The sequence below is a fragment of the Tripterygium wilfordii genome, chromosome 7, assembly GCF_013401445.1.
Source record: "Tripterygium wilfordii isolate XIE 37 chromosome 7, ASM1340144v1, whole genome shotgun sequence".
Taxonomy (NCBI): domain Eukaryota; kingdom Viridiplantae; phylum Streptophyta; class Magnoliopsida; order Celastrales; family Celastraceae; genus Tripterygium; species Tripterygium wilfordii.
The window spans coordinates 326,452-1,404,176 of NC_052238.1; the positions used below are offsets into that span (position 1 = coordinate 326,452).

The 1,077,725-nt window shown below is 38.2% G+C and overlaps 189 protein-coding genes, 9 long non-coding RNA genes, 9 other non-coding genes and 16 pseudogenes across 341 annotated transcripts; 102 read left to right on the forward strand and 121 right to left on the reverse strand.

Moving 5' to 3' along the window:
• Positions 1-855: 855 nt before the first annotated feature.
• Positions 856-6,219, reverse strand: LOC120002385 (ran-binding protein 1 homolog a-like). Of its 5 annotated transcripts, none has more exons than XM_038851133.1 (6): positions 6,062-6,218; positions 5,484-5,599; positions 3,772-3,937; positions 3,525-3,676; positions 3,313-3,438; positions 856-1,529 (listed from the first exon to the last, which is right to left on the reverse strand). In XM_038851133.1, the coding sequence occupies exons 3-6, from the start codon at positions 3,918-3,920 to the stop codon at positions 1,291-1,293; spliced, it is 666 nt and encodes a 221-aa protein (XP_038707061.1). In that variant the 5' UTR covers positions 3,921-3,937; positions 5,484-5,599; positions 6,062-6,218; the 3' UTR covers positions 856-1,290. The 5 variants fall into 5 exon arrangements, with proteins under 5 accessions (XP_038707061.1, XP_038707059.1, XP_038707060.1 ...); XM_038851131.1 differs by having other exon boundaries at positions 3,772-3,996; XM_038851132.1 differs by having other exon boundaries at positions 3,772-3,996; positions 5,484-6,219.
• On the reverse strand, positions 5,509-5,651 carry LOC120003189. Its single transcript, XR_005469309.1, has one exon. It is a non-coding gene; the product is annotated as a small nucleolar RNA snoR136 (small nucleolar RNA).
• LOC120003155 lies at positions 5,716-5,800 on the reverse strand. Its single transcript, XR_005469287.1, has one exon. It is a non-coding gene; the product is annotated as a small nucleolar RNA SNORD25 (small nucleolar RNA).
• A 5,139-nt stretch (positions 6,220-11,358) lies between the features above and the next one.
• LOC120002842 (asparagine synthetase [glutamine-hydrolyzing] 1-like) lies at positions 11,359-15,068 on the forward strand. Its single transcript, XM_038851685.1, has 13 exons — positions 11,359-11,624; positions 11,971-12,109; positions 12,329-12,424; positions 12,563-12,704; positions 12,798-12,988; positions 13,072-13,233; positions 13,325-13,405; positions 13,485-13,706; positions 13,801-13,935; positions 14,028-14,108; positions 14,197-14,283; positions 14,369-14,476; positions 14,572-15,068. Exons 1-13 carry the CDS (start codon positions 11,545-11,547, stop codon positions 14,815-14,817), a joined length of 1,770 nt encoding a protein of 589 aa, XP_038707613.1. The 5' UTR covers positions 11,359-11,544; the 3' UTR covers positions 14,818-15,068.
• A 363-nt stretch (positions 15,069-15,431) lies between these two features.
• LOC120002351 (protein PMR5-like) lies at positions 15,432-19,149 on the reverse strand. Of its 2 annotated transcripts, XM_038851076.1 has the most exons (6): positions 18,766-19,149; positions 17,675-18,485; positions 17,398-17,569; positions 16,756-16,934; positions 16,501-16,659; positions 15,432-15,973 (listed from the first exon to the last, which is right to left on the reverse strand). In XM_038851076.1, the coding sequence occupies exons 2-6, from the start codon at positions 18,106-18,108 to the stop codon at positions 15,637-15,639; spliced, it is 1,281 nt and encodes a 426-aa protein (XP_038707004.1). In that variant the 5' UTR covers positions 18,109-18,485; positions 18,766-19,149; the 3' UTR covers positions 15,432-15,636. The 2 variants fall into 2 exon arrangements, with proteins under 2 accessions (XP_038707004.1, XP_038707005.1); XM_038851077.1 differs by having other exon boundaries at positions 15,432-15,953; positions 17,675-19,149.
• A 527-nt stretch (positions 19,150-19,676) lies between these two features.
• Positions 19,677-26,894, reverse strand: LOC120002350. Its single transcript, XM_038851075.1, has 10 exons — positions 26,708-26,894; positions 23,995-26,232; positions 23,743-23,872; positions 23,539-23,624; positions 22,502-22,746; positions 21,879-21,965; positions 21,655-21,754; positions 20,876-21,243; positions 20,163-20,214; positions 19,677-20,043 (listed from the first exon to the last, which is right to left on the reverse strand). Exons 1-10 carry the CDS (start codon positions 26,801-26,803, stop codon positions 19,840-19,842), a joined length of 3,606 nt encoding a protein of 1,201 aa, XP_038707003.1. The 5' UTR covers positions 26,804-26,894; the 3' UTR covers positions 19,677-19,839.
• Positions 26,895-30,155: 3,261 nt separating this feature from the next.
• On the forward strand, positions 30,156-31,326 carry LOC120002779 (protein PSY2-like). The gene is made up of 2 exons (XM_038851592.1): positions 30,156-30,311; positions 30,959-31,326. The coding sequence occupies exons 1-2, from the start codon at positions 30,230-30,232 to the stop codon at positions 31,147-31,149; spliced, it is 273 nt and encodes a 90-aa protein (XP_038707520.1). The 5' UTR covers positions 30,156-30,229; the 3' UTR covers positions 31,150-31,326.
• A 1,753-nt stretch (positions 31,327-33,079) lies between these two features.
• On the forward strand, positions 33,080-36,824 carry LOC120001344 (internal alternative NAD(P)H-ubiquinone oxidoreductase A2, mitochondrial-like). The gene is made up of 9 exons (XM_038849617.1): positions 33,080-33,650; positions 34,011-34,224; positions 34,330-34,490; positions 34,714-34,779; positions 35,088-35,251; positions 35,614-35,728; positions 35,957-36,136; positions 36,222-36,386; positions 36,487-36,824. The coding sequence occupies exons 1-8, from the start codon at positions 33,204-33,206 to the stop codon at positions 36,372-36,374; spliced, it is 1,500 nt and encodes a 499-aa protein (XP_038705545.1). The 5' UTR covers positions 33,080-33,203; the 3' UTR covers positions 36,375-36,386; positions 36,487-36,824.
• A 797-nt stretch (positions 36,825-37,621) lies between these two features.
• LOC120001334 (omega-3 fatty acid desaturase, endoplasmic reticulum) lies at positions 37,622-41,499 on the forward strand. 3 transcript variants are annotated; one of them, XM_038849600.1, is made up of 9 exons: positions 37,622-37,767; positions 39,399-39,746; positions 39,845-39,934; positions 40,041-40,107; positions 40,241-40,333; positions 40,438-40,623; positions 40,717-40,800; positions 40,895-41,032; positions 41,140-41,499. In XM_038849600.1, exons 2-9 carry the CDS (start codon positions 39,430-39,432, stop codon positions 41,329-41,331), a joined length of 1,167 nt encoding a protein of 388 aa, XP_038705528.1. In that variant the 5' UTR covers positions 37,622-37,767; positions 39,399-39,429; the 3' UTR covers positions 41,332-41,499. The 3 variants fall into 3 exon arrangements, with proteins under 3 accessions (XP_038705528.1, XP_038705526.1, XP_038705527.1); XM_038849598.1 differs by having other exon boundaries at positions 37,624-37,767; positions 39,298-39,746; XM_038849599.1 differs by having other exon boundaries at positions 37,631-37,767; positions 39,383-39,746.
• A 2,483-nt stretch (positions 41,500-43,982) lies between these two features.
• LOC120002123 (zinc finger CCCH domain-containing protein 66-like) lies at positions 43,983-47,180 on the reverse strand. 4 transcript variants are annotated; one of them, XM_038850723.1, is made up of 2 exons: positions 47,031-47,180; positions 43,983-46,407 (listed from the first exon to the last, which is right to left on the reverse strand). In XM_038850723.1, the coding sequence occupies exon 2, from the start codon at positions 46,365-46,367 to the stop codon at positions 44,223-44,225; it is 2,145 nt and encodes a 714-aa protein (XP_038706651.1). In that variant the 5' UTR covers positions 46,368-46,407; positions 47,031-47,180; the 3' UTR covers positions 43,983-44,222. The 4 variants fall into 4 exon arrangements, with proteins under 4 accessions (XP_038706651.1, XP_038706653.1, XP_038706654.1 ...); XM_038850725.1 differs by having other exon boundaries at positions 43,983-46,359; positions 47,031-47,171; XM_038850726.1 differs by lacking the exon at positions 47,031-47,180 and adding an exon at positions 46,936-47,016 and having other exon boundaries at positions 43,983-46,359.
• A 7,146-nt stretch (positions 47,181-54,326) lies between these two features.
• Positions 54,327-58,434, reverse strand: LOC120002431 (protein SMAX1-LIKE 6-like). Its single transcript, XM_038851211.1, has 3 exons — positions 57,183-58,434; positions 56,448-56,676; positions 54,327-56,320 (listed from the first exon to the last, which is right to left on the reverse strand). Exons 1-3 carry the CDS (start codon positions 58,346-58,348, stop codon positions 54,545-54,547), a joined length of 3,171 nt encoding a protein of 1,056 aa, XP_038707139.1. The 5' UTR covers positions 58,349-58,434; the 3' UTR covers positions 54,327-54,544.
• A 6,823-nt stretch (positions 58,435-65,257) lies between these two features.
• LOC120002323 (putative serine/threonine-protein kinase-like protein CCR3) lies at positions 65,258-67,841 on the forward strand. The gene has a single exon (XM_038851046.1). The coding sequence runs from the start codon at positions 65,346-65,348 to the stop codon at positions 67,746-67,748; it is 2,403 nt and encodes an 800-aa protein (XP_038706974.1). The 5' UTR covers positions 65,258-65,345; the 3' UTR covers positions 67,749-67,841.
• A 1,900-nt stretch (positions 67,842-69,741) lies between these two features.
• On the reverse strand, positions 69,742-73,145 carry LOC120002325 (phosphoinositide phospholipase C 4-like). Its single transcript, XM_038851049.1, has 9 exons — positions 72,746-73,145; positions 72,255-72,451; positions 71,863-71,998; positions 71,537-71,779; positions 71,192-71,427; positions 70,960-71,077; positions 70,608-70,751; positions 70,446-70,532; positions 69,742-70,191 (listed from the first exon to the last, which is right to left on the reverse strand). The coding sequence occupies exons 1-9, from the start codon at positions 73,055-73,057 to the stop codon at positions 69,892-69,894; spliced, it is 1,773 nt and encodes a 590-aa protein (XP_038706977.1). The 5' UTR covers positions 73,058-73,145; the 3' UTR covers positions 69,742-69,891.
• Positions 73,146-77,700: 4,555 nt separating this feature from the next.
• Positions 77,701-78,965, reverse strand: LOC120002330 (probable pyridoxal 5'-phosphate synthase subunit PDX1). The gene has a single exon (XM_038851056.1). It carries the CDS (start codon positions 78,886-78,888, stop codon positions 77,956-77,958), a length of 933 nt encoding a protein of 310 aa, XP_038706984.1. The 5' UTR covers positions 78,889-78,965; the 3' UTR covers positions 77,701-77,955.
• Positions 78,966-79,683: 718 nt separating this feature from the next.
• On the reverse strand, positions 79,684-83,150 carry LOC120002333 (annotated as a pseudogene).
• A 276-nt stretch (positions 83,151-83,426) lies between these two features.
• Positions 83,427-85,608, forward strand: LOC120001974 (peptidyl-prolyl cis-trans isomerase CYP20-1-like). The gene is made up of 3 exons (XM_038850504.1): positions 83,427-83,781; positions 85,224-85,299; positions 85,520-85,608. Exons 1-3 carry the CDS (start codon positions 83,701-83,703, stop codon positions 85,606-85,608), a joined length of 246 nt encoding a protein of 81 aa, XP_038706432.1. The 5' UTR covers positions 83,427-83,700.
• Positions 85,609-88,138: 2,530 nt separating this feature from the next.
• On the reverse strand, positions 88,139-88,762 carry LOC120002334. The gene is made up of 2 exons (XR_005469155.1): positions 88,621-88,762; positions 88,139-88,528 (listed from the first exon to the last, which is right to left on the reverse strand). It is a non-coding gene; the product is annotated as an uncharacterized LOC120002334 (long non-coding RNA).
• Positions 88,763-100,754: 11,992 nt separating this feature from the next.
• On the forward strand, positions 100,755-105,268 carry LOC120002324 (ABC transporter G family member 31-like). Of its 2 annotated transcripts, none has more exons than XM_038851048.1 (12): positions 100,755-101,261; positions 101,345-101,610; positions 101,746-101,843; positions 102,340-102,672; positions 102,765-103,055; positions 103,161-103,244; positions 103,510-103,643; positions 103,755-103,982; positions 104,084-104,255; positions 104,343-104,430; positions 104,507-104,673; positions 104,838-105,268. In XM_038851048.1, the coding sequence occupies exons 2-12, from the start codon at positions 101,397-101,399 to the stop codon at positions 105,102-105,104; spliced, it is 2,076 nt and encodes a 691-aa protein (XP_038706976.1). In that variant the 5' UTR covers positions 100,755-101,261; positions 101,345-101,396; the 3' UTR covers positions 105,105-105,268. The 2 variants fall into 2 exon arrangements, with proteins under 2 accessions (XP_038706976.1, XP_038706975.1); XM_038851047.1 differs by having other exon boundaries at positions 101,345-101,637; positions 104,838-105,267.
• A 595-nt stretch (positions 105,269-105,863) lies between these two features.
• LOC120002332 lies at positions 105,864-107,721 on the reverse strand (annotated as a pseudogene).
• Positions 107,722-107,802: 81 nt separating this feature from the next.
• On the reverse strand, positions 107,803-108,341 carry LOC120002335. Its single transcript, XR_005469156.1, has 3 exons — positions 108,327-108,341; positions 108,033-108,109; positions 107,803-107,867 (listed from the first exon to the last, which is right to left on the reverse strand). It is a non-coding gene; the product is annotated as an uncharacterized LOC120002335 (long non-coding RNA).
• A 620-nt stretch (positions 108,342-108,961) lies between these two features.
• LOC120002329 lies at positions 108,962-117,656 on the reverse strand (annotated as a pseudogene).
• On the forward strand, positions 114,850-117,172 carry LOC120002331 (ABC transporter G family member 31-like). The gene is made up of 4 exons (XM_038851057.1): positions 114,850-115,714; positions 115,788-115,891; positions 115,978-116,165; positions 116,332-117,172. The coding sequence occupies exons 1-3, from the start codon at positions 115,498-115,500 to the stop codon at positions 116,146-116,148; spliced, it is 492 nt and encodes a 163-aa protein (XP_038706985.1). The 5' UTR covers positions 114,850-115,497; the 3' UTR covers positions 116,149-116,165; positions 116,332-117,172.
• Positions 117,657-123,331: 5,675 nt separating the features above from the next.
• Positions 123,332-125,508, forward strand: LOC120002326. The gene is made up of 2 exons (XM_038851050.1): positions 123,332-124,681; positions 124,993-125,508. The coding sequence occupies exons 1-2, from the start codon at positions 123,529-123,531 to the stop codon at positions 125,028-125,030; spliced, it is 1,191 nt and encodes a 396-aa protein (XP_038706978.1). The 5' UTR covers positions 123,332-123,528; the 3' UTR covers positions 125,031-125,508.
• Positions 125,509-130,266: 4,758 nt separating this feature from the next.
• LOC120002328 (inositol 3-kinase-like) lies at positions 130,267-137,375 on the reverse strand. 4 transcript variants are annotated; one of them, XM_038851054.1, is made up of 6 exons: positions 137,156-137,375; positions 136,896-137,049; positions 136,063-136,180; positions 132,725-135,769; positions 131,149-131,443; positions 130,267-130,361 (listed from the first exon to the last, which is right to left on the reverse strand). In XM_038851054.1, the coding sequence occupies exons 4-5, from the start codon at positions 133,583-133,585 to the stop codon at positions 131,153-131,155; spliced, it is 1,152 nt and encodes a 383-aa protein (XP_038706982.1). In that variant the 5' UTR covers positions 133,586-135,769; positions 136,063-136,180; positions 136,896-137,049; positions 137,156-137,375; the 3' UTR covers positions 130,267-130,361; positions 131,149-131,152. The 4 variants fall into 4 exon arrangements, with proteins under 4 accessions (XP_038706982.1, XP_038706981.1, XP_038706980.1 ...); XM_038851053.1 differs by lacking the exon at positions 130,267-130,361 and adding an exon at positions 130,698-130,964; XM_038851052.1 differs by lacking the exon at positions 130,267-130,361 and having other exon boundaries at positions 131,053-131,443; positions 132,725-135,303.
• A 4,373-nt stretch (positions 137,376-141,748) lies between these two features.
• On the forward strand, positions 141,749-151,987 carry LOC120002322 (ABC transporter G family member 31-like). Its single transcript, XM_038851045.1, has 24 exons — positions 141,749-142,310; positions 142,618-142,738; positions 142,851-142,939; positions 143,612-143,696; positions 144,265-144,427; positions 144,565-144,641; positions 144,719-144,863; positions 145,236-145,537; positions 145,643-145,924; positions 146,024-146,340; positions 146,422-146,582; positions 146,656-146,759; positions 146,846-147,002; positions 147,105-147,170; positions 147,279-147,394; positions 147,507-147,839; positions 147,941-148,231; positions 148,336-148,419; positions 149,552-149,685; positions 149,796-150,023; positions 150,179-150,350; positions 150,438-150,525; positions 151,269-151,435; positions 151,721-151,987. Exons 1-24 carry the CDS (start codon positions 141,967-141,969, stop codon positions 151,985-151,987), a joined length of 4,293 nt encoding a protein of 1,430 aa, XP_038706973.1. The 5' UTR covers positions 141,749-141,966.
• LOC120001977 ((S)-8-oxocitronellyl enol synthase CYC2-like) lies at positions 151,987-153,618 on the reverse strand. Its single transcript, XM_038850509.1, has one exon. It carries the CDS (start codon positions 153,616-153,618, stop codon positions 152,479-152,481), a length of 1,140 nt encoding a protein of 379 aa, XP_038706437.1. The 3' UTR covers positions 151,987-152,478.
• Positions 153,619-154,992: 1,374 nt separating this feature from the next.
• Positions 154,993-160,989, forward strand: LOC120002410 (E3 ubiquitin-protein ligase AIRP2-like). 8 transcript variants are annotated; one of them, XM_038851177.1, is made up of 12 exons: positions 154,993-155,251; positions 155,364-155,433; positions 155,611-155,947; positions 156,122-156,198; positions 156,285-156,430; positions 156,784-156,997; positions 157,172-157,387; positions 157,997-158,055; positions 159,054-159,204; positions 159,326-159,392; positions 159,633-159,867; positions 160,668-160,989. In XM_038851177.1, the coding sequence occupies exons 9-12, from the start codon at positions 159,097-159,099 to the stop codon at positions 160,876-160,878; spliced, it is 621 nt and encodes a 206-aa protein (XP_038707105.1). In that variant the 5' UTR covers positions 154,993-155,251; positions 155,364-155,433; positions 155,611-155,947; positions 156,122-156,198; positions 156,285-156,430; positions 156,784-156,997; positions 157,172-157,387; positions 157,997-158,055; positions 159,054-159,096; the 3' UTR covers positions 160,879-160,989. The 8 variants fall into 8 exon arrangements, with proteins under 8 accessions (XP_038707105.1, XP_038707103.1, XP_038707102.1 ...); XM_038851175.1 differs by having other exon boundaries at positions 154,993-155,212; positions 155,335-155,433; XM_038851174.1 differs by having other exon boundaries at positions 154,993-155,212; positions 156,784-157,088.
• LOC120001978 lies at positions 160,886-162,047 on the reverse strand (annotated as a pseudogene).
• On the reverse strand, positions 161,840-165,138 carry LOC120002409 (non-specific phospholipase C1-like). Its single transcript, XM_038851170.1, has 3 exons — positions 163,866-165,138; positions 163,017-163,193; positions 161,840-162,366 (listed from the first exon to the last, which is right to left on the reverse strand). Exons 1-3 carry the CDS (start codon positions 164,965-164,967, stop codon positions 162,047-162,049), a joined length of 1,599 nt encoding a protein of 532 aa, XP_038707098.1. The 5' UTR covers positions 164,968-165,138; the 3' UTR covers positions 161,840-162,046.
• Positions 165,139-166,102: 964 nt separating this feature from the next.
• On the reverse strand, positions 166,103-177,598 carry LOC120002408 (villin-1). Its single transcript, XM_038851169.1, has 23 exons — positions 177,373-177,598; positions 176,963-177,052; positions 176,280-176,379; positions 175,983-176,051; positions 175,350-175,586; positions 174,858-175,035; positions 174,629-174,761; positions 174,107-174,272; positions 173,104-173,254; positions 172,886-172,974; positions 172,634-172,789; positions 171,972-172,040; positions 171,269-171,337; positions 170,982-171,119; positions 170,488-170,616; positions 170,156-170,303; positions 170,010-170,020; positions 168,850-168,990; positions 168,386-168,511; positions 167,951-168,013; positions 167,455-167,674; positions 166,725-166,879; positions 166,103-166,472 (listed from the first exon to the last, which is right to left on the reverse strand). The coding sequence occupies exons 2-23, from the start codon at positions 177,016-177,018 to the stop codon at positions 166,359-166,361; spliced, it is 2,718 nt and encodes a 905-aa protein (XP_038707097.1). The 5' UTR covers positions 177,019-177,052; positions 177,373-177,598; the 3' UTR covers positions 166,103-166,358.
• A 12,095-nt stretch (positions 177,599-189,693) lies between these two features.
• Positions 189,694-192,380, forward strand: LOC120002848 (zinc finger CCCH domain-containing protein 25-like). Of its 2 annotated transcripts, none has more exons than XM_038851695.1 (4): positions 189,694-190,004; positions 190,112-190,221; positions 190,335-190,525; positions 191,592-192,380. In XM_038851695.1, the coding sequence occupies exons 1-4, from the start codon at positions 189,832-189,834 to the stop codon at positions 192,156-192,158; spliced, it is 1,041 nt and encodes a 346-aa protein (XP_038707623.1). In that variant the 5' UTR covers positions 189,694-189,831; the 3' UTR covers positions 192,159-192,380. The 2 variants fall into 2 exon arrangements, with proteins under 2 accessions (XP_038707623.1, XP_038707624.1); XM_038851696.1 differs by having other exon boundaries at positions 189,696-190,004; positions 190,338-190,525.
• A 165-nt stretch (positions 192,381-192,545) lies between these two features.
• On the reverse strand, positions 192,546-195,024 carry LOC120002849 (probable NAD(P)H dehydrogenase (quinone) FQR1-like 3). Of its 4 annotated transcripts, none has more exons than XM_038851697.1 (5): positions 194,872-195,024; positions 193,873-193,965; positions 193,588-193,681; positions 193,092-193,357; positions 192,546-192,971 (listed from the first exon to the last, which is right to left on the reverse strand). In XM_038851697.1, the coding sequence occupies exons 2-5, from the start codon at positions 193,896-193,898 to the stop codon at positions 192,737-192,739; spliced, it is 621 nt and encodes a 206-aa protein (XP_038707625.1). In that variant the 5' UTR covers positions 193,899-193,965; positions 194,872-195,024; the 3' UTR covers positions 192,546-192,736. The 4 variants fall into 4 exon arrangements, with proteins under 4 accessions (XP_038707625.1, XP_038707626.1, XP_038707627.1 ...); XM_038851698.1 differs by lacking the exon at positions 194,872-195,024 and adding an exon at positions 194,404-194,481; XM_038851699.1 differs by lacking the exon at positions 194,872-195,024 and adding an exon at positions 194,193-194,372.
• Positions 195,025-195,589: 565 nt separating this feature from the next.
• Positions 195,590-205,864, reverse strand: LOC120002320 (anthranilate synthase alpha subunit 2, chloroplastic). Its single transcript, XM_038851043.1, has 11 exons — positions 205,560-205,864; positions 204,623-204,807; positions 204,352-204,541; positions 198,449-198,600; positions 198,088-198,203; positions 197,748-197,994; positions 197,601-197,657; positions 197,353-197,505; positions 196,783-196,863; positions 196,295-196,381; positions 195,590-196,084 (listed from the first exon to the last, which is right to left on the reverse strand). The coding sequence occupies exons 1-11, from the start codon at positions 205,750-205,752 to the stop codon at positions 195,758-195,760; spliced, it is 1,788 nt and encodes a 595-aa protein (XP_038706971.1). The 5' UTR covers positions 205,753-205,864; the 3' UTR covers positions 195,590-195,757.
• LOC120002321 lies at positions 198,620-200,973 on the forward strand. The gene is made up of 2 exons (XM_038851044.1): positions 198,620-200,649; positions 200,873-200,973. The coding sequence occupies exons 1-2, from the start codon at positions 199,587-199,589 to the stop codon at positions 200,899-200,901; spliced, it is 1,092 nt and encodes a 363-aa protein (XP_038706972.1). The 5' UTR covers positions 198,620-199,586; the 3' UTR covers positions 200,902-200,973.
• Positions 205,865-206,217: 353 nt separating the features above from the next.
• On the forward strand, positions 206,218-208,650 carry LOC120003091 (60S acidic ribosomal protein P0-like). The gene is made up of 5 exons (XM_038851998.1): positions 206,218-206,502; positions 207,092-207,160; positions 207,740-207,838; positions 207,918-208,310; positions 208,406-208,650. Exons 1-5 carry the CDS (start codon positions 206,242-206,244, stop codon positions 208,547-208,549), a joined length of 966 nt encoding a protein of 321 aa, XP_038707926.1. The 5' UTR covers positions 206,218-206,241; the 3' UTR covers positions 208,550-208,650.
• A 687-nt stretch (positions 208,651-209,337) lies between these two features.
• LOC120002819 (cell division control protein 6 homolog B-like) lies at positions 209,338-213,540 on the reverse strand. The gene is made up of 16 exons (XM_038851655.1): positions 213,234-213,540; positions 212,761-212,866; positions 212,455-212,675; positions 211,969-212,043; positions 211,766-211,875; positions 211,570-211,676; positions 211,386-211,445; positions 211,141-211,214; positions 210,867-210,917; positions 210,711-210,760; positions 210,445-210,577; positions 210,224-210,313; positions 210,010-210,072; positions 209,821-209,916; positions 209,658-209,747; positions 209,338-209,556 (listed from the first exon to the last, which is right to left on the reverse strand). The coding sequence occupies exons 1-16, from the start codon at positions 213,444-213,446 to the stop codon at positions 209,524-209,526; spliced, it is 1,572 nt and encodes a 523-aa protein (XP_038707583.1). The 5' UTR covers positions 213,447-213,540; the 3' UTR covers positions 209,338-209,523.
• An 8,750-nt stretch (positions 213,541-222,290) lies between these two features.
• On the forward strand, positions 222,291-225,204 carry LOC120002340. Of its 3 annotated transcripts, none has more exons than XR_005469157.1 (4): positions 222,291-222,449; positions 222,702-224,292; positions 224,507-224,823; positions 224,920-225,204. XR_005469157.1 is itself a non-coding variant. In XM_038851063.1 (3 exons), exons 2-3 carry the CDS (start codon positions 222,797-222,799, stop codon positions 224,754-224,756), a joined length of 1,746 nt encoding a protein of 581 aa, XP_038706991.1. In that variant the 5' UTR covers positions 222,291-222,449; positions 222,702-222,796; the 3' UTR covers positions 224,757-225,204. The 3 variants fall into 3 exon arrangements, 1 of the variants encoding a protein (XP_038706991.1); XR_005469158.1 differs by having other exon boundaries at positions 224,929-225,204; XM_038851063.1 differs by having other exon boundaries at positions 224,507-225,204.
• A 6,922-nt stretch (positions 225,205-232,126) lies between these two features.
• LOC120001660 lies at positions 232,127-236,082 on the reverse strand (annotated as a pseudogene).
• Positions 236,083-236,798: 716 nt separating this feature from the next.
• Positions 236,799-238,370, reverse strand: LOC120001712. Its single transcript, XM_038850139.1, has one exon. It carries the CDS (start codon positions 237,960-237,962, stop codon positions 236,844-236,846), a length of 1,119 nt encoding a protein of 372 aa, XP_038706067.1. The 5' UTR covers positions 237,963-238,370; the 3' UTR covers positions 236,799-236,843.
• Positions 238,371-240,772: 2,402 nt separating this feature from the next.
• On the reverse strand, positions 240,773-242,645 carry LOC120001842 (cytochrome P450 86A1-like). Its single transcript, XM_038850329.1, has one exon. The coding sequence runs from the start codon at positions 242,582-242,584 to the stop codon at positions 241,049-241,051; it is 1,536 nt and encodes a 511-aa protein (XP_038706257.1). The 5' UTR covers positions 242,585-242,645; the 3' UTR covers positions 240,773-241,048.
• Positions 242,646-245,932: 3,287 nt separating this feature from the next.
• LOC120002750 (josephin-like protein) lies at positions 245,933-246,533 on the reverse strand. The gene has a single exon (XM_038851542.1). The coding sequence runs from the start codon at positions 246,438-246,440 to the stop codon at positions 246,093-246,095; it is 348 nt and encodes a 115-aa protein (XP_038707470.1). The 5' UTR covers positions 246,441-246,533; the 3' UTR covers positions 245,933-246,092.
• Positions 246,534-248,255: 1,722 nt separating this feature from the next.
• On the reverse strand, positions 248,256-250,670 carry LOC120002749 (annotated as a pseudogene).
• Positions 250,671-251,413: 743 nt separating this feature from the next.
• LOC120001731 lies at positions 251,414-255,238 on the forward strand. 6 transcript variants are annotated; one of them, XM_038850172.1, is made up of 7 exons: positions 251,421-251,768; positions 253,224-253,299; positions 253,451-253,498; positions 253,598-253,621; positions 253,991-254,130; positions 254,259-254,334; positions 254,402-255,238. In XM_038850172.1, the coding sequence occupies exons 2-6, from the start codon at positions 253,273-253,275 to the stop codon at positions 254,287-254,289; spliced, it is 270 nt and encodes an 89-aa protein (XP_038706100.1). In that variant the 5' UTR covers positions 251,421-251,768; positions 253,224-253,272; the 3' UTR covers positions 254,290-254,334; positions 254,402-255,238. The 6 variants fall into 6 exon arrangements, with proteins under 6 accessions (XP_038706098.1, XP_038706097.1, XP_038706096.1 ...); XM_038850170.1 differs by lacking the exons at positions 254,259-254,334; positions 254,402-255,238 and adding an exon at positions 252,221-252,296 and having other exon boundaries at positions 251,414-251,768; positions 253,991-254,255; XM_038850171.1 differs by having other exon boundaries at positions 251,542-251,768; positions 254,259-255,238.
• A 3,943-nt stretch (positions 255,239-259,181) lies between these two features.
• Positions 259,182-272,837, reverse strand: LOC120001729 (phosphomethylpyrimidine synthase, chloroplastic). 6 transcript variants are annotated; one of them, XM_038850164.1, is made up of 14 exons: positions 271,799-272,831; positions 271,115-271,180; positions 270,890-271,024; positions 270,709-270,774; positions 270,042-270,227; positions 269,849-269,935; positions 269,651-269,764; positions 269,418-269,542; positions 269,204-269,312; positions 264,070-264,329; positions 263,782-263,909; positions 262,709-263,535; positions 261,574-262,256; positions 260,816-261,035 (listed from the first exon to the last, which is right to left on the reverse strand). In XM_038850164.1, the coding sequence occupies exons 1-13, from the start codon at positions 272,687-272,689 to the stop codon at positions 261,576-261,578; spliced, it is 3,675 nt and encodes a 1,224-aa protein (XP_038706092.1). In that variant the 5' UTR covers positions 272,690-272,831; the 3' UTR covers positions 260,816-261,035; positions 261,574-261,575. The 6 variants fall into 6 exon arrangements, 4 of the variants coding, with proteins under 4 accessions (XP_038706092.1, XP_038706091.1, XP_038706090.1 ...); XM_038850161.1 differs by lacking the exons at positions 260,816-261,035; positions 261,574-262,256; positions 262,709-263,535; positions 263,782-263,909; positions 264,070-264,329 and adding exons at positions 266,232-266,756; positions 267,531-267,654; positions 267,728-268,048; positions 268,654-268,779 and having other exon boundaries at positions 271,799-272,837; XR_005469032.1 differs by lacking the exons at positions 269,204-269,312; positions 269,418-269,542; positions 269,651-269,764; ... (4 more) ...; positions 271,115-271,180; positions 271,799-272,831 and adding exons at positions 259,182-259,425; positions 260,496-260,782; positions 264,461-264,738 and having other exon boundaries at positions 260,940-261,035; positions 264,070-264,341.
• Positions 272,838-274,364: 1,527 nt separating this feature from the next.
• On the forward strand, positions 274,365-278,615 carry LOC120001728. The gene is made up of 4 exons (XM_038850160.1): positions 274,365-276,007; positions 276,140-277,194; positions 277,474-278,106; positions 278,227-278,615. The coding sequence occupies exons 1-4, from the start codon at positions 274,717-274,719 to the stop codon at positions 278,260-278,262; spliced, it is 3,015 nt and encodes a 1,004-aa protein (XP_038706088.1). The 5' UTR covers positions 274,365-274,716; the 3' UTR covers positions 278,263-278,615.
• Positions 278,616-279,004: 389 nt separating this feature from the next.
• LOC120001730 (beta-glucosidase BoGH3B-like) lies at positions 279,005-282,678 on the forward strand. The gene is made up of 9 exons (XM_038850165.1): positions 279,005-279,334; positions 279,468-279,672; positions 279,797-279,887; positions 280,006-280,151; positions 280,379-280,622; positions 280,882-280,986; positions 281,078-281,260; positions 281,340-281,541; positions 281,948-282,678. Exons 1-9 carry the CDS (start codon positions 279,166-279,168, stop codon positions 282,556-282,558), a joined length of 1,956 nt encoding a protein of 651 aa, XP_038706093.1. The 5' UTR covers positions 279,005-279,165; the 3' UTR covers positions 282,559-282,678.
• A 976-nt stretch (positions 282,679-283,654) lies between these two features.
• On the forward strand, positions 283,655-284,729 carry LOC120001982 (annotated as a pseudogene).
• LOC120001983 lies at positions 284,453-284,999 on the forward strand (annotated as a pseudogene).
• A 2,201-nt stretch (positions 285,000-287,200) lies between these two features.
• Positions 287,201-289,957, reverse strand: LOC120001632 (transcription factor DIVARICATA-like). Its single transcript, XM_038850040.1, has 2 exons — positions 288,613-289,957; positions 287,201-288,326 (listed from the first exon to the last, which is right to left on the reverse strand). Exons 1-2 carry the CDS (start codon positions 289,017-289,019, stop codon positions 287,825-287,827), a joined length of 909 nt encoding a protein of 302 aa, XP_038705968.1. The 5' UTR covers positions 289,020-289,957; the 3' UTR covers positions 287,201-287,824.
• A 4,546-nt stretch (positions 289,958-294,503) lies between these two features.
• LOC120001707 (laccase-4-like) lies at positions 294,504-297,477 on the reverse strand. The gene is made up of 5 exons (XM_038850135.1): positions 297,312-297,477; positions 296,536-296,687; positions 296,074-296,447; positions 295,067-295,984; positions 294,504-294,957 (listed from the first exon to the last, which is right to left on the reverse strand). Exons 1-5 carry the CDS (start codon positions 297,402-297,404, stop codon positions 294,827-294,829), a joined length of 1,668 nt encoding a protein of 555 aa, XP_038706063.1. The 5' UTR covers positions 297,405-297,477; the 3' UTR covers positions 294,504-294,826.
• Positions 297,478-301,046: 3,569 nt separating this feature from the next.
• LOC120001312 (protein OCTOPUS-like) lies at positions 301,047-303,018 on the reverse strand. The gene has a single exon (XM_038849566.1). The coding sequence runs from the start codon at positions 302,851-302,853 to the stop codon at positions 301,243-301,245; it is 1,611 nt and encodes a 536-aa protein (XP_038705494.1). The 5' UTR covers positions 302,854-303,018; the 3' UTR covers positions 301,047-301,242.
• A 724-nt stretch (positions 303,019-303,742) lies between these two features.
• LOC120001313 (calmodulin-binding receptor-like cytoplasmic kinase 1) lies at positions 303,743-306,649 on the forward strand. Its single transcript, XM_038849567.1, has 6 exons — positions 303,743-304,086; positions 304,351-304,592; positions 304,718-304,886; positions 305,152-305,241; positions 305,430-305,728; positions 306,205-306,649. Exons 1-6 carry the CDS (start codon positions 303,840-303,842, stop codon positions 306,511-306,513), a joined length of 1,356 nt encoding a protein of 451 aa, XP_038705495.1. The 5' UTR covers positions 303,743-303,839; the 3' UTR covers positions 306,514-306,649.
• A 455-nt stretch (positions 306,650-307,104) lies between these two features.
• Positions 307,105-310,184, reverse strand: LOC120001314 (serine/arginine-rich splicing factor SR45a). Of its 7 annotated transcripts, XM_038849570.1 has the most exons (8): positions 309,889-310,161; positions 309,309-309,331; positions 309,112-309,186; positions 308,896-309,004; positions 308,598-308,747; positions 308,104-308,167; positions 307,882-308,005; positions 307,105-307,776 (listed from the first exon to the last, which is right to left on the reverse strand). In XM_038849570.1, exons 1-8 carry the CDS (start codon positions 309,895-309,897, stop codon positions 307,314-307,316), a joined length of 1,017 nt encoding a protein of 338 aa, XP_038705498.1. In that variant the 5' UTR covers positions 309,898-310,161; the 3' UTR covers positions 307,105-307,313. The 7 variants fall into 7 exon arrangements, 5 of the variants coding, with proteins under 5 accessions (XP_038705498.1, XP_038705496.1, XP_038705497.1 ...); XM_038849568.1 differs by having other exon boundaries at positions 307,105-308,005; positions 309,889-310,156; XM_038849569.1 differs by having other exon boundaries at positions 307,105-308,005; positions 309,915-310,154.
• A 3,012-nt stretch (positions 310,185-313,196) lies between these two features.
• LOC120002200 (DExH-box ATP-dependent RNA helicase DExH11) lies at positions 313,197-326,739 on the forward strand. Of its 4 annotated transcripts, none has more exons than XM_038850837.1 (23): positions 313,201-313,742; positions 314,796-315,044; positions 315,186-315,446; positions 315,596-315,664; positions 315,893-315,971; positions 316,235-316,413; positions 316,508-316,615; positions 316,890-316,991; positions 317,208-317,408; positions 317,565-317,675; positions 318,177-318,244; positions 318,343-318,733; positions 319,365-319,520; positions 319,599-319,709; positions 319,915-319,968; positions 320,834-321,091; positions 322,279-322,388; positions 323,242-323,395; positions 324,061-324,526; positions 324,875-325,089; positions 325,194-325,432; positions 326,029-326,155; positions 326,237-326,739. In XM_038850837.1, the coding sequence occupies exons 1-23, from the start codon at positions 313,608-313,610 to the stop codon at positions 326,447-326,449; spliced, it is 4,056 nt and encodes a 1,351-aa protein (XP_038706765.1). In that variant the 5' UTR covers positions 313,201-313,607; the 3' UTR covers positions 326,450-326,739. The 4 variants fall into 4 exon arrangements, with proteins under 4 accessions (XP_038706767.1, XP_038706768.1, XP_038706765.1 ...); XM_038850838.1 differs by having other exon boundaries at positions 313,608-313,742; positions 316,247-316,413; XM_038850839.1 differs by lacking the exons at positions 326,029-326,155; positions 326,237-326,739 and having other exon boundaries at positions 313,197-313,742; positions 325,180-325,432.
• Positions 326,740-326,814: 75 nt separating this feature from the next.
• On the reverse strand, positions 326,815-327,888 carry LOC120002201. Of its 2 annotated transcripts, none has more exons than XM_038850842.1 (4): positions 327,632-327,888; positions 327,405-327,497; positions 327,183-327,320; positions 326,815-327,060 (listed from the first exon to the last, which is right to left on the reverse strand). In XM_038850842.1, exons 1-4 carry the CDS (start codon positions 327,851-327,853, stop codon positions 327,016-327,018), a joined length of 498 nt encoding a protein of 165 aa, XP_038706770.1. In that variant the 5' UTR covers positions 327,854-327,888; the 3' UTR covers positions 326,815-327,015. The 2 variants fall into 2 exon arrangements, with proteins under 2 accessions (XP_038706770.1, XP_038706771.1); XM_038850843.1 differs by having other exon boundaries at positions 326,815-327,085.
• A 1,048-nt stretch (positions 327,889-328,936) lies between these two features.
• LOC120001875 (protein GRAVITROPIC IN THE LIGHT 1-like) lies at positions 328,937-331,581 on the forward strand. 2 transcript variants are annotated; one of them, XM_038850381.1, is made up of 4 exons: positions 328,937-329,030; positions 329,655-329,789; positions 329,866-330,542; positions 330,634-331,581. In XM_038850381.1, exons 1-4 carry the CDS (start codon positions 328,996-328,998, stop codon positions 331,413-331,415), a joined length of 1,629 nt encoding a protein of 542 aa, XP_038706309.1. In that variant the 5' UTR covers positions 328,937-328,995; the 3' UTR covers positions 331,416-331,581. The 2 variants fall into 2 exon arrangements, with proteins under 2 accessions (XP_038706309.1, XP_038706308.1); XM_038850380.1 differs by lacking the exon at positions 328,937-329,030 and having other exon boundaries at positions 329,486-329,789.
• Positions 331,582-333,650: 2,069 nt separating this feature from the next.
• LOC120003015 (probable sugar phosphate/phosphate translocator At3g11320) lies at positions 333,651-335,506 on the reverse strand. Its single transcript, XM_038851902.1, has 4 exons — positions 334,772-335,506; positions 334,268-334,371; positions 333,957-334,180; positions 333,651-333,825 (listed from the first exon to the last, which is right to left on the reverse strand). Exons 1-4 carry the CDS (start codon positions 335,210-335,212, stop codon positions 333,674-333,676), a joined length of 921 nt encoding a protein of 306 aa, XP_038707830.1. The 5' UTR covers positions 335,213-335,506; the 3' UTR covers positions 333,651-333,673.
• Positions 335,507-335,685: 179 nt separating this feature from the next.
• On the reverse strand, positions 335,686-340,661 carry LOC120001488 (cytosolic enolase 3-like). Its single transcript, XM_038849847.1, has 13 exons — positions 340,333-340,661; positions 340,078-340,232; positions 339,584-339,758; positions 339,270-339,341; positions 339,070-339,186; positions 338,580-338,660; positions 338,008-338,084; positions 337,779-337,882; positions 337,567-337,665; positions 337,371-337,456; positions 336,962-337,048; positions 336,496-336,693; positions 335,686-336,052 (listed from the first exon to the last, which is right to left on the reverse strand). Exons 1-13 carry the CDS (start codon positions 340,435-340,437, stop codon positions 335,984-335,986), a joined length of 1,425 nt encoding a protein of 474 aa, XP_038705775.1. The 5' UTR covers positions 340,438-340,661; the 3' UTR covers positions 335,686-335,983.
• Positions 340,662-341,849: 1,188 nt separating this feature from the next.
• Positions 341,850-348,387, reverse strand: LOC120002667 (neutral ceramidase 1-like). The gene is made up of 10 exons (XM_038851426.1): positions 348,242-348,387; positions 347,453-347,867; positions 346,932-347,140; positions 345,522-345,866; positions 344,583-344,847; positions 344,216-344,486; positions 343,992-344,117; positions 343,520-343,583; positions 342,865-343,034; positions 341,850-342,398 (listed from the first exon to the last, which is right to left on the reverse strand). Exons 2-10 carry the CDS (start codon positions 347,794-347,796, stop codon positions 341,850-341,852), a joined length of 2,343 nt encoding a protein of 780 aa, XP_038707354.1. The 5' UTR covers positions 347,797-347,867; positions 348,242-348,387.
• A 2,410-nt stretch (positions 348,388-350,797) lies between these two features.
• On the forward strand, positions 350,798-361,811 carry LOC120002384 (mediator of RNA polymerase II transcription subunit 12-like). 7 transcript variants are annotated; one of them, XR_005469166.1, is made up of 10 exons: positions 350,798-351,185; positions 351,718-351,958; positions 352,047-352,262; positions 352,389-355,670; positions 355,874-356,058; positions 356,183-356,316; positions 356,404-356,454; positions 359,010-359,098; positions 361,143-361,252; positions 361,407-361,811. XR_005469166.1 is itself a non-coding variant. In XM_038851129.1 (6 exons), exons 2-6 carry the CDS (start codon positions 351,752-351,754, stop codon positions 356,262-356,264), a joined length of 3,972 nt encoding a protein of 1,323 aa, XP_038707057.1. In that variant the 5' UTR covers positions 350,798-351,185; positions 351,718-351,751; the 3' UTR covers positions 356,265-356,699. The 7 variants fall into 7 exon arrangements, 2 of the variants coding, with proteins under 2 accessions (XP_038707057.1, XP_038707058.1); XR_005469167.1 differs by having other exon boundaries at positions 356,183-356,454; positions 360,961-361,252; XR_005469165.1 differs by having other exon boundaries at positions 356,183-356,454.
• A 222-nt stretch (positions 361,812-362,033) lies between these two features.
• On the forward strand, positions 362,034-363,544 carry LOC120001432. The gene is made up of 3 exons (XM_038849762.1): positions 362,034-362,369; positions 362,601-362,643; positions 363,232-363,544. The coding sequence occupies exons 1-3, from the start codon at positions 362,094-362,096 to the stop codon at positions 363,381-363,383; spliced, it is 471 nt and encodes a 156-aa protein (XP_038705690.1). The 5' UTR covers positions 362,034-362,093; the 3' UTR covers positions 363,384-363,544.
• A 199-nt stretch (positions 363,545-363,743) lies between these two features.
• On the reverse strand, positions 363,744-366,336 carry LOC120001433 (DNA-directed RNA polymerases I and III subunit RPAC2-like). Its single transcript, XM_038849763.1, has 4 exons — positions 366,141-366,336; positions 365,273-365,387; positions 364,558-364,634; positions 363,744-364,028 (listed from the first exon to the last, which is right to left on the reverse strand). The coding sequence occupies exons 2-4, from the start codon at positions 365,377-365,379 to the stop codon at positions 363,892-363,894; spliced, it is 321 nt and encodes a 106-aa protein (XP_038705691.1). The 5' UTR covers positions 365,380-365,387; positions 366,141-366,336; the 3' UTR covers positions 363,744-363,891.
• Positions 366,337-366,601: 265 nt separating this feature from the next.
• On the forward strand, positions 366,602-369,650 carry LOC120001947 (mitochondrial import inner membrane translocase subunit TIM10-like). Of its 2 annotated transcripts, XR_005469078.1 has the most exons (7): positions 366,602-366,762; positions 366,870-366,923; positions 367,077-367,129; positions 368,155-368,193; positions 368,302-368,371; positions 368,925-369,143; positions 369,242-369,650. XR_005469078.1 is itself a non-coding variant. In XM_038850477.1 (6 exons), exons 2-6 carry the CDS (start codon positions 366,876-366,878, stop codon positions 369,290-369,292), a joined length of 261 nt encoding a protein of 86 aa, XP_038706405.1. In that variant the 5' UTR covers positions 366,604-366,762; positions 366,870-366,875; the 3' UTR covers positions 369,293-369,650. The 2 variants fall into 2 exon arrangements, 1 of the variants encoding a protein (XP_038706405.1); XM_038850477.1 differs by lacking the exon at positions 368,925-369,143 and having other exon boundaries at positions 366,604-366,762.
• A 275-nt stretch (positions 369,651-369,925) lies between these two features.
• Positions 369,926-374,090, reverse strand: LOC120001945 (serine/threonine-protein kinase BSK5-like). The gene is made up of 10 exons (XM_038850474.1): positions 373,795-374,090; positions 373,481-373,689; positions 373,238-373,373; positions 372,718-372,851; positions 372,478-372,583; positions 372,135-372,220; positions 371,711-371,899; positions 371,263-371,421; positions 370,808-370,921; positions 369,926-370,319 (listed from the first exon to the last, which is right to left on the reverse strand). Exons 1-10 carry the CDS (start codon positions 373,877-373,879, stop codon positions 370,077-370,079), a joined length of 1,461 nt encoding a protein of 486 aa, XP_038706402.1. The 5' UTR covers positions 373,880-374,090; the 3' UTR covers positions 369,926-370,076.
• A 2,137-nt stretch (positions 374,091-376,227) lies between these two features.
• Positions 376,228-381,817, reverse strand: LOC120001946 (phosphatidylinositol:ceramide inositolphosphotransferase 3-like). 2 transcript variants are annotated; one of them, XM_038850476.1, is made up of 11 exons: positions 381,695-381,817; positions 380,410-380,499; positions 379,913-379,999; positions 379,747-379,815; positions 378,807-378,887; positions 377,673-377,744; positions 377,469-377,529; positions 377,289-377,391; positions 377,000-377,095; positions 376,869-376,915; positions 376,228-376,579 (listed from the first exon to the last, which is right to left on the reverse strand). In XM_038850476.1, the coding sequence occupies exons 1-11, from the start codon at positions 381,716-381,718 to the stop codon at positions 376,449-376,451; spliced, it is 861 nt and encodes a 286-aa protein (XP_038706404.1). In that variant the 5' UTR covers positions 381,719-381,817; the 3' UTR covers positions 376,228-376,448. The 2 variants fall into 2 exon arrangements, with proteins under 2 accessions (XP_038706404.1, XP_038706403.1); XM_038850475.1 differs by lacking the exon at positions 381,695-381,817 and adding an exon at positions 380,591-381,093.
• On the reverse strand, positions 381,800-386,761 carry LOC120001944. Of its 2 annotated transcripts, XM_038850472.1 has the most exons (4): positions 386,406-386,761; positions 383,574-384,823; positions 382,204-383,498; positions 381,800-382,106 (listed from the first exon to the last, which is right to left on the reverse strand). In XM_038850472.1, the coding sequence occupies exons 2-4, from the start codon at positions 384,658-384,660 to the stop codon at positions 381,810-381,812; spliced, it is 2,679 nt and encodes an 892-aa protein (XP_038706400.1). In that variant the 5' UTR covers positions 384,661-384,823; positions 386,406-386,761; the 3' UTR covers positions 381,800-381,809. The 2 variants fall into 2 exon arrangements, with proteins under 2 accessions (XP_038706400.1, XP_038706399.1); XM_038850471.1 differs by having other exon boundaries at positions 382,204-384,823; positions 386,406-386,760.
• A 1,977-nt stretch (positions 386,762-388,738) lies between these two features.
• LOC120001822 (17.6 kDa class I heat shock protein-like) lies at positions 388,739-389,917 on the forward strand. 4 transcript variants are annotated; one of them, XM_038850297.1, is made up of 2 exons: positions 388,739-388,827; positions 389,400-389,917. In XM_038850297.1, the coding sequence occupies exons 1-2, from the start codon at positions 388,753-388,755 to the stop codon at positions 389,706-389,708; spliced, it is 384 nt and encodes a 127-aa protein (XP_038706225.1). In that variant the 5' UTR covers positions 388,739-388,752; the 3' UTR covers positions 389,709-389,917. The 4 variants fall into 4 exon arrangements, with proteins under 4 accessions (XP_038706225.1, XP_038706224.1, XP_038706226.1 ...); XM_038850296.1 differs by having other exon boundaries at positions 388,794-388,893; XM_038850298.1 differs by having other exon boundaries at positions 388,814-388,857.
• A 581-nt stretch (positions 389,918-390,498) lies between these two features.
• Positions 390,499-392,379, forward strand: LOC120001818. Its single transcript, XM_038850290.1, has 2 exons — positions 390,499-391,396; positions 391,665-392,379. The coding sequence occupies exons 1-2, from the start codon at positions 390,514-390,516 to the stop codon at positions 391,823-391,825; spliced, it is 1,044 nt and encodes a 347-aa protein (XP_038706218.1). The 5' UTR covers positions 390,499-390,513; the 3' UTR covers positions 391,826-392,379.
• Positions 392,380-394,629: 2,250 nt separating this feature from the next.
• On the forward strand, positions 394,630-395,479 carry LOC120001820 (18.2 kDa class I heat shock protein-like). Its single transcript, XM_038850293.1, has one exon. It carries the CDS (start codon positions 394,753-394,755, stop codon positions 395,227-395,229), a length of 477 nt encoding a protein of 158 aa, XP_038706221.1. The 5' UTR covers positions 394,630-394,752; the 3' UTR covers positions 395,230-395,479.
• A 71-nt stretch (positions 395,480-395,550) lies between these two features.
• Positions 395,551-397,140, reverse strand: LOC120001819 (UDP-glucose iridoid glucosyltransferase-like). Its single transcript, XM_038850291.1, has 2 exons — positions 396,535-397,140; positions 395,551-396,465 (listed from the first exon to the last, which is right to left on the reverse strand). The coding sequence occupies exons 1-2, from the start codon at positions 397,025-397,027 to the stop codon at positions 395,951-395,953; spliced, it is 1,008 nt and encodes a 335-aa protein (XP_038706219.1). The 5' UTR covers positions 397,028-397,140; the 3' UTR covers positions 395,551-395,950.
• A 268-nt stretch (positions 397,141-397,408) lies between these two features.
• On the reverse strand, positions 397,409-398,748 carry LOC120001984 (UDP-glucose iridoid glucosyltransferase-like). The gene is made up of 3 exons (XM_038850516.1): positions 398,626-398,748; positions 398,070-398,567; positions 397,409-397,501 (listed from the first exon to the last, which is right to left on the reverse strand). Exons 1-3 carry the CDS (start codon positions 398,746-398,748, stop codon positions 397,409-397,411), a joined length of 714 nt encoding a protein of 237 aa, XP_038706444.1.
• Positions 398,749-398,934: 186 nt separating this feature from the next.
• Positions 398,935-399,793, reverse strand: LOC120001821 (18.5 kDa class I heat shock protein-like). Its single transcript, XM_038850294.1, has one exon. It carries the CDS (start codon positions 399,556-399,558, stop codon positions 399,094-399,096), a length of 465 nt encoding a protein of 154 aa, XP_038706222.1. The 5' UTR covers positions 399,559-399,793; the 3' UTR covers positions 398,935-399,093.
• Positions 399,794-401,507: 1,714 nt separating this feature from the next.
• On the forward strand, positions 401,508-405,936 carry LOC120003127. 8 transcript variants are annotated; one of them, XR_005469275.1, is made up of 6 exons: positions 401,508-402,488; positions 402,599-402,784; positions 402,876-402,944; positions 403,062-404,746; positions 404,877-404,981; positions 405,055-405,936. It is a non-coding gene; the product is annotated as an uncharacterized LOC120003127 (long non-coding RNA). The 8 variants fall into 8 exon arrangements; XR_005469276.1 differs by having other exon boundaries at positions 401,535-402,488; positions 403,062-403,188; positions 403,277-403,376; positions 404,613-405,936; XR_005469270.1 differs by having other exon boundaries at positions 401,509-402,488; positions 403,062-404,981.
• Positions 405,937-409,436: 3,500 nt separating this feature from the next.
• LOC120001493 (ran-binding protein 1 homolog c-like) lies at positions 409,437-410,288 on the reverse strand. Its single transcript, XM_038849852.1, has 2 exons — positions 410,058-410,288; positions 409,437-409,974 (listed from the first exon to the last, which is right to left on the reverse strand). The coding sequence occupies exons 1-2, from the start codon at positions 410,105-410,107 to the stop codon at positions 409,746-409,748; spliced, it is 279 nt and encodes a 92-aa protein (XP_038705780.1). The 5' UTR covers positions 410,108-410,288; the 3' UTR covers positions 409,437-409,745.
• Positions 410,289-412,485: 2,197 nt separating this feature from the next.
• Positions 412,486-412,628, reverse strand: LOC120003188. The gene has a single exon (XR_005469308.1). It is a non-coding gene; the product is annotated as a small nucleolar RNA snoR136 (small nucleolar RNA).
• A 57-nt stretch (positions 412,629-412,685) lies between these two features.
• On the reverse strand, positions 412,686-412,765 carry LOC120003156. The gene has a single exon (XR_005469288.1). It is a non-coding gene; the product is annotated as a small nucleolar RNA SNORD25 (small nucleolar RNA).
• Positions 412,766-413,611: 846 nt separating this feature from the next.
• On the reverse strand, positions 413,612-415,515 carry LOC120002867 (UDP-glucose iridoid glucosyltransferase-like). 2 transcript variants are annotated; one of them, XM_038851720.1, is made up of 2 exons: positions 414,887-415,515; positions 413,612-414,784 (listed from the first exon to the last, which is right to left on the reverse strand). In XM_038851720.1, the coding sequence occupies exons 1-2, from the start codon at positions 415,365-415,367 to the stop codon at positions 413,931-413,933; spliced, it is 1,335 nt and encodes a 444-aa protein (XP_038707648.1). In that variant the 5' UTR covers positions 415,368-415,515; the 3' UTR covers positions 413,612-413,930. The 2 variants fall into 2 exon arrangements, with proteins under 2 accessions (XP_038707648.1, XP_038707647.1); XM_038851719.1 differs by having other exon boundaries at positions 413,612-414,805.
• Positions 415,516-417,248: 1,733 nt separating this feature from the next.
• On the forward strand, positions 417,249-417,999 carry LOC120002870. The gene is made up of 2 exons (XR_005469196.1): positions 417,249-417,317; positions 417,641-417,999. It is a non-coding gene; the product is annotated as an uncharacterized LOC120002870 (long non-coding RNA).
• A 2,955-nt stretch (positions 418,000-420,954) lies between these two features.
• Positions 420,955-421,615, forward strand: LOC120002869 (copper transporter 6-like). Its single transcript, XM_038851722.1, has one exon. The coding sequence runs from the start codon at positions 421,049-421,051 to the stop codon at positions 421,511-421,513; it is 465 nt and encodes a 154-aa protein (XP_038707650.1). The 5' UTR covers positions 420,955-421,048; the 3' UTR covers positions 421,514-421,615.
• A 1,492-nt stretch (positions 421,616-423,107) lies between these two features.
• Positions 423,108-424,055, forward strand: LOC120002868 (copper transporter 6-like). The gene has a single exon (XM_038851721.1). The coding sequence runs from the start codon at positions 423,442-423,444 to the stop codon at positions 423,922-423,924; it is 483 nt and encodes a 160-aa protein (XP_038707649.1). The 5' UTR covers positions 423,108-423,441; the 3' UTR covers positions 423,925-424,055.
• A 2,130-nt stretch (positions 424,056-426,185) lies between these two features.
• LOC120001766 lies at positions 426,186-428,487 on the reverse strand. The gene is made up of 4 exons (XM_038850225.1): positions 427,773-428,487; positions 427,492-427,695; positions 427,117-427,381; positions 426,186-426,758 (listed from the first exon to the last, which is right to left on the reverse strand). The coding sequence occupies exons 1-4, from the start codon at positions 428,061-428,063 to the stop codon at positions 426,571-426,573; spliced, it is 948 nt and encodes a 315-aa protein (XP_038706153.1). The 5' UTR covers positions 428,064-428,487; the 3' UTR covers positions 426,186-426,570.
• A 1,930-nt stretch (positions 428,488-430,417) lies between these two features.
• On the reverse strand, positions 430,418-431,562 carry LOC120002728 (annotated as a pseudogene).
• A 714-nt stretch (positions 431,563-432,276) lies between these two features.
• On the forward strand, positions 432,277-432,348 carry TRNAD-GUC. Its single transcript has one exon. It is a non-coding gene; the product is annotated as a tRNA-Asp (tRNA).
• A 1,237-nt stretch (positions 432,349-433,585) lies between these two features.
• Positions 433,586-438,032, reverse strand: LOC120001780 (annotated as a pseudogene).
• Positions 438,033-438,626: 594 nt separating this feature from the next.
• Positions 438,627-440,212, reverse strand: LOC120001986 (methylesterase 17-like). The gene is made up of 4 exons (XM_038850517.1): positions 439,865-440,212; positions 439,635-439,772; positions 438,989-439,112; positions 438,627-438,844 (listed from the first exon to the last, which is right to left on the reverse strand). The coding sequence occupies exons 1-4, from the start codon at positions 440,072-440,074 to the stop codon at positions 438,627-438,629; spliced, it is 690 nt and encodes a 229-aa protein (XP_038706445.1). The 5' UTR covers positions 440,075-440,212.
• Positions 440,213-440,741: 529 nt separating this feature from the next.
• LOC120001672 (subtilisin-like protease SBT4.6) lies at positions 440,742-443,549 on the reverse strand. Its single transcript, XM_038850092.1, has 8 exons — positions 443,443-443,549; positions 443,246-443,337; positions 442,883-443,129; positions 442,292-442,775; positions 441,951-442,201; positions 441,741-441,852; positions 441,437-441,650; positions 440,742-441,340 (listed from the first exon to the last, which is right to left on the reverse strand). The coding sequence occupies exons 1-8, from the start codon at positions 443,547-443,549 to the stop codon at positions 440,799-440,801; spliced, it is 2,049 nt and encodes a 682-aa protein (XP_038706020.1). The 3' UTR covers positions 440,742-440,798.
• Positions 443,550-445,138: 1,589 nt separating this feature from the next.
• LOC120001673 (elongin-C) lies at positions 445,139-447,601 on the reverse strand. The gene is made up of 4 exons (XM_038850093.1): positions 447,411-447,601; positions 447,178-447,283; positions 445,628-445,742; positions 445,139-445,498 (listed from the first exon to the last, which is right to left on the reverse strand). Exons 1-3 carry the CDS (start codon positions 447,520-447,522, stop codon positions 445,664-445,666), a joined length of 297 nt encoding a protein of 98 aa, XP_038706021.1. The 5' UTR covers positions 447,523-447,601; the 3' UTR covers positions 445,139-445,498; positions 445,628-445,663.
• A 413-nt stretch (positions 447,602-448,014) lies between these two features.
• On the forward strand, positions 448,015-451,596 carry LOC120002785 (serine/threonine-protein phosphatase PP1 isozyme 2). The gene is made up of 4 exons (XM_038851602.1): positions 448,015-448,378; positions 448,921-449,480; positions 449,553-449,770; positions 451,303-451,596. The coding sequence occupies exons 1-3, from the start codon at positions 448,171-448,173 to the stop codon at positions 449,724-449,726; spliced, it is 942 nt and encodes a 313-aa protein (XP_038707530.1). The 5' UTR covers positions 448,015-448,170; the 3' UTR covers positions 449,727-449,770; positions 451,303-451,596.
• Positions 451,597-452,554: 958 nt separating this feature from the next.
• Positions 452,555-454,908, forward strand: LOC120001911 (pentatricopeptide repeat-containing protein At3g46790, chloroplastic). The gene has a single exon (XM_038850434.1). The coding sequence runs from the start codon at positions 452,668-452,670 to the stop codon at positions 454,657-454,659; it is 1,992 nt and encodes a 663-aa protein (XP_038706362.1). The 5' UTR covers positions 452,555-452,667; the 3' UTR covers positions 454,660-454,908.
• Positions 454,909-455,381: 473 nt separating this feature from the next.
• LOC120001914 (uveal autoantigen with coiled-coil domains and ankyrin repeats) lies at positions 455,382-460,455 on the reverse strand. Of its 2 annotated transcripts, none has more exons than XM_038850438.1 (15): positions 460,287-460,455; positions 460,100-460,187; positions 459,969-460,015; positions 459,611-459,616; positions 459,370-459,423; positions 458,822-458,899; positions 458,653-458,721; positions 458,422-458,577; positions 458,213-458,339; positions 457,390-457,430; positions 456,832-456,921; positions 456,635-456,739; positions 456,168-456,350; positions 455,864-455,973; positions 455,382-455,714 (listed from the first exon to the last, which is right to left on the reverse strand). In XM_038850438.1, the coding sequence occupies exons 1-15, from the start codon at positions 460,320-460,322 to the stop codon at positions 455,639-455,641; spliced, it is 1,266 nt and encodes a 421-aa protein (XP_038706366.1). In that variant the 5' UTR covers positions 460,323-460,455; the 3' UTR covers positions 455,382-455,638. The 2 variants fall into 2 exon arrangements, with proteins under 2 accessions (XP_038706366.1, XP_038706365.1); XM_038850437.1 differs by having other exon boundaries at positions 459,527-459,616; positions 460,287-460,454.
• A 2,483-nt stretch (positions 460,456-462,938) lies between these two features.
• LOC120001920 (tropinone reductase homolog At2g29340-like) lies at positions 462,939-464,795 on the reverse strand. The gene is made up of 5 exons (XM_038850444.1): positions 464,609-464,795; positions 464,189-464,396; positions 463,748-463,964; positions 463,514-463,620; positions 462,939-463,401 (listed from the first exon to the last, which is right to left on the reverse strand). Exons 1-5 carry the CDS (start codon positions 464,686-464,688, stop codon positions 463,219-463,221), a joined length of 795 nt encoding a protein of 264 aa, XP_038706372.1. The 5' UTR covers positions 464,689-464,795; the 3' UTR covers positions 462,939-463,218.
• Positions 464,796-465,583: 788 nt separating this feature from the next.
• LOC120001919 (tropinone reductase homolog At2g29330-like) lies at positions 465,584-468,016 on the reverse strand. Its single transcript, XM_038850443.1, has 5 exons — positions 467,698-468,016; positions 467,386-467,593; positions 466,270-466,486; positions 466,071-466,177; positions 465,584-465,957 (listed from the first exon to the last, which is right to left on the reverse strand). The coding sequence occupies exons 1-5, from the start codon at positions 467,778-467,780 to the stop codon at positions 465,775-465,777; spliced, it is 798 nt and encodes a 265-aa protein (XP_038706371.1). The 5' UTR covers positions 467,781-468,016; the 3' UTR covers positions 465,584-465,774.
• A 133-nt stretch (positions 468,017-468,149) lies between these two features.
• Positions 468,150-469,838, reverse strand: LOC120001921 (tropinone reductase homolog At2g29170-like). Its single transcript, XM_038850445.1, has 5 exons — positions 469,657-469,838; positions 469,258-469,465; positions 468,919-469,135; positions 468,723-468,829; positions 468,150-468,613 (listed from the first exon to the last, which is right to left on the reverse strand). The coding sequence occupies exons 1-5, from the start codon at positions 469,734-469,736 to the stop codon at positions 468,431-468,433; spliced, it is 795 nt and encodes a 264-aa protein (XP_038706373.1). The 5' UTR covers positions 469,737-469,838; the 3' UTR covers positions 468,150-468,430.
• A 2,143-nt stretch (positions 469,839-471,981) lies between these two features.
• LOC120001917 (tropinone reductase homolog At5g06060-like) lies at positions 471,982-474,748 on the reverse strand. Of its 3 annotated transcripts, XM_038850440.1 has the most exons (6): positions 474,436-474,748; positions 474,110-474,317; positions 473,366-473,582; positions 473,157-473,263; positions 472,798-472,989; positions 471,982-472,653 (listed from the first exon to the last, which is right to left on the reverse strand). In XM_038850440.1, exons 1-5 carry the CDS (start codon positions 474,729-474,731, stop codon positions 472,801-472,803), a joined length of 1,017 nt encoding a protein of 338 aa, XP_038706368.1. In that variant the 5' UTR covers positions 474,732-474,748; the 3' UTR covers positions 471,982-472,653; positions 472,798-472,800. The 3 variants fall into 3 exon arrangements, with proteins under 3 accessions (XP_038706368.1, XP_038706367.1, XP_038706369.1); XM_038850439.1 differs by having other exon boundaries at positions 472,600-472,989; XM_038850441.1 differs by lacking the exons at positions 471,982-472,653; positions 472,798-472,989; positions 473,157-473,263 and having other exon boundaries at positions 473,405-473,587.
• Positions 474,749-476,496: 1,748 nt separating this feature from the next.
• LOC120001987 (zinc finger protein KNUCKLES-like) lies at positions 476,497-477,078 on the forward strand. The gene has a single exon (XM_038850518.1). It carries the CDS (start codon positions 476,497-476,499, stop codon positions 477,076-477,078), a length of 582 nt encoding a protein of 193 aa, XP_038706446.1.
• A 1,386-nt stretch (positions 477,079-478,464) lies between these two features.
• On the reverse strand, positions 478,465-480,919 carry LOC120001924. The gene is made up of 3 exons (XM_038850448.1): positions 480,061-480,919; positions 479,117-479,662; positions 478,465-478,715 (listed from the first exon to the last, which is right to left on the reverse strand). Exons 1-3 carry the CDS (start codon positions 480,883-480,885, stop codon positions 478,614-478,616), a joined length of 1,473 nt encoding a protein of 490 aa, XP_038706376.1. The 5' UTR covers positions 480,886-480,919; the 3' UTR covers positions 478,465-478,613.
• Positions 480,920-481,119: 200 nt separating this feature from the next.
• Positions 481,120-483,840, reverse strand: LOC120001913 (protein PLASTID TRANSCRIPTIONALLY ACTIVE 16, chloroplastic-like). Its single transcript, XM_038850436.1, has 5 exons — positions 483,205-483,840; positions 482,555-483,013; positions 482,370-482,438; positions 481,887-481,945; positions 481,120-481,787 (listed from the first exon to the last, which is right to left on the reverse strand). The coding sequence occupies exons 1-5, from the start codon at positions 483,637-483,639 to the stop codon at positions 481,253-481,255; spliced, it is 1,557 nt and encodes a 518-aa protein (XP_038706364.1). The 5' UTR covers positions 483,640-483,840; the 3' UTR covers positions 481,120-481,252.
• A 1,650-nt stretch (positions 483,841-485,490) lies between these two features.
• Positions 485,491-491,026, reverse strand: LOC120001909 (serine/arginine repetitive matrix protein 1-like). 3 transcript variants are annotated; one of them, XR_005469072.1, is made up of 15 exons: positions 490,772-491,026; positions 490,549-490,638; positions 490,263-490,385; positions 489,834-490,001; positions 489,649-489,741; positions 489,373-489,509; positions 489,095-489,142; positions 488,957-489,013; positions 487,973-488,800; positions 487,747-487,845; positions 487,499-487,639; positions 487,211-487,393; positions 486,293-487,138; positions 485,955-486,026; positions 485,491-485,827 (listed from the first exon to the last, which is right to left on the reverse strand). XR_005469072.1 is itself a non-coding variant. In XM_038850431.1 (13 exons), the coding sequence occupies exons 1-13, from the start codon at positions 490,790-490,792 to the stop codon at positions 486,538-486,540; spliced, it is 2,589 nt and encodes an 862-aa protein (XP_038706359.1). In that variant the 5' UTR covers positions 490,793-491,026; the 3' UTR covers positions 486,289-486,537. The 3 variants fall into 3 exon arrangements, 1 of the variants encoding a protein (XP_038706359.1); XM_038850431.1 differs by lacking the exons at positions 485,491-485,827; positions 485,955-486,026 and having other exon boundaries at positions 486,289-487,138; XR_005469073.1 differs by lacking the exons at positions 489,834-490,001; positions 490,263-490,385; positions 490,549-490,638; positions 490,772-491,026 and having other exon boundaries at positions 489,373-489,560.
• Positions 491,027-491,407: 381 nt separating this feature from the next.
• On the forward strand, positions 491,408-495,823 carry LOC120001915 (annotated as a pseudogene).
• A 365-nt stretch (positions 495,824-496,188) lies between these two features.
• LOC120001988 lies at positions 496,189-496,575 on the reverse strand. Its single transcript, XM_038850519.1, has one exon. It carries the CDS (start codon positions 496,573-496,575, stop codon positions 496,189-496,191), a length of 387 nt encoding a protein of 128 aa, XP_038706447.1.
• Positions 496,576-502,215: 5,640 nt separating this feature from the next.
• On the reverse strand, positions 502,216-506,085 carry LOC120001908 (putative pentatricopeptide repeat-containing protein At3g15130). Its single transcript, XM_038850430.1, has 4 exons — positions 504,252-506,085; positions 503,347-503,604; positions 502,538-503,260; positions 502,216-502,455 (listed from the first exon to the last, which is right to left on the reverse strand). The coding sequence occupies exons 1-4, from the start codon at positions 506,068-506,070 to the stop codon at positions 502,412-502,414; spliced, it is 2,844 nt and encodes a 947-aa protein (XP_038706358.1). The 5' UTR covers positions 506,071-506,085; the 3' UTR covers positions 502,216-502,411.
• A 370-nt stretch (positions 506,086-506,455) lies between these two features.
• Positions 506,456-509,290, forward strand: LOC120001922 (ran-binding protein 1 homolog a-like). The gene is given in 4 exon segments (XM_038850446.1): positions 506,456-506,604; positions 507,508-508,551; positions 508,554-508,659; positions 508,751-509,290. Coding segments are annotated over 3 exon segments (324 nt in total). The 5' UTR covers positions 506,456-506,604; positions 507,508-508,511; the 3' UTR covers positions 508,929-509,290.
• On the forward strand, positions 506,872-506,956 carry LOC120003154. Its single transcript, XR_005469286.1, has one exon. It is a non-coding gene; the product is annotated as a small nucleolar RNA SNORD25 (small nucleolar RNA).
• A 3,461-nt stretch (positions 509,291-512,751) lies between the features above and the next one.
• Positions 512,752-514,415, reverse strand: LOC120001927. Of its 3 annotated transcripts, none has more exons than XR_005469077.1 (3): positions 514,234-514,415; positions 513,232-513,306; positions 512,752-513,100 (listed from the first exon to the last, which is right to left on the reverse strand). It is a non-coding gene; the product is annotated as an uncharacterized LOC120001927 (long non-coding RNA). The 3 variants fall into 3 exon arrangements; XR_005469075.1 differs by having other exon boundaries at positions 513,232-513,384; XR_005469076.1 differs by having other exon boundaries at positions 513,232-513,393.
• A 303-nt stretch (positions 514,416-514,718) lies between these two features.
• Positions 514,719-518,750, forward strand: LOC120001910 (protein TOC75-3, chloroplastic-like). The gene is made up of 7 exons (XM_038850433.1): positions 514,719-515,916; positions 516,136-516,357; positions 516,467-516,574; positions 516,661-516,852; positions 516,969-517,217; positions 517,741-517,995; positions 518,153-518,750. The coding sequence occupies exons 1-7, from the start codon at positions 514,762-514,764 to the stop codon at positions 518,390-518,392; spliced, it is 2,421 nt and encodes an 806-aa protein (XP_038706361.1). The 5' UTR covers positions 514,719-514,761; the 3' UTR covers positions 518,393-518,750.
• Positions 518,689-519,477, reverse strand: LOC120001923 (chaperone protein DnaJ-like). Its single transcript, XM_038850447.1, has 2 exons — positions 519,254-519,477; positions 518,689-519,169 (listed from the first exon to the last, which is right to left on the reverse strand). The coding sequence occupies exons 1-2, from the start codon at positions 519,443-519,445 to the stop codon at positions 519,104-519,106; spliced, it is 258 nt and encodes an 85-aa protein (XP_038706375.1). The 5' UTR covers positions 519,446-519,477; the 3' UTR covers positions 518,689-519,103.
• Positions 519,478-519,843: 366 nt separating this feature from the next.
• LOC120001912 (pentatricopeptide repeat-containing protein At5g59600) lies at positions 519,844-521,752 on the forward strand. Its single transcript, XM_038850435.1, has one exon. The coding sequence runs from the start codon at positions 519,874-519,876 to the stop codon at positions 521,515-521,517; it is 1,644 nt and encodes a 547-aa protein (XP_038706363.1). The 5' UTR covers positions 519,844-519,873; the 3' UTR covers positions 521,518-521,752.
• A 749-nt stretch (positions 521,753-522,501) lies between these two features.
• On the reverse strand, positions 522,502-525,754 carry LOC120001918 (transcription factor PCL1-like). Of its 2 annotated transcripts, XR_005469074.1 has the most exons (3): positions 523,994-525,754; positions 523,234-523,410; positions 522,502-522,938 (listed from the first exon to the last, which is right to left on the reverse strand). XR_005469074.1 is itself a non-coding variant. In XM_038850442.1 (2 exons), exon 1 carries the CDS (start codon positions 525,017-525,019, stop codon positions 524,027-524,029), a length of 993 nt encoding a protein of 330 aa, XP_038706370.1. In that variant the 5' UTR covers positions 525,020-525,749; the 3' UTR covers positions 522,502-522,938; positions 523,994-524,026. The 2 variants fall into 2 exon arrangements, 1 of the variants encoding a protein (XP_038706370.1); XM_038850442.1 differs by lacking the exon at positions 523,234-523,410 and having other exon boundaries at positions 523,994-525,749.
• A 1,348-nt stretch (positions 525,755-527,102) lies between these two features.
• On the forward strand, positions 527,103-527,916 carry LOC120001695. The gene is made up of 2 exons (XM_038850116.1): positions 527,103-527,509; positions 527,597-527,916. Exons 1-2 carry the CDS (start codon positions 527,174-527,176, stop codon positions 527,768-527,770), a joined length of 510 nt encoding a protein of 169 aa, XP_038706044.1. The 5' UTR covers positions 527,103-527,173; the 3' UTR covers positions 527,771-527,916.
• Positions 527,917-528,047: 131 nt separating this feature from the next.
• On the reverse strand, positions 528,048-535,208 carry LOC120001694 (pumilio homolog 2-like). 2 transcript variants are annotated; one of them, XM_038850115.1, is made up of 9 exons: positions 534,061-535,206; positions 531,671-533,226; positions 531,442-531,583; positions 531,239-531,346; positions 530,841-531,053; positions 530,624-530,734; positions 529,228-529,422; positions 528,699-528,873; positions 528,048-528,507 (listed from the first exon to the last, which is right to left on the reverse strand). In XM_038850115.1, the coding sequence occupies exons 1-9, from the start codon at positions 534,715-534,717 to the stop codon at positions 528,470-528,472; spliced, it is 3,195 nt and encodes a 1,064-aa protein (XP_038706043.1). In that variant the 5' UTR covers positions 534,718-535,206; the 3' UTR covers positions 528,048-528,469. The 2 variants fall into 2 exon arrangements, 1 of the variants encoding a protein (XP_038706043.1); XR_005469026.1 differs by lacking the exons at positions 528,048-528,507; positions 528,699-528,873 and adding an exon at positions 529,556-529,659 and having other exon boundaries at positions 529,282-529,422; positions 534,061-535,208.
• Positions 535,209-537,580: 2,372 nt separating this feature from the next.
• On the reverse strand, positions 537,581-538,247 carry LOC120001236. The gene has a single exon (XM_038849455.1). It carries the CDS (start codon positions 538,033-538,035, stop codon positions 537,748-537,750), a length of 288 nt encoding a protein of 95 aa, XP_038705383.1. The 5' UTR covers positions 538,036-538,247; the 3' UTR covers positions 537,581-537,747.
• Positions 538,248-540,097: 1,850 nt separating this feature from the next.
• Positions 540,098-544,495, forward strand: LOC120001991. Its single transcript, XM_038850522.1, has 3 exons — positions 540,098-540,218; positions 541,142-541,206; positions 541,507-544,495. Exon 3 carries the CDS (start codon positions 541,508-541,510, stop codon positions 544,493-544,495), a length of 2,988 nt encoding a protein of 995 aa, XP_038706450.1. The 5' UTR covers positions 540,098-540,218; positions 541,142-541,206; position 541,507.
• Positions 544,496-545,440: 945 nt separating this feature from the next.
• LOC120001841 (tropinone reductase homolog At2g29330-like) lies at positions 545,441-546,910 on the forward strand. The gene is made up of 5 exons (XM_038850328.1): positions 545,441-545,601; positions 545,690-545,897; positions 545,991-546,207; positions 546,296-546,402; positions 546,516-546,910. Exons 1-5 carry the CDS (start codon positions 545,519-545,521, stop codon positions 546,696-546,698), a joined length of 798 nt encoding a protein of 265 aa, XP_038706256.1. The 5' UTR covers positions 545,441-545,518; the 3' UTR covers positions 546,699-546,910.
• A 3,392-nt stretch (positions 546,911-550,302) lies between these two features.
• On the forward strand, positions 550,303-554,645 carry LOC120003120 (abscisic acid 8'-hydroxylase 2). The gene is made up of 8 exons (XM_038852037.1): positions 550,303-550,629; positions 550,754-551,072; positions 551,227-551,376; positions 551,553-551,795; positions 552,210-552,299; positions 552,407-552,592; positions 552,896-553,014; positions 554,344-554,645. The coding sequence occupies exons 1-8, from the start codon at positions 550,403-550,405 to the stop codon at positions 554,450-554,452; spliced, it is 1,443 nt and encodes a 480-aa protein (XP_038707965.1). The 5' UTR covers positions 550,303-550,402; the 3' UTR covers positions 554,453-554,645.
• A 1,991-nt stretch (positions 554,646-556,636) lies between these two features.
• LOC120003121 lies at positions 556,637-558,236 on the reverse strand. The gene has a single exon (XM_038852038.1). The coding sequence runs from the start codon at positions 558,134-558,136 to the stop codon at positions 556,928-556,930; it is 1,209 nt and encodes a 402-aa protein (XP_038707966.1). The 5' UTR covers positions 558,137-558,236; the 3' UTR covers positions 556,637-556,927.
• A 517-nt stretch (positions 558,237-558,753) lies between these two features.
• Positions 558,754-563,987, forward strand: LOC120002318 (ATP-dependent zinc metalloprotease FTSH 10, mitochondrial-like). Its single transcript, XM_038851040.1, has 8 exons — positions 558,754-558,934; positions 559,031-559,274; positions 559,689-559,760; positions 560,592-560,725; positions 561,121-561,594; positions 561,715-562,482; positions 562,871-563,098; positions 563,352-563,987. Exons 1-8 carry the CDS (start codon positions 558,878-558,880, stop codon positions 563,820-563,822), a joined length of 2,448 nt encoding a protein of 815 aa, XP_038706968.1. The 5' UTR covers positions 558,754-558,877; the 3' UTR covers positions 563,823-563,987.
• A 1,181-nt stretch (positions 563,988-565,168) lies between these two features.
• LOC120002699 (uncharacterized protein C24B11.05-like) lies at positions 565,169-568,041 on the forward strand. The gene is made up of 9 exons (XM_038851470.1): positions 565,169-565,397; positions 565,997-566,071; positions 566,317-566,382; positions 566,494-566,591; positions 566,689-566,726; positions 566,836-566,926; positions 567,107-567,403; positions 567,481-567,546; positions 567,675-568,041. Exons 1-9 carry the CDS (start codon positions 565,304-565,306, stop codon positions 567,828-567,830), a joined length of 981 nt encoding a protein of 326 aa, XP_038707398.1. The 5' UTR covers positions 565,169-565,303; the 3' UTR covers positions 567,831-568,041.
• Positions 568,042-568,178: 137 nt separating this feature from the next.
• On the reverse strand, positions 568,179-571,835 carry LOC120002691 (ubiquitin recognition factor in ER-associated degradation protein 1-like). 3 transcript variants are annotated; one of them, XR_005469179.1, is made up of 12 exons: positions 571,698-571,835; positions 571,433-571,472; positions 571,186-571,257; positions 570,770-570,794; positions 570,646-570,678; positions 570,401-570,522; positions 570,169-570,299; positions 569,848-570,074; positions 569,479-569,723; positions 569,166-569,302; positions 568,991-569,027; positions 568,179-568,250 (listed from the first exon to the last, which is right to left on the reverse strand). XR_005469179.1 is itself a non-coding variant. In XM_038851459.1 (10 exons), the coding sequence occupies exons 2-10, from the start codon at positions 571,433-571,435 to the stop codon at positions 569,210-569,212; spliced, it is 951 nt and encodes a 316-aa protein (XP_038707387.1). In that variant the 5' UTR covers positions 571,436-571,472; positions 571,698-571,835; the 3' UTR covers positions 569,051-569,209. The 3 variants fall into 3 exon arrangements, 2 of the variants coding, with proteins under 2 accessions (XP_038707387.1, XP_038707388.1); XM_038851459.1 differs by lacking the exons at positions 568,179-568,250; positions 568,991-569,027 and having other exon boundaries at positions 569,051-569,302; XM_038851460.1 differs by lacking the exons at positions 568,179-568,250; positions 568,991-569,027; positions 571,698-571,835 and adding an exon at positions 571,569-571,697 and having other exon boundaries at positions 569,051-569,302.
• A 716-nt stretch (positions 571,836-572,551) lies between these two features.
• On the forward strand, positions 572,552-575,408 carry LOC120002198. Its single transcript, XM_038850835.1, has 5 exons — positions 572,552-572,714; positions 572,930-573,030; positions 573,411-573,492; positions 573,599-573,684; positions 574,339-575,408. Exons 1-5 carry the CDS (start codon positions 572,673-572,675, stop codon positions 574,589-574,591), a joined length of 564 nt encoding a protein of 187 aa, XP_038706763.1. The 5' UTR covers positions 572,552-572,672; the 3' UTR covers positions 574,592-575,408.
• Positions 575,409-575,721: 313 nt separating this feature from the next.
• On the reverse strand, positions 575,722-578,338 carry LOC120002197 (scarecrow-like protein 11). Of its 2 annotated transcripts, none has more exons than XM_038850834.1 (2): positions 578,081-578,338; positions 575,722-577,940 (listed from the first exon to the last, which is right to left on the reverse strand). In XM_038850834.1, exon 2 carries the CDS (start codon positions 577,888-577,890, stop codon positions 575,833-575,835), a length of 2,058 nt encoding a protein of 685 aa, XP_038706762.1. In that variant the 5' UTR covers positions 577,891-577,940; positions 578,081-578,338; the 3' UTR covers positions 575,722-575,832. The 2 variants fall into 2 exon arrangements, with proteins under 2 accessions (XP_038706762.1, XP_038706761.1); XM_038850833.1 differs by having other exon boundaries at positions 575,722-577,989.
• Positions 578,339-579,803: 1,465 nt separating this feature from the next.
• On the reverse strand, positions 579,804-582,426 carry LOC120002050 (scarecrow-like protein 30). Its single transcript, XM_038850612.1, has one exon. The coding sequence runs from the start codon at positions 582,072-582,074 to the stop codon at positions 580,020-580,022; it is 2,055 nt and encodes a 684-aa protein (XP_038706540.1). The 5' UTR covers positions 582,075-582,426; the 3' UTR covers positions 579,804-580,019.
• Positions 582,427-582,988: 562 nt separating this feature from the next.
• LOC120002192 (scarecrow-like protein 9) lies at positions 582,989-584,978 on the reverse strand. The gene has a single exon (XM_038850828.1). The coding sequence runs from the start codon at positions 584,830-584,832 to the stop codon at positions 583,114-583,116; it is 1,719 nt and encodes a 572-aa protein (XP_038706756.1). The 5' UTR covers positions 584,833-584,978; the 3' UTR covers positions 582,989-583,113.
• Positions 584,979-585,019: 41 nt separating this feature from the next.
• Positions 585,020-589,862, reverse strand: LOC120002190 (scarecrow-like protein 34). Of its 3 annotated transcripts, none has more exons than XM_038850825.1 (2): positions 586,706-589,862; positions 585,020-585,110 (listed from the first exon to the last, which is right to left on the reverse strand). In XM_038850825.1, exon 1 carries the CDS (start codon positions 589,121-589,123, stop codon positions 586,772-586,774), a length of 2,352 nt encoding a protein of 783 aa, XP_038706753.1. In that variant the 5' UTR covers positions 589,124-589,862; the 3' UTR covers positions 585,020-585,110; positions 586,706-586,771. The 3 variants fall into 3 exon arrangements, with proteins under 3 accessions (XP_038706753.1, XP_038706752.1, XP_038706751.1); XM_038850824.1 differs by lacking the exon at positions 585,020-585,110 and adding an exon at positions 585,795-586,045; XM_038850823.1 differs by lacking the exon at positions 585,020-585,110 and adding an exon at positions 585,795-586,101 and having other exon boundaries at positions 586,706-589,861.
• A 2,122-nt stretch (positions 589,863-591,984) lies between these two features.
• LOC120002191 (telomere repeat-binding protein 5) lies at positions 591,985-597,212 on the reverse strand. 2 transcript variants are annotated; one of them, XM_038850827.1, is made up of 10 exons: positions 596,956-597,212; positions 595,682-595,879; positions 594,743-595,565; positions 594,450-594,659; positions 594,280-594,342; positions 594,097-594,176; positions 593,633-593,874; positions 592,901-593,206; positions 592,553-592,616; positions 591,985-592,377 (listed from the first exon to the last, which is right to left on the reverse strand). In XM_038850827.1, exons 2-10 carry the CDS (start codon positions 595,760-595,762, stop codon positions 592,207-592,209), a joined length of 2,040 nt encoding a protein of 679 aa, XP_038706755.1. In that variant the 5' UTR covers positions 595,763-595,879; positions 596,956-597,212; the 3' UTR covers positions 591,985-592,206. The 2 variants fall into 2 exon arrangements, with proteins under 2 accessions (XP_038706755.1, XP_038706754.1); XM_038850826.1 differs by having other exon boundaries at positions 592,901-593,218; positions 596,956-597,211.
• A 731-nt stretch (positions 597,213-597,943) lies between these two features.
• Positions 597,944-601,315, forward strand: LOC120001992 (annotated as a pseudogene).
• An 87-nt stretch (positions 601,316-601,402) lies between these two features.
• On the reverse strand, positions 601,403-604,166 carry LOC120001754 (PGR5-like protein 1B, chloroplastic). The gene is made up of 7 exons (XM_038850204.1): positions 603,851-604,166; positions 603,487-603,549; positions 603,318-603,404; positions 602,675-602,912; positions 602,385-602,458; positions 602,134-602,232; positions 601,403-601,735 (listed from the first exon to the last, which is right to left on the reverse strand). The coding sequence occupies exons 1-7, from the start codon at positions 604,067-604,069 to the stop codon at positions 601,643-601,645; spliced, it is 873 nt and encodes a 290-aa protein (XP_038706132.1). The 5' UTR covers positions 604,070-604,166; the 3' UTR covers positions 601,403-601,642.
• A 168-nt stretch (positions 604,167-604,334) lies between these two features.
• Positions 604,335-604,406, reverse strand: TRNAG-UCC. Its single transcript has one exon. It is a non-coding gene; the product is annotated as a tRNA-Gly (tRNA).
• Positions 604,407-605,556: 1,150 nt separating this feature from the next.
• LOC120001756 (RHOMBOID-like protein 1) lies at positions 605,557-609,866 on the forward strand. The gene is made up of 6 exons (XM_038850206.1): positions 605,557-606,183; positions 607,157-607,320; positions 608,214-608,377; positions 608,492-608,751; positions 608,919-609,045; positions 609,559-609,866. Exons 1-6 carry the CDS (start codon positions 605,825-605,827, stop codon positions 609,679-609,681), a joined length of 1,197 nt encoding a protein of 398 aa, XP_038706134.1. The 5' UTR covers positions 605,557-605,824; the 3' UTR covers positions 609,682-609,866.
• A 3,615-nt stretch (positions 609,867-613,481) lies between these two features.
• Positions 613,482-615,131, forward strand: LOC120001561 (expansin-A4). Its single transcript, XM_038849941.1, has 3 exons — positions 613,482-613,744; positions 613,885-614,203; positions 614,426-615,131. The coding sequence occupies exons 1-3, from the start codon at positions 613,603-613,605 to the stop codon at positions 614,733-614,735; spliced, it is 771 nt and encodes a 256-aa protein (XP_038705869.1). The 5' UTR covers positions 613,482-613,602; the 3' UTR covers positions 614,736-615,131.
• Positions 615,132-618,175: 3,044 nt separating this feature from the next.
• LOC120001222 lies at positions 618,176-619,357 on the reverse strand. The gene is made up of 3 exons (XR_005468791.1): positions 618,975-619,357; positions 618,678-618,881; positions 618,176-618,595 (listed from the first exon to the last, which is right to left on the reverse strand). It is a non-coding gene; the product is annotated as an uncharacterized LOC120001222 (long non-coding RNA).
• Positions 619,358-620,654: 1,297 nt separating this feature from the next.
• On the forward strand, positions 620,655-622,215 carry LOC120001587 (F-box protein At1g11270-like). The gene has a single exon (XM_038849973.1). It carries the CDS (start codon positions 620,719-620,721, stop codon positions 621,883-621,885), a length of 1,167 nt encoding a protein of 388 aa, XP_038705901.1. The 5' UTR covers positions 620,655-620,718; the 3' UTR covers positions 621,886-622,215.
• Positions 622,216-622,829: 614 nt separating this feature from the next.
• Positions 622,830-625,272, reverse strand: LOC120002811 (methyl-CpG-binding domain-containing protein 5-like). The gene is made up of 3 exons (XM_038851643.1): positions 624,712-625,272; positions 623,470-623,592; positions 622,830-623,401 (listed from the first exon to the last, which is right to left on the reverse strand). The coding sequence occupies exons 1-3, from the start codon at positions 624,904-624,906 to the stop codon at positions 623,171-623,173; spliced, it is 549 nt and encodes a 182-aa protein (XP_038707571.1). The 5' UTR covers positions 624,907-625,272; the 3' UTR covers positions 622,830-623,170.
• A 307-nt stretch (positions 625,273-625,579) lies between these two features.
• LOC120002809 (triosephosphate isomerase, cytosolic) lies at positions 625,580-629,551 on the reverse strand. The gene is made up of 9 exons (XM_038851642.1): positions 629,394-629,551; positions 628,811-628,886; positions 628,084-628,207; positions 627,384-627,468; positions 627,118-627,250; positions 626,926-627,020; positions 626,442-626,520; positions 625,963-626,045; positions 625,580-625,845 (listed from the first exon to the last, which is right to left on the reverse strand). The coding sequence occupies exons 1-9, from the start codon at positions 629,430-629,432 to the stop codon at positions 625,795-625,797; spliced, it is 765 nt and encodes a 254-aa protein (XP_038707570.1). The 5' UTR covers positions 629,433-629,551; the 3' UTR covers positions 625,580-625,794.
• A 737-nt stretch (positions 629,552-630,288) lies between these two features.
• Positions 630,289-637,204, reverse strand: LOC120001732 (pentatricopeptide repeat-containing protein At4g11690). 5 transcript variants are annotated; one of them, XM_038850176.1, is made up of 4 exons: positions 633,790-635,458; positions 633,440-633,649; positions 631,302-631,955; positions 630,289-630,521 (listed from the first exon to the last, which is right to left on the reverse strand). In XM_038850176.1, exons 1-3 carry the CDS (start codon positions 633,791-633,793, stop codon positions 631,303-631,305), a joined length of 867 nt encoding a protein of 288 aa, XP_038706104.1. In that variant the 5' UTR covers positions 633,794-635,458; the 3' UTR covers positions 630,289-630,521; position 631,302. The 5 variants fall into 5 exon arrangements, with proteins under 5 accessions (XP_038706104.1, XP_038706103.1, XP_038706106.1 ...); XM_038850175.1 differs by having other exon boundaries at positions 630,290-630,521; positions 631,302-631,958; XM_038850178.1 differs by having other exon boundaries at positions 630,291-630,521; positions 631,302-631,958; positions 635,356-635,491.
• A 1,198-nt stretch (positions 637,205-638,402) lies between these two features.
• Positions 638,403-640,657, forward strand: LOC120003048 (glucan endo-1,3-beta-glucosidase). 2 transcript variants are annotated; one of them, XM_038851942.1, is made up of 3 exons: positions 638,403-639,581; positions 639,935-640,226; positions 640,328-640,657. In XM_038851942.1, exons 1-3 carry the CDS (start codon positions 638,535-638,537, stop codon positions 640,459-640,461), a joined length of 1,473 nt encoding a protein of 490 aa, XP_038707870.1. In that variant the 5' UTR covers positions 638,403-638,534; the 3' UTR covers positions 640,462-640,657. The 2 variants fall into 2 exon arrangements, with proteins under 2 accessions (XP_038707870.1, XP_038707871.1); XM_038851943.1 differs by having other exon boundaries at positions 639,938-640,226.
• Positions 640,658-640,827: 170 nt separating this feature from the next.
• On the reverse strand, positions 640,828-641,286 carry LOC120001994 (E3 ubiquitin-protein ligase RING1-like). Its single transcript, XM_038850523.1, has one exon. It carries the CDS (start codon positions 641,284-641,286, stop codon positions 640,828-640,830), a length of 459 nt encoding a protein of 152 aa, XP_038706451.1.
• A 357-nt stretch (positions 641,287-641,643) lies between these two features.
• Positions 641,644-643,898, forward strand: LOC120003026 (outer envelope pore protein 16, chloroplastic). 2 transcript variants are annotated; one of them, XM_038851917.1, is made up of 6 exons: positions 641,644-641,861; positions 641,954-642,005; positions 642,237-642,271; positions 642,646-642,679; positions 642,795-642,862; positions 643,426-643,898. In XM_038851917.1, the coding sequence occupies exons 1-6, from the start codon at positions 641,748-641,750 to the stop codon at positions 643,564-643,566; spliced, it is 444 nt and encodes a 147-aa protein (XP_038707845.1). In that variant the 5' UTR covers positions 641,644-641,747; the 3' UTR covers positions 643,567-643,898. The 2 variants fall into 2 exon arrangements, with proteins under 2 accessions (XP_038707845.1, XP_038707846.1); XM_038851918.1 differs by having other exon boundaries at positions 641,649-641,861; positions 642,240-642,271; positions 643,426-643,842.
• Positions 643,899-644,158: 260 nt separating this feature from the next.
• On the reverse strand, positions 644,159-646,409 carry LOC120003024 (pentatricopeptide repeat-containing protein At1g07590, mitochondrial). Of its 2 annotated transcripts, XM_038851916.1 has the most exons (3): positions 646,336-646,409; positions 646,054-646,235; positions 644,159-645,514 (listed from the first exon to the last, which is right to left on the reverse strand). In XM_038851916.1, the coding sequence occupies exons 2-3, from the start codon at positions 646,195-646,197 to the stop codon at positions 644,258-644,260; spliced, it is 1,401 nt and encodes a 466-aa protein (XP_038707844.1). In that variant the 5' UTR covers positions 646,198-646,235; positions 646,336-646,409; the 3' UTR covers positions 644,159-644,257. The 2 variants fall into 2 exon arrangements, with proteins under 2 accessions (XP_038707844.1, XP_038707843.1); XM_038851915.1 differs by having other exon boundaries at positions 646,054-646,398.
• A 1,222-nt stretch (positions 646,410-647,631) lies between these two features.
• Positions 647,632-648,447, reverse strand: LOC120002695 (metallothionein-like protein type 2). The gene is made up of 3 exons (XM_038851467.1): positions 648,297-648,447; positions 648,102-648,182; positions 647,632-648,018 (listed from the first exon to the last, which is right to left on the reverse strand). Exons 1-3 carry the CDS (start codon positions 648,359-648,361, stop codon positions 647,928-647,930), a joined length of 237 nt encoding a protein of 78 aa, XP_038707395.1. The 5' UTR covers positions 648,362-648,447; the 3' UTR covers positions 647,632-647,927.
• A 925-nt stretch (positions 648,448-649,372) lies between these two features.
• On the reverse strand, positions 649,373-652,225 carry LOC120002278 (probable GTP-binding protein OBGM, mitochondrial). Its single transcript, XM_038850970.1, has 5 exons — positions 651,850-652,225; positions 651,635-651,743; positions 651,265-651,347; positions 651,120-651,182; positions 649,373-650,998 (listed from the first exon to the last, which is right to left on the reverse strand). Exons 1-5 carry the CDS (start codon positions 651,982-651,984, stop codon positions 649,910-649,912), a joined length of 1,479 nt encoding a protein of 492 aa, XP_038706898.1. The 5' UTR covers positions 651,985-652,225; the 3' UTR covers positions 649,373-649,909.
• Positions 652,226-652,499: 274 nt separating this feature from the next.
• On the reverse strand, positions 652,500-656,776 carry LOC120002277 (protein TRM32-like). Of its 2 annotated transcripts, XM_038850969.1 has the most exons (6): positions 656,743-656,776; positions 656,496-656,611; positions 655,713-655,960; positions 655,320-655,405; positions 653,724-655,206; positions 652,500-653,414 (listed from the first exon to the last, which is right to left on the reverse strand). In XM_038850969.1, exons 3-6 carry the CDS (start codon positions 655,873-655,875, stop codon positions 652,744-652,746), a joined length of 2,403 nt encoding a protein of 800 aa, XP_038706897.1. In that variant the 5' UTR covers positions 655,876-655,960; positions 656,496-656,611; positions 656,743-656,776; the 3' UTR covers positions 652,500-652,743. The 2 variants fall into 2 exon arrangements, with proteins under 2 accessions (XP_038706897.1, XP_038706896.1); XM_038850968.1 differs by lacking the exon at positions 656,743-656,776 and having other exon boundaries at positions 656,496-656,699.
• A 1,906-nt stretch (positions 656,777-658,682) lies between these two features.
• Positions 658,683-660,312, forward strand: LOC120003068 (fasciclin-like arabinogalactan protein 4). The gene has a single exon (XM_038851968.1). It carries the CDS (start codon positions 658,879-658,881, stop codon positions 660,139-660,141), a length of 1,263 nt encoding a protein of 420 aa, XP_038707896.1. The 5' UTR covers positions 658,683-658,878; the 3' UTR covers positions 660,142-660,312.
• Positions 660,313-664,183: 3,871 nt separating this feature from the next.
• Positions 664,184-667,658, forward strand: LOC120002920 (probable protein phosphatase 2C 23). Its single transcript, XM_038851776.1, has 4 exons — positions 664,184-666,001; positions 666,086-666,199; positions 666,954-667,218; positions 667,324-667,658. Exons 1-4 carry the CDS (start codon positions 664,379-664,381, stop codon positions 667,437-667,439), a joined length of 2,118 nt encoding a protein of 705 aa, XP_038707704.1. The 5' UTR covers positions 664,184-664,378; the 3' UTR covers positions 667,440-667,658.
• A 2,449-nt stretch (positions 667,659-670,107) lies between these two features.
• On the forward strand, positions 670,108-671,165 carry LOC120002790 (cyclin-dependent protein kinase inhibitor SMR2-like). The gene has a single exon (XM_038851606.1). The coding sequence runs from the start codon at positions 670,518-670,520 to the stop codon at positions 671,046-671,048; it is 531 nt and encodes a 176-aa protein (XP_038707534.1). The 5' UTR covers positions 670,108-670,517; the 3' UTR covers positions 671,049-671,165.
• Positions 671,166-673,026: 1,861 nt separating this feature from the next.
• On the forward strand, positions 673,027-675,357 carry LOC120001836 (uncharacterized protein At3g17950-like). Its single transcript, XM_038850321.1, has 3 exons — positions 673,027-673,310; positions 673,530-673,661; positions 674,693-675,357. The coding sequence occupies exons 1-3, from the start codon at positions 673,299-673,301 to the stop codon at positions 675,149-675,151; spliced, it is 603 nt and encodes a 200-aa protein (XP_038706249.1). The 5' UTR covers positions 673,027-673,298; the 3' UTR covers positions 675,152-675,357.
• A 1,982-nt stretch (positions 675,358-677,339) lies between these two features.
• Positions 677,340-680,566, reverse strand: LOC120002951 (putative E3 ubiquitin-protein ligase XBAT31). Its single transcript, XM_038851817.1, has 8 exons — positions 680,373-680,566; positions 680,099-680,158; positions 679,940-680,011; positions 679,720-679,841; positions 679,467-679,607; positions 679,274-679,381; positions 678,811-679,069; positions 677,340-678,138 (listed from the first exon to the last, which is right to left on the reverse strand). The coding sequence occupies exons 1-8, from the start codon at positions 680,550-680,552 to the stop codon at positions 677,737-677,739; spliced, it is 1,344 nt and encodes a 447-aa protein (XP_038707745.1). The 5' UTR covers positions 680,553-680,566; the 3' UTR covers positions 677,340-677,736.
• A 3,883-nt stretch (positions 680,567-684,449) lies between these two features.
• On the forward strand, positions 684,450-685,254 carry LOC120002863 (17.4 kDa class I heat shock protein-like). Its single transcript, XM_038851715.1, has one exon. The coding sequence runs from the start codon at positions 684,615-684,617 to the stop codon at positions 685,089-685,091; it is 477 nt and encodes a 158-aa protein (XP_038707643.1). The 5' UTR covers positions 684,450-684,614; the 3' UTR covers positions 685,092-685,254.
• Positions 685,255-685,482: 228 nt separating this feature from the next.
• On the reverse strand, positions 685,483-689,312 carry LOC120002862 (palmitoyltransferase ZDHHC12-like). 2 transcript variants are annotated; one of them, XM_038851713.1, is made up of 11 exons: positions 689,097-689,312; positions 688,872-689,006; positions 688,159-688,225; positions 687,982-688,054; positions 687,190-687,286; positions 686,887-686,970; positions 686,581-686,621; positions 686,399-686,464; positions 686,222-686,281; positions 685,945-685,996; positions 685,483-685,861 (listed from the first exon to the last, which is right to left on the reverse strand). In XM_038851713.1, the coding sequence occupies exons 1-11, from the start codon at positions 689,305-689,307 to the stop codon at positions 685,773-685,775; spliced, it is 975 nt and encodes a 324-aa protein (XP_038707641.1). In that variant the 5' UTR covers positions 689,308-689,312; the 3' UTR covers positions 685,483-685,772. The 2 variants fall into 2 exon arrangements, with proteins under 2 accessions (XP_038707641.1, XP_038707642.1); XM_038851714.1 differs by having other exon boundaries at positions 685,809-685,861; positions 686,403-686,464.
• A 2,518-nt stretch (positions 689,313-691,830) lies between these two features.
• LOC120002856 (dof zinc finger protein DOF2.2-like) lies at positions 691,831-693,525 on the reverse strand. 2 transcript variants are annotated; one of them, XM_038851707.1, is made up of 3 exons: positions 693,328-693,525; positions 692,509-693,130; positions 691,831-692,385 (listed from the first exon to the last, which is right to left on the reverse strand). In XM_038851707.1, the coding sequence occupies exons 1-3, from the start codon at positions 693,376-693,378 to the stop codon at positions 692,075-692,077; spliced, it is 984 nt and encodes a 327-aa protein (XP_038707635.1). In that variant the 5' UTR covers positions 693,379-693,525; the 3' UTR covers positions 691,831-692,074. The 2 variants fall into 2 exon arrangements, with proteins under 2 accessions (XP_038707635.1, XP_038707634.1); XM_038851706.1 differs by having other exon boundaries at positions 692,509-693,133; positions 693,328-693,524.
• A 5,183-nt stretch (positions 693,526-698,708) lies between these two features.
• On the reverse strand, positions 698,709-701,438 carry LOC120001752. Its single transcript, XM_038850203.1, has 3 exons — positions 701,276-701,438; positions 699,329-699,514; positions 698,709-699,174 (listed from the first exon to the last, which is right to left on the reverse strand). Exons 2-3 carry the CDS (start codon positions 699,497-699,499, stop codon positions 699,103-699,105), a joined length of 243 nt encoding a protein of 80 aa, XP_038706131.1. The 5' UTR covers positions 699,500-699,514; positions 701,276-701,438; the 3' UTR covers positions 698,709-699,102.
• A 1,219-nt stretch (positions 701,439-702,657) lies between these two features.
• On the reverse strand, positions 702,658-704,219 carry LOC120001765. The gene has a single exon (XM_038850224.1). The coding sequence runs from the start codon at positions 703,691-703,693 to the stop codon at positions 702,821-702,823; it is 873 nt and encodes a 290-aa protein (XP_038706152.1). The 5' UTR covers positions 703,694-704,219; the 3' UTR covers positions 702,658-702,820.
• A 4,548-nt stretch (positions 704,220-708,767) lies between these two features.
• Positions 708,768-710,021, forward strand: LOC120002000 (WUSCHEL-related homeobox 2-like). The gene is made up of 3 exons (XM_038850531.1): positions 708,768-708,814; positions 708,956-709,266; positions 709,594-710,021. Exons 1-3 carry the CDS (start codon positions 708,768-708,770, stop codon positions 710,019-710,021), a joined length of 786 nt encoding a protein of 261 aa, XP_038706459.1.
• An 855-nt stretch (positions 710,022-710,876) lies between these two features.
• On the forward strand, positions 710,877-718,619 carry LOC120002707 (inner membrane protein PPF-1, chloroplastic-like). Of its 5 annotated transcripts, none has more exons than XM_038851479.1 (12): positions 710,877-711,284; positions 711,575-711,685; positions 711,904-711,978; positions 712,120-712,180; positions 712,709-712,782; positions 712,892-712,996; positions 714,144-714,251; positions 714,331-714,434; positions 714,992-715,141; positions 715,232-715,355; positions 715,911-716,052; positions 718,247-718,619. In XM_038851479.1, the coding sequence occupies exons 1-11, from the start codon at positions 710,970-710,972 to the stop codon at positions 716,016-716,018; spliced, it is 1,335 nt and encodes a 444-aa protein (XP_038707407.1). In that variant the 5' UTR covers positions 710,877-710,969; the 3' UTR covers positions 716,019-716,052; positions 718,247-718,619. The 5 variants fall into 5 exon arrangements, with proteins under 5 accessions (XP_038707407.1, XP_038707410.1, XP_038707408.1 ...); XM_038851482.1 differs by having other exon boundaries at positions 718,336-718,619; XM_038851480.1 differs by having other exon boundaries at positions 718,339-718,619.
• On the reverse strand, positions 716,789-718,223 carry LOC120002710 (CLAVATA3/ESR (CLE)-related protein 46-like). Of its 2 annotated transcripts, none has more exons than XM_038851484.1 (3): positions 717,609-718,223; positions 717,226-717,299; positions 716,789-717,118 (listed from the first exon to the last, which is right to left on the reverse strand). In XM_038851484.1, the coding sequence occupies exons 1-3, from the start codon at positions 717,727-717,729 to the stop codon at positions 717,041-717,043; spliced, it is 273 nt and encodes a 90-aa protein (XP_038707412.1). In that variant the 5' UTR covers positions 717,730-718,223; the 3' UTR covers positions 716,789-717,040. The 2 variants fall into 2 exon arrangements, with proteins under 2 accessions (XP_038707412.1, XP_038707413.1); XM_038851485.1 differs by having other exon boundaries at positions 716,789-717,115; positions 717,609-718,211.
• A 1,288-nt stretch (positions 718,620-719,907) lies between the features above and the next one.
• Positions 719,908-720,852, forward strand: LOC120002708 (osmotin-like protein). Its single transcript, XM_038851483.1, has one exon. It carries the CDS (start codon positions 719,972-719,974, stop codon positions 720,710-720,712), a length of 741 nt encoding a protein of 246 aa, XP_038707411.1. The 5' UTR covers positions 719,908-719,971; the 3' UTR covers positions 720,713-720,852.
• A 1,446-nt stretch (positions 720,853-722,298) lies between these two features.
• Positions 722,299-725,992, forward strand: LOC120002925 (ubiquitin-conjugating enzyme E2 7-like). The gene is made up of 6 exons (XM_038851779.1): positions 722,299-722,463; positions 722,574-722,676; positions 723,517-723,614; positions 723,726-723,826; positions 724,225-724,302; positions 725,598-725,992. Exons 1-6 carry the CDS (start codon positions 722,421-722,423, stop codon positions 725,673-725,675), a joined length of 501 nt encoding a protein of 166 aa, XP_038707707.1. The 5' UTR covers positions 722,299-722,420; the 3' UTR covers positions 725,676-725,992.
• Positions 725,993-726,401: 409 nt separating this feature from the next.
• Positions 726,402-727,191, reverse strand: LOC120002926 (uncharacterized protein Mb0911c). 2 transcript variants are annotated; one of them, XM_038851781.1, is made up of 3 exons: positions 727,040-727,191; positions 726,796-726,919; positions 726,402-726,681 (listed from the first exon to the last, which is right to left on the reverse strand). In XM_038851781.1, the coding sequence occupies exons 1-3, from the start codon at positions 727,162-727,164 to the stop codon at positions 726,544-726,546; spliced, it is 387 nt and encodes a 128-aa protein (XP_038707709.1). In that variant the 5' UTR covers positions 727,165-727,191; the 3' UTR covers positions 726,402-726,543. The 2 variants fall into 2 exon arrangements, with proteins under 2 accessions (XP_038707709.1, XP_038707708.1); XM_038851780.1 differs by having other exon boundaries at positions 726,757-726,919.
• Positions 727,192-728,958: 1,767 nt separating this feature from the next.
• Positions 728,959-735,948, forward strand: LOC120002094. Of its 3 annotated transcripts, none has more exons than XM_038850682.1 (8): positions 728,959-729,176; positions 729,602-730,139; positions 730,312-730,466; positions 730,793-730,888; positions 731,545-731,801; positions 732,009-732,229; positions 732,370-732,746; positions 735,832-735,948. In XM_038850682.1, the coding sequence occupies exons 2-7, from the start codon at positions 729,786-729,788 to the stop codon at positions 732,733-732,735; spliced, it is 1,449 nt and encodes a 482-aa protein (XP_038706610.1). In that variant the 5' UTR covers positions 728,959-729,176; positions 729,602-729,785; the 3' UTR covers positions 732,736-732,746; positions 735,832-735,948. The 3 variants fall into 3 exon arrangements, with proteins under 3 accessions (XP_038706610.1, XP_038706609.1, XP_038706607.1); XM_038850681.1 differs by lacking the exon at positions 735,832-735,948 and adding an exon at positions 732,872-733,205; XM_038850679.1 differs by lacking the exon at positions 735,832-735,948 and having other exon boundaries at positions 732,370-732,868.
• Positions 734,884-740,039, forward strand: LOC120002095 (UDP-glucuronic acid decarboxylase 6-like). The gene is made up of 13 exons (XM_038850683.1): positions 734,884-735,466; positions 735,832-735,948; positions 736,114-736,200; positions 736,373-736,460; positions 736,964-737,055; positions 737,680-737,744; positions 737,826-737,914; positions 738,481-738,558; positions 738,649-738,742; positions 738,972-739,038; positions 739,193-739,256; positions 739,408-739,448; positions 739,595-740,039. Exons 2-13 carry the CDS (start codon positions 735,862-735,864, stop codon positions 739,778-739,780), a joined length of 1,038 nt encoding a protein of 345 aa, XP_038706611.1. The 5' UTR covers positions 734,884-735,466; positions 735,832-735,861; the 3' UTR covers positions 739,781-740,039.
• A 626-nt stretch (positions 740,040-740,665) lies between these two features.
• On the reverse strand, positions 740,666-743,156 carry LOC120001605. Of its 2 annotated transcripts, XR_005469005.1 has the most exons (3): positions 742,919-743,042; positions 742,758-742,800; positions 740,666-740,974 (listed from the first exon to the last, which is right to left on the reverse strand). XR_005469005.1 is itself a non-coding variant. In XM_038849987.1 (2 exons), the coding sequence occupies exons 1-2, from the start codon at positions 743,037-743,039 to the stop codon at positions 742,754-742,756; spliced, it is 168 nt and encodes a 55-aa protein (XP_038705915.1). In that variant the 5' UTR covers positions 743,040-743,156. The 2 variants fall into 2 exon arrangements, 1 of the variants encoding a protein (XP_038705915.1); XM_038849987.1 differs by lacking the exon at positions 740,666-740,974 and having other exon boundaries at positions 742,754-742,800; positions 742,919-743,156.
• A 2,368-nt stretch (positions 743,157-745,524) lies between these two features.
• LOC120001606 (histone H4) lies at positions 745,525-746,077 on the forward strand. Its single transcript, XM_038849988.1, has one exon. The coding sequence runs from the start codon at positions 745,604-745,606 to the stop codon at positions 745,913-745,915; it is 312 nt and encodes a 103-aa protein (XP_038705916.1). The 5' UTR covers positions 745,525-745,603; the 3' UTR covers positions 745,916-746,077.
• A 2,652-nt stretch (positions 746,078-748,729) lies between these two features.
• Positions 748,730-753,410, forward strand: LOC120002771. 2 transcript variants are annotated; one of them, XM_038851581.1, is made up of 12 exons: positions 748,730-749,147; positions 749,263-749,287; positions 749,411-749,495; positions 750,026-750,222; positions 750,800-750,882; positions 751,340-751,385; positions 751,519-751,575; positions 751,741-751,795; positions 751,887-751,987; positions 752,085-752,148; positions 752,233-752,366; positions 752,994-753,410. In XM_038851581.1, exons 4-12 carry the CDS (start codon positions 750,028-750,030, stop codon positions 753,165-753,167), a joined length of 909 nt encoding a protein of 302 aa, XP_038707509.1. In that variant the 5' UTR covers positions 748,730-749,147; positions 749,263-749,287; positions 749,411-749,495; positions 750,026-750,027; the 3' UTR covers positions 753,168-753,410. The 2 variants fall into 2 exon arrangements, with proteins under 2 accessions (XP_038707509.1, XP_038707508.1); XM_038851580.1 differs by lacking the exon at positions 749,263-749,287 and having other exon boundaries at positions 748,731-749,147.
• Positions 753,411-755,782: 2,372 nt separating this feature from the next.
• On the reverse strand, positions 755,783-759,779 carry LOC120002746 (THO complex subunit 4A). The gene is given in 5 exon segments (XM_038851535.1): positions 755,783-756,397; positions 757,721-757,899; positions 757,974-758,042; positions 759,256-759,402; positions 759,497-759,779. Coding segments are annotated over 5 exon segments (723 nt in total). The 5' UTR covers positions 759,659-759,779; the 3' UTR covers positions 755,783-756,231.
• A 4,229-nt stretch (positions 759,780-764,008) lies between these two features.
• LOC120001567 (histone H2B-like) lies at positions 764,009-764,822 on the reverse strand. Its single transcript, XM_038849947.1, has one exon. The coding sequence runs from the start codon at positions 764,723-764,725 to the stop codon at positions 764,267-764,269; it is 459 nt and encodes a 152-aa protein (XP_038705875.1). The 5' UTR covers positions 764,726-764,822; the 3' UTR covers positions 764,009-764,266.
• A 782-nt stretch (positions 764,823-765,604) lies between these two features.
• On the forward strand, positions 765,605-768,553 carry LOC120001435 (putative pentatricopeptide repeat-containing protein At5g59900). 2 transcript variants are annotated; one of them, XM_038849766.1, is made up of 3 exons: positions 765,875-766,013; positions 766,108-766,210; positions 766,299-768,553. In XM_038849766.1, coding segments are annotated over exons 2-3 (2,160 nt in total). In that variant the 5' UTR covers positions 765,875-766,013; positions 766,108-766,208; the 3' UTR covers positions 768,457-768,553. The 2 variants fall into 2 exon arrangements, with proteins under 2 accessions (XP_038705693.1, XP_038705694.1); XM_038849765.1 differs by having other exon boundaries at positions 765,605-768,553.
• A 441-nt stretch (positions 768,554-768,994) lies between these two features.
• On the reverse strand, positions 768,995-771,755 carry LOC120002679 (actin-depolymerizing factor 1-like). The gene is made up of 3 exons (XM_038851443.1): positions 771,560-771,755; positions 769,408-769,673; positions 768,995-769,326 (listed from the first exon to the last, which is right to left on the reverse strand). The coding sequence occupies exons 1-3, from the start codon at positions 771,560-771,562 to the stop codon at positions 769,176-769,178; spliced, it is 420 nt and encodes a 139-aa protein (XP_038707371.1). The 5' UTR covers positions 771,563-771,755; the 3' UTR covers positions 768,995-769,175.
• Positions 771,756-772,379: 624 nt separating this feature from the next.
• Positions 772,380-773,641, forward strand: LOC120002677 (histone H2A). The gene is made up of 2 exons (XM_038851441.1): positions 772,380-772,713; positions 773,141-773,641. Exons 1-2 carry the CDS (start codon positions 772,504-772,506, stop codon positions 773,378-773,380), a joined length of 450 nt encoding a protein of 149 aa, XP_038707369.1. The 5' UTR covers positions 772,380-772,503; the 3' UTR covers positions 773,381-773,641.
• A 443-nt stretch (positions 773,642-774,084) lies between these two features.
• On the forward strand, positions 774,085-775,017 carry LOC120002681 (glycine-rich RNA-binding protein 2, mitochondrial-like). The gene is made up of 4 exons (XM_038851444.1): positions 774,085-774,213; positions 774,325-774,393; positions 774,475-774,581; positions 774,659-775,017. Exons 1-4 carry the CDS (start codon positions 774,111-774,113, stop codon positions 774,704-774,706), a joined length of 327 nt encoding a protein of 108 aa, XP_038707372.1. The 5' UTR covers positions 774,085-774,110; the 3' UTR covers positions 774,707-775,017.
• A 2,955-nt stretch (positions 775,018-777,972) lies between these two features.
• LOC120002676 (ras-related protein RABE1c) lies at positions 777,973-785,476 on the reverse strand. Of its 3 annotated transcripts, XR_005469177.1 has the most exons (10): positions 785,210-785,475; positions 784,971-785,087; positions 784,006-784,078; positions 783,804-783,904; positions 782,998-783,063; positions 782,642-782,739; positions 782,257-782,319; positions 782,091-782,183; positions 781,599-781,766; positions 777,973-778,240 (listed from the first exon to the last, which is right to left on the reverse strand). XR_005469177.1 is itself a non-coding variant. In XM_038851440.1 (9 exons), exons 2-9 carry the CDS (start codon positions 785,041-785,043, stop codon positions 781,683-781,685), a joined length of 651 nt encoding a protein of 216 aa, XP_038707368.1. In that variant the 5' UTR covers positions 785,044-785,083; positions 785,210-785,476; the 3' UTR covers positions 781,415-781,682. The 3 variants fall into 3 exon arrangements, 2 of the variants coding, with proteins under 2 accessions (XP_038707368.1, XP_038707367.1); XM_038851440.1 differs by lacking the exon at positions 777,973-778,240 and having other exon boundaries at positions 781,415-781,766; positions 784,971-785,083; positions 785,210-785,476; XM_038851439.1 differs by lacking the exon at positions 777,973-778,240 and having other exon boundaries at positions 781,415-781,766; positions 785,210-785,474.
• LOC120002682 (small RNA-binding protein 11, chloroplastic) lies at positions 778,002-780,232 on the reverse strand. Of its 2 annotated transcripts, none has more exons than XM_038851445.1 (4): positions 780,155-780,232; positions 779,985-780,053; positions 779,783-779,889; positions 778,002-778,240 (listed from the first exon to the last, which is right to left on the reverse strand). In XM_038851445.1, the coding sequence occupies exons 1-4, from the start codon at positions 780,189-780,191 to the stop codon at positions 778,178-778,180; spliced, it is 276 nt and encodes a 91-aa protein (XP_038707373.1). In that variant the 5' UTR covers positions 780,192-780,232; the 3' UTR covers positions 778,002-778,177. The 2 variants fall into 2 exon arrangements, with proteins under 2 accessions (XP_038707373.1, XP_038707374.1); XM_038851446.1 differs by lacking the exon at positions 778,002-778,240 and adding an exon at positions 778,257-778,888.
• Positions 780,559-781,298, forward strand: LOC120002678 (histone H2B). The gene has a single exon (XM_038851442.1). The coding sequence runs from the start codon at positions 780,637-780,639 to the stop codon at positions 781,078-781,080; it is 444 nt and encodes a 147-aa protein (XP_038707370.1). The 5' UTR covers positions 780,559-780,636; the 3' UTR covers positions 781,081-781,298.
• A 1,870-nt stretch (positions 785,477-787,346) lies between the features above and the next one.
• On the reverse strand, positions 787,347-789,267 carry LOC120002240 (40S ribosomal protein S15a-1-like). 2 transcript variants are annotated; one of them, XM_038850919.1, is made up of 4 exons: positions 789,120-789,267; positions 788,463-788,596; positions 788,145-788,305; positions 787,347-787,662 (listed from the first exon to the last, which is right to left on the reverse strand). In XM_038850919.1, exons 2-4 carry the CDS (start codon positions 788,593-788,595, stop codon positions 787,564-787,566), a joined length of 393 nt encoding a protein of 130 aa, XP_038706847.1. In that variant the 5' UTR covers position 788,596; positions 789,120-789,267; the 3' UTR covers positions 787,347-787,563. The 2 variants fall into 2 exon arrangements, with proteins under 2 accessions (XP_038706847.1, XP_038706845.1); XM_038850917.1 differs by having other exon boundaries at positions 788,463-788,609; positions 789,120-789,239.
• A 1,108-nt stretch (positions 789,268-790,375) lies between these two features.
• Positions 790,376-792,507, reverse strand: LOC120002239 (40S ribosomal protein S15a-1-like). The gene is made up of 4 exons (XM_038850916.1): positions 792,350-792,507; positions 791,554-791,700; positions 791,220-791,380; positions 790,376-790,744 (listed from the first exon to the last, which is right to left on the reverse strand). Exons 2-4 carry the CDS (start codon positions 791,684-791,686, stop codon positions 790,646-790,648), a joined length of 393 nt encoding a protein of 130 aa, XP_038706844.1. The 5' UTR covers positions 791,687-791,700; positions 792,350-792,507; the 3' UTR covers positions 790,376-790,645.
• Positions 792,508-792,869: 362 nt separating this feature from the next.
• Positions 792,870-793,592, reverse strand: LOC120002238 (zinc finger protein ZAT11). Its single transcript, XM_038850915.1, has one exon. The coding sequence runs from the start codon at positions 793,518-793,520 to the stop codon at positions 793,032-793,034; it is 489 nt and encodes a 162-aa protein (XP_038706843.1). The 5' UTR covers positions 793,521-793,592; the 3' UTR covers positions 792,870-793,031.
• Positions 793,593-794,876: 1,284 nt separating this feature from the next.
• On the reverse strand, positions 794,877-797,872 carry LOC120001494 (protein UPSTREAM OF FLC). The gene is made up of 4 exons (XM_038849853.1): positions 797,394-797,872; positions 797,140-797,209; positions 796,212-797,060; positions 794,877-795,496 (listed from the first exon to the last, which is right to left on the reverse strand). Exons 1-4 carry the CDS (start codon positions 797,623-797,625, stop codon positions 795,319-795,321), a joined length of 1,329 nt encoding a protein of 442 aa, XP_038705781.1. The 5' UTR covers positions 797,626-797,872; the 3' UTR covers positions 794,877-795,318.
• Positions 797,873-798,233: 361 nt separating this feature from the next.
• Positions 798,234-807,247, reverse strand: LOC120001545. Of its 2 annotated transcripts, XR_005468909.1 has the most exons (4): positions 807,001-807,247; positions 806,690-806,914; positions 802,391-802,461; positions 798,234-799,653 (listed from the first exon to the last, which is right to left on the reverse strand). It is a non-coding gene; the product is annotated as an uncharacterized LOC120001545 (long non-coding RNA). The 2 variants fall into 2 exon arrangements; XR_005468908.1 differs by lacking the exon at positions 798,234-799,653 and having other exon boundaries at positions 802,207-802,461.
• LOC120001543 (transcription factor MYB59) lies at positions 804,149-805,719 on the forward strand. 2 transcript variants are annotated; one of them, XM_038849926.1, is made up of 3 exons: positions 804,149-804,537; positions 804,632-804,761; positions 804,888-805,719. In XM_038849926.1, the coding sequence occupies exons 1-3, from the start codon at positions 804,417-804,419 to the stop codon at positions 805,402-805,404; spliced, it is 768 nt and encodes a 255-aa protein (XP_038705854.1). In that variant the 5' UTR covers positions 804,149-804,416; the 3' UTR covers positions 805,405-805,719. The 2 variants fall into 2 exon arrangements, with proteins under 2 accessions (XP_038705854.1, XP_038705853.1); XM_038849925.1 differs by having other exon boundaries at positions 804,155-804,566.
• Positions 807,248-809,706: 2,459 nt separating the features above from the next.
• On the forward strand, positions 809,707-812,789 carry LOC120001439 (very-long-chain (3R)-3-hydroxyacyl-CoA dehydratase 2). Its single transcript, XM_038849772.1, has 9 exons — positions 809,707-809,928; positions 810,000-810,085; positions 810,180-810,227; positions 810,320-810,408; positions 810,614-810,667; positions 811,010-811,077; positions 811,217-811,266; positions 811,540-811,637; positions 812,487-812,789. The coding sequence occupies exons 1-9, from the start codon at positions 809,870-809,872 to the stop codon at positions 812,583-812,585; spliced, it is 651 nt and encodes a 216-aa protein (XP_038705700.1). The 5' UTR covers positions 809,707-809,869; the 3' UTR covers positions 812,586-812,789.
• A 409-nt stretch (positions 812,790-813,198) lies between these two features.
• LOC120001438 (aquaporin TIP1-3-like) lies at positions 813,199-814,427 on the reverse strand. Its single transcript, XM_038849771.1, has 3 exons — positions 814,208-814,427; positions 813,860-814,110; positions 813,199-813,748 (listed from the first exon to the last, which is right to left on the reverse strand). Exons 1-3 carry the CDS (start codon positions 814,338-814,340, stop codon positions 813,374-813,376), a joined length of 759 nt encoding a protein of 252 aa, XP_038705699.1. The 5' UTR covers positions 814,341-814,427; the 3' UTR covers positions 813,199-813,373.
• A 5,783-nt stretch (positions 814,428-820,210) lies between these two features.
• LOC120002837 lies at positions 820,211-821,787 on the forward strand. The gene is made up of 2 exons (XM_038851679.1): positions 820,211-820,478; positions 820,769-821,787. The coding sequence occupies exons 1-2, from the start codon at positions 820,296-820,298 to the stop codon at positions 821,684-821,686; spliced, it is 1,101 nt and encodes a 366-aa protein (XP_038707607.1). The 5' UTR covers positions 820,211-820,295; the 3' UTR covers positions 821,687-821,787.
• Positions 821,788-824,358: 2,571 nt separating this feature from the next.
• LOC120002298 (60S ribosomal protein L23a) lies at positions 824,359-826,240 on the reverse strand. Of its 2 annotated transcripts, none has more exons than XM_038850999.1 (4): positions 826,156-826,240; positions 825,981-826,051; positions 824,776-825,136; positions 824,359-824,641 (listed from the first exon to the last, which is right to left on the reverse strand). In XM_038850999.1, exons 2-4 carry the CDS (start codon positions 825,994-825,996, stop codon positions 824,557-824,559), a joined length of 462 nt encoding a protein of 153 aa, XP_038706927.1. In that variant the 5' UTR covers positions 825,997-826,051; positions 826,156-826,240; the 3' UTR covers positions 824,359-824,556. The 2 variants fall into 2 exon arrangements, with proteins under 2 accessions (XP_038706927.1, XP_038706928.1); XM_038851000.1 differs by having other exon boundaries at positions 825,981-826,043; positions 826,156-826,238.
• Positions 826,241-826,366: 126 nt separating this feature from the next.
• Positions 826,367-828,768, reverse strand: LOC120002295 (monofunctional riboflavin biosynthesis protein RIBA 3, chloroplastic). Of its 2 annotated transcripts, none has more exons than XM_038850992.1 (7): positions 828,684-828,768; positions 828,270-828,597; positions 827,855-828,076; positions 827,425-827,750; positions 827,220-827,349; positions 826,840-827,136; positions 826,367-826,754 (listed from the first exon to the last, which is right to left on the reverse strand). In XM_038850992.1, the coding sequence occupies exons 1-7, from the start codon at positions 828,740-828,742 to the stop codon at positions 826,497-826,499; spliced, it is 1,620 nt and encodes a 539-aa protein (XP_038706920.1). In that variant the 5' UTR covers positions 828,743-828,768; the 3' UTR covers positions 826,367-826,496. The 2 variants fall into 2 exon arrangements, with proteins under 2 accessions (XP_038706920.1, XP_038706921.1); XM_038850993.1 differs by having other exon boundaries at positions 828,270-828,546; positions 828,684-828,761.
• A 731-nt stretch (positions 828,769-829,499) lies between these two features.
• On the forward strand, positions 829,500-835,083 carry LOC120002297 (UDP-galactose/UDP-glucose transporter 5B). Of its 4 annotated transcripts, none has more exons than XM_038850996.1 (12): positions 829,500-829,928; positions 830,003-830,134; positions 831,086-831,199; positions 831,537-831,629; positions 831,745-831,810; positions 831,925-832,023; positions 832,947-833,026; positions 833,497-833,609; positions 833,954-834,042; positions 834,213-834,299; positions 834,403-834,471; positions 834,560-835,083. In XM_038850996.1, the coding sequence occupies exons 2-12, from the start codon at positions 830,030-830,032 to the stop codon at positions 834,674-834,676; spliced, it is 1,032 nt and encodes a 343-aa protein (XP_038706924.1). In that variant the 5' UTR covers positions 829,500-829,928; positions 830,003-830,029; the 3' UTR covers positions 834,677-835,083. The 4 variants fall into 4 exon arrangements, with proteins under 4 accessions (XP_038706924.1, XP_038706923.1, XP_038706922.1 ...); XM_038850995.1 differs by having other exon boundaries at positions 829,500-829,844; positions 830,018-830,134; XM_038850994.1 differs by having other exon boundaries at positions 829,501-829,928; positions 830,018-830,134.
• Positions 835,084-836,595: 1,512 nt separating this feature from the next.
• On the forward strand, positions 836,596-838,425 carry LOC120002422 (glutelin type-D 1-like). Its single transcript, XM_038851201.1, has 3 exons — positions 836,596-836,927; positions 837,359-838,079; positions 838,177-838,425. Exons 1-3 carry the CDS (start codon positions 836,732-836,734, stop codon positions 838,328-838,330), a joined length of 1,071 nt encoding a protein of 356 aa, XP_038707129.1. The 5' UTR covers positions 836,596-836,731; the 3' UTR covers positions 838,331-838,425.
• Positions 838,426-838,988: 563 nt separating this feature from the next.
• On the forward strand, positions 838,989-842,690 carry LOC120001675 (DNA repair protein RAD51 homolog 4). The gene is made up of 9 exons (XM_038850095.1): positions 838,989-839,118; positions 839,806-839,885; positions 839,976-840,091; positions 840,194-840,275; positions 840,547-840,681; positions 840,795-840,908; positions 840,985-841,075; positions 841,582-841,652; positions 842,035-842,690. Exons 1-9 carry the CDS (start codon positions 839,031-839,033, stop codon positions 842,251-842,253), a joined length of 996 nt encoding a protein of 331 aa, XP_038706023.1. The 5' UTR covers positions 838,989-839,030; the 3' UTR covers positions 842,254-842,690.
• A 3,365-nt stretch (positions 842,691-846,055) lies between these two features.
• LOC120002764 (protein SODIUM POTASSIUM ROOT DEFECTIVE 2-like) lies at positions 846,056-847,235 on the reverse strand. The gene is made up of 3 exons (XM_038851569.1): positions 846,636-847,235; positions 846,446-846,521; positions 846,056-846,250 (listed from the first exon to the last, which is right to left on the reverse strand). Exons 1-3 carry the CDS (start codon positions 847,095-847,097, stop codon positions 846,078-846,080), a joined length of 711 nt encoding a protein of 236 aa, XP_038707497.1. The 5' UTR covers positions 847,098-847,235; the 3' UTR covers positions 846,056-846,077.
• A 2,118-nt stretch (positions 847,236-849,353) lies between these two features.
• LOC120001837 (60S ribosomal protein L35-like) lies at positions 849,354-852,298 on the forward strand. Its single transcript, XM_038850322.1, has 5 exons — positions 849,354-849,445; positions 849,560-849,695; positions 849,781-849,937; positions 851,578-851,646; positions 852,136-852,298. Exons 1-5 carry the CDS (start codon positions 849,442-849,444, stop codon positions 852,163-852,165), a joined length of 396 nt encoding a protein of 131 aa, XP_038706250.1. The 5' UTR covers positions 849,354-849,441; the 3' UTR covers positions 852,166-852,298.
• Positions 852,299-854,449: 2,151 nt separating this feature from the next.
• Positions 854,450-854,523, reverse strand: TRNAR-UCG. The gene has a single exon. It is a non-coding gene; the product is annotated as a tRNA-Arg (tRNA).
• Positions 854,524-857,098: 2,575 nt separating this feature from the next.
• LOC120003094 (3-ketoacyl-CoA synthase 12-like) lies at positions 857,099-859,064 on the forward strand. Its single transcript, XM_038852000.1, has one exon. It carries the CDS (start codon positions 857,208-857,210, stop codon positions 858,591-858,593), a length of 1,386 nt encoding a protein of 461 aa, XP_038707928.1. The 5' UTR covers positions 857,099-857,207; the 3' UTR covers positions 858,594-859,064.
• Positions 859,065-861,611: 2,547 nt separating this feature from the next.
• Positions 861,612-865,928, forward strand: LOC120002924. Of its 5 annotated transcripts, XR_005469208.1 has the most exons (7): positions 861,612-861,832; positions 861,948-862,022; positions 862,575-862,633; positions 863,262-863,412; positions 864,184-864,315; positions 865,651-865,762; positions 865,847-865,928. It is a non-coding gene; the product is annotated as an uncharacterized LOC120002924 (long non-coding RNA). The 5 variants fall into 5 exon arrangements; XR_005469210.1 differs by having other exon boundaries at positions 862,755-863,412; positions 864,184-865,762; XR_005469211.1 differs by having other exon boundaries at positions 862,965-863,412; positions 864,184-865,762.
• Positions 865,929-868,949: 3,021 nt separating this feature from the next.
• LOC120002923 (ankyrin repeat-containing protein At5g02620) lies at positions 868,950-871,858 on the forward strand. Its single transcript, XM_038851778.1, has 4 exons — positions 868,950-869,275; positions 869,487-870,068; positions 870,168-870,577; positions 870,767-871,858. The coding sequence occupies exons 2-4, from the start codon at positions 869,723-869,725 to the stop codon at positions 871,640-871,642; spliced, it is 1,632 nt and encodes a 543-aa protein (XP_038707706.1). The 5' UTR covers positions 868,950-869,275; positions 869,487-869,722; the 3' UTR covers positions 871,643-871,858.
• A 428-nt stretch (positions 871,859-872,286) lies between these two features.
• LOC120002005 lies at positions 872,287-875,355 on the forward strand (annotated as a pseudogene).
• Positions 875,356-876,482: 1,127 nt separating this feature from the next.
• Positions 876,483-882,679, reverse strand: LOC120002224 (probable NOT transcription complex subunit VIP2). 3 transcript variants are annotated; one of them, XR_005469132.1, is made up of 15 exons: positions 882,523-882,679; positions 881,356-881,504; positions 880,708-880,816; positions 880,455-880,633; positions 879,913-880,294; positions 879,497-879,709; positions 879,313-879,414; positions 878,709-878,797; positions 878,412-878,591; positions 877,539-877,961; positions 877,398-877,450; positions 877,271-877,312; positions 876,913-877,051; positions 876,678-876,790; positions 876,483-876,550 (listed from the first exon to the last, which is right to left on the reverse strand). XR_005469132.1 is itself a non-coding variant. In XM_038850901.1 (15 exons), exons 2-15 carry the CDS (start codon positions 881,371-881,373, stop codon positions 876,731-876,733), a joined length of 1,875 nt encoding a protein of 624 aa, XP_038706829.1. In that variant the 5' UTR covers positions 881,374-881,504; positions 882,523-882,679; the 3' UTR covers positions 876,590-876,730. The 3 variants fall into 3 exon arrangements, 2 of the variants coding, with proteins under 2 accessions (XP_038706829.1, XP_038706828.1); XM_038850901.1 differs by lacking the exon at positions 876,483-876,550 and having other exon boundaries at positions 876,590-876,790; positions 879,913-880,131; positions 880,246-880,294; XM_038850900.1 differs by lacking the exon at positions 876,483-876,550 and having other exon boundaries at positions 876,590-876,790.
• On the forward strand, positions 880,708-880,788 carry LOC120003186. The gene has a single exon (XR_005469306.1). It is a non-coding gene; the product is annotated as a small nucleolar RNA snoR35 (small nucleolar RNA).
• An 832-nt stretch (positions 882,680-883,511) lies between the features above and the next one.
• On the reverse strand, positions 883,512-886,453 carry LOC120002299 (uncharacterized protein At1g24485-like). The gene is made up of 9 exons (XM_038851001.1): positions 886,276-886,453; positions 885,688-886,195; positions 884,978-885,453; positions 884,772-884,904; positions 884,621-884,689; positions 884,454-884,525; positions 884,290-884,361; positions 883,957-884,189; positions 883,512-883,859 (listed from the first exon to the last, which is right to left on the reverse strand). The coding sequence occupies exons 1-9, from the start codon at positions 886,340-886,342 to the stop codon at positions 883,699-883,701; spliced, it is 1,791 nt and encodes a 596-aa protein (XP_038706929.1). The 5' UTR covers positions 886,343-886,453; the 3' UTR covers positions 883,512-883,698.
• A 3,311-nt stretch (positions 886,454-889,764) lies between these two features.
• Positions 889,765-893,410, forward strand: LOC120002109 (receptor-like protein kinase HERK 1). Its single transcript, XM_038850703.1, has 2 exons — positions 889,765-889,987; positions 890,099-893,410. Exon 2 carries the CDS (start codon positions 890,614-890,616, stop codon positions 893,116-893,118), a length of 2,505 nt encoding a protein of 834 aa, XP_038706631.1. The 5' UTR covers positions 889,765-889,987; positions 890,099-890,613; the 3' UTR covers positions 893,119-893,410.
• Positions 893,411-895,095: 1,685 nt separating this feature from the next.
• Positions 895,096-895,524, reverse strand: LOC120002006. The gene has a single exon (XM_038850534.1). The coding sequence runs from the start codon at positions 895,522-895,524 to the stop codon at positions 895,096-895,098; it is 429 nt and encodes a 142-aa protein (XP_038706462.1).
• A 2,506-nt stretch (positions 895,525-898,030) lies between these two features.
• On the forward strand, positions 898,031-904,897 carry LOC120001829 (calcium-transporting ATPase 4, endoplasmic reticulum-type-like). 2 transcript variants are annotated; one of them, XM_038850311.1, is made up of 9 exons: positions 898,031-898,366; positions 898,885-900,362; positions 900,855-900,927; positions 901,029-901,150; positions 901,730-902,011; positions 902,118-902,495; positions 903,082-903,191; positions 903,597-903,825; positions 903,972-904,897. In XM_038850311.1, the coding sequence occupies exons 2-9, from the start codon at positions 898,950-898,952 to the stop codon at positions 904,551-904,553; spliced, it is 3,189 nt and encodes a 1,062-aa protein (XP_038706239.1). In that variant the 5' UTR covers positions 898,031-898,366; positions 898,885-898,949; the 3' UTR covers positions 904,554-904,897. The 2 variants fall into 2 exon arrangements, with proteins under 2 accessions (XP_038706239.1, XP_038706240.1); XM_038850312.1 differs by having other exon boundaries at positions 898,891-900,362.
• A 516-nt stretch (positions 904,898-905,413) lies between these two features.
• LOC120001830 (histone H4) lies at positions 905,414-906,175 on the reverse strand. Its single transcript, XM_038850313.1, has 2 exons — positions 906,040-906,175; positions 905,414-905,930 (listed from the first exon to the last, which is right to left on the reverse strand). The coding sequence occupies exon 2, from the start codon at positions 905,909-905,911 to the stop codon at positions 905,600-905,602; it is 312 nt and encodes a 103-aa protein (XP_038706241.1). The 5' UTR covers positions 905,912-905,930; positions 906,040-906,175; the 3' UTR covers positions 905,414-905,599.
• A 2,198-nt stretch (positions 906,176-908,373) lies between these two features.
• Positions 908,374-915,541, forward strand: LOC120002193 (two-component response regulator-like PRR37). The gene is made up of 11 exons (XM_038850829.1): positions 908,374-908,871; positions 909,491-909,968; positions 910,734-910,895; positions 911,003-911,136; positions 911,468-911,629; positions 912,390-912,594; positions 912,711-913,146; positions 913,235-913,262; positions 913,603-914,388; positions 914,985-915,058; positions 915,149-915,541. Exons 2-11 carry the CDS (start codon positions 909,662-909,664, stop codon positions 915,225-915,227), a joined length of 2,373 nt encoding a protein of 790 aa, XP_038706757.1. The 5' UTR covers positions 908,374-908,871; positions 909,491-909,661; the 3' UTR covers positions 915,228-915,541.
• An 11,893-nt stretch (positions 915,542-927,434) lies between these two features.
• LOC120002882 (F-box protein CPR1-like) lies at positions 927,435-928,845 on the forward strand. Its single transcript, XM_038851737.1, has one exon. The coding sequence runs from the start codon at positions 927,619-927,621 to the stop codon at positions 928,507-928,509; it is 891 nt and encodes a 296-aa protein (XP_038707665.1). The 5' UTR covers positions 927,435-927,618; the 3' UTR covers positions 928,510-928,845.
• A 4,103-nt stretch (positions 928,846-932,948) lies between these two features.
• Positions 932,949-950,919, forward strand: LOC120002928 (BTB/POZ domain-containing protein At5g60050). 2 transcript variants are annotated; one of them, XM_038851785.1, is made up of 3 exons: positions 932,949-933,740; positions 934,574-934,959; positions 950,123-950,919. In XM_038851785.1, the coding sequence occupies exons 1-3, from the start codon at positions 933,135-933,137 to the stop codon at positions 950,688-950,690; spliced, it is 1,560 nt and encodes a 519-aa protein (XP_038707713.1). In that variant the 5' UTR covers positions 932,949-933,134; the 3' UTR covers positions 950,691-950,919. The 2 variants fall into 2 exon arrangements, with proteins under 2 accessions (XP_038707713.1, XP_038707712.1); XM_038851784.1 differs by lacking the exons at positions 932,949-933,740; positions 934,574-934,959 and adding an exon at positions 948,064-948,903 and having other exon boundaries at positions 949,737-950,919.
• Positions 937,512-943,690, forward strand: LOC120002929 (F-box/kelch-repeat protein At3g23880-like). Its single transcript, XM_038851786.1, has 2 exons — positions 937,512-938,612; positions 943,553-943,690. Exons 1-2 carry the CDS (start codon positions 937,524-937,526, stop codon positions 943,631-943,633), a joined length of 1,170 nt encoding a protein of 389 aa, XP_038707714.1. The 5' UTR covers positions 937,512-937,523; the 3' UTR covers positions 943,634-943,690.
• A 247-nt stretch (positions 950,920-951,166) lies between the features above and the next one.
• Positions 951,167-954,490, reverse strand: LOC120001797 (laccase-17-like). Its single transcript, XM_038850259.1, has 6 exons — positions 953,546-954,490; positions 953,281-953,432; positions 952,933-953,177; positions 952,707-952,835; positions 951,627-952,595; positions 951,167-951,507 (listed from the first exon to the last, which is right to left on the reverse strand). Exons 1-6 carry the CDS (start codon positions 953,627-953,629, stop codon positions 951,377-951,379), a joined length of 1,710 nt encoding a protein of 569 aa, XP_038706187.1. The 5' UTR covers positions 953,630-954,490; the 3' UTR covers positions 951,167-951,376.
• Positions 954,491-957,823: 3,333 nt separating this feature from the next.
• LOC120002012 (WUSCHEL-related homeobox 3-like) lies at positions 957,824-958,597 on the forward strand. The gene is made up of 2 exons (XM_038850556.1): positions 957,824-958,180; positions 958,307-958,597. The coding sequence occupies exons 1-2, from the start codon at positions 957,824-957,826 to the stop codon at positions 958,595-958,597; spliced, it is 648 nt and encodes a 215-aa protein (XP_038706484.1).
• Positions 958,598-959,300: 703 nt separating this feature from the next.
• On the reverse strand, positions 959,301-962,909 carry LOC120001235 (putative respiratory burst oxidase homolog protein H). The gene is made up of 14 exons (XM_038849453.1): positions 962,552-962,909; positions 962,281-962,443; positions 962,160-962,208; positions 961,960-962,073; positions 961,080-961,886; positions 960,901-960,999; positions 960,704-960,819; positions 960,516-960,618; positions 960,335-960,432; positions 960,068-960,243; positions 959,891-959,988; positions 959,674-959,802; positions 959,501-959,579; positions 959,301-959,410 (listed from the first exon to the last, which is right to left on the reverse strand). Exons 1-14 carry the CDS (start codon positions 962,907-962,909, stop codon positions 959,301-959,303), a joined length of 2,499 nt encoding a protein of 832 aa, XP_038705381.1.
• A 1,906-nt stretch (positions 962,910-964,815) lies between these two features.
• Positions 964,816-969,600, forward strand: LOC120002210. Its single transcript, XM_038850874.1, has 2 exons — positions 964,816-965,192; positions 965,347-969,600. The coding sequence occupies exon 2, from the start codon at positions 965,444-965,446 to the stop codon at positions 969,494-969,496; it is 4,053 nt and encodes a 1,350-aa protein (XP_038706802.1). The 5' UTR covers positions 964,816-965,192; positions 965,347-965,443; the 3' UTR covers positions 969,497-969,600.
• A 1,506-nt stretch (positions 969,601-971,106) lies between these two features.
• Positions 971,107-977,800, reverse strand: LOC120001431 (kinesin-like protein KIN-5D). The gene is made up of 23 exons (XM_038849761.1): positions 977,594-977,800; positions 976,929-977,111; positions 976,676-976,805; positions 976,380-976,535; positions 975,819-976,295; positions 975,522-975,619; positions 975,266-975,422; positions 975,030-975,099; positions 974,839-974,915; positions 974,686-974,739; positions 974,535-974,615; positions 974,310-974,421; positions 973,825-973,911; positions 973,575-973,750; positions 973,322-973,483; positions 973,131-973,238; positions 972,893-973,051; positions 972,731-972,814; positions 972,420-972,625; positions 972,196-972,297; positions 971,993-972,102; positions 971,745-971,896; positions 971,107-971,575 (listed from the first exon to the last, which is right to left on the reverse strand). The coding sequence occupies exons 2-23, from the start codon at positions 977,099-977,101 to the stop codon at positions 971,351-971,353; spliced, it is 3,156 nt and encodes a 1,051-aa protein (XP_038705689.1). The 5' UTR covers positions 977,102-977,111; positions 977,594-977,800; the 3' UTR covers positions 971,107-971,350.
• A 2,039-nt stretch (positions 977,801-979,839) lies between these two features.
• Positions 979,840-980,952, forward strand: LOC120001773 (annotated as a pseudogene).
• A 259-nt stretch (positions 980,953-981,211) lies between these two features.
• Positions 981,212-983,114, forward strand: LOC120002014 (annotated as a pseudogene).
• A 2,054-nt stretch (positions 983,115-985,168) lies between these two features.
• LOC120003037 (chitinase 2-like) lies at positions 985,169-986,268 on the forward strand. Its single transcript, XM_038851931.1, has one exon. It carries the CDS (start codon positions 985,196-985,198, stop codon positions 986,159-986,161), a length of 966 nt encoding a protein of 321 aa, XP_038707859.1. The 5' UTR covers positions 985,169-985,195; the 3' UTR covers positions 986,162-986,268.
• A 535-nt stretch (positions 986,269-986,803) lies between these two features.
• On the forward strand, positions 986,804-987,566 carry LOC120002015 (F-box protein At1g11270-like). The gene is made up of 2 exons (XM_038850557.1): positions 986,804-986,821; positions 987,024-987,566. Exons 1-2 carry the CDS (start codon positions 986,804-986,806, stop codon positions 987,564-987,566), a joined length of 561 nt encoding a protein of 186 aa, XP_038706485.1.
• Positions 987,567-991,675: 4,109 nt separating this feature from the next.
• Positions 991,676-992,683, reverse strand: LOC120002018 (annotated as a pseudogene).
• Positions 992,450-994,710, reverse strand: LOC120001227 (mitogen-activated protein kinase 13-like). The gene is made up of 6 exons (XM_038849449.1): positions 994,354-994,710; positions 994,104-994,233; positions 993,865-994,002; positions 993,426-993,758; positions 993,066-993,249; positions 992,450-992,977 (listed from the first exon to the last, which is right to left on the reverse strand). The coding sequence occupies exons 1-6, from the start codon at positions 994,503-994,505 to the stop codon at positions 992,802-992,804; spliced, it is 1,113 nt and encodes a 370-aa protein (XP_038705377.1). The 5' UTR covers positions 994,506-994,710; the 3' UTR covers positions 992,450-992,801.
• A 12,551-nt stretch (positions 994,711-1,007,261) lies between these two features.
• On the forward strand, positions 1,007,262-1,009,743 carry LOC120003110. Of its 2 annotated transcripts, none has more exons than XR_005469266.1 (3): positions 1,007,262-1,008,451; positions 1,008,973-1,009,285; positions 1,009,375-1,009,743. It is a non-coding gene; the product is annotated as an uncharacterized LOC120003110 (long non-coding RNA). The 2 variants fall into 2 exon arrangements; XR_005469265.1 differs by having other exon boundaries at positions 1,009,183-1,009,285.
• Positions 1,009,744-1,026,420: 16,677 nt separating this feature from the next.
• LOC120001889 (ethylene-responsive transcription factor RAP2-7-like) lies at positions 1,026,421-1,030,556 on the forward strand. 4 transcript variants are annotated; one of them, XM_038850401.1, is made up of 11 exons: positions 1,026,427-1,026,669; positions 1,026,836-1,027,390; positions 1,027,648-1,027,673; positions 1,027,797-1,027,827; positions 1,028,003-1,028,090; positions 1,028,188-1,028,333; positions 1,028,700-1,028,744; positions 1,028,858-1,028,961; positions 1,029,074-1,029,201; positions 1,029,337-1,029,450; positions 1,030,083-1,030,555. In XM_038850401.1, the coding sequence occupies exons 2-11, from the start codon at positions 1,026,891-1,026,893 to the stop codon at positions 1,030,326-1,030,328; spliced, it is 1,428 nt and encodes a 475-aa protein (XP_038706329.1). In that variant the 5' UTR covers positions 1,026,427-1,026,669; positions 1,026,836-1,026,890; the 3' UTR covers positions 1,030,329-1,030,555. The 4 variants fall into 4 exon arrangements, with proteins under 4 accessions (XP_038706331.1, XP_038706329.1, XP_038706328.1 ...); XM_038850400.1 differs by having other exon boundaries at positions 1,026,427-1,027,390; positions 1,030,083-1,030,556; XM_038850402.1 differs by lacking the exon at positions 1,028,700-1,028,744 and having other exon boundaries at positions 1,026,428-1,027,390; positions 1,030,083-1,030,553.
• Positions 1,030,557-1,031,882: 1,326 nt separating this feature from the next.
• LOC120001888 lies at positions 1,031,883-1,039,153 on the reverse strand. Of its 2 annotated transcripts, none has more exons than XM_038850399.1 (14): positions 1,038,974-1,039,153; positions 1,038,262-1,038,361; positions 1,037,601-1,037,728; positions 1,037,330-1,037,483; positions 1,037,111-1,037,220; positions 1,036,857-1,036,940; positions 1,036,702-1,036,750; positions 1,036,496-1,036,587; positions 1,036,267-1,036,405; positions 1,035,770-1,035,840; positions 1,034,194-1,035,695; positions 1,033,367-1,033,477; positions 1,032,533-1,033,280; positions 1,031,883-1,032,153 (listed from the first exon to the last, which is right to left on the reverse strand). In XM_038850399.1, the coding sequence occupies exons 2-13, from the start codon at positions 1,038,352-1,038,354 to the stop codon at positions 1,032,703-1,032,705; spliced, it is 3,111 nt and encodes a 1,036-aa protein (XP_038706327.1). In that variant the 5' UTR covers positions 1,038,355-1,038,361; positions 1,038,974-1,039,153; the 3' UTR covers positions 1,031,883-1,032,153; positions 1,032,533-1,032,702. The 2 variants fall into 2 exon arrangements, with proteins under 2 accessions (XP_038706327.1, XP_038706325.1); XM_038850397.1 differs by having other exon boundaries at positions 1,033,367-1,033,480.
• A 3,683-nt stretch (positions 1,039,154-1,042,836) lies between these two features.
• LOC120002798 (L-ascorbate peroxidase, cytosolic-like) lies at positions 1,042,837-1,045,446 on the forward strand. Its single transcript, XM_038851626.1, has 10 exons — positions 1,042,837-1,042,902; positions 1,043,048-1,043,177; positions 1,043,288-1,043,462; positions 1,043,899-1,043,964; positions 1,044,285-1,044,333; positions 1,044,563-1,044,648; positions 1,044,765-1,044,844; positions 1,044,940-1,045,042; positions 1,045,132-1,045,190; positions 1,045,292-1,045,446. Exons 2-10 carry the CDS (start codon positions 1,043,059-1,043,061, stop codon positions 1,045,305-1,045,307), a joined length of 753 nt encoding a protein of 250 aa, XP_038707554.1. The 5' UTR covers positions 1,042,837-1,042,902; positions 1,043,048-1,043,058; the 3' UTR covers positions 1,045,308-1,045,446.
• A 1,624-nt stretch (positions 1,045,447-1,047,070) lies between these two features.
• LOC120002021 (mitogen-activated protein kinase 3-like) lies at positions 1,047,071-1,050,604 on the forward strand. Its single transcript, XM_038850569.1, has 6 exons — positions 1,047,071-1,047,534; positions 1,047,646-1,047,775; positions 1,048,400-1,048,537; positions 1,048,635-1,048,967; positions 1,049,286-1,049,469; positions 1,050,084-1,050,604. Exons 1-6 carry the CDS (start codon positions 1,047,362-1,047,364, stop codon positions 1,050,251-1,050,253), a joined length of 1,128 nt encoding a protein of 375 aa, XP_038706497.1. The 5' UTR covers positions 1,047,071-1,047,361; the 3' UTR covers positions 1,050,254-1,050,604.
• Positions 1,050,605-1,051,448: 844 nt separating this feature from the next.
• Positions 1,051,449-1,057,924, reverse strand: LOC120002020. Of its 2 annotated transcripts, XM_038850566.1 has the most exons (11): positions 1,057,661-1,057,924; positions 1,056,840-1,057,046; positions 1,056,437-1,056,705; positions 1,056,187-1,056,272; positions 1,055,969-1,056,078; positions 1,055,610-1,055,737; positions 1,055,230-1,055,484; positions 1,052,753-1,055,142; positions 1,052,548-1,052,656; positions 1,052,034-1,052,114; positions 1,051,449-1,051,802 (listed from the first exon to the last, which is right to left on the reverse strand). In XM_038850566.1, the coding sequence occupies exons 1-11, from the start codon at positions 1,057,830-1,057,832 to the stop codon at positions 1,051,731-1,051,733; spliced, it is 3,879 nt and encodes a 1,292-aa protein (XP_038706494.1). In that variant the 5' UTR covers positions 1,057,833-1,057,924; the 3' UTR covers positions 1,051,449-1,051,730. The 2 variants fall into 2 exon arrangements, with proteins under 2 accessions (XP_038706494.1, XP_038706496.1); XM_038850568.1 differs by lacking the exons at positions 1,056,840-1,057,046; positions 1,057,661-1,057,924 and having other exon boundaries at positions 1,056,187-1,056,280; positions 1,056,437-1,056,464.
• Positions 1,057,925-1,059,228: 1,304 nt separating this feature from the next.
• LOC120002022 (lysosomal Pro-X carboxypeptidase-like) lies at positions 1,059,229-1,062,171 on the forward strand. Its single transcript, XM_038850570.1, has 9 exons — positions 1,059,229-1,059,600; positions 1,059,762-1,059,948; positions 1,060,052-1,060,185; positions 1,060,299-1,060,411; positions 1,060,500-1,060,788; positions 1,061,330-1,061,482; positions 1,061,579-1,061,658; positions 1,061,791-1,061,840; positions 1,062,008-1,062,171. Exons 1-9 carry the CDS (start codon positions 1,059,229-1,059,231, stop codon positions 1,062,169-1,062,171), a joined length of 1,542 nt encoding a protein of 513 aa, XP_038706498.1.
• A 3,654-nt stretch (positions 1,062,172-1,065,825) lies between these two features.
• On the forward strand, positions 1,065,826-1,067,727 carry LOC120001247 (dof zinc finger protein DOF2.1-like). The gene is made up of 2 exons (XM_038849472.1): positions 1,065,826-1,066,104; positions 1,066,613-1,067,727. The coding sequence occupies exons 1-2, from the start codon at positions 1,066,081-1,066,083 to the stop codon at positions 1,067,462-1,067,464; spliced, it is 876 nt and encodes a 291-aa protein (XP_038705400.1). The 5' UTR covers positions 1,065,826-1,066,080; the 3' UTR covers positions 1,067,465-1,067,727.
• A 3,071-nt stretch (positions 1,067,728-1,070,798) lies between these two features.
• On the reverse strand, positions 1,070,799-1,077,264 carry LOC120002974 (interactor of constitutive active ROPs 3-like). 6 transcript variants are annotated; one of them, XM_038851853.1, is made up of 5 exons: positions 1,077,168-1,077,264; positions 1,075,866-1,075,962; positions 1,073,598-1,073,769; positions 1,071,262-1,072,953; positions 1,070,799-1,071,185 (listed from the first exon to the last, which is right to left on the reverse strand). In XM_038851853.1, exons 2-4 carry the CDS (start codon positions 1,075,883-1,075,885, stop codon positions 1,071,274-1,071,276), a joined length of 1,872 nt encoding a protein of 623 aa, XP_038707781.1. In that variant the 5' UTR covers positions 1,075,886-1,075,962; positions 1,077,168-1,077,264; the 3' UTR covers positions 1,070,799-1,071,185; positions 1,071,262-1,071,273. The 6 variants fall into 6 exon arrangements, with proteins under 6 accessions (XP_038707781.1, XP_038707784.1, XP_038707780.1 ...); XM_038851856.1 differs by having other exon boundaries at positions 1,073,598-1,073,766; positions 1,077,168-1,077,263; XM_038851852.1 differs by lacking the exon at positions 1,077,168-1,077,264 and adding an exon at positions 1,076,064-1,076,256 and having other exon boundaries at positions 1,075,866-1,075,958.
• Between the last annotated feature and the right edge of the window lie 461 nt (positions 1,077,265-1,077,725).

Here is a 1,077,725-nt window from a genome sequence, read left to right on the forward strand (position 1 = left end):
GATTAGGCCCAACTTGAAGTAATAAGCCCAACGTTACTGGGCTCTAACGAGATTGGGCCACATTTTGGTCAAACGTAAATATGTATTACCCCCAAAAAGACCAACAAGAATGGGACGAAAATTGGTCGTCATATTAAAGAATGTACCCCAATTTTGGGACTAAACCATGAGGATTAGGCCCAGCTTGAACTACCAAGCCCAACAAGAAATAGGCCGTAACACCATCCATATGGATGAGGACGGACTTGAACTAATAAAGGCCCAACAAGAGCAGGCCCAAAAATGGGTAACAACCTTCTATGTGGATTAAGCCCAAAGAGAATAGGCCCAAAAAGTATATATTTGCATTAGGCCCAAATAAAATAAGAAGCGCAACTATAATGGGCCCAATCTAGGCCAAAACCAATTACTTAAACTAATAAGCAAAACAAGAATGGGCCTGCAAATGGGCCGCAATCTTATGGATTAGGCCCAAAAATAAAGAGCCCGATCAGGGCCGAAACCCAACAAGAATGGTCCCGCAAATGGGCCGCGACCGTCAATACTAATTATGCCCAACAAGAATGGGCCCTCCTTTGGGAAGAAAAGACATACTTGGAATAGGCCCAAATAGAATAAGAAACGCAAAAACTATGGGCCTAATCTGGGCCGGCACCCATGATCTAGTAAGCCCAACAAGAATGGGCCGTAACCCATTAAAATAACTAGCCCAAATAAAATTAAGAAGCCCAAAAACAATGGACCCAGTCTGGGCCAAACCCAATTTACATGGTTACGCCCCCAAGTAATCTACAAAGCCCAACCAAAAGAGAGAGCCCATTAATATGATCTACGCCCATTATCAAGCCTAGGAACTGCGTCCTAAAGATATTTCAGGCTTGCCTCTAGCAAACGCCTCTTTAATCTCATCAATAATCTTAAGTGGCCGCAGGCCCGCAAGCAAACTTCTGGTCAACATAACATACAGTACAAATTCACGAGACTCCATAAAGCCAGGACTTCTCTCCCACTTTAACATGCCGCCCAATATGACCACACCTTACAACGCAATTATAAATTTTTTGTGCGAGGCCTAAATGAACTCTCAAAAGTACCCAAACCATAAAATCACAACCCTCCACTTGAAAACGCAACCAAAGATTAATAAAATGTTTAGAAGAGACTCAAACTTAAGGATACATAGACCAATACTATCCCAGCCCAAAGATTCGCTTGAGTAAAGGCATGAAAAAATGGGCGAGGAACTTGTCTGACTTTGCCACATTGCCAATAATCGTCTCAAGTCGCAGGCTAGTCTTTCTTCTCTGGCTTAGTCTCGGCATCACTGTCATCCTTAGGTGCAACACACTTAGTTTCCTTCTCCTCACTATCAGCAGCAGTTGCCTCCTTGCCCTTTTTTACCTCATTTCTCTTTTCTTCAACACTCAACTTTTCCAAGAGCCCAGCAGTAGCAGTAGCATCCTTATTTTCCTCATTCTTTTTCTGTGACTCAGCAACCTCTTCAAATGTTCCCATAAATGTTTTGCAATCTAATGAAACCAAGTATCAACATTCCATATAAGAGAAAAACGCTTCAGCGTTCAGAAAATACCACCCCAAAAAAAAGTGGAAAGTATTAACAACTTCAAATACATCCAATCAGAGATGCAAATTGACATAAAAGCCAAAAGCATTCACATCATCAGAAACAAGTCCTTTCACAAAATAGTACAACATCAAGTGTTCATCTATCATTGTGATAATACTCAAGCTCCAAAGCCTAGATTTTATTACCTTAACCAACTTCAGATCATGGCTAACCCTAACATAAAAGATATCCACCATCATATCCAAAAATCTCACCTAGTTCTTCCACTAAAGATAGATTAAATACCGATCAGATACTATTTAAAGCAACATTTCCAAGAAAACTAAAAATATAGGTTACCAAAAGGTTCACTTCATATTCCCAAGGTTCTGAAGTTGATTTATTTTCCACAATAACATTTTCCTTTTCATCAACAGAAACAAAGCTAAATCTTCCACATTCAACGAAAAACAGACCCCAATTTTTAATAACAAAACTGGCCCACTAGAGTTGTGCTCACATCAGTAAGATTTACGTGTTATCTGAATTAGCAATCAAGGTTTTGAGAACTTTGATATCAAAAAATATCCACTCATCAATTAAATTCATAAAATACCAACAAACATATGCTTTTCAAGACTGTAAAATATAATCCATAAGCAATATATTTAAATTGTAGTAGTCCATACATGAACCATATAGAAATATACAAATGATGGGGACTAAAAATGCTTAAAGTCCTTCATTTATGATCATATTATAATCAGTCTCACATCGATTAATACAGCACAAGCAAAAAAAAAAGGTTTTCACATTTCCGTGAAAGACAAATTAACATAATATATTCCATCATCGAACAATCTTGTAAAAATATGCTCCTCTTTCTTCCTTTATATGCCAAAGGACATACTTATGTTCCATTTTCAGTAGACAACTAACCTCTGTAATCACTTATTTGTCGATTGTCTTCTCATTAAAACTTAAAATGTGATTATCAAGTGTACATCTTACCATGTCCATGACTGCAGCCCTACATTAGTGCAAAACATTTTTCCTCTTGTGAGAACATCAGTGCAAAACCACCTAACCTAAAACAAGATAAATGAGAAGGTTACACTCAAAACTGAGACCTGGATACAAATCTTCATTATTTTCCAAAGGTTTGTTCACACCAGGTTACCACAACAATTTCATGAGTAACTGGGGTACTCAATAACTCTTCAAGATTTTCAAGGAAAAAAAAATAAATCCAGAAATGATGAGTTCAGTAATTCACCATGTGTCAGGAGTCAGGACTCATATCACTGATCTAAGCAATAACAACTACTATATTAGTATAGATGCTGACCTACCAATTAATTAAATAATCAAGACAATCGCAAGACCTTGTTAGCTATTCAGTAAATACTGCGTAGAACAGAATGAACATCAAAATCATGCAAACAGAAAATGATCAGAATACAAAACAACACACGCACACATATAAGAGGATAAGAACAACAAAATTAAAGTGTCAGACTAAAATGGAGTGCACAAAAGGAAACACCACTACCAGGCATATGCATATTAACGATAACCTAGATCAACTGATATAAAACCTTGTCAGGACAAGCAAATATCATTCAACCACTTGATAAACTGATAAACAACCTTATCAGGACAAGCAATTATCATTCAACCACTTGAACATCATTACTATCACAGCAACACATGAAAAGGCGACAAAAAGGTAAACGTATACTCACTCTCAATAGATCCGAATCGGATGCAGAATAGCTCTTTCTTCAATTCACCTTCGGCGAAATCAGTTGCATGCCAAACACACGACTTCTCGTTACCAGCGTGTTCTTGCACGGTCATGTTAGGCAAAACTACAAAACCAAAAGCCATTAACTAGACTGAAAGAATAATAAAGCAGAAAGTATATCGATTATAAGTGAGACGAGAAGTAACGGACCGAGATGATTGGCACAGATCTTGAGAGTCTTGGATTGGCGCATAACGAGGCGGACCTTTCCGGTCTCCTTGTGTTTCAAGAACTTAACAGTGCCAGCGCCTCTCTCCTTCCACTGGTTCCCATCCTTATCAAATCTATATAACTTTGCTTTGCTGCAAAATCAAACCAGAGTATAAATAAAATCCTAAGTTACCAATAGATTAACGAAATTTCAAAATAAAAAAATACAGAAGTAACCAGGCAATACATATCGAGAATAGGATCTTCATCCTCCTCGCCAGTGCTAACGGCGACCTCGTCGAGCTTGACAATCGGGGCAATCTGTGCTCCCGTGTCTTCATCCTCGGCGGCAGGGGCATCCTCCTCTTCTCTGTGATCGGGCTCTGTGCTTGCCATCGCTACAGTCGCTGCCGCTAATTCAAGTTACAGAGAGATTTGTGCTTATCAACAGGACGGTTATTGGGATCCGAGGCTACGTTACAGGGCCAAAGGCGGTGTTATACATATACTGGTGTTTTCAGAGCGTGGCGTGAGGTTTACATACAACTTAAATGGCCTTCTTATTTTCATTTTTTAATAAAATAATCATAAAAGATTTCGTGGCTAACCGGAGGCTAAATCCCTGAACGAGAACGGAAATATATAATCTTTGCTTTCCTTTTTATTATTATATTATCTTTCTTTTTTGGGTTTGAGTCTAAATTCCTGAACGAAAACAGAAATAACTAGCCTTTACTTTTATTTTTTTATCATCTTTCTTTTGGGTTCCATCATAGGGAAACACCTTTGAGTCCTAGACACAAAATTTCATCATGTGATTTAGACTCTTGCATAATTTCAAATATTTATCCAATAACCTAGCGATATTAACATTTCCATCTCCATTTATCAACTTAAAACGCTCTTTCTTTTTAAAAAGAAACCAGAAAATTTCTCCTCCCAGTGTCCTATATTAAATTATGGAATAAATTTTCAATTAACGTTTTACAAATAAGCCAATGATGGTTGTTAGTCGAAATAATTTTAATTGAGCCGCTTATTTTTATTATACTAATTCCACAACTTCTATTTTTTAAGTACTTGCATAACCACTCGTTACTGAACATTGACAAAAAAGTGTGTTTCACGAAACAATCGGTTAACACTGGATTCATTTTTGTTTAAGCAACAAGAAACTTATTATTTATCCTCAGCTTTAAAACAATCAAAATACCATCCCTAGCCTTTCATCATGAAATTAAGAAATTCATTGTTCCATGTGATGACAGAACCACCATGCTATGATCAAGAATAAGAAAAGCAACATACTCAAGAATGACTGAACGAGGAAAACAAAGAAAATAATTATGCACTGATTGCAAAATTCTCAAATTCCATGTCTTCTTGAGAACCTAACACAACTACCTCAGCAGAAAATGCAAAAACACATGAACAAAACCAAAATATTCCAAGTGCCATAAAAGTACTCGCCCTTTTATTAAAAGTGCCATAAAAGTCAATCGCTAACCTAAAGGAAAATTAAATGAAATACTATGCATTTAATATTTATATTTTCTTCAAATAATCAAATTTTAAATTACAGGAGAAAAAAAGAATTGATATGGCTGCACAATTTAAAGTGAATGTACTTTGAAGAACAATAATTGCAGGCACTAACAGTCATATTCATAACGTATGAAGGAAAGAAGCTAAATGAATGTATATTTCTACATAATTGAAGTGTAAGGCTCAAATATCATCATTTCAATGAAAATTTAGAAAGGAATTTCTAGATTAACAACTCCAACATCATGATATTACAGTATTGGATGGTGAGAAACACGTTACAAAATACAAATCCATGAACATTAAACTAGTGAAACAAGTCTGCTTACCAATAATATGTAGAATCAGGCGGAACATAAACGCGCTCACTGCTACACTACACAACATTTAGCAATATTTAAAATTATTGTAGTCAAATCAGACGACCATTTGACTGATGAAATATAGATCCCCAACGTCCAAATGCAACACTAGCAACCGCACCGGATAGCGAGGGGAGCAGAAATTGTAGGCTTCACATTTTATATTAACTAGCACATATGAACAGAGTGCAAAGCTAATGAACCGTAGGATGGAAGCCAAGTAAATAACATCAAAATTAGACAACAATAATTCAGCAAAATCAATTTCGTAGCAGTATGATGAACAAAACTCAGTCCCTTAGATGTTCTTAATGAGTTGCGATCATTTCCGCAAATCATTACAGGTCTGTTAGGCTCATCATCGTTCATCAATAGACTGCGAATATAACCAATTTTTCATTCAATAACATCTTACTAGAAAAACAGTACTAAATACTGTTGCCCCAGTGTTCTCCCGCAGCTACGAGTAATTAGAAGCTCAGGGAGTGATGAAAATATGAAATGGAACAACACAATCAGTATTGCTTCAAGGGAACGAGTCAATTGGGAACGGAAGTCCCCACTGACCAGATTGCGAAGCCTACACAATTCGACCGCATTTTCTGCGAGCATAAATAAGAATTCACAAACCTCAAGTGTAATTCAAAGCCCGGCGAAGGAGATCTGAACGCCAGAACTTTGAGCAACGCCGAGATTTGCCTGCCAACCTAGATCTGCGTCTGAAGCGGCGAGAGCTACATCGGAGGGTCTGAGAAGTACTGAAACTAGGGTTTTGGGAAAGTCAAGTGAACAGATTGACTCAATTTATAATAAAAAAACAAGTCCGACAGTGTGACGATTGATATGCGCGGTCCTGTTATAAGCGGCTGAGATTGGACAGTTTTTAGTATTCCCTTATTTCACTGTTTCCGAAATCACTCAAAAGTATCCTAAAACCGGGCCGTTGATACCTCAACTTCGTATCAAGGGTACCTAGGAGGCTAGGATTTTATCCCAAAAATGGGCCAGGGATGGCAAAAAAAATCGATCCGAACACTATCCACAGGGTACCCGATCCATTTAAAACCCGAAAACCGATCCTATAGGTTTTGATTTTGGTTTTCAAACCCGTTATGGTTTAGAGCCGGGTTTGGTTTTTGATGCCGGATTTAGGGTACCCGAACCGTTTAATAAAAAGATTCATTATAATAATGATATTATAAATCATCTATAAAGGTATACTACTAGAATACTAAATAATAACATGATAAAGCATATTAAAATATATATATTTATAGAAGCATACTAATAAAACTATAAATTAGACTAATTTGAATTATACAATAATAATTAATATAAACCATACTCAATATTAATTTATATTAATATAATCATCAAAAGAAAAAAATAAAAATATTAAAAGTTAAATGGTAAACGGGTACCCGATAGTAAAAGGTTATGAAACGGTTCTGGGTTTGAAAATTTAAATGGTTTTTTAAATGGCTTTGGAACGGTTTTGGTTAGAGTATCTTAAATGGAAACGGTTTTGGTATTTCCTAATTGGAATGGTACCCGACCCGTTGCCATCTCTTTTCTCGTCAAACCACAGTGGTTTGGGCTAACCTTACAACCTGGACTATCAGCCTCTTTTAGGCCCAATAGTGATTATAGACTTATTGGGCCAATTGGCTATTGCAATTCATTTGTAGGTCCAAGACGAAGCTCATTATAGCCCAGTTTGTCCGTCCTTGCTCGGCCTGTTTGTTCTGTCTAACTCTTAGTTAATTATTTAGGTTGTGTTTGATATCACTTCTAAAAATTTTGAAAACAAAAATAAAAAACATAAAACATAAAATGAAAACATTAAATTGAAACTTGTTTGGTTGAACACTTAAAACTGAAAATAAAAATTGAAAACAAAAACTGAAAGCATAAAACTGAAGAAAAAAAAAAGTATGTTTATGCTTTTATTTTCATAATAATGGAATATATCCACACCACTATATTTTTTATAACTATAGTCTTTGTCGTGTTTCACCATTGAAAACATCAGCAGAAAGAAAAAAAGATAAGAAATAAAACAATAACTCAAAGTATATTTGATCATTGTCTTCATATCTCTATGCAATTTACAATCTGAAATCTTAAAGAAAGTGTAATCTATAATAAGTGTAACTAGTTCTGTTTTTAAAACTTTTAAAAACCTTTTTTTTCTTGTTTTCAAAAATTTTGAAAACCTGTTTTTTGTTTTCATAAAAACCAAAACAGAAAATACAAACAAACAATATTTTTTGTTTTTATTTTTTATTTTTTAAAAATTAAAACAAAAACAAGAAACAAAAGTGATACTAAACAAACCTTAGTTGTTTGGTACAATGCGACTGCGAGTGATTTTTTTTACAGGGTCTCGGCTTCGGAAATCACGAGTTAGGCCCATTTTGAGGTACTATACGGAATATTTAGGCCCGTGAAGAGACATTAAGCAAATTTAGGGCCACTGACTGTTTTAGTTGCTCTCTCGTTGTCCGAGACATCGTCCACCGTGAAAAATAGTATTAAAAATAGACCGCATATGTAGACTTTATAGTTGATATTGAAATTCGGAAGCAAAAGATAAAGACAAATGACACATTGACACTAGTGGTGATTCTTTAGTGGATGGATTGTCAATGTTTCACCATCCTCAAACCTGTGTGGTGACTCGAAGCCCAAGCCAAGTATATTGAGTGAAAGTTCGTATTTGCTTAAGTCAACAAGATTCGATATTGAGCTACCAAAGTATTGTATACAATGTGAAGATGTCATCAACAATGACATTGCCAATTATTTACCAACCGGAGAGGAAAAGAAATTTTTTCCTTTTTTTTTTTTAGCTATTTGCCCTCGATTTTCAACCAAGTAGATTCGAACAATTATTCAAATCTCACCCTAGGTGATTAATTAATTATATTAAATATAATCACATGCAAGAAGTAGTCACAATACTAATTAATAAGAAAAATGCGATGGATCGTTGGAGTGATCCCTCCAATCCTCCATCACTCCGCCGTCGCTTCAGATCGGTTAAAAACGCAAGTTCGCCATGTCGACGCACTCCAGTGGTGGGTGAGGCTCCAACTAGTTACAATTGTGAGGGATTGATTCTATTGGAGCTCGCATGCTCTAAGTCAACCAATAATGTCTGTCGTGAGGATAATAGATTTACCAAAATTAAATTAAATTCCGTATTTATTAATTCGCTTGTGGAGTTCATTTGGATAGTGATTATTAGGGGTTTTAAACGGTCGATTTGGTTGGTTTTTTGACATAAATTTAACAAACCAAAAGATCGGTTTGTCGGATTTTTTTTTTTCGATTTTTTATCGGTTTTTTCTGTTCGGTTTGGTTTTTAATAGAGAAATGTGTAACTTTTTTGATCAATCAATCCGGTTTTGATCAGTTTCAATTTTGACTTTTTTTTAAACAGTCCTAATGATTATTCAAGTTCAACCATCTCAAAAGTCGTGACATGATGATGAATACCCGTCACACGGGATGGGGGCTCAAGTCTAGCATCACAAGTTTGGGCTTAACTCTCTATTGAAAATTTAGATTGACAATAAGAGGTTTGTCCTCTCTTATAAACTAGACTTCAAATCCACCATCTCCTCATCACATGATGAGTGCTTGATTAATTCAAAACTGGCCCCTTTTTTTGTCACGTTGCGGACGATGACCAAGTCAATGAGAAGGAGAGGTGAGCCATTGATCATAACGATCGAGCTTGGTTATATGAGGAGAGTGTGGGAGTGGAAAATACAAGACTAGCTAGGCATTAAATCCCACGAGACTACTGAAGTCATGTGGTATATAATTACCCGTACAATTACTATGCAATATCAATTTCAGCACTATACTACTATTAGACTTATCAAAACGATTTTTTACTAAAGGGAAAAATTCACGGAGAGTCTTATCCATGAATTTAACATATTTGCAAAGAAAAGATAAGCATGGTGATTGGTAACAATTATTTTCTTGCAGCACGTGGACGGCGAGGATTCACTGAAAAAACTGTCGATCACATCTTGCTCTGTTGGTTTATACGTTTGATTTTTTGTGACTAGAGAAAAACTGAACGAGAATAATACATGTTTTCGTGTAATAATTGGTCCTAAATTTGAGTTTCTTTGCTGTCATGCTTACCCAAATTTTATTCACAGCAGATAAGACTGACACAGCTGGTGCATATACAATAATACAACCATATATATGTACGTGCCATCTGTCAAATAATTATTCAATTGTACCTGTTTCAGACAAAGATAAGTGATAAGATGGGCATAAAGGGGAAAAAATAACTTTCTGCAATACTCTATTATTTCTTTTCGAGATCCACCATATCCATAATAAGACTTATTTTGTTAAAATTTTATTAATTATAAAACATGTAATGTTGTTAATTCAGAAGCAAACGTGTGTTTTGCATTGCTCGAAAGTATTATTTTAAGTTAAATGTTTGGTATCATTACGTGCTTCTGTTCTTGAACTTAAAAATAATGACAATAGAAATAAGGGCACAATAGTTTGACCAAAGAGCCTGACTTTTTAAAGTCATATGATCAGGACCAATAATGTGTGTTACATTTTTATCTTAACTTGGATTAAACTCCAATATTCGACAAGAATCAGTTGGTTCAGAAAATTGGTCTTAGGTAGTCGGTATAGCATGTATGTAATGATAGCCCCAACATTCGAGTGTCGTGTCTTGATTAATCGACATTTTCTTAGGTAGTCGGTATGTTTTCTGGTTTCGATTTTTATGCTTTGAGTGATAGTTTGGTCGTAGATTTTTCTGTGACCAAATTATATATATGGATTCAGAATATATTAAGTTTAATTTTCATTGAGAGTAATATTTTTGTAGTCATGCCTTGGATTTTGATCAAACTTGCTTTATCATCAGATATAACTTATGTCGATTACCTAAAAACAATGTATTCTCCATTATCTTCATATTTGACAAACGCATGTATCATAAAGTGCAAGTTAATTAATGTATGATTAGCTTCCGGATATCCCCCAAAGCCTAAGGGACAACAACCGTATATTCGAATCACTTAAAGCATATCTTTTTGCTGTTTTTTTAATCAAATTAAGTAGCAAGTTTGAAAGCTTGCAAAAGAAAAAAAAAAGAGTAGCAAGTTTGGAAAATAAATTAAATATCGAATATACTGGCCCCAATCAATATATGGTGCAAGTTATGTGGGATTAATACTGTAAAATAATTGATCGTATCCAACCATGAGCTTTCTCTGATTGATTAGTCCAGTGAAGGTTTGGTGTTAGTTGATTATGCTGCGAAGCAACATTAATTAATTAATTAGCTTGTTAAGTGTTAACCCCAACCCATCAATTTAACCAAAAGTCAGTACTGCCATTAACTTTCACCATATTACACATGTATTGTCCTTTTGAGCTATAGAAGAGGTTGTTGCAATTGCGATATTGAACTTACATTAATTCGGTAGAAATGGCCAAGGGCCACGCCTAAGTGGTCACGATGACGACAATAATTGATTAATTTCACACAAAAAGGTTTCAATACAAGTCAGCATTTTTATCGGTTTCGAGTCGAAGCATCGTAACAACCGACACGTAGGCAGTAATGAGAAAATCACACGTACTTGGAATTTTTGCAATTTGAAAAATATGAAATTATTACTGCTGGCTCAGCACTCTCCTAAAAATCTCTCAATTTCCAACCACATGCTGTCACGTGGCGAGCAGACAGAAGGGCACCTTGTTTGGCCCCGCGGGTTTCCTGGATTAGCCGGTGGACGGTAATCACTACCCCAATAGAGGAAACAAGAGCAGGGATACGAGGCTGAAAACGGCGTCGTTGGGCTTCGGCGCCTATAAATACGTGCTCTCGATGCGTTTGATTTATATAAGTAACCCTGAACGCATTCAACATATAAAGAAGTTATACGTGGTGTTCTCTCCTGGTTACACTGCTTGCCTTCTGACAGTTCGTTTTATCTTACCCTAATTTGAACCAATATCTCCTCCTTCTCGTTAAGGTGTTTTTGTTGGGACTTTTTTTTAAAAAAAATTCCTTTGATTATATATTGTGATCGTGAAAATCCACGAAAATGTGTGGGATTCTTGCCGTTCTGGGTTGCTCTGACGACTCTCAGGCCAAAAGGGTTCGTGTGCTTGAGCTCTGTCGCAGGCAATTCTCTGCCTCTTTTATTTTTAAATATCATCACATCCACATTACATTGATATATATATGTATATGTATATGTATATTTACACATATTGTTAATTATTATATGTGCGTATGTACTGGTGCTGTGTGTATTATGAGCAGCTTTTATAAACAACAGCACCAGAAGACATTGTAGACATTTGAAGGTCATATGTTGGTGACGGCCGATCGCTGGTTGGGCATATTGCCTAGCTCGTAAGAGTCTTAAAAGTTCAATGGTTATATCTTGACCGAATAGATGTGGATGCGGGACCCAATTTGAGCGACACCATTAACATGATTGAAATGAAAACTTTTGTGGAAATAGATTGAAGCATCGTGGGCCTGACTGGAGTGGGATCTACCAACATGGGGACTCTTATTTGGCTCATCAACGGCTGGCAATTCTTGATCCTGCTTCTGGTGATCAACCTCTCTTCAATGAAGACAAATCCATCGTTGTCACGGTAGGGAAAACCAATTTTTTTTCTCCCTTGGTTATTGCTTTTTTATGCTTATTACTTGCTTGTGAAAATGCACCTGAAACTGTTTCAATTTTGATGCATCAGTTTTTGAGCTTATTGCGGCATTAAACTATGTGGGGGAAAACAAACTTTAATTATTTTTTTTCTAAAATTAAAGTTTATTATGCATTGACGAAGAAAATCGCATGTCTTGGAAATTAGGTGAATGGAGAGATTTACAATCATGAAGCACTGAGGGCAGGCTTGAAGAATCACAAGTTCCAAACAGGCAGCGATTGTGATGTTATTGCCCATCTGGTGAGTATTATTGTGGGTCTTCTTGGAATAATTTGTGTGCCATAATTCTTTTGTCGCTGTTTAATGGATGAAGGGTTTTGATATGTGATTGGACATATCCTAACATTTGTAACAATATTGTGCAATTTTCTTTAATAGTACGAGGAATATGGGGAGAACTTTGTGGGCATGTTGGATGGGATTTTCTCCTTTGTGCTATTGGATATCAGAGACAACAGCTTCATTGTTGCCCGTGATGCCATGGGCGTCACTTCTCTCTATATTGGATGGGGGCTTGATGGTATAATATCTTTAGATGTCCAATTCTTAGCCACAATAGCCTTTTTTGTAGAGTTATTTTGATGGATTAATTTGGCTTATTGTTCAATTATAGGATCCATTTGGATTTCATCTGAACTGAAAGGTTTGCACGATGATTGTGAACATTTCGAGTGCTTTCCACCCGGTCACTTGTATTCGAGCAAAACAGGTGGAATGAGGCAATGGTATAATCCCCCCTGGTTCTCCGAGGCCATACCATCAACTCCTTATGATCCTCTTGTTCTAAGACATGCATTTGAAAGTGTAAATAATCTGATTTCATCCTTTTCAAATGAAATTTCAACTTTTTTTGCAAGTGCTTATGTGTTGATTACAAACATATGCAGGCTGTAGTCAAAAGGCTCATGACTGATGTGCCTTTTGGGGTTCTGTTATCCGGAGGCCTGGATTCATCCTTAGTTGCTAGCATCACGGCTCGTTACTTGGCAGGCACGAAGGCTGCCAAGCAATGGGGTGCACAGCTCCATTCCTTCTGTATTGGACTGGAGGTGAGTTTCGAATTTATATTGGTCATCTTAGGTTCACCTTGTATTGTAATTGTACTAAATTATTTACACGGGTTCCTCTTCTTCCATCCAGGGTTCCCCAGATCTGAAAGCTGCAAAGGAAGTTGCAGATTACTTGGGGACTGTCCACCATGAGTTCCATTTTACTGTTCAGGTATCAGAACTTGATGTTTTCTTAATCTCAGCTAATGGTGATAATATATGGGTTTAATTATGTGCATGTGATGTGACAGGATGGTATCGATGCCATTGAAGATGTTATATACCATATTGAAACCTATGATGTTACAACTATAAGAGCAAGCACACCTATGTTTCTCATTTCTCGGAAGATCAAGTCACTTGGGGTAAAGATGGTCATCTCTGGTGAAGGGTCTGATGAGATTTTTGGTGGATATTTATACTTCCACAAGGCACCTAACAAGGAGGAATTTCACCATGAAACCTGTCGCAAGGTACTTATTGTCATAGCATATTGTTTCTATCTTGAACTGTATTAGAAGGTATAGGTCGAAATTGATTTCCTTTGGTCCTGTTTCAATTATGAAGATCAAGGCCCTTCACCAGTATGATTGTTTGAGAGCTAACAAAGCAACTTCTGCATGGGGGTTGGAAGCCCGAGCACCTTTCTTAGATAAAGAATTCATTGATGTTGCAATGGCTATTGATCCTGAGTGGAAGATGGTATGTGAATAAACTCTTCATTTCAAATAGTCTGATACTTTACTTGCAATTTTAATACTGAACAAGGTTTTGTGGCTCGCATTGAATTTTAGATTAAGCATGAACAAGGACGCATTGAGAAATGGGTTCTCCGGAGCGCATTTGATGATGAGGAGCGTCCCTATCTGCCTAAGGTCTGGTTTAACTGACCATTTCCTTCTATTTCAACGTGTGAAACTTAATTCCCTCTTAAACTAAAATGTCTCTTTTGATTCCCTGCAGCATATTCTGTATAGGCAAAAAGAACAATTTAGTGATGGTGTTGGCTATAGTTGGATTGATGGGCTGAAAGTTCATGCTGCTGAAAATGTAGATATCATCACAGTTTTTATCAATAATTTAAACCAAATCAGAGTCAACAAATTGACTGTTTGTTCATAATCTTTAACTTCAGGTAACAGACAAGATGATACAAAATGCTGAGCACATCTTCCCACATAACACTCCGACTACAAAAGAAGCCTACTACTATAGAATGATTTTTGAGAGGTTCTTCCCCCAGGTAATCCACCCAACCCAATCGCACTGATTATCAGTGAGTTCATGTTGTAGAGGGAAAAGTCTGAGATTCCTGTATTGTATTGTATGGTTCTGCAGAACTCGGCTAGGCTAACTGTTCCTGGAGGAGCTAGTATTGCTTGTAGTACTGCCAAAGCCGTTGAGTGGGATGCTGCGTGGTCGAATAATCTTGATCCTTCTGGCAGGGCTGCTCTTGGTGTCCACCTTTCTGCATATGCTCCAAATTCCACTGCACCAGCAGCAGGGATCATGCCAGCCAATATGACCGACAACTTCCATCGTATGGTGGAGTTGAGTGCCCCTGGTGTTGCAATCCAAAGCTGACGACGGTTGCTAGTGGAGAGGGTGTTCAATGATTTTCAGGGTAGAATATATCCTTGGCATCCTCCATAAGGTTTAGATGCCCAGTTAGTTGTATAAAATTATGTATGTAGTAAAGGTGTGAGAGCTTAATTAGAAATATCCTATATGCTCGGGCAGTCTGGCTTGAAAATCCTGAGGTTTTCATTGCCTTGTATCCTTCTTTCAATTCAATGTTTTGAAGTGTGTTTATCAAATATTATGTAGTTGTTTTATATCCTCTCCATGCAGATGGGGTCTTCTTAGTTTCAATTTGCAAGTGCTCTAAAAACCCACCCGAACAGCTACAATGCCCATCTTGGTCATGGCAACAAAGCCCATCAATTTTATATCCTCTCCATGCAGATGGGGTCTTCTTCTTAGTTTCAATTTGCAAGTGCTCTAAAAACCTACCCGAACAGCTACAAGCCTACAATGCCCATCTTGGTCATGGCAAAATAGCCCATCAAATCTGCTTTTGAGGATTGATGGGCCTTCATTCTAACTTAATTTATTCTGGGCTTCGACCGGCAATCCTTGCAGATTCACTACCAAGCAGAGCATGTAGTGGGCCAATATAAAGTGAACTCTCCAAGATCTCTTAGGATATGCTTACCAGTCAAAAACTCAAAATTACACCAATTTTCCAAGTAAAACAATATCCGACCAAAGAAATACATATCTCATTTCTCTTGGTAAACAAGTTGAGTTGATTTACGAGAGAACAAATAGACTACTACGAGCAAAATTAGTAAATCTTGATAGTTAGTACCTCAAAAAATGGGGAATAATGAGCTTTTAAAGTTAGAAAAACAAAGCAGCGTAGAAGAGTTGATTCCAAGTATCAGGCAATCCAGGGAGGCACCAGTGGACGCAATCAGCGTATCTGCCAGGGTTAGCTCTCTGTTGGGGGCTCAAATCGCCACTGTATATTGAGGGATGCCCATCTTTTCTTACCGCAGAAAGCATTGTAATGTCTAACAGATAAGTAGGAACTGTCATGTCCCTAAGCACTGCATCCACCACCCTCGTCTGCTCTATGTACTCTCCTGGGTATGTCGTTCCGCTCATTGGTGAGGTCTCTCCATAGCAATTCTTCGCTGAAGTAATCGTTGTTGGCCCTGCACTCCACTCGCTTGGACTGGTAAAATAATTTTAAGAATTCAGGACTAAATTTGAAATCAGAAGGAGCCAACAATGGGCCCACAGAACCTTCTAAACGAGGCCACATTGGACAGAATTTTTAGTGCTTGGAGCCGTCAATCTAGTGGACCAATAATGCAGCCCATATTTAAGGGTGGTAAAACCATGTTCGGTTGGGATGACCGAATTTTGTCTGATCCGGATTAAATCAAATTCAGAGACAAGTTATATGTTCAAAATTCGGCCTAAACACAAAATTTAGGTTCAGTTTAAACCGTGTTCGGATCCAAATATAGAAATCTTTTTCGATTTACTTATCCGGACCCTAACTCATATTAGATTATCATTTGATTTACTTGTTCGGATTTAAACCAATCCGGGTTTGATCAAATTAGAATCCAAGCATATGAATATTTCATAAACACGTGATGCTATCTAACCCGAAACCTTTTTTTTTTTGTCACCCCTACCTATATTGTTGTGTGTGTGTGCGCACGCACGTCTAGGGAGAGAAGAGAGACGTACTTGTTATGTGTAGGAGAGATGGAGAGGAAGAAAACTTTGGTTCTGGTGCTGTCAACGTTGGAATCAACCCAATTGGCCCATGTCCTCAGTCCTTTCTCCATTGCAACCAGTCGATCCATGTCCTGGTAATATGTCCCTCCTGATTCCATGTATTCCCACCTGCCCATTTTATTGTTACCAGGATCACACTCATAATAATTGCACTTTCAAGCAAACAGAGTCTTAAATAAGGTAGGAATATTGTGACTTATTTACCCTTGGGAAGATCCTTTGTGGTTCCACCAATGACCGGTGTTAAAGGAAAGGAGGTCGACTCCTCTCCAAGCGTTGCCATTCTGTGATATGTCCTCCAGCTTTAGAACTCTCTTTCCTCCCTCCACATCTATGTCCACCAAATACGGTGCTTTGTAATATGATACAGTCACTCCATAATCCTGAACCCAAAAGCAAAAGAATTCATTGACCTTCACAGTAGCAGCCAGAGACTTACAGCCTTTTGTGGGCCAAAACAGTTGTAATCAACTGGAAAAGCGCCCACTTGGGTTGGGTCCAGCCAAGAATAACATCTCTGCTGATGAATCCAACAAACTTTTTCTGCCCTTTCACATATATTTTCATTGAGCCGTCGGTGATTGGTTGAAGATCGTCAATTATTTTCCGGCATTGTTTTACAGCAACTAAGATAAATTTTCCCAGGAAAGAAGTGAAATTCTTTTTTGCTTCTGTTGTTGTGACTGAAGATTAGATTCGGGAAAAAGTAAAGCATCGGAGAGGGAAATTTGTTTTCGGACAATGAAGAACAGAAAAGACGCTTGAAACCAAACGCCGCCTCTAAAAGTTTCAGATTCGGAGTCGGAAAGCTATAATCTAAAAGCAGAGAGACAAAAATGAACTGACCAAGAACTTAAAGGTTGAGAGAGGTTCTCCCCTGCTCAACTGCGTCGAAGTCGACGGCGCCGTCGTTGAAATCAAACAAATGAACGACTCCCATTGGTCCCGACCGAGAGAGTCGCCAACGAACATCACAGTTTTCCCTCTCATTCTCTCCAAAAACTCATGGCCATTGAACCTACAACCACGAAAATGCTAATCAAAGTAGTCAGAGCAAGTCATATACTATTAAACCTGACATCCAATATTCTCATTCGGAGTTAAACATGCTTAGCAGTAATACCTCGGCATCTCGCAGTTCAGAGGAGCCCATCGGTACCGGAGGTAACCCGAATCGGGTCGTCCGTACATCTGGCAATTGAATTCCGGGGAGATGATCTGACAGTCCGAGTACTGGTACAGAGGATACGAATCGTCACGAACCCAAGTTCCGGTAAAAAGAGAACAGGAGCTACGGTTGGTCTGGAACATCGGCCGGGTTTTGTGGTGGTTGTGGCTATGGTGGTTTTTCAAGCTCAGTAGAAGAGCTGAAGAGGCCATCTGGGTTTGTAGCAAGATAGAGCAGATAATGCTTAACAAGAAGCTACGAAACCCAGATGAAGCCGCCATTGATGAACTGCTGCAACTCCTCATGAAGATTGGAAAATTAAAAAGCACGGACTGAGAGAGAGGGAGAGGGTTTTTGTTTGTTTTGGGGTTTGGTTTTTTCGTAGGCATGTGAAGATGTCCCCGAGAAGGGTCACTAGTTTTTTACTACTTCTTTTATAAAACGATGCTCTTTGTGAGCTTTTTTCCTATGTATCTTAATTTTGAAGGTTAGGGTTCCCTAATTTTATAAGGCTGCCCTTGACTTGAAGCTTATGAAATAAAATGAAAATGAGCATATACTTGGTTAGAAATGATCTTTTGATTCTAATTTACTAACGTTATGCACGACTTCCAATGCGTGAAAATTATCTTTAGATGGCATGGCATCCTTGAGTGTCTGATATCTAAACAAAATATGGGGTGGGGAAAGAGTTTGGGAGCGGGACTTTTACATGCATTTTATAATGTACATAGTCCCACAGCCAATCGTCCTCCAATCCATCACTCTGCACAGTCCCAAAAGTGAAGTAAATTTTCAAAATTCTCCAATACTGACCAGACATGACACTGTTAAGATTTAAGAACATCGTAGTATCTCATTTCTGTTTAAAATTTTTTGCAAACAGAATCACGATCCTCTACAACAATAGATACGGACAACCATCAAGAGAGAACTCAATCATCCATGCCATGAAAGCAATGTAAGAACCAAGAGAAACAACAATTATTTTAGTCAATCATCTATGTACCAGTGGCTATAGTTTGCTAAACTAAAGAATTCCTTACCAGATTTCCACCAAGTGCTACCATATCATGCTGCACCAATTGTCACCACTTGCTGTCAGAAGAAGTGACATTCTTAAGAAACCATCAACACAATCTCAAACCTTAAGGAGACCCTAAAAAACAAAGGAGAGCTAACAACAGATGGACCAATCTTGGCGTCACAACAAGAACAGGAAAAATTATTTCTTTCTTATCCTTTTGGGTGTCCGGCTGGGGGGTGGGGGACCTTAACCATTACCTCAGAGCGTGACGGACCGTGGTGGTTCAAAACATTAGCCTTCTGCTTGTATCTGGCTCTACTAAGTTTATTCCCAGATTTCGTGAATGAAGCTTCAATTCTGAGGAATGATCTATATGCATAGCATAAACACATCAGATTTTGAGACCCCGTGATAGAGTCGTGCCCATACACGCTGCACCTAAGGCCCAACCGACACCCACCCATATGGGCCGACTGTACCCAAGGCCTCCCAGCCCATACTAGAAAACATTGGGTACTAAGGGAGGCCCATACCTCCCCCTATAAACATCTTAGCTCCCATATCTTTCGATGTGGGACAATCCTATCAATACCCTCCCCTTCAAGACCAACGCCCACGTTGGTCGAGCACCATGGCCGGCCACTCTGGCAGGCGCACCCCCGTTGGTCGAGCACCATGACCGGCCACTCCGCAGGCACGGTCCCAAGTTGAAGGCACAACAGGATCATGCTTCGATACCATTGATAGAGTCGTGCCCATACACGCTCAGCACCCAAGGCCCAACCGACACCCACCCATATGGGCCGGCTGTACCCAAGGCCTCCCAGCCCATACTAGAAAACCTTGGGTACTAAGAGAGATCCATACCTCCCCCTATAAACAACATCTTAGCTCCCATATCTTTCGATGTGGGACAATCCTATCACCCCACCCATATTCTTCCTCTGTACAAAAGAGAAACTCATAGAGCTTATAGAGAAAATTTTGAGACACCATGCTGATTTAATCTGCAAAAATAATTAGTTGCATCTCCCTGAAGTCCAGAATAAGGGTTAGTAACTTAATAACAAAGCCTGTGCAAGTTAGAGGAAACTCAGCTTGAACCATTTAATATCTTTCTTCGCTTGTAGCATAGTAAGTTGCCTTTAGCACCATCCAATCTTTCCTTTTCAAATCTTGTTGAACCACAAATAGGATCACTAAATTCCTTCTTTTTCGAGGTTGTATCCTCAACCAAGCATTCAAGACCAAACTTGGCAGGGAATGGTTCACATTCGAGATGAGATGGTTGCTTCACCTGCAATATGAAACAGACCGAACAAGGCACATGTTAGAATGTACATAGAAATTCTTCCACGTGAAAGTGTAGGGAAGAATTTCACATATGAAATGATGCAATGGAAAATTTTGATATACCATAACAACCAATTGGTCCTCACCAACCCAACTGCTATTGGCTGCAACAGAACTGGCATAAATCACAACGGTCAGTAAAAGGACCAACTGTTCCTAGTACATTAATTCACAAAAGAAAATCAATATTATGCTGAATTATGATCATGTATAAGGGGAAAAAAAAATTTATCATACATGAGAAGCTCATCTTTAAAACGGAGGCAACATTCGCAAGGAGAATATAGACTGCCTTGGAAGGGATGCATTCCCCCATGACTTCAACAAAGACCGTAAACATAAAAAAGCACCCTTTTGAGAGCATTCAAGCGATAACTTAAAGAAATGTCAATGCTCAGTTGTTAGAGTCTATAGTGAAAAGCACTATGCACCACTTTTACATCAGGCAGAGCAAGGAAGGCAGGTAAACATTCCAATTAAAATGTAGTCAGGTTTATTAATCATCTACATCTCCATAATAATCTTTCTAAATTATGAAAAACTTTGAAAATGATTGTTATCTATCATGTAGCTATCAAAGTTTAGTGTGATTGTTCTACAAACCTTTGAATTCAATTAATCATGATTACATGCATTAATTTATGCCACCAAGTCCTATGAGATTGATTTTCCACACAGTGAAAATCTTGAGACTTCCATATTGTGGTTTCAGACATTTTTCTTTTGGATTTTGTCTTTCACTTTTCTATTTAAAGAAAGTAAGCAATGGGACATACCCCTTCAGTCCTTGGTCCACAATTCCACTTTCATCAATTTGTTCTGCTTGGAGGACATCGGAAGTGGAACTGGACCCATCAAAATCAATATTATCACGCTGCCCACATTCATTGTTGCAAAGCGAAGGTTGGGATGCTGCAAAATCGCAATGATTGTGAACCATGGATTGCCTTGAATCTACCGAAGGGATATTTACTAGATGCTTCTGGCACATGACTGTCTCCTGGAAGTCCAGAAAAGTGTAATCTACAAACTGTAATCTCTCAGAATTCATCATCTTTGAGAACCTAAATTTAGTAGTCCATGTGTTCAGCACACTAGGAACAGCAGGCAAAACGAGCCTCTCTACTCCTAACTTCATGAGCATCTGAGAGGAACAAAAGTGTGATAGTAAGCAGAAAATAAAAGAATTAGACCTTTCCTGCATAACCGAGAAAACTATCATACATGAAAACCACCATTCTATTTATAATCCGATCCACCTTCCGAAAGAGGACGTTTATTGACTGAAATCACAAGTGTGAGAGTTACAAAAAAAAGAAGCACAATACAGATCCTGGGAGTGCAGAAGTTTGAATCAAACAAATGATAAATGACGCAGATGCAGGAGCACACTTGGCAATGACACAAATAATTTGACGTAACAGTCACATTTTAACAACGTAAATGCTCAAACCAGTAAACCTTTCAATGGTACTTATTTTAGTCCCCAACCCCAAATATGAAAAGCAAACAAAAGAAAACTTACAAGCATGCAAAAAGATACACAGTCCATTACCTTTTCAAGCTCGTTCATCAATATGCGACACATTCCAAGTCGACGATATTGGAACCTGGTGCCGACAAGAGGCACTTCTGCTACCTTCGCTCCGTGCACCCTTGAACAGGAAAAATAAAATTCAGATCGCCTAGTTTGTCAAAGCATGAACAATAACATCTTAACAAAAGATTATTCGATAGATTGTCTTTGTACTAAATGGGAGAAACTTCTATGATGCTCACCTAACTGTTGCTGCAGTAATCAATTCATCATTCCTCTCTAAAAGTACAGTGTAGAACCCTCGGAAATTCAGACGGTTAAGCTCTGACCTGCAAAGTTACAGATTTCAGCAAAGATAGATTTCAGAAATCAGCAGGTGTCAACTCCTCATTCGGATAAGAATAATAACATACGCATTAGAAATTTAGGATTCCCATAAGAGAATAGAAAACCCCACATTCATCCACATTAAGCAAGTTGATATGAACTTCTGAAGGCAAAAACATCATTTCCCTTTAAAAGGAGGTAATAAAAGTGGACATCCCGGGAGCAAACCAAGTGCAGCGATTTGAATTTCAACATAATTAATTTTCTAAAAACTTCATTTTGGTTTCCGAAAGGTTAAATGTTTATAGCAATAATTCTAAAAATCAGAACACATTATTGCTCTCATAAATGAGATTGACGATGTGTTTACTTTAGATAACATTAACAAAAATAAATGATGAAGTAGGAAGGCCCATAGTTCACAAGGCAAATTTTGCAAATTCTTTGAACTACATTCCATTACACAAGATTACAAACCACTAATAATATGTGATGAAGTTGTGATTTGTGAAGATAAGTTAAACAAGGATGTTCTCACCATCTACTGAAAATAACATCTTCAACAAGATCTCTCCCAGTGTATGGCTCTTTAACAGTCTCGAAGCACTCATGCATCACACCAAGAGCAACATTGAGTTTGCTGTAGTTCTCGATCATTTCATCACAATCGGAAGCATCGGGTCCATCAACACCAGATCGCATAAACTTTAATATTGTCCAAGTAAGGTTGTTCACGCCAACTGGAATTGGCCTTCCCAGAAGCTTGTAAAGGCCCAAGGATATCTGTAATAATAACAAAATCATACGTAAGCAACATATAAACCAAATTTATGTTCATTCAATATAGAACTTAGATACAAGCTATTGCATTAACGAATTGAGTACCCTAACAACTGTCAATGATTAGACTAATTTTAAAAGAAATTAATTAATTACAAGTTGAAGCAACTGCACGAAACAATATGCAGTATTAAATCTGTTTAAAAGCTTTGTTTTCTGCAAGTCATACACAAGTATCCACTTCTGAAGGTAAGTGGAATTTTCCTAAAACAATCAAACTTTGCCATGTAGATATTAGGAATGCCATGCTTTATCTAGCAAGTATGGAGGAAGAATTTGATGAGATTGTGAAACGAGAGCATATAATAAATTTTTTTAGCAAAAGAACAGCTTTCTCTTATTATTTAATCATTCTCATCAGGGACAAACATGCTAAATTTGTAGTCTAAAAATAATATTTAGAATAGCAGAACACCAGGATTTTTGAGGCTTTTATTGATGACATTGCAAGTATGAATGCATAAAGCAACTTCAAATTTCAATGCTTGTGCCTTCACTTTTTATAGAAACACCAGGACTGCACTCTTCTTTCACATAAGTGAGGAAAAAAAAAGCCAAAATAGCATTTATTCTATCTTCCCTCGTGTGGCTACACATCCAACGGAAAATTCGCATCGCATTGCTACGACATGCATTCAATCTCTGACACAAATAAATGATAAAAACAATACTTATCAACAAATAAATCCCTTCGAAATGAATTGAAAATAAACAATGAAGGTGAGTTGGACGTACCTCTTCACATTTTATGCTGCAAAACCAGCTTGTTTCAAGATAGCGCTCAGACATATTGCCTCTGTTTTCAACGCACCCAACATGATCTGCATATAGCAGACACAGAGTATGTCAGAAACACTAAAGATCTGTGCCAAAACTTCAAGCAGTAATCCCTTCGGGGACAACTGATAAAAAACTTCAAACAGAGACAAACTAACTTACATTTACGCTCACATTGAGTGCAACTAATTACTTTACTACACATAGAATGCTCAGCGTCCTCCTTGAATTTACTTAGCCCGCATATTCTACAGCAGCAGGATGGGCAAAACCAATCACCACCTGGAACAACCTATGAAGTGAACAGAAGAAAACGAAAAAAAAAAAGTTCAACATAATAACCCAAAAATGCCAATCATAATCTTGACAATAAACAAACATCAATTCATAATCAGCATCGAAATGTCAAAATACCTTCAAACCAAGACAACCCTTATGGAACGAGGATGGACACCGATCACATAGAATCAGATCACCACCATAGTGACAAACAGAACATATATGGTCATTCTCGCCTTGATGGAAACTGTCCTCCAACCCCTGACATGGATCTGCAGTTTTTTTCATCTTATTACCATTTTTTATTTGCAACTGGCAATCTAGTAGAGACCTGCCATCTTCCAAAAAGATACAGGCAGATGGTTTATGACGACTGCTGCCCGCATGAGCTTCAAAGCCACTAAGAGTATATACCTTCATGCAACAATTACACTTGATCCCATTTCTAGTTATTCGTCCCACTTTCATTGGGCGTTGGTCCTTTCTGCCACGGTAATATACTTTTGTTCTTGGCAGCACCACATTATGGTCTATCAACCAAGACAGTACTGTCCGAGCACCATGATAGGAAGAACTTGGATTGAGAGCCTGCTGAACTCTTTTGCTTGATCTTAGTATTCGGGTTGGATGACTACCTTTCATTTTATCTCTTCCTCCTGATGAAGCTCCAGATATTTCTTCCCTTCTCAGCTTTGGGAGTCTAGAATTTTGCGCCCGTGGCAGTCTTTCGGCTTGTTTATCAGTATACGCATTGCATTTGGTGACTTGCCCATTTATACAGTCTTTGCAGGCAACTCGGAGTGAATTATATGTTTTTCCGCTAGGCGATATATAATTCAGCTCACGTTTCATTTTCTTGTTTTTGTACTGAAATCTCCATCCTAGGGCAGAGAGATGCTTCCTTGCTTTTAATATCATATTCCTTTTCTCTTCTGTACTTATCTTGTCCTTGTCGTCATTCCTTTGCCCACACTCATACCAGTCTATAACAGCTTGAGGGCAACATTCAGCTTCAACAAGAAGCCCATCCGAATGAGAAGAAACAATCAGTTTAGTGCCAGAGGTTTGATCCTGATTCTGTGCTGGCTCTGGCTGAGTAATAAGTGAACAGATATAATCATCAGGGAGAGTAGGCAAACTTCTCTGGCCACGTTGGAAGGCTGGAGAAAGAGTCTCTGTAGTAGATTCACTTAATTCAAGGCAAATCTGACGAAGGGAATAGTAGGCCTTCCCAAGAGGAGAGGTGTAACACAGTCTGCTATTGTTTCTGTAATCTCTCTTGTACTCAATATTCCATCCAAGATATTTAAGATGTTTCCTGATCTTCTCCCATAAAGTTGGATGACCACGTTTGTTTCCCATGCGTACATATTGGGCCATGGCATCTGGACAGAACTCTGCGTCATGAACTATTTCAAGGTTAGCAGATTGCCATTTTTGACTTCTTCTGTTCTTTGAAACTGTATACTTCCCATTTATCTCACTGGATTCGGAACTAAGAACTGCTTCAGAATCATCTGCAGAAGAGGGTGATACTGATAAATCAAGAGGTAAAATGCTAGGTTTGTCACCCAGTGTCCTCAAGTTGATGTTCATGGGACTCTCAAGAGTCTTGACTGGTACCAAATGCAGAGAGTCAGTCAAATCCAGCACAGGACTAAAGTTAGGTTCTACAGTTGATTTAGAATACTCCAACTGCAAGGGGGCTTCTTGCTCCTTGCCTCCTTCAAGGCCTGAGTCACGGAAGAAATGGCTCACAGCAATCTCAAGGTTATCATTATAAACCTCCAAAAGCAACTCTTCCCATAAAGATCTCTCCGCAGTAGAAGCCCACTCCTTAATCTTCTCAAAGCCCTCTTTTTCTCGAAAGTCATACCAAATCTGTTTTGCAGAAACAGGAAGAAACTGATCCTGCTCATATTTCTTGATCAACTCAAGAAACAACCAGGTCCCACGTTGCCGCCAATTCCCAGAATCCTCATCCCAATCTTGGGTAATCCGTAAATCATCAATGTCAGCCTTCAATTCATCACCCAAGTCTGGAAAAAAAATCCTCCTCTCCTTTGAACCATCTTCGTGGTCAAATATAACACCTTCCCACCAAGCATCCAGATAACGAACATCTACACACAGTCCATAAGGGAGTCCTGATTTCACTACCCTAAGCAGAGGCGGCAATGGCCTTATGCGTCCACGACAAGTACCCTTCTTCAGTTTGGCCTCACAATCAACGCCTGGCAGAAGTTCAACTAATTGAGTGATACCATCATCTGCTAAAATATCGTCGTATTTGACACTGCTATTTTGTCTACCACATGCAATGAGAATTCCAGAGTGCCATGAACCCAGGAACCCGTCTTCTACACTCCTCACCTACACAAGAGCACTTATTTTAACACAAAATCATTTGAATTTCCCATGACATCACTGAACTTGATATCCTATAGCGTAGTATAACTCGACAACTAACTAATTCAAAAATAATAATTACTAATTTTGAACAAAACCCACAGAGCAATGCGTCTTGGCCAATAAAAGGATACCAATTATCGTTGCAGAAAAACCAATAAGAACAAAAATTAGCCATGCAAGGAGAACAACAATGAGAAAAGCAGTCCAAAAACCTAAAATAAATAGGGAAAAAAAAAGAAGAAAAACCGACAATGTAGCTCCTGATCAAACCAAAAAAAAATAAATCGAAAACCTAAAATTTGAGCCAGAAAACCTAAATCTTGAAATATCGAGAAAAAAAATCGAAGAAGATTAAAAGAAACTATAATTAACGAAAAAAGATAGAGAAAGTGAAAACGAAAACAAAAACAAAAACAAACCCGCATTAGGTCATTACCTCCACGGGGTCGTGAACAGAGAGCTTTCCTCTGCAGCCCATTGTTTTGCGCTTTCTCTTCCTCCATCTGCCAGAACTTTCAGAAGCAGTCGACATGGCTTATTAACGGAGAACTCAAGTAGGACTCTTGCGTTTCTTCGGAGTCTCGTTCTAGCCTAGGTAGTCAAAATTGAAAATACTTGGCCATCAAGTCATCCATTATTTTATACGGCATGGGCCCCTCCGCCAAATCCCAATGAAACAAGAACAACGGTTTTAGATTATATCACAAAAAAAAAAAAAGAGAGATGTTAACCTAATGGTGGCATTGTCAGGGGTTTTTTTTTTTTTATAGGTATCTTAGAGAAGAGAATCCCAATCCCAATAGGAGTGAATTTCGGAAACCCTACCGACGGAATTAAATTATGAGAATTTGTTTCCATCTATTGTATATTAGCAGTTACGTTTGGCGCTGAATTTCCCTAAATTTCAAATTTATTACGATTTTCGCTATTTCTATTCCTAGAGGGTTTGGAATATGTAAAAAAAAAAACAAATAATTATTAACAATTTATAATTAAAAGAGTTTTTTTTTTTTTTTTTGAAAAGAACACATTTCATTAAGAAACAAATAGGGAGAGTCTCCAGCAATTATATGAATAAGAAACCCTAGGATATTCCCAATCCAAACACTATTTTCACGACTATTTAAGGCTTTCTTGGTCAAAGTATCAGCAACACTATTTGCTGTGCGTTTAACATGACTACAAGCTACGTCCGAGAAAAGATTTAGCGGGTCTTTAGCTTTTTTGATGCACAATCCACTCTCGAAAAGATCAACTACTGCAGTTGTTAGAGCAGAAATGACCAGTAGAGAGTCCCCTTCCAGTACAAAAGATTAGAGCTTAAGACTTAATGGCAAACTTCAAGGCTTCCTGGACTGCCAAACTTTCCATAAACAGAGGGGAAACGTGAGCATATATGAAAACCATTCGAGAAGCCACATGATCACCCCTTTCATCTCTAACAATCATGCCTAATCCCACCTTACCATCCTTTAACGCTGCATTGAAATTGATCTTCACCAAGGAACGCGGAGGAGGACTCCACCTTGTTGGGGTAGGTGTGGTCGACCGGGGGTTGGGGGAAGTAACTAGTTGGGCATTCTGGTACTCAATAAATATTCTCTCTACTTGCCTGCCCACTTCTTCTGGTTTTCCCGTTATATTGTGGTGGATGGCATGATTCCTCATATTCCAAATCTGCCCGATACAAGCCACACATCTAATGAATTCCTCTTTGCTAAGGACCTGAACCACAAAACTCAGCCAATGAAAAATTGGAGGCTCCAGTAGTAATGAATGGACTAAACAAAGACATTGGTATTTTGTTGTTATTTGTCAACGTGACGCCATGGGCAAAGGCTGAATGAAATCAGTGTTCATGTCCATGCTTCGGGGCACCTTCGCTCTGTGATTGTCACACACTTGCTAATTGACACCAACAACTAGATAATATAAATTTTGACTATAAAATCGTCAAATATTATTAGTATCGTACATCATATGTTTTATTCTGCTGGTGAATAAAGCAATCTTAATTGACCTGCATCACGCCTCAAAAGTTGACAATGAGTGTGTTAGGAATGGGCTTGACAAGAATAATACACTTGCCCTGCTTTTGGACTTAAAGCCCGGGGCAATATGGAAAGCACGAAGCCACTGCGTGCTCATGCCTTCCTGGATACCCATTACCCCCAATCCCCCATACGGCATGTTTGTTGGGCTCAGAAAGACAAAACCGTTCATAGACCAGCCTTTAAGTTATCCATATCGGGTCTACTTACTTGCTGCCATGTGGGCCGAGCCCATGTATTAGTTAATAACTGTTGCTTTTCCTTTTTTTTGATATTCGAAAAAAATTCAAAACTTGTTGACTTTCCTTCAATTGATATGAAGCTACTAATTAATACAGTAATTAATTAATTGTTAGATAATGATATCTCCTCTGAATCTTCAGACGATGGTTGGTTTTGTCTAATTGGTTCTTGTACTTTTAGGTCAAAGAATTGGCAGCTAGTGGTGCCAACAACTTTTGTTTTATGTTATGGATAATGATAGTGATTAATTCAAAGATTAGACGGTAAACCATGCCTTTTTTTCCCCTCCAGAACGAAACTATGGTTGCCTAACCCACTTATTTCATAGTCTCTTGTGCAATGAGATATTTGTGGTGGAGAAATTAATAGTACAAAACGGAAGATTTGATTCAAGAGACATTTTATTACCTCAATTAAATCCATTTACATTTGAAATTTACGAAACTATAATTATTATTTTTTTAATACAAATATTTTTTATCCTAATATATTTTAGGAGACGTTACATTTTTTATCACTGAATAGATTTAATTAACCAAACTTGATGCATGTGATTGAGTCTCATGCTGTTGCCATCTTTTCAAGAGAGTTCTTGATACCTTTTATATGGAAATGTCAACTCATTTTCCATGTAAAAATCGAGTCTTTGATCTTTTTCTTATAATCAATCTTTAAGATCTGATATATCTTGTCTTAGCATATACTATATATTAACAGGAAAAAATAAGAGTAAGCCTTCCATGCCTTTCTGGTAAAGGAAGCCACAGCAACACGGTTGACTTTGGAAAAATGGACGGCTCTCAGATACACTCAAAGGCAAATCTTACTCATATTGGTGAACATGTAACGCACCACGATTTGCTGAATGTCAACTCCCACTTTCAACAACCTTTTGCCATGTGTCAGGTCAAAAAAATCAACGTCTATAAGCAACGGCGGGCGGAGGATTAAAAGTTAGGGTGGGGAAAATTTTGTAGGGGATTTTTTTTTGTTATTCATCAATTATGTTTTTAAATATATGGAAAATAATACTAAAAATCAAAATATTATAAAATAGGAGTAAGTAATAATTGAAAGTTGATTTATAAATGTTGTAGACGATTTTTTATATTTTGAAATTGTTTTATAATAATCTCATTTAGAATAGTATCAAAAATATATTTATTGTATACACAATTAAAAAACATTTAACCATTGATCGTCCATTCGATTTCGAATCCTGATAATCTTTAAGGAATAAAATAATCTCTCTATAGTAGCAATTGTGATTGGTAGAATCAATTAATTGGATAACATATTTTTGAAAACTTTTTTTTTTTCTTCCAATTTGTAAACCCATCAACAATAAAAGAATCGTCACCCCTTGATATTCAATTTCTCTTTTGAAAAGATAACAACAAAGGCAAAAGACAATATATATATCTTTATTTGTATTGTACTCCATCCAAAATACTACAAAATAGGGTAGGCAAAACAAAAGTACTGTTAATATAAAAAAAAATAAAAATTAACATAGTTATTTTGTTTTTTTTTTCAAACTCAGGGTGGGCAATTGCCCACCCTTGACTATATGTACATCCGCCCTTGTCTATAAGTAGGTACTGTGATGGCCATTTTTTGTTCCGCATCACAGAGTTTCTCTGGAGAGACCGAGAAAGGGAGAGATGAGTTTGGGCGTTCGATTGTGCTTGTTTTTATTGCTCGCACTGTCTGTAGTCTCCTCTGCTAGCGACACCCTTGTTTCAGGTACTATATTCCTCTGATTTTCCCGACTGCCATGCTTTCTTTTATATTGATAGACCATTAGTTTGAGTCTACAAGTTCTATATATACTAATTACTAGCGTTCTCTATCTGCACGAAGTTCCGATAAAACAAGAAAGAAAATGAAGGAAAAATCTGGTCTAACATTACACGCAAGAAAATATTGTAGACTCTGTGGAACTGTAAATCTGAAATCTTCAAGATCTCCGCCGTTCACGGCCCAGTCAAAGGTTATAATTAAAATGTTCTATTGGGATTATTGCAGGGCCTGCAATAAAACAGCTGGACTCCACGTACATGTTCATCTTAATTTCCACGAACTCACGATGTTTTGTCCCATAAGGAACAACCTTGTCAACTTGTCATTCATCAAACCTTTATTTAAATAAACCAATTGTGCTGAACTGCTGATGTCAAGTGAGAAATTACTTCATAGTACTCTTGAATGATATTTGAGTCATTTATTTTTTTGGTATTTCTTGTTCGATCGTAAATTATTCTGCAAATAGCACGCAATTCATAAACTAATTTTATGATATTTTGAGAGATTTGATTATAAGAAGTAAACATTTTAAGCTTAATTGGGCATATATGGCTGTAGATGTGACTCGCGTTGACTAAATATCACAGGCAATAAAATGGCTTTGTCCGTCGTTGAACCTGCTGGAAGGTCTTTGAGGGTGATCGTCAAAGACTACGATGACCCGTCTGCGAACCGCGGCCACGATCCTCCACAAAGCGGCAAAGTCGATGGCCGTGGTGGTGGAAAAGGCGATGGTCTTGGCGGCGGCAGAGGTGGTGTCGGTGGAGGGAGAGGATGAGTTATATCCAAGATTTTTTTTAAAAAAAAAAAAAGTATCCCTAGCATATGTATTATATATATCATAAAACTCCCTGCTGGGAGTCGGTGCTTACTGTTTACAGAACTAATTAATATTGTTATTATCTTATATTTTACTCCAACATATTGTATATTTGTTTTTTGGTGATCGATCTTACATTGTTCTCACATCCATTCACTCACTGTTGTAATTATTCTAATTTCTAACTGAGATATTCTCACATCTCGTTTCCAGTAATTAGTATTAAGAATTTCATATTTCTTGAAATTTTTTTAATGCGAAACATACTAATGAACAAAAGACATTGTGTTGGAAAATACGAGGAACAAATAAATATCTAGCATTTTGAAATAATAAAAAAGGAACCTTCGCGTGAAAATGTCCTCATTTGTTTTCTCAAATGCCTGCAATGGATAACATTACCCTTTCCCTGGCCTTAGCACTTCAATTAAAAAATTGTAGTGAATATCCCACTTGTTATAAAATAATTAGTTTCAATTGATCAAGCGTGTTAATTCAATGTTGTTGCCTTCCAATTCCTCACGTCCGTTGGTGTTTTATAACTACTTTAGGACCCAAATGAAAGATTAATGTGATAATTATAACTTTAAGTTATACATTTAGAAAAACATTGCCCCTTATTGGATTTGTGCATGCATTTGTACGATTTATAGTCATTCTATTCCTAAAAAATTCTGAAAATATAAAATTTATATATAACGATTAACGGTGAAACTAAATATCACTTCACCTATTGCTTGTTTTTATTCTAACAATGTCAGGTCATTCTCTATTCATATATGCATTTTGACTTTATAAAAAAAAAATACAACTTGACATCATATAAGTCATATATGGGAATTTGAGATTCTAAAATTCAAGAAAAATAATAGAGCCGCGTGCAATTAATTTGGTCCAAACAAAATTCTTCATTTCATTTTCCATATATAGGATGTATCAAAAAAATTAAAGCTAGCAAGCATTGCTCGCAAGTCAATTGATGATGCAGATATATATACGCTATATATGGAATAATAATTAATGAGGGCAATGATGACGCCAACCATACATTGCATGTTATAAAAAGAAACATAGAAGTAACATGACTGATAGTTTCAAAGGTAGGTAGCTAGAGAGGGGGAAGCGATCGAAATGGGGCTCAAACTTTTGTTCGTGTTGTGCTTCTTGCTCTCCTATACTTTTTTCACATGCCATGCCGGGAACAACCTTGTGGGTAAGATTTTGAACAATTACTAAATCAACAACTATGCCATACCATTTTTAATGTCTCTGATTTTTGGGTTTATGATTATGTGTTAGGACATGAGACACTACTGTCGGAGAAACAAGGAAGGAATCAAAGAGTGGAAGTCAACGACTATCCGAGTACAGGCCCAAATCCTGGACATGACCCTCCACCGCATCCGATGGAAGTCAACATAGATTATACGGGCCCCGTGACCCATCCAAACCCTCCACCAAATTGAGATAAAATGCTAAATCACTTTAATGCAAAGTTGTTGCTACGCTCACTATGTGATGCTTCTCCTTGAGGAATAAAATAAATTATGAATAATTCTCAAGAATATATGGTATGTTTTCTTTCTTACCTTATCCATAAAAAATTGGTTTCTTGGCCCAAAGGCGCTCTGTTTAACCAAACAGGCCCATTATACTCCATGTGGGTTGGTGTTGGGCTTGGGTATAAATTAAACATTAATTTTGACCCAAAACATATGGGCCAGGTACCGCCAACCAAGTGCCACTGGGCCGCCAAAGATTTTACGCCAAACCAATTTTCATGGGCTGGACTGGTCATTGGTGTGCATAATTTGTGACGTGACGTCACGCCAACAAAGCAGGAGTAACTGTCACAACAGCAAAGCTTTGATAATGATAGCCACGTAACCTAACTCGCTCATCTGCAGACTCACCCAACCAGCCCCGAGTCGTAAGCGCTACATGCTTCACAGTTCACATAATTCCAATAACCGTACGAAGAAGAAACTGAAATTCTCTCCAGTTCCCACAACATGAGTTGGTTTAGAAATCTCGTCAGATTCCCAACAGCCACGTCTACATCTTATTTCCAATCCAGAGCCAAAATAACGAACTTCTCGTGCTTTGCCACCCAATTCTCGCATTACAGCACCGACAACGCGGGGGATCGACAGCCGGCACAGCACTCTGGATTGGGGCCTACTGGACAAGGAGAGAAGCCCAGGGTGGTGGTGCTGGGCTCCGGGTGGGCCGGGAGCCGGCTCATGAAGGGCATCGACACCAATCTCTACGACGTCGTTTGCGTGTCGCCGAGGAATCACATGGTGTTCACTCCCCTCTTGGCCTCCACCTGCGTTGGTACTCTCGAGTTCCGGTCCGTGGCCGAACCGATTGGTCGGATCCAACCCGCGATTTCCAAAGAACCCGGATCGTTCTTCTTCCTCGCCAACTGTACTGGGGTTGATGCCGATAAGCATTTGGTATGTTCTTTGTTTATGGGTTTTGTTGTACTACTTCATTGTGCAATATGGCTTTTTTCTTTGATTGCGTTCTAAAAGGCCCTCTCTCTTTTTTTTGGAACTGTGCGTGGAAAGTAATGGTGGACGAATTGAGCAATTGGAAAGTAATTTATTAAACAGGATTCAGTCAAAATTTATTACTTTGTGATTTTGTGTTTTCTTTTGGGTTTCAAGAAGCGAAAAATTACTGTTTGCTATGGAGATTAGTGCTGCATATGGTAGTACTATAGAACTGCACTATTTTTTCACTTCTAAAATCCAGAGATTAATTAAGTTGGGACATTTACCAATTATGTGGAGCTTGGTTTTTGATTTTTGAAGGTGCACTGTGAAACTGTCACTGATGGAGCAAACACCTTGAATCCATGGAAGTTTAACCTAGCATATGATAAGTTGGTGATTGCATCAGGAGCAGAGGCCTTAACTTTTGGAATCCATGGCGTGAAAGAATATGCAATCTTTCTTCGTGAAGTCCACCATGCACAGGAAATTCGGAGGAAGCTACTCCTAAACTTGATGCTCTCTGATGTACCAGGTGTGCTGCTCTAAATCGAAGCCACAACTAAATGTTTCTAGGTATTTAGATTGTAAAGTAAGAGCATTGGCCTCGAGGGTAAATCTTGTTTTATTGTTTATGCAGGGATTTCGGAAGAAGAGAAGCGCAGACTCCTGCACTGTGTTGTCGTTGGAGGCGGTCCTACTGGAGTTGAGTTTAGCGGGGAACTTAGTGATTTTATTATGAGGGATGTTAAGCAAAGATATGCTCATGTGAAAGATTATATTCATGTTACTCTAATTGAGGTTTGTTTATTTAGATACTCAAAGTATTCCTTTTTTTTTTGAAAAAAAGTTCTGGAATATCTTCACCTTGTATTCGGTATACCCCTGTAGTGTTTTTTTTTCTCTCCCTATCATTGGTTCCCAGGACATAATAAATATTATACTTCTCATGCTCGATTGAATTTTAGAGTTTCTAAGATGATTATGGGTGCATTTGAATTAATCCAATTTTTATCATCTCCAGGCAAATGAGATATTGTCATCCTTTGATGATCGCCTGCGCCGTTATGCTACAAAGCAGTTGACAAAGGTGAGAAACATTGAACATGTGTCAGGATGTAGGAGCAATTGCACCTATTATTATTTATCATTGGTAATATTTTTTCCCATGTGGAAAGATTTAATCTTTGTTTTTAACGAGTAGAGACTGTTGTTATATCTATTAGAAGAAATTCAATCGTAAAACTTCTGTTTGTGTGAAAAAATTTTGTTATCTTCTGATGCATAGGAAACCTTTATCTAGATCATTGTTTCTATGCTGATTGTTGAGGACTTTTTCTCATCCCTTTTTGTTTTTTGGATGTTTCCATAGATATCTCATGTATTAGTTTTTCTCAGTCAGGAGTTCATCTTGTTCGCGGGATAGTTAAGGATGTTGAACCTCAGAAGATAATTCTTAATGATGGCACAGAGGTTCCATATGGGCTGTTAGTATGGTCTACAGGTGTTGGTCCCTCTCCTTTTATTAAAAGCCTGGAGTTTCCAAAATCTCCAGGAGGAAGGTAAGTTGTCTTTGGCAAGTGAAGCAGCAATTCTTTCTTGATTTCATTCATTTAAATTATGCCACTACTACAAGAATTTGAGAGCATTTTTAGTACTGGTGTCTCTTTGAGACAATAAACATGTTTGAGCATTTTTTTTTCTTGATTTCATTAGTTGCTTGTCTTCTATCTTCGGCACTGTACGAGTTTCTCATTTCTCTAATTTCGTTTGTCATGCACAAAAATGTTAGTGTGTCATGACATTCATTACCAGAGATTTTCTGGAGATCTATTTTTCTTCCTGCATGTTCCGTTCATATTACCAAGAGCAGTATCTACTATAAAATATTTAGCATTTTATACTGATTCACACGTGTTTGCAGGATTGGTATTGATGAGTGGCTTCAAGTTCCTTCAGTGCAGGATGTTTATTCAATTGGTGACTGTGCAGGTTTTGTTGAAAGTACTGGCAAATCAGTCTTACCTGCTTTAGCCCAGGCAGGTTCTGAACTCAATGATTCATATTCAAGTTCATACCTTTTGGTGGCTCCGAAGTTTAAAATTGCCCTACAACTATTCGTTTTTTGTAGTCCAAAACATAACAATTTTTGTACAATATCTACCTTTTTTTCTACCACCTATTGTGCATACTACGGGGTATTCGATCTTGTTAATCAAATTTTATTGGTAGTTCCTTAGTAGTTTTAACACCTGCTTATTGTTTAGGTGGCAGAGCGGCAGGGAAAATATCTTGCTGGTCTATTGAACAACATTGGTAAAGCTGGTGGAGGGCGAGCAAATAGCGTTGAAGACATAGACTTAGGGGCTCCATTTGTTTACAAGCATCTGGGAAGCATGGCAACTATTGGCAGATTCAAGGCGCTTGTGGATCTTCGACAGAGCAAAGTGAGATTTATATTACAATTTCCTGCATTTGTTTGCTTAGCCATGTAAGAGAAAACATACATAATCTATTTCAAACCATTTGCAGGAGGCGAAAGGGTTATCTATGGCAGGATTTGCCAGCTGGTTCATATGGCGTTCTGCGTATCTCACTCGTGTCATTAGTTGGAGGAATCGATTCTATGTAGCAATCAATTGGCTTACCACTTTCGTGTTTGGCCGAGACATAAGCAGAATATAGATTTGTAAAATGGTATGTTTGATGATGAAGATTTTTTTTTTTTGGCCTTTTTTAATGCTCCTAGAGATCATTCGTTTGTTTGTTTATCTAATTACTGGTTATTTGTGTACAGCACTAGAGTAGTTGCAGTTTGATGAAGACAAGAACCCCTCAACAAGACATCAAATAAAGAAGTATGGTATCCTGCAATCTGCATTGAAGAAAAACCTGCCAAGTTATGGGTACATTTATGAGGCCATTCTCCTTTACTTGGTAATTATTTCAGTTTTGATATAGGTCTTCTTTCCACGTCTTAATTTGTGTAATACCCATTGCAAACCGTTTGCTCTCGTCATGAAAATATTAAACAGCTTCAGAGACGACAATGGCTGGGTCAATTTTTTTTTTCTTCCAAGTATAATACATGCCAGATCTTGATCTTGAGGGGAACTGTCCTCACATTCAGTATTACAGTAATGTTTCGTGACTAAACACCCTTCTAGTATAATTCAAATTTCACAAGCAAGACTCAATCCCACTTAAATGTCATTCTATGAATGCCACGTCGTTTTCATTTTCTTTGAACACAAGCGGCTGAAAAAAATGATGTTATGAGAGTGATTTGATGAACTAACACGACTGATAACTGATTTGGAGTTGAGAAATTTAATTTCAAACTAGGACGACTGGGCTGATAACTGATTTGGGTACCTACTCATTTCCCTGCATTTGAAGGAATCTTTACGTAATGTTTTGCAGTACTTGATTTATTAATCATGTCTTGACGTAACGTCTTTGTTTTGCCAGAAGAAAAAGATGGGAAATTTGGGCTCAAAGCCATCGCATAATTGTGAATATTCTTATAGATGGAACTTTGAATTTGAAAAATTGATGTGAATTTTATTCTTTTTCAACTTAATTAAACAACTCCTTTTCTTGAAGTTTGGAACCATTCATTCCATTCACTGGGCCGACCAAAAATACCAACTTGGTGTCGGTGTTTTAATTCCTACAAGACATAAACCTACCTCTTCCATGCCTAGTAAACGCAAGTACTGGAACCAAACTCATGAAACCCTTTAGTTTTTAGTCTTCAGTTGCTGCCCACCGACAGGGTAAAGTCCGCCTGGCTTCTTGGTCCAATAACTCAATTCGTAAAATTTTTTTTTGATTTTTCACGTGCAATTAATTTACATATACCCACGACTCCTTTCCCTCCTCTAGCATAGGGAACTTGGGTTTTTCTATATAAATGCAACCCTAAACCAGTATCCTTACCACACGCCGTTGCTATACAATACACGCTCATTGTTATCTTCAGAGTTTTTCTCTGTAAGAAAATTATCTCCGCAGGTTCGTCGGCAGTTCCAGTTCCAGTTCCGGTTCGTTTCAATTTCTGCTGCAATCACTCCAGGTATCTTAAACTTTATGTCCTTTGATCCTTCTTTTTATATATATTTTCCTTTCAACCATTTGTGGGCTCTAATTATTTTGATATTCGCTGTTGAAATTTGTCTCTTTCTTCTTCGTCTTTTTATTCAAACATGGTATACAAACTTGCATCTGGTGCACAAGCAAACCAGTCAATGCGTAGAAATAACAATTATAAATTAATGAGGCATAAATAGATCTTTATCATATGTTTGGATGTGGCAATTTAATATATTATTTCATGGGGCTAAAGTAATGGACAAAGTAGACCGCATATAACGGTGTGATTGGGTGTGCTTGAGATATTTTACTTAAAAAAATTAATATAAATTAAAATCTATTTTATTCTGTATCTTTTTCACGGTTGCTTTGCCGGTTTGCCCTAAAAATATCTCTCTCTTTTTTCTTTTTTTTTTTCTTTTCCCTACCGGCAGCCACAAGAGCACAACTTGGCAGTAGTTTTGATTCTCTTCTGTCTGGGTCCCCTCCTTTTTACAAATTCATATTGCTATATTTTCTTTAAATAGTTAATTTGATTAATTTACAATTCAAAAATTACACTTGACGAAGACAACAACCATGTCTTTCCATTTGTTAATACGAAGTAGTTCTCACACAATTTCAACACCTACCACAAACCCCACACGGGTGGCTTTGCCTTTGTTGATGTCCCAAAAGAAAAGGAAAAAAGAGTTCGCAATGAGCATCTTTTGTTTACCTTTTCTGCCTTTTCAAATGCATCAACAGTCTAAATTATGATTGTTTATGCTGCCTTTAGAGACCAAAAAGAAGAGGTTCATTTAAAGTAGTGCACCTGCTAGGACATATGGGGAGCAATTGATACTGCAGAGTTCTTAATTTGTATTCAATTACTTACAGGACATCCAATTGGCCATATTCTTACCCATCTTGCTAAAGTTGTGTGTATATATATATATTCCAGGTTTCTCTCAAAAAAATATTTATATAAAACAAGTATCTGATTTGAAATCCTTGATATTAAGGTCATTTGTGGCCTAAATACTACAGTAAGGCATTTTTTGCTTCTTGGCAATGAAACTAGTTTAAGCAGGGAAAAATTTGTGTGGGTCTAACTTGGGAAAATGACAACTGTAATTAATGATGAACATAAATTATGGGCAGTGATTTTTGAACAACCAAAAGTTTCGGTTTTTTACAAAAACAAAAACTCTTTTTTTTTTTTTTTTTGTAAAAATATACAAATACAATATACGACACACCTCCATATCAAACTTATGAAACTAAGTACACCACCAGATCAAGCATATGAAAGTACATGTGTCAACCTGCCCCACGCAGGAGGCACAAATCCTCATAAATATTCGGAGGAGGTGAGACAAGAACCTATGACCTCAATCAGGGACATGCAAAGTCATTGTCACTCAACCAATGACTCATTTGCAACAAAAACTCTCTCTCAAATAATAAAAATATTTGGTTTCTTATTTTTGGTACTTGTTAATTAGTGGATTCACAACCCTTTATTTGCTAGCGTGGAAAGGGGAGGGACTTGCAAGTGTTGTGTTTGTGAAAATGCGTCACTGACTTGACTCCCTCTATAAAAAACCCAACTGAAGGGCACAAAACGTGCAGCCTTCTTTGAGAGAGGATTTCGTTCAGAACAATGGAGTCTGTGGAGCAGAAAAAAGACTCCATTAATGGTGGTGTGAATGGGCATTACAAGCTCAAAAGCTTCGAAGATGAAGACTTTGACCCAGCTGCACCTCCACCATTCAAGATAGCTGAGATCCGAGCTGCCATTCCTCAACACTGCTGGGTCAGGAACCCATGGAGGTCTATGAGTTATGTTTTCAGGGATGTTCTTGTGGTCTTTGCATTGATGGCTGCCGCAGTTCACTTCAACAGTTGGTACTTTTGGCCAATCTACTGGATTTCGCAGGGCACAATGTTCTGGGCCATTTTTGTCCTCGGACATGATTGGTAAACAACCACATTTTGATTTGTTCTTTCTTTCTTGCCATTGAAATCTGTTTTGAGTAAATAGATCTAAATGGGTATTTTTGTTTTTGATTGTACAGTGGCCATGGAAGCTTTTCAGAAAGTACCAAGCTGAATAATGTGGTGGGGCATATCTTGCATTCTGCAATCTTGGTGCCTTATCATGGCTGGTGGGTTTTTCTTTGAGCTTATTTATACATTGTGCTCATTCTGTATTTGAAAAAAAAAATGCAAATTGATGTTTAACATCCATATGGGCTTCATGAATTTTCACAGGAGAATTAGCCACAGAACTCACCATCAAAACCATGGAAATGTTGAAAAGGATGAGTCCTGGGTTCCAGTAAGTCTCCTCTCGCAGTTGTTGGTTTCTATTAACTGCCTGTCTGCATCTGCTTCAATGTACACATGCATTGCATATGTGTGGTCATGGTCTTTTTCTTTTGCTAATGGAAGATTCTGTCTCAACACTGCAGATGACTGAATCTCTGTACAAGAGTCTAACATTGAGAACCAAAATTCTAAGGTTCACTGTGCCTTTCCCTGTTTTAGCCTTCCCAATGTACTTGGTAAGAGCTGTTAGTTGCTTATCAATAAGCTTCTTCTTATGTGTACACAGAGATCAATATGCATTTTATTTTTTTTGTTTTTTCTGTGTGGTCTGCTTTTTCAGTTGTACCGAAGTCCAGGAAAGGAAGGTTCACACTTCAACCCCAAAAGCAGCTTATTTGCACCCAATGAGAGGGCAGCTGTGCTCACTTCTACCGTTTGTTGGACCATAATGGCTACTCTGCTCTGCTATTTATGCTTTGTTTTTGGTCCTGTTCGAATGCTGATGCTCTATGGTATTCCAAATTTGGTGAGTCAAATCAACACAGGTCTTTAACATTTTATTATCCCCATTTTTTTCTATGCCAGATTTTCAAACCCTAATGACTCAATATTTCGGCAGGTTTTTGTTATATGGTTGGATGCTGTTACATACTTGCATCACCATGGCCATGATGAACAGAAGCTCCCTTGGTACCGCGGCAAGGTAATAATCTATAAAGATCATAAGCTTATGCAAGACTAAGATTTGTTGTTGTTGCTGCTGTATTTGCATTTGAGTTGTACATGTACTTAAACAGGAATGGAGTTATCTGCGAGGAGGCCTGACGACAGTTGATAGAGATTATGGACTGTTCAACAACATTCACCATGACATTGGAACTCATGTCATTCACCATCTCTTCCCTCAAATCCCTCACTATCACATTGTGGAAGCTGTAATATCTCCAATTAACCAAAACCCAATATTTCGAGTTACATTTATATATGTGTCCGTCCAGTATACCCTTAAAATATTGATCATTCTGGGTTTTTGTGCTTGCAGACAAAGGCAGCTAAGCCAGTGCTTGGAAAGTACTACAGAGAGCCAAAGAAATCAGGGCCTTTTCCATTTCACTTGGTTGATAATCTGGTGAGGAGCTTAGATCAAGACCACTACGTGAGCGACAGTGGAGACGTCGTGTTCTATCAAACAGACCCCGATTTCGTCAAACTCATTAACAACAAGTCTCTCTAGTTTTTTGTTGTAATTCAAGTTTTTATTAGCACTCCAAAACTGGAATCTTCTGGCCAGTAATAATGTCGTTAGACATCCTTTTGAAGTATGTAGATCCTTTCTTTCTTTTAATAATAATAATAATAAAAATCAGATTACCAAAACTTCCTGCTCCGAAGCTTGCTACCAGTTATTAGTGTCATGTGTTGTGTATGAAAAATTATTTGTGAAGGCTATAACCCCACGTCAGTCTCTAACAACACCCAAGTTGAGTGGCTTTTATAAGCAAATTTCATACCCTTTCACATCAACAATCAACAATGCTTGTCATAAGTAGCATAAAGCTTTTCATAAATTATAAAATAAAAAACCTTACCGGGGCTCCATGTATCCATAGGGAGCCTTTCAACCCAAAGAGGACAACGTTGTCTTGGGGATTGGATTTGATGTATTCGTATAGTGAACCAATAAACCGAAAGAGAACAATATTATTAGTAATTCAATCCTAATCAAAACTTGTTCTAGTCCAAATGGGGTTCTTTAATTGCGGTTGATATTATAAGATTCTGCTGCTGCTGCTGCCACACATTGTCGATCGCACATGGATTCACGTGGTGTTCAAACTAATCTTGGCAGTTAATGGAACTAATGGACGATCTCCATGTGAAGTGTCAGCAGGAAAAGAGCAAAAACAAAAGTGGCCAGCTGGAAATATGTCCGACTACAAACGATGTCCCCCTCTCCCTAGATTGTATCGTCACAGTGGAATCTAAACCCAGTGGGCTCCTTGTGCAAGATATTGTGCAATCTTTTGTGACCTCTCAATCTCAAACACACAGATAATTTCCATTTCCTTCGGCCACAGACTTGACTGACACACCACTTGCACTGTCCCTATCCTATCGGCCAAGTTTCAAGCGAGTGACGAGAGATTAGATTAATTAATAAAATCACAACTAATTCAAGTTTCATCAAACCTCTTTCATTCAAATTTACTTTATGGAAGTTCAAAAACCCATCTCATCTATTGTCACTATTTTCTCATTTTGAGTTTTACTTTAGTTGGGTTCTCTCTTCTTCTCTCCAACTACTATGACCAAGTTATTGCCTTCTTCTGCTTCAGTTTCATCAACTTCCACCACTTCTTTTGATGCAAATATAGGTTATTTTAATTAATTAATGCAATATTCCGTCGGATTCCTTGCTCCGCTTCGGTAGGCTACCCACACACACACACACACACACCTGCCTGATCAAATCATGGAAGCCAGCAGCTCAAATGACAAATACCATCAACAATAATTGAAAAAGGCAATTGAGATTGAGCCCAAATCATCATGGGCCAAAGCTCTATTTGTTTGAAATCGGGATGAGTTCGAGCTCAATTACGCCAACGCCAACGCCAAGCAAGTCAAGTCCATGAATGATGCATGTGGATTGAACCAATGCAATTTGGCTACACAGAAATACGCACAAGATTGAACGTTTTTTTGAATATGTCGAATCAACAATTTTGGAAGAATTGTTAGATCAAGTCTGAAAACTTTTAAGATGAAAAGCCTAAACATGTAAGATTATAATAATAATAATACCTTGGTAAATTTTGCATTTGTATAAAGTTTAATCATAATTATTGTTTTTCTGGTTCAAATTTTCTTCTCATCACTTTTATTAAGCATACTTTTATTTTGGGTTTTCCAACAACTTGGATTACCTCGCGTGCTAATGCTATGTAGGCACTATTAATTTTTTTATTTTTTATTTTGAAAATAATAGAATTATCAAACAAAGCGTATTTTTTTGGAAACAGTAAAATATATAATATTTTAACAATATTTAATTTGTTATGCGCAACAGCATGCATATAAATCCTAAGTTATCTGGACCAAAACTTATTCAAGCATGTGCAAAGTAACATAGCACAAACAAAAGACAGCATTTTTGATAGAATATTACAAACATTGCATTGAAAATCCCACCACTAAACCCTGCCACCCAATTTTCATATTTTTTTTTTGATTTTCTTGCAAATGAAATAATCGTCCAAATTATTTTAATCGGAATAACTTGGCAATCCCCTCTCAGGTTAAAATTAACTTGTTTCTTTGTATCCAAGCTTCATATTTTCTGTCCAGCAAAGAAGGAAGAAAAAAACATTCTCATCCAGACAAAATCCAGCCAAAGCCGGCAGACATGGAACTTTTCAATCTGCTGATGTTGGAGAAAACAAAAATATACGGACATTTGGATTTCTGCATCAGCAAGAAAACCATAAAAACTGGGTTTGAGAATCAAATTAGCTCTTTTCAAGTGCCCTTCCCACTACCAATTACCCAACAAGAAAAGTAGACAAAAATGGGCATCAAGATTAGGTCATGCCTTTTCTTTAGTGCTCAACAATCTCCCCAACTAAGGAAATTATAGAGAACCAATGAATCTCATCTTATAAACCATAAAAGTAATACGCACAATTCGTAAAGGTGGTAATCACTCAAGTAGCCTGCATTTGTCCGATATATATGCTTCTATTTGGATGGAGACTCGCACCATCCTTCATCTGGTTCCAGCGAAAAAGTGATTTATGGACATTTGTTACCAAACCCCCACCAATAACATAAATGCTAAAGCATCCAAACTCATTGATCAACAAGTTTTGGACAGAGGAGGAAAGATGTTTAAAAGAGCAAAATATGTTTATTTCATTATGAGAGAGCTTTATATATAACCAAAAATCAATTTTTTTAAAACCCAAGAGCGGCATGAGCAGAAACCTTTCATCCTGCCAGCTTCTTCTGTTGATCTCCTGGAGTATACCCTTTTCCTCTAAATAAGATGAATACTAATAAAAATATTAAGAATGGTAAAAACTAGTTAAAAGGTTGAGTTTTGGAGCTAAAATGGGTTGATCTGTTTCAAGCCACCATTTGCTCCTGCTCCATGCACAGCTGCTCCACCCAAACTGGGAGCATCTCCGACCCACCATTGTCAACATGACACTGCTGCTGCTGATCTTCAAAATCTAAATGCCCGGCTCTTGAAGATGAAGCTTCCTTCACCAAGGACTGAACCCAAGACACATCTGGCTCATCAACAGTTGCAGGAATTGATGTGACAGCCAGTGTCCCATTATTAGCACTTCGGAGACCAAATGAAGCAGATTTCCGCAGTTTATTAAGCTCTTCTCCCTGGATACCCCAGTCCAATTTGCCATCAGGTGAACCCCAATCGGAGAGGTTACAAGGCATCCCATTGGCTGACGAAGCAGGTGAAGAAAATCCATTATGACGGTGAACAGCAGTACGCTCAATGAAGCTTTGGCTCCTCTTCGCAAATGCAGCTGACCTTGAACTGATTGCTGCTGCTGCCCTGGATGGATCAATCCCGAAGGATCCCGATCCCCTACCAGGAGATGAGGAAAGGTTGATAGGATAGCTTGACCGAAGCTGATGATTCATGCTCTGGCGCATCTGGACCCCAGTTGGAGACTGCAAATGGGATGCTGCAACATCTAGTGAGAGTCCTTGTAATTGAGGAAAAATTGCAGGATCAAGGGATCCATAAATATCTTCTAGGTTAGTTGGTTTCACTCCCAGTCTATTCACTTCCCCACTATGATCACCACCACCAGAGGAGGCGACGAAAGACGCTTTCAACACATTGTTGTTCCAGCTGGATGGGGATGAGAGACCAGATGACTCATCGATCAACTGTTGCTGCCAACGACGACTTCTTTCCCGTCCAAGTAATTCCAGGTCTAAATCCACGTCTCTAGCAAAAAGTGCAGATTTCAACCTGCTACCAGGAAGCTGCAATGTAGGGGGAGTAATATTTGACTGGTTCTGCCAAATGTTTCCACCCATAGGAGAAGAAGCTCCAGATGGGGTCATGGGTGGTGTTGAAGTAGGAGGCATCATAACAGATGGAGAACCAAGGACAAGTGGGGTTATTGAAGCCATATCCAGCAAAGAATTGCCACCTGAGTATGATCTTGGAGAAGGCACTGCTGAGCCAGTTGAGGCATACAAGGGGCGAAGCTCTTCAGGTTTGTGTGCAAAAAAACAAACCCTTCTGCTGCAATTAGTCTCATCCTTACACAGACGAGTGCGATACTGAGCAGGATGCAGCCAGCACTCAAAAATCCCATGTGCATATTCACAAGCATCCCCTTGCCTGCACGTCCCTTTTCGAAACTCAGGGCATGGAACACAACTGTAATGATATTTCCTCGGATCACGCCGCCTAGCGTTTTCCCCTGGATGAACAAAAGGACACTCAGTCCAATCATGAGAGTAAGCTCTTGAGCAGGGCTTGATCTTAAAAGTATACATCCTGAAGTCGTCTGTTCCATAAATCCCATTCTTGATGTCTGGGAGAGTAAGATCAATTGGATACTCTTTCTTCTCGCTCCCATCTTTTGAAACTCGTGGAACTGTATTCTCTTGCTGCTCCAACCCTTCAATGCCACGAAAGATTTGACCAGAAAACTCATAAGCTTCCTCTTCGCTGCTGCTGCTGCTGCTGCTGCCGCCGCAGCCTTTCAGCATGATTTCCAAATTCCTCTTCCTTGAATTAAAACCTGAACTGACAACAGAAGCAATCAAGTCACCAGGTCGATTACCACTGACATCAAGAGAGTTAACATCTGCCGAAGCATCAAGCAAGACTTCGACAACCTCGGCAGCAGAAACCGAGCCACCTGTAGCGGCACAGTGTAAGGCGGTGACCCCATCAGACCCACAAGCCTTATTGACATCGACACGGCCAGTTCCAATCACATAATTCAACACATCCTTGCTGCCAAACAAGGCAGCAATCATGAGTGGTGTCCTCTCCTCAAAACCCATTGACTTCGACCCAATTCTCCTCCCATACCAAAAACCAGTCTCATTGACATCATGACCCTCCTCCTCAACAGCACGCTTGAACCCAATCAGATCATCTGAGGCGGACAATTCAAGAAAAATAGAGAAGTTACGGAATGACCCATCTAGCTTTTGGGATTCATAGTCCATCGCCAGACCAGCTTGAGCTTCTTTCCTCTTCGAACCACTGCACATGGAAGGCTCTCTCTTGTCAGACCCCCTACAAAGTTTTCCTCTACAAAAGAGTATAAGAGAAAAGATTCGTAATCAATCTTCAAGATCCCCAAAGATGGCTACTTTCATGCACCAAAAAGAAAAACACATCAAGGAATGAGTTAAAAATAACAATCAAAAGGCAGACTCATCGACTCAATCCCCTCTTTTTTTGATGAAATCATTGACAGAACAACAAAGATATCATCTACAAGCATTTAAACAACGAGTTCATAACCACAAAATTATCCAAAACAAACCCAAATGCCAAACGAAAAACGGTTATAATATCCCCAACAAACGTAACTGCATACGAAACGCGGCCTCTGGTTTTAGTTCCTAAAATAATAAAACACAAGAAGCAGAGGCAACCGAAATCATCAAAAAACTGATAGTTGTTCTTGTTTATGTTTTCCATAAATAGCAAGAAAACCCCCAAAATCCATCAAAGGCCAACCATTTTCAACTACCAAGTAGAAAAATGAACAAGATAGCAAAAACCCAAACATGAAAGACACAGATAGACATGAAGCTTGGAGAAAATCCATACCTTGAAACAGAGAGGTTCAGATTAAAATGAACAAGATAGCAAAAACCCAAACATGAAAGACAGAGAGAGACACGAAGCTTAGAGAAAATCCATACCTTGAGACAGAGAGGATCAGATTACACTGAAAGGGTGCCTCCTTATTAACTCCCTGCCCTTTAAAAGAGAGTATTGACAATAAAGCATAGGAAACTTGGAAATAAGAGAGACTTTCGGCCTCCCTCTTTAATGGGTTTTCGTTTTTTCAAAAAAAAAAAAAGAGTCGAGTCTAGGAAAGGCACCTATGAGTATCTACGGCTCGCGTTTCTCAGTTGTTCACTTGTTTCCTCTCGCGAAATGGAACTGAAATTCAAATGTGAATGCTAATGTAATGTAAATTCCAAAATGAGGAAGGTGGGCCCCCTCTCCTTTTGTTCATTTTATGCGTAAAGGTCATATTATTAACAGAGCGGTTTCTCAAGGGGCGGCTTGGGTACCTATTAAACTTTCCAGACATGGCTCAAATCTCTCTCATTTATTTTTTGCGGATGACTTGGTGTTATTTGCCGAGGCTTCTATTGATCAAATGAATGTAGTCCAGGACTGTCTTAGAACTTTCTGTGCTGGTTCTGGGCAGAAGATTAGTCTTAAAAAATCGCAGATTTTTGTTTCGAGGAATGTGGACCCTGGTGTTGCTCAGGAACTTGCCCAGATGTCAGGATTTCCTCTCACGACTCATTTAGGGAGGCACTTGGGTACTCCTTCTATTCATGGCCGAGTAACAATGGGGGACTATAATTATATTCTAGATCGTATTTCCTCTCGATTGCAAGGTTGGAAAATGAAATATCTTTCTTTTGCGGGGCGAGCAGTGCTTGCTCAATCAGTCCTTACATCTATCCCATCGTATGTGATGCAAACGACCTTATTACCGAAGGGGGTGTGTATGAATATTGAAAGATTAGTGCGGAGGTTCCTGTGGGGATGTAATGAGGAGCTGAGAAAGGTGAGTATTGTTAATTGGGAGAAGGTGACGAGACCGAAAGATGTAGGGGGCCTAGGGATTAAAAGAATGTGTCAAATGAACCATTCTTATCTTGCTAAGATAGGATGGCGCCTTATTAATGAAAAGGATAGTCTTTGGGCCAAAGTGGTAAGTAACAAATACATTCATTCAAATGCTAGTCTGGACAAGTTACAGAGTAAAAATGGGGCTTCTAATCTTTGGCGTGGAGTGATTATAGCTGTCCCTATTTTGACTAAGGGTATAAGGGCTATGGTGCGCAATGGGAAGGACACTCTTTTTTGGTTGGATGTTTGGATTGGAGATAGTCCTCTGTTTGATATATCTTTAAAGAATGTTAATATGGTGGATATGTACAGGCCGATTAGTCATTATTGGAGGAGAGGGGTTGGTTGGAACTGGCATACTCTTAAGGATTTCCTTCCTAGTCATATTGAACAAAAGTTGGCGGCTTTCATGCTATCAGAAGATGATGATGTTGTGGATAGTTTATGTTGGGGCAAGTCTTGTAGTGGCGAATTTTCAATCAAGACTTCATATGACATTGCTACAGGTTATGAGGGAGTCAATACAAATAAGATATGGAGGTCTATTTGGAAAATTGAGGCTCCTCAACGGGTCAAGGCCTTTATTTGGATGGTTAAACATCAACGATTGCTATGTAATTCAGAAAGGGTCCGAAGAGGATTTACTGATGTTCCTTTTTGCAAAAATTGTCCTGGTGAGATTGAAGATGTGGATCACTTATTTAGGAGGTGTCCTATGGCAGTGCATATTTGGAACAGTGCATAAAGGCATGTATGGTTTGCAAATGATTGGGTGGTCTCCTCCTCCTCAAGGATGGGTGACCCTCAATACTGATGGGTGTAGTAAAGGTGAGCATGGTGCAGCTGGTGCTGGAGGTTTGCTAAGAGACTATCGCGGTGTATGGTTAAAAGGTTTTTTTGCTAATATTGGCAGTTGTGGATCGATAGAGGCCGAACTCTGGGCAGCGATTCATGGGCTTCGTCTAGCTTGGGAAGAGGGTTTTCGCCAAGTTATTTTGGAGACAGATTCATATATGGTTGCGGATTGGCTAAATAAGCAGAGTGTTCCAAAGCTCTCTCTTTCCAATTTGATTAGTGTGTGCCGGAAGCTTGTTCATCAAGCTTGGGAGGTGAAAGCAATTCACGTGTATAGAGAAAGGAACCGGGTTGCTGATTTCCTTGCATCTGAGTCTCTGAACCATGGCAATGGGCTAACGATTCTTCAGCATCCTATTGTTGACATTCAGGGTCTGCTTTGGGAGGATTCTATTGGAGTTGCTTGGCCTAGGCGGGTATTGCAAGTAGAGGTTTAATCCTTTGGTTTGTTTGTGGGTATTCCCCCTCCCTAGTATCAAAAAAAAATAAATGGTGAAAAGTATAAATAAATTAAAGTAAAGAATGACTGCTAAATAGTCAACGAGGAAGAAAAAGTCCTTAAAAATGGAGGTCCCACCAAGACACAAAAAGACATCAAGATTCATACAAGGATATGGGTGGATGGGACCCATGAAAGCAACACAAACACATTATAATCAAATGACTGTGTGAGTATTTATTTATGATATATATTCCTAACTACTCAAGAGGAGGATTGCCTAACGGGCCAAAGCCTACAAGAAAAGGCCAATATTTTAATATACAATTTGTCAAAATTAGCCAATATTTCAATTTTTATTTGATTTGAAAATCGTGTAAAAGAAAGGAGGCAGGCTAATTTGGATGTGATCATTGCCTAGATCAGGAATAGGGTATGGTGGCCCATGTTGTCAAATTGGTCTAGAAGAACCTACTACTTTGTAAAAACAAACAAAAAAAAATGGAAGATTTTCCACAACCTTTACCTTATATTAGTGGGGAAGACCTTAGACTTGCTTTTCCTCAGCCAGCCTTCTCCACTCTCCAGTAGCTGACCATTCATTACCCACAGCCGCCTCAGGACCATTATTGTCCTCTCAATCATCAATTTTATATATACACGGATAACCTTATAATATTATAACCATATACGTATATGTATATATGAATGATGATCTATTTGTGGGAGAATTTTCAAATTTGGAAATTAATGCTTGATCAAATAGTCCCAAAAAATTTGTAAGCATCGAGATTTCAAATCAAAATAACGACTTAGACCAGAACAACCAAGGTTAGAAATTAGAATTGTCGGAGAGTGGAAAAAGCAAGGTAATTGGCTTCAATTAAAGTGACAGCCACAGCCTAACCATTGCCTCTACCCACAATAAACAACAAAATAGCCGTAGTGAACACGGGGTTATTATCATTGGGTTTTTTGGAAAAGTATCCTTTTTAAAACCCAATTTTGAAAATTAACTCACTTTTTCAAAAACATGAAATTTAACACTTTTTTGAAAGAAAGTGTCCTAAATACCCTTATTTCACATGGTTTCATTCAAAACCCATTTTCCCTTCCTAGAACATCACTTTTCACCTTTGTTCTTCTTCTTCGTCTTCGTTCTTCTTCACCTTCGCTCTTCTTCACCTTCGTTCTTTCATTGTATTCGATGCTGTTAATCTACTATTTTTGCCTCATTCGATCACCCCTCTGCACCTGGTTATTCATGGGTATGTTTTATTTAATTTTGTATTTGTGCTTCGAGTTTACAATGGTTAGGGTATGAATTTTTCAATCTAGTAATGCTTAGGGTTTCGAGTATTCATTCGAGCAGTTTAGGGTACTTTGTGTGCTATGTTCTAGTATTTCATATTTATTGTTTCGAGTATTTTGTTTTATCTGATCGAGTATTTTGTTGTATCTGTTCGAATATTTCAGATTTGTTGTTCGAGTATTTTGTTTTATATGTTCGAGTATTTTAGTTTTTCAACTTTGACCGCCCGTAACTTTTGATCCGCTCATGTGTTTCCTTATTATAATATGTTTCCGATGACTGATTTTGAAGACCTAAAAGTCAATTTGGGGTTTACCTCAGTTGAGATTCGAGAAGATATCGAAAAGGTGTTGTTTTGAATTATATGTTAGAGTAATTGTAATTATTTGTTCGAGTAATTGTAATTATCTGTTCGAGTATTTGAGATTTGTTGTTCGAGTATTTCATTTTGTTGTTCGAGTATTTTGTTTTATATGTTCGAGTATTTCAGTTTTCCAACTTTGACCGTCCATAACTTTTGATCCGCTCGTGTGTTTCCTTATTATAATATGTTTCCGAGGACTGATTTTGAAGACCTAAAAGTCAATTTGGGGTTTACCCCAATTGAGATTCTAAAAGAGATCGAAAAGGCGTCATTTTGAATTACATGTTAGAGTAATTGTAATTATTTGTTCGAGCAATTGTAATTATTTGTTCGAGTAATTGTAATTATCTGGTTGAGTATTTCAGATTTGTTGTTCGAGTATTTCATTTTATTGTTCGAGTATTTCAGTTTTCCAACTTTAATCGTCCGTAACTTTTGATTTGCTCGTGTGTTTCCTTATTATAATATGTTTCCGAGGACCGATTTTGAAAACCTATAAGTCAATTTTGGGTTTACCCCAATTGAGACTCGGAAAGAGATCAAAAAGGCGTTGTTTTGAATTCCATGTTAGAGTAATTGTAATTATCTGTTCGAGTAATTGTAATTATCTGTTCGCGTATTTCAGATTTGTTGTTCCAGTATTTCATTTTATTGTTCGAGTATTTCAGATTTGTTGTTCGAGTGTTTTGTTTTATATGTTTGAGTATTTCAGTTTTCCAACTTTGACCGTCCATAACTTTTCATCCACTCGTGTGTTTTCCTATTATAATATGTTTTCGAGTATTGATTTTGAAGACCTAAAATTCTATTTGGAGTTCACCCCAGTTGAGATTCTGAAGAAGATCGAAAAGGCAACATTTTGAAGTCTAACGGAGTTAATAAGAGATGTGAAGAACATTTTTTTGTTATACATTTTCTTGTTCGAGTAAATGGTGTATATGTTGGAGTATTACAAATATTTGTTCGAGTAAATAGTTTATATGTTCGAGTAAAACATTTTTTTTTCTAAATGGAAATGGTGTATATGTTCGAGTAATACTATATTTGGTTCGAGTAATACAATCAATCGTTTCATATGGAAATGTGTGTGAGGTGGTCATGAAAATTTTCTATATTTGGTTCGAGTAATACAATCAACCATTTCATATGGAAATGTGTGTTATAGAAAAATTTCATGATTTCATGACCACCTCATTCGAAGTTCAATCAATTCCTGTAATATTGTATATCTTCTCCAAAAAATCATCATAGAAAATTGACTCATTCACTACTAAACATTTCCTAGTAACACCAATAAATTTATAAATTCCTCCTGAAAATTCTCAGTCTTCGCCGTATATAACAACAAGGTCAACAACACTTATTTCTGTAAAAGAAAATGTAAGATTCATTCAGAAACACTTTATAAATCAAAATACTCGAACAGATAATTACAATTACTCGAACAGATAATTCAAAACGACGTCTTTTCGATCTCTTTCCGAATCTCAATTGGGGTGAATCCTAAATTGACTTTTATATCTTCAAAATCAGTCCTCGGAAACATATTATAATAAGAAAACACACGAGCGGATCAAAAGTTACGGACGATCAAAGTTGAAAACTTGAAATACTCGAACATATAAAACAAAATACTCGAACAACAAATCTTAAATACTCGAACAAATAATTACAATTACTCTAACAGGTAATTCAAAATGACGCATTTTCGATCTCTTTCCAAATCTCAACTGGGGTAAACCCCAAATTGACTTTTAGGTCTTCAAAATTAGTACTCGGAAACATATTATAATAAGGAAACACACGAGCGGATCAAAAGTTATGGACGGTCAAAGTTGAAAAACTGAAATACTTGAACATATAAAACAAAATACTCGAACAACAAATCTAAAATACTCGAACAATAAAATGAAATACTCGAACAACAAATCTGAAATACTCGAACAGATAATTACAATTACTCTAACATATAATTCAAAACGATGTCTTTTCGATCTCTTTCCGAATCTCAACTGGGGTAAACCCCGAATCAAATTTTTGGTCTTCAAAATCAGTCCTCGGAAACATATTATAATGAGAAAACACACGAGCGGATCAAAAGTTACGGACGGTTAAAGTTGGAAAACTTAAATACTCGAACATATAAAACAAAATACTCGAACAACAAAATCTGAAATACTCGAACAGATACAACAAAATACTCGAACAATAAATATGAAATACTCGAACAGATAAAACAAAATACTCGAAACAATAAATATGAAATACTGGAACATAGCACACAAAATATCCTAAACTGCTCGAATGAAAACTCGAAACCCAAATCACAACTACAAAATTAAATACAACATACCCATGAATAATCAGGTGCAGAGGGGTGGTCGAATGAGACAAAAATCGTAGATTAACAGGGTTGAAGTGAAAGAATAACGAAGAAAAAGAAGAACGAATTGAAAAGTGATGTCGCAGGGGAAAAGGTCTTTGAATGAAATCATGTGAAATAAGGGTATTTGGGACAATTCATTTCAAAGAAGAGTTAGATTTCATGTTTTAAAAAAACTGAGTTAGTTTTCAAAAATGAGTTTTGGAAAGTATTACTTTTCCAAAAAACCCATTATCATTACTTGCACCGACGAGAGCATGAAAAGCGCCACAAATGGTCAATAAGTCATTACTTATTCTGTACCAGGTCTGTGACTTCAACAATTTCAGTGTTAGCCTTGTTGACAAAATATCTATCAACCTAAATCTTAAGACTCAAGACAAATTCGATTTTCATTGAGAACAATTTTCTTATGATTATGAGTTAAGTTTCAGCCTAATTTATCATGTCATTGGATTGAAAACTTATGTGTATATGAATCTGACGATTCGAGTTTAGATTCCTATCAATTTGTTCAAAAAACACAAATTTGTTTTGTTTTGTTGTGTTTTAGAAAAACAAACTTATGTTCATGCTTCAAAGGGAGGAGAATTGATGAGAATCCCACATCGAAATATGATGGAAGGGATTTGAGTCTAGCTTATAAGAAAGGACAAACCTCTTATTGTCAACCTAACCCAAACTTGTGATACTAGATTTGGGCCTACATCCCGTGTGACGGGTATTCATCACCCTCACATCACTCGGAAGTCAGAAGTCTAATTCTTGATTGACTCATGAGTCACGATGCACAACTGAATGAGTTTGGGTTTCCAAGGCCATTCCACAACTTAATGGGCTTTATTGACTGCCCATTGTCACCGCAAAGTCTGAGTATATCTCGTAGGTTTGGACCATCCCTCCCCATCGTTTGAATATTAAGAACCCAATGTTACCTTTGGGCTTAGCTTTAAAAGATAAATGGCCCAAACAATCACTTGGATCAAACAAATTACGAAGCCAGGCCCAGTAGGCACAATCACTAAGGACATTCAAATATTCAATAATTATTCTTCCCCTCATTCATAAGTAACTAGGAACTCAAAACAACACCAACAAAAATGGCTAGCCAAACAAGGCTTTTCACATGGTGAAGCTGCTAACATGCTAAGAGCTACATTATACACATAATTACAAGGAAAACCGTAACGGCCGGACAAAAATATCAGTTCAGAATATAATTCTTTCAGGCAGTAGTATGCCAGGAGCTTCCTCTTCCACAACAAGACCCTCACAAGAAACCAATTTCACTACAGACCCAGCAGCAAGTGGATACTTCTGCTTGGCCTCCGCAAAACCTCTGCCGAGAACCCTTTCAACCCAATCATCAACGTCGTTCATCTTATCTGATAACCATGTGGCTGCAAGCATTTGTACCATGACTTGATGATCAATCTCCAGTTCAACATCCGATCCAAACATCCTTTTAAACAGCATGTTGACATCCTTTTGTAACTTATCAGCTTGCTCATCAAAACCAAATGGCTCAAAAGGCACCTTTTCATCTACTTGATCCAAGAAGGCTTCAAACCAGCGTTCCGAGTCCCTGTCGAATGACCATTCAGGTTCGTCTGCAGGAAGATTCAAATCAAAATTGGATCTAAATGACTTGGGTGACCGGTTCATTTCCAGCTCCATGGATTCACTGATATCAATCACTTTTCTTTTATTCAAAGATGATATTGAGGTCAATTCTTTTGAAGTGATTCCCACATTCATACTATTGCCTCTCCTGGAATCACCAGCATCGCATTCAATAAATATCTTCATCTGCCAGCATTTAGCTGCAAGTATCATTTCCTCAGAAAATTTAAAGCGATCATTCTTAACATGAAAATCTTTTTCCCCTTCTGAGCCCATTGATGTTGTCACAAAAATTAACTGACTGGAATCGAATCTCCCATTCTTGTCCAGAAATTTACCTGTGCTAATAGCCTGGGACAAGCATTTCTGGACCTGAGTGTCAGCTTTATCTACATTTTCAAGGAAGATCACTGAATGGGGTTTCTTCCTCAACTCCCTACCAATGAAATTGACAGCATCGTCACCATTTGATTCTCGGCAGTCAAATATCAAATGTAATTGGCTGACACTATCTTCCGAGCCAAAATCCACAGAGATCAGATTTTTCTTGCTGCCAAAAATCACCTCAGCAAGTGTGGAGGCGACTTTTCTCTTTCCAACCTTGTCAGATCCAAGGAAAGTAAACCAAATGTTTTCTCGGCGATTTGAGCCACCACTTCCATATGCTGCTCCGCAACGGGAGATAACTTGGGCAATGGAACAGATGGCAGCACCTTGCCAGCCAACCTTTTCAGTAAGGACTCTTTTAAGTGACTCCTTGTCTCCAAAATCAACTTGCTTTCCCCAAGCTGGACCAGAGCAAGAAGAAGATTGGACAATATGGCGTGAAGTATTTTCAATGACCACATCAAACTTGGTGGAAATGGAACTTGAAAAGCGCTGAAGGTGCTGTCTATGATCTTGCAGCTTTGGATTGTTTGCTTCCTGACAAGAAGATGCACCCATTGTTCCCAATCCCAAATCTGTGGTCAAAGAAGTAGGGAACATTTGGAAATCCTCTGCTTCTCCATGGTGACTCCTTGAAACGTTTATTTGCAGCTTAGATTGGATACCAGTGTTCTCGGCTTCAGAATCTACTGGTGCTGGCATGTTTTGCTTTGACGGAGAAAGCTTTTGCGAGTCGACGTGCATGATGGGACTTAGATTAGCACATTGGCTATCAAAGACGGATGAACCTTTGCCAAAGCCTAAGCTCGTATTGGTGGAGAATCTATTGGCTTCAATTTCTGGGACTTGGGACTTGGCGTGGGGAACATTCAGAACATGAAATGATTGAGCAGGATGATTACGACGGCAGATATCACTCCATCTCTTCCGTAGATCCAAAATATTAGCATTCAATGGTGTTACATCATCTTTGGTCTGCACTGAATGATGAAGCAAAGTCAATAAAGGCATGAAATCCACCAACGAAAGGCATAAGATGATATAAATCTATGGCATGTCTGAGAGTTCGAATGTAAGGTTAGATGAGTGAAGAATTTATTACTTGGAAGGATTCGCATGACATTGCTGCATGCAACCCCTTGGTTGTGTCAAGATTCTCCACTTGTAGAAAATATTGTAGGTTCTTGGTGTGATGATCTGGATCTGTAAAAGTTGATCTTACCCTCAAAACAGCAACTTCTTGCTCGTAGTTTGCAGCGCAAAGATAGCACATCGACGGAATCCCAGAATCGGATGGTGGCGGAGTAAAGAACCCAGCCAATGGAACAAAGCTGTAAGTATTACATGAGCATGAGACTGAGATTCAGTTGGTAAAAATGGCTATATGCTAAAGTTTATCAGGAAATTAAGAATATAGTATATTTCAATTGCACACACAAAAAGCCATTAGAGGAGAGACCACCACTTCATTCAGCACAGCAAGATCCATGCTTGAAGCAGAACATTAATATATTAGGAATTTAGGATCTAATTACACAAAAAAACTCACGCTAAAATGGAAGAACTACAATATTTTGCTCTGGGTTATATAGCAGAGAAAGAAAATGACTTCAGCTACTAATGTGAATTGCAACTAGTATATGCAACGTGCATTAGATATCCAAATTTCAAACAGAGAATTTAATCAATTAAAAGCATATAATCCCTTGTCCAATCTAACCCTTCCAACCAATAAAGAAACAAATTTCTACTTCGGAACTACATCATAATTCTGAATTTTAGAAATGACAAGCAGCCAGAAAAGGTAAAAATTAGCTGCAAGAGAAACATCACTAACCTGGATTTGGAGCATACTTCCTCGATTAAATTCCTGGAAGAGGAAATGGGCAGGGGATGCAAATCCCAATCCTTCTGTAAGGCCAAAAACTGCTCTGAGCGTGTCGTGTCGTCACTAGCTACTGCCCCTATTAGCCACAATTTCTCTCCGTAAATCTCCAACAGACCAGTCACTTTCGACACAAGGTAGCCTAGGGCATCACTAGCTGCTCCATGCCCAGTTAGCACACTTAATTCTCCCAAATTCAACAGAACACCAGAACCCGGAACCCTGCAATGCTCCAGTTCAGTTTTCAACTCCTCAAACTTGAAACCCATCGTCTCTTCACTCCTTCTCTGAAGAACGAACTCCCTAATATCACTTTCTACACAAATCACCCTCAATTTGGCTATTTCCACTGGCAAAACGTTAATGTTTCCCCTCCGTATGTCTTCAACGAAGCTCTTCAAAGCGTCACCGGCACAAACCCCAACAAGCAACGGGTTTTTCCCTTTCTTCTTAACCAAAACTTCAACGATTCTCTTACTATTATGACCTAGCGGATTCACAGACGGGAAATCGAATCCGGGTCTTCTAGTGTCTGAATCGATTACGTTGCCGATAAACATTGGCTGGCGACGGGTCTTCAAAAGTCGAGACGACGCCGTCTGCGTCACCGGAGGCCGCATAATCGCCCATTTAATGTCATAGCTCCCGAACCCGGCTTCCCCGAATACCCGACTCACACTCGGGTCGTCTAGAATCGATAGCAAAAAATGTTTTAGCTCCACCTTCAAAAGTGATGGCGTTTGGTTGTTACCATGAATCTGCTGCAGGTGACAGATATCCGGATTCCTTCTCTGATTCGCTTGAGACCGTTTGATTACAGCCATGAGAGAGTTCGACACTGGAGGAGGCTCCTCCAGAGCCTTTGCTTGGGGCAACTTGTCCAGGGAGAATCCGACGCTGGCTCCGAGCGCTTGAAACTGATTACGAGAGAAGAAGCTACTGGCGCGCGTGCAGGCTTCCCGGAGAATGGAGTTGGGCATCGCCAGCAAAGCGGACACCGCGTGAAGCGACGTCGTCTGCGCATGGCTCCGACGCCTCGCCACACCCACAGCGTCATCGAGAACACTTGCCGCCTCCTCCGTCAAGCATTGCCTCGCAGTAGCTACTGGCGTGGGCATCGCCGGCGAGCACGAAGAAACCCGTATATATAGAGAGAGAGAGGTATATGTCAAAAGGAACGTGTTCTGTACAAGTGTTAACCAAATAAAAAATTCCAAAAGAGCGTTTACTTGATTCACTTTTTAAAATTATTTATTCAGGAGTTCAAGAGAGAGAGGGTGTCCGTTTGTTTGGGGAGTGGGTCCGGCTCTCGGGTTTTTATACAAACACATGGTGGGCATAGATTCTGTTTTAAACACAGACAAATCTGTATTTTCTGTTTTCTTTTTCTTTATACTTGCCTAGTGCGGGTTTATTATACTATACTAGTCATTTTTTTCTTTTGCTTTTTCGAACGAATAATCCGTCTAAAAATATGCAATTCCTTTCGCTATATATCTTTCTTTACAGTGGGTAATGGCTTCTTCTTTTTTGTCCACTAAATCCAATGACCAACCATGGCAGTGGAGTCACTGTCTCGCTTTGAGGGTCATTTCTGTATTCCTTCTTGTTCATATAATAATAATAATAATAATAATACTGTGTTTTTAGTTGAATTACCGAGCACCTAATAGACCATATAAAGCCAAAAAAAAAAGAAAAAAGGTAATGATAAATTATGAGTCGAATTTGTGAAATAATTAGAGTCGGGCACAAAGTCTGATAAGAAAGATAGTGATGGAGATAACGTGATAACGACTTCCAGGAACTTTACAAAGCAGCATTAGCTTCCTTTCCCTTTAAAGCTACAAGCCTCCGTCCGTCACCACAAATGATCCTCCTCGGGATCACTATCACGCGCAAAAGGAAAAGAAAAAAGCAAGAGATGGAGAAAGAGGCTTTTTTGGCCAAACCATATCAGATTTGGCTGATTTGCTTTACATACACGGTCATATCATTTAGATATTTATAGAACGTAAAAAAATTTAACTCATATGTAAAGACTGTTAACTATCAAAACGTATATCCATATCGGTTGATTCCAACCAACCGCGTATTTCTTGTTAGCCACTTACATGTGGATTTCGTCTGCGTGTGGTTGGCTGTTTGTTAGTGGACTGCGTTAAAAAAATGAATTCTCTTATAAGTACTCAAAATAATGATTTAAAATAAATACAGTTTTTTAACTATTCATTTAAAATATATGGGATCAAAAATAGTGGATTCCACTAATCATTTCACTTAAATCAATGATCAAAAAATTATACTTATTTTAAATTTTTACTTTGAGTGCTTATAGGAGAATTCTTAGTGTTAAACATATATAGATAAATTCAAACATATTTTTTTAGAGGGAAATATCTCGTAGTAACTCCACAGTTAAATATGTTTATACGAAAGTACTATTAGGATGTGTGACATCCTAGGAAGGCACGGGCGTACAGGCTCGATGTATCCATAAAAACTGGACCAAATAATATTGCTGATATGTATTGGATTGAAAATTATAATAGGTTGTGGTCTTTTAGTGGGCCTTCGCGCACTTGGCCTCGAGCCAAGACGGACCTTGAATTTGATGGCATGGGGAAATTTTCATACGCACGAGTTTGACAACCAGAGATTTACGCTATCGAACAACATCCAATCTCTCTCATAACGTCATTTTAGGACAAAACCTGCTGACTTTAGGCCCAAAGTGGACTCCATCATAATTATAACAAAATAGCGTTACTAAATTCTAATTAGTTGATATTATAACACTATATATTTATTCCTGATAAGTCTGGCCGTAATTAGCAAAAATAGGAGATTAGGAAATCAAAACGCGTCGTTCTCTTGGAAAATTTTCCCTGATTGGTCTTTGGGCCACAGTTGTCCCCTTTTCGCTTGCAACTGGTCTACTGAGAAACTCACGCAGCAGATCATTCCCGCTAGAGAAGATAAACAACAAGTGGCACACTGTAAGGAGTCAAAGAAGACAAAAGGCCCAAGTTGGGCCTTCCGTCTCTCTCCGACTCAATAGAGCAAAAGAAAAGTGCTTGATTTGACATGTTTTCAATTTTGTCCCCATTTTCTTTTCATTGAAAATGACTAAATGGGAGTTTATTTTTTATTAAAAATATACAGAATTAACCAAATTTTAGATGATCCATTAGAGCATTGTTACTGAATTACTAAAATTTAAGGTCTGTTTCATATACTTGTTTTTTTTAATGTACTTTATGTATTTATTATTTAAAAAATAATATCGAAAACACGTTTGGCTGTCCATTTTAGATAATACAAAACTAAGCTAAAAATACTTTAAAATAAAACAGAGAAATATACATTTTCTGTTTAGAAAATAATAAAACAAAAACTAAGCCTTTTTTTTTTCCAGTTTCTTTCAAGTGAATGACACTCTCACTTCAATTATGCATCTTGGATGCAAAATAGGCATCATTATTGTTTACAAATTATCAAACAAAATTCCAATCGAATTAATTGGAGTGGAGAATGATTTAATTTTTGATTCAAGCATGAGTGGTCGATGGTCACGACTTTGGTAGTGGTCCTAATAGACCTTATGAATCTATTTATGCTCACATAATTAGGGGACTCTCCCAACCAGAAGAGGCAATAGAATCACAATCGCTTTCATTTCTTCGCATGCTTCCCCCTTCGGTGCCTAAAAGGGTCACCCCTTCAATTAAAGCTTTCCTCTTCTGCCTCGTGACACCTTGTTTTGGACTAACACGGGCATCAATTGCAAAGCATACCAAACACATCTCTCTCTCTCTCTCTAGGCAAACAACAGTGCTCTCATTCAGTGACCATGAAAACTCCTCTCTCCAATTATTGACCTCTTTTTTTATTTTATTTTATGGCAGTGGGTTTGATTAATGGCTCTCACTTTCTACAAAAAGTGGTGGGCTTTGCTTAAATTGGAATCCTTTGTCCAATATAATTATTCACACTTCATGTTGATTTTCTGTTTTTGAGGCAGGCAATACAGCAAACACTTGAGGATGCTGTTTTGCCATTTTTAGAGGGTATGGGCTTTTGCCAGGGGGTTCTCCTTGGAATGGCAGGCTAGAAAGTTAGTCTAAGGATTTTTTTTTCCCCCTTTGATAAACTAATCTAATAAAGAATATAAAAAAGATAAATATGTTTTATATTTAAAAAAAGGGTAAAGTCAAGTGGGCAAACTATATAGTTGACTTTTCTCCCTTTGTTTTTTCTAAATATCTAATTGGGTCAAACAATCTCTCGAACGATAAAAATTGCAAATTATTACCGTTTTAATCTTAGAATCTTATCCTTTCAAATCTGAGAATATTTCCCCTTTTTTTTTTATTTTTCGTGAATATTAAGCTTTTGGGAATTAATGCCAAGTGATATACATGAGCTCGGAAGATTGTCCAAATCCTGGCGTTATCTTCCACTGTCAATCAGATTGTTATCAAAATCTATATTTGCTTGATTTTTGAAGTGATGGGTGGGAAAGCAATGCGATCGATTGGCTACACATCAGCAAAAATAAAATAATGGACAATGCCAACCCAAATTGCATTATACTTTTAACATGGTGTGGTAAGGTGACACGTTGACCGTGAAGTGACACATTTCTTTATCTTGCAAAACACACCCCCCAAAAACGAAAATTATAAAGAAGGGCTTGAATTGTGAGATGAGATCAAGTGGACTGGACTGAAGTTGTGAAGAATAACAAATGGGTGGGTTTGTGGGGGACCCAGCTGGCCCCCATTGTGAAGGATCTTTGCTTTAAAGCCCATGTGCGGATATTGTTTGTGATTTGTGGACATGTTCTATCTTCCACTAATCTTTGGAGTTGAAACTTAGAAAAGGATACTTTTTGCCACAAATGACTTCCTCTTTATCTACTATTGTTGTTGGATTGTTTGTCTATTACTCGATTATTGTCAACTCCCCCCAATTTTCGTAAAGTTCAATTAGGGTGACAGGTGACTTTATCAAGTACCAAACTTTGTAGTTAAATACTTATTTTGTCGATTATTATGTCAAGCAAATTCCTTTACAACTTTTAATTCCATATTTCCCTTCCCTTCGGATGGCGTTGGCATAACTAGAGGCAAATTACGGTCTTTTTAATCAATTTCAATGCCAAATTAAAATCAATAAAGACGTTTGGTTTGCATCACCTCGTATGTTAATAAGTATAGGTGTGGTTATCGGATATGCATACATCACAATAACTCACAAATCATGCGTGCGAGACAAATCCATGAAAAATACATGTGAGATGTCTGATCGATTGGTTTTGAGGAAACTGCATGTTATTTGAGTACTTATTTTTATAAATATGTCAAAGCTTCCAAGAGAGTAGCGACCTCACTTTGTCTCCTCCTTAAATGGCTGTCTAAGGTACTATCATTAGATCTTTCATCATATTGTATGTACTTGTTGAGTTGTTGGGCGTGGAATTGCATGTTCTTGAAGGTTATTATTGTCTTTTTATAGAAGTTAATTTAACTATTTTTTTTTTCATGAAAAAGGTGCTATTTCATTTACTTGGGAGAGAAAGTTTCAGATGAAATATCATCCCATTTTGGTAAAGTCATGCCAGATCTAACTCAAATCTTTAGTAGTGAAAAAAATAATTGTCGTCTAGGACAAAAAGTGAATGTAGGCTAAGTGTGGTGTGGGCCATAGCATGACTTTACATAACCGGGCTTTACTATAGGAGGAAGGTCATATCTTTGGTCCTTTTTGGCTATGGGCGAAAACACAAACCAAGATTTGTAAATATCTTGGCCCAGCCCACTACCAACCTCAACCGCTGGCCACCTCCTCTCATGCACCAAGGCTCAAAACTCCCCAGCAAAGCGAACACTACCAACCATCACGGTCGTTTCGACGGTGGTGCGACCCCTTTTGCGGTAATGAGCATATCGCCTGGCACTCTCTGTTTGAAGCTCTTCAAGCGTGCTAATTTACTAGAAATGGAAATGATAACTGCTCGCGTTGCTTTGAGATCCATCGGTGATTCCTTTGCTCGTCGATACCGGGGTTCTCACCTTGTGAAAAATTTCTCTCGACCTACGAAAATTCAGGTATTATTTTACGTATCACTACCATTGTTATTCAGTTAGGCTGTGCTTTGACTTGCGAGATAGTATTGCTCTGTAAATTTACTAACAGACTGAAATGGATTACTGGATAACTTGTTGGAGTTGAAACCGTATTTTAGGGTTTTTGAAGCTGTGTAATTTGAATCTAAATTCCAAGCTCATTGGCGGAGGCCAAAGTAGATGCGCTCAGCTTGGAAACTATCGACTTTGGAAGTCAAGTAATGTAACTAAAGCCCCCTGGACAAACTATTTTCAGGATTATTGAAGAATTCAAAAAACTTGCTGCTTTTTGTGGCACTGGCTATTGTGGAGAGGAAGCAAGTGCAGTGCTTTCGATACGTCCTTTAAACATTTCCCCCATTTTGTTTGAAAAAGGAGAGTCGGTTGGGTTGAACAAGTTTCCTTTAAAATGAACTGATTTCGTTGAACTGACTCATGCTATTCGCAAAGGATATTTTGTTTTACCGTAGATGGTTTCCAGTTTAACTACTTTCTGTAATATAATTTCTTTACGATTTTTCAAGTTACTGGAAGTCATTGAGAGTTTCGCGATTGTGTTTCTGGTATCTTACCTGTTTTCTTTTTCCCCCAGGAAATGGGGTTGATGACGGAAAAAGTAATTACTCGTCTGAATATGCTGACGAGTTTGAACAGTGAATATTTGGAGGTCTCTCTCGAGGAAGTTCAAGTTCTTGCTCATTTTCAATACTCCGTGTATTGCACAACTGCAAAATTATTACCGCACTCAAATATTCAGGCCAATGATTCTGCTTATTACTTCACTGAAAAGACCAAAAAAAAAAACAGACAAGTCTCAGCTTGTTGCCCTAGCAAAAGCCTATATAACAACAGGCAGGTTTCGATCCTGTTTAGTGTTTACCACAGCTGATCAATGTCCTAAACCAGGTCTTGCACTGCTCAGCTGGGAATGTTCATAGTTCTTACATCACAGACTCGGTATCTACCATAAAAAAATACAGAAGAAGCACACATAGAGATAAGACATTCAATAGCAGACTAGAGTTCTCTATTTCAAGATAACTTCAGAAAAAATTATTAACTAAACTTCATTAATAAAGATGAAAGGCCTCAGCTGCGACATTGTTTACCTTAATGTCATAGGTCATTCCAGGCAAAAAGTTCACAGCTGGTCTAAAAGCGTGAGCTTCTTTTTCTATCTCATCAGGATCAAATTCAAAATATGTACCCAGCATTTTTCAATTTTCCATCTGATAGTGTATCAAAACTCTCATCTAGGCCATCCAATACTGAGGAACTATGGCCTCCATGGTTCCATCAGATTTTGAATCAGATCTATCGCAAGCCTTATCAAGAAATTGCTTAGAAATTAGAATTTGAGATTTACTGTTACATAGATGCATCCATACATTGCTTGCTTAAATTATGAGTACATGATTTGAAACTTCCGGAGTTTTGTCTGAATTCTGGGATGAAGATTTAATGGGTGAGGGATGGTCAATCCGTTGACCAGTCGTGGCTCTTGGCTCCCGAGTATCATATTTATTATTTATGCTATTTTAGTCATCTTTTTCATGTAAAACCTGATTTAAGGATGTAGCTCTTATAAATTTGTTCAATTTTTAGAGGATGGAAGACTACCATTAGGATTAAAGAAGTCAATCTTGACAGCCAAGATCCCCAAGGATCTTGCTGTTACACAAATATAAAATGATCCATGTAATTAATTAATTACTACCAAATATTTATAATAATAACAATCATCAATCAGTTAATTAAGTCCAACTTCTGACAGCGAAATATTTACTAATTAAAAATGAACACTATGGTCTTATACAACAGCAAATACATATTCCAGGGTCCACATATCCCACACCTTGCACTCTCGTAATATCATTAATACGAGTCCTGTCGTGCTCTCAGCTTTCTGTTTCCCCTCAATGAAAAAACAGAGAAAGAAAAGAAGCCAGAGACCTTCATTGCTATCTAACAACTGATACTTCTGATGACAGTGGCCTTTTTTTCTCTTCCTTTCGTATTCATCATCAGTCTGTTGATAGGAGGACATGAAGTACTCGTTAATGGCCTTGGCTCTGCCTCCACCATTACCGTCATCTATGGAACTGCCACCTTTTGTGGAATCATTGCAGGCGAACCCACACAGAGAATTCAATGCTTCCAGGACGGAAAGAACATTTCAGTACAACCCAAAGTCTCCTTTGAGTCCATATCAGGTGGGTTTAGCTTCTTTTGTGGTCTTAGGTCCGGTGGATACAGCATCCTTTGTTGGGACACCACACCAACCACCTTCAACTTAACCTTTCAGCCAAAACGCATATACTTCAACTACAGCATCAGATTGACTGATCTGACAGTTGGGTATGACCATCTGTGTGCTAGAGAGATCAATTCTGGTGTTGCAAGGTGTTGGAGAGGAGGGGAGAATGGTAGGTCTCTAGTTTTATCACCTGGGTCTGATTTGAGGTTCAGTACAATCACTTCTGGGAGAGGGTTTTCTTGTGGGATTTTGAGGAATAACAGTAGAGTATCTTGTTGGGGTAATAGAGATATAGGAGCAGAGATTCAAAACCTGATTGGAAACTTGACAATGTCGAACTTAGTTGCTGGAGATTCACATGTTTGTGGGATAACCAGAACTGGGATTTTGGTTTGTCAAGGGAGGAATGAGTCTGGGCAATTGGATGTTCCTTTTAGTTCAGCTTATGAGTTCTCTGATCTCGCATTGGGAGCAAATTTCAGTTGCGCTATTAGGCAGAGGAATGGATTAGTACTATGTTGGGGAGGAAGAGGCAGAACACAATTCAATAATGATCTAACAGAAACTGTTTCATTCGAGTCTATTGTCGCTGGTTCGAATATTGTTTGTGGGATTTCAACAAGAAATCTTTCCATGACATGTTGGGGGCCTGAGTGGTCTGCTGAAAATTCTACAGGAAATGAAGTTCCATTTGGAATGGTAATTCCAGGGCCATGTGTACAGTCTTTGTGTAACAAATGTGGCATGTATCCAAATTCTGAGGTTTTGTGTGATGGATCTGGAAATATCTGCAAGGCATGCCAAACTGAGCTCCCTGTTGCAGTGCCTTTGCCACCCAAAACTCCACCACCTTCTCCACCAGCAAAGGGTATGAGCAAGCTTTCTTTGGTTTTTCTGATTGTTGGTTCTGTTGGAGCATTTTTTGGCATTTGCAGTGTTGTTTATTGTTTATGGATTGGGGCTTGTGGGTTCTTACTTGGTAGAAATCACAATTCTGTGCAACCTGCAACTATGGATGCCATGGCGGATACTTCTGCTGTGCCTGAAATTGGTCCTAATTACCCACCTCTAAGGTCGTTTTCGATCCGCGCACCGAGCTTGCGTTCTTCAAGGCGCCAGATGAGTGGGTCATCATCGAGGTATGCGGACAAGACTGAGAATTTTTCACTATCAGAGCTGGCCGCTGCTACCAACAACTTCTCATTGGAAAACAAAATTGGCAGTGGAAGTTTTGGCATTGTCTACAAAGGCAAGCTAGCTGATGGTCGTGAAGTAGCCATCAAAAGAGGAGAGAAAGATGCCAAGGCCAAGAAGTTCCAGGAAAAAGAAAGCGCGTTCGATTCAGAATTAGCCCTTCTATCGCGACTGCACCACAAGCACTTAGTCAGTCTCATTGGATATTGCGAGGAAAACAACGAGAGGCTTTTGGTTTATGAGTACATGAACAATGGTGCAGTGCATGATCACTTGCATGGCAAAAACAACACCGAAAAGGGTAGCAGCATTTTGAATTCCTGGAGAAGGAGGATCAAAATCGCATTGGATGCTGCAAGAGGGATTGAGTATCTTCATAACTATGCAGTGCCACCAATAATCCACAGAGACATTAAGTCCTCAAATATACTCCTAGATGCTAATTGGACTGCCAGAGTATCTGATTTTGGATTATCACTAATGGGACCTGAATCCGACCAAGAATTCATGTCTACAAAAGCAGTTGGAACTGTCGGGTACATCGATCCCGAGTACTTTGTACTGAATGTATTGACAGCAAAGAGTGATGTCTATGGATTAGGGATAGTTCTGTTAGAGCTTTTGACAGGGAGGAGAGCAGTGTTCAAGAATGAAGAAGAAGGAACTGGTCCAATGGGTGTGGTGGAGTATGCTAGGCCATTGATATATGCAGGAGATCTGCAAAAGGTGTTGGATAATAGGGTAGGTCCTCCAGAGACACATGAGACCGAGGCAGTTGAATTGATGGCTTACACTGCCTTGCATTGTGTCAATTTGGAAGGTAAGGAAAGGCCTAACATGATTGACATTGTTGCCAATTTGGAGAGGGCATTGGCTCTTTGTGAGGAGACCCGTCCTAGCTTCTCTACTACTACATTGTCCACTCCATCGGATTGAATTTCTCCATATCAAGAAAATAATTCATGCACATTTTTTTGATTCTTTTCCTTCAGAATCCTCATTTTTTTTTCCCCTCTTTTGAGTTGTGCAGAAATTCAAACACAAGTCCTTATTGATTAGTAATCTAGTTCACTGGCATAACTGCAGTTGTTAGCTTACTTAATGTGTAACTGATGTTCTTTGTGACTTCCTTCTGGTCATGGATTCACTTGTTTTTCCACTTCAAGCTTTTCTAGTACTGTTAATTAAAACAGCATGGGCATGCAGAGACATGGGGACAAGAGTGTCACCTGATGATTCCAAGAACAGTTGCTGATACCCCATTTAGTAGGATCTGAATCATTTTGGAGAAACTCCAGTGGATAGAGCTCAAAGGAACAACTGTTCTGTCCTTGATAATTACACAAAGTGGATCAAGATCTGTCCTAGGTATGTGCACACGTCTTTAAGCTCTGGTAGTGCTTACTTTTTCAAAAGGGGACTTGTTAACAAAGTCTTAAAGCTTGTGTTTCAAAACATCTGATCTGTTACAGGCTGTTTGATCCGGTTTTAAAGCAGTTATTATAAAAGTGGGATTAAATTAGTCTTTCTTTTGTCAACTTCAGCGTATTATAAAAAAAAAATCATTCAATCATTGATTTGTTTGGTAGGAGCAAATAGAATTTAGTGGAAGCCATATATTTGGTGAGTCCTCTAAAACATGTAGGGACCAGATGCTCATTCAAACCCTAGCTTGGTGGATCTTCATTATCAGTCTCTTTCTGCTTCTGAGTTTTTGCTTTCCAAGGCCATGTGTAAGGAAACTGGAATTGTATTTATCAATTGGGTGGACTCAGATTTATTTGTCCTGCCCTCTATTTTAGATTCTCAAGCATAAGCGTAAAATAATGCAAAAAACAAGTAGGTTTCTTGCATATCTGTAAATATACATTTTGGAGTTGGATTCTTCATAAATGGCTGGAGTACAATCCAATATATGAAAGCCTAGTGTGTAATCGAAACAAGTTCAACAGCCTTATGTTCTTGTATTTATCTCCTTTAAGGTTGTGTAATGGATTTGCTCGAATTCCAGTTTTCGTCCATTGCAATTGTGGGCCGTAATCACAATGGAGATTGTGCTTTTTTCGCGTGCGGAGATGACCAGGTAACCGATCCCACCATGGCGGCACATCTGCAAGCGGGAAACCAACCTCGCTAGTCGTTGGGAACCGGTGGTCAACTCAAGAGAGTATTAAAGTGGGCCTCAGAAGTTTTAGAGGCAAGAATGATTCACCGGTCCGCAAACATTGTGGCCCATAGGTTAAATGGGCTGTATGGATCCATTGGGCTGGCTATATTGCCTCAGAAGAATATTTAAGTGGGCTTTAGACTCTTCATACTTCATAGGTGTGGTCCGTGTGGAACCGTGGAAGACAAGAAAGATTAACCAGTCCGTGAACATGTGGCCCACGATCGACCTAAATGGGCGCTGGGATCCATTGGGCTGGCAGTATTCTCCCAGAATAGTATAGGCCCGGAACAAAGAAAGATCAACAGGTCCGCGAGCAGTGTGGCTCACTGTCTTGTTTTCCTTTCTTTGTTTTTCCTTTCATTTTTTTTTGGATAAGCACTATTTTCCTTCTTACATGTATATTGGAACAAGCATCTATTAACTTTTGTAACAACGTATTATTGAGCAGTATAGACACGTGATAGCTAGCCTAACGACTTCAATAATTCTATTAAGTTAGTGGATGCCCAGGAGAATATATTCAGCACTGTAATTTAGATAGGTCAAGACCTGTTCAGAAGTAGTTGTTCGCTGGATCAATATATGGATTCGTGCTAATATATTTTTTATTTTTTTTAAAAAAATTATTATGCAAAATTATAGTATATCAGATGCCCAACCCTATGATGAACTCTGTGGGCTTCCCTTTTCGGAGAAAAAAAGAAGAAAATAGTAAGGAGAAGGATTTCACCTCCCTTGCCATGTACTACCCAGTCCTCTAAAGAAAGATCGGCAGAAACTTAAAAGAAACTAGAATGTAGACCAGAACAGGGAAGAATTGCAAGCCAAAGACTGTATCACACAGGTACAAGCATGAAAATGTGATGGCAGAAAGTTCAATCCTATGATAAACATACAGTACTATTGTCATCAGGAGTCGGAAAAATCAAAGCGCATGAGGAGCCTCACCGATGGCAGCATTTCTCCCTTCCGATTAAAGAGGGGAACTGCACGTATACCCGGCCTCAATTCTGAGACTGGTAAACAAGTTTGGCCACCAAAATCATCCTTCTGAGTCATATCATATTCGTGGACTTCAATCCGAAGCAAAGCCAACTCCGGAACAGTAAGTGGAAATGTGAACTCTTCATTCCAAACAGGTGTCCAGTCATCCTCTTTTGCTTTTGTCTTCTTCATTACCTCATCATTTTCCACCCCTGCTATGCCAACCTGTCTTATGGATCAATTGGTCAGTCATTCTCTGTAATTCACTGTTGGAATTGGACTGTACATATAGAGGATTCACATGGACTTAATATATATAGATTTCATATAGCATCCATTCACACGAATAGTTGATATTTATAATGTAGGAAACATACAGATAGAAACTGCATAGAATATTTATCAGTGTTCAGTTATTTCTATATTTAAGAAGCATAAAAATAAACATTTAAGCATGTCAGTAACGCACATTAACTTACCCTGGTATAGAAATCTGGCGGGGAATACGAATCAAAGTGAGTTGGTTTAAAATCAAAACGCCACCCATCTCCTTTATATATTTTTACCTGTTAAGTAACATTATAAGTTATATCAGGGAAACTAGACACAAATAGCTTGAAGAATGGATTAATTGCAATCACCTTTAGAGTTTTCTTCACTGGCAACTTTGCTTGTGGATCAAACACTTGGCTTTTATTCATGAGAAAATCTGGCTTTTTGACATAGCCACATCCACCATTGGCTCTAAACATCCCATGCATTAACCAAAGTGCTCTACCATAACCCTGCAATGGAAGCAGAAACTATATATTGGTCTTCAAGCAAAAAACCGTAGCAGATATGAGATATCACGTCCCATTAAGTAACATTGCAGATTCATATTTCATAGTTCTTCTGACCCAATAACGGCAAGAACCTGTCAATACTTAGTCCAATTGTGTTTCAATTGTTAAATTGGGAGAAATGGTAAAAGGAAAGAAATATGAATCAAACCTGCATATTAAATGCAACCATTTGAGCTCCATGAGTCCAACCAATATGTGGCTTGTAGTTGGATGAGGTAAACCGAGTACCCTTTGGGTACACCCTCAAGACATTTTTCTGCGTAAACCTGTTTAAGGTAGATGCAAGCAATTGATTGAGTAGATATCCCACCCACAAAGTTCAAGCATGTACTTTAATATGAATGAAGATGCTTGCTCAAGACTTTGATATGAATAAGTACCAAATTAGTTCCTCTCGGTGATTTTCAGCAGCCCTTTCAAGCGCCTGTTCACTCAAACTAAGGCGTCTAACTTTAGTTGGCTCAACTTTTAGTGCCTCCTTCAAACCACCCTTGGGTTTTCCAGCGTGAATAGCAATTAATTCCTTGTATGCAGATACCCCTTGCCGATGCAATTCACTCTCACCATCTTCACTATCCTCATCATCCTGAGTGTCTTCATTTGTGTCACTATCACTCTGCAGGGCGTAGGAGAAAACTTTCAGAATCAACCACCAGAAGTATAGGTATACAGACTAATAATAGTTAAAGGGGGTTGTAAATCTCATCTATCAGCATACAGCGCACCATATCTCCGTTTTCTCGATTGACTGTAAGCTCTGATGGCTCCGTTCCCCATTCATCTTCATCTGAATCCTTCTCCTTCATTGAGTTTGTTTTGTTGTCCTTGTTCGTTTTAGCTTTAAGGTACTCTTTGGGAGGTTTGGTTGAAATAATGATTCGATACTTCAATTCTTCTGGTGAAGGGAACTCTTCTAAAGGATTAGATTTGGGGCAGAACAGCATGCCTCCAAATGTTTCAGTAAGCATCTAAAAGATAAAATATCGCAATCATTGAACAGTTATTACATATACCGACATCCCTTATTATTTATAACACATTAACTAATTACCTTAGCCACTTTGGTTTGAAGAGGCGGGGTGAGGTGGTCTTCAAGAGTTATTATGAGAGGGTATGAAGAGGCAGAAAATGCATGTTCTTTAATCGATTTCAAACATTTAATGAGTTCCACAGGAGTTGTCAATGTCCTGCATTCACATACCCACAGTACATAGATTTCAACTAAAACCATGCACAAGAAAAAAAAATCGACCATACTCTGAACCTATAAGCATTGAAAGCTCTTGGATTCTAATATAGTTCTTCCTGGCTCACCGAAGACACAAGCTAATTTACTGTCTGCTTTTACAGGAGTTGTGGAAGCAGGCAAAAATACGCAATGCAAGACTCAATCTATAGGCATCTTTAACTATAAAACCAAATAACCAAGAAGAGATTGCATACCTTCCATGAAGAACGAGTACATCATCCTCCCCGGAATTTGGCCACAAATCAAGCTCTATGACTCTTACACCTCTATCCAGTGCCTTAATGATTGGGATATCGCTGCAATCGCTGCTTAGTTGGTTTCCAGTCAGGTATGAATTGTGACCAGTGTATATGAAATAATGGGACAATGGGGCCGTCATATCCTGGTGGATCTGAAAGCAAATACTTAAATTACTAATTAGCAATAATTACTCGTGAAATTTACCTTAATTAGCATACTGACTCAAATATAGCATGAAAAATTTGTTCAGTGTTCAATGATTGCAACAGTGGAAATACCAAGCCGGGTAATGTTCATCAAGAACTCTCGATTGTAACCTAATTGCGATTTTTCAATTTATATCAATAACACTATGTAACAAAAATCAAAACTTCTAAATGAATTAACTTCTCGGACAGTTTATCAATAACCAAACAGAGGCAGGAACAAGTTTGAAGACCAACACCTGGTCTCCAATAGGTGGATTCAGATCCGCAGAGAACAAGTAATGATGAAAATCATCGAGAGTGAGAGTTTGCCTAGTAAACTTCGCAATATGGTGTCGTTTCTGCAAGACCTGCTCCACGATCCGCTCTGGTTCCTCGATCGATGAGCCACTGCCCTGAACCTCTACTAGGAACTTCCGCAGCTGCTCCGCCGTCATCTGGCTCCCACCGTCCGCGTACTTCACGAAAGCATCCTTCACATCCGAAGGCGGACCTGCTTCCGTCGGTCTAAACTTCCTTGTAAAGCACACGCACATCCTATAACTCCCCATCTCTCCCTCTCTCTCTCTCGTTGTATTTCTCTCCAAAACCTCGATGACTTTTTAGCTGCTTCGCCTCGTTCTCTTAATATATTCTGCCGTTCGCTATTATTCTCTCTCCAACGTTTCTCTCAAAATTTCTTTATTTTTTAATTGGGTCGATCTGTCTTCTCCTCCACTGTTGTTCAACCGTCAACGCTTGCTTTCCCGCCTTTTTTAATTAATAAAAGATATTTTTTGCTAAGAAATAAAAGTTTTATATGGAAATTTATGTATCAGTTTGGAATCATCAATCAATCAATCTATATATGTATAACTGAAAATCCACAAGACTTCTCCTTAATTCATGATACCACGTAAACGTTTTACAAAAAAGCCTACATAGACAAAAGAAAATTTTAAAATATATTAGAAAACTTTAAGACTCACAACCACACATATAAATATATTGCAAAACTTTAATACCCACAACCACATTCATACACTTTAAGACCCACAACCACACTCATACAGTTAATAGTATTCAAATAATTTTAAAATTATATTGAATTGTATGGGAATTTAATGTTTCGTAGGAGTGGTTTGATGTTGTTTTGATTTCTCAAAGGTCATGTATTGCTAATTATGAGAGTCTTTTGATATTACTCAATTAATGAAATTCATTTGTAGTATTTAGTTTGAAAACATTTTGTGTGTTTTTGGCATTAATTACAATCATTTTGTGGGAATTTTTGTGTGTTTTCATCATTTAGTGTGTTTTTGATGTATTTTGTGTGTTTTTGTAGTATTTAGTTGATGTATTTTGCATGTTTAGAGTTTGGTAGGTTTAGTAGTCTATTTGGATTGCAACATACACAACATGAGAGGTTTTTCTCATACTAGATTGTTCTAATGTGTAAGTAAATTCAGCACATTTAGTATTGGAACATTTAAGTGGTGACAGCAAAGCATGGTAGAATTCAATGAGTTGTTGAAGGTCAAAGTGATTATAGGCATAAATCTACCAGTCATACATAACATTTCAAAAATATAAATTCAAAAATCTTATTCTAAAAATATTAAGAATTTTATTCCAAAAATATCATTTCAAAAATACTACTTATGCTACATTGTACTTCTCGATATTAAATGTTACTTTGTAGAGATTGTTGTACTAACCATACAATATTGTCTCATAAACATGTATTTGGTGACCTATAACACTTTATAGATACTAGCGACGCAAATAAAAGTTGATAAACTCTTAGCATACTTATTCCTTATGCATCAAATTTCTTACACCCTATTAGAAAATTTTTCTTAGCAAATTAAAAAAAAAGTATTGTACATATTTTATCTTCATCTCACAATCATCTCTATTTTCTACAATTAAAGCTCTACTGCTCTTCATGTTAACAAAGTATCGAAAAACATTCATACATCTCTATTTTCCAATCAAAATATGTACCGCGTGAAGCGCGGACATACAACTAATAAGAATTTTAAAGCCAAACCCAGCAAACTAGGATTACCAAATTATCACTCTCAAAATGAATTTTAGAGTTAATTCCTCAATTGATAATGTATAATGTATGGTGATTGATTATATATGTGGATAAATAAAATAGCTCAAAATAAAGTCAGCATGATAGATAAACGATTAGTGTCAACGTTGAAAATATAAGACTTATCCTCAAGGTAACAAACATTCAAACGTAAAAGAGATCAAGATGAGGGATCATGGGAGATTTGATCGTATCTATCATGATACTCCAATTCAAATACTTTTATCTGATCATCCTGTCAATTCCTATATAAAGAGGGACAGAGATATGCTAATATATGCTAGACAATTTTCAAATTCACTTTGACTTCCACTTTGATTCTTTGAAGAATATTGATTTGGGCATCGAAGTGGGCCTAGACCACTAATGACCGCCTTCTCTCTTGTTATTCACTAAGACTCACCCCTCTTTCAATTTGTCAACAATTGATGTGTGAATCGTCTCATTTTTGTATCCACAATATATAATTTACAAATTATTTAGTTATTTAGTAAACTAAATACAACCTGAACACACTCCAATACAGTATTATTCCAAATGAAGATCACATGGAAAAATAAATAACTAGTAGCTCTCCATTGGAAAGCACTCAAGCAGTGAAGATGAGATTCAGAGCTGCAGTTAAAAATAAAAAATAAAACCTGGCTGTTTTCAATGAATTTTTTTTTAGATGAAAACTGTTTTCAATGTCAGATAGTAACACGTCGAAAACGTGTAAGAAATTAGCAAGTAGAGTAGACTAGAGTTGGCGTTTCAAGTTAATTAAAGAAAGGCACATCGACTTAATATTCCACTCATTGGCCCTAGTCAATCCCCGTCAACCAAGGCATTCACATCATTCTTCACACTCCATTTCTTGCTTTTATGGTTTTTTACTACTAAGTGGCGTATTTGTTAAACTAAAGACAAAAGGCTCTGGTCTTTGTCCATTGCAATTTGCAAGGTGCACTTGGAATAAAAAAAAAATTAGTAATTATCTGGCATTGGAAAGTAATATGAAAATTTTTTAGTCGATATGCTTCTTCTTTTTTTTAATATTTCATTTTGTTACAGTTGGACCAGATGCTACATTGCCTACCTACTCCAGGAAGCAATACACATTGTACACTCATCTAGTGAATGAAGAATCACAATATTATATAAACTGATTTTCGACAGCTCTACAATTCTTCAATAATTTTAAAATCTAGAATTTTTTTGTTCATATGACGTCAACTCATTTTGTCCAAAAATATATGGGAGGAGAAATGAATGAGATACATTATTTGAATAAAAATAACAAATACATGATGCGGCATTTAGTTTCTCTGTTAATGAATTGTAGAGCCTCAACGACTTAGCCTTGGGACACCTACTCGCAGCACCAAATGCGGAGAAGAGGGGCTCGGCTCAGCAGGTGGTCCCATTTGGGCCATAAAATATGCGTAGAGAAAGCCCACTACGAGTTTCTCTAATAACACTCTAGCTAATTCCCAAAAAAGGCAAAAGTACACATGGACTATAGCCCTCCCCTCCACAAACGAAAAAGGGCCTAAAACAAAAGAGAGGAGGCCCATGAATTACTAGGACCTAGTAGTAGTAGAAGATTGAGGGTTCGTGACTCTCAATCTTTACAGGCTCACGAGTAAAGTTAGTCTTCAACTTTTACAGGCCCTGTCGCACTCGCAAACGCTGAAACTGAAGATACGAAAGTGAGGACAAGTGCTTCCGCAACGGCAAACCCTTGTGGTCATAATCCACTGCCATGGAAAAGACGCACGGCAGGGTATCAATCCTTTACAAAGCTGGAAGACCCAGATTGCCAACCTTTGTTTTTAAAATACTGGTTCGGTAGAACAATCAGATGACATCAGGAACATGTTAATCAGGAGGACAGCTTGATGATCCAACATAAAGAATAATACTCAAGTCCTACTGAAAAGTGAAAACAAGAGAGTGTAGGGTTTCCGGTGGGTAATATCCTGAGAAACACAACGGAATTCTGAGACCAAAAGACACGAATTGAAAAGGATTGCTAAACAGAAAATCTACAATCTACCAACTGATCATAATCAAACATACTTGAAACGTTAGTGTAGAAGTACCATGCCAAGGTTCTTGAACATCCAGAGATGAATCAATGATATATGATGAATATAAACAGCACCCATACAGCTAAATCCATCATGGTCTTATGTTCAACAATAACTTTGCCATCAAATCTTGAGATCTAAACGTAAGCAATTCACAGAGTCTAAATCAGTGTAAGATATAATAAGGGATCCAAGGCAGAAACAGTATAAAATAAAAGTAATCAGCCAGATGTCATCCTAATCACTCAGAAATTGGTTTTGACAAAGATAGTAAGGATAATCCTTATATTTGATACCAAACCACAAATTATGAACTACTAGCAAACCAAGGTTTGTCCCAGGGAAACAAATTCACAAGCACACTACAATAATATGATAGGCGAACATGTGGCCCATTGGTTGATTTACATTGGTGCTCCTATGCACAAGAGTTGTTCACATCACGTCAAAAGAAGAATGAGAAAATCAACAACCCCAAAATATAATGCAAAGAATCAGAAAATTAACAACTCCAAAAAAAGCAATAATGGGACTGGAAGCCAATCCTTTTTTGCCCTTTTCTTACACTTGGAAATAAAAGATTCCTCAAGAAAGGATGGAAGATTTCAAAGCAAGACGGACATCCCTTCTAGCTTTAACATCGTCCATCCTTCCTTGCTTTAAAATCTTCCAGGTGTATCACCAACTTCAAAAACTTTCAATTGTAAATGCTAGAAGATGAAGTTCTAGAGAAAATTTTGGATGTCATTTTACTATGTGAGTAATCTTCCACCTTCCAGCTACTTAGAATCTTAAATCTCTAGTCATTTCATTTTCACATAAAGTAAACACAGCATTAGTTTTAGTTCATTCAACACCAAATACCTTGCAATAGAGATTAGAGAACACATGCGGAGCCAAATCAAACTGAAGAGGCCATCCATCATCACCAAATCACCAAATTGAAGATATTAAAAAGGTAAGGAGTTCCAACTTCCAACCAAGATAGTACATTCATCTAAACATATAAAGAAACCGCAAAATCATTAAAAAACAAATATACAAAAGAAGTTGATGTGATTAATATGCTTATGACAAACAAATCCATCCGTCTTTCCGCATATAAAAAATGCAATAAAAAATAACCTTGTTGCTTATTGAACCGAAAATAAATTTCTTAAAACCACAATACCAGAAACAAGTCTTATAATTACCTATTTCAATTATCTTGAATAGAGAGGCACATTCAAATGCTCTCTCAACTAAGTAATTCAAGCCAAACTTAGCATGCGTTGGCATGTAAAGAATCGAATCTCTATTCTGATCGATTTGCGTACCTCTCGACCTTATCATCATTCAGATTAATCCCCACCATTGCCTCACCCAGTCCACAGCTCACCTCTGCCAGCACATCAGGGTCGCTGTAATGCGTCACAGCCTGAACTATAGCACGTGCGCGTCTAGCCGGGTCGCCACTCTTGAACACACCAGACCCGACAAACACTCCATCGCAGCCCAGCTGCATCATGAGAGCCGCGTCTGCCGGAGTCGCCACACCTCCCGCGGCGAATTGAACCACCGGAAGCCTCCCTAGCTGTTTGGTCTGCATAACGAGGTCATAGGGAGCGGCGATCTTTTTCGCGAAAGTGAAGACCTCATCGTCGTCCATGTTGCGAAGGACCCTGATGTCACCCATCACGGACCTCACGTGCCTAACAGCCTCCACGATGTTACCAGTCCCCGCCTCGCCCTTCGTACGGATCATGGCCGCACCTTCCCGGATCCTGCGCAGAGCCTCTCCCAGATTGCGGCAACCACAGACGAAAGGAATGCGGAAATTGTGCTTGTTGATGTGATTGTCCTCGTCAGCAAGGGTGAGAACCTCGCTCTCATCAACGTAGTCAATGCCAATAGCTTCCAGGATTTGGGCCTCCACGAAGTGGCCGATACGGGCTTTGGCCATGACTGGGATGGTCACCGCCTGCTTGATTTCCTTAATGAGTTGCGGGTCACTCATGCGAGCCACACCGCCCTGCGCGCGGATGTCGGCAGGGACCCTCTCGAGTGCCATTACGGCGCACGCGCCTGCCTCCTCAGCGATGCGAGCCTGCTCTGCGTTGACGACGTCCATGATGACGCCACCACGAAGCATCTGGGCCAGCCCCACCTTAACGGAGAACGGGGATTTCTTCGTCGTTTCATAGATTGCACCGTTTCCGTAAACGGTCACAACTCCGGTATCCGCCATTGAAACAGAGAGATTGAGAAAGAGAGAAGGAGAGGTGCGGTGTAGAATGCAAGTAGGGGCGGCTAACGATTGTATTTGTATGTGTGTGTGGTGATATGGGTCCTTAATATTTTGTTATTTTTTGTAAGGGAAAATCTCATATTTTTATTATTTGGTAAGGAAATCAAAGACGGATATGTATCCTTTTATGTGTGGCACTAAACAAATTTTCATATGCGACTCCTATTGAAAGTAGATGCTTGCATCGTGGTACTGATTTTAGTCACAACTTATTTTAATACTTAGTAACTTAAAAAATAAATATTATGATTGGTAAACCAATTTTTTTTATGAGAATTCCAAAACAATTTAGGTTGTTTCTTTTTTTAAAATTCTCAAGGCTTATATTGATTTGAGTTGAATTATTTGATAAGCCATTTGAGCTCAAATACCATTAAAAATAATTAGTTAGAGTACTATAGACTATAGTAATGGATCGTCATATTCAAGACTCATAAATTATTTTTTCTTTTAAGGATAATAATTTAAATGTAAGGAATGCATTTGTTTATATACCTTTCTTATATTATGGGTTCAGAGTATTATTAAATTAATTGTTGAAAAATAATAAATATAAAATATTTGAGATATAGATTATAATTAGACAAAAAAAAAAACCAAGTTTAAATTCATTGACAAATAATTACAAGTCAAATAGTTGTTTAATCCAACGACATAAAATATCTCATATTTGTATTAATATTTTGTCCCAAAATTTAGGTTTTTTCCTAAAAAAAATACAATTGGTGGTTCAAATTCAACCACTTTAGTAGAAAATCCAATGAAAGGCCCCCGAACTTCTTCTAATAAACGTCCCATAAAAAATTTAAAGAACGAAAAGAAATGCCACAGGCAAGTAGAAACTGTTAATTTTCTAACAGAAGGGTAAATTTGTAAATGTGTAGAGACAGGATACACGGAAAATTTATTCTGAGCTACGCAAAAACCCAAGCTTCTCAAGAAGCCATAACTTGCAAAACTTTTGAAACTGTATACATCATTTGTTTGCGTTGTTAGGTGAATTTTTCTGTTTCAGCTTCTGCATATCTTTGACATCCTTGATTGTTTTTCTCTTCTGCTGTATCAAATTCTCCATTAGACTACTGTCAGCAGGCTGGAGGGTGCATGGTGGAGCTGATGAAGGAAAAACAGTTTATTTTCTTAGGAACTGTTTCTGCTTCGAGTCAGCCAAGCAAAGCAGAGATTCTTCGCACATTTCCAGAGCAGAAGGTGGCGGGACTGGCTTGAAATCTTGCAGCTTAGAGTACTCTGATATGAGATGTAACATGTAATCATAGACACGATCCATGTTCAAGTTTTCCGTCAAGTCCTGTCCTGCTTTACCAATTCCCATAGCCTGTTTAGTCACATATAAAAGTTCTATTATAAAACAAGAATTCAGCATTACACAACAACATCAAACTAAATAAATCTGTAAGTTCTTCGAAGATGACTTGAGAAACTTTTCGAGTTTAGATATCACCTCTAAAGGGCTAAAAACAGGATGATTCTAGTACTTGTCAATGGATATTACTTCGTTCCCATTTTGCCGTCACCTTATCATTTTCTCTATCAATTCTTCTATCCCCCTCTCCCTTTTGATTTTCGTTGCAATACAGTTGTCAGTAATGAAATAGTGCACTTCTCTGTTAATATACGTCTAACAGTTCTTGTGGACAGTTTAATGAATGATGACAAGAACAAATGTTAAGAACTAGACTCATACCTTGTGTGGGTTTGTATTACCCCAGTCGACAGCAAATTTAATAGACTGGCATATATCAGTAGAAGATACTGGCCAATAGTTCTTCAGAGGAATGAGACCACGACTGAAGAAATCTTCTTACTGTGGGGTAATTATCTGTGGAAATGAACCACATGATACGATATATTTCAAGCTCACGGACCAAGCAAAGCCTTCAGCGTAGATTTTATACCTGCAAGAGAGGATGAGAAGAGAAAAGGAAGCTAAATGATCAGTAGCATGATGGCGTCATTCCAAAATCAAAGGAAAAGGATTGCTATTTGGTGCTTAGACCAACATTCAGACAATGCAACAATCACTGAGCCTCTAATAGGGTATTCTCTCCACTTGAACACACAATGGAAGATATCCTCTAAGGAGTTCCAACAAGATTTTCCTTTCATTCTCCAAAAAGTACGCAAAACTGTATGTATGAACGACTAAACTTCAAGAATAGAACTCACCAATGGTTGCATTGATTTGATAATTTGGACTGCTGAAAACCCATTCTCCCTTCTTCCAACCAATCCTGTAATATGCAGTGAAAGGAGGGAATCAAAGAAAATAACATCCTATCCACGACTTTTCAATTATGAAGGAAAAGGTTCACTTGACGATTCAAACTAAACTTGCCGCATAATTTGTGCTTTCCAGAGCCTGGTATGATTACATTGTAGTAACTCTCTGCGAATAGGTGAACCAACATCTGGATTTCCTTTCCAGTATGGGAAAGGGCCCTTCTTCAACCAACTTTTTGCTTGAGAACCATTTTTAATATCTTGAAACTCATCATCCCAGGGTCTTATATTTATCTCTGGCCTGTATAAGTCACATAGATCATCGCAGAAGTGGGAAAATATAGAAAGTATAACCTACCTATATAAGTCATGCATGCCAACATCTCATAATCAAAACTGTAGAACCTTTGTTCATAGTCGACATCATTATCAATTTCATTCATAAAAAGTAAAATTTGCAATAGCCTCTACAAAACTATGTTGCTTCTGTTTTGAAGCAACTCTTTCTTGACTAATCTGTCTCATAACCACCTTACCAAGCTCAGATTCATCCTCAAAATCAATTAATCATGCTTGACAACTTTGGATCATACTATATGGGGATCTTCAAATGTTGGCCTAACTAAATGGTATGCAGCAAAACCATTTATTGACATCAAACATCACAAATTGAGGTCACAAATAAACTTAACTTTGCAAATCATGGCAAATGATGAGTATTGATCCTTACCAGCCCCAGAAAGACCAATCAGGGAGAGGTATGTCAAAGTGCTCCTGGGTGGTGCAATATTTAAAGAGAGGCAAGGGCATGTCGGCATGTTCTGTCCTGTTAATACTGGGCTTGTCCATGCAATCAAACATAATATTCACATCAGGAACCATCCCCGGATACCTTCTGAGCAGCTGCAACAAGCCCCAGATGGTGAACATGGCTCGGCTCTGCACACATGCGTAGTAAAGATCTACATACAGCCTCCCACTTGAGATCACAGCACGGAAGGCGGCATAGTTCTTTGATTCCGCAATGCGAGTTTTGGATATCCGGGTCCGAGCCCATGGATTCAGATCCCGGTGGATCCAACGGAAGACTTCGGGGCATTGAAGGCTATCCCGTGATAGCTCAGAACTGACTCGCTTTGAGGTTCTGATGCCAGTGTTCTTGATGCTGCTATGACCACAAGTTAGATAGGAGCATTGAATGATCTTGTAGGCACGGGATTGACGGGTCTCCTCGATGAAAGTTTTTGGTGGGAAAGGGTGCCATGGTGTCGGGTCTAAATTGTGACCTGCGACTGTCTTGGTCTGCGACACGAAGTCGTCAACCTACTTTCAAGAAAAGAAAACCCACGGATACATCAATTAATTAAGAGATAAAAAAAGAGTGCCATTTTTTTCCTCACCAAAAGCAGTCAAGAAATCAAGTTCTTCGATAAGTTTTCTTGGTCATTTAGCAGAGATCACAAAATCCAGAAGGCAGTCAACCAAGCAATCAATAACTGGACTAAAAACATGCTTTTGTCACCAAAAACAAGCTGCGCATCAATTTCTTAAAGCATTCTTCCATGTCCCATTAACGCAGCTAACACGGAAAACCCGCAAAGCCATCAACCCATCAACCAATGACGAGAGTGAAAACCACGATTTTGTTAAAACAATCAATATATTCTTTGTGTGGAAGCAGTTTCTGGGTGTTATTCCACAATATGAAAGACCAACAAATTAGTCAAACAATCAATAATTACGGGAGAAAAACCATGCTATTGTTACCAAACACAACTCAAGCAGCTTCCGGGGAAAACAGAAACCCAAACGAGTACGGATTTACATAGACACGAAAGGGAATGTACAGGGAAGACCTTGTAGATGATGAGAGCTGTAAGTGACAGAGAAGCCAACGCGATGACGGAAGGGAAGAGATAACAGGGAGACCGAGTTGTGATGTTTCTCGACAATGTGCCCATTGGAGGCGATTTGCCATGGATGTATTTCTTCTTTGGCTTCGCTATTCCCTCACTTTTTCTGGGCCCCAGCTTGTAGCGGGATTGGCTTGCCGTGACCTATTGGATCACAACCAGTTTGATTGGGTGCCACGTGGATGGTTCTCCTTGCATTTCGAACCGTCTGCTTCTCCATCGGATGGTTGTTCGGAGTCTGAAGTTCTTCGAATGTGGGTCCCCCTTTTGAAATTTTGACTGTTATTGTCACAACGATTTCCTTCAGTCAAAGGCCTCGTTTGCATGAAAAATTAAAGGTTGGTGAACCAAATACTCTCATAAATAAGCGTGTCATTTTGTTCAGATAAAAAAAATACAATGATCCAGAAAAATTCCAAATCGAAAACAAGCGGAAGATCTGGAAAGATCACACTGACAAAGTCATCTAGGGCAATATCGAAAATCATTTCTCAAACTATTATGAATCATAAGATTATTGCTCAAACTGTGAATGTTCTGCGCACTTTCTTCATGTTCCTCGTACCAGCTTCCTCTGCTATTCTGCAAATTTTAAGGTATGGCGAGATCGTTCGCGGTTGCACTACTATGGACTCTAGTCCTGTTTGGAACCCTAACTCTCATTCAGGTGCTGTCCACGGTTAGTTCTATCGGTCATCTACACTGGATCGATCATTGGATCCTAGGTCTTGATTTATTATTGAACTTCGTGTAATTCGTTCCGACTAGAGTGTTTTTCTGTGGATCTGTGTCAGAAATAACAGTCGTAGCGTTTATTCTCAATTAGAGGTCGATACTGTTTCTAGTTTGAATCTTCAGAGTGATTGGCCATGTATGAGTTTGCAACGTGCAGTTAAAGGTTGATTCTGATTTTAGCTTGAATTAGGTGATGTTACTGTTTTATTTTTCATTCGTATGCTTGTTTGTGTGTTTTTAAACCATAGAGATAATTTTGTATAAGTTCTACGAATAAGTTGATCGTGATTGAAAGAAAAATAGTTAGATATTTTGTTTCTTAGTGATGCGTGTGTGTTTAGCGTAGATTTCGTTTTTGTTATCTTTGGATGAGTTTTTCTGCAGTTTTTAAGGCTGGTACTGATTTTAGCTGGATTAGAGGGACACATAAGTTGATTCAGATTGAAAAAGAGAGAGAGCAAGGGGTTGGTGTTGATCATTCATGATTCTTGCGTTCTTTCACTCCATGGATTAAATATATTTGTGTGAGTTTCAGGCGGGGGCTACTGGAGTTTGATACTGATTTTTGCTTGGACTATAGAGAAAAACAAGTTAATTGTAACTGCAACTGAGAATGGAAACGTTTCTTCTCTTTTTGTAACTTGTTCATTTTTGTGTGTCCTTGTATTTTGGCTTTGAAGCGGCCAAGTTTGTCTGAACTTTGCCAGGGCATTACTCATTAGAGGTCGATTCTGATTTAAATTTGAATTAGAGAGGCATGAGGTAATTGAGATTGAAACAGAAATTAGTTAGGTATTTTGTGGATTATGAGCAAGTTTTTGTTATCCTTCGATTTGTCATGACTAATTTTTGTTTGTTCCTTGAGGGGTCAGCAGAGGTTAATGCTATTTGATCTTTTGTTATTTGTAAGCGAATTGTATGTGTGTGATTTTTAACTTCTGATAGCCCTATTTTGTATGAGTTTCACAGTGGGTAATGGGGGTTGATGCTTTATACTAATTTGAATATGGATACACGTCAATAAATTTGGATTGAGATGTAGACTGCAAGGAGGCAACTGGAATTTGATACTGATTTAGTTTGGAATATCAAGAAAAACATTTTGTAAATTTACTGAAGTGCTTAATCTCTGTGTGTGTTTTTTCCCCCTTTTGGCAAATTTTGTGTTCTCTTCAATTTTAATCAATTTTGTGTGAATTATGTGAGGGGTGATTAGACAGTGTTATTACTGATTTTAGTCTGTATGAGGTATAAAGGTGATATCGAAAAACTAATTAGTTAATTAATAATTGAAATATAAAATGGTTAAATAGTTCCTGCTGATCCATAATTGTACGAGTAATGCATATGGTTTCTGATGTTGATTTGCAAAGAGTTACATCACAGGCAAAGGAGAAGGAAGATTTGAAAGAGATTACGCATAAAGTTTACTTTCATGTTGAGATTGCTGGGAAACCTGCAGGTATGTCTTACTTGAAATAATCATGTATGCCAAGATTTTCCTTTTCTATTGGGAAGTTTATTCATAGAAATTTTGAGTTTATGAAATCTAGATATAGATAGCTGGTGTGCAATACAATACCTACAGAAGAAAAAAGCACATCCACCTATGTTTCTTCGATAGATATTCCTTCATGCTTAATGCCTAAGGGCCTAAACAATCATCATTTGTTGGTTCTTAGGTCGTGTTGTCATGGGTCTTTTCGGAAAGGCTGTTCCTAAAACTGCAGGTACAGCCATATCACATTCCAGATTAGTTAATACATATTGAAAGTCACTTTAATAATATCACATTCCAGATTAGTTAATACATTATTGTCCAAAATTATGATATTGAAAGTCATTCCAGATTAGTTAATATCACACTCCAGTTTGATATTATTAGAACAAATTTTGGAAAACTTTAGTCACACCCCACCTTTTACTAAAAACACCACAATTTGAGTTGATCATCTCTTGTAAAACTCAGTTGACGGGGTTTCTTTAGTAAAATGTGGGGTGTGACTAAAGTTTTCCCAAATTTTCCATGTTACTGGCTGTCTGGAAGGCCCAGCCCATGCTGCTTCTTGGGCTGGGCCTTAGACTAAGTCAGCAGGCCTAACCCAAGAAAAATTTACTGGACTTCTGGACTGGCCAGCCCAAATGCCTTCTTGGGCTGGGCCTTAGACTAAGTCAGCATGCCCAACCCAGGGACAATTTACTGGGCTTCTGGAATGCCCAGCCCAAGCTTCTTCTTTGGCTGGGCTTTAGACTAAGTCCGCAATTTGAGAGTGAGTTCACCACCATTGGATGACAGGACGGTTAAGATCTCAACAATTTAAGATAAATGCTGCAACCACATTGCAGCACCCCCATCCCGTCCCAAGTGCAACCCATCTTGATAAATTAGAACAAGCTTTTACATGTTACTGGGCTTCTGTATGGGCCGGGCCAGCCTAATTTCTTCTTCGGCTGGGCCTTAGACTAAGTCAGCAAGCCCAACCCAGGAAAAAGCCAACTAAACGAGCCATTTATGAATCAATCATGCCTATCAAACTTCATAATTCATACGAAAGCCAACTTGAAAGAAATGGTTTTCAGAGACCATCTAATTGAATTCAGTAACCACGTATATCAAATCTATCAAGGCCTGCAACTAAGCTGGCTGAAAATAATACACCAATCACTAAGAACCTTAGCCAGAAAGATTGTTGGAAACACGGAGCAATTCTAACGAAAAATATTTCCCACTTTTAGGTGGATAATGCACCTTACAGCTAATGCAATAATACACCATACGTTCATCAACGGGTAAATAGAAGATGCTACCTTTTTGTGTTCGCATGCATGATCAGAAGTTTTACAAAACAATTAACATGATAATAAAGGATTTTAAAAAAGATGGCTTCATTAAAGGAAAAACAAAAAAAGAGGGAATTTTGTGGGTATGTGAATGTCGGCATGTAATGGGGGATGGTCGGGTGACACAATCTAACAGCAAATAATGAACTTGCAGATATAGTATAGTAAGATGGCAGTTGCAGCGAGTCAAGGTTTTATATTCAACATGGAGGAAACTAAAATCACACACAGATGTACACTATTTAAAGAAGACAAAATATATGGCCCAAAAAACCTACAATAGCTAAACCTAAACAGAAGAAAAAACTTCCACCTTAATAAGAGGACATGAAGTATATATAAACTGAAACACGTATGCACATCAAAACCTAAATTATCAATAAAACTTGCTCTCGAACAAAATCACCTTTTATGTTGGTCTAGAAATCTGAATTCTAACCGTAACCTCCATAAAGATACCTCATGGCTTAACAATTCAGGGATAAAGCATCAGTGCATCACTACTCAAAATAGATTTCATTGACAACTAGCACCATGTTGACCTCATTGCCATCACACTTGCAACACCCACTGTCGCTATAGATTTTCTTAGCTACTCGAGATTGGAACTCCCGCCAACCATTCACCAGTTGAAATCATTGACACTTTTACTTCCCCAATTATTACCCCACCTCATATCCATTCCCTTACCTTCTAAATGAAGTCATGAACACAAGTCGTCCTGCAGAACTGGGTTATATCTTCATAAATTTAAAATGGTTCAAACTACACGTGCCTCCATACTAAAATATGTTTGCACTCATATGGAAGCAAAACAACACTGAAAAAAAAACACAATAGAAAACAAAAGGAGCAGCTAAAATGCAGATTTTTAAATCATACATTATTTCCACTTACAGAGACAAAAAGATGAGCGACACAATGTTACAGTCTATACAGGTAATCCTAGAGAATGCAAGCCTATTTATATAATATAAATTAGATGACATATTTGTTTCCCGTCAATCCTATTTCTTCAAGGAAGGGCAAGTCAAATGTTGCTTTTAATTCTTAAGTTCTTAACTATTCCTCCCTGATTTGCTGCGTCTATTCTCAAACATTTCATACGTAGACGTTCTTAAACTATTACAAAAGAATACAACTAATCCGCAATTATTTTGCATATTTGAGATGTACAAAATGATAGACACATGAATCATAGAATTTATTTATAATTCAGCAATTGACCAAGGTCTAAGGAACAGATTGAACAGCTAGCCACTGAGAAATGCACCTTCTATGAAGCCTCGTTAAACAAAATCTCAAGCGTCAAAATAAAGATCTATCTACCTAAAGGACAACAGTGTATGGTTGTGGTTTCTGTTGATTAGAAATTTCTCAAAAATCGAAAAGGATTTCATCAACCATAATCATCTAACCAAGATTTACAGAAAATACAGTGCAATGAAAGAGAGATGAACTGAACAAAAATACCTTACCACTTTAGCGGAGCAGATAAGAGCATAAGCAAGTCTCGCAGGTATCAATCATACTTACAAACATAAAGAAAACAACATAACAATGATCACCACATAAGCAACCATTATCATTATCATCCGAATCACAATAATCACCACGAAAACAACAACTATTTTGAACGTCAATCAAACAGACAGACACATAACACATGAAGACTTAGTAGACCAAACACCACAGATAAATCCACTAAGACTGCAACAGTCTGACTCCAACGCAATTGAAATTAACCTAATTAGAAAAAAAAATAAAATAGGTTGATCAAAATTTACTCAAATCCATCGATGGATCAGTTGACTCAGGTCTCGGCGCTCGTCTTTTCCATCCTTCTCGTTCTTTCCATCATTGATATCACGCCGTTTCAGTACAATGTTAGTGAAATTGACCAACAAATCAGAGTAAATCGAAATCACCTTCGAGATATTACCGTTGATCTCGCGTGTCTTGGCAAGATTGTCAGCGGTCTTGGACTGGCGGTTATCGTTTACATGCTGAATCAGCTCCCGATTACGATCTAGCACGGACTGCACCTGCCGGAAGCTGCTACTCAGCGTGTCCCATGCCTCCACGTCACACTCCTCGGCCTCGTATTCTCCGTTTAATTTTTTTCTCCTTCTCTAGCTTGCGGAGGTGATGGTTCGTCTAGCTTGCGGAGGTGGTGGTTCGTCGTGGTTTTCTCCCAAATTTTTTGTCACGATTTTTAGAATTAATATCTTCAGTGAGAGAGAGGAAGGAAGAAACAGACAAGCTTTGATGACGTGGAGAACTCTGATTTGTAGGTCAAAAAGAAGAGAGAAGGCGTTTTGTGAGGCCAGAGAAACTACTACTCTTTAGATATTCAAATTTGGTACCACGTGGATGGTACTCCTTGCATTTCGAACCGTCTGCTTCTCCATTGGATGGTTGTCCGGAGTTTGAAGTCCTTCCCTTCCAATAGAGGTTGCTGTATGTGGATCCCCTTTTGAAATTTTGACTACTTCGCGATTTCATTATCTATCGTAAGGCTAGAGAAGGTTTTTCATCTTCTATATACAATGTACAATTGCTACATGGAAATTGGTTTTAATTAAACGAAAATTTCTTTGCTTTTAATCAAATAAAATTAATTTCAAACTGTTTGCCTTTTCATCTCTCCCACTCCTTCAGGCTTCAGTTGTTGGATTTTGTATAGCAATAAGAAAGTCCCACATTGGACAAGTATAGAAAGAAAGAATAGTTTATAAGTGTGGACTTAACACACTTACTAAATTGGATAAACATTCATAGATGGGCTTGGGCTATATGCTTGGGCTATATATATATATCAAAAGATGGGCCTTGGGCCTTGGGACTTGGGGTCTCATTGACTTAAGAAATATTCTTTATTTTTTTTATTTTTATCCAATTACAGTTTATTTTAACAGTTGTGTTTGTCTGAGAAGAGTTGTGTCTGATCAACACAACTTCTCTACAAAAACTGCTTGTAAACTGCTTCTGTCTTATTCTATAAATACCAGAATTAACATGGTTTTTAGATATCAGAGTTTCTGACATTCAAACCTTCATCACAAACTTTTGATTTGAGAGAAAAAGCACCCAATAAATTCGCCAGGACCAAGAATCAAGTGCACGATTCTTGGCTATAGATTGTTGAATCCTGGTGGCAGACGCTCATTGAACTACAAGCACAAGAGTAGGGGTGAATTTCTGCTATAGGACATAGCATTGCGCTATCCTCAATCTCAATTCAAGTCAGTATTGTAATTGTATATTTATTGTATTTAGTTTGTTTTAATAAATTCTTTAAATTTCAATATTCTATGCACTGTCATTCCTGATTGTTTTCCAACATCAGTACGCCATCGAATATTTTAAAACTGGACCGATAATGTTCAATTTGCCTTTTCATTTCTCGTATTCCTTCAGAACACCATCGATTGCGCTTGTTCATGTAATCGGTGCATGCACTGTCGGGACTTGTTATTGTCCAACATGATAAAAGCCAAAAAGATGCGGGTTTATAAGAGTGAGCCCCTCTAACACATGCAAGGTATGTGAACCTGATGTATCCACAGAAATTAGATAATCCAAAATGGAGTTGGCCTAAGAGAAACAAAACCGTTTAGATCTTATGTATTCATGAAAAACCAATAACCCAAAATGGATAATATCATGTATATGAGTGGGTTGAGATTTTGATGAATACCTGCCATATGGGATGGGGGCCCAAGTCTAGCATAACAAGTTTGGGTCTTGCTCTCTATTAAAAACCCAAGTTGATAGTAGGAGGTTTGTCCTCCGTTATAAGCTAGACTCCAAACTGACCATTTTCTGATGTGGGGTTCTCATCAATCCTCCTTGGCTGAACCATTTCGGCATACGACTCACTTACCACCCTAAACCTTGCGAGCCAGGGTCACTTAGCCTTACCAAGTCCAGTGGATCTTGGGTTTTCCTAGTTGCTTTTTAATGACATTTTTTCTCTTTTCCAAACCGCCCACTGTGGACACGACCCACTGTCTACTAACCCAACTCCACAAATGAATGGGCTCTGGGGCAGGCTCGCCTACGATAGTGCCAGCCCACAGGCTTGCACGCAGGCGCGTACGCTCTCAATAAAATCACCAATGATGAAAACCTTGATCTTAAGAGAATTAAGAACAATGTTGGGTTGAGAGAAATCTCTCGATTTTGAGAACAAATCTCGATTTTTGTTTAATTTCTTTGATTCCTGAAAATAAGTACAACTTATCGACTTATATAGCCAAAACAAACAACCCAAAACCTACTCAAACTAGAAGACCAAAACTATATAGAAAACTACTTTATACTTTGTGTGAGGTCATTTATAGACGTAATCACATCTTCCCCTCTCTGACGTATGTGATTTTCAGGCTTCGTCCACGATTTTTTAGAAGGACATATTCATTTGTTAAATTTGTTTTCCTCTTGCTTTTACTTCAAGCAAACGAACTTTATTTCGTGCTGCCTTCTATGTGTTATAGCTTGCTGTTAGATTTGTGGTGAAGCACACAACCTGTTCGATTAATATTCTGACCCTGTAAACTGCACCAGACCAATCAGGGAAAGGTATGTCAAAGTGCTCCTGAGTGGTGCAATATCTAACCTGTTAAGTTTCACATAGACCCAATCAAAAGTGGTTTATAAACTCAAACCCACTCTCTTACCTCCAACAAGACTTTTTTCTAGGCCAAGTGAGTTGGACTTTTGATGCTTAGTAACTAGGTTAAAGAGGGAACAAAGCCCCCGAAATTTTTCTAGAGCTATTTACAGAAAAATTAACTAATTTCTCTTGAATTTTATAACAAAATTAAAGTGAAAAACAAAAAACATCACAGAATGTATAGAAATCCTGTACTTACAAAAAAATATTTTACTTGAAAATGAATGTAGTTACAATATTTAGATGAATAAAAAATTAACTAATTTATCATTGATTATATAACAAAATTAAAGTGAAAAACAAAAACATCACATAATACGTAGAAATCCCGTATTTACAAAAAAATATTTTACTTCAAATGAATGTAGTTACAATATTTAGACGAATAAAAATGAACTAATTTCTCATTAATTATATAACAAAATTAAAGTGAAAAACAAAAACATCACAGAAATACATAGAAATCCCATACTTATAAAAAAATATTTTACTTCAAATGAATGTAAAAATAGTATTGGACTACTGCTCATAAGAATCAAACTTGGCTGCAATAGATATCTAACAAACACACAGACCATAAAACTGGCAAACTACTTTTGTCATGTGTGTACACTACTATATTTTTTTAAAATCCAGGGGGTCAAGTGCCCCCTGGCACCTATGTGGCTCCATCACTGTTTGTATGGGGGTGTAGATTTACAACATAAACAGAGATAAGAGCATGTTGATTCGAAGCGGATAATATTATTGGTTTGTATGAGGGTGTGAATTTACAACATGATATCCGAGGAATTCAGTACAGTTAGACTAGTCTCTACTCCACTTATTAGGTCTGGCATAACCTAACCCACAAATACGGGGGAGTGTTAAGTCCCATATCAGTTGGGACTCCCGACCAAGAGTGGTTTATAAACTTATGTCTACTCCCTTAAATCCAACAAAACCTTTTTCCTAGCCCAAGTGATTTGGGCTTTAAACCATGGGTGGACCTGATGTATCCTCAGAAACCAAAGAACCAATAGCGGACAATAGTGTTAGTTTGTATGAGAGTGTGCATTTACAACATAAACAGAGGCAAGGACATGCTTATAAAATGGTTAGATAAAATGGAATTAAGATATATTTTAAGCAAATCAATAGGTCTAACAGTGCTTAAAAAAACTCTTTATTGATTATGTCCCCAACCAACAAAATGATTATATGTTAGGACACAAATAAAATAAAATTAAAAGGCAATGCTTTAATTAATTAACATACGAACTTCCAATAATACTCTCTCGTCCCCCCAGTTTTATAGTGAAAAATTGGCCCGTTAGGATTAGGAGTCACGTGCCAATCACAATAAGAGCAACCGCTCATCTCGTCATAGACATCCAAATAACGACATTGGTCGTCCCACATGAATCTGCAAAAGAAGAGTGTTGTGTGCCAAAAATTCCTTCTAAAATGAAAGCTGAAGTTCTCTGTGTATTGGATGTTATGCCAACCAAGGTCGTCATCGCCGGACTGACAATGAATAGTAAGATTGGATCTAGGACCCAAATCATTGTTAATTATGACTGTGATAGCTAAATTTGTGTCACAGAAACTCACAATCAACATAAATTGTACTAGTAGCAACAAATGAGTGTTCATGGTTTTAGGGTTACTAACGAATAACGATACTCTTTTGAGTTGTATATGTATTGTATTTATAGGTAAAAAATACATCTTTCAACTATGGTATGGAATTAAAATACATGCATGCATAAATTGTATATAGACGTTGTGTTGTTTGGTTCGCAGAATTCGACTTTTTAAGTAATAAAAGTTTTCATTTTGCCAATGGTTCCTGTGTTTGAGTGGAGGAATTTTTAGAATTTAGGATTTCAAGGAAACTAGATTTCTCCTGAAGAAGGAATTCTCATTTCGGATTTTGGGTTTATACATTAGTATTTAGAAAAAATTTTCCTAAAATCTACGATCTTCTAACATTATGATCAACATTATGATCACCAAAATACTTAATCACACATTTTAATTCATGATTTAACATAGTTTGGGGGAGAATTGGAGCGCACCCAACCCTTCTAATTTCTCCCAAAAAAGGATAATCCTTGGAATCTTCGATTATTTTTAATTAAATACATAAAATGTCATTTTTAAAAACATATAATTTTGAAAATATTCAACAATTATGTATTGTAAATATGTAGTTTTCGTAGTACTTTATTTTTCGTTCACTTAATTTGATTACATAAAAAAATAATTATTTTTTTTTACAGTTTTTAAGTTAGACATTCAAAATTAAATCCACGAATCAAATGAGTTGTGAATTTGTATCTTTGTAGTTTTGGTATTATATTAAAATACATGCATGTATCGATTTTCGACTGTAAAATAATATAGTTGTACTGTCGATATTAGTTTTTACCTTATAATCATCCCTCTAAAAGAGCATATAGAATATTACTAAATTGTACATTTAGAGAGAGGGTATACTTTTTCCTAATCGTTAGATTAGGAGTTGATTCTTGATTTTAACTGAGAATTATTAATATTATTGGACTTCTTAAAAATGCATCCTCGTTTTGATTATTCAATAAGGGGATGGTTAAATACATAGTTGTTTTTGTTAAATACAACACAATAAATTTTTAGAAATTTTTGGACAATAATGCCACTTTACAAAATGACTAAAAAGTACATACTCAAAATTTAATATGAAAATAATATTTGATATTGTTAAATACAACCCAAATTAAAGAGTTCCACTACCACCAATACTCTATCTTCTCCGCTGGAATTCTATATTGCATATGTCGTCATATACTTATCTTATAGACAATTGGAGTCTTGCAATCATGAACTTTGATGAGAGTTTCAGTACCACCAATACAACTACTACGATTTCATTCAATATTTTATGAGAGTTCTACTATGATTTCACCAAAACTACTACTAGTATGATTTGATGAGAGCTCAACTACCACCAAATCACCAATACTATTACTTCAATTTCATTTTCTTAGAGTAGAATTGGTCATCGGGCTCCAATCATAAATTTTTATGATTTTGATTGCAGGTATTTGAAATGGTAGGTACGGTCGTCAATGGATCTAGAGAGAGATTTTGTCAACGATGCAGATAATGATATTTTACAATGTATCGTTGATTACACTTCGAATTTCACAACACATGAGGTACTTTCATAAATTTTTGTTTTTATTTAGTCTTATTTTTTCCTAGTTATTTAAAAAAGTTAATGCTCAACCTCATAGATGTTCAATGACAAAGATGCGAAGATAAAAATGTGCGCGCGAAGTTGCAAGGGGGAATGGGTTCGTATTAGTGATCAAGAGGTCAAAAATGATTGAGAAGCAAAGAAAACCTCGACTTACCATTGCATGCGAGCGGAGTGGAAAATATTGAAAGTTTGTCAAAGCTGATCATGATATACCCGAGAATAAGAGAAGAAAGGGAATCAGAACAAAAAATGTAACTGTCCATTTACATTGAGAGTTAAAGTTTATGGATGTTGCATGGAGTTCACAATCATTTAACGGTGGTGAATATGGAGGGACATTCGTTTATTGGACGGTTGAGTCTTGAAGAAAGTAATCTTGTTGCCGACATGTCAAACTCTATGGTATGACCTAGAGACATCTTAGCAACATTCAAACAAAGGGATCCTGATAATTGTTCTATCATGAGAACTGTTTATAATGCACGTGTAAAACATCGTGTGAAGGAAAGGGTTGGTAGGAGTCAAATGCAACAATTGTTGGGAAAGTTAGAAGAGAGAAAATATCTTGAATGGCGGAGATTTTACGACCTGAGACGACCCATTTAGGAAGTTGACAGAGATTTTATGACCTGAAACGACCCATTTAGTAGAGCCAGTTACTAAGTTGAAAACTAGAGGACGCCCAAGTTCAAGGAAACATTATAAACTAGATAGTAGTACCCGTCGTGAGCTGTCTGCATTTGAAAGGACAGAGTCGATAAATGATAGTCAATTGTCCGTATTAAGCAGTGGAAGCAAAATTGAAAGTTTGCGTCCCCCTACACACAATTTATGTCCAAAAAATCATGTACAACGGAGGTTTGTGCGTCCACGTTTGAGTTCGCAAATCTTATTGTAGGTTTCTCTGCAGGTCTACATCCGTATATTGAAATTGTCCAAGATGTCATTTCTGGTGGGCATTGTGGCTTTAGAGCAATTGTTGTGTTAGTCAGCTATATTGATGATGGTTGGCATAGAGTAAGGACAGAGCTATTAGCAGAGTTAGACTCACAACCAGTTACGTACGAAAGGTTGTATGGAGGGGATTCCAGAGTCCGTGAACTACAATATGCATTGGACTACCATAAATCCAATGCCCCATATGATAGATGGATGACAATGCCTGATATGGGACGTATCATAGCTACGTGCTACACTTGTACATTGTGTTTGATTTCTCAGCAACAATGCTTGACTTTTCTTCCATTACGAAGTACAAAAGCATCAACTCAGAATCCACTAGAGTTGACAACTGGCATTATAAATGGAAATCATTTTGTAAAGGTGTATCTTAAGAATGATGCTCCCATTCCACCAATAGCAGTGTTTTGGGAACGTTTTTGAGACATAAATATGTTGGGGAGGGAGGCTATTTACACACCACGCATTAATCGGTTTAAGAGTCTTGTAGGATCAGAGACAGCAACGACATATTCGATTCATCTTGTGAAAGATGGACTTATCTAATGTACTATTAGTGCGTGGAATTTTTGGGCTTCGACGTTTTGGCCTCTGATATCTCTTTAGTCTGCTATTGGGTAAATGCTTGATGTGGGGTATCCTTTTCTAGTGGAATGGTCTATATATTTTAGCTCTGGTTTTGTGGGCTTTGGTTTACTTTTGGCTCTACAGTGATCTTCTTGCTTGTGGCGTTGTTGGGGCTCATCTTCTATTTCTTTTGGTTTTTATGATGGTTTGTTGGGCATTATTTGGCTTTCGATGTTTTGGGAATTCTCGGTTCTGGCATGCTACTCTTGTTTTGGGCTGCTTTGTTGCTAGTGGCATGTAATTTATTTTCTCAGTATCAATAAAATGCACACAGACTTATCAAAAAAAAAGTGCTTGGAAATTTAAGCATTTGATTCTGAAGTATTTTCTACTGCTTAAGGTCAACATAAATAGTTAATATACATGGTAGCTTCTTAATTTGCTTGTGTAACTGCACTCTGGATTACTTATCAATGATATTTTCTTAAATTTTTTAGTTACAGTGACACACTTTTGATATTCTTCCTACCTTAAATAGTGAACTTTCTCATGTGCCTTGTTGTTCATTTCATTTTGCTACTCATCTACATTCTTTAGATGACGAGGCAATTAGAACAAGAAGACATTTTGATAGCTTTAGTTTGTGATTTTCAAGCCCATTGCGTTTTTAGTTTGAATTTTTTTTTGTCTAACAAGTAACAAGTTCCTTCTCAAACCTGTTTCTTGACAAAACAATGTTTAGAACCAATAGATTATTTTAGTCAAAGTGTTGTATTTAACAAAAATAGTGTGGATGTGCTTTAATAAAAAATGATTAAGGGTATAATAATTATAATGATTAAGGGTCTAATAATAAATTTAGGGTGGTGTATTTATATAAACACATATATTTTATATTTATGTTGTGATGTATTTAACACATGGTATAGTATTTAACAAAAGCAGCGGTGTATTTAATTGCCCCTTCAATAATAAGAGTTTTTCTTTTGTTAATGACTCGTATGTCTTGTTGGTGTAATCTTTGCTATTTATAATTCTAAAGATAACTAATATGACAGTGTAGTTCAAATATTGACAAGATAATAATTGTCCCCTTTTTTTTAAAAAAAAAATTGAATTTCTCATGTTTTTCTCTCTATGATGAAAAGACAACAAGGCCTAATTCTTAACTTGTTTACACTGATCTCAATACCCACGAAGGAAAGATCCAATCTGGTATTTGATCAATCTCCCTGATTCCCTCCACTATTGTTCCTGGATTTCCCTACTAAAGCTCTGGTGGACTGTCTTGTTCCGTCCTTCAATGCGTTATTCCCTTCTCCCATTATCAACCTTTTCCACCATCATGAACTGTTATGAATCCACACCTCCATACACACCAATAATATTTTCCGCTTTGGGTTATCCGGTTCCTGTGGATACATCGGGTCCACACGACTTTGTTTCTCCTTAGACCCAAGAAAGTGGGTTAAGCTCAACCCACTTAAACTTAAGAAAAAGGTCTTGTTAGTGGTTAAGAGTGAGTTTGGTCCTTATAAATAGGATATGTCCGCACATCTTTATCGATGTGGGACAACATAAACCCAAAAAGAATATCTCATCTTCCACTTCAAGTCCTCTTTCAGAGCCCAAATGTAAGTCGAATAGGATCAAACCCTATTCCATGGTATTTACATGAGATTCCTCTTTTTTATTCTTCAACAAGTCCCACAGAGGGCTTAATGAGTGTTTCATCCTGTCTCTGCAACTTAATTTCTCTAACCCGCTATCTCTACTCCGTCCCGGCTCTGCTTCTAGATCTAGGTGAAATCCAACACGGAATTCCAAAATTGACCCAAGAATAAATTAGGAAGCCCGACCCAAAAATAAACTTGGGTTAACTGATATAGGTAGAATATTCAACGGTTTCACTACACATCCATAATTTTAGTATCCATAGAGATACATAATTACATAGCTTGCCATGTAATATGCTGACTGTGCTATTTCAAATAATCTTAAATTAAAACATAGTCTTATCTCTTATCATTTCAAATTTCTTTCTCTCTCATCCCTCCTCTCTCTCCCTCTCCACGAGATGCCCCACAGTGAAAATCGGGTTTCTTCCTTCGACGATCATTTTGGTCGAATCTTGGTTGGAAATGATAGCCCCCTTTTCGGTGAGTCGTTTGGTACCAATGGTGTGACGAATCATCGTCAGAAATGGTCGGATCGAGCTATTTTTTCTGACAGTACCCAAAACTTCACAACGTGATTTCGATTGACTGAACGGTCGTTGGAGGTTGTGCTTGGTTGGGTTCCACTTCTGGTCAATTGGGGGTTCTTTTGGAGGTAGTGGTGGCCGGATGACGAAATCGTCGTTTTTGGTCGCGGGGAAGCTGCTGATGAAATCACCAGTGGTTTATTACACTGTCAATGTAATAAACCACTGGTGATTAAACTTGACATTGTTTACTAATTAAGCTTGGCAGTAGCTTGGTAAACATTGAATGTGACTAGTTACATTGTCAATGTAATAAGCCACTGCTGATTAAACTTGTCATTGATTGCATATTTAGCTCACCAGTGGCTTATTACACTGTTAATGTAATTAATTACATTGTCAATGTAATAAGCCACTTGTGCTTCCTTCGTCTTTTTTCCATATCTCAAACGTAAGATATGCGTTTTTCCGTACTTCCTTGGTTGTTACAAGTTCACCTATTTCCAACAGGAGTGGATCAAAACCAAGTTTAAATCAAATCTCCAATGAAATAAACATCTTGAAAAATGACGAAAAAATGGAATATTAATAACATTCTACAGTCTGAGACAAAAGTTTAGATTTTTTTGGAGTAGATCTGTAGATCTATATCCCAAATCGTTCTCACACCTGGTTCAAGGAGAGAGAAAGTACAAGTGAAACCAGGTCGGGGGGAGAGAAGAGAGAGAAGAAAGAGAGAAGAGAAAGAAGAAAGAGATAGGAAAATTACAAAAATAAAATCCTATGATGCTACGAAAGAGGCGGGAGAAAGAGGCAAGAGAGAGTGTGACTTTTTCAATTTTTAAATTAATCTTAGGTGGCATACTAACTGAGTTATCCACCTATATCATGAAAAATTATGGATCCCAAAATAATGGACACATAACATTTTCGAATGTTCAAAGCCATGAAAATGGATTTCGAAGAATATGAAACCCAAATCGGTTCGAGTTCAAATATAGAAATATTATCCAATTTACTTGTTCGGACCCTAACTCGGATTATATTATTATCCGATTTATTTGTCTAGATTTAAATCAATTCGGGTTGGTCAATTAAGTACGTATGAAATCCAATCCGTGTGAGAATCCAGACATATAAATATTTCGTAAACACATGATGTTCTCCGACTCGGAACTGATTTTTTGCCACCCCTAATTTTTGGGTTGGGACTTAGAATAATTTAGCAAGCCCGACCCACCTTGATAATTAGTTGAACAAATTTTTTCATATTACCTTGGCAGCCATGTTTTGGAATAGCACCCAAAGGGTTTATGGACGGACCGCTAAACCTAAATTAGGGGCCGTACTTTGGTAAGATCCTCCATTTGAAAAGCTTAGCTCCAATTCGGCTGTAGACTCTAGAGAGGTCCAAATTCGATTTTTAAGTGAGCTTGGTTAGGCCCAAATTCGCATTAGAGTGGAGAAATTTTATCTACACATCACTAATATATTATCTTTACACCATTTTTTAATTTTTTTTTTAATTTACATAAATATTTTTGTATACAATGACATATTAACCCTTAAACTAAAATTTTAAAGTAAATCATTTTTACATATTTTATTAGAGATTATTAAGTTTACACCATAATTCTAAAAAAAAATAAGTTAGTTTTCACGCCAAGATTATAATCCAACACAATCACTTTTTTTTTTGAATGGAGAGTCAATTCATTAAAGCACCAAGAAGGTGCAGATAAGACTCACAGAGACAAAAATTATTTACTTAGCTTCATTGCAGACCTGCTTTGGCGGCCATCCTTATTCATTCAGCCTACCCCCGCTCGGAAAGTTGGGATAAATTAACAGAAGCAATCGTTTTTGATGAATACACAACAGTTAATAAAGCATTACAACCCAGCTATATATAATAAGGCCCATCTTGTTAACACCTTTTAGCTCCCAAATAAGTAGCAAGATTAACCTCATATGTAGTCAGTCAGGCAATCAGAAATATGAAGTAATCACTTTGTTTCAAAATAAGGTCGATCAAACTACTTGTAGACAATACAAAAAATGAAGGCTTCTGGACGGGCCGTAAACATTGTTCATATGGCTGGTCATGTTTGAGAAAAGATTAGAGGGTTGACATTAAGAAAATTTCAAGGATTCCAGCTAAAATGGATTCCAGCTCCCCTATTCCTATTAAATATCCATCTGCATCACTCTTTATGAGGTAGTTGTATTTTTCAATATCAAAATTGGGAAATAATTATGAGGTAAGTTCTATTTTTTTCAGTATCCAAAATTGGGAAATAATTATGGGGATTGTGAATTTTTTAAACTTATCGTTTTGTTTTTTTCCCACAGAAACCAATTTCAAAGCCCGTGCTGACATGTTCTATAAATAGGGGGCAATAGCGTGAATCCAGCTCGCTTCAAAAATTCCCGGGTCAGAGTCGGTCAAACACACACTTCACTGAAACAAACTCTTCTTTAACCCTTGCTCATGCTGACATTCTTAATTTCGGGGAGAGAGAGTGCACTTTAGAAAGAGAGAGGGGGTTACTCCCCTGTGTCCACCGTTGCCAGAAAGCGGAAGAGGTTGTTACTCCCCTGTGTCCACCGGAAGCTCGTAGCACGCCCTCCCTCCGCTCGTTAGCAAGCAAGCCAGCGTAAGAGACGCAGGAAAGCAAGCTTATTCAGAAGAAAAGGCCCAGATGGTTCTTTGTCTTGCAGCTAAAAGGCGTGGGTAGGGTTGGTTTGATTTGTAGACTCTTAAGTGATCGCCCTTTCATGTATTGACAGGTGGGATAAGGTCACTCAGAGCCAGGTTTCTAAGAGGCCAGGTGCTCTGCCTTGCTGCACTTGTTCGGTGAGTCCAGCGGGGGATCCCGAGTGATGAAAAAGTAATTGACGGACGGACTCTTTCGAAGCTGTCGGTACCATGATGTGTAATGGACTGAGGTAGGACCTGAAGTGTTTGTTCTGCACTTTGTAGTATTGTTTGTTTCTATGCCTAACACACTTTCCTTCACAAATAACTTCAGAGAGAGAGAGAGAGAGGGAGCAATTTAGAGAGAAATAGAGGTGGTGTTGGCTATGTCATCATCAAACGTGAGTGAGTATTTCGAGTGTGTGAACCTAGAGATAGAAGGAGAGTTGTTTGCGAGACCGTCAAACGCAGAGGTGGCGGTGGCTATGGCAGAATCACAAGGGAGCGAGTATTTCGATTGGTTGGACTTAGAGAGAGGAGGAGAGTTGCTTGCGGTGGAGGACGACGAGATTGAGTTGATACAGGCGGCGCCACTTGCTGGTACTGAAGAAAATTTGACTAGAAATGGTGATCAGACATTTGTTTATCATGCAAAGTTGCTTAGATACTTGATTTTATAGTTCTTTCATTCGATTAAACTTCTTCTAATGACATGACTATTAATGGATTATGCAGTGACCGTTGCGGAGGCTACTGGGCATGGAATGATTATTCCATTTCAACCATTGACAATGACATTTCTAAATGTCAGTTACTTTGTTGATATGCCCAAGGTATTGTATTTATCTTTAAATTTGATGGTTTTAACCTCTGTATATTTCATATTCCAACTTAAATATACGAATAATAAAAATAAACAATTAATAATTATTTGTATGCTCAACATTTAAGAATAAGAAATGTATTTCCCCTGTCTAGTATATATACTTGGTCAACATAGTTGTAATGTGGTTGGTGGGCTTATGTTTTTATGAAAGACTTCTTGAATCTTTTATGGGATTATTGGGTTTTTGTTACATATACTTTTTTTTGGTACAGAATCGATTATTGTTTAAACCATCTGAATACATTCTCTGTGTGTGCTGTGTGTACTAGTCTTAATTTGTATCCTTTTACGTTACTGCTCAACATAGCTGTAATGTGTTTGGTCGGCTTATGTTTTTACTTTTTATGGTAGAATTTTTGAATCTTTTATGCGATTATTTGGTTTTTGTTACATTTACTTCTTATTTTGACATTTAATAATTATTTTTTATTTTTGACATTTAGGAAATGAGATCAAGGGGTATACTTGAAAATAGGTTGCAGCTCTTGTCAAATGTGAGTGGAGTATTCTCACCAGGTGTTCTGACTGCATTGGTTGGGTCAAGTGAGACAGAAAAGAAAATTTTAATGGACATTCTTGCGGGGAGGAAAACTGACGGATACATAGAAGGTGATATCTTGATATCAGGTTTCCCAAAAGAGCAACGCACGTTTGCTCGAATCTCTGGATATGTTGAGCAAGATGATATACATTCTTCTCAGCTGACCGTTAAGGAGTCTCTTTGGTTTTCTTCTAGTCTTCGCCTTCCAAAAGAAGTTACCAAAGAACAAAAACATGTGAGTTGCATGACAGTATTGGCATAAATTCATATGTATTCTCTATCTCTTTTTTTTTTAACTCAATATTGTTTATACAATATGAACTGTAGGAGTTTGTTGAAGAAGTGATAAGCTTAGTGGAGCTTGACTCCCTACGAGATGCTATGGTTGGCTTGCCTGGTAGTTCTGGCTTATCAAAAGAGCAGAGAAAGCGTTTAACAATTGCAGTAGAGCTCGTTGCCAATCCTTCCATTATTTTCATGGATGAGCCGACGTCAGGATTAGATGCACGGGCAGCAGCCATAGTGATGCGAACTGTGCGTAATACGGTGGATACTGGGAGAACAGTAATTTGCACCATACATGAACCAAGCATTGATATTTTTGAAGCATTTGATGAGGTTACTCTTTCACTATTTTTCTATTGTATGGAAAAGAAAATCTGAGAGCCAGATATGGCATGTTTAGTTTTTTCAAATACTTAATTTATGTGTTTTGATGGACAGCTGTTATTTATGCAACTCGGGGGACGTGTTATCTATGGAGGGAAGCTTGGTTTGCACTCACAAATTATGATAGACTATTTTCAGGTAGAATCTTGATTCTTAATTTATATATTTCACTGTAACGTTTGATATTTTTCATTGAAATCAAAGATGTACACTTGGTCTATAATTGCTCATAAAGAGCTTCACCTTAATATGTATCTGTTAGATTAAATATATTCCGCTGTGGTTTAGTGGTAAAGGTGGTTATCGTCAGCCTGATAGTTGCATATTGTTATCCTCCTCCCCCAAAAAAAAGTATTCACTTAATTATTTTCTCAAGTGAGATGGTAATGCTTATTTTCTGTAGGGAATTAATGGAATTTCCCCAATCCCAAATGGTTACAACCCAGCAACTTGGATACTTGAGGTAACCACACTTGCCGTTGAGGAGCGAATTAGAATGGAATTTTCAGAATTATATAAGAATTCAGAACAATACAGGTGATATTACTAGCAAGATCTTCATGAATAGGGTTTTACTCATTCATTGAGGCTTTTCCCTCTTTTTTTTTGGATTTATGTTAATATATTGTGTTGATATCTTTGTTTTAGGGAAGTGGAAGCTACAATTATGCAAATGAGTGTTCCAGTTGCTGGCTCAGAACCATTAAAGTTTTCCACAACCTACTCACAAAACTTTTTGGCTCAAATTATTATTTGCCTTCAGAAATATAATCTTGTTTATTTGAGAACTCCGTCATACGGTCTCATGAGATTAATTTTTGGTATCACAATTGCCTTTTTATTGAGCTCTGTATTTTGGCATCTTGGTTCAAAAAGGTAACATTTTTGCTATATGGCTCACATATGATATTCATACATATTCTTTTTACTCCATTCCCTATATCATCACAATATTTAATAGTTTTAACAATTTGTAGGAACTCAACTCAAGGTTTATTAATAGTAATGGGAGCTCTCTCTTTAGCATGCTCGATTCTTGGGGTGAATAATGCTTCCTCAATACAATCAATTGTTTCAATTGAGAGGACAGTATTTTACAGAGAAAAAACAGCTAGAATGTATTCTCCCATCGCCTATGGGGCTGCTCAGGTAAGTCCCATATTACTGAAGGAATTTGACTAGTGAAAGTTCTTTTGGAAATTGTATTAATTAATGGTTCAATTGTTTTGTGAACAGGGTCTTGTGCAGATTCCATATGTAGCCCTGCAAACAATAGTGTTTGGTGTCATAACCTATTTCATGATCCATTTTCAAATGATAGCAAGTAAGATTTAATACTGCTCTTTAAGGTACTAGAAAATAAATGCAACTTACTCATGAATGTTATTCTTATTTTGCAGGGAAAATTTTCCTGTATCTTGTGTTCTTGTTCCTCACCTTCACCTACTACACTTTTTCTGGAATGATGGCTGTTGGTCTCATTCCTAATCAAGACTTGGCATCTGTCATTTCTTCTGCCTTTTACTCTATGTGGACTCTCCTCTCTGGTTTTCCTATACCAAAACCAGTTAAGTATATATCCCCTCTTTTGAACTTATATAAATCACTATTGCTTTAAATGTGTGCCGCGAGTTTGATTTCGTAGCCTTTTCCATGGTGTTCAAAGTATCTTAAAACTTCTTTTCTTTTCCTATAAACTTATATCGTGGTTTGGAATGACTGTTATTTCAGAATATTCCAGAATGGTTGACATGGTGTTACTACATCAGTCCTGTAACATGGACTTTGCGAGGGATTATCTCCTCTGAGCTTGGTGACAAGGAAAACATGATTAAAGAACCTCAGTTTAATGGCACTGTGAAAGAATATTTGAAAGCTAACCTTGGCTATGGTCCTCGAGTGATTGAAGTTTCAGCTGCTGTGTTGATTGGCTTTTGTGTTCTATTTTTTAGCGTTTTTATTCTCTCGGTTAAACTTCTCGACTTCCAGAGAAGATGAATGGTCAATATTCGGATTTGTATCGAAATGACAGTCCTAGTGTTTATTCTCAGTTAACTATCTTGCTTATTATCGGGGGATTACTTCCGTAGTTTCCGTCCAAATTAAGTGGCTTGATGACTTATGTTCAATTCTTTTCCTCAATGCTTAGCTCATTTTTTTTTAAGAGAAGAAATGATTCAAGAGTGTCAAACTGCATAACGAATAAATAGGAACCTTGTTCTTTGCTTGACAGGGCTTCTGTCAATGGCAAATGCTGGTTATTGGTCGTTATATCAATGGTTCACAATTAATTCTTCATCTCATTTACGTTATTAGCTTCCTATAATCCTATCATATCTTGGATTTTCCAAGATGAAATATTAAGGGCATGCTGGTGTAGGCTAGGTGGCATCTTATCCACCCTGCTGCTGAACCTGTTTAGGAACCTTTTGCCTCACGACAAGGCTATCAATGAGAGGTACATATTCAGACTCGCATTGATAGCCTCGTCTTCTCCGTTTAACTTTGTTTCTCTTTCTCTCGCTTGCGGAGGTGGTGGTTCGTCGTGGTTTTGGACCTGTTCAGTGTTTTTTACATTGTGGCGGTGTCATCCATGGTAGACTCCACGGGTGATGAGAAATCACATACATTAATCAAATTTATCGATTTTGGAATTTATATCTTCGGCACGAGAGAGGAATGAAGAAACGCACAAAATTGATGATGTGGAGAACTGTGATTTGTAGCTCGATAAACTAAAAACCAAAGAACACCGAATTAGGGAGGAGCAAGCATTTCAAATAAATAATTTTTAAAAAAGACCAGATGAAATTTGTTAGCTTGCAGACTTTTAGTGACAAATGTACAGCCTGAGGATATATCATGTCATCTAGGGGCAACTAAAGTTAGATACATTACATTATTACAACAGTAGGAGCTTAAGCTATGAGCTCCCTGGGTTTAAGATTAACTACCTTACCTTAATGGACTATTTAAATATATGAACAACTGGACTATTATCCAACAATGTGTGTGGAGTGGCTTCCTGGTTACTGTTAAATGACATCTAATAACTGAACACGGATTCTCCGTTTTCTTTGAAAGTGATTATTCAGCGTCGCTATCTGAATCCAATAAATTAAATTCTCTGTATCCACCAACCTTAATTAGAAGAGTTCCTTCATTCTTCTCACTCCATTCCATACCTTCATTTTCCAGAAGCTTGATGACCTGCAGATGGCAAAGCTGATTAGACCAACAAAGATAACTGAATATTTCCCTTGTATTGAAGAGATTGGATGATGGAGCTGGTTTAACAGTCAAGATCGAAAATACAGAAGACATAGGAGCTTGAAACTTGCAGGGGTTAACACATTCCATAAGACAGAAAACAATGAATCATCACTCTCCCACACTAGCCTACAAACAAACTTCTTTCCCAGAGCTTATGGACCCCCAAATCCTCTATGTCCTGGTTTTATTGATTCAACCTGGGTTCACTCCTATCCTATGCACTGTAATCCAGGCATGGAAAATCAGTGCATACAAACAACGACAAAAGTCTCGGTAATTCATGAGAAAATAACACGGAAACATCAGTATTGGCATATGCCCTCTACTTCAAGCAGCACCATCAGAATATCATAAGAACCTAATCTAATATGCCATTTAAGCATATTGGGCCTCCCCAAAGTGCCTTTTGCCCATGTGCATACTGCAGTTTGCCAGTTTCAGTTGCACTGTGTTCGATCCCTCAAAAATCCTGAACATTTAAACAGATAAAGGAAACCTTGTAACTAACCACTAGATCAAAACAGAAATCATCAAAGAAATATGCTGAGCAATCTGAAACTAGCCATCTCTACATCACCACAATAGAACAAGAATATGCACGAGTTATTGACTAGAACTCATACCAATTATTTGACTTTTGACTTCCCCAAGCCAAGGAATCCACATCCTGTGATGACCCTGAGAGCTTTTACCGTTGGACAGACAAGTAACTTAATAAATGAAACTGAAGTTAATTACGTACATTTCAACAAAACACACACGCATGAAGTCAAAGAAATGCGCCAAATGCTTACAGGGTACATATGTTCCAAACACGAGGGGAAGTTTCAACAGCTTCATTGCTTGCTTGACATGTTGCCTATGCAAATCAATTGTTATCACATTTTCTATGCCCTTTTTTTTCTGAAAGTCAATGCAATAGCTAGTTTAGTAAGATACAAAAATTTAACAGAAACAGGCCAGCTTCGGAGTCTGACCTAGCTTTGAATATACCTTGGCTTGACTTTTCATCTGCCTCCTGAGCCAATTTAGTCTGCAACTTCCCCTACTCAAATGAACATATTATGTGAACAGTTTATCACCAAAAAATACCCCTGCTAAAAATAACGTAAGAAATCATCTGAATCTCCAATAATAGACATTTAAAGGAACATTTAAGGAAATACTGTGGCCTAAACCCCCTCACAAAACGACGACAAAGGTACAGAATCGCCTCCCATAAAGAATAACACACAACAATATAACACCCAGTTCTGCGGTTTTGTCCTCCTACAATCCCTCTCCTTCCCTTGGTAGTCAGAACCAAACAGAGTAAAAATTGGGTTACAAGCCCCCTCTTTACCTCAACCTTAAAAATACATTCTCCACTTTCCCAAAGTTTCCAAAACACCAAGTGTAAATGTACAATGTGCTATCCAAAACAGAAATAACCTGGTCAGAGAGGTAGGCCGCATATTCCTTTTTTCCATCTGAATATGCTGCTGCTGCCTACAGAAGAAAGTACTTCCATGAGATATTTAAAATTCAGATCACGAGCACATGCATACATGCCAAAAAGAGTGAACCAAAGATATGGAAAACAGAGAAATGGAAATTCCCTTTTTTGGCTGGGGTGTGGGGTGGGGGGGATTGTGACGCTAAAAGCCATCTTACCTTTTGATAACAGGATCTCATTGAATCCCAATGTTGCCGTGCACCCTTTCTTAGCACCTGATACTCATCTCCTTTAGCTACAATTCCAGCCCAAAGAAGAGTAAACAATGAGATGGATATAGTACAACAACACTTATCCATACGCCACAAGTAATTCAAAGGACAATTTCAAACAGTATTTGTCATATGGTAAGAAAGCCATGCTAAACTACAGATCACAAAATTTGGTTTTGAATGGACTTGGAACATTTAACTGGAAATAAAACGATTCAAAATTAATATAGGGTACCATACGTTTCCTGTTGAGGTACTGCAACACTAGATGGACAAACATCAACCCCAGGTCCCAGTGATTGCACTTTCTTCCGGTTTCGCTCGAGTTACTTAAGTCCCCTCGAACCTCATACTGAGCTTAGAGCCATCTCTGTGCTTTATGCCCCCCGATCCTCTATCTGCTCTCTCAGCTGCTAGATCTAGATCTGTGCTTTATGCCACGTCGTCCTCTCCTTTCGGTCGTAGACCCTCCCTGTGGCGCTAGTAATGCCATTCCCAGCAATATGCTTTGAGGGAGGTCAGACACATCACTTCTCAGGCTAGATGGAGGAGGAACTTCAATGCTACTCTAGTAAGGACCTTCCAATGATTCCAAAATGAAGAACAAAGAAAGAAGGAAAAGGAAATTTAAGCCTTTAGGACCAGTCTCCATAAAATTTGATTGAAACCACCCATCATACACTACTTTTGATTAAAATATATTTTGTTTTTATATTTGTAATCTAAACGGGTTACCTGCAACCATTCTGAAATAGTGAAATTCGCTTTGAGATGAATGGGAAGTGCAACCAGATGCCCTTGCTGTTGACTGCCAGTAAATTTCAATGGTTACTAACTTACTATAAATATATCAAAGCATATGATCAAATTTTAGATCCTTTTCAAAACTTATTCAAGCATAATCAAATAAAGCAACAATCGAAATGATTCAAAAGCATTACAGAACAATTTATGGCCACTACAATCACAAGAGAGTCAAAATACACGTGGAAGTTGATACATATAACTTGGGGAACACTAATTTTTTTGCTTGATCACCAGATACACATACCAAAATACATGAGCGATACACATGGAAAGAAATTTCTCAATGGCTTTTCATTTGCAGGCGCAGTGAAGAAAATACTTACATCATCACTGCCCTCAATGACGGATCAGTTATCTTCATTAAGCAGAACCAGCAAGAGGAATTGCAATCTCCTTCGTCCTCGGTGAAAAAAAGAGAGAATAAAAGTGGAAAAATCCTCTAACCGCACCCGATACCCCATAAACGAAATCCCGGGAACTTCTAGCAAGGATATTGGCAACTTGATTATAAGTTTGAGATACAAAATGAAAACTCACCGTCTCTAAGAAGGGCACCAGCTCGTTTATTGAATCAATGATATGTCCAAACTCGGATGGATGATAAATTTAATATTAACATATTAGGCCAGTATATAGTTTAGTTAACAAACCAAACAGAGGTTTAACACTATTGATCCTAATAAGCACTTCTTCTTCTTTATTTCTTTAGTTCGTAAATTACTTCCAACACTTCGATTCCAGCTCAATGCACCAGCACATCCTGTGACTGCAAAATCCAATTAAAAAAAATCAAAAGCGGTCAAAGTAAATAGCCATTCGCTAGCTTTCTTCCTCTAAAGAGTCAAAGACATCAAAAATATTTTATCTGCATTTTAATTTATGGCCAAATTATTTGAGTGGAACAACTTTATCTTTCCCAAAAAGAACAAGAAAAGAAAAGAAAGATCGCTTGGGCCTCTAACCTTGTCATGGTTCATTGTTAATTGTTCAAACAGGTTGTTCATGGAAAGGGGTAGGCAGCAATTTAGGCTGCCCAGTATATTGGGGGAGGAAACTTTGATCTACTGAATTGGGAGAACATGGCAGATCACAGTAGCGTTCTTGAACGGTCTGTAGAAGGAGTAGTTTTTAAAGAGCAAGAGCAGGCCCAGACCATTATTACCAAGGCCCAACACAAATGAATCTCTCAATAAATAAGCCCATTTAGTTTTGAACTCTACTAGCTACCGTTGCCTCAACGGTCCATTGTTGTCAGTGTCTTTCTCTGTACAAAACTGCAGCTCTAGTCACTATCACTGTAACGTCTCTTTATCTTTATAGATATATATTTAGGTTGTAATTCTATTTGTAAGGTTAAGGAAAATAATCTCTTCTAACATTATTAGTTTTACCATACAAAGAGACCAGTGGAATTGTTCATGTCCTAAAGTCTTTGAGAACTTCAATTTGCCGTCATTTATTTCATAGCAACAGCTGGAGCACTGCATCTTCCTTCTCTGTACCTCACCTCTAACTCTCTGTAAAAATATTACGGGTAAGTGACCAACGAGGTTCCAAGCAGCAAAAAATCTCCAGCATCCAACAAAAGTTTAGGAGATAAATCCCATAAAAGCATAGTTAAAAAGATGACCATAAAATGGATCTTCTTTTTAAAAACATTGTCAGTATTCTTACGCCCCACTTTCCTTGTTTCATCCAAACTAAGGGAAAGGTTTACTAACAGGATCGTGGAATTCATTTGTTTCTTGAACAGTAACAAGACTATCAACTTAGCAAAACACCAATAAGAACCAGCTTCACAAGTCACAAGATCCAAGGACAGAACTTTAGAGCACGAAACACTTAGCCAGGCATGTTCAGAGTGTGAAAACACCACCATTATATTCCTTTCCCCAACATAAACGAGCATATTCCCAGCCAAAAAAGTTCTAAGAATAAAATTATCAAATATGGTAGGGACTTTTTTTTACTCTTCAAAGTCCCAAAGCTCAAATGCAAAGCAATGAGGAAATTTCAAGGGGATAAACCTCTAGATGCTTGCAATAATCTATTTATATCAGGAAAGGACTACCAAGAATATAAGCTAGATGTTTTACTTAAGAAATTATAAAAACAAATAATCTTTAACTCACAAAAAAGGCAAAATATATGCAACTTTGTGTTAGAGACGACCATAAAGAGTAGTTGTGCAAACACCAGTAAAATTTAGAGGAATATAGATCAAGACTGCAAGGGTATCAGATTGTTGATTTCTCGTTAGACTTGCGAACCTAATATCATCCCATAAGCATAATCAGTAACATTTGTCTTTTAATGCTAATGTCCTTTTGAAAAGAGAGGTCATTGACCAGTTGGAGGAACCTTACTTTACTTCCAACTTCCCAGGAATGCTTCTATTCTTTTCCGATGAAGTTAAATATCTTATTTTGTCAACTATATTATATCAAGCGTAAAAAGGAAATTATTTTTGTCAAACAACCACCATCAGTCACCATGCCCAGAGTCCAGAGAAATCTAGTCACCAAATCTATGCAGAATATTTAACATTACTTCAAAACCTTTAAACTGATTCAAGATTTATCCTCTGCTATACATTGTTCAAGAAATGATTTAACATAACCATTCCTGGCACTATGCATCTGTTGCACATTTCCTACCTTTTCCCCTAGTAAGTCACATTTTACAGTTCAACGGTGTCATATATCTATTGGAGGGACTCTGTAGTCTGAATATTCATCAAGCATAATCATGAGCAGTCATTAACTTCTACAGAGTAGTTAAACATACTTAGAAACAAACTAACCTGTAACATCCTTAAGTCGAATTTGGGCAGTCCAATCCGCTCAACACCGAGGGAGCCGAAAAAATTCCCAACCAAAGCAGCATCAGGAACTGATAGGCCTTGAACTAGGCCCGCCACAAACCCACCAAGGAAAATATCCCCTGCACCCGTAGGATCCTGCTGACTTGCTAGAAATGATGCAATCTGCAACTCGCCGTCCCGCCAATAAACCTTACAACCATCCTTCCCGTTCGTCACAACCACACAGCACAACTTCCTTACCTCTTCGACGTCCACAAACACTGCCTCCTCTGACGAAGCTTTCAGGACGCCAATTCGCGGAAGTAGCCGATAAAACCCACCCTCTTTCAAATTCACCAAACTTACAGTCCCATCATCGCCACCAAAACCCCGAATCAACGCTTGAACATCAACAAAAATCACGCGACAGATCTCATGCATTCTCTCTAGCGTCTCAGGCAATATCTCCCCACCAACCCCAACGGCCATCCCGAAATCGAACCTCGTGTCGGGAAGATCCATCGGCGTAATAGGCTGACAAGCGCTAACCCGTTTGAGTACCCGATCTTCTCTTCCATCCCCTCCCAAACCCAGATCAAAATACGCGTGAAACACTGTCGTTTCGGAGCTGGGTGCCACAATTGCCCAATGACTGATCTTGGTTTCGTACTTGAAATCCTGCCCAACTTCGATATCAAATTACAACGTATCGAAAGGCCATCGAAGACGTTGGAAATGAAAGAGGCAGCACCGCCGAGGGTCTCGGCCAGTACGTCTCCATCCCGTATCAGGACGTCGTGGCAATAGTTACCAACAATGAGAACTCTCGGATTTAAAGGGCTTTTGCGGCCAGTTACCATGAGGAGTATAGCAATGGCACGGATATGGTCGTGTAGTCCTTTGAGGCTTGGTATAGAAAATCATGTATGAGAGATTAGTAACATTCGGAGACGAGGAGGAGGAGATTTACGGATGAGAGTGATGGAAATTTCCTGAAGAGGACAAAGATGGCTGCGTATTTGAGAAAGGGAGGCTGTATGTATCGCGAGAGTGGAAGCGCCACTGAAGACAAAAAGATGGCCGTGTCCGTTATATCGACTCCCAGGAATTCCATTTTAACATGCGCTGACGCGGAATGGGCCGAGTATGTTTTGAATTGCGTGACTATGGAAAAGGACTGCAAGGCCTGCAACCCATAAAACTAATTTTTACATATCTAAACCAAAAATAAAAAACAAAAACTATTAATTTTTATGTGATTAATGTTTCTTAAGTTATTCTTAATTATATGTAAATAAATTAATATCTTTTAATTGGTTGAATTTCATAATTAGAAGCAAGCAAAAGAATATAATTACATCCCCACTGCAGCCTTTCAAAGGACGTTCAAAACTCAATTTGTCAAGATTTTCAAGGTTTTGGAATCAGATAATATAAAGACGTTTCTTTTTTACTCCTTTAACGGAATACCAGAGATTGATATCGGCTGCAGGTCACAAGTGACATAGTGCAATGAAACTACATTATATTCACAAATATCAACTACAATTGCACCACAGTAACAAATGAAGTTTGCCAGAAATGGGAATCACCATTCACCATCAGTGACATTCGCAAAACTACTCTAAAAAATGTGACACCAAGCTATGGAAAGCCATTAAGAATTCAAAGGAAAATAGGTATGCCGGTTACTGATACGAAGCATCCAGCTATCTCATATATACACTATAGTAGAATACTGTTTCAAAGAATATATGCTATCACAAACTCATTAACTACAACCCATTAAAGTTCAATAAAAGTAGCCTCCTTGAAATTTGGCCTGGATACATATCCAAAACTGTTGGTAAACCACCAGGCATCAGCTGCCATAAAACTTCACAGCCAAGAATACTGAGGCATTAGTTAGTAACGAGGCATGCATGGTGTCAAACTACAGTCTTAAACGCTTAATATTTTCCAATACCATCAGCAAAACTATAAAGAAAAAGGCAAACTAATCCATGCAAGATAGGACACTTATTGCTTGGAGTGCTGATGATAGATAGATCCTTTGTTCTCTAGACATAGCTCAGGAGTCAAATGTTGGGATGAGCCTTAAATTTGTCTACCTCATAGTTATTTCTTAACCATGAACCTACACTATATCAAAAGCCAACTGGTTACTCATGCTTGAAATCAATGATCCAAACCATGACTGAAAATAAAGATACAAAAGGCAGCTGAAACTGGAAAGAGAAAAGCAAAACAATTTGACTTCTTTTACTTTTTACACTTAAGACTGGACACAACCAAACACAAGTAAAAACGAATCATATGCAGCCAATAGTATTAGTACAGGAATGCAGCTAGACTATCAAGGGACAAAACAAAAGGCACGATAGTCATTTTGTTTACTACGTGATGGTTGAGATAAATGTGCTCGCTTACCAAAGTCATTATGGCAGCATACCATGATCATCAATCAGACCAGAGCCCGTCCATAAAGGTCCTAGGATCAGGACAGGTCCCTGTAAACTGAGCTTCAGAGAAGTCAAAACCTGGGTTCTGCAGAAAAGGAGAGTGGATAATTGTTCAGGAAAAAAAAAAAGATTTAATCTGTCATCATAGGGAATACTTTTTATTTCAACAGCAACTACGTGCCAACATAACAATACCCTCCAACATGTATGCAGGGATACATGAGTATAGTTATCTTTCACTAGGAAATTCATATTCATATCAAATAGATAAATGACTCAAAATAATATCTGGACATGATCTTCACCTACAAATGCAAATCTGAGATCTTAGAAAGTGTTGAAATAACTCCTATGTGTACCACAAAGACATTCCACTGAATAATTTTGTTTTTAAACTAAAAACAGTTCAAATCTTCCATCAACTTTATGAAAGTCAAGTTTCAACAACATTTTCATTCGCTCACATAAATCAATTCATGATAAACATGGCACATATGGCCTTGATGCCGAAAATCAGGATAGAAAGCGAGATATTGAGGATAAGTAATGTGGATCGTCACTTGTCAAAAGCATACTAACTTCAATGAAGAAAATGAGTATACCATAAACGTAAACACTGAATTTATGTTAACAATGACGTTCATAGCCAATGAGAAGTACGCTGTCATCTTGCTTTCTTCAATATCCAGAAATTGCAAAAGCTTTTGCTAACTCCAGATTCGGAAGGTCTTTACAGTCCACACATTCTGTTCCATATGATAAATCCAAGATTCATCCATCAGCTTTATCAAAAGAGAAGTACGCTGTCTCAAAATATGAGCTCTTCAAGACATGCTTTACACGAGAACTACTGCTGATCAGCCGCCATCGATTTCTTTATACATTTAGGACAAGCCAGGTAGGATTTAGTTTCCAACTGGTCTTTTGGACTTTGGATTGTAAGTTGGTGATGCTTCATTGTTGTTCATTTTTTATGCTTAAATCTAATGTTTTATAGGTTGCATTTATTGGATTCATTACATCCACAATGTTCTTGAGGACAAAATTACGTCCCACAGACGAGGCAAATGGAAATCTCTATCTCTCTGCCCTGTTCTTTGGCTTGGTACACATGATGTTCAATGGCTTTTCTGAGCTCTCTCTTACGATATTTTGACTTCCAGTCTTTTACAAGTAACGGGATAATTTCTTTCATCCTGGATGGGCTTGGTCTCTTGCCAGTTGGATTCTGCGTGTACCTTACTCTATTCTTGAAGCTGTTGTATGGTCTTGTGTTGTGTACTACACTGTTGGTTTTGCCCCTAGTGCTGGGAGGTAGTTCCAGTTTTACTTACTCTTCATGCATTATGCTTTCGATAATGTTTGTTTACAAACAGCCTTGGATCCATGTTTCAGGTTTTTCCGTTTCTTGCTTATACTCCTAGCAATACACCAAGTGGCACTAGGACTATTTAGGTTGATTGCTGCAACTGCGCGAGACATGGTTCTTGCTAATACTTTTGGATCAGCGGCAATTATAGTAATATTTTTGTTGGGTGGATTTATTATGCCAAAAGGTATCCTTTCTCAATGCTTACTTAACAACACAATACTACATCATTATTAATGCTTTGGATGTTCTTGTTTCAGATGAGATTAAGCCATGGTGGATTTGGGCTTATTGGGTGTCACCATTATCATATGGTCAAAATGCCAAATCTGTCAATGAATTTACTGCAACAAGGTGGATGAAGGTGTGATCCTTGGTTTCAATTCTCTCAGTTTCAATCTTATATATCAATGATATATCGGATGACAGAATGATTGAAAAATCTTGCAGATATCTCGTGTTGGGAATGTTACAGTTGGACACAATGTCCTTCATTACCATGGTATACCTACTGGTGATTATTGGTCTTGGCTCGGAATTGGTGTCTTATTTCTATATGCCTTCCTTTTCAACAACCTAGTCACTTTCCGCTTACCGAGACAAAAAAGAAGCGCGACATAATTTTGCAGTATATACAGGTAATCCTAGGGCTGTTATTGGTACGGTTACCGTTACCAATCACGGAATACCGTTACAATACCAATTCTTTCGGTAATTCAAAAAATGTTACCGAAAGCAAGCCTATTGATATAATTTTGCAGTATATACAGGTAATCCTAGGACATAATTTTGCAGTATATACAGGTAATCCTAGAGAAAGCAAGCCTATTTATATAATATAAATTAGATGACATATTTGTTTCCTATCAATCCTATTTCTTCGAGAAAGGGCAAGTCAAATGTTGCTTTTTAATTCATAAGTTCTTAACTATTCCTCCCTGATTCACGTTGTCTATTCTCAAACATCTCATGTCATTTGATAAAAATAAGTAGACATTCTTAAACTATTGCAAAAGAACATAACTAATCCACAATTATTTTGCATACTTCATAGAATTTATTTCTAATTCCGCACTTGACCAAGGTCTAAGGAACATATTACAGCTAGCCACTGAAAAATGCACCTTCTATGAAGCCTCGTTAAACAAAATCTCAAGCGTCAAAATAAAGATCTAATCTACCTAAAGGACAACAACATATGGTCGTGGTTTCTGTTGATTAGAAATTTCTCAAAGATCGAAAAGGACTTTATCAACCATAATCATCTAACCAAGATTTACAGAAAATACAGTGCAATGAAAGAGAAATGAACTGGACATAAATACCTAACCACTTCAGCGGAGCATATAAGCATAAGCAACTCTCGCAGCTCAATTATACTTATAAACATAAAGAAAACAACATAACAACGATCACCACATAATCAACCATTATCATTACCATCGGAATCACAATAATCACCACCAAAACAACAACGATTTTGAACGTCAAACAAACAGGTAGTTAACATACGACAGACACATAACACATGAAGACTTAGTAGACCAAACACCACAGATAAATCCACGAAGATTGCAACAGACTGACTACAACGTAATTGAAATGAACCTTATTAGATAAAAAAAAAAGGTGGATCGAAATTTACTCAAATCCATTGATGGATCAGTTTACTCAGATCTCGGTGCTCGTCTTTTCCATTCTTCTCGTTCTTTCCATCCTTGATATCACGCCGTTGCTGCACAATGTCAGTGAAATTGACCGACAAATCAGAGTAAATCGAAATCACCTTCGAGATATTACCGTTGATCACGCGTGTAAGGTCGACGTTCTTGGCAAGATTGTCAGCGGTCTTCGACTGGCGGTTCTCGTTCACAGGCTGAATCAGCTTCCGATTGCGATCTAGCACGGACTGCACCTGCCGAAAGCTGCTACTCAGCGTTTCCCATGCCTCCACGTCACAGTACTCCTCTCACTCCTCCGCCTCGTCTTCTCCGTTTGATTTTTTTTCTTCTTCTCTCGCTTGCAGAGGTGGTGGTTCGTCGTGGTTTTGACATTGTGGCGGTGTCGTCCACCGGTGATCGGAATTCACATACATGATTCAAATTTATCGATTTTTAGGGTTATATCGACTTTTGGAATTTCCTAATTTTTTGTCACGATTTTTGGAATTAATATCTTCGGTAAGAGAGAGGAAGGAAGAAGCAGACAAAATTTGATTACGTAGAGAACTCTGATTTGTAGGTCAAAAGGAAGGGAGGAGGCGCTTTGTGAGGCTAGACAAACTACTCTTTCGATATTCAAATTTGGTGCCACGTGGATGGTACTCCTTGCATTTCGAACCGTCTGCTTCTCCATGGGATGGTTGTCCGGAGTCTGAAGTTCTTTCAATAGGGGTGGGTCCCCTTTGAAATTTTGACTCTATTATTGGCTCTGTTCTGAAGCAACTCTTTCTTGACTAATCTAAATCATAATCTCCTTTACCAAGTTCAGTTTCATCGTCAAAATCAATTAATTATGCTTGACGACTTAAAGATCATAGCATACTATGACCTAGTTTTGGTAAAACATTTTCAATGTAACAGATATGTCAGTATAAATAATGGTAACATAAATATTAAACAATTTTAAAAGCATATATGGTGTTTGAATGCGTTGGTGAAATTTGTTAAATTGGAGCATTTCAGAAGTAGTATAAATGCTACATAAAAATTTCTTGTATTATGCGTCCGAAAATTATTGTTTGAATGACTACCAACATTTATACTAACAAATAATATAAATGTTGGTATAAAAGCTATTCCAAACGGGGTATGGGGATCTTCAAATGATGGCTTAACAAGGAAATGGTATGCAACAAAGGCATCAAATATCACAAATTGAAGTCACAAATAAACTTAACTTTGCAAATCAATAGGCCAAACAATGCTTAAAAGCTCTTTATTGATTATTTCTCCAACCAACAAAATGATTATATGGTGGGACACAAGTAAAAGGCAATGCCTTAATTAATTAACATACGGACTTCCAATAATATTCTCTCGTTCCCCCACTTTTATAGTGAAAAAATACTCGATCAGGAGTAATGTGCCAATCACAATAAGAGCAACCGTAAATGACTTCGAAGACATCAAAATAACGACACTGGTCGTCCCACATGAATCTACAAAAGAAGAGTGTAGTGTTCCAAAAATTCACTTTAAAATGAAAGTTGAAGTTCTCCATGTATTGGAGGTTATGCCAACCAAGGTCGTCATCGCGGGACTGACAATGAATGGTAAGAGTGGTTCCAGGACCCAAATCATTATTAATTATGACTTTTACAGCTAGATTTGTATGACAGAAACTCACAATCAACAGAAATTGTACTAGTAGCAACAAATGAGTATTCATGGTTTTAGGATTTCCAAGGAACAATGACACTCGGTTTAGTTGTATGTCTATTGTATTTATAGGTAAAAAATACATCTTTTCAACTATGGTATCGAATTAAAATACATACCTGCTTAAATTGTATATAGACATTGATATGTCATTTGATTCGTGGAATCCAGCTTTTCAGGAATAAGAATTTTCCTTTTGTCAATGATTCTATGTTTGGTTGGTGGAATTTTTGGAATTTAGAATTTTAGGTAAAGTTATATTCCTCATAAAAGAGTAATTCTCCTTTCCTCCCAAAAAAGTGAGGAATCATTGAAATTCTCATTTACTTTTAATTAAATACTTATAATGTTAATTTGAAAAACACATAATTTTGACAATATTCCACAATTATGTATTTTTTAGAATGTCATTTTTATATTATCAGTAGTGCTACATATCTTAGCAAATAATGTCCCAAAAGCGACCTAGTCTATGTGGCATCGACACATTATCATGTAACATGAAAAGTAGATATTTTGTTAATTTTTGGACAAAAATGTCAATTTTATTGATTTAATTTCCGTTCTTCCATATGCTTATATTATCTAATGACATTATTGTTTTTTATTTTTCTTTTATTGAACAAAAATTCAAAATGTTTTATCCCTTAAAATATTATTAGATTTAGAAAAAATTACATATATTATATTCTGAATGCAAAACTCTTTCCAACAAAATTTATTGTCAATATTTTTTCTCGGGCTGTTCTTTATTACATTATTTTTGAAAATAATATAATAACAATCTAAAACACTATAAATAATGTAATAATTGGGTTTGATCAAACATTGACCAAAAAGCCCACAGGCCTAGCCAAGCCCACAGCCCACTTGTGTGTTTTGGCCCAACCCAAACCAAATCCCATGTATGGCTTTCTCCCACAAATCTTAAATGTCCTTTAGTCCAAGTTCATAAACTCATTCTTGAGTCCATGATTTTTGAATATGAGATTGGGTACGCACCATCAAATTAATTACACTATATCATGTGAACACTTTTGATATTAATTTCTACTTCACTCAATACTGATTTTTGTAATGCAAATGTACTATGTTTTGCACTTTTGCTATGTACGTACTCAATCTTGGACTCGTCTCAATGGATGCGTGGATCCCACATTTAATTGTGCCCAAAGTAGACCCATTAGTAAACCAATATCCAAAAGGAGTCTGAATAGAGAATTTCATATATTTCTTAGAAAATATGGACAATAAATATGGATAATGGTGTGAGATGGTGAAAATATGCTTTTGCATCGAAAAGGTTTTGGCCTGGAATTGGCTGTGAAGCGATGGACAGCAGAGACGATGCATATGATTTTGGTCGGCAGTTTGGTAACTGAGTAAACCAATATAATCGAATGTCAAACCAATATATTATATATATATGCAAATGTATTGAAAAGCTGAACCTTTTATTATTGTTTTTTCTAAGTGCATAAAAAAACAAATTTTATCAAATGTGCTCTTCGCGATGAAATATATTATATATATATGCAAACCCTGCACGTAAAAATATGCAGGGTTCTTGACACAAACCAATTAATTAAAAAAAAACAATTAACGATAAAAGCCTCCAGATCAACAAAAATAATACATGTGTAAAAAAAATCAAATCACAAATTGTAACCATATAGACCACCAATCACATACAAGGTGGCAAAAAATTAAATACAAGAAAACAGGACATTTGTAAGCACGAACAACAAAGAAAACACAAAAATTAAATACAACAACTTAAAAATGACGTGTAAATCAACAAAACAGAGGAACAAGGACTGAAAAAAAGAAGGTGACTTTAACATTGAAACAACAATAAATGGAGTATATATTTTTCAATAAATAAAAAAAAGAACGATACCCAAACTCTTTATTATTATATTTTCACTTACAAAAAGACAACATCGCGGAAATTTTACTACAAACAAAACAACAATAAATGATTCGGAAAATAACAAGCTAACTAAAAACCGATTATAAAACACCCTGCCACAAATGCGCAGAGGTCAGACACTAGTATGTCTATATATTTCTAATGCAAGTATGCAACAAGGTACAAATATTTGTATGAGATTTATTAAATTTATTTTTGGATGTGAAGTTCTCAACAAATCCCTGCAAGGAAAATGAATTATAGGATATGCCTATTTTTTGTGTAATAATTGAATTATTTATTGGAAGAAATACAAATAATTTGTACAGGATCAAGGATTTGGTATTTTGGTGGTTGCATGCTGGTGGTCTTAATGTGTTGCAGGTTGCCACGTCAGTTTTTCAGCTAAATTGTTTTCGTAATACCGTATGATCAACTAAATTGGTTAGTGATAATTAATTATATAGGACCGAAAATAGCAAGAAAAGTGAGGAGGGGGAAAAAGGTAGAAAAAGCAAAAGAACCGTAAGCGACGGCCACCACTGAAACTGAAACTCAGCATAAAAGGAAGCGTGAGCTGTTGGTCGTTGGGGCTCTTTCTGCGACCTGTACAGCCCAATTAGTTATTAGTACTGTATCATTTATTTCTACCTTAAAAAAATTTTTGTTGGGTTAATCTTACCCATTTTCAAAGTCCAGTTATGAGCTGTCTAATATCTATTGTTTCAGAAGAAAGAGTGGAGAAGATGTGTATTAAATGAAAATTTGAGAGAGTGTTAAAATTTTAAACCAATTAGAGGAGAAGTTGTGTATTAAATGAAAATTTCAAACAACAGAGAGGGTGGGCTCCACTTAAATTAATGCCATGTGTCATTTTAGAAAACAGAGTTCGCAGACCAAAGTTTACACAGATCCATGAGAAGATAGTCTCAAGCCAAGCAATAGGTATTAGACACACTTATCGGATTGAAAGAGAGATCGTGCCTGATCATTCATAACTAGCTGAAATTTTTAACAGGTTCGGATTGTGCGATTCATTGAATTTCAGAGAATAAATTGAGAGTCTAGAAGAGGAGGTCCGCAACCAAGTCAAAGAGAAATCCAAAGCGGAGGTGGCGGCTTTGATTCAACTTGTTCGCTACGTAAAATCCGTCCTCTTGGACCATTAACGACGGCGAGCTCCAGTTACCGGTTTTGGAGATGAATGTGCAGTCGGTTTTTCCATTACTGATAAGCCTCGAGCTTTTGCGGTACCCAGTCGATCAATTTGTGAATTGAGTGAGTGCATAACACGATTGCCTCAAAGAGCAGCATTGCATCTAGCGATTGCCTCAAAGAAAGAAGGCCCAGCGACTGCCCGAATCTCATCCGTGAAAGTGAACTCAAGAATACCCAGAGGGGGTCCCTACTCCTCGTGGAAGTTTGAATTGGTCTCTTTCATCTGTTTACCAGCCCACACTTTTCTTCTACATTCTGTAGACACATAGACAATCTTAGTTTTGGCGACAGAACGTGAGAGTGAGAGAGAGAAAGATTCACAGAGGGAAACAGAGTTCGTGGTACTGTCCATGGCAGTCTCAGAGGGGAGCGAATATTCCGAGTCTGTAGAATTAGAGTGTTTCGAGTTTGTCGACTTAGAGATAGGAAGAGACTTGTTTGCGAGTCCATCAAACGCCGCAGATGTGGTGGTGTCCATGGGAGTCTCAGAGGGGAGCGAATATTCCGAGTCTGTAGAATTAGAGTGTTTCGAGTTTGTCGACTTAGAGATAGGAAGAGACTTGTTTGCGAGTCCAGCAAACGCCGCAGATGTGGTGGTGTCCATGGGAGTCTCAGAGGGGAGCGAATATTCCGAGTCTGTAGAATTAGAGTGTTTCGAGTTTGTCGACTTAGAGATAGGAAGAGACTTGTTTGCGAGTCCAGCAAACGCCGCAGATGTGGTGGTGTCCATGGGAGTCTCAAAGGGGAGCGAATATTCCGAGTTTGTAGAATTAGAGTGTTTCGAGTTTGTCGACTTAGAGATAGGAAGAGACTTGTTTGCGAGTCCATCAAACGCCGCAGATATGGTGGACGAGGTCGAGATTAAGTTGTTGAGGGCGGCACCACTTGGCACTGAAGTAAATTCGAATGGAAATAATGGTCGGTCATTTTTTATCTTACACAACTAATTGGATACTTGATTTGATATATAGTTCTTTTATTGGATTAAGCCCTCTAATGACATGATTGTTGATTGATTATGCAGTGGCTATTGTGGAGACTGATACATCACAGGGAACAATGACATTCATAAATGTCAAACGCAGATGCAAATATTGCAAGCTTGTAAACTCTAAGAGAGGAAGAGAGTCATTTATATTAAAGAGGAAATTAAGGAGGATGTTAAGGAGGATATTAAGGAGGATATCAAGGAACATGTTAAGGAGGATATCAAGGAGGATATCAAGGAGAATATATTATTGATTCCATTACCTTAAATGCATGCATAAATTAGGCAATGTTTCTAGTTGTTTGCCATTGTTTAGGCTTGACTTAGTGCTTTCTTCTCATATATATATCACTAACATAGATGTAAATGAACATACAATTTTCTCAACACCATACACAATTCTCTTTCTCTGTTTTCTTTACATAGTATCGGAGCTTAGGCTTTCACCCTTCCTGTAAAACAACATCAACTGCAAATCATTATTCCACCTTGCCTCCGCACTCATGGCAAAGACCGACAACAATGACCCAGAAAAATCTGAGATAACCAAGATGCAAAACCATTGGCACGATGATCCAAGTGATCCTCTCTATCTTCACCACTCGGACCAACCTGGTCTTATCCTGGTGACCCAATCGCTGAATCAAGAGAACTATCCTCTTTGGAGTCATGCCATGCTCATGGCCCTTATTGCCAAGAACAAAGACGGTTTCATCGATGGAACCGTGACCAAACCTGTCACAGGATCCACGGCAGAGGTAAAGCAATGGACTCGTTGTGATCTTCTTGTCAAAGGATGGATCCTCAACACAGTAACCCCTGCAATCGGACAAAGCGTCATGTACAATGATAGTGCTCTTGCCGTCTGGAATGAACTAAAGGAACTACTCTCTACCACCAACAGTGTGTACCTTTTTCACATTGAGCAGGAAATCCATGATTGCTTGCAAGGCAACATGACCATTGGTGAATACTACACCAAGCTCAAAAGTCTCTGGGACAAACGAGATGCACTTTGTCCTCTACCACCTTGTAGTGGGGATATTGCCAAGACTCTACATCAATACCAACAGACACAACGTACCATCAAGTTCCTTATGGGACTCAATGAGGTTTATGCAGCAGCACGTGGTCAAATTCTTCTCATGGATCCACTACCTCCTGCTAACAAAGTGTTCTCTCTTGTCAATCAAGACGAAAAACAACGAGTCATCTCCTCACAAGGTCTGGGTAAAGCACCAGAGGCAGCAGCTTTCACCGCTAGAGAAAGGTTCAATCATACAGGGAAAGCTCCTTTGTCCCACCTCTCCACTATCCGTTGCCATCGTTGCCACCTTACTGGTCACTCCACTGAAAACTGTCGGGCACACTTAAAATGTGACTACTGCGGACACAAAGGTCACACAATCGATATTTGCCGCAAGCTTAAGAGGGCCAACTCTCACGGTGATAAGAGTAATCATTTGAACACAAACTCTCATTCTCGTTCAAAGGCTTATCATGTAAGTTTTCAACCAGACAATACTGATAGCACACCACCTTCCTACAACCTCACGGCAGATCAATATCATGATCTCCTTGCTCTTATTGATCAAAACAAAGTAGGAAACATGGCTAGTCAAGTGAATGCGGCAACTACAATGAGCAACGTTTCAGGTAACACAGTTTGTGCAAACTCTCTTATTCCACATAAGGAATGGATTTTTGATACAGGTGCTACAGATCACATGGTCTGCTCATCCACTCTTATGACCACCAAGACACCAATTCGTAATCGTCATGTATACCTGCCCAATCATGTCATTGCTCCCATAACACATATAGGCACCATACGGTTTTCTGATAATCTTGTGCTCTATAATGTTTTATGTGTTCCATCATTCCGATTAAACTTAATTTCAGTAGCCAAATTAGCCAAAACATCCCTATGTTCTGCAATTTTTACTGATGTGTCTTACATTGTTCAGGACCAACGATCGGGGGAGATGATTGGGATGGGAACTGAGCGCAATGGGCTTTATTACTTGGACGTTGCGAGGATATCTGGGTGTTATTCCGCCTCAACAATTACACCTTCCAACTCATCCCATTTATGGCACCAACGTTTAGGTCATTTATCTAACAAAAGCCTACGGGCCATATCTTTGTCTACCAAAAATATCCATTTTTGTTCAGTTGATGATTGTGCCATTTGTCCTCTTGCCAAACAAACTCGTAACTCTTTTCCATTGAGTTCTATTACTACGAAAGTTCCATTTGAATTAATTCATGTTGACATTTGGGGAGGATACCATATCCAATCACTCAATGGGGCAAAATACTTTCTTACAATTGTTGATGATTTTTCTCGTTGTACTTGGATTTATCTATTACATAGCAAATCCGATGCACGTGGATCTCTTCTTTCCTTCATAAACTATGTTGAAACACAGTTTTCTACTCGCGTCAAAGTCATTAGGAGTGACAATGGTCCTGAATTCTCCATGCATAATTTCTACTCTGAAAAAGGGATTATGTATCAAACCACTTGTGTTTCCACCCCACAACAGAATGGAGTAGCCGAACGCAAGCACCGTCACCTTCTAAATGTTGCCCGCTCCTTACTTTTTCAAGCCAACATTCCTAAATTTTTTTGGGGAGATTCCATCCTTACCGCTGCTTATCTCATCAATCGTACTCCCACTCCTGTTCTTAAAGGTAAAACTCCATACGAAATTCTCTTTCACAAAACACCTTCTTATGCACATTTACGTGTGTTTGGTTGTTTGTGTTTTGCCTCCACCCACCATACTCGTCCTACTAAATTTGATGCCCGTTCTATCCGTTGGCTATTCCTTGGATACCCATATGGTACCAAGGGATACCGCGTTTACAATCTCGAAACTGGTCAAATATTCATCTCTCGGGACGTTGTTTTTCATGAACAATTATTTCCCTACACTACTTCCGCTGCCACTCTTTCCCCTCCCCCCAATTCCACGTTGTTTCCCACTCCAATGGTCTCTATTGACCCATTACCGACACCTGCACCGAGTGCCATGCCCATTCCTTCAGACACACCTAACATTCCACCAAACACATCATTCCATAGTGACACCACTACCACACTTGACCCCATTATGTCTCCGCCACACCCTACTCCCACCTCCACACCCGCACCTCGGCTACGCCGCACAACCCATGCTCCCAGTTATCTTCAACACTACCATGTGGAGGTTTCATTGCCCACTCGGGATCCACCGTCATCGCCTCCATCATTGGCTGGACATACAGGTACTTCTCACCCTTTATCTCATGTTATATCCTATGATAACTTGTCTCCTTCCCACAGGGCCTTTGCCACATCCATCTCAGCCATCAAAACACCCACCACCTTTTCCCAAGCTGTCAAGGACCCCCAATGGCGCCATGCTATGGACCAAGAGCTTCAGGCTCTCCAAGAAAATGGTACGTGGTCCCTCCAACCACTGCCACCGCACAAGAAACCTGTTGGCTGCAAATGGGTTTACAAAATCAAATTCAATCCTGATGGCACGGTTGAACGTTACAAGGCACGGTTGGTTGCCAAAGGTTACAGTCAGATTGAAGGTTTTGATTACAGGGAGACTTTTGCCCCAGTTGCCAAGCTTGTTACCGTCCGTCTCCTGCTTGCCGTGGCTGCCACCCAACATTGGCATCTTCGTCAGCTTGACGTCAATAACGCGTTTCTCCATGGCGATCTTGAGGAAGAAGTATATATGTCCCTACCTCAGGGTTTCGGACGAAAGGGGGAGACTCGTGTATGCAAGTTGCACAAATCTCTGTACGGGCTCAAACAAGCCTCTCGCCAATGGTTCATAAAATTGTCTACAGCACTCAAACTTGCTGGTTTTCATCAATCTAAGTCGGACTATTCACTCTTCATCCGAACCCGAGGTAGCATCTTCACTGCACTTCTTGTTTATGTTGATGATGTCATCCTCACAGGGAATAGTCTGCAAGACATTGAGGAAGTTACAAATGGTCTCATGAGACAATTTAAGTTGAAGGATCTCGGTGAGTTGAAATATTTCTTGGGTATAGAGATTGCACGTTCTAGCAAGGGGATTGTTATTTCACAACGTAAATATGCCCTTGAAATACTGGAGGATGCAGGCTACCTTGCTGCTAGGTCAGTCAACACTCCTATGGAACAAAATTTATCCCTCAACAAGACTGATGGAGAGTGCATCAGTGATCCTTTTTCTTATCGAAGACTTGTTGGAAGGTTGATATACTTGACACTTACTCGCCCAGACTTAGTGTATGCTGTCCATATTCTTAGCCAATACATGGATAAGCCCCGTACTCCACATCTGGAAGCAGCTTACCGAGTATTGCGGTACATCAAGCAAGCCCCCGGACAAGGTATTTTATTCTCTGCCACTAGTCCGATACAGCTGAATGCTTTTTGCGATGCGGATTGGGCTAGATGTCGAGACACACGTCGTTCCACCACAGGATATTGCATGTTCCTCGGACAATCACTGATCTCTTGGAAAACTAAGAAACAAAACACAGTGTCCCGCTCAAGCGCGGAAGCAGAGTATCGTTCCATGGCTTCGGCATGTTGTGAAATAACTTGGTTAAAGTACATTCTATGTGATCTTGGAATCAAGCATCCACAACCAGCTAGGTTGTATTGTGACAATCAAGCAGCATTACATATAGCGTCAAATCCAGTATTTCACGAACGAACGAAACACATAGAGATTGACTGTCATCTTGTAAGAGAAAAAATTCAGGCCGGTTTACTCAAGACATTTCACATCTCAACCTCGAAGCAACCGGCAGACATTTTCACGAAGGCTGTAGGTGTCCCACAATTTTCCATCTTACTTAGCAAGTTGGGCATAGTCAACATCTATTCCAACTTGAGGGGGAGTATTAAAGAGGAAATTAAGGAGGATGTTAAGGAGGATATTAAGGAGGATATCAAGGAACATGTTAAGGAGGATATCAAGGAGGATATCAAGGAGAATATATTATTGATTCCATTACCTTAAATGCATGCATAAATTAGGCAATGTTTCTAGTTGTTTGCCATTGTTTAGGCTTGACTTAGTGCTTTCTTCTCCTATATGTATCACTAACATAGATGTAAATGAACATACAATTTTCTCAACACCATACACAATTCTCTTTCTCTGTTTTCTTTACAATTTACGAGACCGTCAAACGTAGATCCGATGGAGGAGGACGAGGATGAGTTGATAGAGGCGGCGCCACTTGATGGCACTGACGGAAGTTCGACCGTAAATGGTGATCAGACTTTTTTTTAATCATGCAAATTAATTTGATAGGATATTTGATTTGATAGTTCTTTTATTTGATTAAACTTCCTCTAATAACATGATTATTAACGAATTATGCAGTGGTTGCTATGAAGGTTGATACATCATTTGCCACAACCTACACGCAGAGCCTTTTGGCTCAATTTCTCGTTTGTCTTCAGAAACAAAATGTTGTTTATTCGAGAAGTTCGGCATACAATCCCAAGAGATTATATTTTGTTGTCATAACTGCCTTTGTAATTGGCTCTCTATTGTGGAGTCTCGGTTCAATGAGGTAACACTCTCTTCACCCATGTCTTGAACATTCATGCATATTCTAATATTTAATACTTTCAACAATTTATAGGGACTCAACTCAAGGTTTGGTCATAGTAACAGGAGCTCTCTCTTTAGTATGCTCGATTCTTGCGGTAAATCATGCTTCCTCAGTACAGTCAGTTGTTTCAAGTGAGAGGACAGTATTTTATAGAGAAAAAGCAGCTGGAATGTATTCTCCCCTTGCCTATGGGGTTGCTCAGGTAAGTCTCATATTACTAAAGGAATTTGACCAGTGACAGTTCTTTTGGAAAGAATATTGATTAATATTTCAATTGTTTTGTGGACAGGCTCTGGTGCAAATTCCATATGTAGCCCAGCAAATAATTTTGTTTGGTGTCATCACCTATTTGATGGTCCAATTTGAAAGGACAACAAGTAAGATTTAATACTGCTCATTAAGGTAGTAGTAAATAACTGCAACTTACTCATGAATGTTCTTCCTATTTTGCAGGAAAAATTCTCCTTTATCTTTTGTTCTTGTTCCTCAACTTCACCTACTATACTTTTTTCGGAATGATGGTTGTTGGTCTCACACCTAATGAAGACTTGGCATCGATCATTTCTTATGCTGTTTACTCTTTGTGGAATCTCCTCTCCGGTTTTCCTATACCAAAATCAGTTAAGTATATATCCCCTCTTCTCAACTTATATAAATCACTACTGCTTGAAATGTGCGCCGGAAGCTTGGTTTCACAGTCTTTTATTGGTTTTCGAAGTAATGTAAAATTTCTTCTCCTTTCATGTAAACTTACCTCGTGGTTTTGAATGTGTGTTTTTTCAGTGTATTCCAAAATGGTGGATATGGGGGCATTACATCAATCCTGTTGCTTGGACTTTGAGGGGGATTATCTCCTCTCAACTCGGTGACAAGGAGAGCGTGCTTGAAGAACCACTATTTAACGGCACTGTGAAAGCGTATTTGGAAAATAATATTGGCTACGATCTTGGGATGACTGGAGTTATAGCTGCTGTGGTGATCGGCTTTTGTCTTTTATTTTTTACCGTCTTCATTCTCTCTCTAAAACTTCTCAACTTCGAGAGAAGATAAATGTTTTGTGAATTCTTCTTATTCATTGGTGTGAACAAATATTTTGTACATTTTAGATTGGGAATTAGAGGTGCGCCTACTATTCAAAAGATGTCCTTATTGTTTGGAATGCAATATTTACTGAATATCTGGGGAAATTTTATTTTAAGCTGACAATCAATGCTATTACGTAACACGGAGACCTCCTCGACTAAGATGGGGAAGGAGATGGGGCGGAGACATTTCGGGCATAATTACTCAGCTAAGGGCAGCAAGGGTTAGGTAAAGGATCAGCTTGTTGCTGTGGGTATCATCTCCAATGCTAAGGTAGCTAGAATGCGCCACATATCTCATATTATACGAAAGGATCATCTTTTCATTTGCTATCATTTGTTTTTGCAAGTTATGATCAATGAGACACTTTGTGAATGCCTTCATACCCTGATGACCTGTAAACCGTCTTGATTATTGTTTCACGTCCAACTCCTTTGAATATGGAATTTAGCATCAAATAACAATGATTTGGATAAGTTGGATGTTCAAGAATCATATGAAAATTGGCTAAAATATTTCATCCATAACTACCACTTCAGCTTGATAATTATACCTTTAAAATTATTACTGTCAGGATTGAAGAATGGTGTTGTCTTTATAATCCCTGTTTAGTCTGTAACTTCACCTAGTCAAATGAAAATATTATGTGAACATTTTATCACGAAAAAAATACCCTGACTAAAAATAACGAAAGAAATCATCTGAATCTCCAAATGATAGATATTTAAATGACAAAAGTAAGGAAATACTGTGGCCTAAACTCCCTCATGAAACAATACGAAGACACAACGAAAAGGTACAGAATCACCTCCCATAAAGAATAACACACAACAATACAACACCCAAGTAACTAAATGAGTAACCATTTTGTCAACAAACGCCTTCGCGCTCTCCGTCAACAGGATCTCAACGGCTTTTTGCAACATTTTGAGAAATCAAACGAGATATCTAAGTAATGTAATGATAATCAAATGGGTGTTTTGATGACTCATTTTGAGATATCAAAGGGGCAATACATGTATGTTAGTATGTGCAACAGATTTATCAGATTTGATTTAGATACTAGTATATTTAATATAACATACTGGGCCAGTATATAGTTAGTTAACAAACCAAACAGAGGTTTAACACTATTGATCCTAATAAACACCACTTCTTTATTACTTTAGTTCATAAATTACTTTCTAACACTTCGATTCCATGCTCAATGCAGCCGCACATCCTATGACTGCAAAATCCATTTTTTTTTTAAAAAAAAAAGAAGAATTGAAATCAGTCAAAGTAAACAGCCATTCACTAGCTTTCTTACTCCAAAGACATCAAAATCTTAATTTATTGCCAAATTATTTGAGTCGAACAACTTTCTTTTTGCCAAAAAGAAGAAGAAAAGAAAGATTGCTCGGGCATCTAACCTTGTCATGGCTCATTGTCAATGGTTCGAACAGGTTCTTCATGGAAACGGGTAGGCAGCAATTTAGGCTGCCCAGTATATACCGGGGGGAGACTTTGATCCACTGAATTGGGAGAACAAGGCAGATCGCAGCGGCGTTCTTGAACGGTCCGTAGAGAGAGTCGTTTCGCCATACCAAGAGATGAGTGGAATTGTTCATGTCCTAAAGTCTTTGAGAACTTCAATTCACCGTCACTTCTTTCATAGCAACAGCTGGCGCACTGCATCTTCCTTCTCTGTACCTCATCTCCAACTCTCTGGAAAAAGATTACGGGTAAATGACTAACAAGGTTCCAAGCAGCAAAAACATTTCCAGCATCCAACAAAAGTTGAGGAGATGCATCCCATATAAGCATAGTTAAAAAAGATGAACATACAATGTATCTTCTTTCTAAAAACATTGCAAATATTCTTATGCCCCACTTCCCTTGTTTCATCCAAAGCAAGGGAAAGGTGATGACTGATAGTGGAATTCGATTGTTTCTTGAACAGTAACAAGACTATCAACTTAGCAAAACACCAAGAAAAACCAGCTTCACAACATCCAAGGTCAGAATTTTAGAGCCCACAAAACTTAGCCAGGAGTGTTCAAAGTGTGAAAATACCACCATTATATTCCTTTCCCCAATATAAACGAGCATATTCCCAGCAGAAAAAGTTAAAAGAACAAAATTTTCAAATATGGTAGGGATGATTTTTTTCTCTTCAAAGTCCCAAAGCTCAAATGCAAAGAAATGTGCAAATTTCAACGGGATAAACCTCTAGATGCTTGCAATAATCTATTCATATCAGGAAAGGACGACCAAGAATATAAGCTACATGTTCTACTTAAGAAATTATGAAAACAAATTATCTTCACCTCACAAAAAAAAGGCAAAATATATGCAACTTTTGTGTTAGAGACAACCATAAAGAGTAAATCTAAAAACACCAGTAAAATTTAGAGGAACATAGATTAAGACTGCAAGTGTATGAGATTGTTCATTTTCATTTCTCAATAGAATTGTGAACACTAATATCTTCCAATAAACATAATCAGTAACATTCATCTATTTATGCTATTGGCCTTTTGAAAAGAAAGGCCATTAACCCGTTGGAGGAATCTTACTTTACTTCCAAGTTCGTAATGCCTATATTCTTTTCCGACAAAGTTAGATAATTGTCATATTTTGTCAACTATATTATATGAAGCGAAAGAAGTAATTTATTTTTGTCAGACAGCCACCATCAGTCATCATGCCCAGAGAAAGCTAGCCACCAAATATATGCAGAATATTTAACATAAATCAAAAACTTTTAAACTGATTCAAGATTTATCCTACAGTATATATTGTTCAAGGAATGATTTAACATAACCATTCCTGGCTGTATGAATCTGTTGCATTTTTCCTACCTTTCCCACAAATAAGTAACATTTTTACTGGTCAACACTCGACGGTGTCATATATCCCTTGGAGGGACTCGAAATTTTCATCAAGCATAAGCATGAGCAGTCATTAATTTCTAGAGTACTTAAACATGTTTAGAAACAAACTAACCTGTAACATCCTTAAGTCGAACTTGGGCAGTCCAATCTGCTCAACACCGAGGGAGCCGAAAAAATTCCCAACCAAAGCAGCATCAGGAACCGATAGCCCTTGAACTAGGCCTGCCACAAACCCACCAAGGAAACTATCCCCTGCGCCCGTAGGATCCTTCTGATTTGCTAAAAATGGTGCAATCTGCAACTCGCCGTCCCTCCAATACACCTTACAACCCTCCTTCCCGTTCGTCACAACCACGCAGCACCACTTCCTTACCACTTCGACGTCCACAAACACTGCCTCCTCTGATGAAGCTTTCAGGACGCCAATTCGCGGTAGTAGCCGATAAAATCCACTCTCTTTCAAATTCACCAAACTTACAGTTCCATCATCATCAGCAAAAACCCGAATCAACGCTTGAATATCGACAAAAACCAGGCGACAGATTTCAAGCATTCTCTCTAACGTCTCAGGCAATATCTCCCCACCAATCCCAACAGCCATCCCGAAATCGAACCTCGTGTCGGGAAGATCCATCGGCGTGATAGGATTACAAGCGCTAACCCGTTTAAGTACCCGATCCTCTCTTCCATCCCCTCCCAAACCCAGATCAAAATACGCGTGAAACACCGTCGTTTCGAAGCTGGGTGCCACAATTGCCCCATGACTGATCTTGGTTTCGTACTTGAAATCCTGCCCAACCTTCGATATCAAATTACAACGTATCGAAAGGCCATCGAAGACGTTGGAAATGAAAGAGGCAGCACCGCCGAGGGTCTCGGCCAGTACATCTCCGTCCCGTATCAGGACGTCGTGGCAATAGTTACCAACAATGAGAACTCTCGGATTTAAAGGGCTTTTGCAGCCAGTTACCATGAGGAGTGTAGCAATGGCGCGGATATGGGCGTGTAGTCCTGTGAGGCTTGGAATAGAAAATCATGTTTGAGAGATTATTAACATTCCGAGACGAGGAGGAGGAGGATATTTACGGATGAGAGTGATGGAAATCTCATGAACAGGACAAAGATGGCTGAGTGTTTGAGAAAGGGAGGCTGTATGTGTCGCGAGAAAGGACGCGCGCCACGGAGGACAAAGATGGCTGTGTTCGTTATCTTGATTCCCAGGAATTCCATTTGACATGTGCTGACGCGAAATGGACATGTTTTGAATTGCGTGACCAGGGTCAACCCATAAAACTAATTTTTACATATCTAAACCAAAAATAAAAAAACAAAAACTACTAATTTTTATGTGATTAAGGTTTCTTAAGTTTTTTTATTTTTTATCAAATGACTGATTTTATTAAAGAGAAAAATATAAAACAACCAATAAAGAACCAACAAGTCAAGATAGAGGCCAAGGACCCAACAAAAACGATCCTAACAAATAGTCACAAAAAACCAAAAATAGACAAGACAGTGCAAAGCAAAACAGCCAATCGCAACAAACCCCACTAAAGAACTACTGAAGCCATACAAGCAAGCAGGTTATCACACACCCCACTAGGCATCCTCACTTAACCAAGCAATGAACAAATCTGATCTACTTACACCTTGCTTAGAAAGAGCATCCGCCACCGAATTTAGCTCCCTCCATACATGATTGAAAGAAATGGGGGACAATAGGTTACAGAGATTGCGAATCTTATTAAACTCTTGAAACAAGGCCCATGGTGTAGCTGAGTCCTTCGTGAGCCAGTTTACAGCATTTAAGGAGTCCGATTCAACAATAATACCATCCAGATTTGGATAACCATGATCAACCAAAATCTCAAGGGCAGTCCTGATGGCCTTCAATTCAGTAGAATTGGAGTCCTGGCTAACTACAGGGCCCGAGAACATGCATACAAAATCCCCATTGTTGTCTCTCAGGACTCCACCCACCCCAGCATTATTGCCTTGCACAAACCCATCAGTATTCCATTTTAGATGTTAATTATATGTAAATAAATTAATATCTTTTAATTAGTTGAATTTCATAATTAGAAGCAAAAGAATATAATTCTACCCCCACTGCAGCCTTTCAAAGGACGCTCAAAACTCAATCTGCCAAGATTTTCAAAGCTTTGGAATCATATACTATAAAAGCGTTTCTTTTTTACTCTTCTTTATTGGAATACCAGAGATTGATATCGGCTGCAGGTCACAAGTGACATAGTGCAATGAAACTACATTATATTCACAAATATCGAGTACAATCGCACCATGCTAACAAATGAAGTTTGCCAGAGACGGGAATCACCATTCACCATAAGTGAAATTCGCAAAACTATTCTAAAAAATTTGACACCAAGCTGAGGAAAGCCATTAAGAATTTAAAGGAAAATAGGTATGCCAGTTACCGAAACTAAGCATCCAGCTATCTCATATATACACTATAGTAGAATACTGTATCAAATAATGCTATCACAAACTCATTAACTACAACCCATTAAGGTTCAATAAAAGTAGGCTCCTTGAAATTTGGCCTGGATACATATCCAAAACTGTTGGTAAACCACCAGGCATCAGCTGCCATAAAACTTCACAGCCAAGAATACTGAGGCATTAATTAGTAACGAGGCATGCATGGAACCTCCTTCGGAAAGCATCATTCTTGAAATGCAAGACAGGGGACAGAATCTCTAATTCAGCAACAAACTACGGTCTTAAACACTTAATATTTTCCATACCATCAGCAAAATTATAAAGAAAAAGGCAAACTAATCCATGTAAGATAGGACACTTATCGCTTGGAGTGTTGATGATAGATAGATACTTTGTTCTCTAGACATAGCTCAGGAGTCAAATGTTAGGATGAGCCTTAAATTTGTCTACCTCATAGTTATTTCTTAACCATGAACCTACACTATATCAAAAGCCAACTGGTTACTCATGCTTGAAATCAATGATCCAAACCATGACTGAAAATAAAGATATAAAAGGCAGCTGAAACTGGAAAGAGAAAAGCAAAACAATTTGATGATAGATAGATACTTTGTTCTCTAGACATAGCTCAGGAGTCAAATGTTAGGATGAGCCTTAAATTTGTCTACCTCATAGTTATTTCTTAACCACGAACCTACACTATATCAAAAGCCAACTGGTTACTTCATGCTTGAAATCAATGATCCAAACCATGACTGAAAATAAAGATATAAAAGGCAGCTGAAACTGGAAAGAGAAGCAAAACAATTTGACTTTTTTTTACTTTTTACGCTTAAGACTGGACACAACCAAACACAAGTAAAAAAGAATCATATGCAGCCAATAGTATTAGTACAGGAATGCAGCTAGACTATCAAGGGACAAAACAAAAGGCACAGTAGTCATTTTGTTTACTACGTGATGGTTGAGATAAATGTGCACGCTTACCAAAAGTCATTATCGCAGCATACCATGATCATCAATCAGACCGGAGCCCGCCCATAAAGGCCCTAGGATTAGGACAGGTCCCTGTAAACTGAGCTTCAGAGAAGTCAAAACCTGGGTTCTGCAGAAAAGGAGAGTGGATAATTGTTCAGGAAAAAAAAAAGATTTAATCTGTGATCATAGGGAGTACTTTTTATTTCAACGGCAACTACGTGCCAACATAACAATACCCTCCAACATGTATGCAGGGATACATGAGTATAGTTATCTTTCACTAGGAAATTCATATTCATATCAAATAGATAAATGACTCAAAATAATATCTGGACATGATCTTCACCTACAAATGCAAATCTGAGATCTTAGAAAGTGTTGAAATAACTCCTATGTGTACCACAAAGACATTCCACTGAATAATTTTGTTTTTAAACTAAAAACAGTTCAAATCTTCCGTCAACTTTCTGTACCGTCAATGGTAACAAGTTGACATGATAATATTAGAAATAAATAAAAAAACTTAAAATATGAAAAGAGATGAAAAGCTGGGCCTAAGACAAATGGGCTGAGGTCCTAAAGACAAATATAATAAAATAATAACAAACCCAAAATAAAAGAAGCTCAGACCCATAAGACATGATAATATTGAAAATAAGGAAAAGGAAATTAGGTCGTGGAATTCCAGCAACCTTTCTTCCTCAACCGAAAGAAGACAAAATCGCCATAGATAAAGCTTGAAGCTTAACTGTCTAACAACACAATCAAACACATTGTCTAATAAGTTAGTATCAATATTAACATCAATAGTTAAATTGCAGCCATGAATGGTAGAAACTGACATTGAGGTAAGGGGGATGGTTGCCTTTGATGCCTACTTCGACATGCTTGGACTGAATCTTGCAGTAGAACAGTTTCGTGTGAGCATCAGGAGGTAAATTAACGTAAATATTTACCTCCTCAAAGGTCTGATCCCACTCAAACAGGTTTACTGACCTAAAAAACAAACAAGCACAAATCAAATCTTCCAGATTTTCCAATCGAAAAACACAATAAAATCAGACTGAAAAACACGACATCAAACAAATTGAAAGAGAATAACCGTTGTGAACAAAGCTGTGGCACTTTTCTGGAGCCAGTTCTCCGCCATTTCTTAGAGGGTTTGTGGTTTGCTTAATTTTGGATTCCTTCGAGTCTTCAATTCCCGGTTGCGTTAGTTTTGTCCTGAAAGCCGATTCCCACAATTCAATATTTTACAATCCGGTCCCTCATTTTTCAGGATTTTTCGTTTGGAGGTGAGTTTAATCTTGTAAATTTCATATGGAGAATGTTCTCGAAAAGCAATATCATATTATGGCCATTAATGTTTATTATAATTATCTAACAGTTTATAAACTAGCGTGTTTTCCACGTTTAGACATTTGTTTCCAATCTTGTTCAACGTAATATTCATACCAAATAAGCTCCTAATGTGTATTTTAAGAAATTATTCCAGGTAAATTATTATTGACCAATACAGACAAATAAATATATATGTTTAACAAGATGAATTATTAGGATGACGGATATCTCATTTATTGAAATCCTTAATATTTTTATTTAATCTTGAATTACTGATTACTATGATGTCAGTTTGTTGTCACTTAGGCTTGGATTTTCGCTTTTAGCTTATTTGGCCTCACCCCACTCACGAAATATGTCAGCTTCTTAATTGGGTAAGTTTTATGTAATTTAAATTTATGTAATTATATATTTGGTCTTAAATTTCTCTATTTATATATTTGGTCTTGGTCCTAAGTCATTACTATCTTGTTATTTTTTAAAAACCTAATCCCAGGCAAACTTCTCCTTGTTCTTGAAGCCTCTCTTGTGTTTGATGGCCTAACCAACATCAAAAAGGAACAAAGATTTGACTGAGTAAGACCACAAACAAACCATATTTTTCTTTTACGAATTATTCAAAAAAGAGCGATTTAACCTTATCTTTTCCGAAGGTCAAAATGGAAATCATATTCTTCACGACGGTTGAGCTTGACTCTAATTAAGGATGCTGAAAACTGTGACTTTGCCTCCTTTGAAAATCACGAGTCAAAGACTCGAAGTGCCCTTCAATTTATTTTATTTTATAGAGAGTCAAATCTATAAAACATTATATTAAGCTTTGATTATAATCACGTGATTCTTGTAAAAAATGGATCCTCAACTTCCGTCAGAGATGGTAGTTTTGTAAGTTTGGGAAACACAATTTTGAAGCACAAAATTGATAATTAAAATTATCTATTTAATTTTTTTAGAGCACACACTACAATTATGCTTGTAATCGAATTCCTAATAAAAATCGAATTCAGAACTTTCCAATGCCATATCTAACCCCAAGAGATATACTGTATACGTACCACCAAAGTATATATTCCTCATATTTGATTTCTCAATTTGGAAAAAGTTTCTATTAGGTACCAAAAAATAAAGATTATTACATTTTTTTAAAGAAAAATTATGATATTAATACAACTTGTACTTTTTATGCTTATGGACGCAAACACGTGATCGATTCATCATATAATATATTTTTTTTGTATTATTTCTTTCTCCACTTTTACATGATTGCGTTTTGATCTTAGTATGCTATATATAATAATATCATATACATATATACATATATATATGGTTATGCCGAATTGGTTTTGAACTGTTTCGCCATCTCCCAACACAACTCCTTTTTTTTTTTTTAAATATATATGGATTAAAAGTGTGAATCAATTTTGTGGACATAAAATTTAATGATTGTAATAAAATACAACAAATGGGCACACATTTACTGTAAGACGCACCACATCTATGGTCAAAAAACAAATTCACAAAATTGATCTACAATGTGGATCAAAAGTTTGAACCAATGGATACAAAATCTAATGGTTGTAATAAAACATAACAAAGTGGGGTTCACATTTGTGTGGGACACACCGCATCTATAATTGAAAAAGAAATCTACAAAGTTGATCAATACTTTTGACCAATATAGGAGAATTTATACATATACATATATGTTATTTTGTTTTGATGAGCACATACATATATGGTTATTGCCAATTGGTTTTGAATGTCTCGCCACCTCACAAATGACAACTTCATTTTTTTTCCCCCTTTCCTCAACCAACTCACTACACCTTCCATCTATTTTTCTATCTATATATATACATTAATACATATATCCCCACACTATGGTCATTTTGTATTTCCGTCACTATTCATTATTAAATATTTGGCAAAACCATACTTTATATCCTTGAAGTTGAATGTTTTTCTCATTTCTGTCCTTGAAGTTTAAAATTTACCCCAAATATCCTTGATGTTTCAAAATTACACCCAATTATGTCTCGATTTCACTGTTCCGTCAATTGTTTGCCGGATTTAGCATACGTGGCAATTGGAAAGCCAACGTGACATACACTTGTCATGTTTGACAAGAAAAAAAATTACATGTCATCAAAATTGCCAACTCATCCCCAATTTAAAAAATAAAAAATTATTCTTCTCTTTTCCGTCCATAGCCTCCTTCCTTGCTTCCATGGGTCTGCCTTCTAACTTCTAAGGAGTTCATCTCCACCATAACTTGGGTTCTCATAGTCAATCCTTCCCTAGCTAATTGAAACGCAGATAGATAGAGATTCGGATTCGTGATTGAATATGGATGCTTCGCAAGGTGGATTAGGTCGAATGGATTACTCAACGTCATTCGTGAATTAATTGGATTGCTTCTTGTATTCAGTCCTCTCTCCTTCATATCCGGACCCAGTTTTCCGGCAATATCCAGAGCCGTACTCGGATTCAGTTCTCCCGTCATAGCCAGTTTCATATTCGGGCTTAGTCTTTCCTTCATAACCTGATCCGTACTCAGATTCAGTCCTCCCGTCGACTAGTACGTCGGCGATTTTCCTTCAATTTGTAGGGCAAAATCGAGTTTTGGAGAACAACCAATTCTTATTTTTTTTTTACAATTCCAAATGTATTTTTTAATGTTAGAAAAATGACACATGTAATGACATGTGATGCAATTGCTGGAAACGTGCGCCACATCAGCTTTTTCCGTCAACTTCACGTCACGCCGGAAAGTCGAGTTCAGGACATAATTGGGTGCAATTTTGAAACATCAAGGATATTTTGGATAAATTTTAAACTTTAAAGACAGAAACGAGAAAAGCCTTCAACTTCAAGGGTATAAAGTATGGTTTTGCCTTAAATATTTTATACTGAAACCTTCTTGCATAGATATCTAGGTAGGTCCCATCCCATAATAAATATTGTGATCACAAAACGATTCAATTTGAGTGTCGTTTGCATGAAATGCTGGTGACGTCAACCATTAAACCATACTGACCATGACGTCAGCTCATACGCATAAGAGAAACCCATAATCGTGACAACATTTAGTAAATCTTATTTTTACCCAATTAAAATATAAAATTGTAATTTATAGTACCTGGAAAATGATCTTTAAAAAACTAAAACCAAATGTGGTAAAGATTTTTGGTGGGACTGGAGTAACAATTAAGGAGATGATATTGCTGGTGACGTCAGCTCATACGCCTAAGAGAAAGGTTAATTAGCTAGTTGAATTGCATCACATAATCGTAACAATATTAAGTAAATCTTCTTGGATGAATGCTTATACCTTAATTACAATGATAAAGTCAACTATTAGATATAATTTAGCGAAAAAACTATTTGTCTTGATCTCAATTGTTAAGATGTATGGCTATGATTTAAAGTGTTGTGAAGTCCACACAAACGCACTTTTAAAGTGTTGAGATCCCAGTTATAGTGTTGCTAATTTTCCCACAAAATAATCTAATGTTTTCACAATTTTAGAATCTCAATAATGTGGTCACAGGTTTAAGCGAATCGTTGAAACAAAATGTATGTAGAAATGTAGCATATTAGGACGGCTTGGTTGGTACGTAGTCTTGCTATAAAAAGTTTATCCTGAGTGCTTGTTAAGCTGCATTGATGTGTACATACATTATGGGTTTAATTTGTACAATTCAAGTGCATTATAAATGTTTTTGAATTCGAATTTATTGGAATCAATTTAATGGCAGGAAAATTTTTGCGATCAAGAGCCAATATTTAAGAAAAGTTACATTTTCTATGAATAAATTGCAATATAACAAAATTAGAATTTTTTCTAAAATAAAGGAAATTTTACATTTTCTATAAATAAGTTTCGATAAATAACCCAACTGAGGACTCTTTCAAATTCATTCCACAGGTGACGTCACTGTTGACGTAATTAATCTACTCAATGGGAAGTAATTTTGAAGGCGGAGTCGAATTTTAAAACCAATACATGCATTTCCATAAAAACCATAATGACAAGTTTTTTTAAATTCATTCCATAGCTGACGTCACTGATGACGTAAAAAGGTCCCAAAACTGAGGGTATTTTCATTTTAGTGTTTGAACTTGTAACCGATTGAAACCATTACTGAATTTAACACGTACAATCTAATATCCAGTCACATGGCGAATTCCTTGTCATCGCAAGAACAGGACAAAAGAATAACTGACCAAAAATAACCTTCTTGAGAGAAAATCACAGTGAATTTTTTTTAAAATTTACCGTTTTGTTTTTTTTTTTCCAGGAAATCAAGTTCAAAGCCCGTGCCATATAAATAAGGCAATATAGTGATCCAGCTCACTTAAAAAATTCCCGGGGACAGCTCTAACAAACAACACCTTCCTTCTGTGAAACAAACTCTTCTTCTGCATTCGTCGATTGGAGACACAGAGAGACGTGAACGGTGAGTACTATATATATCTGAACCATCGCTCGCTCTGAAACAAACAAACAAAAAAAACCGAATCGACAGAGAACGTGATATTTAGAGACAGAAAACAGAGGTGCTGGTGGCTATGGCGGCTTCCAACGGGAGCGAGTATTTCGAGTATGTAGAGATAGAGAGAGGAAGGGATTCATTTGCGAGACCCTCAAACGCAGATACGGTAGAGGAGGACGAGGTTCAGTTGATGTGGGCGGCCCTCGACAAGCTACCTTCTCAAAAGCGAGGGAACTATGCCGTCTTGAGGAGAGGACCGTCGGAGAAAGGAACCGGCGAAGATGGAATCCCGAATGCGGAGACGGTTGACGTGAGGAAACTGACTCGTTCGAAACGAGAGCTTGTTGTGAAAAAGGCTTTGGCGACTAATGAGCAGGATAACTACAGGCTCCTTTCCGCTATTAAAGAGCGTTTGGATAGGTAAACTGATTTTTTAATGTCTCTTCCTCTCAATACATTCCGATTTTGAAGTTTTTTCAACTGATCTTGAATCTTCTTTTTCTCAATATGTTTCTGTTGCAATACGCATGAAACTCTTTTTCTGTGCCAAAATTAGTTTTCCTTGCTGATCAAAGTCTTTCATTTCGTTCTTTTGCTGATTGAATCTTTATAGATCTAAGGAGGGATTCAACTATATTTTTCTTTCACAAACCTTTTCTATCATCTCACATTCCTTGTTTTCCATTATGGATTTAAGTTTTTAAATTAATTTTTCTCTTATCTGAAGGGTTGGATTGGAGGTGCCAAAGGTGGAAGTAAGGTTTGAGAACTTGAACATTCAGGCCCAAGTACAAATTGGTTCCAGAGCTTTACCTACCTTGATCAATTCTGCTCGTGACACCATAGAGGTTTCCCTTTCCACACCTTTTTTTTATTGGTTCACATGGTTTTTATTTTACTACTCTTCTACTTGATTCAATCCCATCTCACTAACTTTCTTTGATCATACGAATGGTGCAGAATTTTCTGACTGGTTTGAGGATATTTCGGCCAGAGAGACATTCTCTAACCATCCTGAACAACGTTAGTGGCGTTGTGAAACCAGGAAGGTGCGTATTAGCCTTTGAATGAAGTGAAATTGACGTATTATCTAGTATAAGTATTAATTTTTTGTTAAGTTTCTGTCTTTGCCTGATTAATTTATAATTGCTTGTGTTACTTATGAAAGCAAAGTTCTATCCTAGCTGATATTCTGTTCTTGCTAAAAGAAATAAGTGTACGAGAAATTTTGACAAAGAAATTAGAACAGAAACTTTGATTACTAAGCACATTAATCCTGCTATTACGAATACTCACAGCGTATTTATAGAAGATGCGTGTATAATTAAGTTGAAATGAGTATGGCTGGGTTGGGGATTTGCATAATCTTGAAAGAAGCAAAAGATGAATTGCTTTGTTGTTGAAATTAATGAATTGCACGTGTACGTGCTTTTCTAATCCTGCTATTACGAATACTCACAGCGTATTTATAGAAGATGCGTGTATAATTAAGTTGAAATGAGTATGGCTGGGTTGGGGATTTGCATAATCTTGAAAGAAGCAAAAGATGAATTGCTTTGTTGTTGAAATTAATGAATTGCACGAGTACGTGCTTTTCAGAGCCATTGGATCTCATTAAATCAGCATGTGAATCTATTTGCTTTCTCCATATATACAATAAAAAGTGACAAGTGTACAAAAATGGTGAGTCGGTGACATGTGTGCTTTGTGGACCATTGTAGGATGACATTGCTTCTAGGACCACCAGGTGCCGGTAAATCCAGTCTACTTTTAGCACTCGCGGGGAAGCTTGACAAAAACTTGAAGGTTAGTTCTCGGTGAAATTTCTAATCAAGTATTGTCCAGACTGTTAAAACTTCTTGTTTGATTTTGCTTAATTACACGCATCTTTTGCGTTTGTAGTTTCTGCAATATTTGCTTTATTCACATAGCCGGCTCTTGCAATTTTGCTGCTTGCATCCTTTTGTAATGCTTGCCTCTGCGATAAATTTTACTTATGTGCTACATGCACTTGCTATAGACAAATTTTAGTTATGTGCTTAAATGATAGCATCTCAACGATTTTCATGGCCTCTCCGTCGTCTGTCATGCGAGTCTCCCTTCAGCCTTGCAGAGAGTTCGACTCTCATCAGCCCTAAGTTCTAATGGAGCCAAATGCTTTGGGCCTATTGCTTTGGGCGTTCGGATGAGCTCTACTTTGGGCTTACAATTAGCTCTTATCTAAAGACTAAAGAGCCTAGTGATTTGGGCCGGTTGCTTTGGGCATACAATTAGCCTAATGATTTGGGCCTTTTGATTTAACTTCAATAACGTTTGTTTTTTCTTTTCTTTGATCCTTGAACAAACTTTTTTTGGGTCTTTTCCATGGTTCCAGAAAAGCGGGGATATAACATACAATGGCCATAATCTGAATGAATTTTGTGTCCAAAGGACTTCTGCCTACATTAGCCAAACAGATAATCATATTGCAGAGCTTACTGTAAGAGAAACCTTGGACTTTGCCGCCAGATGTCAAGGCGCAAGTGAAGGCTTTGGAGGTCTGTTTGCTTCAAATCAATTTTGTTTAAATGCAAATGCTTAGCTATCTTGCTGGAGAGTTAATCTATATGGCTTAATAATTATGCTATTTGACAATGAGGTGCCTATATTTTTCCCTATGATTTTTCACTTGTAGGGTATTTGGATGATCTGGCCCGTTTGGAGAAGGAAAGGAACATACGTCCGAGTCCAGAGATCGACGCCTTTATGAAGGTTGCTATTTTAAAATAATCTCTGGTGTGGACACTTAACTCTTATCCTGATGTTATCTAAATAATTTTATGGTTCAGGCATCCTCTGTTGGTGGTACAAAGCACAGCGTTTCAACAGATTATGTTTTAAAGGTACTTGGCCTTGATGTATGTTCAGAGACTTTAGTTGGCAATGACATGCTCAGGGGTATCTCAGGAGGGCAAAGAAAAAGAGTTACCACAGGTCTCTCTCTCTCTCGCTGCATATGCATGCATGTAGACACATATTTGCATAAGTATCATGATATATGCATGGCCTTAAACCATCCAGCTGAAATAAGTAATTAGTAACGTAAAGATAAACCTCCAAACTCTAGTGGAGCCAGTGGAAATAGCAATATTGGCACAAAGGACAACAATACTAGAATAGCAGTAAATTCAGTCTCATTGTATATGTGTGCTTGTTGGTAAACTAACTAGTCACCAGTTGAATCTCTTGAAACTCTAAAACTTTCAGTATTTTTATGCATAATTGAATTCTGACATTTTAAATGTTCTCGGGGTACTCAATTCTTTGTTATATTTTGTAATAATCGTTATTCTCGGTCTTATGTAGGAGAAATGATAGTCGGGCCCAGAAAGACCCTTTTTATGGATGAAATATCCACAGGGCTGGATAGTTCGACTACTTATCAGATAGTGAAATGTCTTCAGAACTTTGTTCATGAAATGGATGCAACTGTATTTATGGCTCTTCTTCAGCCTGCACCCGAGACATTCAACTTATTTGATGATCTGGTGCTATTATCAGAAGGCTATGTGGTATATCAAGGACCTCGAGCAGAAGTTCTAGAGTTCTTTGAATCGTTAGGTTTTCAACTGCCACCGCGTAAGGGGGTTGCAGATTTTCTTCAAGAGGTATATAGTAAATGTAATATATTTTCAATTTATCAATGTGATATCTTTTGTTGTTTGGGGTCTTCGCCTAACTTTTCCTTTCATCTTGCTTTCTTTAATATCCAGGTGACCTCTAAAAAGGATCAGGCTCAGTACTGGGCTGATCCTTCAAAGCCATATGTTTTCCTTCCTGTCCCAGAAATTGCAAAAGCTTTTGCTAACTCCAGATTCGGAAGGTCTTTACAGTCCACACTTTCTGTTCCATATGATAAATCCAAGATTCATCCATCAGCTTTGTCGAAAGAGAAGTACGCTGTCTCAAAATATGAGCTTTTCAAGACATGCTTTTCACGAGAACTACTGCTGATCAGCCGCCATCGATTTCTTTATACTTTTAGGACATGCCAGGTAGGATTTAGTTTCCAACTGGTCTTTTGGACTTTGGATTGTAAGTTGGTGATACTTCATTGTTGTTTATTTTTTATGCTTAAATCTAATGTTTTATAGGTTGCATTTATTGGATTCATTACATCCACAATGTTCTTGAGGACAAAATTACATCCCACAGACGAGGCAAATGGAAATCTCTATCTCTCTGCCCTGTTCTTTGGCTTGGTACACATGATGTTCAATGGCTTTTCTGAGCTCTCTCTTACGATATTTCGACTTCCCGTTTTTTACAAGCAACGGGATAATTTCTTTCATCCTGGATGGGCTTGGTCTCTTGCCAGTTGGATTCTGCGTGTACCTTACTCTATTCTTGAAGCTGTTGTCTGGTCTTGTGTTGTGTACTACACTATTGGTTTTGCCCCTAGTGCTGGGAGGTAGTTCCAGTTTTACTTACTCTTTATGCATTATGCTTTCGATAATGTTTGTTTACAAACAGCCTTTGATCCATGTTTCAGGTTTTTCCGTTTCTTGCTTATACTCCTAGCAATACACCAAATGGCACTGGGACTATTTAGGCTGATTGCTGCAACTGCGCGAGACATGGTTCTTGCTAATACTTTTGGATCAGCTGCAATTATAGTAATATTTTTGTTGGGTGGATTTATTATGCCAAAAGGTATGCTTTCTCAATACTTACTTAACAACACAATACTACATCATTATTAATGCTTTGGATGTTCTTGTTTCAGATGAGATTAAGCCATGGTGGATTTGGGCTTATTGGGTGTCACCATTATCATATGGTCAAAATGCCATATCTGTCAATGAATTTACTGCAACAAGGTGGATGAAGGTGTGATCCTTGGTTTCAATTCTCTCAGTTTTAATCTTATATATCAATGATAGATCGGATGACAGAATGATTGAAAAATCTTGCAGATGTCTCGTGTTGGGAATGTTACAGTTGGACACAATGTCCTTCATTACCATGGTATACCTACTGGTGATTATTGGTATTGGCTTGGAATTGGTGTTTTATTTCTATATGCCTTCCTTTTCAACAACCTTGTCACTTTGGCCTTTACCTACCTCAACCGTAAGTTTTTGTTGCATCTGTTAAAGTTCTATAGCACTCTTTATAAGTAATTTGTTATACTTTGTACATTATTACACAAATGTGTATGCTTATTGCTGACAGCTATTCGAAAAGCTCAAGCTGTGGTTCCACTTGATGGCGCTGAAGGAAATTCTACTGGAAATGGTGGTGAGTCATTTTTTTTTTATCATGCACAGCTGATTGGATACTTGATTTGATAGTTCTTTTATTCGATTAAGCTTCATCTAATGGCATGAATATTAACGGATTATGCAGTGGTTGCTGTGGAGGCTGGTATGTCACCGGGCATCAAAAGGAAGGGAATGATTCTTCCATTTAAACCATTAACAATGACATTCCTAAATGTCAATTACTTTGTTGATATGCCCAAGGTATAGTTGTCTTTAAATTTGATTAATTTGACCTCTGTATATTTCAATTTCCAACTTAAATACACGAATAACAACAGTAAACAATTAATAATTATTTTTATTTTGACATTAGGAAATGAGTTCAAGGGGTATACCTGAAAAGAAGTTGCAGCTCTTGTCAAATGTGAGTGGAGTATTCTCACCAGGTGTTCTGACTGCATTGGTTGGGTCAAGTGGGGCAGGAAAGACAACTTTAATGGACGTTCTTGCGGGGAGGAAAACTGGCGGATACATAGAAGGTGATATCTTGATATCAGGTTTCCCAAAAGAGCAACACACATTTGCTAGAATCTCTGGATATGTGGAGCAAAATGATATACATTCTCCTCAGCTGACTGTTGAGGAGTCTCTCTGGTTTTCTTCTAGTCTTCGCCTTCCAAAAGAAGTCAGCAAAGAACGAAAACATGTGAGTTGCATGTCACTGTTGACAAAAATTCATATACAATGACATAAATTCATATGTATGCTCTTTTTAACTCATTATTGTTTATACAACATGAATTGCAGGAGTTTGTAGAAGAAGTGATGAGGTTAGTGGAGCTTGATTCCTTGCGAGATGCTCTGGTTGGCATGCCTGGTAGTTCTGGCTTATCAACAGAACAGAGAAAACGTTTAACAATTGCAGTAGAGCTTGTTGCGAATCCTTCCATTATTTTCATGGATGAACCGACATCAGGATTAGATGCACGGGCAGCAGCCATAGTGATGCGAACTGTGCGTAATACGGTGGATACTGGGAGGACAGTGGTTTGCACCATACATCAACCAAGCATTGATATTTTTGAAGCATTTGATGAGGTTACTCTCCCATTATTTTTCTATTGTGTGAAAAGTAAGTCCGAGAGGCAGATATGCCATGCTTAATTTTTTCAACCACATAATCTATGTGTTTTGATGCACAGCTACTACTTATGAAACGCGGTGGATGTGTTATATATGGAGGGAAGCTTGGTATGCACTCACAGATTATGATAGACTATTTTCAGGTAGCATTTTGATTCTTAATTTATATATCTCACTGTATTGTTTGATATTTTTCAATGAAATCAAAGATACACACTTGGTCTATAATTGCTCATAAAGAGCTTCACCTTAATATGTATCTTCTAGATTAAACCATTCCATTGTGGTTTAGTGGCAAGGGTGGTTATCACCAGCCTGAAAGTTGCAGATTGTTATCCCTCTCCCCAAAAAAAGTATTCGCATAGTTATTATTAATCGGTGATTATTGTGTTTGGTAATGGTCATGTGTTTTGTAATGATTTTTTTAATTATTATTTGAGTTGAGGAGTTGGTTTGTGTGTGTTCGAGCAGACTGAATTTGGGCTCACATCAGGTGTGTAGATTTTAGTATAATACTTGTTGGGCTAGAAGTCAAATGAATTATCATGTGGGTTTTAATTTTTTTCTCATTTACAAAATATCCCTTGCTTATCTTTCAAGTATTTCTGAAGTCAATTTGGAGTATTTTCAATCATGTAAGCTAAGTATTAACGGAATTATTTTGGCTATGAAAAAATGAATTAATTTAGCTAAGGTAAAATATATGAGCTTGACATTAGTTTTGATATTATGTATTTTGACCAATCTTGACTTTCTTTTGACATTCTGCCTTTTAGCTTGTTTTCATCTGAACTATTTGGCCAGAGCATGACCTGGCTGTAAACTGTAATAGTAGTCTATGTGTAAAGTATGATAAAATTTCAGAGAAATCGCTAAAACATATGGAGAATATTATAGTCACAGGTAAAAAGTTTACAATGTTGCACCCTCAGCATTAACGGGTCGAGAGAAAAAGGCGGTAATGTGGGAGTGAATTGTCTAAAAGCATCTCATGGTTCCTGAATCATACCCTATGCAAAATGAAATAGCCATTTTCATGATAATCTTATAAAGCTAGTATTTTCCCAATGAAATTTCAATGTGTTAGCACTTAGCAGTGACCAATTCTAGGAGTTTGTGTTGATAGATGTATTTTGGGTAAACATTTGTCTTTTTGTCCCTCTAAACTATGATCTAGAATGATTATGAACTTCCATTTTTGTGTAGTTGTACACATGTTGACAATGACTTTCTTGAGTGAGATGGTACGTTCTCAAGTTCTCTTATTTTCTGTAGGGAATAAATGGAATTCCTCCAATTCCGAATGGTTACAACCCAGCAACTTGGATGCTTGAGGTAACCACACCTTCCGTTGAGGAGAGAATTGGTATGGAATTTTCAGAATTATACAAGAGTTCAGAACAATACAGGTGATTTTTCTTCTAACAAGATCTTCGTGAATTGGGTCTTGCTCATTCATTGGCGCTTATGCATATTTTTTGGATTTATATGGTTTCTTGTGTTGATATCTTTGCTTTAGGGAAGTGGAAGATACAATCAAGCAAATGAGTGTTCCAGCTACTGGCTCAGAACCACTAAAGTTTTCTACAACCTACTCGCAAAACTTTTTGGCTCAATTTCTTATTTGTCTTCGGAAACAGAATCTTGTTTATTGGAGAACTCCGCCATACAATCTCATGAGATTAACTTTCACTACCATAAGTGCCTTGATATTTGGCACTGTATTTTGGAATCTCGGTTCACAAAGGTAACGTTCTTTTCACCCATGGCATAGAGATTGGATCTTCAATTATTGTTGAGCTCATGGATGATATGCATGCATATTCTTTTTAAACTCGATGCTAAAACTGTCCATTCTCTTATCACATCACAATGTTTTTGGTGGTTCTAAACAATTTGCAGGGACTCCACTCAAGGTTTGTTCATAGTGATGGGAGCTCTCTATTCAGCATGCTTGTTTCTTGGGGTGAATAATGCTTCCTCAGTACAGCCAATTGTTTCAATTGAGAGGACAGTGTTTTACAGAGAAAAAGCAGCTGGAATGTATTCTCCCCTTGCCTATGGGGCTGCTCAGGTAAGGCTCATATTACTGAAGGAATTTGACCAGTGACAATTATTTTGTAAAGAGTATTGATTAATAGTTCAATTGTTTTGTGAACAGGGTCTTGTGGAGATTCCATATGTAGCCCTGCAAACAATTGTGTTTGGTGTCATCACCTATTTTATGGTCCATTTTGAAACGACAGCAAGTAAGATTTAAGTTCATAAGAGTTGCATCTTCTTGTTTGGAATGAATGACTACTTACCTGAATTCACATTGGTGATACTTTTTCTGTTGGATTCTATTGGCATTTATTTAATGTGATTTTAGAGATGGCATAACCTTTGCTTTACTTTTTAGTCACAGTTAAAAATTCAAGAGGCTGCCTTTCGTAATCTAAAACCTTTACAAATTTTAAATCATTTGTCCTGATAAAAGTTAATTTGATTTCGCTCATTGATGTTTTGGAAATCATAAAGGTCAATGCCATGTTTTCTAGTTTATTTTGCTATATGGTGTCATTAGATGTTAAAAAATTTCGTGGTTTGGAGTTGATATGGAAAGCACTACTGCATTTTATCGCTGGGAGTCTGGGACTGATGTATATTATAGTGTACACATATGCACATGCTTTTCAGCGTGCAATGGATAGATTACTGCCGTGCAGATACGGAATTGTTTGTCGGGCAATGGATGCCCAAAAAATTACTCCATTTTGCAGTAGTCTGCCATAGCTTTTGAAACAAATTAGTCCATTATGCAGTAGTCTAACATTAAAACAAATAATCCTTCTTGGTGCTGTTGCAAACAAACATATTTTCCATTCAAAGATAATGTGGGCATGCATCCTTTCGTTGTTTGAGATCTCAGGATTTTGACTTGATAATGCTCATTAAGGTACTAGCAAATAAATGCAACTTACTCGTGAATGTTCTTCTTCCTATTTTGCAGGAAAGTTTTTCCTCTATCTCGTGTTCTTGTTCCTCACTTTCACCTACTTTACTTATTACGGAATGATGGCTGTTGGTCTCACACCTAATCAACACTTGGCAGCTGTCATATCTTCCGCTTTTTACTCTATCTGGAATCTCCTCTCTGGTTTTCTTGTACCAAAACCAGTTAAGTATATATCTCCCTCTTCTCAACTTATATAAATCACTACTGCTTCAAATGTGAGCTGGAGTTACTGGACTAATTTAATTTGTTTTATTAAGTTGTTATGTGATATCTTAAGCTGGTACATGGAGAAGAACTTTTAAGGACTACTACTAGCTTCCGTTATAAAGGCAGTGTGCTGGGAGCTTGGTTTTGCAGCCTTTTCCATGGTTTTCAAAGTATCGTAAAATTTCTTTTCTTTTCGTGTAAACTTACCTAGTGGTGGTTTGAAATGTGTGTTATTTCAGAATATTCCAAAATGGTGGCTATGGGCTTACTACATTAGTCCTATTGCATGGACTCTAAGGGGGATTGTCTCATCTCAGCTTGGTGACGTGGAAACCATGATTGAAGAACCTCAGTTTAATGGCACTGTGAAAAAATATTTGGAAGATAACCTTGGATTTGGTCCTGGAATGATTGGAATTTCAGCTGTTGTGCTTGTTGGCTTCTGCCTTCTATTTTTTGGCATCTTTATTTTCTCTGTAAAACTTCTCAACTTCCAGAGAAGATGAATGGTCGATATACAGAATGGCAAGAAATATGAGAAAATTCTGGTTGTAAAAGTTGAACAAAATTCTGTTAGTAACATCTGTTTTGCCAACTCTTTTTCTGTATAGAGTAACTAAGATTTCCATTTTTGTTGCACACTGATATGCTAATCTTAGTTCAGTTTCTTAGATTTGTATAATTTTTCATATACATGTATGTGCTAAGCTTATTATTGAGACTCGAGAGAATATGGACAAGAGGGTGGACAATGCCATTGATGTACCAGGGAAGCAAAACCCAAATTTATATTGTAGCCGACTACCACATGATGAGAGGAAAGTAAATGATGAAGATTCTGTCAAGAGAACAAGGCATCTGCCATTATTTTTTTAATCATCCACCACCCCTACAATCTGTTTGATGATTAGAACTCAAAGGTTCAGTCAAACAGCATATGCAGAACGTGCAGTGCACGACGTTCTCTCCTAAAACAATGGTGAGTCAAAACCAATCTCTAAGGAACTAGTTTCTCATCTCTCATGGTATCAATCCAATACAAGATTGAATCTGATGTCTTATATGTCACAGTAAACCCAGCCCTGTCAGCCTTTTCCCGGCTCCCAAGCATTTTCTTGGGGCACCGGAACAGGACATCCAGAAATCCCCAGTCAGCCAAATCTTCCATTTTTGTGACTACTAGTCCTTGTTTCACTACAATCTCTTCCCACACCTTTCCTTTGTCACGCATAGCTTTTGCATACCAAAAATCCGTCACAAACATTTCATTAGGGACTTCCACTCCAAATTTCTTCCCAAGCGTTGGCCAGATCTCCTTCCAGGTGAAACTTGGCCCATTTATAGCATTGAAAGCTTGCCCATGTATGGAAGATATCTCATCATTGGTAGCTGCCCAAATGTGCTGTTCCGCGACCAGCCGAGCATCAGACCCATCAATGCAAGCCTCTTCCCATAGCTCCCTTGTCCCTCCAAACACAAAAGGGAGATTCAAATGCTTACATAGAGTTCCATAAACACACAAACTGCCTACGAAGTTATAAAAAGTCCTATGTGAACTACCCATTAACAAGCCAGGCCTTATCACAGACCAAGAAACCTTATTACCTTCAACCGCAAGCCTCTCCTTGATCAAATCCTCCAGCACATAGTAGAAGTTGGAAGCTCCAACCCTCGGCCGTTTCTCACTGTAGTAAACATTTTCCTCCGCATTCCAAGGATCTTGAAGTGAAACATAGTGCTTCATTCCTGTCTGGAGTGAGACATGCTTCAATGCCTTGGCTTTAGGCATGACAGCATCCAAGGCATTGGACATCATTTTCTTGTTCTGCTGACAACATTCTTGGCTATCGAAACAATGTTGGCCTGTCCATGTGATCCAGAAAATATGAGTCACATCTTGCAAAGGAGAGAGCTTTTGCTTGGTCTCGACAGGGTCAAGCAAATCACAAGATATGAATTGGTATCTAAGACTATGGAGGGGATTGACTTCAGGTCTCCGCGCTATGCCGTAAACCTTCCAGTCTGATTTGGAGGTTATCAGCCTTTTAACAAGCTCCCTCCCAACAAGTCCTGTAACACCAAAAATAATGGCAACAGAACTGGTGGCTTCTGCCATTGCTTTTCCCTTGGCTGCCATTGACATATAAAAAGCTATATATAAGGTTGCTTGAAAGTTACAAAAGTTAATGTCAGACCTAGTAAACACTAATGGGAGGATATTTAAATCAAATAAATGGTAAGTAGAATGCCACAGCCCATACTGTCTGGCATGGTTGGCCGTTAAAGTCAATAATTCAATAAAAATAATGTGTTGCTGATTGAGTGTAAACCAGACAAGCAACAGATTTGATTTATTTATTGAAAATTAAATGTAACCCGCTTGATGATTGGTCCATCAAACCCCTTGAATGCCTAAACTGTCGCCAGATTGTGGCTTTGGCCGTTAAAATGCTGGTATATCTAACTTATGTCCAATAAAGGAACAACATGTTGCCTGTTGCCTGCAGCTTAAATAAATACAAGATACAGGGTCAACTGTTAAAATTTATAAATGGAGAAGGGTCCAGAGTAATATGAACAGAGTCAGACCTTCTTAATTAGTTTGATTTCGTATAAACAATTCATACAAATTTTCTTTTATTGGGGAATCAGCTTTGACTACGGCCACATGACAAGAATATGCATGAACCTCTGTAACTAATGAACTAGACTCCTACTCTAAATTCTAATCTTATAAGAGCTGGCCATCATGGTTGTACACAAGTTGTACTTAGGACATCCTATTAAGAATTTTTTTTTTTTATAAATATGGTGTGCAGTATAACTATGGAGGGGGGCCACTTTGGGCTACCTCGAATGGTTATAGCCATTAATGGATTCCCAATTCCCAACACCAGCTAGTCTTATATCAAGATCCACTGTTACCAAAAAAAGTTTGGGCCAGCATCCTCAATGGTGGGGTGGCTCGATAGTTGTCACGGACTTACGATCCATCTTTTCATGTGTTTGGGTGTGGCCAGTCTCAGGCTTTTCAAATAAGGCAGGCAAGGCCCAAAAGGAATAAGGGTTTGGCCCAATTTAGTTGTGATAGTTTATGCACTTCAAAGCCCGGCCCATTAATGGTCTAGCACCTCTGAGCAAGATACCGGGCTGAGAGAGTGGGCTGCTTAAGAGTTTTGCTTCTTGAAGGGCCTTAAGACAAGCATAATGGGCCTTACGCATGGGCTGTGGCCTAGATCTAAGTCAGAGGCCGGGCTGAGAGAGTGGGCTGCTCACGAGTTTTACTTCTTTAAGGGCCAGTAGAGTGGGCCTTAGGCCATGGGCTGTCTTCTAAAGCTTGAATCCTAAGCTACCGCCTTACTAATCACCAGTTGGCGGTAACGGTCATTAATCAACGGTTCAGTTTTTAATTTAATGACGTGTTTACCCTTGATCGCGCGGCTCAGTATAGCTATGATTTGATATACAAGTACCATTGGGTAAGAAGGAAAACATTCAACCTTTCTGAATTACTTGTTTCTTGTTTGTCACTTTGTCGTTTGTTGCCTGCGGCTTTCAGCAATATTAAGCAGACAAACCCCGAAGAAACCTCCGATTTTGGATCTTTGCTGCAGGCCCCCTCTTCGACGCTGGTGAATTTCTGTGTTCTAAAACCCTAGCTAGTCGCTTCTCACGAAAAAACAAAAACAAAACCCTAGCTACTCACCAACACATTCTTCAACGCGGGAACGGTAAGTTGGGAATAGTATTATACCAAGTACTTGCAACCTGTTAGTATCGTTTTTGACGTTCTTACGTAACATATAGGGCCTTTTTCCGTATGATTTCTCCTCTTTCTTTTTCTTTTTTCTAGCTGATTTGTGCCTCCGATTTCTGTTGAAGTGTTTCACTAATTCAGAGATCGATGACAATTGCTAGGGTTGCAACTGATGTGAGCTTGATCAGTTCGCCGGTGATTTCTTGATCTCTCATCAATTCGATTCTGTTTGATTAATAATTAAATATTTAAATACTCACCTTTCGAGATAGAATGATGTTTCTCGGCCTCAAGAGCTCTAATGAATTGCTTGCTCAGGAAACTGAGTAGTCGATGTGTTTGATTTGTTTTTTCGATATTGAAATATTCCAGATGGTTCGCTTGCTTTTTTCTCTGATGAAGAAATTGAAGAGAAATAACCAAACAAAAAGAAGAAGAAGAAATAAGTTCCCTGAACTGGTTGAATTAAAAATAATATGTTTGGATACTTTTCTTCTCCCTGTTATTTGATAGAAGCCTTTCCTCCTGTTTTTTTTTTTTTTTTTTGGTTTGCAGAAAATTGGGGATGTAACATACAATGGCCAGAAGCTCTGAGTCCAAAGGACTTCTGCGTACGTTAGCCAAACAGATGATCATATTGCAGTGCTCTCTATCAGAAAAACCTTGGACTTTGCTGCCTGATGTCAGGGTACAAGTGAACGGTTTGCAGGTTAACTTAAAATCCATTATGTTTGTTTCTGATTGATTACGATGGACGTTTATTGAGAATTCTTTGAGTTTTAGTTCATGTTGCTGCTTGTGTGATTGCTATTTTGTAGAATGTTAATTATTACGGCCTATAATCTATTAAACAATGTGGTATCCTATGTTTTTTCATATGTAGGGTTTGAGGATGATCTGGCCCGTTTGGAAAAGGAAAGGAAAAAACTTCCAAGTCCAGAGATTGATGCCTTTATGAAGGTTGTCCTTTAGACTACTCTTATATGTGGACATGTTAACTGATGTTTCTCATGATGATGTTTTATCTAAATAATTTTATTCTTCAGGCATCCTCTGTTGGTGGAAGAAGGGCACAGTGTTTCAATTGATTACGTTTTAAAGGTACTTGGCCTTGTTGTATGTTCAGAGATTATATTCGGCTATGAAATTCTCAGAGGCATATCGGGAGGGCAAAGAAAAAGAGTTACCACTGGTATCTCCTCCTACATTTGCTTGTTTTCTCGACCAAGTATACTTAAAGCATTATGGTAGATGTCCAAACTTCAGAGGAGCCAGTTGATATGGTATCTGAGAGAAATGACAACATTTCTAAAATAGAAATAACTTCTCATTATGTTTTTGTGCGATTATATCATAGAAGTGTACTATATTGGACATACTAACTAGTCATTTATTGAATCTCTTGGAACTAAAATATGATTATAAAATGAAGCTTCCAGTATATCATGCATACTTGAACTCTGAAACTGCAATTGTTATTGGTTTTTCATCAATTCTTTGTTATGTTCTAAATTCTAATAAATGATTATACTTGGCGTTATTGAGGGGAAATGATAGTTGGGCATGGAAAATCCTCCTTATGGATGAAATATCAAGAGGGCTGATAGTTCTACTACGCATTAGATTGTGAAATATTTTCGGAACTTTGTTCATGAAATGGACGCAACTATGCGCTTCTTCCGCCAGTATCTGAAACATTTGACCTGTTTGATGACCTGCTGCTATTATCAGAAGGCTATGTGGTGTATCAAGGACCTCGGTGAGAAGTTCTAGAGTGATTTGAATCATTAGGATTTCAATTGCCACCACGCAAGGGGGTTGCAGATTTTCTTCATGAGTATTTAGTGAAAGTATCATATTATTATTTGAGTCCTCCTACGCCATTCTTGGTCTCTGCCTAACATTTCTTTTCGTCTTACTTAAATATTGCCAGGTGATTCAGGTGACAGCTCAAAGGATCAGGCTCAGTACTCGGCTCATCCTTCAAAACCATGATTCCTTCCTGTCCCAGAAATTGCCAAAGCTTTTACAGATTCCAGATTCGGGAGTTCCACACATTCTACACTTTCTGTCCCATGTTATAGTGTTAAACATCTCGAAGAGTCAGCCTACCATGAGGGCCTACATGCTGTTAAAATCTATTCATTAGGTAATAATCAAAAAATAATCACATAACCTTATTGCCTTATACGTCGGGAGTTTTTTTTTTTTTTTTTGAAACAGAGATTTAGGGAGGGAGTAAGATTCGAACCCACTACCTAATGGATAGATGATTCCTTATATGTAATTACAATTTAACCAACGATTCACTTCACACCAGACACAAAATAACAAAATTCCTGACCCAAACTATATAATTAAAATTTGTTGTTTATAAGTCCAAAGTAGTGTACAGAGTCCGGACTGAAGTGGCCGCCAGAATGATTAGGATGAGATATTCCTTATCCAAAACCTCCCAAGTGGGTCCAACTTACTATGTACTACACTTGCATTTTACATATATAAAAAGAGGTTAGACCTTTTGAGCGTCGAGGGTATATTAGTAATTGAAGAAGCCTCTTCCTCTGTCCTTTTAAGGAGCGAGCTTAGAACTGCTAACGGGAGAGGTGGATTAGTCGAGACAGGTTTTCGCGGGATTGACTGTAATACCACTAGGATTTCTAGGGGTTTTTCTCCTCTTTGCGATCTTAATTATACCTTTATTTTCTGTTTGTTTGATGGGAGTTGTTTTCCCTGAAAATACCCGGACATGGGAAAGTCTTCTTTCAAGGATTCTCTCAAAGCGCTCGAAGCCGATATCCAGCATGCCAACACAATGTAACTCTCTCCTCTTTACTCTTTGTAATTTCTATTTTTCTTCATCCCAATTATTTTATATTTTCTTAATTGTTTTATATCACGTTGAGAACTATTTTTTGCTTACGAATCCTGATTTTGAATTTGGAGTACTTAGGAACGACATTTTTTAAAAAAAAAATTCTTAATCGGTTTATCAATTGCTACAAGAACTTTAATTTACTATGTTCATGTATTGAAATTCCTTTATTCAGTTGACTGTACGTACGTTGATTACGATGTGGCCTTCTTTGTCAAAATTGTGGATTATCAGTATTGTCATAATCTGGAGCAGCTTGCATTCATTAATGAAGCATATTTTGGGCATTAAATTTTAATGCGAAGGGTGACAAGGTGTTAGTGTGAATGTAGCAAGTGGTTTTGGTATCTCCTTACTCAAATCGGGTTCACAATTACTTATAGATAAATGCACCTAGGAATTGGCAGAGGACGAAGCTGGAAATTTCAGTGATACAAGCTCATCTCAAAACATTTAATCAATCTCTTTACAATTGATGTGTATGTATAGTTATGGAGTGAATAGTGGGAAGCCGTGAAAGAAATATCTATACTTACGAAATCAATTAAAGGAGTTGTTGAACTGCCTCTCAATTTTCTTCTATTTTTTTCCAAATCCTTATAATTGAAGCCGTAAATACGAATTCAAGCTTGAAGGCCTCATAGTATTGGTTTGGTCTTGCTCCATAATATCAGTGTATTGCAATGAGTGAACGTGTAAGGTAGACTCTTTTCTCATATCAATGAAGGCGTAACTTCTAAGAGTTCTCATGTACCCCATTTTGTTTCACTTCTTATGCAATGTCTAAACATTTTTTCCTATGATAATTAGTGAGGGGTCGTGGGAGTGCCTAGTGTTTTGTCAATTGGATGGGCACTGTTTTGTTTACATTGGTTATATGATTGCTGCTGCACAAATTGAATTCTGGCTTTGAATATATTGATTAACTATGTAAATGCAGAGCTTTGGGTTATCCTAGGGAGAAGGATGGAGCACGCCTGCAGATGAGGCTATCTTACAGTCCAGCGGCCAACATTTTTCTTTTTCTTGTTCAGTGGACTGATTGCCACCTTGCTGGTGCCCTTGGTTTGCTTAGGATTCTTATTTATATGGTATATTTTCCTCCAACATACTCTTATCTGTTCAAATTATTTTCGCCATCAGATATGTTCGAACTTTATGAGTGTATTTTCTTGGTTTTATCTTCTCACCAACCTCCTGTTATTGATGTAGTCCTATGCTGATGGCAAGACCACCATGTCCATCTATGAGAGGAAAGCAAGCGTTAAAGAATTTTATGGTGAGTGTCGCGTCAGAAATTTTTTTTTCCCTTCCCCGCAATTGAATTTGTGAACAAATGCTGTATTTGTGCAATTTAGTTTTCTCAACCCTCTCCCTCTCCCTTACTTTTTTTCTTATATATGTGTGTGTGTGTGTGTATTTTGTGCTGAGGGGATGGTGTTTGAGGGGTTATCTTTAGACATGGGGTGTTTTCTCCTCAGTATACAGAAGATGCTTCACCTTGGCTTCTTATAAACAGGGGTGATATTTCCTTCATTGTTGCAACTTCAAAGAGGCATTACTGATGTTGAAGATAGGAAACAGAAAAGGATATGTAGGATGAGATACCGCAGAAATGATGAGAAGGACAGGGGTAAACTCTCTGACATTGACATGGAAAGAGAAGAGGAATGTGGGATTTGCATGGAGATGAACAGCATGGTTGTGTTACCTAATTGCTTCCATTCATTGTGCCTAAAGTGCTATCAAGATTGGTAAGTTTTCTGCTCTATTTCTTTCGACACGAAAGCTTTGTTCACTGCAATGGTATGCCTTCCACTTTCACTAACACCTCAAAATGGAAGTGATATTTGCATGCGTATTGTCTAATCATTGTGATAGAAGTTTCTAGGCTCTAATTCTTCTTCTTTTTTTCCCTTGGAAATTCTGTGTTTTCTAATAGTGTTCTTGGCGTCATTTAATTTTCAGTTGAAATTAAAGTTTGACATGTTTATAGTTGAAACCATCTTAACTTACTGAGTTACCGTCAAATGCTACCCGATTGTGTCGCCTGTTAATAACTGATGAAATATTTTCTTAGGTGTAGAATTAAATATGTGAATAACATCTTGGAAAATGCATAAAGCTCAAATTGATTTGTAACTATTGTTCATATTTCTCTAATGAAAAAAAGAAAAAGAAATCTTGCTTACGAAAAAGGACTTGTCGTGTTGAAGGAAAGGTAGCTTCCTCCTATTAGCTCTTAGACTACTGTTCCACCATGGGTAAGTCTTAGGAGGTGCTGCTTCTGTTACTCCTGTATGTCAGTTCTTTTCATTCTATCTTTTCTTTTTTTTAAAAAAAAAAACTTTTACGGAGAGTTTCCAGTAAAAAAGAGATTTTGTGAATTCTTCTTGTTCATTTGAGCGAACAGATATGTACATTGTAGATTGGGGATTAGAAGTGCGTCCACTACAAAAGATGCCCTTTTTGTTTGGAATGAAATATTTATGGAATATCCGGAAACAGAACTTTTATTTTAACCTGACAATTGATTATATTGTGCTAACTATAGGCGTGGACGGTCTCTGTCATGTCCCTTCTGCCGGGATAGTCTTGAGAATGTCAACTCAGGCGACCTTTGGATTTATACGAGCAAGTCTGAGATCCATGATTTGTGTACGATCTTGAGAGAAGATCAAAGGAGGCTGTTTATGTACATTGATAAGTTGCCTCTCATTCTTCCAGATCCTGTATTGATTTCCTATAATACTCATCTGAGGTGAGGGTTCATTCACATGCTATAGCCTACGGAAACTCTGTATATGACAAGCGTGTTGCCTAAATTGGAGTTGCATTGAGCTGCATACAATAGTATTGACAGCAAGAAATTTTAATCCTGACCTACACACAATCAATGTTAGAATAAATTGGTCGTTGGTACACTAATCCATGGCTGGAGACGTCTAGGCCTGCAATTTCTTCATGCGGTGATATCCTCGATTTGGAAAAGGGGCCCATTGTCACATTAACGCAGCCCATAATCGCTAAAAGCTTCATGACCTAGGCCCCCAGCAGACCCCATCCTCCGACCACCAACAGCCCAGAGGGCCTCGTCAAACGGAGCTTCCCGGAGCCATAAGCTAGAATAACACATTCTTCTTTGGCAAACAACCGTGATTGTCAATCCCCAGGCACCCCACACCCACAGCCACCCACCATACAGTTGGTTGCCTCTAGTGGGTCATCAAAGTTTCGTTTAAAGGCCAATGTATTGAACCCAAACAAGACCCAAGAAGCTACGACCGCCCGCAATTGCAGCCCAATGTAATGGGCCTAATGGCAACAAACCCACCAAGAAGTCCATTGCACCCATCCAACGCATCCCAGTGGCCCACCAGTAATCGACGTCCAAATAGCCTGCCTATAAAGTTGTAGCCCATAACTATCTTACCGAAGGAGCCTGGATTGAACACAAACCAGCCGAACCACAACTGTTCCATTGTTCCAAGCACAACCAGCGTTGCCTTGTGAATTGTGACCGCGCATTTGAACGGACTTTCCAAATGCACCAAACCGGTCCACTCTTGGGCCTTCTATCAGTGAGCCCCGAAGCCCAGTAATCACACCGACTAAGTGCACAATGGTGCCAGCAAAGTCCATTGCACTTGAGCCGAACAACAACTGGGTTGCTTGCGCAAGGACTTGGACACACTCTTCTCACGAGAGCTCAATGACTTCTAGAAAAAGAGAGAGATGATTCGTGCCACAATTAGAAGAGGGACGATATGGGTTGAAGATAGCCTCTTACAGCACCTTCTACAGCGAGTATCTATATTGTATAAGATACATAAAGATAACAGAGTACCGGCGTAGTAATATTCAAGTTTCTATTTACAAAACAGCAAGCGTAAGACCAAGGCATCAATAGAACGCCTTCTTTCGCGTGCTGCATTAATAGGATTTGAGGTGATCACCGTCTCCCACAGGAACACGGCTAGTGAGCGAAGGTCTCATGGTAACAATTGCAGATTCATTAGCTCCAGCTTTTAGAGCTGCCTTTCCAGCCTCTAGGAACCTTCGGACAGCATCTTCTGCATACCTATTGGCTTCACCCACTGTCATGCTTTTGCCAATGTTAGGGTAAGTACTCAGGATGTAATCCCCATTAAGCTGAGATGCAAGCTGGATCAGTTCAACTTGAAACTCTGATAGGGAGACGTCTTCCCTTGGTCCCCATGGCCGCAATGATGTTGTCACCTCAGGCAGGGTTTCTACAACCATAATTAGGATTAATTCATTTAGAATGCAAGATAGTAAGCCAAAACCAGTAGGGAATGCTTTAATGAGAGCAATATTCATGTAGAACGCCTCTATATAACCGTAGGTCCTTGAAGCAATCACAGTACTGATATTCCAACAAGACCTAGTTCTCAAAGAATGGCGGCCTAAAAAGAGTAACTATGAACTTGAGGTATGCAACTATGAAAATGAGGCGCAGTGGAGAGATCATAGGTGCAACTTTGACATAGACACTGAGATACATGTTGATGGTAAGTTTTTTTGCCATCTCAAAATGAAGCAGAAGATTAAAAGTGTGGTTTCTAAATTCTAAATCAACTAATCAAACTATGGGTTGTGGCCTAAAAACATCTAATGATCTGACCATAAGAGACTATTGCTAGAAGCTCCGTGCAGAAAGTAGAGAAGTAAAGATCACATAGAATTCCACTAGTCTATAGGGAAGAACCAAGGACATGATGGATATTCTACAACCATGGGCACAAAAACAATGTAGGTATACAAAATCTGGGAAGGAAAAAGGGGTACATAAAGATCCATATTGATTTGTAAATACTACAATTACTTCCCAAGAACAAAATCATTCTAACAGTTTCAGAATCAGAAATCTTAAGAGGCAAACCTGGACAATCATCACGAGGAGTGTCCCGAAGGTAAAAGTACTTCTCAAAAGTACCAGCCCACGCATCCCTCTTTGTCAGAAAATTAGTTTTTAGGTTGAAGAGCTTCTTTACGGTTGCAGGGATGGAAGAATGTTCAAATTGCGAATACGGTGTTGGCCCTTCTGGCTCATGAATCACTGCACGGCATAATCAACCATCATTTCAAGAGCCAAAAGACACTAATACTCAATTAAAGAATATAGATCACATTTCAATCTATGCAGGCAATAACCTTTGGAAAGTGATTGCAAAAATACACCCAAAAAACTAAAAACTTCATTGAAGCACTAATAACATAGAGATACTAGAAACAGGTGATAACAAAAATGTTTATAAATGCAACATCAAGTAATGATACCTAACTGGCTAACTGTCATGTCTAAAGTAAAGGGGATCACCAATTTCAGGATAAAAATGTCAAGACAACAAAGAAACCAATATAAGGTAATATCTTGGTCTGACTAATAGGAACTGTAAACACTAAACAGAAAAGGGTTTTGGAGATTATAGGATCCCTTTGGCACTAAGCTCCACTAAGACAACTAGTATTGGAGCAGAGCAATCAGCAAGCATGTCTCTCTCCATTACAAAATTTCTAAACTTTTCACACAACTTAGCCAAAGCGAAACGCAGTTCTAGACTTCCTGGTATCAAGATCTCTAAAAGTTCATTTCAGTAATCTGCAAATTAGCACCTGGAATTAAATTTTCTACAATTCAAATAAAGTTCAAATAAAATTTTCTGGTAATCAAATCCCAAAATTAGAGCAACAAGAAAATATGGCAGTGTTTAAGAGTTAAAACACTTACCAGTGCCCTTCTCAATCCAGGGCGAGATCAAGAACGTAGGGACTCGAACACCCAACCGGTCAAACCTGAAGTAAAACGGGTCGGGTCCAATGATACCGTCCGGACTAGGAACCCCAGAGACCGGAGTAGGCACGTGATCATAGAACCCGCCGTGCTCGTCATACGTGATCAACAAGGCCATCTCCTTCCACTGCGGGCTCGCCCTAAGTATCTCGTACACCTCCTTCACGAATCTCTGCCCTCGTGCCATGTCATGGGAGGGATGATCATCGTTCGCTGGAAACAAGTTCACATCGAAGTACCGCTGCTCCACTACCGCGTAATTAGGCAACCACCCGAGCTTGGCGTGCAACCTGAACGTCAATGGGTAACTGTGGAACTTCGTCACGTGCTTTAGTTTCCTCAGAGATTTTAAAAAGAGGGTGGCCGGAATATTTTGGTAATAAATTCCAAATGTGAGGCCATTTTCTTCGAGCGAGTCAAAGATCGTTTTCTGAGGAAAACCATGGATAAGGTCCTTGCGGACGTTGCTCATCGCACCATGTGAGGTCGCTGAGTGGACGTAGAACCGGTTCGGTTGAGTTGACGCGGGGACCGACGCGAACCATCGGTCAAACACCCCGAACTCGTTGGCTAACTCGGTGTATACCGGCAAAACCCCAGGTTTGAAACCGCTCATGACAGTCTTGTCCATGCCTTCGCTCATACTCTGCGCCTGCTGGGCAAAGCCGTTCATCAGGGGATTATTAGAGGAGCTAACATTCGACCCAAAAATCTGTTCCCGAATTGCCTGGAAGGAGTGGCCCGGGTCCGAGTCAATGAAGAGAGCATCGTCGGAGACGAAAATTTTGGGGGAATTGGGGTCGGAGGCATTGATGCGGTTCGATTCAGACCCAGTTAATCCATCTATGTCCGGTCGGGAGGACTTGAGCCAGCCAAGAACGTGGTCAAAGGAGCGGTTCTCCATGACGACCACCACAATAGTCTTGATCGGGCCATCGATTCCGTGCCGTCTCCGAAAATTTTCAAAGTCGAGCGACTGAGTGGAGATTATAAGGTAAAGAAACAACACGGATCTGAGAGACATTCGCCGGAAAGGCATCTCCGATGACCGGGAGCTGCGAAGTCCCGGTGACTTTCAAGAGACTCCAATCGCGCGGCAACAGAGAGGTAAATAAGGAAAGAAGGTTAAAAACTGAGTTTTAAAAGAGGATTCGTATGGTTAACGGCATATACCTTCCGCATCCGCCCTGAAAACAGATATTTTATCATTCATTAAAGGACACGTGGCAGGGTAGGTTGCACTTGCACCATCTCTAAGACTAACCATACAGGAGTTGTCAACAACAGAAGTAATGACTCAACCAACCCAAGTTGCTTTCTCAAAAGCGAATGTATTATTCGCGGATCGAGGGTAGGTCGGTGCAGTCATAAATATATATTTTAATATTATGAATATAATTATCAAGTTAAATCGTAAAAAAAAGTTAATATGCAATAAAAAAGAACAGTGTATGGAGCATCAGTTCTCCCCCAACGGATATGAATTGTTGATTATCCGTGGAGTCACAGTGTTGAGTTTGGTTGTGTTCAGTCGTTCATGGAAGAGAAGAAAGAGAATTAAAGAAGACGTATAAACAAATCTTCTATCAATAATCCGGTACATTTGCGTACCGGACGCCCGGATAGTAGATTCTCACCTACAAACTTTAAGTGAATCTGCTTCTTTTCATCAAATTGTCTTTTCGTTCTTGTCCGTATTGCCTCTGTAGGACTTCTAAATGGCAGTTCAAAGATCTATGGCGACAACATTTCCCCAATAGATCTTTGGTCAAAATAATCATCAAGTGGCCTTGGTTTGATAACTTAAAATACTAGTCAACAGCGGAAGCAATCCTCTGGGAGTCTCTTGGGTTCTCCGCTATGATTGACTTGGTCCTAAAACAAGAGTCGACACTAACTGGGCATTGAACTTACCTATATAGAATTTCTCCAATTATCTTTATGGGTTTTGTATTGTAATCAAATTTGATAACTCATGGGGACAAGGCTGGCGAATGGTGATAGAGACAGAAAGAAAAAAAAAAAAAGAAAAAAGAATGCAGTTGGCTTACAGAAGATCTTCTCCACCAAAGATTGGAAAGTCATAACTTATCATATGAAATAACGTAATAATTTTATCAGGCTTCCTTGGGGAGGCTCATCTATCAACAAAATAAGAAACTCCTACTGATAGATTACTAACTATAACAAAAACTTGACAGGTCAATTCAATGAAAATTGAAACCCGGAATTTTAAAACACCAATTTCTACAAACCAACAAATCTCTGGGGCCATAGCAACTCAAAATCAGAACATGTCAAAATGTGTAATTTGAAAGCTCCACAGTTCATTCTGCTAAAGAAAGGGAATGCTTATTTTCACCACAAAAACATATTACTAGTCAGAGTCTCAGACTCGGTCATCGGTCTAGGATTTCAACTTAGCTTACCTCAGAAAAGATGAAGAGTTATCTTGAGTTTGTTCTGTCTCCATTTCGGTAGTTCATAGAAGGCTTGTTTCGTCATGCTGAATTTCTCTTGAAATTCCTCGTCAGATAAGTATGTCTACATGCAACCAGAAAGTGTTCATGTCATTAGTCACACCAAATCGAAACCTGATTGTAATGGCTTTAGAGTTGAAACAAGATGTTGAGACTATGATTTCAGTTTAGCATCTTCATGTGTTTCTTATGACAACATTATTGTCTATTAAAAACTTAATTTCGGGCGGGGGAGGGTGGGGGGTGGTGAGAGACTCCAATTTAAAGCTTCTAATATGAACAGAGCTGATTTCTCTAAATGAGTGCAACTACGCACCTCTCTTTTTGTCACGTCTATGCCTGTAACTGGGTCTTTGGAGTCCACCTTCACTCGTTGGTATGGATAGATCAATGAGCTTAAACCAGCCTCATTACCATTGAACTGAACTAAATTCACATTCCCAGAGAAGCTTGACTCTGCAGTTGGAGAACCTGGAATCATTCATTCTCAAAATAAATCAGAAAAATAGAATTTCATCGATTTTCATGAGCATCAACAAGTACATTAGAAACTGAAAATAACCAAAATGAACCTTCCAATTTCCAAATATATATTTTGTCAATAGTAAAAATAGTCTAAGTATGAATGGTTCCTTAATAAAAAAAAAAAAAGAAAAAGGAATCAAGTGGTGCAGCAAGAATCTTGTTCTACTAAACTTAGGTTACCCAAGTAACCAGAATCCCAGATGGGTGACCCAAGGCCCAGGCTATACTTACGAAGAATACATTCATAATGCCATCAATTATAGAGGTCAGTACTCGTAGAACTCAACATATGGAGTCTTTTGGTTCATTAACTTATCAACCTACATCAGCCTTGCACTAGCCAATAGAACACTAGTAGGTTAACCACAATTTGTAAAATACCTCCACTTCTTCCTACATTCACTAACATGTACTTCCAGGATTTTACCATACTATGTGTCATGTTTTAGTAGTTTGAACTTTAAAGAGTGCACAGTAGAATGGTGCTTTACTTCACTATATATTAAAGAGTACTTCATTACCAGAACTACTATGGCTAGAAGAAGATGCTGAGAAGAGCTTTCTGCCAATTGGAGTCAAACTGGAACTAAGGTAATCATTTGAAGGCTTAAAATTTGATCCTGAAACACTGGTTGTAGAAGAGAAATTACTTCCCCGCCCAGTGGAATCAACAGACCTGCTTCTTGGATAATCAGGGGTGCTGTCCCTGGAGAGCGTTTTCCATGAATTTCTTACAGGCACCTGAATTATATATTACACGAAGCATGAACAAGCAGAAATTAGATGAAGCAAACTGGGGCCAGAAATGCCATACCCTAATTACTCAAAAATATGATGAGTAGATATAAAATATCTAAGCTGAATAATGGAGGATACAAAATGTCTGCTTCTAGAACTTTTGCTCTTTTTTCTTTTTCTTTTGTTGAAACAGTATATAACATTTGCTTCAAAGTTCAAACACATATGACGGAAGAATAAAGCACACCATGGAGATGATGAGCTTCAAGAGTTGCTTACTACTAAATTGGGTGGATTTCCCTTCAGAATAGCCAGCTTCCGCTCAAATGAGTTACCATGCATCTACAATATCAACAATTTCATTATAAGTTATTGAGCTGATTATCACCAAATCATTTAAGAAAAACCATGGAAAGTTCACTTTTATCTTCTGCTATCCATGAACTTAACCATAAGCATACAAAAACGCTCACATTGTACACATGCACAACTCCATCTGGCGAGAAGCTTAAATGTAAAAGAATAAAGGAAGTTTGAAATGTTGTTAAGCTAATGTGGTAAAAGGAGGCAAGTTCATAGGCTTGCATAGAGGAACCACCGGTCCACCAACCCACCAACCACCGGTCCACCAACAAGGGTACTTCACATAATATTCTATATAAGTTCAATAGGAGCTTGCAGAACGAATCCTTGAATGAGTGAAGATATGCTTACGTTTGCCTTTGAGAAATCCCATTCAAAGAAACGAGTGAAAATTTGTGGCTCCTGTCCTTCAGTGACAACATAAATCGGAATCTCTGAAGATGATCGTTCAAGCCAAATATCAGCCTCAAGAAATTTCTGTCAGTTTTTGATAAAGTGAGATTAAAAACATGGAATAAGGAGATCAGAATCAAGTTGCATATCCTAAGCTACTTATGTATCTTCCATCTAATAAATCTGTGATACCAAGGACAGTGAGCTTGAATACTTCCCAGTATGTTATCAGATTACAAAATCATTTCAGCATAGTGTTTATCTTGTGCTATATAGGATGTACAAGTAAACCAGCTCCATGTTCATATGCAGATGATGAGATCTATTATCAATCTGGTCCACTGAATCATGAAAACCTTGTAGAATAAAAGAAATTTTTTTGCAAAAAATAAAATCTAAGATCTGGAAAAAGACATTATTACCGAGCCAAGAGAAAGGGCTTGTTGCTTAGATTTAACATTTGAATGGTGTCCAATCCAAACATATATTTCTCTGTGGCAGTCTAGAATGAATGCATCTTCAGTAGTTAGATCATCCTGATTGAAATTGTAAACCTCTTTCACCTGAAATGTTTGCATGACCACGGTAATAAAAAGAAAAAAGAATCAAAGTAGGATGTAAATATTATAAAATTGGATATCAAATTCTATACACAACAAACTAGAGTAATCATAAACAAATATTATTTTAGGGAAACATAGTGTACTCTAAATGGAGCATGCCTACTTTCAGACATGTAAAACAGGGTAATACCATGTTGAGTTCATAAGTTTCAAGTCAAGTAGCAATTGCAGAGTGGTGAAACCAACTTTGAGAAGAAATATGAATTTATCCTTTTCCCTTACATATCCTACGATTTCGCAACTTCAGTTAAATAAATGTTAATAAAAGAGATTTGCTTACTTATCAGCCAATCCACCTTAACTAGTTCACAATTGACTTCATCAATATTTAAATAGAGTGTTAAACCATATTAAACCACAGTTTTGTTCTCAGTTTTTAAGTATCAGGTTACTCCACCTAGAACAGTTCAAGTCAATAAAGTTGATGAAAAGAATCAATTCAACCATACGATGTTTAGTCTCACTCTGTACTAGAAACAAAATACGCTATTCTAGAAATGGATTTCAAAAAGACTATCATGGCTAGGCCCAAAGAAATAAGAGTATATGGCATACGGTCTTAGGTACAAAGGCCTAGCATTATTGGTAAATTTGATGGTCTCACCCTTTAGTAATCAAATCCTTTGACATTCATTAGTCAAATCCTAAAGGGAAACTGAACGAGACCATGGAAAATTAACTGTATATATAGATCCTTTTGCAAATATCAATTGTTAAATTAGGTGGCTCATATTAAAAGAAATTCTGCATAGAGTTTTAATACAGCACAAGAAGAGTCAAATGGTCTGAGCGTTATAGACCAGAGCAAGGATAGAATTAAAAGAAAGAGAACTATGTAAGGGACTTAACTAGCTAGGAAACTGAGTACACATTTTTAGCAGAAGGGAAATTCATATACCATAGACGTTCACTAGTTATTAAATACATGCGTACCCCTAACATCATCTGTGAATGTGTACCTTAAAATCACCTGCCATAAATTTCCAAACAAAAGACTGCCATTAGACTACTTATATAGCCATCTATGGCTAAAATGAATCTGAACCAACACAGCTGCATCATCTTGGGAGATAATTGAGTCTAGTAGAAAGGGTATTTTGCCTACCATCCGTAAAGACCAGAAGAAACAAATGTGGATCTTCCATTTGTTCTTTCATCTCTTTTTCTCTTGGATACTCTGTCTTTCCACCAAGTGCATTCCAAAAAGTATCAGGTTCACTGCCTTCCCGCACAGACATTGGTTGCCATGTTGGCTGCAAGTGACATTGATAGATACATGCTTCAGAACTACAAATGAGTTTAGGTCCCCTATACAAGCATATAATATTTAACAGGCTTGCCTATCTAGCCACCCCTATATGGTTTAGTGGCATGCCAAGTTCACCGCCGACCCCTCTTTTTACTCAAAGAGAAGAAAGGAAAAAATAAAACACATACGTTGATAAGTTCCAGCATTCTGTCCAGAAGTTCATGATCTTTTGTTGATGAGAGACTCCCAATCCAAGTGAAGATACATGTTCCAGTTTGGAGGATGTAACAATAGGACGAGTTCAGGGAGCTTGAAACCTGTAACAGTGTCAGTTTTATAAAATAATCTTTCAACTTATGTGGGCGTTGGCAGTAGTCCCACCAAAGCACCAGAAGCAAAGTAAAAACATGCTCTTAGATAATAATCCATTTTCAAAGTCCAAATGAGAATAAAGCTATGTTTGTAAGACCAGAGAGCAAAAGAATTAGATCCTAACAAATATGACAACAGAGTTCACAATGTTCACTGTTTCATGATAACGATATGCCAAAACCAACTTAGAGCTCGAATCCAGGGCATAAGATTCAACTATAACTGCTGAATTACTACGTTGGTGAGAACTGCAGCTATCAGAAAGGCAACCACCCAAGATTCATTTTAATTTATGAGGGAGAGAACTTACTTGATCAACCTGGATGGCTTGCATACTCTCCAAATTTTTCCCTTGAACACGAAAGAGTGCTGTCTTTTTTCCATCATAAGTGTCATCCTCTACACCTTTTTCTGCTATAAACTTTTTATATTGTGTACTCAGAACTCCCTAAAAAAGGCAACAATAGGGAACCAAGAGCACAAATTATCAGTAGACTAAATTGCTAGAAGATGTACATTTTATGTATGTGTGGGTGTGCGCACACACACACACACATATACATCTATTCAGAGAGACAGAGAGATCATGGTACAAACCTTGAAAATAATCAATGCCTGGAAAATGGAGAAAAATAAAAGTGGCTCCCTACCCTCGGTCACTTGAGCCTGCACTCAAAACATGTCAGTTAAAGCCAGATAAAATCATTTGTTAGATGGTAATGTGGGAAATGCAAGTTTGTTAGTAATGTGTTAATAAACTGGAGAAAGTAGAATCAGCAGTTCATTAACACTATATTTGTATAGTTGTGCAGTGCCGCAAACAACCTCAGAAATCATAAAAGAAGAGATTCTTTCATAGAAAACCAAAAATAACGGTGTTTTCATCGGATATTTTAGCACAGAATTAACTAGAAAAGGTAGGGATAAAGGCATTCTAAAGTCTGGTGTAAGTTTAATAGTTTGCAATAGGCATCTGTTAGGACATGATAGGCGGGTATGATGAAATGATCCTTAGTAAAAGTGCACAGTAGTCTTTAAATGCGTACAAACAATAATTCTATGAAAACATCACAGGTCAGTCTGAATGGTATTTGCTTAGTGCAGAAATAAAATGCTTTCAAGAATAAGAATCGATTGAGGAGAAGCAACTGTCATCCCAGGAAATGTCCTGTCCTCTCCTCAATGCCTCACCATGTCAGGTACATGTTACATTACAATATAACTTACATTAATATAGCACAACTCTTTTAGAAGATTGTGTACACAAAACAAAAACAAACAAACATGAGGTAAGACTAACCACTACTGGATCTCCCTTAGTTGCATCAACAATAGCATTCATACAGGCAATAGCGTCAACCCTATCTTCCTGATATCAGAAAAGATAAAAGAAAATAATTAGAAAAATGCAATTTTCCTTATGAATTCAATAAGGCAAATCCATTCACTGCTATGCAGACATCAGTATATCAAGGATGTAAGAATCAAAATAGGTTCAACATTGTACGTGCAATATATGTTTTTTGTTAGTGTAGGTTTCGTTCCTTGTTCTTTGAGCTTTTAGAGGTCATCAGAATCTTCTTCCTTGTAGATTCCTGAATTTTTCTTCTCCTGGTTTCAAAGATTACTTACAGCTAAGATGATATCCAACCTTCTCCAATGCTTCTATCCCACATCATCGACAAGTTTAGGAGATCCAATGATTAACATATTTCGTTAAATCACATGAAGTGCATTTTTTTCCTTTTTTTGTGTACTATCAAGTTGTACTTCTCATCTTGACTCATATTCATAAGTTTGGCAAAATTTTATTCTAGCTGCCAACCTACCCCAAACTTTTGGGACAATGGCTCATATGATAATGATAATGTCAAGCTGTAGGGTGACAAGTCTATTCAGAAGCAGCTTCAAACTTTTATCCGTAAGATCCTCAAGCTAGCTCGAACAGGACAATTGGCTTACCATTAAACTATGACGACCAAGCCACACATATAAAAGATTCTCATCTCTTCCATCAGCAGGATATGTATATTGCACAATATAGCAATCCCCACTAAAAAGCATGGTCTGTTCTGGAACTGGAACAAGGAGCAATTTACCATCACTCAAGCGCCAGACCTGAATCGCATAGATTGTGAAGCGACCAAAACATATTAATTTAAAGTTAGAAGTAAAAGACACAGGATATAGTTTCATTAAGATTTAAGAAGTTACTTTTAGTTTGCCTCGGCAGTTTATATATATGTCGCAGTCTTCTTCTTCTTGAAGCTCTTTCACATCATAACCCTGTTGCTTGAATATTGCTGGGAAAAGAGAAAATGTGAAAAGAAAATTATCAACAATGTCTACTGGAGTAGTGTAACTAACATCAAGTAAATGTTCTCTCATTTTCAAAACTTTCCATTTGAACTTTGCTGCAGAAAGCCCTATACCTGCTACTTTTCCTCGACCTTCTTCATACAGCCTGGGCTCCACCTTTTGAGACCAAGTGTTGAAGTATGATTTGAACATGGTAGTTTCTAATCCTTCAGTTAAGAAAGTTAAGCGGGTCTTAGTTGACCTGCCCTGATTTCTAATAAAATCCTTCAAAAGATTAGAGAGGAAACAAATCAGGAGAATTGCCTCAATAATACCAGCAATATTTCAAAGGTACTCATTAATATTCACATCATCATATTTGTTATAAGGGAACTAATTTGACCACTAGATGACAGAAATGTTGTTGTGTCTCACATTTTCTTGATATTGCAGGATGAAAAGTGACACTGGTCATTGACTTCAGCAACTAAGGGCACGAACCTCTAATTTTATAGTGACATGTCAGAGGAAACTTTCTTTCACATTGAATTCTGGACACTGCCCTATCTTTTCATTTATGTCTGAATGTGCATAGATGAGTGAAGACAATAGTATAACTGATAGAATCTCAAGCAACGAACTTGATTGCATAACATGTCTACAACAGGCATGGTGCCCTTTTTGAATAATACTTTCTAAACAATAGATAGTAGAATAGAGCAACAGATAGTTGATATCTGCTCCAAATTATATACAACATATTACTTGAGCTAGGATCAATATGTGCATTAGTGCATTACTTGAGGTTTACTAGCTCTCTTTACAATCAACACATTAGCAGTTGAACCAGCACATTGAAAGTCTTTATAAAGCAAAATAAATATTTTCATAAAAGAAAGCATTATGATGATGGAATCAATGTTTGAAAGCAAAATAATAAATTTTTGGCACATCATCCTATCGCAAATTATATCAGCAGTTTCCACATAATTCAGACCATGTCTAGCCAACTAAATCATTTTCTCAGCAACCAGTACCCAATCACCATGCAGGCATGCAGCTACTTCTCATGTTGTGAATTATCTTATCTGTAATTTGTCTGTTTGTGGAGAACGTATTAGAGAATTAGTTTCTTACTTCTGCAGTTGAGATTGATGTCTTCCGTTCCGTTAGTGAGGTGTTTCTCCCCATCCATATATATATGTCAGTGTCACAGTCCAACATATAGCACTTGTTCGTCTCAAGCATTTCTTTGTTGAATGAAGCAGATTCACTTTGACATAGTTTACCTTGTAAAGATATCCTGTTAATGAAAAGAAGCTTTAGCATCCCTGAAGGAAGGAAAAAAAAGACAGGCAGTATCTGAAAGAAGGAACATAATCAAGCAACTTAGTACTTCAAAGGATCGTGGGTAAAGTAGTCTAAGCCAATAATGACCAAAGGCTACTGAGATGTGTGAAGGGACAATGATCCATATATATTGGAAAGCAAGGAATATATACTATACTTTCCAACTGGTATGGATGACCCAATTCTACCATCCCACCTTAAGTCACTTGTTGGGGCACTTAGTTACTGATATTCACGAATTAGCAATGTTTAGAAGTAGAAAAAATATTTTCAATTGACAGATGCGAAGCAGCACAAGACAGAACTCACCAGAATAGTTTTACGGATGAAAAGTCAGATTGTTTTTGAACATCAGAAGGTGAGTCCTTCGGAATGGGAGCATAACCCCCAAATAAGCTCCAGAATTCACCAACGTCAGGATCACCAACAAACTTTCCATCCTCTGCAAAAAAATTAAATGACTAATATTGCCACAAACCAATTTCCCATCAAAACACAAAGCATGGAAGAAAAAAGAGGTGTAATCAAAAGTACCAACCTATAGTTGCCACATCAATTTTTCCACTGTGTTTATTCTCACTGATATACTGAACAACCTCCAAGGCTTTGGCTCTTTCTTGTATGCTAGAGTTGCACCCGCAAAAGAGGAAAAGTTTCGATGCAGTGTCAAGTATGAAAACATCATTGTGGTTCAATGATGACCGAGAAAATGGCACCTGGTCAACATACACATTACACACTATGACAACCATACTCAATTTTTACACCAGCCTTCAACCTCCATAGCCATCAATAAAGTAGGAGTAAAAAATAAAGGAAGAACAAGAAGACTTGAAAAATGGAATCAGCCAGTATGGAGTCAACTATATTCAGCAGCATCACTAACTAACAAACAATATATAAGAATTTTTACAAACATGCACACACACACTAATATGCTCATACACAGAAAGGCAGTGGGCCCCAAAATGTAATTTGAATCTTATGCAAGTATGACACCATCCATCCATCAAATCGAAACAAAAGGTACCTCTTTAACAGAAACAACATGGTCTCCCTTGCATGTAAATAAGCTGACTTTGTAGGTTTCCCCATTTACATGCCCTGGCTGTAAAGAATACACTCCTTCAATGGGTATAATACATGGTCTGAAGTATGACAAGAACTTCTCTGTTTCTTGTCCTTGAACTTCCCTATATTGAACAGCACAGGACCCCAGAGCTGAATCCAATTCAAGCGCTTTATCTGATGCTAAGGCAGAGTCTACCTGCCAATTCAGTAAGCAATCTTAAAGCACCCAAAGATAATATAATATATCACTTTCAAATTTCAAAAATTTTCATAAGCTTTGACAGTTTGACTGGGAACAGATTATAAGGCACACGATATGATAATACCCAAAAACCTTTTCACACACTAGCATCCTCACTTCATAGTTTGTAGTTTCTTCCCCTGCCCTGTAGAACTATGTCAATGCTAATAATTTAAAGAATTCTTCACTTAATAGAAGACACTGTCATAAATTTATAAGTTGGTAACTCCTGTTCACTCTCCAATTTGCATATTACAAACCTTAATACCCTACAAATTGTTAAATATCTAGAATTCAACAAAAATCATAAGCACAACTACGTCCACACCAAATATAAGACGGAGAAATAACCTTATTTGCACCATTTCCGAGCCAGTAGTGTATGTTGTACTGAGGAGGGCCATTGGTTTGTGTAACTGTCTGTCCCAGGCAATAAAAGAAAAAAGATAACAAGGTTAAGATTAACAGAAAACAAAGACGAAAATAAGGTAGGGGAAAACTTAAATTATAGTTTAATTATGCCACAAAAAGAGTAGTTGTTGAGTAACATGATAACCAAAACTTAATTTTCACTGCATTCCAATTCAGAGCAAAGATGCAGCCTCCAGATGCTGGAGATTAGATAAGCAAAAGCTTTGAGAAACTTACATTCAAAACGACATATGCACTTCCAGAATAGAATTTCCCATGAAATGACTTCTGAACAGAAGCCAATTGGTGTTTATCAACGCACCAGATTTCAAGACCACTGAGCATAAGAATGATAAGGATAAAGCAACCACTTGAATGCAAAATAGCAAAAGCATGATTATCAGAACCTAAAGCGCTTACTCAAAGAAGCCCTTTCCATTATGAGACCTTATAGTTCAACAACATAGCTGGTTTTCCATTTTGAGTTCTTAGACATAAACATTCAGCGAAATTACAAATGCTGGCATCTTATTTCATAACCTAAATCGAAAAGAAAATTTGCTTCAGTTCCATCAGCCTTGAAAATTACAAATGCTAGCATCTTAGTACTCTAGCTAGTGTTTTCGCTGAGTCTCTGAGTAACGAGTTTCACAAGAATTAGTGATAACGGTGCATGAGGTAAATGCTTGACAGAAAACATAAATTGAAAGACGCTGCACTAACTCCATTCCATTATGATCGCTATTACTCAAGCATAAATGCATAATTAATTGCATGCATGATGTAATTGCTAGCATCTTAGTACTTTAGCTAGTGTTTTCTCGCTGTCTCTCTGAGTAACCAGTTTCACAAGCATTAGTAATAACGGTGCATGATGTAAATGCTTTATTAGAAAACAGAATAAATATTCATGAGGATACGCCTTAGCTCCTGCACCCTGGAATACTGGATCGGTGTCTTTACCAAAAAGAGACATTGTCTCTTTTCATTCCACTGCTCCACAGAACAACCTGCATGTTCTCGCAATATTTTCTCCGGTCAAGCATATAATATCACAAAATTATCAAACAGATAATGCCTAAGTACATGAACAGGTACATCTATGAACATATCTGGAGCTAATGAAAGTTATAATCAATCACTCGACTGCACGTAATAACACATAAACAAGACTCTAAACGCGTTCAGTAAACATTTTATAACCTTCTCGAGTTCTTGAATTTCGACATTCTACAACATTCGACACTTTAGACAATGAACTGATAGCATAAATCATCAACATCTGGATCGATCCAGTCAAAACCAGAGTAAAACAGTAACCAAATCGCACCTGTTTTCTCCGTGAGGTCTCACTACGGGGGATTTTAATCCGTGAAAGCCTATCCGAGTGTTCCACACTTCCAGATCAACGAAAATGGAAGGAATGAACAGCAGACGAAGAAGAAGGGGAAGAAGAAGAAGAAGTATGATTTTAAGTCTAATGATGAAAATAGAGACGAAATCAAGAAACACCAAATGTGAGCAAACGAAAAAGAAAGGCAAGAATGATTGGCACTCTGACTATCGTCCAGCTAATCAGTGGCCCCCGTTAAGGAAGGTAAAACCTTTTCTTAATCTGGACATTTTTTAATAATAATATTTTTAAGCTTTAGTTCAGAAAGGGCGCGTGGGCTGATGCTTCGTGCTCCTCGAGCGCTTGCGCTTTGCACAAACGGGAAATATTTCCCGCTCTTGAATTTCAACTTGTTTGGCTGGCAGAGGTGACAGGTTGAACGGCACGTAGCACAAAATTCTAAATTGTAATTAAGAATAAGGTGTGATTCGAAATTTGGAATTTGACTTAATTATAATAAAAATATAAAATAATTGAATTGAACGAAAATAAAAAATAAAAAAAATAGTAACCTGAATAGAATACTATAAAATTATCCACGTGTATTTAGTTTACTCAATTACATTCAAAATCAATTTTTTTCATCAACATAACAATGTCATTAATTTATCAACCAATTACCGAATTTGATTTAATTGTAATAAAAATGTAACATTATTGAATTGAAAAAAAAACTGAATAGAATACTAGAAAATTATCCACATGATATTTATTCAATTACATTAAAAAACTTTTTTTTTTCCATCAACATAATAATGTCATTAATTTATCAACCAATTATCATCTGCATTCTTAAGTGAATTTTTACTCCATCGAAATTTTATTTGTTTCTGCACTAAATTATCATTTGCTCAAATTTGATTTATACTAACGATATTTTCCTTTCTATATATAAAATGAAGAATCATGTCTCGGAGTGACCACCACTGGAATAATAACTCTTTGGTGCATTTGATCACTTAGAAAGGTACAATAACCTTTAGTCAGGAATGTAAGAAAAACAATGTTGTTTGGGCACTTTCTTGAATGTTGCGCAGTTACAATCACTTTGATGGTAATTTAATGATGAGTTTATTTAAGGTCAAATCGTATGAATTTAAAATGTCTCTAGTAATTTGATTATCAATATGAGCAATATCCTTGTGATCACGCGTTGGGTTCTGACTCATCTCATCCTGTCATCGGGTAAAATTTGTATATACACACGGGATTGACGACTCGAATTTAAACTCATATTGAATGTTCAAAGAGCAATGTATGATGTGTTTTAAAAATAAAATTATTTTCACAGTTCCACTAACTTTTCATTAAAATATAGCTGACCTATTGATTGTATAAAGCTTGTGTTTTACGTTTGTTAATTTAATGCGTAGCATCATAATTGCCTTTGTTATTTGCTTTTCTGGTGAACTGTTTACAGTTTACATGCTAATGCAAGGGCAGGAGTGCTATAAACTAATTTTTTTTTTTTATACTAGGGGAATACCTACAGACAAATCAAATGATTAAACCTCTACTTACAAGACTCCGTATAGGCCAAGCAACTTCAATAGAATCCTCCTAAAGCAGACCCTGAATGCCAACAATAGGATGTTGTAAACTAATTGATGATGTCAAAAATAGGTCTACCCTATCAGACAAATCAGCCAAGTCAGACTGAGCTGGAATAACTAATTTCTCCTTTGCTGGTACGTGATCTCTTCTTTCCTTCCTGCACAAGAAGCGAACGTAAGCTTCGGTAGGGCCCCGAGGGTGTACTCGGGGGGACCTCTCCGACGCTCAAGTCAGTACAGTACTAAACTTGGGAGGATGGCTCGTTGCTTCGAGCGTTGCCTCTTGCTCAGTAAGTATTTTAGAGTGTAGGAGTTAGATCCCTTACCTGAGGGCAGAGGTTCCCCTTTTATATGAGTTTGAAGTGTTCGAGTTGTAGTAGGAGTCAAACTTTCTCTCATTGGTTTTCCAGAGGGTTTCTCGGATGGTAAATTCTATCTGTATCACTCTCCAAAGGGGAGTAGGACTCTATCTAGAATTGGCGTCCTATGAGGACTCTTCATTAGTTGAAGCTTCGTGCGTACATGCTTCTGTAGTACGGTTATCGAAGTGTGGTCTTCGGTCTGATAGTGCAGAGGTATACACTTCGGTCAAGAACCGAAGTTTACCCTTCGGTACGTCACCCACATTGTCCTCACTGGAACTTACTCTGCCACGTGGCCTTCTCCCATTAGTGGGGGTATTTTGGGAATATCAGTTGCCCCCCACACTCGTACCGAGGTATCTTAATGATGAACTGGGTATGAGTGTAATAGTGTTTGTTCGACGGTTCATTTTTGCGGACAAGATCGAAGGATGCAGAGCGTCTCAACCTACGTACCGTTAGATCAGATCTTTCCCCCTATATAAATAGGTGGCCTGCAGTTCTCTTCGATTTTTACTCGCCTCATTTTTACTATTTAGAGCGTTTAATCTGACTGACCGACCGAAGCCTTCCTTTGCAAAACTGAACATACTTCAATCCCTAGTTCTCTCAGTTTTCACAAGGTCAGTCTTTACTCCTTTCTTTTTTTTATATTATGTCTGTAAGTTCCTCCACTTCGTCTTCCTCTTCGGGAGACGCGTCTTCTTCCTCTACTTCGAGTGAACAGACTGCGTCTGACTCTGAAGTGAACATCATCGATTCTCCTACCCCCGGCCTTAGCGAGGCTTCAGTACTTTGGTCAGCTTATCCCGAAATTGCTGATCCAAGTGAGCTTCCACCCAATCAACAAGCGGGGGGAGACGAGGTCGATTCCGAACCGACCTGTCTATCTGGTTCAGGATTGGATGATCATGGGGTGTCAAACATCAAGAGGGACTTCGGTATCCCCTGGGCATGTCGTCGTATACCTTCAGACGAACACCCTCTTCATCCACAGGAAGGTGAATTCGCCGTTTCGCTTCACTCTCTAAAATATGGTGCAAGGATTCCTTATCCCCCTGCACTGACCAGTTTTTTCCGTATCTTCGGTATTTGTCCGACCCTCCTAACCCCGAACTCTTGGTTATTCCTTAATACCGTCATCAACCTGTGTGCCAAGTACAAAATACCCTTCAATTCTTTTATCATTCAACACCTTTTTAGACTGAGTCGACATGGTAGGGAGGCCGGGCTGTACTACTTTCAGTTTCGGTCTCCAATTGAAGCCCCTCACTACCAAGCTTCAATTAAAGATTGGAAGAAGGGTTACTTTTTTGTGAAGGCCCCCCTTCATCCCGGAGAGAACCTTCCGTTCCGAACAACCTTCGGTATTCCTCACTTTTTTCAGTTCAATAATCCCCTCGAACTCAGGCTTGAGACTGATAGAGAATTACTAGATCGATTGAAGTCTTACATTCCTCCCAATCATTCGGTCTCTCTATCATTCAGTAGAATTGATTCTGCTTATGCCTATTCTTCGGTTATTCTACAGAGAGGTGTGCTTCGGTTGGTCTTTTTAGACTTAGAGAAATTCATTTGTCTGTATTACTTCTTTATTAACATGTTCGGTCATCCATTGTGCAGATATGGCGAGCATGGAGGACTACGTCAACATGTTCAGCGCTGGGGCTTCAAAGGGCAAGAAGCACGGCATTGGTAAGGGAAACAGGAGGAAGCCGAACCCGAAGCGTTCAAGGAAGAATACAACGGGAGAGACTTCTGCTGCAGCCAATGTGCTCAACGCTCCCACAACTGTTCACAGTTCGGTCAGGGTGACTCAACTGAGCTCAAACCCCTCTCGGACTTCAGATTATGCCAACATCCCTCTTCCAGTGACCCAACCTCCCCGAAGGATGGAAATTGAAGACCTCACTGTTCATACACCGAACTGGGATGTTCTGGTGAGTGATTCTGCCAATAACCCAACTATTGCGGGTAGGATGGTTGCGAAGGCTCCAACTCCGGCTGACTTCAGTCGATACGAAGCGCTTGCTTTGTCAGACAAGGTGTCAGAGCTGAACGTTGCAGCTATGAAGGTATAATAATTTCATTTAACTTCAGTTCTCCTTTTTTGACTTGGTATTTTTACAGATGAAATTGGTCCCGAAGTACTGAAGTTCATTATGCCTATGTAGGTTGTCTCTGTTCTTGCTACACTTCCTGGAGGCATAGCGAACATGGCTCACAATGAAACGGCAGCAATTGAAAGGGTCGAAGCAGCTGCCATGGCGAAGGCGAAAGCTGAAGCTGAGCTAGAGACATTTCGGGCCGAACTAACGGAGAGGACCGAAGCTCTAAATGCCGCTAACGCCAAGGAGCTCAAATACCGTAAGGAAAAATCCAGGCTGAAGGCTGAGGTCACTAGGCTTTCCCAAGCTGCTGAAGCTGAACGAGTGAAAGCTATTGCCAAAGGCAAGGCCCTGGGGGTTCAAGAGTTCAAAGCCTCTGAGGAGTTCAAGTTAACTCTTCGTCAAGAAGGCTACTTCGGTGGTCGTGGTGCCTTTAAAATGGCCAGGAAGGCTCTAATTGAGGCTGGGCAAGATCCAAGTGTTCTTGATAAGCTTTGCCCAGTTTTGGTTGGAAAGGACGGACTGGAGGAGTCCAAAGAGGAGATATATGTTGAACTTGCTAAGGCCGAGGAAGAAGTTCGTCGTCAGGCTGAAGATGACGAGAATTCTGAAGAAGATTTCGAGGATGGGGATGAACATCCTTCCACTGTTGATCTTACCGTAGTTACTTCGGATGAAGATCCCCCACATGTCATCCCTACCGAAGGTGATTCTCCCATTCACTCAGCCGAGCTTGGTGAAGTTCGTCCCTTTACGCCAGAGGGTATTCCTCCACCAAATCCTCCTGAACCGGTCTTGCCAGAAGCTACCCTGCATGAACCTTCAGAGACCGAGCTGCCCCCTTCAACCGAAGACATTTAACTTTAGAAATTTTATTTTATTTTATTTTTTGTATGAACAATTTAATACCATTTTGTAATAATATTTCTCTTTTTGGGATGCTTGAAGAGTATTATATTGCTTAACGTTAGTTCTTTGACCGAAGTGGCTTCTTTTAATGAAGAACCTTACATGACCGAAGTGCTTTTCAGGCGTGGGGTACTTTTTGTAGTTGAAGTGTTAGCTTCGGATGAAGTCCACTTCAAGACTTAAGCATAACATTTAAATACTTAGAAAATTTTATTATTCTTTGGGCCAAAGTGGCAGTTTGGACCGAGGGGTATCTGGGCCGAAGTGGCATAATTTTGAGACTCAGAAAATTTTTCTAAGCTTTGGGCCAATGTGGCCTATTTGGACCGAAGGGTCTATGGGCCGAAGTGGCCTTTTTTTGAGACTTAAAAAAATCTTCTAAGTTTTGGGCCGATGTGGCCTATTTGGACCGAAGGATCTGATTGGGCCGATGTGGCCTATTTGGACCAAAGGGTCTATGGGCCGAAGTGGCCTATTTTTGAGACTTAGAAAATTCTTCTAAGTTTTGGGCCGATGTGGCCTATTTGGACCGAAGGGTCTGATTGGGCCGAAGTGGCCTATTTTTGAGACTTAGAAAATTCTTCTAAGTTTTGGGCCGATGTGGCCTATTTGGACCGAAGGGTCTATGGGCCGAAGTGGCCTATTTTTGAGACTTAGAAAATTCTTCTAAGTTCTGGGCCGATGTGGCCTATTTGGACCGAAGGGTCTGATTGGGCCGAAGTGGTCTATTTTTTGAGGCGAAGAGATTATGCAACAACTTCTGAACTGTTGTTTTATTAAGCTGATTAACAAGTAACAACTTATTGAAAAATTATTGTTTAACTAAACAAAATATCTGCGTAAATTATCAGCATTCCAAGGACGCATCTTCCTCCCAGGGTTTTCTGGGTCTTCAATCCTGTAGGTTCCTTCCTTGAATGCTTCAATTACTTTGAAAGGTCCATCCCACGTCTCCCCTAGCTTCCCAGGGTGTTTTCCTGCGGCCTCCATCTTTCTTAAGACAAGATCCCCTGGGTTGAACTTTCTTTCTTTGACCCTTCGGTTGTAATACCGGGCCGTCCTCTGCTTGTATGCTGCAGCTCTGATTCGAGCCTCTTCTCTAACTTCCTCCACCAAGTCTAAATTATTCAGAAGTGCTTCATTATTTTCTTGGATATTGAAGTTAATGATCCTTGTAGACGGGATTCCAATTTCTACAGGTATCACGGCTTCGGAGCCAAATGCCAGGGAGAAGGGTGTTTCTTCTATAGAAGTCCGTGCTGTGGTTCGGTAGGACCATAACACACTCGGTAGTTCTTCGACCCATCTTCCTTTGGCACTATCTAATCTTGTCTTCAAACCTTGGAGGATCACTCGGTTTGTCACTTCAGCTTGCCCATTAGCTTGTGGGTGACTGACCGAAGTGATTCTGAGATCAACCCCCAACTCTTCACATAGCTTCTTCATCTTTCCTCCGACAAATTGTCTGCCGTTATCAACAATAAGGGCTTTTGGTATCCCATATCTACAGACGACGGTTCTCCAGATGAAGTCTATTACCTTATTTTCAGAAATAGTTGCAAGTGGCTCTACTTCTACCCACTTAGTGAAGTAATCCACGGCTACTATCAGATATGTCCTTTGACCCGATGCTGGTGGGAATGGTCCAAGAATGTCCATACCCCACTGAGCAAATGGACAAGGACTCTGAATAGGCACCATCTGGCTAGGAGGAAGGTGGGGTACATTGGAATGCCTTTGGCACTTATCACATTTTTGAACAAGCTTTTTGGCGTCTGACACCATTGTAGGCCAGTAGTATCCACAACGTAGCACCTGATAACTTAATGTTCTTCCCACTATGTGACTTCCACAAATCCCTTCATGCACTTCCCTTAGGGCATAATCGGCCTCTCTAGGGGCCAAACATCGCAGGTATGGAAGTGTGAAGGATCTTCTGTATAATTCTCCATCAATTAGAGTATATCTTGCTGCCCTTTTCCGGAGACTCCTTGCTTCATTCCTATCTTCAGAAAGTTTCTCTTAAAGTAGTAATTCTCTGATTGGGTCCTTCCAACTTGGTTCAGCTTCAACCGCAGCCACTTCTAGTTTAGCCGAAATACTTGGTTGAGGAAGTACTTCAATTCTGACCGAAATAGGTCCTTTGGCTGAACAGGCTGAAGCTAATCGAGCAAGGACATCTGCTTTTGCATTTTCCTCCCTAGTTATTCGATTGATCTCTACCTTGGGAATCTTGGCCAGTAATTTCTTGACCGCAGCTAAGTACTTGACCATATTTGAGCCTCTCGCCTCATAGTCTCACTTCATTTGTTCGGTTACTAACTGAGAGTCACTGTTGATCAACAAATACTTAACTTCAAGTTCGACAGCAAGTCTCAATCCAGCTAGTACCGTTTCGTATTCTGCTTCATTATTTGACGCTTTGAAATGAAGATGAAGTGCATGTTCAATACATATGCCCCCCGGACCGAAGAGGAGTACTCCGGCTCCGCTACCCTCTTGGTTAGAAGAACCGTCAACGTAAAGGTTCCATTTTGGGTAGTCCTCTTCGGTCGGTGTCACTAAGGTTGGGCGACGACATTCAACAACAAAATCTGCTAAGGCTTGAGCCTTAATCGCATGTCTTGGTTTGTATTGAATGTCGAACTCACTCAACTCAATGGACCACTTTATCAATCTTCCTGATGTGTCCGGCTTCTGAAGTATGTTCTTCAATGGTTGGTCAGTAAGAACTACTACAGTATGGGCTTGGAAGTAGGGTCTTAATTTTCGAGCCGCAGTAACCAATGCTAAAGCAAATTTCTCAGCTTCGGTATAACGAGTCTCAGCATCTATCATGACCTTACTAACATAATACACTGGCTTCTGGATTTTATCTTCTTCCCGGATAAGTATTGCACTTATTGCATGATCTGTCGTAGCAAGGTACAAGTACAATACCTCTCCCTCTTTTGGACATGTTAGTAGGGGAGGATGTCCGAGGTATTCCTTTAAACCCTCAAATGCCTTTTGACACTCTTCAGTCCATTGAAATTCCTTGGCCTTTTTTAAGGCCTGGAAGAAGTGTCTACATTTATCACCCGACCTAGCTAGGAATCTCCCAAGTGCCGCTGCTCTTCCCGTTAATCTCTGAACCTCTTTCAGAGACTTCGGAGGTTCCATCTGAAGAATGGCTTCAACCTTCTCTGGGTTTGCTTCGATTCCTCTACTAGTGACAAGGAAGCCTAGGAATTTTCCTGAGCTTACTCCAAAAGCGCATTTGTCTGGGTTCAATTTCATTTGAAACTTATCTAAAGTGTTAAACACTTTTTGAAGATCTGAAGGATGATCTTCCGCCCTTCTACTCTTCACGACCATATCATCTACATATGCTTCTACTGATTTTCCTATCTGATCAGCAAAGACATGGTTTACCAACCTTTGATAAGTGGCACCAGCATTCTTAAGTCCGAAAGGCATAACCTTATAGCAATATGTCCCTTCTGGAGTTATGAATGAGGTACTCTCCTCATCTCTTGGGTCCATCTTGATCTGGTGGTACCCCGAATAAGCATCCAAAAAGCTAAGGAGTTCGTGGCCTGAAGTTGTATCCACTAATTGATCAATCTTAGGAAGAGGATAGCAGTCCTTAGGACAAGCTTTGTTTAAATCTGTGAAGTCAACGCACATACGCCATTTTCCATTCGCCTTCTTTACCATGACCACATTGGCCAACCAATCTGGATACCGCACCTCTCGGATGAAACCAGCTTCAAGTAATTTCCCCACTTCTTCCTTGATAGCAACTTGTCTTTCTAGGGCGAAGTTACGCTTTTTCTGTTTGACCGGTTTAGTCCCCGGTATGATGCTCAAACTGTGGGAGATGACTTCCCTACTAATTCCTGGCATCTCATGCGCACTCCATGCAAAGTTTTTTATGTTAGAGAGGAGGAGCTTGGTTACCTCCTCAGCTAACTTTTTATTTAAAAGAGACCCTAGAAATAACTTCTTTTCAGTTCCTTTCTCCACAGTTATTGGAAGAAGTGCTTCAACCGGTGTTGGCTTCAGTATCTTCTCTTCTTCCCGAACATCTAAGCTTCCAACTGATATGGAGGTCTTCTTCTTGTCCTTCAAGTCCATATAGTACATCATTCGAGCTAACTTCTGATCCCCGCTCACTTCTCCTACCCCATTAGAAGTTGGAAACTTCATTTTGAGGTGGTAAGTAGAGACCACCGCCCGAACCTTGTGTAGCAATGGTCTGCCAATGATGGCATTGTAGGGGGACTGAACATCTACTACAAGAAGATCGATCATATGCATAACCGTCCTTGGATAGGTTCCCAGAGTAACAGGTAGGGATATGACTCCCTTGGGAACTATGGATTCCCCTGCGAACCCATATAAAGGAACCGAAAAGTTCTTCAATTTTTCTTCTGAGATCTTCATCTCTTTGAAGGCGTGATAGAACAAGATATCTGCTGCACTTCCATTATCCACCAGAACCTTTTTCACTGTGAAATTTGCGATGACTGCTTCTATCACTAGGGCATCATCATGTGGATCCTGGATACCTTCAGCATCTTTTTCTGAGAAAATAATTTTTTCTTCATCCCTTCTCGGCTTCTTTCTTTCCTTACTTACTTCATTTATTCTAGCATAAGCCCTTCTTGCTGAGGAGCTTTCTCCTCCTGCGGCCATACCTCCTACAATAACTCCAATTGTCCCAGCAGTCCCCCTTTGGTGACGAGGAGACCTATCCCTTCTTCTTTGTCTCCTTCGGTCGTTATCCCTATCATCACCATCGATTCTTCTTCTCTTTTCTTCTCTATCTGAAGTGAACTGCTTCAGGTAGCCTCACCTTATGAGGCCTTCAATCTCATCCTTGATATGCCTACATTCTTCAGTGTCATGACCATGATCCCTATGGAACAAGCAATACTTATCTGAAGTACGCTTTTCTGCCGGGGCCCTTATTTTCTTAGGCCACTTCAGTATATCCCTGTTACTTATTTCAAGAAGGATATTATGCAATGAATTATTAAGAGGAGTATAGGAACTATACCGAGGTACTGGACCCTGGTCAGTCTTCCTACTAGATTGATCATCCTTCTTTTTGTCATTCTTTCCTTCTACTCTTCCTTGCTTCTTGCTTGGAGGGGGTAAGTCTTTCTCCGTCTTTCCCAGGGCGCTCGAGCCTTTTTTGGCAGGGGCCGAGGAAGAAGAGAACTGAGAAATTTTCATCATGTCCTCTGACTGCATGAACTTATCTCCCCTAGCGTAGAGTTCTCCCATAGTCTTCGGGCGTTTTTTTCGTTAATGAGCGTACATACGCTTCATCCCTTACTGTCCTTACCAGGGCCGAAATAGCTACTTCTACCTGGACATGTGGGATTTCCAAGCATGCTCTATTGAACCTTGCAAGAAATGATCGAAGTGATTCTCCATGCTCATGGTCAAGATTCATCAAATCCAAACTAGTCTTTGTCGTCCTTCGTGCGGCGGAGAAGTGAAGCGCAAGTTTCTCGGACAAATCTCCAAAACTAGTCACACTGTGTCTCGGTAATCGATTGAACCAAGTTCTTGCTGGTCCAAAAAGGGTTGATGGGAATATCTTACACATTATCAGGGCATTTGCCCCCCGACACTCCATCATTGATTTGAAACCCTGGATATGATCACAGGGGTCAGTTAACCCTTCATACTTCTCCAGCTTTGGAACAATAAGGTGACGCGGCATTTCAGCTTCAAGTATTTCAGGAGCTAAAGGGGTCAACGTACTGTCCCACACTCCCTCCATTGGGGACACTCCTTGTAGTGCTGCAATCTTCTTGTTCATCTCATCTAGGTGTCGACCGACATCTTCATTGTAGGTAGTTCCCCTTCTAGTACTTTCTCCAATGGTACCATCGGGATTCACCCTTCGGCTTGGTTCTCTAGACCTACCTGAGTGTGAACTTCGCACCTCCTCATTGTGCGGGATTTCTTGGTTCACTTGTGTCTGTTGGTTCATGATTAGTTCAGTCAACATTTGCACCTGCTGGGAAAGTTGTTGGAATTGTTCCTGAGTGCAAGGTACTTGAGACGGTCCAGCGTCCTGGTTATGCTGGTTGGTTCGGTCAGCAACATCCTCCTGGTGTTCTACCTCCTCATGATGGGGGTGTTCACCCTGCCCCCAGTCGGGAGCATTAGGGTCATCAACTCGATGGCTTGTTTCTGAAGTAGAAGCGACATTCTTTCTCAATATGACCATTTTGAGTTTCTTTAGGGAAGTGTACTTCTTTCCCACAGACGGCGCCAAACTGATGATGTCAAAAACAGGTCTACCCTATCAGACAAATCAGCCAAGTCAGACTGAGCTGGAATAACTAATTTCTCCTTTGCTGGTACGTGATCTCTTCTTTCCTTCCTGCACAAGAAGCGAACGTAAGCTTCGGTAGGGCCCCGAGGGTGTACTCGGGGGGACCTCTCCGACGCTCAAGTCAGTACAGTACTAAACTTGGGAGAATGGCTCGTTGCTTCGAGCGTTGCCTCTTGCTCAGTAAGTATTTTAGAGTGCAGGAGTTAGATCCCTTACCTGAGGGCAGAGGTTCCCCTTTTATATGAGTTTGAAGTGTTCGAGTTGTAGTAGGAGTCAAACTTTCTCTCATTGGTTTTCCAGAGGGTTTCTCGGATGGTAAATTCTATCTGTATCACTCTCCAAAGGGGAGTAGGACTCTATCTAGAATTGGCGTCCTATGAGAACTCTTCATTAGTTGAAGCTTCGTGCGTACATGCTTCTGTAGTACGGTTATCGAAGTGTGGTCTTCGGTCTGATAGTGCAGAGGTATACACTTCGGTCAAGAACCGAAGTTTACCCTTCGGTACGTCACCCACATTGTCCTCACTGGAACTTACTCTGCCACGTGGCCTTCTCCCATTAGTGGGGGTATTTTGGGAATATCACTAATTATTTTGAATTTTAATACATTTTTACTTTAATGAGAAAACTCATGCATATCTTAAATTCTTAATCAACATTATATATATTGGTTGTTAGAAACAATATAAAATTTAGAATTAAAATATCAAAAATTAAAGACTAAAAACTATTTGCCACGACGTATTTTTAAAATATAAAAATGCCAAAAAAGGTCCAAAAAAAAAACTACAAAACGAACCCATGGGCTTGGGGTTCCATGCCCATCATGAAAGGAATTAGTAATAGGCTTAAGGGTTGTTAGCTAATACTGGTCGGCCCAGCGTTTGAAGACTGTCTACATATCTTGTTGGCCTCCAAACTTTTATTAATGGGCATGGATCATGCTGGGCCATATAAAGCAGCCGAATGGACAGTACCAATCACCATTCAGGAACACCCGATTTAAAAATCCCTCAAACCGGATCTAATCCGACTATCCGAATTTGAACAAAAGGGCGTTAGGGTTTTAGGTAGGGAGGAAGAAGAAATCCGGAGATTTGATTCCAGAGATCCCCGCAGAAGGCATGAATCCGCTAACACTGGTGAAACGCATACAGAACATAAATTCGAGAGAGGCGACTCTTGGGATCTCGGAGCAAGCTTCGTGGCACGCCAAGTACAAAGACTCCGCTTATGTATACGTCGGTGGGATCCCATTCGATCTCACCGAAGGCGATCTTCTCGCTGTTTTTGCTCAGTAAGTCTCATACATCAGTTGTGTCAATATATCTTGATAGCTTTGACAAGGGTAAATTTAGGCTTCTCTGATCACTAACATCTGTTCGTAAATCTCTTTTTTGTTAGATATGGGGAGATTGTTGATGTTAATCTTGTTAGAGACAAGGGAACTGGGAAATCAAAAGGTTTTGCTTTTATTGCGTATGAGGATCAGAGAAGTACAATTCTTGCCGTGGGTTGGTCCTCCCTACATTTTTTATGGTTTCTTGTTTCATAGCTTCTATGGAAATAGTTTTTCCTCCGTATATTTCTATCAGGTTCCTTATGGGTTTCAATTGCTATTTTGAAGTAGATAATTTGAATGGAGCACAAGTTCTTGGAAGAACTATAAGGGTTGATCATGTTAGTAACTACAAAAAGAAAGAAGAAGAAGATGAAGAGACAGAACGACAGAAGAGGGAGGCCAGAGGGGTATGCCGTGCTTTTCAGAGAGGTGAATGTACCCGTGGGGCTGGATGCAAATTTTCCCATGACGAGCAGGTAAGAACGGACATTGATGCAGGAGGACGTTAATATAGTTTTTTATAGGTTAGTCTATTATCAGGTCTATTTTAACTAATTTTCTTTTAGTTTTTACAGTAAGGGTATTGTCAGAATTTCCAGGTGTGCTGGAATTTCGAATTTAGTATTAAGTTATTTGTTTTGAGAGTCTTTTGTTGGGTTATTTTGTTAAGTCAAGTCCTAGTTATAATTGGAGTCATATTAGTTTACTTTTAGGAATCCTAGTTTTATTTGAAGGAAATTTCTTATGTAATTAGGATTACTACGAGTCTATATATATGGATGCAAGTCAAGAATAAATAATAATGAGAGTTTTATACAAATTTGCTATAGGAGAGATTCCTTAGACACGCTCGGTGAGAGGCTGAGGGGGGAGGTGAGTTTATCCAACCCTACCTGAGAGATTCAAGGTCGTTTTTGGTTTATTCAAAAAATCCAAGAATTTTGTTTCAGTTTCAGACCTGGGAATTGTGAATTTTGTCCTAAGGTTCTTAATTTTTGGGCTTAATTTGGGGTTAAGGTTTTGGTTGCTCAATCCTACCTAAAATCTTCATCATCGGTAGTTCAAAAACTACATCAGACATACCTTAAGAGAGGATTTACTGAAGTCTTTTTTAAGATTCAATGTATTTGTTTGAATGACTGTAACATCATGATTATTGCACTAATAGTTAAGTTGATATCAGTGAAGATTCTAATGAGACTCCACTGATTTCAATATAATGTAGTCATGTTTTTCGAATCAAATGTTTGATTTTGATAGTTATGATTCATATCAACCTTCACAGAATTCTTAAATGTTAGCTGCTTGGATTCAGTTCTCCTGAAGCTTTTTATTTTCCCGTCCTTTTTTCCTTAAGACAATAGAGTTCTCATGTTGCCATACATTTATCGTTTTTACAAAACTATATGTACTCTGAAACATAATCTAGTTGATTACTTGATTCTTGGATTTTAAGTGGAAATTGAGACATTCAGAACTTAATTTAGCATATCTCATTACTCTGAGGTGCTTGTTTATTCTTATTGTTCTTTCTTTATCCAGAGAGCTGCAAACACCGGTTGGGGTTCTGAAGATAAAAGTGCGAGGTGGGGGCATGAAAATTTTGAGGGTCCAAGAAAGAGTGAGAAAAAGATTGAAGAAGGTTTTAGATCACGGGAAAAAGACTTGAATTCTATATTAAAGGGCCAGGAGAGGGCTTTGGAAAACTACCCCAGGGAGAGTGATAGGAGGGAAGAAAAGCGATCAGGGAGGCGCAATGATGATGGCATCGAGCCAAAGTCAGGAGAAGATTACGATAAGAGCGAAAATCGTCAAAGGAGGGAGGAAAGAAGATCGACTCAACGCAACGATGGAGAATTTGAGCCAAAGACCAGAGAAGATCCTTATAGGAGGCAGGCGAAGAGAAGGCATGGTGATGATGAGTTTGAGACAAGGCGAAGAGAAGTTGATGACAGGAAGGAAGATAAAAGATCAAGACGGCGTGAGTCAGAATACTCTCTACGAGAAGACAGAGATAAGAGAGGAGGCAAATGGTCAGCTCACAACAGGGATTCATCCGCCTATCATCATGGAGAGAGGAGTACTGATCACGGCAGATCTGATAGATGACAATTCTAGCAATATGCTGATTGAATTTTTACCCTTTGAACCTTTCAGGTTTCCTGCACCTTGTTGCAACTATGGGCATTAATCATCAGCAGTGTTGCAGCATAGTCCACTGTGTTATGTTGAATTGTATCATTCCGGATGGATGTTTCAGATTGATGATCCCTGTTTGCCGAAGAAAAAATATTCAGTTTGAATGAAGTGGCCATTGTTGGCTGATTTACACTTCTAACAGCCATCTAATACTAATTAGTGGTTCATTTCATTTTCAGAATTATAAACGATAGCATAATGTAGAATACATTCAAGGAAATTGGGCAAAATCATGTGTATTTAGGCAACCCCGAAATCCAAATCTGACCAATATTAGCGTCTAATTCATGTAATCAATGGGAGGAAGAAAGGCGAATATGTATGCGATAGCGCTCAACGTTTAGTAGTACAGTGTGCTATTCATCGTCTCTGTACAAAATAGAAACCAAAAGGTGGAAAATCCATGGCTGATGTAGTTTTCTTCGCCAGATGGCATGTTCATGGGTTTCGAATACCTTATTTTGGTCGAATTTTGTGCGACGTTCTTTTCAATTCGATTGACCTTTCAGCTTTTTGGTTATTTCCGCAACATACTTTCCATGGTAAAAGGCCTGTTGGAGTTCTAGCTCTGTGGGTTCACGAGAGCCATCTGCTGCGTAAGTTCCAGCCCCATAAGCAGAGCCACCCTTCACCTCACTCATCTCAAACATCTCATTTCCGAAGGTGTACCCAAGAGGGACAAAGATCATACCATGATGAGCTAACTGGGTTATAGCCGTCAATCTGCAAAATTTAAGCTAAAAAAAAGATGAAAGATGCAAAACAAGAGAACACCACCTTCCCCATATAAACATGGCCCTGAAATTTATGTACAAGAAAATGAAACTAAGCAAAGGAACTTACGCAGTAAGCTCTTGACCACCACCATGAAAACCAGTACTCCAGAAGATCCCAGCAGGCTTCCCGGCGAGTGCCTGGGTTGCCCACAGCTCATGGCTCGCATCAAAGAAGGCTTTGAATTGAGCCGCCATCACACCAAAACGAGAGGGGATTCCAAAAAGAAAACCATCAGCCTCTAAAAGTCGTTCTGGCTGGATCTCTGCTACATCAATTGCCTTAGGAGGGGCCTTCATTTTTTGCAATATCACACTGGAAAGTGTCTCGGGCACCTTTTCCATTCCAATGCAGCCAAAAAAAAAGATGGGGGAGGAGCAAGGTGAAAGACACTCTTTAGATAGGAAAGAATGGTGAAATCCACGCAATGAATTCAAACTGGTTTTTCTTATGACCTTATGCAGCTGACCCTAAACTATTTGGGACAAATGCTTTGATAAGAGACTACTCCGTCACATACAATCGTTTTCATTTGCTAACTACACTCTAATTTTATGAAATATACCTGCCAAAGTGTTGCTTCAACACCTTGAACTGAATTTGCTCCTCGCTTCACCTCATGTGCCAAAGTCCCAACATGTCCGTATAAGGAATAATAACTGTGGAGTGTATGAGAATAGAACTAAAATCACATATCAGGCAACTGAAAACAATAAAGGGTTGATAGGTTCAGCAAAACATTCTTTCAAAAAAAAAGTTCAATGGGTCTTGAGAACATTAAAGAGTGTGTGCTCCTGTGTGTATTTGAGGTAGAGAGGAGAGATGCAAGGGGCAGAAAAAGAACACATACACTACATAGACCTTGGTGATTGTCATAATAATTGTCTATGTGGAAGCAGTTTCCTCTTCGTTTACTACCTATGCATGTATTAGAACCTCTCCCCTGCATAATTTTAACCCATACACAGAATACATCAACAAGCCACAAAATATCTCTTGTTTACAAAGGAGAACCACATCAACTGAGTTCTTAGACTTGATTTATCATTTATGCACCCTAAAAATCACTCGAAAGTCATAGCCGTTGTTTCTTGAGTGATTATTAGTACAATGATGGAGAAAGACACTTGCAAGAATGATACTAGTATAAATAATGCAAAAACGCGTAACCTAGGCCATGTTATACAGAGCACTGCAAGTAGACTTCCATCAAGAAGAACAGCATAATCTCAATCCAAGAATGAAGAATTAAAACGATATCCGTGAATTATGCAAAATCCGACTCATCTAGGGGAAATTTAGTCCATCAACAGATCAACTTTCTATGCTGAAACATAAGGGTAACTCTACTGCTACACTCAAAAGAAGGGTTAAGACCAACTCTGCTATGGCATAAGTGTGCAAGTAACTGGAAGAAGAAAGTGATCAAGCTGGCTCTGCCAGTGTAAATGGTCGGAAAAAATTCCATAGAGGGAAATTGGTTTGAGCGGATAAGGATGTGACTATATCAGTACTGTTATTACATGCAAGAGCCCAGAACAATTCATAGTTCCATATCGATGATTTTAAAAATTATCCCAAAAATTCAACAATAATAAAATCGAAGAACAGTCGCTCCGATTTAATAATAACTTGAAAAGTCAACAATAGAAAGTATTGTCCGCAATTATTAAGACAAAAATTATAAAAAGGTGATCATCTGCAGAAGGACCAGTCCATATCTTGAGAAACAGAAACCAATCACTGCAACTAATTGAATAAGCACACAAGATAATCGGATTGGAGAAGCAGTTAGAGGTACATGACAACGATGGGAACATTCATCAAACACAAAAATATAAAAGTGAACCTTGGAACGCCAAATTCTGTGGCGGAGAAAGGCAGAGAAACGGTCGGTAAAGAAGCTTTGTTGATTAAGGTTTTATTGGTTATTTAACCAGAGAAGCAACAAAAGACCAAAAAAAACAGGAGAGGAAAAAGGTATCTTGGCGGATAATATATTTTGACGTGCCAAACAAAGGCTTCGACGCTTCATCCCGCATTAGCTGACACGAACACTCCTTTTCGTGTCGGTTTCGATTTTCGTAAGTTGGGCCTTCACTGGCCCATCCACAGTACTCTATAATGATCATCAACCGAACTTTTGTCCTAAAAATTTGAGATCGATTACATGATATGTTGTATGGGAACATCATCGAAAATTCATCATCATCATATATATATATATATATATATATTTGTTTTCTCCTTACATATCCACAACACTCTACATCATACATGTATTTGTTTTTATTATTTTGTGTCCGTGTTTAATTTGTTCTCCTGGATAGTTAAAAGGGAGCTATGAATCAAAAACTTCAATGGTTAATTAACGATCTGCCCAGTATAGTAATGAATTCTAAACCAGGCCTTGTGAAGAGGCCTGAATTTTAGTCCCTTTTCAACCAAAACATGATGCATATTTGTGACCATTATGTGCAACCAAAAAAAAAATTGGTCTTCGACGCACCCCGTGAGAAACAAAGATTTGAAGGTGCGCCCTCCTAACCTAAGACTAGTTTCGTGTTGTAACTTAAAGCATCGAAAAAACAATTTAAGAATTCAGATCCAGGAACGAACTCTCTATCCATACGGCTAGTTAACCAAAGTAAGGATACGATAATCATTAAGAAAAGCACAAGCAGAGATACTGGCAATTACATTCAGAACATAAAAAACTAGATGGATGTTTTCGATTAGTCTTTGTTGAGGAATGATGACTCTGCAAGATCGATGGCCCGGGCTAGACCTGCAGCTTTGTTCTCACACTCTCTCTGCTCATCGGCAGGATCACTGTCAGCTACAATACCAGCACCAGCTTGAAGGTGTGCAACCCATTCTCGACGCTTGCTTATATTATTGTATGAGAAAATTGTGTCGTAGCGAGTGCTGGTTGGGAAAACAATAGTTCTCAAAGCAAGTGCAATGTCCATATCACCAGAAAATGAAATGCCTCCAAATCCTCCACTATATGGTCCACGCCTTGTGACTTCCAGCTGATCAATTAATTCCATGGCTTTCACCTGTATTGTAGAAGGGGGAAAATGATTATAACAGCAGCAACAAAAAAAAATCACAAAAATTGCCTTTCTGAAAAGAATAGAATGTATTTCAATATAAGAAGGTAACCACAGGCTGCATGCTAATGATATGATATCTTGAATGAATATATCTTTTTTACTTCCAAACAGAGAAAACATGGATCCAGTTATAGCAAGGCAGCCGATGAAAACCTTTGGTGCTCCACTAACTGTCCCAACAGGAAGTGCTGCACGCAAAGCATCCCAGCTAGTCAAATGATCAAGCAACTCTCCAGTGACCTGCAAAGACAACCATGTATGCTGCCTCGGGTCACTCAAGCATTCAGATTTCAGAGGTTACGAGCACAAAAATCTAACAAGAATAAAGGTAAACAACTCTCGTGCACAAACTCCCGCAATGGGCAAGGTCGGCGACGGAAGCTATGTACGCGGACCTTACCCCACATAATCATATGTGAAGAGGCTAATATTCACAATTCTGTATAAAAAACATGTGTCAATATTCATCTAAAAAAACCCTTTCCAAAAATAGTGATATTCAAAAAATTCAGACAAGACTTTGAGAAGCAAGATCAGTAGTCGCGTGCATTTGAGCAGTAGTGAATGACTAAGATATGCAGTAATAGCAAAATGTAGAATAATTAATAAATCAACAATTTGTTGCAACAAAGAGTACATACCGTTGAACTAATGTGCATAACATGAGAATATCGCTCAATATTCATAAGCTTTTCAACTTTCACGGAACCAGGTTTAGAGACCTGCATTGAGCATTGACAGCCCTACCTTGAGTATATATATCCACAGAGATATAGTAAGTGACAAGTTACGCGTATGATGCTAATTTTTGTATCTCACACAGCCCCCCACCCCAAGGAAAGGGGGAAAACACGATCCCCAATGAAAACATAACTCAAAGTATCTTCTGATGGGGAATTCAGACTTCAATCTAAGTGAAGTATGGGCAATAAAAATGGCGAGCTCTAACAAGCATGAAAGAAGCTTAGGTAATGTTTCAATGAAAAATAACCCAGCATCACAAGGTAGCAATATAGCACGAGGGAACTAGAGCAGGACTTCAAAAGGGCATTTGCGGAAAGGGATCATAAATCATAAGTAAATTCAAAGCCCAGTCCCCCAGGAGAAGTTTGGAAAATGACTGATCACACAAACTTGGTAGAGAAGACCACATGATCCAAATTCTTCACTCCACTATAAAGTGTAGCTAGGTTGATATGAGAGGCACAAACCTTTCCCACATCATTCCTTCCCAAGTCAACCAGCATTATATGCTCTGCGCATTGCTTTTCATCATTCAAAAGCTCCTTCTCCAACATTAAATCTTCTTTAGGGGTTTTCCCTCTTCTACAAGTCCCAGCAAGGGGCCGATTAGTAATCTTATTCTGATGACAAAAACCCAAATCGTGTGAAAACAAGAACAGCAATCCCAATTCTATAATTTGAATTCAATAACTCTGTGTATTATTTCTATAGTTACCTTCTTTACTCGTGTAAGGATTTCAGGACTTGAAGCAACCATTATGCACCCTCTAGCCTGATCACAAAAAAAAATACAGAACAGTAGTTCAGAATTCTAACATCACCTGTAAATTTCAAACTGAGAGTCTAAGGAAAGGGAGCGAACTTGTAAATAAGTCATATATGGACTTGGATTGACAATTCTCAGAGCTCGGTAGATTTCGAATGGGTCTGCAAACGTTCTTCGTTCAAAACGCTGACTCAACACAATTTGAAAAATATCACCTGCCAGAATATGCTCTTTGGCTTGCAATACTGCTTGTTTATACTCTTCGCTTGTCATGCTTGACATATCCAATTTAGGACCAAAAAGGTGAGTTGATAACTTTATTGACCCCGCCGGTAGCCTTGGTCTGAAATTGACACTCAATTACTCACTTTAAAATTGAACTTAGAAGAATGAAATGAATGAGGTGGAAGATTTAAAAATGAAAATTATAACTTACGAAATTATATCATGAACTCTAGATACAAAAACTTCCAATCGTTTCATTCCATCATTGAAGGCCTCCTCAACAGAAGAATATTGATCTAATCGCACCCAGTGAATCACATAGGCTTTCTGTGGTCGAAAAAATTTACCAAAGCTTAGCAATCATATTCATCAAAAGAAACAATTTATCAAATTCAACTCAATTCCACAGTCAACAAGGAATAAATTGCTCCCTTATTAACTCATAAGTATGGAACAAATAATATGGCAACCACTAAACTGGGAAAGAAAGGAGTGTTAAGTAATATTCCAGATCCTGAATCATATATATATTTAGAACAACCAAATGGCTTTCTAATAAACTTAAAAAGTACCTTCTCTACATGATCAAACACAAGCACATCCTCATAGAGACCAAGATGAACATCAGGTAGATTTCTGTCGTCTGGCGGGGCACTAGAGAAAGGTAGCTTTTTCTTCTCTACAAAGCGGACTGTATCATATGAGAAATAGCCAACCCAACCACCTAGTGAAGAAGAGAATTTTTCAGCACTAGATTAAACAACACCATAATCATCCTGTTCACAGAACTTACGTTGAATGGTTTATACCAGCACTACAATTAAGTATTTGCTAGCAGGGAGATACCGGCAATAGATAAATACACATGAATCATATAAGCTTAATAAGTCTTTCTGCGCCCAAAAGCTCAAAACAGAATATGGAGAATGAAAGAACAAAATTTAAGAAGTTCATGAGATTGGCAAAAGATCAAACACCATCTCAAGCACCTAATTCTTAGATGTTGTCCAGTGTTCTGCTCTCAGATGTTCACATGACTACTTGATATTTGCAGGAAGAGCAATGTTATGAGAAGTATAAAAGGGTACTATGGTAATTACAGTAATAAGTGTAATTCTGTATATATATTGAAGTATGGTAAATAAGGAATAAGATAACACGAGAGAACTCTCTCCTTTCTGCTATTCCTTCTACAGCTGTACTCTGCTCTTCTTTCTGCAGCTGTGCTCTTCTTTCTGCAGCTGTGCTCTGCTTCATATCACAACCCATACATCTGAATACGTCTGATCCAGTTTCATTGCTTTGTTACATGGTATCGAAGCTTTCCTGGTAGACATCTGCGCTGGTTGTCCACTTCATCAAAATCTGATCTGGTTGTTCATTTCCTCGATCTACGTTGATCCAACGGTCGGATCAGCAAACCTCATCTTACAAAGATCTTCGTCGGAGGTTAGTGAGTCCCGGCGGAAGGTCATCGACCTCATCGCAGAGGCGCGCACTGTTCACGCATGATGGCTGGTAGACATGCCGTTGTCGGGATGTGAGTTCGAAAACTTGCTGGAAATCCACATCTTGGTCTTCTTCTTCCGCTGTGAATGGGGCTATTGGTGTGTGTTGGAATGGTTTGCCCAGCTCTCTGAAGTGGGTCTTTGTGTTGATCTGTATTTCAGTTTTGTTTGGTAGTGGAAGTGTAGCAACTGAGACTTTATTATGAGTGAGACAGAACACAAAATGGGATCTACTGAGGTGGTTGCGGCTTCTACCAAGTTGACTGACCAGAGACTGGTTGGTCCTAATTATCAACACTGGCGGAAAATTATCCAAGTTACCATTCGGGGAATGGATAAGGAAGACCATCTTACTGGTACAGCACCTGATTCTACTAATCATGCTACTGACTATAAGGTGTGGATGCGTGATGATGCACGGCTGTATGGCCAACTGTTGAATTCCATGGACCGGAAGGTCTCTGAATTGGTGACACACTGTGATACTGTGAAGGAAATATGGGAATATCTGGGAGTTTTGTATTCGGGAAAAAATGATATGAATCGACTCTATGATGTAGCATTATCTTTCTTTCGGCCTGAACAAAAGGACTCGAATCTTAGTGAGTATTTTGCTTCTTTCAAGAGCATTTATGAAGAGTTTAATACTTTGATGTCTTTAGATTTAGATCTGGAAAAGAGGAGACAACAACGAGAGAAGTTGGCTATCATTGCCTTCCTTAGTGGGATGAGGTCTGAGTATGATTCTGCACGTTCCCAGATTCTTGCTAGTGGCGAGACCTCCCTTACAGAAGCTTTTTCACGGGCTAACCGTTCGGTTAGGCCTACCTCTTTCAACCCCGATCTCTCTGAGAGGTCTGGATTAGTTGGTCATGCTTCTTATGATGCTGGTGGTAGCCGTGGGGGTCGTGGTGGCCGTGGGGGTCGGGGTTTAGATGGTAAATTTACATGTTATCATTGTGGGGGAGTGGGTCACACTCGTGACAGGTGTTGGAAGTTGCATGGCAAACCACCACAGGTTCGCTCTGCAAATGTAGTTTCTGGAATGGATATGGGCATCCAAGATTTGAGTATTAATTCTGAGTCCCCAAGTGAGGGACGAGTGAGTTTGTCTGCGGCTGAATATTCTCGTCTTATGAGTCAGATATCTACTTCTGCTCCCGCTACTACGTCTGCTACTACGAATGCTTCGGCATTCATGTCAGTTTCTCCTCATACGTGGGTGATTGATTCTGGCGCTTCCGATCACATGACTGGGAACACAGGTATCCTTCATATTCCTCTACATCGTCGTATCCTGCGGTGCGTGTTGCTAATGGCATGTTTGTGGAAGTCAAAGGAGTTGGCAGTGCATCTCCTACATCTAGTTTGCAATTGGATTCTGTTTTGACTTTACCTTCATTCCCATTCAATTTACTATCTGTGAGTGCTCTTACGAAGGCACTTAAATGTTCAGTAACATTTTTCAATGATCATTGTGTTTTTCAGGACCGGTCTACGAAGCAGATGATTGGTAGAGGTTCTCTTACTTCAGGGGGATTGTACGTCTTGGATGTTAGACCTTCTTCCTTGTTCGTGTCAAGTCCTTCTTCTCCTATGGAGCTTCACAATCGTCTTGGTCATCCTGCTCTTCCTAGTTTAAAGCTTATGTGCCCATCTTTATCCTCTTTAAAGCAGCTGTTTTGTGAGTCTTGTCAATTTGCGAAACATCATCGCAGGTTTTATGTGTCTAGGAGTGTTAAACGAGCTTGCGCTCCTTTTGACTTGGTTCATTCCGATATCTGGGGTCCATGTCCTGTTATGTCGAAATCTGGATTTCACTATTTTGTTATTTTTGTGGATGACTATTCTCGTGCTACTTGGGTATATTTAATGAAAAAGCGTTCAGATCTCTTTTCTATTTTTTGTTCCTTCTATGCTGAAATTAATACTCAGTTTTCTTTATGTATCCGTACTCTTCGGAGTGACAATGCGAAAGAATATGTGTCCACAGCTATGTCCACTTTCTTGTCAAATAAGGGTATTATTCATCAATCTTCGTGTCCTGATACCCCTCAACAAAATGGGGTTGCTGAGCGTAAAAATCGCCACCTTATGGAAGTTGCCCGTGCCCTTATGTTCCACATGAAAGTTCCCAAACAGTTCTGGGGTGATGCTGTACTCACTGCAGCCTATTTAATTAATAGGATGCCATCATCTGTTCTTCATGGCAAAATTCCCTATCAAATCTTATTTCCTCACGAAGTGCCTCATCCTCTCCCTGTTCGAGTATTTGGTTGTGTTTGTTATGTTCGGGATATTCGTCCTCATCTTACGAAATTGGATCCTAAATCTTTGCGGTGTATGTTTTTGGGATATTCTCGGACACAAAAGGGTTATAGGTGTTTCTCTCCTGACTTGGGTAGATATCTTGTTTCCTCTGATGTCATTTTCGATGAGTCGATTTCCTTTTCCTCCCATTCTTCTTCTTCCTCCTCATCATCAGTCTCACCAGATCTTGATGAATGTCTTGTTTATGATCTTGTCAGCGTACCTGCTCCGTCTTCACCTTCTCTTGGTCCTCCGCCAAGTCCTAGACCTCCAGTGTTGCAAACCTATACCCGTGGCCCTCGCTCGGTGTTTCGTTGTCCTTCTTCGAGTCCTCCGGAAGTGGTCCCCTCTCCATCTTCTGCTCTACCGACTGATCCTGACCCTGATCCTGATTCTGCTCCTGCACCCGCGGTTCAGTCCAATGTTGATCTACCTATTGCTCTTCGCAAAGGGAAACGTCAGTGTGCCACTTATCCTTTATCTGCTGGTATATCTTATGCAGGGATCTCCCAATCCCTTCGGACATTTGCTATGGCTATTGACTCTATTACCATTCCTCGGTCTGTGTCTGAGGCTCTTTCTGATCCTGGGTGGCTCACTGCTATGAAGGATGAAATGTCTGCTTTGGAACAGAATCAGACCTGGGATCTCGTGCCTCTACCTCCTGGCAAGAGGTCTATTGGTAGCAAATGGGTGTACACTATCAAAACTAATCCAGATGGTTCTATTGCTCGCCTTAAGGCGAGGCTTGTGGCCAAAGGGTATGCCCAGACCTATGGCGTTGACTATACTGACACCTTTTCTCCAGTGGCCAAGTTTACTTCTGTTCGTCTTCTTATCTCCCTTGCTGCCACTTATGATTGGCCTTTACATCAATTAGATGTGAAGAATGCGTTTCTTCATGGCAATCTCCATGAAGAGGTTTATTTGGAGCAACCCCCTGGGTTTGTTGCTCAGGGGGAGTCGGGGTTGGTGTGCAAATTGAAGAAAGCGTTATATGGTTTGAAGCAATCTCCCCGGGCTTGGTTTGGTCGGTTTACCGAAGTAGTACAAAAGTTTGGTATGAGACGGTCTGCCAAAGATCATTCAGTATTTTATCAACAATCTAGTGCAGGGAGTATTTTACTGGTAGTGTATGTGGATGATATTGTGATTACGGGGAGCAATACAGATGGTATATCTGCAGTGAAGACATTTCTTCAACGTCACTTTCAAACTAAGGACCTAGGTCCTCTTCGGTATTTTCTAGGTGTGGAGGTAGCCAGATGTAGGCGTGGGATATTTTTGTCCCAGAGGAAGTATGTCTTAAATTTACTACAGGATACCGGGATGGTTGATGCGAAGCCATGTGATTCTCCTATGATGGTTGGAATGAAACTTCATTCTGATGAGGGTGAAATGTTTGATGATCCTGAACAATATCGACGTCTTGTGGGTCGATTGAATTACCTTGGAGTGACTCGTCCTGATATAGCTTTCTCAGTTAGTGTGGTGAGTCGGTTTATGTCTAGTCCACGAGTACCTCATTGGGAGGCTGTTTTACATATCCTTCGGTACCTTAAGGGTGCCCCTGGTCTAGGTTTGTTATATGCAAATCACAATCATGTGCAGATTGAGGCATTTTCTGATGCTGATTGGGCAGGGTCACTAAGTGATCGAAAATCTACTACTGGATATTGTGTGTTTGTCGGTGGTAATCTCGTTTCTTGGAAGAGCAAGAAACAATTGGTGGTAGCTCGATCTAGTGCCGAATCAGAGTATAGGGCTATGGCTCACACGGTAGCTGAAATATGTTATGTGAGACAACTAATGAAGGAGTTAGGCTATGGACAGCAGGCTGGGTCTAACTTATGGTGTGATAACCAAGCTGCGATTCATATTGCTTCAAATCCAGTGTTTCACGAGAGGACAAAACATATTGAAGTAGATTGTTACTTTGTGCGTGAGAAGGTACAAATGAAGAAAGTTGTTTTAAAGTCTGTACGAACCAATGATCAGCTGGCCGATATTCATACCAAAGCTCTAGCTGGTGCTCGGGTTAATTTCATATGTAACAAGTTGGGCATGATTAACATCTATGCTCCAACTTGAGGGGGAGTGTTATGAGAAGTATAAAAGGGTACTATGGTAATTACAGTAATAAGTGTAATTCTGTATATATATTGAAGTATGGTAAATAAGGAATAAGATAACACGAGAGAACTCTCTCCTTTCTGCTATTCCTTCTACAGCTGTACTCTGCTCTTCTTTCTGCAGCTGTGCTCTTCTTTCTGCAGCTGTGCTCTGCTTCATATCACAACCCATACATCTGAATACGTCTGATCCAGTTTCATTGCTTTGTTACAAGCAGCATTACTCTTTCTTTACCAATGAGATAAGACTACAAAAAATCGTAAACACAACATATGAATCCTCAAAGTCTAATTAAAAACCCCCATTGGTTGGTTCAGAAATCAGAAGCAAAATAAGGATAGCAAAGGAGCTATAGCTACAGTCGTGACATTGGCAAAGATTACACCAACGTTTCAAGAAACTAATTCTTCCGGACATAAAAACAGATTTGGCTATGAGAACATATTACAATGCAACAAGGTACATGAAGACATGAAATGGTCAAGGTGTCAAACAAGTATCAAATATCAATATAGTTCTCTTACCAGAAAATATTTCTGGAAGTTCATCAACGAGTTGGGGCTTCCAACCCTCCATGATACTACGAGGAACCGTCATAGGATCCTCCACAATCTTCTCCTCCCTAAGACCTTTCTCATGGTCCAAGATTGTAACCATGTTTTCTTTTGCCACAATCTCCATGCTTGGCTGAGCTCCAATTACACTATACCTTCCCTAACATAGATACCGAAAGAAAACCGATAGTTTTGGATACCCTAATAATAAAAAAGCAATTATGTTCCAGAAGGAGCTTACAATAGCAGAAGCATTCAAACCAGGCTGAACTGACTCAAAAAGGAAGCTGGGAGCATCTCTATCATCTTCCTTAACCAAACACCGATATGCAAGTACTGGAGTTAGATGATCCGAAAATATGCACCGGTAGAGAGGAACTAAATTCCCCTTCTTGGCGGCTTCTTTAAATTTTTCTGACTGGTCAACTGGATCAATCAGATCACATGGATTAAAACCCACACAAGTGATTGAAAATAGAACATGGTGTAACACTCAAATTAGATAAAAAAATTTAAAAAATAAGATGATCTCACATCCCCAAAATCATTTCAATAACAATTCTTTACAGTATACAGTCATGCATTGTAGTAGGCTTGCAAGTAACTTCATTGAAACTTTGTGTTTCCAAATATTTCAACACTCCTTTTACTTGCTGAGCACAAGAAGGGTAGAATGACATAATTTAAAATCCCATACATGTATTTTTCAGAAGTTGGAATTATCAATGAAATCAAAGCCTCCAATTCAAGAACCCCAAGTAAGCCATCATCCCATCTGCGTGAATTTCCATTTAATCACATACCAAATCAACAGGAAATTATAACCGAGATCCTCATTCGTCATCCTTTAGTTAAAAAAAAAAAACAACATAGCGAAAGACTTGATCAACAATCAACAACATTTTCTGCTTCGAATTTTCTCAGCAACTACTCAGACAGCAGAAATCAGGCAGTCCATTAAACTGTGCTACATCTTAATCTCGTCCGGTAAACTAAATCCTACTAATTAAATTGCATCGAAACTCCATTTTCATTTCCCACCTTCAATTACTACCTCACACAGTAAAAATAAAAATCATATATCATCTATCAAACACTTTTTCGGCGTTCGAGTCAGGTACAAACTCGACATGACTCATTAAACAACCATCTACTTCACAAATCGAAATGAGTAGTACCATATGACGACGAAGACGACTGAGCAGAGCATTTGAGTGCACCGACACGGGAGCTCGAGCAATACAGAGCGAGAGACCTTGAGCTGGAGACCGAGACTCTGCTGCAAAAGTTAATGGAAACATTTACAGGGAAATGGTCTGTCGATGGGAAAAATGGAATGGGTTTAATTGCTAGAGTTTTCTCCATGGCCATAGACCATCTGCCGTCTAGTTTGTGCACACGGAAATGGAGCCGCCGGAGACTTAAAACAGAGCCCCTCTACTCTCCCCTCCTTGACATACAGGCACACACATGTGCAATAAGCGGTTCACGTTTTTGAGTTGACAGATGCTGCTTTCAGTTTGGGGTTTTGATCTATTGGGCTATATAGGAATACAAAATAAGTTGGGCTTTTAATCTATTGGGCTATTAAGAAATACAAAATATATCGGTTTAAATTATTAAAAATTACATTAATCCCAAAATAAGAAAATGATACAAAATACGTATATAATAAATTAAAAAATCACAGACAGCCCAGAAAAAGACCGATCTTGCGATTCTGTGGGCCCTCACAAACTTGGACCCTTTTGTAGCCCAAAAAGCATCTCCCACATCTATATAAATCCATGCAACCTCGTTTTGGGGTTTCAGCACAACCACTGTCACTTCTAGGGTTTCCGTGTTTTCTTCTCTACAACAATGGCCGTGAAGAAGATCTCGAAAGCTGAAAAGAAGATCAACTATGACAAGAAGCTCTGCCGTCTTATGGATGAGTACTCACAGATCCTGATTGTCGGTGCCGATAATGTTGGTTCCAACCAGATTCAGAACATACGACAGGGTTTACGAGGCGACTCGGTGCTGCTGATGGGAAAAAACACGATGATGAAGCGGACTGTCAGGCTCCATGCCGAGAGGACCGGAAACGATGCTCTCAACAACCTCGTTCCGTTGCTTGTTGTATGATATTCTATTCGTCTAATTTTTTTTTCACTATCGATTCTTCTTTGTGCATGTTGTGTAGATCTGTTTATGAGAAAACTCCCCTTAGATATTTTAGATTAGAGTTTTTGCTATAGAAGCATTCAGCGAAAACGAATGACTGAGAGAAAATAAATAATATGAATATTATGTGTTCGCTTCCTAGTTCGTGGTTGTTTGTTAGTCAAGAAATGGTAAGAAAGGTAAAGTATCGTTCGCTGTTATAGTAACCGGCTAGTTCCATTCGTAGATGAAAGCACTTCCGTTCTCTTTTGTGGTTTATCTTTCTCGTGACATGATCTGAATCTTTTATGGCTTCCTTTTTCGGTACCTTTTTTTGGTAAAAAATTGAATGAAACAAAAGCTTTCTATTTAACGCAACAGATTAAAGCCAGACTGCCTGTAACATTTAATGGCTTGGTCAGTTTTCTTGGTTTTGACCTGAGAATGACCGCTTTACGTACGCGGAGTTACATGATCCCGTGACTTCTTGACTCTTAATAACCTATACATTAACCATATCGTGATTAAACTTGCTTACACTCTTAAAGCATGCTTTGAACTTAAGGGAAATGTTGGATTGATTTTCACCAAGGGTGATCTGAAGGAAGTACGAGAAGAGGTTGCCAAATACAAGGTATAGCAAAATACTGATACCATGTTAGTCCATTTTATACATTTTATTTATGAACAAATTTTGTAGTTCAGGTTAGATTGTGTAATATTTGCGAATTTATGGTCCAGCTAAACATATACCAAATTGCAACTTAGATTTCTTACCAATTTTTCTGCAGATACCTTTTCACTTTGAATTGCTAATTTTTCTAATATATTCTTTGAAAATAGCTGGTTATTTTCCATCGATATCATCTTGTATCTCTGGTTTTCTATTTTAAAAGAATAGCTGGTAATTTGCCATTTGTTTGATTTACTAGGTGCTTTTCTTTAATTAACTTTCTGATTACCTTTTATATGCTCAAAAAACATTGGGTTCCCTAATATGCTTGATTATTGTATAAGCACATATTCATTCGTGTATACATATGATAATTCATTATTGCATTCCATACACTTGTAGAAGTTCTCATGAACAAGAATATTTGAAAGATTATACATTAATCATGCTGGGAGTTCATTTTCTATCTGTCTCACATGCAAGCTGAAGATGCATGACTTCATGACCATTGTAACATTGCCTACCTTAATAATACTACAGATTGGTGCTCCAGCCCGTGTTGGTCTTGTTGCTCCAACTGATGTTGTTGTTCCGCCTGGAAATACAGGCCTGGATCCCTCCCAAACTTCTTTCTTCCAGGTTTTCACAATTCCCTTCATCATTTTTCCTTAATTTGTACCTTTTTATTTCGGTTATATTCTTACATATACATTTTCAGGTGCTCAACATCTCAACCAAGATTAACAAGGGTACAGTGGAAATCCTGACTCATGTGGAACTAATTAAGAAGGGTGACAAGGTGGGCTCATCCGAGTCAGCCCTTCTCGCTAAGCTGGGGATACGGCCATTCTCGTATGCACTTGTTGTGCAATCTGTTTATGATAATGGATCAGTTTTTGATCCTGAAGTGCTTGATCTCACAGAAGATCATCTTGCCCAGAAGTTTGCAGCAGGGCTCTCAATGGTTTCTTCCCTATCTCTGGCAATCTCATTCCCAGCTCTTGCTGCTGCCCCTCACATGTTGATGAACGCCTACAAGAATGTTCTCGCTATTTCAGTGGAAACAGAGTACACATTCAAACAGGCAGAGAAAGTGAAAGAGTATTTGAAGGTTTGCTTTTGAATCCCCACTTGTTATTTTGTCTTATTGGTCCATTTCAAATGCTGTTTCTGGCAAGACTCATTTTGAACTATAAACTATTACAGGATCCAAGCAAATTTGCAGCTGCATTTGCTCCAGCCGCTTCTGCTAGCTCTGCTGCTGCCCCAGCTGCAGCCAAGTTGGAGGAAAAGAAAGAAGAACCAGAAGAAGAATCAGACGACGATTTTGTTTCTGGTTTGTTTGATTGAGTTGTCTTTGAAGGTAGGAAGTAGTATGCAGCATGGACTGACAGGGACATAATAACACGAGCACCTTTGTTCGAACCTCTCAATTACCCTTTTTTGCTACATTTTATGGTTCATGAAGCTGATGCTTTTACAGTTTACTTTATTAATCCCCCGTTTTGCTATGGAGACCAGTGCCACAATATGTAAGTTTTCAGTGAGCTGCCTATACAAAGTAGTAGACTTTGACCATGGGCTAAGTGGCCCGTTAGGCTCGGCCCAGTCTTTGAGTTAGATAAAGGGTCCGGCTTTGTCCAAATTTTGGCCTGATATTTTTGGGCCAAACTTGAGATTTAAAAATCATGTCCCTTCTGGGCTGCTAAGACTTAAGAGTAATAGATAGGGTGAGTAATTGATAGGGCTGCTAAGACTTAAATAGTCCTCATATTCATTCAAATTTTTGTTAAGAGGACTAGAGGAGGCTGGGTCCATTCACCTCTCCAGGCCCGGCCCTTGGGCCCTATTAGCGCAGGGCCTTGGCATTGGAGGTTTACTGGCCGCACCGGCCCGCAATCTTTGACGAGATGGGCCGTTTAGGCCCAAAAATGTTTCTCCCCACTCGCAGGCCCTTCAGTGCTGGGCGGGCTTGGCTCATTTTATACCTTTATATATTAAATTAGGCCCAGTCTAGCGCTAGTGAGCTCAACCTTCTTGTGGTAAGGTAGAGGCGGTCACAGGTGCCACAGCGGCAGTAGTAATGAAAGACGCACTAGATTCACTTACTGGGTAAGGGTTTCAATATAAAAGAAAAATGAACAAAATTATTTGTGTATTGATCGAAGAGTCGCTAGAAAAATAAAGAAGAAAATATTTGTAAAGGAAATATTTTTTGAAAGTGAAAATTGCAATTTATTTGATTCCTTGATAAATCACATTATTTGTTGACGACAAATGGTCGAACCTCATCGGAGGAGTTACTTGTTCTTGTATGCCAAAAATTACAGAAGACAATTCCGAAAAAATCTACTTCCCTGTCTCAAACAAATGCAGAAACAAAGTAATGGTCAAAGGAGGGAGAATTAGTTATCATTATTGATTCTATATAGGAGATTTGATAGGAAGTGATGAGTACCTGCATTGCAAAAGTGACGTCAGCGTCATCTACTATTAGCGTTACTCTTTTCAACTTATCTTCACGAGCCTGTCCTAACTTTAGGAGCCCCTGCATATTGAAAGATGCCTCAAAAATCTATTGGAAGTTGAGTGAGTTATTTCCCTGGTGATGAATTTAATACCTGGTCATTCAATACCCTGCACATGCTTGAAAATTCCATGGTTCCAACTGGTGGTATCGATGCTGACTTGCAGGTGTTCATGTAAGATTTGTTAAGCTGCATCCATGTAATAAGCTTAGAAAGCAGAAACAAAAACAATTACATGCTTTTGACGTCATTGTTGCTGGCAGTGGAAACAACAAAACTCACCTCTGCCACAGTTGTATCTTTCTTTCTGCCACGGAAAAACTTCACAGCAGAGCAAACTATAATCTGCAGTAGAAGTAACATCATGTAACACTAGAAATGTCATTACTTGCTGTAGGAGAAAAGCAATTATGACAATGTGATAGGATTTATTTAAAAATGAAGGCACTAGAACTAGATGCATAAACGTTTTAGAAACATGGCTAGACAAACTTACCTGCTGATGTTGAGGAAGTGACTGTATTGTTTCCACTACCGGTGATCTGTATGTCCTTGACAAGGCAATAGCCATATGGTCAAACCCGACCTGTATCAGGTTCATTAACACTTCTAAGTTATGTGAAGCAAGAAAACACATTAACTTAGAACTGCAAAAGTTCTCCAAATGACAACTCCTAAAAATGCTTATAAGCATTGAAGAATATAATGAGAACTTACAACACTTTGTTCTCGCGGTTGAAGGGATTCAGGAGCTAAAGTTGTTTGTTGATCAAAGGACTCCTCTGCTGATGATGAATTCCTCTTGGTTGCAGTTTCTCTCAGTTCTGCTTCAAGTATCTCAATTGCGCTCCTGGTATAGAACAGAATCATGAGTCTTACCAGATTCAAAAAGTTCATACTACAGAATAGAAACTTCAGGCCTGATAATGAGAGAGAGGGAGAGAGGGAGAGAGGATGAAAAGAAAAAGAAAAAGAAAACTGACCTGCAGATACTAAGAGCTCTTCGCATATCTCCAGAGACTGCGGCGACTTTCTGTTAAATTTTTAATGGTCAACGTCTATGATCTAACTGCAAGACATTAACTGAAAGCAACAAAAAAATATTGAATGGATGCAGAAACTAATATCTGGTGACTCACTCTTGCACAGAGTTCCAGCGCTTGAGGTTGAAAAATAATGCAAGGAAATGCCTGGGTGAAAAAGAAAACATACAACATTAATTATAAACAAATGTCCTATCAATATTGAACTCCCAAAAAACTTATTCCTAACATCATTTTATCAATTATTTCTGGAAATTATCTGATGGTGATCATAGTTCAGGCTTATAACTCAGTTTTTGAATCCATGCATCAGGATTCATATAAAAGCAAGTTAAAGTAATCCTTATATAAGTTGACATAGGAGAATTACCATGAGCCTCTCTTGAAGTATTCTAAGAATTTGATCCTTAGAATAGGCCCGAAATGTCACGATCAAAGGTTTACCTAGAAGAGAGCAAGGAACCAGATGGTAAGTCCTTCATCTTAGACAGAATGCTTCATAATCTTAAATGAGTGAAAGTAATCAGAAGATATAATTCATGAGTGAATGTAAATGATTTGACAAAAATATAATTCCAGCTGCGGATTAATTAGTGAGGCATGCTGTGAACTCACATTCTAAAGCATCGAGTCTTGGAAGAAACCGATCTGCTAGGTCTATGGCATTTGCAATTCCTGCAAAAGAACAGAATAATTAATAGAACCCACTCATGAATTTGTGCAAAAGAACATAATATTAAAATAAGACCGAGAAATGTGCCAGAGATCATGAATGAGAGAGTTGCAAAAAAGAGAGTACCTATAAGTATACATCTAGAGAACGGTAAAGTTGTAAGCATGAACAGTTCATGGAGGACAGCCCGGTCTTTTGTGATTAAATAATCCAACTCATCAGCAATAATTAGCCTGTCAAAGTAAAAGTTAATCATTAACACAAACAAACACAGTGATATCAGTTTTTTCCCCTCATTTTGGATAGAGAATATGATTCTTACATCATTTTCGAGCCAGATGACTGCAGTTTGTGAGAGTACAGATTCTGGAGATGTTGAAGAGGCGAGGTGGAACAGTTTATTTCCTTTCTTAATTGGTTATTACCTAGTATCTGGCAAGACAATCAGCAATAAAGAATCAGCATCCTTCGTTCCATAACATTTGGCAGGCTAAAACAGTTAACAGTTCCTAATCCTTTCATTACCTTACTGAAAATTTCACTTGTGTTTGTTAGAGATGTACAAGTAATGGCTATTACATCCGGTGACTGCAAACTTGCCTGGTATAGAGAACAAAATTTTACGTTAGAAGAAGAATCAGCGATGATTGTATTTGGTAAGGTTATGCATTTGGTATCAGAAAATCAATATACTCATAGCACACTTCGCCAGAGTCCATAACATGGATTGTCCTCATGGCTTTGTAAATTCTGAAGCATTTACTATTATACCAAAATAAACACCAAAGCCTACATGTGGCATGTCTGATGTCCCAAAGCCTACTACCCTCGATATCAACAACACACTTTTTTCACAAATTCAACTTCTTATACTTCATTTTTCTTTTTTTGGTAAGTTAACAATGTGTTATTGAAAATAATTAGGAGCGTATTCCAACCTCATTCTTAACAGTTCTGCATAAAAAGTTGCAGCGACAAACATTTTTGTATCTAAGCAGTAAATGACCTTACCTCTTGTGTCCAGTCAACTACTTGCTGCTTCACTTTCTCCATGGATAATGACTTTCCAGTCCCTGGGCAGCCACATATGTACAAACTTCCAGCCTTCTCCCGTTCTATACAAGTCTTGCAGAACTCCAAAATTCTTCTCTGCTCATCTTCACGGCACACAACATTTGGTGGAGCAATCGATATGTGCAGTGCCTTTTTGACGGCACTCATTTGATCCATGTCTGCAATTAAATGAAAACTAACACTTCATTAAAAAGGATTGACAACCAATTTGAAGCGACATATAATACTGTGACTGAAGCTTGCCTCTGGGATTCCAATTCGACTTGACATCTAAAATTGGAGTTGAAACTTTCTTTGCTGGTGAATTCTGTGTTGTAACGAGACTTGTTCTAAAATCAACCTTCAATTCCTGCACTCAAAGAAGATTAAGATTATGTCACATCATGCTTGATTCTCGAGAAAAATAATATATAAGGAGGAAAATTAATTGTATCATATATGCTTTTGTTCATTTTCTTTGCAAATAGATCAATTGCTGAGGTCATATGTGTAAGATAACATGTTAATATCCAAATCTAATGTTCTACTTTTTCATTTTCACTTATAAACAATACGTCGCCGAGCAGACATTCGTTTTTCAGTCTAATAAATTTCGATCCATTCTCATCAGTATTTGAACGATGTACAGGTGCAATTAAATGATGAGATTGAGAGACGTTGTGGAAATCTGATGCCAAACGAACGAATCGTTAAAAGCAAAATGAACATAAACTTACTTTTGGAGGACCGTTGGGGCTCGAATTGTCACAACGGCGAGGAGATTTCCATTTCTTCGGAGTAGAGATCTGGTTCTCCTGTACCACAGTTGAATTAGATCTCAATCTCCTCTTCTGAGGAGTGGCGTCGCTAGATTTGGATCTGGCAGTCTCGGATTTGATAGCACTGCTCTCCTTCACCGGAGACGAATTGATAACGGCGATGGACGGCATTTCTTAGAGACTCAGAGCTTCTGCGCGGGAAGCGTATTTGGAATTTTCGATTCAGAGAAAATTTGTAGAGTTTATGGAAAAGCACGATTCGAGTGTGAGGAGAGGCGTGTCTTTTAGCGCGAATATGAAACAGCATCAAATTCGCCTCCCGCCATAGTGAGTTTTCGAAGGGCGGGATGCGTATGCAATACTATGGGCTGGGCCGAATGAATCCTTCTGAGCCCAATGAAGCATGTGGGCCTATTAACATCTGGGCTTAATGGAGTCTTGCATCCATTTCTGTGGAGAAACTTTAGTCGCACCCCGGTTTTTACTAAATACACCCCTCATTAATAGTAACCCAAAATTTTTTAAAATTTTCTAATCATACCAAAAGTACATAAAATATCATACTTTTTAGAAATGCACCCCAAGCATTAAACAGAACCCAAAAACAGGGATTTAGTTTAAATTTCATAAATAAAAGCAAAAGTTGTGTTCTTCCATTGATTCTTATCAGTCATCAGGTGAAATCCGGTCTATGCACGAACAGGGTCTCTGTGGATCTCCCACACCAAGTCACCATACATGGACAAATGGGATAGATTCTTAAGCTACCCTCTTCTCATTTTTTTTAAAATTTTTTGTGAAGCACAATTATCGAATATCCTTTTCTGTAGCCTATTCTCCTCCCACGTCCCAGCCTCGAAGCACCCAAAAAATAAATTTTTTTAAATAATATAATTGAGGACTGCAAAGCCACGCAACAGAAGACCAGACCATACCACCGCTCTCTTCCACCACATTTGGACGAGTGAAGGAAGTTGTGGCTGGAGTGGGCGCGCAGGTCCACTCCTCCCTCTCCGTCCGCCTTTGTGACCACCGACCATACCCAATTCCGCCTCACATTCTTATTTTCTTTCCATATGCCTAAGACCCTTTTGTTTATAATTTCTACCTCCCGTTGTTCGGACTCGCCAATATTGCTTTGGCTCAAACGCAGTAGTACTCTTCCGCTCTCTCAAAATCTCCTCAGATCTATTTCAACTCAAAACAGGGTTATATGAATGTATACCACTCTGTTTTGTTATAGGAATGTATTGAGTGGTTGGGCCGTTGGGGTGTTTTAAGCTAAACCCAACAAAAAATCATGGTCAATGCAAAGTCAAAGTAAGTTGGGGTATGCTCAGTAAAAACTGGGGTGTGACTAAAACTACCAATTTCTGTGGTCCAAATGTCTCTTGGGCTGCCGTGGCATAATTGGTTATTTGGTTATGTGCATCCCTTTGGCCCATGAGTTCTTATTCTGGCAACGGACAATTGGCAGTAAGAGCACTTTAGACAACTTAATTGTAAAAAGGTCATGGATATTTTTAAAATTGTAAAAAAGTGCAATTTAAGGGTAATTTGGTCATCTGACTTAAGATATTTTTTAGTTTATACCTATAATACCCTCCTCTTTCTTCTTCTTCTTCTTCTTCTCCCTCCAACTATCCAACTCTAGTGTGTCCTCTCTTTCTCTCATTCTTCTCTACTAAAAGTTATCTCCTTCTTTCTCTCCTTCTTCTTCTTCTTCTTCTTTTTCTGGTTCTCGATCTGGTTCTTCGTTGTCTTCTTCTCCGTTTTTGGTCAAGTTTCTCCTCTCTTCATCTCCTTCTTCGTCGTTGCTCAATCTGGACTGCGTCGAGTTGCTCTGCTTCGTTTTTGACAGATCTGGACTATGCTTCGTTGTTCAATCTGGGTTGTGCTTTGTTTTTTTGCAGATCTGGACTCTGGTTCGTTTTTTGCAGAGATGTATCGCTATAGTATCACTATAGTATCGCCAAAACCAAAAAACCACTAAAATGATGAAACTAGTATGCATACTTCATCTTCCTAACTACTTTTCCTTTCTTGATTTTCTTTTATTGGTTACCTCTCTTGTTCGTTTTGAAAAAACATTTACAAGTGCAGAGATGTATCACTATAGTATCACGAACATAAAAAATTCATTAAAATGATACAATTGAACCAATATGCATACTTCTTCTTCCTAATTACTTTTCCTTTCTTGGTTTTCTTTTCTTGGTTTGTACATCTCTTGCTCGTTTTGGAAAAACATTTACAGCTGTAGAGATGTATTACTATAGTATCACGAACATCAAAAATCCACTAAAATGACATAATTGAACCAGAAATACATGTAATGCTATCAAATTTACATTCTAACATTTATATCATCATTTTATGAGCCAAAAATATAAATTGAACACTAAATTGGATCTTCTATTTAAAAGTATCACAATTCGTGGAGAGAGAAAATCAAAATTGAGGTTATTTTGGTAAAAGATGATCCCAGTGTACTTTTTTAAAAGGATGTTTTAGTGATTGCACTTTTTTACAATTAAGTATAATCTAGTGTACCGGCCTCCAAAAGTCCCTTCTGGCAATTGGTTGGGTCGTACAGCATTGGGCTGGATTTAAGTCTTAAACCAAATTTGGCCCTACCACAGCTAAAGATTAGGCTTGGTGTTACAGTTTCAGCCCAGCTCAACCTACCTTGATTTGTTTTTGGCAGCTGCACATATTCTCAATCATAAGTAGAGTCCCCTATGAAGGCGGTGGTGGGCTTTGACTTATCTTTCGCTGGATATGTTAAATGATGGGTCGAGCCCAAAGAGAATATGTAGTGGGTAAAATCCATTATCTAGGAGGCCCATCCACCCTCATCATCTATAGCCACATGGCCCACAACATTAGGTATACGGATTTTGACCTGGTTGGTTTTCGTTTCAATCTCCAATAATTTCTGTCTCCAAGGTAAACGTGTAAACGCATGTGTTGGCAGATATACATATACATTATCTGGCTAGCTAATTCTGAATATTCATAGGCTTATTTGGATGGGATTGTGATATCCTTATATATTTGTATGGACTTGAATGGCCTAACATATGTCCTGGGGGACTCGATGGTGTATGTGTGTGGAATTGTTTCCAAAGGCACAATCAAGGATGCCCCAATCCACCATTAGTAGGCGAAAGTGGCCACTTTCATTTCTAACTAATTAATAGACTAATCGACCACCTCACTAAGATATTTTCACCCTCGATTTTACCATAATATCCTTATAACTACCTCGTAAGAATCTCATGTTCAAAATTAGCAATCAGTATTGGATACACGTTACCAACAAAACATAGAAGTTTATGGTCGTATTTTAATGTGCTAAATTACGTACATATATGCGATATTAATATAGTGTAATAGTTATGTTTATATATAGAAACCTTTAGGTTGTGTTTTGTTTAGGACGCGGGATTGGATAGGACTAGACAATAATGGACTAGGTTGGATTGGGTTAAAAATTATTTGAATGGATTATATTATAGTGGATTATAATTATCCTTTGTTTGGTATTGTTGAATAAAAACGCCCGATACGATTACATATAAAAGTGTAACATTTTCATCTACTTTACAAAACAAAACATCTCGCCTCATATAAAGTTCTTACAAAGTCTCAACAAATAAAAAATGAAGCTTCTAGACAAAAAAGGGTGTTAGAGGGAAACTAAGGGTTTTATGGTCTTTTTAGTGGCAAGTAAAAACAAAGTGAATCAAAATGTGATTGGGTGGGAAAGGAAGAGAGTAGGAGTAGATGAGGAGATAAGGAGATTGGCGTGGCATTGGCGTCTACATGTCATTGTCCAAACTCGAGCCCATGTGAGTTGAAGGCCCCTTTAATTGTTTGCTTTCGAAGCCAACAACGATAAGAGTCTTGACGCCAGCCCCTTTCTCCTTCCATCTACTGCCCTCAAAGGCCAAAGCCCAAATACAATTAAACAAAATACGTTCCATCATTATTATTTTTTTTAGTTGTTCTTTCGATTTCTGTGGTAGTGAGGTATTTTATTTTTTCTAAAATAATCAATTATTTGTTTAAATTATATTTTTAATGCAAAAGGATTTGAGGCTAAGATTAATAGCAATTAAATGTGTGGTAATCCCACCTTGTTTATGCAACAACTTAGCTTATTGAATGCGTACGTGTGTTATCCAAAATATCGTCTACACTGATTGTATAATTTTCGTATACTAGGAATATTGAGTTATTGTCATTATATTTTTTTGGTCTCTACTAGAATTTACACCACCAAATATGCCAATAAATGGGACCATCTTAACATATTGTTAGAGATGAGATGTCAATAAGCTTAAATTTTGTTGAATTGTTAACTTTTCACTCTGGTTATTTGAGATAAAATTAAATTTGTTTGTATTTTTCTATATAAATAGAGAATTTATTGTAAAATGTAACTTAAATACTATAATGGAATATCTGACCTAGAGTGCCTAGGTCTCATTGATCGAACCACTTTTATCTCTCGTTCTCTATTCTATTATGCTGTATTTAGTTTTTCCATCACATACAACCCCCGACTAAGGGGTGAGGGGGCCAAATGATGTATAACCCATGAGTGAAGCAAGTTATGCTATATCTTTCAAACAAAAGTGGGTGTCCAAATTTCCCATTTTGTATGTGTGGATGCATGATCGAACTTTCTTACGATATTTTAATCTAATTAAGGTATTATGAGTTTTTGACCATTTTCGGGCACACATATTTATTTCATAAAATAATCAATAATCTCGTCTCCACACTCGAACCCATGACTTAATTAATTTGGGAGAATGAGTATCCAAGTGGAGAGTCAATCTCATTATTAACACCTCTATAATATCCTTTTATTTTTCACACACACAATACATTGAGAGTAAGTATCTTACACTAATTTTATTAAGTTAGCTCATCTCGTGATTTCATTTTGGAGATATTATTGGATTACCCCCTCGGCATGGGAAACAATATTATTTTCTTACATGTTAGGTAACAATAAGTATCAAAGATTCCATTTTGGTCTATGTCGAGTCACATTATACACCACAAAACAATCTAAAGGCACAACATCAATGTATTTATACTTTCATTATTTGAATTACTATACTACATAAGAGGCTGAACCAGAGAGAGGTTGCTAGCTCGATCAAGTGCCAAGACTAGCTAGGAAGCGCCGTTGAAATTATGGTTGAAGCGTGGCCCAATTTGGCGATCATTTGCTCGGGACATTCTAGTCTCTCGCACCCACATGAACAAGGCCCCCCCACTATCGCTCGATTAATTCATGCATTATAAACTCTACCCAATTATAGAGATAAAGGGAGAGAGGAGAAATCTACCTAGTTGTCTATATATGTATAATTTCTCAGTTGTAGCCATAAAATTGGCCTCTTCTTTTTGCAAAGTCTTAATTGGTTGTCTAATTGTAAGTGATATTTATGATATAGCCTTGCCCTTTACCTTGACAAAGGGCCTTTCACAAAAATGACAACATAATTTTTCCAATAAGTTGAGGTCCAAAAGCCCATAATGTCCCAATTTGGTTGTATTGATACATCAAAGGTGGCTAAAAAGTGTTTGGTCTCCCAGTGCTTATTCCCATTTTAGCTAGTCTTGAAGCTGAAGGGAACTCAGCCTGGTAATGCTTTTGCAGCGAAATAAGGTTTTTGTCATAGTCAGAGAAGTACTACTGCAGGAAGAATCCACTGTATATTTACTGATCAGCTGATCAACAAGTCATGTGCATGCACCAAACTCCAATTTGACACTGTACAAAGACAGTAAAGTTCCAATCTTCAAGAGATCTGTCACATTTTCCTTGGATCCAACGTTCAAAACAACCATTTTTTCTTGAATCAAATGAGTCCCCAACTTAATTTTTAAGTCAAATTGATCTAATCAGGCACTGAATTTGATGGTATTTACCATTTAAAACCGCCCAAAGTGGTAAAAACGGGTGCCGGGGCTCTGAGGCCCCGCTGTAGTAGCAATTTAAGACAAAAAAAATTTTATTTTATTTTAAAAAAATTATAGATATGTAGTTTATGATCTAACGAATCCAATGATATATTTTTTGTTCAAAACAAAAATCATATGCTACATGAAAAATGCTTAACAATTTTAGACCGTCGGATATAAACTCAAAACATTCGGTGTCTGGTTCAAGATGAATTTGATTTTTGTTTCAAACAAAAAATATATCGTTGGTTTCGTTGGATCATAAACTACACATTTATAATTTTTTCAAAATAAAATAAAAAAATTTTGTCATCTAAATCACCTGCAGCGGGGTCTGCTGTAGTAAAAACTACAGCAGACCCCTGCCACCCGGTAAAAACAGTGTTCTAGGAAAGATAATGAATAAAAATTTGGAACTTGTATGGTATAAAAATGATTAGCGTGCCCCAATGAGCCAGCCTGTCTGTGTTGCGGGTAGACACGAGCCATATTTTCATGGCAGAGAATGATTGTCCTCATTTGTTACAGCGTCAATGAACGAATCAAGCCTTGTTAGCGTATTGGGCCAACTTGACCCTACACTTTCTTAACAATTGGGCCAACTTGACCCTACACTTTGCGGGCCTTGGTTTAGCGATACACACTCGGAGGTAGTGACTACAAGTTCACATCGCAGAAAAAATACATATAATCACGACCGTTGAATTCATTTACGTTGAAAGATTATTGTCCGTTGTATTTATATGATATCACTTTCACTGGTTGCCATTCGAGGATTGAGCCTTTCATGTGTAACGTCAGGCAACTTGCCTTACCAACTCTCAATTTGAACCGTCGGTAGCTCACCTCTTAGCATCCAGCTAGATATTTATAATTTCATATTTCCTGTCCTACTCACATATTAAAAAAATAATAAGTATAATACAGAGAGAGACAAGAAGTTCCACGTTCGTAATTATCATTTGGTATTTGAAGATATTATTATTTATCATCCTACGATAGACAGCACTCAGCACAACATCTGAACATTTTCGCACGGTACTTTTTTTCTCTTGAAATGACTGAAAGAACACTCTTATTAACATTTCAATTACACAGTTGTTTGTTTTCAATTGCAACTTGTTTAAAAGTGTATTAGACGTGACTTTGGTACATAGATATATGGAAATTGGTTTAAAGACTTTTATTAGTTTTCATGGAAAGACTGCTTCGCAAGAATTGTCGTCCTTCTTTGGTAGTGCTCAATTGGATTAGTAATTGAAACAGAATTTTTTTTTTAATCACCGCTACTAGCCTGTCCAGATTTATTTTTCAAATTCTATCGTTTGAGTCATGAAAATTGGTATTACTAGGTTGAAAATTCAGAGTACTTCACTTTTTATCACGTCGTGATGTGAGATTTAGAATATTGAGGCAAACGATACTTGATAACTTGCCTAGTACTACAAAGTTTGATAATACATAGATTTGTGGCTCCGGCCCCACGAGCCAAGTACTACAATACGCTTGTCAAAGTAAGAATAGGGGTTAGTGAAGTCTTAAAAAAATCATATATATATTTTGATCGGTCACACGAATTCAACGATGTATTTTTGTTTAAAATAAGTCAAATTCATAGTAAAAGACACATGAAATGTTTCAAGTTTATATATCACGATTTAGAATTGTGATGTATTTTTATGTTAAAATTTAATTAATCTTTGGACCCGTAATTATGTTTGCTATACTTATTGATTTAGAAAGATACTATTAAACAGAGAATTGTGTTAGGTGTCATAGTTAATCTTGAACGGCTAACATATAAGTTCAGGGGAAAAAATCCCCAAATAGCATGATGTACAGTATGACTCCCAAATTTAACTACAGCCCCCTCATTCGCGAGGAAAAATCACGCCTTCATAACAGGTTTGAATGTGGACACGTGGAGTGTTAAAAACTGCTAAATCAGATCATTCCGTGAAACCAGCCGGGTAAATATGATTATTTTTTAAATTTTTGTAAAAAACCTCCTGACGTTAAGGCTGCTGACCAGTGACTAGGGCTGTTACTGGTATGGTAAATTATCCATTGGTATACCATTACCGACGAATTGGTTACCGAAAATAGCAGAAGATTGGTATACCGTTACCAATTGTTCGGTACGGTAAATTTACCGATGATTTCGGTAACGGTAACGGTAAACAAAGTTCAAAACCGGTAAATTTCCCGATTACCGACATATATATTAAATATATATTAATATTATTTTTAGTTTTAGTTTTAGTTTTAGTTTTATTTAATTATGACCATTAGATTGATCTAATTTAATCTAGACCATTGATTATTTTTAGGGTTATCATTTATATATCACTTGTAGCAATTTCATTAACTTTAAAGCAGTGTTTGTTACATAACAAAATGCTTTGTTGGTATTGATTACATGTTTTTCTCCCTTTCCATTATGGTCTTTTATCTTTATTTATCTTGTTTCTTCTAGCTTTCCTGCCATGGAGTTTAAAACACTTCTGATACTAAAAATAGATTTTCTGTTATAGATTGTTGGAATAATGTTATGTGAATTATCCTTTCTTTTTTTCACTGATTGATAGGTATTTTCTCTTATTCACATATGGCACAATGATCCTTCTCATTAATCTATCATTTTTATTTCATACAATGACTATTAAGCACAATGCTACTTGATGCATTTTTTTTCTTCTCTTTTTTAAATAGGTTTTAAGAATTGGTAAATTTACCAATTACCGACTTACCATTACCGATCGATCGGTATACCGACCATCGGTATACCGACTCTTCCGGTAACGGTAATGGTAACATTTTTTGAATTACCGAAAGAATTGGTATGGTAACGGTATTCCGTGATTGGTAACGGTAACCGTACCAATAACAGCCCTACCAGTGACCAGGACGCGAATTGAAGAAGAAACCTAGCGCAACCGGGAAACCGGAATGACCTTTTCCACACATGTGCGGTACAATAATTTTTACATAAAACGCTATTTAATTTAGGCCCGGTTTTTCCACTATCGGTGGAGAGATTTTTATAACACGGAAGAGCCAAAAAGAGCTAGCTGGCTGTATAAATTAGATCCAGGGAAGTCTCTCGTTCTTCGTGCTACCAGTGAAGCTACGGTCACGTACTTCGCTTTGATTTTTCGCCGGAATTTTCATCGGAGATTCTAAAACGTAAGTTGTTCTAGGGATCTCAAATTCCATGCCTTTTATTCCGGTTTCTGATCCGATTATCAAGCGGGAGTAACGATTGACTATCGTCTGCTATATGGTCTATATTTTTTTTGAAATTTTGAGTAAAATATTCGGATTTCGGAATCCAGGTTTATAGTTTTTGTTTGCCTACGTTTTCCCGGAAAATCAGTGTGAGATGGAATCCGAACAGTTTCTTCTATTGACTTATGATTATTGCCGTTGATTTTTCAGATTGAAGTGAATTGGAAAGAAGAGGTGATGCAAAGACTTGTTACATAGTGCCTTCTAAAGAATTTGACAAGCCTTTTCGCTTCAACAATCAACAAATGGGGATGAAAGTAGCTACGACGTGTTTTCAATGGCTGCAGCCGGTGCTCCCTCATTCATCTTCTTCCTCACAAGCGCTAGCCTCCGCAATTTCGTCTCCTTCATCCAAACGACGGTGCCGCAGCGAAGGAGGAGCTACTCTCTTGTGCCTGTACGTGCAGAGACTGGACCGATCGGCTCTGTTTGGTTCCCCGTCATCGAAGCTCCGCAGATCTCGGTCTTACGAGTACCGCAAGTCCGGTGTTCGAACTATGAGGAGAGCTTGCAGTGCTAGCTTGGACGCCTTCTCAGACGAAGAATTCTCCAAGAAGATTCATGAACAAGCACTTAGGTTCCAATTCTCCGACGTCGACGACAACGATAACGGTAACAACGCTTCCGTGGATGATGAATCGGATGTAGTTTCTGATACTAGAGATAATCACGACAACAGCTTAGATTCCTCAGAGTTTATTGATAACAACACTAGCATCAACTTTGTACAGAATGGTACGGAATTCCCTCTGGATTCTATGGAGGCGCCGTATTGGCCGGAGAGGGATTATATTATACCGGTGAGTATTGAAAGGAAGGCAAATAGCGTCGATCTTCCACTTTCACTCCGAATGATAAAAAAGAAGATGCAATGGCAAGAAGGTTTTAGAGAAGCAGGGGAATCAGCTTATTGTTCTGTTAAAAAGGCCTTCTCATCCATGGTGTTTATAATCAGAGAGCTCCACAGCTACACATTACAGATGAGGGAGGTTCTGTTTTACGAGGATTTGCAGGGGATTCTAGGTCGCGTACAGAAGGAAATGCACGCTTCCTTCGTGTGGCTATTCCAACAAGTGTTCTCACATACACCGACTCTCATGGTGTATGTGATGATTCTACTGGCAAACTTCTCTGTACATTCCATGGCGAGTTACAATGCCATCGCAGCTGCTCTGCCTCTCACATCTACTGGAACGGCAACAGCGTCAGTGATAGAGGAAGTACTGGACCAGAGGAGTCAAAAATTTGATTCTTCAGCGATCAAGTCTTTTTCAGTCTCGTCTTCAAGTGGAAAGACAACTTCCATAGGGGGTAACAACGGCGGTGGTGGCAAGATCCGTTCTGCAGCGAATGGCACTGACGGTGATGGTAAGTTTGACAGGTCGGACCATTACAGAACAATTGTCCCCGATGGAGCTTCACAGGTGTCCTCCCCTGGTACTACAGGGGAAGAAGAGTCCATTTCAGGGCAAGACAGGATAGAAGAAGAGTTGAAATTATGGAATTCCATAGTTGAAGAAGCGTCAAGAATGCAAACTTCAGTGAAAGATGAAGGTCTGGATCACGAGACCATGCAGAGATTAGTCTCCCCTGTAAATTCAAAGATTGAACCAGATGATTTTGTGGATTTCTTCAAAACAGACTTGTTATATCGATCACAGTTGACTCTGGATCCTAATAACCCTCTTCTCCTCTCCAATTACGCTCAATTTCTCTTCACTGTTGCCCATGACTACGACAGGTAAATATCAAAGATATTCTTCCTTATTATTTTATTGGTATGTGTTGAATTTTAATCCCATATTGAGCTTTGTCGTATATTACTTAGATTTTATCGAATCTGATCGGAGCATGTGTGGTCGATACTTTAATTTCATAGGTAGATCAAAGATAATGATATAAGAAACAACAAACGAGCTGATCGTGACTTGTGTGTTTGTGTTAATGTGAAACAGGGCAGAGGAGTACTTTAAGAAAGCTACAGCTATAGAGCCACCGGACGCGGAGGCGTACAGCAAGTACGCATTCTTCCTGTGGAAAGTAAAGAGTGATTTGTGGGCAGCCGAAGAGACCTTCTTAGAAGCCATTGATGCAGATCCTAACAATGCTTATTATCCTGCTAATTATGCACATTTCTTATGGAACACTGGTGCGGATGACACGTGCTTTCCTCTCAGCCCTCCTGATACTGCCCAAGAAGCCTAGAAACTAGAACGAAACCCCCCAATACTCAAACGTTCAAACCAAAAGTCAGAAAATAAATCCCACCACGGTATTTCCAGTTCCAAAAAACACAGTAAAAATGGGAATTTTGGTTACTTTTGTAATAGTTTGAATATTCTTATTTTTTATATTTATTTTGATTTAGTTCTTATAGAATTAAAAGGAATGCGTGGACAGTGGTGGGTCGGTGGTGGTGGTGTTTACCGGTAAAGTAGCAGCAATCGGCGGAGATTTTGGCTGAGGCGTGTCTTGTGCTTTGAGATCTGGGGGCGGTATTGGTTGAAGACCACTGAGGATCGCTTGCTGGGCTTTTACCTTTTTTTTTGCACAGTGAAAACTGTTTTCTTTTTGTTTACAGAAACCACATGGAAACTTAGCAAAGTGTAATTATTCTATTTCTATTTGTCAATATAATCTCCATTTTTAATTACGAAGTGCCAGTATCAACTATCAACTTTGCCTGGTTTCAAATAAAAAAAAAAAAACACCTTGAGATTCCAAGCAAACAGGAGGATACCTGATCTCATGCTCTGCTGAACATGCTGTTGCACTTTGGGAGTAACCTGTAAAGTTTCTTAAATTGCAATTGTGTCAGGAGGCAGTAGCTAATTAACATTGTTAATCAACCAACAACAGACTAATTGAAGAACAAGCCTGATTCCTTTAAATGGAAAGTTAGTTTTCAGTAAGAGATTCCTAGATTCACAAAAGAAGTTGAAAGATCAGCATGAGTTTAGGCGCAGCTTACTGTAAGACAATGTGCGGTATGCCCACCATCACCGTGTGATATGTTGACTAAGGGGGATTGGATATCGTAAAAGTTGACTCACGTGCTTGATAGTCTTCAATGGACTTGCAACTCACTTGCTTCCTTCTGTTTATTAGCTTTTGATTTGTTGGTAATTCACCTGAATTTTTTTTATTTAGTTAATTCGGGGAGACCAAAGGCTCTAAACCACCTTTGAATCTTTGATAGAAGCAAATATATATATTTCCACTAAATATTCCTCTAGCATAGCATATGTAGATATCATCTTCTTGTTGTTTGACTCGTAATATCACTTTGACAATAGACAACTACTTTTGGGTGACTGAGAGCCACCAAGTCGAAACTTTTTTTTTCTGCAAAGTCAAGATTTTGAATCGAAGAAGCATTAACAACGAACGCTATTGTCGAATTCGAATTGGATTCAGTGTATGTATTTATGGTGGTGGTGCTTGGTCACCGAGGATTTTATACTAAGCCAACAACAAAATGACAGATAATCACGTGAAGAGATGGTGATACTAAGCTACTCCCATGTCTTCATTTACCATCCCATGCCTTCCCACCTCTCTATATTTCCCTCATAATTTTTATATAAAGGAATGAGAAATTAATTTATGAATTTATTGTTTTTTTTTTAGAAGGGGACGATATCATTAAATAGAAACCGAGCCGCAATCAGCAGCAAATACACGAACAAGAAAGTCTGGACATACCCCAGACCAATTCCTGGTTGCACCACTACTAAGAGCATTCTTAACTATAACATCAGCAACTTGATTTAGTGAATCCAATATTTCTAGCAACTCACTCTGGGTTAAGAGCATCCACAATGGGATGATTTTGAAGTACTTGAGATGATACTTTCTTGATAAGTTAAGCGCTAGATGTTCATAATGAGTATAATGGAGTGTATTTCAAGTACTTGAAATGCTATTTTTTTGATAAATATAGCGTTATATGCACACAATGGATGAAAAATGACACTTGAAAATTTAGTTGTGAAAAAATGATACTTGAGAGTTGGCGTATGTATGTAGTTGATGAATAGTGAAGAGAGAGATGATAAAAAGGAAAAGAGAGGTGATGAAGAGAGAGAAAATAGAGAAAGTGAGTACAGAGTGTTGGAATGTATGAAGTGTTGATGAATAGTATATATTGTGGGATTCACTCATCCAATCAAATTGTGCCACGCAGGATAAAGGAGAAGAGAGAAAATAGTTTTGGAGTGTTTGATATTACAAGCACAACTGTGGATCTTGGTTTGGTTGTCGTCTCGGCGATTCCTAGACTGGGCCAGAGAAGTTGGGTTCTTATTGGGCTTTGTAGCCCAAACTAGATCAATGGACTTTTTCAATGCCCTCTTTGTTGCCATAACTGGGTTGGTCCATCGAAGTTTTTGTAGGGGCTTTTTCCTTCGTATTTTAATATATTTTTTATAACGTCATGATGGATCTAAAACAAATTCATGGGACTAAAAATCAGAACGAAACTCTGTACTCTATCATGGGTCTTAGAAATGGAAGAACATCTCGGCCCAATAGCCCAAGTAACTGGTTTGTACTTTGTGGGAGATATAATTTATAAAGTGATTTATTATTTATTTAGTTTTGATGCCATCAAAAAAAAAATCAAATGGCGAATCAGGGAAAACATACTTTAGTTTTATAAATGATAATTATCGTTGGAATGCCTGATCATAGATAGCACATGAAACAACTAAATAATCAAATATATTCATTTAATTATTAGATTTATAGCTTTATGCACAAATTTGGATTGAATTGGGTTCAAAAAAATTGACTTATTTCTGCTGAATAAAATCTAGATTGATTTGAGTATTTGACCATATCTACCAAGTAATCTAAGCATTAATCTCATATATATTTGGGGTCAGCTACACTCAAAATTAGTTGAAATTCACCATAATTGTCATGACCTTGTAATGGATGCTCTAAATCCATGTATTTTGACTGAATTGATGGATTTAAGTTGAAATTTTCAGTCAAGGCAGGTTGAACATATTATATGCTTTGGGATTGGGTTCGCACGGATTATTCTTCATGGGCCATCAACATTGATTCTTAAGCTCATAAAATGTGTCTTCAATATGAGAGGTGTTGAGTTTTTCTTATAAACCACTTGACTGAGTAGTTTCAAATGATGTGAAATTTTTAGTCTTTGAGATAAAATTTGTTTCCTTAATTACCTTTTAATATGCACAAAGACCATGCATGTTTAGTATGAGAGATGCTACATAATGTGACTAGCACTGTTTGTGCGGAACCATATATCAGCCATCACATATATCTATACAACCATAAAAGGGTGTTTCATGTTCTTCCCTTTTCTGGTAACGAACTTGCAACAAAGCCCAATCTTTGACCAGTCAATAACGGAGTCAACACGAGTCATTTAGCTAAGCTTCGGAGATTAAAAATAAAATAAATAAAAAAAATTAATGGAGAGAGCAATTGAGCATCAAGCCACCAGCAAAGAAATTAAATTCAGGGCTTGAAAATCTCCTCAATTTCATCACCCTAATAATTAGTATTAACAATTCATAAATCACATCTCCACCCACGTTTTGTAAGAATTTAACCAATTCTTTTTAATTTCAAAAATGTAACAAGTAATCAAAATAAAAATAAGAAAACAATATTCACTTTTGAATTCTTAATCTATTAATCAACTCGAAATAATTATTATTCATCCATGTTATTCAAAAAGAAAGAAAGAAGAAGAAGACATTAGTATTGTTTTAAAAAAGATTTTGAATTTTCTCAATATTTATTTATTTATTTTAACTTTTTTGCATTCATGAGTAAATGATTAATTTAATTGGGTTTTTAATAACGAACGCACCAATCTCTCCACCTCTCTTTCTACTTTTGTCCGAAAGAGGAAGCCCAGGAGTTACACCAAGTTTACATCCTTAGCCGTTGGATGAATCGTCAAAATCAACGGCTGTTAAGCCTTGTGGCTCATTTACAAAGGCACTCTATAATCTCTCTCTTCAGCTCTTGTCATGGAGTTTCATTGCAAGCACTAGAGAAAAACAAAGAAAAAAAAAATCCGCACACAAAACCCCCCCATAAATCAAGCTTCTTATTTCTACGCTTTAAATTAGCCCCTTTGAAGCTCTCCTTTCATGGAAGAAGGAGGAGGAGGAGGAGGAGTTAATGGTGGTGGTGAGGGTATTGGGTATGCGAATTACCAAACACACCCTCCTATACATCGACCCTCATGCCCACCTTTCTCAGCCATAGACAGGTTCTTGTGGGGTCAAAGCAGTCATTTCTCAACTCAGAAGAATTGCAAAGAATCTGGTGTTGGTGGATTCTCTTCTTCTTCTTCTAGTACTGGTGGTGGTGGTGGGGTTTTATGGGATTGTTTTCAAGAAACAAAATTTCTTGATGGGTTTTATGGGGATGGAGAAAGTCTAAACTGGACGCAAGAGAGAAACCCTAAAGAAGAAGTGAGAGTTGGAGCGAAGAGTGGTTCGAATAAAGGGGTTGGAAAGAGAGGTAAAAAAGTTTGTAATGAACCTTTGATCAAAGGACAATGGACAGACGAAGAAGACAGGTATATTTGTACATATGTGTACGAGGTTTAATTTGGTCTATTTGTTGTTTCTTCATAATTTTTTTGGGTACGTAAAGTTTGACAATGGAGTGCTTTTTTTTTGGGTATTTTTTGTTTTGTGGTTTGTTAAGGAAACTAATAAGGTTGGTGAAGCAATATGGAGTGAGGAAATGGGCACAGATTGCTGAAAAGCTTGTTGGTAGAGCAGGCAAACAATGCCGAGAGAGATGGCACAATCATTTGCGCCCAGATATTAAGGTTCTTAATTCCTTTTCTTCTTTTGCTTCTCGATTTTTTTTAAATTATTTTTTTTTTGCTAATGTGACATATTTCATTTCATATTCTCTTAGATCTTAAGGAATTTTGTATGTATTTTTTTAATTTCCATATATATGTATGAAGGTATGGATATGATCATGGCTGCCAAACAACAAAAATCTTAGGTTTTTTTTGGTGGGAGGGTATTAACTGTTTATTGGATTTAGATAGATTCAGATATGATAACTTTTATAGAAATGTCGAGAACAAATGCAGATTGAGATCTTGTGCAAGGATTTTAGATATTATATATCGTTGATTTCATATCCATATATATCCAGGAAATTAATCTTCTTGTTTGCCATTTTAGATCTTTCATTAATTAATTAGGCAATAACCTGGAGTCACATGTATTTTTTACATTTCGAGGATAACAAGATTGAAATCAGTTTCCTTTTATAATGAACTTCATGATTGAAACTCTACATCTAGCCTTTTTATAAATTTTTTTAAAAAAAGTATTCAACTTTTATATGCAAAACTATGTTTTCATTACATCTCTGTTGCTTTCTTATCCTTTCTTGTGGATTGTATATATATATGTATATATGTTTAGAAAGATAGCTGGAGTGAAGAGGAAGAGAGAGTGCTAGTTGAAGCTCATGCCCAAGTAGGCAACAGATGGGCTGAGATCGCAAAGCGAATTCCGGGAAGGACTGAAAATGCGATCAAGAATCACTGGAATGCCACTAAGAGAAGGCAGAATTCTAGAAGGAAGAACAAGCAATCGTCACAACTTGATAACCAAAACAACAAGAAGCCTCAACCATCAATTCTCCAAGACTACATCAGAAGCAAGAACCTCCATAATAATGCTTATATTGCTTCCACCACAGCCACCGCATCCACCACTCCGGCCAGCTCCTCAGCTGTATCTGATCAAGACCCGTCGTCAAGCCAGTTCAACTATTTCCTCCCGGAACTATCAGAACCAACTACCGATGACTCGCCTCCGCCGTTGATTTCCCAAACGTGTGATGAGGAACTCTACTTCATGCAAAACTTCTTTGCAAATAACGACCAGCTGCTGCAGCCACCCACTGATCATGGTGATCATGATGGTCTTGATTTCTATCAAATCAACGGTAGTGATTACAACCTCAATGGTACTATGCCTAGTATTCCAAAACAAAATGTGAGTGGCAATATGGTTCAACAAGAAGAAGAGACTCCAAGAACCCATTTGTACTCAGACCTATATATCTCTTACTTGCTGAATGGTGGTGCAACTTCTTCAATGACGACTCCTTCCCCTGACTGTGGTGACGTGAACAATATGGACTTTGTGATGGATGAAAGTAGTGCTGCTGCTGCTGCTTCCATTAATGGCGTAAAAAGAGAGATGGATTTGATAGAGATGGTGTATTATTCTTCCCGCTTCTCTCAGGGAAATAGTAGTAATTAACACCACTAGCTAGTAGCTTCTGAAGATGTCTAGGTAACAGTTCACATTTGTGGTGTGTTGTTAGGTTACATTGGTAAAGACCTAAAGTACTAGCTAGTCGGTGTATATCAAAGAAGTGGCCTAGTTCTTTGATTTTATCGAAGTGGGATCTTTTAGAGACAAGTGGCATTTGTGTTTCTGTTATTTCTTTTAGCTGGACTTCAATCATTTTTCGTTCCGGTGCTCTTTTCGTTTCTGTTTCTGTCTTCTTCCGTCATTTCTCTCAACTTCTTCTGATTGGCGGTGAGTGAGAATGTGTATCTACATGTGTGCGCGCATATATTAAAACTTTACGATAGTTTAGTTGGTAGTTCTCTCAAAATTTAGGGCGTAAATAATCTCACTGAGGTTCGTAGATCGATTCCACGTCGGCGAAGTTATTTTCAAATGATTTGTACTAGATCTCGGTCCAATTAATCTGTTAGATGGATTTGTATGTACCTAGTTAGTCTAGTCTTAGTTTGGGTTTAGATTCATATACGGAGTTGTTATCGGTTGTGCATATCTCTCCTTACAATTTTACCCTACTATGTTTTTGCATGATTGGCAATATTAAAAAACAGTATCGGCCATGCATAAAATAATATCACGAAGGAGATATTAATCTCATATTAAATTGTTTTCATTATCCATGCATGCATATTTTACGTTGATTTTACCAGATTCTATATTGGGGTCGACTCTTTTGAATTTTTGATAAGAGGTTAGACTCAAAAGAGTTCATAATTTCTTTTGCTTGCTTTTGATAAGAGGTTAGACTCAAAAGAGTTCATAATTTCTTTTGCGAAAATACTTGTGAACCATGAAACATATATTTACAAATAAACTAAAACTAATTTGAATCCATGCTTCGTTTTACGATATTGTTAACTTGCAAGGCAAAAATTTCATTCATACCTTTTCCATGTAACTTTAGGAGACAAATGTGGAAATCAGTGAGATCAACTGGTTACTATAGAAAGAATGTGCAACCAACTCTCAGATTTTGCTGTATCAAATATTGTTTGAAATGTACGTCATAGTGATGACAAGAGCTTACTATCTCATTTGAATTTTAAATGATCAAGTCCTCAAACATTTTTCCAGTTACGGAAGAATTGAATTTAGTAGGGGCGATAAATGAAATTTATAGTAATTCATAAAAATGATAACGTTCATAATTAATCTAGGCAAAAAAGAATTCTGTGGCCGCCCAATCCCAGTTATCCTACATTCACACACCAAACACAAACTAACACGGAACTAATACATATTACCTGATAATTAATTAATTAAGCAGCTCCACTATTTTTCTTTTCTTTTTCTTTAATTTCTTAATATTACATTCCACGAAATATTATGAAAACAATATATTGTACCATTCATGCCTCTATAAATGATAAAGAGAATGACAAAGAAACCAATAACTTCGATCACAGAACCCAGGTGCTGGCTGGGGTTGTGAAGCTGAATAGTGAATACCCCTTTATAACTCTTGACCTTGCAAATCAACTACCGTCTTACACAGTGAGGAAGCACCAGACCTACCTGGTTAATTTAGCATGAAACTCATCAGCACTAATTTTCCACTTTACCTCATCCATCAAAATTTTAAATTTTTGTCAGGACATTTTGGCTCTGGCAAAGAATATTCCAGCAAATAGACCTGGTGGAAGCACGCATCAATAGTTATAATACAATAAAGCTAATGTCGTGATAACTTTTCATGATCTGGAGGAAATTGCTTTCATTACCAAAAAGTATACTGAACAAACTAGGCACATTGAGCGGAACCTTGAACAAAACCAGCCAGGAATGGATATTGGAATCTTGTTTAGAGAGCCCAGCAGAAGATGGAAGGAGCAAAAAAATAAACAGGAGACCATAGAAAAACAGCATGATCTCTAAGCAAATATGCCTAAACTGTACATTAGAAATACACATCATCACACAAACCAGAAGTAGATGAGAAAGTGGTTATTATAAACCTAATTTCATTTCATTCCTTGGTTTTGTCCTAGAGTTTTCCTTCTTTGTTTTTTTGGTGGGGGGTGGGGGGAAGAGGGAGGGAGGGCAGGTTATACAAAACAAACCATTTAAGAGAAGGGAAAACAACATGAACTTCTTTTGAAAATAAGAACATGTTCAAGTTCAATTTTGAGTTTAATTTCGCCATATATTATTACCTGTAAGTAGTGGGGCCAGTTTGATGTAAAAACCACATAGGGGTGAAACTGATGGCAAGTCCAAGCAGTCCACTAGTTGTTGCAACAATCCAGGACATTGGCAATTTAACCACATCCCTGTAAATTGAGACAACAAATGTCAGAGCACTCAATGCCGCTCACGATGAGAGAGCATAAAACTGTGTATTCAAGTATAAATCGACAGCTTACACATTCATCACATAGTCCCATTCATCAAACGGCATAATCAAGAAGATGGCAAAAGGTAGAGATAATAGATTATTCAGCAACACCATTGAAACTTCACTGAGAGATCCATATCTTGTGAATTGTTTTGCCTTGTCCATCACCTGTCTGAGCGTGAGCTGTAGCAAGTTACATATTTTCCACATGATTTGGACATTATAGGATCATGCAATATCCGCAACAAGAATCACTCTTTCCATAGTCCAAGTAATAAATTACAGATCTCACAAGCCGTCTGTTTCTAGGAAAGAGAGAAAGAATGAAGGAGCCAGGAGGAACTAAAGAAAGCATACTGAGTAGCTGGCAGTTAGCACACAGTTCGTAATCTGCCAAGTATAACCCACTGCATCAAATGAGAGGTCTGTAAAACCTCCGATGAAAGCTGAGATTATCTGCAAAGCATAAGTAGAATAACAGCCAGAAAATATTATTTTGATCATGGAACTGCTACACATCAAGAAACACCATTAAAAGTTAAAGAAAGTGAAGGATCAAGGGAGTGATATATAGGTTACTAGTTGAGTGTGTTGCAGCAAGAGAAAATGAATGATACTAAGAATAGTAAGTATTCAACATTGCTAATGTGGACCATCTAGTAGTAATTAAATTAATGAATTTCTAGCGTTCTTTTTCATATATAAACAACATCATGAGCTACAAAAGTTTGAATTCTGTATAAAGAAATTTAGCAAGTTCACATGAAGCAAGAGGTGGGGGAACATGGTAACTTACCATGAGGAACATGGCAGTCCACACTTTCTGATTCTGGCGTTTACGGAAAATTTTCCAATTGCTGTTACAATATTTGTCACATTCTTCAGAATTGTCACCATAGCGATATCTATGTATTTCAAACTGAAACCAAAAAATAAAGAAAGTATTACATACGCAAGATCATAAACAGATCGTCATTCTTTAATGTACAGTGTTTTTTTTTTTTTTTTTCTGTTATTGGCCATTACTCACATGAGGCATCCAGTGAACAATGTCATCAGATTGACAAAATTACTAGTCACCAGTGCACATATGAAGCATCAAATAGATAAAAGCATATTTGCTGGTCCTTTAAACCAGTACTTCATTGACAACAAGAGTCTACATCTCTTTCCTCTAAGACTAAACAACTGTGTCCCAGAAGGAGCACTTTTTGAATTCAAAGCTAAGAAGTCATGAAGTACCTGTTCATGCCAACAAAGGTAATATTGACAGGAAGCCAGGTCCTGATTAGCTTCAAGTTGAGTTTTTCCACTGTAACTGCTCTGCAGAAACCCAGTACAAGGACAACCAGTGAACTTATCAAATTCTGCAGCAAATGAGTGGAAGATTAGATGAGATTTCTGAAGTTGTAAAGGGAAAAAAAAACTTTTTAACACTTTTCTATTGCAGAAGTCATAAATGGACATTTTTGCATACTTCTAACCTATTAGGAAGATAACTGTCATAAGTGTCCAGATAGGCAACATACTTGATAAACATCAGTGATATCCCCGCATTGAAATTATAGCTTGACAAAACAACTTTGTTCAACAATATCATGCTGCAAGACGAAATACAGTAAGCTGTTCCAGAGAAAAAGGGTCCAGATTTTTTCCCTAAGCCATGTTCCCTTTTTGCCTCTCCACCAACCAGAAAAGTGAAACTGTCAGCCAGTGTTGCTTGATTACCTCTAAAGAACCTGTTAAAAAGTAAACAAATAGATTAGACATGATTTCAGCATAACTGAAATTACTCGCATTGACCACTTAATCAAAACCTTTCAGATTTTCTTTTTGTACCATTACATATCTGGTGGCCCCAACAATCAACTTCTACCTTACCCAATTACAAGGACAAACCGATAAGGCGATAAACAACACATAACTCCATATTTACAAGCCATTCAAGCACACTGATAGTCTGATATGAATAAGAAAATAAGTATGTTTAGTTCATGAAAATAAAGTTAGAAACTACTAATTAACAGTATGTTTAGTTCATTAAAGATGAGGCTGGCACAAACATAGTCTAAAATTGCACTATCTGTGCCTTTTGAATCAGAGATAGAACCCTAACAATATCAGATGTGAACTGAACAACAACTACAAGAGTAAACACGTCAAAACATTGATAACTAAGCTCTAAACTATTAATCATCTAAAATCTCTATGAGATGCAGATCAAAAGAGAAGAGGAAACGCCGACAACTTGTGGCAGAAATTGAAGCTCATACCGGCTGAAATTACTTTGCAGCTCGCCGCAACTTCGAACGAAGAGGAAAGCAATCTACAAAAAATACCCAAAACAAAACAGCACGGATAGACCAAATCGCCAAACGATCAACTGAAATTAAACCAAGACGACTCGGTAAACAAGAATTCGTACACAGCCACACACGTTGTCGAAGAAACTCAATCAATGGATCAAATAATAAATAATTGAACGCGCTCTTCTGCTTAGGGAGCACGAAAAGTAGTAGATCCGGGGGAATTTTTACAGAACTATAAATCTGAAACATTTGAAAAATCAAAGCAATTGTGAGAGCGAGAATTCGGGAGAGAGGAAGGAAACAGTCCATGGGAACAGTTTTCGAGACCTCTAGAAAGTCAAATAAGGATCCAATTCATCCATCACGAAGCAGCAAAATTCGAGAGAGAGTGGTTTCGTTCTTTGAATTAATGAGATTTTTGGTTTTTGCGCGGAATTCTAGGCTTGTTTCTTGGCGCGGTAAAGGAGATGGGTCGGGTTCAGGAATTCATCAAAAACTAGGGTTAAAAAGCCTCCTATAAATGGCCTGCCATAAGGCCCATGACTGTCTGCTGGATGGACTGGACTTTATGACTTGAGGTTTCGTGGGCGAACCTTGCGTGAGTCGTGAGACGCCTTATTTGGGCAACATTGAGAAAGTCTATAAGAGATTTAGAGTAACAAGACTATAAATCTTTTTTTTAGGCCACATGGGTTGTTTGGCCCATAAGAAACTAGGCCTAAACACCTTCTGGATACTCAATACTGGCTATGGTCTGCCATAGACAACAGTGTTACCCAAGCTCTACAAAAGTCATTGGAGGCTCCATTTTTATAATCGTAATGTATATCAAATCGTCTAAAGACTCTAAACTAAAGGTTTAAAGTTTTTAAAGTTTAATTGGTACAATGAAAGGTGAACCGTCGTAGTCGCCAATTCCCAATTTTCATGATATAACCAGCGGCACGATCTCATATTCAAGACTCTAATTACTAATTAGAGCAACAACGGTTTCGTGTTGTGTGGGCTGCCTTGTCCTGGCCTCCTAGCTAAGAGCTAAGGAATTAGTATCATGTTATGTTAATTTTGGTAACCCAATTATGTGTATGTTAATCTTAGTATCATCGGCCGGTTGGACCTACCTACCTACCACACTCCATCACAGCTCAACGTACTCATGCTCACCATAGGCACGTGATGTGATGAGACTACTTGTGGTCATAAGTAACATAGAAACACCATCATCACCACACATCATCAAAGACGACAACAAAAGTTAAACAAAGGAAATTTTTAATTAAAAGAACAGGTAATTAAAAACTCACGCGGTATACACAATCACAAAGCAAGGAAGCACAGCCCTAGGATTAAACACAAGAAGTTCCTCCTCATCAACCCTGGAATGGGCCCCACTGCCACTTCGTCCCACGACGGAGTCAAACCCGCCATCCTCCTTGTCCACGTCATCCGACTCACAGCCGACAATACCCGCCACCACTCGACAGACCAACATGGCTCGCTTCACATTCATGAACTTGAACTCCTCCTCGATATCCTCTGGGATCGACCCGTGCGCTCTCCAGCTAGTAGAAAGCGTGGAGATTCCGTCCATCTTGGGTGAGAATCCCGACTTGATTATCCCGCATACGGTACAGTATTGCTGGCTACAAAGGCTGGAGTCACCGTTAAGTCCCAAGTCACACATGAAAGTCGAACACGAGAACCTCAAGAGCTCATTACCGTCCGCGATGCACCTCTCGTCTCTCTTTCTAACGGCGCCGTTTCGCGCGGCTTTGACTTTGACGACCTCCCTGTATTCTTCAAATCTCGACAGTATCTTTGAACTGTTGTGGATCTTCAAAATCCGATGAATCTCCGGACTTTTTTCGTTACCCGAAATCCAACCCGTTTGGAATATAATTCTGACTATGTTGTTACCCGAATCTCCGTCGACGAGCTCTGTCACAGCGTGTTTGATCGCTTGGTGTTGTTCTAGAAGGGGCGGTTTATTGAAGATTTCTCCACATGCTGTGCATGGAAAGATGTCGTTTCGAAGAGGAAAGAACGGGTTATCGGCGGATATATCGGATTCTTGGCATGACCCGGCCGGTTTTTGACGCGGAGTAGGATCGGATAAATGGATCTCCAGTGGGACCATGGAGACAATTGACAGCTGAGACGATCTTGCGGAGGTTTGCGTCGGTGATGCGGGGTGATTTTGAGTGCATGTTTTTGCGGAGAGAAGGTGTTTGATAAAAGTCCAAGAAGAAGAAATTGCTTTACGGGGTTTAAAACGAGATGGGGAGATGCATGAGGAAGAGCGAGGAGAGACCTTAGTTCGGCGTTGGCGATCCTTGGTTTCGATATAGAAGCAGCCCAGATGAAGGAGGAGGAGAAAGATTGAGAGAAACTTGTTGAACAAAGTACCTACACTCGCCATTGATGAGTGATTAATCAGCTTGAGCTTGCGCTAGAGGTGATCAGGTGTGAATTGTTGAGGCCATGAAAGGGTGATTAATTGGTACGGAGAGGAAGAATGCGGTGGAGGGAATGATGGGAGTGGAAAAAGCAAAGGAAAGGAATGTAGAGGGAGATGAGGGAGGGAGAGGTGGGGCCATATGGAAGAATAAAGTTAAAAGAGTAGGTGGAACGCAACTTCATTGGAACAATTGGGGATTCTTTCAGTGACTCATGCATCATATAATTTATCATTCTTAGCTTTTGATCGTCATCATTACACACACACACGAAGGTAGAAGAAACTTGCACCTAGCTTTAACCGAAATTAACGGCCTGTAATCCCCCATCCCATCCGTCCAAGCTGCTTCTTTTTTTGCTGCTGTGAAATTTCATTTTCATGTAAAAACCACTCAACTATAAATGTTAAACTTGTAGACAGTTCAAGGACAAATGAAGAAATCACATAATAGGAAGCATTGTCAGGCTTGGGCACGTGAGTTTCTGCGACTCTGATAGTTGATAGTGCTGTTTTATAATGTGCATGAGAATATAACTCGAATTCTTGTAGATAAGACATGGACGTGGCTTGAACCACATTATTGTGGTGCTCTTAACCTTCTAAGAATTATTACAGGTCTCAGTTGATTCAATAATCAGATTGTTGGATTTATCATATTATTAGTATAGGATTTGTCCTGTTAACTGTGGGTATTCTTTCGGGAGAATACTAGAGAAGAAGAAAAATGCATTAGCTTGTCTTTACATGGCAGGTACAGATTCCTTATGTTCTATAAGGTGGAAGCAAATTTAGGATTATATTCTTACTGTGGTTCTTTTTCTTCACGAGTCCTCAATTATGGTTTTAAGGTTAATTTTATTTTATCGGCCTCGGATGGCGACATGTTGAAATTCTAACCTTCCGAAAAGAATGATGTGGGCCACATAATGATATTGCTAGGCTAGCGCTGGTGTTCAAGTTTTGCTTTCTGAGTGGGCCTATGATGATCTTTTTGATAGAGCCCATAAATATTTTATTGGTCCCACAATGTCTCCCTCTGATTAAACCTCATCACCTGATAAACACTACTTGTCTTGTTTCTTGTAGATACTTTTAATTAAGATTAAGAACACCATTACTCCTTCAAGTATCTGTAGATTGAATTGACAATATTACCACAGCCGATTTCCTGAACTATCAGAGACAATGCAATTTATACCCTATATGGGCATTTCAAGTAAGATGACAAAAAGGATAATAATAATACTGAAATTGACTCTGACCAAGCTGTTGACAAATGCAGTAATTAAGACTGGAAAAATAAAAAAGCAGCTCTAGTTCCTTTATCTTCCAGGCATCTTTTAAAGCTTTTGGTATGTTTTTCCTTTCACTCTAAATTCTCTAATCTTTATATATTTGTGTCTAATAAGAAAATCTGGATTTCATGATTCTCTTAGAATAATTAGTCCGCTAAAGATGGTGCAGGCTACCTTTAAATGTTAGTGGGCTAATTAAATATACCATATAATCATATGATAAATCTCTGACTTTTGATGATCACTCCTTGCAATACTCATGATTGACATTTTTTTCTAACTAAAAACGATATTATACAAATTTACACTTTGGATATCAGATAAAAATTTATACCTGGATCATTAGAGCTACATGCATATAATTTTTGTACTAAAAATAAGATAGATTGAGTCAAAACCTATGATATATGGATATTATTCCCAGTGGAACATACTTTTACTAATGGTGCTATACAGGAAATTAAGAATTTACGATATATATAGTTGGCAAGTCTAACAATTCCACCAAGTACATTTTTGTAGTTCTCATGGATGTTTCCCCCTAAACGAAAATTACTAAATACAACTCTGGGCCCATAAGTGCTCTGACTTGTCAACCAACGTATTTGGGCCACTTGTCATGTTTATTCATAGTTATGAAGATTATGACCCACAAACAACTAGATCATTCCCCGAGATTTTTAGTTTTGTCATTTATGTGGGTTCGACATGCTACCACGGTGTCGGTGCGAATAGAGCTTCTGTATTTTTTATTTTTAAAGAAAAAAACAATTGTGTGTCAAAACTGGATAATGTTTATTACTTTATTGGCTTATGGAGTATCGTGTGCATTTTTAGCCCAGTCTTGGCCCAAATGATGTTGAGTCTTGAAGGTTTTTAGGCCCTTGGAGCCCAAATGGTCCGATGATGATATTGGGCCATTTTGGGCCTCATTACTCATTTGGCCCATTTGAAGAGTAAATTGATTCCGTTTTCCGTTATTCAGGTATTTCATTTAACCAGAAACAGAGTTTTCCTTAGAGCAACTACTGAATCGCCAATTGGCCCAACAAATTTTGTTGGGAATTGTAATTTGGTGATATGGCAAGAAAGAGATGCATATTGCTTGGACTATCTAACACTGCTGGAGTTCTGGCTGGGGTGTTTGGAACTGATAACAAATTTCAAACTATGTTTCCTTTAAAGTCCTAAACTCTTACTTCACTTCACTTGCAAGTGAGTCGTTGGTTGAACGACAATCACATTACATGTAAGGGATCACCCACCTATTAGGTCGTAGGTTCGAATCCTATCCCCTTCTCAAATCCTTGTTTCAAAAAAAAAAAACTCCTAATTCATTTAATTAAAATTTCAAATTATGTTTCCTCCAAATTGGCGACGGTGAGAATATATTGGATTTATTGGCAGCAACTCAACTGATAACAAATTTGGTGATTTTATCGAATATTTCAATTATTAATTTTATGCTGCCATGTATCCCGAGAATAAACTTGAATGTTTTATTCACACAATCAAATGAAAGTCCAAACCAATGAAATGGAACTTTAACGTTACATAACTTTCAATCTTAATTTCCTGTGTAAATATGTATAAACCAAATACAACGGCAGTCCAACAGACAAGAAAATATGAAACCAAATAACATTAAATGATAAAAATAGCCTTCATCAACATTTTAAGGACAGCACGACCAGCCGTGATGACTCTGGGAATGTCAACCCTGACGAATGAAAATATATAGGAATGGCCATTCTATGCAAGGATACGAGGATGCATGTAGACACGAAGCCCATTCTTCATAAAGAGAGTTAGAGACATCTTCTGCTCTACGCGGTGACCGGGAACCAGCGACAGCCGGTAACGCAACAGCACGGCTGAAGCCACAGACTTCATTTGGAGGTAAGCCAAATCCTTCCCCAAACAAGTCCTAGGTCCAGCATTGAAGGCCACAAACTTATAACCGTCTTTAGGCGGTTCAAACCGGTCACCTTTTGGGGACAGCCATCGATCTGGTTTGAACTCCATGCAGTCCTCACCCCATATACTCTTCATTCTCCCAACAGAGTAGATGGAATAAGTGACAGTTGAACCGGCCGGTACATACGTACCGTCTGGCAAAATATCGTCCGAGACAACATATTTGAAATCTTCCGGAACTGATGGGTAGAGCCGAAGTGTCTCCGACAAAGCCGCTTTGAGAAAGATCAATCTATCGGCTTCCTCAAAGACAAGAGGCTCTTCAAGCCATTTTTGATGGTCATTGCCACGTGTTTCTCTGAGAACGCTTGATATTTCTTTGATGATCTTCTCTTCGACTTCAGGGTTGTTCATGACAAGCCAAAAGAACCAGCTGAGAGCAACCGATGAGGTGTCACGTCCAGCTAGGACAAAGTTCAGCGCAATTCGTTGGAGGACGGATGTCGCGAAGTGGTTGCCGTTAATGTCCGTTTTCTTCATGAATCGTGACAGCAAATCATCTGACGGGCTTAATTTACGCGCTGTTATGGCGTCGTTCATGTAATTTTCGACAATTTGAAGGCTCTTTCTCAGTCTTTTCTCTGATCCAAAAGCGAAAAACTTCTCCAATCGCCACAAAAAGCCCGGATACAGAAGCCGTTGAAGAGTTGCTTCAGTGGCGGTGTCAAACGCAAGCGAAAACGGATTCTCGGGTAGATCCGGTGAGAGAGTTTCCGGATCTTTCCCAAAAGTGAGTCCGCAAATGTTATCAAACGTTAAGCGAAGCAACAAATCCTGTAAATCCACGTGTACCTTCTCTTTAGCCGCTTTATCCAAAATTTTCCATAACCGATTCTTGATGGTCCGATTAACCCAGCGAGCCATGGCTTGTCTCAATGTCCGGGTCGTGAACTCAAGTGCGGCAGTCTTGCGTTGAATTAGCCACGTGTCACCATCACTGTTGAATATTCCTTCCCCTAACAAATCATGAAACGCGGTTTGCCACGTAGGACCTTTAGGGTAATTATCGAACCGGGCTCGAAGAATGTGCTCAATGTTTTTCGGGTGACAAGTGACAGTATAAAACCCTTGTTTGAGAGCAAAGAAAGGAATGGCGATCGTGCTAGTCTGGTAAGTGGCGGCGCCACCTGTTCCGCGGAGGTTCCCGGCCATCCAATCGTGGATTCTACTCCGGTTCATGAAGAGAGCCGGAAGAGATCCGAAAAGTGGCCATACTTTGGGACCGGTTAATTTTCTTGAAAGTAAATAGAACCAGAGAAGATATGCAGAGGCAGCTGCAGTTAGTGTGAAGAGCAGATGTAGGGTTTCCATCTGATATGAGAGCAAATAGAAGGGTTTGGTGTGTGGTTAAGACTCTGGCTTGGATCGGGTCCAGTGAAGCTAGTTTGAGAGAGAGATGATAGAGAATGTATTATATATATAATAGATATTCTGAGGAAGTTTTAGGAGGAGTTGGTTAGGAAAATGTGTGAATTATTAATGGAGAGGTCGCTGTTTGGTTGATAGGAGCGCTAGCTGAGAGAGAAACTACGAGAAAAAACCTTTTGCTATACGCTAGTATTCCCAGCTCGCTAGATCACCTGCAGCAGGTGTGCTACATAAAAAGTATATAACTTAAGGCGTTTGATGAAACGTACGTGTCCCTCTATGTCGTTGACTAAACTAAAAATGCTTCGATCCACTATTTTATTTAATTATCTTCATGAATTTATACTTGTTTTTCCATATTCATTTTGGTAATTGTATATCTATTTTCTTCTATATTACTTAATTATGCATGCTTCAAATAAATTTCTTTGATTACTGTAATATATCAATCTTTCAATGACTGTTGAAAGTACTATTGGGGCTGAATATGTATGATATGTCATAATTAAATTGTCTAAGATGTATTTTGCTATATATATATTACGTACAGTTGGAGTTTTAGCTAGGATGCTATTGGTGGCATATGTCTTACACATAAAAGCACCCAGTTATAGTAAATAATATAGAGATCTCACCCTAGCCACCAACTAATATTTGACGAAATTGGTATAAAGAAACGAAGAACTGAAATATATATATATATATATAAATGAAAGGTGAAGGTACCCCCTGTATGTTAGGAGTAAACTTTTATTTGAATTAATTACCGAAGAATTAAAAAGGTTCATCAATTGTGCATGTACAGCTTGTATATACCTACTGAGGAAGACCATTTAGGTTTGTCAATTGACCCAACGCAATCACCAATATACTGCTTTGCTTGTTGGAATTATCTATTTCTTGCTGATCCTATTCACAGAAATAGAGAGAGAAGTAGTTAGAGACGGTATACCCACAAAGAGAAAATGGTTTAGGAGACCTAGCAATATAGAGTAGATACTCTTAAGGCATAAATCGGAGGAAGAAAAAAAGGAAACCTTTAGAGACCCGAAAGACACTATTTTGACTCTCGAGAGTGACTAGTAGTTCCAGGACGAGGAAACGTTGGGAGTAAGAAACCAAGCACAAACGTTTCCTCAAAACTTTTTATTTTTTATGGTACAAACTTTGCTTTTGCCCTGTTATTTATAGGGAAATGGGTAAATTCTCATAATGTATTAATGTTCATATTGATAAATATACACTACAAATATTTGGTTTCATATTGTTTTTAAAGCAACACAAACTTAGGATTTTTTCGAGTTCATACGGTTTGATTCTAGAGAAATTCACCATTAGGCTATCAACCAGATGATACATTTCACACTGTTAATGTATATATACATGATTGAACATATATTATTTATATACGTGTACTTTAAAATGGAACAATAAATAAGGAGCATCAAATTTACTACTTTTTTTTTTCTTTTTTGTGTGAGGATTAGTTCCTAAGTCAGATTCGGATTACCCACTTAATAACTTTTCAACTTAAAACTAACATAACGTATGGAACTGGGCTATGAATTCTTGGTCGTGACTACTTTTCATCATGTATTCATGTCCATGAGTCATGACCACTAGATGCATGTTCATTACATATCTCACTAGTACCCAATAACAAACATGTTTTTATGTACCAAGCAGGCAAGCCGGCAATGGCCCATAAAGCTTATGTGGGAGTTCGTTTTTAGGCCCAAGGTTTGTAGCTCAAAGCCCAGTCAAATTGTAAATATGAGTGCAACGTGTCAAATTCATATGGGGTAACTTTAGTCACACCTAGGTTTTTTCTAAAGATACCCCCTCAATTGATTTTTACAAATGATGGTCAACTTATATTAGGGTGTATTTAGAAAAAATCGGAGTGTAATTAAAACTACCCTTGATATGGGTTCTGCAATAGTTAAAGTCTCCTAGGCCCAACCAAGTCTTGTAGCCCAGGCCATTGTAATTGTGGAGTTGGATGAGCTGTCATCATGCCACGTGTCGAATTGATATCCATATCCATCAAAGAAACATCATTCGCCTCCGCCTTCCTTCAATCTTCCTCCTCTCAAATTTAGGAAGGAAAAAAAAAAGGAAAATAAAGAAGATAAGCCACTTGTGGAGAGCTCGTGTTACAAACACTCATCTTCACGATCTCCCCCCTTCATCTAACAGTCCAGATTTCACCACAAAAATATATTACCGTAACAACATCTTTCCCTGCTTTTCAGTTTCACATAACCATTCTCTTCAGAGAGAAACCAAGGAAGCAAAGCACAGAGTTAGCGAGCGAGCAATGGCTTCTCTACCATTTGCATTCGTTCCGGCCACAGAGAGAGTATACGCAGCCACAGCCGCCAAAGGTGACGGTGGGAGCAAAGGGGAGAAGGGGCTTCTGGATTGGATTTTGGGAAGTCTACAGAAGGAAGAACAGTTATATGAGACTGATCCAATCTTGAAGAAAGCGGAGGAGAAGAGTAATGGAGGAACCACCGGTGGTCGCAAGAACTCAATTGCGGTTCCCCAGAAGAAAAACGGTGGTTTTGGAGGCCTCTTCGCTAAGAATTGACCATGGTCTCTCTGGTGCATCCGGAGAGTAGAGTCTCATCCTGTGTACTCTCTCGTTCTTTTCTTAATTTCTCTGTTCCATTCGTTTCAAATGTCAAATGATTTCACCTTACAGAATTGTTCAGTCTGTTTTTCTTCTCCTTTTTATGGGGTGGGGGGTGTTTATCTAATTTAGATTTCATGTAATTCTCTTGAATTCGTCACCATCTTGTGACCACAACATTCAACTGAATGGCACCAGTTCACGGCGACTTGGTCCATCGTTGTTAATATGTAGTAATCCATGGAAGTTACAGCAGGCTATATTCAAACTTGAAACCACCCTTACAGTGACTTAATACCAATTTACCAAAAGAGATTATTGGACATTTAAGAAATGACTTTTGGAAGTAAGGTTTCTCTATAAACATCACTGGCCCATTTTGGACGAAAGTTGTTAGATGAGATTGTTAGTATCGAAAAATAAAAAAGAGAAAAGTTATGAACGCCTGATTCCCGGCCTTTGTTGATGGAGAATAGTTCAGCCGTTCAGGCTTCAGCCAACCCTGTCAAAAAGCTGTCTACCTTATATGAATCACATCATATCCAGGGTCATACTTGTGACTTAACTTTTAAAGACTAAAGCATTCATAATTCTAGCCATGACCCATGAATAAAGATTGACTAACAAAGGTAATCCGCAGTCAATTCTGAAACAGATTTGAGCAAAGAATTCATGTAGCTACTCCATAATATTTGAGAGTATTGACTTCTTGTTGCCAAGAATGCAAGCAAGAGGGCAGTACTAAGAGCAACACAAATATATTCCCTATGTACATATTTTTTAGACAAATGCATGCACAAGACTATTCTGTAAAACTTAGCCACAATTAGCATTCACAGAATTTGACCTGCATAAGGAAGAAGTTGAATTGATGAACTCGATGCAATCCTCAATAGCTTCTGCTCTATGAGAATCAACAGGAGCTACAAAAGGCTTTGCATTGGCTGATGAAGAAACCTTAGCGGAAGGTCTCCTCCGCAGGCGCAGAGCTACAGCCAACTTACCACCAAGACCCTTGAGAATTCTTAATTCTGGTCTTTTCGGCAGCCTCAATCCACATTTCTTTGCTGGCCCGGAAGCTATGCATCTATTAGTTCGCTGGAGTGAACCAGGACTCTTGTTACTGCCAGGTCTCTGGCTCACTATGGCCATCCTGGTTGACATCTTTCACACACAGATAGAGAGAGACAGAGAGAGAGAGAGAGAGGGTAGCAAAAAATGCAAATAGAAGGTATAGGTGGAGTGGTAGGTGAGGCACAACCGCACAAGTGTGAATTTATCAAGTGAAAAGCATGGTGTAGCTATATATAAAAGAGAGACAAGAATGACGAGAATCTTTCATTGTAAAGACATATTTACATATTTATGGGCTCACAAGTCACAATGCACTCATTCCACTTATAGCTTTCGTATAGTGCAAACATAAAAATACAAGAGCTAATGTGACCGCCCTGAAAAGGCTCGATATGCTACGCCATAGTCTGCCACACAGATTTGTGGGTCATCAAGAAAAATATGACAAACAGATGTACCTAAAAACACACCATTAAAGTCACAAACATCAGATGTTAAGTCACCTTAAGAATCACACCTAAGAGTCCAGATTCAGAAACAATAATAATCAGAGTAACCATTAGAACAGAGTAACTTTGCAAAGAACACCTCAGGAAACCTCCATAACTCCTACTGATAATGGTAACACGTTTTCCGGTATCGTTGCTCAGTTTTTTCGTCTATATGTTCGGTTTCCCAACTATAAAATAAATTTATTTATGATAATCGAGAAATTATTATTCACAGATAGCAGCATGAACTTTGTAATAATTGTTCAGATTGAGGAGGAGACCAGGCAAATTCTAGATTAGGTGGGAACTATAGAAAAGCTAATGGTTTAAAGACGTTAAACCACAGTTTCTAATGGTTTCAAGTGGATGTTCAGGAAAGGTAAAAGCTAACATCATACAAATTGGAAAATCAGTCTTCTTCATCCTCAACCTTTCGGTAGAATCTGCTTTGATGGTTATAAAATATGATATCCATTAAGCTTTTCGACAATCAAAAAATTACTTATCCTTCTTTTTTTCGGCTGGAAACTAGAAAGAAAAGGAGAAGGGAACAAAGGGCTAACTCATCATTTAGACAGAGCAAGAGAAAGTACACAATAGACGTCAGAGATGGAGACACAGAATATTAAAAAGTTTCACAACTTAATCAAATTAAATTCAAGTCATAAATGTCTAAATTTCCTAAGCTTGAAAAAACAAAATATCTTTCACTGAGGCTCCTAGTATACATATGAAGTTTCATTAAAAATGACACAAGGTGCCTCACGAAGACAATGATACATGTATAAAGGTCAAAAGAATAATGATAACCTAGTGGTGGCAGCTTCCTCCAATTTCATTTGTAGACAATCCACCTTCAGATTGTGTTTTCATTATGGTGTTTTCAAATCCCTATTCAGATTAGAATAAAGTGGACGACTAGGCCCGGCCCACCTTGTGGAAAAGCTTGGTAATTGGGCGGACCATTGGGCATTGAAGCACGTATAAATACCGGCCTTTGAAATTGAACTGTCTACAGAGTCTAAAGACCCACAGAGCCTTGTAAGCTTGTACCCGAGGTTACCCAATGGGCTGTCATAAGCCAATAAACTAGAAGCATTCCCTGAACCTGAATAATGAATACTCAGCCTAGCCCAATGGGCTTTCATAACCCAATAGACTTGCTGGCTGCTGCATTCCCTGAATGAGTCGCAAACTAACCCGATGGAATGCCCAGCCTAGTGTATCTACCATCTAGAAGTACGAGGCTCTGCGACTCTGAGGAACAAACACAAACTCCATAAGCTAAACAACAGCAAGAACAATAAACATGAAACACCACAGCAGCAGCCATTGTAAAGAGATAATATAGAATCTAACAAAATTCAACACACAACGAGCACTTGTAATAAGCAAATCAAGAACGGCTCCAAAAAAACAAAAACCGTGATTGAATCCACTATGAGTAGGAGCATATTTTCGGGTACATTGAATAGAGTAATAAACCAAAAAAAAGTTCAAGCCTTGAGGAACTCATGGCAGCAACATGTTCCATTGTCAATAGCTCCTCCCTCCCAGTATTAAACTATCAATCAAAGATTTTAAGGCATGCGACAAAAGGTTTTCATAATTTGGAGCAGTTCCACATTCAAAGAAGCTAGAGTCGCACTATACCAATTTGGGCAACCTCAGACATGAAAAAAATTATGATCATTATCAGTTTATAAGCTAAAAAAATAATGAGACGAACTAACCATATTCTCTGGATATGAACACCATGACAGGATATTAGAGTATCATGTACATACTACATAGAAAAGCATGTCAAGTTACCAATTTTGCAAAACAAGCACATTGCCTTTCCACAATTATTTTCGCTATCGCAATGGTATCCCGTTTGACCATTGTAGTTAGCAAACATCTAAAGCGACATAAGCATAACATTGCCTTAGCTATGGGTGAGTCCAGATTCACATGACAGGGACACCATAAAGCACAACATACCAGTAGCTAGCGTCACAGGATTATCTCTAAAACCATGAGAAAGCCAGAAAATTCGACTTGGGTGAATTATCAGCACAACTAATCTCTTCTATTTTTTCACAAAAAGATATTGATAACACAAAAAACAAAATAAAGCCACAAACCATCAACAATTGAGCTTGCAAAACGTAGAGCTGGAACCACCCAAACCATTAGCATTAGCATCCTGTCTAAAACTCAAACCATTGCATAATCAGGTTAAGTTGTACGTGTCCCAGAATCATCAACAGATGGGCTCACAAAATCAATGACCATTAAAAATATGATCATGCTGGTCACAGCTACGGGTTTAATGTTTGCATATGATAAAATCAGACTGAAATTTTTGAGGGTGTTTTCAATATAATCATAGATCAAAACAAATCATCACCAATATACAAGCAATCACCAAGCAAATATATATATATAGTCACCACTCACCAAGGTGCAAAAGCATCATGAAGGGGATAAAGATTATAAATTTTCACCTCCGTTCTTCAGCATCCAAGAGAAGAGTTAAATAAACACCAAATTAAAAGACAAAATAAAGTATTATGCTAATTATATATACACAGATATCGTCTTTCTTATTAAAACCGACAAACCATAGTAGTACCCAAATTTACCTTTCGCAGTTCCCATAAGTGCTTTCAAAGCTCTGGAAACAAATCAGCTTCAATAATCACGACGATGATAATCACTATAATCATAACTCTCCCTTTCTGATGTTTTCTCCTTCTCATGGACACTCCCCTCTTCCAGATTCAGATTCAGATTCAGCCAGATTCAGCCCACCTAAAGCACCAGTGACTGAACTCCCACCAACCTTTGGCACTGATGATTTTGGACCGTACGATGAGGAGGAAGAGTAATCAACAGGAGCCGATGGTCCACTGGGCACGCCGTAATTGGAAGTCCGGGGGAGTGGAGGAGGCACAGTCGAAGACGACAGATCAACGGGCGCAGATGGGCTACTTGGCGCAACGTAACTGGAGGCTCGATGATACAATGGCCGCGATGACATAGTCGGCTGTGAAGGATAATAGCCGGAGTAGTAACCGGAGTATTGATCGCCGTAACAGTACGGAGAATGAGTGAATTCACGGTAGTCGCGTGCAGGAACAAGAGGGGGAGGTCTTGGAGGGGCAGGAGAGTAATAATGGCGGTACTGAGGGGCATTACTGTAATCCGGAGAGGGTGCTGGCAAGTTGCGTTCTTTTAACGCCATCTTCAGGCGAACTTTACCGTGAGGACGACCAGAGGGACGCTGCAGCTCGATCGTGCGGACCAAGTTGGTTAACTTGCCCGACTCATCGACGAGTTCACCAAGCGAGAGTTTCGACGTCCCGACGAGCGGTTTCGGTGTCTCGGAGGGCCTGGAGTGGAAGATCTCTAGGGTGAGTACGGAGTCGTGAAGCGGCCGAGTCAGTGGGAGCGTGAATCGCTCGTTCCAGACAGGACTAGTGTTGCCGGAGTCATCCGAGTGGGTGGCGAGTCGGTTGTCCCAGCTTGCAAGGTAGAAAACCGCGTAGGGCTTGAGGTCGCCGTTTCTCCAGTTGACGTTTTTGAGATGTTTCGCCGAAATCACCGTGATCTCGAGCTCAAGAGGCGCCTGAGAAGCCATAGCTGGCGGGTTGCTAACGTTCGCCTCGTGTGGAGGATCGGAATTTGGGAAATTTTGCGCTTATGCGGGTAATGGGTAATAGATAATATTCATATTCTTGTGGAAAGACGTGGCGATGGGTGAGCCGTTCGATGCTTTCTTTCTTTGTTTTTAACCGTTGAGGATAATATGACTATCATTTCCATTTTGAAAATCGAAATAAACTGATGCTCAATTTTTTAAAAATAATTCTCTCCTTTTTTAAAAAATTAAATAGTTTCGTTATCTTCCACGTTGAAAAATAAACAAGAAAATTATTTATTTATGTGATTAAAAAAGGCATATTCATCAACATATTCAATGGCATGATTGTTTCTTGTGCCAATAGTGGGTAAGAGCATCCACAGTGATGCACCAAATATCCAGCACTTCAAAATCATTCTCTCTTTTCTCATCTATCCTACGTGGCACAATTTAATTGGATGAGTGAATCCCACAATATACATTATTCATGAACACTCCATACATTCCAACACTTCATACTCACTTTCTCTATTTTCTCTCTCTTCCTTTTTATCATCTCTCTCTTCTTTTTCATATCTCTCTCTTCTTTTCATCTTCTCTTTCTTCCTTTTTATCATCTCTTTCTTCCTTTTCATCACCTCTCTCTTCACTATTCATCACCTCTCTCTTCACTATTCATCAACTATATACATACTCCAACTCTCAAGTATCCTTTTTCCACAACTAAATTTTCAAGTGTAATTTTTCACCCATTATGTGTATGTAGCACTATATTTATCAAAAAAGTAACATTTCAAGTACTTGAAATACACTCCATTATACTCATTGTGAACATCTAGCACTTAACTTATCAAGAAAGTATCATCTCAAGTACTTCAAATTCTTCCCATTGTGGATGCTCTAACACACCGTAACAGTGGCAAGCGGCCTTCAAAGGTTTGGGCCATTATCTGACCCGTCAAAGTATCCAAATGGTCCTTCAAATTTATCAGTCAGCTAATGGGCTTGCCAAGACAAATAGGCCGATATAGTCCAATGGAATTATGTGGGCTCTGACCTATTTGATGTAATGATGTTCTGTTTCTTTCATGAATTTCTCGACTGCAAAAAAAAAAAAAAAAAAAAAAACCCGGTAGATCCACCGCCTTATCGATCCCCCAGTTAAATCCCTACATCCGGCAGAAACGGAAACTGAGAGACTTGTGAGAATAGAAACATATGGCGAGATCGTTCCCGGTTGCACTACTATGGACTCTAGTCTTGTCTGGAACCCTAACTCTCATTCAGGTACTGTTTACGGTAAGTGTCTATCGGTCATCTACACTGGATCGATTGGATCCAAGTTCTTGATTTATCCATGAACTTCGTGTAATTCGTTCCGACTAGAGTGTGTTTCAGTGGATCTGTGTTTGAAATGACAGTCGTAGCGTATATTCTCAATTAGAGGTCGATATTGTTTCTAGTTTGAATCTTCAGAGTGAATGGCCATGTATGAGTTTGCAAGGTGCAGTTAAAGGTTGATTCTGATTTTTGCTTGAATTAGAGAAAATTTTAATTCTGATCGAAACGGAAAATAGTTAGTGTTTTTTTTTTTCATCGCCAACGTGTGCTAGTTTGTGTATTTTTGAACCATAGAGATAATTTTGCATAAGTTCTTCGTGATTGAAATAGAAATAGTTAGGTATTTTGTTTCTTAGTGTTGCGTGCGTGTTTACATTTCGTTTTTGTTCTTTGGATGTGTTTTTCTGCAGTTTTTAAGGCTGATTCTGATTTTAGTTGGATTAGAGAGACACTTAAGTTGATTCAGATTGAAAAAGAGATAGTAAGGTATTGTTGTTGATCATTAGTGATTCTTGCGCTCTTTCACTCCAGGGATTAAATATATCTGTACGAGTTTCAGGCGGCTCTACTGAAGTTTTGTACTGGTTTTTTTTTTTTGGATTCTAGAGAAAACAAGTTAATTGTCTGAACTTTGCCTGGGCATTACTCATTAGAGTTCGATACTGATTTAAGTTTGAATAAGAGGGACATATGGTAATTGAGATTGAAACAGAGATTAGTTAGGTATTTTGTGAATTACAAGCAAGTTTTTGTTATCTTTTGATTTGTCGATGACTAATTTTTGTCTGAACTTTGCGAGGGCATTACTCATTAGAGTTCGATACTAATTTAAGTTTGAATTAGGAGGGGCATATGGTAGTTGAGATTGAAGCAGAGATTTGTTACGTATTTTGTGGATTACAAGCAAGTTTTTGAGGGGACAACAGAAGGTTGATGATATTTGTTCTTTTGTTGTTTGTAAGCGAAGTGTATGTGTGTGATTTTAAACATCTGATAGCCTGAGTTTGTATGAGTTTGACAGCGGGCATTGGAGGTTGATACTTTATATTTGAATATGGATTGGAGAGACACTTCAATAAATTCAGATTGAGATGTAGACTGCAAGGGGGCAACTGGAATTGGATATTGATTTAGTTGGAACAGCAAGAAACACATTATGTAATTTTACTTAAGTGCTTACTATGTTTTTTTCCCTTTTGGAAAATCGTGTGTTCTCTTCTATTTTAATCAATTTTGTGGAAATTCTGTGATGGGTGTTTAGACGATGTTACTGATTTTAGTCTGGATGAGGGATAAAGGTGATACTGAAAATTGAAATCTAAAATGGTTAGGTAGTTCCTGCTGATCAATATTTATACGAGTAACACATTTGGTTTGGTTTCTGATGTTGATTTGCAAAGAGTTACATCGCAGGCAAAGAAGAAGTAAGATTTGAAAGAGATCATGCATAAAGTTTACTTTGATGCTGAGATTGCTGGGAAACCTGCAGGTATGTCTTGCTTGAGATAAATGTCAAGATAGCTGGTAAGCAATACAAATATACAATCCCGACGGAAGAAAAAAGGACATCCGCCTATGTTTCTTCTATAGTTATTCCTTCATGCTTAATGCCTAAACAATCATCATTTGTTGGTTCTCAGGCCGAGTTGTCATGGGTCTTTTTGGAAAGGCTGTTCCTAAAACTGGAGGTACAGTAGCCATATCACATTCAAGATAATTAGTTATACATATTTAATAATGCAAGGTTTATTATGATGTTATTAATAGCTTGATCTTCCTGTTTGCAGAAAATTTCTGGGCATCATGCACAGGTAAACTTACCATTTCAATATCTTTAGTAAATTTTTTTTTTTTTGATTTCCTTCTTTCCATTTGCATGTTGATGCTCCACATCAATTAGCAACACTTTTTTCCCTTTTAGATGCAAGTAGAATTTATGGTATCACATCTTGTCTCGGTTCAGCATTTTTGTCTATACTTGCATAACTGATTGAAAGAATTAGAGAACCATCAGAAAGTAAGGATTTCCTTTGCCTTCAAGAATGGGATGAAATAGAAAACATTGGTTTAGAGTGGAGTTGCAGTTTGATCCTATGAAAGTATCTTTGTAAATTTTGTATTCTTTTGCACGTGAAAAAAAAGTAAATTTTGTCGTCTTATATTATCCCTTATCATTTCAGGAGAGAAATATACTGGGAAGAGTGGAAGGCCTTTTCATTTCAAGGGGAGTGCATTCCATAGAATTATTCCAGCTTTATGATCCAACGAGGTTATTTCACTATTGTCGGGGGATTACTTTAGTAGTTTCCGTCCAAATTAGGTGGCTTGATGGCTTATGTTCAATACTTTTGCTTCAATGCTTAGCTCGTTTACTTTTAAGAGAAGGAATGATTCAAGAGTGTCAAACTACATAATGAATAAATAACAACTTTCTTCTTTGTTTAACAGGGCTTCTGTCAATGGCAAATGCTGGTCGTGATACCAATGGTTCACAATTCTTCATCACAACTGTGATAACTAGTTGGTAAGTGAAGAAGTATTTTGTACCTCATTTATATTATTAGCTCCCTATTATATCTTGGATTTTCCAAGATGATATATTGAGGGCATGCTGGGAGAGGCTAGGTGGCATCTTATCCACCCTGCTGAACCTGTTTAGGAGCCTTTTGCCTCACGGATAAATCTATCAATGAGAGGCACATATTCAGACTCGGGTTGAGGGGAGTATATAAAACTACCCGTGCATATTGAAGGGTATGCACTATAAATTCATTGACACATATTAAAGCAGGTGGAGTATTTTTGCCCAGAAATTCAATAATTTGGTGAGCATAGCATGCACTGGACAGGAAGTAGTATACCGTTTATGCAATCCATTCTTGTAGCTACTGCGCCAAACAATGGATGGTAGAAGTATAACCGCTATCTTTCAGCCTATAATCCTTGTAATCTAATCTATCTGTTGCATAGGCTAGCTATCCTATGCTGCTCGGGGTGTCCAACAGGGCCTTAGGGCATATTTTGCAGCCCAGATGGTATCTGTCTTTATGCAGCCTAGGAAACCCTTTTGCCATGTCCTTGAGCAATGAATATTTGCCCATAACCATTTGATATCCTAACATAGGGTGGGGTGTCTTAAAGATGGATAGGATACAGTCGTTAGTCCAGGGTGAATAGAGTATCCCACTTAACCAAATAAATGTCTATTCAATTTCTTCACAAGTATATATGCATTACATACATAGTTGTGCATGTCGAGTCTTCTTTCCCTAAAATATTTTTTTTTTCTCTTACGTTGGAATTTGTCTTCATTTATTGTCAAGGTTTTCGTTTATTAGTACTAATCTTCAACACATGAAAGCTTTCTCGAGGGTCTTTTTTTGTTACGACCTTTGGCAATTTGTCCCAGCTTGATAATTATTTCGTTTATTAGTTATTTGAACAAATTCTTTTTATAATACTGGGCTTCTGGACCTAGCGGCCGAATCTTCTTTTTGGGTTTGGCCTTTGATAAATATGTGAACAAAATTTTCAATATTACTGGATTTCTAGACGGGCTCGCCCAAATTTCTGTTTGAGCTGGGCCTTAGAGTAGGTTGGCAATACAAATGCAGAAAAGCCGGCGAAAGTTTTTTTGGGTTGGCCCTTGGAAAGGGAGAGAAAGCCCCACCTGGGAAAAATTAATGGGCTTCAGGACAAGCTGGCTCAAGTTGCTTTTGGGCTGGGCCTTAGAGTAAGTCATCAAGCCCAACGCAGGGAAAAATTGATAGGCTACTGGACAGGCAGGTCCAAGTTAATTTTGGTCTTTAACGGGTCGGCCCAAGTTTCTTATAGGGTTGGGCCATATAGTTAATTAGCAAGCCCAACCGAGAACAAAATGAATGGGCTTGGGAAAAGCCGGCCCAGGTTATTTTTGGGCTTCTGGTAAGGTCGGCCCCTGTTTTGGGCTTCCAAAAGGGCCGAAACAACTTTTTGGGCTGGGCCTTACTGTAAGTCATCGAGCCCAACTCAGGAAAATTTTAATGGGCTTATTGGAAGTCCGGCCAAATTTTCTTGTGTTCTGTATGTTTTGGCCCAAGATTCTTTTTGAGCTGGGCCTTAAGCCAGCTATCGAGGTCAGTAAAATTTTAATGGGCTTCTTTGCAAGCAGGCCCAATTTTTTTGGACCGGGCGTCAAAGTAAGTAACACAATTCAGGAAAATTTTATTGGGCTACCTGTTGTCTGGCCCAATTTTTTGGGCTTCTGAACCGGGTGGCCATTTTTTTGATATGCCTTCAGTACGCAAGCCCAGTCTAGGAATACCGTAATTGGCCTTTGGATTTCCGGCCCAAGTTTCTTTTTGCCCTGGGCCTTGTGTAAGCATGCCCAATACAGGAAATTTTATCTGGCTTCTAGAATTCGACCCAAGTTTCTTTTGGGCTCGGCCTTAGACTAAGTCAGTAAGCCAACCCGGCTTGATAAATTTTTTGAACCGAGTTTTTTATATTGCTGGTCCTCTTGTTGGGCTAGCACAGCGCAATTTTCTTTTTGGGCTGGGCCTCACAAAATGTTAGCAAGCCCAACCTAGCTTGATAATTTTTTGAACAAAGTTTTACATATAACTGGGCTTCTGGACGGGCAAGCCCAAGTTTTCTATCAATCAAAACTTCATGCTTACTAAACATCTAATCGATGACGCTAATATTTTCTCACAGTTGTAACCGCTCCATTTAAATAACTAGTCCGTTTTTATCAATATTTTGTCTATCAAGTATCCATCTGCATCACTCTTTATATTCAAAGTCAAGTGATTGCACAAATCTAATTTCATGCATCATACCAATCAGGAGAGTGGTTCCTGTGGAATGTTCAAAAAGACAAACCTGGATTTTTAATCAGCACACCATGCAAATGCCAGCCAAACAAGCGATTTTCCACCGTCTATCAAACCCTCGTGCTTATCAAACTTCATAACCCTACGGAGCCCAACTTGAAAGAGGTTTCCAACAATGGTTTTTCAGACACCCTACCATCTAATTGAATTTCAGTAACCACGTGTATCAAATCTATCTGCCACTAAGCTGGCTGCAAATAATACACCAAGCTCTATGAACCTGAGCCGGAATGATCAAATGCACAGATGATTTCATAAGGGATAAAAAATACCTTGCAATGCATCTCGTATCTTTTGACTCGACAGTTAACTAATGAGTGTAGAATTCGCAAAAGAGCCAAATTTCTAACCAAAATCTATAGCTTTTCGTTGAAAACACAGAGCAATTTCAACACACAGCAATTCGAACCAAAAAAAAAAAAAAAACTACCACTTTTAGGTGGTTAATGCACCTTACAGGCAATGTAATAATGCACCACACATTCATGTCTGCTCAGAGGATTTAAATATAAGCTGCTACCTTTTTGTGTTCGCGTGTCTGCTCAGAAGATATACAAAACAATTAACCTGCTAATAAAGGATTTGAAAAAGATGGCTTCATCTAAACGGAAAAAAAAAAGCGATGGAATTTTGGGTATGGGTATGTCAGCATGTAATGGAGGATGGTCAGGAATAGCAAATAATGAACTAGCAGATATAGTAAGATAGCAGTTGCAGTAAGTCCAGGTTTGATATTCAACAAGGAGGAAAGGAAACTAAAATAACACACATATACATACACTATTTAATATGGCCCAAAAGAACCTACGATGGAATTCCAACAGAAGAAAAACTTCCACCTTAATAAGAAGACATGAAGTATACAGAAACTGAGACGCGGATGCAGTGATGCACATCAAAACATAAATTATCAATACAACTTCCTCTCACCTTACCTTTTATATAGGTCTAGAAATCTGAATTCTGACTGTAACCACCATAAAGATACCTCATGGCTTAACAATTCAGGGATACAGCATCACTCAAAATAGATTTCATTGACAACTAGCACCATGATGACCCCCTAATTGCTATCACACTTGCAAATTTAAAATGGTTCAAACTCACAGGTGCCTCCATGCTAAAATATGTTTGCACTCATATGGAAGCAAAAAAAAACTCAAAAAAAAAAAAAAAAAAAAAAAGGACCAGCTAAAATGCAGATTTCTTAAATCATACATAATTTTCACTTGCCAAGACCAAATGATGAGAAACACAATCTTGCAGTTTATACAGGTAATCCTAGAGAATGCAGCCTATTTATATAATACAAATGAGATGATACATGTTTCCCATCAATCCTATTTCTTCGAGGAAGGGCAAGTCAAATGTTGCTTTTAATTCATAAGTTCATAATCATTCCTCCCTGATATGCTGCCATCTATTCTCAAACATTTCATATCATTTAATAAAAATATGTAGACATTCTAAAACTATTACAAAAGAATATAACTAATCCGCAATTATTTTGCATACTTGAGATGTACAAAATGACAAGACTTATGAATCACAGAATTTATTTCTAATTCAGCACTTGACCAAGGTCTAAGGAACAGATTGAACAACTAGCCACTGAGAAATGCACCTTCATATGGTAGCCTCATTCAGTGTCAAAACAAAGGTCTACCTAAAGGACAACAGAGTATGGTGGTGGCTTCTGTTGATTAGAAATTTCTCAAAGACCAAAAAGGATTGCATCAACCATAATCATCTAACCAAGATTTACAGAACAACAGTGCAAGGAAAGAGAGATGAACTGAACATAAATACCTTACCACTTCAGTGGGGCAGATAATAGCATAAGCAAGTCTCGCAGCCATCAATCATACTTATAAACACAAAGAAAACAACGAAACAACCATCAGCACATCCGAATCACAATAATCACCACCAAAACAACAACGATTTTGAACTTCAAACAAACATTTAGTTCACATACGACAGACACATAACACATAAAGACTTGGTAGACCAAACACCACAGATAATCCACTAAGACCGCAACAGACTTACTCCAACGCAATTGAAATGAACCTTATTAGATTAATAAAGGTGGATCGAAATTTACTCAAATCCATCGATGGATCAGTCGACTCAGATCTCGGTGCTCGTCTTTTCCATCCTGCTCGTTCTTTCCTTCCTTGACATCACGCCGTTGCTGAACAATGTTAGTGAAATTGACCGTCAAATCAGAGTAAATAGAAATCACCTTCGAGATATTCCCGTTGATCTCGCGTATCAGGTCGACGTTCTTGGCGAGATTGTCAGCGATCTTGGACTGGTGGCTCTCGTTCACTTGCTGAATCAGATCCCGATTGTGATCTAGCGCGGACTGCACCAGCCGGAAGCAGCTACTCAGCGTGTCCCATGCCTGCACGTCTCTCTCCTCGGCCTCGTCTTCTCCGTTTAACTTTTTCTTCCTCTCGCTTGCGGAGGTCGTCGCTCGTCGTGGTTTTGGACCGATTCAGTGGTTTTGAGATTGTGGCGGTGTCGTCCATGGTACTCCACCGGTTCAGTGGAATTTATAACTTCGGTAAGAGAGAGTGGAATGAAGAGGACAAAATTTGATGACGTGGAGAACTCTGTTTTGTAGGTCGAAATGTCTAGAGAATAGAGATGGGTGTTTTGCGAGGCTAGAGAAACTACTACCGTTTCGATTTTCAAATTTGGCACCTTTTCCAACCGCGATATTTCTGGATCCCCTACCTCAGAAAGTAATTCATTAGAGAGTCGAGTGAAATGATATGGACAGGTAAAAGTAAAACCAGAGAACAGCACTGAATTAAGGAGGAGAAGGCATTTCAAATGAACAATTTCTAATAAAGACCAATGAAATTGGTAAACTTGCAGACTTCAATTGAAAAATGTATAGTCTGAGGATATATCTTGTCGTCTACAGGCGATTAAAGTTTAGATACATTACATTATTACAACAGGAGAGGCTTAAGCTACTAGCTCCCTGGACAAAGCTAACTAAAAACAAAGATGGACTACAAAAACATATGAACAAGTGAACTATTATCCAACAATGTGTACACAGTGACTTCCTTATTATCTTTTTTTTTTTTATACTCGAAAATGATACCATTCAAACTTATCTGTTATAGCCATTTTGAATTCATAAGTCCATACATTTGTTACGAGTTCTTTCGGGCTTCTCTGTGTGTAGGCAATAGCTTTCATTATGCATTTGGTGTAGACCTTCTTGGGCTGTCTATTTGTGTGGGTGTTTCCATCTGTGAATAATTATAATTTCTTACGATCTCCCGGAATAGTGACTTATGTACCTGGACCGATTGATGTGTTTGAGAATTCAGTGTTTATCCATTAAGCTTTCATCTATCTTATGCTTAATAATGCAACTAGCAATGCAGGTTCGGAGGATACAAAAGAGTGATGGTGCCGTATATTGTACCCGCCACTCCCATGATTGAACCAGGATAATCTCAATTCCCATAAAAGGTATCCGGTTGTGGAAACCAAAGAATATGTTATGCTGCAGGCTGGTTTTAGCATATATTTTCTGTTATATCAGTTTTGTGTGTTTCCATAGTCTTTATAAGAAGTCAAGGAGTTGGATCAAGTCTTCGCCCAATCCTTCTACTTTACGGCCCATTACTCAAATAGGTCATGCGATAATGGGTTCAAATTTTCCCAAAACCAGCTTGCCCACAAAAAGCCACAGGCACAGAGATAAATTTTAACAATTTGCACTTTCCTATATGGACATGATTTGCAAAGGGCTGGGTCATGTAAGCATTGGCATTTCTACCTGAACTTTAAATCCCAGTTGAATCGCGGAAGAACCGGGAATAGCCACTTTCGGTTGCATAGCAGCCAGTGAAGCAAAAGCACAGCCATGCCAGAGAATCCACTCGTGGATCAATCAGCCCTGACCATGGATAGAAACTGCCTCCCTGTGCAAGCACGGAAAAAAAAGAAGGAAAAAAGCACACTCCCTACGCAGGCATTAACCTGTTCAGGTTCAAAGGGACTTTCTCAGCCTGACCTGCTTGCATCCTAGTCAAACAGGATGTGATAAAGCAGATACAGACACCCCTGGTGCATTTCTTGCGTCAAAAGACGAACAAATTTGTGAAAATGCAGGTGATAGAAAATGCGTCCAGACTCCAGAGCATTTTATTACAGAGACATAAAAAACAAGCAGAACAAAGATCAACCGTCCTGAAAATTCGCTATGCAATGCTTGACTTACCTACATCCTGAAAGAAAAAGACTTGAAGTCGCCTCTCTAGCGGTCATGGAAAGGGGCTCTAGGGACTAACAGACGACTTCCCCTAAATCACCGATCCTGCAAGAACGTTACAATAAGATCCACATGAAAAAAAGATATTCCATGACGATGTAAAGGAGTCAGTAATTGTGCAAAGACAGCAAAATGCAATACCGATGTGAAAATTCAAGAGAGAGACACTAAAGGAAAACAATTAGAGACATATTGGTTCCCGTATCAGAGAAGCAAATAAAAAAATTGATATTCCTAGTAACAGAAGCTTCTATGGACATTTGATATGCATGATAAAGTAGGTGCAAACAAAAATGTAATAACATTCACCAAAAGTCACGAAGGATAAAAAACTCAGATCACCCTCAATAGAGGTTTTTTGTATCCACATTCTTTGTCAACAGATGCGGAAGGGGAGTATGCATCTGTTTTAATTAGCCGTTACTGGTTGATTCTATATAATTAAACCGTTGACAGATTGTAGTGATTGGTTTATGTTTGTGCGAATTAGATTTAGACCCCAATTTTTAACTTCTTTACCTGCAATTATATTACTTGCCTATATAGCATTTCCACAGAAAGATAAAATTTACCGAATACCAACCTTCACCTCTCGGCTGACTTGACATAACTTGCAGGCAGGTAGATTTCACCACCAATCTCACCATGCTGTTCCCCACTGACAATTTTCTTAGCAGCCAAGAACTCAGCACTCATAGCCTTCATTCCCTGCTTGACGGCTTCTTCAGCACTCCCATAGCCATGCTCCTCAGCATACTTCCTCACGTCCTCTGTAATCTTCATGGAGCAGAATTTAGGTCCACACATGGAGCAGAAGTGTGCGACCTTGGCACCCTCTGATGGCAGGGTCTCATCATGGAAGGCCATGGCAGTCATAGGATCCAATGACAAAGCAAACTGGTCCATCCATCGGAACTCAAATCTTGCCTTGCTTAGTGCATCGTCCCAGTCTTGAGCATGTGGGTGACCTTTGGCTAAATCAGCTGCATGGGCAGCTATCTTGTATGCTATCACCCCAGCCTTTACATCATCCCGATTTGGTAATCCAAGGTGTTCTTTTGGTGTTACATAACAGAGCAGAGCAGTTCCAAGAGCCCCAATATTTGCAGCACCAATGGCAGAGGTGATGTGATCATATCCAGGAGCAATATCAGTTGTCAAAGGACCGAGGGTGTAGAAAGGGGCTTCATTGCACCACTCTAGCTGCTTTTGCATGTTTTCAGGAATCTTGTGCATAGGAATGTGTCCAGGTCCTTCATTCATCACCTAAAAATTATACAACAGTTTTTAGATCACAATAGTCGAAACAAAGCATTACTTCAAGGAGATTCATAGTATCATTCAGTAACAGCAGAGTGGCAATACTAATTAAGAATATCAGGCAGCCTAATAATATGATATCTCAAATGCATTAGACAGCTTCATCCATCCGGATCAGGGGTCCAGATTGGCATTTGTTCAATACATTGATACATTGAACCAACTAACACATCATACTACTAAAACGGCAAAACAAAAGTTTTCACATAACCCAACACCACATTAAGAAAAATTTTATACAAATAAAGTAAAAAAAATAAATTCTGAACCAGGTTGAAAAGAGTGATATTATGCAATGATCGTCATAATTTGGCCCGAAAAACACCAAGTCGAACTCAGTAATATTTTTGGTCATTGTTCTGTAATTTCTGAAAAGATTTTATATATTTTACTAGTACCTGCACATCCTTATCCCAAGCTCTACGAGTCAGCTCTCCTTGGGTCAACAGCTCTGCAAACTGAGCAGTGTCATTTGCGTCAAATATGGATCCAGGTCGCAACCCATCTCCTATAGACAGAGCCACATCATATTGATTACAAATATCCAGTATGTCATCCCAGTGCTCATAGGCAAAGTTCTCTTTGTGATAAGCTAAGCACCACTTTGCATGGATGGATCCTCCACGGGAAACAATCCCTGTCATTCGCTTTGCAGTTAAAGGAATGTATCGCAACAAAACCCCAGCATGAATCGTGAAGTAATCTACACCTTGCTCTGCTTGCTCAATTAGGGTGTCTCTGAAAATTTCCCAAGTTAGATTTTCAGCAATTCCATTCGCTTTTTCAAGAGCCTGATAGATGGGCACAGTCCCCACAGGTACAGCAGAGTTGCGCAGGATCCACTCACGAGTCTCGTGAATATGGCGTCCTGTAGAGAGATCCATAACAGTGTCGGCACCCCACATAGTTGCCCATTGCACCTTGTAAACTTCTTCCTCGATTGAGCTTGCAACAGCTGAATTTCCAATATTTGCATTAACTTTAACCAAAAACTTTCTTCCGACTATCATTGGCTCCAGCTCTAAATGCCTCTTGTTTGAAGGGATGATTGCACGCCCACGGGCAACCTCTGACCTAACAAACTCTGGGTCAAGCTTCTCACGAGCAGCACAGTACAACATTTCTTCAGTTATAATTCCTTTCTTAGCATAATACATCTGAGTGTACCTTGGCCCACCTAACTTTTCCCTTCTGTCAACCCAGTCTTGGCGTAGTTTAGGAAGTCCTGTTTAAGACATTCGTAAATCTGATTAAGTACATTATATGAGCAGGACAAGGACCTAGTCTAGAGGTAACCGAGTCCATAAACTCCACCAGAGGTCCTCCTGTCCATTTGGGGCCTTACCCACAAACAAGGTACATGATATAACTTAATCTACACTCAATAAAACCACGTAAAGATATTTTTATCTCATGAAAGGAACCATAGACTGAAAGAACAAGATACATGTAAACATGTTGAGTTGTGTACCAATACGTGGGTTGATGTTCTGAGGACCACTTGTGTCATATGTGTCAAAGTCTGGTTCACCCCCGGACAAGTGAACTCTCCTAAAAGGAACCTTGAGCAAGTGACCTGTTTGCTCATGAATAACTTCCCTGTAAAGTAAATTAGCTTTAAATCATTGCCAATATATAGACCCTAACTGTAGACAGGAAGATATCACATGAATCCTCTTAAAACAGGGGGGAAACACAACAAAATGTACACTGCAAAATAAAAACCATCAATATGCAGAAAATAGAAGGAAAGTTGCACCTGTACAGCTTTGTGCTTTTGGGAAAACATTCTTCAAATGATGGAATAGCCAAAAATTCGGGAGAATCAGGATCAACTGTATGCTTTCTTTTTTCAGTTTTCACTGGGTTGGTTGTAGAGGGATCGAATGTTAATGTGGCTTTAGGAGTTAAGCTCCTGGGAGCAGGGCATATTTCCTTCCTACTTGGAAGTCGCGTTGGAGCAGTCTGCTTGACATTGTTGCACACAATAGTCGTGAAGGCGGCCTGAATTGTTGTCATCTCTTGGTTGACCTATCACATGTTTACGTACCAAAATGTTAAAATATGATTATTTAGCAACAATATCAATGATCCCTTGGGTCTTTGATATTTTTTTCTGTTCCCAAACAAGAATCTTATGAACAAAAAACCATATCACGCCATCTTGGCAGAGGTAAGTAGGTCACAACATCCGCACTAGCTTATCTGAATGAAGTTATGACTGATGATCCATTAAAATCCAAATCATTCAGAGCAAACAAGAAACAACTGCAACAAAAGTAGAATCAGAATTGGATAGATTATCATTTCTCAAACTGATCTGAACCTGATTCCGAAGGGTGATTAAAAAGTTCAACCAATACAGATTGGATCCAAGGATAATCATATATCTGGGCCCGTGATCAGTATCAACTCGGTAAAATTGCGACTCTGACATTTATAAATACCATAACACGCGCGCGCACACACACATAATCAATTGAACGATGAAGATACTGGAAAACAAAAGTAATAGAAAATAACTCAATTGAACGATGAAGATACTGGAAAATGAAGGTTGAGAATTACTCAATTTGCCTAAAGCTATAGCTTCCATTAAACGAAGATACCCAGAACAAAAATTAAATACAAAAAACTGTTTCATTACGCAGGCATAAATTTCCCGGTAACCAAACACAGATGCAGTAGAAGAAAATGAAGGTGGAAAAATAAATACAATTACAGACGACGAAGCGCCTTAGATCTACATCGTGAAAATGAAAAAAGCTTCAAAATGAGTGAATTGTTCGAAGAGACGAAGAAGAACGAACCTTCGTAATTACCGAAGCGTTAGTCTTATCTCTACGCAGTCTCTTGCTCTCTGAAAGGCCTTACAGTCACAGGCTCACAGCCAGCAAGGGAGTGATCTTTATAGGATGATAAAAGGCCAAAAAAAGGCCACCAAAAAAGGCAAGCTGTACGTGGCACATCAGATATTTTGTTGAGAGCCTATGGAAAGATTTGAACCATTCAACGGTTCATGAAAATTGTACATACAATACAATTCTTAATCGGACGGTCTACATATATGCGTTTTATTTCCGTAGCGGGAAAAGCGAACTGGAAATGATTTTCTTCTCTAGCCGTATTTTGATCAGTAATTTATAATTGTGCATGACCCGATTATTTACAAATTTAAATTGCGGAGGATTTAAATTTTTTTATTCATTGTAGACCGTGATAAAAAACGTGTCCTAGTGTGAGAGATGCTGTGCCAACCAAACCAAAAAACCCAGCAGGTCTTGGACCTCTTCATGCTTATTTTGATCCCAGGGCAAGTGTTTTCTTTTTTTTGTTGTTATTATATCTATTCAGCTTATCAGGGTCCATAAGTCTATTGACAATCGCTAAGGTTCACTGAAAAGAAGAACATTGTAATAATTAAAGCAGAGGTAGTAAAACTACCAAGCCAGCCAGATGGTCCCTAATAAGACATGTCTTGCTGTCCTACCAATCTTTGTTTCGTCGGTATTGCTAGATCCTAAAGCCACAATCGCCTTCAGAGCGTGACACTGATATTACAAGCCTGCTTCCAAAATTATCAAATGTATATTCATCAGCGCCATTCATTTCTCTGTTTACTGTTCACACATAAAAATAACAAAAGAAAACAAACAGACAGAACACATATCACGTATGTATCCATAGCCATATAACCTCACTTCACAAAGCAAACAGCTCTTACCTCACCAGGTTTCTTGGTATTTAGTCTCACCGGCTTGCCTCAAAATGGAGTACAATGCTGGCATACAGAGCCCAACTCAGCATTGATCCAAAACAAACGGAAAGATAGAGAGAATAAGTGAAAATACCATCTATAATCGGATTCAAGAATTCCTAGCACATATGTATCTTGAAAGTTGAAACTTCACAATTACGATATTCACAGCTTCCCATGAGCAACCAAACCAGCACATATGAGAGATTTTATCTCAAGGAAGATTTATGTATACAACTGAATAAATATTGCTTATCAAAAAAAAAAAAAGACTGAATAAATATTAGTGTATTAAGTTGTAAGGTACTTAAAAAGGCTCTGAGAGAAATAAATCTCCAGCTTACCCAAGTCTGTCTGGTTCTGGAATGGTAAACTGTGGGATTGAACAAAGAAGAGGCTGCCAGTGTTAAAAATGGCGCCCCAAGATTTACTTTGCTCAAATATACAAGTTGCAAGGTAGTCAAAGCCATAGGTGAGGATGCCTTCATTGGCATGATAATACATCGTCTTGTGCCATATGACTGTTTCACCAAATCATGGAAAAACAGAGTGTAAGGGTTGTAATCCAGATCCGGCCTCTAGTGGCAGAAGAGATTCTTGCTTGCCACTCATGAAGATTGCAAGTTCTGTTGGTGCAACCACCAACTTCAACCACTCTTGCAGCTCTTCTCCTTCTACTTTCTCTTTTTCTGGACAAGAAAAGACTATCAGTCGACCGCAGACAGCAAATTCTAAGTCAAAATGAAATCCTCATCCCAGAACATCTAATGTTAATATGGGCCTTTTAACATTTGTTTCATCCTTGATGACTTCTAGAAGCCTGCTGGTTCATATTAGATACAAGCATGCAATATTTGATAACAGGGGAGAGAACAATAAAAAGTTGTACCTACACTAGCATGCATGAGTAACCACCCACAGACAATGGTTGGAATTTGGAAAAAGAAATCATGAAGCAATGAACTATTCTGACAACTAAGTGGCGAATGAATTTACAGGGCAAAGACTCAAAGCTATTTTTCCAGCCACACTCCAGCATAGCCCACTCCTTTACCACCTAAACAAAACCTAGACGGTTGTTAAATTTGACGATCCTATTAGACTGACCCACAGATTAACTAAGTCCCAGGAAAACCCAAAAATAAGAATATCAGTTAGTCTGATGTTCAAAAGCCCGCTTCTGTTCATGGGATCACAACAGAATCCATACGGAGGAGCACAGAACCTTGAAACTGGAAACAATCTGCCTTTCTAGCAATGACCAATACAAAGGTAATTCTCAAAGGAAAATGTAGAACAGAAATCAATGCCACGTCTAAACCATACTGAAAAGCCACGATTATCCATTTCATTTTGTGTTTGATATGGGGAATGAACTGTAAATGGTAGAATGAGTATATATTGAGCACAGACAGAACATAATGTTAAAGAATGTTGATGTAGTAAACAGCAGCAGCAATTACCTTCCAGATGGGCACCAAGCCCCTCCAACACAGTAGGATTAGCATGCACAACAGAAAGTGCAACATCCAATGCAGATTGCAGCAGTGCTGTCACCTCTCCCTGAACAAGATCAACAAGATGTCCCTGTTGAAAACAAATGAAGTCAGTCATCACTGAAAAAGAGAAATGAACAATTGGGGAAAAAGCATAGCAAAACCTGATCCCTCCCCCATGGAACAGCTCCTGACTCATCCATTCCACCATTAGAAAGTGCTGCTATAGAAACTGGACCTATGGTCTGGTTAAGACCATACTCAGCCACGGCCTTGTATGCCATCTCTGTCGCTCGTCGTATATCATCGAGTGCACCTGTTGAAACACGACCTGAATATACAACCTCTTCCGCTGCACGACCTCCCAGAAGAGTAACCAAGCAGCCACGTAGTTCATCGATGAAAAGCAAGTATCTGTCCTCAGTTGTTGGAGGAGTATAGGTAAAGCCCAATGCACCTCCAGAACGTGGCAGTATGCTGAGTTTCTAAGAAACAGACAATTAATTATTACCATATCCTTAAATGCACATAATTGTAAATCGGACCAGTCCCCCTTGGCGCCATTATACATATAAAACCTCATATATATATATATATAAGCGTATGGAAGGTGGAAGTATATTCTTTCACTCATTTTCCCCTTTGAATAGAAAATACCACCAAGGGGGTGCCACCCAAAAGGGAAACGGAAGAAAACAAGAAGCAAGCTACAACATTAGAATGATGAATTAAGCTTGAGCCATTCTCCCTAGATAGAAACCAACCAATGGTTAGGATACACCATCTAAAGCACACAACTGATGTGAATTTCAAACCAACTCTCAATGGATTCTGATCCCCAACAATCCTTCACCCTCCAATTTCTTACAATTCCACTACAAATGTTTTAATAGCCCTTTCCCTCCTTTGTCCATAATTCACATCACATCCCTAACGTCAAATTGCAAGAAATTTGTGAGAGCAAGAATGTAGGGGGTCGCAATCCCTCTTCAACAACCATGATCTCAATGTTTTTGACACTGTTAGTAAAGCGAAAATAACATAAGTGAACCAAATCTGAGAGCATCTAGTACAAATATCCCAAAATTACCTCTACACGTGGCTGCCCAGAAAGAAGATTGGCAACAGCTGTACCCACTACAGCATGGCCAGCTTCATGCCTTGCGACCACAGCCTTTTCAATTCCCTGCAACTTAGCAGTCTTTTTCTCTATGCCCTACAAAAGAAATTTCGGGTTATCTATCATTCATCTACCTTCTAACATTTCAAAGTAAAATCTAAAGTAAGTATTTAGGATACCATTATCAAAAACAACGACATGATGGGGTCCTAGCAACAGGGCACCAATACAAAATTTGAAGAAGTGAGAGCATCAAAACTAAAATAAGCAAGCAACAGGGTATTCTTTAGTTGTTAGATCATTAATGTTTTCAAATGCTGTCTACCTACCATGGTTACTTAATATAATCTTTAAGTCATTCCTCTTAGCTATGGTTGAGGCTTAGTTAAGCTGACTATAAGCATGGGATGAACTATGAGAAGTTTATACAAAAAGAGCAGTGCTCAAAAACAACAATGCACAAGTAGAAACAAATTCTCACATACACACGAGAGAGAGAGACAGAGACAGAGAGACTTACAGCTAGTGATCGCTCTACTGCATGTATGAAATCAATTTTCTCCACAACTATTTTGCTTTGTCTGCCAGCTAATAAAGCAGCTTCATTCACAAGATTTGCAAGGTCTGCCCTGCACAAATTCAAAATCAAAATGTCACTCCCTGTATGCTAGAAAAAAGTAGGATTAGGAATGAAACACAGGGAAGCTAATGGATGGACGACATGAGATAAATACCCAGTAAATCCAGTGGTCATAGAGGCAATATCACCTAGATCAACATCCTTTGCAAGAGGAAGTTCTTTCTTAGAAGTATGCACCTTCAAAATCGCTTCTCTTCCAAATCTATCTGGTGTTTCCACCTAAAAACCACAAGAGACTTCAAATCATGAGAAAACTGCCAAACCTGAAACAACGACGCTCAAATCTCCAATCAACACAAAAGATGGTAAATATATTACAATACAAACCATAACCACACGATCGAACCTCCCAGGTCTGCGAAGTGCAGGGTCTAAGACATCAGATCGGTTTGTTGCTCCAAGGACAATCACTGCAGAGTTGCTGTCAAACCCATCCATCTCCTTCAATGTATATATAAGCCCAAATTCAGTAAAGTACCCAAGACAAAACATGAAGTAGAAAAACTACTACTCGGGAAAGCTTACAGTGAGCAACTGGTTTAGAGTTTGCTCTCTCTCATCATTGCTAACAATGCGAAATTTACCATCACGACTTTTTGCCACGGCATCTATCTGGAGAAGATCAAAAAGTGGAGGAAAAAAAATTAAGTGGCCAACCATCCTACCAGTCCAGAACAAGAATACAGTTACCAACAAGTGTCAATATCTGTTTTCTAACCTCGTCAATAAAAATTATTGATGGTGCCTCCTTCTTTGCCCGTGCAAAAAGATCTCTCACGCGGGAGGCCCCCATACCTACATACAATTCTACAAATTCGCTCGCAGAACAACTTATAAAGGGCACTTCAGCTTCCCCTGCTACAGCCTTTGCTAGAAGTGTCTTACCAGTCCCAGGAAGGCCCACCTATAAGATAACCAAAATCATGTTTTCATTCACATTTTGGAAGTTACGGTAAGGAATGAATCTGGCAGCCTCCACTATACATCATTTGTGGTCATCATAAATTCATAATATCTACCGATGTATGCTCCAAGGCACTTAATTGCATTAGAATATTCAGTTGAATCTCAGGAAACTTCCAATGCAAAGAAATAGCTACAAAAATATATCAACCGGACATTCAACTGCTTCATCTCAGACAATAAATAAAAAAAATATGAAAATACAACAAGAACAATGGCTGAAATTTATAGCCTGGGACAATTACCCTAGTAAATAAATAAAGATTAATTAATTTCATCCCTACAGTCAGCCAATTTTGCTAACATTTTCCAGTAGACCTTCATGAATCCTTAGCGGGATACATCAGCCCTCCTGTGCAACAATCTTTTACTTTTATTTTTACAGATCACTGTATTATAACATAGAACATAATAACACTCACCAGAAGCACTCCACGAGGAGGACGAGCACCAAGCCGTATATACCTGTCTGGATTCCTAAGAAATTCCTGGGCAGCAAATATCAGGATATAAGACCATTTCCTGAAGTAAGAAACATTCAGAAACTGCTATAAGCGATGATCCGTTACTCGTGATAGGAAAGCCAAAGAATGTATAACATACCACAATTTCTTCTAGCTCTTCCTTTGCCTCATCAACACCAGCAACATCAGCAAAGGTGATTGTTTCTCCCTGTTCAGAGACTTTTGCCCCAATAGAACCTCCAGACTTTCGGTTTCTAAGCTGACCAGCACTGTGCTGCAAACACAAGTATGTCATCTCAGAACCTTAGAGATTGTTAATGATTAACTTTGATATCCGCGCTTTCAGAAAAATGACGGCACACACCTGAGAAAAACTAACAGGGAATCGATGAAGAAGGCCTGCAAGTATAGCAACATAGAACAAAGCTATCTGCAAACGAGAGCCAAATCACAACTGTAATGTTTACAAAATGTATAATAATATCAGGAAACAATACACAATATTGATCAATTTGTTTTTCTTCTTTCAACTATTTTGCAAGTTGCATCTACTCTTTATGGTCTAAAATGTTTACCTTTCAGAAGGACAGGGAAACATGAAAATGTATTCGAATTCCAAATCTTTAGTAGTAAAATTGGGACTTTTCTTGTGATGGAGACTCAAATCGCATCTCCCAGTTTGAAGTGTTTACCTAAGGCCAACATATCAGAATCTAACCATTTTAATGGTCAAGTGACTATTTCTGCATGTTCAGTTTGCTGAGCCATACGTGAAAGGGAATATATATTGAGATCAGACGAGGGAGTAAAATATTGTTCCAAAGTAAATGGATAATTGGATACTAATAATTACCTTCTTGCAAAGTAAAATTAGTGAGATTCAACCTCTTCAAATTGAAGTTACAATTTTATCAAAGTCAGGGAACAGACTTAAACCCATGTTTAATCCTAGTCAAGAGCATAACATAGCCTTCTAATGAACTTTGTGAAGTCAAAGTCAATAACAGTTAAAAGATTGTTTATAATAATCAACACAAAGAGAACTCACCAAGGCCGAGTTCAAGAATCCACCAGAACGCTTATCTGGTGACCCAAACACCACCTCATTCTCAAGCATCTTCTCATATGGAGTCTTAATGTCAGCTGGCCTTGTTGTCGTATACACAATCCTTCTCGTTGTTGGCGCCACACTCCTTATTAACGACTCTGATTCCTGAAACCTATTAGCACCCACCTCACCCCCTTGGCTGCTTCCCTCCCTTTTCATCTTAAACATTATATGCACCCCATCAACCTCCACTTTATGCACCTGGTTGCCATTAATCTTGCTCAAGAACTCACTGTAGGGAACGCTCACAAAGGTCGTAGGCCGCCTTGGCTCCGAGCCAGGTAACGGAATCCCAGGCCGTAGTAACCGCATAACAAGCATAACAATTCCTAATTGTAAAAGCAGAACCCCAATCTCTTGCGCTTGAATTATCGGCTGCCATCTCCACTTACCTCCATTCGACAAAAACCATTGGCTCTTCCCTTGCTTCTCCCTCTTCTGATTCGATGCTGAGGAAGAACCCGAGCTCGTCGAGTTACCGCTAACTGCCTCGCCCTCACTCGGCTTGGCCTCACTTTTTCCACTCGGACTCGACGTCGAATCGCCGTCTTGGCAATTCGCTAAGATCCTGCTATACTCCCTCGGTCCGTGATTCTTCAAGAAACCACCCCATAGAGTGAACCTATCTAGGTTTTTCGAAGGAACTAATTGTGTGTTTAGGTTCGCTGAAGGAGCGGCGATGGAACTCGGGACAGAACGGTGAGTGCTATGGCGGAAAACCCTAGATCGATTGTGGTATAAGCACAATGCATGAGAGTAGTGAAGATTGCAATTCGAATACGGGTAGACGTTCCTGTGAGTTATGGGCCGCAGAGTCTCAACCGATGCCATCTCAAAACCCTCAAAAATCAGAAGATCAACAAATCGACGAATTCAACAGAGAAGATATGTATGCGTGTTATCTACGTATATCAGTACTTGCGTATGCAGGAGCCGGTGCGGCTGGAGAACAGGATTACTGAAACACGGTGAGGAGGAGATTTTAAGGAAGGAATCAACGTTAAAGATGAGCCGTTGGATTGGTTCTATAGGTCGGTTCTTAACCGTTGAGTTTCCATTTTGGGTTCGTTTAGCGTTATCCACTGAGTTTTACCGGCGGTGTCTTTAATTTTTAATGTAACTGTTAAGTTATAAAAGAAAATTAAGTTTAAATTTGTAGAATAAGTTGTGAGTTATTTGATAAAACTGTTAATGGATGTTAGTGATTAAGTTGGATAAAATATATATTTTTTGTATTGTTAAATATTTTTTAAACAAGTTTAATTTATTAAAAATTACAAATAAGCCATTTATAATTTTATTTTTTGAATTAATTAAGTTTGAAAACAATATTTATAATTTTTGAAGAACAATATCTATAATATTAATATACTAAAATGAATAAAATAATCTTCTCAAAAAAATGAATAAAATAATATGTTTTATAATATTTATATATAAATATAAAATGACGAATGTGTAAAAAACTTTAATTTAAATTCAGTAATATTTTTTACATTTTTAAAATCATTTTGATATGTGGGACCCACGTCCAAAAATATAAAAAAAATAAGAAACTGCGGCTTTTGGGTGTGAGACCCACCCCAAAAGCTATCCGCTTTACAACACACTCTCATTGGAAGCTTGTTTCTACTACGAGATACCTTGGTATCTGCACGAACTTCCTTTTAATATCCATAAATGGCTTGTTCTTGGTAAGAGGTGGACATTACTATATGCAAATTCAGGTGTATGGTACACATCAGTACTCCAGTGAATTTCTCCTTCGGAGTCGGAATAGATATGCTTTCGGACCCTTTCTTTAAAATTCAAAGTGTATGTTCCCGCGCGAATCTCGGCAATCACTTGTTCTGATTCTACATATTGATCATTTTGAACTAAAATAAAACTTTTTTGTGGAATAGTCACGTTATATAGAATATCTTCAACTTATGTGGATGGTATCGCTCAGTTTATATGTATTGTTTGGTGAGGCAATCCCTCAAAACAGGACTGCTAGCAGTATCGCTATGCAGACCGCCTCATCAAACAAAGCCTAGGTAGAAGGCTAGAAGCTAGAAACTAGGAGATTGTATCTGCGGCGGAAGAATTATCTATGTCGCTGCTACTGTGAGATCTTTTCTTCTGAGATGATGGAGCAATTGACCACAAACCTTAGCGGACTGCGATGCCTACCGCGCGTTTGGTTGTATTTGTGGCCATTGATGTTTTTATAAGACATTTGAAGCCACACTGACACCGCCACTGAGGATACGGTGGGCCTAAGTCTTAAATTTTTTCTCAACATTAGGCCCATATGTTTTACAACTTGGGTACGTGGACAGGCCCATGTGTTTTGGGGGCCGTAGGTAAAATAGTAAGGGGCACAACTTGTAATAATTGAGAAGCTCATGGTCACATGGGTAAAATAACCGCTCTACTTAAATCCCTTCCGCCACTTCTTCAAATACCTGTTTTCTATTTTGTCCTTTTGTATCCCATGAATCAGGGGGGAGAGAGATGGAGGAGCTAAAATCCTAATTTATGGGATCTCGCAAAGCTATCCACCAAATAAAGATTTCTAAAAAAATAGAACAAAAACCCACCTCCAACTTTCTGGGAGCTTTTGATTTGGTGATCAGTTCGGGTTCTTCATTTCTATTATTGCACATTTTATCTCCAAAGATCATAGGAATTCCTGCAATTTTTCTTATTGCCTTGATATCCCACTTGCATTTCAATCAATTCGTATATGGGTTTTTCATTGAATCTTTTCATGGGTCTTATTTCTTGAGATTGGCAGTATATAGAGGAAGGTTAAAATTTTTTGTTGGTATATATTTGCATAAAATTCTTCTGTTGTTTATAGATTGTTTGAGATGGGTGTTGACGCGAAGAATGTTCTAGTGTACATGTGGAAAACTCTTAGATTTCTTATGATTACCAGTTATAGATTCATACAGAACTACCCTTTGGTTTCGGGAACTTTAATATTCTTCTTCCTTCTGTTTATGTTTCTTCCAGGAGTCTTCTATTTTTTGATTTATTCTTCTCCATTCGTTGCTTGTTCTGCTGTTTTTGTTCGAGTTTATTTCAAGTCACAACAAAAAGATAAAGATGTGGTAAGGAATGGAAAGGAGGAGGAACGGATATCGTCTGCCAGATCTAAGTCTCTTGCAGCTGATGGCGTTGTCAATAGAATTAATGGTGCATCTTCTCTGCGGCATCAGAAAAGTGTTCGAAGAAATTTCACAGAGAAGAATAGAGAATGCAATTCACGGGACTTGAAAATGGGAGAAAATATAATTTCCAAGGGAACTTTGGATGATACTTTGTTTGGTAAGTCTGTGCAGAAGGAAAAAGTTCCAAAATTAGAATCGGAGGAGAAAAATGAGTTCACTTTGATTCATGGAGAAAGCGCCTCCTGTAGTGCATCTGCTTCAGGAAATGTTCAATTATTTGATGAACACAGACCAGGCTTTGTTCCTGAACCGTCAATACCTGATACCACCTCACAAAATGGCTACGATGAGGAATCAGAAAAGTATTATGGTAATGGAGCCAGCGAGCTAGATGTTTCTTACTCAGAAGGAGAGGAGGATGAAGAAGAGGCACGAGTGGATGGGAATAATAAGGCTGTAGAATGGACCAAGGATGATGAAAAGAATCTTATGGATCTTGGGGATTCTGAGTTAGAAAGAAACAAAAGGTTGGAGAGTTTAATAGCAAAACGAAGGGCAAGAAAATTATATCGATTGCACGCTGAGAAAAATTTGATTGACATGGATAGTGCTCCTATGACTCAAGTAGCTCCCATTCTTATTTCGAGAAATAACCCTTTCGATATCCTAGACAATCCCAATGACCTCCTGGGCTTGCAAATGCCTGGTTCTGCTCCTTCTGTTTTGTTGCCGGCAAGGAACCCATTTGATCTCCCATATGACCCACAGGAAGAAAAACCTGATCTCACTGCAGACAGTTTCCACCAAGAATTTTCAGCACCTCATCAGAAAGAAATGCTCTTTTGCAGGCATGAGAGCTTTTGTTTGGGACCCTTTTCCTCATTGGAACCCAATCAACTTGGACCTGAGCCTACTATAAATCCCTTTTTCAATATTGATAAGAAGGCACCAGAGGGTCCAGGATTATCTAGATTCAAAACCCAGCGAGGTTAGAGTAATTTATATTTCTATCTTCATCTATTGTAGAGGTATTATGTTTGATTGCTTGAATTTTGATTCATTAAGAAGAATATGAAACTTGCTTCTTCTTGTATGACGAAAACATTTATTTTTTTTGCAGATAAGGGAAACCATGACCAGCTAATCGAACAGTTATCATCCAGAGAAGGTGGTAGCATGTTTCATACCGCGAGTGTAACAGATCTGGTGATTCAAGGTCCCCAGCCCCCCAATAAAGTTACAAGCAAAGCTGAAAGCAATAAGGAAATTGACAGCCACCTTGACATGAAAGGAGCAGAGATCAGAAAAGATAAAGATAAGGAGTTGACCTTAAGTTTTGGAAGTGAAACTCAAATGAAGACAAATGCAGAGAACAACATTGATGGATCAAGTCCGTCATCTTCATCAGAAGATGATGAACATAACTTCAATCTGAATAGAGCTAAAGTTTCAGAAGTTCTGCAGCCAACAGCGGATAAATTTCCCGAGGCATTTAGTAGAGCTGTGAAGAAAACCTTCATTTGCCCATTGCCCAAGAGGAAAACTGTAAGTGAGCCTTCATATGATTCAAGTCCATCTGCAGTTGAGAAGCTAAAAATGGAAGACCGCCCATTCTACATGGAAAAGGTTTGTCATACCCCTAGCCTCTCCATTGCTTCAGACTTGCAAGTTGAGGTCTCGGAATTAGGTTCTCCTCTGACAGTTGACGGAAATGTTTCATCCGGTGATGAAGATTCCTTGATATATGATGGGGACATAGATAGGGATATTACTTCTGGTAGTGAAGAAATGTGGGGCGCCTCATTTCATGGTGTTAGAGAAGACGAACGAAGGTTGAGAGAAATTAATGAGATCAGTGAGGAGGATGCCATGGGGGAAAGCCTTTCAACTCTGGAGAAGAAGCCAGAAAATCCGTTTGGATTATCCACTATGTCAGAAGAGGTAGGAGATCAAGATTCAAACTATGTAAGTTCAGAGTCGTCTTTGAGAACTGAAACACCTCAAGTGAGTCAAGCATCAATGAGTTTCTCAGATAACGTCAAACAAGTAGCCGAAGAAGTTGGTGAACATAGGTCTTCTAATTCTACTGATGCATTGTCAACTGAAGAAGCAGTGCATAATGGGGAGGGATCAGTGGCTTGCTCTCCTCAAGAAGTGATTCCAGAAAAGCTAGAGGTTAGTTAATTGTGTTATTGAAATTATAGAAAATTATTATCTCCTTGATATACTGAAAGCAAATGGACTATTTTAGTTGAAGAATGCAGTTTTTCAATGCTTAGTAGCTAACTTATCACTCGTGTTTTCTAACTTTCTATTTGCAGCGAATCAATTTTTCAATTATCCTTTTATGATTTGAATTAATTTGATACATTTCATTTTGCCTAATTCCTCTCACCAGTGGAAGCTTGAAAGAAAGCTTAGTAGACTCACCATTGTAAATTTTGATACAAATAGGAAGCATTGACTTCTCCCGGGAAGTCTACAAGGGAGATAAAGGAGGTTTATGATGTGGATGATCCAATAGTGCACGCAAACGGAGAACCTTCAAAACCAGCTGATGGTGGTGGCAATGCTGATAACACCGTTGAGCATCAAGCTGTGCTGGAACATGGAACACAATCTGAGGAGAACAAAAATATGAAGCTAATTGGAGATATGGTAGGAGATGAAGGAGATCCAATTGAGCACAAAGAAAATGAGGATATATCAAAGTCAGTTGATGGGAGCAAAGAAGTGGAAAGCACTACTGATGTTGGAGGTTCTGGGGTGATCATTCAAAGCTCTACTGATCCCCTCAGAGCAGCTGAAACCCCGGAATTTGCGGTTGAACAAGATTCTATCAATTCGAGTACATCCTCATCTCCAACGTCCGTATTACCAAACGAGACCCTGAGAGATCAAATATCCTCATCAGATTTTGATCAGCAAGGTGTCCTACAATCTGATACCGAGATCATATTAAGAAATAGAGCTTTGGATGAACACCCACCGGAAAATTTAACTCTGAATATGTCCGAAAATCAAACACCTTCAGTAAGGGAGTCATTGAATCAACAATCTGTTGATGGTAATTCTACAAAATCAGAGGTCAGTAATGCTGTCATAATTGGACTATTTTCATATTCTCGTCTTAGTACATTGATTATACATATATATGTTCTCTGATTTGGTAAGAATGCTTATATTTCTTAACATCATATCGAACAGGAAACTCATAATACTCAATCAAGTTCTACCAATTGACCAAAGGTTGGACTTAACATGAGCAAATATTTTTATGGCAAGGACAACAAAGAAGATCCTAAACCCAGCAGCAAAAAGGAAAGCAGTAGCCAGTAGGTGATCATGAGGTTGCTGCAGAACTCAGAAGGAAGTAATCAAAGTTCTCTTGAGCGAATTGAAGGCACAACCGAGAATCTGTCTGAATGTGAAGCTACCATTGACCCCCCAAAAACCAGTAGTGGAACATGCTAATCCAAAAATCAGAGGAATTTTTGTTAATGAAGAAGTAGTTTCATGTGAATTTTGTAACTTAGCTCTATAAATTGTTACAGCCGATTACGTTATTATGACATGATGCAGATTAATCCTTGTTCTTTCTTGAGAATTATGTTCGAATTTCTCTGTGTCATATGCTTTGGGAAAACTACATTTATGTCATGAAAAATTAATGTAATTGAATTATACAAACTGGAAAGTTTTTTTAAAAATAATGCATGCACTTGAAGCCAAAATTGTAATATACAGACAAATAGGAATCAAATCCACAAATTGACTTAATTTTTACCCTTGCATGCAATTAGTCGTTGGTGTTCGCCGGCGGGAAATCATGCTTTAATTGATTGGGACTTCGTGTACACACCCAGCCCATTACAATTCGTTCAGGCCATCCTCTAGCCCATTACGTTGAAAAGAAAAGCCCGATACCATTTGCTTTCGAGTTACGAGGAAAATATCCGTTTGTGGGATCTACAACTGTACAGAGTACGAAGTAACGGAGAGCTACTTGTACGTCCCACACTGCCACTCCCACATTTCACATCCTCTATCCTGCTGTCCCAACTCCCAACCGGCAACCGGAGCTCTTGAAGGAGAAACGTTTCGAAGTTCAACTTTTCTGACTTCAGAGGCCGCTTGGAGCAGATCATGAGCGAATCGGAGGACATGAATTTCATCTACAAGAACTCAAAAGCACCAATCGAAGCCCGAGTGAACGACCTCCTCTCCCGAATGACCTTGAAAGAGAAGGTTGGTCAGATAGCTCAGATAGAGCGCCGTGTCGCAACTCCCTCTGCACTTAAAGATTTTGGCGTAGGTACGATCTAATTTGCCCTTAAGACGAACTGGAATATGTTTTTTTTATTGATTAAAGGACCAAAAGCTGTTATGTCTAAGTTTACATTGTCGTAAGCATTTCTTCATAAGCCTTGTGGGCAACCGTCATGTAGGGAGTGTACTTAATGTTGGAGGTAGCATGCCCTTTGAGAACGCTCTGTCATCGGATTGGGCTGATATGGTTGATGGGTTCCAGAAGTTGGCCCTTGAATCGCGACTGGAAATACCCATTATTTACGGGACTGATGCAGTTCACGGTAACAATGGTGTCTATGGTACCACCATATTCCCTCACAATGTCGGCCTTGGAGCCACTAGGTTTGTGCTCGTCTGTTGATTCATTTGCAATTTCTTGTTATTTCGATGAATCAATATAGGGTGTCAACTTTTGGTTTTGAAACCTAATGATATAATGATATGTGTCATATGTGTGCTATGCCAGAGATGCAGATTTGGCAAAAAGGATAGGGGTTGCAACAGCTCTCGAAGTAAGGGCATGTGGCATTCAGTATGTTTTTGCTCCTTGTGTGGCTGTAAGTCTTAAAAAAATCCGTAGCTTTAATTTTTCTCAGAACTTATTTTTACTCTAAACATTCGTTCTGACTCTAATCAATGATTTGTTCAGCAATTAATCTTAATTAGCTCTGACAGGTATGCAGAGATCCAAGATGGGGAAGATGCTATGAAAGCTATAGTGAAGACACTGACATCGTTAGAAAAATGACTTCTATTGTAACAGGATTGCAGGGACAGCCACTTGAAGGGCACCCAAAAGGCTACCCTTTTGTAGCAGGAAGGTAAATAGAAATCTTTTTGAAAGTTTTCTATTTAACTTTGCTTATTGATGTTGAATTTTTTTGAGCACCTTATCCCTTGCGACTATCACTCTTAGGCATATTTCTCATTGTTCTTTTTTTTTTCCCCACTAATACCATGGACATACATTCGTTTTGTATTCCTTTACTTAACATGTGCCGTCCACTAAGAACACTATAAATTGGTCTGACTGAGTTCTCGAATCCAGAGACAAGGTAATTGCATGTGCCAAGCATTTTGTTGGAGATGGGGGTACTGACAGAGGTATAAATGAGGGAAATACCATATCTTCATTTGAAGAGCTGGAGAAGATCCATATGGCACCTTATCTAGACTGTATATCTCAGGGAGTTTCCACTATCATGGTATCTTATTCTAGTTGGAATGGTCGGAAACTGCACTCCGACCATTTTCTCCTGACAGAAGTTTTAAAAGACAAGCTAGGATTTAAGGTAAACAGCAATATTGGTGTACTTTTTTTGGATATCTTGGAAGATGCATTCCCTTTTCCATTTCAAAGTGCTGCGATGCTTTCAAGCTTGTTTCTTTTTCTTGATAATCAATGCTCCCAAACATTATAACGGTACAAAAACAAAATTTCCAAATTGAGATGCTCCACACATACTGTTGTCAAATCCTTCTTTTGGTTGATGTTATTTGCTGTTGCAAATGCTCCTCATCTAGACAAATCTTGAGTGCATTCCACTGCAGGGTTTTGTGATTTCTGACTGGGAAGGACTTGACAGACTTACCCAACCCCATGGTTCAAACTATCGTTACTGCATCTCTGCAGCTATTAATGCTGGCATTGACATGGTATTTATCAATCACTGATTCTTGCAAGCCTAGAGGAAGATGTTGCTTTCTTGTTTTACGGTCTTGTTTCCTTGACTGGAAATAAATGCAGGTGATGGTGGCCTTTAGGTATGAACAATTTATTGAGGATTTAATGTTTCTGGTACAATCAGGGGAGATACCAATGGCCAGAATTGATGATGCTGTTGAGCGTATACTTCGAGTGAAGTTCGTTGCAGGTGTCTTTGAACATCCATTTGCAGATAGATCTTTGCTAGATTTAGTAGGTTGCAAGGTAAATGAGATTTCAGAGTAATGGCTGCTAGTTTATTGCTTGAGAGGTTAAATGCATTCTTAAAGTTATTTTTTGGCAGCTGCACAGAGAACTAGCACGTGAAGCAGTTCGCAAGTCCTTGGTTCTGTTAAAAAATGGAAGGAACCCAAACAAGCAGTTAATTCCATTAGACAGAAATGCCAAAAAAGTTCTTGTTGCTGGAACACATGCTGATAACCTAGGATATCAGTGTGGAGGGTGGACTATAGCTTGGCATGGGAACGGTGGCAGGATAACAATTGGTATGCTTATCCTCCATCAGGATGAAACTTTTTCCTGATTTTCAAAATTCAATTTTCAGTTGCATATTTTCTCCAGACCTGGATTTTTAATTGTCACTTCATGACATACTTCTAGCATGCATGGGACAATATTCGTATATACTGACGCAACAATTTATTCCTTGAGTATTTAATAGTTCAAGCAATCCCCATCATGTCTGTTTCTTGCTTTTCCAAAACACAGGAGAAGGGCAAGTGGCGCAGACTATATTGTGTGCATGCGTGTACATCATGGTTTAAGCTTTTATTAGAATTTTGTATTGACAAAAGATTTGTGGAGGATAATTTCATCTTCTATATAGTTTAATATGTTGTGGCTTGCGAGCACGCTGTTGGCATAACACCTGCACGATTGTTTGCATTTTAGGAACAACAATGTTGGATGCCATAAAAGAAGCCGTGGGAGATAAAACTGAAGTGATTTACGAGAAATATCCATCACCTGACACCTTGGCAAGTCATGATTTTTCCTATGCTATTGTTGTCGTCGGGGAAAGTCCATATGCTGAAGAGACTGGGGACAATGCAGAGCTTTCAATCCCCTTCAATGGAACTGAAGTGATAAGCTCTGTGGCTGATAGAATACCCACATTGGCAATATTGATATCTGGAAGAGCCTTAATTCTGGAGCCACGGGTTTTGGACAAGGTAGATTCTTTGATTGCTGCATGGTTTCCTGGAACTGAAGCTGCAGGAATTACAGATGTTATATTTGGAGATTACGACTTTGAGGGCCGGCTGCCTGTGACATGGTTTAGAAAGGTTGAACAGGTGCCTATACATGCAGGACAAAATTCATCTGATCCTTTATTCCCTCTTGGTTTTGGCTTGGCATTCAAAAAGGATAAATCCTCAGATTGCATACCCCTAAAGAACAAGGCTGGCGAGTTCCATGTCACTGGAACCAATGTTGAGCGCACGCATATAGCTGAATGTCCTTCCAGTTCATCAATAAAGCTGGCTTCAAGTCATTGTTAGGTCCTGTACTATATGTAATGTTAAGAATGTATGTAAATTTACATTACTGATCTCTTGTCAGAAGAATGTAATAATTTCAAAATATCGAATCTTATCCGTTCGAAAAGTAGATGATTTGCATTAATGGAGTGGGGTTATCCTGTTATCCTCATCATTAGTTTATTTTTGGTCCTTTATTGCTGAGGTGGTGGATTTTTGTTGTTGACTAGGGTATGATTATGAAAATCTCATGGATTTTAATTATGTTTCAATTAAGGTGAAAACTAAGGATTATATTTTGTAGGTAGCCCACTTGAGACACGTTCTCAGCCCGGGATAAATGTGGGCTCCACTAACAGCCCCTCCGTCTATTTCCCGCTTCTTTAATACCTGATTGGATGATTTTCCATTCATGCTGCTCTGTGACTGTTTAAGATAACCATTTCAGTCTAACCAGACTCTTGAGAAGGATAAACCTTTGAAAATTCCAATACGAAACTTCCCTTAGTCCAGTTGAAGTTTGAGAAGAGAATTAGCGAAGTCGAAGACATGGATTGCCTCTGCATGAACACAAATGCACCCACTGAAGCTGAGTGAATGACCTCCTCTCCCGTATGACCTTGAAAGGTCAGTTCCATATTTGTTGATCCTTTCTCTTTCTTTCTTTTTTGAAAATTTTTAGGTAAAAGAAGGGGATTTTCGGTTTTGAAATTAGGGTTTTAACCGCTCAAAATCACATACAAAACGCCGGAAACTTGCATTGATGGGCTTAATCCGTCAATGATTCTATCTTTCATTATATTGTGGGGATTCGTTAAAGAAGGGTCTCATTGCATATTTTGCTTCTGAATCGTAACGATTTGAATGGTGTAACAGAGATGCAGACTTGGCAAAAAGAATAGGAGCTGCGACTGCTCATGAAGCAAGGGCATGCCGCATTCAATTTGCTTTTGCTCCTTGTGTGGCTGTAAGTCATCAAAGTCTATATATTCCCGCAGATTTTTATGTTCTTTTCCTTTGACTGGTTTTGCAGTTGTTACACCAGCTGAAGTCCTATGTTTGGCTTTACTTTGAATAAAATGTCTCCTTTTCCTTGTAAGAAAAAAATATCTATAAGATGTTTGTAGGTTAATCAATCATTAATAAAAGTAAATTTTATAATGGGGAATTATTTTACATTATCCTATTTATTCATTTAATGGAGACAGTTACATCTTGTCCTTTTCTGGAAATGTTAGCGATAGGCACATCTTTTTTTTCGGGTTGACGACTTGATGTTTCTGTTGCAATCAGGGGAGATAACAATGGCCAGGATTGATGATGTTGATAAATGTATACTGAGAGTGAAGTTTTATCGGGTGGCCTTGAATATCCCTTCACTGATATATCTTTGCTTGATATTGGTATATCGTAGGTTGCAAGGTAAACTTCAGGTTTCAGAATATGGCTTACTGACATTAGTCATATGTTTGGACAGTATTCTGTTGACTTCCTCGGCCGGCTAACTTAGTCTAGCCATGTTCATTACTTTCTTTAGTCTGATATTCTGAATCTTTGATGTATTAACATATATAATTACTATATGTTATTCTTCCATTTTTCTTAAATAATACCAATTATTTATTGCATTAGAGTTGAGATGCGTTGCTATGTTTTATTTCTGCTGCAGCATAGAGAACTAGCATGTGAAGCAGTCCGCAAGTCCTTGGTTCTCTTGAAAAACGGAAGGAATCCAAATAAACCATTTCTTCCATTGGACAGAAATGCCAGAAGAATTCTTGTTGCTGGCATAAATGATGATGGCCTTGGGTATCAATGTGGAGGGTGGACAATCTTTTGGCACGTTATGGCTTGGCATGACACTTGGGCAACAATTTGCAGCTTCAATGTTATGTAGCACGTTATGGGTTGAGTACATGTTGGAATGACACTTGGGCAATAATTTGTATTTTACACAACCATCTTGGATGCTATTAAAGAAGCTGTGGGAGATGAAACTGAAGTGGTTTATGAGAAATATGAAATATCCATCACCACACACCTTAGCAAGTCAGGAATTTTCCTATGCTATTGTAGTTGTTGGTGAAGGTCCATATGCGGAATCATTAGGGAAAATTCAGAGCTTGTTATTTCTTTCAATGGAACTGAGGTCATAAGCTCCGTGGCTGATAAAATCCCCACGTTGGCAAATACTGATATCTGGAAGAGCCTTAGTTCTGGAGCCTTGGCTTTTGGAAAAGGTAGATGCTTTCATTGCTGCTTGGTTGCCTGGAAGTGAAGGAGCAGGAATTACAGATATCCATCAGTTCTAGAGCCTTGGCTTTTGGAGATTACGATTTTGAGGGTAGGTTGCCAGTAAAATGGTTTAAAAAGATTGGATACATGCCAGGAAAAATTCATCTGATCCTTTATCCCCCCATGGTTTTGGCTTGACATGCAATAAGGAGAAATCTTTAGAATAAATAGTCCTGAAGATCAAGGCTGGTTTGGTGTCTGAGTTACTTGACCAATGTTGATGCAGAAATGGTCGGTCCATATATGAACATCCATTCTGGTCTTCTGTACTGTTGGGAGGTTGACTCTTGCACCACAGTTCTGTATGCAGTGTTTCCCAGTCATAATTGTTCCTGCTGTGAATGTGGCAACCATTCCATTTTGTTGTAGGCATGCTTGTTGAATATGGATAGCCAATGCAGTTGTTGAAAAATACAAGTCATTTGGCAATGATCAACTCTACCATATGTGGGTATGTGCAGGAGATGGATTTGATCACATCTATGTGCAATTACACAGTTCAATGCCTATGAAAGTGATTTAGAGGCATAGAATGCAGTATCAGATTCCAGACTAAATTCGCCGATTCCAACTAATATCATTCATCATGGTATGTCCCTATCTTTTTAGCATTTTTTTCCGTCTATGTAGAAATGCTTTAAACTGTGCTGTTGTATCCTGATTTGTTCCATTTGAAGGGATGTGAAACATATTATGTGTGATTGAATTGAATAATACTAGTGAGATATTATATGCATATTCTCTGCTTTCCGTCCCTCCACATCCTTTTCTCCTGTATGCAACAATGAGCCCCCACAACAGATTATCATCAGATTCTCACGGTCCACTGAGGAAATGTAAGGAATCAAAATTACTTACATGCACATCACACAATGCCCACAGAAACTTTTTTTGCTCATTCAGAACAAATTATAGCTTCACTACATGTTTTTTAGGGTTTGTTTCACTAGGAGAATATACTTGAGAGGAGAATCAGAATATAGCTCCAGAACAAGATAACCGAAAGGGTGTAAGTTGTGATATAACTCATGTGGTTGTAACTGGTTAAGGTGTTTGATTAAAATGAGAATAAAGCAGCCAAGGTGCTTCTTGTTTTTTTTTTATTCTACTTGGAGTAGTAGGGCTTCTGCTTTAGAAAAAGATGGTGGTTAGTTTTGTCATTTACCTTGAAAAAGCTAGTTGAATGTTATTGCTACTGTTGCATTATATGCTTTGCTTAATGGAAGAGAATGAATATACTATGTGCAAGTGACATGGGTGTGATTACTGTGCTTTTGCGAGGTTGCTTTATCAGCAATAAAAAGTGCTAGTAGCACCCAAGTTGTTAGAAAAACAACAAAAGAGATAGGGACTGCACAGGAAACTTTGATATTTGCCTATTTTGTTTTACTATTTGTCATGACGTTCAAATTCCAACCCAGAACTTGTTGAGTTGTTTCAATAATTTCATAATTCTTTCTGTAGTGATGTGTTGAAGATTCTTGTGAGTTAGGGGAGGCTAAACCTAACTTGATAGCTTAACAAAAAGTGCATAACTTCGTTGAACTTTAAAAGTGCATAGTAGAAATAATCATTGTTAATTTGTCTCATTAGGTGATAAACTATTAGTATTAGTCCCACAAAGCACTTAAGTCGGAAGAAGATTCTCTCTTTTGGAAATAATGAACGAAATTTAAGGAATCTCAAGACCCATTTTGGAGATTAAATTAAATTGATAATCTTTAGTGATTAAGAAAACTGCAAATACTCCATCTACGGGTTCCTATACGAAGAACAGTGAAAGCCTCTATGATGTTTGTTAGTTGGTTGACTCATGCTTAGAATCATAAAAAATCATGATGATTTCATGGACTTAACTATAACAAATTTTTGCCACCTTTGACTATCACAACAAAAGCAGAGCATTTTAACCAAAAGTTGGTTGGTTTAAGAAGTGGTTTTAGCGAAATTTCAGGTCTAAATCAATTTAGGTCATTAATTAGTTAAGAGGCTAATCTTCTCTGAATCTTACTTTGTACTGTGTGTTCATAATTTAATGAGTTGGTTAAAGAAATATTAGGAATATAATGGCTTTAGTTAGTGGAATGTAGAGTCAGCCTCAAACAAGGTTGAAGTTCTATGGAGTCAACTGCAGATCCTTTTGGGGATCCTGGTCTATGAAGATTATTAAACTACATGTCCAAAGAAGTTCAACAAAAATGCAGGAGCCAATAATATATAATCACTTCTTTTGCTCTTAAATCCAGGTTTTAGCTGCAGCCTTTGAACTACTTGGCTTGGAGTCGCAGGTTTAATTTTTATGTCTAAATTTGACGACAGATCTATTAACTTGAGAAAAAGAAAGGGGGAAAAAAAAACACTGAAATACTGAAGGGTTGAATATCCATAACAAAGATGGATATGTTCAATAAGTCTTACATTATGCTCATACGACTCATGACTCTTTTCTTTGGCATCAATGACTGAGATATGCCTGAAACATGCTAAGCTTTCAACTTGGAAATTGAAGATGCTTATGCCATTGTTTCATCATATTCTACTGCAGTTGAATTCCATATGTCTGCTTATTGGTGCATCTCTCTCTTCTTCTCTTATCCTGGAAGAATTTGCTTAAGGTATCAAACAGTACTTTACTCTTTTTGCTTCAAACCCATTTACTACAACTCCAAAAGGCACAGAAAATGCATCTCTATCCTACTGTTTTCAACCGTTGGTGATGAGGCTTCGTAAACCACAAAAGCTTCAAGAATCTAAGATGCAAAGAGAACCCAAGTTTCAGAATCTTCTCACTCTGAGTTTCGTAATCCAGACTTGCAATTCCGAGCAAAACATTGACTCTCTCTCTCTCACCACACCCCAAGTTTGGAATACTATGGACTAGACCAAGTTCTTGACAACATATTCACACTGGACCAGGGGAAAAAGAAAAGAAAAAAACACAACTACATCTGAATAGTAAAGGACACAATGGAGTATTAGGTGCCGGAGAGTTTCATCCGTAAGGATACCGCTGCGAGGCTTGCATCTGGAAAACAAGATTTTGAGCTCCAATGTGGGAAGATTCGCGAACAGAACTTCTATGCAGTTCTTGGCCCTGCATTTTAAGGCCATGTGAATTGATTCCAAAAGAAGACGCCATGAACATGTTTTCTTGCACTGAATTAGATGATATTGCCCCTTTGCTTTGCTGATGATTCCACTGACAATGTGTTCGTCGCATGGAATCAGAATTGGCTTGGTGAAAAACTAGTGCAGCTTCTTGCTCCGGCGAAGGTCCCTTACTGTCTGGCGAAGGAGTTCTAATTTCGTTGAGATTGACAGTTGTTATGTCATGAATGCTGGCTCTTCTCTTATCTTTGCCTCCTGAAACCTGCCTGATAAAGTACTTCTGGGCATGACTAGCCACTTGAGTTGGCGTTCTGGTTATGACGAAATTGCGTGATATGTTTCTCCAATCCCCTTTTCCATACTTCTTCAACCCCATCAGAAAAAGTCTGCAATCAACCACAGATGGAGATGCAAACAGAGTCAAATTGCTGATTGTGATAATGAGTTCCCATTAGAAGGATAAGGGAGCAAGAAAAGTAGAAGAAAATGAAGAGAAGCTGTTAATTTCTGATGAGGAATTTTTCATTAGAAGGATCTTATCCACATTCGACTTAGCACAAGCTCTCTAAAATCATGTCTAGACAGCTTGATTTTGAGGATTAATACCAGTCCAAGTATTTATATGCACAAGAAATTCAACAAAAAAGACTTCAAAACAGAGTCATGACTTACTTATGCTCCTCCTCTGTCCATGGAACTCCTTTCTTTCTCTCCTGATCAGGAGGTCGAATCGATGAAGATCTCTTTCCCGTAAGTCCATAAGGTTGCTGCCCAAACCCATCATAGCCATGATTGCTAACCCACTCCAATGTAAATGGAGACGTACTGGTACTATATCCAGGAATTGGAATAAGCCCTGCCTCAATATTGCTCACATCAGCTACCAATTCTCTATACTGCTTCAGAACATCCTCGGCTGTCTTCCCAGGAATCATGGCTGCCACTTTGTGCCACCGATCGGGTGTGTCCGTATCGTGCACTGCCAGAGCATTCTCAAATATCTTGTTCTCCGCTGCAGTCCATCTTGTGTTCTTGCTCTCCTCAACTAACCAATTAGCAACTTCCATTTCCCACTTCATTTTGAATATCCAATCAAAAAGAGGAACTAAGAATTTAGTGGTGTATACTTGCTAATCTGAACAAATTCATTGTTTTCTGGTCATTCTAGAGATGATCTTGGAAGAATTGAAGAGGAGAAAGAAACCAGAGAAGGAAATGCAGAGAAGGTAGAGATTTCACCATAAAAATATCAATGTGAAATCAACAAGCATTTAAAGGAATCAGAATAGCTTCTTCTTTTTCCATAGTGTAGGCATACTCCCAAGGAATCTAGAAAAGACCAACCTTTCCTAAAATTCAAAAAAGAAGTTATTAACTCCAAAAAAAAAAATTAAAATTAAAACCTGAAAATAAATACTCTTTAAACCCAAATTAAAACCCTGTGTGCACAACTGAGATCTGAACCCAATGACTCTTTTAAGGAACACAAAACAGAACACCAAGGCCCTGAAATGATTTGAAGAACTGAAACAGAAACCTGTCAGAGAAACAAAAACCCAAGAAAGGAAACTCAGTAAAGGATAGCTGTTGCTCTGCAGCTCAGCCTCTTTGAAATCCCAATTGGGAAAGCAAAAGAAGCTGGATTAAAACCAGAATCCTGAAATGGAACAAAACCCAATTGGGGAAAACTCTGAATTCCAAGGAAATGAATCACGAGAGCTGCAAAGATCTATTATTTCTCTCCCTTTACTTGATAACCGAGCAAGCAAAATAAAAGAGAGGAAAGAAAGTAAGGTAAAGTGTTTTGGAGCTACTGTGTCATGGAAGACAACAACAATGATACTGTAGCTCAAAAGCAAGATGTCCCAGGCTCCTTAAAATTCTCAGATATACAGAGTGAGAAACAGAAGTTATAGGTGGTGAGATTTGATTGGAGCTCATGGGGTTTGTGGATACTGCAACTCATGAAGAAAAAAAGTTCCCTCTTCTGTTAATCTATACACAAAATTTGGGCAAAGAGTCATAGACACTGATCTTTGAAAAAACATCAAAAGCATTTGTGAAATATCCATAAATAATGATAAAGACTTACCTGTCGCAATCTGAACCGTAGGATGGATAGAAAATTGACCAGAGCAGATCGGTCAGCTTTGAAGAAGGTAGCCGCCAAAAGAACGGTCCGGATCAACGGGCAAATTTCCTTTTAGCAATTTAGTGTGATGGGTCCCACTCACGGTTATAGCACTCCTTATTGGTCAATGTCCCCCACATTATTGAAAAAGGTTATGATCTCAAGGACTGCGATCCCTGCATAACGGCTATGATCTTCACACGTTTCGCTTATTCATTCGTTTATAGAGTTATTGCAATTCTAAACCATGGACCTGATGCAGGTGATTAGTTCGTTAAATAAGTCGAGCTCAAATTTGGTTTTAGGCCCAACCTTTCTGGTTGCTGGCTTGTAGTGGGCCCTGATCTAGGCCCAGTACAGTTAGTTTCCTTTTGTACCCACTTGGTTATATCTTTGTTCCATCTCTAATTGGCTAACCGACAAGGCGACAATATGGTATTAAATTGTCCTTCTATTAGTAAAGCTTGAAAACACAGAGCAACAAACTACAACACAGAAATTAGAAGTTCTTTTGCTGTGAACTTTCAAAGACCAAAGTTACTAATATTTGATTGGGCTTTCTCAGTAATTAATAAATCCAGGCCCATTGAGATGATACTTCTAGCTTTAGGGGCCATTTATCATGGGGAAATTTTATTTACACACAAATAAAGTGTTGAGTTTACACCCATTTTAGAATTTTTTTTTTTTTATTTACATCTAGATCCAGATATAAAATGTCTAATATGTCATTAATAGAAACTTTTTGAAATTCCAAGCTTGGGTAATGGTACAAAGGTTTTTAGTTTGTCTCATGTGATATTCGTCAATCCAAAGATTGGATATGCTTAAAAAATGATAATGTATTCAAAGTGACGACTAGTTGTTGCTATGGACTAGAGATTATCATCCTCATGGCATCGAATCTTGAATTTTCGAGTATTATAACAGGCGGGAACAGCTTCGATGCAAGTTTGACGACATAAGAAATCCACAGAATCTCAAGAGCCGAATCTTATACTCAGCTTGAGTAACAGACCAGTGGCTTGAATTTGAGCTGCCATTGTTATTCCCATTCCTCGAGTGCCCAAAAGTGTCTGCTTGTGGTCAATTGAGAAAGATTAAGACTTCTCACGCAAATCTGCCACCAATGAGTGCTTCTATGTAAGGGATTCTGTCGATAAATCCCTTACAATTGAGCAGACTGTAGTTGTCAGAATGAAACTTGAAATTCATGTTAAGGGGGGCTTAGTTCCATCACCAATTTGGTCATTCGATCTCTTCCTGTAACCTTCCTCAGAGGCTCCTACATAATGTAGAGACCTTTGGATATGATATGCCCACACCTGTCCAAATGCAAGTGATCCCAGCAACATTGAATCGTCAAAATCTGTTTGTTTTGGCGGACACTGGCTCTAACAAAACTGCTTCCTTTCTGGTTCCTGTTATTCTTTCTTGTGCAAATTCTCGTATAGGGCACCGGACTAACCAAAAAAAGCTAACAGCACTGGTAGTCTTCCTCTCCATGATATACATCGGTTAATCCAAAGATTGGATGTGCTTAAGACGATAATGTTATAAATTACAAACGAGGGTATTTTAGAATATTAATTAATAATTTGGTATAAACTTAGAATAATTTGGTGTAAACTTATAAGTTTAAATTTGTGGTGTAAACTTAACACTTTATTGGTGTGTAAATAAAATTTTCATTTGTCATGTTCTCTCGTTGACTCTCTCGGGCTTTATTGATTTATTTTTTAAAAAGGCTCATTTATATATTCAATATTTTTGGTGCTATTTATTGAATAATAATGACAATACCAAAAACAGCAATAATAGGTGTTTACTTGGGGGTCCAGCATTGGAATTTATTTATTGATATTATTATATGGGCTTGCCCAAGTACTTTGTATGAAAACTTTTATGAAATAAATTATTAAGACTGAAAATCTCACATCCCTTGATAATAGAAAAGAGATGTAATTTATAAGATAAAATCCGAGCTCAAACACCTAAGATCCTTTTAAATTGTAAAATCATGTGAGTTCAGAATCGATAATACCTCAAGCGAATTGGATCATGCCAAATCTCTCTCACCTCTTTTTTGATTTTTTCTTCTCATCCCTCTAAAATTTTCAAATTATTATTATTATATATATATATTTCTGACATGCGAATATGTGATATCACTTCGGGAACATAATTTTTGGATACAACATATGCGTCTCTATATATTAAAATGATAAGTATTTTATGTTGTATTTTGTTAATGATTCCATATTGGGTAGAATATATTCTAAAAATTGTTGCTTTTGTCACATCCTCTCAAAAAAAAATGTTTAATTAGGAGTACATTGACGTCATGGGGAACATAGAGAATATATGTATATATAATTCTATATAGACACACACACACACAAGAGTTACTTTTGGGGTGTCTAAAACAATTGTCTATGTGCTAATTGTTTGATGTATAGTTGGCTATATATGGCTCAAAGACTACGATCTTTCTTGTTTTTCTTAGTGATTACTTGCTCCATAATAATTTTGTCTAAATCTAATCATTCAATTCCCCTTGATGCCAAGTGAACCAGAAAGTTCCTCTGACACACTAAACCAGTACATATTAGAAAGAGAAAAAGAAGAAGAAAATTATGAGTTTATAACATTACTCACATGTGACATGACTAAAGTTCAAGTTTTGCAATATATGGAAATAAAAAGAAAAAATAAATAAATATTGATTGAATAAATTCGTGTGAAATTGTTAGGAGTTCTGACAGCATCAACTTTGAGACACGTTTTAATCATTACAATATATAGGAAAAGAGAGGGACACTGACGACCCTTTGAGACAGCGAAGAGGAGGGGCATACCGCACATGTAATGTAGTAGTTGTCGTCGATGGCGACTGCACATCCATCAAACACGCAATTATTTACTACAATGGCCAGGCCTCCACCAGCTGCCACTACTTTTGTTTCCATTTACGGAAAGATTCCCTTTTCTAATAAGAGATCAACCTATGCGACTTTGGGATGTGTGTGCATCATCTCCTCATGTGCGCGCGTGCACCATCCCAGCATTTTTTTTTTATCTTATTAGTAATATTTTGCAATCACGAGGGAGGACCCCACAACCACAAAGTACAAATACCTATCAACATCACCAGAATGTTACATCATAAATAACTAATTACACTTATTAAAAACAAATGACCATAGTTAATTAAATTATGTGCACATTAAGTGGAGCACTGGACTCATAGCCATAGGTTCGTGCAATTACGGGAACAATGAGTGATTCCAATGGAGTACTTGGACATTGAAAATGGACTAAAATAAGGGCCGGAACATTACAGGCCTCCATTTGGGCCGACGCTGAGTCCTGACTAGGGCTGAACATCGGGCCGGGTCCCGGGTTATCGGACCAGGTTTGACCCGACCCGATAATTTTTAAGATAAGAATGACCCGCCCGATAACCCTGTTAAAAATATTCGGGTTATCGGGTTTCGGGCTATCGGGTTATCGGGTTACCGGGTTCGGACCGGGTTTCACCCGATAGCCCGGATAAATTTTTTTTTAATATAAAAAACTAGTATGACTCATGGGTTTCTATGCCTTTTAAAACTAATTTCAATGTACTTTGCTTGTGTTTATTCGATGTGGGAACTTGTATCACTTGTGGGTTTCCATACGCACAACTCCCTCTCACATACAAAGTACAAAATGAGGTGGAGATGGTAAGGTTCTTCAGTTTCGTTATCTCCAACGGCAGTGAACCGGCGAAGATAGTAAGGTTCCATTGCACACTGCAGTTTTTCCGGAGTCACGTGTGACCAAGATTCACATGTCGTCGCTCTCCATGTGTTTTCTCATCCCTTGTTTGGTACAGTTCTGCTTGAGATAGAGCTGCTGGACAAGCTTGTGAACCTTACCATCTCCAATGATAACCTTACTGGGAAGTTTCCTGTCAATAACCTTATCTGTGTGCTTGTGCCACATGTAAGAAAGATTTTGAGGTAGGTTTTTCAATATCCCACATTGAATAACTACAAAGAAAATGATAGAAAAAAGGATATAAAATGACATAAAAGCCCAGGTGTCAAGTGATAAATAGAAATTAAATAATTATAATTTTTTTTTGTTATAATTGGATATTGACCCGATAACCCGATAACCAATGAAATTCAGACCCGAAACCCGGACCTGTTAACAGAGGTCCGGGTCGGGTTTAGCCCGACCCGATAAAAAGGTTATCGGGTTAGCCCGATAACATCCGGGTCGGACCGGGTCACCGGGTCGGATCGGGTTTTCTGACCCGGTGTACAACCCTAGTCCTGACCATTGCCTTTTTCCTTAGACTACTGGCCTTGGAACATTGGAAATGGACTTGATGCCCGGGAAGTGGGCGCCATCTTTTTGGGCTGTTGCTGAGTCCGGACCATCGCGTTCTACAATTTTGCAAGAATTTTGGACTTTGAAAAAAAACTGATCGTATAAATCCTTGGTATAGCGGCAATAATATCATAATTACACATACATCAGTGGAACAAAGCAAAAAAAAAAGAGAGAGAGAGAGAGAAAAAAAATTAATCCGGCATTATTGAGCGAAGCCTTTTTTTTTGGCTTGCTCCAAATAACTCCTGTAATTATTAACAAGTCGTTCTCTTCCGTAGTCTTGGCCCATTTCTGCTATTTCTTTGTTCTTCTTCGTCTCCTCTAGACAATTCTAGTATTTTTAATGCAGAAGAGGGTCAAATTGAGAATAGATTAACACTTTGGAAGATCACTTGGAGGTGGCAGAAGAGATTCGTTGGGTCCTTTTCCATTGTCTACAACAAACGCCATCTTAAGCCCCCATGTTGTGTGTACCTCCAAATGACAATGCATAAACCAAACCCCTGAAAAAAGTTAATGGGTCATTATGAACCGATTAGGTACAACTATGAAAATGGGTTGGGCTTGGTTTTAAATATGAGCCAATAGTTATTGTTGGTGGGCTGGGCTTACCTGGATTGTCAGCCCTGAATCTGATAGCAGTCCATCCACCAGAGGGGACGCCGATGGTGTTCCTCTCAACCGGGTCAATTAGATTGAAGTTCTTTGGATCCTTTTTCGGGTCAAAATTCCCAATTCCTTTTCCAACTTGAAAGAAATTGAACCCGTGCAAATGGAGCGGATGGTTTTCTGGTGCAATCATCCCTGTATCTTGGAAAACCAATTGAATAGTGGAATTATAAGCGAGTCTATGAAGTCTCGTCCCGTTCATCGTCTGCAAATTCGTCGGCTGCGTCCCTGTATAATTGTACTGTATCGGAGGGTTCGCCGGAAAATCATCAGTGAAAACCCCTTTCATATTGAAGAAATGGGCATTAAGCAGAGCAACAGAGGGCATGACAAATGTGATGTTGTTGATGCCAGCAACAACTCGGCTTCCATTGGGGCAAGCTGAACAAGGATTAATTCCGAGACTGACTGTGAATAGAAGGTTGTGATCGATCTTCAATGGAACACTTGCTGGGTATTCTTTGGAGTTGAGGCTTCGAAGGGCGTTTGTGAAATTGGATGCGACAGGGGTGGCATTTTTGGGAGGCGGGGCAATGAGGGTGGTGGACACTGTGGTTTGGGAGCCGATGTAGTTTAGTATGGCAGTGGCGGTGGTGTTATCTACTGCAATTGGTGCGTCCATGAAAGGAGAAGCTGCGACCATGTACTTGCCGGCGCCTTTGTGGGCTGTTAAGAGTACGTTTGTAGTTTGGCCGGGGGCGATGAGGATTGTGTCGGTTTTGAAGGGTTTAACGTAGGTTGCGTCTACCTCGACGACGGTGAGTTGGTGTCCGGCGATCTTGAAGAAGAGTTCTTCATTAAGTGCAGCGCTGATCAACCGAAATAGGTAGGTCTTGCCAGGTCTCACTGATAATTTGTATCCTGAGAAAAAATAAATAAATAAAAAAGACTGTTTTAGAGTTTAAATTAACACACTAATTTTTATAATTGGGTAAATTTAAAATTTTCACCTTGTGAAGGACAATTAGGGGCCTGTCCAGGATGCCCGTTGATAGTGTGAGAATCTGAGACATTTGGGGCTAAACCAGATTTCAAAGCTTCGTTGATTACATCTTCAGTATCTGATTTCCACCATTCACCTAATATAACAATCTCTTCTTTATCAGGTTTGGGGAATGGATAAGGAACGCCACGCTTAGGCAGTATGACTATGGCTCCATGAACGGTGGATCTGAGCCAGAGAATGTGTGCATGCCACCAAAGCGTGCCTCTCTGGCCAGTGAGTGTGAAGTTGTACACATACTGATTCCCTGGTTGGATTGGGCATTGGGTTATGTATGCTGGCCCATCGGCCCAGCCTGTTCTCAATTGTCTTACCCCGTGCCTGGCCCAAAAATAGGAAAAGCCCGCAAAGGTTAGCCCAAAAATGAAGACCGGATAAACAAGGTTGGTGGTTAGCAGTTTGTACTCACCAGTGGATGCTGACGTTGTACTTAACATGATTGACCACCTTAATAAGCACTGTATCGTCTTCCCTGGCAACTATTGTCGGTCCTGGGAATTTGCCATTTATGGTGACGATGGGTTTTGTGGAACACAATCTTGTCGTGTTTTTCAATACCACCTGCGCAGATATATATATATAATAAACACGTATATATATCTTTGTATTTGGAGTCGGTGGAATGGTAACAATATTGAGCTAGGGTGATGTACTTGACAACTTAACAGAAAACATTAGGTGACTTGTCGAAATAAAGAAGTATATCGCTTTCAGAATTTGACTAAGATTATATTTAATCCCATTTAATAAACGTTTTTTCATTGATTTTTTTTAATCTAAATAAGGAGCTAATTAATAATTAACTGGTATATATTCGAGGAATCATTGATTAAGTTGGAGTGATTAAGAGAATCTAGCTCACTGAAGACGTATTTTAAAGGGAAAAAAAATGAAGCAAGGCATCCTTCTAAGTCAGATGATTAGTTAGAGTTTGGGTGGCATGATATATATTTAATTAATAGCTATCGCAATTTTATTTATATAGAAATAAATTACTATGGTTTGCAATGTCATAGTTCGGAAGGTTAAACATGCAGAGACGATGATGCATGGGAAAGCCTAATTAATTGCAAATTGACAGTGTTTTTGATTAAAACACATGACATGACATTAAGTTGCAATTAGCAACATTAATGCATGCATGCAAGTGTCATTATATATATATATATATATATATGCACTTACATTAAACTTGTAATGTCGAACAATAGACTCCACCGATGCCGGAAACAGACAAGCCACCATAGCCAGGACAAGAATCCGAATCCACGGCGCCATCGATCCCCTTTAATTTCTCTCTTGGAAGCCAAACAGTGCTGTGCTAGCTATTTGTTAATATTGGCGTAGATGACCACCAAATACAATAACACGACTTATATATAAAGAATTTTAATACTGTTTTGCTGCGATGTCGTTTTAGTAGGTTTGGTGGGCATAAAAAAGAAAGAATATACTTGAGAGGCAAGCTCTCCGTATAAGTAACAACGATCCAGAGAAAATTTGCAACGTTGATTTCTTGAGTTTCACACAAGGTAGTTATATTTCTACATCTATAGATATATATATGATTCTTTGGAAGCCAAGATATGTAGTTCGAAGTCTTGAGATGGCAATTTTCAATTGACTAGGTTGGTTTGGTCCAACCATTCTGTGGGTATAGTACAACCGATCTCAGCTAACATTTTAAATATATATTGCATATACATACATATATATATTCCAATGGTCAAAGAAGGTGGCATGATCAACAACCGCACAAAAGGGCCAAAAAAGAACCATATGTACATATATAAGTAATTCCTTTTATTTATTTATTTGTATATATAGCTTAATTTTTAGGGACTGATCGGGTAAAAGATAAGGTTATTATAGGATGATTAACAGAAAGTTTTGCATGATTATTTTGACATAGGTCATGGTCACAAGGTCACAAAAACGCATTTTAAGGAAGGAAGAATTTATGAACATTATGGATTCCCTTCTAAGAAAAAAATTAAATAAATCATTAGATGTTATATATATATATATATATATATATATGAACTATGAAGTGTTAAACATTGTTTATTATGGAGCATTGATTCCCTTTTCCAAGAGTAAGATATCTAAAACAATACATTAATATGTAAAAAGGCTTATTAGTATTAGTGTTATTGTTTTTTTAAGGATCGAGAACATCAATATTTCCACTGTATTATAGCCCTTGGAAAGTGTAAACGAAAGTGCATGGTTTGGTTATTAATTTGGTAGATGACAATAACACAGGTATATTATATGGGATTGATGTAAAATGTAACCAAGAATTTTGTAGTTGAGAAATAGTTTTCATGGCTGGCATTAGTGGATAAATTTGTTTCCAGAAAGCTAACATCTCATCTAACCTTTATCTAACCTAATAGTATTTTTTTCCCTAATTAATCACGCCTTTTGCTCTGCCGGCTGCCCCAATTAGCGAAAAGGAAGGAAAAAAAAACTGACCCTGTCTCTCTGGCAATTAAATTTATTAAGGTGGAACCTAAACCTAACAATATATAATGAAGCATAGATTTTGAATCTCTCGATCTAGTTAATAATATGAAAAATGACATATTAATATCACTTTCAAAACTCTTGGATATCTAAGTCCACTCCAAAAACTTATCCCTCATAAGTCCATTTTTATTTTTTATAATTATTTAAATCATTTAAATTTTATCTAATTCTTTTTTTGTCCATTTTTCAAAGAGATTTAAATCTAATATGATCTCTTTCTTATTACTTTCTCTATGCTACATCTCTCCCTCATCTCACTAGATCTTCTCTCTCTACTGCATCTCTCTCATCACTGCATCTTTCTCTCTCCTACTACATCTCTCTCTCTCCCCTCTACTGCATCTCTCTCTCTTATTACTACATCTTTCTCTTTCTCTCTCATCTCTTTTTTTGGTGGTCGTTTTGGTCCAGATATGGCTAGGCATTGTGCGTCTCTATGAAGGGAGTCCAACAATGGTGGTGCTGTGACGAATCGCCGTCGGAATCAGCCGGATTTTAAGTTTTTTTAAAACAATAACATTAGCCGACCAATGTTATTGTTTTAAAACAGTAATATTCGTCGATCGATGTTACTGTTTTAAAATGGACATATCCGGTGATCATTTTGGACCGTATATGGTTGGGCATTGTGTGCTTCAATGAGGGGAGTCCAACGACGATGGTGGTATGACGAACCACCTTCGAAATTAGCCAGATATAAAGTTTTTTCCAAATAGTAACATTGACCGACAAATGTTACTATTTTTAAATAGTAACATTAGCCGACAAATGTTTCTATTTTGAAACAGTAACATTGGCCGACCAATGTTACTGTTTTTAAATAGCCATATCCGATTGTTGTTTTGGGTCGTATTTTGTTGGGCATTGTGCCTCTCAGTGAGGGGAGTCCAACGATAGTGGTGGTGTAGGACGGCTTTGGTGGTGGTTGAAGGTCGGAGTATATACGTGTTGATGTGAGTTTCAGTTTAGGTTGAATGCCAACGGGCAAAAATAAAGAGAGAGGAGGGAGAAAGAGAAGAGAAGTGTAGTTGTTGTGGGAGGAAGAAGATAAGGGTAAGAAAGTAATTAGCATACTAGTTGTACCTTAGAGAGATAAAGTTTTTTGGACTGGACCTAAGTGTCCAAAAGTTTCAAAAGTGGTACTGGCTTGGAATTTTCTCATAATAATATTCACACGCATAATAAATTTTTCCATATATATATATCATTGTCATGGGCTCATGGCTGGCAAGACAAGTAAACTAATGAAGAGGCTTGGATTCTTATTAAATAATGAACATTTCAGGATTACAGTTGTGTTGGAGAGGGATAGGTGATAAGGAACAGATCCTTCCTTCCAAAAAACTTTAGCCGATACTGTCAGGAAAAAAAAAAACAAAAAACAAAAAGACAAATCAGATCAATCCAAAAATAATGAAGAACGTCACCTTGAAAACGCAAATAAGCATTGATCACACTGAGAATCTTAGCTTCTTTGATAAGGCAGCAGTGGACTATACTCATCAGATCATGTAAAAATATTCAGTTGATTAATCTTATTTGTTATAAAAAGAAGGCAGTGGGAGCTCTCCGTTGATTGTTTCTCAGCAACTGTGAATAGATTCTTCCTGCTTAAAGAAAGGTTGTCTCCACCTAGTTTTACCATATGGATATTAAATCATTAAGCAATTTGAAAACAACGGGCTCTTTGCGTTTGCGGGTTCAATTCAATTGATGTACTAGTCTTCAGAGATATGATAAATGGAGAAAAACCAAATGAAAATTTGAATTATCGAGCACCTCTGCTATGATATTAAAAAATATATATTATATACCCTGCAGAGAATTAGAGTCCAATTTAGGGAACTTGTGGGCTAAAGCCCTACACCGAGTTGAGAAAAGGGCCCTTAATTTATGGCTTTAGCTAAAAAGCCCATAAAATTAAGATAATTTAACGGGTTCTAATGCCATTAAAATGCTCAGAATTTGCTTCTTCTCTTCAAATCAACCGGGTACAGAATTGATCTGTCCGGGCGAGATGGTTCGTAAAGGTTATCAAGAAGCCAAATCGTCTAAGAATCATAAATCCCCCAATTTTCCTCAGCAGACAAATTTCAATTTTTTCTAAAGTTGTAGACGGTTTTGTATTTTGATGGTTTTAGGTACTGGTCTGCTAAATGTTCGATGAAATGTTTGTATGAAACACTATTTCCTCCCTCTTATTCGTTAAGACCTTGAATATTGGGAACGCAATAACTTATTTCCAGTTTTTGGCAGCCGGTTACTGGGAAGTTGAGATATGCGTCCGCCGTCCAGACAACACGGGCCAATGAACAACTTTTCAGAGGTTCTAAAGGGATCCTATGCAGAACCATATTTGGCCAATGAACCAAATAATTGTGTATAGCCTTGACTTGGAAGGAGATGCCACACTATTTCATTTCATTCACAAAACATAAACAGCACAAGCTAAAACATTGCCAACTTCTATGGCGCTTTATTACAAGAGAGAACATAACAACATGTGTGATTTTAGCTTACATATTAAGGAGAGAAGCACATGTCTCCCAGCATGGTATCCCATTTAAGAACAATTATTGGTTCCTTACAACACATCCCTTGCCATTGATTGTAAGTCCTTTAAACTACTGTTACCAGATTTGCTCCTTCCAGCACCCCTCAATGGTGTTAAATAGAACCTTAATAGACCATTGTCAAGAGTGTTAGGAGAGTACCTGGAACTTCTGTTTCGCTGAAGTATGAGGTCATCTTGTTTGTCTTTCGTCTCTGTACTACTCCCGGTTCCCTCTAATTTACAGAGGTTTCTGGTGCTTACACTATAGCTGCGCATAAGCTTATCACTGAAAGACTCATTTGCTTCTCCATTAGCCACCCTCCTCAACTTCTGCCAAGACTCAGCTAATGACTCATCAGCCACAGTTCCTTCAACACCCTTTGCTTCGTGGTCACATTTACTTTCACTCCTACGCATCAAACCCCAAATGCTGCGTAAATTAAGCCACTTCCGCCGCTTCTTGTGGTTGAATCCATCTTCGCCAACACAAGAACCAACATCATGGACAGCAGTCTTGGCACTCTCTGTGCAATAATCTTGGAAAGAGTACCAATTCGAATCCCTCAACTCTTTTTCTGTAACTAACAACTTAGCACCATGAAACAATCCCACAGTTTCAGGTGACATCTTAGCGTTGGGCACAGGATTGACAATGGCAACTTCTTCCAATCCCACTCTCCTGCTCGTTCCAGAATGATCAAAGCTCCTTCTCCGCCTCTGTGGATTCAGCGAATCCTCATAGTAGTCTTTAGTCTGCGCAGTCCCACCAGGGCTCTTCTCCCCTTCACTGCTCAAATTCGCCTTCTCTTCAACTGGGACCAATGGTGTAAGTCTAGGATATGTTTTGCCGATCAAACACCCATCCCAGGACGCCCTAGGCTCATCAAACGATATTCGTGCCAGATCAAGGGAGAATCTCGGGTCAGTATCGCAAGATCTCCTCCCAAAACCATTCTCTCCAATTTCCGATCGTGTCTCTCTGAACTGGTTTACACTCACACTCGCCTTTTCAACTTCTACCAGACTATCATGGTTATGCTGCTGTTTACTCTTCTGCTTTTGCCTCCATTTCCTCACTTTTTTGCTGAATATTGAAGCCACACCCAAAAAGTGCCCAGTGATTTCCCTAAAATCTTTTCTTTTGTTCTTGCTGTTCCATTCAAGATCTATAAATTCCTTCATGGTCTTGGACTCTCCGTCCTCTTCAAAATCATCGTGCACATCGACTTCATTTAAAGCCCTCGCATTTTCCACTTGATTGATATCCTCAGAAACCCTAATTTCTTCATCATTCTCCTCGATTTCTTTGAATTCAACCGCTAAATTTGACACTCTAAATCTCCTTCGTTTATCGTCGAGGCTGAAGAGATCGGAGAGAGTGTTCCCCGATCCAACGTCGCATGATTTCCGGCGCGGCTCGGCAACGGAGGAGCCCTCATGGTTCCCAGCGCGGGTTGCAGAGTACGATTTGCTGCGGCGTAGGTCGGTGGAAGAGATGATGGAGGCAGGGGTTTCATGGTGGGTATCGGAATCAATGCCAGCCAGGCGTTCTCGGAGGCAAGAGGCGCAGAAGCCGGTGACAGGTTCGGCTACGTGACGGCGGCAGGTGGAGAGGCGGCGGTGACTTTGGGGAAGAGTCATCGCTGGAGCCAGAGAAAAGCTTGCCCGGTCATTTCACAAAGTTTATCGTTTCTCTGAAACTGTAACAGATGAGAGTGAGCCAGCAGTAATGGTCTTGGAAGAAAATATGCGAAAGATCATAGAAACACAAGAAGAAACCCTGTGGTATACAGGACCTACACCACTCAGTATAAATCCTTTTTATTTTAGGTTTTATTCACAAATCGAAGCTAAAACAAAATTCTTCAAACACTTCCAAAAAACAAAAAAAAAAGAAAAAAGATCAGAGACCCTTCGTTTTAAATGTTATATTTCATTTTGTTTACTCTATTTATTAAATTTAATGTTTTTATTTATTTTCCTTGTGATGATGGTCTGTCCCCCTCCCAATCAATCAATAGATTGAGTTCTTGAACATAGTAGTAGTACATGAAGGCTCATGCCTCACATGTTTCGACAGACATTGATAATAGAGCCCATTAAACTAAATTAAATTAGCCCAACATCACATTGGGTTTTGTCTCGCTTTGGAGTGTGACCCATGTTAATATATCATATATGTAGTCCAAAGATGCGACAAATGCACAAGACAATTTGCTTCTTTGGGGTTTGTGCCCAAATTTCGGGTCAACCCCACCCATAGAACTTTCTGATGATTATAAGTTTGGTTGCATCAAAGTCCCCAGAAGCCCAAGTCCATTAACAATTCCATGGGCTTCAGAGAATTGCTTACGAGTGGGCTTTACTTTAGAGGCAAGTCCATTAGCAGATCCATGGGCTTTGGAGGCATTCGTAGAAGTGGGCTTTAAAGGCTTATACATTGAATAGTCAACTATAACAAATTAACAATCAAGCTTGATTGATTACTTGGGTTATTTAACTTATAAAACTTCCGGTGCATCCAATTGGCTCCTACCCCAATCGAACGCCAAGAGCGCTTGTGTTTGACTTTGTCTGGCAAAGGATGGAACGTGAAACAACACATCTGATTAACTAAAGCAAATGAGATGGTCAATAGCAGAAACACCATAACCTCCGCAGCTGGAAGGTTGCTCCTGGTTCCGATGTCCTCCTCTCAATCCAAGAACAAGCGCAAAAGCAGAACTCTTTCTGTTCTGAAATGTATCAAGATTGCTGCCAAGAAAGTAAAAGTTGTTCTTGCTGCTTTTCTTATTGGCCATGAAAAGCCAACTTCTAGGAGCATTGCAAGCGTTACAAAACCTAGAAATAACAATCAAGGCGGAGGGATTTCAAGTAAGTTTGTACCTATCAGAAGAGTTCGTATTATATATCATTAATTGAATTGAATTACTATGTCCAACGAAGATCTGTTACATTTATTTGATTTTATTAGGGTTTCATAGAGAACGTACGTGTTTGGTCAGAAAACCCACTTTTGGGTCTTTTCAATTTCTGGAAATGAAAATAAATTCCATTTGGTCTAATTTTGTGTAACAGTCGTCTTGAAATGAAGTGCTAGAAAATAAAAGGCTCCCTGAATTTCCTTATTATTTGCAGTTCTGTCTTATGCTTCAACAAGCAACACTAGGAGTTCATCACAACTCAAATCCTTTGGTTCGTACGGCTCCTCCGGTACTACAAGTGGACTGATTGAAACAGACAGTTTCTCCTATGAAGAAATTCTCAAGGCAACTGATAATTTCTCTGTCTCAAATAAGATTGGAGAAGGTGGGTTTGGATTAGTCTATAAGGGGAGGCTTAGAAATGGAATCATTGTTGCTATTAAGCGTGCTAAAAAGGTAATATAATCATGCCAATGCAGAACTAAATTTGTATCCCCGATTGCTTACGATAACAAATTTTTGAGTAAGACAACTCACAATGCAATAGTGTTTGGGCAACTGTATAACGCTTGAATTGGCAGGACAAGTATGATAGGCATTCGTCGCAGGAGTTCCAGAACGAAATACTTACTCTGTCGAAGATTGAGCATCTAAATCTGGTTAGATTATATGGATATATGGAGCATGGAGATGAACGGGCGATTGTGATTGAATATGTTGGCAATGGAACTCTTCGAGAGCATCTGGATGGTAAGGGAAGCAATGGATATTTATCAAATTATTAACAAAATTGATGGTAGTGGATTTGAAGGACAGTTCTTGGATATTTGTCAGTGAGATTATTATGCTAAAGTTGCTGAAAAGCCTGTAATTGAATTTCATCAGATCAAGATTTTTTATGTATGGGTCATTTATCATATCTTTACAGGAATAACTAGAATTGCCTATATCAACAGGCTAGGTGTTCAATATAATGCCCATGAAGAGCTGTCTTAAAAATAGTGTACTGATGCAGGCACTCAGGGAAGTGGACTTGAGATTGCAGAGCGCCTGGACATTGCCATTGATGTTGGTCATGCAATTACCTATCTTCACACGTATTCTGGTACGTAGGTGTTCCCAATTGTAATCAATGTCTATGAGTTCCAATCGTTAGTAGTGCCAATGTGCGTTCTAGGATTATACACATGATGGATTCTGATTTATAGAACAGTTCATAGATGGGTAAAATGGCAAGGATATATGAGGATTTGTTTACTCTGTGATCGTAAACCTCACTTGTGGTGTTGACAGATAATCCAATGATCCACAGAGACATAAAAGCATCAAATGTTCTCATCACGGAGAAACTTCGAGCCAAAGTGGCGGACTTTGGGTTTGCTCGTTTGAGTGGAGAAGATCCTGGTGCAACTCATATCTCAACTCAAGTAAAAGGAACAGCAGGCTACTTGGACCCTGAATACCTTAGAACGTATCAACTAACTGAAAAGAGTGATGTGTACTCCTTTGGCGTATTGCTTGTTGAACTGATGACAGGGAGACACCCAATTGAGCATAAGAAACCACAAAGGGAGAGAGTAACCATAAAATGGGTAAGTTCTCTGAAAATTCCGAAAAAAAAAAGACCACCAAATTGATTTACTGCAAAAATTCTTACTGCCCTATGTGTTTTTTGTGCGTCCGTACATGAAGTGGAACCTTACCACTCTCTAGAAACAATAGTGTGATCCTATGAGAATGGCGTTTTGGACATCCATCACAGGAAGCCATCACATGGCCTGTCCTATTTGTTGTAAACAATTTCGCCCTCTATACCACTGAAAGTTCGACATCAATAAAAAAAGACGAGCATATTAGGTGACTGGCCTCTCAACACGAAGTATGTCCGTAATTTCCTGTCCCGGTCGTTTTAACATTTTATTCCCAAGAAACAGTACATGTTTTATTTTGGAATATTATTGATACTTGGGAGCATCATTGAGATACTATGACTTTTCCATCAGCTACGATATTGTTTTACACGACTCAATAAACTATACTCCTTAAGCTTATTAAATCCGTATCGCAGGCAATTCAAAGATTAAAAGAAGGAGATGCAATAATTGCAATGGATCCTAGGCTGCGGAGGAATCCAGCATCAACAATGGCAATGGAGAAGGTCCTCAAATTGGCTCAGCAATGCCTTGCAACATCCAGACAATCAAGACCTTCTATGCAAAAATGTGCAGAGGTACTCTGGAAAATCCGAAGAGACTTGAGAGAAAGACCAGTCCCTTCTCACCATTCTGCAGACTTTCCAGTTTTAGATGCCAAGAAAAACAGGTATACATTATTTGGAATCGAAGATGGAGATGGTCTTGAATTTATTTCTGCATAATTGAGCCACTCGTGATTGGAACTTTGGGTATCAGGTGGTTGTTGTTCCACTTATTTTATGAGTACACACATTCTATTATGTTCCCATATATTGCACCACTCATGAAACCATGAAAGTCGCCTATTTGCCTGGAAAATCCACCTTTGACAGCTTTGCACATCTTTGTTCCCTTACACCGTGGAAACACTAGAGATTGGAGAGTACATCATAGACCCAACTGAGGTATTTAAAAATGAGCCGCCCGCATGCCACATATCTTAGCGCCTTAGTATCACGAATTCGAAGCACGGAAGCAGGGCATAGCAAGTACCAGACCCTTCTCTGTTTCACAGTGGGTAATCAGGAAAACTTATGCCACCAAAGTCTGTTCCACTAAATAGGTCATCAAGAAAACTCATAGCTTTTTCCTTTTCCAATCCGCAACCGCTGCTAAATAAATATGGTCTGCTTAATATCCATACCTACCACTTTCACTGACTCTCTAGAGATTGGGCGAGCAAGAACTAACACCTCTCATCACTTGTGGATAACAGAATGCAAAACGCACAAAGGCAACCACCCAATGATTCCGTGAACTGAAACACGACGACAGAGAGCAAAAAGTAGGGTACATACGAATAATAATAAATCTTACCATCAGAGTACGCCAACAGATAGCCATTAGAAGCAACAATAGCAATATTTTTTATGAAGGTTACCAGAGAGGGCATAGACAGCACACTCCTAACAAACTACAAAAGCCCTTATTAGATATTTAACTATGCCCAAGAAACTACACAAGCAGACTCTTCCAAATTGGTTCATGATGAAGGTGAAGCTGACCTAGGAGTAACAGACCTCGACACAGATCGAGAACTAGCACTGCAGCTCCTGGAGTAACTACGCCGAGAGTAACTTCTCCTAGATGGACCTCCTCTGGAGCCACTTACACTATATCTCTTTTGCAGTCCTGGTGAAATGCTTCTAGAATAACTCCTCCTCGAGCTCCTCCTTGATCTAGGTGAAACACTTCGTGCATAGCTCTGCCATGAAGTCTTCTTTGGCCTGGGGCTGACACTGCTAGAGTAGCTCCTCCTTGAGCTTCTCTGCCTCCGAGGTGGTGTGGGGCTCCTTGAATCATAGTGATAACGTCTTCTATAGTAATGGTCTTCCGGAGAATAATGCCTTGAGTCATATGGCGAGTATGACCGATGAACACGCCTGCTAACTGGCGAGCGGCTGTAGTAAGGAGAGCGAGATCTTGCGTAGGATCTGCACTGCGGGCTGTAATAAGGAGAGTAAGATCTGCGGCTATGATAAGGGGAATATGACCTACGCTGGCTGTAATAAGGAGAGTACGATTTGCGACTACAAGAAGGGGAATATGACCTGCGCCGACTGTAGTAAGGAGAGTGCGACCTACTACTATGATCCGATAAATAGCGAGGTGAACGGCTCCGGCTCCGGCTCCGGCTCCTCCTATATGGTGATGAGCTTGAGGACCGGCGATGAACTACAACAGAAGTACAAAGATAATATTGAAATCTAAATTTGATCAACTTGCGTATATAATTGATGGGAGGACAGCAATAACATGGTCAATCATCTTACCACGAACTGTTTTTAGTCCCAAGTACCTTCCAGGTGTAGGAGTACGTCCTCTCCGCCTCCTAGCCTGCAACCATTCACATACGTGAGAACAGAATGGACAAAATATAAGAAAAACAAGTGAAACAGGATCTCCTGCTTCCGTAAACATATTAAAACAAATAAAAAAATAATTGTAACATACAAGATTCGTATGAATATAATAATAGAAACAACAAAAAGTTGCAACAGCTAAAGTAAGAGAAATGCAGGGCATACACCCCTGACAGTCTGATACTCGTTGCCGTGTTTGTTTAGTTGATGTTTGCAGTTCGGTGAAGAGCTGCTACACACAGCTGACCTGTTGCCACAGAAACTTGAAGGGGGAAAGAGCAAACAACTTTCAAACTAAGAACAATAACAAACCATCCACAATTCTTATACAACTTTGGGCACCTCAGAGTACCCACAAGATAAGTGCTGAACATCACAACAAAACCAAAAGACAGAAGTATTACCTTTTCCACCATAATCACGCGACCTTCAAGAACAGAGCGGTCCAAATACTTGATGCAGCGATTTGCCTCCTCAACAGAGGCCATTGTGACAAAGCCAAATCCTCGAGATTCTCTAGTCCATGGATCCACAACAAGATGAACATCCACCACCTAAAAATGATAACTTCAAACAGTAAGAAAACCTAACAGAACAAGGCACTACCTAAAATTCAATCAGATAAAGTAAAGTTTCGTATCTAAAAGTCAAACCGTCATGTGATAGTTCTCGATATATAAAATTTAACGCATTCAGTTATACCTTCCCTTCACTTGCAAAATGCTTCTCAAGTTCTCTCTTTGTGATCCGAGGGGATAATCCTGTCACATACAAATTATTACCAGGATTTTCCACATCACATGAAGGGCTCCTGTCAGCAAAACCAGATCCCAAAAGCAGGGTATCATGAGCATCCCGAAAGCCAATAAGAGAAATAGTTATTCAACAACACAACAACAGTAATCTTGACGACAGTACCTTGATGGGCTTCTTGACAAAGACCTAGACACAGACCTACTGTATCTCTTGTACGGAGACGGAGATCGAGAATACCTGTAAAATTAGAGAACCACAGAAATCAGGGAACAAATTATTATAACAAACAAAAAAACTGAGGCGGGGGCAGGGTTCCACCCCAACCCCAAAGCAACAAATGATCCTCAAATAAGGCTTACCTTGACCTTCTAGAGTATGACATCTGTGACGACATCAAACACAAAATGCATCAGCACTAACCAGATAAAAAATAAATAACTAGGATTGGCAAGAGACGCACTAGCCAATAACGTGCCTTAAATTAAAACCAAAAATTTCGAGCCTGTACATCGATTTGACCCAAACTAACCAAAAACAACAAACTGATTCCAAAAATAATAAAACTTAATGGAAAACCTGAAGCGACAGACTAGGCAAAAATATTAGTTCCAAATTTAAAAGCAACAAGCAGCACTACCGAATCAAAAAATATGCCAACAAAATTTGACAGGCAGAGACACATAACTGGGGTATCTAACCTATGTACGTTAGCCATAAAACACGTTGATTAATAACCATCTGCTAAACATAACCAAAAAAAAAAAAAAAAAACCACGCTGAATCAAAACCTCAAACCCTAAACAATTTCATGATCAGAGAAAAACTATCATCATTCAAGAACTATAAGATCCAAACTCGAACAACTCGCATACGCCAGAACAATTATTCTCGTTTTCCAAAAGTACGAGATATATATTCATGAATAGAAGAAAAACTCACCGACGACATCAAGTTCGATAACGTACCACAGCAGATGATCGCAAAAACGCTGAAATCGAAACTATTAGAACCCAATTGACGCGCTACGGATCCCTTGGGCTCTCTCTATCTCGCAGAGATTTGAGGATTATAATAATTCGCAGTTGCGAAGGCCTTTTATGCTTGAAATAGGAAATAGCCTGACGAAGTTTCTGGAGAAGCGGACGTGAAGAGATCAATAAATCTGCTTGAACAAACCTTTCCGGTCCGGAGTTTGCCTTCGAGGTACCAAATTTCGCCACGTATATGCTTATGGAGGGATCGTCCACCTCCCTTCTTACAAAAAATTAAAAATAAATACAGTAAATAAAAAGACGGATGAGACCTTCCTCACTTGACGTGGTTCGTTTATAGACGGGAGAGTGAGTTGGGCTTCTTGTTCCAGAGAAATTTGGGCTTGAATCGGCATAATACGTGTTCAATAACAAGTGGACACAATCGGGACTCACCCACAAAGGTGGAAAAAAAATGTTATTTACACCTTAAAATCTGGAGAGTTTACACCATTTTTTTTTATTTACCTATATATATTCATGTTTGGAATGATAAATATACCCTCTATTGACAATAAATATTACATTTTGAATTAGAAACTTATAGGGTCTGTTTGCAAACAGTTTTCCGTTTTCAAAAATTATTTTGGCTTTGAAAATTCGTTTGGGTGAGTGTTTTTATAAATTATGTTGTAAAACTGAAAATTGATTTTGGTTTTCAAAACCCAAAAAACTAAAACTGTTTTTTTATATTTTGTAAAATTCTTTCCTGTTTTTTCTTTCCTCTGTCCTGTTTCTCCATGCAAAATGGTTTGTCAAATGAATTTTGTTTTCAGTTTTATTTCTTAAAATTGTTTTCAAAATCTACTATTAAAACCAGTTTTTGAAAACAAAAAACCCAAATCATTTCCAAACACACCCATAAGTTTACCAACCAATTCTCTCAAATATTGGTTTTGTATGTTGTTTTTGTTTAGTTTTATGGCGAATTTTATTAGGCCAAGAAAGGTTGATAGAATAGATGTGGAAAGGCAATGGCTGTTGTTTACACAGCATCTTGTTGTGGTGTTTGTCCCTGTGAAGTTTAACGAAACGGAGAGGAATGTGGGAAAAGGTCCTATTGATAAACAGTACCGTATGATATATATTGGTGAACAGTAGCCGTGTGAGTGTGTGATAGAAGAAGAGTTAAGCCACCTGTCTTTGGGGATCAATCCAATTAGACTGTGTGGGCGAAGGGACAGATGGAGGAGGATTAGGGAATGTAATTAAAGCAAAGCTGCGGAGATACGAGAAAGAGAGAGAAGGGTCACCAATTAAGGGTTGTGGGTTTTGTTTATGTGTGTAAACTTAACATTTTTAATCTAATACATAAAGTATGATTAAGTGATATAAACTTAGTATTTTAATGGTGTGCAAATAAAATCATTCAGGGTGCGTTTGGTAAGAGGGTAGAATTTGGGAGTATAATTTGTTACCCATGTAAATGTTACAAGGGTAATAATAATTATGGAGAATAAGTGTTACCCTTGTTTGGTAAAGAAGGGTAAAATTTACCCAAGTATTCATTACTCTTGTTTGTTACGACTATACATTATTGGTGTAATACCATTACCCTTGTTTGTTATTATCGTAATGAACCAAACTAGAAAAAAGTGAGATTATGTTTTTTATTGTTACGACTATCATGTACCAAAATTTTAAAAATATAGATACGTATGCATATATATACACACACAGCCAAACATATATATATATATAATAACAATTGTTAACAATTTCAACAAAATAATCTGATAACATTCATATCCATGATAAAGACGTAACACAAGAGTAGGGGTCATCATTTGGTCCGCGGGCCTAGATCCGAGCTCGGCCCTACCCGACTCCTTGGTCGGGCATGGGCTCCATTTTTTGGGTCAGCCCAACCCGAAGCCAGACACCTCAGGCCAATTTTGGCTCAGCCCGAGCCTAACCCAAGCCCGACATTATTTATTTTTATATATATAAAATATGTATGTATATATATAACACACACATACACAGACAGTGCATGCACTGTCTGTGTATATGTATATATGTATGTGTATTATATATATATATGTGTGTATGTATGTATATATATACACAGACAGTGCATATGTATATATTTATATGTGTGTGTATATGTATATGTGTGTATATTACAAATATGTGTACATATATATATACATATATATGCATATGTGTGTGTATATATATATGTGTGTGTGTGTATGTGTGTATATATATACATACATATATATATATATATATATATATGTATATATGTATGTGTATATATACACATACAGTGCATATGTGTGTGTATGTGTATATATATATGTGTGTTTGTCTGTGTGTATATATATATATGTGTGTGTATATATAACTTATGGGCTTTTAGAATTTTTTATTTAAAGGGGTAATAGGTTTGAGTAAAACTTCTCATTACTTTTTATTACCCAGGTCCCCCCACTAGTAAACTTTATGTGTAAAAAATAAGATCAATTACTAAAATTTATTACAGGAGTAAAAGTTATACTGACATAACAAACACAAGTAAACTTAAAATTTAATTACCCTTATAACTATTACACCCCATTACCCTCATACCAAACGCACCAAAGTGAAAATCCCAAACTCCCAACCGATCCCACCTTAATATGCTCATGAGTCATAATTAGGATTGTCAAAAAAAAAAAGTCAAATCGACGGTCAGTTATTGTTAAATGTATGTTAGTGAAGACATACTAAAAACCAATAAAACCGCCGATAACCAACCGATGTTACATTTATGTAAAAAAATTGACTATGAACAGCTTTAATCATAATTCATAACCATTATCGAAACAGGGGTGAGGGGGCTTGAAGTCCCCATACCCTGAATTATACTGAATTCTTCATCTAACGGTTGATATTGATTATATCCATCGGTGAACTTTTTACAGATAATCAATGTTTTGTTGCAATTTTATAGTTTTTACCAAAATACATTTATTTAGAATTACATACGAGTTCGTCACTTGGAAGCTTAGTCCACATAAATAATATCAAAGTCAATTTCATTATCATATCACGCAATCGTTTATTACACATGATTTCCCAACGGTCAAAATGCACCTTTACTAAATTAGCAAGGGCACCAAATATTGAATTTGAAAATTTCCCACAAACGTTCATATCAAACGGTCAAAATGCACATCTTATATTTTGTAATGCTGTAGAGCCGTCAGACTGTCAGTCATCTGGGTACCATTTTGAAGGAAGGTATCTAATTTGGGAAACAAAACAGAGCCCACAAAAGACACACAGAAACACCGCGTTTATTTCCTAACACGGAAAGGAGTCGTCCAAGGTGGTGAAAGCACAATCTAAAAAGAAGCCCTAATTTTGGAACCCAGACTGAGCCCAGAGACGTTAACCCAAAGCCCGCTTGTCGTCCAAGGCGGTATAGCACAAAATAAGTGGAGTCCCTAATTTTGGAAACCAAACAGAGCCTGAACACAAATGAATAAGGAGGCGTTCACGACAGAAGAGCAAAATATAAAACGCAGGTCCCTTGTTTCTCTCTCGAACTTAAAACCCGCGAAAATCCCCCACTGCTTCGAAATTCCGAAGGGCAGGAAAATCGAATGCTCAATTTCAATTTCTTGACAAAAAGAGCGAATGGATCGAGTTAAGGCCGGAAACGAACTTTCTTTCCGGGTTGGTTTCTCCGGATACAGCGGTCACCTCCGTGTGGAGCCTATATCAACCGTAGAACGTACCGACCCCGTCAGCTTGCTCCCAGATTTCATCCTTGTGAGTTGTCTTTTTTTCCCCGTTTTTTAATGTACTTAATTTTTCCTGCAGCGAATTTGGCTTCAGTATCTTTCTATATATTTCGTGCCTTCTATCTTTTTGATATCGTGGAAATATATGTGGCTTGTTGATGTCTAGGGTTTTCCTGTGAAGTTTCATGGCATGGTTCTGTCATTTGATGCCCTTTTTAACTTCCGCTAGTGTGATTTCATGGCTTCAGGGTTTTGGTTCTTGTTGTAATCATGCGTATATTTTGAGCCGTGCTGCTTTTGTGGTTCAATCGAATACTAGCAGTATTTGTTTGTAGCTATATTGATGGAGCCAAACTTCACTATTTGGTGGAGGATGAACCGATGAAGTGTGGTGTTAAATTTCCAAAGGGAATAATAAGTTACCAAGTTGTCAAGTATTTGATCATCTTTACTATGGTTATTTGTTTGAGGTGATATTGGTCAGTTGACGTCATTTTTGCATTTATTTTAGTCGCTTCATGGTTTCCCAATTTTGGTTTGTTTAATATTTTTGTTGCCAGGCTAATGGAACTTAATCTCACCATTTGGTGAAACTATGGGGGATGCATCATGTGGCGGACCTGGCGGTTAATTGCCACTGGGCTTTGCAATATTTAAGTGGTCAAATAACTTGATCATTTTCTTTTATGTTAAGCATATTAATGTTGTTTTTCTATCATTTAAGAAATTTTATGGCTTCATAATTTTGCTTATCTATGTCATTATCTTTGTCAATCTTAGCTAGATTCGCTTGTTGCTAAACAGATGGAATCACATAAATTTATTGTTTTGGAATAATTATAAGGGGCTGAGTGATTTGGTGTGAAATTACCAAAATAACTTTCTGCTTTTTTAATCAGTTCACTTACTCGTTTGGCTAATTGAGTACTGTATTTTCTAGAAACCGCACTGTATTTTCTTGTCCATTTAAAGCTGCGCTGATGTTGTTGAAAAAGATGAAAACAGTATAAGAACATGATTTATGTATTTATTGAAAGATATCTATATTCTTTTAAGTAATTAGATTTTGTGCATGTTCCAGCCTCCTGCTTTCCCTAGAGAAACACCTGAATCCATAAGGGAGCACATAGAGGAGAAGTATCTAATGCCAGGATTGGACGTTGATGAATTTTCTCCTGAAAAGGCTGGAAAACAGTGGGAATTTGACTGGTTTGAGAGAGCGAAAATCTCTTTGGAGCCATCATTACCGCGTACTGTTATAGTTCCGAAATGGGAGGATCCATTCAGACGGAAAATGAAGGACGGAATATGGATACCCGATGCAGTGGAGGTAGGTGGGGTTGGATTATGTTCTGTGAGTCTCACAGAAATCAGATTTTCCACAACTATTAATATTTTATTTCATATTCCAAAAAGACAAGGCAATACTTTTGGGCTTAACATGTTGATCATTGTCTATATTTGATTTTAGATGGAGGTATCAGAATTGATGGCTGGGGCTCAAGATTCTGGTACACGGCCGCGTGTGTCTGGACCCACGAAGGATTTTGTTAGAGGAAGCATCAGTAATCGTCCTTTTCGTCCTGGTGGTTTGGAGGATTCCCAACTTCTAGGGAGAATTCTTGCGGACGGGGCTTCAAATGGTGAATGGGTACAAGAATTGCTGACAGGTGGCTCTGCGCAGACCACACCCCCAAGCCTTAAGCAAGGATTAGACCTTGGGGATTTTAAGGTATACCTTTTTATGTATGATGTCAATTGATTAATTCAAACAGATATAAATTGTATAAAACCTTTCATAAGCCTTGCACTCTGGGTTTGACTAATCTTTGACTTTCATTTTGTACAGCTTCTTATTACATTAATAACCTCTTTTTGAAGGTCTATCCAAGCTCATGGAACATTTACAAAGATCAAGGTTCACTTAATAGCAGTTCAGAGGGAACTGAGGTCTGTTGATATTGTGCAGTGCTTCCCTAGTGGTTGAACTATCTAAGATCTATGCGTTAATCAAGTTTTTGTTCTCTTCATAAATCCTTCGTATGTAGTTGTGGACATCATAGACCCCTGATCTTGATATCATGAGGCATGATTATTTGTGAAATTTTGGCATAGAAAGGTAAGAATTATTGACAGATTTAAAGTTTGATTGATGTAATGTCTCGATGTTATTTGCAGACTGCTTTGTCTATACATTTTGATGACGTGTTCAAGAAGGCATGGGAAGAGGATGTTGTCACAGAATTTGAGACAGAAGGTCGGTTACATATTCTGTTTCACATGGTTGTAGGCAGTTGTAATTTCATTGGTAAAGAGTCATGAGGGAGCTAAGCAAAATTTGCCTCATTTTATCTGGATTCAAGTATGGTTTCCTTGAAAGCTTCACCATCTTCTGTCATAACTTCCATAAAAACTTGTGTCTGGGAAAATCTCTCTTTTGGCATGGCATGTAGTTCATTTTTCTATTCCACCCTTTGTTTTCCTTCCTTCTGGAGGCTAATATTGTTGCTGTACCTGTAGCTAAATTTTCAGACTCTGAGTCTGTTAAATCAGAAGCTGAAGTGGATAAGGATAATGAGCCCAGCAATGTGGGTGAGCCTGAATTGTCTGTGTTAGACGAGATTTTGTCAGTTGAGTCGGGAGGAGTAACTTCAAGGTCAGAAGAAACTCAAGATGTTGATGGACAACAACAGAAGCAGGTACTGTTGAAAAACAGCATTATATGACAACTATATCTTTCTCGCATGCTATCCTTTTTCATGCACAGAGGTAAAGCTCTCCCAATATTGGCAGGCTTGGGCTGTTACTGGAGGTAGTGAAGGAATTGTGAGCAGCTTTTATGAACTTGTTCCTGATATGGCACTTCATTTTCCTTTTGAATTGGATGCCTTCCAAAAAGAGGTAATGATAGTGCAAACTTTCTAATATATATTTGATGGAGTGAAAAAATTATGGTACGTGCGGGAAATGTTTAAGTTAAAATCGGAATAGTTTCTTGTTCCTGGAAATAGGTCGCTCACGATTTTTGGATACCATTTAACATTTCACACGAAGTCTTTACTTTTACTAATTTTATGTGAATGCCAAAAGTCTTTATTTTGTTGAAGTCCACTTTTGGAAACTTATATTATCTCATGCTGCTTCATATATTTTACTTTGGTTGGATATTTTACAGGCCATTTATTATCTGGAAAAGGGTGAATCTGTTTTTGTGGCAGCTCATACATCAGCTGGAAAGACTGTGGTTGCGGAATATGCTTTTGCCTTGGCATCTAAAGTATGATCTTCTCAGTCCTCATACTTTTGGGTTTTCCCTTCACACCAAATTTGACTAAACTGGAAAGCTATTTATTACGTTATAATTTACTGAATTTTAGTGATGAGATGAACATATCTATGCTCAAGCATGATCATTTTCAAGTTATAATAGAACCATTTTGAGTTAGTCTGATTTTTGTCGTAAGGATTTTTTCTGGGCTTTCCTTTCATGCAGCACTGCACTAGGGCTGTGTATACTGCACCCATTAAAACCATCAGCAACCAGAAATATAGGGATTTTTGTGGGAAGTTTGATGTTGGCCTTCTCACTGGTGATGTTAGCTTGAGGCCGGAGGCTTCTTGTCTGATCATGACCACCGAAATATTAAGGTCAATGCTTTACCGGGGAGCTGATCTTATTCGTGATATTGAATGGGTAAAGCGGATCGTTCTGTGTGGTATTTTGTTCCACAGTAATCTCTCCCCTTCTTGTAGTGTATCAAGTTTCAACTCCACTTATGCTCTTTCAGGCTAACTTTGCTCTCTTTCTTTCCTGTAAAATTACTGAAATCTTTTTCGCTCTTGGACATAGGTTATATTCGATGAAGTGCATTATGTCAACGATGCTGAAAGAGGGGTTGTTTGGGAGGAAGTTATAATCATGCTTCCGAGGCATGTCAATATTATCCTCCTGTCAGCCACGGTACTCATTCCCGCTTCCACATTTTTATTCTGTCTGGATATTGCAATTGGCTTGATTCATTATTGAAGACAATGGGGAGTTCCAATTATTTTTTACTATCTTTACTCTCGTAATTTGTACTCCAGTTCCAAGGCATGTCAATATTATCTTTACTCCAATGGGTTGGAAACACTTAAAATTGTTTATTTGATGATAAGTTAGAAACACATGAAACGAGGGTTAGCAAGGGAATATTGTTTTTCCATTTGGCATTTTCTTGTCTAAATCCTGTGAATGCGTAATATCCTGAAATTCGCTAGGGGGAGTTACTTTTTAGAAGCTGAATTTGCTCCTGACTGTATAAACACTAATGAATACAGTTCTTTAGTATGTTAATTACTGTTGTCGTCTCCATTTCTTGACAGATATACATACTGTGCTTCTTTTTCCTTCATTAACTTGTCTCTTTAGGCCATTTGGGTGGCTGAGACATTGCATAAAGTCTTCAACATTGTAATGCAGGTACCAAACACAGTTGAATTTGCTGACTGGATTGGCCGGACAAAGCAAAAGAAAATTCGGGTTATGGGGTATTTAGTAGATTTTATATTTCGAACGTTCTCCATTATTCTCTGATAAAATTTTTGTCTGGGAGGATGCTAATAATGTTTCTATGTTTACTTATCAGAACAACTAAAAGGCCTGTCCCATTAGAGCACTGCTTGTTTTATAGTGGAGAACTGTACAAAATTTGTGAAAGTGAAGTATTTATACCCCAGGGACTGAAAGCTACTAAAGATGCATATAAGAAGAAGAGTTCAAGTGCAGCTAGTGGAGATACCAGGCCATCTACTGGGTCTTCAACAGTTCAGAATGGTGCTAGAGCTCAAAAACGTGAAAATCCTAATCGTGCCAAGCAGAATAAGCATTCTGGTTCCCAAAGCTTTGGTAGCTCCTCTGGGAATAGTTTGGGGAATCAAAATTACAGTAATGTTAGAAGTAATTGGGGGTCCAGGAGATATGAAGCTTCTTTGTGGTTCTCACTTATTAACAAGCTCTCAAAGAAGTCGCTATTACCTGTATGTTGGAAAACTACTTCTTTAATAGGGTTTCTGAATATCTTATTGGGGCATGACTCTGGTCGCATCGGAAGTTAATGCATTTAACTGAAACAGTAAAATCTTTTAATAATCTGGGATTCTGAATCTCTAGGGAAATTGTTAGGAGAAAAAACACCTTTCATAAAATGGCAAAGAGAAGTCTAAGTGGCATTATTTATGCTTGCTTAGTGTGGTTTTCACTTCTGATTGATGGTTGAGAATTTCGTTTCTGATATTAATCGTCGCATAATGTTAGCCATATAAATATATAATGCATGCAATAGTGCATAATTCTCATATACCAATGTGGTCCATTGGAGCTTTACACTCTTAAATGTCACATCATTCAAGCGTTTTTTTCTTCTTTTTATTTGTGGTGATAAGCAGCTCTATTAAGAGTTATAGATACTACATCATGGCTATTAGATAGATGTGTAATTTTAGTATGCATATATATGGGCCACTCCAAGGGTTCTGTATGACTTAAAACTTTCTAGATGACTGCTGCTGGGGTCTAATATGATTCTAAAAAGAATTTTTTAAGGTATAGGGTAGGAATTCTTTCCTGTTACATTATCATAGTCTGAACCTCTGTTCATGATTTGCATAGGTGGTTATATTTTGTTTCTCAAAGAACCGCTGTGATAAATCAGCAGATAGCATATCTGGGACTGACCTCACTAGTAGTTCTGAGAAAAGTGAGATTTGTGTTTTTTGTGACAAAGCATTTTCACGGCTAAAGGGATCTGACCGAAATTTACCACAGGTTTCGTAACTAACAAACCAATTTTCTTTTGACACAAACCTATATGTGGTTGACATAATAATTTGGTTGAATGTACAGATTGTCAGAGTCCAAAGCCTTCTTCGTAGAGGCATTGGTGTGCATCATGCCGGGCTGCTTCCTATTGTAAAGGAAGTTGTTGAAATGCTTTTCTGCCGTGGAGTAATCAAGGTAAAGTTTAATAGTTGTATTGCATTCGTTTTTGTGGTTGCCGTAGTTGTCGGTGATGCTTCTACAAGGTTAAGGAATTCCCGTGGTTAAAGTTCTTTGTGAACACGTTGGACTTGTGATAATTTTGTTTAAGTTTTAAGTCATGTCTTTTTGTTTGTAAATGAGAATTGTGATTTATTGATGTTCAACTGTGTTCTTCTTGTAGGTTTTATTTTCGACAGAGACATTTGCAATGGGGGTCAATGCTCCTGCTAGAACAGTGAGTTATTTTGTCAATTCTATGAGATTTGGAATCATTTAGTGCTACTCTATCGAGCATTATGGAGGATACTTGGTTATTCTATACAGATGCCAGGAAAAAAAGGTCCTGTCTTTACACAAATGGATGCCACTGTGATTAATTTAATGAGTTAATTTTTCTAATCTATTGATGTATGGAAATAATCCTTGTAAATATGTTATTCCTGTTATTGATCTGATAGGGCTATTTTCCCCTTGTTGTCAGAATAAACTAGCATACTTCTCCTCACCCCTGAAAATGAGGTGGAGGGTAGGTTTGTTTGTTTGTTATGAGTCCAACCATCCAACTTGGTGCCTAAGAATGGTTATATATTGAAAATAAAAAGAATCTAGTGTCATGTAACACTTGGCATTTTAAGAATGAGATGTCTAAGAAAAGTAGTAATCTTTGTGTAGTGTTTAATGTTTTACTTTTATTTTTATACAGAATTAGTCTCCGATGAAAGCTCAAGCAAGGTCTAAGTTTATCTTGTCATTACATGGTACCATGATAGCTTTCCAAACCATGAGTCCTGTTTTTACCTTTCATATAAAATAAAAGAGATGCTATAGAGGATGAAATTTACGCAATCCCTTGTCCATTCCATGTGCACTAACTAACAAATAAAATAATAAATTACATATAGAATGTTTTCTTTGGGCATCATCAGCCTTTATGTTTTTTTAAGTGCGGCAATATCATTGCTCAGAGAATGAAAGATGCTTGAAACTTGTTTGTGTGTGTGAGTTGTTATCTTTATGGATGAAGTTTGTTGCCTTTGTGTTATTTATATTGGTACGACAAATGCATGTTGAATCTTAACTTGCAACAACATCTTTTGTAGGTTGTTTTTGACACTTTGAGGAAGTTTGATGGCAAAGAATTTAGGCAGTTACTTCCTGGAGAATACACTCAAATGGCTGGTCGTGCTGGCAGAAGAGGGCTTGATAGTATCGGAACAGTTGTTTTAATGTGCCATGATGAAATTCCTGAAGAGAGGGATTTGAGGCATGTCATAGTTGGAAGTGCAACCAGACTCGAATCTCAGTTTCGACTAACGTATATCATGATCATGCATCTCCTTCGTGTTGAAGAATTAAAGGTACTCTGACAATTATATTTTGAATTAGATGTAAGGAAAAATGCTTTGTTCCTCCAATTTTTTACCCCCATTTTAAACCCCATCCAGCTGATACGGTGAATGTTTAAAGGTCCCTACATATGTTTTTATAATCAATCGGTATCCCATGTGCCACATGGATTGGGGGTTAAAATGTGGGACTATTTGGGGGGCTGTACATTAATCAAAATGTATGTGCATGTTACCCCCAAAAATTGCCAAGGAATGCCTTTGTGAATTTGAGGTAGAGAAGGCGTCTGTTTTTTAAATGTCTTGAAGAGAATTTGCTTTTGGGAAGTTAGGATATATTTTTTGGATTAAAATGGCTGGTTTTCCATTTCGGTGTATGCAATTCAAACTGGGTCATGTAGTTGTTCGAGGGATCCGTTCACGGAGATCATTTGACTCATCATATTTTTAAGTTGTATGTTAATATGTTTAACTAAGATGATTTTGGAATTGGGATGGTTTTGTGCTAAAAAGTGCTGGCCTCCCTCTCTCTCTCTCACACACACTTTTTTCATTGGTAATAATTTCATTTAAATTTTCATAGGTTATAATTTCCTTTAAAAACAATGCAGCGCTACCTACGGAATGAAAATCTAAAACTTATAACTTAAGAGAATGAATTAAAGGGTACTTTTGTTTTGGAGGATGGTTGTTACTTTGGAAATGGCTTGCAAAGTGGTGGGTCTCAATTTTTTGTCATCTGAATATTTTGTATTGCCACCCGGGCTGCATTTTTTACTTTGAAAATTCTTTCTTAGAAACATTGTCAAACGCTACCCATTCTGCAATTGTCCTTTTCTTCTAAATCTAATGGCAAAAGGTTATTCATTGGCTATGTCGAAAGTTTCCGTTTTGTGGCTATTGTGATTTTCATTTGAAACAGATCATAGGAAAGGATTGTTGTTTATGGTGCAGCTCCTGTTAGTTGTCTTATAGTTGCTAATTGCTCTGAATGGTTCAATTTGTTTGCTGTATCTTCATTTATATCAGTCTTTCATGATGGATGAATTTGGCAGTGTATGAGTCTATTTTTTTCTTGGAACCGATTTCAATTCCAAACTCTCTTTTATTTTATTTTTCCTTTAATTTCATCACACTTCCAAAATTCTGTAAATTGTATTGTTTTCAGTTATTTTCTATGGTCGTTATATTGACTGCAGGTGGAGGACATGTTGAAAAGAAGTTTTGCAGAATTTCATGCTCAGAAAAAACTTCCTGAACAACATCAGCTTTTGATGCTAAAGCTTTCTCAGCCAACAAGAACAATTGAGTATGTTAGCCACAGAATTTTGATTGCTACTTGTTTATGTAATCTGGTGCTTGGATAATTTCTGAGCCAGCACTCTTGAAACCATAACGCACCCCATGTGGTAGTTCATGCTTTGATGCCAATTCAGTAGTAGCCTGGTTTTCATTTGGATCAAGTAATAGTTTTGTGCAGTGTACTTGATGTTCTGTTCGGGTAGACAATTGTATACCAGTGACCACGTGATGACATGAAAATGTATGATGCATGTGCACATGGTAATTCTGGCTTCATATAAAATTAGAATTGGTAGAGGTTCTCTCTCCAATGCTGTAATTGAACAAGCTTCTTGCGGCAACTTGGATGCACTGGTTTTTGATCATATATATTTTTATTTTCATTCTATAGTCTAGAAAAGGCTGTGTAAAACTTTGCGATGCTGAAGTCGCCTGTATGGGAGGTCGTTTGTATGAAAGCCTGACCGACATACTTAGAACTTTTGCCAATGAGAAATTGAAATGCATTAAATTTAGCATTGTTAGTTCCCGCTGCCGCCTGCCGGCACCCAAATATGTATTTTAATGATACTCTTCTCTGATAGTTTGATTTACAAATCCTGATACGGTTAGAGGTTATTTATTCATAAATTTGGTGATGAATGAATAGCTGCTGACAGCAATTGTTCATGCTCATCTCTTTCTATAAACATTCATGAGTGGGATATGCCAAGCATGGTGTCTTAAATTGTACTCATCTTGTTAGACATGAAGAATTGGAAGGCTACTAAATCTTCAGTCATCTATAGCTTCTGCATTGAATAGTGCACATTGCATCAATTGATTTGATTAGTTCGTTAATCTTGGCTCATCGCATGCAGTTGCATAAAAGGCGAACCGACAATTGAGGAATACTATGAGATGTACTCAGAAGCTGAGAAACACAGCAGCCTGATATCAGAGGCTGTCATGCAATCCCATGTTGCACGCCGCTTTCTTACTCTTGGCAGAGTGGTAGTCGTAAAATCACAAACGGTGAGAAAAATAGCTTGTGGATTTGATTTGATAATCTCTTCATAAATCGATCTTGACTTTATTGTGTCTGTTCTCTTGTGCTTGTGTACCCATAAAAGTTTCTTCATGAAGTTTACCCAGAACTCGCAGACTGAAATTATTCAAGAGTCAAAATTGATAATGGTTGTGCAATATAATTAAAAAATGTTTTGTGTGAGCTGGAGCCAGTTTCATCTAATAAGAGTTGGCTTTCGTTGCAACAGCTAACCTTGTGGCATAGATGCTTCATTAAAGCGGCTTTGGTAAAGTATAACCAAGTGTAAAAGCATGATTTTGGTGGCACTAGGGGGCAAAGATGCCATGTGTTTTTGAATTGAGGACCAGAAGATACTCTAAACTTTGATGACTATGATAAAGGCCTGTTATATTGTCAATGATTCTTATTTTCTTCTGCTTTGACCTTGTTTAAGGGAGAAAATATAGCTAACGTTGCATAAATAAAATAAAATAAGAAGGTGCTTACCACGCTTGAACTGTTGACGGCTGGTGACCATGCATACACTGAATAATGCAGGGCTTTCACTCGAGGAGTATATTATTGTTTGTTTTTAAATATGATATACATCTACTCTATATTTCAACTTTCCAAGATTTGTGTGCTAATTCAAAGCTTGAACAATTGACAGGCCCAGGACCACTTACTTGGGGTGGTTGTGAAAGCGCCCTCAGGCAGTATAAAACAACACATAGTTTTTGTACTGAAACCTGATTTACCATCATCAACCCAAACACCATTGGGTCATGGCAACTTTCAGGATAAACCAAGTGATGGTTTCTCCCAAGGTTATATGTTAGTACCTAAATCTAAACGTGGTTTTGATGAGGAGTATTGTTCTTCTGCCACTTCTCGCAAAAGTTCAGGTGTCATCAAAATAGAATTACCTTACCATGGTTCTGCTGCTGGGGTGCTTTATGAAGTCAAAGGAATTGATACCAAAGAGTTCTTGTGCATATGCAATGCTAAGATAGAGATTGATCAAGTTCGACTTCTTGAGGATGGTAGCAATGCTGCTTTCTCCAGGACAGTTCAGCAGTTGTTAAATTTAAAATCTAATGGGAATAAATACCCTCCAGCCCTAGATCCTCTGAAAGGTAAGGCCTGTTCCAAGATAAATGAGTATTACACATTGCTAGTGTTATTGTTTTTCTTTATTGTTTTTTTTTTAGCTTAATCTCAAGCAAAACCATGTTGGTAAGAATTTCAAGATCATTATTCTCTTCATCTCTTGTTTTATGCCGTTCTAATGACAAGTGAACTAATCTTCAAGGTTCCAAGAGCTTCAAATATTGAAGCATGACAATATCTTCAGATGTAACTAGTGATACACAAGATGGTTTAATTGAATTTGGATATTCACTTTTAAAATCCAAGTTTTTCTACCCATGCATTGTGCAGGAAAATTGCTAAGACTTGCAATGGTATAACATACTCTGTTTCAGATCTGAAGGTGGAGGACATGCATGTTGTGGAAGCATACTACAAGTGGACTAGCCTATTGCAAAAGATGGCTGAGAATAAGTGTCATGGATGTGTAAAATTGGAGGAGCACATGAACTTAGCAAAAGAGATAAAAAGGCACCGAGAGGAAGTCAATGCTCTGAAATTTGAAATGTCTGATGAAGCACTTCAACAGATGCCTGACTTTCAGGGCCGGGTATGTTTATATGACATAGATGTTTTTCTTCTTTGTTTCTTTGCTTTTAGCGCTTCAATCTTGACCAAATTTTCTTTAACATTTTCCTAGTTGGGCATTTGCAGATAGATGTTCTGAAGGAAATTGGTTGTATAGACACTGACCTTGTAGTTCAGATAAAAGGTCGTGTAGCTTGTGAGATGAATTCGGGGGAGGAGCTAATATGCACCGAGTGTTTATTTGATAATCAAATGGATGACCTCGAACCTGAAGAAGCTGTGGCAATAATGTCTGCATTTGTGTTTCAGCAGAAGAATACTTCTGAACCTTCTCTTACTCCCAAGCTGTCCCAAGCTAAAGAGAGGTCCACCTTTTCTCCCTTTGCCTACAATAAGTCATGCTGAAGTTTCAACTTAATATACCATATTCTTCAGGCCTTCTTTTTGAAAAATTAATCTCTATCAGATTAAATATGATGCTTGAGCTCTGAGAGGTATCATTGGATGTGCATGTGCATGCATGCCACTTCCGTACCCAATGCTAGCTTGGGCTCTTACAGGGAGATTGTCAATTGATTCTTTGCCTTCTAGGATTTTTTTGATCGAAAAGGAGATAATGTCGAAAAAGCCCCACATGGTACCTCCTTGACACAATCAGAAACAAAAGGAACAAATAACTCAATTTCAGGTTTATTAGATCAAATACTTTACTGATCGGAACCTTCTTTTAGAACAGTCTAATGATTCATAAAATAATCATGGATTTTGTACTCTCTCTTTATTGTAAAGAAATGAGGTGTCTACCGTATAACAGGTTCAAACGTTAAATTTTCATGTTGCATGCTTTACTTTTGCGACTCTCTTAAGTAGATTATGAATTTATGATTGGTACAAATTTTTTACTGTACCATTCTCTGTTCAATTAGCTCTGATGTCGCCCTATAATCTTTCTTTCTTCCAGGCTGTACAACACAGCAATAAGACTTGGAGAATTGCAGGCACAGTTCAATTTACAGATAGATCCTCAGGAGTATGCCCAAGACAATCTCAAGTTTGGTCTCGTTGAAGTGGTTTATGAGTGGGCCAAGGTTTTATGTTTTTCCATATCTCGTTAATGCTCTCAACGGCATATGAATGGCTTGTTACCTTACTTTTTTCTCTTGTGGCAGGGCACTCCATTTGCAGACATCTGTGAGCTTACGGATGTTCCTGAAGGCCTGATAGTTAGGACGATTGTCCGACTGGACGAGACATGCCGTGAATTCAAAAATGCAGCAGCTATCATAGGTAACTCTGCTTTGTACAAGAAAATGGAAACTGCCGCCAATGCAATAAAACGTGACATTGTGTTCGCGGCTAGTTTGTACATCACAGGAGTGTAAATATGTCGAGATCTCAGAGATTTCTTTTCCCATACTCCTTTCCTGGAAGCACGAATGAGTATCTCGTGTTTCCATTGTTGGATGCCTGACTCGGCTTAATGATGGGTGATCATTTAGTCACAAAACTGATTGCTTCACTGACTATCTAGGAAAATAGAAAATGCTACTAGATGAATCTGGGTAAAAGATGTAGAGACCAGTTCTGCTTAATTTAAGAAGCGAAGACTAAGGGCCATTTTGGATTTTGGATATCCTTGTGTTCACTCGTTACAATGTTAATTTTGTTTGGATTTCTGTTATGTGTCAAGTGCTTGTGGGGGTTATCCCTGTTGGATTTTAGAAGATCTTGATTGAACTCCCTCAAATTATGCAATTATTGAACCTCTCCAGGAACAATCTTTTATTATCATACAAATACCAAAGGCAATCGTTGGCTACATTGTACTCAAACGTACCCCTAGAGAAGCATAAATGATAAGCCTTTGACGCTGGAAACAAAACCCCAATAAGAAGCAGGGGGCAACATCTTGGTCTTTGCACCAGAAAATCCGATGAACCCTTTCATTTCAACTTTCGCTCCTCTTAGGCTTGACCGAATCCGGAGTCGAGACCTTAAAAGGAAATAATTCACCATTGCTGTGTTAGGCCAATGTAAAAAAACACTCTATTAAAAGAGGTGGGGGAAAAAAAAAACTATTTCTTGTAAAACATGGGCATTATGATGTGTATATACCACATCAGCAGGAGATGGAATCCAGTCATTAGTTGCTGGGTTTCCTTTGCAAGAGGCGTGAGAAGTGATTGCAGAATCAGGTTTCAGGTTGAAGGATCTCCCATTGGAGTTCTCCATCGTAATGAATCCTGTTCCAGTCTGAAAAAAACAAGTAGACGAGCAACATTATATATATATTTATACATCAAAAATAAAATAGGCAACAAAGACGAAATTAAGTACGGTGTGGTGTTGCTTGTCAACGCAGTTGAGATCCTTGTAGTACTCTGTTTCCACAAATTCCTCCGTCACTTTACCTCCATCGCACAATACTTTCTGCTTATACACAGATATGCAAAGATATTTATTAAAAAGAAGAAAATATAATAAATCAAACCCATGTATATAAACTTCCATTATATATATATATATATATATGAAGTAGGAAAATACAAATTAAGAAAGACAACCTGGGGATCATTTTCCAGTTGTTGAAAGTGGATATATTCAGGGATGACACCATTAAGGGAGAGGGCATCAACATATCCAGTTGAGAATTCACTGCGTTGAGGTTTTGTGTGGCGTTTTGGTGCGACTCCATCAAAATAACCTCTAGCTTGCTCTTCCATCTTTGCCTCTTCTTCCTTAGATAGATGAAGATCACTCCTACTAGGTCTCCTCTCACTTTCCATCGTAAGTCGTTCCCTCTGACAACTTAATTTGATATATCAATTGGTCAGTTTTAGCTCAAGATTTATAGAATGAATGTCAATGTGTGCAAGATATTTTTTGTTTTGGGTCTAAGATATTTTGCTATAGTTAGTAGGACCCCCTCCACAGAAAATATCTAAGAAAACCTTATCCATATTTTTGAACGCGGTAGCTGGCAAGTCAAACTCGATTACTGGAGCGGGAGGTCGGGGAGGATCACATGCTCTACCTAACCAGGCCTTCAAGTCTTCAACCGAAATCAGCCCATTTAGTTGTAGAGTGTTGTCATTCTTGGAAGAGGCCCATTGGCTGTTAGATGTTCCGGCCCGGGGGGGTTAGGCTTTGATTGATGAATAACCATCGTGGGGTTCATGTGCTGCTTTTTCTACGGACAATGTATCTGGGAAAGGAAAGGTTTACACGCCAAAGACCTCCAAACAAAATATTAAAAGCCTGGCTATGACCTCAAAACATAGCCAGAGGAAACACTTCGCTTGGCTTCTAACATTTTCCTGTCCCATATGGCCATATCAAACAACATGTTCATCAACTCTTTGAAGGTACATCTCCAGTTCTCATCCACTTACAAGGATGCCCACCAAGAGGAAAACAACAAGTTATCATAATCAATGAATGTGAAGAACATTAGTTAAAATGTCGTATTATAAGATTGAGGAAGAAGAAGAAGATCTGTCTCTGTTTCAGACAAATTTAAAAGGAACACACCATAATAATAATTAGGTCGAAAAATTAATTATGAAAACTTGAATCATCAATTAGGTGGAGGGGGCACGTCTAGAGCACATAATTCGAAAGGGGCGAATTCAAATTCAGCGAACTGATTGAGAAAAGTGAGTATAAAAGTGTAGACATGAAAAGCTGGAAGGTGGGTGGTTAGGCAGAACTTTGAATCCCTTATCGAATCGGACACCTTCCTTTCCTTTTGTCTTCTAAGCGAGTTGATGCCACTAGCTAAGTAGCTATCACAACAATCGTGATCCTATTACTATATATATAATCATGCTTTTGGGCTTCCCTTCCATAATCACTCACTGTACTTCCAACTGCTAATTGCTTTCTCTCTCACTGATTCTCATTTGCTATTTGGACTTCTGTTAGCGTCATGATTCAGAGCATGCTACTCTGTGCAATGTCAAGGTGATTAATGCTTCAACCTCATGTATCTCTCATATTTTAGCTTTTAGATCGAGCAAATAATAGCGAGGGCCGGAATATTCTAGGCCTCTTGGGTATTTTCCAATTTTTGTTGGGGCCGTTTGAGCCCACTAATCAACCTCAAATCTTTCGGTTCACCATAATTGGTGCATTTGGACCTACTCAAGTAGACGAGATTTATTTCATATTCAGATTTTTCTTCCTTTTTCATGCATGCAACTATGCAAGAGCAGAGCACTAAGCATATGAATGTGACCTTATTTATTACTATTAAATAAGCAGCATCAACATTAGTCCTTAATAATCTAATCCCTCTTTTGGAAGCCAATTGATGGAATCCTGTGAAATAATGCCATAGAAAGAAAAGTAACATTAACGATAAAACAGGAACATATGGAGTAATATATTATTATAGATTTTTTTATTCGTTTAAAACTTGCCATTGTTTCTCAAAATCCGAAAAACACCATCTATATTCTAAACCATACACGTGTCTTGATAAGGGATGATGATAATGACAAAGGATGGAATTGCACGTGTATATATGATAATAATAAAAAAGTTTGCATATCCCACGACACTAACAGCCCGTTTTACGGTGACCAGGAAGAAGAAGAGCAACCGGAGTAGTAGCGAAGCAGAAGAGAAGGACCTACGCTGTTTCTACTCCGTCCCGTTCAACAGAGATCCACTACCGAAACAAGCACCACTCGCTTTCCGATCCGAAAAGAACAGCCGCAGGTTCGTTCTCTGTTTCGCTCAATCCTTATAGTGCGCACTTACTCACTTTTTAATCACTATGTGATGTGATGCGCAGGAAGAAAAGCGGCGAAATGTCAGCGAAAATTTCGAGCTTCTCCGATCTGATACAGAGAGTGACAGCTTCATGCTTGCTGCACCAACTCGCAGTCGGGAGGCACGATTCCGGCGAAATAATCGAGAATCGGACCAAGAACGAAGAAGAAGAGGGAGTGTACGAGTACGAGTCCGACCAGTTCGAAGAGGACAACAAAGAAGAACGACAAGAAGAGATGAACAGTCATAGGGGTTGGGAGCGAGAGAGAACGAGTGAGATTCGAGTAACGGAAATGGTAATACTTATGAATGAGGTGTTTGAAGCGGTGTCGGCGATGAAGAAGGCGTACGTGAGCTTGCAGGAGGCGCATTGCCCGTGGGACCCAGAAAGAATGCGGGTCGCTGACGTGACAGTGGTTGGGGAGCTAATGAGGTTGGCTGTGTTCAGAGAGAGGTTCAGGAGGGGCGTAGGAGATAACAAGCTTGGAAGGATAGGGAGCGTTGGTGGTGGATTGTTGAGGGAAGTGGTGGCGCCGTACGAGGATGCGGTGGACGAGCTGAAGAGGGAAGTGAAGGCACGGGAAGTGGAGGTTGAGAATTTGAAGGAGAAGTTGAAGAGCGTCACCAGTCCAAGCAACGGCGGAAAGGGGAAAAAGGGAAGGTTTCAGTCAAAGAGGAAAGTCAACTGCACCATTCAAGGTAAAGTGACGTTTCTAATCTTAAAGCAGAAGTTACGATCGATCGCAAATATTTGTAGAAAATCTCACGCCTCGCTTTTACCGATGAACAGCCGCGGTAGCGCCGGAGCCGGAGCTATTTGAAGTAACAATGAGTCAGGTGAAAGAGGCATCGAAGTCCTTTACGTCTCTTCTTCTCTCCCTCATGCGCACAGCCCATTGGGACATAGATGCTGCCGTCCGTTCAATTGAAGCCGCCACCGCCGGTAATGAAAACTCCCCTACCACCACCACTTGCATCGCGTCAACCATTGCAACCCACCACGCCAAATATGCTCTGGAGTCCTACATTTCCCGCAAAATCTTCCAAGGGTTTGACCACGGGACCTTCTACATCGATGGCAGCCTCTCCTCCCTCCTCAACCCTGAACAGTTCCGCCGTGACTGCTTCACTCAGTACCGCGACATGAAGGCTATGGACCCGGTTGAGCTTCTGGGGATCTTGCCTACTTGTCAATTTGGCAAATTCTGCTGCAAGAAGTTCTTATCCATCGTTCATCACAAAATGGAGGAATCTTTGTTTGGGAATTTGGAGCAGCGTCAGCAAGTGTTGGCTGGGAACCACCCAAGAAGTCAATTTTATGGTGAGTTCTTGGGGCTTGCCAAGACAGTTTGGTTGCTTCACTTGCTGGCATTCTCTCTGGACCCTGCACCCAGTCAGTTTGAGGCAAGTAGAGGAGCTGAGTTCCATCCACAGTACATGGAGAGTGTGGTCAAATTTTCAGGTGGAAGGGTTCCTGCTGATCAGATTGTTGGGTTTCCGGTGAGCCCCGGATTCAAGCTTGGGAATGGATCTGTCGTTAAGGCTAGGGTATACCTGGTGTCTAGGACATAAGGTGTACTTAGGTACCTCCTGTTGGCTGGTGTATGTAATTCTCTCCAATCCATCGCTATTCTAAATCTAAGCACGGCTTCACTGATAAACAAAACCTCAGGTAGCCATATCTTAATGAAGATTAAAAGGCGGAAAAATTCAATTCATAAGAAAAATTGCGTGCAAGTCCAGAGTTTTGGCAACTCACAATTAGTAATGAATTAGCCATGCAGAAAAGAAGTTGGCATACCTCATTTTTCAAAGTCGATAAAACAATTAAGGGTGGTTTTATACTCATAATCCTAGATTTTACCTGAGGACAGAACAAGCACATAATACAATCCAATATTTTCTGATTAGCTAGTTTGTCAAAAAGTACAACAATTTTGTGAGGAATGATGAGAAAAACAGGTAATCTTGAGCTGCTAGATTCCACATGGTGGTAAACGAAGATATGAACAACCCCAAGCCCATTGACAATGCCAACTCCAAGGGCAAAAAAGGGACGGGTAATTGTTACATATACCACACCACCAGGGGGCGGAATTAGGAAATTGATGCTAGGTGGGTTATTGTATTTTGATTTGCCCGGAAAAATTCAGCGAGGGTGCAACCCCCGAAATTTTTTTTAAAATTATTTTACAACAATGCAACTTATTAAAATGATATTATTAATAAACATTTATCTTAATGTTTGGTTTTATAAGTAACCCACAAAATTAACATAAATACATATTAAAATTGATGAACATTAATCAAAGACCATATAAGATGAAATAATATATAAATGTATTGCTAGGACACATAAATATTGTTATATATTGTTGTTTAAATATACAAACATATATATACATTTACTAAAAAATACACAAAAGATATATACACATAAAAGGATATTTTCAAATATAAAAAATATATTTACAAATAAAAAAATCTATACAAACATATATGTATATATGTAATATATATATATAGTGATATAGTAATATATATTATGTAATATATATATATATGTACGGTATATATATATATATATAGTACTAATTTTTAGAAAGTTGGGGCTACCGCCTAGTACACCCCCTGATACCGCCCCTGCACACCATCTTGTTTGATATTTTTCTTTCGGATAATTGTTAATTTAAAATTTTATTTATGAGATTTATACATCCCGTTTTTTCTTTCAATTCATTGATTTTTTTATATTTATTAGAGTTAGAATGAGAAGGAACGGGTAAGCCAGAGCGTGATAGAGACACATATAGTCAATAAACCCTAAATCCCTAAATTTGAGTGGGCAGAGCTTATGAAGTGTGGAGAGAATTCGAGGGAGGCTTCAGTTTTCAGGGAATTGCATGTGGAGAGAATTAGAATGAGAAGGAGCGAGTAAGCCAAAGCGTGATAGAGACATACATAGTCAATAAACCCTAAATCCCTAAATTTAAGTGGGCAAAGCTTATGAAGTGTGGAGAGAATTCGAAGGAGGCTTCAGTTTATAGTCAATCAGTTTTCGTATTACCTTTAATTAATTTGTAATAAAAATCTAAATAAGTTTTTGCCAAAACAAGGAAGCCGCATATGTGTGCTCTAAAACTCCATGGGTCTTATGCTCCCTAAGCATTAATTGGGCTAAACAGTGGGCCCCTATAGGCTATAGTGTATTGCCTTTTGTCGAGTTTTACGTCGTATCCCTAATGTGAGTGAGGAAAACCCATGCACCATTTTGGTGCTTTGGATTTATTTTAAGTGCGTTTAGTAGAGTTTATACGCTGTGAAAATAAATTAATTTATAAGTTGTGAAATATAAATTATGTTATAAGTTGTTAAGTGTGTTTGGTCAATCGAGTTTATAAGTCACGTTATGCAAAGTATATTTGGTTTGTAAATTTTGATTTTTTATTTAACAAGTATATTTATTATTAATTTTAATTTTAAGTGTAACTGACAAATATTTTTATATAAATAAAGTTAAAATTATTATCTTAAAAAATTTATAATATTATATTTTATGATTTATAATTGTTTTTTTAAATTTCATTTACTTTATTATTGACAAAAAGAAATCTTTGCTGGCAACTATCCCAACAAAGAATCTATCGTACCAGCAAGCCAAAATAACGTAAGACTAAATAGTTAATTATTTTTTTTTAATAACGTAAGACTATCTGAAAGACTGAAACCGCAGGGTTAAGTATAAAACCTCTTCTGATTGCCATATAAATAATCGTACAAACTACAAACTATGGGCATTTACAAAGTGATCTGGTGGTCTGCATAATGTCTCATTTGCTCCGTTTCTTAGATTCACTGTAAAGAACGGCACCGATTACAGTAAGAGAGTATCCAAGCATGCCAGTCACTGATACTGGATTCCTGAAAATCAAAATTGAGATGACCACGGCAACAGATCCTTTTGCATTTCCCAAAACCTGTACATATTATAAGTTGAAATAAAGGTAAGTCAGTCTGTGAGGTTTTGTTCCATTTACTTGATAATAGATATTTAGACTGCTTTATTCCAATGCATAACCTAACCACAAGAGTAGCTAAGAAAGGAAAGCAGCAGTGTGAGGGCACTGGTGTGCTTTGTGACCAAGAAATTTGCCAAATTCACAAAATATGCAAGAGCAGAATTGAAGGTAAGATACAATAAAAACTTCCAATCATCTCTTGCGAGGGCAATCGTGATCCCGACCACGTTTTTTTCCATAATAAGTGCTGTAGGAACAAGGAATATAACAGCCACTGGTGCCATGTACATCAGGAGGTTCATAGAATGAAGTTTTTCCCTGGAAAAGCGAAACCAAATGAAGCATTTCAATAACGTTTTCTGCTTTTATCTCATGAAATTATAGCTGTACTGAGATGTTTATTACCCATCAGAAGACAACAAAATCCCTTGAAGCACTGTTTTGAGAGCTCGAGCTGCTGTTGCACCAACACACATTATGAATCCAAAGAGATGGAAACTTGGCTCTCCCTTTCACCATGAAATAATAAAGAAAAACGATATTTCAGTGATTTACACTACATAACATAACTATATATGCATATAATGTCATTATATACACAGCCCAACTCTCCCTTCCTCTGCATCGTGGAGGACACTAACATGGATTGAAGATTCATCAGTAAAACTTCATGCATGTCCCCATAAAGCCTCAGTAAGCTAAAAACTCTACAATGAATTCCTAATTCAGCAACCAAAACAATGAGACAAATTTAAAAGATCCAAAAAACACAGACATATATGAGTGTGTGTGTGTGTGTCTATATATAGACCAACCTAAATTGGCTCAAAAACTACATCCTCAAACGTTAGCGACATGTTGAATGGTATACAAGAATGAAATAGGTAAAAGGGTTAATTTGGTTCTTACCCCACTGGCAATGATAACACCAGTAACAACAGGAACAAGAGTGAAATAGGTAACCCAAGCCTCCCTTTTCAGGGTCATAATGTAAGCGAACACCGCCGTGAAAAGCGGTGTCGTGGCTCCGACCGCCTGATTAAACGATACAGGCAAGTACTTGAGAGATATATTGCCACCCACAACAGACAAACAGAATATGAGGCCAAGTGCAGTTATCTTCATCAATTGCAAGCGCGATCTGATTGACTGCATTGGCGCGATTTTGAGCCAAGAAATGGCAGCGTAGCTGAACGTGGAGCACGCCAGCATGTGACACAATGTGAGGAAGATTGGGTATTTGAATCCGTAATTGCTCAGTAAATATTTGTTCAATAACAACACCCCAATATTAGACGAATACCATGATATTACAAGCACGATTGTGAACAATCGACCTGAGAATTTCATGGCTTTCTTCTAAGATTCGATTGAGGGGATGGTTTGACTCAGTTTCTAGTTTTCAGTCAGCAAGCTGTGAATCAATATGAGAAAAATTCAGATCTAAGAGAGGAATTTGGGTTTAAGTACAAATTGAGATTTGATGTGGGAGTTCTTGTTCTTGTTCTTGGTTTGGTTTTGTGATGAGAGGTTGCCTGGATACCAAGGACTCTTTGGCGTTCGTGCTGCATTTTTCACCTGACCGCCAGTTGCGGGGACTACTTTAAGATATGTTTGGTAGTTAATTGATGGGGATTAATGGTTTCCCTAAATTTTGGTTTCATAACGACTTTTACCATGTCAGAATATTATGATCATCATTAGCATTTTCTCATGTTCAGTTCTGTGTTCCTGGTTATGAGCTACGAGTGTACATCTAGTCTAGGAATTATGTAATTAGTTCGAATGCAGCCGATAGTCAACTACAGGCACCCTTGCTAAGAAAAAGAAAATGGTATTGCATTAACAATCCTTTTGCTTTATCTCACGCAAGTGCTGGAAGCCATAACTCCTACAATTAACATCTACAAATAGTTACGTCTGTTTGTGCTGCAGAGTACGTTCACAATTTCTTCACTGGATCCTAAAGAGGCAGAAAAATTCCGTTGACATTTGTTGAAAACAAACAATCAGGACGCAGCATCGACATTTGATGCACATACACACGTTTAACGCTTCTGAAGCTTCAAATTGAAAGATAATCTAGGGAAAAAAAACACAGCAAGAGAAATAAGGAAGGTGTCATGTCAGCTTCCAATCATCGCCAGCATAAACTGCTTGATCCCCAAGCTCTTCCTCAATTCGAAGTAACTGCAAGAATTTTTTACCCATTAGTTTCATATCTTCTTCCACTGAACCTCAACACAAATAGCCTTGTTCTCGAGTTTGTGATAACTATAGCAGTAAAGGTGGTTGGATTACATCCTAGAATGACCACCCTTGAACAATCTTCCTTGACTACAAGGAGCTGTTTCTTCTCACATTGTGTGTGGGTAAAGGTGAACCTAAGAATATGAAGGCATGTGGATGAACCTAAGAATTTTTAGCTGATCGTGAAACCAATCAATTTAGGGTAAAGAAATCAAGATTAATTTGATCAAAAGCTATCAAAGCTGCCTCTTAATCAAAAAATTATGTCAAAAGTTGCCTTGACCGTCTATTGCAGAAAATGTGAAAAGCATGACATAGAAAACATACATCAGATTTAAGGCGAAAATTTTCGAATATGAGCATAGAGTTTACAAAAACTGAACCTGGTTGTACTTTACTAGCCGCTCTCCTCTGCAAGGAGCACCAGCTTTGATCTGACCAGTGGCAAGGCCAACAGACAAATCAGCTATGAAAGAATCCTCAGTCTCCCCACATCTATGAGACATGACCACTCCCCAGTGGGCATCCTTTGCTAGCTTCACTGCTTCAATGGCTTCAGTTATGGTCCCAATCTGATTTACCTAAATTTAAACAGTGGTGATATCAGACTACAAAATCTCATGGTAATTTTAAAAAATGTTAGTAAAGAATTAGAACATGGTCATCCCAGAAACCCTTTCTCCAAGACCAGTAGTAGGCCAATGCCTATGAACTAATCAAATAAAAAGGCAGTGCATTCATGGATAAGGACATTCAAGTACATAACAAAGGCAATGCATCAGTAGAAAATCTGAATAATTAACGGAGGAAAATGAAGTTCATTCAAAGGCTTCTAGGCTAGCCAGATACCTTGAGAAGAAGAACATTACAAGTGGACTCATGTATTGCTCTTTCAATCCGTTTTAGATTTGACGTCAACAAGTCGTCGCCAACCACCTGCAAAACCACTCGCCTTTAATGCAAACCTCGCCATAAGAAAGAGGGCAAATAAAAGAAACATAAAAAAAATATATCAGGGAGCAGGAAGCACGACACAACAACCAAACTTCATTACATGGTCGATACCCTAGTAATAATTCCAGGGCTGGCACACTTGCTGAATCAAAAGCTAAGTGTTTCTTTTTCAGTTCCTGCCCCATTACATCCTCAAATCATTAGACATAGCAGCTGAGATCATGTCTTCTACGACAAACTAAGATCTTGACATAAATTTAATGCAAAGAATTAAAGCCAAGTACAATAGCGACAAAGTACATACCTGACATAGTCCAAGACTAGAGAAGTACTTGATGTGTTCCCAATCCTCTTTGTCAAATGGATCTTCGATTGATACAATTGGGAACTCTGAGACCATCCCAAAAAAAAAGAAGAAAATTGGGTCAACAATGAGTCACAAATAAGCAAAAAATAAAGCAGCAAAAAACAACTAGAGAATAGAAAAGAGACTAATATACCAGCACATAGTTCTCTGTACATTTCAATCATATCCTCTCCTGACATGAAATTTTGCCCAGACTTATTTGGAGATTTGAAATTCAAATCATACTTAGTACCTGCATTAGGGTAAGAAAAATAAATGTACTGGAAAGAAATAAAGGTGGTGCAGTGACTATGTACATAAGAAGCTTTAAATTCTGCAATTTTGTTGCATGAATGAATTCACCACCTATACAAAAAGCAGAAGCAGCAGCATCAATCGCTATCTTTATTCTATCGTTATAGCCTGTTCTGCTAATAGCCTCCTTGACTAGATCCAAACCTTCCTTCAAGCTGCCAATTCATAAAAAAAAAAACAGAAAAAAAAAATACTTATTAACACAAATGGCGAAAGTATTTACTCAAAGAATAGGGAAAGAAAAAGGAGATATTGACAAATCATACAAAGACAAACTTGCCTGGAGATATTTGGAGCAAAACCACCATCTTCACCAACATTACATCCATGTGCACCACATTTTTCTGTAATAACAGCCTGCTCTTTTTAATAACAGAAATTAAAATCAATGATGAGTGGACAACAATAGCTCCTTACCAACAGTTTTATTCTATTTCATATGAATTTTAATCACGAAATGGTAGAACTCAGCCATAATGGTATGACTGAACCGTTTTTGGAAATCAGAAGAATGGTAAAACTACACTTCTTTTGTCCATTCCCTACTTGTAAGTTGTAACCATGGATGGCAGCACCATCATATAAAAAAGATTGAGGAAAAGAGTTTACACAGCTTCTCAAATTTAATCGACATGGTAAAATTTCAAATCAAAAGCAATATGTGCATGGAGTAAATATTTGGGAAGAAATTGTCTGAAAAAAGCATGGACAGAATGACAATGTGGTTTACAATAAATTAGCAGTTTGCTCAGGCTATTAGGCAATGAGCAATGAGTGATATATGCAGTCAATGTAACAAAACGAAAAATCTCGAAAGGCATGTCAGTTTGTAACTTTGTACATAAAATTCACCTTTAGGTGATGATATGTTTCAGAGCCCATTTGCAATGCTTCCTCAAATTTGCTTGCTCCAGTGGGAAGAATCATTATCTCCTGGTGGTAGTTCATATCAAATTCAATTTCATGCGACGAGTAGGACAACCATAGGCATAAAGATAAAAATTCAACATAACGAATCCCAATCTCTACACAGGCTGCAGGAAGACTGCAAGAGTTGTTTAGAATAAAGATGAAAAGAAGAAAGAGTGTGCTGCTTAAGAATCATAAACTGATGACAAGTAAGTACAAAGGTGGAAGTATACTCAAACCTACAATTGTACAGAGAAGTGTTTTTCTATCAAAAAAAGTCATTTTGTAATGGCTCATACTGAACAAAAAGTATGTCAAATGCATTCAAATTGATTCTGGGTATGAGATTGCAACTTTTTTCATGGAAAGAAATTGCACATAAGCAAACAACATCATATCAAAAATTTTGAGCAAAACTAGATCAAGGATATACCTGAATGGCAAGATTATTTCCAGCATGTGTTCCACCACATATAACAGTGAAGGCAGGTACAGGAAGTGTAAGATTCGTTTTGCCAAAAAGATCAGCAATGTGCTTGTAGAGAGGAACCTACAAAATTCTGCATCAGAACCTTTAAAGAGAGACCAATCGTTTTTTTGCAATTAAAAGTTTAAATTGGAAAATTTGCATGCCTCTTTTTCAGCAGCTCCAGCTTTGCATGCAGCAATTGATACAGCCAATATCGCATTTGCTCCAAGTTCACCCTGGAAGTTAATATTTGAATAATAGAGGTTATCCCTTGAATGATATGAGCAAGTAAAATGTACTCAGCACCTTAAAAGAAGGCAATTTACTATCCTCAGTAGAATGCATCATCAAACATGAAAATCAACTGGAGCATATACTCACATAATCAAATTCTATGCATATTAAAACGAATGAAGAATCACAGCAGAAAACTAATCACATCAAGTATCAACTCTCAATCAAGTCAGAGAAAAACTACCTTCTTCTCCGTTTTGTCCAAATCTATCATCGCCTGATCAATTTGGGACTGCAGCGTTGGATCCATACCAATCAAAGCTTCTGATATTTTTTCATTGATATTCTTAACAGCTCTGGTCACACTATTCCCAAGGTATGTTCCTTTGTCTCCATCACGTAATTCAACAGCCTCATACCTGGGACCATTAACCATCAATATAGATCTATTACATAGCAAACAAATTCTAGTGTGTTGTACCACTTTGGTGAAAGTAAATTTTGAAAAAAAAACAAAAGCTAAACCCGAAGCATAGAGAATTCCTCACGCCACACTCTCCAGTATTTTTCATAAGAAATTAGAGAATATATATGATGCTAGTGAACGCTTCATTATGACTCGTAACGGTAAAGACAGAGCAAGTAAAATATCCAATAAACAATTGAATAGAAAATAAAAATCTCCATAGTTCTTAACTTCTTATTGTCAATCAAGCATAGTGTAAGAGAGATCATTACATTCCTGTAGCAGGCCCGCTCGGAACCGACGCACGAAACATGCCCTTGTTGGTGTGCAGGTCCACTTCGACAGTTGGAATTCCTCTGCTGTCGAGGATCTGCCTCGCTTTTATCTTGGTAATGACCGAAGGAACAGCTTTTCTCATATGATTAGACTGCAGTCATCAGATAAAAAAATTCATCGTTCCGTTTCCACTTGGTGCCTTCTCCCGGGAATACATCAAAGACACACAGAGATAGTGAGAGGAGACTTACGATAAAGAGAACGGGATCGGAAGCCTTGGCCCTAACCGCCGCATTGACTGCGTCCTCGATTTTTCGAGAGAGCGTGTGCTTGTCCAAATACTCCTGGACCGACATTTCTCGCGATGCTCCCCTTCCGTCTTCTGTTCCTCTAGCTTATATATTTGCAGTCGAATGATTTGTATGCAGAAATGGTGAGGAAGTTCAGAGACTCGTCACTTCAAATTTCGAGCTCCAAGCAAATTGATTCTTCACAAATTGGTCTGTTCAATGTTTAGCTAGCTTCGGTTCCCTATTCGCTTTGAGAAGGTGAGAGATCGCAGTTGGCAGTTGGCAGTGGAGATTGACAAAAAAAAAAAAAAAACCGATCCGATTACTATTCGTAGTAACTCCATCCGTCTCTTTAAAACCTAAAAGTTGATTCCATATGTTTTGAAAACGGTTTTGGTTTTGGTTTTCAAACCCGTGAGGATTTAAGGTCAGATTTGGTTTTTGATATCGAGTTTACGATATCCGAACCATTTAATAAAAAGATTTATTATAATAATAATATTATAAATTATCTATAAAGCTATACTATTAGGATATTAAATTATAACATGATAAAATATATTAAAACGTATATATTTATAAAAGCATACTAATAAAACTATAAATTAGACTAATTTGAATTATAAAATCACAATTAATATAAATCATACTCAATATTAATTTATATTAATATAATCATCAAAGAAAAAAATAAAAATATTAAAAGTTAAACGATAAACGAGTACCCGATGATAAAATTATATAACGGTTATGAGTTTGGAAATTTAAATGGTTTTGGAACGATTTTGGTATAGAGTATCTTAAATGGAAACGGTTTTGATATTTACTAATTGGAAAGGTACTCGACCCGTTGTCATCCCTAGTTGGCAGGATGGCCGGAGAACTGGAGAAATCATTTTAATATCTTTCTTTATTTTAATTATTTTGTTTTCCCGTTTTGCGTCTGCTGTAATGTATAAGCCCATTTCGGCAACGGAAAACGGATCTGGCCCATTAACATAATGAGTTTCCTGGGCTTTCGTATATGCCGCCAATTGTTTGTATTAGATTGGCCCTATCAATGAAATTAAAGAGCTAAGCCCAGGTCCAAATATTTCTTTTTGGGCTCAAGTTACCTCTAGGCTCTAACAAGTGGTACTGACTATTGAGAAGAAGCTCATCTGCTCAAACCTCCACAGGAATAAGCAGGGCAACTGGCAAGGATTGCCTATCCAAATAGACGAGTAAAAACTAGGAAGGACCAACACAATGTAGCGTAAAATTAATCATCATATTGGTTTATGTTATTGCAGAGAAGTAAGGTGAACCCTAGCATCTCATCTCATCTCAATCTCTCATAATAATGGAACTTTTGTTCTTTTGGGTTGGATATAAAGGATGTGAGAGAGAAATTTCCGCACAAAATCACTGAATGTGTAATATATCGCAAACATAACAGTGTACAGAAGTGCAGTACATGTACAAACAATATGAGTTTCTCATGCAACCACGAAAGCACTAGATGAACCAGTGAAATGGCGAATGGAACCCAAAAAGGCCTTTGCTGCGCCAAAATGTCTTAACCTGTACACACCCGGAGTGGCAGACTCTGGGATTATCCATTCTATTGTTGCATAACTTCTTGTACTCAGTTTTGAAGGTCTTGACCACTTAAAACGAAGGCAGAAATCATCATCATCATAAGCTGGGAACCAACTATCCTTTCCTTGGAGCATCTCCACTAGGGCAAATGTACCTTCAGTCATCAGGTCATTTCGGGGGCAAGCAGACCAGAAAACAGCCGTCACTGTGTCACCTCTCTTGAAGGTGGAATTCTTGGGAACATCAGAACTACAATCACCAAACTTTACACCAAGAGGAGTCGCATCAGCCACAACTGGTGCGAGTAAGCTTATCTGTTTATCCAGGAGATCAGGAGGTTGGAAGCCAGGTTCCACAGGTTGGCCACCTATGAGAGCGTGTGCAAGCTTCCGGAACTCCTGAATGTAGGCACTAAGTGTGTGTGGACCGTATAGTGTGGAAGCACCCTGAAAAGCATTATGGGAGATTTAACAAACAAATGAATTGCAGATAAACTAGCAACTTCTATGACTTGATGGGAAACACCATCTAAAAAAAGGCTCGGATACTCATGTAATTGCTTAGCCCTTACTCTTACACTTATATGCTTATGTAATTGCTTGGACCTCACTCTTACACGTACATGCTTATGAGCACCAGTTTGAATTCTATTAATTTCTCTTCTTTGTTGTCTTTGAGTGCTAGATTCAAAGGGGCGAAGCAGATAGATAAAATTTGCTCAAGGTTCACTAAATTCGTACCCAAGGAGCTCCTAGCCTAGTGGTAGCCTACTACTTGGGATTTGAACCAGGGCAAAGTCTCAATTTCTAGTCCCCTCAAGTTAATAATCATTTTTTTAAAAAAAAAACTTACTGTAAAAAAAAGGGGCACTCATATTCCATGGCAGAAACCTGCATGAAACTCGTTACCAACCTCGTATCTCTGTACTTCGTATTCTTCAAGGGTGGTTACATACTGAGAGTAGGTATTAGTCAATCCTGCTATAACAACATGAAGATTGCCGCCGAATTCTTTATTACCACCACTTGTGAGCACCATCTTCACTGCATCACGAAGACGCCTCCCAGCCATGGTTGTAAATTCTGTCATACAGAGTTTCAAAAAACTGCATAAATCCTCATGAAAATATTGGACGAGCATATATACAAATACTTGGGTGAAAGAAAATTCCACAAATTGAGGATGATGTGCGTTTCTGTTTTTCGGTTTTTCCTTATATTTCTTTTGGCTGCTGGCATTGGGGACTTGGGGTTGGGGAGGATAGGATTTGGACACAGAGGTCTCACGCTCGGAGAAGCCAATTCAACCAAAAATTTTCCTAGGTTCAGCCCCTGAGCATACCCTCTCATCCCAGAATAGAAACAAGCTTAACTTTACATCTCATTCGCACCGACTGGTCCTCATCTTGGCATATTTAGAATCTGTGTACATAAATTCACAACTTTTCATTTTACTCAAATTAGACATTACTTCTCTTTTCCTTTAGGGTTAGAGGAGGGAGGAGGATAGGTATCTCTTTGCAGTACCATTACAGTCAGAAACAAGAATACACAAGGGAAAATACTACCTCCTGGAACACAGAGAATGGCCAGCTGCCCGATCCGAAGAATCTGGACTGGAAGAATTGAAGGCTGCAAACATATAAACAACAAGTCTTTTCTTTAGCGAAACATTTTCTAATAACAAATCAAAAGGGAGGTTATAAGCATCCGCTACATAATGTTTTACCCTTGCCAATAGATATGATATGCACAGAAGGTATGGTGATCTATATGTTTAGAGATGCAAATAAAATATTTCATATTCCTCCTTTTACAGCAAAGCCATCACTTATAGAAACAGACAATAATGTCCATGCAATAAAGGATTGCGAGTTTTAAAAAAAATTTACAATTACATCAACCCAGTGTGACCAAAGAACTAATATATCATTCCAGTTCAGTATATTAAGCCTTGGATATAGCTTTTGGAAATAGCACATCCTTATTAGAAACATTATAAACGATCACATAAGCAAGTCCAAACATATTTTGACCTACCGCCCAATCATATGGTTTCGTCATCTCTCCGGTATCAAGCAGAATGGGCTTTGGATCCTGACATTTAACTTGTTCCTCGCCCGGTGTCTTAAGTAAATTGCGCACCAGCCTCCAGAAGGGATTTCCCTGAAATAAAAACACAATGCAACAGTTATTGGCAACAGGTAGGCATTGACTAACATGAGTAATGGAAAATCCAAGACAATCATTGCAGCACTTATTACCTTGTCATCACCTTGCTTAAAATCAAATGCTCCTGGCCCATCAGTTGTTCCTGCAGCAAATGCAAACCCCATTGCTGCAGGACAAGTTTTTACTACCTCAGAGCCTCCATCTTGTTTGGCAATCGCCACCTCAAGCTGGGAGAAATCTACGTAAGTGTGGCGGTAGTCAACCTTCCCACTTATTTGTTCAGATGCTCTTTTGAAAAGATCAACGGCTTTTTTGAATTGTCGCTCTCCTATGATCCGTGTACTCTCAAATTCATCAGGGTAACTGCCAGGTTAAGTACAGATACCATTATGAATCCACACAAAAAAGTCCAACTGAGAGAGTAAAATAAGTAGAAACAAGCCAGGAAGTCGGGTGTACCCAGGTCCTCGGCCATAGCACAACTCATTTTTCCCACCACAGGTACTGTGATTGAAGTCACATGGCTTACCAGTGTCTATACAGAATGTTCCAAGTACATTGGGGCTAACATCACCACAGTTTGATTGACAAAATGCAGATACAAATTGAGGTTTGCCAGCCTGCCTGAGAACACCTCTAACTCGCCTGGCAACATTCAGAGTCCTCGTTGCTGGTCTACCAGGAGAAGATTGGAAGGCTGCAGCCAGCTCCAGTAGTTCATGGTCTGCATCAGAAAGATAAGAACTTAGTGCCAGGAGTTTCTTCTCTATCTGAACGAATGAATGCATAGTTATTATAAGGTCCATTTCACCACTCTTTCTAATAGATGACAGGCTTACATAATTTTGAAATATCAAACTCCCAGCCACAAATATATAAATTGACAAGAGTTCGGATGTGAGATCCACAAAGATAAAAGTTATTCATTTTGTATGTGTATATGTTACCAACACCTTAATTCATTCTACTCTAACACCATCTGCTTTTGTCATCAAAATATCATCTTTCGTTGATTAAAAGACAACTCTCGTGTAAAAGGCTCCTCAATGGGCGGATTCGGAGACAAGCAAGATACGCAGACCTTACTTCCACATAATATGTGGAGAAGCTGTTTCGAGGAATTGAACTTGTGACCTCTAGTTGCACCAGTGCAACTCTACCACTAGACCACATATTCGCCTGTATTATCTTTCGTTGACTAAAACTACAAAAATCACAGAGAAAGGTTAGCCCTTCTATAATCCAATTACCTACCCAGACAGATTAATGACTAATCCCATCAAGAAATCATAATTGGGGCTGAAGGTGGTATCAGTATCTCGACACTTTGATTTATTGGATAATTGCATAAACCTTCGCAATATAATTCACTTTATCAAAAGTAAAATAGCAACTTACGGTTGTTGTAAATAGTGGGAATTATATTTGAAACTCTTCGAGGGACTCCCTCAGCTTCATTTTCATCAGAACTTGAGCTCCTATTAACATTTTGCTGAAACCAATCTTCCATAAATCGTGCAGCAGCACCTTTGTTATCCCCACTTATCAAAGAGTTTGTCCTACTCATAGAAGTTCCATGGGTAGCAAACCAATTGAAGCTACCCACTGGGCCCCATTCATCATCTACAAACTTCAAAAGGGTCATTTCCGTATCAACATTATGATTGTATTTGCTACGCTCAGCTGCAGGATTATTGAGATAGGCACTGGGACTGCGGTTCACACCAGCATCTAAGATATCTCCTGTCGGTTAAAAACCCAAAATCTATGTGAGAATATATACAAACTTGAAGAACAAAGAGGTTGAAACAACCTTTCAGAAGATAACATACAATCATTAGGTGCAATAGCACATACGAAGATGGCATGAAGTGTATAACTTATGATACATCAAGTTCTCTGTTCGCTGCAAGTGGTATGTGGTATGTCCTTTGCTCTGGTCTCACAAGAAAATATAGGGGCAAAAACTGCATAATTCTTGCTACAAATTAAAAATACACAAATGCGATTTTCACAGGTAACTTAGCTATAGCAATTATACAACACTGTGGGATAGAATAATAGAGGGACAGAAAAAGAAACTGCATTCACATCGCTTGGATACAAATCATGAAGATGATGTGCTAGTTGAAGTACCAACGCCAAATAAGGAAATATAATAGATCTAGTTATTTTCATTTGCCTCAAATAAATAAAGTGCATTTCAGATATGTCTATGTACTTGTATGGTTCCTATTGCATAGGCTACGCCTGTACAAATATGTGTGCATCCCATTCCAGGAGGACTATTATCTTAACCGGGAAAAACTAGGGCATGCAAATGCTCAACCAATAAGTAAAAAGTAAACAACTAACATGCACAGGACTCCCACGGTAGGCAAGGTAATGCTGTATGCACGCAGACCTTACTGCCAGATAACATGTGGAAAGGCTGTTTACATGCATTGAACTTTTGATCTTTGTATTGCACCCTACAACTCTAATACTGGGTTGCATGCTCGCCGCTATCCTCAACCAACACATCATCCAAAATATATTTTATAATCGAAAAAGTAAAGATTGTAAACAATTTAATTCTCTCAAAATCATGCATTCATCAAAATACCCTTATTCTTTTCTTGCACACAAGAAACACCTCTCATTCATTTTCACACATAATTGTTAAACAAATTCATAAATTACGAAAGTGTGAAAATGGATATGAACTCGTGAATCTTGGGGAGTGCACATGCATGGAACTCAAGATGACAAACTAGGTTGTCTTGCATCCAGTAAAATAATCATATAGAGAGTAGAAGGCCTTCTTACCCTTGTTGATGAGAATTTTTCCTGGTTGGAGGTTTTGATGAGCTTGTAAAATGCTTTTCTCAATTCCATCTACAAGTGCATCAAATGATTGACGCACAAATCCAAGAGATGTTACAATATATACAACATATTGGAGATAACCTCCAGGACCAGCATGGGTGTGAATGCCACTGATAGCAACATTCTTTTCAGTATATAGGTCCCCAAACCTGGAAGAACAAGGGGAAAAAAGGTTTTAATAGGCTACCTCAAGATGCTAAAAGCCGAAACTCTATAAATCTAATTGACAGGCTACAGAGCTTATGTGTATGGAATTGCCAAAAATTGTACATATCAGCACACTTCTTTTTCTTCCATTTTCTTCGTTCTTTTAATATATTTAGTGTTTTGCATCAGACATTCAGACCATGCTGTGACTGAAATATATATGTGAAATTTAAAAGCAAAGTGCAGATTTATATCCTACAAGATTGAAACAGATTGTTAGAATTTGATACACAATATAATGATAAGCTAATTACCTTGCTTGCAACCTCTCAATCAATTTAATTGTCACGAGTTGTGAAGCCATGCAAGCATCAAGGTTTACAAAAACTACACGATTTCCTTGAGGCTCTGCCACAATGAAGGAGCGAGCTCGCAACCTGAAATGAACTCCAGAAGCAATCTGATCTGTATTGGCATATCCCATCATATTTACATCGGCAGCAGGTCCTGTGATGTCATAGCTCCCCAGCCCAACCAGATAATCAGAACCCGATTGTACTTGACTACCAGTCAGTACCAAGAGTACCATGGAAACCCATATTGCAATAGCAGCAAGAGATCTTCCTCTCAAAAGATTAAAAGGCATAAATATCCCCATCGAGCCTCGCTAAGAAAATCAATCAGAGCGCAAGCAGTTTTTCCCCTCCCCTTCACCAGAGATGCGTATTCCTACAAATCCACTCCAACCCAATCAAACATATCAGCAGCAAGGCACATCGAAAAAATGTTATTCGAAAAAACAGACAAAAAAGTCTCGGTAATTTCACAGGAATTCAATTTTTTTCATGAAACTACAGTTTAATACCACGCAATTATGCCGAAATAGTAAAATATGATCGTCTAATTCACATCAACAAACAAAAACGCCATTGCTTCACAGTCCATTTCTTCCTATACATGCGCACACAAATGAAATTTTTTATACAGATAGACTAATAGATACGCACATTAGAACATTGATAGTCGGCAATATAAACGAATAGAACAACCTAGCACAGCAATTACAGAGCAATACTAGATAAATAACGACAGAAATCTGATACCTGATCGCTAACTCAACTCGTTCTCTGAGCGAACCAAGTGAGGCAGACACACAGAAATTGCGAGAAAACACACCTACGAGTCTACTTATAAACAAGAGTCAAAGGGAATGAAGCGGGCCCCTTCTTGCCGGTAAGTGAAGACAGTGATGGGGTCACCTCTTCTATTTTTAGTGGTTTTTTTTTTTTTTTGCGGGTGCATTGGAAGCCCGTGCACTCAAATGTTGAATTGAATATTAACAGAACTTGATTTGAGTTGATTGAATCGGTCGACCTCGGATCCTGTCCCGGCGGAAATGGGATAATGGATCTTGTAGTTTTATTAAAAATAATAAATTAATTTTATTTTTTTATTAAAAAAAAAAAAGAAACTGTTTGTTACTAGTTAATCAGAATAAAGACAATGTACAATGTATACTTAATTTAACATTGATGTTTTTGGAGAGTAAATCGCATGGATTGATGGAATGGAGTGTGAATAGAAGCTGTCAGTGAAGACAATCACTAACTTAATTGGTAAGTTCGGATTCTTCTCTAACTTAAATATTAATCCAAGTATTTGATTGTTAAAAAATGTATATATTGTTCCTGTGCTGATCAGCATTGGCCAACGACACGAGATATTCACATTCTCAAGTATTAATTTATTTTAGTTAAGAACCAAAAGTCGATGATCTTTAATTATTTTTGCTGTTGACTTGTTGTCCGTCTCATGCTTCTTACAGATAGATAGATAGCTTTCTCACTTCAGTTGCTGAAAATTGAAAGGAATGCGCGTGTTCAGACCTTTACATACTTAACCAGGTGGTTTATGTTACAAAATGGTATTGAGTGAACGGGAATAAGCAGACAATTTCGAATCGTCGCGGCAACGTTACAAGGACAAAAGGCTAGCATTTCTTTGCTGGTTTCGTCTAAGTTACATCTGATCTGCCACGGGACATCACGAGCTTATCGTGCATTCGGGTTTTTGTTATTTGCAAACCAGGTGGCGTAGTGTACACTCAACGGCTTCTATCCGCACCTTAACCTTGAAGAGAACCGTGTCGTATTCTCAACATAACCCGCATAAATTAAAGCATCAAACCAGTAATTTGGATCATATTTGTTACACATTCTAATCAATTAAACTCGAAAAAACACAAATATTAGAAATCTCAACCCATTCACGTCAACAATATACTCCGCTTTAGGTTTTATCGATTCGACGTAGATACATCGAATTCGTTGAACTTTTTTTTTTATGAGCCGTCATCTATGATACTTAAACCCATAAAAGGTATTCTCCACATGCTTGATAGCAAAAATATGTAATGCAAGAAGTTTATGCACCTGTAAACTCAGCGAATCATTTCACCGGAATCTGTAGCCGCGATTTTGTAAGGAACCTTTTCTTATTAAAATAAATAAATAGCAGTTGTAAACTTGTAATAGAAGTTAGGTTTGTCGAATTATAATTTTATGGGCTTAAAGCCTGCGGTATATCGAGCCCCGATTTCCAACTAGCGATGTAAGGAGTAAGGACCTTCCCCAGTGGATCTATGCCCAATATCACCAAGCTCAATAAGCAAGTCCACAAAGAATATAGGGAGACAGACAAACCACTGAACCAGTAAGCCACAGTCTCTTTCAAGGGGTTCAAAGCCTCGGGCCAGGGCCCAACGTTAAGAGTAGAGATATGAAATATATCTGATATATATCCAAGTCTAATAGGTTTTCATGGGGCTCTCAATGGTATGGGAAAATATCAATTATCATCCAGTTAACAATCGTTTGGTTATCAAAATTTAGGCTGCAGTGGTATATTGTTATCAATTCGTCGGTATGATAAATTTACCGATGACTTCAGTACTGGTAACGGTATTCAAAATTTTATATCGGGAAATTTATCGATTACCGACATATATATTAAATATATATTATTATTTTTAATTTTAGTTTTATTCAACTATGATTATGAAATTGATCTAATTTAATATAGACCATTGATTATTTTGAAAGTTATCATTTATTAAAATCACTTCATAATAACTGTAATATTTGTATTTTTGTAACATGTTAACACTTAACAGGGATTTATCATTTGTTGCTTAAATTACTAGTAGTATTTGTATTCTGTAATGAACTGCAGTGTTTAAACTTTAATTGTTGGTATTGTATGGTAAGAAGTATGGGATTGTACTGCAACTAGATTAGAATTAGCATGAAATATGAATTGCATGGAATTGATGGACTGCAATTAGGCAAAATGAATGTGTTTGTAGATGTATTGTGATTTGACATATTTTTTCCTTTTCAAAACAGGTTTTAAGAATTGGTAAATTTATCAATTATCGATCGATATGTATACCAAATCTTTCGGTAATTGTAGCATTTTTTAATTTACCGAAATGAATGATATGATAACGATATCCGTATCAATAACAGGCTAGGTTTTTATGGAAAATCAATTAACCACAATGACAAATCTGTTCCATTTCCTTTCCTTTAATAATTGCCCAATTATTCTCGCGGCCCATTTTCTAATCCCACCCCATTTTCTTCTTGTGGCTCATTTTCTTCTGTCGGCCCAAGCCTCTAGTTGTCCGTCTTCTTTGCGTTTTCACGCGAACTCGCGAAGACATCATCGCAGCGCAGCCCTAAATTTCCCATTCTCTTCGCGTGAAAACTGAGAGGGCTATACCCATCTTCTTCATTGTTTCGCCGTCTGCAATCAAGGGCGACTGGGCGAGACTTGTCGTCTGTTAGGTTAGTTGATTTGGTCATTGGCTCTCTTGGGGTTGATGGTCGTGGGCAAATGGCGAGACCTCTTATTGGCAGTGGGCTCTGTTGATCGCAGTAGGCTCTGCTGGTTCTGTTGGTTGCTATAGTTGAAGGTCGCAATAGGCTCTTCTGGTTCTGTTTCTCTCAGTAGGCTCCGCTGGTTCTGTAAGTGAGGTCTCAGTAGGTATTTATCTGATTTTCAATTACTAAAATGTTAACTTCTGGTTCTGGAGCTTCAACTAATAGGAGAAAAAATGGGTGATGATGGACTAGATATGAATGTTGATATTGAAGATTTGAGCTGGTTTATTGGTTTGTATTTTGGTTATTGGAAGATGAGATTGAGCTATGTTTAATTATTTTGCTTGTTGTGTTGTTGGAACATGGTTTTTTATGATATCATTCGATTTTACGATTCCGATTTTACAATCCTCATTCGATTCCGATTCGATTTTACCATGATCACACCTTTTAATCATTCAGATTGTGTAGATACTGTTGGAGCTGAGAACTTTGAAAAAGGTTATCGGCATCAACAGTCTTGGTTGTTTACTGTGTCTTTCATTCTACTGATACATCTTTCAGCTGTCAAATCTAAATGCAGGCAAAATAGTAGCTAGTTTGAGTTTCTGAATGAGATATATGGATAGGGATAGTTATGGTGCCTTTTCTATTTTACAGCATATGTTACCTGTAATTATGCCAATCTTGTCCAGGAACATTGGAAGTTGAGCCATATCGCAAGCCATTATGGGATTTGATAACGAGTGCATACTGAACATCCAGTCTCTGGCGGGCGAGTATTTCTGTCCTGTTTGTCGTTTGCTTGTGTACCCAAATGAAGCGCTACAATCCCAATGCACTCACCTTTACTGTAAACCATGTTTAACATATATTGTGAGCACTACCCGGGCTTGCCCCTATGATGGTTATTTGGTGACAGAAGCAGATTCGAAGGTTCTCTCACACTACTATTGTGATGAATTTTCCTCCTACAATCTTATTATTTGTGACTGATCAGTTTATTATCTTTTTTATACTGCAGCCTCTTATAGAATCAAATGAGCCACTTGCTGAAACCATTGGCAAAATAATTGTTCGCTGTCTATATCATAGAAGTGGTTGCACGTGGCAGGGTCCTCTATCCGATTGTACAACTCATTGTTCTGAATGTGCTTTTGGCAACTCACCAGTTGTCTGCAACAGGTGTGCAGTTCAAATTGTGCATCGTCAAGTGCAGGAACATGCACAAAATTGTCCTGTGAGTCTATCAAAGTTTTTTTTAAAAAAAAAAAAAAAAAACTTTTACGTTAATATTGTAATTTAATTATCTTATTGCACTTCTTTGGTGGATGAATTTTAGTTTAATTTTTTTTTCTAATGATAGGGCGTGCAGCAGCCTCAGGGTGGTCAGGAAGTCACGGCCACGAGCACAGCTACGGTTGGTGATCAAACCCAGATTGCTGCACAGGCAGCATCTCAGGTTCAAATCACAACAGCCCAAACAGCAGGACAGAATGTTGCACAGCCAGCAAGTGCAAATTCCCAGGCCCAGGTTGTCGCTCAGGCTGCTGGGCCAACTCCAGAGCAGTGGTATCAACAACAGTATCAACAATACTACCAGAGCTATCATGGATATGATCCATATCAACAACACTATCAGCCGCAGAACCCTTACCAACAGACACCGGTTCCACAGTACCAGCAGCAATTTCAGGGTTATGTGCAGGCTCAGCCTGTTTCTCAACCTCAGTTGCAGCCTCATATCCAGAGTCAAAGCCAACCTCAGTTGCAAGCACCTCCACACTTTCAGGCACCAGTGGCTACTCAACCACAAAAAGATTTGGCCAGCTCACAGAACCCTACAGTTCAGTCATATCCCCAAGCTCATCCAGTACACTCTCATCCTCAACATCCACCAATTCCTCAGTATCAGCAGTCTCAGTTAAGAATGCAGGATTCTCAGCTCCAATCCCAGAACCAAGCTGTTCCTCAACATCCTGCTAATGCAATAGCTCAGCAAACACAAGTTCAAAATCATCCACAGCCCCAGCCACAACTCCAGCCTCATCCCCAGCCTTTACCAAATCACCCTATACAAGCACAACCACAGCATTCCATCCATGGAGTTACGGGCTATCAATCTTACACACAACATCAAACGTTTCCACAGATGCAGTTGGGAGCCCAACAAAATCAGTTGCACGTGGGGCCTCGTGCACAGTCGCAACATCCTGCTCAAATACCTGGTCAATTTCCTGAACAACAACTTGTCCTTCGTCCTTCCCATTCTCACTCTACCATTCCAGACCATCAACCACCAGTTGTGTTGCCTCCAGGTCAAGTCCCAAACGCTCTTCCTGCTCAACATTCGGGTGTTAATCCTCGTGCCCATCAACCTGGGTTATCTGTGCCTCAGCGACCTGTTATGCAGCCCATTCAACGACCCATCGGCCAGCAGTTTGTGCAGCAGCAACAACCATTTGTCAGACCACCAATGGGCCAAGTTCAGAATCAGATGAATCAGCAAAGTCTTTATGCACAGCAACTACTGCCTTTGCAGCCTCAGTTATGCCTTCAGGGCCCAACTTTCCCGCAACAGGCTCATGTCTATCCACAGATGCAGCAGAATGTTGTCATGCCAACTAATAAACTGCAAAATCTTGTAGGAAAGCCTGTGGTGCCTATTCATGGAGCACAATCACAGCCACATCTACAATCTACAGCTGGCATGCAAGTTGTGCCGATGCAGATTGGCCCAACCCTTCAATCTGCCAATAATCCCGCTGATAATGACCAAGTCCAATTGTCATCCGAACAGCAGGTGAGTTCGAGACCTGCAATATCTGGGAAGCAAGGCGATCTCACTTTTGAAAAAAGTGAAGCAGACCAAGAATCTGAAACTGATAAACCTGCAAATGATGATATTAAGCGCGATGGAAAAGTTGAAGAGAAAAGTAGTCCTGCTGATGCATCTAGTATGGAGAATCCAGAATCTCATGCAACAGAAAATAGAGAACCTGTGATTAAGCATCCGGTAAAGGAAGAGGTTATAAGGGGTACTGAGGACAAGAAAGATGTTTCTAGTGTTGACCATAAAAAATTTGATCATATACTCCCAGGGGACAAAAAGTTGGAAAGTCAACTTCTTGATGAACGGAGTGGGAAGGATAAGAGTGGAGCTGTAAAACAGTTTCAATATCAAAGCGCTGCAGCAGATGAATTTCGAGGGCTTCCTAGTCATGGTGTTCAAGCTGAGGGCCCATTTACTGATCAGGGTAGAAATCAGGCTCCACCTAGCCATTATGGACCTTCTGCGCTTCAAGACAGAGCTGTTACCCCTTCATTGTTCCCAGCACAACTGCCAGGGGACCCTTCCTCCCAATCTGGACCTTTACCTCATCGGAGACAGCCTCCAAATGCCTCCAATCTCCAGCCACTTGGGTTCCGGCAGCTTCATAGTACTGAGAGTGGGATCCTTGGCCCTGATGCAGCACATTTTGGGAGTGGACCAGGTCATGGCGGACTGCAGCATAGAATTGAACAGCAGTCAGTTGCTCTTCAAGGACCTTATATTCAAGTTCATGTGCCTCCTCCCCACACTGGGCCTCCTAGAATATCTCATGGTGAACTCACTGGAGGAATGCCATCTGGAACACTGCAATCTAGTGCATTTGATTCACAAAGCGGGATGATGGCAAGAGCACCTATGGGTGCTGAAATACTTCCAAATAAGAGGCCTGGCTATATGGATGGCAGAGAACCTGATCTACATTTTCCTGGGTCCTTGGGACGGGGTTTTGGGTTACAAAGTGAAATGTTTAAACCTTTCTCGGAAGATCATTTGAATCCCTTACCACTGGACCGTGATCGACACATCATCAGTAGAGGTAAATTTGAGGAAGATCTTAAGAAATTCCCTAGGCCTTCTAGTTTGGAGAATGAACCTCTTCCAAGATTTGGGTGTGATCTGTCTTCATCTTCAACCCTTAATCGAGGCCCTCCTGGCTTTGGCATAGATTCTGCACCAGGTCCTCATGACAAGAGACCCTATGGACTGAACAATGATCCAATGTTAAAAGTAGCCGTTGGTCCTGCCCCAGCAAGATTCTTGCCTCCATACGCTGGTGGTGGTAAATTCCATCCCACTGATGCAGGAGAAATAATTGTTGGTCGTCGCAAAGATAGTATGGGAAAATCAGATTCTGATCGTACTCATCCTGATTTCCTTGGACCCGTTCCAGGTTATGGTCGATACCACAGCGATGGTTTGCCTGCTAGAAGTCCAGTCAGAGAATACCCTGGCATGACGTCACATGGATTTAGAGGATTGACTGATGGCGGGGAATCCCAGCGATTTGGTGATCCAATTGGCCGTTCATTTCATGAAAGTAGGTTTCCCATTTTGCCCAATAATGTGCGGAGGGGTGAGTTTGAGGGTCCGGGTAGTTTGCGCTTGGCCGAACATTTCGTTCAAGATAGCTTTTCTGGCCATTCACGAAGAGCTGAACATTTGAGTTCGCACAACTTGCATGGTCATTTGCGACTGGGAGAGCCAGTTGGTTTTGGTGCCTTTCCTGGTCATAGACGGATGGAATTGGCTGGGCCTGGAAACTTCCCTCGTCCTCGACTTGGTGAGCCTGGATTCAGGAGCAGCCTTTTGCTTCAGGTATCTCCAGTGATAATATAATCTATAGAGTAAATAAATATTATCTAATTCGATTAGATGAAGATCTGTTCATTAGTCTTTTTAATTAAAATCATTGTGAACGTGTTTCTAAATCATTAAATTTTGTTGTGCAATCTTAATTTTTATTACATTATGTAAATAAATTCTCACAATACTTCTGTCGGGACTTTGCATATCTTCAGGGAGAAATGGAGCCTTTTGATAGTACAAGAAAGAGGAAGCCAGTCAGCATGGGATGGTGTCGTATTTGTAAGCAGGATTGTGGATCTGTGGAAGGTTTAGAAATGCACTCTCAAACCAGGGAGCATCAGAGAAAGGCCATTGATATGGTTTCCATAATCAAAGAAAATGCCAAAAAACAGAAAATGTAAGTTGTCATTGATTTAACGCTACATCTCTTGCACTTTGCTCTGCTAAACTTCAGTTTGCTATAAGCTTATTTTTAAGATCCTTTCTTACTTCAGTCTATGTGTTTCTTTGTATGTTTGAAGAGTTCCCAATGATCGCACCACTCTTGATGAAACAAGCAAGTCAAAGAATTCTGGTGTTGAGGGTCGCTGGAATAAACATTAGGCATGATGATGTGCTGCATCCTGGCTAGCAACTGTTTCATCAATGTCTTGGGGTCAAATATGTTCCTTTGATATTCTGCATTTCCTTCCATGCATCTTTTTACTTTCCAGGGTGGTTTATGCTAGTATTGTCATTTCAGGTTGCTGTCATGTGAAGGGAGTGGGTTTTTGGAACTGAAGTTACTGATGCAGTTAAGTAGCTGGTTTTTGATTCTGAAACCTTCACTTTACAACTGGGATAGCTTTTCATTAACATTACTATTATTATCTAGTAAAGTAGTTTTGTTATATCTATTTATTGTATGTGTGGTGAAGTCTTTACCTTTTGAGATGGAAATTTTTGGTATGGTTATTTTTATTATGAATGTTTCATCCTTATACTTTTGAAGTTTCTACTCTAATATTGTTATACGTACGGGCTTGAGTTAAAATGTTACGCCAGCATCCAGTATTGAGCCAGCTTGTGTTCATCCACACTTGTTTCTCAATAGTGACTGTTATGCCATTCAGACCCTAATTTTTTTTGTTGACTATTCTGCAGTGCATGTGGATTACTTTCTTTACCGTTTTCATAGCTGTTTATGTGAACATACTCTTGGTCTGTTTTTTCTGCAACTTGTGGAAACTTGCCCAGTTAAAAGCTATCTTTGCAATAATGGTTAACCTTTGATATTGCCGGCTAGCTATACTTGAGGTTCAATGAATTTTGAGAAGAGAAAATGAGAAAATTGAATAGCAAGGATTTGTTGTGCATTTTATTGAAGTACGAAAAGTTTCCCTCGATAAGGAATATTAGAACAGTGTGAGTGGTGGCATATAATTGAAGTTTTTTGTTAGTCCTATCCCATCAATTCTGGGACATGATAAACTTATTATACAATAAAATGCAGGAAACGTTTAAGTCAAACTTTTACTAATTGGTTTGACTGAAATAAAGGAATAGTGGAAGCATTGTTGAGGTTGTTGAAAGATATATTTTACCTTTTGTTTTGGGATGGATGATGGCACAATATTGCATTCAAAAGAATATGAATTAGTATTGTTATTAAAATCTGCTTTTGCATTTAATTGATTCTATTATAAAAAATGGGGGGGGGGGTTGACTTGGATCATGACTAAGTTCTTGGAATGTCAACTCATAGTGTGATGTAAATGGGAGCATGCTGGTAAAATTGTTTGTTGCTTCTAGACTTTACTTGGTGGCGTTATTATGAAACTACTCTCAGATTTTTTTTTTCTTGCTAAAGTTTACAACATTTTAGTGAGAGTTGCTGGATATATGTAGAGGAACCTTGGCCTAATGACAAAGTTGCCTCACTAATTCCTAGAGGTCACATGTTTAAATCCCCGAAATAGTCTCTTTGCAATGTGCAAGGGCTGTAACTTTAACTTCTAATAAGATGGTATCTTTGCTCTGACTAGATTTGAACTATTGATAAATTGACTGCTTTGTAATTGTTTCACATTTTCTAAATACTGATTTCTAGGGAATGAATGTTGTGTCATCAACGACTATGTACGACATGATATGAATATGCTATCACTAATCTGCTATTGAGTTTTCCTTTGTCACTATGTCAATGCTGCATAGTGATAGTTTCAATTGCTCGTGCAATTTTAATTATGATACTTTTGTCTTGGGACTAGGAGTGTGAAATTAAGAAAAGAAAAGCCAATTGATGATAAAATTTAGATTAGTTGTAGATAGTAGATAACTAGATATAAGTCCTTGATGATGAAATGCCGAATACTTGGCTTATTTTGAAGGATATGTGCATGGGGCGAACCCTTGGCCTAGTAGTAACGGTTCCACCCTAACCTAGGAGTAGACTTAATTTTTCTGTCCTTGACCTACTCAACTTTAAATCTAATTCCTGGAGTTGAAGAATTCATCATCCTTTTGTGAATAATTTAGTGAAAAATCATAATATTGGCAATGGGGAAAATGTAAAAATGCATTTCACATCGTCATGCAAAAATGGGATCCAAATATATAATGTTAATCAAATTTTTGTTTGCGATTTTATTTGCTGTGTATTTATACTGAGCAATTGAATCAACTTTTTTTTAGGATAATTAATTTAGTCTTGAATACAATTCGATGGAGGTTTACAATATTTGAGGGTAATTCTAACTTAACTGGGTTCGATGGAGGTTGACAATATTTGAGGGTATTCTAACGTAACTGGCAGAAAAAAAACATCACTGCCACCATTTTTATCAAGAATGAGCACGAGTAGTTTGTCCATCTTGGAAAGAAAAATGTACCTTTGCCTTTTGTTTTGGGGATCATGCCTTATTTGAGGTGGTTGTGATCTCTGCCAACCTAGCCAAGAAATGAGATCTATTACCTAGAGTTGCATTCCACTCTTATTTTTTTTTTCCTCTTTTTTTATTATATTCAAATTCAATTCTTTTTTTTTAATAATTTGATATGTATTTCTATTCTAGAATATTAGAATTCTATAAATCAAAAATATATATTAAATAATCTTAAGTATAAAATATAAGAAATGAAAAACCTTGTCAAAACATCGAGCGAACACATCTGATCTAACCTTGAACCAACGTTTCTATAACACTCAAAAATGATGTTGTTTATACAAAACCTTACTTGAAGGTCAACTAGGAATAGGAGTAGAAATTTAAAATAGTTTGCCTATGATTTTGAGTCCAGTTGAACTTTAACTTTGAGGATCTCTTACACTTCATGTACTTCTTTCCTTTTTCATATTGCGAAAACTAGGGCTATAACAGAAGTTTTGGGGCACCCTTTTCAATGTTGGATGGCAATCCTGGCTTCAAGCTTTTGGTTCTTCGTTATATTTTATCCAGGTTTGTGGTTTAGTTCCTCAAATTTTTTTCTTTGCTTTCCATCTTTGGCTTAACTTTCTCAGAGTTACTAATTTGTTTGTAGAATTGTGTATGTGATGTTATCGGTTGATTTTATTAGTCATCTAGGTGTGCAAAAAGAATTAGGAGAATTCTTATTTTTTTTGAAAATAGATCACAAAAGTTTGTGTAGACAAGGAATGATATACTATATAGAAAAGCTGTTGGATGAAGATAAATGCTTGTTCTTGTCATCTTGTTCCTAGTTCTTAGAGCTCAACTAGGTACTAAGATGAACGAAAAAAAATTGGTAGTGCATGGCACCATTTCGAGATGAGAAAGTGGTAGCTGTGTTTGCTTGTTCCTAGGACTCAAGAGCGAGGAAGTTTTAAATATTGAAAACTTCTATCAAGTGGTTGGACCTTGTGTTGCTAACATTTTCTGGACTGTTTCTTTGCTATTTTCTTTATTTGGAGGACCTTGCTTACACAAAAGGTTTCATAATTTCTTTTCATTTGTTATGTTTGGCCATATTGGATGGCTTGTTTTGTGGTTTCTCTTTGATATCACTCAGATATGCATGGGGTATCCGTCTGTTCTTATATTATTATTATTATTTATTCATTTCATTTTACTTGGATTTGCTAATATTATTGGAGTTATAATAGATCTTTAGTTTTTATCTTCGCTTGGGTTCCCTGACATTATATGTCAGACGGACAGTTGATGACTCGAAACCTGTTAGATTGTGGTATCTGAATCTAAATAACTACAAATTCTGCTTAGAAAGCTACCCTTCTAGATGTCTACATGAGCCTACATGATGGACAACTATGCAATATATACAGTGAAACATGTACAGATCAGGTGTTGATAACTAGGCATCTATAGATTAAACTTTAAAGGAATGTTACTTTTTATGTGAGTGGTGGATTTGATTCACACTCGATATCATACCATGGAAGTTCTTTTATAGAGTTTCACCATGTTGGGAAGCTGTGTCAAGATGATTCTCAGCTTTTGTTCACTTGTAATTTTAACATAAGTGTTGAACCAATTTGGCACGAAAAGTATCTTCTTATTGTATGTGTGACTGATGTTGGTGATACCATGCAAAGCATGCCTTCAGTATACTAATGCAACTATGCTAGTATCCGGTCTGTTCTAAGTGTGCAATGGGAATATAGCTACAAGGAGCTTGTAGTACTTTGTAGTTTATAGCCGCTGGCTTTATTGCTTTTACTGTTTTACATCTGCTACATGTTGGGGTTGCCCCGTTTTATCACTGACGCTTCAGTTTTGTGGAAGCTTAGAGAATATACTGAGCCTGGACACCCTGTATTTTTTTTGGAGGCATTTGTATTTGTATTTCTTTTTATTAATGATATGATGTAATGTAGTATACTAATATGTTACTATGTTAGTCTGAAATTTTCTCACCTTGACCTACCTTTATCGTTTGTGAATATCCTGGTCGATTGAATTATTAGACAGACATTGTTGGGCCACGCCAAAATCATTAACTGAAGCACTCTTCAAAGATTGAGGGGGGTTATTAACCTCTCTTTTAACAAAGTTAAATCGGACCATGCTAAGTGTGGTCTTTTGCCATCGAGGCTGGGGGTGATTTCCGGTCATGTTCGTCTGCTTGGTTCATATGCCTGGAGAAATTTGGGTTAAGCCCATTATGATCCTGCGCATTTGAGTTTGCTGCCAGCTCCTTTTTTTTTTTTTTTTTTTCGTAAATCATGTTCGAACAGAGTTCAAGGGGCTTTTTTGCTGATATATATTTTTATCAGATTTTTAATAACAAATATTTTTACAAGAAAACAAATTTTCATATCGATTTTTTTTTACTATTTTAGGATGATTGTATGATAGTTGACGGTGCCAATGAGTGTGTGGATAGATTATCTATTACTAGACAAGGCTACTTTTATCATTGGAAGCAATGCTCATGGAATTGGCTATGGTCTCTACTATATGCCACTCCTATTAGTTGGCAGAGAAGCCCATTGTTTCAGGGTTCTAGTTTTGTTTTTGGCAGCTCTGGAGGAAAACTCACCAGAGCAAGTCATTCCCAGTTGCCACTCTAGGAATCGCAATCTCACAAAGTGCAAGACCTCTACAGTTACAATTTTGTAAGACCAATAAATGGTACATTTCTTCTCCCTACCTAAAATTCACTGAACCTCTCCGTACAAACAAAACCGTGAGGAGGAGAGGACCCTTTTCCTCCTCCTCCCCCTCCCCCCACATTTACTATGTTATTTTTCATGTTTTTCTTTTGGTTTGCTGTGTTTTCATTCAGATATAGGGATTTACTCCTCAGATATGATGGATTCATCCCTCTCTCGTTCAGATATGGTGCTTTGGGCGACGATGTGGGTTTCTCGGTTGTCGCCGTCTTTGTGTTGTCCGTATCAAGGTTACGAGGTTACGAAGAAAACATGTCAACAATTCAATGGCTTCTCTCCAAATCTAGTTATTTGGGGAGTTTTCAATGCAGTGCACCTAAGTGCCCCTATTGTTGCGTCAAGAAAAGAGTTGTAGCTCTTCCCCACACTATTGTTGTGGACTCTTTTTTTGTTCTTGTTATTGGATTTCTGGTTTTGTTGTGGTACTGTCTTTGGAGGTGGACGATCCTCCTCATGTCTATATTATGTAACCCGTTTGTTATGATATAAGTGTTTCTTTGTTTCTCAAAAAAAAAAAAGGGATATGATGATGAATCCAGGTGCCTATTTATCGAAATCTAGTTAATAATCTGGTATTTGATTTTCTTTTCCGAAGGAATCAAAATTGAAAATTCCCAACAAATAAGATAGACCTAGGCCCATTCAATTACTCTGAAAAACGGCAGCGTTTTACTTGCCCAATATGAAATATTAAGAAGTTAAGGGGTCTTTTCATAATAAATGAATAAATCAACCCATAATCCCTTGGAAGTTTTTGGCGTGAAGCCTATTAGCGACGCCAGAGGAAAGTGGGTTGGGAAATGGCGTCTACAATAGCTAACAGGACGGTTGTCAGCAATCGAAACCTAAGCCTATCGAGGCTTTCATTGAACTTATTCAGAAGCTTTACCACTTCCGCACCTAGTTCTGGCCAAAACCCTAATAGCAATAATGGCCTGAAGAAGCCGAAGCGAAAAAAGAAGAAGAACCTGTTTGAAGTGGCTCAGTTCTTGCCCAACTGGGGCATCGGCTACCAGATGGCCAAGACTCATTGGACCGGTGTCTCTTATCAGATCACCAAAATCAATCTATACAAGGTCCCTCTCTTGTACTTTCGGCTCTTGTTTGTTCGATTTCCTGAAAAAATGTGGTAGTAGGATAGTCATGATCGAAGCTTAATTAAGATTTTTTTATTGATTTTATATATGTTATTGAGATTTATCTGCGACTAAATGGGGATGGAGTTAATTTCAATAAATTTTTTCCCCGTCTTTGAGTTTCGGCTTAGTTTGGGGTTTAGGGATTTACAGGGTTTTGGTTTGTTGCAGGATGGTAGGCATGGAAAAGCATGGGGAATAGTTCACAAGGACGGTAGGTCGATTTATCCTTCATTTGATTTGCGGGTTGTACTTATTTGATCTTTGTTAGGTTTTTAGCTCTGCAGTTCTTGCTTTTGTTGATAAAGAAAGGTGGCAATCAAAAAAGAGGTTATCTCGGTTTTCTTTAATGACTGTGCGTGGATATTCAGCATAATTCTCTTTAGTGTGTATAGCTAAATATTTCTATAAGTTACTTGTGAATGCCAAAACCTTGTGTTATTGCCTATATTCATTGACTCCTTCCTGTCGATTGTATTGCGAGTGAAAATTGAGAAGTTGAGTTTGCAGTAATGCAACGTTGGTCATCGTTTTTATCTTATGTTTCTATTGTTTTTCGTTTCATTCATCATTTTCTGTCTTGCTTGTAATATTGATTCAGCGACCTACTTGTGCGTATATTTTTTGCCTTTGCCAGTCCTTAGCCTGTTTTCGAGGATAATCATCCCAGTCATTACAATAGTATCTTGGAAAATTCTGAAGACTGGAACTTATTACTTCTGTAGTTCTGTTGAGCTATATTCAAGCTATGTTCTTTTTAGTTATTTCCTGGTCGAGTAAATTTTCTTAGTTTGTGATACAGGCTTGCCAGCTGCAGATGCTCCCAAGAAAATAAGTGGAGTTCACAAGCGCTGCTGGAAGTACATTACAAGCTTAACAAAACCAACAGAAACCATGCCAAACTTGACCAAGTCTACTGAAAGTACTGAAGAATCTGAAATTCAAACAGCTTAATAATGCATGTGGCATACAATCTTCGGATGTTGTAACGCTCGGTATCAATTTATTTTCAGATGTATTTGAAGGTTTTGTGCAACATTTTTGTTCTTTTGAAGCTGGTCCCGCTCCTCTCTCTTCTAATGCAGTAGTTGATACTTGATGGAATCTTCCTCCTATTCCTCTCTATTCTCTTCTGAATGAGCTTTGATTTTTGGTATGCGTATTCGGTTTATCTAGTTTTTTCTCGGGTGCCGTTTTGTCATTATCATGACGTGGCTGTTATGCTCCTGTTTGTTGCGCTCCATTCTTTGGCGATGGAACGTAGTAAACCAGATCTTCCAAAGAAAACTAATGGTTGTTTTATATCAGTCTTTCTTGAGAGACAATAACAGTTGTTATATTAAAGGCTTTTAATTTAAGACAAAAGCAGAATAATTTTCGACTTTCTGAATAAAATCGAAATATGTGATATCATCACTGTCTTCAACCACATTCAACATTAGGGAATCGGAATTCATCTATTTCATTTGATTTCCATTGTCTCCATGGGCTGGCTCATTTTAAAATCAGCAACAGCCTCATCGAAAGTGCTCCTCACATGCTGGCATATAAGCATCAAATCTTGACATGCATCTTGCATTACCTCTCTTGCTGGATCACCTGCAGAGATCGAAACAAGAAATCAAAATTCACAAAAGAAAAAACCAAAAACCGCATGAAATGGATAGTCACTCCAAGGGCATAGCTTAAATACACCATGCAACAGAGACTTTACAACTACTCTGATCTTAAAGAGGTGGAATGAGGACAACTGGTGCACCCACCAGTGATGTTCTATGAGCTGGTGGTGATATAGCGAATAATTTTCCACATCTACTTTGTGAAAATGTCATGCATGTGTATTTCATGAAAAGCAGGGGAAAAGAGCCTATAATCATACAACATTATTCACATCAAACAGTTCACACGAACACCATAAATGGATCCAAAAGCAAATCAACGATCAGAAATGATAATAAAGATGAATGAAGCCTTTCCACCAACTTGGGTAAATGGAAAACAAGTCTAACTTGATGAAGAACATTGTCAACTTGTAACACAGGGAAACTTTTGCATAGATTTACCTTCATCTTAGTATAAGGCATGCACTATTACAAAATAGTAATATATTAGCACTCATATATAGTACCTGTTGTCTGCACTCTGATATTGACTTTAGCATCCGAAGGATGAGGGATGCTGTAACCACAGAAGGATACTCTTGGACTGCAAATGATGTTAATTAATCACAATTCACAAATGGAAGCAATGTTATTGAGATAAAATAAGGAGAATAGCAGATAAGAACTTGCAGAGGAAGCAAATGAGTTGCATATGCCATAAGGAATGGCAAGATTTTAATTATTCATATTTATTCTAGACTTTGAATGTTTTGAAACTTGGATACTCTAAACATTTAATGATAGGATTCAAAGTGAAGAAAGGAAATACGATTTCAATCTCATCCTCACAGGGACTTCTTTCTCATTAATTTGACGTCTCAGCATTATAAAACAAGAATTTGTCATGAAAACTGAGGCCTGGTGTAGAAGTCAACTGATCTTTTGTTCAAGAATAACGAACTACCGTATGAAAGAGCAATTCACATCATTATATATTATGAAGAATTAGAGCTGGAAGAGGCATCTTAAACATACAATAATGAAATGTAGAACTATCTATCTCTCACTACAAAGAGAATAAGCATTACACCATAGTTAGAACCGTAGAATTGTAAAATTGACAAGCTGGTAATCTCAGGCATAGATAAGATTAAAATGTAGTTTAGGAAAATGATGGTGAGAATATGATAAGGATATAATTAAAATTGGAAATATCAAATGGAGGCAGAGGAGAATACTGACTCTTGATTCAGGGTGAATCTGACAGAATTTGCAAGCGTATGATCCTCATCGATTAAAGAAAATGTTGAGCTAGTAGGATCTGCCAAAGTGCCATGTTCTGCTGCCATTGATGATCCTGGAACCAAACAACAAGACATGTAAACACATTTTCACCCAGAAATGTGCACACTGCACAGACATGCCCGCCTAAACATGGGTAGAAATTGAGTAACATTAAAACTATTCAAGACCTTTGCGTCCATCATTAACCTTGTAAAACTATAAAATGTCAAACATGCAAGAAGGTAAATTCACGGAATGCCTAAATATTCAAACATCTTTATGTTTTGAATTTGAAGCCTACACAACACACAACCCCTAAAACAAACTTTGCCCGCTTCTCTTCTCTGGCTTTCAAATGTACAACAATGATTTATCAGTGAAACTCTCGCCCCTAAAAGCCCCAAACTTTCACTCTATCATATGTCATTCATGGCAATCGAATCTCGCTGCCCAAATCTAAATTCCAACAGTCTCTCTGTTCACCTCATACGACCAAAACAAACACATGGTTCACAGAAACAGTAGAATGATTTTCAATTTGGAAATCTCAATAGTCTCTGCTATCAGCTCCCAAGTATATCAGTTGCAAGAATAATATGATTTCAGCGCAGATTTCTAACTTCTACAATAATTAAGAAGTCCCGATATACAAAAAAAAAGAAGCCGAATAACTGAAAGAGAAACTTTAAGCACAAGTAGGCGCACACAGATAGACGATCCAAACCATTTGAACCGCCAATCACAGTTCACCACAACCCCAACCAGACACAAAATCCATAAGCCCATCCCAAACCAACCAAGAGAAGGAGATTCAGAAAGCGATTACCTTACACAAAACAAGCAAAAAGTGTCTCCGGAACTCCCAGGATATAAAAGAGAGGAAGAAAAGGAGAAAACGGGAGCACGAGAAGAGGAGAGTTCACGGGAGAGGCAGCTTGAAGAGGACGAGATGTCAATCGGGGGAAAAACAGCGATATCATGCACAGTTGCACACTACCTTCCTAGTTCCTACAGGCTCACAGTTGAAGATCACTATCTAGCACAGGCCCAGAGTTGAAGATCACGAAAATAAGGTCATAAGGACTGCTTCGCCGCTTCCAGATCTGTCCTCTGAAGCGGCCCATTTCGCAAGTCGATGGGCCCAATTGAGTATTTTGAAAGCTTATTAAAATATTGATGAACGTAACCCGGATATTTTCAAAATTATTACAAATATTGTGTTTGACAGCTGGCGTTCTCCTATTGCGACCTTTTCAAGCTACAATCACAGGTTAAATACACCGGATCAATTTTAGGAGGCTCGTATATATCGTTCGCATCATACTTCCTAGACCCTCATCTAAAACCCTAAATCGCGCGCATTGCCTTATAGACAGTCCCAGAGTTCGGTAGAATATCGGGGCATCGGCTTATAATCAAATCTCTGAGTCTCGAGCACATCTCACATAGTAAGATTGTTTTGAATGTTTGATTTCTTATTTTCTTTTTTTTGGCTTCTCAAAATTGAAGGATGAAAGTGTTGGATAAGAGTTTTATCGATCTCTTTGATGTTTAGGGTTTAATGGCTGCCAGTAGCAACAATCTACCCGAGGGTGTGGATAAGGAACAGGTCATTACTCGTTTCTCTGCTTTTGTTTTTTTTAGTCTTAGGAAATAGTGACGAAAACGAATTCTCCTGCTCTGAAGCGGTCAAGCGGAGGTTCGTGTTTTCAACTAGAGTTCTCTCTAGTGGATCTGAGTTGAATTTGATGATTTTGTGCAGGCTTTTGGTATGGCAGCAACAGAGATGGAGTACAGGGTGGAGTTGTTTAATCGGTAGGTGCAAACATCATCAATATACACTCTGCAGTATTATGATGGACTGACATTAGTTGGTTCTGCAAGGCATGATTGTGTCTGAATTTGATAGTTCTAGGGGCTTTTTTGTTGGAGTCATTATGTTAGGAATGTGCTGCGTTTTGTTTGTTTAGAGTTGTGCCATGCAGATTTGGGTGAGAGTTTTGGGATCCCTGGAAATTGGCTCATATCATGAGTGAGTAGATTGGGTAAATCAAATCTTGAGTTCAGTGTGAGAAATCAAATAATGAGCTATAATTATATTCTTTTGTGTATTTTGTTTGCCATATATATGCATAACTTTCTAAAGGACTTCTGGTTCAACTTCTCCATTGAAGCAGCTTGTACCTTCTTCCTTGTAAAACTAATGCCAATCACTTAAGTGAGATGCATATTACTGAGATAAAATGACTGATTGACGTGCTAGTACTCGAGGCTCAAAATTTAGATAGTTGCATCTCACACAGAACATAATATTGTTTACTAAGATTTTCAAGTACTTCTTTGGCTTCACTTCATCTTCATGGTTTTACTTTTCCCAGAGCTTCTGGGTCTTCTTTGTTTTCCTGAAGCAGCAAAAGTGTAAAACAGGAGTTTATTATAGAGAAGGGCATCAAGAGGTGGTGCCAACTCACAGTTTAGCTTAAAAACTAGGAGAATTACCATTTTGTCATTTGTAACTTGCAAGAGAAATAGAGTTTTACTTTCCCTTAAAGGCTCTTCGATTTCTTTCCTTCCGTGCTATTAACATAAAGGCGAGGGGAACGATAGAAAGCAAAGATTTATGTCGTACTTGGTCTTGATGAATTCAGAAAATATTCCCCATTCAGGAAAATTTTCATGACCAGTTATATACCATGCCCGTTTTGAAGGTCTTAGATTTTAAGAGTTCATGGAATTTATACTCTATTCTCTGTCAAGAAATTCAGTAATAATTGTGTAAGAATTTTTTTTCGTATCATGTTTTGGTTGTTGATTCAAGCCCATTTCCTCTTCTGGTTCAGGCTTACTCAAACATGTTTCAACAAGTGTGTTGACAAAAGGTACGAGTTTTTTTTATAAAAAACAGGAGTTTGTTCTTCATTTTATATTGACGAATTTGGAAGGAAAATTTAGATTGTGCTTTTTGATGTTATCCTCATTGTTTTCAGGTACAAGGAATCTGAGCTAAATATGGGTGAAAACAGTTGCATTGATCGATGTGTATCAAAATATTGGCTGGTAATTTTTCGAGTGCTTTCATTTGCAGTTATTCTACTCTGTACTGAAATTTAGATTTCCAATTGCTAGAGTTACTAATTTCTCCTTCTGCATGGAGAAATTACCAAATTTCTCTTCTCCAGTTAGTAATCTTGCCCATGTCATTGAAGCCTTAAGAATATTTGTATGCCTCTCCATTCATTTTCTTGTTTCAATCTGGATATTAAACCCTAAACTTGGTTTCGAGGTCATTGAGGTGTTGTATACCAGATTTTAAGATTTTGCATATTGGTGCTAGTGTTTGCCCTTTTCTTTCTTTCTTTTTTTGATTTCAGTTTGTTAACCTACCTTGCATGTTGACATCTTTTTGGACGAGTTAAATCTGTTTGTGACATCGACTGACAGATGGATTTCATCATTCTGTTGTGGAAGTTGTCTTACAGTGAGTTTTACCATCAATTTTCATTGCATGAACAGTTTTTGCCTCTTCCAAATGCATGTTTAATGCACTGATGTGATACTGTTCTTCCCTACTTTTTATGTGGGACACTAATAGGCGCTCTTGAATACATAGGCTGGCCCAATCTCTCTCTTAAGTGAATTCATGTGCATGTTTTGTGCTACACTTGAGGTTTGTGATTGCCGGGAAAGGCCTTGCTCCTTGTAAAGCATGTGATCTTTTCCAGAAGTTATCTTAAAACTATCTAGGAGTTGAGTTCCTTGCTTCTAATTTAAGATGCGGCATTGCCATGTGGAGACGTGAACTCACTGATTAGGATTCCATCATGTGCTGGTTAAGTAATCATGCTACTTCTTTTTCTTCGTTTCATTTTCTGGGTGAATGGTTAAGTAATCATGCTACTTTGTTTTTCTCTTTATTTCATTTCCCAGGTGAATGGTATAGTTGGCCAGATGCTCAGTGCCGGTCGCCCTCCAATGTAGAACTCATACCTGCTTGAGATTTCAAAGGCATGCACAGATCTGCTGCGAGGGGAAGGTAAAACTCTGATTTTAAGCAGGAGGGAATGTTGGGACCAAGAATAAGTAATTATGTGATCTTATTTCTCCTTCCTCTAATTCGACTGATCATGCCATTTTGTTTCTTGAGATTGATAAATGGGCAGTTTTGCATCAATGGTGCCCTTGTAGCATGTCTCTTTAGCTTTGTGTATTCTGATGAGTGCTGACTGTTACCCATGCCCCACAAGTGGTGTTAACTTTTATTTAGAAACTAGAGCAAGATATAAGTGGAATTTACATGCTTACAGGTATATGATTATAGCAGTAGGAATATTTGTTATATGATTTAATAGTGGATCTATAGTTGCATTCAGAGCCAAGCGGCGGTGGGATGATAGAGGTAAAGCAGGCGGCATACCATTTTATATACTCGAGGCAGAAACAAGAGTAGCTTTGCTTACCATCCCATCCTTATCCTTGACAAGGTATGGCCCTCGTACTACTCTAGAAACAAGAGTTGTTAGGCTAGGCTGGTTTAGTCCTGATGTCAAGGCTTGGGGTACTTATCTGCCTTTACATCTGAAAACATTGATTGTCGTCAACAATAAACCTATAGAAAGATTGAAACTTTGGACTTCCATCGTCTTTGAATATAAATGTTGCAATAAACCCAGAGGGTGTTGTAGAAACTCAAAATGCTGGAGATCAACAGACAAAGATAGTTACAACCAATTAAAGTAGAAAAGGGGATAATCCCTATACATTATCAGTTCCTACGTCGCTTGGCTTCCAAGGACGTTCCATCTTTTAGTGTTCCATTGGCATCATTGCTCATTCCAAGGCTGAAGAGCGCAGCAGCTTGAAGATAGAAGGCAGTTGGCCAGGCCGGAGAAATCACTTGAGCTTGCATGGCGTCCCCAAGAGCTTCTTGGGGCATGTTACTAATCAGGTAGCACAAGCAGCGTCTGGCAAATACAGTTGGTGACACCATGGTTCCCCCATCAATAAACTGCACGAGCAGAAGAGAGTGTGATGCATTTCAGCATGCACTTGAACATGCAAGGAAAATACGTTCTCACTAAATATGCTTATTAGCTGACACCGGACTGGGCCTCTTTTGGGGCAAGCCTCGAAAAATTTGAGCCCAGAGCATCTTGGCCAGTTTGGGTGGGCTATATTTTAGCACAAGGTCTGAAATATAGGTTGGGCCTAAAATTTGATCTGGCCTGGCCCATTTAATTTGCCCAAGCCCGCAAAATAGTGAGCCGGACTTCTTGGGTGTCTTGGCCCGATCAGGTCCAAGTAGCGCAGCCCAAGACAAAATATGCAGACTCGATTGAGTAATGCTGTAATCCTAAAGGCCCGACCCAACCGTAATTTGATTTTGCCCAAGCCCGTAAATACGAGAGCCGGGCTTTTTGGGTCAATAGGGCCGATCAAGTCTAAGTAACGAGGTCCAACACAAACGCACACAATCTCGAACATCAACAAACGTACTTGTGTGTAACAATCAATGGCGGTCGCAAAGTCTTTTGCTCGAAAAGCCGCATCTCCACGCTTCTTAGCATTCAACGTTTCCTGTATTTGATCTGTCCACATTTGGAAAGAAAGCTGCAAAGGTATCCAACGATAATCAGATAAAAGCAGATATATAGAAGAGTTGTGCAGTAATTCAAGTTTGCTCATACTGATGGCATGCAGTGGTTTTCTGATATATTAATGCATGACAAAGTTGGAAGCCGTGCGTGCTGATATCAGTCTCACAGATTTGATAGATGACCCATTACTGTGCTTTTCAAGGTAGTCATACAGTCACATATGATTATTTTTCCAATTTGATGATATGAAGTATGAACACACCTCTCCATATACCAGGAAGCACAATCTTTTCTTTTGCCCTTCACATAATGATTTGTGATCGAGTATAAGGGTAAGAACTTCAGATAACTAACCTCATTTGCAATCCCTTCATCGTCCTTATATCCAACTTTCTCCAATATTTCATGTGTTGCAGTAAGATCCAATCTTGAACAAGCATCTCCAAGAGGTGTTAATGTTTGCTTTGGGCATGGGATCCTTTCTGTAAATCCCATTAAAACATATGATGGTACCTGCAATTGCCAACAAATAATTTCTCAGGACTTAATTGGCTGCATTGGTGTATCACTGCTTCAAAACCGAAGTCAGCAAATCGCAAATTAAAAGGTGTCTTAATTACGTGTGTGTGGGTCTGTATGACGAAAGAATTCAGCACATAACACATGGCCAGTGTCAAATTTCAATAATTTAGACCAGGTAATAAACTTCACGGAAGCAGTTTCCCTACCAAAGGTAGTAAGATGGAATGTAGCTGCCATAAACAGGGCAAAATAAGCAGCGAATAATGAAACTTGGCCATACCTCAGTTTCTTTCTGAAGAGGAAAAAGTGCAGTTACAAGGGATTTTACATTTGGCCGCTCACGAGCTTCATATTGTAAACAACGTGAAGCTAATCGCACCAAGTCAGTTCCATCTTCATTCGAAAAAGGACCCTCCAAGCATGAATCCATCAACATCAGAAAATTTTTGCCCCGTATTAAGTCCAGTGCCTGAGCAGAGTAGGTATTTCAGAACTACATAGCTCAAAAATATATTAAAAGAAGAAGGTATTAGCAATCAACTTCGTAATGCTGTAACTCTTATTAGTAGCAGCAGCAACTGAAGCACATTAAGAAACTGAAATCACCCTTGTAGCCAAAGGATTTCCTTATAATGTTAGAACAATCAGGACAAACTTCCACCAAAAATGTAGTTTCAGATACATCAAGAAGAAAAATGATTTACATGGCTGGGAGGGATATGTTTGCCACTGAGAAGATCAAGCAACAGGGTACCGAAGCTATAAACCACGCTCTCTGGTATCACTCTTCCTGTTTGACAGAAATACTTGCATTAGACCCCCCATCAATAATCAATTTGCAGTGGACGTTTTTAAACCTAATGAAACTAAGCAACAAGTAAAAAAAAAAAAACCCCCTTTTTGCTGATTGAAGGAAAACATAGACAAAGAGTAAAGGTTAGCATAAACTTTCCACCAACAGCTTTGCTTTAGACAAATATTCTTCCAGACGCTACAGGTGATGTAACCATAAGTAGATTATAACTTGTTGTGAGCTTGATTTATTACCTGTTCTCAAGTACTCTGGAGGGGTGAAAGCCAAGTTTGTGCTATAGCTCTTCCCATCTCTGCTATTTTTCATAAGGCCAAAGCAGGAGAGCCTAGGATTTCCATCCTGTGAGATACTTACACAGTATAAGGAATAGCCTACACAATATAACCGTCTTTTCTTTTTATTTTGTTGCTGTTCATTCCGTGGGTAGAAGCAGAAAAGGCAATAAGCAAAAGAGAACAGCAAAGGCAAATTACCTGATCAAACAAAATCCTATAAGCATTAAGATCGTGGTACAATGCCCTCCCTTTGCTACTGCAATACTCCAAAGCTTGTGCCAGATGAAGAGCCACTCTCAGTCTCATTGCCCATTTCAAGGGCTGGTTTTCCCCTGAACCAATTCAATATATGCGTATCATAGTTGTCTTGAAATAATGACAATTTTAAAAAGAACTCCCACAAAGCACAGTAAATTTGCCATGAAAAACAAAGAAATTGCTCTGTGTATAAATTGAAATTGTTGTTTCTAGAATTATATTTTGTGAAGAGGAGGAAACCATCAAACCACAGAATTTCAAATCACCTAAACAATTCCCTGTTCTTCCAGGAAAAAAGACACGCCAACATGCGACCCCAACATTTATTTATTTATTTATTTGTTTGGGACAATGACACAGAAAACACACCTCATCATTCATCAATATGGACTTTAGAAAAGAGGAGAGCATATGACAGTCTACAGTAAAAAACGAAAACAGTGAAAGCAGGTGAACATACAATGAAAAAGGTGCTTAGAGAGTGTCTCGTAAGGCATGAATTCAGCGACAAGCAATCGCTCCTCGCCTTCACAGCAGCACCCTATCAAATTTGCCAACCTTTCGCTCCTCAGCTGCCCCACGGCTCTTGCTTCCTCCTATAAATCAACATCAAAAAACCAGAATCAATCAAACTCGAAGAACACTTAAAAGTAAGAAAAAAATTGGCAAAAATCATTACAAAATAGAGGGAGAGAGGACAAACGAGGAATTGACGGGTGTCGGGCCAGGCAGACTTGTTGAAGCGTTTAACGGCGATCCAGCAACCGTCTTGAAGCCTACCTCTGTAGACCACATTGGGAGCTTTCTCTCCGTGCTCTGATACAATGTTGTCCCTATCGAAACCCGAGGAAGCAGTTCTCAGCTCACTCAAACTGAACTCTCTAAAAGCCGGTAATCCGTTGCTCCCGTCCTCTAAATGCATTCAAATAAAACAAAAAAGAACAAGCGCTGGTTAGTTCAATAATAGAGAATGGAGTGCCTGAAGAATTTTCTCTAGAAAGTGACGGAAAAGCTCACCGAGATCGGAGCAGTCGTTGAAGCGGTTGGACTTGAGATGCGATGGCCAAAAGCAGAGCGAGAACTTGGAGCAGCGAGCTCCCATTGGATTACTTATTCAAATAATAAAAACACGAAACCCGCTATCACAGTCCGGGAAACCAGAGAGGGTTTTAAGGCGAGAGAGGCATTGTTTGGGAAGCGAGAAAGTGCGCGAGAAAATAAAAAAGAAAAGGAAACAAAGTAAAACGGAGCTGTTTTGATCCAAGGTTCACGCTTTCACAGCCTCATTAATATATTCTCTCGTTTCTGCTGCCTGCTTCCCTCTCCGTCCAATTTCTGTTTCTGTTTTTTCTCGTTTTATTTCCGCTCAAAAAAGAGTTAATCTACACCCACCGCAAAAGTAGAGCGTGCAAAACACGAGTAGGCATCTTTGCATCGAATAGACTTGGAGGAGCGTGTGAAGATTGACGAGTACTAAATTGGAATTTGTTCTCTAAATAGAATTTTTTAAGGTATAATTTTTGGGTTAATTTTGAGGACTGATCTATCTATATTCTCTAGTCACATGGGCGTCATGCAGGGGTCAATAACGGAAAAGTTCTTAAGGTGAAAGTTACATTAATGGGATGAGGATGATATTTTTAATAAATGTGAATGCACTTTAAGTCGGTTAATAAATACATATATGTTGCTACTTGCTATCATCATCATCATCATCTCATGGACGTGTAAAGTGGGCCGGCTAGGCCCATTCCACTTTACATATAGGTTTGTTGTGCCATCAAATTATGAATTATTGTATTTGTAGGATTGTCAAAAGCATATGACATGGTTGGATGGGAAAAAAAGTGAGAAAAGGCATAGCACTTTAGGCCACACAATGGGCGAGAATGATTGCTGAGGTTAAAAGGTGTGAGTTTTTGGTGACCTCTTTCCCAAAATTATGCATCATTTGTACTAGAAAATACCGTAAGGGATTAGTATATTGAGATAATTTCGAGCCAAAATTTTCTAAATCTTTACCAAACGGCACCTTTAAGTGGTCTTTATTCATCTACTTGTGCTTGGTATTGCCAGCAATGGAACTAACTCACAATAAACACCGTTTTTTTTGCTTATTATATTTTACAAAAAAGAAATTGAAAGCTGTTTTATGGGTCAAGCAAGAATGTCCATCTCTCAGCAAACAAGACAGATGATATATAACACTTTTTGCCCAAATTTGTTGTTTGGGAGGGCACAAATCAGCCAGTTATATCTAGAATGTAAATGCAATGTCCAAAGTCCAAACATAGTATAATATTGGAGTAGAAGAATAATGGCGGTCTTTAGTGAGACACACCAGCAAATGATGGAGAAAACAGGGATGTTCGTCAACCTAGGACCACTTTCATCTTGACCCACCCTTTCCAGCTCAAATTTGAGGCAGAGTTACTAATATGGACTGGAGCATAAACTATGGTCACCACCTCCACAAACAGTGTGGAGGATGCCCACATGGGCAACAGAGACTGGCTGTGTATAGCCAACCCCACAATTTGTTAAGAAAATATTGCTTTTCTAGGATTGCAGACACTGAGGATACTATTGAGGATCTGTTTGGGAACTTCCCAACATTGCTCAGCCGGGGAATTTCTTGGTCTCTTTATGCACTAGGTCCGAACAACAGCTCAAGATGATCACATCTTCACCCTTCACTTTACTGAGAAACACGAATTTCATGGACCACTAAAGCATGGAAAAAAAGTATCTCAGGCTATTATTTTCTGATCTACTAGACTAAGCACAACCGTACATAAACTAAACAAATATGCGCCAAATTAGCTAAGAAAGGTGAAATTCTAAATCGAAATTTTCATTAGCGAGTTTGGCAAAGCTGATTCTTGCCAGGCTTTTTCTCTGTTGCACCAAGCAATCCTCAAGAGGAAGTGCATGCAGACTCGAGTACAGATCCCTTAAAGCATACAATTGACATTGAAAAAGCAAAACGGGGTAGATGTCATGTTAGTACTAAAGATAAACAGCAAAAAGGAAAGGGAACGGTCTTTTTGATAAGGAAAGAAACTAAGAAAGGGCACGTGATGTAACAAGTACTTTCTCCAACATAATACTTCAACTTCCTCCAAAGAAAGAATCTACAAAGAGAAAAAGCAGCCTAAAGTGGGAGCTGGTGCTCCTAGTGGGGCACCAGACAAGAGGCATGATCATAATGCATCATTTGCTCTTGCTCATGCGATCCCATTTTCCCATTCTGCAAAAACATATTTCCACAAGCACTTTATTTTATATCGTTCTCCTCTATTTTTACCATCAGTTTATCTAGTTGGCGGATCAAATTTTTTAGCATGAAACCTCAGGAATGACTACTACGTCCGTCTACATTCTACAGTCTATACCATGCATTTCACTAACAAAACTTTCCACAAACAATAGAATGAGACAACTAGGAGAGCTGTTACAATTCCAAAAAATTGTATTATTGACACAAATAAGGTTCACTGCCCAAATAAGCAAGTTGGCTGTACTGGTTGATCCTCAGCATGTGGTAATATCAGCACCGCTATCTTCAGCTTGTGCTGACTTCTATATACAATTTTACCACATACTTACCTCACAGTCAAATCTTCTGAAACTGAGAAATAAGAAATGAAGAATTTACTCCAACTTAGAAATCAATTTGGAGAGTCCATTGAAACCTCACCGACAAATTTGTGGTGCTCTTCTCTGTTTTTACCATCCTTGTCTCTGCTGCTCAAAGGGAGTAGGGGCGTAGGTGCATATGCAGCAGGTCGGTCAGGCATTTCTGGAATGGATACCATTAGAAGTCAATTTTACTCGTGTTAATATAAGGCGGCTGTCAATCCTTGTTCAGTGAAGTTCCATCAAGTTCTCAATACTTAAAATTCAGATTTTTAACATGCAGTTCACATCTTCATGCATAAGAAAATGCCACAAACAAAGATTTATCCATCGGATGTCATGCAATGAGAAGTACACTTGTAACTGTAAAAATATTTTTTCTTAAATGTCTAATGAGCCGCAACAAGTGCAAAAGACAATAAAACAGAAAACAGATCATTATGAATGCTAACCTGACAACTTCTTATCAACAAAGAATGCAACCAAATTTACTGTATACCTGCATAAGGATTAAGATCCCAAATCAAACAGTAACAAGGTGTTAAATGTAAAATTCAAGAGAAAAATGTGATTCTCCAATTACCAAGCAACAACAATGTCAACTGTGTAATGTTTGCGAGATGACAGAATCAGGATGCTCTGGAACACAGCAAGTAACCAAGCAAATTGCTTAAGGCACCTGAAGGGATAAGCAATAAAGATGCCAAGAAAGTGTAAATACACATACATTGAGCTCAAAACCACACAACCAACTGTCTAATCTTCCTGATACAAAGATCGATTTAGGCGCATCACTGCTTGAAACTAGGAATAACAAAACACAAAAATAATTGCAAAGGAGCATTACATTTAATCATTTAGCATAGTTTTACCTTCTTGTGCCATATTTTTGGTACGTGCGAACAAATACCAAGGTAAAAATCATGTGGGATGAAAAAATAAGATCCCCACAGCCATACATGACTCCTTTGGGAACTGCAGATCAACATGAATTGAATGAGCATAATGTTATAATTGAATAATCAATTAAATCGTAAAATGTTAAAACTAACAGTTAATTAGAAGCACTTCAAGTGCACTCTCTGGAGGGGGCAGCGTGGCAAGTTTTGAGCCCTGAAAGAGACAGTTGTACCTGATTGTAAAAAATCACTTCAATTACAAGTCAATAATTATAAACATAAACCGCTGCCCATAATAGACTAATATCAATAGTCTTGGAGTGTATGCACATCATGCAAGGTTTCAGAAACTATCACCTCACGACAATGATAATTTGGACCAGGAAGCTGAGTAGGATAGAATGTTAGAATCCGGAGGATTTGAGAAGCCTAAAAAATGGCAAAATGAACTGTCAACATTAAAAATATCAGGAAAACAGAAAGAACTGCTAGTTACAATTATTAAATCCTCTCGAATTGCAACAGTGATAACGAAGATCCAGAAAGTCAATGGGAACAGAGTAATAACATCAAATAATCTTTTACTCAGCTGGGGGGCATCATTTATGAGGATTGCTTGTTCTCTGCCAAGGATTCTAAGTCATAGCAATAGAAGATAGTGAGTCCAGACGGAAAGACAGAGATAGCATGAAACAAGAATGAAATGTTACTGCTAGTTTCCATCCTCTCCAAAACATAGATATAGTCCATGAGTGGATAATTTGGAGGTGACAAAATAGAAAAAAGAAATCTATTCAGACAGCTTGAGAACTTCACACATGAAACACCAGATGTCTGAATTTTTCATGGCAATGGAAAGCCTGACAACTTTTCCAATCAAGATATTATAATGTAATGGACCTAAGTTTTGTAGCTAGAGTCAGCTATGTGACGTCACTAATGCAGCAAAAGACTCTCCAAGGGTTGGTATCCATGGCAGTGGTTCACAAAACACACATTCACCAAATCAAATTGGACGCATCTCATGTATCATTGGTTTAATATTTCAAAAGAGATTTCAGAGTAATATTATTAAGTAATATGTCCTCTTATCAACTGCAATGAAGGTTCCATAAATTAACTTGTTGGGATCTTAAACCTCTAGGAAACCCTCTTGGTCTGCATTTGTTGTGTTCAATGACTCCTACACTGGAAGATGTGCTCTCAGTGGCACCATACGGATAAAATAACTCTTGAAAAGTGAGGAGGAGGCTTATTTGAGGGCTATGAGTTGCTGGAAATTATTTAAACATCAGGTAGAGTTATTGTTTGGGTGAAAATGTCAGGTTGTAAGTTTTCCATTTCTGAAAATTTTGACTTTCAAAATTTGAAACAAAATAAACAGATGTCATCTCTACAATGTCATCAGAGAATTGCCTAAAAACATTGAATGGATAGCTCAACAGCCACATAACAATGAACGTGATGCTAATAAGGCAAGAACATACGTACCACTAAATAAGCAAGAACCCTGCACCATATAAGAACTGTATAGATTCTTTTGCTCTGAAAAACGAATGGGTGAAAAGTCCACTGAAATACAATATAAACTGTGTCACCAATCAATGATGTACAAACATTAAATGAAGATTCCTAGTAATTAACATTAAGATCTTTCAACTTCGAAACACATGCAAGAATAATGTCAAAAAAATAAACAGCTAGCTACACAGGCAATCCTGAAAGTTATTCAAGCCCTGGCTCTAGGAGATGATTGGACTGAAAAAATCCAAAGGGATAACAAGCTACCAACCAGTGAGGCTGATATGGGATGAGAAGCATCATAACAAGATAAAATATTCAGCACAGTACAAGAGTATCAGTTTCATAAACAATATTATGTAGACTAGTTAGGGAGTGCCTTTATCTCCTCATTACTTGATTCTATATTCCAAACCCCCAGTATAGTTCTTTTAACTTATTTCATCACAAAGAAGGTAACACAGCGAATATGTTAACATGCTTCTTAATATATTCAAAGTGCAATTAAGACCAAAGCCACTACAAAGGGTTAAATAGATTTAAAATTTCTCATCTATAAGGACGAGCCAAAAAATGAAAGTTAATGTTCAGATGTAATTAGAGGTGAAACTACAGTGCATTAACCCGTGAAACCGTGTAAAAAGGGAAAAAAACTAAAATTTGTCGCCTACAACGAGTCCTCCTTAGAAGCTTTCTTAGAGAAATGGCTGGAATGCCTAAAGTTATGGAGTGCTCTCCTTTCAAGAAATGTTTTTGATTATATGAATTTTTGTACTTTGTAGCTTTTAGGGCTGCACTCTCCTCCTTGTTTTCTTCCGGGTTGTACCCCCTTGGTGCTTGAATAAACTTGTTTCATTCAAAAAAAAAAAAACCTATAAAAGGCAATAACAACAAGCTATAAAAACATTACCAATACAAAGGAACCAAAGATGAAGGTGAATACTGTCTCGCTAATGTAAGCTTTATCTTCGCCTAATTCCTAAAGTTCCACAAAAAAAAAAAAAAAAGAGTTAGTATCACGGTATTTCACAGCAAGGATTAGAATAATATACTTCAAAAGCAAAAGTGTTACACACTGGAAGAAGAAAGAATCCAGCATCCTGAAGTATTGTTCCAGGCCGATGTAAGTAATGAACTCCATGAGCTGCCAATCCATGAATGTACTGTAAAAAAACAGAGTTATTTCAATAAGCATCTTCAAGCCAGAAGTTACTACCATTTCGATTCATTCTACACTATTTAAGTAGAGTCAAACGTCTAAATCAATGGCTCTTGCTCTCTTTTGTTTAATCAGCAGAAAACCAACAAACAAGACAGCACAGTTAGCTGTAACCCACATTATTCCATCTCACTGAAATTAGATAAAGAACTTCCCACTTAAGCAAGACTATAAATATGCAATTATTTCTACTTGCTACCTTAATTGACAATGCTTGAAGATTCCTTTTTACTCTTTTTTCTTTTCTTTTATTTTTTTTTCCTGAAACTCAAATTAGCATTACTGGTGGTATAAATTCAAATTCCAATACGTATCAGTGCATGACTCAATTGCTAATATAAACTCAAGGAAGACCTGAAAAACGATTCCAGCGAGAAGAAACTTCCAGTTCTCGGAGAGCAGCGAAATCTCTATCGACGTCTCTGTGCAAACTTTCCTCCATAACTTCACATTTGAAAAAATTTTAAAAAAATAAATCAAAAGACGGAAAAAAAAAAAAGAAAGAGGCAAAGAACGAATATAGAGCAAGAGAAACCTTAGGAGCCTCGCGGGGATCAACGAAAACAGGCATGCTTGAACACCGAGACTATACTTCGACATCAATCAACTATAAACTTATAAACATTTAAATCTCCATAGAAACAGCTTAATTATCAACAGTTCGAACGCGTGCTCTTTCGATGCAGATATCGAGTATTCAAATTCAAAACATAGAAAGACCAAATCTATTTTTTTCTGGTTTCAAATTGAAATCAGAATCGGTTTGTTTCACGTCTCTCGTCGAAGAAGGGAGCGGTTGCGAAAAAAGTTTCGAATGCCCAGAAAATCGCATAATCCTTACCGTACAAAAAGGTGATAATTTATTAGTTTTGGAGAAAAAAAGAGATTTTGTTGTGGAATTCCAATTACTCATTAGAAAGTAGAAATCCTGTGCTAGAGCAGATGTAAATGGGCTTCTAGGTGGGCCAATCCAAGAAACTTGGGCGGGTAGCTTTAGTCACACCCCGATGTTTTCTAAAGACACCCACTTCAACTGATTTTTACAAAGGATGATCAATTTAAATTGAGGTGTCTTTAAAAAAAACTGGGGTGTGACTAAAATTACTCAACTTTGACTTCATTAAGTGTCTGAAGTTGAGCCCGACTCAAGTCATGACGGATCTTTGAAATTTGAAGATGGGCACCAAAACGTCACTGCACATGTTTTGGGCATTTAACAAGTACTGTATCGTTCATCGGCATTCAATCCTCTAGTTTCCAGATTAATCAACAATCGAGAATTTTATTGGACTTACCTGCACATCATCATCACAACATTTAACCGACATCAGAGAACGTTGTTTGAGTTTCGCTTGTATTTTGACTTTTCAACCAGTTCCTAATAGCCAACTAGCCGTAATTGTCAAAAGTATAAAGATTCAAAATTCTAGAAAAATATACGCAGCAGGAGTTCAGCTAAACCCTTCTCAACAGCTCTACTAAATGTCGGTCATGGCTTGGAGCCTTCGACATTCACAGTCACAGACTCACAGGGTTGAGGTAGTATTATAGAGGAATTTATTAGTCACCAAAAGTATGCACACTTATAATTGATATTGCTTCTATCATCAAAAGACGAGAACAAAAGGCTTGGAGGGACCTTTTTTAGCTTCAGAAAAGGCATCTCTCATGCAGGTTTTTGTTCATTGTCCACCTATCTGTACCTTGTAATACTACCACCTGTGCATAATTACAAGATTATTCCTTCAGTGAAACTAGGCCCTCCCTACTGGAGAATGGGGAGGATATGAAGCATATGTAGCAGGAATCTCTCTTTCAAAGTGACCAGGAGCCCTTAGTCCATCATTTTGTGTCATTGTGTTTTCCACATAAGTCTTTTCTTCGACCAAGACACTTGATTCAGAAAGCTCACACGGTTTCCTACTATCTATAACTGCTAAGCAAACAGCGAATGCTTGTAGAAGGGATAGAGATGGATTGAACTCAACTGAATATATTCCTTCCTCGAATGGTTCTAAGGTGAGGGCGGGATCATTTCCTTGTTCTCCTCCCTGCATCCATGAAAAAGGTTTGCATCCATGAAAAAGGTTACCAAGTGGCAGCTGCATTAGAATACGGATAAAAGTAGCTTGATATCAAGAGAAGTACCTGCGGATAAAGTTCAAACTTATCAGTGTTGGAATGAGCTGTGGATGGACTAGACTTCTTACTAAATTGATTCCAGTTGGAAAAGACCTTAAGTTTACACCCCAAATCCCAACCTCCACAGTCACATGATCCATTTGATGTCCAACGCTGGATCAGTGATGAAGGTCCTCCATTAGTCGGTAGACTATGAACACCACTAGGAAGAATGACTGTCGTCTTGATGATGCCTTGTCCACCAATAATTGGCTGATTCTTGACATCTAATTCCGAGGCAGAGAACTCTGGCACCTTATTATAGATGTCATTACAATTATTATCGACAACTGAACTTCTACTGACATCTTTTGGGATCTTAACAACAATGGCTGCAAGCTCATCATGTGGCTGAAAGTCTGATGTTTGTTGATCTGTCTCTCTTAGGGCCACAGCAAACAAAACAAATTTTCTAATGCTACTCTCTAATGCCATATGGTTCTGTCTTGCAAAGTTGGTAACCTGGAAACCAGTATCTTTCAGCTGGGCAAGAACGTTTGGGATGTAATCATTACTTTTGCCTTTGCCGCTGTGATTCATCCATCTTCCATTCTTTTTCTTGACTTCTTTAATAGCAAAAATAGTATATAGACAGTTATAATCACTCTTTCTTGAGGCACTAAACGTCTTCATTGTTGCAGCAAGGATGTCATTATTTTTGTCAACTGCGAATGTGAACAGAGGCAGGCCATTCTTAAATGCAACTTGAAGAAGAGCTTGAATGGTTGATCTGTGGTTCTCATCCTGAACCAAATTAGACTGTAGAGTTCCAGTTGAAGAATCTGATTCCCCATTGTATGACCTGCAAGCTGCATTTGTTAATATTGAATCTCTCTGCAAGGGCTCTCTGAAGTTATGGTAATTTGTTGCCTTTGGCTTCATTAGTGGGTCCAGTAACCTTCTCAAAGGACTGGACGTTCCTCTGCCTGTAGTGTCAGCTTTATCACCATTAGAGGCGCCCTGACAAGAAGTAGCCATAGAAGTCTCCCTGACAGGACAAGCAGAACTATGCTTCAAGCTCAATTCTGGTTTGGTCAAATCCTCTTTGGAGCTGAAACTCTTTCCTATCTTGCCAATGCCGAAGCCAAGTCGGCGAAAAGGTGAAGTACTTCTACTTTTTCCTGCAGCTACTCCACTTACTTTAGGATCTAAAGCTTTGGAAGGTTCATTTGCAATTGAATAATAGGATCTCATGGCCGGCATTTTCTTTTCAAGGTCTCTGCATCTAGATGTACAGTTTCCTATCTCAGGTGCAGACAGAACTGAATAAGATGCATCAAGCAAAGTGTCAGTACATTGTGCATCATTAAAGCACCGTTCCATCTGAAAATGCTCACCGGTGTCAACTTCAAGAGGCAGTGGACATGAGTGTGGGATATAGGAATTAAGCTTTGCATAGTGAGCTTGCTTAGAGGTCTCCACAAAGCTTCTACGACTTCCTTCTCCTTGTCTCTCACCTAACATGGCTGCTGAGTCAGAAGGCTTAGAATCATTGTTTCGGGAGTAATCTCTGGACAAAAGGAGAACTACTGGTTTGTTCTTTTGAGAGATATCTTGTTCAACAATGTTTGGCTTTTGTTCTCGCAACCTCTCCACTCTTCCCTTAAATTCAGCTTCTTTAGTCTTGGCACTCACATGGGGACATGGTGCGAGATCTTTATTTAACTTATTTGGCAAAGGCGCAGCGTCTCGATATAATTTTAGGCCAGAATTTTTTCTCCAGTAATGCTCTGCTTTGATTTCCGCATGGTTTTTACGGAAAGGCTGATCTCTTCGGATGAAATTTTCATACCGGTTTGTGGAGTTACTCTGTGCAGTGTTGACATCTTTAAACTTTGCAATACTTCCTCCATAAGGTTTGTCAACTTTATAGGGGCCTTCTTTTGGAGGAGATGTGATCAAATGAAACTGCAGAGAAGGACGACGCACCTTCTGGCGAGTAGGAGAGCAACTGTGACTTCTGCTCGAGCGGAAAGAGGAGCCTTCTGTTGAGAAGGATGATGACGAACAACTGCTGGAAATAGAATATCTGCTAGTTCTGCATGGTATCTGTGACTGTCTGTGGCTATACTGCCATTTTTCTAGACGAGCCCAGTCCAGGACCCCAACATTTAAGACTTTCTCCTGAAGATTTTTTCCTTTCTCAAGATAACTTGGGAGACTTGACATATGCTTGACAAGCTCATCTTCTCCGATTTCCTTTATTTGTTCCTTTTGGCGATTCTTCAAAGACTTCGGTGAGACCTCATCCACATTTTTCAGGATTGCACGATGGAGATCAGAATATGACACATTAGTCTTTTCTGGTTTAGACTTGTCCTGCAGATTCAAACATTGGCCTGATTGAGGAATAAGTTTGTTCTCAGACGACCCTGAAGATTGTTGATCTCTTGAGTCCTTTCTGGGCTTTAGATGGTCTTCCATAGACCAGTTTCAGCTTCGAACCCTGCCTCAATCTTGGACAGAAAATATATAATTCCAATAGTTTTGGACTTCAAATTTTTGAATTGGTGGGGCTCCTTGCCAGAAGGTCCTCCTTTCTTTCTCACCTACCCATTCTAACAGACTCCACAAAATGCAGAGCTATCTGAAGGTAAACGCAAAATTGAAGAATGAATACAACTAAAATAATTTAACAAATGCTTTTGTAATACTACCATTACAACACAAATGATCATTTAAACAATATTCCAGCAATTTTCAACACTGATGGAAGTTAAGCTACCATGAAGTATCACTCTCTTTTTTTGATGAAGAATAACATTAATTGATGATAAAAGAAACCCAATCACACTGAGTAATCAATTAATAAAAGCCACTTAATTGATTGATACACAGTTTTCTTTTGTTGGCATTCCAAACAAGTTAACCAACCAGAATATCAGTGACCTTAGGCTGCTTAGAAACAAGCTATAACATTTTTAACAAGTCGAGAGCCTCCTTCAAAGCTTCTCTTATCCACCAAAGAAATGTTAGACTCCATGAATATGAGCGCAGAATTGACTATTCGATGTATCACATTGTTAGTCTACAAATTTCTACTTGAAGGGAAAATTCATATAAAGAAGACAGCAAAGATACAGCCACTAGTTTCTGAACAGCATGCCAAAGAAAATTGCATGTTGTCTATACTATCGTTTACAAAGTAACCTATCGCTAGCTCTAGATTCGGTATGAGAGGTCAAAAACATTAACTTTGTCATAATTTGCCTCAAAAACCTTACAGTGTACAGAAGAAGGAGTTGAGATAGAAAAACCCTTAATTCACTTTTTCCTGGACAGAAAAAAAAAATTGCAATTGCTTAGTTGAATATCCAAAATTACTATAAAATGCCTTTTAATGCACAAGTAGAACTTCTCTGTCAGAAATAAATTAATGAGTAAAACTCAGTTTCGAATCTGAATGACCAGGCTTCTTCAACTATAGCAAAGGGAGAATAGATAGGCATTTTGTTCACTTGTAAAATAGAAATAACCATAGGGCAGGTTTAAACATCACAAATGATTCTTTGAGTTTTTCCCCTATAAACGTTGTGATTCTGATATAAATCTGAAACTCATCAATTTGGCAAAATCCAGCTCAATCATAACATCTAAACAGATTTATACAAATTGCCACAAGCTATCAACTTTTCTTTCCACTTGCAAAGCATAAACTTCGAGTTGGCTTCCAGAAACCAATAACTCAATGCATATACATAGATATAACTATAGTGACACCCCAAAACTGTGTGGTCCATGATTACCCAGTTTTTTCCATAAACTTCAGGTAAGGTCAATTGACCCGCCCTCATCGTAGCTGCTGAGTCTGTTGATTGCTTCGAGATAAGGTGAGGACAAAGATCCCCTGCTATTCAAAAGTAGAGCGCTCTTACTTTCAAAATTAGGAACTAGATGGATCTTTTGGTTCTCGCAAAGAAATTCTTTTTTTCTCTCAACTTGCCTTTCCTTGGACCCAAAGTGTAAAGTGTGAAATCAACCAAAGAATACAATGGCTTAGGTGCTTAATCTCCCCCTAAAGCTAAGAATTCAAATTTGCAGTAAAACAAACGCAATCGTATAAATCAAAGAAGTAGCTTGATCAACAAACAGCGATTTGAAATCTTATAAGTGAATACATCATCATAATATTCCCTAGATTAACATAGTGGAGAGAAAACAGTACTTACCAAAATTAGCTCTCGAAATGCAAAACTGTGAAGCGTCATTGATGGAAGCTCCAAACTCTCCAGAACGAGGTAACAGGTGCCGGTGCACTAGAGGCCCATGAAACCAGAAAGCTCTCAGAGAGATCAGAAGAGTTACAGAAAAGCAAACTAGAAACTACAATCCCAATGGCTTCCTTCCCCGGACTCCGAAGAGATTCAAAGCGACTTTATCAGAAAGAGAGGCTTGAGAGAGGGAAAAAGAACAAGCGCGCGTTAATGGAGCTCAATCCGTTACTTTGTTCTCACATAGTACTGTAGACACACAAGTTGCAATACAAGTAGCAGCTGAGAGCGATAAAGGGCAGAGGAGATGCAATCAATCATTTTCATCAGACGGCCTAAAAAGAGCTACCTAATAATCGGGCGAGTCACCATCGCGATGGCGTGGACAGGTATGTTCCGGGGACCCACTCCTGAGGCCTTATTCATTTTGTTATTTTGCTGCTATGAAATCCTGCTTGATTCGTTTGTTAAAAACGAGTAAATAAGTACTGGGCCCACAAGGCCACAACAATACTATACTGCTTAGCCGACTAGGAAGTGGGGCCCAGAGCGGGTCCACAATACTGACTGACAAATGACAATAGTCGAGTTCATTGGGCCTTGGGCTTCTGTTAAGGTTGGGCTGAGCTCTGTTAAGACCATGAAAGGTTAAGGTTAGTCATTTGTGTTACGAACCTCTTTAAGAATTCATAGGATGCCCGAACCTTTAAAGAGTATAATCAAACAAATTTAAAATCAGATAATTTTTATATAAAAAAAAAGGCAAATGAAAAGGGTTACTTTCTTTCAACCATGGAAAGATAGAAGAGTGGGTGAAGGGAAAAGGCATAGCAAAAGAGAGAGTACTAGCTAGCTTAGCATGGAGAAGATGAAAAGTACCGAGTTTGAAGTCTGAACACTATCAATCCCTGGATCCAAAGGTGGTGATCAATCATGATTCTTTGTCCAGAAATTGTCAGATCACGTGGACCGAAACACTTTGTGTGGGTGTTCATAATTGTCTTTTTATTATGCATGCTTTGAGTCTTTTGTTTCATTGATGTCTTTTGTGGGAATCAACTTCTGCAAATGCCTTTTTCCACCCATTCCAAAGTCAAGCTTCAGCGTAGCAAGGACAAATAAATAAAGTGTTACAATAATTTTTGCAAATATATCCTTAATGATTTCAAATCCTAATCCCAATCTGCTTACAAAAGCCAGAACAAGCATTTCAAACGATTGGGTGAGATATGCTTTAATTATTTCAATTATTATTGTTTGGAACAATTTTCATTAGGAAAACCTTCAATCTCAATTGTTCTGCATAATTGACCAATTGACTATGTCTATGTAACACTATTATCCCCAATTTTTAATGTGACTGTCACTAATAGTCTGTATTACTATCAAAATATGATTCAGATTAATATATTTTTTTAAATGCCATTGTTGCGTTCACATGTTTGTCTGATCTAATAGGAACAAGAGCTAAAATTATATTTATACCCAAAATGTGAACGAACTTTCTGCATCATTTGACGTATAACCAAATTGAACATACTATATTTAAAAAAATGCAATTGCTTTGACAGCTTACTTGTCTGATCTATCACAACAAGAACTAAAATCATGTACAAAATGTTAACAAAGTTTGACAGTGCGTCCACCGTTTGACGTGAAGCCTTTGGTACTATTAGCATGCTCGCCTCACCTATTATTCCACTTTCCCAATTTTAAATTAAAACCTACCGGCTTTAGAATATTTTTGTCCTTGCAACTAATTAAACCTAGAAGCAAAGCGCGTGTTCACCACTAATTTATATACTATAATCTCGGATCAAACCCTTATGTCGCTCAAGTGGATACGGGTAATCCTAATCGTTAAGCTGTAACATTGTTATCAAACAAAGGAGCATGTGCACGAGGAGACATCTAACCTTGCATATGCTAATTCTAATGTAGGAATAACACAATAACTTTGTTTAATTCCTGTTCTTTTGGATGTTTTAAAATGGGGTTACCTTACAAGGAGCCCATCCCAACTCACGTGGGCTCCTCCACCACTTCCTTGAAAGCGCAAAACTTACCGCAATGTTATTAAGCAAAAGGGCCATTAGCAGCCATTTCCATTTTAAGCCCACTTCATTTCATTGTCCGTTTCAATGAGAAATCAACGCGAATCAAATCATGTTGAGAGAAATTTTACTTCAAGTTATGGAAAGTACTTTTGATCTTTTCACGTACCGTAACTTCTCACAAATAAAGAAGGGAAGAAAAGAAGAAGCTCTATAAAAGCTGCATATTTCCTCAAGAGCATCAAAGGCACATGGCTGTACAGGAAGACAATCTGTTCGATGTTTTTATGACTTCATGTATAGTCCATACCATTGCGATGGAGCAGGTTTGTGCTTTGTTTTGTCTTTTATCCCAAGTATGTTGTCCGGGACATGCATTTCAACTTCCTACTGTAAGTTTGGCTCTCTAAAATCTGCCATGAACGTGTGCAAAGACGAGGAGTTCAAATTATCAAACGAGATGGGGTTTACAAATTCAATATTTTGATTTAGAAATACCAAACCAGCCCTATGTTCCTGTACTCTTTCCATTATAAATAGGGGTTCAATGTATTTCTGTTGCTAGACACCCAAAACAGAGCTATCTAGCAATATCAACAAACCCAATACTGGTCTTCACACACTCTCTCCCCCTTCATCTTCTTTTTAAATTCAAGTGCAATTCATTTTCGTTTAATGAATTCATGAATATTTTCTTTGTTTCAGAGTCAATGTCGTTCTTTTCGAGCTTCTCCAGCTTTTCGAGCATTTTCAGCCAACAAATCAGCACCATAGATCCATTCTCTTTTACGGTTCTGACCCGACCCGACCGAAGATCCATCGTGATTCATGGACCCGTTCTTTATCTGAGATACTCGTTACGTTATTCTGATCTTCTTTTATTATTTTGAAATTTCAGATGTACTGGGAAGAGACAGCTCTGGTGGTGAACGCGCGAGTGCAGGGGCTGGGGAGCGAAGAAGTGAGCTTGGAAGTCAGAGGAAGCAAGCTTGTGCTGATTGTTCATGACGGTGTACGACGTCGCTGCATACAGAGCTGCCAATTACCCGAGAATGTCAATGTGGGCCAGAGTATGACTGAAATCAACGAGAACGGTGTGCTCACTGTTAGGGTGCCCAAGGAGAAGGAGCCAGAGCCTCCAAAGAACAAGTGTCACCCACCCGTGGTCCATGCGGCTCATAGCCGCCGTGGTTGCTTCTTCTGCTAGGGTCTCTGTTTTCCAAGCACCCAACTATTAGTATATGTATTTGTGTACGTAGTATTTTCTGATGAAATTTGTAGAGAATATCTAGTGGTCGTCCATTATGGAGCGCTTTGTCCATTCTGTAGTGCTTTAGGGGTTAAAAAAGAAAGAGAGAGTAGTTCAGCTTCGTTGGAGGCAATGATGTCAAGAAATTCTATGATCTGTTATCTCAATTAGGAGGTTCTTATTTATGTTAATTGATCTCCATGGTTCTGAATTCCCTTTAATCCCGTTATTTTCTGTTGATTCGTGCAAATTTTCGTGGGCAACGGGCGGCTGTTTACTATTGGTGATCATTCTGGGTCTGAGAAAAAGAAACTGAACAATCGAACTGATTAGGGATAGCAAGACAGCATACATATATTCACAACAATATTGATGCCTTGTTCTTTTGAAAAAAAAACTACAGATTTGATTTCCTTTTCTTTTCTTTGTCAAAGAAGTTTTTGTGTCGAAGAATATTAGCCAACAAAGCATTGTTTGATTTCAAAACCGACATCAATTAGTTCTCCAACGAAGTCTATTGAGCTGGTTACACCACTTTCTCTGTCGTTGGAGTGAATGAGGACGAATTTGTAAATTCAGATCCATAGGGGAATTGAGTTCGGGCTTGATCTGTTCTGACTTCTGAGTCTCAACGTAGTTAGCTCAGCCCAATTTGTATATAATGGGCCTTTTAAAATCCTTATAATTTGTACAGGGTCCGATCTAGAGTTTTATTCTGCCCAAATCAGTATAATTGTACGGGGCCCGATCCATATGTGCATTTATGCACTCTCCGTGTTTCGCACATTTTCGTTCAGTCCTCTCTGTTTCTTCTGCAGCAAACACAGCTACTCTTGCTTTTTCCCCATTTTTCTATCTGGTTCTTGTACAAGTTCTAAAGATATTAATGGCTTCTGGATCTCAATTAGACGACGGTGATGATGCGGATCTCCGAAACCGGGCTGTACAGGGCCTGATTTCCTCTCTGCACCGTGCATTTCGTGACTCTGAATGTGCTATGGTGGAAAGGGTTTTAGCGGCGCATAAAGAGGAGTTGAAGCGAGAGATTGAGACCAGCACGAAGGAGAACAAGTGGATTAAAGAAATCGAAGCTTTTATGGTTTCTCGTGAGGGAAAACTGAGGCAAGAAATTGAATTGGTGAATGAAAATTATGAGGTGGAGAGGTTGGAGAAGATAGCGATTGAAGCCGAGTTGGAAAATTGTAGGAAGGAAGTCTTGAAGAAGAAGGACATTGAAGCCGAGTTGAAGAAGTGTAGGAGGGAAATCTTGGAACTGAGAGGGCAAAATTTGAGGCTAAAAGCGGAGACGAAGCGTCTGATGAAGGACGTAAACATTACCGCCAGCCTTCAGACGAAAATTTGCGATTTGGAGTGTGCCAAATTAGGAGCCGAGACAAAGGCCTCTGTCTATAAAATGCGATATGAGGAACTGGAGAGGAGGGTTTTTCAGCTGGAGAAAGATACTTCCTTGCTCGTTAAGCTGGAAAATGTAGAGCCTGTTGGTTTCCGAAATGAAGAAGTAGATGCAGTACAAGAGGAAAGTGAAGGGCATGTGAACTTTTGCGTTGAGAATGTCATGTTGGAAGCTTGTGATGGCCCAAGTTGTCAATCTGCAGTTAACAGCAATGAAAACATTGGGAATGCAGGTATTGGAAAACTATGATTTCTTTTTTTGGTTCTGGGTAATTGTAGTGAAGCTTGATAATTAGGTTATGAATTTTATGTTATGTTTGTGAATGACTTGAACACGATTCGATGTTATCCAAAGATATTTCGCTTGTTTCTGAAAAATGTAATTCCCCCTATTAGATTTGCAGTTTTATGCACTTCTTGATCAGAATCTGCAGCTGCTTTCCCCCTACTTTTACTGGAAAATTCTTTGGAGATGATGCTTACAGATTTCTTCGTTGCCAGGTAGTGAGAAACCTCCTTGTCGTGGTACTGTTGACAATACTGATTGTGCTCTTGGAGCAGCTTTGGATACTGAAGAAAGAGTTGCAGATAGTGCAAATATATGTCAGGCAGGTGCAGAAAATGGGACTGGAGTGCTCAAAAGGAAGTACAATAGATGTTAATTATGATTGTTTGAATGCCCAACATAAGATGCAGAAGCCTTGTTTGCTCGTTGATGAACCGATTGATTCTTTTATGGGCTTAAGGTTTTGGAGCAGTGACAAAAAGAATTTAAGCCCGAGGGCAGCATTTGTGAGAGATTTGGTGACAAAATTGGGGACTGGTGATAACTCCAGTTGCAGCTCTAGTTCTAGTTCATCGGACTCTAAAGATGAGTAAGTTAAGATTTACCCAAAAAAATAGGTATTAGCCGTTAAAATTGTTAATTTGAGATATATTGAAAAGGAAGAGAGACATCAGTGCAGATTAGTAAATTGTGTATGCAATCTTTTGTGACTGAAAGCCCAGTTACGCTGCCAGATATTGATAGGAGTCCCTCTGGTGGTTAATGGTTTATTGTAGCCTTATATGTTAAAGGCACATTAGACAGTAGTACTGTGACAGTACTGAATGATGTCTTTGCTCTTTGCCTGTGCTGCTGTTATATATTAATCTTGCATTGGCTGCTGTAGGATCTTGACTGTTAGTTAAATTATGTTTTATTTCTTGTACAGTAGCACTTGGTTGGGCTCCTTTTTATTTGGTAGTCTGTTACTACACTTGGCAGCATAGGTTAGAGAAAGAACTAATGGAATTCTTAACCCTTTTGGATGCTCTTATTGGTAGTATTTCTTATTTTCTTTATTGCACCACTGACAGTCTTCTTTATTCTGTGGTAAAAGAATAGGCAGCTTATTCATCATACTAGAATTTTCCTTTGGATGCTCTAATGCATATTGTTGACATCTTGCTTGAAAGGTTTTGATTAGGTTCCTAATCATGTGGTGTATATTTGCTGTGGGTTGTGGCTAGTGTTTTCGAGTTTCTTATCAGCAAAGATTTTGGATTAGGTGATTGCTTGAACCTCACCATACTTGAGAATGAACATTGCTCCGCATGGTCAGAAAATTACTGTGATTCCTTGAAGTTAAGTATCTTTTCTCCATTGCACCACTGACAGTGTTCTTTCTATGGTAAAAGAATAGGCAGGTTATTCATCATACTAAAATTTTCCTTTGGATGATCTAATATGTATTGTTGACATTTTGCTTTCAAGGTTTCAATTAGCTTCCTAATCATGTCATTCATGTGTATATATTTATGTGGGCTGTCGCTAGTTTTTTTAAGTTTCTTATCAGCACAAGTATCTTTCTCCTTTCCTTCCCATCCCTTGCCTTTAGACTTTCTGAGAATATTTGTTTCAGTATAAGACATGGATGCTCTGTTTTTGGAAACCTTAATGAAGGGAAATAGAGAAATCATGTTCGATTCAGCTTGGTTTTTTTTTTTTTTTTGTTGAAACAACATTACAAAGAAAGGGACAAATTGGCAATCTAGACAAGTTACCTATATCGATAACATTCAATATGAATTATTCAAATCCTCACCTTGTTAGTCCTCTTCTGCAATGTTGATTAGCTGCTGCATTTGTATCTTGTACATCTTCACGAGTTTTCACTTCCTTGAATTACTCTCTGCCTTAGAAGCTGCAGAGAGCGGTTCCCCATGTAAATGAATCTGTCATTGATGCTGCAGATTTAGTTACCAAGATTTTGCTTGGAGCACCAAAGCCATCGGTGCTCTCAGCTGCGAATCTTCTAGGATAAGGCCATCTCTCCCAAACATTTTGGAGGTGCAGTTGTGTGTATATATACACAAGTGTGGATTTAAGGAATGTTGTAGTGTCATGTGTTTATCCTTTTGCCCATTCCCCGCTCCTTGTTCTTGATATCTCTAGGAGTTTCGCTGGCATTATTCATTGTTGTCATAGTTGCTTGAATTTGTCGTCAATGTCCTTAAGTTTTCACGTAAGGAGCCAAAGTGTTGATAAGGTGAAGACAGCCATGTCCATTCCTTTGCCGGTCAAGGAGTTGTGCACTATCAAACAAAGGCCAAGTGTGGGGACAGCTGTGATAAAGTACTGTCATACAATGAACCACAGCTTTGGTGGCCGAATTGCTAGTATGGTCTGTATTAATTTTTTTTTTCTTATGGTCATGTCGATGAGTCGAACATGATCCAGGTAAGATAATGTACAGTGCAGAATTTAAACGTTGGAACCTCAAGGATGGCAACATGACGTTTGAATTTCTTCTGGCGTTTTCAAGGACCAGCTGATAAATGATAATCCAATGATAGGACCCACGGCCCACTACTCCTGGAGGGTAAAAGCTTATAGTAGGGGCCTACAGCTCAATGGAATATGGGCTTCATAGAAGATTCTCTAGAGCCCTAGAAACTTCGATTTAAAATAAAAATCCAAATCCGAACAGGACTTGTTCTTGTCCCCTTCCCCTTAGTGCTTACATGAACTCGATTAACAATTTTCTCAGGAACCAAACAGCAGCCGCAATTCTTCTAAAATAATACTTCGATTTCTTCTTTTCTGTTCTGATTACGTGCTTCTTCAATAATCAACGAAACAGAATATTCTTTTATGGCATGGAAATAGACAACAAATGCAAAACAGAGCAACATCCAAGAAGCAATATCATGATTACCCATTCCATTGAAAGTAAAATTATACCTTTGTCAATGAAACATGTTTTCGGTTTAGAAAGATTGGATATGATATTAGATGGGCATTTGGCAAGTGATGTCAGAGACGCACGGGCTTCTTGGGCTGTACTGATATTAAACGAGGGCCCATAAGAGGCACGGTTCTCGGTCCAACAAAATAATCCAATTCTGATTTGGATTATGAATAGACTAGAATATCCCTCCAAGTTTTTTAAATTCCGACTCGCCCTTCAGTTTTCTCTCGTCCCACCATTACCATTACCATTACCGTTTCTGAAATTTTCTGTGAGACTTTCTCAGCAAAAGAACGCTCATCTTACCAATTCAACGAAAGGTTTCCCTTGATTTCCTTTTAGTCTAAACTCTAAAGATGTCGCTGATTCCAAAGTTCTTCGGCAATCAAGGCTCTAGCATCTTCGATCCTTTCTCCCTGGAAGTTTGGGATCCCTTCGGGGACTTCGCTTTCCCTTCCACCTCCATCTCCTCCTACCTTCCCAGTGAGACATCAGCCTTTGTCAACACCCGCATCGACTGGAGAGAAACGCCGGAAGCCCACGTTTTCAAGGCCGATCTTCCCGGTCTCAAGAAGGAGGAGGTCAAGGTCCAGGTGGAAGATGACAGAGTGCTCGAAATTAGCGGAGAGAGGAGTGTAGAGAAAGAAGACAAGAGCGAAAATTGGCACCAGGTCGAGCGAAGCAGTGGAAAGTTCATGAGAAAGTTCCGGCTTCCGGATAATGCCAAGATGGACAAGATCAAAGCTTCCATGGAGAATGGTGTGCTTACCGTCACTGTCCCTAAGGCGGAGGTGAAGAAGTCCGATGTCAAGGCTGTTGAAATCTCTGGCTGAAAATTGAGGTCGTTTCTTCCCCAATATATACATATGTTATTAGCTATGCCAGTAACAGTTGTTATATGTAAGGTTGTTTGGGTAAACTTCAGTAGTTGCGGAGTGTCGATTATGGTGAATATGTATGTGGCGTACTGTGTGGGAGTCTTGTATAGGATGTTACTGCATATGTAATGTAGTGATTTTGAATTGCAAGAGCGTCTCTGTTTCTTCAAATTTTCTGTTAACATTTTTGAAGTTTAGAGCTTTATTTTGTTGCTTCTTTACTTGATCATTTTATACGGTTTTAAATTAGGATCTACTAACTGTATTCTTTTTAAATAAGTCAATCTGAAATGCTATTATTCCGACTAGTACAATTTTGATCCAGTAGATTAATGGGAACTGGGAAGTTGAACAGGATAGTAAAGACCAAATAGAGATGGAAAGGCAGAACTAAAGAAACTAGACATTGACAGATGTTAAATCCTTGAAGGACATAATCAATTTGACTAGTTCGTTTATGGAGTTGTAGGAAGGACCACCAGCACGAATACTATGCTCAGCTTTCTCCTTCAAATCCACTGCTCTCTGCCTCATCTCCTCTCCTTCTTTATCCTGCATAAGCTTCCTTACAGCTCTTTCAATCTTTCCTCTTTCTAGATCACCCTCAAACTCGATACCTATTTTCCAAACATGATTTAGGTACCTTGTGTTCACTCTTTGATCACCAAAATATGGTCTACATATTAATGGAACCTCTTTGTCTTACGATTTCTTTGTAATCTTCTGGTAATATTTCAGGCTTATCTGAATTGCAACTTGAATCAGACCTAATCACCCACAAAAAAGGTTGCTTGCTGTTGGCAAGACCCCAAGCCATTTCGACCAACTCCTTCTCATTCATGGAAGCTATGCTGCCCAAACTGATGTAGATGACTGAATTATTGGCTTGCATGTCAAGCCATGTGATGCAGCTAGCGTCCTCATGTAGCAAGCTTCCAGAAGAGGTTGGTGCCAATTTATGCATAGGACCTATCGCGAAGACAGGAACTTTGTACTGCAATTGGAGTTGTGCAAGTGATGGTTGTTCCATGAAATCCATGGTATTCCAAATAATGGCTTTAGATGATCTTAGGTTTAGTGTAGCACCAATTACCTCTATCAATATATCTACATTTAGATGAAATTTATAAACAGGTAGGTCCTTGAATCTGAGAGGTTGAAGTCCGGGGACTAGGTCTAGTGCGTTGGCTTCTGCAAAAAGAATGGCACTGATCAGCGTAGGAAGTCTAGTGCATTTTGAGATTGTAGGGAAATACTTACCTTCCAAGGGAAAGTGACCTTCCTTTAGCTTATGCGGATAGGCCAAGTATGTTAGCAAATTGGTAGCACTGCTAGTGCGTAAGATGATGCTTGGAAGTTTCAATTCAAAGGCCACTTCATCGGCAAAGTACATAAGCCCGTCGTAGATGATGCATAGATGTACATCTTCATGCCCAATCTTCTCTTCAATCTTTCGAGTTAGAGATTCCTGCAATGGAGCTTTGCAGTTGATGTTAAGACAAGACAAAAAAGCTGCAAAATTCGAAGAGGAGACAGGTTGATCCCATGAGCCATTTGGTATACGGAGGAACATAAAATCAGGATGTTTGGATGTGTCAGGAAATTGGAATTCTGTGTGTGCAATTGTTACGGAGAATCCTTTTGAGTAAAGGATGGTTCCCAGCTGAAGCATTGGATTGATGTGGCCCTGGAATGGACATGGAATCAGCACCAACTGGACGTCTTTTTTCCCCTGCCTCTCCATTTCTACCATTCTAAGTTTGCTCTACCAAAGCAAGGATTGATTTTTTGCAAGTCTCCTCCAGTATTTATATCTACCTACAGATGGTAAACAGAATCACTTAGACATGCCTATACAAGTCTTATTAATAAATTTTATAGATAGCATGACTTTGGTTGTTTTTTTTTTTTTTTTTTTTTTTTACTTTGGATTAGTGCTGAATTCTTATGCTTGGGTGTAACGTTTTGTACCACTCCCATACTTGCTGTGCAAGTTTTAATCTTTTACTCATTGGTAATAGAAAAGTCAAAAGAGCTTGTGGACCAAGAAAAGTGTTTTTTTTTTTTTTTGAGACGGGAAGAGGGATTCGAATCCTGATCATTAGGGTGATACACTCCATCTTTACCACTCGAATTAGTGGCTCGAGTGTCCAAGAAAAAAGTTCTTACTTTTATATCTGCCTATAGTGTGAATAACAGTGATAAAGGAAGGGGTGTTGAAATATATCTGTGATAAAAAGGAGTGTTGAAATATATCAGCATATGTAGTTCTATATATCAGCATCTTAAGTGACACTTTTTTTCTTATTCAAGAGGATAATTTGTTAATTTTCATGAATCTCAACCCTTGCGATTGAAGGATATTCCTACAGAGGCAGTACTAAATGTGGCCAGTTAACTCTCTTCAATGAAAACAATCGCGTAAGATCCTTCAAAATAAAACAAAGTTGCCCTGTTTTAGCTTCCTCCTTGAGGCTAAGTTGTCCTTTCTTCTTGAGTTCCCAACAGATGCAGTCATGTCCACAATAGACTAAAAGGAAGTACGAACTCTTATATTACACTGATCCACGGGAATCTTTATCTCATTAGGGTACCCGTTTGTTTATGCCACACGGCTTACATACTACATAGGCCAATAAAAATCTAACTTTCATAAATGATTGTCTTATGCCAAGCTTCATGAAGACAACATGGATTTGATCCTTGAATTTATTCTCAGTTTATTACGAGAGTTACTTGGAATACTGTCGGAGAAGACTAGTCTACAACGAGTTTATGAATTTGACCAAGTCTACCAAATGATTGTTGGAAGAACCACCAATCCCAACAGATTGTTCAATCTTCTTCTTCAAATCCATTGCTCTCTGCCTCATTTCATTGCCTTCCTTGTCCACCATTAGTCGTCTTAAGGCTATTTCCACCTCTTCCCTTTCCAAACTGTTCTCCATATGCAGGCCTATTTTCCACACATTACTCGCATACTTGGCATTCACCATTTGATCTCCGATGCATGGTTTGCATATCATTGGAATCCCTTCCGCTATACTTTCAAGTGTTAAGTTCCAGCCACAATGGCTCTTCTGGGGCGCCCATTTTACAATAAAGCCTCTTTCACCAGTGGCTTCTGCAAAACCTTGGGGCAAAAACTCAATCCACTCTGAACCATTTACCGAACCAGGCCTTATTACCCACAAGAATGGTTGGTTGCTGTTAGAAAGACCCCAAGCCATCTCTTTCAGTTCTGCCTCTTCCGGGGACGCTAGGCTCCCAAAACTTATGTACAATACTGAATTCTACCAATGCATTTCAATTATTACTGGAAGTGCCACCATCCCTAATATATCATTCAACCTTCTCCTTAAAATCCTTTGCTATCTGCCTCATCTCATCTTTTTCTTTCTCCACCGTCAATTTCCTTCTTTGCGAGTTGTGGAAAGTTTGTGGTTTGGGTTTTAAAGTCACTTGTGTAAACATATTAGCGGTCAGCTTGTTGAAGATCTACGAGTGTGGTGGTGAACTCAGGAAAAAGTTTTTTCTACCTCTCCAATGTGTTTTCCAGCACCAGGCCTTTTTTTTCAGACATGACTAAAGTAAACTCCTCCAATGAACACTGTTATGCAAAATCCTTTTGTCACAAATCAGGTCATGCAGTCACGCCCATGCTTTTAATCCCTAAACTGGGCACTTCCTCATGTTAATATATAATAGTAGTTTCAGTGATACAATCATACAAACATAGTTGAAATCTAAAAAATTCTAAAATCCTGGTCTCAGTCATTAGGAAACTGAAAATCTTACAATGCGACACCGTTTTAGCTTTCATCCAGATATCTCAATAGCCTTGACATCGGCTTTCTTCACTTCCTCTTTAGGCACAGTCACCGTGAGTACACCGTTCTCCATTGAAGCCTTGATCCCCTCCATCTTGGCATTCTCCGGCAACCCAAACCTCCTCATAAACTTTCCACTGCTGCGCTCCACACGGTGCCAAGTATCGTTCTTGTCTTCCTTTTCCACATACTTCTCTCCGCTGATCTGAAGCACTCTGTCATCTTCGATCTCCACCTTCACTTCCTCTTTCTTCAGCCCTGGCAGATCTGCCTTGAACACGTGAGCCTCCGGTGTCTCCTTCCAGTCCACTCGAGTGTTCACGAATGCTGAATTCTCACGAGGTATAGTAGGGGAAGGGAAAGGAAAGTCTTTGAAAGGGTCCCAAACGTCGAGAGAGAAGGGGTCGAAGACGCTATTTCGTCGGTTGTTGAAGAAGCTAGGAATCAACGACATTTTTGCACAACCAATTGAACCCTAATTGATTTGAACTTTGCACAACAAATTCTCGATGCCAATCGTCACTGCTGCATAAAGACTAGGAGTATGAGGGGATTTATAAGGTGCAGGGGAGTATTCTAGTAGCTTCAGGAAAAAACAATCGCGGCTTGCGGAGATTCCACTCTCCTTCGAAAGGTAACTGTTTCAGAATTGATAATGCCATAAATCATAATGGAACTCTCTATTCCCGTCCTGAATGTTTGAAGTTGATTTTTTTTTGGGAAAATCGGGGCGATACAATAGATTATACTTATTTGTAAAAAAATACAATCATTAAAACATCCTTTTAAAAAAGTCTAATGGAGACTTGCTTTTACCAAAATAACCTCATATTTTATTATCTCTACCACGAAACCTCCCCTCACACTGTGATTTTCTCTCTCCATCACACAACGATTTTCTCTCTCCACGAACTGTAAAAAAAATTGATTTTCAGACCTTAAAACCTCCATTTTCAGAGATTTCACATCTATAATGACGCTTCTTTCTCAATCTTGAGTGATACTATACTGATTTTCTGGAAAATGGTTAGCATATTATATACCCAAAGCTTTTTTCAATTAATGGATACTTTGGTGATATTATCTGAAATTTGTGCACCGAAAACCTTTGTTCGTTTTCAAATCATGTTTATATGTCTTGATTTTTGAAAATTTTGGTTAATTTCTGGTGCATTTGCTAGTTAGGGTTAGTTGAAATCTGTTAGGGCTTTTGATACAATACTGATATTTTTGTTCATTTGAAGTTTTCATGTGGTTAATTTTCATGTATTTTCCTTCAACATTTTTGAATTTTGGTTTGACTAATGTTGTTTCTGGTGCAGAAGCTACTTTTTTTTTGAAATTTTGGTAAACTGATACTATAGTGAAACTTTTGTAATTGCAGCAAATGATTGATACTATAGTGATACTAAATGTGTATTTCATTAAATTGATATCAACAATCAATTTGTGGGAATGTAAGTGGTTGAGGGATTTTTGATTTGTTTACTGGTGAATTTTAGTGCAGATATGACATTTTTCTTTGGTATTCCGTTGAACTGATACAATAGTGATACTTTAAACAGAGGATCCAATTTAGTATTCAATTTATATATTTTCCTCATAAAATGATAATACAAATGTTGGAATGCAAATTTGATTGCATTACATGTCTTCATGGTTCAATGGTATCATTTTAGTGGATTTTTTGTGTTGGTGATACTATAGTGATACATCTCTGCACCTGTAAATGTTTTCCAGAAATAGTAAGAGAGGTAACGAAGAAAAGAAAATCAAGAAAGGAGAAATAATTAGGAAGAGTAAGTATGCATACTGGTTCAATTTGTTTCATTTTAGTGGATTTTTGGTATTGGTGATACTATAGTGATACATCTATGCAACTGTAAATATTTTTCCAGAATGGGCAAGAGAGGTACAAACCAGACATAGCAAAGAAGGAGAGAAGAGAGAACGAAGCACAATCCAAATTAAGCAATAAAGCATAGTCAAGATCTGTAAAAAACGGAGACAAGAACAACTTGATGTAGTCTAGATCTAGAAACGAAGAAGAAGGGGATGAAGAGAGGAGAAGCTCGGCCAAAAACGAAGAAGAAGGCAACGAAGAACAATTCATATCGAGAACCAGAAGAAGAAGAAGAAGGAGGAGGAGGAGGAGGAGGAGGAGTAGGAGAAGACGAAGGAGGAGGAGGAGGAGGAGAGAAAGAAGGAGATAGCTTTTAGTAGAGAAGAAGAAGAATGAGGGTATTGAAGGTATAAACCAAAAAATATTTTAAGTTAGATGATCAAATTACCCTTAAATTGTACTTTTTTACAATTTTAAAAAAACTTATGATCTTTTTACAATTAAGTTGTTCAAAATGCTCTTAGTACCAATTGTCTGTTTTTTTTTTCCTTGGAAGACTCTGGACTCCATTTTGACGTAGATTCATGGGGCATTGGGCTTTTTTAATAATAAAATGGGCCTATTCGGTTTATGGCCCAATTAACCAGTTTTTAGATTGGGCTTTTTAAAAACCAGAAGGTCATATTCGGTTCGATGGCCGCATAAACTAGTTTTTGCATGTGCTCCCACTCCCAGGGATACTGTTGTTCTCTACTTCTTTAGTTGAGCGGTGTACTCAATGTGCTTGTTGTTCTTTGACCTTTTTTCCTTGAGAGTCTTCATGTTTGTCAAGGTTGGCGTTCTTTAGAGCTGCGGATTTTTTTTTTCCCCTTTTGTGTGGATATTTCAAATACATTTTTCTTGGAGTATTGCAGTTAGGCTCGGAATTTACCAATCTCCAATAGGTCTCTTGGAGATGTGTTGGACAGATTGGTTATGTGGTACGTAGTTTGGGTCAGTGTGAGTGGTGTCTTTCAAATAGACTGCAGTTAAGAATTGAGAGCCTTGAAAATATTTCAGAACGAACAAATTTGTGAATAATGATTGGCCTCGCATCTTTTAATTTCTCATTCAGTTAATCCATTTATTTTGCATTTATACTTTTATCGACCAGCTGGAGTAGTTTAAAGAAAATTAGGCAATTTTCTACGGTCAGTCGATCTACTGGACTATTTCGTCATTGTGTGACATGCGGTAGTCGGTTTCAAAAGTTTATCATCTCCACGTGGCAAACTAAAGGATGGGCTGGAGACCAAGCACCGCTATGCTATGGGCGGGAGACCGAAAGCAGAATCTGGAATTGTCAGTTAACTAATCTTTCATTTTTGCCCTAGCGAGACAAATCCTTCTCCCTATCGCGTTCTCCCTCTCTCGAAAGGGCTGCGAAGCTTCAATGGCGTGTCTTCTCAATGGAGTGATCCGCGAGGATTGATCTCTAGGCAGTCGTTCGATACCCCTCTTTATAGAGTTCATTCCCTGTTCTCTCTTACTTGATCTACGAGGTTTGATGATGAATTCCTTTTGGATATCTAATGTTATGCATGAGTTTATTTCGATTTCTCAGTTAAATATTCCAATCTCGTACATCTGAAGTTAAATCCGGAATTGTCAGGAAACTAATCTTTCGTTTTTGCCCTAGCGAGACACATCCTTCTCTCTCTTTCGCATTCTCCCTCTCCCGAAAGGCGAAGCATCAATGACGTCTAGGTACCTGGTAGTGTCTCTTCTGTTCAAGTCTCAATGGAGCCGTCTACGGGAACTGATCTCTAGGCAGTCGTTCGATACTCCTCTTTATAGAGTACGCTCCATGTTCTCTCTTACTTGATCTACGAGGTTTTATTTTGTTTTGGATATCTAATGATATGCTTGAGTTTATTTCGATTTCTCAGTTAAATATTCAAAATCTCCGTGTCCGTACCTGCATCCTCTCCTTACACTCGACGATGATCTCTCAAAAGGTACGATAATTATGTCTTTTTGTGTATTAATCGAGTTCGTATGATAGTTGACTTCTTTTTGCGATAATGTGAAATTGAAGCTTGTTGAGACGTGTTCTTTTCCTGAGAATTTTGTAGTGGTAGTTTCGCACAAGATCAGGTGAAAGATCGAGGAGTTGGACAAGGTTTCGGACGTGGAGAGCAGTGCCGTCACTGTTGATGGTGTGCCTATTTTCTCATATCTCTCTATGTAATTGCTAACAAGGTATGTATTTCACGGAATATTGCTGGTATAATCTGAGTTTGACATTTGTTTTTGGTGTTATTTACTGAATTTTGTGCTGTGATGCTAGATTGGTATAGAACAAAGCAAAGTATCCAACACTGCATCTGTTAAAGGAGATGGTGGATATCATTCATGGTCTAGTTGCAAAGATTGAGGATAACCTCATGGTGATGATTGTTTCACTTTTTTTTGTCCTTTTAAAATTAACTCCTATTCTCCTAGGGAAGAGATAAAACTGTTGCTTAAGTTAAATAGAGGTTTGCTTGGATGTGTTGGATATTGTATGACATTGAACTAGTGATGTGTGACTGAAAATTTCCCATGTGTACAATGTGATATGAGAATGTATACAGTTTGGCATGTGTGAACTACATAATGAGTCCATGACATGTGGGGTTTGGCAAACTGCTAATGGATTTTTTTGTTGTTCTTAATTATTATTTTTTGAATAAATGTTCTTAGACATATTAATTTCCTTAACTTCTTCAATTATCACTTGTTACTTGACAATCGTGTGCTCCGATTTTGTGTTGATATTCATCAGTTTGTTGCTGTGATTGACTGAACCTTTCTGTTTCCTATTACCATTTGCCTTAGGACTCTCAGATTTCTAGTCTGGAGATTATTAACATAAATGATATATATCTATGCATCTTTCATTGGTAATTTGTGCCATGTTTGATTTCCAAGTATCTGAATAGTACAATGTCCACAGTCAGCTAAATGCTAGAAACAGAAAGCGTATTGGAAAGTAAAAATTTTGAATTATGTTTTAAAGCTTATACAACAATTTTATATTTTATTCAAATACCGTAGTGTGACTTATATAATTGTTGACTGCAGCTTCACCGTCGGTGATTTTTCCAATTTGGTGAAATGGAAGATATAATTATATCAGTAAATAAATACAGTGTTGATGTTGATTACTATCCTGCTTCATGATTAATCCTATCTTATATGTTAATGTTTGTACGAATGAGTGCTATGTTGATAATTCTTAATCTTAATTCTTTTTGATTGATGGAGTGCTCTTTCAAGTTCACAATTCCTTTAAGAATTCATATAAGGATAATGAATATGCACTTTCTACTGTAACACTATGTTGTCTGAGTTGTGAACAATTTTCAGAACAAGTGCGCATGAAAGGGTTTTCATTTGAGTAAATCAAATGGCATGCTTGTGCTTTTCATTTACATATAACTATATAAGTCATCATCAAAACCTTTCACCCAAATAGTTTGTGGCTGTTTTCCAAATCGTTTGGGGTTCTTTGATATGTGAGTTTTCCTGGACATGAAATATTGATGTTTAAAACAATTTTTAAACTTTTAAATTTTACCTCGTTTTTCATTCAGTATTAAAACTCGGATGTACCTCCTATGGTAATTGTTCTGTTCTATCAGATATTAACATGTCGATCAGATTGGGTATTTCGAATATATTCTGAAAGCACAAGAAAAGAGGAAGGAAGAGTTGCAAAAGTTGATGCATGATGAAGAAAGTTTGGAAAGCTTGCATCTGCAATGGTGCTATGCCAGTTATGGGGAGATAATGTCCTTTTGTGTTTCTTATATATTTTTTCCAAATAGTTCCATGATTGTTTTTCCTTGCTATGTTAGTTTCACTCGTTGCTTACAAATGGATGATATTATTGCTCTTTCTAACAGAGACAATCATCTTTTGAGACATTTTAGAGCTGATTTACAAGAATATTATCCCCAGACCAAAGGACCATTGCACCAAACCCTTTCAACTTGGTGTCGCTTTTGCTGGTGAGTTATGTAGCGCTGTTGTTTTTTATGCAATTGTTTCTCATCCCACTGAAAATCTTCTCTTTTTCCTTAGCAATGCCAAAGGAGCAACCTTCGGTGATTTAAGTGCTCTTTGATTTCTGAGTGTGTACTGGAAATCTGCAAGTCCATTTTTATTCTAGATATCTGATTGCTTTCCTCGATTTTTAAGTACTCTTTGAGTTCTGAGTGTGCACTGGAAATCCATGAGTCCATTTCTATTCTAGATATCTGATTGCTTTCCGTTTGTTTAATCTGCGAAGAAGCTAGGTTTTTGTGGGACTGTATATTCTTTTCCACATTTTTGTGGATTTCTATTGTGCGTGATTTCAGCCTAGTCACTGGTGGTGTTTACTCCTGCTGCCCCTTTTGCTGCCAGTAATCTGGCAAAGGTTTAACACTCTAAATGATCAAGGGAATTTAGTTTTGTTCCTTTATGTGGGCCTTTAAACTTTCATAGGATAATGTTGAAGTTGCTTCAATGACCTATCAAGGTAATGAGGCTCATCTGTCCTGCAATTGGAGCTTATTTTGGGTCATATTGGGTGATTTTAGTGTGCAAAATGGTTTGCTTTGGATTCTTCCTGTGATGGAAACTTTACTAGTGAGATCATGTACCTTAATTTCATTTCTGATCCTCGGATCATGATATTGCCTCCAAGGAATAGTGCCCACAGGAAAAATAATGCCGTGAGGCCAGAATCCATTTTGTTCTTTCTTATGCGGTGATGGTAAAGGTGTTTTGTTTTGGCATGAATATTTTGTCCTGCTTACATTATCCTTTCATCAGTTATCATTTCCTGTATGTTCATTATCCATTCTTTCTTTCCAACTTTCAAGTGGCTTTTTCTGGTTGCATTGTTCATTATCCCTTCTTTATTTTCATTATATTTCATACATAAGTAATAATCAAATCCACAACTGCAATTTCTTTTGATAGTCTGTGTGATGATTCTGGATGGTGTTAGAATATTTGTTTTTTATGTAAGGATTATTATTATATTCAACCAACAATGCAGGATATTCGTAAATTTAACGTGTTTTTTTTTTATGAACTAATTCAACTTCTTGTTACCGGAATCTTATTTAGCCTTTTATCAACAGGGATTCTTCCAACTCAAACGAACAAGCTTGGACCAACTTAAACTAAGAACGCCCAATTTTGGGCCGAACCCTTTCTTGCAAAAGCCCAATTAAAATTAAGTAGCACAAAAACAATGGGCCCAATTTTGGGCCGAAACCCCATCATAGAATATGCCGAATTTAAACTAAGACGACCAACTAAATGTGCCCAGTTTTGGATCGAACCCCATTAATTTGGATTAGGCCCAGGAAGCCCGACTAGAATTAGCCCCATCACATGGGCCGAGATTTGGGCCGAAAGCTGTCAACATGAAATAGGACCAACTAAAACTAAGAAGCCCAACAAGAATGGGCCCAGTTTTGGGCCAAAACCCAAAAACATGGAATAGGCCCAACTTAAACTAAGAAGCCCAATGGAATGGGCCTAGTTTTGGGCCAAAATGCATCAACATGAAAAGGCCCAACCAAAACTTGACGCCCAACAAGGATGGACCGAGTTTGGGCGGAGAACCATCAACATGAAATAGGCCCAACTTAAATTAAGAAGCCCAACAAGATGGGCCAGGTTTTACGCAAAACCCATTAACATAAAATGGGCCCAATCTAAACTAAGAAGCCCAACAAGAATGGGCCTGGTTTTGGGCCGAAACACTGTAACGATGGAATAGGCCCAATATAATAAAAGAAGCACAACAAGAACGGGCCCGGCTTTGTGCCGAATCCTTATTAAGATTCATTGAGCCCAACTTAATTACAGAAGCCCAACAATAATGGGACCTGTTTTGGGCCAAAACTATCAACATTGATTAGGCCCAACTAAATCAAAGAAGCCCAACAAGAATAGGCCCCATTTTAGACCAAAACACCATCAACATAGCATACTAAGCTTAGGCCCAACTTAAACTAAGAAGCCCAACTCTGGGGAGAAACCCCATCAATATCAATTAGGCCCAACTTAATCAAGAAGCCCAACAAGAATGGGCAAAAAAACTGGGCCAAAATCCTTACGGAATTACTGAATTATAGGCTAACGCCCAACATAAATTAAAAAGCCCAACAAGAATAGAACCCTACTATCCCAGGCCATAGAAGCCCAATAATAATAGACCCATTTAAACTAAACTAGAAAAGTACAGTGAAGCAAAAGAAGACTGGGACTGCGGCGCGCCCAAAGATATTTCAGGCTTGTCTCCAGCAAGCAAACTTCGTCTGCCTCAGACCACGCCCTAACCCATCATTAATCTTAAGCATTAATCTAAGTGGCCGCAAGCAAACTTCTGAATACAATAGAACTTGCTAGGAGCCTTGGACTTCTCTCCCACTTTAACATGCTGCCCAGACCTAACTACGCAATTAAAAACTTGTGTGTAAGGCCTAGATAAATAAACTCCCAAGTACCCAAACCATAAAATCACAACCCTCCACATGAAAACACAAGCAAATATTAATAAAATGTTTAGAGACTCAAAGTTAAGGATGCATAGACCCCTACCATCCCAGCTCAAAGATTCACTAGCGCAAAGGAATGAAGAATGTGAAGGTACTTGTCTGAGCAGGCCACATTACCAATCCTTTCAAATCGCAGGCTAGTCATTTTTGACTGGCTGAGTCTCGTATCTTTGTCATCCTAGGTGCAACACTCTTAGTTTCCTTCTCCTCACTAGCAGCAGCAGTTGCCTCCTTGCCCTTTTTTACCTCATTTTTCTTTTCCTCCAACACCAAATTTATCATAAACCCAGCAGTAGCATCCTTATTTTCTAATTTTTTACCTCATTTGAAATGTTTTGCAATCTAATTTTCTAATGAGACCAAATATCAACATTCCATGTAAGAGACAAACGCTTCTGAAAATACCACCACTAAAAAAAAGTATAAAGCATTAACAAGTTCAAACACATTCACTTAGAGAAGCAAATTGACATAAAAGCCAAAAGCACTCACATCGTTAGAAACAAGTCCTTTCACAAAATAGTATCACATCAAGTGTGTATCTATCATTGTGATAATACTCAAGCAGTCAAGCTCCAAAAGCCTCTAATTAATCCTTAAATGAATCACCTGGATTTTATTAACCATAACCAACTTCATTCAGATCATGGCTAACCCTAATATAAAAGATATCCGCCATCACATCCAAAAATCTAACCTAGTTCTTCCACTAAAGATAGATTAAATACCAATCAGAAACTATTTAAAACAACATTTTCCAAGAAAACTATAAATATAGGTTACCAAAAAGTTGACTTCATATTCCGAAGGTTTTGAAGTTGATTTATTTTCCACAATAATATTTTCTTTTTCATCAACAGAAACAAAGCAGAGTCTTCCACCTTCAAGATAATCAGAACCAAATTTTCATAACAAAACTGGCCCACTAGAGTTGTGCTCACATCAATAAGATTTAAGAGTTATCTGACTTAGCAATCACTAGTTGTTTTTGTTTTCTAGAAAATCACAAAGTTCTGAGAACTTTGTTTTCAAAAAAAAAATCCACTCATCAATTAATTTCATAAAATACCGACAAACATATGCTTTCGAGACTGTTAAACATCATCCATAAGCAATATATTTAAATTTCAGTAGTTACTACCTGAACCATGTAGAAATATACAAATGGCAGGGACTAAAAATGCTTAAAGTCCTTCATTTATGATCATATATATTCAGTCTCACATCGATTAATACAGCACAATAAAACAAAATAAAAAGGTCACCACATTTCCGTGAAAGACAAATTAACATAATATAATCAATCATCGTACAATCCTGTGAAAATATGCTCTTTCTCCCACTATATGCAAAAGGACATGCTTATGTTCAATTTTCTGTAGACAATTAACCTCTGTAATCACTTATTCATCATTCGCCTTCTCACTGAAACTTACAATGTAATTATCAAAGTGTATATCTTACCACCTAACCTAAAACAAGATATATGAGAAGGTGACACTCAAATCTCTGTCCTGGATACAAATCTCCATTATATTCCAAAGAATTGTTCACACCAGGTTACCACAACAGTTTCATGAGCAACTGGGGTACTCAATAACTCTCAAGATTTTCAAGAAACATTAGAAATCCTGAAATCATGAGTTCAGTAATTCACCACGTGTAAGGACTCATATCACTGATCCAAGCAATAACAAAAACTATATTGGTATAGATGCTGCTGACCTACCAATTTATTAAATAACACACATCTTATGTCGATATCTTACACAAATCAAAATGCTCAACTTCATAGCATTTAAGACCTTGATAGGTATACCGTAAATACTGCGTACAACTGCACCAACATCAAAATCATGCAAATGCAAAATGATTGGAATGCAAAACAACACACACATAAGAAGATAAGAACAACAAAATTAAAATGTCAGACTAAAATGGAGTGCACAAAGGGAAACACCAATTCGAGGCATATGCCAATTAGCGACAACCTAGATCAACTGATATACAACCTTATCAGGACAACCTTATCATTGCCGTCACAAAACAACACACGAAAAAGTGACAAAAAGGTAAACGTATGCTCACTCTGAATAGATCCGAATAGCTCTTTCTTCAAATCAGCATCGGAGAAATCAGTTGCATGCCAAACACGACTTCTCGTGACCAGCGTGTTCTTGCACGCACGGTCATGCTAGGTAAAACTGCAAAAAACTAAAGATATTGACCAGACTGAAAGAATACTAAAGCAGAAAGTAGATCGATTATAAGTGAGACGAGAAGTAAGGGATCGAGATGATTGGCACAGATCTTGAGAGTCTTCGATTGGCGCATAACGAGGCGGACCTTTCCGGTCTCTCCTTGCGTTACAAACTTAACAGTGCTAGCGCCTTTCTCCTTCCACAGGTTCCCATCCTTATCAAATCTATACAACTTTGCTATCCTGCAACATCAAACCAGATCATAAATAAAACCCTACGTTACCAACAGATAAACGAAATTAAAGAAAAAAATAAGGGAAGTAACCAGGCAATGCATATCGAGAATAGGATCTTCATCCTCGGCGGCAGGGGCATCTTCCTCCTCTGTGATCGGGTCTGTGCTTGCCATCGCTACAGTCGCCGCTGCCGCTAGTTCTAGCTATAGAGAGAGATTCTGTTTATTCGTGCTAATCAACAAGTCGGTTATTGGATTTGAGACTACGTTACAGACTTACAGGGCCGAAGTGAGAGAGGGTCGCGTGAGAGGTTTACGTACAATTGAAATGGCCTTCTTATTTTTATTTTTTTAAAATAATCGTAAAGATTTCTGGGCCAACCGGACACAAGGCTTTCCTAGTTTTCTGAACGAGAACTGAAATATCTACCATTGCTTTTCTTTTTTTATTATCTTTCTTTTCCTTTTGGGTTTCCATCATTTTTCAATCATTACTACCTTTGGTGAATGGTTTCAGCACATCATATCATGTGACAAAAGCTCTCGTTTAATTTTTAGATTTCAAACATTAATTCCAATAGATTTTTTATAGTATTTATTCAATGCCCTAAGCCCCTAACACACTAGATATAACATTTTGGGTCATTCCCATTTATCAACTTAAAACTCTTCTTTTTGAAAAGAAACTGAATGTATCCAAAAAAAAAAAAAATTCACCTCTTCCATGTTCCAACAATCGGCTTCTATACTACATATAGAAATACTTTTTAATTAATGTTTTACAAATCAGAGATTGCTGATGACTGGTCGAACCTCCCTTGCCAGAAACTTAACCAAATACTGCCACCGTACGATCAAGTTATCCGCGTATTTTTATTCTACTAATTCCATAACTTTATACTCTCCTTCATCCATACTGTTCACAGTTGAAAGCAATCCAAGTACTCCCATAACCACTCGTCCGATCATTGTCAAAAACGAGTGTTTCATAATACAAACTGTTAATACAGGACGCATTTTTGTTTAAGCGACAAAAAACTTATTTATCCTCAGCTTCAAAACAATCAAATACCATCCCTAGCCTTTCACCATGAAATTAAGAAATTCATTGTTTCATGTGATGACAGAATCACCATGGGATGATCAAATAAACAACTGAAAAACGGTGTATAACCAAATAAACAGCATTAAAAATAAGCACAAAGTTGGCAACCAATCAACAAAGAATGAACTACATAATCGTTTCAGCAATGAATGACAGTATAAAAAACTTGCCATGCGAGATAATTTCTAAAGACACAACCTTAAATAAAATTTAAAAACCGAGTGCAAAAAAATAAGGATCAACTTGGCCCGCAATGAAGTCACTCTACTCAATTATTTCTTGCTGAACAAAGCTTTTCTTCTGCAAACATAGTGATCACAGAGGATCAATTTTTCTTTGGTAACCTCAGAACATACACAAACGATAAGCCTCAAATTGGAATGATTATCGACTTTCTACAGTGAGAAAGTTGTAAGATAAGACTTGCAATCTTCCTTCCAGCAGGAAGAACATAATAAATGAAATAATTTCATAACACGCATTGATTAAAAAAAGTGTGGTACAAAACGAGACTTATATAACCTTTAACTTACAATGTTCTCAAGAGTATAGATGAATTTACAAACACAAAGTGAATGCAATCAAACTTTTAAAAAAAAAATTATAATTGGTTGGTATAGTTGTGTCGTTCATGCCTCTACTACATCAACTAGTGCCGTAAAAGCACTTGCAAGCAAGACCCAGAAAAGTTATCATAAAGAAAATTCTGTAAATTTCATGGACCTATGCAAGATTGTGATAACAATAAAGCGAATAAATGCAATGCAAAATTAACATTTTGAGTCAAATTTCAGAATGGTTTACGTGTTCATGGTCCTAGTGTTATGTGTTCATGGTCCTAGAAAAAGTACTCGACTACTCGCCCCTCTATTACAAGTGCCATAAAAGACAAGCGCTGAGCATAAGGAAAATTAAGTGAAATGCTATGTATTTAATATGTATATTTTCTTCAAATAATAAATTTTTTAAAATTACAGAAAAAATAATTGATATGGTCCCACAATTCAAAGTGAATTTACTTGGAAGAACCATAATCGCAGGCACTTAGTCATATTCATAATATATGAAGGAAAGAAGATAAATGAATGCGTATTTCACTATTTCTAACTGATTGAAATGTCCATCCAGGGCTCAAATATCATCATTTCAATGAAAATTTAGAAACGCCTTCCCTTGGGGATTACTAGATTAACTTCTCCAACATCATGATATTACAGTATTGGATAGCGAGAAACACGTTACCAATCCATGACCATTTAAATAGTGAAACACGTCTGCTTACCAACAATGTAGAATCAGGAGAAACATAAACACGCTCGCTGCTACACTACACAACATTTAGCAATATTTAAAATTATTGCAGTGAAAGAGTTTAGTCAAGTACATACAAATCAGACGACCATGTGACTGATGAAATGTAGCTCCCCAACGTCCAAATGCAACACTAGCAACCGCACCGGATAGCGAGGGGAACAGAATTTGTAGGCTTCACATTTTATATTAACTAGCACACATGAACAGAGTGCAAAGCTAATGAACCGTAGGAGGGAAGCCAAGACAATAACATCAAAATTAAACAAAAATCGATCTAGTAGTAGTATAATGAACAAAACTCAGTCTCAGTCCCTTAGATGTTCTTAATGAGTTGCGATCATTTCCGCAAATCATTACAGGTCTGTTAGGCTCATCACCATTCATCAATAGACTGCGACTATAACCAATTTTTCATACATCTTGCTAGAAAGACAGTACTAAATATAGTTGCCCCAGTGTTCTCCCGGAGCTATGAGTAATTGAACTCAAGGAGTGATGAAATGGAACAACACAATCTGTATTGCTTCAAGGGAACGAGTCAATTGGGAACGAAAGTCCTCATTGACCAGATTGCGAAGCGCACACAATTCGAGTAGCAAACTGAAAACGAAAAAGGAGACGGCATTTTATGCGAGCAGAAATAAGAATTCACAAATCTCAAGTCGAATTCAAAGGCCGGCGAAGGAAGAGAACTAGCCGCCGCCGACCTAGGGTTTTCGAAGGCAAGCAAAGTGAACAGATGGACTCAATTTATAATAAAACCAAGTAGGAAAGTTCGACGGTTGATATGCGTGGGTCTGTGGATTAGCGGCTGAGATTGGACAGTTTAGTATTCCCTAAACTCTAATTTTACTATTTCCGAAATCACTCAGATATCCTAAAAGCCTAAAACATGGGCCGGTGATTCCTAAACTTCATCTCATGGGGTGGAAAAAAAAATCAGTTTCATTTCGTGTTTACGAAATATTTATATGTTTGAATCCTAACTCAGATTGAATTTCAGACATACTTAATTGATCATACCCGGATTGATTTAAATTCAAACAAGTAAATCGTTCAATAACCTAATTCGGATTAGGGTTCTATATTTGGAGTGATAGTATATGCAAAAAAGCTGCGGAGATAAAATAAAGAAATAAGATACAAGATTTAATGAGATTTGACACAACTTGCCAACAAGCTTGGACGAAGGACAACAAATTTCAAAGAATGAAACACAAGAGAATAAACCCTAATCCGTTTTGGATTCCAAATCAAAAACTAATACAATTCTGATTGTAAAATTAAAAAAACGTCCAACACGTGAGGGCGATCTAATATGACATTATTCCCAGGCCTTCCTCAAGTGCCAACTCGAGGAAGCCCAACCTATCACATATAAAAACACACTTAAACCCTGATCCAACACGACATATTTCTTTGCTTTTACTCTTGAATTTTTTTGCTCCAGTTCTAGGCCTGCCTTGCAAAAGTGCTTAATACAAGTGTCTCACAAAACTGGCCGGCACAGCGTTGAACAGAGCGGGGAATGGCCACAAAACTTGTTAAAAGGAGCTTATAAGTTTGACAAAGTCTTCTAAATGATTGTTGGACGAACCTCCATTCCTAACACATTGTTCAACTTCCTCCTTCAATTCCCGTGCTCTATGTCTCATCTCTTCTCCTTCTTCATCCACCATTAATCTTCTTATGGTTCTTTCCACCTCATGACTTTCGAGATTATTTTCCAAATGTAGGCCTGTTTTCCACACTTGACTCACATACCTAGCATTCACTCTTTGATCTCCAAAGGATGGCTTGCATATCATTGGAACCCCTTCGGATATAGTCTCAATAGTAGAGTTCCAGCCGCAATGGCTCCAAAACCCTCCCACCGCATCGTGTGCCAACACTTCCTTCTGTGGAACCCATTTCACAATGTAACCTCTTTCAGCAATGGATTCTACAAAACCCCGAGGCAAGAATTCAATCCATTTTGAACCATTAACTATACCAGGCCTTATAACCCACAAGAAAGGTTGCTTGCTGTTGGCAAGGCCCCAAGCCATTTCTGTTAGTTCTGAGATGTCCATCAAAGCTAAACTCCCCAAACTTACATACAATACTGAATTACGGGTTTGCTTGTCAAGCCATGTAATGCAGCTTGTGTCCTCTTCTAGTAGACTACTGGAGGAAGTAGGTGCAAATTTGTGCATAGGGCCTATAGGAAAGATTGGAACTTGGAAATGCTGCTTGAGCTGCATCAGTAGTGATTTCTCAAGGCATTCTGTGGTATTCCAAATGACAGCCGAAGATTTTCTGACATTGCTCACGTGGGATATCAGTTGAAAAAAAATTTCTGGTGTCCCTAATATGGATATTGGTAGATCTTTGAATCTGAGATGTTGAAGATCAGGAACTGGGTCCAGCAACATGGAATCTATAACAAAAGTAACTTAAAAAAAAAAAAAACAGAGAAAAGCCTTAGAGACTATGCGATTCTATATTTTAGAGAATTCACCTTGCAAAGGGAGATAGCCTTCTGCCTTGAGATTCTGCAGGGTAAGGCGAGAAACAAAAGTGGCAGCTGTAGTCGTGCGCAAGATAATGGTCGGAATCCTCAGATGACTAGCCACCGACTCAGAGAAGTACATGAGTTCGTCATAAACAACGCAGGAGATCTCCCCATGTTGGTCCTGTTGTTCAATCAACTGAACCAAACATTCCTGGAAAGGTGTTTGACAATTGAAATTCAAAGCCAATATGATGCCCAATATGTCCCCTGAAGATTTTTGGTTCACAGACAAGTTGTCCGGAATGGAATGGAAGACGAATTCAGGGTTGTTAGAGGGGTCAGGGGAGTTGAATTTGGCGTGGATAATTGTGATAGAGAAGCCCCTGGAGTGAAGGATGGTGCCTAACTGAAGCATCGGATTTATGTGTCCTTGATATGGGAAAGGGACTAGGATTACCCCGCGACGCCTCTGCTCTTGCCCTGCCATCTTCTCTCTGTATGACTAGTAATGAACTTGGTTTGAACCAGACCTTCAATCAGAATATGATTGTGTTCCGACAAGAAAATCACAATGAAATTGATTGCTTGTTTGTTAGCTACCGAGACCAATATCTATGTTGAAGTGACTTTGTATGTGTTCTGTGTGGTGCTTAATCACGATCATGAACCTTCTAACTTTTTTGTTGGTTTTTTTTTTTTAATCTTAAAAAGGCAACTATTAAATTGTATTTTATTTGAATAAGGGTGATGACACATTTTTTTGGGTGCAATGTATGTGCAGCTGTGAGTGCAGTGCTGGCAGTTTCTTTGAGGAACAAAACAAGTGACAAGTAGCTGTCTTCATGTAGGTTATATTGATAAAACAAAATGCATCATCTCCCCTGCTTTTGTTGTTTCTTCATCACATGATATCCTTGCCCCGAAAGATTCTCAAATTGCATCCCATACTGATTAAACAAGGTAGATAATATTTTTATTTTGTTGGTCATGATACAGACAACTGAGAGCAGGCCTATGCAACCTGTTAACGAGTAGAGAAATTGAGGTACGCAGTGCAGAGGATCAAGGTCTTTTAAAGCGAAGCAAGTAGGAGCTGTACAAGTATCCAAACTGAAAAGGTTATTACGAGTACAGGATACATAGAATAGACTGAAAAAGTGATCTCTGTTCTTGAGCAACTTTCTCTGAAAGTCTTTACGCTTCTTGTTTTCTTTACATGGTATCGGAGCCATCTCGCGATCGCTCAATCATTTGATTTTCTTCCGTTTTCTTCTAATGTCTACTCCTTTTGAAGTCGCTGGTGGAGCCACCATGGTAACCACTGTTGGAACCACACATCCAAATCCCTTTGATGATCCTTTCAATCTTACTGCAGCCGACTATGCAGTCAATAAGCTTATTTCTCTTCCCCTCACGGGTGAGGATAATTTTCATACTTGGAGTCGGACCATGATCACCGCTCTTGAAGCTCGTAACAAGCAAGGTTTTGTTGATGGTGCTTTGATAGCGATTTCTGAAACGGACTCCCGTTTTGCTTCATGGAAACGTTGTAATAGCCTTGTAGTGACTTGGTTATTGAACTGCATTTCTAAAGAAATTGCAGGAAGTTTGTCCAGCTCATCCACGGCTCGTGAGCTCTGGTTGGATCTGAAAGCTAGATATGCGGCCTCCAATGATACTCGAATCTATGAAATTCGCCAGGCCATGGGTAACACTCGTCAAGGCACTCTTAGTGTCACAGAATATTATACAAAGCAAAAGGTTCTCTGGGATGAACTATCATACTATACCAACATTCCTGTCTGTACTTGTGGCTCAAAATCTGCTCTTGAACAACATCAGCAAAAGGAGTATCTTATGTTGTTTTTAATGGGCTTAAATGATTCTTTCTCTGTCATACGTAGTCAAATCTTATCCATGGAACCACTTCCTGGAATCAACAAAGCTTTCTCTATGATACAGCATCAGGAGAGGCAACAGATGATTACACAAAAGGGATCATCTTCTCCTGTTCCTTTTGGTGTATCACTTGATTCCTCAGCAATGGCCGTCAGAGCTATCCCCCTTACTGAATCTGGAAAGGCAGGATCTTTTTCTTCATCAAGCCGCCGTGAAACTTTGTCCTGCAATTATTGTCATAAACAAGGACACACTATTGATAAGTGTTACAAGCTTAATGGTTATCCGCCTGGTCAACCAAAAAGGCAACAACGTTCTGGGGGCAATAATAGAAATGATCGCAGTCACTATGCCAATTTGGCTTCTGCAACAGATGCTTCTCCATCTCCTTTGTTGATGAGTCCAGAGCTATGCAATCAGCTCATGGATTTTCTCAAGCTAAATTCTCAAACTGTTTCACCTAATGAAGGTTCTTCAACTTTTTCAAGTCCAGGTAGTCATACACATCCCAATATCTCCTCTGTGTCTGCAGTGGCAGGTAATATTTTTCACTCAAATACATCCGTTTTTGATTCCACTTCCTCAATTTCTTGGTTGATTGATAGTGGGGCCAGTGACCACATTGTTTGTTCACTTATCTTTTTAAATCATCCTCAACCTCTCATTGATTCCTTTGTTACTTTACCAAATGGTGAGCGACATGTGGTCACACATGAAGGTTCTGTTTTCCTACCTGGTGACATTGTTCTTCACAAAGTACTTTGTGTTCCTACTTTCAAACTTAATCTAATTTCTGTCAGCAAATTAACTGCCACTCCTAGGCTTGAATTGAAATTTAATTCCACTACTTGTACCTTGCAGGACTCGGGCACATTGAAGAGGATTGGAATGGGGAGCATGCATAAAGGACTCTATTTTTTACGCACTTCCTCTCCACAAATCAATTCTGCCGTGGCTTCTTCAACTGTCTCCCAACGTTCCATGCTTTGGCATCAAAGATTAGGGCATCCTTCCCTTTCTGCCACTACCCTGTTACCTTCCCCTCAATGTCAAGTTTTTGATTTTTGTTCGGTGTGTCCTTTAGCCAAGATGAAACGAAAACCCTTTGGGGTTAGTGTAACTAAATCTGTATCCCCTTTTGATCTTGTTCATGTTGACATATGGGGTCCTCATTCTACTACTTCTATAGATGGTTATAAATATTTTTTGACTATTGTTGATGATTATAGTAGAGCAACATGGGTCCATTTGCTCTCTTCCAAAGGTGAAACCCGATCATTCCTTGTCCAGTTTTATCACTATGTTGAAACACACTTTCATTGCAAAATCAAAACCATACGTTCAGATAATGGGGCTGAATTCAAGATGACTGATTTTTTCTCTAGTAAAGGTATCCTTCATCAAACCACCTGTGTCTATACGCCACAACAAAATGGGGTTGTTGAGCGTAAACATCAGCATATCTTAAATACAGCCCGTGCCGTTCGTTTTCATGCACATTTGCCTGAAATTTTTTGGAGTTATTGTGTTCTTACGGCTGTGCATCTTATCAACCGTCTTCCTTCACGTCAGTTGGATAAGTATAGTCCTTACCAAATACTTTTCAATAAACCTCCTCAATATGATGATCTTCGAGTCTTCGGTTGTCTTTGTTACGCCTCTATTCATTCCCATGCTCGTACCAAATTTCAAGCACGTGCTCGTGCTTCCTTATTCCTTGGTTATCCTTTTGGTACTAAAGGCTATCGTTTGTTTGATCTTGAATCCCATGAAATTTTTTTCTCTCGTGATGTTACTTTCCATGAAACCATTTTTCCTTTTCAATCCTCTACTCCTTCCCTCACTTCCTCTACTGAATCTTCTGTACCTCTTTTTTCTCCTACTAACCTCCCTTCCCTTTTCTTACCTTATCCTCCTCTTTCTTCTTCTCTTCCTACTGATTCTTCACCACCCTCCCACTCTTCAGTTCCTCCCGAGAATCCTGCTCCCTCTTCTTTTTCTCCTTCCCCTCCTGTACGACAGTCTTCGCGCTTACGGCAGCCTCCTTCATATCTTCAGGACTATCACTGTAACCAAGCCTCATGCATGCCTCCATTTCAGCCTGTTCATGCTGCTGAGTCATCCTTGCCCTATCCTATTGGTAAGCATCTTCATTATCATAATTTCTCTTCCCCTCATGCTTCTTATTTATGTGCTCTTTCTATTCATCGTGAACCTTCTAACTTTAGTGAAGCAGTTGGTGTTTTAGCTTGGCGTCAAGCCATGGATTTGGAAATGCAGGCTTTGCAGGACAATCACACATGGGATTTAATGCCACTTCCGCATGGCCGTCGCGCCATTGGTTCTAAATGGGTCTACAAGACCAAATTCCATGCGGATGGCACTGTTGAACGCCATAAAGCTCGACTTGTTGCCCAGGGTTTTAATCAAAAACCTGGTTTTGATTACACTGAGACATTCTCCCCTGTTGTAAAAATGGTCACTGTACGAGTTTTTTTGGCATTGGCATCTATGTGCAATTGGCATTTACATCAGCTTGATGTTCACAATGCTTTTCTCAATGGCGATTTAAATGAGGAAGTCTACATGAAGCAACCTCCTGGTTACCTATCTTCACAGCCGGATCTTGTATGCAAGTTACGACGTTCTCTTTATGGCCTCAAGCAGGCTTCTCGCCAGTGGAATGAAAAATTTTGTGCAGTTCTTGTTGCTTATGGGTTTCGGCAGTCCAAGTCAGATTATTCCTTGTTCACCCTCAAGCGAGGCGCTGATTTTGTTGCTCTTCTTCTTTACGTTGACGACATGGTTCTTGGAGGCACTAGCAACACCCTCATCCAGTCTGTTAAAGATCATCTCCACTCTTGTTTCAAGATCAAAGACTTGGGCTCATTAAAATACTTTCTTGGTCTTGAAATCACTCGCTCTAATTCAGGTCTGATGGTCACTCAGCGTAAATATGCCCTGGATTTACTTCATGATTCAAATTTCCTAGATGCCAAGCCCCTCGCATCACCCACTGAACTCAATACTCATCTCTCCATTCAATCGGGTACTCTCCTGCCTGATGCTGGTCTTTATCGCCGCCTTATTGGTCGTTTGACTTATCTTACTTTAACCCGCCCAGATGTGAGCTACGCTGTTCATCATTTAAGTCAATTTTTACATGCTCCCACTGATCAACATTTGAACGCTGCCTATCGTGTTCTGCGTTACATCAAGAGCTGTCCAGGTCAAGGCATTTTCTTTCCTTCAACACACTCTTCTGCCTTGCGTGCCTACTGTGACACAGATTGGAGTTCTACTATCCGTGCTTATTGTGACTCTGATTGGGCCTCTTGTCGGGACTCTCGTCGTTCTGTCACTGGTTTTTGCATCATGCTAGGTGACTCTCTGGTTTCCTGGAAATCTAAAAAGCAGTCTACAGTTTCACGTTCCTCCGCTGAAGCCGAGTATCGTGCCATGGCCAATACTTGTAGTGAACTTCTTTGGCTGTCTGCTCTTCTTCGAGACTTCAATGTGGTTCATTCTCATCCTATTTCATTATACTGCGACTCACAAGCTGCTGTTCATATTGCTAATAATCCTGTATTTCATGAACGCACCAAGCACATTGAAATCGATTGTCATTTCGTTCGTGAAAAGGTTCAGCTTGGTTTTCTTCGGCTTTTGCACATTGCCTCTACTGACCAGTCAAGTGATTTCTTGACCAAGCCTATTCCCGTCCATCAACTTCATCACCTGTTGCGCAAGTTGAACGTTGTTGATCCCCATCGTTCACCTTGTGGGGGGGTATTACGAGTACAGGATACATAGAATAGACTGAAAAAGTGATCTCTGTTCTTGAGCAACTTTCTCTGAAAGTCTTTACGCTTCTTGTTTTCTTTACAAAGGTCGACACTATATGCCGTCTGATCCTCACGAAATGTAAATAATAGTATTTTTGAAAATAAAGGCCAAGACATATGGGCTTCGACATGGGCTTTTATCTGGTATCGACATGGGCTTTTATCTGGTATCCAATGGGCTTTTGGCAGCCCCCTAGGCTTTCTCATCTACACACGGGAGTTTTTAGTATTTTGAATTGTGGTAATCTGTTACTGTTTTGTATATTGGCGACTCCTTAAATTGTGCAGTTGTACTGCATTTTACTTGAGTAGTGTAAAACGTACGATCAGTCTCCCTAACGACGCCGCAACTGGCTCCTTTACAAACAACCTTCCTCAATTGTTACCACCACGCCAACACAGCTATAGGGAGAGAGAGGGAGACATGGATGGAATGCATGATCAAGGCATGGGTGCGGCACCACCGATGGGTCATTTCATGCCTCATCGGCGGCACATGATGATGCACATGACCTTCTTTTGGGGAAAGAATGCAGAGGTACTGTTCGATAGATGGCCTGGACACAGTTCTGGCAAGTACTGGCTGTCCTTGGTAATGGTCTTTGTTTTGGCTTTAGTTGTTGAATGGCTCTCTCACACCAACTCAATCAAGGCCGATACGAACAATGTCGTGACCGGGTTGGTCCAAACCGTGATGCATGCTTTGAGAGTTGGTGTTTCTCTGCTGGTGATGTTGGCGGTCATGTGTTTCAATGGTGGTGTATTTTTGGCTGCAGTGGCCGGTCATTCTATTGGGTTCTTTCTTTTCGAGAGTAGAGCATTCAAGAAATCAAGCGCTACTAGCCCTGACAAAACTTCTCATTCTGATCTTCCTCCGATGACTTGTTGATCAACGTATAATTTCGTCTCTTTTCCTAGGGTTAATTTAATAAACTTTTCACTTGTTATTCATGCTTAATCTTTTTTGGTGATTCAATAGAACCTTTTTTTTTTTTTCACAAATGATTCAATAAGACTTGTCAAAAAAAATATTATCCTGTTGATTTCAAAAAGGTTAGTCCTATAAAGTTGGGCCCTTACCCAACTCATCCCAAAAGGCCTTATTGAAGTGAGAGGAGGCGTGCTATTATATTCAGCATATGTTTCACATAACCAACTAATGTGAGATATATCTAACAGTCAATTTTGTGGTATTCGATCAGGGGTTCCGAAGAATGAGTTTATGTTCTATTTGAAAATATTTAGGATAAAAATAGTTGAGCTCTTCACTCAGTTTGGATTGGGATAGAAAAAATAACAGTCCTCCACTTCCTTACTTTTCAATATCAATTATTTTTTAAAAAATAAAAAAACAATAAATGACAAATAATAATAATTTTTAATGTAGTGATGTATTTTTTGTTGAATAAAAAATTAAATTAATCAAAGAAAATACATGTAACATGTTTTTTTTAAAGATCCAATAGTTAAATACATGATCCAAACATCAAAATCTTACATAATTTGTATTTTAATATTACAATCTCACTCAGTTCTGTGAGGTTCTCCCTCCTCACAAGGGTGAACATAATAATTAGAAAGCAAATGAGGTTTTTTCAAATCCAAAGGGCAGGATAACCTAATGTCAGGAGATGTGGTCCATTGGTGATTATGTAATAATGGCTCAATGACAATAAATAAGTGGCTGGCTCTCCGACAGCATTCCCAGTCATTTTCTCTCAAGGTTACAGTTATGGTTAGATACCAAACATGACCCTCCTGACCACTGTTTTGGTCTCTTTTCTTCTTTTGGTTAGTTTTGTATGTGCCTGACAAAAAAAAAAAAAAAAGTGGTGGCTGGCTCTATTGGACTTCTCAGCCTCAATTGATATAACCAAGAGAAGTCAGTGTGACCGAATTACCAGCTAAAAATATGCGCACCAAATTAAAAACCTCCATTAGGTTTGAAATAGTCTTCGTCCAGATATCTCGTTGAAGGGGCATCATATCACTCGCTGGATGGATTTTAAACTCTGCAAGTGAACCAATCACATTAGCGACATGAAAATCTTCGAATTCAAGTGCAAATGAACTGGAATTTTGAATTCGAAGTCTTTCTTTTTTCTCATGGACTTCTCGTGATTTCTGATTCAGTGAAGAACGAAGAGTTTTTTTTTTAAGTTTAAACACGATGTTAAAATATGAAGTCGGCTACAATTGTGTATTCTCCAATGGCAAGGACCATGACTGGATAGAGGGCATTTGATAGTAATTACTAATTACTGGCCTTTCATATTAGCTAGATTTATTCTATATACTTTTTCTATATTTTACATTTATTCTAGGTTTAATTGCACATATATACAATCAAGACGTACTCTCAGAATCTCGAGCATGACTTAGTGTGTATGTAACCTGTGAGCCTTTCAAAAAAAAAACTAAAGAGTCATTCAAATTTGAATTATTTTCGAATACTAGAAAGTAGAAACTTATTGACACATTAGTGGCAATGCAAGGATATTTAAGTATTTGCCTCTAGAATTGAGCAAAATTGATTTATTACAGTTGCATATGATGTAGAGACGACTCCAAACGTACAGATATATATATGTAGCAATCAATATGAATTAATTTCCAAATTTTGTATTCTGTACTGCAAAACTCACAAACGGTAAGTATAAGTCCTCACCTTAAAATAATTTACTTTCCCAATAATCTCTGACTGAAATGTCTTGCAGATTTTCCGATTTAACGACTTCTTACATAAGATAAACCCAATTCTCAACAACGCAAGTCCAAACCCAATTCTCAACAACCCCAGTTCCATTACTCTCCAAGATGAACGACGGAGGTCATATGGATAACATGGGTGGCATGGCACCACCACCACCGACCCCCATGAACGCCTCCGGTGCTGGGATGCACCCACACATGATGATGCACCACATGACCTTCTTCTGGGGCAACAACGCTGAGATTCTCTTCTCAGGCTGGCCCGGTACTCGGACGGGCATGTATGCACTAGCCTTGATATTCGTGTTTCTGCTGGCGTTTCTGGCCGAGTTGCTCTCTCAGTGGACTTTTATCAAACAGGATGTGGCCAGCGTTGCGGTGGGTCTTATTCAGACAGTTGCTCATGCGGTAAGGGTTAGTCTTGCTTATTTGGTGATGCTTGCTCTTATGTCTTTCAATGGTGGGGTGTTTATTGCGGCTGTGGCTGGACATACACTAGGATTCTTGGTTTTTGGGAGTGGTCTGTTCATAAGGCGGAAAACAGAGGTTCCCCTTCCGCCTTATGAAAACCTTCGGACTACCCATTAAATGATATGGTCACCAAATTAGAACCCTGAATTCTCCGTCTCTGCTCTTGACGTTGTAATTTTGTCTGGAAACTCGGCTAATTTATGCATATGGACAATAAAGGTAGAAATAATTTTCAATTCTCTGTGCTAGACTCTAGATGCTCGTAGATAAGATTTCTGTTTTCTTAATTGATTGATAGTTGTAGGCTGAAAGTTCGAAGAACCCGAATTAATGCGATTGTGAAGTTTGCTGCCCACCTTCGAATGAATTGCCAAGCAATTGGGCTAAAAAAAGTCAAAAAGTTTTTATGATGGTCACGTAGCCATCAATGCGGTACGTTTCTACGGCCTACTTCTCTTTAAAGAAGGCCACATGATGGGCCTAAACTAAATATTAAACCCATTGGAGCCGTGAACGCACCTTTTCGTTGATTATCGACAAAACAGGCTTGTTTATGCATTCATTTGGCCCATTGGATCCAATTTTATCATCGAAGCCCAGAGCCCATTGTTGAAAGTCCTAATGAATAAAATATTATTTTTCCTGATATTGTTCCGTCCCCCTTGTAAGATATTTGCAAAAGCTGGTTTTAATCAAACTTGTGATGTCTGTTTTAACACGTCTACTGGAAAGAGATTGAAAGGGAAACTGCGGGATCTTTGCATGTGGAAGCATGGAATCTGTGACGCAGTTAACCCAGAACTAAAATCTAGATCCAGCTGGGTTTCACCAAACAGCGACAAGTTTATAATTGTCTGTCCCAGCTGAAATGGGAGGACAGTGGACCCATCAAATATTACTTTTTAAAATTCGTATCCGCCAGGGTCTCCCACAAATGATATGGGCCTTTCGTCTGTTCATATTCTTACAAGGTAGAATGTGAATTTAAAAACAATCACAAATTCACAATTGTGTGCTTTTTTTTAGGGCAACAAAATACATTGAGATATGTGTTTTACTGGCGTGGTTAGACATTTTGATGATGTGTGTTTTACTGGCGTGGTTAGACATTTTGATGATGTGGTTGAGTCAATAAAATATATTGATACAATGGTATAAATTTGTTAGTTTTATTTTTGATATAATAGATGTGAGACCTAATATTGATTTTTGCATAATTGTGAGTGTCAATTAAGGTGACCCCAAATGAAACCAATAAATGGGCAAACCAAATATCATGCCCTCTTACTTGGGTCATTAAAAAAGAATGTTATTGTTGTAGCCCAAATTGATCCATGTCCCGATAAATTTAAGAATTTTATCATGCATTGACCAAAAAAAAATTCAGCATTGTGAGTGCTCTAATATCTATGGTCTTTCAAACTCGTTTGAAACTTGAAAGGCCGCCAGCATTATAATTTCCTTGTCGCTAACATTAGTTTCCTTTAACAATCTCCTTATCACTAATTAATTTCACGGGCTGGGCCGGATTCCATGGTCAGGCCGCGTTTCAACGAGATCCAATCCAATTCCATATAAGGGTCAACATTAGACCGCCCTAGCTTTGCTGAATAAGGGCTGTTGGATCGGTCCGACGCGGGTTGATTATAATAACATTTGTTTAGAGAGTTATTTCATCTATTTTTTAAAAATATTAGTTAAGAGCAATTATTGAAAAAATTAAGATATGTTGAAAGATTAAAATATTGTCAAATAATACAATTCCGATGTGTTGGCAATAATGTAGAAATGGGTCGTATACAGACTAGAGTTTAGCAGTTCATGGACTGTAGAAGCATGGCAAAGTCATCTCAAATAATGAATTTTCAGAAACTTTTAGTTATAGTTATAGCAAATGTGGACCAAGTAGGGTACATAATTTTGTTTTTTTTAACACCTTGACGGCAAATGAGAAATGAAGACACCTTTTGGTTCAAGAGTTCAATAAAAAGGACTAAATTACGGAAAGAAATGTCTAGAAACAATTGTTAGGTAGCGAGTAATTGTCATAGAATATTCATTCACAAATATATTAAATAATAATTATTTTTAATCATATAGAATTATTTTAGCCACCCTTGATCCAAATCGTGGAACGTACTAATATTTTTCTTAAAATATTTAAATAGAATGACAGCGAGTTATTAAGTGACTATTCCAACAGCTCTTGTTAGCAGAGGAGCCAAATCCATCATTTTTATGGATTTTACGGGTGATTTTGGTTTCACTATCAAGAATCAACCTTCCATATTCTGTCCTCTTCTGCTCCAGGCTGGAAAGCAGAGGAGCCAAAATCTTGAATGCATAGACTAGTTGCCTAGTTGTATGGGAGATAAATGAACTTTCACCCGCAGAAAAGTCTCTTGTGGGCATTCATCAAACACTATTCACATTATATGCAAAAACAATAATTCATTACAGAACAGAGGAAGACATAAGCGGGCACAAGCAGCAAACTATGGTGGTGGTGGTGGTGGCGGCTGAATTATTACTACTATGATATCCACACATCTGTCAACTTAACTAGTACTTCAGCCACCCTGGGAAAGCTAAACTTTGATTTATTTTTCTGTTCAACGCTAAAGATTCCCTTTATTTGACCGACAACCGTACCCCTGCTTTTCCTCTTTTATTATTCTTTCTACAACCTTATTCGTTCTTCAGCAGAATCTGCCAAAACCATTATTATCAGAACACAGAACACGGCATGTGACTAGGATTCAATCAATATGTCCATTCTTGAGGCAGACCCATCTCTTGATCGCTTGTGGTTGTCATAGCCTGTGATTGCCTCTGCCGTGACGCTGGAGATTGGAAAATAATCCCATTAGGTCTTGCCGGAACACTCATTTTGTCAAAATGAAGTTTCAGCGCCTGCACCACTTTTGCTGGTATAAGAACAGTGGGGCATCCTGCCAATCAAAAACGACACTTTCATATAGTTGGGAACTTTCTTTCTTTCCTTTTTCCTGAAATTAAAACTTCAATTTCAAATAGCAAGTTGCATCAAGTGGACCATGGAGAAAGATTCCATTTTCATGCATTTGGCCACTATCAACAAGAATATTACTTACCAATAAGAGGAATCTTCGAAAATAAAACCCAATTAGGACTCAAAAATCTATATGCTAACAACCATGCAAAACAAACAGAAAAAAAAAATCCAAACGAATCCTGAAAGGATTGGTAATATGACTCTCCAACAGCCAGGGAACCTAAAAAAAATACTAACTTTTGACACCGAAATATGACAAGCAGCGATTAATTTACCTGTTTTTCTGCGTGAATCAGAACTAGTATTGCCAATTCGTCGAGGCAAGAATACGCCTGTCCCAGAACACCCTGTTCTAGAACCAGTTTGATTATCAAGAAAAACTGCTCTCACGTCTGAATTGATTTTACTGTAGCTTGTTTGCTGGACTAAATTAGGCCATGAAAGAGTCTTCTGTCCATTAACAAACCCACCACAAGCTCTTCCTTCGATTCCGTTTTGTTTATTCACATTGAATTTACTGCCCCACTGTTGCTTCATGTCCTGTTCTTGTTTAAGCGTGTATAAGTGTTAATTACATCACCAAATCAGATAAGAAGAAGAAGCAAAACAATTCAAAGACGTAAAAACATCGGCAAAACATGCGCAATGACCTGAATTTGCTTATCAATAAGAGCTTGCTTTGATTGAAACTTGAAATCTGGGTCCTTCTCAATTGCAGATTCTGATGTGGATTCTGTAGATGGGCTTGAAAATCTCTCGCTATCGCTGTCTTGAGGCACAACATCGCTCCCCTTCTCCTTCTCCTTCTCAAACTTTCCTATCACATGCAAATCTTCTTCTTGGTTTGAGCAAGACTGTGACCAGAACCTTGATTTTAACGAAAAAGAAAATCAAAGAAAGAATCAAAGAAAGAAAAACAAATCCTAAGTACCTTATTTTCCTTTTCAGTATTATCATCATCTTGAAGCATGTAGAGAGCCATCTTGCGCGTCAACTCAGCAATGTAATCGTCATCTTCTTCGCTGCTTTCCGAGGAACCAAGTTCAGAGTCAATCGGTGAACTAACGACAGAGCCGTTATCAGATAAAGCAGACCAATAGGACCAGTCTTGGCAATTGATGGGTTTGTTTACAGGAATAGTAAGAGTGTTATCTTCACCAGTTAACAACTGAAGAGGCACCAACTCTTCATCATCTCTGTTGTGTAGGTCAACCGCCATCATAAATACTTGCAAGCAACAAACTTGAGATGAATTGCTAAAAATGATATTTTTGCTGGTCTGTACAAGATCTCATCGTGACAGAAACACTGAGAGTTGGAGCGGAGTTCACAAAACAAGTCTATCTGCCTTAAAAGACTGACAGACAGAATACTATTTGGGGTGTTGGGTCTCTGACTCTTATACTGGGCTTTCAAATTTAGTAGTTGGATCGTACATTTGTCCTCTTTAAAAAGGGACCTTTTGCCATCTGTTGGATTAAAGATCATGAACTAAAAAAAAGGGTTCTGGGTATGGTTAGAGTTGGTGTGTTTGAGCACCAATAGAGGATGAGAAGGGTTTGACGAGGTGGAGATAAGTTTGTTCTTCTACCATTTACTTGTAGTTGATGATGAAGATAGTGAAGAGCAACAGTAGCTGGTTTAGCTAAAATTAGTATGATAGTATTATCGCTTTCGATATTTTGTCAGATATATCAAGTTTTATATTATTGGTAAGGCAGATAGTCAACGAAGCCGCATTTATTGTGGAGTGGGTAAGTGAGTGATATAGTTGGGTTAGATGAATTTTGGTGCTATATGTTGGGTTAGCTGGATGGATTTGAAGATTATAACCAACAGAAACAAACCAATCTTTTAACAAAAAAAAAAAACAGACTTTCTTAGTATATGGAGGGGTTTGATAATCGCAGAGTTTTCTATTGTTAAGGTGGAGATCTCACCTTAAAAAACACATCCTCACTAGTCATTTCCAATCCACAAAAATTGGCCCAATAAGCAGTAGGCGGTAGTAAAGCAATTCATTTCAATATTTCATCATTTGGAGTAGTTTTGTACTAGGAAGTCGGGCCAAAGTTTGTGGGCCCAGATCCCTTGAATATGGGGCTTGATCATTCATTCATATATATTCTGTAGGTCCCAAGGTCAAAGGAAGAGAGGAGTTGACTGGCAGATATGAACGTTAGCTCAGTAAGATATCATATGAGTTTGTCAGTGTGTTGTAATTGTGTTCAGTTGCAACATATCTCACAGCATTATAATTTTTTATGACACTCCAAACAGTTTTTACGTTCCAACTCACCTCATAGTACCACAACCTTTTATCTCACAGCACCTCACCATACTACACCTCACAGCACTCCCAAACGTTTACAATATATGTTGAATTATCCTACGTATGGGTTACACCCCCGTGGTGATTGCTTGTGGCGGCAAAGTCTTCGGTGGTCGGATCGAACACTTTTCTTCATGGTTGGTCTCGACTTCAAGGTCAAAATCCAATGAAATCAACAATTGATGACAGCAAATGATGGTTAGGGATTGGTCGTGGTGCTCCGGCGTTTCTTTTTGGTGGGTCGGCGATCTTGATCGGTGGCTGGATGACGGTGGTCCACCATCCCCAGGAATCTGGTAATTTGTTATCTGTTTCGACCTGCACCTGTTGATATGTTATCTGTTTTTAATATATAATATTTATTTCTAGTAGATATCTTATTTTTATAGTTGGAAAGGAAAATTATGTGTATTAGATGTGGGAAGTTATGAAACCACGATAGAAAGACATGTAATAATGTCATCTTATTTTTTGTGATTTTTTTTTGGATTTTATGATTGTATTCATTAACATATTATGATAGATAATGAAATTCTCGATTATTGAATGTATATGTTATCTGTAAATTTTTAGGCAGGTGAAACTGATTTGGTTTAATTTTACTATGTTTTTTAGACAGATTTCATTTGAAAATTTATGACAGATGAAACATATAATATTTTGGAGAAACAGATAATATTTTGAAAAAACATATAAAATTTCAACAGATCCAAAATTGATAATGTATAAACAGATCCATCATAACCAGAATCAGAAGAAAAAAAAATACAAAAAATGAAGAAAGATGATGCGCCTTAACATATGTAATTGTAGCATATGCAAAACAGATATAATATTAGCAGCTCCAAAACATATAAAATATCATATCTAGTGATGACAATCGAATGACGGCCTTTTCATTTTTGTTCTCTATTTCTCTCTCTAGATCAAGAGCTCTACTTTGCAGATCTAAATTTGTCCCAATCGAAGGAAGAAGAAGAAACCTCAATTTTAGTCGTAAGAAAGAAGAAGAATAAACGCCGATCTATGTCACAAGCAAAAAAAGAAAAAAGAAAAAAAGAGGGAAGAAGCAATGAATGAAGAAGAGAGGAGGCACCGATCAAGGAAGAAGAAAGTGGAAGAAAGAAAAAAGAAGAAGAGTATTTGTTGCAGAAAAGAAAAAAGCGAAAGGAAGAAGAAGAATGAAAGGAGAATGTATGTATATGTAGGGACATTTAAGTCACTTAATATCATTTGTCCTCTTCTCTAAACTTTTTCCCGGTTTGTCTTTATTGGAGTACAAATATTGTATTTTGTCCTTCTATCTAATTTCCCCTTCCTTTTTTTTTTTGGAAAATGAATAACCAGACAAAGATACATACATGATACATCCTTCATTCCTTCACAAAATTTATACATCACAAAACAGGGTTTCTTTTAGCAAGACATAGAAACAAGGGTTTTACTCATACTTCTTATTATCAGATCAGAGAGCTAAATCGGCAACACAAATTGGGCAAACATCATTAACGTGCCGGATACATAGCTTTTCATTTGGAAGCAGATTTAAAGGCTTCAATCCGAGCCTTCAAAAATTCAATGTGCTTCTCCAATGGAGGACGGCATTCATTGACAATATCAATTTCATTGAACTTCTTACTCCATTTGACTAACACTGGAAAATTGTCTTCAGTGATCAAATCCATCCCAGAAACTTCTTTCACCACTTTATGCCAAACAGCTAGAGAAAATCCCACAACGTCCACAAACCCAATTGTTTCACCTCCAAAGAAATCTTTGCCATTGAGCTCATTCTCAAGCATCTTCAGTAGCTGAAACCCTTCTTCCCTGCTCTGCTCCTGTTCCTCTTTTGTGCCCACATAAGCCTTCCATGGTGTCCTCATGAACTGCACACAAAAAACACTAGCATAATTTGGAGACAAAAAGATATTTTAAAAAGGCATACATGTTAAGAGCATTTTTCAGTCTCATGAGTCATGGGTTTACCTTTTCATCTATGAAGTTAGCCCAAAAAGGGGCTGTGGCTCGATCATAAGGATCTTGAGGCAAAATTGGATTGTTTTTCCAGGTCTCATCGATGTATTCAATGATAACTTGTGACTCTATAATTGCTTTTCCATTGTGAACAAGCACTGGGATTTTCTTGTGCACTGGGTTGTACTTAAGAGCAGAGAACTCTTGTTGGACATATCTTCTTCTATGTACTCATACTGTATTCCTTTCAGTTTCAATGCTAGTTGTACTCTTTGACTATAGGGGCTAGCCCACATGCCAAACAGCTTCACTTCTTCAGCCATTTTTTGCTTCTTTAGTACAATTGGTATTGCAAGTTTTTTAGTCACTTATAGTATAGGAGAGGCATCCATGGATTTCTTGATAACCAAGAATAAATGAAGCAGGAGACTACTTTGATTCAAACTGGTCGAATTCAAAAGTCATAAAATGGCGTTTGACTATGGCACTTATCCCAATAAAGAGCGAATGCTAATCTAATCAGCTGCGTCACACAATATACAACTTGTATATAAATAATAAACTATCTACAAATGAATAAAATATATATCTGAATGGAAGACGGCCAGAGAGTCGAGATTTGCTTTGATGACAATAACATGGCATAGTGCTTCAAGAATCACAAACCAAAATAGCCAGATTTTCTAAAAGGAAACTACCAACCAAATTAATCTAATCATCGATCAGTAGATAATAAATTAAAATACCATGGCAGGACCAAAATCATTAACGAAGGAGGCTGTAATCACTTAGGTGAAAAGTGACAGCACTTAGTAGTAGTGGTTAAAGTTCAGATCTTTGAAAGTGCCGAGGAAGAAGACCTTTTGCGGTGAGCTTGAAATAATTGTTAGGGTTTGAATTGGGGATTCAACTATTGCAGATTTTGAGGGCTAAGGCCTCAGAATTCGGGCCGAGCTCTATTGCGGTCAGTTGTGGTTTCGGCCTTTAGAGTTGTTAAAAGAGCTGCTTATCAGAAGAGCAGTTTGGGCTTGGTGCCCAATGGGTCATTCCCTAAACTAGGCCGTAATATAGCCGAAGCATACTAATTTTTATTAATGATTAAGTATGTATCGTGAAACTAAACAAGCACGTCGTTGTAGTATAGTGGTGAGTATTCCCGCCTGTCACGCGGGTGACCCGGGTTCGATCCCCGGCAACGGCGACATCTTTTTAATTTTTACATATGACCCTCGCTTTTCATTTATTTTCAATATTTCCCCCATTTTAGTCACCCGCGTTTCATTTATTCTCAGTATTTCCCCCATTTTATAAACACCCGCGGCAACAGCGTAACTTTTTTATGACCCCTCGCTTTTCATTTATTTTCACTCTCTTTACTTTGTTTATTTAATTTCCTCTTCTCTCAAAGTTCACAATTCCCATAAAAGACACGCTACCTTCGAATCTGATTAACAGCAACTTTCCTTCTCTTCAATGCTACCTTCGATTCTGAGAAAAATGTGATAGAGCTGAGCAAACTGTGTCGATTTGCCAATAGATCAATATTAAGAAGGTCGATTTTTAGACTAGTTGTACTAAAACAGAAGAAAGTGAAGCACTGTATGGCTTGACCATGACATCCTGTATATGCTTTTATTACATTATTTTGTTAGTTACTTTCCCTTGAAAATTGCTTCTTTCCCTTCTGTTAGCTTTGCAACACTTCCTGATCCAACTTATCAATTTTTTTTTTTACTGAGATCTTTTGTGAATTGTATATTAATGCTATGAGATGATGGTGTTGGATCTTCAAAGTAGTAAGGAAGCATCAAAGACCTAATTTAGGAACCATTGGCAGCCCTTATGGCTTCCAAAAGCATAAAAGACAATATTCAAACATGCTATACATTAGACCGATACAGATTGGACCTGTTGAGAAGTAGTATTGCACAACTCCTAGGTCAGTTCTCATAATAAAGTACTAATCAAATAAGATCCTAGCACACTGATTTTCTGCTGGGAAGACTCATTACAGATCCCCTGAAGCCATATGCTTGTCAGCTACTTATACCCACATGGGCCGGGTCTTGTTGCCTGATAAGCTTCATGTGTCACTTAAAAAACATGAGAGAAATGGTAAACATGACTAGTCATCAAACAACCATGCTGAGAAGAGAACCTGCTGTGAAGAACTTTTAAGGAAGCATCAACTTATGTGAACTTATTTCGCAACTTACATTTAAAATTCATATGTGATGTGAAGGTCCTAATAATAAAGAGAACCTTGCCACCAATTTCCTCTTGAGGCATCACCTGCACTGTTTCCATTAGAATCACCTTCTCCTCCATCTTTCTTGAACTGATTCATTACAAGCTCACATTAGCAACTTTACTTTCATGTTAGATCATTCATTTATGCTCATATTCAACTGATCCAGACTTACTGTGGGATATGATCCATTGGATTGGTTATTTGATGAGTGAGTATAGTTGTCTTGCCCACCATAGTACAGAGATGAACTCAGGTGACATGGCTCTACCTTTTCTTCCTGAAATATTAAAATCCTTCCCTTGTTGGGTATGTTACAGTTTGCAGTACCTGATATTTGTCAAATATATTCACATATGAGACAGCTTTTTAGTAGTTATAATGAAGCCAGAAGGACCTATATTACCTTGGTTGTTAATCCACCATTGATTTATTGAGGACTTTCTCTCCCAACATCCTATGATTTCAGAGCTTGATGATTTCTTTCCTAAAACCTGAAGTAAATGAAGAGGAGCTCAGATATTTCTCTCAATAACCTTATCACAGATTTTTCATCACACTTTTCCCAATGAATGCTTAAATTAAGGAGTGGTTGGAAACCCATTCAAAAATTAAGCATGATTAAAAGCAAGTAAGAGAAAAAAAAACTCTTCTTTTTTTTTTTTTTTTTGTATTTTTGCTTGTTTAGTAAAGTAATGCTCTGATAACTCAATGATCTTGATTAGCATCCAAAGAGAATCCATGACATGTGTAACAGACAAGTAAGGAAGCAATATAAGAATACCACTGATGGAGGTGGGAACATAGTCGCAAAAGTCCCCTTTGAAGATGATTTTGGCTCCTTGGTGCCAAAACAATCAGTAGTGAATGAGGAAGAACCCACCTGATCACTGCCTTCCATAGTCTCTTCTTTTTTCTTTTCACTCCCTTTTCGGAGTGGCCAAACAAACAAAACCAATACCTTCCCCAAATAACAGCTAGACTTTCTTTTTTTACCAAACACCTACCAAGAAAAACAAAGTTGACAGAAGCAAATAAGATTTGCAGGGGAAAAAACAGAGCAGAAACAGCTAATACACGGGAAGATTACAGTATCTGATGATAAAATCCAAACTGTCTCACTGATAATTTATAGTGAACCCACACAAGACCACAGTAGCTGTGCCGCCCATGTGCCATCATCACAAGTAAAAGAAGCTTACTTTTATGGAAAGGTTTTGGAGGATTTTCTCTCTCCCCTCCACATTCCTTCTATCTATACATATGTATGATAATAATATTAATCATATCCATCCTTTTCCAACGGATAAGTGCTACGGGGGTCCACCTATCATCCTAAGTGGAGGAACAAGATTATGCCATTAGTACTTCAACGGATAATTGCATCCTCTCATGGTGGGTAGAGTCACAAGAACGACCCTATATTCATGAATCATTCTCTGCGCCCTTAAAAGTATAAACCCATTATCTGGCCTTTCACTGCCTTGCCAAAGGCCCCTTCCTAGAAGTGATATTATTGGATATGATTTTGAACAAGACATTGAGAGAGAAAGTTGAAGAAATCTGAAGCAATGACCCACGTGAAGATAACTAGATAAGGTTGATTTCCACTCAAAACCTTAAAATAGTTCACTCCATAATCTCTCATCAGTCATCAAACATAGAAAACACTTGAAAAGTGGATATACTCTTTTAGTAAGATACCATTCATTCATGACCATTTAGCCTCTGGTTATAGAAGGGGAAGGGGATCTACGCATGTTGTCCATGAAAACAATGAAAAATAGAATAAATTTGTCAAACTGTATAACAACTTACGTGGGTATTTAGACAAGTAAATGTGTTTTCTCTGTCTGTCTGGTGTGGCAACAGGGACAGAAGACGTTTAATTGGAATTTCTTTTGAAGTCCAGTACCTTTTGTATATTGGAAAACATCCAACGAAATGTTCTGTTTTGGTCCAGGAGAAAATATAATTTTGAATATCATCCACCCGTAGATAATCCCCCAATATGAAGATTTGAATTGTATAATGGAGAAAAAAATGCGCATAAAATCATGGGAAAGAATAAAAAAATCCAATAAAATGTCCTGTTTTGGTCCTGGATTGAATCTAGTTTTTGAATATGATCCACACAGAGAATCTCCATGAATGAATTGTATTGTGGAGGAAAAATAATGAACCTGCGGCCTGCGGGTGCAGAGTCCACATGTTTTCTAGTCATGCCAGCTAACCACCCCAGCAAGCCAGCACTTAAACGCCCCTTTGCCCAATCTTTGATATTACCCAAAGACACAGTTGTATAGCTCTTTTGAACCTCAAGCATTGGCTTCGCACATGAATCAAGGGCTAAGACTACTTAATAAGACACACCAACAAAGATATCGCAATCTTAGTAATTAACACAATTGTGAAAACTGACAAAAAGCGGGACAGAAAGGGAAGGATAAGAAAGAGAATAAGCAGTGAAGAGAACTCCAAATGTTGACACTCTCGAAATAAAATTCCATCCACTAAACACCCCATCTATGGCCCCTGCTCTGGAAGATATTGGCGTCCTGGTCCACTACTTGACACACAATGATCATTTATTCATTTAATGGTAAAAATCAGACCAAACACTGCAATGACAAATGATGGCCATAAACCAATGAGAACGCACAGGCTTTCATTTTGCGAAGACATAAAGCAAACAAATTCAAGCAAGCACAGAGGCACAAGAAACACAGACGGACCAAAACATGAAAGGTTTTTGTAGTTCAATAACAAGTTGAGCACAATCAAAGGAAGAGTGCAATTGAAGATGAACAAGAAAGTGTACAGACTTTTGATGAAACCAACAAATGTGACAGGTTGGGCAGTAGTTATGGGAACATTAAACGGCCATCTTGAATATGAAGTTCAAATAAAGACAGCCACAATGCTGCACACATCCCTTGTAAAAAAAAGGTAAACAACTCTGTTCACAAAGCTCACATGTACACACACATTCCTTGTAAAAAAGGTAAACAACTCGCATGCACAACTCCCGCAGGGGGTGGCATTGGTGACATATAGGATGTACGCAGATCTTACCTCCAAATAATATGTGGAGGGACTGTTTTTAGTAATTGAACCTGTGTACACACATCCCTTTTCTAGTTTATAATCTCGTTACTTAAGAACTTGAGGCACTATTAATATATTGTTTCAATTATACCTAAATACGAGTCTAAATATCTCCACAAAACAAATATAAGCAAGAAATAAGTATACAAAATTATAAGAGTAAAACTTGGACAAAATTGCCCATTAATGAGATGTAAGCAAACGGAAACAATATATAACATGGAAGAAGCAAAGCAGAGACATTACCTTGAAGTACGCCAAATATCTCTTCTGGAGGATCAAGAACATGTCGATCAGGAAAGAGCTCCTCATAGTCTTGCTTTACCCTATTCCTCAAAAGTGGTTGTGGTAGGAGCCCCCTTAATAAAACCCTGAATGGCAACTCTTCCGGTGGATCTGGAGATTTCTTCATCTCCTCATATATGTTCACAGCATCAGCAGGAGACCCATCCCTCAAGAACCCCCGAATAACTTCGTAAATGTTTGACAATCAGGGAACAAATTCTCTTTTCTCATCATTTCCCAGAGTTCCATTACTTGATCCAATTTTTTACCCTTTGCCAATGCCATAATCAAGTCTTTGTACAAAAAGACATCAGGCTTATACCAATCTTGCTTCTGAATTATCCTGAATATCTGGAAAAATCGGCAGATCACAAATCAAGAACGAGGGATAAAACTCCACCAGTAAAGTTATATAGATTAGCAAACAAAAAAAAGGCACAAATTGACAGCAATCCTTAACTTTTGTTAATAATGTGTCATTTAAACTTAACCACTTAACACTTCCCATTTCACTGTACAGTACCTACATACTGATGCTGCCCTAGAGATGGTGTCTTTGAAGCATTAAATCAAACAGTTGACGGGAAATGTCCATTCATACTTCCTAACAGTGTATCCCGATATGTCTCACAGATATTTACTAGTAACTTACGCCAAAATCTATAAAATCGCCAATGAATAAAGACCAAAAGACGATGCAATGACCGCATGGATCATCCCAAAAAACAGAAAAAGTTGCACCTAAATACCATCTCCTATGAAGGCGGCATAATTTCTCAAATTTAATCGAACCCCAATCGAATATATGAAGTGCATAGTAAACTCAAACAAAAAGAAAAGTACCTTACAAGCCAAAAAGACATCCTCTTGACGCTCAAGCTCAGAGAGAACAGCAATCATGTCCATTTTTAGAAGCCTTAGAACATGAGTTTTGATAAACTTATCAAGCCTCTCTTCATCATCCTTAAACCTCTTCAAACCCAGAATCACAAGAAGCGCCTCTTTCCCTATCAGCTTTTTGCCTCTCCAAAGAGGCCCCCTTGGTCTCCCGTCATGGAATTGCCGGAAATCACCATTGGGTTTGCAGAATTGAAGTCTTGAGGTAAACCTTTCGGGACTAAGAGGCATCAAAAAGCGCCTTACAGGTGTTTTCCTAGAAAGATTTTGAAGGAGGAATGAAGTCACGATTGGGAGTTTTGATCTTAAAATGGCGCGAGCGCGATTCGCCATAAGAGTTCAGCGAAGACGAGGTGAGTACTGTAGGAGAAGTAGATCAATCGGTAAGGGTTTAAGACTTTAAGGATTTGTATCATTGTATGAACTATTGGACTTAGTGGTAAACAGAAGCCGTGGCACTATGGGCGTAAACCCAAATCACTGGGCTCAAGCGCTCAACTCTGGACTTGGACCTTACAGGCCTGTTATAGCCCAATGGGCAGAACAAGTTAGGCCTGTACGGGAGACCAGGGGCTCATTGGGAAGGCCCGAGATCTCATTTGTCTGACAGGGCCAAACCCGTCCCGATCAGTTCTGTTTTATTATGGGGTTGTACTGTTCTGTCTGCTCTTATAAGAAGGGTTTGAAGAATGGGCCTGGGAAACTGGCACATGCTTCCTAAGCTTACTGGTTCAATGGTTCATCATTACTTATTCTTTATGCTTCATTGTTGTTGAGTAGTTGCATGTGCGAAGAGTAGAAGTTTAAATGGTCTCAGCATTATAAATCTCATAGTTGTAAAATACAACAAACTACTACGCTTCTGCATTTCATATATAAATGCTAGGTAAATTAATTATAAAGTGGATTGATGGAGAAAATCATAAAGACGTGGACACTAACTAAGTGGCTGCCTTAACTAGAAGGCTAAAGAGAGCAAATGGGGTGGAGAAGAAAGGGCTGTGATCACTCTCCACTTCATACACGTTAGATGGTGGCCAGCTTTCTATCATTGCATCTTGATTTTCAGGAATTGCCATTTGATCATGGACTGTCTTGATGAAAACACGTGGTGGCACGCTGCCATCACCTGGACCGTCCAGATATTTCCGTGCCCCGGCTGGTGTTGGTTTCAGCAGCATTGTAGCCAGCATGTAGTCCTGACAGTAGTATATATATATATATATATCCCCATTAGCTAGGCTGAAATCTTATCGAGTAAAAGAACTAGGAAAGAGGAAGGAAGACTCCAATATATACTAACCTCCTTCGGACTCAATAGAGTAGAGAAGTTTGTGACGAAGCTTCTCGTTTACTTTGACACTGGTTGGAGGTTGATCAGGACCAAATGCATATTCGAACTCATATATATCTCTTTGGGGTTGTTTCTGTTATTCCACATTTATGACTAATTAATTGCATAAATGAAAAATAAAAATAGCACCAAATTTTTCCTTTTTTATTTTAATAATTGGAACTCAGTCAGGGATTAGGGGGCTCCGCAATTAGTTTCAAATTGTAGAGTCTACAATTGGAATCCAATGGCTTGAGATGTGCCACATCACACCCCATTTTTGTTTTTTCATTTTTAAAATTTATAAGACTTTTTCTTCACCATTAGATATGAATTGTAGACTCTAGGGAATTGTGGAGCCCCCAAATCCCTCAGTCATTAACCAATAACCACGCATTGTGACCATGGTATAGAGAGGCAAAAGATAAAAACAAAAAATCAGAGTGTTTAACTATTACAAATATGCTGAGATGGACACACAAATCGTTGGCATCACATATGAAATCCTCTCGTCCGTCTTCATCTCATCGTTTGGAAAATCTACATAAAAAATAGTATTTGGAAATTAAATTGGAATAAAAAACACTTTAAGACCATAAGACTACTCTAAACTTACAAGTTTGACATCAACACCAGGAGACCCATGTTTCCACATGTTAGCTGCAATATAAATGGCCACATGAATTTTCTCGGGAAATCTGTACATGGCGTCAGTTATGTTCGCACCTGATGCATTGTGTGCTACCAAGCAAACCTAGTAAAAGAAAATTTAGCTGTTAGAAAACTTTCACCAACTCCAATCACCTAATTTTATAAATTAATTTAAAGAGAGAGAGAGAGACTTACCTTATGGTTTTGAGGCAAATTTGAGATGAAATTGGTTAGAGGTTGATTATACTCATCAAAAGTGGAGACATAGTTGCGATCGGCAAGGTCAACTCCGGCGCTCTTAAGGTCAAGGCATGTGACCTTATAGCCGGATGCTTCCATGAGACACCGGATCTTGTACCAGCACCAGGCTCCATGCCCAGCTCCATGGACTAGAACGAAATGCATATATGATTGCTCCTTTTTCTTTGGATCTATTATCCTTTCAACTCTTCAAGCTTGTTTTTGCAGCTTTACTTTTCATCTTTATGGGTATGGGATTCTCTCTCCGTAAGTGGGGTAGCAATGTCGGATTGGAGGTGATGAGATCCGGTGCACCATGCGATGGCTCCCATGCAGTAGGTGCATCATTTTTTTTTTTTATAATTTTTAAAGAAAATTCATAATGTAAAATGGAATTGTTTTTAAGCGTTAGATTTTGAATTCATCTTAAAAATAATAGAAACAAATTTATTTTTTTTATAATTTCATATTCAATAGTATTTTTCATGAATTTAATTTTTTTTAATACCTAATTATATTCACAATGTTAAAATCCATGTATTTATAAAAAGATTTAGAACTTTAAAAATACATTTCAGTGCCAGGTTGGTAGTCCGGTGCAAGAAGATGGTGTTGTAAGCGACATTCACATGTGTCATGACAGCGAAATGTTACCAAAAATGGGCCAGAAACATTTTCAAGCTCAACTTTACTTGGGCTCCAGTCATTTAGATTGGGCACTGATGGGCCTAGATTTTGTTTGAATTTGCAATATTTGGGCCTGCATAGTAGTAAATTTAATGGGCTTGGGCTAAATTTGTCCAAGGAACATAAATCTTACTAGTATTCAGCATAATATTCTCATCAAAATACAGAAGACATTAATCAAAGAACATTTGTTGGCATAAGATCAATAATACTGCGAATATGTATGCACAACAATTGGGCTTCTGACGCTATGAACACCATCAGACCATACTAACGATGAAGAAAATATAGTTCCATCTGCTAGACCTCCACCAGAAACAGTAACAGTGAAAGCCATCTTCTGGTTCAAGGACTTGAAGGAGAGTACTTGAGGGACAACCTTGATATCCAGCTTCGGATTTTTCAACACTTGGGCTTTGTAAGTAGAGTTTGCAGGGCCCACATTTGTAACCACCCTGTGAAACTCAACTGTAAAAGATTTACGTACATTTGGATCAATATGTGCTGTCATAGAGGGGTAATTTAGATCTCTGGGTGATGATGCTTTCTTGCTGCAAGTGCTGTTATCTCCTGAAATGAGTTTGATTCGATCCTCAGTGTAGTTCATGCTGCATAAGAATGTTATATAATCTTCCTTGAGTGATTCATACACAAGCCCAGGATTAAGAGCTTTTACTGGATCAACATGTCCGGATCCATAAGCGAATTCAGCTTCCTTGTTTTTGGTAGCATTCATTGGCCAAGCTGTAGACAAAGTAAGAATGCAATGGTTCATTAAGAAGATCTAGTTAACTGTTATAATATGTATAAAGACTAGTATTAGTATACGTATATGATTACCAGTGGTCATTATAGCAGATTTGATAGCGGAAGGAGACCAATCTGGTCGAAACGTTTTTACATATGCAGCTACCCCAGCAACATGAGGGCAAGACATGGAGGTTCCGGATAATATGTTGTATTTAGCACTCCTTTTGTCGTCAGCGATACTTGAGACCGGAGCAACTGGAGAATATGCTGCTAATATTTCTACCCCGGGTGCAGTTACATCAGGCTACATTGCGATTACAATCTTAGATCAGAAATTAACTAATTAAATCACAGAAAAAAAAAAGGAACATAAGTATATAATAGAAATATAGACCTTCATGATATCAGCAGCGATGACATTTGGTCCACGAGAGGAGAACGAAACAACGACTGGTGCATTCGAGTCCTTGATAGTCTGACCTATCGAGATTGTTGCTTGAGGTTTCCTGCAAAACAAGATGAAAGCATTCATTGATATTATTAAGTAAAGAAAGAACTAAAAACTAATCAGGTAGGGAAAACAGATGAAGAAAAAAAATAGTACTTTGTAGAGTTCATGTAGGCGTCGATTATATCAAAGTTGCTTCTGCTCAACGCTAGTGCTGGAAATGGTACGACGTAGGAAACGTCAAGCACCGTAGCAGAAACAATTGCCCCAGCTGCGACTGAACTTTGAGAATTACCAAGACAATAAAAATCCCCGCAGAGCACAATCTTTCCTTTCACTAGTGCATTTCCGTCATTTACGAGTGGAAACATTGTTCCATTTAGGGAGAATGAATTAATTGAATAACCCTGCATGTTTGTAACTGAGTGTTAGAATGAATAGGCGATAAAAATCTAGCAATGTTAGAGCTAAATTAGAGTATTAATCGCGATACATACGGTCAATGTTTTTCCATTCCCAAGAACAACTTTGTCGACGTATCGACGATCTGTACCGCTTGCTGCGACACTGAGTAACCATGGTGCTACACTTGCAACTGTCGCTGCATCGGGGCCGTTATTTCCTGCGGAGTTTACTGTAAGTATTCCTTTCTCCATAGCATGAAAAGCGCCAATTGCAATTGCATCCACGTCAAATGTAACTGCACTGCCTCCCAATGAAACCGTTAGGAGATCAACTCCACTGGCAATAGCATCATCAAAAGCAGCCAAGATATCTTCTGTAGCGCAGGCGGTTTCAGAACAAACTTTGTATGTCGATATCCTCGCCGATGGAACCCCTCCTCTCCCAATACCTTTTCCTAATCCATAAAAACTAACATCCTTTACTACATTACCAGCCGCTGTCGAGGCAGTGTGGGATCCATGCCCTACATTATCCCTTGCAGAGTCCTCCAAATAAAATCGAGCTCCAATGATTTTCCTGATAAAAAAAAAACACACACACATTAAGATGTTCATATATAATTCATCTTATTGTCTCAATTAGCACTAGAAAGCAAAACAGTTTAGTGAAGATGGATGTGTTACTTATTGCATGTAAAGTTTGCGCCGCCATTACAAACACCCTTCCACTTCTTGGGAGCAGGACTGAAACCTTCATCGCTAAAGCTCGGAGATTCGGGCCATATTCCAGTGTCGATAACTCCAACAACAACATCACTCTCAATCACAGGATTTCGCTTTGCTGTTTCTGGCATACCCATAAAGTCCCAAGATCTTGTTGTATGAAGTTTGAGTTCTTTACTCGGAAAAACTGACACAATCCCCTTCATGCCTGCATATCACAATTTTCAATTGAAACTTACAGCCTTGCAATCCATAAAAAATATCTCCTCATTCAAATGGCTATATAGAGTCTATATATAATTAATTAACAATTGTATTTCCTACCAGCTAACTTCTCTGCTTCAAGACTAGTGAGCTTGGCAGCAAATCCATTGAAACTCTTTCTGTAACTTCTAACCAACAAATTTTCTGCAGAACTGAAAACACAGAGAGAGAGAGACGGGGGATATTGAAGGCATGTTACAAGACACATTTATTGAAAAAATCTACAAGTAATATTCAATCAAAGACTTTACTACTACCTGCCCTGAGCGACTAGTTGTAGCAAACTGAGATGGTGAGCGGATGGTGCATAATCCACCTTGCTTAGGGACCCCATGTACACAATATGAACCTGCAAAATCAACATCCATAATTCTTTTATGATCTTATATATTAATCAAAAGCCATGTTAGAATTCACGATCTGAAACTTTGTTAAACAAAAAACTAAATATATACTTGCCTTCCTATCTTCCTCATGAGTTGCACTGGACGAGAGACTCGCACTGAGTATGAAAACGATGAAGAGAAGAATATTAGACCATGTATATTCTTGCTTAGCCATTGTTATGATGTGAAAAGTACTGTGTGTTGAATGATCAGAAGGAGATATATATATACATATCTCACAGAGTAAAATATGTGTGAATGAACCCAGAATTAAATACATATCAGATTCAATTCACTGCCATTTGAAATTAAAAACATGTTAGGAATCCCTGTCAAACATGCACAGAATTAGGACCATTTATGAGATTTTATTTTTCTTCCATATTAGTTGGAAGACCAAATCGGAAGTACTGAATTATGGTAAGTAGGAGGGAGGGTCACATTACAAGGACACAACGTTTCCCATAAAATTATTCCTCTTCCGTACAGGTATTGAAAGAAAACAGTAGATTTTCTATCTCTTAATTAAAAGATTTGTTACCTTCAAATCTGAAAGCATTTGTGGCTTGATAGATGTCATGATGGGATTTGGAGGTTCTACAATTTTTTTAGAATCTACAATTCACATTTAATGATAGAGAAAAAAATCACATAAGTTAAAAAAAATAAAAATGATATGATGTGACCCACATCACAAACCATTGAATTTTAAACTACTTGCGGACCTCCTATCCATCAGGATGGGGTCATTTGTGAAGCAAAGTACAATCCTCTTTCACAGTTTCACCAGTACGTGTTATAAAGGTTTAGGTTGAGAAGCCCAATAACATTATTTTAATTAGGCCTGAAATTCCTCATTATGGGCTGGGTTTTAATCAGCCCAATAGGATTTGTCCTAGTTTGCTTCAACAAGTGATTCAAGGACTGAAATTCCTCCTTACGGGCTAGGTTTCAGTGAGCCCAATAGGATTTGTCCGAGTTTGCTTCAACAAGTGGTTCAAGGCATCGAGGAAGGTATACATTCCTCAATGTCTCCGGTTCATATTGTGCGTACATGTATTTTTAAGATTAATTTCTTGCCTTTTCACCGATGAGTCTATCCTCTTCAGGCTTAATTACCTTAAATCTATGTCTTGTTTGCCTTAATTTGCAGGTCAACAGAAAATCCGTTGGCTTCAACTTATAGTAGGAGTTTCAATGGATTTGCCGCTACGCTCACAAGCACAAGGTACCAACAAGAGGAGTTCCCTCAGCAAGGATTGCCATATACAAAGCCTACCCTGCATCAGTGTGTCCTAATATGGCAATCTTGGCTGCTTTTGAAGATGCTATTGCTTATAACGATTTCAATAAATGGATACCATGCATTGGCATTTGACAAAAAGGAAAAAGATACTATAGCGAATTGGAGAAAGGAATACATACCTCAAACTCTGCTGCCAACTATGGCCCTGCACGAGGATCAGTGTCAAGTGCGGCGCTGTGGATGCTCACTGTTGCAGCAAGCACTACAGATCCACGAATCATCGACAAATCAGTACTTGACATTGGGAAGACACTACAAGTATGTGCTACGCACTGATGTCTTGCCAAGTCTTTGATTGATCTCCCCCAAATGAACCGTAAAGTACATATCCACATCAACTATCACCAGTTACCAATTACAATCCAGACATACAGAAATCATACAACATTCATAAAAAATTCAAATTAGCAGACTAATACTGTAACGATGCTCCAGTACATTAAGTAAATTCATTAGCCTACAACACTAAATTTACATCATTTGGTAGATGCACTTCATTTTGCTTGGTTAACAAGTCCAAACAAGGATTAAAACAACCACCGCTTTACAGGATAACAGTAAAATCCAGCTGCATAGCAAGTTCTTATTTTTCTCGGGCGACAAGAACATCGTTATGAAACCCTGTAAATAAACCCAAAACAAGGATGCTAAAACCAGAGTAAATTTATAAATAAATAAGTAAATGTATGACACAATTTACAGCTAATATTTGTTGTACTTTGGGAAACAGTTAAGAGGCAGAAGACTTACTTTGTCAGACACCCAAGAAGCATAATTTTTTTTGGTTTAAGTATGGAGATAATTAGCAGCCATCATCAGCTCCAGGCTGATTTCAGGTTCAATGTGGAAGTCCGTCTCCTTTCCACTGGGAAAATTATAGATTCATGATAATAGTGTGATAAAAATCAAGAAATTTCAAAGTTTCAATTTACGTTTGGATGAATATCAGCAAATACTGGGAGCTAATTGCCATAGTCAACAAGTATAGATAAAAGGAAGATACTAGTGGTGCAGATAAAACAACTTTCCCTTTGCTGAAGCAAAGAATTTTTAATCATTGGATCGTAACACTCTCCATGTAATATGGTGTGATTAACAGGCCATAATGTTGACATGCATAACGTCACACAAAGTATAAGGCTCCCCACTCGTCCCGAATTCTTTGCTCCCACTTATGTTTCCGCAAGTTGAAAAACCAAGCCAATCAGCTCAGAATTATTTACACGCCTAGTCAGATAGTGAAAAATATACACCACAATGACTAAGTAACATAGGGGATTCAGACAAGTGCATTCCTCAAGAGTTCAGATGTCAAAATAGAAGTCATTGCATTATGAGACCAAAGGCATCCCATGAGACAAAGGCACTGGATGAGAAGAGACTAAAAAAGGTATGGCAAAAGAAAATAATGGCTCCAAATAAATTCAATTATATGATGATATTATCTAAGAATCTGCATTGCATAATTTCACAAAAACACTTGATTTTGTAGCAGAAAAATGGCTTTATGTTTTGTGATGGCAAATCTATCTTAGCGAGATTGCCATCCAGGAGTCTCGTGTACGTATGTTGCATTTGCAAGTGATTATCTTCCACATCAAACACACTCCTTTTGCATGTGAGCCACATGCTCTTTTATCTCACTCAAAACCCATGCTTCACCATCTTCCAAGATGAGTGACTATGTCCACCCATAGTCTACCAGAGAGGTCCTTTTCATATTCGTGGAAAAGTACTATCACAGGCCACCTTTTATTACATCCTTTTTTTCTTAATAAAAGACAGAGTGATTACACTTTACACCTATCAACATATTTTGACAACCAGGATCAACTTGAAATGCTCAACAATCGTTAACTGTTACAATGCATATTAGCAACATATCTATATAATAGGATGATTCATTATCAGACAAAACCTTTTGAGGACCTATCGCAAAGTACTTCAAACAAATATCTCCCTCCATCATAAATTGTGAAGAACTTAGACATTCGATTGGTACAAACTGACAATAATAAATTAGCAATCATATATTTAATTTAGGGGAATAACTCATACAAAACATCAGGATAATCCTAATTTTATACATTTGACACAGCAGAATCATTTTAACTATTCCCTTCATATCAGTTCGACCATCTAATATATAGTCACAACTTCCCACATCCATTGAAAAACACAATTCAACAAACTTGATATCAATGATCAATGCTAACAAACTTCGATATGGAAGGGATTCGTGAAATATATGCAAAAATATATATAAACACACGTATGAATAAGGTGTCAAGAACCAGTACCTGGCATATTGAAGAGACCAATAGAAATACTTGCAGATCTTCTCAAGAATGGTGGTGCTTATCTCGGGGAACCTAACTTCGCCGTGCTGCGTCTCCGCGAAACTCCCTGGCCCAACGCCCAATAAAATTATAAATCTTTAACATAAATTTAAATGAAATTATACTAATCAAGCCTAGAATCAGACAATTCATCAGGCAAATTGAACTCGAAACCCCAAAAACGCAAGACAGACCTGGAGAGGTGAGCATGTTACGTATGGTTTGGGAGACCATGGCAGCCTCCTTGTCGATGACAAACTCGAAGCCCTCGGAGCTGATTAGCTTCACTGTGTCTTCTTTTCTCATTTTCTTGTGATTTCGATTTGGTGATTTTACTGCGAGAGAAGAGTATCGATTAATGGCCTCCTAGTCCTACGAGATTGCAGAAATGGAGGGTTAAAAACGTGAAACAAAAATGACACTGGGTGGACCTTCTTGTGGGCCTGCTAAGCTGGGCCCATCAAGTTCCTACATGATTGTTTGTGCGATCCAGAACTCCAATACATATTTGAGCCTTTGAGGTTGAGGTTGGGGGGGTCCATGCTGACTGCGGAGGCCTTCTGTTGGGCCTGCCAAGCATTGCCTGGTTGTAGAGGCCCAGATGTAGTATTCCAGAAAAGAAACGAAACCATAAACTGGCCTAGCCCATTTAAAATCTTGCAGAACTATCCGGTAGCCATGAGCCGGCCGCAGTACGATAAATTCAAGATTTGTGGATCCCAGAGTCCCTTGCCATAGGCCCAGAATCATACACGGAAAAAAAAGAAAAAAAATAATAGTTTTAAGAAAAAAAGAAAAAGACCTACTCGCATCGTCTCTCAAGTCTCATCCACCTAAGTCCGAACCCACAAACCCAATTCGAAATCCACAGCAAGCTTCTTGAAGTTGTGGTCTTTGAATAACTGGTTGGACAGATTTGAGAAAAGATTTCGTCTTTTGGGGTTTCGGTTTAAGATGGCGCAACAAGGGCAGCCGCCAGCTGCCATGGATCCTGCAGTATTGGACGATATTATCCGAAGATTATTGGAGCACAGGCTCGGGAGGTCGGGGAAGCAGGTTCAGCTCATGGAGGGTGAGATCCGCCAGCTCTGCACTGCATCCAGAGAGATATTCCTTCAACAACCCAATCTTCTTGAGCTTGAAGCCCCAATAAAGATCTGTGGTACGCTTTGATTTACGCCTCTTTTTTTTGTGATATTTTTTTTTCTTTTTTATTTGTGCGTATTGGTGGATTTTTATTGCTCAGGGTTAGAGTGATAGATATGAAATTTAGGGCTTTTAAGGATTTTATTGATTATATATTGGTTCTGGGTCAGTTTATTTTTCTGTGTAGAATTTGATTTTGCGACTGGTTGGCAATGAGGGAGGTTTGATTGGGTGTTTGTTATCCATATTATTTGGGTTTTAAAAGTTCGTGCTTTTATCATCTTGTCGTTTAAATGAGAAGAAATAATTCTAGAGTTGAGATGGAAAATGTATGGCATAGGGTGATAGTTGGATACAACGAGGCTTTGAGAAGATTATGTAACTGTCTTGGGGAAGAAAGAGGTGGTGAGGGCCATTCTATGTGGAGAACCTGAGTCTATTTGTAGATTTAGGTTATGTCATGTTAGTATTATTCAGTAGCTGTATATTTCTTTTATATCACTACCCTTCCAAGTGTTTATATTGATCTTAGTGGTTTTTTTCCTCTTTTTTGGGTAGGTGACATTCATGGGCAGTATTCTGATCTTTTGAGGCTCTTTGAATATGGGGGATTTCCTCCCCAAGCCAATTATTTGTTCTTAGGGGACTATGTGGACCGTGGCAAGCAAAGTTTGGAAACAATATGCCTTCTGCTTGCTTATAAAATCAAATACCCTGAGAACTTCTTCCTTCTTAGAGGAAACCATGAATGTGCTTCCATTAATCGGATTTATGGATTTTATGATGAATGTAAGCGCCGGTTCAATGTAAGACTTTGGAAAACCTTTACTGATTGTTTCAACTGTCTTCCTGTGGCTGCACTAATAGATGAGAAAATACTGTGCATGCATGGAGGCCTTTCCCCAGACTTAGAAAATTTGGATCAAATTAGGAACTTATCTCGCCCAACTGATGTTCCCGATTCCGGTTTGCTTTGTGATTTACTTTGGTCGGATCCTGCTAGGGAAATCAAAGGTTGGGGAATGAACGACCGGGGAGTCTCATACACATTTGGGCCAGATAGGGTGTCTGATTTTTTAATGAAGAATGATATGGACCTTGTTTGCCGTGCCCATCAGGTTAGTTATGCTTGCTTCGTTGTTCATTTTTCTTTTTGATTCACGATGTGAACCATGGTGCTCACCTTCCAGGTTGTAGAGGATGGATATGAATTCTTTGCCGACAGACAGCTTGTTACTATATTTTCTGCCCCAAACTACTGTGGTGAATTTGATAACGCCGGTGCAATGATGAGCGTTGATGAAAGCCTAATGTGCTCTTTCCAGATTCTTAAGCCTGCAGATAAAAAGTTCAAATTCACATGAAAAAAGATACGATGATCCCTATATGGATTGTCGCGATTGCCAATGTAAGTTTCATGCTGGTATTGACTTCTTGATTAAATTTCTCTTTTCGGATGACAGAAATTATGTAATCAATTTTTTTAACTTCTGATTGTTTTGGAAAGGTTGATACACTTCTATCTTTATATGTGGTGGGTTTTGCTTACTCTTTTTCTGTTGATTTGAGCTTTTTATTAAGTTCCATTATGTCTTTTGGAATTCCTTTTCCTTCATTGAAGCTGCTTGAACTTGGATTTTGGTAGCAATCGAGATAGATTTTTGATTCGAGAGTGGAAGTGTCAAAATTAGGGACTTGAGTTACAAATTGAATTTGGCTTGGACAGTTTTAGGTAGCTTGATTTGGTCATTTGGTTAGAGTCATTGATCTTGAGAAAGGAATGCATTTGGATGTACAAAGGATAGTGTGAAACAAATGCCTTTTTGTTGCTTTTAATGGGAGTTATACTGGCAATTTGGTAATTATCTGTGTTGTTTTGTTCCTCTATCTTTCATATATATCATATATTATATATGCTTCATGAACTGTTCAGAATTGGCTGGTATAATTAAATTGGCCTCCATTGTTGGCACCAACGTGGCTACTGCCATATGTCCTTGCCGTTTCTGACCAACAAATGTGTTATATCTCCAATCATCCCTTCCTGGAGCAACAGGCAATTGCTTTGCCATCGACTGACCATTGTGAATAATGCAACCTGGTGTACACTCACAGTTACTTGTCTCTATCTCTATAACCTACTGCCTACCTGACTGGTCCAACATCTCATCCATCATTAGTTCCATAGATTTCATCACTATCATTGTATCAGCATTGCCACCGCCCTGCACTTCCTACTTTTACCTGACCAGTCCACTAGATGATGTAATCAATTGCTACAACATATTTTGGTGTAGACCATTCAAAAAAACATATTTTGGTGTGGTAAAATCAACCTGGTTTCGTGTTGCCAGTGGGTTATGTGGTCTCAATAGATGGGATTATTATTATCATTGTCATTGCTAGTCTACTACTGCCATTTAATCCGGTTATATGACTACTAAGCTATGCTCACAATATACCTTGGGTTGGGGTCCTTGTAAAATCCTTTGGGAATCAATCATTTTTTGCTTCTTCCATGCCACCGGAGGAAACATTCTGATATAGGTTTTGGTTACATCTCATATTTATTGGCTCACGATATCAACTCCCAATATGCTGTTACTGCACTGCTTCATGTATTTTTATGATCATTCATTTTTTTTCAAAAATGTTTTTATGTTCCATTTAAGTTTTTTTTTTTTTTTTAATGGAAATTTTTTATTAAGGCACCAAGGAGGTGCAACCCAGGAGAATTGCAGAGAGGAAAATTTCATAAGATCAAAAACATTCCCTGAGAAAGAAAGACTCCATGATTTAAGGCAATCGAACCATCTATCTATGAAACTGTCTAAACTAGTTTGGATGTTGTTGAAAATTCTGTTGTTTCTTTCAATTCTTATATGTTCCATTTAAGTTGAAAAACTTTTTTACAAGCTTCTTTCCATTTGTGATCTAAAGGAAACCATTGAAGATAAAGCTGTGGTGGTGTTGAAGCTCTTTCAAGTGCAAGCTGAGTGAAAGCACTCGCTTGAAAGCTCCTCAAGATTCAGAGTTTCCCATACCTGTATTTGTAATGTTTTCAATAGTTTCAACTTATTTTAAGACATTATTTTGTTTTAGAAGATCAACATTCCGACTTGGTTTGGAGCTGACTGTTCTTATGGGCATCGAGACAGGCCACGGAGTTTCTTTTTTTATAATTAAAGTTGTGTCTGCAAAATTATGGTGATGAATGCCCATCTACAATATGGATGACTCTCCAATCTCGCATTAACCAGACTTGCAATGTCAATATTTGATTTTAGATGTTTTCTTTTCGTTTTGGATTTAGCTCCTGACTCCGTCAGGGCAGCAATACATACAGGTGTGCCATTATACATATGCAGGTTTGTGCACCTCTTTTGGCTAAGAGCATGCTTCATTTAACTGTTTTGTTAACCTGGGAATTGTGAGGCCGCCTGTCTATACTTTTGAGGAAGATGTGGACTTCATCGGTGTCGTTGAGGGGTATAACCACCCTCATATTCCAAGAGTCCACCTACAAAAGAATCACCCTCTCCTACCACCGTCTCATGGTGGTTATACCCCAGCATCCTAAAGCCCACCCGTCAAAGCACCATCTACTTATAAGTACCCACCACCACCAGGCCACCACCCTCATTTGGTGGTCATACTCCACCCACATTTAAAAGCACCACTATCCCCATACAAAAAAAAAAAAAAAAAAAATATCACCACTTTCTCATTGTGGTCATACTCCACCCCTCCAAAAGCCCACTACAAAACCCACCATCTCAGAAGGACTCGCCACCTTCTCCCCCACTCCTAGGTATCCTCCAGCCCAGGCCCATTTAGAAGATCTCTGAAGAAGTCCAAAATCAACAAACCCTGCCTTCGAATACCCATTTAAACACTATCGACCTTGGTAGCTCTTTCGTTCAGGTGATTCAACACAAGATTCTAAGAAAGACCTCTATCGAACCCCTTCTCAGCAATCTTATGGGAATTGGCATAGGTGTTACAGGAGTTGAGACAATCTAGTGTTAATTTGGACTCTCGGAGTCCAACGACTCAAAAGTCAAAACAAATCCCTCTTAAACCCTTCTGATGATAAAGATGAGAAAAAAACTAACCAAATCAGAGTTGAGACAATCTAGTGTTAATTTGGACTCTCGAAGTCAAGCGACTCAAAAGTCAAAACAAATCCCTCTTAAACCCTTCTGATGATAAAAGATAAAAGATAAATGATGAGAAAAAACCTAACCAAATCCATGAACGTCATTAAAGCCTCTGCTAGGATTTAGCAACGTGGGATTCGCCAAAATGAGGGCGTTTTACACTCCACAAGCTGCCCAACCACCTTCCCACACGTCTTTCTTCCACAATCCAAACCACCTCCATCTAAAGCCTCAGAACTGCACCGTTGCTTTGAACTCCCCCAACTCCAGTACTTCTAGCGCAGCCATCAAAACTACCGACCACAATAACCTGTTTATACAGTCCTTATGCAAACAGGGCAACCTCAAACAGGCCATTAAGGTCTTGGCTCGTGAACCCTACCCCACCCAGCACACCTACGAGCTTCTAATCCTTGCTTGCATCCACTTGAACTCTATCTCCGATGGCCAATTCGTTCATCACCACCTCCTTGATAATGGGTTTGACGAAGATCCGTTCTTGGCGACAAAACTTATCAATATGTATTCGGAACTGGACGCCATCGATGACGCACGCGAGGTGTTTGATCAAATTCCCCATCGAACTATATATGTTTGGAATGCCCTCTTTCGAGCGCTTTCGCTGGCAAGCAAGGGTGAAGAGTGCTTAGAGTCTTATCGTCGAATGAATAAGATTGGAATTCCATCTGATAGGTTCACGTATACATATGTGCTCAAGGCTTGTGTTGTATCCGGTTGTTCGGTTTCTCTTTTGAAGAAGGGTAAGGAGATTCATGGGCATATATTGCGACATGGTTATGAGGCAAATGTGCATGTTATGACTACTTTGTTGGATATGTACGCAAGGTTTGGCTGTGTGTCTTATGCAAATCATCTGTTCAGAGAAATGTCAGGGAGGAGAAACGTGGTTTCTTGGAGTGCTATGATAGCGTGCTATACTAAGAATGGGATGCCTTTTGAAGCATTGGGAGTGTTTAGGGAAATGATGACTAAAACCAACGATTCAATTCCTAATTCGGTGACAATGGTTAGCGTTCTTCAAGCTTGCGCCGCGCTTGCTGCTTTGGAACAAGGGAGGCTAATTCATGCATATATTCTTAGGAGGGGGCTTGATTCAATTCTTCCACTCATAAGTGCCCTTGTGATAATGTATGCAAGATGTGGTAAGCTTGAGCAGGGGCAATGGGTTTTTGATAAGATGGATAGGAGAGATGTTGTTTCGTGGAATTCCTTGATTTCAAGTTATGGAATTCATGGGTTTGGAAAAGAAGCTATTCAAGTTTTTGAAGAAATGATCCACCATGGAGTCTCGCCAAGTCCAATTACATTTGTTAGTGTTTTGGGTGCTTGTAGCCATGCAGGGCTTGTTGAGGAGGGGAAGATGCTGTTTGACTCGATGAGTAAAGAACATGGGATATATCCAAGCGTGGAGCACTATGCTTGTATGGTAGATCTCCTTGGACGTGCCAACCGGTTGGATGAAGCAGCAAAGCTTATACAAGATATGCGGATAGAGCCAGGAATTAAGGTTTGGGCTTCTCTGCTTGGATCATGTAGGATACATTGCAATGTTGAGCTTGCAGAGATGGCAAGCAATAGGCTATTCAAACTTGAGCCCGCAAATGCTGGGAATTATGTCCTCCTTGCCGATGTCTATGCAGAAGCAGGTATGTGGGACGAGGTGAAAAGAGTGAAGAAGCTCTTAGAAGCTCGAGGGCTTCAAAAGGTCCCTGGTCAGAGTTGGATTGAAGTTAGAAGGAAAATCTATTCATTTTTAACTGTTGATGAGTCTTCTCCACAGAAGGAGCAGCTCCATGCTTTGGTGGTAAAACTATCAAAAGAAATGAAGGAGAAAGGTTATGTTCCGCAGACAAAAGTTGTGCTTTACGACCTTGATGCAGAAGAGAAGGAGCGGATTGTATTGGGTCATAGTGAAAAACTAGCTGTTGCGTTTGGACTCATCAATACCAGTCATGGGGAACCAATTCGGATTACCAAGAACCTGAGGTTATGTGAAGACTGCCATTCATTTACCAAGTTTGTCTCCAAGTTCACGAGCAAAGAGATTCTGGTTCGAGATGCGAACCGCTTTCATCATTTCACTAATGGAGTTTGTTCATGTGGGGATTACTGGTAACTATGTGCACTGCTCATTTTGTTACATTTGTCATTTATTATCTAATAATAGTATTTATGAGATTCTCATCATAATCCAAGAACTTTCATAAATGTACAATACAACACATGTTCTTTTTCATATGAAGTCTGCGAGAGAGAATTCTTGTTCCAATTTACTTTGCTCATTTCATATTTGCAATTGTATGTGCACTCTGTGTGAAAGGTGACCCATAAGAAGTTGGTTCTTTTACCATTGCTATTACTTATAAGTCGCTGATTCTTATTTCAATTTACTTTGCTCATATCATATTTGCAATTTTTGTGCTCTGCGCGAGAAGTGAACCCGTAAAAAGTTGGTAGAAGTTGGTTTTTACCATTTTTATTATATATGTTGTGTTTGTAAGAAAGGCAAGGATAAATGGTTCTGATGGCATCTAAGCCCGTTCTCATGCTTGCGGTAAAGCACTCCTCATCGTCCCTGACAAGAAACCTTCACATGTAACTGGATAGGGTTAAATTTGATGGTGATAAAAAGTTGTAATACTGAGTTCTACCAGTTTGAGATTTGCACCATAATGCAGATCATCCTTTTTCTGACGAGAACGCAGTATGATTAGTGTCATAGCTTGAACACGGCAAGCATTCTATTTACTGCCCCTTGCTCATCTCTCACAGAGCTGGAACCCTAGCTCTCACTGTTAATGTTTGCAAAGATATACAATTTAAGTGTAACATTGTAGATGACAAATGATCATATATTCTCTGTAAAGCTAGTGACAAAGGTTTTATCGTTCAAAAAAAATTACATGGATGTAAGGACGGATTTCACAATTGAAGCTACTCAAGAGTTGCTTTTTAAACAATTCAATATCCAATACACAATTTGGAAACCCCGTATTATCTGAGTTTGTGAGGAGATTTCCTACTTCCAACATAACATATTGCCACTAGGTTTTCACGCAAGAATTGTTGAAAATTTGACTGGAGATTATCCACGTTTACCGCACAGCCATAGAGCCATCTTGTTTCATTTTGATGAGACTACTCTCAAAGCTCCGCAGCACTGGTTTGTATCTGAAAATTTTCATTTTTCGTGAAAAAAAGCATTAGATGAAAGCAAGTCCCTTGGCCCAATAAAAGGGGGAAAATATCAAGGAACAACTTTTTCACGGGGGTGAGTGGAGGGAGGGGAGTACACGAGGAGTTAACTACCAAAGACTTACAGGCGTGCGAGACCATTGTAAGCTTGCATGGCTTGTTGCAGTTGCACCGAAAGCTGCAAGACCTCTGCTGATAGTACTTCTGCTCTGCTCTGTTCACGTCCAAGTTGGCCCTTCAAATAACCAACAACAATTAGGGGAAAAACTCCAGAACTAGGAACATTGTTTTAGATACTTTATTTGAATTTTACAAATAGATGCCAAAATATGAAGCTTAGAAGACAATTTCAGTCTGGACATCCAAACATTATTAGTCCACGGTCAGCATGTTCTAGAGGAAACAGAACCTCCCATCATTGAGACTAACCTTAAGAACAAGGATTTCAGTCGTGTATGCCTGTGAGACAGGCTCATTTGCCCCATCTCTCTGAGGCTCTGCTGTGCCTTCCAGGATGCCCCTATCATTTGAAGAGATTAAACTAGTCTGTTCTGTTCTCAGCTTATCCAGAACCACATGGAGTTCTTCATTTTGCTTAAGACAATCTTTCACCTGTGAAGTTCCGTGTTAGTCATGTTACCGATTTGGTGAAATATAGACTACCCTTAAAAAAAATGTCAAACTCCACAGATTTTAGCCAACATAACATTTCCAAGAGGCAAGAAGGCGGGACTAAGCAACATATACCGACCAAAAGAGGTCAAAGCCTATTAGTTCAATTACACAACCATAGTCCATAGAGGCTTTAATGCACTAATAACAATGAACTATGGTACTAAACTAAATGGACAAGATTAGGGCACCAGCAAGAAAGAGAGAAAAGTTAAGACTGCTACCTGATTCTCCCAACGTTTTGCTATGGCCATTGCCTCTTCATATGAAGTTGAAAGATAAGAATTTTCCTCAAAGAGCTTCTCTATCTCTGAGGATTGGTTATCAATCTGTCAAAGTCATTGCATCACTTGGCCTTAATATGGCAAATTAGGTTCTATGCCACTCATATCCATATAGAAAATATAGAAAAACATTGTACCTCCATTAAAAGTTTTTGTCTGGTATTTTCCAATCTCTCCACTGCTACAGCCATATCATGCAACTGCTTCTCAAGCTTCTCCTTGTCTTCCTGCAAAACAAAATATAAGAATCAAACAAGAAAAAATAAGGCACTAATTCATTCCATTCATCTCCATGCATTAGCATGGAATGAATCAATGAAGTACTAACAAGAACGGAACTACTTATGGACTACAACAAGAAAGGAAACTAGTCAAGGATCACAAAAAGAAGTCAGGAAACAGATAATCAATGCTACGATATGGTCACCCTCAAATGCTTATAGGCCAGGTGGAACAATCATCTTAGTCCTGCCTCCTAAGCATAAAAGGGAAAAGTAAAAAACCAGACAGCATTTATTAAGAACCTACTAGATGCCCCTTAATAGTATCATCTTGTACTTCAAAATAAACAGAGAACTTACTAGATATGACCAAAGTAGATAAATAGATAGAAGCTAAAAGAGTTCCAAACTGTACGTCTGTAACACATTTGCAATTATCATGAGAAAAATTATACAACAAAGACATTTCCTTACCATTGAAAAGGCCTTGTGAGTCACTTTTTCTGAGGCATCTTCTGCAACATGCAAACAAAGGTACGTGAGTTTGAAAAACACAACATCAAAACACATGAACTAACTAAGTCCATGGGATGTATTAGAATCAGAAACACGTCTTAACAGTAACTGGAAATGGTTCAGCCTCAAGACTAGGGAAAAAAAGATGCCCCCCAACAATTTCAAAGCAGGTTTCATAAGACTGGGATTTGCTCCAATTACAATCCACTCCAATTCACATCTCGTTGTGAAAATATGGTCATGTCAACTGAAAAGTTAAATTGATTTTTCTGTTCTTCAGTGCAACTCCAAGATTGCACAAATGGTTTTACACTATATTTAAGTTGGAGGAGATAGGAATGGGAATAAATCTAGATCAGGTTTCATAAAGACACTAGGACAGAATCTCGGAATGACTAGGCATCAGCCAAGACTCTTGAGATTTCATAACTATCTTCTCCTTCCTTTCAAAAGCATTATAGTACCTTCAAATGTTGGGGTATGAATAAGCTCGTCAAATTTCCTTTTGAATAATTTGTGATGCTACTGATACTCTTATGTCCATCTGATACTTTGACTTACTAGCTTGCTTGACCATTACTTTAAACTGATCCACGAATGGAATCCCTTTCTTATTACATCTACTATTCATCCTCCTAACTATTGTGTCTACATTATCTTACATGGGAAGACAGGATTCACATTAAGTAGTGTAGTGAAACCAATACAATTCATCAGGAACGATACCAATAATGATGCTAAAATTCTAAAACCAGTTTGTGAATACTTATGGACCCCATACCCGAGGCCTTTTTGATTGTAGCTGCCAGTTTCTGCTCTAGCTCTTGCTTTTCAGACATGAGGATGGCACACCGAGTTTGCTCCTCCGCTAATCTTTGTCGCTCTTGCTGTCTTTGTAGCGATTCTTGCTGCATGTTTCCAATCACCATGAGACACTTACAAGTGAACACTGAAGAGCAGGAAAACATAAAATGACAACAGCATTCCAACCTGCAATTCAGATTTAAAACTAGCTATCTCTTTTTCCAAGTTTTGTATTTGCTCTTGTGAAGTCCCAACAGAGGCTATTCCACCATGGGGGCCACTCATTGCTTGTTGCTGCATAGAATTTAGTTCTGCTCTCAGGGCTGCTGCATCTTCCTCTGCCTATTGCAACAAACTAAGTAAGAAAAGAAAAATGAACTACAATCACCTATCAAATACAGAATTTAGGTTGCATACTCTGTATTGTTCATCTTCAGCTTCCTTCAGGCGTCTCTTAAGTGTGCGTAGCTGGGCTGAGAGGTCCTCCTACACAAAAACATCAGACTTTATAAGTGAAACATGGGGAAGAAAGTAACATCAACCAATATGCAATACCCAAAAAAAAAATCATACAAGTCGCGAGTACCCGTGCAACAACTGCTGCATCTTTCTCCATAGCTACATCCTTGAGGGCTTTTCTCAAAGATGGCACAGTGTTCTGCTCCTGCAGTTTACCCCGAAAAATACAAATATATGAAAGGAAATAGGCAGAACCGAACTAAAAGGATAAACTAGGAAATCCCATGCATTTCACATAAACATCCAGATCATGTTAACACATGCAAGTATCTAATGGGATTTCAGACCCAAGGTTATATTGTCATATAATAAACCATCAAATCACGCAAAAGTAATTTTATTATATCAAGGCATCGCATGGGTGAATACTGAATACAAATCCTTTGAGCTCATGCTTGTTATATCGATACAACCAAAAAACGCAATAGAGCTGACAGAAAAGTTTTTGCAAAAGAAACCAACAAATGCATTTTTCATAAGGATCATAGTTTCAGCAAAAGAAACCAACACAAATATCATAAATAACTGGTGTCTGCAGGATGAACATTTTCAAAAATTCATTTCTGTAAACCACACAAGAATATTCAAATTACAGAGAGTAGTTACTTCACTTACCAAATCATTCAAGCTTTTCTGCAGCGTTTCATTCTCAACCTCCTTTGTCTGAAGCTGCAAAAGGAGAGAAAAATAAACTAAAGCCCCATTGACATTACACAGAGATCTTCTATGTAACCTAGCTCTCAATACAAAGCAGATAAGAATATGATTACACCTTTAAAGATAATATCTTGTTCTTTTCTACCAAATCCGAGTTCTTCTTCTGCAACTCTTGTAGCTGAGATACTAAACCACTCACGTCTGTCTGCACCAGCAAGTAAACAGTATGAGAATGTTGATTCAGCCACACAAAATACATATGAAAAGATGAGTCCATAAAAAGTAGCGGAAGTTTGCAATTATTTACAGTCAATGAAGATTGGAAGGAATTCTTCAATGCAAATCAGAACCATAATTAATATTAACAAGAAATTGATTCTCTTAAACGAATAAAACTGTTACTTGATCAAGTTCGCCCTCCGCATAAAGCTAATTCAACATAAATCCCAAACATAACACAGTTTTTCTCGTATTTGTATATAAATTAATAATTCAAGCAACAAATTAAAAATTCTACGAAAAAGCAAGCGATTCCGAAGAACGAGCTGAGCCCTCACCTCAGAGAGTCGATTTCCGCTCTCCGATTTCCTAATCACCGGGACATCTGTTCAGGATTGAATTGATAAGCAACCGAATCGGATTCAACAAAAAATATTCCAAATAGATTAAAAAAAATCGAAAGAGAAACCATTAGTGCTAGAAGCTGTGCTCAGATCGGGTCCGGAAGAAGTTTTGCTCAGTTTCTGTGCTGCTCTCTTTTGACGAATGTCCTCCAACTGCAGTCCGAAAATAAAGTTAAATGTAAAATTAAATTAACGCAACATAACGAAAAAAATCAACTCGCAAAAACCAAACGGAAACATCAGATTTAGTACCGTTCGTCGGCCGAGAGACGCATGATGCCCGTCCATGGCAATGAGAAGATTCAAAACTGCAGGGGATGCTTTCCCTCTTCGACCGTCAATCTTCTGTATGGGATTTTCTATTTGAGCATTGCCCGAACGCGTCGACTACTCAACGTAGACGATAACCAGCAGTTTGGACCTTTGCGCCCATTGTGGGCATACATGGGTCATAAGGTCTTAAAAAAGTTGAAATCATATTGGATACAGTCCACCCAAACTTTGGGCCTTTGGGCCCATTATAGCGGATGAACTAATTCCCCCTTCTTTAAAGTTTATACAGCAACCACGTACAGTGCATGTGGAGCAAGCCACAAAGGTCAACCAATTCAGCTTGATTGAAGGTGATATATGCCTTCACATAATGCACAATATGATTTTGCTGGCATCCTGTCAATTAGCGAGCTAATCACATGTAGAAGGATCTGTCATTTATCGCTTGCACATGGATTAATTGGTTAAAATTGCATTGGTTGGTGAAAAAGTTATAGAGCATAAATCAAACAGTAGAAGGAAGGGGAAGACAAAAGGGGATCGAAAAGTTTCCTTCAGCGTCTTTTGTCAAGAATTCTTATTAACTAAGCAACTGGTGTTAATAATTGAAGCTTGCCTATAGTAGAGTTGGGCAAGAAACCTGATAATACTTTATACTTGGTCACTTGATCGAGCTATGAAGTGGAGGAGTATGCTTGGCTGCCTCCCAGGCATTCAACCAAAAGATAAAATGAAAGGAGAATCAGAGAAAATCTCAAGAAAAGGATCATCCTCTCGGAATTTGCGTACAAGTAGTGGTAGAAGTGGAGGATATCATGGAGTTGTGGGTGCTGAAGGTAGCCATCATGGATCTGTCAACAATGATGCTGGCATGGCAGCTGCAGTGGCAATGACCGCAACAGCAGCGCATGTGTCTTCCATGGAAGGAAGTGCAGGTTGTGGTAGTTCTCACGGTGGTGGCGGAGGCGATGGCTGTTAATGTATATGCTTTTTAGGTACTCAATTGCTAGTCAATGGAGGTATTTGATACAGTGATATATCAAAGGTACTGATCAAAAAGTAGTTTCGTTGTTAATTTGATTGATGGAAATATGAGGAATACTGTAAGCTTGGCAAGGCTCGGTGTCTAAAAATCGATCTGTTTAATGTATTGGAGTGTGTTTAATAATGATATTGTAGATCATTATGTACTGGAGTACTGATTCCTACAGTAAGGTATCATTTTCAATCCCAAATAGAAGGCCTGGATTCTGATTACAACACATTTATTCAATTGCTACCGTGTTAAGTTGTCAAGCACATGATTTTTCTTTTTAACCGAGAACGAAATTTGCCCTTTAGATGGTTGACATGAGCCTAAACTTAGACCATCACATCCGCTCACGCAGAAACATGAGAGTGTGATGCCATTTTGGCATAAGCAGATTATTGGTTGTAACAATCTTACTATATGAACTTTTATACACAATTTACTTCCCTTTCAAAGTCACACTTAATTACCAGATAAAAGTTGTGTCAAATATTGTTGTTTCACTCAGTTTAGCAGAGTACCCGCTGGCTTTTAGGATGACAATTGGTACCGAGTTGTAGGAGGAGGACGAATAGGAGATTTGATTCCTGTAGTTGCCAAGACATGGGAGGTCGTAGAATGAGCTACGGCAGAAAGTTGGTACATCGATGGACTGAAGCGTCCCGAATCGCCTGGAAGTCTAGCATACGGTGCATTCTGTAATCCATCAAACCAGGAACTTTCCATGGTTGATTGCCCAGCAGCTCTGTACTGAACTATGACTTTGTAGATGAAAGGTATCAGACCCTCCATGTGTTTGTCAATATGTCTGAAAGAGAGACAGAGAGAGAGATTTGTAGGCTGCCCAGAGGAGCTGGGACTCATTCTTTAAGACAAGGTAGAGGTAGATAAACATGAATTGGTCAAACGTCCATTTTCCTTATAAACCAGATATGGGTCAGTGGGAGGTAGAGGAAAACGCCCTTCAAGCTGTCGCAACTCTTATAAACAATTCATCGGTAAATCTCAAAAAATCACGTTAGAAATTGGAATTTGCCGCAAAATTTAGCGGATTGTCCAAGGGAGTAATTTAGATCTTATTTGAGACAAAGGGTCTTGTCGGTTGGTATCTCCTTTTCCTGCACAAACTCAAACGTCGGATCTCGGACGCGATGATTGTTTGTAAGTTGGAATATAATTTGGATTAAGCGTATGTTGGAAGCCTGATCTGGGCAACAATATGATGCGGCAGTTGAGACCATGAATGGGCTTTGAGTGGGCTCTGCAGTACGCAGCTAAGTCCATTAAAAGAGTTGGTATAAATTCCCCCTTTATAGACAATTGACATTAAGAGCATCATTAGTTTCGAATTTTCGATCTATCGATCTATTTTCCTTTTTCATTTTGGTTTGGACTCTAGCAAAGCTACTGATGTGTTTTGGATTAGGGAAAGCTCGGCTCCGTTTTCACTCACACACGCCCGTTTCGGGCAGAGACATGAACGCCACCTAGAAAAAGACCTCCTTTGGCTCTGCCAAGCCAAATACTGGAAGAGATAAGAAAAAACTGACTTATGCGAATCTTGATAGTAACATCTGTGATACAAAGTGCAATTCAGAAAGTAAAGCGTGGAAAGGAAGCTTTAAGCATCACATACCACCATGGATATCTGGTTCGGAATTCTTAGTTGTCTTCAGAAAGAGAAGAAATCACCATTGACAAGTGATTTCAACAACGCTTGCAAGGTACATAAGTTTATCCTAATTTTGTTGTGTTACAACATTAATAAACGAGGTGCAAAATACCACAATGCATATCCAGTTCAGTTGTCACTAGAATTAAACATGAAGTCTTGAGAAGGAAATAGGTTTGAAGGTTTTTTGATACCAGTGAAATGATCTTTCACGGAAATGAGAAGCCATTCACTGTCATACCACCATCGACGCAAACAGTTTGTCCAGTTATGTATGACGCTGCAGGCATGCATAGGAACGCCACTAGAGAAGACACCTCCTTTGGCTCTCCAGTGCGCCCCATAGGAGTTCGAGAGTTAACAGCCTCCAAAAACTTTTTGTCTTCAAAGTCCTAAAAAAAGCAACACGTCCAGGAAGATCAAGTTATACATATTCGCAGCTAAGGCACAACCCATTATCTATGTGTGTATTATACATATATCAGAAATGGAAAATGAAATTACAAGTTTGGTAAGCTCCGTCTTGATGAACCAGGGCGCAACAGCATTAACCCTTATATTGTCTTTTGCCCACTCGCATGCGAAATTCTTTGTAAGTTGGATTAAGGCTCCTGTGGAAATAGAGATTATAGTATCATACAGAAAAGATTATAGAATTTAAGGCCCAAACGTTCAATTAATCAACCCATTGTGTTCCAACACAGATAAAGAAACAAAAATTTAAAAGAGAATACCCACCTTTGGTCAATGCATATATCGACCCAACACTCAGTGACACGACACCAGCAACAGAGGCGGTGAAAACAATGCTTCCTGCTCCTGAATTTTTCAAAAGAGGATGGGCAAGTTGGGACAAGTGAAAACCAGATTCGACATTGGTGCTCATTAGAAAAGAGAAATCATCGGCTGTGAACTCTGTAGTCGGCTTTCCTAATCCCGTACCCACATTGTTTATCTAGAACCACAAAGATAGGAGGAAAAAAATTCAAGCCCAGTGGTAGAAGGATCCACCATTGCTAGTCTAGATAAGACAATTTTATAAAGTCTATTTCAGCGTTATGAATATTCAATGATCCGTGCATCAATTTATAATTCTGGTGAGAGATGAATGAATACATAATAAAGGCGATTAACCACTGGATCATCTGAAAAAATAAATCTGTAGTGGGTGAGACTCACAAGAATGTTGAGTTTTCCATTGAACTGAGAGGAGACAGTGGCCATTAGCTCTTCTCTTTGGGTTCGAGATGTTAAGTCACAGCAAGAACCAGTGACTCGGAAACCCTTGCTTTCCCAATGACGCAAGCGTTCAATTAGCTTGGATTCATTCAAAGAGCATGTGTGCACTGTTGCTCCCAGTCCTGCCAATTCCTCCACTACTGCAAGCCTGGAAATTAACAATTTGGATTGCTTAATTAAACAAATATCAAGGTAAATCAACAAAGCTATATAAAGAATTGGAAGCATGAGCCTGGTAATTAACAGTTCGGATTGCTTAATTAAACAAATGGCAACGGAAATCAACAAAGTTAAATCGAAGAATTGAGGACGCATGAACAAAAGGGAAAAATTTTAAAAAGCGTGTAGAGAAGGAAGAACCCGATTCCACTGCTACCACCGGTGACAAGAGCAGTCATTCCTTGAAGAGACCATCTACGATCGACGCTATTTCCGGCCATTTCTCTCTCTGAGTTTGCCTCGATTGCTCGCTCCAAAATGATTCAAGACGGAGCAGATCATAGAGAAGAAAAACCATCGCGCCTTGACTTTTCTTTGACGATTAAGCATTTTTTCCCAATTAGGCCGCCTTATTTTTCAATAAAGAAAAAAGGCATAGCACGTGTTCGCATAAAAGTCGAGTGGATGGCGCTCTGCCGTGAAAAAATTTAAATGAGAAAAAAAAGAAGCATTTGGAATAATGAGCACTGCGATTCAGAATAAAGAGATAGGTAACGAGCTGGTAATTAGGGATTAGGAATTTTGATTTAGGTGTTGGGTTGGACTGGGCCTTATCACTTGGGTCAGGCGTCATTTTTGATATACGGGCCTACTGATGACAGGGTTCTTTTATATAGCAGTTGGGCTATAGCTTTTTTGAGTGGGAGTTGGATCGTCACTCAATAGTGTACCTGAAGGTCCAGACTTTATGTTCATTAGGCCCATCCCGTAGAGTTTATCAGCTTATAAATTGTTAAAAAAAAAAAAAGAAAACCCTTTGAAATCAACTATATTGGCAAACGTGGGAACAATCGATCACTTTTACGCCATTACAAATAGGGAGTTGGGGCTCTGCTGCATATTTTGTGTTCCAATCAATTCTACGAACCCAATGATATATATTCTTTGTTGTCTGAAATGAAAATCAAATTAATCACAAAGATAACTAGGTGATGTTGCAGGACCATAAGACTCCTGTATGGAGTTGAAAAATTTATATGAAGACAAGTAATAAACAATGGAAATAGTTGAAACCTAATCCAATGATGCGTGTCTGTTTAATCATAAAATTATTTGGTGGCAGGTTCTCATCATGGACAGATTGAATCACATGAAAAAAACAAAAATGGCAGATAATCAAGGATAAATTTATCCCAACAACAATTATTTTAATTGATCTGAAAAGTCCTTGCTTATAGTTCAGAAAGAATATGAAGTTTCAGTCATTTCTTCATGATTCAAAGGTCCAAACATCTCCATGCTTCTTATTATTACAGCACATAAACCGGCGAGTTTATTTGAAGCATAGATTCAGATTCAGCATATATTTATGGAAATGAGAAGCCATTCACAGTCATCCCTCCATCAACGCAAATAGTCTGTCCAGTTATGTATGAAGCTGCTGGCATACATAAGAATGCCACCAATGAAGACACCTCCTTTGGCTCTCCTGTGCGTCCCATGGGAGTTCGAGATATTACAGCCTCCTTATATTTTTCATCTTCCAAATACTACATGGACACCAACAACGAAATTAATTAACATATATATTAGGCAAATTAAGAACAACTTCCATACATACATACATACAAACATATATATATATAGATGGAAATGAAATTACAGCTTTAGTAAGATCTGTAATGATGACCCAGGGAGCCGCAGCATTGATTCTGATACTGTCTTTCGCCCACTCGCACGCCAAATTCTTTGCAAGTTGATTCAACGCTCCTGCAAATACCTCAATCAATCATATTAAACTCTGTATATAGCTTCTGTATATGAACACCATTAAATAATGAAATCCATAATCAAAAGTTCACCTTTGGTTAGTCCATATGGAGCTGAAAGGCTTAACGAGACAACCCCAGCAACCGAAGAGTTAAAAACAATGCTCCCATTTCCTGAATTTCTCAAAAGAGGATAGGCAAGTTGGGACAAATGAAAACCAGATTCAAGGTTGGTGTTCATGGTAAACGATAATTCATCAGCTGTGACTTCTGTAGCAGGTTTCCATATTCCTGTCCCCACGTTGTTTATCTAGTGCCATCGAAAAGGAAAAATTTTGGATTAATAGCACATTTGGTCATTGAAAGATACCCCGTGTTTCAAACTTTCAATTTGCACAATAAAAGATATTTTGTGTCAATTTGATACCTCAAAATTTCAATTTGTGCCAAATTGCATACTCAGTCAGATTTGTTCAATTTAGGGCAACCCATGTGACATGTTGACTGATAAGTTACGACTTACGAATAACACGTTTAAAAAGAATTTTCACATGGAATTAATGCAATAACCTAAAAAAATGATGTGGACAAATTTCTGCATGACACTTGTAATTGTTATGTGTATTCAAATTGTCAACATATGTGCCAAATCGAACATTTGGAAGTTCATTTTTGTTTCAAATCACACATTGAAACAACATAATCGATCTATTAAACTATCACGCATACAATCGACAACCTACTTACCAGAAACATAGAAGAATCACGATCGTCAAACGAGAGAGTGGTGATCGACAGTGGGATTCGAGTTTTGAGATGAACTGCATCTAGGGTTTACTAGAGAGTGGTGATCAAGAGTGGGAATGGAAATATCGGACTTGGGGTGTTTTAGGGTAATTGGTTAGGCACGTAAAATATTGCCATGACATCATTGTTTCTTGCATTGTTTGTCACGTTAACGAAACTTAACGGTCAACATGTCACATGGCCGCGTTGACTGTCCTAATCTAGGCAAATTTGACCGAGTATGCAATTTGAGACAAATTGAAACTTTGGGTATCAAATTGACACAAAATATCTTCTAGTTTGTCAATTGAAACATGGGGTATCTTTTAGTGATCAAATGTGCTATTAACCCGATTTTTTTTTGGATGCATTGGTATTTTAATGAAAATTTCATCACAAAATCTTGTAAGTGATCATACTTACAAGGATGTTAAGTTTGCCATTGAACAGAGTTGAAACATAGGCCATTATATCTTCTCTTTGGGCTCGAGAGTTTACATCACAGACTGAACCAGTCACTGCAAATCCCTTTGTTTCCCATTCGCGGAGGCATTCATTGAGCCGGGATTCATTAGAAGAGCATGTGTGCACGGTTGCCCCCATTCCTACCAGTTCCTCCACTATTGCATACCTGGTAATTCAAAGTTTTGTGTTCGAAAAATACATTAACAAATTCAGATGAAACTTAAAAAAAAAAAAAAAAAAAAAACAAAGCATAAAGAGAGAAGGAAGAACCCAATTCCGCGGCTACCGCCAGTAACGAGAGCAGTCATTCCTTGAAGAGACCATCTACTATCCTTACTGCTACTTGCAGACATGTCTCTGTGAACTCGCTTCCCTGTTTTTGTCAGGACTCTTGAGTATACTTGCTCTGCTATTTGCTCAAAATCTGCTTGCTACATGTAGACATCAACAAGACAACAACAGTTGCGTTACGTGAAAGCCCAATGTCGCACCCCGTGGAGTTTGTGGAAGAGAGAGAGAAGCGTATGATACTGATGTTTGATATTTCTATTGAGATAAGCTGGAAAGGGCTGGCAATCAGATAACAATTTTGTGGTCGGTGGGGGGGGGGGGGGGGTTTGTGGTTTTCGAATTAAAATAAAAACACAAAAAAAATGTGGTCATTTTAAATTGTAGGAGAAGAAAAAGCGATTGGGAGAATCCTGGGCCTAGAAGAATTCCTGGAATACACAATCCCACTTGACAAGCCCAATGGGCTCTCAAGTACAGCCCACATCAGTTTCTTCAATTGGGCGGTCACATTTATTGGGTCAGGGCAGGTCCAAACTCCAAACTATGGAAACAGACATACTCTTTGCGCAGCATACACTCTCTGAATTCGTCTCTTTGACTCTTACAGACCCAGCACTTACGACAACAACAAACGTGAAAAATCTGAACATAACATTTCTAGAAATAGAAAAACAGCGAGTACTAGATCTTAGAATTAAAACCCGCCAGGTTTTTATGGGAATGAGAAGCCATTCACAGTTGTCCCTCCATCCACACAAATAGTCTGGCCAGTTATGTATGAAGCTGCAGGCATGCAAAGAAATGCCACCAAAGAAGAGACCTCTTTCGGTTCCCCAGTACGCCCCATCGGAGCACGAGAGACTACGGCCGCTCCAAATTTTTCATCATCAAAATACTGCAAGGACAACAAAACATAGATGTTCATCGAAGTCATGAACTTCTAGAAAATTCCAGTCTCTGCACTAATTTATCAATGTAATATATAGTTATCAAAGGGATATTACCGATTTGTTAAGCTCCGTGATGATGAACCCGGGAGCAACAGAGTTAACCCTTATATTGTCCTTTGCCCACTCACAAGCCAAATTCTTCGCAAGTTGGTTCATTGCCCCCGCAAATACCAATCAAGTTTACAGCTTCTATTTATGGATGAAATTCAATTAAAAAAACCAGAAAGAAGAGGGGGACAAAAAAAGTTACCTTTAGTTGCTCCATATATAGAGCCAACACTGAGAGACACCACACCAGCAACGGAAGACAAAAAAACTATGCTCCCAGATCCTGAACTTTTCAGAAGAGGATGAGCAAGTTGGCACGTGTGGTACGCTGATTCAAGATTGGTGCTCATCAAAAACGAATAGTCATCAGCTGTGAACTCCACGGTCGATTTCCTTATGTTTGTCCCAACATTGTTTACCTAGAACCACAAAAAATTTGGCACAACAAACCCAAAAACAGATTAATGAAAATTACTCTGTAGATCTTTTTATATTTGTTTGTTCCACACACACATTCTTGTGACTTGTGGGTGAGACTTACCAATATGTTAAGTTTTCCATTAAACAGAGTGGAAACTTCAGTCATTAGATTCTCTCTTTGGGCTCGAGATGTTAAATCACAGACTGAACCAGTAACTTGAAATCCCTTGCTCTCCCACACACGTAAGCATTCCTTAAGTTGGGATTCATTTCGAGCACATGTATGCACTCTTGCTCCTAGTTTTGCCAATTCTTCCACCACTGCAAACCTGGTAGCAGTTGGTGGCAGATAACATCATAACAATATTATATCATGCAAAAACCAAAAACGCCCTAATCGAATGAGAGAAATTATACTTGGATGGGTTCATCACAGAAGTTGAAATAAAGCTTTCAGGGCAACGAGAACAAAAATAAAGCAAGAGAAAAATCATTGAAATGAAAGAAAGAGGAGAAGAACCCGAGTCCTTTGGTTCCACCGGTGACGAGAGCAGTCATCCCTTGAACAGACCATCTTGTGTCTTCCCTGCTTCCAGCCATTCTCTCTGTCTGTGAGTACTACTGGCGCCCTAAAATATGAATCACAACAACTGATAAGTGATAACACTATCTTTATGGTATGGCCAAGTGGCCAACAAGAACTTCAACGGAAAAGTATACAAGGCTGACGCCAGGCCCGTCTCTAGCATTTTAGAGGCCCTAGACAAGTTAAAAAACTGAGGCCCTCATTCCCTAAAATAATTTTTTTTTTTTTATAAATATGAAATCTAGCATATCTAATAAATTCAAAATGCAATATAATTAGTTCTTAAATACAAATAAATTATCACCAATATCCAATAAATTAAGAGACTCAAACTTATAAATTTATCACATCAAATGAAACCAAATAACGCTAAACCAAATAACTCATGGGGGAGGGGCCTCACTTGTACGGTTTGGATTTGATTTGTTACCGCAATCAAAGTTATAGGTCAATGAATTACACCTTTTAATTTTTATGTATGTCATGGCATGTCATTTTGTATTTGGGTTAATGGGTTTGTTTTCTTAAATAGCAATATATTAGGATTTTTTTTTTCGGATTTGGGGGCTTCGCAATTCGTTAGAGTCTACAATTTATATTCAATGGTGAAGAAAAAGACATACAAATTTTAAAAATGAAAAAACAAAAATATAGTGTAATGTGACACATCTCTCAAGCCATTGGATTCCAATTGTAAGCTCTACAATTTGAAACTAATTGTGGAGCCCCCTAATCCATTTTTTTCTTATATCAATTGACAAGTACACTGTACTGCCTATATACACCTAAAAAGATATACAATTTAATGAAAAGTGAGGTCCCTCTCTCATGAGAGGCCTTAGGCGACTGCCTATCTGGCCTCCCCTTGGAGCCGGCTATGGCTGACGCCATCATTTCCTATTTTCCTCCATATGAAAAATATACAAGGCCAAATTTGTTACGCATCTCATTATTTCATTTTCGCTCATATCAGCGGTTGGGCCACCCTGGTCCAATTTTTCCTCTTTGATTTGCAATTCCGTTTGATACAGCGGAAAGATTGATTTTCAATACTGACCGAAAAATATGCTGAGCTTAAATCTGTGAAATATGTTGAAGTATTTGGTGAACTAAAAACTAAAGTTAACGGAAAAACTATTCAAATAAAGTATTATAATATTAGGTTTTTACTTTTATATTAAAATTAATCTAATAAATATAATTCTTATTAAAATTAATTTTAAGTACTAATTACTAAATATTTTTAATTATTAATTAATAAATTTAAATATTTTTTATTTTAAGTATTAAAACTGTTAAAATATTTTTCATAATTTTTTAATCATTTTGTTATTATATTTAAGCTAATAAATATAATTTATTATTAAATTGTTTTTATATCAAAACTAAAAATGTTAATTAGTAAAAGAAATAAAATAATAAAAAATAATGTTGTAAATATTAATAAAAAAGTAAAAGAAATTAATGTCGTAAATATTAATAAAAAGTAAAATAAATTAATGTTGTAAATGTTAATAAAATAAAATATTGTAAATATTTAAAAATAATAAACTGAAAATGTTTTTTCAGATAATACATGTTAATATGCATGTGGGCCATTGTTTATTAAAAAATAATAAAATGTTATCATTTTGTAGGACCTACATTATTAAAAAAGTTATAAAATATAATCATTTCGTAAGGTCCACATTATTAAAAAATACAAAACATAAGAATGGAGGCTAAACCTCTCTCCTCATTGTGAAAAGAAACTCACTTAGGAAGCTTGTTTTCCTGCAACAGATCCGCTGACACTTAGCCAGCGGAACATGACAGCGCCTGGTGCAGCGGAATTGCTCCCAGATCCGCTGCCCCAACCAAGCGGTATGTGGGACCGACACGCAGTGGGGTAGACGAGAAATAGGATGGTCCGCAATGACATTCGTTGCGTTCTCCCTCTCCAAGGAGTGGCAATAATAATAACCTTATCTTGTCCGTGTCTAAATTAATTAAGCACAAAAGTACAAAACTCTTTTAAAAAAAAGGGAATAATGCACAAGGCATTATTGCCACTCCTTGGAGAGAGAACAAAAGGTGCCTTGTGCATCATTCCCTTTTATCTATAGCCTAGTCCGCCTCACATAATGCATGCAACTGTATTGAGCTGGCTGCTGAGAGTAGAATCCCTTGTCCCGGTGCTTGTTTAATGTAATGGAGCACTCAATGGGCTGCTTCTAGATGTTGTGTGCGTAATGGCAGCACTGGGTGGGGCGACACTGGAGGCTGCCCCGGGCCTACAAATCCAGGCCCCAAATTTTTTTAAAAAAAATTAATTTTATAATAGTCCAAACACAAAAAAACCAATTAAAAATCAATAATTCCCAACATATTTCAACTAAAAAATCAATAAATAAATAAATTTAAAAACAAATAAAAAAGAAAACATGGTCCCTTTTGTGGAATTCACCTGGGACCCTTATAGACTCAGGTACGCCACTGGGTGTACGAGGTTTATCCATGTATTGATTAAGGAGATGTTCAGTATATACAAGGTCAACTGATGTAGTTTTTGAAACTAAGGACGTAAATTTTGTGTAGGATTGACCGTGACCCCAAATTAATCCCTAAAAGCAAGAATCTTGGACAGAAATTCCCAATTCTTTGTTCTAAAATTAGAACAGAATTTTTGTACCTCTAAATTGAAAAAAAAAAAGAAAAAAGGTCAAAGTGCACTAAGAGCATAGTGCGCGGGTGCTCTGTGCATTTTTCCCTAAATAAAAAGGAGGCATAAGAGACCTAGAGCTTCAACAATATTAACACCTTTCATATTAGTACAGTGCTAATGCATTCCAATTCCACTCCTTCACCAAACCCTAATGAGTGTAAGTGGTTATGGCATACCTGCAATTGGAGAGTGAATCTTATTATGGCTGAGAGTCCTGCCTGGTCATACTGTTCATTCAAGAAGATTCAACAAAGGAACACCTACAGCTTACTGAACAATGAACATACTACTAGGATTTGAACTGTGAATCCACACTCAAATATAATCTTCAAGCCTGAGAGCGTAGAAAATTGAGCGGAACATAATCGAACCTTCTAGTCATGTGTGGGATAAAAGCCATTCACAGACATTCCCCCACCGACGCATATGATCTGGCCAGTGATGTAGGATGATGCAGGTAAGCACAGAAATGCCACCAAAGAGGATACTTCACTTGGATCCCCAAGTCTGCGAAGAGGAGTTCTAGAGAATACCTCCTCCAGATATTCTTCGTTGCTGAGAACCTGGATAGAGAGGATGTGTATTAAGATTACAAGGATTATCCCAACGAAAATCCTACTCGCATGAGTTCAAACCACTATGGTGTATGGACAAAAGCATACAGTGGGAAAAAATCTCAAGGAGCTAGAACAAGTAACTGCAATAAGAGAGGCAAAAAAGTTGAAATTACTTGCTCCACCATAGAGGTTTTGATATACCAAGGAGCGACAGCATTACTCCTTATGTTATCTTTTGCCCACTCACAAGCCAAATTTTTTGTTAATTGGTTGATTGCTCCTGAAAATCAAAACAAAAACACTCAGACTTTCTAACTATACTCTTTTAGCTACCAAATTTGTAAATATCCAATAAGACACTGAAACCGTATGGGTAAAATACCTTTAGTAGCTCCATGAACAGACATAGATTTCAGCGACATAAATCCTGTCACGGAAGACGTGAATACAACACTTCCCATTCCTGATGCCTTCAGGAGCGGATAAGAAAGTTGGCTTAAATGGAAGGCGGATTCAAAATTGGTGGCCATGAGGATAGAAAAATCTTCAGCAGTGAATTCTACCATTGGTTTTCGAACGTTTGTCCCAACATTGTTGATCTAAGCTTGAAAGAGCAGCAGTGTTAAATTCTATCAGCTGAAGGTGTGATTGCAAACATACTGTATGCTCTTATAGGTCATATAAGTAATTAGAGTCCCCAGCAACAAATGAAGAATTTGTGCCAGTAGAAGAGTAATGCTGAGTAAATTTGAACTATCATCACTAGGAACCTTTTTTCCCTTTCCGAGTAACATAATACCGGCAGAAGCAAGCAAGACCTTGTTATCCTTCTAGGGCATCGCTAATATGATGCTTTTACAGTGAACTTTGGTTCATAGTTCCAGACTTCCAGCAACAATGATTTCATTATTTTCCTCTTCCTTTTTTTTTAATACATAGGGCATATGATCATAGACCCAATTACAGCAGCAAACAAGAAATACAGAAAGAAAACATATAAGAGTAAAAGAATGAGTGATTTCGTTATCTTCTTACAGACAGATCAGTGAACATAACACCTGCATAAATCATAATTCATATGGCAGAAGAGTATGCATATGTATTATCAGAAAACAAAGGAGCTTACGAGGATGTTGAGCTTGCCATCGAAGACAGAGGACACAGTATCCATAAGCTCCTCTCTCTGTGATCGAACAGACACATCACAGACTGACCCACTAATCCCAAAGCCCGAACCATCCAATTCTCCCAGGCACTTTTGGAGCTCACTTTCATTTCGAGCACATGTGTGAACTCTCGCCCCCAAATTCACCAATTCCTCCACGATTGCAAGCCTGAAACAGAAACATCCGTCCTCGAATTTTACATCAAAATTTCCCAAAATAAGTTTAAAATCCACCATATATATACAGATTTAACGCAGACTAATTGAAAGGAAGAGTGTGTGTATACCCGATTCCGCGAGTACCTCCGGTGACGAGAGCGGTCATGCCAAGGAGAGACCATCTCTCGTTGTTTCTTGAGCTGGCGCGACTATTGTTACTGGTCATATTATCCGATGACATGGTCAAAATGGGTTTGGCAAAACCCAGTGGATACGCGATAGAGAGAGTTGTGAGGGTGGGTAGTAAATTTCTGGGCTTGAAAGGAACGATCGAATAAGTAATTGTGGGGGGAAAGTGGCTTTTCAAGGAGGAAGAAGAAGGAGAAGAGTGAGACATTGGAGGGAAATTCAGAATTTGGGACATCGCGGCGGTTCAGGAGAGATGGCTTAGAGGGAACGCTTTCAATTAATGCCACTTTCAACTTTTAGAATGACTTATGGGCCACAAGGCCCATTACCCTCTGGGCTCAGTGACTTTGCCCTAACTGGTAGTTGTGCACTTGTGCTAGAGTTGCAAGGTTTAGGCCCTTAAGGGTAATCCATGGGCTATCAGGCCCATAATTGTGCTTTTGTTGATTTGATTTTTTTTTCCCGTTAAGATGTCCTCCACTAAGCAACCAAATAACAAATTATCAAAAGAAAATACGAAATAATAATATATACCTTATAATTATAAAGAGAGTATAAAGTTAAATGTATGTGCCCTGGGAGGAAGCCAGTAAGGAAGCCGGGGGTCTGTTGTAAATTTTTTACAGCGGACCCCGCTATAAATTCATTTTTAGTGTTCAATAATTTTTTATAAATTTTAAAAAATCATGATTGTGTTTTGATCGAAATTACGAGTTTAATGATATATTTTTTGTTTCAAACAAAAATCAAATTCATGTTAAAAAGAGACATTGAATGTTTCGAGTTTATATTCAACGGTCCAAAATTTTCATTTCATTTTCGTGTTTAATTTGATTTTTGTTTGAAACAAAAAAATATACCGTTAAACTCGTAATACCAATCAAAATACAATCATAATTTTTTTTGAAATTTATAAAAAATCATAACATTGTATAATGTATTTACAACGGGGTCCGCTGTAAAAAATTTACAGTAGAGCCCTGCCACCCTAATACTAATGCCTGGGAGGATGCATATTGCATAAGCATGAACTTTGAAATTTATTTTGGGGATTGACTTATTCAGCATTAGCATCCACGTGGCATATATCGGGGATGACAATCACAGTATGAAGTTGGGCACTGCCAGCTTGAAGCGAACTGTGAGCAGTTTTGATGTTTTCTTTGGAATTCATTCAAAAATGTAGTTGTCAAATTGTTGTACATAAACTGGCTTGGTTACCAAGTCGGCCAAATAAAGAAATGGTGAAAGCCAATATTTGAGACTTTATTAGGCATGGGATTAAGGCAACTAATGAACGAGTACTGCTTCAGGAAATTGTGCCATATATTGTCACCATTTGGAGATATCAAACTTTTATTTTTTAAAATGCTTATATATAATATTTAATTATATTACATAATTTCACAAAATTAAACAGGTAGCAGTTTTATATATCTATCGCATATTCTCCATTATAATAAGGGAAAATAAATTATTTCCCTTATTATTGCTATAGTAAACATAGAAATATATATCAAGATTATTAGTGACGCGTCATAAATCATAATAAAGCCTAGCATGCGGTACTTTTAATTAACATACTAATTACTATTTAGAATGAAAATTAAGTAGATGCGTCATGCTGTGTCATCATGACTATTTAGTACTATTTATGCATACATACATACATACATACATACATACATACTATGTAGAATTGTAGATATAGAAGTTAATTATAGTAAAGTACTTTGATATTGATTAAAAAAGGGCATGTAAAAACTGAATAATTTTCAATCAACCTCACTGACTTACGTAAGTAATTAAATTTTAAAAATATATATGTGTATACAAGTCATTAGTTTTGTCATTTGTGTATGTCTGTAATGAAGCAGGCCTTTTCTTTCTTGATATCTCAATATAAAACCTATTCACTACCAGCCAGTTGACCATTCCCTCTTCTCTCTGATCGAATATTGTACTGTTGTTAGTACATCCTATCGATCTCATTAATTATAATGGAGAATGATCAGACAATAAACCCATCAAAAGAACCGAACCAGCAAGTACTGATCACTTCATCATCATCATCAGATCATGATGATCAAACGAGTACAGGTGGAGGAGCAGGAGAAGGAGGTGGAGGTGGAGGTGGAGGTGCAAGTCAAGTTGTTGCTATGGTTAGGTCGTATGAGTGCAGTTTTTGCAAGAGAGGGTTCTCCAATGCGCAGGCGCTTGGAGGACACATGAACATTCACCGTAAAGATAGAGCCAAGATAAAGCAATCTCCATCACCATCGTCAGTCGAAGATACAAGTAAAATGATCAAGTGGCCTTGGATGAATCTTGGCGGTGGCGATGCAACTGATGATGATGAGACCACCACACAACAATTCCTAAATATGCCTTCGTTTGTCCCCAGACCGGCTAGCAGTCACCATGGACAAGATAAGACAAACACTAGTCAAGTACATGACAAGGAAGAGCAAAGTTCGGAGTTAGACCTGGAGCTTAGGCTGGGTCCTGACCCAAATCCTCCTCCTCATCATGATCATCATGGTTCATCAACGACGGGAACGGGTACCAGAAAGTTCTTTTGAATTCAATTTCAATATATTACGCTATATACCTTTTCTCTTCTCCTAATTAATTGTGGGTAAACCCTAAAATTAGCGCTTGATTAATTTCTTCTAATGTGATTATACATCCATATTGTTGTTGGATATATATATATGTTGCAATCTCTCATGTAAATTTATTTGGGTTAACTATATATATTGAATCTCTATTGATTAAATGTGCATTTTATAGTCTTAATTTGTGTGTTAATTGCTCGTATGCCTTATATATAGAATTATAGGCTGCAAGGAAGATGGAATTAACTAACCCCATAACTTTAAATCAAGGGTTTGAATACTTTCTACACAGTGATATGTGTATGTGTAGTGTCTAGTGCAAACCCTAGAATGAGACTAAAACTCTAAAAGAGAAGTGAAGCTATAGTGTGTGTGAATGTATATGTGTATATGTATATACCAGGAAACTCCTCCTGCTAGCTCCCTATAGTTTCTGGAAAATAATTGAAAAGCATTACGTTTAACTATAAATGCAGTCACAGGCACATTTGAAGATGATGCTCTATTATAATTAAAATCATCCAGATGTTATAATATATTTCGACATGTTCTCTTGTATAAGAATTAAGAGACATTAATTTTTGAATTTTTCTCTTCAAATATGTATATATATATTAATTGCAGCAATAACTTTGCAAATGCAATATATCATATAATTTGTCATAGGCCAAATTAATCATTGTATGGAGACAATTAATAAGATATATCTATGTACATGGCAAGTATTACAGAAAAATATTTGGCATGCACCTTTAAATTCTTTCACTAGTTTGCATTGTGTAATGGTAACATTTCAACTGGCTCAGATTATGAGATATATAAATGGCAAGAAGCCTTTCACTAAAATGTTTTTTTTTTTTGTTAATTTATTTGGTTTTTCAATTCAGAAATTTGTGGGTATATATATATATGGAGCATGAAGAATTAATAGTATAGTAATTATATATCGCTAATATGCAGTTTTTATTATTTAGAGCGAATCTTATCCTATTTGAAGTTTTTCTTATGAAGCTTTGAGGATATATAGAGATGATGCCATTAGTACCATGACCTTCAAGTGATTGATTAGTTGATTAATTCCAACTATCCTGCTAGTATATGTTTATATGATTATCATAATTACTATAGCATTGTTTGTGTATCATTTGATGGAGAGCGTAGAGACTGAGAGAGAGGAAAAAAAAAAAAAAAGAGACAAAAAGGATAGCTCTCTCCTCTCTATGCTATGTATTGAAAATATTATCATGAGGATATTTTGACTAATATCTTAAGTTCAATTCCATTTCTTCTTGAGATAGAAAGCATGCAAAGCAAATTTCTGCATGCTCTCCTTCCATTTAGCATGCATTTGCACTTTTGCAGCACCATCCAAGCTATGACGACTAAAACGTCACCGTATCATGGAAGGAATCAATAATGGCAAAACCCCCATGTTCAACCCGAAATTGTAATTAATACAAAAGCTTTCTCTGGTTAAGTTTTAAGGTAATTTGTGATAATTACGCCACTAATTCTTCTTTCTTGCAGCACCTAAACTTGATCTCCGTGATATTCTTGCCAGCAACATGCCCAACGTCACAGCATTCTCTTCTGCTTCCAGACTGACAAACAAAATAGTAGTTGAAACGAAATAAAAATCAGAAATATATATATATATACACATATGTGTGTGCGTGTTACTTCATTAATTTGCTAATTAATTTAATTTCAAACATGCTCCAAACTTCAACAAAGTTTGATAATTGATGATTTTGTTCACTAAAAACCGAAAATGTTAAGAATTCTAATGTTTTTGTTGCCCTAACTATCCCAAATACTGAGATGAACGTAAAATGATCGATGTGGAATCGTGGGTTCCACATGATCCATATGAAATGGTGTCGTGTGTATTTTTCTTAACATTTGATATAGCTGAGACCAAAAAATACTGTGATTCGTAAACTGCTGCTAAAAGACCTCTCATAAGGTTAAAATCAAAATTACGATCATGAAAATAGCTTACCACACCATCACGTCTCCTAGCACTAACAGGGGAGACAACACGAATTACTGATACGAAATCAGCAGAGTGATTGCCACTCGACGCACAAGCTGGTAGCCTTGGCGGAGACATTCGAACATAGCTCGTCAGCATCTCATTATCTCTTGTTTCCACAACAGAATCAAAGTAGAATACATGAGGAGCCTCGCACGGATCCTTCGACACAATCCGAGTGTTGAACATGTAAGGCAACGCAGGCCTCTTTTTCCACGAACTGAATGTCTGAAGAGGCCTTTGTAGTAGACTTGGAGGTTGAAATCTCTCGTAAATATGAGCAGAGTAACCCCATGAAACAGAGAATGACCACTTTTTTTTCTTGTCATAGCAAATGGTTTGTTGCAGAAGTCGTGACGAATCGGCTCTCCTTGCTTTCATCAGATGGTTTAAGGCATCGTAACGGTTCAAGGAGGGGAAGATGGAGTCTACAAGGTCGAGGTGGTGCAGTGAGATTGCTGGTGCTTGTGGATGTGCAGAGAGAAGCCCAGATATGTCGTCATGAAGATCAATCTGCAGTATATACATATATATATATATTGTCATGTATATATATAATTAGAAGTGGACCAACTCTTTGATTTGGTTGTCAATTGCTTTAGGAATTTTTTGGCTAATTAATTGGCTTTGTCATTCTTGGCTGTTGTGATCATGATCGTCATCGTTGTTGCTGCTGACTCTGCTCTGCTTTCAATTTTGACCATTTCGTTTGTTTTACTTGTAAATATTTTTTTCCCTTGTGGCAAATGGAGAGGAACTACGGGAACATCAGATCATATTATAGCATTTAATTTTTTGATGTCATTCTCAGTTATCAAAATTTTTTTAAATTTTTTTTGGCTTGTCGAATGCTACAGTTATTATATTTTTCTATCCCAATTATTGCATAAATAATTAGGAAATATAATTACCTGATGGAAACCTTTTTCCTTGGTCAGGGAAACTCCAAGATCAGCAACACAGGACTGCAATATTTGATCACTCCAAAGCAATGTTGAATATCTCATGATGCAAGAGTCAATATTTCTTGCCACTGCTTCGGCCAGAGGAAAGCTCATAGCATACCCTGCTCCTCCAAATGCCATATCAAATGAATGAGCAAGGTTCGACGATACGCATTCCGAGTTCATACCAACATAAAAGTACTTTCTATGATCATATTTAGCCAACACTTCTACCAGATTATCCACAAAAAATACTGTATCATCGTCGGCCATTATATACCACCTTACTCCTCTGTTTTCCTCCCCAAGAGTCTCCAAAACAACGCGTGCAAGCCGTACTGCGTTAGGCATTTTGTGATGATGGTATTGTTTGTATCTAGCGATGTCTTCGGAGACTCGAAAAGGTGGAGAAGTTGAAGGCCATGGAAGGAATTCGTTTGGAGGTTGATCGAGAAATATGAATCCTCTGGTTATATTGGGTTGCCACCATGATTCAATGTAAGCCCTCCTGTTCTTCCATCTGTTTGTGGAACCAGAAATCCCAAATACTAAATGGCTAATGTTGGTTTGTGATTCAACAGTTTCAGAGGAACCCCACTTGTGTTTGAAGCTCGCAATGGTTACTGCCGAAGATTGGCTGCAAAGATGGTTTGCGAGAACAGTGTATAATGGGTATAAGAATACTAGTCCTGCAATGGCTAACGATTTATACGAACTCCATACTAACATTTGGGAATTAGACATCAACTTACGTCGGATTACGCCAAACTTTGTGGCAATCACTGATGACATACTGGAGATCTAAGAAATTTGCACCGAAAGAAAAAATAAGAGAAACAGCTTCAAGAGGTAAACCCTTAAAATAGTACTTGATTGTTTCTATATGCTGGCTTCAGTTTTGATTAATTGCTGGTTCATGTGATGTGTTGGTTGTTTTTGGATAATCATAGTTACAATTAACTACTTCCACTGCGTTTTACATGCCATGGTGGATTGGCTTTAACGGCCAAGTGTTAATATTGTATATCTTGGGAGTTTGGACAGTTTCTTATATGAAAAATGACTTTAGAAAAAAGCCAACTGAGAGTGGTAATTTCAGCAACAAACTTACATGCCTCGTTTTAACGTCCACCTTTGACATGGGTTGCAAACTGCCGTTTCAGTCATCAACATATATGGTTTCTTGCTGAAACAGGCCACCGAACACCTTTCTCACCTCTGCTTTTGATTCCGTTTCCTTGCCTTTTGGTTTTGGCTTCTCCTGTTTGAAAGATGGCAGTTTTAGTTTCGGGGTTGATTGTCTGACAACAGCTTTGTTCGGGGTGAGTGAACGAGCTTTGGCTTGTCCCCTGACAGTGGCAATCTGCACTTGGGGTTTCCCGTTTGTTTTTTGAACTGCAGTAGCAATTTGTGAACTAACTTTCTCCCAAGAAAACCCTGAACTGATTTCATTTGCTTTACTAAGTAGGCTTTCCACTGAAGTTCCTGCAGCCTCTGACTTTTGTTGAGCTTCTTGAGCTAGACTAGCAGATCTAGCTTCTTCCACTGAAAGCTTTTTTACCTCTTTCTCAAGTTTCTGTGCCGTCTCAGCTGCTTCGAGAGCTTTCTCAGCAGCTATCTTTGCAACTTCCTCAGCTTTTGCCTTTGCAAGGGCCTCTACATATGCTTTTCTTCTTCCATCCTCAGGAATGGCACTGGAGCAGTTATTGTTCCCGAAAATTAGCAAACCTTTTCTATTAGAACTGATGCAAAAATCTATAACACAGCATTCATATAGCAGATGATCCATGTACCTGAAAAGCTCATCTGCAGACCTCAACGGAGCTGATGGATTTGTTGATACTTCCACTACCTAGTTCATAACCACGAGTTCCATCAGCAACATCAAACTGAAAGCTGTTCTGTTTTAACTGTGATAATATATTTAAGCATACACGACCTTTATTGAGGGCTAGGCCCAATGATAAACTTTCTTGATTGCAAGATAGACACTAAAGATCCGAATCACAGGAAATGAGAGTAAAAACTAAGAAGCATTTTCGCATTGGATGGGTAAAGTTGTGCACATCTACCCTCTCCATGCCACTCCCATGGTGGCAGGCGAATATGCCCTGGTTTTGACTGTCACATGTTACTCACAGTCATAGTGGAAAAAAATGACGAAAAATCATGTCTCTGCATCTCTTTCAGATATGACAACTACTCTTAATATCATCGATCAAGAGCTCTGCAGTTAATCTTTGCTAGAATGAATTCTAATCTGGAGTGAAATGTACCTTATTTTCTGCCACTGCAGTATTTGCAAAGACGTTCGCCACCAAAGATGCTATCTGGGACTTTGCAACCTGACAGTACATACCAAAGCATTTGAAACAAAAATTAGGACTAAGAAAATACTTCTGGGCAAGTAAAAGTTAAATAAGAATCAATAGAATAGAATAACTTGCATAAATTACATTACTTTGTAGTCGTATGAGCCATCATTTCCTTCAGCTGACACCACAACATTATATTTACTCTCTGGAGAAAAATCATCAGTCAAGCTCGTCTTTATGAATGTATATTTAACTTCAGTTTCAATAAGTTCTCGCAAAAGCTCAGTCACAGTCAGCTGCTGAGACCGCGAGAATAGGCCATTGAAGAATAATGAGATACCATCCAGCACATTGTAAGTCGACGGCGACGCAGTAGCATTGTTCACATCATAGATTAAAGCAACATGGCCTACTTCGGCCAGCTGGGCGGCCTGGATAACTTGTGATGCATCTGATGGAGACACCTCAGAGGTAGGACCATTTTCTGAAGGGCCAATTGTGACCACAACTTTGCTAGCATTACCAATGGCTTTGGCAATCGATTCTGCATTTTGGAAGGAGGATTCAACAGCATTGAAGCGCTTTGATTCTTCTTTTGAGATTATCTGCAGTGACGAAGTAGGAGTACTAAGTAAACTAATTTCTCATTTCTGGGTCCAAGGCAATAGAAGTGTAGAACTAATCAAATACAATTCACAATGTTTTCACTCGCCAGCAACAATAATGAAAATAATGACAATTTCAAACGATAGTTCATGAAAATATGACCTAAATTGATTCAGTTATGGTAGCTGACCTTGTACTGGACAGCAAGACGAGCCAACTCCTGAGCCTGACCAAGATCGGGAACACCAGCCCTGACACTGAAACCTTCACGCAACAGCGTTTGCACAATGCGAATGCCGGCCTGGCCGGTAGCACCAGCAACAAACACAGTGGCAGGGTCTTTGCGTCTACCGTTTACGAATGATAAACCTTGAAAAGGGTTATTCACAACTGGAATCAAAGAATTCACATCAGACGCCTTCCCAAAACTTAAATTGAAATTGAAAGGACCTATCTTGTTGCTTGTATCATCGTCCGACGATGTTGGCTCAACTTTTGTTTTGCGAAGCTGAAATCCTGAGAAGGGTGTTTTGGCCAACACTGTGAATCTCGGCTTCTTGACGCCTAGCCTCGAGTGTGGGGTGATTGTTGGGAGAAATGAAGTGGAAGTGAGGGTTAGAGCCATGGAAGACAAGGCGGATACACCGGGAGGAAGTGACTCTCCCCTTCAGTTCTATGTTTGTGCATGTGAACTATCCTAGTCATGCCATCCATGTCAATGTGGCAAAGGATTTTTTTTTCCATGCTGGATCAGGATTTTTATCTGGTTGGAATTCTGCCACGTGGCCAACGTTCTCCCAAAGAAAACGAGAAACCAGACGTTTCCATTGCGAGGATTAGGATTTTTATCTGGTTGAGGAGGTGGGGGCCGATTAGCAAATGGAATTCTGCCACGTGGCGACCATTCTCTCAAAGAAAACGAGACACCAGACCCGTCCATTGCGAAAATGACATGTAAGACGATCGACAACTCACCAGGAATGTGTTGGTTTATAGTCACAAAAAATTGGTCTGAGCGATTAGATGGTAAAAATCATTTTTCTTCGATAAACAATTTCACCAAACTGCGATGTACTAAAATATAATCCAAAATTCAAAATAGTTTGATGATTAATTTCGATATTTTCAATAATGACCTCAACATGTTTGAATGGGTGAATGCGATTCCCCATGCGATTTTACTTCCATCAAACTCAAAACAAATACAGGATATAAAAAGTAAAAACTGACTATGGCAGCAGGCCCCGGAACCTCTGAAAGAGGCTGGGCACAAGGACAGACATGCCTGTTTTCCAGGATATAAAAAAATGCCTAAGAAAAAAATATGCCTAAGAAGACATAAGCAAAGTAGCAAACCAATGCTCAGTCGCAATTCAAATACGTTTGCACCGCACCACCCTGCTATTACTCTCTCACAATGGAGACCATCCCACCAAAGATTTAATCACCAATTACACAAAGATTTAGTAGGCGATATAATCCTAGATGGAATCTGCATCCAATCATCCACATACAACAGAAAGCAGATGGCATACAGAAAAGGTACCTTAGTTCTTTCCAGTTTCCAAAGAACAAGTCAACGTTTAACAATGACTCAGCCGACGAAAGCATATACAAGTACAATGTGCGCCAATTCATAGGGCACATCTTCAGGGTGAAGTAACAATGTCCAAGATCATGAAAAATAGGTACCTCATGCACATAAACACATTCATAAAATAATCTCAGGGAGGTAAAACCTAAACATGCAGGTAGAAGCCTGTATATTTTTCTATTGAAAAAATATATATACCGAAAAGTCACCAAGGCGTACATCCAGCAATGCAGAATATGGATAGGCTGAAATCTCCAAGTAAAACGTTCAAAAAACAAAAGAGTATGTAACAAAACATATATATAAATGTATTTGTTATCCAACATAATTTGTAAATAGTAAATCCCAGAAAAACTGCAAGATAATCTGAATATCATCAGGAACAACTTGCAAGGTGATGTTTTTTCAAAAATAATTTTCTCAAGAATGGGTGAAATTGTCGCTTAGTGACAAAAGTTGCTTTGCCACTACAAATGGACTTGTTCAAATTCTGAAAACAGCCTCTCCACAATGCATGGTTATTGGTATGGCTACATAAATCTAGCCTTTCACAACCCTACCTTCATTGCTAGAGCCTCGTTCACAAGAATAGTTTTAAAAAAATTCTGAAGTACAGAAGAAAAGAATGATTGTATATGTGAACAAGGTTCAAGAAGAAAAAGGATAGACTTGCTTTCACATCTATAAGTCATATGGAATGGTACTTGGTAGTCATATGACTTATAAAATTGCAATCATATGGGGAAAAAAAATGTTGGATTACTTCGGGAGACAATATAAAATTGCAGTCATACAACTACTCCAATTACAATGCTCATGAAGAAGAAACACAATGGATCCAAAGAAGAAACATCTTCACGAGTTTAAAACGAGGATTTGAGATGGCTGGAGTTGAGGTATTATTACACCAATATAATCCAAGTACTCTTCAAAAGAATATAAACAATAAATAAAATAAAAAGGTTTGAAATTCAATGAAGGCAAAACATCTTAAATGACCAACTTGCACATGCCATGGATGATTAAAGCCAATAGCTTTATCCAAAAGGCCAAGGATCAACACCTTAAAATCACTAGGAGAAGTCATATTCTAGATAGAGCATATACATATGTAAACATACCATAAGGCTACAGCTGATATCGACATCAGAGCAGAGTCCAAGAACTAAAGCACCATGGAGAAGTTCTAAAACACAAATTCGCAGGAACATTTCTTTATCTGCCAACCATTCAGATGTTAGACAGAAATACAGTGAGAACTCATAAGAAAGCTACTAAGCAGATTGTGCATTTACAGATAGACACTGAGTTCTTCTAAAAGATCCCATGAAAGAGTAAAACCTCACCTGATTTGATGTTTAAAAAGCGGATCTGCACATGCCTGCTCAACCAAGTCATCTAGTTGACATTATTTTCATCTACCAATTAATCAGAAAGCTAACTCAGTACCAACTTTATACTTATTGGACTAGCAAAAGGGAATCATTTAACCTTCCAAAGAGCACCAGTATCATTCTCTTTTTCACCTTATGAGATTAAATAAGCGATTAAAATCAAGTGCAGCAAAGCAGACAATATGATCAGCTCAAATCAAAGCAATGACCCCTCATATCCATAGCTGATAATATCATCAAAAACAACCAAGGAAAGAAAAGATTCCCGAACAAGTGAAAACAATTATTACCAGAAAATCTAGCAGCAAGTTCTGCATTAAGTTGAACTCAGGAAATCCCCATTTTATCCATTTCAGCTGCCAGCAGTAAAGACAGACTACATTAAAAAGTTACCAATATGTAAAAACATTCCCATCCAAAACATTAAATTCCAAGAAATAGACACTAGATAACAAGATTTAAAGAAATTTTTAACAATTTTTTGGGGGGTTTATGAATAAGATAAAAAGCTTAATGTGTAAATGATGCAGCACAGTCAGCGACTGATCCCCTTCTTTGCTTTAAGAGATTCAAGAGCCTTGTTGCGCAGCTCTATCTCAAGTTTCTTCTGCTCCGACTGTGCCCCTTCATCATCACTTCGACGGGAAGCCTTCCTTCGAGCATTTTCACCTTCAGAAGAATCAGCATCATTCTGATTCTTTGCTTTAAGCTTCTCTGCACGACGTTGTTCCTTTCTACGGCGCCGCTCCTCATGCCGTCGACGCTTCTCTTCCTTCCGCAGCTTCTTTTCTTCCTTCTTCCTCCTCTTCGCTTCCTTCCTATCCTCAATATCAGAATCAGAGCTATAATCATCGTCAGAAGCCATTTGTCGCCTCTCGGATCTTTTATGCTTCCTCTTGTCCTTTTTCTCAATTATGTGCTTACCATTATCATCTGAACCAGACTCATAACTACCATTTCGATTATTCTTTTCAGCCTTCTCAACCAGCAAAGTTTGGTATTTATGGCGCTGCACACTTTGGTCTTCTTCCAGAATAGATACCCGATGTTTGTCCTCTGGCGGAAGGTCCTTGTACAATGCTGGTGATCTTTGGTGTTCAGAAGTCTCAGAATAAACCTTCCCAGAAGACTTCTCACTGTAAGGAATTATTGAAATATCACATTTAAGCCAGTGATCAAATAAATCAACTGTGAAGACAGAAACGTACCTCTTTTTCTCTTGCTCTCTTTTTCTTGATTCCATTTTATCAGAAACCCAATGGCCAGCCAATCTTTTGGGAGAGTACTCTTCGTTGTCACGTATCTTCACAGGAGAATCTATCTGCTTATGGACATCAGATGCATGTGAAGATACTTTATGTTGAGACTTGGATTTAAGATCAACATCTCCCCTACAAATGAAACAGCCAATACCCTCAGGAAAAATGGGAATATAGATAAGACACCAACACATGCTTTTTCAAGGACAACAATAAATGTATACTATCAAATCTCACCTGGAGTTATTTGCTTCCTTGTTGCTTGTGGCGGGAATTTCATGACGAGGTTTCTGCTCTCTTCGTCTATGCGGACTTGAGCTGTCATCATGAACCATATGCTCAATTACCTTCCTTCTAGTACTTTCATTTGGAGTGGACCTTCGGCATTTATAATGTGCCGATACATATATTCAGAAATGTCAATTACTTGTAAATTATAATCCTATAATATATCAAAAATACAGTTATCAAACTAGTCAAAATACCTTCTTTCTCCACCTTCTGGAGAAGATGACGAAGTAAGAGCTTTATTACCCAATTTGCTACGGTACTTTGGATCTTTCTCTGGTGCCTTCAACATAGTCCTAGATGGATGATGTGCAGGAGATATGTTCATAAGCAGTGTCATTAATATTTACAAGCACTTGATCAACAAGTGCCAAATTTGAATAAACATTATTGACCAACAGTTCACTGTAAAAGTGAAAATACCTGATATTTTCTCTAGGAGACTCCTTGGTTGACCTCTTGTTGTCCACTGGAGATCTCCTGATAGGTGAACCAGATCTATTCCGAATAAGAGATGGGGAACTTGATTCATATGGTGAAGGAGACCTTCGACGGGTAGGACCAGGTGATTTCCTGCGAATAGGAATAGGCGATGTGTTTCTCACAAGAGATGGAGATCTGCGAAGTGGAGTCGATGGGGACTTCCAATGTCTTCGCCTTACAGAGGTTGATCTTCGCTGTACAGGAGATGGCGACCTACGTCGTGTTGGAATAGGTGACCTACGCCGTGCAGGAAGGGGTGATCTACGTCTAATGGGTGAAGGACTTCCACGCCACACTGGGGAAGGAGATCCACGATGTAGGGGTGAAGGAGACCTACGTCGAACAGGCAAAGGAGATCTATGCCGCAAATTTGAAGGAGATCTGCGCCTGACAGGTGAGGGAGACCTTCTACGCCGTAAAGGAGAGGGAGACCTACGCCGTGTAGGAGAGGGAGACCTACGCCGTATAGGAGAGGGAGATCTACGCCGTCGAACGGGTGAAGGTAACCGGCGCCTTACCGGAGAAGGTGATATGTCTCTATAAGGAGAACGCATTCTACGCCATTCCGGGGAAGGTGACCTACGACGTGAACTAGATCTTCGCCTAGAATAAGATGATCTCCTTGGAGGAGAAAGGGAAACCAAGGTTGAGTGCCTCCTACGAGGTGGAATTGAACGTCTTCTAGGTGAACGAAACATCCTTTCTGAAGATATGGAGCGCCCCCGAGTTGCAGGAGATCTAGAAATGCTCCTTGACTTATGCCTGTCACTGAAACATTTACAATGCATCAAACCCCATAATGTGAACATTTAATGATATACGAAGAACTTTGCACATAAACATACATATGCAAGAACACGTATGTCGAGTTACAAGAAACTAAGCCGCAATGAGTTTAGCAACTGCTGAAAAATTATACACTACCTTGAATAACTTCTGGAACGTGAAAGGGACTTGCTAGGTGATCGAGATTGTGGAGCTCTGTACATGAAATCCATCAATAAACGATGAACCCAAGGCATATAACGAACATAAGATAGAATGCAACAGTACAGAGGATACCTATGAGAAACAGGGGAATTATCAACTGAATGGGAAGACCTAGAAACCCTGTACAAAAAGATAAATGTTCATCACAATTCCATAACTACATAGAATCACAATAGATCAGACTTTCCATTATTTGCGAATTTATAACATGGAATCGTGTAGCCAACCCCAAATGTTTTATGGGATAAAGGCTCTTCTATGTTATATATCATTTCTAGTTCCAGTTCAATAAAAAATGACAGCACCATGAGAAAATGTTACCACAATAAGTTACAAGGGAAACTCCCCACCTGCTTCTTCCACTAAAACCATTTCTCTTGTTGGTTTCGTTATCATCCCCAGAACGAACGCTGGAACTCCTCCGCGGAAAATGCTTTGAGGTAGGCTCCAAATATGCATTGTTAGCCTTCATTTCAACCTCATTGTCCTACAGTAGTTTGAGGTAAAGGACATGAACACAAATAATTGCAGAAGCTAGCTGAGGGCCATGAAAAACACAAGCGGAAGTTACAACCAAAAACCAAGCTATAAAGCATGTAAGTCCAGCATGAACTAATAAGTATTACCATCTTCCTTAACCTCTCTTGCTCGAGTTCTCTACTTTCCTTCTCTATCTTCTTCTGATTCTGAATTTCATTTGCTATCTGATCAGCCTCTGCCTGCAATTAATCATGGCATCATTGTCAATAAAGCCGAGCAAAATATAGATGTACATACTTAGAACTCCAAATGATTCAGGAAGGAAATGGACCTTTTTCTTTCGGGTTTCTTCTTCTTTGGCATCCAAGAATTGTTGAGGAACACCACTTGCGTTTCTCTGGGCACTGAGAAGAAGTGTCCAAAGCTCCTTCATAAACTTCACTGTATTTTTCTCCATGAATCCAGTGAGCGAGATTTGAACCTCTTTTCCATTCACTTCCTGAAAAAAAATAAAAAATAATGATAAACTGGTGCAATTCAAGGAATAGAGTCATGTAAATAGAGTGGAAAAAAACCCCAAAGTTTTCTGGTCAACCAACTATCCTAAATTAAATCGAAATCAGGTGTCAATTCTTGATTCCTAAAGCAAGTAATACATTACCAACACACTAGCATCTCTTATAACACAACAATACCATGGATGAAGAAATAAAACATCAAGAACTAACAAAAACATGTCACAATGAAAAATTTGCATTACCTTTCCATCGAGGAGACCATATATAAAGTTAATAAGAACTTCATCTTCGAACCCAAGTAGTTCAGTTACCCTAGTGGCAATCCAGGGACGGATGACATCCATCTTGACCTTGGAAATGTCAACCTGAATCACACGATTCTCAATAATGACAAAGACAGACTAGAGATTCCATCCACCAAAATGTTTAACACTAAACTAGTTCAGTAAATTAAAAATTATGCAAGAGTCGTCACTAGTAAATAAATTTTTTTTTTTAAAAAAAAAACCTAAGTTCAATGAAACGAACCAGGTGCTCCAATTCTGGAGCAAACTTCTGCGATTTCAACAGCTTCGCTTGCTTATTCGAGAATCGAGTGTCTTGCTCAGAAGACGTACCCTGCATACCATAATCCACAATTACAACGCTGTATTCGAAATTAGCAAGCCGAATTCAAAGATCTAGTATATCACATGCTGAACTTGGATCTAGGGTTTCAAGCGTATTGCTATAGTCTTCAAATAAAACTTACCCGGAAAAACCCGCCCGACATTTTCTAGGGTTTTTCTGTCGCTAGTTGCTTTAGCTGGTGAATTACAGAATCTTAACCGGAGATTGTTAGCATAAACTGGGAGAGAACTAGACAGTCTGTCCGGAGCGAGAGATTTGAATCACAGAACTGGATTCGAGAGCTTATACGCACTTACGCTAAGTATTCTGTAGCTGCGCTAAGTATTCGAGAACCCCACTCCCTCGATGAAGCCAGTCCTCTAATCTCTATCCCACCTGCAGAGTGTGGACGATGTGGTCTGGGCGTTTGAACTAAGCTCGGCCCAGATGTAAGTTTGGACGGTCCAACAATCTTATTAAGAGGCCGTGAGTAATGGGCCACCTCTAGTGGGTCAATTGCAAGCATTCCCATTTCCCAGTCACATGTTTGGGCTTGAAAAAAAAGGGAAAAAGAGGGCGGTGAAGAAAGCAAGCGGTCCACGACTTTTCCTAAATTCGGGTAACGAAACCCATATCCACATAACATACTACACGTGGCTTACGCTTTAAGACCTCCCCAGGGGAGACAAAACAATCTCCAGTCTTAACGATTGCAGATTTTGACACGTGGACCCAAGCATATAATCGGATGCAAACCTATTTATATTCCACTCTTTATTCTCCTTTTGTCGTCCGCTTCTCATTCCTCTCTCTCTCTCCGTCGTCCTTCGCTAGTCACCGTTCTCTCTCCACCTCATCTCACTTCACAGCTTCCGAACCCTAGACAGCGATCGATTCTAAAGCTCCAAATTCTGTTGCTCCACATATTCGATTTTCTAACCTGATTTTTCCATCGGATTTTTCTCTCGAAAATCTTTCGAATCGAGAATTTTCGTGGGAGAATCGAAGGGGCGCTAGCTTGTGAGATAAATGGCCACCTCAACGACTAGTTCTGTCTACCTCCAGGTGATAGAGGATGTCATCAACAAGGTTCGCGACGAGTTCGTCAACAACGGTGGGCCTGGGGAGGGAGTCCTCAACGAGCTCCAAGGAGTAAAGATTCTTATCCGATTGTCAATTTTCCTCTAAAGTTATTTGATAGTTTCGATATTTACTCTGTTATTAAGCTCTAATCAAATTTTGGGGGGTTAGAATCCCACCCGAGTTCTTTGGTGTGTGTGGATTGGTCTGAGCCGATCTAGGGTTTCGATATTTTTGGACTCGGGGGCTGTAGAGTGGTGTTTGAGGCTGATTAAATCCTTGATATTTTCTTATCTTATTTAGATAATTGTTTTCAGATTTGGGAGATGAAGATGATGCAAGCGGGTGTTATATGCGGTTTGTCAGATAGGTCATCAGCGCCTAAGGCGACCCCTGGAGGTCCTATTACTCCAGTCCACGACCTCAATGTGCCGTATGAGGGTACTGAGGAGTATGAGACTCCCACAGCCGAAATACTTTTCCCTCCAGTGAGTGCTATTTAGTGCACCTTCGCATCCGTCATTGTCATAACTTGATTTTTGGCATTAAGTTGAATTGTCTTCAAATTTTGATGCTGCCTGTGGATTTCTTTGGACATGCAGACTCCTGCTCAAACTCCTATACAGACGTCCTTGCCTGGTAGTGAGAACAGTTCAATGTATAACATTCCTACAGGGCCCAGTGAGTACTCCACGCCCACAAATGGTAGTGTTGGCAATAATGAGTTGAAAGCCGGGAGGCCTAGCCCATACATGGTAACCACCAGCCTCGTTACACTATTACTTACTTAGATACTATTTTGGAAGCCTCTGCTTGTGTTATTATGTTTTGAATATTGATTTGCTCATCTTCTCTCTTTCCCCCGGATCAAGGATTTAGTGTTTGTGTATGCTATATTAATTTTACCTTTCTCCATGATCTATGATTCCTGTTAATACCAAAATTCTCCTTGTTCTTGCAGCAACCTCCGTCTCCTTGGATGAATCAAAGGGCTCCACTTGATGTTAATGTTGGTGAGTGTTGTTGCTTATGATCAAATGGTTTGTCTTTTGCTGTTCATTAGTGATGGAGGTTGTCTCCATATGTAGCCTATGTGGAAGGGCGGGATGAGGTGGATAGAGGAGCCTCTCATCAACCCCCAACGCAGGTAACTAGTCTTTTGCATTCCAAAATAGCGACAGATAATCTGTTTTTCATAACATTGCGATTCCTGTTGAATTAATGTTTTTTTGTTTTTGGAGAATCCATGGTTGAAGGATATAGTGGTGTGCTTTCTTAATCTAAGATGTTCCTATCTTACAACCTTCGGGAAATTTTCAGGACTTCTTCATGATGTCTTCTGGAAAGCGAAAACGTGAGGATTTTCCTAGGCAATATCAAAATGGTGGGTACATACCCCAGCAAGATGGAGCTAGAGATGCTCATTCTGAGCCATCATAGCTTGACGTACGTTTTCCTCTGAATTGTGGATATTTTATAGGCGTCTTTATTGAAGAAAGTGGACCTGTTGTGAAATTGGCTAATGCCCCTTTTTACGTTTTTTAATATTAGGGAAATCTTGAGTCTTTATTTTTGCAGTTCCCAAGTCATGTAAACTGTTTGTCAAATATTGCATTAAAACATGCTTGTCAAATATGTACTTGGTTGAATCTTTGATTCAAGTTAGCAAATTTTTATGTTGCCCTGCAGTTTTAGTGAATTAGATGATAACTATTCAACCCATTGTATTGCAATTTGCAGATAAATCATTTATATGGATCTTTGACTCGTTTAACGGTGACTTTCAGATAAGTCTGGGTGACAGTTCTCATTCTAGTTGTGATACTGACACCACTGCAAGTAAGGAGATCTTGGCTCATTTGGCAAGGTCATCTACTAAGATTCCTCAACTAGATGGGCCCATTCCCGATCCTTATGATGATGTGCTTTCTACTCCCAATGTACGTATGGCCATTCTCAATTCTTTGAGTACAAAGATTCACGAAATATGCCTTTCTTGATGTATTAATCTAATTATTTACCACTACTGGCTTGCATCCTTACTGATACCAATGACGTTTCTTTGTTGGTGTTTGGTCATTGATATGTGATAGAGTCGCGCCCATACACGCTCAGCACCCAAGGCCCAACCGACACCACCCATATGGGCCGGCTGTACCCAAGGCCTCCCAGCCCATACTAGAAAACCTTGGGTACTAAGGGAGACCCATACCTCCCCCTATAAACAACATCTTTGCTCCCACATCTTCCGATGTGGGACAATCCTATCAATATGCTTGATGGTTTTTCCAAAAAAACCATATTACACTATTCTATAGGTAGTATGACAATTGAATCCTAATGTTCTGACATGTACTCAACATCCATGATCATCTTTAGTTTTCTGATTCTGCAAACTTAGAATTTATTTAACTGTTAAGTTTTGTAATTTTTTGACACATATGGACACAATTACACTTGGAATAAAGAGAGGTTATCTTTATTGTAACTTTAAATATGCATGCTGAAGTATAGTTCTACCCTATCAACTGAATTGTTAATAACCCCCAGATCCTGATGAAATGATTAATCATCATTAAATGGTTTCCTCCTTTTTGGGAAAGAAAATGAAATGATTAATCATCATTAAAAGTCGTAGCATTTCTGCATTTGGCAAATTATCTGTTAGATTATTAAGCTGGGACCTAGCTCCCACAGCAGAGTCTTAGCAATCATGAGGTTTCATATGGTGTTGTCTTATATGTCTGTTTTACTGAAGTTGCCATAGATATGCACCATGTGATCATTGGCTAAGTGCTCATAGTTTTTCACACACTCAATTCTTGCCAATTGGAAGGTAGCTAGCTGTCTCTGCTGAAAAATTGAATGATACAAATTTTTCGTTGGATCACCATTCTGATCTAATATGTTTGTATAAAACTGTGAGCATGTTAATAAAGGGTTTGTAGCTGAAAAATGGACGATCACATGCAGGCTGCCTGTCCTACTTTCTTATATCCCTTGTCCTTCATTCCATGTCTGATATACTTGAGAATTATGATTAACTAACCCTTCCCTTCTTTATATTTTTTTTTGACCTTGAAGATATATAATTATCAAGGAGTTGTCAATGAAGATTACAACATTGCGAACACACCGGCTCCGAATGGTAAGTTTGGTGGAAGAATTGTGCAAATTATTAATTTTATTGTTAGATCGGGAAGCCTTACATGTAATAATTCTCTTCCAAAGTATTAAACCACAAATATCTCTCTGATATTTGACCTGTCCTCTTTCGCGCTGCTTCCCATTTTTTGCTCCTTCAGAGTTGCAAGCAGGTACTCCTGCTCCTATTGCTCAAAATGATACTGGAGATGATGAAGAGGATGAGCCCTTAAATGAAAATGACGATGATGAATTGGATGATTTGGATCAAGGAGAGGAGCTGAACACACAGCATCTAGTTTTGGCTCAATTTGACAAGGTAGTTCTTGCTCTTTGTTCACCATGCATCATTGGCCATTTATCGATGGTCATGTATCTCCAAATAAATGTAAATGGCTAAATGCTGTCTAATGTTATGTGTTTGCTGGGAACTGGGATAGGTAACCCGTACCAAGAGCAGGTGGAAGTGCACACTGAAGGATGGCATCATGCACATAAACAACAAGGACATTCTCTTCAATAAGGTAGATTTTTGGCTTTAGACAATTGACGAATTTCTTTCTTTCCTTCTGTCCTGGTAGTGTCCTTCATCATCATGCAATTGGAAACTTCAATGATATGTATTTTTTGCAGGCAACAGGTGAATTTGACTTCTGATTTTGCCATTGTCGATTCCGCTGCCATCTTCTTGCAGTTGCTTTTAAAGAAGGGAATTTGGAGGTTCCATGGAGTGTTTTAATGTTTCTTTCATTATATTTATTAAGCTTGAGGGAAGTGATGGGATGCTTAATCAATCTCTAAAGACTGAGATGGTTGGGCTATTGTACATAAACGAAGAGCTTTTTTAGCCTATAATTAGTGGCGACTTGAGGAGTTCCCTGAAGTTCTATCTTCTCTATTGGGGATTGTAATTGAGTTTATACAATGTACTTGGACGTTTTTGCCAATTTAGGAATTGCATTGTTGTTGATTTTTGTTCCTTTGCTTAATCTTTTGGTTTGGAAACGAAACGATGCCTTAAACATATGGTGGACATTTTATCCATTGTTATAAAGCTTGAGTTACATGCAAGGTGGTCTGATATTATTGGCGGATGCATAAGGGAGACTTTTAGATGGTGATTTCTGGGAAAAAAAAAAATTATTTTCGATTTATCTGCGGAAATTTCATGTCATGTTCCCATGATATCATCAATTACTGTACTTGTTTGTTATTGATGGTCAAAAAGGAAAATAAAGATGTTAAAGTCGGCCTCATCCTGGATGTTTGCGCACAACTTTTTTGTGATGAAATCGACGATAACCAATTACAAACACAAGAAAACTTGGAACTTTGTCACCGTGCTTGATCCACGAGCACACATTGTGACTGGAAGAAAGCAAAAATGGCTGAAGGCTCCATGTATACAGCGACAGCCGGATGTTGCCACCCACCCTCCATCGTTAAAGGAGCACCCATGTTTTCCTGGGTGGCTTTTCCACCATCACAATTCGTAGGGAACATAAATTCTTCTGTCTCTGTCAAAGGTGGTGGTGATATAACGAGCGGCGACAGGAGCGGGATCGCCATAGGGGCTAAGCAAGAGTTAATGGTGTTGGTGACCTGATCAAGCTGAAGAGAAGCCGGTGCTCGCTTTTGTAGCCTGGTGGGCGGTTTCCCTACTCTGGCCTTGTTTTTGTCTTCTATCACTTGCCTCTGAAAGATGTTCTCAATGTCCTCCATTTCTTGGAGGGTTTTATTGAAAAATGACCCTTGCTAATAAACATTTTTCAAATATAACCCTTCTTTTTAAAACACTTAAATCTGACCCTTTCAGTCAAGGAAAAGACAGAGATATCCTTTCACGTCTTTTTATGCATTTCCCTCTCACTTGCAACCCTAAAAATGTTTTCCCTCCTAAAACTACTTCCCTCTCTCTGTGAAACCTCTCTCTCTCCTTCAAACCCAGTAAAACCGCCTCATCTATACCTCTTTCCTTCAAACTTTGTCACAGATCTAGTGAAATCCATATGCCCAAACACAAATCTTCAAGGTTGAAGTGTCGCGACGTCAAATCTCCGTTAGTTGTCATAGCGATGTTGCCCACAATGCCAACAAGCCTAAAGTCAGCAATGCAAGCTCCGTCTTCGTTCCCGTTGAACACAGAAGTGCTCACCGTCGTCGATAAGTGTCCCGCCATTCGTACAAAATATTTCGTTGATAAATGCCTGTTTTTTTTCGTTGAGAACTATATTTGTTTTCGTTGATGTAAGACAAATTTTTCGTTGGAAACTTCGTATGTTTTCGTTTAACTTAGACAATTTTTTTGTTGATAATATCACGATTTAAATGAAGGGTTTTTCTCAACCAAAGACTTTAACCATGGCTAGATGCATAGCACAAAACATTGTTCGACCAGTCAAAATGAATGGGATGGTTATTACTTAAGTTTTGTTAAATGCTTAAATGGAATATTGAGGGATGTTTGAAACTTACCTATTACAAAGTTGATGGATCATCTGCAGCCTTTATTACAACGAAGGTTTCATGAGAGACGATCAATCATTGTTGAAATGAAAGGTGAACTGATTAACTATTATGATAAAGTTTCAGAAGAAAGAAGGGATAGGTATATAACGTAATTTATTTTTTGTTGATAACGTTGAGAATTTTAGTTGATGATCTATTTATTTTGTTGGGAATTTTGTTATTTTGGTTGACAAACTTTTTTGTTGATAATTATCATTTTTGTTTACTACTTAAGTTTTTTCGTTTATAGTTAGTTTAATAATATTTTCGTCAACAAATGATTTAGCTTACGTTATAATTTTGTTTACTACTATAATTTTTTCGTTGATAATTAAAGTTTTTATTAAATTGACAGGGTTAGAGTCATGACTGTGGATCTATTTAACAAGTATCCATGGGGTATTTTGTCCTACAAGAAAACAATTTAGTCCCTGAACAATTGTGTTGTTGGTAGATCTGAGAAATTTAAGGAGAAGAAAAATGATTATAAGTGGCACAATCTCTTGAGTTTTCCTTGGACTTTTTAATTGTTGGCTTATGAGGTTAGTCCCAGTATTGCTGAACATTTTCCCAACGATCTTGATGTTAAAATGATGCTCATAGTGTTGAAGTGGTCATCAACAAAAGCACCAAAATCCAAGACAATCAATGATTTATTGGAAGACGAGAAGGTAAATATATTTTTTCTCGTTGATGGTGAAAATGTTTACGTTGTTAATGAGAATGTTTACGTTGACAATATAGATGTTTACGTTGCTAATGTAAATTTTTACGTTTATAATTACCATATTTACGTTGATAATATATTATATTTTAGTTGCTAAGTGTATTATTAGGTTGATAATGATTTACAATATAGTTTATTAATTTATATGATTTTTTTCATCTTCAGGTACATGTCATTGAAATAGTTCCCACACATTCAGAGCGTGACCAGAATTATACTACTAATATAGATGAGAATGTTGAATTCATAGTGAACATAGCAAAGAAATTTAAGTAATCCAAGAATAAACAGCCCGAAGTTGAACCTGATGTCACTTTAGCTAAAAAGTTGGATGATACAATTGATATTTTCGTAAGGCTCAATTCAATTGAGCAGAAAATTTTGGCCCTCAAATCGACTCAGAATACGTACAAAAAGGAAGAGAAGAAGAGTGTAGAGGAGATTGTTGAAAAAGAAGAAGAAAAAAAGAAAATGAGAATGAAAAGAATGAAGGGATTATTTATATTGATGATCAGAAAAATGATATTGTATTTAACTGTATTTAATTTATATAACTCTAATTATTTAATTTCTATGTATGATATATTATATTTATCAACGAAAACAATTATAGTAATAAACGTTACAAACAATAGTTATCAACGAAAAATTAGGGACCCTAAGAAATAACTATCAACGAAAACAGTTACAATAATAAACCTTACATATAATAGTTATAAATGAAAAATTAGTGACCCTAACAAATAACTATCAACGAAAGCAATTACAGTAATCAACGTTACAAATAATAGTTATCAACGAAAAATTAGTGACCCTCACAAATAACTATCAACGAAAACAGATACAATAATAAACCTTACATACAATAGTTATCAATGAAAAATTAGTGACCCTAACAAATAACTATCAACGTAAACAATTACAGTAATCAACGTTACAAATAATAGTTATCAACCATAATTCTCATGGTCCTGACGTGTTAGGGTGTAAAACAATGGGCTCACTACAAGTTTGATGGTTGTGACAATCTTGTTTGCAATGACTGCATTTTTTTTTGATATTTGCTCACCGGAATATGATATTCAACGTTTCCTTGGTCTCCCACTTTTCTCCTGGTTGCTGGTGGTAGCAGAACTCTCACTTCCTCAATCAACACATTAGTGTCTGTGTTCAAAATAGGGTTGATTGGTTCTGCGTATGTTAGTAGAAACATATCAGTACGGTAATAAGGCGACCACAAGGAAATTGTTGGTAATTTCCTAACTTTACATGCTGCAAATGCGTGGACGCAAGTTAGCTGATCAAGATCAAAAACTCTGCAGGAGCAAGTCTTACTGGCCAAATCCACTTGTCCTCCAACATCACTGTCTTTCACAAGAAAAATATTTATACTAATAGGCTCCACAGTCATGACTCTAGCCCTGCCAATTTAACAAAAACTTTAATTATGAACGATAAAATTATAATAGTAAACAAAATTATAACGTAAACTAAATTATTTGTCGATGAAAATACTATTAAACTAACTACAAACGAAAAAACTTAAGTAGTAAACGAAAATAATAATTATCAACAAAAAAGTTTGTCAACCAAAATAACAAAATTCCCAACAAAATAAATAGATCATCAACTAAAATTCTCAACGTTATCAACAAAAAATAAATTACGTTATATACATATCCCTTATTTCTTCTGAAACTTTATCATAATAGTTAATCAGTTCGCCTTTCATTTCAACAATGATTGATCGTCTCTCATGAAACCTTCGTTGTAATAAAGGCTGCAGATGATCCATCAACTTTGTAATAGGTAAGTTTCGAACATCCTTCAATATTCCATTTAAGCATTTAACAAAACTTAAGTAATAATCATCCCATTCATTTTGACTGGTCGAACAATGTTTTGTGCTATGCATCTAGCCATGGTTAAAGTCTTTGGTTGAGAAAAACCCTTCATTTAAATCGTGATATTATCAACGAAAAAATTGTCTAAGTTAAACGAAAACAAACGAAGTTTCCAACGAAAAATTTGTCTTACATCAACGAAAACAAATATAGTTCTCAACGAAAAAAAACAGGCATTTATCAACGAAATATTTTGTACGAAGGGCGGGACACTTATCGACGACGGTGAGCACTTCTGTGTTCAACTGGAACGAAGACGGAGCTTGCATTGCTGACTTTAGGCTTGTTGGCATTGTGGGCAACATCGCTATGACAACTAACGGAGATTTGACGTCGCGACACTTCAACCTTGAAGATTTGAGTTTGGGCATATGGATTTCACTAGATCTGTGACAAAGTTTGAAGGAAAGAGGTATAGATGGGGCGGTTTTACTGGGTTGGAAGGAGAGAGAGAGGTTTCATAGAGAGAGTGAAGTAGTTTTAGGAGGGAAAACATTTTTAGGGTTGCAAGTGAGAGGGAAATGCATAAAAAGACGTGAAAGGGTATCTCTGTCTTTTCCTTGACTGAAAGGGTCAGATTTAAGTGTTTTAAAAAAAAGGGTTATATTTGAAAAATGTTTATTAGCAAGGGTCATTTTTCAATAAAACCCTTTCTTGGATGGGATGCTATATGTGGAACCCAGAAATAGATTTTAAGGATTTCGATGGGACTTTTGCAAGCAGAGGCAAGATGAACAAGGCCAATATAGATTAGAGAGAGAGATTTAAAAGGGTCACAAGAAGAGAAGACTTGGTCATTGGGAAAGCTAAAAGAAGGGAGATCGGTTATGGAGGTGAGAGGTGTAATGGAAAAGGTCATTGTCATCTGTAACTTAAAATTGCTGTTAAGTAACGGCTCCGTTGATTAAAAATAAAAATTACGGTGCCTTGCTTTCTTATGACCGCTAATTGATACGGATTTGTGGGATGTGGTCGGTCCATTGGATCTCCAAGGCCCATTGGGCTATCAATATAAAAGCCCATTAATTGCTTAACTTCTTAGTGGTCCAATTTGTTGAGGCCCACTCGATTGCTCTGAATTAGGGTCTCTGTTCTCCAAACTGGGCGGGAACCCGCAACCGTCTGTTTCTACTGCCATCAATCTCCATGCCCTGCACTGCCTCGACTGAAAGTGGATTCAAGCTCTTACTGTCAGAACAGCCTCCATTTCTCCAGAAGAAGAAGCCGCGATCTTATATCCTCTTCTCTTACAGTAATAAAGACCAATTTTGAATAGTTAGTGGCCACTTCAAGGACGAGGATCCAATTCTTTCAACGCCATTGTTATCTCGATCAAAGCTCAAATTTAAGGTAAACGATTTGATTTTTCTTCCCGTTTTATTCATTGAATAAATAATTTTCATCTTTTTTTGGTTTAGGTTGGAGCTCAAAGAGAGTACTCTGCGGGGGAGGAAGCAGAGTCGCGTGTAACTGACGCAACATATCAGGATTCAGGAGCCTTTTTCTTGGTCGTCTTACACTTTTTTTCTAGTGATTTGCTAGATTTTGATCAATGGGTATCTGTTTTCTGTTTCAATTTAATGGGTATTTTTAATTTGATTTTTACTGCTCATTGTTTGAACAATTCTGGTGGGGTTTAACGTCCGGTGCAATTCTGGGATTTGCTTCTATAAGAAGCTACGATGGTGATATGAATGTTACCTTCATATAATTTTAAGGATAAGATGAATGCGATCTTTGATTGGGCCTCCCTTAAATTCAATAAGGTTGCTGGATTACATAAATTTATGAAATTTCGTATCATCTGAATTCTGGATCGATATTCATTAGTATCCTGTTTGGCACTGATCTCCTGCAGTAACTGATGAAATGGATAGCTGTCTTAAAAGTCGACGATCTTGGAAGAAGACCGTTGCTACTCTAGAACATTTTGTTTCAAGTATTTTTCTGTCTTTAAAAACGTTTCGACATTGTTAGTTGATAAAAAAGATCGAGTGGCTTCTCCGTTCCATGCAGTCATACACTGTAGGTTGCTTCATTATTTTTGCTTTTCGCTTATTACATATTTCTTGGAGGTTTTGCCTCTTGTTGCTGTTGTGCTTCTCTACGTTGGTTGCTATCAGGCAAGTATTTACTTTTATGGCTGTATCTGTCGAAATTCTGTATAAAATCATGATGCACAGATGACAGATCTGATATGGTAAAAAGTACAAGCAAGCAAGAAAACGAGACAGGCCTCAGGCCTGATAAGCGAAAATCATGCGAAATAACCATAGCATTGCTCTTTTTACTTCCAGACTTCCCAGAGCTCCAGAAAAGGGATTATTGGAGGTAAATATATAGCCAAATTAGAAGAAAACAAATCAGAAATTGAACATTGATCCAGAAGGAAACTTTGATCCGCCCTTGAATTCCTCCTTCAGTTAGTTTGGAGTAGTCTTTCAAGATTTTCTTCCTCGACAACTACAATAGCAGGAGAACCCATTAGACACAGGAATTATCAACAAGAAAAAGAAAACCTAAGGCACAGCATAAGAAAAGTTACCTTGATGATGAGCATTGGTAGAGATGGGAATATTTTGGAATGAGTTTGTAGTGGCGGGGATGGGAACATTGGTGGCTGCGTTTGTTGCTGATTGAACCGCTGTTGATTGGGGAGACTCCTCATTTCGAAGCAAAGAAGACACAGCCTCTCTAACCATATCCACCACGCCTGGAGAACCAGGAGTTTTCTTCGGACTCATTGCCTCAGAAATCACCTGAGAGAGTGCCCTTTCGTCTTCTCCTGGCTCGAACTTGTGCATTATATACTCCTTCATAGACACTCCTTTGTCCCATATTTCCTCCCCGGCACTACTAACATGTTCAGTAGTTGCTGGAGCTGATGCTGCAAGTGTTGGTTTTGCTGCAGGTGGAGAAGCTGAAACACTGAGGCCCTGAATCCTGTTTGTGATAGCATGAGTTGCACCCGATATTGTGGCGTAAGCTGGCGCCAGTTTTTCACTCAAAGTTTCAGCGATGGTCTTGGTCGGACTAGAAGGTTTGTCGTTTGTCACGGTTTCGGCGGTGGTCTTGTTAGGAGTAGATTGTTTCTCATTTGCCACAGTTTCTGGTATAGTTTTGAGAGGACTAGAATGTTTCAGATTTGAATCAGTACCAGGATTGACACTGTTTGACAAAACATGCTTTTCAGGTATTACAGGATCTGCTCTTGGATGCTGCCTTGCTGTCTCCTTGTACACATCAGATGCAAGCTCGGATTCATACACTGAAAAGCAGAATAAAACCAGTTTTGAGAAGCAAATCTATAAGGTTTCATTATGAATCTATATGAAGGATATTCCAAAATGTTACTTGGGGCTCCAAGGTATTCGGGATCTCCTTCATCGTCTTCCTCATCATCCTCCTCATCATCCAAGCTTACACCCCAGGAAGGTGTGGTGTTATCCTCATCACCATGCTTCTTTTTGCTAAGAGAATGTCGCCATTTCTTCGCTCTCTCCTTTACTTTGGCAAGAACTGACTTCTTGTGATGGTGGCCGTGATCGTCCTCTGCATCGTGGTGTGATGCAAATGTAGGTGATGTGTGGGGTGACCATCTTGATGCTTCCCCTGCATTTACATGTGGACCTTGTTAGAACATAGAACTATTACAGAGGACTATTAATGTACAATCTTCTGTCTATAAATCACGGCATGTAATGCGATTTGATTACAAATAATCATTGATGACCTCGCAGTAGTTGTTCAATAGTTGGGGTGGCAGGAGTTCTAGGAGTGTTTCCAGATCTATCGAGTTGAGCCATTGCTCTAATTCACATAACCGAAAATGTCTTAAAGTGCTTTCTGCCTCCTCTGCCTCTTACTATTAAAGGAAATTTAAGAGGAAGGACAATGGTCAGCCTTTGTTTCCGAGGTTATTGGAGATGAGCCAAGTGTAATCTAACAAAGACTTAGACATGTTTGTGGGCAGCATTTCTCCATATGGCAAATACATAGAAAGTGACCTAAAATGCTTGCAAGTTTGACCAGGTTCTTGGTAACAGTTTTCCTACTCCTCGGCCTAATGCCATGGGGCAGGAAAACTGTCACTATTTCTCAAGGAAAAAAAATCAAAATCAATCACCTATTCCACTGCAGTGATGCTGGCAATGAATTATTTCTCATTGCTGAATAAAATGCATTCTAGCTAACTTAAATAGTTAAAATCCAACTGCAACCAGGTTTCTTCCTTACTCCTCTCTCACACATCAACTTACGCACTTCAGCGGCATCATCCCAAGAACCCCATTTTGCCAACAAATTTGATATCAGCACATACGTTGCATGGTCATCAGGCCATAGCTCCAAAATCTGTTTGGCCAAACGTCCAGCAATTTCTTTATTTCCATGAACTTGACAACCACTTAGTAAAGCTTTATATACTGAAAGTCCTGGCTGTATTGGCATGCTATTAATAAAAGCTTCGGCTTCGTTGAGATACCCAGCTCTTCCAAAAAGACTAACAACAGAAGCATAATGATCAATTCTTGGAGGTTCGACTGAAGCATCATTTCTCATTAAATCAAAATATTCAAGCCCCTTATCTAGAAAGCCCGAATGGCTACAAGCAGATAACAGAGCAAGGTAGGTAGTACTATCAGGCTTGACCTCTGTTCTCTTCATTTTCTCAAAAAAATCTATAGTTTCCTTGCCATATCCATGATGAGCACATCCTGATAGCAGTGAGTTCCATGATATCACATCATGTTTATCCATTGATATGAACACTCTCTTCGCGTCTTCAATAGCACCAGATCTTGCATACATAGAAACAAGCCCATTTTGAATGTACATATTTGAAGCATAACCAGTTTTAAGTATGAGAACATGAGTCTGCTTCCCTTCTTGAAGAGCTGAAGTATTCCCTATAGATCCCAATATGCTTGTAAATGAAAATAAGTCAACACATATGCCTGCCTGCCTCATTTCAGAAAATAATTTGAAGGCTTCTTTATCATACCCTAGATTACAGAAACCCCCAATGACTGCATTCCAAGAGATTTGCTCCCACCAGGTAACAGTGGAACAAACCTTCAGAAAGTCCTCCAAACTATCACTGCACTTTGAATAAGCAGTCAAAAGTGTTACCTCTATATACATGTTAGACTCTAAACCCTCCAGGATTATACGACAGTGAACTTGCTTGCAATAAATAAAACAGGACGGAGAAGAAAATGAAGTCAACAAACAGTTATAAGTAACATAATTTGTTCTAATGCCCAATTGCAGCATTTCTCTAGCCAAAAGCATTGCCACATCAGGCTCTCCGTTGTTTGCATAACCTGTAACCACAGAAGTCCAGGTAACAACATTCCTATTGTCAAGACAATCAAAAACCCGCTTCGCATACTCAACATTGCAACCCTTTGAGTACATATCAATCAAAACTGTCCCCACGACAACATTATTTGAAAAACCAGCTTTTAAACATAGACCATGTACCTGAGTGCCAAAATCTAGATGCCCCATTTCTGCGCAGCCCGCCAAACAAGTCGAAAAGCTAAAAGAGCTTGGTACTAGCCCCGCTCTCAGCAACTTGATGAAGATCTGAACCGCGACTTCAGGACACTCTACGTGCATATACCCATATATTAACGAATTCCAAGTAACCACATTTCTCTCTGGCATTTCGTTGAACAGTTTGTGGGCGGTCTTAACTTCGCTGCATTTGCCATACATATCAACTAGAGCGGTGCATATATGGAGATTTGAAGTAAAACCCAGTTTGACAATCGTCGAGTGGACCTGAATTCCCACATCAAGAAAAGACCATCGGGCACAGCACGATATCGTTTTATTGAGGAAGTATGGATTAGACAAACACCCATGATGATGATAGTGTTGTAACTGAGAAATAAGGTCTAAATCAACTTGTCTATAATTCTCAGAGGAGTCACAGTCCTCTTGTAGGCCAGTGACATCGCCGTTGTTGCAGGTCGTTAGAGCCCTGGAAATCAGTTGGTGGGTCCTTCCTGCGGCTCTCTGAACGTAGAAGGTGTGCCATAAGCGAGAAGAAACATTGGAAGACGCATTCATTGTACCATCTTCGTGTTTACGTTTCAAAATCACGTCGTTTAGATTTTTTCTGACTTAGATAACGTGCCTAGGCGCAACGGCCCAAACCAGATTGAGGATAGCCTTATTCGGCCCAAATCACGGGAGATTGACGAGACATTAATAGTCAATAGAGATACGAGGAATCATCGGCCCATTTTTTTTGGATCGAATCCTACGTACCCTTGAAACGAAGTTGAGGAATCATAGGCCCAAGTTTCAGGCAGGATACTTGAGTGATTCGGACAGTAAAATTAGGAAATACTTAAAATGTCCAATCTCAGCCGCTAATCCACGGGATCACGCATATCAACCGTCAAACTTTCCTACTTAATTATTTATAAATTGAGTCACTCTGTTCACTTCAACCCCAAAACCCTAGTCCCCGTACTAGGGAAGACCGTCCGATGCGGCTCTCGCCGCTTTCAACGCAGATCTAGGTCGGCACCCAATTCTCATCGTTTCCAAAGCTCTGGCGTTCAAACATCCTTCTCCGGGCTTTGAATAACACTTGAGGTTTGTGAATTATTATTTCTGCTCTCAGAAAATGCGAAGTTTCCTTTTTCGTTTTCAGTTTGCGACTCGAATTGTGTACGCTTCGCAATCTGGTCAGTGAGGACTTCCGTTCCCAATTGACTCGTTCCCTTGAAGCAATACTGATTGTGTTGTTCCATTTCATCACTCCTTGAGCTTCCAATTACTCATAGCTCTGGGTGAACACTGGAGCAACTATATTTATTACTGCAAGATGTATGAAAAATTAGTTATAGTCGCAGTCTATTGTTGAACGATGATGAGCCTAACAGACCTGTAATGATTTGCGGAAATGATCGCAACTCATTAAGAACATCTAAGGGACTGAGTTTTTTTGTTTAATTTTTATGTTCATTAGCATTTACTAGTGTTGCATTTGGACGTAGGGGATCTATATTTCAGCAGCCTAATGTTCATCTTATTTGTATGTACTCGACTACAATTTTCACTACAATAATTTTAAATTTTGCTAAATGTTGTGTAGTGCTTATGTTTCTTCCGATTATACATTGTTATAAGCAGACTTGTTTCCTTAGTTCAATGTTGATGGATTAGTAATATGTTCCTCACTATCCAATACTGTAATATTGTGATGTTGGAGTTGTTAATCTAGTAATCCTTAATGAATGCTTTCTGGATTTTCATTGAAGTGATGACATTTGATCCATGACATTTCAACTAGTTAGAATTACACATTCATTTAGCTTCTTGCCTTCATATTTTATGAATATGGCCATTAATGCCTGTAATTGTGGTTCTTTTTTTTTGTAATTCTAAAAGTTGAATACCTGAAAAAAAATATAAATATTAATTTTCCTTTAGGTTATGCTTATTTTTATTTGGTTGCCCTAAACTGATCCTTTCAGTTGTCAAATTCGTTAATAGGAGAAATCATTGAAATTAGCACACAACTGTTTTGACGTTTGTGACATACATCGACGATGGCATAAGTTATCCTGTGAGTGAGCAGAAATTCCTTCTCTAACAAGTTTTTGCTCAGAAGATAGTTCAGAATTTTTCACTAACAATTTTATGATCATGAAGAATTATGAATTAATCATGTAAAATTTGGTATTTGTTCTCTCTAAATTATTTTGCTTTTTTCTGCCTTGGTGGCCTTGTTAGCTTCTCAAGGAAACTTTTGGAATCGGGGCATAATGATTTTCTTTGTTAGACTCGTTCTTCAGTATGTTATTTTTCTTTTTGTGTCATCGCTTCAACAATGAATATGTTAATTTCGTGATGAAAGGCTGGGAATAGTTTTTTGAGTGTTTTTTGAAGCCGATTTTGTAAGTTTCTTGTGGCTAAAAGAAAAGTGAGTCCCGTGTAACAAACTGATTCGTGAAGGCACTGGTTATTGGCAATGAACGGTAACGAGTGGCTATGGAAATACTTGAAATGCCTTCAGCAGTGACCATCAAAATTAAAATAAAACATACGGATGAAGTAAAGTATAAGTTGTGGAAATAGTAGAAGAAAAGTAAGCCCCTAACTTGATGGAGCGCACAAGTAAAATCATTTGGAGCCATAATCATCATTCGCTAATTTATAAGAAGAATAATTCAAAAATAACTTCATTATTTAATATAAAAGCGTATCTAGTAGCAGAGGGGTGAAGTGAAATTTTCTGGTTTCTTTCTAAAGAGAAAAATAAGTTGAGTTGATAAATAGGAATGATGGAAACCCCAAAAAGAAAGATAATAAATAAATAATGAGAAGCAAGGATAGATGAATGCCATTTCAAGTGTGCGTAAGCCTCATGCGACCCTTTAAAACACTAATACTTAAGTCATAGGGGCTGGACGTAACACCGCCTCAAACCCTGATAACACTCTTGTTGAGTAGCACGAAAAACACAATCTCTCTCTTTAAAGGCGGCAATTGTAGCGATGGCAAGCATCGAGCCCGATCACTGAGAAGAGGAGGAGGCCCTGCAGCCAAAGATGTAGACACGGGAGCACAGATTGCGCCGATCGTCAAGCTTGATGAGGTCGCCTTTAACACTGGCGAGGAGGATGAAGATCTGATTCTCGATATGTATTGCCTGGTTACCTTTGTATGTTTTTTGAAGTTTCGTTAAGTTGTTGTTAACTTAGGGTTTTATTTATGTTCTGGTTTGATTTTGCAGGAAAGCAAAGTTATATAGATTTGATAAGGATGGGAACCAGTGGAAGGATAGAGGCTCTGGCACTGTTAAGTTCTTGAAACACAAGGAGACCGGAAAGGTCCACCTCGTTATGCGCCAATCCAAGACTCTCAAGATCTGTGCCAATCATCTCGGTTGTTACTTCTCGTCTCAGTTATAATCAATATACTTTCTGTTTTTGTATTCTTTCAGTCTGGTTAAATGGTTATTGCCTTTGTGTTTTGCAATTTTACCTAATTTGACCGTGCAAGAACACGCTGGCAATGAGAAGTCGTGTGTTTGGCATGCAACTGTTTTCGCCGATGGTGAATTGAAGAAAGAGCTATTCTCCGTCCGAGTCGGATGTATTGAGAGTGAGTATACGTTTACCTTTTTGTCATTTTTTTATTTGTTGTGCTGTGACAGTAATGATGTTTGAACTTTGAAGTGGTTGTATGATAATTGCTTGCCTGATAAGGTTGTATATAAATTGATCTAGATTATCGTTGATATCCATGTCTGGTATTGGTGTTTCCTTTTTTATATAAGATATCAACATCAGATTGTGTTAATTTTTTAATGAATTGATAGGTCAGCATCTATAATAATATTGTTGTTGGTGTTGCTTGGATCAGTGATGTAAGTCCTGACACACGGTGACTTACTGAACTCATGATTTCTTGATTTATTAGAGTTAGATTTCCCCAGTTGCTCAGTAATTGTGGCATATGATGGGAGAAAAGAAGCATATTTTCACGGGAATGTTTGATGATGGAATATATAATGTTAATTTGATTTTCACGGGAATGCGGTGACCTTTCAATGTGGTGGCAAGGTCAGGCAAGTACCCTCGTCCGTTTCTTCATTCCTTTACGCTAGTTAATCTTTGGACTGGGATAATATGGGTATATGCATCCTTAAGTTAGAGTCTCTAATCTCTGGCGTTTTCATGCGTAAGGTTGTGATTTTGTGGTTTGGGTGGGTGCTTTGAGAGTTTATTTATATAGATTGGCCTTTCACAAAACCTTTTGATTGCGTAGTAAGATCTGGGAGAGAAGTGGGGAAAGCTAGGAAACATTATTTGCTATGGTCAGTTTTATTGAGATTTATTTTTGTTGTTATGGAGAGTCATGAATTTGTATTGTATGTTGTGTTGAAAAGAAGTTTGCTTGGGGATGTCAATTTGCTGTTTTAGGCTTGCATATGGATGGGTTTGGGTGCCGTATAGGGCTCCCGTCATTGGGATTCGAAGTTTGAATGGGCTATTTGCAGATCTCGAGCGAGTAATTCGTTTTTAAAATTGTGGCCCGGTTAGGTCCTGTTCTTGTTGGGCTTTTTACTTTAAGTTCGGCCTAAGCATTTAATTAATTCATTCATTCATTTTGAATATGGGGCTACTCCAAATTGAAACGTTTCGGCGCTGTTTTGTTGCAATTCTTCTTGTGCTTGTAAGTTTGAATGGGCTATTTTTTAGGCCAGTTTATTTGGGCCTAGCCCTTATTTTCATGCCCATTACTTATTTCGCTGCTTTAGGCCTATTCCTCTTGGGCTACTAAGTTTGATGGGCTTCTATATGGTATATTGTTGGGCCAATTTTTTGGAGCCCAATCTATATATGGATTTAGGTCGTGCCCATTATTCTTGGGCTTTTGTGTTTCAATGGGCTATTTTTGTTGGGCTAAATCCATATGGTTTTCCATCACGCTCTCCTTGGGCTTCTAATTTTTAAATGACCTACTTTGTTGGCCCAGTTTCGGACCTTTTGGTTGGGCCTAATCAGTATATGTTTCCGGCCTATTCTTTTTGGGCTTTCAAGTGGTTGGGCTACTCATGTAGGCTCATGTATGGGCCCACTGATATTGGGTTCATGGTGTCTCTTCTTGGGCTTCCATGCACCGATGGGCTCTCGTGTGCGCAGTTTTGGACCCATGTTGGGCTTATTGTTGTTTGGCCCAATCCCTTTTGGGGTAATCCATATGGATTTTGGGCCAACTTTTCCTGAGATTCCAAGTTTTGGGCCGCTTATGTTGCGCTACTTTTATAGGTCCAGTTTTATTTCCAATCATCTTGACCACGAGTCCACGACACCGCCCAATTAGGGCTAGAGGCTTTTATTGTTTAGCTCGGAAATAAATTAAGATGGTGACATAAAAATTAAAGCTGATTCGAAAGCCCATTTACATTAACGGACCGGACCCAAAACCAAATACACAGGTGGTGGCCCCTTTGCCCCATCAATGTCCAACTAGTTTATAACCAATGACCGTTCATAAGGGCAATGTGGACTTTCAATATTAATAGAAGTGCTGGCGTTTTCAGAATTACTAGTCACAAAAGGCTAAATGGGATGCTGGTGAACAATGCAGCAAAAAAGGATGCATAATGAACAATGCAGCCAAAAAGAGTAATGCTACATCCTCGCAAAATAAGACTCTCGTTTTACCCTTAAAAATTTATATGACACATGTCAAACTCACTTAAAAGTCCCAACACATTTTAATTGGGGGGTCATATTTTGGGCCTAAGCATTGTTAAAGGTGCTTCAAAAAGAAAGGATGAATAATGAACATACGGGAAATGATGAAAGATGAGAGGATAATGTATACAGGCATGATATTAATGGAAAAACACTGCACACTTCCAAAACAAACACCTTTACCATCTCAGCATAAGGAAGAGCAAAATGAATCCTGAACTGAAGGCATTATTTTCCTGTGGGCACTATTCCTTAGAGGCAATATTATGATCTGAGGATCAAAAGTGAAATTTAAGTTACATGATCTAACTAGCAAATTTTTCCTCACAGGAAGAATTCAAAGTAAACCATCCCGCACACTAAAATCACTCAATATGACAAAAATATGCTCCGATTGCAAGAGAACAGCTAACCTCATCACCTTGATAGGTCATTGAAGCAATTTCAACATTATCATATGAAAAGTTGAAGGCCCACATAAAGGAACAAAACTAAATTCTCATGATCACTAAGAGTGTTAAACCTTTGCCAGATTACTGGCAGCAAAAGGGGCAGCAGGAGTAAACACCATCACTGGATAGGCTGAAATCACGTGGATTGGAATTTTGACCACAAAAGAAATCCGCGTAAATGTGGAAACCAATAGTCCCACAAAAACCTAGCTTCTTCACAGACTAAACAAATGGAAAGCAATCAGTTATCTAGAATAGAAATGGACTCACAGATTTCCAGTACACAGTCAGAACTCAAAGAGCACTTAAATCACCAAAGGTTGCTATTTGGCATTGCTAAGAAAAAGACAAGACTGTCAGTTGGATGAGAAACAATTGCATAGAAAACAACAACACTACATAACTCACCAGCAAAAGTGAGACCAAGTTGGAGGGGTTTGGTGAATTGGTCCTTGGGTGTGGCCGTATGGGGATAACATGCTGTAAATCAGCTCTAAAATGTCTCAAAAGATGATTGTCTCAGTTGGAAAGAGCAATAATATCATCAAATTGTAAGCAACGAGTGAAACTAACATAGCAAGGAAAAACAAACATGAAACTATTTGGAAAACATTATCCCCCCATAACTGGCATAGCATCATGGCAGAAGAAAGCTTTTCAAACTTTCCTGATCATGCATAAACTTTTGCAACTCTTCCTTCTTGTTTTCTTGTGCTTTCAGAATATATTCGAAATACCCAATCTGATTGACATGTTAATATCTAGTGGAGCAGAACAATTACCAAAGGAGGTCCAACCGAATTTAACACTGGATGAAAAACAAGGTAAAATTTAAAAAGTTTAAAACAATTTAAAACATCAATATTTCATGTCCAGGAAAACTCATATAACAAAAGAACCCAAAATATTTGGAAAACAGCTACAAACTATATGGGTGAAAGGTTTTGATGATGACCTATAAGTAAATGAAAAACACGAGCAGGTCATATGATTTACTCAAATGAAAACGCTTCTCATGTGCACTTGTTCCGAAAGTTGTTCACAACTCAGACAACATAGTTTTACAGTATAAAGCGCATATTCATTATCCTCATACGACTTCTAACTAATTATAGGATTTGGGAACTTGAAAGAGTCCACTCCATCAATCAAAAAGAATGAAGATTAAGAATCATCTGCATAGCATTCAATCGTACAAACATTAACATATAAGATATGGGTAATCATGTAGCAGGATAGAAATCAACATCAACACTGAGTGGCAGAAATATCCTAACGGCCATGCCATAGCTGGAGTAAAAATCCATAAGCGAAGGACCATCACTTACCACATAGTCAATGTTTCACAACTTTACGGCCAATCCTCCTCTGAGTACTTGGGAACATTTGCAAGGAGGGTGTGCCAAGTTTCTGATATAATTATATCTTCCGTTTCACCAGATTGGAAAGATCACCAACGGTTAAGTTGCAGTCAGCAATTATGTAAGTCACACTACGGTATTTGAATAAATATAAAATTGTTGTGTAAGCTTTAAAACATAGTTCAAAATTTTTACCTTCCAATACGCTTTCTGTTTATAGCATTCAGCTGACTGTGGACATTGTAACATTCAGATAAGTGAAAATCAAACCTAGCGCAAAACACCAATGTAAGATCCATAGATATCGAAAGTAGATCCATTTATGTTAATCATCTCCAGACAAGAAATCTGAGAGTCCTAAGGCAAATAGTAATAGAAAACAAACAGGGTTAGTCAATCACAGCAACAAACTGATGAATATCAACACCAAATTGCAGCACATTAGTGTATCTGAGAAATTCCCATAATACAGAACACACGACTGTCAAGTGGTAATTGAAGAAGTTGAGGAAATTAATATATTAAAGAACATTTATTCAAAAAAAAAAATTAGAACAACAAAAAAATCCATTAGTAGTTTGCCAAACTGTATACTTTCTCATATCATATCGTATACAAGGGAAATTTTCAGTCACACATCACTAGTTCAATGTCATTCAATAGCCAACACATCCAATCTAACCTCTATTGAACTTAAGCAACACTTTTATCTCTTCTCTAGGGGTTACTTTAAAATGACAAAATAGAAGCAAAACAATCATCACCGTGAGGTTATCCTCAATCTTTGCAACTAGACCATGAATGCTATCCACAATCGCCTTTAAAAGATTGTTGGATACTTTGCTATGTTTCATACCAATCTAACATCACAGCACAAAATTCAGTGAATAACACCAAAAATAAATGTCAGACTCAAACTTATACCACCAAATATTACATAACGAGATATGAGAAAATAGCCACAACATCAACAGTTATAGCACTGCTCTCACGCCCGAAACCCTTTCCAACTCCTCGATCTTTCACCTGATCTTGAGCGGAACTCCCACTACAAAACTAATTGACACATGTCATTGAAATACAAAATTCTCAGGAAAAAGAACACGTCTCAACAAGCTTCAATTTCACATTGTCGCAAAAAGAAGTCGAATATCATACAGAACTTTATTAATATTCAAAATTACATAATTATCGCACCTTTGAGGGATCATCGTCGAGTGTATGGAGAGGATGCAGATACGGATTCGGAGTATTTAACGATCTGGGCCTAAGCCACCAGGCTGCCACAAACGTCTCGGCGGTGCCCCCTTGGAAGCGAACAAGTACAACCAACCGATGCCGAACCTAAACTCTAAATGCCTAGGAGTTGGCGCCCTTGACCCAATGTGCTTTACTTTGCCTTTTGTAATAAAACTTCCGTAAATTGTATTTGTAATAATGTCATGAAAATAATATGAATTGAGATATGTTATTTTTCTAATGATTTTATCGTAATAGTTGTAATAAAATTATAAAAAGAGCCATAAGATTTAACATCTTAATACAATGGTCAGCCAGACTCAGGAAAAAATGGAGCTTCGTTCTTGAGACTTGAATGATCTTTATTCTTACCCGAGTACCCACCCGAACCCGAATGAGAGGGCTCTAATTTCTTACGGAGTCAACGCATAAACCGTCTATTTCTTCTTCCCGTCCTTATCCCCTTGGTCTCCAACAGCTACCACCATGCACGCCTTCGCCGTTCCCACCCACCTCATTTATTCCAATCCCACTCTCTCCTCCTCCCGTCGCGAAACCCAAGCCTCCCCCTCCCGTTGCGAAACACCCGCCGCCCCTACCCGCAGATCTAATCTCGCTCATAAGTCGGAAAACCCTAAACCCCGTGCCTCTCTCCTCTCTTCCATCGGCAAGCCTCTTGCTATCGCATCTCTCTCCGCTGCCGCCGCCACCCTGGTCATCCGTCTCATCCCTATACCCTCTCCATTCAGTGGAGGCCCGGGTGGCAGGGGCGGATTCGGTGGTGGCGGGGGTGGTGATAGATTCGGCTCAGGAGATGGGAGCGATGGGAATTTCTGGCAAAGGCTATTTGGGCCGGACCCTGCATTTGCAGATGAGGACCAGAATCAGGAATGGGACTCCCATGGTCTGCCGGCCAACATTGTGGTTCAATTGAACAAGCTCAGTGGATTAAAGAAGTACAAAGTTTCCGAGATTTTGTTCTTTGATCGGCGCCGGCTAGCCACTGTTGGCCCCGAAGACTCATTCTTCGAGATGGTCTCTCTACGGCCCGGCGGCGTCTACACAAAATTGCAGCTGCAAAAGGAACTCGAAACCCTCGCCACTTGCGGGATGTTCGAGAAGGTGGACATGGAAGCCAAAACAAACCCCGATGGAAGCGTAGGTGTCACAATCTCATTCACGGAGTCAACCTGGCAATCTGCAGACAGGTTCCGATGCATAAATGTAGGCCTAATGGCTCAGTCGAAGCCCATAGAGATGGATCAAGACATGACAGACAAAGAGAAGTTGGAGTATTACCGCAGTCAGGAGAAGGACTACAAGAGAAGGATGGAGAGAGCGAGACGGTGCCTGTTGCCACTCCCAGTGCAGGGGGAGATTCTACAGATGCTACGGGATCAGGGTAAGGTCAGTGCCAGACTTCTGCAGAAGATCCGGGATCAGGTACAGAAGTGGTATCAGGACGAGGGGTACGCATGCGCACAGGTGGTGAATTTTGGCAACCTGAATACAAGGGAGGTTGTCTGTGAGGTGGTAGAAGGGGATATTACTCAGTTGGTTATACAGTTTCAGGATAAGCTTGGAAATGTGGTTGAAGGGAATACACAGCTCCCTGTTGTGAGGAGAGAATTGCCCAAACAGGTAATAACCGGTTTTGTTTTGTCCTGGATAATTTGAGTTTAGCCTTTTCTTCCATTCAGGATTATTGAGTACTGTTATGAGGTTATTATGTAGTTCTGTTGTTAATTTATGTTATCATGTAGTTTGTTCTGTTTTTTTGGATTGGTGGTTAATCGTGTCCTAAGCATAGGTAGCTCCAGAATTTTAAGGAATCTATTGTTGGTAATTGGTGACTTACAGCTACGACCAGGCAATGTTTTTAACATAGAAGCTGGCAAACAAGCTTTAAGGAACATAAACTCTCTGGCCTTGTTCTCCAACATTGAGGTGAACCCACGCCCTGATGAGAAGAATGAGGGAGGAATAATTGTTGAGATTAAGCTTAGAGAATTAGATCAAAAATCTGCTGAAGTTAGTGCGGAGTGGAGTATTGTTCCTGGACGCGGAGGACGCCCTACTCTGGTATGTATGTTCAATCTCATTTCTTAACTTCAGTAAAACACTTAACATTTGGGCTTCATTGTCAAATTCTGATTAATTTGTTTATCGTCTATCATTTGTGTCTGTTCAGGCTTCGATCCAGCCAGGTGGAACTATTTCTTTTGAACATCGAAATATAAAAGGGCTCAACAGATCAATTGTTGGTTCATTGACCACCAGCAATTTTCTTTCTCCTCAGGTTTTTTTTGGGGAAGTTTTTTTATTCTTTGTTACTGTCAAAGGTAAAATATTGTATGCTGATTTATACTGGTGATCACTTTCCAGGATGATCTTGCTTTTAAACTTGAGTACGTGCATCCGTATTTGGATGGTGTAACAAATCCACGGAACCGTACTCTTCGCACAAGTTGCTTCAACAGCCGGAAATTGAGTCCAGTCTTCACCGGTGGACCAGGAGTGGATGAAGTCCCTCCTATATGGGTTGATCGTGCTGGCGTCAAAGCTAATATTACAGAGGTGATTTGCAATGGCCTTTTAAGTACTAGCCTGTTAATTGAGCATTTGAGCGTCTGTTATGGGGTTTATATGAGAGGAGTTTTTCTTACATTTTCTGATTCATATATGCAAAGCAGAATTTCACGCGCCAGAGCAAATTCACTTACGGTATTGTGATGGAAGAGATAACAACTCGTGATGAAAGCAGTCATATATCTCCAAATGGTCAGCGAGTATTGCCAAGTGGTGGGATTAGTGCAGATGGACCTCCAACAACCCTCAGTGGCACTGGAATTGATCGTATGACATTTTTACAAGCAAACATCACACGTGATAATACTAAGTTTGTAAATGGAGCTGTAGTTGGCGAAAGGAATGTGTTCCAGGTTAGCCGTGATACTTTTTATTTAACTTTGTATTTGATGACATGATTTGGATGCCACAGTTTACCGCGGTTGTGTCTATGCAAATAATGATGGAAAGGATAAGAAACTTCCTTGAAAAACCGCTGGAAGGAAGTGATTACAAATTTATTTCTTCTGTTACTTGAATATGAAAAAAGGAAATCAGGACTATTGATGATGCCTGGTTAAAATGGTTTCGTCATTAGGCATGAAAAAATTGAAATGAATCAGTACAATGCACGTATATTCACAATTGCTTATCAAATAAAAAAGTATATTTACGGTTGTCTAGTCTACAACTGCCTTTGAAAGTGAAAAAAATTTGATATTTGGATGAGAATTCGCTAAATGTAGGTGCTCCTTCATTTATCAGAATTTCCCAGTTCACATTGTTGTAAAATACTTGCCTGATATTTTCTTTTCTTTTTGTTCCTTTAAGAAGAAGATACTATAGTCTCCTTTCATTTTATTGCAATAGGCTGGCTAATGTACATATGAATTGCAGGTTGACCAAGGTCTCGGCATTGGCACTAAGTTCCCATTCTTTAACCGACACCAGCTAACACTTACCAGATTTTTCCAATTGATGCAAGTGGAGGAAGGTGCTGGTAAACCACCACCACCTGTGTTAGTTGTTCATGGCCACTATGGAGGTTGTGTGGGAGACCTTCCAAGTTATGATGCTTTCACCCTTGGGGGCCCTTATTCTGTGAGGGGTTACAACATGGGTGAGCTAGGTGCTGCAAGAAATATCCTTGAGGTAAGATTTACTTTGTGAACTGACTTTGAATGGGTATTTCTGTACCATATCAAGATTCGGGTGTTTTGATGAAATAAGATTAGTTGTTATGTGTATATATTGTCTATGCAACGTTAAGGCTGATATCTTATTCGATTTCCCTGCTGTTTTATTGCAGCTTGGAGCCGAGATACGGATACCTGTGAGAAATACTCATGTGTATGCATTTGTAGAACATGGAAATGATCTGGGAAGTTCCAAGGATGTTAAAGGGAATCCAACGGAGGTCTACAGGCGAATGGGTCATGGTTCATCCTATGGTTTTGGTGCCAAGCTTGGCCTAGTGCGAGCTGAGTACGCCGTTGATCATAACACTGGGACTGGTGCACTATTCTTCCGTTTTGGAGAGAGATATTAGTGTGAGATTTGCTTGATAGGTTTGCTTAGCACATTTTTGGCACTGGGATTATTCCGAATACATGGAGGTTTCTTAGTATTTACCAAATCCATAAAAATCTTCATCATCTTGGGATTTCCTGCTTTGGTCTCTTACAGAAGTAGAGTAAGAAAAATCAGATGAGTGATTTTCAGAGTCATACTTCCTCCAAGAATCCGAGTTGAGCAAGGTATCATACGCATGCTGAATTCTCATAAATTTCGCCTGCGCAAGCCGAAGCCCTCGAAAACAAATAAAGAATACTGGAGAAAGGCATATGTAGAATTTGCAAGAAACATTTTCAGTTCACCAGATAATGAGACGTTACCTGTGGTATTCAGTGGTTATGCATAAATCAGCACTGTCCAAGCATTCTATATGCCATCTTGTGCTTAAGGAATGAATTTTTTGGGTATGTCAGATAATAATATCCTCGTAGCTTCAGAAATTATAATAAGAAAATTATTCCATGATTATCATCAATAACTGGCTTAAAATTTAATCTGTAGCAAAAGAGTGAACAGTCTTGGGGACTTGGGGTTTTCAGTCCTGTGATTGTTTTCCCCCTTTTCTGTTGAAATTACAATGACCGCTAACCAGAATGAAAGTCCTAAATGGGTGTTTGAACCAGTTATTGACAAACATCATCATCAAATCTGCCACCTTCATGGAATCTTCACTCCCACAAGTAACTCAAGAACTCAATGAAAGAACATCACAAGGCAATCCAAATAGTCTGCAGTGACAACCTATCCTTACCTAATTGTTGAAAACCAGGCATATCTATTAACGCACAAAAACAACAGATATATTAGAGAGGGCGCAGAATGAACAAGCAAATACCTCTTTATTAACATCAGGATGATACTTCAGTGCAAGTTTCATATAAGCCCTTTTGATCTCATTAGCTGTTGCAGAAGGTGAAACCCCTAGAACTTCATAAGGAGACTCTCTGGGGCTCGCTCTTGAAATGGTATTATAACTTCTCTTCAACGGATCGTAATTGAAGCAAAGAAAGGTTGAATTGACATTCATAGCTATGTCCGCAAGTGGGTGTGAGAAAATTGAGCTGGTTCTGGAAGTAAAGAAGAGATCTCGAATGAAGGTGAGTTACATAGGGAAGGCTATTCGGCTGTGTTAGAGGCAGAAAATCCATTCATGTTCTTGTGACTTCGTATGTGTGGCGTTGTTGCGCTTATGTGGGGAGAGACTATTTTTCAGACATGTAGATTAGCCTGTCTTTGTTAGGCCACGCGCGGGTTGTCTCCTATTCGGGTCTCACAGAGATCCTGCACAATGCGCGCAACCTGTTCGACAAAATTCCTTTGCGAATATTTCAACAAAACAAGAAGCAATCCGAATAAACTATAACAATCATGAAGGCCATCCACCTACCAGTAACGCTGAACAACATGATCTGACGGCATTTTCTGTTTTAAGTTCCTTTTATAAGCTCCAAGGAGATGCCCCCTCTCATCAAGTTTTCAACATCCGTTGTGCCGCAACTGAGAATCACCATCATCTACCGTTCATTTCAATCATCAACCGATGACTATGCTGAACTGATCCAAACTTACATTTGTGATCGCGCGTTGCACAAAGGAAAGGCACTCCATGCCCACCTGATCATCAATGGCTTGGCTAAATCATACTTTTTGGCCGCTAAGCTCCTGACTTTTTATACAGAATGCAAACAGCTATCCAACGCTCAAAAACTGTTCGAAGAAATTCCCGAAACGAATATCCGGCGATGGGTTGTCCTCATTGGGGCGTACGCTCGACGTGGGTATTACGAAGAGGCCATGAATGGTTTCTCTGAGATGCTAAAAGAAGGCCATAAGCCTAACAAGTTTGTGGTTCCCAGCATTCTGAAAGCCTGCGGGCATGTGTCTGATAAAAGAACAGGAGAGAAGTTACACTGTGCGATCCTAAAACAATCAGTTGAATGTGACGCTTTTGTTACTAGTGCGTTGATTGATATGTATTCGAAATGGGGACTAGTAGAAAAAGCACGTCAAGTCTTTGATGGGATGGGGGAGAATGACTTAGTCGCCATGAACGCCATGGTTTCGGGCTATGCTCATCATGGCCATGCAAAAGAAGCATTAGCTTTGGTGGAGGTATCGCAAGATATGGGACTTAAGCCTAATGTGGTCACTTGGAATACTCTCATTACAGGGTTCTCGCAGCAGGGTGATAAGGAGATGTTCTCTAAACTCTTTGAATTGATGAGCATTAGCGGGGTTGAGCCTGACGTCGTATCATGGACTTCAGTCATATCTGGATTGGTTCAGAACTTTCAAAATGGGAAGGCATTCGATGCATTTAAACAGATGTTGGGTCTTGGATATTTCCCAACTTCGGCTACAATTAGTAGTCTCTTGCCTGCTTCTGCAATTGAAGCAAATGTGAGGCGTGGCGTGGAAATTCACGGATATGCTGTCGTGAGTGGAGTCTACGATGATATATATGTGAGCAGTGCTCTAGTTGACATGTATGCAAAATGCGGTTTCATTTGTGAAGCAAGGATGTTGTTTTATCAGATGTCTGAAAGGAATACAGTTACTTGGAATTCAATGATCTTTGGGTATGCAAACCATGGGCATTGTGAGGAAGCAATAGAGCTCTTTAACCAAATGGAGATACAAGAAGAAAAGAAGCTTAATCATTTGAGTTTCACTGCAGTTCTCACTGGTTGTGCTCATGCTGGAATGATTGAACTTGGACAAATCCTGTTCAACAAAATGCAACAGAAGTACGGGATCATACCAAGATTAGAGCATTATGCATGCATGGTAGATCTTCTGGGTCGTGCAGGAAGACTTTCGGAGGCTTATGAGTGGATTAAGACGATGCCCATAGAGCCAGATTTGTTTGTGTGGGGGGCGTTGCTAGGGGCGTGCAGGAATCATGGAAATATTGATCTTGCTGAAATAGCAGCAAAGCACTTGCAGGAGCTTGAGCCTAGCAACAAAGGAAACAAGATGCTGCTGTCAAAAGTATACGCAGATGCTGGTAGCTGGAATGATGTTACGAGATATAAGAAAATGATGAAGAGGAAGAAAAAGAATAAATTTTCAGGGTGCAGTTGGATTGGCGCTATTTGATCTTCAAAACTGGTTCATAGGAAAGCTTGCATCTAGTTCAATATGTTCGGAAGTAAAGCCTTAAGTTCATGCTTTGATGAGGTTGGGATTCAAGAAAAACATTAGTCCTCCTACATTATTCAGAGAGAAATAGTAGTAGAAGTGTCTTATCATTTGTTGATATCAGAGAAAAGAAAAAAAAAAACTTTCCTGTTCTTTTCTCTTAATGGGTTTGGTATTTACCGACATGAAAGAATTCATGCCATGGCAGCTAACATTCAGCATTGGTTGGAGATTGCTCAATTCCATCCTACTAGATGACAATACCACCATAAACAGGAGAGACAACAGAGCTTGGATTCATGTCCATAAATATAGGAAGGTTTTTGAAGAAGATTTACAATAATAACACTTAAAAAAGTATAGCACATTGTTTGTTCTCAAGACTTTCTTCAGTAGCAGACATCCTGATCAACATTCATTTATTCTCGTCTCTTTGTCTCCGTCTGTCTGCCTCCCTCCCTCCCTCCTTCCCTTATCATTGGATTATTACAAAACGTTGCAATACACTTAAACCACACAATTTCCATGAACCCATTCCGCAAGCACATGATACTATACAGGAACGATTGAAGGCCAATTCCAAAAAAAAAAAATGGAACAGAACAAAAATGAAAAATCTCAGAAAGAATACTAGAAATTGAAAAGCTGTAGGCAGATGGCCTTAAAAGTGGCTAGTGTGATAGGTGTGGATATAGTGCAGAATATCCCTTGGAATAACATAAATATCTTTTAAAACACCAAATGAGAAATATGAAAGAATTCGTAAAGAATTTTTTATAAATGATGAAGCTTGGTCAAGAGAAGAAAAAAAAATCCATGAAAGGATGAAAAATTGAAAACGCTTCAAGTCGGTTGGACAAACCCTAGGAGCGGGTATGGGGTATGGAATCAACTTAACTGAACTCAGATAAATCAGCAACCTATCAACTATCAAGAGAGAGATAGAACATAATGACAATAAGCATTTCCAAAACAGATGAATCTGAAAGAGTTTGAAAGCAATCCATTACCATCATGGAATGAATGCCAACTGATTTTTGCTAGCTTTTTACAGTCTTTTGCTTCGTTGCCCAAAAACAAAAGATATAACAATATAAGATTGTCATCAATACGTTAACTTCATCTATCTGTAAAGAACAAGTTAACAATATACTTGGGGACTTGCTACTATCTAGGTAGACCACAAGTAATAGGCTGCAAGGAACGTTCAGCTCCCATCAGGTAACCAGAAGAATATATATATATACCAAGAGAAGGTCTGCCAATGCTGCCTGATTCACACATGATTCTATATTATGTTCAACTGCGCATGCCAGTGTTCCATGCTCTTTCTAACTACATCTCTATATCTCCATCCACATTAGAAGTACACAAGTACCCTGCAAGTTCAAGTTGGTGAACATCAAGATCTACCCAAAATACAAAAGCTAAAACTCAATAGAACATTGATATGCATATGCAAACGATAAAGTTAAAGAACACTGCCTTGCGATGGTTCATTGAACAGCATTACATAAGCGATATTTGGAAGTATCAACCTATCGAGTGAAACTTTATTAACCAGACCAATTTGCTAAATGGATAAATTAAAAAAGGTCCCCGAAGAGAAGCAACATATAAATTCACACAATAAACGCGCAATGCCAATTAGTTTGAAAATTTGTCGCTGAACACCATTGAGCTTTTATTGAGAAGGCACTCCTTGAAACGCAAACTGACACGACGAAAGAGCCTTTAGTAAGAATGCTACTTTTTCTACCAAGTTATGAACAACATCAAACTGGAGAAGTTTTTCAGGGTGAGAATATGAAGTTGTCTCAACCAAAAATCTTGGCTCCACCCACCTCATCACTGCATGGAAATTGCTACAGAAGACAATCAATATGTTTCATTCAATCCTGATTCTTTAGATAAGATGATAAGTGGAATTTATAGCATATCCAGAAAAACAAATATAAATCCATCCCAGAGAAACAATGAATTTCAAACTGAATATTGCTACAGAATCCCTATGAACCCGTAAGAATTACATGGCCCCTGCCCAACATATTTTTTGAGAAAACCAGCTTCTCTTCAAACCACTTCCAGCAATGAAAAGCAAGTTCCATTTATCAAGTCTTACAGATGAAATATAGCGAATGTTTGTGCCACATTGAGATGAAAATAATTAAAAAGTAAGTTAAACTAGCCAAATCTCCAACACAAATCAAGTATAAACTCACTACATAAATGAAAATCAAGTACCCAGCAAATAATATCCTTCAAATTCAGCGAACTATGGAACTTCAGCAAAGGACTGAAAAGTCTCTGGTCATAATTCTTAATTATACTATACCGAGGGACCAGTAAAAGCCCTGTTTTGTGTAAAGTATCAGCTACGGAAGGTTACAAATTAATGGAACTTAGTAGCTCGATGTAAAATCAAAATCCTCACCTTTATATACCTCACCCTCTGTATTGATAATCATCAGTTGTTATCATTAGGAGCCACATGACTATGGTAATTAGAATTGGTAAAATTGTTGCCGGACCAATCCCTCTGTTGATGCATCATGCTGTATGGATGATTCCCGTCGAACCCATTATTGTACCCGTCACCCTGATTTGCGACCTGCATCCTCATGTGTCCGTAGACAGCCATCGGCATCGGCATGGGAATCATCCCACCTGGAGCCGGATAAGGCATCGGAATTGGCATTCCGACGTGCCCATTCCCATGGACTCCACTACCAACATTACCGCCACCGCCCTCGTGCAGGCTCTTCGGCACCGGCGTGGAGGCGAAGAGTTGGTCTGACGAGGATGGTCCGTCGCCAGACATACCCTGCATCCGCTTCAGGTATAACCGGTACTTTTGCAGATGACTGGCCACGTTCTCCCGCGTCAGGCCCTCCACGTTCATCAGCTGCATAATTGTCTTGGGAACTGCGTTCTTGATCCCCAAGTGCGTCACAACGTCAACGAACCTCTTGTGCAGCTGCGGAGTCCAAACGAGACGTGGCCGTTTCAGCGTTCTGGCCGCTGGATCATCCGCGGGATTATCGGTCCTCAACTCCGAGTCCGCCTCTTCCGCGTAGTCAACCTTCCTCAATTTCCTTGAATCAGATCCAGAACCGTCCCGATCGGTAATTTCATCCACCTCCTCCACCACCATCGGGTCGCGGCTCCGCTCTTCCGCAAACGACTTGAAGTTATTGTTTGACGACATAGCATGAGAGACCCCGCCGCCGCGAATGGTGGAGACGGTATTATTTGAGGCTCGGTTGACATCAAACTGAGTCCTGAATGGCTCCGGAGATATACTGAACGCGGAAGCAAGCTCCGGCGGGATCAACGCTTGAGAAAGCGGTGTGAGATCATCAACGCTGGGTAATCCAACCTCCCATTCCATAACTCTCTCCTCATCAGCGTTATCTTCTCCGCCGGATTCAAACTCAGTCATCTTCGCTTCCTCCCCCATAATTCACTCAGACAACTCCCCCACAAAAAAAAACTGAACTTTTATTTCCTTTTTTGTTAATTGTTAATAAAATAGACACCAAGAAGCACAGATATAGGTCTGGAAGTAAATCTGAAACGGTAAACGAATTGGGTTGGAGATGGAGAGAAAGTCGGGAAGCTATTCAGCGAGTTTCGGTGGTCTGTTCAGCTGAAGGGAAAGTGCGGCGAAGGGAAAAAATGACCGTATCAGTGAAGAGAAAAAGGGTGAGAAAAGTGCAATATCTGCTTTCAGATCGAGCTTGTGCCGCTGCCAGCGTGGACGACTCAGCCAGATATTTTTGATCCTCTTCATATCTATCTTCTATCTACATCTGGACCACAACTAGTCACCACAATACTTCGACACCTGTCCTTTGTTTACGGTTGAACCAATCGGAGAAGATCAATAAGGAGGTTTACTGTGAACCCGAGTGTGCTAGATTGGAAAGTGAAATTACTGAAGAGGGCAAGCAGCCGGAGCAATAACAAGCGTGTGATTGGTTCAGATTTGCCAAATAATGAAAGTTAATGCACTTTTAGAGGACATTTTGGTAAATTTGATAAGTGTCGTGTCAATATTTCTTTGTAACACCGACTTTGCCCTCGCATCTTTCCTTTTAATTTAATTTATTCCAGAGCTTTCAGTTTCAACCAATGAGAGTCAATAATGTTGGTTGACAGCTGGTGAGTGAAAATAGACAACACGTGGAGATAATCTGTTGCGGCATAAGATTGAACTAGTTGATGCTCCAGATGATGTAACCACCGCACAATTTAAGGGAAAAAATATTCTCACCCCCTAGATTTGGTTATCTCACCCTCAATAGTTTTGATTTTAATTTATTATTATTATTTTATATATGATTTGATATTTGATTTTTTTAAATTACGTGTGATTTGATATTTATTTTTCATTTCAAAAATTAGTTTTCCCACCCCATCAATTAATTAAAGTAAATTTATTACATCACGTCAATGTAGATTAACATGTACATTTAATGTATGTTGCAAGTTGTTATCTGTATGGAGTGACCAATTCGTTTGTATGATCATATATATGTCTAAATCACTGAATCATAATAGGAGGTATCGAGTAATCATCTGTCAATGTTAATTGAATGAAGTGATTATCATTCACAAATCCTATTGTGATAGTAATACGTTCATGTTGAGGTGGAGGTGTAGAATGCATATGCAAAAATATTAAACATGTGCTTTAATAATGCCAATCGTACGATGCATAATTCATTGATGTTACGGGAACAAATGAAGTTGACACAAAAGTGAAGTCGTGGAGCTAACGATCTACGATTGGTGCTTGCCTTTACTTTTATCAGAGTTGAATCAATATGACCTTTATGGTTTTATTTAGGGGTGAAAAAACAATCGGTTCCGAGTCGATTATAGGTGGGACAACATCACATGTTTACATGTTCATACTCTAACTCGAATTTTATTTTGGATGTAATTAATTGATCAAACTCTGATTGGTTTAAATCCAAACAAATAAATAAGATAATAATCTAATTCGGCTTAGAGTTCAAACAAGTAAACATTTGTGTTTGGACTTGATCCTAACTCGGACAAAAAAAATTGTGTTTGGATCCAAACTTTGAACATATAACTTATGTCTAAATTTGACTTAATCCGAGTCGAACAAATTTAATCATTCGAATCGGACAGAATTTTACCACCTCTATCATTATCCACTTCGTCAGTATACTTGTAGCTGATTTCACTCCAAAAGACGTACCCACAGAAAAGAAAAGAAAAGAAGAAACCGACGACCGTTTGCATTTAACATGAGCTTTATCATTATGATGTATTCATGTGAGTATGGACTATGGAGTGTTTTCTGTTATTTTCTGCTTTCCCTTTTTTGAGTTGAATTTATTTCAGAAAGCTGAATATTGGGCTGGGCTGGGTTACCCAGATTGAGCTCTTAACTAGCTTATTGGTTTGGATCATTAGTGATCACACAGAGTAAGCCCAATGGCCCAATAACGATCAAGCCCAACCCTCCAACAGTGAAATCTCAAGAAAATACCTTAAGCAGGCCCTGCTCATCCATTCCCAATCATCTTCACTCTGGGGCAGCTTTTGCCATTGCAGGGGACAAGTTATAGCATGATCCATGGCTACCACATCTATATCTCTGTCTGCACCACCTCTCGTACCCATTTTCAAGCCAAAGCTTACTAAATTTTCTCTTCCTGTCAACTATTTATCTCCACCAATCACTTCAACTTTCTCCTTATCTGCTCCTCTCCCAGAAAGAACAAGGACCATCCAATTTCGCAACCAGATTTGGAGAATCTCTGCTACCCCAGAAGAAGCCTTGTCTTCAGTTACGAACCCAGTTGAGGATTCCCTGCAAATACTGCCCAGTACCAGTGATGATGGCACGGCAACCATCATACAAGTTCTTCTCTTCATTTCCTTTGCTGTTCTCTCTGTTCTCACTATTGGGGTAATACAGCCTTTTCCTTATCCACTGTTTTTGGGTTCCAGCTACGATTTTTCGTAGTTGATTGTAAATTGCTGGATTTGGTTGCAGGTTATCTACCTGGCAGTGACAGATTTCTTGCAGAAGAGGGAGAGCGAGAAATTTGAGAAAGAAGAGGCAACCAAGAATAAGAAGGGTAGGAAAAAGAAGAAAGTGAGAGCAAGGGCTGGGCCAAAGGGATTTGGGCAAAAGATTGACGATGATGATGACCTAGATTTTGATTGATTAGAATGCACTCCCACTTTCTGACTTTCACCATCTGTGTATTGATTTTTCTTCCTTCTCTGGTTCTGTATTCAAGAAATGGGTTTGTGTTCTCTGTCTTAGGTTTTACTAAATGAAATCGTGTTCTTTTCTTTTTTTTTTACTGATGACAGTTTGTTTCTAGATTTTTTGGGTAATTGTAGTCGATAATTCCTGCTTTAATGTTTCTATTTCTATAGCTTGAGCATGGCAAAAACAACATACCATAGCTGCTTATAATGAAAGATGGCACAAAATATGGGCAAGAAAATTGTACTTTAAAGGACAAGTCAATTACCATACATATCAAGAAAATTCTGTCCTCACCTAAACATTAACAGCTCTCTTCCCACGGCATATTTGTACAGTCACATGAACACAAACTACCTCAACTCATTTTTACAGCCTTAGAACTTGTACAGTCATTTATCTCCTTTGCGTAGGATTCAGGTGTATTTAACATCTGAACTTCAGCCTCGATCACATCTATGTATAAACCTTAAGCTACACAATGTACAGTTTCCAGTACAAGCAACAACTTTATTTTCAATCGACTCTTATCTGTCTGAAAAAGATAGATAGAGAGGCATAACTCTAAGATGCGGGGGAGGAAGAAGGAGAAGAGAGGAAGCTCACAGTAGCCTCAGTTAGCTGTACAAACACCTTTCTTTCCTATGCCACCTAGGCGGAGTGTAGAGATTGGGCCGCAATTCTCCTTTCTGCAAGCAATTTAAAATGATGTTTGAGAAAACAAAGGGTATATTAAGGTTGAATGATAAGTGTAATGAGTCCACATTACTCCTAGGATGTAATAGGTGAGTTATAATGCCACTAATGATCCATCAGATGCATGCAATGTTCATATGCAAAGTTGTCAAACAGCGCTGTCAACAAGTATAGAAATGAGTACCTCCAGCAGCAACGAGTTTCTCTACACGGGCAACAATATGCTTTCCATATGTGTATTTCTTCAATGCATTTAAATGAACCTTAATTCGCGTAAGGATCAGTTCTCGTTGTTGGTCATCACAAGTCTCGAGCACTTTTTGAACAACATAGTTTGCAAACTGATCTTTCATCATGGCCTAGATATATAAGCAGAGAGAAGATAAGTAACCGGAATAATGTAACTGGCCACCTGCATATTTATCCAAATGGCCACAGAAGCAAACATCTCAACTTATCCCTCTGTGTCACACTACTGATAATGAAAATAATACTTCTAAATTACAGTTTTGGATACAATATTATGACACAAGTGTAGTCCTGTGGCAGTTTTGTAGAAGTGTAACAAATATGAGTACCTGAAGAGGCCCATATCAATCAATAGTGACAAGCATCTCATTCACCAGCAACTCCAAATTACATTTTTTGATACAAAATTTTGACTGAAATGTAGTTCTGCGACAGTTTGTAGAAGTGTACCATATTCGACGTACCTGAAGAGGCTCATTTTCATCGGTAGTGCCAAGCATCTCATTAACCAGTAACTGACGTTCACTAGGACCGCCAAAAGCCAAACACTTCTCCACAACATTGGAGGCAAACTTCTGCTGACTCATTTGGACAATTTTCCCAGCTAATTCCTTGATTATAGCAGAGCGTTCATGAGACTTTCCATGCTCCAACACATGCTGTTGGGACAAAATCAAGAAGTCAATAGCAGCAAAAATAGGAAAAGGCTGGAGAGAAATCCTGACAGAGCTTATCAAGTAGAAAATAGTATCCATGCCGAATACTTTGACAAAAATAAGAGACCAAACCCACATGCAGGTGAGCAGAAAAATATAACAAAGACAGCTGTAAGATCACGTCCTTCTGGAAACTCGCCTGTTGTAATGCTTTGATGATCAAATAGAACTCCAATCAACCTGACAATTATTATATAACAATAGCCTAATGCTCTCTGTTGAACTCCAAACAAACATTTGATTGAAAATGAATTAAGTTCTGCTCTTTGGGAGAGTTTCGACAAACTATCACGCTATACTAGAAAGCCAGAAGTGAAGGGGTGTCCAGCAAATGTTTTACATAGTTTAAATACAATAATTTAACAGGAAAGTAAAGAACATGAAGCCTATTGGCAAATTAATCTCATACATCCGTAAGTATATAACCAGGATATCAAATTTTAACAGCCCAGGCCATCAAGGGGCAATAAAAATGGAATGTGATTTGAAGAATTTACAGAGCCCTATGAAAAAAGTAAACTACATCAAGTCATTTCAAACGTTCTTGGAAAGCAGTGAACGACTATAACATGTCTAGTCGACAGGGATCCAAGTTTGCTACTGAATGTGAGAATTTAAGGTATCGGGTATGCATATGAATATATGATCATCCAAGAAGAAAGAAGAAATTAAAATCAAGGTTTTTGAAGGTCTCAATTATGTTCCTCTTTATATAAGAGATCGGATGGTAGGACATAAATTGGGAGAATTTGCACCTACTCTAAATTTCCGGGGACATGCAAAAAAAAAGAAAAATAAATGGGCGAACAACAAATAGTTAATTAAAAAGAGGTGGACTTCATGATTGAAAAAAAAAACCATATACAAAAGTATATGCGATGGGTCTCAATTAAATTCAAGGCTTTTGAAGGTCTCAATTGTGTTAGATCAGTGGTTAAAAGTTAAAACCAACATTGAAAATGCAGTCTGTGTATACAGTAATATGAAGAATACCGCAAGAACAATAAAGAGAATGTATCCACGTGAAAAAATGAATTGAAACAAACACTAGAAAGTAGAAACCATGAAAGTGTAGCAACAGTGCAACACATATCATAAACATATATGCTGCATGAAACTGTACCATCAGTTTCCATCTACATACCTGAACAACATAATTTCCATACTGATCTTGTGCCAACATGCTGACAGATCCTAAAATCTCATCCATAACTTTACTCTGTGTTCCCGGGTCTTCGCAATGTTCCAGTATTCTCTGTCAACGAAATAAAAGATGAATATACAGACAATACACCTCTTATATATACGGTACACATCCTTAAGTTTGAAAATTAAGAAGTAATAACCAAAAGTTTCCCCACCTGTATAACTCGGCACCCATATGGGTGTGTGGAAAGGCTCACAACCTGGTCAAAGAATGTTGTGACAATAAATTGAATACTGTCTTCAGGGACACATTCAATACACTTCTGGATGACATGGTTCCCATTCTGGTCACGCACACAGCGCATCACATGACCATCAAGCTCCTCAACCATTTTAATCTTCTGGTCTAAATCAACAACTTCAATAGCCTGAACAGTTTACATACGCAAATTGTTACAAGAACTTCCATATAATGACAGCCCATATTAGGTTGAAATTATATTTAAGGATGTACAACAGGATAAGTGGAGACCAGATGGATCAAAATTGGTCATATAAAGAAGCAAAACAATATGCAACATCGAAACATATTCCAACAGAAAACAAATGATACCTTCTGAATCACTCGGCAACCATACATCTGAAGACCAAGAGTCAAAACATGACCAAAGAGTTTGCTCGCTAGTTCTCTTCTCTGGGATGAAAGTCCATGCTCAAAAAACTGTATACAAACAAACACTGTTACTTTCATAAATCTGAGAAATTGCATAACACAACTCATGTCTTCCAAGTTCCAACAAGAGAATATCAAATTACCTTCTGAATTACATAATTACCAAACACGTCAGTCATCAAAGCAAGAGCTTGTGGCATGATTTCCTGATAAACCATATTTTTCTCTTCAGTTGTCGCTGTCTCAAGTTTTTGTTGAATGAATCGACTACCGTACTGATCAGCACTGCACATAGTAAGATGAAAATAGCATGAATCAGTTAAGATTGTAGGATTAGGAAGGAGCAGAACATAGGTTTTAAGTATCCTGTACCTGAACTCGACGACGTGACCAGCAATTTCAGAAAGTTCAAAGCATTTAGCTTTGTTGCTCTTAAACTCTTCCAGAAGTGATGATGCAAACCCTTCATCCATGTTCAAACCCCCATTCAAGTGCCAGGGCCCCATGACGCCCCCAGCCAAGTTCCTTATCCCAGGAGGAAAGCGCATGTTAAAATCATTGTGCCTGATGGGACTGCCAGATCCAACTGGAGAGTTTGGAATGATAGGATTTGCCAAGGGGCTTCCTGGATATGACAGACCATAGGGAGGATTTCCATAGTAACCATGGTGGTTGGAACTGCCAGATTTACCACCCAATGGGACACCATACTGTGATTTCTGAGGTGATAGCAAAGCTCCAAGATAAGCTTTCTGAAGTTCGAGCAAATGCATGTATGAATTGCCCCCATAGTTCCCATCCATAGAGGAATCATTCAAAGCAGCAAGCTGTGCCGCAGCAAACTCGGGTGTCCTCAAGTACTGCAGATACATCGGATCAACAAAGGGTGCCTCAAGAGCACTTCCTGCCATAGGACTTCCCAACCTACCGTGGTTCTGTGATTCAGATGCGACAGACATCAGATTTGACCCTGGAGTAAAACCACCTCCAAGCACTTTTGAGTCCATCCCAGGGACTGCCATGGCTGATGCTGCAGCAGCATTTTCAAACAAGGGAGGGAGATTACCTGTGCCAAGTTGGCTAGCCATCATGGAAGCCAATGCTGGATTTAAGGAATATCCACCTAATCCATAGGTTTGGAATGACGAATGTGTACCATCCATATGCTGGTACTGACCAGGTAAGCCACTTCCACCATTAAGAGGGGAGGTCGGTGATCCTTTTAGATATGAATTACCTGAGTGAACAAAAGATTTTCGCACTCCAACATGCCTATCAGATACCAAGGGCGAGTTGAGGTCTGAACCCCCACCATTGATCTTACCAGAATTGGGGTAAGTTCCCTTTACTGATTGAGGAGCCACAGGCATATTTAAATGCCCTGATTCAGACTTCTGCAGGTACAAATGTTGCTTAACATGATTCTGATCACTTTCCAAACCAAACAAATAATTCTGGTGACCATCAGCATCATCATGTTCAATCTGAGATGGAAAATGGTTCTCTTCGCCAATCACACCAATTGTCGACAAGTTCATACCAGATAAAGCGGCTATCAAATCCGAGGATTCATTGATGCCAGATGAAACACCACTAAATGAATTTGAACCAGTGATGCTCCTCTTGTCAGCATTGCTAGTTCTCCCCCCTCCAATAGGTGTGAGGCACGGACTAGGAGCCCTAGCAACAAACTGAGGATCTGGAGTGGTGCTCCTTGACAGAGAGGATCCCAGGGCAGCAGCATAAGTATATGAAGAAGATGGGCCATTTGCACTAGATCGTAAAGCATCAGCTGATGCTACTTCACGGCGAAGAAGAGCCAAGTCAGCTTCACCTGACCCTAAAGTTTCAACATTTTCATCGAATGCATTTCGGCTAGCAGGACGAGAAGGGTGACCTGTCAGAGGAGTTGCACGCCCCAAGTCATCCTGCATCAAAAGGAAACTAAAATAATAAGTAAACAATGCACATTATTAACAAAATTCTGCTTCACTAATGGCAGCATTAATGTTAGGGGGAATGAAAAGGGCCAAGCAGCAACCAGAAACAAGCACACAAAAAAAAGCCATTAAATAAGAAACTCATCAGAAAGAAGAATTCCTTCAGAAACAAGCCTATCAGAGGGGTCCATAATTAAGGAAACCACTACAACAATTTGGATAGACTGCATTAAAAAATGAATATGGATACATGGCTTCAAGTGTATTTGGAATTTCATAATATGCCAAACATGCATATCAAAAGGCATTTCACACCAACACCTATGAATTAAATTTCATAAATACGAATTTTCCATGCAACTGTCTCCTCACAGTGATATATAAACTGATCAGTGGAAGCATATAAACTGTGAATGTTCGTGCTCAAAGAGTTGTCAACACAAACCTCAAAACCTAGAGAAGCACCATGACAAGTTATTTTCACCAAACATGATTTGAAACCCACAAATCAGGACTGGGAATAAAGAGAGGACAAATTATGAATCACCTAAAGATGACCTGATCCCTCTTTGTCTTTCTGTTTTTCCATTTTTCTATTCTTTGCATTTTCTTGAACAGAAAAATGACCTTGTCCTTACCTTGAATAAGAATATTCAGCAACATCACGCAAAATCATATGGTAAGGAACCGGAGAGGACAAAATTCAACTGGTTTCGACATGTGAAATGAGACCAATTTTTTCACAAAAAATGCAAATGCTAAACAATATTAATAAAATAAAATAAAATAAAGCTTTTCCACATATGAAAGAGACCAATGCACCTGAAAAATTTCAGCAAGGCTCTTCTGCTTGCTCCCAAGACCTAAACCGGGCAAACCAATCAGCCCATCACCACCCCATTCACCAGTTCCATGTACTTTATCTGCCTCAACCTCACTACTTTCCGGTTTCCTCGAGTCAAAACCAGGTGGCATCGAAAACAACGATCTATTACCACTACCATTATCAGCCCTGTTCACTTTCCTCCTATCTCCTATCCCTCCCAACATGGGACCACTTCCCTTCAACCTCTGTGCAAACCTCCAGTCCTCCTTAGAAAGCAAGGGAGGAGGAAGCCTAGGGTTCAAGTTCACATTTGAGTAATAGTACGAAAGATAAGCTGGATCAGACCTTAGTTCTTCCTCGGATGAAAACCCGTTTCCATTTCTCGAAAACTCGGCTAAGGCAGCACCACTGCCGCCGCCGTCACCGCCGCTTCCAATTCCAGCAAACAACCCTCCAACTGCACTCAGTGAACCCTCCACAGTTGGAGGAGCAGAGCCACTCCTATACATATTGAGTTCGCGCTCGCGATCATAACCCTCAGCCTCTTGCCGACGCTGCTCACGAAGTAACAATCCTAACTCCTTTTCCAAGTCATCACCAAACGATCCCTCGTTACCACCTATCATGGGTCTCCTTCCCAATTCAGATAACATGATTGATCATAACCCTTGTCGAAACTCAACAAGTGATCACAACGCGATAATCAAATCCTAAACCCTGAGGGCAAAAAGACGCTCTTTCAACCTAGACGAAGTTATATCCATATTCTGATAACTGCAAAAATCCTCACTTTGAGCTGGCAAAGATCAAAACTTTATCACCCAGAACTGAGAATCGTTTCATTCTTTCAATCCGAAACCACGGAACTTAGAATGATCTAGCTCAAACAACAATCAAACACGTCAATTACTTCCCTCGCAATCAATGCCCGAAACAACGGGAAACAATTTTGCAGACCATGATGGCAGCAACGGGGACAAAAAATAAGTATATAGAGCAAGGAAGTGATTTCCGAGATAGTGTTTTGAGAGAAGAGACGAAACCCTAAAGGTTATTTAAGGTGATACATAGCGAGCATATGAAGTGAAGTTGGGATCAATCCGGCGGCGAATTGTTCTTACAAGAACCCCTTAGGGTTTTGTTCCACTTTAAGGAAGGATTAAATACAGTTAACTTGGTAGTAAAACAGTTTTCTTACTTTTTTTATAATTATTTTTCAAATAACAAAAATCACTTTAATTTTATTTCTTCCTGAATATCAGGCGTAAATTGACGAAGCGATAGCTGAGTAACTGACCGATCACTGATGTAAAAAAATAAAAAAAAAGAGATAATGATGTTTTGTTTTGCTCGTGCTGCGAAAGAAGAATCTGAGAGTGACACGTAAGCTCCATAGATTCGCTGCTATGAGATCGTTGAAGGAAGTGAACCAGGGACAGTGCATGTAAATATCTGAACTTCTGGTCTGTAAATTCTACTCTCTTTTTTTTTTACCTCTTCTGGCAATTTCACAATATAAAGGAATATTTCCTTGTCTTTTTTGTTTTATGATCGCAGATTTAATCAGAGATATGTCAGTAAATTAATTTCATAACAGCAGTCACTTTTAACTAACAATTAATAGTCATTACTAAGTAATGCAATCTAATTTTATTAATTAATAATAAATAAATGAAAAGCATTAACACATTAATTCTTCGGACCATAAAATTCAATATTGCTAGTATTAGAAATTTAATATTGCCGGTTTAGGTATTGCAATTAATAGTGAATTCTATATATGGCTCCGGCTCTATATGGAATGGGAAAAAATGTCCATATACTTACATATTATTCAATTTGGCATAATGACGTGCATCCTTTAGACAACAATGTTTGATGAAATTTTTTCCTGATAACTCATGAGATGCTATAATTTTGGCGTAACACGCGTGGAAATCTGTCGTCTCAAGTGCGAACACAGAGGTCCGCAAAAGGGGTGGTATCATGGTAGAGGGACACGTATATAACGGGTAGTGGGTGAGTGGGCAGTTGCCACGTACTTCAAAAGCTCCATGGGCTGAGTAACAAAAGTTTTCATTGATTTTGGGCTTAGTCAATCATCATTGGCATACCTTCAGAGAGTTGCACAGCAACAGAGGTTTTGATCTTGGGCTTCAGTTTTGATATTGGGCGTAGTCAGTCATTATGAGCATACCTTAAAAATACGGGCCCACAAGTGCGATACAGTTTCTACCATGGTGGGCTTTTCAATAGTATTGGACTCTGTTCTGGCACGCCCACATTTCAATGGCTTGGAATTAGAGAGCATGTCTATAGGCCCATTATTATCCATCCTGAGCCCAATGTTGATTACCCATTTACCAAGCCCTATAAGGAAATATGAAATATCATTAGAGACTGTCTATGGGCCCATTATTATCCTCAGTAAGCCCAATGCTGATTACCCATTTACCAAGCCCAATTAGGAAATCCCAATGATATTTGGCAAATTTTTCATGACCCATAGGCCTTCACCATTAATGGCCTCCCTGTCCCATGATACATTTGTTCAGAAGGTACCGTGGGCCACAAAGCCCAGCTCTAGAAACTAAAAACTCGTTTAATTAAAAAGTTATAAAAAAAATAATAATTGTGCTCTTCACTTCTTTGTAGCTTTTGGCGTAAATTTGCATTGCAGGGACATTTAAGCTGAAGGAGTGAAGGTGAAGCCTAGGGAAACATATCTCCTTCGCTTGATCAATCTGTAATGAATGATGACGTGTAGCAAACCACGATTGGACAACTGTTGAGGCTGAGGCAAGTTATGTCAAAGCCATTTGAATCCGAAATCTTGCACATTGGAGCAGACGACAAATGTTCTTCTCAAGACCAAATCTAAGTTTATTATGAGAATATATATGAACGAGAATATTATGTATTCGTTTCCACTATTCAATTCTATTTAATACCACATTTTCACCAACTTCTATTAAATTTATATATTTACCTACTCTTCAAACCATGTCTTTAGATTTTCATCTTCGGTTCTTATTTTTTGTTCCTATATAAATTATTTTGATTTTCTTCAATGTTGCACTATTATCTCTATGTTACACATGTTTACGTCATATCAAATGTTTTGCTCACAACTTATCTTTCACTTATCCCACCCATACTAATTTTTATCAAACAAGGTAAGGATTTGCATTCCCAATGCAGATTCAATCACTACTAATGTCTTATTACGACCCCCACATTTTCTGTTCCGACATCCCAACGCAGCTCTGCCCATCAAGATAATATAAGAAGAAGAAAACAAACATGTGAAAAGCCCAATAATTGGAGATGATTTTGTACAACCAAAATAACTTTCATGGAAAAAAAAAGAGAGAGAGAGAGAGAAAAAATCACATCTTGAGATCTGACTTCACTGAAGTTAACGATCATATAATCATACACATTTCTATAGATTGGAGATTATGAAAGTCCTGAGAATTTGATTGAAAAGTATTTCAACTGCAATGATATCTCTATCCCATTTTAATTACATTGGCTCCAGAAACGGAGAAGAAGAACAAAACTTTGAGCCTGTGAATCTATTCTTGATCTGATTGCACAATATTTCGTGGATTCAAGCCAAACCCATAAGAACCAAGAAAAAGAAGAGCAAAAAAGTAAGAAAATCTGTTATTTATCAAGAATCAAGAGTCGCCATGCTTGCGCCAGCAAACAAGCATGGCAACACATCTTCTCATGATATAAAACCTTGCTTTCTGTTCCTTAGCAAGGCTACTACACTTGCGGCTGATTGAAGATCCCTTTTGTGAATAACTTCTGGGAAGAGCAGACTTGGACGAAGAAACAGAGCTCTTGAGGGAAGAACTTCGCAACAGAGGATCCTTCGATGAGACGCTCTTTGTTGAGAAACTACGAGAGAAAAATGGAGACTTTGACGATGAGCTCTTGGATAACTTCCACTTTTCATCCATCCAAAATCAATGCGTGTTCGTGTTGTGTGTGATTGATAGAGATTGACAGACAGACAGAGAGATGGTTTGATTCAAGAGGGGGATCGAGCTGAAGGGACTATTTGTGGTTTATATATATATATACAGAGAGATGGGTTAAATATTGGACAGTGCTTATTTGGTGACGCAGTGAAGCTCCAAGGTGTCTCTTTGAGATTTTGGCATTGCTTTGAGTAATATACTCCTATTTGTAGTCAAAAAAATTTTCAGAATGTGGTGTGAAACCAGAAGTACGTTTTTAGTCCATCCAGATTTCGCACTTCGTTTAGAATAGAAAAGGTTTCAATATTATGTTCAGGGCGAATTTTAGTCAAAATATTCAACGAACTGTGGATGATATTTATCATATTTTTCTAATGGGACTATTTATTCTGAATAATTTACCAATATAAATTAATGTTTTATTTAATTATTCATGGTTCTGATGAAAACCTTGTTCCCTTCTCTTTATTCCTTTCATCTTTGGATTCCTTTGGTCGATCAAATTCGTTTTGCTAGCTAGCTAGTAGGGTTTATTGTAGATTGGACTGGATGAGTACGTAACGGTAATTGATTAGTCTAATTATGCATTGGAAATTCATCTTCACATGCACATGCAACCATCTAGATCATAAATCTAGACATCATTGTTGAAACAATGCTCAACGAATTAATCATGCTTCATGGAATATTTTGACCTGAAGAGAATATTTTGAATTGGAATGAAAAGCATAATTAGAAACGGCAATTTGTTGTAGTTGGCCATGTGTGTGTGTGTGTGTGTGTATATATATATATATATATAGCTTGTTACGCATAAATGCATAATGCATGTGTTTAGCACTGGCTATGCAGCTAATAAACTGAAGATCGCCTCTGAATTGTGTAGCTGATGATTGTTGGATTTTGAGTATGATTTGATTATCTCAATTAGTGGTGATTGATTGAGGTAAATTAGCTGTGATTAGAATCTCTGTAATTAGTCAATATAATTATTTCTTTCCTTGTATAGATATACTAAAGTCCTAAACATAAGGACTTGATAGCTTTGTATACTACTACTTATAAGGCCATCGTTACAGTGAATGAAATAACTAAGTGAAGCTATTATTCCTTGTTTCTGTATATTGTTTTTCATCTATGATGCAGTTGGGTAGTTGAAAACTTGAAATGATCGACGGGTCAGTCGGTGTGGTGGAAGCTAGCTAGCTGAAGTCTTGACTGTCCTAAATTAACGCCATGCAGATTGGAGTTCGAATAGAAGAAAGTGGAAGCTGGAATTTTAAGTACCTTTTCATGGTTGAAAGAAGAGAAAGAGAGCCCATGGAAACTCTACCAAATTAATCACGGAGTTGAAAAAGTCTTCGCATCTGTGTGATAATTCATACCAGAAGGCAGAAGGGAGGCTAATTATGTTGCAGATACTTTGGCCAATTGAGGGCGTGATGACTGGGAGAGAAGATCAAGTCATGTGACCGTAGGAAATAGTGTGGCAGGTTTGTGTTGATAGCTCGGGTCTTCGGAGTTCGGAAGATCTTTTGCTCTTGCATCTTTGTTCATTTTTTCTTTTCTTTTGTTGTTTTTGGTTTTGGCTGTTTTGCATTAGTCCTTGGTTGAAAAAAAACACTACGCAAGGCAATTAACTTGAGGGTTGGTATCTTCTTTTGAATACCTAAAATTCTAAGCAGAAAAAAAGAACATATATATATATATATATACACACACAGAAAGATGGTGAGTGACAGCAGTACATGGGGATTTTATATAGAACTCGCTTATTTATAATCCAACCATATGAAATCAATCCAGACCACAGATTTGATTGGTCAAAGCACGTGGTGTGCTGTGGTTAGTACATCTATCTATAATATACTCGCGCGAATGGTTTTTTTTTTGAGCAATTGGTGGCCCAAAACGGCATCGTTCTGTTGTTGTTAGTAGTGTTGTTTGCATGAGGATGAAGACGAAACCAGATGTGGACAAAATGGTCGTTTTCGTCTCCTGTGGGTCTCGCTTTTGACTTGCGGTGGTTCATGCATCTAATCTTCCGTCATTTTCTTCCTGTTGATGTCTACTCATTTGCACTCGATTTTCCTGTGTTTCTCTTTAAAATTTTAGTACGGGCGAGAGGCGGAGGAAGATTTGTAGCGTCGTCGTCTGCATAGGTGTGTTCCGCTTCCTGCGTAAGTTTAATTTCCCCTGTATCTGACTCTGCAGTGTTGTGCAATGATATATTCTGTTTGGAGTTGAAAGTCCGCTAGGATCAATCTTTGTGGTTGTGCTCGGCTACGAGTGTTTGCCGAAGATGCTTTATCTTGAAATTGTCGACCTAATTTAAGCATTCAATTGTTCAATTATTCTTTTTTCACTCCTCCGATCATTATTTTCTGGCCTTGCACGGGTAGTTGTGCAGAACTCCCAATTCCTTTAATTTCACCATTTTATCTCAAACTTGCAGAGGTAAGCCCAGTATTGAGTTATTGAACTTCTTTATCTATGTTCTGGAACTTCTCTCAAAAATTGTAATATATTCTCCTCATCTTTCATTCTCTGTTGGGTTATATCTCTCTTTTTCCGTAGGCATATATTGTTCAGAAACACAATTAGCAAATATTTTTTAAAAACAAATAGTAGCTTTAGTTGGCAGGTATCATATTAGTAGATTTTCTTTCTATGCAGTCTTCCTATTGTACTTTGTTTCTCAATATTTTTGGTCTGCTGTGTGTGTTTTAACTTGGATTCCCTTAATTTTTCAGCAGTGTTTGTTTCAAATGCTGTATAGATAAGATTGGGGATTCATATGCAAGAATGACAATATCGCAAGAATGATAAAACTTTGTGGTTTAATTCATTAGTTTGTCCAATGAATGAATCGGTATTTGTTTCTTTAGTATATTGTATGTTTTCGAATATTGGAAAACCCTTTCTTTCTAATCCTATCAATTAAGAAGGTTTGATGGACTTTTATAGCTGCTTTGGTGTGTTTCACTTACCTTATTTGATGGACTTTTATACATGCATGCTTTTGGTTGATTTTATGTGGTTAGAATGTGTCTGTGTTGTGATCTGCTGGATTTTGTTTTTGCAGCTCTTAAAGGATCAATTTCTGTGGGTTTTCTTCTTCCAACTATTTTGCCATCTTCATTTGTTAAGGTAAGTTTCATTACCTTTTGTTTTGCTATTATATACTTTGTCTTCATGAACTGCTTTATCTATTTTGTGGTATGTTCATTATTAGGCCGATTTAGAGATTTCAATATTAAATGTCATGATTAAAACATCTTTGTTAGCTATTTTTGGTGTTCTCCTACTGTACTTTCTTTGTCAATATTTTTGCTGTGCAACCACAGATAAGACGAGGTAGATATTGTGTACTTTATAGATATAACCTTATTTTTGGTTGTTTTATTTTCTTCCTTTTCGGCTTTTTTTTCATTGATTCCATTTGCTTAGGATGGAAAGAGGGGAGTCAAGTACGCAAAATAGAATTTTGCGTAGACAATTTATGAGCAGTCGGAGACAGCCATATAATGGACATAGTTCTCTTGAGAGTTCTCCGTGTTCCATGTTGGAGTCTAGAAACAAGCGCCGCAGAGTATACGACTGTGGGATGAATCCTCATGAAAGTGATGTGATTGAGACCGATGACTTTGTTCCATTCAGTTTTGGTGGTCCAGACTATTCATGTGCTTATTGTGGCGCTATTTTTTGGTTTGAAGAACGAGTGAAGAATGCAAGCACGCGAGCACCAGTATACTCACTTTGCTGTAGGCAAGGCCGGATAAAACTTCCACCTCTAAAAGAAGCTCCTGAACCATTAAAAAGTTTATTACGTTATAATGGTGGTCAGGCTTCAAAACTTTTTCGGCAAGAAATAAGGGCCTACAATTCTATCTTTGCATTCACTTCAACCGGCGGAAAAATTGACAGGACCATTAATAATGGTGATGCTCCTTATATATTCAGATTGAATGGTCAAAATCACCATAGGATTGGATCATTGCTTCCATTAAATGGTGAGAGGCCTCAATTTGCTCAGCTCTACATATATGACACAGAAAATGAAGTTGCTAATCGAATGGCTGTCCTTGGTGATTCCAGCAAGGAAAGTCAGATTGACAGCAATGTTGTGTCAGAGCTCATAAAAATGTTTGACAGCATTAATACTTTGGTGAAAATCTTCCGAATGGCAAGGGATCGGTTCAGCTCTGGAGACATTCATTCTCTGTCATTAAGACTATGTGAGAAACAGCTGGGCGACACAATTCAGTACAACGCGGCTGCTACACCTCAAATGGCTGGTTTATTTATTGGAGAACTTGGTGAAACAGATGAAGGGCGTGATATCATTGTTGAGCAGCACTCCGGAACATTGAAGCGCATCAATGATTTGCATTCTTGCTTTATGGCAATGCAATATCCTATCTTATTCCCATATGGAGAAAATGGGTACACACTTGATATCCCCTATTATTATCCAACCAACACACCTACATTGAAACGCAAATCTGTCACCAGGCGAGAATATTATGCGTATATATTGCACCAAAGAAATGTTGCTGATGGATTACTTCATCTTGGAGGGAGGTTGTTTCAACAATATATCGTCGATGCATATACATGTATAGAAGATGAGAGGCTGCGATATATTAGATTCAAATACCAGCAAGAGCATTTCAGGAGTGAAATCTACAGTGGTATGCAAGATGCATTCCTTCGAGGTGATATCAACGCCAAATCCCTTGGTAAGCGTGTTATACTACCTTCAAGCTTTACCGGTAGCCCACGATATATGATCCAGCATTACCACGATGCTATGGCTATATGTCGATCTCGAGGAAATCCCGATCTTTTTATCACTTTCACATGTAATATTCAGTGGATTGAAATCTGTACTGCATTAAGCCTAATTCCAGGGCAGAAAGCTGAAGATCGGCCTGATATTGTTTCTCGCGTGTTTCATATGAAGCTTGCAGAGTTTATAAGAGATATCAAGCAACAAAACTACTTTGGACAAGCTATTAGATGTATCTACACAGTTGAATTTCAAAAAAGAGGCTTGCCTCATGTACACATTGTTGTTTGGCTCCATCCAAATGACAAATACTCAACTCCAGAAGACATTAATAGAGTCATTTGTGCAGAAATTCCAGATCGTGCAACTGATCCTGCCCTGTTCAATGTTGTGTCACGATTTATGCTACATGGACCTTGCGGCTTGGCAAATCCAAACGCACCATGTATGAGGAATAAAAAATGCAGTAAACATTTCCCAAAAAAGTATTTTGCAGACACAGTTATAGGAGAGGACGGTTATGCAATGTATAGAAGACGTGAAGATGGAAAATCTGTAATTAAACAAGGAGTGGAGCTAGACAACAGGTCTATTGTCCCATATAACAAAGGCCTTCTCCTCAAGTATCAGGCACATGTGAATGTCGAATGGTGCAACCAGTCAAGATCCATAAAATATCTATTTAAGTACATTAACAAAGGACCAGATAGAACAAGAGCACTTCTACAAGAAAATGTCCATAATACTGTTGGTGTTTCAGAAGCTGATTCTCAACCAGTTGATGAGATAAAGCTATATCTTGACTGCAGGTATTTATGTGCATATGAGTCTACTTGGAGAATTTTTGAATATGAGATTCATTGCAAGTATCCAGCTGTCCAAAATTTAACTATCCACCTGCCTCAAATGAATAACATTATTTTTAGAGGAGATATGGATGTAAGTGCAGTTATTCATCAACCAGGTATAGAAAAGTCAATGCTAACAGAGTGGATGTTCACCAATAGTGTTGCTGTTGACGCACGTACATTAACATACACTGAATTTCCTTCATTCTGGAGGTGGGACTCAACAAATAAGATATGGCTGCGAAGAAAAAGGGGACATTGCATTGGCCGGATAACTTACATTCACCCTTCCGCAGGGGAGGTTTATTATCTGCGAATGTTGTTGGCATATGTAAAAGGACCGACAAATTTTACTCACATAAGAACTGTAAATGGAACAATATACTACACATTTAAGGAAGCTTGTGCAGCAATGGGCCTAACAGGAGATGATCGAGAATGGCATGAAGTTCTTGATGAGGCTGCAATCTGGGCTACATCTAATGAACTTAGAACTCTATATGTAACCTTAATTATCTTTTGTGAAGTTGCAGATTCAGCAAAATTATTCCATGCACATCTCCCAAATTTCCAAGATGACATTATTTACAAGCTGCAGAATACATTTGACATGGCTCCTTCAACGATTTCACCATCACATGTCAGAGATCAAGTTTTAGTTGAAATACAAGCAGTATTATCAAAGAATGGCGCTACCCTTGCTGACTATAATCTCCCTGTGCCTACACACACACTCATGGAACAACTTGGCAACACACTGTTAAGAGAAGAAATAGCTTCGAGAACGTTAGACATGTGAGCTGGTCAGTGCAGAGGTGGCCCAATCTGACCGGGCTCGTGCTATAAAAGAAAAAAAAGAAAAGAGAAGGGAATCTTGGGCAAAAACAATGGGTCAATAATGTGTAGGTTACAAACACAGATGGGCTGGAATGTTGTGTTCAAACAATTAATTGATTCGTTGTTTCAAGCTTATCATGTGGGTCAGGCATCACTTATGGGATACGGGCCTACTTATAACTGTGGACCTCATACCCAATAAATATCTGGACCTGCCCTGACCCAATAAATGTCTCCGCCCAAGTGAAGAAAATTATGTGGGCTGTACTTGAAGCCCATTGGGCTTGTCAAGTTGGATTGCATATCCAGAAATTCTCCCAACAGCTTTTGCTTTTTCGAAGATGATAAAGAGTATCCCAATTATAGTCGGACGCACATGTTCGTTTCCTACAATTTCGAATGACCACATTTTTTTTCGTGTTTTTATTTCAATTCGAAGCCAGAAGCCCCCAAAGTGTTATCTGATTGTGTTGAGAAATAATCTCACATTGTTAAAATAAAAATGTAATTGACAAGTTATAAGCTCATAGTTTCCTTAACTTAGTAAAACGTATTTTAAAGTCGTGAGGCTTAAAATTAGGGGTGTCTACAGTAGGTTTCGATCATTTTTTGACATAAAAACCAATCAGTTGGTTATTGACGGTTTGATAAATTTTTTGTATTTTTGATCGATCCTCACTACTAACACATCTTTGACTATGACCGATCAATAGGTTCGGTCCAAGTGCCTAATTTGAACAACCCTACCTGAAATGCCCTAGAAGGTATTGGAAATCCTCTGATGGGTTAGGTTAGATCTGAACTTTGAAAAGTGGACACTATGTTATAAAGGTAATTAAGTTTGCACTAGAGAGTCCATTTTTTATTTTTTATTTTCCTTTTTAACATATTGCCGCTTCCAGCTTTAAAAAGCTATGAAAGAGAATCGTTTTTCCATCTTTTACCAATAGAAGTTTCAAAAACATAGAAGCAAGCACGCAGAGACATGGCTGCAAATAGTAGTAAGGATGGTAGATGGTCTCTTCGAGGAATGACTGCTCTCGTTACTGGCGGTAGCAGCGGAATTGGGTTCTTCCTTCTCTCTTTATTTTTTTCCCCTTAAGTTTCATCTGAATTTGTTGATGTATTTTGCGAACACAAAACTTATAATTACCAGGTATGCAATAGTGGAGGAACTGGTAGGAATGGGAGCAACCGTGCACACATGCTCTTATAATGAGTCCCAGCTCAATGAATGCCTCCGCGAATGGGAAACAAAGGGTTTTGCAGTGACTGGTTCAGTCTGTGATGTAAAATCTCGGGCCCAAAGAGAAGATCTAATGGCCTCTGTTTCAACTCTGTTCAATGGCAAACTTAACATCCTTGTAAGTATGATCACTTACAAGATTTGGCGATGAAAATTTCATTAAAATAATAATGCACCCAGTTTAATTTGTTTCTTCTTTTGATGGCACTAGATAAACAACGTGGGGACAGGAATAAAGAAACCAACTATAGAATTCACAGCTGATGAATTCTCATTTATCGTGAACACCAACCTTGAATCTGGTTTTCACTTGTGCCAACTTGCCTATCCTCTTTTGAGAAATTCAGGAAGTGGAAGCATTGTTTTTAACTCTTCGGTTGCTGGTGTTGTCTCAGTAAGCGTTGGATCTCCATACGGACTAACTAAAGGTGGAATTTTCAATAATGGATTTTGATGGTGTTGATATATACAGAAGCTATAAACAGAGTTTAATATGATAGATTGAGGTATTTGCAGGAGCGTTGAATCAACTTGCAAAGAATTTGGCGTGCGAGTGGGCGAAAGACAATATCAGAATCAATGCTGTGGCTCCCTGGGTCATCATTACAGATCTTACTAAAGCTGTAATTTCATTTCCATCTATATATATATATGTTTGTATGTATGTATGTATGGAAGTTGTTCGTAATTTGCCTAATATATATGTTAATTAATTTCGTTGTTGGTGTCCATGTAGTATTTGGAAGATGAAAAATATAAGGAGGCTGTAATATCTCGAACTCCTATGGGACGCACAGGAGAGCCAAAGGAGGTGTCTTCATTGGTGGCATTCTTATGCATGCCAGCAGCTTCATACATAACTGGACAGACTATTTGCGTTGATGGAGGGATGACTGTGAATGGCTTCTCATTTCCTTAAATATATTCTGAACCCTATGCTTCAAATAAACTTGCCGTTAATATGTGTTGTAATAATAAGAAGCATGGAGATGTTTGCTGCTATATGCTTCATTAAACAATTGTTGTTGGCATAATTTATCCTTGAATTCACTGTCATTTCTGTCCATGAATATGGGTCAAGTGTTGGAGTTTTAATGGAATCTCTTTCTTCAAAAAAAAAGAGAAAGTGTTGAGATTTCCCTTTATTTATTGTCAATCTTGTAATTAGGTGGGCATTAATTGTAGACAGGTGGTAGACAAGTATTAATGGATATTGATCCTTTAATTTTATGTAAGCTACAGTCAATTCTGCGTGGTGCGAGGCCCGCAAGGCCATCGAGCTTTTAAGTTTTATCTACGTGGAGGAATGCGTGGCCTACCAAATGATAATATGGGAGAGTATTTATCACACATTGCATATTGTGATATGGTCTAGTGAATCCTTAACGAGTATCTTTAGGGTACACGTTATCAATACCCATAGTTTTAAGCCCAATATAATTTTTGTCCAGCCCAAAGAGAAAAACCCAGGCGTCTTCTCGGTTACCTACAAAGTACAAATGCCCGAACAGCTTATGATCATGTCCGATATAGACCGACTCAAGGCACACCAGACGGCCCAAGAAAGCTGGGCTGTGATTCATTAAAGAGTCCAGCCCAGAGACCAATCACTATGATGACCCATGCGCCACTAGATTGTACCTTCAATTATCAGTTTATCACATAGTTATATCAATATGCAATGGTTGCCTTGAAATATTAAGGATTGGTGGGCTTTATGATAAATAATGAGAATTAATTGTTGACCATTGAAGAGATATACTACCAATCAAATGCTTATGAATGTATTATTGACCCTTAGACTAGGGAAAAGCATGAATAATAGAAAGATTGAAATAATCAAGATCCGCAAACAACACGACTTCCAACCAAACAAACGTAGAATTCTGAAAGATCTACTTTTGACACAAATAACTGATGTCACGAATTACAAAATGTAAACTTCAAACTTGCGAATAATCAAAATATCTCGAATTCTCAGCAATCATCAAAATTATAATATTCAACAAGCAATCACAGGGGGACATGCATGTAGTCACAGTTTCTTTCAAGGAACAAACATGCATGATTTGATTCCTGGATATTTCATTCTCATTCTCAATGGGTTAACCACTACATTCATGACATCTATTGATCAAGGAATATATTTTTTTTATTAATTTATGGAAGGGCATTGGCATCCTCAGTTCAGCAACAACATTATCTATTGTTGACGGCAATCGAGTAGTCAATTATACATCATTTCCAATCCCAAGACTACGAACCGCTTCCTATCCCGACGCGTGGCATTGAAAAATAAACGTTTGAGAAAATAAAATTTGACTATTTTGAGAAGAAAAATTGAAAGAAAACCGTCCGATGATCAGGTGCGGCACGTCACAAATTAATACTTTGTGTAGAGCACATTCAATTCGTTGAGACTTTTAATAGTCCCCACCATCCCCAAAGAGGATCGCAATCAACTTTTTGTGGTCGATCGACTTACGATCTCCCGTCAAATTATTGCCACGTTTGCATTGACAACTAGGACGCAATCTCTGCATATCTCTTTTCTCACCGAGATGCCCAACCAGAGCTCCAATGTTGACTTTACCAAGATATACCAAAAAAACCCGTTGGTTATCCCGAGGTAGTGCGTACGTGGGAGGATCTTGGCCGTCCGCCTGGATAAAACCTGCTTAGTAGTATCCATCCTGGAGTAATGACGTGTTAGGATTTTCGTTGTGGCCACAACCCATTAAATTCCGGCCCAATAGTCCACCCATGCCTTGCTTTTATTCAAACGAACGGAGTTTCTAAAGCAAAACATACACGTGGGGTCGGGACATCCGAGGGAGGTACAGAAGTATATCGGTACTGATGCAGTATGTCTGGAGCTTTCACTTATCCCATATCGGAAGAGTGGGAGCAAGCTTTGCGCCATATATGCGTGAGGTTTGCCTTAGACTAATAGCCAAGGTTTTCGGGTCAGCCTAGAGATTGGGCTTGGTTCTGGGCCTTGGTTACAGCCGACCCATATGTGTGCCTTAGACTAATAGCCAAGGTTTTCGGGTCAGCCTAGAGATTGGGCTTGGTTCTGGGCCTTGGTTACAGCCGACCCATATGTGTGTGGGCGCAGGCTGGGCCTTGGTTGTTAGTTTGCATCACGTACGGACGTGGACATGCGAGGGAGGTGCCGGCTTTGAATTTATCGACGTAATACCGACACATGCAGGACAGGTTGGAACTAAGACTAGACAAGTGGCACTGCTAGGGCTCAGGCAGGGGTGCCAACCCACGTGACTTGGTTATACAAAAGCCTTAACCATGAGTGATTCATGACGGTACTAAAGTCTTGAGCCGTTAAAGCAATGCTGCACTAACGCACCCGACCACTGAGCCAAAACTACTAAAGCTGTACTGCAATGATGATATATAAAACGTACTAATTTTCTTATATGAGATTTGATACGTCCAGTGAATTATTTGTATTACGAGTGAGTTAATATACGTCTCTGTGGACCGATTACCGCGTGCCACACTGCCAGTACCTCCAATTGTTATATTCGAAAGAAGTGAAAAAGGGGATAAAGGATGATATTTAAAACTGATAAAGGTCGGACAGATGGCGCTATTTGATTATAGTAGTAAAGGTTAGTCGATCGATGTTATCGTCAGAATCATTAGCAATCATCACCAAACGTGCATGCGTGAAAGACGTTGATGCTTACGCAATATTGTGTCATATGCCCTATATGTAGGAGAGGTTGGCTCTACGAGCCTGCAACAGCAGCTGAGGATGCTGACGATGATGCCCAAATTGGGGAAAAATAGTGGCCCGAGCTTGATACGGGAAGACGGGAAGTTTTTCCCAATTTTGGGTGGCAGGGCACTGATATATTATACGTGTTAAAAGACCAAATCCCACGCATGCTTCGTAGTTCGCACCTACCTTCGCTCACGAGTTCGCCTGAGATAAGACTGGGGCTACATCCGATTACGTGAGCCACGAATCTTGGCAATAAAGATAACTTTAATTAAAAATGTTTAAATTACTGCCATGTGTTGGGCCAGGATGGGCCTCGTTGTGTGCAATAAGCCTCGGAAATCTCGACAGACTTGTTCTTCTGATTACCACATACAGTGAGATTGAATCATTGAAGGAAGGATTCAAATTTGCAACTATCTCAAAGATTAAATAAAATAAATGTTGTGGGTTTGATTAAAGAACAAAATTTCTTATTTTGGGTAAGATTTATTGTGGAAGGCAGTTCTATTAGAAGTAAGAACTTAAAAACAAGGAAGGCATACATATATATACACCTCATCGAATTCAACAATTGACGTGTCGAAAAGGAGTTGAGACTAATAGTGGGCGAAGTCGGTTACGGCAATAGTGTCAAATAAAAAGTGTAGGTCGGGGTGACCTTAAAATTAAGGATGCTTTTTTCTTTTTCGCTTTTTTATTGTTGCAAAACCTGTGGTGACGCCTGTCAAAAACTAAACCTTCTCTCTCTTCTCTCTAGTCTCTATTTAAACCCCACCACCACCACCTCAGGAGTCCCACCCTCTCTTACACTCATTTTATTTTTTTCTCTGATCGAGCTGTTCAAGTTAGCCTCCGCCAACTATCCGTGCCTCACCATGCAACCAACGTTTCTTTCTGAATTACTTGTATTTGCTTTTCCTTTACCGGTTCTGATATTCCTTTCTCTCTCGTTATTTTCGTTGCTTTTACTTTTCCATCAATGGCACCACCCAAAAGACAAGCGACTACTCCCTCCAGGCTCTATGGGTTTGCCTTATATTGGAGAAACCCTCAAACTCTACACCGAAAACCCAAATTCCTTCTTCTCCAACAGACAAAAAAGGTACATCTAATCTTTATGACAAATAATAAAAAACAAAAACCATGGAATAAGACTGCCTTGCTATATCGATTTGTCCTCGAATTTCTTAAAGGGGATAACGATAATTATTTGATTTGATATGTAGGTATGGAGATATATTTAAGACCCACATATTGGGTTGTCCATGTGTGATGATATCAAGCCCAGAAGCAGCAAGGGTTGTTTTGGTAAGTAAGGCTTATTTGTTCAAGCCAACATATCCACCAAGTAAAGAGAAATTGATTGGACCAGAGGCACTATTCTTTCATCAAGGTGACTATCATTCAAGGCTCAAGAAGTTAGTGCAATCCTCCTTTTTACCCTCAGCACTAAAAGGGTCAGTTTCAGAGATTGAACAAATTGTTTTGAGACTTCTGCCTACTTGGAATCACAACACAATCAACACTCTACACGAATTGAAGAGGGTATGTCATCATTTACATCGCTGTGTGTACAAGTGTCATCACAACATTATTTATTTTTCTTTTAATATTGCATGACTAGGTTTTTTAGCCGTATCACTACGAACATAAAAAGTTCCTACCTTTTTTTAATTTTTTCTTTTGAATCTTGGTTTAGTATGCTTTTGATGTGGCAATGATTTCGGCTTTCGGAGACAAAAAGGAGATACAGATGGAGGGAATAAAATGTCTGTACCAATACGTAGAGAAGGGATACAATTCCATGCCTTTGGATCTACCTGGAACTCTCTTTCACAAAGCAATGAAGGTGCATGACCAATTAAAGGCCACAGAATCCAATTAATAGTTTGATGATTCTTATTTTCTCTCCCACATTGCCTTGAAAGATTACTAAATTAATTTAAAGTGGGTTTCTTAATTATGAATAAATAATATATTAATGATATGGGTTTTGATTTTTTTTTTTGGGGTTGTGATGAAAAGGCAAGGAAGCTTCTGAATGAGAGATTAAGGAGAGTGATACAGAAAAGGAGAGAGAGTGGAAAACAAGGTGGAGGTTTGCTGGGGGTACTATTGGGACAGGAGCAACAGAATCAGCTTAGTGATTCTCAAATCGCTGACAACATAATTGGAGTGATTTTCGCCGCACATGATACCACTGCTAGTGTCCTTACCTGGGTTCTCAAATACTTACATGACAATCAAGATCTATTGGAAGCTGTGGTGGTAATTATTTCAAAAAAATCTTCATTTAATTTGACTTTACAATTCTCTTTCCTATATAATATATATACAGATCTAAAATAAAAACTTAAAATGTGGATATATAATTTTACAATTGATTTGAAACATGTGAAATTTAAAGTAGTGGCATGTGACCCCACTTATCATTTCACTTATTCACACCCTCAAAAAAATGATCCGCATTTTAAGTTTTTAATTTAGATTTGCATAAGAAAATCCACGATATATTATATCTAGATATTTTGTTGTTGTATATATATTACAATTTGTCACACACACATTATAGATTTTGCTTGACTTTACATATATGTATATAAGCATTTCATACGGCAAAGAAACTCAATAGTCAATATATGTCAATATTTTAAAGAGTGATATTTATATTTTATTTGGCAGAGGGAACAAGAAAGAGTCGGACTTAAGAAGATGGAGGGAGATCGGGGACTTATTTGGGATGATACCAAATCCATGCCGTTGACAACCCGGGTATACATTTATTAGCTAATCATTTTAACAATATTGATTTTGTTAATATACAAAAAAAGCTAGCAATTAATATTGATATTTGAAGTGTAAACGTGATTATTAATTAGGTAATCCAAGAGACACTAAGGACGGCAAGTATACTTTCATTTACATTTAGGGAAGCAGTAGAAGATGTGGAGTTCGAAGGCTACTTTATCCCAAAAGGTTGGAAGGTTCTTCCACTCTTCAGAAGCATTCATCACTGCCCAGATTTCTTCCCCAAACCTGATAAATTTGACCCTTCAAGATTCGAGGTAAAGATATATACATCCATTCAATAGGGTCATGTGTGTCATAGATTGTATTGTCGTGACCAAAAGAAAAATATAAGGTGTCTAATATATCAATGGTTATGAAGATTGTAGATTATCTATCGCTCCAATTTGGTGCAATGTCATTTTCATTTGCTTATGAGAATCTACTCAAAGTTTCAGATCTCGTGAGCTATATTTGTTGGGTAGCTAGTACGTAATGATTTATGATCCAACACTACTAAAGTCTTTAATATTATGATTAATTTAAATAGATGAATGAATTTGGTTGTTTTTACGTGGTAGGTGCCACCAAGACCAAACACGTATCTGCCATTTGGGAATGGAGTGCACTCCTGTCCAGGAAGTGAGCTGGCCAAGCTTGAGATGCTTGTCCTCCTTCACCACCTCACCACCACTTACAGGTCTCTCCATCTCTCTCTCTCTCTCTCTCTCTCTCTCTCTCTCTCTCTCTCTCTCTCTCTATATATATATATATATATATATATATATATATATAGTTTGTTTGAAATGAAAGACAAATATAAAGCCACGTATATACACATACATTCATGGGGTACGTATATGCGCATAGCTTCCGTACTGTTTTGTATAATTCACTAGATATATTGGGATAGGATCATTGAAGTGGTCCACTAGCTCGTTGTTGTGTACTTTGTGTTCCTTAGGCTGTGGAACTACGTGGTCCAGTCCTCAGTCCGAGTGAGTGCATGCCAGTCTAGCTGCATGACCCACCAACCTTCAAACGTGGCGCTCATGCATGCATATATATATAACGCTCACATTTAGATATATATAGTTAGTCAAAACGTAAACTTTGCATGCCAGATACATTATCTATCCCATGAATTTGAGAATACGTAAAAGTGATGGTCTCCACATAAACCTCACCCAAACAGAAGAACCAAGAGAGCAATCTTACACCACTCAAACAAATTCATGCATGCATTCAGTCATTGACATTGTTTCTTTCTTTGTCTCTTTGTTTTTCTGGTCATAAACAAGTGATCAAATCTTGTCGAATTCATTACAAGTCCCATCACTTATCCAAAAATATCAAAGCCTTCTCTGTCTCCTATCTAGAGCTTGTTCAAACATTTTGAGGTTCGGATGTAGAGAAATCACACTGTTTTAAGGAGTAATCCATGTTACCAGCTGTACTGTACAGTCTCATTCAAATACCAGACAAGATATTTTTATTGCCAGCCGTAGAATCCTTTGGACAACATTTGGCGACGTGCCAGGTCTTCTTAACACCACAGCCTTTTTCCCTCTACCTTCTCTTGCCACATCATTTGGTTTCCCTCGATTTTATCCAAAACTCACACACATTGGTTATTCTTTGGATTCAGTCCGCATAGTTTATATATAGTTATACCCAATTAATTTACGTGGTACAATGAAGTTGCTTGTTACAGTGGTGTTCATTTATATTTTAAGACAAGAACAACCATGCATTACTCACGATGCTTTTCTTATCATGTCCAAATTTAGATATTGGTGAAGTTGAAGAAACTGGTTAGTGATATACATTTTTGTCGTACGTACACTATAGAACAAGAGGGGGGTTATGGGTGAAAATGAAGCTTATCGAGATGGTTTATTAGAGTCGATGATCAACAAGTTTGAACAAACAAAGTGTTCCCATCAAGTTTTGTTCTGATTCTCTTATGATGGCAATGTTAATAATAACGTTAACTTGATTGAAAAATATATTGTTTGTTTGGTTTCAGGTGGCAAGTCGTAGGGGACGAGGATGGCATAAAATATGGGCCTTTCCCAGTGCCCAAACGGGGTTTGCCCATAAAAGTAACCTCCAGGGACCAGAAGACGACAAAATGATAGTTACAAGCCTTTGTGGATTTCTCAAATCACAAATCTCGAAGTTTGTACAATGGGGTCCAAAGCAAAGCAATGGCAATGGATCCCCCACACAGTCCTCTTTTCCTTTTCTTTTTTTTTTTTTTGATTATTTCTGTTTGTATTTCTAAGCTTGTCAAATCATGTAATATAAAATGTTCTGTCCAACAAAATAAACAATCAATCAACAAGAGATGACTTGATTATCAATAGATTAAATTAAGCATGTGTGTCTAATATTTAATTTCAATGTAAACATATTTTTCTATGGTATTATAAAAAAATAATAATAAAATAACAAAACAAGGAAAGTTTGAAAAACAAAACGCCAACTTATTTAATGGTGCTTTCCTGGATCAAATGTGTGTGGCTTTGACTGAAGATGAAGTACCTATCATGTCCCCAGATCTTTTTTTTTTCCCTACAACTATTATTGTCTGGTTCAAAAAGAGCCCAAGAAGATAGTCGTTGATTGAGGCCCATCAAATCAAAATTCAACACAAGAAAAAGCTACAACATATGTTTCATTACATCTCGAGTTGATAAGAAGATTTTCAAGGTTAGAGATATCCATAGAAACCAAAGAATTGAAAGGCTGTTAAATATGGCCCCATTGCTTTCTGAACAAAATGTCAGATCCAGTTACGTGACTCTCTTTGCAAAGAGACCGAATTTATCTCCACCATCCACATTGTCTTCGGATAATCTAAAAATCCTCTCAACTTACCATTTCTCTCTGCTTGACACAAGTCATAAACTACTTAAAGCGCATATGGCAAGATCAGAGTCTCAGAAAAACCTTAAACCATCTCCCTTCTTAGCGGCCACACTGTAGCTGCTGTATATACCAGCCTAAGTGTTACCAGGAAAAAGCAATTTCTTCTCTCCAGAATAACCAAAACAGGCTTATTGCATAAGCTACAGAGGGTTTAGGCTCATGCTCATGCATCATCACTTCAAAATCTCAACATCCACAGTCAACATCTTCACCCTTGGCGAGGATAAGGAGATTCACACACAATTAACTCGAATAAATGGACATAAAAACCACTTCCAGTACAAAAAAAATTGCTACAAGGACACAAATTCTTGACGTGTGACAACATAAACTGGTTGCTATCAGTTAGCACTGATGTTTTCTATCTAGAGGAAAAGCAACAACTGCAACATATAGAACTCGATGACCCAATGTAACAAAAACGTATTTTAATATGTGCAATCTACAGTAATAGCATTTGTAATGCCAGTAACCTCACTGTCCAAACCTAATAGGGATTAAAAGGAGACAAGAATGATTAAGGCACTCTGGGTGGCTGGTAGCCTATGGAATCTCCTCCCCCATAAATGACTTTCTTTAAACTAATCAAAACCTTTTGAACCAGACCAGCCCATCAGTTTCCTGCGGTTCAAGTTTGAACTTTGAGTTAATCCACTCGAGAATTCTCAACAACAACAAAACAAAAAGCAGTGAACCTGAGTCCAACCAATCTTTTTATGAAGACAAATGCAAATTCTATCTTCTACATACAAAACATGTACGCCAATATGACATGTATACACTGTTAAGAATACAATCCAATTACATGAAAGCAACCAAATTAGAAGTCTTACAAGTTACTAGATAGAGGCATAAAGCCAAACCCAAACGAATAGGCTCAATTTGATTTCATTTGGGCTTCAGAAAGTGCTTGGTTCAATTCGAGTTGGTTTGTTCCCTAATGGAACCAGGTCGATCATGTTGAAATTTTAAACCGACCAAACAAAACGAACCATGAGTCCCCCAGGCAAAAGGTTGCAGGCTTAATCCAATATGGGAAGAAATTATCCTCACCAATCAAGAAAGAAAGGGAGGAGAGGAAGAAAATGACATCTTTGAGTGGTTAAGTAGGTCCTGCTAAAGGTAAAGCCAAATGCCTTTATTGCGAGGAAGCCGTTTCCGTGGTTTGAACTTATAACGCCTAGGTTGCAATATCCTAGCCTTTAACTACTAAGATACAGCAGGGTAAGTGATCACAGCTTCTTGCTGATATGTACAAAATTACAAATCCAGCACAACTGCAGTCAAGAATCAAAGTTTGCATAGAGCATTTTCATTTTAAGTAAAATGAAATAACAAATCAGTCACATATCATATGAACTTGAAAACTAGTGTCTATAGAGATTATATAACATAAATTTGCCACCGCGAAATGTCGCTTGGAAATGAAGATTCGCAGATAAAATGTAGAGACCAGATGCATCACATATACTGAATTGATTCATCCAAAACCCACACCGAACAAGACATGAAAATAAAAATAACAGATGAATCAACCTACACAATATTAAAAAGAAACAAAAACCTATGAAATCCGTCATTCAATATAATGTCACATTTTAATTTCAAGTCCACATTAATTTTCATTTCCTGCAATTTGATTACAAATCATAAACAATAATAGCATACCTGGATGCTCTCTAATAGACCAAAGGAATAAATTTGTGCCGAACTTTGCTCATGTACTCCAAGTACCCTTCCCCGAAAGTCTCAATCATCAGAGCCTCCTCCATTTTTGCCTTCTGCTCATAATACATCAAGCATACAGCAATAACAAATAGCATGCTGAAAGGTGCTCGAAGTGCAATACAATAAATTGCAAACAGAAGCATAGTGGATGCATATATGGGATGCCTCACCCATCTATATGGTCCAAACTGCACCACAGCAGTTGGCACCGCCACCTTCTCTGAATATTTAGCGAGATAGAAAGTCGAATTATACTGCATTAACAAAGTCATTACTATCAGGATCCCCAAACCCACATTACTCCACCCACCAGGAATACGGTGTAGCTCAGGCCCCTCAAATGCAGCTAGCCAATGCCCAACCATGACACCAACACAGAACAAATAGCGGTACCATTTGGGAATGTCTATATCCCACTTGGGATCATGCGGGCGCATGTAATAATCTCCATATAATCGTTTTCTTACACTGACATTGAAGAAAAAGAAATAATGGTAGACGAAGAAGAACACAAAAGGCCAACCTTCAAGATATCCATTGAAATGGGCAGGGGGGACAAGCGTAAGCCAAGCAAACGATGAAGTTACAATGGCGAGCTGCTCAAAAATGTTTGCTTCCCCCAGCGAATGCTTGCGAAAGCAATATAATCCATAAATTGCAAGCGCAATAGCCAAACACCATGGCCAAAACAGCCAAGTCCAGCTAAAATACATCCAGAAAAATGGGTTCAGCAGCAAATTGAGAGTCCATTTTGTGGCTGCAATTGCTACGGATACTATCCCAGACCATTTGATGACATCGAAAGGGGTGAGCCGCAGAAAATTTTCCCTCAACGAATCAAGAGAGAAATCTTTGAATGGTCTAAATAATGGGTTTTGAGAGGATGGGCTTGAGGAGCTGGAATATGAACATTTGAGAGGAGGAAAAAAGTGGGTCCTAGATATACCTGGAGTTCGCGTTAATGGAAATGGAGAGTAGCCGGAAAGTGATGGATTATCGATGGGTTGTGGGTACTTGTGAAGATGAAAGCGGGTACTCGGTTGATGGCATCGCAAGTGTTCGCTGAAAGGCCTCAGAGAAAAGATTTTCCCGCCGGCACCAGATAGAGGGAATCCAGATGGCGTTGCTCTCGAATGAAGGAACACGGATGCGGTTTCCATGGCTGTTAGGGACAAAAGAACTGCAGATTTCTAAAGAAAACTTATTTTTTTCGACATTGAATTAGGTGAAATATGGGGCAACAAGAAAGGAGAACAGGGAGAGAACTATAGAGTCCTTTCGGATGACTAAAAAGACTAGAACTGGGCTATCAACAAGCTGGCCCATGTTCATTCTTGGCCCAGATGTAGGTGGACTTCTAAAAGAAAAGCAGCAATAACTGTAGATTGAGAAGTAGGCCCAACTGAAGATTGCTTTGAATAATGGCTGTGCTCTGCCTGAGAACTGAGAAGAAGTGAGATGATATAGGGCTCGGCCCTTATTTTGGCTTCGTCTTTATTTGCCAAAAGGAGGTAGCCCAAACTGAGCCCATTATTAGCCCCCAAGCTGGGGCTAAATTTCTTGCTTCCCAAGGTTTTCATATCATTTGACCTACCAACCCATCTTCTTTGCTGACGTTTATATTACTCATAAATATCTATATCTATAATAATAAAAGGTAACCCCCAACAATAAAATAAAAGAAAAAAGAATCACAAATATATATATCCTAAGAAGGACTCGTATTCGTTATCGTACCTGAAAATCATCCTATTACATACAGCTAACCCAGAGCCCCTCTCTCGTCCTCTACCTCGTATTCATCTCTACGGTTGTTTTTTTTTTTTTAAATTTTTTCAACGTGTTCTGTATTTAAGATTGTAAACTTAGCAAAGATTTATTGTCGGTCAATAAATCTATAGATGAGGATGATATTTTCCAGGATTGGCCGTCCACTTTCGCGATCTTCTCGCTCTAGGGTATGATTTTTTTTTTTATGGTTAATTTAATGAATGATATTTTATGTACTCTCTTCTTCTTTTATTTTATCCGTGGATTATGATGTTTGATGGTAGAATGTATTGCGTGGTGTTGGTGGTGTGAGATCGGCGGCCTCTACTGACGCGGTTGCAGGGTTGCCACTGATTGGGGCAATTAATCATCGACCCGGCGTCGGATTAGGGTTTTTGAGGGGATATGTAGCCGCAATTGGAGCTCACCAGGAGTTTGTTTCCAAGACTAATTTATCAGATTTACATTATATTCTTGCCCACCCTGGGATTCGAAGGTTTTTCTCCAGTGAAGCCCCCAAGAAGAAAAGTAAGTTACTTTTTGTAGTTTTGAGGGTTTCCCTTGTTGTATATCTCTTTAGAATCTACGAGCTGCTTGTTCATGGTTTTTGACCACATATTTATATTACGAAATTTTGAAAGCTGTAAAATTTCCCAACGTTATGACGACTAACAAATGGTAAGGTAATGCAATAGCTACTGGGATGCAGTGCGTGGCATTGGAAGCATTTATAAACTATTTTAATTTTTTTTGAGACTTGAGAGGGGGTCGTTTGATGAAGGTTTATCAATTTTTTTGTTAGAACTGTTTTGGAACTGCTGCTATTGTGTTTTGGAAGCAAGATAAGTGGTTTCAAAGTGATGTTAATGATTAGTTGACACTTTTGGTGGGCGATTTTGAATATTTCGATTCTTCTTCATGCATTCTTGTTTCTGGTTGCAGATTATGAAAAGTTCTATCCCAAGGAGAAGAAGGAAATTCCAAAGGGGAGTGAGGAGAAGTCTGAGTCCAAGGGTCAGTGCCTTTACATCCACTTCACATGATTGATATTTTTCCCCCACTTTTATTCTTTTGGGTTTTAAATATAGAATAATTAAGTTCTCTTGATGGTTCAAGTAACCCAGAGTGGCTAAAAATGGGTGATCTAATGGACCACCTTTGTACAGCTCTTTTTCCATCAGGGGGAAACAGTCATGTTGGTATTTATCTTGATTGTTGTAAATGCATTGTATATGTGGTAGTGGACTGAAAGTGAAAATGTTGGTGATGGTTTAAAGGTCAATGTGTAAGAGTTTCAAATCCGATTTTATGGAGTTTTTTTTTTTTCCTGTGATCTTTAGAGAGCATAAATTGGTAGCTATAGTTTGGATGTGGTAGGCTTCCCACTACCCTCATGGAATGCATATTGTTCAGATGTTGTGTTGCTGCTAGCCTGGTTGTATTTTGCTTTATAATCTTGGGAAGAGGGTAATACCGAAATCATAGAGTTGTATTTGTTGGACATAAGCTACTTAAAGTGGCATTAAAGGTACAAGATACGGATAAGATAGTGAGAATCATAAAGCAAAATGAAGGGTTTAAGAACTGGCAGAGCATTCTGCTGAATATATGGTCTCTTCCTATGTGTGGACAAAGGAGTATATTTGGTTGGAGAGGGAAAATATATGGTAAAATCGGCAATGCATAATTTACTTCCTGTTCTCTTTCTTCTTTTCTTTCTTTGGGGATCGATTGCACATGCTTTTTGGATTTATGATAGAAAACAGCCATGTCATGGAAAAGATAATGAAAATGATGGTTGAAAATTTCACTGTTCTAATCATTTAATTCTCATCCCAATTTCAGAGGGGGATTCTAATGCAGATGATCGTAACAATTTCCAGGAGGCTTTCATGAAACTTCAAAACTGGCTCCCCGTAGTACTAGCCATGGCGCTGCTTTTCTCTTCCTTTCCCTTTGATCCGCGTGAACAACAACAGGTAAGTGTATCATCTTTAATAGTTTCAGGATATTACTGTTTTTGCATGCTTCGTTTCTTTTACCATAGAGGCTCAGCACCTTTAGATGAATTGGTAGATGATATCCTTTGAAAGTGGAGGCCTTTTCTGCTGCTTCAGTTTGTTGAATGTAGCAGCCTTTCCTATTGTTTTATGGAATGGTTAAGAATAAAAGTGTTCCACCCTTTATTTGAGTTTTCACTGGTTGATGCTTGAAGTCTTTCACTAGTGATTTTTTATTTCGCTTGATGAAATTACTTATCAGATTAATGGCTGGCATCTGAACTCAACGAATACTAGCCTTTTCTAGTTGTTTCAAGAAAATTATACCATATAGGTTTAAATTCTCAAAAATTTTGGTTGCTATGTCTTCACAGATTAGCTTCCAGAAGTTCAAAAATGAGCTTCTTGAACCTGGTTTAGTGGACCGTATTGTTGTTTCCAATAAATCAGTTGCGACAGTGTATGTGAAGAGCAGTCCACGCAATCAAACAAGTGACGACTTGGTCCAAGGTACTGGTGCTTCAGCAAGGGGACATGGGGCCCAGTCTAAATTCTACATCAATATTGGAAGTGTTGAATCTTTTGAGGAGAAGTTGGAGAATGCCCAAGAAGCATTAGGGATAGACCCTCACGAGTATGTTCCTGTCACATATGTCTCTGAAATGCTTTGGTATCAGGAATTAATGAGGTTTGCACCAACAGTCTTGCTTTTAGGAGCCCTTATGTTTATGGGGCGGAGAATGCAGGGTGGATTAGGAGTTGGTGGCGGTGGAGGAAAGGGTGGCCGCGGAATATTTAACATAGGAAAAGCCCATGTAACAAAAGTGGATAAAAATTCTAAAAATAAGGTCAGTTTTCTGTTTTTTCTAATTTTACTTGCACCATTCTATCTTCCCCAGCTCTTCTCTATTTCTCTATCAGTTTTTTGTCCCTTACCAACATTCACTAAATTGTTTTGATTAATCCAGGTGTATTTCAAGGACGTTGCTGGCTGTGATGAGGCAAAGCAAGAAATTATGGAGTTCGTGCATTTCCTCAAGAACCCTAAGAAGTATGAGGACTTAGGAGCCAAGATTCCAAAAGGTGCTTTATTGGTAGGGCCACCTGGCACAGGCAAGACTCTTTTAGCAAAAGCAACTGCTGGGGAGTCTGGTGTGCCTTTTCTATCTATCTCTGGTTCAGATTTCATGGAGATGTTTGTTGGTGTTGGGCCATCGAGGGTAAGGAACTTGTTTCAAGAAGCAAGGCAATGTGCTCCCAGTATAGTTTTCATTGATGAGATTGATGCAATTGGTCGCGCAAGGGGCCGTGGAGGCTTATCAGGTTCAAATGATGAGCGTGAGAGTACTCTAAATCAGTTACTGGTAGAAATGGATGGTTTTGCTACAACTTCTGGAGTAGTTGTGCTTGCTGGCACTAATAGGCCTGACATTTTAGATAAAGCTTTGTTGAGGCCTGGGCGTTTTGACCGCCAAATATCCATTGATAAACCAGACATTAAAGGCCGTGAACAGATACTTCAGATCTACTTGAAGAAGCTCAAACTTGATCATGAACCATCACATTACTCACAAAGACTTGCTGCGCTGACTCCTGGATTTGCTGGAGCAGATATTGCAAATGTTTGTAATGAAGCTGCTTTAATTGCTGCAAGGGGTGAAGGGTCACAGGTGACAATGGAACATTTTGAGGCAGCTATAGATAGAATCATTGGTGGGCTGGAGAAGAAGAACAAGGTAATTCATTGAAATATATCTGTAATTTTATTGATAGGCAATGATAAAATACCATGGTCGCTGGTGCAAATTGCTGTCTGATCATACTTATTATGCCATAAAGTTGAAGCGTTGAAACCTTGAAGGAATAGAAATGGGTAAACAACTCTTCGGCACAAGGCTTCAGCGGTAGATGCGTGGTCAGGGAAGGGCAAAATTTACCCTGCCTTACCCTCATTTTAATGCAAGGAGGCTGTTTTCCAAGTTTTGAACCCTTGACACCCCATGACTGAGCAATAGTCTATCTTTTCAAACCTTACAAGAGTGTCATTAGCAAATATTTTTATTTTACTTTACTTTTTTGTTCCAGTGACCTGCGCCAGCAATTTATGATATGTTTGTGATGCAGGTAATAAGCAAGCTGGAACGCAAAACTGTTGCTTACCATGAATCTGGTCATGCTGTTACTGGCTGGTTTTTGGAACATGCGGAGCCCCTCTTGAAAGTGACAATTGTTCCTCGTGGAACCGCAGCACTTGGCTTTGCTCAGTATGTTCCGAATGAAAACCTTCTCTTGACCAAGGAACAGCTATTTGATATGACTTGCATGACCCTTGGTGGGCGAGCAGCCGAACAGGTGGTTATTAGTTCTTCCTTGCTTTAGATCAATAGAAGTTGTCTTTGATACTTATATCTTGTGTTGGGGGCTGTTGTTGGTTTGCTTTAGTTTTTGCCAAAATGTTAGATCAATGTAAGCGTGCCCCCCACCATCTTTGATCCAGCAGAACTGCAAATGGAAAGCAGAAAGGGAATTTGAGGGAAAAAATGGTTAACTAAGTTGAAGTCCTTTTATTTCCTACAATTATAGTGACACAGTATCTTCTGTACAGGTTTTGCTTGGGAAAATTTCTACAGGAGCCCAAAATGACTTGGAGAAGGTGACAAAGATGACTTATGCCCAAGTTGCAGTGTACGGTTTTAGTGAAAAGGTAGGTCTCCTATCTTTTCCTCAAAGAGAGGATACATTTGAAATGTCTAAGCCCTACAGCAGCAAGACGGGGGCGATCATTGACGGTGAAGTACGAGAATGGGTAAGCAAGGCATATGAACGGACAATTCAGCTCGTAGAGGAACACAAAGAGCAGGTGGCTCAGATTGCTGAGTTGTTGCTTGAGAAGGAAGTCCTCCATCAAGATGACTTGTTAAAAGTTTTGGGCGAACGGCCATTTAAATCAAGTGAAGTTACTAATTACGACAGATTTAAGCAAGGGTTTCATGAGGAAGATCAGCAGATCACCGAGAGTGGATCTGCCGAGGATGATGGACCTTCATCCCTTGAGCCTCAAGTTGTCCCTGCTTAGTTTTTGCGGAGGGTGTGTTTCAAATCTGGACAAATTTTCCTTCACAAGCAAAATGTGTAAATTATGTTCCAACGGTGAATTGTTACACCCAGGGGCTCTGGAATATTCATTCTCATCTGAATTATTAACTCTTGAATTGAATTGGCATTGTTGTCAAGTCTCCTTCGCCGGCCGCGAAGTTAGGTTATGGTTTGTGTCATGCCAGAGCAGATAAGGTCTGAGCATGGCTTTCCAAAGACCTAGCAGCACCAGAAGCTTTTTGACCCAACATTATCAAGGCTCCGTTTGGTAGGGTGAAAAGTTTGATTTTCAATGCTAGCGGAAATGCTGTAGAAAAAAATTGAGTTTAAAGCTGAAATATACTGTGAGGTGTTTGGTGAATTAAAAACTGACGTTAGCGGAAAAACTGTTGACTAAAAGTATTATTTTGAATTTAATAATCATTTTTTTAATTTTCTTATTAAAGTTAATTTAATAAATATAATTTATTATTAAATATAATTTAAGTATATTAGAATTTTTATTATATCATAACTGAAAATTTTAATTAGTCAAATAAATAAAATAATAATTTTTTATATAAAACTTATTAATGTGTATTTTCTTTATTTTATAAATATTAAATTAATTCTTATAATATTAATTATAAATATTAAATTTATTGACAAAATATTTATAAAACTAAATAATATATTAAATATATATTATTAAAGTTGTGGGACCCACATTAATTTATGTGTAAAAAAGGTCAAAAACACAACGGATTCGCTGGCCGTTTATAGGTTGTTTGACAGTGCGGAGCCGCTCTTGGGGAGCTGCCATGCCAAACAGGCTGCAATTCATCCAACTAGTTTCACAGTTTTTCTGATGCCGTAGCGTTACTGATGATAACGTGAAGGAGGATTATACATATATTTAAATATTATTTTACTTCATGTGTCACGCTGAGCAATAAAATAAAGACTATCAGACGGAGTGGAATGATTTGTTCTCTTAAATTGTTTCTTTTAGGGAGGAAAAGTAGTGGTATAATAATTGAATTTCTTCCTGTAAAGCTTACTGATTTGTTCGCTTAATTTTTTTTATGACTTGTTAAATTGTTTGTTTCATACTTTCATCTTTGATAATATCAATGTGTTTTTTTTTTCTTTTCTTTAAAAAAATTCAACGGGCTTTTTCCATGCCAAGTGTCCAGTTGGGATAGCGTGATGTGACGGGACACCGTAAAGAAACATGAGATGGGAACGTGTCAAGGACGCATAGGACCACGTCATAGAAGTCACAGACGACGCGCTTCATAAACTTGACGTGCATTCTGACTTTCCCACAACAATTTGGAAATAAGAAAGAGGACGCGAGTGAGATGTGGACGGCGATCCTTCATCCTCGCTCTTTCATTTAACGTCAACATCAAACGCCTTCTTTATTTAAACCCTTCTCTCAACGCTGTTCACAAGAAACCCCTCTCGCTCGATTGCTCTATGTGCGGTTTTGCTTTGTGTTTCGCTTATAACGCATTGTTCCTTGTGATTGTCCTCCTTTTCTTTAACCACATATCGGTGATTTTTGGATCTGGTAATCTTTCGTTCAGTGTCCCGTATGGGTTTTTAACATTCTCTTTTTATTATTTTTGTTTGCTCTTGATTTATTGCGTTCATGAACTTTTTTTTGATCTGGGTTTGCATTTGATCTGGATTTCGTGGACATTATGGGATTAAAGTTTTAGTTTTTACTTCTTAGTGTTGTTGATAAGCGGAGTGTCTCAGAAGGTTAATGATGTTTGATTTGGATAACGCATTGCAAAAATTAGTACATAAAATTGTTTGATTTCATGAAAAAAAAATCTATTTTGCATTCTTTGTTGATGGATTGTCAACATTATAGTTACGAATTTTTTACTTCTACCTCGCAAAATCATGCTCCGTTATATTGCTATTCTTTTCTTTGTCTTTTCCTTTTTGGTGGCTATTAGATGCCCTAAATTTAGAGAATGTGCTTTCTAAAAAACAAACGAGCAAAAACTAAAATTTGTAATAACTGAATTCTGCATTCTATTTTAGCCATGGCGTTGTTTTGTGTATTAGAAACGTTTGACTTACAATATATATTAGTTTTCAAGTCTCTCTTGAATTCACTTAATTTAATTATTCTAATATGTGTTTGTGAATTTGAAGTCTCTCTGATCAAAATGGAGAATGATGGTCAATGCTCACAAGCTGCATCGCCTATCTACGATTGTCTTTTATTTGGTAAGCTTCATGGATTTTCTATGCAAATAACTCACAGAATTGCCTATTTCTCTTAATAAAGTGGAATGCTTTTTGCATTTACAATTATGAATTAACATCAGTTTGTAGACTGCATTTTGGTAAAAGCTATGCCTATAGTAGTGTACATGTGACTTACCTGTGTGAGCACTTTTTTTTTTTTTTTTTTTTGCTTTGAAATCTGAATATGTTGAAGTTGGATGTTACTTGTTACGTTGATCGTTCAGATGTTGATGACACCCTCTATCCTATCAACTCTGGGCTGTCAGTTGAAATCACCAAGAATATTGAAGGTGAGATGCATTCATATAGCCGTAATGTATTTTCTTGTTCTTTTCTTGTTCTTTTATGATGAATTTTTCACTTTTCCTTTTGGTAAATCTGATTTGAATGCTCTGTAACAGAATATATGGTTCAAAAGCTTGGAATTGAGGAAAGTAAGGTACCCGAATTGTGTTTTTCGCTGTACAAAAATTATGGGACTACGTTGGCTGGTCTTGCGGTACGGTTCTATTGCTTCTTATTTTATCCCTTCAACAAAAAAAATATGCGTCATCTTTATCTAGAAAATGATGCTGTGGGGGTTTCATTCTTAACAGGCAATTGGCTACGAGATTGATTATGAGGACTTTCACAGGTACTATGCCCAGTTGTTTTGACTGATTTTTCATGGAAAAGCACATAATCACAGTTTCTTACTGCTCAAAGGGAGAATAAAATTGTTCTTGACACATACTATTTTGTAGTTACGTTCATGGGAGATTGCCCTACCATAAGATGCTAAAGCCCAACCTTGTTCTTAAGAGTATTTTGCATAGCCTGCCTGTTCGTAAAGTTGTAAGTTTGTTTTCCTTGTAATACCAGTTGATCGATTCTGTTAATTTTCCTTATCAGGGGAGGATGATACTGTCTTACCATCATTGGTTTCTACTCAGGTTCTTGATTTTGGTCTTTTGTTAATGTAGATCTTTAAAAATGCTGATAAGGCTCTCCTTCTTTCTTTTTTTTTAAATGTAGATCTTTACAAATGCTGATAAGGCTCATGCAATCAGAGTGATTAGCAGGCTTGGACTAGAAGATTGCTTTGAAGGAATTATATGCTTTGAGACTTTGAACCCCACCCACAACACCAGTTCTTCCGCTGAGCTGAAAGCCACAGGATCGAGTACCAAAATCCACACTGAAATATTTGACATCAGTAGTTTTCGACCTGGAGCTGGCTCAGAACTTCCAAAAAGCCTAGTTATCTGCAAACCATTTAAGGAGGCATTTGAAGAAGCTTTTAGGATAGCCAACATCAACCCTCATAAAACAGTAAGCTCCCATTTCCTTCTCGTTTTGTTTTTTCTTGAAATATTATTACTGACATTTTGTGTTTCTGCCTTTTCTAGTTGTTCTTGGATGATAGTGTCCGGAACATAGAGACCGGCAAAACAGTTGGTCTTGGCACTGTTTTGGTAAGATTTTGATATTGCCCATTATCTATTTATCTAAACTTCTTGCTGAAAGTTTCTCTGCCTGGTTTCCTTCTTGCTGAAATTGCTATATGAAAATAACATGCAGCCTCAATGTTGTACTGTTGTAGGTTGGTACGTCTTGCAGGACAAAAGGTGCGGACCAGGCATTAGAGAGCATTCACAACATCAAGGAGGCATTGCCAGAGCTCTGGGAAGCTAATGAGAAGGCTGAAAGGGTTACGTATCCAGGGAAGGTTCCAATTGAAACAACTGTAATAGCTTAAGTTTTAGGTTCTTTCCAATGCACTAACATAGGACAGGGATGGGTATCATCTCTCTTTATACTATTATTCTGTTTTATCCCTGGATTTCAAATGTGAATTAATCCAAATTATTGGGCACGTTTGAATCTCAATGCAGAAAATCCTCAGTGTTTGTACCATTATGTATCGATCCTTGGCATGTAAGCTGTTCCTGACGTGGAGGACCGACATTTAATAACCGTCTTACATTTGTGTTTATATAATTAATGACTATCTCGCATGATACATGAATTGGGGCATTAATTGGGGTCAAATGTGTGAGTCATAAATCAGGTTTGTAGCATAACAGAAAAACAGAGAACTTTGCTAGTAAATGCTTCCTTCCCCGTTAGGAATGACTGTAATCTGTAAGCCACGGAAAAAAATAGGGAAAACTTTTAACTACGGGCTAATTTGGTAGAGCATTTGTAAAGTAGTAGATATGCTAGCAGAAATGGTGGTAGCAGAAATGCTAGACAATTTTAGTAGCAGATATGCTGCTTGAATGCTGGGTATGTGTTTGGTTGAACTTTTACTGTTAACATTTGTGTTGTGTAGCATATTGAGATAAATTACGTGCAAGGGTATTATACATTTTAGTTGTATACGTTCTATCCAAACATACAAATAATTAAATAATATAATTAATCAATTACCAATTTAATTTAATTTAATTTATTTATTTATTAAATGATAAGGACGAGCAAGACGATAACTGTAGCAATTTAATTTATTTATTCAGTACGAGCAAGACGGTAATTGGAGGTGAGAATCGAGTTCATAACTTAGGTCAAATAAGGGTATATTTGACATAAATTAAAGACACTAATAAATAATAAATTAATTAATTAAATTTTTAATAACAATTAATTAATTTATTTATTAAATGAAAAATATTTTAATAAAACTATTCCAAAATATGAGGGGTAGAATTGGAATAACGGTCATTAATGAGGATATAAAAGAGAATGAAAGTCAAATGCTACACAAATGCTTGTTAGAAGTAGAATTTGCAAAGTAGTATAAAATGCTGCAAAAAAAACTCTCGGATTATGTGTCCACGAATTGTTGTTTGGCAAACAACCAACATTTATACTACAAAGTAGTATAAATGCTGCTTAAAATTGTTGCCCAAACGGGCCCTACGAATAACTAATAGGCCTATACTACAGTATTAACATTAAACAAGTGCAGTGTAGAGATGGATGGGTAAATGCTTCCTTAGTATGAAGAATGACTGTAATCTGTAGGCCACGGAAAAAAATAGGGAAAACTTTTAACTACGAATAACTAATAGGCCTATACTACAGTATTAACATTAAACAAGTGCAGTGTAGAGATGGATGGAAGCGAGATGAGCTTCAGATAAGTGAATACTTCTTCCCCGTAAAAGCTTGGAACTTTGGTTCTTCCACTTTCTTCGGTGGGTCTTGTCCGCTTTCCTTTGGGGAGACCTACAACAAAAGCCAATGCTACAGATCAATCTAAGTGTCTAAAGCTTAATAACCCAGTAAACATAGAAAATGAGCTCGTCTTTGATTAATCATGTGGCGGATGCAGACATACATGTCTTTGCAATATCAGAATATAAAAGCATCTCAATTATTAGACAAGGACATAAAAAAATTACCTTGGCTGATCCGATTGAAGGCTGGTTCATCCTGGAACCAAACACAAGCTTACGAGAATGCTGATCAGATGCAGACTCTGAAGGCTTGAAACTGGTATCTGCATCAGCATCCTTCAGTTGGTGCTGTTTGAGCATGGGAGAGATAGCTGGTTGATCTGACTGGTTTGAGGGTTTGCCATCTAAGCGTCTTGCAGAACCAGTGAATGGGTTGAATTTGGCTACCTTTTGGATAGGCTCTTCTTTAACTGTTAATAAGAATCGATGTCACTAGTTAAGAGGAGTTATTTTGAAAAATCTAAAAACTTAGAGCCGAAATTTATGCAGAACCAATGTCTCACATAAAGGTAAAAAGAAAAATAGAAAACAAACCTTCTGGTGGCCTTTTGTTGTTTGACAAATGAGACTTTTCTGGCTGCGCAGGCTTTATATAATCAAGAGGTGGGGCGAAGTCCACCTCGCAATCAGTTTCAATGATACTAACTGCAAAGGAAGGTTTTGTTTCAACTATATTTATGTAATATTTCTTATTGTTATAAGGAACCATGATCACGTCACCAGTGGTTAAACATGAGTAGTTCCTCAATGAAGTCTCCAAGCTGCAAGGGAACGGCAAACAAAAGACGAGTGCAGAAAGAAACATTACTGCTAGGAACTTTAATATATAGGATAAAAGGAGTCTAAAATACTGACATGGCTTTAGGGTTGGAAATATCTAAGAAGTCCTTGGTATGAGGCTGCAGCTTCACATAAGTTCCCTTTGATAGGCTGACATTTTTCAATTGCACAACGTCACCTTCTTGTATAAGCATGTTTTCCATCATCTAAAAGAACACAACAAAGACAAGGCAATAAGAAAACAAGAAAAAATCATCAATAGAGTGATGTAGTATGGAGGACAAGGAGGATGAGAAAAAATTCATACCCAATTTGGCAAGTATATGAGACCCTCATCTGCAATGAATTCTAGAACTCCACAATGAGTCATTCGCTCGGCAGAAGGATTACGAAGTTCAAATAGCATTGGATAATCTATCTTCAAAGATGCTGGAGAGAAAAAAAGTATTTTATGGGATACTAAAGCCAGCGTTACATGAATTAGAATTAACAAATCAAAATGAATAATTTAACTAAATAATAGGAAAAGGAGCGTAAATAGTCTTTTCTTACCTAGGCGATCCAGAGCTGAGGGAGGCATGATAACTGAAATTGCAAGAAAGAAGCATTATGTCACTATAAGGAAGGAAAGAAAAGAAATATCATGGAATCACTAGACTGGGTGTACAAAACATACTCTTATCCCCATTCTCCAGATGCAGCTGAAAAAAATCATACGAGTCAGAAGAAATATTGTACATTTAATCACAAGTATTGGGCTAACTATGCTCAAAACACTTTAGTGATTAACCAATGTCTCCTCAGATCGATGTTATCACATTCGTATATGCAATCAAGCAGCGATAAAGTAAAACAAATAACTGAAACAGCAGCTGCTATTCAAACAAGGCAGCCAAAGAAGATTATTTGAACTGAAATCATTGACAAAGTGATGAAGCAAGGTTTGAGAATCTCCTAATTATTGCTTCTCAAACAAAGAAAAAAACATTCCTCCATCATCAAACAATCAATCCATGAGAAAAAAAAAAAGGAACTTTGTAAATTTCCTTAATTTGTGAACTAAATTCAGTTTGAGATTGATAGTCCACTAACCTTATCAATGAAAGAGACAGGGTAACAACGATAATACTGTTCGAATGTTGAATTCTGAGGGGATTCATTAGCCTGCAACCATCCACAGCAGAATAGTTATCTATATATTTAAGCCCCAAAAAAAGGTAAGCTAGAAATAGAAAGTTCTTAAGCCTTTTCAATACAAAGTTAAACTGGGTGTCTAACTGATATAAAGCTGACATCAAACAATAGAAACAAAATTCAGTGCAAATGATCATGAACATACCATGATTAACAGCTCCTACCAAGCACAGGTCACTGAAGACCTGTCAAAATTCAAACCACAAAACTAAGTATTAAAACACAAAAAACTGCAATAATAATTTATAAACAAAATCTCATCGAGGATTCAGAATCTTTACATAAGGAGGACAGCAGATTTATAAACAAACGAAGAATTACGCTCCCCATTGATCCACAAAACATAAATAACCAGATACTGGTGGAATACGAACAATCCTGATGATAAAAAAGTAAGTAATTGAATAAACCTAAGTGTGTCCAGTGATGGATGGATGCGCTTGCCGATTGAATTCTGCAGATGATGAAACTCCACTCACAACTCAAGAGACGCCAATTCTTGCGAGAGTGATTTGCGAATAACTATTGCTTTGTATTTATACTTTTTATAGGTTAGGAGAGCTGTTTAACTGTGCATTGCGGCATTGGACAAGGAGCGTTGAATCCTAATTGGATGAGGAGTTGACTGGGCCGCTTCAATAAATGGCTCATGGGCCGATCAACTTAACGGGTTGGGTGCATTCCGGTTTTCAGTCCTGGATCGACTTTGGATTGGACTATGGGCCGCAAATGGAGTGGGCTGGATCAAACGACACTATTGGTACGTTTTAGCTATTTGTGGCTTTGTGCGAGTATTGGACAACGAGCGTGAATCCTAATTGGATGAGGAGTGGAATGGGCCGCCTCAACAAATGGCTTGGTCCACAGGCCACAGCCTAGCTTAATGGGCTGCTCAACTTAACTGGTTGGGTGCATTCACGTTTTCTGTCCTGGATCGACTTTGGATTGGACTCTATGGGCCGAAATGGAGTGGGCTGGATCAACTGGAGTGGACTCTATTGGTATGTCAGTACGTGCTATAGCACTTAGCAGTCTTAGCTGTTTGGCAACTGACATTTTTGTCGAATGAGCTTGTAATTCAAGTTCGTATATTGTAGAATGAGTCCAGTCCAACTAAGACAGATTATAGCCCATATTTGGGCATACTGGACCAGCCCAACTAAGAGAAATAAGGATTAAGGACAACTAATTTAGGCCTGAGAAGCCCAGCCCAATTAAAATCGATGAAGTGTTAGTACCCAGTGCCCTAATTTAGGCACATTGGTCCGGAAAATTTCTCCAATCGCAACGCGTATGGTGTTTTTCTTGCAAACGGAGACAGAGGGAGAGGTTCAAGTTTCAGAACTGGAGGGAGCTGTTTTTGGAGCTAACCCAATAAGCAGATTATGGCGAAGCGCGAGCTTTCAAACACTTTGAGAAACTTGAAGGTAACTCGAGAACTTGGCCAGCTCTTATTTACTTCTGTGATGTATTGGTTTCTCTGTTTATGAAAACAATTGATTCGAATTGGGTTTGCTTTGATTCCTCTGGGTATTTTTAAAATTCGTTGATAGTCTGCTTTTGTTCTGTAAAAGCACACTAAGATTGAGTTTGTAAACCTTAAGCTCTGATATCCGCTTTCTGCCTTTCTTCAATGTTATAGTTTATGCAAAGAGCCACTCAGAGAGACGAGAAAACCAAGAAAGAAGAAGACGTTAAACCTGATGAAAATTTCTTCTCTACTAGTGCCGTTAATAAAAGATGGTATAACTACTTTTATGTAAATTATCATGCTATATTTGTATGTCGTACTTGGCTTAATTTTCTATTAGAATTTTTTTATGTTAGTCTTGAATCGGTAGAAGGTTATGGTTTGATTGCATGATTGCATACAGTAGCACAAGTATGGCCTCTGCTTTAGTTGCTTCCTGTGCAATTCTTGCCCACTGGTTGTAAATTCTGTTGAAAATGAGATGCAAAAAATCGGTTCTTGCAAGAAACATGGAATTAATGGAACTTGTAGCTTTGTTTGCAATCCATGTAATGTTCATTGGATTTTTTTTTTGTAAAATTGCTGTAACTCTCTGGCAGACTTGTCTTGAGATCTCACCTGTTTCATTCTGTGGCTGTTTCGTCACATGCAGTGTTGTCGTAATGGAAGGGGATCCTCGCCCAGGAGCAACTATGGGGCGTATGTCGTTTCAAAGTTTCAATCCTTCTATTGATGTGAGTAAAGCTTGAGTGACCCAAACACTATTTCGACTGACTATTGGCCTGCTGTTATTCTCTTTGTGGCCTCTGTGTTCTCCTCACTAAAGCCTTGTGTTGGTAGAAACTGTATGAAGAAACAGGGAACGCTCTCAAGCCTGAAGCCTATGCCACGTCTTCTGGCAACCATACTGGAAAGGTTTCTTTCAGGTTGGTGATTTTGCCTTTGAAACTGTGTAAACTGCTGTACCTCTTTGTGGAACTTCCTTAGAGAGTGGGTTGGTGATATTTGGGAACTATTTTATCATTTTTGAACCTTATAAGCTTATAGCAATCTATTATCTTTAGGAAAGTTAATAGCTGTTGTTTTGTGCTACACCTAGGGGTTTTTAGTCAGACCCAATGGATATGAATTCTGGAGTTGGACCAAATTCCTCAACATTGTTTGTGCAATGCGATACTCTTTCTGCTCCATATTCAATTTGAGTTGAAGCAATATTCAATGCGGTTATCAAAAGTTGAGAGTCGTGTATGCCTGTGCCCTGGGCATGGACATCTTTAAGCAGTCACTTGTGTTAATCCCATCTGTTGTATATTCAACATAATCATCATCCCATATATGACCCAAAGAATGTCGAGTCTTCCAGAATTGTAGATAACTAGTCGGTGCACACTTTTCATTTACTAAATAATTGGATCATTGGTCATTTGTGGAACTAATCGAAAACCAAATGAATGCAGAACTGAAGGATGACCAAACAGACATTTGAAAAAGGAATTTTGTGCTTGCATGTTCTTGCAACTTGTGGAAGTGTCTTTATTCTACTTTGCTGCTGACATCTTTCTCTCTGTGTGTATCAACAGAGAAAATGGGTCCTTAAATGGAGCTGAATGCCCGAATTTTGATAAATTAAATTATGAGGCTAATGGAGATCTCAAAAGAAAACAGTCTGAAGAGGTTTTAGAAAAAGATCTGCCAAATAAATCCCCTAAAACTGTTGAAGGTGGTCAGCATTCATCTCCACATAACAATAAAGCCTCCTTCAAGCAATCGAAGAACGAAAAGCTGGATTGGAGTGTTCTCAGACCATCGAAGGGTAAAAACAGAAGAGGGTGAAGCGGAAAACGTTGATTTTCCATTTCCATAATTATGAGATTTCTTTCTTGCATGTTTTCAGGGTCTAAAAACATTTGCATCCCCGTTGTTCACAAAATGAGTAGTCAGCGTTCTTTTACAGTCGTTTTAAGTTATTGAAGTTGACCCTGTCTCTCTTCATCAATCTCTCGCAGTCTAGGTCTGTTTCTCTTACTCTTACAAGGACTCCTAAGTGCGCACACACACGTACACGTCACATTGCTTGTGCTCACCCACTTTGAGCATTGAGGTCCACTTCCTACCAGGAATGACCATTTTGGTCACAATTTGGGAGTTTGAAAGTGCCGTCTGTGAACTTAGATACTTGGATTTCTTACATTTCCAAGTATCACTTCCCTTGCTGGAGTCTTGTGTCATCAGGTGATTACTAGTTGTTGTTTAGATTTGGGAAGATTGTATTAGTTAAATTTTTCCACCTTGTCTGAGCTTACAATTCTTTGCTAATCTCTTCCAAATAGTTGGAAAGACTTGTATGCTTGTATAAGGGTATGAAAAAAGTAAGTGGTATTCACTCTCAAACGGTACCATCTTTCTGTTTTTATCGATGCAATTGTGACTTAATTTTGTTACTTGAAGGAGAATTTGTGGTGGAATGTTTTAACCAGTTATATTGTTAAGAAATGCTGTGTATTCCCCTAAATCACATTTCTTTTAGATTGTCAATAAGTGTATCAAACCATCAATCATCATTGTCGTTGTTGTTGTAATAGTCGTGATAACTGATGAATAGGGTGTCCTGTAATATGATTTCCATTTATATTACAAAGATTGAATAGAAGGATGCAGAATGTTCAATCAAGCAGTTGCTTTTCAATCAATAATTTCAGTAGAAAACAATTTAATCAATAAAAAGTTCATATCATTGGTGGAAGCTATGATATTGATTTGGAGTCAAATACTCGGAATCAGAATCAGTTCATATCTGGAGTTCCAAGTGTGGTTGTGCTGTAATATTGCTAGCTGGGCTGACTTATTCTGCTGAGATTTGGAGTCAAATATTTAGAACCAGAACCAGCTTTGCATATGCATGTTTCAGATGACGCCTTTGTGTGACCTAAAGCAATGCAATAACCATTTTCAAACCTACGCAGTCATGCAAAAGAGACCCCAAGCCAGAAACTACATTAATATTGCCAACAAATCAATAAACAAATGAAGCCTTCCTAGCACAACTTCTTAGAGTTAACCAAGTAGTAGTTCGGTTAATCCTGGACAGGTTTCCAGCATGAAAGAGCAAAGCTTATTCTCCCTCTCCATCCCTGCAGCATCCATTGGCCATCCACCTCAACAACAAAATCCTCGTGATATTCTGATTTCACCGTGGACTTCACTTTTTCCAAGATCTCCTGATCTAATGGAAGCTGCGTGAAGCCCGTCCTCAGATTCTTCACTTGCCACTGCTTGTATGTCTCTGGCCTCTCAACTCTCTCAGTGCCTTCACATGCTATCACATTCATGACCATCCTTCCCCATAATCCTTTTTCCAACAACATTCTCGGATGATGGTCGCGAGGTACAGTGGAATCCAACATATCGAACAGTGCAGAGTAATGGAAGAGTGCTTCGCGGAACCTTGTGATAAAGAAGGGAGAACTATATGTCCCATTAGCAGCACCGTGGATGAAAATAGCAGGATTAATTCTATTAATCAACTTCAGAACAGTCTCTCTCGGGCTATTCACCGCTACGGTGTCATCAGGTATGTTCTTTAGCCGGTACAAACAGTTTACAACAATTATCTCATCGCTGCCAATCTTTAGATCCTCGTATTTGATCGTCTCCCATTTCTGTGCTATGACCTTGTACTCAAATGGGACATTGAATCTTTCACAGTATTTCTTCAAGCGGCGCCCTGTCTCTTCAACCCTTTCCACTGGCCTAAAACCTGGTTGGGGAAGCTCAATTCCCGTAATGCAAAGCTTAGGAGGTCCACCAGGCCTCTTTGAGAGGCCTTCGATAAGACAAGGCCATTGAAAACCATAGGCAACGCCAAAATCTATAATGTGTAGCTTTGTTGCTTTCTCTGCTAGTTTCATAATCGTTCTGTTGGCGAAAAGATATGACATTCTACCGAAGGGGCAAGCCTCCACATACACCTGATGAGCTTTTAGGATTTCAACGGCTGATACACTATTCTCCACCAAGGGGGAATACAACGGTGTGCCAACGAAGGAAAGGCGTGCCTCAAGTCCATCAACAAAGTAATGAGCCAATCTCTGGATTCCATCGCCCGTAGGAGAAGAGTGTTGCCTTATCTGCTTTATTAACTCAACTGCATTCCTTTGGTCATAGCTAGCCACAGCTTGTGCACACTGGTTGAGAAGAGTCCACAGGTCCACCACTTCCTTGTCATTGCCTTGTCTCCTCGAACACCTTCGATTACTAGACCCTTTTGTTTGCTGCAACATCCCTTTTGCTTCATCATCTTGCGATAAGCTTTGAAGAGCAGAGGGTGCACACTTGTTGGATTCACCCTGACACAGCAATACCTTATCAAAAATATCAGTTAATTCAGATTCTTCAACAGATACCGCAGAATGCTTGCGAATCCTCTCCTGTACTAAATGATCACTGTCCTCGCGGTCATGATTCTTTTTTCGCCTCGATTCAGAAATGTTTCTTCCATTTGTGATCAGTGCTTCGTTTTCCATCAAAGGCTTCCATGAGCTACTCTTTTTTGAAGCAAAAGTGAAAGAATCACCAAAGGACTTCACCTCACTAAATATGTCTGATCTCATAAAAGAACTCTCAGGACAGTCGACGAGAGAAGACAGTACATTTGAGGATTCAAATTTTTCAGCAGTATGGTTGCTACTGCTGCCAATACTGCTTGAATTATCATCTGGGCTGTGAAGGTTGTCACCGCGAGGAGACGTAATTTTAGTCAAAGAAGGAGGGTATTTCTGTCCAATGGCATCGTACAAAGATTTTTCAGTAGCTTGAAGTGCCAAACAATCCTGCAACATACAGTTCTTACCCTGTAAATCTTCTTCCAGAAGAATCTCGCTTATGTATTTGAGAACAACATTATTAGAGACATCACTGTTGTTCGAAGAATCTTCCTTCAAGCTGGAATGGGAAGATGATGTTAATTCAGAACTAGGACTGTATGAATTGGTCGGAATCGAAGGCAGATGATGAGGATCGACGACATCATTATTGAGCTTGAACCCATTAACAGGATTACGACTTGAACACATGGAAACTGAACCTTGATCAGATACGAAATTTTTAATGGAACCGGGACGAAGGGTATCCATATCCTATTGAAATCGGATTCCGAAGAATCACTAATGTTGTTGCAGAAGATCTAAAGAAACGAAATTAAATCAAAGATGATGAGTCAAACAAGCCAAAACCTGAAAAGGGGGTCTCGACACAAGTACAGAATCAGATCCAATAAGCAATTGAAGATGCTGATAAAAAAGGGAAGAGAAGGAAACAGAGTACCTATCACAAGCAGCGATTTTTCTTTTGAATTTTTCTACAGAGCAAGCACGAAGATGGATGAAGGGTGTGAGGTCCTCGTTAAAAAGAGGAGCTTAGTCAGTGAAGGAACCTTCTATGAAAGTAGCAGAGAGGAAAAACACTTGAGGGTGTGAGGTCCTCGTCAAAATGAGCCGCCGGGGCCAACACTTGCTTATAGTAATATTCAGAGTTGCAGAGTCTAGAGTAGATAATTTTTGATGGTTTGGTGTTAGAGAGGAAAAATTGAGAGTGCCTTTGGTTTGATTTCTATTTTTAATTTTGATTTTGGTTTTTCTGTTTTTATTTTTTAACAATGAAAAATATGTTTGATTTAAAATACCGAAAATTATTTTCTATTTTCATCTTCTATGAATCATATCATTTTTAACTAAATATAATTTAGAAAAGGACTTTTTTCTCTCTAACATGAATACTATTTTGTTAATAATAATATGAATCATTGTAAAATTATCACATACATGACATTTGTTAAAGTGCTTGCTTAAAAATAAAGTACATATATATATATACACACACACTAAAGCAAAAGAGAAGCCAATTAAAAACAAATCAATGCAGAAATAGGTCCCATATATATATATATATACACAATACACCACACCAAAAGAGAAGTCAATTAAAAACAAATAATTGCATAAGTAGGTCCCAGAAGTTTTTTAATTGTAAACACAGTTGCCCAACAAAAAAGAAATTTGTGCACAGAAAATCAAGCACAATGTGCTTCTCTCTGTGATCTACAAAGACGGAATAACAACAGTAATTATGAATTCCGTGTTTTCTAATTTTAAAAAATGACTTTTTTATGTTTTCTAATTTTCAGTCATTTTTCATTTCTACTGTTTTCTAAATTTGTTAGCCAAACATATTTTCAGACCATTTTCTGTTTTTTGGAAAAAGAAAATAGCAAACACATGGAAAACAATGAAACCAAACACACTCTAATATTTTTTATTTTATTGTATTTAGGAGAATACATTGTTTATAGTATAGATAAGATGAGACCTGTTCTACGGAGTATCTTAATGACCAAGAGATTGACCAAATAAAAAAATATTGTGTAACTAATCCAGGTAACTGCACTAATGGGGATGCATTAGTCCCAATACAATGTTCCGATTCATCCAAATATCTTGGATTATTGTTATTTGTCTTTTGGTTGTGTGTTCCCACTAGTTGCACGGGATTCATGCAGAGTCATTAGTTTCCCAACACTTTTCCCTACTTTTTTCCTTACATCACTTGACTAATACCCAAATGAGTGAATGAATACTACCATCTTTGAAAAGGTGGTGGCCTCTCTCTCTGTGTCTACGCGGAATGCAAGACAATTGGCCCATCATGAAAATTGTAATTCTATGCTTATCGATTCATCTTCTGTTTTTCCGGTCAAGGACAATAACATGATATATTGCACGAAGTGATGAATTCTCAAGAGGACATGAACATTTGAAAAAAAAAGCGTAAGAATCTTTTGGTGGAAAGAAATTGAACAAGAGCTTACCCTCTCCATAACCCAGTCTCCTCCTCCAGTTTTACCAAAAAACTTAACTCAAAGTTACAAAGCTACCAGCCTTCCGTTCACTCCCTTTCCCAGTCTGGAATCAGTGGAATGGACTTCAAGTGGGCTTCTGCTGTAATTTTGCTAGCTGGGCTGACTTATTCTGCTGAGATTTGGAGTCAAATATTTAGAACCAGAACAAGCTTTGCATATGCATGTTTCAGATGATCGCTTTTGTGTGACCTTAAGCAATTCACTAACAATTTCCAAACACCCAAACCTATGTAGTCATACAAAAGAGATACCCACAAACCAGAAACTACATTAATATCGCCAACAAATCAAAAAACAAATGAAGCCTTCCTAGCGCAACTTCTTATAGTTAACCAAGTGGTACTTCTGTTAATCCTGGACAGGTTTCCAGCATGAAAGAGCAAAGCTTATTCTCCCTTTCCATCCCTGCAGCATCCATTGGCCATCCTCCTGAACGACAAAATCCTTGTGATATTCTGATTTCACCATGGACTTCACTTTTTCCAAGATCTCCTGATCTAATGGAAGCTGCGTGAAGCCTGTCCTCAAATTCTTCACTTGCCACTGCTTGTATGGCTCTGGACTTTCAATTCTCTCAGTGCCTTCACATGCTATGACATTCATGACCATACTTCCCCATATTCCTTTCTCAAACAACATTCTCAGATGATTGTCACGAGGTATAGTAGCATCAAACATATCAAACAGTGCAGAGTAATGGAAGAGTGCTTCGCGGAACCTTGTGACAAAGAAGGGAGAATTATATGTCCCATTAGCAGCACCGTGGATGAAAATATCAGGATTAATTCTCTTAATCAACTTCAGAACAGTCTCTCTCGGGCTATTCACTGCAACGGTGTCATCAGGTATGTTCTTTAACCGGTACAAACTGTTGACAACAATCATCTCATCGCTGCCAATCTTTAGATCCTCGTATTTGATCGTCTCCCATTTCTGTGCAATGACCTTGTACTCAAATGGGACATCGAATCTCTCACAGTATTTCTTCAAGCGGCGCCCTGTCTCTTCAACCCTCTCTGCTGGCCTAAAACCTAGTTGGGGAAGCTCAATTCCGGTAATGCAAAGGTTAGGAGGTCCACCGGGCCTCTTTGAGAGACCTTCGATGAGGCAAGGCCATTGAAAACCATAGGCAACACCAAAATCTATAATGTGTAGCTTTGTTGCTTTCTCTGCTAGTTTACTAATCGTTTTGTTAGCGAAAACATATGACATTCTTCCGAAGGGGCAAGCCTCCACATACATCTGATAAGCTTTTAGGATTTCAGCGGCTGATACACTATTCTCCACCAAGGGGGAATACAATGGTGTGCCAATGAAGGAAAGGCGTGCCTCAAGTCCGTCAACAAAGTAATGAGCCAATCTCTGGTTTCCATCACCCATAGCAGAAGAGTGTTGCCTTATCTGCTTTATTAACTCAACTGCATTCCTTTGGTCGTAACTAGCCACAGCTTGTGCACACTGGTTGAGAAGAGTCCACAGGTCCACCACTTCCTTGTCATTGCCTTGTTTCCTCGAACGCCTTCGACCACTAGACCCTTTTGTTTGCTGCAACATCCCTTTTGCTTCATCATCTTGTGATAAGCTTTGAAGAGCAGAGGGTGCACTCTTGTTGGATTCACCCTGACACAGCAATACCTTATCAAAAATATCAGTTAGCTCAGATTCTTCAGATTCTTCAAGAGATACCGCAGAATGCTTGCGACTCCTCTCCTGTACTAAATGATCACTATCCTCGCGGTCATGATTCTTTTTTCGCCTCGATTCAGAAATGTTTCTTTCATTTGTGATCAGTGCTTCGTTTTCCATCAAAGGCTTCCATGAGCTACTCTTTTTTGAAGCAAAAGTGAAAGAATCACCAAAGGACTTCACCTCACTAAATATGTCTGGTCTGATAAAAGAACTCTCAGGAGAGTCGATGTGAGAAGACAGCACATTCGAGAATTCAAATTTTTCAGCAATGGTATAGTTGCTAGTGCTGCCAATACTGCTTGAATTACCATCTGGGCTGTCAAGGTTGTCACTGCAAGGAGAAGTAAATTGAGTCAGAGAAGGAGTGTATTTCTGTCCAAGGGCATCGTAGAAAGATTTTTCTGTAGCTTGAAGTGCCAAACAGTCCTGCAACATACAGGTCTTCCCCTGTAAATCTTCTTCCAGAAGAATATCGCTTATGTACTTGAGAACAGCATTGTTATAGTTATTAGAGACATCACTGTTTTCCGAAGAATCTCCCTCCAAGCTGGAATCGGAGGATGGTGAATTGGTCGGAATCGAAGGCAGATGATGAGGATCGACGACATCATTATTGATCTTGAACCCATTAACAAGATTACGAATTGAACACATGGAAACTAAGCCTTGATCAAATACGGAATTTTTAATGGAATCTGGAAGAAGGGTATCCATATACTACTGAAATCGGATTATGAAGAAACCCTAATGTTGTTGCAGAGGATCTAAAGAAACGAAATTAAATCAAATATGATGAATCAAACAAGGCAAGAACTGAAAAGGAGGACTCGACACAAGCACGTAATCAGATTGAATAAGCAATTGAAGATGCTGAAAAGAAAAGGAAGAAAAAGACCAGGAAACAGAATACCTCCCACAAGCAGCGATTTTTTCTTTGGAGTTCTTTTACAGAGCAAGCATGAAGATTGAAGAAGCTGCTAGGGTGTGATGTCTTCGTTAAAAAGAGGAGCTTTGAAAGGGAAGGATCATCCAGAGAAGGTTGTAGTATAGAGAGCCCAAAATGCAGGACTAAGCCTTTCTTATCCTTATCTAATCTAGGGACAAAGCAACGATAAAGTCTTTATACTTTCAAAAATGAATTAATTAAGCCTTTTAATTTTCTTTCTTGTCAAAAAAGCTATTCAATTTTGTACAATAAATCACGTTAGTCTTTCCGTCGAATTTCAGAGGCAGTCTCCGAGAGGAGCGAGACACGGTAATGTGACTTTTAGCATTATATTTGGAGTCAAAGAGGAAAAACTAGTAATAACTCATATTGCTTTTGTTTTTGTCTTTTGTGCGAGGTGGGACCATCTGGTAGGGCAAATTCATCATGATTGGTTGTGTGTTCCCACTTTGTTGTAGAGTAACTAGCACGGATTCATTCATAATTACTAGTTTCTCAGACCTTTCCAACTTTTCTCCCAAATGACTAGTACCAGCTTGAAAAGGTAGTGGCCTCTGTCTATTTCTCTCTAGACTTTTCCTTTACTATTCTCCTTACATCATTGATTGGATTGTTACGCGTGGATTGGATTTTCAAACTTGTTTGCTGTCTTGTTTGTAACTTTCAAATGTAATCTATGAGCTTTATGCAAATATTTTGCTCCAATTTAATTGGATCCAGATTGTTTCCAAACCAAGTTTCATCGGCTGGGAAAGAGAATTGAACGTTAAATTTGAAAAGATAGCATACATGATGAAAAGAGAGCTTCTAGTCGAGCTCATCATGAACCAAATCCTGGACAGGTTTCCAGACAGAAACAGCCTGTATTATTCTTCCTTTCCATTCTTGCAGCATCCAGTGACCATCTTCATCGACAACAAAATCCTTGTGATAATTTTCTTTCGCAGTATTCCTTAATCTCTTCATGAGGGTCTGGTCTAATGGAAGTTGTTCGAATCCAGCACTTAGAATCCTAGCCTGCCATTTCTTATATGATTCTGGCCTTTCAACCCTCTGTGTACCTTCACATGCTATGACATTCATCACATCCCTTCCTAACATTTCTCTCTCAAACAACATTCTCCCTTCGTCTTCTCGAGGTAAATTGGCCTCAAATATATCAAACATCGACGAGAAGTGAGAGAGCGCCTCCTGGAATCTTCTGGTAAAGAAGGGTGAATTGTAACCACCATTAACAACACCATGAACAAATATAGCTGGATTGATTTGTTTGATCAGTTTTAGGACAGCGTCCCTCGGACTGTCTGGTAGCACTGTCTCATCAGGTATGTTCCTCAGCCGGTACATACAGTTGACGACAACCACCTCACCTTGTTCAATTTTGAGATCTTCATATTGGATGGTCTCCCATTTCTGTGCAATTACATTGTACTCAAATGGGACATTGAATCTCTCGCTATGTCTTTTCAAGCGGCATCCCGTCTCTTCAACCCTTTCTGCAGGCCGGAAACCAGGCTGGGGAAGATCAATGCCTGTTATCCGGATCCTCGGAGGGCCTCCAGGCCTCGTTGACATGCGCTGGATAAAACAAGGCCATTGAATTCCATAACTGATCCCAAAATCAATAATGTGCAGCCTTGTTGTGTTCGCTGCTACTTTTGCTATTGTTCTGTTTGCAAAGAAATTTGACATCCTTCTGAAAGGGCTTATGGATACATAAGCCTTGTAGGCTTTGATAATTTCAGCAGCTGACGCCTTATAATTTGTAGTATGTCTGCCATCCAAGCGTGCTTCAAGGCCGTTAGCAAAGTAATGAGCTAACCTTTGATCTCCATCTCCGTAAGGCGAAGAATGCAGCCGGATATGCTTTAGCAGATCATATGCAGTTCTTTGGTTGAAGCTCGCAACGGCTTGTGCACACTGAGTAAGAGGTGTCCAAAGGTCCACCACCTCGTCGTGTTTCTTCTTGCGTGCTATGCTTATTTTGGGCTGTTTTAGCTCTCTGGAAGAATCAAAAAACGGACATAAGGAGTCATCGAGAATCTTCATTTTTTCAGGCTCTTCGACATGAATGGTGACATGCTTGTTCCTCCTCCCTTCTTCTAAGCAATAATCTTGCCGATGATGTCTACTTCCTCTTGACTTGCTCCGAGAAGAATTATACTCCGTATTATCATTCTCACCTGCAATTGTACTGCTAACGTTGACAGCATAATTGGAAGTATCAATAATAGTACTGAGATCGCTAGATGGAGTGGCTTCAGTGAGCAAAAGAGGATTGTCATCGCCAAGAGCATTGTAGAAGGACTGTTCAGCAGCCAGGAGGGCTAAAGAGTTCTGGAGCATACAGGGCATATCATCCAAGTCTTCTTCCATTAGCATATTATTTATGTACCTGAGAACAGCATATGAAAAGTCTCCATTATTACTATTGTATGCGGTATCCCCTTCAGAATTACTGCAGTCGGTAGTTGGATTGGATGAACTCACTGGAAATGAACTGTCTTTGCATTTGAATCCTTCCATTGAACTAAAAGAAAGTCTCAGAGAATAATTACTCTGATTGAATTTTGAACTTCCACTGTGTTGGATGAGAAACTTGACTGTATGTAAGAGAGAACAAAATTAAGCAAGGCGGTTACCCCCATTGTCTCTTAGGAGTTGGACGGGCAAGTGGCAATGGTGCTGGCGGCTGGCTGGGAGGTGTATAGGGAAATTATTTTACTTATAATATTATATCATCCTTGAACACTTAGGAGACAGAGGCCGCCTCTTCTTTGTCTGTTTCCTGAGAGAGAATTTTTCTGCGTTGTGATTAGACTCTTAAAACAATAATAAAACAAGGAATTATGTGTAATCCATTATATTTGCCTACAGCTCGAATAAGAAATACAACATCCTATGACTAATCATGCCTTAGAAATTATAATTTATAGCATTATCAGCCAGATTCTTTTCATCAGTCAAAAGTAGCCACTATTCCAAAGAGGAATGATTAATCTAAACGGGAACACAATCTGTGGAGGATTAGATTCATCCCCCCTTGGTCAACCAGAACTTCCCCCCTCACATTATCAGTGAAAATGACCTCACCATTCTTTCTGGAATTTTCAAGAAGTTTCTAGTTGTTTACTACACGAATTATATTTTGATTACATTTAATGTGCTAAAGACAGGAAGACACCATAGACGTTGATACTTCCAGACCCAGTCCACTCATCTTACATTTGATTTGATCTGTAAGTGTGGTAAATATGCCAAACAGGCAGGTCTCTCTGCAATTTCTGTGTGTTTTGGCCCCTGCACCTGCAGCGCTTCTTGTTTTTGTGAGAAAATGGTGCTCTGTTTGTTGTGCATCTGTATTCTGTGCGCTTTTATTTTATGTGTGTGCTTGTGGCTGCCGCCAGTGGCCCCATTACAGAACCAAAGAGACACCAGGACTTGATAAAAATCAACCAAGGCAGGATCCACAAACAACAAACAACGTGTATAGAGCTGGAAACTATAAACTTTATTCATTGATATATCATACACAACAAAAACACAGAATCCATGCCTTTCATGTAAGCAAATCTAAGGGGCAAAGAATGGGATTGAGGGTAGATAGAGCAGAGGGTACCACATATATCCACATACAATTCGCCCAAACTAGACGATGTGGAACATTCATCTCTTAACAAACATAACTCGCATGTCAGTGTTTTGTGTGCTCGTGTGCATGTCATCGTCAGTTGCTATCCTGACACCAAAAGACACCAGGACACAAATCAATAGCTGCTTCAGGCTAAGAACAATCTGGGATCATAAAGCAGGAAAAATATAGATTCAGGAATATGAAATATTGAATCAGACAAGTCAAAGTGAACAGTAGAAAAGATCTGATAATAGAGGAAGATCCGAAAAGTAACGCAAAAGATAATTATCAACCAGCAAACAAGAGTGTAAAAACTAAAAACTGGAAATGACGTAACTTTATTTCTATTGATATGTCATACAACACGCTTACATTCAAATCTAAGGAGCAAGGATTACTTTATCACTGCCACCAGCAAGGGGAAAAAACACTAAAGTGATTCCTGCATTACATTCTCTACAACATAAGAAGGCTTATAGCTTGTACCACTAGTAGGATTTATGCTAAAGATACTTCAAAATATGACCGACAATAATGCAAGATACAGGGTGCAATAGCTTACAATCATATTTTCTAACATCGACATGTTCTTCAGCAGGAAGGCATGCCATCTTGTAAAATATCTGAAATTAAACTCCTAAAGTTCGCAACTTCACACAGTCTTGGTCACTCAAGTAAAAACCAACAACAAGAGGCAGGGATAAATGACGAGTTTCCCAGAATGAAAAGAGAAAAATTGAAATTCAAAAGGAAACGAACCTTCACCTGATTTTAAAGTTATCTTTGCTCCCATCAGGAAGGATGTTGGAGTTATCAATTCCAAATCCTAGATCAAGACTTCCATGCCGGTACCCAGCATGAAGCAGCATAGATAATCCTGCCCTTCCATCCCATAAGCAGCCAATGACTCTCTTCATCAATTACAAAATCTTTGTGATACCCTTTCAACTTCATCCTTAGTTTCTTCATCAGCTCCTGATCCAATGGCAGTGGCATGAACCCAGCCCTCTGATTCCGGATATGCCATTGCTTGTATGTTTCAGGTCTCTCCACCCTCTCCATGCCCTCACGTGCTATAACATTCATAGACTCCCGCCCATAAAACTCTCTCTCAAACAGCAACCTCTGTTGATCATCACATGGTAAGCAAGTATCAAACATATCAAACAAAGCAGAGAAGTGGAAGAGGGCCTCACGGAATCGCGTGTCAAAGAATGGAGCATTGTAGGGTCCATTGATAATAGCATGGACAAATATACGCGGGTTCATCTTCCTGATCAAATTCAAAACTGCATTCCTTGGGCAGTCTACTTCCACGGTTTCATCATATAGGTTCTTAAACCTGAACAGACAGTTGACAGCAAGCACCTCATTGCTATTAATATTAAGGTCCTCAATTCGGATAGTTTCCCAATTCTGCGAAGCTATGGGGTTGTACTCAAATGGGATATTAAACCGCTCACAGTACTTTGCCAAGCGGCGTCCTGTCTCCTCAATTCTTTCAGCTGGCCGAAAACCAGCTTCAGGGAGCTCTATTCCCGTAATGCGTAGCTTGGGAGGCCCACCAGGTCTCATTGAAAGGAATTGAATAAGCATCGGCCACTGGAAACCATATAGGATCCCAAAATCTACAATATGAAGTGTTGTTGCATCTTCAGCCACCTTAAAAATCATTTTGTTCGCAAAAACATTTGAAATCTTCTTGAATGGAAATGCTGAAATATAAGTTTTGTAAGCTTTCAACATATCAGCGGCAGTAAACTTCTTATTGAAAGCCAGGGAAGCACAAAAATTGTGAAATCCAGTGTCGCTTCCCAGCAAGCGAGCCTCAAGGCCATTGGCAAAGTAATGGGCCAACCTTTGAGATCCATCACCAGAAGGAGAAGAATCCTCCCTAATCTGCTTCAGAAGTTCATAAGCAGTCCTAGAGTCATTTACAGAAACAGCCTGAGCACATAGAATCAGGAGAGTCCTCAAATCTGCTGTTTCCTTCTTCTTGCTTTTTCTTCTACCATGAGTAGATTTCCCGATGCTAGATCCATTCAATTCTCTGTTTGACTGAGACATCTTGTTTGTTTCGTTCTGTACAGGTGATTCATCGCAACATACTGGCTGACCGCTTCCCGTAGGAAAAAGTAAAACCTTATCAAACATCTCAGACAATTCAGTCTCTTCCATATAGACTGCCGACTGCTTGTTGCTCCTCAATTCATCGAAATCTAAATCCTCACGGTCGTGGTTCTTTCTAGCTCCCCTTCGATCAGGAGAGCCCCCCCTCACAATTCTCTCTTCTTTAACTATCTCCCCAAGAGCTAGCTCCTTGTGCGGTGTAGCCCCATTGTTGCTCTCCAAATCAATCACCGGATGGTTAGAGCTTGGAAGAAACTTACTAGCTTCCTCTAGCCCTTTCTTAAACAGCCGGATAGATTCCGTATCACCAAACATACTTCGTACCAACTCAGACGTGGACAGTCCACTGCTATTATTGGTCAGGTTATTGGAAATGTTGACAGAGATCTGTGAAGTGGGCTGTGAATCAGACTGTAAATGGTAGTCACCAGGAAGAGAGGCTTCTGAAGAAGACTGTTTATACCCTCCAATTTCACCAACCCACTGAGAACTTAACAAATTGGACGGGCTAGTGGTAGAACGATTACTGAGACCTCCAAAAGATTTACTATCTGGACTCTCAGCATGAATTTGGGGTTGATGAGGTGAGGGAGGATATTGCTCACCAATCATTTCATACAATGATTTCTCAGTGGCTTTTAAAGCCAATGGGTCATGGAACATGCTGGGCTTATTCTCCATGTTTTCTTCCATAAGCATCTGGCTTATATACCTGAGAACAGGATCCGAGGAGTCGCTATCATCACTAGGCGATGAAGACTCTCCCTCCGGGCTCCAGCCAGTTGACAGAGCAAAGAAGATTTCATCTGCGCTTGCAGAGGGAAGAGAAGACTCTCCCTCTTGGTTGGCGGTGAGATACATAGATGGATCATGAGGGTCCAGATCAGTTGGAGGTGTGAAAGGGATTTCATCAAAGCTGAAATCTGGGGAAGGTACAGTGAATTTAAACCCATTTTCAAAATTCAAGTATTGATCTGAATTGGCCAAGCTGGGTTGGTCATCTACCTTGAAACTGTCTATTGAATCTGTGAATCCGGTGTAACTTTGATCCATGTTAATCTATGAAACTAGGGCTGATGATACAAACTCCAGAAAATTACAATAGAACAGATTCCTCTGTAACTTTCAAGCTAACCTTGCCATGTTCACAGGCCAAGAAACCCCAAACATGATTACAGAAAGGATAATAACCCAAAAAGCGACAAATAAATAAGCTAACTCAACCAAAGAACACAAGAACATCAAAGCTCCTAAAAAAGAAAGAAATACCCAACTGATTACAAGAATTGAGGCTGACGAATGAAGATCCAAACTATACGGATAAAAGGGTCATAATTCTTATAACACATACAAGGCTGAGCCCGAGAGACAAATTAAGGACTGAAGTACAAGGTAAAGTAAGTACGGAATGAGAAGAGGAAGGTCGAGATGCTAAAGCTTACCCTTTTATGGACCATGGATGGTGAAAGCAAAGATTGAAGCTTGTGAAGAGTGAGCAACGTCTCTTAGATACTTCGGAGAGAAATCTCTTGGAAGATGGAGGGTTACATTAAATACAAAGAGTTTAAGGGACAAAAATGGGTCTTGACTTCACTTCTTGAGAGACGAGTTCAACGGTTGAAATACTGCACTAGCTGCTGTTAAATACTAGCAGTAATCCTTTAAACAGTTGAAACTTGGGAAGCCATCTTCTCCAAACTAAATTAGCCAAATCAAATTTAAATTATCGTTTCAAAAAAAAAAAAGGTTTTAGCTGTTAGAAATAGGTTAACAGTAGAAAGATTGCTCGAATGAGAGGTTTATTGGTTGCCTGCCTGCCATGACCAAACACCCCCAACTCTCACGCAAAGGCCGGATTAATGGTGAGCATGAGACAGTTTTAATGGGCCTAAGCGGAGCCCATAGTTTCGCATCGATTGGCCCAGCTCATAGACGTAGCCCACATTGTTTTTGCATGGGACAATTGGGAGTAAGAGCACTTTGGACAACTTAATTGTAAAAAGGTCATGAACATTTTTAAAATTGTAAAAAAGTACAATTTAAGGGTAATGTGGTCAACTGACTTAAGATATTTTTTAATTTATTTCTACAATACCCTTCTTCTTCTTCTTCTTCTTCTTCTCTCTCCAACTATCTAACTCTAGTGTGTCATCTCTTTCTCTCATTCTTCTCTACTAAAAGTTATCTCCTTCTTTCTCTCCTCCTCCTTCTTCTTCTTCTTCTTCTTCTTCTTCTTCTTCTGGTTCTCAATTTGAATTTGTTCTTCGTTGCATTCTTCTCCGTTTTTGGCCGAGTTTCTCCTCTCTTCATCGCCTTCTTCGTCGTTGCTCAATCTGGACTGCGTCGAGTTGCTCTGCTTCGTTTTTGACAGATCTTGACTATGCTTCGTTGTTCAATATGAGTTGTGCTTCATTTTTTTGCAGATCTGGACTCTGATTCGTTTTTTGCAGAGATGTATCACTATAGTATCAATATAGTATCACTATAGTATCATCAGCACCAAAAAACCACTAAAATGATACAATTAAACCAGTATGCATACTTCATCTTCCTAATTACTTTTCCTTTCTTGATTTTCTTTTCTTGGTTACCTCTCTTGTTCGTTTTGGAAAAACATTTACAAGTGCAGAGATGTATCACTATAGTATCACGAACACCAAAAATTCATTAAAATGATATAATTGAACCTGTATGCATACTTCTTCTTCCTAATTACTTTTCCTTTCTTGGTTTTCTTTTCTTAGTTTGTACATCTTTTGCTCGTTTTGGAAAAACATTTACAGCTGCAGAGATGTATCACTATAGTATCACCAACACCAAAAATCCACTAAAATGACATAATTAAACTAGAAAGACATGTAATGCAATCAAATTTACATTCTAACATTTATATCATCATTTTATGAGCAAAAGATATAAATTGAACATTAAATTGGATCTTCTATTTAAAAGTATCACTATTGTATCACAATTCGTGGAGAGAGAAAATCAAATTTGAGGTTATTTTGGTAAAAGATTATCTCAGTGTACTTTTTTAAAAAGATGTTTTTAGTGATTGCACTTTTTTACAATTAAGTATAATCTAGTGTACCGACCTCCAAAAGTCCCTTTTTGCATTGATTGATCATAAGCGGGCTTCAGTGAAGTCGAAGCGGCTTAGCTTGGCCCAAGCCGATGGTTTCACTGTGCAGTGTACCCATTCCACTACTCCCCTTTCCTGTCACCCGACGGTCCCAACCTACTCAAAAAACTGAAGAAAGATGGAAACATCTCAACCACAAACAAATTAGCCTGTTATATATTTTACCGAATTATAAAACTGGGGAGAAGATAATAGCCAAATAAAAAAGGGATGTAAATAATATTCATCTAAATATGATCCTGACCTTTGAACATCATGTTACTGTTCATCATTCATAAATCAATATGAACATTATTTGCATCCCATTTTTTTATTAAGTACACCTCATTAACCCTTTAGAAACACACTAGAGTGTCGTGTACTTAATAAAAAATGGGATGTAAATAATATTCATCTAAATCAAACCAACAACTTACAAACTGAAAAGGGACGGCCGATAAAATTGTTGCCACAAAAGCAGGAATCATGTCCATTTTTTTCTATCTACTACAGTTTTTTTTTTTTTTTGCCTTTCAAGTATCAATCAGATGATTTATTGAATCCCTTTTTCGTGAAAGACAGAAAGAGACAAGGAGGAGTGATTAGACACGGATAAGGAAATTTCATTGCCACGAATAAAAGAGCATATATATGCCGGAGAATCAAACTTACATTAATATTCTTTTGTTTGGGCGGTGGCAAAGTAATATGATTAGACATACATAATCTAGTGCATCCTTGGATTAAAGACTTGGGATTAATTATAAATTAATTAATTTGGAAACCCACCAAAGAGATCGTAGTTAGAAAGCTCTTATTCGACCAAATCATTTACATGGGAGAGCCAAGAGAGAAAAATATTGGTACATGGGATGGGAGATGGAGATTTCTATTTCTTAATAACTTTTTACATAAATCACTGAACAAGAATTCACATTAGAGAGAAAAATAAAATGATAATAAAGTCTTAAGTTTCTTCATCACATTGCAGCAAAAGCTCTTGAGATCTCCGTCTTCAGAGGACAAAGCAAGTCTCCGGCTGCTGCTTGAGTTGATGCTTCGCTTGCTGTCGAGACCAGTAAGCGTGGGCGGTCAGGACTCGGTCAAGGAGTTCCTGGGGGACAGGCTCTCCCCTCCTTTGCTGCGGGGATATTCTCGCCGTGTGAACTAGTGTTTTCCATTTGTCCTGCAAAACCCATCGCGTGCAAGACACCTTTAAGGGAAATGTACATCCAGCAAAATACAAAATCACAAACTCATTTACTATCTTTTGCTCTCTCTTACCAATAAACTGATGAACACGTTTTGAAAGAAAAAAATCTGCAGCAAAATTGAATGCAATATGCAATAAAACAACTTACCTTCAAATCCACATAAGTTCGATGCTTTGCATTGTCAAATGCTCGTAGCTTAACATCACGCCATCTGAAAACCGACAAAAACCATTAAAACCTTACAGTGTACTGATTGAGAACAGCAGAATTTGAGCAGGAGTACACAAATAACATGACTGCTAGCTCTATACAGCAGAAATAGAATGGCAACAGAATGCAATGGCCATTAAGAGGGATATGCCTTCAAAAGAATTTCTCTCAACTCGCATAGTTCACAAATTCAAACCATTTCTATTCACAGGTCATGAAGTGCCTGTAGCCTGGTATACCAAACAGTTCAATTGGTTCCTTTTTTGGCCTTTTATTAAAATATACCTTCCAGTTCCAAGCTTCTCAACCGCTTGAACGAGGGCTTCGACTTCAGCAACAGAGAAAGGTCGACGAATTCGGCGCTGTACTGTCTTGCAACGCTTGGATTTCCGGTGTACTGGAACAACAGCCAGTGCCTCAACACTCATGGCTGGTACAGGAATCAGGGCTTTGCAATCCATTGTGCTTTTGTCAACTGACATGTCAGTTGGGGATGGTACAGAATCATGATCACTCTCAATAATGTTGCAAATATTGGCCATATGGGGCTCAGTTGAGGGACTACGAATGCTGTTATGAATCACACCAGGACTGGGAGGATAACTAGCAAAAAGTTGTTAATTCATTAGTTGAAATCATTTGCATGGGGGAGAATGATTCGGCATATAATATAGAATCATAGTAACTACAACAAGTTTCAAAGTCCCAAAAATTTACAACAGAAATTTTATAAAAATGTGAATCCCAGTATAGCCCAGGAAACATTATTTTTTACCCAGGAAAAAACGGAGACATTAAGGTACAAAAGCATTTACTGTCCATGAAGCTTCTGCTCTTCATTCAGCTCAGGTATTCTGTAATTATATGTTTATCAAAAGCGGGTTCCACTTCAGAATAATATAGTATATAGAATATTGGGATTCTACCAAACCAAATGTAAACAGAAGATTCACATGCAAATGGAAGGAAGACTAAAGAAGGCGAAATCCTAGACGAGTCAGAGAACATTACAGTTACCTGGTAAGAGGCTGAGATATGTCACCCGGAAGCAGAAGAGGGGTATCTCCGCCGCGCAATGGTGGGAGACTTTTTGAAGAGTGTGGCTCCAAGCTAAATCCCAAAGCATCCAAGTGGTTATCTTGAGAAATTCCTGTCTGCAGCAGACTTTTGTTGTCATCCCTGACCTTCTTTCCCTGAAGAAGTACACCAACCCGTAATCCACCTCCAAGAATGGCGGTCACTGCCTCCATTACCGTTCTCTGCATAATATTAACATATCATGAAACTAAAGCATATATTTCCATACAGGATTGAACTACAAAGAGGCATAATAGACAATGTGATTCATCCCACAAAACAAGCAGAAAAGTCAAACTTGCCTCAAAATATGAAAAAAAGCATACAGAATATGCTACTTGAATGTAAGTCAAAGAAATTCCTTTACTTGAATGCAATCAACAAAACAATCAAAGATCAATTACCTTCAGTGAACCGACAGTCGCACTTTCAGGAATCTCAATAAAAAGCTCTGGCACCCTGAATGATCTGATCCTTAGTTTCACTGAGTAAAAGGAAACACACCTTCATGTCAGAACCTCTTTGAATGTCGCCGATCAATCATGTCAAAAGAGAACATATCAATCACTCATCAAAAGTTCTCATACCGTGAGAATCTCTAGATTGGAATGATGTGTTTTGACCTGATACAGTCGATGATGCCCCTATGGCTGCATTATAACTTCTAACCATTTAGTAAAAGACCACCATTCGGGAAAATCTCAGAAATATAGACAGGCAAAACAACAATTTAGGGGAAAAAATGCAAGTGTAAGACCTCCATTCATCTTCAGGTATGAACAAGAACCATCAACATTATTTCTCCCGCTAGGATTATCTGAAAGGAACTCGCTACAAATTCCTCCATCTGAATTTGATGCTGAACTGCAATCAAAATGTTTCCTTTTCTTGAAAGGATAAATCCTCTCAGATCTTTGGCATTTGTAAAATTCCTTCCTATAACTGAAAAAGGTCTTCATATCCTTATCTGTAAGCACCAAAATACACATCATTTAAGACATGATCGACTAGTAATTAGTTAAAATTTTAGATTATAAAGAATGCACATACCAGCATTACAATGTGGCAGTGTCACACCCTTAGATTTTGGAGCCTTTTTCCAATGTCTAGTAGCCAGTATCTTCCTTATTCTTTGGTCTCCAATATGTGGCGTCCGCCTAAAGAACTTTTTTGAGGTAAAAGAGTAAGTGCACCCAAAGGGTTTTTCGTCATCATCTTTACTAATTAAATTTACATCGTCCCGACTAGCAGCAGGAAAGGAACTCTGAGGAATTTGGTTCCCACACAAAGGCACCTTGGTACTACTATCTGAATTGGCCGGTAGAGGTTTTCCATCTCTGGCCATTTTATAATCCAAACTGCACGTATCAATCCCACTACCATTTACTACTTGTCTAGTGGCAGAATCTAGTTTACATTTGTCGGGCTTCCCGTAATCAGAGCCAACATCTACTTTGTTAGCAATACTTCCCAGGGAATTATTGCTTCTGCATTCCCCCAATTTCTCAACATCCAACCTCTCTGAGCAATCAACACTAGTTATTAATGAAGCAACTCCTGAATTTACTTCATTGAGCATATGCAGATCTTCCTTACACCTATGATCATGACCTAACGAGAGAATCTCAGAAACAAAGAAACTCTTGTCGCAGCTTCTTTCATCACAAGTTACTTCTTTAAAAGGTTTTCCATCATAGGGACATTCTCCTTTTACACTATCATTAACTGCCTCAAATTGATCTTTGTCAGTTGATGTATTACTAGAAGTAGAAGTAGTTCCTTTCTTAAGTAATAACTTCCCAGCTACACTAGCCAGTAAGTCAAACGCACACATTTGCTTGTCTTCAACTCTACTTCCAAATGAGCCCCTTCTCTAAAAGAAACAACAAATCATTTATCCATATCAATCAATTTCTGGAAAATCCACAAAAACAGTTAACAAAGTTATTAGAAAAAAAAGGAGACACATTTGCAATAGAACACATTTACCCTTGCTGATCTGGCAGCTCGAGGCATAAAAGGAAACTGATAGCCATTGAATCCATAATCCAACCTCTTCTGCATTACCATATCTCATAGATTACACACAGGACACATCAGACACAGATAGAGCAGTTTCTAGATCCAAGATGTAATAACTAGGCGCTGTTCCAAAGGCTTCAGCCAAAGAAACCTTAAGGTAATACCCTGCAAAACAAGGAACATAATTAATGCGATTCATATGTATATCAGTAGTAATTATAGATTCAATGCACAAGAACACGATATAAATATAGAAATAATATCTCTTTCTAAATTTACAACTAAAAATGTCCCTAAACTAAAGTTATTGCATTAATTGAGGCCAGTAACAGCAAAATCAAAGGCCTAGCAACAAAACACCCAGAATACCAAAAACTTGATTGTCATTAATCACACCACGCACAAGTGCATAAAAATGATGGAAACAAACTCTAACTCTTCACATATGCACTACTTGATGGCACAGGATCTGGTTTAACACCCAAATAAAAACAGCAATTAAACCTTACACATCCCTCCTCTGCAGTTTATCTTAATTTCGAATTAAAAAAAAAAAAATTCCTTTCACGGCCCCGGAAAAAGAAAAAACGAAGAACAACTAAAACCCGAAACAGAGGATCAGAGCAAGAAAGCCAAATCAACATTTTAGACATCCATACAGAAAACCCTGTAATTTAGGACAAATATATATTTACAAGATCTTAAACATTAACAGGAAACGATCTTAAAAACTAAGCAAACAGAGGATAGACACAAAATTCAACACTAGAAAATAGAACCTCGATCACACTTCTTAGGCCGGACCCAATATTTTGAGAGGAAAAAAGATGGTCTTTTTAGGGATGAATCACACCCATGGTCTTTTTAGGGATGAATCACACCCAAAATCTCAGATCGAATCCATGAAAACCTGAATTGTGGACGTAAGACCGAATCGAAGAACAAAATTCGGGAAAAAAAAACACATTTTTGCAAGTAATTATTTAAAAAAAAAAAAAACTCAAATCAAAGCCACAAAAGTGAGAATACAAATGATCAACCACAATTCTCAAGCTTAAATACAAAAACAGGATCTTGCGATCAAAATAACGTTGTTAAATTCCAGGAAAATTTTCAAAAAGTTTTCTTCATTTCCCATCAAACCCACCAATCAATTACACCTGAACAAGGCAGACCACGATGAAAAAAACAACTTTACCAGAATTCAAGACCGAAAACCGAACATAATTCGATTCTCTCACCTCCTACTGACGATTTCTCGCTAAAAGTGCAAATCTTTTTCGACTCCAGCCAAGTTCACAGGATTTTCAGGCAAATGTAAGATCGGAGATGAAACAAATCACAATTATCTCTCCTTCCCACAAACACAAACACAAACACTCTCATTCTTCCCTCTCACTCTCTCATTTTCTATCCCGAATTGTAACCCCAGAAAACGTTGTTTTAAACGCTACCCATTTATCTCTCTCTCTCTGATCGCCAAAACCCTCTAAAAACCACCCAACCATTGCTTAAACCCCCAGTTCTTATACCATTGACTCCGGGGCACCGGACCCATCGCTAAGTTCTCGAGAGTGTACCGACTATAGCCGGTTTTGGAAATCACCCAAAAACCGGTTCTTCCTGATAGGGTGGCCCACCAATGCATTTGAGTGCGCTTTTGATGGTTACACGTGGATGAGATTCAGATCCTGTGGCTGCCTATGATCCGCACGATCGAGAAAAACGTTGGGTCACTAAGTGATAGAATTTTTATCCATTTTCCATGGTAAATATTAAATAGTGCACGTTTAAAATTAAGAACAAAGCAGGAAGTTATAACAGAACCAAAGACTAATTTTTTTAAAAAAATTTCCCTATTTATTCGATCAGATGGGGTTAGATTCTTCAGATCTAGAAGGGCGTAACTTGATCGACAGAGGACGTATCCGTCATTTTAGACGCGTATCGTATTCGCGCAGTTATCCCGATAAGCATGTTACGCACTTTTTTTCCAATTTGTTTTAAGAAACATAGTTGTGGCTGTCTATATTTGGACTCTAATGCCACGTCGGACTATAACCCTATCAAACGTGGCAAGATCGCAGGCCCCAATTGGTTACTTTTTGGTCAGAATTATCGGAATAGAAAAACAAATTTCAATTATTTGGTGGCCTTTTAAAAACAAATTGAAACGGGGGGGGGCTCTCTCTATCATGGTGTGACGTTGGAGTAAACGGTGACGACGAAATGACGTGGCGGATGAAGAGCCAAGATAGACAAGGCGGTTGGGTTCGGTGGATAAAGGGTGTGTGATGGGGTTTGTGGTGGGGCCTAGACTAGCGGTAGGCCCCACAATTCCAATTATTTTGAACAAGGTTTCAAAATCGTTGTCCAAAGAATGATTATTTAAATCAAAATTAAAAGATGGTCAAAGAGGGTGGTGTTAGATTGACACGTGGAGATGAAGGAATGGCCTAATTACAAAGCAAAGCTTCTATTCCGACGCCGTTTGTTTAGTGAATGGTAGTTACTTTACGAACACTAGGTGATTGAGAGAGTAGGGTAAGAATGCAATTTGAGTGGAAACAGGATAATGACCGCATAATTAATTGTTTTGCTTGTGTTTCGTATATAAATAAAGGGGAAAAGAAAAAAGGTTGGAACAAGAAATAAATGATGTAATGAAAAGAAAGTAATGTTGGGGTTGGTTCATGGGAACTAGGTTTACTATTTGAAAACGAAGACAGAGTAGATGTCTGTTTTGATGTGTGTGTTAACAGAAAATGAACTACAACTACGTTTTCGGTACATTATAGTTCAACCAAGTCATGGCACTCTTTATGTGGAATTCAACCATATCTATTAGTATTGAATTTTCCAAACGAAGAAACACACACATATATATATATATATGCATTTGTTTAAAGTTTGCTGTAGCAGCTCATGTTGCGTTTATGCAAGGCAACATATTCTTCCCCAAGTAAGCTGGAAAAGACAAGGCACCCAGACCCAGTATATCCTGTTTGCGGAATATAAATATATGGATATGGTACGACAAAATTATTAAATTGCTGGGTTTGCTTATCGAGAAATAACTAAATTCCACATGATAATTAAAGATAAAGATGTGCATATGAATGATACGATTGGTATACTGATGGTTGTTCGCCGTTTCAACAAGATAACAAGTTTATGATATATTAACACGTTTAATTATATAAAAATCACTGCACATGTAACATATGTGTGTTGAACACCGTCTTAAATATCTGGGTAGATTTATAGATTTTGACCCATTTTTCTAGGTAAGAAAGAGGAAGTTAAAAACCAGCTCACTACCAACTTATGTTTTAGACTTATATATATGTACTAGTTATGGGGAAAGGAAGATGGGAGTTTGCATTTGAAGGAAATTTGAGATTTCTTGTCGTGTAAGGGACATTGAGAGCTGATTCACTTGTTTAAGCTTGCCTGATTATACTGGTCCATGGGCTTGGTGTGACTTGGAAGATATTATCATAAACAACTCTTCTCTCTGTTCCACGCCACCCTCTCAACATAGACCTTGTAACAAATTTACACTTACATACGCAAAATTTCAATGGCCTGCCTTTTTATTATTTTGAACATAACCCCTAAAAAAATTGTACTATTTATGTGTATGCCTATATATATAGGCATCTCAACTCAAATCATTAAATACATTGTGAATTAATTTGAGCGACTTAACCCAAGTTAATTTCATGAATTAGTTTATTCTTACTCTAGCGAGTAGTATTGTGTCAACAAGAAGATACCTGCTATTTTCTGTTGCATAAAAATAGGTCATCTAGGACATGGTAATGCCCGAAAACATGAAAAGAAAAAGGCAAGACAGAATTGTCCTGTTTCGAATGGTGAAACAAATATGAGTAAGCCTTTACTTGCATTGGGGCCAACAAGGGCCTGCAACTGCAAACACACAGTGGTACAAGTTATGAGATCATATTCCAATAATTCTTTTTTGCATAACTGCCAAAACTTGTTCCTTTTTCTCCCAACCCCTTCAGCCTTCTGTTTTTTGTTTTTTAATCAGGCCTGATGACGGGCTGAGTTATAGCAAGAGCCCATGAGCATTTTAAAACCTCGCGAGTCTTGGAGAAAATTTAGTCACACCCCAAATTTTAACATGAATATCCCGACTTTCGTTGACTTCGCGTTGATAGTGTATTTTTTTAGGTCGCCGCTCATAACACCCCACCCACTTAGTGTATTCCAAAAACAAAACAGAGTAGAGCACCACCTTCATCACGAGAAGGGTAAAATGTCGTGGAGGAGAGTCTCTTTTTTCTCCTTTAAATCGCCGTTGGAACACGAGAGGAGTCTCTGTCAATGTCTCATTTTTCGGAGACCCTGTACGTTTCACTTATTGAAACGCGGTTTGTTACTGTAGTTTTAGACTGAACCTTAAAAGGAAGAGCAGTTTCGTAGTCACTACTCTAGTACAATTACGCTGATAAAATTTACTATTTAGTTGCAACTTGCAAGCAATTAATGGCTGGATTACGGATTTAGTTAGTGGTGTAATTAGAATTAATTTTGCTGTTGGATTATTTTGTTCATTATTTGGCAACAGGATCAATTGGGAGATATTTTGCATTGGATTCGGCAAGTGGTGGCCCTAGTTTGCGGGCTGCTATGGGGTGTCATACCTTTGGCCGGGGGTATATGGATTCTAGTGTAAGTTTGGCGCTTGCATTACTCTTTGATTGGTTTTCATTACATTTTATTTGCATGACTCTTTGATTGGTGTTCATTATATTTTATGTGCTTGCTTGAGTTGAATTGAAAGTGTTGTTGCATAAAAACTACTATGAGTATTAGTTGTCTTTCAAGTGAACCAAGCAATGGAAACCAATCTCTTTTAATGGACAGACATAATTGTAAGCAACATCAATTGAGCAAGGGCCTTGCTGCTGCTGCTGTTGTTGTTTATAAGTTGGAAAATAAGAGTTTCAGACATTAATACATTACAAAGCATGCTTTGGAGGCATAAGAACATTGTCTGACTCAGTAAATGGGATTCGTGTTTAGTTCTTTTAAGCTTGCAACTATGACGATTAGCAGTCAACATAGCTGAATTTTTGTTTCTTTGGAAATTTTTACCCCACGAATTTTATTGTGGTGGTTCTGATTTGCAGCTTCTTAGCGATCTCCACTGGCATTGTTTACGGTTATTACACAATGATATTGAAGATTGATGAGGAAGATTTTGGCGGCCATGGAATGCTTTTCCAAGAGGGGTTTTTCGCTTCTTGCACTCTCTTTCTGGTATGCTAATATATGATTTCTTGTACATTGCAGTGACATGTTTTTTGGTTTTACAACTGATTCAATCTATTTGGTTGCTCAGTTGACGTGGATTCTAGTATACGGCTAGGCTCACTTTCGATTGGATGGGTGCACGAAGCACTTGGTCTTCATATATTTAAATGATGTTTTTGCACGATTTCAATTGATAGATTAGTTGAATTAGCGCTAGCAATTATTTTATTTGTCATCGATTTTCCAAAGAATGGACATGCTGGCTCTGGTTGTCCACTTGAAAGCAGAATTCACAATCGAACAGTTCTCGATTAACAATCCACAAAAATTGTATAATGTCTTGCAGGAAAAAAAAAAAGCCAAAATTTTCTTGTGCCGGTCTGTAATTCGTAAACACTACTGTTTCTCAAGTAGGATATTGCATATTCATAAACACACTTCGTGGTCTTGGACCAAAATTATACAATCAGATTATCAGACTGTCCATGGGGAATAAATTATGCACATACCAAGGAAAATACGAGAAAATTATGGGTTCACAACAAAAGTTATTAATTCATTTTCAATTACCAAGAACATGACAATTACCATTATTTGACAAATGCCTTTACTTAATAGGAAGAGGTGTTAGAGGCTTAGAGCTTACATCCATCTTTGGCGCCAGTTCCTTCGACTTTGTGATGCAAGGTAAATGCGGCCATACACCCATTTTCTACCTAGCCCTGAAATGGCTTTCTGCATGACGACACACTTGTGTGAGGAAAGCTAATCAGACATATGAGTGTTCCAAAATAAAGTTATCAAGCATATCGGTTTCACAAATGCGATAAACACTAATGGCCATGGCCGCTTCCTTTACAGCCCCACAGTGTCTAAATAAAGGCATTTTAGCTGCTTGAAAATGTGATAGAAGTTCAGAGCTGCCGAGGCTCATTGGCTGTGTGGTATGTGTGAAGGTACAGAGGTAAAATCACTATTAATCAAGTATGTATTTATCATACTTTTGCATTCCACAGCAAAGAGAACACATAGCACAAAATGTTTTCAAATGATTCAGTTTTCTGACGAAGCTCCTCATTGAATTCAGCATGGAAGCTACAATTTCCCATATGATAGACTGAAGAATACTATACCTCAACCTTGGTGCGGAATACTAATGAGGATTCACACACATGACAATCTGCTCCATGAGAGAAGTCATTAGGTTGATCTGATCTTACAAATGCAAATACCTGCGCAAAATTGCAGATTTCAGCCACAAGAGGAAGAATCAGAAGTTGAATCATCATTTATGTTCTTATACAACTTTAATTAGTTGAATAACAATAAGAAAATTAAATTTATTGGGAGTCTTGGAACCCAAAAGGTGTGTGCTATGACTGACCTCCTCACCACAATTTGGGCATGGCCCCTTGAGCGCCACTAGGTTGTTTGTCCACAATCTTTGAAGCACCTTAACTACAATAATAATCAATTAAGTAAATGTCACTTCCTGTTTTACCCCTAGATTGATAATCATATATTTTCCAAATTCTTATAAGGACATTCAATCATCATATGTGTAGTGAAATCTTATTTACGTTAGAATGACAACATGTGCCCTGATAAAAAAATGTTCTAGAAATTAAATCCAAAAGATGACTTGCATTAGTATATATAGCAACATAAGATTACCAGAAGCTCTAATAATTGGGTAGCCAATCAGCAACCCAACTGCAACAAAGAGAACACCATTCGCCATGGAAAGAAACGCTGACGCAGATCCTTGGCTATCATGCAAAAATACTGAATCGAATGAATCTCGATAAGCTAGACCCACTGTGTAGATGATGGGCACAAGAGATGCTGAACAGCCAATCACTAAAAACAGGATCCATATGCTCGCCAATGCAAAAGCCTGTGATATATCTTCCTGCCCTACATCCATGTCACTCAATCTTCAAGAATTGAAATAACCAATGCTCTAATGGGCCAACTAAAATAATATTACTATCCATAACTAGTTCATTTCAGTCGATTAGCTTTACTTTCCATTCCATTTGGGGGGGGGGGGGGGGGCAGCTTTAAACATAGATATTGAGTTTCTATTCATTGGAGAAGAATTTGATGTTTGCTGATCATCTTTTTCATTTTCTTTCTCCTTTTATTTCCCTCTTTCATTTCACAAACAAGGATAAAGGAAACAAATGATGCCAAAACAACGACGGATTTCAAAGATCAGTTTTTTGGAGAGGCAATTTTGATGAGTGAAACTGATAGTTCCAAAGTATTGTTCTACAACAACAAACTAAATAAAACAACTCAAAAGGAAAATTACCTCAGCATCCGCGTAGGTAGATTGGCGCCTAAGACTGCATCGTGGATACTTGACGACGGATTTCGAACCATATGACCGCAATTTTAACTGCTTTGTTTTTTTTTTTTATCAAATGTTATGCGAAGAATACAAAACTAATGAAATATGTTAAAACTGTGTATGGATTTACCTCTACTCTATCAAACATGTCATCCAATATCAATGGCTTGCCACTGTAATACGCATCTCTTGCCTAACAAAGAAAAAAAAAACAAGTACATACGTAATTGAACCTCCAAATATTAATTCCACAGAAGAACGGTCTTAAACTGAATGAGCTAAAATAATTCGCATTGAGGAGCACATGCTTTCCTCTTCCTAATTAAGACGTCGATTCCAAAAATTATATAGCATACCCTTAAACCAGCTTGCCTTATCATAAAATCGATGCAATTAGCAACAAAACAATATTGATAATTCCTTGAAAGAGCGAAGAAATTAAACCTAACGGAAATATAATAATATAGCAAAAGATAAAACTATTATTAACATACCTGGCGATAGAGAGCTTCTAGGGTTTCTCTGCTGGCAGACTCCAGAGGGCCGACAAATATGCAGGACGGACCTTCCGCCAGAGCCAGGTCATCGTGCGCTCCGTTTCTCTTCGCCGAGATACTCACGGAGAACGAAGCTGCTCCCCGGAAACTCTTCGACGGCTTCAAAACCGCGGATCCGATCACGTGATGCTCGATAGGGCCGCGCGTGCCGGCCATGAACTGAGAAGGATAAGTACGGCACAACAAGACAGTGTCGCTAGAGAGCGCTGTTTTACAAATATGAGGTTGAACTGGTACGGTTCAGTTAGGAAAGCGGCTCGATTATTCTGGCCACAAAATAGTATTTAATTAAAATTTAGTGGCTTCGTTTGACAAGAATGCCCTTGAGGTTCAGATTGGTTTTGGCGCGTTATGGATGTTGATTAGTTTTGTGGATCTGGTTACACACGACGTCGTATTTAAGTGTTTGTGGACTGAAAAATGCGTTTGCCGGGAGTCGAACCCGGGTCTATTGCTTGGAAGGCAATTATCCTAACCGTTGGACTACAAACGCACGCTTGTTGTCAGCGATTTCTAATAGAATATTTATTAACTTTCTATGATGATCCTTTCTGTACAGATGGTTTTTTGTTTTTCCAGAAATATCATCTGTACGGAAAGGATCATCATAAGATTTGCTCATTGTTTGGTTAAAACTCGGCACTGGTGTCGTAAATACGATTAATCCACTCTTTATTTCATATTGTTTGCTTTTGGTTGCCGTAATGTTTTACTTTTAATTCTTGAATCGAAGTGCATTTCTGTTGTGTCATAATAAGCTGAAGGGTGAGTTGGTGGCTGAAATTGGGGTTCAAAATCTTTGTTGTTGGTTCAGATAACCAGGTCCTCAACACAAACAAACAATCACAAGAAGATCAATGCCCTCTATACATCAAAAAACGATTAAGAGATGATGAGACGAGTTCTTCATTGGCTGCCAGAATTGGAATTAGCAAATATTGATTAAGATGATAATTAATCCAGTTCCCTTAATAAGGGCCAGTGGTTAGGAGGTTGAAATCCTTTGCAACTTGTGGAGATGTCAATTCTTTCTTGAAAGGCCGGCATCCACAAAAATGAATTTTACGCAAAGAAGCCATAGTTAATTGTCAATTTTTCGAGCTATATATTAATGATCAAGACAACTAATTAACTTCAACCTCAATCTCCTGAGCCGGCTAATGCAGTTTTTGTATATTCGAACTTAAAAAACTAAATCAAGTATTTGGGAGAAGGTCAGTATCATCAATCAATCGCTACGAATGCAATAGCTTATCTCATTTTACAATAACCAAACAAGATTTTTTTTTAACTTCTTTTGATAACGTGAAATCTACTCAATTGTTTATTGAACAAATGATTAATGAATAAGACCACATGAAAGACCCGGCACAAATTAATAGATTGTAGTAGACTAATAGTGGACTAAGATTGCACCTCCAATAACCTTACCAACTCACACCCGAGCAAAAAGAAGCATATAAAAGCAACACGATAATCTCTCTTCAAATCGACCAATTATATGGACCAAGTATTTTCCAATGGGAATGGGTTAAAAACTAAAAAAAGATAAGACAATATCATTTTGCATGTCAGACAATGTTATTTTATTACACTAAAAATGGTACGTACGAATATTTGGAAAGTCTTTACTTATTACGGTTTCCAATGCAAAATACACCATTAACGAGCGGACAGACGAGCAGAAAGATTCCTTCTTCAACTAGTGAAGATAACCAAAGCTTGGACCAGCGAACCGATCCGCATTCCAAAACACACCATCTGTACCCCCAACGCTCTTAACAGACAATCAAACATCTGTTGCGCCTTCTTCTCTCTCCCCAGCGCCTTCAACCTCAAAGCTACCGACATTGGCAATCCCGTGATAAAGAGATTTTTATTTTTCTTCGATTGTCTTGGTGGGAAGCGGTAATGATGGGGAGAGGAGAAGCGAAAGCCGGCGTCGAGATCAAAGTGTCCAATCCTCGTCGGGGAGACAACGTGGTACACCCGGAGTCGGGGGGGCAGAATAATGAGGCTACATCAACCCGCCCGTCGAGGGCGTTAGGTCACCGGTCACAACACCATTTTGTCAGCGACTTCAAGCCGTTCAAGAGGTGGTTCCCGTGGTTGGTGCCGACGTTTGTGGTGGTTAACATTTTGATCTTCGTGGTCACCATGTATATCAATAATTGCCCCAAGAACTCCGCCTCGTGCGTTGCTAACTTCGTTGGCAGATTCTCCTTTCAGCCCCTTAAAGAGAATCCCCTTCTTGGCCCTTCATCTACAACGTAAGTTTCTCTTTAACGATATCTGGATGCACGTTTTTTGTTACTTGTGTTTGGTTCAAATTGCAATTAAAGAATGACTGACTTGTGTGTCTGATTGGGGCTTGGATTCGCTCTTAGTTATCACTCTTTACTGACTATGTGGCCTTGAGATTGATCCAGGTCAATGGAATTTTTATTTAAGTCATAAAGTTTTGTGGAATTTTAAGGTTGGATTTCCAGGAGTTCTGAATAGTTCAGTTAATCAAAACATTAGACTAACTAATCTGGCTGTGAGGAGCGGTGGCTGGATTTGTGTAAAGTGTGTGATGGAGCACAGGATGGGTTTGAATGCTCTTAAGCTGAGTTCGTGAAACAGAGAGATTGACCTTTTTGCGTGTGGGAGAAATGGGATTGTCCATGGGTGCTTTAAGGAGAATTTCAATGTCGTACTTACACTCATGAAAGGAGTTTCTCCCTTCTGCAAACACTAGGGATTCCATGGACATCCCAGATAAAAATATAGTTTACATTGTCAAGCTTCAATCAGAATCATTACATTGAATGAATGGGTTTGTGATTGTGGTGGATCGTGAAGAACATTTTCCGGATATCAGGCAAAATCTCTTTCATATTCCAGTTTCAGATCATTGGTTTATCTTACTTCGTGAGTGCCATTCATGGAGGGCTCCATCTTGAGTGGCATGTGGCTAAAGGCAGAATAATGTAGGGACTTTGTTAGAGAGTGGTAGACGGATTCAACGCAGAGATTTTGATAGCTGCGCAGTTGAAACGAAAGATTAGGAGATTAAGCTGAAAACATAGTTTAAATTTTTTTTAACAAATCCGAGGGTTAAAAGAAGATGAACTTGAACCTGCTGGAGTTCGGGGTTCTAGGTGGAGCACCCTTTTCTTGCTTCTAATGGATCTGTGAATTGAACTTTAAAGAAATAAATGTAAATCTTTAACTGATTACCTTTTGTTTTCATTTCCAAAGGTTAGAGAAGATGGGAGCCCTAGAAGTCAATAAAGTGGTGTACAAACACCAGGCATGGCGCTTGATATCCTGTATATGGTTACATGCTGGGGTCTTTCATGTGCTTGCGAATATGTTGAGTCTTGTATTCATTGGAATTCGGCTTGAACAAGAATTTGGGTTTGGTATGCTTCTTACTTATAAATTCATTTTTTCTGTTAGTAGTATTATGCAAGATATGATTGCTGAAGCACAGTACTTCCTACAACTATAATAATGTCATCTGCTCTTTGCATCTTACAAATAGGGATGCAAGTTTGTACTAGTCTTTGTTTGCATGAATCTTCTGCAATGTTTGATTGCATGCATGTTCTGAATTTGCCATGTTTGTTGGATATAATACATTGTGGCTTATTTTGGTGTCTAGACTTAGGGGTTGGTTATCTTAAACTTTCTTTTCAGTGTTTGGGTATGAATATGTGACCTCGTTATTGTACTTTAAATGGGAGACATTAATGTTATGGGTGGTTACCTCTCAAAGTTGTTCACAGATGCTACTCAGCTGTGGTAGAGGATCTCTTCATGACTCTGGGCTAATGCCCTAGCAGTGAAAACTCTTTTTAAGTGCGACTTTTTAGTAAAAAAATTTATCTGGGAATTTTGTACTCTGATACCATAGAAGTTATCAAGATGATCAATTAATTGTCTTCATGTAGAGGGCAGGTATATTGATCCAATTATACATGTATATACAGACCCACCCACTGCAGTTTTGTCCTAAACTTCAGTTAGGGCACATTATTTACTTTTATGGTGCAAAACTAGTATAGACATGTACATATATCTAGTGTATTCCAAAATGGTGCAGGGTCATCCAAAGATGTTTGCTGCCTAGACAAAGCTTCTGTGCTCTTGGTTTTATTTTTATTTTTTATACAATCGTTTCTTCAGGAAACCAAAAGATTTCCTTTGTTGAGATTACTGGCCTGATTTGTCCATGAGTTTTCTAGTTAATGAAGTATATTTTTGGTTTCATGAATCTAATTATAAACTTCTTGCTTGATATGTTTACCCACAGTTCGGATAGGCTTGCTCTATGTCATATCTGGTTTTGGTGGGAGTTTACTATCAGCTCTCTTCATTCAAATAGCCATCTCTGTGGGTGCCTCTGGTGCTCTTTTTGGTTTACTAGGAGGCATGCTTTCAGAGCTTATTACAAATTGGACCATATATGCTAATAAGGTACATAAGATTCTGCTCTGATCATACAACTTGCAGGGTAAATGTTTCACTTCTGCAGATTTTGCTAACATAACCCGCTTTATCCTTAGAGTTGCATGTCTTTTTCATGTGCAGTTGGCAGCATTGTTGACTCTTGTCTTCATCATTATATTAAACTTAGCTGTGGGAATCCTCCCACATGTCGATAACTTTGCTCATATTGGAGGATTTCTTTCTGGCTTCTTCCTTGGATTTGTGTTTTTAATCCGACCCCAGTTTGGATGGGTTAACCAAAAGAGTTGTCCTCCGGGATACATTGCACCTCCAGCTAAATCTAAGCACAAGGCATACCAGTATGTGCTATGGGTTATCTCACTGATTCTGTTAACTGTTGGGTAAGTTACTTCTGTGATTCTTTTTTTTTTTTTTGTAATTTGGATGACTTCATTCTTCCCTTGTATGGATATTTTGATGATTGCACAGTTGAGATGGATTTCTTATTTTGTGCTGAGTGTGCATAATTTGATTCAATGCTTCTATTTTTTATTTCTGATATTGGCAGTTTTACTCTTGGGTTGGTTTTCCTTCTTCGAGGGGTCGATTTGAATGATCACTGTTCCTGGTGTCATTATTTGAGCTGTGTCCCTACTTCAAAATGGAGTTGCAAGTCACATCCCAGTTATTGCGAGGTAACTAATGCATCCAGCCTTTTCCCTTCCTTTCTATCTTCTTGTGTATGCTCCTCATTGTCCAGCTCTTTGCATTCTATATTTTGCATGTTTGAGTGGAGCAAATATGCTGTCCATGGAAGTTTTGAGAAAGACCTTCCCCAATTGCTTGGATTCCAGTCGCTACTTACAACGTCTTGTATCTCCACTTAAGTTAGATGGTACTTTATCTAATAAAAAATTATAATGAGAACCACTATTTGTGCAAGTATAAGGAGGTGAGAGAATGGACATAGTCTGAACCTGCATTCACCTCAGTTTCCCTTTTATGGGCGTTTCTAATTTGTCTTTACCAGGTAGAATTATCAATCTAATTTTTACCCTGAACATGGAATCTAGAGGGGATGGGGGATAGAGTGGTGAACCCGATGGGCCAAAGTAATAAAAAGCACTAGACATAATGACATATATTCTGCTTTACCCTAGAGATTGGTTTCTTGTGACATGTTTATGTGCCCACCATTGTTGTTGCAGTCAAGCCAACTCGGGAATCAACTGAACTTGACGTGCATAACCAACAAGAAAAGCAACATGTATATGTTGTCGGACAATAGCTCGTCCCAGGTTGAGCAACTATGTTCTCAGCTTTGCAGTTGATGGATGCACATATATAGCAGGTAATTGCTTGAACATGCCATGTGACAGCTGTAAATGATACATATTGTTCTGTAGAGAGCATTCTTCTGTGTCCACAAGGTAATCTTAAATTTCGTTCTTTCTGGAATTATTTTGTGGATCTTGATCTTGAGAATTTTTGTGAGAACAATACCTCGTCAGCTTTACCCTTCTTTACTGTAGTCTTTTGGGAGAAGCATAACAGGAAGTCTTAGAGGAAGCGTAACATTACATGCCCACGAGGCAATGGTTGAATGTTAGTGAGAAACAAGTACTTTGTGGTAAGTCATAAAGATTTGCAAATGGATGGTTGCCATCAAGTCATACTTTGAGGATAGAAAAAGAAAAGATATTGGTGAGGTTGGGCCATAATTTCTATCTACTGCATGCATGTGGTTGGTGACTCTACCTATAACTTTCATCAATTGATGTCTTGAAAAACTAGCCTAGCCTTGTTTTATATTGTGCTTTTTGGGGCTACTCCGATCTTGACCCTTTTGAATATTATGGGAGGTAGTTACTAGTTAGGCCGGTTGTTGTGATAGTTGGTCTTTACTGTATTGCTCTGTTAAGACTGTTAAGTGTAAGAATATTAAAAAGTAAAGAGTATGAGTACTTTCGACTTTTAGAAAGAAACCCAGAAAGAGAAAGAAGAGAGAAGATCATACACTTTAATTAAGCAAAGGACTCTTGTACAGGCATGGTAGTGTTGGTGCAAAGAAACAAAGTAAAGTTACTAGCTATGATGCCTTGTTTGCTTGTCTGAGAAACTTGTATCTTTTTTTTGGCTTCATTGAGATGGCGTAAAGCTGAAAAACGTCTCTGCAGGCATGCAGAGTTTTGTCAAAGAAGGGTGCATAATGCCTGATGTGGTAAAAATTAGTCCCCCCATTCATGGATTGGTCTGATAAAGAGCAGCCAGAGACTTGCTTGATCATATGTCGCATTGCATAGCAATTTTAATACACTAATTACTGATGTTTAGCATGTCCATGGGCGTCCATTAAACAAAAAAAGTGCTAAGGAACTTGAGTTATTGGAATGGATAATTAATGCAGCAAATAATAGTTTCCATGATGGACAACCATGTCCCTTCTTTTAACAATAAGCTGTCTGAAAGTACTGTCGTCTCCCTCTAGTCAAAACTGGGGTTTTTAGATCCCCAATGCGTGCGTGTGTCCCTGTCTCTCTCTCCATTTATTCAAAAGTAAGGACTTTTGCCCCAGAAATTCAGTCACTTGGGTTGGCTTTTGTAGCCCAACACCTCAACAAGTTAACTGCATAATGTGGTCTTCTGCTTCATCAATGTGGAATTCCCCAACTTGCATGCACACTTGACACTTGCACATAATCTATGTATGTTTCTTTTAGCCCTCAAAAATTGACAAATACAGGTGCAGTATTAATGGGTCGTATTTTATATTTGACCATGACATGGGAAAGAATAAAAACAGAGATAAAAAAGGGACAAGGTGGTGGGGGGCTAACATTTTACTTGTCCTCTTTAGCAAGGTCTCTCCTTCTTCCACATGCATATACTGTGCTGCCATCATACGACCAGGACACAGCAAATCACGCTGGATCAAGATTCAAAGATGGTGGTTGCTGTGGAAATAAAAAGAAGACTACCAAGAATGAGAAAAAAAAATTAATTTGTTAATAATAAATATTTTAAAATGAAATCATCAACTAATAGTCTTGCATAAGAATAGTCATGGGTTAGGTACTTGTACCGTTAATTTGTGTTGAGCAGGGTCATAACGACCCACAACTACTTCTCTATGCATGCAATTTAGGTAATGATACTACTCAAATACTAATTATGTGCAGATTTTGCATGTTAAAACTATAATTAAGTCAACTTTTAAGAGGCAGTTAATTTGGCATGTATTACACTACAGATACCACTTTATAATTAATTAATTAAGCAGCTGCTTTATTGTTTAACTATGGAGTATGGACCACCCAAACCCAATATTTGCAACAATTGATATACGAATATGAATGGTGTTTTTGACTAGTTTGTTATACTTATTAAGATGTACCTACTTGTTCTCTTTCACAGTTTCACTGATGCTTTTACTAAGTAATCCACTACTTACATATGGGACGGTCGTCGTGTGTTCAGTGCTTATTGTCTTATTATTCACGTTTCATTTTGTAATTCCTGTTTGGATTAACAATAAAAACAAACATGTTGTCAGTTATTGATGATGTAAGGAAAATAACAAGAAGACAAACCCAATTCACGAAGCATAGCGACAGGGACTTTCGTTGGTAGTTACTCACGTGAGACGCACGCTCTACTCAGAGGCCATTTTATGAGCCCTTTATCAGGCCCAAGTACCCTCAGGCCCCATACTCTATTTACGGAACACGTGGCGCAATCTTTATGATTTTGAGTATAGTGCACATGGGGCATGATTGTCTGAAAGCGCGTGTGGCTCGAGATTTATGTGTGCGTCTCGTCTTAACAAAAGGGCTAATGACCCGATGATTACGGGGATTAAGTGGGTCCCCCTTACGTTTAAAGCTTCTGCTGTCAGCAATTCACCTTCAATCCTTCATGGAAAAAAGTATTTTCACCCCTAAATTAGTTATCTCACCATTTAATCATTGGTTTTAATTTTTTATCCCTTAATCATTGATTTTAATTTATTATTATTATTTTATATATGATTTGATATTAGATTCTTTTGAATTGCGTGTGATTTGACATTTAATTCTCATAAAAAAAATTAATTTTCGGAATCATTATATATCCATAAAATAAACATTCATAAATTTATATAAACATGTGACATGCCTATGTGGTTTTTTTAATAAAGTTTGTTTATTTTTTTTAATCTATGTGGCATGCATTTTTTGTTTGCCACCTAGATTATGTAAGCTTATGGATGGGAAAATTATGGACATATATCATTTTGGATTAGTTTTTCCACCCCCATCAATTAATTAAAGTAAACTTATTACATCACATCAATGCAGGTTAGCGGATACATTTAATGTATGCTGTAAGTTGTTATCTGTACGAAGTGACTCATTCGTTTGTATGATCATAATAGGAGGAGTCGGATAATCATCTGTCAATGTCAATTGAACGATGTAATTATCATTCGCAAATCCTATTGTGATAGTAATACGTTCATGTTGAGGTGGACAGTGCTTAAACATGAACGTATTACTATCACAATAGGATTTGTGAATGGTAATCATTTGATTCAATTGTATTTGACAGATGGTTATTCGATGTCTCCTATTATGATTCAGTGGTTTATATACAGGTATGTTTATACAAACGAATGGGTCACTTCGTACATAGAATAATTTATAGTATACATTAAATGTACCCGTTAATATGCATTGATGTGATGTAATACGTTTGTTTTAATTAAGTGGGAAAAATAAATTTTGAAATGAAAATTAAATACCAAATCATACACAATTTAAAAGAATTAAATATTAAATCATATATAAAATAATAATAAAAAGTTAAAATCAGAGGAGAGAACAATGATTGAGATGGTGAGATAATCGATTTAGGGGTAGGGGGGTGGGGGGTGAAAATACTTTTTCTCATCCTTCATTCGCAGCGGGGCTGATTGAAGCAAAAGCCCACCTTCCCTCCTGGATCCAACCTTCTCCTATTTTCTAGTATTATTTGACGCTTTTATGTACAAAATCATGTACTCGCTGCCCTCAATCTCTCTCTTAACTTTTTTTCGGTTTTTCCACGGGAAGAAACATTAATGATGGAATTGTTCGAAAATTCCAAATATTGCCCCTCACCTCCTCTTTAAGAACTCTACCTCCCCTTCCCTCTAAACCCACTCATTCACATTACTCCCCTCGTTCTCTCTCTGACCAGTTATAGGCGTATACTTGCAGCTTCAAGAAAGAAAAATGGCTGTACTTCTGTACATTGCAGCTCTGATTTCCCTAATGTGGACTGCAGAAGCCAGAATCCCAGGAGTTTATTCCGGTGGTGAATGGCAGAATGCTCATGCTACTTTCTATGGAGGCGCAGATGCCTCTGGCACAATGGGTATGTACAATTTCAAGCTAATTCTTCGGCATTCCTAACTCGTGCTCTTAATTGTACTTCATCAAGTACAAAACAGAGTTTAGTGGGTTTCTTTGGGTTATTTTTTTAAAACTGATTTAGGGATTCTTTACTTTGTTTAGGTGGAGCATGTGGTTATGGAAACCTTTACAGCCAAGGATACGGCGTCAACACGGCCGCATTGAGCACAGCTCTGTTCAACAACGGTCTGAGCTGCGGTGCCTGCTTTGAGATCAAGTGCGCAAGCGATCCAAGGTGGTGCCACTCTGGAAGCCCATCCATCTTAGTCACTGCCACTAACTTCTGCCCACCCAACTACGCTCTTCCGAACGACAATGGTGGCTGGTGCAACCCTCCTCGCCCCCACTTTGACCTCGCCATGCCCATGTTCCTCAAAATCGCCGAGTACCGAGCCGGGATTGTCCCCGTCGCCTACCGTAGGTGAGATCTCTCTTTCCTCTGTTTTTTTTTTTTTTTCCTGTGAGTGTTTCTTGACCAAACAGTCAAATTCCGCTTTAGAACATAATGGGCTGTTCAACACGAAACCCAATGTTACGCGATCCAGCCCAAAAGGTCGCCGATCAGTGTATTAATACGTATTATTTGAAAGTTAAGCCCTTTATTAAATGACCAAAATGTCCTCACATTTATATTTATTTACAGAGTACCTTGCCGGAAGAGAGGGGGAATCAGGTTCACAATCAACGGGTTCCGCTACTTCAACTTGGTTCTGGTCACCAACGCCGCGGGTGCAGGTGATATCGTGAAGGTTAGCGTTAAAGGGACGAGAACTGGGTGGATGAGCATGAGCCGCAACTGGGGTCAGAACTGGCAGTCAAACGCTGTTCTGGTTGGTCAATCACTGTCCTTCAGGGTCACAGGCAGTGACAGGCGCACTTCCACCTCTTGGAACATAGCTCCTGCTCATTGGCAGTTCGGTCAAACCTTCACCGGGAAGAATTTCAGGGTTTAATTTTATGACAAATCAATGGATTGAAGCTTCCTAGCCCTATCTATTTACAAATTTATCCTTTTGGCGCTATTTATTTTGGGTTCCCAATGATGTTTTTGACTTTTGGGGGTTGTTAAGATGAACTTTGGTAGGCAAAGAAGTTTTTAATGTTTTTTGGGTGGGGTTTTTGTTGTGTTTGAGTTGTGCAAGTGAAAAGTGAAAGAGGGGGAATGGTAATAGGGGGTAGGGGAGAGACTGAAGTGGCTGCACCCTAAACTTGTTGTAGCCCGCAGCCTCCATATCATATTTAGTCTTTAGTATTGTATGATAGTGTGATAATATTTGTTTGGGAAATGTATTTTATATACTATATATATTCATATGTATTTATTAAGTCCGCTACCTATTGAAACTTGAGACTTGAGAGTAGTTATGTATTTACAGACCGGGCTTATGGGTCACTAGTTCACTTTTTTATTCCACAATGAAGATGGGCCTGGCCAGCATATAAAATAATGGGCCACACTTCTGCCAAAGTTAAACAAAATCATGTTTCTTTATTTGGTCTTTTTATCCGCCCTAAATTTGTGTTAAGGTGGTGATGTAAAGAGAGGTGTAAAGCATCAGAAATTAATGTCTTTCACTCCCCACACCTCTTGTAACTAAAAATCATACTTTGTATGTTGTGAATTTGTGAGTACTAAATAATATATTATGTTGACACTAGGCTATTAACATTGTCGATTTCTTTCCCATCTCATCAGAGTTCAAACACACAGACCCATTAACCAGGATTCGCACAAAATCCTCATTATCTTCAGTAAATGGGCCTCTTGGGCAGCAATGTGTTTTCGTGAATAAAAACTCACGCGATATTCATGAACATGAAAATTAAGTATAAACTTATGATACAATTAATTTTTCCTTAATCTTATCACCCATAAATTTTATCTTTATCTTAAATAAAATCAGGAAATACACATTTAATTGCTAAACATTATAAAAACAACACACTCATGCGTCATTCTTCACAACATTTAAACTTTGCAATGTCAACCAATGTTGACGTTTTTCTCAGACATTTCAGATTACAAACTTTTTCACAATCCACAGATTGTGTCCTAGTGATTCCAATGGACGACAAGTTTACTATTCTCGGTGCACCTTTGGCTCCAATACTATTTTTAATATCAGGGAGTCGCTCTTCATCTTGTTCTCCAATTGTTAAGCTATCAATCTGGTTGAAACTTGGAATAAAAAGACAAGATAAGACAAAATTTATGGATAATATTAAGGTTTCTTGATTTTATTCAAGATAAATTTTATATTTTTAACAATCTATAACTAGTATTGTCACGTAAAATTCAATACCACATATATCTCAACTATCACATCACTTACAAGATGCGCATGTACATTCCCCATATAAGAAATCATATTCACAAAGAGTGGCATGACATTTAACATATTTTTTTTCAAATTGTCCGCTCCATATTATATGTTGCTGGCCATTGGATAGTGAGTTTATAAAAATCAAAATTAGCAATGTGTGGCCGGGGGTTGTGTAATTATCTGGGACTTGGTCATGAAAAAGATTGAAAACATGGTTGTGAGTAATATTGGAATCATTGCTGGGTGATTGAGCAAAAGCTGATTAGGATGTGTTGTTGTTGTGAAGAATGATGCATGGGTGTGCTTTATTTATAGTCTAGTCATGAAGGGTTCTTGATTTTTATTCAAGAACAAAAAATTTATGGGTCATGACCTTATTTCAGGCGTTACGTAATATATTAAAAGTGTATATTTTTAGCGGGTTATATTAATTAGTCTTCCTTTTCACTTGATTTGCATGAATTGGTTGTTTCTTGGATATGCTCAATTGGGGTATAGATACTATGACGTGAAATCCAAGATTTGAAAAAGATAAATGGGATAAACCATTACATTTTCAACTTAATTATAGTCGCATGGATAGCTGCAGTTATGATAAATTACAGGAATGCCCAACTGACTACACTATACATGTGTCATGCATAATATTACCACTCTTGTGGACCATTTACATATCAAGAGGTTAGTATTAGTTGTCATTGATTTGTTTTCTTTTTCTATGAATTTGATGTAATATTTCTCGCAATTGCACAAGAGTACGAATAACACAGTATATGCAAGTAACGAGGTCGATCCCACAGAGACTAGTTAATTCAATTATTGTATCTAACTTGTTGTATGCATGAAAATTGATAAGGAATAAGAATGTGTGATATAATTAAACTAACTAACAAGGAATGAAAATTCAGATTTTTTTGGATATCAATATGAGAAGAACACTAGGGAAATGATTTCACTTAGTAATTATATCATAAACATTCAATTAACAAATGCACAATTATGATTCTGATTCAAGGGTTGATTCTTTATTAAATATACTGGCTCGTTCGTTCATTCGCGGTGCCAACAAATATTATTAAAAATTAATTAATCCTATTTGGTTCGCAGTTTTTAACCCTAGGCTAACAACTCATTACGATCTAAAGAACTATAACAACCAATCAATCCCCTAAACATTGTTCACTTAATTTGATTCGGTTTCCTTTACTTGCCGTGCAAATCTCATTATTGCTGTTGCTTTTTTAATTGGCAACGGCCTCATGCGTATATTTTCTTTCCTTATTTTCTTCACTTGAATCTTTGCTTTCAAAGTTAACTAATCTTCACTGATTTATTTCCATGTATTTGTTTGATCACATGTGGCACCTTTTTTTTTATTTCCTTCCAATATTGCCTTCTCTCATGGTCAAAGCTTCCCTAACACCATTCGGCCATTCTCTGGCCTTTATGGGCTTTCTTGAACTCATGGCTTGGTGTCCATGTCTTGATATAAAATAAGACTCACCCATTTATTCATAATGTCCTAAAAATCAAAATAAAGGAAATATTTGTAATATGCATGACTAATTCAATTAAAAGAGACAAAAGTAAGTGTAAAGTGAGGTATAAAAATAGATAAAATATAGTATGATCAGAATCCATCACAGTTACCTTATTCTTCAAGACCAATGAACGTGGGTTAGCGTTGTTCCATCCTAACACCAAGGCAATTAAGGATCTTGAAATCCATCACTGTCTTAGCGCAGGAAATTTTGGATTGATAGTTTTTATCTTTACCAAGAGCCTCTTTTTGCTCAATGGAAGATGATAATCTGTCTGGAATAGTTTGAGCATTGTGGAATTCAGCTCAGCATTGTGTACAACTCTGTGCTTCAACTTGGAACATAGTTCTTCTTGAATATTGACAGTTTTGTATAGGGTTTAGTAATTATTCTTGGAAGTTTATTATATTTTCTCGGTTTTTTAGCTATATATGGCATTAAAGATTAAGATCTTAAATGCAAACCGATCGCTTAGTAATTGGATTTTTAGTCCCGAATATGCAAAGCTAACGACAATTCCCTTTCAAATAAAAATAAGCAAGACACTCTCTTATGTCAAACTTGAAACAAAGTAGCTATCAATCTATATTCAACTTCGACTCTAACCCCCATAAAAGAAACCCTTAGATTCTGACAACTTTATTCCACTGAGGACAGAAGGTAGTTTCCTAGCAAATGCGACCAAGAGGGTCATATATCAAGGAAATAAAATCGGGTCTGTCAGGGGCCTCCGTCTGCAATGTCCTGAAGCAAGCAGAAGGTGACCGTTGAGTGTGCAATTTATTAAACGATTCTGCTTATCTATGCAAATCGATATTTCCCATAGCTGATATATCTTCACATTCCCAATCAAGATGTAATTGCACCGAACTTCGACATACGCACCAATAGCGTTGAAGATGGTCTGTGTGACATCTCCAACCGAGGTGAATGCCCCGGGAAGGATTCCTATTTCAAATGAATAGTCAAAATAGTGTAAAAGTTAAGAAAATTATATGTAAAAAAATAAATTATTTTCAAATATATATACCTCCGTTACTTAGTATAGCTAATGGATTGTATTGTTGGTAAAGATCCAGGGTTAATTGAAAATACTGAAATGCATAAAAGGATATGCCGAGCACACCCCATGTTGCATCCACTCGTGATTCCAAAAGCCATAATTGTTTGTACTAAGTTTAAGATCTGGCCAATACTGGTTCAGATCATTCATAATTGGAAGGAAATCAGTATTCTGTTTCACATGCAAGAAAAAGTCATGTTAAATATTATCAACGAAGAGGAAGATAGAACAAAACAAAATATATGAATATACAAAATTACCCACCAATATACGTGAAGGAACATTCATGGCGGAGGTGCAGGAAGGATAAGTAACTGGCAGCCCATTTAGATAACTAGGCCACAATCCGTGGATTGTGAAATAGTTTGGAAGTGGATAGTTGCATGGCATGACATTGCAAAATGCTTGTGGCCATTGGATGGTGAGTTTATAAAAATCAACCATGGGATTGATGTTTGGCTGGGGAGATAGCGATGGAATTGATTGGGGAGATGGCGATGGAATTAATTGGGATTTGGTAGTCAAAAATATGAGTGAGAAAATGGTAGCGAGTACCACGTGAATCATCTTGGTGACTAAGTAGAGCCAAAAGTTTTTGGCTAGAAGTGTTGCGTTGATGAGAAGCAGAGGAGCCAAAAGTTCTCAGTTGGAAGTATTGCGTTGATGAGTAGAATGGTGCATGGGGTGTGCTCTTTTTATACTGTCCATTCATTAAATGTGTTGTGTTTTTTCATTATTTTATTTAAGATAAAGAGAAAATATTTATTGTTGGCATAATAAATATGGTTGGCATGAATTTACAATCAACCATTTCTTTCCCTTTTTTCTTCATATCCCTATCCAGTATCCAATACCCTAATATATTAAAATTTCTTTTACTGTAATAAGTCAGATAAATGGGCTAAACGCCATTACATTTTGAGTGTATGTCACTTGCAGTCGCATAGAGAAACAATTATGATAAGTGGGTGTGTCAACAGTCCATTACAGGAATGTTCGGCTGACTACACTATGTGTCATAATATTATCACTACTCATGTGGATCATTTTTACATATCAAGAGGTTAATTAAATATTTAGTTTCTTTCAAGATCCGTAGCGCATAAGAAATTGCTTCTTAGAGCTTTAAATTAGGGATAGGGTAGTAGAGAGCTTAGTTGAACAATTTCTATAAAAACATAGGAATGTCCGACTGACTACACTATGTGTCATAATATTATCACTACTCACGTGGAACATTTTTACATATCAAGAGGTTAATTAATATTTTGCTTCTTTCAAGATCCGTAGCTCATAAGAACTGCTTCTTAGAGTTTTAAATTAGGGATAGGGTAGAGAGCTTAGTTGAGCAATTTCTCTAAAAACATTATTTTCGATATCAGTACTGTTACCTGGCATATATATGCATATCACAAAAAGAGAAAAAAAAATGTAATAAAGGTTTTAAGTTGTGAGCATGGATTGGTTGATTGATGAAGTAATTGTGGATTTGATTATGAAGATATGAGGTTGTTATAGAGGGGTGACTTAGACTAGTATTCTCTGCCGTTGAGATCCAATTTTGTGATTTTATGTCACTTTCTTAACAAGCAACGCTTTCGCACTTGCACTCTTCAATTATTGAGTTAATAGCAAGGGCATTCAAAATCGTGCACAACTGCTGTAATAGCTAGCACTTGTTTGTTTCATGTCTTTTAAAAGCCCAGCTAGGAACTAAAACGCAGAAAATGCCCACAAAAGGCCTGTTATTCAGGCCCAATTATTCGTAAACGGGCCGAGCCTGAGCTCAAATCATATATTAAAAAAAAATCGATGAGCTCCGGACCGTATTACTAGTCTATTACCTCCACACGGCACGGCAGAAAGCCAGAAACAAACACAATCTCCTAGTTTGTGGGCTAGAAGCGGCCCATTTGGCCTGTTTATCTCCTGTTCGTTTCTCTTCCTTGATAAAAAATTTCAGTCTAATTCCGACCTGATTGATAGCAGTCAGCAGTTGGAGAAGAAGATGAGGACCCATTCCCTGCCCGATGACGTGGTGCTGGATATTCTCTTGCGGCTTCCGGTGAAAAGTGTGAAGAGATTTAAGTGCATATGCAGATCGTGGTGCTCTAAATTCCAAGAACCTGATTTTTTGAGAGAGCACTACCTCACCAACGCCGTTAGAGGTACCAATCTTCGTACCATTGTGAAGAGTATGTCTGTCTTTGATCCACTTACCTACGATCCACTTGTTATTGGGGCAAGTTTATCTCGTATTGTTGTTGATTTCTCCTTATTGTCTAATCAAACTATGCGGGTAAAAGAAACAATCAATATACCTGTTGTTCTCCCATCACTTTTTCCGGTTATGGATATGGTCGGTGAATGTGAGGGCTTGATTCTCTTGTGTAGTTTTGAGAATTCTGATCCGATTATGATTTTGAATCCTGCAACTCAAGAGCTCAAAACCCTCCCTAAGTCGTCTGTTGAGCGTCCTAACTACACGGATTATGTCTTTTTTAGCGCATTGGCTTTTGGTTATGATTGTTCCACCGGCGATTATAAGGTGGTGCGTTTTGTTATTACTGATGGCCCTTTTGGCTTTAGCTATTCCGAACAAGTGGAGTTATACCGCTTAAGCTGTAATTCTTGGAGACTGATTACTTATCCCTTCCATGATCATGTTCTACTCCCATCACGTTTCAACACATATGTGAACGGACACTGTCATTGGTGGCTGAATAATCGAGTGGAAAAGATCCTTGCATTTGACATGACACAAGAAACTTTTCAAGTTATGGAGTTCTCCTCTTCTTCTGATTTTACCCTTTGTTGCTTGGAACAAGGGTCTTCCGGCCCGGAACTTAGAGTATTTCGTAATCATCTTGCTGTTTTTGCACATTCAAGGCAGAAGATGGGCTGCTTTGAGATATGGGTAATGGAAGAGTATGGTGTCATGGAGTCTTGGACGAAACAGCTGGTGATTGGTCCAATCTCAGGAGTTGAAGAACTACTAGGAATGTGGAAGACTGGTGAATGGTTCTTCAAGACCGATGAACGTCGGTTAGCGTTGTTCCATCCGGACACCAAGGCAATTAAGGATCTTGAGATCCATCACTGTCCTAGAGCAGGGAATTATGGATTGACGCTTCTTATCTTCACGGAGAGCCTCTTTTCACTCAATGGAAGATGATAATCTGTTTGAAATAGTTTGAGCATTGTGGACTTCAGCTCAGCAGTCTGCGCTGTGAGTTATAAAAAAGAAAGAATAACTGTATTATTTTGGCTCTTGCTTTACTATTGACAGTTCTCCAAAATTTTTACTTGTTCATTGGTTATCCAAATCTGCTACTTGTCCATTGGAGTTTTTTTGTTGGCTCTGTTATCATGTTATATGGATTTGTCCTAACGAGCAACCACTCAATCTAGCTTATCTAAAATTGCTAGATCTTTTCATGTATGCAAGTTGGCCATTTGGTGGTGTTTCCTGGCTAGATAATTCAGAATCTTAGTTGTTTCTTTCTTCTCTTGTATGAGTAGTAATTTTAACAGATGATTGGATCCCTTGGGTAATCCTCTTATAGCAAACACGACTCTACTGTTTTCTGATCAGCTTCCCCAATTCCGGAATTGGGGGTTTTCTCTAGGTAGCAGTATGAAATTGTTTTCTGACATTGATTGAGTTTGACTTTGACAATCAATAAGTTTCATCCATTTGAGTTGATTCTCTGCTAATTCCCTTTCTTTTGAAGACCATCACTAAACTCTAGGATCCATTCTTTAATTGCTGATAATATTCACTAATATAATTTCCCTTCTGAATACAATCTCCTTTCAGTTTAAGTTTATCACACTTCAATCTCATTTGTATGTATATGTATCAGTGTATCACACTTCTCCTAGAGCTATGGGCAGTCAGGCATAATTGAAAAAGATATGAAAGCTAATTCCGTGATAAACACAATAATTATGGCTAATTGAATCGGTTTCCACACCCACAAAACTTCTATAAACTTCACATAATTGTCAAGATGGCCAAATCAAAATATGATCCAATGACAAATTTTATGATCAAATTCGCAGAAGCTTGGTTTAGGTAGTATTTGAAAACCACACCCAAAGACTACTTCCAAAGCATAACCTTGAACATGAAAATATCAATATATGTGATAAAGTAAGGGGCATAAATTACATAAAGTTCAAAGCCAAAAATTGCCAATAGTAATTTCCTTACCAAAATACTTTACCAAACTTGCAACACAGGTCATTTGAAAGGGAAATCCCAAAATTGCAAGTAAATAAAATTGAAGAGCAAACATGAGGACTATAACTATTAAAAAGGCTAACTAGCTAACCTGTTACACACAGAGCTGTCTTGTGTAAAAACAAAATCTATATCTCAATGGGCAAAAATTGTCATGTGTGTAGACGAAAGAAGGAAAGGACCTCAGTGGTGAGCGATAAGTGTAGTAGGGCCTTCAAATCTTTGTGCGACCACTCCCACTTTTTGTCATTGGAGATGCGAATGCAGCCATCCACTCTCGCTTTCTTGGTTCAGACACCTTTACATCTCCAATGTAGGGGGTCCAAGAATCTTGCAACGAATCCGCAAGAACCCATTCGACCTTCTCAGGTACATTACCATAGTCAAAATTCAAAGCCTTTGCGTCTGATTTCTTACTTTTACGCTTCACAGAGCCTCCTGAGGTCTGCAAAAAATGTTACCGTAAGTGGAACAAAAATTAAATGGACTTAAAGCTCTAGTGTCTTAACTCACATTCTTATCAGCATCAGAGAGCTCCCCTGCTTTCCTCTTTTTACGTGGAGTTCCTGTTTCCAAAAATTCAAACACCTCCTTCTTTGACCGAAATTTAAAGCCCGAGACTGGATCAATGTAGTACTGCACAAAATAACAGAATATGAGCATTGTATAGGGATGGAAGGAATTCTCCTTTATTTTTTTGGCCCTCTTTTGGGGGTTAGTACGGAGGGATTCTCCTGTCAAAAAGAAATTACTCATGGCCTTTTCTCTAGTACCATAAAGACTAATACACATCATTGTAGTGAAGCATGATACCGCGTGAAACCATAAGCGGAAGTTAATAAGTTATATACAAAAAGTTTGAGATCAAAGCTTGTGAAACTTTAAATATGAATATAACAGGAAGCAAAGTATTCATTGATGTTAAAAGAATGCAAAGAACAACTTCAAATTACAATTGGATTATCAAGCATTTATCTAACCCAAACCCATTGATTTTTTATTCTTGCCCGCTGGGAAAATCGAAAAAAAAAAAGTCAGATTCCTTAGTCAGTCTGAACGGTTTCTTGCTGTAGAAATAATTCTTAAATCATCATCTACTATCATCAAGTTCCGTTGGATGTTCTTCCAGCATTGGACCTATATGACCAGCACTTTGCAAATTTGCAATATGTAATTGTCTAGCATATGCCTCATAACATAAGAACTTAGTTTTGCACTGAAAAAGTGTAGTTTCTTAATTCTGATATCATCATGTATAGTGTATACATACACCCACACAAGCACCCATTGCTTGAAATGTCACACCTTTTAACACAGACAATTCATCCATTGCTGCATACACCAAAACTGACGATTTCACTTCATCTAATATTTCCAACAAAACCTACCACTACGGTATATTGGCTGTTTTCATTTCTCATGTTATCTTTCCTTATGTAACGAAAATTCCACTTAAAATAACCATTTCCTATTGGAAAAAAAAAAATCATGCAAGTATATAACCAAATTTTCCACCGAAATTTTTGAAGCACTCATTCTTACCATAACTTCGTCTAACTCATACGCGCAGAGGATCCAATCTGGAATTGGTAAATTTATCTCACAGATAAGCAAAGTTTATGATTCTCCAATATTATTTTTTTCATCTCACGATTTCCTCTACTAAAACAGCCTCATAAATCCACATAACAGTAGAAGAGCAAACACCCTATTTTACAACTATCAATTTTAGATAAAACAAATTAACTCTAATACCTTATCGACCGTACCAGCTGTTGCACCGTTGTTCCTTATCCTATCCTCAACTAGCCAACCGGACGGCAACGAAGTAGCTGGGTAGGCTCCAGCCTTGACTCCTCGAGCCACAGAACCAGTGGTCCCGGAAACTGTAGCGAAAGGTTTAGACAAAGAAGGATTTCGTCGCTCCTCGACATTAACAGAGTCGGTCATTCCTCCAGGAGTTAACGTGCTTTGCGGAGGATGTTGCGGCTCAGTTGTTTGTTGATTACGGTCTAAAACTTGGTCACCAGTAGCAGGAGCACCGTGCAGCGGAGTGCACGGATCTACGTTTTGCCCTAGTGGATCAACGTCGGAGGCATTGTGGACGATGGCTTCCGGCCTGTCTGCGATAATGTCTGGGTCGATGAATGAGCCAAAATCGAGGAGAGGAGAGGATCTTCATGGGCTTCGATTCCAGGATTCGTTCCAGTACGCTCGGGTCGATGCGAGTTAAGAAAGTTGGACATATTTCATTGTCAGTGGTAGAGGAGATGCAATTGGTTTGGTTCTGATGTTTTCACAGCACTTTTAACTTTTTAACTGCTCTATTTGCTTTCCCAAAATCTAAGCTGGCAGACTATCAGCCGTTGATAAACATTAACATGTGTACGGGTTACACTTACTAGGCACAGGTCGGCCGAACCAAATGGGCCTTGGGCATTGAGAGCCGTCTCGAAAGTCATAGGTACGCAAAGACCGAGGGTTTCTTTGGGTGTTTTCCTAATAATAAACAACGTTCGAGCTTGGAGTGCCACATTGTTTATTTTTACGTCTAAAATCATTCAATCGTCCAAAGATGTTACAAACAACAAAGCAAAACAGCTTCTATAGAAGGGAAAAAAAAAAAAAAACAAAGCAAAACAGCATGATCTGGTTGATCCCGGAAGAGTTCAAAACAAATTTATATCTCACGTAAGGTGTGAGGAGAAACTGTTTTTAACTTATTAATGTCTGTACCAGAGACAGACCCCACAACTAAAGTCAGCAACTCTTATTCAACAGAAATGCCGTTTAGATACTGGCCGCCAGATTGCACCAAATAAGAACAGCTACAAATTTTTATGCATTCTTCTTCACCGTGGCAGACTTGATAATGTCAATGAACTCCGGCTGGTTGAAGGGAAAAAAAAGAGTTAAAAAACAGTAGTAAGCCACTGAGGTTGGAACTAAAAGTTCAGAAACCAAACATAGAATCATAACAATGGCATATGTTAATAGTCTATCTACCTTCAGTGAAGCTCCACCGACTAGAAAGCCATCCACATCTGGCTGTGCTGCCAGTTCTTTGCAGTTTCCTCCATTTACAGAACCTACACCGATATGGCATGATATTCAAATTAATTATTCAAACCCATTAATCACCATGGGGAGCCCAACAAACCTAGTCGTCTCTCTTAAAAAGTATATTTCAACTTGATAATAAAACCACCAAAAATGGGTGGAAAATTGTAGTTGGTTAAATATGTGAGCAGAGGGATAGACCTTATAGTCCATGACATGTCTACATCAGTCCCTAATATGGAATGATGAGTGTATGGATGTCTCATTTCACCAGGTCTTAGTAGTCTATAATGAATTTTTTCCGAGTCCAAGCCGTATTCTGTGATGATTGGGTTGCTATGGTACATATAACCATACAAAGTAGCACTGCAATTTTAAAAAGCAGATAAATATTGAGTGAGGAAGCAGGAACATGAGAAAAATACCTCCATAGATAATTCTAGTGGATGCAGCAACTTCAGCACCAACATTGTCCTTAAGCCATTTCCTCAATTCAAAATGCACCTGGTACATAAATCCGCTCCATTATTGAAATATGATGAGGCTTCATCTAAGCAAGAAGTAAAACAGAAAACCATCCAATAAAAATAAAAATTTTAGTTTTGATCTCGACTCCGAAAAATGGATTTAGGAAAGCTTCAACATGACATCCTCAAGTTAGACTTCTGCTTTCACTGTCTTCTTGAAAGGCAAACGTCAAGAAACATTAGGGCCAAAATGGAACACAGAAGAAATATATTGATAAAATAGAATCTTCACAAGGGCTCACGTATATTGATGTCAAGAAAATTTAACCGTCCGATCGAAACATCATAACAACAATGTGCTTGAGGGTAAAGAATCTAAAACTAGTAGTATCGTAGCCAGGAAACATTCAATTAAACAACTGACTTAAAAATCTGTACATACCTCCTGAGCCTGAGCAGGGGTGGCAACCTTTCCTGTACCAATGGCCCAAACTGGCTCATAAGCCACTACGACATTTTCCCAACTTGAGATTTTCTCTGCATGATAGATTAAAGGAAGCATAACTTGCATATGCATGGGCTGAAGTGACAAAGAACTTAAAGATGAGAAATTCGGTCAGAAAAAAACAAGCACCTGCAATTGCTTTTGTTTGAGCAGAAACAACAGCCACAGTAGATCCTGATTCTCGCTGCTCAAGTGTTTCCCCAACACAAGCAATCACTTTCAAGCCTAAAGAAAGTGCATATGCAACCTTGTCTCCCACAAACTACAGAAATGCATACAAAAAACCAAAAAAAATGAGCTATGCATGGCAACAAATATCAGATCTTCTAGCCACCTATGGCATGAGAAGCAAATAAAACACGCCTAAAGCGATGCAAGTATGCAACATAGCTTACCTCATTTGACTCATTAAGTAGAGCTCTTCTTTCTGAATGACCAAGAATTACCCAAGGGATGCCCAAATTTACAAGCATCTCAGCACTGTTCATCAATGAAATAGTAACATCGTTAGGCTCCCTCTAGCACATTGACTATCTGAGCAAACCCAGAATATTGCACTGACCAAAATTTGAAAATAATGGGAACTAAAAACAATGAGAGCGTGAAGATCAACAAGGAAAACAAAATCACGGAACAAGGCTAATTTCAAGCAATGAAAGTTCTAAGGAAGTCGTAAATGTCAAAGCATCTTAATACGAGATGAACTGGAGCCCTCATGGAAATTGAGGAAGCTTCATCTACATAACAAAGCAAAAGTTACCAAGTGCCAGAATAATTCAAGCCAAAGTTGAAACTTAAGCGATGGCTAGTTTTCAATATCGAAGAAGATTAAGAAAGTCCAGTGTCTAAAAGATAAGGAAACTAGAAAACAAAGAAGTCTAAGAGTCCATAAATTCAACAAGAAGCACATTCCATTAATATTCGTTCACCTAACATGACTGAGAGCAAAGGGCTTGATATGATTGCACAGTAACAAATAGAATTTACCAAGTACAAAAAAATTTCAATCAAGCGCAGGTAACAGCTTAACCATGATTTACACCCAGGGACTGTTGTGAAAACAGACCGGACATAACAAATCAAATTAACACATACCTAACCTCTCCGGTAAAAGCGCCACCCTTACGAACCCAACAGTTTTGTGCAGCAACATGGAAATCAGGCCGCAAAAGACTCTTAACAACAGGTAAGAACACAAAAGGAGGGCTTACAACAACCTCTGCAAGAAAACAAAAATGTGTCACCATCATGTCAAAGTTTCGATGCATGTGGTAGGCAATTAAGTGAGACAAGAAATGAGTAGGTGAATACAAGCCAATGCAATACAAAAACAATCAGGAAAATCATAGGAGAATCAATAAAACATTTTCTATAATACATCTTGGATAAGCAAATGAAAAGGGGAACTCTGATCAACAGTTCCATATGATAGATTGATAGACATTAAGTTCACCCACTTCATTTACACAAAGCATAATAGGAAAGCTTGCATGCCACATAAATATCAGAAACAAGTCGTAACAAGCCAGGCAAACCCAGGATTGGGAATTTAGCAAACTTTACAAAAGGTCAAACATAGAATTTGTAATTATGAATTTATGATAACCACGTGATTTCTCATGAGCAAATTTATAACAAAGTTATAGCATACGAATTCCGGAATTGGTTCTATAATTTTAATGAAGCTGATACTTCCTTTATCAATTTCATGTTTTTGAAAGCATGCGAAGGGCATCCTGTAGCAGCAGTTGCGTAGAACTCAGTAAGGATGATAATGCCAATCTCAAAACAAAGTCAGACAAAAGGGATCTAATAAATTTACCCACAACATCCTCTGAAGGGACCTCAGCTTCATTCAACACGGTGACAATCTTCTTCACCTCCTCAGTTGTCCCATTCTACAACAACAGCACAAAATCTATCCATCATTTATTCGAACAACTAACAAAAGTTTATGCCCCATCAGATATTCCTCCAAAACAATTTAATCGTAGTATGTCTGTAGGATCTAATGGAAAAGGAAATTTAATGAAGTAAGCAGATCACGGCTTAAAAACCATATGATCACAATATTTCACGAGTCGAATTCCAGATTACATTGCACAATCACTTGTCAATGGCAGAGTTGCATAATGGACAAGAGGCTCAAGAGAGTCAACCGAAGACAATGATCTTATCCCCAGAAACAAATAAAGCACGAAAAAAGCTATGGACACAAATCGAGCTCAGATCAGAAGCAAATACATTATTATTTACCTAGTTGCTTAGTTATACGAGATCCAGTAATAGAAGAGTCAGATCATTAAATCAAACGGCTAAAAATTCATACAACGCAGATCGATTCTGTAGGATTACTTCATACCAGTCACGCATAGAAATTGAAGAAGAGAAATTAACAGACATACGCATTTCCAGTTTCCACCGACGATGAATTTTCTGCCCATGTCTACTTTGTCTGGCGATTAATCCAAAGCGTAATTTCGAGAAAAAACCAGAGCCTATGCTCGCAGATAACTCTGGCCTGGGTTTGGTTGCTTTTGTAGTGGGGAACGAGAGTGAGTCATTGGGGGATCACGTGTTACCGTAATGACTGAACTGCCCCTTTTTAAAAATTTTGTTTTCCTTGGGAATCTCAAATGGGCCTAGCGGACGGGGTTTTATGGATTTATTGGACTTGAACTAAGGTTTGTCCGAACGTTATTCGGACTCGGCCACTTGGGTAATTATATCAGGTTAAGATGAGAAGCCCACTTGGCCTGATGGTTCAGGCAGTCTCATCATTGTCACGAATGTTCAAAATCCCCCCTCTTGAATATAAAATAGTTATATATATATATATATATATATGAATTATCCTATACGTATTTAAGATACCTAATTCTTATTTGATCACTCTAAGAGCAACTCTTCATGGTCATTATGGAGAAATCCCCTTTTCGAAGGCGATATGTTAGTTATATATATATATATATCAGGAATTCTTCTATGTGGACCAAAAGTGTGCATCAAGTTTGTGGACCAAAATCCAATGGTTGTAATCAATCACAACATAAGTGGGGGCCACACATTTATTATGGGGTCCATCACATCTATGGTTGAAAAACAAATACACAAACTTGGTCCACACTTTTGGTCCACATAGGAGAATTTCTGTATATATATAGATATATATGAAAAATAATTTTTTCAATTGTTTTGGTAGACAGTGACAAAATTGTTAAAGTCGATGTTTCTTTCCAAAGTTTGAAGTCGATGTGTTATGTCGAGCAAGTATCTATAAACTGTGGGGTCACACATATTCCAAATCAACGTGAAAACATATGTCGGCATTTTAACTCCTTATTTTCCGCATGTCAAAAACGAAGTCATCATTTAAAAAAAACAAAAAACAAAGTTCATTCTATGGAAACAATGTCTTTAAACATTATAAATCGAAGTACCAACATGACAATATATCAGTCCGCATATGCAGAGGCCATAAGTTTATTGCTTCAGCAGTCCTCTCTGTGAGGAAATTTTCTTCACTGCTGCTCCTGCAAAACCACAGTTTTCATAATGCAAAGTTGATATAAACTTTCAAAAGTTGACAATAAAGTAGCAAAAAAAAGAAGAAGAAGAAATGTTCAGCAAAATTTGACCTATAGAAGCTGCTGTGAAAAATAAGAAGCCAAATATCTCTGTTATGCAAAAATATATTTTTCATGTACAGAGTAGCATAACAGACGATAACAAATGCACCATTTACATCCCTCAACTTCCACAACATTACTCAATTTGTCCAGGAGAGTACTTGTAAGGTACGATAGAGACGAGGTGGCTGTGAGATCAGAGAAAAATAGAGAGACTACATTTGTGCACCCGAGAATATCATAGTGGGAGCAGAGAGGTGGAGTTATTGTATCTGGTGAGGAAACTGTATGTGCTGTGAATATGACATTGCATAGAAAAATATGCAAGGGTTTCAGGCAAAAATCGATCAACTAGCTATTCACAAAGATCTTAAATATTCAATGGTACTATTAGGAAGTTCTTTTGACTTGACTTTTGGTGATGGTAAGGAAGGAGCACTGGGATGAAAAAAAAAATTAATTTAAAAAGCGAAAGAGAGAAGAAAATATATGTCCATCCATATTCACATTAATCAGTTACAGAGCCTAACCGCTGATGTAGCTAAATAAAATTTTGGTTAAATCACAGATGTAAATCACAAATTGATGAGCTCTAACCTAAACCTACAGCATGTTTCAGGAACACAACATCCAAAAGGAATCAATCAAGACTTTAATTGTAAATGGTATAGAAACTCATTTTACCTCATTCACATGACCCACGCCGTTTCCCTCGTTTCCCTTTCCTGATCACAGCTGAATCTATAATGAGATTGCCAGTCTTGCGTTTCAGTTGGGGCTGTGCTTGAGCTGAAGTTGGCTTCAAAGCTTCAATGTGATCACCACATGGTGGGGTTCTTAGTCCACTGTGCCGATTTTTGGGCTCATAGTTTTCTTCTGACTCTGCTGCGTTACCCTCTGGTTGCATTGTCATTGTTGATTCCCTAACAGGATTTGACTCCTGCAGAATGCTTGAAGCTGATTCTGCTTCAGCTTGGACATTCTGCTCCACCATCATGCTACATTGAGGCTGAGGCCTCAAAGTGAATTCTACTCCAGCGCGCAATTTCAGCTTCAACACCATGCTGATATTGGGCTTTGTGTCAAAGTTGGGTAGAGTAAGATCGTTCTCTAGTATGGGACTGCCAGCGTTGGGTTTCCATTGGGGCTCAGTTAGAGCAAAAGTTGGCTCAAATGTCTCAAAGCCATCATCACATGGTTGGGCTCTCAGCCTGCCCGGCCAACTTTTGGGCTCACAGTCATGTAGAACAAGATACTTACTCTCTTCAAGTGGTTCTAGATCTCCATATATGTATTGCATTTCCTCATCATATTTTATTTCCACTTGGTGGAACTTTTCTTCTGCATCAAAATGACAAAGAGTTCGAGATTATATATGCATGTGTGTCTATAAGGGTACATGTGTGAGAGAGAAAGGAGAGAGGGGTGGGATTTGGAAACAACAAGAGACCATATATTGGTATAAGGGATACAAATAGAATGAAAGAAAAGTGATTTTCTCATAAGGTTAGATAAACTTCGATTGCCTTGGCCAGAGAACCTGTGAAGGCGCTATTGGTATCAAAAACCGTATTTTCAGAACCATTTTATCCAAACACTACTTTTGTTTTTTACTTTTTTTTGCTCTTGAAAATAGTTGCAGAAGACTCTCGAAAAACAATTTCTAATAACTCAACCAAACAAGCCCTGAGATCTTAGAGATATATGCGTACACATCAAACTTATAATAGATAATGTTAAAGAAAAGTATAAAATAATACATAAATTATAAAAAAAGATTCTGAAATCATTTGAATATTGGAAAGTAAAGGATAAACGAGAAAGAAAAATATTGGGAGTCCAAGGATCCACCAAACTTATGATGCACTTCAACAATACATAGACTGAATCCAAATATCTTGAGTCACAAAAAGGTCCTCCTGAAAACTAGCATTCCTCAATCCTCATACATCCCCGTAATGTGACAAAATAGAAACAACATTTTTACATTTACAAACACCCGTGCACAAGGCTCCTGCAGTGGACGGGGTCGGGGATAGACAAAAAATTCGCAGACCTTACCCCCACATAATATGAGGAGAGATTGTTTCTAGGAATTAAACATGTAACATTTAGGTTGGACCCCAACAACTCTACCACTGGGCCACATGTTCGCCTATAAAATAGAAACAACGGTAGTAGACAAATTAAATGATCTTTAAGTTCTCTGTAATGTTAAAAAGACCATAGTTTGGTTTGTGCTTTGAAACTTATGGTGGTTGGTAATCATCCACTCGGCATTACTTCTTTGAGCATAGAATATATTCTAGCAGTTGTTACTAGTCGAGAGTAAATGACACATTGTATACTACCCCCTCATGGTGTATACTCACAAGTGTCAGAGTCAACTAATGGAATATAATAATATGGTAAAAAAAATGAAAGTTTAATCTCAAGAATGCTCCTGATACAAAAATAAACTTAAATATATATATATATATATATATATATACACACATATATATATAAATATACACACACACACACTACAATTTAATTATATAATTAATGTTAAAGCATGTGCATCGCATAATTAAGTTATGAAATCTTACAGAAAGTTATGGCAAACATCTGAAGTGTGAGTGTCATGACAGAAATGCTAACAGCACAAATATAAAAACTAAATAAAGTCTATATCACGAGCCATAAACATTCAGCCATTTGCATGCAATAAATGTTCCGATCACAAAAACAAGTGAATCAACCAAGAAATTGAAAAGATAGGATCTACCAAACCAGAATCTAAAATTTTGATCTAGCAGTAATAGAGAATTTCAGTTTACCTTTGTCAGAAAGGCCAGCATGATTACCCTCCGGTCCCAAATTTTTAAAAGTACAGTTCTCTGGCAAGCAAGGAGGCCTGTCATTCCCCATGCTATGATAACAACCGTCACCTTCACACTTCAGTGGGGGATTCATTTGATTTGGCACAGATTCCCTTACATTATCACCAGAGTCCAGATAATCATATTTTGGTTCCGCCCCAGCCATAACTGCACATGAGGTTTTGTATCCCAAATCAAAAACTTGGCGAGAACATAGCAATTAAGAAAATCAATCTCGTAAAATCTCTAAATCGACATACAAGCAAACTACCAGAAAGTGAAATAATGACAACGATCGAAAGACATACTCATTTCCAGTAGCCACTGATGGGGAATTACAAGTTCAGTTGCCTTGGTCCAGGGATAGAATTGATGAGCGAGAAAGAGAGAGCCCAGTATGATATTTGAAAGAAACAATTGATCACTGATATATTGGTTTTATAATGACTGCGGGGAGGACCCCGCATTTCTCTAATGTCTACGGTGCCCTAAAACCAAACATGGTAAGCCACAAATACCGATGAATTAATACAAAACGGGGTAGGTAGGGCCGCTTTTTGTACGAGAATAATAAAAGTCAGTAACGTAGTCAATACAAGCAAAGGAAAAAAAGAAGGGCCGCTGAACACGGGCAACACAATAACTGGCTCTCGTTTTGTAGTATGACTACATAATATGGATCACATTCAATAATAACTATCTAATACACCATATGTGTAGGATATAGCAAAAGCATAAAAGCACAATGATTGAAAAAACCAAAATTAAAAAGCAGGTATGTTAACAAGTTTCCAAAACCAAAGGCACAAGAAGCCTAGCAAGTATGCTACCGCTAAAAAGTTGGCGCATTAGGCAATTTATCAAATTGAAAGGTCACCAATCTCCAAGATCTAGAAATAGATTTCCCCCCATCGAAGAAATCACATCCTGATATATCATGCATCCATATAACAATATAAACATTGAAAGTTGGTGTCTCCAAAATTCATATCGAGCAATTTCATGTGTTTTAGTATGATGATCAGCATGCAATAATCACAACCATCCAGCATGGCACAAATCCTTTCCCAGAACAAATATATTTTAAACAAAAAAGAAAAAAAAAAGTGAACTTATTCTTAGCACAAGCGTATGAATTGATTCATCTAATTGTTTAACATGAACAAAATTTATCATTGTATGATTAATATGCAGCAGCATTTTTCATGTCATATGAAACAAGTAGTCAATTCACATGGAAAGGAACGAGGATAAAATCTGGAACATAAACAGTTTCCTGCATTCCTATTGTCGTGCAAAAGCCCCTAAATGACGGACGGATACTACTGTAAATATGGTCAAGGAGGTATAAACACAAACCTATAGTTGGACGAAACAGTTTATGCAGCCAATGTTAAGTAGTATCGGCATTCCTATTTTCATGAAACATAGTATCGGCATTTTTATTAAGCCTTTTAGAGACATTTCATGTTTATGAAATGTGTGTTAGTGGTGAAAACATTTAGAATCCTGATACCTTTCAAAGATTTAACAATGGATGCTAGCATTTTTATCCCAGCAGTGCCTGAGAAATACTTATGATTGCAAAATGCCAATATGACAACAATGAGTGAAATTATTTCTATTTCCAATAAAACTCAACATGAGTGAAACTTACGCTGTAGACCAGTCAAATAACTAAAATGTAAAGTAGACATTTAACTAATAGAAAAAACAGAGTTTTGAGATTTTCATGATGCTCAAACCTGAACTTAAAGTAAGAGCTAAATTTAGATTTAGATGAGCTACGAAGAGCTGTATGTCCACAATTTCATGGTAAAGGTTTGATTATATAATTGTAACAAAAGACAACCAAGAAGGTTATTAAGGCTTACCAAGATGCTAAGCAATCCTCCATGCTTCTAGGAAGTAATGTGTCTCTTTATTGAACCACAGAATAGTTTCAGTCATGTGATCTACAATTTTCTCAATGGCTTATTCGCGGGGTACAAACTGCATCCTGGACTGTATATCATGTTTCGCTCCAGAGATTATATTGTAGATAGAAACTGAAGGTTCCAAACCAAACAGTTTCATCTTGTTGAGCAAAGCTTCAGCCTCTTGCCACTTCCCATCCTTGCATAAGACTCCAATTGTTGAACTATAGCTAGCAACATTTGGAACCATTCCCCTCTCATCCATCTCTTTAAGCAACCTCAGGGCCCTATAGGAGCTATCCTCTTTGCAGTACCCATGAATCATAGTATTGTATATCACGTCATTTGGCTCCAACTGCTTCTCACCCATTGATTCAAATAGTTTAGAGGCTTCTTTCATGTTATTTTTCGTACACAACCCATGAATTAGGACTCCATAGGTGTAAACATCTGCAGTCAAACCAGACTTCTCCATTGAGTCAAACAGCCTAAATGCTGTGTCTATGTCATCTGATCGAACAAAGGTTTTAATTAATATGGTGTAAGTAACTTTAGAAGGACTAAAGCCTCTGTCTTCCATCTCTCTCATTAAATTAGTGACTCCTGCAGTATTTCCAGCTCGAGCAAATCCAGCAATCAGAACATTATAGGTCGCCAAGGAAGGAGAATGACCATTAGACTTTAATTGACAGAGTAAAACGGTAGCTTTTTTCAACTGGCCGGCCTTACAGAAGCCGCCCATTAGTGTATTATAGGTAATTAAATTTGGAATGACACCAGCGCTATTCATTTGATCCACCAACTTCTCCGCCTCCAAAACTCTAAGCCCTCCGCACAAGCCACCCACCAAAGTATTATACGTAACAACATTACACACCACCCCTCTCTCGCGCATTTCATCGAACATTTCGTAAGCTCTGCTTAGCTTCCCTTCAGAGCAGTACTGTTTGATCATGCAGTTGTAAGTAAATAAATTTGGCATCACCCCACAAAGCTGCATCTTCCTGTACAAATCAAACCCTTCCCTTTTAAGACCCTTTTCAAACAAACCATTGATTAAAACAGTGTAAGTATGTTGATTAGCGACCATACCCAACTCTCCCATTTTACAGAACAACTGCTTTGCCCGCACGATATCACCTTTCTTGCAGCACCCATCAATCAGAGTGGTGTATATAACAACATTTGGAGACCTCCCCATGACCTCCAACTGAATCAAAAGCTCAAAAGCTTTATCTAAATCACCAGCCTCGCAACATCCCTTAATCATAATCCCAAAACTATATGAATCCAAGTTGACCCTTCCCTTTGTCTCATTAAAAACCGACCAAGCTCTGTCAAAACAATTCGTTCTAATAAGACAACCCAACAGATAATTATAAGTATTGGATCGAGGCAGAAGACCCATTTCGATCATTTTATTGAAATACATCAATGCTTGCTCGGGCAATTGGGCTTCGACATTCGCATCGATGATTGTTTCAAATATGAGGATATTGGTTTCGGAGCTTGAATATAAATGGGGTTGTGTTAAATGTTTGAGAAGAGAGGAAGAAGAGTAGAAAGAAGAGGAAAGTCGACCAGAGAGTATTTGCAGGATGAGAGATTTGGCGTGTGAAGAGAAGTTGTGAGAGAGTAGGTGGTGGAGGATAAAGAATATGGATTGGTGGGTATGTTGCATGCCTTGTAGTGCTGACGAATTGAAGACCGAGAAAGCCTTTAATGGCGGGCTCTTCACCATTCGTTGGATGAGTACAAGAGCACTGGTCTGGCACATGGTGGTGCCCGCTGATTGCTCTCGATGAATGGATCGATTGATGTAGGTGTAGCAATAAGAAGATGGATCGTTTGTGATGTCTTTAGAAAAAATGATGGTGCGACTAAAGTTATACTAAGAAGAGCGAGTTCCCCTGAATAAGGCTTAGAGGCCCAGTAAGAAAGAAGCCCATATATGACCAAATTGAAAGAAGCCACGGCCTTTTTTGTAAACTAGTATTGAATATTTATTGTTTTTACTCGTTTTAGGTAACAATCATAAATAGACACCTCAACTAACTTCTATTTTAGCAACGTTGGGTCGACTGAACTGCATGAATCTTCGGAAAAATTACAGTAAGGTTTTACTGAACTGTAGCTAATTAAACGGTGGCTGGTAGGTCATTATAATCAAAGAACGGCCAATTAACTTGGAAGCAAAGCAACCACTTCAAATGGTAATTAACGTGCGTCTCTAAAGACTTTTGGAAACTAAATCGTTGAACTTTTTACTAATACTAACACTTGTTCATTAACAGTCTCTGTGGCATAATCCGTCATAAAGGATATCAACGGGGCAGACAACTACAATAATGTAAATTTATTGCGTCAACAAAATATACATTAAATCATGTAATTTTTCAATGGTCGATTAGAATATAATTTTTTGAAATTCATGCCCTAGCAAATAATAACCACTGTAATTGCTGTTATAATCAAAGAACCCAATTAACTTGGAAGCGAAGCAACCATTTAAAATGGCAATTAACGTGCATCTCTAAAAACTCTCAGAAACTAAATTGTTGAACTTTTTACTAATACCGACACTTTATTCATTAACGGTCTTTGTGGCATGATATGCCATTGAGGATATCAACAAGGCAGACAACCACAATGATGTAAATTTGTTAGGGTCAACAAAATATATTGTGTAATGTGATTTATTGATGTGATTGGATCAACAAAATGTATTGATACAATGATGTAAATTTGATGACTCAATTTTTGGTGTAATAGATGTGAGACCCAATATTTATTTTTGATGTAATTATTAGCATAAGTTAAGTGAGACCCATGTGTTAGAGCCAACATGGAGGCCTCCATGCTTGGCCCAAAAAAATAGGAACAACAAATTTACATTATTATTATACATATCCATTCTCATCCAATAAAACAATCTTTATACTCACCCATGCCTCAAACAAAAGAGCACCATTATGATTATGACTGCTTAGCGGGAGAAGCTCTTTACTCGTCCGGTCGTCCCGTACCAAAGCCATCAGAGTGCACGTACACCCCACGTATTGACCAACTGAACTTGCTTAAAAGTTGCAGTTACACTTACTGGCCGCCTATCTTCCTCTTCTGGGAAAGAAAAACCAATGGCAACGCCAAAACCCTCTCTGAAACTTTTCTTACTGTTTACCGCCATCAACTTACTCATCCGCCGCGTCTTCGCCGCATACTCAATCGGCGTGAATTACGGAACCATAGCTGACAACCTTCCCACACCCTCTAAAGTCGCCAACTTTCTCAAAACACAAACGACCATCGACCGCATCAAGATCTTCGACACCAATCCCGACATCATCCGTGCTTTCGCCGATACAGGAATCTCCGTCACGGTCACAGTCGGCAACGTAGACATTTCCGCCCTCTCCAAGCTTCCCGCAGCTCAGTCTTGGATCTCCAATAATATCTTAGCGTTTTACCCACTCACCACGATTAGATACATTGCAGTTGGTAACGAAATTCTCGCTACTTCTGACAAGTCACTCATTGCTCATACCTTGCCCGCTATGAAGGCTTTAACTTCTGCTCTTGAACTCGCTAATGTAACTGACATCAAGGTCTCTACTCCACATTCGTTAGGGATTTTATCCACTTCGGATCCACCGAGTTCGGGGCGGTTCCGTAGCGGGTACGACAGGGTCCTGTTTGCTCCGATTCTCGAGTTCCATCGCCAGACAAAGTCGCCTTTCATGATTAATCCCTACCCGTACTTCGGCTTCTCCGCGGCGACTCTTAATTACGCTTTGTTTAAGTCAAACGACGGCCTTTTTGATGCTGGGACAGGGAAGAATTATACCAACATGTTTGATGCGCAGCTCGACGCGGTTTACTCCGCCATGGATAAGTTAGGTTACGGTGACGTGGACATTGTGGTGGCGGAGACTGGTTGGCCCTCAGCCGGTGACCCGAACCAACCTGATGTGAACTTGGAGAATGCGGTTTCGTATAACGGGAATCTCGCAAAGCACGTGAATTCCGGTCTAGGAACTCCGTTGATGCCTAACAGGACCTTCGAGACTTACATTTTTGCTTTGTTTAACGAAAATCTTAAGCCGTCTGTCGCAGAGCAAAGTTTCGGGTTGTTCAAACCCGATCTCTCTCCGGTCTACGACGTGGACATACTACGGAATCATCAGGTAATTACGTCCTTTACAAGCTTTATTTGTTGTCGTCGTGTTTACGTCGGAAAACATTTCCGGTTACTGGTAGGTCAAAGAACGCACGTGTATCTATGCATTGAGAGTCTCTGACTTGTTCTTCGTTGACCACAGTTGTTCTTTACATCCTTCTCACTTCTCAGCAGCCTTCAGTCTTTTTATACTTTTTTGGGTCCCTATCCACTAAAAATAGGACACGTAGATTAATCTTTGCATGAAGTAAGTTACCGTATTTGGGATTCCAATATGACAGCCTTACGTAAAGGCTACCTCTTATATTTAGTTAAAAAAAAAGAGTGAAATCAATCGTGACCGTCAATGTTTCCTTTTAGCAGGCTTTGGGTCCCGCAGCTGGGCCTACGGAGGGACCGTCATCAGATTTGGGCAAGATATGGTGCGAACCGAAGTCGGACGCCAGTGATGAAGCCTTACAGAAGAACATAGATTACGTGTGCAGCATTGGAGTGGACAGCCAGCCCATTCAAGATGGTGGGCCTTGTTTTAATCCCAACACTGTGCGGTCACATGCATCGTACGCTATGAACGCTTACTACCAATCCTTTGGTCGCTCTGACTTGGGCTGTGATTTTAATCACACTGGAGTCATCACCACCACTGATCCAAGTACGTTGTTTGACACTTCTAAGAGGTTTTGAATTTTTGCGAAAATTTTGAGTTATCGATTAATCTTCAAGGCTAATTGTGTGTGTGTGTGTGTGTGGCAGGTTATCAATCTTGTGATTATCCTGATGAAGGGCTTAAGTTGCAAAACTCAGTGGCGGGAATGTCAACAGAATCTTGCACTGTCCAAATGATATTTATTTTGTCGTTTTGTTTAGCATCACTCTTAACTGGTTAACTTACTTATTATAATGGGCCAGAAAGAGAAAGCGAGATATGTTAATGGACTGCTGTTTTTCCAGGCCCGATTCACTAACAATATTCCATGGGTTGGGCTCAACATATTAAGTAAGCCCATTTGGATGGTCCAACATGTATAACACATTTTATTATTTTAGCTTTGGAAGAAAGGCAGGGCTCCAACAGTTTCTTGACATATTCTACGGAAAAAACTGAGGAAGTAATTCAACATCACTAACAAGTAACAATGACTAAGAAGCTAGCTTGTTGCCAAGCACTTTACTATATATAGATTCAATAGGCAAGATTGACAACACAATAGTAATTGGTTGAGTTGATCTTGGAGATGTCTCAAAATACCATACTATACTTGGTTAAGTTGATCGGGAACAGTATCCGGATTACGATCAGTACGTGTGCCTCTGACGGAAAATCGACAAAGTGGGCAGTGTCTGTCCTTGATTAGCCACCCATCAATGCATGATTTATGGTAAATATGGTGGCACCCATCAAGAACCCTACACTGCTCTCCGTCGTTGAACTCCTCCAAACATATCGTACAACCGTCGTTCCCATCTCCGGCTCTTTCATTAATTTTGTATTCCACTATAGTCCCTGAGATTTGTCTTCTGTTTTGCCTGATTTGCTGCCGTGATGATACTGATCTCGCTTGATTAGTCGGATTGCTTTGCGGTATTCGTCCGTCTCCGATGCAATTGCAACAACCAGAAATTGACATTGTAATGACTACAATCACGATGACCACAAGCGAAACAGACAAAATCTTATAGATGATGCCGCCCACATAATGAACCTCGTCCATGTTCGCCAGCTGAAGATAAAAGGGGGATCGATCCAGCGAAAATTTTATATAGCTTTGGTCGAAAAAAAATCAACAAGTATGTGCACGAGGAGGACTACTAAACGTAGTAGGAGTGTAGGACACCTATTACTATTTACTAAGAATTACAGCTATGTATTTATTAATGGTTCATTTTATATTTGTCCAGGCTTGGGCCTCAAGTATAAAAGAACTTAAGAAAAGGCCCAATGATATGAGGGCCCCGTCCAAGTGGGACCAAGCAAATTTCATACGGTCCAAGTGGGCGGATGCAAAGATGTCGCAAATTAAAGTTTTGATAACGGTGCCTTTAAGTCAACACGATCGCTTTCTTTCTTTTCTTTTTTTCTTGAAACGAAATAAGAGAAAATTTATACATTCGACAAGACAAAACAAAAACAAAACTGAGTCGGTGAGAGTAGAGAAACAGAGGGAAGAAGAAGATGCCAAGGAGCGGGTTTGCAGCTTCATTATCGACACCAAAAGTGGACGTGGTCATAGACATGGGCAATCCATTCCTCAATCACACCGTCGATGCATTTTTGAAGATCGGCAGCGTAAATTCTTTGATTTTCTAATATCCTTCTCTTATTATTTCTTTCTTGTTAAATTGTCTAATATATTCGAAGTTTTTTTTGTGCCCTTTCAGGTTGCAGCTACCAGAGCAGCGGCAGAGGATGTATATTACATTGTCAAACGACGTAATTTTTCTTGTCTTCCCGTTTGCCAATCCTTTTTGTTAGACGGCTAGATCTCTCTCCTTTTCAATTTTTTTATTATCATGTTCGGTGTTGGATCTTCTATTCACTTAAAAGATATAGCAATTAAGCTGAATCACGGTAGGCTTCATTGAATACGTACACATTCCATACTGATTTAATCGAAATTAGCTAATTCTACCTGTTCTATGCTAATTTGGTACGTTTTCTTAGCAGGGAATGTTTCGCGTCACAGCATGGAGCACTCGGTGAGTATCTGTCGGACCATTTTGGTTATTTGTGTTGTATAAGCTTCTTTCCGTAGGCTTTTTATTACATTCGAAAAATATTATTGTCCTTTTATGGTTCTGTTTTATATGGGTTATTTATTTTGCAATCTCTCCAATCTTGGATATAATGACCATTAGTTTGGATACTATGCTTTCCAATAGGGGAATAGGAATTCAGTTTAAATGCTGGATTCATAAAATACGGACAATCTGATGTCCAACTCCAGTAGGGGATTGTAAAATGCGTGACAGAGTCACATTGGTGGATTATGGCATGAGTTTCTTTAACCTTTTCGTCAATAATATGTATGTGGTATGAATTTATAGCAACTGATATACTGGTGCTCTTACAGTTGAAGAAGATGTGTAAAGAGGGTGCATATTGGGGTAAGTACACACACTGCATTATATCTTGCAATTGATCTTGGTTATATGCTTAATGCTTTACTTCCTTGATTTTGCAAAATGAAGAATTGCAACTATATGTTTATTGCCCTGGCAGGAACTGTAGCCGGAGTGTATGCTGGAATGGAGTATGGTGCAGAAAGGATCCGTGGCAGCAGAGACTGGGTGTGTTCCCTGTCTGTTGCTTGTTATGCCTCACTAGCCAGTCAATTGAATGCTCAAATATGATGTTGATGGGCCTTTCATCTTTATTTCTAGGATTTTTTTAATGAATTATGGTTTCATGGTTTTGTTGCATTTTAGACATTTTTGAGCCTACTGATATCCGTTCTACAAATTTTTTTCGAGGGCTTCTTTTTTTTTTTTTTAAATTGATGCCTCTCGATAGCTTGTGTTTGTTTTATGTTGCTACATCAACAAGATTTATGCTCCTCCTAACATCAGGAGCCAGCCTTTGGAACTGGTTTTTATATAGATCTTAGCTATGTATTTGGTATTTTTTTTTTCCAATGGATAATGTATTTTATTTAGGCTATGGCCATGTTATTGATCCTTGAATTAGCACGTTTGGAAGAGTTTTGAAGTTTTAGAATTTCAGATTGGCTTTTCTTTTATTTCTTCTTTTTCTCAGGATTTGTTCTTCAATAGTATTCCTATACCAATTGATTTCAAATTTGATTCCAATTGAATTGTTCCTCCATTTTTTTTCCCTACTGGACATATTGCAGAAGAATGCCATGCTTGGGGGTGCATTAACGGGAGCTCTCATCTCTGCTGCCAGCAACGATGACAAAGACAAGATTGTGAAGGCTGCTCTCACTGGAGGTGCCATTGCCACTGCTGCAGAGTTTCTCAACTATCTCACCTGAGCAATGGAATTAAAACTCTCTTATTTCTTTGCATCACAAGGAAAAATAATATGGTGTAGGTCTTTCTGGCATTTTTAGTATTTTGTCGCTGCAAGAGCCACCATGACTGGTAATATCACTGTTAATATCGATCATGTAGTTTCTAATTTTCAAAGTCAGTTTCTTACCATCAACTATGCCTCTATTTGACAGACCGAAGTCGTCAAGCATCATGTTAAGTCATGCTTTCGTAGAAGAATAAGCTTTGATTATCGAAAACTCGGGTGAAATTTTGTATCAAGCACCATTGCATGTTAGGACTCTGGATATTAAATACACATATCTGTATGATATGAAGCTGATGCTTACAGTTTTCAGAACAGAGATGCATATCGTTTATAGGCCATTAAAATCTTTGGAACTCGATGCATACGAATAAAATATGGGTACTACAACTAGTCAGGGCCCTTGCTAGTTATATACTTCCTCTGTCTGAGGGTAAAGGAGGAAAAGAGCCAGTTAAGCTAAAGGGATTTTCACAGTACTTAGTATGGACGGCAAAGAAGCTGATGACAAAGATTCTTTAAAAAAAATTCCCTTCATCACAGTAATATTCATAAAATTTTCTGTCTTACCAGTAATATATTGTCTTTCTGCAAAAAAAAATACACACTACAGCCATATACAAGTAGAGCATATCAGGTGAGGCAAGTCAACTCGATGTCTGAAACTGCTCAGCAAGTTTTATCAAGCTATAGGTCTCGGCATCTGGCCTAGCTCCCCCCAGAATCATCCTTCTCAAAAAATTTGGATCATAAATCTTGGCCTTCACATAGGCCTTAATCAAAGTATTGTAAACAAAAGTATACTTGGTATACTTTGCTTTTACAAGTTCTTCAAACAACTTCTCAACATTATCTACATCACCCTTCTCTGAGAAAAGTTCTATTATTGAAAGAGTGGTCTCCAACCATGGAGTTGATCTTTTGACTCTGTCGCTTGTGGCCAATTCTCTTCCCATTTCCAGAGTTTTCAAGGTTTCTTCTACCAGTCCTGCTTTCAAACAACCCAAAGCAAGATGTTGGTAAGTCATGGCATTTGGTTTGCATCCATTCTCCAACAATTCTCTAAAGACCCCAGACGCTTTTTTAATAAGTCCAACTTTGCTGTACACAGATATTATACAATTGAACTGCTCAGTAGATTTCAATCCTTTTGTCGACTTCATTTCTAACCAAAGCTCTTCAGCTCGACTAAGCTGTCCAATTCTACCAAATGCTTCAATTGCCAGTATGTAACTTTTAGCCCTAACATGGAGGAGCCCTTGCACAATGGCCCAAGTTCTCTCTAGGTCCTTGTCCTTCTGCAAATAACCATATAATATCATCAACACATCGTATGTTGACCAGTTATTTCCTGTAAGGGACTTCTCCACATTTTCAACATGAGCTTCAGCAACTGTATGCAATCTTGCAATTGCATGTGCAGTAGCCAAAATGCAGAAAGATACCTCATCTGGCTCAACTTTTGCTTGCTTCATGTCATTAAATACCTTCACCAACCCTTCAATATTGTGTTCATTTGCTTCAATTTTCATGAGAATGTTGAAGGTAGAGACATGGGCAGTCACCTTATCAGCCTTCATCTGAGTAAGGATTTTTGGGATCATTTTCTTTCGCCTTGGAGAGGAATGGAGAATAATGAGACGGTTGAAAACTAAGTGTGAGATGGAGGAACCCAACTCCCTCATTTTCCTCATATATGCATATGGACGAGTTATCATACCTTTATCCAAGCATCCAATTACAAGGTTGTTGTAGAGCAACTCATTCTGAAATTCTGCAGGGACATGAGAGAAAAGCCTCTCGCCTTGTGATACCCCATGAAGTTTAATGGTGAACTCCAACATATAAGAATAATCGAGTTCTGTTGGCCTGTAAGGCCTCTCTCTGATCACCCACTCCATCAGCTGCCAACAGGGATAGATCAGTTTAGAATCTCTAAAACTTGTCATATTACAGATAATTTAGTCTACAAGAGCTAGTCAGGATTGAGCACAAAAGTGAAAAGTGCAAGATTCATTCTTTAATTGGATGGTCTGAATCTTGCCCAAATGCAGAAGCAATGCTGTCACCAAGGCTTTTGTTATATCACCATCTCCGCAAAGAAGATGAAGAGGCAGTGGAATGGCCACCGAGTGAAGATGACGAGCCACTAATTTTCTATGCCTTCGGTTCATAATTTTTAGTGAACCAATATTCTTTAAAATGTCCGCGAAAACTAGTTTTTTTAAGGTTGCTCAAACTACTAATATATTTGTTTCTCTCCGCGTTTAAACAAAATTCCAACAGACCTAAGCATGATTGAGCTCGTGGAATATATTCTCCCCAGTTTTTAGAGTTTAATACCTCTACATACAATTACAATACTTCATTGGAGCGTTACAACGAACACATACACTACTTCGTCGATCTGCAAACAAAATAAAGGTGGAGAGAAAGAGATTACCTCGAGCGCGCGTTTATTGAACCGGAGCTTCCTCAAACGGTTAATGGCGTGGTAAATATCACCTCTCTGAACAGGTAAACCCTCACCCATCCAGTTCTGAACGGCAGATCCCACTAAATTCCCTCTTTGGAGACTTTCGATCATATAAGACAAGCACTTGGGTCTCTGTTCTTCTTGCTTCTCTGTTTCAAAAGTTTTCTCGGGAAATTTATCGGGTGTTTGGGTGCAGATGAAGCTGAATGCTGAATGGATTTGATGGAGGGGAAGTGTTCGATGTATTACCTGAAAGAGCCTGCGTTGCCCCAGAAGTGTTCGCATGCTTCAAGTGTAACGGGTAGGAGAATGACACCTACTCCTAGGAGATGGCTAATAAGCAGCGCCCAAATAATAATAAAAAGTTCGGCCCTTTAGGCCCAATTAAAAAACAGATCAGCCCTTTAGACCCAAATAAACTGAGGCCCATCAAATAACGCTATTGGATTACCTCATGTTGAGATAAGCCCAAAGGAATCGGCTGTATTTTTAACAACCCAGTGATCCCACAATCATTTGTGGGACCCATGATCCGTCCAATGGTCCTAAAGTGGCCCTTAAATTGGATCGAGGCCGAGTAACTTTAAGAAAATAATCATATTCTTCAGTGACAAAAATAAAATATTTCTCTTAAAATAACATTTAATTTTAACTAAAGCAATTATTGAGATAAAATACCTTGAATTAAAATAATCAATCCCCATAGTTAAATATCTTTTGAAATTACCTAGAAAATATTCATATATTGATATATATCGCCTGCAATGATTACGGTAGTTTCCTATAGAATACCATTGGGGGAGAAGATTTTTTTTCTTCTCAACTGGTGACGAACAGTATTGCTTAATCCTCCATAATTGATGCAGCGAGGCCCGCACACGCCCAAGGGGAGGTGGGTACGCCACTAACAGAACGCACAGGCCCACATGGACAGGGGGCAAATCCTCGGGCCCAAGCCCAGCCCACAAGATTGGACCTAACTATCCACTAGAAAACCGGTTGACTAATGTTAGGTTTGCCCAACTTATAAACTAGACATTGAACCCCTTCACTTCCGATGTGGGATTCCTGCATCATTCCCTCCCACTTAGAACGTGCACGCCCTCGTGCACGTCCGGCCTGACCCACTGGCGCGCCTACACGACCTACGCCAGCCCGTCACACAGACACAGGCACACTCCCGAACCCGGGCTCCGATACCAAACTGATGCAGCGAGGCCCGCACACGCCCAAGGGGAGGTGGGTACGCCACTAACAGAACGCACAGGCCCACATGGACAGGGGGCAAATCCCCGGGCCCAAGCCCAGCCCACAAGATTGGACCTAACTATCCACTAAAAAACCGGTTGACTAATGTTAGGTTTGCCCAACTTATAAACTAGACATTGAACCCCTTCACTTCCGATGTGGGATTCCTGCATCAATAATCAAGATTCATGGTTGAAATCACATCACAGATGGTGTTCATAAACCCAGATAAGCTTTGAAGTTTGAACAGAGAAGAGGGAGACTGTGGTCTCTAGTCAATTGAAAGAAAGAGTGAGGTAACACAACAACAGAGAGAAGATTCATTCATCATATAGTCTTCTGTTACAGTTCAATCTCCCATTGCAGAAATACAAAGCAAAGCAACTCCTTCAACATCCACAAAGCAGTGATACTTAATTGAAACAAGACACCCATTTAGTCATGAACACACAGCAACAAATCCTTACTAAGGATTTGAAGAAAGCCATGACTCTCTTATTTCCACCAAACTTCAACTACTAGACATAAAAGACCGAACCAATTATTCATATAAGACCATATATCTGCTGCTTGTGGACGCTGTGAGTCTTTCTTCATTTGTAGTTGCAAGGGTCGCAGGTGCAGTTATCGCCACATTTGCAACCGTTCTCAGCACCAAAGCTCATCTCAGAGCTCTCGAAGTGTCTGCAACAGTCACCAATTTTAATCAATTTCTCACAAAATTTTACAAATTTATTGCATAAAAGAGACGTGGATGTGATCCATACGTCCTCACTGGTGCAGCCCCAATGATTATGGTCTCAGTGGTGGCCTTCTCTGAGAAACCCAAGTCAGGGTACATGCCGCATCTGCAAAAATACCATCATCAAGGCCTCGATCACAGAAAAACTGAGATTATATTACAGAGTAGAACAGAGGACGATAAGTGGGAACTTGAAACTAATAAGAGAAAATATGGATACCCATTGCAGGAACTGCCGCAACTGCAGCCAGAACCGCAACCGCACTTTCCTCCACAGCAAGACATGTTGATTCAGACAAGAAGATGAAGACTAGGAAAATCAAATGTAGTCTCAATCAAACACACTAGAGGATGTTCTGGTTACATTAAGGAGTGATATGGGCACTTATTTATAATGTGGTTGGGAGTTGGGTTTGACAGATATCCACCGTACACGTGTGTAAATCCTAGGTGGATTACGTCTTTGATTGTGATACATAGGCTTTGTGCATTCCCCCAAATAAGACCTGACAAAATCATTATCTTTAATTATACCTCTTATTGTCCACTTCATGTCAACCAGCCATGAAAATAATCGATGACAGATGATAAATAAAAAATAGAGATGATCCCAATGATACGTTAATGTTAATTTATAGTGTTATTTTCAGAAGTTAATATATGGCAAATTAAGGAGGTGTCATGAATCATGCATCATTTGACTTGCTCTTCGCAGACACCATTGGTTGCTTTTCTTTCTAATATGGTATTACCAAGTTGCACCTAATTAAATGATTTAAGTCCATTAATCCAATACACAATTCACCATAATAACCTAAAAACTATGTTAATAGAGCTACTTTATGGTCAGGTCAAGAGTCCGCTGTTGCTTCTATGATACGATAAGAAAGCAAGGGTAATGGGTGAAAGACACACACTTTTGTCTGAGAATCAAATAATGAAATGATATATTGCTGCACTTTGAATGGTGTCTGAGCTCCAGTGTTGCGGCTTCACTCGCAGCACCATCACTTTAATCAATGCTAGACTAGGTGGAGTTTGCTTTGCGAATTATTCTCTGCAAATTTCAACTTTTGTCGACCTATAGATATTGTGATATCTCATATATGTATATCAAGCTCCTGGAACTTTATCAATCAGATCCATTTTGACATTATTCTACCAGCTGAGTACTTGTAATTACTACAAAAATTTATCAGGGCTGAAATGATGGCGAATCAATCTTATCCAGGAGTAAAAGGTGGCTTTAAGTCCTTACTTTGGCTACTTATAGGAGAATTCTTATATATATATATATTTTTTGAAAAGAAGATAAAGATACCATTAAACAAAGTTCAGTACAGAGCATTCGGTTGCACAAGCAGACATTACAGCAGAAGGAACAGAATTATCGTTAAACCACATCAGACAGTCTTTCTAACAAGGCTAGGTGGTCTGCAACCCCATTCCCAGCTCTTCCAACATGGCAGAAAGCACAGCTCAAAACAGATCCAGCTCTTCAAATTTCCTCAATAAGCAGCCCATGGGGAGCTAGGATTTCCGGGACTGTGTTGATTGCATTAATCACAAGAAGGGAGTCTCCTTCAAGAATAGTTCAAAACATATAAAATTTGTACCATGCAGCTATGTTGATCAAAATGACGATACTAATGACTGGAAAAGTCATTAGAAGATGTATCATCTTGCCCCCTTATGGTTGACAGTCCATCCTCTCTGCGTACATGCTATGCTACTCCATTTTGATTTGAACGGGGTCTTTTGAGTTACAGTGGTCAGGCCTTCGGGTTTCTTTGATTAAATGATTGAAGAACTGATTAAGTATCAGGTAGCAAACTAATCAAGGATAATTTTATCTAAACAAAGCCTCTCCAATTTCTCGCCATTCACAAGCATCCTTAGACCAGTCTTTAGCTCTGGTACCCCGTCCTCCAGTATCGCACACACTGGATAAATTGATACCTCTTGCACCCTCCTTTGTAATTCTTCATACACCTCTTCAGCCCCTTCCTCGTCTATTTTATTTGCCACAACCAAGGATGGTCGATCAGACATACCCTCTTGATGGTATTCGAGCTCCACGACTAGATCTCTCAGCTGTTCCCACGGTGGAAGACCTCTTTTACCACCTAATGCAGCAGCCAAATCTACCACGTAAGCCAAAACCTTTGTTCTTTCAATGTGCCGTAGGAAAGCATGCCCTAGTCCACGATTCTCATGGGCCCCCTTTATAAGTCCCGGAATGTCAGCAACCGTGAGAGAGAAGTCCTCAAAATTCAATTTCCCTAAGTTTGGTCGAAGAGTTGTGAAGGCATAGTGGCCCACAGAAGGCTTAGCCCTTGATATAGCCCCCAGAAGAGTACTTTTGCCAGCATTTGGCATCCCCACCAGGCCCACATCAGCAATGCTCTTGAGTTCTAATACAAGAACGGCCTCAGATCCCGGCAAACCAATCTTACGAGAGCCTGGATCATCATTTAATGCCTCACGAGCATTATCCATAGGGGCCCTAGAACTAGCAACCTTACCTTTCTTTGAAGCATTTGGAGAAGAGACACTACCAAAGCCACCATATCCTCCATGAGCTATGACTATACGTTGTCCCTGTTCTGTTAATTCCGCGACATTATATTGTATGCATTGCACATCATTCAACTCAGGTTGAGAGGATAGACTCAGGCTCCGTGATTCCTCCAGAGTTCTTTCAGTAGAAGATGATGAGTCTCCGCTAACATGCACTGACTCAACTTCCTCTGCTGCTCTTGAACTGTTCGAGGTAGCTTGTATATCAAGTTTAGATGGCTCAGAATCAAGAGTACCAGGAAGCTCCCAGGGATCCATATCGGCCGAAGAACAATTTTCAACCTCAGATGGAAGTTCACCATCCATAACATGAATTACAGTGCCAACTGGTACTTGCACAACCTAGAAAAATAGAAGATCTAGTAAGCAAGGAGGATTTCTCGATAAACCAAAGCCTTCTATAATGGCCAACCAAAAAATTCAACACAACATCCAGGATAATAAAAAGTTTGGGAGTAGTGACCTTATCTACCCCTCGAGTTCCAATCTGGTTTTTTGAGGTTCCATTACCCCCTCTTGAGGCATTCTGCATTAAAACATTTCTGTGACTAATCCATTTATTTTATCCAGTATTATGTCCAAACAATTGCGAGAAAATGGTTACATACAACATGGTAATGCAAGCCACTGAAGTCCCAAACTGCAGAGGAACATTCAAGAATCACATCACCACCTCTTCCACCATTTCCACCTACATTACATAGATAAGTGGAGTATCATTATTGTTATAGAAACTGCAACAATTTCACTAAATTAGCAAGCATTGAATGACAAAAAATGTTCAGCGATGTGAAATTTGATAAAGAGACAATATTTTAAAGAACTAAACAAATGTCATAGAATAGTCCATTGATCCTGAAAGCCACGAAAAAGTTGGTTAAAAAAATATTACAAGACTGCTCCGGATTGATTGAAAAGAACACCAAAGCATGCAATAAAATGATGGTTACATACTTTATGCAGTCATTGAGCACCCACCATCAGGTTTACCGCAGCGATCGTGACGGCTACGACGCATGCTATAACAACCATTTCCGCCATCACCGCCTCTAGCATATAATGTAAACTTGTCTCTCATTCTAGTCTCCTGCAAAAAATTACCAGAAACCCAAAACTAAGAAACCTTTTGAGGATTTGAAAAGCACTGCGCAAATATTTGTCTAGGCACAAGGGAGAGTAGAAGCCTGGCCAACCTGTAAAGGAGCAGCCTTTGCTTCCCTGTCCACAGCATCCGAGTAAGAATTCAAAGACAATAAAATCCACGGGGACTTGGAGGATTTTCTCAAGGCTTCTAAATGCCAAAGAGGCTTTGCATACCGTAACCACATACTGCCCTCTTCTTCTCTCTCAAGCTCGCCTCAAATGGTTTTGATGCCAGTAATGCCAAGAGAGATATAACGATACATATTCTTAAGTCATCTGCGAAGCAGAAGCCCTATGAAACGAAGGAAAATTTATGCTAAATCCTATCAGAATCACGGAGAGTCCATGGTGGCGTCCAGTCTGCATCGGATCGTCTCTCTGGTTTCTGCTAGCTCTTTCTCGAAGGCTTCGAGTGCCCTAGCTGGTCCGTTCTCCACCTTGAAGAAGCGGGCTTCATAAGTGGGCTTTAGTATTCAAATGGGCTTTTATCAATTGGGCTTTATCTCATTCCTTATGCTTTATTTCTCAGTCCATTAGGCATTAGTAAATACGGCAGCATTTTATTTCAGACAACCGTTGTATTCAAACTTCAAACTTCAAAGTCAAGTGTCAGCTCTTTTACAAAAGCCTCAAGACTGGCATCGCGGGGCCAGACCACGGGCCAGTTCTAATGCCGAAGTCTTTGAGGCCCATAACAAAATTAAGACCTTTCAGGCCCATAAAAATTAAGACCTTTCAGGTCCATAATGAAATTAACACCTTTCAAGCCCAGAATCAAATCAAACCTTTCTGGCCCAAAGAAAACTGAACGCTCGCTATAGAAAGAACGCATAATAAACAGTGCCCATGTAAGTTTCACGTTCAGTACATTGTGTGAGAGAAAATCTTATAATATGTACAGTACTGAGCTAGTCTCAGTAGAACTTCTCCAATCTCCAGCTACCCTAGAAACAAACAAGCTCCTCTAATAAATCATCAAAAATCATATCTTCCAGATCAAGTGCCACACAGTTTGCTTCTGGTTCAAGGTTCATCCAACCATCATCCTTTGACAAATCTCCTCCTACGATATCCTCCAATGACTGGTCTACTTTTGACTTCAAGCTCACGTACCAGCTAACTCTTGCCCAGACTGCCTCAAGAATATGGTATCCCCTAGGGACTGGACACTTACGGTTAGCGAATGAGAAGGGCTTAGAGAAGTAGGTATATGATGTGTCGTTGATCTCGAGTAGAACCTCATTGATCAAGTCAAACAGAAGCAGGTGATCACAATTGCTGCCAACCTCCTCTGAAGAGTATTCAGGATGCAAATAAGTCTCCAGTTCCTTAAATAAGGAAAAGTCCAATGGCTGTTCTGGTAAGTTCCACCTTCCAAAGTGCTCGTATTCGATAAAACCTGAGAGCTCAAGAACATCTTTCACATAATTGAATTCAGCCTCAGCAACTTTGTCAAATTCCAGGGCTAGAAAGCGATTGCCAAGTTTAGGTTTTGCAATGTCGTTCTCATGGATTGTTGTGCCACTTGATAAAGATTCAGTGACGAAACTGTCTTGAGCATTGACAAAAGATTCTGGCTCATCAAAAGGATTGCACTTAGGATTTAACTCTGAACCTGAGATAGAAGACAAAACCATTAACCACCAGACCCAGCATCATATCAAAATTTGTATTCAGTGAAACAAATATAGCAAGGGTTTGTTTAATTTGGGGTTTAAGACGAAATGATCAAGCTTATAGGATGCTTTCTTATGTTTTTCCTCTTACTAAATAACACCGGTCATCAGTTTCCTTATGCTGATTAGGAAAGCTAATCATTTCTCAGCAACGAAAAATGTAGTCACTGATATCTTTGGAATAGACATTGTCATGTTTATATAATCTCACGTGTCAAACAGATATAGACATAAGAAGTATCGCTTACCAGCAGATATTGGAGTCTTCGATTCAACAATATCCTCACCTAGTTCATCGTCATTTCTTCTCGCTACAAACCCACCTTCATTTTCAAAGATCATACAACTTTGACCTCCTACAGGCTCAAATTTTTCTGTAACTACATTTACTGACTCCAAGACATCATGAATATCAATATCACCTCTTGAATCACAATCTAGGGTAGCCGTAGTTGGCATCCTTGAGAGAGGATCAGCAAGAGATGCCTCATTTGCAAAAGATGGAAGTGAGTCAAGATCCGACAGAGAGAGTCTCCTTCTGGGAGAACTTAGAGTAGGATCACCTGATATATGCCTATATTCAGTTGTCCAGCTTAAGCTCTTTGAATGCTTCCAATTAGTCTCTTTGCTGAAACCGTACTCAAACAATTTAGTGTATCTATCCAATGAAGCGTGTAGAGATGATGCCCTGTTGATGGAGGGGGCATATCCATTTCTGAGGTAATTAATGGAACTGCCGCCAGTCACATCACTTTGTTGGTTGCCTATTTCATCTTGGCAAAGGACAGTCCCCCCCAATTTCTCTGCTTTTTCTCTCTCCTCATTGATATAACTACCTCTAGAAGGGACTCTATGAAGCAGTGCATTCTTAAGAGAGTGCCGCCTCTCCTTCTTCCTCTCCCTAAGGACATGCTTTATTTTCCGCTTAACATCTTTGAAATGGTTCTTTAAAGAAAGATGCCACCAATGATTATTCAACTCCCCTGATGAATCCATAGAAGGTATTGTTTCTTGTCTTGTTGCAGTTCCCTCCATATCATCGGACTTCAATGGAATTGACTTCTCCTGAAAAGCCTTCAGTGACTCAAATCCATCAAACTGTGGTCCTCGAGAGGAAATAAGAAAGTTTTCTCCATATGATAAGGGCCAAACTTCGTTCTGCTTGTGTTTGAGTGTACTAGGCCGCGCAAATCTATTGTGTGATGAACCAGCCGCAGGAAATGTTCCTGATTTAGTTAATCTCATTCTCATACCGGAAGCTGGATGACTGAAAAAGTTATTTGCAGCACAAATATCTTGATTCTTTAGGATCTTCAGGAACAACCCCTTGTTTACATGAAACATATTTAGAAAATTTTCAGTGTCCTCAACTTGGTAACTTGACTTTTCTCTGGCAAGGTGATAAGCATCCACGAAGCTCTGGTTGACTTGGTTTTTCATTTCTTTATCACACTTCTCACAGTCAACACTGAAAGTACCACAAGAATCACATCCTTTGCATTCAACCAATTCTTTAGTAGTCTTTGGCAGAGATGGAGGCTTCCGTTCAACAGCAGAGTCTCCTTTGCTAAGGATAATGATTGAATTTTCCCAATCCTTGCTTACTTCATCAAGATCGTTGTCTGAAGATAATTGTGATGGTGCAGACATCTGCTTGTAAATGAATGCTTTTACAAGAGGTTCCCTCGAACTTTTGTTCCTTGGATTAGATTTCGCTGTTTTTTGTTCAACCTGGCAATGTTGACAATTAGGACATGTCAGTTCGATTTTGGTATAAGTAAATGGAACAAACTTTTGCAGGTGCACATAGTTTAGCCTGTTAGTGCTATTTAATACACACGTACAAGGAAGGGGAGTGCTTCAGGATCCATGAACCCTTGCTCATCAGCAGCGTCACGCGTCAAAGAAATAGTTCCAGGATTTTTACAGCCTTCGACAAACAACAACATAAAAAAGATTATAAGAACGATGAAAATAACCAGAAGATCATATATACGAGGAAAATATTCGGAAAGAAAAAAAGATTTTCTCTCTTCGACAAGGAATTTTCATTCGTAAAAATGGAAGCAAACTAATGATAGGCACCAAGCAATATGCTTAGGGTTACCGTGTCAGCTATTTTGACCTAAAATCATCTTTTAGGAAGTTTTTTTCTCTCATTTAAATCTTGAAATTTCACATAGAAATGATTTTCACCAAAGCGAATAATAATAATGAGGAAAACTGAGGTTGCTTACACAAGGCGTGCTTTCCTCTGCGATGCTTCCTGTGCGGAATCATCCTCCTTTTAACATTGTGCAGATGATGAGTGTTAAGAATATGAAATATTCCCCACATGCAGCCCGGATGATAATCCTCAAGCTCAATGTCAGAGTGTTCATGCTGGAAGTCCCTTCCCATAATTCTTCAACTTAATAGTCTTAATTCCAAATCCACTCAAGTCAGCAGTTTGCAATAAAAGACAGACCACTTCAGTTGGTGAATCCTGATGACACGTAAAACATCATATTAACCAACCTGGAAGGTCATTCTCAGACCAAAAGCATGAAGACAAACAAATTCCTATATTACATGAAACAGATCCCTCAAAGGGTTTTGGACTTTGTTGAGGATAAGATTAAACATTTAAACGCTATGCAAATAAATCCAAAGAGATCAGCTGCACACCAAGTAAGTAGACCAAACGCATGAGACATACATTAATTCCAATACTACACAAAATTTTGTCATAAAAGCCTTTTCAAACTCGTCTCTCTGAGATAAAACATCAAACACCATGTATACAAGATCAAAACCAAGTCCCTCAATAAAGGTTTAATCTCCATTTGAGATATAAATTTCTCTCCAGTTCATTGAATACCTTTAAAGGGGCAAAAGAAACAGTAGCAAAACAACTAATAAAGCTAACTGATACAAAACCATTAAAGTCAGCTTCAGAAGTTATGGGAAGTTATTACAACGGAAGCCATAACTTCTTTACATATACTATGGAAAATTCGGAGGAGGAAGCCCTTACAAACCTTGTGCGAGAGCCAAAACCCACTAAGAATTCACGCCGAAAGCTTGAAAATTGGAATGCTCTGTAACGCAATAGAGGTGGCGTCAAAGCGATCCGATGAGTCTGAAGAGGAAGAAGCTGATTAACGATGACAACAACGTGTTAATTAATAAAGGCCGCATAGACTAACTATTGAGTAGTAGAATACTAGAACTAGAATATGATGATTTGAATAAAATCAGCAGAAACTATGCGTATCTTTAACGTACATGAGAAGAAGATGGTCATTGGTCATTTGGTCTACTGGTCTTGTTCTTCCAGAAAGACAAAACCAGAAAACGCCAACTTTTTTTTAAGGGCGCGACGCAGTTTACCCGCCATGCCGTTTAGATACCTTTTTTTGTCGTCTTCTGAAGACTGGTCCCAAAAATATACTGTACAAACAAAGCTAATCCAGTGAGTCAGCTGAACGGATTAGATTGGTTGACCAACCTTGTTAGGTTTTTCTAATACTATTAATACCAACAACTGTTGGGTTGTTAGTTTATGCTCGCATTTTAGTTTTGGATGACCAACTAACCACGTATAAATAAATACTTGATGGTTAAAATCCTTAGTGGGTTGGTTCCTAAAATTCCATGTAAATTTATAGCTCTAAGGATTATTTTATGATTTCCATTAGAAATTGTCATCAGAATTTGTCGTCACACTGTAATAACTACTCATTCATACTTTGATTAGTCTCCAAACATTTATCATTTAAGAGTTACAAAGCTCAAACTACGTAATATGAGCGATTGATCATAGAAAACAATTGTCAAAGAAATCGGGCATGACTTTTCCAATTGGGTTTGAATTGGTATGCAAAAATTGACCTCGGAACCGACTACTTGGCTTCGCAATAGCGATGCAAACCCGTTTCGTTGACTTGGTTTTGATGGCTACGCCCAATTTGAACGTGTCAAGGCTTAATTTCCTTAAATTGACATGCGAGATTCCCTAGTTTATATGCATAACGGGCCCACCGGCCCAATCAACATGTCATTTTTTTTTTGTGGGTCCATGTGAGTTACGACTATGGCAAACGCAAAGTCACAAAACCTGATAAGGAAGTCCATGGATTAAATACCGAATCCATCTCAATGATGGGCCTAAATGGCCCAATCCACTAGAAGTTAGAGGGCTGAATTTGGGTCGTGGAGATCGAGGAACTAATTAAGGCCTGAACAAATTTGGCTGACCAGGCCCATTATTAAGCTTTTCAAAAGAAAGGCAACTTAGTCGCGCGTTCTTCCTTGGCTTTGATCCTCGACTACTCGTTTAAAGGGCCCATTATCAAGTCTCCTCATTTAGTAGGCCCATTATTACGTCTAAGCTGGACATTATCCTATAAGATAATTTATCTTTTAGCTCCGCAACCAATTAAACCCGAGCCACCAATTTAAATGATAAAGATAGTGTGAATTACCTTAATGATCAAGATTGAAATCCCCTACCCATTTAAAATTTAAAAAAAAAAAACACCAAAATCCTGAACCATGGTCTCTGACAGGAAAAACAATCTCTGGTTTGTTACTGCGAACCAGTCGGGTCGCTTGCAAATCTTTACTGAAGAGAAGGGCTCTTGCCGGAAAGCAGCTCAAGGAAGACAGGAAGGAAAGGCTTAAATAGGTGAAATTGTATTCAGTGATAATTGCATTCGAGCTTTGATTCCAAGTGGGCCCAATCATGACAAGACTCTTAATTGTGTTGTATGCTAAATAGGTGAAATTGGTACAAAAAAATTGAATAAACTAGTCCAGCCATTAAATTTTTCAAGAAAGCATTGTGAAACCTCATTTATAATTGCCTTAATGAGTCTGTAAAACAGCCTATCTGGACTGGACAACCCAATTGCCCTAATTAATTGTTTCAGGCATTTTAATCTTTACAGTTGACAATAGTTTGTGGTGCAGATTACCAAACAAAGTAATGACATTTATAATAATCATTGCGTTTTGAATTAATAAATCGGCATTAGTGGAATTAAGAATGGTTAAGTGACAGAGCTGCTTTGAGTGCTTTCCCAGTTGTGATTCTGACCGCAGCAAAGCATGTCTAGTTGCCAGTTGGAGTTGGCGCGTGACCTCACTCAAAGCTCAGACACGTGTGGGGAACAAAGTAAAGAAAAATGATATCATAAATTCATTTAAATAAAAGAAATCAGTGCATCGATATCGATCAGGAACTTATTAATCATTTATCATCCCCAAAATCAACATCATCGCTCATGATGATGCCCTCACACTCTCACTAGGAATAGTCGGTAGTCACTGCTCAGGTCACTGGACAGTGGACAACCCCTTCTTCCCCCTCTCTCTGGTCTCTGTACAGGCACGCACTCAGCCTTGAAGTAGAGATTAAAAATGGCCGTAGCATCTGCCAGTTCCCATTTTACCCCTCTCATTGTAGCTTATTTACTTCTCTGCACCTCCACTCCCATTTTAGCAATCAATATCACAGCGCTGCTTTCGTCCTTCCCGGAACTATCCTCCTTCTCGGCCCTCATCTCCAACGCACCCTCCGTCGCCTCCGATCTCTCCCGCCGCACTTCTCTCACCCTCCTTGCCGTACCCAACTCTTACCTTGCTGCCTCTGCGGATTTCACGCGCCGCCTCTCTCCATCGTCTCTGGCGGACCTCCTCCGCTACCATGTCCTCCTTCAATTCCTATCTTGGTCCGACCTCCGCCAGATCTCGCCGTCGGGAACTCTTGTCACCACTCTCTTCCAGACAACCGGCCGCGCCTCCTCTAATTTTGGCTCCGTCAACATCACCTGCAATCCATCCACAAATGTCATCACAGTCCACTCCACTGAACCCTACTCACCTTCAAACGCCACCGTTTTGTCCCTCGTCAAAACCCTTCCTTACAACATCACAATCTTCTCTGTCAATTCCCTTCTCAACCCGTACGGCTTCGATCTAATGGCGTCGGATACAAGACCCACTCCTGGCCTCAACATCTCCAAGGCTTTAATCGATGGTCATGACTTCAATGTTGCGGCGTCGATGCTGTTGGCCTCTGGCGTAGTCGATGAATTTGAGGCGGAAGAGGGTGGTGCCGGAATAACTATGTTCGTACCAACTGACGCTGCATTCTCAGATCTGCCAAGTTCGGTTAATTTACAGTCTCTGCCTGCAGATAAGAAAGCTATGGTCTTGAGATTTCATGTATTGCATTCGTATTATCCACTGGGTTCGCTTGAATCGATAGTGAACCCGCTACAACCCACATTGGCTACAGAGGCGATGGGGGCTGGGAGTTACACGCTCAACATTTCGAGGATAAATGGATCTGTGACCATTAATACGGGAATCGTGCAGGGATCAGTGACGCAAACTGTTTTTGATCAAAAACCAGTTGCCATTTTTGGCGTCTCGCAAGTTTTGTTGCCAAGAGAGATTTTCGGGAAGAATCCCGTCGTGACGACGAAGCCGATAAATATCTCCCAGTCGCCAGAGATATCACCGTCCCCGGAGAGTACCCCTGGACTGGACGGATCGCCATCGCACCTGTCCTCTCCACCTGGTTTTCGTGGCGATGTTCGATCTTGGGGAGCTCGGATTGACGGTATGCGGAGCTTCATTCTTGCTCCCTTTTGTATAGGATTGTATCTATTGGTATGAGTTTCAATTACTTCGCTTCATTATATATGGGAATTTTTCTTCTTATTTTTATACGATGACGAATTGAATTTGGCTATAAGAGGCCGATTTTTTTCCCCTTTTTTTTGGTAGTAAATTGTTGATTCTGTTATTTTTTCAATAATCTATAGAAGAAACACCCATTCTTGTTTCTGTATCTATTTCAACTCTCTTCTTTTTTTTCTTTTTTTTTTTGAGGGAATTGAACAAGATTGTATTATACATTGTTCTGCACAATTCTGAAGAAGAATTCACGGGTTTTCCTCTGCTTTAACAAAAAAAATGCTGTAATTCTGCAGATTTCTTGGGATAGAATTGCGAGATTAGAAATTTTAGGGCCAATTTGATGTTCCTCTGCAGTGGTCGGGGAACAATTCTTTGTAAAAAAACAAACAACTACCGATTCCCTGGAAATGCTGAAATGTTGTTAAACTTTTATTCTCTCTCGTTTTCTTTTGTTACTGGAAAGTTTTGCTGTAGCTGTTCATTGTGGTTGTCTGCGTTTGACACCTGAGATTGAGAGACTGAGACAAGTAGTGAACAGGGATTGTTGCAGTTAATTTGTGAACTGGGGTGGGTGGTTCACTGTTTTGGTAAGTGAAAATGTGAAATCAGAAAAGCGGAGAATCTATCCAGTTTGGACTTTGGATTGTAATGGCATTTAGGGTAGATTGTCAATGACTTGGTGGGGGCAGTGGCTAAGTGGATGACAGCAGAGACGAAGAGGGGGTCTGGACCTGATCACAGTGCCTGTCTGCTTTCCTCGCATTTCTCTGCCGTCAGATGTTGATGGGACTGGCAGTGTGCGACCAGATCAAGCTTGCCCACTCGGTCATGGAAGTCTACAGTTAAGCGAGTACTCAGACATTGGATGGTAGATGTCTTTGTGTTGCCATTTCTGAGAACTGGGTGTGATGATTTCTTTCAGTGGACCCTTTTGTTAGAGCTTAGGCCTTAAGGACAGTCCTAGTCCTATTACTATTCCTTGTTTGAAGAAAAGATAAAGAGTATTGCATTATTTCACTGAAAGCCTAATTATGCGATGGTCAAGACCCCTTTGATATTAGGGGATGTGTGTTATGTCTTTTATAGGCCCACCCCAAGCAAGTATAGTATTTTATTCTCAGTTGGAATTTTGTACATAACGGATGTGTTGTAGACAGTGTGGTTCGCACAATAACGTTAAGGACCAGGACCACCAATATTTTTCAAAAACTCTAATGTTAAAAGGACCCAATTCCTCTATAGCAGATTAGCAGTTGCTATGTTGGGTTAATTCAGGCGATATCGATATGATGTGTATGTGGATTGGGCTACAAGGCCTGGGGCAAAACCTAGATAGGCCCGTGTTAGCACTTTTCCTTGAATGGCCCACGTAGGGACATTTCTTATGGGCCGGAGTTTTATGGGAATAAGGCTTTTTGTTCATGCTAGCCCAAAATCTAAGCCCGGGCAATGAGGCTCTTGAATTTATTTTTGTTTCTGTCTTGTAGAGACGCGTTTTAGTTTGTGAAAGGTCAAAAACCATACCATGATTATAAAGCAACAAATGCAATAACACGGCAAAATCAATCTCAAAGTCAACTCAAATGTAGCCGGCGAAGAAAATTTTGACAATACCTGTAAATAGCTAACTTGCTCAGAAGGAGCAATTTTCTCACTGCCAACAATTGTGAACTTGGCCCCAAAATATTGACCTTTTCAAACATTGAATCCAAATTTTGTTAGAAAATTCAGCTCAAACATTACAACTCAAAGTTGTTCGTTTTGGGTCAAAGCCTCACAAGATTTTTTTTTTTTGAGCTGTCGTCAATGATTTTTAGGTCCAAAAAACGTGTTGGTTGTGTGAGGAGAGTTGAACATTTATTTATATGTACTTTGGTTCGGTTATGTTAATTGGATGTTAGATAGAGTTCAACAAATTTGCAAGTGAAACATATAGCATTAATGCACACCATCTACGTATATTTTTGACAAGCTCAAATTTGGCCAAGAATGTCATAATCCTAAATGTGGGGAAAAGAAATAAAGGCCAAAGAAAGAAACGGAATTGCAGCCTTGCAGATCCTACTAAATGACGCGTTCCCAGAGATTTAACAATTTTACTAACAAAAAAAAAGAATGTCTCTCTTCTTGGGTAGAAACCACAGTGATTGGGCAGTGTTAGCTTCTTAGTTTTAGTGGGCATGCAGCTTTTGTGGTGCTACTTTGATGGGGCTGGTGACAGTGGTGGGGTCTAAATTCCTTTTCAAGTCAAACTATCTAATTATGTTTGCTTAATGGATGGCACGACTATGTTAGTGTGTAATTAAATTCTCTAGCTAGCTTGACCTTTGCAGTTTATGATTATTCTAATTCCATATTCTTGCAGATCAAGTTTTGACTTGGTGAAACATAAACAATATTCTCTTTTCTACTTTGATATTTAATATTTTTAATACATGGAGTGTGTTCGAGTCCTGGTTCTATTATTCTCTTCTTGCATGACAGATATGGAACCTAAGTCATAGGTAAAAGGACAAACTTTGGTACCTACTACACATATATATTCTTGTTTGATTTATAACCACTACTGTTTGCCTGTTTGGTCACATTGACACTACTGTGTCACTTACACACTCGTATGTTTTCACTTTTTATCAAGTGAATTGAGTGGCAGGCAACAAGGGTAGGTTTAAGCTGATGCATACAGCATTATAACTTATAACACACCATATACATATATATATATATATATATATATATAACATCACAAAGACGCACTAAAATCCATTGAATCATGGGAGCCCACCCTTAAAACAGTACCTCATCAAAAACCCAATCAAATCAAATTCAGGACTTGAAGATCCAAACTATGATTTTTTTTTCCTTAATAAATTGGGCGAGTCATTGAATTATGCCACTTTTTTTTTTCTTTTTCTTTCTAGATACGTTTATGTACTCCCGAGAATGTATTACTCATTGTCCAAAGTAAGGCCAAGATATTTTAGAATATTAATTTTTTGTTAAAAAAATTAATTGTATTAAATTATGGTTATTAAAGATTGAGTGGGTGAATGGACCATCCATCCATGATCCAGTACTCTACCTTCCATATTTTTGTGTCTCCTTTTATTTTTGCACATGTAAGAAGATCGATCAAGGTTGATCATCGTCAAATTCTGCCATGCAATGAAAACAGGAGCATTCATATATATAAGACGATAAAGGTTGTAGTCAATTCGAACCTTATTTCGAAATTGAATCACATAAACACTTCTTTTAAGTTCGATTTGCATCTTTATATGATGGAAATGTCCATTAAATCCCAACTTTTGGGGAAAAAAAACAATTGAAGACACTAAAAATCAGGTAAGATGATAGTTCACATTTTTTCCATGAACACCAATGTACAACAGGTTCATGGTTTTGAATATTATGAATCAATAAAAATCAACTTTTGCCATAAAAGTCAATTAATTCCAAGTCAACAAAAAGACATCCTTAAATAAAATCAAATGCTGGCCTTAGTATATAACCATAATTGGTAATATGTAACCACTCCACCATGTCAGTCCTTAGACAATTTGGCAAGTAGCAAAAAAAAACTTGAAACATAAAAAGTCAAGGCGAGCCTGCTGGGGAAACCTGCCGTTGACAAAAGTCGAGAGTCAGGCAATCACGAACGGCCAGGCGTCTGTCAACTATTGCATTTATCCAAGTCCCTTTCTCTTGATCCAACGGTGATTATGGCACTCTTTTCCAGGCAGATTTAAGGGGGTTCTTTCTCTTTGGGTCCCTTTGACTAACATCTCATCCACGCGCTGGACAGAGCATAGTAAAGCAGACTCCATGGTGTAAATCCTTGTGAAGAGACGGTGCACTACACGCGTTCTAGTTTTCGCCGTTGAAACACTGATGTAGGCTTCAAAGTCCAAACCCATGAGTTTACTTTAACCTTTGTCAACGAACCTGTACAGTCCCTCACAGCCTATCCATAACCTTATTTTCACCGTCGTTTTTATAATCCCATTTAGAAGAAAACACCCTTAACGAAAAGTCAACTCCTCTCTCTGTCTCTCCCTGCCCACAGCCCACCGATCCTTCTGTCCTCTTTCCCTTCCCCTTCTTTTTCCCTTCCTTGTCTCTGTCTTTGTCTGAGAACATCTGCCATGAAAATTCATCGATAGCGTTTCAATATTAAAACCTTCAAGCTCAATTATTTGTTAACTTCTCTCTGATGGGAAACGGATTTGGTAAATTTACTGGGTGCTTCACTGGCTCAGTGGAGCCTTACCGGCGACAGGACATATCGGTACTACTATCGGACCCGCTTGACGAGGGTCTGGGTCACTCCTTCTGCTATGTCCGGCCTGTCACACGCCGATTTTCGTCTTCAAAGGTTCACTCCGAGGAGCCTACAACTTTTCGTACAATATCCGGCGCCTCTGTAAGTGCCAATACTTCGACTCCGCTATCTACATCTCTCGTTGATCCCTATGCGTGCAACACCTTTGAAAGGGCAGCGGCTTTTGAGAGCTCCAACTCATTCGCTTCGATACCGTTACAACCGATTCCGCGGAATCTGATCAATTCAGGTCCGATTTCTGCTAACTATGTGGGAATTCCGGGTTCGTGTCCGCTTGAGAGAGGGTTTATGTCGGGTCCAATTGAGAGGGGATTCACGTCGGGCCCGTTGGATCGTGGATTTTCGGGTCCACTTGAAAAAAGGTTCGCCGGTCAGTTTCAAAGGAGCTTTTCTCACGGAGGTATGGCTTTCAGACCCAGATCGAGAAGAGGGTCTCTGATTCGAGTTCTTCAGAGAGCGATTTCAAAGAAGATAAATCGCGGGAATAACTCGATTGTGGCCCCGATAATGGGCGGCGTAAAAGAGTCGGATGGGATCTTCAGTTTCGACAAACACGACGAGAACTTAACAATCAGCAGCATCAATTTGAGTAGCGAAGGTAGTTTAGAAGATGAAGATTCACTGGAGAATCAGAATCTACAATGGGCGCAAGGGAAAGCAGGGGAGGATCGCGTCCACGTCGTGGTTTCCGAAGAGAGCGGATGGGTTTTTGTTGGGATTTACGATGGCTTCAATGGTCCTGATGCGCCCGATTATCTACTATCGAATCTCTACGCTGCTGTCCGTAAAGAGCTAAAGGGATTGCTTTGGGACGTTGAGTCCTCTGTAAGCTCCGCATCCGCCCAATCTGAAACGACTAACTCTTCTGCAGCTACAGAAGGCATCAATGAAGTCGATTGCTCCAGAAACTGTGAGTCTGATGCGTGTTCTCGGTATGTAGAACAAGAGAATCGTCGTTGCGTGATCGAAGATACCTATTTTACTTCGAAATCGAGAAGGAAAACAAGCAAGTGTCGAGGGGCATCCAAGAAATGGGAGGAGAACCAGAGGAGGTGGAAGTGCGAATGGGACCGGGAGAGACTAGAGCTTGATAGAAGGTTAAAGGAGCAGTTGAATTATCAATCTGTGTCCAGTAAAGGAGCAATCAATCATGGTGATGTGTTAAAAGCTCTGTCTCAAGCATTGAAGAAAACAGAGGACGCTTATTTTGACATAGCGGATAGGATGCTAATGGAAAATCCAGAGCTTGCGTTGATGGGTTCTTGCGTATTAGTGATGTTGATGAAAGGAGACGATGTTTATGTCATGAATGTAGGTGATAGTCGGGCAGTTTTGGCCCAAAAGGCGGAGCCTGATTATTGGAGCCAGGACTTGGGAAAAATCAATGAAGAAACCCTGCATGATCTTGATGCTTCTGATTGCGAACAGTCTTATACAAACCCCAGTTCCACGGCTTTTCAGCTTAGTGTGGATCATAGCACCAGTATAGAAGAAGTAAGCACTTTATCACTCTCTCGTGTTCAATAAAAGAGAATGCTGTTGTGTTTTTACTAATGTGAGGTTTACATTGTATTGCAGGAAGTTCAAAGAATAAAAAATGAACACCGAGATGATGCTTTGGCTGTGTTGAATGACCGTGTAAAGGGATCATTGAAGGTCACTCGAGCTTTTGGTGCTGGTTTTCTCAAACAGGTGTCTACTTATCGAGATGCCTAGCATCAATCCTCCTTACTGTTATGTCGGTTCCCTTTGTTCTGTTGGCATATTAAGGTCATTACCTAGTGCTTGAGAACTGAGAAGTATGCTTGCAAGTTTTGCAAATAGTGCAGAAAAAACCTGAAATTGATTGCATTTACTGGTTAATGTTTAATAACTGCCAATGTAGCAAAGATGATCACAACAGCATTGATAATATCTTCCTAGATTTTCAGTTTTTTGGTGTGACAAGTATGACAAAGTACTAGATTTACAGCAGAAGATTAGGACTTGGTTTTGTTGAAATAAGACAATATACAGTCATGGAATACTTGGAAAACAGTCACCAGAAAGAGAGCGTTGATGGGTGATGAGGGACATGTTAACTGAAGCACATTAAACATCCTGATTCTTACTTTGAACCATCACAACTGTGAATGTTGGAAGCAACTCCCCTATGAATCATAGAATATAGTTGTCCTGGTTGCCAAAACAATGAATCGTATCTTTCCATATTTGCAAGTTTGAATAGAGTATTATTACAAAAAAAGGTTGTAAGCCACAGTACCAGATTTTACATTTTGCCATTAAACTGATTAGGATTTTCACAGCGGATTATCGTCGAATGTACTACTTGAGGGGTGCAAAATTTGTGGGTTATATCTTTGCTTTTACTTTTCTGTGACTAGATTGTGGAATTTTATATTCAGATCTATATTGTGGTTACTTACTCTTGATTTTACATCTGCAGCCTAAATGGAACGACGCACTTCTGGAGATGTTCAGAATAGACTACATTGGCAATTCTCCATACATCACCTGTATACCATCTCTCCACCACCATAGATTAGGCCCGAAAGACAGGTTTCTGATAATATCCTCTGACGGGCTTTATCAATACTTCACAAATGAGGAAGCTGTTTATGAAGTCGAACTATTCATTGCCTTGCAACCCGAAGGAGATCCGGCACAGCATCTGGTAGAGGAAGTCCTCTTCCGCGCAGCAAAGAAAGCTGGTATTGATCAACTATCGAAGACATTGTTTTTGACACTTGTGTTTCCTGACATAAACATCTATGTTACGGCTACTATAAACTAATTTGACTGGTTTTTTGTTTCAGGTATGGACTTCCATGAGTTGCTGGAAATACCACAAGGGGATCGGCGGCGGTACCATGATGATGTTTCCATCATTGTTATTTCTTTAGAGGGACGGATATGGAGATCCTGTGTATAAAGTCCGCGTCCTTTTTTCAGTTTTTTTTTCCTGTTCACCCTTTTGCATTGCAATGAAGGCTTCAGTGAAGTGAATATGTGAGGAGCTTTAGTTCAATGTAGAAGATGATAAAAGGGAGTGTAAAGGTGTGGTTCAAATGTTTATTACAAACTGATAGAAAATTGTAGCTTTGAGTTGATAAATGGAATTCCTTTTGAAAAGGCTTTTGGCTCCTCATCATCTTTGGCTCTCACTTTTCGTAACATTTGATTGGCAACTACTAGTTATCGGAGTATCTGAGCATCTGAATCTTTACTCCCTTTTATAAAGAAAGCAACTTACTTGCACATCGCGTTGTAGTTCCCATTTATTGGTAACTTTTGCCTTTTCAGTTTTAGAAAAAAAAAAACACAAGAGGGCTGTGTAAAAGCTCAACAGTTTGATCGTTCTGAACCAATACAAGCATGAAAATAAACATTTTCAGTCCAATGGTACCGGGTCTATTCTCCCATTGTGATTGTGAAGAGACTGTCTCACTCTCAGGTGATTTTTATATATTTCCCACAAAAATTGAAATCAAACAGACATTATTACATACGGTTGCTCCTTGACAACTGAAGCTTCATTGAGAAGCAAAAGAAAAACACAGAAGAAAACCCTGTTAGACAGGATTTGTTTAGGGGTCTACAATAATGGGCTTCAAAGTGTTATGTTACCACAGATTTTGGGCTACGAGACGAACGGGCCAAAAAGCCGAAATGAAGAAGGCTTAAGGGGCTCATGTTCAATCTTACTTGGACAAGGTCCCAGTTGAGAGTGTCAAGCCCATCAAGTGGGTAGTCGTTGGATTGATCGCTTGGGCCGTTGCATTTCCCGTCATAAAAAATAAAAATAAAAAAGCGTTAAAGTTTTTGTTGGGTTTGACTCGTTAGGCCAACTACTGCTTTATAAGCCTATCCTTCAGTTTATTATGCACCATTCAATTTTATTCTTAATTTTGACATCCGATTTGCGCACAAGCATTTTATATCTTACGACATGATAAATTGGATCATATCCCAATGTGTGACCACAAGAGTGTTCCTCCCAGTGAGAATCCTCAAGACTTTTTGATTTCATACGGTTTAGCCTCATAAAAATTCTACCACTAGGCTATTATCAATGATTATGAGTAGATAACCGTAAATGAACAACAAGTGAAATGGCAGGAAAAAACAAAGAAGTAATACATAAGAAATGCTAAGGGTGAAGAAGGGTTTGGAATTGGGGAGGAGATGATTGTGAGAGGTGGGAAGCAAAATGATTGAGCATGAGCATGAACATGGCAAGTAATGATGTGCCATGAGAGTGTGTGTTGTGTTCACTTTTATACACATATATGATATTCACCCCGGCCCACATTAACATGCCATTCTGTGTAAGCTAAGTTATCTAGTATATATATGTATATACCCAGTACATGATATTTTGATATTAATTAATCATCCGAATAGACGGCTGTAGTAGACAACTCAAACTTTAAGCCATTTTAAAGTGGGAAAATCTTCTTGAATTTGGGAACAGGATCATGCCTAGTTGTCTACAACGTGGTGAAATCCAAGCAATCAGATGGGGTCCCCTCCCCCCACTAATACTAGAGCCATTCGAAAGCAAATCCTTTATCCATCTCGTCGTTTTATCATCTCAAGCAGCCAACGAGAGATTATACGTGACTTTTATCATCTAACTAGAAACACAAACAATGAATCACAGGCATGCTTAATTATCATCAAAATTAGAAATTAGTGGGTAAATGCTACGACTAATCTCAACACTACCCGCCCCGCATCAACCGCGGGAATCCTAAGTAGAGAAAGAACAACCATGCATGTAAGAACCTGGCCTGCAACGGGTCCCACAAGACATGAAGGGAAGGCCCGCATCGTGGGACCTGCGTGAATGCAAAAATTGCTTCATGAATTATTATATATATGCATGATATGTATGTAGTGGAATATATCTGGGCAAGGCGTGGCCGGATTGGTTGTCATTAATCGCCCTTTGATCGGGGGTTGGGTTTCTTATTTTATATTATATAATGTATATGTGTATATAGATGAAGCAAAACATTTGACTTGATTACGTACATTACTAGCTCCTTTGTCCAAACTAAGTTGTCCGAACATAGATTTCGAACCATGATCCTAACCACCATCAAGCTTTACGTACCAAAACCTGTTCCCATATATGCAGTCGAATTTAATTAGACAAACTAGACGACAGCAATTGAAAGACAAGCAACTTAGGACAATAATAATGCTGTCTCAGAAGGATTTTGCAAAGATCATATGTTTCAATAACTAAAAAAAACAACCATTGTGAGAAATCTAAATTAGGCATCACAAGTTGCTGAAAATTCTAAACAATGATCATGTACCCAGAATTAATTAAGGGAAATTAAATAATAGAAAAAAAGTCATAAGCTAGCTAGGTTTTTAATAATTCAGCGATATATTGCTAGGGACGAGATAATGTTAACTTACTTGCTTTATTTTGATATCTCTTGGTCACATACCACGTGAATAGATGCATCAAAGTACTAGATCTCAAAAAAAGAAAAATTAAAAGTTGTTTCTTTCACACATATATTATAGTTAGTTAACTGGCTGATCCGGCCGATTGAGTGAAAGAGACTTCATCCTTTTTTAACTTTTAGAGGGACTTTTTAGAGGAAGAGATGATAAAAGACAGAATATTAGAAGCAAGATTTGTGTGAGTGTGTATGTATGTTTGCATTGGATCCTTCGCCCAAGTGGGTCTCTCTTTTCTTTTAAGCTAAACTCCGAAACAAGGTTTTAGAAAAGAAAACACAAAACACAAAAGCAGACCGTCAATTAGATGATTTGTGTTCGTCCTATTTGTATGTCAACCATTGTTGTTCCTCAATTAGGCTTCTGGGTCTCTACCATCTTGCTTTGGCCTTGCTTCTTTTATATATCTTAATATTTATTTGTTACACTACACCCTGATTATCTCCATTTCCATTCACAATCTCGATCTTGTGTCGATCTTTGGCTTCCTTTATCTTTCTCGTTGATCATCATACATACTTCAGTACTCATGGGCGTGTCTGGTCCAGATCAATTGTTTCTCTCTGAGAAAGATTTGACAACCATGGATTTAAACTTGTTAGTTAGACCCATGTTGGAGTTTCATCAGAACGAGAGCCAAATTGCACCCTTGGACGAAGATTGTGATGATCTGCTTATTCAGAACCAAGAAGAAAAAGAAGACGACGAAGTGCAAGTACAAGAACAAGAAGAAGACAAAGAAGGTGGAAAGAAGAAGTACAAGTTTATGGTTTCTTCTTTAAACTTGAAATTACAATCTCCACGAGAATTCAGGTATGACGATGATGATCAATACGATGGGTTGAGGACTCCGACATCTTATTCGGATCACAAAATCCCAGTTGTCCTTCAATGCCCTCCCGCACCAAGAAAGCCTAGATCCCTCCCTTCAAAACGAAAAGCCTCATGCCAAAGAGTACTAGTACTGGATCTGTCAAAAGAGATCGAGTCTTTGTTCCCTCCAAACATTGTTGGTAACAAGATCAAGAAACTCAGACAAGAAAGTCAAGACACCAAATGAGTCCATATATATGTGTGTGTGTTTGATAGTATCTATGATTTGTAGTATTAATTCCTTTGTAGTATTGACCTGGTGTTTGTGCCATCAATGGCATATTGATCATATTATTCTTGTTCAGTCATGTTCTTCGTCAATGTAAGTAATTCTTGGATATGATGAGAATCTTGTAGAGGCAGATAGATAATTAGATCTGAAAATCTAAGTTAAGATAAGAGAAACAAAAGTCAATATTTATATTATGGATGCATATACTTAGGATCCTACGATCACTGGGGCCTCATAAAGGATGGTAATTGAGTAGTGATTGATGGAAATGAGAATTTTTCAAAATCAAATATCAATTGCATGCGTTGACTTTCCCCCATAAGAGAAGAGAAGCAAACATCCTTGCTTTGATTGATGGGTGTTATCTTTTACCGGAGAAGGTGATGAAATCCAAGAAGGGATCGGATATTCCCTCGCTCATTCATGTGACAGTAATTAATAGATTATGCGGTTATGTCTCTAACTTCGAGATTTGTTCCCATCTTTTCAATTGTATTTGTATAGTATATAGATATAGTTAAGAGTGGTGGTGCACTGGTGCCGCTTTATGTTGGTCACAAGATAAGATGATATATAGGCAGTGTTTTAAATGGTGCAGGAATCATACCAGTCAGGCAATCGATATGCGGTATAATATATATGCATATCATCCGATGTTGGTATTCATATATTACCATTTAATAGGGCTCCGGCCTGCTAGCTAGGGCAGCGAACAATATATATGCATGTCTGACCATTACCTAATTCCATGCATTGATCAATGCAACTAACTTTCTTGTTTCCCACAAAATCTGGCTGGATATGCTGCTGAAGGTTTGGTGAACAGTTTGATATATATATATCTAGTGAGTGTGAGAGTGATAAATTAATGGCTTTTCATGCATCTATCGAATTAGGTTCTTCTGCAATGCTGCCTTAACAAAGAAAAAACAAAACTGACGCGCCCGTGAATTTCAGAATAGAAAACGGCGCTGTATAACAATGGGCTTGATTACAGATGAACAGTATGCCATTCCCCCTGATTAAATGGGCTTAGCTCACAATTGGGTCTAGAGAGATTGGTATAAGCCCAGTTGTGGGTTCCGGGCTTCATTCCGTTAATGTTCCGTACGGTAAGGCTGTCCAATTTGTTGACTTGGAAAAGAACTAGGTCCGTGGGTCGTCTGAACTCTGAAGGGGAGCGGCTCGCTGAATCTCAGGCTCATCACGCTTTTCGTGAAATTATTCCCAAAGGTACACCAGATGGACGGTGGACGAGATGATGTCGGCCCAAGGCCCACACAAAATAGCAATAAAATGATGACAGCCCAAGGCCCAACTACAGGACTCTCTCGTCTAGGGTATCACGGATCATTGTCTTGTGTCCATTTAACATAAAATAGGGAAAGAAATAAACTTAAGGCCCAAGGACTTCTAATGAGAGTATTTACTGTTCGGGGGTCAAAGACAAAACTAGAGGCCTTTTTGATTCTTACCTTTGTGGTCCGCTATGCGTAGATGTTTCTTTGCAGAGAATCTTAGGCCAATATAATCATGCATTGAATGGTGGAGATTTGATGGAATTGGTTGGACTAATTCTAACCCCCATCCCGTCTTACATGGGCCGGGATACCAAGTTTGGGCTAAGTCATGACAAGTTATGCCATTGGAAAATAAAGGTCAAAAGTAAACAGTAAACAAAACGGCAAAATCAATGAGGGGTAGGACTTCTTCAATTCTTATTTTTCGCATCCATGAACATGATATTTATCAAAAGCAGAATATGTCTCCTCCTTTCCATGTAAAATGACTATATTCTCACACAAAATTTTCATACTAATAGCTTGTAATGTGGGTAATTATGCCATTTCAAGTGACAGCATTCGAGCCATATGATTGTGTTTCTGCTTTTCCAGTCAAAAAAATAAAGGAAGGAAGGAAGAGAGAAGAAAAGGTACACACCATGACAAGACCTCTACTCATTTTTATTACTCTTTTTGACCCTCTTCTCCTTGTTCTTACTCTCTCTGTCACTCCACTAATGAATGGCATTGTTCTGTAGCTTCTGTATATTTAATGGACTTCTTTTAATTTGTACAACCGCTAGCCTCCTCGTCAAGAATCGACCTTTCATTTCTACCTGAGTGAGAGGTGACTTCCTTCGACTTGTCTTGCCAAGATCAATCAAACAACACCATAAAGATACAGTACTACCTCTTGGTGGACATGCTTCAACAGGTATCGTTTGTCGTTCTCGGCTTTTGGATTTACCTTTCATATGGGTGTTCCCGTGATTCAATTTTTCTGTAAGGTCCCAAATGTGGGTCTTCTCTGGTCTAGTTTTTCTCTGTCTCAATGCGTTTGTTTCTCATGATAGTACAATTCTCACTTCATTGATTTGTTGGGTCGGTGACGTTAGGGGGTTCTGAACTATGTACTGATTTGATTTGACTGTAGGAAGAAGGTTGGCCTCTGGGTCTGCAGCCCCTGAATGTGAGAGTCGCGTCAGCTGGATCAATTTCATTCAACGCCATACTCACTGGTTCTCCGACTTCCTCTTCAGATTCCTCATCAGATTTAGACTCCAAGGTCAGTAAAAATTGACAGTTGCTTCTTCTTTTCTTTTCTTTTTTACCTTCTGTATTACTTTTACATTTGGTGGTTCAATTTGTATTTCAGTCATTGGAAATTTCATATGACATTGATTAGAATGTACCACTGTTTCTGTTTCTTTCTGTTTGTGTTTCAGTCATTGGCAATGCTGAATTTTACTGAAAAATTAACTCTTTCTGATCACTCATGAGTCTGTGAATCAATGAACAGCCTAAAGTGTTCCTAAACCCATGTGCAAGTACTTATGCAGGTTAGGTGTTTGATGTAATGTCTTTTAATTTCTTTGAGAAATGACCTTGGATTCCATTGCAGGAGCCTTGTGCCTCGCTTTTTCTGCTCCTACTCTCTTAAACTTGTTTTGACGATTCAAGCAATTGGGTGCCTCATTCTAAAGTAGATATTAACTGGTACCAGCACTTGATAATGAACATTTTGTGCCTTGGCATGGCTGATATTATGCTGATGAGGCTGCCACAAATTAGTTTTCAAATACTTGAGTGATTTTTTTTCTCTATAAATTGGTGTTAAGGAGGAGGAAGGTCACATGACCGGACAAATTCCCTATAATGTTTCATAATAACATTAGAACTAGAATCCAAGTAGATCCAGTAATTGCACTTACAATTTTGGTTCGTTTTTCAAAAACTTGTTTGCTTGACATTCTGGTGCACAGTCAAATTCTTTTGATAATAGTAGAAGATCTCTGATATGCAATAAAGGTTTAAATTCCAAAGGTACAAGAACCCAACATCCTACTAGGAGTCCAAAGGTCCAAAGCTGATTTAAGGCCTCCACTAAAACATCCTAATTACTGCCTGAAACTTAAATTAGCTTTACACCTCCGGGGGCTCTGAAATTATTGGCCTCCATGAACTGTTCTGATTTATTCTTTAATCTCATAAGTTCATTCATTGCGGACGTTGTGAGCATCTATATTACCTGGCCATTATCTTCTATGCATTGCAATGATATGTCTGACTCCCTCACGCGACTACTTTTGGTTTCAGTCAACCGGATCATTCTTCCATGACAACAGCATTACACTTGGGAGGCTTATTGGTATTTCTAGCGTATTAGAGCTCTATAGGAAATCGATTAGGGGAAGAAAAGCAGAGGACTTAAAAGAAAAGAAGAGCTCCAAATCCAAAACTTGGTTTTTCTCTTTATGTTCAAGAGACAGTACTGATGCTGAAAGTTCCAACAATCCGTTATCTCTAGGTCAGTTTCTTGCGGTGGAAAGAAGAGCTGCTAATGAAAAAACGAGGAACCAAATCCCTTGCATTTATGCACCTGATGAGCTTGCCCTGGCTCCTCCTGCTACGGAACCAAACTCGCTATTCATTGACGGCCATGTTGCGCCTCCTCAGACAAGTCCATTGTTTGGTTCCGATGGAGGATCGGAGCATGGCAATGGGTATGGAATTCCTGCATTATTTCCTTGCATGTGTGGCCAAGCCTCCCAGTGAATATGTATGGTCTTCATTCTTTGTTTCTGAATTTTCTCTCTGAATTTCAAACACTAGTTAGGGAAGTAGAAATAGAGTTTTGTTACCCCCTCTTTTCTGTTTCTTTTTATTCTCGTCTTTTTTATTGATTCAAGTTTCATTAGAGGCGGAGTGTTTGTTTTTGGGTGATTGCATTGCAATTACAATGTTGTTTGTAATTGTTCTTATAGCTCTTCTTCTGCCCGAAGCTCACACCATGTGATAGTATATATAATGATGATGATAATAATAATGAAAGTAATCATATTTGGGCTTGGGCTTGAAGTAATCGCTCTTACTGAATCCCCTGGTTGATAGTGGACTTATATATGGGCAATGACTGCAGAGTATGAGAAAGCCAGTAATACAAGTCCAGTACGAATTTTGTTGGAAGGATCAATGGCCACCGTTGACTGTTTCACTGTAGCAAAAGACTTTTCAATGTATTTTCGGCAATCTCATTAACAATAACAGACATTAATAATTGTTTGAACTTTCATGGCAGCGTAGAAATAGCCAAACAACTCCACGCCAAGGCTGCCAATTGCCAAAGGAATCACAATTTTTTTTTACAGAGAAAGCATGTCCACCTGTCCTGTGAAAATCTCACGTGCAAAAGTTCCAATGCCGCAACACTTGACCCCACCAGGAAAATTATGCTCTGTAACTTTTTCTTTTTTAAAAAAATATAATTGTACGAGTCCTTGTTGATTATTTCCTTACTTACATGTTCTTCCATGGAATGTGTATATAAGTATTTGAAGTAAAATTTGCCACATTCAGGGGTTAGGGTACTACTACCTGAAAAACCCAAGTTCATAGATGACAGTGACACACAACCCAATCTCTTCTATATTTCTTCATTGACCATTAATATCTTTATTCTATAGTCTATACACTTGAGATTTTTAAATCGCTAGTTGTGATGTGAAGGGCAACAGGTGATTATTGGTGGCTGCCCACATTATAACTTATCCTACATGACTGGGTCGCCAGATTCATGTGAAATAGGCAACGCTATGAATTGACTGGTTACGCAAATAAATGGATATGATATGACTTTCAATCAAGACCCCTAGAGAATCGTCTCCATTCACCAAGATATTTTCCCCCCAATTTCATTATAGTTATGATAATATACTCCATTAATGGAGTATTTTCACTTTTTATATCATTTGACTATTCAAATCATTTTATCTTTAAAATCTAGAATGTAAAAAATCCCAAAATTTTAATTCGAGAAATACGCCGAATCCCAAGTTTGGAGTGTAGCCAGAGAAGTGCTAAAGAGTTAAAGGTTGGAGGAGGCAGAATGTGAAAAAGGAAATCAATTATGCTGGACAGAAAAACATTATTACTTGGTTTAATCCTATTTTTGGTATTTTTCATTAATCACCGCCGGATATTTTTGGGCTTGATGGAACGGCTGTGAATTATAATGCCGGCAGGTCCCCCGACATAACAATAATACGAAAGGTACAGGGATTTGGTGCTTTTGACTGCAACAGACCAACAGCATTCTTACAATTCTTGATTGGCTCAATAAAATAAGATTAATCAACATGTAATTTACGGTAACTTTGGCTTTTGATTGTTCAAACAAGCAAGCAACACCGGACTTGTGCATTGTTGAAGGAGCCAAATTTGAACAACTTTTTCACCAACTTTGTGTAATAAAATCACTACATTTATTTACTTATCTTATTTTGTCTTCCCGTCTTGTATGCATATTTTAACGTTTCCGTTAAAGCCAGGGAAAAAAGAAAAAAGAAAAAATAAACACGTAAGAGTTGCGGTGAATAGCTAAGTCACCAAGTCAATGACGTGTTTACGAAAGGGGAGTAGAAAGATAAGGAGACATTCACATTGGACCCGACCGAGGTATCATTTTGATTTTGGTGCATCAACAAATTTTTAAGAGATTATATGGTATCTTGGTAGGACGAATCAAACAAAAAAATGGACCCACCCCCAATCCTTCGCATTGGGCCATACCCATGCATCGTCATTAGAACTCAAAGCGGACTATGGGCCCCACACATTACTACGTATGTGCGATTCCTATGGCTTGTTCCTTATTCTCTAGTCCCCATGTTAGCTCTTGATCCACCCAAAGATAACTTCATTATAATTATACTCGAATCATTTAAGAAATGTAGAAATGATGATGCATGAATGGCAGCTTCATTGAAGAATGCAATGCTGGTTTTAAATTATAATTGAAGAAAAAAAAGAATTACCTTTTTCTTACAAATTTAAAATGACCAATGCAATGCTCTCCGTAATTCTCAAGTAAAGGAAGATTGCAACAATTATATGAGGAGACCCACAGCTATTTATATATCACCAAACTTACCAACCCGAACCAGCAAAGCTGCCACTCACTTCTTTGCTTATTCCCCAAACCTACATATACCAACCAACTGGACCTCCTTATCTATGTATGGCAACATATATGGTCCAGCCCCGACATCCATTTATCCATATTTTCCCTCCACTTTTTTAAAAAGGGAATCATCATTCATCAATGACCATTTGGAATCTGTGTTTGCCCAATTGACAGGGGTTCAAGGTTTGTCGATCCATTCGTTTTCAGCAGCAATCCTTCCTGAACCACGACCTCCCATCTTTCCAAATGACCCCATCCCCGATAAGCTCTTGAAACTGCTGCTTCCTTCGCTGCTGCCGATGTTCCAAGACTTCCTTGGCTTTTTTAACTTAGAGCAACTCAAGTCGACAACCTCGTGATCTGGCTCATCGTACTTCTTCACTTTAGCAACCACCAGGTGAGTTATAGTGCTTCGACAAAATGGGCAAACTGGTGGAGTGAGGCACGAGGTTGTTGGGTTCGGTTTGTTGTGGCAGCAGAGGGTTAGAGTGCACTGAGCACACATTTGGTGACCACAGTCTTGGACTTCAATATTACAAACTTGCTCAAAGCATATGCAACAAAGCTCGTTATCGCTAGCCTGCAAGACATAATTCCAACTCTCTTTCAATATTCTTCGAATCATTAAGCCACGGAATATAAGCAGAAGAAGTATTGAGCCACAAGACTAAGGATGCTGATGGTGAGTTGAAGATTATGTGGTGTAGTCTTACACAAAGTACAAATTTTTTCAGAAATATAATCTCCAGCGAGGCCTCAATAGAAGCAGCGACCAGTGCACTAAATCACTAAGTATAGCCAAATACGCAGCAAAGTCCACATTTAGCTATTCAGAAATCGACATCACATGCTAATGAAAGTAAACTAAGCTAACATGTTTTCTTCAGGTAAAAGGCTTCTTAAAACTTACATGAAATCTGACTCTAGGTTGATATCATCAGTCAACTTATGCAATTAATTTCCAGGTTTTGAATGTTGTGTTCAGCTTGATTTTCCTCAAACTGTAAATAATGTGAGAGGACTTGTTAAAATGTTTCAATGACCTCAACTAACTTAATGAAGGTCCTAGCTATGTGAGATTTCAAGCATGTCAATAAAAATAATTTCAACAATACGGATTAAAATTATACATCAGCATCTAGGTTATCTTCTCGATCAAGTCATTAACAGAACTGTTAAATAGGTTGAAAAAGGGGGGAAAGGAAAAAATGAAACAAAGCAGAAACATATCTACAGCAATGCATGTCAATACCTCAGAAATATAGTCATCTGCTGCAACGTCAGAATGTGATGGAGATGGAACCGAAGAATCAGTTCCTTTCAAAATGTTCTTCTCCCTCTCCCTGTTTGCCTCCATTAATGCATGTTCCAGCAGAGCTTTTGCCTCTTGATTAAGCTCACTGATGAACTTTAGAGGTGAGGGCCAAACAAGAGGCTCTGCTGACGAGGGATTGAGCAGGGCAGAACATGCCCCATGCTTGTGCTTTAGAGCAACTTCATATGGTATTCTCCTGCATAAAGATGATCATAACAGCTGCAATCATTAGAAGAAATGACAAGAGTTGAATTCCTTAGTAATATTGTAATACAGCATAATCCCATATGAAGGATTGTCAAATAACGAAAAAAACTAGTTGTATCTAGCATTGCTAGCCAATATACTGTGGAATTACCATGATTTTACTTCTCAAATTAAGCAAGAAATAAAATTATACCCTGATGCATCTCTTTGGAGACGATCAGCACCCCAAGCTAGCAACTCTCGGATGCAATCAAGAGATCCCCCTCTGGCTGCCAAATGAAGAGGAGTGCTTCCTGGAGAGCTGTAAAGAGTAATATATCAGTCAGAGAAAGACATGAATGTTGCAGATCAAATAAAGAAAAAAAAAAATTGGCATCCTTTATTACCCATATCCACCAGTTGAAGAACAGGCAAGGGCACCGTTGTCTAAAAGGATATGCACACATTCAGGCCGTCTTTGACGAGAAGCTAAATGTAATGGTGTTGCTCCCTTTCCATCTCTAATATTAACAAACCGTGCATATCCCCTGTAATTCAAACCAAAGAACACTATCAACATCGGCTTAACTGCAATATTAAACAAGTAAGAAAACCTGGAGATGATGAAATAAACCAATCAATCTTGAAATAGAAAGTCACCAAGAAACAGCAACATGGCTAGATTGGGCCGCAGAGAGAATGGCTTCAAGGCAATCAGAGTAACCGTAATACGACGCATAATGCAAGCAAGTTCTTCCATGGAGTGAATCGAACTTCAATATCTGAAAAATCATTCAGATTTATACATTTTAAGATTTTGATACACACTTTATCCAACAGCAATCCTGTATAACGTAACAAAAACTGAAATTTCACTCACGTTCGCACCCACTTCAAGGAGCTTTTTCACGCAAGAGATCTTGCCATGCATTGCAGCCAGCATAAGTGGAGTCTGCGCCATTTCACAATAGAGAAATCGTCAGTAAAGCGATTCAGAGAAAAAGAGCCATCGCATTCACGAGGAAACACAAGGAGCTACCTGTTTGTGACGATTCACCATATCTGGATCCACAGATCGCTCCAAAAGCATAGATAAAATCTGAAGATCACCAAGAAGAGACGCCAAAATCCATCAACAACCAAGTAACATCAGTATAACCCAACGAGCATAATTAATCGAAATGCCGAAGCAAAGCAGGAGATATTGACTATTTTAGAACCCAAAAAAGGAACCAATTAACCAACACCCAGAAAAGCAACCATAAAGGAACACCAAATTAGGATACAGAGCAAGCAAAATCACGAAAACCCACCTCGATCCGGCCATTGGCAGCAGCAATATGCAGCGCAGACTGTCGATCGTAGACTGTTGATTCGTGCAAGAGAAATGGGTCTACCTCCAATATAGCCTTTACAGCTTCCAAGTCTCCTAACTGCACTGCACTGAAGAGCCCATGCTCCTGGTTCGCTCCACAACTCAGCCCCTGACCCATCTCCCTCTCTTTTTCTCTACAGGGTGCGCACTTCGCCCCGCAGTTTTGTTAGAGGCGCTCGGCCTCTATATCCAGCGCCACCTTCACTGAGAGGGAGAGGTATGTGTTGGTGGCCTGAATTTTCCGCTCAAAGCGAAAAGCTGCGCTTAAGTACTAATTTTCACTCCTCCGATCCGGTGGGTCAAAGAGTCTAGAGAGATAAACTGAATTAAAAAAATTAGAGAGAGAAAGTATTTTATTGGAGTTTGGAGCTGCCCGGGACTTACTTGGGGCAGCAGTCAGATATTTGTTCGGGCAATTGGATTAGATACGGGGGTACGGCATGATTGGACCAAAACTTGATGTCCCATAACTGGTAAACGTCTCGTATTGACTAAGGTGGAAGCCATCCTGGCCCTTGAATCTCGCAGGTATGTATGATTTGCCGTTGGATTTAGAAGACAAGGAATGGAGATGGATGTTACTGCTGTTTAGTGAGGTTCAATTTGGTGCGTTGATCTGACGCGGGTGGAATTAAAGCGTTCCACTGCTGTTGTTGTGGGCAGTTGCTTTTACTTAAATGCCCTGACCCATTATTGATAGTTTTTTGTTTGGATTTTTAAGTCAATTTTTTAAAATACATTAATTACAAGTAGAACTCTAGAAGTATTTGATAGATGGGTTTTATTTTGGCATTTCCAATGCATTACGAATGATAAAACAAAAAATATATGAAAATAAATTAAGAAAATAAATCTGATCGAGTCTCTTAAAAGTCATATTTTGAAATAAATTGGTGATAATTTTATAATTTTATAACAACCTCTATATTTCGATATTGTAAAATATAATTAACCCTACATATTATGTGGATGGAAAAATTATTAATCATTGAAAATGAGTAACTTTGGTGTGGATCAATGTTTCAGGTTCTTTTTTTACTTCTTCCCACCGAAAATACAAAAGCTAATAGAACTATAGAAGAAAATGTGTCCACAAAAGGTAATTTCATTGATTTCGAATTTCATATGAAAGTGTGTTAAGGAAGAGCATGAAAAGTCCAAAAGTAACTCTATTTGGACAGTATGTACCTAAAATAAAAGTGCCAAATCAAACAATAGGGAAAAAAAAAATCCTTATAAAAGATCAAATGCTAATAAATTTAATACAATTTTAATATTTGGCAAGGTTGAGAGCTTCAAACCACTTCACGTGTGTCTGCTAAGCTTATCAGAAGTTGGTGTCTGAGCTAGGGACGTCCATATGTACCTTGGAATTCGTTCTATCTCATTTCGTCCGACGAGCCAACTTGTATAATCACATTTGCATATAATCAATCATAGCAATTAAAAAGTTTTCCTTTATTTATTTTAATAATTATATCACATGAAGTCCACTCTTATATATATATAGATAGATAGATAGACTTATTCTCAAAGACTTGGAGTGATGCGGTGCATAATATCTCTCTCACATTGTATATGTAAGAGTGAAAAGAAAATGGCAGGAAATCACACTTTAACTTTGCTTAAGCATTGAATATAAGAATAAGAGAGATATTTTGTTAGCTAGGGGTGTAATTGTATATAATTATATAGTGTGTGTTAGCAGTTAATTATGTGTGTTTTATCATCTAAAACAATACAATGTTGTTAATTATTAAGGGCATAATGCAAGTGCTGCTCTTGCAAGCGAGGCATTGCTTTTGATGCCATTTATAAAGATTCTCATAGTTGGGGGCCACCTTAAGAACTTACATAATGACATGCATGCCAAAAAACAGTCGTAAAAAGATTATTGGCTTCTAGCTTTTTGGTGAAACAAGGAATTGCTGTCCGAAAGCAAAGCATCGAATTTAACTATAACACACCCTCGGACCAACCTCAGTTCAGATTATTAAAACAATATATATATATATATATATATATATATATATGGTATAATGAGAGTGATGATCAATGGAGGTGGAGTGGGGAACTGGAAGGTAGTATGATTGCTTCTTGAATTGTCTCCAAAAAATAAATACAATACTATACAAATAATATAATATACACCGCTAAGGAAATGTCTAAAGAAATGTAAGAATATATTGTTTACAAATAATATCATAAAATATAAACAAGTTTGGTATTCATTGACAATGTATACTAAGCCTGCTATGCCAGTTGTGTTCAAAGATGGAATTAATGACGTGTAAGACATTGAAAAATACTGGGATCTAGGTTGTCTCTTTATTTTTTTTCCTTCAAATAAATAGACAAGCCACCTTACACAAATAGATCGTACATTCTTTCCGAGCGTGGTGTGTGTATTGACTATTGAGACAGACTATGACATTATATGTATACCGTTTCCTGGTCAAGGCAATATATCCGTAATTATATTAGTAGATTATCTGGGAATATTATCCAAATGATATATTACAACTTGTTCAGACTTCAACCACCATGCACAATCCGCGTAATATTTGAACATGCGTTCCTTTTTCCACTGGCTCCCCCCAATGGGCGATGAAATCAGTCCAGTCCTTCTTTATGTTTTTATAAATACTAGCTAGCTTGTTTATATAATATAGGAATATCAGAGCTTCAACGGAATCAGTCCAGTCCTTCTTTGTATATAGGAATATCATAGATAGCTTGTTTATATAATATAGGAATATCAGAGCTTCAATGGAATCAGTTCAGTCCTCATTAAGGCGGCCATTTGGGTTCAATAGCAATATTTTATGATTTAATTGCAGTCAAATGTCCATTCCACTAATTAACAAAAAAAAAACACGAGGGTAATTATATATATATAGTGAATAATCAATCACGAGTTGAGGGTTGGTGGGATTAGTTGCCTAGCTAGCAGGCTTAATTTCCTAACCCAACCAAGTTTGTCAAGTAAATACTACTGTTTTGTACGTGTCAAAAGTACCAAAATTAATATGAAAGATAATCACTTTTGATTAACATCGTATAATATACAAAACATTCAGGGAATTGAACAAATATTGGTATATTTAGTACGTACACAATCAACAACTAATTAGATGCGCATGGGACACCTTGGTTGTAACTTGTACGCTTTTGGCAAGTGAATCTTTAATCAGATTCCATCAAAGACCCCCACGTACTACAACTTGGTTGATTAAGAATATACTACTATAACCACAAATGGCTTGTACGCTACAGTTACATATCTAGCTATCCACTACTACATATTCTTGTTACCAATCACATCAAGTCGATTCTTAGTTTCTAATCTTAATTAGTTTAAGACTCTCTTCACCATGTTAATCGATTTGCGGATTGAATTGATCAAGTATATATATATGTATTTCATTTGTTCAAGACAAATCTCCAATAATTCCTTTAACCACCCAATCATATTAGTTTGCTTTCTGGCATTGAACAACCAATTAATGTCTATGATTCTGATTCTGATCGATAAGACGATAACTTTGTACATATTATCTGATAATGCCGGGTCCATTCTCTACACTCTTTTTTTTCAAGCAATAATCTTAATTACGTGAAACATTTGGTTTCATTAGCCAATGAATTGAAGCCACGGTCACTGTTTCATTTGACCTACGCGGAAGAGGAGCTGACGAGTGGAACGCCTTACATGGGCTCTCTGAGACTCTAATTTCGATTTAACTTCCGCGGGAGGCCCAGGTAAACCAAACGGCCCAAGGACCAAGTGGATCAATTAATGGGCTGAAAATTCCCTAAAGCCGTAATTGAGCTATTTATTGGGCATGGCCAGAAGACTAAGGCCCACGAATGGTCCACTAATTGGGAGTTGAGACTATTAACAACGAAGGTCGTAGAAGATTACGGAACATCCCCACTTTATTAAATCGGGAAAGGTCCTAGAAATTTCGTCATTGTTCGGGTGGCTTCTCCAATGAATGAAAGTGCTAGAGATTTCTTCTCCTTCCACCATGAGAAACTAGAATCCTCTTCTCAAAACTATAAATAGGTCCCCTATCCTCCTTCAATCTCATCCTGTGAAGACTCCAGCAATCTTGCATTTAAGTCCGACGCTCTTTCGAATCAAACAATCTCTCGAAGCTTTCAGAATTTGTCAAAAATGTCGCTCATTCCAAGCTTCTTCGGTGGCAGGCGCACCAATGTGTTCGACCCATTCTCTCTAGACATTTGGGATCCTCTGGAGGGATTCTTCAACTCTACTCTAACCAACGTCCCCTCCTCGGCGCACGAGACCTCTCAATTCGCCAATGCAAGGATTGATTGGAAGGAGACTCCCGAAGCCCACATTTTCAAGGCTGATCTTCCGGGGATGAAGAAGGAGGAAGTGAAGGTTGAGGTTGAAGAAGGCCGGATTCTTCAAATTAGTGGAGAGAGGAGCAAGGAACTGGAGGAGAAGAATGACAAGTGGCATCGCGTGGAGAGGAGCAGCGGGATATTCATGAGGAGGTTCAGGCTGCCTGAGAATGCTAAGATGGATCATGTGAAGGCGAACATGGAGAATGGAGTGCTCACTGTTACCGTGCCCAAAGAGGAGGAGAAGACGCCCGAAGTCAAGCCAATTGAGATCTCTGGTTAAGCGATGTCGTATTGCGGGATGCAGTCCTGTGTGTTGTGTTGTGTGATTTAAGTTGCCTTATTGAGTCGTGTCCATGGAAGTGAGTCTAAGGAGTATTTTGTCAATTTGTCTTTTGTAAGTTTGAGTCAAAATAAATAAATTGTTTGTATTTTTGTTTTCCAAATCACAGATTCCAAACACTTCTTTCCCTTTTAGACCGTACGTAATGCTAAATAATTGAGCATTGATATTAAGGTCATATAAACAAAACCTCATTGGATTAACCTTACACAGAAATCACCAATAAATCATCAGATCGCGGTTTATGAAAAAAAAAAAAAGAATCATCAGATTATGCCAAGTTTTCCACACACATTATTGGTTGATTCATATGTGGTTTCGAAACAAAACGTAGCGGATCAGTGTATGGCTTATGTTGGCATGAGCAGCCTTGAAACAAAAAGGTGGCAACAAGTACCTTGGCTTCATGCAATTTTGTCAACGTCTCTAGCAACCATTGACCCACCAGTTATTACGGTTTTTAAGTTTACAGAACAAACTTTCAGACTGTAATTTACTTGAGACAACACTCTTTACTTCTCACCGTGGCCAAGTCACATTCTACAAGCTAGTTAAAAATCCTGTGTGAAAGCCATGGGAGGGCAACCATTCATGGTCCCAAGAGCAATTATAAACATATCATTATCCTTTCAATGTTAAAAACTCCACCACATTTTGTAGAATGCCCTTGTCATGAGGATTCTTAAACATGATCTTAGAAAAGCTCTCTCCTGGATAGACAAATATATTGAACTCTCTGTTGGACTGTGATAAAAATAAACAAACAAACAAGGTACCATAAAGTAAATTTTACCTGGCAGGGACCCGAGAATAATTTGGAACTCGGGATATTTTGTCCAGTTTATCTGAACAGAAAAGAGGGAACTCTGTATTATCTACAATGAAAATTGAACAAGACTGGCATATTTGCAACAATATTAGGTTTTCTCAACTTTTTTAATCCGACTATAAGTCATGATCAACAGAAAGTTTGTGCCTATAATATTCCCTTTCTTGCTCAGACAAACAAACATGCATGCATATGCCCTATCTTCCCACTTTCACTATCACAATTGGGATTAGGATCTCACCCACTCATCCGTTGTGATATTGGAGCATATACAATAAAAATGCCATATAAGAAACACCACCTACATACACAACATAAATCTTATTAGTATTTAGACAGGTTAACTTGAAATGTTACCACCAAAATAGAAATTTCAAAAAAAAAGCATAATTTATGTGAAAGTGAAAACAATGAAAACCTGCCATAGCACTTGGAAAAGAGAAAACAGCATTGTGCTGATCGCCAAACTTCTAGACAGACTTGTCTACACACAGACATATATAGCTTAGTCAGACATAGATGATCATAGATAACTTAGGATCACATAACTTATCAACTGTATGGCATTATAAAGGTAACACCACAACTGCAGTAACCCACCTCCAACCTAGTTCTATCAAAACTCCTGGATTTTTTGGTGACTGAAAAACAGAACAGGAATTCACAGGTTAATATTTCAGTCCAGAAGGCAATTAATAAAGGACAACTCATTAAATAGCAAAACCTGTGAATCAAAGTCGTGGCCCTATCTTAAGCCAGACCATTAAGTTTCGAAAAATAAGATGAAAATCAGAGGATGAAGGACTGAGAGTAACAATTCTTCAGATACTTTTTTTATAAAATGCAGATCAATAGATTGATAGCAGATTCCTACCATATATCTTCTGTATGATAGTCTAAGCTTACATTGAATTAAGCACAGGAGATACGAAACCTCAGTAGTTAGAAATCCAAGCAGAAGAAAAATGAAGAGGATGTAATTATTCTTGCCTGCACAGTAATAACCAATAGCATATTATTCTAACAAAAAGAATATCAAAATAAAACATGCTGAATAAAAATCAATATTATTCATAAAAAAGTGCTGAAAAATCGAAAGAACCTAGCATAAAGTACATGGCTGCTATGCAATGGACATCTAATCTAAGGTGATTTTGAGAAGTGAAAAACTGGTAAATCAACTGCTCAACAAATCTTAATTATCATTACCAATACAGTTTCCAAAAGCAGGGCAATGGTGGTCAAAACCCTTAATGTATGCCTTGCATTTCTTACAATATCTTATCCTTCTTTGCGATAGCGAATTCTGAAACGAAAATGAATAATGCTTCAATAAATACATAAAGACCACTTATTTTTCAACGAAAATAGTGAAGCCTAGAGGGATGAATAAGACTTTTGCAGGGGTGAATGTACAAATAGTCAGATACAAAACGAATAACCAAAGTCTGCAAGTCATAATAACCCAAAAGTGGAATGCTCAAGGCCATTAACTGACAATACAAAAGGAAGAACCAAAGAATGGAGGTCAAAACAACCCACGGCTTTACTCAAAATTATGACATTAAAAGTGAAATGCTCCCAGACATTACTACCGCACAAGTTGCAGCATCAATGAATTTACAAGTTTACAACAGTTATAGCCTATGTGCTCAAATCACTTGATTGTCCAATAACAAAGGCATACATTGATGTGAAACGAGAAACAAGCTTGAAGCTACAAGCTCAATGATACCTCTGCCCGTTTCCACATGAAAGATAAAAGTTTTCGTAAACAGTATACAAAAAAAGAGCTGCTCCAGCTGCACAGGCAAACACGAAACAAGCAAAAGATATCTCCACATCTCTAGATTTGCTTGATAAGTAAAATTGACGATAATGAATAATGACATTGATAATTACAAGAAAACAAATGTTAAGCCTCTAATTGGTCAGGAAAAAAATTAAGAACAAACTCCATATGTACAGTTAAAAATAGAATGTAGAGTTCAAATTGACAACCTCATCCAGAGCTTCAACGCCTTCTGGACAAGAAGAATTGTGTCTAACATAACCTGGATCACTTGACATGATTCTGCCATTAAGAAAAATGTTGGTTAACAACCATGGAATCTAAGTTTCTATACACCTCATGTTGGCAATTACAAGGGAGGAGAGAGAGAGAGAGTCAAAAACAACCTACATAGACCAATAATGAGCATGAGAACCTCTCCACTAAATGCAACATCCATGATTTTTGCAACAGCTGCAAAAGAAGGCATAACTGAAAGTCATGTACTAGCAAGGGCAGTTAATCAATCCCAACAGCCAATGATTGGCTTCACCATATGTTTTTCAAAACAATTACAACCATCTTCCTGGCCAATTGCATAAGAAGAAAAAGAAGTTCCATAGTTTCTCAATGCTGATTGACACAACTTTAGTCAACATTTGCACCCTAAAAAGGGCCTCGTGAAAGCTATTGCACGAGATTATAACCGTAGATTCAGTCCACTATTTTTGTGAGAGGCTAGGGTAACCCCAATTGTTGGTAATAACACAAGCATTATTCATTCACGAGACTGATAGTATAGTTCAGCAACATAAAAATCAACAACTAGTAGTGCGCAAGACAGAATTGACCACCAACTAATAGAAACCCTAAATCAATTAAAAACCAGAAACATTAAAGCGACTAATTACAAAAATCAAATATGCTTACTTAGATACCTAAATATTTAGGACAGTGAGCAAGCAAACTTACAGGCTACCCAAGAATTTACGAGTTCATAAGTGAGACAATCATCTAAACCAGAAAAATAGACAGATCCGAACTCAGAACACAAAGCAATAAAAGCCAATCTACTAGTTATGAAACTCGCGAGCAAATGAAACAAAGGAAGAATCAGCACCTCGTCGAATAACAGCGATGTAAACGCCCCAAATGAAAAGTATGTTGAAGACGACAAAAGCTGGAGCCGATGCATATACTCCAAGGAGCCGCCTACACCATCCGCCAGAACCTAAAACAATAACTAGTACCAGAGCTGCGACAAAAGAAAATTTACAGTTTCCAATTTGTACCGAGTCGCATAGATTAATACCATTTGTTGTATACAAAGAGAGAGGTGAGGGACCTGAGAGTGCTAGTTGGATTGCAATTGAACTGGTAGCGAAGAATCGAGGAACAAGAGAGAGGGCGAACTGAGTGAGTAAGACGAAGATACAGGAAACGGTACAGGGACCTATAAGCTTCGAGCAAACTAATGGCTTCCTCTGATCAGGAAATTCTAGCATTTCTTGCGCCCAACTTTTTCCAATTATTTCGATTTCGATTTTCATCATCATCGTCCGACGTGAATTTATAATTTATAGTAAAAGTTTTGCGCAATTTATTGCTCAATGTAGTGCATACATTGCATACGGGCCGTATTGTGGGTTACTGGTCTATCAAGTGAAGCCCATTTATAAGGCACATCAAGCCTGTATACTGAACCGTCTTCTGATCTTCCTATTAGACGTTTTGGGCCTTTTGGCTGCAAATTCGGAGGTGAGGTTGCCTTGGTTGTCTGGATTGACTAAAGCCCAAAAATGAAACCGCAAACTTCACATCAGATAAGCAGGTTTTGCCTGGACAGGCTTTTAAATATGTCAAATATGGGCCCCACAAGATTTCCTGTAGCAAAAAAGTTGGAGTTGCCTATCATACTTTTCGATTTCTTTTTTTCTTTTAATTATTTAACAAATTGAGGGATGCTTGAAAATCTGTTATTATAACATTCATAATTAATTAGAGAAAAAGCTCCGGTGATTGAGTTAGTAGATGATTGAATTAGAGACTTGGAAAAATGAATTAGAGAAAAAGCATGTAATATTTGTGGATATAATATCGCGGTTTAGGTTCTCGTGGATTAATTTCAGACGTATTAATAATTAATATAGGGTTCTGACGGTCATCACCACGCCACATGTTAAATCAACAACACAATGGTTAGTTACTGACCATCTTTGCAAAGTTCCTCATGATCTTATTGTAGATGTTTATTATGTATCAGATGTTCAAAATCAAAAGTGCATATATAACGCCTTAATTGCTTTAATTTCATCACCAAAACCATGATTTAATTAGAAACATCCATAGAGCAAATTCAGAGGAGCTTTTACCAAGTAAAGCTGTAAAAAAAGTCAAAACAAAAAAATATATATCTAGAAAGCAAGTACGTTAAATAATTAAGATGAAAAGTAAAAGTTGGCTGTGGAAAAAGGGAACAAAATAATAGTGAAGAGAAATTTCACGTCTATCATCAAATTAAAGCGGTCGGTCAATAGACATGAACACAAGACAAATTACCTCTGAGTCTGAGTCTCAGAGTCGCATATAAATCAGGGCTTGGAATTCCAAGGCCTGCTTTTGATTTGCTCTTGTTGGTGTTGATCGATGGAACCCTAGCTAGCAGAAGTTACCCCACCAACAACAGCAACCACTCCTCTTTTTTCTTCTTTCTCTTACATCCACATTTTAATTGATATATATATATATATATATATATATATATATATCACAGTTTACAGTTTTCACTATCGCAACTCCTCCTCAATCCTCATTATTATATAATGAAAACTTTCGAAAGCTCTTCTTTTTTGGAGTCTAAACACTGGATTGCTTTGCTTTATTCGTCTAGGCAAATACCGGCCAGTCGATCGATCTTGGTCCTCGCAAAAGCATATCCTTAATTGGTCCACATCAAACCTTATATTATAAAATATAACATATACCATTACAAGTCTAGAGGATTCTTGTTAGAGATTCTTTTTTGAATTGGATATGACTTATGAGAGAGAGGAAGAGAGATAAGATAGAGAGAGAGAGAGAGAGAGAGAGATCTGACCGAAATACTCTTGAACATTCAAATGTTGTTTCTTAAGGAAAATCTAGGCTCCAGCTTCCTAACAATTGGTTTGATTGAAAAAGGAATTTACATGGTTTTGAGTGGGAGTTTTGGCGTTTTGTTGTATATTTTGTTTTTTGACTTTCACTCACAAACAACAAATGAGTAGGTCCAATCCGATGATATCTCTTATTATTACAAAATCATTTCAACAGTATTAGTGTTGTTCATGAATATGATGATGATAATGACTCTCCTTTCTCTTTTTTCTTTTGTTTTTTTTACGTACATAAGAAACAGTTTCCTTTGCATGGGGAGTCATGAGGTGAAGAATAAAACGAACAAAACCTCTCCTTGTCTTAGTCTCTTAGATATAAATCTCCTACAAATGTGAGAAAATTAACTTTTTGGGAATTCAAATTTTGCTACTTAAAGTAGAGGAAATTAAAGGGGATCAGAATCCCTCACAATGTGATAACTAAGCATCAAATTTTAGGGCACAAAATTTCAAGGAGGGCATTTGAAGCTAAGCAATGGCGTCTAAGGATACTCAATTGCGTATAGACACACCCCCATGCGAGAATTTTGCACCCTTATGTAAGAATTATTCGTGTATATATATATGAAGCAGTAGCAAACATAAGCAACCCCTCATGTATGCTGATCGAAGGGGGTTGAAATATACGTATTACACTCTTTTTTGGTGCGTCTTACAAACTAATGCATATATATCACATTGACTCGTAGGGTTGCTTCTCTTATTGTGTCCGTTGATTTTTACGCTAACTAGATGCGAATCCATTAATAACCAAACAATGAAGAAAAGAAATATGCGAAACCAGATATATATCTACTATAGCACATTTTGATGTAAAAAAACCTAGCGAAAATGGTAATGTATGAAAAAGATGAAAGGGAAACAAGTTGCCATTGATAACAAGGATTAATCTGAAATATGAACTCACCACCTCAGGAAACAACAGACACCAATGACGATCTCACGATCACACACATTCCACGTATTGAAATACAATATATAACAACACAACTTCAATAGTCTTCAACCAATTAAAAGCAACAAATTATTAATTAGGAAATAAAACCCGAGTTCTACCTTGGATCCCCCTATCTGTGATCTGATCAAGAAGAGATTAATCCAGTTCCACCATCTTAATTATTGGCCAATTCTGGTGGGTTAGAGAGTTGCAATCCAGATATTATCAATCTTATAGCAGGTGAGTATTGGAGGAAGAACCGAGACCTGATAAATCCGACGTCCAAGTATTTCCACCACTCCAATTATACTGATTATTACTCTCTAAATTACCCAACAGTTGCCTTGATAACCCCCCATGGTGGTTTTCTTCCATCTTCACTGGAGCTAGCTGAGAAACCCTAGAGCTTGAAGTACTAGTCATTGCCCGAAGCTGCAGGCTATCTCCAACCATGGAAGACCCTCCTTCCAGTACTCCTTCACTTTGAAACGAAAACAAGCCTGCTGTCTGTGCCTCAAAGAATGGAAATTGTTGCATTCCTCCTATATATCAAAAACAAGACAAAAAAATACCATAATCAACCTAGGGACTGGGGAAAATTTGAACCCAATTTCTACAGTGATGAATATAAACGCAATTGAAATTCTTATACAAGAAAATCATACCTGAATTAGGTGCTATCTGAAAACCCACATCAGTTTGGCCACCGACACCGCCGTTTGTAGCTCCAATGTTTCCCTGAATTCCGCTAAAATTCAAGCCAAGATTCCCAACACTATACTGAGTCATATTGGGCGAAGATCCCAAAAAAGGAAATTGATGAGAAACTTGTTGATGATGAGGCAAATGACCGATAATCTCTGGAGTAATTGCACTTGTGGAGCTTGAACCACCTACTAATTGCCTCTCACTGGATGAGGCTGGTGATGACTTGGCACTGTTTTTACTCTTCTTGTTCCTCCTACAACCGCCTCCCACCGGAACATTTCTTAGGGCACCTCCTCTAGTCCAGTACCGCCGGCATGTCTTGCAGAAATGGCGCGGTTGAGAGAGGTTGTAGTTATTGAAATAGCAAAATTTAGTGTTGGTGGACTCACACCTAGGGCACTTGAGGGCTGCTTCTGGCTGTGGAATCTTTGCTAGCCTGGCTCGATCAGCCAACGACCCCGGTCGGATTGAGCCTGAACCAGCCGCCACCGGAGGAGGCTGAGGAGGAAGAGATGGAAGCTGTGGAGTTTGATCATGCGGAGCACTAATTATTCCTTGTTGTTGATTTGGTTGTTGCTGCTGCTGCAAAGTTATAATTTTTTTTGCAAGAATTAATTGTAAGCAATAATAAAGAAACGAATTAAATCTAGTATATTCAAGTAGATCAGATCACAAAGGAATAGGAGTATCTAAATCTCCTCTTTTTTTTCTTTCTCATTTGCTGTAAATATTCTTGCTTTTGTAGTGAATGGAATTAAAATGAAGAAAAATCATACCTGGTGCCAATTGTGAGGATCTAAATAGACTGGAAATGAGGAGAAAACCATGTTTTTTTTCCTTTGCTTTTTGTAAAGGTTAATGGGGCTTTAGAGAAAATGGTGGTGTAGAATCACAGGGAGAGTACCAGCGGAGCCAAGAAAGAAAGAAAGGAAAGAAAGGGAAAAGATAATTAAAGGAGAAGAAGGAAGAAAGAAAGATAGGGAGGGGCTTTTGTATTTGTTTAGTTTAATTTATATATTCTTTCATTCTCATCTCTTTTTGTTTTATTATATATTTAGGGTTTTGAATCTTTTGATGAGTGGAGGAAAAGAAGTTTCTTAGCTATGAAGCTTTTCTTTCTAAGCCTATATTGACTGCAATTTAGTGCTCACTAAAGAGAGCTGTGAGTCCTCATGCATGGAAGAGAGAGAGAGAGAGATGATCCAATGTTGTAAAACAGGTCACCTGTCCTTTTTTGTGGTGGGATCTCCACAAGCAATCACACTCGAAATTATAGGGTGGCAAATATATCTACGTAAATCTACTCACTTAACTATGATGAATTTTGTAATAACGTATGGTGTAGCATGTACAGATAATATCAATACAAAAATATTTATGGTTTTCTATGTTCTTCATACTTTCGTGTTCCGCTTCTGATACGAATGTCCCACATTGTTTAGATAGGAGACTTGTGATATATTAATAAGGAGTGCAAATATCTTCTTCAATCAGCCAACAAGTTTTCTAGGTAGTGACCTATTTGGGCTTGTTGGTTACAACCAACCCATATGTGGGTAGCGGTTGGGCTTGTGTGGTTGGTTAAGGAATGTATGGGCATGCACATGGTCTGGTTCTTAACAATGATATCAGAGACATGTGTGTTTAGATCTCACTTCGTCTAGGTATGAGACTGGACTAGGCCGCCATGAAAAGGGTTACCAGTGGATCTGGTGGTATGGGTAAGCCCCAGCCCAGTGAAAGACCCCACTGAGTGCAGCCAACGTGGGCATCAATTTCGTCCAGTCCAGGTATGGGACTGGATTAGGTCACCATGAAAAGGGCAACTAATGGATCTGATGGTACAAGCCCAGTGAAAGACCCCCACTGAGTGTAGCCGACGTGGGCGTCGGCTCAGTAAAATGTGGGTATTGATACCAATGTCTCACATTGCTTAGATAGAGGACTTGTGATCTATTGATAAGGAGGGCAAATGCCTTCCTCAATCAGCCAACAAGTTTTCTAGGTAGTGGCCTATTGGACTTGTTGGTTACAACTAGCACATATGTGGGTAGTGGTTAGGCTTGTGTGGTTGGTAAGAAATGTATGGGCATGTTGGGTGTGTATGGGCGCGCACCTGGTCTGGTTTTTAACAATTTCTCAACCATTGTTGATTTTTTTTCTTTATATTTCCAAAGCAAAGTCGTGAAAATTTTATTTTCAATGAAATCTTGTTATATTTTCCAATACTAATGGAAACATTCTTAATTTCTTTCACATCTTTGACATTAGGTAACTAATTAAGTGGACTAAATAATTAAATTCCTAACATTGGGTTCTATTAAAAGAAGAAGAAGAACTTCAACATCAACTCCACTTGCGATTTCGTATTTTATTTTTGTTATATGTAATTAGATATATATACTCACACAGCTTCACTTGCAAATTAAATCAAATGTAAAAACCTAAAAAATTATCATCGTGCACTATAAGTGGACGTTATATAAGTAAGATCCGGTCAAATTATGAAAGTGACAGTAATGCATAATTTGAGGGGCCCTAATTAAGTTTAGCCATCTTTATCAACTTTTTAGATTCAAAGAAGAAGGGAAAAAAAATATGAAGGAAAAATATTGAGTGGTACGTCTTTCAACTTTATTGCTTATATGAATATATTATATAAAATAACACAAGATCGAACACCAATTTGCAATTTGTCTTTCTTAGTCTTTTATAATTGCTCTACTATTTTTAGTGTTGAAGCCTCTTTTGGGGGATTAAGACCGCAAATTAAGTAGGTGGGAGAGATAATTATATGTAAAAAAGTTGCTCTGATTGGGGAGTGTGAAAAAAACATCAAAGTTGAAACATTGCATTTATCTTCCTCGACAAGTAAGCTGCAGGGCCTCCTTTACAAGTGTCGCAAATTGCACTTTGTCATATACTGTAGCACATAAGATCAGTGTCAACATGGAAAAGCACAGGCACCCCCCACTACACATCCATGGTGATATCTGTGACATCGATCTTCGTTTTTAACATGCATCATGCATCATGCATGGATGGAATTAGCACAAAAGGCATGCATGGTTGCTAGATACTTGGGTTGTCCTATAATCCAATTCCTTCGTTGGGACCATAACTAATAAAAGCATAACTTTCTTTTATTTTTTATCATATATACACACACGACGAGTTTAAACACCCTTTTTTTTTGGTAACCGACTGGGAATGCTTCAGCCAATGGCCATTTTGTGATCTCTTGTCAGTTTTAAACTTGGATTTGACTGTCATAGTCCGCACCACGACAACATAAACTTTAAACCGGGTTGAAACCCATACAGATAATTGCGTCAAAACCCCCCTCCAGAAGTGGGCTGGAAATGCCACGAAATCCCTGGGAAATATCTTAGTTAATTTCGAAGATGTATTTTTAATCTGTAAGGCCGGAGAGATAACCAATCAAATTATTACGCCAAATTGTTGAGCTTAAACACCCCTCAACCCTAAACCCCTTGATAAATCTTAACCTAATTATCTTTAGATAAAATTACAAAAATTTTGGTATCTTAGGCATATCGGAGAAATATATAATGAATTCATATACGATTACTTGCATCAACAAGTGATCTTAGCTAAAAAAGATAAGAAAAAGAAATATTATATGTATTAATAAAGTAGATGCTTATAAATATGATATATATCCCTAACGAAGGAAAGGCTGGCTGGCTGGTGGCCCTCTAAAGCCGTGTGATTGTGGACCAACGTAACGACAAAAGCAGGCGGTCAAAATCAACCCTTTATCCGTCAGATGCTCATGGTCGGAAAAATGCTGTGCCACGTCAACCATTGGGAGGTCCCACTATTGCATGAAACAGATACTACGGAATATATACGAATACGGGAGGGTCTGGGCCGGGTTTGGACGGTGGAAAAGGGAAACTCCACTGCCACAACCATCTATCTTGCACTCTCATTTGTTCTTCTCCTCCATAGATATATGCGTGTATATTCAGTATTATTGAATTGGTCGTCTCTCTATTATTCCACTTTACTTTTTCATCGAAACACTTGCCCTTGAAACACATATTCAATTATTCCGATCCCCTTGTACGTGAAATTAGAGATCGTTTTGATCATGTCAACTATCACGTACGATTTAAAACTTCTTGAGTGCCAAATTTGAAGAGTGAAAATTTGGTACAATCAATCAACTTTGTGATAGCTAAGTGAACATGGTATGATTCACTTCTTATCCCACCTTGATTTGTCAATGTCGCATTGATTCTCTTAAGATAGTATCCTGATGGGGAAAACTTCGAGCAATTGCACCGTTGTTGTACAAAGCAAGAATCTAATAATTACGTTTGTTAGAAATACAAAATGTCTCACATCGACTAAATGAGAGACTGAAAGCTAATCATGTCGTTTGTAAGTTTGAGCTCACTTACTCTCAATTGTAAATGATCATTTTAAGGATAAAATTGCGCGGATCTTAAGCTCTCAAGCAAATAATACCTCTACAAGTAAATTGAGTAAAATTTCTCTCTATCAATTCCTACTTGCTTCTTCTCAAATATGTATCAATGGTTTTCTAAATAATATTCTAGAATCAGATTAAGGCATACATAATGAAGCACATGGTGAGGGATTAAAATCTATAAAATCATTTCATTATATTGATTTGCATGCATCGTTTGTGGAATATTGGTTTGTATTTATTTATAGTAGTTAAAGATATATAGCCAGCAAAGAAGGGGAAGTTAGTGGTGGAAGAATCTCATTCCCTATCAAGAATCGCCAGAGCGTACGGCCTTTTCGCTTACTTTCATGCAAAAAAGCCAATTATAGTTGGAAAGGAAGCAAAGTTTCAGCTTTAACACATTCACTTGTCTCCTCATATATATATATATGTATCTCAATTAGAGTAAACAAAATTTGCTGTCTAAAGATACATATTTTTCTAGGAGTAATTAGTTTATGTAAATAATATGTAGTACGTTCCTGAAGAAAGCACTGGAAAATACACTTTCTGCTGTACGTACGTACACAGAAGGAAGAAGTCTCTTTGCATAATGATATTGATGTAAAGTATATTGTAGCTTATGAGGGGTTCAACATGGCACCCACACTGCAAAGAGGTGGTACCATGTCTGCACTGTTAAATTTGTTATCCTAAAAAAGAGAGATTGGTACCAAGTAAACTTTGGTTCATGATTGCACATGCCACTGACATATATATATATATATGTATGTATATAAAATCTAGATGCAATATGTACGTTCTGATCCATGTTCACTTTTATAGCTTTAACTCTCAAGGCGCAGGCACAACCCTAGCTAGATACCACAACTTGGATAGATAGTGGGCTACATGATCATTACATGCAGATTAAGATTTCAGGGACGTTCAATGTTCATGGTCACGACTGAGTCTGATTGGAGAGATCCATCAAATATTGCACAAAACTATACAACGGTTTCGCTTTTCCTCCATTAACAGCTTTTTATAACAAGATGAATAAGCTTCCATGTCTCCCACTTATATGCACAAATCCTCCTCTTTTGCCCTTTCAAATATTAAACCTTCTTTGCTTCTCCTCGTGCATATATGCATGCACTGATTTTTTTTTATTTTGTTTTTTTAGGGTTACATTTCGCGTAGAATATATAATATCAAGCTATCGATCTTACGTTTACAGAAGAAAACTACGAACGGCCAAACTAAACTAATGATTAGATATAGACGTCTCTCCAAGCATTCGGTAGACCTATCAATTAAGATTTAGCTCCCATGTTAGCCTGGGCCCACCGTTTGAATTCCTCACATGCTGTTGCTGTCTAAACTAAACTGGGCCTCGGTCCACCTGGAGCTCGTTAATCATACCATATTCAAGGTTTCAGTGAAACCAACCACGTCTGCTGACGGCCCACTGAGCCCACTATTGACTCTGGGCCTAAGTGTAAATTGATTAAGAAGCTCACCATGGGCTTGGTCCCACGCTCTTCTCTAGCACTATGGGCCAGTGATACAAAAGGATTAATGTTTGTTGGGGCTCGCTGGGCAGACCCAGCGTACAGTCTGCTTAATTCAAGAAAATAAACCTAAGCAATTGAAAAATGAGAAAGTCAAACCTTTGCTTCGCTTGAACATCAAGAATGAATCTCTCATCTCTAGTCTCTACCAAGTTGTAAACCGCAAGAATATTTGTCAAGAATAGCTTTACATTGATTGTACGTACATCAAGAACAGCCGGATCACTTCGAAAGTTTCAACAATGCAGGAAGCAAAACATTATTTTGTCCCTACAAATATTTGATTCAGAAAATGTCCACAGATTTCCACCAGTAATACATTCTGGTCAGCAGTGAATCCCACCAAAGCAGAGTAATTCCTAAATGATCGAATCATTAGCTTATCATGCATGGAAATTTTCAACCCTGACAAAAATGTTCCATTAGCCAAACATTCTATAATAAACTGGCCTTAAAACTGAACTTTCTCCGCTGATAGGCGTAATTCAAATGAAGCACAATACATGAATGAACATAACTTCTCTGTAGAACCCAAACTACTTCCTTCCCCTGTTAAGCCTCTGCAGATGATAATTGATGCTTCCCCAACTCTTTCTGTTTTTGGAACTCTGCAGTAAAGATGACCGAAATCCATCCTTTAGTGGATATATAGCATAATCTATTCATGAAACGAGGAACAATTTTTTCTTTTTTCCATTTTACATCCAAAACAAAAAAGAAAAAGACAGAATAGGAATGAAAAACGTTGTATGGTTACATCACCTGAGAATCCATACAAGCATTCAACAGTTCCTTTTGCCGAGTACATTTATCATCTTTGTTTTGGTTGAGGGACAAGCAGCTGAGAAATGTTATCATTTCCTGCATGCACGGCCTCGTCATATTGCCAAATTTCTTTGGACTTATGTATACTCCACCGGCTTTTCGACCCATCTTATGTTTTTCGTACTACATCCAATTAATCAATGTTAATAATCCACTACTTCAATCATCGACAAAAAATAAAGCACCACAACAATCAGCACAAGACATACTGCCTACACATTCAGCTTGCTTCACAATTATACAGCAAACGCCAAACAGCAAAAAGAGGCTATTTTCGGCTGGTTATTTGACTAGTTGGCCAACCTAAGAAAGTTGTTCTCCAGTTATGCCAGCTCTCATTCTCCCACCCCAAAGAGGAAAGAAGGGAAACATTAATTACAGTAAAGAAATAGAGAAAGAAAGAACTTCTTCATCAATACAAGCGATTCTCTCCCCTTTTTTTTATGACGAGGAACCATGGGCCTATGGCGCATGTAACCCCTTATACTTTGATTGCCCCACTCTCCCCAAATACCTAATAAGTAATAAGTCGCAGGTATTGATGTGGAGAGTTGAACTTGGGACCCTAGCTGGAAGGATTCATCCGCAGCCAACTCAGCTACCCTTGGGTGGTTGTACAAGCCCTTCTATCCTTAATGAGTATAGAAAACAGGTCCAAAAGCGATTAAAGAAGGAAGAAAGAAATCCCAAAATCCTCCCCTTGTCACTGCAAACAGAAATTGCAACAAATATTTGTAGCTCAAAAAATCTATCATTCTGATGTAAATCTGTGTCTGTTTTCCCAAGTCATTATCCTTACGCCAGCCAGTCAGATAAACTGGAGTCCAAAAGCTCAGGTTGCAAACGAATATGCAACGACTTGCTTGCACTTGTTTTCAGACAAAGAGGATCATATGAGACTCACACTACAAAAAATAGGAGTATGCCTTTGCAATTCCCGATACAATTTCAAGCCAATATAAACTTTATGACTTCGAAAACCAAATCTCCACATTAATATGAACAGAAAGAGTTTCTCAACGCACTAATAAAAAATCTTCTTTCATCAAAAGATATAAGGTTCTCCTGATGGTAATCTACCGGACAGTTGAAACAGAATTACACTCAAGCATGGCTCAAAAAAAGCAATGTCAGATAATTATGGGTACATGTACCGGCTACATATGTTTTTGTACATAAAAGGGGGTTTCTCTCACGTTGTGACTCTAGTAACATCTTCACTAGCATCTTTGAATATGAACAGACAGAGGACCCAGTTGGTTAATCTCACTGAGATCAGGTTACTTCTGCAGTTCCAAATACAACAAAACAAACCAGTATTTGAGAAATAAATGGCCATAGGAGTAATAAAAATTGCAAAAAAGACCTGCGTTTGCTTATTACTTTAACTCCCGGTTAGAGGGAAATGGTTTCTTGTTCAAATCGGTTTTGATACCCTCTCAGCCTAGCCTGCTCGGCTTTGTACAATCAAACATATACCCAGATGGGCCAAATCTTTATATGTTGTTCACGGCAAACAATAAGAAAGGGTTCCAAAACAAAAAACTCTGAAATCACCCCCACATTCTGATGAAGTAACACTAAATAGATTGTCTCACAAAACGAATTAGTTCCAAATCCAAAGTTAGTCCTTCCAGCCGAAGCAATTAACTCAAATCCAAAACTATTGGCATAGAAGAAACAAACAACTTAGATTGACGTCAGGCGAGAGAGCCTCCAGTCACGCAATATCAGAGTTCAAAAGTAAGAATATCTGTGAAACTTAGATTTCAACCCAAGCTCTCAGAGAATCATAAATTGGCACACGCATCAAAATATACGGAAACAACGAAAGATCTAAACCCAAAGCAAAAAACTTCCTAATGCAAAGGATAGAGCTTTTACCAGCAGATAAACGGCAAGAGAACCTTCACTGAAATCGGCGAGAATAATGAAGAGATCTAGATTGGGATGATTTCAGGTAAGTCACGGTCCGCCGCTCAATGGAAAGACGGGACTTTGATGGAGCGAGAGCTTTCTCTAAAACGGGCCTTTTGACTCACCTTGTCATAGCCTCATGGGTCTCTCAATGTTTGAGATGGGCTCTCTCTTCCGATCCAATCTCCATTTACATATAAGAAGTCCAATCCAGAATACGAAAAAGACCGCAACTTGTCCAGCGCTTAAAATGGAAAAAAAAAATAAAAAAATACTTAAATACAAATAAGTACTTATTTTCATTATCATCATATTTAAGGGCATTGATGAGTATAGTGGTATACCATTCAGATCAGTGGGCCTCCTCTTCAGAGTTTGCACCACTTCAATCTCTTCTCCATGTCAGATTGAACAAACGGCTAAGATTTATCTTATACCCTATGTTTCAAGGCACTAAACACAATGCTGTCAATACGTTTTTCTTTTTCGGCCAAAATTCAAAATTCTATTCAACCCCATATTGGACAAACGAACATAATCCTCATAGCACCAATGGTTGCAAGAGTCTGTGCACCGAACTTTGAAAATTTTTGATAGCCAATTTAAGGGTTTAAAAAAAAGTCCCAAAGATGATGAAAATGGAGTTTAAACTTAAAGGTCGAGGCAACTTTCGGCAGGATCGCGTGATGACAAGGACAGTAGTTGTTTTTTTAGGTAGAAGCTCATTAAGGAAAGTAGGAAACCAGTCACCTCTTCCCACTGGTTTCCACCTTCGGGCAATATTTAATGTTGTCTTTTACAAGCATTGCTCAAATCTTCAACATGTCAGTCTATTTATGTCTCCCTTAAAACACAAGCTACTTCAAATCTTGCAACATCAGACATGAAGGTTGTTGAGTAAATACGTTGTTTGTGTTTGAAAATGCCCGATTGTGTGTTGCTACTACCTTACAACTCATACAAAAAGTAAACAAAACGACAGAATCAAATTCTCACAACTTTTATCAGCCAAAGACAAAAGGGGGCTGGTGCTAGAAATTTCCTCCCTCTCTTTTAGATTTTTAACTGTAAACACAACTGTCTAATATCACTGGCTGTACTCCATAGTACTAAATCCCATTCATATGGGTCTTTAGTATTAAAATTGTTTTATAAGTGAAAGTCAGGCCAGGAGAAATCTAAGAATATCAGTATCAAACAGGATTACCCACCAACTTTCCCACTTGAACTAACCAAACATACTAACATCAATGTAATCCTGAATGTATCAGTTTGCTTTGAAACAACAATAAGCTGGCATCTTATCTGTCCATGTTGCAGATTACTAGATTAGTCATGGCTATGTTGGGTACCCAGAAGAGAAAAGCAGCATAAAATTAGCTCCGGTTTTCAAACAGTACATCCGTAATTCTATCTTTGAAAGGAAGATCAATTGAGAAAAATAAACAGATAAACCAGATCATGTGAATCCTAAGAAATCTACTACTGTAAATTGGGCTTCTTGTCTAGTGGTCAGAATGCTGTGGGTGAAGAAGCCAGTGGGAGTACCTGAGCAGTACTTGAAGGATACTGTGGTAGATGATGAAGAAGCTCTTTCTCTTTCTTACTACTACTAACAAGGAAATTCAAAAATGACCCTTGAATCCCCTCTGTCACCATTGTTGAATTGAGAGATTCAACCTGAGAATCTTGAGCACAAAGGACATTTTCTGATTTCTTTCTCTCAGCTTCTTCCATAAATTTCCTCTGCAGCTTCTCCTCTGCATCCCTCATAAACTTGAATTTTGGAGGAGGTGAAGATCTCAACCTGTTAAGCTCAGCCTCAGTAGTCGATTCAAAGAGGGGATTGAATCCATGGTGAAAATAAGAATCTAATGGAGCCTTGAAAGGTGGAGAAGCCAAAGGAGAAACATAAGGAGTATCAACAGCCAATATAAGATCACTCAAGCTTCTTGTTCTTGAACTCTTTCTACTCTTACAATCTCCCCTAGATTTCCCATCTTCAGACTCCAAATCCTCCTTGGTTTCCTCTTTAATTGTGAATAGAAATCTTGGCGGTCCTGCCAGATTGTGCAATCTCATAAGCTCTGCTTCCACACTTTCTTCCCCTGCAACTTTTACCACCAAACCCTGTCCTAAACCAAGCTCTACGTCTTGTCCATGGCCGTTTCCAATTGGGTCTCCTCCAATTTCCTGATTGCTGTTGTTGTGCAAATAAAATGGTCTCCTGAAGCAGATAGATTGAATGTAGTTACTGCTGTAATCATCTTCAACCCCTGTGCTGGTAAGTCTCCTCTTCCACCAAAGCAGATAGTAAATCAGCGCTAACAAAAGGCAACCAAAAACTACACCCAACCCAATACCTAAACCACTAAAAGATGTCATCTTTTCCTAATAAATTCAAATGCATCCCAAAATAATCAATCTCGGAGTCAATGCTGCTCGAACCCACTAATACTAATATATACATATAAGCAATAATCCTTGAATCAACACTCACCTACTCCTAGAAGAAAAAGGAAGTAGGCGACGAAGAAGAAAAAAAATCCCCCCACTCTCACATGACAAGCTGAAGATTCCTCTATGTCATGTTTTTATGGCTGCACATACATATATTGCCTTGAACACACGCTATTTGGAATCCGGCCATTTGTTGTTGAAACACAGAATTTGTCGTACAGAGTAGACTTACCTTGTAAAATCCCCAAAAAGAAGAAAATTTGAGAATCAACACAGGACCACAATTTGGATACCAACAATGGAAACACACGAAAGCCTTAGCTTATAAACAATCCTTGGAAAGTTCAAAATTCAATATTGGGTATGAAAAAAAAACAGAGGAAACTAAAGAACAGAACTTAAAAACAGGGGAAACTGTGGGACTTATTGGAGTGCAGCTCGCATGGGTTTTGCAGAAGCGTGTGTACTATTTTAATCACACGAAGACAAAAATATTTTATATTTCTACGAAAATCTGGAACCATAATTAAATAATCCAAAAGGATTGTATTTGGGGGGAGGAGGGGGTGGGAAAAATTGGAAGGAATTGCATCATCCACGTAACCTAATTGGATTTGAATAAAAAAGGAAAATTGAAAAATAATTATCTATTTCAGGTCCATTTACATAAATAGTTTACTTGATTTACTTTCTTTCTTGAAACGTATATATTTGAAAATGAAACCAAATCTGATTTTGATCCAGTTTAATTTGATTGGATTTTGTTTCTAGATACTCATTAATTGTGTTCGATCATGATTAAGCAATGTATGTCTTTTTCTTTTTTTTTTAAAATGAGGAATGGAGAGTTAAACCTTGATTGTTAAGGTGATATACACTATCATTATCACTTGAATTAATGACTCGGTGTATATGTAGATCTTGTTAAGTCCGCTTGTTGACATCAAAAATATCCTCTAAATTATATAGAAAGACAAATTGAGGTCCTTTATTGTGCAGATCCCCTGCTAACAACGATATGCATGGGCCCATGTGGCTCGTAAGCTGGCTGCTCTAGGCCCGGTTAGGAGATGTGACTAGAACTAGGGGTGTTCATCGGGTTACAAAACCCGGACCGACCCGGCGCTTATCGGGCAGGCCCGAAACACTTTTTATCGGTCCGGGTCAAACCTGACCCGATTGTCTCTTAATAGGTCCGGGTTCCGGGTAATGGTTTTAATGATTTCCGGGTTATCGGGTCACCCGATAACCCGGTTAAAAATATTAAAAACGACAGAATTTGTATAGCTGTGAGTTTCTTTGGGCTTTTAAAGACTGATTTCTTGTGTTCCCTTCTATCTTTTTACGATGTGAGATATGTGCACTTGAGTGTCATTTTTAAGTTTTAAGTTTTACCAAGAAAAAGTAAAGAATAAAGACGAGATATAACTGATATAGCCCAACACTTTAATAAGACAAGATAAATGATATAGCCCAATACTTTAATAAGCCCAAGCCCAATACTTTAATAGTCGGTTTGTCATTTTGTCATGTTAGGAAGCTGAGTTAAGGCATTTTTTATTTCTCAACGGGATTGAAACCTTCCTCTATACTGATGTAAGTGGAGACGCAGGGCCGGCAGGCAACAAAGAAGGAACTAGGCTAGGGACATGTTGAAAGAAGTCTCAGTTCCTAGCCGGTGAAATGGAAGCCCAGTAAGAAGGAACCAAGTTAGGGACATGACAAGGCAAGCATCTCCCTTTCTGACTACTTCTCTTCGACGTTCCGGGGCAGGGGCCAGCCCGATTAGACCGACTTTTGGATAACAAGAAGGCGAGCAGATCTAGTCTCTTTTTGTTACAAAATAGTATCTGATTGTTTGATTTTTTTGCCGTTCAAATAAAGGCATCGAATTGATTTCTTAAACCAAGAAAAGCTTTTTTATCATGCTATGGCTGCTGAACGAGTTCCGTGGTGAAAAATATATCTTGGATTTACTCTCCATGACCTCATGTAGCTCGTGATGCTCGGATGGTTCACCATTTTCATCACAAAGATCTATCTTTTTTTCCCTCATTGAATTTGTTTCAGTATTTTCAGTTTCAACTAAAGGTTATCGGGTGACCTGGTACCCGAACCCGATAGCCCGGTAACCCGAAACCCGGTAACCCGATGATTCTTAACAGGGTTACCGGACCGGGTCCCTTACCTCTAAAAAATCACCGGGTCGGGTCAGATCGGTCCGATAACCCGGAACCCGGCCCGGTGTGCACCCCTAATCAGATCTATCTATGATTAGGCCCATCATGAACTGCTGGATATTGCCTGATGAGGGAAGACCCTTTTCAACAATGCGTGTTAAAAGGGCCTGTATGGTTCCTGACTTGAGCGTAGGGTTGGGAAAAAATTGGTTATACATCAGATAGCATCACGTGTTTACGAAATATTTACATCTTTAGACTCTGATTTGGATTGGATTTCGGATATAGTTAATCGAATAAATTTGGATTGATTTAAATCCGGACAAATAAACTAGACAATAACTCAATCTGAGTTTGGATATGAACAAAATTTATATATTTGGACTCGAACTCAGTTTTAAACCCGATAATTTTTTTGTTTTAAACTTGAATTTCAACTAGTGAATTGAGTGGTCCTCTTGACACGAAGCTTCTATCCGTTGGAATAAATCACAAGAGAGCGCGGAGACATTACACTTTGTGGAAAGGGCAAAAAAAAAAAAAAAAAAAAAGAGGCAAAAAGCAAATTGAATTTTTGAATGGATTTACTAGTCACTTCTTAGTTCTTATTGGATAACATAATCAAATAAGGGATTAATATGGGCCGCATCTGGAGAAAAAGGTTTATTAATGGGCCCAATGTAATTCAGGCCCTAGCGTTTTTGTCATGGCACGCATGCTCTCTCTCACGCGCACACAGTGAATATCAGAGAGATCGATATAAAAACCATGCAAACAGTAGATTGTCGTGATCCTTCACTCCATCCATAAGAAGAGTCAAAATGCAGATAACCTACCAATCTGCACAACTCCTCCTAGGTTTTTGCAAACCCAAATGTCTCTACTTGTTTTGGCGTTTGACCATCTCTGCGAGTTGCAGTTATCCCCTCTTTCTCCCCCCTGCTGATTCCTGATGAAGATTATCTATATATATATATGATCCAGACATGTATTAATAAATTAATTATAAGAGGAGAATTTATACTTTTACATGAAACTTTGAATGGTTACAATAAATATACATGTCATGAAGGCTGAAGCATGCGCAGGGGGGGACTATATAGATACACACAAAATCTTATTTTTGAAGCCTACTTTTTAGGTTTCAGCTCTTCAACGACAAGGCTGGTCAGCTGAGTATACATTGCGTGTAACACTCTCTCCTTTATAACTTGTTTCACTCCCTCACATGTGTGTTTGGCCAAAACTGCCCAATGCGTCCGGCCAAATACTCCAGGTTAAAAGCCCTTGTCGATTACAGGTAAACAGACATATTATATAGGAAAAGTAACCTAGAGAGATTGAGAGGTGGCTAGCTACCTGTAGCTACGAATCTGTATTGAATTTGCTGCGAAGAAAGGGCAGATAATAGGGCGACGGATGGTGGTGTTGAGCCTTACGAGGCGGCGCTAGCTTAAAAGGTGCATTGCGGCACCTGAATAATTCACAAACAACAAAATTTAGATTTTGATTACATTAACGGCTAGTAATTAATAGTATTTCTACAATATATAAGAGTCAACATCTCCTAATTAATTACACCACCCCAATTATCGCCTGTTGTGTGCCCCATTTTACTGACCGTGTGACTGCGACCACTAATATGGCGTTGACCTTTATATATATTGCTTTACATGCATGCAAGCATTGGGATTTATCTTGCCTTTTTCTTTAATTTTGTGTGTTGATCTGTGCATCCGTGCACTCACCACTATGACAATCAATCACGTGTGTATAGGTCGTCTCTATATATACTTTGTGTTGTATTTATTCTTGGGATAAAGTTTGGTCTTTAATTTGTGATCTGCCTCATTATATATCATATCGTTTTTGGGAACAAGAAGAAGAAAACGAGGCCTGGAGAATGGGAGGAAGCCTGGTTGGTCAGGTTGTCTGTCCAAGACCTTGAGGTCCAAGGTTTCATTCTCACCATGAGGGTTTGAGATTCGGATAGTTTTTCATCCGCTGTGATGACCTTCATATCGCTCGGGCATGACTTAGCTTGTGTGTGGCTTGTACGCCTTAAAAAAAAAAAGAAAACGAGGCCTGGGTATTCAATTCTCAATTACCATTCGCCGCTTAAGCTACTCAATCATATGCAGCTGTTCTAAAATAGTGAAGTGGAATTTCTTTAGTAAATTATTTTCATTTTGGAGGAATACAGTTACACAAATAACCCTAATTCACAGTATATATATGCACCCAATTAATATTTAAATTAAGGTTTTGAGTTCTTTTTGGATTTTTATTTTATCTGTGCAGTGACATCCTAGTGGTTTAGGGTTATTACTTATTATACGTACGCAACATATGGTTGTGATTCTTGATTAATGCATGCATGTCAATAACTAGGAGGTTTAAACTTTAAATGGGAAATTCACCATACAATACGAGAGCCATATAAATCCATCCATGATCCATCATTTCATCCAACTCCCACCAGCTACAAAACACAGTTTTCGAAACGGCTAAACAGCTAAGTAAGAAAATTTTCAACTATCTGCGCCTACTTCAATTCCCAAAGCCTAGTATAGCCTTTACCTACACCTTACAACCCAACCGGTTGTCCTTTCCCACACAATGACATCTATACCCTCAATGGCATAACTTAGGTTATTTATTCGGTCTCTCATTCCCGAGGCATTGCCATTTAAAAGAAATCATTACATGTTTCCTTCAAAAGATAGCAAAGCACAAAGAGAATGGGTAGTTTTGTCTTTTCATCTACCCTTTTTGTCTTCCAGCGAAGAAGACGAGCCTGCATTAGCCGCTACCCCGTCATGTTTTCAGAGATGGTCAGCACCAAATACAATACGCATGTTCCTCTGTTTGACTCTCTCCCACTCCCTTCTGTATATACTGTGTGTGTGTGTATAGAACCACTATAAAATAGTACAAATGCATGCCCAAGTTTTGTGAATCAAGAGACTCTTGGATTCTTTTATTTCAATCTGGTTTTCATGGCAAGTGATCATAATAGCAACATGGGCAGTTCAGGTGGGGCTCAAGGGAGTTCAAGGTGGAACCCAACAAAAGAGCAGATAAGCATGCTTGAGGGTTTATACGCACAAGGGATAAGGACACCAAGTGCTGAGCAGATACAGCAAATGACTAGCAGGCTTAAGGTTTATGGTCACATTGAAGGAAAGAATGTGTTTTATTGGTTTCAAAATCACAAGGCAAGGCAGAGGCAGAAACAAAAACAAGAGAGTTTGGCTTCCATCAATCGCTATCTTCACACGGCTCAGCCCATTTTTCCCGTCCCATCTACCCCAAATGGTCAGTCTCTCGATCTTATCACAGCTAGCCTGTTCAAAAAATTACCTGAAAATTAATTTAATTTATTAGTTATGAGGTGTTTCATCACAACCTAATCTCTTCATGCAAAGGGGATCGATAATCATAAACGTACGTGCCCTGTTAATAACTCTAATGAGTCCACATTAGACTTATATTACATTTTTTCTTAAATACATTTTGATTTTTCTAGCACTATATAACCATATCATGGTAGTTTCTATGATTCTAGTCCTACTTATACTGGAGCTTTATTTTACGTGTTTATTTCTATTGTATCATATTCTGAAATTAGGGTTTCTGTATCAGTTATTTGCGGCCCATATTACCTACCTCAGAGAGAGAATTTAGGGTTTTATCCTCCGTATCCGAAAGTGCTAATACCTGGCGGATTCAAAAGGAGGTCAAGGATTGAAAAGTCTGAAAAGACAAAAAGTACTGGTTATGTCGGTCAAGGATGTGGTATTTCCCCATATGAGTATAACAATTCTATGATGCAAACCAGTAGGAGTGTGTACGAGGAAGCCATTAACGTTGACAGTGACCAGGAAACGCTACCTCTCTTTCCAGTGCACCCAACCGATCAAGGAACAACAAGAATGTCGTCTCTTGCTGGTTCAGCTTCTGGCGAGAGTTCCACCACTTTATCTTCTGATGAGAATATTAACGAAGAAGGTTCCAGCGACCAACCCTACTTTGATTTCTTTTCCAGACAAGGCTCTTTTGATAGTCACTGAATGTTGTGAAATGTAAATGCATGTCACCGTTTGATAATCAATAATTTGAGATTCTAGAATTGATTTCATAGTTGTTGGACTGAAGATTCAAATGCTTTCATGTCATGGCATGGATTGCTGCTTCTGCTTCTTTTTTATTGGATAAACAACTTTTGTTTGTTTTGGTGAATGAGAAGCGTAATGATTTGTAATCTGTTTCTGTTGGATACAAATTTCTACCCGGTCATGATTCCTATTCTCCCATATGCCCATATGCATGTAGTCTTTTTATCCGTTATTCAAATATTCGTTTTCTTTAAAATCGCTATTTTTTTATTTTGAGTTTCATTCATGTAATTCTAAGCCCAACAACATTACATGTTTACGAAATATTTTCATGTCCGGATCTTAATTTAAATTAAATTTCAGACATATTTAATTGATTAAACTCAGATTAATTTAAATTTAGACAAATAAATTCGGTTTGGAGAATAGAATTTTACCACCCTACATTCATGGTAATAAAGGAATAATGGACACACACATATATATACCGGATGAGTCGGAGGTCAAAGTCAATTAAGTAACAGGCAGACTCCGTCCGAGTCAATTTCAAGGCGTCACGGTCAATAAGGCTGGCCCAAGTCAAGTTTGAACTTCATAGTTCAGAACCGTAACCTTTGGACCTGACCGGCCCATAGATTTCTGGACCTTATGTTATTCCTAGCCCAACTAATCAAGTTTTTAAAATCAATTATATTTCGTGCCTTTCGTTTATCTACGTGGGACACAGGCATTGGTTTATCACCAAAAGAGCGCGCCCTGAATCCCCGGTAACTGATTTTGCCTTGCGCACAAAAATATGGATAATTCAAAAGGAAAATATTTCTCCACTTCTGGTCAGTGCTTCTTCACCTCTTACGGGGAGTTGAGCTCCCACTCCCTTTTTAATTTCTTCCATTGAATTCAATGGCGAAAACCCTAATTTCGTCTCCACCGTTCATCGGCACGTCACTGCCGTCAATTTCTCGCCATGGTCTCCCTCACCGCAGACTCGTCTCCACCAGAGTCAAGCTCAGCTTCCATGAGATACCTCCAATTCATTCCATGGACTCGTGGATTGATGTCAACGCTATTGTTAGAAAATCCGAGGGGCTTCTCTACACACTAGCTGACGCGGCGGTCGCTGTGGATTCTGCTTCTGGCGCCGCCGATGCTGCGGCGCCGCAGAATAATGGTGGTTGGTTCGGATTTATCTCGGATGGGATGGAATTCGTGCTCAAGGTAATATTCACTGCACTGACTCACTTGCTTGGTGTTATTCAGCTATATATATATATATGTATGTATTTAGGTGCCTATCGATATTGAATTGGATTTTTAATTGTATTGATTATGATAATTTCGTCGGAAAAATTCTGTAGCTAAAAATTTTGTGATTGAAGATTGATGGAGTTCTGGATAAAAGTAATCTTAAACTTTCTAATTATTTGGGAGAAAGGCTACTCGAGCTGATACACATCTTTATAGGTTATGAGTGCTTGTTGATAGTAATGTCTTAGTGCTTGTATCAGGTGCTGAAGGATGGATTGAGTGCTGTTCATGTGCCATATGCATATGGAGTTGCGATTATTTTACTTACAGTTATTGTTAAGGCTGCTACGTATCCTTTGACAAAGCAGCAGGTAACTAGATGCTGCTACTTCCATTAACATATCAAAGCAATTTTACCACCTACTGTTTTATTCTCCGTTTAAGACCAAATATTCAATGTTGATTTTCATCACTGTTTATGTAACTTGCATTGATTATATTCCATCGAGTCATAGTTCATGCCTGTCTGATTTCAAACCCTAGCCTTAGTGGTGGAATTGTTATTAGTAAACCACCTGTTCTTATGTAGGTGGAATCCACGATGGCTATGCAAAATCTTCAACCAAAGATCAAAGCCATTCAACAAAGATACGCAGGCAATCAGGTGAGCTGCATTATCAGATTAAATCAAATTGTGGGAATGGGCTCGAGAAAATATTTCCTTTTCTTCTCTAATCATCTGAATTGAAAAAAGAATGTGGTACAGTGGCACTTTCCCCCCCTAATTGTATGGTCTCCTTTCCAGGAAAGAATACAACTCGAGACATCACGCTTATATAGGCAGGCTGGGGTGAATCCATTAGCAGGTGTCTTTTAATGATCACTCGATATACTGCATCTTACTTAAAATTCTGTCAACTTATCCTTTTGCCACATTGCTCCAGTTTTATTTTCTTCTTTCTTTATGTTGTTGGATGACTGCATGGAATTGATAAAGGAATGGTTGTCTCTGTTCGGGAAGAAAACCTTGAAATATTTTATTGTTTCTTTGTGGCTTTCATCAATTGGCTTTCTGTCCAGGAAATCAATATTACTAATTTTACGTTTGTTTCTGTTGTTTAACTTTAACTAGGTTATTAATAACTGTAAAAATAACAAGAAGTTTGCTAACATGGAGATTTTCTTATATCCAGGATAACATGGCTGTTGTCCCATTTAATGTTCATTAAGACATTGGTATCAGCATTTTTTCTGCTGTTGTCACCTTTACGGCTTTACTTGTACCCTGATTTATTGGTTTTCCTTTTCTGAATTACAAGGTCATCCTGCAGCTATTTTCTATTCCTCCTTGCGCCCAAACAAACACTTTAATTTCTCGCTGTTTTCTTCTGTAGGTTGTTTACCAACCTTGGCAACAATACCAGTCTGGATAGGTCTATATCAAGCTCTTTCCAATGTGGCAAATGAGGTAACTATCTGACTATCTTTTGAGTGATTTTGATGGACAATCTTTTCTTTTCTTTTTTAAGGCATGATAAGTGGACTGTTGCTGATAAGTATGAAATTTTTATATGAAGGGATTGTTGACAGAAGGTTTCTTTTGGATCCCGTCCTTGGGTGGGCCTACCACCATTGCTGCTCGACAGAGTGGATCTGGCATTTCTTGGCTTATTCCATTTGTGGTAATGAAAGTTTGTGTTCATCAGACATATAAAACTAATATTAGCCTTTTCTACTTCCTTTATTAAAAGCCTACATTTGTTACCATGAATGTGCTCTTATTTGAGGAATGGGGCTATTCTAAAAGCACAGATCTTTGGAGTTAAGATTACTTGTAGTTTTCAGCAGATCTAGTTTTATGTCATTTTCTTTAAGTTGATCACCAGCCCAAGAATGAACATGTTAATAGTCTGGACATTAGTAACTAAAAGAAGGGTGGTTGTTGCTTGTTATGCACGAGGAGAGAGGAAATGTTAGGCTAGGGAACATTGTATTTGTCCCTTAGGGCTAGCCGCCTTTGCGTACTTAGATTACAGAATTATTACTAGTGGGCTTTGTGTAGGGTGGCTTTCTCTATTTTGACAACAACAGTTTCCTTAGGTTATCTCTCCATGTCATTTTTCCTCTTCTGGTTTATTTTAGATGGATGAGGCTGTACATCAGTCTTGAGGTTCTTCTACTCTAATCTGAAGGCAAAATTAATCGAGAAACAAAAATGAAAAAAAAGACTCTTGGCGCGAGGCCTCCGCAATAGGCAGGGTCGGGGACAGGATGTATACGCATTTTACCCCCCACATTATATGTAGAGAGGATGTTTCTAGGAATTGAACCTTCCCTGCAACTCTACCACTAGCCATCTTTGCAGGAACAAAAATGATATAACTTCAAAAACCTCCTAGCAGTAACGTCGGAGTAATATCTTTGGGGGTTGTGAGGGTACTTTCTTTTCTGCTTGGGAGAGTCCCTATGCTTGGGTTTTTACTACACATCATTGCTTATGCTTTATCGTTTTAGAAAATTCTTAATTCTGTTTCCTGGGACCATCCAGCATAAGCTGACCACATGTATTGCTGTCTATTGTATGCGATTGAGCTGTTGTCGTTGTAATCTTGCTGCCAGTTGATCCTAAATATTGGGTTTGTCATGAGAAAGCATATGAAAGCATATGAAATCTGCTGCATTATAAATCTAACACATGGACATTGGGAGATAAGGTATACCTGCTCTAGCTGTAGTGTAGTGGTCATTTTCTTTTACAAGCTAGTCCATTTAATATCCTCAATTTTCCTTATGTTAATTGAGCAACCTGCTATATAATGAATCACATAGGATGGACATCCACCATTGGGTTGGCACGACACTATTGCGTACCTTGTTTTACCTGTCCTCCTTGTTGTTTCTCAGTATGTTTCAATGGAGCTAATGAAGCCTCCACAGGTAAGAAAGAATCTTCACCAACCATTTCTTATTTTTCCATTTATAGCAGTCTGAAACCCTTAATCATTTCGTTGTGCAGACAGATGATCCGGCTCAGAAGAACACGCTTCTGGTTTTCAAGTTCCTACCTCTGATGATTGGTTACTTTTCCTTGTCTGTTCCATCAGGGTTGTCAATTTACTGGTCAGTCTCTCATTGGCAATTTGGCCATAACCATTTATATTGACGCTGCTTTTACTTCTATAATATGGCAACTATGTTATAGTTTTTTCAAACGCGAATTCTTTGTATTTTACAGATTTTAGGAAAGGCAAACTATTGTGCAACAAATCTACTTTTTTATGGCCTCACTGATGTTATTCTCTCAGCAAAGAATATTTTTCAGAGAACTAGTTGTAGTTGTACTTTCTCTGTTGCTGTCATTATTTTGTGCATGTGTTTTTGTTATCATTAAGTTCTTATGGCATGTTAGTGTACCTGTGCTGAGTTATTATTTGAAGTGTTTCATATCATTAAATGTGAGATGCACTTCCTGCTTTTGTATTTTTTTTAATAAAAACTTTTTTCTGTGACATCAGCCGAACCAAAAATGTTTTTTAAAAAATTTTCTTATAGCATTTTAGTTCTGAGGCTTTTACGTGGAGATATGGATCTTTATCCTTGTCCACTACTTTTGTTGGACCTTGAATACTTGTTTGTTTCTATTAATTGACTTATGAAGCTTGCCACTTGGTCTTTAGGTTTACAAACAATGTCCTAAGCACAGCTCAACAAGTATGGTTACGCAATTTAGGGGGTGCTAAGCCTGTTGTGAATGAGAACGCTAGTGGTATCATCACTGCAGGACGTGCAAAACGATCAGCTTCTCAGCCAGTGTTGCCTGGAGACAGGCTAGTATCCTATTCGCTCTAGTATTTTTTAATTTCTTTATTTTTTTGAAAGCATCATAAGTTACTGTCCAAAAAATTGACAATCAACAGGTTCAGACAGTTAAAAGACGAGGAGAAGAGAAAAAATTTGAGCAAGGCATTGCCGGAGGAAGAGATTCAGGCCCTGGATTCTATATCTGATTCTGGTATGGACTCAGATGAAGATAAGGACAAGGTAAATTCCAAAATATAGTTGATTGGCCTATGAATTTTTGCTCATGGAGTTCACTCTATGATAAATGAAGGAAATTGTGCTCAACGCACTGTACACATGTAACTATAAGCTACTCGAGGCATTGTGGCAGGGCCTGCCAACCCCACTGCCTGATTGCCATCATATGATATGAACTTTCTATATCAACTTCATACCGTCAAAGACGATATTAGTTGCTTTTGTGGGCTCTATGGGTTGGCTCCCATTTTGCATGCATGTGCAGTCCCAAAAATGACCAACATCTTATAATACAAGTATTAGAATTGGCATCTCTTTATAAAAACTTCGGACTTGGTGCATCCTTGAGTTCACCAAAAATCTCATCTTGTGGGATACATTATTGGAAAAATCTTCTTTGTTTTAGGTTAATTAATTGGAAGCTGCATTGTTGATCATGCCCTATCAACGATGGTGTGAGGAGTTCAACTTGCCTTTTGCTGACGCTCTTCACAAATTCTGTTTCTATTATAATGGTTATTAAACTTAAACTGGGTACTAATTTCAAGTTCTTAACAGGATGAGGAGGTTCTAGAAGAGGCATATGCTTCTAGTGCAAGCAAGCAGGTTCCCAATGTTTCTCGGCCAAAGAGAAGCAAGCGATCAAAGCAGAAGCGTGCTTTATAACAAGCAATGCATACTGATATTGTTTTAATTTAAGGTGAGTTCTGTAAATCTCAGAAAAATTAATTCTTGTTAATATATAGGGCCATTTTTATGCTGGCTCTTCTATTATGTTGCATGCCATGAAGACTGTCCGATTATATATTTTCACATTTGCATGGTTTATGAAGCACGGTTATCTTGTCATATTGCAATTACCACGCATTTTACTGTAGCACGAATTAGTGACATGGGAAGAAAGCTTTCCATAACCTTAGATTGAGCATATCTTCAGATGAAGTTGATAGTTTGTCAAGTGGCGGCCTGCTCCTTACGATTTGCATGAGTTGCGAGGTCTCCTCAAAAATTAATAAATTTACTCACACCTTATCAAAAAAAAAAAAAGTTGATAGTTTGTCAAGATGTTGCTTATTGTGAATCAATTAAGTGAAATGCATTTTGATAATCCCTATGATGCCATTGCAGTGAGGTCCGCAATGGGTAAAATCTTCTGCATCTGGAAACTTTCATCTGATGGAATATGAGTGTGTTTTCCACCTAGACTTTGACTTCTAGTTTTCCTATCTGACTTGGAAACCTTACATACATTTCATTGCCCTATTGAGCCTTACGAATGGCTTTCTTTGTATGCACTCATCACACTTGCTCCTGTAGTGAAATTCCTCATCTTATTTAGAAATATCTGGTGCAAAATGGCATGTCCACTTCGCAAACTGTTTATAGGCAGACGCATCATAATATGGGAATCTCTTGGCTCTTTTCATCTCGGATGCATGCATAATAAGTTGAGGGATTTTGTATTTTGACTTCCTTGCAGGCTGGAAGCTTTTCAATCATAAAAGTTTACAATAGACTAGACAAGCTGCATTGATTCCTGGAAACTAGTCTTAGATATGCATATCTTCAAATAAATTTCATGTTTTTGTACAATCACAAATGTCCAAGGATGAGGACATTCAAACATAAATGAATACATCTGCCTTCTTCAATTTCTAGGAAATGTGTGAACCTGTCTACTCCTTTGATCACTGCTTAGTTGGCGGGTGGTGATTGCCTATTGGATTAGGCCCTGATGGGTGCTTATGAATCTTCTCATCTGTCTGCTTTAACAAGCATCAGACATTAGCAAATAAACCATTTGCATTAACTAGATCTAGATTGCATAAAAATTCAATATTTGAATAGAAGGAAACTTTGCCCTTATACTTACCCAGCCGGGAAAGAGGTCTTCCTTTTGTGGTCTTGCACTTTGTTCTGCATGTCTAAGTTTGAAATGAACTGTGTCTGTAAATAGTGAGATGAAATACAATAGAAGTTATAAGAACCTTGGTGGAGAGTATAATTCTTTGTTCTTTCTTTCTAGTTCTCTCCTTTACTACTTTCTCTTTTCTTACTATGAGATAATACATGTTAAAGGACTTTCATTAATACTGACATAGTCGGTACTCAAAAAGAGGAGAAAAAAAGATAGTGACATAGTACCTAAGAATAGAATGGCCACGATTTACATATCAAAAGAGAAGGAAAATAAACTCTGCAGCAGCAACAGTAGTGGTAGTATAATAGTAGCAGTAGAGAGAGAGAGAGGCTTGCCTGGTGCCATAGCTTCAACCTGGTTGTTTAAGGGATGGTGTTTAGAACCTTCAAGAAGTAGGAATGTGAAGATAAGAATGATTAGCTTCTTTCTTTGAATCTCTGGCACGAAGTACGGCATGTTGAAGGTAAATGGGGAAGCTCAGGTATGATGGGGGGCTTCATTTGGATGCACCATTTATCAGGTACAAATTTGGTAATCATACCACAACTTGGAAAAAAAAAAGAGGGAATGTCTGTGAAAAGTGATGGAGGTATCCTATGCCATTTTACATATTGGTTTTGATAAGATTAGGAATCTGTATTTACTCTTATTGTGCGTTGACTTCTTCTCTATTATCATTACTGGGTTATCATTGCATCCATGATAAATTTGTAAGTACATATGCTATTATTTTGTTTTGAAGTGCTTGAGGCATGCCATTGGCATGTCTGTCGGCAGCATCCATGATGGTATGTTTTGCCCTCTCTTTGTGCACCTTATGCTTCGAAGGCACGTCTTGAGAAATGAATTTTCGAGCAAGTTATAGATGTGTGCACATGCAATCTCAGCCTGTAGTATGCATTTTTATAAGAGTTTGACACATACGTTGACTCGTTTTCTTTTTCTTTTTGTTTTTTTTTTGTTGATATTTAAGTGGCATGTTCTTTGTTAGCTCATTTACCCTGTAAACCGTCCTTTCGGAAGAGTATTATCTATGTCATATTGTCCTTGGCTTGCATACAGAAGTTGAGTAGAGTGCATTTTGTGCTTTCCTCGTCATCTTTGGATAATGAGTAACCTGAGATGCGTGTACAGTAGTTATCCTGCGACGTCGACTGATTGAATACCTTCGTGGCTTGGTTAATATATGTAATTCAGTTTCTTTCATTAGAAGCACTTGCTGTGTTTATCCAGGGTTTTAACTTGAAGAAGATTAGTCGGCTTTTTATTATTGTTGTAAATTTCTCGTGCTCCACGGATGGGAATTTCGCACATTAGATTATTATTGAGGTGCATGTATTTCATAATCAATTGTGTTAAATTACTCCTAAGATGGCCCACAGATTGTGTTCGAATCACACACTTGAACGAATGGTATTTTTCAAATTGAAGTGGTTATGAGAGTACTGGGGAATGGGAGCATTCAAAGCAATTGCTCTCGTTCCCCTCTACTCCCTTAGAAGGAAGAATGGGCATTTGGGCTATGACTGCAAGATACGGAAGGCCCAAACATTGCTAAGCCCAATGGAAGTTAATAGAAACTGGGCTTGATTTTATGGAACTTTGTCATTTGATTTGAAATTGTTAGGCCCGGAACGGTATCGTCCCTCACTTGTTCAATTGGATAAACCCTTTGCCTAATACTACTACACTGCGACCTTCGGTGAATGGAGTTAAACGGCAGCAGCAGGCCTCTGGAATCTGGGTGGATTCTAGTTTGTACAGCGAAGCGGCTGCATTTGAAAACTCTCATTATAATCTTCAATGTTTATTATCCCCACACATTCTTAGCATCGATCTACATAATCCTATAGTCTATCATATTAAAAGTTGCTTGTGAAGAATTTGAAAATTGAACCATTAATTCCTTGGTCATAACAAATATACAGGAGGCAATTCAAGCAAAAAAATAAAAAAAAGATTTTATCTATCTAAGAAGATATCGAAATTTTATCTGCAAAGACATATCATAGAATATGAAAGCATATGCTATCATGAGCTTTAGCTGCTTTTAAACCCAAAATGGACGACAAACCTAGACACGTAAAAGAAAAGCGAGAAAGCTAGGTACATGAATGATTCCCTTCACACTGTCTAGATTTTGTAATGATAATATGATACACATCAACCAATGGCCACAGAAGTTTTGGCGTGGGACTGAGAGTCTGAGACGACAGCAGCCTCGTGTGCGGTGTCCGTTTAACCTTTTCTGCTAACGTGTTTATCATGATCGAGTACCTCGATGTTCTCGAAGTTAACGCAATGCCACCATTTCAATGACTGTTCAACCTCAATAATGCTCCCACTGCTGGACTGGATATGCTCCATCCAGTAATTTTACTCAACTAAAATGGCCAAATACAATCTTATTTGGGCAAACATATAACTTCAATGTAATAAAAATGGTTAATATCTTAATAATTATATATAAATAACGAAAATATTATCTTAATTCAAGCATATTTTATAAATAAAATATTTAAATCAACGGTGATCGTACACAAAAACCCCACCTTCACAAGAAATTTTCATTTATTTTTGGCTCTGACCCCTAAAGGGTATTTTAGTGTTTTTGCAGAAGCAAAGCCCGCACGCTCGAGTCTCAACTCCTATTAATAAAAGCCATGAACGCTTGATCTTCTCGCACACCCTCCACCAAATGGCTTCTTCTTCCCTGCTTCTCACTTTTACTCTCCTTGCTCTGTGGCCACTCGGTCACGCTTCGCTCATTCTAACACTCGTCAATAACTGCCCCTACACGGTTTGGCCAGCAATCCAGCCCAACGCGGGCCACCCGGTCATTGAAAAGGGCGGATTCGCTCTCTCCAGCCTGACCCACCGCTCCTTCCCCGCCCCGACCCAGCACTGGACGGGTCGGATCTGGGCCCGTACAGCCTGTAACTATGCCCATGGCCACTTCTCCTGCGCCACAGGTGATTGTGGCAACCGCCTCGAGTGTAATGGCCTTGGTGGGGTCCCCCCAGCAACTCTCGTTCAGGTCAGTCTCCACCACGGCCACACCGACCTCTCCTCGTACGGCGTTAGCCTCGTGGACGGTTTTAACATCCCCATGACTGTGACTCCACACGAAGGAAAGGGTGTTTGTCCTGTTGTGGGATGCAAGGCTAATTTGCTTGCCACGTGTCCTGACAAATTGAAGGTTCAGTCACCGCCGGGTCACGGGCCGGTTGTGGCGTGTAAGAGCGCGTGCGAGGCGTTTAAGACGGACGAGTTCTGCTGTAGGAATCATTACAATAGCCCACAGACGTGTAGGGGTTCAACCTTCTCGGAGTTCTTCAAGCATTCTTGTCCTGCCACGTTTACCTATGCGCATGATACTCCATCACTTATGCATGACTGTTCATCTCCACGTGAGCTTAAGGTCATATTCTGTCACTAGACATTCTCTCTGTTTAGTAGTTCAGAAAGTGTGTTATGCTCTTCTTCTTTTCTTGAAAGGGTTGTAGTAGAAGTGAAGAAAATGAAAATCTGTAACCTTTAGAGTTATATTCTATGAGTATCCTGCGTTTTGTTAGTGTCTGAATCGGTCTATGCACAATGGATACATATATATGGTGTTGGATGAGCTATGATTATTACGGCGTATCTTTGCTTTGTTAATGCTTTTTAACTTCTACGTTTCAATATTATATTATCTTGATATCTTCAAGACAAGCTCAAATTTCAAAAGTACAAATAATTCAAAAAAAAAAAAGCAAAAAATGCTTAAATATGAAGAACAGTGATCTCCACTTTTGATAAATGATGATAATTTCCTGGGCGAATCGATCATGACTCATGAGTGGTAATGTAGAACAAAGGCTTTAAGGGATGAGATCTCATCTGTGTAAAGTTATTTTGTCTTTAGCAACGTGGTTTACTGTGGGCTATCACGTGAAAGAAGGCTTCGTCTTTTTTTTGAAATTTGAATGAATTTGTCGGGAAGTTGTGATGTTATTTATTCGTATCGGATATTGGTAATTATGTATTAAAAGGCTTTGACCAAATATACGATCATACGAAATGTAATCGGGCTGGAATTGGAAATATTTGAAAAGGCTTTGACCACTGCTTTCTACGAAGTTATGGTTGGGCCTTTTATTCTGTCCACCATGCATATAAATCAAGTCTGGCCCAATCTAAGTTCTCACCCTTGCAAGTGCGAGCCAAGGCACTAACATTACCCAGTCATTAGTCCTTCCTTGCCATACTTCAAGCCCACTGCCTTGAGTAAGAACTTATCCAAACCAGTGAGTATGGCCCAGATACTTGGACCAATTGAGTAACATCAAAGGCCCAGTGATTCATTATTTTCGAGCCCTTTCAGCCCAAAAAATTATGGGATGAGACCAGTTATGCCTAACTTATGATGTTCAGAAATTTCCAAGTGATGTGATGCGGTACATAAGAGTTCGTCCAACTTTAAACTTGTGAGGCGACTTTCAAAGATGATACATATATATATACATATATATATATATATATATACACATATACATACACACATATATATACTGACATAACAAACACAAGTAAACTTAAAATTTAATTACCCTTGTAACTATTACACCCCATTACCCTCGTACCTAACACACCATAATTATGAAAGAAATCTTGGATTATTTTCGTGGAGACTCAAACCAGAATCCTCCACTCAATGATGCACCCAGGCACTAACATAAATTCATTTATTTAGTGCAAATAATAGCACCAGTGGTCCATTTTTTTTCCCCTTTTAGTATGAGATTTTATTTTATTACCTCAGGCGTGGTTACGTGGACAAGGTGGCTCTCTCTTAATCTGACGTGGACGACCTTCTGATGATGCCAAGATGAGCAGATCGACGACGTGTCATGTTTTTGATTCGTGGACACTCCGGCCCCGATATACCATAGTCGTACAAGATTCTGCCTTCACATGTGCTCACATGGTCGTCCATATAGAGAAAGAGAAGCTTCTCTCCTTCCTATCTATAAAAGCTGAAGTGTCGACTTTCAATATCTCTGTTTCGTCTCTCGCGCAATCTCGCAAGAGCTTTGTCGAAGGCTCGAAGCTCTCGCTGTTTCTTCTACCCCTATAACTCTCTCTCTCTGAAGCCCATCTTATTTATGGCATCCCAGGCTAGTCTCCTCCTTCAAAAACAGCTTAAAGGTAATCAAAGATCGATTTATTTTGTTTTGTTTTGTCTTGTTGTCTTAATTAAATGATGCGTCCTGGGTTATTTCGATCGGGTTTTGATGGATCGGTTCTTTTGGGTGCAGATCTTTGTAAGAATCCGGTGGATGGGTTCTCAGCTGGATTGGTCGATGAGATTAATATATTTGAATGGAGTGTTACAATTATTGGGCCGCCCGATACGCTTTAGTATGCTTGTGCTTTTCAATTTCCCCTTAGAGTTTCATCCGATTAACATTTTTGGCTTAAATTTTGTGTCTTTGCATCCAAATTCTGTGTTGATTATGTTTTATGTGGCGTATTTTGTGTATCTTTAGGTGAATATATAGGGTTGAGTCGAGAATTGAGATTTTGATTTCAGGCATACTTTGGGCATTTAATTTTTGTTTAAAATTTCATTAATTGTAATGAATATTAGGCTAGATTAATTATATGAGGTTCTTTGGACTTTTGGAATTCCTTTTTTGTGTCCGACAAGCATAGGGGGTTTTAGAATGGATTGAGTATTTATGGTGAGGTGCTGGTAGTTGGGAGAGGGAAATGAATTGGTGATAGCGCAACACAAGTGTTGCTGGATCATTTTGTTTATTTTAATACTGTGATTATAGTTTCCATTTTTAGTTATGTTCTTGGGGCTTAATGCACCAGAGGTCCCTGCACTGTTAATGTTTGGAGTCTGATCTATTTAGGAATTGGTTTGGCACATTGGTCACATTGGTCTTGGTTTTCTGCTGGTGTTGTTTTGTTGGATTCCTGCCAACGTAGCTATATATTATTCTTGAAGCATTTTAATTGTCTGAATCTTTCTTCGACCCCTTCAGATCGTCATTCATTTTTTGTAAAATTATGACTTATTCATTAGAGGGCTTACATTGTCTTTGTGACTGCATGTATTTTTTCTCCCCATTTTACTGTTTGACATATTATCTTTATTACCTACGTCCCTAACTTGACATGCAATATGGTAAATGCTTCAAGTAATGGTATGCTACATTTTTATGTTCTTTACTGGAAATATTCGAATTTCAGTGAGGGTGGATTCTTCAATGCCATCATGAGCTTCCCATCCAATTACCCAAATAGTCCACCAACGGTGAAGTTTACTTCAGAAGTCTGGCATCCTAATGGTTAGTTGCTAGTCTCTTGCTTATCTCTTGTATAATTTCTGATATCTTTACCTGTCCCTTGGTCACTGCTCATAATATATGTTGAGGACTTTTTTATTGTACGAGTTACAGTTTACCCTGATGGTCGTGTTTGCATATCAATTCTTCATCCTCCTGGTGACGATCCTAATGGATACGAGCTTGCAAGCGAGCGATGGATGCCTGTCCACACGGTATGTGTTAAAATGCCAATTGTGTCTTTCTTTGTTTGTGTATCAAGTTTTTGAATTCAATTCAATTCCCCTGAAGTATCACGTTCTTTTGGACTTTTCAGTTTCATTGAGTGTGCCTAATTGATTTTTTCTATAAATACTAATACTACAGCGACAAAATTCGTTAGCCCAGGGACTTTGTTTTCTTGCTGCAATTTGTCTTTAGCTAGTAATTCTGGAGCTTCCTCTGCACCAATAGCATGTTGCCTTGGTGCATCTACTACTTTTGCTGCCATGATCTGTCATTCTTTTACCTTTACCTGCTGAAGTTCAACTTCTGCTCAAACTAAATTTGCCTCATATGGCTGAGAAAAATTACTTGCATAATGCACTTACAAATCGTGAATTGGATATGACAGGTTGAAAGTATTGTTTTGAGTATCATATCGATGCTTTCAAGTCCAAATGATGAATCTCCTGCAAATATCGAGGCTGCAGTAAGTATCACAGCTCTATTGACCCCATATCTTTCTTTCTTGTCTGCTTTGGGTTCTTTTATGATGAGTATTTTGACTATTTTCACGTCCGACATTGAACTAAAAAAAGAGTCTTTTTTAAGATAGCGAGCCTGCGTTCCATTTGATTTTATGTGCAGTCCCCTCAAAGTTATACCCATTAAAAGTCTCAATGTGATAATAGTGCATCAAATAGGACAGATATCGATAACGACTTGTTCCCTTCCCTTCCCTTCTATTACTTCTTTTGTTTGCAAATAAATACTGCATTGTGGTAACATTGAGCAGATTTGCTTGGTTCCTTATATCTGCTGATAGACACATGTTTTTTATTCGTCAAGTGGAGTCTGCAAGGAGGTGATGTCATATCATTCATAAGATGTCAGTTTTTTTTTTTGGGATAACTCAGATTGTTTTTAATATATTCTTATTATTGGCTTGAGAGAGGACTCAGAACCTTAAGGATCAGGATTCGGAGATTATTATCAGTACTGGTGTGTTTACTTTTTCTTCAATTGATTTTGAGATCCCATCAGACCTCATCTTGGTCTCTTTAGTGGAAGAGAAACAGAAAGGGATAAGGCAGGTCTTATGGATGATGTATGGCATGGTTGCAGGGGTAGAAGTGTAAATCTTTCTACTTAGAAAGTACCTGTTTTATTTGAGGAGTTACATTTAGTGCGGCAGACCCCGAGTTAGAAAAGTAAGAACCAAGGCAAGCTCCTAGGTTCGATTCCCTTCTCACGCTAAATAAGAATGGAAAAAAAATATGACTTATCATAAAAAAGTGATAATAGGAGGAAAATTGAATAATTCATATCACTTGAACATTTTATAGCTCTGAATTTGCCTGGACTATTTCATTGAATCTCTGCTATAGCAGACAAAAGGACAAATCCTACCCACTCATATGCACCATGTTTTTGCATGAATAATCTGTATGTTGCTATAAATAGTCCTAGTATATTTTCTTAATGACTCTTTTTTACATAATTCTGCTGCACAAATTGTAGAGCATCCAAGAAACTTGCGGATTAGTTTTATTGAACACTTGTCACTATTGTAATCTGGTGGAGGAAATTTCGGTAAATTTTGGTGAATTTTCATTTTAGTGATCATCGAACTAGATGATGCATTCATGCTCGTTCATACTCACGCAAGTGAAAATATATTTGGCATGATCTGTGTTGTCTAATCTATGTTTCTTGTTGTAGCAAAGTTAATGTTGGTGCTTCAGGCTTCCTGTAACATATTGGTTTATTGATGTCTTATTGCAGAAGGAATGGAGAGAGAGGAGAGATGCTTTCAAGAAGAAGGTCAGCCGATGCGTGAGGAAGTCACAAGAAATGTTGTGATCATCTGCCTGTGCTTGTTTAGCTAAATGCCCCTGCCAAAGAGAATGTCCTTAACTTATGTGTGAGCGAACTGGTTCACCGGGTAATATGCTGAGTCGTGTAGAATGCCATTGGAAATTCGCACACCCATCTCTTTTGCCTCTTTCCCATCATTTCTGCACTATCCAGTAATTGTAATCTTGGGACAATTCTGTACGCAAAAAGCTTTTGGTTATTACCGTACTTTGTCAAGTCCTAATCTGTTTAGGACATTCATTATTGGTTTTTGCATCTGTTTTTTCTTCTTTTAAATGATACCGTTCTACTTCAGGTACCAACTGTTGTCCTAAAAGTCATTAGGTTGCTATTTTTTTTTGTTCTTGAAGTGACGGAAAGCTGTTGGGAGTCTTGAGACCATCTAATTTTGGCTACTAATAATTGTGCTGCTTGGGAATATATGCCTATATGGGACTGTCGATGCGGAAGGGCAAATCTGGGCTGATTTGCCATCATCCTGTTCTTAGGGTAAGGAAGCAACAGTCGAAAACAGCTGTTATGTGGGCCTGTTCAGGCCCATGGCAGCTTCAATGCTGACATAATTTCCAAACAAGAAGTATGAAGTGGGCCGGATGGGTTTTTGAGAGTTTTGAGTATTGTTTCAACTTTCAAGCAGCTGTGAATGATGATTGATGAATCTATTCAGCCACAGTTTTTTTTTTTTTACCTCTCTTTTTACACGAGTATACGTTCTTTGAATAAGCAAAATTTTTATTCATCATTAGAAGAAAAGAAACCACAAAATACTCTGTTCTTCATAGTGCAAAACAGAGAAAACGGTACCAGAGAGGCTACAGTATTCAGAACAAAATAGACAATACCGCAATTCCACTCAATCTCGCTTTGCTGGTTTGACAAAACTTCCCATCCTCACTACAATCCCATTGTTATCACGCACGTACCCAACTCTCTGTCCCCATTCTTTGTCTTCCGGTTCACTCACTGGCACTGCCCCATGTTCCACTGCCCTCTGATCCAACAACACAAACACATACATATAAATAATTGAGACAATTTTTAATACTTAATGCGCAAAAGGATTTACCTTGTACGCAGCGTCAACATCGGAATAGGCAAAACAGACCTCAATAGGGGCTCGTTCACGGACTGACACAGAGCCCTGGACCTCACCAGTTATGTCATCGGTCTCGTGTTGGTGAGCCGGAGTGAACGCTATAGTGGTCTGACCGCTCTCGAGCTCTCCCCATCTATATAAATCGACCCAGAACCAACCAATTCATGTAAAAAAAAATAATTCAGATTGATTGACAGGTACTTCAAAGATCACGTAGTATTTCTCACTCTATCAATGCGTATTAGATTCATACCTGTTAGATTCGTCTAAGCGACGAACATTGTAACCAAATGCTTTGGCGTAGAAGGCTACAGACTTGGCTACGTCCTTCACGTACACGACCGTGTAAGCGAAAACTGGGTTGGGATTCGACGCCATTGTTGAATAATTTGTTTGTCAGGGCATTTTGATTCTCATCTTGGGATAGTCTGATGGTTTGTTATTTTGTGCGTCATAGATAGTACACGTGGTAAGTGATCAGAGTATAATAGCTACACGTGTATTTCATGCAAGTGTGATAGCTTAGACTGTGCCACCTGGCCTCGTTCATTTTAGGAATAAGTATGAAAATGACCCCTGTATTTTGTTTTTTGGTTCAAAAAAACCCCTCAACTTTATTTTGGATAAAAAAAGCCCTCGTACTTACAAGAAACGAAAACGTTAGCCCTTATGTTAAGATTCTGTTAATTTGCTTATTTAGTATTTAAGTGACTTTTTCTTTATTTTTCAACAAATGACGTGGCATTAAAAAAAACAATTGTAAATGATCGGTCACCTATGAGTATACCATCTTCTCGGCTTCAAAGAAAACCTAAGACGGAGAGACGAAAAAATCGAAGTTGCGATTGTGGAGCTATCTCTGAAGAACATAGGTACACGATCTAGATCTTAGGTGTGTTCCACCTCTTTGATTTTCAACTTCGTTCTTGGGTAGGGATTCTGGGTTTACAATTTGATAAGTTTGTAACAAACAAATTTGGGGTTACAATTTGTTACTAGTACTTGGATTTAGGTTTCGACTTTGTTCAGTGTTTCGAATTTGGGGATGGATTCAATTTGTTATTGTTTCAGGGTTTTCTTCAATCATTAACTTTGTTTTTGAATTACATGTGCAGATTTTGCACAAGTGAACAAAATGGTGAAAGTAGAGCTAATCGACATCGTCTAACCCATATTGAGGTGGGTTATTTTGTAACTTTCGAATTTAGGTTTGACCAATGTGATGTTATGATAGTGATTTTCATAGGGATTTCGAATTTAATTGTTGCAGGACTATACCAGTTTCAATAATGGGGTTGGTAGTGAAGACATAGAAGAAGAGTTTATGCCAGAGGAATCATCATCTGAAGATGATGAAGAAGTGATTGCTGTACGAGAAAAAATTAAGGTGTATAGGAGGGGTTGGAGAGGTGTTGCTTTGCTGAATGATAGTGGCAATGAACAAGATACTGGTGACAATCAGGGAGAAACTTTAGGTAGGAATGATGAAGATTCTGGTGACAATCAGGGAGTTGTAGGAGGTGAAAATGTTGATGTTGAAGGTGATGAGTCTGATAGGGCACAGAGTTCCTATATTGATTAATCTGATCCTGGCAGCTACATTGATGGCACAGATGAGGACCCTGAAGTGAGGGATGATGTTGTTAGGAGAAAAAGTAGATTTCCTCCATTCAAAAAGCAAAAAGGTATACATATATTTGAGTTGAGAATATTGTTCGATAGTAATGATGAATTTAAAGATGGTATACTCATAGGTGACTCGTCATTTGCAATTATTTTTTTTAATGCCACGTCATTAGTTGAAAAATAAAGAAAAAATCACTTAAATGTCAAATAAGCAGATTTTAATATAATCTTAACAGAAGGATTAACGTTTTTTTTTTTATAAATATGAGTGTTTTTTTATCCAAAACAAAGTTAAGGGGTTTTTTTTAACCAAAAAACAATGTAGAGCGGTCATTTTCATATTTCTCCCTTCATTTTATTAGATGAAAAAGTTTTTTTTAGGGGGAAAAATGTCAGTGATTTCGAAGCTTGACAATCAGGTCCTACCTAGCTGGCAACCGTACACGTGTCGAGACAGCCGATCTGCCAGTGGCGCAAAGTTGCCTCCAGGGCCCTACTTCGCGTACCTACTTCGTTTTTCAAGCGTTTATTCATGCGTTTATTCATGTTGATGCCTGTTTAGAAGAACCGGAATATACCTCATCAGAAAGTTCCTTTCAAATTTTCTCGCAAACCGATTTTCCGGATAGTTCAAACGACAAGATCAGAACGCCAAATCTGACCAATTGCGACTCAATAGTAGAGAAGGTTTTGCCACTACCTACTTAGATGTAGGATCCAGAAAAATTTTGCAGGTCCTCTCTGAGTGCTGCGGAGATCTTGAGGTTGAGAAATTCTTTCTTCTTGTTTCTTTCAATTGATCTTTCCATTTAGTATTTGATATTATTTCTCAATAGATTTCTTGCTAGAAGTAGCTTTATTTGTATGCCATAACTGATCTACCTGCTGTTTGTGGTTCGTTATACTTTAAACGTCTTGTTGCTTTGATTTCGTGACGATTAATGCGTGATTCTAACAATTCACAGTTGTCTTATTGTTTAGAGCTACAGAATTTAAGCGGACGAAATCATTTTTTCTATTTGGTTGTTTGCTTGTAGTTTCTTTGGCATTTTAGAAGCTTACAAGTACAGGGATTATAAAGCAGAGAAAATAGAAAGTCAACTCTCGGAGCTGTTGTATATCTTTATCATATTCAATAATCTCAATTTGTTTACGATCATATACTGATGGTCATTAACTTTACTTGCAGGATGATATATGTATTTTTCCACTTATAATTGAAAGCTAAAAAGTTACCATTCAAGATGGCAGTTACATGATCTCCTAGTTTATTCTTCGTTTAACGAGGTCTATTGGCTACTCACGTTAGTCTTATTGAAGTAATTTGAGGTGTGATGCAACTCTGAATTTTGATCCTTTTCATATCATTTGATATGGGAGACCCGCTGCGTGCATCTGGTCCTAGTTGGAACTCTAAGCTGAGCAGCGTTACTTCTAGGAAGGAGGTTTTAAATCGAAGTTTAGTTGCCTCTACTCCTAAAGGTTTATCAGGAAGAGCTTCTAGGCACATAGCTTCCCTGCGCCAAGGAAGAACAGGTTGGGGGGCAGCTGCTGACATAGCAGTATTTTTACTCAAAGTTGCTGCATTAGAGACAGTGCGACGGGTTTCAAGGTCTACGTGTCCCTTTGTATGGAGCAGCATTCAGGCTTTGCAAGTTCTTTGCTATCCGCCATTTAAGTGGATTCAGAGATGGGCTCCATTCAAGGGGTTGATTGGAAGAATACAGGTTGTTGAAAATTTTATGAATTTGAAACTTCATCATATCATATTATTCACCAGAAAACACATAAATACATTCATCTTTCATGGTATTTTCACCAGCTACATGATGATGTCAGAAACATCAAGTCCTAATTATCTGCCTACCTTGTTGAAATCCATAAGCTATTTTGTCTCAGATTTTTTCAAGACCATTGTTAGTTATATCAATAGCAACGGCTTTTTCTGATCAATCTGCCTGCAACGTTGAAACATCAAATGGTAGTGATAGTTCTCATGCTCATTCAGAAACAGGTGCTGAGCCACCCCAAGTGCCGTCTATGCTGGACACCAGGTACATAGTCATTAAAATTCTTGGGATTGGTCTTTCTGTTCTGTAGTTTCATGACAAACAATTAGATTTTAGAATTATATGGCTTGTAATTTACTTAGAGTCACTAGAAGTTCACTCTTGTAAACTTAAACTTTCTTGCACGTTTTGAAAATTGACATATAGAGTCGTGGAATTTAAAACTCATAAAAGATGTGATGTGCACAATGGGAATGAGAAGTTGGAGCTGGCTGGTCGTAAATGAAAATCAATCCCTCTCTGAATTTTATAGTACCTTGCAGGACCTGGTAAAGGATGTTCAGTAATTGTTGATTTCATGTTATCTGCAGAAGTCCTGATGCTGCTCTTGAACGTCCTGCATCTGAAACTTGGATGATACAACTCCATAAGGATCTTAAAAGTCAAGGAATCAGTTTACCTGAAAGGTGATTCTTCATTTTTACATCAAATCCACAGTTCCCGTGCTATAGCTTCCTTTTATCTTTGTGGTCCAATTATGTTCGATAATGTAGACAATGGGCATGGTCCACATTTCATCCACATAAGCATTAGGGATAGGCCATTTTAGTGGTTTAAACCCTCTACACCATTATTTTACTGTGATGATTTTAGTGTCCTGAAGGAGGAATCACATTTACACCATATGGGTTAAGGCTGCGTTCATTTTCCTTCTCCAAATTTCACAATGGTGCAAACATTGTGGATCATGTAAGATTTGTTTATGTACCGACTCCTGTATCTTAAAAATAATCATAAACTTATATATTAAGGCTGTGATGAACATGGAGTCCCTTTCTGCATCTCTTCAGCTAAGTTACTTTATACTATAAAGATTTAGTATGCAAAGGAGTGAAAACAAACTTATGGTGTCTCGCTAATTTCTCTGATTTGTCAGTTATCAATAAATTCCTCTTATGGATTATCTCTGATCCTTTTTTGGGGTGTTTATTCTCCAATGAACTCAACTCAATACTGGTCTGGGAAGTCACTGCATCTTTACTCTGTAGTTATCATATTCACTTCTGATGTCTTTCCTGAGCCTCTTGTTGCAGCAGTGAATGACATTGTAATGTTCATGCAGAATTGATGAGGATGAGCTTGTTCGATTCCATAAAGCTGCAAATGGAGACTATTCGGTATTACTAGCAGCAATTAAAAAGACTATTCGTTGGAGACAGACTTACCAAATTCTTTCAGAACAAGAGCTTGAGACATGGTCAAATATGATCTTCTGGCATGGAGTTGATTTGATTCAACGACCTTGCCTCATAGTACGGCTTGGACTAGCTTGCTCGCGCTTGCCATCTCATGACAGACCTCGCTTTGCTCAAGCAGTCAGTATGTTTCTTTTGCTTTTACAATAAATAATTTGGGCTTCTTGTCCCTTGTGTTGGTGTCATTTGAATCATATGGCTTTATCAGTTGTAAATGAGCCGCTTGTGCTTTGAGGGGAAAATGGATTTGACTTTCCTCTAAATCTAACATTTGTGTCAGTGTCTCCGAGTCACCGTAGACCAACACACTAAAGGATATTTGTAACTGTAGTATCTCAGGTGGAGCATGGAGTCCTGCATTTAGTCAATCTAGATAATCCTCACATTACAGTTCTGGTGGATTGTGAAGGATTATCTCCTTTGAGAATCCCCATGCAAATGATGAGATCCTGTTCTTCCCTTCTGCAGCACCACTTTCCAAATCGTCTTGGGTATTTATTTGTTATACGGCTTCCTCCAATGGTTCAAGTTATTGCTCAAACCTTTTTTCAAGTAAGTTTAGGTTTATCTGGCCTTCCTGCTACCCATTCTCCATTTTTCTTGTCTTACATTTGTTTCATATGAAATCTGCCTGTGGTTATACTTCTGGCCCTGTCTAAGGAATGTCCACTCATCTCTGTTTTTTTTCCCAGAGTTTGAAGCCCACCACTCGTAAGAAGTTGAAAATTGAAGGGGATATATACCACAGGGTTCTTTCTGAGTATCTTCCAACACTGCCTTCATATCTAGGTGGCAATTGCATTTGTTTGAGATGTTCAGACATTCGCTTACGTGGTATGCAGCAGCCACACACAAATGAGAGGAACGGAATAGAGTCGGATGCTTATCTTAGTGATGATGAAGATTTGCAATCACCACATCTGTTTTATGAGCCCGATATCCCGACAGTTAGCAACTTTGACTGCGTATTCAGGACTGCTGTAATAGGCATTCTCATGATGTGGGTTTTTATTGCTTTAATTTCAGGGCTAAACGATCCTGAAAGCCGTCCTTTCTAAGTCATATTGAGGTAAGGGGAACAACCTTTTCATTTCCCTTGATGTTATATTTCTCGAAGTAGCCTTAATGAATATTTATACCATCTGTCTATGATAAGCCATCAATCCTTAATATAAATAACAAACTTGTTTTCAGAGGTTCAGTGGAAATGTAGGGCAAAGCCACTTCAATTCTTTTACAATCAATTTGGGCACCAGTAATTGGCCTAGTCTTGGTGTTTTTGAAAATGGAAGACAAAGTGCTTTTTACTCCTTTTGCACCTTCTGGTTCTGGATTAATTTGCCTGATTTGGCTTATCGGCTAAGTTGGTAGCCATGATTTGATGAAGCTTAATTAGTTGTTTATCAAGCCAGTCAACGGAGGCTTATGCCCCGAAACCCCGAACCCCAATGGACGTCCGTTTTCATGTCAATGATGTTTGTATTTATGGTCTTGCGTTTCCTAATCAGGAGTCTCTGCTTTTTCTTGTTAACGTGCTTTCAGCCTCCATTTCTTAGCAAAGTAAGAAACATCTACCGGTTTTGCTCTCTTGAAATGTGCAGCAATTCGAGGTTGCTAATTGAATTGAAACCCATTAACCAATAGCGTCTCTTAAAATTTATAAACCAGAGCATAAGGGCCTCTGTTGCCCACTCACCAAATGACCAAAAAAAGAAAACAACTCTGCTATCACATGAAGTTTCTCCACTAACTCTTTACAATGCCAGAAACCACACCCATTGAACATAGCAGAACTGAAACCTTATGGCACACCTACCTTGTCTCCGCATTCTGCACAGCACTAGCGTGCACCATCGTCAGCTGTGCAACCGCTCCGACTCTCCCATTCTTCGACGCCAAATAGCGTCCCTGCATTTTCATACGTGACTGTAATTCTTGAGCCTTTGGTTAATTGGGCCGGGTCGGTTAACAAGTGGAACTACAGCCCTTGCAATGGCACTTGCTGCATCTGTAGTGGCAGTGTGGCACTTCCCGATGGAACTCGCTTGATTGCAAAGGGGATTGCATTGGGACAGCTTGTTGTAACTTACGTGATTGGTTTTATTGATGGTGCGTGTAGGAGCAGATTTCTACAATAGTTGAAAGGTCTATCATTCTTCCTGTGGGGTCCGTTTGCAGCCTTGGATCCTGCAAGTTTCACAACAAAGCAAACCGTGAAGACTCCTTAACCAGCTTGGGGGGTGCCGGTCGTGAAGGCTCCGACGATCAAGTTAGTACTTGTCGGAGATGGAAGACCAGCTATAGTCTTAGGTGTTTTGTCTGAATAGGTCTTTTTCTGGAGTTGGTAGCAAGTGTTTTTGTTGTGTTGTCTCATTTGTTTTTGGAAATCGTTTTTTATCCCCCACATATGAAAAGAGGGGGGTCTTAATAGAGAACGAGGATCGACCTCGAGAATTGTGTATTCATCCCAATTATATTATTGGACCAAATTGTATGAAGGAAGTGTATAAAAAGTCTACTATCCCGGTTGTGTCAGGGTAAGCGGTAAAGTGACAATATGTCATAATTAAGACATGTGTCGATGATAGTATGGAAGTTTTGTAGGCGGTATTTAATGAATAGATACGTATATGAAAGAAAACCATACCTAAGGATGTGAGCCAGCCACACCTGTAAATATCGGCTGTAGATTAGACTGACAAAAACTGCTTTATGAGTGAGGTAGTCCGAGTAATGGCGCTTATAGGTGGCGACGCCATTACTATGTTCTGGCGACTGTACTGGGTCGCCAACACCTGCGGATGCTTTGACACCTAGTTCCATCATGCTAAGGAATGATCATAATAAAGTAACCAGTCTATAAAGCTATAAAGATCCTATAGATAAGTGTCAGAGAATATGACAATTTTGGTGTCAGAACATTGTTTATACTACGTAGCAAATAATGTTATCCTCACTTATTATGGACCCAAAGATTGGCTTTTAGGTTCGGGCCTAACTGTGATAGTTAACCTGGGGGCCTAGACAATCCAGCTCATCTTGTCGATGTGAGACCAGGTGGGGCCATACCATTTTTTGCACCTACAGTGCGCACATTGAGGCTGTTATGCATCCCGCGCATGTAGCGGCTGGTAGTGGTATTGGAGTCATGGCTTGTGTACTTGGTTTGGTGTTTCCCAATCTGAGGTTGGCTTGTCGGGAGGTATGTACATACCCAGTAGCGTCTCTACACCATTCAAATAACCCCAACAACGAATGAAGATCTGCTCCCTTTGTTCTTCCTATTTTGCTTAGAACTCCTTCATAGCAAATCATTGGCTGTACTAAAGGTGAAATGGTTTCTTTAAATCCACTTTGGCAATCAAATTAAGCAGCAAGAGCTTTAAATGCTACAAACATTTTCTTGTGCGCAGAGCATGCATATGTGATTTCGTTAACATTCTGATAAAAATTACTTCATATATGATTTGTGATTTCATACGCTTTAATCGCAAGACTGCAAGAGATTATACGCGTGTCAGCACTCGATACGTACTCGCACAAAAGACAAAATCATGCGAGGGCATCCATTATATGATGTCTTGTTTAGCGAGGAACTCAAGTCCTATACGCCAGAACCCTTTCGGTCTTGTAGACGGACTTGGAGTTTGATTCCTTAGCATCTTTCGTAGAATCCAAACATTCCTCAGCCCACAAATAAGATCAACCCTAATTGATCAAAATATTCCCCATTTGTTTGTTAATCTCAATCCCACTTGTTAAAGCCATAGATTTCTCACTTTAATTAAGGTAATTGAGATTTAAAATCCCAAATTTTTGTCAATTTTGATTCTGTTGCGTTTTGCGAGCTGTAGTTTGGTGTGGTTTCAGTTATGGAGGAGCTATCATCACAAGAAACCACACCAGCTTTTCGTGATTTTTAAGTTTCCAATTTTTATTTAATTTATTTCTTTAATAATTCGATGTCTGGTGAAAGAAATTTCACCCTCCGATCTCTATATTTCGTAAATAGAAAGAGTCATTAGGACTTGGGTCACTTTCCTCTGTAGCTCACGAGCAGGTCTTTCTCCTGCCTCTGTTTCTCCGATCTGTAAGTCAACTTCTTTAAATTGAATTGTATGTATATTGTTTGTTTGGTCTTTGGAGTTCTGTAGGCGTTGAATTTTGCGGAGGAGATCTGAGCAATGGCGTGCAATTCATCTAACGGAGAGCAGCAGACAACTAAGTCACCTCCATTGCCATCTCCATTGCGTTTTTCCAAGTTCTTTCAGGTGAAGATTAGATCTTTTACAAGTTCTGCATTACCTTTGATACGTTGCAAGATCCCTTCTTACCTGCCTTTTCTTTGATCAATTACTTGGATGGATGTTGTCTTTGTTTAGAATATATGCTATTGTTCTGCTCTTCAATAATATCTTTGAGTGCTGATTGGGCAGTCCAACATGAGAATTTTGGTTACTGGTGGAGCGGGATTCATAGGCTCACATCTAGTTGACAAATTGATGGAAAATGAGAAAAATGAGGTCAGCTATATTTTCATTATATTTGGTATTCTTACAAGTTGTACGTGATTTCCCATTCCCTACATTGTGCATTGGCTGAAATGGCAGACAGCTATTTTTCCGTTCAGAAGATTAAAAGCATATTAGATCACTGTGTGTCACAGCCGTTCATATATTTGATGCATTTTCTCAGGTAATTGTTGCTGATAACTACTTCACTGGATCAAAGGATAATCTGAGAAAATGGATTGGTCATCCAAGATTTGAGCTTATCCGTCATGGTATACTTCTGTTTTCTAGCTATAACTGTTCCACATGGTCCTAAGTCGTTGCGTTATGGAAGCCATTTCGGTTTTTTCGACCATTTATGCTTTGTAGTTTCACTAAGGGTGGAGGATTCTAGGTTTCTTAAGTTATGTGGTTATGTAGAATGGCAAAAAGGAATTCTACTTAATCCCAGTGCAGATAAAAAAGTAAATCTATTAGCTGGTGAAAATATATGGATGAACAGTACCATGAAATTAACTTGTCTTGGACCTCTTGGTAATAGCGCCAGATGCTAACTAGATATTAATTAGTTGAGTTAGAAAATTTGCAATTAAAAAACACAGTGCATATAGCTTCATGTTGGAATAGCAATGTGACGAAATTATTTGACTATGTATCATAGGAGTTTCATATGAGCCTGACTCATAGCCATTACCATTAAAATTTCTATTATGTATCATTTTGTTCGCAATATCATCTTGTTTATTTGATGAATTGTTTATGTTTTTTCTTCTAGATGTCACTGAGCCATTGCTGATAGAAGTTGATCAGATTTACCATCTTGCATGCCCAGCTTCTCCCATTTTCTATAAATACAATCCTGTGAAGGTTTGTATGCTTGCCTATCTAACGTTTACAATTCAACTTATATCTCAGGTTGTGTTATATTTACTTGCCAGGTAGCATGTTCTTGCTAAGTACGAATGAAAGTGCTTACATACGTGTGTTTATATGCATATGTTAATGTAATTGGAAATACCTGTTGGTAGTTGTTGTTTCGGTAGGTTTCACATCCAAAAGTTCTATCCATATTATCACTGTGAGTTATTATGAAAGAGGAGGCATCATCTTTGTCTGCAATACTTATCCATTGCATTGATAATAATTGGTTGTCATGTAGTTTCAATTTCGATGGTGCATGATGCCCAATAGAATTTATACAATTTTCAGTCGTCACCTACTTTCAATTGATACCAACTGCTATTTTATTACGAGGACATAAAGAGCCAATACTAGAGTCATGATTCAAATATGGCATTCATACATTTCTTGCATTTTCCTAGACATTTAATGTTTAATCACTTAATGTTGTTGTAAGAGTGATTGGAAAAGTCATAGACGAGTGTATCTGCATTATAGCTTGTGTTTTTGGAAAAAAAATTTGTTCTCTCAGTGGACCATGTGTTGGACCTAAATCAACATCTAAGTCTTTGGCGTATAACATTTTAACAGACAATAAAGACAAATGTAATTGGCACGCTGAACATGTTAGGCCTTGCCAAGCGAGTTGGAGCAAGGTAAGGGGATTTGGTTTTCTGTTTATTAATTTTTTTTGCTGTCATACAATTGCTTAACTCATAATGATAACTGTTCAACAGGATTCTGCTGACATCAACTTCAGAGGTATATGGAGATCCTCTTGTGCATCCTCAACCTGAGAGTTACTGGGGAAATGTCAACCCAATTGGTACATTTGTCTCTCAGATGATAGCTTTGTCGTATGAAACTTTGCTGATCCGAACATATTTATCTTTGGTTTGATTGGACCAAGTGGATCGATATTTTTAAGGAGAAATTAGTACTTATTATTTTTATATTTTTCTTGAGGAACTTGATAATCATAATTTATTCAATTTGCCCGCACCAATAGAGAATTCAGTATCAGGTCATACAAAAAATGGTTCACATGAATCGTTCATGCTAGTTAGGTGTCATGGAGAGATTACATAAGGCAAACAAAATAAAAAGTTATGTAACATGAATAGTTCATGCCAGGCACATCTCGCCTGTTGATATCCAGTCCTTGGTATCACATACCAACTTTTATGTTTGTGGTGGCTTTCATATACATAAAATATCAACGGTTCCCCCATTTCCCTGCATCCCAATTAGCTAGAGCTATAGGGTTAGCTTTTACCGAATAAATCCTATGTTAATAAAAGTCATGTAGATGTAACTTCCCTTGTACAAATTTTTTTCTCTAAGATAAAGGAAAACTCATCTCCATTATTCTTTGTCCTGTTACTCCTGTAGGGGTCCGTAGCTGCTATGATGAAGGGAAGCGTGTGGCTGAGACTTTGATGTTTGATTATCATAGACAGCATGGGATAGGTAATTCTAGCTTCTTACCTTACCATGTAACAAAGTGTTTCAGATGATTTTCCTGAAACTTATCTTTTCTTTTTATCTTTTTTTTAATAGAAATACGCATTGCTAGAATCTTTAATACTTATGGACCAAGAATGAACATTGACGATGGGCGTGTTGTCAGCAATTTCATAGCTCAAGCGCTTCGGTAAGCTCCTGTACTGTTTCATGTTTTTTATTGTTGTTCCATATTATTATTCCCTCTGTTTCTACTTAGTCGCCTTCTTTTCTGCTTCATGTGTGATGCATTGCAAAAAAAACCTGAATGTTCTACTATGTTTGGCCATAGAACCATTTATCTGTATTAGCTTTTCTTGTTTATTTTAATTCTGATGTTAATGCTTTGGTTGTGAATTTTGCTTCTATGTGCTTTGCAGTGGTGAACCATTGACAGTCCAAAAACCCGGAACACAAACTCGCAGTTTTTGTTATGTTTCTGACATGGTATGACAGACTTATGACTCCATTCATCTTTTGATGCCATTGGCCCATTATATATTCAATCAGTGAGAGACATGGTATGACAGACTTATGACTCCATTGGCCCATTATATATTCAATCAGTGAGTAATTGAATAATTATTTGTAAATGTTTTAGGTTGACGGCCTCATCCGACTCATGGAAGGAGAGAACACTGGCCCGATCAACATTGGAAATCCAGGTTATTTTGTTAACTGTGTTATGCAGACTAAGAAGACTACTAGACTAGTGCTTAGATTCAGATCTCTGTTCCTTCTTCTCTTCTTCTTCCTCGTTCACATTTTTCTCAAGCGGTTGCTTACTGAGGTGGGGTATCATACTAATATGTGCAGGTGAATTTACTATGCTGGAACTTGCTGAGACAGTGAAGGAGGTTAGTGTGTGTGTGTCTTTTTTCTTTTTCTTTTTTTGCATCAGTGTCATAACACACCTGCAAATATATGATTTCTTCTGATTCTTATGTATTGCTTCATTTTGAGTTTATTAGAAAATTAAATGTTCAATTTTCTGCTTGTGTAGCTGATTAGTCCTGACGTGGCGATAAATCTGGTGGAGAATACTCCGGATGATCCTCGACAGAGGAAACCTGACATCACAAAGGCAAAAGAGTTGCTTGGATGGGAGCCAAAGGTCAAGCTGCAGGATGGACTTCCCCTAATGGAGGAGGATTTCCGCTTGAGGCTTGGAGTCGCCAAAAAGAAATGAATAAAAGCTGCTATTGATGGGTTGGATGAGTGGGACCTTGAGTTGCCAAATTCTATATAGAAAAATAAGCGGTTGTGTGTATTATATTTTTTTATCCACTTTTTCATTTTCTTAATTATGGATGTTGAGAACTTTGAACACTCCCAAAGTTCGGCATTCAATGGTGTCATAAATAGTTGTGCTGGATACTGGGTGTTAAAGTACCCAGAATTTTGTTTTCATGATAATATAAATGCATTTAGCTCTATGCAATTTTACACTTGTGTTCTTTCAGCCTAGAAGATACCAACGAATAAAATCAGCTTGTTAAAATAGTAAAATTGGGCCTTTATATGGATGGATCCTTGAGATTCTTGATGTAAAAATGGTAGGAGGTTTTGGGAGAAGATTATATATCCTGATTACAGGCAAATAACTAAATGAACGTTCAATGTTGTAGGGTTACACCGCCTGTGAAGTAGACGGTCCCCCAATTAATAGCTGAAATTCACTCCGTTTGGATCCTCAGTTTTGTCTCCAGCCATCGTTTTCAAAGTTTAATTGAAAGATCTTTATCAGCTAAGCTTGAATGTGATGATTTCACCTATACTCGAACTAATATCCAATTTCGGCTTTAATTTTATGTTCGAGCTCACTTCAAAAATTAACATTCAAGAACGAAAGTGAAGCCTAACGTATCATTAGACTAATCTGAAGATTCTCAACTTGGTGCTGTTTTTAGAGCATCATGGTTTCACCATGACTGCTGAATTTGATCAAAAGTGGCCTTGCCTAAGTCGGTTTTCATGCAAGGAGCCAATGCCAACCAGTGAATAAGCGAACTAGCATAAGAGGAGCATCTTACACTTGCCAGAATCTGAGAGCCACACGAGTTACATTTATGGATGAAAGAAAAAGATTTTGAACTCAATGAGATTCCATCGCAAACATTTCAAACTGGCCATAAAGGTTTAGCAGTAAACAAAGAAAAGTGAAACTCCCAAACTGATCCCCAGATACAAAACTACATATCAAGCCACAGTTCAAAGCATTCTTGTTTTTCTGTTTTCAAAGATGATCAGTTCAACCAGAAAGGGGGAAAAAAGAACCATTTAGTAATGGTGCTATGCATTATTCAAGTCAAAATAACAGCTGAATTGAAAGATCGCAATATGTCTCCATGTCTCCAGATCATACTGGCCTTTCAGAAATCACCTGCAGAACACACAAGGCATTAGCAAATACCATACATCAATCTATTCAAAAAATAACTAATTATACAGCACGGGACTTAAGGGTGGTGGAAGGATAACGATCGATAGCATAACTTTTAAAATCATCGAAATATGAACTTTGCTTGTTGTTTAGAAGGTTACTGATAAGTCACAGCAAAAATATATAAGAGGACTAAACCCAAAACAGAGAGGTAAAAGTAGCAGGCCCTCACAGCTATGACTTTCAAATATTAGCCATATGTAATTATGTATAACTCTCATCTAGAAATTAATTAAAGAAATGGAGCAATCTTGGGCCTAAAGCTCCTGCATTGCAGGGTATCAGGGGGACAAATGCCTGAACTCTTATTGCACAGAGGTTTCCACAATTTAACCTCATGACCTCAAGGCAGCACTGCAACGACATTGCAACCTAAGCAAGACAAGGCACGCCCTCTTAAACGGAAATCAAAACTGGCCCTATTTCAATGAAAACTGAAAACAAAAAGTTAACATCGCAAACCCATCAAATGTGTTGCCACAAATACGAATTATATTAACTTTCTATACCATATCCTCTTCGTAGTGTGAATAAATAAGAAGTTCAACCAACATAATAAGCTTCGTGTTATCATATCATACTAGCTTATATGATCTCTGTGATATCAGACCAACAAACTACCCAAAAAAAAAAGGAAAAAGAAGACAAAGACAGAAAGAAGAGAAACAGGAATGCTAATTCTGCGTCACTTATAGGAGTAGGAGTACTTCGCTTGGATAGAAATCTACAATATTCCTTACAAACTAATAGAAAATTTTGTTTTATTATCCCTTTTGGGAATTTCAGAAATCCACAAATTCAGTAACTGACATCAGTTGTAAAGCCTAGACCACTCTCTCATCCACTCTTCTGACCTCAGTTTACATATTACAGTTTACTCCGCTCAGAGCGAAAGTACTCATATTTCCTGTGCATACTACAACAACAACTAGCTTCCTCAGTTAGTATATGTCCCAAGCAAAACAACTAGCTTTCTTCCAATGTATGCCCTACTTAGAAAGTTAAAAGTAAAGATTCATTTGAAGTGGTCAAACTACATTGCTCAAACCATAAGGATTTTTCTAACGCAAAGGCTTTCATAAATGTAGCATGACTAACTGATATCCAATTAATCATGACTGAGAACTAATGCCGACTATGGGTACTTAGCACCATCATCAAGAATTCAAGATAGGTGTCATGGTCCTTAAGCACCTATCAGGTATTTTAGCGAAACTATTGCTCGCTGAAGTTCAAAGCATTAAAAAAAGAGGGAGATGAAAAGGGGAGCATACACGAATCATACTCATTTACCAAGGACTAGCTACAAATCGAAAGGCCACCTAACTCGCAAAAGCTGAAGCACTATCGTTAATAATTTGAAGAGTCAAATGTCATAAACGCCAAGAATCATACTCATTTAGGCTAATTTGACTATCCACCAACCAATTGTAATGAAAAATGCATGAAATACCATCTTACAGGTGGTGAAACCGTAACAAATTCCACGTTCTGTAACATCGTGCATTATTTTTCTGAACTGTAGACGAATCAAATACATACCCCGTCTATTAAATAAAAAATTATCCGATATCATCAGATGCCAACAAGTATATCTGGGAAAGTTTGATTCTTTAACACAATTATATCCAAACAAACAATAGCAAGCATGAGAAAGCTAACATAAAATTGCATCTGTCTTAAGTTCGAGATCGATAATTCAAAGATCCGGGAATTTTTTTACCTCTTGTGCCTCTGAACAAAGGGCGAGTTCTTACGATCTTCCTCTGCAAATTATTTGTGACGGCTCAGTAAGTATAATCATTAGGGTTTCCGACCCAGTAAATAAATCCAAAATAATACAAATACATATATGGAGATGGTGCACAGATCGAGAAATTATACCAGTAAAGCCCATAGATAATTTGGTGATAATGGCACCGGTTACGGCGAAACCGACCAGGAACGGCCAGTTTCGGTGCCACTCTCGCTTGAAGAAAACAGGCCATGGATCGAACTTAGGCATCTTTCTCCTCTGCTGACTCCGCTGTGTCAATGCCTCTCGCTTTCTCTCGGATAGTCCTCCTCTGCTGTGGTGGCTTTAGAGAGGTACCCTTCAGTTACAGCCGTTTGATGGGCGATCTCTCCTTCACGTTGATTAGACGTATCTATTAGTTGAACATCGCGGGCCTTTCGGCCTTTTTTCCCCGTACTCTGTAACAAGAGGTTCCACTTACTCTTGGGCCCAATTTCGGCCCAAAGGCGACAAAAATTGAATATCCACATGAAAAACTTTAGTCACACCTCGGTTTTTATTAAAGACATTCCAATTTAAGTTGACCATCCCTTATAAAAATCAATTGACTGGGTATCTTTAGTAAAAACCGGGGTATGATTAAAGGTTTCCTATCCACATTCATTTTATATGTACTCTGGTGTTAGCAAACCCATCTAAAATTATTTGAAATCAAAACGGATGATGATGTCAAACAAGGCTCAGTCAGCCTTGTTGAGATTGTCAAGTTTGTCAATGACAAAAGGTTTTATGCTTGGAGATTTGAGTTTGGCGTGTCACTGATATTTTTTATAACCGATAATAATATTATACAAATTTATTGTTTGGACATCGTATATGAGCATAAATTCAAACCGTAAAATTAACACACACAAATTTTCCGACTCACAACATACTAATTTGGAAAGGAAAAAAAAACTCAATGCATACATGAAAACCGACTTAGCCATAGATGCCTCCCACGGGCTTTGCAAAGTTTTTCATGCAAGCAATTTGATTTGCAGCAACGTCATCATCTTTTTTTTTTTATAGGCAACAATATAACAATAAATTCAAACAAACAAAAACAGTACAAGAAACAAAACAGGGCATCGAAAAAAGATGGCCTGAGAAAATGCAAGAATCAAAACAAAAAAATACAAAATAGTTAAGCATCCACTTGATGTCCATAAACATTTTAAGGGAGGAGAGAGGAGAGCTTCAAGTTGTAAATGATGGGAGATGGCCATGAATAAGTGCAAAATCTGAGACTTCTTGGAGATGCAAAGGAGATAACCATGATTAGGGCATCTAAAATGCAGTTATTTTCGCCATTGCAAGGGATATGAATGTTGGACAAAACGCAGAGCTTTTGGAGCTGGAACACTTTAACTTATGAATCTTCAACTGAAAACTGGGTTGTGGATGTTGAATGACCACTAAAAACTGAGCTGGATTGGAGCAGAATTTCAAATTATGGTCTGTGTATGCTGGATAACACGCTGAGCTTTTTGAGTAGGCACACTTTGTCGTATGAAACTTCAACTTTATTCATTACCTTAACTTTTTTTTTTTTATGGATTGGTTGGGGTCGGTTATATAAATTTATGTATGCAAATTAATGAGAATTCACCCACCATAGATTAAAATGGCAACCTTTGTTCTTCAACCCCTTGTCACTTTTAGTCCATATGTCATGTTTTTGTATGAAACCAACACTTCGATTTATTCCGTACAATCCAAGATTTCTCTATATAAACAAACACACAAACTATATGTTTCTCCTTCTCACGACCAACCCATTTGTGCTTCACACACAAAAATCGCAGACCATATTATCCAAATCCTAACCCATCTCATTTTATTTTTGTCACATATCATGACTTGTTGGATATCCAAATCCATTAATCCAACTCGTTGAAAATAGGGGTGGCAAAAAAATCAGTTACAAGTCGGATAATATCACATGTTCACGAAAAATATTTACATGTTCTGACCCTAATTCTAATTATATTTCGGACGTATTTAATTAATTAAATCCATATTGACTTAAATCCGAATAAGTAAATCAAACTATAACATAATTCGAGTTAGGGTTCGGACAAGATTTATGTGTTTGGACATGGACTCGGTTTTAAACCGAACAAAAATTGTGCTTTGACTCAAATTTTGAAAATATAACTTATGTCAAAACTTGATTTAATTCGATTATCCGAATCGGACAGAGTTTTGTCGTCCTTAATTGACAGGTTAAGTACCTCCTCGGCTCCTCCATAAACTCCAAATCCCCTCCAAGTATGTTTAGAATAAAGTTATTCCCTCAATTTTTTATTTTCAATTTTATTTGGCTGAAGCATTTTAAAGTTGAAAATGCAAAATTCCCGCTTTTTGTTTTTCCTTTTCGAGACCCCGCCCGAAGACGAAGTATTAATCTGAGGATTATCATCTACGAGTCCATTCTGGCCGTGGATTAGACACTTATCGACGGCTCACATCTAATGTTTCTTTATGCGCGGATCGATTCTTTCAACCGTCCAATAGTAATCAATCCAACAGATGATATTCATCCTCGCTTAACAAGTCGAATCTTAACATCACGCGGATTCAGGTTCTTGACCGTTCGATGCAATCTAAATGAACGATCCACATCAAACCCCGCTTCTCTTGAAACGAAAAATCCCTCCGCCTCCGCAGTCCACTCCCCTCTTTAAAAATCCCCAAAATTCTCTGCTCTGCCATCAGACTAGTATTCGTGATTCGTAGCAGCAATTTCTTAGCACAAATTTTCGAGTTAGCCTAAGAAACATTCTGAGAAAATGTCTGGGCGTGGAAAGGGAGGCAAGGGATTGGGTAAGGGAGGAGCCAAGAGGCACCGTAAGGTCCTCAGAGACAACATCCAGGGCATCACCAAACCTGCCATCCGCCGGTTGGCCCGCAGAGGGGGTGTGAAGCGGATCAGTGGTCTGATATATGAGGAAACCAGAGGCGTTCTCAAGATCTTCTTGGAGAACGTCATTCGCGATGCTGTGACATATACTGAGCACGCCAGGAGAAAGACCGTGACTGCCATGGATGTGGTCTATGCTCTGAAAAGGCAAGGAAGGACTCTATATGGATTTGGGGGTTAGGTTGATGTGTTTCTTTCTACACGCGTTATTTTGATATCCGGGTTAGAGATATTGTATTCTAGGGGTTTTTTTTTTCGTTCTGTTTTGATCTACATGGTTCATCTGTATTCCCCAAATTGGCTGTTTCTCTCCGAAGAAATATAATTAAAATTTCATGAATAAGTCGACCATGTTTGATTGCCTTTTAAGTTGATTCCTATTATTATTATTCTTGTTGACTTCAATTTATCTTGATAGGATCAGGAAAAGCAGTTTGAGATTAAATTGTTGTCTGTATTACATTTAGTTGAGTATCATATGCTCACTTGGAAACCTAATGTAAATTCAAACTTGCTGTGAAGAGACCTTTTTTTTCCTGGAACTCTTAATTGCCTGCGCAGTTTCTGCTAGATTGCCGTCAGCAAGGTAAACAAAGCAATGACATCTTGTTGCGACTGGACTTTTTTCTTTGCTTTACAGATTTAGAAATGGGTTTTTTCTTCCAATTTTGTATGAGTAATTGGCCGAAAATCTCCAAAGAACGAGAAAAATCCCGTTAACAGTCAATACTTCTTATGATGAAGAGAAGGAGAAAACAAAAACAAGAACTTTGAAGGACTGCAATATTCAGGTGTGTATCTTCTTCTATTACCAGAACAATCAATTGACATTTTCAAATTCTAATTACAAACTTTTGAAGTTAGAATCTAGTGTGTTCTTGTTTGAACATTTGGTTTCCCACTCGAGGTCTCAGACCCTTTAAGTACTAATCCAATTTGGGTAGGTGGTGGGCTGTATGGGAAGTCTAGGCTCTGTTGTGTAGCTCAAGGCCCTGTGGTTACCAGATGAATCTAAAAGATAATTTATGGGCTAATGTAGAGTATTTTTATGTATTGTGGTTGTTGTATTGGATTATGGTTTTCGTAGTTCGATAGTTTCTATACCAAGTTGTGTGATATGTTGTAAAATTATGTGATTTGGGTTGCTCTTCCAAGCTAGCATGTAATTCTTGCAGCCTTAGGGCCACTTTTCTTCTCAAAGAAAGATGTTCGTAATATGTAAGAGAAACAATATGATTATATGAGTTCCTGTCACCATTCTGCTCCCAACTAGATGGCTAATGCTCCACACCAAAACTGGTGCTGAATCGGTCCATGTACCTATAAATAACAATTGGAATGGTGGATCAAGCCTACTTTGTTATACAACCACGATGTCCTGTGCGGACTTATGTTCTTCTTAGTGTGCTTATACATATTGATTCTTTCTTTTTATGCAGATAGCATATGCTCGATTCCCACCAAATGCTGGGGGCTATCGTGATTTAGACCTTTTTATTCAGCAAAATGATGGGAAAAAGATAGTTGATCCTGAGAAACGAATTGCACTTTGTTTCCTAAAGAAGATGGAAATGCTTCACCCTTTGCGTGTTGTCATTGCAAGACAGAGGGCCTGATACAGAGCTGTTGGTAGCCAATCCTGTTGAGTTATCTGGAAAAGGAAGGCCCCAGAATCTGCATATTTCCGGTAAGATATCATTGCCTCAGCTAGGAAGGTGACTTATACCCCATCTGCAACTTGAGATTTACATCAATTTGGTGTAAGACCTTTGAAAGGAAATTAATATGATTATCCTAGAGTATGGATAATCGCATTTGAATATCTTGCAAGCTAAGTAAGCAGTTCCTATGAAACCCACTTTCTTACAAATTTTTAATGTTGCGCTCAATATGTTGAGATAAGTGGCCTTTTCCGGAATACAGACTAATGAAGGGTTATCATCTAGAGGTAACTGGTTATTGGCAAATGCATGCACATTGGTTTTTCAATGGCTTCTCTGATTTAAATGACTATACGTTAAGGTTTAAGATAATTACCAACATTGCTGCCTTGGTGTTTAGGCTGAAATAGGAAGATATTCAACGACAGATCGTGAATGGGAGGTCTACGGATTTCTTTTGGACGATAATTGCAAGTTTCAGCTATCACATATGGTGGCTAGAAATATGATTGTAGGATAGAGTTAGAAGAACATTGACGGGGTGGTGAGTCACATATTTTCTTTGCGCTTCACGCCTCAAGGTAAAGTATGAGTTAAAAGTCACCTTCTTATGTTCTGTCCACTACATTGTATTTTCTGCTCGAATTCTCTCTAGCCCATCTGTGCAGTGTTGTCTAACTCAAGAGTCAAGTATATCAAGTTAAAGAACCATCTTTATCAACTTTAAAAAAAATGTCACCTCTAGTTTAAGTTGTTTTTAAGCAGTTTGGGTTTGAACACATCGCGTGAAGACGTGATGGGGATCCTACCAGTTAAACTAAAGTGGTGACCCCAATGATTCTGACTTAGTCTATTTTAATTTTGAAGCTTTAGATTTGATTTCAGAATATAATCTGCAGACTGCAGCCTATTGTGCAGGCACTGTTCATTTTCATTTAGTAGAAGCAACTGATGCTCCTCACATTCCTCGTGTACCAATCAAAGATAATCTTTTGTTTTTGTAATATTGATTGATTTAATTTAAATATGTCTTGTTCTTTTTTACATTTTGAGTAGATTTTGTCCTTATATATTTGTAACATCGGCTTTAAGTAAAGTTATCAATTAAAAAAACCCAGTCCAATTCACACCGCGACTTCCTCTTCATTGCAATGAGCACTGGATCAGGTGTCTGACTGGGCGTAAGTAAAAGATAGAGACTAGAGAGGAATCACGCGCGGCCCAGAATGAGTTTTTTTTTTTTTGTTCTTTTATTATTCTGTCCAAAATTGCAATAAAGTGGTTTCGCAATTCCAAAGATGCGTTTAACACGTGTAGAATGTAAACAAGCGACACCACTCTCTAATCTATCCCAATCCTTCCTTTGCACGCCAGAGCAAACACCGAAACACGCGTATGCGATCCATCCATCATTTATCTATTATTTATGCCACAGTTGAAACTCTAGTTTTCTTGTTCGCCAAGAGATCGAACAGTGCCACGAAGGAAAAAAGCATTTTCTAGATCTGATGAATTAGATATGGTGAATTTCTCACTTTAAGAAGAGAACACGCCGATATCTGTATTTTCAGTTCTCTGTTTGGATCGAGTTCAGGGATAGGGTTCTTGATTCTCATCCATAACAATTCTTTGATGTTCACGCGAGAGTGATAGAGGTCTCATTCAAGAGAAATGGAGAAAGCTTCGTTTCCGCTTCGAAGCTCCGCTTATCTCGACGCGCTTGCCCAGGAAATCGAAAGAAAGCTCCAACGGGTTCGTTTTCTTTTGCCGATTTCCTTTTCCTTTTTTTTGGTTTCCTGATAAGTGTAATTCGATTTCCTTTTCCTTTTTCTTTTTCTTTTTCCTTTTTAACGTAATTTATCGGCAGGTAACCTGTAGCTAATGCGTGCTAGGTTAATTTGTTAATTGAGCTCTCTAGCTTTAACGGCTTCAATATATGCGTGTTATCTTATCTTTGAAAGCAATAGTTGTTGTTACAGAGCGGTGATGTTCTTACGAGAATGTGTACATTGTAGGCACTAGCTTCTCCATCGCAGAGGCGCAACTTGTTGCAAGAGTTGTTTGCGGACATAGCTTTGGAAGTTGATGATAGAGCTAGAGGTGAGTCAATATAAGAACATTCCCATTTATGTTATGAAACTCAACGTTTGCAATAAATTGAATGTATTATGTATATGTATTCGTGAAACTCTTACAAGCATTGTTAGCCATCAAGTTTCTTTTAATACGCTGATATATGAAATACCTATATCTAGAAATAATTGAAATTTAAACTATTTTTTAAACTCTCAACAGCTTTTGTCTTTATAGTAATGTTGTTAGGAGTTTTAGTAAAATATACCTGGAATTTTGGTGAAAATGAAGATATGCCGAGATACAGTGACGTGGACAAATGTGCATTTGACAGAATAAAAAAAAAAGAGAAAAAGTTATAGGATATGGAAACAAAGAGCAAAGTGTATGGCGCCCATAAAAGCAAATAAGTTCCATTGAAGTCCTTGTAAGAATTGGTGGTATTTTGGGTATCAAAAACTCAAATACTTTAATGTACGAGTATTACAGATGCAATGGTAATGGTAGTTCTGATTTTTTAGAAGGTTCTCTCATTTTTGTATTGAACTTGAAATCAGAGATGATTCTTAGGAGGGAACAAGATACAATTTCTTCTGCTGAGGATAGCATTCATGGTCAATTATGCTTTTATGATGTGCTTGCTGATTACTATGTTCAAGTGCCGGAGCAAGGAAAACCAATCCTTGATCTGATTGTCCAGCTTTGGAGCCAGTCATTTGCTTCACATATATTCTCCCTCTTGTTCCACAAATGGGTACGCGAGCTTGTAATTAGAGTAATGCTTTGTTTCATATAAGTCGTGAGATTTCAGTTTGTACACACGCAAATTTTGGTTTTTATAATTATTTGTCAAAGACGTGATGACTTTGTTTCTCCTGTCATATTAGTTTCTGTAAACTGAATCATGTCGGACCTTTTCAATGTGGCTTCTGAGGTCAGTTCAATTGGTTTTTCCATTCTTTTGTTTGCAAAGGATGGTTAACTAAAATCAAAGGCTTCTGTCAACTCTGTGGTCTGTAGCACATTTAAGATTGGTAAATAAAAATAATTTAGTTATAATGCAACTTGGAAATGCTAAGTTCGTGTTAACTTGCATATTGATAAACGGTTTGGATCTGATGTGGCTCCCATATATGTGCTCATTGTTAATGGTTAAGCCTTTTCTTGATGTTGTTATGGTAAAATCCACGTGTTTCTTTATTAAGAGTTAAAATCTGAAGGTTGCAGTGCAATTGATTTTCTATCAATTATTGTGACAGATGGTTAGTCTTGTACTGCTTTACATTTATGTGATTTCGTACTGAACTCTAAACAGTTTGTCTTTTCTGCAGCTGTTTGAAATCCAACTTGAGAATTCTGAAGTACTGATCCGTTACTCATCTGCTCTTGTTCAAGGTGCTACAAATGTTTTCTGGTAAGAATATTAGCCATCTCATTGACATCATCCAAGCCTTTATCCCGAAAGTTTGAAAAATCAATGGGAATTCACTAAGTGTATTCTTTTTTGCCGTTCATTTCTATTTAGGAGCATACATTCATTAACTCTTATTAAATCTATATCATTTCTTACTATTTTAAGCCATGTCTTTTTAGGTCTTCCTCTTCGCTTTCTACTTTCTCCTATACAAATTATCTCGATTTTCTTCACCTTTGCACCGCTATCTCTGCGTTGAACATGCTCATACTATCTTCAAACGGTTTTCTTGCAACTTATTTTCAATTGTTGTTGCACCTTCTTAGATATATTAATCTCATTTTTATCCTATCTTTCCTCGTGTGACCACACATCCAACCAAAACATTCGCATTTATGTTACATGCATTAATCGGACATGACAGATTTAAATGCAGATGTTATATTCTCATTTGCAGGATTGACATCCAGTCAAATGCAAGGCGCTTCCAATCTTTTTTTAGGGTAAAAATTCTTGATTGTAATAAAAAAACAGTCAATATGAATCTTTGTGATGTCTATTACCTCAGTATTTTATTGTTTCTAGATTTTACTCTCCCCTCTTTTGCTTTTTTACCATGTTCTGTGTCTGTTCCAGTATCTGCTCGAGGATGTTGCATTGGAGCCCAAGAGGTTGAACAAAATCCCTGTGCAAGTAAATTGTTGACTATCACGCTCCTTGGAATTCACGTGGATATCCTTTTTTATTTTAATCTTATACCAAGAATGCTGGAATATTTAATTTCTTTTCGTCTGTAGTATACCCTTTCAAATGAGAATTGCATATGAGAAATAACGTCTGCTCTTGTTTGTTTCTTAGGTCCAGCGAGATTTGTATCTTTTACTTTCAAGGTTCATACTATTTTACAACTCAGGCAAGTTTCGTAGTTCGTGGCTAGACTTGCTAGTGCGACTTAACTATTAAAAGTATTGTCGACATTGTTCTCTGATGTATGATCTTTGCAGATGACAAGCTAGAAAGCTTCTTGAAGCATTTCCCCATCTTTCCTAATGCTTTCTTAGTTGGTGGTCCAGCAGACTTCTTTGTCATTGAACTCACAGATGAGGTTTTTGGGCCACTGTTTCATTGCTTAAGACAAAATCGTTATGTTCATCTAGATATTCTCATATTGTGTTGAATACTTGAATCCTTCTATTCTTCAGCTTCAGAAGCTAAAGGTGGAGCCTGTATTGTTGCATTACTTTTCAGAACTTAAAGCTCTTCAGGGTAGAATTTGATTTAAGGTTGTCTAGATATGATGTAAGTTAACAATAGGTCTTCTTAAAATGGTAATATTATCAACTTATGCAGGCATGGAACTTCGAATGTCCACGAGCACGAGGTTGAAGGCATGTTTATATAGCTTCACTTCTCCTGGTGGTCCCATGTATCCCACAAGAGCCGTCCGTCATGCAGCATGGGATGCTCTAGATTTACTTTTTCCGGTCAGTATACGTCTCTCATTTCCTCTCCATTTTAAATTTCAAATACCACAACAGTTCAGAACATCTTATTTTACTTGTAAAATCTTGCAATTTTTAGTGTATTGGAATCTGATAATATTTGTTAACTCGAGGAACAGTCACCTTGGAAGTCTCATTGTAAAAAAAAAATAAAGGGAAAAAATAGTTCTTTGAAAACCGCTTAAAAAGAAACATGAATTGATTATTTGGAAGTCATGAGTTTTTTTGAAGAATAGGGGCCATCGAAATCCTGGCCATTTTTTGAAGAATAGTGTTTATGATATTGAAAATGATGTCATATACTGGATAAGTCTGCTGTCTTAAGGAAAACTTGTGATTCTCTCTCTTGATTACTCCCACTCAGAGAACCTTGAACATTGGATGGTTTTTCCCCCTAATTATTGTGACATGGACCACAAATACCCGTCCCATCTCAATAAGAGCAACATTAATAGGAATGCGCATCATGGTTTTTTTTTCTCTTGTTCATCTTTGAGATGGTGAATGACCCCCAGCCTGCTCCATTTCTCTTACCTGACAAAGAAGTGAGTGAGGACAATATCCTAGTATTTAAGGTGCCTATTTTGTGACACTGGTATTTTGGTACAGGTTGGACGGTATCCCCGGCATCTTATTGGTCTGTTTTTCCGACTGTTATATCCATGGTACTGGCCTTCTTCATGTTGGAATTTTATAGTATCTTGCATAAAGGCGTTATTTTATTCTCTGTTGAGGTTGATCTTTTCTAGTTGGGAAAAGTTCGAAGAGCCAAAGATGTCCTGAATGTCGAGTCCAAAGGTGTCGACGCGTTTTAATCTCTCAAGCTGTAAAGCGTGTTGTATAATTGCCTTCCTTTTTTGTCATATTCCCTGCTTGCGGCCCTCTAGCTTTGGTAGCTTTTGGTCATTTAGTAGTCGTCTTGCTTATTATTTTAATGAGCCATACCAACTGAATTAAGAAGCAATTGTTAGTTTGTCGGATCTCAAAAATAATTGGGTCAACAAATCGTCAGGCGTAAAAAGTTCAGAAGAATCTCATTAAATCATAGTAATCGTCTTTGGTATGGTTTACTCAAAAAGTTTTTTTAAATTTATTTGATTTTTAAATATCTTCTTTTGTAAGTGAATTGCTGAGACCAAAAAAAGTTGTTAGCTTTAAACCGTCGAGACAAAATGTGTTTGCTAAATCAGGCCCATAGCGCATTCTGAGAATTTTTATTTGAAGGTCGATAGCAATTGGGCTTTTTTCATATCAATTTGGGCTTTTATAAAAACAACTTGGTACCAAACCCTTATCAAATCAACTTGGTCTTTAACTTATGTTGGGCTGCCGCCCTAGTCGAAGTTTGCCGGTCTAAAATGTCTGTCAAAGGCTTAAAGCTATAATGGGCCAAAAATCGTCTGGTATGTACCCAATTAAAGTTTGTGCCTATAACTGGCTAATGTTGGGCTTTTACCTAGCAAAATTGAGACCAATTATCGTTTCCCAATAATCCCATTTAACTTGTTTATAGGGGGCAGGCTCAATAAACCTGACCCAAGTACAGGCCCATTGGGCTTGGCCCAAATGTAGGCCAATTTATGATAGAGCAAAAATAGACCCATTTGTCTGGGCCTGAGCCAAAAGAGGACTATAGCAAAGTTCAGCCCCATTAGTATTGGGCTTAAGGCCCATTTAACTTGTTTATAGGGCAGGCCCATACGATTTGGCCCATCTGTCTGGAAACAAAAGTATGCCTGCTTGTCTGGGCTCAACGGAGGACTGGTACACTGGGCCAAGCGCAGACCCATTTAACCTAGGCCGAAGTAGGCACATTCAACCCGACCCGAAATTGGCCCATTTTACCGTACCATAGGCAGGCCCAAATGTCGGTCCATATATTGTAGGCCATACGTCTGCCAAAGGACGGATCATTCATCACTAGGGGGCTGGAATTATTCCAGCAATTTCACCCCATCTCCACCATCCAATGCAACAATGCATTGATTTGACAACACTACACTTAATACATTCAATGGTGGAGATGAGGTGAAATTACTGAAATAATTCCAACAAATCATTTTCCTTCATCAAGGGCCATATGTCGGTCCATTAATTATAGGCCAATGCCGGCCCATATAATTTGGAAATTTCCTTGGGCTGTGGACCAAATATTTAGTTTTAATTTATTTACGCCCAAGGCCAACGCCTAGTAGAATTGAAAACATTGCAACATTAGTACCACAATCATTCAGAACACTGACTAAAAAAAAATTTTCTTTTGATACGCGCAATGATTAAAAATATGGCCGAATTGAACTCATCTAAGAACAGATTTCAAACAATCACACGAACAGCGTATTAGTTGAAAACCACGAAAGCAACTTAATATTCATATAACCAAGGTAGGTTGTTAACTGCAAAAGAAATGCTCGAATAGCAATAAACTGCAACAGCCTAACAATGAATGCCATTCAAACAAGAAAACACGAATCAACCTTGTAACCCATAATGTCAAAAAATTACCTCCCAACTCGAGCAGCCCAGGTCTAAAAGTAAAAGCAGTACCAAAAAAAATGCTTATGCAATATGCACGGAAACAAAAATAAAGGCATCGCAATAAAAAGACAACATCAGGCGCCAGTCATCTTGTGTGCCACTCACTTTCCTGACCAACTATCCTTGCATCAGGCGCACACCAGAGATGACTAAACCACGCAAAAGTAGCATCAAGCATATTTAATTAACATGTATCGCTTCTGCACTGAAAAAGGACGTGCATTTCATTTGAGACAAGCCTGAGTCTCTCGAGTAAGTATCACTACTGAACGTGCAACTACCATACAAAGTTCAACATTGCGATGAAAAATTCAACTGTGAAAAAGCCTCACTTAAATACAGCAAATTAATTAAAACTTCCCACATATGCAAAAGATGCATCAGCAGCAAACATTTCTGAAGAAAATCACCTATGTGACGAGTGGCTGAAAGCTAAAACCACAAGCCCCAAACAAAAAACATGCTAACTCGCATTCATCAATCATCAGAGCTTGCACAAACCGCAAAGAGCAGCTCAAATGCACAAATTCATGCTTCAACAAGCTTCTAAAACCATTTGTACTTGAAACCAGTTTCCATTTATTGAAACACTTACTAGCATCAATCAAAGTTAATTTTATCTTCACCTGTTCACACCAAAGGGTTGAACAGTAGCATGGACCATGATAAATCACCATAATATGCTACGTCAAGAGCCACAGAAAATTAGCAGGGCTACTAATGTTCCCTGTAAAAAAAATGTACAAAAAATATGTAACACAAAAAAAAAATCTAACCATGATAGCAAACTAGTCGATTAATACAATGGAAATCCCCTTAAGCCAACAATAACTCACAGTAGAAGTAGGTACAAAGAAATCTACCTCAATTGAAGACATCCATTGATTTATGAATCAGATGCAACCCAAAGATATTGGAGCTCTGACAATTTTCCAACGCTAGTCCTTTCACAGTTTGCCTCCAACAGCTTCTTTGTACATGAATAAAGACGAGAGTCCCAATGCTCTACCCAACTTGCGATTAAGACACAACCACTTAAGTAGCTCAAGAAAGTAAATTATGAGAGCAGATTACACGCTGACAGCTGTCTAAATCCCCATTATTGATACCCAAAACAAAAGAAGCAATACAAGACCAAACTCCATAAACCAAGATACTAGTAGCTCTTTCTATGAGTACCACATAAACATATCCTAACTAGTAAGACTTTGGTAGAAATACAGAAAAGAGTCTGTTCTTGCATGATCACATTAGACCACAGAAGAATAATGAAAGGCCAATTGAGAGAATACAAGAGATGGAAAATACTTTAGCTCGTCTCCATCGCTTCTGAATGATACTTCTCCAAATCAGCATCAAGATCTTCTGCAGAAACATTTTCACCACGGCCTCGTCCTCCTCCACGTCCCCTTCCAGTTCTGCGGCCACCACCACCACCACGAAGTCTACTCATTGCACCACCCCTACCTTGGCCCCTTTACATAACCATACAAACAACATCAATAAGAAATCGTACATAAAAGCCATCAAAAGCAACAAAACTAATAGCACAATAGAAAAACCCATGTAAGAAGGGGAAATTTCCCTAACAATGAGGTCTCTGACTAATTTTTTTTTTTTTAAAAAAGAGCAAAAAGATCCTGACAAGGCCAAACAAATGCAAGTTAGTTGGATCACAAAACATATGCAAACTTGAAACGCAGATGTTAAGCAAAATAAAGAAAAACTAGCATTACATCTTATCAGCAACAGCAAATATAACAATCTCGCAGGCAGGAACAATTAACTGTACCGATAAGACAATTTAAACCACTTAATTGTAATTGCTCCTTCATTTAGTGGCTTCTTTCAATAAGAAAACAATTTGATGTTGCACGTATTGAAAATTAAGACCATTTCATATGAACCGCAGATATTAAGCAAAATAAAGAATTACATCTTATCGGCAAATATAACAATCTCGCTGGCAGGAACAAGTAACTGTACGGATAAGACAATTTAAACCACTAAATTGTAATTGCTTCTTCATTTAGTCTCTTGTTTCAGTAAGAAAACAATTTGATGTTGCACGTACTGAAAATTAAGACCATTTCTTATGAACCATCCTTCAATCCCCCCACCTCAACACCAAATCAAGGAGGGAATGGGTAGCAAATATGAAAAACAAAAGAAAAAATTAAACCTTTCATGCGCCATTTTGTTATGAACAAGCATTTATAAGAGCATGAAATCCATAAAAATTATTGAGGTGTGTATTTACTCAGCCATTAAAACTGCTCTTTTGGTTCTTTTTACGAGAAAAAAAGCACACATAGAACTAAAACAGAATTCTCTCATGACACATCATCTTACAAAAGCTAAAAGACATAATCACTAAGAGTGTGCTTGGATTGAGAGATTTGGGGGAAGGGAAGAGAAGGAAACGAAGGTTTTTTCCAATTCCCTTTTTTGGATAGCTTATAAAAAATTAAGGGGAGGGACTCGAGAGGAATTGAGAGGAAGATTTCATTAATTTTTTGTCAAAATTCTTCCACTCCAAAATGGAGTCATTTGGAGTGAATGGATGACTAATTAAGTTATTTATAAGTTAAAAACCTATTTTATCTATCTAAACATGAGAAAGGGAAAGTATACTTCCTTCCCTTCTCTCCCCCTTCACTTCCCTTCCCCCAAATCCCTCAATCGAAACACACTCTAATGGAGAAGGCACAAAGAATCCAGAGAAACAGGATGCAAAACTGTTGAAACAAGAGCTCAGAGATAGAACAGCCAGGACAAGGAGGTAGAGATCAACTTACCCTCTGGGAACCCCATTTGAGTTTCCAAAATTTCCGTTACCAGCAGGAGGTGCAGGGGTTGCTATGTTTGTTCCAACAATCTCTATTTTCATTGGTTTCCCATCAAGCTGAACATTGTTATATCTCTTGACAGCAGCCACAGCATCTGCTCGTCGAGAGAAGACAACTTCTGCCGTTCCCTAAGAAAAAAAGTTTTCTAAACTACAGCATGAAAAATGAATTAATCAGAAGGGACCAGTTCATGCCAAGATACCTTCGATCTCCCGCTCCTGTCATAATGGATTGCATACCGTTTCAGGTCACCAACTTCAGAAAACAACTCCTGCCCATAACAATACAGAATAAACGAACATGAGAAAGCGAAGTATAGACCTTATCAGTGTTGTTAAAGGCGAAAGGCGCACAAAGGCGCATGACCCATCAAACGCTTGAGAAGCAAGGCGCACGCCTATGTGCGTGCCCAAGCGAAGCTAGGCGAAAAAGGGGGAAATTTTATTCCTTTAAATATAAAGATTTTATCCCATTTAATTCTGATCAAATATTAATTAATTTTGAAGGATAATATGATATGAACTTCTGACTAATATAGGTTAAAATTAAACAATATATTAGAAGCAGGAAATACTCATTTTTGAAGAACACGTGCATTAGATTAACAGACACCTAAGCAAATGCTTTGGTTGTTGTAAGCCTGTAAGTCACCAAAAGATAGTGTGACCTTGACACATGGACCTCATTTTGCATTCATGTGATAAAGGCATATAAAGGCTCATTTTTTAGGATTGAGGAACACCACTGATAGACCTGTGATTGCAAAAAATATAGCAAGAAGGGAGTCAGACACCTACGCAAGTGTTGTTGCTGTAAGTCACCAAAGATAGTGATCTTGACACGTGGACCTCATTTTGACAATCAATAAATACTTTTGAAATTAAAAAAAGAGATCATTTTGACCTCAATTCTCCTAGGCGTGCGCCCGACCAGCCTTGCGCCTGGTCTTATATCTTTCATGTGTATAGCACAATATTAGCAACTATGATATCTACTACTCTGTCATACAACTCAGACAACAGACAAAACAATTATGTCCACAGTCCACAAGATGATACACGCACTGAAACTAACAACTAGTCAACTATAAAGAAAGAAAATTCTCTGCAGCTGCTAGAAAACTGCAGTAAATAAATCAAAGATCTCTTATCTCGCCATATAAATATTTAATCTCAAGCAAAATAATTCTCTCGTAATCCTACAGTTTCAGGAAGAACTCCAAATACACTTACTCAGTCACACAAATCACATAAACAGGCACAGACATGTACACACACAAATAGAAGTCTTAGGAAGGCCTGCAGTGAAAAAACTAGCGGCCACCTCGAGTATAAGAACGCCAGTGAAAATCACAAGAAAGCTCATCCTTATGGTACAGTACAACCGACATCCATGTAATCATAAAACTTCAAATACCAGGACGTTTAAGTACGGGCAGTATTACCAACAAAAATAACAACATTGATTAAATCTAGAGATAATACCTTGATATCCTCGTTTGAGACGCCATACTCTAGATTAGAGATGTAGAGCTTTGTTCCGGTCTCAATAGAAGATGACCGACCAGCTTGTACTCCGTATCCCACCCCTGGATCTGCCTACATATCGTGTTGCCACGTCGTCTCCGGCGCCTGATAACCAAACGACTTCCACAATCAAGCGAATAAACTCAGCACAAAAAGAGAGAGAATCTTCATGGAGAGATCTAAACCTTAGATCCTTTACCTTCGCGGCCGCATACGGAGCCGCTCGATTGGCGCCACGGTTGGGGAAGCGTCGTGCTGGACCGGGACCGGAACCCCTGCCGCGGCCACGGGCGTTACCGGATCCGGACTTTTTGCTGTTCTTGATGAGATCGTCGAGCGACAAATCTAAAGAGTTCGACATCTTTGCAAGTACAGCTGAAAAACGATGCGACGATTATGAGAGAGCGTCAAGAGGGAAATTAGGGTTCCCTCGAACAGGAAGGGAGGAGGAGGAGTCGTAGGGGTGAAGAGAAGGAAGTGTTTGGATCTGCGTGAAAGGGTTTTTGAAGGCTTGGGAGGAACCAGAAGTCACATCACGGGATATTAAAGGAGGGTAAAATTGGAAATTGAACTGCGTGTCAGCTAGGCGTATTCGTAGGTCTTCTGTTCGACTTCGGGCGGTAATCCTAGGCTTTGGAAGTTGACCATAGTTAGTTTTTGAGTTATTTTCCAATCTAATACCCTCAGAGATGATATATCTCAATATAACATTGAGATAAAATTATTTTTCAATGTCACACACATGTTCTTTATCATTTTTATACGATCTATTCAGGTCACCATCGATAGCATGAATAGTATTAAAATATCAGTCATTTCAATTAGGTTAACGGTCTAGGGTGCATCTAAATACACATTTTTTTTACTCGATACACACACCTTGGTAACTGATTTGACACTTTCATTTTTTATACGGATTTTGCTAAATGCACATGGGGCACTGATTCATCCGTGAAAGAATCTGCCAATCCTAATTTGATTTCTGTTTTATGTCTGTAGTCAAATACCAAATAGCCTAGTGGTATGAGTAACATAACTATTATGACATCACCCATTACAACATCATTAAGGTATTTTTATTATTAATTTTTATTTTAATTTCTTAATCACAATTTGGCATCACTAATCTAATAAATTTATTTATTATTAGATTAATTTTAAGCATAAATTATAAATATCAATTTAAAATTATATCAAATTTTTTATCATTACATTTTTATTCATTATATGAGCTTTTATTATATTTAAGGTGTATTTTTTTATTTTTTACAAATATTAAATTTAATTTTATATTTACGGTGTATTTGTTCCATAAACTAATTACTTTCATTAAATATATATTATAAAACTAGGGGCCCCCATTACTTTTTGTTAAAAAATACAAGATCTCGTGTTCGTGTCATTCCAATCTGACAAACATTTTATTGAGATATAATATAATATAATCCATAAAATTTAATTATTTGTAGTCGATGTACTTTCATTTTATTGTGTCTAACGTATACTAAAAATATGTGTACGTGTATATACTGATAGTATAAGTAAATTAGTCAATATACCCTAAACCTTATAAGTAAATAGTGATATTGAAGACCTAAAAACCTAGCATGACTCTCCCTCTTATCTCTTTCCCATTTCTCTCCATCTTTTTTTCTTTTTGAAAAGATTTCTCACAAAGTTTTAACAGACTAAAATCACTTAATTTTAATTGATCACCAATTGAAATCAATTTAGTAATCAAAGTGATATTATTTAGTCATGACTAACATTATTTACTCATGACTGAGCAAGTTCTAATTGATCTTAGTATATAATTAATTATCAAGTCGATACTTCTTGCTACATGTGGGCATGTTCCTCTCTTCTATCAATAATAAGTGTATTACGAGACTAAAAACACAAAGCATTTATTGTTCTCCACTTAGCAATTAATACAAGTATATTTGAATCTATAATATTTTGTATTCAAAAATACTTTTTTTCCACATACCATCCTTAGTGTGACACAAGAAGTTATCTTAATTAGAGACACCAAGCACCACTATTTTTAAAAAAAATACTCACTTTCGGCAAACAATCTAATCCAGAGAGGCGTTTCAACATGGTGGCTGAGATTGAGGTGATCCATAATTGGACGATTTTTGACCATTACAATAGTTATAAATTAATTGTTAATATATATTGAAATTCATAGTTTTCAAAGAAAAAAAAAGAATAAAGAAATTAATTAATTATTGCAATTGCTGGAGTTTGACTGTCCTTTTCATCAGACGGTCAACATTACCCCTTACTTATATGAAGCGAATCATAAACTGTTTATTCAGATGAGGGTCATTTTCGTCATTTAAATAGAACCAATTAATATCATGTGATATATGCCATGAACGTGCAGTGCACCTGATGTAATTGTGGGGCCGACCTTGATACATACATACATATGTATGTATATGGGTAGTACAATGTGGAACACATTTCACGAGGCACACTTTAATTGCTCTCTCTCTCTTCTCACAAAAGTCATCAGTCATGACAATCAATCACATCCATTCCCTTCCCTTCTATCCATGCTCTCTGCCTAGCTAATTGTAGAGTATGTGTACATAGTAAAAATGATGTGTATTTAGCAATTACCTAACGTCTAGTTGGTGTGACTATTGTATTTTAAATAGTCACACCAATTAGGTTGGCGTGACCTTTAAATATATATATTCATATATCCATATATATACATATGTATATGTATACATAAATGAGAAATTTTCACATAAGGGTGTAAAATAAAGGTATATATTTACATCATTGATTTAAAATATGCGGAACCCAAAACAGTAGACCCGACTTGTTATCTCATTCATCCACACCATTAAAAAGTTACTCTTATTTTACACCATTGCATTAAACCCTTGTGTGAGAAATTACATAAATATATATTTATATATCTATGCTTATAAATATACATATATACAAATATATACATCGATTTGAAGATGTTATAGGCCATGATGTTAAAGCTACGCCCCAGCATGGTGGTAGATATCATGTAGGTCCATCACACTGACGTGGTTACATTCCTCGTGCAACTGACTTTACTATGCATACATCCCAGTTTACTGTGTCCCTGATGATGGTTTGTTTATGTTTGATCAAATTATGACTATTTTATGTATTTTGCTAAATATGGATTGTTGAGTCATATTTATGACAAGTTGGATGCGGATTGTTGAGTTAGATTTATGACAAGTTGGTTTGGTTTTAAATTTTTCTCGGCTTTTTTTATTTATTATTTTGTTCATTCACGCCACTTCAAATGGCTTGAATGAACTAAAATTACTAATTAAGCCTACGCCATAGGCTTTAGAGGAAAATTATGATGTGAAACAAAAATTGTATTAGTCACTTCATTGAGAATGAAGTGACTAATGCAAAATCGATCACGCCATATATGATGTCGTGATCATATAAAATTTAAAAAGAACACCCAATTTCTAATTGCGTGTAATGTTATATTGGGAAATATTTTCAGACAGTGTTATATTGAGATATAATTTTCGTGGGAGTGTTAATTTGGAAAAAAAAACTCGTTAGTTTTTAGTTTCTTTTTTCCCCTTCATTAAAGATGATTAATCCGGATATTTAGTATGGTGAATTAAATTTGGACTCTTAAACTGGAAAAAAAATCATTCCTTAACTACGATTAGTTTATAAATTACAGAAAGCATAATCTACGCAATTATATTTTGTTGATGAAACAGAACTCATTGCTTTACCTTTTGGGCACGCCCCATTTACTTCTATGTTTGTAAACACCAAAACCACCAATTATATTGTTCTCCGTCACTAACGAAATCAGTTGGTGAGCGTTATATACACCTCACGAGTCCAAAATTTCATCAAAATACCTAATCTTTAAACATTCCATTCCAATGTTCCTACCAATTCTCAACTTCAGCCCTAACTCCTCTCCATCTTCTTCTTTGTTTACTGGACTTCTAATGATTAACGTCAAATTAACAATCTCCATACCAATCATACACCCAATCACGGAGATGAACAATGTGAAGTTGTTGGAGCAGGTGCCACATTGCCCGGGGGGTTGAGGGTTAGTTTGTGAATTTGGTTGAGGATGAAGAGGTGGAGGTCACTTGGACTTAAGATTAAAGAACCCTTTAATGATTTCAGTCCCGACCTTTTCCTCTTCAACGTCCTCATTCAAGGTTCCTCTGGTGGTGAGACTCGGTTGGATTCAACTACGGCAACTGTGGTGCTAGCAGCCATGACAGAGTAGAAGGATCCCAATGATTATTTTAGGTGCAAAGTGATGGTGGCTGTAGTTATTTATTTGGGACTTGTGGGGGTTGTGGGGATTTAAGGTTTGAGATTGATAGTGAGGATTTGGATGTGGCTGAAGAAGATGAGGATTGTGTTCATAGTGGAGATTCTGGTGTTTCTTTCGAATTGGGTAAAGATGTTCCTCTTTTCATATGCTTGTATGTCCAACATTTCATGTGAATACTCCTCTCTGTATTCAGATAATCAAATTCAAAGGATAACTAAACCACATAGTTCCATATCCAGAAGAAGCATTAAAAATAAACCACCCCAAAGCAAAAGATTACAAACCGCCATGGCCAGTTCGTGTGTACAGAAGGCAAGCTAAAAAATTACCATTAAAAAGCACACTAATAATCAACAACTACATACAAATCTACAATGATGTAGAGCAAACCACTGTCATATTAAAATTAAAACGATACAAATCACAATAAACCATGAATTAAATCCTCTTCAAAAACTAAATAAATAGCGAAAAGAAAGCATTTCTATTCTTAATACTCACAAAAGCGCGTCTAATTACCAGCATTTATAAATTAAAAAAAACATTAAAACATCGAATATGAAAACGCAAACCCTAGTTCTTAAATTACCCCCAAATCGTAGAAAACCCTAAAATAAAAAAACGACGCCATTTTCAAGAGCTAGTAAATTTCGTCACCGCCTTAGTCCCCTCAGAGACCGCGTGCTTTGCAAGCTCTCCGGGAAGCACCAGTCTCACGGCAGTCTGGATCTCGCGAGAGGTAATTGTAGGCTTCTTGTTGTACCTGGCCAATCGTGACGACTCCTGGGCAAGCTTCTCAAAGATATCGTTGATGAAACTATTCATGATCCCCATGGCCTTGCTTGAGACCCCGATGTCAGGATGAACCTGCTTAAGCACCTTGAAGATGTAGATCTTGTAGGTCTCTGTGCTCTTCTTCGTCCGCTTCTTCTTCTTGTCTCCTGCAGCCGCTCCGGCTTCCTTGGGGAGCTTCTTTCCGGCCTTTGGCTTCTTCTCAGCCGGAGCTTTCTCCGTCACGGTCTTCTTCTCCTCCGTCGGCTTCTCGGAGGCAGGCTTCTTCTCCGCCGGCTTCTTGGCAGCCTTGGGTGCCATGGAGACTTTCAAGTAAAGCCAAAAAGAAACTCTTTACAGAGAGATAGAAGCGAACGACGAGTGGTCTTGCGTACTGATTGATTGCAAGTATAAGGAAGAATAAGTCTCGAGTTAAGAATTTATAGATAGGAATAGTTGAATTTTATTGGAGGATGAGGGAAGACGCGGATCGGTGACATGGCAAAGCGAAAAACTGTTCGATATTAGGTTAAATGGAATGAGCATAATGGCTAGTAGAGATGCCTAAAGAATGTTGTCGACTTATCGTGCGATATGCTTGACAGGTGGTGTGATATTATTTGATAGAAGGCAGGAAATATTTTTTTCCTCATAGTTCATAGCCGGCCCACCTAAAGCCCAAACTCAGCACTAGCAATAGTGCAAGTTTAGGCTAGGCCATGAGATTTTATGTTTTGTTGATATGATTGTATTGGGAGATGGTGTTTTGATATAGTTTTATTGTGGATAATATGAAGACATGAGATATTATTGGTCTCTATGTTGGGTGGAAAAGAATAATACATATGAATTTGTATTTTGTAGATGTGATTATATTGAAAAACGTGTTTGACTTGATTTTTTATATAATAGATGTGTGATATAAAAATGATTTTTATTGATCCAGGAGTACTTGCATCACCCCACCTAGAGGCTAGAAAGTAGAATCCAAACTCACCCTACCACACGCTCACAGGCACACACATGCACATATCCACAGAAAAAAAGAGGCACGCTTACACCCCCAAAGAATGCAACCCTGGCCAGATGGGCTGGGCTACCGGGTGTATTTGGATTTGGATCAATAAAATAACAATTTACAGGGAGCGTAGTTTGGGCTTTTTCTTTGAAGGCCAATGTTTTCGGCTTTCGCTGCTGTAGGCAATTCATTTCATCCTCTCTCTCCATGGAACCTTTACGTTTGAGGTATCCGACTCCGACCCTATTGCTACGCTGTACACCCCGCTAGGAGTCTAGGACTACGGCTCTAACATGGCTTAAACCTAACCGGAAAAGCTTCCTATACTATTCCGATTATGAACCTCACTAGGTCTCGGAGAGCCATAACCATCTTCGGCATAAAACAACGAGGCTTCTGCACCTCCGAATTCAGCACCACCTCCACCACCAACGATAATGTCGAGAAAGACTCAATATTCATTTCTAACCTTGTAAGCATTGTACGAGGAAATCGAAGTTGGAAGATTGTCTTTAACGACCCCTTCATTTCACGAAACTTAAGGACTCATCATGTGGAAGCTGTCTTGTTACAAACCCTTGATAATTCGAGGTTAGCTCTGAGGTTCTTCAATTTCTTGGGGTTGCACCTGAATTTTAACCATTCGACAGGGTCGTTCTGCCTCCTGATTCACGCTCTGGTGCAGGCCAATCTTAGATGGCCCGCCTCTTCGATTTTGCAGACACTGCTGCTTCTTGGGTTGGACACAAAAGAGGTTTTTGAGGCTTTTTTGGATTCGTTTAGTAAATGTAAGTTTTCTTCGACTTCTGGTTTCGATCTCCTGATTCAAAATTATGTGCAAAGTAGGAGAATTTTCGATGGCGTTGTGATATTTAGGCTAATGAAGAATTCTAATTTGTTGCCTGAAAGAAGGACTTTGAGTGACCTGCTAAATGAGCTGGTGAGAATCAGGCAGTTCAAGATGGTCGTTGAAGTATTTGATGAGGCTGTGAATGCGGGTGTCAAGCCTGATACCTATATGTACACACCATTGGTTAGGAGCTTATGTGAGTTGAAGGATTTTGATATGGCAAAGCAAATGATTAGCTTAATGGAGTCAAGTGGGTGTGATTTGAGTGTTCGGACATATAATGTATTGATCGGCTGGCTTTGTAAGAACCATAGAGTTCATGAGGCTTTTGAGATTAGAAATAATTTTTCTCACAGAGGTTTACAGGCGGATGTCGTTACATATTGTAAATTAGTTATTGGTTTGTGCAAAGTGCAAGAGCTTGAGATTGGAGTAGAGATGATGAATGAGATGATTGAGTTTGGGTTTGTCCCGACCGAGGCAGCTGTTTCAAGCCTTATAGAGGGCTTGACGAGGAAAGGAAAGATTCAAGATGCTTATGATGTGGTAAACAAGGTAGGCAGAATCGGGGCGGCGCCGAGTTTATATGCTTACAATGCATTGATCAATTCTTTGTGCAGAGATGGCAAACTCAAGGAAGCAGAATCACTTTTTAATAATTTGGAAGTGAAGGGCTTGCGTCCAAATGATGTCACTTATTCTATTTTGATTCATTCATTCTGTGTAAAGGGGGAAATTGACATTGCACTTTGTTTTTTCGGTAAAATGACTCGAGCTGGAATAAAAGCTACTGTCTTTCCCTACAATTCTCTGATAAAAGGGTACTGCAAGTTGCGAAATTTAGCTGCAGCTGAGTCTTCATTTGATGAGATGATTAGTAAAGGTTTGATGCCGACTGTGGTAACTTACACATCATTGATCGATGGATACTGCAAGGAAGGGAAATTACAGAAGGCATTTAGGCTCTACCATGAGATGATAGAAAAGGGTGTTGCCCCGAATGCTCATACATTCACTGTTCTTATATCTGGTCTTTGTCAATCAAATATGATGAATGAGGCAATTAGGTTATTCAATGAGATGGTACAATTAAATGTCATGCCAAATGAAGTAACTTATAATGTTATGATTGAAGGGCATTGTAGGGAAGGTAACACGGCAAAAGCCTTTGCTTTGCTCGACGAAATGACAGAAAAGGGTCTGGTACCAGATACATATACCTATAGGCCTCTGATAAGCGGTCTTTGTTCAACTGGTAGAGTGTCTGAAGCTAAGGAGTTTGTGGATGACCTTCACAGAAAACACCATAAGTTAAATGAAATATGCTATGGGGCGCTTTTGCATGGTTTTTGCAGGGAGGGTAGGCTAAAGGAAGCATTTAGTGCTTGCTTTGATATGGTAAAAAGAGGCATGGATGTGGATCTTGTTTGTTATGCTATTCTTATTGACGGGACTCTTAGACAGCATGATACAAGAACATGCTTTAGTCTCTTGAAAGAGATGCGTAATCAACGGTTGCAGCCTGATAATGTAATATACACTAGCATCATTGATGCACACAGCAAAGCAGGAAAATTTAAGGAAGCGTTTGGGGTTTGGGACATGATGTTTAGTGAAGATTGCATGCCAAATGTTGTGACATACACTGCCTTGATAAATGGTTTGTGTAAGGGGGGATTCATTGATAAGGCTCGGATTCTTTACAAAGAAATGCTGACTAGCAATAATGCACCAAATCAGGTGACTTTTGGATGTTTTCTTGACGGCCTTACGAAGGGAGGGAACATGGAGGAGGCAGTCCAGCTGCATAATATGTTGCGTGAAGAGCTTTTAGCAAACACTGTCACATATAATATACTTGTCAGAGGCTTTTGCAAATTGGGCCAAATTCAGGAAGCTGCCAGCCTCCTAGTTGAGATGACAAATAATGGTATTTTTCCAGACTGTATTACTTATTCGACTATAGTCCATGAGCATTGTAGAAGGGGTCATTTAGAAGAAGCTATTAAGTTGTGGGACTCTATGTTAAATAAGGGTTTGGAGCCTGATTCACTGGCATATAATTTCTTGATTTATGGTTGCTGCGTGACGGGAGAACTTGAAAGGGCTATAGAATTGCGGGATGACATGATGAGAAGGGGTCTGAAGCCAACTCCGAATAGGCGCAGCAATCTCAGGCAGTGAAGTAGTTCATATTTGTATGATGACATGTAAAGCAGTTCTTGGATTATTCTTGTAATAGATGTTGACTAGGAAATCAGAAATGTTCGTGTTTCCAACATTCTTTGGGGCCAATTGAGGCACATTTTAACGTTGAGTTTGGATATTTTTAGAGTTTCAAACACGGTTGCAGCCTTTTAGGTGTTTGGATGATAAAAGTTGAAATGATTTTTAGTTTTGTAAACCTTGTCCAATGTTTTCATAGATGAGCACTTCAAAACTGAAAATCTAGACATAACTTCAAAATGGAGCCTGAGATTATCCGCCCTGCAATTCTTGGCAAAATAATAGGAAGCTCCAAGCTGAGGCATTTCAACGTTCTCTGGGGCCAATTGAGATCAATACCCACTCTTTTTGTTATATCATCTTTTCTAAAAGGTTGTTCTAGTGACTGGCTTGAGAAGTTTGAACAGTTTATTTCTGATATTTGCAGTCTTTTCACATTTCCTTGCCAAGCAGTTTGCACACTAACGACTCCGTTAGTTCAATAAAACACAGCATAAGAAAGAAAACGAGACTATCGAATGGGTTCCCAGATGAAGGAAACACTATAAGGTCAAAAACAGCAAACCAGTATCATAATTCAGCCAGATTCACCACCCCTAAAACTATTGACATTTCGCTTAAAAAGTAATGCAGGGAGCAGAAGAGATTCTCTACTCTTGAGATTCGTACAATTTCATTTAATTTGCACGGCTCCTAATGACATCAAGGCCCATTTCAGTTGGATCAGTTGCCTGCAGCTCCACTTGAATACCATCCAACTCTCTTTTGAATCTGTCCTTTGAGCTTGCATAAATCATCTTGCTTCTCACCCTTGCAGTATCTGGAGACCTTCATAAACAATAAACAAACCAAATGAGCTAACTTAAACAGAAAAGTAGGAAAAAAAACTAGCTTAGGATATATTATCACCACGCAATGAAAAAGATCCTGCTTTTCTGGCAATTCTCCTGCGTCACAAAGTCAAAATCATAGACAGCATATCGGCACTCATCAGCAGGAAGGCTTGCAGCAAAATCTTCATAACTTTGAGTTGGGTCAACAAGCTTTTCCACCACAACCTGCTTTTGCTTCTCCTCAATCTTAAAAACGATGAAGCGATAGGTTCTTTTAGCCTTCAAGTCCAAAAATTTTAGCTTGCAGGCATCATGCACAGCCATTCCAGATGCTGCATTAGCCTTTAAAAGGCAAGAAAAATTGAGAAATAAGGGAACGTATCTGTTAAGCATGCAAGGGAAGAAGAGAAAACAATCAACCTACTAAATTCCACGACATGGATAGATGTAACCACATATTTGAGAGCGCTCTACTAGTAACTTGTTTTATTTGAACTATAATATCATTAAATTCCATCTCGTCTTTGTCAAGTCTTCTTTATATTTGGGAGCAGTGGGGGAGTTGGGTGATAGCATTAGTCGCTTCCAAACGAAGTTCTTGCAACATGGGTCATGCTTTTCAGAACGCATTCAGAAATTAGTCGCCCAAAGCATCTAAGTTTCCAAGTAGGTAAAAGAGAATGAAAGATCTTGAATAACATCCAAAGTCTCACAAACTAACTAGAATATCAGAGTAGGTGTTTAAGTATGTAGGTTCCTTTCTAATAAAACTAAATGGGATTCATTGGTTGGCTAACAGGACATCAGAGGCCCATGAATACTCAAAAACACGTCATCATCTCTTAACAGATCCACATACAATGACCAATGACATGCATAAGTGCGATGCATCAAAACAAGGCCTACGCAAATTCAAAGGTCTAGGTGCAAGCTGATTAGACTACAAATGCCATGACTACTGTCAAAATCTTAAATTGCCCAAGAAAAAATAATGTTAGTCAATAGAAATTCAGAAATTCTAAAGGATTTGTGATATGCACAACCATTTGACCAAGAAAAAGCTTCTTAGTTAAAAAAATATGCACAAAAATGTCACCAAGAACAGCACAATAGATATTTTCATGCAGTGGTAAGTCAAACAAAGACTTAGTGCTGGAAGTTCATCACCAAGTCATAGATTAATAAACTCAATCCAAAGATCACTGTCCAGTTTTCTACCAACATGCACTAATTGTAATAAAAATTGCTTGTTATCTAGCAAAAATTGAGAAACAGCGGACGAATAATATAATATACAAAGGGCATTGCAACTGCGATTAGATTATCAAATTGGGAAGATTAAAATTCACAGGCAAATACAAAATATTTGGAGGCTAGGTGCAGCACATTCAGATCAAGAGAAGTATATTTGTGCCTCATGTCTCTACTAGCAATGGGTCTTTCCTCGCTTATCAAAAGAAAAATTGGTCTTGCCTCAAAAATCAGACAATCAGCAATAACAATTGCTTGTAATTGACTAAACTCAGCACATAAGCTATACATTCTACGATATAGCCCAAAATGGCAAAATAAGTTTAAAACCAGACAATTAAAAAGATACAGCCATGCCGTATGACAAAAAGTCTGCCAGGAAATATCAAAAACTCTAGACAAAGGGGAATGAAAAGATTTCCTAGTTTTCAGGGTCTTGTTAAATAATGGTCTAGGTCCAGCTCCAGTCATATACAAATACAATTCACACACAAACCACACAATAAATTTTCAAAGAATAAGTGATCCATAACACGCCGCCCATTGATAAACAAATTAGAAAACACTTTAATACTCAGGTTCCATAATGAACCCCGTTTTAAGACACAAATAAAAGCCATCAACCAAAAGATCCACAAAACAAGTAGTCGTTCACTGTGAACTGTTGTCATCATTTCCAGTAATCCCATATGTCATCGTGCAAATCCAGTAATTTGTTTATGAAAAATTCAGTAATATACTGTAATACTGTTTTATAAATATTGTAATTAGCAGGAAATTCAAAGATCCATGGCCAGAATAAGTCTAAAATCAGATCTAAATTTAAACGAAGAAACAAAAGATAACCCAATCTACATTTCTCCGATATCGAATGAAATATACAACGCAACGGAAATTTCACCTGAAAAAAATTACAAACCAGCAGAGCAAACCATGAAGAATCACGAGCTGAACAACAAGGAGAAGAAAATACTGACCATTGTTACAATTGATCAGAGAAACTTCCCAGGGGAACCGAAAATTGGCTGTCAAGTAATGGACTCTTGAACCAGAAACACGCGTGGATTTCTTCTTTGGCTTTCCGGTATTCCCAACTCAGCTTCAACCGCAGCAATGAAAGTTAAGAGTTAAGACGATCAAAGACTCCCTCTCCACTAAATAAGATCGTGTTAGTGGGCATGAGTGACAACCGAGAGAGAGTAGGTCTGTCGAATAAAAATGCGACGCGTGGTATTCTAAAATGTCTATTGTGCCTGGAGTGACATTAGTTTCCATGGGCTGGGCAGCTGGATCTAACAAGATTGAAAGCCCATAGAGCTGAAAAAATCCAAGCCCAAAAAAAAACCTCGACCCCAATAAATAGGCTTGTAAATTAATGAGCTTAAATTGTACCAAATCTATCCATCCAGCAAAGAGTTTCGAAATCGTTAAATGGGTCTTTCCTGTTTTGATTCTTGTTAAAAGGATTCATTAATAAAGGAGAGAGAATGGTATGGTTTTATAGGTGCTTGATGAAATGGAGAAAGATTTCACACATTGCAGCCACAATGCATTGCAATTTTGCAACTCCCCCCATCCCGAAATTTGGAATATCCCAATTTTGGGATCATTATCATTGCTAATTTGAAAAATCCAACTGCCTCCCCATTGGCCCAAAATAAACGACGCGGATTGATGGTTCAAGAACAGACAACCGTTGATGTGAAAGCAATCCAACGGTCATAATCTTTTACTTCTCATTTCTTGCACTCTTATCTGCGACTCAACCCGATTTTCACTACCTTATAAATGCGTCCTAAAACAGGCCGTGGGAAACACCATCCCAAGCCTGAATTCGTGATTTCTGTTTCACCGGCAGCCGAACAGTTTCATTCTTCTGCATTTAAGAGAGCTTGGTTTTATTCAGGCGGGTATTCAAGCTATGGATACCGGAGGAAAGTTGAAGAAGGGAGCCGGAGGGAGGAAAGGCGGAGGTCCCAAGAGCAAGCCAGTCTCTCGGTCAGTGAAGGCCGGTCTTCAGTTTCCGGTGGGAAGAATTGGGCGATACTTGAAGAAGGGGAGGTACTCTCAGCGAGTTGGTTCTGGTGCTCCGGTGTACTTGGCTGCTGTCCTCGAGTACTTAGCTGCTGAAGTAAGCCCCCTTCCCTCTTAGTTATTTATATACTTACCAGATCTGATACTGCTGTTTCTGGATCTCGTTTGTTGCTATTCTAGTGTTTTGCAACATTTGTTTGCTTATTGTATGTTTGATTGCTGGCATTCGAAAATATGATTGATTATTTGATCATAATAGAAATAAGAGGAATAGAAACTTGAAATTAGGGTCAAGTAGAGGACACATCTTATTACTTTGGTTTATTTTCAATTGAGGGGCGATTTAATTAACTGCGCTGATGTTTGCGAAGTATGAGTGGTGCAGATTCTTGGGTTTTCCTATTTTATCGTGCTTCTAAAAATTTTGCTTGAAAACCCTAGATTTAGGGCAGTTTAGAGTTTAGACCTCTGTGTTGATTCTAGGGTTTTGGATGCCCAATGTGTTTGATAAAATGTTGGTGCAGGTGCTGGAGTTGGCTGGAAATGCTGCCCGTGACAACAAGAAGAACAGAATTATCCCAAGGCATCTTCTACTGGCTGTGAGGAATGATGAGGAGCTTGGGAAGCTTCTTTCTGGTGTCACCATTGCTCATGGAGGTGTCCTTCCCAACATCAACCCTGTTCTCTTACCCAAGAAGACTGATAAGGCCTCCAAAGAGCCCAAGTCACCATCCAAAGCTACCAAGTCCCCCAAGAAGGCCTAATTTCTGGCAGCCATTGTAGCTTGTTTGTCTTTTCACATGACATATGTAGTTTGGTTTTAGGATTTAAATGGCCATGTTTTCTTTACATGTAGGAATTAAATGTGATCTTTTTGGAAATACTATTGAACTTTGGGATCTATATTGGGATTTCTGTCGAAGGCAAATCAGTGACCCCGCCTGTTCTTGTTCACTGTAATCTCTTTTGAAGTTTTTGTCTACAGTGTTTGGATTATATGTGCAGCTGCAATATGCTTTTGGATACTCTTTTTTTGTCAATTGAAATGGTACTAGACTACTGGTAGATGTTGATGGAAAGTACCTTTTATTGCTTTTGCAAGAATTTTTCCCAGCCCATTGGCAAATGTTTGGCATCATATTCCTTCACATTTTGAAAAAAGTTCATTCAACCAACAGCCTTCGCCGTCTCAAGAACGTTGATATTTTATGAAGGTACCAAGTAGAGTTCTTTTGGTAAGTATTAATAGCCCATGAACGTGGACGACGTTGTGGGTTTGAATGATCATCCGTCGTTTCTCAAAAAGTAGAAGATTAATAAAGATATATCCTCCGTGGATTATTAGAATTTATTAGTTAAGCTGCATTAGGGAAATAAATGGGCTGTGTTGGGCTTTGGTATTTGTGGGCCTACATGTGTTGAAGCACCCGTCGGCCCAGCCTTCCAGTTTCATTTCTCTCCTGACTCTTCCTTATCGTGCGCACACAATCGAGTATGCAGATGCAGAGCTGGAATCGCTGCGTTCCTCTCTCACGTGCTCTCACCTTTCCCAGATGGCTATCGGTTCGTCACTCTTGCACCCAATTATTCGTGGGAGGTCTCTTTGGCTCTGTACTTGTTTGATTATTCGGAGCTCGGAATATCTCGTGTACCAATAACAATGGAATTTTTTTTTGGTTCTAATGGCGGTTTGTGTTGTGAGTTGCAGGTCTTTGCTATGATACTAATGAAGCTATTCTAAAGGATGCTTTTGGGCGGCACGGTGAAATAGTTGAAGGTAATTGGATGCAATTTTTATAGGCCCTTTACAGCCGTGGATATTACAAAATCATTTTTTTTTTCTTTTCTTTTTGAGCAGTCAAGGTGATATGTGATCATGTGAGTGGCAAGTCAAAGGGGTTTGGATTTGTGAAGTTCACTACTGAAAGTGCAGCCTGTAAAGCCTTAAAAGACATGGATGGTCAGGTACACTTTGATCTAGTTCATGTAATTCGTGTTTGATAAGGCGTCCTTGTTGGCTAATTTTTTGTGTTTCTTTTTAGGTGTTGGAAGGGAGAAACATTCGAGTACATTGTGCGCACAAGGGGTAGCAGAAACCATCCACTTTTGATACGGTCATGGATAATTGGTTCAGTACCTTGAAATCTTGGTTCTCGTCTTAAAAGTGATAGCAATAGCAATTGGCTGTGAGTTGTTTTGTTGTAACCTTCGGATGTTCCTTCTCTTGTAAGAAAGGCCCTCTTGGTTTTTCCATTAACAATTTTTTTTATTTGCGTTCATAATCTTGCTGGTTCTGCTTCCACTTTATGCCATTCATGGAAATCATTATGCCATTGCCGGGCACTGTAATTGGCTAATGCCTAAACATGATTAATAAAACATTGGCTAATTTGGCACCAGATGTTAGTTCTGTCTTGTATCTCTCGTCTTATTGAAGAAGCATATTTTTGATGAGTACATAACAAGCTTGGTTTTTAATATGACATGCTTGGGAAGCATGGTAGTTGTGTTAGTCTATTTGAGTTAGGAAGAGCTTCTCATAAGAAAAAGGAACATGGGCCACTATATGACGATAGCATCATAACAGGCTTAACAGCAAGAGGAATTTTTTTTTTTTCTGACAAAGTAAAGGTGAAGATGGATTACACCCATCAACCCCTATTGCTTTGTTTTCTTAATTTTTTCGACACTAATATACTTCCATCACCAGTTGTTTTGATTACTAGAGAGAATATGGAATGCAAATGATCTATTATGAGATAAAACTGATTTGAATACGAGATCATACAATTGGGTTTATTGTGGCAGAAAGACATACCACTCCGCATCTCTTGATGGACATCATTTGAATGCAGGGCATGGTAGACATGATGGACTCAGCCTTGTCAATGACGGAGGTGCCACATCAATCAGAGTTGATGAGGATTTGAAAAAAATTCGGCGCCACTATTGACACTCCCCATATATAAACCCCCTTTGATATTGACAAGTGATTATGACATTTAATTGTTGAAAATACATTGATGGACAGCTGTTATAATAAAGACTAATAGAGTATTTTCACCAGTGTATTTGCTTCTTTTACCCCTTTGTCATGTCAGTTGCACGGCGTCCAAGGATTTCATTTTATTATAATTTTTTTTGGTTTTCGTTACTGTCAACATATATATACACATCTATACATATATATGTAATTCCATTTAATTAAGATTTTTATTCAATATACACACAAGTTTTATTTTAATTTTAATTTCATTTTTCATTTTAATTTTAATTAAATTAATTTTTATTTTTATTACTACAAACATAATTTTTTTTTATTTTTATGCTTCAATAATTTTGTTCACACATATATATGTTTTGATACACTCTTTGATTTTCATTGGTTTCACTTATAGGTTGATTCTCTTTGTCAAATATTCAACTAAAATACAGACAAATAACATTTCAATACTCAAACAAATTATGTAAATTACAACACCATGATTTCTAGGAGAACGAATGAGGCAAGGGGTGACCCTCTTCTCTATTTATTTTTTTTAATAGAAAGAGAATATTATTAAACTGGACAAAATCTAGGACGGGATACCTCTATAATATCATCCCGTAAAAAGAAATAGTTACAATAGAAGGATAATAAAATGAATGAACTCCCTCGAGGAATTCTCCTATAAGTATACAAAATAAGAACCTAAAATAAATACACATATTTTCATCATTGATTTAAAATATATTGGGACACAAAACAATGGATCTCACTAATCATTTTACTTAGTAGAATCGAACTGTCAAAAGGGAATGAACGTGGGACCCACTAAGAGACTTTTTAGGAAGAGCGGGGGATAGTGATCAAAAATGATCGACGCTCACCGAGGTACGGTAGGCAAGATGCTTGATAGGGTTACACGTGTAGAAATCTAAGCGAAATTGTCAAATTTATGTCCACTTTCGAGTAATAAAAGAGACTTTTTCAACTAAAGAGTACAAATAGATGGGACATTGATGACAGGTGCACACGTGGAGCTTGAACACACGCAAACAAAAATATTTGACGACAACATTTTTTTTTTCTTTGGAAAACTATGAACTTCAATATATATCTTAAATGAATATTTTTTAGTGACATAGAACCTAACACATATCGCTACCCATCAAAACCCAAGTTTATGTATTTACTTGTCCAGATTTGGTCTAAACACAGAAATCTTATTTTTATTTGTAGATTATGAATCTAAGAAAACTCTTCCATGAAAAAAAAATAGTAACCCTAAAATGCTCAGTAATACATACTAAAGAAGCACTTATTCATGGAATATATTAGTTAATAACATTTTTTGGTAACTAAGAATTCCTCAACCCAACATATCTATCATACATGTTGGTTAGCTCTAAACTCGGGCCGTCAACTCAGCCCACTCCACGCTAGCGACAGATAAGATCGGGCTTTATGGGGAGAACGAGACCGAAGCTCATAAAATCGAGTTATTCCACAAGGTCTCCCATGGGTCTTTGGCTCATTCAAGGAATAACGACGAAACTACTAGACATGAGAGTTGAATGTGTAACGGTTTGTCAAAATAACGTACTGTCAAAATAATTCTTATAATAAATTAATAAGTTGTGAGGTGTCTGGTGAAAATTTTACTGTTGTTAGTGGTTAAGCTGTGTAAATTTTTGTTTGATTGTATTAATTATTATTAATGAATAAAAATAATTTATTTCATATACATAAGTTATTACAACTATAAATGAATAAATATTAATTTATTATAAGAATTGTTAATTTATTATTTATAATAGTTATTAATTTACTTTAATATTTATTCAGAATGGATAATTAATTCATTATAATAATTACTAATTTATTATAACAATTATTAATTTATTATAAGATCGTCCATTACTTGCACGTAAATAAATTTTTGGCATAGAATTTGTTTTTGTTATATATTTTTTGAAAAGAAAAATTGTCTTGTCTCCAGCACTTTAGTAACACTGACAACTACATGATATTTTTTGGCACTTATGAATGATTGCTGCATTAAAGTTTGGACTTATCTTTTTATAGGGGTTTAAATAGAAAAAAAGGGGTCTCAATAGCAGGACCCAAAAAATTCCCGCACAAGTAATCTCAAAAGCTTGTTTCGGACCTGGCCCTGTCAGCTCGACATTTCTGAAAAAAAAAATTCCGCAAAGTAAACAGGTATGTTTCATTTGGACTTCAAATTGATTAATTTCTCAACCATATTTATCAATTTTGCCATGCAATGGTATGCTCCAGCACCTACTGTGACCAGAGAAAAAGTGAAGATATGAAGTTTGGTGCCTTTCATATCCCAAAAGCCACACTAGTATCTGGGTTCCAGTTGTCGTACTGCATCAGGACCCAGCAAATTGGGGTGCGAATGTTACAGAATTCATCCAGAACGTTTTGCAAATGGCACATCTAGTGCTAGCAAGTTACTGAATTCATCCACGTCTGCATATACAATATCATTGAATTTCGATTCAGAAAATTAGAGTACCAATGACCATAGCTGAGCATCGACGCCATTCAAACCTTAATCTTCCCCGGTTCTTGTATTCTTTGCAACTTCAACAAATATTAGCCTTCCATCAACTATCTGCCACAGATGATTCAATGTAAGCCATAACAAGAAAGTATATTGACTCGGTTTAGTATTCAGAAACATAATTGCATCATCTATGCAGATTAAACATGTTACTACCTAAAAGATATATGCAAACCTTCAACTCTCTGTTTAGAAAAACCGGTGATGAAGTTATAGCAAAAGTCTATGAATGATGTATCAGATTATTTCACCAGAATTACAAGGAGTACGGTTATGTGCACATATCTTTACAAGTTGATGAACGTCAATGATGACTGGATCAGGTTACATTAGATATTATGATTTCAGCCACCGATCACAGCCTTAACATAACCATTAATAACCACACTAGCACAAGCATAAGCAACTAAAAGTGTCTTTAAGAATTAACATGGAAAATCAGTTCTGAGTGCCCATCTCCAAAGTCCAAACACTAAACTGAAACTGATGTATTCAACAGAAAAGGAAACAACAGCCAATACATAAGGCTCCTATAGTGACGGCTGGAACTTGGAAGGGCAGACGTACACTACCCTATCTTCTCAACTTAAGACCCAATGTATTCGATAATCTAGCAGAATCGATTTGTCCATGCCAATTCTTCCAAAATATTGCCTAAACTCCTAACTTCTGCAGTTGAGAATGTCAGCACTGAAGATTCCGCCAACCCAGATTCTTCAATAGTTTCTGATATTAAAATAAGTTGAAACTTTCACAGAATAAGGTCTCAATCACTTCTCTGCTATATGAAAAAGGAGACAAAAGTTGTTTCTGTCTAGAATCCACAAATGATGGGAAAAAGGAAAACTAACCCCTTATTTTTACAAAGGAATTAATGAAGTATAGGATCCTACCATTTCATTGTACAAATAAGAGAAAGCTCCATCTCCATGTTTCCTTGTTTTCAATCACTCAATGAATGCACAGTTCAGATATTTATAATTGAATATGTTAGTTATTTACTAATGATGGTTAAAAGTTAAAACTAATGGAACACAAAAGTTATGCTACTACTTTTATGTTATGAAAGTCTCCTTATGCTTCTTAAAACTCTATAAAAAAGCTCAATTAGTAAGAATTTTCCTACAGAAACTTAAGCAGTGCCCTTCTATTCACTGAAGGTCTAAGTGTAGAGGGTACTATCATCTTTTCTGAGGACCAAGTAAGATTCCCCCTTTGTTACAAAGGCATGTGCGTGTAACATTTGCTAGCTGAACAAAGTGACTTCAAAAACTATATACAGAGAAGCGTCTATATTCTCTTAACTTCTTCCCAATCACCCTCCAGTTCTGGTGCTCCAGTAACATGACATGACAAGAGGCAGCAAAACAAATTGAACACCATATGCCTTCTAAACCATTGGATTAATCCATCCCCAGTGAACTGAGTGATTAAATAGCAGAATGAAACTGTTGGTTTTGCAGCCATGGTGTCCATCAATTGCAACTAAATTAATCATTAAATCGCAAGGTGAACTTAAACGATAAGATAATGATAACATCTTAAGAACAACAAAATACTCCAACTGATTTTTACAATTAGATTGAAGCTTACCCTGCCATTCATGGACTTCAATGCTTTTTGAGCATGAGTCTCCTTCTCAAATGTGACAAATCCAAACCCTTTGGGCCTCTGGGTTTTAGGGTCTTTAACTAGCCTAGCTACAAATAGAGATGGAAAAACACAAAAGAATTTAACTTTTTAAGGTCAAAAATTAGGCATTATACGGGCAACAATGATAAACCACGTTAATTACCTTCAGTGACTGCACCAAACTGCGAAAACAGATTTTTGAGACCTTGATTCGTGGTGTACGAAGATAATCCTATAAATCAACGAAATAAATTATTACAAGAAAACTTTAGTTATACCACAAATGTATAACGAAGAGAGAAAAGAAGAAACAGAGAGACTGAGAGAGAGTACTGCTGACGAAGAGCTCGAAGCCGAGTCCTTTTGCCATTCTTCAAATCGGTGCGACGGCATATACGATGAACCAAAGTAGCGCATAAGCGACGCTGTTTCAATTAACGCACTAATAAGCATAAAGCGACACCGTTTTCTTGATTTGTCAATTCACTGTAAGGGTATAATTGTAATTGCACCCCTTCACCCACGTCATCGATCCTCCTCGCTAACAAACAAGAGCTCCAAACTTAAATCTATCTGTGCCGTCGATAAACAACTTTTTCAATTTCAATTGGACGGTCCATACGTAACACGTCACTTATCCTAGTGAACAGCCAGTAAACCAATCGCCTTCGAGGCTTCCGCTATATAAATCTTCTGCCTCGCCCGAAACAATTCATTAATTAATTGCTTCAGAAATATACGAAATCCTCTAAATCCCTAGCCTCTCCATCCTACTTAGGAATCACAAGAAATTTAAGATTTCTCTGTAGAGATAGATGGCACCGAAGGCAGACAAGAAACCAGCTGAGAAGAAACCCGCGGAGGAGAAGAAGTCCGTTGCTGAGAAGGCTCCTGCCGAGAAGAAGCCGAAAGCCGGCAAGAAGTTGCCTAAGGAAGCCGGTGCGGCGGCTGGTGACAAGAAGAAGAAGCGGACGAAGAAGAGCACAGAGACCTACAAGATCTACATCTTCAAGGTGCTGAAGCAGGTCCACCCTGACATCGGGATCTCAAGCAAGGCCATGGGTATCATGAACAGTTTCATCAATGATATCTTTGAGAAGCTTGCACAGGAATCCTCCAGACTGGCTAGGTATAACAAGAAGCCCACAATTACGTCGAGGGAGATCCAGACTGCTGTGAGGCTCGTGCTACCTGGTGAGCTTGCTAAGCACGCGGTGTCTGAAGGGACTAAGGCTGTGACCAAATTCACCAGCTCTTGAAGCGTTGTTGGCCCGGTGGTTGGAATATCTCTCTCCTGTGTATGTGTGATTAGGTTTAGAAATGTCAAGACGTAGGCTAGGGGTTTAGTGTGATGTGTACCTTTTTCTATTACTGATGTTGTTAGGGTTTGTTATGTCTTCAATTTGGATCTGGTTGGTCCACATGGCTATGGTAAAATGGAATACAGTTTCGTGAAATTTGTGCAGTTTGTTGACAATTCGACTGAGTGATGTTGTGTGCAATTGTTTTCTTACTTGATGGTGTGAAATGGAAATGCACATAACAAGTAACAGTCCGTATTTTTAACGAAGGAACTGGGAAGGGTAACGCAGATTCATGGAATCATCTTTTCAATTCCTACATTATAAGACTACCAATGAAAAAGGCAGGTTGGAAAAACTCTGCCCACCAAATGATATACAACCGTTTGCCAGAAATAACAACTCCATAATAAGAACTACATTCACATGCTATAAACAATGCAGGAAAGAAGAAAGAATGGCAGTGATAAACTTACTAGCTCTCACTAGATCGTCATTTCTATTACTTGCCATTTTTTTTTCGTTTCAGCTTTGGTTTGTAGCCAATAATTGGTTGTTCTCTAAGAACCACAACAAGCTGATTTTTGTGCTGCTTGGCCTGCCCCAGCTGCCTGGTTTGGTTGATTGATCTTGATACTAGTAGGCTGTAATTGACAAAAGCAAGAAAATGTTCTCAACAATAAAGTAGCAGGTGCTTAATTTCAATTTCCTATAGTCGGTATGTGTGCTTCATACATCCAAGTTAACAGTAATTTATGAGGAAATACATTCAATTAGCCAACAATGCAAGGGGCGTACGGATCTGATATTTTACAAATAATGTTTTTGCTTATATAGGATTAGCGATGGGGTGACCACACTTGCCGCTATACCACAGTGGAGGTGGTCCAGCAATCACCAGGACTACGATTATGAATGTTTTTCCTTATGTGAGTTCTCATTTTAAATTTTTGGAGGAAACCAAATACCTCAGCACGAGAATCAGTGTCAGCAAGTCTTTGCTTTATATCCCTTGCAATTGAAAAGAAAACCTGTTCCACGTTGAGATTCGTCTTTGCACTCTGCAGTCAGAAGTTCAATCAATGCATGTCCAAAATAATCCAACTAGTCTCACTGAATTTGAAGGTTACTTACAGTTTCAAAGAATTTGATCCCGTACTCATCAGCTAGTGCTTGGCCTTTGGAGGTAGGAACAGCCTAACCAAAAGAGATAAATATGGGGAGGAGAAAGAAACATCAGAGCACTGATTCAACAATAAATGAGAATCTGATAAGAGCTTATAAATGGATGAGAAGAGAACTGCCCAAACTCTCAAGTCAATGAATGCCTTGAGGCAGACTGCAGAATACTAGGATTATATCACTTATGAATTCCAACAAAAATTTGCCTTCATAAGCCAAGAGCATGCATGCTTAAATGAACAATCTGGACGGTGCAAAATAATTATGGAGCCAATCAAACAAAATTTAAAACTACAATATCAGTGCCACAGTTCAAATAGTGATTAAGCAAACAAACCCTCTTGCTTTCATCCATGTCAGCCTTGTTCCCAACCAAAATCTTGTTGACATTATCAGAAGCATGCTGTTCAATGTTGCGAATCCAGTTCCTGATATCTGAAATGGAGAGAAGCAAGTTCCTTAAAGAGTTCAACAGAGACTGCAAAAACCCATAACAAAAGAAGGGTGTGTGATGAAGTAGCATCAATTCTCAATCATCCACCTCAGTGGAACTAGACACCATGTTAAAAAGCACCTTCACAGACCAATGTTCATGTATCCAGCACTAAATCCAGAGAAGCAAGTAAACCCCCAATTCAAATTAGCATTGATATCCAAATTTCTTAAGAAGTGATATGAAAGAAGGAAACTCACTATTAAAAGATGACTCATCAGTGACATCATAAACCAGCAAAATGCCCATGGCTCCACGATAGTAAGCTGTAAAAGAAAGTCACAAGAAACAAATTAATAGTGATGAAAAACAGAAATAAACGCCAAACTTGGACAGTATTTCAAGCATCATATCTTGGGTTTGCTGCAATGGCTGTGTCTCAGGCATTCACATTGGACTGAACAAAAAGTAAATTCCCGTGGGGTTACCCGCCCATGGTGTCTTAACTGTTTTTTTTACAATAGAAAAGGCATGTTCTCCGCCGTCCTAAAAACCCCAAATACGGTATCAGAATTCAGAAGATGCAAATGTGTTCCCATGCCACCTCCCCACCCCCTCCTTTCAATTCCAAGATTGTGCCGATGACTAGCCCTGATACTCTCATACTTGGACTTCTAGTCCATGAAAAATATAACCACCTCCCCTCAACATTATTTCACATTATATTTCTCCCCTAAGAATGGAAAGGCTGAAAGCCCTATCCATTATATTATATTGTCAGGTACATGTATCCATCGCTCAAGAAACAAACAAACAGCCATCCCCCAAGTCGAGAAAGAAAAAAAAAAGTCTAAAAAAACAGAAATCAATAAGTTATTTTCATATGGATGATGCAGAAAGATCATGTTTATGAAATCTGATGATTCATCCTGGAAAATCCAGAGGTGGGTAGTGCAAGGGGTACAGTTTCCCACAATTTCATGTTCCAGACACCCTAAATACTTTCACACAAAAACCACCTTCTGAAAGACCAAAATCACTGTAAGCATATGAACTTATAAGTTACCAGTCGTGATTGTTCGGAATCGCTCCTGACCAGCTGTATCCCAGATTTGAAGCTTGATTCGTTTGCCATCAAGCTCAATTGTTCTTATTTTGAAATCGATGCTGGATGATGAAGACAGAGTTGGGACGTTGAGAAGATTTTTCACAATATGGGAAGTGGGAACTATATTGTAATTTAACTCCATAGGTTGAAATATACGCACCCGATGGTAGTGATAAAACTAGTGGTGAAAGATCCATCTGAGAAACGCAAAAGAAGGCAACTCTTACCCACACCTGTAAGGATGAAAAAGAAGAATTGAAATCCTTGCTGCAACCTCAGTTGCTTGTTAAATATAGCATCCCAACTCTCCTGGCAACTAAAGTGGATAATCTCTCAGTTTTGAAACAAGAAGAAAGAAGAGCTTTCATAATGGAATCCTGTTAATGTTCTCTAGAAACATAAACCTATCAACATAACATACTGCTGATTTCTATAATGTGCTGAACTGTGATTCAGCTTTGTGTGATTATCAAATTTCCATAGCAGTCAAAGTCTGTCCCCCATCCCCATCACTGCAGTGACGAATGTCCCTCAGATACAAGACAAGCTCAACAAAAGGAAGAATCAGAAATTTCACAGATGGTCAGCAAATATATTTTGGTCCTCTATTTCTACAGCTAGCCATAGATTACTTGGGAGGATGTAATTCTGTTCAAGGCATACAATTAAAAACATTATGCAAACAATTTGGAGAGTAAACATTCAACATGACAAGAGGAAACCAAAACATATTAGTAGTAGACACTAGACAGATGTGAGACGCTGCAACTGACAACCTCTAGCTAGAAAAGTCTACAAACTTCTGAAAGAACCTTATAGACCAGTGGAGTATTACATTTGAAAGTTTATAGAATAATTTCGATCTTTACAACTAAGAAGATAGGTCCAGATTACATCCTTAAATAGAGAAAACGCATAAAATGAAAATCAAATCTATTTTGAAACATTAAATTGCACGAGAAAGGACAAACACAAGCATCCCAAAGTTACTCACTACAGGATCAGTTCCAAAAAAAACTTAATCACCACTAAAAAAAAAAGCGATCTGAGAAGTGTGAGGAACAATGATCCATATGCTTAAACGGAAAACAGGAGGTGAAAACTAGGAATTGCGTATCCGCATACCGCTGTCACCGATCAATAAAAGCTTTATGAGGTAATCGTAGTCGGCTCTAGCCCTTGCAGGTGGAGCAGCCATTGAATTATCAAGAATAGATAAAGAAATAAACTGCAAACTCCTGTCTGCGCGTAAACAATGAAAACAAAAGGAATCAAAAAAATTAGAACAATAAATCAACGAATGCATGTGATATACCCGTATGTGTATAAAAAAAGAAATGAGAGAGATTAAAAGGCACAGAGACCAGATCAGGAACGATAACAGAGATGAGAGAACTCAGAAACGAACAGCCATGAAGATTAGAGAGAAGATTTTGTGAATTGTTTGTTGCAAATTTGGGTAAAACTTTTCTTCTTTACCAGAAGAGACATGCCCGATCAACTCGCCACCTACAATACAAGAGATCTCCTCCTCCGGGTCCGACTATAGTGCGTCTCTAAAATGCGCCACTTGCTTTCCACACCTTTTCCTCCCTCTTGCGCTGATCACGCCCCTGCGCACGCTATCAATCGCACTAAAACGAGACACAGAGAGGCGCAGTTGTTGGTCCCTTTCTTCCTACTCTCCACGTTATCCAATAGAAAATTGCCGCGTGGAAGGGCTTTGCCCTGGTGTGTGAGCTGGCATCCTAATCATTGCCCTTTGGCATTATTATATTATATCATCAAATGCTTGGATAACAACTTTCAAGTAAAAAGTATCAGCTGTTTCTAATCGCATCAACGGTTATGATCGGGTAGACTAGCCGTAGCAACAATTCATCCTTGCTTTTTTCTTTTGTTGTTATTCATACTTCATTTTATTTTTAATATGCATTAATATTTGATTATATTATATATAATTTATTTATCGGGCACGTGGATCCCTTAACCTTAACCATCATAAACCAAAAGATTCCCCAATAATAAATATAGGATGTGTTGGAAAGTCAGCTTGTGAGACGACTTGACCGAGTTTGAGCACAATCGAAATTCGAAATGGTTTCGCTTTCTGGAAGTACCAATTCATTGAACTTTCTTGTAAGCGAACTGATAACTGTCGTTGCTGCAGTAAAGGAGTGGATGAATAAATGATTTGGCCCTCCAGCCTCTTGCCGGCAACTACAGATTGATGTAACATGAGGAGTTGTTGTTAGTAGTTACTTGGTGTTTTTTTTTTTTTACCTAGAACGACCCGGTCCAGCATGTCATTTGGATAGTTGAGTAAGTCTAAATTCGGGACACCAAGTCAGTGTGCACCATCATGCGACAATTAAGACTGAATCAAAACCTATGCACGTAAGCCCCCAAGCGGGACAAATCAGAGAAGCAACAAATGAAGTTGGGGATGTGTTGGTATAGTAGGTCCAGTCCGGAGTAAATGTTACAATGATATGGCACCGTTTATGTGCAAATTGAAGTCCCCTTACTCGTCAGTTTCCATTAACATCTTACGTTATGCCATTATAGGGGAGAAAAAGAGAACTAGAAAGTTGAAGGAAAATGAATGGGCCAGCAAAGCTAATGCTCCAAGCATATGCTTAGAAGATCCTTTGATTCCGACAAAAAGCTAAAATTATTCCTTTAAAGCCCAACAAGCACTTTCATTCCTTCTCCTTGAGGCACCATCCATGGCCTCCCTCAAGAAATCTCGGCCACTTCCCACAAGGTTTTCAGGCATGGCATCGACACCCTGCAGTGGCGACATCAACGATGCAGGAAGAGCCCCTGAGCTTTAAATTCATGTCACACGTTTGATTAGTTGGGCAACTAATGATCCTTTGGCAAATCAGCTGGGATGAGATCGGCTATCTATGGCATAACCAAGTCAGATATTTTTTTGTAGAAGCAATGTTTGTGTTATCTATGTCTCTCTGTCTGATTATCCTGAATTCCTGATTATAGTAAAGGTTAAGTCAGTCATTATTTGAACTGGTAATCTCTCTTCTTTTTCAGCCGGCAATTTAAATATCTAACGCCTCATACTTTTCTTGACCTTGTTTATCGCCCAGTACCTACCTACGTTTTCCATGGAATTTTTTTGTAATGCATAGGAATCGTATTGAACTCAAGAATCTGCCTACGAAGATAAACATTACCTTATCAAGTATTATTGATAGCAATATATATATATATATATAAAGAGTATTGATCTGTATCCATTACTTGATAAATACATTAGAAATACCTAATTAAGAAGCGATGAATTGGTGTTGTCATCTACATCAAAGGAATGGGAAAAACTCATATGACTTGGCTGTAATTTTTTTTTGGTACAACACAATTACCCTTTGCAAAGGTCTCTTATCTCAATGAGAAAGGACAATAGCATTCTTAGTAGAAGCTATCACAACGCCACCTTTCAGGGAAACATTGAGGAGCATACACGGAGGAAAAAAAACAGAACCAGAAAAACAACAAAGTTTAATTTAAATGACGGATCTTCTGGCATCACACTAGCAAATAGCAACCATTGAACAAAACATTAAGCTACCAATTCTTAAATTGCATCAGACATGATAACAAACCATTGACAACAAAAAAAGGTATCCTTCAAAGAGAAATAAATATCACTCAGCAGTAAGGCAAAAATTCCAAGTATGCTTTCATAAAACTCTGCTTAGTAAAAGAAGCCAAGTACTTTGCCACCAATATTCTTCCTCCTTGCTTCTTCATGATCCATGATGCCAGCAGATGTCGTCAACACAATGTATCCAAACTGCATTTATTATTATAACAGTTAGCCATGATCTATATAACTAATGCGGAAGAACTGCAGCTTTGGTAAATCACATATGGCCACGACCCAAAAAACATACAACAATCCACAGCTACACATGCTTCTCATAAAATACACATCCCCCACCAAACTCTCCATAGTATACGAAAGTACAATATGAGAAAATGAACAAATCATTCTAATAAAGCAAAGGAGAAAGGAACAAATTCAACACACACTCATGAGAAACCAACAGCCAACTATATGGTGACACAAGGAATCCAATAAAGGATCTCGCACATGAAACCTGAAAGTGGAAATAATCAATGACGCATAACCTTTCATAACCCATGAAACTAAAATACCATACCAAACTCTTCAGTATTATTCACATACCCTTACTAGCAAACAAATCAAAATTGTTATTCTTTTTCATCAACACCTGCATTTAACAGATTAAGTATTTCGAAGATAAACCAAACCTGTCTAGAAGGAAGCAGTCTGGCAGTCCACCCTTCAATCTCTTTGACTCCTACATCAAAACGTGGACTTATAACCCCACACTTGTTCAGCCTTCCATTCAGCTCGACAACAATTTTTCCAGCTCTGTGATCATCAACATACTCAAATTCACCTATGTAACCTGCGGATACAATTTGAGTTACCAGAGGGCAATTGATATACATACTCAGTCAAGATATAAAATTTGAACGAAAGAAAAAAATAAGTCTGAACAAAACTAACATTTTGACTATTTAGCTCGTACATGGAAAAAATTAAAGAGAATGCAAAGTACCAACCATGCTTCTGCATGACCAAAAGAAATTTGATAATCACTTTCGAGGATGGCCGGATCATGACCTGCCTTTTGCCCCTTTTCTCTGCATTATATATGGGCTTTAGAGCATCATTCAAGACACTGACTCTCACCATCCTTCAAAGAAAAACTGCAAAAGTTAAGCAAACAGTAAGGTGGTCTAAACAACTGATATAGTCTTTCTAACAAAAAAAAAATATTAAAATTAATTGGGAGTTACTTAATATTCTGAATAGCACATTTCTTGTCTATCACTCTATCAGAACCCTCATGTCAAACTCAATTGATAACAAATCATCGTTATAGGAAATAGAACAGCAACGCAAAACGCTGTATGTGACAAAAAGTGCTCAACAGAAACGCAGAAGCAAAAGCAAGTTTCAGACTGTTTTTCCAGCTACTAGACTAGACGAATGGTATAAGCAATCGTACCGATCAATATAGCCAGCCCATTCAGGTGATAAACAGTTAGATACTACGAAAATTCAAAAAAATTCTCATCAAACGCGCGCACATACAAATACACAAACTCGTCATCCACTAACCGATTCCTAGTTCAGCATTTCCATCCATAAATATCTACAATAATATGAAATGCGTATAGTGAGAGTCGTAGAGACGGGAAATCACGTATTGATACCTGAAACAAGAAAACGGCAGCTGCGTCCAATAGCTTGAAACTTAAAGAGTAGGAATGCAACTAGGGTTTTGAGCTTGAGCGTCCAAAGGGAAGATCTGCTTATTTAGTTTATTTGTAGCTCGTGAAGTAAGCAACTTTACAAAAATACCCTTCTCGGAACTAATGAATCGGGCCTTCTTTACATAATTTAAATTCACGGTCCAGAGTAAAGACCTGGAGTGGGCCAAGGTAATGGGCTTAAGTTCTTCCACATCCCCGGCCTAGCGGGAAGAACTTCGGGCCTCCTTCTCAAGTGAGGCCTTCTCCTGACACACTGATTACCTCTGAGCTTTAAATTCATGTCACACGTTCGATTAGGTGGGCAACTAAAGATCCTTTGGCAAAGCTGATCGACTATCTATGGCTCCAGCTTAACCAAGTTAGATATTTTTGTAGACGCAAGGTTTGTATTTATCTTTATCTTTCTGTCTGATACTCTGTTTACCTGATTGTAGTAAACGTTAGGGAATTTGCAGCAGAAAAGACAATGGTATAATTTGGAACTACATAGCGGCATTCTTTTCTTTTCTTTTTTTTTGATAAGCGTTCTGTATGGTTATATAATGTAGTTGTCCTATGCAGGAATGTGTTTGTATGAATTAACAAGAAATCAATCATCCTTTCGAGCCAAAAAAGGGATTGGGCGTTGACCATCACCTTTTGTTCCATATCAGATGAACTTCAATGGATCTCCTCCAAAAAATGAACATAGTTCGTCCATTACCAAATTTTGGGCATACAGCTACGCATCCAAACCATGATTCGCCGTGACAGATGGGATACGCTTATTAGCAGGGGTGAAGGATTTATCACAACCGAACCATAAAAAATGCACGCTTCTTGGAAAGCTTTACTTACACCCAGACCATTTACAAAACTTCCAGACCCTACCTTCATGCACATGGGAATCGTATTGATTTGAAGAATCTGCCTACAAAGTAACAATACTTTATAAAGCATTATTGATTTGTATCTATAACAAAAAAAAATATTGATCTGCATCCATTACTTGATGAATACATTAGAATTATCTATTAAGCAACAAATTGGTTTTGTCATCTACATCAAAGGACGGGGACAAACCCACATTACTTGGCTGTGACTCTTTTGCATAACACAATCACCCCTTTGCAAACTCTGATCTCAATGAGAAAGGGCAATATCATTCTTAGAACCAACTTTACCGTGAAACATTGGGCTTACTTACACAGAGAACAAAAAGAACCAGAGAAAAAACATAGTTTAGTTTAAATGATCTTCCGGTATCACACTAGCAGCAAGTAGCAACCATTGAAACGCCTTCAAACATTGCGAAGAGATATAACATCCTAAACTTCCATAGAACAAAACATTCAGCTATCCAATTCTTAAATTGCATCAGACATGATAACAAACCATTGACAACAAAAAAGGAATCCTTCAAAGAGAAATAAGAAATACTCAGCAGAAAGGCAAAAAAATTCCAAGTATGGTTCAGAAAACTCTGCTTAGTAAAAGAAGCCAAGTACTTTGCCACCAACATTCTTCCTCCTCGCTTCTTCATGATCCATGATGCCAGCGGATGTAGTCAACACAATGTATCCAAACTGCATTTAACATTGTAACAATTAGCCATGATAGATATAAGTAATGCATAAGAACTGCAGCTCTGGTAGATGGCCACAACCCAAAAAATACAACCACCCACAGCTACACATGTATCTCATAAAATACACAGCCACCACCAACCTTTCCAAGTATATGAAAGTAGAATATGAGGAAATTAAATCACTTTATCATAAAGCAAAAGGAAAAAAGGAGAAAATTCAACTCACCACTAAACACAAACTCTCTGAGAAACCAACAGCCAACTATATGGGACACATGGAATCCAATGAAGGATCTCGCACGCGAAACATGAAAGTGGGAATAATCTATGAAGCATAATCATTACCCATGAAACTAAAATACCATACCAAACTCTTCAGTATTATTCACATACACTTACTAACAAACAAAGCAAAATTGTAGTTCTTTTTCATCAACACCTGTATTTAACAGACTAAGTATTTGGAGATTAACCTGTCTAGAAGGAAGCAGTCTGGCAGTCCACCCTTCAACCTCTTTGACTCCAACATCAAAACAAGGACTTATAACCCCACACTTGTTCAGCCTTCCATTCAGCTCAACGACAATTTTTCCAGCTCTGTGATCATCAACATACTCAAATTCACCAATGTAACCTGCAGATCCAATTTGAGTTACCAGAGGGTAATTGCTATACACATTCAGTCTAGATACTAAATATGAAAGGAAGAAAGAAAAAATGAAGTCTGAAGTCTGAACAAAACTAACATTATGAATATTTAGCTCGTGAATTGAAAAAAAAATATTAGAGGGAATGCAATCTACCAACCATGCTTTTGCATGACCAAAAGAAATTTGATAATCACTTTCGAGGATGGCCGGATCATGACCTGCCTTTTGCCCCTTTTCTCTGCATTATACATGGCCTTTAGGGCATCATTCAAGACACTGACTCTCACCATCCTTCAAAGAAAAACTGCAAAAGTCGAAGCAAACACTAAGGTGGTCTGTAAAATTAACACAGTATGTCTAACAAAATAAGAAAAAATGTATCATGATTAATTGGGAATTACTTAGTATTCTGGAAAGGACATTTATTGTTTACCAGAACCCTTGTGTGAAACTGAATCGAAAATAACTCATATGGCCTTAGGTGCACATAGATGCAAACAGGCATAAGGAACAAATGACAACACAAACAAAACGTATAAGAAAATACAAAAACTTATCAAGTCATTGACTTAGAATACCACAATATAAGACCTGATGGGGGAAAATTTTCGCACTTAAAGACAATCTTAATCTCGTTACAGTAAATAGAACGGAAACCCAAAAGCAAAAGCCAGTTTCAGACTATTTTTCCAGTTTCTGGACGAATGGTAGAAGGGATCGTATTGATCGATATAGCAAGCTCATTAGGTTGATAAACTGTTAGATACCACGAAAACTAAAAAAAATCCTCGTGCAAACGCACGCACATACACATACACGTCATCCACTAACCGATTCCTAGTTCAGCACTCTCATCCATAAACATCGACAATAATATGAAATTCGTATAGTGAGAGGCGTAGAGACATGAAATCGCGTATTCATAATAGAAGAAGGTCGGGATGAGAGTTTACCTGAAGCCTGAAAACCGCGGCTGCGTCCAATAGCTTGAAACTTGAGAGGACAGAGGCAACTAGGGTTTTAAGCTTGGGCGTCCAAATGGAAGATCTGCTTATTTGTAGCTCTTTAAGTAAGCAACTTTACAAAAATACCCTTTTAGGAACTAATGAATCGGGCCTTCTTCTTTACGTATTTTAAATTCACGTTCCAGAGTAGACTCCTGGGCTTTTAGAAGTGGGCCAAGCTACTGGGCTTAAGTTCTTCCACATCCTCGGCCTAGAGTGACGACCTTCAGGCCTCCTTCACAAGTGTGGCATTCTATTGGGCTGAAGTGTTATTTTCGCCGATTTCAAGGAGCTACCATAACGTACAGTTTACTTCTTTACAAGTTTGCGGTGGTACTGTCTGTATGTAGTTGCTAGCTAAATCTTTGCCGTGACTGTGATTAATATTTCGACTTTAATTCCTTTTTGTTCTTAGTTAGCTAAAAGATAAGCCGTGAAGGAACTCACAACCAATAATCAACTATATATATAAGCAATATATCTGTCACTCTAAATAAATAAAATCAACCAAATAATGCACTATCTTTTTACAAAAAAAATAATAATAATTGTCCGCCTAAATATAATGATAAATAAATAACCTAAAAGCTAAGTCTAGGAAGTTTGCACATATGATGGTCTCATGAATCAACTAGATAAAGCGATACAGAAGAGCCTCCTTATGTAACTTCAAATCTTCATTCTCCGACGGAGTCAAATTCAAATCCAAGGACAACAACACTCTTTTACTCGTCGATCTCTTCATAAGTACTGGCATCGACGCCAATTGAGGACGTCTAGTTATAAATCTACGCTCACTCAAGGCAGGGGCGGCGCTACCTCTGTGTCTCCGCATGTGTCCTCCCAAGGCTTGTCCTATCGGAAATTCAAGGCCACATATCGAGCACTCGTGCGTCCTTGGCTTGGCAGGTGAACTCGGCGCTTCATCACGATCGAGTTTGGGTTTCTTGTGACTCGCGCGATGTCCTCCCAGTGCCTGAAACGACGGGAATTGCCTGTTGCATGTCTTGCATGTAAACAAACGATGTGTCGGTGTCGTTTGGTTTACTTTGGAGAGTTGCATCAGGAGATTGGCCATGTTTGTGGTCTCAATCTCTCCTTCTTCTCTGTCTGTCTTCATTGTTGGGGAAATATGAACTTAGAAAACTGATTTGTTTGTTGGAACTACTAAGAATGAATATGCAGTGCAAGTAAGTAACGTGTAGTGAGAAACATATATATATAGGAGGGAGGAGTTGGTAAAGATGACTAGTGCGGTGACGATTGAGGTATGGAGTGACCAATTTGCCCTCTGTTACTTGTTCATTAAGCAAAGGAAGAGAGTATGGGGCAAGTAGTGTAAATATAGGAAAAAGTTTGGACGATTGTGTGGCCGCCTTCTCGGATACGGTTGGCGTCACCGCGTAGCAGAAGCGAACCTGAGAAGGAGTCCTTGGAGGTGAGCGAGTAATACTTTACGAGCCTTCGTTAAGGCCCTTGACAAATCTAGAAGCTTTTACTAGTCGGAGTGTTCTGTCCTTTCGCACACCAAGGCGCGTGTGTAGCACTGCACATACCATTACAATTAATTCACAATTGTCAGAGCCTAGCAAACATTGAAACATATTTCAAATATAATTGTATACCATTTTCAAAAAAAAATAAATAAAAAAAGAAAGAGAGTTGGTTTATAGGAATGCGAGCAGTGTGACGTGGTATTCAAAGCGCGTGGATGGTGTTAGGTTTAGTAAGAAAGTGAATGGAATCACGGAGGGAGAGAAACTTGGGTGGCAAGTAGACAATTGTGCAGGAGTGTATCTTATGGGTAACTCAACGCGGTCCATTTGGCTAACCGTAAGTTTCCTATTTTCACACTCTTTGCTTCCACTTGATCGTGTATATTCCAAATGGATCTTCCTTGCTCTTACCTCTTCACAATATCAATCGGTGCTCCCAGATAGAGCATCAGTGCATGCAGATTAACGTGAATCTATGTTTTAATTTTTAATGGTTACTGTGACTTACTTTCCTACTTTCAAACTCTTTGGTCTTTGTTTCCACTTGATCGTATATTCCTACGTGGACCTTTCTCGCTCTTACTTCTTTACATATCAATCCAAGTTCTAGAAATGCAAACCTAAGCACGATGAATTTAAAATTCTATATTGTTGAATTGTCTGAATGGAAAGTGCAATTTCTTTAGTTTGCTGGCACACAATGACGTAGACTTTTATTTACGGCTCTGAATTTTGTACGAGAACTTGGGCGAGGGGCTACTATATACTAGCAGACTTTGAATTATCGCCACTTTTTTTTTATAATTAAAATCAGATATATAATAGATAATCATGTTGTCGTTTAGTTTGACGCCGCATTAGTATAGCCCATAGCCCCATACCCATATTGCCGCACGCGAACCCAATAATTTTGGGCCTCAACAAGGTTATGTTTTGGACCAACTGACCTGACAGCAGAGAATGTAGAACTAGAGGCCAAGTTAGAATAGCCCATATCATATTGCCACCCCGATAAGCCCAATCCTTTTTAGGCTTGAATAAGGGTTAAAACACTTTTCCAAGATAACAAATTAACAATACATAGCAGCCCTGGCCCACATGTACTTGGGCCCGACTAATAGCTTCTGAGTTGTGGATGTCTAGTCTACGAAGCGATTTGTTCTTGAGTTATTGCATATATTCTTTATCTAAAACTATTGGTGTCTAGGACAACGTTATACATATCCCATGTTTCCAAGTCAAAACCTCACCGGAATTAAGGCATATTTAACTCCCACAAGCACTGAAAGGCACCAAAGGTTGACAATTTCACATGCTTCAACAAAAAGAAGTAACGTTATGGGGACTCCCAAATCCATACTCTCTCGTAGCTTTTTCATTCTCATAATGCGGGCTCTATGTACCTTGGATTTCATTCATATTTCACCCAACTTGTTGGACGTCGAGTCTTTTGCTCCATCGTTGACTAGTACTGCCACTATCCCCACCATGAACATCGATGTTGCTTTCACTCTTGGATGGATGAGTCTTAGGCTTCCCTGGTATGCATTTGGCACGTACTACATCCATCCCCTTCTCTGCCTTATGCAATTGAGAGGTCCTGCATAAACAGACCAAAAATATTACATCAAGTCTACCATATCCAACTAAAAGTCACCCCACAAATGCAGAATTCTAGTACAGCTGCTCCAGATTTTTGTTGAAATAAATTCTCCACGAAATATCTGTCATTCACATGGTGGAAAATTGAAGAGGACAAGATTAATACGATAATTAATTTGGCTGGTACGCATTAAATATAATCACCCATCACTTTAGATAAGAGAGAATATGATTGAGGGCAATGAGATAGACAGAACAGCACTGATATAGCATAACCCAATATTTTACTATGGGCTGTGGCCGTCCATCAGATCAGAGTGTGGCAGTGTCCAATCTTGGTTCAAATCTTGCATTCAACCACAGAGAATCAATCGTATTCCGGTCCAGAAGCAAAGGACACGGAGCCATGAAAACAGACTTTCTTTTCCAGCGATCTTTTCCCAAACAGGAGATCATGAAAATAAAAGGGCCAAAGGGCCAGACCACACCGGCATACCCTCATGATAAACAGGTGAAAACAAACAAGTAAAACTGAAACAAGAAAACAAAATCATGAAAACAGACTTTTCAAGTTTGATTGTTTATTGTTTGTCAAGCCCAGGAAATATGAATCTTACGATCTTAGAGGACAATTAATCTAGTTCAAAGATATGAAACAAATTATGTTAACAGGTACCAACAAGAGTACATTAATTTGATTAAGAAACACTTACCGATCTGCATTGTAAGAATTGGATCTCTTCAGACCTGGAATCTCCTCTTTCGTGGTTTCAACCAGGCTTCCACTAAAATACTCCTTGTCTTCCGATTTAAACCCCGTAAAATTGCATATTTCTGTCGAAGTCCCAACCTGATTTCCTCCTCCTCGAGGCAACTTCACCTTGTAGTGCCCAACCAATGAGAACCCTTGATCCTTGGCCGACGTAGATCCACAGTCCTTGAACGACATCGAGCCGCAAGAAATCAACTGCATCAAGACCGTGGTTGCTTTCATTCTCCCGCTCGGGCAACTCTCGGATGTCCGATTTATAGTAGCTTCTTCACCAGAACTCAGTATCAGCCGCCCATCAGCCTTCATCAATGATTCCAAAGTTTCCGGACTAGAATCAGACAGTGGAGGTGATATCTCTTCCCTACCAAGCTCCGTACTCTGGTTCGATTCCTGATTCTTCTCTTCTTGAGATTCCTGTATTTCTTCTTCTTTGACTGGTTTTCTCCGCCTTCTCCTATCATCTGTCTGAGTAGACGCATCAGCGGCGAGTTTTCTAGTCGACTCGGAGGTTGACTCGGTTTTGTAAACCTTATATTCGTTAAGATCGATGGAACTCCAAGACTGGTTCCTTCTCCTCGTGATCACCGGAAAATCTGATTCTTCACCTGATTTCTCTATATCAGGCAGTTTAGGGGCTCGGAACGACGTCGCATGGAGGGGCTTAGAGTTTATGGAAGCAGCGTCGAACTCTATAATCTCCGATCCTTTGAGAACGTACTCGTTTCCTTGAGTTGGATAAATGAAATCGTTGTCTGCTAAATCGTGCCACACGAATCCGTTATGGTAGCTCCTGGAGATGTCAAAGATGATATAATCAAATCAGATTCGCAGAATTAGATCAGGCGTGAGCGAGTATTTCGATTGTTTACCGTTTAGAAGACCAGGAGTAGAGGCTAGCCATTCCCTTTCCTCGAAATTGATTTAAACGGTTCATCACGTCTGCGAAACAGAGACATTTTACGAATCAAGCAATAGTATCGATTACTATATTGTCTATTTGATTGCTGCGAAAATGAAGGGAGAGAAACATTGTCTAGAAGAAAATCAGAGAGGAATTCTCACTTTCTCGGCAACCAAACAGACACAAAAGAACACAAAATTGCAGTTCCGTTTGTCGTTTTACCTCTGAGATAGAGTCCTTCGTTAGAGGTCAGAGGGACCTCCATGAAGTGAGGTTGCTCGAGCTGCCCATTCCTGCAGAGAGAATAAACAACAGGGACTTTCCTCTCAGTGCTGGTCCTTCTTTTTGGTTCTGTCCAGACTCTGTTCCTCTCTGGACTAGTCTCTCGCTCTTTCCACCTCCTAGAAACCTGTAGCTCTGCTGCTGCGATGATTCCTCTGGAACTGGCCGCCATGACTGGGTGTCTCTACCTGCATGCAGAGACTACTAGAACGAGAGTGAAAGTGAGAGATGAAAGAAGTGGTTGTTTTGTTTGACACGCGAGAAAGTGATTTAACTTAGAGGGAGAAAGCGAGGGAATGGGATTTTGGATTTATAGGAGGAAGGATGGAAGGGATGGTGTGAATAGAAAATTTTACAATTGGGGATGCGGCAGACAACAGCTTCACAACAAAAGAGAGTAAATTTGATTTCTATTTGTTGCAGACTTCAGACTGCCAGTGTCCTGTGACTATCAATTACGGTTATTTTTATGGATTGCACAAGGTCTATAAAACGATGTCGTTTGTTCTACTGCTCAAGGTCTCATTTTTCTCGACCATATTCGAATTTGAGTTGGTTTGAACCTTGAACTCATTAATCATTACCTCATGTTTTCAACATTAGAATGCTAGGACAATTAGGTTGCTAATTTTCATGTGCAAAATTACTTAATTTTATTGTATTTTAATTAAAATAAAAAACCTCTCAACCTCACGCTCGCATACTATGACTCTATCAGAGGATGAATATGATAAAGAAATGCATAATAGTGTTCGATTTTCTCTTGTCAATAACTATTATTACTTTTTAATGTTTTTGTGCAAGCCTGCATGTCGAATTCGCCCTTATTAAGTGATACATTTGATGATTATTTTATCAATCTCTCGTCTCACATTCAACTATAATTACTCAAAAGTAAGTGAGATGAGTTGACCTATCGATGGTGTTTATGAGGTCCACACCTAACTTTGACTACGTCCAAATACAAGCGCTGATTGAGAAAAAGTATGGTCGTGGATCCCACCTACGTCGCTTATCGAGACGACCTTTATTCACTACCCACGTTGACATGAAATGGACCCATGATACAATGGACAACCCCCAAACAAGCACCCCGATATCAGTGATCAAGCCACGTGGACGGCCGGATTAGTAAATGACACTTCATGCGGTATAAGGGCATCTGCAACAAGCTCTCTGATCATTTTATGACTCCCATCTTTCCCTGTGCACAGCCATTGAGCAAGCAACTTTATATCTCTCTTCTTTCCTTGAGCAGTTGTACGCGCATAGCCGTTGAACAACAATTTGTCTCTCCCACGTCTATTTACGGACTCCGTCTCTCTCCTCTTCCGGTTCATAAATTTGGGAACCCAAAATGAGGTCGCAAATTTACGACCCTCTTTGCAATCTTTGTTGGCTTCACAAATTCACGAAAATGGATATGCATATCAACGGTTGTGATTTTGCATATCCATTTTCATGCTCTGTTGGAGATGCCCTAAGATGATGTGGAGTTGTGGACAAATCTTACTCCCCGTGATTTCTGGTGTAGGGATCTGACCGTAGAAACCTCCAGAACCAGCAAAAGATTTCCTTGAAAATGACGGTGTATCTTGCTCAATTTGTTCTTGATATGAAACTTGAATTATGTATTTGGCATATAAAATCACAAATAAGATGGTCGGTAGTCCAAATTATCCACGAAGTAGTCCAAAAATTCTCTCTTTTCCCACGTCATGCAAACATGAAATTCCACGTGCATTGACACACAAAAATCCAATAGAGTTGGGCCCATCAAATGCGATGATTGAACTTCATTTCAAAAATAATCTCAATTGAGTAACCAAAATAGACTGCTGCTTGCAAGGAGGCAAGAAGCAGCTGGGACTGGGTGTTATTTCGTCGTTAGAGAAATCTGGACACTAAACAAGAATATTTGGTCCAAGAGGCAACCAAAACATTTGAGTCTGCCAATTTGGACACTGCTCCGCAAGTCTTGTAGTTGAGGTCTATGGCCCAAAGCCACATTAAAATTTACAGTTTACAATATTGGGCCCTATTTATTAAGATAGACACCCACTATGTACAGTTATGGGCCTGGCACATATCACGCACAGAGAGCCTGTAAGGATTCATTTCCCTTTCTAAGCGGGCTGACAGTCATTTGTAAATCATTGAAAAAGATGTACTCGCTAGGATAATCCAATGCCTGGTATATCTACACATCAAGCATTTGTCAGCTCCTATCATGAACCTACTTCTGAAGTGCTAACATAGGCCAAAGCAAAACTATAGCAAACCCAGGAGCTATACATAAAATCCTAAAATAGATCTGCTCTCGTGACGTGAAGTTAACTTCTCTTTCAAAAGAAGGCCATGCATAAGAAGATCAAATTCTTCAAAAAATAACGTTTCAAGTCAACGGTTGGCTGTAAAGTTGATCGTGACTCAGAAAATTTTTACATACTTGAAAGAAAAACATATCCAAAAACGGCCAATATCACTAGTTGATCGTGAGTCACATCTAGATAAGCTTTGTTTACAGTAAACAAAACCAATCCAGTCCAAACAACAAAAGAACCCCGCGCCTCAAAAATTCGAGTCCATACTAGGGTGCTTCAATTGAGAGGGTTTTTAGAAGTTCTAAGCTAGGTGTTTTGCCACCTTCTCAGCTTTGGACAACTGAAAGCCACAAACCTTTGATAAAACAGGGACCATTGGTTGACAGGACAAGATTCAATGGTCATCCAATGTCCCAACCAGCACTCAATCGGAGCAGTTTGCTTAAATCCCTAGGCCCATGACGAAGTGGCCACGAGTTCAAATTCACTCACCCCTTTAGGGTTTTTTTTTTTTTTTTTAATAAAAAAAAGGCAAAAGAAAAAACACTAAGGACACATATTTTAAGCAACCTATGATATGTTTACCAGGTAAGAGTTAGTGATTAGATTGTAAATTAGACAGAAAGGGCTTACAAACAATACCATCATATAAAGCTGACCCTCGCCCAACGGCCCAAGTTGGAATCTTTTCATTGGCTAACATAGTATTTTATCCTTAAATCTTATCTTGTCAATGATGTTATCTAGTTTGGTCCAGATTTTGGATCACTAATCCCACTTTCATAATTTCTTGACAGAACTTAACAGATCCTAGCAATGAAGGAAACAAGTTCACTCTTTCTGGATTACGACTGTCTTCGTCCAAGAAAAGAACAGAGTTACCCAAGGAGTCCGGCTTTAGATTCTACATGAACAATAAATGGGTATAGCTAATATAATAGGAAAAGTACTCCAAAACATTTACACTATCCTGCCAAGTTGCCATCATTTGCCTACTATAAATAGCAACAACAGTCAAATTAAAATAACACGTAAACCCGATCAATCATAACGAAAAAGACAACTCTTCTACATCCGAAAGGATGGGACCTTTCTTTAATCCCACAATACCCAAAACCGAAAGAAGGACTCTCTCTACCACTATAAGTAGTTCAGTGCAAAATGCAACGTCAAAACCAATTGCCAGTCCTTTCTATTTTCAATCCCATCGAGCACAATAGGGAAAATAAACTATATGTGATCTAAAATCACCTCACCTCACCTTATCATATCAAATATTATATATTATCATGGACTTTATTATATTGGTCCAAGGACAGCCATTAGATAAGTGGGTTAACTGTTGGAGCCATGATTTTATGGTATTTCTTTCTTTACTCCACTAGCATCTATAGCAGCCTGAAGAAATTGCACTTGTCTACAACCTCTTCCACAAAGCATGTGGAGTTCAAAAAATAAAACAGCCAAAAATAAATGAACAATTTTAATGGCTGTGACAAAAAAAAAGGACTAGACCCCATAGTTGTTTAACTTACAGTACCAAATCTACTAGGGAGAAAAAAAAGTTTACACCACTTAATTTGTATCAGACGATACAATACAATCTACGATTTACTCATTAATATTAAACACCTACTTCTAGTTTCCTGGGCTTCTAAAACTCAAACAACAAGCACTCATTGAACATATAGACATAGTTCTAACCCTTTAAGTGACAGGGTTATTTGTCTTAGTTTTAGCTTTGTATTGCTACTGTTTATTTTTGTAGTGATGCCTTTGAAACTTAGTAGAGACCAGAAGGTATAAGAAGAACCCAAATATCGATACTCAATAGCACAGCGCACAATTTAACAACTATGTCATACACAACAGGAAAAAAGAAGAAGAAAGAAGGCAGTTGGGATATAAAACCTAGTTTCAGAAGAAAAACATGAATTTCTAATGAAAATTAGCATTCAATAAATATCGTCTTTCTTTTTTCTTTTTTTCCTTTTTTATAGATGAGAAGTTTTATTGCAAAAAAAAAATCATCTATCGACAAATGGGGCATCAAGTACTGGTATTTTCATCAGAATAATCTTTTCTAAGGAAAACTGAAACGCAGTACACAAATTATCTCCCGACACACTTTAGACTAGATTCTATTCTAACAAAAACTAATCCAAAAGTGTATGTGTGGGTATATGACAGTCCCACGGTGTGTACATTTGTGATTTGTTTGTGAGAGAATGGGGATAATATTATTACTAAGTGGAGCAGCCACAGATTAGTGGAGTCCACGTCACATGCTTTGTCTTTTTTGGGCATTCCATTTATCTCAACCCCACTAGTGCAAGAGCTCTTAAAGCGAGGAGGCATCACCCCTTTCGTTTTCTTTTAAATTATTTGCGTCGTGAATATCCCCTTATCTCGTTATTTGTAGTGCCATATGTATACAAGCCACTTTCAACCATTTCCAAACATTAAGTCGTCACATCATATATTCATCTTGAAATCTAAAGCCTTGGACGAGACAAAATATTGCGTTGATTGGTGGTCCATGCATGACTCCATATATATAACGAGTGATCTTAACAACAACAGAAACTATATCTAGATCTTTAGGAATCTTACCAGTTTCACCTGCTGTAGTGTAGAATTCTGGAAGCAGGAACCAACAATCAAAATGATGCGTTCACTGAGACCTGTACATCCAGTAATATCACAATACATATTAGAAATTAACACAATCATTTTTCAATAAGTTATTTCTAACAAATGATATAAACCAACTCTGCAAATGCGCTGTAAAGCAATGTACAGACATTTTTTTAATTGAATGCCAAACTGACCCCACATTTTCAATAAAGCTTGAAAGACGTTACGCTGTGTCCATTCTGATCCAAGATAAAATATTGCTTGTTTAGTACGCTCTGAAGATTTCTTTTGTTCCTGTTTTTCATCACTACGTTTGAGGCATCTTTATAAATATCAAACAAAAACAATATTAGTCTAAGTTTTTACTCAGCCAGAGGGGCGAGCAAACTCTTTTAACACTGCATAAGACCTTAATGCTTTTAGAGCTCTTCCAATACTGATCCTTCCTTGGTTCATGAAGAGATCCAAACAATGCTTTCCTACATAAATGACTCTTGAGGGCTTTCAGTTCAGTGTCTAAAATAAACTATGCAAAAGCATCCTATTTAAAATTCATATGACTGAGAGAATCCAAGAGATAGCTTCCATATCTGTGTAGAGGAAAAGATCTCACAAAACTAAGTTCACAAATCTCGATCTCTCTGACTTTGAGTAAAACTCAACAGCAATCAATTCTTCACAACCATATATGTTAAAATGTTCAGACAGCTACCTTAGTTTCAAGCTGCTGCTTCTTTTTTTATAGCTTCTTAAAGCTTATGACATAGACATATAAATAAGACAGTAATAATACTTGTTTTAACACTACTTGTCAACTGAGATCCGTGACAATAATCTCCGTTGACATTAGTCAGGCTAATTTATTTACACTCTTAAACCACGCAAAACAGAAGACAGCAACTTCATAATCTCTTTATGACGACAAATTCCTGTAGAGCATGAATGAAACAACACCAACAGCATCACTGCATTATTTAGAACTCATCGGGATTTATTAAAGCAAAGCTACTAATCTTAACTAGTTTTGAGTCGTAACAGTAAATCTAAAGTTAGACAGAGCTGATATCAAACTCCCCATGACCTAAAGCTCCTAAAATCCATCTTCTGCGTGCACTCTTAGTTACGAAGCTGTTTAATTAACATTAAAAACATATTTCCCAGAATAATATCTTCTTCCATCTACACTTTTTTAAGACAGGGCCGGCCACTTATATGACCCCTCAACATTTCCTTCCCATTCCCTGCTTTCCAAGTTTTGTCCTCTTCTTCGTTTTCATTCCTTCACCCAACTTCTACAATTGTGGCTTTTACAAAAGTCAAGGGCACTACCACGGTACCACCATTTTCTTGAATTGGATGGATGGGAAGGAACTCTAGGAACTTCCATCACTTTATTCCCCCTCTATCCAATCAAGTCCCGTGCTCATCCTTTTTAGTTTTTATATAGAGACTTCTTTATGCTTATACTTTTTGCCACTTACGTGACAGGAATTACATAATACTGTCTATAGAAAATCATACCAGACTAGTACTATTGAATTCTATTATAGGAAAGAATCTGTACTTCTTAATTAGAAACACAATAATTCTTCACCCAAATAGTCAGAGACATCATTGATTGATCATACAATCAAAATGCGTCAACTTACCATCTTCGTCTACAATCCACTGCTAGAGGAGTCCTATAATTTAGTAGTGAAGATTATAGCAAGGGCTGGTTATGAAAGTTACATCAACAGATCAATCTCTTACTTTGATTATTGCATTATAGTGGCTGACATCATATGCATTAAGAGCCTATCACCAAGTAAGCATGCGCGCACTACACTTACTATGAAGAAGCATTTTCCTAGATTATAATAGCAAAAGATTTTCCACAGTTACCAAGCTTATGGAAAATGGCTTATATATATTAGTGGTGTACACTAAAGTCTCCAAGTACAAGCAAGTAGGTAAAGTAAATGGTCTTCCATTTCTAGAGCAGAGATAAAGGGAAAAAATAATGAAGACAGTTGATGAGGAAGTTCGAAAGGGTCCTTGGACAGAACAAGAGGACATTCTATTGATAAACTTTGTTCACTTATTTGGAGATCGTCGATGGGATTCTATAGCAAAAGTTTCAGGTTTGAAGGTGGCGGGAGACAAAAAATAGGTAGGCTTTATTTGGAGAAGTGTGGCTTCAGAAGGAGCATCCTTTAACCAATGGTTTTGTTGTAGGTTTGAACAGAACAGGAAAGAGTTGCAGGTTGCGCTGGGTTAATTACCTACATCCAGGTCTCAAAAGAGGGAAGCTGACACCACAAGAAGAAAAGCTTGTGTTGGAACTTCACTCCAAATGGGGAAACAGGTTCCATCTCATTTTTGGTTTCTCTTATATACTTCATACAGGACATGCTGATTCTTTCACTTGCTCTTTTTCCTGACTTTTCCATGATGCATACCTGTTTTCACTGATATATAATCTCACCTGCAGATGGTCCAGAATCGCTCGAAAGTTACCAGGGCGAACAGATAATGAGATCAAGAACTATTGGAGGACTCATATGAGGAAAAAGGCCCAGGAGAAGAAACGAGCAATTTCCCCGTCAATTTCATCTTCCAATTATTGTTCCTCGTCATCAAATGTTACAGTAATGAATTCATTCCCTGTCCAAGATTCTGGGGAAGCAAGCTTTTATGACACTGGAGGACTTGACAAGCTAGATTTGGGAGGAAAGAACATTGAGGTAGTCAAAGAAGGTGAAAAGGGATACTCCATGGATGACATATGGAAAGATATAGATCTGTCAGAGAAAAGCAATATAACACCAATTTATGGATCCTATAGTGAAGAAAGTTGCAATTTTTCATATCCTTCTGTGGCTTCCCCCTCATGGGAATATTGTTCAGACACACTATGGAGATTAGACGGAGAAGAGAGTAAGCTGTTTCTCCCTGGAGATGAATCTTTTCCCTCTTATGAAGATGCAAGAGCATTTTTAACCGGCTAATCAGAAATTCATTTATTTAGATTCGTTCATATATATGATAAGTTCCCAGTGAAGCTCTAACCTGTACAGTTAAAGTTTTCTCTATGCTTCCTGATGCAGTTTTCTATGTCCCCAAATCACTATAATCATCCTGTGGATATTTATCTTCCAGTACTTTGTGTGTGGTCACTTCTAAGTGAGGAGGAAACTTCATCAAATCTCCTACATGGAGATTGGCATCTTCATGGATGTAATGTATAATATGCCTCTAAGTTTTCATTACTAAAAATTGTCTAAAGCTTGTCTTATGTCTACATCAATTTTATAGTTACCTGAGCAATCTGTCTATAACATTCCTACATGTATACACACACACAGAGTACAGACAAGACATTTAAGTAAACACATAGCCAATTGACAGCCAATATGTCTATCTTTTTTTGACAATGTCCTCTATTTACCCCTCTTTTTTCAGAAAGAGCTTCCATTGACCCTCAGTTAACAACTTCCATTGACATCTACAGTCTCCTTGTACATCTTCACAATTATGGTAAAACCGCATACCCTCTATAGAAGATATTGAATAATGAAGTTAAGAATATTCACAGGGAAAGAAAATTGTTCTGTTCTTATGGCAGAATCAGATTGTCTACAAATTACTGTCAACAAGACAATATTCATCTCAGGTATATTATGCTTCCATCCCTCTTGCAGAAGAATTGAATTTCCATAAATCATTCTCAGTTTCTCACAATATAAACCTTCTTAGGGAATAGAAAATCATGCACGATTTGAGAATACAGGTAGGATCTTCCATACGACATTTATTAGATTTTGATTTTTAACAGTACTTTTAGTTGAGGGTAAGGAAAAAAGAGAGATTCGCCAGAAATATTAAATTGGCAAGGGTAGATAACTAGAGACGCCAAAGAAGAAAGAAAACCGGAAAACAATATAGGAAGGAGTATGCCGTCAGCCACACTGGATGCTGACATATGAAGAGCTTCAGCTCATTGGATATAGTCCTAATACCAATTCCTTTCAATCTTTCCATGCCACTAGCAATAGCTCAGTGATTAGATACCAAAGTAAAATTACATTTATTGAATATAACTATATGAAGATGTTTCATCAACCGCTCAAAAGAAAAAAGTGGTTATGATATTTGGTCCATGGCATGAGGCCATCAATAATCATAAATATTCAATATCAGTCCAATAATTTCTAAGTTATGATTGTATAGGAGTACTAAGTTGCGTACCTCATTCAATAGACAATTTTTTTTTAAAAAAAAAAAACGAATTACCTTTCCTTGCGTTGCAATTTCAAAAACCCCAGGATCCATGTTCCTTTTTAAGGCTGGATCTGCATTCATCGGAAACAGTGCATGAAGGATAATTTCACAATATGGAAACTCTCCGCGATCTTACCAGGGAAGCTGCAGTACCAATCGAGACAAGCAAGAGATCAAAGCTCTGACGAAGCGGAGGGAAACGCGGCTATTACTCTTTACCAATGCACCGTTTGCTTCCTGAGAAATAGATATATAAAAGAGATTATTAGGAACCCTAAATTTCAACTTCGAAACAAGCACTCGGCGAAATCACAATATCCCACCATATTTTCTCACGATTTCTGGGAAACCAAAAAAAAAGAGCTCAAGATTCCAGAATTTTTAATAAAATTTCTGTCAGAGACCGACAGTGAATTAAGGTTAGCAACGAACAGAGAGGGACTATGCTTTGAGGGGGAGGATTAGAGAGGAAGGCACAATGAAACCGCGGCGGCAATTGAATTTCTGGACCTTTTGAGTTTGCGGAAAATACTGTGATTCACTGATTTGAAGCGTTCACGCGCGAGCAAAAGTTTTAGGTTTTTTTTTTCCCCTTTTCTTTCTTTTTAAACAGCGTCGGATCTTGCATCTAATAATGGGCCGAGTGGGAGGCTAAGAATAACTATTGGGCTTAGCCCAGAATAAAACTCGGTGTGAAACACAACATCCAATAATGAACATTGTGCCTGTTTGGGAGTGTGGTATACAGACCCAAAACGGAGTTCAGTTGATAAATTACTCTGTTTTAGCATAGAAGGTTGTTTGGCAGACCCAAATCGAAAAATCTACGTTAAAAGTCGAAGCACCTATCAGGTGATTGTGGGAGAAAAGCAGTCAGTGAAAAAATCCCGTCCCACTTAAAAACACGGAACGTAAACAGTTTCGGTGTCAAAATTTCCTTTGCTATTTACAGTTATGCCATTGAGAAGATTTAAGACACAAACAGACCCGAGATCCTTCTAATCGCGTAATCGACGAACTCAGGCTGAACTCCGAGACAAGACAACTCCCATCATCCTAGAGAAGACCAGGGTCTACGAAAATCAGCTTCAACGCAGTCAATATCATATCACTTAACTCACTACTTCGATTTAAGGTTGCTTTTCGTGATTTAGTGGTTGGGTTCCGATGATGAGTGATAGTGTGGGGATTTCGGGCCTGCTTCCTGATTTAGTAGATTTTGGTTCTGATTAGGTTCAATTGGTTTGGGGATTTAGGGTTTGTTTCATGAAGTTGTGATGATTTACGTTAATTTTAGTATTTAAATGAAGATTTAGAGATGATCACTTTACGTGATATGATTGCCGCGGAGTTATATGATTTATAGTGCAGCATAAAGTGAACCAATTTTCTTTGATATTAATGTATAATATATTATGTAATAATGTATAAAATATATGTATTTGATATTAATGTAAAATATGTACATATTTATTACAACTTATAATTATATTACCTCACCTCACCGCAATTTTATTCGTCCAAACGATAAACTGAACATCAACTCACCACACCACAAATTTTTTTGTAACACGCCAAACGCTTTTTACATTCAGAACTCACCTCACAGCACCACAACTTTTTACTTCACAACATCTCATCTCACAGCACCAAAATACAACGCACTCCCAAACAGAGTCAATATTGAGAATGTGACCCAATAATAAAGTTTTTTCTTTTTTTCCGATGACATGGTTCAGCGCTTCTGCCCTCTTTCTGGAACTTTTTTTTTTCCCCTCTATGCATAAAAGGGTGTTGACAATTGGTGCCTTCTAAATTACTTTGGTAGGATCATGATGACGAATGCCATTTAAATTATTTCAACAAAAATTACAAAAAAAAAGTATTTCAACAACATAAGCATATTCTTTATTTTTGCAATGTTTTATTGTCATTATAATGTGAATGTTATTACGCGTGATCAGAATATACATTTTAAGATATATTGTGATTAGAAATTTAATAATGTATGTGAAATACTCATAATGTGATTACTAAAAAATAAAATTAAACCAAACATTATCATATAATGTGAATATAATTAACATTACAATACAAGAATAATCAATCGAGCTCTAAGTGTAATCATATCATCATTATACTTTGCATTGACTATGAACTAAAAATGATAGTGAATAGAATTATCCTTACCTACGGATTTGGGGGGAGTCGATTCACGTAGTGAACATGTTACTATGTGAACCGTTAGATCTTGATGGTCCCCTTAAATTCACTTTTTAGCTTCCAAATTCTCTTAAAATCAAACGACATTCCCGAATATTTGTAGGTTCATCTCTCCCAAGTCTCATCTGTTTGTACTCTTTCTCTCAAAAATCAAACCAACCCCTTCACACGACCAATTCGAAGAGACCAAGCACTGCCCTCTTATCGAGCTAGGATAGTCATTTCGCTAAGAAGGAAATTGATTCACTCGTAACCATTGTTGATATGTCTTACCATGAAGGTTCTCATGCTATAAGCATGGTGAGATATTAGAATTATGTAAATGAGATCGAATGAAACTGGTGGGTATAGCGCTTTCCCAAAAACAAAAGAGAGAAGGGGGCAGGAGAACAGATAAAAGATATGACGGTTTTGATCATTGAAATATGTCAAAGTTTTATTTTGGTTACCCAATATTTAACTGTTTTAAAATAGTCACCAAAAATTGTATTACGTTTTAATTTAGTAATTTTTAGTGATAATATTGAAACATTTGAACATTGTGATAATTATTATAATTAAACATATTACAACTTTGAGTCATCATTTTGAAACGTATCTCGATTGCCTAAAGTTTAATTTTTATTAACCCAAATTAATAACATGTTAACCGGCCCTCCCATAAATCCTTACCTTCCCCCAAGCGTCTCAATATCGAACAAACCAAAGAGACCTTGTGTAGACGATTGACATTCCTCGATGGGTCAACATTTACTTTTCGAGCCATAATTGCTACGATTAAGCGGAAATAGGCCCATAGCCACATAAAAGCCTCACCCAATTCTTGTTCGATCCCCATTCATATCTGATGTCCCCGCATTCCCCTGTAAACCCATCGCATATTATCACTTCACATTACTCAAATTGAAGGAGCTTCAATACAGCGAGCAGATTTGTGTCACTAGAAGAAGTCACAGGCAGACTCTCACCATGGCTTCCCCAACAAAGCTCTATCTCTTCACTTACAATCTACTTCAGTCTTTTGGATGGTAACCCTCTTCAGTCTTTGATACCTATCTCATTGTGTGGTGGGTGTGGATTATTGTGTTTTGTGTTGCAGGACCATTGCCTTTTATAGAATTTTGATCGACTTTGTGGAGACGAAGTCCGTTAACGGGGCTTACGCTTCTGCAGGAGAACTGATCTGTCTGTATTTTTCTTTAACTTTTTGTATTTCACTAGAATGAGAAAATTTGTTGTCAATGCACGTAAGTGTTCTGTGTGTTTTATGTGTATGAAGGTTTGTTGCAAAAGTTGGCTTTCTTGGAAGTGATACATGGAGTCTTGGGTGGGTTTTCATTGAGGCTTTGAGCTTGATTGGCCTATGATGGAACAATATTTTGAACTGATTTCAGCGTCCGCATTTTTAAAATTTTTTAGGTGTTGTTCCTAGTGGGGTTTTGAATCCTTTAATGCAATGGGGAGGCAGAACCCATTTCCTATTGGCAATAGTTCGGCCAGTCGTGGAGGTAACTAGATCTGCCTTGTTTTGTTATACAGTTTTCTCAAGCAATGGAAAACTGTTTGTGTTTGAGAAGGTTGCGAAAATGATATCGTAGGATCTGGCATTTTTCGAATGGCAGTAAATGAGAAATAATTGAATTCGCATGGAGTATATAAATCCCATTCAAGTTCATAGTAATTACTCAGTTCATGCACCTATCTGTTTTTTAGGTACAAGAATTGCCATCAATTTTTATCACTTTTGTTGCTTGGAGCCTTACTGAGGTGAGCTTTTTGTTGTTTTTTTTATAATTGCAGCTGCTGCTGTGTTTATTCCTATTAATGTTTTACTACTGCTTCTGCTATTATAATAGTTTTCTAAATTTTTTATATGCAAGTGCAATGAGTGACGGTTTTATTAGGGAAGTATATGTGCCATTTACACATATGAAAGTATGTGTAAATGACCAACTGGTGCACCCTTCAGCAGTATTCATTACATTTTGCCAACCGTTAATGCACCTTTTTATTTAGATTTGTTCGCCATAACATTTCTTTCACTGATCACGATAATTATTGTGATGGATAATGGACGAGAAAATCACATTGACGAGGTTTAAAATGCAGGTTATTAGGTATACACATTATGCTTTGAACTGTGTGGGCAGTTGTCCATACTGGATCACCTACCTCAGGTATTTTTTCTGTCTTTTATACAAGCAGTTATATCTATTTCGTATCACCAAAGCACATGAAAAGGATCACATTAATTTTACCTTTATATAAGCTGAATCCTTTCTGATGCAAATGTTTGTGACTTTTGCTTTTCATTAGGTTTACTCTGTTTATTGGGCTGTATCCCATAGGAATTGCCCCTGGTGAAAGTAAGTTTCATGAATTCCCATAAATATTGCTCCACATATTTTAGTTTTAAGTTGCAAACATGAGAGCAGTGCCATGAGGATTGATCCTGACTCCTCTATTTTTTTTTTATCTTATTGAATATACTGAAACTTCCTCTCTGCCTCGCGGGAATAAGGCTATGTACATCTATTCTTTCCCTCACTCTGCCTTCAATGTGAAGGCCTTTCGCACAGGAGCTGTTTAACCTATTCCTAATTTTATATTTGTAATGATCAATAACCATTGTTATGCAGTGTGGCTCATGTACGAAGCTCTTCCGTTTATAAAAGTAAAAAACCTTTATGCAAATTCATTCGCTAGTCTTCGCTTCAGCTATTATGATTTTGTCAGGGTATGTATTTCAACCTTTTGTGAGTTTCATTCTTGTAGTTTAGAAAAATGATGAAGCTTTTCTTCTTTCACTGTAAATTCCAGTGGCCTCATGCCGGAGAGCAAGTCAATGCTAGAACCCGTAATTGTGTATGGAACTTTCTCATTTGGACCTAGTTTGATCACATCAGTTTACACCTGTGCATTATATAAGTATTGAAATTGCATGGATAGGTCATTTATGCAGTTGGTTCATAGCTAACAAAACTATGTGAGGACTGCATTCAGGTGCATGCTGCTGTCTCGGTTGTGACTTTCCATAATATGTGTGTTTTTTACACATTATCTGTGAATTTTTCTGCAGTTGGCTTTGCCAGCTGTGGTTTGAGTGGAATTGACCATGCATGTGTGGCCAGTGTCATGGTAGATAAAACCTGCCCCTGTTCTAAAGCGAACGCAGATTAGTAAGATGTTATGTTAGTAACCTTTCTTTCTACAAGTTTTATTCAAGCTTGAAGCCATAACTATGACATACAATTGTTCTTGGAATGTTAAATTCATTGGTAATGAGACTCATATGATGTTGAAAGAACAATAGTTTTTGTGCTTTTTAGGTCAAAATTCGGGGATTTCCCAGTTGGATAAGTCCGGAAAATATTTTCAACCATTGATTTGATGTTTTTCTTAATACTCAAGTCCATTATAAAAAAATAAAAAAAGAGTTTATAAGAAAGGATTTCAGATGCAATCTGTTTATGACCTTGTCGGAGATAAGGTGGCAATGTAGAATCTGTGTTCTTCCTTTTTTTTGGTCTGAATCCTTCTTTGTTTTGATACTGTATAAGCATTAAGCAATCTTCTTATGTCTCAGGTTTTGCTTTTATGCTACCCCTTCCTCTGGCTCAAACTCTACTTGCATATGTTCAAGCAACGGCGATCAAAACTTGGTGGACGTCAAAAGGAGGAGTGAATGTTAGAGTAACTCTGCTTCTGTATATGTTTTACGTTAGTTATTCTTATCTTCTGGAACATCCGATAGAATATGTTATATCAGTGTTATGAAGTCATGAGTACATGGATCTTGATAGGAAGTTCCTTACTATTATTTGAAAAACACATGCTCGTTTCCTTGGTATTTGATTTACTGACGTTAATACAGATGTTGCTTTCTCAATTTTGTCTGGAAATATGTTATATTAGTGTTATTAAGTGAATATGGATCAGAGGAGTTGCTTGGGCATTGAGTGTTCCGCCATTGGAAGAAGTATGTGAGAGGATCGATGTTGAGCAGAAGTGCCAAGCACAGCCCTGATGGGCTCATCGTCGTCTATAGAGTTTTCAGACCAACCTGGCTATAGCCTATACCAATGGAGGCTCTTCACTGTCGTGCCCGTTTCCAACCTAATAAGAGTTCGGCCGTGTGACCCGAGTTAATAGACATGATGGTCTTGGTAGCCCACTTGAGGCTTGTAGTTGTAATCTGGCCTGTTCTGTGTTCCAAGGCCTATCCATGTCAATTTGCTAAGCCCATTATTTAAATCGGCTGAGTTAGTTGGTGTGTTGAACTAAAAAATACATTATCATACCTAATACTCAGCAATTAATGGAATTAAAGCATGACATTAACATTGCATCAACAATTAACAAAACCAGATACAAACAACACCAAACATTGAAACAACGTTGATCCACCTAACTTTGGAGTTGGGACCAATTTTGCATCACAAGGACGAAGATTGAGATACAGGCATTCAAATTCTAGAAATCAGTAGAGGGAAGTGGTTCATGTGTGCTTGGGCTGATGAAGAAGATCTCATAGACAATGGCAGCGATAGCAGAGCCAACGAATGGGCCGAGCCAGTAGACCCAGTGGTTGTCCCATGTCCAGCTTACCACGGCTGGTCCAAAGGAGACTGCTGGGTTCATGGACGCACCATCGAAGGCCCCGCCAGCTAAGATATTAGCACCCACAATGAAACCAATTGCAAGAGGTGCAATTACCCCAATATCACCCTTCTTTGGGTCCACGGCAGTAGCATACACGGTGTAAACCAAGCCAAAGGTCATAACAATTTCAAACACTACTGCGTTCCACGCACCAACGCCGCTTGACAGGCCAAAAGCCGCTGTTTTCTGGGGAAAAAGAAAACAGATGAATAAACCAATTTTTAGTCAGTTAATCAAATCGAAAATAATCAAAATTAATTTTGAATCAACGGTGAAGATCTAGTGATTAAATCATACAAGTCCACCAGTTGCGAACTTAAGGAGCAAGCAGGCCACAACAGATCCGAGGAGCTGGGCAATCCAGTAAAGAACAGTCCTAATGAGTGTTATGTGGCCACCAATGAAGGCACCAAATGTGACAGCAGGGTTTACGTGGCCTCCAGAAATGTTGGCACCCACTGAAACCGCAACAAACAGTGCAAAGGCGTGGGCTAGCGATGCTGCCACTAGGCCTGCTGGTGTAGTTGCCCCATCACTCGTCAGCTTGTCTATCAAAAACACCACAAATCCCAATCACGTTTGTCAATTCTTCAACTTAGTAGCGAAACGTTATAAAGTTAACCACTAGAGAAGTTTAGTTCTTACTGAATGCCATCCCAGAGCCTTCACCGGCAAAAACGAAAATGAGCATGGAAATGAACTCAGCGAGAGCCGCCTTGAGAGCGTCCGGTTGGCCGGCTTCAGCCGGAGATCCAACTGCAATTCTATTGATCGGCATCTTCGAGAAATTTGAGAAGCCAAAGTATGGACTATAGAGTCGCTCGATCACTTGCTCTCTGTTTTCTTTCTACTAATGGTGCTTGTTGCAATGCCCACTAGTGCTTATAAATACATGGATATTATTATTGGGGTTTGGGGGAATCAACCGGAATAGCCTGTTTGTATCCGGTAACGGCTCATTTTCAACGAGGGCAAAACCAAGATTGGCTCCAGTCTTTGTCTTGCAGCTCTGTAGTTGTAGGACGGTTAGGCGGGTAGCCTCCTATTTGTTCCCATATTGCCACGTGTACGGACGATGTGACAGAACAGACCAATCAGATTGCGGAGAAATTCTTATTACACCGACTGTGGGTCCACCAATGATTACTGTGGGTTTGGTTTGGGCCTTGACCGACCATGGGATTTGTTTATGATGTGATGTAACCTACCGTGGGTTAGGTGTGCTGACCTATTCTCTTGCACTAATCATTTTAATTATGTTAATTATTTTGTTTGGTGGAAACCATGAACTCGTAATGATGTGAGCAAGTTCAGTGATTAATCTTATCCACTTGTATTTGATTAATCATGGACGGCTATATAGACAGCCCTGCTTTTCATTTTATTTTCTCTCCGTTTGTTGTTTAGGTGTTGGAAAGACTTAATCCAATTCATTCATTTATATCCAATTAGGGTAGGTTTTATTCTCCAATATTTTATCAAACCCTATAATATAATTTATCATTGTCAATATTAAATTGGAATCATGATTGGCAGAATATATCTAACAACTATTTTTGACATACATTTAATTGACTAAATAATTTTGTTTTCTTTGACACATTATATTCAACATTTCGCTGGGCTTGTGGTACATCACAAAAAAGGACACTGGGCTTAAGTTTTGATTTAAGCCCAGTTACTCTTGTAAGTTAGTTAGTCCTGAAGGACCTGAACTCCTGATAAGAGACGCTGGGCTTATGCCTTATAGTATTAATTCAATAAGTTGGTCCGGCAATTCGGGAGTTTCATTTTCATTCGAGCAAACAAGCTATTGTGACTGGGTCCATACGAAGAAGACTGGGCTCAAATTTCCATTCAAGCCCAGCTACTCTTTTGTTTTTGTAAATTAAGCCCAGCTACTCTTGTTAGTCAGTCCTGAATCCTGACAAATAACACTGGCCTCATATCTTCATTATGCCTAGTAGCCTACCCACTACCCAGTCATGAACTTCAAAAATACAAATTTAAAACTATATCAACGGCCCAACCAAAATTATGCAAGTGCAAGACGACCTAGGTCGCCAAATGTTAGTCATGTTGGTTAAAGTTAAGCCCAAACTGCCCTACCGAGGGTTCAGGTCAAGCGCAAAACTTGGTTCACAAGCGCAACAACGTTAAAGGGGCTGGAAATCCAAAACTAGGTCAATTGTGTACTATTTTATTTTAGACATGTTGGTTAAAGTTGAGCATTCTATTACACCATCACAAGTGCAATAATTTTGGTTGAAATTCTATGACTTTGGCTGACTTGAGAGAATTTCTTAGAGACATCTTCCACTCATTGTCTTCGGTCAGAATGTCATATTCACACAAGTTTTCTTTTTCCCATTTGAACAAAATTTATCTTTTCCTGGTTCATTAATTCTACGCACAGACATAAAAGTGTGACATTGCTATTTTGAGACGAAAATATCTCACTCTTTGTTCATACTAATTAGAAGATGGAGACAACACCACGAGCCTTGGTTAATTTTCCTCTTCTGTTTGCCGCCACTGACCTACTCTATAAGCCTACTTTGCTGCCCCATTAATTAAGGATTTCATTACTAATTACTAATGAATCACTTTATTCCAAAGACCTTCTTCAAACTCTTGGACTCACTTTTACTCCTATAAAACCCCATGAGTGTGTGTGTATGTGTGTGTGTTAATGCTACGTACCTTTTCTGGCAATTCAGTCAAACCGAAAACACCCACCATTTTGAAATGATTAGTCAAGTATGTATTGAAATATAAGTCTCGCTTTTGCTAAAATGGATTAGATTTGACGTTGGGATATTTCAAATTAACTGGAGAATCCGATGACTAAAGCTTATAATTAATGATGTTAATGCATGTGAATCTAGTACTGTGATTGGTAGTCTCAGACTCTCAGTCAATTGCAAGAATACTACTTCTTCGGCATGAGAAGTGAGGGGGCGACCTTTTGGTGTCATAATTGAGTTCGTTAATTATTGGTGCGATTTTGTTATAATTATTCTGACAGTGAAAAGTTTTGAGTTAATTACTTTGCCTTCTTTTGACTATGTTGCGACTTGTTATAGCAATATGATTATGATCTCCCATTTATGCTAAATTTATTGTTCCTAATCAATTATTTACCAATAATTTTTTAAACCGGGAACGTCACCATATAAGCTTGTCATTTGGATATCCGATATGGTCATAAACTCGTATTGTCTGGTTCATATACACAAAAGTTCCCCGTTTAAAGATCGGGGTAAGTTGGGCAAAAGCTTAATGCGTTGTTAGGAGTATTGCTTTCAATGAAAATCGAACTCAAAAACTCTCAAGTCCATACGACGAATTGACCCAGAGGGATTCCTTGTACCAATAAAACATTTTGACACTGATAACCAATTAATTCTTAACAAGCAATTGGAAGCCATGTAACACATAATTAAGCTCGACATTTTAACAATGATAACCAATTAATTAACTGCATGCACAAGCGAGCATTGACGATGGCCAGCACCACATGTGGGTCTACACAACATGTCAATACCTCTGTTCAGCATTTCAAATCAATTTGAATTTGGTTTGGTCTACCATGGTCCAATATTCTTGCCAATGACTTAACAAGTAATTTACATGCATGATAAATCTCACTCTGATGCGATACATTCTACGAACCCCCCAAATACTTACATATGTTCATGAACCATGAATCTTATTATAGCAAATTAGCAATGCCGTCCATAGACTGTACTCCTCGGGGGCTATCTAACGGTATAATACCAACACAGATAACTCAACAAGTCAATATTGTTGTTAGTAGACGGAGAGGCACGTGCAACCTACATCGGAGAAACAACATTCGCATGTGCCACGCTGCACGGAAGTCGTTCCAGGTGTCGTGTTGTGAGGGGCAGGTCCAGCACGTGCGACTTCGCGACCTCTAGATTTTCCAACACGTGTCTTGTCCTAAGCCAACCCCAGATGACTTTGTACCTAATCGCCATGTGCAACAACACAAGATGACAATCTAATTGGCTTGCTACTGTGAATTCTTAGGCCCCACCATTCGAAGACAAAGATGTCTAATTAATTGGAATTTTCAGAACCTAATTAACTAATTAATGGATGTGCCGTATTAGGACAAAAGGTGCTTCCCTAAGGGCTTAGATCGAGCATGATAGATTCTGTTTGGGGGGGACACGTGTAACCGTCTAATAATGAGAGCAAAAACCGTAGCTTTTTCACGATTTCACATGATTAGGTCGTCGGGTAAAGTCGTTACGGTTGGGAGGAGTAGGGCTGTAGAAGGAGGTAACATGGAAAATGGTCTGTACTTTTTCAGACCAATCTTCAAAGATAATTTATCTTAATGATTATTTCCCCTCAAAACCGTGTTAACTGTTGATTAAGAACGAATAGCGGTCATGTTTTTCTTAATTTCTCACCGCATAAGTTTTGATTGTCTTGGATGAAGTTATTAGCTATTCTATTCTATTCTATATATATATATATCATCAACTCACGTATATATATAGATCATGCCCAGCCGAAAAATAAATTAGACCCTCACTGGCTAGATACACTGCATCAAGAGAACCCAATTTTTGTTTATAACATATATAGCAGGTAGCTTTGTCGTATTAATTGAGATATCTATAAATTAATCACTTTTGTCTGCTTCTTACTAGTATGATAGTAAAATATTTAGCCAACGAATGTTCATATTGTATCACATAAAAGAATGACCCATTAAGATGCTGCTATGGGAGACCAATAAAGACTTCTCATTTTGTGGTTGTATGTTACATGCATGCAACTTTAACCCCAATAGCTGGATTAAGGAATAATCACATAGTTTAAGACAAATTTGGCATCATTAGTGATTAATCTAATGGCTGCGATTGTGGTGGTATGATGGTTGCATGCTGCAGGAGTTATCTTAGCATCCTTTGCACCATAAAATTCCAAAACAGAGATTAGAAAAATTGGAAGAATGGTGCTGCTTGTTCGTGCTAAGGTAAGGAATTTTTATTTTATTTTAATTTATATATCCATATATTAATATGTCATCCATGTTCATTGTCTCTGTCAGAATTTAGGGTATTATCAGGTTGCTTTAGTGTATAAAAATGACGAAACAAGTTTAATAAAATAAATAAATAATAATACTTTACTAATTTTGTTGCGAAATGTGGATTAGACCCATGTGGAATTGGAAAAGCCGAAAAGGACACAATATTGTCTTAATTCACGTAGAAATGAAGTGGATATATGCCTACTACATGTGATAACTCATTAACCAAACTTTTTAAATGGATTGGATAAGGAGACTTGTTTTATTCCCAGCAAGGACGCGACGATGCTGGAAGAGTTGATTTTAATTAAACTCTATACACGTATATACATATATACATATTACATATATATTCACAGCGGCGGAGATAGGCGGGTGGAGTGGGGTCAAGTGACCCCACTCAAATTTTTTTTTTAAAAAATTTAATATATGTAATATTTTATTTATTATTTGTCAAATTGTAATATGTTTATTTTTATAACTATGATTATTTGGGTTATTTTAACTAATATCATTTTGTCCTCTTAATAGGTTATTTTGATATATAATTGTTTATCATTATAGAAAGTGCGACCCCAGTGACAATCCATCCCAACTCAGCCACTGTATATTCATACATATTTATATATACACTTTATTAATATTCATTTCTCTCCTTTTCGGCTAGTTGTTGTTTGTTTATTGCCTGTATACGGTTTGATAATCGTGCGGGCCTTAAGCGTATATCATTTCTTACATGGCATGATACACAAGCCAATAAGCCATGCATGCATATAAAATAAGAATCAAACAGTACAACGATAAAATAACAGAGAAGGTTAAAGTATTATATAATAATAATAAAACATTTATTTATTATAAAATAAGTCAACTATACATATATGGACTATATTTCAGTTTTCTCGGGCAGTTCACAAATCAATCTACTACTACTGTCTACTCCTATCTATCTAGTCATCTAGATAATATTGAAACGTAAATATCTCGTCCACTTTCATTCTACAGTAGACAAAATTGCTGCGTTAAATGTAATTACCCGCAATTACTGCATAAAAATCCGAAAATCCAAGATCATGGGTTCAAAAGAAAAATCACAATAAAATTTTGATGAACCAATGGCCTATTTATTTATTTTCATTGATTAATTCTTGAAGGAGGGGTTAACGAGAATTTGGCAAGAAAATATTCGCATTAAATAGAGTTTGATTATCGAAAAAAAAAGAGGAAAAAATCAACGGTGGAGGTTGCAATGGAGATCGATCATAAGCCATTAGAAAGCGCTATATTTTTCGTTTCCCAAAACAGCCTTCGCTTATTTTCTCGGGTTGACCCGGACAATCCGCTGGAATGAAATTTCGTAATAATTTGAAAAAGGAATGTATAAGGAAAATCTAACTGGATTCGAGTCATTGACTATTCAACAAAAGGAAGGAAATATTACTGCTCTTAAATAGAGAAAGAGACGAGAGTCCTGAAAAAAAAAAAGGAAGGGGTGGGAACTGGGGAGTGGAGATTTTAATTGAATATTGCGAGGGAAAGGGAAGAAAAAAAATCAAGAAAAATTATCTTCTTTTTTTATTTTTTATTTTTTTTATAATTGGTGCGTTTTGGGTATTCCTTAATTTTCTTTGATGTGGACTTTGTCCTGTTTGGAGTCTTATGAGAAACCCATCTTTTCTTTTAGTGCCTCTTCGTTTTTTTTGCCCTATAAATGACTCACCACTCACAATTGTTTTAGACTCCCCCACCCAATACTTTTCTGCCTCGGTCTTTATGCAAAGCGACGAGAAGCTTTTAGAAGTTAAAATGGAGGAATTGGATTCTCTCTGGACGTATGAGGAGGTTGGTTTCTTTTACTTTGTCTTTTTAGTTCCTGTACTTTCTGGGTCTTTTCTGTTCTGGCATTCAGTCTCTGTGTTTTCTCTTCATTTGTCTAATCATATGATTTTTCACTGCCTTTATATCATACCCATCTTGATCTTTTACTCATTTTTGGCTCATATTGATGTTAATTTGTCTCCCGAGTTGAATTGTTCCAAGACTTCTTGAGATTTTTTCTCGAAATGGTTCAGTTGAGCAACTGTTTGATGAAATGCCTCCTTTACACTGACTAGTCTGTTATCACATTACAGGCCATCAAAGAGTTGAAGCAGAATCTTCTATATACAACCATTGAATTAGAGTCACTGAAAAAAGAAGCAAGTGAAAAGATACAGAAACAAAAGGAAGATATGAAGTGTTTGATCAATCTTCTAAGAGTTGCTTACCAACAAAGAGATGAAGCAAAAGAACATCTGCAGATACTACTGATCAACAAACTCAAGCCTTCAAGCCCTACAGAGCATAATCCAATTCTTCCTCATACCCAACAAGAAAATCCACTTTTATTGCCACCAAAAACAAACTCAACCATGACTGAATCCAGTAGCTTATCTGAGACTTATAATAGTCATTACTCACATGGCTCCCCCCCCGTTGATTCCCTTTTCAATCCTGTTTCTTCGCCAGATTTCTCAACCATCAACGTAGTTGATTCTAGAAATTTTGGCACTTTTGTGAATCAACCCTTTGTTCAGGACTCGAATGGCTCAAACCCATCAGGTTTAGTCCCTTCAGGAGTTCCTAAAATTGATAGAGCTACTGCTGTTATTGATGGTTTGGTTAAGGGAAAATCTTTGCCTCAAAAGGGTAAGTTAATGGAAACCGTGATGGAGGCAGGTCCTCTGCTTCAGACACTTCTTCTTGCTGGTCCACTTCCTAGGTGGAGGAATCCTCCTCCAATGCAACCCTTCAAAATTCCTCCTGTTACCATCAGAATTTCTGAGGCTGTGAGCAAAAATTCAAATGTGGCCGCTGCTGCTGCCCAAAGCTCTGTTCTTCAGAAACCAATCAGTATTCCATCAACATTTAATTTGTCTTCACAAATGTTTTCAGCATCAGTGCCATGTAATGTTTCTTCTCGTAGTTCAGGCCAGAACAATCTCTTGGTGTCCTCTGGTGCCTGCATAAACAATTTAGAGCCTAATACCAAGCGACAAAGGTTTCATTGATGTCTAAACATTTTTTATTTGCACTTTTGTAAAAAATCTAATTCAGTATTCAAAGGAGTAAACTGAATACCCTTGCTTTTGGGTTTCAATGGCATAATCAATTTATGGAGTGCTTAATTGATCTTTCTGTTTGAATTCATTTGCATAATCCTCTTTACTTTGTTGCCTTTTTGTAGCCAGCATATTATTTAGCATTATATTTTGATATTTGGAAGCACAGCTATGGATTTTAGAATCTCTTCCTATAGCTCAGTTCAAGAGGACAAACGAAGCAGAAGAATCTGAAAACAACAATCATTGTATGGTATTGAGACATTTCTTCGAACACTTTACAGGCGTAGGAATTCTCAACAGAATATAACTCAACGTGAGTTTAAACTACACATTTTCATTAACACAACCAGGCTATGCGATAGTCAGTGTTTATTAACAAATCACGACGTCAACTAAAACTAAACAAGGGAGCAACATGAATGAACCACGAGATCTCTAGTCACCCCCAACACTATGGAGCAAACCCAAATACTTTGAAGAAGGTTAATTCGCAAGCCGACATGACGCCTTGTAAGCGAAACAATGAAAACCAGAGAACACAGGAGAGACCAAGTTGGCTCCTGTGGAGGGCTCTACCCTCTCGTAAGCGGTAAGACGATAAGACGTAACAGTAGAAGACTATATAAATATATAAGTGATCCAAAATTACTCTGGAATGTACATCACGTGTTGGTTTTACAATTGTGGGCTTTTGTTGAACTGCTTCGCTTCTCGGCTTCATAAATGTGGGCTTTCGTCAAAAATGAGCCCAAAATTTGCTTTCATCCAAATGGGCGGAAAACATGTTTTTTGAGTTTTGGGCTTTTATTGAACAGCTTCACTTGTGTATGCTTCACAAACGTGGGCTTTTGCTATGAATGCGCTGTTAACTTGGTTTCTTTTCTAATGGGCCACAAAATTGTTTTTGTTCCAAGTGGGCTCGTTGACCTTAAAGGCTGGGCCGCTGAACCAGTTGTGCCAAGCACCTCGATTAAAATAGTTAAAAAAACAACTTTCAACTTTCAAGGTATAAGAAGCATCAGCGAAAATTGGTAAGAAAATTTTAAATTTAATGCATTAAAAGCAAAGATCTCGTGGATCATTGACTGTAACCCCTCGGAATTAAATTTAATTACCTATAATTACTGCAAAAAAAATCCGACAATCCAAAACCAAGGGTTTGAAGAAAAAATCTTTATGTCATATTTTAATGAACTAGCAGCATATTCATTAGATTTCCACTATTACTAACAGAAGAGGTCTGTTCTGATTCTTGAGGAAGGGGCTGATGAGGTTTTGGAAAGAAAATATTCGCAATAAATAGAGTTTGATTGTAGAAAAAAAAGAGAGAAACAAATCAATGGTGGAGATTGCAATCTACATTTATGCTGTAGCTGCTGCTGCTGATACAAATTATGTTGTTCAGGACCTAATCAGTCCACCACAAACATTCAACATGCCTTCACAGATCTTTTCTGCATCAATGTTAAGTTATGTTTCTTCTCCTAGTTCGGGCCAAAACGACATGATGCTGTCCTCTGTTACCTGCTTCCCTACTACCAAGCGACCAATGTTTCGTTGATGTCTTAAAATAGTTTTTAGAAAACCTAGTTCAGTTGTCAAAGTGTTAATAGGATATACCCTTGTTTTTATATTTCAATGACTTTAATTAATTTCTTTAAGTTAATTTATGCAGTTATACATTCTCTTTGACGGTTTCATTTGTTACAATGGATAATGAGTGAAGTCAGTAGAAGTATAAATACATTCCCACTGTGCTTAAATTTTGGTATTACCTTAGCAGACTTGGCTTGATGACGGTATCTATATAACATACCTTAGAATTTACTGATGCCAGAAAAAAAAAAAGAACAAAGAATCCTTCATGTGTCCATATCAGTTGTAGCTTTGTTTTAATCGTTTCATCTACATAGTTTCTGGACATTTCCTCAGATCCTCTTCAATAAATGCTGGGAGGCCATTGATTCCCTAACCTTCAGGAACTTTCATAATTTCTATCGTCCATATCCAAGTCCTCAAGTCTGCTGATCCCTTTAGTTTCCGTTATTTGCATATGCTTTCTCTTACTGTGTTACTTCAGTTCAGACTACTAAATCAAGTTTGCTTCACAACTATGCCAACGCTGACCTTTCGTCTCAGTTTCACAGCCATGGACTAGGATCCTCAATTATACAATCTCTTCCTGTGGCTCAGTTCAATAAGAAGAATGAAGCAGAAGACTCTGAAAGCAAAAACGATTTCAGCTGTGCAGTTTGAGTAGGTGAATGGTTGAGTCTTAAGACATCTGCCTATTTGTTCTCATGCCTTCCACATTCTTTGTATACGACCCCAGGCTCACTGTAACTGCCCCCTCTGTCTATCATGATTCATGCGTATGAGTATCATTTCGGCACTCAAACCGATCGGTTCTGTTTTGAGTGTCTATTTGATTAGGCAAACATACCGGACCACATAATAAGAATGAAAATTGGAATCACTTCGGCGGGATAGATTGCAGCTCACAACTTCTAGTCATGAAACCATAGACTTCTTATCACAAAGAAAAATACGAGTGAGAGAATCCCACGACTTGATAACCAACACATTATTACCCACAAACATGTCAAACCATCGCAAAAGAACCAGAATATGGGGAATTAAACTTCATTTTCCTACTCGTCCCAAATATCAGATAAGACACAAAACAAACAGCCGTCAGTGGCATAAGATTACAACTTTCAAATAATTTTCCAAATTCTGGGCAACGACAACAAAAAAAAGAAAAGAAAAAGAAAAAGAAAAGAACGAAAATGTGCACAGAATGACCATGCACTAGCTTAAATGATTCCAATTTTATTTGCCACATCCAAAGCATCATAGTCTGGCGTCAACCTAACATATGCTTTCTTGGTACCATCAGGCCTGCACAACACAAAATCATTCAATGTTTAATATCCCTTAAACTTCTGAACAGAACACAAAAGCACATTTCCAATGAAACTAACGCACTCAGCAAAAAAACACTTAAGGCAAGAGAAATAGTTGCATGGCGTTACCTAATCAAGGTATTCACTTTCTTAGCCTGAATATCATACATCTTCTTGACAGCATCCTTGATCTTCTTCTTGTCAGCACGGATGTCAACAATAAAGACCAAAGTGTTGTTGTCTTCAATCTTTTTCATGGCTGACTCAGTGGTGAGAGGAAACTTAAGAATCTGATAGTGATCAAGCTTGTTTCTAGGTGGAGCACTGATACGAGGATACTTGGGATTCCGATCCTTCTTCAATGTCTTAGGTCGATGAAATGTAACTTTTGTTCGGATCTTCTTAGCCTTCTTCTTGAAGGTTGGTCCTGATTTTACTGCTTTAGCAGCCTTAGCAGCCTGGGCCTTAGGATCAGCCTTCTTTGAACTCTCTATTGCAACATTACAATTCAACTGATAAATAAATATTTATCTATATAACAGAAATATATAAGAATGCATATTACTAAAAGAGCCAGTACCAAAAGACCGAAATCTCGTAGAGATGCAAGTTCCTTACTGCCCAACCACAATAGCACAACACCAATAAAACATTATAGCTCAATGCAACTGAAACTAGAAACTGCTAATTGCAAAATTACGATCACATGCCCTTTTCTTGGGTAGGTAAACAACTCCCGCGGACATGGCTTCCGCAGTGGGCGGGATTAGGAACAGACAAAATGTAGACCTTACCCCACATAATCACATAATATGTAGAGAAGCTGTTCCATGAATTGAACACTGTGATCCTAGGTTGCACCCCTGCAACCTTAACAGTGGGATGTGATCACGGACCCTTTTCTTAATAATAAAAAAAGTGATAGAGCTGAAAATCTATTGGCAGTTATCATACTAAAGATAACAATGATTCAGCCTCAAATATCAACAGCACCAAAGGAAATGAGCCCCGGTCAACTCAGCCTTGCACACAAGCTTTAGCATGCACATAGACATGAAATATCAAGATAAGCTTCCCTACGTTTCTAATGCGAAGCATTCAACAATTAAAATCAACTTCCATGCAAACGAAGCCTAAAGCTACAATAGCACACTAAAATGGTCGAGATGTTCCGAAACTATACAGAGCTCCTTTTATATATCCATTAAAAACCAAAGAAACGATACGGCAAATCACAGTGCCATTCTCTTCTAAAACTCCTTCTATTGCGACAGAGAGCCTACCTCTCGAACATATGAACAACGTAGGTATTCAAAAAAGGATTACATACATACCTTTCGGAGGAGCCATCTGTTACCACCGAAGAGGACGCTGCAGCTCTCAACCCTTCCACTTACCTGGAACCCTAACGAAACACGAAAAAGGATTAGACAACGCAAAAGCTAATCGTGCCCAAAACTCTGTGCTACTGCGCTAGAAAGGGAGGGAAGTAAGGGGTCTGAGACGTACCTGAAGGAGGGAAGCCGACTCTAGGGTTTGGGATGGACCGAGAGGAAGCTAATTTTATATAGTTCCTATAAAATTACGAAAATGTACAAATGCGAAACTTCGTCTGCTCGTGATGTAGGCCGAGAAACTGAGCTTGTCTTTAACTAATGGGTCGGCACTAGCAAATGGGCCCAAATACTAATTAGTAATCCACAATTAGAAACTGGGCCGGTTTTCTCTTCAGAACTCAAAAGTCAAAACTTCACATGAAGTTGAAATAATAATTACAAGAAGGAATGAACAAACTGACTGAACAACCAATATCAATTTGCATGAATCATGAACATGTATAACTTGAGCATTCACTGCTCCTCTGGTGAATCTGTGTTATTTACATTTGGTTTGATGAGTCCTCCAGGTAAAGATCCTTGTATATCAGATCCATATATATGACCCATCTTGGTGCGTTTTGTTTCCAAGTATCTGCTGTTTTCATCTGTAATTGGTGTCAATACAGGAACTCTTCCAATCACAGCCAAACCATATCCCTTCAAACCAGTAAATTTTGCCGGGTTGTTTGTCATTAGTCGCATTGTTCGAACTCCTGTATCTCTTAGAATCTGTGGACATCCATCAGGAGTCATAGAAGTTAAAGATCATAACACACATTTAAACATCATTATTCAAAAGATATGTCACACTGACCTGTGCACCAATTCCATATTCTCTCGCATCTACAGCCAATCCAAGCTCTAAATTTGCCTGAACTGTGTCATGACCTTGATCCTGCAAATTATAGGCTCTAAGCTTGTGACCGAGGCCAATCCCTCTCCCTTCGTGGCCGCGGAGATAAACAACAACGCCCCTACCAGCTTGTTCAATTAACTGCATCGCCAAATCGAACTGGTTTCCACAATCACACCTAGCGGAGCCAAATGCATCCCCAGTTAAGCACTCCGAATGAACTCTTACCAGGACATCTTGTCCGTTCCCAATGTCTCCCTGTCAGTGTTTGAAATGAAATACAAGTTGAATATTGAACTAGTTATGAAAGTTACAGCAAAAGTTAAGCAGAATGGTTTTACCTTCACTAAAGCTACATGTTCTGTTCCATCTAGCTTTGAGCGATAGCAGTAAGCTTGAAATTTACCCCATTTGGTAGGTAGACGAGAAATCACTGTTCTTTCCACCAGTTTTTCTCTCTTTCTCCGATACCTGCAATGAATGGACATAGGACTTACACAAGTGTTCTAATTTGGACATAAGGAAAACCCTTTTAAATATCCCCACCTAATGAGATCTGTTATGGTGACGATTGGGATTCTGTGCTCCAAAACCAACTTTCTCAAACTAGGCAAAGATGCCATAGAACCATCTTCTGGATCAACAATAGCTGAGAGAACAGAGACCGGCCTCAGTCCAGCCAGCATAACCAAATCTACAGAAGCCTCAGTGTGACCAGCTCTCCTAAGGACGCCACCATTTCGATACTTTAAGGGGAAAACGTGGCCTGGTCTTCTGAAGTCTTCTGGCTCAGATTCTGGAGATGCAAGAGCCAGAACAGTCTTGGCCCTATCTGAAGCTGATACTCCGGTAGATGTCCCGGATTTCACATCCTAATTAAGAAGGTAATGTAAGTGATTCACTCAATTCAACACATTACATGCTATTTCTAATTGTAATAGTGTCCTATACTCCTATCATATAGCTGTGTTAGTACCACTGTGATTGTGAAAGTAGGAGCAGAAGAGTCTTCATCCTCAGTGCCTGGTGACATTAGAGGAAGCTTTAACCTCTCAAGATCCTCTTTTTTCATTCCTACAGAAACAATCCCCGAACCATGCTTCACCATGAATCCCATGTTCCGCGGACTTGTAAACGATGCTGCCATGATAAGATTCCCTTCAATCTCTCCATTTTCATCATCCACAACAATTACAAACTGCATATAACAATGAAAATTTACATTGAATTTAATCATTCTCATACTCATGTACAAAAATCATCAAACAAACGATGTTGTAGTTTAAACTTCAAACTTCAAAGATTCAACCAAATTCAAACTTTACAAGGCGTATGTTACAGCATATACTCTGGCATAAATCGACAGAGTATAACCATACTCTCTACCAAACCTTTCCTTGGCGTAAAGTGTCTAGTGCATCTTCAATTGAAGAGTAATCCTTTGTTGGGCAGTCAGGATCTCCCTCTGCCTCACTAACGAAAAAGTCGATTGTCTCGGGTGTAATCTCGGCATCAAGAGTACCAAATGGTGCAGAAGCTGACTCCTCAATTGCACCAAACAAAGAGCCATTCTGTTTTCCATTCAAAGAACCATCATCAATCGAATTTCCAGCTCCGATTCCAGATACCCCAATCGCCCAACTAGTCTTACTCAAGGACCTGTACTGCCTAGATAATCCATGATTTGTACTTTGAGGAGCTACCAGAAGTCGTTGAAAACTGTGAAGAAAACAAAATTTCCAGTATGTCTACAAAGCATTACGAGATTAATTCGATATCTGTGTGTTTTTATTATTAAGCTATACCTTGAGCAGCTGATTAAGATATGGGGAAGCAATGGTTGAAGATTTAAAGCACAGTCCATGGAAATGAAATCACTTGGATTTTGGAGATATCAGGAATTATTGAAATCCACTTTGGATTTTGCAGATTTTATTGAATATAAAGGACAAAAGCCCACCTCTAGTTCTGTATGTGTCTACGTGCCGAGTAGCCGTTATCCAAAACTTCTTTCCAACTAATTGAGATGTCGTGAACGTGTGGTCTAGTAGAATGCAATTGTCTCTCCATATATTATATGAGATAATTTTCGCGTGCATTTTATTTATCCCGAACTCCATCCTCAGTAAGAAGTCAGAGTATCATGCGTGAGAGTTATTTATTTTTTACAATACTGCGAAGTTCCTCAAAACCACAAGATGTCGATCACCATTCACAGTTTCATAGTTACTTCTTCGCAATTATAAGCGTGTACCAATGCAAAAAAGCCTTTTTTTATATGGAATGTTAATTTATAAGCTCAATGGGTAAACCAACCAAGCCCAAAATTCGAAGGCTGGACTCTGGCGGCCCAAAACTCGAATGCTGGACTCATGCGGCCCAAATTGAAATTCGTCTCGATTAGCTAACAATAGCTAACAAATGGATTATATAGTCATCAATCATTAAATTTTATCCTAATAAAAACCATTCTTAATTGTAAATCCAGAATTGGATAATTTGGCGCTAAAAAAAATTAAAATATAGATTTCATTAATTTAATTTAAGCTCAACAATCAATAAAAAACCGAAATATATATAAAAGGTAATTGAAATTAGGGTCCTTCCAGAATCCTGTCGTGGTCGCCTCACCTGATCACGTATCTGGTACCGTTTCTTCCTTCGTTATATATTGAGGATTGACCAACAGAAGACGCTGATGTGGCAAAAGCTAAAACCCATAAGCATTGAAAACAACAGCGAAGGAGCTCCAAAAGAGAGCCAAAAGTAAAGACGAGAGCAAAAGTCGCCGGCGAAAACGAAATCGGTGATTTCTCAAAGTCAAAGGTCATTCGCGCAATACATCAAACGCTTTGCATTCATTTCATGGTTTACATTTCTTACCCCTGTCTCTGAAACTCTCTCGCTGTGTAGATCCCAAATCACCGGCCCTCCTTCTCTCTGACTACCTGAAACGGTCACCGGCGGTACATACTCGATTTGATACACTGTCTCTCAAGCACAGCTTCAGCATGTACATGATTACGTGAATAGTTTACACGATTCTATTTGCACGCATTCCAATGTGCTATGTTTTGTGTGATTTTTTTTTCTGGTTATTGTTATCTTTGTTATTAATTTGTAGTTATATGATAAATAGTGTGGATGAGCTATGGCGGAACCGGTAACATGGACGCCGAAAGAGAGCAAACTGTGGAAAGTGGTTTTTGCTGTGGCTGGAATCATGAGCACTCTTGTGATCTACGGTGTTCTACAGGTAATTTTTTATAGTAATGTATAAGCATCTCGTGGATCGTGATATCCTCAAATCGATGCATTTTTCTGCCAGTTTTGGTTGTTTTTTTGTTTAAAAATGGAGATGTATCTTTAAGCTTGTAGATATAATGCTACTTTCTTAGTTGAGAATAGAGACAATTGTCCATTTACGGCTGATATAATAGAATTCTTTGCCCTAGATGGATACTAACTCCTAGTATACCTTACAGTGAAGGTTATAGAGAAGCTCAATCTTTTAGCTACTCATATTAGGGTTTATCGGATATAAGAGCAATTTGATACTGGACTCTTATGTTTTACTATGAGTTTGATAAAGTCTACAGAAGGAGACTTTTGATACAAACTACTGCTTGCTCGGGTAGGTTGGTGACTTGGTGCAACAAATTATACACTGATAAGTGATGACTGATGTGTGATACATGAGTGGTTACGACTCAATTAAAACCTATGATTGCTTATAAGCTGTGTTGTGACTCTCTTTGTACTCTTTGTAATCGGAATCCCTTTTATGACTGCATCCTTCTGTATGCAAAAGTGGAAAAACAGAGATGTGAAATTTGTAATTTCTGGAAGCATGTTTGCTTCTAATGGCATTAAGGATAATGAGTTTTTTCTTTCAGAAAAGGGCTCCTTGTTGGAGTTTGGCAGTCATACATTGTTGTTAAGTGCCATTATGCTGCTCTGCATCTCTAAATTGGAGATTGTTATGACTTATGAGGCATGAAAATCACGTATTGAAGGATTTCATTGGATTTGTCTACCATCATTCACCAATCATTATTCTCAGACACAAAGCTTATGCCAAAATCATATGAGATTGTTCTTCTATTTGTCTTGATTAAAATTTTTGTCTGGTACTTTCGATCATAAGTGGTTCTATCGGGTTTTAAAAAGTAGTTTATTACTACTTCATTGAAGGTTTTTGTTGCAGGAAAAAATCATGAGAGTCCCATATGGGGTGAATAAGGAATACTTTAAGCACTCTTTATTTCTTGTTTTCTGCAACCGCATTACAACATCTGCTGTCTCTGCTGGCACTTTGATCGTAAGTACCTACAGATTGTTTATTGTTCACTTTCCATTTTTCGTTTTGCCCTTGTTTTGCTTCTTTTTTTCTTTCCTTTTTTGGTCGTGAGGTTGGAAGGGGATGATGGTGGGGTTCTTCTGGACACAAATCATTTCATGGATAATGCCCCCTGTATTCCACTTAAATATATGCTGCTATGTCTTGTGAAAGGCAGGTGAGGATCCATCTATGATCCATCTATCATAAAAGATGGCTGGATGAATTGATGTCTTTGTTTACTTGGATATGAATTATATATTGTGCAAATGACAATGGTTGAATGTCTTTGACAACCTGGAATTTCCGTTTTTTCTAGGTGAGTAAAAAAGCCTTGGATCCTGTTGCACCAATTTACAAGTACTGCCTTATTTCCATATCCAACATACTAACAACAACGTGTCAATATGAGGTAAGCAGTGCCATCACTAGCACTGTTTTATTAAGTTATCTGGGTTAGGAGTTTCCAATAAAATGAACAGCATACGCATATTGCTGATGTTCTTCGACTGACATACCTGATCTAGGCGCTCAAATATGTAAGTTTTCCAGTTCAGACCCTTGCAAAGTGTGCAAAAATGATACCTGTTATGGTAAGTCTAACGTGTAAATGATCGTCTTATTTGCATTTCATCATTTTTGTTGGTTGGCTATCAGCATAAAGAAAAACTGACTCCAGTCTCACACTTTACTATCAAATTGTGCAGGTTTGGGGAACTATGATTATGCAAAAGAGATATGTTGGACCTGACTATTTGCTAGCTTTTCTAGTGACTGTGGGTTGCTCAATTTTTATTCTGTTCCCGGTAACAACTACAGTCCTTATCTCCAATTCTTTAACTTTCCGCATGATTAAATATGACTAAACTGGTTTCAGTGCCAGACATGTACATGTGTTTGTTCTATACCAAGAAAACTGGTTATGACCGTTAATGGGGCTTCAGTTTCATGGATGTGATTAAATCCTTCTTGGTTTGTCTTAAATCAAATTTTATTAAAAGCCAAGAACACAGGTAGCTCTAGGATTTAACTTTTATGAACAGTTGAAGGCGCAATGTGTTAAGTGTGTTCGTGGATTTCGGAAATGGCTTTACTGATTTTTCTAACTACCTTAATCGTAGAAAATGTTTGAGCTTTAGGTTTTCTTATTTATTTCCTGTTTTATAGCAAGTTGACTGAGAATGTAGCATTGGAGGTTACGGTTGTGGCAACCACATGATAAAGTTTAGTATCATTGTTGGTTATGGTTGCTGGAAGCCTATCCTGTCAAATATGAAAAAACTGCAACTCAATTAACTCTTGTATATCATTCAGTGACTGGAGGACTGGCACTGCATACTCATACATCGAAGCTAGTTATATGCAAGCATAAGGCCAGTTGATATCACATATAGTGGCGCACATAGTGTCTGGCGAATGTAAAGGCAGATATAGGCATTCTTACCTCCACATTGTGAAGAGATTGTTTTCGTGGTTTGGACTTGTAATGAATATTTTCATTAGAGTAAAATGACATATGAAATGACAAAATTAAAAAATGTTGATTATACTGGGTGATTGGTTGGCCTGCTTGTTCATGTCAGTTACTTGTTTACTTGTATCACCATTGGATCTAAATTAGTGGTATCTTTGTTTGTCACTGTGGAATGACTTTGTTTTATGCATCCTTTTTTTTCTTCTATATATGCGATTGAATCTGTTGATAATTTTTTCTTCTTTGTCATTGTAGGCAGGAACTGACATTAGTCCATATAGCAGAGGAAGGGAAAACACTGTTTGGGGTGTTTCCTTAATGGTTGGGTATCTTGGGTATGAACTCGAAATTCACTTATTCTCAACATTAAGATTTTGAATTTACTTTCTCATTATTTTTCTCTGTCATTGCTGCTAGAAACATATAGTCACATAGATATAACTTTTTCTAACTTAAGATTTAAGTTTTTTATTTTAAATTATCAGAGCAAACACTGATGCGTATGTCAGAGTTATAGAGTCGTGGTCAGAATTCTTGTGTGTAACAGGTATCCATTTACCATATCAAAAAATAGAAAATTAGCTCCTTGAAGTATTTAGAAATGCTGATTGCAAGAGATTAAGTATAGTCTTCATCGTTAATAGCCTTTAGTTGAACTATTGGTTGAGTAGAGCATTTATGATTTCATGATCTGTTCCTCAATGCTAAATAGCTTCTATATGACTTTCTGAGTGATTGAAAGCGAACAGTATGTCTAAGGTTGGTTTTTTTTATTAATCAACATGCTCATCTTAATGTTTGACAGGTTTGATGGCTTTACAAGCACATTCCAAGACAAACTATTTAAAGGATATGACATGGAAATACACAACCAAATATTCTATACAACAGTGTGTTCTTGTCTTCTTAGCTTCACAGGTGACTAACATTCTATTTGATTGGTAGTCCTGAGAAATTCCTGGTTATGACCGTGTCTTTAAAGTCTCTAAAGTAGTAATCCTATTGGGTGGGTTGGTCACGAAGCAATAAACAGAAAAGAAAAAAAAAATTGAACATAATTAGATTCCCTCATCAGATTATTATGGGTTATTCAAGAATGTGTTGCCTTCTTCAAGAATGTGTTTGCTTCTGAACTTATTTGAGACTGTTCTAGAATTAGAAAGGCTAATTCATATCTTGCATTTCCTCACTTCTATGTTAGCTTTCTTGTTGTTTCATATTAGTGGTTATTTATTGATATTGTTGGGTTTCTTCTTAACCAGGACTTATATTACAAGGACATCTCCTTCCAGCGATAGATTTTGTTTATCGCCACAACGATTGTTTCTTTGATGTTGCATTGCTTTCTGCTGTAAGTATCTTTATTTCTGTGTTGTACTTTAAACTTTTCATACTGTTCTTGGTCAACATCCATTTATTATGACCTTTCAGCCTCCCACGCTTCCACCGTTCCACTCATTACTGACTTAAAATGGAAAGATAAAACATGTATTTGTATAAATGAGGGATTTCTTCTGGCAGGTGGCAACTGCTAGTCAATTTTTTATTTCTTACACTATTCGCGCATTCGGATCTCTCACATTTGCCACCATAATGACCACAAGACAGGTTAGTAAATATATGGGTGCTACAAAACTCAAAAATCATTATTTTTCTATAACTATGCTTATGTTTGATGCACTCCCTCACATGTTTTGTTTTGTGTTTCAAGTTGGTTAGCATCATGCTGTCATGTGTGTGGTTTTCCCATCCCCTTAGCTGGGAACAGTGGATCGGAGCTGTGAGCCTCAAACTTTTTTCTTCTTCATTTTTCTCCTCAAATCAGATTTTTCTGAATCTCAATATTGATACTTCGATACAATTATCAGGTTATTGTCTTTGGTTCTTTATATTCAAAGAACCTTATGAAAAAGGCATCTCAGAAGCCCCCACCTCCAGAACATACGCTAGATGGAGCTTCAAGTCCTGTGAAGGCCCTCCCTTGATACTGTAGTTTTCTTACGGTTGTGTTGTCTTGCACTTGAGCTGCATCTACTTGTACCCTGCATAGGAAGTATTGCCCTAGGTTCAAGGCAGTGAGCAGCAGATCAAGCGCAAGGGAATTAACCCTCATCCAAATTCAAATCACATTATAGGCAATTGAATTAACCCCAGGTTGGCAGCAGTTTAGCAGCAGGTAAGAGTTGAAAAAGAGTTGGTGAGATCCTGATTTTTCTCATGGGACAATGATATATTGATTGAAGAGAAAAAATCTCTGTAATTTCTCTCCATGTTCTGTCTTTTGAATACAAAAGTGTAAAAGATGCGTACTATAATCCAGGCAGTGCGATACTCTTCTTTAACACGATAATTGAGAGTAATAGAAGGGAACATTAGCGGATTCACTTCTGAATGAGATCTCACAAAAGTTTGCGGTTTCACTTTGGTTCAGGGGCATTCAGTCAGTGGTTGGCTTTTCCTTTGGTTTATATCTGAGTTATGATATCATACAGTGAATTGCATCTGTAAAGTTTGAAATTGTCTTGAAATGCTTTTAGTTATTTGCTTGCTTTCCAATTTTTCCTTTGGAACTTCTGTAAATGAGTCACGAGCACTCATTGAGAAGCGACGCTAACCAAGATGAGAGGTAACGTATATGTTGGGCAGTGTGTTTCAACTGCGTTCAGTTGTATCGCACCTCACAGCATCACAGTTTTTTGTGACACATCAAACATCTTTTGCTTTCCAACTCATCTCACAGCACCACAGTTTTGTCCTAGGTAATCAAATTAGGTCAATTATTTTATTTTAGATTAATGTACAAGGTAAACGTTAAGTGATTTTATATTAATATTATTAGTCATCTAATATATCGTAATTTAGATACGTCAAACACATTTCACAGCATCGCACCACAGTTTTAAAAATGATACGTCAAACAGTTTTTTGCGTTCCAACTCACCTCACAGCACCACAGTTTTTTATCTCACAACACCTCACCACATCTCACAGCAGTTGACAGCACTCCCAAACATGCCCGCCTCGTAGGCACCCGGCAGATTTAACAAATTATTCCTTAAGCAAAATCTGTGGGCAGTGGGCCTGTTGCAGCGCTTATTACATGATGCAGTTTGAGAGATGCGTGTGCCTTATTGGACATCTCTTCATCATTAAAGTTCAGTAATTTGCGTATCCTCAGCCTTGTACAGTTAAAACTCCAGGCGAGTGAGTTAATGGAGAGGAACTCTAATTCAACCAAAATTAGGATTTTTTGGGTAGGGCAAGTTTCATGAACCCAAAGAAACGAAATCAAAGGGTCCATTGGACTTTATCTAAAATTAGTTTGTGTTTTATCGGAATTGATATTAATCATATCATAAATTACTTTAGTTAAACTTTTTTTAAGGAAAAAATTTCAGACAAATTATATTAATTAATCAATAAGATTTAATTTGACCCAATTAATATTGGTTTGACTTTATATTATCTGAGAAAATAACTTTCAGGCAAATTATATAGTAAGTTAATCAATAAGATTTAATTTGACCCAATTGATATTAGTTTTGACTTCATCCTTATGTCCTTAGATAATTATCAAAGTTTTTAGATTAAAGTGGATATGATTTCTATTCTTTTAGATAAGCTTGGGGGAGGGGATATGATTTCTATTTTAATTCCCCATATACTTATGGAATTTTATTTATTATCATTAACCTATAGTAATTAATTCATGTTCATATATCAATCCATCTTACTACTTTGACACCAATATTAATTATTCATTGCTTAAATAATTTGTTTTATTTTTGAAACAGAAAAATCCTACCTAACCGCACCAATCATAACAAAGAAAACCAAATCCGATTATCTTGATATTAAATAGTTTTTTAGTTACAATAAATCTCGAAATATGTGGTTCGTCAGGATCACAATTCCTAATGACCTGCTAATCTCGTTTTTCATAACACTATAAATACGGCCCAACCATCCACTAATCGTACATTCTTTCTCATCAAACACATACCTTTTGCATCTTGTTCAGTTCAAAAGAGATCAAAACAATGGATCTTGATCTTACCCCTAAGTTGGCTAAGAGAGTTTATGGAGGCGATGGTGGCTCATACTTTTCATGGTCACCATCTGAGCTTCCAATGCTGCGTGAAGGAAACATTGGCGCAGCCAAGCTTGCTCTTGAAAAGAACGGCTTTGCCCTTCCTCGCTACTCTGACTCACATAAGGTGGCCTATGTGCTTCAAGGTAACGCTTTTCTACGCCTTTTTGTTGTCTTAACATGTTCTTAATTTGTTCGGGGATTGTTGATTTGGATCCCTGAGAGTCCAATCTCGCATGGTAGTGATTGTACCGTTACCTTGATTCTCAATCTGTATAGACTATTCGTCGATTTGAAAATTGATTGTTTCTTTTCTGTGATTTGAACTTAGGGTTTAGGGTTCAACCAATTTAGTTTAGATTTTATCATATGGAGTAACTCATTGCAAACATAAATTGAAATTGTGACAAATTTGATTTTCCAGTCTTGATCGATCGATCGATGAACTTGTTAATTTAGTTTTGTGTATTATTAGATATGGAAGTGACTTTTCCTGTTTGTGTTATTTGAAGTTTTATGTTCGGCCGAATTGATTACATGCCGTAATTAACTCCAATTTTGAATTGGCTTCGTGCAGGCAATGGCGTGGCCGGGATTGTGCTCCCTGAATCGGAGGAGAAGGTGATCGCAATCAAGAAGGGTGATGCCATGGCTCTCCCATTCGGCACCGTAACATGGTGGTTCAACAACGAAGACACTGAACTAGTGGTTCTCTTCATGGGCGACACATCCAAAGCCCACAAAACCGGCGACTTCACCGACTTCTTCCTCACCGGAACCAACGGCCTCATGACTGGCTTCTCAACCGAGTTTGTGTGCAGAGCATGGGATTTGGATGAGAAGGTAGTGAAATCTCTTGTCACAACACAAACAGGCAGTGGAATTGTCAAGCTTGGAGACAATTTCAAGATGCCCGAGCCAAAGAAGGAACACAGAAATGGTCTGGCATTGAACTGTGAGGAGGCTCCGTTGGACATTGACATAAAAAATGGAGGCAGAGTTGTGGTGTTGAACACAAAGAACCTTCCTTTGGTTGGTGAAGTTGGGCTTGGTGCAGATTTGGTTAGGATTGATGGTGGATCCATGTGTTCTCCTGGGTTTTCTTGCGACTCTGCTTTGCAGGTGACATATATCATTAGGGGCAGTGGGCGTGTTGAGGTTGTTGGCGCTGATGGGAAAAGAATCCTGGAAACTACTCTCAAGGCTGGTTGTTTGTTCATTGTTCCAAGGTTCTGTGTGGTTTCTAAGATTGCTAGTCCTGATGGGATGGAGTGGTTCTCCATCATCACCACTCCCAAGTAAGCATATTTCCTTCTCATTCTTGCATATTTTTGAAATATATTTTGCTGTGTTTTTCAATCCTGATTAATGTAATGTGAATCTCTTTTTGTGCAGTCCCATATTCACAAACTTGGCTGGGAAGACTGGAGTGTGGAAGGCATTGTCTCCTCAAGTGCTTCAAGCTTCGTTTAATGTGAGTCCAGAGATTGAGAAGGCTTTCAGCTCCAAGAGGATGAATGATGCTGTCTTCTTCCCTCCACCAAACTAAGAAGTTCAATTTTTGCATGCTTTGTTTAGTTGTGTAGTACTTGGTGGAGATTTCTGTTTGTTTTTTCTTATTCAGGGAATAATACTGTTTTTTTTTTTTGGAATATCATCGTTTGCTTTTAATTTATGTCCCAAAATCTGATGATATCTATTCTTGGATGTCTTTGAGTCCAATGATAACAAATAACAAATACGGAGTACTATGCACAACGGTCAAGCCCCATCTCCCAACGAGAAAGCAAACAGTACTGCACCCGTTGTCTTTCGATTGGGCCTTTCAAATTTGAATTTGATGCTCAAACTTCAGAGTCTAAACCCAACTCGGCCCAGTTATAAAACCTAGGCCTGTTATGTTCGGTTGTTCCTTTTCACTTTTTAGAACCTGTTCACAGACCAAATTTGCCCATTTATACTCGGGAAACTTTAGTCACACCTCACTTTTTATATTGTTTTGGTCTGACATGGTGTGGTTTGTAAGTCTCTTTGTTTGCCATACAAAAAACTGAGTTTTATAAGGGATGGTTAACTCAAATTGGGGTGTCTTTAGTAAAAAGTGGGGTGTGACTAAAGTTTTCCTTTATATCATAGGCCAGCCTTGTTGGGCCTTTTTATAAGTTTTGTTGGGCCTGGTTAAGATAGTCTTTCAATCCCGCCTTTCATCTCCATCATTATCAAGCAGAACTGAGAGAGCAACAAGAGAGATGGCGCCATTGAAATCGCTGGAGAAGGAGCACCCAATTTTAAACTCAGAGTTCCAGAATTTCTGTGCATCTCACGGAATTTTCTCAGGTCCTTTTCCTAATATCTCCCCTTTTTTTCCCCTTATCGTCCAGTCTATTGCTCAACTCTGTTTGTTTCTCAAGGAAATCCATGGGGAAAAAAAAAAGAAAACTAGAAATAGATTGTGTGGAGAACTCATTATTTGACGATGCAACACTTTGGGCTGTCGTTTTCGATTTTTATATGATTTTCGTATCGGGCTCGCTTAATCATTAATTTATCATTTTATTTTCCTAGTTTGTACTTCTAGGGTTAGAATTGGACTAACATGAAGAACGTCAAGAAGTGTACCTTCCCTACGATTTTTACCAGACTGTAGTGGGCCTAGTGGCTCTCATATCTTCATATAGGAGAAATTGTAACGGAGAGTTGGAGACTAGACTGAATACGCCACTGTGATCTCTGCTTCACTGTCTGTTGGTATTACAGAAGTTTAAACCTCGGCTTTATTGGATTTTCCTTGGGTTGATTTATACGGGTTTTCTCATATGAATATACGAGACAAACAAATGATCAGATGTAAATGGCTAACAAAGTCCTCCAGAGTGAATCTCATTTTGCGGAAATATCTTGTATTTTCCTTCTGATTTCTTTGTCAGAGTTGATTGCCATTGCACATGGCTATAGCTTGAACTACAAACGAGAGGGCTTTCCGTGTCAGCAATGCTGATGCATAACTCGTTCTTTTTTGAGCAGTTGAAGATCTCCTTATGCATGACCTATATGTGTTGGTTGCTTTGGCGGAACAACAGCCAGCCTCAGAGAGACTGAAAGAGGTCTACCTTTACAGATTAGCTCTTTATTTGTTTTATTGACTTCAAAGTAATGCTCCTCATGTGCTTTAACCTTCTTTTTTAATCATTTAGGGAATAACCCAAGTCTTATCCATCATGGACGGTCAACATCAGCCTTGGATGAATGGTATGGAGTTGTTGCAAGATGCCCAAAGGAACAAACAGATTTTATCAACTGGATGTGAAGGGTACTGTGTGTCAATACTTTTCACATAACTTTCTGTTACTTGCAATGGATATAATATAATGCTGTTCATATGCATATCATATCGTTATGTTGTATATACCAGGATTGATTCGTTTCTGCTTGGTGGATTACGTGAGGGACAGTTGACAGAACTCGCTGGGCCTTCGTCTTCTGGCAAAACTCAAGTGAGACGTCTTTTTTGTTCTAGAGAATAATTATGTTCTTTTCCTAAATGCTCCTGATCTTTTTCTAAGATTTGCTTGGTTTTGTGTTTATAATGTCTGGTCTAGATGATCATATTCAGTAGTCTTCACATTTATATTACTAGGCATTAACCTTATATGGTGAGATGATTTGTATTTGTCTTTATCATGTGGATACCCTGCAGGCTTTTGCTATACTAGTGTAAATATAGATGCATATTTAAAAGCTTATTCAATTTCTTGGTGATTTCAGTTTTGCTTGCAATTTGCCTCGAATGTCGCCAAGAAACATAGTGGTTGTGTCATATACTTGGATACAGGGAACTCTTTTTCACCTCAACGCATTGCACACTTTAGTGGCCTGAGCTCTGATTCTACTTTCAATGAGGTCAAATGTGCTACATATCACTTTATTTAAGGTTTGTCTGTCATTAGCTGTGTCTAAGGTGAGCTGCAAGCCTCTTCTCTGCCTAATCTTTTCAGTGCTGATCTATATTTTAGTCCAGAAGGAGCATACTTCGAAAAGTAATGAGTAACATAGAGTGTCATTCAGTGTTTAACATCTTTGAGATGTTTGATGTGCTGCACCAGCTTGATTTTGATATGAGATCGCAGGTTTGGGAACTCTGCCTAGTGTTTTTTTGTTAGAAAATGTTTCCTGCCCTTTTATTCAGCATTTGACTATGTTCAGATGCGTGGAGTTGATCTTAAGGCGCGGTTGCTTATTGTAGATTCAATCTCATCCTTAATAAGCCCAATCCTCGGAGGCAATGGCTCACATGGTATCCGATTTTATTCTTGCATCACAATTTCTCACAAGATAATAATCTGAATATGCTTATTAACAGAAGCTGTATATCCTATATATGTATATCTAGGATACAATATATGTTTGCATGTGTTGTTTCTTCTCATGTTTGCACCTTTGTTTATGTGCACTAAAATGTGCATAATTATTATCAAAAGCAAAAGTGGGAAATTCCCTGTTAATCTTATGATTCACATTTGAGTTGAAGAAGAGTTTTTGAAATATGCAGATTTTGTTAGCTAGAATAAAAAAAAAAATCCCTTTTTTTGACAAACTAGGCCTTGATAATAAAGGGAATTAGCAAGACTTACACCTTTGTAATAAATCCTCCTTGTGCTTGATTCCTCCCTTATAGTATTAAATTAGATAAATCACGTAAATTTTGATCTTGGCTTCTAGATTATTGGTTTTATGGAATTCCTCCCCTACCCCATAACGTGCATCTTGAAACTTTGCTTTTTGATTGACGGGTTGACACAGGGCGTGCAATGATGACATCTGCTGGAGCTCTACTCAAGAAGTTGGCGCATGAGCATAATATTGCTGTACTGGTAAGTTTTACTCTTAAAGTTTGCATGTTGTTTGTGGCAGCGCTGCTCTCCTGAGTGTCAACTTGTCACCTTGTATATGTAGCTTTCGTCTCTACTCTCTATCATCTACTCGGTAATCTCACTCCATAATTACTGATGAGATTAGAAGCTTATCCTGGTGATATTGTCCTTTCAATTTAATGTCTTGATGAACTGTTCCCTAACTGAACTGTAGGAAACTTCTTTTTAATGCCTATAACTCTTGAAGGTGGTCTTTTCACTCCATATTCTGTCGTATCCCCAGCATTGGCATTTGTGTTCATGCACTTTTCTGTTATTTGATTATGTGGAAATCAATGGTATTTGAATGTAGCGTTGAACTGTAACTGAAAACTTTCTGAAGGTGACCAATCACACTGTTGGTGGAGAGGGTGGTATTCCTAAACCAGCTCTGGGGGAGATTTGGAAGTGCATTCCACATACAAGGCTTCTACTATCCCGTGACCTTGACAGCAATTTTTGCCATATTTCCGTACTAAAACATTCATCGCTTGTAAGTTTTCAAATTCTACTACTTTTAATGGTTTACCTTAACAGCTTGTTTCTATTAAAGTTTTATTAACTTGTCTTCTATTGTTTCCATCTTGTCGCGTGTATCTAAACTAGCCACAATGTTAGTAAATTCTTTTCATGTTTAATGTGCATAAAAATGAATAAGTAAGATAAATAAAGATTGCACCATTTCTAAATACTTTTGACTTCATATTCCAGAACATGCTGTCATTGCTTATAAGTTTCTTTAACATGGTTATTTTCTTCCCAGGCCTCTGGTAAGACAACTACAATTCTGCTTTACAAGTAATTTGTAGCTTGATATACTTTCCCATCTCGTGGGGAAATAGAATAGGAGTAAAGTAGTATAGTTATGGTACGTTTTCTGTTAACTAAGAATAAAGTATTGTAGCATATATTGCAACGGGAGGAACAGAAAATTTGAACTTTGATTGTGCACAATTGTATCTGAGTTTTATTTTCATGTAATTTGGGTGGTTTTTCTTCTCCTGAACTGTTGCTGAATTTCCAAGTTGTCATGGTTTATGATGTTCTTAATGGCATCCCATCCCATCCCATCCCATCCCAAGAATTTGGCAGCGTAACTTTGTGGCGTTGTTGTATGTTGCTTTCATCCTTTACCAGCTATTTCATTCTTTGTTAATGAGTTACAGGTACATATTTACTCAAAAGAAGAACACAAATCTGAAAAATGCAATCTTTTTTATGTTTTAAATTAAGTAGGAGAGATCCATGCAAGCGGTTCATGTATGGCAATGAATGACGAGTTGGGGGAACACAGTTCTGTTAGGCTTTAGCTAGGCCGCCAACACGAGACTATTTGTTGGAACTTGGAACTGCTGGACCATTATATGTAGGCCCATGTGAGCCCATTTGTTGGAACTGCTGGACCGGATAGAAGTTACAAGAAGGCCCTACTGACCCCTCCCTGTCATCAGTCCATTACCTTTATATGTAGGCCCATGCGAACCCATTTGTTGGAAACGACTGGAGTAATAATACTATGGTAGTGGATGGAGCTGGACCTTATTTTGACACCCACTAGGTTCGAAGTTGTGCATGGTTTCCGCCAAATAATTTTCTCCTGGATAACAAACACGTCATCGTACAACGTGAGAATGAATTTAACTCTCTCAATTTACATTTTTCAATAACATATAGATAAATTCCCAAACATAATAATTAACTAGTTTTGCATCTCTCTTTTTGGGTTACTTTTGAAGATACATAGGAAAGAACAATCAGAAAAATACTATCAATGAGTTGTTCATCATGTAGCTGTAGGAGTACGATATCTCTTAAGCTTGAATATGTCAATACTTTCACATTTATAGCGTGTGCATTTTGATTCATCAATGAGTGAGACACGCACTATTATCAATATACTCGATAGATTGGATGTATGCCACTAGGGTGTGGGAGAATACCTACAAAATAGTCATTCATGTACTTTCGGGTTACGGAAGTGTAAGCACCCACCTAAGAGATTCAAATTAATCTACCCATAAACTATGCATAGTGATCTTTATGGTTCAAGCGTTGATATTTGGATTAATCGACGGGGTCAATCTAATACGTTTAGTGGATAGATACAAAGGAACCGAGAGTTCAGGGGAAATATGAACTTTGGAGTGTTTGATAGTACACAAACTCTCACTCCAGCTTACCGGGTGTTGCATGAAGGATATAGTCATATACATCTCACAAGTCATGAACATGTTTCTAAATATGAAAAGCCTCGATGTAAGAATCATATATCTCTGGGAGTTCATTCATAGTTCAGGTAGTATCAGACAAACATTGGATTGAAATAATAATTCCCAAACATAATAATTAACTAGTTTTGCATCTCTCTTTTTGGGTTACTTTTGAACATTATACATATATAGTTTTTTCGGACGGTTTGTAAATAATTGAAGGGTGATATAATAATATGTTCAATAATTCAAAGACTTGAAACATATGACATTTGATAGAGTTTGATGTCTCTTAAAGGAGAGGAAGCAAACAAAAATGTTTAGGTAAATAAAAGGAAATGATTTAACATTTTCGAGTCCTGCTCCCTCTCCCCTCTTGTTCTCTTCTCTATGGTTTTCAACTTGACTTTGCCTTTTTTATCCTCTTTGTCTTTACTCTAGATGATTTCCAATTTTACAAATTCTAGTATATGTTTTTATTTAATAATAATTCACCATTTGTTTTGTTCCACACTGTAGTACATGGTTTTTTTTTTTTTTTTCCTTCCTTATTTTGTAAGATGGGAACAAAAGCTTTGCTCAGCCAAAAACAGAAGAGACCAATCTCCATTCTCCAAATGCCTCCTTATCCACAGATTCGGCGACGACCAAAATCACCAACAAAATTTCTACTATAATCATAGAATATTAATAATATAATATAATCCCTTGAAGAATGGGATTTTGGAAATGTTTTTTCAACTTCTTCTGCTATTTTCTTTTTCAGGCCGTCCAAAATCTAGTCAAAGAAAAAACAAACCAACCTGTCAAAGGAAAATGTAAAAAAAAGAAGGAACATTCAAAGCCATTAACAACTGTGGATAAAGGGTTCGGAATTTGCACATTCTGGTATTTTCTTCTTCTTCTTCTTTTATTTTTCTTTCTGTCTCTGCAGGGTTGGTTGGAGATCATAAAGTTTCAAAAGCGAGAAAAGAAGTGCAAAGAAGGAGAAGGAGAAGCAGAAAGACATGAAGCAGCCCCCACCAGCAGAAAATTTTGAAATGGACTGCCCAACCAAAAAAGGGGGCCTTAATGTCATCATTAGGTCCCATGGTGGAGAAGGCACATTTGGTACCCAAGAAAATGATATATCACTAAAGGTACCAGAAAAAAACTACATTAGATGATTTTAATCCTTCTAAATTCAGCATTTGAAATAATATACACAAGTTTTGCAAAACTTGACATGCACACTAGGCATTCAATGTTAATTGATGTGAAAAAAAAAGTGCATAATGTCTCTCTGAATCTACTAAAAACCTCTTCCTACGTCGAAATTGTAAGGAGTCCGCTCCTCTAAACTACTACCAATTTGTCCGTTGTTGGCCATATACTAGCTCACACGACTTTGTCTTCTTAGATCCACCGCCAACCCATACTAGTTTGAGCTCAGAAAAAATGTTTGTTATTAGTTTGAAAGTTTGATTGTTACTTTACATCTTTTTTTGGGAGATGTGGGACAAGAGACTTAGCTCCATCACTACTCAATAGCTCATCCAACATCATCAAACTTGACATGGAAAGACTTGTGGTATTGCCCACTCGAGCCAGGTGCTACAGAAATGACTGATAGTGGCCACCTGATTCATTCCCATGAGTCTGCACATAGTGATTGCTACAATGTTCCTACATATTGACATATTAATTACTAAAGTATTCAATGCTCATTGTCATGCTTGCAGCCATGATTGCCTCCGGTCAGACTTCTGTCTTAGTCCCTCAGTTCAGTACTATATTATATCACTTACTTGGTTTTTAGGTAAAACATCTCTTTGGTATTGAATTCAGTAACTTTCGATCTTTTTCGAGTTTTATATACTGATATACAGAAGAATCTTCTTTCTTTTTCATGATCACAAAGCATTTGCACTGAAAAAGCTGCAGAAATCTCCCCCACAAGCAGGTGGGTATTAACATGGTAACTAGTAATTAAACAAGGATACATATATATATATATATATCACAAAGACATATTTCAGATTTTCGCTACACATTATCACTGACTAAACAAACTAATATTACAAGCATATATATACCCTGCGTGCTGGTATTGATTTCAGGTTATATATATATATATATATATATATAAATATCTAACTTAAAGTACAAAAGAGATATCAGAACTGGTTTTTATTCATCAGTTGTTCTTGTTGATCAAAACAGAACATGGCGACGGTGATGATGGTGTCGGAGATGGCCAAAGCTGCGCATTCTTCACCCGGGAAATGCTCTCAAGTACACCCAGAGGAGTCACATCTCCGATTACTGTAACTTTCTTTGTCGCTAAATCGATACTGAATGATGTCACTCCTGCAATATATTTTGCAAAAATCCACAGCCTTAGAAGTTAGAACATGGTAGGCTAGGGGTATCATATTCTTAGTTATAAGTAAACAATTAATGGTAATGGTTTACGGTTGTAATTGAAACACAAAAGTGCACATGAGAAAATTCCTTTCCATAAAGATATGGACAAAATGAAAGAATTAAGAGAGAAGCTTAAACCTTCCATTTTAGATATATGTTTTCTCACTTTTCCTTCGCATCCTTTGCAATGGATTGACACCCTCAGAACCACAACCTTTCAAGTGTCAGTACAAATTAAATAATACCAATTAGGATGGAAAATTTGTTCAATAATGAAAGAAACAAGCTAAGATATATCAATATATTCAAGCTGCTAATTAGTACCTACCTGGTGTCGCGACGGAGCAGAAGGAGAGGACTTGATCAGAGCTTGAGAGTCATTTGAGCTTATAATTACACGTCTAGAGGGCTTTGCAGGCTGCGAAGGAACTAGAGCAGAGACGCGATCGGAGTCATTTGAAGTAATATTCCAATCAATATAAGAAGTAGTAGAAGACTCTCTTAAAAGATATCTGGATGAACCAGGAGGACTATAAAGGTCATTTACACCTGCAGAGCTCTTTCTATGCAAATCACTCGGCCTATTACTAGAAGAATTACTCTTCCTCATCTTCTCATAGGAAGGCCTCGGACTAATTGGCAATTGTGATGAACAAGGTGTGTAAGCAGCCTTGGAACTGAAAGAGCGATCCAGGTGTCTGTGAGAGTGACGGACCATTGAACGCTGGTCTAAGCTGGAACACACAGCAGTGGATGCTGGAGAAGCACAGAAAATCTCCATTTTCTTCATGTTTAGATCTAATGAAGAAACAAGACAAGAAAGATTTTGCCAATGAGCTAGGCAGACTAATCACCGGTGTGGTGGTTTTAAAGAGTATGGTGAAAGAAAAGCAAGAGAGGGAGAGATTAGGTCCACCTGATTAATCTGGATTCTGGACTATCAAAGGATGTGATTAAAATTAAATATTCGAAATTGAGAAGTTGGGGATCAACTTTTTTGTTTGTCATGATTACAACCACTAGTCTGAGAAGCAAAGCAAAGCACAGCACAGCAAAGGGTCAAAATCTGTCAACTCTTATAATTAATGCATCATTAATTGGTAGTTAGCATATAGCTAGCATAGCAATTATATAGGCCTTTTGGGCATGAAATGACATTCTCTATGATTGACATTTTAGTCATAGGCATGTTTTTCCTCAATTCAATTCATTCCCTAATCATGGAAAACCCAATATACATATATAATAGAGGCAATAAAATGAGAGAAATTGATAAAGAGAAAGAAAAAAGATAATATTGTTTATGCTCCTTTTGTTTCAAGTAAAATCAAATTTTTTTATAAAATTTTGGAAAAATAATTAAATTTTCAACATATATTCTATACAAATATGTAAAGGGAAACTCTTTGAAACAAACACCCAAAAATTATAAGTTTTCCTAGAGCATGATTTTCCTTAACAAACGGAACGTGAAATTATTGTACCTTTCTTTGACAGGACAATAATACATCTAAAGTTCAAAACCAAGCTTTGTATTAAATATTGAGTCGGCGGAGTAGCTGCATCAATATGTGACATAATATATATTTATTCTACTTGTAAATTAAGTAGTTTATTTAAGTATACTAATATTTGCAAATGAGCCATTGGTTGAGTGATAATGACTTTGCATATCCCTGACTGAGGTCATGGGTTCTAGTCTCACCTCCTCCGAATATTTACAAGGAGTGTGTGGGCTTCGTCTGCCCCTAAGTGGGCTTGATAGTCGACCCCTGCGTGGGCTTGATTTGTGCCTCCTCCGTGGGGCCTGTTCACACCTGTACTTTCATAGGCTTGATCTGGTGGTGTGTACTCAAAAAAAAAAAAAAGTACACTAATATTTATAAAGTCCCATTTCATGTATCGTTAAAAGCTTATTTTAGAAAATAAAGGTCCCAAAATTCAATATTTTTTCTGCTTGTTTGCTACGGAATGAAACAAAAATGACTATAAATAAAGAAATAAATCCAGAATAAAGTTAAAGGGATGCTTTTAAAAGTATAAATCTGGAACCCCAATTCCCGGATCATTCATATGTAATCCGATAAGACAAAGCACTGGTCAAAAGAAGCTAGTATTTCTCTTAATTGTAAAATTAATTAGCTTTTTTTAAAACAAACAAAACATCCAAGATAAACGATGGGCTTAATTATTGATCCATAAGTCCACCTATTAACGGAATTTTTCTTGGACAAGAAAAAATGGGCTTTGGCCCATTTTGTTTTTGACAGAGTAACCGTGGGCTTTTGGGCCTCATGTGCCAGGCTTGTGGACTCGAAGCCCATTCTTACATTTACATGCAGTCATCCGCTCAATTTTCAACCGTCACAGCTCCTTTAACAACTTTTTTTGGGGGTAATGTAATCCTTCCTTTAATCGTCATTCTTATAAATTATAATAACACGATCCAACGACTTTTGGGTTGGTGAGATTCCAAACCAACTGTTTTAATTTTTAGTTGTGGAGCAATCAAGGGCCCCTCTTTAATATTTATTTTTCTCCAATTTAAATTCCCTCCGTATCTAACAGTGTTTCCTTCCCCCTTTTCTTTCACTCTAGTTTATCTGCTTTATGTATATTTTTTAAAAAAATTATATACTTTAGGACAAAGATTAAACTAATTTGATTTGTTTGGCGCGCGCACACACACTTTTTTATTATATAAATGAATTTATAATATTGATACAAAATAAAATTTCCCTTCCATTCGATAAATAGTTGTTTGACTTTAACCACTTTCTCAAATTAATGTCATTTTTCTGAATCTGTCGACACAAGCACTTGATTTTAAGGCTTTTCAAGTTTTTACAGACTCCAGTCCACTATTGAAATTTAAGCCCAGGACAATGCTGAAACAAAAGTTAAATCCATACTTTATTTGTTGGCAGTCAGGCCCACAATGAAATGTTGGACCAGCATAAGCCCTATAATTAGTTGACAGGCCCAGAAAGAAATCAGGTGAAGCCCATAAGGTCAATCCGCACGTGCTCTCGTGCCAAATTAGGGTTTTGCAGAGACCCATATTTTAAGACCGTAGAACAGAGCCTGGACTAAGTTCACTTTTCCCTCCGGCAGAGACAAACAGAGAGGCATCAATGGGTAAGTAGTTGTATAAGATTATGAAAAAGTAGAAGACTGTGAATCCTACTGTGCGTTTGTTTTGCTTTCAATGAAGTGACAGATAAACATTGTTTTTGATATGCGAGTATACAGCGAGGATCAAATTGCACGAGCTAAGGAACAAATCCAAGACGGAGTTGTTGAACCAATTGAAGGATCTGAAAGCAGAGCTTGCTCTCCTACGCGTCGCTAAGGTTACAGGCGGCGCCCCCAACAAGCTATCGAAGATGTATTTTCTCTACTCACTCTCGCTCTGTGATTATAAATGTCTACATTTGTATCTGATGCTGATGTATATATATAAATATGGGCAGTAAGGTCGTGAGGCTTTCGATAGCGCAGGTGTTGACGGTGATTTCGCAGACACAGAAAGCCGCATTGAGGGAAGCTTACAAGAATAAGAAGTATTTGCCTCTCGATCTCCGCCCCAAGAAAACCAGAGCCATCCGCAGACGCCTCACTAAACACCAGGTACTTAGAATCCTCGTGCTCAATTGTTTGCACTTTTCTGTGTTTATCAGATGCTTCCTATATAGATTCATAATGTCTGATCGACCTGTCATTTGTCGCGAAAGAAATACATTGGGAAGGGAGGAAGTCGATTGATGTATTATATGATGTTTGGCTATTGATTTGCTTATGATGTTTCGCAGATTCATTTGAATTTTCTGTGTTTATTGTGATTGTGCGTTATTGGTGTTATTTGCTTTGTTCACGTTTATTTTGAAAGATGTTATGGGTTCATATAGATCGGGATGTTTTATATAACGTGCTGCCTCACCTGTAATTATAGGCTATCAGTTATACTTGTAGTATGTGTGCAAGTGCTTTGTCAATAAATATGTGGTTTATTCTATCTAATTTTGTAATGATGCTACTTTGATGGACATGTAGCTGTGTTGTAGACATAGAGATTAGAGAGTCATGGTTTCCTTGATAATATTGGGGTATACCCAACGAGCTTCTTAGCATATGTGGAAATATGCAACAACACTATAACAGTTCTATTAAAGAACCATGTTGCCTGCGGGTGTGAATCTGTGATTTTGAACTGAGATATAAGAACAGCTTCCAACTTGTCACAACTACTAATGCATATGTTGTTGTTCTAAATTTAAATTTCTTAGCTAAGGAAGATCTGTTTATAGAACTTGTATTTGTGTCTGTCCAATATGATTATATGTCATGCCAGTGGCAGTGTGAACGTAGTTTTTCAGTCTTCTAGATTCTACCTTTCTCACTTCTCCTCTTGCTCAAAACTATTTCGTTGCCTTGTTGTGCCATGTTCTGTTCGGAAGATGATGGTCGCATAAATACTTTGTGATATCGGGCCTCTTGGAGGACAGTGGCACGACATAAGAACAATGCTGGTGCTTGGAAATAGAAGATGTAAAATGTTTTCACTTTGTTGTGGGATTTTAGCTCCAGATATAGCCCAAGTATGCGACTTAGAATATCAAATGAGAGTAGGCATACTATTTTGTAGTTTACCGGCCTTTTCCTTGTTTAGCAATCAGAGTTAGTCATTTTCTATAAATCAATTTCCAGACTAAGTATCCAATATATTATTAGATGGTGGGGAGGAGTGATTGACAGCAGTACCTCATCATTCGAGATCTAGGTGTAGTTTCAAAAATTTATGATATGAATTGATTTATAGTTGTCATATAGAATAATAGAAGAACCTCTCAAATGTTAATTGTTTAATATTGATTTCTGTATGTTTTATATTCTATCTGAGATGAAGGTTTCTGGGCTTTTTTCCGTCCAATTTTCATCCCTTTAGCCTGGCATTTAACTGAAGTTATTTGTAGGTTTGTTAATGTCTGTTTTCAATGTTTCCGTTGCAGTATTTTCACATGAGCGGTGAGCCTAAGACTGGTAGTTCCTGAAATAGAGTAACTAGTTTAAGTATTAGAGTGGATTAATATTTAATAGTAGTACTTGAATAGTTAGTGTTCATGGCTTAGCTCATATGGTTCTATGTCAAAAATATATTTTACGAGTCTACTGCCTTTGACTGTTTGCTCATATTTGATTATATACAATGCTCCTCTTCCAGCTTAATGAATTGTTATTGAGTTACTGTTTGCATTTTTCATTGAATGTAGGCGTCTCTAAAGACGGAGCGACAGAAGAAGAGGGAGATGTATTTCCCAATGAGGAAATATGCCATCAAGGTGTAAGATTGATCTCTACTTATGAAGGAAGCTGTTTCATCAAGTTTCATTAGAATGACGCTTTTTTACAATTTTTTTGTGTCGTTTAATTTTAGATTTTTGCATGTTTTATCCCCATATGAAATTTTGGTAGTCATTCATTTACTTCATTATAGAATTGCTCGGGAAGACTTCATTCCTGTTTTGGTATTTTGGTTATGTAACTTATGTTGAGTTCTCAAGTACTAAGGTAGGAATAAGATTTGATTCACTGTGGTTTTTAGGCATGACAGGCAATGGTGGTTACCCGTGGGATTTTTTTTACTGGAATCATTTACAAATGTGAAATGTAAATGCCATATCAATCTTAAGTTTTTATTAAGATTGATTGTGATTGAACTTCCTTATCATATTCCAGTGTCTGTGTACTTATTCCAATCTTTTATGCATTTGGCCCACGTCATTACTTGGGAGAGTTACTTTAGTTAATAACTGTCTGCATGTTGGCAGCCATGCCCCAGCTGTTGGGATGAAGGTTGAGCCCCAGGCCCCCAGCTATTGAATTTCATCAGTGTACACTGAAGTTGCTTGTTAATTGATGTCAGAAGTAGGTGAAGGTTGCGATCCCCTGTTCATCGTTTTGGTTTGTTTTCTTCTGGCTTTTAGGCCTTTGCCTGACAAAAAAAAAAAACAAAAAAAGGTGAAGGTTGAGTCTGTAAAGTCTCACATTGTTTATTGATGTGTGGAGAATACCCTTTATAAGGGCAAAGGCAATAAGTCCACCCCTTATCATGATCAAGGTATTTTTTTAGGTTTGAGTAAGTTTGGCTTAACCTACTTGTTAGGGGCCTAATGAGAAATATAGTTATGCGAGCTTAATGTATTTATAAGAATCGGATAACTTAAAATGAACAATATTATTGGTGTGTATAGGGGTGTGGATTTACAATAAAGCATTCCAAAAAAATTGGTAGGGGTGATACTACCATACCTTGGTTCAAATGTTATCCGTTATTCATAAGGAATATGATACTTAACAATCATCAATTTATATATATAAAACGGAGGTTCAAAGATGCTTCCCCGCAATTCTCGGTTCGGCTGCTGTGTTCACCAATTGATTGTCACGTGTCATTTAGATCAAATTAAATAAAAAAAAAAGTTGAAAGTTATTGCTACGTGAGAGATTCATCGACTACTGTCATTGAATTTCTTCATGACGGTTCACATTGTGATTTTCGAAACGATTCTTCAGATCAAAATGGGGTCTATACATGAGCGGTGCTTCTATGCCTTTTACGGATTCCATGACCAACCACGACGGACGATTTGAGAGTCAGATCCGCTCCCTTCTCTCTCAAACAAACGTTGTGAAAATTATTCCAACCCAAAAACCCCTGCTTCGCTCATCCCACTGTAAGAACTGCCAAGAAGTTCCCTCATTTAATTTATTATATATTCTTCTTGGTTATCTTTGCTATGTGATTAATTATCCGTCCCGGTTCTCTGTATTGATCTATAGGTGTTCAATGAGGTGTCTTTAAGCTATATCAGTTGAGTTCTCTTTGTGTTCGCAATTGGGTTTTGTTCAATTGAATAATTAATTGGCTTTATTTTTTTTCGTGGTTTGATGCTCAGTAGAATTTTTTCTTATTTTGTGTTTTTCTGTTAGGAAAAATCATGGTTGTAAACCAACTGTGGTGGGCGATAATCAGGATCAGCTCAAGCCCGGCCACCATGTGCGTGAGCTTGAGGAGTCCACAAATGGTTTCGCTGCTGAGAATGTGATAGGTGAAGGCGGTTATGGCATTGTGTATCATGGTGTATTAACATATAACTCTGACGTTGTTGACAAAAAATAGCTTAACAACGGGTGCTATTTTATGGATTTTAATAGCACTTCTCCATGAAAATGTTGCACATTCACCGTCTTTGGATTGACAAATGATTGTCTCACCAATAGAATGATGATTGAGGTTGTTTGATTGTCAAGCATAAATGGTATGTAGTAAATTTGTAGTGTGTTTAAATGTGTTCTTATCTACATGCTAATTTGCAGGGGAATAGTTGGGAGGAAATTTAAGGTAGGGGTAGAAGCCATTGGCCTGAACAACAGGTGTAATTTTTATGGATTTTAATGACACTGTTCCATGAAAAATGTAGCACGTTCACCGATTTTGGATTGACAAATGATTGTCTCACCAATTGAATGATGATTGAGATTGTTTAATTGTCAAGCATAGATGGTATGTAGTGAATTGGTAGGGTGTTAAAATGTGTGCTTATCTACATGCTATTCTGTAGGGGACATGGGACTAACTGAGAGGGAATTCAAAGTAGACATAGAAGCCATTGGAAGATTTCGGCATAAGAATTTAGATAGATTGCTTCCTTACTACGCTAAAGGAGTTCACGGGTACCTGTTCTTGCCTAATTTTTCATGTTTTTGTACCTTTGGTGCCGTAAACATGTTTCTGTGTTTAGAGATGTTGAACGGAAACATTTAATACTCATGACTGATTATAGAATGCTTGTTCAATCAATTATGAATGCATGATGCGAATGAAAAAATGACACTCGTTCATTAGTGTTGTGGGCCTGGGCTTTGTGGATATGTAATGGTGCAGAAAAAAATGACAGCAAAGCTAACCCAATTTTCAAAAACGAAAATTAAAACTTTGAAACAAGTCAACAACCACAGTGGGAGTCGTTGGTTAGTCGTTACAGTGTTATGGGCGTGGGCCTCTGGGCTGTGGGATATGCAATAAGTAAAGAAAAAATGGCCGAAAAGCTGGCCCAATTTTCAAAATGGGAAATTAAAACACGACCACAGTGGGAGTCGAACCCACGACCTTTTGATCCGAAGTCAAACGCGCTAATCCACTGCGCTATGCGGTCCATGAATGGAAGTTGGGGCTATATTTCTTTGCAAGGAGTAAAATGCATGTGAAGTTTTATTGGCCGTGATTTCCTCTGCATCCTTGCTTCGCTGTACCACATGCAGACATCGTTGCTTCGCTGTCGCTGTACTATATGCGGATTGAAGTTATTCAAAATTTTGCTTTTACATATATGTCCCGCCTCCTCTGTAGTTGTCGATTCCATTAGGGCAAATGCAATGGTGAATTGGTATTGGGCCAATAAAGATGTTGTTTTTTGCTGATGTGGCTGTATTGTAAAATGTGTTTTGCTTATGTGGCTGTATTGGGATAAGTGTTTTGCTGATGTGGATGTATTGATATTTGATATTTTGGTGTAGTTTTGTTGTGGATAATATGGAGGAATGGAATGTTGTTGGGTTGGGTGGAAAGAGAAAGTGTGTGGGAAGAAAAAGTGTATAGAAATTTGTGTTTTGTTGATGTGGCTGTATTATAATACGTGTTTGACTTGATTTTTTGTGTAATAGAGGTGGGACCGGGCCAACAAAAATGTTAGCCCAACAACCTAAATCCCATTGCATTTGCCCTTATATGAGACACCCAACAAAAGGCTTGTTGTGTTCTTCACTCTCGCTACTTTTACCTCCCACCATGATTAGTTCATTCATGCATGACCCTCCATGAAACTCATCTTAAATCTGTTGTGAAACAGGTCATTCGAAGAAAACATATAATAGAATAATAACAAACAGAGCACTCGAAACAGTAAAGAGAAATAAGAATAACATAGATTTTACTTTCATGGAGTCTATGATCGTTTTTTATTATGAGAATTCTAGTAGTACAATTCAACTAAGTTTTCTCTCTTTTATATCGGGTACCTAGGCACTCAAAAAATACTATGCTCCCCTCTTGCACAACTTCACTTTTTTTTTTTATATAGCTCTTAGGTATTAAGTAAACAACCCTACATCACCGGTTACAGAAAGGCCGAAACCATGTTACGTACTGATATGCATGGCCATAATAAGGCATATATAAGTAGATAACCCCGCTTAACTGCTCAAGTACGCCCTGCCACCTCCACGAGGACAACGACTGTTGTGATTGGCCTTCTCACTTGTCAGCTTCCTCATAGGACCATAGCTCCCTCAAACATTCCATTTCTTAGCTTCCCTCCCTCGTGCCCCACCATCCATGCCGATGGCGTGATCCGACCCAATTAACGTGACCATATAACAGTGAGTTTTAATTAATCTAGGCCCAAGCCACAAACCCTAAATATCAAAACCTACTCTCTAATAAGCAAAACAAGAGCTTACCAAACATAATCAATAGCATGATAAAAGAAAAACATAATCAATATAATAGAACTAACAAAGCCATCCCATAAATTCCAAGTTGCATGCGAACCCACAAACCATGCCACATTTTTTTTTAATTATTATTGATAGAATATGTCACATGGGTTTTTATTGTCCATAATTAAATTGCTTGCATAAATTTGATTATGTTAGGTTATATATATATATATATATATATATATATATATATATCTTACCTACTTAGTTGTACATATAATCTATTGCTTAAATAATATTGCATTATCTTGGCCGTCCTAGGATTTAGTAGTGCAACTCATGGTGGTTACTCTATTACTGTAATTAAAAATATATATATATATATATATATATATATCTCATTTTGAAACCAAAATTGTATAAAATATCATTCGTAAAAAATTACTTCACTTGACAGAGACTATGTATATTGGAATAGGACTACATTTAGATAGAAAGAGATTTAATAACTGGTGAATTGATGAATGATGTCTCATGAATTTATTGCATGTGTGTGTCACAGTGTGTGTTATATGTCCTTTTTTTTTTTCTTCGTAGCCGGCCAATAAATAAGTGAAAATATCATAATACAATACCCATCGTTTTTATGAACTAAATATTATAATATCCTCTACTATCTACCACGTTATTTGCCTTAAATGTTGTACCACAACAGGAAAGGTTTTAACTGTGAACCATATATAATGACTTTTCTAGTTATGTGCCATGAAGGGGGTTGTAATTTCAAACAAAAAATAATAACAGACACAGGTCGCAGAGCTTTAATAATCTATACAATGAATAAAGGAAAAAAAGAAGAAAGAAATATAGGGAGAGAGCTAGAGAGAGAAGACAATGGTTGGGGTTTGGATCGTGATAGAGATCCCAACATCTGATATTAGAGTTATCTCAATTGTTAAATTATATGCACATAATTTTATGTACATTATTTGAGATCTATGGAGTACGCAAATTTCTTTGAATAATGTGCATCCAAACAATTGAGATATCGAACTGCTGACATTTTTAGTCTTTTTTTCAATTTCTTTTGGTCCATCTGTCACATGCCTAAGGTGTGACTAAGACTTGAATTTGTGATAAAGATTGATGCGAAAGTCACAGAAAGTGCAGTTGGTGGGGGTTGAGCGATTGCGATATTAGGTCTTAAGCACATTCACATATTACACTCACATACACACACATCCTCCTCCTCTTATAAATCTAAGCTTTTATGATTTTCCATCTTACAAACCGTAAGTTGTACACTTGTTCAGTTGTTTGAAACACTGCCTCCTCTGTTTTTTTTTTCCTCTCTCTCTCTGTCTCTTCATCTGTTTTTCTCTGATTTAAAGTGGGGTTACCAATGTTAGTATATGCATTCTGGATCTTCCACTTCCTCTTCATGATCTGGAAGTGGATTGATAGAAAACGAGACCAAGAATGTTACATATTAGATTATGAATGCTATAAACCAAGTGATGATAGAATGGTTGATACGGTGTCGTCTGGGGAGATTATGAAGAGGAACAAAACTCTGGGTCTGGTTGAGTACAAGTTCCTCTTGAAAGCCATTGTGAGTTCTGGCATTGGAGAGCAAACCTACGCACCAGGAATCATGTTCGCAGGAAGAGAAGAGAATCCAACTCTTCAAGATGGGATTTCGGAGATGGAGGAATTCTTCCATGATAGCATTCAAAAGCTTCTGATCAGGTCAGGAATTTCTGCTCAAGAAATCGATGTTCTCGTCGTTAATGTGTCAATGCTATCAGCAGTTCCTTCTTTGTCTGCTATGATAGTGAATCACTACAAGATGAGAGACGATATCAAGGTCTTTAATCTCACTGGAATGGGTTGTAGTGCGAGTTTGATTTCTGTCAATGTGGTTCAAAACATTTTCAAATCTTACAAGAACAAGAACGCACTCGTTGTGACTTCAGAGTCATTAACTCCAAATTGGTATTCAGGGAATGACAGATCAATGATTCTTTCAAATTGTTTATTCCGGACTGGTGGGTGTGCAATTTTATTGACAAACAATCGAGCTTTGAAGCACAAATCCATGTTGAAACTCAAGTGTCTAGTCAGAACACACCACGGAGCCAAAGATGATTCTTACAACTGTTGCACGCAAGCAGAGGATGCAGAAGGAAGACAGGGATTTCACCTCGGCAAGTCCCTCCCCAAAGCCGCATCGCGCGCACTAGTTGATAATCTGAGAGTCATAGCTCCCAAAATCCTGCCAATTCCGGAGCTGATTCGGTTCATGGTGGTCTCACTGGTTCGAAAATGGACCAGTACTGTTAGCTCGACCAAAGGAGGGTCTAATTCTCCTAGGCCAGTAATTAATTTCAAGACCGGTGTTGACCACTTTTGTCTCCACACAGGTGGTAAGGCAGTGATTGATGGACTTGGCATTAATCTTGAATTATGCGAGAATGATTTGGAGCCAGCAAGAATGACTCTGCATCGATTCGGGAACACGTCAGCTAGCAGTCTATGGTACGTTTTGGGTTACATGGAGGCGAAGAAGAGGCTGAAGAAGGGAGATAGAGTGTTAATGATAAGCTTCGGTGCAGGCTTTAAATGCAACAGCTGTTTGTGGGAGGTGGTGGGAGACTTTGGTGATGGAACTAATAATGTGTGGAAAGACAGTATTGATAGCTACCCACCAAACACACTGGCTAACCCATTCATGGAGAAGTATGGGTGGATTAATGACGAAGATCCTTCAACATTCGTGATGCGTTAAAATTTATTTTTTTTTTTTAAAAAAAAGGATTTTTGTTTTCTGTACACTATTATTCTCTTCTTCTTTCATGTTATTATTGTTTATTCCCTTTGTGGATTTCATCTCCCTATGAGGTGGGAACGTATTGGAATGCTATTTTTTTTTTCTTCTTGTTTTTTTTTTTTTGGCTTTTACGGATTTGATATTGGTATTGTTGTTTTTTGAAGGGGATATGAAGAATTCAAGTTGTTCGATAAAATTTCCTTCTTTTTTTGTTTTGTTGCGTTTAAATTTGGTGAGAGACTCCGGGTTTACACCCTGTATACAGCGCACGCTGTTTGTGTTGTGTTTGCGTATAAATGAAGAGCAGTTATTGCAAGCCCAATACAGTTAAGGGCCAATCAACAAAACTGGGCCCGTTATAGATGTCGCTGGGCTACACGCGCGTACCCAGCCTAAGCTTTGCTGTGGTCGAGTATCCGAGCCGTTGATATCGAACTTGTATGATCAAGATATACGACTACAAAACAAATCAACAAATACCAGAACGTTTTTATTCCTTGTCCTTTTTTACAGGATATCGAATTTGTTCAGAAACACAATGCATATCTGGTTGACTGTTTTTGTATGTTAATATATATGTGGATGTGGATGTGGATGTGGATTGGTTGAAATAAGTCTGGCTCCCACTTTTATGGACCAAGAGTTGTCCATGAAAACGCACTTCATCATCAATTAGCGGCTACGTTTCTTTATTGTGAAAGGTCTTTGTGCTTAAAGTTGCTTCTGCTGGTGCATTAATTTGGACAATAACTACACAAAACATAAAACATGCATCATGCATAATTCATTCACACATGGAGAGAGGCTAACGGGGTTGCGGACTTTTTGGTCAAGAGTGGTGTCGACAGAAGCGAAATGATGACAGCATGGTTTGCATAACATGGTTCCTTTGAGTTGAGTTTTGAAGGGGGCTTACACAGGTCTGCATGTTATCTATTTAGAGTATGAGTCGTAGTGGAAGATCTATGTCTGTAATAGTGGCGTTCACTACTGTTGTTTACCTTGGGGCTTCCTTGACATTTTCTTGCTTAAAGCCTTCTTTAATAATATATCTGATCTATAAAAAAAAAACATGCATCATGCATGCATGTAAGAGAGAGGAGTTAATGCCACCCTTTGTCTCCGTTGCTATAATTGTTGACAACTTGACATAACAAACAAGAGCGCCTGACCAGCATTCCAGCTAAAAATACTAAAGGAGAAACCTTCCATGTGTAATCTCTATTTTACTTCTTGTCACGGACTTGGTTAACTCCAAGCTCAGCATGCGGCACTTAAATTTATATTCCTCATTCGTTAAGTCTTCCAACACTTAGGCTAGAGACGTTGAGAAAAACAACACCTGGAGCACACATGAGAGTTCCAATGAGCTGCTAGGGCTATTTCAATCTAACGACTACAAAATGTACATCTAGAACGCGCGATTTACAACAATATCCAGATATTTACAATAAAATATTCTCATAATGGAGAATTCCGCAACAGAATATTCACATAATGGAGAATATCCGCAACAGTCTAGCCATCTAGGGTTCTCTAGAATCTTCTAGGCCATCTACTTCCAATGTCAACAGACCAGATGTAGAACGTATGTTTATATATGCAAATTGCAATGTTCGGACAGTCCCAGCAAAATTCAAAGTCATTGTTATGTGTGTATATAATATATGTATTTGAAATTGTCTTTGTTATGATCCATTAATTGGATATAATATAAGCTCTCATTTTCTGTTCTTTGTGACGGATTGGAAAAAGACCGTCTTCAAAGATAGTAGCAACTAGTTTTCGTTATCCACCTAACAACATGGATCACCCAAATTAATGTCTTTCCATCCGTCAACGAAAATGGCAAGTTGACTTTGCCATTAATGAACGACCATTTCAGGCTAGAACCACTAACAACATATCTAATGAATGAATTGTCTGTTCAATTCTGTACAAATTGAAATGAATCCATGTGTTGTTACCTACACCATATCTGCTGTGAACGACTTAACACAATATTAATTATCCCGTCAGATCCATCTCATTCTCACGGACAAAACCATTATATCAAATGGGTCAGCCCAAAAGTGGGCCCATTTTAAAAACCAATCATGGGCCGCTTAAAGGGCCCACATTATATGTACTGTCCATATCTCTGATGGTGCACGGGCCAGCCACGAGTTTGCCTTACAATATTTGTCCATCATGTAAGACCTGGCAAGCTAGCTCCATTAACATGCCACCTCTTACCTCTCATCACTAATCGCTTTGCAACCCATATGGAGTCGTTAAAATCTATAATCTATAGTTTTTTTTTTAGATTTTTAAATATAAATTTGTCAACTAACTTTTCTATGATCTATAGTTTTTTTTGGTAGATTTTTTAATATAAAATTGTCAATTAACTTTGGCTTACAAACGATCAAGCCTTTTGATATACTAATCAAATTAGCAAAGAGACAAGTCACCTGATGTAACCTTTTAGCTCTTCAACTTTTAGATGTGAACATTAAACCCCCAACTCTTGACTTGTGATTTGTGAACATAATAATCCCTTAGACACTTAACATTAAATGTTTAGTATTACTTATTTCTTTCAAGCATGTATTTGGGCTGGGCCAGAATGTTGTGGAAGTTTATTGGGCTTTATGTTACTTATCATGTGGGTTCATTTATACGGCAAGGCGCGGGTTACCCGCTCGTCTCATATACTTTGTGTTTTTATTTGTATACTTCAAAAAAAAAATAAAAAATTATATATGCTATTTTAAATTGAAATATCCAAATGGCATTATAAAATAATTATTTCGTTTATCCCAATTATTGAATATAATGAAAATTTAATTCGAAATTTTCGTATGCTAATTGCCAGTTTCGTAGTCACGCATCTTTCATTGAATTTAAATATCAGAAACAATACGCGAAAAGGGCGGCAAAGAAAAAAGTTTCCATAACCTAAAAGGAAAAGGAAAAACGAGCGGCAAAGAAAAAAAAAAAGTTACCAAAACCTAACAGGAAAAGGAAGGGTAGCATCAAATATGGACTTTGGGGACGAATACATATGTACATTGTAACATAGAGTTTGATCAGACAATCGCCATCGAGAGGCACTTCAATGGAGAAGGCAGAGCTCATTGCGCGTTCTCAGCTTGATGAATCTTTACTCCCTATAAGCTTCGATATCTTGTCCCCGTGCCCTTTCACAGTCACAGGTTCTTGTTTTTTTGTTTTTCTCTTCCACTGTCATTTATTATATTAATTTTTTCGTGCGAAGCCCGTTCTGATTTGAAATGCACACCGTGTTTGTCATTCTTGTTTTTGACGAAGGTATCGGTGTGTTTCGATCCAAGATACGATAGGATTACGCATCCGGATATTAACCTAGAAAAGTCAATTTATGAGGTGAATTTTACTTTTGAATTCCAAATATTGAATTACTTAGATATGGGAATGGGACCAGAGGTCAGCAAAAAATGCCTGATTATTCAACGGAACAAAGTTCAGATTATGTCCATCTCATTTACTTGAGCATGAGACGGACATAACCTGAGAAACTTGCGATTGCTGACCTTACGCGAGCATGAATAGCTTTATTTTGTGCAAAACTTGGTATACGATATGCATACCATATTAGTTCAGGGATCTTGAGTTTAAATGCTATGTAGTTTAAACTCTGGATTTTAAGTTTGCACGAGGGTGAGCATCTTGCTCTTGTTGAACATTCATCTGCTACAATCATTGAAAACGAATTTTTATAGATGTGCAACCTGCCTAACATTCTTCTGCTTGTTTATCGCTTTCTGGTTATGATTGACTTTTATGACATCCTTTCTACGTATCTTCGGTTTTGACTATATTCTATACACTTAACCTAACATTTTGATTTCTATTATATTTCCTTGATGCTTGTCTCTCACAATAATGGGAATGAATGCCACATCTTCTTTCTGTCAGGACTTTTGTGTGCACAAACTTAAATCCTCTGTGGGAAAAGTTCCTCACTCCATCAGAAGGTAAGAATGTAAGTGTTAGGGGTGGCTTTTTTTCCCTTCTATTTTTCTGTCATAATTGATTTGATTACAGCATTAAGATTGTACATGTGCGCATAACATGGCAAACTCCTTTTTCTCTTAGATCATTATTTTCTCCCGACCCTGAAGTAAATTATGTGCTGGTCAGATGGATCGTTTTATTGAAGATATGGACTATTGCATATTTCTTTTGTCTGAATTTAATGTATTTTACCACCGGATAAGGAGTCATTCTTGGACTGCTTCTTAGCTTATTTATTTTCTATTTATTACATAGATACATTTGAAGATTCATGGATTTTCTTTCCTATAGATTACATTCATTGTTGTCAACACATGTCAAGTCCGCTGGGTAATGGAACAGTTGTGAAGACATCTGACAAGAAGATAGTTTGTTAAAAGGGTGTGATAACGTTGGGGAATTTCCTGGGCAGCTTTCTGACTAACTTGACTTCAGTACTTTTTGTACTCTGGCATTAGTTTACACTTTCGCACTATCATTTTACTTTATTATTGAGTATAGGGAACATTTAGCTCTTGCTTTGTTTTTTTTGGCAGAGAAGTTGGATTAGAATTATTGATGCCATTATGTTTTTTCGGTGACCCACAGCCCGAAGCAGTTGGAATAGCTTCTCATTGGAGTGGTGAGGACCTGAGAAACTCTGAAACTATTAACAAGCTTGTCTTTCAAGAGATGTTTGACCACATTGTCCGTGAGGCGATTGAAGAAATTGGAGCTCCCGCTGTATCTCTTGTAACCTGTAAGTTACAGTTTCTCTTGTTGAATAGGGAGATGATTTTTGTTTTCTTTCCTGTTGTGGTTTGTTGCACATACCTTTACTGCAGTTCTATTATTTTGTCCCCATTAGCATGGTAAAATTTTTCTTTGCATAGATATTAGTTCTATCCTACTCCCTCTTTGCCATTGCAAAGATTTCCACCATAATTTGTCTGGTGTTTTCCCTAGAAGACCTATTGGAATCGAAGCAGAATTAAAGATCTGTGACTCATATTATCAGAATATGATCTTTCTACATAATATTAGCCAGCAAACATACTAACAAAAAAAAAAAAAACCTTTGCAGATAGTCTCATGTGAAGCAAGATAAGTAGTAGAATTACTGAGTATATATTCAATAAGGCTTTAACAAGATTAGTGATGAAATCAGAAACAGAGAGATTGATCACTGGGAAAAAGTTGTCTCTGGATCATAGTTGTTGGGAGTGAGGGCAGAATCCATCAGCATGAAGTTAGAAGCTGTTTCACTAGCTAAAAGAAGCGTTTCTGTGAATATCAGGAATTGGTATGGGAAGAAGATGAGTGGATGATGTGTTACGTCGTTAATGAATCTTTTGTTAAATTTTGAAAAAAAAAAACTGCATGTTTCCCCTGGCTAGATATTTTGTTGAATGTGTTTGGACTTTGGTGTGAGTGCTTTATTGTCGCAGTGTCCTCTTCAAATGTTTTGTATCCTCTTCAAAGTTTTATGTAGCATTTGTGCTCTGTTGTCCATTTGATGCTTGTACTTCAGGTCATGCTGATGGCAAACATTTCCATGTGTTCATGCTAAGAAAGGGGTTTCAAAAAAATGATTCAGGTAAAAAGGTCGCCTTTTCTGAGAGCTTGGTGGGATCAATACAATGCATAAATGGAAGAGACAAAGGTAACACTTGAGTCTATTATCTTACCTCATCAATACCTTCTTTTACCCTTTTTGCATCTTGCAAGCCTCGTATTGATAATTTTCATTCTTATTTCTTTTCATCTGTATTATCTTTTCGGGGGCTTGTGCTACACATTAGTGTGAAAAAAGGAGTAAAAAAGTTTTAAAACGAGGGACTTCATCTCATGTCTTCTCTACTTCATTAGTAAGCTCCTGATAGAAAGCTATAGTGATAACGGCCAAAAGTAATGAGCTGACATGTCGCTTAGTAGCCAAAGGCAGGGACTAGCAGTAGTGCAGTACGTGTCTTATTTACCTAGCAAGAAGATTTGACACAGAGAAATTTAGTGTGCAGGGGATGTATAGTCAGAAATAGAATATCAAAACGAGCACGTGAGATTCACCTTGATTGCTGACTATACAACGTATGAAAAATTCTGCCTTGCTGGTTTGGCCAAAACTTATTGAGCTTAATATTGTAGTCTGGAATGAAATTCTGACTTGGTTATGTGATTCCTTGATGTGAGTTCTTTGAAATTCTGACTTGCTGCCTCATAGTAAAACCTTGCCACTGGACGTAGTTTAGAAAAATGTCTACAGGCCGAGTCTTAAATGTCTTAAAGTGGGCACAGTCAAATATGTATTTTTCGAACTGTATTAAAATTTGAATAGCGGAGAGAAAAATGCTTAACTTCCATTAGTCAAAAGGTTTTGGTGGTTGGTAAAACCACAAGTTTAGCATGGTAAGGATCCTGATACTTTCCCTCGGGGGTGCCAACCGGCCATTATCAATCATCAAATTTGCTGTCCAATGAGATTACTTTGGAGGGGAGCCTTACTATCACAATCGTGTTTCAGGTTTTTATATTCTTAAAAGTCAGGGAATTATCACCATGCAGTGGATATTATATTCTCCTGAAATACCACAGTATATTGCTTCTTAAAGGTAGTATTGTTTGGACTTTTTTTATATTGGATGTGTGCAGACCTGTTGGAAGTATGTTTTATTAGGCGTATAGTATATTTTTAGGGGCAGTGCAAGATCGAAATTAAAATTGGTCTCTTAAAGTTCAAGACCAAAGAAATTTGAAGTCAAAGAAGTTGGATGATAAAAAATGGTATCTCATAGATTTATAAGTAACTTGTGTGGCCTTTTCTGCTTTCTTCGATATGAAGTACTTGCCTTTACACCGTAAATGAACTAGTCGTGCACTTTTGCTGCCTCGGCTTTCTGTGTTGATGCTCGTCCTTTTACAAGCAGATGAATTTGTTTATAGTGATTGCAGAACAGTGCTTGATAAAGAGATTTTAAGAGGTTTTGTTGGGTATATATAGGCTGCCTGCATGAGCTTTTAAGAAGCACCATTAATCTTTCATAATTCACTTTCAACCCAAAGAATGAACATTGCTGAAAGTGATAGGATTCTTGAAGCCAAGTAACTTGATGGTAGCTAGCCTGATTCTTTCCTATACGTCATTCTGTATTCTTTTGGGATATAATTGATTCATTAGGTTTTGTTAATATGTGTAGTCATGGATGGTTGTGATCATTTGAAGGGGTCCAAGAACAAATAGAATTCATATAAGTTTTTACGTGACAATGACAATGACAATGACAAAAACAAGGTTAGTCCTAAAAGTAATTTATTCTATTTGTTTAGTAATGGAAATGACCATTGCTAACCTCATCCTCCCTACAAGATAGAAAGATTGAAAAGGTAAAAGGGGTCCACCGTCATTGAATCGCAATCAATGAAGTCAATGACCTTATTGGACAACTACATGTAAACGATTTTTATTTTTCTCGAAGAGTAATGAACCATATTATCAGTAGTTTTGGTTTAGTTCCATTCAATTACAAATTGTTTTGATCCCCATTTAGAATAGTTATTGGAAATGGAATACATGTTCTTACAAATAAGTTGTGCAATGTAGTTCTCCATTTTATTTTGGATTTGCAATTATATGTAGGGTGGAATGAGGGACTCATTTGATCATTTCCAATCACGATCATGTGGTTGACAACATGAGATTCCTTTTGTAAGAGTCCTGGGGCTATGATTTTGAGGGAAATAATATTTCAGCGGAAATTAAGGCATTCCTGTTTGTTTTAGTCAGTTAAGGCAAATGCAATGGGAATTAATTTGCTGGGCCAACATTTTTGTTGGCTCGGTCCCACCTCTATTACACAAAAAGTCAAGTCAAACACGAATTCTAATACAGCCACATCAGCAAAACACAAATTTCTATAAACTTTTTCTTCCCACACACTTTCTCTTTCTAACCAACCCAACAACATTCCATTCTTCTATATTATCCACAACAAAACTACATCAAAACATCAAATATCAATACATCCACATCAGGAAAACACTTATCCCAATATAGTCACATAAGCAAAACACATTTTACAATACAGTCACATCAGTAAAAGACAATATCGTTGTTGGCCCGATACTACTTCATCATTGCATTTGCCCTTAGTTTGGCAGGTAGTTGGGATCCGACGTTATCTGTTTATTGAATTAGATACATACTTGTTTCAGTATTTGTCGGGGTAATTTTTGATAACTGCTGCATATAATAAGACACCTTGTTTTTCAAGAGCGCGTGTACTTGCGTTCCTCTTTTAGGGGTTTCTGGAACGCGCGTGGGCTCTATGTTCTGTGGCAAAAGTAAATGAAAGCGTTTTTGTCTTAACTCGCAAGTGGGACTCCCTGTGTGTGTCCAAGGACACTCGCTGTCTACGCGTGTGGACCCTGGCATGAAGCCGACTGGGACCCACTTGTAGCTATTAGTCAGCTGTGTGCCATATCATTTATATCTTCAAATATTGGATTATTGCACGATTAAATGTATATTCGATGAATCATGAGTGCGTGATTTAGGCATTGTGTGGTGTTGTCATGGTGTGTGTTACTTACCTTTTGAAAAATAGTTTGTTCCGAATTTCTCTCCAAATTAATCTCCTCTCATCTTACGTGTTAAATTTTTAGGGGTCCTATATCTTTGTGTTCATAATTTATAAATATCGCGCATGCGACATGAATTCATGTTAAAATGAGGGATAATTTTAGGGGAGTCTATAGAATGGATCGAAGATTAAAATGAAGGATAATTTTTGGGAGTTTGTAACATTATTTTTATTTTTTCCCAATTCGCTAATAAAAGTAAACAATTTTTGTACATGTGTTGGTGGGATGTGTTTCCTGCTTTCATTCACCCTCTTAATATGCTTTCATCTTTTACTCACCATCAGTACATCACCCCTCTCTCAAAATAAGGATAAACATTCAAACTAGTTGAAACTATCTAAATAATGAGGTTTTTAAAAGTCGTTTACTTTGAATTATGCCATGTGTCGTCTTTTATCTTATTGCGGAGGGAAAATATTAATAATAGGGTAAACGACCACTTTGTCAAATTTTTTGTTTTATAGATAACGGCACCTTTCTTTGACCTAATTTTTTGGCTGCCACTGGATGACGGAGGTGGCTGTGGAACCGTATACTAAGAGCATCTCCAATGATAACAAAAATGTAATACAGTAAAACCTAATATAAGTATATGTGATACAATGGGACAACATTTTTAAACACTCCCTAACATCAATTATCAACTATTTTCCCTTCTCCTTATCTCTTTTTCTCTCTCTTGAGTACACATTGTAAAATTTTATTGGTTTATTTGTGTGTGTGGGTCCAAAATTTGACTCTTAATAAGCTCTTGATATGTCAAGAGCCCATTAAGTTTAGATTTGATTTCAAGTGTATATTTGTACCCATTGTAGGCATTAAGAACTTGAAACTAGTGTTTCAAGTGAAGAAAAAAAGTTATCAAACATCCATCGTGGATGCTCTAATTATGCCATACTTGCTATTTGAAAAGAATCTACTAAGCCCTTTGCGCTCTATGCGTCTATAAAGGCAATCTGCTTGATGGGTTTTATTATTGTCAATCCTAAATCATGGCTATCTCGCTATCGTTTGTTCCATTTGTCAACAATATCAGCCAATCCGATGGAGATAAGTTGTTGTATGAGCAGTGCCTGGTTCATGCATGAAGTACAAGCGCGTTGGACACATTAACTGGTTAACGAGTCGGGAGTTATATTACACTATTGCCTTTTTCCCTGTAGGGTATAGAAAATGAAAGAAACTTTATCTGGCGTTGAAAATCTGAAATATTAGACCAGAAAAAGAAAGCAATTTCTTCGCTGAAGAAAATAATTTCCATAGATCAGCACCACCAGTTTTCAAAATTAAGGATGTATGCAGTAGCACCACGTTCGTGTTTCTAAATTCAAGAAGGTAAAATACGTTTGCCACTGAGAAATAATTTATTGTCAAAAGGTAGGAAAATTTTAATGAAAAAATAAAGCTTAGCTAAATAACCCAAAGATTTCACACATGTTTTTTGAGAATGTGTTAAAAGAGATTTATGCGAACATAAACATACAAGCGAAGAGACCGCAAAAGAGTCAACCCATTAGGTGTTCGGTCAAGAAAGAGCAACTCACCCGCGCTACAAAGGACACTCAAGGCGCGTGGTTCTGTTATTTCGGTTGTCCCCATTAGCGAGCACCTCTGGTTTTTGTTTTTGGGTTTTTCGTTCTTTATTTTAATTTTCGTTTCTGCCTCAGGGCCTCAGCCAATGTTATTGTCGCCATCCTCACGACCTTTACAAAAGTCTTTCATATAATAGCTCTAGCTACTCTGGGTTCATTTTTTAGGTTCACATAAAGTGATTGTTATTGCGCTTACATGTGCGATTCATTTTTGTTTGGCCTATACTTGTTATTCCTTTCATGTTATATTCCTTTAAAAACACACATTACAGCTTGTTTTGATGATCTGATTGTCTTTTGGTTCTCTGGAGAGAGACTGGGTGCTTCTCAATTGTATGGGCTCTTTGGTCTTTCATGTAGGAGAGCAAAAGTAGCTCTTTCCTTCAGACCCAGGTATTTACACGGCCCTGTTTTCCTCTCTGTTCATTTTCTATTTTCTTTATTGTCAATCATCTAATGAATTTAAGAAGACGGAGGAAGACCCATGATTCTTTTCCTTATAGTTTGTGAAGTTATTTACTCAAAAACATTTTGGTTGTCGGTGGAGATTACCGTTGTTGTTTCTCTGAATTAAAACCCAGATTTCTTTTCTAATCTTGAACAGGCCTATAATTTCGGATGGGTAAAATGGAGGTCAGAATCAAGCCCCAAAAGATTCAGCTTGTTGAATCAGAAATTAGTGCAAAATATCATCAACTAGCTTGTTGTCGACATATAATGACTCCTGTATATGATAAATGCCAAGTTTGATCTGGGTTCTTGCTGATAAGAGGAAGAAAACTTGAATTATCGATTAGATTTAGCTTAGAAGAGGGAAATTCCTTTTGTTGGTAAAATCAGATGGAGGCACAACCAACCACACCTGCCGGGCAACCAAGCGCGCCCAGAAAGAAGATGACCAAACAGTTAACAGGAAAGCGCGATGACACGGTGTTACATTCCGCGGCGAGAGCAGGAAATCTGAGTGCAGTAAGAGAGACCCTTACCAGCACTGAAGAGGGTGAGTTGAAGGAATTGTTGGGGAAGCAAAACCAATCAGGTGAAACTGCACTTTATGTTGCTGCAGAGTATGGTTATGTTGATGTGGTTAGGGAGATGATACAGTGCTATGATCTTGCCGATGCCAGTATTAAAGCGAGGAATGGGTTTGATGCACTCCACATTGCTGCCAAACAGGGGGATTTGGGTATGTAAATTTTCATGATTTCTTTTGCTTTTGCTCATTGTGATGATTGGGTTCTGAAAAATTAAACTTTATGTCGAGTCCCGGTTTGCCTTGCTGTAGAGGTGTTGAAGGTACTAATGGAGGCTCATCCGGAACTGTCTATGACTGTCGATTTATCGAACACCACTGCGTTGCACACGGCTGCAACACAAGGGCATATAGAGATAGTGAATTTTTTATTGGAGGCAGGGAGTAGTTTGGCAACGATTGCGAGAAGTAATGGGAAAACAGCCCTACATTCTGCAGCAAGAAATGGTCACTTGGAGGTTGTGAAGGCACTCTTAGCAATGGAGCCTGGGATTGCAAGAAGGATGGATAAGAAGCGGCAGACTCCCCTTCAGATGGCGGTGAAGGGCCAAAACATTGAAGTGGTGGATGAATTGATTAAAGCAGACCCTTCTGCAATAAACATCACTGATACCAAGGGAAACACAGCATTGCATATCGCAACAAGGAAGGGCAGAGCTCAGGTATATTGACAAAACCTATCGTAGCCTGATTTTTAATTTTTTTGAAGCTGCCTCCTATAATGAAAGTAAACATAAGCAGTTGTATAAATACTGGCCTTCTTACCAACCATGAATGTGTTACTAGGAAAACACATTTCTTCCTAATAACATGGTGTCACTGCTGACATGATTTCGATGCCGTTTGTGCAGATTCTTAAGCTGTTACTTGCACACAAGGAGACGGACATAAAAGCTGTGAACAGGACTGGTGAAACAGCCATTGACACTGCTGAGAAAATTGGGAATTCTGATGTTGGAGCCATTCTGCGTGAACATGGAGTACAGAGTGCCAAAGTAATCAAGCCCCAAGCAACAAACCCTGCTCGCGAATTGAAACAAACTGTCAGCGACATCAAGCATGAAGTACATTACCAGCTCGAACACACCCGTCAAACCAGAAAACGAGTGCAAGGTATTGCCAAACGTATCAACAAAATGCACACAGAAGGCCTCAACAATGCAATCAACTCCACCACTGTTGTAGCCGTCCTCATTGCCACAATCGCCTTTGCAGCCATTTTCACTGTCCCCGGCCAATATGTTGATGATCCAAATGACATCCCTCCTGGCCTATCACTAGGAGAAGCAAACATCTCCCCAAATGTTTCCTTCATAATCTTCTTTATCTTTGATTCCATTGCCCTCTTCATTTCTCTGGCTGTAGTGGTGGTGCAAACTTCTGTTGTAGTGATAGAAAGCAAGGCAAAGAAGCAAATGATGACGATAATCAACAAATTGATGTGGTTGGCTTGTGCACTGATTTCAGTGGCGTTCTTGGCACTATCCTTTATTGTGGTGGGTAAGCATGAGAGGTGGTTAGCCATTGGAGTAACCATCATAGGAACGAGTATAATGGCCACAACCTTGGGAACAATGTGTTATTGGGTAATCAAGCATCGGATTGAGGCATCAAATATAAGAAGCATTCGGAGATCATCGATTGGGAGTAGATCACGGTCCTTTTCCATGTCTGTGATGTCAGATTCCGAACTCTTGAACAATGACAAGAAAATGTATGCAATTTGATGATTTCGTCATAGATTTTGGCCATTGTATAAGTTGACCTCTGATTGTATATTTCTTGAAGAGCTGGTCATCCTTTTCTTCGGGAATTTTGATCATTGTAAGAAGATATCATTCCTACGCTGTGATCATGGTTAAGGATGAATTTTGACAACTTGTTGTCAGAACAGCTCACCCAAACATGACAAAGGGAATCAATTGCTTTTTTCTACTGCGCCAGTCTCAAATCCTCCCAGCAGGTTCAGTTTGTTTTCTCAAAGAATTGTCAATTATTAAAACGAAGAATTGATTTAATGCAAGTGATTGGCTTGTTATGTCTATTTTGAGAGAAAATATGGCAATGACGAACACCAATCAATTGTAAGAGCTATGGACTATTTTGTTCTGAATTGGGGCTTCTGACAATTTCCTGTCCGAGAATGAGATTGTGCCTGCCTAGAATGGGCTAGGCCACCTCCCAGACCAAAACTGAGCCCATATGTTTGCTTTTGCTGCTGCACCACTTTAGGCCCATTGTTTCAGCACAAGCATCTGATGGGCTTGGGTTTCTCATTGGACATAGTCAAAGCCCATTTGATTTTTTATTGAGCCCGTATGATTGCTTTGATGCAATATAACTGTGGGTGGGCCCTATTGTTTTAGAAGTCCTAAACGGGTTTGGGTATCTCCGCGGAGCTCATTAATCGCTTCTCCGCAGTCTCGATACCCGTCAATAAGGAGTCTGAAAACTGAAAGCTTATTTGATTCGAGAGTGTCAAATCTGATTCGGAAGAGAGAAATTCAATTAGTTGTGAAACCCTAACATCTCTCTGTCAATGGTAATCAAAGGCGAAATGGATGATGAACTGCTGGAATTGCAAAAGCAATTCGAGTTTGCTCAACAAGCGAAGTCGAGCATTAGACTGCCAGAGCGAAACGTCGTGGAATTAGTGCAAAAGCTACAGGAGATTCACATCATCGATTTCGACCTTCTCCACACCGTGTCCGGCAAATAATTCATCAGTCCTGTAAGCATCTTCCCTCTCTATCGCTCTCTTTCAGCAGCTATTTGGTCTTTGAAAACAAGAGATTAGTCAACTTCAAAATTCTGTGTGTTTTTGCTTTTATGTATGAATTTTTGCTGTATGACGAAAATCAGATGATTGGCCTTAATTGAACTATATCTCGTCGCTGTTTTGCGTGGTGTAAGCCACAGATGGTGTAAACTTCGAAATGCATCTAAAGTTTTTTTGTCGAAAACCTAAATTAGGAAACGATATTGAAGTTCTCCATGATACAATCACTGTTTCTAAAAGTTTTCCCAACGAAGTGGTTATTCTTTACATGATTTATGCTTATTGAGTGAGTGTCGTTTTGAGTGAAACGAATGTGATTATATGAATGGTCGTGCATGTGCAATTGAGGGATGAAATCTTGGCCAAAGTCAGGAAACTAGGGCGTGTTTCTTTGATTGATCTTGCGGACGCTACTGCAGTTGATTTATACCATGTTGAGAAGCAAGCTCGACCGATTTTTGTGGATGATGCTGGGCTTATGTTGATTCAAGGAGAAATAATATCACAATGGTATTGGGACAATATAGCTGAAGAAATTAACGAGAGGCTTCAAGAATATTGTCACATTGCTTTGGCAGAAATTGCCTCACAATTACAAGTTGGCTCTGAGTTGGTTGCATCCATTTTGGAAGCCCGACTAGGGAAATTGGTAACATGAAATGTGTAGTTCCATATTGTTATATTTGTTTGCATGTAAAACTGCACAGAATTTTGACGAGGATCATTTCTCCACCTAGGTGAAGGGCAGACTTGAAGGTGGTCAATTGTATACACCTGCATATGTTGCTCGGGTCACTGCCATGGTTGGTGGTGCTGCAAGGGGAATCACAGTTGCTGCATGAGATGGAGGGAGCCAGTGGCGTGGCTGTTGAGGGTATGTTTTTCTAATCCTTGTTTAACGGACTGGTCAAATAAGGGGAGGTCTTAGGGTCCCTTCATGCTGGAGTTCACTGGACACCAACTGTATGTACTGTATTCTTTTGTGCTCATATTTTTTTGCTGTTGAGGCATGCTTTATGAGAGCGAGTCTCAATGTCTTTTATAATCTCCGGCATAGTTGTGAGACTATTTGATATTTCTAGACTTTGTGTCAAAGCAATTTAGCAAGGTTGCTGGCCTTCGAAATTTTGAGTGAACTGGAATTTTCTTTTGCCTCCTAAAGCTTCCATTCATTTGAATAGGGAGTGCAGGTTTTATTGCCTTTTCTGTTTGCATCTAAACTTGAGATTTATTTTCTTATAACGTTGTGGAATTAAACGGGATTTTGTCCAATCTATTTACTTATTGTGGGAGTTCAACTAGAGGTAATTAAGGAGAAGAAGAGTGATGTGAAATAAGGACCCTTCACTTTTAGAGTTTAGTATATCATCCTTATATGTTGCTTCCTTTTAGCATTTACTGGCTGCCTTCATAATGTTTATGTAGGAATATGGTTAATATCACTTGTTAATTGCTCGATCTGAAAGGGAAATATGAGGCAGGTTGTGATTTTCATGTTTTCAGAAAGTCCGGTGCAGTCATTTTAAATAGTGATGGTTGTTCTCATATTGCACGCTTTTGTGCAACAGGTCTTTGCTATTGCTTAAAGGGAATGCATAGTTCCATCTTTTCACAGGTTTGGAGAGTCCAATGCTCCTTTCAATTAATGTTAGATGTAAAATATCAGAGGGCATTATATTTAGGAAGAAGTTTGACCAGTACTTCTTCTTTTTTTTTTTTGCTGTTTCGTTCGTGTTTTTCAAAATTCATTTATCAGCTATGAAGCTCTTAACAAACTTGGAATTTTCCAGCCTGTTCAGTTCTTGCAGGTATTTTTTTCTTTATATTTATTTAGGGTTTCTTGAGAGTGGTTTTTTTTGGTAATCTTTGAGGATGTTTATCTGATTCTCATCTAATTGAAGCTGTAATCATGCCAACCAGATTCAGCAACGGAGGATGCTATTGAACGAGGTACCTGGTAAGGGGTTCACATCTGTCTTCTTCACTTTTTTTTTAAATGTTGTCTTTTCTTAATTATCTTATTGTCATATAGATATTAATTCTTGGACTATCTCATAGCCTAAACCAACTGAAAGATTCAAATGTGAATTCCTGCCTTGGATGTTTTAATTGTTTGTAGGCCAGGCCTTTTCTTCATAAATGCTTAATTAAGTAATAAATTGAGTTCCTATGTTTTTCATGCTATTTTTTTGGGTATAGAAGTTATGCTAGATTTGAGAATGATGGCCAGGTATTGTTTTAACAGATTTGTGTGCATTTGTGATGTGAAGTTTTAGCATCAAATTGGATGTTAGCTAGCACAAGTCTTCTATTCTGCTTTTGCCTTCATACGGCATATGGCTTTTGCAATCAATGGGACTGTCATTATAAACCAGTTGATACCTTGTGCAATGAGTTGCTCATCATATCTAGTAGTTCTATTAGTGTTAAATGAATGGACATAATATATATTCTTGGAGACCAAATCTCATTCGGTGATGTTTATAGAAAAACATTGGGAAGAAACTGTTGAACTTTCCTCATAAACATGTAATGTTGCAGGATAGATTCACTCTCTGTCTTACCGGCATCATTTTGTCACTTTGCTGCATTCTTCATTTTATTGATTTTGCACTTCTGATAATTTTGTCACTTTGCTGCATTCTTCATGAACCCACATGAGAAATTAGGGAGAATATATCATATGAATTCTCCTTTACCATTCACTCCTGTGAAAATCTACACTCTCACTTCACATCCAATGTTCTTTGTTATCATTCCATCCATGGCTTTCTGCACTTATATGGGAAGCCGGTCAATCAAATCCAATCCAAAAGTACGGATAAAATGTGGTTGTTTTGTACTTTAGTTAGTTTGTTTCCAATGTGATGATAGAGTTTGTCGTGCCCATGCATAAACTTAGGCCGGGCCTGTTCAAATTTGTACAAGGCCCGGACATAAACTTGGGCCGGGCCTGTTCATCAATTTGTGGCGGGCCTTTTTGATATACTTGGGCCGGGCACTTGCATAAATAAGGTCCTGGGCTTTTCATAAATCTGGGTTGGGTCGCCTCTTAAATTTTGGGCCGGGCATAATTTGGGCCTGGCCTGACCCAAATTTATTGGGCCGACCCGTGTATAAGGTCGGGCACTATTGATCAACTTGTCTCGTTTAGTTGGCCCTGTAAAATTACGGACTTGAGCCAGTATATTAGGCATTTAGGCCTGAGGTCGGGAACTGGATTTGGCTGGGACTTTGTGTTAAAGCCCAGCATGGCCCAATTAAGACAAAGCCATACGGTACTAACTTTTTAAGCATATTGTTATAAAATTTCTTCATGGGCCTAGCCTTGACATAAAGTTGGGCCGGATTGTTTACTTTTCTAATTGAGCCGGGCTCAGTAAAAGTACTAAGTTGGGCTGCTATATTAGGCGTGAGACCGGGAACGGGCCCAAAGTTGCCCCAACATTAATTTTGGGCCTCATTTCGCTTGGTGCTTTGTTTTAAAGCCCAGTGTGGGCACAATCAATAAAAGCCCCCGGCCCGGCCCACTCTAACTCATAAATCACATCTTTTTATGATGCTTATACATGGCCGGGCCGGGCCGGGCCGGCCCTAACCCTACCCTGCGAAGCATATCGTTATACCATTGATTGTATACTCTGAAAGCTACCTGCATCAATTGAGCCCGAAGATTCAAGCAACATTGACTTTGCCCAGCTCAATTGACTTCACAACCAGAGTCTTTTATCTACTAGCTGTTTTTTGTGTGCACTAATGTCCCCGTCTGACATGGGACACAGCAACCATACCGTCCAGATTGCTAATTGGATAAATTAATCTAGCTGTTGCAACAAGTTACATTTACCTTCTTACCCTGTAATAAGACAGCAATGCAAATAAGATGCATAAAAAAAATAATGAAAATGACCACTACATGATAGAGGAGACAATTGCTAACAATCGACAAATTTCAGGAACACTAATGGTGCATGATAATTTACGTTCTAATCAATGTTCAACAACCGAAAATTTACCCTGAATAAGAAAAAATTTGTTAATGCTGAGGTAGTGCCGGTCTCTTCTCCATCATCTCGTAGTGGAGCACAAAATTATCCTGCATCCATATTTGCATGATACCACAAGCACGTCAAAAGACTCGAAAAATAAGTTAAACAACTAAACTCGATAGAAATGAATGCCAAGTTAAGTGACAGGTATGTAGTCCAGAGTCCAGACCTTGCGGATTATTTCAAACGAAATAGGATCAAAACAATGGTAAGATCCCCTCTCGTAAGTGTTTGTCTTGACAAGTGGCTCGGCAACTCGTGAAAACCACAACCGATGCTCTTTGTGATATAACCATCCTCGATTTTGACTGCAAAACACAGGTAATGCACACTGTTAACCACATAACACGACGAGCAAAAATTGCAGAATAATGATGCCAAATGCTTACTTGCTTTAAGAAATAAGAAGATTCATGACCATTGAAGATAAATGCACCGAAGAGAGGAAAAGGAAACAAGCAGAAGATACTTTAAAAAAAAAAAAAAAAAAAAAATCATTTGTGAGGCTGGTGAATGGCGAAGCATACAGTTCATTGGCAGCATACAGTTGAGCTTCATCTTTCGGCATGCTGCACCAAGAGGCAAGAGATTAAGCACTAACTACAAAATCATAAAGGGCATCATATAAACAAATTATCAAAAAGCAAAACGAACCTGTAAAATATGTAAAACAATGTATCATGAGAGAATTTCGTAAAATAGACTTGCTGCAGCCACCAAAACAAAAATAATGAGCAAGAAAAAAATTGATAGCTAAGATAAACTAAGAGAAGAAAAATATAGAAAAGAACACACATGTAGAGCAGGTGGCTGCTTAGCATAATAACATTGAGGCACGGTGAACTCTGGATCACCCTTGGCCGGTTCATCAGACCATGGCGAACCAAAATTCTTGTGGAGATTCTCTGTCGAATTTAAGTTCAACCCAAGAGTTGTCAAATCAATTCCAAGAGCTAGTGAGGTTAGATCAGGATCGCTCATCCTTATAACACTCAACAAGCCGAGCAAACCAAAGGGATCTGGAATAGATTGCGCTGCCTGCATTGGTTTCATGCCTCCCTGATCCCTAAATGATTGACTTACGGCTGACATTTGTTGTAATCTGAACTGTGACTGATTCTGTTGATACTGCTGAATAAGCTGGTCATATGTACCAATACCGGAAACTGTATTAGGAGAATTTAGAGGTCTTAGACCCATCCCCGGTGGTCCACTGGCCTGAAACAAAGACGATAACAGACTAATATATTAACAGAAAGTTGTTAACACCGACAGCCATTAGAGAATGAAATGTTTGATTTTGCTGCTGCTTTTTTATTTCCTTTAGACAAAGTCAACTCCTGTGCATAAGGCCTCTGTAGTGAAGGCAAGGTCGGGGAAGGGTAAGATGTATGGAGTCTTACCCCCACATAGCGGAGAGGCTGTTTTAGGATTTGAACCCAAGACCTCGAGGTTGCAGTGCAGCAACTTTACCACCGGGCCAAGAGTTCACCCTTTCCCCTATTCCTTTAAGCCAGCAAAAGTTTATTTAACAAAAACACAGATCTTAGCCAGCACAAAGAGTAGAAAAGGCTCTGGCGTTGTTGTAAATGTTAAAAAATTAAAAACATAAACCCTCTAAAAACAAACTAATTAACTCGAAGATGTGTTCAAGACGCCATAGCCCACCTGTGAATGATAGGTTGAATGCGAAGATGGAAATATATCTGAGCCATGGAGAAGATCTTGATTGTTTACAGATGAAAAAGAGACACCACTACCACTGACAGAAGGAGCATGTTGCTGTTGCTGCTGTGGACGATATGACGAAAAAGATCCTCCCAAGTTAAAGCCAGTAGATCTTCCCATCTGCAAATGGCAGCATGGTGAGATTAGTCACACACATATAACCATAGTATCAGTACCTATGCATGCATCTAAGTCCATATAAATTCATAGCTTAACCATGGATTATATGGAGCTTACAGAGAAATGCTGAGGTTGCATCATTGACATGGCATTATCATGAAGTTGTTCTTTTTGGTGCACATCCATAGCATAATCAGCATTACCACCTGAAAAGATCTAATGTTATCATCAATGATGATTGGTTGAATTGTTTGAAAAGATGCAACAGAACAATAGTTTATATGGAGAGCAAAAGATCAGCATCCAATGAGAGAATGCATCTTGCTTCAGCAATCGGGATTGAAAGCATTTTATTTTCTAAGCCATCAAATTCAATAATATTGTGAAAACTTATTCGCTTAGCTAAAGAGTTTTTTTTCCAAAATAAAATAATGCCCCATTTGGAACTTCATAGAATTTTTATCAGACAAACTTTGAACAACACAGCAAAAGAATCATTTTGCTAATCCATTTCATAGATCTGAGAAAACATTTATAAACCTCAGAACTAAAGGTAAACTTGCCAATATCCCCCAGCATATACATACTCCTACACACTCAAAAAATTTCTCTGCTTGCTGGAAATAGATATGGATAATTATACACACACACACAAGAAAAAGAAATTAAAGGTTTGATCATATCCCTAACTACATTAGAACTTAGAAGCCCATATGCGCACCTTTAAATCCAGGTAAAGCTGGGAAATCTTCATTTTGGATGCTGAACTCTTGGTTTTGTTGAACAATGCTACTAACTCCAAGACCCTGCTTTCTTAAAGAACCTGAAATTTTTAAAGTTTCAAATTACTTCTGGTCAAACGAAAGAGTGGATAAACTAAGACATGCAAAATCTTTCTGCATTACCCAATTGTCCTTGAGGACCTCCTGCAGAACTAGGACGACTTGTCAACTGAGGAAAATCATTATTTATGTCAAAGGGTGAATTGTCATTAGAGTTCACATCATTCAACATGCCCATAGAGCTCAGATTGTTCATCGCATGGACATGACTTTGCGAGAGTGGACCTCCAGTGGGGGGATAAGAATTTCCTAACATAGAAATTACCGGCGGGGATCCTGAACCAAGAAAATCTCACTTAAATTCTACAGTTAGCAAAAAGAACAATATGCCACAAGAACAATATGCCATAAATGAAAGTCACTCATTTGCAAGCAAAACACTCGTCTAGCAAACATCTCGTAATTTAAAATCCATGCAGTACAAGAGCATAAATCTAACAATCAACAAAGGATATGGCCACAAATTCAAGTTGATATACCTTGTGGAAGCACTCCACTCATCAATCGATTTTGTCCTTGCACACTTAAGCTTCCAGATCCACTATTTGCACTGAGATTTAGGCGAGATACAAGGCCAGGAATAGATAATCCCCCACCAGAGTTTATGTTCCTTCCGATGTTGCCCCCACCAACCATGTTTCCCATCGAACTCGTAATCCTAGGACCTGCATTTCCCAAAATTGGGGAAACTCCCAATCCTGGAACAGCATTCCGGTTACCAATAGTGGCAGAGGTTGGAAGAATCCCAGGAATAGAAACACCAACTCCATTTGTGTTACTAGTAAATCCAGGGTTTCCTACAACACTAATACCTCCTCTATTTGTGACTCCTGAATGTCCATGGGAGCTGCCATGAGATAGCTGCAAGGTGGATAAAAAAACAGTGACAATACAATACAGAAATGCAACAAAGATTACAAACAATCACATCAATGATGACAAAAAGCAATTAAACTACTAAAACAACACTACAAGACCTCTTGTCAAGCTGCAATAATTATAAGGCATGTAGATCAGATACCTGAGAAAGAGCAACAGGAAGATTGTTGGACCCAAACCTTCCACCAGAGAGGCTCCCAGTAGGTTGTTGAACCCCACCAGAAGGCACGTTATTCATTGTTGAGTTCCTCGACGTAAGTGTCCCTGGCATGCTTGGAACATTGAAGCTCCCATGAATGTTTTGCAACCCCTGAATGGGTCCTGCATAAGAATACCACACAGATGATAAAATTCGAAGAATAACCAAGAAAGTAACTGCAGCACAACCAACCCACCGCTATGGTGAAAAATAGGAGAGGCTGCACCAGACTGTCCAGAAAAAGATGTGGCAAAAGATCGTCCAGTACTGTCCGGAAGATTTGAAGCTGATCCATTAAGAGAAGACTACAACCAAAGGTGAATGTCATATACTCATATTGCATGAAACGAATTAAGATGCACAGATGACTACAGTCGGGCATTCAGTTTATAAATTTTACAGACAAAAGGCCCAGGGAAAAAAATATATCACACACTTCAGAAAAGTAAGAAGGGGGGCAATCAACAAAAAACTTATCATGTATCCTTTACAGGAGTGTAAGCAGATGCTTTTACAGTCTGACAGTTGTTTTGAAAATAACAGTATCAGAGTGGTGCAATGTGCCATCATCGTTTAGGAACCATTATCATTTAGGAAAATCCAAATCAAAAATATAATGCCACATCAGCACCAAATGATTCAAAGTTCAGCTAATGCTACAGGTAGCCCAAAAAAAGCATAAAAACAAAATACGACAAATAGGAGTATAGGACATACAATAAAACTACACAGCAAGATACCAGAAGGCCGTATTATCTATAGACTAAATAACTTGATAGAATCATAGAATATCAAACAATTTAACTTGCCAGTTTCATTAAACTATATAGGTAAGTGACAATACATTAAGTAACCCAGACATTGCACCAATGTCAAAAGGTCATGGAAACAATCATTCCTCGCTGAGAAGTAACCCTTCACTGTCTTGACAGTCAATAGACAGAAGAAGACTGATTTGAAAAGCTTTTTCTCAGTAACTACTCGATTTATAGCCTGAAAAGGGACAACACATTTATCAGAGATTTACTCTAAAAACATTGAAAAGAAAAGAACAAAAAGCATCCAGTCAATTATATAGCTAAGCCTGAATTCAGCAAGCAACAAAAAAATAAACCAAAAGTTTAAGATTTATGATTATGATTCTAACAGAAAGAAATGCATCATTTGTAATTACAAGCAGCAGAAACCATAATATGATTTAAACAGCAGTTTATAAACACCAAACATGATTTCATAATCTAAAGTGAGTTTCCTATCATTTTCTCATAAATATGCATAGGAGAGACAGTCAACATACACTTAAAACTACTAACATGCATCTAAAGCAAAATTAGAGATACAAAGTTACAGTTTGGATTAAAAACATGTTCCTTCGTCTTTTCTCACTTATGTACACAGTTTTATCCATGTAAAAGTATTTGAGGGAAGGGAACACAATTGAAGAATATAGCATATACACCAGTAAATCCTAACAACAGTGGCAGTACCAGCGCAAAAACAAATGTGCAAAACTGGCTGAATTATCAATTTATCATTCACATATGAAATGGACTAGTCTCCAATTGCTATCAAATCGAGTGAAACTCTTTAACCTCTAGATTTCTCATATGCTAAAGCAACGAATGATCAGATAAACAGTAAGCCTCCAAAACAAACACTGTTGAGCTTACTCCAGTTGAACTTTCGATTTTTAATGAAAACAGCGGGAACTTCAAATGTCCGATGTTCTTTTTATGCTCACAGGTTTCTCAGCAACCAATCACAGTCTAAACGCATAATCACCCCTCACTAGTTCGAAAGAAAATCCTAGATAAAAGTTTTTCTAATCTTAAATCAAAGAGTCCTCCAAAAACCCTAAATCATAGTAAAAAAACGAAAATCGACAGCAAACAACGAATGCGGCACGTTTATGAGTGGCAGTAACGAGGATCAATATATAAAACAGGGAGCGATTCGAGATCGAACTCAGGATTATCCGGAGATCAACTGCTAGAGGAGAGAGTGATAGTACCTTGAAGGAGAGAGAGCTTTTTTCATGCGGGAGTCAAAATAGCGAGTCTGTGTGCCCTAGATCGAGATAGCGAGAAGTGAGAACAAGGAAAGGGAGATGAGAACGCTCCTCTAGTCCTCTGATGGAATGATAATTTTTTTAACAGTTGCGGGTCAAGTAGGTATGCGGCGCAACGTACCGTCTTATCATGGTACCGCTTTTTTATTTTTGCCCTACTGAATTTTCACTTTCTAAATTTCGAATCCAACTCCATGACGTCATTCCGACGCTACTATGATCCCTAATTAATTTTTCATTTATATCAATTTTTCAACTCTGTTACGAGCGGGCCCAACCAAATAGTTTTGTGCTTTTGGCCCATTTTGTGTTATGATATCACGGGGTATGTGGCCCAACTCCCAAGCATCTGTTGACATTGTAATAAGAGAGGTATCCCCGTCTTTTTGCGCGGCCAAAGTACGTTTCTTAAAGCACGTTTTATCAACCCTCAACTCTCGAGCTGATGATCTTTCTAGTGACGTGAAGGAATTAGAAATTTTTGACCAATGCACATATTATAATGAATATAGGAGATCGAGATCAATGGAGGAATCAACAATGGTTCAATTACGCATCAGAGTTTAAGTGTTGTCCAAACTAAGTGTCCGATATAACCCAAAGGAGTGGTTTATAAGCAAAATTCAGCTTCTCTCATAGAGCTAAGATCAACGACGACGACTCATGAATAACAAATCAATGCAGGCCTCTTGGTTCAGAACGGATAATAATATCTTCAATGTGTTTTGACTGAGAATTTCAAGAGGAGAGAGAAGGCATGGAATGGACTGATGGATCTGCCATCATGTATCATTAATTTGCTGGTAATGAGTTTGGTTTTCTTTTGACTTTTCTTCTTTTGGTTTCAGAAGAAATCGTTTCCAGCGTACCTTCCGATGCAAGCTAAAGAATATTTTAGCAAATGCAGTGCAAAGTTGGGGAGTCATTCTTAATGAAAAAACTGCAAATAGGATTATAAATTATAGTTTTACAACTTGCAGTAGGATAATGAATTTTAAAGGAATTAAACCCATATGTCTACAGTAGCTAGGAAAGCAGAATAATGCATATGGGAAACTTATTACATTTTCAACTTTTGAGAACGGAGAATCGGGCAACCACAGGAAACACAAGAAACAATCAATTGTTACTACTCCCATCTTGCTGTCCTGCTTGCTGCTGGTCTGCTTGGTCTTGAATGTTGACCTTGATCTCATTCATTACAGATTGACCAATTTTATTCATCAGACCATTCATCGGTGATTGCTGCGGTGTGCCGCCATTAGGCCCATTGGTTCCACCTGCGGAAGTAATTAGCACAAATAGGTGTTAAAATTGCAACAACAAGCATGGAAATTTATATTAATTAGCTTTAGTTCAAGAACAGATGCTAATTACCTGGACCAACTGCATTTAAAGCTGCTGTTTTTCTTCTATGGTGCGCTATGGATAGCACGGCCACGATAGCCCAGAAAACTATGACACTTGGAATTGAACTTCCTAGTATTACAGGCAGCTTACTCTTCTTCTTGCCTCCCCCAGTGAAAGAAGATGGTGAGGTGGTCTCCGCGCCTGTGCTCGTTGTCTTACATGACTTGCCGGACGTGCACAAATCTGGATTACCAGATATGCTGTGGTCCACAACATAATAATCAAACTAAGATGTATTGAATCTAAGGGAATTTAAGGGTGTTGTGATTTCAGAAAATATTTTATCAAACATGTACTTACACTAACTTCAATTTTGTATTCCCGGATAGTGAGGACGGTACAGGTCCACTGAATCCATTATCAGCCAAGTTCCTGGTGTGCAGCAGACAATACTTTCATGGTCAGTTTCTCCAACCTGCATATGCATGAAAACTAAAGAAAATGTTTTTGTTTGAAGATCTCACAATGTTTTCAGATTAGGTAGTTTGCCAAGGAAATCTGGTATAGGTCCAGTCAAGCTGTTATTGTGCAAGTCTCTGCAAACCAGTAGAAAACAAGTAATTGTTACTATCATTGCTGATATATATATATATATAATGCATTGTGGTTTTGTTGTTCATGTTTAACTCACATTGTCTCCAGAGCATCCATGGAACTCAAGTCTGGAAGTAGTCCGTTGAGATCGAAGCTACTCAGGTACCTGGTGATTCGAAGAAGCTTGATATGTAAACAATTCATCAACTAAACCATAAGAACATTGAGTAATTACACTTCTTACGTACAGTGCTGTTACGCGAGGAGTTGCACTGGTGCTGCAGTTAACCCAATTCCATGTATATGGAGATGGAAGGCAGGGGTCACCGCTCCAATCTTGTATTCCAGTGAATAAATTTTGCAGGGAAACTAGTCCATTCACTGAAACATTATAAATAAATCGTTAGTTCATGTAATTGCTGTAAGTTACTTGAAATACAGTAAATTTACCAACCATCTTTGCTATTAGTTCCATCTGTGAGTGGATCGCTGATATAAAAAAGTTCCATGGCATTAATAAGAGGAGGTAGTGTTGATTCAGTTGTTGAAACCAGAGAGAATGAAGTGGTCTTGGAGGCAGTAATGTTACTGATGTACATTTCCTTCACACTTCCATAAGGTGGGAGAATGGGGTTTGACGCGGACTTGTTGTCCATGTAAAACTCAAATGATCTCGTCTGTGTCGAATCGAGCTCGGTTACTTCAGTGAAGTACATGGTCATGTAGATTGAAACTTGAGGGACAGAGATATCGGTGACTAGATTGATAGGCTGAGATGTGCTTGAACTTATAATCGCATTCTGTACAGCAGATTGAGGAGGATTGTCTTCCACACTAACATCAATTAGTAGTGCATCACTTCTTGCTGTAACTAGTCCATTGTCAACCACTTCTGGGTTCCAAATTCTGTCATAGGCGTCATCTGGAAACCTGAAAATTAAACATATATATGAAAGTGTGTATATATACGAAAGTGTGTATATATGAAAGTGTGCATACATATATATGAAAGAGTGTATATATACAGGGATCCCAGCGGTTGATGTCACAATTATCTCAGCGAGCCCACGAATTCACTTAAATCTTATGTGTTCAACTCAACGATTATGATAACCGGGATACCAACTGCTAGATTTTTATCATTTTCGATATAATATAACATACCTAATTGATTCAGTTGAACCATAGGCAACTCTCTTCTTCAAAAACAACGCAAACTCCGAATCAACATGGCTATACATACCAGACCCCAAAGTGCGGACCTCGATTGCTGATATAAATGGGAACTGACTAGGCTTTGTTTGTGCAACACAAACACTTAAAGCGTCACCTTTTACAACATATATTACTTCATAGTAGACAATAACATCACTTGAAGTCTCAACGGTGGCCCAATGATTCCCATCAAAATGCAGATCAAAAGTTGGGGGAGCAGACTTCCCGTCATAGTTTCCATAAAAGAAGCTTGCGCGGACAAGAACTTGGGAGCCCTTAGCGGCTGTAATAGGGTAACAATTCTTGTTTCTGGTTTTAAACACCCTGAGTGTGCTCATCGCCTGATTGCCTGACTTCACTTCTTGGGACTCGCCATTGGAAATCAGAGTCTCATCTCCCATCCATACTATGGAGTTTCCATCAGTGTATATATCGGACGTCCCGCAGTCGATGCTCACTAGTCATTAGAATGATAATTAGAGATGAAACATAGAGTTATTGCTAAAACACAAAAAAAACACATATTTGGGAACTTACCGTCGGCATGTATGGATAAATTAACAGAAAGAAGTAAGAGTAGTAAACCAAGGATGGGAGCCATCATAGGGGCAAAGAGAGTATTAACCAATCAAGGCCTAACATTTTGTGTGTATTGCTATATATATGGACAAACCGGCCAGGAGTGCAAGTGGCGATATCATTGGCCTGAAGTCACAGAATCTGATCAGTAGAGAATGAATCAATAATTCAATACAGCTGGTGAATTCTAAGAAATTGTAAGTTGGCTTCGGGAGTGTTGACTTTGACTTTGTTGCCTCTAGTAATAATAATCCATGAGAATCTTACAGCGAAAACGGGGTTTTGCTTATAATGACTAAGAAGACGAGAGTTAGTCAAGCTATACGGCTACTAATTTGAATAAAATAAGATTTGACATTAGATGAGCGAAGTCAGTCAACGGCTCAGCGAACTCTGATAATTGAATTCTCCACATTATTATTTTAGTACAAAAACTTGCATGAACGTGGTCACCTTTCATTTCATTCCCCCCAAATTTCCAACTTGTAAATTATAATAACGTGTGGCCGAGGCCCGTGCCAGGGAAGGTACCCAAGTTGATAAGGCTTTATCCGGAAAAAAAAAAAATGATAACGTGAAGCTGCTGGGGTAAGGAAGCTGGCAAGGGCAAGCCCAAATCAGCGTTTTGAGCTGGGCTCCTGTCCCTAGAGAAATATCCGGTCCAAGTCCAGTTCAATGAATCATTATTCATAAGTCGTAAGTCATAACCTAGATATCGAATTTGGGCCAACTTCAGCCCAGACTGAACGTCCTTATGATTTCAAGCAAGAACGTTTCATCTGAGCCCATAATTTATATGGCTTGGAATAAAATCATGATAGCTTTAGTCACACTCCGATTTTCTCAAAAAACACTCAATCAGCTGATTTTTACAAGGGATGAACAACTTAGATTGGGGTGTCTTTAGAAAAAACCGAGGTATGACTAAAGCTACCCATAAAATCAAGGTTATGGTTTAGGGAGGAGGACTTGGATCGATTGAAACAGGTCTGGACGTCTGGTGCCAAATGCATCAAAGGGCCTGGTCAATGGTCCCCGGTCAGGGCAGCTCTTGCATTCGTTTTGGCGTAAGTGTGCGCTGGCTACTTCGTATTCGTTTTGCATATATGTTTTGCCCAAATCCTTCAGCAACTTTTGGATGTGGACACTTCTTGGCACTCTTTGATTATTTGTCACAATCGATCTCTCTCCGCGTAGGCGGTCAACTAATTATTTGTCCTTTTATTTTGCTCGATTTGTTTGTTTATTTCATTTCTAATCGATTTTCCCGTTTACTTTGATTAAATCTCAAACAGAAAACAAAAGTCCAATTTATGATTTTTTTTTTCCGTTTGTCCCGCAAATGAAGAAATGGCGTGCACGTAGAGCTCCGGATTTAAGAACGGTCCCTCTCCATGGCACCTTTTTTCTTAAGATTGTATTGGGAATGTTCTAAAAATAAAAAATAATTGAGAAATTAATTAAAACTTTTTAAAATTAAATGTTGTTATTAACAAATGCAAAAAAAAAATGTTGAATTTTTTAATGCCGCTTAATTGCCATACACAACCAATATTATCCTATTTTGTATAGCATATGACTCGACTTCTCAACGGATACCCAATATGTGGCATTCGAGATTTTGTATTCTCTTTGGCACACACATTGGTTGTGCAAGATGTACTATACTTTTATTTATACGTCATTCGATTGGGTTATGTATTAAAGTGTGCTATTGAGCTTGTTTGCTCCTTCAATTTGATTAAGGCGGGGGGACTATAATTATTATTTTTATATGATTATCATATACAAATTCCAACTACCAACACATAGGTTCAATATTTTAATCTCTTCTTGTCTTGATCCGATAAGAGTTTACCATCCATGGGAGGGTTTGTTATTTAATGATCAGCCCTTGTATCATGGCTTCATTTATGGGATTGCTGAATTGGCTGCGGCTTCTGGGGTATACAAGAAAGAGAGCTTCATTGGCAGGAGTGGAGGACAATAGATGCATGTCAGAAGAAGATTGGTCACACTTGGTTGAAGAATCAATATAGAATTGAAAGTATGCAAAGGTCTCGAGTCAAAAAAAGGGTTCACATGGGCTTGTGGAACACTAAATGCAATGGTAAAGTATTATTGGATCAATAAAGATATTGTTTTTTATTAATGTGGCTGTATTGTAAAATATGTTTTGTTTATGTGGTCATATTGGGATAAGTGTTTTGTTGATGTGGATGTGTTGATATTTGATGTTTTGATGTAGTTTTGTTGTGGATAATATGGAGGAATAGAATGTTGTCGGCCTCCATGTTGGGTGAAAAGATAAATTATAAAGAAATTTGTATTTTGTTGATGTGGTTGTATTGGAAAATGTGTTTTGCTGATGTGCTTGTACTAAAATATGTGTTTGACTCGACTTTAAATTTCCTGTAGTATATTTGTTTCTGTATATATTATCTGGTTGGAAGGTTTAGACATTTTTTGTTGCCTCAGTAGAATTTATGAGTTCTTACACTGGCTAATTCAAGTAATTTATTGCTTGAATTATACTAGTAATGAACCATTTGGATTAGAATGGGACGGGATTTATAGTCACGGAATTTGAAATTTGAGGAAGGGTCAGAAATTGACAAAGCTTGTGTGTTAAGTCTATAATGAAATGGATTCTTGTTTAACATTGTGCAATGGCCATTGAGTTTTCTTTGTGATATATATTGTCAGTTTCATTGAGTAGTTATTGCTCATGATGTTGCTGGTATTACAGATGATGTCCAATCCTGAGTTGATGAGAATGGCCTCAGAAGGCATGAAGAATATGCGACCAGAAGGCTTGAAAAATGCTGCAGAACAGCTTAAGTATGCCCGCCCAGAAGAGATGGCTGAGATTGGTGAAAAAATGGCTAATGCATCACCTCAAGAAATTGCTGCTATGCGTGCGCGTGCTGATACACAATAGAGGTGGGACCGGACTAACATTTTTGTTGGCCTAACAAATAACAAACCATTGCATTTGTCCAAATATTAATAAAAAAGCAAGCTAAGATATAGTTATTGCGGTTTTAATATTCTGGACCCCAAGTCTGGAAAGACAATTGTTAGGTCTGAGTCTCAGAATATGTCATTTTCTACTTGAATGGTGGTGAAAGCTTATTTGACTCTCCATCATGAAATTTATGGAATTTTTTGTTCACATTTCACCTTTCTGGTTTAGCACACAGATGAGTAACAAGCACAGGGGCAAGAAAACTGAAACCGATTAACAGTTGGAATAGGATTTTGTTTAGGTAGTAATTCAAATTCCACCATAAAAAGTATAATTTTCCATTCTTTATTCTTCTTACTTTTTTTTTATTAGTTATAATCAATTATCCAAGTGACCTACTCTATTTTTTTTTTGTTTATAATCAACCGCGCATCTGCGCACTTCGCTATTTTTATGCATAGTTAATCCAGCAATGGCAGATTGGCAGTGGTGTGAGTAAATCTGTAAATATCTGTCAGTTACGGACTCAGCAGTCAGCTCCAGTCACCCACATTAAATGACCAAATAAAAAACCTTTATCTCTTCTTTAACCTTCCACTCCACCAAACAGACTTCTTTCCTCTTGTGATTTTGTTTTTTCTGTGTCTTGATGTTTGAGATTTATTTTACGATTCTCAGCCCAAACTCTACCACCAAAACATGGTAAGATTCTTATTAGCTGTTTTTTCTTATTCTAAACCTATGTTCCTCCTACTATTGACCAAGTAAAGCTTACGAATTGGCCTTGTTTAATTTGTTGTTTTTCCTATTTAGATATCAGGTGATGATTAAGGAATCTGTCAATTTCTGGAGTTGTCATCTACTTCGAACCAGCTAGTGCTTCGCAGGATTTATGCGCTATGCGTGTTTGTTTTCGTTTACTTGCATAAAGAATTCATAGAACTCCCAGAAGGGTTACAGCAGATTCGCCTTTTCCTTTGGGTTTGTTCATTTCGGTCTCTTTGAATTCGTGCTCACTTGATTGCAAAGGTGCCATCTTTTCTGTTCTTTGTTCACTTGAATCATTTCTCTGGCCTTTGATTCTGGCCTTTGATTCTGATTATACTTTTGATTGAAATAGCTGTAGTTCGTGAACTGTTCTTCCCACTCCATCTCTCTCTCCCTTATTCAGTTCTCCTCTTGGGATCTTGGTTTCGATCTTACTTCTGATTCTTAAATAGCAGTAATTGTATTGCTATTTCTGTATGTGAATCACGAACCCTAGAAGTCAGTTTCAATTAAGCTTAAACAGAACCCATCTACATGTTATTTGATTGATCTCCATATAGATGATGATGGAGCTTAGCAGAATTCAATTGGTCGTATGGGTCTTATCAATCTTGTGCTTGGCATGCTTTTCTGATGGATTTACGCCAGTAGACAATTACCTCATAGACTGCGGATCAAACTCCAATGCTACAGTAGGTGGCCGTGTCTTCGTTTCTGAAAGCCATGCTTCTCGCTTCCTTGCAACCCCACGAGAAATCTTTGCCAACACTTCAAAATCAGTCACTTCATCTGATGATTCACAGCTCTACGAGACGGCGAGGATCCTTGATGGAACCTCGATATATAGTTTTTCAATTGGGAAATCTGGGAGACACTGGATCCGCCTTTACTTTTATCCCTTTGTCTATGAGAGCTACAACATGAGCAAGGCAAATTTCAGTGTTTCTGCTCAAAATTTTGTCTTCCTGAGTGATTTTGGCGTGACCACAAATGTTATCAAAGAGTTTTCTGTAAATGTAACCTCTGATACCCTTGTTATCACTTTCACCCCTGTCAACAACTCGTTTGCATTCTTGAATGCTTTGGAAGTTGTTTCTGTTCCTGATGAAATCGTTACTGATGATGCCGACACATACAGTCCGAATGGCAGATTCCAAGGCTTGCCTTGGCAAGCATTGGAGACAGTTGCTAGAGTGAACATGGGTGGACCAACAGTATCCTCTGAAAATGACACCCTCTGGCGAACTTGGGTTCCTGATCAGAGTTTCATAGTGCAGGCAAATCTTGCTGCGAATGTTTCGAATATTAGAGCTGTCAATTATGTGCAGGGTGGTGCAACACCAGATATTGCACCAAATACTGTATATGGTACTGCTACAAAGATGAACTCAGCAGATGATCCCAACAGCAATTTTAATGTTTCCTGGGAGTTCAGTGTGGATCCTGGATTTCAGTACCTTGTTCGCTTTCACTTTTGTGACATAGTGAGCCAATCTCTCAACCAGCTTTACTTCAATGTTTATATTGACACCTATATCGTTGTCAGGGATCTTGATCTGAGTAGTTATTTGGTTAACACTTTGGCTGCTGCATATTTTGCGGATTATGTCACACCAGTAACTGCCAGCAACAAGCTTCGTGTAAGCATTGGCCCTTCTACTACTGTCAATGTTTATCCTGATGCCATTCTGAATGGATTGGAGATATTGAAAATGAACGATTCCATGGGTAGCCTCAGTGGAGCAGCCACTATTTCTTCAGCTACAAGTTCGAAGAAAAATGTGGGAGCGATTGTCGGTGGGAGCATTGGAGCATTTATTGCAGTGTTGTTTGTAGGAATTATATTTACTTTGTGCAGAAAGAGAAGAAGATTGGCACATGGTCCTTCCAAGACATCATGGATTCCTCTGTCTGTGAATGGAGGAAACTCGCCCACTACTGTAAGTAAATACTCTAATGGAACAACAGTAAGCACTGCATCAAACTTGGGATATCGTTACCCTTTTGCAACAGTTCAAGAGGCCACAAACAACTTCGATGAAAGTTGGGTTATTGGAATTGGTGGGTTTGGAAAGGTATACAAGGGAGCACTTGCTGATGGCACAAAAGTGGCTGTTAAGAGGGGAAATCCGCGTTCCCAACAAGGACTTGCGGAGTTTCAGACAGAAATTGAGATGTTGTCTCAGTTCCGCCATCGCCATTTAGTTTCATTGATTGGGTATTGTGACGAGAAGAATGAGATGATATTGATTTATGAATATATGGAGAATGGGACCCTAAAAGGTCACCTCTATGGCTCAGGTCTTCCCAACTTGAGTTGGAAGCAAAGGCTCGAGATATGCATTGGAGCAGCTAGAGGGCTTCACTATCTCCATACTGGCTATGCAAAAGCTGTTATCCATCGTGATGTAAAATCTGCAAATATCTTGCTTGATGAGAATTTCATGGCCAAAGTTGCTGATTTTGGACTCTCAAAGACAGGTCCTGAGATCGATCAGACCCATGTGAGTACTGCAGTAAAAGGGAGTTTTGGTTACTTGGATCCAGAATATTTCAGAAGGCAACAGTTGACAGAGAAATCTGATGTGTATTCATTTGGCGTGGTTTTATTCGAAGTTCTTTGTGCAAGGCCTGTGATAGATCCTTCACTCCCTAGGGAAATGGTGAACTTAGCTGAATGGGCGATGAAATGGCAAAAGAAAGGTCAGCTGGAGCAAATAATTGATTCCAATCTTGTGGGCAGAATCCGACCAGATTCGCTTAGAAAGTTTGCAGAAACTGCCGAGAAATGCTTGGCTGACTTTGGTGTTGACAGGCCTTTTATGGGAGATGTTTTATGGAACTTGGAGTATGCCCTTCAACTTCAAGAAGCAGTAGTTCCTGAAGGTGATCCTGAAGAAAATAGTACCAACATGATCGGCGAGCTCTCTCCTCAAATAAACAACTTCAGTCAGGCTGATAGTAGTGTTTCTGTCGCACAATTTGAAGCATCAAGTGTCGATGATCTATCAGGTGTTTCCATGAGTCGGGTGTTCTCACAGCTTGTGAAGTCCGAGGGTAGGTGACTCACCAAAGGTGCCTGTTCTTCATAGTTGGACAGAACTTGAAATAGCTAATTAAGATGAAACTGTGATACTGCATGTGGGAGTGAGTTATTTGTACAGCAAGGGTTATGATTTCACACAAACTTTAGCAAATCTCTCATTTAGCCTGCCTTTGTTTTACGTTTAATAGAGTGCGTTTACTTGAATGTTTGCAGGTCTTTTTGTATAATGTCTGTTCTTAATTGCATCACCATGCTTGCTTACTCTGTCTATTTATGTCATCTTGATATTCAGTTATGATTCTTCTGTTACTTATGTTGGATTTATAGCCAACCACCAATATCCTTCTTAAGCATAAATTGGCACATCACTGTGGAAACCATTGAATGGGCAGTTGGTTCCAGAGTCCAAGACTGCTAATTTTTTCCAGTTGTTCTGTTCTATAGTTTCCATATGCGTTTGAGAGTAATGTTCATATCATGTAGTCAAATTGAGTATGCTATTTAGAGTTATTTAAATTATGATGGTAGTGGCATCTTCAGTTTGCTGCTACAGTATTCAGTTTATCTGCTCTGTATCTCGATTTCTAGTCTCGTCGTTAGAAATGGACATCATCCATTATGCAATTATCTGCTCCAGCTCCTTTGCTGATTTGGTTGTGGAACTAGGACTCGGGTCCCAAACTTATAGACATTGTGGGCCATTGCTTCACTAGAAGTACCTCCACCCAGTAGAACTTAGCCGGCCCATTGAGGCTCTAACCCCTAACCAGAGCACGCCGAAAAAGCACAGGGCATGCGTGCGTGTGTCCAAATGTTTTGAGAGGAGTTGGACTTGGACCAAACAATCATGCGGACTGAATTCAATTCCTTCCTTAAAAAGTTAACTGATCAAAAAATTAAAATGAAAGTGAACACTGAACACTATTTTAGATTTTTTTCATTCATACCTTAAAAAAAAAAAAAACCGTTGATGAATAAATATTATACTTATTTAAAATTTAAAAAAATAAAATAAAACTTTGATGCATTTATGCTCATATATTTATGATGCATGGAGATTGAGAATTGTTGGGAGAGTTGGTGATCATCTTTCATAAGTAATAAGTTGGCACAAATATGATGAACTAGTTACCTATCATTCTCCATATAATCATCAAATCAAAGTTTTTAGAGTGCATAATTATGATATTGTCATTTCATCCATTTGTCGTGCTTGATAGAGACTGAGAAAGTCACGTGGCCTTGAACTCAATATAGGTGACCTACTAGGCCTCTCACATTGCAGTTAATGATTATTTATAGTAAAAACCAGCCATTTTATGGTACGGGCAAACCTCATTATCAACTTGATCAATGGCGTAAGTGTTAGGAGCACTAATTTTGTGATGATGTTGTAAGTACAATAAATCCATATTAGCTGTCGATATTATCCACCATCAAATTAAAATTGAAACTATTTGCATTACATAGAGTCACGGACTCACGCTTGTTCTTTTTTGTATATGGGACTAGTAGTGCTTTTACTTTTATTTGAGGCCCCTGATTTAATTTGTCTCTGTTCACATGAATGAATAAAGGACATCCAACATGGATGGCCAAACACTCGAGGCTTTTTCCTCTTTCTCTTTTTGATAGTTAGTGGGCCTGATGGCCTCATGAAAGTAACTTTGAAAAGTCGTAGTCTACCCGCAAAATTTTCTTCTTTTGATTCGAAATTTACTTCTCCGGAACTCTTACCGACTACTTCGATGAATTATTCCAGAATAATAACTTAAAGGCTGTGATTAAAACTATTCCCGCAAGGACGGCAGTCTTTCAGCGTCTGATCATGGACGGCATTTTTAACAAATGAAAAAAAAAAAAAATAAGAGCCCAGAAATTAATAACTAAACGAGATTTGATTATATGATTAATCTTTCATGCTCTTTAAAAAAAAAGAAAGAAATTATAAGATTTAGTCAGTATTAACATGAACTCTCAGAATTTTGTACGATCATCAGCGTCCAGCGAGATCGACTTTGGTGGTGCACGCTAGTAATCGCTTGAAGATGGAGATAAACCCAGCATAAGTCACTTCCTTAGCCCTCCTCAACACCAAGCACTTCTTTCTACATAAAATCCCGTTTCTGCCCTTTCCGGTCTTGATCCTAACTGACTTGTTCTTGACGGTCTCTCTCGCTTTCCCAAAGGATTTCTTGGTCTTTTCCAGAACAGTCTCCTTTCTTGAGAACGTATAGCTCCTCAGATACATTTGCCTGCACCAGACACTGTCAACAACCCCAGGGTGCGCACCAGGTCCCCGGCGCATCTTAGAGCCCAAGAACTCCGCCTCGGACTGCGGCCACCTGTAGAGTCTCGCGTAGGTCGGCCGGACAGGAAGACGAACGACGTCGTTTATGCAGTGAGAGATGCAGGGCGACGACATAATGATCGAGAGTAATTGTTTCGGTGAAAATGGTTATGGTGGTTATCGTTTTGTCATTTGTCATTTGGGTTTGAAGGGCCAAGGTGTTGGATGCTTTAATTGGCATGACGTGGGAATTATATATGTAAGTGCTTGTAGATGTCTAGTTTGGTCCATGCACTTTAATTGAGTGGCTGACTCAGGACTCATGATAATGACTAAATCGAATTTGATTGTTCTATATTGGTAGGCGAAAATTAGATACGATGGATTGCTTTATCTCTTGACAAAAATGCCCCACTAATTTAATCAAATGTTGCTTAATTTATACTATTATAAAAGGATTGAAACTTAATGTAACAAAATTAATTCATAATTTTAAGTGGTGAATCCGTGAATGCATGCATTTGTTCTTGTTTTGAGGTATCATTTTTTTGGGCTTATCATAACATTTTTTGGGCTTATCTAAGCAAACCTATTAGTGGGTGCCGTCTTGAATCTTGTACTAAACGGCAAATAGACAAGAATATGCAGTGCAAGGATCCAAATAAACAAAATTAATAAAACATACTCAACTTATATTTATGTGGATGGTGTGGCTGTTACGAAGCAATCAAAAGTTTTTTTATTGCGTCTCTACCGGCCGAAATTAGATGCACGAGCGGAGAACCTTCAAACAAAAAGATGCCGTTGATTTCAGGTTACGCTTTTAAGCCTAAATTACCATTTTCAAGACCTGATACGTTTTTAAGCCCAAACCAAATGAAAATGGGCTGCTGATTTGAGACTTGCAGGTAGCATTCCCAACTATATACTTCTGGAATTTTAGTACTAGTTAGATAGTGAACATGACCCATGATCCACCGGAGCATTTTTTTGGTCTGTCGTCTTGTTATTAGTTTTGGTTTGTTTGTGCTAATCCCAAAACAGAAAACACCTAATATGATGGGCTTGAAACATGCCTCGGCCCAAAATTTCTTGAAGCCCGCGACTTTGTTTCTTAACTTTCTTTAGTTAGTTGGTTAATGGTTGGTTGCAATAACGAAGTCTGGATCGTGATACCGCGATTCAACGTTATCTGCCAGTTTGGCAGAGCATTTTCCACGACATTTCCGCTAAGTGGAACGTTGTTCGTTGTCAAACAACACAGTGTGCATAACGGATTTGCTCTCATTTTGACAGCGGATCCGTTAGCATCAAAAACTCTAATATGTCAGATCAATTGCGAATTGGGCTCCGCTTGGAATCTACTAGGGCCCCATAAAGGACCATACAGAATGAGAAAAGAAAAGACCATATCTGGGACCCATAAGGTTTTTTGTTGGGTTGACTTTGTCTTTACTATCCATATCGGTATTTTTGGTGTCCGATCAGGCCCAACAAAAATAACGCTACGACGGCACCCTATCACGATACCGATATACCCTCGTCCATTGGGCCCCCAATTTAACACTTTATGTTTTTATGTTTGGAAAGGTGGCTTGAGGGATCACACTAAAGTCACGAGACTATGAACCACTAAAATGGAGTTGTGTTGTATAGTAATTGCTAATTGGACACCAAAGAAACAAAAATTGCAAGATGGGCACATTCTTGGTCAAACCCTTTTGTATTACTGTTTGTTTCTGTTATAACTTTATTAACTTTGTAGTTTGCACCTGTTCAGCAGTGCTTCATTGAACAAACTTACTGTTTGCTTTGGGTTGGCCTAATTTGTCCTCTGACATCCAATGCAAACTAGATATGACCTCACTTGGCACATTCTAATGTATTCTACAGATATATGAAACTTTGTTTTCTTAAGACAGTAGTGTGTAATTTGACTATAGTGAATATCTTTCGGGTTAAATTGCATAGATTCGAATAATTTATATTGGGTTTTGACCTACTTTATATTATCGTTAGGTGGAAAATTATATGTGTTGCGTCAACATCATCGAGTTTGATTGGCATTGAAATATCATAAAAATCGAGCTCAAGCTGAATTAAACTAATTGAAACGATCTCTTTACTAAACCCAGTTAGAAAGAGCCTAAAATTGAAGTCCAACTAAATAATCTAATAAATTCAAACTCTACTCCATTTATATAGACTTGTGTTTTGTTGTCAAGTGAAAATGAAATGGTCAGGCTCTTAAACTGTTATCACCCATCAAACTATCGGAGCGGCCATGATTCGATCTTTTGGAATATGGCGGTGTTTTACTTCAAACCCGGAAATTATTACAAGAATAAAGCAGATGTCTCCGAGGAGACCCATCCATATAAAATATTGAGAGATAATTCTTGGCAAGGAAATGAGTAAAAGCATTATATTGTTATAATATACAAAAAAAAAGTAATACTTATTTATAACGAAACATCGAGCCCAGAAAAATCAAGGAATCCAATCCTTTCTCAGTAAGAAAAGGAAATAACCCCCCAGAGTTTCTTTATGGCGACTGGCGAGGCAACAGGGAGGAAATTTCGTACTGCGCGGGGAAAAATCGTAACCACTATTGACCACAAAAAAAGCGATTCGGTGCGAAAACTACACCGACTTTACAGAAGGTCTACCACTAGCTGAATGCCATGAGAGCCTGAGAGGCAATCTCACAGTACGTGTGATCATTAGGTCATAACTTTTTCTCACGTGGCGTGATCCTATTGGATAGTTTATGTGGAATCTGGTTGCTTCCAAAACTAAAACTTGTACGATCGGCCCTCCCAAACAGTTAGCAAACGCAACAAGAGAAGGTATCAGGTATATGTAAGCAATTGAATCGCTCCATACATCCAGATCTCTCACTCAAGTGGCAGATAATAGAGGGGAGAGGTGGTGCGGAAATTGCTGCTTCACAGCGATATCACACACTCCGAAACTGGTATGCCAAACCCTAAATCTCGATGATATTGGCTTCTTTTACTTTTCAGATTAATGACATGCTTTCTCATTGGGTTGATTTTCTGTTTCTTGTCTATGTTTGGGTGCTGAGAAAATAGACTTTAAGGAAAGAAAACTGAATTATTTATTAAATTCTTAAAATTATGGACATTGATACTGCAAAAAAATTGGATCTTAGTTGAGTTGATGCTGCTTCATCACAAGGAGAGTCTAAGTTTGAATATATACCTTTTCTTTTCGATTTGGTATTTCTCAGTATCGAAACAGAGGGCTGCCAAGGAAAACTGCTGTTTTTCTTTACTTGATAAAATTGTTAATATTCATTAATCGAGGCAAAAATTATATAGTTAGTTGATTAGTATTGTTTATTGTGAGAACCCTACGCTGCTCGTTTCTGATTTGCTTTTCTCAGATGAGATACAGAAGGCTGCAGCTCATATTTATGTGGCTTAATTTTGCTGTATCAAATTATGATATTTCTCTGTGGAACGCAATCAGTTTCAGGTCAAAGGGTGGGAAGGATTCAATTGATTTTGCAAACTTGAAGGATCGTCTCTGAATCAATGGGGAGAGGGGGGCAAGACTATGGAAAAGGAGAAACTTTAAGTACTAGTACACAAAACAAAGAGATTTTCCCTGCTTGGTCAAAAGACGTTAAGGAATGTGAAGAGAAATTCCAAGTGAACCGACAATTTGGATTATCAGCTGCAGAAGTTGAAAAGAGGCGCCAGATCTATGGCTACAACGAACTGGAAAAAAATGAAGGTACGTCAATCTTCAAGCTGATATTGGACCAATTCAATGACACATTAGTAAGGATTCTGTTAGCTGCTGCCATCATATCATTTGTGTTAGCTTGGTATGATGGAGACGAGGGAGGAGAGATGGAAATTACAGCATTTGTGGAGCCTCTTGTAATTTTCTTGATTTTAATTTTGAATGCAATTGTGGGAGTTTGGCAAGAGAGCAATGCAGAGAAAGCCTTGGAGGCTTTGAAGGAGATTCAGCCAGAGCAGGCGACAGTGATTCGAGATGGGAAAAAGATCGCGAATTTTCCTGCCAGGGAACTTGTTCCGGGTGATATAGTGGAGTTGAGAGTTGGTGATAAGGTGCCTGCTGATATGCGAGTTTTGAGTTTGATAAGCTCCACAGGCAGAGTTGAGCAAGGGTCTTTGACTGGAGAGAGTGAAGCAGTGAACAAAACCGCTAAAGCGGTTGCTGAGAATTCAGATATTCAAGGTAAGAAATCTATGGTCTTTGCAGGGACAACAGTTGTCAATGGAAACTGTATGTGCTTGGTTACACAAACGGGAATGGATACAGAGATTGGGAAAGTGCATTCGCAGATTCAAGAAGCTTCTCAAACTGAGGAAGATACCCCTCTGAAGAAGAAGTTGAATGAATTTGGGGAGGTTTTGACTATGATAATTGGTTTAATTTGTTTGTTGGTGTGGCTTATCAACGTGAAGTACTTCCTCACTTGGGAATATGTTGATGGCTGGCCCAGAAATTTTAAGTTTTCATTTGAGAAGTGCACATATTACTTTGAGATTGCTGTCGCATTGGCAGTGGCTGCGATTCCAGAAGGTTTGCCAGCTGTGATTACAACATGTTTGGCATTGGGCACCAGAAAGATGGCTCAAAAGAATGCACTTGTTAGGAAGTTGCCTAGTGTTGAGACCCTTGGATGTACAACCGTGATTTGTTCTGATAAAACTGGGACTTTGACTACTAATCAGATGGCTGTGGCAAAGCTTGTGGGAATGGGCTCTAGAATTGGCACTCTTCGATCCTTTAATGTGGAAGGAACTACCTATAGTCCATTTGATGGCAAAATACCTGACTGGCCAGTGGGTCACTTGGATGCTAATCTTCAAACAATTGCAAAGATTGCTGCTGTTTGCAATGATGCTGGTGTTGAGCAGTTTGGTGGTCATTACGTTGCTAGTGGAATGCCCACTGAGGCAGCATTGAAGGTAACATTTTCAACTACTTTGGTAGATTATACAATTTCCAGTAAAGCCACGCCTTATGAAAATGAGCGAAGTAAAAAACTGTGGGAAAAACACAACGATATATTGAAACCTTTAGTGTTGTGTTTTTGAGCTTGTTATTCTCCAAAGTATTAGCTGAAATATGAATTGAAAGTACTAACAGCTAACAGGTGACAAAAATGAGTTCATTGGTTTCCCTTGGACTTCATCTCTCGTGCTTTTCAAGCAAACCAATTGATTATGTTCTCATCTGTGTTATCTTATCTGTAATTATCTACTAATTTGACATCCATGTTAATATAAAACGGGAGTCTGTGTGGAAATTAAAAAAGGGGAAATATTAGGCGGTGCTTTTTTGCAGTTTAACTACTACTGCAATTGATCCACTGTCCAACTCCCCCCCCCCCCCCCCACTCCTTCATTTTCTTGTTTATTTTTCTGTTTTTTCCCATGCCTTTTTCTTCAACTTATCAGGTTATGGTTGAGAAAATGGGGTTCCCAGGAGGAGTTGATACCGCTTCGTCTTCTAACCAAGGAGAAGTTCTACGTATGTTTCTTGATATCATTGGAGGAATATCTTAATATTGGATTTGGTATTGTTTCTGTGGCTATTAACATGCTTCTTTAAATTCTATTATCCAACACAAGGTTCCTGCCAACTCTGGAACAAAATAGAACGGCGGATTGCAACTCTGGAGTTCGACCGTGATCGAAAATCCATGGGGGTCATTGTTGATTCGAGTTCTGGAAGAAAGTCGTTGCTAGTAAAGGTTCATTCTTCTCACCCTTTTCTTAAAAAAGGTTCTTTTATCCATAAGACCATAATAATATACAATTTCCTCCCGGCGTAGTTTATTGTGGAAGAAAGTATTAAGATTTAAGTTGATCAAGTGAGTTCCATTTACTTGTTATGGTGCCTTTTATGCTTCTCTTTTAATTTCGATTTGTTGATTTAGTTCCATTTGTTGATTTAGTTTCATGATCTGCAATTTGATAAGCTAGAAATTAAATCATCCAAAATTATGCTGTAGAGTTCATATTCTTATTATAGTGTGCGTTGTGCTGTAGAGTTCATGCATTGATAAATGATAATTAAGTATATTATCAAATGTGCTTTCTTTTTTCGTGCATTTTTTTGGCATAAAATTGATATGTTGTTTCATTAGCTTCTTACTTAATCTTGTCTTTCTTTGAAACTACTGCTAATTGCCATGGTTAAATTCTTACATGTACCACTCATCATTTCTCAACTGATATCTATAGTCATTGTGAATTTATCAATCTTCTGTCAATTTATTATAGTTTATGAAATATCCATGACATGGAAAAGTTCTTGTCAAATGTGTCAGGGTGCTGTCGAAAATGTGTTGGAGAGAAGCTCACATATTCAACTGCTTGATGGTTCCATAGTGGAACTTGATCAATATTCGAGGGATCTCATTTTAGAAAACCTTCACGAGCTGTCATCAGGTGCATTGCGTTGCCTTGGTTTTGCCTTCAAAGAGGACCTCGTGGAGTTTGCAACATATAATGGTGATGAAGACCATCCTTCTCATAAGCTGCTGCTTAACCCGTCCAATTATTCAAAGATCGAGAGCAAGCTCGTTTTTGTTGGTTTAGTAGGGCTAAGGGTGAGTTGTGTATTGTTCATTTGCATTTTTGTTTCTGAGATTTAATGTTTTTTATCATTAGTTGATTTGAAATTATTCTATACATTCTTATTCCAAATTATTGAAGGATCCTCCTCGGAAAGAGGTTCGCCAAGCCATTGAGGATTGCAAAACAGCTGGCATCCGTGTGATGGTAATCACTGGTGACAACAAAAATACAGCAGAAGCTATTTGTCGTGAAATAGGTGTATTTGGACCTCATGAAGATATTACTTCAAGAAGCTTGACTGGAAGAGACTTTATGGATCATCCTGATCAGAAAAGTCATTTAAGACAGAGTGGAGGACTCCTGTTTTCTCGTGCTGAACCAAGACATAAACAAGAAATCGTAAGGTTGCTCAAAAACGATGGGGAAGTGGTGGCAATGACTGGAGATGGGGTGAATGATGCGCCTGCATTGAAATTGGCTGATATTGGAATAGCCATGGGCATTGCGGGGACAGAGGTAATTGTCTTTCTAGAATGGAGGGTGTATGTTTGTTAGGAGACTTGGATCTTATACAGTTCAACATCATGCAGGGTGTAAATTCAACTAACTTCTAAACTTTTCCTTTTTCCATGAGTCTTTAATGCGTAAAAGTATGTGATATACTTGGTTCAGCAGATTAGTCATATGGTGATATCGGTGTTTTAAATTCTGTTGATTGTTCAAGTTTAACCTTACATGTATTCACACACCGTAATGATTTTTGTTTCAGCCATTTTTTTCTTTCACAAAGAAACTAAGCTTACACGTATTCATGCACCATTTGTGGGATCTGCTATTGCGTCTTGTTAAAAGCCCGTATTTTCTTTGATGTTAAAAGCCCTGGACATTCCTTCAGGTCATCTCAACTCTTGTCCTTTTACTTGAACTCCATTTCTCGTACCGTACTGTTGTTGCAGGCCTTTTTCACACGTGACAGTATTACTTGCATATTTCACATGATATCACTTGGTGTGCTGATGCCCTTTCATGCTTGGTTCCCAGCTTTGGGTTATTACTCTCTATTGTTTATTAATGTTTATCCCAACTGCTCCACATATCCCAGGTTGCAAAGGAAGCTTCAGACATGGTGTTGGCAGACGACAATTTTAGCACTATCGTTGCTGCTGTCGGGGAAGGCAGATCTATCTACAACAATATGAAGGCTTTTATTAGGTTTGAACTATTCTGTTTCCAGCAAAAATTGTCTCCTTTGTAGTCATTTATGGAAATGATTTAGAGAATTCATGAAGGAAATAATCTAAATTATTCTTATATCTGTTGAGTGGATTTTTAACATACTTAATGATGACCCTAATGGTTTTAAAACACTTTTTCTTATGTCTGCTGTGCGGGAGTGCATTTGCTTAATTGCCCTAGTGGGTGATATTTGTTTCTAATTAGGTCATCATTTCAAGAACCTACACTCGTCATATGACCTCTTTTCTTTATTTAGAACATCGTCTCCGATGAACTTAACTAGATTCCTGATCTGAAAATTTTCATTGTCTTGCGTGTTTAATGTTTCATCTGCTGAGTATTTGGTTTCCTCTCCCTCACTTCTATTAAGCAAAATTGCAGATACATGATCTCCTCAAATATTGGTGAGGTTGCATCCATATTTTTGACGGCTGCTTTGGGTATTCCGGAAGGCATGATCCCTGTTCAACTCCTTTGGGTTAATCTTGTCACTGATGGACCCCCAGCAACAGCATTAGGATTCAATCCCCCAGACAAAGATATAATGAAGAAGCCTCCTAGAAGAAGTGATGACTCATTGATCACTGCTTGGATTTTGTTCCGTTATCTGGTAAAATAGCGCTCTCTTTTCTCCTAAAATTTTATTTCTTAAGGAAAAAAAAAAGCTTTGTTAACCCCTTAATTATCTATTTTCCTGAAATAGAATCTTAAGTGGAAGTTTCTTATTCTGCCGCCTTCTATTTAATTTTATGCCAGGTAATTGGACTCTATGTGGGGATAGCCACTGTTGGTATATTTATTATATGGTACACGCATCACACATTCTTCGGCATTGACCTGAGCGAAGATGGTCATAGTATTGTAACCTATTCTCAACTTGCAAATTGGGGTCAGTGTTCTTCTTGGGAGGGTTTTTCAGCATCACCCTTTATTGCTGGGTCACAAGTTTTCAAATTTGATGCTAATCCTTGCGAATACTTCCAGTCGGGCAAAATCAAAGCTTCAACACTCTCACTGTCTGTATTGGTTGCCATTGAGATGTTCAATTCACTAAATGCCCTATCTGAGGATGGAAGTTTATTGACAATGCCCCCATGGGTCAACCCATGGCTCCTCCTAGCCATGTCTGTATCTTTTGGCCTGCACTTCTTGATCCTCTACGTGCCATTCCTTGCTCAAGTATTTGGCATTGTTCCTCTGAGCTTGAATGAATGGCTTTTGGTGTTGGCTGTTGCTCTGCCAGTTATTCTGATTGATGAGGTTCTCAAATTCATTGGAAGGTGCACAAGTGGGCTTCAGAATTCTGACTGGAGCTTCGCCAAACACAAGGCAGAGTGAGTACCAAATAGGAATTGTAGTTGGACAAGATAACCTTGATCGGTCATGGTTATGTTACGAATTACCCTGGATCCGTTCTGCAAACCCTTTCCTTCAAACCAAAATGATTTGATTAGTTTGATTAGACATAATTGTAATAGTCGGTAGGATAATTTGAGTGCAAATAGTTGTTAAAGCTTCTATTTCACCTTAGTTCTAGCTCATGGGAAGCGAAACTTGAATTGCATTTAATCTGCATTTTGATGGATCGACTTATAATACCACAAAATGTCAATTGATTGATTTTTTGAATGTGCTGAAGATTGGTAATTGGTGTTGTACATTCATGACAGCTGATTCTTTTTTGGCCTGGTGTTGCAATAGAGATGGTGGAGTGTTCCCATGTACCAAATTTCTGTAGAATTGTCTGGTAGGTTTTGCACATCTTTAAACGACCTTCGCGAATTAACGCTGTTATAATCTACCAACCTCCTAGTTTCTGTAAAAGGTAAAACTAAATAAGCGAACAATAACAATAGCCTAAAAAATGGATTTGAACAACAACAAATACGTCAAGAAGCTTCTTCCTATGGTTAGACATACTACAATAACTGGATCTGTTCAGCTGTGGTAATGGATTTACTGTTACAAGCCAGACTGAATGATCAACTGCTCTAAGTTAATTTTTCAACAGAGGTACAAAAAAAACTAAAGCCAAGTTACGTTAAGCACTACACACAAAACTGCAAATCTGACTATAGGTCTGTCGGCATAAATTGCCAAGTTGAGCAGCAGTTCACACACAACTAAAGCCAAGATTACAATCACAAATCTCGGCAAAAACAATTTAAAACATAATCAAAAAATAATTAAAAGCGATATTAATGATAAAACTTCCATTTGCATTGCAATTCAACTGACAATTTACAGCGTGAAACAACTGCAGAAACATAACAAATCCCCTAAACAACTAATAAGGGATTCCATATCATCCTAACCACAACACGAAACGCAACACTGATTTGATATCTTGACAGTAGCATTTTTTTTCCCCAAAAAACAAGGCCCTAACCTCCGAAGCCATACAGAGTCCTTCCTTGGCGCTTCAAGGCATACACCACATCCATGGCTGTCACCGTTTTCCTCCTGGCGTGCTCAGTATAGGTAACAGCATCGCGGATCACATTCTCCAGGAATATCTTCAGAACGCCTCGGGTTTCCTCGTATATCAGACCGCTGATCCTCTTGACTCCTCCTCTGCGAGCCAGACGACGAATCGCAGGTTTTGTGATGCCCTGGATGTTATCACGGAGGACCTTGCGGTGTCTCTTAGCTCCTCCTTTGCCTAGACCCTTGCCTCCCTTTCCACGACCTGACATCTTGAACTGTGTGTAAATCCTGGAAAACAAATAAACCAAACGACTCAGAAATTGCAATTAAATGAAAACCAAAAGCAGAACTCACAAGAAATGGCGAGTGATTAAGAGATGAATCTAGTAAAAATTACCTAAAGCTGAGGATCTGTGTTTCCTTGAGGAGCTTGAGGGAGAGATTTCTTGGTCGCGTTACAACTTGTGGGGTATATATAAGAAAAGTTGAATTAACGCGATAAGGGATTGGATCCGTAAGGAATGACAGGAATGAGTTATGGCCGTTGATCAATTTTTAGGAACGGATATGATTTGATTTTCAACAGCGGAACGGATCGATGACGTGGATGGGAGAGCGGTACTTTTGAGCGGTTTTGGTTTTTTGGGATTTTGATTTTTCCCAGAAGAAAAACTGCGCGGTACGAGTTGGCGCTGTAAGGAAATGACGCATTAGTCCTCAAACCCCGGATCTCAGACCTGCATATGAAATGTGGATGGGCCTTTTGGATTTGGGTTCAAACTTCAAACTCTTGGGCTTTGCAAGGTTGTTGATGCATAACCATGGGGGCCAAATCCAATGCTCATTTTATTTTTCATAAGTTATGAATTATATTCTTAATTTTTTGAAATAAGGGGAATCAAACTTTTATATTTTGTTTTGCAGAGGACATGTTTGTATGTACTCATTCTCGATTAAGAAATAAAAATCATCATGATTAATGGTCATGAAAATAAGGAAAAGATGCATGTCTAGTTAACGAGTACTATCTTCATCCACCCAAAATGAGACCTCCATTTTAACACTCAATTAGACAATTAATATGGAGTGTTGAATGTTAAGTATGTCCTACATGTGACGTAGATTTGTGGGTAAAATGAGAGTCTTATTTTGAGTGGATTTACTCTTTTAAAACTTCATCTAAACTAAAAAATATCAAAAGTACTTAATTGGTGGATTGCTAAATTCAATCACAAATGTCCAATGTATTCTTTTTTTTTTTCAGACATAAAAATAGTCATTACAGTATTGTCGTCGGATAGGAATAAAGGTGTTAAGCTTTTCAAAAATGTTAAGTCTCATATTGCTAAGATGTGGAATAACTCCTTGTTTATAAGGACTAAGCCCACCATCAACCACAGATAAGGTATTTTCCTAGCGTAAGTGAGTTGGGCTTCAATCCATATGTTTCGGCCCTTAATAGTTAGGCTAAGAAAAAACAAAGTCGTGCCAGCCCGATGATCCATGGGAACCGGACAACCCAAAATGGATAATATTGTTGATGTGTATGAGAGTGTGGATTTATAACATGGTATCGGGACAATTCGATACAGTTGGATATGACCTCTACTCCACTTGTTGGGTTTGACATAACCCAACGCACAAGTGCAGAGGAGTGTTAAGTCCTACATCGGTAAGACGTGGGAACAACTTTTTGTTTATAATGACCAATCCCACCTTTAACCACAAACAAGACAATTTATTAGTTATACGGGTCCGATGTATCCACAAGAACCAGACAATTCAGAACGGATAATATTGTTTGTTGGTGTAGATTTACAACATAGGTGTCAAGTGCTCAACAACTTGGCCAATATTGCAAGCCAAATTTTAGAAAAAAGTGGATTATCAAATTATAATTAAATAAAATGGATAAAATGAGCAGGGACAGATTTGGATGATAAAAGCAACCACTCTATATGGAGCCGAAAAAATACGATTTACATTATTTACACCACAAAATTTGTTAAGTACACCGCAATCTTCACAGACCTCAAGTAAAAATATAACATTACCAAGTATAATTTTTTTTTTGTTTTTTCTTAAAAGTTAATTAGTACCCCGCTTTCTCCTTCTTATTTCATGGATCAATTCTCTTTCCCCTCCATGTCCTTTCATAACATTCTTCCATTTTATTCACTCTAATGGCAGCCTAGCAGAAGTCAAAGAAGTAAAACCATAACAGTTGAATTTTGTTTATGGGTTTGTTTCATTTCAAATCCCTAATTCCTATGTTTTCATCAAATGAGTTTTGTTCATTTCTCAATAGATTTGATCCTCTTTGGCTCCCTCTGATTCAGATAACAGCCACATATCATACCTTTACCACTAAACTCATTTTTGTTTTCTTCAGGAACTCTGAAGGGATTGTTGGTTGTGGTAAGATGATGAAAATGGGGGAGATCTGAAGGGATTATTGGTGTTATGTTGTTGTTGTTGTTGTTGATGGAGGTAGATGGGGGAGGGTGGTGAGTGCGTTGGAGCTGACAAATGAAGTGGTAAGGGTTAGGGATTGGAGATGGTTGCCACTGTGAGGATGAAGATTGAGGGGAAGACGAAGATGAACCGTACATGAGTATGGAGTATGTTAAGATTGAACATTTTCACGAGAAATTAAGGTGTTATTAGAAAATCGTGGGGTGTAAATAGTCCCATTAAAAAATACCGGTGCTTTAGTGCCTTTGGAAATCGCGACCAGAGATCGATGCCGTTTAATACATCTCAGCAACACTGCGCCACCTGTCCACCTCCAGATCTGAAGATCATTTGAGATTCGGCGCTCCGGTCTTGCACTCGCAGCTTTAGATTTTGTCCACGTCATTCGCAGCGATGGCCTTGATCATCTCCATGTCAGATGGGGCTCTTGGCCACGTGTATAGCGAAGCCTCTCTGGACCTTCACTTGTTCCACATCCGCATCCCAAAAATAATATCTTCTCTCCCTATCCCCAACCCTCTCTCTCCTCCTCTCTCTCTCTGTCTCTCTACTTTTCTTCAGATTCTGCAATCCAGTCAATCTTTCTTCTTTGTGCAATCGGTTTATGGTTTTATAATACTCGTATACTTGTTTTTCTCCATATTTATTTATTTATCCGTTGATGTTGAAAACTTGTTATTTTCTGATCTCTTATTTTATCTGCTTCATCGGGCTCAACAATGGAGTATTTGCGTTCGTCTGATAATATTACGAGGTACCGTTTCTCGTACAATTATTAGTAGCTTTGACAGTTCTCTTATTAGTTAAAATAGAAGCCGATCTGCCTTTTTTCTCAGCTTTGGAAGAAGTTGTGCTAATATGTAAATTGAAAATTTGACGCTCTGTAGATTTAATGAGCAAATTCACGAAAAGGTAAAGTAATTATTGATTTTTGACTTTGGAGTTGTCTCTTGTTATGTAGATAAAAATACTCCGACTACCGAGCTGCGGCAAGGTATTTGCGTTTTGATATCAAAGAGATTATGGAACTCAGATTGGAGAATTTAAGTTCTCTGCCTTTCTTTTTTTTTTTTTTTTTGCGTAAGCTTTCTCTGGAACCAAACAGAGGATGCAGCTTCCGCTTTCTGTATGTGTCAAAAATTTTGTGCAAGAGTGTCCTGTTGCCATTTAGATGCGGAATAATTTGACTTGTACTTCACAATTTTGACATGCTTTTATATTACTCTGGGGTAATTTCTTTTTTTAAAACACATGATTTTGAAAGGTCTTAGGGTTTGGAAGTTTTTGCTGCAGAACGCTGATGGTCATAAATTATTTGTGATAAATATTGTCAATGCACGGAGACTAATTTTATCTTCCTGTAATGTTTGCAGAGATTGAATTCTGAAGAAGGTTTCATGTACCATCATTAAATAGACCATGATAGCTCCTCTATGAGAGCCCCTGCTGCCACATTTTCACCTTTTCTGGAACTGGTAGATGATAGCTGTTGTGTTGACTGATGATGTTAAGGAAGGTAGTTGGCAGTGGACTAGGATAACCATATGTATTACGAGCAGAAGGAAGTCAGAAATGGAGTGATGGGAGAAGGGCAAGGTTCTGGCTCATCCGATGAGGATGAGACTAGGGCAACTAGGGCAGATGGTGCAGTTGCAGATGTAGTGAATGGGCGTGGAGAGGGTATTCAGGTACATGATGGTTTGCAGATACAACCACCACCTCAAGTTTCTGCTACAATAATACGTTGGGAGAGGTTTCTCCCTACTAGGTCGCTGAAGGTTCTTTTAGTGGAAAATGATGATTCTACGCGTCATGTTGTCAGTGCTCTACTACGGAATTGCAGTTATGAAGGTTGGTAAAATGTATTAATTGGTGATTCTTTTTTCAGGTGATCATCCTCCTTACACATTTATGTGATACTTGTTTGTTATTGATTTGTGACGGAACATATCATGCCTAGAATTAAGGATTCATATCAATGGGGGCTCTATTTTTTTGTTTGGGAGTGCCGGTTAGAAAGTTTAAACTAGCTTTCGAGCATTCATTAAATAAAAAACTAGCTTAGAGTGTCTGTAAGTATAATCTTTCCTCAAATTGTTTTGTTGTCTTTTGAAAAAGATTCATTTGTATATTATTTTATATCCAATGTATTTAGGCTTGCTTCATTAAAGAACCGAATATGTGTTTGCATTTACCTTAATAATTATCTTTTTTATCATTTGAGTTTGTTAGTCTCTTTCTGAGTAACTATGAGATTCTCTTGAAAAGTTGGCTACACTTTTTGAGGTATCAATCATCAGGCTTCCACCATAAGTTAGGTTAAAAGTTATTCTTATCAAGCTTGGCCAACTTGTTCTTGTTAATATATTGCTTGCTTGATGTCATTCTTAAAGATTTGTCATTGCAAGATCCTGATATAGATAGAATCTTGTTTCAATGGTTCGCTATGGTGTTATTTGGTGACAACACTCTTTAGCGTGTTTTTTTGGGTTATTTTTATCATGAAATGGTAAGTTTTGAATTATGACATAGTAAGTCCAAAGTTTTCTTGGATGTATCAAAGTGCCACCTCTGTGTCTTCTTCATTTTTATAATCCTCACTTTGGTATGGCGCAGTCACTGCCGTTGCAAATGGACTTCAAGCTTGGAAAATCCTGGCAGATCTGAATAATAATATTGATCTTATCCTAACAGAGGTAGTCATGCCCATTTTGTCGGGAATTGGTCTTTTATGCAAGATTATGAGCCACAAAACTTTGAAAAATATTCCTGTGATTAGTAAGTACCTTTTCATGCTGCCTACTTTGAATTGGAAGGATGAGTTTCATCATCCATTATTTTTGGTGACCCATTTGCTTGGCACACCTGACAAGTATTTCTTGCAGTGATGTCATCTCATGATTCTATGGGAATTGTCTTTAAGTGTTTGTCAAAGGGCGCACTTGATTTTCTTGTGAAACCAATTCGAAAGAATGAACTTAAGAACCTGTGGCAGCATGTGTGGAGGAGATGCCACAGTGTAAGTTCCTATTCATCTCAGCTTTAGACTATAAAATATGCATTGTGAACTTATCTGGACAGTTTTTGTTGGTTCCAATTATCTGGAATTCTTTTAGCATTTATTGTTTAATTGGTGTTCCTTAGAGATTTCTAGTTCATCATATTTTGCCAGTGACACTGACTGTCTGCTTGAGCATAATTTCAGGTTTTTGAGACACTTTTGGCTTTACATCGAGCTTGTCTTTATGACATTTTCTTGTATTTAAAATTGTATCACTATTTTATTGATGGTTGTACAGTAATAATTGAATTCCAGGCTCAAACTTTGATAATTTTTCTTCCTCTCTCAGTCTAGTGGCAGTGGAAGTGAAAGCGGGACACAGGCAAAAAAATCTGCAAAGTCGAGAAGTAATGATGACACTGAAAATGATACCAGCAGTAATGATGTGCAAGATGATGGTAGTAATGGACCAAGTATTCGGGATGGAAGTGATAATGGGAGTGGCACTCAGGTAACTCTCTAGACCCTTCCTAATTGCTTACCTTGATGTTGGTTAGTGCATGCATTTTTGTCTCATTGTTGTGTCATAATTTAGAGTGACGTGATGGTCCTGTTGGAAATTATGCTGATTTATTTCTTCCTTTGGCAAAGGAAGAGGTATCAATCTCAAAGGCTCTGTCTCAAACAGTTTGGGGTCAACTACGTGTATCCCTCAGAGAAATAATTTGGAGTCTGCTACATGGGTTCTCTTTTGCCATTTTCTCTTATTTAGAGTTGCAGTCTCCATTAATCCTAAAGAGCTCATATCCTTTCTCATCACTTCCATTCATGTCCTTTTTTTTTGTTTCACTCCTCCTTTTACCCAAACTATTAAAAAAAATGTTTTTCTTAAATTTGCACATTTTTCTTTTCTTTTATTTAGAATTTATATGGTAACCCTTCTACAGACAAGTTTGCCCTTTTTCTTCTTCTTCTTTTTTTACAAAAAATAAGTTTTAACTGATTGAAATTTGATAAATTTGTATGTTACCTTATTCCATTATTTGCATGAGCTTCCAGCTATTTACACTGACATAATAACGTCTGATCTTGAAATCCTGTGGACTTTCATTGATTCATCTATGGGCTTTTATTCCCTTTCTGTTTTCAATATGAATTCCATGAACTTGAATTATCAATTTTGCATGTATGGCATTCTATATAATAATCCCGAAGTAAGTACAGGATGAAATGTCAATTTTTAAAGCGTATCGATGATAAAAGCTATGCAGATGAACACTTTTATCTTGCAGAGTTCATGGACAAAGAGGGCTGCGGAGAATGAAGGTCTTCAACCATTATCACCCTCCTGCCCGCTTGCGGATGCTCCTGATAGTACTTGTGCCCAGGTGATCCATTTGAAGCCTGAAACATATGGCAACAGGTGGGTGCATGTTACTGAGGCAAAAGATTGTCCAGACCAGGATGAACGACTTGGTACACTAACTTAATATAGAACTAGTTTTTCTTAATTACCCATTCTTCTTTGGACTTATCTTTGTTTTTCTTTCTTCCTTTGCCGATGAACATTGCTGGCTGACCTCATTGGAAAGAAAATGCTGCGATGGGCAAAGACTTGGAAATTGGAGTATCTAGACCAGATTCACGACTTGAGTATCAGTGTGAGACATCTTCACACCCATTGAGCAAATGGCAAAACAAGTCATCTGAAGTAGACAGTAAGCCACCTGATAATACTCAACTGGAGGTCAATAATGAGAATATAAGCAGCATGCGAACAGACGAAGGCCCAAAATTGATAAGCTCACTTACTAACTATTTTAACCCACCAGCTGAAAGCAAAGACGTTGATGCTTCAAACTATCCTTTTGACATATCACATGTCAGGGATAAAGCAGGTTGTGTTTCTGGAGAATTTCCATCCTTTGAACTGACTTTGAAAAGGCATAGAGGAACTGGAGACGGTGCAAATGCTCTAACTGATGACTGTAATGTTCTAAGACATTCATCTCTGTCAGCATTCTCAAAGTAAGTGGAGAACACGAACTAATATTGTCATGCTGGGACTATGATCAGTCTTGAATGTAACTTTGTCTTTTTCCCATTAAATATGCAGATACAATACAGTTTCTTCTGCAAATCAGGTATCTTTACTAATCTCTAGCTTCCTGAAAGCAGTTACGTTGGTTGAGCATCCCGCACATGGGTTACATTTTGTCAGTTGTAAATTTCTTCTGTTTATCTTTTTTCCTTGATAAGGGCACTTTGATTTTATGAGTAAGAGTGAAAATACTGAAATGTTATTGGGTCTGCGCATGCACATGTGTGCACACACATGCACAGAGAGAGAGAGAGAGAGAAGCATCTGCTGTAGCATAGCACTGCTTTTGGCAATTGGCTGCCAGCTGCTGACAAGAAATAACGTAGTTGTAGAAGAGTAAAATGTTGCTGTGGTGCATTTCTAATTATTCACCTTTCATCCAGGCTCTTACTGGGAATGTAGGTTCCTGGTCTCCCCTCAACAATAGTTCTATTGCAATGAAGACAGAAAAGATGCAGCAAAATCCACCTGATTTGAATGGAGCTCCTCTCTATCAGCAGTTGACTGGAAGTAGCAACAACAATGAAATTGCCTCCACTGCAGAATATGTTACCCCTAAGCCTGAAGCTTTCAATGATCAGTCTGATTCCACATCAGCATTCAAATCATTTCAGTCTTCTGCATTCCAATCTGTTCAGAATGATCGTGTTAGTGCACCTCTGCAAGTGACCCCTGTAAAGTCAGATGATTTAGTGGTTGCTGCAGTTCAAGCACAATGCAGAAGTTCGTACCAGCAGGTCCAAGTCCAGCACCACCACCACCACCACCACCACCATGATCATTATTATCACGTCCATACTAAGCAGAAGCATCAATCTCAGCCAGATCATGATGATACATCACTGAGGAATATGACATCAACTGCTCCACAATGTGGGTCATCTAATGTGTTAGGAGGTCCCCTTGAAGGTAATGCTAGAAACTATAGTACGAATGGGAGTGCCTCTGGGAGCAACCATGGTAGTGATGGGCAAAATGGGAGCAGCACTGCCATGAATGCCGGAGCAACAAATATGGAAAGTGACAATGGGGCTGCTGGTAATAGTGGGACTGCTGCCATCAGTGGAAGAGTGAGTGGAAATGGAACAGATGATGACCGCATTGCACTACGAGAGGCAGCCTTGAATAAATTTCGTCAGAAAAGGAAAGAAAGATGCTTTGAAAAGAGGGTAACCTTCTCCCTCTTTTTTTCCCCTTTAAAGCTTTTGTCTGCCTGCCTTTGCCCTACTTAGGATTTGCATCATCTTTACTCAGTTACACTATTACAATTCCCTATTGGCTATGTGGTAAGTTGTGTTAATAATCCAAATTGACCCACGTCTATCAGGACCTAAAGTTTCTCCGAACAAAAGTGGTATCCTCTGGGTGGCAAAAAAAAAAAGCGCAAGCAATTACGAGATAAAGTTTATTAAAGTGACCCTCAATTCAATGGACAACTGATCCTATTTCGTTGATGAATTTTAGACAACGTATCTGGTATATTTTACTTATATCTGTTGAAGCTTGCATGAGATCAACAGCAGCCTAGATACTGACAACTTAGGAAGTTGACATTGGGTTTATCATTGAAAATATTTCCCTCATATATTGTGCATGATTGCATTGAATATATTAGACTCTAGAAACCTTAATAGTTTGGCATGGAAATCGGTAAGTCAGTTTTAGTGATATTGGAACAGCCATATGATGCGTTAAGATGGGAGGCTTTGTCAAAAATTAATAATTGGTTGGCATAGTTAGGTCATTGTCACCCCTTGTTTTTCAGGTACGATACCAGAGCAGGAAAAAGTTGGCAGAACAACGCCCTCGTGTCAAGGGACAATTTGTTCGGCAGATAATGTATGGTAAAACCAAAATTGAGTTGAAACTCTGATTTCTATCAGGATTCATACTATCCATATCCCTGCTCTTGCTTGTCTTGCTTTCCAGGTCTGACGACAAAGGGCCCAATGATTGTCCTGGCCATGACCTCACCTCCGAAGACAATTCCAATGAGAGTCCTAGATAACATTAGAATGATGCAGATTGCTGATCCAACCCTTGTTCCTGGTTGTGCATGTTGACCAGTGTATGCAGTGAATGGATTTATGGTGTATGACTCTTGGGTCGGAGATGGTAATACATAGCATTGAGATATTTGATTTGAGTTTCTTTGTAAAACCTTTACAAGCTACGTTTAGCCTGTGTTTTATGGTTATGGATCGTGATAATGTACGTTGGACTCGTGTTTGTACACTGTGATGGTTTTATTGTAGGCAGCCCTTGAATAGGGTAACCTCCATCCAATTAATCGGTCACGGTAATGTGTGTTTCTTAACCTAACCAGTTGTCTTTTAGAATTTTCTATGTTGTCCTTCAATGGCATCTCTGAGAGATCACCAGGATCATGGGAGTTTTTGCTGATAGTAATTGATCTGGTATGTAAAAGGACGTTTGTTCTCATACAAACAAGTTCTGTTACAGCAGTCACGCACGGTTTTGAATGCTTTGCTGTTCTATAATTTCATAAACTCAACGACTGAAGAATGCAAGGGCTTAAGCTTGCTTGTTAAGAAAGTGACATAAAATCACATTTATACAAAGGGGTACATAACCAAAGAAGGTGCGGAGTGATGAACCCAAGCATGAGCCTAATACCTCAAAAGGCAGAGAATACTAGTCATTCTACTCTAACAACTCCATATGTTCATAACTACAATGCACATGTTCCAAACAAAAACAAGAAGAAAATAAAGGGATAAAATTGCAAAATGAACCCCACCATCATCATCACACTTTTCGCACACCATCAAAATGAAAAAGAGAGCTAGAAGGAAGATTATTGTATTACATATCCAGTGAAAACCTGTTAGACATTCAAATCCATTGATACCACAAGGTCAAATTAAAGATGCACATATTGTTCAGCATAAAATTTTTGCAATAAATAAGAATCACGCAGGTGGCAAAACAGATTATCTTCCATTGAGCGTAAATAGACTCTCAGTAAAGATAAAAACTAGCAATCCACACGCTAATAAATTACGACTTTGATGGATCTCAAGATCCTTAATTGCCTTGGTGTGAGGATGGAGCAACGCCAACCCACGTTCATTGGTCTCAAAGAACCATTCACCAGTCTTCCACATTCCTAGCAGTCGTCCAACTCCTAGTCGTTCTCCAAACTTTTCACCGGAAGTCGCAAGAGGATGTCCAGCAACACGTCATCAGGCAGGGAATCGATCCTCATCTTCTCTCCAACTGTGATCTGTGATGTTATCAATCTTGTCGGAACTCATCTTCTCTCCAACTATCAATCTGGTTGGAACTCTGAAGAAAAATGAAAAAGACTGATAATTGTAAGGAGGAAGAGAGATGAATTGCAGGATGAGTTTAATGGGAGAGACTACAATTTATCTAATACGAATCAGAAAAAGAAAAAGAGAAAAAAAAAAAGAAAAAAGAGAAAGAATTTATTTAACGCAAATCAGGAAAAATACTCCGCCATCTTATTCATTGGCTGGCTAGGAGACCGTAGGTGCTTCCTTACAGATTCGTCCCAATCCATGAAACTATTACGGAATTAAAATTATTATTATTTTTAAAAATATGAAGCATATTGTTATTTTGGGATGTTTTCTATTTTTCAGAAAATGAAAACAGAAAACAATTGGAAAACAACTAAACCAAACGCACTCTAATTATTTCTTTTTTTTCCTTCTTGTTTTTGTTTGGTGCATGTGCGAACCATATGAGGTTGTTAGAGAGGGATGACTATCATGCGAGACTAGAGAAGCAATTCCACAATCCATTGTTCCTTCAAATCTATAATTATATCATAAAATCTGAAATAAATTGAAGCACCACATTTTACAGAAGTTTGAAGCTTTGGTCTTGATCATGTTCTATTATTGCCATAAACAACACATTGCCCATGTTATTAATACCATGATTTCCACCGTAGGACATGTATCGGCTGCACAGCTATTGTGAGGTTGTCTCGTTTCCACCTTATTTGACTAATTTTCCCTGCCATGGAGTAGCTATCAGAGTTAACAGTTTTCAAATATTCAAAAGGCATGGGAAATGTCCCAAACAACCATCAACATCACACTTTTCGCACACCATCAAAAAGAAAAAAGAGATTATTGTATTACATATGCAGTCAAACCCCGTTAGACATTCTAATCCATTGATAACGCAAGGTCAAATTAAAGAGGCATATATTGTTCCACATAAAACTTTTCGAAAAACTAAGAATTAAGCAGGCGGTCCATTGAGAGAAAAGAGGCTCTCGGTAAAGATAAAAACTATCAATCCACCCCTCCATGGGCCATGGGGTTGTGCGGCTTAAGGACATACCTTTCAAGGATATAGTTGGGTGATTTGGTCAGATGAGGTTGTGCGGCTGGGTTTTGTATGAAAATTTCATGTTAATAATATTACAAAAGGAGAGGAGGAAACAAAACCAAATATATGAAATATAAAATCACCCACATTCCTAGAAAGTTGAGCATTGGTGGTGGAGGTGCAACTAGGATATATAACTCGGGAGCCATTTGTATAAGAGTATGCAAATGGAGAAAGAGGTCGGCATGGTGTGAAATGACAAAACGATCTTGGCTATTGGATTGTGAGTTTATAAAAATAAAATTGAGTGTGGATGTTTGGTTAGGGGTTGGCAATTGAATTGGCTGCGAAAGTGGTGGTGGAATTGGCTGGGACTTGATAGTCAAGAAAATGATTGAAAAAATGGCAACGAGTAGGGTTTGAATCATCTTGGTGAGTACGCGAAGACAATGATTTTTCAGCAGTGTGGTGTTGAACTGTTGATGAGAAAAATGGCGTACATGCTCTATTTATATTATTTTCGAGTTAGGAGAGGTACTTGATAGTTTGATTTGATATTATAGAGAGAAATAGTTATGTTGCTTGTTTGGTAGGGCGGTTCCACAATCTAGAGGATTCCTCCCCATTTTTTTTATGGGACCCACTTCTCTGATTTTTTTACATAAAGTTATAGTATAACAAGTAAACGTGGGGCCCACACTGGCCCCACTGTTTGTACACTATATTTTATTAATTAAAATATTTAAATTTCATACTTAACAGTAATTTTATTAGTAAATTTTATTTATTAAATTAAATGTAAGATTAATAAAAAATTATTATAAAATCATTATATTTAATAAAATAATCATGTTATTAGTTTTGTTAATAAAAATAATTATGCTTAAAATAAATCTTAATAAAAATTATATTGATTAGATTAAATTTAATATAAAAATTATAAAATTTAATATTATAATAATTTAATTCAACAACATTTCCATTTTTAGTTCACCAAACACCTTACATCATATTCCACAACTTTAAGCTCAATTTTTTTTCTACAACATTTTCGTTAATATTGAAAATCAATCTTTTCGCTCTACCAAACAGAGTCATGATGTTATACACTGTTATGAAAGTTGTCTAACAAAAGTAATCAATTTAAAATAGGGAAAAGGGAAAAAATAGAGTTTAATATTGTATTCCAAAATAGTAAATCAATTTGTGTTAATAATTTTTTTCGAAAACTAGTAAGTTTTAACAACGATACTGTAGTAGCATATTGCAAAATAAGCAAACCCGTCAAACTTAGAATAATCAGACCATACATCACATTTAATTCTCATCAAATCAAACAAAAATGGTACGAGTAAGATAAAAAAGATAAGGCATTCATAATTCTGCACCAATCCCCTCTCCCATTTTTATCCAGTCTTTCATTCTCTTCAACGCATCTTCATCCTTTACGAGGTAATTACGTATAAACATATACATTTCTAAAGTACGATGGACGGTAGAGATTGGAAGAAACGAAAGTAATAACACCACCTCAACAACCACAAGGATGACTTTGGCGACTTAATCATTTTGTTTAAATGATTTGTATATATCTTTAGTCTTAATTATAGGGTCAATGTCATGATTGTCATGATTAAGGAGACAATCAATGTCATGATTTGTATATATCTTTAGCCTTCTTTAGTCTTAATTATAGGGTCAATGTCATGATTGTCATGATTAAGTCTAAATATTTAGTCCTAGAGATATCAATATGTAGTTATATATGTTAGGCTTGTAACTGAGAGATTAACAACAATAATATACACAGAATATCTTTTTGCTTTGTTTTCTCTTTCTTTTTTCTTTATGTTATCGGAGCTCTAGTAGTTCCTGCAATTTATTTCTTGTTAATCGACTATGGTAGATAACAAGTCTGATGTTGAAAATTCAGGAGCCATTACTTCTTCTAAAGTAACTGGTTCCACCTTGTCAACCAATATAGAAGCCGAAGTCAATCCGAATCAAAGGTTGAGTTCTACTTTGCTAAATGAATTCAACTATCTTCCTTGGTCGAGAGCAATAACTCTTGCTCTTGGTGGAAGATCCAAACTTGATCATATCAATGATTTTCCTCCAGATTACAATTCTCCGGATTATGCAGCCTGGGAAAGCAAGGATCAACTTGTTATGTCATGGATTCTCAATTCCATGGATCGGCATATTGCCGAAATTTTCACCTATTCAGAATCTGCTTTTCATATGTGGAAGGCAGTCCGTGAGATGTACGGACAACAAAATAATTCAGCCCGAATTTTTCAAATCAAGCGAGATATTGTAAATTTGCAACAAGATGGGAAGCCATTTGTACAACTACTTGGGAGTCTCAAAGGGTTGTGGAATGAACTTGAGGTTTATCGTCCTCATACTGCTGATGAGAAAGTACTCCGTAAGCGAATTGAAGAAGACAAAATTTTTCAATTGTTAGCTAGTCTTGGTCAAGATTATGAAGACCTTCGTAGTCATATTCTCATGACTCCGGAACTTCCATCATTGGGTACTGTTTGTGCCACTATCCAGCGTGAAGAAGTGAGGAGGAAGGTCATGAACTTGGAACCAAAAAATAGTGCATCTGAGACTCGTGCTTTTACTGTGAATAGACGCAACCATGATGATAGGTCGTATAAAGGGAAACGACCAGACTTGAAGTGTCAACATTGTCACAATATGGGACATTCAATTGAGCGTTGTTGGATCCTTCATCCTGAATTGAGACCTAAATTTGCCAACAACAAGGGTTCTCAAAAACGGATTGATCATAGAGCTCATGTTGCTGCTTCTTCCATTAATTCTTCATCTGGAGATACGATAAGCTCTAATCCAATTTCACTTATTAATGATTTTGCTGTATATCTCCAGAACAAAGGTGATCAAGGATCATCATTCTCCGGAAACTCGAATGCAGCAGCTCTTCTTGGTAAGTTTGCTGGTTTTTTGGCAAACTCTGGACACGACAATGTCGAAGGTATATTGACTGCTCTCTCAACTGCTTTAGAGTTTAGTACTGTGCATAATCTTTGGGTCATTGATTCTGGTGCCACTGATCATATGACCAACAAAATCACAAATTTGTATGATTTTAAAACTTTTGTTCCTCCAACTCATGTGTCAATTGCCAATGGGAAAGATGTTTCTGTTCTTGGTAAAGGAAAAATCAAACTAGTCTCTAAAGATGTGGAATCCATAGCTTTGTATGTGCCTTCTTTTCCAATTCAGTTGCTTTCAGTTAGCAAACTTACTCTAACTCTAAATTGTCGTGCCATTTTCTTGCCTCACGCGGTTATTTTTCAGGACCTTATCACCAAGAAGACGATTGGTGAAGGCTTCTTTTATCAAGGACTTTACTATCTCTCGAAAAATCCTCAAAACTTCAAGAGTTATCAAGTCTCAGCTTCTCCTTCTCCTTCTACAAACCGCATTTTATGGCATCGACGTCTAGCCCATCCTTCTGCAAACGTATTTACTAAATTGATGCCCAACTTGGGTACCGAATCCATAACTTGTGATATCTGTCATTTTTCCAAGTCTACTAGACTACCTTTTAAGCCTTCCTTGTCTAGAGCTACTAAAATGTTTGAACTCGTACACTCTGATGTATGGGGACCTATTGTTGAATCTTTTGATGGTTATAAGTATTTTGTTTCCTTCATTGATGATTTCTCTCGTGTTACTTGGCTATATTTGTTGAAATTCAAAAGTGAGGTTATGGAAGTTTTCAAAGATTTTCATATTCTGGTCACAAATCACTATTCCTCAAAAATCCAAATTCTTCGTTCTGACAATGGCACTGAATACATGTCTCAAAAAATGACACAGTATCTAAATTCTCATGGCATCTTGCATCAAACTAGTTGTGTTGGTACTCCTCAACAAAACGGAGTAGCCGAACGCAAAAATAGAGACATCTTGGAGAAAACTCGAGCCATGATGATACAAATGCATGTTCCTAAGTTTTATTGGTCTCAAGGAGTGTTGGCTGCTGTATATCTAATTAATCGGTTACCAAGCCGAGTGTTGAATTTTCAATCTCCTCTTGAAGTTTTGCAAGGAAAATCACCTGACTTGTCCCATTTAAGGGTATTTGGTTGTTCTTGTTTTGTGCATATACAGGTTTCTAATCGTGACAAGCTTGATCCACGAGCTGTTAAATGTTTGTTTCTGGGATACTCATCCACAAAAAAAGGGTATAAGTGCTATCATCCAACTTCCAGAAAATTATTTGTTACCAGAGATGTCCGATTTGAAGAAAATACTCCTTATTATGAAAAGTCCAATCATCAAGAATTATTGGAGGATGTTTTTCCTCTACCTGTACCAGATATTATGACATCTGATTCTGCAGACGTTTCTATATCCACATCAGATGCCTCACTTGATGATGTAGCTCTTAGTCCTGTTCCTATTACGGCTGATGTTCCTGTTACATTTGATAATCCTGTTACGACTGATGTTCCTGTTATTCCGCTGCACCCTCCTCGTCGGAATCCAGTCCGTAACCGTGCTCCTCCAGCAAAGCTACAAGATTTTGTTACATATGTTGTTCGACATCCTATTTCTTCAGCCCTTGCATATCATCGTCTTTCCTCTGCTCACGTTGCTTTTCTCACTGCTATTTCGAGTGTGTCTGAGCCTAGGAATTTTCAGGAGGCTAACTCACAAGAAATATGGCAACGAGCTATGCATGACGAGCTCCAAGCTCTTGCTGAAAACCGAACTTGGAGTATTGTTAAACTTCCTAAAGGAAAACATGCTGTTGGTAGCCGTTGGGTGTATAAAACAAAATTTAATTCTGATGGATCCATCGATAGACATAAGGCGCGTCTAGTGGCCCGGAGATTTACTCAAACATTTGGAGTGGACTATATGGAGACTTTTGCTCCCGTTGCTAAAATGAACACTGTACGTGTTTTATTGTCTGTTGTAGTGAATCATGGATGGTCGTTGTGTCAGATGGATGTAAAAAATGCTTTCTTGCATGGGGATCTTGAAGAAGAGGTATATATGAAGTTACCACCCGGTCATCCACAAGGGTCGGATTCATCCTTGGTTTGTCGACTACACAAGTCAATCTATGGGTTGAAACAATCTCCACGTGCTTGGCATGCAAAATTGAGTACAGTACTTGAAGAAACTGGTTTTAGAAGAAGTATTGCTGATTCTTCTCTCTTTGTGCGCCTGGGACCAAATGAGAAATTGATGGTTCTTATCTATGTTGATGATCTTATTATTGCTGGAAATAATATTGATGCTATTTCCCATCTCAAGGCTACACTACAACAAAGGTTTCCTATTAAAGATCTCGGTTCGTTAAAATATTTCCTTGGCATTGAAATGGCAATTTCTCATAAGGGTCTATTTCTTAATCAACGTAAGTATATTATTGATTTACTTAAAGATGCTGAGATGATGGATGCTAAGCCTGCACCTACTCCACTGGACAGTAAGTTGAATCTCGACACAACTGGTGAACCACTTCAGTCTATTCGTCCCTATCAACGTCTGGTTGGTAAGCTAATTTATCTTACTATTACTCGTCCAGACATCACCTATGCTGTTAGTCTTGTTAGCCAATTTATGCATACCCCCACATCTTTCCATTTGAGTATTGTCCAACGAATCTTACGTTATCTCAAGGGTTCTATTGGACGTGGAATTGTCATGGCAAAGAATGGTCACACACAAATCACGGGCTATAGTGACTCTGATTGGGCTGGTAACGTTATTGATCGTAAGTCCATCACAGGCTACTGTATGTTCGTCGGCGGTAATCTTGTGTCATGGCGAAGCAAAAAACAACATGTTGTTGCACGATCAAGTGCCGAAGCTGAATATCGTGCGATGGCATCAGCTGCCTGTGAATTAATATGGCTTAACAGTCTTCTTGTTGATATGGGTTTCTCTAGTAATGTTCCTATGACCTTGTTTTGTGACAATCAAGCCGCCATGCATATTGCTGCAAATCCCGTGTTTCACGAACGAACAAAGCACATTGAGGTTGATTGTCATTTTATTCGTCAACAAGTTCAATCTCAGATCATTCAAACTCACTACATTCGTAGCCATGATCAACTTGCCGATGTGTTTACAAAGGTCTTATCTTCTGCACAGTTTCATCGATTGTTGTCCAAGCTTGGATCAATTAATCCCCTTGATCCAGCTTGAGGGGGAGTATTGGCGACTTAATCATTTTGTTTAAATGATTTGTATATATCTTTAGTCTTAATTATAGGGTCAATGTCATGATTGTCATGATTAAGGAGACAATCAATGTCATGATTTGTATATATCTTTAGCCTTCTTTAGTCTTAATTATAGGGTCAATGTCATGATTGTCATGATTAAGTCTAAATATTTAGTCCTAGAGATATCAATATGTAGTTATATATGTTAGGCTTGTAACTGAGAGATTAACAACAATAATATACACAGAATATCTTTTTGCTTTGTTTTCTCTTTCTTTTTTCTTTAGGGTGGACACCTAAACAATCACAATGGGTTGGGCCAACAAAAATGTATGAGATTTTGTGTTTTGTTGATGTGACTATATTGAGAGATGTGTTTTGCTGATGTGGTTGTATTGAGAGACATGTTTTGTTGATGTGACTGTATTAGAATTTTGTGTTTTAGTGTAGTTTTGTTGTAAACAACATGGAGGCATGAAAGATTATTGGTTTCCATGTTGGGTGAGAATGGATAATGTATAGGAAGTTGTGCTTTGTTGATATGATTGTATTGAGAGACGTGTTTTGCTGATGTGACTGTATTGAAAGACATATGTGACTCGACTTTTTGTGTAATATAGTAATATAGATGAGATTTTTGTTGGGTTACTAAAAATTTGCCATTGCATTTGCTTTAATACACCAAACCATTTGTTATTGTGTATCCTACGTGTCATATCATAATGACCCCAAGTCTACGAGGATGTCTGTATTCAACCATGTAAAATACTTATTACTAAGAGTATTTGCAATGGTGCAAGTGTTGTTTGGACAACAAAAATCATTTTTGGGTACTACTTTTATTACATAAAAAGTCAAGCCAAATACGTCTCTCAATACAATCACATTAACAAAACACAAATTCCTATACATTATTCCCTCTCACCCAACATGGAAGCCAACAATCTTCCATATCATTCAAGATTGAAAGACGTCATTATTCTATTTCAGACGCTTGAAAATTTCATGTTAATAATATTACAAAAAGAGAGAAGAGAAAACAAAACCAAATTTATGAAAAATAAAATCACCCACATTCATAGAAAGTTGAGCATTGGTGGCAGAGGTGCAATTATGATATATAACTTGGGAGCCATTTGTATAACTAAGCCACAATCCGTGGATTTTGAAATAGTATGGAAATGGAGAAAGAGGTGGCCATTGGACTATGAGTTTATAAAAATCAAATTGAGTGTGGATGTTTGGTTGGGGAGGTGGCAATTGAATTGGTTGTGGAAATGGTGGTGGAATTGGCTGGGACTCGATAGTCAGGAAAATGATTGAAAAAATGGCAATAAGTAGGGTTTGAATCATCTTGGTGAGTACGCAAAGACAATGATTTTCCAGGAGTGTGGTGTTGAACTGTTGATGAGAAAAACGACGTATGTGCTCTATTTATATTATTTTCGAGTTAGGAGAGGCCCTTGATAGTTTGATTTGATATTATGGACACAAATAGATATGGTGTTATACATTGTTATGAAAGTTGTCTAACAAAAGTAATCAATTTAAAAGAGGGAAAAGGAAAAAACAGAGTTTAATATTGTATTCCAAAATAGTAAATCAATTTGTGTTAACAATTTTTTTCGAAAACTAATAAGTTTTAACAATGATACTGTTGTAGTATATCACAAAATAAGCAAATCCGTTAAACTTAGAATAATCAGACCATACATCACATTTAATTCTCATTAAATCAAACAAAAATGGTACGAGTAAGATAAAAAAGATAAGGCATTATTAATTCCACTCCAATCCCCTCTCCCATTTTTATCCAGTCTTTCATTCTCTTCAACGCATCTTCATCCTTTACGAGGTAATTACGTATAAATATGTACATTTCTAAAGTACGATGGACGATAAAAATTGAAAGAAACGAAAATAATAACACCATCTCAACAACCACAAAGATGACTTTGGGTGGACACCTAAGCAACTACAATGGTAAAATTTTGCTGGACCAAAAAAAATATATGAGATTTTGTGTTTTGTTGATATGGTTGTATTATGATTTTGTGTTTTTGTGTAATTTTGTTATGGATAACATGGAGGCATGGAAGATTATTAGCCTCCATGTTAGGTGAGAAGAGATAATGTATATGAATTTATGTTTTGTTCATGTGATTGTATTAAGAGACGTGTTTTGGAGCAAAATGCAATGGCAAATTTTTAGGGGCCCAACAAAAATTTCACCACTATTGTACAAAAAGTCAAACCAAATACGTCTCTTAATACAATCATATCAGAAAAACACATCTTTCAATATTATCACATAAGCAAAACATAAATTTATATACATTATTTCTTCTCACCCAATATGGAGGCCAATAATATTTCATATCTCTATGTTCTCTCCAACAAAACTATACCATAACACAAAATCTTAATACAGTCACATCAACAAAACACGTCTCTCAATACAGCCACGTCAGCAAAACACAAAATCTCATACATTTTTTATGACCAAGCAAAATTTTACCATTGTGATTGCTCTTTAATACACCAAACCATTTGTTATTGTGTATCCTACGTGTCATATCATAGTGACCCCAAATCTATGAGGATGTCTGTATTCAATCATGTCAAATACTTATTACTAACTACTCTCGATATTAATTGGTATGTCAATCCTAATTATAGTATCAATAAACATCAGCATATTATCAATGAGATTCTCCAAAATTTAGTTAAGAATTTAATGAATATGGTTGAAATGTTGCTCTTAGAGCAATATTGATTTGCGTGTTATTTTATAGATTCACCAATTAAGTCATAAGCTGAATGATTTTTTTTAGTACTTGATATACTACTCAATAAATTATTATATTTTATTTATCATCAAATCTTAATTTTATAGCAAAAGGATAAACATATATTAGATGGACATACTGGGAGATTCGAAGTAAAATTTATGTGACCATACATGAAAATTGCAATGCCGTAAACTCCAGTTGTGTCCAACAACCACTATATATAAGTATATATCCAAGAAGATGAGAAGTATTAGATTATTTCAATAATAATATTAAATATTAGATTCTTTAATAATTAATATATATTAAGTATATCAAATATACACAGACTTCAGTTTAGCTCCTTGGGGTTTTTAATTTTTTTGTTTTTTTATATTTTCAGTTTGTTTTATTTTGTATGGTCCTGCCGCTTTGTTTCGAGTTTCGACTATGTGGATAATCACTGTTCAATTGGGCCTTTAGTTACAGACTTGAATACAAAATGTATGGGCTTATGGGCCACCAGTTCACATTGTTATTCAACAATGACGCCATTAAAAAGGACGGGCCGGGCCAGCATTCAAAATAATGGGCCAACATCTAGCAAAGTTAAACAAAATCATGTTTATTTATTCGAGCATCAAACAACCCATTAGAAGTAATTGATAAATTAATCGGCCCAATTTTTTGTTTTACTTTTCTAGAAGTGCGGCCCATTTGGCCTGTGACCCTAAATTCATCTGCAAGTCTCTCTTTCTTGAAAATTTCAATTCCGACCAGATTAATAGCTGGAGAAGAAATGAGGAGCGTGTCCCTGCCCGATGACGTGGTGATGGACATCCTCTTGCGACTTCCAGTGAAAAGTCTGAAGAGATTTAAGTGCGTATGCTGATCGTGGTGCTCGAATTTCCAAGAACCTGATTTTGTGGGAGAGCACTACCTCACCAACGCCGTCAGAGGTACCAATCTTCGTACCATTGTTAAGAGTGTTTCTCTCTACGATCCACTTCTCTACAGTTCACTTCCTGCCAGTTTATCTCGTATTGTTATTAATTTCTACTTATTGTCTAATCAAACTATGCGAGTGGAAGAAACAATCAATATACCAACTGCTGTTCCCACATCAAGTTTTCCGATTGAGGATATGATCGGTCAATGTGAGGGCTTGATTCTCTTGTGCGGTATCAATTATTTTGATCCGATTTTGCTTTTGAATCCTGCAACACAAGAGCTGAAAACCCTCCCTCAGTCCTCTGTTGAGCGTCCTCCCGACACGAATAGGGTCTATTTTACCGCATTGGGTTTGGGTTATGATTGTTGCACTACTGATTATAAGGTGGTGCGCTTTGCTGTTTACTCTCATTACCCTGAGGGCTATCCTATTGACCAAGTTGAGTTATACACCCTAAGCAGTAATTCTTGGAGACCAATTACTAATCCCTTCGGGCCTGTTGTGCTGCGCCAATCACGTTTCAACATATATTTGAACGGACACTGTCATTGGTGGTTGACTCAAATGCCGTATGAAGGAGAGAAGATCCTTGCATTTGACATGACACAAGAGACTTTTAAAGCTATGGAGTTACCCTCTTGTTCTGAGTTTATCTTTCATTGGTTGGAACAGGAGCCGGAACTTAGAGTATTTTGTAATTATCTTGCTGTTTTTGCACATTCAAGGGAGAATATGGACTGCTTTGAGATATGGGTAATGAAAGAGTATGGTGTCATGGAGTCTTGGACAAAACGACTGGTGATTGGTCCAATCGCAGGACTTGGAGGAGTTCGAGAACTGCTAGGAATGTGGAAGACTGGTGAATGGTTCTTCAAGACCAATGAACGTCGGTTAGCATTGTTCAATCCTCACACCAAGTCAATTAAGGATCTTGAGATCCATCACTGTCCTAATGCAAGGTCTGGATTGATGCTTTCTATCTTTACTGAGAGCCTCTTTTCGCTCAATGGAAGATGATAATCTATTTGGAATAGTTTGAGGTTTTAAGTTGAAATAAAAGAAAGAAAAAAGCAAGGATAACTGTGTTATATTGGCTGTTGCTTTACTATTGAGTATTGATTGTTCTCCAAGTCTTTTACTTGTTCATTGGAGTTTTCTGCTGGCCCTGTTATTATGTTTTATGGATTTGTCCTAATGAGCAACCACTCAATTTAGCTAATCTAAAATTGCTAGATCTTTTCATGTATGCTAGTTGGCGATATTAGTGTTGTTCTCCTGCCTTGAAAACTTAGAATGTTATGTTATTTAGCTTAGTTCGGTGCTCTGAAGGAAAGATTTTAAACTCTTTCAAGTAGTTTATAAGTTAGAGCTTTATGTTTTGAATGAGAAAGGCTAAATCATTGTCTATGTCCTTGAAGTTGTACCATTTTCTCGATTATATCCTTAAAGTTTAAAATTTCTTTATTATGTCCTTAATGTTCTAAAAAGTCATCCAATTATATCCCGATCGCCACTTTCCGACGACCACGTGCCGGAATTTGCAAATATGACAACCGGAATGACAGGGTGGCATATCCACATCATTAATTGATATTAAAAAAATGCCACATCATAAATTTAACCCCAACTCATCAATAAACCCTAATTTTTAAAATAAGGGAAAAATCGTCTTCTGTTGAGGAGGACGAGCAAAGAGAGAGAAAAATCTAAGAAACCAAGAATAAAGATCTCGTGAAATCAAGTCATTGGAGTTGGGTATTTGTATCTAGATCTGTTGTGCTCCAGTTCTTCTTCTCTCAACCTTCAATCTTACTTGAACGCATGAGAGAGAAGTTTGCGGGTTAGGAGACGAAGATATTTGCTTATTGATTAAAGGATGTTGCCAAACTTGTAAATTTCTAGGAACATGTAGATGTTCTTATGGTTGTTGATTATGACTGGACGAAGTTGCAGCTCGAGATCTTGATTTCAAGTCAGATTTCCTCTCTGACCGTATGTCGAAAGAAGGGGGAGCAAGGAAAAAACGAAATAGAGGTAGAATGGGCTTGATTTGCTTAGTCTTTATCCCAATAGTAATCCAAATACTTGGAAAAAACCTAAAAGACTTCAACCCAAACAGATTCTGCCTAATCTTTATCTCCTTCAACCCAAATCCATCATCGTGCGATTCGTGCTTATATGCCCACGAAAACCCCATACCCATCCAAAACCCATAGATCCACCATCATAACTCATAGAATTGATATTGTTAAACTGCAGCTACTCATGGGATATTTGATGCATTATATATATATATATATATATATATATATATATATATATATATATATTTTCTTATTTTACATGTGTAAAATCAAATTGTTTAAGAGATTAATTTTTTAATTAAATGCTACATCATTCACCACGTGGACAGCTTGCTTGTATGCCACAGTGTCATTCAATAGTCAGCTTGGCAAATTCCAGCACGTAGTCGTCGGAAAGTGGTGATCCGGACATAATAGAGTGACTTTTTATAACATTAAGGACATAATAAAAAAATTCTTATCAAGAAATTTTAAACTTGAAGGATAGAATCGAGAAAACCATATAACTTCAAAGACATAAACAATGATTTAGCCGAATGAGAAATATCATGTATAGAGTACTAGATTTTTAGTACACTACTCTTTCCTCTAGCTCTCTTTTTGCCAAAAGTGTTTTTGTTTGTTAGAGAGCGATGATTAGTATGCAAGAGAAGCAATTCCAATGTACCTTCAAAATCTTCCATTATATCATAAAATATGAAAATAAAGGGAGCACCACAGAAACTGTCATTGGTGGCTGCAAAAGAAATGATGTTATAGCTAACTTCACCTTCTCTTGATAATTTCCCACCCATAAGTACATAGTTGAGGCTTTTCTAGATGGCAGAACTCTACAACAATCCCTTCTTGGAGACTGCAAATTAAAAGAAAGCCGATCAAGTTAGCTATAACATCCTTTCATTCTTTGCTAGTGAATTCTGGGCATGTTTACCAATAACTGATATTGTGACTTCATTAGTTCATTGCATTAGGAGAAGCGGACATGATTTGTGATTTTATCTCTGCAGATGCATGTTCGCACAGCTTACCTTCTGTGAACGAAGTCCATCTGGCCTTTTCAAGACTATAAATAGTGTTGATTTTATCTGGAGAAGGCATTTTCCTCCGGCAAGTGTATTGATCATTGCATTCTGTTTCACTCAAGGCATTTTGAGTTCATCCGTGTTTGCCGCCTTCTTTTTTTTTTTGGGTGCAAGTGTACTGATCTATCTATCTACCTCTGTGTTTTGATTTTGTTTCAACTGTGTTGCTGTATGCTTCCCATGTTTTCTGCTCAGAGAAGGAGATGATGATGGAAATTGACTCGATCTTTGATTGAGAATTCTTTGGATCTGAAGTCAGATTTTACTTCTTTTTTTTCTGAGGAAAGAAAAAAAAAAAAGGGATCTTTTCTGCCATTTGTGGTAGCATTGCCATTTTGAAGAAAAAATAGCTAAATGCGGGGTATTTCTCATGAGTTACAAGCATTTCAATGATGGATGGGCCACTTTCTAAGCCCGTTAAATAGTTTTTGACTATGGGCTGCGTGTTTCGCTAATGAAAACCAAGCCCAGGTACCAGACCCCGTAGCTAGCCGCCTAGAATAAGCCCTGTTTGGTTTCCATAATGGCTGGAAGCCTGGAACTCATGGGCAGATGGGCTCCTCTGTTCAAGTATAGGGTATAGCCTCCATATATAGCATGCAATATTTGTAAATATATAGTCACAAAAATCAAGTTTACACATTATTATATATTAAATATAAAATGTTTCATATAACATCTTTCATCTTATTTTTATTGAATCAACCGTTGACGACAGTTTATGATGTCACTAGCTAGGGGTTCAGCCTTAAATAACAAGTATCCCACAACCGATTGGCCCTTGCATGTCCCTTACGTGCAGCTTTATTAAACTTGGGTATTGTGAAGACATAATCAACATAGTCAATGTAACACTTCTTTCCCATCCGAATAAGATTGTGACAGCAAGCATCGGTGACCAGAACATCCAAAGCCGCATAGCAAAGCAATTCTTTTTTGCACTCTACAGTGAACTTTGACAGACAGTAGCTCAAGTATTTATAATATCCTGGTTTGGGTTCAGGTGGAATTTCAGACTTGCTAATTGGGGGCTCCGGTGGATACGGCACGTATGCCATTGCCATCACTGCTCCACATGTTAACATCAACAACACCATCAAGGTTGGCATCTCTGCAAAACTCCTCATGATCTTATTGTTTCTTTTCTTTTCAGGTGTTTTGAGGAGGAGAGGATTGCAGGGATGAATTGGAAGTGTTGCACCAACTCCTTTTATAGGTTGCAAAATACTCCATTAGAGCAATTTATTGTGTCTGTTTTAAAACGTGTGCTTTTATTACTGATACAGTTTGTATTAATTTATCGTATATGTTTCCTTTCTTTTGATTACTCCATTAGTAACCTACCCAAAAGTTTGCGATTGAACGCTTGATAAGTGGTGTGTAAACACTAAACAAGTTTAGTCGTGTTGGGCTTCTGTAATCCTGGATCACAGGCCCATCTATTTGCAAGATGCACAAACTGGCTCAGACTTGTTAACGGGCCGAAAACAGAAGCCCAGTAGTAATATGCCACCATTTTTAGACTAAAATTTGTTGTTTTAATTAATTGTTTATGTTTTTGGGGTGAAGGGACTATTGCGTCTGTCTTGTATTCGTGAATTTCGTGTGGCTGGTTGCATCAAGCAAAGGAGGTTACTTGGGCAACAGGGACCGTTTGTTTGTGATGTTGAAATGTATTTGTATGAGCCAAAATTCATCCACATATAAATCGATACTACAAGGTTCACGAGAGCCTCGATCGATAATACTTGATCAACAAGAATCTTACTCAAGCAGTCTCATAATTCAAAATTCGATTGACAACTACCCACAAGAGTTTTAGTCAAGTTCAATAAGACCCACGAAAGTCTTGAGCTAAGCTCAACAGGTCCACGGCCTAGTGAAAATGAATTGAAGCATTTTCAAGGTGCTGGATTTGCAGTTCCTTGGCCTACTCAACAATGACATGATCAAAGACAAGAACTTAATCTGCGACACTGAATTGCAGATGCCTAACCCATGTTGGTTTTGTAGCAGCAACATGTCATTCTGCAGGTCTACAAGGCCCATTATGACAATACCCACATGCAACAATGTGGGGCTCTAAAAAGGCCTAAAAACAAATGTCATTAATACCTGTTTTAAAAGTGTCTTTTATGTAAAATTGAGTATTCTTCTAGTAATCAATGCCTTGATTAGTTTTATTTTAAACTAATAGAGTATACATTAAAGTTAAAAAATGCGCCTCCATTTAGATTACGGAATGCACGTGAACTGATGAGAGGGGAGCAATAATCTCTCCCTCCCTTCTTACAAAGAAAGTAGGAAGCCGTTTTTGTAGGCTCGCTAATTACAACAATAATTACCTTCACTACCTGAACAGCAGCGGCAGATCCTATACCTAGAAACCCCACCTTTCTTTCTTCCCGATTTTCCCTTCCCTTTCCGGGGAAATCTATAAACCCAGTAAAATCTTGAATCGCAATTCCACTCCAAAATGGCAGCAACGGCAGATAACACACTGAAATCATCCAAAGAAGTATCGGCAATGATAAAGCAAGGCTTCATTTCAAACACAACTCTCACTTTCTCTCCTTCAAGAACCACAACTCTCTCTAAGATTCCCTCTCCCTCCGACAAAAACACCGTCCCCTCGCCCCCTCATGTCTCGCCTGAGTCAACTCGCCCGAGTCACGACAACCCCCGCCCAACCCTGTTCGAGATGATGTCCGAAGAGCAGCAACGGGAGTCCATCCTCGCTCAGGAGTCCCGCCGCAAATCCCGGATCAAGCTTGCTCAAATCCTAGCCCAGCTAGAAAGCTATGGCGTCCAGTGGGGGCTGGGACCCAGTGATGTGAGGCTCTCTGTGGTCGGGAGGGACGGCTTCAAAGTCTACATGGATGTCCACAGGAGGGTCTTGTTAGAGAAGAGCAGGTTCTTTGCGGAGAAGCTGAGGAGGGACCGAGGGATCGCGCACTCGGTAGAGATAAGCGAGTGCGATGATGTGGAGGTTTATGTAGAGACTGTGATGTTGATGTATTGCCAAGACTTGAAGAAGAGGTTGATCGGTGAGGACGTTAATAAGGTCTTAGATTTGCTCAAGGTGTGTAAAGATACTTTAGTTTTCAATTCTTTCTTTTGGTTCTATTGTCTTTCTTGTCTTTTGGACCTTTTTTTTAATAATGAATTTTGCAATTGTTAGGAGAGATTTCTCTGAAACATTGAGTTCACTTTCATTCTTTGAACATCTTGGGTTGCCATTGCCCATCCCAATGCCTTCGTGTTTGGTTGCTGAGAAAATTGGGGAAAGCATGGATTTTGAGTTCAACTGCATTCTATGTCTCATTAAATTTAATGTTGAATTCACAATTTAAAAAAGAAAAAAGAGAAAAGAATGCAACTCATTGTTCCTTGTTCTTGCTTTTGTTATTTTTCTTTCTTGGATCTCTTACATGACGTTGGTTGATATTTATGTGGATAAGGGACTAAAGAATGCAGTGTTCTGGATATTGTGGATTATCTTTTCCTTCTTCGTACATTTCTATCTTGGGTTATCGCAATTTGTCTAAAAACATGCCTCGTGTATATTCACTTAACGGATTGTAGCTTGTATTTTTCCAAATCAAGCTAGATATGAATGATGATTTTGAAAGTTTCTTAGTTTGATTTTCCTGTCTTTGTATTCCCTGTAAAGCATATGAAGAACATTAAACTCTAGACATTTTGGATTTGATAGAGGGCTATAAATTATCGTTCGTTTCTGTGTCGATAAAACTACATTATTCACCTTTGCTGTGATTAAACAATGAAGAATTTTTTTATTTCCTTGTATTGGATAATTATATTGCCTTTATCTTTCTTCAATCATTTGTATGACATGAATAGGGATCTTATGTTTATTCCTCACTGAGGTATGATAATAGTTTCCTATTGCAGGTTTCTTCGGCTATAATGTTTGATTTGGGGATTACGTCTTGCTTGGAGTATTTGGAAGCTGTTCCATGGTCCCAGGATGAAGAGGAAGCAGTTGTATTTCATCTCAGTCAACTTCAACTTCACAACTCAGTGACTGAAGTTTTGCAGAGATTAGCTTCTGAACCATCAACCTCTGCGAGAACTGATGACATCTTCTTGAAATTGCTGACTGGTGTTCTACAAGCCAAAGATGAAAAAGCTCGTCGAGAAATGAAAACTCTTATTTCACGGTTGCTCAAAGAAGATGCATCTGATCTTGATCACAGGCTTGATGTCTCCAAAGATTCTCTCTACCATCTCTGCCATGGATGTCTCAGTTCTCTTATTCTCTGCTTATCTGAAGCTACATCTATGAAAAAGAGAGAAGAGAAAACAAAACCAAATTTATGAAAAATAAAATCACCCACATTCATAGAAAGTTGAGCATTGGTGGCAGAGGTGCAATTATGATATATAACTTGGGAGCCATTTGTATAACTAAGCCACAATCCGTGGATTGTGAAATAGTATGGAAATGGAGAAAGAGGTGGCCATTGGACTATGAGTTTATAAAAATCAAATTGAGTGTGGATGTTTGGTTGGGGAGGTGGCAATTGAATTGGTTGCGGAAATGGTGGTGGAATTGGCTGGGACTCGATAGTCAGGAAAATGATTGAAAAGATGGCAATAAGTAGGGTTTGAATCATCTTGGTGAGTACGCAAAGACAATGATTTTTCAGGAGTGTGGTGTTGAACTGTTGATGAGAAAAACGACGTATGTGCTCTATTTATATTATTTTCGAGTTAGGAGAGGCCCTTGATAGTTTGATTTGATATTATGGACACAAATAGTTATGGTGTTATACATTGTTATGAAAGTTGTCTAACAAAAGTAATCAATTTAAAAGAGGGAAAAGGAAAAAACAGAGTTTAATAGTGTATTCCAAAATAGTAAATCAATTTGTGTTAACAATTTTTTTCGAAAACTAATAAGTTTTAACAATGATACTGTTGTGTTGTAGTATATCACAAAATAAGCAAATCCGTTAAACTTAGAATAATCAGACCGTACATCACATTTAATTCTCATTAAATCAAACAAAAATGGTACGAGTAAGATAAAAAAGATAAGGCATTATTAATTCCACTCCAATCCCCTCTCCCATTTTTATCCACAGTCTTTCATTCTTTTCAACGCATCTTCATCCTTTACGAGGTAATTACGTACAAATATATACACTTCTAAAGTACGATGGACGGTATAAATTGAAAGAAACGAAAATAATAACACCATCTCAACAACCACAAGGATGACTTTGGGTGGACACCTAAGCAAAATTACAATGGTATAATTTTGCTGGGCCAACAAAAATATATGAGATTCTGTGTTTTGTTGATGTGGTTGTATTAGGATTTTGTGTTTTTGTGTAGTTTTGTTATGGATAACATGGAGACATGGAAGATTGTTAGCCTCCATGTTAGGTGAGAAGGGATAATGTATATGAATTTATGTTTTGTTCATGTGACTGTATTGAAAGACGTGTTTTGGAGCAAAATGCAATGGCAAATTTTTGGTGACCCAACAAAAATTTCACTTCTATTACACAAAAAGTTAAACCAAATACGTCTCTCAATACAATCACATCAGCAAAACACATCTCTCAATATTGTCACATAAGCAAAACATAAATTTCTATACCTTATTTCTTCCCACCCAACATGGAGGCCAATAACATTTCATATCTCTATGTTGTCTCCAACAAAATTACACCATAACATAAAATCTTAATACAGTCACATCAACAAAACACGTCTCTCAATACAGCTACATCAACAAAACACAAAATCTCATTTTTTTTTTGACCCAGCAAAATTTTACCATTGTGGTTGCTCTTTAATACACCAAACCATTTGTTATTGTGTATCCTACGTGTCATATCATAATGACCCCAAATCTATGAGGATGTCTGTATTCAATCATGTCAAATACTTATTACTAACTACTCTCGATATTAATTGGTATGTCAATCTTAATTATAGTATCAATAAACATCAGCATATTATCAATGAAATTCTCCTAAATTTAGTTAAGAATTTAATGAATATGGTTGAAATGTTGCTCTTAGAGCAATATTGATTTGCGTGTTATTTTATAGATTCACCAACTAAGTTATAAGCTGAATGATTTTTTTTAGTACTCGATATACTACTCAATAAATTATTATATTTTATTTATCATCAAATCTTAATTTTATAGCAAAAGGATAAACATATATTAGATGGACATACTGGGAGGTTCGAAGTAAAATTTATGTGACCGTACATGAAAATTGCAATGCCGTAAACTCCAGTTGTGTCCAACAACCACTATATATAAGTATATATCCAAGAAGATGAGAAGTATTATATTATTTCAATAATAATATTAAATATTAGATTCTTTAATAATTAATATATATTAAGTATATCAAATATACACAGACTTCAGTTTAGCTCCTTGGGGTTTTTAATTTTTTTGTTTTTTATATTTTCAGTTTGTTTTATTTTGTATGGTCCTGCCGCTTTGTTTCGAGTTTCGACTATGTGGATAATCACTGTTCAATTGGGCCTTTAGTTACAGACTTGAATACAAAATGTATGGGCTTATGGGCCACCAGTTCACATTGTTATTCAACAATGACGCCATTAAAAAGGACGGGCCGGGCCAGCATTCAAAATAATGGGCCAACATCTAGCAAAGTTAAACAAAATCATGTTTATTTATTCGAGCATCAAACAACCCATTAGAAGTAATTGATAAATTAATCGGCCCAATTTTTTGTTTTACTTTGCTAGAAGTGCGGCCCATTTGGCCTGTAACCCTAAATTCATCTGCAAGTCTTTCTCTTTCTTGAAAATTTCAATTCCGACCAGATTAATAGCTGGAGAAGAAATGAGGAGCGTGTCCCTGCCCGATGACGTGGTGATGGACATCCTCTTGCGACTTCCGGTGAAAAGTCTGAAGAGATTTAAGTGCCTATGCAGATCGTGGTGCTCTAATTTCCAAGAACCTGATTTTGTGGGAGAGCACTACCTCACTAACGCCGTCAGAGGTGCCAATCTTCGTACCATTGTTAAGAGTGTTTCTCTCTACGATCCACTTCTCTACAGTTCACTTCCTGCCAGTTTATCTCGTATTGTTATTAATTTCTACTTATTGTCTAATCAAACTATGCGAGTGGAAGAAACAATCAATATACCAACTGCTGTTCCCACATCAAGTTTTCCGATTGAGGATATGATCGGTCAATGTGAGGGCTTGATTCTCTTGTGCGGTATCAATTATTTTGATCCGATTTTGCTTTTGAATCCTGCAACACAAGAGCTGAAAACCCTCCCTCAGTCCTCTGTTGAGCGTCCTCCCGACACGAATAGGGTCTATTTTACCGCATTGGGTTTGGGTTATGATTGTTGCACTACTGATTGTAAGGTGGTGCGCTTTGCTGTTTACTCTCATTACCCTGAGGGCTATCCTAGTGACCAAGTTGAGTTATACACCCTAAGCAGTAATTCTTGGAGACCAATTACTAATCCCTTCGGGCCTGTTGTGCTGCGCCAATCACGTTTCAACATATATTTGAACGGACACTGTCATTGGTGGTTGACTCAAATGCCGTATGAAGGAGAGAAGATCCTTGCATTTGACATGACACAAGAGACTTTTAAAGCTATGGAGTTACCCTCTTGTTCTGAGTTTATCTTTCATTGGTTGGAACAGGAGCCGGAACTTAGAGTATTTTGTAATTATCTTGCTGTTTTTGCACATTCAAGGGAGAATATGGACTGCTTTGAGATATGGGTAATGAAAGAGTATGGTGTCATGGAGTCTTGGACAAAACGACTGGTGATTGGTCCAATCGCAGGACTTGGAGGAGTTCGAGAACTGCTAGGAATGTGGAAGACTGGTGAATGGTTCTTCAAGACCAATGAACGTCGGTTAGCATTGTTCAATCCTCACACCAAGTCAATTAAGGATCTTGAGATCCATTGAAGATTTTTATGTTTGGCTTACTCAAAATGAGTGCCTGTCATTGTATATATATATATATATAAGTGTGTATATCATATAAGATTACATAAAGACCCTTTGTACACATTGACGCTAATACGCCCCCTCAATCTGAACGTAAGGACACTACGGACAGATTGTCTCGAAGCATAGTAAACTGTGGTGCAGAAAGACCTTTAGTAAAGACATCTGCCAATTGCTCCCGAGAAGGAAGAAAGCGAACAACAATGTCTTTACGTAAGACACGCTCCCGAACAAAGTGATAATCAACCCCAATATGTTTAGTACGCTCATGAAAGATAGGATTGACGTTCAAGTAAGTAGCACTGACATTATCACAGAGCACCCTGACAGGATAAGACAAAAAAATTTTGAGATCTCGAAGCAATTGGCATAGCCAAACTGTTTCAGCAACAGCATAGGCAACAACCCGGTACTCACTCTCAGTGGAGGAGCGAGACACAGTGGGTTGCTTCTTAGCACGCCAAGATATGAGATTAGGACCCAGAAAAATAGCATAACCCGAGGTAGATCGACGACTATCAGGACAACCAGCCCAGTCAGCATCAGTATATGCTGTAAGTGTGAAAAATTTAGAAGGACGAATCAAGAGACCATGTCGCGGAGTACCCTTGAGATACCGATAAATTCGCTTGACAGCCTGTAGATGAGATGTACGAGGCGCATGCATGAATTGAGAAACAACAGTGACGGCATAGGCGATATCAGGGCGAGTGATTGTGAGATATTGTAAGGCACCAACCATACTTCGATAAAGAGTAGGTTCTGATAGAAGGTCACCATCAAGCAGAGATAACATGGTCTTGCTAATCATTGGCGTCTTAATGGTATTAGCTGTGGCCAAAGAGAACCGATGCAATAAATCCGTCAGGTATTTCTCCTGACTGAGATGTAGTCCCTGTGCAGACCTGTTGGCCTGAAGGCCAAGAAAGTAATGTAAATCACCAAGGTCCTTCATAGCAAATTGTTTTGACAATATGCCAATAAAAGTATGTAGAGCTGAAGAATGAGTGCAGTGAGGATAATATCATCCACATATAATAAGAGGACCAAAGTACCCGAGGAAGAGTGATTCACAAACATGGAAGTATCGGATTTGCTGCAGTGAAAACCATTAGCAATTAAAAAATTACTAAAGCGCTGAAACCATGCTCTAGGTGCCTGTTTGAGTCCATAGATAGCTTTTCGAAGCTTGCAGACATCATCAGGAAATTTTGGGTGTACAAAGCCTGGAGGCTGTCTCATAAAAACATCCTCAAGTAAATGACCATGTAAAAAGGCATTTTTGACATCAAGTTGCCGAATTGGCCAGTTACCTCCAATAGCAATAGATAAAACGGTGCGGATAGTTGTGGGTTTAACAACAGGACTGAACGTCTCATGATAATCAATACCGGGTCTTTGATGAAAACCCTGAGCCACCAATCTGGCTTTGTACCGCTCAACCGAACCATTAGAATGGTATTTGATCCTGTAAATCCACTTACAACCAACAATGTTAGTACCGATAGTAAATGGAACCAAATCCCAAGTGGCATTGGATATGAGTGCATTGTATTCATCAGCCATGGCTGATTGCCACTTTGGATTTTTAACTGCCTGAGAATAACAAGTAGGTTCTACTGAATCAACTGTGGCAACAAGAGAAAAAAATTTCCGAGGTTTTGTGATACCAGATTTTGCTCTTGTTTGCATGCTATGGACATTGGAAATTGTGATAGGAAGGGAAGAGGTTGGCGCGACTGTCAAGGTAGTGGTGGCAGGTGGGAGTAGAGATGAGGTGGCGGGAGCAGGTAGTGTGGGGTGATTTAAAGTTACGGGAGTGGATGGAGAAGGTGGAGTAGGTGAGAAAGTGGTAGGCATATTTGGGGATAAGTGTAAAGTAGATGATATAGTGGAGGGTGTGGGAGGTGTAGTGGGGGATAAAGTGCTAGGCATATTTGGGGATACGTGTATAGTGTGTGATAAAGTGGAGGGTGGGGAGGTGGTAGTGGGGATAGGAGTTGAATATTCAACATTGGTAGAAGACCATGGGAAAGGAGGAGAGATGTGGGCCGAAGGTAGAGAAAGAGAAATAGGAGATGTGTGTGATGAAGGAGGTTGCAAAGAAGTCGTAAGTTCATGATATGGAAATTTATGTTCATGAAAAATAACATGACGACTGATGTAAACACGATTTGTGACTGGTTCGAGACAACAATACCCTTTGTAATTGGATGCATATCCAATAAAGATACAACGAATTGACCGAGGAGAAAATTTGTGTGGGACCGTGGAACTGAGATTAGGAAAACATTCACATCCAAAAGTCTTGAAGAGATGGTAAGGTGGCAGCTGGTTAAATAATTTGTGAAATGGTGAGAGACCTTGTAGGATTGGAGTAGGGAGACGATTGATGAGATAAACAGATGTGGAAACGGCCTCAGCCCAAAATTTGAAGGGTAGGTGCGAATGAAACAACAAGGTTCGACTCATACTAAGTAAATGACGGTGTTTACGTTCGGCAATGCCATTTTGTTGTGGAGTATGAGGACATGATTTTCGAAACACAATACCACATCGAGAGAAAATAGCAAGAAAATTGTGATTGTCAAATTCACGACCCCCATCACTTTGAAATGCTTTGATTTTACAAGAGAATTGATTTTCAACAAGATTTTGAAAATGGCAAAAATGAGTATACGCTTCAGATTTTTGTTTCATAAAAAATAACCAAGAATAACGAGAGAAGTCATCAATAAAAACAACATAATATCGATATCCAGAAGGAGACAAAACAGGTGATTGCCAAACATCAGAATGTATTAATTGAAAAGGCGCAGTAGTTTTATGAGAATTTAAAGAAAAAGGCAATCTATGAGATTTGCCCAAATTACAAGCGACACAACTCAAACGAGAAGACAAGACACCTAATTGTGGACATAATTTGTGAAGACACTGGAGAACTTCTGAATGAGGATGACCCAGTCTACTATGCCAAAGACCAGCAGAAGTTGTAGAAGTATGCAATGCAGAGAGGAATGGCCGAACAGAGGAGGCAGGAATGGGATAAAGATCATCATTACTGGTGCATCGAAAGAGTGTGGTTCCCGTGCTCTTGTCCTTAATACAAAACACAGAACCATCAAATGTGGTGAAACAATTATTGTCATGACAGAGTCTTTTAATGGAGAGTAAATTTGCAGAGAGATGGGGAACATGAAACACATTACGAAGAGTTAATGGTTTGATAGGTGTGTGAAGAATAGCAGTACCAACCTTATTAATATCAAGCAGTTGGCCATTCCCTACCAATACTTTATTGTTGCCAGAATAAGAAGAAATACAGGATAAGTTACCTTCATGTGGTGTCATGTGAGCAGAGGCCCCTGAATCAGGATACCAGGCAGAATCAGCGGTGTTAGAAACAGACATAGCTGCAAAGGATCTTGGTAAATCTGTTGGAGTATAAGCAGCGTTATATCTATGATAACATTGATCAGCACTGTGTCCAGGTATATAGAAAATTTGACATGAAGTGGCCGGAGGAGTGGAGCCAAGAATACCCGATGCCGGAGAGGGGGAATTGGAACGACCAAAAACAGGACCAGTAGAAGAACCAACATGACGGGGACGTGTATGGAAGTAGTGTGCCGAGGAAAAACTTTGACCAGAATAAGAACCTCCACGCCCAGTACCAAAGTACCGGCTTCCTCCCCTACCTCTTCGCCCCCTTTCTCTACGACCACCCCCACGACTCCTATAAGTGGAAATAGGAGCAACAGAGGTTGATGGTGAGATAGCAGCTGCAGTTAAAGCTTTATGTTCATTAGTAGACGAAACAAGAGAGTCCATACGTAGACGACGATCATCATATGCAACAAGCCGGCACCGAAAATTCTCATACGTAATAGGAGTCTCCAAATTAGCAACCATGGTTACAAAATCTTTATAATCAGAATCAAGACCAGCCAAAGCTTGGGCAATTAAATCCATCTCAGTGATAGAAATATTTAGATCACGTAACTGATCCGCCAAAGACTTGAGATCGCGACAGTAAACATCAGGCAATAAGGCATCTTTACGAAACGAATGAAAACGCTGACGTAACTCCAGTTGTCGGGCCATGGAGACATCACGATATCGTTGTTGTAAAGTTTGCCAAAGAACAATAGCAGTGTCGATAGTCTGAACATCCGTAAGAACTGGACGTGCCAAAGTAGCATGAATCCAGTTGCGCACAGTCTGATCAGTGCGAAGCCATATAGAATAAAGAGGATTGCAGACTTGTTGATTAAGAGAATTTGAGATGGTGGACGGTGGTTGAATAATAGTACCATCAATATAGCCAAGAAGATCGTATTGTAAAAGAAGTCCACGAATTTGTGTACGCCATAAGGCATAATCGTCAGCATATTCAAGTTTCGTGGTAACGATATTGGTGACATTGAGAGAGGAAGGTTGAGGAATGGAAGAAGAGAACAAGAGATCTGGGGATTGATATTGGGGAAGAATAGAGGTGGGCAAGGTGGAAGCTGGAAAAGAATAAAGAGAAGAAGTGATATACGGGTATGAAGAAAGGGGTGATGTAGACAAGAAAGGAGGTTGTTGGGTGTTAATCATGGAGGTTGTTGGGTGTTCATGACCAAGAGAGATAGAAGACAAGATGGGTATAGAAGCAGATGAGAAAGGAGGAGGGGCGGAAGCAAGTGGTGGTGGATTGAGGTCAGCTGGGGGAACTGACATAGGGAAAGATCCGGCAGTGAAAGATTCGACACCGATCGGCTCCGATACCATGAAGATTTTTATGTTTGGCTTACTCAAAATGAGTGCCTGTCATTGTATATATATATATATAAGTGTGTATATCATATAAGATTACATAAAGACCCTTTGTACACATTGACGCTAATATCCATCACTGTCCTAATGCAAGGTCTGGATTGATGCTTTCTATCTTTACTGAGAGCCTCTTTTCGCTCAATGGAAGATGATAATCTATTTGGAATAGTTTGAGGTTTTAAGTTGAAATAAAAGAAAGAAAAAAGCAAGGATAATTGTGTTATATTGGCTGTTGCTTTACTATTGAGTATTGATTGTTCTCCATGTCTTTTACTTGTTCATTGGAGTTTTCTGCTGGCTCTGTTATTATGTTTTATGGATTTGTCCTAATGAGCAACCACTCAATTTAGCTAATCTAAAATTGCTAGATCTTTTCATGTATGCTAGTTGGCGATATTAGTGTTGTTCTCCTGCCTTGATAACTTAGAATGTTATGTTATTTAGCTTAGTTCGGTGCTCTGAAGGAAAGATTTTAAACTCTTTGAAGTAGTATAAGTGAGAGCTTTATGTTTTGAATGAGAAAGGCTAAATCATTGTCTATGTCCTTGAAGTTGTACCATTTTCTCGATTATATCCTTAAAGTTTAAAATTTCTTCATTACGTCCTTAATGTTCTAAAAAGTCATCCAATTATATCCCGATCGCCACTTTCCGACGACCACGTGCCGGAATTTGCAAATATGACAACCGGAATGACAGGGTGGCATATCCACATCATTAATTGATTTTAAAAAAATGCCACATCATAAATTTAACCCCAACTCATCAATAAACCCTAATTTATAAAATAAGGGAAAAATCGTCTTCTGTTGAGGAGGACGAGCAAAGAGAGAGAAAAGTCTAAGAAACCAAGAATAAAGATCTCGTGAAATCAAGTCATTGAAGTTGGGTATTTGTATCTAGATCTGTTGTGCTCCAGTTCTTCTTCTCTCAACCTTCAATCTTACTTGAACGCATGAGAGAGAAGTTTGCAGGTTAGGAGACGAAGATATTTGCTTATTGATTAAAGGATGTTGCCAAACTTGTAAATTTCTAGGAACATGTAGATGTTCTTATGGTTGTTGATTATGACTGGACAAAATTGCAGCTCGAGATCTTGATTTCAAGTCAGATTTCCTCTCTGACCGTATGTCGAAAGAAGGGGGAGCAAGGAAAAAACGAAATAGAGGTAGAATGGGCTTGATTTGCTTAGTCTTTATCCCAGTAGTAATCCAAATACTTGGAAAAAACCTAAAAGACTTCAACCCAAACAGATTCTGCCTAATCTTTATCTCCTTCAACCCAAACCCATCATTGTGCGATTCGTGCCTATATACCCACTAAAACCCCATACCCATCCAAAACCCATAGATCCACCATCATAACTCATAGATCCATCCATTTGAAGTTCCTGAATCAGATTGTCAGATTGATTCTCCAAGAATGAATTAATGATTTGAACGCAAACATAGAATTGATATTGTTAAACTGCAACTACTCATGGGATATTTGATGCATTATATATATATATATATATATTTCTTATTTTACATGTGTAAAATCAAATTGTTTAAGAGATTAATTTTTTAATTAAATGCTACATCATTCACCACGTGGACAGCTTGCTTGTATGCCACAGTGTCATTCAATAGTCAGCTTGGCAAATTCCAGCACGTAGTCGTCGGAAAGTGGTGATCCGGACATAATAGAGTGACTTTTTATAACATTAAGGACATAATCAAGAAATTCTTATCAAGAAATTCTAAACTTGAAGGATAGAATCGAGAAAACGATATAACTTCAAAGACATAAACAATGATTTAGCCGAATGAGAAATATCTTGTATGAGTACTAGATTTTTAGTACACTACTCTTTCCTCTAGCTCTCTTTTTGCCAAAAGTGTTTTTGTTTGTTAGAGAGCGATGATTAGTATGCAAGAGAAGCAATTCCAATGTACCTTCAAAATCTTCCATTATATCATAAAATATGAAAATAAAGGGAGCACCACAGAAACTGTCATTGGTGGCTGCAAAAGAAATGATGTTATAGCTAACTTCACCTTCTCTTGATAATTTCCCACCCATAAGTACATAGTTGAGGCTTTTCTAGATGGCAGAACTCTACAACAATCCCTTCTTGGAGACTGCAAATTAAAAGAAAGCCGATCAAGTTAGCTATAACATCCTTTCATTCTTTGCTAGTGAATTCTGGGCATGTTTACCAATAACTGATATTGTGACTTCATTAGTTCATTGCATTAGGAGAAGCGGACATGATTTGTGATTTTATCTCTGCAGATGCATGTTCACACAGCTTACCTTCTGTGAACGAAGTCCATCTGGCCTTTTCAAGACTATAAATAGTGTTGATTTTATCTGGAGAAGGCATTTTCCTCCGGCAAGTGTATTGATCATTGCATTCTGTTTCACTCAAGGCATTTTGAGTTCATCCGTGTTTGCCGCCTTCTTTTTTTTTGGGGTGCAAGTGTACTGATCTATCTATCTACCTCTGTGTTTTGATTTTGTTTCAACTGTGTTGCTGTATGCTTCCCATGTTTTCTGCTCAGAGAAGGAGATGATGATGGAAATTGACTCGATCTTTGATTGAGAATTCTTTGGATCTGAAGTCAGATTTTACTCTCTTTTTTTTTCTGAGGAAAGAAAAAAAAAAGGAATCTTTTCTGCCATTTGTGGTAGCATTGCCATTTTGAAGAAAAAATAGCTAAATGCGGGGTATTTCTCATGAGTTACAAGCATTTCAATGATGGATGGGCCACTTTCTAAGCCCGTTAAATAGTTTTTGACTATGGGCTGCGTGTTTCGCTAATGAAAACCAAGCCCAGGTACCAGACCCCGTAGCTAGCCGCCTAGAATAAGCCCTGTTTGGTTTCCATAATGGCTGGAAGCCTGGAACTCATGGGCAGATGGGCTCCTCTCTTCAAGTATAGCCACCACAGATAGCATGCAATATTTGTAAATATAGTCACAAAAATCAAGTTTACACATTATTATATATTAAATATAAAATTTTCATATAACATCTTTCATCTTATTTTTATTGAATCAACCGTTGACGACAGTTCATGATGTCACTAGCTAGGGGTTCAGCCTTAAATAACAAGTATCCCACAACCGATTGGCCCTTGCATGTCCCTTACGTGCAGCTTTATTAAACTTGGGTATTGTGAAGACATAATCAACATAGTCAATGTAACACTTCTTTCCCATCCGAATAAGATTGTGACAGCAAGCATCGGTGACCAGAACATCCAAAGCCGCATAGCAAAGCAATTCTTTTTTGCACTCTACAGTGAACTTTGACAGACAATAGCTCAAGTATTTATAATATCCTGGTTTGGGTTCAGGTGGAATTTCAGACTTGCTAATTGGGGGTTCCGGTGGATATGGCACGTATGCCATTGCCATCACTGCTCCACATGTTAACATCAACAACACCATCAAGGTTGGCATCTCTGCAAAACTCCTCATGATCTTATTGTTTCTTTTCTTTTCAGGTGTTTTGAGGAGGAGAGGATTGCAGGGATGAATTGGAAGTGTTGCACTAACTCCTTTTATAGGTTGAAAAATACTCCATTAGAGCAATTTATTGTGTCTGTTTTAAAACGTGTGCTTTTATTACTGATATAGTTTGTATTAATTTATTGTATATGTTTCCTTTCTTTTGATTACTCCATTAGTAACCTACCCAAAAGTTTAGCGATTGGACGCTTGACAAATGGTGTGTAAACACTAAACAAGTGTGGTCGTGTTGGGCTTCTGTAATCCTGGATCACAAGCCCATCTATTTGCAAGATGCACAAACTGGCTCAGACTTGTTAACGGGCCGAAAACAGAAGCCCAGTAGTAATATGCCACCATTTTTAGACTAAAATTTGTTGTTTTAATTAATTGTTTATGTTTTTGGGGTGAAGGGACTATTGCGTCTGTCTTGTATTCGTGAATTTCGTGTGGCTGGTTGCATCAAGCAAAGGAGGTTACTTGGGCAACAGGGACCGTTTGTTTGTGATGTTGAAATGTATTTGTATGAGCCAAAATTCATCCACATATAAATCTATACTACAAGGTTCACGAGAGCCTCGATCGATAATACTTGATCAACAAGAATCTTAATCAAGCAGTCCCATAATCCAAAATTCGATTGACAACTACCCACAAGAGTTTTGGTCAAGTTCAATAAGACCCACGAAAATCTTGAGCTAAGCTCAACAGGTCCACGGCCTAGTGAAATGAATTGAAGCATTTTCAAGGTGCTGGATTTGCAGTTCCTTGGCCTACTCAACAATGACATGATCAAAGACAAGAACTTAATCTGCGACACTGAATTGCAGATGCCTAACCCATGTTGGTTTTGTAGCAGCAACATGTCATTCTGCAGGTCTACAAGGCCCATTATGACAATACCCACATGCAACAATGTGGGGCTCTAAAAAGGCCTAAAAACAAATGTCATTAATACCTGTCTTAAAAGTGCCTTTTATGTAAAATTGAGTATTCTTCTAGTAATCAATGCCTTGATTAGTTTTATTTTAAACTAATAGAGTATACATTAAAGTTAAAAAATGCGCCTCCATTTAAATTACGGAATGCACGTGAACTGATGAGAGGGGAGCAATAATCTCTCCCTCCCTTCTTACAAAGAAAGTAGGAAACCGTTTTTGTAGGCTCACTAATCACAACAATAATTACCTTCACTACCTGAACAGCAGCGGCAGATCCTAAACCTAGAAACCCCACCTTTCTTTCTTCCCGATTTTCCCTTCCCTTTCCTGGGAAATCTATAAACCCAGTAAAATCTTGAATCGCAATTCCACTCCAAAATGGCAGCAACGGCAGATAACACACTGAAATCATCCAAAGAAGTATCGGCAATGATAAAGCAAGGCTTCATTTCAAACACAACTCTCACTTTCTCTCCTTCAAGAACCACAACTCTCTCTAAGATTCCCTCTCCCTCCGACAAAAACACCGTCCCCTCGCCCCCTCATGTCTCGCCTGAGTCAACTCGCCCGAGTCACGACAACCCCCGCCCAACCCTGTTCGAGATGATGTCCGAAGAGCAGCAACGGGAGTCCATCCTCGCTCAGGAGTCCCGCCGCAAATCCCGGATCAAGCTTGCTCAAATCCTAGCCCAGCTAGAAAGCTATGGCGTCCAGTGGGGGCTGGGACCCAGTGATGTGAGGCTCTCTGTGGTCGGGAGGGACGGCTTCAAAGTCTACATGGATGTCCACAGGAGGGTCTTGTTAGAGAAGAGCAGGTTCTTTGCGGAGAAGCTGAGGAGGGACCGAGGGATCGCGCACTCGGTAGAGATAAGCGAGTGCGATGATGTGGAGGTTTATGTAGAGACTGTGATGTTGATGTATTGCCAAGACTTGAAGAAGAGGTTGATCGGTGAGGACGTTAATAAGGTCTTAGATTTGCTCAAGGTGTGTAAAGATACTTTTGTTTTCAATTCTTTCTTTTGGTTCTATTGTCTTTCTTGTCTTTTGGACCTTTTTTTTAATAATGAATTTTGCAATTGTTAGGAGAGATTTCTCTGAAACATTGAGTTCACTTTCATTCTTTGAACATCTTGGGTTGCCATTGCCCATCGCAATGCCTTCGTGTTTGGTTGCTGAGAAAATTGGGGAAAGCATGGATTTTGAGTTCAACTGCATTCTATGTCTCATTAAATTTAATGTTGAATTCACAATTTAAAAAAGAAAAAAGAGAAAAGAATGCAACTCATTGTTCCTTGTTCTTGCTTTTGTTATTTTTCTTTCTTGGATCTCTTACATGACGTTGGTTGATATTTATGTGGATAAGGGACTAAAGAATGTAGTGTTCTGGATATTGTGGATTAACTTTTCCTTCTTCGTACATTTATATCTTGGGTTATCGCAATTTGTCTAAAAACATGCCTCATGTATATTCACTTAACGGATTGTAGCTTGTATTTTTCCAAATCAAGCTAGAAATGAATGATGATTTTGAAAGTTTCTTAGTTTGATTTTCCTGTCTTTGTATTCCCTGTAAAGCATATGAAGAACATTAAACTCTAGACATTTTAGATTTGATAGAGGGCTATAAATTATCGTTCGTTTCTGTGTCGATAAAACTACATTATTCACCTTTGCTATGATTAAACAATGAAGAATTTTTTTATTTCCTTGTATTGGATAATTATATTGCCTTTATCTTTCTTCAATCATTTGTATGACATGAATAGGGATCTTATGTTTATTCCTCACTGAGGTATGATAATAGTTTCCTATTGCAGGTTTCTTCGGCTATAATGTTTGATTTGGGGATTACGTCTTGCTTGGAGTATTTGGAAGCTGTTCCATGGTCCCAGGATGAAGAGGAAGCAGTTGTATTTCATCTCAGTCAACTTCAACTTCACAACTCAGTGACTGAAGTTTTGCAGAGATTAGCTTCTGAACCATCAACCTCTGCGAGAACTGATGACATCTTCTTGAAATTGCTGACTGGTGTTCTACAAGCCAAAGATGAAAAAGCTCGTCGAGAAATGAAAACTCTTATTTCACGGTTGCTCAAAGAAGATGCATCTGATCTTGATCACAGGCTTGATGTCTCCAAAGATTCTCTCTACCATCTCTGCCATGGATGTCTCAGTTCTCTTATTCTCTGCTTATCTGAAGCTACATCCATGGATGAAAGCAGACGGGATAGAGGGATTTTGATGGGTGAGATTGCTCGTGAAGCTGACAATTTGCAGTGGATTGTTGATATTTTAACTGAGAAAAAAATGGGTGATGAATTTGTGAAACTATGGGCGGATCAAAAGGAACTTGCAATTCTTCACTCGAAGATACCCGTCATGTATCGGCATGAAATCAGCAAAATCACTGCCCAATTATGTATTGCCATTGGTGGAGGACATATTTTGGTGCCAAAAGATACCCGGTTCTCTTTGTTATCCACATGGCTGGAAGCTCTTTACGAAGACTTTGGGTGGATGAGGAGGGCTTCAAGAAGCGTGGATAAGAAATTGGTCGAGGATGGACTGAGCCAGACAATTCTAACCCTGCCGCTGGCGCAACAGCAGGCCATTTTGCTTAATTGGTTTGATCGATTTCTTAATAAAGGGGATGATTGCCCTAATATTCAGAGAGCATTTGAGGTATGGTGGAGGAGAGCTTTTATCAGAAAGTACATGCCTGAGGAAAATAATTCACAATTGCAAATAACTGTCTTTGACTATCCGAGTTGAAGGTGAACATTCCTTGTATGTGTGTGTGTGTGTGTATATATGTATCTCGAGTGACATTCTTTATGTGAACTTCCACCCACAAATTTTCATTTCCTTTGACCCCATTGGATTTCAAAGGCTTTTTCTGAAAGATTCATATTCTAAATGTAGAAGCTTTGTAAATGTAACAATGTATGTAATAAGAGCAATGGCGGTAATGACATTTCCAAACTGGTGATGATTTTGTGATTGTAATGTTGCATTATCTTTTCTTTTCACTCATGCCATAGCTATTACTGTTGCTATCAATTCCCACTTGCCGTTACGCTTTGAGCAGCTTGAGCAAGATCACACAGAACATAATAGGTGAGGAAGAAGAAGACGATGGAATATTCTATTACCGTGAGAATTCGATGCTTTCTTTGTGTCTGCAGCAATAATGCCAGCAAGCTAGTTAAGAACCGACCAAATCATATTAAACCAGAAGGATAATTGTAATGGGAAGATATTAATGTAATAAAATACAAGGTACAAAACTCTTCAACTCCTTTTCTTCCCTCAACTTCACATAACAATTATTAAAGATCAGTGACCCGGTAGCAAATGCTTAAAGATGGGTAGAAATTTTTTTAAAAAAAATGTCATCTCTCCAAAGAAATGAAACAAAACAATTCTGATCAGAGTGAACAACACAAGTAGCTCAGGTGTCAACACTTGGGAAGATCAGCTGGTGGTGAAAGCAACTTCTGATTGGGACGCTTTCCATCGAGGACAACCCAAGCCATCTTCAAACCCCAGCTAGTGTGGACTTCAAGATGGCAATGCATGAACCATACCCCTGTATTGTCACCAACATATCAGGAAAATTTACTTGCAGTACAAGCAAACTGACAGAACCCTAAAAACAAAATTTAAATTGTTACTTGAGCATAACAGTTTACACAAAGTAATACCAACCTGGATTGTCTGCGAGGAACCGAATGGCCACCCATCCACCAGAAGGCACACCTACAGTGTTCCTTTCTACTGGATCAACAAGGTTGAAGTTTGCAGGGTCCTTTTTAGGATCAAAATTCCCAAAACCTTGACCAACGACGAAGAAATTGAAACCGTGCAAATGAAGAGGATGACTCTCAGCACCAAGCATACTGGTGTCCTGCATAATTAGCTCTACACTAGTGTTAAAAGGAATCACTAGTAGCTTTGTTCCATTTCTCACCATTGTATTGTTTGGTGGCGTTCCGGTGTAGTTAAATGGCACAGGGCGAGTAGGGAAATTGGAGGAGTATACACCATTAGATAGCCCAAAATGGTGAGCTTGAAGCAGAGCTGTTCTTGGCATTGCAAAAGAAATATTGTTAACTGAAGCTGCAAACATTGTTCCATTAGGTCCTTGGCAGGTTTGGTTACTTGGGCAAGGATTAGTTCCAAGGCTTACTGTGAAGAAAAACTGTTTATCTACCTTTTGCGGCACATTGGCAGGATATTGTGCACTCCCTAAGCTACGAAGTCTATTAGTGAAGTTTGTAGCAAAGGAAGTGTCATTTAGAGGAGGCAAAACAGGCTTAAAGAGCGGAAGTTCTTTGATAGAGAAACTTGTGTGAAGGGTGTGAGCGGGGGCTTCATATTCCACAATGCCAGCAACAGTTGAATTGTCAAAAGTGCCAAGTCCTGTCACATATGGTCTTGCTTTCATTAAAAATGTGGCATTGGGGAAGTGATGAATGGTCTTAAGAAGAACATTTGTGGTCTGTCCAGGAGCAATGAGAAGAATTTCAGTTTCAAAAGGTTTGACATAAACAGCATCAGCCTCAACAACTGTTAGGGTGTGGTTTGCTATGCTGAAGAAAAGCTCGTCGTTGAGTGCAGCGTTGATCAGTCGAAGAAGATAAGTCTTCCCTGGCTTCACCTTCAGCCTAAATGTGTCTGCCAAAGACATAATTATAGACAATTAAATCCTATATATATATATCAACTAAGTACTTACCATGTCTTTGATGTTCTTTCTTAGAACAATTTATGTATATGATATGATACCTTTAGCAGAGCAATTGTACAATGGCCCTGGAAGTCCATTGATGGTATAGGCATCAGAGACATTTGGGCCTCCACCAGTGTGGAGTGCCTGACTAATGATTGCCTCTGTATCTGCATGGAACCACTCTCCTGCAATTGCAAACATAAACAATCAAACTAAAAGTTAAAAACAGATTTGAATTTCAAAAGCAAGTTAATGAATGGCTAGCTATATATAAATCTGTACCAAAGATGATAGGGACTTCTTTATAAGGTTTTTCAAATGGGTAAGGAACTCCGCGCATGGGAAGAATAATGATAGGACCATAAACGGTTGATCTTAGCCATGAAATGTGAGCATGCCACCAGAGAGTGCCTCTTTGTCCAATAATGGTGTAGTTGTATACATAGCTCTGCCCAGTTTGGATAGGGCATTGAGTTATATATGCCGGTCCATCAGCCCAGCCATTTCGAAGCTGTCGAATGCCATGCCTGTTTCAAATCAACCATAACCTCCAAGTGTTAGCAAAAAGGGTGTCCCTAATTGTACATATATAGCTGAAGATTGATTAAATGAATGTGCAAATATATATACCAATGGATGGAGATATTGTTCCGAACATGATTAACCACTCTGATAAGGAGTTGATCACCCTCCCTAGCTACAATCCGAGGACCTGGAAACTGCCCGTTTACAGTCACCATGCTTTTGGTGTGGCAAAGCCGCGTCACATTATGCGACAAGATCTGGAAAATTTCACTAACACTTAAATAAACAAACAAAACAACACAAGGAATTAAAGAAAAGACAATGTAGTCTAATTGTATATTGTGACACTGCACAACATTATGGGACATACATCAAACTTGTAGTGTCGGGTCATGGCAAGAGCAGGCTGAGGAAGGAGACATAATGTGACAAATGAGAAGAGAATAAGTTCCATAAATGCTGGTGATTGGAAATGCGAAGCACCCTTTTTTTTTTTTTTTTGGTCTGTCTTCTTTATGCTTTCAGAGAAGACCAAGAGATATTGCAAGCAAAAATGGGTGAAGGTTAGAGTACTTTCTATTGCTCCTGAGGCTGTGTTCCTAAAAGGTTGTGACTCAAGTGGTATATATAAGCAAAGGTTGGTTGATTAGGTGACAGGAGTTGTCTATTTCAAAACTGGGTTTCAGCAGTTATTTTTTAATAGGAGCAGCGGTTAGAACAACTTTGGAGTGGTGTCAAAGACATTTTCCTTTGACCTCCTTTTTTCTAAAGTCAAGACACTCCATTTCAAATTCACCAAACAATCGATCACTTGTCTCTTAACATAAATTTTCATATGGTTCTTAAATCATTGGCATCCTGATCCTGATTAGAACCAACTAACAAAAAACAAAACTCAAGTAATTATCATCTATGGTGGTACATTAAGTCTTCCTGAATGTAATTTTTCGCCATAGTTAACTTGAGATTATCGACCAAAATCAAAGTTAAAAAACAAACCTGATAAGCATTTTATGAAGTTTTCTGTGTTTGGTAGTATATCAACAAGTCCTTTTTAGAGTTAGATGATGTGTAGTGTCATGTGTGAGAGAGAGCTTCTCTTCATTTTCATGAAGAACAGGTCATATATGAATAGTCAAGGAAACCTCAATTGACGCAATCTTTTCTCAAGCAAACAAGCTGCTGACCAACAAAAGCTTTCTTACAAAGGAAAATACTGAATTGAGCTGTTTTCACATAACAAAATATCCATATTCAACACGGAATGCCTTCTTTGTTTTTCAACAAGTATTTACACGGCAAAGAAAAATGAAAAGTTTTCATCCGAAGTCTTCCATAAATAGAAGTCTCCTCACAGGTCCACATGGGTAATGTTTGTAATCCCATTACTACACTGAAAGTTTTTAAGTGACTAAGGGTTCATGGTTTTTATTTCTTTTAGGGTTTTTAACGTTATCGATTTTATTTCTAATCGTCATCCATTATGTCATTTTTGCCAACATATATGTCTTAACATTCACATGACTGACGAAACTTTTTCCCTGTTAACATCTGTTTAAGTGCGAGATTAATATAGATGCTTGACTTTACCCATGATAACGGAAAAATCAATGCTGATGTAGTAAATTGAGCATGATTAATTAGATATCAAGGAATAACCTGTAATACGACTACATGCGAAGGATACCTTTCAATTGGGCCACTAATAGTATTCATCAAGCCCAGTTTCTGACTTTCTGTTGGATCAGCTTTCAGCTCCATGTAATGAAAAACATCCGAAGGCCCAAGAAGTAAGCAAATAAATACGGCCCAAACAAAGCCCATTTCTAATACGGACTTTGGGTTTTGGTGTTTTTGATATTGTTTGTTTGGCATCTTCTAGGCCGTGGGCCTGTGTCGAATGTTGTCTGGAAACAATCAGATTTTGGCCCGTATGACAATAAAGCCTTGTCTTCCTTGTCACAAGAGTAAAGCAAAGACAGGTTTCATGGCACCATTAATTTTGATATTACAGATTGCTCCTCGTGTGCTATTAACTATGAAATACAGAGGCAATCAATTAATGTGGAAGAAATTAACTGTGCAGTTCAATTAACATGGATCGAAAAAGGTATACAGTAACTCCTAGCAAAGGAGAGTGAAGTGTGCATGTAACTTTTGGTTTCTCGCAAACAATTAATCAAACCAACCAGAACGAACTGAAGTGTGCGTAAATATGGGAGACAAGAAAGCTGGCTGCTTCGGTGCATATGATGATGACCAAGTCCAATTTCGCGAGGTTTGGAAGGACATGGAACTTGTTTCTTCCTCCAATTAACCTTGACGTGTCCCATCACATTTAGTTGGATTCTGTTCCCACTTTGAATGAATTGCATTTAATCTTCATTTCTCTCCTTTATACACATTAATTAATTATGTGGCTAATTAAGACTATGGATTGAGATCCATCGATGGAGTACTGTGTTTTTGTCTTTCACTTTCACATGCATGTTTAATAATTATTTTATCTCTATTTTTTAAATAATGAGTTCCACTATATATGATTAATCTTATCTAAAGTCTGATTGATTAATGAGTTGTTAATCAACGGCTGACATGATGAGATAGTCAAGCATATATTTTGATAAAATATCATAGAACCACCCTGACTATACCTGCTAGCAATAGGAGAGGGTAGAGACAGTGCTTTGATGGATCACTAGTCATATCCCCGGGGTTGATTTTATAATACAATTTCTTGGTTTTCTATTAATTTAATTAAGCTGAAAAGGGTAAAAAATAAATAAATAATTTTTGAAAGAGAGGACGTGGAAAGTGGAGATTTGGCGTGTGCGGGAATAAGAAAGCGCGCAGATGTGTCCAATCATGATCCAGGCAAGCATTCAACACTTAATTCATGAATATGACGAAAGCACCTAAATTTACCCAAAATAAATCAATTTCCCCCATCTATCAACTTTGACTTGGCACTTCCTTTTTTCCTTGCTTTTTGGAAGAAATTAAATTTCTTGCTCTCTGTTTGTGATGGTATTGGTGCGTACTGATACTTGATTAGACAGTTCAATTACGGTGCATGTGGAATCCTTCACTTTCTGTGTAGTAGTAGGCTTGAACGGCCTAGACAATTATTTTCTTTTTGTGTAGTACTGTCTCTAAAACTGAGGGTGATGGCATCATGCATGCAATTCTGTTTAAGGCTTTTTCTCCAACCACATGACTGTAATACGTTATGGGGGCCTGCCCTGACTTTATATATAGCCACGCTGATGCAGTGACTAATGGCTTGCAATGGGGGACTCCCAACTGTTCGACGAAATTCCTCACTCAACCGCATCACATGCATATATGTATACTTGGCCTTTAGAAGTCAATCACCACACAGCGTCCATCAAATAGAAGAGTCTAGATCACATGAGTGAAAGTCACTGAAGTGTCTTGATCATGTGTTTTAATTGGACGGTGGTTGGCATGAGGACAATTTGCATATATTATGAGTACAAAATTAAAAGCAAAGGTTGGGATTAATGGGAATGTTGACACAGAGCAGATAAGGCCAATGCAAAGACAAAAAGGCAGGGCAAACGGACTGCATATGCATTTATGGGATCTAACTCTGGTTTGTCTAGACCCACACCCTATGAAATTGGCAAAGACAGCCTACACACTTGAATCTACAAGAGCTAGCTGATGAATGTGGATCGAGCTAGGGTCAATGTTAATGTCAGGATTTTAAAGGGTCGAACAGTTTTGGAAGTGCTAAATCTGAAAGCTAATGCTAAATGATATGTCAACACAGTTTTGGTTGGGAGAGCCAAAAAATCACAAGACTTGGATATCCCAAGAAGATTTGAATAGTATGTCTGTTGTCATTCAGGAAAAAGCCATAACTATGTTTAAATATTCATTGAATAGAAGAATTACTTGTCATTTCTTGAGTGTTTTATCTGTTGAGTACTCTTTGATTGACGTTAATTGACAGTCAATAATATTTTGTTAGAAAATGTATTGGGTGAGGCTGCGGGTTGGGTGAGGTTCATGTTTTGCAAGTTAGGGATACCTTGTGGTTTCAACAAAAAGTTTTGATTGAGATGGTGAAATTCATTGTGGTAACTCTTTGTGAATGTGGGAGGTCATAAGCTCAATTTGTACATCCAACAATTTCGATATCATTTCCTCGGCATACCTTGTGTTCCATGATTTCCTGGAACTTGGTATATTTCATTCGGTTGATGAGAAAGTAAATAATATGGTGATGATGACATTATCATTGAAGTACATGCACCCACACATCCTCGTCTCACTGCTCCACTTCCCCACCACTTAAACTTTCCTTCATTCATCATCTCATTCTATAGATTCCCTGCAATATTGCATGACCTGAAACATACACTTGAATGCCCCTCTCGAGGAGACATCAGCGTGACAACAACCCAACACTTATACTTTTTTCTCTCCTCTCTCTCTCTCTCTAACTTCTTAAATTACCCTACTATCCGCTTCTCTCTCTCACCAATTCTCCATATCCCTTTTGTCTCCATTTCACTGTACCTTTCTCTCTATTTATATCACAATCTATGAGTTGAACCATATCTCATATCAACCCAAAAGCCAAAGAGACTTGTGTGTGTAGTGATCATAGCTAGCTAGTATGTCTCCTGCAGGTTCTTCAAGGTGGTGTCCAACACCAGAGCAATTGATGATCTTGGAAGAATTGTATAGGACTGGGATTAGGACTCCTAATGCTTCTCAAATTCAACACATCACTGCCCAGCTCTCTTTCTATGGAAAGATTGAAGGCAAGAATGTGTTCTATTGGTTTCAGAATCACAAAGCAAGAGACAGACAGAAGCTTAGGAGGAAGATAAATAAGCAACTTCAACAACAACAGCTTTACAATCATCATCATCAGCTACAACAGAACCACCTTCACTACTTTGAACCTCCAGCTGCTTGTGCTTTTCATCAACTATCCCAGCATAACTCACCATCTTTTCTTCCTCATGAGGTAATCTTCTTCTTTTTTTGTTCTTATTAGAACTAGTGCATGCGACCATAGAACTATGATTATATGTATTCTGTTTCTAATTATGGTTTGTTTATTATCTTATGATTATATATAATCTGTATCTAGGGAGGACTTGAAGATGCAGCAGGTGCAAGCAGAGCAACCAACTATACGTGGAAGTTGGGGATACCAGAAACTAGAGAAACGGCAGAGAAGTCCATGATGATGTATGAGCATGATTGGATGATGTTGATGAATGTGAGTCCACTGCCCATCCAATGTAGCACCACTAATACTACTACTCCTACTACTACTAGACCTCTCAAGACCCTTGAGCTCTTCCCAGTCACAGCAACCTGTCTCAAAGAAGAGAGTGACAAATCCAAGCTGCCTTTCTACTGTTCCCACAACAACTAACTAATTTGAACTGCATGCATTATACTCTCTCTCTCTCTCTCTTTCTCTCTGTAGATCTTCTAGGTTACTATCTAGAGACTATAAGATCTGAATCTTTGACTTTTTTTTCTTCAATTTGTCTTGGTTATATATGCATGCATGTGCATGTTTGTGTGTCTGGACTCTAGTGTATCTAGGAAGAGAAAGTTCTCAATTGTCTAGTGAATAATGTTACTGCTCCTCCAACTTGTTTTAATTGCTGTATGTTAGTGTTTATCTTCTAAAATTAATTCCAAATCAGCTTTGGTCCTGAAAAGTGTGTGTCGTTTTGCACTGAATTTAATTACTTTTCAGTTTGTCTCTTTGTGAGCATATGAATGCTACAAGTTGGAAGTAATACCAGTACTTGGTCGACACATGTTGGGAAGTGTTTGTAAAGAAGTCTTAACAACTTTTTCATGGTCTTGGAGCTTTCAACTTAGAACTTTATACATATATCATGAAGAACATCTAAATGCAAGACTCTATTACCACATAATTAGAGAATTTACAAAGAATGTGAGGCCAGGAGATTTAATGTCTGTGTCACTTCTCAATGAGATCAAGCAGAGAGAACTCTGAATTTCAATTGACTACCTACACTCTCTCTCTGTATATGAATCCAGTCTTGTTTAATTAATGTATACAAGTCAATCTAGGGTTTGTCTGTGTGTGATAATCTACTCTAAAAGTTTTCCTTGTGAAACTGGAACCGGGTCGTAGTATTCATGCTAAATTCATGGCAGAGACGCTTCAGTGGTTTGGTTAGTGTGGCACTTCCACAGTAGAAAACACCTGCAGAAAACACACAGTTAGGCTAATTATTGTATACTCTGCATCATATTCATGGCCAATTACAGTTCTATCACAATTAGGGTTAGTTACCAATCCGAGAAGACTGATGGGTAGTTGCCAAATTAGAGAACACCTTCCTCCAGTTAGGTCTTGCAAAATGTGTTCTTATCTGTCAACATTACAAGTCATATTAGAAGGTAATAAGTAATAACATGTTAGAGTTTCAGAATTAAGGTTTTTTTGTACTTGAATTCTGATTTTACCCGGCTTTCGGACACAATGTCAACCCCATTCTTAGCATGTTGCAGTTTCTGCACCATGGCGATGAGCGCAGACCGAGCATCTCCTTCTTCATACACACTAGTTAAGTAGTTGTGCATTTCTATGATATGCTGGAACATTCAAAATCCAACAAATTTATCTTTAGTTTGCTAACAATGTCGATAGTTATTTGATATTTCCAGTCTTAAGACTGCTTACATTATGATCATACTCTGCAATTTCATCCATGACACCCTTAAACCATTCAAAGGAACCTTGTTCCCTAGTTACCCAATAAAAGTACGCTCTTTCAGGACCTTTTTTGGGTTGCTCTGCTAAGTGGCCCTGTCACAAATACTCTGTTACTAAATCCCATTTTTAGTAATTATATTTAGTACATTTGATCGCTTACCGGACAGGGTTCGTTTGGTTTAATGTAGTTAAGAAGATCTTTTATGATGCTGATGAATGGAGTTGCTCCAATGCCTAGACCAACCAGCAGTAATATGTCAAACTTCTTGAAATTCTGGGCTGGAGCTCCATATGGTCCCTTGACGATGATAGTTGGAAATCTACAGCATCAACAATTGATCAAGCTATTAAACTTTACTCCATGTTTGTTTTGAGTTCTGAGAAGCAGCTAGACATGGAGATTCCACTTACTCTGCTTGTATTTTATCGAAATTTGGGCTTGAAGTTGCTTTCGTTTCCAGTCTCACTAAATTTCCCCTTCTGGGTTTAGCTGCTGGAGGATCACAAACCTGCAATTTTCTTCAATGGTAAGAAAATCTTAGGAACGAATAAGTTTAAAAGTGATTTAGGCCTGCCTAATATATGATTTCACCTTTTCAAATAAATTCTTGAGCTCCGTAGTCCAGTCTCCTAAGGTTCGTATATGGACACTAAGGTATTCATCTCCCGGTGCAGAAGTAATCGAGAACGGATGCCTATATCCAACAGAACAAATTAGCTTTCTTCAATCTGGATGTTTTTGCAGTTTCAAGTTATTCGTAGAGAACTCTGATTCATCACCATTCAAAAGTTGACAAATTCGGGCACTTGACGAAAAGGTACATGCCGCTCTTATACTTGAATCCTGGAGGCTTGGTCATGTATAATGCTAGAACATTTCCTGTATATATTACAGCCTGAAACATTTAAAGAACATGATTAGTTTCCATACCTTGATCTAGGGATTGACTTGTAATGCAAGGAAAGTTGATACAAACCCTAATGACAGTAACACCATGCTGGTGTTCTTTAATCTTTGTGAGGATTAATCTTTCTGTGGCATAACATATTACTGGAACTGCAACGTACATCCATGTCTGCAGAAAAAAGAGACTAAAAAAGATATTTCTTTTGTATTATACACGAGCATACTGCATACCTATAAATTGGCTCTTACCGTCTTCGTATACCAGGGCTTCTCAATAATTAAGAAGTAGCCATGCATTAATAGGAGGATATAGGCCACAGCCAGCAAATGATGTGCATACCAGAAGGAGTTAAACCCTGCCAAATTGTGAAAAATCCCTGGTAACTTGACTATGTTCCGTCTAAAATAGCTCGTCGCCAGCGTGAACGAAAAGGCCATTATAATGATCATAAAAATCCCAGTTGTGCCTGGAACAGATTCCATAAAGGATAGATATGTTGGCTGATTGTAATGGAATGCAGGACCCACAAGTTCCATGAATTTCTCTCTAGGGTATGAACTCATTCTTTGAAAATTACAAACCATATGTGCTGCCGTGTGAATAGCAGTTTCGATCACAATTCCCAGCGCAATCACCTTGTGGAAGTTTATATGGTCATCAAAAGGTATGAAGTTATTGAGAAATGTTGATCTAAGCAATGTTAGAGTTCTTTTGCACACAGGTACTAAAATGAGAGCCATATTGAGCTTGAGGGCCTCAGCGGAACCTTTGGCAAGGCAGACACAGTAACCAGAGATTTGGAATGAGACCGATCTCTCGAACTCCTTAAACTTCCAAATGAAAAGGACTGCATTTATCACTAACCACAATGCAACAACCCAAATTCTTCTCCAGTTCTCATATACTAATTCTATGGTCAAGGAAAAGAATCTGCTAACAGGAGTTCTGTATTTTTTCGGAATCATAGCTCTTGTGAGTGTCTGTGTCTTGGTAGTGAGCTTTTTACCATTTTCATTGCCCACCATTCCTCTCATTAGAGTTTCAAGGTGCCACATCTGAGTCACAAAGCATACACACACAATAAGAACAACAGATTATAATTTGAAGCTCCAAATAAAAAATTCTGACCTCTATGTATCCGTTGTGATCAGGGTCAAGCTCTTCCATGATTAAAGACGCATATGCCTCCGCTTGCTGTTTCAGATTTGAGAGCTTGTTTGCAGAAGCACTCAATAGTATAACCTTTTTGTTGTGTGTAGAAAATTATGAGAAATTGGTTTTGTCACCATAAAGAGAGAAGAAATAATTCACAAGGTCTGAAAACTCACCTCTTCCACTTCATCCTCTGACAACTTCCCATCCCCATTTTTGTCACACCTGAAAGGACAACAATGAACCCTTGATTCATGAATGTTCGCGTAAAAGAGAGCAGAAAATAAGGTTCCTTACATGTCGAAAAATATTTGAAGTCGAGAATCAAGATCTCTTTTAGTCATATCTTCCCAAAATATTTTGAGTTCATCCTTGTTTATCCCTTGCGTCGCGTCTATTCCCTTACGCCTTGCAATTGCATCAAAAATTTCCCCTGCAAATTCCTTGGAATCTCCCATTCCTACAAAACCAGAGAACCAAAACGTTTCAATATGTAATTAGGCCATAACAACAATGCAAGAACATGCATTACATATAACAAAAACTACAATGAAAGCATGATATTCACCAATGCAGACCCCGAATTTGTCCCTATAGAGCCTCCCATCAACTGCATATTGAAGAAACCGCCTCTCGATGGATCTCCAGGCGTCCATTTCCTTCCCTGTCATTGTCCTGTCGAGGAAGCGCAAGCTTTGAAGCCCCCTGGCAGCACAAGAGGCAGTCCTATCCATCTTGGGCCGCGGAGGCAGAGGTCCACTTCTCTTCCTCACATGACTAATTGTCATCCTGAAAGATGTCTCATTAGCAGTTTTGGATGCAATGCTGCTGCTTGAATCATCATCGATATTTACATCAACCATTTTGTCAATATGAATGCTCTCTAGCATCCATTTATTTGAATCTTCGCTCCTCACCGACCCCATTAGAGAATCTATGTGATTAGTTTTTGTTGAAGGGATTGTCACGTTTCAGATTTGAGGATAGAGAGAGAGAGAGATTGTGATGTTGAATCAGGAGAGAAGAATAATGAAGGATAAGTAGTTTTATCTATTTATAGAATGCAACAGAGGGAAGGGAAGAAATGAGAAGTGAAGAGCCCGTTTAAGTTCCTGCCATTTAATCCAACATGAAAGGTCAGCTTATGAAGAGTTCCTTTTTCAACCATTGTTTTTTTCTTTTCTCTTGATTTAACCAATTAATTCTTACTTTTCTGTCCAAATAATACCAATAATCTTCAATTTTCCCAAGGAACCCCAAGCTTTGGACCCCGTTTGGGCTGGGCTTCCTAAGGAACCCGAAGAATTGGACTCTCAGTCCCTCCCTCTCCTAAATGGGTTTATGGGTTGGGCTCCAAAGTTCTTCAATTTTCCTAAGGAACTCCATGTTTGGACGCCGTTTGGGCTTTCCTAAGGGCCAGAAGAATTGGACTCTCCTTCCCTCCCCCTCCTAAATGGGTTTATGGGTTGGGCTCCAGAGTTGAGAGTTTAAGTGATAAAACGGTACAGAACTACAAACTTTACACAGTGGAGAATCTTGCTATTTGCATATAATCTTTTTTTTCACCAAATGGGCCGTAGCTAGGAGATTCTCCGGCAGTATTCTTGGCCATTTTCTTACGGAGTTTCAATGTTGGTTGGACAGTGGTCATGATTCTCTAGATCATTATCTTGGTTTGGATTGGCGTGGCTTATAATCTATTCTTACTTGTGTCAGAAAAAAAAATAATAATTTATCTGGACATATAATCTTACAATGCCTTATCAGCTCTTCATTTGGCCAAATATCTGGATTTGCAAGCTATACATTTGGAAGGTGATTCTTTAAATGTTATTAATGATATTGTGAATGGTTTCATCGAATGAAAACTTCTCAGATTGTGGTGGTATTGTTTCAGAGATAAAGTTACTACTACAGAGTTTCTCTTCGTGGGAAGCTTCTTTTGTTCTTCAGGCGGTAGCTCACTACCTGGCGAAGAGGGGAGCTAATTTTTGTTCTTCTTATGTGTGGTATGGCGAGGTCCACCAGACTTGGTTTGCTTGGTGGATCGTGATTGTGCCATGGGAGACGGAAAACTTTCTTTCTTATTAAGTAGAATGGTGTTGCTCGTTGTATAATTTTGAGCGTTTGTTTTTTCTTGGTATGGTGTTTGTGCTTCGTATTCCTTAGGGAAGAGACGTTGTTACTTTGTTGTGGTTTGCTTTGCTATTATCAGGTCCATGACCTTTCAAAAAAAAAAATTACGGTTATTTTATATCAAATTCACGATTAAAGCCTTTACAAAAAGAAATTTTCACCTTTGCTTTTAAGGTTATGCAAAAAGTATTTACATATATTTTTTTGGTAAGAATAATTAGTTAATTACATCTATAATTATATAGAACCACTAGTTGAAGTGATAAGAATTGTGTGTGTAATCTTTTTGACCACGGTTCGAATCTCCCTCCCCGTTTAAAAAAAAAAAAAATTACCCCTATAACTAAGTGAGATAATTTTGTGCTAATTGATTATATAATTAAAATCATTATTACTTGTGGAACACCTGTCATTTGTTATTATTGATATTATTGTATTTACTGAAATTAAGTTGAACCGCAAATGTAATTCTTAATTCTTGGTGATATATAAAAAAAAGAGAGTTCAGTTCATAGTACAAAGTACAAACTACTATTACTCCAGAAATTGGAAGTGGGGGGTTATGATCCAACGGCTAGAAGTGAACTTGTAAATTAATTCTGGCCCAGAAAACATGACTCGGAACGATTCCCAACTTCCTGACTCACTGAGTCACCTTCCGTCTCCTTCACAATCCTTCTTTTCCATTCTATCTCCCTCTCCCTCTCCCTCTCCCTCTCCGTGTCTGACTATCTCTACCCGCTGGACATACGTGACTAAGTCTTCTATTTCTTTCTCCCTGTGCCCTTTTCCGTCTTTTTCTTCTCTCAGACTCTTCTCTCATCAGACGGCCAACACAATTCCACGTCACCATCGTCTTCTTCACCACCCTCTGTCACCTTCTCCTCTCATTACACCCCCTCACTTTCTTTCCTTGTTATATACAATAACCGTCTCTCTCCTAGGGTTTCATTGATTCTACGAAATAACGCTTCCTCTCGCTCTCTCTCCCCGCCATGGATTTCTTCGCGGAACTCTAATCTTCGATGCGTCGTGCTTCAATTTGATTAGAATCTTTGGAGAAGTCGAGTGAGGTATTCTCCGTTAAACCGATAACTTTTTTTGTTTTTCATATCGTATTTTTCGTTTAAATTACACTTGATTTGGATTCTCTAAGACGTTGTATTGGTGATTTTTGGCATTGTTAATCGGTAATTTTTTGAAAATTTAAATTTTCGTTTCTGCTAGGGTTTTTTCATTCCTCGTATTTGGGACGGAAGTTACTAATTGGAGCCGTAGTTGTGATTGTCATTGTGTGGAGGGCGATTTAGTTTGCTTATGAGTCATGGCAATTGAGAAGAATAACTTCAAGGTTTCAAGGTTTGATTCGGAGTTCCCTCCTGGTAGTAGAGAGTCCGTTTCCAGTGATGAGGATGAACTTCAACGTCGAAGTCCTGCAATTGAATCAGACGACGACGATGATGAATTTGATGATGCTGATTCTGGGGCAGGGTCGGATGACTTTGATTTGTTAGAATTGGGTGAGACCGGGGCAGAATTTTGCCAAATTGGGAATTTGACTTGCAGTGTGCCGTTTGAACTGTATGATCTCTTTGGCCTGGAGGACATTTTGTCTGTTGATGTTTGGAATGAGTGCTTGAGTGAGCAGGAAAGATTTAGCCTTACCAAGTACTTACCTGACCTGGATCAGGAGACGTATATGTGTACCCTGAAGGATCTTTTTACGAGTGGCAATTTTCACTTTGGAAGTCCTGTCAAGAAGTTGTTTGATATGTTGAAGGGAGGACTGTGCGAGCCAAGGGTCGCCCTTTATAGGGAGGGCTTTAATTTCTTTCAGAAGCGGCAACACTACCATCTTTTGAGGAACCATCAGAATAACATGGTTAGTTACTTGTGTCAGATGAGGGATGCCTGGCTTACTTGCAAGGGGTATAGTATTGAGGAGAAGCTTCGCATTTTGAATATTATGAGGAGTCAAAAGAGTTTGATGTACGAGAAAAAGGAGTTTCTGGAGGCTGATTCTTCTGGAAAAGAGGAATCTGGTGCTGTGTTGTGGAGCAAGAGGGTTAAGGACAGGAGAGCTGGGCAGAAGTTGGGTTATCATCCTTCATATGAGGGTTCGAATCTGGAATTGCCCTTGCGAGGACAGCCACTGGCTCTTGAAGGCGCAAAACATGGAAAGCAGAATCCAAAAGGTACACTGAAGTTGGCTGGGTCAAAGACAACTTCAAGAAAGGAGCTCATGGACCACTATCCTCATATTATCCCTGGACTGGATATGAATTCTGGGCCATATGGCTCAGCAGCTACACTTCCTGGACAGAATAAAGCATTAGGCTATAATTCTGGGTCAGCCCTTCGGATGAGGGATCAGTTGGGGATTGATGATGATGCCGGAGACCAATTGGGTGGAATGAATGTCACACGAGATCGAAATGTTGCACATGGTAGTTTGATGGATATTTCAAAGCTTGTGAGAGCAGGAAAGAAGCGTGATATATTGAGAAGTGATGAATTAGCCACTGACAGCTTCATGGCTCTCCCTTTCTCTTCAAGGATTAATTCACATGCCCATGGTAGGAACAAGAACGCAGACCATCAGTCCGAGATGAAATTGTTCTTGGAAAAGCAACCCCATATGAGATATTCTTATGATCTTGCCAAAAAGGCAAAGTATCCTGAGAAAGTTCAGAGATTTGCTGTTGGTGATCAAATGAGGAATCTGAAAGGCCGAACTCCACATCTTGCCGAACCATTTTGGCATGACCAAAACCAAGGAGAAATGTTTTCTGCTGATTCCTCATTCAAACTGGATGATTGGAATGTTAAAAGCAAGAAATGGAAGACGGGAAGGGAGTCTCCTGATCTCAACTTTAAACCTTATTCTGAGTTCAGAGCAAAATCATCTCAGGAGAAGATGAGAAGGAACCTTGTACAGAATGGCGGCCCAGCATTGAGAGGTAACAGAATGTTTGTTGGTGAAGAGACAGAATCAGAGTCATCTGAGCAGTTGGATGACGTTGATGATGATGCTGCTGCTGATGATGATGATTTCATTAATCCTATGATGAGGAGCAGTTACCCATCTGTCTTCGATTCTAGAAAGGGTAAAATAACTAAAGCTAACTTGCAGGAGAATGCACAGTCTCTTGATGGAGCCATTCACTTCTCCAAAAAGAAGGGTGGCTTCAGCGGACTTGGACATATGTCGGGAGCAGAAAACTACTTGTCAAAAGCAAAACAGAAGGGTAAGATCCGTGATAGCAGCCCCAGGCATATTTCTGCTGCTAGAGTTCTGGAAGGCAACTTGCCTTCTACCTTGGATAAATCCACGGATGATGTTGGTGTGAAATACAGGCACAAAGTGGGCAAGAGTGGCCAGTTACGAGGGGATTTTGGTGCTGGTTTACACATGTCATCACTAAAGACCTTTCCTCCTGAGAGAAGATCGAAAAGGGAGTTCTTTCATGGTCCGGCTGTTGAGGAGGAGGATGATTCACTTGAAGAGTTATTGACAGATGATAGAAAAATGAAGCGACCGGGGAAGAAAGAGCATAGCATTCAAAGTCACACTGATGATCGATTAGCAAAATCTGAGGCCTCATTATTGGGGTGCAACTCAGTGACCAAAAAACGAAAAGCAAGGGGGGAAATGGCAGAAGTGGATGGAAGAGGCGAAGTTGGTAATATGCAGGCTAATCTTCATCCTCAATTTGATAACTCCACTTCGATGAAGAAAAAAGGAAAAAGGAAATCAGAGATTGAACTTGGCGCAACTGATATGACAACTTCTGAGGCCCCTGCTACAGAGATGGGAGTGGTGGAGGTTGAACTGGAAACCAAACCTCAGAAGAAACCTTATACTCCAATTACGCCCACAGTACATTCTGGCTTCTCGTTCTCCATTATACATCTTCTTTCGGCAATCCGCATGGCAATGATTACCCCACTTCCAGAAGATTTGTTAGAGATTGGAAAAATTAGGGATGAGCAGAACAGAAAACATGAAGGCAGTTCAAATGGGGTTCTTTCTCAAGAGAATATGGTTGTCGGTAAGTCAGACAATACTGGGCAATCAAATGCCCCTTCTCTTACTGTTCATGAGATTGAAAACCGTGTGAGATCAAACCCAGGAGATCCTTGTATTCTTGAAACGCAAGAGCCTCTTCAGGATTTAGTTAGAGGAGTTCTGAAGATATTTTCATCCAAAACAGCACCTTTAGGAGCAAAGGGTTGGAGGGCACTTGTAGCCTATGAGAAATCTACAAAAAATTGGTCTTGGATTTGTGCAGTTTCGCATAGTTCTTCCGATCATGACTCTGTGGAAGAGGTAACCTCTCCTGAAGCTTGGGGTCTTCCTCACAAAATGCTTGTAAAGTTGGTCGATGCATTTGCTAATTGGCTCAAAAGCGGTCAAGAGACCCTTCAACAAATTGGGAGTCTGCCCGCACCTCCATTATCATTAATGCAGTGTAAGCTGGATGAGCAAGAAAGGTTTAGGGACGTAAGAGCTCAGAAGAGTCAAAACACAATCAGCCCAAGTTCTGAAGAAGTGAGGGCTTATTTCCGTAAAGAGGAATTTCTAAGGTACTCAATTCCTGACAGGGCTTTCTCTTACACTGCTGCTGATGGTAAGAAGTCTATTGTTGCTCCCTTGAGAAGATGTGGTGGTAAGCCAACTTCAAAAGCCCGAGATCATTTTATGCTGAAGCGAGATCGGCCACCACATGTTACCATTCTTTGTCTTGTGAGGGATGCGGCTGCCAGATTGCCCGGAAGTATTGGTACCAGGGCAGATGTTTGTACCTTGATAAGAGATTCTCAGTATATTGTTGAAGATGTTTCTGACACACAAGTGAATCAAGTTGTCAGTGGGGCCTTGGATCGTTTGCATTATGAACGCGATCCTTGTGTGCAATATGATTCCGAAAGGAAATTATGGGTTTATTTGCACAGAGAAAGAGAAGAAGAAGATTTCGAAGATGATGGCACATCATCCACAAAGAAATGGAAGAGACAGAAAAGGGATCCTGCTGACCAACAGGATCAGACAACAGTAACAGTGGCTTATCATGATCCTGGCGATCAATCAGGATTCGACTTGCATCTCAATGTTGACCCGGGCATCGATGATGATAAAGGAGTTGATGCTTATAATGATGCGAGACAAATTGTAGAGGACAATGTTGATACTGGTCAAGGGTCTCAGTGTGGTAACCTGGATCAAGGTCAGCCAATGATCTGGGAGGGAACAAACTTAAATCCAACTCGAGAGAACAAATCACTATGTCAAGAAAATTCTGCAAATGAAGATTTAGATGATGAAACATTTGGAAGAGAAAGGTCAGTTGGACTTTTAAGTGCCAGCTTATTGTGAAGATTCAGGCTAGTTCTCCATTTTATACTTTCTGCTTTTACATGTGGTTATTCCTTTTCTGCTTATTTTAAGAAAATTATAATATTTCGAGTTTTTACGTGTCATTGTTTTTCAACTTTTTTTTCCCCCCTTTTGTTAAAGGCTATATTTTCAATGAAACAAATACACGATGAAGACAGAAAAGACTGTAAGAGGATTTTGGAATTTTAAAGACAGTACTCAATTTTGCAACCTCCTTGGACTCGAGCATTTCCACTCGCTTACTCGCCTTGTTGCCCATGCCTCTGTTCTTTATTGTTTTGTTTATTTCTGAATATGATGCTCCCGACCTGACCCGAATTCCTTCCCGTTATCAGTACTCACTGTCTTAGACTATAAGATAGTGGCTATGCAAAGCATTGCTTAAATTTAGAGTGTGTTTGGATTGAGGGATTTGGAAGGAAGGGAAATAGAGTTTCCTTCCAATTTCTTTGTTTGGATAGTTTATTTAAAATTAATGGGAGGGATTTGGGAGGAAGATTTAATTAAAATTTTGTTAAAATTATTTCTCTCCAAAATGGAGTATTTAGAGGGAATGAATTACTAATTAAGTCATTTATAAGTTAAATATCTATTTTACCTTTATACATAATATTTTAACATAAAAATAAGGATAAATTAATAAATTAAATAAATTTTCTTTTCTTCTTTTTTTTATCTATCCAAACATGGGAGAGGGAAAAATAGTCCCCCTTCCCCTCCCTTCCCTTCCCTTCCCTCCCCTTCCCTCCAAATCCCTCAATCCAAACACACTCTCAGTGAAATGAAGGGAAGAGAAGGGAAATGAAGTTTCATTCCAATTCCCTTGTTTGGACTTTGGATAGTTTATAAAAAATTGAGGGGAGGGATTTGAGAGGAAGATTTCATTAAATTCTTCCTTCCATTTCTCTTCCCCCAAATCCCTTAATCCAAACATACTCATAGGGTCTTCTAATGCCATATCCTGACAGGTTTCAAGCCAGCCAAGCCAATCTTGTTTAGGTACATTGTCAAATCACGATATATTCTCTTCCATTCTAAGAGCATCCACAGTGATGCACCAAATATCCAGCACTTCAAAATCATTCTCTCTCTTCTCATCTATCCTACGTGGCACAATTTAATTGGATGAGTGAATCCCACAATATACATTATTCATCAACACTCCATACATTCCAACACTTCATACTCACTTTCTCTATTTTCTCTCTCTTCCTTTTTATCATCTCTCTCTTCTTTTTCATATCTCTCTCTTCTTTTAATCTTCTCTTTCTTCCTTTTTATCATCTCTCTCTTCCTTTTCATCACCTCTCTCTTCACTATTCATCACCTCTCTGTTCACTATTCATCAACTATATACATACTCCAACTCTCAAGTATCCTTTTTCCACAACTAAATTTTCAAGTGTAATTTTTCACCCATTGTGTGTATGTAGCACTATATTTATCAAAAAAGTAACATTTCAAGTATTTGAAATACACTCCATTATACCCATTGTGAACATCTAGCACTTAACTTATCAAGAAAGTATCATCTCAAGTACTTCAAATTCTTCCCATTGTGGATGCTCTAATGAGGAAGAAAATCACCATACATTGCAACATCAAAATCATAGAACTTAAAAAGTTACAGATGTCTCGGCATATCAGCCCCCAAGTCGGGGGAGAGAGGGCAAAAGAAACAAAATCTATTGTATTTTCGTGCATCAAGATGGAACTCTTGAACAAGCAAAATCAACAATAGTAGGCGAGAGAATTAATACTTGACTCGTACATTCTGTACACAATTTTTTTTAATCGCCAGTACACTTATCTGTCCGTTTTGATCCACTCACCTCAATTAATAGCAGTGAGAGGAACTCTGGAATCCCTCAAGGACTGAGCGGCCTCATATGCACCAACAATATGCTTTGCATCGCCGTTTGAAAGCTTTGCAGATTTTGCATCCCAAAACGATTTCAACAGCTCCTCAAAAGCAGGAGTTCTGAGTTCCTCAATTGATGAGATGCTTGGTAAATTGAATGATCTTTTTCGTGGTGTGGAACAAGACTGCTGGTCCACCTGCGGAGATTGCAGATGAAAGAACATTGAGAATAGCTATAAAACTATATTCATCTTTCAAAACGTCAGACAAACATTGGAAGAGATGACAGACAACGTTGCTTAAACCACACAAATATGTAGGATATATATAAACTAAAACATGATGGAAAAAAATTGATGTTCTTACCATGTACTCATCTTGAAGACATTTTCCAGCATTTTCTGTAATTTCTACGATCTTGTGATAATGGCCACTCTTCAATTCCCTCAAATCTTCACAACAAGGTCCAACCATGGCATCAAGATTCCCACATGCATCACGGTCAAGTTGCAATGAATCTGCAAGTTATTCAATTTACAGTTAGCAATGATTTGATAATATTCTTTTCCACCAACGTAAATTCAAATCCATATAAGTACAAAACCGGTACTTACAGTCAATGGATGTAAGGACATTTTTGTTCGCATGATCTACATCTTCAAGAGCTGTTGAGACTGCAGAAGAAAACTGTGCACGCAGTCCCTGGTTCTTTTCCATCCCTCCACTAGTTGAGAATATAAAAGAAATCAGAGATCTTGAACTAACAAATAAATCATCTGTGATTGTCAACAGAAAATGCCACAAAGAACTAATATACCTAAAAATGGAATCCACAGAAGAAACATATCTTTTTTCTACAGTCAACAAGGATTCTTGAGCATCCCTCCATTGTTGCAGACCCATTTTCGCCTTCTTCAAGCTGCACAGTTTTTTCCCATTAAGGCAAAGTTCAGGGATAGACAGGAAATGCATCAATTAGCTATTTGGAAGGGGAAAAATATAGCAAAAGAATATGATGATCTGGAAGACAGAAGCTTATACCAATTTTGAAGAACCTCCTCCATGTCTCTCTTTCTACTTTCCACACCAGAAGTATCCTCAAGATAGTGGTTTTCTGTCTTTTCCATGTGAACTGTCCATTCATCTTTGACAGAAGAAGTGGATTGCTGCATGGTTGACATTTCTTCTTGCAGTTTATTACTTCTGCTGGTTGCACTCTCCCGGAGATCATGCACTGCCATTTGGACCTGAGGAGCACAGAGAAAATAATTACGTTATGAATCTTTAGTATCAGAAACCAAAAACAGATCAAGGTCAAAATTACACCAGAATAAACATTTCAGAACAATCACCAGTTGTTTCTTCCTTCCATTTGAACTTGCAAGCAGCTCTGCCACTTTATCTAACAGTTGCCTTTCCTCATTAGCAGCACACTCCTACAGGAAAAAGAAATACTTATTTAATATAAAAAATTCAAAATAATCCATACATCTTGAATGGTTGATTAAAATCACCTCAAACTTCTTTTCTAGTTCAGACAATTTCTGGTTATTGACAATCTGTGAATCTTCCACAATTTGGGATAGGTTGGACACATGCATTTCTAGAGTTTTGAAGAAGTTCACAGTAATTTTAGAAACAGATCGTGCAGTTTCCACCGCTCTGGAATGTGCCTGTAGAATCTCAATTGGAAATAATAAAAATGGTGATGATAATAATGGCATAAAACAACTAAAATAATGAACAACAAACCTCACGCTGTTGTTGTGCATATGTATTAAGCTTTCTCTCCTGCTTGTATAGACTACTTTGAAGATCATTAAGTAGTGCATCAGCTTCTGAAGCAATTCCTTTAAAGAGCTGAAGGATACACAAAATAAATGTCAGGCACACTTACATGAAGCAAGGATATCTAAGATATGGTTGTAGAGTAACAATCTTACATTCTCGAGGGCTTGCGAATGCTTGGCTACTTCAGAGTTCAAGTCGCCAAAAGTAGCTTGGGAATTTTCATCAAGCTTACTAGTCATGACATCCAAAGCTTTGATACCAGAACCATACATGGTTTTCAACTTTCCTATCTTTCCTTGAAGTTCTTCAGTGGCCTTTTAAAGGACAGGAAAAAATCGTATTTATCTTGCAGACTGACGAGTGACAATTAAATCTAGCAATGTCTATAAACCTCTTGTACCCCACCTCTGCTTTGGTTGATACAAAGGATTGCATATCTTCTTCCATAGCTTTCAGTTGCTGCTCTTGTTGAATCACAGAAGCTGCCACAGTCTTATGCAAGATTTCAAGCTGCTGTGTTAATTGTGATTGGAATCTCTGCACAAGTACTTTGTTTTCTTCTTCAATTTTATCCCTTCTCTCTGAAAACCACATTAAGAAATTCCATTAGTTTCTAATCAAAGTGGAATGCAGTTCAACGTTTGCAAGGACATACCAATTTTGGCAAATAAACTAGAAACATCTGATGTTGCATTTTCTAGCTCTGCTCGAAGCTCAAATGCACGTTCCATGAGCACCTTCTCTGTGAAAATTAACAATGGAGGCATTGTTAGAAAGTACAAAAATGTTATGCTTAAGTTAGGTCTGTTCAGGGTTTGGCTTGATTAAGTTGGCAGAAACTTAAACTAAGAAAACAAGACCAGTTTGAGAGAGCTAAACCAAAAACTTAGAGTGAGCCAAATATAGAAATATATCTTCCAAATGTTCTTTGGTCAGTGTACCTAAGGAATTTTAAAGCAAGGAGGCACATACTTCTAACCCTATGAATGTTGAGAAAAGAAAGAGACCAAACGAAGGTAAAACATAATGAAAAAACAAAAGAACATCAAAAGTGACTTTCCTGCACTCATCTCAAACAGGAAAATATAAGCAGATTAGTTACTAAAACCAGTAGCCAGAAGTAAGCAGCTCTTAACTCACCGGATTTAAGGAGATTAGAAATCAGAAATTCCTTCTCTTTAATTGTTGTGTTAGCCTGTCTATGCTTTTCTTCGAGATCAAATAATGAATTTTCAGTTCCCTCGAGCTTTTTCTGATGTTCATGAAGAAGATAGAAACATAAATACTTGCACAAAATGAGAGAATATATCTTTTACTTAATGCGGGAAGAGTTGTATTTGTTGACCGTGACAGCGTATAATATACCTCAGTCTTCTCAAGTTTCTCAGTTCGTTCTGCTGTCAAAAGTAGCTGGGAATTGTAGAGCTCCTGAATCTCCAACAGTTTCTGTGAACAAGGCAAACTAGTTAATTAGATATTTCCACATGCCAACTTGGAAGGAACTCTGCCTGAATACCTTGTCCTTGGATTCTGATTCAAGTTCCATGCGTTCTATTTTTTCAGACATTGCCTGCGGCAAAGACAATGATATAAGAAAAATGATATCATCTTAATTCCTTCAGAAAACCCAGGTTTAACTCCATCATCTACTAATTGACAAGAATTGAACCTTTTTCTCAGCTTCTTCAGCAAGATAACGATCTCGTGGTATGTAAATCCCATTCTTCTCCCTCGCAGCATATACCTCTGATAGAACAACAACAAACATAGTTTTGTCATACGAGTTCTTTTGAGACCCAACTGACTAAGGATCATGAAACATGTGGTTCTTTGCATATACTTCAGTAAGCTGTGAATTACCTTGCTTCAGCCGGTCAATTTCAGAATACAAATCCTTCATCATTGCAGACTTCATCATCTTCTGATTGACCTAAAATAGTAATTAACTTCATTTTTTACTTCAAGGTGCAAGGAAAATTTTTGTTGTTCTACAGGATATATTCATGATAAGAGATAAGAAAAGGTTTCTCAAAAGAATATCCAATGACCCAAAAGAAAAGTGTGCATGTTATAACAGCAGCAGTTAAAACATTTACCTCTGGTTTGTTTTTGATGTTCTTGGCACGGTTAGCATAATCAAGAGTGCTTAATGTTTCTTCCAAACAGTGGATGGAGGGCGATACAGTGGCAATTATGCATGTTTTTGTTTTCCCTCCCAATGAGTCCCTCAATAACCTTGTTAGTTTGCTATCCCTGGAAATGCCAAGGCAACTTTTTTTAATCAATTGAACTTTCAGGGTTTGGAAACAACAGAGGGAAACACTGAAAATTTACTACCAGTCATTCTCATACCTATATGGAACATGGCCGGAGTGCTCAACGAGAGCATTAATGACACGACCGAGTGTCAGCAAGCTTTTGTTGATCTCCCCAGCTTCCCTTGCTCTGCCCTGCAGGATCCATTACTTTTCTATAAAAACAATGAGCAAATCTTCCTAATGCCTCAACTAGCAGACATGGTAATCTGATTAATTGAAAATCCAAAAGAAATACAAGGGTAAGATTCCAATCAACCACTGCAGACATATGATGTTTCCTTTTTGTTATATAATGTACAAGAGTAGAGTCAATTGCAGTCTTATGGCATACCTCTCGGGCACCAGAACGTGAAATATTCTCAGAACCAGCAAGGTCAACAAGATTTAGCTTTCCACACTTAATCATCTCTTCCCCCTCCGGAGTAAACTCCTTATTGTGGATTGTGATAGAAAATATTGAGTGAGAACGGCTGCTTTGTTTGTTAAGAAGAGTCTCTGCTGTTCGCCTTTTTGCTGAACCTCTCTCTAATATTTTATAAATTTCATTTGCAGTACAAACTATCTCTTCTTCCAAGCCTCTAACAAAAACACCCCCTTTTCCATCTTCCATGAGAGCTATAGGTTTCTTTGATTTGTCATCAATGAACTTTGAAACTTCTTCTGGAGCCAAGAGATCAGTTATCTCCTCATTGTAAAGCTCCAAAAAAGATACTTTCATGCTATACTCAGCATTCTGAGCTTCTAATATATCAAAAATTTGTTTAACAGCTCTTGGGATAACACCAGCATCGCTTGGAAATTCTCCATTCTACAAATTTAACAAAAACCAACAGTAAAGAACGGTAGCTGAAAGCATAATATAAATGAATTTAACATATCTAAACGAAGTTACCTTTTTTCTAGCCCCTCCTTCCATTGTGTACGTCTTCCCTGTTCCTGTTTGACCATATGCAAAGATGGTGCAATTGTAGCCCTCCAGTACTTCATTGACAATTGGAGACACAGCATGATCATACAAGTCCTTTTGTTGGGATGCTGGTCCAAATACCTAAACAAATAAAATTATGAACACCCCTATGATGCTCAAATCACTCTATAACCATCAACACAACAACATCCACTAGCCCTCTGAAGTCTCATCTCAGGTATAACCACATTGCATGAAAGGAATTAGATAAGTATCCAAACCTTATCAAATAGAAAGGTTCTATCAATCTGCTTATTTGCAATGTTCTGAACAGCATTAACCTCTCTTCTACTATCATTACATGTGATCACCACAGGTGTATGCACCCTTGCCTCATCCTCACTCAATGGCCTGCATAATAAAAGAAAAAAAATAAAACCAATCACCAATTCAATACCCGAAACAACCCCGATTTGAATGCCCATAATAACACATGATAATGAGAACAATTGAGAATTGAGAATTCCCACTTACCTGCAACGCACAATAACCTGCACATTAACGCCCTTGTCTCTGTCATGCTTGCTGCTTGAATTTGAGTCTCCCAATCGCAGATCTCGCACTGATTTGTCACTGGAGCGTGGAGTATGCGATGGCGATAGTGAGACCAAGCCTCCTCTTCTCTGCTGTATCTGTGAAGAATCCATGTATCTAGCTCTGCAAAAAGGCCTAAAATACAACCCACTGAGTCAACTCATATCAGCCAAATCAAATATTAATAATAATACTACTATTAGTGTTAGTGAAGATCTGAATCAGCTTCAAGTCCAAATTATTAACGAGAATCAAGAAAAACGAAAGCAAAGCAAATATTGAGACGTAGATGTAAATTTTTGGATTTGAACAAATTAATAGTAACAAAAAAAAAAAAAAGATTTCTTGGAGCTACATTGTCATTCAAACTTCAATTGTCGATCCTTTTCGAGACGGAGTGCCTCAATCATCAATTCATTGAGTCAATCTCAAACAAAACTCGCCGAAGAGCAACAATCTTACCCGTTAATAATCAATCAATTCAGAAAGAATAAGCAATAGAAAATTAGGTGACAATTGCAATTGCAAACATTGGATTTATCACTCAAATAGAATCCACATATTCGTAAACATATACTACGAATCAGATTTGAACAATAAATTACCGATCGAAGCTCAGAATCTACCAATCGAAACGACAGGCCGGCCGTGTAATAGAGAGATTGTTTGAAGCAATGGAGACAACTGTAGACTGAGAAGGCTGCTGTACTTGTTCTAGAGAGAGAGACTGAGAGTGAAATCTCGATATTAATTTACTAATTATAGGAGACAGAGAGAGAGAGAGAGAGCTTTGGAGACGGAGATGTGTGAGGGAAGGAAAGATGATGGAGAGAGAATGTACGTGTGACTGAGTTCAAACAGAGGAGCGGAGGAGAGTTTTATACCGTTACGGCCACGTTTGAATTTGTGAGGTAGAATTGACGGTGGGGCTTGACGGTCTGATCTATCCGTTTATCGCAACATATGATAATATGACCGTTATAAATGGACAAAAGGCCTTCTAATTTGAGTATTTTCTACCTAAGAAAAAATATATTTTTAAGCAAATAAAAATATTTGAAAGGCGATTGGGTTTTCGTAAATGCCCCTTACTTTCCCCTGTATTACCTAGTTTTTCTGGGCCATAGGCCCATTATCGGCTTTCCCATTAGGCCATTATAGAGGAAAGACTGGCCTGCACGACCACCAGGTGATGCTGGGCCCACAATATATCGCTTAATTACTCTCTTTTTCTTAATTAAATAACAATGATTCAGACAATGAAGCTCCCAGATTGTGATGGCCGGCCCATTTTTTGGGCCCCAGCCTTTTTTGAATTTTGATCTATTCCACCTTGAATCTTTTAGAAAAAAATATTGACTTAAATTACTTTGCTGTTCTATAATACAAGAAGGAAGGAAAACCAGGTAGAAGTGGTATTGGCACTTTTTTTTCTTTTTTTTTTTGTCCAGCTATTGGCACATTTAAATTTGAAGGGAAAAACATGGATGATTGGCAATTTAAAAGAAACCCAAGTAGCCAATTCAAATGAAATAATAATGCAGGGGACCCATTTATCTATAGTGAGAAATAACCACTTTTTTTTTGTTACTATTTTTAGCTAGTTTTTAGTAATTTAATAAATTGAATTTCAGAATTACTGGTAGTTGTTTTGTGATATTTTTACAATGATATTATATGGAAATTGGAGTTAAGCAGGCCAATCTTTTCATCTACTTATGAGCTGGCCCTTCATATAATTGGGCTTATACTTAAATAACCCCACTCACAAAGCTGAATTGTACTTTTTGACTGAAACTGATTCTTAAGCCATGTGGCAGCGGGGTGAAGGTTTCACGTTCACCTAATCAATACCAAGAAAAGGGTTGCTCAACATCCTGCAAGCAAACATTAGACCATGTTGAAAAAGCTGCCATTAAGTATCTTTTAGGCATGTTAATTAATAAAGCTCTCACATGGCCCTTGACCAAATGTGTGTCTACTTGCCTCTGCTTCATTCAGAGAAAAAACACCATGGGAACCATTAATGACTTGGGACATACTCCATGTATACATATGGGCGTATGCTTTGCTTGGCTGTTTTTTTCCTGACATATCTATACATATGCAAGAGGAAGTCTTCGAACTTATCCTCTCTTATGTCTCTGCTAAGTTATTACGGGTAGATTTCAGTTTCGAAATTCACATGTAAGAACAATCACAATGCATGTAATTGATTGGAAGAAAATATTCTCAAATCCAAAGGGCTTTATTTAGGCAGCACAGCACAGCTAGAATCCATGTTAATCCCAATTTTGGCCTTTTCTTTACATTAAATGGCGTGCTGATCGATACCCTCGTTGTTAAATTACTTTTTATCGATTTTGAATTTCTGAGATAAATCCACAATCTTTGTTTCGAGATGTTTTTCCGTCCCTTTACATTGGTCTGCTGCATGGCGTGAGCCCAAATCATGACGAGTTGACAGATTTCATATTGGGCTGAAGGCCCTTAACAAAACGCGGGTCCAGTTCAATTTATAACGGGCTTCAACTTCAAAATGGGCCTGGTCCAACAGAGAATGATATCCGCACGGCCTGAATGACCAGGCCCGAACAATATCTGGGCCAATAAAACTTAAAATTTGTTGGATCCGGTGAAACTGCAAGTTGAAGCCCAATGATGAGACGTATTAAAGTGCACCAGAAAAAAGCCCGAAAGCCCAACTTTAATGCCAGGTCAAAAACTCAAAATCAACTGAAAAAATCAGGAGAAAGAAAAAGGGGCAGATCACAGAAAGCTGAAGCAAGGTAGTTTAATTGGACTTTTATGTCTCTTACAGGACAGCCGCCTGAATTTGGACTTCTCAATCACTCCATTAGATGAGACTCTACCATTCCACAGCAGCAGCAGAGAAAATTCAAATTTGTTGCGTTTCCCATTTGTTCATCGTCCACTAGTATAAATTTGGATTGGTTGGACAGTCCATTTCATTCATTCCTAGCCCACCATTGCAATGGAACTCTTGAAGTTTTTCCTCACCCTTATCGTTCTTCAAGCTATTTCCACCTCCCAGATCCCAAACCTGGTAACTGCTGCAAACTCCAACCTCTTCAGGGAATACATAGGCGCAGAGTTTAAGGATGTCAAATTCTCTGATGTTCCCATTAATCCAAATGTTGATTTCCACTTCATCCTCTCCTTTGCCATAGACTATGATACCTCTGATTCTCCTTCTCCCACAAATGGGAAATTCAGTGTGTTTTGGGATTCCCAGAATCTCAGTCCTTCTGAAGTTTCTTCCATAAAGAAACAGCATCCAAATGTCAAGGTGGCCTTAAGCCTTGGAGGGGATACTGTAAGAAATGAGTCCGCTTTCTTCAAACCTTCCTCAGTAGATTCTTGGGTATCTAATGCTGTTTCTTCACTCACGGATATCGTCAAAGAGTACAACTTGGATGGAATTGATATTGATTACGAACATTTTCAAGCTGATACTGTAAGGTGATCACTTTTGCTTCTATAGCTCCATATGATTTTGTTCAAGAACATTACTTGGCTCTGTGGAAGAGATATGGAGACCTCATAGACTCTGTCAACTTCCAATTTTATGCGTACGATCGAGGAACCAACGTGTCGCAGTTTTTGAGCTATTTTGAAACTCAGAGGACTAAGTACACTGGTGGAAAGCTATTGACAAGCTTTAACAGCGACAATACTCGTGGGTTGACACCGGAAAATGGATTCTTTACTGCCTGCCACAAGCTTAAGAGTCATAACCAACTTTACGGAATCTTTATATGGTCTGCAGATGACTCTAAAGAAAATGGATTTCGATATGAGAAAGAATCACAAGCACTACTGGCAAGCAACTAGATCAATACAAGTGATATACTGATATGTCACTGAAGTCAATAAGTCTCTTCATATTACTTTGCCTAGAATCGGCGGAATAAAAACTTTGTTGCTAAAATCTTTCTATAAAGAAGTTGCTTATATATTACATTTGAAACATACAGTCCCAATCACATGATTTCAAGTTTCATGAAGTAGTGAATAATTTTGTGTCTGGCCAAATTGATGCTCCAAATTAAACAATAATTATTGAAAATCATTTGCTCAGTATTCACGTCTGATTCCTCCTAAGTCCTACTATGTAGGTAGGTACGTATGTCTATTTATATCACAGCAGCAGAAGTTTGAAAACTACACTGAAGATACAGTTGATATGCTAAATGACTGACCTGTCTCCTTGCCTTGCCCAGTCAATAGCTCCAAGGGTTGCCGGGCGGCAACCACCAAAGCTTAATGGCACCCCCACTTTTGAACTATATTAGAACCTTTGCTCACTCTTGCAATCAGAGCCAACTCAATAGATCAAGTAGCCCTCCACTAGCAATGGAAATTGTCCCGCTCTTAATAGCCCTTCTGATCCTTCAAGCTCTTCTCCCATCAGACTCCTATAAGCTCAAACCTTTTCAGAGAATACATAGGAGCAGAGTTCAACAAGGTTAAGTTCACCGATGTCCCTATTTTCCAAATGTTGAATTCCACTAATCTGAGCCCCTCTCATGTTTCTTCAATCAAGAGTCGCCATTCGAATTTCAAAGTGGCCTTAAGTTTAGGAGTGGGTAGTGTGGTGAGTGGCTATGCTTACTTCAATCCTTCCTCAACAGACTCTTGGGAATCCAATTCTGTTTCTTCACTCACGCATATCATCAAACAGTTTAATCTCGATGGAATTGACATCGATTACGAGCACTTCAAAGCCACTCCAGGTGCCTTTGCTGAGTGCATTGGGAGGCTTATAACAACCCTCAAGAAAAATAGAATAATCAAATTTGCTTCAATTGCTCCATTTGATGATGATCAAGTTCAGAGCCATTACAAATCTTTGTGGAAGAGTAACGGGCACCTTGTCGATTATGTGAACTTCCAATTTTATGCCTATGATCAAGGAACCACAGTATCTCAGTTTATGAACTACTTCAAGACACTGACTGTAGGAGCAGATTTCTACAATAGTTGAAAGTTCTATCCTTCTTCCTGTGGGGTCCGTTTGCAGCCTTGGATCCTGCAAGTTTCACAACAAAGCAAACCGTGAAAGCTCCTTAACCGGCTTGGGGGGTGCCGGTCGTGGAGGCTCCGACGATCAAGTTAGTACTTGTCGGAGATGGAAGACCAGCTATAGTCTTAGGTGTTTTGTCTGAATAGGTCTTTTTCTGGAGTTGGTAGTAAGTGTTTTTGTTGTGTTGTCTAGTTTGTTTTGGAAATCGTTTTTTATCCTCCACATATGAAAAGAGGGGGGTCTTAATAGAGAACGAGGATCGACCTCGGGAATTGTGTATTCATTCCAGTTATATTATTGGACCAAATTGTATGAAGGAAGTGTATAAAAAGTCTACTATCCCGGTTGTGTCAGGGTAAGCGGTAAAGCAACAATATGTCATAATTTAAGACAGGCGTCGATGATAGTATGGAAGTTTTGTAGGCGGTATTTAATGAATAGATACGTATATGAAAGAAAGCCATACCTAAGGATGTGACCTAGTCACACCTGTAAATATCGGCTGTAGATTAGACTGACAATAACTGCTTTATGGGTGAGGTAGTCCGAGTAATGGCGCTTATAGGTGGAGCCGCCATTACTATGTTCTGGCGACTGTACTGGGTCGCCAACACCTGCGGATGCTTTGACACCTAGTTCCATCATGCTAAGGAAAGATCATAATAAAGTAACCAGTCTATAAAACTATAAATATCCTGTAGATAAGTGCCAGAGAATATGTCAGTTTTAGTGTCAGAACACTGTCTATACTACGTAGCAAATAATGTTTAGATTGTTTATGGACCCAAAGATTGGCTTTTAGGTTCGGGCCTAACTGTGATAGTTAACCTGGGGGCCTAGACAATCCAGTTCATCTTGTCGATGTGTGACCAGGTGGGGCCATACCATTTTTGGCACCTACACTGACCTCTAACTATGAAGGCAGTAAGGTCTTACTGAGCAGAACCAGTATAGAAATGGTGGTTTGTCCTCATCTAATAACGGCTTCTTCACTGCCTGCAGAAGGCCCAAGAGTCGGCAACAACTTCATCGTGGTATCTTTGGGCCTTTTACCCAGTGGGCTATTAGAGAGCCATTAAGTAATGGGCCTCCAAAAAGGCATATCTTCGTTTGGGCCGAGAGAAGTAGCCACGTCATAGAGATTGGAGGCTTGGAAGCCCATCTGGAATGCGAAGTATTTGTTAATGAAAAAGTAAAATAAGTTCGGGAAATTCGATGCTATTGTTAACCTAACTCGGACGGCATCATTACCTCGCAATTCAAGTCTTTTACGGGCACGGCTTAAGAATTTCCCTAGGCCGTCTCAATGGGACCCATTGTGAGACCCACCCACCCTTCGTCGAATATTTTAAAAGTGTTTATTTGGCCTGGGAGAGTGGGTGGTTATTCAAAATTCGAAGCATCAAATGTGTTAGTCTCATTAAAAAAAAAAACGTTTTACAAAATAAAATAACGTGTAAAGATTGGAATTGGATCACATAAACATGATTCTTTTATCTCTTTTTTTTTTTTTTAGATAAGAACATGATTCTTTGGGCTAGTTTGATAGAGCATTTATAAAGTAGCAGATATGTCAGTAGAAATGGTGGTAGCAGAAATGCTGGATAATTTTAGTAGCAGATATGCTGCTTGAATGCTGATCAGGTGTTTGGTTGAATTTTTACTGTTAACATTTGTGCTGTGTAGCATATTGGATAAATTACGTGCAGGGGTAGCATACATTTTAGTTATATACCTTGTATCCAAACATACAAATTAATTCATAAAATTAATTTAATGAATTTAAATTAATTAAAGATAATAATAAATTATAAATTAATTAAAGATAATAATAAATTATAAATTAATTAATTATTAAAGTTTTAATAACAGTTAATTTATTTATTAATTAATTAATTAGTTAATTATTTAATTTATTTAATAACAATTAATTAATTTATTAATTGATTTTTCCGTGACATAACAGTGTAGAGTAGTGAGGGTATAATCGAAATAAAGTAAAGGCATGGGGACAATATTGACTTTTGTTACTAAAATGCTAGTGAAATTATTCTAAAAAGTAGCAACTCAAAACTAATAGAAAATGTTGCATAAAATGGTCTCGGATTATGTGCTGAGAAAAACTTGTTTGGTTGGAAGTAACATTTATACTACAAAGAAGTATAAATGCTACTACAAAACCTCTACTAAACGGGGCTTTTATGTGTTTTAGATAATAAAACAAATATGAAGAACTAGTCACACATATACAGCAGATGCTTTTAGCTTTAAATGGTTAAGCCTTTATCTTAACGACCCTTGGCAAAGTGATGGATTCAATTCTCCCCACCCCACCCATCTATTAAAAAAAAAAGACTTACAGAACATGTACAAGAAAAAAAGTTTAAACTTGGGTGGTCTTTGCATGGCGTTGGAGGCTGCGGCGATTTATGGAGATCGAGTCCAAGAACAAGTGATAGTTATAGTATCAATATATACAACTGGACAAGCAACATCTACAACGACTAGTAACAAATCATGATTAGATACAGACTCTGACACTGAGAAAGATTGAGAATATAGCCGTTGAACTTGATATGATGAATATGAATAAGTCCACTATGGGCTTCTTAATAAATTGGGTTTGCTATGTTAAATTGGGCTTATGGGCTTGCTCTTTATTTTATTGTCTCTGTGATTGATTGTCTTAACTTATTACCTACGTAGTACGTACGGTAATAATGAGAAGATTCATCTAGTAAGAGTCGCCCAATTGCATTGTTACTTATTCAATGTTCTAAGACTTATAATGACACGTTTAATGAGAATCAAAGATGGTTAAAAACGACATAGAATGAAGATATCCTTGGTCCGTCAAACAACAATGTCGCCAGCTTATCTGCATGTCCTGACATTAAGAAGTTCCCAAGGGTTGCCAACTAATCAATAATTAAATTACAAAAAAACGTGAAAATTCTTTTTGTTTTCCTTATAGCCTTACGTGTTCTATTCGAATAAGGAATCTCTCCTATGCAAATTGAACTATTTCAAATATCAAAATTTTCTCATGCCTCAAATTGACTACACTACTGCATATATATATAAATATATGGAACCCTTTTGCCTTTTCCATATCAATTGCAATCTCCAAAATTCAATCTATTCATCCATTATTTCATCAATGGAAGCCAGTACTGAGCTTTTCATCGTTCTTGCAATTGTTTTTCAAGCTTTTTTCCTATCACATACTCCAGCAGATGGAAAAGTTTTTACGGACTTGACCCTATTCAGAGAATACATAGGAGCAGAGTTCAAAAACGTCAGATTTGATGACGTTCCAATCAACCCAAAAGTCGACGAATTCCACTTCATTCTCTCTTTTGCCATTGATGTTGCCACCGGAAAGTCTGCATCGCCGACGAACGGAATATTCAACGTGTTCTGGGACACCGACAATCTCAGCCCCTCCGAAGTCGTGGCAATCAAAGGTAACAATTCAAATGTCCGAGTGGCCGTGAGCCTAGGCGGAGACAGTTCAGAAAATGGCGGCCATGTTAAATTCACTGCAACCTCCATTGATTCCTGGGTATCCAATGCAGTTTCCTCGCTCACAAAAATAATCAAACAATTCAATCTGGACGGAATCGACATCGATTACGAACACTTCGACTCTGATCCCGACACATTCGCTGAGTGCATTGGACAGTTAATTTCAAAACTCAAGAACGACTCTGTAATCTCATTTGCTTCTATTGCTCCATTCAGTAGTGACAAGGATGTTGAAGATCATTACTTAGCTTTGTGGAGGAAATTCTGTCCGGAACTCATCGATTTTGTTAATTTCCAATTTTACGCCGAAGACATTTCCAGAGTGACTCAGTTTGTGCATCGCTTTGAGGAACAAACCAGAAATTTCAGAGGCGGTAAGGTCTTGGCGAGCTTTATCACTGACGGTACACGTGGTGGTTTGTCACCGGCTGATGGATTCTTTATGGCCTGCGAGAGACTTAAACGGCGTAAACTATTTAGCGGCATCTTCGTTTGGTCGGCCGATGACTCCAAGGCTAAACGTTTCAAATATGAGAATTTTGCACAGAAATTCTTAGTTGGGGATACACAAGAACTGGTCCAAGCTGGGTTCCTCTAAGCCCAAACTGCAGTTAGTAAATTATTTGAGTTCAGGCTCAGCCCGTTTACGAATAATTGGGCCTATATAACAGGCTTTTTGTGAGACTAACTGTGGGCATTTTCTGGGTTTTTTTATTGGGCTGCTGAAATGGCCTTTTGTTTGTTTGTTTTTTTTTTTTATGGTTTGCACCTTCTATTCTAAAAAAGAACCGTTTTCCTCATTTTCCTTTGTGAATGTATAAGAAATCACAATATTTGAATATGATAAAAGATTTCGATTTATATTATGAAATCTTTCACAATGTTACAAACACATCACAATTCAGAAACGAATATTTGCATTACAAAAAATATATATGTAAAATGAAAATTCTTTTAATTACCAGACAGGAAGAGAGTGGCCAATATTGCTAGTGGAAGGATTATTGTTCAAGTTTCCATAGCTAAAGAACTTGTTGTGACTAATTTGATGGAAATTCTTGTTGAAGTGAAGGGATACTTATGGAGTTATGGATGATGTTGGATGATCTTATCCAGAAACTGCATCTGCATGTTGATAAAAATTCCTAAATCGTCAACGAATTAATTAACTGCCCAAAATAACAATATGCTTCAAATAAATAAATAAATAAGGAAACATTTTCCTTTCCTTAATAGTTTCATGGATTGGGACGAATTGGTAAGAAATAACCGTCCTACACAGCCAAGGAATGAGTTGGTGGAGTATTTTTTCCTGATTTGTATTAAATAAATTCTTTTTATTTCTCTTTTTCTTTTCCTGATTTTGTATTAAATAAATTGTACTCTCTCCCATTAAACTCATCCCGCAATTCATTTCTCTTCCTCCCTAAAATTTTCAGTTTTATCTTCTGGATTGATAGCAATTGGAGGAGAACATGAGGAGGAGCCACTCCCTTCCCCATGACGTGGTGTTGGATATCCTCTTGCGGCTTCCGGTGAAAAGTCTGAAGAGATTTAAGTGTGTATGCAAATCGTGGTGCTCTAATTTCGAAGAAACTGATTTTATAAGAAAGCACCACCTCAGCAACGCCGCTAGAGGTACAAATCTTTGTACCCTTGTTAAGAGTGTTCCTATCTTCGATGATCGATTTGGTACTAATGTCATTTTATCTCCTGGAGAAACATGGCAGCCTCGTATTGTTGTTAATTTTTCCCTATTGTCTAATGAAACTATACGAGTAAGAGAAACAATCAATATACCATCTGTAGATTTTCCGGCTTGTATGTCGATGGTCGATGAATGTGAAGGCTTGATTCTTTTGCGTGGTTGTTGTGCATACGATAATCCTGACCCGGTTTTGCTTTTGAATCCTGCAACACAAGAACTCAAAACCCTCCCTCAGTCGTCTGTTGAGCATCCTCTCAACAAGGAGATTTCCGGTTATTGCGGGTTTGGGTTATGATTGTTGCACTGGTGATTATAAGGTGGTGCGTTTTTCTGTTAACTGTGAAGACTTGCATGTCTTTGAGACTGATGAACAAGTTGAGTTATATACCCTAAGGGTGCGTTTGGTATGAGGGTCAGAATTTGGGGGTATAATTTGTTACCCATGTAAATGTTACAAGGGTAATAATAATTATGGAGAATAAGTGTTACCCTTGTTTGGTAAAGAAGGGTAAAATTTACCAAAGTATTCATTACTCTTGTTTGTTACGACTATACATTACTTAATCTGTTTAGCCACTTGCTTAATTCTTATTTTTGGAAGACTTTTATGTGGAGAACAATATGTGCATCTTTAATTTGACCTTGTGATATCAATGGATTTGAATGTCAAGCAGATTTTGGCTAGATTTGTAAGAAACCTTGATGTGAATTTCTTGATAATTATTATTAAAACTTAAAAGACAACCCAGTACATCAAATTATCAAGGAAAAAAAAGAGTGTTACTGTGGGAATAGGATAACGTCTGTCTGGGAATTGCAAGTTCCTGAAGCAAATACTGGAGACCCGTTCATGATGGAAATCGGTGTGCAGTTTGTGAGAAGATTCTGTGGATCCACACATATAGAAATTTCCCGAGTTGGTTTGTGCCCATATAACCATCGAAGTTGCACCGAACTTCAACGTATGCGTTCATACCATTGAACAGGGCCTGTGTAACATCACCAACCGTGGTGTTTGTCCCAGGAACGATTCCTGTTTCAACAAAAAAAATTAGTGTCAAAATCATACATTAATTTTTTATGTTAAAAACTATTTTAGAAAAATGTTAAAAAAAAATACCGTTGTTACTTAATATGGATAGTGGATTGTATAGATGGTAAAGACCTCGCTTCCAATATTGGATTACTCTAGGAGTAAGTGTTGGATTTTGTATAGCAATAAGAAAGTCCCACATTGGACAAGTATAGAAAGAAAGAGTAGTTTATAAGTGTGGACTTAACACACTTACTAAATTGGATAAACATTCATAGATGGGCTTGGGCTATATATATATATCAAAAGATGGGCCTTGGGCCTCTTGGGGTCTCATTGACTTAAGAAATATTCTTTATTTTTTTATTTTATCCAATTACAGTTTATTTTAACAGTTGTGTTTGTCTGAGAAGAGTTGTGTCTGATCAACACAACTTCTCTACAAAAACTGCTTGTGTTTGTCTGAGAAGAGTTGTGTCTGATCAACACAACTTCTCTATAAAAACTGCTTGTAAACTGCTTCTGTCTTATTCTATAAATACCAGAAATAACATGGTTTTTAGAGATCAGAGTTTCTGACATTCAAACCTTCATCACAAACTTTTGATTTGAGAGAAAAAGCACCCAGTAAATTCGCCAGGACCAAGAATCAAGTGCACGATTCTTGGCTACAGATTGTTGAATCCTGGTGGCAGACGCTCATTGAACTACAAGCACAAGAGTAGGGGCGAATTTTTGCTATAAGACATAGCATTGCGCTATCCTCAATCTCAATTCAAGTCAGTATTGTAATTGTATATTTATTGTATTTAGTTTGTTTTAAATTCTTTAAATTTCAATATTCTATGCACTGTCATTCCTGATTGTTTTCCAACAATCTATAGCAGAGACTTTCAGATTATGGAACAATCTGTGAATGGCGTAAAACCTCATGTTGAGAAGCCGGATAAGTTCAAGGGATTGGATTTTAAACGATGGCAACAGAAGATGTTGTTTTATTTAACAACTCTGAACCTTGCTCATGTTGTCAAGGAAGATTGTCCTGTGGCTGAAGGAGATAATATTTCTGCGGACAACCTGAATGCAATTGATGCATGGAAACATAGTGAGTTTTTATGCAGAAATTACATTCTTAATAGCTTTGATGATACACTGTATGATGTGTACAGATCTTATAAAACTGCAAAGGAACTATGGGATTCGTTAGAGAATAAATATAAGATCGAAGATGCTGGTTCAAAGAAGTTCATCATTGGGAAATTTCTGAAGTATCAAATGGTGGACTCAAAGGCTGTTGTCAACCAAGTTGAAGAATTGCAAATTATTATCCATGAACTTGCTGCAGAAGGAATGGTATTACCACTTCCATTCTCTGTCGGATCTGTGATAGAGAAACTGCCTTCATCTTGGAATGATTTCAAGATACATCTCAAGCATAAGAAGAATGATATGTCAATGGAGGATCTGGTTCTCAAACTAAGGGTGCAAGAAGATCACCGCAAGAGTGAAGGGCTGAATGTTTCAGCATTTGAAGCCAAAGCCAATATCATTGAGGATGAAGAGAAGTCCAAGCCTAAGCCTAAATATCAGAAGAATAAGTGGAACAAAAACAAAGGGAAAGGTTCAAATGTTCTTGCTCCAAAAGAGAAGAAGTTCAAGGCAATAAAGGGTGCTTGCTGGGTATGTGGAAAGCCTGGACACAAAGCACAGAATTGTATTGGATTTTGTGTTCTATTGATGTGGTTGTATTGAGATTTTGTGTAGTTTTGTTGAGGACAACATGAAGACATGAAATATCGTTGGTCTCCATATTGGTGTTTTTATATGCATGTGGATAGGTGACAGATGTCGCGCATATCTGGAATGATTTGAACCTATACTGGCCAGATTTTACACCAAAATCATTTTTCTTTGGAAACTATAAGTTTTGGGATCACGAGTGGGAGGCTCATGACCGGTGTTCAGCATATCCGTCTCTGCCCGGGGCAATATTTTGAATTGACATTGGGTCTCTATCGACTATACCTCATTCTACTTGTAGTTAGATTAGCTATAGCAACACGCCAAGTTTGTTGTAGTTTCTACATAAGAATGAATGAATAATGGTGCTCCAAGATATGCTTACGCACTTAAATCTCTTCACACTTTTCACCGGAAAGCCGCTAGAGGATGTCTAACACCAGTCACCAGGTCATCGGGCAGGGACTCGCTCCTCATTTCCTTCATCAACTGCTATCAAACTGGTCGGAACTCAAAAGAAAAAGACTGAAATGTATCCATGGTCGGGAAAACACACTTCATTGAACAAGCCCTTTGGGCCTATGTGTCTACTGAGGCCTGCTGATATCGAGTTAATGCTTAACTGAATTTAATAGTCCACTCAGAGTCAGAGACTCCCACGGCCCATCCCGATCAAGAGGTGATAAGCCTGCAGCCCACTGAGAGAATTAAATTGAGCTAATTTGCCTGTTCTTCCATTTTAATGGGTAGTTCGTGTTGAGAGATTCAAATACTATACTAGGACTTGTAAATTAACTTGGTTATGCACTCTGCTTGAGATGCAGCAACGATATTTTTCAATTGGATTTATTTTTTTTACACTAATTGCTGCTATTAACGTGAATGACTGAATGAATGAGTGTTGAATCTATAACATCACAGATAAAACCCCAATTTATTTCTATATGCTTTTTTTCAATGTTCAAAAACTGCACCAGAAGATTAATAGATTGAAAGAACAAATTAAAACTTGAACATTTCAATCAAATAAAAATAGAAGGGGGAATCGCCTCAAAAGTTTTTGAGTTGCCTTCCCGACGATAGAAGCTTGAATTGGTAGCTTTAATGTCGCAAGCAAACTTGCATCTCTCGTAATCCTTGCGCGAATCAAAGATGAAGTACCACCGTTTATAGGGAGAGAAACCATTAAAGGTCCCTGCACACAACACTTCAGCTACACTTTCTTTACTGTTTGTAGTAATGTTGTTGGGCAATGAAATTCTGGCTTTATTACCAGGGCTAATGACTTGTTTCACTTGAATTTTCAAATTCCAACTACATCTGACGTGAACACTCAAACTGGGCTGGAGTTGCTGGTTGTTGACAACGATGGAGGTAGCCGTAACTGATTCACATAATGTAATTGCCAGTAGCACCAAAGCTGTGATAATTAGTCGTCTGTTGTCTTCCATGGCTAACACAAGATGGTAAGAAGTTCTGGGATCTTATTTGTTAGACGTAAGGGGAATGTATTGAATACACTTTGAGGCTCAATCAATTCTCAAACGAAAAGAATTAATTAAATATCTTTATGTTATATTTTTTTTATTTAGCCGTTTGAGAGTCAATTGCAGGCTTCTTTGCGTTAAGAATGATAAATGCCTTTTTAATTAGCATTGATGGTATACAAGGGACATAATTTCTGCCATAGATCTATTTTATAACGTGACATTTCAATCCTACTAAACGTTTTTCTAAGAACTAGTTGTGAACTGCTAGTAATGCCTGGCGATTGCTTCTCATAGCGGAAGGCATTAGCCTTAAGGCCTATGGCAGGCAGTGAAGAAGCGATCAGATGGTGGCAAATCACCACTCCCACCACTGATAAGGCTCACCAAAACCTTACCGCCTTGATAGTTGGAGCTCTGTGTCTTGAAGGAGTTCATAAACTGTTCTACAGTGGTTCCTTGATCGTAGGCGTAAAATTGGAAGTTAACATAATCGATAAGGTGTCCATAACTCCTCCACAAAGCTTGGCAATGGCTCTGAACTTGGTTGTCATCAAATGGAGCTATTGAAGCAAATGATATTTTACCCCATTGTTCTTGAGGGTTGTAATGAGCCTTCCAATGCACTCAGCGAAGGTATCAGGATCAGCTTTGAAGTGTTCGTAGTCGATGTCGATTACATCAAGATTGCTCTTTTTGATGATATCTGTAAGTGGAGAAACAGCATTTGATACCCAAGAGTATACAGAGGAAGGATTGAAGTAAGCATAGCCATTAGCCACACTATCCACTACTAGGCTTGAGGCTACTATGACATTTGAGTGCCGATAGAAGAAACTTGAGAGGGGCTCAGATTATCAGACTAAAGCAGGGTTTAAGATGTCATCAGCTTCTAACTACTGCGACAAGAAAACATAGCCAAAATTTACCTCGCAAAATGAAAACTTACATTTTCAACTTTAGATAGATATGATCAATTATGTGTCCAACATACAAACACAGACTCAAAAAGCCTAGTGGCCGTTGCAATCTTCTGTACATAACATCTCTTTCAGAACTGAACCCTTAGAGATTATCAAACCAATAGTTTATTAATATTCAAGCCTACACCACCCGCAATTACACCACCTTCAAACAGAAAGGAACCCCCATATACCTTATTTCTCTGTTTAGTATTACTGCATCGCGTATAATGCTAGCTTTTCACACCAAAAACAACCTTTTCTGATGGCAAACAAGGAACAGAGAAAAAAGGAGAGAAAAAAAGGGACTACTCAAGCATGTCACCATGGTTGAAGTTCAGAGACTCCCTCCATATGAGCTCCCTAATGTCATCTTCATTTAAGGAAGCCTGTTCAAAATCAAAGATGAAAGGCGATGGACAAGTGGGCTCCTCATTTATCTCATGAAGGCCTGACACATAAGGGTGATTCAATGCTTCCTCAACTTCATCACAAGAAAACAGAATTTTTCTTAGTACAATAAAGTCAAGGATAGAACATATCATTTTTGAAGAGATTATACTGAGACATACCAGTTATGCGTTTGCTTGGATCAAAAACTAGCATCTTCTCTGCAAGATCAAGTGCCAGCGGTGACACATTAGGGAACTTCAGAGCAAATGGTTCCTTTGGGAAATGTGGAAGCTGTTTAACATACTTTCGAGCATTATCGCTTCTAAGGAATCCAAGATCTGAATCATCGGGCGAACCCAATAGCTAAAAGAGGAATGATGAAGAGAGAACCATAGCCATTAGAAATTGCAACACTTGTAGCATATAGACTAAAATGTAAAAGCTCGTTCTTTCACTCTTTTGAATTAAAACATATAGAAGAACTACTTTTACAACAATAAAGAAGCTGATTGACAAGAGAATAAGAGAGATATGAATACCTCAGTTATGAGTGCCAATTGTTGAATATAGTCTTTACCAGGAAAAAGGGTTTCCCTTCTGATGATCTCCATAAAAATGCAACCTACTGACCAAATATCAATCGCTGCAGTATACTCGGAGCAGTTAAGCAACAACTCAGGGGCTCTATACCATCGGGTCACAACATATTCAGTCATGAAATCTGTCTCCGAGGTGGTTCTTGCAAGCCCAAAGTCACAAATCTTTAGATCACAATTTGCATTGAGAAGCAAATTGCCCGGTTTCAGATCCCGGTGTAAAACATTTGCTGAGTGAATGTATTTCAGTCCTCTCAATAACTGGTATAGGAAATACTGCCAAAGCCATAAATCATACTCAATAAACATTGCTACTTGATATTATACATGACTCTACAGTTTAGACAATAGATAGTCAATAAGACATACACTAACAACTTACCTGGCAGTGATCATCTGTCAGGACCTGGCTTGATCTTATAATCTGATGCAGATCAGTATCCATCAGTTCGTACACTATGTAAACATCATCGAATCTTTCCCTATCGGGGGGCGGTATTATGTCTCTAATTTTGACTACCTGCAAATCAATTAGACAATGTTTTAGCAAATCAAAAGAATATCCTCTAAGCATGAAAAATCAGAAAAGAAAGAAAGTAAAATGGGTCAATTTAGTATTACATTGTCATGATCCATGTGACAAAGGAGCTTGATTTCTCTGAGTGTTCTCTTGGCGTCGATTCTGTTGTCAAAGGCATTCACAATCTTCTTGATCGCCACACCTTCATTTGTTTCAGAATTCCTCGCACAGCTAATTAAAACCAAAAAAAAAGATATATTAAAAGTATTTCGAGAATATAATCATTTACTTTTTAGGTTCTATTTACAGATGCTTTAAGATTAAAGAGGGGGAGAAGAGAGAAATAATCACCAAACGATGCCGTATGCGCCGCGGCCGACGGGTTGTACAGGAGGAGCGTATTTGGAGGAGACGTCGAAAAGGTTTCCGACTATGTTGTACTGCACATATTTCCCTCCGTATATAGGAATTCCTCCGGTGAGAGACAGAGATTCATTCTCCATTTTATCTTTCTCTCTTCCTTTCAGTCTATGTGTGTATGTCAGGACTGACTTCGAAGAATAAAAGAAGAAAGAAAGCTTTCTCTGGAGTGATTTTTTCTTGTGGTGAGCGTTTTGGCTTTGATAAAGAGGGTTATGGAAATGAAAAGGCAAAGACGAAGAAGGGAGGAGGGGCCTTCTGGCCCTCTCAGAGAAGAGGGGTTTTTCCAACTTTGAAGTTTGAAGATTCAAATTTGAATATGAGCTGATGAAATCGTTACAATAATGTAAAAAGCATCAATCATTCAAATCCCCTGCTGACCGTTGAAAATCAACTTGCGTTGAAGTCTTTTTTTTTTTTTTTTTCCACTTAAAAAGACATAGGTGGGGTTCACGGACCTTGATGCGAATGCCTTTTAACATCGAGTTATTCGAGTGGATGCGGCTCATTTTGCAAAATCGTGAGCAAAATCGTTTAATGGCTGCCGTTTCAGCCCATTCTCCTTGGCAATACGAACGGCCAATTGAGCAGCCAAAGCTTCTCCGACTGTCAGGTCTCTATGCCCTTTTACAATTGAACATGAGCAATCTCTTCCTACAGCTGCGATGACTGAAAACTCCTCCCGAACAGCCACATCAAAATTCATCTTGGATTATTCCAGGAGGAGGAGCAATCCGAGGGGTCTCCTAGGCCTAGCCAGAGAAGGTTTAGATTTATGGGCCCAAGCTCTCTGAAGTGTTCTTCAGAAGTTCACGAACTTCAAAAAGGCGTTCGAAAATGGTTTTAGCCCAAATGGTTTGGTGGCTCCGAACTGGCCTGCCCTTTGCATTCTACGAGTTAGGGTGCGGGGCCCATTACTTGAAGGATTACGTGAGAACTGAGAGAAGTCGTCAGTGTAAATGTAGGGCTCTAGTCTGCTAGTCTAATTGTTACTTGGACAATTCAGGCCAAAAAAGCCCAAGCTTAGCCCTACTCATTCCTCTAAAGCCCAATCTATAATAATTGGGCTAAGCCCAGATTAAGATGGAAAGACGGAGAGAAGTTTCTTGCAGCCCATTACTCAGAGGATTATAAAAGTGGTAAAACTTAAAAAGGAAGACAACGAGATGCTATGAATCAATTGAATATCAGTTAATCATAGACCGAAGAGCCTTAATTGTTTCATCATTAAGAAATTGACAAAACGGCATGGGAAAATTTTTTTGTGATTGGTTGATAGTTCGTCCATAACAACGATGTCAGCATGAAACGAAGTCAAGATTAATCAGCAACCATCACCATCTTTGCCTTTCTTGGTGAGCAAGTATATATGTTTTTCGTAAACAAACACATTATGTTTCCAGAACACAAATTTAATAATGTCGTTGAAAACAACGTGAAGAAAAATAAGAGATTCTCGTCGATTTTTTTAAAAATTGTGTTTATGCCAATAACAATTGATAAACATGATTTTTACTGTTTACTTTCACAAAAAAATACGGCAAATAAAAGATGCCAGAAAATGCATCTAAATATTGCAAACTATAATAATAAATTAATAATAATAATAATAAAAGAAGGGCATCCAGAACTTCGAATAAAATCAGTCAATAAACTAAGCACTCCATTAAATTATATTATGATATGGGTTGAGGTTTATATTATGATATGATCAATCTAATAATCTATCTGGACCTGAGAAAGTTTGCTTGGAAAAATGTTAAGTGGACGCGAGAAAAGAGAATCAAGAATATTTTTATGTAGTGAGATACAGCTTGATTTCGCACGTGATACATGCCCCATCACGTCTCTTGGACTTGGTGTGCTTGGTCTTTAACTCGAACTCAATCCAAAATAGGGAACATTATTCCTTTTGAGACTTTAGAGGGATTTAACTCTAAATTTATCAAATCAATTAGGGAAATTCCAATCATGGAAGCATCGTATATTTTTTTAATAAAGAGACATCGATAAATGCCTTTTTTTTTATAAAAAAATGTTTACAAAAACTATTAATACATAGCTTTTCTGCTAACAATTTTTGATTGAGTTGACTGTTAACCGCGACAATCATATCCGGATGTATATAGTAAAAAAGGTAAACGGGACAAACCATTCTTGTAGAGTTGCTAGAAGACAATAATAATATTTCTTAGTGGCAAAGTAAATTTGAATAAATTATTGCCAGCTAGACATGTGACTTGAAAGCAGAAACATTGAAATGATCCCAAACTACAAAAACACCTGTAGTTCAGGAAGGTCATGCATTAGTACATACCTTGTAATGACTTGTCTGACGGCACTTGAGATAGTGCCCAAGTAATTGTTGTTCCTGTGACTATTCATCGAAGTTTCTGTCCCGACAATTGAAAATTTTATCCGTTCACACCTCGCTCGTGGAATTTTATGCATATTTCAACTGCTGAAAAATAGATAATTTTCGTTAACGATTAGGCAAGAACCCACAACTAAACAGCAAAAACAGGGGAAACCCAAATATTTTATCTGTCTTTTTCTTTATTAGAGTGCTGTTATTTGTTAATGAATTATGATTGTATAACTGATGAAGTTAAAAATTATCCCAAACTCAAGTTGGATTTACTCAATAAAATATGTTTTTCGTGCTCTCAGATTTGTAAATATTCTCACAAGGGTAGATTCAGGGGAGGGACAATCTAGGCCATTTCGGTCTGGGACTGGCTGATGATTTGTTGGTTGGCACTTGGCACTAACTTTTACGCGACAAAAAATGCTGCCTTGTCTGATTGTCACCGGAACCAGTTAGTACTAATCAGCGGACCATTTAATATTACTGGTTTTAAATGCCGTCTTTGAGGACCAATAAACGATTTTGTCAAGACAAATGCATTCAAATGGCGATTTTATCCGTGAGTTTGGTGATCAAACCAAAAAAGCAATAATTCAATCAATCAAGGATCAAATTCATTGCAACATAATCAAATTAATTATACAGAGTGTATATTGTACAGCAGCAGCAGCTCCATTCCCTCAAATTCCATCCTCCATCATCAATTGCAATTACAACCAAAAGAAAAAATTTTGAAAATTTAAATGATCGATAAAGATAGAACTAAGAGACCCATAAACTTTCAAACCGTCGGTCTTTCATCTTCAACTGTACAGGAGGTTTCTCGTTCAATTAAGGCTCGGAATCCGAGTTATAGCGACTCGAAACGCCTGGGGTCGTTGAGGTTGAGTTATTAACGCCACTGTCTTCTCTCTGCTTTTTGTTGGAAGTTGAAGCGATTGAGGCAACTGACTTGACGATATTCTTCAATATCCTTACTTTGATTTGGCCTCTCTTTGGTGGTAGGTCTTGCATCTTTACTGTTTTAGGGTCTACAAACGACATTTTCTTGAACTGGGTATGGATTTCTTTGGAATTAGAAACAAACAGAGCGGAAAACAGAGGAAACAGAGGATCACGGTTTTTCGAAGGAGAGAAATCAGGGTGTAGTGTGTTTTAGGGATTTGTGAATATTTGAGAAAGTTGTTTGGAGTGAAGTATAAATGGCTGGTGGAGTGTTATATATAGTGGTTGCTGGAAAAAGATTTGGGACTCAGTTGCTTCGCAGGCAAGATTGATTGAGTCAGTCTTTGTTCAACTCGGTATAAAATCAGGTAGTCCACAGTCCTTGTGAGGTTGCGTAGGAAACAACTCGAGTGGGTTTTTTTTTAATCAAACAAGTCATTATTTTAAATTAATAAAACATATTGTAGAATAGGTGCATATATAAAATTCCATAAACAAATAAATAGAAAGAAATCTACTAAAAAAAAAGAGCAAAAGTGATAAGAATCCCGGTCACTCAGTGATTGACATATCACTCTCTGGTTTAATCGTCAGGTTTTGTAAACCCCTATACTTAGATAATTCAATGGATAAGATGAATTACTGAGATGATATCTCATTTATTGGAATCTCTAATATTTTTGAAAAATGAGAAAAGTTATATTTTATAAACAAGTCAAGTACGCCTGGTTTATTCAAGTGTCAAGTGTGAACAAGATGTTGGTTTTCAATTGAAGTGGGCCTTTGTGGTACAGAAACGAAGAGGTTACGGGCCCACAATCCCGGTGTTTGGGTTAGCACTTAGCAACTTAGCACGAAGCTGGACCACCTATCGGTTCGTTCAATGGTTCATGGATAAGGCTGGTCCAATTACTCAAAAGCCAGGTGGCTAAATATTGGATTAAGTTATGGATTTTCCTGTTCATTTTCACCTTTTTTTTTTACCATTGGAATTTTACCGTTAAGAAAAACCAAAAAATGTTAGGGATCCAGTAAAAAACATCCAAGTTATCTCAGTAATGGATCTTGTTACTTAATTGATATAAGTGTAGGAGTTCACAAAATTTGATGATTGAACTAGAGAGTAACACATCCATTATTGGGATGCTTTTTATTGAGATCCATATCACTTCTTGGAAAAAAAAAAAAACACTCCAACTAATTGATGTTAGACCAGTGGCCGTCTCAATGAGCTGGACTGCCATGATGAGATCCCAATTCCCAAATCGACTAAGAAAGAAAGGGGCGGAAATAATCTAACCCATTCAGATTGATTTTTCGAGCCTAAGCAAGAATGTTAGATCCATAGGAATAAATTCGTGCAAGCCTTGTCCCATAGCGGATAATAATAATCTCATACTATTACGAAAACTTCCCAATTCTACCCCACACGTGTTTTAATTTTTTTTTTATAAGCTACCCCACGCATGTTTGATCATAAAGTGTCAAAGTCAAGCTGACCCTCTCAAAAAAATTAATACCCTTAATTATATTATAGTTACATAAAAGACCCCCTGAATTTTTAATTTAGACCCCATTTTTTTTTAAAATGCATGCTCATGGTTGAAATAAGAATACATGTTACAAACATTACTTATTATATTTTATAAATTTTTTATTTTTAATGTTATTTTTTTGTACTTTCAAATATATAACTAATAGATAATCAAAAAAAATCCGGGGGCAGACACCCTTTTCACTTTGTCTACTTTGACATAAAATCCGCTGTCTGTCACTGCGACCCCCCTAATTATGAATGTTGCATCTGACGAGGCTTAGGATCGTTAATGCATCATGACTTCTAATACTCATTTTCTTGCTTCAATTTATCATCAGTCCGAAGACCATGGCAAAAGCCAACCGAAAGTCCTAAAACTACAATTATTTTGAAGGACGAACATTTTGATTTCTTGAATTCGTTCATTCAATAGCACTGAAAAGGATTTTGTGTTTTTTCCGTCCATCACCTTCACTCTCTCTCTCGTCTTGAATTGTCACGTTATTAGGTTGCCCATTAACTCTCTGTGCACCAACTGGTCCGACCATGGCCCTCCCACTCCCATACATATAGCTTAGATAGACAGTGAATATTATATCCCGTTGACCTCTTGCTATACTAGACATTACTAGTCATAGTCTTGGTGGTTGTCGAGCCGCATTGAAGTTGAATGTGATTTTATAACAAAGTAACATTTTCAATAAAGCCCAACATCCGACATATATATTCTGTTAATCTTACCTGCCGAGAACGGAGGTCACTAAAAAGACACACGTAGGACTTGAGACTCCTGGAGCCGTAATGGGGAAGTGCCAACAAATGATCAATTTTGCATAGCCCCATCGAGCTTGATATCAACCAAGCTCCATCTATGGTATAATAAAAATTAAAAGGGAAGGTTTAATCTTAGATGCTTGGGTTCTCACTTTTCTGCATAAATGAGGGCTACAACCCAACCACCATCAACAAAAAAAAAAGAAAGTCGGAATTGATGAAAGGTGGGTGGGTGGGTCCAATTCCCTGTCAACAAAGTGGAGTCAAGTTTTGGGTAGGCAGAAAGGTTTGGCGTGGCATAATTAACATCCAGGTTCGTGTATAATCCCTTTGACGTCTTTTTCCCCAGCTAGATGTCACAAATGTTGGATTCAATATATGCCATGGGACCATATCTCATAATTAATTGATCATCTCTTTCCAATATAAAATGTTTTATAATATTGTTTATTAACAAGTTTGCATATTTCCAAACAATTAAAGCAATCAATTAACCATTATTCTCATACAAAAGAATCAACCATTCTAAACGAACATATATGTATACATTATAATGACTTTTACAACATGCAACCAGTATTAATTATTAAAGTGATATTTTAGCAATGAAAAGTGAGGGGGTGGGGGAATATCATATTGGTGATTATTTTATGGTGCTTTTTTCTTTGTTGGGCATACAAAGGAATAACGAAAGAACTATATTAGATTATTAGGGCCATATGATATTAGCCTCGACAAAACTGGCTGGTTATTTTGGTTGAACTTGGCTGCCTGGAGATATCAGAAAAAACAAACAAAACAAAACAAAAGCCTCCGTCCTTTGGTGACCGTGCTGCCGTAACCGCAGGCTTTCAGCCTTTCAGAAAAGAGAATGGGGCCCACCTGATAGCAAATTTGCACTTTTTATTTTTTGACTGATCTGTATTCTCTGTAACATGGTTTTGAAAAGTCTGTACTCAGCAACATATTATGGCTACCGAATACCGATCCCTCCCTCCCTCCCTCCCTCCATGGCCTCTACCATAACGCAAACGGTGATGTGAACTGTAAAGTATCAATCTCATTTACAAACACTATTTGAAAAGGTAACAACATTACAACAAGCTCTGCAGCTTTTTTATTTAATATGACACAACAGTTACTTATCACACAACTGATCAAAAGTTGCAAATTAAGCAGAGAAACCCCTGAAATAAAACCTCCTCCAGTACAATCATTTCCTCTCTAAAACTTCAGGAAAATAAAACGTTGGAGGATTCAAACTTGACATCGGAAAACAAGCAAACGACACTGATTTGCACAACCACCTTAGTTGGGGCTACAGCAGCCTTGCTAAAACCCGCCGCTTAGCATGAGAAATCGCCCCATCTTTAGTTATATATAAATATATACTAAACAAGATCCTGACCCTTTATGCGTATACAGACACCGAAAAGCCATGATTTGTATTAAAAACAACAAATCATCAGCTTTTCATACCGGAGAGCAGGAGACCAGCTCAATTGCATGAACAGATCCGTGAAATTCCATTACCACCCATATGACGACGACGACTTAGGAGATTCATTGTTCCCGTCAGAGCTATAGGAGCTCGGCGGCGAGGAAACAGCGGTGGACCCTCCTTCCTTGACGATTTCTTCCTTGTTTTCTCTTGGTGCTCCTCCTCCTCCTCCTCCTGTACCCGAGAAGACAGAGACCACCTTCTTGACCATGCTCTCAAAAATCTGAGCTTTGATCTTGCCTCTCTTTGGAGGAAGACTCGTGTTCCTTGAAGAATCGGTTGCCATCAATGGGGAAAAATTGATCTGCAAATGTAACAGAGAAATAATTAAACAGAGTTTAAACGTACTTGAATGTGAAGAAATTGATCTCAGATCGTTGTGAACAAAAAAAGATAAGAAATTCACAGTGAAAATAGAAGTGGTTGGTACGTGTGGAGTGATTTGAGTCCGTAGCGAAACAGAGAAGGAAGCTAATTGGAGCCAATGTTGTGTAGGTTTATATAGGAGAAGGAGATCTGATAAAAATATATATATATATAAGAGAGAGATGATTGAGTGCTTCCGGGTCATGTTATCCCACTATAACTTGAGATGTTCATGTACACGTGTCAGTTTACGTGTTCACCTCCACAGCAGTGCAGCTTACGTAAAAGAGGGAGCCCACACTGTTCTCAGAAGCCGCCGGTAGTTCCGATGTTTCCTTCGAATGATAGACGTCAGATTTTTGATCGAGGGCCTTATTATGACCAACACTTCAAGTGGGGATATAGAGTTTCCTGGTTCCTTCCTCTTAAAGTTTCATGGTCAACTGGTCACGCACATCACAAATTCACAATTACTTTCCCTTTTAATGACAAACAGTAAAAACAAACGAGACATTAGTTTGAACAATAATCACATTACATGTAAATGATCACTCATCCATTAGGTTTAATAAACGTAATCCTGATATATGTGAATCTTTTTGACTGGCCGTATATTCTAGCCGGACATATTAGCATTGTCTATATCATGACGTGTATAGTTTTGCAAACAATCATATTTGTTCATAATTTTATGCTATTTTTGAGCTGATCAGATATCCAAATTTTCTAGTCAACGTCTCTTGAGGCTATTTTACCGTGCTATGTTTAGTTTTAACAGGCATGGAAGACAAGAAACAGTGCAGCGCAGTCAGAGACTGAGAATTCCATTCCAAGAGCAGTTGGATTTTTTTTTAAAAAAAAAGAGGCAAAATAAGTGTAAGAGAACAACACATGGTAAGCAATGCCTCTAAATTAAGATAAGGCAATTAGGTAGGCTGTATAAAATAGTCAACTGCACTCACCTTCCACAAAATTGCCTAAGAAAACCCACTCCGGCCGGCTTCTTTGTCATTTTACACTTCAAAAGTCGCCTTCAAGAACAACAACTATGGACGCTCTAGGACAAGGGAACCGTACGGATCTTAGGAAGCTAACATAATAATGAATCCGACTCACATGGAGGACAAATCGTTATGATTATATATGTTAAAAATATTTGAGTTAATATTTGCAAATTGGGAAGGAGGTAGGGTCACATAATCTACGGCCATTTCATTGGCTTGCGACAGGGAGACGATAATGTAAAGAAATTAAGTGACATGTCATCTTTAGAATTATTGGGTCAACCTAATTGTTTGAGTAAGTGTTAAAAAGGGAGTCATTTTAAATGCTGAAATACTCTTAAAATAATTGCGAAGATGTACTTTTAACAAAACTAAATGACTTGTTTGTTGGATAGGTAGCAGTATCAGGATGACTAGGTATATTATTTTTAGTCCTTGTTTGTTTTCAATTAACAGCTTCTGTTAACTTGTTGATATGTATATTCCAGGATATAATGTACAAACAAATAATATCTCGTGCATCTTTCATATATATATATAAAATAAATATCCATCCCTATCCATTATTGATTAAGATAAACTTTGTTATACACCGTTTCCTATTTTTGTTCATATATATAGATGTTTTCAATTAATTGGATGCAAACTAAGTCTAGAAATTCAAAACTTGGGATTGGAATAAAATATTGTACATTTTATTCCTAACTGATTGGGCCGAACGGGATCTAAGCCCAATAAAATGGGAAACGCGGTCCCTCACTTGCCTAGTTGTTTAGTGTTTACCGTTCAATTAGCCAATTACGTTCCCTCAAATCTCAATAGAGAGCTGGGCCGATATCTTGCATTCTCAACAGTGGTGATGAACTGATGATATTTTTTTGATGGGCCGGATCTTTAGTTCATGACCGACCTAGAATTAGGAAAATATTTCAAAATAAGTCGGCAAAAGAAAGAGTCGTTATATTCATTATTCCCTCGCCGCCTAAACCAAACAGGCCACCATTAGGGTTCTTATAAAACGCGGGAATGAGTTCAGATTGAGTTGAGGCGACAAAGCAGAGAAGAGAGAGGGAGAGGGAGGGGTGAGAGAGAGTAACAGTAAGTTCGAAAAAGCTTATCAACGAGATCGGACTTCCCAAGCCGATCACAACATGTTCATTGCGAGTAACATCAGAACCGCCAAAAGGTAGTCTCCTCCTCTGTTCAGTTCCAAATCTCTCTCCCCTAAAGCTCCGATTTAAGACTCTGATAGTTTTTGTAGATTGCTTTGTAGAATTGCAGAAATTAGAGGGAGTAGAGAAAGAAGAAGAGAGGATGAAGAATATGGACAATGTTATTCATTGCTTACTTCACACAACGGCTATAAGCCTATTTAAACAAACTTTACAAAGTGAAACGGTCATCTGTCTTATCAAGGTAGATAAAAAACAAATAATATAAACAATACAAATTTGAATAAGAAATGACTTGAGTGGGCTTGATAAAACAAAGGCCCAAACAAGCTAAGTAACGAACCAACCCAAAGTGGAACCCATCTCTTCAAGATGAAGACCTGAGTCTTCACTAGGGTTTGCAAAAGAGAAACTCTTCTCAAGAAGAACGAAGGTGCGAACCAGAGAGGAAGCTCAGAGACGCGCGAACACAGAGGGAGTTTATCACCCCCCCTCAAGTTAAGCATGGTCAATTTTGATGATTGAGCATGATTAACTTGTCGGTAAGGATTCGAAGACGATGAGCTGAAACCGCTTTGGTTAAAATGTCTCCTGGTTGTTCATCAGTCTTAAGGTAAGCAAGTCTTATCAAACCCTCTTCAATATTGTCTCTAGTGAAGTGGAGATCCAATTCTATGTGTTTAGTTCGTTCATGAAAGACTGGATTGTTTGCTATGTGAATGGCCGCTTGACTGTCGCAGTAGATAAGCATAGGTCTGATAATTGAAATTTTTTGGATCTAGTTAATTTGCGTTCTAGAAGCTGAAAGTGATTGCTCGTGAAACTTTTATGCCAAACAGAGTGCCAAGCCGGGTTGGTTTAGAATCATTCATCGTGAATTTTGAGTAATTATTGAGCGGTGAGTTATTCAATTTGTTGTTTCTTAATGATATTTGAAATTGCATCTTAATTTGTTAGCGTTACGTTCCTTTGGGGCAACATATTTGATATATATATTTTTGTTTGAGATTGATGCTTGCGTTGTTTTCTTCCAGGATTCACTATTTTTTAGTGAATTCGAGTTGATGGCGGAGTTAACCGTGAGATTCGTTGAAGTCACATATGCAATTTCGCGCTTCAGTGAAATTATTTGTCCGCCACATCAAACGATAACCCTAAAACTTGCTTACTTCAATTTCTTTGAAAACATTCAATGATATGCTTCTCAGAAGCTGGTTTTACTTGTGTTTTCCATTTGCGATCATATTTAACATGAGCGCTCTTCACGCCATCTTCCCGTTCGGTGTTTTGACTGAACTGGTTGGTCCACCTGGAATCGGTAAAACTTAGGTGTAAAATAGGTAGCTGCTATGTTGGGAATAAACATTCCCGACTGATTGGGCCAACTTTGATCGAAGCCCAATAGATATGGCCCAACTAGCATACCAATCACTGATGGGCCGAAGATCTTGATCTTTTTAATTGAGCCTAATCCAAGACCAAGAGTTCTGGACCCGCTTAGGATTATTTGCGTAAGGAGAAAACGTCCAAAAAAAAAAGTCTTGTTTTTCCCCCTCAACCAAACAGGCCACAAAATTAGGGTTTCTATAAGGCGGGAAAAAAAAGACTTGTCAAACAAAACGGAGAAGAGCGGGAGAGGGAAAGCAAGAGAGAGAACGAGAGAGAAAGTTATAGTAATGGCGCACAAGCTGATCAACGAGATGGGACTGCCCAAGCCAACGGAAAATATATTCGCCGTGCGTAACACAGCCAAGGTAATCTCTCCAGTCTCGTTCTCTGTTCAATTTCAAACCTCACCCTTGCTATGTTCTGTTATGATAATGAACTGTTTGGATCTTGATAATTTTCAGTCTGCAAGTGCATTCTCGTGAAACTCCTCTTGCCGAACTGTGCCAAAACGAGATAGTTTCAAAATGCCTCATCAATATTTTCGAGTAATGAGCAGTTAATTTGATGTTATTTCTTTAATTTCTTTGAAAGCATTCCATGCCAGGACCATGATTCCTATCTGACCAGTGCAATGTTCTCAGAAGCTGATTTTGGTTGTGTTTTCTACGCACTATAGCCAATGGAGGACCAAGTTCAACATGAGCTCTTTTCAGACCGTCTCGCCACTTGTCTGAGAGGATTTGACAGAGCTGGTTGGTCCAGCTGGAATCGGAAAAACACTGGTATAAGTTAACTGCTAGGTTATTCCTTGGAAAATCTATGATTCATTCAATTTAGTAATGATTTAAGGAAATTTATCTTGCTCATTGCCATAGACTTTAGAATATTCACATCGCCTCTCATTTATTTGTACTGAAGACAAGTTTCATGAGCATTAGGATCAGTAGTGTTTCAGTGACTTTTATTTGTGTGAACTTATTCTGACTCATAATTGAATGCTTGACTGATTATATTATATCTAGGAGTTCAATTCCATTTGATATCGCAATGTGAATTCTAATTAACAACATCAAAATCTGCCCATGTAAGATTTACTTGGGTAAAAATGTAGGGTGTCAGTGTTTGATATATTTAGTTTTAAATATTGGTGCATGGAGATTCATCTACTTCCTTTGGTCCTTCCAGCTTCCAGATGTTTTATTTAACACACATTCCCAGAGTTGTTTCAAACAAAACAAAAGCACTTGCACAGGAGGTACAATTAATGTATATTGAATTTTACTTTCTCAAAATTGTAGAGTTATATCATTCGCCATGGTTAACAAGTTAATTAGACTCTATTTGGACTGCAGATGGCTGGTAGGATCCTTGTTTTGCAGCCGTCATCACATGTTGCCTTCACCGAAGGGTGCAAATTACATAAGACATAGCTCTGAAATAAAAAGAAAAAAGGACCATGAGGCTTTGAGTTAATATGAATATCCGATGAGAACATAATTCAACCATGATGAAGCTCCTCAGGATCTTTGGTGTTCTTTACTTGTTCAGGTTTTTCATATAGTTGCTGAATGTCTCATTACTGAATTCCTCATTCTCTGCATGTTATTTTGCTGAATATGAAATTTTGAGTAATTATTGAGCGGTGAATTCTTGAGTTTGTTCTTTCTTAATGATATTTGAAATTGCATCTTAATTAGTCAGCGCTAAGTTCCTTCGAGGCAACATATTCGATCTTTTTTTGTTGGAGATTGATGCCTACGTTGTTTTCTTCCAGGATGCATTGTTTTTGACTGAATTCGAGTTGATGGCGGTGTTAAATGTGAGATTCGTTGAAGTAACATCTGCAATTTCGCGCTTCAGTGAAATCAACTGTCCGGCACATCAAACGGTAAACCTAACCCTAACCCTAAAACTTGATTACTTAAATTTCTTTGAAAACGTTAGATGATACGGTTTGCTATGTTGATAATAAGCATTCCCAACTGATTGGGCCAACTTGGATTGAAGCCCAATCGAGATCATTTTATTTGAGCCTAATCCAAGCCCTAGAGTTCTCGACCCGCTTAGGATTTTTATAAATTTTATTACTTGCATGAGGACAAAACGTCGTTTTTTTTCCCTCTAACCAAACAGGCCACAAAATTAGGGTTTTTATTCGGCGGGAAAAAGACTCGTCGAACAAAACGGAGAAGAGCGGGAGAGGGAAAGGAAGAGAGAGAACGAGAGAGAAACTTATAGTAATGGAGAACAGGCTAATCAACGAGATGGACTGTCCAAGCCGATGGCAAATATATTCGCCACGTGTAACATCAGAACGGCCAAGGGAACCTCTAGTCCCGTCCTCTGTTCAATTTCAAACCTCACTGCTATGTTCTGTTATGATAATGAGCTGTTTGGATCTTGATAATTTATAGTCTGCAAGTGCCTTCTCGTGAAACTCCTCCTCTTACCCAACTGTGCCAAACGAGATAATTTTAAAATGCCTCATCAATATTTGGAGTAATAAGCAGTTATTTGATGTTATTCTTTGGATGGAAACAATTCTTTGATCTTGGCGAGAGATTGATGCTTGCTTGTTTTTCTTCTAGGATGTACTGTCTTTGATGGAATTTGATTTGATGAACTCGTTAGATGTGAGGTTTTCAGATGTCACATTTGCCATTGCGCATGTCAGTGAGATTACCTATGCATCATATCAAACTGCAACCCTAAGACCATTTTTACTTTAATTTCTTTGAAAGCATTCCATGTCAGGACCATGATTTCTATTTGGCCAGTGCCTATACGTTCTCAGAAGCTGATTTTGGTTGTGTTTTCTATGCACTATCGCTAACGGAGGACCAAATTCGACATGAGCTCTTTTCAGACCATCTCCCCACTAATCTGAGAGGGTTAGATGAGGCCTTATGTGGAGGAGTTCCGTTTGGTGTTTTGACTGAGCTGGTTGGTCCAGCTGGAATCTGCAAAACACAGGTATAAGTTAACTGCTATGTTATTCCTTTGAAAATCTATGATTACATTCAATTTAGGGTTGATTTAGGAATTTTAACTTTCTCATGCCCATAGATGCTAAATGAATATTCACGCCTCTCATTTATTTTACTGAAGGCAAATTTCTTGAGCAATCAGTTAATTTTATTTGTGGGAGCTTATTCTGACTAATAATTGAATGCCTCATTGATTATATCTAAGAGTTCAATTCCCTTTAAATCACAATTTGAATTCTAATAACAGCAACACTAAAATCTGCCTATGTAAGATGAACTCTGGTAAAAATGTAGTGTGTCAGTGTTTGATATATTTAGTTTTAAATACCAGTGCATGGAGACGCAGTTGATTCATCTACTGTCCTGCTTCCTTTGGTCCTTCCAGCTTCCAGATGTTTCATTTAACACACATTCTGTATTGTTTCACAAATATACTCAACATTCGTAAATCTTAAATTTCATCCATTTTCCTCATAAATAAGGATACCATTATTCTCTTTTTTGTAGGACATACTTGTTTGTACAAGCTGAATGCTTTACACACATCACTCTATGTTTGGGATTTGTTCGATTCTTGTTGTTACAGAAGTACTTTTGCAGATAAAGGTACTTCCGTAACAACAAGTAGCAACAATATGAGAATCTCTTCTTGTGGAATCCTCTAATGTTTCACTCATCTTGTTAACTGCACATGGTAAAGACATTTCACTTTGACAGCCAAGCAGAACAGATTGGTGTACCTTGTGAAGGAAACTGGCAGAGTTCAGAGCTCTGAGATCTCACTTGGTTTGTTACAACAACAGGAATATGTGAAAATTCAGTAAGTGACCTAGGATGTTCAGAACAAAAATGAATTGCATATGGAGTTTAAACTCTTACATTTTTATCGTGTCTATGAAATAATTGCAGGACATAATGACATTTTAAGGCTGCACAAGGACAGTTTGCAGTAATCAATCAGGATTAAGGGTGCAGTCCTCAAAATGAAGGCATGTTACTTCACGTTGGTACCTCAACTTCTTACTTTATCGTTTTTACTGTTTGGGAGAGCACGATTTGCAAATTGCAATTGGTATTCACTGGTAATCACTACAATTATATTCTATTTATATGTTTCTTGTTCAGCAGTATAACTCAGCCGATGGGAATAGTCCCATGGTCCACATTCTTTCCATATCCAAAATCATGTGTGTATATATATATCAGAAATTGGTATCAAACGTGTAAAACATTCTTGAAATACATTGAATAACGAATGATACAAGGATATTGCTAAAACCTACTCCTTGACCTGATGCTTTTCCAAAAAACCTTAAACAGGACATTGTTCTATAGTGTGCACACTATGCATGAATTTGTTCGAAATGTAATTATGATGTATGGTTATGAGTGTTGGGCTATCAAGAGACAATATATCCAAACTTTTGGATATAGGCTTAGATGATGATGATAATGATGTAATTATTAGTGACAGTGAAACTGCCTAGGCCAGTAGGCCCTGGCAGTTTGAATTGGAAATTCTTGTACAATGTTAGCAGGAAGATTCTATTTGTTTATTAGTTGGGCTGATGGTAGTAAGAGATACAAGGATATTGCTTCATTTTATCTATTAGTGTTCAAATAGATTGGCTACATCTATTAAAAATTTAGGTGGAATGGCCTTTCGTAAGAGGATAGAAAAGGTATATAGGACGGTGCTAGAAGTAAACAGAAAAGCAAATGCAGTTGTTGGTTGCAAGCCATTTTTGGATATTGAAATTTAGGATGAAATTTTCTTGCAGATTAGCTAGGTTGTCTATGAAGATATCAGTAATTAAACGAGTCTGTAAAGAAGACAATTTTGATGAAAGTAGAGGTTTCTTGAGCAAGAAACGTCCCTTGGGGATAAGCAGAATAAAATTTTTAGGACCAGAGAGAAAAATGGTATTTGGTTTGCTGAAATATATGTTGCTTTTGCTCTCTTTAGTTTGTCAAATTTATGTGTGTTATGTTTCTGAGCAAACTTGTGCATGCATCTGCATGTGTATATTGGTACAAAAGCTATAAGCCTGTATTGGAGCCTCTTTTTTAGTACATTTTAAAGTCTCTTAAGTGGGCAGTTCCTGATAACTAATACAATACTTGTAGCTGAGATTTGGACAAGGGGTACGAAATGATGCTATGGCCTCCTAGATTTGAAGTTGAGAGAATCATGATTTGTCTTGGGCATTATAGATGAATTATGATCATTGTGGTTCATATTTCATCATGAGGGTTGATAAACGTACAAAAATCTATATATAAGTAGTGTTATATAGATATATGTTTATATAAATAGTTATATATATAGATATATATGTGTGTATATATATATATGCCCAAGTCCAACGTAATAGTAATATATATATATATGTGTGTATTTATATAGAATATATATACATATTACGTTTAAGTCAAAAAGTGAATAGTGTTTTATATATATATATATATATGTATAATTGTCTAACATCTGTATTGATTTTCATGTAGGCGGCACAACTTTTATCCGAAAGTCTTCAAAACACAGCGCTAAAGGAAATCATGTGAAGACTATCCTTAGTATTTTCAATCTCACCAGTATATTTTCACTACTATAAAGGAGGAAGAGGGATCACAAAAAAAAAAAGAGGAAAAATCACAAAACCAGAGAAGAAATCAAGGAGGAAGACGAGAAAAGAGAGGAAGGAATACAAGACAACATTGAATGAAGAGAGAAAGAGGCAAGAAAAGAAGAAAAATCAAGGAGTAAGTTCTTGAGTTTTTCTCTTACAACAATTCTCTCACATATTCTTTCTAGAATTTTGTGAGATTAATTGTTGGTTGTGTAAACCTAGTATGAGGAACTAATCCTCTTACTAGGGTGATGATGGATCCACTCTATTGTATCTAAATAAATTTGGTTTGATTAATTATTAGTTTATTTATGCTATGTCAAGTGTTAATTAGCTATTCTTTATTGATAATTAAATCTTGATGCTTAGCTACCATCTAGGTTTGATTACCATGATGCAAATTGAGGCAAATGCCCATGTCCAATTTGAGACCAGCTTCTTGCAGTTAACACCGGAGTTACCTAGACATAAATGCCATATGCTAGGATCTTTGTGATCGCTACATAAGTTACCATAAATCCTAATGCATTCTTGATTGTCCTAGCCAATCCAAATGCCCATGGATGGTTGCAATTGGGAATAGACGTGGTAAGTCAGATGCCCATGACTATTACATAAATTAGGGGACTTGATCTTTGACATGCATGAATGAAATGATAATTGTCGGCTAAATAATTTAAATACAATAGAGTTGTGAAATCGGATCCCTAGTGTTTGTTTATTTGTGTTAATCCTTATTTATTTTGTTTCCATTGATAATTACAAGAGTTGGAATTGCAGATATTTAATATTCAGTCCCTGTGGATACGACACTAGTATTTGCCACTTCTATACTACAATTGATTCGTGCACTTGCGAGTATAATTTGGGTTTGGAATCGCTATACTTTTAGCGGGTACTAAACCCCACATCAAGTTTTTGGCGCCGATGCCGGGGACTGATTTAATATATTGTTATCTAACTCTTGTATATATGTATATATGTATATATTAATATTAGTATACTACACCTCCTTAATGGAAGGTTTTTCAGTTTTATATTTGTGGATGGCTTTACCGCCCCATCTAACTATATATTATTGGCTGGTTCTACTGCTACCGCCTATATCTGTTTATAATAACTGTCACGAACATTTACTAACTTACTAACATTTATTCATTTATTTATTTATACAGTATTATTTATATTTATGGTTGGCTTTACACTGCCCCACCTGTACATATATACTTATATGGTCGGCTAAGCCGCCTACTATAACTTTTTATTTCTGTTAATACTTATGGTTGGCCTTTATGCCCCATTTTACTGTCTTTTATATTAATTTTTTATTTTGTGTATATTAACTCTTTTAATTTTGTTGAAAAAAAAAAACTGCAAGTTCACCTTGCATAAAAAATTTAAAAAAAATTTAAAATTAAAACAAAATAATTTCATTTTGGCCTTTCCACCATCATTCTCTAATGGTTGACTCGGCAATCTGCCTAGTTGATATTTCTCATGGTGAAATTAAACGACTTTTGGAGAAGACTGTGAATATCAAAAGAACTGACTGGAGTATAAAATTGAATGATGCTCTTTGGGCATATCGCACTGCATATAAAACTCCAATTGGCATGTCTCCATATCGTTTGATTTTTAGCAAGGGTAGTCATCTTCTTGTGGAGCTCGAGCATAAAGCATTCTAGGTAATAAAAAGGTTGAATTTTCATTACAATGCAGCTGGTGAGAACACTTTGTCTTGCCCAGACATTACTCTCCAAGATCCAGGTAATTGAGTGTTGGGAACACTCCGTCTTGCCCAGACGATAAATACAGCGCTTATGGGAGGCAACCCGTATTTCTTTTTCATTTATTTTTTTTTTTCATTTTTATTTTTATTATTATTTTTTATATATTATCTGATTAAAAAAAATAACAAAAGAAAAAAAAAAAGTCGTCCTCGAGAGTGATAATGAGCCGCAAAGCGTGACAGTAAAGTGAGTACTGATGTGACAAGCACCACAAATTTCTTAATATATGTACGTTTTCCTTTATTGTCTCGATCAGTTTTCATCTTCATCTCACTCATTTTCTGGCAAGAGTGTGTTTTCTCTCTAACAGAGATCAGAAACCATGCCGAGACGACCACGCACCATCGTATCACAATTGCAATCCAGGCTTGCGTTGTTCAATAAAGCTGAAATAATTCCGGAGTGTCAAATTGAAAAAACGATACAACGAGAAGCCATCAACAGATGGGCGATGAACTACTTGAGGGAGCATTCTTTGTTGTTTCTCGTAGATCCAGATCCAGAAAATAACTTACTGGTGTATCCTCAGATCATTCGCTCTTTCTATCACACTCTCATCGAGTTACCACGAAGCGAGCGGACTAGGGATCAACTGGTTTATCAGGTTATCATTGCTGGTGTGAAAGTTCAATTCACAACAGCAGATCTGTGTTGCTGCTTAGGGTATCCACCAACAGATGATGAGCCCACTGGATCTCGACAACCAATCTATGCATCAAAGCAAGAAATGATTGATGATATGTGCGGTGGAAAGATGAATAAGCACAATAACGCTGCACGCCGCGCCTACTTGCCATCAAAGATGTGGTTGTTGGATGATGCTATTAGGAAAAATCTTTGTCCTATAGGCCATGAGCAAGAACGACGGGGAAAATTCTTGTCTGTTTTATACTATATGTATAAAGGGTGTTGGTTTGATATTGGAAAGATCTATCTGGCCATGATCTGCAGAGCCAAATATTTTGTTGAGAATAAGCCAAAAAAGGTGGGGAAGTTATTTTTCCCACGGCTTATCACAAGGTTGCTTTTGTTCAAAAGCATTCGACCTCCTCGGCCTCAAGCATCTTTGGGTTATCAGGTCACCATGCTGGAAAAATGGACATGGCGTCAGAGCATCAGCCATTTGAAAACAACTTCTGCTAGACAGAAGTAGACCCAAGAAGATCCCTCAACATCACCACCTGGAGATTCCTCATCAGGAGTTGCAGTGTCTCCACAATCAGATCACATGAGTGCAGCGATAGCCCGGCTAGAGATGGGGCTACAAACACTAGAGGATGGACAACACAGACTGGAGCACATGATGGCCGCACTCATGGATATGATACGAAAGTGAAAACATAGCCATCCAACGGTCAGAATTGTTTTTGTGTCAGGTTGTATTTTTCTGAACCATAGCTTTGCATATGTACTTTTCAAATTTTCTTATTTTTATTTTTTATTTTCTTTATTTTTATTTTTATTTTCCTTTTCCCATTGAGGACAATGCCAGATTTTAAGAGGGGGAGGAATTGGTTTGATATTTAAAAAAAAAAAAAATGGTAGCTAGAGGAGGCAAGTGCTGTGCTACCTTAGGTGCAAGCTTGAAACACTTGTAGTTGATCTCTTAGAGGGATGCCAACTCAACCAGCTAAGTAATTAGTAGTTTGTCCAAGAAACAACCACCGATAAGGTATTTGGGAGTCCTAAGCATGGACTGGACGAAATGTCCATAATTGTAAAGCCCCAAAGTGCAGATACAAAGGACTGTTGACCTTGGCTTGGGTTCCATTGAGCCGACCAGAAACTCTTAGAAAATGACAACCTATTGTAAGGCCTTGTTAGCCTTTTGCCCTTGCTACGAGGTACATCTCTTTAGTTAGGTTGATAGTAACCTAGCATCCAGTCTCAAGGATCCTGGTGTTGAGACAAATTCCGTTTGTTTACGATGCTTTGGGAATATTGAGTCTTAGAACCGTTTGTTTGTTAAATATCTATTCTGTTTAATGATTGCTAAAAAAAATAAATAAATAAATAATTGTGATTTGGAAGTCATGTTCTTATCATATTTCTAAATTGGTCTGAATATCTCTGAAGTGTGGATAACAATTTGAGTTGAATACCCATAATCACTTGTGGATTTTTTTTCTGACTTTAGTTTTGTCTCACCTATTCTATTTAATAATTGGATCAATTGCACAGAATTACATATTTGTGAGGTATGATGTTTAAGATTAATTATGAATACTGTGATTTTCTTGAGTTGAATTAGAATTCTTTGAATATTAATATCTTGGGATACATGTATATATTCATATTTATATTAAAAAGAAAAAAAAAGAGTACATTATGAATAAATGGGAGTGTTTGTAAGTTTTTCTGCTGAGTAACCGGGCCTCTTGCCTCAGTAAGCAGTGAGTGTTCGCGTAAAAAGGTAGAAAAATCAAGACATCAACCCATGTGACAAGCGAAGTTTTGTAGCCTTTTTGACTCGAGTTATTAAACCCGTTGGGGTGTCTTTACACCTAATGCCCTGAGCCAACTGGATTGGGAGTCATTGGTTGAACGCTTGTTACAAGGGTCATTTAGAAAGCTTAATAAGACCGAGCATTGCACAAGTCACATATATAAAAAAAAAATGTCAATAAATAAAATCCCTTGATATTAATTATTCATTGAATCTGATGATTCTTGTGATATTATAGTGTTTGTATTAATATTAAATTAAAGCCACGTATTTATGTTAAATTCGCTACGCACTACACATCACGCTAAGATAGAATGGGTGATATGAGATTTAGTCAGAATAATTTGTTCTGGTGATAGTGGGTGGTGAATTCTTGAATATATTCATACTAATGAGATAATTGGATTATTTACATATATGACATGAATTTTCCGATCGCTTGCATTACTAGAGACTAGCAATAAGCTGGTTGGGGGTTGTGATAAACGTACAAAAATCTATATATAAGTAGTGTTATATAGATATATGTTTATATAAATAGTTATATATATAGATATATATGTGTGTATATATATATATGCCCAAGTCCAACGTAATAGTAATATATATATATATGTGTGTATTTATATAGAATATATATACATATTACGTTTAAGTCAAAAAGTGAATAGTGTTTTATATATATATATATATATGTATAATTGTCTAACATCTGTATTGATTTTCATGTAGGCGGCACAACTTTTATCCGAAAGTCTTCAAAACACAGCGCTAAAGGAAATCATGTGAAGACTATCCTTAGTATTTTCAATCTCACCAGTATATTTTCACTACTATAAAGGAGGAAGAGGGATCACAAAAAAAAAAAGAGGAAAAATCACAAAACCAGAGAAGAAATCAAGGAGGAAGACGAGAAAAGAGAGGAAGGAATACAAGACAACATTGAAGGAAGAGAGAAAGAGGCAAGAAAAGAAGAAAAATCAAGGAGTAAGTTCTTGAGTTTTTCTCTTACAACAATTCTCTCACATATTCTTTCTAGAATTTTGTGAGATTAATTGTTGGTTGTGTAAACCTAGTATGAGGAACTAATCCTCTTACTAGGGTGATGATGAATCCACTCTATTGTATCTAAATAAATTTGGTTTGATTAATTATTAGTTTATTTATGCTATGTCAAGTGTTAATTAGCTATTCTTTATTGATAATTAAATCTTGATGCTTAGCTACCATCTAGGTTTGATTACCATGATGCAAATTGAGGCAAATGCCCATGTCCAATTTGAGACCAGCTTCTTGCAGTTAACACCGGAGTTACCTAGACATAAATGCCATATGCTAGGATCTTTGTGATCGCTACATAAGTTACCATAAATCCTAATGCATTCTTGATTGTCCTAGCCAATCCAAATGCCCATGGATGGTTGCAATTGGGAATAGACGTGGTAAGTCAGATGCCCATGACTATTACATAAATTAGGGGACTTGATCTTTGACATGCATGAATGAAATGATAATTGTCGGCTAAATAATTTAAATACAATAGAGTTGGTGAAATCGGATCCCTAGTGTTTGTTTATTTGTGTTAATCCTTATTTATTTTGTTTCCATTGATAATTACAAGAGTTGGAATTGCAGATATTTAATATTCAGTCCCTGTGGATACGACACTAGTATTTGCCACTTCTATACTACAATTGATTCGTGCACTTGCGAGTATAATTTGGGTTTGGAATCGCTATACTTTTAGCGGGTACTAAACCCCACATCAAGGGTCAACATTGTTGAGCATCATACCACCAACTTCAATTCTAGAAGGATCATGCTAGAAGTTATTGGTATGATATTACGAGGTTAGATCTGATTATCCATCATATTAAAGGCTTAGACTGCTGTGGATATTTGGATTTTTTAAAAATTTATTTCCAAGCCTTTACATACATGGTCTGGAAATCGTTTAAGAATATCTTAGTATGAGTTTGATCTTCAACAAGAATACCTTAATATGTACACCATTATTGTTCTACACAACTTGTTCTAGTTTAATATCTGTAGCAATCAAGTAAAGAAAGCTTTTAGCAATTGTTAACATAAAGAACTGTAAACTGTGTTGCTTGTTCTTTAGCCAAAGAAGACATAAAGAACCCCACAACCTTGTATTGATTTGTTGGAAAAAAGAAAAGGAGGAAAGTATCAGCAGAAGAAGGCAAGGATTGTTTTCTTTCCTCTCTCGTCTTTTGCATATAATATGATTTCTTTACAACTTGGGTAGCTTTGTATTCTACTGTCTCTCTTACATTTCATGTATTGTTTATTTTGTATGCATAGCTGTTTGTATGTGTTGTTTGAAGTGTGAAGCATCCAACGGATCACCAGCCTGACTTTAGCATATTAAACTGCAAAAAAAGTTTCTCAAAAATCGATCTCTTTCTTTGAACCGGCTCATCTTTTAGCTGCAGATATATTCAAATCTTAATCATCTAGATTGGTCTTGATTTCCCGTTGATTCAGAACCAATGAGTTGGCTGGCTTCTTTTATTAATTTATGTTTGCATCTTAATCTCCTCGAAGTTTTATTCTTTCCTATGTACCATAATATAATTAGTGGCATGAATCCGATGGCCACTAAGTTAATTCTTTGCATATGACTGGTTAATTATAAGGCTTTTTCGGCGTAACTTTGTTCTGATAGCAAGTGTAATTAGAATTTTATTAAAGTCGACATGATTGCTTGTTACCTAGCCAAAATTGATGTTCTTGAGATTTAATTTATGTTTTCTAGACTCAACTAGACTTTGATCTTATTGGCAGGGGAAAAGGAAATGCTACTGTTGTTGCCATTACCTTCCATGTCTTTGATTGGTCGGTGAATTTCTTTAATCAATGGTTGTCCTTCCTTAAAACTCTTATATCTTTTTGCTTATATTCAGTGACCTTTCTTCCATGGTTAGGGGTAAGCTTTGGTTTTTTTAATCAGCAGTTTCGGACAACTAGGTAATGGATTCTCTTACCCAATCTTGCTTTCCATGTTACTTGTTTGGTGTAATTCACGTGGATATGCTTGTCTACTCAATGGTTTCTTATTGGGGCCAACCATACAAACCCAGGTTAGACTATATTTCATTTAGGTAACAAATCCAATTATAAGTAATTAATAAGCCATCACTTGCCTAATAAAAAAGTAATTAATTAGCCATTACCCTCAACAGATTAAATGTCTAATGATGTATGTTTTTGGTCCTCTATGCTTTTTATGTTTTAGACTTAAGTTGTATGATGGATTCGCTAATCTTTCATTCGTATTTTGTCTGAGAATAAAATTTTGATATTCTTAATAATTCGTGGAGAGGAATGGTTTGCATTGTTATTATTTTTCCTTTTTAGTTATGATCGAATATGTTGGATCTATTTTCAAAATTCCATTTAATTTCTATTTTAAAATTTAAAAACGGTTATATTTTAAGGAAAACGATAGACAAATGGATTGTGTCGATTTCAAATGGGTAAAAATATTATCTATGTCCTTAAACTATCACCATTTTTGCCATTTCAAATGTGGAAAATCCTTTTTTTCTTTTTCCTTTTATTATTATGCGAAAAGCAGGTGGCGTCTTTTTCCTATTATTGATGCTTTGATGGTTGATAATGACTGCACATCATCTCGTCAAAAATTGGCATCACAAAAACAGTGTTAAGGGAGAATAAGGGGCCAATGCCAATGAGAGGCAGTAACATATGGTTCAGGGACTTGTGGGTAATTACATAGCCAGTGTCTTTGTCCTTATAAAACAAGATTTTTGACCAATAATTGCTGTTTCAAGAATGAGAAAATGTTATTATACGTATAAAGCAATATTAAAAAAAGAGCAAAGGTCGGGGTTAATTTATATGGGACATGTTTTCCGTGAATGGACATGAATCGTCCACGTCTCCCTAGGTTTCAACCTCGTACACTCTTGCCGACAAGATTCCACTAGAAAAGGAGCCCCTAATTATACTTTACTTTTTATGCCAAAACATATTAATTTATAAATGAGTCTTCATAACAGGTGCGTAATTTATTATAACTATCATAATATGTTATGTGTGATGGACATTTTCATCTAATTTTTAAACTTAAAATATACATCTTTTTCGGATTTCGTAACATTTTTGTGCCATTTATTCAATGCCCTAAAGGCACTTGATAGCATTTCCCGTTGTAAATTTAGCCTTAATAGAAATCAAAACCTGGTTTTTTTTTTGTCAATGTGGTTCACATGTCACCATGAGGGCCAACATTGTTGAGACTTGAGCATAATTATCACCAACTTCAAATCTATAAGGATCATGCCGGATGTTATTGGTATGAGATTGTGAGGTTAGATCTGATTATCTATCACATCAAAGGTTTAGACTGCTTTGGATATTTTAATTTCTTTCCGTTCCCTTATGCGCATGGTATGGAAATCTTTAAAGAATATCTTTGTATGAGTTTGATCTCAACAAGAATACCTTAATATGTACTCCATCATGGTCCAAGACAACTTCCTCTAGTTTAATATCTGTAGCATTCAAGTAAAGAAAGCTTTTAGCAATCGTTAACATAAAGAACTGTAAACTTTTGTTGCTTGTTCTTTTGCCAAAGAAGACACAGAGTAGTCCGCAACCTTGTATTGATTTGCTGAAAAAAGAGTAAAGTATCGGGAGAAGAAGACAAGCATTACACCTGTTTTTGAGGTTTCTTTCCTTTCCCTCTCGTCTTTTGCATATAATATGATTTCTTTTGACAACTTGGGCAACTTTTTATCTCTAAGGGTTCTCTTACATTTCATGTATTGTTAATTTTGTATGTATAGCTGTTTGTATGTGTTGTTTGAAGTGTGAGGACGGATCACCAGGCTGACTGTATTATATATTTTATATTAAACAATGCAAAATAAGTTTCTCAAAACCTGTCTCTTTCTTTGAACCTGCTTATCTTTTAGCTGCAGATATATTCAAATCTTAATCATCTAGATTAGTCTTGATTTCCCGTTAATTCAGAACCAATCAGTTGGCAGGCTTCTTTCATTAATTTATGTTTGCATCTTAATCTCAAAGTTTTATTCTTTCCTATGTACCATAATATAGTTAGTGGCATGATTACCATGGCCACTAAGTTAATTCTTTGCATATGACTGGTTAATGATAATACTTTTTCAGCGTAAATTTTTTCCCACAGCAACTGTAAATTAGAATTTTATTAAAGTTGACATGATTGCTTGTTACCTAGCCAAAATTAATTTCTTGACATTTAATTTATGTTTTCTAGACTCTGGTAGACTTTGTTCTTATTGGCAGGGGAAAAGGAAATGCTACTGTTCTTTCCATCACCTTCAATATCATTCACAGGTCGGTGAATTTCTTTAATCGAAGGTTGTCCTTTCTTAAAAATATTTTTTTCCCCTTCTGTTCAGTGACCTTTCTTCCTTGGTTAGGGGAACCGTTTTGTTTTGTTAATCAGCGGTTGCGGACAACTAGGTAATGGATTCTCTTACCCAATTATGCTTTCCATGTTATTTGTTTGGTGTAATTCATGTGTACGCTAATATATAACCATTTGCTTGCTACTCAACCAGGTTGTAATATATTTCATTTGGGTAACAATTTCAACTATAAGTAATTAATAAGCCATTACTTGCCTAATAAAAAAGAGTTAACAAGCCATTACCCCCAACAGATATAAATGTTTGATGATGTTGATGATGCATGTTTTTGGTCCTCTACGCTTTGTATGTTTTAGACTTTTAAGTTGTGATGCATTCATTATTTCGTTTCGCTTGTCTTTGTTGTTGAGGATAAAATTTTGATATTCCTAATAATTCTTGTAGTTGAATGGTTTGCCCTATTTTTTTTTTTTCCTATTTAGCCAGGATTGAGTATGTTGGATCAATACTCAAGTTCCTTTTAGTCTCTATTTTAAATTTAAAAAAATCTAGTTTAAAAATAGAAAACAGTTTCTATATTAAAATAGAAAGAAAATGATGCACAATTAATTATGTCGTTTTCAAATGTGAAAAGTTGATTCTTTTCTTCTCCTATTATTATGCGAAATTCAGGAAAGACTTGATTGAATAAATAAAAAATAGATGGTTAGCGTCTTTTTCTATTATTGATGCTTTGATAGTTGATAATGAGTAATGACTGGACCTCAGCTCGTATAAAAGTGGCATTGCAAGCATAGTGGAGGGGGGAAATGCCAATGAGAAGCAACAACACATGGGTTCAGGGACTTTTAGGTAATAACATCACCTGTCTCTTTGTTCTTATGAAGAATGATTTTTGCCATTTTTATACTAGACCAATAATTGCAGTGTCGAGACTCCAGAATGAAAATGTTTTTTAACTTATAAAGCAATATTTAAAAAAAAAATTGAATGGACATGAAGCGTCCACGTCTCCCTAGTTTTCAACCTCGTACAGTTTTGCAGACAGATTCCACTAGAAAAGGAGCCCCTAATTGTACTGTACTTTTTTTTACCAAAACACACGAGTATTAAATTGTAAAAATTTAGCCTCAATCGAAATCAAAGCATGGTTCCTTTTCTTTGTCATGAAACATTGGTTTCTCCTTGTCGGCACCATTCAGAAAGCAATCATGCAAAATGTGGTTATGCTTGCAATAATTGTGGTAGGTGAATCCATATGCTGCCAAAAAAGAACAAAGAAAAAAAAGTGAAACCGTAAGTATATGGAAGATGGTCATGTAGTTGTTGTTGAAGACTTATGTGACTATGGTAATTTGTTGATAGAACCGTAGAGCATGGAGCTTGAATGATTCTGTGATAGGCAGGCAGTGGGGCACTTCAGGGGACCATCCACTGGTACCTAAATGCTTTTGATTGTTGCGTTTACATCACGCGTCGGAAGAGAGTTAGCGTTAAAGGAAATCTTTTAGTTTGACAGTCATTGTCAATGAAAAAAATTATGAAATACATTTCTTAAGCATTCCTTTCAGGTTTTGAAAACAGAAGCTCAATCTGGTAAAATCTTTGTTGGGGATATTATTACCACGCGCTACAGTTATTTACGGCTGGCTGGCTGGCTGGCTACGCAGAAATCGATAAGGACTAGCGCCACTTGAGGTGAGTGATTCCTAAAAATTTTCTTCCTTCTCTTCAAAAAAAAATAAAATCTTCGAAGGCTTAAGCCTTAAAAGGAAAATACTTTTAAGTCTTTTTCTTACAAAGTATAAACTATGCATTTCTTATAATTGAAGTAAAACGTACGAAAATATGAAATATATATATATAAAACATGCTTTCTGCTTATAATATAGAATATTCTTCCAATGTATGAATTTGTATCTTCAACATATTATATTCTTCTATAATTAGTAAGCAAGACAGACGAGATAATATTACTCCACCTTATTGGTATTTTATTAGTGCGTAACTAGTCATCTTTTCTTTCTTTAGTTCTTTTAATCGCATTAGCAAATGAAAATCGCCAGCTTCACGGTTCGTAGAAAATTTTGACTAACCCGAACCGTTGGATCAAGTAGATTACGCCATCAATGTTGACCTTAGGTCTAAATGAGTGGGTTGGGTAGTGCCTCTCAAGCCTTTAAATAGATGAACAGACGTGGCGGTTTACGAATGGTGAACATAGGACGGGAGGATGGCATTTGGCGACCGGCTACAACCTGTCAAAAGGTAGCAAACATGGTTGATGTTACCACAAATGGAAAATAGGATGATCAAAAGATTTTAAGGAAGGAGAATCACCTTAAGAGGACTAAGAAAATATTAGTCCTCTCACTTGATATATATACACTGCCACGTATAGGTGCCCCCCCTATGGTTTTCCTTTAAAGTCTATAATCATTATTAATTTATTAGTGTATTAAGTGATGGACCCCGCAAAGGAGAAAGTCTTTCCCACCCTATTAAATTAAAGGGAAATTATCAAAGTTAGCTTGACCTTCAATGTTGAATTTTTAATTTTGCTGAAACTTCTTAGACATTTGTTAGTATTTCGTGACTTTTTTTTTCCTTCTTTTTGGTGTGAATAAGCATTTATTGAAATTGAAGTTGATGCAAATTATGTGATTGGAAATTAGGATAAGAAAGCATGTCCAAGTGTTTGGTTATTTTAGGCCCTAATTAATTCATCCCGGTAATCTGAGATCTGTTTGGGAGTACTGTCAATTACTGTGAGGTGTTGTGCGGTGTTGTGAGGTGCATTTGGCGTATTTAAATTACAGTTATATTAGATGACTAATAATATTAATATAAAATCATTTAATGTTTACATTGTATATTAATCTAAAATAAAATAATTGATCTAATTTGATTACGTAGGACAATTCAACATATATTTTAAGCATTTGAGAGTGTTGTGAGGTAAAAAATTATGATACTGTGAGGTATGGTATACTTCATCACAGTTGAAACACATTGTCAAACACTATCCATATTGATTTGATGCGTTTGGAATATGGCTAGACGGCTGCATAGAGCAAAGCAGCAATGATACAGCTTGCCAACTAACTTGATTAAACATCGGAGAGAATTTTTCTTATATTTTAGTCAGATTTGATGTTTCCGATGACAGGGATTAATGTTGCCGATGATCCTCGTAGATTTAATGGGTCATAGCCGCATAGGCGCCATAAAATAAACAAAATAAATAAATAAATCCTTTGCTGGCCAAACTTTGCTACTCGAATTTATAGATTCCACCAAAATATACCTAAATAATTAACAAACGACTACAGAAAAAGGATCTTTTACATTGACACTACGTTTCGAATCGTTAACTTTTCTTTTTTATTATATATCGTGTGGGTGTTGGTATGTCCGTATTGGCAAGGTATTTTTCATTTCCTATATTCAAGGGATGAATAGAATTTAAACTTGAATCAAAGAATATCTCTAACAATATTGTACTGATTAAGTTCGAATTTGGTATTTCTTGTTTCTTATACAAATATAATTTTCCTTATCTATTGTCACAATAATATTTGGCGATGATGTGCATATAATAATAAATGTAATAGTTTTCATAAAATAATTTGTAAAAATATCGCTGGCAGCATCATCGTGAAAGATTTCCTACTAAATAAATAATTTGGAGTTTTCACCAGAGTTCAATCCTCTATGAATGTATGAGTTTGCACATGTATTTTTATGAACTTCAAAGGGTAATTGACTAATTGTTGAAAATGATTATTTGTACTTTAGAAAATACCAAAAAGTGGCACAAGCATACAAATGTAGTGATTGCCTACGCAAGTACTTCAAATTTTGTTCCATTGCTAGGGTAAGTAAGTTTCGCAAACAACTTAGAGAGAGAGTGACCGCCGAAGCACGTGTTACTCGTGTCAGGTAACCGTGAAAACAAAGGGCACATCCGGTATTTTACGCATTGAAAGTCGTAAATTAAACTAAATTTGGCTCTGTTTAATAAACCGGTCGCTGTCCTAGTTTATTATTACTCATTAATAAAGATTTTGTTTAAAGTCAAGACAGCTAAGGACGTTTACGGGTCTTACGATGGAGGTGCTGTGTGATTAACCCCCAGCCGTTGGATCAAAGCATTTATGTGACAATGATAAGCCCCCAAATTAAAGGTCGCTATATGATAGTGGCCCACCATTGAAATTTTGTTTTTTCTTTTAAAAATTTCTTATAGAACATTTAAAATTTATATGTTCCCCTTTACAAAATCGATGCTTTATGAATATTGAGTTGGAATTAAGTTGCCATTTTAAAATCTCTTTCGGCTGCATTAGATTCTTGTAGTTTCGTTTGATTATGTTTTTATGATATAGTCGAGGCTCTAGCTTTACTAATTCAAATAAAATTGCTCATATTGTATGTGTTCTTTTTCTGAAAAAATATTGAATTAAACCTCATTATATTCTTGTTGGAGATCATCTTCAAACCTTCTTTATTAAAACTAAATTGGAAAGGGATTTAACCCGCTTTGTGCTTGAATTAAACTTATGGTGTAAAATTATTTATATTTAATAATTGAGAACAATATCGTATTGTCTATTTGAACATTTGATATGAGAATAAACTTTGTTATTTGTTTTTTGACACCATATTTTTTTTTACCGAAGAAATATCATTTATTCCCCTATAAAACTTAAAATTTTAAAGAAAGACAAAAAATTATAATTTTTTAACTAAGAATATTCGATTGGTTCACACGCGCAGGATACCAGGTGTAATTTGTTTCATGTGATCATACGGTGGGAAGTCTATGAACAAATCGCTTTATACAATAACAAATAATGCTCCTAATTGACAAAATTGTTTTGATAGTGCCATTGATATTCATGAAGGTCCTTTTGTCATTTATGCAAAGGAGAAATCATGTATAAAATAATGTAAGATTCTCAAATAGAGCGAAGAGAACATAGTAGAATTTATGCAATCAGGAATGTATAAAAAATTATTGTAAATACCTAACGTGTGCATACATTATTTACTTAATTATTATATTTATGTCCTGTATGGTTGCTGGAATATCCAAGCCGGCCATCTTTTGGGAATATTATAATTATAAAATTAAAATAATGGTTTTTTTATTCACATACATCCGTTTATGGTTATGGAGAGTCGTTTTTGCTATATGAATCTCTTATGATAAAAGTTATCTTGATTTTTTTTTTATAATCGAGAACAATAACATCATACAAGCTTTGACCTTTGAACATTCAATATGAGTATAAAGTAAACTCATAGAGTTAAACTCTCGCTCACAAAATTTTTTCATCTAACGACAATAGCTCAACACATGACCACAACTATTATGATAAAAATTAAATCTAATACACTCTTATTTTGTATTTTCAACAGAGTTATTTTGTATTTTCCATTTTCATTTGCATAATTGTATATGTTATTCTTCTTTTTTAATGTGATTGATTTTTTAATTTATTTTTGTTTTAAACAAATTTCACATTATTTATTTTGTTAAATGAACAGCTAAGCATATATGAGAAAAAAGGGGGAAAAAATTTCTTGACAATATCAAGAAATCCGGTGACCGGCCAACCCGGTGGATTGGCACTCATGAGTATCATGAGAGAGAGAATGTGTACCCTCTTAAAATGGGTATGAAGTGAAATGTTCCTTCCCACGTCACATCTTCTCCTTGCTCTCTATAGACAGTTATCTTTCTCTCCCATGGAATCCGATCGTCGCCGATCCTGTTATTTCAAGTAATGCCACTCATTGTTCACTCTCTGTAACTTGGTTGTGCTTCGGCTTATTCCGTCTTGCTCCGGAGATTTCCTGCTCTGGTTCTTGAGGGAAGCAACAGAGCTTAAAATCCAACTACTCAGCTTCGCATCTCTTCAGAAACTGTTCGTCTTCGCATTCTCTGAATTGTGCTTGCTATTTTAGACACACACACATATATATATATGAACTTGCGTAATCTTTGGCTTCGATTAGATACTTTGTAGAAATTAAATTCGTGAATCTTTGATTTCAAGCTCTACCGTCTGATTTCGATCTCGAAAATACTAGGATATTGATGTTTAATGATTAATAGAAGATAAATAGAGAATAGTTTGAGAAATTGATGATGGGAGAGGCGATGTTCGATCTTAACCTGAATGTGGAGTCAACTGAGTCGACTCAGAACGAGGACTCGGTCGCATTTCTCGATAAGTATCCTGAAGGTTCGGGGACCTCTAACTCTTCCGTTGCTAATGCGGAGGCGTCAAGCAATGAAGACTCCTGCTCTACGCGCGCCGGGGGCGACGTGTGCACCATCAGCTTCGACATCTTAAAAGTCGGAGCCGGAAGCGCCGAAGCCGTGACGAAGGAGTTTTTTCCTGTGAGTAAGGGAGTTAACGGAGGTTTTTTGAGTCCTGAGATGCAAGGACAGTACTCCACGACTTTCGCTGCGAGGAATTGGATCGATCTTACCTTTGAGAGAGACAGGGAAGGCGAAGTACCGGTGGTTCAGCAAGCATCACAGCCGCCGAAGAAGAGCAGGAGGGGGCCTAGGTCACGGAGCTCGCAATATAGAGGCGTCACATTCTACAGGAGGACCGGGAGATGGGAATCGCATATCTGGTATGATTTCAGTGTTCCTCTTGTATCCCCTGATTGCGTTCTTCTCGAAATCTTGAATGACTTTGATTGTTGTTTGACTAATTTTCCTTGCTTATTAAATCTCAGTCTTCATTGGATTTCAATTTAACTTTCCTTATATTTCGTTGTATAAATTAATCATATCATATTATTATTTGATGGAATGGCATTTGTGCTTAGTGTATTACCGCATATGATAATTTGGCTGATTCTTTTTGTTTTTTCTCCTTTCGGTGCAGGGATTGCGGGAAACAAGTGTATTTGGGTATGGAATGTTGTTAGTTTTATTGAATTAGAAATACACTTATCAGGAAATGCCCCTTGTACTTTCTTTTTTTCATCTTCAGCATATTTCTAGCTAGCTAACATTGATGCTGGGTTTGTATAGGAGGATTTGACACTGCTCATGCTGCCGCGAGGTAAATGAATCATGATATCCAAATTGTTTCATTGTCTTACACTGTTTTTTTCCTGCGGAGGGTTAGGTAGGAAAGTTTTGGAGTTGAACAGAAGAGGTTTCTGTGGCATGTTTTTCCTTTACTAATTCAATTTTTTTTGTATTAACTTTTTTAAAATTAATTAATCTATACTCAGAGCCTATGATCGAGCTGCTATCAAGTTCAGAGGTGTTGATGCTGACATTAATTTCAGTCTCACTGATTATGATGTAGATCTGCAACAGGTTGGATATTGCAAATCATGCTTGTAAAGCTAAAGTGATTGCATCTGTTTCATAAATTGGTTGCAATTTAGGTTGTCTAAATTTGATTTATGGACAGATGAAAAATCTGAGCAAGGAAGAGTTTGTGCATACACTTCGACGCCAGAGTACTGGTTTTTCAAGAGGGAGCTCAAAATATCGTGGTGTGACCCTGCACAAGTGTGGCCGATGGGAAGCCAGGATGGGCCAGTTCCTCGGCAAAAAGTGAGACCATTTTTTCTTGATAGCAAATTACCTAGTGCTTTAGAATAAGATTTTGCGTAAATTCTGGTGAAACTATCATTGGAGCATTCCATGTAATGGGATCCCTATAATATTAAACACAAATTTTTATATCCATTCCTAAGGATCAAGTCTCTGACTAAGGTCTAGAATAGTTAAAAAAAAAAATTAACCAGCAGCTGGTGTGTACTGAGAATTAGTTCAAATTGATTCTCGAATAGGGTTTTTTTTTTTTTTTTTTTTGCTTTTTCTTTACATGGGGAAAAAACAATTCTATGATGCCTGTTTCAAAGAAAAAATGATTGGGGATGGTGTTTTCATCATGGAGATTACAATGCTTGCATGCAGGTATATATATCTTGGGCTCTTCGACAGCGAGGTAGAAGCTGCAAGGTCCTAATGATCATGAATTACACTCTACCTGATACTGAATTTATTACCCTGAATTTCAACCTCAATAGGGTTACATCCAACATATGTCTCCCTTTTGATTTTCTGGAACTCAGGGCTTATGACAAGGCGGCCATCAAATGTAATGGAAGGGAGGCAGTTACCAACTTTGAGCCCAGTACATATGAAGGGGAGATGACATCGGAGGCCATTAATGGAGGTATTACCATATACTTCTACTAAAATAATCATGTTGTACTTTGTCAGTTGTCTTCATCTTTCAGAGATTTTTCTTTATGAATTGTTTTTTGGTAATTTTTTTCCTGCTGCAGCCAGTGACCGCCGTCTTGATCTAAATTTGGGAATATCTCCTCCTCATGGCAATGGACCCAAGGAGAAGGAGGGGCATCTCCAGTTTCTTTCTGGCCCTTATGGTGTCCATGGTGGAACTAGTTCATGGGTAATATATGCCAGCTTTTACTGTCAGCTTTTCAATTTCTTCTTTCTTTTGAAATCCTGCAAATTGTGAGCATGTCATTCCCGTTTAATCTCAGACTGCTGATGGCTTTTGTTCCTTCTAATATTTTTTTTGAAGATGGGAAAGTCAGCAACTTCCACAGCCGGCGATCCACCTATTAAAGGGCTTGCAAGGACATTGGATCACCCTATACTCTTTAATGTCGTCCATCCTAGCTCCTTTCCCAATGAGGTATTCTCTGACTATGCCAAAAAATTTAATTTGATTGATTGCCCTTCCTAATTGAACATATGTGGTCTATGTGTGTGGTTGTGTATGGCCTGAAAAGATAAATAGGCTGAGGCACACTAACTGTCTTATGCATTCCATATTTTGCCTTAATTGTTGACGGTTGAGAAAGAGTATGTGGCCTTAGTATGTATTATGGCTTAGAAATATTCACGTGACACAGTCTCCGTGCTTTTAGTTTCTCTGGTTTGCTCTCTAGATGTTGATGAATTAAATTATTATTTGTGTGGAAGATCTAATCTCAAAAAGTTGATGTAATAGAAGATAAAAACAAAATAAGATAACAGTGGCCCATATCTGCCTGTTTCATGGAATGAATGCCCAAGTTACCAATATAAGATTATAGGGTCGGGTTCACCATAAAGCTGATTAACTTTGAGGCACTTGTGTTTCAATTCCTTGAAACAATCTCCATATATGTGTACATCCCCTGCTTGTCCCCGACTCTGCCCACTGCGGAAATCTGGTGTTTTAAAGTAGTACAGTGTCAATATGTATCTCATGATGTGTCTAATTACCTGATTAAAATTAAACTGTTTCTCTGTTCACAACTGAGGTTCCAACTTGTTTGGCAGGAGAAGAGACTCGAATCAAATTCACAAGGACGCCTCAATTGGGCATGGCAGATGCATGGTCAAGCCGGTGCAAACCCAATGCCACTGTTCTCTACTGCAGCATCATCAGGATTCTCGTTCGCGGCTACCCCTCCCTCTGCTGCCATTCTTCCTTCAAAACCATTAAACCTAACCGCAAATAATCCCCGTTTCACTACACCAACTTCTACTGCAACGCACACCCCTCACTTATATTTTACCAGATGAAGCCACCACATTCGCATCCTATAGTCTTATCTCCCTCATACTGGAGCAGAGTTGGGCAACAGTAACAGCAATGCCGTTGAAATTCAATTGTCTGATTTAATTGTTGACTTGATATACACTAAGATTTGCAAGTATTTTATCTAAGCAAAACGTAAATGCTTAAATATGATTTCAATCTCTAGTATTCCTGGTTTCCTGGAGAGGGAAAAGCAAAAAAGGTCTTCTAGAGTCCAAAGACAATTTGAATCCAATTACATGACAGGTGTAGAATGGATTAGAGACGAGTGAACCATACATGAATCTCCAAAAGCCTCCACTTTGAGTCGATTTCATATCCAAAGCTTCACACACATCCGATGTGGACATAACGAAGTTCCACTCACTATTTCTTAGTACGAATCTTTGCATGTATGATTCATGAACCCTCCCTTTTTTCTTGATAAGCTTCATGAAACCTCCCTTCCCGACCTTTTTCTTTACCTTTTTCTGTATGTATTGATCTTATTCTTCATTCTAAGCCCACCCACAAAAAAAGAAAAAAAGAGGGGTAGACTGCAGAGTACCTCGGAACACATCCACGAAGTACTGGAAAAAAAAAAGTCATCGCTAGTGGAGAGGAACAAAAAACTAAAGGCATCTCAGTAGGAGAACGCAACATTAAATATTCATTGCCCCTTCGTGTGCTGAAGGAGTCGAGAAGTACCATAGTGCCAAATAAATGCCTTTACAAAGTTGCATTTAGTTACTTTGCAAGCATTTATACGACAACTAATTTGTATTTTCGTTAACCACCTCTATCTTTTATAGTACTTCAAACAAACAAAAAAACAAATGAAAAGATTTCCATATCCCGTATGACCCTCATTCAGACTTCCATGCTGTACGTACATATATAGTAGGGTTGGTAAGAATCAAGTTTTTCTCACAACATTTTTTTGCTCAAATATCAAACCTTGTTGAAAGTTGAAACTCAGTCGGTGACTACACACCCTGTAGCAAATTTTATGTCTTGATGTTCCAATTTCATAATCATAATACTTGCTTGACAGCAACCTCTCCTTCTCGCGTGATTGAAAAGACCAGAGAAGATCACTATAGATTATGAAACAATTGGCGGGCCCAAGCCCAGTTGTGTTTTTAATGGCACCAGCCCTTCTTTACCCAAAACTGGGCCATCTGTAATTGCTTGGTTTTGTTCGACGCGCAAGGTGTGGGGCTTGTGATAAGTATATAAATCTTTTTAGCGAAAACATTGGATATGTGGTTTATGCTTTATAGTGAGAGACAGCAGCTGGTGGGGGACGTTGGGCTTAACAGTGTAGATCCCATAAGCCTTGGTGGGTCCCATAGTCCCAATCCGTTGCCAAATCTTGAATTGCATAAATGCAAACCATAGTAAAAAGACTACCGCCGGCGTAGAATTGATTGTCCCCCGCTTACAATATGGGCCTTCAATTTCAATTTCTCATCATTCAAGCCCTTATCACCTATTTGTATTAAAATTTGGGCTATCACGGCGTTCAAATTGCAAGTATTCAGAAGGATCACAATCCATTTAAGAATAGCCTCCTCCATCTCAACCAAGCTTAATTTCTTTTTCCCCTTTTTAAGGAACCTAACCTTTGCAGTACACTGGCAGAGTTTCAAAAGAAAAGGAGCAAGGAAAAAAAACTCGTTTGCAGTTGTGCAACAATCAATATTCACTCTCTGTAATTACAAGCAGAAAACCTTCCAGAGGATCATTATGCAAATTCTTCTTATCATCCCCATACACAGCAGTCAGCAAATCCTTCTTTATCATCCCCGTTGAGCACTGTCACTTCGCCTGCACACAGACAATAAAAGGCGACTCAATCAGAGATGCATGTTGACTGTAAAAAATTGCAACCAACACGGCATGCTATGGGTACTACTAGTACTACAAACCAATTAATAGAATTATATCGTCCTTCCATCTTTGATGTAAATGGAAGATACAGACCTAACATATGAACAAATGAACTGACAGCACTAGAACCAGGAACAAAACAAGTGCTCTATTTTGAAAGTTATAAAGATGGATTAGACAACCCAAAGACTTTCCCACCAACTTTGACACATGGAACAAAACTGGCAAGGGCGAAAATGCCTGTTTGTTTCAGTAAGTAAATGTAAATGGACATGCATATAAATGCAGTGAGGAGCAAAAGGAAAAAATGTATCACCTGTGGATCTGACGAAAGCACTTGACGGGAGTTTGATTTTCCCTCTGGGAGCCAACATAACCCCAGTTAAGAGTCAGTCCAATCCCTTTCAATATAACGTCCTCGAATTGCACGCGCTCCTTCCAGTATCTCAGATGGACCTTTGCGTCCAAGCCGCAATTCCATAAAGATCACATTCCAAATGTTCTGTTATACATATCACCCGAACCAGGCATTCTAAATTTTGAATCTTCATAACCATTGTAGAATTTGTTGAATCCCAATCTCTCATTCCTAAGAACCTCCGCCATGTTGAGTGTGTTTCCACCCTGAATCTCATTCCATCCATCCCAACGGCCATTTGACATGGGTGCATTTCTGGACTGTTGGAGTGACAATTGCGCAAAAGGGGATAGATTGCTAACTTGTGATTGATCCACAAGCCTAGAAGAAATTCCATAAGAATCACTAATAGAAGAAAAGTTATCCCCAATGTCAGCATACCTCATGTTCTGGTGTGGAGTGATAGATCTTTGCATCAGTTGTTGAAGCCTTGCATCATTTTCAAAGGCACTAAACTGGGTTGGAAAATTAGACCGCATATCTAAGCTAGGACTGTTGAGAGTACCTTGGAGTCTCCCTTTTCCAACTGCCAAAATGGCAGGATCCATAAACTCAATATCTACAGGGCTACCAAAATTTCCAGTTTGAGGAGCCTGATTCTGATACGAATTTCTCAACAAGGCAGATGAATCAAGCAAATGATTCCCTGCAAAGCAGGCAGAATTACTACATCAGTTAACAGTTGATTAGACACAAGAATTAATCTGTTAGGTAGTGGACACATTGACTAACCAGAGTTTGAGTCGAGAGTTTGGTCCACTCTCTCACGAGAAGAAAATCCTGGGGGTGGTGCTCTGTTAGGTACAGAAAATCCAGGTGGGGCAGAAATTTGAGATCTTGAAACTGCTGCACACATTGGAGACAGAACGGTCATTAGATGAAACAGCACAAAGACCACTTTTCTAACAAGCGTTGGATGAGTGGCAGCATTAACTAAAACAACATCAAATTTCATGAAATGCATCCCAATTGCATCTCACAACAAGATCATAAGGCATGGATTACGAATTAAAATCTCTAAAGTCTAAATTACAGTTTCTGAAATTTATTCTTGAGCAAAAAGCTTCCTTTGCTATCTAATCCAACAATTAGAAGTCAAGGGATAGCGTGGTGCACATGACTTCAACACCTAATAGTGTAAAACAAACAAAAATATTAATTCAAGAATTCCTATTTATTGAAAGTAAGATGTCAACACACAAGGACCCCCCATCGACATAATGAATAGATAAGTAAAAAAAAACACCTCTCAACTCATTCACAACAGCCCGCACCCACAACCGCCACTTGGGTGGGGCCACAAGCTATCCACAAATAGCACAGGGCCATAAGAATAATAATCTCAAATTAACCAAAAAATTGACAAAAACTCCTACTGCAACCCACAGTGCCTCGTTGATGATGCAACGTGTAGTCACATGTGCACATCATTTATTATAAGACATTCCAAAGTTCCAATAAAATTTGTTAAATTGAATATGTCGAGTATCAACCATCACTGTACCTATATGCAACACCCTTAAAGAAAAACTTAATTAAAAACTTAAACAGTTATTCACCTGACATCTTATTAGGAGAGAAAATTGCAGCACTGGATAAGTTATCAGATTCTCCAAAATTATTGGAAGAAAATCCATTACCAATTCCAAGCTTGTTCATATATAAATCTCTGTTTTCCGCAAGATCCTGGAAGAAAGACTGGTCCTTTTGATGCCCAAACACACTAAAAGGAGGCTCAACACCAAATGGTGAATTAGTAGATTCCTCCTGTCTCGCAAAAGAAAATCGAGACTGATGATTATTTTGCGCTTTCCATGAACTCGACACTTTGTGTGAACCAGGCTGTCTCTCAGATTCACCCAACAATTTCACTAAATTCTGAGGTGAACGTAATGAATCATCCAATGCATCAATATCCAGTGACAATATATTGGAAATTATGCTGCTTTCCCCAGCGTCTACAGAAGCACTGCTCTCAGCATCACCAAGAAACCTTCCCATACTTATCTTTCTTGCCTCATTTGCAAGAAACAATCCGCCCTCCGCATTTCTTTCTAAACCAGCTGAACTGCTAATTATCTTGTCTGAGAATTCATTCGATATAGCAGAATCACTAGGTGGCCGTAGATGTAAACCATCCCTAACTCTACTATCTACAAATAGAGGATCCACATTTACATTTGTAGCACCAAAAGCCTCAGTATGTTGCAAAGAATTAGACCTAGAAAGATTCGAAATATGGAAAGAGTTGGCTGAATTCAGCAAGTACGTTGAATGACTGACAACCTCCGGATCTTTAAGTCTCTGGTTATCAAAAAACAGTATATCTTCTACTTCTGAACTTGCATTTGTCAATTTTTGGGCATGTAAATCTGTTCTTTGATCAAACTCCTCTCTTGAAACACACCCCCCATTCAATTGTATGGGAGCTTTACCAGCTGCCGGTGGAGCTAAAGGTTCTTTACATTGTTCAACTGGATGATGCTGTGACCCTAGAATCACAGATGATGACGATCTAACCAAACTTCGATCAGAGTGTAAATTACTAGGTCTAGCTAAATCAGAATGGCCACTATCAATATTTCTATCAATGCTCGTTGATGACATGTCCGAACATAGGGACTGAATATCTTCATTTGCTCCAACACAGCCTTCTATATCATGATCAGGACTACAAAACTGTCCATTATGGTCAAAAGAGTTGGTAACATTTGGTAACTGATTATCACCCCTATCACCGTGCATAGATGAAGGTGACTCACTAATCGTATCAAGATCTCCATTTTGTAAAGCAAACTTTTCTGATGCATTGTCCCGACAATCTACATTACCCAATTGTCTCAAAACTTTGAATGTTTCTGGTTTACATTTACCACTCATGGTTTGGGTATCCTCAATCCAAGTTGGCTTCTTCGCTGCTTCACCATGCAGCATAGAACCCTGAGTTGTACAAGCAACTGCTGATGAATATGTCAATGCGCTACTCATAGTGTCTGGTTTTTGCTTAGAAGGGCCATTCACTAAACTTGCGACAGGAGGCTGATTTAAAGTGCGCATCCCCCTGAAATGTTAATCACATGTTTAGCACTAGATATAATCATCAAACCAAACTCAATAGTTAAATAAACGGCATACCACGAGGCAGCAGCAGGAAGAGCAACAGATCTCCCAGAGCTTGCATTTGGAGGACTATTATTGGCTGTATTCTGTTACGTACAAATAAGAGTAAGAGATTAAAACCATAGGCAAGAGACAAACATATATGTATCTAATTATCATAAGACATTTTTATGTAAAGGTTTTGTTTAAATCAATTAGGACTGTAAGTTTTCCTGCAATTTGCCATAATCAACTGAAGCATAATTTCCTTTCAAAAAAATACAAGATAACCGTAAACTTCCAGTTCCATTTAAAAAACTATGACGAGATGCGCAATAACAATGCATTTATCTGCAACTTCTGGAAGTCAAAGCAATAATCAATGATGGAATCACAAAAACCAAGGCTGGAATCAGACACACACATGTAGAGAGAGAGAGAGAGAGAGAGAGAGAGAGAGAGAGAGAGAGAGAGAGAGAGAGAGAGAGAGAGCAGGGAGGAGAAGAGGTAATATATAAGGGGAAAAAACTTACAGTTGAAGCATTTTTTACAATTGGTTTCACTGTAGAAGCAGAGGTATTGGGGCAATAATCATCCACGGGCGGTGGCAAAACATTCCCAAAACGCCGTTGCAGATTGTTTATCGAGCCAGTGCTTTGTTGCACCCTACTCCTTTAAAAAAAAACTTCGCATGTTAATTAATCATTCAACAGTACACACATAAACCTGTTACAGGAGCAAGTCATATAATCTTAAATATACCTTGTATATGCCGATATGATCTCATCCTTCGTAAAACTATCTTCATGTGAACCAATCTCATGTAAATAAAGGCAATCAGGATTACTGCAAGGCTGCACCAAAATGAAAGTTCATCCCAACAAAATTATACAATAAACATTTGTCATCAAACCCTATCAACATGATAAAACAAGAATATGGATAAGAAATTCAATTACAATTCATACCACATTTCTCAGCCAAGCATGACAGTACTTTGTGGTTCCAAAGCATGCCCTGAAATGCATTCCCCACAATGAAAACACTATAACAAAGGTACAATGAGCACGGAAGCTCAATAATGAATGGAAAGGAAATACTAGAAGGCTTTAGACACACATACTTTAATGGTTTACCCTCCAAGACAAATCCATGTACAGACTGAATACAACGAACAGCTTCTTCCTCTTTCGAGTAAGTTATATATCTGTGTTGAAGTAAAATAAGATAAACTTGCTGTCATCTATATAGTAAATGTAAAATTATACTAAAACAAAATATTAGGCAATGGTAAACAGCACACAGAAATAAACAACATTAAATTTGCAGCTTGAAACTAATTATCCAGAACGCTCCAAACATGAACTTAGAACTTACACACTACAAGTATTGTTTGGAAATTGTTGAATAACACCAGCTGCTGTACGAGACATGGAAACTTTTAGAACCTTCCCATACTGACCAAAATATTCCATGCTCTGGAGAAACTGAGAAGATGCAAAAGCCTTATGAGCCACCGGGCAAAGAATAAAAGAGAAAGAAACGCAAATAAACAAACATATATGTGACAGAGAGAGGAAGGAAGGGAGTGACTACATCTTCATCTGCAAGATTCAAAGGCAACCCAACTATGTACACAAGGTTCCGTTGGATCACTCGAACACTGCTGAGTTGCTTCCTCCCTTCCAATGATTTAGTTTTCGCCTTTTGTGACTTCGTTTTCCGCTCCATACTGATTTCAGAAACTAACCTGATTATTGGGATAGGGAATAAAAATCAATAAGAGTGATAACACAAGTAGACTAGAGAGAGCGAGGGTTGTCATCAACTTCTTCCAACATTATTTAATTGCTGTAGAATAACAAACCTCTCACACTTAGCAGCCATCCCTACTATCTTTTCCTTGTCATAAGGCGAACGACAGGCTGGACACCTTCCCTCCGAGTCATCTTTCTCAGCCATGTCCATTATATGATGCCAACACCAAACACATATCTGCAGTGGAGCACAAAGTCATCATGAGGATATTAACACAACTGGTCTCAAATGATGATAATGGTTAAGCATATGCCTGAAGATACCTTTATCAAGAATATGATAAAACCCAATAAGAGTAGTCAGTCAGCTAATAGAGTTCCAAGACAAAAGAAAAAGGGAAAAAGGCTCGCACTTGAGGGTAATGCTAACCCACAATTATATGATAACGAGTACACACACGTATATAGGTCAATATGACCACATAAAACCCACTACTAATAATGTCATGAAAAACAAATGTGGGAATCACCTCAAGCGTACTTGTAAGATACTCAACAACTTCATCAACTAAAAAAGGCCATTCTTTTTGGATATAGATATTGCCAAAATGAGGAAGGCCTTTCTCTTAGTTTGCATTAGTGTGTAAAAAATTACATAATAGGTCAACAAATGTACAGCCTGCTTACTGAAACAGTCGTATGAAAGAACATTGATCATTGACAATAACAAATAGATATATCCAAGGATGATGAGTATATCAGTTTCCCAACCTCATAACCACATTTACAAGGCTTCAACTGCTGATCAGTCAAATCCATCTCCTCCGCACAGAGGGGGCAGGTCTTTTCTCCCTCATCACTCATGGTTGCCCTGAAATCAAGCAAATCGGAGTGCATACTTAGTCAAGTCAAAGGCTAAAAATCATTAAAAATCATCAAGTTTGATATTGGCATTCCATCCAGAAAACAAGTCAAGAAACAACAAAATGCGGAAAATGAAAGAAACCCTAGAAAAACGCGAATCTACTAAAAAAATCAACAATCAGAAGCTGCCGCAATACCCGATGAACGGCGAATCAAAACCCTAAAGTCCTCAGACTGTACATAAACCAATTCTCATTTTTTGCCCCAATAACATCGAGAGAACATCAAGATTTTTTCCAGAACCATTGACCAACTAACACCGCAAGTAATTGCAGATCAAGATAAACCATCAATCAACAAATCTCCAGAATAACAATCGCGAATATCAAATAGAAGAATAAAAAAAACCACAACTTAATCGGAATCAAGAACATGCAAAACATAGAAGATAGATAAAATACATCAAACATCTTCAATAATGAGAAAGAAAAGGTTGTTCCGAATACTAAAAATAAAATAATTGTGAGTCAAATAAATTAGGGATCTTAACGATAAGATGAAGATCGGAGAGATGAGACTGTAAAATTAGGGTTTGAGATTAGAGTCGAATGGGACTTACAGATTGGGGATCGAGAAAGAGAGAACGAATAATCTGAAAGGATGAGATTGAAACGGCACACACGGTAGAGAGAGAGAGAGAGCGCAGAGGAGAGATACCGCAAGAAGGGTTGGGCTTTAAAAGGGTTGGGAGAGAGAAGGCTCTTTGTTGTTTGTTTAGACGGCTTTTTTTGGCTGCTCGCTTCTTCCTCCTCTGTGCGTCGCTATCATTAAATATTAGGGACGAGGGTTTCTGCCCTTAGATTTCGATTTTATTACGCATCTTTGCCCCTCCCGTCTCTTCTCCTACACCTTCTGCCGGTCCCGTCGTTATACGAAAGCTTGGTTGGAGCCAGGAGGTCTCTCGATGGTTTGGATCTGTGACGGTCCCGATTAATGCCACGTAAACGGCTTTGAATCTAATCGTTGCAATTAAATTCGAATAGTTTTCTCCTTTTCTTTTAAAAAAATAAGCATTTTTTTATAATAAAAAAAAACCCTTATTTTTCCTAATATCTCCTTAATCAAATTGAAGCCAAATTCGTTGTGGAAGAACAATAACGTATTTAATATACGGAATGATATCTATTCAACTGTTAGATAACTAAAACTTCAATGGTAAACTATATGGTATTAAACTTTAATGTATATTGTGGATGTGACTTTGCATCTAAGGGATTCTCAACTATGGAAAATGATTACGGGCATTCCTATCATCTCTCACATATTTATTTCAAAAAATTCTGTGACACTCGAACTTATAATATCTTTAGTTTGGGGATTATGTGACTTTTATGTGGATGCAAATTTTGCATATAGGGAATTGTCTTATTTGAGTACTTTTGCGAGTCTTCATATCCTCATTTTAGAGCAAACAATCCATTGGATGTAAAAATCGCACCTATATATATTATATTATAATTAAATTACTCAGATTTTATTTTATTTTTTTAAAGGTTTCTAATGCATATGTTTGTTAAAACATTTTAAATCACGATATACGATAGTAAACTTTGAAAACAAAATTGAAGAGACCAAAGTGACTCGTATTACAAACATTTGGAGAATCGTTTGAAGTTTTTTGTGTTTATGTGGATATTTGCGGCATGTATGAGACGTGTGATGCGCAAAGTAGATCGAGCCCCACCTGTGCGCATGATCTGGAGCCGTCGGATTGTGACTGTGTCAATCACACTTACGGTTTTGGGCAGAAACCAAAAGCGCATGCAATGCTATTGTCCTCAGTGAAGTACATAGGAAAGGATAAAAGATTCCAGTGTCCGTAGGTTCCTCTAAATACACCACGTTACCATGCATCAAGCCGCGTAGCAAAACAATATGTGGGAGCTGAAAGACGGCCTAACAGATGCTAATTTATTTTATATTTTAACACAATTATTATTGTGGAGACTTGTCTGGTTTGGAGGATCTAAATGCGAGTATCTGATAAATGCCACCTAGCTTTCAATTGCAGACCCACTATTTTTTTTTTATTTAATTAAGTTTTATGATGGGTTGGCAAGAGAATGACACTTTAACGCTTAGGTAAGCGAGGTAGGGCTCGAACTTGAGTTAGGGATGGCAAAAAAAACCGATCCGAGTATTATCCACAGGGTAATCGGTCCGTTTAAAACCCGAAAACCGATCCTATAGGTTTTGGAAACGGTTTTGGTTTTTGTTTTCAAACCCGTCATGGTTTAGGGTCGGGTTTGGTTTTTTGTGTCGGGTTTAGGGTATCCGAACCGTTTAATAAAAAGATTCATTATAGTAATAATATTCTAAATCATCTATAAATATATACTACTAGGATATTAAATTATAACATGATAAAGCATATTCAAACGTATATATTTATAGAAGCATACTAATAAAACTATAAATTAGACTAATTTGAATTATAAAACCATAAATAATATAAATAATACTCAATATTAATTTATATTAATATAATCTTCAAATAAAAAAATAAAAAAATTAAAAGTTAAATGGTAAACGGGTACCCGATGATGAACGGTTATGGTTTTGGAAATTTAAATGGTTTTGGAACGGTTTTGGTATAGAGTATATTAAATGGATACGGTTTTGGTATTTTATAAATGGAAGGGTACCCGACCCGTTGTCATCTCTAACTTGAGTGTCGCCGATTCGAATATATGCATTAACCAACTCAACCGAGGGGCATAAAAGATGAACACAAAATAGATATAAGATGGATTAAATATAGACAACAACAAAAAAAAAGTGCCTATTTGCATAATTGAGATAAATTTTGGCTTCTTTTTAACGAGCATGCGAGACTCAGCTGCACTTTATCCCATCAGATTAGCAAGTTCATGTTTTCAATTATATATACCGGGCTACTGGCCTTAATGGGCCTATAGAGATGACCCATGTTGATTGGAGGGCCTTAGATACTGGTCCATTTTGGTTGGGCCTACCAGATTAGCATGTTGTTTTGTAATACAGTAACAGAGTAACTAATAAGTACCGGGCTACTGGACCTAATGGGCCTACCTGGATGACCCATGTCACTTGAAGAGGCTTCAGTAAAGGCCCATTTCTCTTGGGCCTACTTGAATTTGGGCCCCTTAATCGTCAGTTTGATCATGTAACGTGGCAGTATTCCCTCTATAAATCAGTGATGATGTGGGCTGATCTAATCAGTGTTTAAACATTTCCCGAATGCATGCAAAAGTTACTTGTTAATGGTTGTTGCTAATTGAGTCGAGGAAAATAAAAAGATATAAGAAATAACCATCAGTAGATTAATCGTTAATGTGATCGTAGCTCGGTCGTTGCCGGTCGCTAAGGCACGTTCCAAATTTTTTTCTTATAGATTTTTTTTAATATGTGATTCTGCAGCCACTAACATTCGGACGTGTACTGTCTAAATCCATAGACAGTATCTAACCCATAGAAATATGTATTTTCACTACAATTTGTGAATTAATTGCAATAAATTACAGAAGAAGAAGAGATAAGCTCAATTAATTAAGCATTTTTAATCTTCCATTAACTTTATATTTATGAAAAACTTGGTTTCTGAATGTGTGTGTGTATATATATATGTGTGATTGTTCTTACAAACAATTATAGTCTTTAAAATGCATGAAGAGAAATTCACATATATATGGATATTCCAATAATCAGAAGTAGTAATGAATGGGTTTGTTCTTAACAAAGTCAACCCTTGATATCAAGTTGGCATCTAACACAATTTACTAGGTGTGACAATTAGCTAGTCATGTGAATTTCTTTAAATTTTGATTAATGAGATTTGTAAATAGTTCAATTCACTATAATCTATCTATACATATTTAAAATGGAATATTCTGTTGCAGACGCGTTCACACTCGTTAGTAGATTTTTTGCACAATGTACAAAATTACGGACGACAATAAGTGCCGAATTCACGAATATAGAATCGTGGGGCCTCCAATCCCCTGCAACCAGCCCCAGTTTACCAAAAAAATTACTTTCTTTTTTATTTTGTTTATAAAGTGGAAGTCGGTTTTTTGACACATATTACGAAGCCTTCCGAATTCATAGAGAGAACTTGCCAAACATATTTTTTAAAAAATTACCAATTTATATAAATGATTCAAAAGGCTACGTACGTCATTCCACAAGAAATGATGCAAAAAAGGCAAATAATCCTGACCATTTCCGCTGGTCCACCTACTTTTTTACAATCAAGTTCCCTAATTTGCATCTGTTTCTTTCTATATTGACCTTCATTCTCTCGCCTCTCATTTGGAAATTCCCACCTACGCTTCAAGGCCACATGACAGTAACTGCCACATGATCGCTCGGATCATGCGGTTGAAAACAAACTACTAGAACCTTCCTTCTGACTAACACCTACTCATTCCCATATAATAATACCCCAGCTTGTGCTCTTCTCGTGTCAACCTCGCGCTTTAAACTTTTACCTTCATTTCGGCACTAGAGGTTCGTATTAACCACACGTTCTCGGGATCTCTTATGTTTTGATGATCTAATTAGTCTTAAACTCGAATGGCGTTCACACTTTCGCTTTGAAAGCTTTAGATGTGTTAGTTTTTATCTTTTTTATGATGCTTTTTGATGTTGTCAGAATCTGCAAAAATGGTGAAGAACTACCCAGTTGTGAGCGAGGACTACAAGAAGGCTATTGAGAAATGCAGGAGGAAACTTAGGGGTTTCATCGCTGAAAAGAAATGTGCTCCTCTCATGCTCCGTATAGCGTATGTTCGATTACTCTCTATAGTCAAATATCATAAGGCTCTCTTGTATGTATCTTTTGCATATCGGTGTTGGCTTCTTGGATCGCTGATGGAGTTGTTTGGTGTCACAGATGGCACTCTGCTGGTACCTTTGACGTGTGTACTAAGACCGGTGGTCCTTTCGGTACCATGAGGCACGCCGCAGAGCAGAATCATGGGTCTAACACTGGTCTAAACATTGCTGTCAGCCTGCTCGAGCCCATCAAGGAGCAGTTCCCCATCATCTCATACGCTGATTTATATCAGGTATATCGCATTTGTTTTATATTGAACATTGATATGAATTGTTTGGAGTGAGAGATTTTGGAAAAGGGGAAAAAAGGAAAACGAGTTTTATTTCATTTATTGTTTGGATAGTTTACAAAAAAATTAACGGGATAGATTTAAAAAGATTGAGGGAAATGTTTCATTAAACTTTTGTTGAAATATTTTCTCTAGAAATGGGTAGGAATGGATAATTAATTTTTTATAAATTAAAAATCTATTCTACCTTCTGTATAATAATTTAATATAAGTATAAATTAATAAATTAAATCAAAATATTATATCTTTTTTTCCCTTCTCTCCCCTTCCATTCCTTTCCCGGCCTCCTCTCCCCAATTCAAACCCATAGTTTTCATTGTTTTGATTTTTTTTCCTGTGATCTTTTTGTCGTTCTGATGTATCTGATGATGAAATGTAGTTGGCTGGTGTCGTAGCTGTTGAGATAACTGGTGGGCCAGATGTACCCTTCCACCCAGGCAGGCAGGTCAGTGTGAAAAGTTCTATTTCCCTACTCTATCCATTGATCTTAATTTATAGAGCATGCCCGTGGTTTCTGTTACCTGTAAATTTGGAAATTTCCCTGTTCTGTTGCTGTATGGGTTTTTGTATGGTCTGGAGCAGGATTCATAAGTTTGCTCATTTGACTGAGTTAGTAGAGATGTTGTAAATATTCAACTGGAATTATATTTGTAGTGGCTGGTTAGCGCTGGAACTATAATTTAGTTGTAAACTTGGGAAGTTACTAGTGATAGACCTTTTATTTTTTTTTTTGTATTTATCTGACAAAGGTCCTGTGTGTTGTAGGACAAGCCTGAGCCACCTCCAGAAGGTCGTCTTCCTAATGCCACCAAGGGTTAGTTTATTTCTCTATGCCTATGATTACTTGACAAAAGGGCAAATGAATTTGTCATTTGTAGAGAACCACGAGTAGTTTAGATGGCATTCATGTGTGTGGTACCGGAGGTCTCAAGTTCGAGTCTCCCCATCCCTTTCCCCCTATATTCAAAAGAAACAAAATTGTTGTTCGTAGATTTCTTCTTAAATCCATTGATGGGCTTTTCAGCATTCCACAAATCTTGCAGGTTGTGACCATCTGAGGGATGTCTTTGTCAAACGAATGGGTCTGACTGACAAGGACATTGTTGTTCTGTCTGGTGGCCACACCCTGGTTAGTGTCGATATTTGGTTATCCATGTTCTTAGTTCTTGTAGTGGTAGAAATGTCAAAGAGATGTTAGCTCCTTAACTCTGAAACCTAAGTATTGCTTGAAATCGAATCTTACAGGGAGCTTGCCACAAGGAGCGTTCTGGGTTTGATGGTCCATGGACCACCAACCCACTCATCTTTGATAACACTTTCTTTACGTAAGTTTACCATGGAGACAGCTATATCGTATTTGCTTATGTTACATTAGTTGTTTGAGATATTGATCAATGGGTATGCACCCCACTCGTTCCAGGGAAATCTTGACCGGAGAGAAGGAAGGCCTCTTGCAATTGCCGACTGACACGGCTCTTATCCATGACCCTGTCTTCCGTCCTCTTGTTGAGAAATATGCTGCGGTCAGTAATTGATTTGATTCTCTTTAAGTTTGGTTTGTGAAAGCTTTTTGTCATTGCTGATTATGGCGCTACCCATTTTATTTTTCCAGGACGAGGATGCCTTCTTCGCCGACTATGCAGAGTCTCATATGAAGCTCTCTGAGCTCGGGTATGTCACGCTTCATTTGTTTCTTTTTTATTTCCCAAATTCAATGTGATATCTGGGAGTGACTCTCAAGTCTCACCACGCTTTCTTTTGGATTTTTGCAGATTTGCTGAGGATTAGGCATCTGCACGGAGAACAGCTGATAGTGCCCATGCATGACTTGTCTCTTTCTTGTTCCTTGGTTTCTCATAAATGGTTTTTCAGATTTAAATAAAGCCAAGAGTTGATAATCTAAATGTACTTCGCTTTTTTGGTTAAATTTTTATGAGCCATATTTGCATTGAATCAAAAAATCCATTGTAGCCATAGAATGCATATGAACTCTGCTAAGCCTAAACCTAGCATATTGATATTTTAACCAACATCAATTTGAATTGTACCGATGAAATAATCTCCCGGCTGACTCTTTGTGCGTGTTTGCGTATCCAATATGGCAGTTAAAAAGAGAAGAAAAAAAAACAGGACCATTCTTCAACCCAATGGGAATGGGATCTCTGTAGTCTAAGCCCATCATTTTGTGAAAGTCCAGGAGCCTTTCTTGATTGAAGCCCCCATGATTATGCAAGTCTAGGACACATCGTCTTGGAAGTGTATTGTAAAAATTAGTTTACACGTTAATTCGGCACACGAGGAATTGAATATTCGTGTCACGGCCATATTAAGTTAGAGAGATAAATTAAGGCAGCCAAGGGAGTAGTAGACCTCAATGAATAAGTAGAAACGCCGTTAACGACCAACAAATTAGTCTCATGAACAAAGTCAGATATTAGTATGTACGAGTCAAGGACGATATGATATTTTTCGGATTGACATTGTCACGCTATGTTTGGTCAATAATATGGAAAAAAAAAAAAAAAACTGTCCAACTTCTGTGTAGAGTGTATACTGGGGCTCTCCATCAAGATAGATAAATGAGAGGAAAATATTGTAAGTCCACACCACACCAAGCAAGGACCACGAAAGAAATAATTTTCACATAAAATCTTACATATTATTCCCACTGTCTCAATTTGTCTATCATAATTTGAAAATTTAATTTCTTAAGGAGACATGAGTTAATGCAATTTAATTATCAAAATTTACTCTTATTTATGAGGGTATTTTTTTTCCCTTGAAATAAGGATAATTAAAATAACAATGATAATTTTTGAATGATTTATCATTATCAAGTAATTGACATTACAGGGGAAATGGAAGTAAGATATACAATCACGAGTTTGACTAATTCATATTTATTTCCATTACAAAATAGAATGCGACATCAGTATTTGTTGACAAGCGGACTCATCTTTTTCACATAATGTACCCCATGATCAAGATTGACGATTGATTGCCCAAAATGGGTAAGGTTTGTTTCTTGTTTTTATATTTTTAGAAAGCGGAAGATTTTTCGTTTTCTATTTTTAACTGATTTTTTCGTACTTTTTAAAATGGGCCACTAAATGGATTTTTCGAATTATTTGAAGTTTTATGAAAAATAAAAAAAAACATAAAACGTTTAAAAAACAACATACTAAACAAATATTTTTATTTATGGATAATACTTGAGACAAAAAAAAATATCTATTTAATGTGTAATGTTGAATATAAAATGACTGTAGATATGTGTTTTTAATAGAAGGTTATTGAAGGTCACATAGGCTTTAGAATTTTTGGATTATAAAATAATGATGTATTATTGTCATTTATTTTTAGTCAACCGAGATTTAAATAACCCAAATAATTCCTCTCTCTCTCATAATAGTATAAATAAATAAATAAATAATCAATGATGGCAGTTGATTAACAAATATAGACCGTCAATTCGAGGCGGCTTCTATCTCAGCCCTCCAAAAATCTTTATACGTTAACGCGTCCTCGTGTCCCACAGTCACGGCCCTCGCGCGTTTTCTCTTCTCCTTCCTCCCATCCTCCACGAAGAAGGCGAGTTCTCACTGAGTCACTAACGAGGTGGTGGAATACAAATCACAACAACTAAGTTGAATTAAGAGAGTTCATAGAAAAGTCTCCTCTCCTCCTTATTTATAAAAGCCTTCAACCTCACACTCTTCATCTGCACAAGTTACAACCAAATCACGTAAGCTAGAGAGAGGAAGCACACACACTCTGTGTACATATAGCACAGAGAGAGAGAGAGAGAGAGAGGGACGGAGATTCTGTAGGTTGGAGTAGAAATGACGGGCACGGGTCACGGTAACGCTGGCGGGCAATTTCCTGATTTCCCGGCGGTTCCGACTCACGGCGGTCAGTTCATTCAGTACAACATATTTGGGAATCTATTTGAGGTCACAGCCAAGTATAGGCCTCCGATCATGCCAATAGGTCGCGGCGCCTACGGTATCGTCTGGTATGTTTAGGTTTAGATATGCAATTTCTTAAGTATGTATGTGTAGGTAAAAAGCGATTGCGAACCGTTGGTGGTTTTTGTTGAAATTGATGTTTGTGTGGATTTTTGAAGCTCGTTGACGAACACGGAGACGCAGGAGATGGTAGCGGTTAAGAGGATAGCGAACGCTTTCGATAATCACATGGATGCTAAGCGGACGCTTCGCGAGATTAAGCTTCTTCTACATTTTGATCACGAAAATGTGAGTGTTAGGTTACCTATTCGTTGTTGGTTACGCACGGAACCTTTAATTTGTGCAATCATGGACTCTAAATGATGTAGATAACCTTGCAATTGTCTTTACTTTCACAGTTGCACTCTTACCAATAGTGATTATCATCTAATTTTGGAAAGTTGAAATGTGGCCTCGTGACAAAGTTGGATCAGGCTTTTTCCTCATTTGGAACTCAATAGGCTTTACGTAGCTGATTTCTCTGTTGTACTCATAGTTTTCCTGTGGATGAACAAGCAATCTGTGGGCTCTTCGTATGATTTTAAAAACACGGTTTCAAAATCCAAGATCTGCTACTTTGTAGGGCAAGGTTATGGCTGCGTATATTCCTACTGAGAGTGTAGGCCGTGGAGAGAGAGGGTCCACTGTGTGACGTTTCATTCTTTTGTCTATCTCCCTCTTGCTTGCTACCTTTAATCAGTTGGCTTGGATTGTTGTGATAGGAACTGTAATTTCTTGAAATGGACCAGAGAATGACCTTTGTTGAGACTAATCCTGCATTTGATAACTCCTACAAACATCAGATGCATGATCATGCTCATGCAAGTTCTGTCATTCAACTTTTTTTAAAACTTGGAATGTTATGTAAAACAGGTTATATCTATACGTGATGTGATTCCTCCACCTTTGAGGAAAGAATTTACTGATGTCTATATTGCCATGGAACTCATGGATACTGATCTTCACCAAATAATTCAATCCAATCAGGGTTTATCAGAGGAACATTGTCAGGTATTGCAGTTTGCTTTGGAGTTTTTAATCCCCTCATCATTGAACAGTCAAATATATGAAATAGATTATGATCTTGATCTTTATATATCTTTTGCAGTACTTTCTGTATCAGCTTCTTCGAGGACTGAAATATATACACTCAGCAAGTGTTATTCATAGAGATTTAAAACCCAGCAATCTTTTGCTGAATGCAAATTGTGATTTGAAGATTTGTGATTTTGGCCTAGCTCGGCACACTTCTGAATATGATTTCATGACTGAATATGTTGTCACAAGATGGTATAGAGCACCTGAGCTGTTGCTCAACTCTTCGGAGTATACTGCTGCAATAGATGTGTGGTCTGCAGGTTGCATCTTTATGGAACTTATGAACAGAAAGCCGTTGTTTCCAGGGAAAGATCATATGCACCAGATGCGCTTACTGACCGAGGTAAGATGAAGTTTAAGCAAATTAAAGCGGGGTTCAAGTTTTAGGTGGCCTTATTTTGAACTTCAAGTGGACTATATATGCCAAATATTAACAGAAAAGAGTGCCTTCAGCTCTTTAAGATTCTTTAACGTTTAAGGCTGTAGTATTGTCTTACATATTGTAGTATAATTTTTGAGCTGCAACACTATTTCACTTGTTCATCTATTTGATAAAGCTCTACTAACATCCATGCCAGTGATTTTTGTATAGTTTTTCACATTCCTCAATGGCTCAATCTGATGTAGCAGAAGTTTCTTACTCAGTCTTTTATGTTTATAGCTTCTTGGCACACCAACCGAATCTGACCTTGAATTTGTTCGGAACGAGGAAGCAAGAAACTACATTCGCCAATTCAATCCACATCCTCGACAGCCCTTACACAAGGTTTTCCAACATGTTAATCCATTGGCTATTGACCTTGTTGATAGAATGTTGACATTCGATCCTACTAAAAGGATTACTGGTAAGTTAAATATCCTATGCCAGTTATTTCACTATGAAATTGAAAGTTATCACTGCATCTTGGTTCATTTGTATGCTTTACAAATTAATTTAAGCTTAAGTACGTCTGTTGCAGTGTGATTTTACCTGATGGTCAGGTGAAAAAAATTTCATTTGAGCTGTGTCTGGTACTTGGTAGCCGACTCAGAAATGGAAAAAAAAATTTGTAGCCGCACAGGGAATCTGCATACAATATTTTATATGCTAACAATCCGAGTTTTTTTTTCCCTTATCACTTTCCTGTTAGGTTCATCCCGACGTAAACACAAGTTTAGATAATGATACATGTAAAATATTACTATTGTTTTACTAACAAAAATACCCATTTACTCTGCCCAACTACGTGAGTTGTCCTATCACCCATGTGATGCTTCCCTATGTACTTAAACAGAGGACTGATGATTGTCACCAAAGATCAGAGAACATTTGAATATGTTTTTTCTGCATCGCATTTTCTCAAGTTTTGTTGGAGCTGATTTACCATGATATGCCTCAAAATGAAAGTCGTGATTGATGCCTTAATTACGACTTCCTATCCTTCCTGAGTTCTTATAAAAGTAAATTATCTGTTGGCAGTTGAAGAAGCGCTAGCTCATCCATATCTTTCAAGACTACATGATGTAGACGATGAACCTGTCTGCCTTGAGCCATTCTCCTTCGATTTTGAGAACCAAACCTTGGGAGAAGAGCAGATGAAGGACATGATATACAAGGAGGCATTGAGAATCAATCCAGAATATGCATGATACAAGTACAATTTTGATGCTTTGCTATGGTCATTGTTTTACTAGTCTCTCAGTCGTAACTGTTGTTTGATTACATTGGGAAAATTGGGAGTAGGTCAATTTTCTTAATGGGTAATTTCGATTGTTCGTTCCTAACCGTGCTGCCAGGACCATCAACTGTATAAGATCTCCAAATTAATTCCTATGGGGACAGTCCTTAGCTAGCCAAACAAGACCTTCATCTTCTTGAGACTTCTCTCCTAGTATACTCTTTCATAATGTCTATTATTTTAAATGTCTGTTAATTTAAAATTTTTTCTGGATGTTATAATATATCCTTCTACAGTGGATCTAATGGTTTCCATTACAATATTCCTCGTGGTCTTTTATTTATATTTATATAACATGACCGCAATGGTTTTCAGACTCTGATTGATCATAATTATTGATACGCTGGACTTGGTTATAGCCAGTAGTGGGTGTCTACTTTTGGTTATGGTGGCTAGACCTCTGTCATGCTCACTGGTAGTCTGCAATTGATGTGGCCGGATGTGGCCGCAGCTGTAAACTGATGGTTTCTGTTAGTAAACTGAGAATTGTTCAATACTTCAATGAATGAGCACAGTAACAATTTTCATTTTCTTCTAGAGAATTTACTCAGTCATGGTAGTCAGCAAACTTGGTTGCAGGACAACGTTGGGAAGATATCTTACATAGTAGCATTTTGGATGGATGCTCTGTTCGGCCGTCAATTGGGCCGCGTTGTCGTCTGAATTGGCGTCAATGTGCGGCCCAAATATGAGGTCCTTTCAGTTGGCCCGTTTCGTTGAGGTATTTGGGCCCGCCCATCTTTTCTTCATCTTTGGGCCCTATGGCTCTCTGAATGGCGTCAGTTGGTGGCCCAAATATGAGGGCCTTTCTGTTGGGCCATTTGGTTGAAGAATTTGGGCCTCCTTTGCTACTTGCAAGTATTTGAGAGGGAGTCTAAATTTACGTAATTATGATATATTGATATGGCCCAAAATTTTGGGCCTTCCAGTTGGGCCACATAGTGGATGGATGGGCCCTCTTCAGCTTACTATGTTGCCGCTTGCCACTGGCCCAGTAGTCGGAAGGGAGTAGTCGCGAGGTAAAGTTTTTATTTATTTATTTTTAAAATGAATAAAGTATTATATCGTTATAGTATTACTTTAGAGAATCCAACCATGATGAGGAATGAGGAACACACCACCACTGAACCATAGTGATGATCTTACTACGTTTGATCAATTCCCCAACATTGGCGAGGAATTAAGAACAATTTACTACTACAAGTCCATAATAAAAATACTTCTAGTTTCTCCATAAACTTAAAGGCAGAACAGGAATTTCGAGAATGCATTTCTGAGCAAGTCAATTTTGAGGCAATTATTTTTGCTAGAAGCTCGGTAATATTAGATCAGTAACCTTGTTAGAGAGAGATTTGACTAACCTTGATCACAAATCTCAATTGGGACTATTAAGGCGAAACATTCGTGTTGGTGTATTTTGTACAGTCAAATGGTCCGACCTCTTGATTTTTCCGCCTCACCTGAAAATCATTGAAAGCATCACATATCAGACAAAAGTATATTGTAGTTAATAAATGATAATCCATATAAATCACTTCAAAACTTTGCGAGAAAGCTTTACAGGTATTCCAAATGATTGGGGATTTGTTGATCAGCACATGATCGGTTTCATAATTTAATCTCATCAGTAGTCTATCTAGGAAGCAAGAGCATACCGCTATACAAAAAAAAACAAAAAAGTAAGAGCATACCGGGGACCATGGACCAGGCTCGGGTAAAGGCTTGTCCGGGGGAGAATTCTGTACAGCTCCACTTTTCATAGTAAAAATTTCCTGCAGAAAAATTTGCCTTAGATGACTAAAATTTTTCAAAGCTGAAATTAACTAGACGCCTCCAAAGCAGCCTCACAATGAAAAAATTGATATAGCTTCACTTGATTGAGGAAACTTAGGCAAGCCAGATTGTAGGTATATGTTGCAAATCAATAGGGGGTGTATGTGGCTCTCATACCACTACCCCCTTCGCTACAGAGATTAAAAAGATAAAACGTTGACCATCCCAATCTTTTTTTAGCACTTTGATTATAGGGAGCCTCAAAAGCGCGCATAGCCGCATTAATCATTCAAGAGTGAAGTACCATACAAGACAGGTGACCAACTGAAAGTGTTTATGCCACCACTCATGAACTGAAAACTGATCATTAGATGCAATGCAGCTTTCTTATTTTGTTTTGCATAGTATTGAGTGCAAGTGATAAAAGTTTACCTCTCCAGCTGCTTCAAATGCAGCTAACCATTCATCTGAAAAAGGAACAGCATCGGGTGGAGGCTTCATTAGAAGAACATCAGTCTTCTTTTCATTATCAGACTCTTTCCTGCCACAAAAAAAATGAAAAACACAAGCTTACATCAGATATCTTTAATAGTTTAATTGTACCCACATAGAACTTTAGCCATCTAGGCATACTTACAGCAACACTGGTGCGCCATCATCTTCAACTGAGCATGGGGCATCTTCCAACTCATGCTGTGGTTGACATCCATCATAACTCCTCTTTTCAACAACATTAGTTCCGACTTGTGGGAAAATTCTACTCTCCACTAATGTGACTTCAATATCCTGAGGGATACTTCCACTTGATTGTCTCTGGTTAATTTTCCTCGATAACACTAAATCCTCACTTGAACAACGAATTGGCTTAGGACAAGTGCCTACAGCCTCTGAAGTTTGGTCTTCACTTATATTCAAAAACAGATCAAAACCACCGTTTAGGTTAGTTTCTGTAGAAACCAGCCTTGCATCATTCTCAGGTTGTGGGCGGTCAGCCTTATCATCAACAGCACCATCAAGAATTGTTGGTACTACTCTGGCACAAACATCTGGAAATTTTAATTTAGCGCAAGCATCCCATAGTTCAGAAGCAGCATGAGAAGCAACTCCTAGTTCATTCCTCTCAGGTGATTCTTGAGAAGAACTTTTGCCCGCAAAAAAGAACTTATCATCTGAATGTAACCTGCTGAGACTCAGGGAAACTTGTGCAGCATCAGGGCTGGGATCTGGAAGCCTGGGATCTTCTCTTTGTTCACTAACATCGTTAATAATCACAAAGCACTTAGAAGTATTGGGGTTATCTCTGCAACCGACAGATGATGTACAGCCTTCAAAGGCTAGCGATTTAGCTGGTTCCATTGGTGATTTCTCAATTACATTTATAAAACTTTCAACTTCTGTAGTCTCTTTCTCTGCATGTATGTAGTGCGAAAGATGATCGGCACCTTCAAACCCATTTCCATTGGAACATTTAGTTTCAGGAATGACATCAGCACTATTCCCTCTATTAAATTTTGGAGACTCTTCGGATAATCTGCTCTTATCAAACATCAATCCTTCATAAGAACCTCGCCAGTGATTCTCATTGTTAGATACTTTATCATCTTCATGAGACCAAGGCTTTATCGACATAGCTTGCTCAAAAGGCAGAACAATGCGATCTCTTGTAGTGCTGGACCAATCATAATGCCCCATTAAAGTAGACTGCTGATTGTGGTTAACATCATCTCTGGATTGTAAATCATAAATGTCATTGTGATTTCTTAATGAAATACGGTGATTTTTTCCTTCTAAGCGTTCATGTGCAATAATATCACTTATCTCAAGTGCACCAACTTCAGCTTGCACCACAGCAGGGCCAAAGTTGGGTGACCAATGTTGTTTATCCAAATCACTTCCAGCTACATCTCTATTGGTTGGGGAAACAATGGTGACCTCATCTTTACAAGCACTTCTTGCATCTTCTCTTTTGACATTCTCAATCCTTTCCAAATCTTCAGTCCCTTGAAGCTCTATGTCAAGTGACTGTGGACCGGTGGAGTTACAATTTTCAATTGCTGACTCATTTATTAAAGGACTTGACAGTTTATCCTCCATGTGAAGGCATTGTGCGATGTCCTCTGTGTTAGAACCATAATCTGTCACGGCTGATGGTATCAAACAAAGAGGAGAAGATTTCAATTCACTTCCACAAGCATCACTTTTTTCTGGTCTCAGAATGTTTTCCAAAATAGATTCTTGATGGGAAAAGCTGGGAAGCTTTGATTGTTCACATTGTCTGTTTAGATCATCAACAACCATAAACTTTTCGTTATCCCCATTTAAACTTCTTAGGATATCTTTGCCACTTTCAACCAATAGACTACCCCTGAGGGAGTGCAAATGAGCATCTTCTGCATCCAACTTTCTGCTATCTACTCTAGCGGCACCTTCTTTCCTAGACAATCCATGACACATTTCCAATTCACTTTCAGTGCTGACTTGGGCTTTTAAACATGCATCTGCCCTATTTTCACAATCTATTTTCTTGAATTCTGTGGATGATCCAATCTCAGTGTTTATCTGATGCTTCTCATGTGAAATCAGCTGAGCTTCAAAGACGTCAGGCTTCAACAACTCAGTAAGTTCCCCATGTTGTTCGTTGGCATTATGCACTCCAGAAAAATCATCACAAACCTCAGGGACCCTCTTGTCCCCATCCTCTTCTTTTAAGTGTTTATGAGGTCCCTGATGTAGTGGAGATTTCCTATCTTCCACATTTCGATTATTACTGGTTGGCAAGTTGGATTCCGTCTTTTCATGTGAAGTATGGTTTACACTAGAAGAAGCAAACTGTCCTGCACTTGAGCATTTGGCAGCTGTAATTCCAGTGGTCACGTCATGTGCCACTTCTCTCAGTATCGCAGGTCTGCTTGGGGACCTCTCACAAGTAGGCTTCAGAGGGCCACCTTTTGCCACATTGGGAATATTAGACTTCGGAAGACTGCGGAGAGTACTTGGTAACAAATTATGCGAAGCAGGAGCTTTTGACTGCATTAAATTATTATGAATGAAATACTCAAAAATTATTCATCGCAGACACATAAAAGCTGTTGGATCTTGTTTGAGCAAAGATACCTGACCAAAGAATCCCAGTGATGGTGATGGCATCCGCAAACCAGATGGTTTCATTGTTTGGGCTTGTACACATGGCATTTTCCCACAGATACTGGAAGAAATTTGAGGTAGAGAAACGCCCACTCTGATGGCACCGTCCAGACAGCCATTTGAAGCTTGGCCACAAGCTTGGCGCATTGCACTGGGGACTCCCTGTGAGGAAATGTTTTCTTTGGCGGCTCTTCGAGGCTGTGAATTTGTTGATGTGGAATTCACCTGGGCAGTCAATAGAAAGCATGCTTATCACAGTTGATGAAGGATTGAGCATAAACGTGTCAGCCATGTTTTGCAATAGACATTATTGCCTGCAATACGTAAAAAACAAAAATTCACTTTCTTACCACATTTTTTCTAGACTGTTGAATAAAAGAATTTGCTGCTGAAGATTTGCCAGATTTTGTTTCATTACGAGCACTCCTAGCATTGGCTGTGGAAACCTTTGTTCCGATGTTCTTCTGAACATTGATTGCTGTTTTGAAAAAATACCAACATAGTACAGGTATCATCATCTCCATGTTTATTTAAATGATAAATGGAATACGTGAGACCATTAGACATGAAAAAAGATAACACGGTTGATAGGTCATAGAACCTTGATCCCGAAAAATTATTTAGAAAGATATGTGAAAAGTTGAAAGTAAATATCAAACTTTGCCTACATTCAATGTCTACACTACATAAAGGCATGAGAAAACATTACCTGGGCGAGGAATCTGATTTTTCTCTAAGTTACTCCTGACAGTTCTAGAAAGTGCATCAGGAACTGGCTTTGCAGTTTTTGCCACGTCCATAATTGAAGGCCTTTTCAGATTGAAAAGAAATTAAGGACAAAACTATAAATTCAAAGTTACAAGCACATGAAAAACATACAGAAGACATTAGACGTCTGGTGATATGAAAGCCAAATAAAAAGGATATGAAGTTGAAGTCAAAGGTCTTGGGCAACCGCTCCGCTTAGATCCACTTCTGTTGACACCATGGATCGGAAGCACCTTTTGCTTGGCCTGAAGAGCTTGTATTCAATAAAGTGAAACTAAGTAAGCTTTATTTTTGGCACCACTCTCAACCAAAAAAGAATATGTTCAGAATTGGAGGAGCCAATGTTGCAATAGAAATGATAATACAAAAAAACATGTAATAATTAAGTCCATACTTGAGAAGAACTAACCGCATTAGATGAGCCAGCATGATTTCTAGATGGTGAATAATATTTCTGTGATAAGGTATCACCAGCATGCCTCTCCTCTGTTGCAGCACTTGATGGTAATGCCTTAAATAAATTTTCTTCAAGAACCTGCAAATCTGCTGAATTTCTAGCACCTTCTCTAGTGCCAGACAATGATTCTCTCCCTTCTTCATGGATAACAGATAACTTTTCTCGATCAGTATTATTATAGTTCCCACTAATGCTTGATAATTCTAGTGGATCCAAAACACCTGGTCAAAATCCAACAAGTAAATTAATCTATTGAAGGTTTAAACTACAGAACTAAATTTTTGTCCAGAATATAAAAGAGAGACAAACTCTAACAAAGAATCGAACAGCATCAGGATGAGGAATGAGAAACTACCTTCTTCAGTGAAAAAAGCTCTATCCCATGCTAAACTTTTTCGCAGATTGTATCCTGCCCCTTTTTTCTTTCTCTTCATTTGCAGCCGATCCACATTGAGTTTTGAAACTTCTTGTTTGTTAAAATTTGTATTCTCTTTGTTAGCACAATTACTATGCACTGATGAGCAAGGTGTCGCCATGTCCTTATTGACTTTCCCACCCTCTCCTATATAATGGGCAATTTATTCATACATAAACATTTACTTTCAAATGTAATACCATAACATGTACTAAGAAGTATTATGATAGTTTTATTCGCTATCTCCCTTTTAGATAAGGAAATAACTTTTATCTAAAAAATTAAAACTAGTCCTGTATGTTTTCTGACTAATTACTTCACCATTGAATTTGAAAAAACTAGAAACCCTACCTTATGAAAAAAGGATCACAATCAGGAAAAGAAAATTGTGAAAAACAGCCTAATAGATTATACCTTATGAGACAAAAATAAGTTATGGAACTAGCAATTTCGGGGAACGACTGAAGACCGAATGAAAATATTCATACTCAAAAAAAAAAAAAAATCGAAACTGGTGAATTAAAAGCCAAACACAAACCAATTGCAACAGCCACTAAAAGCAAAGACAACTAAATCACGTTAATCGAAAGAGTCAATCTCTGAATGGTTCCAAATCATGCAAACCAGAGGTGCCTCGCGAAAGCATGAACCGAACAAAATCCAAATCAAGAGCAAAACAAGAAAAGAAAAGGAAAAAAAAAAACCCTAGGAAAGAAATTAGAATAGACAAGAGAAACATCAAAAAAGTCCGAAACACGGACCTAGTGAGGAGGCAAAAGAACGATGTGCGAAGTGACTAGATCGGGGAAGTTGGAGAGGCGAGCAAGAGAAATCGGACTTGTTGGAACAGCCGGAAACGTCTTCGTTTTGAATCTGCTGAAGCAATGAGTCATCCTCGACGGAGATCTCCATCAAAGATAAATCTCTGTCCATTACTCTATCGATCTCTCTGGATAGATCGGAAGATTGGAACGTTGTGGTTTTGAGTCGGCTAGTGGATTTTGAAAGTCATCGATAAGCGGGAATATTTGGGGATAACGGCCAGGCGATCGATAGGCAATGCCTTTATGAGTTGGGGCTTTTGGCTATCTATACTAAAATGGGCTGGATCTGGCCCAGCACTTTCCAACTGGCAACAGATCTCGTGCTGTGAGTGTGATGGCGTATACCGACCTGGCCTGGCCCGGCGGATGTATGCCCCCCCACTCAAGTATTATGCACTCTTGAGTCTTGGGCCTGTAAAGGCCTGTACTTATAATGTAACGAGAGTCTCCCTCCCCAACTACAATTTTCAAATTTCCATTAATTTTCCTTTTACAGATTTATTGCTATCAAATGTAGAATAATATACGCCGTTGTATAAAGCATTGCATCTTTAGTTGTCGCAAAATCTTATTGTATTACTCATTTCTATATAGCAGTAAATCAATATCGACAAAAAAAAAAAGGACTGAAGAAATGAAGCGCACAACAAAGGCAGAAATAAAGTCATGGAAAGGATTTGAAACACTGATCGGTAATACTAATTAATAGAACGATGTGCCAAGTGACTAGATCGGGGGAAGTTGCAAGGGCAACCACAAAAAATAGGACTGGTCAGAACAGCTGGAAACACCGTTGCTTAGAATCTGTCGAAGGTACGTTTCAACCACGCATAAAATCTTTCACTCTCTGGTGGACGGATCCAAATATTAGAACATTTGTTGGTGAGTCGGTGAATCTGATTTTTTAATACATGTAATTATGTTGTGAGTTTGATTGCTATTGAGCCCGTACATTAGACTACCATATATTTACTTGGCATAAGTAGTTTGCGGTCCATTACACGAGACTATGGATTCTAATGCACACTCTAATAGCTGCCGATTCAATGTCATAAAAATCATGGAATCATGATACATTTTTAGCACTTTATTTTGTTGAAAATCTAATTGATAACGTTTATTGATTTTTCCACCTGCAATGCGTAATAACAACCATTAAAAATTCCTCCTGAAAATCATACCATATTCCAAAAAAGAAACATCAAAAATTCAAAATAATGTGTTTGCCGAACAGAATTTATTGCCTACATTAGGACAACCGGACAACGTAATATGAACAAAGGAGGTACCCAATTTATTCCTACTTGGATTAGGCTTCGCATTCGTCGACAAAAGGAGCGATGGCGTCAAACCAGATGGAATTTCCAAGTTGAAAAAATAACAACTTCATTAGCTGGTGGATAGGGGGCTTTGTAGCGACATCTCCTAAGAAACTAACTTTATAAAGAAAAATGTATAACTGGTACAATTTCAATCACCCAATAAATCTGTTCACAATTTCCGAAATGAAAATCCCACGATCTTCTTGTCAATGGCTTCTATTGACCTTTGCAGTTGCGTTCTTAAGCAGTGTCTTTGCAGCACCTCTCCACACAAGGAAGCTAAAAGAAAGACCTTTTAGAAATGGTGAAATTGAGTCTAAAGCCCTCTCAGAGGGGTTTGATATATTTCATTATGGCCAAACACTTGATCACTTCAACTATAAACCTGGAAGCTATCGCAAATTTCGACAGAGATATGTGGTTAATAAAGAGTACTGGAAGGATGCAGATGCACCAGTTTTAGCATATCTTGGCGAAGAAGACTCATTAGATTCGAGTATTGGGTTGCTGACTAATCATGCTATGAATTTTGAAGCTTTTCAAGTGTACATAGAGGTAAGGAATTCTTATATATATTTCGAGCATCCATTCAAATGTTATCATATTTTAGACAGCATATATGTTAACTTTTCAAATTGTTTACCAAACCAAGCCCTTAACACGTTTGTAGTTGTAACTAATAAATTCTTTATTTTGAATTTGTTATTTTCCATTAGTATCGATACTATGGGGAATCAATTCCATTTGGATCAAAACAAATAGCTTTCAGAGACGCAACTACTCTTGGATATTTAAACTCTGCACAAGCTTTAGCAGATTATGCAGAAATTCTCATTCATATAAAGAAAACGTACCATGCTAAAAAATCTCCTATTATAGTTTTCGGGGCATCATATGGTGGAAGCAAGTAATTGTATAGTTTTCTTTTTTTTTATATCTATGTTTCTTTTATTGCACAAAGAAATTAAATATACTAACTCTTGTGTGTTTCTTTGGTTCTTCCTAGTGCTGGCTTCATGGTTCCGGTTAAAATATCCCCATATAGCTCTTGGAGCTCTAGCTTCCTCAGCTCCAATTCTCTACTTTGATGATATAACACCACAAAACGCATTTGCTTTGGTGGTATCGAATGATTTCAAGGTAATTAATTAAACAAGTTTAATTGTATTATATTATCCTAAATTTCTAAAAAAAAAATTATGTATTAAAGAATGTATGTCATGACTCATGAGATTGTATAGATATACATACAGGAGGTTAGTAGAGATTGTTATGAGACCATAAAACAATCTTGGTCCAAAATTAATGAAATTGCTGCTACACCCAATGGTCTATCACTTCTTAGCAAGAGATTCAAGACTTGCAGGTAACAGCATGATCTAGGTATCACTTTCTTTTGACTTATAAAGCCAAAGATATTTTAATTGAGAGTTCAAGTTTCATCAATATTGCAGAGACTTGAGACATTCTTCTGAGCTCAAGAGTTACTTATCGATAGTGTACACCAATGCTGCTAAAGATAGCTGGCCACGTGTGAAAATGATTTGTCAAAAAATTGATGAAACTCCTACGAAAGATGATATTCTTGACAAAATATATGCAACAGTTGTTGCTGTATCAGGGGAAGCAAAATGCTACGTGAATCCACCCCAAAGTGATTCTTATTCATCCAAGGCATGGAACTGGCAGGTAAATCAGTTGCCGCAAAGTGATTCTTATTCATCCAAGGCGTGGAACTGGCAGGTAATTCAGTTGTCGCTGAAGCTTATTAAGAAATTGCATCGGGGTGAGTCCGAGTTACATGACCCTAAATTATGATTTCTGGATATAAGTGGATGGGTGGTACTTCTACTCAAAAGTGATAGCTTGTGAGTTGGGTTCATCCAACTTGGTTATAAAGCTACGTACACCTATTTTTCCATGTGGGACTTGGGGTGTGCATTCTCCAACACTCCCCCACACGAGTCCCCTAAATTCATATCCAACTTGTGACACGAACACATGCTCAAAGGTGTTCATCCACTTGTCACGTACATTTGCGTGCTCAGATATGATGATACACTTGTCATGATCATGTTTGTGTACTCAGAAGTGGGAGGCCTCACATTTTTTTTTTTCACGCACCTCTTGTTGGAAACCAAATACACCTCCCCAACCTAGCTCCGATATTATATCAAGAAATTGTATTAGGGGTAAGCCCACATTAGATCCGCCTAAATATCATGGTCTGTTATGTTGATGTGGATCTTGGTAGTAATTAATATTGGTGTATCTATCTTTTCAGAGATGTAGTGAAGTGGTGATGCCTCGAGGCTATGGAGATGAAACCATGTTTGAGGCTGCCCCTTACAATGAAAATAATTTTATTAATATGTGCAAACGAAGGTATGGTGTGGGAGCTCGGCCACGTTGGGTCACTACCTATTACGGGGGTCACGTGAGTTTTTCTTTCAATAATAAATCACTTATTTTCTTTATGGCATTGATTGAATCATACATTACGCAATTATTATTGTCTTTATTTTTGAGTCAGGATATAAAATTGATTCTCAAAAGATTTGGCAGCAACATCATTTTCTCCAATGGGTTGAAAGACCCTTTTAGTGCCGGCGGGTAAGCATGCGACTTCTTCTTCTGTGCCTTTATTTCCATACAAAAAAAATACATATAGCTTAATTTATATTTAATGTATGTGTATACGTAGATTATCAAATTTAATATGCAATTCTTATATTATTATTGTAGGGTGTTAAAAGATATTTCGGATACAATTCGTGTTGTGAAGGCAGACTATGGTAATTTTACAAAATATCATGTTACGCCAGATCTTTTTCTTCAGTGTCTATTGTACGTAGCTTGATATTTGACTCAAATTTTAATGTAATTTGTTTTTAATTTATTATTATTGTGTTTCATTTAACCCTGCCGTTGCTCATTGGAAATCTCAACTCTGTCATTGCAGGGACCCATTGCCAAGACCTTCTCCCTATTAAAGATACTGATCCTGATTGGTTGGTAGCCATGAGAAAAGAAGAATTCCAAATAATTAAACAATGGATTGATCAGTACTACGAGGATCTTAAATCTTATAATCAAGTGGTTACTAAGAAAGAGAAAAATATATAACCTTATAATTAAGTGGTAATTAAAAACTAGTAAATGAATTGCTTGTTGAGACTTGAGAGTGTGTAAGATAATTCATAAAACCTTGATCCTGAAAACTTATTTAGAAAATTCAGCACAAAAGATGTGTGAAAAGGTGAAAGTAAATATCAAACTTTGCCTATATTTGATTTCTACATAATGGCACGAGAAAACATTACCTGGGGGAGCATCTGATTTCTCTCTATAACATATCCTAAGAAGCGTTATTATAGTTTTGTTTTCTTACCATCTACCTTTTCTATAGGGAAGTAACCTTTATCTATAAAACTAAAACTAGTCCTGCATGTTTTCTGACCAATCACTTCACCATTGACATTGAAAAATGAAAAATCTAGAAACCATACCTTATGAAAAAAGGATCACAATTAGGAAAAGAAAATTTTGAAAAACAGCCTAAGAAATCATACCTTATGAGACAAAATAAGTTATCTGTCTGGTCTAGCTTAATCAAAAGCAAAATAAACCGGAACCTTTTTGTCCAAATTGATCATCCAAATAGTATTGAACCTGAATATTAATAATGGGGATTTAAAAATATATATATATATTAATAAATGGAGACAACCCAAAAATGATTATTCATGAAAGTGAAGCCCACAATCTACAAGCGCCGAGTATGAATATTTCAATAAGTAAGCCGTGAAACTTGAGGCCCATACCCTTAACAGTGACCGAGTGACCTCACTTTGTGGGGACGGCCTAACATGATTATCCATGAATGTAAAGCCCACAATTGAGAAACAATGTCCAAGGCAGTAAAAACTGAGGCCCAGCCCATTATAAATTACCTCAATTTCGCTCACACAGTTGAGGACTGGCCTTCAACTTTAAAGTTTTAAGTTTTAACAGTCCTCAACATATATATAAAACGAACAAAATAAGCACTAAAATAATAATAAGAATATATATTTATTTATCTATTTAATAACATAATTATTGTTGTCTTGGAAGTTGTAAGTACAGTGTGGAGATATGCATTGATCACGTTGTGAGATCTTTCATACGTTACCAAACAAGAGCCAATTGGACTAATACCAATACCAATGAATAACGGATATTTGATTTGATTACGCCTCCGCCGTTGTTTGTCGTCTGTCCTTATCCGCATGCAGGACAAAACTAAATCCGTTACCAAACCTCAGCCATGACACTGACGTATGTATGTGTGTTGTATTTGTGCACCTTAGTCGTGCCTCGCGTGACCTCCATCATTTGTCCCACGTGTCACAAATAATCATATTGACTCACACGCGTGACAAACTAGTTTAGGATAGAATTCGGGTCAAATTCAATTTTAGATAATCGATCTAGTTTTTACAAAGAATAATTTTTTTTTTTGAAAACGTTCACACAATCGCACTTGACATAATGAACAACAATTCATTGAAAAATAGAATAAAACAATGAAGGATTATACTTTGCTTGACGAGGGAGGAGAAGGAATGATGGGGCCCAGTGTCCACCCTGATAAGGATCGAGACAGTGGGGCCACTTACTCTATATATTGTTTTCTTGGTGTTATTGCTTCTCTTCCTCGTAAACTGAAATATTCGTCTCGTAGCCGCATTCGCGAGTGCCACGTGTTCGGTCAGACATCTGGGTATCTCCACTTGGGTCCCACATCCCACCGTCCTTTCACTGATCGGTGTCCCTACTTGTTTTCTTGCTTGCCGAGTAGTTGCCGTAGCTTCGTCTTTTACTCGCCATACTCCTCATTTCCTCGTCCCGCTTTTTAGACTATATCCATCGAACGTTCAGACTTTGTTTGTGAATTTTTGTCTTTTTTATTGGTCAAAAATAATTAATTACATTAATAATTACAATAATTTAATACAAGTCAAAGACTAAGTGTAAACTCATGATGATATTAACCGGGACCTGGCTATTACAAGCATGCATGCATGTCTTTGTTACAGCTCTGGCTAGAACCAGCAGGTTTTGCAAACGTAAAATATATTAAGTAATCTCCTTCACGTATGGACCCCACCAGATTGAGAATCACATATTCCTTTCTTCACAAGAGATGATACCCCATATGTTACGCGGGCACAGGTTTCTATATGTCTACTTTTACTTTTTTTTCTCTCTTATTATTTCAGTGTCTTGCTGTGTTTTCTTTGACTGATCATTTTGACCAGTCAACATACTTGACCGATCCTTATGGATTATGATATGCTGCATGACCCCACCACAGTGTATGTGGGTACCAAAAAAAGTACTTGTACTGATTATTTTGATCATCAAATTCTAACCTAATAATTGCATGATTTCTTTGGTTTTTTTTTTCTTTCCTTATTTTTTGAAACAATGTGGAGGCAAAGCAAAAAACATATCATAGGATCCACAAGAAACAACAATTAATGGCATCTGTTTTTGTTTTTGTTTTCTTACTTTCTGACAGATGATGACAGTTTAGAATTTTGGTTGGTGAACATTGATTTTCCCGATACTACTCCAAGAATCTTGGTCCCGGAATGGGGATGGTCACAAGAATGAAAAAAAGCTAGCCATTTGCGAATATCTTCATTTGATTATTGGCTGATTATATATAATTTGTAATGAGTGGATTGCATGTGAATTGCAAATTGTTTTCTAATTTCTAGGTCCGCATAAGGTAGATTTCGATGATTCGATCCCAATCATTCATATTGCTTTATAAGGTCTAATAATGATATAGACGTCATTACAAAATCTTATATGCTAATGTGCCTAAAACCATGTTTCTTTTTATTAATTATGTGTTAGGTGTTGGCAATAATACTTTGTTTTTATGATGATGAAATAACAATCAATACTGATATATATACCTAATTGGAAGCAAAATGAGCATAGAAGAATGCTGGTGGTGGTGGTGGTTGTGACATATGAACTTTGAAGATGAGTGTGACTAGTCGAAAAAAAAAAATTGACAGCCAAAGCAAATTCCATGGTGGGCTATGGAAGATGAAGATCCTCTGTCACTGTCACCGGTGTTCCCTTGCCTGTCCCCAACACACATCACTATACGACTCCACATCACCCCAATTCCAAAACATGACAAAACTCAACAAAATTACGAAGCCCAATCAAATCATAACCTGGGCCACACCACTGACAATCTTAAAGCACTCGCACCATGCCTGTATCTTTACATGACTCCATACGCAGTTGTTCAAAGACCAAATCTCCGTTTCCCACACATATACATGAATAAATATTATATATATGTGTATGTGTGTGTGTGTATGGATTTATGTATGTATGTATGTATCTGTGACGGCCTTTTGTTGTTTTCCCGGAACACGAGGTTTGTGTTTTATATATATTGATGATGTAAGAAAGAGAGATTGAGAAAGAGATTAGTCGCAGAGGAATTGGCGATGAATATAATATAATATTATACAGGGAGGGAGAAGGTGGTGAGGGTCCACCCCAATAGTTGAATCCACGCGGGCGTGGGACCCACAAAAACTCTCTTATTGTGGGGGACGGTGGTCGTTGTTGTCTTTGGCTGGCTCTCAATATATATGAATGAATAATGATAATCGAGTCAGTTGTGTTTTATAACTTACTCGAATTTCCTTTTCAAGAGCAATTACTTCCTCTGCGTGCAATCCTAGCTTAAACTAACATGCATACATATACATATACATATATATATACATATACATATACATACACAATAAATCTCGATCGTCTCGTACGGGAAGTCATCATTACCTTCTCTCTCTCTTGGGATTGCTTTATATATGTCGTTGGGTGGGAGCTTTGTTTCTTCACTTTGCATGACTACTGCCTAGCAATCTCTCCCTCTCCCCTCTCTCTCCCAAACAAAAACAAAACTCTCTCAACTGATCAATAGAAGTGTTATAGCTTTTGATATTGTATGTAATGGATCCTAGTGGACAACACCAGGTGGGTTCACATAGATAAGTTAATTTGAAGTTTAATTTTTCACTAACGACATGTTTTTTGTTCCTTGTTTGTTCACTTTACTTTCTTTTCTTTAATTTCATTTTCCCTTTCATTGTTGGGTTCTGGGTCCAATCCAAACGGCTGTGATTTTAAAGACAAGATGGTTTGCTTTACAGTACGTACTTTTTGTGTGGTGTTCAGTTGATGGGATTAGTTTTTGTGTTTTGGGTTTCAAGGATAAGGGAGTCGAATTAGGGCATTGTTTTGTGTTCCTTCATGGGTATATGCCGCAGATTTAGGCTATTTGATTGCGGTTGTTTGCAAAATTCTAAGTGTTTTTGAGGTTTAATCCTATCTGAGAAAGCAAAACCTTGAAAAATTAGGTGACTTCAACCCTAAATCCTTTGGTTATAGAGTTTTCTTATGTGGGCATGTGCAAATTGTGAATTATTGATTTAATTTGCTGCAATTAATTTTCTTCTAATATCAACTTTGTTGTTCAATTCAGGAAATGCAGGCCAATTCACTGGAAAACATGTTGGTTTGCTCAAAAACACAGCAAGAGAGAAAGCCAAGACCACAACCAGAACAAGCACTCAAATGTCCAAGATGTGATTCTACCAACACCAAGTTCTGTTACTACAACAACTACAGCCTCTCTCAACCAAGGTACTTTTGCAAGTCATGCAGAAGGTACTGGACTAAAGGAGGAACGCTGAGAAATGTTCCAGTGGGTGGAGGGTGCAGGAAGAACAAGAGATCATCATCTTCATCATCAAAGAAATCTCAAGATCAACCACTCATCACAACCAATCCCAATAACCCACTCACCACATTCCCACTGAGATATGACCACAATGACCTAACTCTCGCATTTGCTAGGCTCCAAAAGCAGTCAAGTGGGTTTGATGAAACTGGTCTTTCTCTAATTGGAAACCCAATTGATCATGTTGTGGGAAACCCAACTAGCATTCACAATTCTGCTTCGACACCAGCATTTCTTGATGCACTTAGGAGTGGATTTCTTGACACCCAGAACAATTTTCAGAATTTTTATTATGGGTTTGGGAATGGAAGCTTGGGAGAGGTGGATAATAATTGTGGAGGAGTTAGTGGTGAAATGGGTAGTTTGCCTTATGAAGACATGAGTAGTGGAGCAACAACACCAGCAGTGACAATGAAGCAAGAGCTCTGCAATGGAAGAGAAAGTGACAGCAGTAGGGTCTTGTGGGGGTTCCCATGGCAGCTCAATGAAGCTAACAACAATAACATTAATGGTGATCTTGATTCAGGAAGAGAGAGCTGGAATGGACTTGGTACTTCAACTTGGCATGGATTAATTAACAGCCCCTTAATGTAGACTTAATTAAAACTCTCAGTTTTTAATCTCTTGATGAGTATTGTGTTAGTGGAGAATCTGATTCCACTTGAATCAACTATGTTTCAAATTGTTTCTTTTCTTTTTTTGGGTTCAAGTTTCCTTTATTGGTTTATAAACTAATGAAAAACCCTCGATTTGTTTCTGTTTTGGAGAAAAATAGTGAAGGATTGAGAGTGCTATTTCATGGTTTTTGCAGTCTGAACTCTCTGAACATGTTGAAAGAAGATTGTTGCAGGACCTGTGTTTGTTTGTTGGAATGGGTGTGGCGTTTTCAAGATATTCTATCATGATTGCTTTCTTATTTTCATGTAGATTTCTCAGAATATAAAATTGGGGTGGTTAGTATATTGTTATAATTATACCATAATGGATTAGAGATCTCAGTACGGATTTTGTTCTCTTAGCAGACAAAATCTAAGGTAAGATTTGGGCGTGACAGAATGTTCATTGATATATTCAAACATCGCTGCTGTTGCTACAATACAATAATATATATTGGGAGAAGAGTTAGAAATCTAGACTTGGAAGCTGAAGATAGAGACGGTCATTGACGATTCTTATGAAACCAAGGAGAGTCGTCGGTATTCAGTAACCAATTTCAACATTATTTCCAGTTAATTTCACACCAGAAACCGAGAAGGGTGTGAAACAAGACATTTTTTTCTGAAATTTGTGCATCATCTTTTGGTGGGCCTATCTATTTGGGCCGCTCTGTTCTCAACTTATTTGTCCTTCATTGATATATTATTGTATTCTCCATATCATTAAAAATCTCTAAGGTTGAAACTATCTTCACCTTCAGTTGAATAATTAAAATAATTTGGTGCGTCCTTGTTATAATATGCTAGTAGTACATGACTACATGGGTATAGTGATATTTAGTCTAAATTTTAAAAAACAAGATTTGGGTGAAATGGACTAGATTGAAAATGATTGATTATATTGTCTTGTAACCCAATGACCCAGACAAAAATCACACAAAAAAATTTGATTGACAGTTCAAATCTTTGTGATAAAACCGAATGTCAATTAAGTACCAATCATTGAATAACATTCGATATCTTACTCTTCAAAGACATGTCGCTTCACTTGTTCTATCCTACAAACGTAAATCTGTAAAACCCATTGGAGAAGGCATCATATGACCTAATATTTCATTAAAGAAACAATTAATTAGTAATTACATGTAATAAAGATGATACATAGCTCGCCTAATATAGATAAATGGCCTTTGTTTTCGACCAAGGATCGACGTCAAGTCATCAACTTCCATTTAAAATAGTGGTTGCCATAAGGGATCAGTGGCTGGGTAGTGAATATTTATTCTAAACCCCAAAAACTCTGAGCAACACCGTTCTGCGCGTTCTTAAATCACAAGGGAGAGAGAGAGTTCCATGGATTACCATCGGCAGCAGCAGCGACGGGGACTGGTGCAGCAGTTGAAAATATAAAGGAGCGACCCCTTCATTGTATGAATTGCTTCCATCTTTCGCTGTTCGTATTTCATTTAGAAAATGGTATCAATAGTTGTTTTCATATATCACATGACCAGGGAAACCCAGTCCCTGGAGGCCATAAAGTAACGACTAATAAGGAATTTCCTAAAAAGTTAAAACATAGGTCAGCAAACCAATGAAATGAGAGGATTTATCAATTTTGAGTTTTGACAACCAAAGGAAGTGCAAGTTCACGTCAGTGAAGAGGGAGTATCAATGATATTCTAACAGTAATGAAAAGGAGCTGTCAATGCAATTCTAATTACTAAATTATATATTGACAATAAAATGACTTACTGTTTCAAATATAAACATAAAAGATGTGTATCAAGCTATAATATCTTTGGGAGGAGGGGATTATTGAAAAAAAGGTACTATCTCTTGGAAATATGTTTTGGTATTGAGCTCTAGGAAGTCTATGTGAGCCTAAAGCTTTTCTTTGTCGTGCTGTTCTCTTGGTTTCTAAAAATACCGCAGCCACAATAAGGAGGCTTGCCTCATGCTTTTTGCCAGATCGATTGGTTAATTTCTTTGCCAATCCAACAGTACTACAAGGGAAAAGCACACACTAAGCTACCTGCAAGCTATAAATCCACCATGGCAGCCTGCAGCCTTGCTCAGAGTGCCAACGCATATATCAACATCTTTTTCGCAGTTGAACTCTTCAGCCACTCCACCTCCTTTTTCTCCACACACAAATGTCCCATGAGCCTGGAAACTCAGCAAGTCGTAGTTTCATCATCATTTATAGAATATTCTTAAATAAATAAAGGTGAAGGGAAAGAAAATATTGTTTGTAGATGCTCTTGTTTTAGTTAATAATGCACCATCAAAAAATTTAGTTCAAAGTTTGAAACGTTGAGGCACACTCAGACTAAGAAGCACCAGAACCACACTATATGAAGAAAGATTATCATGAACCAGTTTAAATAACAGATTCAAGAGATACTTACTTTGCTTTAGGTTAATGTACTACTCACTGATTTAGAGCCATTTTGACATAATATAGAAGTGCATATGGTGTCTCGTATGACTGTAAAATGCTCCTAGGGTTAAGGAAAGTTCTATAGGTCTGTTATATCTCCAAATGTTTCATGGCATGGAATGCAGTGCTACTGATAAGTTAACTCCCGGTATAGGGAGCTCCAATTTTTGACTCAAATTATTTACCAAAACCCATGTTAAATCATCAATTAAAATGTGTGATTGAGTGTTTTCGTGTTCATAATGCTAGAATACAATTTTTTATTTTTTTCTAAATACTATTTTTTTTTTCTAAATACTAATTTTACACCATAAACCTTAAATCTTATACTCTAAACCCTAAAAACTAAAAAATAAACCATAAACTCTAAACCTTAAAATTTAAACCCTAATTCCTAACTCATAAACTCTAATATGTTATTTTCAGAAAAAAATAATGATTTAACATGAATTTTGATAGAGAATTGGAGCCAACAATTAGAGCCCTCCCAAGCAGCCCTTGGCGAAGTAAGCTCTCAAAGATGGAGATGCGAAGTCCGGGACTGCTCCTAAAAATTTATATTTCCGGGCCTTACTTCTTGGGCCTTAATAATCGTTTTAGACTTATGAGAAAATAACCATCCTGTTTCCTGCGGCCCAAGCCCAACTTTGTTGATATTAATTTGCCAGGCAGAGTTAGCAATTTTGTTTTACTCACTGCTCAAGAGTGTAGAGCAGTATTATTTGCATCTTTACGCAGCAACGAAGATCAATGGGGAAGCAGGCTCCGTAGTTGCGGGCCTTGCGGCCACACAATGGTAAAAATTCACAACATTGCATGGCTTGTAGAAGACTCATACAACACTAACCACCTTCAACGATTCCAGTACTTCTAGAAATTCCCTGATTAACAAAAACAGATTTACAAAGCCAGAAATACCCAATTTTCATGAAGATCCAAAGACCTTGCAAATAACAAAATCATTCCACGGCCGAGTACTACGTTTCTTACAGTAGCGTGGACGAATTAACCAAGCGGCCTTACTAAATACTAAGTATGTCTTATGCCAAGAACATAGAGATTCATCACATCATTCCTGGCTTGATAGTTAATACAAAGAGAAGCCTGATATTACAATCCATAGCACTATAGCAGGCGGAAGAGTAATCATATACTAACAACTGCAGTCGCACCACTACCAAAATCCTCGACGACTCAGCTGCTCCAGTCACCCCTGTACCTGCTCAAACAAGGAGAAAATGGGTTATTAAAGAAAAGATAGATTAAGATAATTTTAGTGAAGTTGATTAACATGCCTCGAGGTGCTTCTACTTATGTGGCTTCTTCCACAGCACTCCAATCTTCTTTAGCATGTTTCCATTTTTCTTCTTCAGCAAATCATCATCCATGTCTTCGTCATAGGAAGGGCTTATCTTTCCCAAAACAGGATTATAATTGCTCTCCAACGACCCAGTTCTATCCGTAAACTTGCCATTATTCCCTGCTGAAAGCATGGCAGCAGCGGCCTCCGCTGCCTTCCTCCACTGGTCAGATTGCACCTTTAGCCTTCTCAACTCTGCTTCCATTTCAGAATTTGCTGCTTGTGCTGCATCAAGCTGCTCAAACACCCTTGCGGCCTTTCTGTTACTCTTATCCGCCTCTTCCATCGCAACACCAAGTTTTGTGAGCGCCTCCCTCTCTGCAGCCCTTGCTGCCTCTACTTCTACGACCACCTTGTCCTTGACTTTAACTCCTTCCTGTTCTCTTCTACTGATTTCCTTCTTCAGCGATGCATTTTCCTCTGATATGTTCTGCAACTCTGTCTTCTTGTCCACCAGACTCGCCTTCAAATCTCCAATATGTTCATTTAGTTTTTTAAGTTCATTTTCAACCTCAAATTCTCTCTTGTATGAAAGGCTATTCTTGATCTTCATATTCAAGCCTTCATTTTCTTCTGAAATGCCCTGCAATTCAGTTTCTTTGTCCATCAAGTCTGCCTTCAAATCCTCAATATCAGCCTTCAATTTCTCCAGTTGCTTCTCCAGTTCAGCCTCTCTTAGACTTGATTCAGATTTTACTTGGTCTACTAGTTCATAAGCCTTTTTTACCTGCACTGTGCTCTGAACTTGTTCTTCGTCACATTTAACCTCAGCAGCTCGCAGGGCAGACCTTAACCGCGCCACCTCAGACTTCAAAGAAAAGAGTTCTGAATCCTGTTGTTCTGATTCATCCATACTTCGGGACTCTTCAGTTCCACGCTCAATACTTTTATCAGCTATAGATTTTTGCGAGTGGGCGCTGCTAGCATTAAGTAGGTCCCTTTCGAGTTTGCCAATAAGTCCTTCCAATAAGTTCACACGTGTTCTTGATTTTTCTAACTTTGAAATGACTATGTTGTGATCTTCAAGAGTCTTCATGCCATCTGACCTGAGTGTCTCCACAGTTTTTTTGGCATCTTCCAATTGCAGCAGAGTTTCATTGGCCAATGCTTTGGCCTGTGTTTCTGATTCCTTACTATTGCTTAGCTGGTTTTTCATGCCTTCAACAATTGAAAGAGTTTCCACGAGCTTCCCTTTCAAGCTCTGGAGCTCCAACTGTCTTGATTCAGCATGTTTGGTCTGTAGAGCCTCAGATTCAGCTACCATTTCAAGCTGGAAATTAAGCTGCTGGATCTCATTGGTGGCAGCAGCCAAGGCAGCTGAGTCAACTGAGTGCTGCTTCTGAACAATCTCAAGCTGAGACTGCCAAGCACCATCCTGTTCTTGCGAGATCCTTCGAAGCTCTACAACATGAGCCTGCTCAGAAGCAGACAGCTTGTGTAGCTCCTTCTGGGACTCTTCTAACTCTACAGACATGGCTGACAGTTGCTTTTTGTAGTCTTCGGCCTCTTGCTGAGCTTCCTTCTTCCATGATTCAGACAAATTTAACTGGACTTTCACCTTCTTCAGCTCCTCCTGAAGTTGGGAAACCTGAGACTCCAACTCAGATATTCTGCTAGGACGCTTCCTCTGAAGACCAAAGAAAAAGACCAAAAAATGTCAATAATTTCTTGCTGGTCGAGACTGCACCACTTTTTGAATACGCAAAAAACGGCAAAAGCATCTGTGTAACTATCCTAGATCTGAAAATACGATGCTAATTGATAAGATATCACAAAAAGACAACACCATGGCCGATGATTTTAAAAAATATAAGAATCTGCTAGAGGAGAATAGGTGCCAATTTTTGACTGATTCTGCTTGCCCCTGCCTTTGGAAAGGCTCATGGAACACAAACATCTGTATTACTAATTCTAACAAAATGAGGAAAGCAGGAATAGGTACTCTAAGGGTGATTTCCTTTGCATATGCATCACATATTACAAATGACAAAAGTGAAGAGGTGGTGCAACTTAAGACGAAGGAAGTAACTGTAGAGGCACTATAATAAACTAAATATAAGTATGAGAGATGTGCATAATATGAGATGGGACATGAGATCTTCATCAATTCATATTGAAATCGGAAATCCACAGAGTAGCAAATATATTATGACTAAAAGAAAGCTCTAGGCGAATGCTGCCTTCCACCCAGAGAAAGCTCAAACACAATCTTTTGGCATATCTTAAAATTCTGCGCACTATTAAGATTGATGCATTCTAGAGATGAAGTACCTCAGAAACCGGGCTTCTTGGTGACCTACGCTCAACAACTTTAGGGCTCCTTTCCTTTGGAGTCCTCGTTTGACTATAGGAAGATGAAGAGTCAGACTCTAGTGCAGTTGGCTTCAGTTGGCGAACAGGTTGTGGTGAAACCTTTTGAGGCACTTCTGAGGAGCCACTTCTGCTATCAAAATCAGTAAAATAAGTCAGACATACATATAAAGCACATTCAAAGACTATCCTGAAAGTGTGTATTTATACATCATCCCTGTGTTCCAGTGAACAAGCATATCTCTTAAAAAAGGTGCATAAATTCAGCAGAGTTTTGCTCTAAATTTGCCACTTGGTGAAGATATTTTGTGTTTGTGGTGAATAATTCACTTCATCAATCATGGTCACCAAGGGGCCTCATGAAGTTAAGGTAAAATATGAAACAAATTGCTGAATCATTGCTCTAAAAGTCGGAGAAAGAAACTTGAGTTCAAGCCTCTTACCACAAGAAATGGCCTCAACTATAGCTGGACAGTGATAGTCGTATCAATTCATTGATCATTAATACACATAACCCAAAACCATATGAAACTAACCATCACTGGCCCAAGCAGTAAAGCCTCAATCCAGTATTCAGGGGTGGCTAAAACCAGATGTGAAGAATGAAATCTAGAGTGTTAGAGAAGTGAAAGGATCTATATTTTTCACTATATCTTGATTGTGTACAACATGCCTTTATATAGGCGTTAGAAAGGAAAAGTAAGAAAAATAATGTCAATAAAGTAAATCAAAGATGTTGATATCTTTGACAAATTCAAAGATTTTGTTGATTTGTCAAAGATATCATTGATATTTTGTAGATATCTTTGACAAATTCAAAGATTTTGTTCATTTGTCAAAGATATCAAAGATTTTGTTGATATCTTTGACATCCCCCCTCAAACTCAAGTTGGTGCAGTAGAAGTAAGCTTGAGTTTGGAAACTAAGTCTCTGAAACGACCTGGCAGGAGTGGCTTGGTGAAAAGATCAGCAGGTTGGTCAAGAGTGGATATTGTCAAAGATAAATTTCAAAGATATCAAAGATTTTGTTGATATCGTTGACAGAATTGAATATAAAGAAACCAACAAACCGAGAAGCCAAAAAAGGAGCAGTCCAGCGACACGCACCAAAACCCAAACACTAAAGGATGGGGATCCAGCTCAGAGAATCGAGGCTACCAAAAAGCAAGAAAAAATCCACATGGGAACCCAAGAGAGCAGACAAAGGAACACCAAGACTGCACGCAGAAATCCGGAATGGGACCAAAGAGGGCAAATAGTAAGATTAACAGCAGCAAAACTCCGAGAAGGGACCCATCTCTAGAGAAGCCTTAAAAACGCAGTAAAAGGACTCCAAGAGAGGACCGAGATCTTAGCACCAAGAGCGATGGTAGAAACAGTAGGGAAAAGCAGCCAGAAACATGGACACCACCATACGGCAGCAGGAGGCCAAAGGAACGAACTGCGAGGAACCATGCTCAAACTGATGAAAAGGCAGAAGAAGCAATCGGGTCTAGCTAGGGGCCCGAGCAAAGGAGTACCCCTGGAAAAGCACGACTAACGGCGGAAGGAGCACCGCCACGGAGGACACCAAAACTCAAGAAAAGAGAAGAACATCTCAAAGGAGACCGCAACCGACTGGGGACGGACCCAAAACCAAGATCCCACCTAAGGAGTGTTGGACCAATGCTGTAATAATATGTGTTGTATCAATGGTAGTACGTACACTACTCTGGAGTGCCTCAACAGGAGTGGCTCCGATACCATGTTAGAGAAGTGAAAGGATCTATATTTTTCACTATATCTTGATTGTGTACAACATGCCTTTATATAGGCGTTAGAAAGGAAAAGTAAGAAAAATAATGTCAATAAAGTAAATCAAAGATGTTGATATCTTTGACAAATTCAAAGATTTTGTTGATTTGTCAAAGATATCATTGATATTTTGTTGATATCTTTGACAAATTCAAAGATTTTGTTCATTTGTCAAAGATATCAAAGATTTTGTTGATATCTTTGACATAGAGAAAACAAGAGAGGCCTCAACAACCAGATCATTTAGTAGGGCAACGATGTTCAACAAAAACGGAAAAACCTTTACTTTCTATCTGTTTTTAAACTCAACCAACAAATTATATGCATTAACAGGCGTGGTTAATTTGCTTAAATAATGGATATACTTCTTCGATGTTACCAAAAAAGGCACCATGAAAGAAAATAGAATAGTCATTAAAGGGCACAAGAAGTTACCTTCCTTTTGGAGTCTGCATAATTTCACTACCTTTCGAGCCACAAATTTAAAAATGGAGATATTTGAGCTTCAGTAGCTACTCCACTTCAATGCTGCCTGACACTAAGGCATTTACCAAATCAGAGAATACCAAAGAATCCAATGACCAATGAATATGAATGTGAGAAAATAAATGAAATCACGAAAAACAGATGAACCTTAACATCATATGGATAAGCAGCAATCAAGGCAGAAACTACACTGCTCCTTAACTATTCATATAAAGTGTATTGTATGTCGAAACCCAGTGAGAAGTCAGTTTACTCTCAACTTTTAAACAAATAGTTCTTAGGAAATCTTCATCTTCACCATCCAATGCCTTGAACAGTTCGACCATACTCAAGAGTCAATACCTACTATTGGAGCCAAGAGGAACCAACATTATCAATCCAAAGTCGAAATTACGACAATGCCCCCACTCAGACCCTAAAATCACTTCCAGAAAGGGGCAATTTTGCAATATAAAAATAAGGGAGAAATTTCCTGCCTTCAGTTTTGCCGTGAAATGAGGGAACATTAAATAATGTGGGGCTCTATGGATTTTTTTTAAAAGTTTAACACCATATGAGGATGCTTTCCCGTTTTCAAAACCACTCAAATACCTCTCATTTTGTCTGACCCTACAGCAATCCGTTTGTTTCCACGGAATTGGTCCAAAAGAAAATTTCTCTCGGAGAAAATTGAAGAGGAAGCTTTTTCCAAGGAAACAAACAGAATATTTCAGACAAAAAAAAATTACAAAGTAACGAAGAATATTGACCAGTTACCGACTCAAGTAGAGATCTAAAGCAGAAGGGAGAGAACTGTAACGAATATAACATAAAACGAAAAATGTGTGAAAAGCAAGCAACTAAAGGCACTCTTTTATTCAAGACCGACTTTCTGAGATTCGATTTTTCCATCTTTGGAGTGACAAAAGTCACAACACCATTAATAGCTGCAAGTTTAAAGCTTTGGAGGCCAAAACCCAGAAACGACTGATGAAGTTAAGACAAAAAAATTTCTTTCACGAATAGTATTCTTTTAAAAACTGAAAAGCATACAATTTTGGATTTTGCAGCCACTACCTAGTTTAACCCGAATAGCATAAACACAAAATGTAGCAAAAACCTTTTATTTGGTTGCAGAGAAAATATCAACAGCAAAGCCAGAAAATGTGAATAAACTGGCGGCAAAGAAAATGATCCTTTTCTCACATTTTCTCGGAAGCCAAACAAGAGAATGGGGAATAATAGAGAGGCACATTGTGTGTGAAATCTAACCTTGAAAACAGAGAGACAAATTGGAAGATGTGCTGTGCAGCTTCTGGTATTTGTTTTTTTCGTCGTCTGTGCAGTTCCCGAGGCTTTCGCCAACAGTGATACGTATTTCTGTATGGAGTCAGGGGTCAGTGGAGAAGGAGATATGGATATCTATACAAAACGTAGAGAGTACAGATTTGTCGTATCATGTGCGGCATTAAATTAATTTCAACCAGGGTTTTAGGTCCGCATCGGAGTCGATAAATAATAATATCCCCATCAAGTCACTAACTACGGATCAACGACGTCGTTTTTCTTTGCGAAGGTTAGTGTGTTGATTATTATTTTAATGGGTGTGGGAGTCTGGGAGACTAACAAATATGGTTTATTTATCTACTATAGCTTTTTTTGGGTTTTTTTAGTTGGTCCAAAATAAATCATCCAATTGAAAGAAACTACTTTTAATTCTCCATATTAAGACCTCACAACTTGTATGATGCTTGACAAGGGACCATCCATCGATGCATTTGGAGGTGTATGGTGAGCCAAAAACACGCATGTATTTTCTTGATAAATGGG

Excerpts from the sequence above, each read along its gene's own strand:
- LOC120002385 (XM_038851132.1), bottom strand. The coding sequence starts at position 3,920 with ATGGCAAGCACAGAGCCCGATCACAGAGAAGAGGAGGATGCCCCTGCC. Across the intron at positions 3,677-3,771 it reads GAAGATCCTATTCTCGATAT|CAAAGCAAAGTTATATAGAT; the intron begins GTATTGCCTGGT and ends TTGATTTTGCAG. Across the intron at positions 1,530-3,312 it reads CCGATTCGGATCTATTGAGA|ATTGCAAAACATTTATGGGA; the intron begins GTGAGTATACGT and ends TGGTTTCATTAG.
- LOC120002842 (XM_038851685.1), top strand. The coding sequence starts at position 11,545 with ATGTGTGGGATTCTTGCCGTTCTGGGTTGCTCTGACGACTCTCAGGCC. Across the intron at positions 12,705-12,797 it reads TATTGGATGGGGGCTTGATG|GATCCATTTGGATTTCATCT; the intron begins GTATAATATCTT and ends GTTCAATTATAG. Across the intron at positions 13,234-13,324 it reads CCTTCTGTATTGGACTGGAG|GGTTCCCCAGATCTGAAAGC; the intron begins GTGAGTTTCGAA and ends TCTTCCATCCAG.
- LOC120002351 (XM_038851076.1), bottom strand. The coding sequence starts at position 18,108 with ATGCCTACGAAAAAACCAAACCCCAAAACAAACAAAAACCCTCTCCCT. Across the intron at positions 17,570-17,674 it reads CTGAACTGCGAGATGCCGAG|GTTCAATGGCCATGAGTTTT; the intron begins GTATTACTGCTA and ends TCGTGGTTGTAG. Across the intron at positions 16,935-17,397 it reads TCTCAACCTTTAAGTTCTTG|GATTATGGAGTGACTGTATC; the intron begins GTCAGTTCATTT and ends TTTTGGGTTCAG.
- LOC120002350 (XM_038851075.1), bottom strand. The coding sequence starts at position 26,803 with ATGTCGACTGCTTCTGAAAGTTCTGGCAGATGGAGGAAGAGAAAGCGC. Across the intron at positions 23,625-23,742 it reads CACTCAATGTGAGCGTAAAT|ATCATGTTGGGTGCGTTGAA; the intron begins GTAAGTTAGTTT and ends TGCTATATGCAG. Across the intron at positions 20,044-20,162 it reads AGGACCAATTGGTTGTTATG|GTGAAGCAACCATCTCATCT; the intron begins GTATATCAAAAT and ends TTCATATTGCAG.
- LOC120002779 (XM_038851592.1), top strand. The coding sequence starts at position 30,230 with ATGAGTTTGGGCGTTCGATTGTGCTTGTTTTTATTGCTCGCACTGTCT. Across the intron at positions 30,312-30,958 it reads TAGCGACACCCTTGTTTCAG|GCAATAAAATGGCTTTGTCC; the intron begins GTACTATATTCC and ends TAAATATCACAG.
- LOC120001344 (XM_038849617.1), top strand. The coding sequence starts at position 33,204 with ATGAGTTGGTTTAGAAATCTCGTCAGATTCCCAACAGCCACGTCTACA. Across the intron at positions 33,651-34,010 it reads TTGATGCCGATAAGCATTTG|GTGCACTGTGAAACTGTCAC; the intron begins GTATGTTCTTTG and ends TGATTTTTGAAG. Across the intron at positions 34,225-34,329 it reads GATGCTCTCTGATGTACCAG|GGATTTCGGAAGAAGAGAAG; the intron begins GTGTGCTGCTCT and ends TTGTTTATGCAG.
- LOC120001334 (XM_038849600.1), top strand. The coding sequence starts at position 39,430 with ATGGAGTCTGTGGAGCAGAAAAAAGACTCCATTAATGGTGGTGTGAAT. Across the intron at positions 39,747-39,844 it reads TTTGTCCTCGGACATGATTG|TGGCCATGGAAGCTTTTCAG; the intron begins GTAAACAACCAC and ends TTGATTGTACAG. Across the intron at positions 39,935-40,040 it reads TTGGTGCCTTATCATGGCTG|GAGAATTAGCCACAGAACTC; the intron begins GTGGGTTTTTCT and ends GAATTTTCACAG.
- LOC120002123 (XM_038850723.1), bottom strand. The coding sequence starts at position 46,367 with ATGTGCAGTGGTTCGAAGAGGAAAGAAGCTCAAGCTGGTCTGGCGATG.
- LOC120002431 (XM_038851211.1), bottom strand. The coding sequence starts at position 58,348 with ATGCCCACGCCAGTAGCTACTGCGAGGCAATGCTTGACGGAGGAGGCG. Across the intron at positions 56,677-57,182 it reads GAAGTATGCTCCAAATCCAG|CTTTGTTCCATTGGCTGGGT; the intron begins GTTAGTGATGTT and ends TAATACTTACAG. Across the intron at positions 56,321-56,447 it reads TGTCATGCGAATCCTTCCAA|ACCAAAGATGATGTAACACC; the intron begins GTAATAAATTCT and ends CATTCAGTGCAG.
- LOC120002323 (XM_038851046.1), top strand. The coding sequence starts at position 65,346 with ATGACAGTGGCCTTTTTTTCTCTTCCTTTCGTATTCATCATCAGTCTG.
- LOC120002325 (XM_038851049.1), bottom strand. The coding sequence starts at position 73,057 with ATGGGGAGTTATAGGATGTGCGTGTGCTTTACAAGGAAGTTTAGACCG. Across the intron at positions 71,999-72,254 it reads GTACTCGTTCTTCATGGAAG|GACATTGACAACTCCTGTGG; the intron begins GTATGCAATCTC and ends ATGTGAATGCAG. Across the intron at positions 71,428-71,536 it reads ATCGAGAAAACGGAGATATG|AGTGATAGTGACACAAATGA; the intron begins GTGCGCTGTATG and ends TACGCCCTGCAG.
- LOC120002330 (XM_038851056.1), bottom strand. The coding sequence starts at position 78,888 with ATGGCGGATACCGGAGTTGTGACCGTTTACGGAAACGGTGCAATCTAT.
- LOC120001974 (XM_038850504.1), top strand. The coding sequence starts at position 83,701 with ATGGCGAGATCGTTCGCGGTTGCACTACTATGGACTCTAGTCCTGTTT. Across the intron at positions 83,782-85,223 it reads TCATTCAGGTGCTGTCCACG|GCAAAGGAGAAGGAAGATTT; the intron begins GTTAGTTCTATC and ends GTTACATCACAG. Across the intron at positions 85,300-85,519 it reads GATTGCTGGGAAACCTGCAG|GTCGTGTTGTCATGGGTCTT; the intron begins GTATGTCTTACT and ends GTTGGTTCTTAG.
- LOC120002324 (XM_038851047.1), top strand. The coding sequence starts at position 101,397 with ATGTCATCATCAAACGTGAGTGAGTATTTCGAGTGTGTGAACCTAGAG. Across the intron at positions 101,844-102,339 it reads ACTTTGTTGATATGCCCAAG|GAAATGAGATCAAGGGGTAT; the intron begins GTATTGTATTTA and ends TTTGACATTTAG. Across the intron at positions 103,983-104,083 it reads TGGCATCTTGGTTCAAAAAG|GAACTCAACTCAAGGTTTAT; the intron begins GTAACATTTTTG and ends AACAATTTGTAG.
- LOC120002331 (XM_038851057.1), top strand. The coding sequence starts at position 115,498 with ATGCATTATGCTTTCGATAATGTTTGTTTACAAACAGCCTTGGATCCA. Across the intron at positions 115,715-115,787 it reads TGGATTTATTATGCCAAAAG|ATGAGATTAAGCCATGGTGG; the intron begins GTATCCTTTCTC and ends TTCTTGTTTCAG. Across the intron at positions 115,892-115,977 it reads CTGCAACAAGGTGGATGAAG|ATATCTCGTGTTGGGAATGT; the intron begins GTGTGATCCTTG and ends AAAATCTTGCAG.
- LOC120002326 (XM_038851050.1), top strand. The coding sequence starts at position 123,529 with ATGGCAAAGACCGACAACAATGACCCAGAAAAATCTGAGATAACCAAG. Across the intron at positions 124,682-124,992 it reads TACAATGAGCAACGTTTCAG|GACCAACGATCGGGGGAGAT; the intron begins GTAACACAGTTT and ends TACATTGTTCAG.
- LOC120002328 (XM_038851054.1), bottom strand. The coding sequence starts at position 133,585 with ATGGTAACTGGCTGCAAAAGCCCTTTAAATCCGAGAGTTCTCATTGTT. Across the intron at positions 131,444-132,724 it reads TCGACTTAAGGATGTTACAG|AGAGTTGGAGATGAGGTACA; the intron begins GTTAGTTTGTTT and ends ATCTTTTTCCAG.
- LOC120002322 (XM_038851045.1), top strand. The coding sequence starts at position 141,967 with ATGGCGGCTTCCAACGGGAGCGAGTATTTCGAGTATGTAGAGATAGAG. Across the intron at positions 146,341-146,421 it reads TTTGCCCCTAGTGCTGGGAG|GTTTTTCCGTTTCTTGCTTA; the intron begins GTAGTTCCAGTT and ends TCCATGTTTCAG. Across the intron at positions 147,840-147,940 it reads TCAGCAAAGAACGAAAACAT|GAGTTTGTAGAAGAAGTGAT; the intron begins GTGAGTTGCATG and ends CATGAATTGCAG.
- LOC120001977 (XM_038850509.1), bottom strand. The coding sequence starts at position 153,618 with ATGGCAGCCAAGGGAAAAGCAATGGCAGAAGCCACCAGTTCTGTTGCC.
- LOC120002410 (XM_038851171.1), top strand. The coding sequence starts at position 157,988 with ATGGGAAAGTCTTCTTTCAAGGATTCTCTCAAAGCGCTCGAAGCCGAT. Across the intron at positions 159,393-159,632 it reads AAGCGTTAAAGAATTTTATG|GGGTGATATTTCCTTCATTG; the intron begins GTGAGTGTCGCG and ends TCTTATAAACAG. Across the intron at positions 159,868-160,667 it reads CTAAAGTGCTATCAAGATTG|GCGTGGACGGTCTCTGTCAT; the intron begins GTAAGTTTTCTG and ends TGCTAACTATAG.
- LOC120002409 (XM_038851170.1), bottom strand. The coding sequence starts at position 164,967 with ATGCCTTTCCGGCGAATGTCTCTCAGATCCGTGTTGTTTCTTTACCTT. Across the intron at positions 163,194-163,865 it reads CTGGATTGAGAAGGGCACTG|TGATTCATGAGCCAGAAGGG; the intron begins GTAAGTGTTTTA and ends TATGCCGTGCAG. Across the intron at positions 162,367-163,016 it reads TCCTCGTGATGATTGTCCAG|AAACCCTGCCTGAGGTGACA; the intron begins GTTTGCCTCTTA and ends TTATGGTTGTAG.
- LOC120002408 (XM_038851169.1), bottom strand. The coding sequence starts at position 177,018 with ATGTCTCTTTTTGGTAAAGACACCGATCCAGTATTCCAGGGTGCAGGA. Across the intron at positions 176,052-176,279 it reads GTGCATATGTCGTTTTGAAT|ACAGTTACACAAACCAATGG; the intron begins GTAAGTTTCTCA and ends TGCCTGGGACAG. Across the intron at positions 174,273-174,628 it reads TCATCCGTAAAACTATTCTG|GATATCTTTACAAGGTAAAC; the intron begins GTGAGTTCTGTC and ends TTTCATTAACAG.
- LOC120002848 (XM_038851695.1), top strand. The coding sequence starts at position 189,832 with ATGAATCCGCTAACACTGGTGAAACGCATACAGAACATAAATTCGAGA. Across the intron at positions 190,222-190,334 it reads AAGTACAATTCTTGCCGTGG|TAGATAATTTGAATGGAGCA; the intron begins GTTGGTCCTCCC and ends GCTATTTTGAAG. Across the intron at positions 190,526-191,591 it reads AATTTTCCCATGACGAGCAG|AGAGCTGCAAACACCGGTTG; the intron begins GTAAGAACGGAC and ends TTCTTTATCCAG.
- LOC120002849 (XM_038851697.1), bottom strand. The coding sequence starts at position 193,898 with ATGACAATCACCAAGGTCTATGTAGT. Across the intron at positions 193,682-193,872 it reads ATCACCAAGGTCTATGTAGT|TTATTATTCCTTATACGGAC; the intron begins GTATGTGTTCTT and ends TACACTCCACAG. Across the intron at positions 192,972-193,091 it reads GGTGGTCAAGAGCTTACTGC|ATTGACGGCTATAACCCAGT; the intron begins GTAAGTTCCTTT and ends TAAATTTTGCAG.
- LOC120002321 (XM_038851044.1), top strand. The coding sequence starts at position 199,587 with ATGAGTGAGACAGAACACAAAATGGGATCTACTGAGGTGGTTGCGGCT. Across the intron at positions 200,650-200,872 it reads TCACATGACTGGGAACACAG|GACCGGTCTACGAAGCAGAT; the intron begins GTATCCTTCATA and ends TGTGTTTTTCAG.
- LOC120002320 (XM_038851043.1), bottom strand. The coding sequence starts at position 205,752 with ATGGCCATGGAGAAAACTCTAGCAATTAAACCCATTCCATTTTTCCCA. Across the intron at positions 204,808-205,559 it reads GTCGTCTTCGTCGTCATATG|TTGACCAGTCAGAAAAATTT; the intron begins GTACTACTCATT and ends TGATTGATCCAG. Across the intron at positions 204,542-204,622 it reads GTTTGAATGCTTCTGCTATT|GGAAGGTATAGTGTAATTGG; the intron begins GTAAGCTCCTTC and ends TATCTATGTTAG.
- LOC120003091 (XM_038851998.1), top strand. The coding sequence starts at position 206,242 with ATGGCCGTGAAGAAGATCTCGAAAGCTGAAAAGAAGATCAACTATGAC. Across the intron at positions 206,503-207,091 it reads ACCTCGTTCCGTTGCTTGTT|GGAAATGTTGGATTGATTTT; the intron begins GTATGATATTCT and ends TTTGAACTTAAG. Across the intron at positions 207,839-207,917 it reads CCCAAACTTCTTTCTTCCAG|GTGCTCAACATCTCAACCAA; the intron begins GTTTTCACAATT and ends ATACATTTTCAG.
- LOC120002819 (XM_038851655.1), bottom strand. The coding sequence starts at position 213,446 with ATGCCGTCCATCGCCGTTATCAATTCGTCTCCGGTGAAGGAGAGCAGT. Across the intron at positions 211,876-211,968 it reads CAAGTGAAATTTTCAGTAAG|ATACTAGGTAATAACCAATT; the intron begins GTAATGAAAGGA and ends TTGTCTTGCCAG. Across the intron at positions 209,557-209,657 it reads ACGTCACTTTTGCAATGCAG|GGAAGTAGATTTTTTCGGAA; the intron begins GTACTCATCACT and ends TGTTTGAGACAG.
- LOC120002340 (XM_038851063.1), top strand. The coding sequence starts at position 222,797 with ATGGGGATGAAAGTAGCTACGACGTGTTTTCAATGGCTGCAGCCGGTG. Across the intron at positions 224,293-224,506 it reads GTTGCCCATGACTACGACAG|GGCAGAGGAGTACTTTAAGA; the intron begins GTAAATATCAAA and ends AATGTGAAACAG.
- LOC120001712 (XM_038850139.1), bottom strand. The coding sequence starts at position 237,962 with ATGGCGAGTGTAGGTACTTTGTTCAACAAGTTTCTCTCAATCTTTCTC.
- LOC120001842 (XM_038850329.1), bottom strand. The coding sequence starts at position 242,584 with ATGGAAACCCTACATCTGCTCTTCACACTAACTGCAGCTGCCTCTGCA.
- LOC120002750 (XM_038851542.1), bottom strand. The coding sequence starts at position 246,440 with ATGTCAACCAGGATGGCCATAGTGAGCCAGAGACCTGGCAGTAACAAG.
- LOC120001731 (XM_038850170.1), top strand. The coding sequence starts at position 253,273 with ATGCTGAGATTGCTGGGAAACCTGCAG. Across the intron at positions 253,300-253,450 it reads GATTGCTGGGAAACCTGCAG|GCCGAGTTGTCATGGGTCTT; the intron begins GTATGTCTTGCT and ends GTTGGTTCTCAG. Across the intron at positions 253,499-253,597 it reads GGCTGTTCCTAAAACTGGAG|AAAATTTCTGGGCATCATGC; the intron begins GTACAGTAGCCA and ends TCCTGTTTGCAG.
- LOC120001729 (XM_038850164.1), bottom strand. The coding sequence starts at position 272,689 with ATGGCATCGGTTGAGACTCTGCGGCCCATAACTCACAGGAACGTCTAC. Across the intron at positions 269,936-270,041 it reads CAATAATTTTTATTGACGAG|ATAGATGCCGTGGCAAAAAG; the intron begins GTTAGAAAACAG and ends GATCTTCTCCAG. Across the intron at positions 269,313-269,417 it reads ATGACCACTGGATTTACTGG|GGCAGACCTTGCAAATCTTG; the intron begins GTATTTATCTCA and ends GAATTTGTGCAG.
- LOC120001728 (XM_038850160.1), top strand. The coding sequence starts at position 274,717 with ATGGGTGTTGACGCGAAGAATGTTCTAGTGTACATGTGGAAAACTCTT. Across the intron at positions 276,008-276,139 it reads TAGATTCAAAACCCAGCGAG|ATAAGGGAAACCATGACCAG; the intron begins GTTAGAGTAATT and ends TTTTTTTTGCAG. Across the intron at positions 277,195-277,473 it reads TGATTCCAGAAAAGCTAGAG|GAAGCATTGACTTCTCCCGG; the intron begins GTTAGTTAATTG and ends TGATACAAATAG.
- LOC120001730 (XM_038850165.1), top strand. The coding sequence starts at position 279,166 with ATGAGCGAATCGGAGGACATGAATTTCATCTACAAGAACTCAAAAGCA. Across the intron at positions 279,335-279,467 it reads ACTTAAAGATTTTGGCGTAG|GGAGTGTACTTAATGTTGGA; the intron begins GTACGATCTAAT and ends ACCGTCATGTAG. Across the intron at positions 280,152-280,378 it reads TACCCTTTTGTAGCAGGAAG|AGACAAGGTAATTGCATGTG; the intron begins GTAAATAGAAAT and ends TCTCGAATCCAG.
- LOC120001632 (XM_038850040.1), bottom strand. The coding sequence starts at position 289,019 with ATGAAGTGGGAAATGGAAGTTGCTAATTGGTTAGTTGAGGAGAGCAAG. Across the intron at positions 288,327-288,612 it reads TGGACAGAGGAGGAGCATAA|ACTTTTTCTGATGGGGTTGA; the intron begins GTAAGTCATGAC and ends GGTTGATTGCAG.
- LOC120001707 (XM_038850135.1), bottom strand. The coding sequence starts at position 297,404 with ATGGCGCCGTGGATTCGGATTCTTGTCCTGGCTATGGTGGCTTGTCTG. Across the intron at positions 295,985-296,073 it reads CCCTAATTGTCCTTCACAAG|GATACAAATTATCAGTGAGA; the intron begins GTGAAAATTTTA and ends ATTTTTTCTCAG. Across the intron at positions 294,958-295,066 it reads ATTCAGGGCTGACAATCCAG|GGGTTTGGTTTATGCATTGT; the intron begins GTAAGCCCAGCC and ends AACTTTTTTCAG.
- LOC120001312 (XM_038849566.1), bottom strand. The coding sequence starts at position 302,853 with ATGACTCTTCCCCAAAGTCACCGCCGCCTCTCCACCTGCCGCCGTCAC.
- LOC120001313 (XM_038849567.1), top strand. The coding sequence starts at position 303,840 with ATGGTCAATAGCAGAAACACCATAACCTCCGCAGCTGGAAGGTTGCTC. Across the intron at positions 305,242-305,429 it reads CTATCTTCACACGTATTCTG|ATAATCCAATGATCCACAGA; the intron begins GTACGTAGGTGT and ends TGGTGTTGACAG. Across the intron at positions 305,729-306,204 it reads AGAGAGTAACCATAAAATGG|GCAATTCAAAGATTAAAAGA; the intron begins GTAAGTTCTCTG and ends TCCGTATCGCAG.
- LOC120001314 (XM_038849568.1), bottom strand. Across the intron at positions 309,005-309,111 it reads TTGTCAAGAAGCCCATCAAG|GAGCCCTTCATGTGATGTGG; the intron begins GTACTGTCGTCA and ends TTTTGCTGACAG. Across the intron at positions 308,006-308,103 it reads GGGACTAAAAACAGTTCGTG|TTCATCGCCGGTCCTCAAGC; the intron begins GTAAGATGATTG and ends CTTCTGTTGTAG.
- LOC120002200 (XM_038850837.1), top strand. The coding sequence starts at position 313,608 with ATGGATCGAGTTAAGGCCGGAAACGAACTTTCTTTCCGGGTTGGTTTC. Across the intron at positions 319,710-319,914 it reads TCTGCCGTGGAGTAATCAAG|GTTTTATTTTCGACAGAGAC; the intron begins GTAAAGTTTAAT and ends TTCTTCTTGTAG. Across the intron at positions 319,969-320,833 it reads TCAATGCTCCTGCTAGAACA|GTTGTTTTTGACACTTTGAG; the intron begins GTGAGTTATTTT and ends CATCTTTTGTAG.
- LOC120002201 (XM_038850842.1), bottom strand. The coding sequence starts at position 327,853 with ATGGAAAGTGAGAGGAGACCTAGTAGGAGTGATCTTCATCTATCTAAG. Across the intron at positions 327,498-327,631 it reads AACTGGAAAATGATCCCCAG|AAAGTATTGTGCGATGGAGG; the intron begins GTTGTCTTTCTT and ends GTGTATAAGCAG. Across the intron at positions 327,321-327,404 it reads TTGACAAGCAACACCACACC|ACTGGAACAGGATTCATTAC; the intron begins GTACTTAATTTC and ends TGTTTTTTTCAG.
- LOC120001875 (XM_038850380.1), top strand. The coding sequence starts at position 329,554 with ATGATGATAATGACAAAGGATGGAATTGCACGTGTATATATGATAATA. Across the intron at positions 329,790-329,865 it reads TCCGAAAAGAACAGCCGCAG|GAAGAAAAGCGGCGAAATGT; the intron begins GTTCGTTCTCTG and ends TGTGATGCGCAG. Across the intron at positions 330,543-330,633 it reads AGTCAACTGCACCATTCAAG|CCGCGGTAGCGCCGGAGCCG; the intron begins GTAAAGTGACGT and ends ACCGATGAACAG.
- LOC120003015 (XM_038851902.1), bottom strand. The coding sequence starts at position 335,212 with ATGAAATTCTCAGGTCGATTGTTCACAATCGTGCTTGTAATATCATGG. Across the intron at positions 334,372-334,771 it reads GTGTTATCATTGCCAGTGGG|GGAGAGCCAAGTTTCCATCT; the intron begins GTAAGAACCAAA and ends TCATGGTGAAAG. Across the intron at positions 333,826-333,956 it reads GCACACCAGTGCCCTCACAC|TACAGGTTTTGGGAAATGCA; the intron begins TGCTGCTTTCCT and ends ACTTATAATATG.
- LOC120001488 (XM_038849847.1), bottom strand. The coding sequence starts at position 340,437 with ATGTCGGTCCAGGAGTATTTGGACAAGCACACGCTCTCTCGAAAAATC. Across the intron at positions 337,049-337,370 it reads CTAGTCTTGGACTATGTCAG|GTGGTTGGCGACGACTTGTT; the intron begins GTATGTACTTTG and ends GTGGTTTTGCAG. Across the intron at positions 336,053-336,495 it reads GGCTAGTAAAGTACAACCAG|TTACTTCGAATTGAGGAAGA; the intron begins GTTCAGTTTTTG and ends AAATTCTTGCAG.
- LOC120002667 (XM_038851426.1), bottom strand. The coding sequence starts at position 347,796 with ATGGGGATATTTATGCCTTTTAATCTTTTGAGAGGAAGATCTCTTGCT. Across the intron at positions 344,118-344,215 it reads TTAAGCAAGGTGATGACAAG|GGAAATCCCTTCTGGAGGCT; the intron begins GTAATAAGTGCT and ends TTTTTATTTCAG. Across the intron at positions 342,399-342,864 it reads ACGAAGTACAGAGATACGAG|GGTGCTTCCACACTATACGG; the intron begins GTTGGTAACGAG and ends AATGCTTTTCAG.
- LOC120002384 (XM_038851129.1), top strand. The coding sequence starts at position 351,752 with ATGGGATTTGATAACGAGTGCATACTGAACATCCAGTCTCTGGCGGGC. Across the intron at positions 351,959-352,046 it reads TGACAGAAGCAGATTCGAAG|CCTCTTATAGAATCAAATGA; the intron begins GTTCTCTCACAC and ends TTTATACTGCAG. Across the intron at positions 356,059-356,182 it reads AATGCCAAAAAACAGAAAAT|AGTTCCCAATGATCGCACCA; the intron begins GTAAGTTGTCAT and ends GTATGTTTGAAG.
- LOC120001432 (XM_038849762.1), top strand. The coding sequence starts at position 362,094 with ATGGCGTCTACAATAGCTAACAGGACGGTTGTCAGCAATCGAAACCTA. Across the intron at positions 362,370-362,600 it reads CCAAAATCAATCTATACAAG|GATGGTAGGCATGGAAAAGC; the intron begins GTCCCTCTCTTG and ends GGTTTGTTGCAG. Across the intron at positions 362,644-363,231 it reads GGGAATAGTTCACAAGGACG|GCTTGCCAGCTGCAGATGCT; the intron begins GTAGGTCGATTT and ends TTTGTGATACAG.
- LOC120001433 (XM_038849763.1), bottom strand. The coding sequence starts at position 365,379 with ATGGCAGCAGAACATGGCACTTTGGCAGATCCTACTAGCTCAACATTT. Across the intron at positions 364,635-365,272 it reads AGATTCACCCTGAATCAAGA|TCCAAGAGTATCCTTCTGTG; the intron begins GTCAGTATTCTC and ends CATCATTTGCAG. Across the intron at positions 364,029-364,557 it reads TATCAGAGTGCAGACAACAG|GTGATCCAGCAAGAGAGGTA; the intron begins GTACTATATATG and ends CGATCTCTGCAG.
- LOC120001947 (XM_038850477.1), top strand. The coding sequence starts at position 366,876 with ATGGCTGCCAGTAGCAACAATCTACCCGAGGGTGTGGATAAGGAACAG. Across the intron at positions 366,924-367,076 it reads AGGGTGTGGATAAGGAACAG|GCTTTTGGTATGGCAGCAAC; the intron begins GTCATTACTCGT and ends GATTTTGTGCAG. Across the intron at positions 368,372-369,241 it reads GTGTATCAAAATATTGGCTG|GTGAATGGTATAGTTGGCCA; the intron begins GTAATTTTTCGA and ends TTCATTTCCCAG.
- LOC120001945 (XM_038850474.1), bottom strand. The coding sequence starts at position 373,879 with ATGGGAGCTCGCTGCTCCAAGTTCTCGCTCTGCTTTTGGCCATCGCAT. Across the intron at positions 373,690-373,794 it reads CAACGACTGCTCCGATCTCG|AGGACGGGAGCAACGGATTA; the intron begins GTGAGCTTTTCC and ends GAATGCATTTAG. Across the intron at positions 370,320-370,807 it reads CCATTGATTGTTACACACAA|TTTATTGATGGGGGAACCAT; the intron begins GTACGTTTGTTG and ends CTGCTCGTGCAG.
- LOC120001946 (XM_038850475.1), bottom strand. The coding sequence starts at position 380,626 with ATGCCTGTTTTCGTTGATCCCCGCGAGGCTCCTAAG. Across the intron at positions 379,816-379,912 it reads CTGGATTCTTTCTTCTTCCA|GAATTAGGCGAAGATAAAGC; the intron begins GTGTGTAACACT and ends GTGGAACTTTAG. Across the intron at positions 376,580-376,868 it reads TGTTGATAAGAAGTTGTCAG|AAATGCCTGACCGACCTGCT; the intron begins GTTAGCATTCAT and ends TATCCATTCCAG.
- LOC120001944 (XM_038850471.1), bottom strand. The coding sequence starts at position 384,660 with ATGGAAGACCATCTAAAGCCCAGAAAGGACTCAAGAGATCAACAATCT. Across the intron at positions 382,107-382,203 it reads AGTTTGAACTTTATCCGCAG|GGAGGAGAACAAGGAAATGA; the intron begins GTACTTCTCTTG and ends TCATGGATGCAG.
- LOC120001822 (XM_038850295.1), top strand. The coding sequence starts at position 389,185 with ATGAATATTTTCTTTGTTTCAGAGTCAATGTCGTTCTTTTCGAGCTTC. Across the intron at positions 389,293-389,399 it reads TAGATCCATTCTCTTTTACG|ATGTACTGGGAAGAGACAGC; the intron begins GTTCTGACCCGA and ends TTGAAATTTCAG.
- LOC120001818 (XM_038850290.1), top strand. The coding sequence starts at position 390,514 with ATGCACTCTCCGTGTTTCGCACATTTTCGTTCAGTCCTCTCTGTTTCT. Across the intron at positions 391,397-391,664 it reads TGAAAACATTGGGAATGCAG|GTAGTGAGAAACCTCCTTGT; the intron begins GTATTGGAAAAC and ends CTTCGTTGCCAG.
- LOC120001820 (XM_038850293.1), top strand. The coding sequence starts at position 394,753 with ATGTCGCTGATTCCAAAGTTCTTCGGCAATCAAGGCTCTAGCATCTTC.
- LOC120001819 (XM_038850291.1), bottom strand. The coding sequence starts at position 397,027 with ATGGTAGAAATGGAGAGGCAGGGGAAAAAAGACGTCCAGTTGGTGCTG. Across the intron at positions 396,466-396,534 it reads AGGTCACTTTCCCTTGGAAG|AAGCCAACGCACTAGACCTA; the intron begins GTAAGTATTTCC and ends TTCTTTTTGCAG.
- LOC120001984 (XM_038850516.1), bottom strand. The coding sequence starts at position 398,748 with ATGTTTACACAAGTGACTTTAAAACCCAAACCACAAACTTTCCACAAC. Across the intron at positions 398,568-398,625 it reads CAAAGGATTTTAAGGAGAAG|AATTCAGTATTGTACATAAG; the intron begins GTTGAATGATAT and ends ATGCATTGGTAG. Across the intron at positions 397,502-398,069 it reads GTTCTTCCAACAATCATTTG|ATATATTTCAACACCCCTTC; the intron begins GTAGACTTGGTC and ends TTTTTATCACAG.
- LOC120001821 (XM_038850294.1), bottom strand. The coding sequence starts at position 399,558 with ATGTCGTTGATTCCTAGCTTCTTCAACAACCGACGAAATAGCGTCTTC.
- LOC120001493 (XM_038849852.1), bottom strand. The coding sequence starts at position 410,107 with ATGCCCCTGCCGCCGAGGATGAAGATCCTATTCTCGATATGCATTGCC. Across the intron at positions 409,975-410,057 it reads TTCTCGATATGCATTGCCTG|GATAGCAAAGTTGTATAGAT; the intron begins GTTACTTCCCTT and ends TTGATGTTGCAG.
- LOC120002867 (XM_038851719.1), bottom strand. The coding sequence starts at position 415,367 with ATGGCAGGGCAAGAGCAGAGGCGTCGCGGGGTAATCCTAGTCCCTTTC. Across the intron at positions 414,806-414,886 it reads AGGCTATCTCCCTTTGCAAG|ATTCCATGTTGCTGGACCCA; the intron begins GTGAATTCTCTA and ends CTTTTGTTATAG.
- LOC120002869 (XM_038851722.1), top strand. The coding sequence starts at position 421,049 with ATGGATGGAATGCATGATCAAGGCATGGGTGCGGCACCACCGATGGGT.
- LOC120002868 (XM_038851721.1), top strand. The coding sequence starts at position 423,442 with ATGAACGACGGAGGTCATATGGATAACATGGGTGGCATGGCACCACCA.
- LOC120001766 (XM_038850225.1), bottom strand. The coding sequence starts at position 428,063 with ATGATGGCGGTTGACCTACACAACAGAGATGATGAAGAGTTGGTGCCT. Across the intron at positions 427,382-427,491 it reads TTATTGATAAGCAAATTCAG|GACATGAAGCAACAGTGGGG; the intron begins GTCATTGCGCAT and ends AAACAAGAACAG. Across the intron at positions 426,759-427,116 it reads TGATTCACGCAGAAAAACAG|GATGCCCCACTGTTCTTATA; the intron begins GTAAATTAATCG and ends TTTGATTGGCAG.
- LOC120001986 (XM_038850517.1), bottom strand. The coding sequence starts at position 440,074 with ATGCATTTCGTTCTAGTCCATGGAGCTGGGCATGGAGCCTGGTGCTGG. Across the intron at positions 439,113-439,634 it reads CTGGTGTTGATGTCAAACTT|AAACAACCCCAAAGAGATAT; the intron begins GTAAGTTTAGAG and ends GTGGAATAACAG. Across the intron at positions 438,845-438,988 it reads CTCTATTGAGTCCGAAGGAG|CCGGGGCACGGAAATATCTG; the intron begins GTTAGTATATAT and ends AACCAACACCAG.
- LOC120001672 (XM_038850092.1), bottom strand. The coding sequence starts at position 443,549 with ATGTTGATTTTGCAGGTTCATATTGTGTACATGGGGTCCCTAAGCAAG. Across the intron at positions 443,338-443,442 it reads CAACTAGTCGCTCAGGGCAG|TTCTGCAGAAAATTTGTTGG; the intron begins GTAGTAGTAAAG and ends CTGTGTTTTCAG. Across the intron at positions 443,130-443,245 it reads TGAAGCAGAGAAGTTAGCTG|GCATGAAGGGGATTGTGTCA; the intron begins GTAGGAAATACA and ends TGTGATATGCAG.
- LOC120001673 (XM_038850093.1), bottom strand. The coding sequence starts at position 447,522 with ATGAGAAAAGAAGACACAGTGAAGCTAATCAGCTCCGAGGGCTTCGAG. Across the intron at positions 447,284-447,410 it reads TAACATGCTCACCTCTCCAG|GGAGTTTCGCGGAGACGCAG; the intron begins GTCTGTCTTGCG and ends GCGTTGGGCCAG. Across the intron at positions 445,743-447,177 it reads TGGTCTCTTCAATATGCCAG|TGGAAAGGAGACGGACTTCC; the intron begins GTACTGGTTCTT and ends TAATTTTCCCAG.
- LOC120002785 (XM_038851602.1), top strand. The coding sequence starts at position 448,171 with ATGGCGCAACAAGGGCAGCCGCCAGCTGCCATGGATCCTGCAGTATTG. Across the intron at positions 448,379-448,920 it reads AGCCCCAATAAAGATCTGTG|GTGACATTCATGGGCAGTAT; the intron begins GTACGCTTTGAT and ends TTTTTTGGGTAG. Across the intron at positions 449,481-449,552 it reads TTGTTTGCCGTGCCCATCAG|GTTGTAGAGGATGGATATGA; the intron begins GTTAGTTATGCT and ends CTCACCTTCCAG.
- LOC120001911 (XM_038850434.1), top strand. The coding sequence starts at position 452,668 with ATGAGGGCGTTTTACACTCCACAAGCTGCCCAACCACCTTCCCACACG.
- LOC120001914 (XM_038850437.1), bottom strand. The coding sequence starts at position 460,322 with ATGGACGGGCATCATGCGTCTCTCGGCCGACGAACG. Across the intron at positions 460,016-460,099 it reads CACAGCTTCTAGCACTAATG|ATGTCCCGGTGATTAGGAAA; the intron begins GTTTCTCTTTCG and ends AATCCTGAACAG. Across the intron at positions 459,424-459,526 it reads ACAAGATATTATCTTTAAAG|CTTCAGACAAAGGAGGTTGA; the intron begins GTGTAATCATAT and ends CTCCTTTTGCAG.
- LOC120001920 (XM_038850444.1), bottom strand. The coding sequence starts at position 464,688 with ATGGCCGGAAATAGCGTCGATCGTAGATGGTCTCTTCAAGGAATGACT. Across the intron at positions 464,397-464,608 it reads GGTGGTAGCAGTGGAATCGG|GCTTGCAGTAGTGGAGGAAT; the intron begins GTTCTTCCTTCT and ends GTTAATTTCCAG. Across the intron at positions 463,402-463,513 it reads AGACGGAGCTTACCAAACTT|GACTTTGAAGACAAAAAGTT; the intron begins GTAATTTCATTT and ends TGCTTTTTTTAG.
- LOC120001919 (XM_038850443.1), bottom strand. The coding sequence starts at position 467,780 with ATGTCTGCAAGTAGCAGTAAGGATAGTAGATGGTCTCTTCAAGGAATG. Across the intron at positions 467,594-467,697 it reads GGCGGTAGCCGCGGAATTGG|GTATGCAATAGTGGAGGAAC; the intron begins GTTCTTCCTTCT and ends TTGAATTACCAG. Across the intron at positions 466,487-467,385 it reads ATGGCAAACTTAACATCCTT|ATAAACAACGTGGGGACAGG; the intron begins GTAAGTATGATC and ends CGATGGCACTAG.
- LOC120001921 (XM_038850445.1), bottom strand. The coding sequence starts at position 469,736 with ATGGCTGGAAGCAGGGAAGACACAAGATGGTCTGTTCAAGGGATGACT. Across the intron at positions 469,466-469,656 it reads GGTGGAACCAAAGGACTCGG|GTTTGCAGTGGTGGAAGAAT; the intron begins GTTCTTCTCCTC and ends AACTGCTACCAG. Across the intron at positions 468,614-468,722 it reads TCACGGAGCTTAACAAATCG|TATTTTGATGATGAAAAATT; the intron begins GTAATATCCCTT and ends TTGTCCTTGCAG.
- LOC120001917 (XM_038850440.1), bottom strand. The coding sequence starts at position 474,731 with ATGTCCCAAATTCTGAATTTCCCTCCAATGTCTCACTCTTCTCCTTCT. Across the intron at positions 473,264-473,365 it reads TGTTCATGGAGCTACTAAAG|GAGCAATCAACCAATTAACA; the intron begins GTATTTTACCCA and ends TTTGATTTTCAG. Across the intron at positions 472,990-473,156 it reads AAACCTCTATGGTGGAGCAA|GTTCTCAGCAACGAAGAATA; the intron begins GTAATTTCAACT and ends CTCTCTATCCAG.
- LOC120001987 (XM_038850518.1), top strand. The coding sequence starts at position 476,497 with ATGGAGAATGATCAGACAATAAACCCATCAAAAGAACCGAACCAGCAA.
- LOC120001924 (XM_038850448.1), bottom strand. The coding sequence starts at position 480,885 with ATGTCATCAGTGATTGCCACAAAGTTTGGCGTAATCCGACGTAAGTTG. Across the intron at positions 479,663-480,060 it reads AGGAAAAAGGTTTCCATCAG|ATTGATCTTCATGACGACAT; the intron begins GTAATTATATTT and ends TATATACTGCAG. Across the intron at positions 478,716-479,116 it reads CTAGGAGACGTGATGGTGTG|TCTGGAAGCAGAAGAGAATG; the intron begins GTAAGCTATTTT and ends TTTGTTTGTCAG.
- LOC120001913 (XM_038850436.1), bottom strand. The coding sequence starts at position 483,639 with ATGGCTCTAACCCTCACTTCCACTTCATTTCTCCCAACAATCACCCCA. Across the intron at positions 481,946-482,369 it reads CTGCAGTGGCAGAAAATAAG|GTAGTGGAAGTATCAACAAA; the intron begins GTACATTTCACT and ends GTTATGAACTAG. Across the intron at positions 481,788-481,886 it reads TCTGCAGATGAGCTTTTCAG|TGCCATTCCTGAGGATGGAA; the intron begins GTACATGGATCA and ends TAACTGCTCCAG.
- LOC120001909 (XM_038850431.1), bottom strand. The coding sequence starts at position 490,792 with ATGTCGGGCGGGTTTTTCCGG. Across the intron at positions 489,742-489,833 it reads AAGAAACCCGAAAGAAAAAG|GCAGAGGCTGATCAGATAGC; the intron begins GTCCATTTCCTT and ends GATTAATTGCAG. Across the intron at positions 487,139-487,210 it reads AGAGAGCAAGAGAAAAAGAG|TGAGAAGTCTTCTGGGAAGG; the intron begins GTACGTTTCTGT and ends AATTCCTTACAG.
- LOC120001988 (XM_038850519.1), bottom strand. The coding sequence starts at position 496,575 with ATGGAGGACATTGAGAACATCTTTCAGAGGCAAGTGATAGAAGACAAA.
- LOC120001908 (XM_038850430.1), bottom strand. The coding sequence starts at position 506,070 with ATGAATGCGTCTTCCAATGTTTCTTCTCGCTTATGGCACACCTTCTAC. Across the intron at positions 503,605-504,251 it reads GGATGATGCCGCTGAAGTGC|GGGAAGCATCAAGATGGTCA; the intron begins GTAAGTTGATGT and ends ATGTAAATGCAG. Across the intron at positions 503,261-503,346 it reads CGAATACCTTGGAGCCCCAA|TGTATGAATCCGAGCTTGCA; the intron begins GTAACATTTTGG and ends TCTGCTTTTCAG.
- LOC120001910 (XM_038850433.1), top strand. The coding sequence starts at position 514,762 with ATGCACGCCTTCGCCGTTCCCACCCACCTCATTTATTCCAATCCCACT. Across the intron at positions 515,917-516,135 it reads GGAGAGAATTGCCCAAACAG|CTACGACCAGGCAATGTTTT; the intron begins GTAATAACCGGT and ends GGTGACTTACAG. Across the intron at positions 516,575-516,660 it reads GCAATTTTCTTTCTCCTCAG|GATGATCTTGCTTTTAAACT; the intron begins GTTTTTTTTGGG and ends ATCACTTTCCAG.
- LOC120001923 (XM_038850447.1), bottom strand. The coding sequence starts at position 519,445 with ATGAATGTCAATTCAACCTTTCTTTGCTTCAATTACGATCCGTTGAAG. Across the intron at positions 519,170-519,253 it reads ATCCTGATGTTAATAAAGAG|GTAAGGATAGGTTGTCACTG; the intron begins GTATTTGCTTGT and ends TTCAACAATTAG.
- LOC120001912 (XM_038850435.1), top strand. The coding sequence starts at position 519,874 with ATGCCCCCTCTCATCAAGTTTTCAACATCCGTTGTGCCGCAACTGAGA.
- LOC120001918 (XM_038850442.1), bottom strand. The coding sequence starts at position 525,019 with ATGGGGGAGGAAGCGAAGATGACTGAGTTTGAATCCGGCGGAGAAGAT.
- LOC120001695 (XM_038850116.1), top strand. The coding sequence starts at position 527,174 with ATGGCTACCACATCTATATCTCTGTCTGCACCACCTCTCGTACCCATT. Across the intron at positions 527,510-527,596 it reads TCTCTGTTCTCACTATTGGG|GTTATCTACCTGGCAGTGAC; the intron begins GTAATACAGCCT and ends ATTTGGTTGCAG.
- LOC120001694 (XM_038850115.1), bottom strand. The coding sequence starts at position 534,717 with ATGTTATCTGAATTGGGAAGGAGACCCATGATAGGTGGTAACGAGGGA. Across the intron at positions 531,054-531,238 it reads GTTGCCGAGTGATTCAGAAG|GCTATTGAAGTTGTTGATTT; the intron begins GTATCATTTGTT and ends TAAACTGTTCAG. Across the intron at positions 530,735-530,840 it reads ATGGGTGCCGAGTTATACAG|AGAATACTGGAACATTGCGA; the intron begins GTGGGGAAACTT and ends TTTCGTTGACAG.
- LOC120001236 (XM_038849455.1), bottom strand. The coding sequence starts at position 538,035 with ATGGATGAAAAGTGGAAGTTATCCAAGAGCTCATCGTCAAAGTCTCCA.
- LOC120001991 (XM_038850522.1), top strand. The coding sequence starts at position 541,508 with ATGGAAAGAGGGGAGTCAAGTACGCAAAATAGAATTTTGCGTAGACAA.
- LOC120001841 (XM_038850328.1), top strand. The coding sequence starts at position 545,519 with ATGGCTGCAAATAGTAGTAAGGATGGTAGATGGTCTCTTCGAGGAATG. Across the intron at positions 546,208-546,295 it reads TCCATACGGACTAACTAAAG|GAGCGTTGAATCAACTTGCA; the intron begins GTGGAATTTTCA and ends AGGTATTTGCAG. Across the intron at positions 546,403-546,515 it reads TTACAGATCTTACTAAAGCT|TATTTGGAAGATGAAAAATA; the intron begins GTAATTTCATTT and ends GTGTCCATGTAG.
- LOC120003120 (XM_038852037.1), top strand. The coding sequence starts at position 550,403 with ATGCAACCAACGTTTCTTTCTGAATTACTTGTATTTGCTTTTCCTTTA. Across the intron at positions 551,073-551,226 it reads CTCTACACGAATTGAAGAGG|TATGCTTTTGATGTGGCAAT; the intron begins GTATGTCATCAT and ends ATCTTGGTTTAG. Across the intron at positions 551,796-552,209 it reads ATCTATTGGAAGCTGTGGTG|AGGGAACAAGAAAGAGTCGG; the intron begins GTAATTATTTCA and ends TTTATTTGGCAG.
- LOC120003121 (XM_038852038.1), bottom strand. The coding sequence starts at position 558,136 with ATGGAAACCGCATCCGTGTTCCTTCATTCGAGAGCAACGCCATCTGGA.
- LOC120002318 (XM_038851040.1), top strand. The coding sequence starts at position 558,878 with ATGAGGATGATATTTTCCAGGATTGGCCGTCCACTTTCGCGATCTTCT. Across the intron at positions 559,275-559,688 it reads TGAAGCCCCCAAGAAGAAAA|ATTATGAAAAGTTCTATCCC; the intron begins GTAAGTTACTTT and ends TTCTGGTTGCAG. Across the intron at positions 561,595-561,714 it reads ATAAAAATTCTAAAAATAAG|GTGTATTTCAAGGACGTTGC; the intron begins GTCAGTTTTCTG and ends TGATTAATCCAG.
- LOC120002699 (XM_038851470.1), top strand. The coding sequence starts at position 565,304 with ATGTGCGGTTTTGCTTTGTGTTTCGCTTATAACGCATTGTTCCTTGTG. Across the intron at positions 565,398-565,996 it reads ATCGGTGATTTTTGGATCTG|TCTCTCTGATCAAAATGGAG; the intron begins GTAATCTTTCGT and ends GTGAATTTGAAG. Across the intron at positions 567,404-567,480 it reads ACATCAACCCTCATAAAACA|TTGTTCTTGGATGATAGTGT; the intron begins GTAAGCTCCCAT and ends TGCCTTTTCTAG.
- LOC120002691 (XM_038851459.1), bottom strand. Across the intron at positions 570,523-570,645 it reads CTCAGCTCTGGATCGCCTAG|CATCTTTGAAGATAGATTAT; the intron begins GTAAGAAAAGAC and ends TTTTCTCTCCAG. Across the intron at positions 570,075-570,168 it reads ATTTCCAACCCTAAAGCCAT|CTTGGAGACTTCATTGAGGA; the intron begins GTCAGTATTTTA and ends GTTCCCTTGCAG.
- LOC120002198 (XM_038850835.1), top strand. The coding sequence starts at position 572,673 with ATGGCGAAGCGCGAGCTTTCAAACACTTTGAGAAACTTGAAG. Across the intron at positions 572,715-572,929 it reads ACACTTTGAGAAACTTGAAG|TTTATGCAAAGAGCCACTCA; the intron begins GTAACTCGAGAA and ends TCAATGTTATAG. Across the intron at positions 573,685-574,338 it reads ACTGGAAAGGTTTCTTTCAG|AGAAAATGGGTCCTTAAATG; the intron begins GTTGGTGATTTT and ends GTGTATCAACAG.
- LOC120002197 (XM_038850834.1), bottom strand. The coding sequence starts at position 577,890 with ATGGATACCCTTCGTCCCGGTTCCATTAAAAATTTCGTATCTGATCAA.
- LOC120002050 (XM_038850612.1), bottom strand. The coding sequence starts at position 582,074 with ATGGATACCCTTCTTCCAGATTCCATTAAAAATTCCGTATTTGATCAA.
- LOC120002192 (XM_038850828.1), bottom strand. The coding sequence starts at position 584,832 with ATGGAAGGATTCAAATGCAAAGACAGTTCATTTCCAGTGAGTTCATCC.
- LOC120002190 (XM_038850825.1), bottom strand. The coding sequence starts at position 589,123 with ATGGATCAAAGTTACACCGGATTCACAGATTCAATAGACAGTTTCAAG.
- LOC120002191 (XM_038850826.1), bottom strand. The coding sequence starts at position 595,762 with ATGGTAATGCAGAAGAGGTTGGATTATGGATTCAATGGCTATCAGTTT. Across the intron at positions 593,219-593,632 it reads ATATCTCAGCCTCTTACCAG|TTATCCTCCCAGTCCTGGTG; the intron begins GTAACTGTAATG and ends ACTTTTTGCTAG. Across the intron at positions 592,617-592,900 it reads GAGAAGCTTGGAACTGGAAG|ATGGCGTGATGTTAAGCTAC; the intron begins GTATATTTTAAT and ends GTCGGTTTTCAG.
- LOC120001754 (XM_038850204.1), bottom strand. The coding sequence starts at position 604,069 with ATGGCCGGCACGCGCGGCCCTATCGAGCATCACGTGATCGGATCCGCG. Across the intron at positions 603,405-603,486 it reads ACATGTTTGATAGAGTAGAG|TTAAAATTGCGGTCATATGG; the intron begins GTAAATCCATAC and ends AAAACAAAGCAG. Across the intron at positions 602,913-603,317 it reads CTACCTACGCGGATGCTGAG|GAAGATATATCACAGGCTTT; the intron begins GTAATTTTCCTT and ends GATGTAGGGCAG.
- LOC120001756 (XM_038850206.1), top strand. The coding sequence starts at position 605,825 with ATGATGGGGAGAGGAGAAGCGAAAGCCGGCGTCGAGATCAAAGTGTCC. Across the intron at positions 608,378-608,491 it reads GGACCATATATGCTAATAAG|TTGGCAGCATTGTTGACTCT; the intron begins GTACATAAGATT and ends TTTCATGTGCAG. Across the intron at positions 609,046-609,558 it reads CACATCCCAGTTATTGCGAG|TCAAGCCAACTCGGGAATCA; the intron begins GTAACTAATGCA and ends TTGTTGTTGCAG.
- LOC120001561 (XM_038849941.1), top strand. The coding sequence starts at position 613,603 with ATGGCTGTACTTCTGTACATTGCAGCTCTGATTTCCCTAATGTGGACT. Across the intron at positions 613,745-613,884 it reads AGATGCCTCTGGCACAATGG|GTGGAGCATGTGGTTATGGA; the intron begins GTATGTACAATT and ends TACTTTGTTTAG. Across the intron at positions 614,204-614,425 it reads GTCCCCGTCGCCTACCGTAG|AGTACCTTGCCGGAAGAGAG; the intron begins GTGAGATCTCTC and ends ATTTATTTACAG.
- LOC120001587 (XM_038849973.1), top strand. The coding sequence starts at position 620,719 with ATGAGGACCCATTCCCTGCCCGATGACGTGGTGCTGGATATTCTCTTG.
- LOC120002811 (XM_038851643.1), bottom strand. The coding sequence starts at position 624,906 with ATGACCGACTCTGTTAATGTCGAGGAGCGACGAAATCCTTCTTTGTCT. Across the intron at positions 623,593-624,711 it reads CAGCTGGTACGGTCGATAAG|TACTACATTGATCCAGTCTC; the intron begins GTATTAGAGTTA and ends TATTTTGTGCAG. Across the intron at positions 623,402-623,469 it reads TCTCTGATGCTGATAAGAAT|ACCTCAGGAGGCTCTGTGAA; the intron begins GTGAGTTAAGAC and ends CATTTTTTGCAG.
- LOC120002809 (XM_038851642.1), bottom strand. The coding sequence starts at position 629,432 with ATGGGCAGAAAATTCATCGTCGGTGGAAACTGGAAATGC. Across the intron at positions 628,887-629,393 it reads TCGGTGGAAACTGGAAATGC|AATGGGACAACTGAGGAGGT; the intron begins GTATGTCTGTTA and ends CTGTTGTTGTAG. Across the intron at positions 627,251-627,383 it reads TACTTAATGAGTCAAATGAG|TTTGTGGGAGACAAGGTTGC; the intron begins GTAAGCTATGTT and ends GCATTTCTGTAG.
- LOC120001732 (XM_038850173.1), bottom strand. The coding sequence starts at position 637,174 with ATGTGCCAGACCAGTGCTCTTGTACTCATCCAACGAATGGTGAAGAGC.
- LOC120003048 (XM_038851942.1), top strand. The coding sequence starts at position 638,535 with ATGGCAACGCCAAAACCCTCTCTGAAACTTTTCTTACTGTTTACCGCC. Across the intron at positions 639,582-639,934 it reads ACATACTACGGAATCATCAG|CAGGCTTTGGGTCCCGCAGC; the intron begins GTAATTACGTCC and ends GTTTCCTTTTAG. Across the intron at positions 640,227-640,327 it reads CATCACCACCACTGATCCAA|GTTATCAATCTTGTGATTAT; the intron begins GTACGTTGTTTG and ends TGTGTGTGGCAG.
- LOC120001994 (XM_038850523.1), bottom strand. The coding sequence starts at position 641,286 with ATGGACGAGGTTCATTATGTGGGCGGCATCATCTATAAGATTTTGTCT.
- LOC120003026 (XM_038851917.1), top strand. The coding sequence starts at position 641,748 with ATGCCAAGGAGCGGGTTTGCAGCTTCATTATCGACACCAAAAGTGGAC. Across the intron at positions 642,680-642,794 it reads TAAAGAGGGTGCATATTGGG|GAACTGTAGCCGGAGTGTAT; the intron begins GTAAGTACACAC and ends TTGCCCTGGCAG. Across the intron at positions 642,863-643,425 it reads TCCGTGGCAGCAGAGACTGG|AAGAATGCCATGCTTGGGGG; the intron begins GTGTGTTCCCTG and ends GACATATTGCAG.
- LOC120003024 (XM_038851915.1), bottom strand. The coding sequence starts at position 646,371 with ATGCGAACACTTCTGGGGCAACGCAGGCTCTTTCAGGTAATACATCGA. Across the intron at positions 645,515-646,053 it reads TCAATAAACGCGCGCTCGAG|CTGATGGAGTGGGTGATCAG; the intron begins GTAATCTCTTTC and ends CCCTGTTGGCAG.
- LOC120002695 (XM_038851467.1), bottom strand. The coding sequence starts at position 648,361 with ATGTCTTGCTGTGGAGGAAAGTGCGGTTGCGGTTCTGGCTGCAGTTGC. Across the intron at positions 648,183-648,296 it reads TGCGGCAGTTCCTGCAATGG|ATGCGGCATGTACCCTGACT; the intron begins GTATCCATATTT and ends GTATTTTTGCAG. Across the intron at positions 648,019-648,101 it reads GGGGCTGCACCAGTGAGGAC|ACACTTCGAGAGCTCTGAGA; the intron begins GTATGGATCACA and ends TGACTGTTGCAG.
- LOC120002278 (XM_038850970.1), bottom strand. The coding sequence starts at position 651,984 with ATGTGGTTACGGTATGCAAAGCCTCTTTGGCATTTAGAAGCCTTGAGA. Across the intron at positions 651,744-651,849 it reads CAAAGGCTGCTCCTTTACAG|GAGACTAGAATGAGAGACAA; the intron begins GTTGGCCAGGCT and ends AATTTTTTGCAG. Across the intron at positions 651,348-651,634 it reads TCGCTGCGGTAAACCTGATG|GTGGAAATGGTGGAAGAGGT; the intron begins GTGGGTGCTCAA and ends TATGTAATGTAG.
- LOC120002277 (XM_038850969.1), bottom strand. The coding sequence starts at position 655,875 with ATGGGAAGGGACTTCCAGCATGAACACTCTGACATTGAGCTTGAGGAT. Across the intron at positions 655,207-655,319 it reads CTGAAGCACTCCCCTTCCTT|GTTGAACAAAAAACAGCGAA; the intron begins GTACGTGTGTAT and ends CAACATTGCCAG. Across the intron at positions 653,415-653,723 it reads GAAGACTCCAATATCTGCTG|GTTCAGAGTTAAATCCTAAG; the intron begins GTAAGCGATACT and ends CTTCTATCTCAG.
- LOC120003068 (XM_038851968.1), top strand. The coding sequence starts at position 658,879 with ATGGCCGTAGCATCTGCCAGTTCCCATTTTACCCCTCTCATTGTAGCT.
- LOC120002920 (XM_038851776.1), top strand. The coding sequence starts at position 664,379 with ATGGGAAACGGATTTGGTAAATTTACTGGGTGCTTCACTGGCTCAGTG. Across the intron at positions 666,002-666,085 it reads ATAGCACCAGTATAGAAGAA|GAAGTTCAAAGAATAAAAAA; the intron begins GTAAGCACTTTA and ends ATTGTATTGCAG. Across the intron at positions 666,200-666,953 it reads GTGCTGGTTTTCTCAAACAG|CCTAAATGGAACGACGCACT; the intron begins GTGTCTACTTAT and ends TTACATCTGCAG.
- LOC120002790 (XM_038851606.1), top strand. The coding sequence starts at position 670,518 with ATGGGCGTGTCTGGTCCAGATCAATTGTTTCTCTCTGAGAAAGATTTG.
- LOC120001836 (XM_038850321.1), top strand. Across the intron at positions 673,662-674,692 it reads CATCAGATTTAGACTCCAAG|TCAACCGGATCATTCTTCCA; the intron begins GTCAGTAAAAAT and ends TTTTGGTTTCAG.
- LOC120002951 (XM_038851817.1), bottom strand. The coding sequence starts at position 680,552 with ATGGGTCAGGGGCTGAGTTGTGGAGCGAACCAGGAGCATGGGCTCTTC. Across the intron at positions 680,012-680,098 it reads TGGTGAATCGTCACAAACAG|ACTCCACTTATGCTGGCTGC; the intron begins GTAGCTCCTTGT and ends GAAATGGCGCAG. Across the intron at positions 678,139-678,810 it reads CAGATGACTATATTTCTGAG|GCTAGCGATAACGAGCTTTG; the intron begins GTATTGACATGC and ends TATGTCTTGCAG.
- LOC120002863 (XM_038851715.1), top strand. The coding sequence starts at position 684,615 with ATGTCGCTCATTCCAAGCTTCTTCGGTGGCAGGCGCACCAATGTGTTC.
- LOC120002862 (XM_038851713.1), bottom strand. The coding sequence starts at position 689,307 with ATGATGATGAAAATCGAAATCGAAATAATTGGAAAAAGTTGGGCGCAA. Across the intron at positions 686,622-686,886 it reads TCTCCTGTGCTTAATTCAAT|TCACCAAAAAATCCAGGAGT; the intron begins GTAAGCTTAGAC and ends TCTGTTTTTCAG. Across the intron at positions 686,282-686,398 it reads TTTTCCAAGTGCTATGGCAG|GTGGTGTTTCTTATATGGCA; the intron begins GTTTTCATTGTT and ends TTGTGTATGTAG.
- LOC120002856 (XM_038851706.1), bottom strand. The coding sequence starts at position 693,378 with ATGGTTTTCTCCTCATTTCCAGTCTATTTAGATCCTCACAATTGGCAC. Across the intron at positions 693,134-693,327 it reads ATCCTCACAATTGGCACCAG|CAGCAGCAACAACCAAATCA; the intron begins GTATGATTTTTC and ends ATAACTTTGCAG. Across the intron at positions 692,386-692,508 it reads TCAGATAGCACCTAATTCAG|GAGGAATGCAACAATTTCCA; the intron begins GTATGATTTTCT and ends TTTGATATATAG.
- LOC120001752 (XM_038850203.1), bottom strand. The coding sequence starts at position 699,499 with ATGGGTCGAAAAGCCGGTGGAGTATACATAAGTCCAAAGAAATTTGGC. Across the intron at positions 699,175-699,328 it reads ATGCTTGTATGGATTCTCAG|AGTTCCAAAAACAGAAAGAG; the intron begins GTGATGTAACCA and ends TCTTTACTGCAG.
- LOC120001765 (XM_038850224.1), bottom strand. The coding sequence starts at position 703,693 with ATGACATCTTTTAGTGGTTTAGGTATTGGGTTGGGTGTAGTTTTTGGT.
- LOC120002000 (XM_038850531.1), top strand. The coding sequence starts at position 708,768 with ATGTTTTCAGAGATGGTCAGCACCAAATACAATACGCATGTTCCTCT. Across the intron at positions 708,815-708,955 it reads TACAATACGCATGTTCCTCT|TGATCATAATAGCAACATGG; the intron begins GTTTGACTCTCT and ends TTTCATGGCAAG. Across the intron at positions 709,267-709,593 it reads CGTCCCATCTACCCCAAATG|TTATTTGCGGCCCATATTAC; the intron begins GTCAGTCTCTCG and ends TTTCTGTATCAG.
- LOC120002707 (XM_038851479.1), top strand. The coding sequence starts at position 710,970 with ATGGCGAAAACCCTAATTTCGTCTCCACCGTTCATCGGCACGTCACTG. Across the intron at positions 711,285-711,574 it reads GGATGGAATTCGTGCTCAAG|GTGCTGAAGGATGGATTGAG; the intron begins GTAATATTCACT and ends TGCTTGTATCAG. Across the intron at positions 715,142-715,231 it reads CCAGTGTTGCCTGGAGACAG|GTTCAGACAGTTAAAAGACG; the intron begins GCTAGTATCCTA and ends GACAATCAACAG.
- LOC120002710 (XM_038851484.1), bottom strand. The coding sequence starts at position 717,729 with ATGCCGTACTTCGTGCCAGAGATTCAAAGAAAGAAGCTAATCATTCTT. Across the intron at positions 717,300-717,608 it reads GGTTGAAGCTATGGCACCAG|ACACAGTTCATTTCAAACTT; the intron begins GCAAGCCTCTCT and ends CACTATTTACAG. Across the intron at positions 717,119-717,225 it reads AAGACCTCTTTCCCGGCTGG|CAGACAGATGAGAAGATTCA; the intron begins GTAAGTATAAGG and ends TGCTTGTTAAAG.
- LOC120002708 (XM_038851483.1), top strand. The coding sequence starts at position 719,972 with ATGGCTTCTTCTTCCCTGCTTCTCACTTTTACTCTCCTTGCTCTGTGG.
- LOC120002925 (XM_038851779.1), top strand. The coding sequence starts at position 722,421 with ATGGCATCCCAGGCTAGTCTCCTCCTTCAAAAACAGCTTAAAG. Across the intron at positions 722,464-722,573 it reads CCTTCAAAAACAGCTTAAAG|ATCTTTGTAAGAATCCGGTG; the intron begins GTAATCAAAGAT and ends TTTTGGGTGCAG. Across the intron at positions 724,303-725,597 it reads CTGCAAATATCGAGGCTGCA|AAGGAATGGAGAGAGAGGAG; the intron begins GTAAGTATCACA and ends GTCTTATTGCAG.
- LOC120002926 (XM_038851780.1), bottom strand. The coding sequence starts at position 727,164 with ATGGCGTCGAATCCCAACCCAGTTTTCGCTTACACGGTCGTGTACGTG. Across the intron at positions 726,920-727,039 it reads CGCTTAGACGAATCTAACAG|ATGGGGAGAGCTCGAGAGCG; the intron begins GTATGAATCTAA and ends CGATTTATATAG. Across the intron at positions 726,682-726,756 it reads ATGTTGACGCTGCGTACAAG|AGGGCAGTGGAACATGGGGC; the intron begins GTAAATCCTTTT and ends TTGTTGGATCAG.
- LOC120002094 (XM_038850682.1), top strand. The coding sequence starts at position 729,786 with ATGGGAGACCCGCTGCGTGCATCTGGTCCTAGTTGGAACTCTAAGCTG. Across the intron at positions 730,889-731,544 it reads GGAATCAGTTTACCTGAAAG|AATTGATGAGGATGAGCTTG; the intron begins GTGATTCTTCAT and ends ATGTTCATGCAG. Across the intron at positions 731,802-732,008 it reads TCGCTTTGCTCAAGCAGTCA|TATCTCAGGTGGAGCATGGA; the intron begins GTATGTTTCTTT and ends TTGTAACTGTAG.
- LOC120002095 (XM_038850683.1), top strand. The coding sequence starts at position 735,862 with ATGGCGTGCAATTCATCTAACGGAGAGCAGCAGACAACTAAGTCACCT. Across the intron at positions 736,461-736,963 it reads ATTTGAGCTTATCCGTCATG|ATGTCACTGAGCCATTGCTG; the intron begins GTATACTTCTGT and ends TTTTTCTTCTAG. Across the intron at positions 737,745-737,825 it reads GCCAAGCGAGTTGGAGCAAG|GATTCTGCTGACATCAACTT; the intron begins GTAAGGGGATTT and ends ACTGTTCAACAG.
- LOC120001605 (XM_038849987.1), bottom strand. The coding sequence starts at position 743,039 with ATGCCTAAGTTCGATCCATGGCCTGTTTTCTTCAAGCGAGAGTGGCAC. Across the intron at positions 742,801-742,918 it reads ATTATCTATGGGCTTTACTG|AGGAAGATCGTAAGAACTCG; the intron begins GTATAATTTCTC and ends AATAATTTGCAG.
- LOC120001606 (XM_038849988.1), top strand. The coding sequence starts at position 745,604 with ATGTCTGGGCGTGGAAAGGGAGGCAAGGGATTGGGTAAGGGAGGAGCC.
- LOC120002771 (XM_038851580.1), top strand. The coding sequence starts at position 749,067 with ATGGAGAAAGCTTCGTTTCCGCTTCGAAGCTCCGCTTATCTCGACGCG. Across the intron at positions 749,148-749,410 it reads TCGAAAGAAAGCTCCAACGG|GCACTAGCTTCTCCATCGCA; the intron begins GTTCGTTTTCTT and ends TGTACATTGTAG. Across the intron at positions 751,386-751,518 it reads GCTTCCAATCTTTTTTTAGG|TATCTGCTCGAGGATGTTGC; the intron begins GTAAAAATTCTT and ends TGTCTGTTCCAG.
- LOC120001567 (XM_038849947.1), bottom strand. The coding sequence starts at position 764,725 with ATGGCACCCAAGGCTGCCAAGAAGCCGGCGGAGAAGAAGCCTGCCTCC.
- LOC120001435 (XM_038849765.1), top strand. The coding sequence starts at position 765,760 with ATGAACCTCACTAGGTCTCGGAGAGCCATAACCATCTTCGGCATAAAA.
- LOC120002679 (XM_038851443.1), bottom strand. Across the intron at positions 769,327-769,407 it reads AGGATCTTTTTCATTGCGTG|GTCTCCAGATACTGCAAGGG; the intron begins GTGATAATATAT and ends TTGTTTATGAAG.
- LOC120002677 (XM_038851441.1), top strand. The coding sequence starts at position 772,504 with ATGGATACCGGAGGAAAGTTGAAGAAGGGAGCCGGAGGGAGGAAAGGC. Across the intron at positions 772,714-773,140 it reads TCGAGTACTTAGCTGCTGAA|GTGCTGGAGTTGGCTGGAAA; the intron begins GTAAGCCCCCTT and ends ATGTTGGTGCAG.
- LOC120002681 (XM_038851444.1), top strand. The coding sequence starts at position 774,111 with ATGCAGATGCAGAGCTGGAATCGCTGCGTTCCTCTCTCACGTGCTCTC. Across the intron at positions 774,214-774,324 it reads CACCCAATTATTCGTGGGAG|GTCTTTGCTATGATACTAAT; the intron begins GTCTCTTTGGCT and ends TGTGAGTTGCAG. Across the intron at positions 774,394-774,474 it reads GCACGGTGAAATAGTTGAAG|TCAAGGTGATATGTGATCAT; the intron begins GTAATTGGATGC and ends CTTTTTGAGCAG.
- LOC120002682 (XM_038851445.1), bottom strand. The coding sequence starts at position 780,191 with ATGGCAAAAGGACTCGGCTTCGAGCTCTTCGTCAGCA. Across the intron at positions 780,054-780,154 it reads CTTCGAGCTCTTCGTCAGCA|GATTATCTTCGTACACCACG; the intron begins GTACTCTCTCTC and ends GTTGATTTATAG. Across the intron at positions 779,890-779,984 it reads GTTTGGTGCAGTCACTGAAG|CTAGGCTAGTTAAAGACCCT; the intron begins GTAATTAACGTG and ends CTCTATTTGTAG.
- LOC120002678 (XM_038851442.1), top strand. The coding sequence starts at position 780,637 with ATGGCACCGAAGGCAGACAAGAAACCAGCTGAGAAGAAACCCGCGGAG.
- LOC120002676 (XM_038851440.1), bottom strand. The coding sequence starts at position 785,043 with ATGGCTGCTCCACCTGCAAGGGCTAGAGCCGACTACGATTACCTCATA. Across the intron at positions 783,064-783,803 it reads ATTCCGAACAATCACGACTG|CTTACTATCGTGGAGCCATG; the intron begins GTAACTTATAAG and ends TTTCTTTTACAG. Across the intron at positions 782,740-782,997 it reads TGATGAGTCATCTTTTAATA|ATATCAGGAACTGGATTCGC; the intron begins GTGAGTTTCCTT and ends TCTCCATTTCAG.
- LOC120002240 (XM_038850919.1), bottom strand. The coding sequence starts at position 788,595 with ATGGTGAGAGTCAGTGTCTTGAATGATGCTCTAAAGCCCATATATAAT. Across the intron at positions 788,306-788,462 it reads TTTGGTCATGCAGAAGCATG|GTTACATAGGTGAATTTGAG; the intron begins GTTGGTACTTTG and ends TTGTATCCGCAG. Across the intron at positions 787,663-788,144 it reads GACTGCTTCCTTCTAGACAG|TTTGGATACATTGTGTTGAC; the intron begins GTTTGGTTTATC and ends TAATAAATGCAG.
- LOC120002239 (XM_038850916.1), bottom strand. The coding sequence starts at position 791,686 with ATGGTGAGAGTCAGTGTCTTGAATGATGCCCTAAAGGCCATGTATAAT. Across the intron at positions 791,381-791,553 it reads TTTGGTCATGCAAAAGCATG|GTTACATTGGTGAATTTGAG; the intron begins GTTGGTAGATTG and ends TTGGATCTGCAG. Across the intron at positions 790,745-791,219 it reads GACTGCTTCCTTCTAGACAG|TTTGGATACATTGTGTTGAC; the intron begins GTTAATCTCCAA and ends TGTTAAATGCAG.
- LOC120002238 (XM_038850915.1), bottom strand. The coding sequence starts at position 793,520 with ATGAAGACAGACAGAGAAGAAGGAGAGATTGAGACCACAAACATGGCC.
- LOC120001494 (XM_038849853.1), bottom strand. The coding sequence starts at position 797,625 with ATGGCGGCCAGTTCCAGAGGAATCATCGCAGCAGCAGAGCTACAGGTT. Across the intron at positions 797,061-797,139 it reads TACTCCTGGTCTTCTAAACG|GAGCTACCATAACGGATTCG; the intron begins GTAAACAATCGA and ends TGACATCTCCAG. Across the intron at positions 795,497-796,211 it reads AATTCTTACAATGCAGATCG|GACCTCTCAATTGCATAAGG; the intron begins GTAAGTGTTTCT and ends CTGTTTATGCAG.
- LOC120001543 (XM_038849926.1), top strand. The coding sequence starts at position 804,417 with ATGAAGACAGTTGATGAGGAAGTTCGAAAGGGTCCTTGGACAGAACAA. Across the intron at positions 804,538-804,631 it reads TTCTATAGCAAAAGTTTCAG|GTTTGAACAGAACAGGAAAG; the intron begins GTTTGAAGGTGG and ends GTTTTGTTGTAG. Across the intron at positions 804,762-804,887 it reads CACTCCAAATGGGGAAACAG|ATGGTCCAGAATCGCTCGAA; the intron begins GTTCCATCTCAT and ends TCTCACCTGCAG.
- LOC120001439 (XM_038849772.1), top strand. The coding sequence starts at position 809,870 with ATGGCTTCCCCAACAAAGCTCTATCTCTTCACTTACAATCTACTTCAG. Across the intron at positions 810,409-810,613 it reads TAGTTCGGCCAGTCGTGGAG|GTACAAGAATTGCCATCAAT; the intron begins GTAACTAGATCT and ends TCTGTTTTTTAG. Across the intron at positions 811,638-812,486 it reads GCTATTATGATTTTGTCAGG|GTTTTGCTTTTATGCTACCC; the intron begins GTATGTATTTCA and ends CTTATGTCTCAG.
- LOC120001438 (XM_038849771.1), bottom strand. The coding sequence starts at position 814,340 with ATGCCGATCAATAGAATTGCAGTTGGATCTCCGGCTGAAGCCGGCCAA. Across the intron at positions 814,111-814,207 it reads AGGCTCTGGGATGGCATTCA|ACAAGCTGACGAGTGATGGG; the intron begins GTAAGAACTAAA and ends TGTTTTTGATAG. Across the intron at positions 813,749-813,859 it reads AGTTCGCAACTGGTGGACTT|AAAACAGCGGCTTTTGGCCT; the intron begins GTATGATTTAAT and ends CTTTTTCCCCAG.
- LOC120002837 (XM_038851679.1), top strand. The coding sequence starts at position 820,296 with ATGAGAAACCCATCTTTTCTTTTAGTGCCTCTTCGTTTTTTTTGCCCT. Across the intron at positions 820,479-820,768 it reads CTCTCTGGACGTATGAGGAG|GCCATCAAAGAGTTGAAGCA; the intron begins GTTGGTTTCTTT and ends ATCACATTACAG.
- LOC120002298 (XM_038850999.1), bottom strand. Across the intron at positions 824,642-824,775 it reads AAAGTGAATACCTTGATTAG|GCCTGATGGTACCAAGAAAG; the intron begins GTAACGCCATGC and ends TGTGTTGTGCAG.
- LOC120002295 (XM_038850992.1), bottom strand. The coding sequence starts at position 828,742 with ATGGACTGTGCTTTAAATCTTCAACCATTGCTTCCCCATATCTTAATC. Across the intron at positions 828,598-828,683 it reads ATCTTAATCAGCTGCTCAAG|TTTTCAACGACTTCTGGTAG; the intron begins GTATAGCTTAAT and ends TTTTCTTCACAG. Across the intron at positions 828,077-828,269 it reads ACACTTTACGCCAAGGAAAG|TTTGTAATTGTTGTGGATGA; the intron begins GTTTGGTAGAGA and ends TGTTATATGCAG.
- LOC120002297 (XM_038850996.1), top strand. The coding sequence starts at position 830,030 with ATGGCGGAACCGGTAACATGGACGCCGAAAGAGAGCAAACTGTGGAAA. Across the intron at positions 831,630-831,744 it reads CAACAACGTGTCAATATGAG|GCGCTCAAATATGTAAGTTT; the intron begins GTAAGCAGTGCC and ends TACCTGATCTAG. Across the intron at positions 833,610-833,953 it reads TTGTCTTCTTAGCTTCACAG|GACTTATATTACAAGGACAT; the intron begins GTGACTAACATT and ends CTTCTTAACCAG.
- LOC120002422 (XM_038851201.1), top strand. The coding sequence starts at position 836,732 with ATGGATCTTGATCTTACCCCTAAGTTGGCTAAGAGAGTTTATGGAGGC. Across the intron at positions 836,928-837,358 it reads GGTGGCCTATGTGCTTCAAG|GCAATGGCGTGGCCGGGATT; the intron begins GTAACGCTTTTC and ends GGCTTCGTGCAG. Across the intron at positions 838,080-838,176 it reads TCCATCATCACCACTCCCAA|TCCCATATTCACAAACTTGG; the intron begins GTAAGCATATTT and ends CTTTTTGTGCAG.
- LOC120001675 (XM_038850095.1), top strand. The coding sequence starts at position 839,031 with ATGGCGCCATTGAAATCGCTGGAGAAGGAGCACCCAATTTTAAACTCA. Across the intron at positions 839,119-839,805 it reads ATCTCACGGAATTTTCTCAG|TTGAAGATCTCCTTATGCAT; the intron begins GTCCTTTTCCTA and ends TTTTTTGAGCAG. Across the intron at positions 840,909-840,984 it reads ATTTTGATATGAGATCGCAG|ATGCGTGGAGTTGATCTTAA; the intron begins GTTTGGGAACTC and ends GACTATGTTCAG.
- LOC120002764 (XM_038851569.1), bottom strand. The coding sequence starts at position 847,097 with ATGAAGAAAATGGAGATTTTCTGTGCTTCTCCAGCATCCACTGCTGTG. Across the intron at positions 846,522-846,635 it reads CTGCTCCGTCGCGACACCAG|GTTGTGGTTCTGAGGGTGTC; the intron begins GTAGGTACTAAT and ends GACACTTGAAAG. Across the intron at positions 846,251-846,445 it reads ACATATATCTAAAATGGAAG|GAGTGACATCATTCAGTATC; the intron begins GTTTAAGCTTCT and ends AATATATTGCAG.
- LOC120001837 (XM_038850322.1), top strand. Across the intron at positions 849,938-851,577 it reads GACGCCTCACTAAACACCAG|GCGTCTCTAAAGACGGAGCG; the intron begins GTACTTAGAATC and ends CATTGAATGTAG. Across the intron at positions 851,647-852,135 it reads TGAGGAAATATGCCATCAAG|CCATGCCCCAGCTGTTGGGA; the intron begins GTGTAAGATTGA and ends GCATGTTGGCAG.
- LOC120003094 (XM_038852000.1), top strand. The coding sequence starts at position 857,208 with ATGTTAGTATATGCATTCTGGATCTTCCACTTCCTCTTCATGATCTGG.
- LOC120002923 (XM_038851778.1), top strand. The coding sequence starts at position 869,723 with ATGGAGGCACAACCAACCACACCTGCCGGGCAACCAAGCGCGCCCAGA. Across the intron at positions 870,069-870,167 it reads TGCCAAACAGGGGGATTTGG|AGGTGTTGAAGGTACTAATG; the intron begins GTATGTAAATTT and ends GCCTTGCTGTAG. Across the intron at positions 870,578-870,766 it reads CAAGGAAGGGCAGAGCTCAG|ATTCTTAAGCTGTTACTTGC; the intron begins GTATATTGACAA and ends CCGTTTGTGCAG.
- LOC120002224 (XM_038850900.1), bottom strand. Across the intron at positions 877,451-877,538 it reads AGCAGCCACCTGCTCTACAT|CAAGTCTATTTTACGAAATT; the intron begins GTGTGTTCTTTT and ends TGGTGGCTGCAG. Across the intron at positions 876,791-876,912 it reads CGTTTGAAATAATCCGCAAG|GATAATTTTGTGCTCCACTA; the intron begins GTCTGGACTCTG and ends ATATGGATGCAG.
- LOC120002299 (XM_038851001.1), bottom strand. The coding sequence starts at position 886,342 with ATGATGGCTCCCATCCTTGGTTTACTACTCTTACTTCTTTCTGTTAAT. Across the intron at positions 884,362-884,453 it reads CTACCTAATCTGAAAACATT|GAACTTGGCTGATAATGGAT; the intron begins GTGAGATCTTCA and ends GCTGCACACCAG. Across the intron at positions 884,190-884,289 it reads AATACAAAATTGAAGTTAGT|CATATCTGGTAATCCAGATT; the intron begins GTAAGTACATGT and ends TGTGGACCACAG.
- LOC120002109 (XM_038850703.1), top strand. The coding sequence starts at position 890,614 with ATGATGATGGAGCTTAGCAGAATTCAATTGGTCGTATGGGTCTTATCA.
- LOC120002006 (XM_038850534.1), bottom strand. The coding sequence starts at position 895,524 with ATGTCGTCGCCCTGCATCTCTCACTGCATAAACGACGTCGTTCGTCTT.
- LOC120001829 (XM_038850311.1), top strand. The coding sequence starts at position 898,950 with ATGGGGAGAGGGGGGCAAGACTATGGAAAAGGAGAAACTTTAAGTACT. Across the intron at positions 902,012-902,117 it reads TTGGTTTAGTAGGGCTAAGG|GATCCTCCTCGGAAAGAGGT; the intron begins GTGAGTTGTGTA and ends AAATTATTGAAG. Across the intron at positions 903,192-903,596 it reads AATATGAAGGCTTTTATTAG|ATACATGATCTCCTCAAATA; the intron begins GTTTGAACTATT and ends GCAAAATTGCAG.
- LOC120001830 (XM_038850313.1), bottom strand. The coding sequence starts at position 905,911 with ATGTCAGGTCGTGGAAAGGGAGGCAAGGGTCTAGGCAAAGGAGGAGCT.
- LOC120002193 (XM_038850829.1), top strand. The coding sequence starts at position 909,662 with ATGTATTACGAGCAGAAGGAAGTCAGAAATGGAGTGATGGGAGAAGGG. Across the intron at positions 911,630-912,389 it reads ATAATGGGAGTGGCACTCAG|ATGAACACTTTTATCTTGCA; the intron begins GTAACTCTCTAG and ends AAAGCTATGCAG. Across the intron at positions 915,059-915,148 it reads CAATTTGTTCGGCAGATAAT|GTCTGACGACAAAGGGCCCA; the intron begins GTATGGTAAAAC and ends CTTGCTTTCCAG.
- LOC120002882 (XM_038851737.1), top strand. The coding sequence starts at position 927,619 with ATGCGAGTGGAAGAAACAATCAATATACCAACTGCTGTTCCCACATCA.
- LOC120002928 (XM_038851785.1), top strand. The coding sequence starts at position 933,135 with ATGGCAGCAACGGCAGATAACACACTGAAATCATCCAAAGAAGTATCG. Across the intron at positions 933,741-934,573 it reads AGGTCTTAGATTTGCTCAAG|GTTTCTTCGGCTATAATGTT; the intron begins GTGTGTAAAGAT and ends TTCCTATTGCAG. Across the intron at positions 934,960-950,122 it reads CTCTGCTTATCTGAAGCTAC|ATCCATGGATGAAAGCAGAC; the intron begins ATCTATGAAAAA and ends ATCTGAAGCTAC.
- LOC120002929 (XM_038851786.1), top strand. The coding sequence starts at position 937,524 with ATGAGGAGCGTGTCCCTGCCCGATGACGTGGTGATGGACATCCTCTTG. Across the intron at positions 938,613-943,552 it reads AGTCAATTAAGGATCTTGAG|ATCCATCACTGTCCTAATGC; the intron begins ATCCATTGAAGA and ends ATTGACGCTAAT.
- LOC120001797 (XM_038850259.1), bottom strand. The coding sequence starts at position 953,629 with ATGGAACTTATTCTCTTCTCATTTGTCACATTATGTCTCCTTCCTCAG. Across the intron at positions 953,178-953,280 it reads AACAATATCTCCATCCATTG|GCATGGCATTCGACAGCTTC; the intron begins GTATATATATTT and ends GATTTGAAACAG. Across the intron at positions 951,508-951,626 it reads GTTCCTCGCAGACAATCCAG|GGGTATGGTTCATGCATTGC; the intron begins GTTGGTATTACT and ends GTGACAATACAG.
- LOC120002012 (XM_038850556.1), top strand. The coding sequence starts at position 957,824 with ATGTCTCCTGCAGGTTCTTCAAGGTGGTGTCCAACACCAGAGCAATTG. Across the intron at positions 958,181-958,306 it reads CATCTTTTCTTCCTCATGAG|GGAGGACTTGAAGATGCAGC; the intron begins GTAATCTTCTTC and ends ATCTGTATCTAG.
- LOC120001235 (XM_038849453.1), bottom strand. The coding sequence starts at position 962,909 with ATGGGGTCGGTGAGGAGCGAAGATTCAAATAAATGGATGCTAGAGAGC. Across the intron at positions 962,444-962,551 it reads CAAATTCGGGGTCTGCATTG|GAATGGGAGATTCCAAGGAA; the intron begins GTGAATATCATG and ends CTGGTTTTGTAG. Across the intron at positions 962,074-962,159 it reads CAGAGGATGAAGTGGAAGAG|GTTATACTATTGAGTGCTTC; the intron begins GTGAGTTTTCAG and ends CACAACAAAAAG.
- LOC120002210 (XM_038850874.1), top strand. The coding sequence starts at position 965,444 with ATGGCAATTGAGAAGAATAACTTCAAGGTTTCAAGGTTTGATTCGGAG.
- LOC120001431 (XM_038849761.1), bottom strand. The coding sequence starts at position 977,101 with ATGGATTCTTCACAGATACAGCAGAGAAGAGGAGGCTTGGTCTCACTA. Across the intron at positions 974,422-974,534 it reads AGAAACTTGAGAAGACTGAG|AAAAAGCTCGAGGGAACTGA; the intron begins GTATATTATACG and ends CATGAACATCAG. Across the intron at positions 973,239-973,321 it reads ATTCGCAAGCCCTCGAGAAT|CTCTTTAAAGGAATTGCTTC; the intron begins GTAAGATTGTTA and ends TGTATCCTTCAG.
- LOC120003037 (XM_038851931.1), top strand. The coding sequence starts at position 985,196 with ATGGAAGCCAGTACTGAGCTTTTCATCGTTCTTGCAATTGTTTTTCAA.
- LOC120001227 (XM_038849449.1), bottom strand. The coding sequence starts at position 994,505 with ATGGAGAATGAATCTCTGTCTCTCACCGGAGGAATTCCTATATACGGA. Across the intron at positions 994,003-994,103 it reads GTCACATGGATCATGACAAT|GTAGTCAAAATTAGAGACAT; the intron begins GTAATACTAAAT and ends ATTGATTTGCAG. Across the intron at positions 993,759-993,864 it reads TGACAGATGATCACTGCCAG|TATTTCCTATACCAGTTATT; the intron begins GTAAGTTGTTAG and ends TGGCTTTGGCAG.
- LOC120001889 (XM_038850400.1), top strand. The coding sequence starts at position 1,026,891 with ATGATGGGAGAGGCGATGTTCGATCTTAACCTGAATGTGGAGTCAACT. Across the intron at positions 1,028,334-1,028,699 it reads GGCCAGTTCCTCGGCAAAAA|GTATATATATCTTGGGCTCT; the intron begins GTGAGACCATTT and ends GCTTGCATGCAG. Across the intron at positions 1,029,202-1,029,336 it reads ATGGTGGAACTAGTTCATGG|ATGGGAAAGTCAGCAACTTC; the intron begins GTAATATATGCC and ends TTTTTTTTGAAG.
- LOC120001888 (XM_038850397.1), bottom strand. The coding sequence starts at position 1,038,354 with ATGAGTGATGAGGGAGAAAAGACCTGCCCCCTCTGTGCGGAGGAGATG. Across the intron at positions 1,037,729-1,038,261 it reads CTTGTAAATGTGGTTATGAG|ATATGTGTTTGGTGTTGGCA; the intron begins GTTGGGAAACTG and ends GCTCCACTGCAG. Across the intron at positions 1,035,841-1,036,266 it reads TTGTAAAAAATGCTTCAACT|AATACAGCCAATAATAGTCC; the intron begins GTAAGTTTTTTC and ends TGTACGTAACAG.
- LOC120002798 (XM_038851626.1), top strand. The coding sequence starts at position 1,043,059 with ATGGTGAAGAACTACCCAGTTGTGAGCGAGGACTACAAGAAGGCTATT. Across the intron at positions 1,044,649-1,044,764 it reads TGTCTGGTGGCCACACCCTG|GGAGCTTGCCACAAGGAGCG; the intron begins GTTAGTGTCGAT and ends CGAATCTTACAG. Across the intron at positions 1,044,845-1,044,939 it reads TTTGATAACACTTTCTTTAC|GGAAATCTTGACCGGAGAGA; the intron begins GTAAGTTTACCA and ends CACTCGTTCCAG.
- LOC120002021 (XM_038850569.1), top strand. The coding sequence starts at position 1,047,362 with ATGACGGGCACGGGTCACGGTAACGCTGGCGGGCAATTTCCTGATTTC. Across the intron at positions 1,047,776-1,048,399 it reads TACATTTTGATCACGAAAAT|GTTATATCTATACGTGATGT; the intron begins GTGAGTGTTAGG and ends TATGTAAAACAG. Across the intron at positions 1,049,470-1,050,083 it reads TCCTACTAAAAGGATTACTG|TTGAAGAAGCGCTAGCTCAT; the intron begins GTAAGTTAAATA and ends ATCTGTTGGCAG.
- LOC120002020 (XM_038850566.1), bottom strand. The coding sequence starts at position 1,057,832 with ATGGACAGAGATTTATCTTTGATGGAGATCTCCGTCGAGGATGACTCA. Across the intron at positions 1,056,706-1,056,839 it reads AGCTTTTTTCACTGAAGAAG|GTGTTTTGGATCCACTAGAA; the intron begins GTAGTTTCTCAT and ends GATTTTGACCAG. Across the intron at positions 1,056,079-1,056,186 it reads AGACCTTTGACTTCAACTTC|TCTGAAAAGGCCTTCAATTA; the intron begins ATATCCTTTTTA and ends ATTTCTTTTCAA.
- LOC120002022 (XM_038850570.1), top strand. The coding sequence starts at position 1,059,229 with ATGAAAATCCCACGATCTTCTTGTCAATGGCTTCTATTGACCTTTGCA. Across the intron at positions 1,061,483-1,061,578 it reads CTACCTATTACGGGGGTCAC|GATATAAAATTGATTCTCAA; the intron begins GTGAGTTTTTCT and ends TTTTTGAGTCAG. Across the intron at positions 1,061,841-1,062,007 it reads TGTTGTGAAGGCAGACTATG|GGACCCATTGCCAAGACCTT; the intron begins GTAATTTTACAA and ends CTGTCATTGCAG.
- LOC120001247 (XM_038849472.1), top strand. The coding sequence starts at position 1,066,081 with ATGGATCCTAGTGGACAACACCAG. Across the intron at positions 1,066,105-1,066,612 it reads ATCCTAGTGGACAACACCAG|GAAATGCAGGCCAATTCACT; the intron begins GTGGGTTCACAT and ends TGTTCAATTCAG.
- LOC120002974 (XM_038851853.1), bottom strand. The coding sequence starts at position 1,075,885 with ATGCAGACTCCAAAAGGAAG. Across the intron at positions 1,073,770-1,075,865 it reads ATGCAGACTCCAAAAGGAAG|CAGAAGTGGCTCCTCAGAAG; the intron begins GTAACTTCTTGT and ends TGATTTTGATAG. Across the intron at positions 1,072,954-1,073,597 it reads CAAGAAGCCCGGTTTCTGAG|AGGAAGCGTCCTAGCAGAAT; the intron begins GTACTTCATCTC and ends TTTGGTCTTCAG.